Below are 1,003,609 nucleotides of genomic sequence, written 5' to 3' on the forward strand. Positions count from 1 at the left end.
CTAGAATGAGCATGTGGGACCTCTCCTGCAATGGCTTTTTCCATGCTGGTCTACCTTTTTTCCCTGTCTAGAAACACATTTCAGGCATCAGTCCCTGTGTGCAGAGAAGCAGAGAGCTGCCTCTGCTGAAGCAGCAACTCAGACTCTAGTTATCAAGCTGTCTTCAGTGGAAGAGGAAATGCTATCTCTGTCCCTGTTTCTGGTCTCATCTGAAGGAGAGATGGCAGGTCCTGTGACTGCCATTTAGGTTTATTTAACCTGACTCCATAATACAATAATATCCAGTGACCAGCTTTCCACCACCGCAGGTCCCAAGAACTTTATTTTTTTCTCTCTGAAGGGACTTATGTAATGACCAATTTGCAAGACAATACGACATTTGCAACTGAAGTTACAGTAGTAAATAGCTAGTAGCTAAATGTTTTCATCTTCACATAAAAAAGTCCCTTCCCCACACCTGACAAAGAAACTAATGTAGAGTGGAGAAAATTAATCCAATGCACTGAGTCACTGCTGGAACAGAAACTATCAGATACTGATTTCTTCAAAAGTTTCTTGTAACTCATTTCAAAAAATAGTGTGGATCTGAACTGTACTGAATATTTCAAAGACACCATGCTGTGCAAAAAGTTTGTATTACTTCCCCACAATACCATGATGAGGACTGAAACATTTCTGAGCACAGACTTTTTGACTTGAAAATTTTTAAATTGATGAATATCAACACAGAGATATAGCAGAAAAAAAAATCCACAATAATTGTTTTAGCTGTAGCTGATTCTCAAAAAAAAAAACAAACTCCAAGTTGCAGTTTCATAGCAGCTCTGTATAGACAAATCAAACCCTTTCATATCCTTTTATACATAAAAGCCCAAACCCTCAGTCATTGTAAACTGGTGTAACTCCATTAAAAACAATGGGCTATGTTCATTCAGCCTAAATAATTAGGGTGTAGCACAACTACATTTCTTCTTGCTCTTTATATACCCTAAAACAGAAAGGTTAGCCTGTTCCAGAAATGAGTGTTGAAAAGAAGGTTAGAGTTTGCATAGCTATGCCTTGTTTACAAGTAAAAGATATTTCCTTGCCTCCAGATTAATGGAAGGGTTTAGCAAACTGCATAAATAGTTTTGTCCAAAAAACTTTAGCTAGGATTTTTATTTTTTTTTTTTAATTCCATATAGGTTTGTTCTTGCTGATAATATGATCTGTTGTTCTCTGAGCCATGATGAGATTGCCATCCCTTAAACAGACAGCACTTATTGGAAATTAAACTTCTACTAATGTATTATAATTATTACTTCAGAGTAATTTGCTTCTCCAGCAGGGAGTCAGAGCTAATCTGATGGTAACATTTCTTCTGTGGAGCAGCTAATATCTCTTCTATGCTGAACATACACATAATGGAGCTAGCCTGAGGCTGATTAATGATCTTGGTGCTGGAACAATGATTTGTAGCTAAATCTGCCCTCACTGGGAGAGATTCAGTGTTACTTCAGTCAATACTGAAGTTAAAGAAGTGTAAACAGTGACTTTGGTTAGTGTGAATGTAATCTAGTAAGGTGTGAGAGAGGCAATAACCTGAAGCAAATAAGTGAAATTCCACCATTCATGCACTTCATTTGAACATGGAACAAATCACAAAGACAAACAAATGGAAAAAAACAAAAACACTCCAAAGTTCATTGCTATAAAATCAAAGTCCTTGGTTCTACCTTATTAAATTGTCATTTCCTAAACAATGTAAAAAGGAAATTGAGCATTATGGATAAAATAAATTGATGTTTCTTCTCCCTTTATGGAATTAACACGAAACTGAAGAATAAGAAGGGGTTAAAACCTGAGTGAAACAGAACTAGAACACTGACATTTTGAAACCACCCTTTTTACTTGTAAATTCTCCATGTGTCAGAATGCAAATGTTTATAATACTATACCATGATGTGAATTCACTATACTTAGGTCTAGTTTATAAAGGAGAAAAAATCAACAGTCACTTCCAACAAGATACTGAAGTTATTCAACATCACTCTAATTTGTAGTTCCATGTGTCTGACTGTAATGCAGCTTCTTGAAAAACTTCGGACTATTAGTTAATTTCTGTCTCTTTTCAGTGTTTTTTTGTTTTGTTTTGTTTTTGTTTTTGTTTTGTTTTGTTTTGTTTTTTCCTCTTGAGAGAGCAGACAAGGAAGAATTAGAAGAAAAGGAGTAGTGGGGCTCCTTTCCACAGTTCTCCAGTTTCAATCTATTGGAAGGCAATAGGTGTATACAAATATTCCTATTTTCAGAATATGCTAAAGAAAATTGAAAAGATGTCTGAAGAGAAATTCTCAGATTCTTTCTAAAATATACTTTCATATATTTTTTCTGTTCTTACTCTTAGTCTGCAGGAAACTTTTCTGAACACCATCTAAGCACTTTTCTTATAGACTAATGTTACCATAGTGAGATGGATAACAGGAGACAAGGTATCAGTCCATTAAGGTGGAAGCCACTGCTACAGACAATATCTCAGTCTTAGCCCAGTGAAAGCTCCAGTTGACTGCTCTGAGGAAAAAATACACAATTTTTTCCCTTTTTTTCTAGCCCTTCCTAAGTGGCAGGGGAGCCCCTGCTGGATTCTAGGTCAGTGGGGAGCTACCTGCCCCACTGTCTGATTCCCTTTTTGTCTTTTTCTCCCCTCACCCCCTGTCCTACACCTCAGCCTCCAATCTGGGCCACAGCTGCCGTACAGTGTTTCTGAAGGTTTCTCCACTTCCCCAAGTGAGCCCATTTTAAAATACTTTATAAATTGCTTTTTCTTATTTTCCCAAACAATTCTCCCAAGCATAGTGGCAGTTCTTGAGAGCAACTCTGTGCACTTCTTCCATATAAAAGACTCATTTGGATCATGTCAGTACCTGAGCCACTGTACTGCCGGAAGACTCCAGTGTGTGTTCAGGGCAAGTATTGTTGTAAATGAAATCATCTATTACACAGCTGCACCAATGCCCAGAAACAATGCAAAGGCAGTGAATTGTTTATAAGAAGTCCTATTTGTTAAATAATCCACCTGTAAAATGATCAGCCTCAGACCTTGTAGCCTTTGAGGATCACTTGTTTTCACACAGTCAGTAAATTTTAATATACAAATACTTTGTTGGGAAGAAGAGTTTAGGGAAATTGAGAGACAAACAGAATCAGCAGTAGCAAAAAGCTAGATTTTCTTTGCTGAGACAAATCTTACCTTAAAGCTTGACTCCTTTACTTTAGATTCACTGTAACTTAGTTTCTTCTTTAAGATCTAAAGATAGATACAGTTCTTGGCTGAAATTCTAGCTTTGAACTTTAAGCTGTTTTATCAGAATTTTTCAAATGTGTTAACATTTTTTAGAAACCTAAATAATTTCACTTTTTAAATTTGAATATAGTGTACCAAATCAATCAGCTTCTAAGACCACAAAACACTGTTACAATAACACATAAATCTACTCTCTACTATAATAAATTATCTAAGCTAGCCAAATGACACTTTCCACAATATGAAAGTATCTTAAATCTGCACAGAGACTTGTTAGATATATGTCTTAACCATTGAGTCCTTAGCTATTATTATGTGAATACATAGTAGAATTAATGAACTTGGAAGAAAATACAAAAATGCAATTAACTGAGAAGTGGAGAATTAAAGTGGTGCCTTGGCAGAGCCTAAGAGATGGAAGATTCAAGAACTGCCCGGTATGGGGCTTTCTAATATGTATACAATGAACAAAAGCTCAGTTTGCACTATTTCCAGCTATGTTTCTTTCTTGGTTACCTTCTGCGGTATTTATTGTCCCTATAAAGCTTCTGCAGCACTAGGGTCCCTTGTGGGTGTGGGATCCTACAACAGGGACAAACAAATTCCTTTCCCAGAGCTGTGTGTACATGTAGAGCTTGACCAGCCTCTTAACTAACCTCTGCTCAAAGGTGAAATCAAGTTTTAGTTTTTGTATCTTAAACTAAGATAAGAATAGCATAAAAGTAGTCAATGTTCTGAATACTTGACATGTATTTTCTTTCTCCTTTCTAAAAAATATCCTGTAATAAATGAATATTTAGCCTTAAATATATTGTTATTTTACCTATTGGTTATGCAGTTCAGCTTCTACAAGCAAAAAGTGAAATCCATATTTTAAGAAATGTGTCACCCTTTAGCTCAGTAAATAAAATATTGCCATCACTAGTAATAATGTAGTAATGTTATAATAACTCTGCAATGCCTCAGGACCATGGCCTGTCTATCTCACTTTTTCTGGCCCTCCTCAGGTTTCCCAGGATCTTTGCTTTAGCATATTTTGCTCAATTAGCAACAGTAATCAGGTGATTATTGCATAATTTTTTATTTCAGTTTTTCTTAGCTTTGTGCAACTGTATGCTATGCTTGTTATTGCAATAACTTTGATATATTTTGATAGGTAGTAAATAGTAATAGTATGTAGTTATAGTTTGTTCTGTGTAGAACAAACTGTCCCATTAGGATAACAGTATGGTGGAGTGGAAGCATAGGATGGGGGCAGAAGCCTTGTGAATATGAGCACAGGATAAAAGTTATAAACAACTCATCAATGATCATTACAGGCCATGAATAGAATGCAACATTGGCACATGGGCAAAAACAAATTAAGGGGTACCAGAGGGAGTAAAGAAGGAACATATGACATAGGCAAGACATACCATACATACTAACTTCAGATGCAATGTGACCATCAAAGGGATAGAGACAGGTGTAGCTGCTCACAGGAAGTATCCAAGTAACATAAAGTTGCCATAAAGAGGACAAGATAAGGACATGGTTCTACAAATAAGCGCATCATCCTCCTGAGTACACAATAAAATTGTCAAAGAAAAAAAGAAAATGAGATAAGCAGAATCAAGAGAATAGGAAACTCCCCTGGTTTTGGGAGCAGGGCAATTGCATGAAAACATCTGATGAACTCTCAAGCTCATTTACCTGGACCTTGGTGCTAAAAGAGCCACCAAGGGCCACAAATATCAGAGCTCACTACACTGTTTCAGCTCAAAGTATTGTACTTAGAGCTAATTTAACATTTAAGTGTTAACAGTGTTGTATATGCAGTAATAACTAATAATAAGCATGAATTAACCATTAGAAAGATGTCTGCTGTTAATGAAAGAACTTAGTAAATTTTAATTTTAAGATTTAAAGGTAAACAGTGATATCAGTCTTATTATTGCCATCACAGTGATTCTGATTCCATAGCTGATAAATATATACATATATTCAGGTTTAACATCAGAAAATTAAAAATTGTGTTCCCAGAAGGACTTTATTCCAGGATCAAACTGTGAAACTTCTATGCATAATACTAACCTGGTTTCTCTTCAACGTGATTATGAAGACTTCAGCATAGATGATAACATTTATACAAAGCTATAAAGGTTTAGAAATAGTTAATAGTTAGGCAGAAATATGATCAAATATAGGTGAGCAACTGTAGGTGAAATAAAATTAACATTTGAAAGAAAATAAAAATTGATGAATAAATAAAATATTATTTCTAAGAATATAGCCTATTCAATCCTTATGGAATAATATCTTTCATGATAAGAGATCTTTAAATAATGGGAGTGAGCTGGTGAAGAAGAATGACTAGGGGAAGATATGAATGCAAAAAATTTTACCAGTTTGTAATATGTTTCAGAAACAAAGAAGGCAGTTCTGTAATTGTATTTTGACTGGATGGAAAAGCATGAGAATTATCTCAGTGGTGTAGTTGCAGACAACTACAGAAAACTCCTGAAGGGAAGAACAATGTGAGTATATAGCAAACAGTCTGCTGTCCTTCAAAACTTTTAACACTGTCGAGTAAAGACTGCCAGGAAGAATACAGGGTCACTTATGTTGACATATATGCTTCCTTATTAAAAGACAACCTTGAACTAAAACAGTTGAAGAATGTATTATAATCACTTTGTACCTTCCTCTTACGCTGTCTCTGTAATGACTTAAATTTGGCTGCATGCTGCTGACTCTCTAAGAATTTGTATGGTCACAGCATTAGAAAGATGACCTGAATGTCATTAGGCCTGGAGGACATGAGTTGACATCTTCTCTTGACTTATCCGAAATGCATATGCCTTAATGAAAGACCATTTCTTCCTCTTACTTAGAATTGCCATAATCAGTTTGTTTTGTTTGTTTTCTGGTGATGAACAGGACCATTTCCATGCCTTTCATCAGCCTTTATGTCAGTCCAGCATAAGGAAGAATAAGGCTAGCCTTTCCGCTTCTACCCATCCTCCCTGAGATTGGTTGTGCTCAAAGAACTACTGAGAAGGGATAAACTCACAGCCCAGTAAAGCTAATGAACTGCAATTTATCTGGCACTTCCATATTTTTTTCTCAGAATAGATGTAGGGTCAGGTCCAAAATTCATATCAATATATACTCAAATTAACATCAGTATTAATATGTTATGTTAACCCTGAATTGCTTCCTAGGCAATTGGTGAATTCAATAATGGAGAAAGGTTAAACTAGCATAGCACTTTGGAGGGCGTATTAATACTGGGTAAACATTAGAGTGAAACCTGTCACAGGGTGATGAATTTTTGTATGGCACTCCTTTCCACATGAAACTGAAAAGCAGATTACATTAAATTGTCAGGAAGAAAAGATTCAAGGTGACATAATGTAAATGGACACTGTGCATACAGTTTCTGGTTGGTTTAAAGCAAGAGAGATTTTGTAAATGTACAAAAACCAAATATTTGATAGAAAACAAGTTTTGACTGCTACATTAGGTGGCAACACTTGAAATCAAAGTGTCACCCTTCTTATCTAACAGCACAATCTCAACACACATTTACTAACATGAATTTCTAGACTGAGAGATGCTGTGCTTAACTTCTGTTTGCTTATATAAACAATGTAAAAAAAAATCCATTATTTTGCTACAGAATTACCAGTATTAAAAGGGTGATCTGACCAGAGGTATGAAGCAACAAGGAATAGCTCAGTTATACCAATCATTTTCTGAGTTTGGTATGAGAGGGGTGGCAGATTATATGTACGTGCTTTGGTATCTGTTCTTTAGCTCGTCATTTCTAGACAAAAACTTCAAGTGAATTATGTGTCCTCCAGAATACTGTTTCAAGCATTCCTTTCGGTATTGTTGGACAGATGGTAGGTGACTGATGACAGTGGGGAAAAAAAGACTCAAGAATTTCTAATATAGAAATGTTTTTCTCTGTAAACAAAACCTTTTGTTTTTTACAGCCAGATGTTCTCTCTCCACCCAGGAGGAGAGACAAGACAGGGAAAAAAACAAGATGATAGCAAAGCAGCAATACTAATGACCTGTGATGTCTGGCTAGTGATGGCCTCTGTTGCTTGTGTTTGTTTTTCCTTTGATATGCTTTTCTCCTTGCAGAGAGCTGTGTATTCTACTGGAGAAATATATGAAATGTGCATTGAAGTGAAAGATAATACAGTGAATTGACTTGCGAAGTAGTGATGCAGATATGAACAAGGTGCGAGCACCTGAATCCCCCCTTGCATAGAAGAGACCAACATAGAAAGCAAAGGAAAATTAAGGTTTGGTTATTTTAAGAAGCTTTTCTTCAATGCTGACACAATAAAGCAAGCCTCTCTTGCACAACCCGGATACAAGTTTCTTAAACTGGAATTAGGTGCTCCCATTATTTTATCAAATAATGGATTTTTTAATCAAAACTATGTAACAACTTCTAATAATTTCTTTTTAAAATAATAATTCTTCAACATTTAGTAGATAGCATTATTATTAACTAGTACTATTAAGACTCCACATTTAAGAAATATTAAGAGTTCAACTGTTCCATTTATTATTTGCCACTTTGCACAGAGTATACCATTATCCCATAAATCTGTTTTCCACAGTCCCTGCCTTGTCTAATGACTAGGGCACTTACTCCATATGTCTTTTTTTGCACCATTTCTTCAGAGTTTATTTACTAAACAATCTCCAAACTTTCACTGAATCATGAAACATTACTATAAACAATTCTGTAATGTGACATGGAAATAGAGTTCCGTTCTACAGATGTCAAAATAAAGCCAAAATTGTCACATGTATATAGCAATATATATCAGCCATATGAGTTTTCAAAACACTTCTCATAATAATAGTCCTAAAGGTTTAAGACACAGTTTTGGTTAACTTCAGTTTTTATGTATCAGGGCTTCTGCAAATCAGTCTTTTTAAGTATCCAAAAGTAAGTAAGTATCCAGTTCAAAGACTCATTCAGCTAAGTTGTAGGTCCTGCCTAACTAACCTGATTTCCTTTTATGATAAGATCACCCGTATGGTGGACCAAGGGAAACCAGCTGATGTGATTTTTTTGGACTTCAGCAAGGCTTTTGACACGGTTTCCCGTAGGATCCTACTGGACAAAATGTCCACCATACAGCTAAATAAAAACATCATACGATGGGCGAGCAATTGGCTAACGGGCAGGGCCCAAAGGGTTATGGTAAATGGGGCTGTGTCAGGCTGGCGGGCGGTCACCAGTGGGGTCCCTCAAGGCTCCATTTTAGGGCCGGTACTTTTCAATATTTTTATAAACGATCTGGATGTAGGAATAGAGGGTATTTTGAGCAAGTTTGCTGATGACACCAAACTTGGAGGAGTTGTGGACTCAAATGAGGGCGTAAAGGCCTTACAGAGGGATCTGGACAGGTTGGAGAGCTGGGCGATCACCAACGGCATGAAGTTCAATAAGAGCAAGTGCCGGGTCCTGCACCTGGGACGGGGAAACCCTGGCTGCATGTACAGACTGGGTCCCTTCCAACTCAGGATATTCTATGATTCTATGATTCTATCAAGTTTTTTTCACAATTACACAGAAAATCAGTGACTGAGACAGAGAGATTATACAATTGTTTATGATAGCCTTCAGGTTCTTAAGAATTCATCATTTGCTATCTCAGGCAAACATACTGAGGTGCCACAATAAACATCTTGACCTCTTTCATAAATCTGACTAATCTCTAAATATGGCTGATGCTGTGCATTAGAGAAGAATCCAGATCTATGGAAAAATAAAAGTGATTGTGTTATTATAGATTATCTTAATGATTTTTTTTAAGGTGTCACATCAGTGGGAATTTTCATTTTCCAAAATAAGTGAAAATTCAATTAAAAGATTTCTGAAAAGTAAGAAAAATTGAAATGAGCCTGAAGTAAATGCCCAAAGCAAACACAGAAGCAACTGCATTTGCATTACATTTTCCGGGAAGTTCAGAAATGACAGTGACTAAATTTTGCATCATTTGTATTCACAGAGTCATTCAGGCTGGAAGGGATGTCAGGAGGTCTCTAGTCTAGTCTTCTTCCCTTAGCAGGGGCACATACGAGGTCAGATGAGGTTGGTCAGGGCTTTATCGACTTGTGCCTTGAAAACCTCAAAGGATGAAGGCTGAAGGGGGACCTTACAGCAACCTTCCAGTACCTAAAAGGGGCCTACAAGAAAGCAGAAGAGGGACTCTTTGTCAGGGAGTGGAGTGATAAGACAAGGCATAATGTTTTTAAACTGAAAAAAAAGGTAGAGTTAGCCTGCTTTTAGGTCCCACTGAAGCCATTCCTCCTTTGGCCTCAACAAGCCTTGGTTGCTCAGCCTCTTCCCACAAGGCACACACTCCAGCCACCTGCCAGGAAGGGGGCCCCCTGCTGAAATCACTCCAATTTATCATCATCTTCCCTACGCTGGGAGCCCAGAACTGCGTAATAGTTTCCAGTATCCAGATGTAACCTCATGAGTACTGAGCACCAGAGTTCTGGACATGCACTGTGAATACAGACCCCAGCGCACTGCAGGCCCTCCCTGCAGCCAGGGTACTGCTGGCTCATACACAACTCATGTCTGCCCAGGCCCCCAGCTCCCTTCTCACAAAGCCAGGCTGGCCCCAGCCTTTGTCCTCATTCTGGTGCTTCGCACCCAGGGCCAGCACTCGACATTATCCTTGTTCCATTTCATAAGATTCCTGTTGATCGCCTCTTCCAGCCTGCCTAGATCCCAATGGATGGCAGCACTGCCCTCCAGAACAACTGTTCCCTCTAGTCTGGCATCATCTGCAACTTTGACAAGACTGCCCTCCATTGCCTCCTCCAGATCATGATAAAGATGTTACTACTTGTAAAGGTTCCTGGACATACTCATGTTGTATTTTACTTGTCACAGTCCTCCAGGTAGGATGCAATTAATCACTGTCTCTGGGGTGCAGCAATGTTTGCACTTGTCCACCCATCTGGACCATAACATGCTAATTTGGATACAAGGAAGACACAGAAGAATTTGTAAAGACAAGGCCAAGGTAAGCAGCATCTACAAACCTGTCATTTTACCATATGAACACTCCGGTTGGCAAGGTAGGAAACTTGGTAAATATTTACCCTTGGTACATACTGATTTAATATTGATTTTTCTAAACTTTGAGTGAGGAAAATAATTCAGCCTACTCTTTGCATAGCAAAACCAGTCAGATTGATCTATTTGTTCCATGTACCTCATTAATGTCCTATGCAAGGAAAACATTTCAAATTTATAGATTTTCAGGGATATAAGCAGATCTATTAATGCCCCATTATACACAGACATATTTTTAAATGAGTTTAGTACTTGATACCCTGAGTTCAGTTAACGTTTATCCTGGGCAAGCGACAAGTGAATTTAATGTAAGTGGCATGCATGGCTACCAAGATTAAGCTGTTGTTTTACAAAGAGTTTAATGTTTAGTAGCATACTCTACTAAATTCAGATTTATTGACAAATACTCACTTCACATTACAATGGCTGACTTACATTAATTGAAGTAAAAAAGTTGTTTTTGTAAAATTCTATTCCAGATTCTGATCTCACTTAAACACAGATAAACATACCAGTGGGACAGGATGTACAGAAGCATAGCTAATAGAGAAATTTGCTAATTCAAGTCATTTAGCAATGCTTGACTTCTAGAATTGTACAACTAGAATCTAATTTCAAGACAATTTAAACTCAGAAAAAGCATAATCTGAATTGTACAAGAAGGAAGAAAATTTAAGCTTTATGAACCATGATTTATAAATCCAAGATTTAGAAATCATTATTAAAAAGCTAAAAAATAAAATAAAAATTGAGGAATAAGAAGGAAGTTAGGAATTTCCTTTTTAGTAATTTGTTTTGGAATAAGAAGTTAATTCAGTGGCCAAATATAGGAAAAATCATTTATGTAGAATTTAGGATAGTCTGTCTTCAGAGTCCAAAATATATCTACATTTGAAGGGGAAGAGACTGATTACAGGCCAAGCAATAAATGAAGAGAAAGGTTACTGAATGACTCACAGTGAGGGCAAAAGGATGATGCACTGCTTCGTACATTGACATAGATGCTGCACACAGGGAGTGCATAAATTGTTCTTCACATCCAGTGGGGATAGAACACGGAGTAAGAGACTTAAATCAAAGCCTTAAGTTTGATTAGACATTCGGAAAATCTGTAACTGTAAAGACAGTTAAGCACTAAATTAGATTGAGACTGTGAGATTTTCATCACTGGAGGTATTTAGCAGGATTTGGATTTACTCTGTCAGTAACAGTTGGGGCAAGAGGATGAAAAAGTTGGTCTCTCTTGGGCTTATTCTTTTGTATTTGACACATAACATAAGATTATTTTTTACTTTGATGCATCTTAAGAAAGTGATTACTTGCCATGTTGCATGCTGTGAAATCTGTTATGCTACCAGAAAAGATACCAGAAACTCCAGTCAGTGTTCTGAGAATCTTTTCTCTAGGTGCAGTGGAAATAGTAAACCACCAGATCCCCAAAATTTTCCCAAATAAAAAGGGAACATTAGCAGGATACACAAGGGTATCTGAGTAGAGTTAAGAGGGAAACATCTAATACAAAAATGTTACTGTAGAAATACAATGTTAACTCTATTAGCTAACTTTGATGACTTCAAAAATTTCTATTAAGAAGTAGGAAAGCTATTTATGAATTCATGTACAGGTGGTCTGCCTCACTACTATTAGCAAGTTAATTTGCACTCCTGTAAGCAATTTCATAAGGGAAGCCAAAGACTAAATAAGCCTGGGGAATCACCCCTCAGGGTTGTGGGGGGACTGGGAAAAAACATGTTCAGTGCTGGCTGTGTCATGCTTTGCTTAGTTCAGAATCATCAATAACGTAACCTTCTTCATGAAAGGCCACACAATGACAACCCTGTAAATCTTTTACTTAAACTATCTCAGCTATTGGGCTGTTTTTTAAAGCTATCTTTAATAAGGAAAATAAGGGGAAATGTTATGGACAATTAGGAAGTAACGAAGACTATATCATTGCAGCTGATGACAAAAGATATTGACGGGCATTACAATATCATGAGTCAGGATATTAATCTGCTAGAATACTGCATTTTGCAGAGGCTGGATTTATTTTATGTAACAACTACATTAATAATCCAAGAAAAGGCATAAACAGCACATACAGGAGGTGTTCCCATCACTGGAGTGAACAGACAATATAAAAAAGTGTCTAGAAAGGAGAGGAATCAGGAGAAGAAATATGGTGAGATTCACTGGAAAGAAAAAAAAAAAAAAAAAAAAAAAAAAAGTGTGGAGAAAGCATTCTCTTCTCTTCACAATGGAAGGCACTACACTTTTGAAACAGATGGGACAACCCTCACAAGTGCTCCTTCATTACTGTGCTTATGTTGACTGTCACTGATGTTAGTTAGTCTAGCATCATCCCCAACTTATAAGGGAAAAATCATTCCCTGTACTGATCTGTCAGCCAAGAGTGTGCAAAGCACACCAGCCCTAAAACACCTCTCTGACCATTCCAAGTCCTATATGTGCTCCTCAGACTAAAGGAAATGTAAGGGTTAATAAGTGACATGAACCAGGTGCGCACCAGGAAAACCCTTCTGAATTAATATGGCTTACATTCAAATGCTATGATCTTCTAAGGTTTCTAAAGCTATGGTGTTTTTGTTTGTTTGTTTGTTTGTTTGTTTGTTTTGTTTGTTTTTGGTTGGTTGGTTGTTTTGTTTGTTTGCCTGTTTGTTTTTTTTTGTTTTTTAACTTAATTATTTTTTTTCCAGTAATATGTCCCAAGTATCAGAACAAACCCCTCTTAAATTTCATTGCTTGTCTGCAGTTGCACTGATACATCAGTTATCCACAGTTCATTACCTGGCATGAGGGCCAGCTTATGGCTGGCCAGGTATCTAAAACAACATATTCGTACGATACAGAGATACAACCTCTCATCGTATCTGACATTCATCTGTGTTCTTAACTGTAATCATGCTCCTACAGAGTCATAAACTTCTGAAAAAAATAAAATGGTTCTAACATCATATTTGAGACTGCCATCCACTGCCAAGACATACCATCATGAATTATGCATTGTGTACCTCATTTGCTTCAGAAAGACATTGTGTGAATCAAAGCTTTTCTGTATACCGAGTACACAGACATGAGGCACAAACCAAGTACTATGCTACCAGATGGTTTAGGATTGTTCTTTAAAAAATTATTCCACATATAAGTACAGAAGAGTACTGAAAAGAATAATTCTACAGAAAATCTCAGTCGTTCTCCCTTATATACTTATATTTTGATTATCTCAAATTCTGGAAAAACAAAACAAAACAAAACAAAAAAACTTGCTTTAAGGATCTAGATCTAGAACTTAATTCTTTAGGAAAGTTTAAACAACTTTTTTTTTTTTTTTTTTTTTTTTTTTGTAGAACTGAATTTGAGAGCCTAGAAAGCAGGTCTCTCTTCCTCTTTCAGCAAGAAGAAAAGACGTCTGAATTTTATGAAAGAACTCTTAAAAATGCAACAAATCACCATCTTCACTTCCAATGGTAAAGGAAGGATATGAAAACCAATCTTTATTTAACAAAAACAATCTTAGTTTTTATTCTTCAAGGGATCATTAAGTAATGATATCAACCAAATAGGATTGAACCCTTGAACAGTAGCTCCAAAACAGCTTTGCAGCCTATACCCCACAATATTGCTGAACTGACTATGATGAGAATGAAGTGAGGATGACTGTTAGAAACAATATTTACCTTTCTCGGTAAATATATGTATCAACTACCTCCTAATAACATCCACAATTGGCCAACTACAGGGAGAGAAGGTGGGAAATCAGTACAAACCTGTTGCATTGTTTTTACAGAGAACTGCAGAAAACCCTGGGAAGGAAAGATTAAGTCACAACAAAATAATTTTTTTGGGAAAAAAAATGTGTCTTGCAAAGATCTGTCCAGGCACAGGACTCAATTGATATGCTATAGCAGGCAAGCACTATAATCCTTTCCATAAAATAATCAAGTTCCAAGATGAAACTAGTTGAGTTTTGGGCCTCACTACTGTCATTTGGAAGGTTGTTCCAAAAACTTTGTGTCTCTAGTTGCTACAAATCTTGTAATTCCAGACTGAATTCACTTTAAATTTATATATATATATATGTTTATTTGCCGTTAGGCCAATAATGCTTTCTACCACGTGTCCTTCTGTTTACTCCCACTACATTATATGAGCAGAGGCAGTGACTACTCTCAGTCCTTACTTTCAGTGGTACTAAGTTGCAGGTTGCTCCCTGCAGCTAGGGCATGCTTCTGGCTCATGTCCAGCTCATGCCTGCCCAGACTCACAGCTCCCTTTCTGCAGAGCTGCTCATAGCCAGGCTGGTCCCAGCTTTTCCAAACCATCCATTGCTTCTTCCTATTTAGCCAGAATTTTAGTCCCAATTAATACTTTCTCTACATCTGTGCAGCTAAATTAGTAGATTCCTATGCGAAGCTGAACTAAATGCTCTACTGAAGTTCCAACAGGTGAGATCTATTCTTAGAAAAAAAAAAAAAAAGAAGAAAGAAAAAAAAAAAAACAACTATCAAGTTAGCCATTAGTATTGTTTATCTCAATAAAATGCTATTCAATTCTACTGCATTTTTCATATATATCTTTAATTATGCTTTCCTTAACAATTTAAGGTTTTGCATACTATTGGATCTGTATCTGCTTAATTCATTTCATGGCAGAGAGCAGCAAGAGCAGGACTGCTCTGTAAGTGGAGGCAAGCCAGGGTGATGGGGGATTCCACTGCCAGCAAGACAGGGGCCTCACCATCCAGGGCCTAGCAAAGGAGCAGGACAGCCCAAGAGATGGTGGCCAGGTCCAAAAAAGAGTGAATCATAATATCACAGTGAGGAGGTGGGTTGAAGATTATGATGATGAGATCCAAGATCACGGTAATGAGGCTGGTCCAAGATGGATCCTCTCTATCATAGTCATAACAGTTAGGCAGAGTCATAATTAAGTATAATTAACTTTTTTAATTAAGTATAATTAACTTAATAAGTCATAACAGTTAGGCGGAGTACCCAGTGAGTGGAATAAAGGAAACATCGCTCCCATTTTTAGAAAAGGTAGAAAGGAAGACCTGGGTAACTACAGACTGGTAAGCCTCACCTCTGTGCCTGGCAAGATCATGGAACCGATCCTCCTGGAAGCAATGTCAAGGCACATGCAAGACAAAATAATCTAAGACAGCCATCACGGCTTCACCAAGGGCGTATTGTGCCTGGCCAATCTGGTTGCCTTCTATGATGGAGTGACTGCATCAGCTGACAAGGCAACTGACTGATGTCATCTACCTGGACTTCTGTAAGGGACTTTGACATGGTCTTACATGACACCTAGATCTCTAAATTGGACAGAGATGGATTTGAAGGGTGGACCAACTCAATGGATAAGGAATTGTCTGTGTGGATGCAGCTAGAGTGGAGATCAATGGCTCCATCTTCAGGTGGAGGCCGGGGATGAGTGGGATCCCTCAGGTGTCAGTCTTGGTTAATATCTTGGTGCTGTCACTTTATCAGTGACAAAGACCTTAGGATCGAGTGCACCCTCAGCAACTTTGCTGACAACACCAAACTGAGTAGTGCAGTTGATACAACAGAAGGAAGGGATGCCATCCAAAGGGACCTAGACAAGCTTTAAAAGTAGGCCCACATGAACCTAATTAGGCTCAACAAGTCCAAATGCAAGGTGCTCCACCTGGGTCAGAACAATCTCATACATGAGTACAGGCTGGGAGAAAAACTCATTGAGAGCAGAGAAGGACTGGGGGTGCTGGTGGATGAAAAGCTCAACATGAGCTTCCTACGAAGGCTGAGAAATGTTCAGCCTGGAGAAGAGAAGGCTCTAGGAAAAACTCATCACAGCTTTTCAGTACTTAAGGGGGATTATAAAAAAGATGGAGAGGGGCTTTTTGCACAGACAGGCAGTGATAGGATGTGGGGGAAAAGTTTTAAATTAAAAGAGGGTACATGTAAATTAGAGGTTAGGAGAGAATTATTCATCCAGAGGTTGGTGAGACACTGGAACAGGTTGCCAAGAGAAGCTGTGGATACCCCATCACTGGAGGTGTTCAACGCCAGGTTTGGTGGGGCCCTGGCCAACCTGACCTAGTGGGTGGTGTCCTGGCCCATGGAATGGGGTTTGGAACTGGATGATTTTTAAGATTCTTTTCTAACTCAAACCATTCTATTATTCGGTGACCAATCTAGGAAATCAATTTGTAGGTCACAATTAAGATCAAGTCCAGTGATCACAGGGCAGATTCATAGTGACAAGGCAGGGCAAAGGCCAGGCTATCAGCCCATTGTCTGATGTCTAGATCAGGTGGTGCCATAAGGCATAGGGGTGGCAAAGCTGGAGATTGGAGCTAAATACCCAGGGCTGAGCTCAAATAGAGCTCCTGGGCCCACTGGTGTTAGTGGAGGCTCCCATATGGAGCTGGTCAGGGATATTAAGGCTTATTAGGGAACTCAAGACATTGACACATTTTTACTTCAAAATAAGTATTACATTTGATATTCTTCAACCATGTAATGCTATTGTTCACTTATAGAAACATTAAAAGATCATTTGTTGTCTCCTTTGAAACAAGATCTGAAATTTAATATGTCACTTCTTACAGAATATCAGAACTGTTTTTTTGTTTCTTTGTTTGTTTGTTTTGGTTTGGTTTGGTTTGGTTTTCCCCTGTTCCACCCACCCCCTTAACACCTTAAACTCATTTGTTCATTTTTGATTTTGTCTTATGTCTCATTTTTTTGCCTTTCTTTGCTAAGTCTTATAGACCATTTTGTTTTGGTTCCATGCTCTCCTTTATTACTGAAAATCAAGGCAAACATGATTTTCATTAATTTCTGTCTAGATAGCAGTCCCACTGCTTCTCTCATTTTTTACTTCTTTAATTTTTTTCCTTACTTTCTGCATATAACTGGTGAAACCATGCTTTTCATTTTAATTCCTCCGCAAACTTGACTTTCAGCAGTTCTTACTTTATTCATTACTGAGCTCTAAAACACAGATTTCATATCTGTTTTGCCTTTACTAATCTGTCCTTTTCCCCCACCATCTACTGCTTAATTCTAATATCTTTGGAGTGAACTATTCATCTGAAGTTGCCTGTATGTTTATTCCTCTTATAATGAAAGCAAGCCCCAGAGGAAACAAAGCCCAATCAGATCAAATCCAAACCAATCTAAACTGAACATAACAGAACTGAACTGAGTTCTAATAAACTAAACTAAAGAAAATAAATTTAAAGTGTATGCATGATAACCACAGCAATATTGTATGTGACCCCTAGCTGAAATATACTGGTGTACCTCCAACTGCAAAATGTACGCGGTGCATGTTGCTATACCGTCAGGATTGCTATCTGCTTGTTAACAAGAGCAGGAAAAAGATATAAAGCAAAAGACTCATGTATTTTTAATTGTTTATATTTTTTAAAGGGATTTGTTATTCAATATTCAGTAGCCTGAATAGACTATCAAATGCTAAGAACTGTAACAGACTTGACTGTTTATCCAACTAGGCTTTTAAATCTGTGGAGGTTATATGTTAGCAAATTAGCTAAACACAGAATTACAGATAAATACTGCAGCTTGTTGTGGTCATTTCTGATTAAATAGGCACTGCCAGTTTGGAATTAGTTGGAAAAGTCAACTATTTTAGTCAGTGTAAAACCTCTGTATATTGAAATTTATTCTTAACCGTTCTGAATTACGAATCAACCTCCGCATCTTACTTTTCTGAAAAAGAAAAAACATATATATTGTCACTTTGCTCTCAATGGAAATATATGAAAATGCTTTTGTTGTAATAGATAGCAGCAGTAATAAGAAATATTCTATCTGTGAATTCAGGTTCTATGTGAAAGCATGAAGAAAGTTAGTTTCCTCTATAAAATATGTAAAAAGAAAAGCAATAAAGATATAGGGAGTTCAGGTAAGCAGACTAAAACCTGTGCGGTATGGTGGTTTATTCCATTATTTAATGTCTGGTATAAACTCAAAAGCACTTACAATTTTTGGTTTTAGAAATTAAAGCCCATGCCTACCATCAAAGAACCAGGAAAGAATATGATGTTGCCATAGTTTTAGCAGGAGGACAGCTATGTAAAAAGATGAAACTTGAATAACAGATAGACCTTGAAATGGGAAGGCATCATGATGTTACTAGTAATCGATTTGCAAATTTGTAAGGTTCAAAGAAAAATGTTCAGTACCTTATTAAGACATTCTAGATTTTGAATGTTTTCATTAATTATCTCCAAAACTCTTCAGTCTGAAATGCTCAGTAAGACATATCACAGATAAACTTTCTGTGGAAAATCTGTTTTATTATGTGACTGTGCAGTATTTAGTGAAAGAGTTCATTCCATAAATGTGACTAGCAATAAAGCCAATAATAAAAGTCAACTTTGTGATATTTCTGCAGTAGCACCTTCTATAGCCTATATCCTCCTATATCCTATAGATGTGAAGCTATAAATAAAAGCCTTCCAGGCACTGTTTACATTTAAGTCTGCCTGCTAAATAAATATTGACAATAATAAGAATATCTAGATGTTGGCCTATAACACTATTTTTTTTTTTTCTCAGTACTCCTCATTGCAGGCAACAGATGTGGACACAAAAGTCTAGTAAGAACTGTAAATGCAATAGTACAGATTAAAGGTGAAGAAGGGAGGGAATTAGAGCTATAGGTAGCAAAAGATTAGGCAAAGAGTCATGGGGAAGGGGCAAGAGAAAGCATATATAATTAACAACATGTATTTTCTCTCAGAAATCCATAAAGACTGAGAGCCTGCAATCCTAAACTGCAAATGCTATTACCTAAATTCCCTTTTGGCTATCTAATAGCTGACCAGTTCAGAGGTCAGTCTGCATAACAGCCTAGACTGACGCATGCAGGAAATAAAGCTTATTTTATACATCTGATGGCCTGAACTCTTTGGTTCAGCTAAATGTGAATCAGCTTACTTCACTCTGAAAGAATTACTGATTGCTCAGGGTTCGTTTGGTTGTTTGTTTCCTGTTTTGGAACTTTCTGGCGGCTAGCAAATGTGACGCCCATCTACAAGAAGGGCCGGAGGGCAGACCCGGGAAACTATAGGCCTGTCAGTTTGACCTCAGTGCCAGGGAAGCTCATGGAGCAGATCCTCCTGAGAGTCATCACGCAGCACTTGCAGGGCAAGCAGGCGATCAGGCCCAGTCAGCATGGGTTTATGAAAGGCAGGTCCTGCTTGACGAACCTGATCTCCTTCTACGACAAAGTGACGTGCTGGGTAGATGAGGGAAAGGCTGTGGATGTGGTCTACCTTGACTTCAGCAAGGCTTTTGACACCGTCTCCCACAGCATTCTCCTCAAGAAACTGGCTGCTCTTGGCTTGGACTGGCACACGCTTCGTTGGGTTAGAAACTGGCTGGATAGCCGGGCCCAAAGAGTCGTGGTGAATGGAATCAAATCCAGTTGGAGGCCAGTCACTAGTGGTGTCCCCCAGGGCTCGGTGCTGGGGCCGGTCCTCTTTAATATCTTCATTGATGATCTGGACGAGGGCATCGAGTGCACCCTCAGTAAGTTCGCAGATGACACCAAGTTAGGTGCGTGTGTCGATCTGCTTGAGGGTAGGAAAGCTCTGCAGGAGGATCTGGATAGGCTGCACCGATGGGCTGAGGTCAACTGCATGAAGTTCAACAAGGCCAAGTGCCGGGTCCTGCACCTAGGGCACAATAACCCCAAGCAGAGCTACAGGCTGGGAGAGGAATGGTTGGAGAGCTGCCAGGCAGAGAAGGACCTGGGAGTGATGGTGGATAGTCGGCTGAATATGAGCCAGCAGTGTGCTCAGGTGGCCAAGAAGGCCAACGGCATCCTGGCTTGTATCAGGAACAGTGTGACCAGCAGGGCTAGGGAGGTGATCGTCCCCCTGTACTCAGCTCTGGTGAGGCCGCACCTCGAGTACTGTGTTCAGTTTTGGGCCCCTCGCTACAAGAAGGACATCGAGGTGCTTGAGCGGGTGCAGAGAAGGGCGACAAATCTGGTGAGGGGTCTGGAGAACAAGTCCTACGAGGAGCGGCTGAGGGAGCTGGGCTTGTTCAGCCTGGAGAAGAGGAGGCTCAGGGGCGACCTTATCACTCTCTATAGGTACCTCAAGGGAGGCTGTAGCGAGGTGGGGGTTGGTCTGTTCTCCCACGTGCCTGGTGACAGGACGAGGGGGAATAGGCTTAAGTTGAGCCAGGGGAGTTTTAGGTTAGATGTTAGGAAGAACTTCTTTACTGAAAGGGTTGTTAGGCATTGGAACAGGCTGCCCAGGGAAGTGGTGGAGTCACCATCCCTGGAAGTCTTCAAAAGACGTTTAGATGTAGAGCTTAGGGATATGGTTTAGTGGGGACTGTTAGCGTTAGGTCAGAGGTTGGACTCAATGATCTTGAGGTCTCTTCCAACCTAGAAATTCTGTGATTCTGTGATAATGTACAACAATAAACTGGGACTTCAAAATTTTGAATTTAGCATAGAGAAGCCAGGAATTCCAGGACTAAGATGCTCTCTGTATCCTGAATTCAGACTTTTTAAGCTAGAACATAGTCAAAAAGTCATTTAAAGAATGATGTATTATTTTATACATAGGAAACAAATGTGTCTACCTTTGGGTTAGGGTACAGAGCCAAATTTGCATTGGAAATCTCCGGCAGTTCTGAGGCATGAAGGAGAAATAATAGAGGAGCAATAATAGAAGTTGCCTAACCCTTTGCTGTTGGGAAGAACTTCTGAGTGCATTTTTCTGTTGCTTGCACACATTTTTCATGCATATTTACTGTTCTTTATAAAGAGGAGGATTTTCCCTGCCAGCTACATGCTAATGTCTTTTCCTTCCACTGATACTCCCCCACTTATCAAATGCATAGTGTCCATGTATCATTTTGATCAACTGCAAACAAGTGACTAATAAAATCCCAAGTTTCTTATCTTTATAATGCTGGATGAGGATAGAAGCAGCACATGCCAGCCTGAGCCTTTTCATGAGACTAAGTGCCATCACCAATATTACTAATTATAGATATTGTCACTGCCTATGGAGAGACTTCATTCTTTTTACAAAGCCCCCCCCAATGCTTTTTTTTTTTTTTTTTTTTTTTTTTTTTTCTATTTTGTTCTCTTTCTATTTGCTTGTTGTAATTTAAAGCCCACATAAACTCAGTCTGGCTCCTGCTGACTTTGCTTTTAAATGAACCTCTAAATTTTCAGTTACACAGAAGGACAGGATAGAAGGACAGAACACAGACCGCTCAATCACATTGTTTTGTTTACAATTTAATAACAAGGTATCACATCTCCTGAACAAGGCCTTTTATTATTAATAAAATGGAACCTAGTCTTCCATTTGAAGTCATCCAAACAAACTCAATGATATATTAAAAGAATGCAGAGGGTAAAACAAAACTACAGAAATATGGAAATACCAGACAAAGTTGCTTCTGCAGCCTTGTCCCTTTGTACATGTGTTTATTCTGTGTTGCCTGGTCTGATGCTGGTAGCTCAATAAGAGAGCCAAAGATGGGACTCTGCATTTGGCCCAAAGCAGAGTGCTATTCACAGAAAAACACATTTTGTCCCATATCGCCCTTTCATGTATTTCCATGGTTCAACATCATATTCTCCTGATATCCAGCTTATTCCACTCAGCAGACTTTTTAGGTAACCTGTGCAGATCTCCACTATTTGAATATTTGAAAAATATTGTATGGTAGCAATACCGTATGGAAGAGCTCTGGCATCCAGACAAGAGATGAAGCATTCCAGACCATTTACTTCAGTATAAAAAACTGCTTGCAACACACACAGAGAACTTCTGATCCCCAGAACGTCCAGACAATTTTCCCATCCTTTGAAAGCATAGTCTAGAGTTATTGACAGTGGAGACATATTCATAGGCTTATCACATCACAGTGAAAAACTTTCTCACTGAATAAATTAAACTTCAGGCACGCTAATTAAACTTGGGGGGGAGGGGGAAAACAACATGACATTACAGATCTCTGCAAAAAACTATCTGTGGAACTCTGGCATTGGAAAAATTGATATGATAACCAATATCATCAACTGAAATGACACTCAGAGCTTCCTAAAGTCAGAACTCAAAAGCACCTAAATCACACAGACCCTTCAACATCTGCCAGTCAATGGAGAAGTCTGCACTGAAACATACAGTCTGATTACCCTATTTCTTCTTACACAGTTCCTGCTGGACTAACAAAGGTTGACAAACTACTAAGCCACCCAATGCTTACTTCCTGCCAGAAATCTAACTGTGCCCAACTGTTCATGGGACACAAATGGAACCTGCACACTACTTAGCACAGGACTGTAGAAATGTTAACACTCAAGAGCATCTAATTTCTGGTATTTCATGATAATCAAGTTGATAATAACAATATTCAAATTATTATTTTCAGAGATAAATATTATCTTTTGGATAAAAATGATGGTGGTCTCCATGGATCTTCATGCTGAAAGACACTGGAATTTGGCCTGATGAAAATACCATTTCCTAGCACCCAGATGCATAAATAAATAAATAAATTGATAAATAAATAGATCTTGCATTTTGTTACACTAAAAGTAAACCTTAAGCAGATAGAAAACATGGGACTATATTATCCCCAGCTAAATTCTTTTGATACTAACCACAAATGAAAGCAAAGACTTATGATACAAAAGACAGTGCAAAATTGAATGTTGATACTCCTAACTGATATTACCGTGATTTATGAACCAGACAGTACTATGACATAAAAGATATAAATAAGCTGTGCTTGTGGCTAGATGTCACAGTTAAGAATACAATTTTTAAACAAAGATACCACATGGGAAGCAAATGACCAGAGAGAGTTCAACCTTGCAGAAGATAACCAGTGGTTACACTCAAGAGATACAGGTTGCCCTTTACTTCCTGAAATCTCCAAGCAACTTGCAGGATTGAGCCCATAAATGGCACTTGAAAGTGCTTTTTTATTGTTCCTTTACATTCATTGTAATTCTTTATGTCCTGTCATTTGTGTGCAGCTCTTATTTCAAGCAAGCATTTCCAATGCAGCAGATTCTATCAGCAGCAGCAGATGTGAAAGTAATGACAGGCTGACAATTGATCTGCAGGCTGATTTTGGAAAGTACTTTATTTGTCTCAGAACAAATTTGGTTGTTTAGAACACCAGCATCAGAATCCTATTCATTTTCAACTTCTGAGGGGAAAAAAAAACAACAACAACAACAAAAAAAAAAAACCTTGTAGCTACAGTTAATCAGTTTGTAGTTACAAACTGATTACGTGGCTAAAACTGATTAAAAACTGGCTAAACTAGGTCCTCTGGGTCAGCGTTAAATAAAATGTGTAAGAAAAAAGGACATTGAAAAAAGAATTCACCTTCAGGTTAAATCAACATAAGTGACGAAAGCACAAAAGGAATATGTCGTGGTTTAACCCGGCCGGCAGCTAAACACCACACAGCCATTCGCTCCCCCTCCCTCTCTGGGATGGGGGAGAGAAACGGGAAAGTGAAGCCCGTGAGTTAAGATAAAGACAGTTAAATAAGACAGGAAAATAATAATAACAATAATAACAACAATGATAATAATAGTACTACCACTAATAATATGTACAAACAAGTGATGCACAGTGCAATTGCTCACCACCTGCTGACCGATGCCCAGCCTAACCCCGAACAGTCCAGCCCCCTCCCCCCGGCTAGCCACCCCTATATATTGTTCAGCATAACGTCGGATGCTATGGAATACCCCTTTGGTTAGTTTGGGTCACTTGTCCTGGGTCTGTCCCCTCCCAGCTCTTGCTGCACCCCCAGCCTGCCCGTTGGCAGGACAGAGCAAGAAGCTGAGACATCCTTGGCTTGGTGTAAGCACTGCTCTGCAACAATTAAAACATCGGGGTGTTATCAGCACTCTTCTCATCCTAAGCCAAAACATAGCATTCTACCAGCTACCAGGAAGAAAATTAACTCTGTTCTAACTGAAACCAGGACAGAATAGAAACAGAAAACACCTTAATCAAGTGTGCTAACGTTCTTTAATTTTTAAAAGGAGACAGTGGGAGAGAGGGAGAACAGAGGACAGCAGTCCCATGCAGGTGTTCACTTTGCTCATAGGCCCTAACAAAAATCCTGACTCTGGGAGAAGAGGGAATAATGACCATGACTCTCTTCTCCCAACCACCAACCATGAAATACTAATATCGGTTTCCCAAAGGTGTCTGAGATTCACATCCTGCATCCCTTCACTCCATTCATTTCTCCCCACTCCCACCTCAGAGCTCTTCATTTAGTTTTGTCCTAAACTTTTCTTCTATCTCTACCTCCAGCCAAAACTCATCCAATTGAACAACTTCTTATTTTTGTTCTAGGTGGAATTTCTAAAGCCTAGACACAATCTGCATTTCCCAAAAATCCATTTGCAGAAAATTCAGATGACAAAAAAGAGAAAATTTAAAGGCACGTTGTAACCTTTTGCACAACATTCAGTGTTTCTATCTTTTAAAAATTGCTTGACATGATGAAATAAAAGAGTAATATACTATATTTGGATTTCTACATGTGTGCAAGCATGTGGGCCAGATGTCTCTGGATATGAGACAGATACTCAGCTGACCAGCCAGGAGACCTTCATGCTGGGGAGAACTCAGTAACTCTTGTTTTCCTTTGCTGATATTGAGCAGATCTCCACTGGTGATAAAGAATGCTTAGACAGCCACCAGGCATGCATACTTCAACATGTAAAAAAACAAACTTCTTAATGTCCAAATTAATGCTGTTTTATTCCATGCTATGTGTTCTGAACAATGTATTTCAAATAACTGATGTTCACAACCCCAGGGCTCTTTATTCAGGTGCCTGTTTTCCAAAGAATTCAGAATGGGAGGTCTTGAATACTTTCAGGTAGATGAGTGGAAATTATATAGAGAATTTAGCGAGTTAATTCTTGTTTAAAGCCCAAACCGCTTTTACATGGATTAATTGAAAATGAAACTTAAGTTTCTTCAAATTTTCCTTGTACTGCCTCAGTTCCTTGTCTGTAAACATGATGATAGCAGTTATGCACATACCATCTTCCCCAAATCCTAGCATAGAAAACATTTGTCAAAAATAATCAACAAGAAATCTGGTATAGCATTGTACATGATGGAAAACCACTAGCTTATTGAAACTAAGATTCTTCCTGTGCTTACAAAATAATCACAGTTTTTCTCTCTGAAGTCCACCACAGAAATAAAATCCTACCACTTTTCTTTGTAAGGCAATGTATTCCAAATACCCATACACATTTTAGCTGTTATATAGCAATATATATAACTCCTCTTTAAATCGATGAGGAATAAACAGAGAAATATAATTATGACAATAATTGTTTTCTTCTTTAACTTAATCTGTCAGCAGCTGAATTTATTCCAAGCTTATCTAGTCACTTCACTCATTCTCCCCTCTCCTGTCTGTAAAGTAAATGTAACTTTAACTGCATAACTTTTGTTTAGATATCTTTTACTGTGTGACGAGACTTGGCCAGCAGGATATACATAACTTGAAAGTACATAACAAAAATACTTTTGATAATATTGGTCAACACATGCAGTGGCTAGGACCAAGGGACTGATAGACTAAGCACTACAATGCTCATTGGGGCTGCTTCAATGCCTGCTGGTCAGGTAGTCACCAACCAGCTGAGGAAGTGCTGCCCTCTCTTGCTCCTTGGACCTGCAAAATCTGTGATTTTGCTGTATTGCTGACTTCTAGTTCCCTGCATTTTTCTTATAGTTCTGCATCTCCTCATGCTTTTATTATTTCCTCCTTAATTATTGAGCTGTTATTCATCTCTGAACCATCTCACTTTGGTCTGTTTTTTACTATGCCCGTCTTGCATGGATTTAATTTACATACTTTAAAAAAGCTCAGCTGTAATTTTTTTCTCAAAACTGAACTAAGGTCATGCAGCTGTGCCACTCCAAGATTAGACATCGCAGGCATCTGAACCTCTAGGCCATGGGTTACATCAGCTAATAACACTCATATATGAAAGGCAAAATGTTTACAATTGGAAAAAATAAAAGCTAGGAACTTAATAGAGAATGGCCTTGCTATAGGTTTTTTCAAACCAATTGACAACATTTTGTAATCTCAAATTTAATGTTATAGTCTAAAGGTGGCTTAAAACTTTAAATAAATTATTACAATCCTTCATTAAATCCCACGGGTTTTGAGTATATCACTAAAGAATCCCAGTGAGCTTGCATTTGATGTAATCCTTATTAAATTCTATAAAAAGACGTTACACAAGGGCTTACCTGTTTTACATACAGAATATATGCATGAGAAATTGTGTGTGTGTCTGTGTTGGCCTATTTCCCTACTTTGTTAACACAACAGATACTCCAGATCTTGGAAATAAAAATAATCAATCATGGACAAAATTCATTAAAAACAACTTTTGGTCATGGAAGTTTGAATACTGCAGAAGCTTTTGTTTTAAAAACAGGCAACCTAAAATAATCAAAGAACTGTTAGGTTTGGAAAGAAGGGTAAAGAAAGCACCATGTACAGGAATATAGTGTAAAACAAAAAGTCCTACCCCCGGGCACTCAAATTCTTGCTAATCCCCTCAGAAATGACTCACATACGGCAGCTTGTTATATTCCATTGTTTTAATTACTGTCTGTTGAAAAAAAAAAAAAAAAAAAAAAAGGATGACACTTCCTGGCCTTCAGAAATTTTTCAAGGTTCAGAAACAGAAACTCAGAAAGCAATATTGTTTTTTTGTTTTGTTTTGTTTTTCCTGATTACTGATTAATAGCTACATGTTTACATATTTTCTACCATACAAGAGCTGAGATAATTTATTGAGGACAAGAACAACCTCTTAAATTGAAAAATAGTCTTGTACTTCACATGGCATTTGCATTTGTTTGATAACTTGTATCAGGTTTTGCTGATCATACAAAGACTTTGAGCCTTGGCTATTCGGAACCTTTTCTTGTAGTTGCTGTTTTCTGGGAGCTGCATTTTCTACTGGGTTGCTGGTCTGCTAGTGGCTGCCATTTGCCACAGAGCCCCATGCCACTGCAGAGCCTATGCTTAGCTCAGCAAGGAGGCTGAAATGACTGAAGTTGTTCTGCCCAAGGATAGTCCCTATCAAAGTATAAGGACTAAAGTATCAAAGTATAAGGACTACCAAACCTGAAACCAAACCTGAAACACTGCAGTATTTTAGCAGCTCCCCCGATTCAGAAACATTAAGCTGGCATCTTTGGAAGCCCTTGTTGTAATTCCCACATGCTACACCCCTATACAGATTGAAAGAAATGAGAACAAGTTGGACGTAAAGTCACTTTCAGGACATAATATCATGTAAATATGAAAATAGGCAAGGATGTAACTGCACTCTCAACTTGGGAAGGAACACACTGAATCTAACCAGGAGAAACGACATTACGGATGTTTAGGGTCTAATGAATTTCCACAGAGATGAATGAAATCAGGCAGAGAGCAGAGCTGGAATAAAGTGCACATGAAAACGGCTTTAATGGCCCACATGAAAAGTCTGTGTAGCCTGAAATCCTGAGAGGGGTAACTGACACTGCAGGAATGAACAGTGTAGAAAAAGCTGTTTCTAGTTAGATGCTGTTACTAGTCACTGCTATACAACTACTAAACATACATTTACTTTTAGCCTTGATAACATTCTTGGGAAATCAGATGTACTTTTAATCTCACACCTTTACAAAAATCAACTTTTTGCTTGCTTTAAGCCTGCCTAAAACTGTCATTTTATGTTGTCTTATTTTTGTTATGTGGAAAACATTCAACAGCTGTTTTATCCGCTAATTTTTTATGTTGTTATGTTATAGTACTTATGGAAATATAAAAATTTTAATGAAATCCTTCAAGATCTTCCACATAGCTGGGGGGTAGGAAGGTCATCATAAATAAAGAATTTCTAGATCTTTCAATAAGGTGTTTTGATAAGGTTAATTGTTCGAAAAGACAATTTATCAGATAAGAACAAATTCTTATTCTAATGATAGATCTAGGGTATTGACTTTGGCCTCATTGTACCCTGTCACTCAAGTCAATTTATTACTAGGCTTACACAAAGATCAGAGAGAAAATCTAGATTATTATCTTTACTCACTTGGGCCATGTCTAATTGTCATTTTTTATTTTTCAGCAGGTAATGATTCTCACTTTTCAGAAATAGCTCTGCATTTGGCTCTTTTCGACCCCTTAAATTAGTTTCCTGTAATTATTCACCATACATACAGTTCTGTTTCTACCAGCTGAAATTATCAGGAAATAGTGCTTGCAATATAAGAAAGATGGTGTTTTACTATTGACTTTCTAGGGAAAACTTATTTCTGGAGGACTTTTAAATTGTTTCACGATATACAGTCTCTGCCAAGCTAGGTATTTTTCATCAGTGATCCTGATGTTTTTACTTAGACTTTCTTTAAAAAAATCTTGAAAGACAGAAAAATTCTTTTACAGGGAAATTTTAAATGGGGAGAATTTGTATGTCTAATATTACTCTAAAATGGCCAATCTTTAAATGTCTAAAGTGCATTCAACAGCTGGACTTTTTATCTGGATCAGGGATATCACAGGTTGTGTTACTAATTCACTCATGCTTTCAGCTTTTGTTTTTAAAGGTATTTATCTCATTGCAAAAGCTGTAGCTAAAGCAATATAAAAATGTCATGCAATAATGTTTCTCTATTAAATCCCTTCTTTGAGAAAATTGTTTGTTGTAAGCTGGATATGTGATAAGTATACAAAGTATTCAAATTTTATCTATCCTTCTTACCTGTTTTACTGTATCTATTAGACAGTGGCAAAATATTTTTAGGGCAACCCTTTCTTTAGAAACTAAAAACATAAATAATTACATATAAAAACAGCATTGGGGGAGAGAGTGATTCCAGTCTCCAACTAAAAGCCCTTGCTAATGGATCAGAACATCAACAATCAATCAGTCAATCAGTCAAACAAACACATAAAGTGCATCTAGTATGTTAAAGAAAGCTGAACCGATTCTTGTAAGGAAGAATGCAAAGCACCATTAGTACAGGAACATGTTTTCTTTCCTGGAAAATGAATAGCCACCATAGTCTGAATTTCTACCTTCAATTAAATCTATAGAACTTGAATATAAATATTTATATGTGCAGCTAATGCTGCTTTCTACATGAACAAATCAAATTTCGGTACTTAAACTGTATTCAGAATGCCGCATATTTCAGTAAGAGGTTCCTTTCCTGAGTAATGTCTAACTAGGAATTTTTTGATTGGGGCTATGAGCTGAAAAAATTTTGCACTTCTATCAAAAAACAAAACATTACAACTATGAATAAATAAATGATTGACTTGCCCGGGAATTTCTCCTAAGGATTTACTAACTATAAGTAGCCACAGTTTTTATCTACTCTGGGCACAAAAGTACACAGGTATTAAGTTTCAGTTTATTACTAAGTTTCAGAAATATTTATATTTATTTATTTACTTATTTAAGCCAAAACTAATTATCTCAAATTTTTAAAGGAAAGTTTAAATGTTAAAACAGATGTGGATGTTCAAAACTGATTCTCCCAATAGAAAAGACTACATTTTTAATTAAATTCATCTAACTTTAAGGTTAATCCTTTTGGATGATTTGCATGTAAGATGCTATAAGGCAGGAAATAAAGAAAAACAGCAAATTTGAGATAGTAAAATGTTTTGCTATAACATGAGGGGAAAAACAAAAACAAAAACTCATAAAATATTCAGAAAAAAAAAAAAAAAAAAAACACAAAAACAACCACCATCTAAATTAGGCTGTTTGTTTTATGATAACTAAACTCCAGAACTCATACCCATTTGACAAACTGAAACAGTGTGAGGGGCACTCAAAACCAGAACCGGTTCTGATGAGTCTACAGGCTGGTACCACCTGTGTTCGAAGGAGACAATACTACAACTACTTCTCAGTTAACTGCCCCAGGAAAGGAAATTGAGTGTTTCTGGGTCCATGTGTATATGGTGCTGTGTACATGTGATCATCAGTCATCAAGTACAGTCACTGCTGTGCTTTGTAAGCCCATGGTTCTGTTTCTGGCATGGATAAAATAATTCCATTGGTTTAATGTCACATAGGTCAATGAACGAAATGTTTTGCATGGTTCTACATATGGATTTTTACCCAAACTGAGCAATGTACTGGTAATGATAAAATAATTCTAGATAACCAAGCATTCAGAAAGAAAATTGGTTCTTAGTTTTCCCAGTTTACAGTCAAGATAAACAGAGTGAGGCTAATATATATTTACAAATATACTTACAAGAAGCAAACCAAATCAGCCTAATGTAAAATGCAAAGGACTTGGAACCATTAACTTCAGCAAGTAAAGTTTTCTTTTAAAATGAGTTCACCACTGCTTAAAACTCTACCTCATTTTGGTACGATATAAAAGCAAATGAAGAATTAAATAACAAATTTAATAGAAAGGCACAAAAGTGTATTATTTTCTTATTGCTTAATAGATCTAAAGAAGAAATACCAGTTTGTTTTTATAGAGATATCGCTACAGATTAAGACTTTGGATTCTCAATTGCAGAAAAATATTTAATATATATATAAGAAACAATTGCCTTTGGTGGAAACATTACCTGTATTGCCCTTTGAAATAGCTAAACTTTAAGTTCTTAGAGATGTGCTAAAAAATTGATGAAGGAAAAAAATGACAAGGTGGTCCTCTTCTAGAGTACTCGTTAGAATGAAATATCTCAGGTATTTCATTTGGTACATTTTTAAAGTCCTTTTATAATTTAGGATTATTTTTAAGAATAACGTTTTAAGAATAACTGAAATTTATGCTTTAGAAAATCCATGTGGGTTTTGAAAAGTCTTCTGTGTTTGTCAGAAGGCACAGATAGCAATAGTTTGAAAAGCTCACACAAACTTTCCACCTTTATTGCAAATACAACTACACAACACTGTCATTATTCTAGAACCTAAAGATCAAGATCTCATCCTACTGCAAAGGGTAAATATGATAAATGACAATTTAGACAGAAATATATATATATATATGAACTATCTGAGGCTGGACTGCTAATTTTGATTTAGTTATTTGCTCTGATATATTGCATATACTTTCTGATGTAGTCTGCTTCAGCATACTCTACGAGCCAGTATTGGTAAAAACTCCTACCATGCCCTACAGACGTACTTGGATAGTCTCGGGCTTGGGTGCCACTGAAAGTCAGGGGAACTTGGTGATCCCAAGCTATGCTGTTGCACGTTAATATAGGTCTTGAATTCACCCTCACTTCACACTGATGCAGGCTGTTTTGGACTGTGACTCTAGTGTGACTGTGACTTTTGATGACAGATCCATGGAGCCTTTAACACGGAAGCTTGAGCACAGGAGGAGACTGGTAAAGATGCATTTCACCAGATGATGAGATCTCTCTTTTCATGGTCATCATTGGCCATACAAGCTTTCCTCAAAAACTTGTACTGTCCTTATAATAAAGTTTTTCTCTAGTTCTACATTATTTTTTTTTTGAGCAAATGGTTTCCTGATATCCCAAAAGCATAAAAAAGAAAAGAAAAGAAAAGAAAACAAACAAACAAACAAAAAAAAAAAAACGTGAAACAAAACTTCAGGAATGCAAAGACTGAATGTAGGTGAATGCTCACATGGGCTTTAGTTTCACCTAGCTCTAAAAGGAACATCAGTGCTTAACTGGGAACTGTGGGGTTCAGAGGAGGATTTTTTTTACCAGTAACATAAGATGACCATTGGGTGCAATGTAACTTCCTTCCCATTCAGAAATACGCCAGAGGTCTTTAATGGGGGCAGGAACATGGTATGCATACGACATTCTTGATTGTATTATTCACATTTGAGGATTATGAATTCTAATATTTAAACAGAAAACTATGTTCTACTCTACTCATAAACCTAAACTCTGCATGCTTGATGAACTGTTGCGTGATAAACAGAGTAAAAAAAAAAAAAAAAAAAAGCAATTACTGTCTTGAGCAACCCTTTAGCAACCTGTATTGCTGAAGTTTGGAGATCATGTGCATTCACTGTAGTCTCTTTTCTGCTTAGTTTTAACTAGTACTACTGATAATTACAATCCACTCTGGGAATGGAATGATTATAGGGTTATAAGGTTTTTAATGTATTTTAAATAATAATTCTGAAAATCTAAACTACACCTTTAATTTTTAATTATCTTTTCATAAATACATGCAATATATTGCATGGTGGTAGAAATTAAATTTTGAAAAAGACCAGATCAAAGAATGCACAGCCATAAAGCTGTGCTATTTCAAGGAGCTCTTCATTGTACTATTCTTTGGAAGCAGATGCCCCTAACTTACCAAAATAGGATGCAGTTGTTCTCCAATCCACTAAAAATGCCTCAGGCATTATCCTTCCTCTACTACTGGATGACACTTCATGGTCACAGGTAGCAGTCACTGTGCCACCTTCTATATCTAAGAGTAAAAACTTTCTGTACAACGAGTCTTTCTAAATTGCTCATACCAAGAACCATTCGTTAACAAATGATTGCTCCCAGCACAAAATTGATAAAAATGACTTCAAATGATCTCAAAGGCAGAGAATCACACTGAAAGTATCCAAATAAGAACTTCTTTCTATATTCATTTTATACTACTTAAGGCAGTATAAAATAATAAGCAGGTCTTAAAGCCAGAGCACCAGGGTTCACTTGTAACTATTTTATGCTTTCACTACAAGATCGTTCCATGTAGAAGAAATGAAAAAATGTAAATGTTAACAAAACAAAACAAAACAAACAAACAAAACAACAACAACAACAACAACAACAACAACAAAAAACCAGTACTGCAGCAGGATCTCTTATGGCCACAATGGTCAAAGTTGCTTACATTTTGCTATTCTGTGTTTTCAGTCTTACAGTGATTAAAACTTTGATATCTTTGGATGGTATTATTCAAGTGGTTGGCATGCCTGAAGGCTGGGCTGCCATACATTGGGACCTTGACAGGTTGGAGAATTGGGTGGGGAGAAACTTAATTAAATAAAACAAGGGCGAGTGTAGAGTCCAGCATCTGGGCAAGAACCCCAGACACCAGTATAAGCTGGGGACTGCCCTGCTGGAGAGCAGTGAAGGAGAGAGGGACCTGGGGGTCCTGGTGGACAGAGAGGTGTCCGTGAGCCAGCACTGTGCCCTTGTGGCCAAGAAGGCCAATGGCATCCTGTGGTGTATCAGAAGGAGTGTGCTTAGTAGGTATAGAGAGGTTCTCCTCCCCCTCTGCTCTGCCCTGGTGAGACCACATCTAGAATATTGTGTCCCATTCTGGGCCCCTCAGTTCAGGAAGGACAGGAAACTTCTTGAGAGAGTCCAGCACAGAACCACGAGGATGATTAAGGGAGTGGAGCATCTCCCGTATGAGGAAAGGCTGAGGGAGCTGTGTCTCTTTAGCTTGGAGAAGAGGAGACTGAGGAGACTGAGGGGTGACCTAATTAACGTTTATAAATATGTAAAGGGTGAGTGTCAGGAGGATGGAGCCAGGCTCTTCTGGGTGACATCTAAAGATGGGACAAGGGGCAATGGGTGGAAGCTGGAACATAGGAGGGCTTAAATATGAGCCCAAACTTTTTTTACGGTGAGGGTGACAGAGCACTGGAACAGGCTGCCCAGGGGGGTTGTGGATTCTCCTTCTCCGGAGATATTCCAAACCCACCTGGACACATTCCTGTGTGACCTGATCTAGGTGTTCCTGCTCTGGCAGGGGGATTGGACAAGACGATCTTTCAAGGTCCCTTCCAACCCCTAATATTATCGCTCTCTATAGGTACCTCAAGGGAGGCTGTAGTGAGGTGGGGGTTGGTTTTTTCTCCCACGTGCCTGGTGACAGGACGAGGGGGAATGGGCTTAAGTTTAGCCAGGGGAGTTTTAGGTTAGATGTTAGGAAGAACTTCTTTACTGAAAGGGTTGTTAGGCATTGGAACAGGCTGCCCAGGGAAGTGGTGGAGTCACCATCCCTGGAAGTCTTCAAAAGACGTTTAGATGTAGAGCTTAGGGATATGGTTTAGTGGGGACTGTTTGTGTTAGGTCAGAGGTTGGACTCGATGATCTTGAGGACTCTTCCAACCTAGAAATTCTGTGATTCTGTGATTTCTGTAAAGATCAGTATTGTATTTAAAACGATTAACAGTTATGTTCACAATTAGATGCTTATATTTTGCTTTTCCTAACCATTCATTTTCCTTTCATTTCATTGAACCAAGTTATAACAACTGCATAAATAATTCTACCCAGTCCAAGCAACATAGCAGGATATGGTTACACTCTGACCACATTTGCAAGGGTCTGTTATTGTCATTACTAACGTTCCTGCTGTGTGAAAAGCCCAGCATTGTATTAATCTTTCTGCTGCTTCTTCCTGATGTGCTCACAGAAATGTGGCTGTCTCCTGTGATGCCAGTGAGCCTTGGTCTTTCCAGCTGACAATGAGCACACTGGTTTGTTTTCCTCAGTTGTATTAACTGCTTCTTGGCTGACTTTCATCTTGTTTTTTTTTTTTTTTTTTTTTTTTTTTTTGTCCATGTTTGAAAATCCTCTAGTTTCCCCCCCCCCCTTTTTTTTTTTTTTTTTTTTTTTTGATTAGTGCTGACAATTCCACCCTACTAAGTTTAATATGCAAATTCCACAGAATCATAGAATGGTTTGGGTTGGAAAGGACCTCAAACATTATCTAATTCCAACCACAGCCATGGACAGGGACACCTCCCACCAGACCTGGTTGCTCAAAGACACATACAACCTGGCCTGGAACACTTCCAGGTATGGGGCATCCACAGCTTCTCTGGGCAGCCTGTGCCAGTGCCTCACCACCCACTGCTTAAAGAATTTATTTCCAAATATCTAATCTAAATCTCCCCTCTTTCTGTTTTAAAGCCATTCCCCCTTATCCTATCACTACACTCCCCAACAAAGAGTCCCTCCCCAGCTTTTCTGTATGCCCCCTTTATGTATTGGAGTTTATTTAATTGATAAACTGTTTATTTGCTATTCCAGATAGTCTATACAGTTATGAGACACTTCTAAAGATGTATTTCTGCAGAGCATTACAGGGGATTTCTGTGTTGCTCACATATCTCTCTTTTTTTTTTTTTTCTTTAGCTATTTCTGCAGTGAAACTGTGTGGTGGGGAGCGGTCTCCACATGACTGTGAATTTGGTCAACATGCATTATAGTAAAACATGTGGAGTAGTCTCTAATTTAGCTTATTCTCATATGTGATAGGAGCATTAGATATTCACTTAGATCATCAAACTACTGAAAAGAGTCTATTTTAACTAAATAATGACAATTGACAGTTCCTCAGTCATAAGACTATAGACTTCACTTCATTCTTTACAAGTATGCTAGGGAGGAAAAAAGGTTATCCCACATACCTTGAAGATCGTCTTGAGTTATGACTGGAAATAATTTTTTTTTTGTTGATCTCGGCTACCATATGGGAGGACAAGGGTTCTTGGGGTGGTAAGACAATACACTTAGGGACATTCATCTGAAAATCAGTATTTTGAAAACTACATGTAACTACAATCTTAGGGAATGGACGTAATGTATCTATAGTAATGAAACCGTAGAATTTGGGTTTATTAGGATTTTCTTTTAGCATAGAAGAAAATTTTAAACACATTACATTAAGTGGTTAAAAGTTGATAATTCCACAAATAGCTGCCATGGGGTCTGCTACAGAGAAAAAAAAATTAAGCTTCTACCTTAATGGATAGAAGAGGAAATAGGCAAGGAAGAGACAAACAATTATGTCCACAAGCCACCAGTCCTCTTAAAAATCTGATTTGATTCTACTGCTTTCCATAAAAAGAAAAACTGAAAAGAATTGGGATAAAATGTAAAACATTTCCATTTGCTACTTTGACTTTTACTGACAATTTTGAGTTTCCAAAATTCAATAAAATGTCAGAAATAGTTTACGTAAGTCAGTGTTCATGATTACCATGCTTTACTTATTTGCTTTTGTCTCTTTTTTATTTGTTTTGTTTTCTTTTGCTTCTTGGAACATATTTTGCTATTGTCTGGATGTCATTTTACGTTTGTATATTTTCACTCTCTACTAATTTGTCAGTTGATTAACACAGCTTTTTGTTATGGTAGTTTGCTTGTTTTAAGTTATATATATGTATATACACATATGCACACACACACATATATATGTATATATAAAACCAATCTTCACACAATTCAATTCTAAGAATCCAGTACCACTTTCAAGTCCCATCCTGCAAAAATTCATGTAGGTCTACAGAAACACATGTTCAACAGTAATTAAAAGGATAACACTCTATGCTTAAAGCACTTTGAGACAAAATGTTGTGTGATCCTTTAAAAAACTTAGTCTTTGAAAAATTGGGCTGTTTGTGGGAATGAAGTTCACACTCTTCAAGTAACCTTACTTAAGTCAGCATTGCCCCTGTTAACTGCTCAGTTCCATGTCTATATTAAACTGTATTAAAAAACGGAGTGTAACTGTACTTAAAAAATAAATAGATCTGTGTTGTTTTTTTTTTTTATTATTATTATTTTTATTTTTTTTTTTTTCATTGTTGTTGTTGTTGTTGTTTTAACAGTCTGCTTTTTGAGCAGTTCAACCAAAACACACTTACTGGATATATATGGAAGTGTATCCATTTCATCAGTTACTTAATGCAAAAGGCATTTACAGTGATTCATGTTCTGAAAGGCAAAAGAAAATAAGGATCAATTAAAAAATCACAGCGAGTTCTGTCTCTTTAAAAAAAAAAAAAAAAAAAAAAAAAGTAACTGTTCTAATGATAAAATTCAAAGAAAGCACCCATTAAGTCTAAAATATATATATATATATATACATATATTTAATATCTAGGATGTCACCAAAGTTGGCAGAATTAAGAAAAGCTAAGCTAATGACGATTTTGCTGAATACAGATTACTGAATACAGACTACTGAACAAAGCTTTACACTTAAAAATATAATTAGAAGACAAATTTTGTGAAAAAAAATATCTAGTTTTAATTACTGTGCTAAGTGTTACAATTTTTCTTCAATGAGTAGTATGCATAGCTCTCCAATGGAGCTGAACTGCTCTAAAATATTACTATGAAAATGGAATTCACAAGAGTGTTGCTTAGCAAGGACTAAATAAAAACTCAGCAGAAAACAGCAGGAACATTATGATTTGGCCAATATTTACTTTTTCTATACTTCTTTTTCCATACTAATCTGTTTAGAAGTTACAGATGAAGTTGCAGCAAGCTTTATAAATAATGACCATAAAACTTGCTAAATTCTCATCCTGGTGAGAGCAGATAACTCAGAGTAATAATACAAATTTTTATACCAATAAGAGTAAATATATTTGAGTAAAGAGTAAATATACTCTTATTGGTATAAAAAGGAACTGAGAATGTATAGGGTGAAAAGAATGCACCTCCTGCAGATCATACATTTATTTGCAAGGCTAGGTTACAAAGCAGAAGCAGTTATCTACTCGTCCTGTTGTTATTTACTCTTGTAATTAACAATACAGGCAAATGATTACTTGTTACCACAGAATTGCATGTGTACAGCAGTGGTTTCATATACTTTGTAGGACAAAGATTTATTCAAAAATAGAAAGAATGGCACTATTCAGCATGTGCATCTAGAGATTTGAAAGTTTAAAATATTCTAATACATTTTAAGCAAGACACTACATTTTTTTTTTCCTATAAATACTGTCTACAGTATTGCTGCATTTCCCCTGTATACTGCATGGTGTTTTGCTTGCTTAAAAGAAAGTCTCCCTGTCCTTCATATTAGGATTAATAAAATTCAACTGTAGCAGAGATACCTTTGGGAACTGGTTATTTATTCAACAGAAAAGTGCTTTTTGAGAAAAGAGCTGCTGGAATCTAGGAAAATAAATAATTCAAAATAGTTCTCTTCCTTTTTGTTTCAATACTCAGGTGTCCATGTCTCATCCATAAGAAATTCCACATGCTTCTGCAACCAGTTTCACATTCACACTTCTGTATTTAACCCTTTCATCTTTATTCTATGAGACAAATGGGAGAAATAGAGGAGAGATTCTGCAGTCAAACAGAGCAAGGATTTCTAAGAGTGCTGGCTTATTGGATAAAGGCAGGAAGAAGGGACACATACCAGAGAGAAACTCTAATGTTAAAGAATACTAGAGAAGCTAATGCAAACCAAATATTTCACGTTGATGTTATTAGAAAATTAGAAAATGCATCTTTAATATTTGTCTTATGCATTTTATGCGAATATTAAAATTGATAATTTCCTGTAATGTTTTATGGAAACTTTTTAATTAAAATCTATTTACTTAGATTTCTTAGATTTCATTTCTATCAAAACAGATGTTCTCAACTGCAGGGATTCTGCGAGAACTCCAAATCAATGCCCAAGAACATAATCTTTGCTCTGGAGGTTATGGCACATACACTAAGGAATAGATAATAATAAGCATTAAGGAAAGCCCCTTGGAACATTTCAATTATAATGTATCTGTACACTGCAACACCTCCCTGAGAAACACAATATCACAAATAATTATAGAGAGCCCAGAGATAACACAAAAGACCATCTGTAAACTTTGAACAGATGTAGCCTTTGAATACTTGAGCTTATCTTGGTCTTAACATTTTTAAAGCTCAAAGCAAGCAAAGTTAAAAAAATTATACAGGAAGAGGAACAAATTCAAAGACTGGGATATTCAGATTCCTCTGAAGTCAAGAATTTACTCAAAATTGTATAAAAGCATGTATTTGCACTACTACATTTTATCGTAAGGGAAAAGAGGTTTGCATACATTATTATTACCTGCCAATAATTTCTTGCAAATGAAATGCCCAACAAATGTAAGACCTGATGTAGACAGGTCATATTTCATGAAAGTATCAGGGAATGGTGCAGTTAAGTTCCATGTAGTATGGAGTTTTTTGTTTTAGGGGACAAAGTGAAGGAGGTTGGGAGAGGAAGGAGAAGTCAAGGAGTGGGGACAGGAAGAGTGAAAGAATGGAAGGGAGGAAATAAGGAAGTGAGGAGAAAGAAAGAAAAACGGGAAGAGAAGCAAATGAAAAAGAAGTCCTATAAATCCATGCCAACCATGCACTGTAAAGCTAGAACTTCACACACCCTGAACCAGATTTAATGATGGCTCTACACTCTCTGTCCCAGAGGTATCATACAACTAACTGGAGCTGGAGTTTCCCTGAACAGGGATAATGAAAAGCATGGATTTAATGATCCAGTACGTATACCTGGATAAACAAAAGATATCAGTCTAAAGTGCTGTCAGATTGGTGTGCTTCATAAGCAATAAAATTGTAACCAAGCTATTAATAAAAACTCATTTCTTCAGTTCAATAAGCATTTGCTATGAAGAGAGAAGACCCACATGGAAAGTAAAATGTATATTCTTGGTTTCTCACTTGGCCATAAATTCCCCAAACCGTAAGCCTATGAAAGATAAAAGACAAGATTAGAAGTAACTTTGTAAAAAGCAGATGGCAGACTTACGTGTGAACAAAGTTATCTCTACAAACTAATGAAAACTGTGGATTAACATTATTTGAAAGACAAAAGTTACTATTTAAATATTCTTTACCCAAGCAAACTGAAGGCCAAACGAGAAGTAAATCAACCACAAGATCCACACACCTCCCGAATAGATGTGTAAGAGTGAAGTAACCTTTTTCAAATAAGTGAAAAGTCTGATCTCATGGGATGCTAGGTTAACTTGCAAAGCTGTATGCTGAAAAGTTCCATTTTGTCAAGTAGAGAGTAATTATAGGTTTTACAAAGTACCTGAAGTTTCTGAAGAAAATGAACCAACCTCATTCAATTCCAAATACAGCCCACTTTTCTAACTGAACACATAATGTTGAAATACTGTTTGCTACTTGAGCTTTCCATCTGTCTCCAGATCATCAAATATACATCTGCAGTTTATCTGTTCCTATACAGAAAAAGGGCCCTGATATTAATATATAGGGAATACGTAGTATTCCCTCTTTACCTTGTAATTTTTGAATTAACCTGCTTGGAAATTGAGAGACCTAATGGATAGCCAATAGAATACAAACAGAATGGCATAATCACTTTAGCCAATCTTTTAGATTTGATTTTTTTTTTTTCCTCAAGGTCACCAGAAATAATGAGCATTTTCCATGCTCAGCACAGACAATGTAGAAGTACCAGTTCCTTGGCATTGAAGAGTCTTCCCTTAAATACAAAACAAACAAACAAAAACAGAACAATAGACTTTCAGCTCACTTTTTCCATCTTAGAAAGATGGAAAATGGAGAGACTTTGGTCCTGTTCTCTTTTATGTTTTATTTTCTCTGCCAAAATCTCCCTAGATTCTTACCCACACACTGAGAAGTTCTCAAAGGAAAGAGCTTGCAAGAAACGTACATCCAGTAAGATACCTAGGAAGCATCAAAATGATTATTTTTTCTTTGAACTATAGTCTGGAGATTTCCTTTTTGAAAACAGCTGAGAGAAGAATTCCCAAGCAAGGTCAGTTAGACTGCAGGACTGTAAAATTGGTTTACAGTAACCTCAACTTACTCATTACTAAACTTTAATGTAAGATATTTTCCAACTTTTTAGAAGATTCGTAGGTTTGTTGTTATATATAGACAATTTTTCAGATTGATTTTCTGTTAAAACTTGGTAAAATAGAATTCTTGCCTGCCTCGATATGATAAAGCATCTAATTCCCAACTGCTTTTATTTTATTTTATTTGTTTATTGATTTGTAAAGTTAAATAGTAGCAAATAGTAACTACAAGAACAAATATGAACAAATATGAATATAAACTGAAAGCCCAAGTTAGATCCACCAGGAAAAGAATGATTCTATTACATATTTTATATATATATTACATATAGTATTTCAGTACTTAAAAATCAGACTATTTTGAAATTTGCTATGAATGGGAGCAGAATCTTACTTTCATATATCATTACAGAGAGAAAGCAGATCTGTATGTGGGCATACAAATATTGGCATTAAGATCTTTGTCTGCAATTTGTCAAAAACTCTTTAGTCAATGAAGACATAATCAATACAGACAATGGAATTCAGAGAGCACATGTAATTTTGGTCAGCTGAACAGCTCCCAAAGTTTATTGGCTGCTTTAAGTTAACTAGTAGCTTGACTGAGTTATCTAGTTATCTAGAAGAATATTGAAGTTTTCCTAGAAGAATAATAAAAATGTCTGATGTGAAATATCTGTCACCACAGAAAATTCAACATGAATATGCATATATATATATATGCAATTATATGTGAAATAATATTCACCCATAGATACATCCATGATACATCCATGCATGATTTTTTTTTTCAAACATAGGGATGACAGGTTTAATTTAACACTTCATTATTCCTGTTCTTTTTTAAAGATTTTCATAAATTGGAGGAGAAATATCTTAATTTCTATTATGCTTTTTAAGGATTGTGTAATATTTAAAAGTTTATTTTACATTTTAGAGCTTTTTATTATTATTAATATAGACGTTCTGAGAGGCAGTTAATAGTTCTGACTGAATAGTTATCCATAAATGTGTCTCACATAAGTTATCCCTAGTAAAGATAATATTAAAAGTATTTTATGTATTAACATGAGAAACTCATTACAGACCATCTTAATAGTTAGATATTAGAAAAACATCCAAAAAAAATGGATGGCTTTTATATGAAAAGGTTTTACTTTCATCATTTACATTCTTGGAATAAAAATATAGGCTTCCTGGTAAGGTAGTAGATGCCCTGTGCCTGTCAGTGTTCAAGAGAAATTTGTACAATGCCCTCAGTAATGTGTTTTAACTTCTGGCTAGCCCTGAAGAGGTCAGGAATTGGACTAGATGATCTTCTAAGGTTCCTTCCAGCTGAACTATTCATTTCCTCTCCTCTCCTCTCCTCTCCTCTCCTCTCCTCTCCTCTCCTCTCCTCTCCTCTCCTCTCCTCTCCTCTCCTCTCCTCTCCTCTCCTCTCCTCTCCTCTCCTCTCCTCTCCTCTCCTCTCCTCTCCTCTCCTCTCCTCTCCTCTCCTTTCCTTTCCATTAATTTTCAAAGATGTCACATAAATATCTTTAAACATTCACTCCACTAATAAAACTGTTCCCTACTAATTCACACAGAGAAAAGCAAAAGGTCAGAAAGATTTAAAAGTCATAAAAACGTATTAATTGCCAGAGCATTAGGCCATCTGTCGTGAAGCAAGAGTCTTTGTCCTCAGCAGTGGACTCAGCTATATCAATAGTGTAACTGCTGTTCAATAGCTATGTGTTAGTTTAGCTCCTCCTGGAACAGACATTTAATTGAAACTCAGACTGGCGGCGTACATGGCTCCCTGTCGTTAATTGGTCTTTAGAGACTGTTAAGAAGTATGCCAATTATCTCCAGCCCCAGTCCTAAAACAACTTTTTTTTTTTTTTTTTTAATAGGGAAAATAATAAGGTCACCTTGTCTTTTCATTAAAGAACATCAATTCAAAAAAAATATTAGTTACAAAAAATAAAAATCTAAGTCTATGTGGTGTTGTCTTTGGACACAGACATGAACAGAAGCATGGCACAGCAGTTGTTCATGTACCACTAACAGGTGGCCTAGAGATTGTCTGATCAAAACCAAAAGGTATTTTTTCCCTTCAGTTAAAAATATTTTTTCTTGTATCAGGTTAAGAGCCTCAGTTTAGTGTGTGTAAAAAGGAATGCATGGTAAAATGTCATACTGCCTGGAAAAGATGGATAAGAGAATTAAAGCAATACGTGATCCGTGAGAGAGACGTAAACCCCTTAAGAGAAGATTACTTCAAGAGTTAATTAGAAAGATTTTTCAGTACAAGCAATCAGCTGTTTTTTGTTGTTGTTGTTGTTTTCCTGTTGCAAATTATTTGAACTTGGAAAAGGGAAATGAAAACATTTAGCAATCAAAATATAAGACACAAGAATGGGAAACCACTGTAGTACATTCACTGTAAAACAATTTCACTTTAAAAACAACAACATACACTATCATAACAGTATAAATATTTATTTTAAGAAAGATAAATAAATAAATAAATAAATCAGTAAAAGTTCAAAGGCCCATAGATGTAGTCAACAAGAATTCTTAAAAAATGAAATGTTTTTAGACACAAGATTTTCATTTTCCCTCCAGAGCAAAAGTAATATTCATAGTACAATCTCATGTACTGTTCTCCTTGTATTTACAACCAGGATACTGAATATCCATACCTAAGAATCTAAGCCAATAATTGGCTTTGTCTTAAAAGTCAGGATGTTTTTACAGTTTTTTCCTGATATTGTAGGAACCAAATAGTACTTTTTATCAGAAAGAATATTCAGGGAATATAATTAATGGAAGATTTCTCTCTTCTAGCTAACCTACTTTATTCTTTGATGCAAGTGTATGATGATTAGTATGGGTGTAATCATTCAAACTCTTGCAAAATGTACAATGATGCTGTAAGTAATAAGTCCTCAGTCAAATGCTGCTAGGGAAAGCAGAGCTACCAAACATTTAACTAGGCAGCCCAACCATTTCACTTATTTGGTGAAATGGATGAGGTCAGAAAGACAGACAATGAAGGTAAATGTGCTGTTCAGGGTAGTTTTCTTTCCCCTTTGATTAAACAGCTTACTGTATGCCTACATTACACAACAAAGCAATCTGCAGAAAATGCGAAGAGTCAGATGCAGAACAAGAAGTAGAATAAGTAGAATGACCATGAGAGCTGTAGCTAATGCACATTGGGACAGCACCACTTAAGTAATGCTTTTTGGATGTCTTTGCAGAGCACTGCATTCATCAGCTACCTGAGGGCTTCAGGAGTTCCATGTTCAAAGCTTGAGGCAAATGACCAGCAGTCTAAACAAGTATTTTAGACAGCCATCAGTCAGGAAACTCTCAGAAGCTCATGGCAAGCTTCCTTGGATGGAGTTGAACAGGAACTGAAGAAAACACATATAATTTCTTTGGATCTTATTTCTCATTAAATACTTTGATTGTGGGAATTTGAATCTGCTTTAGGGTGTCAAAAAAAACAGAGTGGCCATATAGCTCAGGCAAAAGCTTGTAAACTGAGTCCAGAGTGTAAGTTTACAACATATGACTATTTAGATAATTACACTTCTAGATATTTAGCAAAATCAATTTAATTTAAACAGCCTGAATCTAAAAATATAAGCATTATTAAAACAAACAAACAAAATCCCTTGAAGAGGGCATTTATCAGAACAGGTCTTACATCAAACCCTGCAGGACAATAAAAAACGTGTAATTCTGTTTAATAAACTTTGATACAGAGAAAATAAAATAAAAATAATAAAATAAATAAATAATAAATATATAAATAATAAAATAACATAAAATAAAATAAAATAAAATAAAATAAAATAAAATAAAATAAAATAAAATAAAATAAAATAAAATAAAATAAAATAGTAAAATAGGTATTAAAATGTTGCCTTTGCCTTTACTGACTTGTTGCAGGTAAGACTTACTCCAAAGGCAAGATGTTGCAAGAACATAATAATTCACATGTTTATATATTTTGTTGCTCATTTTATAAAATAAAAAGTTTGGGCTACGTAATTAAGCTTCTGCTTTAATGTAAATCTTTGTTCTCCTTCAATAAATACAGGCATGAAGAGCTTTCTGATAAATACCCCTTGCTGGGTCATAAACCTTCATATATAACCTCATGGTGATATTCATGTAGATATTCATGGTAGACTTCATTGCATAGACTTGAAAGTTCAGGGTTTTGATTTCTATACTGGTTTAGCGGTTCATATATTTTTATTTCATGTTATAAAAGCATATTTAAAAGTTACATTAGGTTTTTGTTTTGTTTTGTTTTGTTTTGTTGCACAGATTAGTTGTTAGAATTATAATCGCAAACTGTACTTCAGGCCATTGACCTTTGCAATTTTGTAAAAAAAAAAAAAATAAAAAAAAAAATTGTAAAGAAAAAAAAAAGAAAAAAAATTGTTTTTATACTGTAAAGAAAAAATGCAACAGGAATAATTTCTCAAAGAAAAAGAAAACTGACATAGGAAAATAGAACGTGTGTTTCAAATCTATGGAAAAATATTTGTTTTGTATATTGCTTGCAGTCATCTTGCCAAGTGATCCATATTACTGTCAATGATATTTTTATCATTAGTGATTCTCTCAGTACTTGCACTATCTGAAAACGTTGCAAACATATAGACGTCAACATTAATAAGCTGATAATTTAAAATTCTGCAGGATTATTGGTAACTCAAGCATCATTAACCTTCTACTTCGGCACCTTTTATGCATGAGGGAGCACAAACTGCCATGAATAGAAGATGCAAGTAAAAACATTGCCAAAAGACTAAGCTTGAATTTTGCCTGCAAGAATTCTGAGTTCTATTTTATTTACCATTTATCAGCTTCTTCTGTTAAGCATCAGGTTGTTATAACTATATATTCCTAAGGAGGTGTTATCAACTCAAACTCGATTAACTAAAATAATGAGATTTATTCTGGAATGCAGAAAGTGTAAGAATACTTGCAATTTTTTTCTTTGTTTCCTGTTTTGTTGTTGTTGTTGTTGTTAAAGAGATCTTTAATGTGAACTGATAGATTCTTGAATCAGTTTTCACAGAATGTGGTTAAGGCAATGTAGGTGTATCCATCTAAAGAGTACTAAATAGGATTCACTAATTCTTAAAGGAAAGTATCCTCATTTTTACATATTCTTCCCTGTTTCTCAAAACCACACAATCACAGAATGGTGTACGTCAGAAGGGACCTCTGGTGGTCACCTTGTCCACAGGATGCACTAGAAACATATGCATAATACATTAATTTACCTGTTGACATATGGAATAATATACTTCATATTTATGTTACCTATGTATATCTCATAATTCTAACCAGAGTTAGAAGATGTGGAGGGAAAGATATTTCAGTATGGAAACAACTTCTCACAGCTTGGTTGCACCTTATTTTTGCTTTATTTCTCTATTAATCAAACACTATTATTTAAATAAAAGACTTTTTTTTTTTTTTTTAACTTTAATTACATTAGTGCTAAGTAAGAAAAACTGTAAGTGATTAAAACTGAAGGAATTTGAATCCCTGGAACGTCATTAGAAATGACAGTCACTGTGACTGTGTTTGTCTTTTCTTCGTCTATAATATGTGTGTATTGTTTTTTTGTTGTTGGGTTTTGTTTGTTTGTTTGTTTTGTTTTAAAATAGATGTGTAAATTTTGCCAGGACTACTTGGCTCCTTTCCTCATCTCAGGTGGCCCATGTCTAGAGATTGGTTGGTCATGATCATCAGGTGTGCTCACCTATGAATCACTTTGAAGGTCTCTGTTCTCCATCAGTGATTTCATATTGCACCAATTGCAAATCCTGACTTATACATAAACCATCATCATTTCTTGCCAGAGGTAACCCATGTTCAAAAAAAAAAAAAAAAAAAAGAATACTAATGAACAAGAGAAGCAAAGACAGACAGGGAAACTGAAGCCCACATGGTAGAATTGCTATCTCCAAAGCCAGTCAGGGGACTTGGATTCAGCTTCCAGCACTGCTAGGTAATCAGAAAACTCCAGTACAGTTTCTCATCCTAGAAAAGCAAGGACATCAAGGACATCAATCCTTTTCTGTTTGATTCTCACATTTTTCCTCTGTGCCAGCAAACATATACAGTACTAGTTTCCCAGAACTAATTTTGTCAAAGTTCGTTGAAAAACTGCAGGTAACATTGTCATACATTTAATACAGGTATTTTCCATTAAATAATATAATCACAATTCTCAGCTGATGTAGGTCAGTGTAACTTCATTGATTTTAAAGGGTCAATACCACTTTATATCATCTGAAAAATCTTGTTGATATTGTTTGTAGTACTCTATTACTAAGTAGATAGTACAGCTTTCATTTTCTAACTTAATCACTTCTCTGAGCAGCTTTCAGCTTCTTGTTGAGATAATTTAAAATACAATTTATTTTTCACTCTTTTAATCTTGTATCTGCTTACTATAACTCAACAGAGAAATAATTAAAGGAATACTCTGAAACCTGGAAATCACCTTCACCTGAAAACACTACATACATTAGATACAAGTTGAACACAGAAACGCCTGCTCACCAGCAGGCTTGCTATAAAGCCTCCTTTTCATGTTCCTATTCAAACGATTAGATTCTCTCCTGCTTAAAAATGATTTTAAATCATCAAGATAAAAATATTTAAAGCAAATAAAGATGTTCAGTACAATCAATTTAAATAGCTGTGTAGTTCAAAGTTATTCAACACATATATCAATACATATACAAATATTTGTATCATCTCCTGAGTTCCATTTTATTATTCAGTTAGGAGGTTGTTACAATTGAAGAATAGATTGAGAGCAGCCCTGAGAAGAAGAACCTGGGGGTGGCGGTTGATGAGAAGCTCGACATGAGCCAGCACTTTGTGCTTGCAGCCTAGAAAGCCAACCATACCCTGGGCTACATCAAAAGCAGTGTGGCCAGCAGAGCGAGGGAGGTAATTCTCCCCCTCTGCTCTGCTCTCGTGAGACCCCATCTGGACTGGAGTACAGTGTTCAGCTCTGGAGGCCCCAGTACAAGAAGGACATAGACCCAGAAAGGTTGTGGAGTCTCCTTCCTTGAAGATATTCAGTACCAACCTGGACACCACCCTGTACAATGTGCTCTAAGTGATCGTGCCTGGCAGGGGGGTTGTACTAGATGATCTTCAGAGGTCACTTCCAACCTTAACCATTCCATGATTCTGTGACCTATTAGATGAGTCAAGAGGAGAGCCACAAAGATGATGAGAGGGCTGGAGCACTTCTCCTATAGAGAAAGACTGAGATCACCAGGTCTGTTCACCTGGAGAAGAGAAGGCTCTGGGGAAACTTTATTGCAACCTTCTAGTCAGGGGCCTACAGGAAAGCAGAAGAGGGACTTTTTGCAGGAAGTGTAGTAATAGGATAAGGGGGAATGGCTTTAAAACTGAAAGAGGGGATATTTAGGTTAGATATTTGGAATAAATTATTTACTCAGAGGGTGGTAAGGTATTGGAACAGGTTGTCCAGAGAAGCTGTGGATGCCTCATCCCTGGAGGTGTTCAAGGTCAGGTTGGATGGGGCTTTGGGCAACCTGGTCTGGTGGGAGGTGTTCCCGCCCATGGCAGGGGGGCTGGAAATAGATGGTCTTTGAGGTCCCTTTCAACCCAAACCGTTCTATGATTGTATGATTTAAACACTTACCTGCACTAGTGAAAGGCTTTCTTTAGTATCAAAAAAGACTTCTTAAACTTAGTTCTTGATGGAAATTTATAAATCTTGAGGATTTTTTTTTTTAAATACTAATTATCTGAGATTTGCCAAGGTCAGTTAAAAAGTTGCTTTGGCAAGCTAAGGTAACTTCTTAAATCTCTTATTGTCTTAAATCTCTTAAATCTCTTATTGTTATTATTATATTGTTGTTATTATTATTATTATTATTACAATTATCTTATTGCTATCTCTTATTAAACAAAAGTATTTTCTTGTATTACCAATAAATGTAATGGATTTTTCAGATTAAAGGTTGCCTTAAACAATCTCGATACATTGTGCATCCCAGCATGTACTTGCAAGGAGTAACAGAAAACTACTATTTCAGGTTAACTAACTCAGGAGGGAGTAGTGGATGTTGTTTATCTTTACCATAATAAACACAGTTTCCCATATCATCCCCAAAGACAAACTGATGAAGATAGATCATGATAATAAATGGACAGTTTAGTAACTAAAGACTGGCTGAAAGGCCAGGCTTGAAAGACAATGGTCAGTGGCAAGTGTGATCAGCCTCCAGCAAGAGAACAGTGACTAGTGGAGTACACCACGGGTCAATACTGGGTCCAATCCTATTCAACAACTTAATGGCCCGGGTGATGGAACAGACTGAACCCTCAACAGGTTTGCGGGTGGTATAACACTGGGAGGAGTGGCTGGTACACCAGAAGGATGTGCTGCCATCCAGAGAGACTTTGACAGGCTGGAGAAATAGGCTGACAGGAACCTCATGAAGAACAATAACAGAAATTATCAAGCCCTGCACCTGGGGAGGGATAACCTCAGGTACAGGTACATGCTAGAGGGTAAGCAGCTGTAAAGCAGCTTCACAGAAAAGGGCCAGTGGAGCTGTTGTACAACTAGTTTTCCGAAAGGATCCTTGCAGCAAAGAAGGCCAACAGCATACGAACTGGCTGTATAAGAAAGAGTGTTTCCTGCAGTTCAAGGGAGGTGGTCTTCACCTCTGCTCAGCTCTGGTGAGATACATCTGGTGTGCAGTAAAGGGCATGCATGGACTTGGTGAAGCAAGTCCAGAAAAGGGACACAAAGAGGATTAAAGGACTGGAGCATCTCTAATACATGTATGAAGAGAGGCTGAGAGGGATATGACTATTAAGCATGGAGAAGAGAAGGCCAATGAAGACAAGTGAAGACCAATTTGAGATAAATATCTAAGGGGGGATGGGAGGGAGAGGCGAGATGAAGGAAGAGAACTCTTCTTGGTGTATCCAGTGATGCGACAAAATGCAATGGACACATACTGTAATACAGAAAATCCCATTTAAACATTAAACACAAACACACATTTTTACTGCAATGGTCAAGCACCATTGCAACAGGTTACCCAGAGACATTGTGGAATCTCCATCCTTGGAGATACTCAAAACCCAACTGGACCAAGTCCTTGGCAACCTGCTTTAGCTGACCCTGCTCTGAGCAGGGAGATCAGAATAGATAAAGTCCAGAGTTCTCTTTTGACTTAATTAATTCTGTAAATTCATACAATTACATTTATTATATTTTCTAATTTTCATTTCATAGACTTTTGGTCACACTAATCATCTAAAGAAAACAATAGCTTATTAAAAGAATCAAGAACCTCTTGAAAACATTTTTTCAGTCATCACTGCTTTTCTTTTTTTTAAATGCAAAGACTTGAAAGCAAACAGATACTAAATCCTGTAAACAACTGGTAAATATATATATAAATAAATACATATTTAAATGAAATAAATATTTAAATTTTAAAGCAGTATTTCACCATACTTCTATTCTGAGTCAAGCTTTTAAAAAAATAATAATAAGATAAAATCCAAAGTACACGCTTGTTTTCTTTCTTAAAAATATATTTTGAAATTGTGTTTTCTCTAGTTAAAGATTCTCTTTACATATCAAAGCATTTTATTTATAAGAAAAGTACTTTTTATTCTTTGAGGACGTGTTTCTGAGACAATGATTTGTAATTTCTTTGACTGCTGAGCTGTGTCTTATCATGGAAGAAAATTTACACATACATTTAATAAAAAAGCAATAAGGAACATAAAGGTATGTAGTAATATGGTTTGTTAACAGTGGATAAATTTGTATGAAGAGCTTGATCAACCTCCACTGCTGGAGATACCCAGACTAGTTTACTTTCATGGTTGGTCCTGCTTTGAACAGGAAATTGGATAAGGTAAACTCTGGGGTCCTTTTCAGCCTCAGTTTTTCTATGATTCTGAGATTAGATTGGAGCATTCCTGAACAGAACCTCCTATAGTAATTTCTGCAAGGCAATAAATTATTTTAATTTTTAAATATTTTTAATAATTTTTAATATATTATTTTATTGTAATATTATTAAAAACAAAATATCTAGGCTCATCTGAGGTGAGAAAGAAACCACCATCACTCTGACCAACTAGTTGCAATACAAAATTAAGTTGAATTTAGAACTTCACACCTTAATTTTAAGCCGATTTAAGATATATATTTTTTAATTATTTCTATTACTGATATACAATTTGACTTTTCTCAATAGAAACAAAACAACGCTGTATTCACAATACCTCAAATACCTTTTTCCTATATTTAGATAATTGTAGTGTGTGAAAGTCGCATATGATCTCTTCTAAAATATATATATATATATATTTTTTTTTCCATCTGAGATATGTTTCTCTGAATGCAAATCACTCCTGTAGCTCTTTAATGACTATCCTTGTAAATTGCTTCTAAAGAAAAAGATCTTCTAAAGAAATCCACCTCATAAAAGCTGGTTATCATTGCAGTTATTATTATGGGAATGGATACAAGTAGTAAAGCATATTGCCATGCATTTTGTGAATTGGAAGTAAATTCAGGTCTGAAGTGAGAATGGCATTTCAGAAGTACTCTCAGGAGATTATGCTTAAACTATTTTTTTTTTTCAACATGACATCTAAGAGGTTTTGTATTTGCAAACTGTGGCTACAGCAGAAAAAAAAAAAAAAAAAAAAAAAAGGAAAATGAAATTGTCAAATAACTTACATAACACAGGAAAAAATGAAATGAATATAGAATGTCTTCATAGTAGATGTGAGATCTTTTTTCATGAAGATTCTGATAAGCATTTTTTTTTTTTAATTTTTTTTTTACAATCAAAGTGTTATTTTGTCAAGAACATCAGGAAATTTGAGAGAAGGAAAAGATGAAAACATGAAGTAAACATCTAAATATGAAATTAACTATAAGTAAAAAATTTTGTTTTTCAACTACTACAATTCATCACATTCTCTTTCCTCTATATGATGAAGACAGAGATCCAGAATGGCACAAAGGCAAGTTTACTAGGTTGAAATGCTTATCATGTATTTGTTGGCTACAAGTGAAATATCTTTGGATAAGATTCATACTTCTCAAATTCTCTCTTCAGAACTAGTTTCCTATCTCAGAGATGGAGAAACTGAGTTTGAGCCAACTATCAAACAATGCATAGTGTCCTTACAATATAAATTCAATAATAATATATAGTAGAACACTCTTAGGCAGATCTGACTCTTGTTCTGCCCCTTCTTGGTATTATTGCAGTAACGCATTGACTGCACAGATTCTATGCACTACAGAGTTTTTTCCAGGGAGAAATTTTAAAATGGATGTATCAACTTGGTTGTGAAATACCCAAGAAAACCTTACTAAGTATACTTGGAAAACAGAAATAAAATCTTTGAATAGCACAATTACACTCTATATGCAATTTCACTACAAGAAGGACATTGAGAAGCTGGAGCATGTCCAAAGAAGGGCAGTGAAACTGGTGAAGGGTCTAGACAAAAGGTCTTATAAGGAGCAGCTGAGGAAGCTGGGGTTGTTTAGCTTTGAGAAAAGGAGGCTCAGGGGAGACCTTATTGTGCTGTGCAATCACCATAAAGGAGGTTATAGTGCGGTGGGGATCAGGGGGGCTCTTCTCCCAAGCACCAAGTGATAATTTGCAAGGAAATGGCCTCAAGTTGTACCAGAGGAGGTTTAATTTGTATATTAGGAGAAATTTCTTTACTGAAAGCGTTGTGTGGCATTGGAACAGGCTGCCCAAGGAAGTGGTTGAGTCACCATCCCTGGGAGTCTTCAAGAAACATGTAGATGTTCAACTTAGTAGCATGGTTTAACAGTAGACTTCAGTACTAGCTTAACAGTTGGACCAGATGATCTCAGAGGTCTTTTCCAACCTAAATGATTCCTTGATTCTATTATTCTTATTATGCAATCCAACCTTAATGATTCTATGTTCATAAAACCTATTGCATATATTCTTTTACTAGTTACATGTAATTTAAACAAGCATACATTTCTTAATCCAAGTGAACTGTTTTTATGGCTTTACACCTTGTGTAAAAGCTCATACTTGAAACATATAAATGGATATAACTTCATGAATTCTTTTAGACCTGCGAGTGGATGAAAAACTGGTAAGAATCAGGCCCATTATGGCTCAATTATTACATCTGTGTCCATATTTATGTCTAACAACAATGCAATTTCCATAGAAATCACAGATATTTTAAAGTAAAATTTGCCTCACATTGAATCACATTTATAGAACTTAGGCTGGAAAAAGGGCCAAAATAAGGAGAAGAGACAGTAAGTGATAGAAGAAGCTGGATAGTAAGTTCATTAGGCAAACATATCCAAAACATTGTTGTCAAGGTAAGTATTTTGCCTGATTTCTTCTACAACTTATTTCAGCTGTTTCTGTTTCAGTTTTTGACTGTTGTGAGCATATTTTTTTTTCAAATTCTGATTAAGCATGGAATTGCTTCATGAAAGCAATTTCTTAAGCAATTTCTTTCCTTTCCTTTTTTTTTTTTTTTTTTTTTCCTAAAAATACTCTTTCCAAATTGTAACCTTATATAAAAATTATAATTCTTCTTCAATGTTAGATCAGGATTTCTTTCTGAGCAGCAACTTCAGTACCAGAAACCTAGTAAAAACTTTTTGAAGTCAAAAAAGACTGGAAAGGATTAAAAAATACCTAAGAATTGTACCAAGTCCTGCTAGATAACCCCTTCCTTAGCATATAAACTTTATTTCTCATTTCAAATATATAGATTTTTAAAGTAACTTTGGAAATAAAGGTGTTAAATAAAAAGAGAAACTTGCCCCGACTGGATATACCTTCCTACAGATCTGTGTCACTTTGCCAAATATCTAATATCTTTCACCCACTCGGGATTTCATCTGCTCAGGATTTCATAAGTTGTACTCCTTGCTAATGAAGGACATAAACAGGAAATACAAATTCTCTGTTCACACAGGGATTTTTCTATATATTCTTGGAGTATTTTCATTTTGATAATAGTCTTTTGCATCACCTTTTTCTATTCTATCTGCAGTGAAGGTTTATAACCTTCTATCTTTAGAGGTACTATAAATATATTAATATATACTATAAAATTATAAAATAAAAAATATAAAATATAATATATATATATATATTAAATCAGAGTACATCCTCACTTGCAAAATTATGACCTTGAAGTTTGCTTTCTAGTCCCCTTTCTTATGAACCTAGAAAGTTGGAAGACAAAAGTATTTCTTCTACATGGTACTCAAATGAACTAAATTTTGATGTCTTCTCATTCAGTGAACTACGTATCATGGCAGACAAATCCCACTCATTCACCATAATTAGTACTCCAAGGTAAGGTGACTACCTGTTTCATGTACTACTGCAGCAGGAATTAGAGAGAGAAGGGGAAAGAAAATTCTCCCAGCAGATCTCAACATGACAGACTGCACAAATCAATTTTAATTAATTCTGCCTCTTTATATCTGCCTGCTCTTTTGGAAAGATTTCTATCTGCATCAGGCACTATGGCAAGATAATTAACAAAAGCACTGCAGGGCCCTGATAATGCTAGCAGCCAATTTACTTGGCAGCATCTTGGTTTTATGAGAGTGCCAGGTTAGAAGGTCCATTGTATTAGGAGTGGGATTTGTGTTCTATCTTCATGTATAAAACACTCATATTTTACCAAGGAACACCTTGTGAGGTTTTAATTATATGACTGCAAGCAAGAATTAATGAGAGAGAACTTCTAAAAAGCAACTTTAATGTTATGAGGCAGGGACTGTTTCAGTGTAAGGCTACTGACAATGAAAACCTGGTGTGTCAATGCTATAAAGTTCATCCTGGGAAGCACGAGCTTATGAAGCACTGTATTGTTCTGGTTTGTTTCTAATGCTACTTGGCACACATTTCAAGCCACCTACTGTAAAGTACAGACTTTTCAGAAACAGTATCTCTGGTACACCACTTTGCTTTATTTCCCACTAAGGCACTTGATGAAGTGGCACACTAGACCAATAACAAAATACTGATTTTACTAATAGTAAATTGATCTAACTTTGAGCATTTTAGTTCAAACATCTCATACTAGTGTCTGACCTGTACTGTCCTCCAGAAATGGTAAAGCAATCAAATGGAAAATGATGAACAACGACTTAAAAATATCTAAAACCATCATTAAAAGTCAGGCGACCAGTCTACCATACGTAAAATATCTGGGTTTCTCAGTAGCATTTCATGGTAATTGAGGGATCAACAGCATATAGCTTCTGGAAAAATCAGTGTAGTAGATTGTTATGATTTATATTTAGAATTAAAAAAAAAAAAAAAAAAAAAGTGAATTATACCTTACAAGGCATTTAGCTGGTACAAAGTCAATCTACTATTTAAAAATTTTGAAAATGTAATTTTGTCAGTGAAGGTATCATCTGTCTTCTACAGTTGATATGCAAAGCTAAATCAAATAAACATAAATTTTTTATTCTGGTTAATTCAAGACAAAATGTGACTGCTTGTTCATGGATAATCCAGGTCAAATCTTCACTTACAATTCACTGAGTGCACAGCTACTGGTCATACAACCATCATGCTCGAACACAAACACTTTGCAACATGGACAGGGAAAATATTTTGACTTAAATAACACTAAAATACTCTATTTAACTTCAACCAGTTTCATTGAACATCTCTTACACATTGCTTTCATATCTAAGCAGTGATATTTAGATTGAAGAACTGACAACATGTTTTACTTCACTAAATCAGGACCTCTTTATGAATGGGGTGCAGGCATCAATGTTTTGGTAGCAAGGTCTACAGGGGTGGCCTCTATCGGAAGAGGCTTTGGTTGCCCCATACCAGACTCAGCTGGTTCCAGTCTCCTGGAGCAGGTCTGTCCTGAAGGACTGCATCCCATGGAGAGAGAGGACATGTTGGAGTAGAAGAGGGGCACTGGGTACTACCCCTCTTCCTCTGTCCTTCCCTGTGCTGCTCAGGGAAGAATTGGAAGGGAAGGAATGATGTTGGACATTATGTTGGAAAGGAGGAAGGAAAGATGTTGTTTTGTTGCTTGTCTTTGCTTCTCGTTACCTGAATATATATATATATATATTTATATATATCTGGCAATACATTAAAATAATTTTCCCCAAATTGAGTCTTTTATGCCTGCAACAGTAACTGGTAAGCAATCTCCCTCTCTTTATCTTAGCCCATGAGCTTTCTCATTCTACTTTCATCCTGTGTCCCACTGAGGAGGGAAAGTGAATGAGCAGGTGGGTGGGCATTTGGCTGTTAGCCAAAGATAACCCACCACAGTTTCTCAAGAACTGGATAAGCTTCAAATAGATCTCCATGCATTTATCTTTAGATCTGCATCTGACAGAAAATTCAGCTCTACTGTTTTCATTTTTACTTTTTTCTTTACACACCAGTGGGACAAAAATATTTGAATGTGATGAATCTTATTTTTTGAACAAACTACTGTGTTGCTAGATCATTCATCTCCTCCAGTTAAGCTTTTAACTACACTGGATGAACATGGGAATGCAGTTATCTTTTCCCATTCCCAAGAAAATTCCACACTTCTGCATACAGGGATAATGCTCAGAAGAGCTTCAAGATTCTACCACAGAAGACTATTCCTGTATCACTTATTACCTCAGACAACCATGTGTATAGCCATAAAATAAATATTCAGCCAAGACATTCTCAGTCTTGAAACACTGCATACAAAACCAAAGGAGTAGAAGAAAACAGAGTGCAATATTTGACTCACACTGTAGATAAACGGTCAGGATTACAGAATTTTTTGTTTTCTTCTCTTGTCTAGGTTCCTTTACTCAATACATCAACATATTTAGAATAGAAAAATAAAATAAAGTACAAGGAAACAAACAACAACATCAAAACTGAGAGGATTCCTATTAGAAAATCTAACAGTTATTTTGCCATACAAAATTTCAGAGTAATTCTGAGGCCAAACAATGTAATTTATACCTGTTCTACACATAAAGAGTAAGACTCAAAAGCACTTAGGCTAGAATCAAAATGCTTGTGTAAATTAGGATTAATACAATTAAGTAAATCAAAGTGCTGTGGTTTAAACCAACCAGCAGCTAATCACCACTGAGCCATTTGTTCACTCTTCCCCCCTCCCTCTCTGGGATGGGGAAGAGAATCAGAAAAAAAAATGAAAGCCTGTGGGTTGAGATAAAGACAGTTTATTAGGATAGAAAAGAAATCAGAATAACAATAATAATGATAATAGTACTACTACTAATAGTGTGTACAACACAAGTGACGCACCATGCAATTGCTCGCCACCCGCTGATCAATGCCCAGCCTATTCCCCAGCAGCTGGCACCTCCACCCTGGCTAGCCACCTCTATATGTTGTTTAGCATGTCAGATGGGATGGAATACCCCTTTGGCCAATTTGGGTCAGCTGTCCTGGGTCTGTCCCCTCCCAGCTCCTGCTGCACCCCCAGCCTGCCCACCACCAGGACAGAGCAAGAAGCTGAAAAGTCCTTGGCTTAGTGTAAGCACTGCTCTACAACAATTAAAGCATCAGCATTATTCTCATCCTAAATCCCAAACATGGCACCCTAGCAGCAACTAGGAGAAAAATTAACTCTATCCTAGCTGAAACCAGGACACGAAGAAAACCTTTATTTATTTCAGAATACATTAGGTGCATCTATTCTACTAAATTAAACAATGCCAAGAAGCATTCCCAGGTGTTTAATTATCTATACTACTGAATCATTAGAATCGATCTCATCCAAGTTTTCACACAGCAATTCCCACATATGGATCAGAAATTAACGTGTGCCACAGACCATAGCAGTTTGAATGTGGCCACCCTATTTTGGTGGCCATGAAAGCTTAACAGCACGATTCTAGTCTGTTTCAGGCAACACAATAGAACAGTCCTGAGTTTTTTCATGTTACTAGCTGTTCTAGTTAGATTCTGGGGGCTGAAGCTAATTGACTCAGCCCAGTAAGGATCAGACAAGAGCTATATATTTATATACAATGAGCAAGCTTTATTATGAGATACATATTATTTATGTACATACTGACCCCAGGGTGATAACAAGGGTGCTGGTGAGCATGTTGATGTCCCCAGAAATACTTAGCCAGGTCATGGTCAGCATCTTCTTGTTGTAGGTATCAATATCTTGCGGGAGTCCCCACGGAGGCAACATTGACATTGGTTTTGCCCCTGCATGCTCCCATAAGATTGGTGGCCCCAGCCTCAGGGGAGCAGTCGGCAGTCCTTCATAGCCTGCTGCGATCATGCACAGCCGCATGACCAGCACGTGTTGTGTGGATGGCAGCGTTGTTGCATGCTGGATGACTTGCGGCCTGGCACCATGTCACTGAGCAAGCAATATGTATCATTGTCAGAGTTGGTCAGAGTTGTGCCTTGCTAGTCCTACAACAATGCCTGTTTCACATCGGACCAACCTAACAGTTCTTATACCTAACACAACTAGGATAGACACACACACTGCAGTTACCTTCTTCACATTTGCAATGAACATGACTGCAATCTGCTTTACTGTTAGAATTTCTTGAAGTGGCCTCAAATCCAGAACACCCCTAACTGGCCTTTGAAGAGCACTTGATAACAGTGGGTTCTATCAAACCAAGCTGAACAAACCATGCAGGAAAAGAAAAATGAGAATAAAGGAGATTAAATTAACTCCAAAAAATGAGAATAAAGGAGATTAAATTAACTCCAACTAACATTAGAAACATTTTACTGCAGAAATAGAACGCAGCTACAAGCCTCTCATCGTCACTGTAGAACACAATCAAAACAATAGCACAGCAAAGAGAAACTAAAAAAATATTTGGAACCAAATTAATTATTTTATTCTGGTATTTGACATGTTCTGATATTGTTATGAGTTTATATCATATTAGACTTGAAAGAAGTGGCGGGGCTTGGGGCTGCACCATTCTTCATCTTCACTTGCAGTTGTATATATCAGTATTTTAGCTTTCTCTCCAAATGTACTGAACTGAGTTTTCCCATTGATATTCCTAAGTGGTACAGCAAATACTAAAACTTCAAGTTACTCCTAATATTCCTTCATGAAGTTAATTGAAAATGGTCCACTGTGAAAGATTTTATGTAATTTTACAGCTCATCTACTCTATACAAAACCCTTAAATATTTCAAGGATGTAGGTCTATTTCTTGTGAGTGTAGATTATAATTGCTTAATCATGAGAGAAAAATGTTCTAAAGGTAATTCATGAGGTCTTGAAGAAACCAGTGCTCTCTCTCCATTATCACAATTGGTGTTCATTTTTCTGAATTTCAGGATATTATTAATGGCTAAGAAACACCCCTATGCAATGGAGAAGCATGAAGCTTATGAGCTCTACTTAAGCTTTACTTAAAGGGACATGTTCCAGCTGGCTCTATTACTGACAAATTCTTTCTCCAACTGCAGTGGTGTATGGGACTGGTAGGATTGCTTGGTAGGATTCAGACCAGCTGACATTATGGTAGTTCTTATCATCAATAAAAGTTATCATAGTTTTAATACTTCCTAGACTGCAATAAGTCCTATTAGAGGTTGGACTAGGGGGTCACGGAGGTCTTTTCCAACCTGCATGATTTGATGATTCTTTCTGCATTTGTCAAGTAATTAAACTTTTCTTTATAAATGCCACAGGCAACAGTTAAACTTACAAGATGTTTTTCTCAAGCCACATAACATTCCATACTGTTCTTACACTTCCTATATAAAAGTTAGACAAATGATCCAGGGTAAAAAATGTTTGTAAGCACACCTGAATTTTCAGATAATTATTAATATAAGAGTTTGGGCCTTAAAAGAAGCACTACTATCATGTAAATAATTTGAAAACACTGAAGTTGGACTAATAGTAAACACAAGAGTGATTTAAAAATCATTATTTAGATTTTATTATCTTTAATATTTTTCTTTGTTGTTGTTGTTTTTTTTTGTTGTTGTTTTTGTTTTTTGTTTTTTTCCTTTTCTGTTTCATTTCTAGCTTTTGAGTCTTTGAAGCATATTAATTTTACATTTATGAGTTTGGATGGGAGGGTAGCCTCCACAACAGTAGTTGGACTAGAAACTAGCAATTATCACCAATAATACCAGCCTCTTGACGTGCAATTCAGAGCAAAATCATCAGAGCTGAAAATATTTGGAGAGAGATCAATCTTTTGTTAAAAAAAAAAAAAAAAGGTCTTGATCCTGGTAAAACTCTGCTTGCTGCAGGAGTCCTCCAGCAGCACTGGGGGTCTGCCCACACCAGTTACTGCTGCAGCACAACAGGGATGATCAGAGCATGATTTGCTGTGATACATCTTGGTGCTGGTCAACATCATAACTTTGCTGGCAGTGAGAGATGTGTAAGATGCCAGGCCTGGCTACAACTTAGGCATGCAAAGAAAGGAGACCTCTGTGCCCCAAAGGAAAGTGGGCTGTTCTCAGCTGTGAACATGAGAGTAAAAGCACTCTGCTTCCAGCAAGGGATGAACAGCTGAGTGCAATAGTAATGCCCTCAGGAGAGAGCAAGGCTCCAAGTATAAATGCAATGGAAATTCACACCAAAAAGGACCCCTCCAACACACTGAATTACTAATGTTGATATGCTAGATGAGTTCACTGACTGCCAGATGTTTAGGATGTGAACAAAAGGCTTACATAATATCTTTTTCCTCAGATTTTTTTTAGCCAATTCTTTCTATTAGGAGAAGAAGCCAGGATGAAAAATCATAGCATTTTTGAGTTTACTACTGAGTCTTTCACTTGATGACATCCTTATTATTATTATCACTACTGTTATTGCCTGCCTTTCCTCTATGCCCTTAATGTACCTGTCTTATTCACTGTCTGGATTCATTCATACATTTTTCTAATATGCTTCTAAGGTGTTATTGGTTATTTTCTATACACTTCTTCACAATTGTCTTTACTGGAGATAGAGTCTTTATTTACCAAATCTGTCAATGACAACAAATCAGGAGAAAAAGCTCAGACACTGAATGGCAAAGCTTCATTTCAGGGGAGTTTGATACACATGTGGACTGAATCACCAGAAACCTCATGAAGCTCAACAAGAAATGTAATTAACATTACTGGATAGAAAACAACTGGAAAGGAAATGGATATTATAGTTGAAACAAAATATAATCCAAGTGTTTTCTCATCACAGATAAAGCAACCAGAACACTAAATTACATTATAAGGACTACGGCCAGCAAACCATTTATTCCACTCTACTCGGTGCTCATGAACCCACACCTGGAATACTTTAACCAGTTTTGGGCACCACAGTTGAAAAAGTATATGGAGGAAGGTTACCAAAATGGTCAGCCTAGAGCCTGCAACTTCCAAGAGAGTTTGAGGGAGCCAGGCTTGTTTAATCTGGAAAAATGGGGGTGAAGGGGCAATTTAAGAACAAACGACAGGAGGCTGGTCCCACACATCAGCAAAATGGAAAGCTGGTAAGGAAAATCACTGTCTTGGTATGTTCTCTTTTCTTACTCAATCTTCAATCTTCTTTTAGTAATCTTGTAAAGTGTATAGCTAAAAGTTTCTAATAGTTCTTCATAATCACTATTCAGCTTATCCTATCACAGATAAACTAATCTGAAACTTCAATTTAACATGTATACAGAAATATTGTTTAAAAGAATATTTTTCCCTCACTACACAAAGAGCAGCTGCACCTCGTGCTACTGAATACAACATCCAAAAGGAAGAAAAACAGTATTTCTCTTTGAAGTTCAGGTCCTTAAGAAAGTGCTAGTGGCCAAACTTCAAAGAGAAACTGCCCTTCCTACCTGGCAGTAGCACTTCAGAGAGAACTTAATTTACCTCCCTGGTGAAAGTCAGGCCTCTCAGCAGCCAAACTGCCTAAGAAGTGATGTAGCTAGTGGAGTCTGGAATTAGGTGACAACTTGCTTTGATGTTTGGCTTTTCATCTCATTAGCATTTCAGACATGGTGAAACAATTTATTTTCCGTTTTGATTTTATGTAGAAAGCTAAGTGGAAGTTCCCAGTTTATCTCTTAAACTTGTAGCTGGACTGTAAAAGGCTTTCACATTTTTATATGGCACCACGAAGTTTTTTGACATACAGAGAACAGGCACCCAATTTTTCTGCAATACCTGGATTGGCATGTGCAAGTGACATCACAACATCAGGAACTGTCTAAGAGAAGTGAAAAGAAACTATTTGTAAAAAGAGGAGCGTCTTAATGCTGATAACACTGACTCTGTAGAGATGATGAATAAAATCACTACTTCTTTGGAAGAATATAGGGATTATAACTTGCCCAGTATCATTACTTTGTTTAAAGTAGCTGACAGTTTGCACTTCATTGTATCTGTATGATGACATCTACATAACTAAGGAAAAGGTCAGACTTGCTAGAATTCTGCTGCATAACAATTTCCTAAGTGGAATAGTTTTCTTGGATACATTATACATTTCTGCCACTGACTTTCACAGAATTTAAAGGGCACAGCTCATATGATCTGCAGGAGCTTGAAACAACCGGCACATCTCTTCAACCTATAAGGGGCTCAGTGACCCGCAAGCAAAAAGTTGTCTATGTAGGACTCGGCACTGAGTTACTAAGTTTTCTTTCAGTAACTAGCATTTTCATTTAGGGCATTTTAACCAAGAGTCTCTCAAACAAGCTCCACAGGTTCTAGAAAGTTTAAGATAACACCTTTACTGGAAGAGCTCTTGAGAATTACATGAAGTGTTCAGAAATTCAATGAACTTGGACATCTCAGCTTGCTAGATGAGACTTCCATCCCTCAAATGATCACAACTGTGATCTTATATACCAGCATTTGGCAGAAGAGAGTATGTACAGAGGACACACAGTGACTTCAGACTGCTTTTTATAAATACTTCCAAGGGTGGATGGAGTTTAGGAAGGGAAAAAAAAAAAAAAAAAAAAAAAGAGAGAGAGAGATTGAAAGCCTAGACATCAAAGCAATCCAGTAGTTTAAAAAACATAAATAATTGCTGGTAAAACTCAAAACATGGAAAATTACACATCAAATAGAGAATTTTTTGCTTTAATGTGAATGAAGAAAATCTTTAAAGAACTGGAAAAGCAATGAAGGGCTAAAGTAGAGCTCAGCTGTAAAGAAAGAAAAAAGACAATACAATTCAAATATAGCATAGGAAAGGGAATACAAATGAACTGATTTTTTTATTTTTTTTTTATTTTTTAAGTATAATGAATAAAAAAAATGCTGTGGTAGTAAAAAAAAGTATTTCCCATCCTTTCCTTTTACCACCACAGTCATTTTCATTTCACGTGTTATAATCTTGAGTTAAATGGAAAACTGTTTTTAAAAGATAATTTAAATAAATTAATTGATGCTTTAAGAATCATATGGTAATAGTATTAAGACACTCCAGGGCATGTTTTATGGGTTTATTAATACAAACTTCATGTGGTAAAACGTACATTGTATGGCCATACAATGTATCCTAATCATACATAACTTACTACTGTTGTAAGTATATGGATCACATATGGTGCACAACAAGCACCATTTTATTTACAAAACAATTCTGAACACCATACATCCCTAGAGCAATATTGCTGACCAAAAGGAAAAACATTATCTAAAAGCCTATGTTTCCTCTTCCAGAAGTAAGGGTATGTAGACATCTGACTCAGGTTCTCAGGAGCCAGTGGCTCATATAGACAGAAAAATCATTTCAAAGTTAACCAACTTCCATGCGAAAGCATGGGTAAGGACAGCTCCACAAAAGAATCTTGGTGTTTGTATACTGTACAGATGATGGTTAAACTTCTGGACTTGGGAGGTCCTGAGAAGAGTTACATTTCCTTAAAATAAGAAATGGAAAGATCTAGGGACTTGATGGCAAGGACAGTGTGACTGCTCCTGACTAGTGGGCCAGAAGACTACAGCTGGGTGGAAGGCTGAGTATCAGGAACTGCTGCTGAGTAAACAAGCACCCTGTGCCAAGGACTACCCAATAAGTGTAGTTCAACTCATCGCCCTGCAAGTGCCAGTGTGTGCAGAGTGGGTGAGGGGCTGGAGTGAGAAGTAAGAGAGCTGGGGCAAGAAACTGGGCAGGGCATAAATGTCTCAAGTACTTATGTGGTTATGACACAGTTCTTCAAAAATATTAAATGAGCTGTAAGCCTTGACATTAATTTCCAAAAACTTGTGACAATCACAGTTATCTCCTGTGTCAGCTCATCAACAGTTTACATATACTGCCAGCATGGCAGATGTCACACCTAAAGGGTGTGATCTTACTTATAAATTTACAGCAACATACACCAATTATGATTTGTTTATATGCAGCTGCATCCACAATAGAAATTCTAGGAAAAATAACAAATTAAGACACTATTATAATGTATGATACACAAAGGGACTGACTGTTTACTAAACTAGACGTATATTCCAGAAGTGTTTTCCAAGAGACTTTGTTTTGTTTTTGAGAAGAAATCACGTGCCTCCTGGTTTCTTTCACTTAACAGTAGTCTCTGAATAGTGTATTAACAAAGCATTTAATGAATTCTGTAATGGTTGCTATTTAATCATAACTACTAACAATTATTGGTCATTGAATTCACTGCAGTAATTTTTTTAAACGTTCAAGGTAAAGACTATTTTTATGATGAACTCGGTGGATCGGTCTTGGGGTCTAGGACACAGAATGTTATGTTCTATTCATAAAATTTATCATAGCTCAAAAAAAGGTGAAGTTTAAGAGATGTCACAAACAAATTGTGATTCATGTCATTGCTGCATGCCATATATCACTGCCATGGGAAATGCATTCCAAATCACCACTATCATATCATGATAAATACAGGAAATGTGTGAAAGTATTATTTAGGATACTGGTGGTTTTCTGACAGTATACTTTAAAGGGCCCTTAATAAGTTGCTTGTCCCTCTCTCTACCTATCCAAAGTCTCAATGGGAATGTTTTCTCTCATAAGGTACCATTTTAAACCCCTGAAGTCAAATCAATTATTTCAGTAAAACACTAGCAGGCCCACAGAATAAACAGTAAATAATTTTTGAAAGAAGAATCGATGAGAGATGGACTTCTATAAAATCTATATTATTGCACTTCTGCAAAATACTCACTGATTAAAAAAAAAAAAAAAAAGATAAAAATGCAGTGAAATAATGGGGCACAGAGTACTTTTTTTTTTTTTTTAATATATATTAATTTCTAGAAGAAGACTGTTCATTCTATAATTGTATACTTAGGGATATAATTTCTTACAATTTCTTAGGCTTTAATGTCATTGGCAAATTTTATTGAGGAAGTCCCACAAGCCATCATAGTCTTCTGAATTTATCATAGATGATTATATGCTTCCTCTCCCTTGCAAAGTGTTCATGTACTGCAATGTATTTTTCTTCCCCAAACTCAAGAGAAAGGGAAGTAACAGTCAAAGAGGCACTTGAATCAATTTTCAAAAACATGATGAACTTAGTTCTACCTAGACCATTTAGTTGAAATTTGAGCTTCAAGATTATTCAGCCAACAAACATTTTAATTTCTATTGTTTTGTCAGTTTCTTGGAAAAAGCACCACTGAAGCACAGAGCAAGCTATTTTATAAATAGAGAAAGATTATAATTTTTCTTGTTTCTAGAGAAAATTTCCTTCATAACTGGCATATTAAAAATGTAAATCTTATTTAAATTTGATGCGATCATTTTAAAAAAGCTAACAATTAAACAGGACTCCCATGAACTAACGCAGTACTTGCTACTTATGACAATATTTCTCAAGAGCTATCCCACTGTATCCAAGCTACCACACTTTCTCCCTATATGCAGAAATTGCAATAGATTTACTATGACTATATAATGTCCATCACCAAATAAATTTGCAAGAATGCGGTAATGCAAGAATGTGGTAATCAAGTGCATCTTAGAAAAAAAACAACATGAATATTGGACACTGACAGAATCCTGCTGACAAAAAGAATTACTACATTTAGAGAAACTACAAGTGCCTCAAGAAGTCAGTGAGCTCAGCCATGAGGACAGGGCAGCAAGTGTCCCAATGGCTGACACTAGGACCAACACCATCTAACATCTTCATTAATGGCTTAGGTGATAGATACAAGTTTGGAGAAAATACAGAAGTGAGAGGAGTGGCTGATACACCAGATGGTTGTGCTGCCATTCAGGGGGACCTCGGCAGGCTGAAGAAACAGGCAGACAGGAACCTCATCAAGTACAATAATGGAAATGGCCAAGTTGTGCACCAGCGGGAAATAACACTGCACCAGTACATGCTCAGGGCCAACCATCTGGAAAGCAGCGTTTCCTGGCAGATCTGAGGGTCCCGGTAGACAACCAGTTGACCATGAGCCAGCAATGTAAGCCTGAAGCAAACAACATGAACAGTGCCCTGTGCAGCACACGGAAGAGTATTGCCAGCAGGTCATGGGAGATGATCCTTCCGTTCTGCTCAGCCCTGGTGAGACACATCTGGAGTACTCTGTCCAAGTCTGGGCTCTGCAGTACAAGACAGATGGACTTTCCTGAAGTAAGTCAAGGAAAGGGTGACAAAAAAGATTAAGACTTGAATATCTGATGCAGAAAGTGATAAGGAGAAATTTGGGACTGTTCAGTCTGGAGAAGAGAAGGTGCAGGGGAATACTATTTGATGGGAGAGAGTCAAGAAGAGTAAGACTCTTTTCAGTGATATCCAGTGACAGGACAGGACTCCCACTCCCCACCTTGAAAACTTGGCATCCATTTCAACATGATTCCAAAATGCCAGAAATGTAAAACTCTCAAGCACAGTAATTAACAAAATAATTCATACTTGATTCAGTTTTTATTGGCTACTATTTCTTGTTTGTACTACTCTTTAGCATCCACTCAGTACATCTACTTTATCCATATAAATAATGTGAAGGTTTTAGCATTTTTTGAAAGAATGAATAGTTATTCTCTAAGGTAAACTTAATGATTTGAAATTCTTCTATGAATCATTATGTAAGGATTTTCAGTGCACTTCACCTGCATTGTTCAATGTGTCTAATATTGCCTGATGGACTTGTTCATAAAGGAACTGACATAGTATTTTTATCTGTATTAAAAACCTGTATTTTAAAGAAGTGAAAATCTGTTTCCATCCTACTAAGTAGAACTCTTCCATCCTGATAAGGCATGAGCCAAAACTTCTTGAATAAAACTCGATTCAGATTTAACTATGATTTTCATTAAGTCTTGGGTCAGAAACTCTTAATTGTCCTTTGAAATATTAAAGTTTGAGAAGCAGAAGGCTTCCAACATGTTTAAAAGATCAGTACAGAATTCAGATCCTTCTTCCTTATACTTTCTCTCCACTTCAGGTAGAAGAGAAAAACAGCTGTTTTATAAATATGTAAATAGTACTATATAAAATATATAAACAGTACTACTGGCACTCTTGTACAATGTAGTGGAAGATACAGCAAAATAAGAAAATTTTGCTTCAGGCTCACCTGTGAACCCTTTTTTTTTTTTTTTTTTTTTTTCTCCTCTCAGTTTATATTTCTATTTAGTTAAAAGGGATAGAGACAGAATTAACCTACATGTAATTTAGGAAGAGGCTTATCAAGCCTATGGCCCAAGCTTTGAGTTTGAAAGCTGGCACCAGGTTGCCAGCTGCAGTCTGAGCTCATCATAAATGCATCTATGGTTCTACACCACACCAGGACTGAGTTCAGACCCTCCTGGATCAAACCCTTCAAGGGGCTAAACAAGTACAACTCAGTCCTGACTAACCTAATTTTCACCAGTCCAGCAATCAGCACTTTGAGACCCTGAAATGTTAACAGTATAGTATTCTTGAGAAAGAACATGTTATATCTCTTAATAGATGATACCTCGAGAGAGAAACTGTCAATTTGAACAGAGCAACACTACCATCCTGAACTGTTCTCATCATACCCAGACCATTTTATATTTTAAAGGCTTTTCCATTTACAGTTTGCTGGTGTTTGAAAGCCTTGCCTTCAAAATCATCCAGACATCTGTAATTTGCAGCAAATTTATTACTAATTTAACATCAGTCCACTTGTACTTTTTCTTTGTGCAGCATGTTCATCTTGACAGAATTTGCTTATCTTGCTGTTTTGTCTCTTCAAACCAACTGGAATGGCAATGTTAATGTCTTTCTAATTATACCTTTTGAGTGTATTGTCAATGCACACAGAGAAATTCAGTTTCTCTTTTGTCTTTGCCTGTCATAATATTTTCCATGTAATCACAGAGTTTTTGCTGGCTTTATTATTTTTTTTCTTTCCCATTTTAAACCTTTGTATGCTTTGCTTTCAATACTGTTTCTCATAGTATCCTTCTGGACAAAATGTCCAGCATACAGCTAAATGAATTCATAACACAATGGGTGAACTACTGGCTGATGGGTCAGGCTTAAAGGGTTATAACAAATGGGGTTACATTGGGCTGGCAGCCATTGGGGTTCCCCAGGGCTCCATTTTAGGGCCAGTTCTCTTCAACGTTTTCATAAATGACTTGGATGCAGGGTTTGAAGGTGCACTAAGTCAGGTTGCTGATGCCACTAAATTAGGAGGAGATGTTGATTCCCTCGAGGGTATGGAGGCCTTGCAGAGAGATCTTAACAAGTTAGAGGGCTGGACAATCACCAACCATATGAAGGTTAACAAGAGCAAGTGCCAGATTCCGTACCTGGGGAGGGGCTATACATGTACTGACTGGGGAATGAGAGGAAGGAGAGCAGCCCCGTATAAAGGGATCTGGGGGTTGTAGCTGACAGCAAGTTGGATGTGAGCCAGCAGTGTGTCCTGGTAGACAGGAGGACCAACCATATCCTGGGGTGCATCAGGCACAGCACTGCCAGCCAAACGAGGGAAGGGATTGTCCCACTCTGCTCTACACTGGTGCGGCCTCACCTTGAGCATTGGACATAAAACTATGAGAGAGTGTCCAAAAGCGGGCTATGAAGACAGCAAAGGTGTCTAGAGGACAAGACATATGAGGACAGACTGAGGTCCCTTGGTTTGTTCAGCCCAGAGCAGAGCAGGCTGAGGGGAGGCCTCATGGCAGCCTGCAGCTCCCTCATGAGGGAGCGGAGGGGCAAGCGCAGAGCTCTGGGGACAGCAACAGGACCCAAGGGAACAGCATGGAGCTGAGACAGGGGAGGGTCAGGCTCAGTGTTAGGGAAAGGTTCTTCACTGAGAGGGTGCTTGGGCACTGGGACAGGCTCCTCAGGGCAGTGGTCACATCACTGAGCCTGACAGAGTTCAGGAAGCATCTGACAATTCTCTCAGACACATGGTCTGATTTGTGGGTGGCCCTCTGTGGAGCCAGGGGTTGAACTCTGTGATCCTCGTGGGTCCCTACAAACACAGGATACTCTATGATTTGGTTTCTGTGATCCTGACTCTCAGTCTAGCATCTTACTCTTAGCTTCATAGAATCAGAATCACAGAATGGCCGAGGTTGGAAAGGACCTCTGAAGATCATCTACTCTAACGCCCCTGCCAAGCAGGATCACCTAGAGCAAGCACATTGTGGAGGATGGAATCCAGGCATGTTTTGAATGTCTCCAGAGAAGGAGACAGCCTTCCTGGGCAGCCTGTTCCAGTGCCCTGTCACTGTCATAACAAAGAAGTGCCCCCTCATATTGAGCCAGAACCTCCTATGCATCAGTTTGTGCCCATTGCCTCTCGTCCTCTCACTGGGCACAACCAAAAAGAGACCAGCTCCATCCTTTCAACACTCTCCCCTCAGATATTTATATAAATTAATGAGGTCTCCCCTCAGTCTTCTCTTTTCCAGGCTAAACAGGCTCAGTTCTTTCAGCCTGTCCTCGTATGGCACGTGCTCCAGTCTTCTAATCATCTTAGCTCTCCTTTGAACTTGTTCCTGAGTCCCTCTTGTTCTGGGGAGCCCAGAACTGGACACAATACTCAACCTCACCAGGGCTGAGTAGAGGGGGAGGATCACCTCCCTTGACCTGCTGGCAACACTCTTCCAAATACAGCCCATGATACCATTGGCTTTCTTGGCAACAAGGGCCCATTGCCAACTCATGGTCAGCCTGCTGTTCACCAGACTCCCAGGTCCCTCTCTGCGGAGCTGCACTCCAGCAGGACACCCCCGTTGCCTGTAATGATGCTTAGGGTTATTCCTCCCTAGGTGCAGGACCCTGCACCTTTCCTGTTTCTTCTCCACAGTATCACATTTAACTAATTTGCTCTCATAAATTTAGAGTTCCCTCGTTATTTTCAGATCTGCATTTTATTAAAGCTTTTAAATTAAAGCTTTTCCCTACTCACTTTAATTTCTTTCTTTGCAGTGTCTTTTTTCTCCTTAGACATCACTGTACCTCTTTCAAGCTCTTAATTTAAATTAGGAGAAACTTTAATACCCAAATATAAGTGCTTCACTGACATGAACTACATAAACAGATTGCTAGGCTTGCAGGGTACTGGATTTCCACACCCTTTCCTCCCTTTTTGCTTTTGGACAGACTTGTCTGAATAGATTCAGTGTCATTACCAGTAGCTATAACATCTGTGAAGATAAACACACATGCAGGTATGAATGTCAGTGCCTTATTTCTGGGAAGGTATATCCTACAGCCTTATCCACTAGTATCTCACACACCAGACTGACCTCCAGCAGAGTTTGGGTTCTCATTCTCTGGCTTGAAAGAGGGTTTACCGTTAAAAATACGAGTAGAAGGGGTTACCTTTTAACTATGAAAGATAACACACATTGTTCCATTTATATTAACTCTCACAAACATAAGGCATTGAAATTTATAATGCTTCCTTTTATTAAATATACCAAATAAGCCCTTGACATTCCCTTCAGCAATGGTGATAACTGACTTTATATTGACTGTATGTATGAATAGGGTCCTATGTAGCCTCAAAAAAATATTCCTCATATACAATAATTATTTAATAGAAAGGATAGATTAACCTTTATAGGGAAAAATACGTCTGGTAAAACTAACAGTATACCCGGTAAGTTGTGTAGAACCTGACCATTTAATTGCACTATTTGATAATTTCAGAAGAGCTCAGGCTTAGATGCAAGGATTACGCTAGAACATTCAAAATCAGATTTTGAGAATTCTCATACTTAAGTGCAGTAAGAGTCATGAGGGGAAACTGAGTATGTCTAAACCCTTGTTATTACTGAAAACAAAAATGTAATCCTCACACTCAAGGGAAGGAGGCTATAGCTCATAAACCTGTCATGGCAAATTGCACACTTTCCCTACAGCAAGCAGGACTCTCACCTCTCCACATTTAAGCCATGTAACTCATTTAAGGTTTAAGGTAGTGGATTTTCACACCCTTTCTTCTCTTTTTGTTTTTGGACAGACTCATCTGAATAGATTCAGTGTCATTACCAGTAGTTATAACATCTGTGTAACCAAACATTATATAAATGTAACCCATTTAAGCCATGCAAGCATTTCACTCTGGGTTCTGTCTGTATCAGACAGGCATCCACATTTAGCTAAGGCACAAGAGAGTCTCAGGGTAACAAATATATTCCCTTCTCTTATTGTTATTAGAAAATTAATTAACTATAATCACAATGAAAATCAGATGTTGCAGCCAAAAATAAATAAAAAAAAAGATATGGGCTCTTAGTTCAATGTAAGAGTGAACTGAACATACAGAAAGATGTCTATAATGAAAATTCCTCTCCAAAAGGTAAGATCTTTATTTAGCGATAAGAATAACTAGTGTAATTGCATTAACTATGCACTGAAAGAAAATAAGACAATAATTGCTCTATATTACAGTTGCTGGGTGTACATTTTGGTTTGTTTTCTTCAAAACAAGTCACATGAGAAACAACATAATCAAACATTTGACACTCATTCTAATCTTTTTTTTTTTTTTTTTTTTTTTTTACATCAGAGAAGATACATAAAATATGCTAGATTCTCATAGTAGAAGAATTTAAATGATATTTTAAATACCTACATGCGTATTTTTCCATTTCCACTCTATTTTTATGAAAATCTTTACAATTCACTTTAATTCAATCGTAATACAAAGAGCCATGAAAACTAGAGTACAAAGGAGAAAATATAAACTGATCTGAGATTTAAAAAGCCTGGGTTTACTGGAAGAAGTAACTTATCTTCGGTATCTCATCTTGCGACAGCCCTTTTCTTGCAATAGAAAATTAATTAATTGGTAGCTGTGAATAAATACACAGCATTCCAGGTGTGGATGCATAAAAAGAAAGGAAGACAAAGTCCCAAAGAAGACCAGCCTGAAAGTATGTCACCACAGTCTTTCTATTTGATCTTGGACAAGATACCTACTTTCAGACTGTTTAAAGCAGGTAAACATTATTTTGTCCAACTTCGAAAGGTCTAAGAAATTTAGTAGACCACCATCTTAACATTGACCTGCACAATAATGAGCAGAATTTCACTCAAATTCTCATACGTTATTAGCCAGATGTCAATAAAATATTTGGAAACAGGAAAAAAAGAATCTAAGGTCCAGTGCACCATTAAAGAGACAGACCTCAGTCCGTCAAGATGACAAAGGTCTAAATACAAAAGAGAAGTCTATAATGAAATACAGGGCCTGGAAAGTCATTATTTAGAGTCCTGAGGCCAAGGCAGCTCAAGTCTCGATGCTGCTGAGCTGACAGGCAGTTGTGTCTACTGATGACTCACAATTCCTCCCAGGCAGGGAGTGACTGTGTGGGACTGATGAGGAGAGCTGAACTAATGGGAACTGCAAGTTTTCATCAGCCCAGCTGGGGCCAGAGCCACATCAGTTCTTATGTTGCTCAACTTCACAGCTGGTTATTAGGGAACAATGGGCCCAGACAATTAGGAAGGTTTTATTTGAATCTTCACTTCAGAGATCTAAATGCTGAAAATCACATAATGCAAAAAGAAAAAAGAAAAAAAAAAAAAAAAAGACAAATTATCATTCCAAATATGTCACTTATTTTGCAATGCTTTAATTCCCACCTGTGAAATGTGAACAACAATACTTCCTCTGTACCTCTGAGAAATGTTGTATGAATTCATTGGAGAGAGTAAACAGATAAAACTGTAATAACCAAAGCCATGTGAATAGCAAAGCCTGAGAGACAGACTGGAGCAAGTGCATTCTGTCCCTGGTTCGTGCATGAGGCCACTTGGATACACCAGATGCTCTCTAGTTACAAAGCAAACGAGGACTTTATGAATTTAAGATTACAGAAAGCTTAGATAGAAGTACTACAGAGAGTTTACACATGACTTCATAGTCAGAAAAGAAATTCTGTAACTAACGGGGGAAAATGTGGAGAAAGAGTAAAAGAATAGTGTCATAACAAAGTACTAACAACATGCATGGGAAATGACTCATGCAGTTAAGTTCAGCTTCAGAAAAAAAACATGATTTTTATATTCAGTAAATGAAAACTAATTAAAAATTAGACATTTTTGTTGAAACTACCTAGTTTCCTATTGTAGAAAACCTTTTAGAGCTAACACATTCATAAAAGACATTTAAAACAGTTAACATAACATTTCAAGAGTTTGATTTTATAATGTCCTTGATTTATGCATCTCCAAGTCACATCATATGAGAGAACAAAATACTGATAATTTTTTAACTGCTATGAGAAGATTTTTGTGTAAGATACAACTTTATAACATGGTTGTTTCACTGTGTAATATGAGTTTTTAATATACATAAATATCAAAGCTAATATTAAGACACTTGAGTGTATATTTCTAAAGAGGGAAGGGGAGAGGTATGCTACATATCTGAAGTTTCTCTCTAGGTTTAGCTCCTTTAAAAACGTTATCTTTAACTGCCATACACTACACCTGTTGAAATTAACATACAAAGATGCAACAAAAATTACATGACATAAACGGGAAATAAAATCTGTTGGTTTTTGATTTCCCATTTGATTTTCAGTCATTTTACAGAGTGATTTACCCCTTCTTGGTCCTTCTCATTAAAATATTTTAAATTTATAGCTTAATACCAGTGCATTTATGGCTATAACGTTAGGATGACTGTGCAAGGAATTGAGGGGATTCAGAGAGGAAATTATCATTTTAAATCAATGTTACTACACATGGTATTTAATACCTTTTCTAATGGACCATGTTTTATTATTTTATTTACTGCTTATTTTACCATTGACTTGAGTCTCTGATATTATTGCAATTTTCCTTTATCCATGTGACAACACAGGGATATCTGTTGTAGCAGAGAGTAAGTAGAAAACAAAACAAACAAACAAAAAAAGCATCAACACCAGGAACCTGAAGCTAGTTGAATGTTGCCTACATTCACACTTCGGTGCATCATTGCCTCTGGAATGCTCCCTCCTAATGCAGAATTGTGGTGACATAAACATGAATTTAACTATAAAGCTCTTGTATACGCTATGTGAATGTCCTCATCAGACAGACAGGTGAGTGTATGAGAATGAACAATGAACATTAACTTTGCAGATATTGGTGAAAGGTATTAGTGAAACCAGTGGTACTGTTCATTAATAGCATTTGAGAAAAGTCAAGAAGTGATAACAAAAAAAAAAAAAGAAATTGGTGTATTTGGTATAAGTGCCTCAGAATAATTACTGAAAAGATATTTGGATGCACTTCTGGAGAACATGGGGATTTGTAAAGCATTTAAGTAGCTGGAAGGAACCAAGGAAGATGACTAGATAAACATAAAAAACAGTCACCTCACTCAGAAAAAAAAAATGTTTGAGATTTTGTAAACCACTGAAAAACAAATATTTTGGTGATGAATGGAATTAGTGGAAAGGTGAGGATTCCTAAATTCTACCAGCTATTCTACCACCAGCTCACATTCCATGTATCTATTACAACCCATATGCTGCAAGTTTTTCAAGAGACTTGGTCTATCTCCCTCCAGTTTTTTGAACACCTCTCAACTGAAGCATCATAAGAGAAGAGTCAAAATTGCAAACATTTTCTTAGGAACAATAAAATAATTTTCTATTCCACTTCATTGCCATATGAATTTCAAACTACTCTGATTTTAAAATGAACATAATTAGTAGGCCAAGCAGCAAAAGAGGTTGATTTTATAGCTTTGTGGCCATGTAAAAGATATGAGAACCTGTCATCCTCACAGATCCATCATGGACTCGGGTATATGGACTCAGGTATTTTTTCTAAACTGATTCCTCAAAAAAAAAAAAAAAAAAAAAAAAAAGCTTTAATAAACTAGCATAAAATTATTGATATTATATAAAATTATAAATATTATATACCTATAGGAATATAATTTTTCTATATACTTATATATCAATATACCTATTGGTATATAATATATAATATTGCTTCTATCAAAAGATTCAGTATACTTTACACTTGAAGACACCCATAGACTATACATATTAAGAGAAGAATGTCACTGGAAAAGACAATTACTACAAAGAAAGAGGTTAAAAAAAAAAAAAAAAAAAATTACATGTTAATCAGGAAGAATATATTCCAGACTCAGTTACATGAACATACAACCACAGTAAATGCTAGCTAAAAGAAACGTCAGTGGAAAAAAAAAAAAAAAAAAAAAAAAAAAAAAGAGTTCTAATCAAGGAGTCCTAAGAAACCCACAGAAGTTAATACAAATTGGTGAATTTCTATAACTTCACTAAAACTATATCTGTGTCCAAGAATAACAAAGATAGGCTGCTCCTCAAGAGATTTCATATTAAAAAAGATCAAACTGGCCAATGTAGATCTAAGGAAGGAAAGAACTGTCCACGTGCTGACTTTCTACAGTCCAGCTAGGATGGAATGAGGAAGATGGTAAAATAATCCTTCTACCCTTCTATGAAAACTACTGTTTTCATTCCAGTGGAAAAAAGTACATACTTCTTTGGTTCTCTTGATATCCACATAACCATAATTTTCTGATAATATCTTAATCTTTAACAAACATTTAAATCTAGTAACTTGTCTTCTGGAAGCTCTAACAAATATTAATATCAGGGATCTTAGGAGCCTTTTCCCAGAATCACTGGGGAAAAGAAAGTGATCGTATTTACGACTATTGTAAAGGACACAAATTCAATTTCTGCATCATGTAAATGTGATAAAATGCAATACAGCACAGTATAACAATATTAGTCCACATAGTTCTATTGGCTGATGAGACCACCTTTACACAATTCTGTCTTACTGCAATATATGGAGTGGACTATGAACCAGAAAAGATTGCACTGAATTAACATTCTGTATTTGTTTCTTTAAATCTAAATTATTTCTGTCCAAAACAACCCAGTTTGAAGTGTCAGGGAGTTAACAAATAGTTCAGTTACAAGAATGAAAGAGGACAGCTTAATGACAGCCTGTCCTTTTGATCTTAAAAGGAAACATCTCTGTCCAGAGATGATTTCCAGCACTTTAATCAATGTTACAGTTCAGGTATCACTAACCTTTCATGCCATATGCCCTCGTGCAACTACATGCTGTAAAAGACCAGCACAACTGGCACATTAATCACAGTATCTACTGTTAAGCTTCATCTTTTAAGGAAGAAGCAAAAGGAGCTAGAATTTAGATTGCAGAAGAGATAAATTAGGTAAATAGTGTATTAAAAACTTAAGTGATACAGAAAATTGAAGAAAGATAAAGCAAAAAAATAATAATCAGATAACAGTGACTTTATGAAACAAGACTACAATTTAGATAGGTCTTTGTCTGTGAGGAAGTCATGTTATTTATTATCTTTGAAAATAAGGGTAAAGTGGGATTTATCTCCTTCTGTTAATCAAGAGCAAATTAACTCCACTTTACTGTGCTGTAAATAAATCCTTCTTAACAGTTTTTCTTTAAAGTATGCTTTATTACTTCAGATACCCCTGATATTTATTTGTATAGACAACTGGAATCACTTTTGTATATGGATATATCAGCAGAAATATGCAGAACATGTTATATTCTAGCAACACTTCCCAAGTACAGTTTAAAGTGAATATTTCAGCATATAACTTTCAGTGTGTAAACTAGCATTAAGGCAAAAAAATTCAATTTTATTTTCATTATAATATCAAAAAAGTTAAAAAATATATTTTTCAGTTTTGCCCCATCTAGATGTCTACAAAGACTTCTGTTGATCTTTAGTTCAGCACAGTCACAGAAAAAAAAAAAAAAATCCCCTTATGTAGTCTGAGGCTGTATTTTCAGTATAATCTATGTTTGCTCCACTTCTCATGAAGACCATACTAATTTCAGTATAATGATCATGAGCTGTATCTGCATGAGGAAATGTTAAAACATAAGAAAGATTATTAGATTAAAAATAAATACATGGAAGATAAAGGCTACAAAATGAATGCTTCTTTCATGCAGGTTTCAGGGTTTTCTTTAAGAGGACATATATACTTCATGTGTGGCTGGAACTAAAAGACGTACATCTCACGAACAGTTGCTTTTGCTATCTCAAAATAGTCCTATAAGCCTACTACAGCAAACTGTATGCACATCAGCCATTATCTCTAGAATACCAATGATGCAGATGTCATTAAAAAGGAAGAGAAGAGTAGACATACATGTTTTTGTAAGCAAAGAACCAGCCAAAATGAAAGTAATAAGTATTTGAATGTTAACTGATATTCTGTTGTATTGTCAAGGAAACCTATGCAGTAAGCCATGCACAAGTTAATACTAACTTTATAAATTCCTTTGCTGGATTTTAAAAGTAAAATACCCTTACCATCATAGAAGGGGAAAGAAAAAAATAAAAAATAAAAAATAAAAATAAAAAAGAGTTCTGAAGGGCTGTTGTTTTTTTTTTTTCAGCTGTACATTTTTGTTACCTTCAGTAGCTGCTGTTAGTGTTGCCAACATTATTTTTATTTTAATGAGACAGATTTTCAGCATTTGAAAAAGTGTAAATTTACAATGCACAATGCATAACTAAGGATGACGACGATCAACATAGCCCACTATCATTATCAGTGGATATATCTGAGAAACTATAACCAAAAATTACTTTTCAGATTTTGTACAAATAGCACACTCTGAAGTCCATTCACATTGAAGCATTTCAGTACATTCTGTCTCCGATTCTGTTTAACCAGGAGGTCATCAGAGAAATTCAGTAAAATTTTTGATGCATTATTCAAGTTTGGGAGAACTCAATATACCTACTTCAAACAAATGACTCCTGTTCATTTATGATATTGCACAGTGAAGAAATAGTCAATACAGACATGAAGACAGAGAAGCAGCATACTTAACAAGGTAAAACACTTTCAAATCCTTCTTATAGTAATAGTCATGAACATGAAACAGTTTGTTTTCCTGAAAAATCCCTCTGAAATTCAGATAACCTCAAACCTCCAATAATACTTGGACTACTATCAGTGCACATATCATGGGAAAGTTGGTTTGGAGTGGCTGAGCATAAAAACCCAAAACACTACCGCTGACAAAATATTTACTAGAGAAATTACTTTAAAAGGCTTGAGAAACAAGCTGCTAAGAAGTTTGCAGAACTGTCTGCATTCATTCAAGTTACAATGCTGTAAGCCAGACTTATGCCAACTACAGTGAGAAAAACTGAGTAGCAACTCAAAATTTTATCTGCAGCCAGGAAGCACAGAGGTGTAGGTGCTTTAACTATAAAATTTCCCTACAAATATTTCTAATTTTCATGTAATTCTCTTTTTGTTTAACAACATTGATTAAGTTTGACTTTATTCATACTTGATAGCAAAACACCCAAATACTCACAGTGTTTTTAAAACACTTTGGCTGCTGAATATAAGACATCCACACAACAACATATTCTGTCATATTTGTAAGGTGTCCAACAGCTAAGAATGCTCCCTGAGAAATACATTGTTGAAATATAATAGCTTGGAAAGGGAAAGAGAAAAGGGAAAAGGGAAAAGAGGAGTGGGAGGGGGAATGGGGAGGCAGGAGGGGGAAGAGGGAGAGGAAGAGCTTTTTTTTATAGTTAAAAATAAAACACAATGTTTTCTGACTGCCCGTATTCTATTATTGCAAGCGTCTTCTGGCCAAAGATTCTACTATGCAAGTACGGAGAAGAGAAAGAAGCTCTTTATAGCCATGCCACTACACTGTTCTAATGGAAGAATCTTCTCATGGAAGCCACTCTGCTGGAAACTCTGATATTCATGCTTTAAACACCCATAAAACAAATCAGCTCATTTTAATTCCTTTTAATTCTAACCATTATATTTTATTTGTGATTGTAACAGTTAACTGAAGATGAACGTTTTCCTGAGACTGTCTCTGTCTTGACATTTATAGGATTCACTTTAAATGCCATTGCGTTTCCTTAATAAGATGATTCTTTTTCAATCAATATTTATATGGGCTATTAAAGAGTTACTACGTAAGGCCAAAACCATCCTGCAATAGAGTGTTCTTTTACTATTGCATAGACCTCTACTCAGCAATACACTGTGAAGATAAAGCAAAGGGTTTGGGACATTTCACTTTCAAAGTGCACACCTCTGTCTTGAGTAACTCCTTTATGAAGTAATTCAAGTGCAAAGATGTTGCACAGTCAACAGGACATCTGACTAAGACTCCTTTGCTAGATTAGACTAGATCAGCCAATGAAACTAAGTACTTATTTGAGCAACCTCTTGCCTGGAAGAATGGAGAGTTCAAAGGCTGAGAGAAAGTCCACTTCAAGGTCTGCTATTGCAATTCCTTATAATATAGTGTCTTTACAGAAACACACAGGCACACAACAATCAGAGGAACTGTATATTCATGTTTTTACTTAAAGATGTACAAGAAAGAGAAGACTTTTTGGAAAGGAAAAAAAAGGAAAAAAAAGAAAGCCATAAGAACTGTCAACTTGATCCCCTTCTTTCAAGCAATTTTAAAATACGTTTTGTCAAGAAGTTTTCATTATCAAAATCTATTAATACTTCACCATATTTTTAGATTTTAAAGCTGAATGTATCTTTGCCATAAAAGAAAAAAGATTAGTCATTTATTGACATTACTGTATGTTGGCTAAACCATTCAAACATTTGCCATTATGTTTAATTTCTGAGAGGTACTGTATACTGCAAACTCTCCTGTGTCCCCAAATGTTCCACTGTCATTCCTGATATGGTAGACTCTATGTCTGCATACTTAAAGCCAAAACCACCAGTTTTTACTGTTCTTGCTCACGAATGTTGTAGTCAAGAAGGCAAGATTTGTTAATTTTTAATATAACATTCTATAGTGAATAGTGTCATTGCCATTTCTTGCATGAGTTTATCTGTAAATTAAGTTATTAGTGACTTTTATGCTGATCCTTTCTATATCAGAGAAAAATATGGTTTGGTCTGAGCAAAAACAGAATCTGTCAGCTGCCCTTCAGCTAAGACACAAATACATTCTCTGACACTGAAAAACTGTTTTGTAATTTAGACTGCTCACAGTCAGGTATTTCAGACATAACTAGTGAACTGTCAGTTTATTACATTCCAAATCTGTTTACTTCTATCAAATTTATTGCAGTTTTCATCAAAATAGGAATGTTTTTCTTACACAGTAAAGTGCCTTTCAAATATCATACCTTCAAATCCTGTAAAACTGTCTGAAATGTTGGATATTTAAAGTGGTATGATAAAATGTCAGCTGGACTTCAAAATATATACAAATCATAGGTCCACTTTCAAATAAGACTGTCTTAAATTACGTCCGTAAACCCCTGTTTCAGAGCTGTAGATCTGGAAGCACTTAGGAATTATCTGAACTTAATATTTTTGTTTGCTGATACCAGTGCATAATTTCACACCAGCTATAAATTCAGACACTTCATGCAGCTTGTAACTAGGACAGCTACTGCCAAGAGTCTTTGACAGAGAAAACTTAGTGTACTTGCCCCAAAACAGTCTTTAATAATTTCTTCAGCTGAGAAAACAATTTGTTCTGCTTTTCTTGTTCATTTTCTTATTCATCACTGGCTAAGTCCTATTAAGTTTCCCCTTCCCTGAGGCCTCACAGGTCACTTGGTCCCTGTCTTATATAGAACATCTTGAGTAATGTACATTGTGCCAAAAATTAGGAAACTCTCTTATATGCAACAGAGAAACTGATAGGAATCTGTGGGAAAGGAGGGAGAAAATTCTTGAACACTTATGTTCAAGAAAAAGCTGTGGAAAAGTTCTACAGAACAGGTCAGAAAGAAAAAGGATAAGAAATTGGAAATAACAGGCTCATACTGCTGAACAATTAGCATTTAGATTAAGTGAGCTCTCACAGTTCAGGTGTCACAAATGAGCAATGTGAACACAAAAAAATGTGTGATTGAGAGATGCAGATGCAAAACCAGCAGCGGAGTTTTACTGCTGATTCCCACAATGGTATGTATTTAAGAAACCAAAGGGTGGAGGATGATGACTGATCAGTGGATGCACCCCACACTAGCTGCCATTTGACATTTTATCATCTTAGTTACACGTATGCGAGTATTAGTGACTATAGTGGCATGTATTGCTGTATGACAAATTGTGTGCCAATTGTTTCAAGCAGGTTCATGGGGCAATTATCCCTCTTCTTCCCTATCTTTCTAAGGAGAACCGAGGGAAGTGGGATGTGTTACTGATGGCTAGGGACATTTTTTTTCTTAAGATCATTATGAAACCGTACATTGACATTGTAGCTTGCTTTGTTATTCTGTAGGAAAGACAGACTTAATCTGATATCAAAAAAACACTTTATGTGCAACCTCTTCCAGGACAACTCTCCTGCTTTGTGTGCTCACTTATTTGTTATGGGCTTTCCTGTAGTGCTAGTGACCTGCTGTAACCAGAGACACAACCTTTGCTGGGAACTGTACTATAAAAGCACCACAGTACACAGCAAAAAAACAGCCCTGTTTGCTTGTCTGTGGAAGATTTTTGAGCTTCTTTAACCTGGGACAGACAAAGTAAGAATGATCTCAGATTGGTTTTGTTGACATTTGGACTGCCCGGAATTGAAACCTTACTCTCTTAAAACCATAAGGTCAATCTACTGAAAAACTAATGCAAACAAACAGACTCAAACTCCGCATTTTCAGGCATCCAAAAGCTTTCAAAGCCATGAGTTCTAATAATGCTACACTTAAGTGGTCATTTAACAGAGTTATTTCAAAAAAATAAAATAAAATAATACAATGAAATTCAAGTAGGATGATCTAATGGATTTAAAAATAAGTAACAAAATTCACTGTGTAACACCAAAGAAGGCTTTTACAGATAACGATTTTTTTTTTCCTGATTTTGTAATGCCACTGATGGTCACATTTATCTGCCCAGTGTGGTACCAGATTTATCTTGATTCTTCTCTTCCCTAGTAACAGTATAAAGTACATGGTAGCTTTATACCAAATTGAATATCAGTTCTGTTAGTTCAGCTTAGCAATGCACAAACTCTAAACAGTGAAGTGCTAAATAACAGAGTAAGCACATATCATCACTGCAGGGCCTAACAAACAACTGGATATTTATCCTGGAAATTAACTGCATTTTAAGCAGTTCTAAATGGGTGAAAAAGCAAATCTTAGATATGCAAATCCATAAAACACGTTTTATCTGCTTGCGAAGATGTGTAGTAGCTAATTAAACCGTACAATAAAAGGATTTTATCTAATGTATTTATGCCTAGTAGTTGATCAGCAGCTACTCATTTCTTTTTATTTGGCTTTGCTTCCTGACCTGATCCTTTCTGGAAGTGGGAGAAATTGTTATTAATTGTGTGGTAAATCGCTTTAAGATGTCTTTATTCTAATTGTTTTATTGCTATTTATTCCTAAAACTGTTTGTTTTTACCAGAACCAATATTACACAAATCCACTGAGTGAGTGTGGGCAGAGGTTACTCTTCATGACAGGAGTAAAATGCATCTTACTCCTTCCTGTAACGAGTTACATAAAAGCTGGTAATTAAAATCCAGAGTCCAAACTGCAGCTCAAGAAATCTAGTGAGTTAATTTAACCATTATGATGGCTTGAAGACAAAGACTGAGAAAGACAATAAAATACTGACAATTTTCTCCACTTGCCATTTATTCTGCTCACTGAAGCTCATACCCCACGTGAGCTAATTGAGCAGGAACTTCTGCAGAAGTGGCACTTTGCTGTTGGTTCATTATTATCTCTGCCTGTCTGCATTCCACTGCTGCCCTTTCAGGTGGAAAGCTTCAAGGGGCACGCAGTCAAATAGCATTTTGAGGACAGCTGTGGAACAGTATTTGCGAACTGAAATATGCCTGCAGAAGCACCCTCCCAGTTAGTCTCTAGCTGCCGTGCCATCTGCTCTAATTCAGTGCAACCTCTCTTCTTCTCAGCACTTGGCTTCCCATAGAAAGTAGGATATTACACCAAATATGAGAACAAGTAACAAAGATGGCATTTCAGTTTGCCTACTGCTAATAAAATGCATACTGACAAAGTTATTTTAACTGCCTGCATATTTGCATGGCAACACATACTGAATTATCTATAAAAGCCTTACTCTATTGCACAGAGGACAACTCTACCATCCATAAAATAAGAAAGTTAAGTAAGACAGAACAGGAAAGGTGACCTTAAATGCATTCCTTACTGAAGAAATTAATAATACTCCTTTAAGAGGTAGGATGATCATATTAAATTCAATATGTAACAAATGAAGTCGATGTTAAATGCTAACAGAAATTTATTGGTATGGGAAAAATGCTTGAGTGCTCTGGTAACTATGGGAAGGTAGAAATAACTATGGTAATCATAGGCACAAAAAATATAAGAAATTACTACAGTACCTCATCTGTGCTGTTCCTGTAGTTCTGGAATTTACCAAGTTTGACTCCTGCTGGATTTGATGTTGTGCCTGTTGCATTAGTTCTCACTCATAGACCTAACGGCCACTGGTGCATATTCCCCACACCTTCCCAAGCTGTCCCTGTGGCCTCACCCACTCTTGCTTGGCCTTTTACCCAGACAGGCAGGAAACAGCACAAACTCTTGCTGCCTCAGACCAAGTGCAAACTGAGGGATCAGCTAGCTGCCGTCAGCTTTTAGACAAGCTGAGCATCAAGCTCCTAGCTGCTGGAAGGCCCACTGAATGGATTTGGACACTGCATGCTGCCTCTAAATCTATTTTTTCCCTGTTGTAAGAAATAAACTATTTTTTAAATTTCTACTTATCTGTTAAATCATGTTGAAGATGCTAGATAAGCTCAAACATAATATAGGAATATACAAATAGATATACAAAAACAAAATGGAAACACGTATCTCATTTTCTAAGGAATGCAAGCAAAGCTTTTAAAGAAATACTGATGTCGTGGCTGGAATTTGAATTCGTTAGGGAAGAAAGCAAAGACATAATATTATGTTGTATTTGTAATTGAGAGCTTAAATTGTAATTGTTGCTTAAATTCTTAAGATCATTAATGTCACAGTTATTTCAACAGTGAAAAGATTACCTGATAGTTAGCTTTGTTCTGCCAGGAGCACCTTATATTTCCTTTACAAACCTTTACTTTCAGATCAAATCTTGTGCTTCATAGGCCAGCGTGTTCTTGAAAATTTGAGGAAGTCACTAAGTTGGGTTTTCCTAGAGATACTGGAAGACATTCACTTCTGAAGATACTTTTAACAACGCAGTGCTTGTGTTTCAGAGGGAAAAAATGTTCTTTCAGTCCATCAAGACCAGAAAAAGCCAACAGGAAGGTATGTCAAAAGTTGGTTTTAACTGTTCAAAGATAGTGGGCTGAAATGAAGTTGCATCAAAAGCTTAGGCTAACAGGCAAATTATTTTAGAAATTAGAAGAGGGGAATTTTTTGAGGCTACTTCTCTGCACATTAACCATCATTAACCCATCCTTTAGTTTTCAGGAGAGTGAGATCTATGTGACATCTCTTCACTGTCTTCATATCTTTCTTTCTTCTCCTGGGTTTCCCATTTTGATAGGGATTAATACTGTTTTGTCACCTGCATGCAGGTGTACAGGGAATTAGATACAAGGAGTATATACATCTGTAGCCAAGGGCTGCCTCACACCTCCACAGGAGTAAAGGCACGTACTTTCTGTGACACTGTGTGTCCCTCACCACCCTGTTCTGCACTTTGTCACCTCTAACAGCTTACATGGCTCAGGTTTCCACCTCAGGCTATGGAACAGCATTTTTCATAACAACCCAGTGTACATGAAGACATGGTAAGGGGCAGCTGGCTCAACTAGGTATTTTTGTTCGGTGTCATGGGGACTCTGCTATGGAAAAACTCATAGGTACAAGGAAGTTAATCAGCTGAACTCTTCTGATTTTACTGAAGCTGGACCAAAGCTGCTTTTCAACATATGGAAGAATAGTAAGAGTAATTAAGTTGCCAGATGGAACTATTAGACACTGTTTTACACATCTCATTTAACTCAATATATTGAATTCAACGTAAGTCTAAAATATATTGGAAATATTTTCCAAAGTATATTTAAGACATCACCAGTAAAGGTATGCTTCTTTCTCTGAGTAATACATTTTATTTGAAGGTAGCACCCATAGGTTGTATCTATATAAGCACACAAAATATTATACAGGTCAAAATATAAAAATATTCCATATAAAACCAAGCCTAGTTCTAAGAACTAGGATTTGGGGAAAAACAGAGAAAAGAGTTTTCCTTGCAGAGAAACTTTCATTCAGTTATCTGATGAAGCAGTTAATTAGCAATTTTACATCTGCAAACTTACTTCTGTGCAGCCTCCATACACATATTAAATGTTCAAAACAAGATTTTTCTTCTCTACCTTCCCCAGTTAAAATCTTCTTGCCCTATCCTATGTGGCAATATAGGAAACAGCACTTATTTGTTCACCTATAGAAAGCCTTCCTTAACCTAAGAAACAATGAAATGGTCAACTTACTAGAAATATTAATTAGCTATGCTCTAATTGGTCCAGAACTACTTGTCTGAGAAGGCTGCAGACCTCCCTGGAATCCACCTGCTTGGTGGGGTGGCACAGGAGACCTTGTGCAGTTTTGTAGCCCTAGTTACAGCCCGGGTTGTCACAGCATTAGGAGTATGTATGCTGCTAATATGCTTGGCAGAGAAACAGTTCATACTTTTCTTATGCTAACAGCTTTCTGTCAACATCATATTTTAAAGGATGCAAGCAGATGGCATCACCTGCAAAGCTATTGTTTTAGTTTGTCATGAGACAGAGCTGTACCTGGAGAGCATGCTGAAGTTACCATCAAACAGGTTAAGTACAGAGCCTGTGTGTTTGACAGAAATAATTTAAATACTTCAACGAATAAAATAAAGTGGTTTTGTTGTTGATGATGTTGTTTTGTTATTGGTTTTTGTCTGTTTGTTTGTTTTACATTGCTGAGATGTCTGAATCTGTGTGGGAGTTTCAAACACTAATTTTCCTTAAAAATACGTTTGTAAAAGCACTTGCTGCAAGCATGTCAAGGTCAGATAGGAGGTGCCCGAAGTGAACAAACGGAATAACAATAATTCTGTACCTTTTAAAAACTATATTAAGAGTCTATATCACAGGCTGTTGTCTTACTTCTCTACAACAATAAAAATTCTTTGCTGAGCATTTATTCAGGAGATGTCATAATATGCAATGTTTTAATAGTCATCTGAATTAAAACGTGGGTTTGCACAAAAAAAAAAATAAAATCCTAGAATTACTGCAAAATGTCTGCAGTAATCCAATTATGATATTGATTACATATACCTAGGAGTTCTTGCCTTGCTACTTTAAATAAGTTTCTCATAGGTCAGTCTATAGTATACAAAGATTTTCTGGTAATTACAAAGTTACAGACACATTGGATGTCTTCATGTCCTCATTTCCACACAGCAAATGTGTATTGCTATAAAGTGATGAGGTAAAAATAGAGGTACAAACAAATGGTGGAAACATCTACCAAGGTACAAATAGATGGAAAATGCATATTGCTATGCAAATATTCTCGCTCTTTTTGTGCTACCAGAACTGTGTGTTAACAGCAGAAAGCCATAAAGCCTCAGGCTTCTTCCTCAGTATCTAATGTGTTTGGAAACTACTGTTTGCTGCAGATGTGACCCAGCTTTCTTGGAATGAAGCAGAATCTCCTTAAACTTAATACAGTAGCATTACTGAGCTACATAACCTCTTTTGAATGAGAGAAAGATGCAGAAAGATGAAAAAAAAAATACAAATTATATGCAAAAGTATATGCAAAGAAGGAAAAAGCACACACACAAATCAAAATGCTAAGAATAAAAGCAGATAATAAGGACACCATCAGGATGGTGGGACCACACACATGCACACCAAGAAGATGCCCTGCACATCACGGACAAGCTCTGCCTAAGAAACAGCACAAGAAACAGCCTGGCTGCAGATATAAACAGAGGCAAGCACACAATTTTCTGCCATTTTCAGTGATAACTTCCTGAAGATATACTACTGAGTTGGCCATATTTTATGCAGCGCTTAAAGCACTAAGGACTAAAGGTGGCTGTGCGTGAATCAGTCTTACACATTGTACCTGCTTAATTGTAAAGAAAATAAAACAAATCTGTGGTTTCTTGATCAAGCTCTCAACTGGGTGCATAAACTGCTCGTGTGCCACTGTACATGTATTACAAGGAAATAAGCACTCTTCAATGAATTACTTCTGATTTTAGACGTATCCTTCAAGAGTTTTCCCATTGTGAGACATTTAATATTACAAATCTTCATAGATCCGTGTTTCACAGTTTCTGCCCTTCTACTGAACCTGTTCGGGTCTACTCTTAACAGATTGAGAAATAAATGCAGCCGAAAACTTTCTCTGGATTAGAATTTAAAAAGTTGTATGAGGAGATGGTTAAAATGTATCTTTTGTCCATTACACTTTTTCAGAGTTCAAAAGTGTTCCCACACCTCCGAGAGACAATACTGAATCATCTGTAAAGAGCCCAAAGATAAATTTTACCTAATATTGCAGAAGGTAACTCATCTGAAATGTAGAGAGAACAAGGGGTTTGGGCCTAATTGGCACAGAAACCCAACCTGCAAGTGTGGGTAAGTATTCTACAGCTGCACTACTGAGCCATTTACAATTCCTCTCTATACCAATGACCTTTTAAATTTTTATAAAAATTTAAATACCTTCCTTGGAGAGACTTAGGCTGTAATAGTACGGAGTTAAAGTTACTTAAAATGAGAGCTGGGTTAAAGCCAAGGCAAATAGGGATTCACATTTTATTTTCTCACATCCCAGAAATACTCCTTAACCACTGTGTTAACCTCTACTTTGACAGCTTTCTTCCCATCTCTCTCTTTCTCCGTTCTAGGCATACAAAATGTCTTGAAGCAATGGCAGCTCTACAGAAGAACTCGCTTTCACTAATCAGAATGTTCTGCCTCCCGGCCCCATCATTACACCTAAGTGTCCTGGACTGTGTCCATCAGCATGCGTGTTCTGTTTGCCTGCATAGTTATCAGGCTGCCACATACAATAAATATCCTCTTTTCACCAATGCATGAATGTATCATGAGGATATAAGCAAACATTTTGTGACACTTGCGAGGAAAAGCATGGGCAAGTACAGTCCATAACAAGGAAAGTTTACTTTCCGTTTCTGTCCTGACTTCTTCCATAATATATGTGCATTAAAGCAGAAACAATGCAAGTAGCAGAAGCACTCAGCAGACATCATGGCACAACTAGATTGGTAAAATATAATTGACTTAGGAAAAAAGAAAACCTAAATTAAATTTTGTACTCCACATTTAGTCTCTACAATGAAGCCATAATGATTTCAGTGCTGTGTTATTATCACCGTGTATTTGGCCCATCTGATATGTTTTGATGTTAATCTATATCTGGATAATGCATTCACATGAGCCAAAACCAAAATGAATTCATTGGTATCAGGTGCGGTATTGATCTACACTGGTAGTCCAAAATAGAGTATACGTAAATACTGCATATTGAAAAAAAACGTATTCTGTAATTTTACAAGACAAGTATTTCATTTGTTGTAATAAATTAGTAATCTGACAGACTGCAGACAAAGCAATGTTTACAATATTTTAAGGTTCATCTTGTTTCCTTGTTCTTCTGTGTTGTTTTGGCAGTGAGACATAATTCATGCTTTCCTTTCTATCCTACTGTAATGGCAGTGCAGTAAATTATACCTGAGGTTATTTTAGCCAATCAGGAACCCTGATTAGTTGTAGTCTAATTAAGGAATAATGAATGGGGAAGTGACAAATTTCCCCTTCCTCATTTATTTTTGTAATTAAATTGCATACTGTGCATCAATCAAATAATCTACATTATTAGAATTTGCAAACTTTTTTTTGGAACCCATGTGTTGCTTTGTTGGCAGGAGCATTTATCAGGTTTTATGGCCAGCTGTCAAGAAATCATAAGGCACAAACATTAAGCTATCTATCTGATAAATGTCCTCAAGGAAAGATCGAAAATAATCAGCCATAGCTGTTACAAGAATGCCAGAGCAATGTGCAGGGTTTTCACTAAGTATGGAAGAGGGTCAGAGCTTGATGTTGAGATAATTATTTACATTCTCAGACAACAACTAAGGACACTGATTCTCCCAATCTCTTAAACTTCTATAATTTTATCTGTGGCGTTATTTGTCCTTCTGTTAGTCTTAATCTACACTGAAAAAGTGATTGAATAGACAGTGTGCTGAGTAAATTAGAGGTGACAATCTCTACCAAAATAAATAAATAAATAAATAAAAATGGATACAGTCAACATTCCACATTCCTAAGTTCACAAGCAACAGATATAATGTACTTTGGGGGCCTACATCTTATGGGAGAGTTAGGAAGTAGCAAATAAGACTGCTTAGAAATGTTCTAATACAGGGATTTCCTTTTGAAAATATTCTACTTTTCTAAGGAAAAAAAGGACCAAAATAAAAGAAATCTAATTTTAGCCAAAATGCATCATTGCTTAGTTCAAATATTTCCTTGATGTCATACAGTAAGTGGAATTCAAGACTTACAGAATCTACCTCTTGTTCTAATGGGACACCTATCTGCTCATATGTCTTTTATTCCCCAGGCTGTTTCACAGCCCCTTTCTGTAGTGGGTGAGCACTTCAGAAGACTGTTACGGCCACAAAGCATCATGCCAGGGGAGGAAATCCAAATGGCATTTGTGCCTTTCAGAGTAAGAAGGCAAAAACTACATCATGCAACTTTTCTGACTTAAATACTTTCAATTTTCAGGCATTTGTCTAGGGAATATTTTGCTTGACCTATTTATCTTTCTTTTTACATTCCATCAGGAAAGCAAATTCACTAAATGTTTTCTTCAGCAGAAATCACATTATCATAAGAAACATATTTCTATCAGGAAAGTTTTGATCTTCTACAACCCATTCTGAAGTTGAAAAAAATGAGTCATTCTTGGTAGTTCACAGCTCTCTTTTCAGTTCCCTGATTATGCAAGGTGGACAGTTTATATGCTTAGTATGAGTTAAAATTCAAACCCTTCTGTTTTTACATTTTTTAAATTTATTTATTTTTCCCTTTTTCATTAGTATATCATCATGTCCAAAGCTATTGCTGCAGTTGATTGACAACTTTAAAAGTGGAATAAAAATAGCACAAAAACAAAAACAAACAAACAAACAAAAAAAGAACCAACATGAATGCGTAAGTTATCAGGACTAGCTATTATGCCTATTATCAAAAATAAGCTGATCCAGCTAAATATATTATGTACAGCATTAGTGGCTGACCAGCCTCTCATATTACATAAATAAATATATAACTATGTTTAAGTGAAAAGATACAGTGATAATAGTCATTAGAAAGTCACCACTGCTACTGAAATAAAGCTAATCATGCCTCTCTCATCCATTCCGTTTCCAAGGTATCACGGTACCGAGTCATATTTGTCTTGGAATTGCTAAAATATATTTGAGGCAGAAATAAACATCGTCCTTATAATTTAAAATGAAATGTAAGAGAAAGACCCACATCACAACTCTAAAGTAAGCCAAAAAAAGTTTGAAAAGTCTTTTCTTAGTAGAGAAAAAGTAAAGCAAACTCTAGGAAAAGTTGTGCAGGGAAGATTTTTCTTCTGTCAGGTATTCTGTGCTACTCTAAATCTAATGAGCTTCTTAACACTTGTGAGAAGGGTAAGTTTACATGCCTGTGGGTATCCAGGTAAGACAGAGACAACACATATCGGACATCTTTTAAAGATTTATGGTCCTGGTGACATAAAAAGTTTCAAATCTTGATTTGCATTGTTTCTCATCTAGGCTCGTTCTCTACATAAGGTTTAACTTAAATCCTCAAGAAAATGCAAACACTTACCTCCTACTTTGCAATTAAAATGAAACAAGGAAGTTAGGATCCTAAGTACCTCTGAAGATCTTTATTCCCATTAAAAATCTAAACATGAACAAGAACCCTAACTCTACCCTCTCAAAGATGATAAAAAGAATAATGACATTACATATGCATTCTCCTCATATTTTCACATAGCAAATAAATAGTTACAAATTCCTTTGTAGATCTTTTACCATGGTGACATTTACAATGTCTTCTTCCTAGGGTTATATTCCAGTAGCCTATATGAAAAATAGCAATAGAAGCAACAACTTTTAACTTTCAGACCAGTTTTTGCACTGCAATGTTTTTAACACAAAAATATTAAGGATGTAGTGAATACGATATTTTTACATATTAATGGTAAACTTCCATTCTTTTTTACATAATTCCTTACAAACAACTTCATCGATAATTATCAACACTAACAAAAATTTTGAAAACTTGAAATATTAAGCTTTTATGCTTCATTACAAAAATTACTGTGCTGTAAAATTACAAGGTAATAGTTACAGCTATGGTTAAGGTTTGAATGACAATCTTTGCTCTGCTTGCAAAAAAAAAAAAAAAAATGCCCATAGTTCACATGTCCTCTAGTACTAGTCTGCAGAGTTTGAAAGATGGGTCAATATATTCAGAATATGAACTAATACTCAACTTATGAACTGAACTAATCTTAATGTTTCTCAGAAATGATCAAGATGCTCTAATTTCTTTGAGACATGGGAGCTGGGAAGAGGGAGTGAAAGCTTGGATTTTGGTCTTGCCAAATGGTGTGTTTGAATATCCTGTAAAATTTCAGTAAGCCCTATATGCTTTAGGAGCAAAAACACTTGAGTGAAATAAGATTGCATGACTTTAAGCTTCCAAACAGAAATGTAATATTGATCCTCAAAAATCATTACTCTGTTAATGCAGGGGGAGGGAAAAGGAAGAAAAACTCCTTCTAGTAAAGCTTCAGGCAAATGTCACAAGGGACTTCTGAGTCCTCAATATGTGGAAAATTTCAGCAAATTAAAATATGCAAAACTTTTCAGAGTTTTAATGTAGTAAACATTTCAAAAGCCATTTTTCACTATTTCATTGTGTGTATATACCACTACACAGCTGGGAAATCTAATTTAAGTTTGAAATCTGCTTACAGTTTTGAGATCCTTGGCAGTGTTTCTGGGGAGGTCCTTGCATAATGGTTTTAGAGCAGAATAAAAATGTTATTAGAGCCAAATCTATTGTAACGTAACGAAATGGCTTTACTCATTTATAATAAGTGCCCATTTTTTTCCCTTATTTCCAGCCTAGCAGGTCACCATAGCAATATTATTTTAATGACAAAGAAATATATTTCTAATGTCTCACATAGGCAACCAACCCACTTCACATTATTTGAACTATTACGGAAATATATATATATAGGCTTTATATTACACATACATTGGTAGTTTTTAGGTATGGATGGGTGATAAAAGGAGTTGAAGGGTTAAGAAAGCATATTTCAAAATACTTCATTACTACTTGACACTGTTGACTGTGTTACATTTATCATCATCTAGAAGCAGAGAAAGTGGGGAAAAAAACAATGTTAACAGGTGCTTTCCACTTGAATTTTTCAATATCAGTTGCTTGCATTAGAAAGGTGTTCTTGAACTGTGTATAACTATTCCCTCTCCCTAGTGTCAGAAACTGTTGGAGGATGTTTAAATTCAGCTGCAACAAAACTAATTCACGTGAAGAACATAATTATTTCTTTATGCATTAGAAGTGATTTCTCCTTTTCCTAGGCTGCATGTGCAGCTGGTAGCAAACAAAGAAGTTCATTTTCTCTATTTCTTTAAGTCTGATATCTTTGGATAAGAAAAGGTAAGGAAACTATTCTTCTGCCCACTCATATTTTAACTGTAGTCTATATTAACTGAAGCGTTTTATGTTTAGGAAGGTTTAGTGCCAGTGAGTTCTATGACAGTTTTATCTGAAACCTTTAACAAGATTTGGTCTTTGTGAACAGCTGGACCAGTGAGTAGCCTGATGGTCACATAGTATAAATGCAGTGATAGGCAAAAAAACACCGATCATCTGGGAAAAGAGAAAGAGAAGTAAAAATTAACCTTAAGAGCATTTTACAAGCATTTACAAGCACACTCAAAATTTCACTTTTTCTGTCCCGTCACTTATAGTGTTTTGAATTGCTGTGTCTATTGTGAGGACAATCCTTTAGAATAAATGACAGGGGCAGCACTGGAAAAAAAAATGTTACATTGTTACTTGCATTGTATGTACAGCTACAAAACATCACTCTTTTCCCTTCTCCATGTTGCTACCAGCCCAAGCCTCTCCTGAGTGGTATCTGCAGTCAGTACAGATGTATAGGTATGTTTTCTTCCTGCTGGAAATTGCTCCACCTTCATGTGAGATACTCAAACTGAGAGGGGGAAAAAAAATAGATCGTGAGGCACTCGACTTGCAAATAATCTGTCACAGCAGGTCAGGGTCAGCTAACTTTCCTCACTAAAAAAGAAAAAAGCAAGAAGCAAAAGACAGAGACACAGATCTGATTTCTGCAAACGTCCAGCCTGTCTGCTCTGCCATATGGCCAATTGAATCACAGGAGGAAGGTGTCACAGTCACAGAGAAACCCAAACCTTTCATGCTTTATAATAATCTAGCCAAAAATAATAATTTAACAGCAGCCAACAGAAACCTAAAGGCTTTGTGTACTAGCATCCCGAGCTTTCCTGTAATCACTGTGATATCTCCAGGAACAAGGGGTGGCATGAATCATTATTTGGATGTGATAACATGACCCATACAAACATTAGGGGATAATGGGCAAGCAAGCACTCTGCAAATCGAATCACACCATGATCCATCATTAACCTAAGTGAGCTATTGCCTTATTGAAGTAGCCCCGTAAATGAATAGGTCACAGTCTATTTAAAAGCTGAGAGATTTGTTAATGCTCCAAGGACTTATATTCTATTAGAGAACAGAGGCTGAGTGTAACTGAAATTTAAGTATGTCCTTAAAGGATAGGTGGGAAAGAAGGGAAAACCTAAGATTAATACAAGGAAAAAAATAAAATGTTTTATTCAACCATACTTACACACATATATAGAAAGTTTTTTGTATGTCTCAGTTTACATTTCATCTTAAAGAAAGAAGAAGATATCATCAATGATTTCAATTTGGTTTTATTCCTCACAACCTTTTATGGTGCAAAGAGTTAAAACATTGGGACTATGTGAATTTTAAAGCACTTCCAATTAATCTGAATCAGCATTGCATGATAAATTAGCATTGCCCTTCAGTAAAGAGTTTCAGAATTCAGCTTTGGAGATTTTCAACATTAAACCATTTAATTGCTACTTTAGGAACTCTGGATTTTGCACAGACATGAGTCTAGGTGTTAATACCAATTCTTTACTGTTTGGTTTAGATAACAGGACTGAGCTTCAGGACCAATTAAGACAACCCTTTCAAAGATTTTCCCAATTTTTTTACTGCATCCTGGCCATTTTACTGAATGAATTTTCCCTGAAATAAATTTCCCTGAAATAAAGTTTAAGTCAAGAGTTACTTCATTCTTCAGGGGAAAAAAAGAAAAAAAAAAAAAGTAGGTTTTATTTGCTATCTTTAGAGCTACAAAGCTCATAGCAATTGACTTCAAAAAGGGAAGTAAATATATGAGTCTATTAAGCAAATTGTTATATACCGCAGCAAAGCAGTTTTGCCTGATAAAGGGCTTAGCAGCTGAGAGGAAGATATTTTCCTGGGGAACTATGGGGGGGGAGGGAGGAGTTAATTTGGGAGGGGTATGCAGAGCAGAACTTGCTAGGTGGTGGAGAAGTAGGTAATCCTAACACCTGAGGGCTCTTTTATTTGCTTCTAGATGATAGATCATTTGCTTCCACTTTCTTCACTTTCACCTTGAAAAGTTCAAAAATATCTATTACTGTCTCCCTTATGACTGGTGTTTTATAGCTGCTCTGAGTATACTTTTAGTATTTTAGGGGCATCCGTCTTGCACTTCTTGCAAATTCCAGGGCCCCATCACAGAATAGCTTTGACAACACTTTCTAAGGAGTAACAGAATAAGGTATTAAATATTACTACATATACTGTTTTGCTAGCTTCTTTGTTAGGACATATTTTGCTTTTGATACATTCACTTAATATAATAATTTCCTCCACACTTCCCCAAAACTCCCTGAGATTTGTACCTGCTGGATTGAAATTCACTGTGGCACACTGTTTTTACTTCTGACAAGGGTGGCCAATTTTCCTCTCCAGTCACAGCTTCAGGAAGGGCATTCATATTCATGTTTAAACAACACGGTTCACTCTATGGCCCTGAGAACCAAATCCAGTGAAATACCATTCTTCTGCATAATAATGAAGTCCCCTGAACCACACAGACATTTTGCTGAATGTTAGGTTCTAGAGGAAGCTACTGCATTAGCCTCTTCTCTAAATTCAAATCCTGTCCTACGCTTGTATTTCTGGAAACTACCTGATGATCTCATATGAATTGCTATGAAATGTAAGTAGCATATAAACTTCTACAGGCAGAATTTTTTGCCCTTATACCACACAGGATTGTATAGAGGCAACAGACAAGCACTTCTTCGTGACTTCCATTTGATCTAGTAATAGAATAAAAGCACAATTTATCAGCATAAGGGGACAACCAACGAGTTAGAAAAGAGCATACAGAAAGCAACACAACTGTTTATGCTTATATAGGAATATCATACAAAACAGCTGCAACTTATACTGTCAACACCTTCTCTCTCCATCACAGACACACAAACAGCAGTATAAATTAGTTCTTTTGAGTTACAGTCTGTAGAAATTATAGTCACATTAAGCTGAAAAGTTCATTCTTGTCTTCTGGAGCATGTGGGTGAGTTCTCAAAACTCAACATTAGTTTTGCATTATTTCCCCCTATTGCTATACCTGATAGTAGTTTTTAGGTCGATGAAATAAGCCTCTGCTCCCATCACTAAGAATAGATAATACCATAGTACCTCAAAAAAAAAAAAAAAAAAAAAAAAAAAAAAAAAAAAAAGTGAACTAATAGCAATATTTTTGTTATGGTATATTTTCTGTAGACCTCACTCCTGTTTACATGTACCCACTTACATTCACCAGGAAACCATCTCTATGTGCCATTCACATACAGCCTTCAGCCAGTGTTGCAGCTGGTGGCAGTACCCAGCTTTCCATGTGTTAACAGAGTTTGACTGGGTAAGTAGGTAAAAATCTGTGTTTCAGTACAGGAAGTTCACACAGTAAAGTGCATCCTCATGAAGTGATACGTGGGTGAATATGTCTGCCTTGGAACACAGAAGAAAACCCGACATCTTCCAAAACAGCCACTGGAATACAAAGGTACTCTCCTACTTACTTCTTGCTGCCTACTTTCATATGTCCTTATGCACTGGAGGGGATATCTCTTGCTGTGAGCATGCAATTTAAATGAAGCGCTGTGTCCTTCAAGTCACACCACAGCCTTCCTTCCACACGCTCACAGACTTGATTTCTCATTCATATGCATGTTTGTGTGTAAAAATTCTCTTGACAGTGGGCCAAAAGCACGGCTTTAGGTTTGAAGTAGGATACCTAATGCTTATGAGTGGATACAGAAAGAAAATACACAACGGGAAGGTCAAATCTTTGACCTAAAATGGAGCTTATAAATTAAGAAAGGGAAAAGATAGATGGTAAGGAAGGGTCAGACTGGTATGAAACAAATGACTCAAGGGTATGTCTTACACTTCAGGTGAATCTTCATTAAATGTGCATGTTTCTATTAATTTGCAGTTAATTAATCCTTCATTTTCATGTATCAGCCCAACCAAGTGGGGATGTTAGACAGCAATAATTTCATAGGAGAATCTGCTTGCACAAGGCTTGCCATCTAAAGAAAGAGGGTTATATCCCAGCCATTCTGCTGACTGCTGATCCACTGCCAAGGAAATCCACAGTGTTCTTCCATGGCTTTCCTTAACCGTACCAATCGTAGCTCCCAAGAGGAACTTTACCAGCAGGTATGTAATGAGCAGGGCAGCAACATGGTAGCAGGTTCTGCCTGGCCTAGTGCCCATTATTTGCCAGTAACAGAACAGTAATATCTTTTTGACAAAGGGAGTCTCCAAGCAAGGTTAAGCCAGCTTTATTTCTCCTCTCTGCTCCCAGAGAGAGAAGGATCAACCAAAACTGAAGCCAGTTTCTAGAGGAATAAATAATTACTGTTGGAACGCAACATGAAAGACGCTGATGAATCAAGCCTGTCACACTAGTTCATTGAGCTGTCTCTTCAGTGAATCATATCACTTTATTTCTCTGACAGATACCAGAACCAGGGCTATTTCCATTAATGCCAGGAAAGTTGAAGCAAAGAGGTTTTATTCAACTGTAGTTAGCTAGAAGAGAAATCAAACCTAAGTATTTTAAACCAAGAGTGGATTTCAGTACTATCATTTCCCTGTCTACCATCATTATATTCTCATATGCAGTTCAATTCATCAGGTCATTAACACATTCTTTGTGAGACTCACTTTGTTATTTTGAAGTGTTTTGATTCTGCTCAAGTCATTTGCAAGGTGCATCTCTAATTTCACATAAGTCTCATTGTATTTCATGCTTTTGTCAAAGTTTTCAGTGGTTTATATAAGAAAAAAATCTACAAAACAGAACTGAAAAAGAGACTACCTCAGGGGTGAGGGTGCTGCATAGCCTGCAGCTCTCAGTACATTCTCAGTACGAGGATGTTTTTGGAGCATTCTACTGGTAAACGACAATGGGAACTCAAAGACAGTAAGTGCAATAAGACCATCTACTTTGAAGCTCTGGCTGGAGCATCTCAAAACTCAGTTTATAAGTACATTTTGCTGTAGGTAGTATGAATCTATGTATTGAGACAATGAAAATAAAAACAATGCAAAGCAAAAAAAAATAAAGTATGTAATTGCTACAAGAGTTCAAAAAAATATATAACCATAATAAACTGTCATAAAAAGTTTACTGGATCTGTCAGAAAAAGCAATCCCTTTTTGGTGTTAGCAAAGCACCTATTTCAGGGTCTCTTCACAACAACTTTCACTGGATAAAAGGAAAAAAATCAGTCAAGTTAAAACTATAAAGAACAATGAAATTGGGAAAGAGGATCTAAAAAAACAATGTGCCCAAGACAGGATATGTTACTTGTGTTTTAGTCAGTAACAATGCAGACTCTTCAGTAATGAGAAATGATTAATACTTCATTGTACTTGTCAGGAAAAACAAGTACCTACTTTAAGAGGGAGATTCTGAAAATCACGCTGGAGCATGTGGAAATCATTTCTTAATATTAGGTGGACTCCTAAGTGGCATCCTGAACTGAGACAGATGTAACCAGCTATTTGAATTGAGGCCTCTGAATAGCAAATTACATTAAAGAGGGATGACTGAATAATCTACTTCATCACCCTGTTTTTTTTTTACCTTATATAATACCCTGCCAGGTGTATACAGTGGAATCTGGCACCATCACAGTACAAAATAATGCTCATTTGCAAATATACCCCAACATATCACTTCCACCAGTTACAGGACATTACTGCTATGGCAGGTCCACTTATAAGATCACACAGCTAACTCTAGACCAGTACAAGTGAATATAACAATTAATATATCACAGCAGAGCCTAGGCTCTTTCTCTCCATAGAAGACTTCTAGGAAAGTGAAATCTAGAGTGGGAAAACAGAAAGGGCATCTCTTGCGTAAGATGTTTCATTTCAATCCCTTCAGTGAACAGTAGGTTGCCCAAGAAAAAGCAAAAATCTCATGATATTTTTCTTAACACAGTTATAACACTGAACACTTCAGGCAACATCTCTTCTTAGGAGCATTTGGCTATCCAGTCTCTCTTGACACCGTGCTCCATAACTCATTGCTTAGTGATACCTTAAACATGGTAAGTGCTATATTAACTCAGGTTCTCTTTTCCTTTAAAAATGTCTCATAAAAATGTCTCTGTTTAAAAGGTTTGTATGAGCACACCCAGACTTGTGTACACATAGAAATGCTTTAAGTGGAGGCATTTTTCTGAGTTATTTTAAAAAGTAGAATAGTATTTGGCCTCATATAACAAATACCACGTTCCAGATCTCTCAAAGTGCTTTGCAAATGAATAGCTTGGAAGCCAACCAATATAGTGATTGTGTAGGTAAATACATATCATTTGAAGTGGAGCAGATAAATGTAGAGGAATTACAGTTTCTTGTCTTAACACACAAATAGAAAAGTCATGGTTAAATTAAGAAAAATCAAGATAGTATGGAATCAATGTTCATTTTTCATGTTCTGTTTCTCACCTGCCTCTATTAATGTTTGCATTAATTGTACTATTAATTTGCTGGTTCAAACACATCAGCTGTCAGAAAGGATTGCTGATGTGGAAATGAAGTGGAATTATGAAGACGTAACTTTGATCTTGTATATATGCATGTGTTTTGTGTTTTGTTTGTTTGTTTGTTTGTTTTGTTTTTAATGTATTTACACTATAATCTAACTGACCTAGATTTCAGAAGAGAATGACACTTCTACTGGAGTTATTCAACAATATATTTATTTTTGCTTTTTTTTTCTTTTTGTCTGAAAATTATTCAGAAAACAGTATAGTATTCCCAAAAGCAAGAAACAGAATTGCTTAATAGAAATACAAGTGACTTTTTTTTTCCCAAAACATCTTGACTGTGAATTGGACAACTGTAATAACCTAATCAAAATGCAAGTCGTCATCACAAAACAATTTCACACTATACTCACATTAATTCTACTATTACTCTACTATTAACTCTATTCTGTGATATTAAAGTACAAGGCAGAACTTCTATCAACATTTGTTTACTGTTAAATAAGCACTTATTGATGTACATTTTTGGAATCAGAACTGAAATCATAGGATATCTGAGTTGGAAGGGACCCACAAGGATCATCTAGTCCAATTCCTGGGTTCCTAAAGAATCACCCCCAGAAAATAAAAATTAAAATAAAATAAAAAATTCAGACCAGTGTATCACAAAAAATACAGCTTCTAAAGAAAAGATATCCAGAAAAAGCTATTTTGCTTCTTTGTCGTAACAGTTTCAGACAACCATATAACATCTAGAAACTAAGAACACAGATATATCTTTACAAGCATAAATATAAGCAGAAACAATATATTCAGGATCAACAGGTGTATCTCCTTGGGCAGACACTGTCATCTTCAGAATGATGTATGTACAGAAATTATTTTCATACACCTTCCTAAGTTCCTAATTATGATCAGCTATGCCTTGCATGAGAAAAAAATGTTCCAAGTATTTTGCTTGTTTGTTTGTTTTTGTATTTTAAGAGTCAATGAGTGCATAAGAAACCATGAGCATTGGATCAGTTTTCTAGTACAACGCATGCGTGAAGGAAAACCCCACACTCTCCAAATGAGATGGCTGCACATATTTCTGTGGCTGTACATACAGCAGACACAAGTCTGGATACCCACCCCCTCCACTACAAAGACAATGCAAATTCATACCCTCACTTTATCCTCTCAGTTTTACTGTAACATTTTCATTTTATGTGTGCATGTCTGAATAGCTTGGAAAGGTTAATATCAGACAGATAAATCCTATGAGGATGCTAGTTTACCTGAGTGCTGGATGACTATAAGAATATTTGAAGAATTTGACAATGCTTTGCACAGTTCTGTGCAACCTACCCACTTCATTCATTCTGCAATAACTGTTTATTTACTTAAACACCTTTTCTAAACCTTTTATGAAGCATTTATAACTACACCTTTAAGATAGCATGATAGAAGTAAGCACATAAAAGCAATAAAGAAAGAAACATCATGCAATTCTCCTATTACACAGGTGTAAACAATTTCTAAAATATTCTTGTGCAGGAGAGTATTTAAAATGTTCCGAATAGTGAAAAAGCTGTCAGCCTAAAAATTACTTAAGGAAAAGCAATTTAGGAATTTGCCAGCCTATAAAATTTTAAAATCAACTCTAGCGCTACCATTGAACTAATGGGTTATTTAAGGTTGAAAGAAAGCAAAATAAGCATTTGCTTTCCTTCTGAATACTCATTACTAGTCATCTTTTTCTTCAGAAGAACAAAACCTCAATTGATGGATACAAAATAAGAAACTGCATATAGCAAGGCAAGTGTAACATTTATATTTGCCTTTCTGTTATCTATTCTATATTTCATGTCACTGCAACTGAAGTAGTATTTCTTCATATACATCTGTTAAACATTAAAAAAAGGCAAAAACAAACCCACAAAGTATGAGTATTTGCAGGGAATTCTGTCTACATATTGTGAACAGAGAGGAAACTGTGGGAGATCATATTATCTCTGTCTGGTATACCATTCAACAGAGTAAACAAATACCAGATTTGACATTGAGAACAGTTCTTTGTTTTTTTTTTGGGGGGGGAAGGGTCGGGTGAGGGGCCACAAATCAATTCAAATTAAGTAAACTCATGGTAAAATGTTATATGTATACATTGTCTGTGAGAAAGCCAAATAAATTTATTTTTTAAAAACTCATTTCAACATAAAAAAGAGAAGCTTTCCAAAACCTTCCCCAAAAGAGAACCTGTTTTCTCTGTGTCCCCTCTAAGAGGGACCCGATCCCAGAGAAGCGCAGCGCCAGGTACTGAGTTCGATCAGCTGAGCTGGACGCCTTCACTCCATGTGCCGAGATGTTCCAGAGCACTCAGATCAGATCAGCAATTAACTGCTTATGACTTCTGCACTGCAACCATCTGGCTTTCAGATCTGGGGAAGTATTTTGTAAGAAGCCTTGAAACCTCTCAACAACATGCTGTGATCAATGAAAGCTCTAGTAAGATGTTCAGAGAGCTGAAATAAAGACCTCCTGACCAATTTGTGCATTTCCTAAAATCCTGTATTCAGGGAAACATCTCAATCCTGATCTATTTTGTATCTGGAATGAAACCACATACTCAGCAAAAGGTACACTGTCAGAAGACCTACTTAGTATTCCTGTATTGCTAGCTTTTTTCTGTGATCTATATCTGAACTTGAAAATAGGGAAAAATTCCCAATAACCCTAAGTGTTCATTGATGCCATCTAGCACTAAGATAGTCTGCCTTCCTATTTAGCTCTGTATGGACATTTGTAAATATAGAAACAAACGTTGTTAACCATATATGCAGAAATTACCACAAAGTCCATCACCACCACAGCATGCTTGGGATACACAAGAACCATGCAGCCTTCTTAATCTAAACTGAATGTTTGGAACTGAGACACCAAAGCTACAAAGCCATCCAAATTCAAAGAGTATGTGAAATATTTATCAAGGTAAGTATCTTCACACTGTTTTGTTACAGGCACGCTCACAGCATGATTTATAATTCAGGGCTAAACTCTTCGTTAAAATGTTTGTAGAAGGATTATGTATGTCCTACTGCTCATCACATGACTCATTTGTAGAAGATGAACTTGAAACATTGCAATAATAAAACATGTATTGCATTTGAACATCTTGTATGTCAGGGCTGCATTTTACTTCTCCCTGCCAAATTATTTCTGCAGTGCCTTTTTTTTTTTTTTTTAAGGGAGGAGGCTGCTCAGGTGTTTTCAAAGTTGCTTCAAGTCAAATTCCCCCTTCTTACCTTCTTTCTTTTAATTGCACCTTAACCCTTCAAACGTCAACGCTGCAGAAATCCCCCCCCCCCCTTCCTTCACACGCACAAAAAGGAAGGAGCGTTTAAAAAAAAACCCAAACCTAACATGAAAATATGTCAAACAGGTTTGTTTCAAGTTTCCCACCGTCACTCGCTGGTTCTCCCCTCCAAGCGGAGGGCTCCCCGGCTGTGCCCGCCGTCCCTGGCACCAATCCCACTCCCACCCCACGGCGGCCGGCCAGCCCCGTAGCTCTGTATGGGGTGGGCGCTCACCTAGCGGGATGCAGGCGCAGCCCCCGGCCCAAGTTTGCAGAACTTGCCCAAGTTTCGCGGGGCCGGGCCGCCTGCCCGCACCACCCCCGGCGGCTCCCCCATGCTGCGGGTACCCACAGCCAGCCCCACAGCGCAAAGCCGGCTCCCCCCATCCATCCATCCATCCATCCATCCATCCATCCATCCATCCATCCATCCATCCATCCATCCATCCATCCATCCATCCATCCATCCATCCATCCCAGCCGGAGCCCTACCTGCTGCAAGGAGCCGCAGCAGCAGCAGCAGCATGCACAGCAGCAGCAGCAGCGTGTACAGCAGCAGCAGCAGCTCCTTTTCCTCTGCCGGGCGATCCTCTGCCCTTGGCGGGTCCCTCCGCGCCCAGCGAGACCCCGGGGCAGCCGAGGCAGGTGGAAAGCCCTGGTGGCTTCCTGGCAGGGCTCGCTCCCTTCTCAGAAAGGGCCGGCCGTGGCTCCCCACCGCCCAGCCGGCTGATCGATGCCTGCTCCTCGGCAGCAGCCCCGGCTCCGCTGCGGCTGACGGCGAGCAGCCAATTGCCGGCGAGACTCCCCTCCCGCAACCCCCTCCCACGGAAAATTTTCCCCTTTGAAATGTTATGAGTTGGGAAAAGTAGTTTTAACCCCTTGCTTCAAAAACACCCGGCCCTTCTGGAGCTCCACCCTGGCTCTTGGATGCTTCCTGCGCGGGGAAAAGCTCGGACTGGCTGAAACGTCCCCCCTTGGGCTCTCTAAGGCTTCAGTAGGAAAGCCAGAGGATCTCAAGCTGCGGTCAGCCAGCTGACAGGATGATGCCTTTGCCATCCAGTAGGTGTAATGCATCACAAAACCGAACAAAAAAATCCCGAGAAACTACATTACTATCTATCATCATCCAGATATTATCATCGTTCCTCCCCCCCCCCCCCCCAGCCTTTCTATATTTCCAATCATGAAACACATCTAAACTGCAATCAAACATTAAACAACTTAAAATGTGGCATATGCAGTCAAAAGATGTAGTCAGGAGAGATAGTTTTCTTTAGCTAGTGCTGAAATTTATTTTATGGATAAGGTTTTCTCATTTCATCAAGAATGTTGAGTACTTTACATTTTAAGAAATAACTTTACTCTTACACCCTCAACATAAAAATGCCCCCTTCTTTTTGTTTTCTTGGTGTTTATTTGTAGGCAAGAACTGTTGTGAAACAGGTAAACTCTGAGAGACTGTATTTCTAAACCAAGAGCAAAAAAGCTACATGGGTTCTTGTAAAGAAAACATTTGAAAAGGACTTAAATTCAGAGGGAAAAGATGGATAAAATATACAACCACAGAGGTATATCAGCCATACAACCCTAAGCCTGCCCCCTTTCACATAGACAATGTAGTCTTCATAACATTTCAGTATCTTCAACTTCGTACTTGCAAATTAGGCAACCAGCCTAGTAAAAACGCACAGAGGTTTCCTCTGCTTAGCTGATAGAAGTACAGTGCTACGTATAACATGGTGCTCAGTTGTCAGAGACGAACAGATGAATTACGCATACATGCACGGATTTTAAAGTGGCAGGCAGCAACTCCATTAATTTTAGCCACATAGGGAAAACAGGCTACCTGTGCAGTGAAAAACAAAGCAGTTCTCACGCAGCAGAGGAGACCTTCTTTTCAGCCCACCCATCTTTCCGTGGCTGAAGCAAAAAGTAACCATCTACTTCAGCATCACAAAGACATGATGCAGAGAGGTTTGGCTTCTGGATAGAGGGCCATTTGCAGCCTATTAGGATGGGTCACAGGACACGCAGCCTCAGCCTCAGCAGCCCTCTTTCCCAGAAGAAGCCTGGGGGAAAGGGTAGGGTTGTCAAAATAGCCACAGGAGGTTAGGCCAAGCTACGGCAAGCAAAGTTTCTCTGTCTTAGCCCATGCTACACGCCACCTCGGAGCTGTTGATGTGCAACTCTGATATTTGCTGAACGTACATTTAATACTAACCAAATTTCTGGTATGATGTGAAGCACAGCATCGCTAGTTGGTCAAGGGAGGTGGTTGTCCCACTCTACTCTGCACTGGTGCGGCCTCACCTTGAGTATTGTGTGCAGTTCTGGGCACCACAGTACAACATTAAACTGTTGGAGAGTGTCCAGAGGAGGGCAACAAAGATGGTGAAGGGACTAGAGAGGAAGACATATGAGGAGCAGCTGAGGGCACTGGGCACAGTCAACCAGAAAAAAAAAACAACAAACACATACTCTGAGAGCTGTTTACGCAGACACTCCTAAGAGTATTCTTTGCGAAGAAAGGTAATGGAGTCCTGCCTTTGGAGTGGAGAAAGTTGAGAGTGCTGTGACAGATTCAAATAACTCTGAGGGACTCAACAAATCCAACAATTTCTTTTCCTGTCCATCATGTGAATAAGCCCTGAAAGTGTCTACGGTCACTGTACTGTAGAAGTGCAGTGATGGAGGAAGAGTTTATGATATACCACACTTAAAACTAGGAGATCATTGGCAACTATAATTTTTATTGTAGTCATTCCTATTAATTGGTGGCAAGAAAAACTTTGCTATACCGTTTCCTTTTATGATAACATAGAGGTGGCTTTAAGAAGTTCATTAATTCTAGCTATTCCCTTAAAGTTGGAAGTACCAACAATAAAGCTTATACTATCTGTAAAACTGCTGCAACATTCAGAAGATTTTTTTTTTTTTTTTCTGTAGCTTTACAATTGTATTTAAAGTTTGGCAATTGAAAGACCAAAGGAAATCCTAAAAAATGGACCAGTGTCATTTACAAAGAAACATACAAGTCTTTGCAAAGCCAAAAAATGAACGCTAAAACAAACAAACAAACAAACAAACAAAAAAAACAGAAACAAACAAACAAACAAAAAAAAACATGGTAATCTTAGTCTCCAATTTTGCTCTATTTACCTGTCACAAAGAAGTGTATTTGTTTTAGAATTTAATTTGTTTAAAAAATAAATAAATAAATCCTTTAAATACCAACAGCTTGTTTCCTTGCCTCACTGTAAAATAGAGATAGGGTTACTTACTTATGAGAGAATAGCCATTAAATTTGAAAACAGTCCACAATGTGTAAGATGGAGAAGGATGCATTCAGAGGAAATGAGATCATTCCTCCTTTTTGAAAATGACCTTGCTATCCAGTAGAAATATACATGAAAAAATCCTACCTCTTAACTGACTTGCTAATCATTTAAGTGTTTGTCCAGATAACTCAAGCCACCTGCTTTCTTTGACTAGATGTTTGGCATTTCCTTGAGATCTTCTTAACATTTATGTTAAGAAGATAAACCGGACAAATCCTCATTATGGAGTCTAAAATAAAAACTTCTCATCCAAACTGAGATTAAATCTGAGATTTTTAGACTTGCAGCCTGATGTAAGCACTTTTATATGAATAACTGTATTTGTTTATGGAGATTCCTATTCACCTGATTGTAGGTGTTACAGATATAGGTATAGAAGGGTAGCAGGTTGGTATAGTAATTTGTATGGAGAATTAGCTCATCTACAGTGTCAAACTAGGATTAAAAACCCAAGTACTGCATGTCAAAGGTAAAAGAGATCAGCAATTTCACAGGTGGATCTTGTAAATCAGTAAATATGTGTATGTGTGTGTATGTATAAAACCAGGTAAAGCAGTCTGCCTGTGAGTTTCCTTTGGGTAGACCTGTTCAAGACAAGATTCAAGGAAAAAGCTTATTTTTATCAGTACACAGCAACCTTGCTTATCATAACTTTTCGTCATAACTTTTCCAATTTCTGAAAATTCTACAGTTAGGATGGTCTCGGTCTCTCAACTAGCCCCTCCACTCCTTAGCGAGGTTATCAAGTTAAAGGTTTTCCAAATGTCTAACTTAAATGCATCTTGTTGAAATTTAAGTCCTTTGCTTTTTGTTGTATGTATTGTATGGTTTAGTATAATGTGGATTATTCTTTTCCTCTTTGGTATGATATTTCATATCTTACCTATATGAAATACAGATATATCTTCTCTAACAATCCCCATTCCTTCCATCTCTCTTCACAGGACACTTTGCTTCCCAGACTCTCATCATTCTTTTTTGCTCTCCGCTGTTCTCTATTCAGCAGATTTCCTCTTCCTAAAATTAAATGCTGAATACTGAATAGAGTACCGCTGCTGTGCACAGTGCTGGTAAGGCACATCCTGAAGATTATTAGAAAGGTAATGCCTCCAAATTTGAGTGCTGTCTTTATGCAGGGTCAATGTTATTCTTCTCTCTGTCATGCCATTATACTAATAATCAGTCCTTTCTCCAAAGAACCTGCATTTTAAATAAAAAATGAGCGAGAACTCACAGATGCTATCAGCACAGCAGCACACTATGAGTGTAACAGTCCAGGCATGGCCGACTGTTGCAGAGTCATCAGCAACATGGGAAATGTCTGAGACTACACGGGATGCAATAGTGTTTGCACAAATCATTTTGAACTTCTTGCATTTCTCGTTACACCCTTCCTCATGGCTTTCATTTTGCTAATGTCATTGTCACTACCTCTGTCTCATTCAAATTGCCTACTTTCCCTGATGACTGTGTGTGTAACTTTTAGGGCTTTCTATCCATTTACCCACTGGAAAACTAATCTTTAAGACACAAACCATAACTTGTATGACGGTTTCTAAACTGTTGATTTACTTATTTTTTCCCACTTTACAAACTACGCCATTTCTTGCAGTGCATTCTGTGGATTTGTTGATTTCTTTATCTTGTATTTTAGACAATGACATAAGAACTGGTAGGACAGGAGAGTGCACTTCACCATCTGAATGATATTCTTTGCTGGTGATTCCAGTACTGAGTCAAATTTTTTCCTGTCCTGCTGCTGAAAACATAAAATGCAGCATCAGGACACTCTTCTTGAATCCTTCCATTGATGTTTATCTCCATTTAATACCTGCCTACCAATCCAGTTAGTCTTACTCTTTATGACCATCGTCAGCACATGCACTCTTCTACTTGTTTTCTTTCCAGTAAAAGTCAGATTTTGATGCATTTGTGGAAGCAGTAAGCCAGGCACTGTCATACAGCTAAAATCATACAGTTTTGATGCCTGTCAAATTGATGTCAACTAAAACCCACCCATTAAAGCTGCCTGTGTATAAGCTTAATTGGCATCACCAGCACCAAATGGACTGCCAACATGAGAGCAACTGTGAAAGGAACTGTAGTTTATAAGAAATACCAATACTGAGAAAAGTTATGTCAGTCACACAGATGAGAACTGTATAGTTATCACCGAATGGAAATCAGCCTTAAGGTACATACAGCATGATTTTGTAAAATATTTAATTTTTAAATATCTATACAAACTTTGTGTTTAAATAATGCACTAGGTTGATCTACTCTTCCTACGTGCTAAGTTTTTCATATTATGTATTTTGATAGCATTGTTGAAACTGTTGTGTTCTAGCAAGTTATCATTGTTTTCTTCTGGGGATAAGTACAGCTCTGTAAATCGTTATCACTAAACTTAGAATCTTGCAAGCTTTTTCACAAGAGTGCAATTATAAATCCATACATATTAATGTCATCCATTTTTAGTCATTTCTTATTTTACTGCTTCTCTAACGAGACAGTGAATTTATTTCAATGAAAGGGAAATTTATTATCCTGCAACTCAGAAACTCTTTGTAAATTTCCATACAATACCTTTTTCTAAACAACAAATACTCTGTCCTTGAAACAATGTTATATTTTGTTGTTGTCTCTTTAATTTATAAGGCATCTGTTAGAAAGATCTTCTCTTTATTTGCCATGGATTTTAAATTACACTTATCTAGGTAATATATACAGGCAAGAGTAGTGACAACTAGTTTTCTCTCAAGGAAGACAGTAACCTTATGTACGTTTCCAAATAAACAGCGGTTCTCTACATTTGTTAGAAGTATGAGTCTTTCCAGGCTAAGATTACAGATATGTACTCAAGAGCCCTCATCTCCATCATGTGGTTAATACAAGTACTTTACACTTGAATAACAGTTTTATACATATATATCTCAAATTAGTTTTTAGAGCAGTAAGCAGAACTATTTTCATAAGGAACTAACAGAGAAAAAATAATTTTGAAATAAAAATTCTGTTCTATAGACAAAATACAGGTAAGAATTAAAGTGCTGAACTGGAACAGAGAGGCAGAGAAACAACCCTGATTTGCCAGTGTCTAGAATCTCTGAAAAATGTCATAGCTCATACTTGCTTGTAAGTTCCCTTGAAAAGAGCAGCATACATTTCATATGCACCCATTTAAATGTTTTAATATCTACTGATGAAACTGGATGCAACTATTGTGATCTCAAAAACCAACACACTGCTTCACAAGTTTCTTGTAACTTTTGACAAGTCATCTCATTTGCGTATCTCAGTACAATAACCTGTGAAATGGGAATACATGCACTTATGAGAGAAAATTAGATATGTTTCATAGTTAAATATTAGATAGTGGGTCACTGAAAAGTGAAACACAATTCCCATCCAGCAAAAGCTTTTTTTCCTGACAATCAACTTTGTAAGAACCCATTGAGTCTAAGCATACATACACTGGGGTAATGTGCTGCCCCATGGGCATTCTGGCAACCTCTTCAAAGGGCACAAATTTCAACTGAGTCCTTGTTTCCTCTAGTCTATTCACATCCAGTTTGTGCTCTAGCATCAGTCTGAACAGGAGAGTGCCCTTCCTTTTTATTTCTTGTATACCTGTATCTACATCACCCTGAAATTCATTACCCTCTCCTCCTAAGGCTTCTGGAGGTGACGAGATTTATCAGCTACTGTATAAGTGAATACACTACATAGTATAGTAGTATTTCATTCAGTATTCTCCACAAAGATGCCTGAGAAACATCAAGGGACCTCCGACCCCTATGTTCACAAAGCATATGTTAACAGTCCACAAAACATCTATTAGTTGGGAATTATTTTTTCAATTCAGTACCTTGTTTACTGCTGATGTACATAGGGTACTGAATCCATCTATCCATCTCTTTCACTGAAAATAGACTACTACTGCTAGATTTAAAAAAAAAATAAAAAATGTTGGAAATAAGAGGAAAATTCGCAAACGATCCTTCACAGCCCCTGCCAAAAATAAATAATGAACATTCCTAAGGCATAGAACAGACTCAGATTAATATTACAGAAAAAGAGCAAGAGAAACATTAATCTCTTTTTCAGCTTAAACTGTATGCTTATACTATCTTAGCATGTAAAAATTATTACGGCTAGACATATTTACCATTTTAAAATGTTTATGGAATTTGTTTCAACATTTCGGTACTGTCCACACAAATTCTGTATATGACACTAACTGCCCTTTCCAGCTTCCAAGAGCATTGGAAGGAGGAGCACTGGAAGGTAGGGTGGAACAAAAGCTCTGCCACTGGTTTATACAGACATAGTCTAGATTAGTGTTGCAGCATAAAAAAAGAAAGTTGTCTATTGATTAATGAAAAGGTTATTAGTAGTTACACAAAGGAAATTGCTACACATTCTGCTAATTTTACGTAATCAAAGAAACAAGTGGATTTTTTTGTTTCTAAAATGCTGTCCCTTCCCCTTTGCCTTTCTTTCACCATAAACACTATAGAAGAAACAAGCTACTACCTATCTCAAACATTAGGAAATGGTTAATTTTCTCATTCAATTTTTTAATTGAAAGCATTCTTTAACAACTTAGTTTTCCAACAGAATACTTAAACAGGTCTAAAATTTAGGTTAAAAAATCTTGAAATACTCGTAATTTATGCAAATAGTTTATAGTTGTATATTTCAAAATCTTGAAATACTTCTAATTTATTCCAACAGTATAGTTTTAATATAACTTTGAGGCAGCAACACTGCTGCTGCAGAAAGCTGCTGTCTCTGCTTGGAACATTGTGGGCCCTCACCACTCCTTCTTTTCTGTTTAGAGCACAAAAAATACAGACTCCAGGAAAAATCCTTATGTTGCTTCTAAATGAGTAAGTCAAAAAATCAACACAGGGTTGCAATGCTGACAGGTGTTCTTTTCACTGAAATAAAAAACCTCACTAGATTTTTTTGTTTTCTTTCCTGAGGTCTGATGGTATGCATAGCCTCACTTCCAAAGAGATGTGAAATTGGTGCACGATGTAAAAACAGTAGAGAGGATTTCAAATTCTTTAGAAATACTGATTTATCATTCTGTTTCTGAACACTGAACTTCTATAATAAAATTGGGGCAGACTCATCATAACATAAATGAAAAGAACAGACAAGGATGTGATGATATTGTTGCATAAGCCTGTGAAAACTGTAGTAGGAAAAAAAAAAAAAAAAAAGCAAAAGACTGCTCAAAGCCTGGTACCTGCTCTCAGGAATGGTTAAACATGGATGCTACAAAGAGGAGGGAAAATGTACCTGTAATCAACTTTCTAATCCTGCTTATGTGTGGACATCAACTTGTGGCTTCTGGAGTTAAAGCTGAGACCCCAAAGTGTTTGGGCTGAATGGTATCTTGGTGGGTGGCAACATGCATTTGCTTTTTATAAGGAACTGCTGCTGCACATGTTTATTTCTGGGAAGGTTGTTGCTATGCAGAAAAAAAAAAAATCAAAATATATGATTTGTGACTACTTCAACCATTTGTTTTCCTCCTGTTCCCAGCTGGACAGGTACACTGTATCTCAGGGTTCATCTGTTCCCTTCCCTTCTCCTTTCATCTTATTCTATCTTTCTTCAAATCATTGCCTTTAAGCAATGAGAACAACAGAGCACATGATACAGTCAGGCACTACTATAAAGTATTAATTTACTACTGCCAGATAATGGCAATATTGTGTAATCAATAACTGAAAAACTTAAACCAGCAGGTCCTTAAATAGCATGGATGGAGTGCAGAATTTTTTTGGGGTGAAAAAGACACACTTGGAATGTCTCATATATTTTATCACTTTACCTATTCAACTATATATCAAGGTGGCTGTATTCAGAAATAAATAAAATAAAATATTAAAACACCAGGTCAAGTAAAGCAAAAGAATAGAAAGGGAAAGCAATACCATATAAAATACAGGATTATTTATCAGTTATGTTTAATTTAGAAAGCTTTCCTTCCTACTGCACTTCAATCATATTAAGATATTCAATATTCAGTATTAAGAATAACTCAACGAAGTCAAGTTGTGTAGAACTGAACAGGGTACCCTCTGATGTGATTGTTTAAAGACAATTTACCTTGAATCATAGTAATATATATAGGAGCCCAACAACTACAGTATACTATAGCAAAAAAGTTACACCTTATAATGAACTACTTTTCTTGAAACTGTTTACATATTGCTGTTGCATGCAAATCACAATTTCCTGTCTTCAAGCCTTACCTTGCAATTTTAATATTTTCTAATTCTTCTAAGCACACACGAAAAAAGAAAAAAAAAAAAAGAAAAAAAAAAAAGATGAAATAAGAAGACATCTGTGATAAAACTCTGTCAAGCTGTTCTTTGTGTTTTAAGAAAGTTTGAAGCTGAGAAAAATCTGGAGAAAATGGCTGACAGTAATTTTTAACTACATCCTTCTAGTAAAATCTGTGTTTAATCAGCAAAACGAGGATGATTTGGGGAGTTCGCTTGGCACTTCAGTGAGCCTGGGAGAAGCACATTTAAATTACAAAAGCCTACTAAGGCTTGTATGACCAACACCATCTCCATAAAGGTAGATAACACAAATGCACTGATGATAATGGAGGATGTCCTTCTTGCCAGAGGCAGTTGAAGAATCAAGACTTAGGTCTCTCTACAGAAAGAGGTTAGTTTCTGCTAAACGTCTTGCCCAAGATGCACATAAAAGCTCACTAGGGACTACATGTATATATCAATCAGCTACCCTTTATTTCTAAGACAGAGGAAATACAGTATCTCTTGAGCGGCTTCTTGCTTTTGTTTTATTACTCTCAAGAGAAACTTTTATTTAACTTTGGAAAATGGAAGCATAAAGAAGCTATTAAAGATACAAATAAGCCAGCTACACCACTGCAGACATAGGCAGGCATAAATGGATATATGAACAGTAAAATTAAACATAAATCTAATGGAGAAGGATTTCAAAAGCTTTTTATCTGGGTAAGCATCTAAATGCTTCAGTGCCTCTTCAACTATCATAACTATCTGTTGCCAGAAAAATCCCCAATTCCTAAAAAACCTTCTTCCTCTGTACTCACTGCCACTTTCTTAGGAATGTGAAAATATACCTATTCCTCAGAAAGGGAAAAAGGAGTACTCTATCACTGAGCTTTTCTACACTGGAAATTGCAGAAATATTTCAGAAATATCATGCCGCCATTGTTGGCTAGAGATGTGAGGCAGATGCATTACAACAGTATTTTGTGGATATAAAGAAAACCCATGGAAAGAAAATGACAGCAGATATAGTAGGCCTGGTCATGAATAAAATAGCACTATCTTAAGTTGGCAAAAATGCACACCTACTTGTATTCCACTGAAATCATCACAGAATAAGTGCACTCTTACATCATACTATTAACCTCCACAGGAATGAATCACTTTCAGAATTGAATCCTCACTAGAACAATATGGTTTGTTTATTCTATTGTTACTATAAATAATGATGGTATTTCCTGTTCTTCCTAAACTAGAGTTAATTTAAGATTATCAAGCAAGTGGAAGTGATATGCAAATTCATCTACTCAACTTTTATCATATACTAAAACCAGCTCAAATGTTAAAACTGTTTAAAGCTATGCTCACATTTTAGGGAAGATCCAGACAGAAAGACCTGAAAGAATAGAGTTTAGCATACTTGCATAACTTCATAGATTTTTTTTTATTATTATTATTATTTTTTTTTTTGTAAAAAGGAAAGTTTTCTATTTTTGCTTTGACATTAAAGATTGAGTGGAATCAATAAAATTGGTGTTCCATAAAAGTATGAAAAATCAGACTTTTACTGGTCTCATGTGATATTTATGGGTATTAAGATGTTGATTTTATATGTCAGGCAAAGTAAAAATTTGACAACAAAGTTGCATTTCTCTTCTGCTTCTTAATTACCACTATATGAACTTGCCCTTATGAGGATTTTTAATGACAAAAAGCAGAAAACTCTGTATACCATATTGTTCCTATATAAACTTTTGTCAAAAAAGCACACTGAGCATGTATTGCCAACAGAGCAGTACTCTATTCACCAAGACCATGACTTTTCACCTACTCCATCATATATATATAACCATATTTTAACTTAGATTTTTCCTTTTTTCTCTCCCTCATTGGTCACTGGGACTATAGTATATATAGTCTATAGTATATATAGTCTATATAGGACTATAGCTACAACATAGCATACGTAAAACAAAGACATAAGGACTTCAAATTTTCTGCAGTACTATCTAGTCTCTCTCCACTTGATTTCAAAAATTCAAATTTAAATACTTGACCCTTTAACCTCAGTAGTATGATATCATATATTACACTTTTAAAAAGCATACCTTCAATTTTCATCAGAATGCTGTAGACCACTCCTGAAGTCCAGTTCTATTAGGAATCTGAAAGCTGTCTGCAGATTAAGTTTCTGCAGGCTTGTTTGTTGTTTTTCTCTGTGATTACACATACTATAAAAATAAGAAGCTTCCTAAATGAGAGTCCCAGGAACCTGGGAGCCTGGTAGTGAGCTTTCTGATCTAGGCACTCAGTAACCCAGTTTGCTTGTAACACAGTTTGGTAATGAGCAGAGGCTACAACCCGAAAGTCCTTTGGTAACTGGAGTGCAATTTGTTTTCAGAGATAAGATGAAAGATGTTAGTTTTCTGAAGGAAAATTAATCTTTTTAATGAAAAATTAAAATATCTATCCTGAAGATATTTTTACAGAAATATCTTTGATTAGAACTAGTATAAAGAAACATCTGAAGTTACTCTAGGAGTTTAATTTCTGTTAAAACAGGGAACTAGCTTTCCCCAGAAGGTGTGTGTCAAGCACTGAATAATTCTATGTTCCTGTCTTAGCCAAGTGCCATTACTGACTACAAGTCTGTCTATAAGCGACAAAAAAAAAAACAAATAAATAAATAAAAAATAAAATAGTGATGGGCCATTGTATGTAAACCTGAAAAACACATAATCTGAGTGATTCTTTGCTCCTCCTCCCCATCCCCCCCCCAAAAAAAAAAATATATATATATATATATATAATTGAATTAATAATGCAGAATGATTACAAAAGACACATCACTAATAATAGAAAAGCTGTCTGAAATTACAGTACTGAAGTTAAATATCCCAAGAAACTATGATACATAATTGATGATACCACTCATTAAGTAGTGATAGCCGACAAAATGAGAGCTCTGGAGCTACAAATCCACCCTGCAAATATGTCAGGTACATACTTGATTCCATACTTTAAAGTAATACAGTTCAGAAACTTTTAAAATATACTTAGAATTGAACACTGCAAGTCAGATTTATCTATTTTGGAGACAAACCAAAAATAATCAACTCCTTCCTTGCAGTTTTCTCACAAGCACTGTTTTTCATATTCTTTCATTAAAATAATTCAATGCAACTAAATTAAAAATAATTTTAAATATCTGTTGAACTTTTGCATCACCGCTTGCAGCCTTCAAGGCCCTGCAGATGCATTATCACAGTTTCTCTTTCATTTGTGGAAAGCTGCCTACCATTATTAGCACTTAGAAGAAATTTTATATGTTGTTTACATCAGAAAGTGACAGTCTCCATAGTATAGGGATAAAATCATCCTTTTCAGTGCTCAGTTTGATAAGCCTGCGGGCAACAGCTGCTGTCATTTCAGCTGTTTGTCTTTAAACATGTACTTTTTGGTACCTCAAGATGCCGTTTCTTCTTCAAGCGGAGCCCAAAGCTCACAAAGTCAGCCTCCAATGTAAAGAATATAAATTCCTAACTGAGACTAAACTACATAACCTCCAGCTAGTTTCATCTGGAGGTAGATGCTAGTGTGTCAAACCTAAAATGCAGTCAGTGTCAGGCAGTTTTACATACATGTCACTTGCTATGTTTCAGAGTGCTACAGTGTAATCTTGTAATGTCTGTTTCTAAATAAAAAAATGAAAAAAAAAAAAAAGAAAAAAAAAAGTTTAAAATACACAAAGCCCCTGATTATCTTTTCTGCCAGAAGCAGAAAATCTGTTTTATCTGTCATATTTGAATACACAGATCAGTTCCTTATTTCATGTCCAAGCAATTGCTTTCATATTCCTGAAGGCTGTAAAAAAGGATAGGATTTTAACCACCCAGCTCTCATCACTGCTAATAATCAGCTCATTTGAACTGAATCCCCCTTGAGGAACATATAGAATTAATTAGAGCTGATCGAACAGCACAAACTGTAATTTGTTGACGCTTTAGCAAATATATCTTATCAGTTAACTCTATGATAGTGGTAGAGCGTGTTATTTGTTTGTAAATACTTGGACAGCTACCATTTTATTTATAAAAAATGTTGATGACTGCCGAAGGGCTTGTGAATTTCCACATAACTTGATTAATTTCCATATCAATGATGCATTATATATTATTCCTCATTAATTATTCCACAACAGTTATTTTCTTGTAAGAATTTTGACTGCCTAATGACTGAGCAAACACAATGACATGTGATTGAAGGGACGAATCACATAGCAGGAGTATCAAAGAGCAAACAATTAAAGACATAAAGCCCATCAAAATGTCACAAAGAAACTTCTGGACTTTACTATATTTTCATATTGCACTGTCAAGGCAAATTAATGTTGTAGACAACACACTGTCATGAACAATTGGGGCTGTTCAGCAGACTCCAAGTTATCGTTCATTCCTGTTACATATAATAACATTTATCAACGTATCATGTCATGTGCTGTGTATATATATAGAGAAACACACATACAGAGGCTTTGGCTTTAGGGACATAAGCTTTTTGTAACTGTTCACAATGCTATGCTGGAGTGCACAGTCTGATGTACAACACATGAATAAATGACTAATAACAGTAATGACAAGTAAGTAGCTAGTGAGGGTATGTAGAGATGATGGTGTTAATTGTAATCTTTTCTGTAAAATTCAGAATGTATTCATAAGCAATGTTTGGAAGCCTTTAGACTAGCACAGATATTCACAAATATTAAACATTAATATTTGAGATCTGTTGTTCAAGTTGTTCTGTCTTTTCCACAAGACAATAAGGATAACAGAAACCTGCTGATGAATTTTCTGTTATTGCACTCAAGACATATGGCTACTCAAGGGGTCGGTAACTGCCTACAGACAGCTGAGAAGCCCTGCTGGTAGCACCAGTGGAAAGATCTTGCAGCATTATGCATTTAAATAGACTTCTGCTTTCCTCAGAGGCAGCCCTGGCGGAGGTGGTGCCAGGGAACGCCCAAAAGCACTTCTCCTCCCTCATGACTTGCTCACTCCCCTTCTCCCACGGATCACGACAACCTGCGGGTTCAGAAAGAAACCACACTGACTCTGCTTGCTAAATACTGAAATAATAAATTTGGGGAATCATATAAATTACAGCATCTGCTGGCTGGAACCAATGGACCAGAAAAGGAGGGAGGTAACAATCTTCTGACAGACCATAGATTAATGTCATTGTGCTGTTTAAACTTCATCTGTTCTATGTGCTTCAGAGGTTAAAAAAATTGCAAGCTAAGACAGTAATATCATCTCTCTGCATTAAAGACACCTATTAGTCATGTCCCAGGCAAATAGGGATTTATGACTCAGACATAATTCTTCCAAATATGCCTGCTGTTCATAAAAGGCAGAGATATATGATTCAAAAATAACATTGAGACAGGAATAATTTTACACTTCACTTTGCAACATTGACTTTCCTCCAGAACTTATCGCAGAATCTCCACGTTGTATGAATAGGCACCTGCCAATATATAGATTTATTGCTACAGCCCCCAAATCAGGTGAATTTCTCAGTCAAACAGAAGAGTAGTAAGTTCACACAAAGAAGAAAGATACATGTAGATCTTTGTTTTCTAAACATCCACACTCTGAAGATAAATTAAATTACATGTCACATAGCCTGTATAATGGCCCTATTTAAAATCTCCATTTTGTTGCAAGATCTTGCTACTACAATTCAAGTACATTCCCATGACCCTTCCCTAATGAGTCATCCAAATTCCAGATCTGGTTTGGTTCCCCTAGAGGAATATGCATTATAAGAGCAAAATTGAAAAAGTATATGCTGAGAAAGATAAACACCTGCTGATTATGTCTGCAATGCAACAGAACATGGGTAAGTGCTCTTTCACCAAATTGTTGTAATCAGCCCCCTGTTCCTGGCATGTAACCCTTGTGGGAGCCCCAAGCCATTGGAGACCTGGGCAGAGTGCCAGGATGCAAGGTGACATCTTCCACCTGCTACATCAGCCCTGGTCTGCTTCTCATGCCCTAGTGTGCACACACTTTCATTCACAGGAACCATTACTGTTTTCTTAGTGGGTTTTTAGTATGGAAAATGAATGTCTTTCTAAGTTCACTGTTATCTAATTCAGCTCACACCTTTAGGAGAAGCTTTGCTGCTTTTTAGAACTGGCAAGTTTGCAACTACTTCACCAACCTGAGAGTAAAGACAACCTGCCAATAAAGACCAGTTTGGTTGATTCAGGAAACAATGAACCTCATGGATGTACTCCTTCCCTATGAACATATTTCAATCTCTCTGTTTGGTGAGCACTAACCACTCACATGGGAGACACAACCACACAACTGTTCCTAAGCTTACCTCCTGGCTGTCTGGTAGACTCAATGGATGTGGATAATTGTTACTTTGAGAAATCAAAGCATTACTATCTGATAAAACAGGAAGAAAGGTTAACTTTATGTCCATAAATCAACAGTTATTGTTTAATTCTTCCTCATAAGCAGCTGTTCTCCTTAAATAATCTCACTTGTTCAGTTAAGAATCAGAAACACCATGTTGGTGATAAACCACAGACCTCAGGAAAAAAACAGATAAAGCAACACAAAAAAAATCTTGTGAGGTGACTTAGAGAGTAAATTTTGTTTTTATCTATTTCTTAGTGAAGGTCTTTGGAGTACAACACCTCTTACAGATTAAATAGTTAGGTACACACCTGCACTGGCAAAAAGCCTATTGAGCTTATTGTTTTACGTAAAATGTTCAAGAGTAGATTGATATTTCAGAACTCTAACACTAAAAATAATCCTCGTCTGTGACAGTATTTCACAGGTCTATACTGGTTTTGGACCATAACAAAGGCTAAAAATCAGCGAAAAGGCAGAGATCTGCCTTACAATCCAAATTAAACACATAATTGCAGAGCTCACCGCCACTGTGCAGATCCCCAAGCTGGCACAGGGCCCTCGTTCACACAAACAGCCATCAGGTGCATGGCCAAGTGCAATACACAGCCAAGGCCAAGGCCTGAGGGAGGGAAATGCAACAGCTGCATCAGCTTCCTCCTGCGGCTACTTTCTCCTGCACCTGCCAACAAAACATGTGCCCGGTGCTAATGGCAACACTCTCCTCTAGACCCTTGCACAATACCTCAAGACTTGGACTGGGTGAAACCAGACGTGTTTTAACAAGAGGTAATGTGAGGTAAAAATCCAGCAAAGCAGGTTGGTTTCTCCTACCATGAGTTGTGGAGGTCAGTAATGGCTACATGGTGTGGGGCACATGTTGACTTTCCGTTTGAAGATCCATCTCAGCAGCCCCTCCAGCATTTGGCGGCCCATCCTGGCCAGGCATCACAGTGGGACTAGGCCACAGCTGCCAGCAGTTGCTCAGTGTGAGCTGGGCAAGGCTTGGGCAGGGGCCGTGAGCCCCCTGACTACCCAGTACCCACCTTATCGCTGCCACCACCTCACCTGGACATTGCTGAGGGGAAAAAGAGGAGAGGGCACAGCCCTCCAGGCCTGCCCTGCTCCTGAGCAAGTTTGTTTTCCCTGTGAGGTATATATCTTGTCTACTGCTCAGCCCAAGTTAGAAACAACATTTTTCACAGCTACAATATGGCAGGTGTTTAATTGTCTGAGAGCCCATTGTGGTGCCTGTATGCCGGCAGTTTATTGACCAGCACCCATGAAGACCTGTCCTCAGCAAGGGATGATGATCCAGTAACCACTGTTGGGCTGGGTGTGCTCTCCTGTTCTTTCATAATGTTGTAGGTACAAACAAATTCTGCTTATCATCTGAGCCTCCTGCTTACCACTAGCATGGAGGCTAACATAGTTCTGTAAAAAAAATCAGGAAACAAATTTTAAATTACCTCACCTATGATCAGACAACATAATCTGGCAAGTTGCTTGAATTTTTCTCTTTGCTAATGTGGTCATGTATTTGTTACCACTGCATTTGCAAGTATGTGGTATCAGCTTTCCTCCTAAAATCTCAAGATTATCTTAAAAGTCATTGAAAAAAAGGCTTTGTGATTCTGCAGATTTCTTTTTTAGAATGAAAAACAAACTTCAGGATATATTTTGGTTATTATTTCTATCAACCATCTGACAAACTTCAGAGCCTAAAAGTAATTTAAAAACTAGCAATGTATTTTCCGAGAAAATAACCAATCTGAAAACCTGAATATTTCCTAGAATCATGATTCCATGGGAGAGGGAGTGGTGGGGGTAAGAAAATATATCAAGAGTAACAATACTCCAGAAATAGAACAATATTTTTTGTTATACTTTTTCTCAGTTGTAACTTCATTGTCTAGACTTTCCTTTTACAATCAATAACAGAAGTTACAGAAATCTCCTACTCCTCAGACAAGAGGAATCATGGAGGGATACTTAGTTTTGTACAACCTTGTTGAAGTGATTCAGAATCCTTAGTCTTGAAGAACACTTGAAGAACACTTCAAGGAGTGTGAACTTAAAATATTGCCTTGCTGCAACAAACTGCAACCACAACACATGTTCTGTCTTGTTGGTGAACTCTAAGCATTTACTTAAAATCTCTTCAGGGTCTTGCTTTAAGAGAAAAAAATGGTAAAGCACTGTGGTGTATATGTGCCACAATCTCTGTAATTAGTAATTGCAGATGATAAAATGAAGTGCTTTCTTCCACACTATTTAGTACCCAGTTACTGTATAGCTTTTAGTTTGTTTGTTTCATTTTCCTGCTTACACTGTGTTTGTTTCTCTTCAAAGACATCCTTTGTATTCACAGGACTATATTCATTACCTATAAATAAAAATCTAACAATCCTTTCATTAAAAAGAAAAAATCAGGTTAGATCAAGGAGTCTAAGTGTTATTTATATGATTTGGCTGTCCTTCTAAATGTTTTTTTGTGTGTGTCTGTTGTTTTTTTACTACTTAGCAATTTTTTGTTTCCACAGAGCAACTAAAACTCTGTGCTGCATTTCCTCCAACCATCTCTACCGTGAGACTCCTCTCAGTGTATCTGATGAAGCTACTGTGTAATACTATAAACTGATACGAGTTATTAACCAACCAATTAACCATACAAAGCTATTCAGCCTTCTATCTTCTCTCCAACACTATCTGCTTCCATCTGTTTCTCCTTTCATGCTTTCTGTAGATATTTTTGCTGGTGCAAATTACCATAAAGATAATTTTTAAAAATTAGTGAGAGAAGAAGGGAGAGAAAGAGGAGAAGGGGTTTCTAGAAAAATCCCATACTAAATATACCAATGGGGAAAAAAAAAAAAAAAAAAAAAAAAAAAGGTAGCTTGCCTGTTGCTTGCCTGAAAGGCTTTTATCCAACTCATTTTCTCACTGCAGGGAGAAAGGGAAATTGGCAAGCACTTCTCTGGCAAGTTGATGCAGCCTGACTGCCCTGACTCTCAGTTCTTCTTCTTCCTTCTCCAGGCTGCCTGCCAGATTGTCTCTGCCTTTTCTGAGGAGGCTGAGAATACAGAAAGCTAGGAGAGGTTTGGGACTGGGAGCTCCCATTCACCTTTACCTGCCTGCTTAAGAAAAAAAAATTACAAAGTTTATTAAAAATAGCAAGAAAAAAAAAAAAAAAAAAAAAGATCTGGCAGAAGAAAAGCTGATTGTTTTTAAGGTGTATGAGGCTCTTTTATGACTTCAAAGAACAGTATGCACACTTACCTGCAGTATAGAAAGTATCTGCCGTCTGTGCTTTAGATTAAAAATACTCCAAAATGTTGGTAACTTGGGACTGCAGTATGCTTTCATTAAGTAAAAAGGAGGAAATACTTTAAAAGGTAAATAAAAAGGCATTTAATAATATTTTGATATGAATTCAAAAGATAAATTAAAAAATCAGTATTCTGACTTTACTGATGATCCCATGTTTTTCAGAGAGAAGCAATGAATAAGAGCATGTTTGGTTTTGGAGAGAAGAATAAAAAAAACAATGCTTTTTTGACCTGTTCCCTAAAGTCATATCTTAATACTTCCTCATACTTTATCTATCATGTCAGGACTATGAGCATGTATTTGTTTGAACTTTTATTTATTCTAGTAATAAAGATAGCTACCTCACATATGGTTTGTTTTCCCATTTGCCAATACAACTCCCCAAAGTAATTTCTGTGTGGCTGTTCTGAATGACTTAATGAATTAATAAATGTACAAAAAACAAATGGAAACTTTAGGAAATGGTTGCTGGCTGACCAAGCCTTACTTACTCTTTTGATTTCCAGAAAATGTGATATGGAAAGTTCCTAAAGACAGACCAGATTAGGTAAACAAGAATACAGAGTCTGACACAGCAAGAGTAGAAGGTTAGTAGTGTTTTCAAGTGAGATTGAACGGAAGAAAGTGTTGGTAGCCAGAGGCTTAAATCACTGCTGGGATGAATGAAGAAACCAGTCATTTAGTACTCAGAAAAAATCTGTAAAGTAGCAGTTCCACCTGGCTCAATCTTGTGCACTGTCCCCTGTTTGATTTTTCAGGTCATGAGCAGATTCCATAGACCAGACTTCATAGATCAGACATGCAAATGGACAGTGAATTTAAGCATGGGAAAACAGGCGCTATATTATACTTTAAAATACCTTTTTCTTGCAATTGTCTTCAGGCTGTGAAGCTTCATTAATGTGTTTGAATATATGTACACTTTGTATCGAGCTTGCTCCTTAATTTGATGCCTGTTACTGTTCAAACTGTAATCCTCTAGAACTGAGTGACAGACTGGCTGGTGAGATAGCTGTTCCTCTGAGCTCCTTATGATTATTCTTATTTGCTTGACCTCGTAGCCCATATGCAATGATGCTTGGCATGGCACCAGAGTCTTTGTGCATGCTGACTTAAGGGAACCTTTCCAGGTTCAGTGCTGACTGCACACGATCTGCTCTGTCCAGCTTCCACTTCCCACTGAGGTTATATTGGCACACTGTGGAAACAGCTGTTTCAACCACTATCTGTCACTCCTTTCCCCTGAGGTTTCTATCAAGTCCACTAAAAAAAAAACAAAAAACAAAAAACAAAAAACTTAGCTTACGTCTTCCTTGCTTGATTCCTTATGTTTCATCCCCATGTTCTGATGCTCCCAAGATCCCATGTCCATTTGTCATTCATAAAAACTTTTAAACAGAATTTATCTTTTGAAGCTCTTCTAAACAGAGTTCAACTACAACTCACAAATGTCAGTATGTTGCCAGCTGTATAGTAAGTATACCAGGAATTAGATTTAAAAGAACTTTTAAGGTTTTAACCTATGCAACTTTATATGATTTGTGACCCAGCTCCTAGGGAGAACTGAGCTATCCTTCATACCTGTTACATGCTCTCAGCTCGCAACAGATGTGAAGTAACATGGTTTATCTGAACTCTTTTGCTATGGGCTAAGCTGTACTTTGTATTTTGAATGAATAGCACTGAATAGCATGTACATGTATATACATCCTTAGTTCTGTTCATGCCGTATTTTGATTGCAAGTGTGATCATCTAACTGAATAATTATTTGCCACCATGTTAATGAATGGAAAGGGGGGGAAACTTCTGAGTAAGACCTCCCTTGCCCTGAGAAAGAGAAAGCCCTCAGCCAACTCTGCTACATGAGATTCTTGGGGACTGCTGGGCAGCACTGGCTGGCGGTGGTTTGCCTGTCTCTCTGCTCACCACGTTTCAAGTCTCTTTAGGATGACTGAAAATCCCTGGAGGGAGAGGGAGACTTCCCTGTAAAGGCACTGAGCCTTTTTGTGTACAATAGGGAAGCGAGTACAAGGAGTGCATCAGAGTAAAGTCCTGACACAATTTGTGTCAGCCTGCAGCTCCACCACAAATGTTGCTGAGTGCACTGGAGCTCAGATTTATGTCTCTATCCTGTTTTTTTTTTTTTTCTGCCAACAATGGTACAAATGATAAAAGAATATTATTTTTATTCCCATGTAAGGATTATTTCTTTCTGTGCATGCATTTTATATTATTATTATTGGGCTTTCATGAGACATACTATATTATTGCAGAGGATATAACATATAAAATGTATGCTCATTTATATATAAATATAATATATATATATATAAAAATAAATCATGATTACATAAAATATAATCTAGAATGAGGATGTTAAGTTCTCCTGTCTGGTCACTGCAGTCTTGGCTTATATAAGCCATACTATTTCATACAGAGTTTGCTCAAGGCCAATGCAGAAAGAAATTCTTCTCCATTCATCTGCTGTCTAGACAGGCATACTTTTAAAGCTGTACAAGCTGTTGCTGGGTTTCCCTGATAATGACTGCCTTAACTTTGTTCCAAAAGAACTGCAGTGAACTTCATTGACATTTATTGCAAGCACAACACCATTCCAAACATCTTCTGAAATTTTAATGAAACACATCACTGATCATCTGTAAGATGATTAAAAAAAATGCTAGGTAAACATTTAACTTTAAACAAGATCTATCACATGATGCAGGTAACATTACTTAAAAGAAGCAAAAAAATAATTGCATATGAAGCTTAAAAAAAAAGTTTTGCTGAGTTGTGAACTTCACACCAGCAAACCCAGTATGTTTCCTTCTGGTCTGCAGATTTTTCTACGTAACGCTCACTTTGAAACTAATATAATGCATATTCAGGCAACATCCATTGTTTAAAGAAAAACCCAACTATGAAAGCCCTCTAAATTTTCTGAATAAATCTACCACATCCAACTCCTAGTGACAATAAGGCTGTCAATAAAGGTTTTCCTTATGTATGTCCTTTTGACTGTAAACTGAATCTAATAAATATTGTGGTTTTCCTTTAGCTTTAGTGGGAAAGAATTTAAACAGGTATTCCAAGAGTTACTGTGGTAATTGTTTTAGGTACCACTGGTTTCTAGCTTTTTTACTTTTTTTTTTTTTTTTTTTCTTCTTTCACAGAATCACAGAATCACAGAATCACAGAATCACACAGAATTTTCTAGGTTGGAAGAGACCTCAAGGTCATCGAGTCCAACCTCCAACCTAACGCTAACAGCCCTCCACTAAACCATATCCCTAAGCTGTACATCTAAGCGTCTTTTGAAGACTTCCAGGGATGGTGACTCCACCACTTCCCTGGGCAGCCTGTTCCAATGCCTCACAACCCTTTCTGTAAAGAAGTTCTTCCTAACATCTAACCTAAAACTCCCCTGGCTCAACTTAAGCCCATTCCCCCTCGTCCTGTCACCATGCACGTGGGAGAACAGGCCAACCCCCACCTCTCTACAGCCTCCTTTAAGGTATCTGTAAAGAGCAATAAGGTCGCCCCTGAGCCTCCTCTTCTCCAGGCTGAACAAGCCCAGCTCCCTCAGCCGCTCCTCGTAGGACTTGTTCTCCAGGCCCCTCACCAGCTTCGTCGCCCTTCTCTGCACCCGCTCAAGCACCTCGATGTCCTTCTTGTAGCGAGGGGCCCAAAACTGAACACAGTACTCGAGGTGCGGCCTCACCAGAGCTGAGTACAGGGGGACGATCACCTCCCTAGCCCTGCTGGTCACGCTGTTCCTAATACAAGCCAGGATGCCGTTGGCCTTCTTGGCCACCTGAGCACACTGCTGGCTCATATTCAGCCGACTGTCCACCATCACTCCCAGGTCCTTCTCTGCCTGGCAGCTTTCCAACCATTCCTCTCCCAGCCTGTAGCTCTGCTTGGGGTTATTGCGCCCCAGGTGCAGGACCCGGCACTTGGCCTTGTTAAACTTCATGCAGTTGACCTCAGCCCATCGGTCCAGCCTATCCAGATCCTCCTGCAGAGCTTTCCTACCCTCAAGCAGATAAAAGGAATCTCCCTATGTGCAGTCAATGCAATAGTAGTGGTATTTTTGTAATGCTCAGCTTTACATAGAATCTCTACAGGCAGATTTGAATTAGCAGATATATTTTTGAATGAGATACTACTCTGACTCATCATTCATAATAACATACAACCAGGAAATTCATAGATTCAGTTACTCAGTGTGATTCAACTCAGCAGCTCATGGAATTTGCCTAGCAAATCTCATAAACACATTTTTCACACACAGCATTTTTCATACACTCCATGTAGACTACTTATCTTTTTTTTTTTTTTTTTTTTTTTTTTTTTTTCAACATATGATGTTCTGTTTCAACCTCTTGTATGTCAGTGGAGCTACACAGAAAGTAAACTTCATAATGGAAATGATTCCAGAGGGAGAAGTCTTAAGAGGTTCATAGCACTCTAAGCCTTTGATTAACATGAATGTTAGGCCTTCCTTTGGGTGGTTTAAATGAACTGTTTATTTATACAATTCATTGTTCACTGGGATATCGTCACAAGATCTTCTATGAATGTGGTCATGTGATGTAATTTGCTACTTATCAGCCTACTCCCAACAGTAATACTAAAATTCTGCTTCAGCTTGACAAAGAAGTCTGCACCATCATCTACAGAGATGTAGATGAACCTGAGAAGGGCTATTCCAAGATTATACTGCACAACTAGAGCATGGTTGAATTTGATTTAAAGAGGGAGGTCCAAAATCTTCACCAAAAAAATTACAAAACCTCTCTGCTTTGCACAGAGGATATGTATGTTCAAGGCGCTAAATTACCACAGAGCAATGGCCAAAGCAAAACACTTTGCCGATGTGAGTGTTCTACTGGAGGTAGCTCCATATGCTTTAATTACCTCAGGCTTCAAACCATAACAAAAAGAACCAGGAGGTTTCTCCTCCAGAAGAGTTATGTCACATTTGAAATGACTCATTCTGGCTGCAGCAAGCAACACGCTCTACCCCCTCAACTGCTAGCACTGTAAAGCGTTACAAGACAAGACAACTTGCACAAGAATTTTTAAACCAGAAATAACATGAATCCAAAAAGATCTACCAAAAAAAAAAATTTGCAAATACAGTTCAAGTTCCATCTGCCTTTATACCAATAGTAATCCTGGGGAGTTGGGAGGGGTAGCTGCAGGTTGTCTTTAATTTAAATGTACAGCACCACCTACTGCTAGCACGTATCATTTATACATGAGCACTGCTTTCATGTATTCTATATCATTTCATTTTTTTAGCTGATCTTTTATGGAAGCTTGTTTTGTCTATAGGTATCCTGGTAGTACCACTAAGGTTAGGATGACATTATCTAAATTAAGCCAAAATAGCTTTTGCCAAACAAAATTTATTTTGATTTAGACAGGATAGGAATGAAGGCAGTGAATGAACTCATGTAATATGTCTATGAAATATTTAATTTGATTTTGAAAATGATCAGAAATATTGATGTTTTCCTGATGGATAAAAATAAATAAATAATAAAAGAAAGAAAAGAGAAAACAGGCTGCCCAAGCTTAGATGAGAACTCACTAAAAGGAGGTTTTTCAACATGATTTTTATAGAGAGTAATGGGGCATTTCTAGTGAATTTTGTCTTACATGCTCTTAAAAATAATTTTTGTAAATATTTTTTCTTACAATTAACACCTGTGATATCTTACTATGACAAGTCTGACACTTCCAAATTATACCACTTTATTAAAATTGTCATTTAAAATATATTAATTTCTGATGCAAATTAAATTAATATTCATAAACATTCTTTAATGTTAAATACCTGCTATGTAATGGGAATAAAAGTTCACTGATACATTTTAAGTTAGTGTTCCTGAAGTGTTGGGCTGTTATTTGGGTTGTGAGCTCTACACAGCAGGAACATCTTTTTATTACATTTGCTTGGTGACTTCCGTCATGGGACCCTGGCCTGGCCTCAGCTGCATGCCAGGAGACAAAAGTAAACCCAGTAATTGTCAAAAAGTGTTCAGCCCTAGCAACCCAACTTTCCTAAAACTTCTGAATCAATTCTCCAGGTCAGTTCATAAACCCAGACAAGTAAACCTAAAGAAATCACAACCTTCCCCCTACCATAAAGAAGTGTACTGATAAACCTCTTCACTTTCCAACCTGTCAGAGAAACAATCCAACAGCCATGTTATGCACTGATAAACTGATGCTGACCAAGTAACTTCTCTGGATTAACATCAGATTTTATCCTTTTTTGTTCTTTAAGCTTCTTTCTAGAACTCCAGGTAGGTAAAAACAGTTCATTCTCTGTCAGGTTCTCACAGGAAGGAATTAAACTCAATGAAGCCATGATGGAGTATCCGAAAAAACAAATCAAGTCCTGAGAAATTCCACTGAAAGGCATTATTTTATTGATTATTAATGCATTTTAGTTGAATCTTTTTTAGTGCCCTCCCATTTTCCTAGTCACTTAAGATTACTACCATCATGACTATCAGAAAATATAATAATACCCCACCAGAGCTGCAAGAACTGTTTTCTTAGCTTGTGTGCTCACTGTGAGAGAGAATTGGCAGGATATGAGCTGACCTGTGCCAACCCCATTAGTAATTCTTCAGGTAGTGTTGGTAGCTTCAGGCTACTGAAAAATAATTTACTTAGAAAAGTGGTAGGAACTTTTATAAAACCTTACAAGGTGAATGACCATTTTTAGCTCTAAATACAGTCAGTGGCTTCCAGGGATTAAATAGCAAAAGTCTCAAAGCAGCAATTTATTACCTAGTGCTTTGCTTTGCTAGAGTATATCTTGTGGAATTATATTTATTACTATGCAGGCTTTAAATTTGATTGTTAGGAAACTGCTAATATTTCTTGCCTGCTTTCCTAAGTATCCAGATGTTGTCCTCCCCATGAATTGAGGGCTGCACTAGCAAACTTATCAAACTTTGCCACCCAAATGGAATTGCACAACCTGTGGAGACACTGTGAAGTGATGGCACTGATGCACCTTTGACAATTAAGAGGGAGAAAATAACAAAAACAAACAAAAACCCCTTCTAACAAAGAAATAAAGCAATCCAACTATCTAGGCAGTGGAGGAAAATGACTTTTTAGGCAATTGGTTCTCCCACAAGAATTTGGGCCAGCAATGAAACTGCTGGGGCAGCGGTTTGGGAGGAATTTTATAAAAGACACTTGAAAGAAGGAAAGATGAGACATTCAAATAGCCGTATGCTTGAAAGTGTAAAGCAAAGGTTATTACAGTACTGATTCCTAGAGTATTACAGCAGTAATCACTGTTTTTCACAAGCCATAGAATACTTTTCCATTTCAATTTCTAAATATTTGAATATTTTAGAAATAATACAACTGTGATTTAGTTGCACATAAATATGCACCCAAACTGATAACAACAATTAACTATCAGAATTATTCAGAGGGAATCCAGGTAAAGCTCAGTGAATATTTTCGACTACGTAACATCATGGAAAGTGTATTTAGATTATATCAGATACCATTTCAGATGCTCAGAATGAAGTCTTTCAGCTTTTCAACTAAAAATTATTATTATTATTATTATATTTTTTTAAGATAACTTCACAGTGGAACATAATATTTTGCTTCCTATTGACACAAAATTCATATCTCATACTAATGTTAACCCCAAGTAACTTTTTCCTGGAATTTCTATAGTGTGGATAACAAATCAAATTATATTTTTCAAGCATCAAAGAGCCATGACATGGACAAAAAACTGGAGGGGGGTGGGGGTCAGCAGCAGCAATGTATTTTCTAAGATTTTTGGCTTATTTTCCAGTGAAAATTATATTAACAAAAAAATGTAAGCCCCTCTAAAACTTGGATGGCAATCCAAAAGGAAACTCCAATCTTTCCAGGAATACTTTTCATTTTCACTTGAAAACAAACAAGAAAAGCAAACCACTGTCTTTGTATGAGCAAGAACCTTTTAAAAAGGTCAGGATTCAGCCTCCCTGGTTAACTCCCTCTACTTGTATACTTGGTTCTTCTCCAACTACTGTGTTGCTAATTAAATCTCAGTAGTAACCAACTCCTCAGCATGGATTCTTAGTGTACCTGGTTTCATTTACCAGATTCTTTTTGTGTTTGTTTGTCAGTTCCAACTCTGGAGGTTTCCCCAGTTTTGATTTTTTGTTTTTTACTTTTACTATCTGATGGAAGAGAGAAAAAATATCTGGACATTCTTAATGTCCTTAATACTGCAGATTCTTATAACCAGCTCTGCCTCATATAAAAACTCTCTCTTTTTAGCACAGAAGATTAACCCTGTAGCCACCTTCATGCTAAAGACAATTTCAGTATCTACATCCCTACAAAGGAAAAAGAGAAGGACCTGGGAGTGATGGTGGATAGTTGGCTGAATATGAGCCAGCAGTGTGCTCAGGTGGCCAAGAAGGCCAACGGCATCCTGGCTTGTATCAGGAACAGCGTGACCAGCAGGGCTAGGGAGGTGATCATCCCCCTGTACTCAGCTCTGGTGAGGCCGCACCTCGAGTACTGTGTTCAGTTTTGGGCCCCTCGCTACAAGAAGGACATGGAGGTGCTTGAGCGGGTGCAGAGAAGGGCGACAAAGCTGGTGAGGGGCCTGGAGAACAAGTCCTACGAGGAGCGGCTGAGGGAGCTGGGCTTGTTCAGCCTGGAGAAGAGGAGGCTCAGGGGTGACCTTATCGCTCTTTTTAGGTACCTCAAGGGAGGCTGTAGCGAGGTGGGGGTTGGCCTGTTCTCCCACGTGCCTGGTGACAGGACGAGGGGGAATGGGCTTAAGTTGAGCCAGGGGAGTTTTAGGTTAGATGTTAGGAAGAACTTCTTCACTGAAAGGGTTGTGAGGCATTGGAACAGGCTGCCCAGGGAAGTGGTGGAGTCACCATCCCTGGAAGTCTTCAAAAGACGTTTAGATGTAGAGCTTAGGGATATGGTTTAGTGGAGGGCTGTTAGCGTTAGGTTGGAGGTTGGACTCGATGACCTTGAGGTCTCTTCCAACCTAGAAAATTCTGTAATTCTGTAATTCTGTAAAATGATTATAAGAAAAGGTTTGTGCACTACGGCATCAGCAATAGAACTTCTTTTAGATTATAAAATCTTAAAACATCTCATAGTATCATAACATATCCTGAGTTGGAAGGGACACAAGAGGATCACGGAGTCCCACTCCTGGCTCCACACAGGACCACTCCAAAATCAGACCATGTGTCTGAGAGCACTGTCCAAACACTTCTTGAACTCCAGCAGGCTCAGTGCTATGATCACCACCCTGGGGAACCTCTTCTAGTGCCCAACCACCGTCTTGGTGAAGAACCTTTTCCTGATATCCAACTTGAACCTCCCCTGTCCCAGCTCCATGCCATTCAATCAGGTCCTGTCGCTGTCGCCAGACAGCAGAGCTCAGCGCCTGCCCCTCTGCTCCCCTTGTGAGGAAACTGCAGGCCGCCATGAGGCCTCACCTCTGCCTGCTCTGTTCTGGGCTGAACAAACCAAGGGGCCTCAGCCACTTCTTGTACATTTTCCCCTCCAGAACCTTCACCATCTTTGTAGCCCTCCTCTGGACACTCTCTAATAGTTTTATGTCCTTCTTAGATTAGTGCCCCAACCTGCACACAGTGCTCAAGGTGAGGCCACACCAGCACAGAGCAGACTGGGACAATCCCTTCCTTCTTCTGGCTGGCAGTGTTGTGCCTGATGCACCCCAGGACACAGCTGGCCCTTTGGGCTGCCAGGGCATACTGCTGGCTCACATCCAACTTGCCGTCAACCACAACCCCAGATCCCTTTATACAGGGCTGCTCTCCAGCCTCTCATCCCCCAGTCCATTCTATGTATATTCAGGGTTGCCCCACTCCCAGATGCAGAATCTGGCACTCGCTCTTCCTTGCAAAACCTTCATATGGTTGGTGATTGGCACAGCCCTCTAACTTGTTAAGATCTCTCTACAAGACCCCTCTACCCTCAGGGGAGTCAATATCTCCTCCTAATTTACTGTCATCAGCAAACTGACTTAGTACACCTTCCAATCCTGCATCCAAGTCATCTATGAAAAAATTGAAGAGAACTAGCCCTAAAATGGAGCCCCGGGGAATCCCTTTAGTGACTGGCTGCCAGCCAGTCTGCCATTATTTCTTCTCCTTTTTAGATTTCTACAAATTTGCATCTACAGAAAGACAACTGTCATAAAGATAATGCAGCAGAATATTGAGATGCGTCACCATCAGCTTTTTACCAGCCAATAGTATCTGGGGTTGTAGGGCTGTATATGGAAAAGTGTTGCCAGCTTGCCAAGGGAGATGGAAGTGACTCTTCCTCTCTGCTCAGCACTGGTAAGACCAGACCTGGAGTGCTGGGTACAGTTCTGGGGGCCCCAGTACAGTGACATGGACATACTAGAGACAGTCCAGCCAGCATGCACAAAGATGATATAGGAAATGGAGTATCTTTCATCACAGGAAAGGATAAGAGAGAGAGGACTGTTCACCCTAGAGAAGAAAAGGCTGAGGGGAGAACTTGTCAACACATATAAATACCTGACTGGAAAGAAAGAGTAAGAGGAAACCAGGCTCTTCTCAGTGAGGCTGTGGGACAGGACAAGGAGCAATGGGCACAAACTAAAAAGCACAAAATTCCATCTGAACACAAGAAAATACTTTATTATTGTTGTTATTGTTATTAATTAATCTGTGTTATTAATCTGTGATTAATTATAGTGAATGTGGTCAGACACTGGAACAGGTTGCCCAGAGGGCTGTAGAGTTTTCTGTGGAGATATTCAAAACATGACTGGACCAGATTCTGGGCAACCTACTCTAGCTGACCATGCTTGAGCAGGGCAGCTAGACTAGATATTCTCAAGAGGTTCCTTCTTACCTAACTGATTCTGTGGTTCTGAGAAGTATAAGCCACTCCAGAACTAAGGCAATTCTTCCATGAAAATTATCTGAAGCATTGGTTTACAAAGTATGTATGAGAAACAGTGCCAGAGGATTAAAATAGATGCTTCCAGAAGTATAAAACCTATGAAAGCTAGGCTGTACATTTTAATAAATACTAAGTATTCTTCAAGAAATCCTTCAGATCCTACATGTATGTATTACTGAAAAGCAAAAGTGGCAGAAAGATAGCCTATCTTCTGAAACATACACAGAAATTAAAAACTGTAAATTGCAAGACAATTTTTAAGCAAGTATTTTTAAATGCTCAAACAATTCATCTTATTGTACAAATTTCAGAAGCATTATCACCACAATTGTAAGAGACAACAGCATGGAACAAATGTTTGTGTTATTATCAAGAAAGAAATAAAAGCAGCAGAAACCTGATTATAAGTATGTCAGGTGTATAGCTAAAAGTCTTGTATACATTTCTGGATAGATTTGTTACCTCTAACCACATCTTTGTTGCTGTTCTGGGAAATGTGACTCTTGGTCTTGTTCAAAAGAGACATTCTTCCCTCAGCATTCTGAGCATGTATACACCCACCATGCATAAATACGAATTGTACTAGAAATGAAGCTTCAAAAGCAGGACCTTCATAACAGCAAGAGAAACAAGTGACAGTGATTTGTTGGCAAATAAATTTAAAAACATACAACTAGATTGGAAGAGTTAATGTAAACTTGTCATTATTATTATTATTATTATTATTATTATTATTACTCAGCAATTCTACTAGTCTTTGAACATTAACAACTGCTCAGAACAACTGCATTTTATCAATCACTTTTTGCTAGACAAGCAAACTTCTGAAAATAATCATTCTTGAAGGCTGTTTATTGGTTCCATTCAACTTAAATTCTGAGAAAGGGGTATCCACATGAAAGAAACATTCCTAGAAAACAATTAACTTTTATTCTGTTTCATTGTTTGTTTGTTTGGTTGGTTGGTTGTTGTTTTATTTTCTTCTATTCTTCAAAATTCTGTAAATTTTTCAGACATCATCTCTGTGTATAATTCAGCAAAAAGGAACCTAAATTATTTTAGATTAATCTAGAAGCTGCTGTAATGTTGCAACAATATTCTTTTTTTGTAGACTCCCCACCCCCCTCCACACACACACAATTTCTTTTAAAAAATATATTTCTTTTAGTTTAACAAATTGCTGGGGAACCAAGTGGCCATAATCTATATAACTTGTTTGTAATTTCTATTTGGAATTTAGGCTATTTGAAGAGCCGGGTCTTTTGTCTTTTTTTTATTATTATTTTTTTTTCTCATATTTGTACATAGCAAATATCTATACATAAATAATTCAAAACCTAAAGTTGTGCAACCATCTAAAACATAACTTTCAAGAAACATGAAATATGTTTTTTTCATGCAAATAAATTGCATTTCAGAGAGTTCTGTTTAAAATTCCTTTTTAATATGAACCTTTAGATAATGTTTAAAAATGTATTTTCAAAGATTTCTCTGTCCTCTGTTGACTTTTAAACAAACTAAATATTTAATCAAGATACCAAGGGAGAAAGCCACCTGGGCCATGTAGGCCATTACATTTCATGAAATGTTAAGTGGCAATATTTAAGTAGGAAATAAAAGGAGTTTTTATTTCTGCCACGGGATATAAACACTTCTTAAAAATAATAATAATAAAAAGAAAAAAAAGGAAGGGTTTCTAAACTAAACTTACTCTTTGAAAACCTCAATGCCATGACAGTGGAAAATTAAGAAGCACTTTGTCACTGATCCAGTTTGTATATCTGTAAACTATCCTATGCATTAAAGATCTATTTATTCTTATCATTTCAGCCTCAAAACTAGCTATAAAATGATGCAATCTGTTTAGACAATGATTCTTAGAAAGCAATAGAGGGTAGAGGTGTTTTTAAAGGTAGATACTGGCTGATAAAGTGTAAGCCATAAGGAAATACTTCCATTGAACCTACATGTCAAACAAATATAGCAAAAATAATAATAATAAAAAAAAAAAAATCTTGACATTCCTGGTAGCCAGTATAAATCCTCCCTACGCTTTAGTATACGAGGGATGGAATAACTCTATATGGGCTTTGTCATCTCTTACAATATATTGAAGGAGAATGTATATACAATCAGAATGTTTGCATGCCTCAAAGTAAGACTCTTAGTGGAAGACACAATAAATACTAAGAAAATCTATCCAACAACAATCTTTCCAGTCTCCAAAATAATGAACATGCTCTCTGACTAACATAAACAATTACATCAATAATAATGTATTTAGTCCACTTTCTTTTTGGACAACCATAGTCTGGGCTTCATCAAAAGAAGCATGACCAACAGGTCAAGGGAAGTGATTCTCCCCCTCCGCTCTGCTCTTGTGAGACCCACCTGGAGCCCTGTGGGCCCCAAGCACAAAGACATGGGCCTATTAGAATGTGTCCAGATGAGGGCCACAAAGATGATGAGAGGGCTGGAGCACCTCTCCTATGAAGACAAGTTGATGGAATAGGGGTTGTTCAGCATGGAGAAGAGAAAGCTCCAGGGAGACCTTATAGCAGCCTTCCAGTACCTAAAGGGAGCTTACAGAAAAGCTGGGGAAGGACTCTTTGTCAGGGAGTGGAATGACAGGACAAGGGGGAATGGATTTAAACTAAAAGACTGTAGGTTTACATTAGATATAAGGAAAAAATTCTTCGCTGTGAGGGTGGTGAGGCACTGGAAAACATTGCCCAGAGAAGCTGTAGATTCCTTGAAGTGTTCAAGGCCAGGCTGATGGGGCTTTGAGCGACCTGGTCTGGATGAGAGGTGTCCCTGCCCATGGTGAGGGGGTGGAAAGATAGGGTCTTTAAGGTCCTTTTCTACCCAAACTATTCTGTGATTCTACGATTCTGTAATCTGAAGTTCTGAAAAATGTTGTAGAGACCTGTCTTGTTTTTCTTCTTGCTATCATCTTTTTATTTATTTCCAGAATATTAAACCACTGGAATTTGTATACTGTAACTCTATTTTCCACTGGTAAATTTTCCAAGAACTATAGGTGTTTTGCATGCATAATAAAAAGATATTGTTCTATATGTTAGGCTAAAAATTGTTGCCATCCAGATATAAGGTGCAAAGTTTCTTCCCCAACTCTGTTATGAAGTGAAATGTAAACTTCAAATCATTTAATACTGCAATATTTACAACTGCACATTGAAATCAATAATGCTGGCAAACTTACTTGTTAATCAATATTCTCACTACTATTTCAGCAACATTTCAGTATTATCTAGGTACAGATTATAAAACCTCATCTACTGATGTTTCAAAATATATTTAAGAGAAACACAAACAGCTCTTTGTTATCAAAAATAAGGCTCTGAAATTAACCTAGATACAGTTTTATTTTTAATCTATTTTAGCATAAATTGTTGTTCTAACATGTGCCACATCTAACAACTCTGATATCCAGTTTTGCCATCAAGCTACTGTTTTCAGCAGAACATTCGTATTTACATATCAACATATTGATTTAACAAAACTATATCATGAAAATATCAAGGGGCAAACACTTAAAATTTCTTTTTCTTTTAAACAAAGAAAGCAAAGTTCTTTCATATACCAATTACAGAGTTACATTGTCAATAACATCTCAGTAAGACTGAGATGATACAAGTTGATGAAAATCAAAACTAACATACCTGGGGGGGGGGGGAACAACAACAACAACAACAACAACAACAACAAACAAACAAACAAACAAACAAAAAAATCCTTGGGCACATCTATTTGAAATAGGGGAAGGCAGAAATCACAAAGAAAGAGAAACTCTTTTATAAAAAGGATGTTCATGGAAAAAGAAAAGTACCCAAAAGATTGGATAGTTCGTGAAACAGATTACAAGGATCTTTACACAAATGTTTGCTAATTTTTCAAAGACTGATGAGGAGGAGTTGGGAGAGAGTTGTTAAAAAAGTTGACTCAGTAGAGAGCGTTAAAACAAAAATGAAGTAAGCATTTCAGATTTTCACACTAGACTTTGACAGCCTTACTCAAGACCATTATGATACCCTGACCAGGGGTACCTATGTCTATATATACCTTCACATAAAATCATGGTTTTTTAAGTGTCTGACACAATGATTTTTCTTTAACTAGAATGTTGCATTTGGAGAAAATTCTCAGCTTTCTTCTTAGTCCAAGTTCTGTCAACATATAAGATTTAGTTTAGAAATTTGTATTACAAGAAATGGTTCTCCTTCATCTCTTTCGTCATACAGCTTTTTAATTAGATCCCAAGTTAGTAAACATACTTAATCTCTCACTCAGCATTCCTCAGGCTGATAATGGCCATGTTATACTGAGATTAAAATGTCTCAAAAAATGCTGGTTTTTAAGTCTTCAGGCTGGAAAGCCTTTGGCAATGCCTTAGAAACATGGACTGCTTCCTGATGCTATTTCCCTTTTTTCATTATTTGATTTTCTTCTGTTTATAAAATATGCAAACTAAATACATTCCCTCAGTACATGAGCAATGAAAACAACACAGTTGGTAATAGCAGTTTTTGAATGCTGACACAAAGCCAATTTACAGGACTTGGCTAACAAAAACAGACATTCCAAAGAACAATTACTTCAAACTTCTTTTCCTTACTTCCTCTGACACCGCACTGTGAAATAATATATGGTGCTGATAAGCATTCCAGAAAACAAAAACAAACAAACAAACAAAAAACACAGAAGAATCAAGCTTAACCAACTAACGAGGTATGAACTGCAGACAGAAAAACTTTATATTAAATTTTCCCTACTTCTGATTTCCACTGAAAACTGTCTGCTGATTTCCCATACAAAAACACTAAGTAGTGTTAAGAAAAAAAGAGGCTCCCAGATGAATTACATACAATGGCTTTAACTTAGATCAGTTTTGATTATTTTATAAACTTCTAAAGAAAAATCTGTAGATAGATAGTAAACAATTTTATGTGAGCATCATACCACCAGAAAAGCTTAAGAATATGTTTGGGGACAATTGAAAAAAAAACAATTGTTCATGTATTAGTATGGAGGTTGATGGGCAGCAATAGAAAAAAAGCCTGATTGCTGATTACTTATTTGAGAAGCATCATAGAAGCTGTCAACATATGCTAGTGGTCTGTAGCATATTGATACTGAATTACAGATGACAGGAATGGTAGATGATGAACCTCAGGGTTAAGGCTTGCACTTCTTTATGGAAGAAGGGAGCCAGTGAATGGATGAACAGGGAAGAATAACTATGCTTTTTAAATGATTATAAAATTCTACTGTGTCAGCACTGTCGAAAGATAGACATGAAGCAACATTTTGTCTAGGCTAAAGATAAACTTGTAGAAGTGATTGATGTATAAATTTATGTCCTAGTGTGCTAGATTTAGCCTATTTTCTCTGTAAACATGAATTTGTCCAGTTCTCAAAGTTTTCATTTTTCTGTTTTCTTTTGTAATTATCATTTTTGGAGAAGAAAAATAATAATAATAAAAAAAAATGTCTCTAATGAACAATAATAGCTTTAAGGATCAGTCCTCTAAATTCCTCTCATCTTGGACATTTTTTGTAGAGATGTCTCAGTTTTCTCCTCTAGTATCTTGACAAGCTTTTCAGCAATCTTCTCCTTGAATCACTCAACAGTATGATTCTAGAATGGTCATTCCCTGAAGATCAGATTTTAGAAAAAGAGGAACTGTGACACTGCAACAGATCTTAGAAAGATCTGTTACAGGATAATAGGAAAACACAGAGCTCTTCCCCCAAAACCTATCCAAGGAAGTGGCTGGTTTACCTGCCTAGACATTATAAAATTAGGAAAATAGAACATTTGCTCAGTGAACAGGTACCAAGGAAGACCTCAACACAACTAGGCATGAGCCAGATCTCCTAAGTTCCACCAGGTAAGGGGGTGCAGGATTACAGGAAACAAGATTGAAGTCAGCTTAATCGATAAAAGCAGTAAAACTTCAGGCGGCAAACAGAAATTAAAAGAGAAAACCCTCAATGACTGAAATTTTATACATGACTGTCCTTCATTGTCTTTTAATCTTTATCTTATGAATCATTCAAAAGAGAGAGGAAGACTGCTAGTTAACAGACATATTGGAAGTTGAAAACTGAGAGGAAGATTTTCTTTTTTCTTTTCTTTTCTTTTCTTTTCTTTTCTTTTCTTTTCTTTTCTTTTCTTTTCTTTTCTTTTCTTTTCTTTTCTTTTCTTTTCTTTTCTTTTCTTTTCTTTTCTTTTCTTTTCTTTTCTTTTCTTTTCTTTTCTTTTCTTTTCTGGCACTATCTTGCCATAAAGTAATTAAATATATTCTCCATAAAAAAGTAAATTCACATTAGAATATAGACACAATATAGATTTTCCAGCCTGTTTCATAAGAAATTTCTAATTAATTAAAAAAATATATAGAAATATCAGCTGGTTCCACCTGGCTTTTTACAACCTGGCATATTTTATATGGTGGATGTTAAATAGCCACTCAATGAATTGTCATGTCATAATGCCAGAAATTATCTTGTTGAAGCTACACTTAAAAGCAAAGTACATAATTTGATTGTGGAACATATGACTGGCAAAGATTAGCTTACACCAGTGAATCATCATAAAGGATATGTTTTCTCTTTGACTCCTTATAAAACTATATATGAAAGTTTTACAGAGACTGAGAACTCTGAGACAGTATGTAAAACTGTATACAAAATTATCATTCTTTAAATCTACCCAAGTAAGATCTTAAAATAACACAGAGTAATAATATTTTGGTGCTTAGTAAACCACCTGACTTATATGATAGAATTAGTTTTGTGTCTTGATTTAAGAAAGAAAGATTTTACTTTTAAAATTCTATATACAATGATGCCAGTCCTTTGCTATTGCCACATCTGATTCTTGTATAGAACAAATATTTAAACCTTCATACATCTAAACCTAGGTTATACAAATTCAGTTACCCAGAGAATATATGTGACAGCTTCTTCCTACTTCTGATACACCTGGTCATTATAGTTGGAGATTATTTGTGCCTATGTACAAGTATTTGCCTCTCCTGGAGGCTACAGCTGCAGTTATGTTCAAGGATGGAAATGTAAAGATGTAAAGTTAGGTATGCAAGACAACAACTAGTTGTACACAATGTGAATTTAGGGCAATAGCAATAACTTATAATATTGACAATTCTTCATAACCTTATTCACAGAAACATTTACATAGGTTCCCACATTTCAAGCTTTCAGAAAGCGGAAACTGTTCACAAAACTTCAATTAGATGAAAAGTTACAGAGCCATCACTTCTCTTCTGTGACACTATGTATATTTTTCACACGAAGAATATTCTTCAGTATGATTATTGGAAAATTCTTTGTAAATTTACATCTACAGTTATTTTCTAAACATAAGTTAATTTCTATGAAAGCTTTAGAAGTCATTCAGCACAGCACTCACTATGCCAGTCAGATATTGTATATTCACATTCAAGGAATCACTAGAAGTGGGATATAACTTTTGTGTATATTCAAACCTGCAACCTTTTCAGAAAGAAAAAGAAAAAAATCAAGAATGGTAATTATTGTAACTACAAACTTAAAAAGTACAGTAGGTTAAGGATAATCAGTCTAAAGTAAGCAAACACACAGCATCCATTACAGTTCTTTCTGAAAATATTTGCTATGAGGACAAACATACCAATATATGCAAGATGCTGGGAGTCTGAAATCATGGGCATTATATGAGAAGAAACATACTGAAACTGCTTCTTCAAAAGTGATTTATTTTCACAGAGGCTACTTCCATTACCATTGTTTTGTTGTTGTTGTTGTTGTTTTGTTGTTGTTGTTGTTGTTGTTTTTCAGGCTCTGCTTTGTTTCAAATTAACCTAACTTGATCTGCTAGCTTTAGAATTTAATGTACAGCATTATCTACTACTGTCATAGTATCCATCATATTAGAAAAAAACATACATAGTATTCTAAAATTATTCTGTGAAGACAAATACAGTTTCAGAAGTGTACTTTTAATATATCTTACACAGGAAGCATAATAGCCTTATATCATAAAAAAAAAAAAAAAAAAAAAATGTAACAACTGTTTACAATGAAGTAAATAATACTTACAGATTCCCCCCCCCATTCCCCCTTTTTCTTTTTTTTTTTTTTTTTTTTTCTTTTTTTTTTTAAAGGAAATAATGTGTTTCCATAAATGTGAAAGTAAGGGTTGAGAACTGATAGATAACATTGTATTTGATTTTGAAACTTGGATTACAGGTAAACAATTGTTTTTCTCTAATGACAGAGTGGCTGACTTTTTATGTTACACTACTTTATGTCATGACATATCACATGCCATATCTGACAAATAAGATAAAACATTATGCCAGCACAGCAGCCATAGGGCATCTTAACCTGAGGGCATCAATTACAATGTAAATCCATTGCAATGATAAGCACAATTACAATGAAAACATCTAGGATGCACCAAAAAATAATGATATATTATTTCCTTGGCTACTTCTGTAATAACAAAAAATATTGGTAATTACTATTAAAATTTTATTTTAATGGCTTTATATTCCCCTTATAATCCAAATATTATGCAATCCTATATGTTTGTAATTATGTAATATGTATGTATGCAATTATGTAATACTAATTTATGCGAACCAAATTACGACATGAGATGACACTATGTCACTGACTGTCTCATACTGTGGAGCCTAAAAATGAGCACAGTACTCCAGCTCTGGTCTTATAAATGCCAGAAGGGATGAGTTGCTTCCCTTGACTTTCTGAATGTTCTCATGGTAATATAACCCAAGATGCACCTGCATTTCTTCATTGCAAAGGCACGCTGCCTTTTTCTTTTTTTTTTTTTTTTTCCTTAAACTACATTGTGTGCTTGTGGTGGAGAAAGCCCAACTAAACAGATGTGTCACCTCTAATCTGTGATCTGTTTAGGTGAAACATGATAATGCTTATAATTCCTGCTCCAACATGTGTTACCATGTCTGTTCTATGCTGCTCACACTCTGATGCCGTCTAGTTTCAGACCATTTGTAACACTTGCTATGAAAGCACCAGAAAGAGGTAAGAAATAAATGGTGTACAAGTTTCATGGGGTAAGTATTTACAAGAAAACAGAAAAATCAAGTTCTCTGAGGTTCTGCCCAGCTACTCATCACTGTAACACATTTCTCCCAAAACATCCACTTAGTAAAATGGCCTGTGCACAATGGGCATTGATGACTTATCCAAATGAAAGCATAGCTTTGTCTCATAAAGCCACTGCAACAGCCATCAACTGAGAGAGTCATGAATGACACAGACATTTTTGGGCTGTACTTGTGTCACTAGTTTGGGTTGCTATAGGAAAGCAGCTGGTAAGTTAGTGATCATGTGATGATTGACATATTCACAGGAGTAGGAATGACAAAGCATGACCCAAGGGCTTGTCTGAGGACATCACAGAGCAATCTACAAAGAAATATCAGGTAGAGAAAAGCTAATGTTATTGAAAAAGAATCAGAAAAGATTTTGCTGCACTGAGAGTTGCTAAAGGAAGGACCTAGCTGATGTATAAAACTCTTATTGAAGGAAAACAGAAGAGAAGATCCATATTCTAAAAACAAAGATCTACCAAAACAGGGAACTTTGATTTTCTAAGATGTAGGGAGAACTTTTTTATAGCACCAGAGCTACAAAAAAACCATTCTGTAGTTTTCTCACAAAATCTCCCTCACACTCTCCAGTGCTGCTTCACCTGCCTGCTCTTCTGTCTACATAACCACCTTTATCTTCACTTCTCCCAATTTGCTTATCAGCTTCTAAGATAAATAAATGTAAAAACAAACAAACAAACAAAACCTTATGGTGATATAATAATTGCAGTATCTGCTATCACTCTGCTATCTCATCTTACATACGCCTTACCTATTTAAATTTTATTTTTTTCTTTTAGAAGGGAAGGGACCCCATCTAGCAAAAATAAAATAAAATAAAATAAAATAAAATAAAATAAAATAAAATAAAATAAAATAAAATAAAATAAAATAAAATAAAATAAAATAAAATAAATATGTATATATATCTTTTGTTAAATACTTTTAGAATTTTAACTTTATTTTGGAAAGTGGATATGCTTACATGTAGATTCATTATTTTTTTAATTCACTGGACAAAAGCATGTTTTGTTTGCAAAATTGACTATATGATATATGGTTTATCAGATGAATTTGATTAATTACTATAGTTTAAGTACTTATAATTCAACCAGGAAAAGTAAATTATTTTGTTTCAATAGCTTTTTTCTCAGTAGTTTTGAAAGGATGTATTTCTAAGTAAGCAGAAAGCACAAATCAGTTATTATGTTTATAGCTTTAAAAATAAAATGGTATTTTTGTCAATATGTATGCCCTAAAGTGACAGCTCAGCATCCTTTGATCCATTCACCCTTGCTCTGAAATACGGTTTCCATTCTGAAGTGACATATTCACTATCTGCGAAGATTACAGAACACCTATTTAAGTATTCCCCACTGATTCCATACAAAATCTTATTCTAGGATTTTGCAGTATTCATGTGTCATAAAAGACACCTGACAATCTAGCCACTGAGAATGAGTAGTTAGGAAAGATTTTCCATGCACATCTGCATGATTATTTTGAAAACCTACACTGAGAAGAATTTTTAAAATAATCTTATGAAGCTTAAATTAGAAGGGGTATTTAAAAAGAATATGCTATTATTGAAGTTTCCAGAATGACCACTGCTAGTTATTTTTATTTCTCTGAATATTCACAAGCATTCACAGTATATTTAAAATTTAAATTGTCTTGTTGAAATTATCACAAATTGCACTGCAAGTTGCATCTCTATTATGCCTGACAAATAGTTTTTATTGTGATCAAGAAGGCAATTCATGTTTTTAGAAGAGCAGGTTCTGCAGAAACCGAATCTTTCTTGCACTTCAACAGTAAAAAGGAAAACAAACCTAAAGAAATACAAAAATTCCTAAATTGTGCATGGCCTGATCCTATCAGCCACTGGCCAGTACACCAGTAATTTTCATAGTTTCTAGGTTATGACCTTGGGATGGTTTTTACACAACTTTCACAGAAGGATGTGATAAAAGAGTGGGTTTGATGTCACATACATGTTACATACATATTGCTTCTAGGCAATATAAAGTCTAAGTAATGTGTGTGCAGTTTTGCTAATTGTTGGAAATGTATTAATTCAATTGCATGGCAAATTAACAGCTCAAAACCAAAGATACATCTTGTAGTCACTCAGAAATTCTGTCCTCCACTCTGCTAGATTGGCAAAGAAAATTCGTCAGTCACTTTACCTAGCATATTCACATAGTCTGAGGAAGGAAAACATCACATGATTTTAACTGTTGTCAAATTGTAGCAAATTTCAGAAGACAAATATTATGATTTGCATATAAAGTAGAGGGATTGACACTACTGAGAACAGGAGAACATTGAGAGACCAGTGAATATTGTACCATTGCACAACTACTTTTGTATGCTATTGGCATGCTGTAGAATCATGTCTTAGAATTTGTGATCACTGCCCATTTCATGCAAAATGTAAGATTCTCTCTGGCAGATGTGGATATGCAATATCTCATGTGGACTGTAGAGCAGAGATTACATATTTTTATAAACTGTCTGAAATTCCTACCAATTCAAAATGTAAGCCTTTTCAAATAATAATAATCTCTGAACACTTACAGATGTAAAATTTCAACAATTCTCTTCATTGTTTGCCAAAAGGATAGCCATAAATTGAGTACTAATACCTAAATAGGAGGGCCATCACAGTTTGATGTCAGTATTTTTTAGTAGAGGCACAATGAAAATTACCTCATGGCTCTGTACGCTAAGACCTCTTGATAATAACAGCTGAAGTCAGTCACTATGTCTACAGTAGGCCTGTTTCTTCTTTTTCTTTACACTCTTTTCACACCTTTCTAGGCAGGCCACACGCATCTTGACAGTGATGGCTGAAGAGGTTTTAGTAAGAGCTATGAATATGCCAGGGTTGACCTTTCTTTAGCTCAAAAAAAAAAACATCTGAAGAAGGCAAAGTTTGCTTTTACAGAAATCCTCTTGATCATCATCAAGTCAATCACCACACTATGAACAGAACCATGCATTTGGGTGAATAATTGCCAAATTGCCACCAATGAACCAAACTTCAGGGCTTCAGGTTCCTCTCCAGGAACTCAGTCTCACTGAGTGATGTTCAGTGCATGACAGTGTGAGATACTCTACATTAACAAAACTTCATGCTATTGAACTGAGATAATTTCAGGCATGGGCATACAAAACACACAGATGAACGTTTCTGCGACTATTTTAAGGCATTGTTTTAAAAAAGTTTTTAAAAATTTTAACTACCCTAGCTAGAACTTCTGAAATTTATGTTTGTATTTACGGAACTCAGAAAAGAGTACTACTTATTCTTTCCTGAATGCCTTCTTGTCCAACTTCCATGAATGTGGGCTAACATTAGAGCCTTCTTTCAACAATAACACATTTCTGCTCTAGAAGTCAGAAGCCAAGAGAGTTGTGAATGCTTCAGATAACTAATTATTTAATCATTCAGGGTCTCCTAGGGAGAAATTCTGGCTAATGTCAAGATTTGTCTTTTAAATACCTTTTCTGATGTGTCATGAATACAATTATAACACAACCATACCCAACCCAATTAGTTCCAGGCGCATGCAGTGCTAGAGCGGTGCCATAGTACATAGACCATGTGCCAAAATCAGCAATAAAATCACACCACAATGTCACCTACAATAACAGTATATTGGGTGTCATTGCAAGTGCACAAAAGGCAAAACTCTGAACAATGCTAAACCTCTCTATGTACTCTTTGTAAGGCCTTATACATTACAGTTTTACTTCAAAAGTCCCAGAGGCACAAGGACTGCATCACAGATACACTTGTGAGGTAAAAATGTGTCATATACCTTGATTTTAAGAACATCATTTTAATACTCGAATGAAAGTAGACACATGAATTTATTGTCTCATATTGCACCTTCATTTGTAGTTTTTTTTTTTTTTTTTTTTAAATACATATCCTCCCTTGTTCAACTTACACTGTATCAGCTCTCCTATACTTGATCCTGCCTTTTTTTCTAATATTCCAATCCATTTTCTGCTGCTTATGATTTTTTTAAGCTTCATACGTGAAAGCTGAAACTCCCCATGCTAGATATTTACCTCATGTTAGTAAAACACTGAAGTATTAATAAAGTACCAACTAAAGGAGCTATTGCCCTAATTACAAGAATGAAATGCAACTTACACTTTTTTGTTGTTTTTGTTTTGCTTTTCTCAAACGATTCAATGAAGCTCAAGTAGCCTGAAATGTAGTGCACAGTTGTCAGTCTATCAGGGATTTACCCTTTGCCATTTCTCTGGAAAACAGCACCCAAGAAGAGCACTTCTGTATTACAGCCTTGCCAAGGCTCTGTCCCTGGAGCCTGCCTGTGTAAAGCAGGATCCACTTCACCTTCCTTCTCAGCATTTAACAAGTTAGAGATACCTCTGAGAAGCTGTTGCTGCAGTAGCCAGCAGGCAGGTAAGGCAGCAGAGGCACGTGCCTTGAGTCTCCCCCATCCCTCCCTCCCTCTCTCTGCAGTGTGTTCCTGCCTTTCTAATGCCAGCGCAGGTGCTGTACAGGCTGAGGCAACTCAGCCAGCCACAGGCTTTTTTAGCTGCATTTACAGCAAATGCAGGAATGTCTGTATGAGCAAAAACTGTATGAACATATTCAGACAGAGTGGGAGTCCAAAAGAGGGGCTCTGACTTAGAGCTGCCATGGGATTACACTCTCTCTTTCCATGTTTATTGTGTTTCCTCCATTTGAAAACCAATCTGAGCAGGATGAAGACGGAAGCAAAAATGAATAGGGATGGAATAGGGTAAGAGTTAATGGACTCAGACTATTATTAGTAGTACTAAACACAAAAAGACAAGACTGTAAACTGAAAGTAAACATCTGTGAGCATCAGCATTCACCACACTTCTATACCAGTATCTGTCAACCCCTAAGGACCCCTCAGTTCTGACACTGGGCTGAGTTTTCAGATGTGTAATTATCCATAGCGCAGCAAAACTGACTATTTCTGGAATACTAAGAAAAAAAGAAGATCACAAAATTAAGGATTATAAAATTTTAGAAGACTGGAATTAAAATTCCTTATTTACTGTTGATTTGCTTCTTTTCTTAGGATTCAGCAGTCATTTTCATGTCTCTCTACATGCACAGAATGGAACAAAGCAACAAGGAACAGCACACACAGATATTTATGAACAGTCAGAAGACTCTGAATGAAACACAAAACAGAAAATGCCATACAGCTATGGGCAACTGCACTTTGTACTGGAAAATAGGTGATGTCTGTTCTTTCAAAATTTCTGCATGACAGTATGCAACCTTTTTTTCCCTTGCCAATATTTTATGTAGCAGGTCAACATTTAGATTTTGCATTTCTTTAAATAATCAAAATAAGAATTTATTGACAGAGCTTGCTAAGTATCCATGGCTATCACTGAGGTGTCTCAAAGCTATTGAATGGTATTCAAAATGCTACATTACCTGAGGAAAAAAAAAAAAAAAAAAAGAGAGAGAGATGCTTTTGGCATTTTAGATTAAAGCTCAAAATCACAGGATGTTTTGAATGATTTTCACCTTGTCTTGTGCCTCATTTCACTGTCCGTCAAATCAAGATAATAACTCTTCCCTCTCCTGGAGAGGAATTTTCAAGATGAATAAATGTTTGTGAAGAAAAGCCCACTTGTAATTCTGTAGGCAGTTCAATATAGCAATGATATAAGGTAAAATATGGCATGGCAGTAGAGAATGAATGATGGCATAAAACTAAATTGAGTTCTAAATGCGTCTTAGAACATGCTCTGTTCTTTCTGCTGAATCAGTCATGATTCCTGTAGAAAAAACAATACTGTAGATTCTTCTGCACATGCATTCCTATGATAGAAACCACATTATCTAAAACAATTTCTGATATACTAAAACTTCTGAATATTTGAATATTATATATGCTAATACTTGATAACCTATGCATATATGAGCTTGTTAGATTTTGTAAATGAAACACCTTTGTGTTGGTCCGTCCGTCCTTCCGTCCTTCCGTCCTTCCTTCCTCCCTTCCTCCCTTCCTTCAAAATGATTTATTTCCTGTCCCAAATAGTTTCATTGTGGTTTTTTTTTTTTGGAGTCTGAATCCATTTTTATCAATAACATTCCTGTAGGATGCTGTCAAAATAAAGGTAACAACCTGGTTGCAAGAGACTTTTTAAGGTTAAAAAAGTTTTATTGCATAATTGCATATGTACTCCATAGCATTACTGAAATCAGATAATTTACAGATTTCTTTCTTTTTTTTTTTTTTTTTTCCAAGTGCATCATTAAAATTCCTTATCAACTCTGATGTGAGTGGGAATTGAATAAGCAGCAGAATTGTGTGTTCTCTGCTGCTTGAAAAATACCTAATATTGGATGCTACCTGCAGCTGGCCACAGGAGCAGATGTTTTAATTCTGGAGTACTTCTTTTCACATTCCATTTTCATTCAGGCAAGAAGGAAAAGTCAACAGCTCAATACGTAGTAACAGCAATGGAAAGGATCATGTTAGTTTATAGTATCAACACCAGCAGTCACTAGACAGTCTCTAATTCTATGTTCTCTATATTTATTAGTCTTAGAAAACAAATAAAACATCAATCTCTAGTTCTTATCCAGAAAAGATTTAACATATCCATAACTTCTAGCATGCACATACTGCTACTGAATTCAATCAGAGTGCTGAGCACATGTCTCCAAAAGCATCTGCATGAACAGACGCTTACATAATTTGGCAGAGTTCTTGCATGCGAAACACTACATAAATTGTGTGAATTTCTTTAGGGGATCTGCTGAGATCATTAGCAGAGTTAACATAGCTATGTGATTTGCAAATGTCAAAAAAGCTTTAAAATTAACTTTCTTTTGCATTTCCTATGTTTATATTCTTCTATTGGTTACAGTTTTCTCAGACAAGGGCAGGGAGGAACTACTGCATTTAGAAAACACAATGAAACCAGGAAGTGTTATCATTTTCACTGATATCAGATTAAAATTATTTGTTTTGTGCTGGGCTTCAGGAGAAATAAACAAATAAATATACATGTGTAAGCAAAAGTGTTTATGCTACCAACAACTGCAACAGACCTTCAAAAAGGTTTCATTTTTAAGTTCCTTGTCTTGGCCTACTTTTATTTTCCTCAAATATACACTTATGCAGTGAAGTGCGGTATGGATCATTCCTGAAACAACATTTTAAAGCTTAAAGCCAAGTATTTTAGTAAGGTTATTCCTTTGCCTTCCTATGGAATAGTGCCTCTTCATCTTCCCTCCTTGATCCATTTAAACCATATAAAATGGCTAGGGTTTTAAGTTGCAAATGTAGTATGTAATTTGCTCCTTCTATAAGATTACTGCATTGAATTGTCTAGTAAGAATGTTATTATTGGCACAATAAGCAAGCCAAACAGAGATTGACCTGATAATCTGGTGAAAATGTTAGAACTTCTGAAGGGAGGTTTAGAAGGAAAAACCAAGAGAGTTTTTTTTTTTTGTTTTTCTTCATTTTTCATTTTTTAATCTTCTCACTTGAATTGCAACAGGATTAGAAGAAAAGAAGAAAATCAGCCTGGAAGAAGCATGTCAGGCTTGCAGACTCAGAGCTGGCTTTACCACTTCCTTTGTAGCATCATCATGTGCGGCTGTCCTGAAAGAGCATCAAATGTCACCGCATCAGGGCATGCTCACAGTACCAGCTCAGGTGTAAACAACAGCAGAAGGCACAAGAAGGCAGCAAGTCAGTTCTGAACTAGAGAGGATTAAGGAAGCAATTCATGCCGCCAGTCATCCTCAGCTGCAATCCCACACTTGCTGAGCCTCCCTCCCAGTAGCTCCCATGTGCTCCAGCACCAGGATGCAGCCGTGGAGCCACTGGCAGCCATTTGGGTCCTGCAACCATCCCACCCCTTCCACACCCTGTGGGTCCAGATGGCAGGGAGAAACAGGTCTGTGACAAAGTTTTCACCCATTAAAAGCTTTTATTTTGATTTATGTAATGTAGCACTGAAATGAAGTTCCAGTAAACACAGAGATGGGCTTTTGAGGGAACCATGTCATGGGAAGGCCCAGCGGGTGGGCTGGCAGTGTTATGGATCCAGCCTTTGAAAATACTCTCTCTTCTCAACTCTGAACGCTATGATTTCAGTCAGTCTCTAAACAAAGTGCACCTGCCTGCTTAAAATCCACACCAACAAAAAGGTATTAACACTAAAGACTGTGTGAGGAGTATGAAAGGAGAAAGCATGTTTTGAGTGGGAGAAAGCAATTTGTTAGATGGCTCAGTCAGTCAACTTCAGTGAAGATCTGGAATTAAAACCAGAGATATGAAAAAAAAAAAAAAAAAGCTGAAAGGATATGTTTGTCTGGAACAATAAATCATAGCATGGTTGGAAGGGACCTTAAAGATCACTTGGTTCCAACCCCGTGCCATGGGCAGGGACACCTCCCACCAGACCAGGTTGCCCAAAGCCCCATCCAGACTGGCCTTGAACACCTCTAGGGATAGGGCATCCACAGCTTCCCTGGGCAACCTGTGCCAGTGCCTCACCACCCTCTGAGTGAAGAATTTCCTCCTAATCTCTAATCTAAATCTTTCCTCTTTTAGTATAAAACCATTCCCCCTTGTCCTGAAACTATCTGAGCAAAAAGTTGCACTCCATCTTTATCATAAGCCCACTTTAAGTACTGAAAAGCTGCAATAAGGTCACACTGGAGCCTTCTCTTCTGTAGGTTGAACAGCTCCAGCTCTCTCAGCCTTTCTTCATAAGAGAGGTGCTCCAGCCCTCTGAACAAATAGATAATTATTTAGAAACACATCTGAATCACCAAAAATCTTCTTAACCTTATTCTCCCATTATTTAACTACATGTAATTCACTAAACAAAATTTGTGCCTGAATCTCCGAGATTGATCTTCTCCTGGAAATGCCAACTATTTCTTCTGAGGAAGACAGAACCCCTGTGTAATATCGTCTAATTCCTATTACAGTAGATTTTTGTAGCTGATGAATGTGTAGCAGTAAGGAAGCTAACTTGGGCTGCAGAGTTAGCTAGATCAACTCACTTATATTATTTTCAGGATGAGTTTTTCTCTTCAGTAGAGTTGCACCGCCATAAAACCATTACATTATATGGAAGGCTATACTCCTTTATTCATTTCGTGCACAGCTCACGTTTGCCTATTCTGCTCTCAGAAACCTTCAAGACTATTTTTAAGCAAAAGGCAAGGAATGAATTTGAAATAAATCATTTTTTATATTTCAGTAAGCCATTTCTGTTTGAACTTTTCTATTTAGCTCTAAAGTATTAAAATACCTCTGCATATCATCATCAATTAATCTCCAGTATAAACAGTTCAGAGGTCTTACACATGTCCACACACATGCTTCATAGTACAATAACTGTTATGCAGTTTTTGAAAAATGAATTACCTAGCCCTATACTGGGGAGAAAGAAATTTGGAGGTTGTGTGCCTTTATTATCAATTGCTGAATGAAGAGCTACCTTTTTTTTTTTTTTTTTTTTTTTCTTTTTTCTTTTAAAATAAATTAATTGTCTCTGATTACACCTTTTCTAACATGAGTTCTCAAAAATAAACTCGTAAGTCTTACAACCTGTTTATAGGTAATAGCTTATTTACCATAATGGACATCAACTGAATGTGAAATATTGGCTCCTTTGTTGCCCTTTAGCCTGTCAACCTCTAAACAACACCATTCCCCTTATGAATGAAAATTAATTTACAGAAGGCTGCATTTTAATGGATATGTATATTTTGTTGGTAGATTTAGAGGATGAACTGAAAAGTTGGTTCTGTATAATTTGGCAGCAGGTTTCTTGTTTTGGTTGTGGTGGTTGTTTTTTGTTTGTTTGCTTGTTTTGTATGGCAACAGTCTATTCAATACAGTATTTTACAATTCAGCTAACTTAATCATTAGATTTTATAAGATTTCCCCAGATACTTTAAAGGACAGCTTCTAAAGGAAAGTTTTAGAGATTAGATTTTATAGTTACAGTGAATCCTACTAAAATGTTTTAGAATTTACAACTGAGAAAATAGAAAAATAGAAAAAGAAATGTTGACTCTAAAGCTTCTTAAATCAGTGGGAGCATAAAGCCAATATTAACAGAATATGGCTGCCACAAAGGATCGGTTTCTTGCCTATACAAAATTAACTGGTGGTCTAGCTTTTCTAGATCAGGCATACAAAATCAAAGTAACATTCCTTCTAATACAAACACAGAATAAAATGATAGAATAACTACAACATATGTAATAAATACATAATAAAACAACCAGAAAAGGGTTCTGAATAAATTGTACATATAAAACCAGATCCCTAAGCTATGTCTACAGGCATGCACAAGATGTGTTGCTTCCTGTGAGTATAAACCATAGCACAGAGTTGTCACTGTAATCCCCCTTAGGAGGACCCTTTTGCTTGAGCAGATTTTCACATATTATTTGTTAAATAATTCACATGATACCACAGCTAGGACTAATGAATTAGAATAAGCATTAATATGGTACCCCCTACTAATGATGTCCAGTGAATCCTTGCTTATATTGCAGGAATCCTTTCCTTATATTGCATATAGTGACCTCATGTGCTGAGTCACACCTTAACGAGATAACCATGAATTCCTGAGGTTAATCAAGCCACCCTGTTGTATCAAATGCTGAGAGTTCTAAGACTGTGCTCCTCTGGTGTGGAACAGATAGCATTAAAGAAAGTTTCAAGAAATGCCCACATTGGAAGTGGATGCCATCTGTGGTATGAAAATAAGAATTAAGAGAGTTCTGTTGCTTGGCTCAAATGTTGAGAGGCTTCTGATGGAAACATCCTCTTTAAACTAAAGTTGCTGCAAGAGTGGAACTTTAATCCATCCCCCTCCTCCCAGTTTGAAGCTGGTGTCAGCAACAGATGCCCAGAGAAAGGTCATGAGTCAGAGAGAAAGCAACTGAAGAGCAACACAAAGGAATTCCAGGCACTCCAGACAGTAAGTCAGCTTCACTGAAAAGGAAGTAGAGGGACAGATGATGCTGTAGTGGAGCTCTGCTCCTGGCTACCTGACCAGAAAGACAAAGCAGATGATACGCTGTAGAGAAACACAGAGGTAGCCTCATGTTCACAAACCCTGATCCTCGTGAGGAATTTCAACCACCCCAATATCACCTGGAGGGACAACACAGCAGGACATCGGCAATCCAGGAAATCCCTGAAATGCAGTGACGATAACTTCCTTCTCCAAGCAATAGAGGAGGCAACAAGGAGAGGTGCTATGTTAGATCTCATTCTCAACAACAAGGAGGGGATGGTGGGGAATGTGAAGCTCAAGGGCAGCCTTGGCTTCAGTGACCATGAAATGGTGAAGTTCAGGATCCTGAGGGCAGTGAGGAGGGTGCACAGCAAGCTTGCTATTCTGAAATTTGGGAGAGCAGACCTTGGCTTCTTCGGGGATCTGTGTCATAGAGTATCATGGGACAAAGTCCTGGGAAGAAGAGGGACCCAAGAAAGATGGCTAATATTCAAGGATCACCTTCTACAAGCTCGGGGTGATGCATCCCAATAAAGATGAAGTTGGGCAAAAATATCAGGAGGCCTCCATGGATTAATAAGGAGCTCCTGGACAAATTCAAGCAGAAAAAAAAAAAAAAAAAAAAAAAAAAAAAAAAGAGCCTACAGAGGGTGGAAACAAGAACAGGTAGGCTGGGAGATGGAGAGAGAAATCATCTGAGCAGCCAGGGATCAGGTTAGGAAAGCTAGAGCCCTATTAGTTACGTTTGGCCAGGAACAGCAAGGGCAACAAAAAAGGCTTCTCTAGGTAGATCCATGACAAAAGGAAGAGTAGGGGAACTGTGGGCTCTCTCTAGGAGAAAACAGCAGACCTTGTTACCCACAATATGGAGAAGACTGAGGTGCTCAATGACTTTTATACTTTAGTCTTCACCAGCAAGAGATCTAGCCATACAGCCCAGGTCCCTAAAGGCAATGGCAGGGACCGGGAGAATGAAGAACTGTCTGCAGTAGAAGATGATCAGATATGAGACCATCTGAGGAATCTGAAGGTGCACAAGCCAATAGGACTGGATGAGTTGTGTCTGTAGGTCCTGAGTGAAGTGGTGGATGAAGTCGCTAAGCCACTGTCCATTAAATCTGAGAAGTGATGTCAGTCTGGTAAAGTTCCCAATGACTGGGAGAGGGGAGATACAACCTTATTTTTTTAAATGGGAAAAAAGGAAGACCTGGGGAACTACAGGCCAGCCAGTCTCACATCTGTGCCCAGTGATGTCCTAGAGCAGGTTCTCTTAGAAACTATGCAAAGACACATGTAAAATAAGGTGCTGTTCTGACTGGTTCTGTTTAACATCTTTGTTGGTAACTTGAACAGTGAAACTTAACACATCCTCATAAAGTCTGTGGATGACACAAGGCTGTGTGGTGCAGTCAACACACTGGAGGGACCATCCAGAGGGACCTGGACAGGCTTGAGAGGTGGACCTGTGTGAACCTGATGAGGTTCAACAAGGCCAAGTGTAAGGTCCTGCACACAGGTCAGGGCAATTCCAAGCACACACACAGGCTGAGTGGAGAATGGATTGAGAGCAGCCCTGAGGAGAAGGACCTGGGGGGCAGTGGTTGATGAGAAGCTCAACGTGAACCAGTACTGTGCGCTTGCAGCCCAGAAAGCCAACTGTACCCAGGGTTGCACCAATAGCAGCGTGGCCAGCAGAGTGAGGGAGGCGATTCTCCCCCTCTGCTCTGCTCTTGTGAGACCCCACCTGGAGCACTGTGCTCAGCTCTGGGGCCCCCAGCCCAAGAAGGACAAGGACCTGTTGGAGTGAGTCCAGAGGAGGGCCACTAAGATGATCAGAGGGCTGAAGCACCTCTCCTATGAAGACAGGCTGAAGGAGTTGGGACTGTTCATCAGCATGGAGAAGAAAAGGTTCCAGGGAGACCTTATAGCAGCCTTCCAGTACCTAAAGGGGGCCTACAGGAAAGCTGGGAAGGGACTTTGTCAGCAAGTGTAAGGACAGATTAATGACTTTAAACTAAAAGAGGAAGGTTTAGATCAGACAAAGTAAAGAATTCTTCATTATGAGGGTAGTGAGACACTGGCACAGGTTGCCCAGAGAAGCTGTAGATGCCCCATCCCTGAAGGTATTCAAGGCCAGTCTAGGTGGGGCTTTGGGCAACCTGGTCTGGTGGAATGTGTCCCTGCCCATGGCAGGGGGGTTGGAATGAGATGGTCTTTAAGGTCCTTTCCAACCTAAACCATTCTGTGACATCAGCTGCAAGTAAACAAGCTTGTGTTCTGTAGCCAAGGCACCTTTAGAGAGACCTCTATAACATGCATGTCTTTTTAACTTCTAAATGATAAATGTCATTTCTGGTGTACGGTACCACCTTAGTGTCAACAGTGGGGTGTATTGTGTCCCTGGCCAACAATCTCCAAACAGCAGAAAGATGTTTGCTGGAGATGGCCCCAGAGTACTTCACTGTTAACATACAGTGAGCGATGTGGCATTCTGCATCTATCATTTGTCTTCTCTACACGTGGTAGGCCCAGGGGTAGCAGTTCCTACAGGTTATATGCAACTTACAGCAGCTTGTCTAGCATCAGCCTGAAAAATTAGGTTCCTCAACCTGAAACAGTGAGACTGTGTCTTTATCAGGAACATGAGTAATGACAGCAGCTGCAGCACTGGTCACAGCAGGAGCAAGAACAGCAAAGGGTAATATGTTGTCACAACTATCACATCAGTGATAAAAAGATTACTGGTGTGCCTAGGGCTCAGCTTTGTTTTAATGCATGGTGTGTTCACAAACTAGAGAAATGTTTATATTTTGCACATGTTAGAAAGGTTTATGGGAGACTAAGTACAGAAGTGTCTGAGATGCATTCCTCTGAAAGCATTGCCCCACTCCAGTGCCATTCAGCATAGATTCAGGCAGTCTGCTTTAGGAACAGCCAGCTCTGGATGCTAGCTGCAGAGGCCAGGGGAACATAACGTTTCATTAGACTAGACCACCAGAGCAACAGCGTAGTCTAACTGCCTTTTATAACATTTGGAAAAGACAAAGTCTCTCCAAAAAGAATTTTTAGAAGGAAACTACATAATTTGACTGCTAACAGTAGTAAATTAAAAAAATATATATATATTGCTTTGACATATAGAGCTAGTTTTATACCTGATGTCATACATTCAAAATGAAGTTAAATAACAAAGGAGTCCTCACACATCAAGGCTATTCCCACCTCTAATTCCATAATGGAATAGCTTTTCATATGCCTTGGCCATCTATAGGAAAATTTTCTGTTCTACTGGCAACACAAAATGCTTTGTGTTGCTCCCTCTGATAAAGAACAGAAACACTGTGTTTATCATGTAAGCAGTTTTGAAAGAGCTGCCATAATCCAAGGTGGCTTCTAGTTTACAAAGGCTTTTGTTCAGTACAGCACTCTCACCCCGGGTAGTTCACAAGCAGTGGCCCATCAGGGCTGAATAATGTACACGGATCTTCTGGCACAAGAAGCAAGAGCAGTCTAAGGTAGTGAGTTCTTAGCTTTGTTCTGATCTTCAGTGCCAAATCAAGTCTGATGTAACTACTGGCTTTTCTGACAAAAATCTGAGTTGGAAGTCACATAATGCCACAATATCATATTGTGATATAGCACTTTCATATCAACATTACACTTCTCTGGTGCTTCATTTTATCTGAAAATAGTCAAGTTATAGACAGCAATGCCAAGAATACTAAGGACACAAGAAAACAGTGAAGCCACAGAATTTGTGAATGTGTATGGAGTAAGTCATGCTTTAACTTCATATTACATACATTACATACCTTATATATTACCGATCATGAGATTTGTCACTTATATCTCCAGATATTTTTTTAAATTAAAAAAGAAATGCAAAGTTTCTAGCAAAAAATGCTATGAAGTATTCAGCCATAGTACAGCAGAACACTTATCTACAGAATACCTCATCCTGATCATGAAATAAATAGAAACTATACAAAAGTGATTATATAATGCAAAATGACAAACCAACACATCAACATTGGTTTTTCAACTACCACTATCTCCAATGTTAGCTTTCAGTATTGTATATTGAAAGAATATTTTACTATGTTTCGTCAGCTGCCAATACACTGCACTTTCCTGAGTTATGACAAGTCATTTGTCACCCTACAGGGCAAAATGTTGTTTGAAATAAATGTCAATACTCAGATGAATTTGAAAAGAAATCATTTTCCAGTTTTGGAAATGGAAATCTGGAAAGCCGTTCAGTCTTTATATATATAAATATATATATATATATATATATAAAAGCTTCTTAGGTTCTTCATAATTTTCCAATACAAAGCAGCAAAAAAGAAAGATCTCTAAAAGCAACCTTTGAAGGAGCACACTGAAGCAATCAGCACACTTCCCTGAGCGAAGATGCATGAGTCTGTAATATTCCCACAGGCCTTGGCCAACCTAGCATCTCTTGAACACTCCCACCTCTGTCCGAACTTAAGGCCTGTGAACATAGTTTCCTACCAAAAAAGGTGTTGAGAAGTAAACAAAAAAAAACACATGTTGTTTGGGGAGGTATCTGCAGTGTGTGCGTGTTGCCAAGCAGTCAGAATATATCCCACATAATGAATACATAGATGTACTCGTTAGGCAAAAAGAGAAAGGATTGCTGTCTCTCGCCCCCTTTTTGGTGAAATCTTGTGAGATTTTATCATACACGTATTTTCATTCAAAATAGTGCTGATAGGAAAGTGGATCCATTTACAAATAAATCCTTTCAATTTAACACGCAGCCTACAGGAAAATCAGTGCTATATGCAATTCCCTCAACTCTTCTCCCTAATGACTCAAGTGAAAAACAAGCATTTCACACATTTCAAAATTCTCTGTAATGTAAACTCTGAAATATTTCAAGGCTTTGTTCAATTGTTTTTGGCAATTTTAATTAACGTTTTTCTTAATTCTTCTTCAAGTAATGTCTTGTTTTCTGTGTTTTGGAGGTTCAACAGCTGAGACTGACAGCCAATATTTTCCTAGAGGGAACTCCACAAGGGACTATCCAGTTTCAAAATGGCTGCTACTTCACGTCTTCTCAACATGACTCTAATTTGGACTGCTGGCAGTATAAGAAACCCGAGTCTTTTCTAGCTTTTTTTTCCCGCAGTGGAAATAAGAGGTGGAAGATATTTTAGTAGCTGTCAGTTTATTTCAGTGCCATTGAGAACAATGAGATGCAGCAACCATTTTGGAATGTTGAACATTTCTTGAAATAAAAACTGTTGAACATTTCTTGAAATAAAAGATTCAGATAATTCCTCTAAAGACAGATAAATTTAAGGTTGCAAACATCTAGCAGCCCAATACAATATAATTTGTAATAGTTGTTTTCAGTAGTTCTCCTTCTTTGCATGCAACTCTTCTGAACATTTTTATCCCCCTGAATAACCTAACACTTGGAAATAGAGCCAAGTATGCATGCATATAGCTTTTTTAACATATATGATGTCAATAAGGAAAAGGAATATGCAGTGTGTTTATGAGGGATGATGTGGATGTAGAAGAAAAATGAAGAAAACTGGCAGGAAAGAAGAAAAGAGATAGTAGAGGACATACTGCAGCTACTCTAGTGCTATTGTGGCAAAACAAAAGAACTGTGAATGATAGGCTAGCTGTGATGACTATAATCTGTCCAACCTCAGCTATTTCATGTTGTAAACCAGAAAAACAGTTAATGGTGGATCTGTCCATAAAGTCAACACATAAGTTAATCATTTAGGATCAGCGGATTAGGTTTCCGCTGCCTGTAAGTAAGCTACACTGTAGCTCAGTAGGTCACTGTAGCTCAGTAGGTTTGCTGAGGACAGGAGATCTGGAATTGCTGGGCACTTGAACAACTCAGGTTATTTCTATTAGCAAGATTCATGTATAGTATCACTTCTATCTTTCTGCAGAAACCTCCTCAGTTACTTCTTTAGAGAGAGACTTTTTCAAAATCCAAAATTACTTCCATATGAATTTCTTAAGAATATTGGAATACATCTCAAGAGAAAATAAAAAACAAATCAGAAACAAAATAAAACAAACAAAAAACCACACCTATTTCATGTATTCCAATGCCATATAAAAGATCCTGCATAGACTGAAGTTAAGTTTTAAGCAATGTACAACCATAGAGGCAACCAGTAAAATGAAAATGTCTTAATTTAAACTAACAAGAAAAAATGAAGAAAGGTGGTATTATACTGATTTTGCAAAGTGAGCAAATAAAAGCAGTCTGTTTTTCCCAATTAACACAGTAATCTGTGAGAGCAAGAAACGGAGAAATTGAAATCTGATTCCCAGTACACTGCCTTAACCAAAAAATAATCTTGCTCCTCTCAGAAATGGATTTTTGGTTTCATTGTATAAAAGAAATGAGTACCCAAGGCTATACCTTTATTGCATAAAATATAAAAAATACAAATCAAATTATTTCTTGTATTACAGATACTTCTTCACTGCTTGTGACCTTTAACATCCTGTTTCCATAATGATTAACTTTCATTAATTTTAACAAATGCAAATATAATCACATGAAATGCATAATATCGGAAAATGTACAGAAATATTTTATATTACGCATTATTTATTCATAGATTCTATTGAAAATAGAACAGATGTTTTAATTAAGAATGAATATGAAATAAATTAAATTATAATATTAATACAAGTTTCTAGTGACAGAAGCTCAGCTATATTTATCTGTCCAGCACCACTCCCTACTTGTTTCTCAAGATTGTTGTATATAGATCTTTCTGCTTTGTGGTCATTCTCTTCCAGGAAAAGGTCTTACAATAATATATATATATATATTTATTATTATATTAATTTTATTTTTCTACAAGGAAAAAAATAAATACAAATAGACAATGGATTTCCTCCAGTCATTGCTTTTTCACTAACTGATTACTTTATCACAAGTTCATTTCTACAGGCAATAAACATTCCTTTCTTTTTTCTTTGAAAAGAAAACAAATGATACTAATGCTGCCCATTACTCTCCACATAAGTTAACAGAAAAATCTGTTTTAAAGTATTATTGGGTCATAGTTTTCCTTTTGTTAAAAAGACACTGTTTATTGTAATTTTACAGAGGAATCTAAAAAGAATTTACACTGCATTTCCATTTTGTTTGGTCAACCCACTGACAGCATTAGAAAGTATGTCAGACATTTTGGTAGCTCCTACACCAAAGGGGTTGTCCTTCAATGTCAGTCTATCATGACGTGTTGTCTGCTTCAATTTCCTTTGCTAATGAAATGGGTATTCCAATCATAATGATTGTTATGATTGCTTGATGTAGGGCAATAATTCAAGCAGAATTATTGCATGATCTTTGTATTTCATTTATAGTGCTGCAATAAAATGCAGAATGACAAAGAAGGCAACTAGAATTTTACTCTTTGATAAAACGCCAAAAGAAATTCATTTGCCAATGAAAGAAAAGATATTAATAGAAGAATAAAGCTTCAAATGGAGATGCTGAATACAAACGAAACCCCAAATTATTGTTGATGCATAGATATCACTTGCTCTTATTTCCTTTCTTCAGGAGAAGAAGGGAAAGTATCTGTCTAGTGAAAGTGCTAAAAGGAAGACACATCATAGATGGTGAGTGTTAACTGTTACACGTTCTGTATCTCCCAAAAATTACTGTGAATTCACTGCTAAATCATCCATAAGTCCTGTTCATGAAAAACAGTCAATTTAAACACTTTACAGACTGGCAGTAAGGGGAGGGAGTACACTTTGTAGCAGAGATCGACCATTTTTATGACTTTGTAAATTATTTTTTCCCAATAGAAGTTCCTCAACCTGTGGATTTATTAGAAAGGTGTCCTGACTACGTCAGACTTAATGGAAAGCTACATCAGCAAATGTGAAGTGTGGTTTATTATGTGAGATGTTCCAAAACCAAGCACAAGTCCTTTCATCTACCACAACACATATCTGGAAACAGTTTTTCCTCTTCTACAACCTTTGTTATTTACTTGTATTTGTTTTTACTTATTTACTTTTTCCCTTTTTTTTTCTTTCTAGTTTTCATTCACTTTACCACCTTCATAACAGCTGTTATGTTTTGTTACCATAAGCAAAGCTCATTCATGATTTGTTAATAAATTTAGATGATATAACTGTAGTTATGGATTTAAGTATGACAATTATGCTCAAGGATGCACAAAGTGTTTGTGTATATCCTAGCTGACATCTTCCAGAGGTTAAAATCTTTCACATTAAACATGGATAGAACAGGAACCCATTTTCTTTCCTTTGATTACTATTTCCAGTAAATGCTCTTTGGAATTTTAAATTAGTGGCTGGTTCTTATTTTGTTTGCCAGGATTTGAGAAGTGCTTATGTTCTGTCTTCTCATCCTTCTGTTAAATCAAGCTTTAATCCCATCAGCTTCAGCTGCTTAATGTTTCTTAAACATGGGATTTTCTGATTAACTTTGCTATTAAGAATTTGATTCACGGGATGACAGATTCTCTTTTGCATGACTACTGCACATCTCTTTGCACTTGAGAGAAAGGTAGCCCTGTTTTACAGTCCTGGTTATATATCTCTTGTCTGGGGAATGAGGAAGAGGACTCACAGGACATAAAAGAAGGTGCGTAGTTTTGCTTACAGGAGAAAGAAGTACAAGATGTGCTAGATCTTGTCATAAGAAAAAATGGAAAATAAAGTGGACCATCCCAACCACCTATGGATGGCATGTTGATGGAACATACCACTCTGTATTCTTCCCATTTTACTGCTGTGACTAATGGTAGAGGTAGTGCCACCATCACCAATTCATTGCTCCTCAAATGTTGCATTTTTTCCCCACTGAGCCAGTGGAACTGTCTATGAGAAAAGATGACAACTGGAAGACATCTAAATAGTTAGGAAGGATTCGCCTCTTTCTTCCTGTCTGCCACCTTTGCAACTTTCTTCAGTGTTGTCTGACTGCCGGGGAATGTTGCCTACTTCCAACATCTGGATTTCATCTCACCACTTCTTGGAGATCATGATATGGACATAGGATATTTTTCATTCTTCCTCACAGATTGTTCTTCTCGGGAAAACTTAAGACAGGACACTTGAAATTGGCTGAGTACTTAAGCCTCCACTATTCATACTTTGTTACCAAACAATTTGTTACTTTACTCAACTAGAGATAGGCAAATTGTAAAAAAAATCTTAATTATTCTTCAGTAGTTTGAAAAGTCTGAATCAGCCCCACTACACAGAATTTTATTTTTCCCTATTATATTATATTAGGATTTGATTAATTGTTTTTCTGCCTGGTCTGAAGACATAAACAGTGAAAACAGGCTTTCCATCTGCTTCCTAATTATTTTCATATCAAATATCTAGGTTCAGGAGAGCATTTAAAAAACTGCTAATAAGGTCCTGCATGATTTCTCATTAGAGATACCAGAGCTTCTCATAAGTATCAAAATATGTTATTTTGAGTCATTAAATTCCTAAACCTGGATTTCAGAAGTCAAACTGGAAATGGAAAATATTTGCCTTAATGTCCTAATGTTAATCTCTCATACTGTTTTTTGTAAATGTATAAACAGATCTGTGAAAATCAAGGATAATTGGAGATAAGAATGTAACTCATGGTGTCTAAAATATGGCTTACTGCATAAAACACAACCTTAGCTACTGTAAAGTATTTCTGGATAGTAGTAGAAGCAAGCATTAAGTTCAATCAACAGCACAAGTCTACTTCTTAAACTGTAGGACTGGAACTATTTCCTTTAAAGGGATTGAGGGAGTACTCAGGTGATGGAGATTCTATTTCCACACTATTATTGACCTGACAAGGTACCAAGTACATCCAGTTTCTCCGCCGTGCCTCAGTTTGCCATCATGTAAAACAGAAATCCGTTTGAATTCTTGGAAAAATACTATGTCTACTGTCTAGAGAGAACCAACAGAATAAAATCATGATCAAGTTGTACAGTTTCAAAATTCTCATCTACATTGCTGATACCACAGCATCTATTTCACCTATAGACTTGCAGATTTTTGTCAATAAGTGCATTTATTGTATTTCAGGTCTCACTTCTGTTTCTAGGAATACAAAAATGTTTTATTACTTGTATTTTTCTAGAACTATTCTTAATTAATCATGAGTGTTGCAATCCTTGAAAAGCTTTAAGTAGTGTAAATGCATAAAATTGTATTTTCTACATGCATTAACAAATTAGCATATCATGTTTACCCAGCTAGGTTTTGGGAGGGTAAGGGTAGGGCAGCACCGCAGGGGTGGCCTCTGTGAGAGGAGACAAAGCACTGCCTACCCCATGTCAGATAAAACCAGTTCCAACTTTCTCCAAAACAGACCCACTGCTGGCCAAAATGAGCCCATCAATGAAGCTGGTGGTGCCTCTCAGATAATATTTCTAAAAGGGCAAAAATACACTGCACAGCAGCTGTGAAAGAGTAGTGAGAAAAATATGAGGAACAAGTCTGTAGACAGCAAGGCTAGTGAAGGACAAGTGGCAGGGGTGCTCCGGACATGGAGCAGCAGTTCCTCTGTGGCCCATGGAGAGGCCCCTGTTGGAGCAGGCTGTCCCCCTGCAGCCCATGGGTCCCACATGGAGCAGATCTCCATGCTGCAGCCCATGGAGGAGCCCCAGGTGGAGCAGGTGGATGTGGCCTGGAGGAGGCTGTGGCCCATAGAGAGCCCCCGCAGGAGCAGGATCCGGGCTGGAGCTGCAGCCCATGGAGAGGAGCCCACACAGGAGCAGGGGGTCTGGGGGGAGCTGCCGCCCATGGGGGACCCGTGCTGGAGCAGTTTGCTCCTGGGGGATGAACCCCGTGGTACAGAGCCATGTGGTAGCAGTTCTTGAAGAGCTGCTGCCTGTGGGAAGACTACACTGGAGCAGCGCAGAGTGAGGAGAAAGGAGTGGCAGGGAGGAGCTGTTAGGGACTGACCCCAGCCCCTATTCTCCATCTTCCCCTGGGCCACTGAGGAGGAAGGTGTTGCTACTCTATTTTTACTTGGTGATTTATTTCCAAGTCAAGTCTATTTTCCCTGTTATAATTGGTTGAGCAATCTTCCTTTTCTTAACTTTTTTTTTTTTTTTTCATGAGCATTTCTACTGCATATTCTCCCCCCACCTTGTTGCAGAGGGGGAGAGAACAGGCTGATGGGCAAGAATTTTTCATATCTTTCCATCTGAGAAAGTCATCTACTCTTACGTGTTCTAGGAATTATTAGGTTGTGGCTAGTAGAGGTATGGAAAGTAAACTTTCTGCTTTTTTGTTGTTGCATTTTAGGCAAGTTAAGAAACAATTATTAGGTAGAGATGGGTAGGAGGACATAACTGCAGCTACTACCTGCAACAAAACTCATTAGATTTTATTTGAAAAAAACAGAGTATTTGAGGAAGAAAGATTTTAACCTAAATTGAGTGAAGTAGCTTGTTAAAAATAGTGAAGCTACATTAATTACTGGAGTCAGTGGCCCTCACAGAAAATGTTTCTTAATTTACTATGTACTTTACTGCTTCTTTGAAAACTATCAGCAAGTGTACACTAAAACTAGTTTTATTAAAATGGATTAAAATGAAATAAAACTCTAGAATGATTTAATTTGATTACCATTACTATAAAATTAATAGGTCAGTGGACTGAATCATTTAATCACTAAAGATTTAGTATTTTGTGTTTTTTTTACATCTTACCTTAAACACAATAGCACAATGTTTACAAAGATTTAGCAGAAACACCTAAACATCCAGCTCCTTGGAAATAAGACAGAAAATAATTTTCTAATACTTCCACTGCTTACCACTACCTACGGCATTTGTCTTATGTTGAAAGGCATTCCTTTTGAGATAAGGGCTGGTAGCATAAATTCAAAAATGCCCCTGCTACCTAAAAGTTCACATGCTGTTTGAACAAGGAGTCTTCTTCCCCAAGAGACCAAGTTAAAAATTCACAATACTTCATCTTTTTGAGAAGATACCTTGGGATGCATTAAATTATCATCAGTAAGATAGAGCATTTCAAGTGAGAACAGAGTAGGGGCTTACAATAGCAACAGACTCTGAGAAAACTAGTCTGGTTGACGCAAAAGTAGTGAATCGCATCAGGTTGTATGGTCTGTGCAGGAAGAACAATGCTTCAGAATAGGTTTTTGACCTTCACATTCATTGAATGTGTCTCACTGTTTGGAAAATAGACTGAGGTTCAACAAAAATTAGACAGTTTGTGTTCTGAATAGAATCATTGTATCCTAATGCTATCTAGGTGGAGAAATTTTGTCTTGAAAGTTCTAAAGACATAGAGCCTGCGCTACTAAGACTTTTTACTAGCCTGCTATCAAAATAAGATAACTGAAATTTTTTTACCTATTAACAGATATCTTAGCTGATGTTAACAAGCCAGCAGTATAAATGCTCTTAATTATAAATGCTCTGCACTCTCTCTTCAGTATGAAAGTTTCCTTCCCACAGCAAGGACGAAAAGTAGAATTAAGCATGTTTGTATGCAAACTTAGTTAGAAATGAGGGCTTTTTGTATTTTATTTTATTTTTTTAGCTAAACTCCTTTTTACCAACATAGCCAAAACAGCTTCCATATTATCAGTAAATTTCATTTATTATGAAAATTAGAAATTCTCAGCAGCAACTAAGAAGCCTTTGAGTCTCACCAACCCATACAACATAAAAACTGACTAGCAATTAAGTGTATGAATCAGACTTATAAGCAAGAGTCTTCGAAGAAAAAGAAGCAAGAAAGATTTTGTTCAATCACACGCTACAGTCAAAGCTCAAAACATCAGCAAGCATAGATCAGACATAAGCATTCTGTAGTACTTAAGACTGATTGTACTAAATATCACAGAAAAGGAATGAAACTGGCCCTTTTTTGTTGTTGTTAGGCTGATTATCAGATTGACATCAACACTTGATATTACCACATTCATTTGAATCCTAAACAGCTGTTCAATGTTTGTCTCTATGAAGGCAGTATTAAAGCAGTGTGAAGGTATCAAGACAGACATCTGTTCAGCCATACATATACATACTAGGAGACATGCTAATTTTTGTTTCTAAATAAATCTTCATTTAAGGATGACAAAATGCTTTTTCAAACGCAAACCCCTACAAGCTATACAAGTACTATATAAATTTAATAGAGAAAATCAGAGACACGAATTGGCCCAAGCTCAAGGAGCTACTGCCCAGATCAACGGTGTATAATTCTCCTGCTTGAGCCGAGATGCCCCAGACAAGTCCATGAACTTCACCAAGAAACATTTTCCCCAACCATGAGAGAACACAGCGTCTTCACCTACTCACTCTACAGCTTAATGCTGTTTTGTAACTAACTTCTTCTGTAACTGAAGTACAGCTGCTATAGAAGAACACGTTATAAGAAAGTAAACAGAAAGACACTAGGTTAACTAATCTTCCTTTAAACCCTTCATTTTAGAAATGTGTAACATTTATCTAATTTTTATTAATATACTCATATAAATACATCAATATAGTTTTGAGGGAGAATCAGGCTTTGGGGAAAAACATTCCATCATCCATCACTCTTTAGGATACTAACATGATAAACTAGGGTATCTGGCACAGAAATTACACAAAGCATCAATTCAAAAGTAGAATTATACAAACAAGAGAGGTAGAGATTTGCAGATAGTTTCCCTTATAACAAGCTTTTTTTTTAAAAAAAAAAAAAAAAACAAAAAAAAAAACAAAGATGCAGATTTGAATATAAATTTTACACTTTAATAATTCCCAAGTAACCTCTGAATAAGTTGGTCTTGACAAATATCAGTCACACAGTGTCGTGAAATAAAACAGCTGACTAAACAATAAGCTTAACTTTTACCACTGTAATTAAAAATAGACATTGTAGTCAGGGCCTCCTGATTTTTAGACCAGATGGTCATTTTTTGAGAAATAATGAATATCACACAACACATGTAAAAAATTAAATGACTGATAGTAAACCAATGGTAACGCAAGTCTAAGAAGCCCAGATTTTTCATCCATTTTTGGATGTAAAGTAGGAGACTGCCCCAACTGTTGGAATTTATTTAAGCTTGTTACTTACAAAATGAGGCATATGCTTCTTAAAAATAATTAGAATTGGCATTAGCAATATTTTTCATCGCTGCTGCTCTTGATTTATTTTGATCTTGACAAAGATTCAGGTTACAAATCACAACTTAAACTTGTTTAGAAAGAATCACCTAAGTCTGGCAAAATAAAAATACTGCACACACTTCTTGGATCACCTGCATCAAAGACAAAGTCTTGAACAAGCAGCCTTTACTTGGTAAAAGCATGGGTGACTTTCATGTACCTACTTTGGATATAAAAGTATATTTATAATTTCAGAATTGGACACTGTGGTTCTATCTTAGGGTATTTAAATTCTTTAGCAAAAGTGCTTCAGCTTCTCTGACCAGCTAATCAAGTTCACATTTTATAACTAGTAACATTTTTTTTTATTATTATTATTTTTGTGGTCCATCAACCAAGTGTAATTGTGATTTATTTGTCTACCATAAATATTCAGCTATGCTACAAATTCAAGATTTGTTTAATTTTTTTGTTTAAAGAAAAACTGTGAACCATTACTCTACTCCTTTCTACGACCTTAAAGCTATACTTACATCAGGAAGAGCTTATAGGAAGCATTGTGCTAATAAAAATAAATCTTGTATTTAGCATGGCTAATATTATAGTCAACATCTTGGATAGCACTCTAAGCTGATCTAACTGAGAAGAGGAATACTTTGGAAGGGAATGCCAACCTCTGAGGGAAACAGAAATTCAGACCAAAGATCTGGTGATTTCAAGTACCCTCTTCTGCCATTTCTGCCTCTCTCAGTATCAAGGGACAATGATGCAACCATACTTTGATCATTTGCTCTACAATCACATGCCTGTCTTCTGAAAGACAGATGCAGACTGTGGATAGAAAATGAAAAGCAAGCTGAAACTGAGGCTACAGCAACACAGACATGAGACAGCCATTAACGGCATTGTACTGGCTGTTTTTTCATACAAAAGAAAAAGAGAGAAAGCAAAAGAGTCACATGGTTTATGAGGCAATTTCTGAAAGAGGGCATTAAAGAAACAAAAAAGGAAAAAATGCCTATGGTTTCTGATGGGGGGAAAAAAAAAAAACAAAAAAAAAAAAACACACAAACTTATCTGGGAGTAGAAGGAATACATTTAAAGAAATGTAGCAGATGGAGAGCAGAATAACATCTTGAGTTAATTTATTTTTGAAGTACACAATGAGTTTTATGATATAATTGAATTAAAGAGTCGGAGAATGAAAAACTTTCCTGTTCTGCATATTGTTCTCATGAAAATAACCATAGCAAGTTTTCTGAGATTTTTAGGGGAAAAAAAAAAAAATCAATCTTCAAATTTTTTACTTAATGGATTTAACATAAACCTGTTGGTTGTTGAATGTGTCTGTGTATAGCAGGAACATGGGCAGCCACCAGGTGTCTAGACTGCTTCATTATTCAGGCATCACCAAAATATGATGCTTGTCATGCAGATATACCAGTTGTGCCATTCAGCAACAGCTGAGAGATATTTCTCCTGCTTCTTATTATAGGAGCTCTAGAAGCTCCTCTTCAAAACATACACCAGGATATGCCTATGCTGCAGATCGCTCTAAGAGCTACAGTCTTACACAGATAAATTGGTTTCAGCATTAACTCATCATCCTTAAAATTAATATCCATCTGTAAACAAAATAAGACAGTTTCATCTCTGGATGCATACAAAAATAATCCATATTTCATCAGTCCAGTGGCTAACTTCCATTACTTCAGAAAATGTCAAGAGCATCCATTAAAGAAAATAATCCACCTTGCCACAGAGGTGCTTTCCTTTTACTTGCTATGCAGGTAAATGGGTCACTCACCAGATCATGGTGCACAGACAATCCCCACACCCCCTAACCACATATAGCCAGAAGACAGGCTTCTAGATAATTTGAAAAATGGTTAAGTAGCTGGATTTTCAGAAGCTAAGCATTCCCTTCAATCAGCTTAAACCTTGCTTTTTGAATTGATCTTTTGGGAGGAAGGATAATGTCAGTGCATGTTTGGATCAATATTTCAATCAATCATTTTTCATAATCCCAATCACTCATTTGTATCTTTTTTAATTGCCTTAGTGAAAAAATTTGCAGCAATAACCAAGATGCACTCTATGTATGGGGTGGTCTTTTGTGTGCTGCTTTCATATCCATAGCATTTGGGACACTGTAGTTTCAAAACATTCTTTAACATTTATTTAAGATCTTCCTTTTTATGAAATATCTTTAAGGCAACAAAAAATGAAACAATTTAAGTGTTTAACAGGGTTAAGACTCAAGCAAGATCCAATTCCACTGCTTTAAGCAGTGTACAAATTTCAAAACAGTACTTACCATCCATGAAGATGAACTTACAATTGTAAAGGTGAAGAAAAAGTTAATAGAAAAAAAATATATGATATAATGTACACTATACTACATCATTTATGGAATAATGAAAAAGCATATTAGTGCCACATTAGGCTACGACTGTGTTTGGACACTAACAGAAGGAGAGAAAAGCAGACAAAAAGAAGATATATACCACATGGTCTGAGGCTGAGATCAGAGAGTCCAGGAGCAGGGTTTTGCAAATAGCACTATCATGTCTTCTCCTCTATATCGCCAACTTTAGACTCGTGAAAATTACAAAAGGCTGCACAGAGAAGATAAAATGAAGACACACTGAAGACAAAATGGATCATTTCTAAACACCTAAAGCATACCTTGGGCAGGGGAAAAGAATATTGCTTCTACACTTTATGAACTGCAGAAACACTGGTAGGAGGAACCATCCTACCTCTATCAAACGTACCTAAGAAGAGAACCAATTTCCTCCCTTTCAGTTTTGTTCTGAATTGAACTGTTAGTGTTAGTATATTCGAAAATAGGGCACATCCTTTAGGGATTTTGTATTAGCTTATTTTACAGTGCTAGAACAGCCCAGATCTCAAGACAGGTGAAGCTTTTACAAATTTTGTATCAGCGTGGTCAATATTGGTCTTTAGAACCACTAAAGGCAGTTAACACTGTGCCATTGTTATACACATACAGCACATACAGCATTTATGTGACAGCTACAGGTACCCTGTGACAGGCAGGATATGCAACACACTAGGATAATGTTTGAGTTAAAACACTGAATTATATTCAAGCTCTTTCATGGTCAATGACAATTTACTATGGGAAAAATTCAGAGCGGAGATATGCAAAAGTATGTCTAGAAGGACAGTTAAATTTTTTCTTGAACTTAATCAGTGCTTTTGAAATCCATTAACAGATTCTATCCTTCATCTCTAGAATGGGAATAAAGGCAAATATAGTAAGTTTTTGTATCTATCCCAAAATCCTCTTGTGAAACTTAATGCCAATGCCCATACCTCAATCCACTTTTTATTTTTATTTTTTTAAATCTACTCCCAACTCAGGTCTAATGTAATTTATTAGGAAGGGTGCTCCTCCCACCCCAACATCCATTCCCCCTCCTGCTGGGGACCATTGCTGCCCTGAGGTGGCACAGAGTGACATCTCTGGACCCCTTGCTTCCCACCCCTCATGTCAGGGTCAAAAGACAACAGCGCTTTGGGAAGAGGCTCCTCAGGAGAGTGCACAGAGAGGATGCCCTGGCAATGCTTCCCACCCTTCTGACTACAAAGAAGGATGAATTTCATCAATTTCCAAGAACAAGTGTAGCTATTCTTTTCAGTGATAAAGATGGTAACGATCCATAAACATATATATATAACTGATGGTAGTTGAGACCTGGTCCTGATTTCATGTAATGTTCCCTCCCCCCATGCAAATCACAATTTTAAGCTACTTAGAGAATATATACAGTCCAGTAAAGTGGATTGTTGCAAGCGGATTTCATTAAGCATTCCTCCTCAGAAGAGGAAAAAAAAAAAAACAACAACAACAACATTTTTATTTCTGACAGTCATTTAATGCATTTGCCTATTCAGCTATCAATTACAATAAGTGAATGATATGCTTCAGGCCAGATCATCCAAAAGAATAAAGATCTGCATCAGCACTGACATCTTAAAACTGAAGCAAAACAAAGACCAAATGTGGAAAAGGAGCACATCTACCTTGTCAGAGAGTTAGTTTCTGATTACCTCAGAATCTGTCTAGCTAAGAAGTCACAGAAGAGCTCATTGTTTTGTAAGCTGTCCTATAGCACATTATGCAATGGCTTGGCATCTTCAAGGGCAGATGACTGGAGTTAGGCTAGTTCTTTCACCACCACCCCCCCCCCCCATTTTATTTTATTTTTTTTTATTTTTGAAAGATATTGTGCAGTATCAAGTATGCAGCAGAATCAATCATAACCTATTCAGCATACCTTCTGGTGACAGGTAACTTGTCACTACATGCTTTACTTTCCTTCTCTTGTTACAGGCTGGCAGCTTCGGCACACTTTTCATTGTGCAGGTGCTTTCTTTTGGCAGACTTGTTCAGATAATAGAGCAATCCAATCAAAACATCACTGAGAACCCTTGACAGAACATTTGCTGCTTTAGAAACATTTGCACTCACCATATGGCAAGGGCAGCTTAGGCTATGAAACTGTGATCATTTTTGCTTTTACTCAGTGAGGGCATCTGAGATTTATGATGGCCAAAATTCATTAAGTGTTGACAAAGCCATCCAAATTTTTAAAGCAATTTGTAGGATAGTTCCACAACCGAGTAAAGGAGCAGCATTTGGTTTTCATTGCCTTTTATACAAAGATATATCCATTCCTGCAATCATTCTGAACATTACAGCCACCAACCCATATTAAAGGGAAGCAAGCAGCTTTCCATAGAAACAAACAACATAATAGCTTGCAATATGGCCAGACTGTTTGCATTTTTTTATTTAGCGTTTTAAGGAACATACTTAGCAGAACATGAAAGAAAATGACATGACAAGCATGATAATCAGATCACTTTTTATATTTTAAAGACAGAGAAGTCTTTAAACATACCATGCTCTAGTTTGCTTTTAACAGGGAAGAGGTTAGTTTGTGTTTACTGGAATTTTTAGACTCAGTGTATTTTCACCAACATGGAAAACCTCTCTTACACCTCTCAGTGCTGGTATAAGCTCTCATCATAAATAGCTGCAATATACGCACTTATATGCACTCAAATTATCAAAAACAAACAAACAAAAGAAACAATTAAAAAGCCTTCACAGATAGTATGATAGTATGTGTCAGATTTCACAGCAGTAGCATTTTTTACATGGTCACATTGCAAAGGCAACAGTAGCTTTCATTCTCATTGGCTCTTCATCAAGAGGAGCTTCTGAAAAATACCTTTAGTCCCCTCTTAAGGATACCAAGTTACTCCCTAGCCAGACATTCAATTCAGTTTTAGTTCAGTAGAAGAGATTCCATTAAAAAGGAAAGTGATCCCACGTAATGATGGAAAATTTTACTTTGTGTGTGTGTGTGTGTGTTTGTTTGTAGGTTTATTTTTGGTTAGTTGGCTTTTTTTTTTCTTCTTTTCTTTTGGGGGGCTGGGGTGGTGGTAGTGGTGAAGCTACTGTTCAGTCAAGTGTAGCACTAAGTATACTTCCCACACAAGACAGCATTCTGTCCATTGCACACTTTCTTCACCTGTTTACTTTTGTATTATACAGTTAATGTATTATACATTAATTATTCACTTTTACTTATGTTTAAGACTCACATTATTCTGTACACTGATGTGTTAATTAAACATATTCTGTTGGTGACAGCCTCACCTTCCTCAGCATTAATTCCAACAATTAATTTGATGTCTGAAGAATAATCATCATAAGCAAGCAGACACAAGTTTCTTTATTTAAATAAAAAAAAAAAAAAAACAACAAAACAAAACAAACAAAAAAAAAAAAACAAAAAACAAACAAACAAACAAAAAAAACAGTTGCTTGAGACCTCATGTATTCTAATAAGTGAAAGCACAAATCCATGTTCTATACACTTATCTTTCCTGAGGGATCCAAAGACTAAAGCTCACCTATTCTAAAGACTACTTTAAAAGAGTATGGACACCAAAGACCATTTCTTGTTTCTACTGACTTGAGTAATTTTTGATCCTCTCACACAGTTTCTACCTAGCCCATTCCATAACATGAGAAGTTTATGACATTAGAAATAAGCAAGCAAAATATCCTGTTCCAAAAGCTTCTGTAAACCAAAAGGAAAAGAGATTGAACACAAGGCCCTGGAAAATGCAGTGGGAGCAACTCCTATTGTGGCTGATCTGAGCCAACAGTTGTGCCACTCTACCTGGCTGCAAAAGTATATGGGATGCCTACGCCTGTCCTCAGTAGGTTGTACGGACAGCCTATCTACAGGCTGGAACAGAAGGTAGTCTGACTGGAGTTCAGAAGCTAACTACAGTTGTTTCTCCACTGAGAAACACTGAGAAAGAAGGCTGGCATATAAACCTTTCCTACCACTTGTGCTGGGCTCTGCCTATCTGTAGGGAAACAACCACCTTACTGTCCTCAAGGACTACCAGAGTACTCCTAAGTGGCACAGTGCAGAACCACCTCACTGAAAGGTTATGGACAATTGTAGGAGACAGCACAATCCTTGGGGACGGACTGACAAAAAGTACCATATCAATATTTTAATTAGTGGCTTGTATTTAAGTGACAAAAGTCAACAAAAAATACTGGAAAGGGAAATCAAAAAACTCTGGAAAAGGGAAATACTCTACTACAGGTAAGTAATTTTCATGAATAGCAGCATATCTCCATAAAGCTAAGAGACACAAAGAGTCACAACAATGCAGTAGTCATCTTAGACCTTCCACCTTTCTGTGAATGAGCTCATAGGTCAGACCACATGCAGAACATGTAGGATCAGATAATGAAAGGTGGGTTATATCTGTTGAAACTCATCCCTGAGCCAGAATTCTTATACACCACTACTGTCTTACTGTCTTCCTGCCACACGTACAAAAAAAAAAAAAAAAAAAAAAAAAAAAAAAAAAAAGCCTTCTGTTATCTGCATTTTATGAACTACAGAGTTTTTACTTGCTAGACAATTAGGTCTGGGAAAAACAAATTAGAGACAGACCATAACACTAAAAAAACCAACACATTCTATTTATGTATCTACTGGGAACATTTCATAGATTTTTATCTACACAAACTCTCACAAAAGAGCATTTGTAAGTTTCAAATTGTTATTTCAAACATTTCCTTTTTCTAGATATTCTACAATACAAAGAGGTCCATAAGAGCTTTTCATCTTTGCAAGGGGAAAAGTTTTATAGCAACATATACAACTAGTTTATATTAGCTTGTTATGCTACAGTCATTTCCTGTTTACTTTCATATACATGCTTATTCAAGTGTTTTGAGGCATTTCTTAAAACATCACTGTGCTAACTGAACACATCTAAATACTAGTGCAATTGCAGATCAATTTAGCAATATGAGATTTTTCATATGTAGTAGTATGAAAACACAACAGTAACTTTCAGAAACCCAAGACAACACCAAAAAACAGAAGTATCTACTTGAAAGAGATGAGACATACATCTAATCAAATGTATCTAAGATGTGGAAGGGGAAAGTTGCCTTATATTTTCAGTACAATTAACCTATTCTATTCTATAACATGAAGAAGTTTGTGTGTACCAAATGAGGTTTTAAAGGAGTTCAGTTTTGCATATCGAGCTTCCTAACGGAGACTATGAACAACATAACCATTTCCACATCATGTTGTTCATGTTAAGGCATCTTACTTCTTCCCATACTATTTTTCTAGAGTACTTGGACTTGCTCACAACAGCCATCATGTGTGCTATTAAAATAACTATTATTATTAATTACCTTTGTTACCATTCATTGTATCAGATGCATGCAATGTTTAGATGTGATGAAATTTGTGAAATGATTTTTACGTGTCATAAATAACTTAAATCTCATGTTAAAGATAATTTAATGCTTGAAGCACTCAGCAGATTTAGAATTCTACATTCAATCTTTTTTCAATGAACTTTAACATCAGCAAACATTATTAAATTGCAAAGTGAATTCCAGGTACCCAGGGTACCTCGTACCCTAGATACAAGCAGGTATAAGTAATGTAATTGAATATATATGTTCTTGTGGACTACTCCAACTGCAAGATGAAATGCATGAACTTATGTACTTTGATTAAGAGGACCATTATTCCCTTACAGTGCTTTGATTGAAGTACATTAACAGACTGCACTTTTAAGAAAGTGCAGTCATGCATAATGCAGTGAAGATTAATGTCTATGGAGGAATGGAAGTTCTGTGTTTTCCCTAGGGGAGGTATCATTTTATTACAGTCACAGCTCAAGTTATATGATCATCATATAGAACATGAGTTCATAATTTGGCATACATTAGGAAGAAAGGATATGCATAGTCAGCTTCAGACCCTTGAAGTAAGGGAGAGAAAGTTAAGCTTCTGCAGAGCATTACACAGGTGTCCTGCCTTTGTGAGATTCCCTTTTTCAATTACACATTTGAAGGGCTTTTTGCTAATCGTCCATTTTAGAAGGGACACAGGCTGCTAGCTTTAGGTTCCTGAAGTTAGATCGTTAGAATTTGATGAGTGAACACTCCCACAGTGTCTGATATCCAAATCAACTTTTCAAGTTTAAGGATATTAATCCTTATTAACTTCACTCACCACCGTTAACTCTATTCAAGTGGAAGGAAGTTCTGTGGCTTACTTTCCTCTCACACCATTTTCTTCTGAATAAAGATGACGTCCTTTGGTTCAGTCCTGCAAAGTTTAGAGTTTTATCTAAACAGTTAATTCGGTACATTAGAGGAACCCATGGCCGCCTCTGCAATATAATTCCAGATATAAGTGATTTTAGGAATTCCCAGACATTATGACCCTCTGGAACCCAAGCACTACCGAAATTTAATGGAAATTACATTTCTTAATAATCTCTGTTCTTAATAATCTCTGTTCCCAAGTATTTGTAAACTAATGCTATGGTGCCCTAGGTTTACCTCCATAATTCAGCCTAAACATTGGGAAGCACTCCAGCATATAAAACAGGCTTTGTTCATGCTTCTGAAGTGGTAATATTATGTTTCTGCATTTGCTCTGCTAAGGAGTGTATGAAGTAATTGAGCTGCCTAGCTGACTGACCTCTGGATCTACCTAGATCAAATCTAAGTCTACCTTATCTATCTAAACGCACAGGCCAGGTTTGCTCTGATGCATCCAAATCCCATCAGACATAACTGCACATAGACCGATTTGAGTAGTCATTTATAGGAGGAGCAGTAAACTCACACAAAACTACTGAAAACAGACATTGCTACAAAATTGCAACACTATTAGGAAGTATATAAAAGTCTCACCTAGATCTCCTAAGCCCATTATGAAGCACTTATAATTGAGAACTACAGCAACCAAAGGATATCTAAAAGCTCCACTTAAAATCAAAATCAGTTAGACAAGGAACATATATGCAGCTAGAATAAAAACTGTGAGAATGTGGGGGCAGGCTGAAAGCTAAGAATAGGTAATGAATTTCTCATAAAATCTATCTTTCGAGTATTCCTCCCCACCCCCTTTTTTCATTTTAGAAGCAATTCCCGCCTGGTCATGAATATTCAAAGACAAATTATACACTGCTTTGGATTTCACCTTCCATCAAAACATCTCCATTGGTTCAGATCCTGGTTAAATACAAAGTGCTATGACTACAAGAATCAAACCAAGACTAAATGTATGCTCAGTTTCACAAAAAGCGTTTGAAGAAAGCATGAAGTTCTCGAAAGCAGAAATATAGCAGAAGTTAAACACATCTACTCATGGCATAAACAGTATGCTTTTCTAGTAGACTGATAATATTATGCAATTTTTTTGCCTTTACTAATATTTTCCTCCCCCCAAAGGATTCTGAATATTTATAACTTAAATTGTTTTTCTTGAGACAAATCAATTTAATACTGATATAGAAAAGCTGAGTTGAATTATTAAACCCAATTATTATGTCCTGTTTTCTTAGATAGAAACAAATCTATACCTGCATACCTATTTATAATTGCAAGAGCAAACTGTTTCATCTAGAAGTTTATTTGTATAGAGATCTCAAAACAGGATGGATGCTTCATGTTTTTACCATTCCACATTGATTTTTCCAATCTTGCAAGAAGAATCACTCAGAAGAGTGTCACAGAATCACAGAATCACAGAATTTTCTAGGTTGGAAGAGACCTCAAGGTCATCGAGTCCAACCTCTGACCTAACGCTAACAGTCCCCACTAAACCATTTCCCTAAGCTCTACATCTAAATGTCTTTTAAAGACCTCCAGGGATGGTGACTCCACCACTTCCCTGGGCAGCCTGTTCCAGTGCCTCACAACCCTTTCAGTGAAGAAGTTCTTCCTAACATCTAACCTAAAACTCCCCTGGCTCAACTTAAGCCTATTCCCCCTCGTCCTGTCACCAGGCACGTGGGAGAACAGGCCAACCCCCACCTCGCTACAGCCTCCCTTGAGGTACCTATAAAGAGCGATAAGGTCGCCCCTGAGCCTCTTCTTCTCCAGGCTGAACAAGCCCAGCTCCCTCAGCCGCTCCTCGTAGGACTTGTTCTCCAGGCCCCTCACCAGCTTTGTCGCCCTTCTCTGCACCCGCTCAAGCACCTCCATGTCCTTCTTGTAGCGAGGGGCCCAAAACTGAACACAGTACTCGAGGTGCGGCCTCACCAGAGCTGAGTACAGGGGGACGATCACCTCCCTAGCCCTGCTGGTCACACCGTTCCTGATACAAGCCAGGATGCCGTTGGCCTTCTTGGCCACCTGAGCACACTGCTGGCTCATATTCAGCCGACTATCCACCATCACTCCCAGGTCCTTCTCTGCCTGGCAGCTCTCCAACCATTCCTCTCCCAGCCTGTAGCTCTGCTTGGGGTTATTGCGCCCCAGGTGCAGGACCCGGCACTTGGCCTTGTTGAACTTCATGCAGTTGACCTCAGCCCATCGGTGCAGCCTATCCAGATCCTCCTGCAGAGCTTTCCTACCCTCAAGCAGATCGACACACGCACCTAACTTGGTGTCATCTGCGAACTTACTGAGGGTGCACTCGATGCCCTCGTCCAGATCATCGATGAAGATATTAAAGAGGACCGGCCCCAGCACCGAGCCCTGGGGGACGCCACTAGTGACTGGCCTCCAACTGGACTTGGCTCCATTCACCACGACTCTTTGGGCCCGGCTATCCAGCCAGTTTCTAACCCAACGAAGCGTACGCCAGTCCAAGCCACGAGCAGCCAGTTTCTTGAGGAGAATGCTGTGGGAGACGGTGTCAAAAGCATTGCTGAAGTCAAGGTAGACCACATCCACAGCCTTTCCCTCATCCACCCAGCGCGTCACTCTGTCATAGAAGGAGATCAGGTTCGTCAGGCAGGACCTGCCTTTCACTGGGCCTGATCGCCTGCTTCCCCTGCAAGTGCTGCATGATGACTCTCAGGAGGATCTGCTCCATGAGCTTTCCTGGCACTGAGGTCAAACTGACAGGCCTGTAGTTTCCCGGGTCTGCCCTCCGGCCCTTCTTGTAGATGGGCGTCACGTTTGCTAGCCGCCAGTTGATTGGGACCTCCCCCGATCGCCAGGACTGCTGATAAATGATGGATAGTGGCTTGGCCAGCTCCTCTGCCAGTTCCCTCAGTACCCTTGGGTGGATCCCATCCGGCCCCATCGACTTGTGCACATCTAAGTGCCGTAGTAGGTCACCAACCAGTTCTTCATGGATAATGAGGGCCACATCCTGCTCCCCATCCCCTTCCACCAGCTCAGGGTACTGAGTATCCAGAGAACAACCGGTATTGCCGCTAAAGACTGAGGCAAAGAAGGCATTGAGCACCTCCGCCTTTTCCTCATCTCTTGTAACTAAGTTTCCCCCCGCATCCAGTAACGGATGGAGATTCTCCTTAGTCCTCCTTTTTGTGTTGATGTATTTATAGAAACGTTTTTTGTTATCTTTAACGGCAGTAGCCAGATTGAGCTCCAGATGAGCTTTGGCCTTCCTAATTTTGTCCCTGCACAGCCTCGCTACTTCTTTAAAGTCCTCCTTAGTGGCCTGCCCACTTTTCCAAAGCTTATAAACCCTCTTTTTTCTCCTAAGATCAAGCCACAATTCTCTGTTGAGCCAGGCCGGTCTTCTTCCCCGCCAGCTCGTCTTTGGGCACGTGGGGACAGACCGTTCCTGCGCCATTAAGACTTCCCTCTTGAAGAGCGCCCAGCCTTCCTGGACCCCTCTGCCCTTCAGAACCGCCTCCCAAGGGACTCCACCAACTAGTGTCCTGAGCAGCTCAAAGTCAGCCCTCCGAAAGTCCAATACAGCGGTTTTACTGGTCCCCTTCCTGGCCTCGCCAAGAATAGTGAACTCCACCATTGCGTGGTCACTCTGCCCAAGACAGCTCCCGACGATCACGTCCTCCACCAGTCCTTCTCTGTTTGTGAAGAGAAGGTCTAGCGGGGCACCTCCCCTGGTAGGCTCACTAACCAGCTGCGTCAGGAAGCTATCTTCCACGCTCTCCAGAAACCTCCTAGACTGCTTTCTCAGGGCTGTGTTGTGCTTCCAGGATATGTCAGGGAAGTTGAAGTCCCCCACGAGTACAAGAGCTGATGATTTTGCAACCTCTGTCAGCTGCCTGTAGAATTCCTCATCCGTCTCCTCATCCTGGTTCGGCGGTCTATAGCAGACCCCGACCAGGACACTAGCCTTGTTGTCCCTGCCGATCCTAACCCAAAGGGACTCGACCTTGTCATTCCCAACCTCGAGTTCTACAACCTCGAAAGAATCTCTAATATAGAGAGCCACACCACCACCCCTTCTATGCTGCCTGTCCCTTCTATAGAGCTTATAGCCAGGCATTGCAGCACTCCAGTCATGAGACTGGTCCCACCATGTCTCCGTGATGGCAACCAAGTCGTAGCCTGCCTGCTGCACGATGGCTTCCAGCTCCTCCTGTTTGTTACCCATGCTGCGTGCATTGGTGTAGATGCACTTCAGCTGGGCCATTGCCTTATCCTCCGGCCTTGCCATTGTTCCCCCTGGCACAGCCCCAACAATCCTAGCCTCAGCCCCATCCCCCTTCCTACCTAGTTTAAAGCCCTCTCAATGAGCCCTGCCAGCTCCTGGCCCAGGATCCTTTTTCCCCTAAAAGATAGGGACCCGTCTGCGGCCATCAGGCCAGGTGCTGAGTAAAGTGCCCCATGATCAAAAAACCCAAGATTTCTGCGTTGGCACCAGTCCCGGAGCCACGTGTTTAACAGGTGGGCTTTCCATGTCCTCTCTGAACCCCTCCCTGCCACCGTAGGGGTGGACAAAAACACCACCTGCACTCCCGCTCCATCCACTAACCGACCCAGTCCCCTAAAGTCCCTTTTGATAGCCTTGAGGCTTCTCTCTTCGATGTTATCACTGCCCGCCTGGACTATCAAAAGGGGGTAATAGTCAGAGCGGCAGAGGGGCGTACCAGGTTAGGAAGCTTCCTGGCAACGTCCCTGACCCTGGCCCCAGGGAGACAGCAGACTTCCCTACGGGTAGGGTCAGGCCGACAAATAGGGCCCTCTGTTCCCCTAAGAATCGAGTCACCAACAACAATAACCCTCCTGTCTTTCTTGGTGGAGGCAGTCCTGAGGCGCGGAGTTGACCTCCTCGCCCCAGGCATCCTCCTGGGAACATTTGCTACCTCTTCCTCACACACCGGCCTCTCAATCTCTAGGGCCTCAAACCTGTTGCGTAAGGGCACCTGGGAAGGTGGGACCGGAAGGGGAGAGGATCGCCTGCGATGTCGAGCAGGGACCTGTCTCCATTCCTCCTCAGCTCCCAGATCCCCTCCCTCTGCCCGACGGGGACAGGGCAGGGGGTCCACCCCCATTTGAGGAGTCTCACCTCGGCACCTCCCCTTGAGGCCCTGCAGGGAGTTACTCCAGAAGTCTATCTCCCGCTCACACTCCCTGATGGCCCTCAACCTCTCCACCTCGTCCTTGAGCTCCGCCACCATGCGGACCAGATCATCCACCTGCTCGCACCTCACGCATGCAGTTTCTCTGCCTCCCGCCAATGGCAGCAACAGGCTCAGACACTCCTTGCATCCGGTGACCTGAACTGCTGCATTTTTTAACGGGTAGTCGGTCTGCGTGTGTACCGACTTTCTGGAGAGCGCGCCATGCCTGGTGGCGACCATTATCACCTAGTTACGGCTGTTATTAATGAGGTGTTGTTTGTGTGTAGGGGGAGCGCTCTGCCCTTCCTGCGCGCCCTGCCTGCGCGAACTGCCGCGCTAACTGCCGCGCCACTCCCTTCTGGCGCGCCACGCCCTGTTTGCCCGCCCTGGTCGCCGCGCTGCCTAGGGGCTGCTTTTGAACGGCCGGGGAGGGGGCGCTGCTGGCTGCGCCTTCGCCTCGTCAGCCTCCCTCACGAGGGCTGCCGGGTCCTGGCGGCTCCCTCAAGTAGGCTCGATGCTGGAAAAAATTAGCCCTGCCTGGCCCGATCCCCCGCTCCGCTGCAGAACGCGTCTGCCCCGGAGCCGATCGCCTCGGCAAATTGTGTCAAAAAAAAAAAAAAAAATTGTGTCAAAACAGTCATTTTCTTGAAGAGAGAAGTGCCAATATTTGAGATGTAGATGATTGGGCCACAATGTTTATTTTTAATTAGAAATGGAAATTTTGCCTCCAGCTGTTTGCAAGGGGACCTGTACACTTAAAGGACAGTTTATTACAGTGCCAGAGCAGTGTTGTCTCAGCTGCTTTTACAATGATTAGCTGTGCTATCATGGGATGTCAGGTGTCTCTTGAATTGTGCATGTACTTTGTGTGTACTTCCTGCCTATTAGGTGTTAATTAAAACAAGGTCTTTCTTAATATACTTATAGTAACATTTCAGAGATAGGTATGTAGTTGACAAAGCAAAGAAGTGTGATGAAGTGTTGTCAAATTCTAATCCCCTGATCGCATGGATTGTCAAGGTAAGGTGAGCATTGTTTTAAAGATTATCATGATTATGACAATAGATTATAGTCATATGATTATGAAAGATTATGACAATAAATTGAGTAAGCACATTATAAGGAAGGCCTGGAAGGCAAGTCCACATCTGGAACCTGTTCTCAGCTCTTGTTCAGCACTCTCAGTCAAGCTATCTGTCGGTGAACTTCCTACTTGCAAAATACTCTTTTCCTTCCAAAAACTATCTAACCTATTTGAATAGTAAGATATTTGAAGCGGGATGTAACTTATAGTTTCCTTATGTTTCACAGTCAGCACACATTAGTCTATGTCAATTCTGAACACTACCAAATAGAAAAAAAAAAAAAAACCTGCAGAAATTTTCATAAAGTGGTAAGCCTTCAAGAGATGTCTACAAATTAATTGTGAAGTTGACTGTATTTAGCTTCTTTACATCAATTCTGGATTGTAACTAAGGAAAAAGCAGTGAATCCTTTGCCTGGATCTTCAGACAAAGTAGGAATAGAAAGGAATAGAAATTTGAAAATATTTCTTTACAAGAGTAAACAGCAAAATCTTTCCTTACTGTTTGTTGTGATTTGGATTCACACTAATTTTTGTTCCAGTTAACCAATATCCAACAAACAAGCAGTTGAGGAGAAGAAACACAGAGAATATTGGTTTCTGTCTACATGAAAACCAAAGGAACATTCTTCTAGTCTACTTCAACCATCCTGGAATTAGTACTTTATCATGATTTCTCCTTAATTAAGGTACATGTAGTTTATAAGGTAGTTTATAGTTATTTTTTTTTCTTTTTTAATATATATATTTCTGAATCTTCTTAGTATTTTATGAAGAACAATATGATCTAATACTGTAAAACCAACACAGTGAATATTAACAGTTGTAAATAACCCATTTTCAAGGCAAAGCAGATGCAATTCATTAATATGAGAAGGTCACCATAACAGTCTGATAGACAGAAATAAATTTCCAGTAAAACTTCTTTTAAAAAGGCAGCTTCGTATAGAACAAAACTGTCACCTGAAGTATCATTGAGGTTATACTAATTGCCAGTGGCATAACAAATATTTTTAAATCTACTGCCTTTTTCCTCTTTGTTGCAGCTCAAGAACTTGATTGGCAGATCAACCACATGCCAGCTCTCAGCTTTACACTGATATTTAACTGAGCATAGAAGATGCTTTCTGCCCATGTTCCCCCTGCCCCAGATCTCATCTACATTATTTCTTATTTCTATGCCTGTGAGATAGGTATAAGTAGGCTTTTAAAACTTATTTTTTTATACTAGGTTTAGCTAATTTCAATTACTGCACAAAGCATCTAAAGCTAATCCAAACTTTGTTGCATTAAGGAACTATACAAGGAAACTCAAAGCTTTAAAGCATGATTGCACTCAGACAGGACACAGTCAACATATCTGAGTCAAATTATACATGCCTCACTTATAGTACGTTGTGGCTTTATTTTACTTATGGATGTTAAGTGTGTTAATCTTATTTGCATCAGAACAACAACAACAGCAACAACAACAACAACAACAAAAAACATTTGAAGTGTCACTGAAAGACTGTTTAAGAAGCAAATCCTGGGAAGTTCTGAATTGGACTGCTGTTTGAAATTATATATTGAAGTAAGAAAAGTTTGATTTAGCAGAGCTACCCCCAAAAGTTACTTTGCTTTGTGCAAAATCTAAGGATTATTACAACAATGCATGGATTTCAGGTATGTCAACTCTTGTAACCCAAGTTTAATTTTTTTTTTTTTCTAGACTTGAGTCATATGACTAGGTATTTTTTTGTGGCAAAAAAGCATTAGGCCTTAGATACATGGAACAAAAAAGCTGAAGTGTAAAATATCAGTTCACGAAAATGAAGTAGGATATACTGTAAATATTAAGAGAAAAATCAAACACCATGTAAGCTAACTTCTATGCTCCATTGCCATGCCTATACCTCTTAGCTCCTTGAGAAAAAGAGGGTCCATTAGTTCACAGTATTAAGACTTGTGCAAATTAAGCTTAAATTCTACCCTGAGTACACTTAATGAAAATTCAGATCGAGAGATGAAGTTACCATCACATATTCTTTTACTGATATGCCAGAGCTCTTTCTATCCATCTTGAAACATTTGACTCTCATCATTGACGAACAATCAGACAAGTATTTTTAAACACATTTACTATTTTATTTTAATTTTAAGATAAAGTTTACACATTTTACAGTGACATTTGATGCTACCCTGTCACTCTCAAGTAAACTACATGTTAGTTAAAATACAAAAATACCCAAATGCTATGATCTCATGATCACCTGCTTACCCTGTCCACATCTGTAAGCATGAAAAGGCTTCCATTTTTAATTCATAAATATTCATAACATTATGCCCATGCATAAATACCAAACAAACCTGAACAAAAGAATTTTTCAGCAAGTAATATGTCACTGTAAAAGTTAACAAAAAGAGTCTGTACATGATTGTTTGGAGAGAAGATTACTCTTATTCTAACAGGTACTACCCGGACATTTTCTACAACAAATTTATTTCTTTTAGAGATGCATTATAGAAGTTTTTTTAATTATTATTATTTTAGCATTGCTTTGATTTATTTTTTTTTTTTTCTCATTGTTTTAGTGACACTCCCATCCCCCAATAATTAAATTATCAATCTCCACCATGTCATTTCTATTGGAAAGATAGTCTACCTAGTTACAAAAGCCTGAGGGTTTCACCCTCATGTATGTCATGAATGCCAGAAAAATGAAAAGCTGCATAACTAGGTTCATTTCTCTAACTGAAAAATTATTTATGTTACTATATACTTAAATTAATGGCTTAAAGCTACTGAAGTGTTACAGCTCTTAAAAATGGCCTGATTAGAAATGTCTGTAGTTGTTATACAGAGGTTGTTACAGATTCTATCATCTTTTTCCCTCCATATCCAATAGCAGTACCAGAAACCCTTCTTATTCAAAATGTTTGAGAAGTTATCTATACTGTAATGTTGGATTAGCCAGATGAGATCAAATTATGAGATAACAGTATAAAGTGCAGAAGCATTCCCTGAAGCAGCTTTCATTTAAGATTAAATGTCATCATTTCCATAGTTCATTAACTATAATTCAACGGGGAATAACTTGTTAGGTGCACTAGGTTTCCAGTATCATTTGTTGCTTCTTGATGAGATCTTGTTTACTTCAGAAATTAAACGTAACAGTTGTATTTTAGCAAGGAATATTAAATGTAGTATTAAAAAATAATATTTGTCTCTTATGCCTAATAAAGCTATAAATTGCAATATTTGAACTTGATTCATGCATACCTCTTTAATTAACCAGTTAAGAAAGCCATTTATTCAACCAATTCATTTTTGAACATCAAAAAAGTAATTAATATTGCAATAGTTTAAAAATTATAATAAGGCTGACACACTGGGGAATTTTTTTATTTATTTTTTTATTAATATGAGATTAAGTTGTGTACTAGCTTCATCATTTCCTAATGCCGTTACAGTTAGCTAAGTTTGACTATTAAAGTGTCTAGTATCTCCACTCAAGCAAACACTCAGCATTGATGACAGAACTGCCTGTCCCTACAAAGTTGTAATGCAGTTAAATTCTAAGCAAAAGATTATTAAAGGCTCTTCAAACATCAAATTACTCAAATGGTACCTCAGTGAAATCTGGTTATGCAACTGTTTCAAAGAATCTGTCATGACTTGCAACTACAATTGACTGCTAAGGAGTACAATATTATTGAAGTTACTTATTACAAGAACCCATTTGTTGTTTCTCCAACTTCTAGAAATGGGGTAAAAGATTGTGTTTATTCCCATCCATACCACCATCCCTTTTTCAGGACTAAAAAATAAAACTAATAAAGAAATGCAGAGATCTATGGTACTAACCAGCTTTATTTTGTATCACTTTTAAGTGCTCCACATTTGCCACTTCACTGCTGACCCTCTGTTTGACTGCTGTAACTTTGAATACAAGAAGTTAGATGTAAACTACTTCTCCCTCAGGTTATTTCAAAAAATTCCTGGAGAGAAGACCCAAAAGTCTTAAAGAATACATACGTCCTCCCAGTCACCACACAAATTTTACATAAGCCTAAAATTGTTTTAACTCACCAAAGCCCGGCAAAGGTTGGATATTTACTGGAAATCAGTTCTGTCATTAGATACATCTTAAAATAATCTAAGTTATTAACAAAAACCAAATTTGAGAGCTTACTCTTTACAATCCCCAGGCAAAGCAGCAATTAAAAAACTCACGATAGAAATTGAGAAACAAGGTCAGTCCCTGCTTCTGGCACTCAGATTCCATAGGTGCACGGTGTTTACATGGTTCTTGACAAGTTCTTCAGTAATGGGGAGAAACAGAGTTTAACATAGTTTTATGTTAACTATGTTTAACATAGTTTTATGTAAACTATGTTTTTTTTTATGTTAAACATAGAGTTTAACATAACTGAACACATTTTACTGTGTTCAGTTTTGGGCCCCTCGCTACAAGAAGGACATCGAGGTGCTTGAGCGGGTGCAGAGAAGGGCGACGAAGCTGGTGAGGGGCCTGGAGAACAAGTCCTACGAGGAGCGGCTGAGGGAGCTGGGCTTGTTCAGCCTGGAGAAGAGGAGGCTCAGGGGTGACCTTATCGCTCTTTATAGGTACCTCAAGGGAGGCTGTAGCGAGGTGGGGGTTGGCCTGTTCTCCCACGTGCCTGGTGACAGGACGAGGGGGAATGGGTTTAAGTTGAGCCAGGGGAGTTTTAGGTTAGATGTTAGGAAGAACTTCTTCACTGAAAGGGTTGTGAGGCACTGGAACAGGCTGCCCAGGGAAGTGGTGGAGTCACCATCCCTGGAAGTCTTCAAAAGATGTTTAGATGTAGAGCTTAGGGATATGGTTTAGTGGAGGGCTGTTAGCGTTAGGTTTGAGGTTGGACTCGATGACCTTGAGGTCTCTTCCAACCTAGGAAATTCTGTGATTCTGTGATAGTATCATCTGTGTGAGGCCTAAGCAGGATAGTAAATTGTGCACCAAATGTGTTCAAAAAGCATATATCTGGGTAGATCCCAGCTGCCATTGGATCCTAGGTTTTGTGTTGTCCTTTAAAAAAAAAAAAAAAAAGAAAAAAAGCAATGAAATGATTTCTTAGATTTGCCTTATAAGTCAGGAAGCAGCAACTGACTTTAAAAAGCATAGTCTGATATGTGGCATGGGATGAATGGAGGTGTTTTAAAACTCACAAGAGGTGGTTAATAATTTTAAAAAGTAATTAACAACAGAAATGAAATCTCAAAGTATGTCTAGCCTAAGGATTATTAACCATCTGAGGTTAATCAGGAGGTATCAGCATCTACCATTTCTTAAATCATCTCCCAAGAAATGATCTGGACCTTAGCCTATATTAATCTTCCAATTAATTAAGCAATAGAGATTCAAGCTTTCAGCTTCATTACAAAAGTCACACCTTGCTACAGTTCGATAATAACAGCATTCTCTAATGTCAGGAGGCAAATAAACCTCCACAGGAGCATAAAATTCTGTATCATACTGCCTGCACTATGCAAGCTGCACAGTATCTGCAGTCAGCAACATTTTCATTGATTTCAGCGTATTCGCAGTGTCAGCCCCTATTATCAGCCAAACCTCATCATACAGCAACTGTGACATGCTCCTGATGCTTCCCTGGCCCAACCAAAGAGAGACAGAAGCCTCTGAAACCTAGACTTTACTACTTAAATTACACAGTGAGGACACCACAGTTTCTCAGAAAAAAAAAAAAAAAAAAAAAAAAAAAAAGTGGGATTTGGGATTGCTATGAATATTCTTGCTTTCTGTCTGCATCAGCATGAACATATTTCTATGAACACTGTCCTACCCTCGTCTGAATCACAATTCCACATTTAAGTAGTTCTAAACAAAGGTGAATCTGGTATTAGAGAAGAGAGACAAGCTAACAAGTCTGTGCCAGAGGATAACTGAAAGAAACAATGGTTCAACTGTCTAGCAACTTAGAAAAGCTATCTTTTAACAAAGTTCAGAAATATATTAGAAAAATGACTAGTGGACAATCTTGACTTATGCTATAAGTTTTTCCACAGGATAAATTTCCAAAAGATTTTATATTTAAAGAACAGAATAGGATAGATGTTTCAATAGTATAGTAATAACAGAAATTTTGTTAAAATAAAAACTACCATATCCTCTGAACTTCTAGATTAAAGCTGGCAAATTCAAAATCAGTGACTAAATTTCTCTTTACACATTTTCTTTCTCTGCAAAACATACCACCAGCTTATGGCACATTGTCACAGGATAACAGAATTCACCACTTTCACAGAACTCCAACAAAAATGAATAAATATCAGAAGGAAAAGAATGCTGCTGTTAATTCAAAGAATATTAGAAAAACTGTTATATCTGATGATTCAGAAAGCATTGACCACATTCTAGCTAACTGCGATTACAAGCTGTTTAGTCCTTCATTGAACGCTACTGGAGTTTGAATCATCTACAGGGGAACCCCATACTGAAATGAGAAATGCAATTCTTATGTTTTTATGCATTTTAGATAGGATTTCACTAGACTTCACTAGAACAGGGGAAAAATGGCTGTCAAAAAGGGAAGTGCACCACTTACAAAAAGAGACAGAATTGCACTGATCATTTTCAAATACAGTGTACACTTCAAGTCTTTTACTTATATTTACTTACTCTGAAATTTTGTAGTGTTGGTAACCCTTTCTGAGGGAAACTAACACATCTTTAAAGAAGGGTAAAAACCTTACTCTTTTAGCGGTTGCTCAGAACATTTTAGGGGGATGTATGTTCCATTGGAACTTACACTCCATATAAATTGGGGCATTAAAAACACATATGACATAATAATATTTATCCTACTAGATAAATCTTTGTTCATTATGAGTAAGATGGAAGTGGTACAGAAATTAATTTAGGGTAATTGATATGCAACTTGTGAGTAAGACAACAAATATTTGGAAGTTATTTTCTTCCAGTAAACACAGACAGATAATTTTGTCACAGGCAATGAATCCCAAGTAGGGAGTTGAAATGTTTATGTCATCATAGAATGGATTGGGCTGGAAGGGACCTGAAAGACCATTTAATTCCAACTCCTTGCCATGGGCAGGAACACCTCCCACCAGATCAGGTTGCTCAAAGCCCCATCCAACCCGCCACTGAACACTTCCAGGGATGGGGCTTCTCTGGACAACCTATTCTAGTGCCTCACCACCCTCACAGTGAAGAGTTTCTTCTGAATATCTAATCTGGATCCACCCTCTTTTACTTTAAAGCCATTACTCCTTGTGCTATCTGTACATTTCCTAACAGAGTCCCTCCCCAGCTTCCCTGTAGGCCCCCTTTAGGTACTGGAAGGTTGCTATAAGGTCTCCCCAGAGCTTTCTCTCCTCCAGGCTGAACAACCCCAACTCCCTCAGCCTGTTTTCATAGAAGAGATACTACAGCCCTCTGATAATCCCTCACATCCTTGTGCTGGGGGCTCCAAAGTTGAACACAGGACTCCAGGTGGGGTCTCATCAGAGCAGAGCAGAGGGGGAGAATCACCTCCCTCACCCTGCTGGCCATGCTTCTCTTGATGCAGCCCTGGGTACAGTTGGCTCTTTGGGCTGCAAGCGCATGTGCTGGCTCATGAAGCAACGTGCATCAAAAGCTTTAGTACTGCCATTTAAATATTTCCATCTGTGGTTTCATTTTCAGGCTGCACAACTTTTTCAAACTTTGTTGAAAATACTCATCTGACAGTAGTTTTGTACATCTTTATAGAAGGGATACTTTCTCTTCTGGATTTATTACTTTCAGTCACAAGCCTTACACATTGTAGCTGAACATTGGAAAATAGTAGTTCTCAGGAACTCAAGTTGTTTTATCATCTTAGAGAGTAGGTATCAGTGACATGAAGCAACTCCTTTCTCAGACCAAGCTTCAAAGCTGTGCTTGAAGAGCATTTAATAACTAGAGCTTCTCAGGGGAATGTAATAATTTAACACTCATATTCTTCTTACTCATGTAGGGCTTCAAAACAGTGGTTCTGCTTTTGCAATTTGACATTTCAGCCGCAAAAAGGGTGGCAGTGAAGGGGTTCATAGTGAAAGTAATGGTACAACTGAGCAGCTTCCTTTGTAATCCCCAAAGTGTTGGAAAACCCTGACTACAGATGGGCAATTTTATGAATGAATTTGACATCACTTTGAATCATGCTTATCATTGCTGTTCAGCTCTGGTTTTGTTTCTGGAATTCCTGACGTTTTGAAGCCATGTCTTCAAGAACCAAACTCATCAGTTAAGAAGGGGAGTAAAATGCATACTAGAAAAAATACACTTATGATTGCATACGTTGTTTTTTGGCCATCTGCAGTCTGTGGTAAGGCAGGAAGCATTCCACTTTTTTCTCAAGCAAAGTCATTACATCTGTCTTTGAAGCTTAGCCTCTGTGAGTAGGCATGTTACACACAGAAGTCAGTAAGAGCCCACAAAGAATACCATACATGCACAGAGTAATTAATTTTAGTATAAATAATCTAGCTATCAAAACTCAATTGTGTTAACATGATGTACATTTTGCATACATTTAGATATGTTACACAAGTCTTAGAATAAAGAAAGCTGAAGCAAATCAAGCCCACTTCTATGAAATGCTTAGGAATTATTCCAAAGGATTATGTAATTACCAAGGTGTTTTATCGTATTTAATTTAAGAAAAATCACTGGGACTGATCTCTTCTTGAATATCTTTATTGCCCACAAAGCACAAGTGCTCTTCCTTCAAACTGAAGGGCTCAATAAAATGAATGCGATTAATTCTATTGCAACAAGCTTATAATTATTTTCTGTTTACTTACTATGATCCTGGAGCTGGAGAATAAGTTAATTAGAACTTTTTCCAAATAATGACAGGTTCCACACATTTTCTGGAATATAAATGTTACCAGTATAAATAAGAATGTTGGGCTTGCAAGCTGAATTCAACCTGTAGTAGTGTTATTCCCCACAAGTAAAGCAGGTAAATGGGAATATAAATCTGATGTTAGTTGTTTGTTTTTTAAGCTAATTAAGCACACAGCAATTTCTCTTTATAGCTAGCTCTAGAAATATAACTTATCCTGGGACAAACTCAGTGCAAGAAAATACGTTTTCCACTAAACTGTCTGCAAGCTGAATTCAGAAAGAAAGAACAAATGCAGCAACACCCGTTCCACGTGAAAAGGTTTTCCTCAAAAAGACTGTACAACTGTTCTGAGTAACCGTTTCCTCAAAGAGCAAGAAATGAACTGGATAATCTGATTACCATTTATAAATAAGGACTGGTAACAGAATACATGTACACCTTATGACAAATCATCATCTGCTATAGAAACTTATTCATGTTGTGCACATTCCAGGTCACTTTCCTCAAGTCAGCAGGACTGAGGCTATTGCTGACAGTGAACAGTTTCCAGACAAGAAAACTGAAGGCCTGAGTTAAAGGCAGAATAAAAATTCCTGAACTGACGAAAATTTAACTGTGTAAAGTAGAGAAACCCTAGTGTGTCAAACCAGGGTTAACCAAATGAATTACTATTCAGTATGAATGTTCATGCTAATTTCATGGTCAAGGAGGAAATAAAAGTAAAGGGAAGAAAGAAAGCAAACAAAAAAACTTCCATTTACTTCCATTTAATTTCAAAGGGAAATTTTCTAACATGCTACTAAGGGAAAGCCTTTCTAATGCATGCATGCATCCCAAGATAAAAAGCATGTTCAAGACTGAAGAATTGTGAATACTACCTTGTTACAGACCAGAAGTGACCTTAGAATAGCAACACCATCTGTAAAGCTTTCCCTAATCAAGGCTGTGACACACGAAGCACACTGCTAAGAACCCTAGCACCTCAACATACTTTCCACTGTGTCCAACGGACAAGTTGCATGTCTCAGCTGATATTGCCACACGTGGATTGAGATCATGCCCATCTCTTCCAGGAAGGCATTCTGGCAAGCAGCTGCAATGCTCAGTTGAACCACAGTAGCATTCATAGAGCAAGTCAAGAAAATCACAAGATTAATTGCAGACCTTTTTAAAAAAACTGCAGACCTACTAGCCCTGGTTTTCTCATGCATCACACAAAATAAAGGCAGGCCCTTGGCTTGGCACAACAGCTTCATGTGTATTGTTCCCTATACCATGCCATACAGATACAATTACACCTACCTTCCCATCAGAACAGCTCGTTGCTTGAAGAGAAACTACAAGCTATAATAGATAACTAAGGGACAAAGGGAAAGAAAGGTATTTCATATACTGTTGTAGTATAGTTTTTTGGTATTTCTGCCAAAACCCTTTGGCCTATGTATTTTTCCTTTTTGCTTTCCAGTCAAATATAGGAGCTTGAGGCTGAAGCAACAGCCAGAGAAGATAACTAACTAGGGAAAAGGAAGGAAAGATGCAGCATTTGATACTCTTGGCAGAGGTACAGAAAGACAACAAATGAAGACTCTTTTCTATCTAAAGCTAAGGTCTGACATACTTATTCCTAATTTACCAGGGAATTAGAGTTTAAAGATACTTTGTATGATCAATTAGCTATTCCTCTTGCCTTAAGGCATAATTCCACCTGCAGCATCTTAGACCTGCTTATCCCCTTGTTTCTCCACAGTTGGAAGCTGCATCCCCGAGCAATTTATTCCGGTGCTTCCCTATCTATGCATTTTGAAATTTTTCAAAAGCATTTAACCTCAATCTTCCTTACTCTTTCATGAATTCATTATCTTTCATCTTATCATGGATGAAAAGGATTATTCTGGCCTTCTCTGCAACAGTTTTACATATTTAAAATTCTTCTTAGACACGATAACATGAATTAAAATCATATTTTTCTTGTAAGCTACATTTTGTAGACCTGTGATCATTCTTATTATCCCCTCTGAGCTTTCTCCAAGTGTGCAGTGCAAAGCTCAGAACTGGACAGAAGCCAAGACCTTGCTAGTACTGAGTATAAAAGGATTACTTCAAAAGGCCTTAAAGACTTGTAAACTTGCAGAATATAATATTTCCTTTTCTCCCCCTAAACAGCAGGATTTGAATGCATTATGGTTCAGCTAAGGATCCACTACTGAGTTTTTTTTTGGAACAGCTGCCGTCTAAAAATTTGTTCCACATACTGTGCTTGGGCATTTTTATTTTTTAAATTTCTCCTTTATTCTATTTCCCCTCAAAAAATGTTATCATCCCACTTTTTTGTTTATTTATTTATTTATTTAGGTAACACAATTTAGCAAGAATATTTCCAATGCATAATCTAATTTCCATGACATTAAATTTTTCTTGTTTTTTTTTACACCCAGAACACCAGCAAAACACAAGTTAGAAGCAAAGTATCAAAGACTACAAAAGTGGTTTTGCCTTAATGCTCAACTATTGCAGGCTACAGTTCTGAATAGGTTCAATGAAACCTTTCAGTTACCAAAAAATCCCCCCACACATTTTTTGTTGTTGTTTTTGTTTTTGAAAGCATTAACCTGTCACACATGAAAAAGTGGTCTTTCAGAGATGACTGGCAGACTAAGACATTACATGCTGATAACATCCAGTTACTATTTTTGAGAAACAGTTCATAGCCTTATGACACTGTACTCTTCAGTTGCAGTTCCAGTCTCAGCAACAGCACTAGCATCCAGTCTTCCTTTTTACCTTTTAGCAAATTAATATGAATTACTATGGAGAAAATGGAGTGAAGTTATACAGGTCAAAAAACGACAAGTCCACTACTCACCCCAGAAAATAAGATTATCATGGGAATCATAAGTTTATGTTAAAAATGTAATCACTTTTATGACCAGTTAATTATGACTACGTAGATTGAAAGATTGGTCTTTTGTGCTTATTTTTACTTAAAAAGACATCAGAATATTCTCTAATTGGATAAATATATAAAAAATATATATATGTGGATTTAGTTGCAGAGTTTTTAATACTTATTCATATGTTGCTAGTTATGTTAATGATCCATCCAGAACAAACTATAAGTATCTGTGTCACAACTTAAAGTTGTCACTCTTACTTGAAAATTTACTCTTGGTGAGTATCATAGATTAAAAGCACTTGTGAACTTTTTATTTTTTAGCCACTGTAGCTCAAGAGCTCAGCAATTGAGGAATAGACTAAAATCAAAGCTTTTCTTTCATATTCAAATCTGAAGACACTGTCCATAATTCATTTGATCATTATCAAGCCATGCCTTATAAACGTACGTGGGATACATATATTAATGTATATAAACAACACAACAAGAGATTGTCCTTTTTGCACATCTTGTGGAAAAGATGCTGTTGAACTTGAACACAAGTTCAGTATCTTAAACTAGCTCTATGCTGAATAAGGATATATAGTTTCCACAGTTGTATAAAGATTATATCTCCAGTATTTTGAGTAACATTTTACATTAGTATCAAGAGTCATCCAAATAAAACCTGTGCTAAAAAGAAAGCTTAAACTAGAAGATACAAATTAAATTAAATAAATCCTGGAGTAAAACAGTAAACCTCTTTACCCTTTATCCCCAAGATAAAGACTGGATATTTTACTGTGAAGTGACAAGCACCAGTAAAATGTTTATACTTATCCTATTTTGCTATCTTGATTATTATTTTTTTTTAATCTTTTTGCATGTGTTCTGCATTTAAAGATATTTGATCACAAAAATGTCCATCTTACAAAGGATGTGTTTTGTTTCTTTTTGGCAAGACAGCTAGAAGTTCAAATGCACAGTAAGTTCTATCGTGTGTTAGACACACTTATGTTCAAAGGAATTCTAGTTAGCTTAGGTTCAAAAAAAAGAAGTACTAATTTAACAAAAAAAAAATCAGAGCATGTGCACAATTATAATTGAGCTAGTTGTCACCCTATAACAATTTGCTTGCGTATGCAGAACTCGTTATTTGGGCTGAGGTAGTCAGCAAGAGCAAAACTGATAACATTAAAGAGGAAAGTATTTCTCACTTAAGCCTAGAGTATACCCTGGAGGTACATAAGAGATGCATGGATGTGGCATTCAGGGATGTGGTTTACAGATTGACTTGTACAGTTAAGTGAATGGTTGGACTTCGTCTTAAACCTCTTTTCCAATCTAAATGATTCTATTCTATTCTGTGATGTAAAGCTCCAGTATCAAAATGAGGCAAGCACTATTCAGAACATTTCTTTCTTTTGGCAACCCTACCCAAAGCAGGGCGTTTGAAACTAGATGATCTTTATGGTCCTTTTCAACCCAGGCCATTCTATGATTTCTGTGGGTTTCTTTGCCTTAGTGACTGAAATGGCAAGAGGTATAAAAAGTGAGAAGAGCATCTGAACGCTCTTCTTTTCCAAAGTCAAATGCATTAATACCCTATAACCTCTCAGACCTGCTCGTGTCTGCATTGGCTGAGTGTGGCCGTGCTTCATGAAAGCATCATTTCTGTCTTAAATAGCTGTTTAGTTCTCTGATAAATTTCACAATGCCTGGAAAAGAATTTTCTAGGATTCCTGAGGTCCTAGAAAGCAAGGTGACAGTTTTATCACATGGACTCCCCCAGCAGTGAGGTACGACAAGGCATAGATCACAGGCTGGACCAGCTATGTAAAATCTTATGACAAGCACCCAAGGAAACAAAAATAGGAAGATACTGACCTGCACCATATCTATCTTCACATTACCAAGCAAGTTAGTTAACAGAAGCATGGCATAATTTAGCTACCTTCACCAAATACCTCTTCCAGCATGTACAAGTTCCTTGCAGATATTTTGGAAGAACAAATGGATGGCAGATACATACCTTCCATATCATCACTTAATTTTTCAAACAAGAGCAGCTTGTTAAAAAGGCCTTCAAGAAACTCAACTTGAATGAAGAAATTTTATATGCAGAAGAATAGCTAGATAGGGAGACCACTCACTGAAAAAAACACATAAATAAATAAATAAATAATTGCTCAAGTGTAACAGCATAACTCTTTGTCGTTGTTGTTTTTTGTTCCAATTAATAGCCTTGACCTTTGACTTTTTTCCTTTCTCCCTTTTGTGATGCCAGAGACATTCAGATCTGCTTGAGAAATTATAGCTACATAAGTGACTCTTTGGTATGATTTTTCTTTTTTTTTTTGGTAAATTCATATTTTTGTTCAGTTTAGAGGGGCAGAAACTGCCCCATAAAATTGGCCAGCAGTACAGCTTCCCATCATTTAAAGACATGGTGTTTATTATACACAAATTTAGCTACCTGAAGAAAAACAATAGTGGCTTTGTAACCATTTCAGAACTTTTACAAGTTGATCCCAGTAGATAGAGATGACTGCACATCTTCCCATGATGATTTTAAATCAAACGTATGATTGCCTTTGTATTCCAGAGCCCTGAGTGCTTGACTCAAGTGCCAGCAAGCATGTTTTATTTTCTATTAATTTGTTCAACCTGTCTAGATCTATTTGTGTCACCTCATCAGACTGGTGCCACCAAATGCTTTGACATTGACTGTTTCTTGTCGTTGTTGTACAGCAGCTTTACATGGAGAGGAAAAGCATGCAAGACTTGTCAGAAACAAGATTAGTTTACTTCAAAGCATAATTCAGTAAGACTGACAGAAAATGTTCAAGTCCAGAAACAGTCCAGAACATCAATGTAATACCATGATTTTGGTTAAGCATTCAAAATGATCTGAACATGCACTGAATAAGTCAGTAATTTAGTGTCTAGGAAGCACACACCTGGAATTTTTATTCTCTTGGCTCAGCAGTTATAACTTCCAGATGGACTACTTGCATGGGAAGTTCAGCTATGTTTTCACTGTATGCCACTGAAAACCTACCGTAAAAAGATTAATTTTACATTAAGCCATTTATAAATGCCTCCTAAACATTATTCAATTTAAAGACTACATTACTGACTTAATTACCAAAACCTTATATTCACAGTAAATAAAAGAAATGGAAGATGCAAGGAGACCAGTGAAAAAACTAGTAGAGAATTACAAACCCTGAGCAGCAGCCCCCCAGCCCCCCAGCCTCTCATAGTTTTATTGTTCATCATGAGCCTACAGGGTATAAGACACCCCTTTGGCCAGTCTGGGCCAGCTGTCCTGAACGTATCCCCTCCCAGCTCCTGGTGCACCCCCTGCCTCCTGGCAGGGCAGAGCAAGGAGATGAAAAGGCCTTGGCTCTGTGTGAGCTCTGATCTGCAACAACTAAAACATCGGTGTGTTATCAACATTATTCTCAGTCTAAATCCAAAACACAGCACCATACTAGCTACTAGGAAGAAAATTAACTCTATCCCAGATGAAACTATGACAAAACTGATTGTTTTAAACAATGAAAATGATGCAACTATGCTACAAAGCTGTTAGGGCTGTAGACTGTCTCCTTCATCCATATCAAAGCAGACAGTGACCAGCTGTTATAGCAAGGCATACTGCTTGAAAAAGCCAATTTTTGGCTTTGCAACCCTCTCCTCTTGCTGTTGATTTGGCAATTAAATGTATGGGCTTGTAACTAATAAGTAGTCACAGCTTCTCAAAGGTAGTCTGCCTGTACCCTCTCGAGCCCCTGGTAGGGCATGTAGTTCATTGATTGTGTTTTTTAAATCCTCCACATCCCTCCCTCTACCCCTCAAGTTAGAGACTTTCACTAATATCAGTACGAATTTTACTCCCACAGGACTGTGTAGAATATAGGACTAATTACATTGAAAAATGCAACTGGCTCTCCTAATATTGCACTGACGTGTTACAGGTACTAAAAGTACACAGCTTCCCTGCTGCAAGGGGAAATTCAAGAGCTATATGCATCTGTCATGGGAAAACACATGAAAAAGTAAAGAGAAACCAGAATGACTTTGAATTGTTTTTGTACATTTTATGAATATTGTGAATAATCTCCATTCTTTAAGAACACGTATTCCTTCAACTGTAGGTGTCTTTATTATTGATGTGTTTATCATTTGTGGGGTGACATTACTTGCCATGCTTGTAGCACCACTTGTAGCACTTGCAGTTATTTAACATGAGGGAAAGTCCAAGACATTCTGAGAAACCTGTTCTTCTCCTACAGTTCCTTCACCCCTAACCATACATGTCCCTGTTCTTTAGACCCAAAGAACAATTTCCTGCAACATCATTTCTTACTGCAGAGGGAAAAAATGACAAGATTGAATGCAAGAAAAATTTTTACTACCAGGGCCTTCAGCAATGAGACACTTCTCCCCCCATGATTTGTTGCAACTGGGGAGACTCATTCTCTGTGTACCATCCCCAAGAAAAGAGCAGAGGAGCTCTGCTCTCAGCAGAACTAGCAACTGCTGCAGGTGTGGCAGCACAGCACACAGCAAGCCAAGCAGATAAGGCTCTTAAATCAGGATCAAGCGTTGTGTTGTTTGGCTTCAGGCAAGCACCAGCCTGTATGAAAGCACCTCCAGCTTCCCCAGTCACCCTTATGTCCCATGTTTGCATTGTCCAGAGCAAGAGGCCAAAGGAGAGCTGATGTATTTCAACAGGCTGGATGTACGCAGAAGGCTATGTATACAGAAAACTGTTCTCCTTCATTCCTTGAAATAGCCCCAGAATGTAAAAGAAATAAGTTGGCACCTACAAATTTGTAGCTTATTGAAGTAATGCCCAAACTACATTTCATTAATCAAAGAGTAAGTGTGAAAGACTTCTAAATTATTTCCAATGAACAAAAAAAAAAAGTCTATATAACCTATGATTTCTTCCATATAGGCACAATTAGATGATGCATCCCTAGGGCAAAAAAAGCATCACACCTTTCCATACAGAGGATAAGACTGAGTCACCCTAAAGCTAGCCATTACAAATCACAAAGACAGTTTGGTTTATAAAATATCACATTTCCATTAAGTCACACTCATACACTGAAAGAGTTCTCATTATAATTCAAGATGTGATCCTTCATTCCTCTTACACAGGATTATATCATTTGAGCATCTTTTATTCTGTTGGGTTTTCAGTCTATTTATTCCCATCTACCAGCTGCTGGAATATGAAATAGCAATAACTGCAAAAACAATATGCTAATAAGACACTAATGATTTGTGTCTTAAAGACAATTCTCCTTTAACCAACCTCTGTCATTAAAAATATGATTTACAGTTTATACCTATTTTATCTAGAAGTGTGGAAAAAAAGGCAATTCTAATGAATTACTTTGCACAAAACATCAGATCCCCAGGAAGGACCTGCAAGATAATGCATTAAAAGTTAACAGCTTTCCTAGCATGACATAAAGAGAATTATTAAAGCAATCTTAAGATCAGTGATGCTGAATGTCACTACTGCTTAAATCATTATGTTATACTCTGATAAAATGAAGGCCTCACACAAAGTGTTTAATTTCTTACTGACAAGTCTGACTAGGGAACTGCCAACATGTTTTAAACGTGATATACAATAATAAACTGCAATAACACTTTGCCAATATGCAACAACTTTATATTTTAGTACTAAATGAATTTTAGAGTTTCAATACAATTCTGCAAACTACTATTTCCTTTGCCTTCCCTTTCATACTTTTTGAATGTGAAGCACCCTAATGACAGTCACATTCTGCTGAATAAAACAAACAAACAACAACGACAAAAGAATGCATGTAAGATAAGCAGATATCTATCTCCTGCAGTTGTAGCAGTTGTACATGTATGTAAGCTACTTGAAATGCAGAAATCCTGAAGTACCATCTATGGCCAGTTTCTATACCTTTCCATAGGATGTTAATGCTAGCACTAAAATTCCTTTGAGGGGACTGGTTAAAAAAGTTATTCACAGAAAGGGTCTGGAGAAATATCTAACTGAATACCCTGTCCAGACAGTTCCTGATGTAGATTTCATGTAGTAGTAAGCTATGTGTCAGGCAGATCTGCTTGTTATCTGTGAATGCCCTCCCCTCCCTCACCTTCCTATCAGCCTCTGGGGAGGTGACCAGCTATGGTTTGGATATTTCTACACATTGCTGTGCACACTTTGCATACAGAAGCCAGGAAACCTTGGGTCAAGATACTTAGGGTAAGTTTAAATAGATTTTAACGGCACCAGAAAGTGCTAATACATGACAAGTGCATACACGAGTATTACAGAGAGTTATTGCAGATGTACAGATGGATATGTACATGCAAAACAGTAATTCCCCACTCCCCCACCCCAAAGTGCCTGAGGGGTTTGGTGGTTGTTTGTTTTCTTTGCTTTATGAAAACAGCTCTGCAGCAACAGCCTGTTTTTGGCAGATTCCATATTTTTCAAAGTAATGTCAAAAAAGTAGTTTCACAAACTAATTAAGACCTCTGTCAGACACAGAGGCCCCACCTTTCCCCTGGTTCACTGGTGGCCGCATTTTTATCCTTGCTTGTACAAATGGGGTTTATAATACTACCCCTTGTATAGATGCTCTTGGTCAAGAGAAACGGACCAAGACTTCTTTTGTTATTTTATATAGCTGGCTTTCAATCTGATCAGGGAGTGCTGGTGCTAACACAAGAGATGCAATTAACCACTTCTTATAACAGCATATTTAAGTCATTCATAAAATCATACCCAAGTATTTCTCTCCTGCCTTTTGTTTATTTGTTTTTAATAGCTCTCCCAACACAGTTCTTTATCACTTTAGAAAACCTTCATTAAAAACAACACTGGTAGCTAAAATTCTTCTTACAATGTAAGTCTATCCTCCCTCAAAATACTCTGCTCTCTTAGTTAACGATACCTGGAGAGCTAAATGAAAAAAATCACATACTTATCAGCCAAAATTGTTTTTAGAACATAATTTTTTGCTTATATACCTTAATATCAATTTAAATGAAGAGTTTACTGAGCATTCTGAAAAATGCAACAAAATATTTTCACATTATCCTCTTGAAAAGAGAAATATGATTGCCTATATAATATGCAGATGAGAAAACAAGCTTCTGTGTTGCAAATTCATGATGGCAGTTAAGTTCCACAATCAGGATATTTTCTGGGTTTCCCAGAAGTATATATTCTGTTAGTATCAGTTACACACAGGTCTCCTTGACTATAATCTCATAGAACAGTGAAGTTATTTACTACAACTCATTCTACACTATACAATTTTTACATTAATTGATGCAACAAGAAACAATGATGAACACTAAAAACAGAACATGAATTCAAGCTTGATATTTGTAGAGAAGTAGGGAAACCATATTTGATTACCTGTTTACGAAGGATGTGTGTGTAGGCAGAAGTTTTGATTGGTAGGAGCAGGAGCTACAAAGATGCTCAAAAGACCTGTATTCTGTACAAAAGAATTACTTTTACTTGATACAATTACTTGTATCTGGCACACCACACTCTATCAATTAATCTCAAGTCTAGGGCTGCTTTTATTTTATTTTTTTCCAATTCTGAAGTCTGTTTTTTTTTTTTGTTTGTTTTTGTTTTTTGTTTTTTGTTTTTTTTTTTAATCCAGCAATTAAAGCAGTAAAAGAGAATGTTAACTTAAAACAAATAAGAAAGTGTGTTATTTTATAAAATCATTAGTTAATCTGAAACAGAAAAGACTTGCTGACCTGTTCAAGGCTGTGCCAATTAATTATGCTTTCTGCAGCTTAAGTTCATTACACTTTCTTTTTTTAAAAAAAATAAAAAAAAAGTTTGAGTGGCCCTGATGACAAGTTAAAATTTACTGTTAAGCTAGGAAGTATTTTTGTTTTGTTATTAAATTGGCTAGCTCTATACTATTTAATTAAGAAGTGCTAGGAAATGTTCCACAGCACTGGAATTCAATTACTTGTCTTTCTAATTGTTCAAACAGTCCTTTCTGGCATATTTTTGGCCTAGATTGGCCTAGAACAACTATTACTCTTCCAAACAGCTCTTGAGCCTGACTCAGGAGTTGGCAAGGTCCAAAAACGTAATTTTGACAGAGCAATTTTATTTTTAAAGGCTAAGATTCTGGCACAAAGGCCAGGTGACAGAGTATGGTTGTGTTCATGATGTAGTTTTTGACACATTTAATTTACCAACATAAAGCACAACTTTTCAAGGCACAGCCAAAGCCACACACCTCAAAGCACAAACACTACCAAACCCAGATGCCAGAAGAGTTTAGAGTCACTCAGATGACTAAATCCTTTATCTAAGTCACATTTCAGAATTCTGGTGGGTTTGGTGAGGTTATTCATGAAAAGATGAGGGGCAGAGGCCAGGATTTTAGACCTGCTTTACTGCATAAAGAGAATCTCAGATTTGTTCTTATTTTTCCATCTGCAGCACAGGAAGAATCTATAAATACCTTGGAAAGTCATATTTCATCCTACCTAGCAAAGACGTGTCCCCTCACAGCTGTATAAGATACATATTGATTAGTCCTAAAAAAAGTGATAGTAGGCTGAATAAGAAAGTCCTTTTTGGAGTAACTATCTAGGTGAGAAGTTCTGGAAAAAAAGCCACCTGAAATTTGGGCTAGGAAATGACTGTTTCTAGATGTCAGTGCTTTATGATCCATCTCAAAAAAGAAAAAAAAGAAGAAAAAAAAAAAGAAAAAAGATTCACATCCATGTTTGCTTAGGTTAGTTTTTTTGTTTGTTTGTTTGTGTGGTTTTTCTTCCTTTTTTTTTTTTTTTTTTTTTTTTTTTTAAAAAACGCTTCAGTTAATAGCCTTTAAAGAAACCTCACTGACTGATGGAAAAAGAAAAAATGTTTTAATGCCACAACAGGCATTAGAAGAATTATTTTTAGGTCCTCCATCTAACCCTGAGTAACAAATTATAGCTTAAAGCATAAGGTCTCTCTTCAGACATTTTTTTGCTCCACAGTGTCAGGTTAGTATTTTTAAGAGTTTGCAGTAAAATCTCTGTAAGTTTTACTTAATCTACAAAGTAGAAAAGGGAAGTGTTTTCCTATTTCTTCCAGTTGAAATAGGAAAACACTACATATTTAATATGTACCTGCAGTTGGGTGTTACTGAAATATGTTATTTGGATGTGTCTTGTGGGGAAAAAAAAAAAAGTTACCGAATCCCCTTATTTAATGAAAACATACAAAATAAGTGTTAATCTCATTTGTTTGACTGATGTTTTCATTTCCTCTGCTGTAGGTTTTTTTTTCTCTATATAGATGCAAACTTCTACATGTAGCACTAGTTTCTGAACAGCTTTAAAATCTTAAGAATTTTTTCCATGAAAGGACTAGTACTTTGGAACAAACTTTGATGCCTTACATACTAAGCTATTACACACATGACACTACATATTGTGGAGGTTTTTTGCAATGCTCATTTTTAAAGAGCAATGTTTTTTCTAAAGCTCAAACCTAAAGTTACAGATGCATCTAAACAATAGATTTGCCAGCTGTTTGTTCAGCTGAAGAGCCCAATTAATAATTGAAGCTTCTATGTTTCATTCTTCTGTTGACGGTTTCTACTAATACACTACCCCAAACCATCCTTTCTCTAAAGACACACTGCAATGAAATTGGGTAATGTCTAGGATGCCTTTATAAAGATTTTTTACTGCTTCATTTTTATTAGTACAACTCATCAGCATTTTTGGTCACAATAGTTAATTTTTCATACAGTTATAATAAGTATTATAATTAGCTTTGTGCTCTACAGAATGCTGTGAACTAATCAAAAATAATAGTACAAACATGCCTACATTAAAGGAACATAATTAACTGTAAGAAAACCGTACATTTAAAATAAACCTGAGGAAATGCACATAAATACAATGACAGAATGCCCAAAAATCAAATTAAGTTTTTTAAAAAACATATCCTTAGTGAAAGTCCAGAGCAGCTGTAGACTTGGTTGGGATTTGACTACCTTTCCCTGTCTGGATACTTAGTTAGGTCCTATTACTCTTGCCTTACCACACCTATTGCTTCCAGAAGACCACTGCACTGCAGAATCACACTTAAGAGAAAAAGCTGCTGCCCAGAACAGATGAGAACTGCTGGATTTCTTAACTGAAGACTGCATGCTTTCAAAAATATAATGCCAGAATAGAAGGAAAGCAGTTTTAAAAGTTTACATTGACTCTAGAGTTACAGGACTTAACCATATTGTGCACTGAGTTCAATCTGAACACATCTTCCAGGTTTGAGCCTTTCAGCATTCACATCAAATTTCCTTCCACTGAAACAATGATGCACTTCTGCCTTCATCTGTGCCTCACTTCTAAACACGAGGCAAGGACCTAGACCTTCAAGCAGTACAACAATCATTTGGCTTTGATGTTAGGCATTGCCCAATCCAGCAGCACAGTGGAGGCCAGGCTCCTGCAGCTCCCTGCCCCCCAATCCAACCAGTAGTGACGGCACATGTACAACACACGCACACAAACATACACACATGGCTGGCCACAGAAATACATACCACACCAATGGCCTCATCCCGTTCCCTTCTCTATGGGATCAGGATAAAGGTTTACACTGGATGGACACAGATGAGCCAACCCCTCCCAGTAGCTATCGGTAGACACCAAGTCAATCCAGCAGCTGTCTCTGAATCCTAGGGCCCTACCCTCTAGTGGCCAGACACTCAGGTCCCTGAAGCACCAGCACCCCTCCAGCTGCTGGAACAGAACCTGCCCCATATACATGCACCAACACACACTGTGGACTTGTCCAGTAGTAGGCCTGGGATGCTGACTACTTGGCCTGTGGGGATTTTTATCTCCATTTGTCCCATGCAGCGGTGCACAGGTATATCCATGCCCAGGCCTTACTACCTCTTTGGCAGTTGGTCCACATCTATTGGTCCCTCTAGGAAGAAATTCCTACAGAGGTCCCAGGGACACATACTTCCAGCTGTCTTGCAACTTTACGGACAATTGGCTCCCAGATCCCTCAGCCTCAGTATGATGCTCACTAGCAGTCACAGGTGCGCACACACCCTCACTCACTCTAGTTGCTGGCATTCAGACCTGCAGACAGAAATGTATGCTGAGTCCCTTCACCCAAGGAAATAGTTGAAATAAAGTTTAACAATACATGATGCATTGTGCTGACCTGCCCAGACAACTATAAAAGAATAAGAGGCCTATAGGACTGTAGAGAGTCCTATATTCCATATATATATGCTCTGTGCAACACTAAATCTCCACAGGCCATCATAAGTCCCATGCTCCTCTACAAGGGAAGCCCTCACTCTGAAAGGTGACAGGGACAACTAGTCCACTGACTAATCTTGATGAATTTTACCCCTCACACTAGGTAGCTTACAGCCCTCCCATGGCAGTCTTTGGAGGATTCAGGTATTGTCTCCCTTTCTCCAATGGGGTTATCCTGCCTGAAACTGTGCCTCTGTGTGTGGAGACATGCCTTTTAATCCAGCAACCTAGCACTTGGTGAGTCTTACAAATACAGGTCAATAATCACTGATTTTGACCAGAAGCCTAGATTTGAAAAATGTCAAGACTCTACCAGTGATGACAACACAGGTTGTGTAGGTAATAGGTGCAATTGAAAAGGAGTCATTTGTTATGAACGAAGTCATCATTATGAACTTCAGTGAAAAAAAGTCTTGTTCTAAGTAACAGGAATTTACCCTGAAGTTTCTGTTACTACCAAGCATGCAATATCACTAGATTAGTATTGATTTTTTTCCAAGATGTTTTTTTACTTTGGTAATGTTTTAAGGAAGTAGAGTAGTACTTACTGATATTTATTTGTTGACAAGGTCTCAAACCTGATTATGTTATACTTTATCATATTCCACTTCAGTTGTAACTATGATTGGACTACAGTGTTTCATCCAGTCACTTGAAACATGACTTCCACTTGATGAGATAGCCTAACTCCACAGGCAGCCTGTAGCACACTCATGAGATCCACAACATGAATTTCAGGCAGCTGCTGTGCAGGATAAGTAAGGCACAACTTCCAAGACAATGTTTCTTCCACATCTGTGCAATAACAAGCCCTGCATTCAGCAGGGACATGACTTTTGGAGTCTCATTGCAACAGCACAGAAGTGTAGCAATGTCAATTCAATAAAAAGTCACTTGTGAGAGTTGGCCTGCGGAAAGCAACATCAATTTTTCCTTCTTCCATCTCCCCTCCATTTATCTTTAAGTCAAAAAATCCTAGTGCTTGATTGGCTTACTGTGTCAATAAAAGACTTCACTTGTGAATTTTTCCCTCCCATCCCCTTCTGGGAATGGAAAACTTTGCTCATCTGTTAAATATTCAGAACATTCGTACACAGTGGCAGAGAAAGACCTTAGTTGTTAAGCCCCTGTGTGCACTTTGAGATGGATTAAGTCTAGCACATTGAGCATCATATTTGTATTTGAAGTAGAAAGTGAGAAGTAGATTCTATGACAAATTCAGGCATCTGACTTAAAAGTGCATGTGGAAAATTGCAAGCTCAAACAAGAAACAGCTACATCCCCATACCCTGTCACCCTCCCAAAGAAATCCCCATAAATTTTAACCAAGTAAATATATATATATATATATTGTGTATTTTTAATATTTTTTATTAGGAACTGTGCAAAATTTCTACTAGCTGATCCTGTTTAGTGAGGCCATCAACCCTGATGGAAGCATGCTGATCAGGTGCAAGTATACATATTAACCTGTGCAAACAAGGACTTAAATAGTCCTTTAAATAAACAATCATTGTGTAATACCTATTTTATTGCACATGAGGTTTAACTTCCTGAAGTACAAAAGCAAAACTACAAAACAAGAAAGGACTAGAGGTGAGAAAGAGGCAATTGTCATGCCAGTGGCAGCCGCTTGCCTTATGAAGCAGCCACAGAAGTATTATCAGGGCTTGCAGGTGCAGAGCATGAGACCAGCAGGCCAAGAAAAACAACATGAGAAAAATGAAAGAAAGATACTGCCACAGAGGCCCTGGGAAACATTACTTCAGCTTCAGTGAAATGTTACAGTGCTGCAAATAGGCCCTGTAGTACTGCTAAGGCTGCTATGTGCAGCATCTTTTTTTTTTTTTTTTGGGGGGGGGGGAGGGCGGGGGTGGGGCAAGAAGTTATTTCCCCTCATTCCCCTGAATAAACAGCATGTCATTTATTAACAACTCTGTGAGAATAGTCAAGCTCTTCCATGCAACCCAGCTGTAAAGTTTTGTCAAAGTTAAGCAAAAAAAAAATAAAAAAATCCACAGGATAGCACATACACCACTTTTTAGAAATCACATTATCTTTGAATACATCCCAATAGCCATATGGACTTTTATAAAGAAATAACTTAGAAGTCTTTTTCTTGCTAATTTGTATTGATACAACTGCCTTGAGTGATTTTTTTTTCCCCTTTCAAGAACCACTTTAAACAGATAAAAACCTTAAGAAAAAAAAAAAAAAAAAAAAAAAAAAAAAAAAACACAAAAAAACAAACAAACAAAAAAAAACACTAATTCAGTATTTTAAAAGGAAAAGAAGATTCTGACCCAGACCAAATTAAAGTAGTGATGAAGGCAGCTAAAGTCACTGATAAAATTGTTAAAGCCAACATTTTCTGAAAGGCTCAGTGTTACTATCAAGTCATGTTTTCAGAGTTCACACTAAAAAATATCCAGTTTCTGTAGCTTAATAATTAGTCTGCAAAGTAGTAGAGCCAGTAGTATCACAACACCTTACACAAACTGGCATTTACTTAAAAAACAAATGAAAGCTTGCCTTGAAAGAGTGTCTGCATAAGGAACTTTAACAGGTAAGTCAAAAGTCTTCAGAAGAAATACAGTATTTCAGCTTTTCTAGCATTTACCACACAAAAGGTTTCTTAGAGCTTCTGCAACAGCTGTTTCACAGCAACCGCATCTAAAGGATGTTCACAATATTGTATTTAAGACTAACTCAGAAATACTAGAGACACTACTCTAGAAACTAATGTTAACTCAATTCCACTTGCAGTGTATTATTTCAGTCAGATTCTATGGCATGTCTAATCACCTTCAGAAAGCAGTCATGAGTAAGGTAAGAGTGGAACTTCAGTTATAGGATGCCAAATGCTAATACACTTTGGTACAAGTCCTAGCAGCTGAAGAGTGCCAAACACTCAAAAGAAAGTTTCAAGACCTTGCCTTTAGTTTGTAGGCTGCTATTTTGTAAACCTATCTTCCCAAGATCCAATTATACCCTGAATAGTCCCAGTGTGTAGAAGAAAACAAACAAACAAACAAACAAAAAAAACACTGAAGGAAGCACATAATGCAGCCTCTTCAACACTTTCAGAAAATAAACCTTGTGTTTACCTACCAAGAGGGGATGCAATCCAGTTAGTCCAGACTGTGTTCCAGATTTGACAGTAATAATTTTGGAGTTGCTAAAATATCATAAAGGCTTTATTTCAAAAAAAAAAAAAAATCTGTTCAATCTGGCCATGCTTACAACAAAATACTTGAGTTCACTTCCAAAATGAATTTTCAGTAACAAATGTTTTCTAAGTGTCTAGTTACTACACATATTAATGTTCTTGCTTATATACAGAAATAATCAGCCAGCAGAGTCCTCCTTGATGATATCAGACAGCCACTTAAAAGTGAAGAAACGTCATGACATTAACATGACCAGATGCCTGCCCCAGAAAACAGTAAGCTGACCAATATTATCAATTTGTTAAGCTACTGCAAGTGCTAAATAAATATGCAAAAGTGAAACTTGACTAACAAGCAGAAATATTTTTGATTGCTTATTTTAATGAGCATGTTAGTCAGTTTAAAGAGCATACAAGACATTACATACAAAATATTTTTCATCATGACCCTGTGAAGCAGTAAAATGGCATCAGTTCAAAAAAGAAAAGCTGACAGCATTAAAAAAAATAATAATCTTGTTATTCTACAAAGAAGTCTCTAGTTGGTGTTATAGAAGAGTAACACTCTTCAGTAGAAATCACACAAGTCATCTGGAAGACCAAAATCCTTTTCCTCCATATAGAAGCATAACATTTGTAAGACGTCAAACAGCATAAACCGTGTTTATTTCTTTTAAAAGAAAAGCTACACCACTGATGACTGGCAGTGCAAGGATTCTTCCTGGCTCAGCATTTCCCTCCCTGCCCTTCCTCTACCCCAGATAACTACTATTGCATCTTAATGCCTTTTCTGCCTCAATGAGAAAAAAACACAAAGCATGAGCATCTTGAACTTTAGGAAGAAAATGAGTAATAAAAAAATTTCTTTAGGAAGTGTAATGGAAGAAAACTACAGTTACAGATAATATAAATCACGGGCAAAAGTGTTCATACAAAACCCCTGTAAACAGTATAGTTCCAGCACACATGGATTAACATCAACTCACACAAGCAACCATATGCTGAAAATACAAACACAACATACATTACATACTTAAAACTCTATCATCTTTCAGTGTTCACGATATGTATAGGACAGACATGATTGCACTAGTGTCAGGTATCCTCCAGGGTTTCTGATATTACCTGAATTTAATTGGGTTTCCAGGAAACACTAGTGCTAGATAGTGCCTTGCAAGTCAAGAAGCCCACACCAACATGAGAACAGAGCATAACAGAGCATCTCCAGAACATGATAAAATACAAAACAAGGACACAGCTCTTACATTATGCTACAGAGCTAAGGTTTAATTGCAATAGTATTCACGAAAGAAAATGGCTACCGCTACATATCAGCTATCCCACTGTTCAGGCCTCACTTTATTTTCTTCCTTGACCAAAGTTATCTCCTCATTTTACAAGAGGAGACAAGAAAGATTTTAACACTTATATATACAGTAAAAGCCTTTGTAAGTGCTAAAAATCATCTAAAAATCTTATTTCAGTGTATATACTCAGACATATCAATAAAGCTAGCTTTTAGGCATCTAATCACCTTTAAAAAAAAAAAAAAAAAAAAAAAAAAGCATATGCCTGTCAGTATGATCCATGTGTAGTAGCAATCACCCTTTGCCTTAGAAAGTCTAATCATAGGATATCCTGAGTTTGAAAGGACCCACAAGGATCATCAAGCACACAACTCCTAACATACCTTTTGTCAGATTCAATACAGGTGTGAGAACATCAGTTAATCTGAAATACTGCTGAGTAGTGAAAGAAAACAACTCAGCTACTACAGTACTTCTCCAATCTACCTTAATTTCATCTAAATCTTCATGAATTTGGTTATATAGGTCATAAGACATCTCTTCCTTGTTCAGTATTTCAGTCTCATTATCCATAGTAATACTGTGTTTTCATAGCTGTCAAAACGAGTTTTCATTATCACAGAGTAAAGTTTCAATCAAAAGGACTTCAACTCTTAGATATGGTAACTAAAGATAGCAGAAACAAAGCACTATTTCACACAATTTCTGGCAAGATTATACTTCACAAAAAGTTTATGTCAATAGCTCTTAAAAGCAAATTCATAGATCCATGATCCTATTTGTCTTTCAGGACACCAGATACACCCAACACAGACATTCAACTGCATTTAGAAATATAGCTGCCTTCTATCCTTCACTAGATTATGTAAGCAAGATCTTCTGTACTTTTAGCTATAATATATATATAAATAGATAGCTTCTTTTCATTCATTTTCTAGCAACAGCCTTAATTTACACAGCTCTCTAGAAAAAGATACTGTCTTCCTATTAAGAGATATTCTTTCTTTATCAGGATAGCTATTTGGGCCACATAATAACACTCAGCTATTCACACAGAGTGCAAAAAAGTTGAGGCCCATATAGTTAAATATTCAATATAAGATCACTTTATTGAAACAATAACTAATACAATAACTACAGATGTTATTGTCCTCCATTGTTTTCTGCAATAGAGCTACATACAGGAAAACAAAATAATAAATAAATAAATAAATAAAAATGTCTGCCTTATTAAGACAGCCAGGCAATAAGTATCATGAGACAAAAACAACTCACAATACAACCCCCACGCCCACACCCACGAATTTAAAGCCCTCCTTGGGTGTTAAAAAAAAAAAAAAAAAAAAAAAAAGTTATCAACTTACCAGAAAGACAGAAAAACAACTCCAACCCTGTGTATCTCTGTGTATCTGTGCATCTCTGAGCTGTGCATCTCTGACTTGTCCTGTGCAGCTGTGTGAAAGCTGAGGCAGTAACTGGTGTTATTTTAGTCTTTGCATATTGGTGTACAAAGAGGAAAGGATTTGAGGGAGTGGGAGCGTGGTTTCATAACAAAATGTTGATGGTATGTTTTGAAGTGTTGCCCCATTACAGAAATATGTTAATCTTTTTGTCATGTGTAAGGCTGTAGCTACTAATAAGTATAACAGAATAGAGTTGGTCTAGCTGCTTCTCCGCTGCATACCTCTTAACAGAAAACCCCCTCTTTAGCTTATGTTTCACCCATTTCCCACACCACTGCAAAGTTACATGTATGGGCTTTGTTGTACTTTACAGAGAATTCAGCAACTAGAGCCTCATTCCTCTAACAAAACATTTATTACCATTAAAACATGTACACACCTAGAGCTACAGTATGCTAAGGAAACTATACTAGGGCACGTGGAAAATACAGAGGTGACTGGTGACAGCCAGCATGGCTTCACTAAGGGCATATTGTGCCTGGCAGATCTGGTGGCCTTCTACCACAGGGTTATAGCACTGATGGATAGGGGAAGAGCAACTGACATCATCTACCTGAACTTGGACAAAGGATTTGGCACTCCTGTGTGATACACTTGTCTCTAAATTGGAGAGACATGGATCTGATGGATGGACCACTCAGTAGGTGAGGAACTGGCTGGATGGTGACACTTAGAAGGGTAGTGGTGAATGCTGGAGGGAAGTGATGCCATCCAGAGAACCTGGACAGGCTTGAGAAGTGGGCCTGTGTGAACTTCATGAGGTTCAACAAGGCCAAGTGCAAGGTCCTGCATCTGGGTCAGTGCAATCCCAAGCACAAATATAGGCTGGGTAGAGAATGGATTGAGAGCAGCCCTGAGGAGAAGGATCTGGAGGTGTTGGTTGATGAGAAGCTGAACATAAGCTGGCAATGTGCGCTTGCATCCCAGAAAGCCAATGGTATCCTGGGCTGCACCAAAAGAATCATGGCCAGTAGGGTGAGGGAGGTGATTCTCCCTCTCTGGTCTGTGAACACTGCATTCAGCTCTGGGGCCCCCAGCCCAAGAAGGACATGGACCGGTTGGAGTGAGACCAGAGGAGGGCAACAAAGTTGATCAGAGGGCTGGAGAACCTTTCTTATAGAGACAGGCTGAGGGAGTTAGGGTTGTTCAGCGTGGAGAAGAGAAAGCTCCAGGGAGACCTCAGAGTGGCCTTCCAGGACCTAAAGGGGGCCTACAGGAAAGCTGGGGAGGGACTCTCTGTCAGGGGTTGTAGGGATAGGATAAGGGTAACAGTTTTAAAATTAAGGAGCGTAGATTTAGATTAGACATTAGGAATAAATTCTTTACCATGAGGGCACTGAGGCCCTGGCACAGGTTGCCCAGAGAAACTGTGGATGCCTCATCCCTGGAGGTATTCAAGACGAGGCTGGATGGGGCTTTTAGCAACCTGGTTTGGTGGGAGGTGTCCCTGCCCATGGCAGGGGTTTGGAACGAGATAGTCCTTAAGGTCCCTTCCAACCCAAATCATCCTGTGATTCTATGATCTATTCTATGATCTTCAACTGGTTTATATCAAGCAGAGTATCTAATTATTAGACTAGAGCATCTAAGACTAGTGGACATAAATCTGGGTATGCTGCTTCCTGCCTGTACTGCCTATGCAAACAAGTGTGCCTTCAAAAACAGCATGCAATGAACATCTAGGCTTCTAGGTGTATCTGTAGCCTCAAATTTTGACATGTGCAAGTACTGATCCACTCTGTGATCAAGATTCATCTGTTTGTGGAAACATGCCTATGAGTTTGTTATTTATTTGAGTGAACAGTATTAAGGTAAAAAAACATTCAGGATCATTACAATATCAGTAACAACTATGCAGGGACTATTTTCTGTAGATTTGGAGACTATGTTAACACTTTTAGTACATCTCTGAGCATGGGTCCCGGCTCGGTGCCCGCTGCCGGCGCCGCCGCCGCCACCCGCAGCGCCAGGCGAGCTGGGTGCAGGGGGGCCGCCCCCGGCCTGAGCTGGGCTGGGGGAGCCCCGGGGGTGCCCCCGTTCTGCCCCCACCCCCCCCATGCCGAGATGGAGCGGGACCCGTCCCCGCACTACTTCTACGACCACGACGCCGGGGAGGATTTCCACCGCTCCACGGCGCCCAGCGAGGACATCTGTTTTTTTTTTTTTTTTGAGGAGGAATGGAAACAGGTCCCTGCTCGACATCGCAGGCGATGCTCTCCCCTTCCGGCCCCACCTTCCCAGGTGCCCTTACACAACAGGTTTGAGGCCCTAGAGATTGAGAGGCCGGTGTGTGAGGAAGAGGTAGCAAATGTTCCCAGGAGGATGCCTGGAGCGAGGAGGTCGACTCCGCGCCTCAGGACTGCCTCCACCAAAAAAGACAGGAGGGTTATTGTTGTTGGTGACTCGATTCTTAGGGGAACAGAGGGCCCTATTTGTCGGCCGGACCCTACCCGTAGGGAAGTCTGCTGTCTCCCTGGGGCCAGGGTCAGGGACGTTGCCAGGAAGCTTCCTAACCTGGTACGCCCCTCTGACTATTACCCCCTTTTGATAGTCCAGGCGGGCAGTGATAACATCGAAGAGAGAAGCCTCAAGGCTATCAAAAGGGACTTTAGGGGGCTGGGTCGGTTAGTGGATGGAGCGGGAATGCAGGTGGTGTTTTCGTCCATCCCTATGGTGGCAGGGAGGAGTTCAGAGAGGACACGGAAAGCCCACCTGTTAAACACGTGGCTCCGGGGCTGGTGCCAACGCAGAAATCTTGGGTTTTCTGATCATGGGGCACTTTACTCAGCACCTGGCCTGATGGCCGCAGACGGGTCCCTATCTTTTAGGGGAAAAAGGATCCTGGGCCAGGAGCTGGCAGGGCTCATTGAGAGGGCTTTAAACTAGGTAGGAAGGGGGATGGGGCTGAGGCTAGGATTGTTGGGGCTGTGCCAGGGGGAACAATGGCAAGGCCGGAGGATAAGGCAATGGCCCAGCTGAAGTGCATCTACACCAATGCACGCAGCATGGGTAACAAACAGGAGGAGCTGGAAGCCATCGTGCGGCAGGCAGGCTACGACTTGGTTGCCATCATGGAGACGTGGTGGGACCAGTCTCATGACTGGAGTGCTGCAATGCCTGGCTATAAGCTCTATAGAAGGGACAGGCAGCATAGAAGGGGTGGTGGTGTGGCTCTCTATATTAGAGATTCTTTCGAGGTTGTAGAACTCGAGGTTGGGAATGACAAGGTCGAGTCCCTTTGGGTTAGGATCGGCAGGGACAACAAGGCTAGTGTCCTGGTCGGGGTCTGCTATAGACCGCCGAACCAGGATGAGGAGACGGATGAGGAATTCTACAGGCAGCTGACAGAGGTTGCAAAATCATCAGCTCTTGTACTCGTGGGGGACTTCAACTTCCCTGACATATCCTGGAAGCACAACACAGCCCTGAGAAAGCAGTCTAGGAGGTTTCTGGAGAGCGTGGAAGATAGCTTCCTGACGCAGCTGGTTAGTGAGCCTACCAGGGGAGGTGCCCCGCTAGACCTTCTCTTCACAAACAGAGAAGGACTGGTGGAGGACGTGATCGTCGGGAGCTGTCTAGGGCAGAGTGACCACGCAATGGTGGAGTTCACTATTCTTGGCGAGGCCAGGAAGGGGACCAGTAAAACCGCTGTATTGGACTTTCAGAGGGCTGACTTTGAGCTGCTCAGGACACTGGTTGGTGGAGTCCCTTGGGAGGCGGTTCTGAAGGGCAGAGGGGTCCAGGAAGGCTGGGCACTCTTCAAGAGGGAAGTCTTAATGGCGCAGGAACGGTCTGTTCCCACGTGCCCAAAGACGAGCTGGCGGGGAAGAAGACCGGCCTGGCTCAACAGAGAATTGTGGCTTGATCTTAGGAGGAAAAAGAGGGTTTATAAGCTTTGGAAAAGTGGGCAGGCCACTAAGGAGGACTTTAAAGAAGTAGCGAGGCTGTGCAGGGACAAAATTAGGAAGGCCAAAGCTCATCTGGAGCTCAATCTGGCTACTGCCGTTAAAGATAACAAAAAACGTTTCTATAAATACATCAACACAAAAAGGAGGACTAAGGAGAATCTCCATCCTTTACTGGATGCGGGGGGAAACTTAGTTACAAGAGATGAGGAAAAGGCGGAGGTGCTCAATGCCTTCTTTGCCTCAGTCTTTAGCGGCAATACCGGATGTTCTCTGGATACCCAGTACCCTGAGCTGCTGGAAGGGGATGGGGAGCAGGATGTGGCCCTCATTATCCATGAAGAACTGGTTGGTGACCTACTACGGCACTTAGATGTGCACAAGTCGATGGGGCCAGATGGGATCCACCCAAGGGTACTGAGGGAACTGGCAGAGGAGCTGGCCAAGCCACTGTCCATCATTTATCAACAGTCCTGGCTATCAGGGGAGGTCCCAATCGACTGGCGGCTAGCAAACGTGACGCCCATCTACAAGAAGGGCCGGAGGGCAGACCCAGGAAACTACAGGCCTGTCAGTTTGACCTCAGTACCAGGAAAGCTCATGGAGCAGATCCTCCTGAGAGTCATCATGCAGCACTTGAAGGGGAAGCAGGCGATCAGGCCCAGTCAGCATGGCTTTATGAAAGGCAGGTCATGCCTGACGAACCTGATCTCCTTCTATGACAGAGTGACGCGCTGGGTGGATGAGGGAAAGGCTGTGGATGTGGTCTACCTTGACTTCAGCAAGGCTTTTGACACCGTCTCCCACAGCATTCTCCTCAAGAAACTGGCTGCTCTTGGCTTGGACTGGCGCACGCTTCGTTGGGTTAGAAACTGGCTGGATAGCCGGGCCCAAAGAGTCGTGGTGAATGGAGCCAAGTCCAGTTGGAGGCCAGTCACTAGTGGCGTCCCCCAGGGCTCGGTGCTGGGGCCGGTCCTCTTTAATATCTTCATCGATGATCTGGACGAGGGCATCGAGTGCACCCTCAGTAAGTTCGCAGATGACACCAAGTTAGGTGCGTGTGTCGATCTGCTTGAGGGTAGGAAAGCTCTGCAGGAGGATCTGGATAGGCTGCACCGATGGGCTGAGGTCAACTGCATGAAGTTTAACAAGGCCAAGTGCCGGGTCCTGCAGCTGGGGCGCAATAACCCCAAGCAGAGCTACAGGCTGGGAGAGGAATGGTTGGAAAGCTGCCAGGCAGAGAAGGACCTGGGAGTGATGGTGGACAGTCGGCTGAATATGAGCCAGCAGTGTGCTCAGGTGGCCAAGAAGGCCAACGGCATCCTGGCTTGCATAAGAAACAGCGTGACCAGCAGGGCTAGGGAGGTGATCGTCCCCCTGTACTCAGCTCTGGTGAGGCCGCACCTCGAGTACTGTGTTCAGTTTTGGGCCCCTCGCTACAAGAAGGACATCGAGGTGCTTGAGCGGGTGCAGAGAAGGGCGACGAAGCTGGTGAGGGGCCTGGAGAACAAGTCCTACGAGGAGCGGCTGAGGGAGCTGGGCTTGTTCAGCCTGGAGAAGAGGAGGCTCAGGGGCGACCTTATCGCTCTTTTTAGGTACCTCAAGGGAGGCTGTAGCGAGGTGGGGGTTGGCCTGTTCTCCCACGTGCCTGGTGACAGGACAAGGGGGAATGGGTTTAAGTTGAGCCAGGGGAGTTTTAGGCTAGATGTTAGGAAGAACTTCTTCACTGAAAGGGTTGTGAGGCACTGGAACAGGCTGCCCAGGGAAGTGGTGGAGTCACCATCCTTGGAAGTCTTCAAAAGACGTTTAGATGTAGAGCTTAGGGATATGGTTTAGTGGAGGGCTGTTAGCGTTAGGTTGGAGGTTGGACTCGATGACCTTGAGGTCTCTTCCAACCTAGAAAATTCTGTGATTCTGTGATTCTGTTCAGCTTTCCCAGAGGCCATGGCATGTTTTGACCTAGCTCTCTGTTCCTTTTTGATGAAAACTTATATACATTTTATTACTTTTAATATAGAAAAGGTGTATCTAAATATTTATGTTCTGTGTTTCTTTGACTCAGGACTCCAATTTTAAATCACGGGGACTTCTAAGGAAGTTTGGTTCCTTATACAGGAGTCCTTACTCAAATATTAGATGACCAGATTTCATTTGCTTGAAATGAGAAAGCTATATTTACCTCAAGCAAAACTATCTGGCTTCAGAAACATTTAGCTTCCAATACACCGCAGGTATATGGTCTATTTATTTATTTATTTAGTCTCAAATTTTCTTTCCTTTGCAATTCAGAGATATCTATCTGTTTGACAGTGCCTTGTGTACTTACTTTCCCTTTCTAAATACATCTCTTCCTTCTGGGAGCTGAGACTGAATGTTTCCTTCTATTTCTGGCCATGGCTTTATGGAGAAGAGAATGATATTCTGTGTGACTATAATGTTTGGGATGTGGGTGCAAAAATACAAGGTGGATCTGCACCACATAGACTGGCTCTGACATGCCCTGATTCTCTTTTCGTTGGTGCCAGGATTAATTGTTCTCAGGGGGTTGGGGGTGGACCACATCACAGCTACTTGACCAAAAGTAATGTTGTTGGTCTCTACCTTTTAAAATTAGGATTCACAGACCATTGCTTTGACAATATGCTGGTGGCTGTGTATTTAATGTAAGGGTGACTAAACTGAATGGACTGAGGACAGCTTTGATTGCCTTAATAACTACTGACAATGCCAACTACCATTCATACTTATTTCAACATATACTATCTCATAAGCTGCTGCAGTTTGTTAATGCCTTGGTTCTGATTTGATCTACCCATCAGCTTTGCCTGCATGATGGGTCAGATGCTATCCTTTTGCTTCACTGCAGACTAAGCAGGAGTATATAACGCCATAAAAGCATTGGTCTCCATGATTCTCAAGACATGTAACAGAGTAGCCGCCCAATTAACTAATGCCCAATGCTATGTGAAACTTCACAGCTTGTGTGGGTGGGTGGGTACAAGCATGGGTAAATGTTGTGTAATGTGTTGCTGTGTAATTTTAAACAGTGTAGCACTCAGTGTAGCTTCTCTGTTCTTTTTACATTTGTATTCTGCAACCCTACTTGAGTAAAATCCATTTGAAACAACTCCTTAGACAAGATCCACATTTCCTAGATGACACTTCAGGATTTCTCTTCAAAACAACAAGCTTATTTTTTTACATACATTCTTTTTATTACTTATTACAGCCTTGAGACCCACAGCAACTTGAAAAAGTCATTTGCTTGTCCTTTTAAACTGAATTGTTAAAGCATTTTCACAGAATCACAGAATCATTTAGTTTGGAAGAGACCTCCAAGATCACCTAGTCTAACCTCTGACCTAACACTAACAAGTCCTCCACTAAACCATATCACTAAGCTCTACATCTAAATGTCTTTTACATACCTCCAGGGATGGTGACTCAACCACTTCCCTGGGCAGCCCATTCCAATGCCTAACAACCCTTTTGGTAAAGGTCACTGAAGTGAGGTCAAAAAAGGTCACTGAAATGAGTCAACTCAAGGTGCATACACTGTGCATTTACCTGGTAGCCCTCTGAGGACATAAGACCAAACACTGCCCAGACACGTTCCACAGTCAGGAAGGACCAGTTCTGTTCCACTAGATTGTATAGGAATCAATTAGTCTAAGTAGTAAGTAGAATCCAGGAACCTGAATGCTGTCTTTGACAGTGACAAATACACTTTCATCACATCACGCAAATTTAAATTGAATCATATTTCATGATCTCTTTAATAATTTTCAACTTCTGTGATAGAAAACATTGACAGTGTACTTATGCTTGTACATTTAGTCTACCACAGTAGAGATTTTCGGCCAATATTGCAACTGTTGAATTTGCTTCCATTACTCTTATGAATTTATGTGTCAGAGCTACAGACTTAAATACTCTTGATACAAGATCTCAGGAGAAGGCCCTTCAGACTTCAGAGAATTTCTTAAGACAATATACCACAAAATTATAATTTTCCAGTCCCTATTTATACAAGAATTGACTAATTAATCTAACAATGTTTCTTTTTTCATTTAATTAATATAAAGTTGTTTGATACTGAATTTGTGAAGCTGCGGTTATTAACAATAAAAGCATAAATGAGGAAGATTAGTAATGCATTAAGGAATGCTAATTGTCATATTCCTTTTTGTTCTTATCCTTCATTGTGTTAAATACATTCTGCCACTAATACAATAACTTTGTTAGTCATTAACATTTATGGTGTATAACTAACTATTCTCATGTAGAAACACACAAAAAAGCATGACTAGACCTCTTTTTCAACACGCTATCATTTTGTTCGAGTATAATATTCTGAAATATATTTTTCATATGAAGCACTACTTTTAGAACTTTAAAATGTTTTAAATCCCAAGTATTTGTCATATCTGCTGACATTCATTCAGCACTTTTAAAACATGTCATTTATACATATACCAAATTTTTTCTCCCCTGCTTATGAATCTCTTTTCTTGAATTTTCCACATCCATAGATCATCTCCTGAGGCTACAGACACAGAGCCTGTGTAGATTGTCTGATCTAAATCTCATGTCCTTTGGAGAGAGAGGACAAAAAGCTGAAAAGCTTTGCCATGGCTAAAGCAGATTTCTCAGTTACTGTTGTCTGTAACTATTACAATACTGAATAATGGTTCTTCATGTCCTTTCAGAGAATAAGACCACTGTCATATCCAGACAATTGCTCCTCAGGGCATGGATTGTCTTTGTTTGACACAATGGTGCTCGATCCCTGATTTATTCTTTAAGTATTACTCTGATAAAAAGGACAAGTCTGTCTGGGAGACAAGTATCTTCTAGATAGATGCAATGACAGTATTGAAAACATCCCCACAAGATTCGAAGTACAAAAGCCTTTCTGCATTCCCTCCTCAGCACATCAACAAATAAGTACCAAAAAGAGTTTGGGGTCAACAGAATTTTAAAGAACCTCATCCATTATAAGGAAATTAACTACAGACATCTATTTTATTGCCTGGCATCAACCTCTTTTTCATTCAGGCTGGACAGTCTTAAATCTAAGTAGTCTTTTCTTTAAGAAGAACTGTAATTGCACATCATTTTCCCACAAACCAAGTGCATATTTCTTTGTTCATATGCTCCCTCTCCTATCTTTAGATGGCAATTTCAAGAAGAATATCTTACGAGCTTATTCACATCTATTCTGTATCCTTTCTGACAGCAACTTGGTTGTTGGTTTTTTTTTTGGTGTTCTATATGGATTCAGAACATGGAAGTCTAAAGCCCTACTTAATAAGGGCCTCAAGGGATGTATATAGCCTTTCCAGATTTCTGGGAGGGAATTTGAGCCAGAAATGTCTGTTAATTGCTTAAAGAACACCTTACACATTTGAACCTTTTTGCTGCTGACAAGAGTTGGCACAACCTAGCTTAGGGCACTGCCAAGGCACAGACCATTGCAGAACTTCTGGCTACGCATCCCTAACTTGCACTGAAATGAAAGCACAGTTCCCTTTGAAGTTACTGGCTCAGAAAGCTGCATCCCAGTTGGCATTCTTGTCAGCGCTCTCAGCAGACAGAACCACCTTCTCTCTTCAGTAGCTCTTTCCTCTTGGTTAAAGCCCAACAGATAAGTACAGCTCCTTTCAGAGTTGAGCTAAGTCAGAGGACAGATAAAGGGATTTAATTCTTCATCTTTCTCAAAGCTTCTTTTAAAATAGTAAATTAAATGAAAAGAAAACAAAATGTGTAAGACCTTCTAAGATAACCCAGACAATCATCAAATTAAATCTAAGTATTATGCAAGTGCATTTGGGGTATTTGATTTGATGTATTCCATGATATCACCTACAAGCTTTCCAGTCCTCTACATCATATTAGTCTTTTTGTCCCCGGTATGAAGCACTGCTAAGGCATACTTCCTCCCATGTCTTTAAAGCTTAGGGAATCTGACTAAGTTACACAGGACAGGCTTTCAGGCAAAAGGTTTGTTTGTTTGGTTTGGGCCATATTGGTGGGTTAATATAGAGAGACAGATGGTTAAGTGGTATTTGGTTACATAGGCTAACAGGCTTACAGCCTACTACAGCTCACATAGGCTTCAGGGATCATAGCAAACATGTAATAAAACACTAACATGGGGATCTCCACTGACATGAACACTGCATCAACTGGTCTTCGGCACTCCTGTGAGAGCACAGAGGCTCATGAGGTGAGCTAACATGGAGGCCTAATAGAGGTGCTAATTACCCACAGCACACAGGGGCAGGCCTGTAATGCTGCATGTGCGAGACTGCTTTGGGGGATTAGGTGTAGAAGTGTGCTTACAGATCTGTAGGTGTTCTTAAACATCTCCTCAGTGCTTAATACCGTGGTCTCTCTGGTGTATGACTGACACTCATCCTGAAGGCATAGTTCACTCACAGTTGATTAATTATGTGTTGTTAGTAAATGCTTCAATCCTGATTTAGTGTAAATCATGTGAACTGAGCTTTTTTTTTTCCTGTGACATAGACAATATTCAGCTTTATGACATGTCACGCAACTGCCTGGAGATCAGCAGAGGTCCTGGGTCACCTTTCTTTCTGGAGAGAGAAAAATATCCAGGAAGCCTTTAAAAGTAACTGCAAGAATAATGATGCCATTTACAATTGAATAGTTCAGAGGAGTGGCACCTAGGACACCTAGCCAAGAATAAGGGAGAGAAAACTCCTCAGAAGCCGATAATAAAGTCTAAACCTCATGGAAATGCTTATTCCACATGCTCATGTAAAGAGAAGCAAAGGAGCATTTTGACCTGGAATGTAACCATCAAGCTGTATTTTATTGTGAGCAGTGCACATGGGAACAATCAAATTCAAAGATGCTTAATACCATTACCATTCCGCTAATGAGATACCTCTTAAAAGTCATTTTTCCCAACTCTTGAATCTAAAAACAGACTCTAAGGAGGCTACATAGGCATTACGCTTTGTGAAGAAACTCTGAACTAGTATCTTTTGTGCTGTTACCCATAATTTTTCTACGTGTAATATTAAAAATAAATGTCAAATTGGCTAACTTTTGACAAATGAAGCATCCTGATAGACACAAGTATTTTTAAGGTTATTCTTCTCTACCTTGAAGAGGATAAATAACATTTAGGTCAGCCTGAGGAACTGGTTTATATTCTCACAGGAACAATATTTTTTACAACATTCTCTTACTCAGCCTAATTCCTGGTCCACCTTACTCATAGGCAACCACCCTGTCATGCCTCTTCTTTTCTTAATGTGCTCAAAATGATGACTTTGAGCTGTCCTTCCTCTTTTCCTTCCACCTGGGAACTCAGAATTACACTACTTTCTAAGTAAATATATTAGAGTACTGTAAAACTAGGTACAATTCAAATTAATTTGCTTCACAGTTTGATCAGTGCCCTAGAAGGTACAGGTTTCATATCATTTTATGAGGTACATTTCATAGTATTGTGTCAGCACTGTGTGAGGTATATTCCACAGCTTTTTATCACAGTATTTTGTAAGAGATATTTGATAGCATTTGATGTAGCCACTTTACGAGATGGCCTGAATAGAATTTAGCAGTAAACTTTTAGGGGGCATTTCATGGCATACAAATATAGATGCACAGAAACAGATACAAGAGATGACGAACAATGTTAACCCTTATTATTCTGAAGAAAATAATTATAAAATTCATCTTACTGCTCAGCAAATTTCTAAATCTTGGAAATCTAAAATGGGATTTCAGTCACAGAGTTGTTCTGCTTTGGTTCTGACATGATAAAGCTGCCCTTTCACAGGTGCCTTTTCAGTCCAGTTGTACTTGCATATAACAGTATTGCTGTATATCCTGCTAATGTATTTCCATTCTTTTAAGGTATATTTTCTGCCTTTCTATGCTCACAGGTCAAATCTAAGTGGTCTGAGACAAGACATACAGGGACAAGAAGTACTGTACAAGAAGTACAAGAAGTACTGTCCCTGTCCTGAGTCATCTAAGTTCCCTAAGTGCACTTCTGTACCATTCAAAGTCTCTCTGAAGCCAGGCTGTCTCAACAAAGCCAAGAAGTTAACTCAGCCATTATACAAACAAATAGGGCACCAAAATTCAGAAGTGCTAAATTGGAAAAGGAGTAACCCACATACAGTTTCCCTGGTAGTGGGAAGAAGCCAGAGGGAAGGGAACTGGAAGCTGAGAACTTTTCTCTTTGCTATCATGGAAACCAAAGAAGAAAAACAAAAAACTTTTTTTTATTTTTTTATTTTTCTCCACCCCTCCCCCCCCCCCCCCCCCCCCCCGTATTTCTCACAGACCCAGAATATTTGGCAGGGTGATTAAGAATAGAATCATTATCATGATTCTATTCTTGATTATCATGATTCTATATCATGATATGGAGAAGACAAAAGAGGTTATGTCTGGAAAATTAAAATTGAGGGTAGGCAGGTTTGGAAGGGGTTTCTTCAGTCTGAAAATGTGAAGGACAGAGAAATGACATGATCTGCAGCTTACAACAGAACAGAATCTTGGTATGACTTGGTAGGAAAATGGTTTAAAAACCCAACTCAGTGAGACTTTACAGCACAAAGAAAGCCAATACAGCCAATTCACATAGAATTACCTGCAGATAAGAAAACATACATAGTGGCATAACACCATAGCCCAGAACAGACGATGTTATTCTCCCCACATACCAGGAGAATAATCTGGGACAACAACTACTTCTAGAAGTCCATTGTCAAACTCCCAAATGAGGTCTTTCTAAACTGGCATTTCAATCTACACACTACATCTACACACTACAAAAATAACCAGGCAGAAAGCCACATTTACATATTTATGTAAGCATAAAACCAAAACATTTATAGGAAGGACAAATTTCAAAGCAAATTTGTTTAGTTTATGCCATTACCTGTTTGTCACCAAGTTGTTTTAAAAATACAGTATTTCAAGTCATTGTCATTTAATCTTTTAAGATACATTTACATTTTTGTTTGAAAAATATCCAGAGATCCCTTTAAATCTAAACAATACTGGGGGCCCATACCACCAGAAACATATAGAAAAAGTTCTCAGGATGTATAATTAATCCTTTCTACAATAATCATAAAAAACAATATGAATGAAGTGAAAAAAAAAATGCGTCAGAACCCTGCACAAAATAAATACTCTGTTTCAATAGACACTACATCCTCAAGGAAACTGGACAAACTAGCAGATGACAGATTTATATATCACAACTTGACCAATTTCATATATAACCACATGCAACTTCAGAAAGTCCCCTCTGCTGGAGAAAATATTCATGTTCAATGGCTTTACACTGATTCCCCTGAGAATACAAATTAGTTTTAATTCCCTGTTCCAAAATAAACCTTAAAATGAAAAACTTTGTTAATTGCCAAAATTAGAACATTCTCCGTTCTTCCTCCTCCTCTCCTATAGTCCATTCTTCCTCCCCCCCCCCAAAGTTTAACGGTACTGTATTTCAGGAAAATAAATAAATAAATAGCTCTCACAGATGACAAATGACACATCTAGAAATAAATTTAAAAAATGGAATCATAAAATATCTTCCTGGCACTCAAACTGAAATTTCATGCAAATAAAAGAAGTATCTGATTACATTCAGATCAATCTTCTATGAATGTATGTTTAAATACTAAGCAATATTCTTCTTGCATCTTTTTTCTAAGCATGGTTCTTTTCTTTCTATTTTTATTCGTGAACAGAAGAAAACATTAAACTCTACATTTTCCATTCAACATTGAAGCAACATCTGGACTATTTCTGTTTTTTCCCTTTTTCTTGTAATGCTGTTCACCTTGACTGAATTGTCAACAAATACAGAGAACAAAGCAATTTAAACTTGATGTGTGAGAGCACTTATACATACACACTGCCTGATTCTGCAACTCCCCTTTTACTCAACTAATTGTTAATCATGTAAGACAGAATCTATATTCTATAGGCTCAGGCCTAAGAAAAGAAAGGAAAAACAACAACAAAACAAACAAACAAACAAAAAAACACACTGCAAACTGTTTAAAGGAAAGATAAAAGCTGAAATTTTAGTTCTGTAGGGTCACTGACATCAACATTGAATCTCAGCTGCAATCACAGACCTACTACAGTAAGACCTATATTTTAAAAGTTTCAAAATGAGAAAATAATGAATAAGTAAATGAAAATGCACAAAAAGGGAGATTGAAAGATAAACATTTTAGGATATGATAATTATCCTAAGTTTTTTATCAGGACATAAAGATTTCAACAAATATATGAATAAAAATAAGCTCTGCAAGAGTCCGATGGACTTCTAAAAGAAAAACCTGTTATGAAAAACAGCAGAGACAAAAGAATAGCAACAGTCTAAGACCTCTACAAAGGTCAAACCCTGAAGGCTGTTTAAACTCAGTAACATAAAAAATAAATTGTGCAGTTTTCTGTTCTCCTTTTACAAGACGTTACAGAAGATAAACTGTAGCATCAAAAACTTTATCATATAAACATTTTCTTAGCCTAGCTAGGTGGAGTTGAATAACTCTTCATATTATATATTTTCATTAGTGCCAATTTGTAACTACAAAACCTATCAAAACAAGTTGCTGATGAGTAGGCAGCTTTTCACTGGAAGTAAAAGATAAAAATAAATTTCCTTTCTCACATGCACACAATGGTATGTGTACCCTGGCTGATATTTGGTCATACACAGTACAGTATTAATTAAAAGTGGTTAAAGGAAATTAAAAATAATTTGTATTACTCATTCCTCTAAAGCTTAATAGAGACTGGAATAATATAATATATAAATGACACATTTAGCTAATAAGTAAAGTTTACAGGCTTACGGCCAGTGAAACATCAGCTCGTTTCAAACAGGAACTGCCAAAGGGAGATGTCACAGGAACTGAACAAAATCTGAGCCAGAATGATGTTCTTTTTGTTTTTCTGGAAGATCATCAGAAAGCATATTCATAAAATGAAGAGTCTCAAGGCCTAATTTTTCAGAGTGTATGGTGTTCACCTATTACTCAGGGAAGCCTACTGAAATTGTGTATTCTGTGACACAGAGCAAGATACACCTCTTGTTGTTGGAGCCACCCTAGCCATAAGTTTGAGTGCTTTTGTTCCAACCTCCTCAAGAACACCAAAAGGATTTTCAAATGCAAAAAACCTCTTTTACTCGAATGTAAACTCTGATTTATTAAAAATATGGCTGGGTAACACAGAATAGCCATAGATAGGATGAATAGAAATGGAGGGGGGAGGGGGCTTATGAACAAATTTCCGCTCCTTAGTTTTTTGCTTCCAGGGTTGACTGAAGATAATGGTTTTGTTTTGCAAAAAACTCTTATGAAGTTCCCACTGAAGAAGGAAGGAAGGGAGGGAGGAAAGGAGGGAGGAAAGGAGAACTGTTATACAAAGTGAGAACAAACACACAAACCAGACACCATTCATCATACCTTTCAAGTCAGTTGCAGCTGACTGTTAGAAGCCCAGTGGTAAATGGGCCTTTATAGATACTCAGCAACTAATGTTACAGCTTCTTAGATCTTTCTTAATTTAGGTTGACCAGATGTGCACCAGACAGGATGACACCTCTGAAAATACTTGTAGGATTCATATCTACAATATCAGACCTACCAAAAAGCTAAGATTCTCTGAGGATGAAAGGACGAGTTGTAAAATAGCAACAGCAGTGCAAATCCTGAGTTCATTTTGCTTCATAGAACATACCATGAACAAACTCTATGGTTTACAAGTGACTAACCTCTTCTTAGTTACTAAAATGGCACACAAAATTCAGAATAAAATAATGTATGATCAGGAGACTACCCAGTCAAGACAATCACCTGAAATAATAACCAAGGAAGAAACTGTCAAACTCAGGAAGTTTGAGATAAATTTGGTCAATCCTAATTCAGATGGTCTTAAAGTATTATGAAGCAAAGACAGTATCCTAAAGAAATTCAGAGTACATTTCTCTTAGCCAAATTCTCAGCATACTTCGTATTAGTCAGTGTGAACCTCAAAATGTTTCCCATTTCCACATCTCTCAAAATGATAGTTCTTCTTGTCAAAAAGATGATATACCTACTGTTTTGCATTGATTATACCTAAAGTCGAAGTAGCATGACTAGAAAAACTACTATAAAAATGAATAATTGTTTTCTCTGTTTTTTTTTTTTTTTTTTTTTTTTTTTTTTTTTTAAACACATCCCTAAGTTATTATATGGTTCTTAGAAATTCAAAGCCAGAGGCAGCAAAGGAACTTGTCTACAGGTCCCACTACAGACCTAACTTATAAGGTCTGTACAGCAACAGCTTTTAATTTTTCTTCATTGTACAAGCCTATAGATAAAAACTGAATCTAAAAATAAATAAAATAAACTGCAAAAGCCCCAGATACCGAACAACAGGGAATATGAAGCATCTTAAGGAAGTTAGTGACAGATGTAGATGAGGTAGCAGAAGAACATTTATATTTCATGATGGAGGAAGGACCAACTGCACAAATGCAATGAAGAAAGGAAACTTTTTACATTCTGGTAATTAATTAAAATCCAGCTCTTTCTGGAAGCGCAACCACATTTGACTGAACTACAGCTATAAACAGTTAATGTATAAATTTAGCTCCTGTATAGGTAGGGCATTGTTCAGAGTGGTACACATTTTCTTGCAATGATTAAAAAAAGGCTAAATATAGTGGACCAATAGAATATGAGAGTAAATTATGAACTACTTTTCTGAGTTGTGAAGTACTGAGCTGTAAAGTGTACTTTGGTGAGTTATGTGTATGCACATATAGAACCAACTGTGTTAGTATTTTTAAAAATGAATACAGACTTCATTGCTCTCATAACTATTTTAAGTTACACAAATCCTAGGCAAAAAAACACAGAAAGACTGGTATAGGATATTTTCAGGAAATAAGTGCAAAATAGCAATAACAATATTTATGGTTTTATGGAAAATAAGTCTTTTAGAACAAAATAGTTGTTATAAACTGTACCTAGAAGTTTAGTTGAAAAAGCAATGGATTTGTGTTTAGTGAAACTTTCATCCCATTTCAGGATCTCCCTACACACACACACACACACCCTGCATCACACAACTGGGAGTTCATATATTCCCACACCAGTGCCATAACTTCTTTCTAGCATCTCAGAAGGTCCCATCCACTTACACAGATTCAGGGGAAACAAATGAATAAATAAATAATAAATTAAAAAAAAATGTTGTAGGTCAGCTGCAGCAGAGTTGAAGATAAGGAATGTTTCCAGAGTCCTGCATTTAGGGATTGTTATGTCTCCTGAGGTGGGACTATGAGTATCACTTAACTTGATGTGAATATGAGAGATCAGCATGTTCAAATGAAAATGTCAAACCATGGATAAAGACAATTATGTTAAAACAATAAACCTAGACATGTACAAATTAATTGTAAGGCTTCTGAGGGTGAAAGAAAAAGAGCAACAACAACAACAAAAAACAGTACTACAAAAATAACTATAACTTATAGCTTAAAAGGTGTTTAACTGATAGCTCTCAAAAACTTACTTTAAGTGGAGAATCATTATCCAGTTTACTGAGGCTTTTCAGTAGAGCTTTCAGTTCAATCACATTATTATTATTATTATTATTATTATTATTATTATTATTATTATTATTATTATTATTATTTAATCTGGGCTTGAGAGAACAGTTTAATGCCATTATGATTAGTTTTTATTATTCCCCAAAATTGGTATAGCTGTGTGAACTGATGGGGAGAAGGCAGTTGGCAGATCAGTACACAACTTAGCACATAGGGCTTATTTGGGTAATCTACTGTTTTAATAGAGTTAAATTCAAAGTCATGTGGATAAGAACACAAAAAATGTAGCACAGGCCTTCTAAAGCTGCATGCTGAAATACAGTACGGTTGTAAAGAACTGCAGGGTCCTGTTAGACAATCAGATAAACATGACTTGCTATTGTGGTATCTTGTCATTTGTAAGATGCATAACAAGTCAGATGTTAAAGATGATATTGTATCTGCATGAAGGGTCAGTGAAATCCCTTCTGAAGCACTGCATACACTACCATATCACAGGATCTGGGTGGTCGCACACTGGAGCAGGATCCCCAAGGATGTAGTCACTACACCAAGCCTGTCGGAGTTTAAGAAGCATTTGGATTGTGCACTTAATCACATGGTCTAAAATTTTGGGTAGACCTTTTTGGTGCCAGGTGAATGTTTTTGGTGAATTTTTTGGTGCCAGGAGTTGGACTTGATGATCCTTGTGGGTCTCTTCCAACCCAGGATATTCTATGATTCTATGATCTAGAAATGCAGGTTGAGGGGATCTCTTAAGGCCATCTAGTCTAACTTCTTGTTTGAAGAACTACTGCCAACTTTAGACAGTGACAGTTATACTTTTGTCTAGATGAGCATTGAAGTTCATCCAGCTCATCAAGGATGAGCCTTACGCTCCATGGGTAACTTGCCCTACACTGTTATTGAAAATAATTATCCTAATGTCCAGACAAGCCAACCAAGTTGCAATTTGAGACATTTATTTTCTGATGTATAACCATTCAGTAGCAAGGAGAGTCTGGCTCTGTCATTCAGTATTGAAAATTGTCTCCATCTCCTCTTGATGGATTCTACTTTTATCTTTTTCTCTACAGTGGGCCATAGTCCATACATGCAGTCCGGATTTAGTATCTTTGGATAGAGAATAGTACATCAAAATTATTCTTTGGTCACTTATGAGCTTTGGCTATTTCTACATACGTATGCATGCATGCATAAGACAAGATGCTGCAGAACTTAAAAAAACATAAATCCTAATATGCATATTTTTACTGACATTAAAACCTATAATTACATAAAAGTTGCCAGACATATAAATATCTACTAATGATCAGCACATGAGATGACTGGCTGTTTTTTCACAAGAAAGACACTGACCTCTTTTTCTTGCTAATCTATTTTTATCACTTATATTTTAAGCAAAAGACAGCATGCGAAAAAATAAATGAAATTGAGAAAAAGCTTGCAGCTAATGCAGAGACAAGCAAGGACTATTTCACATCTTGTTTTTATGTACTGCTACATCCTTTTAGTTTTCTCCTTATTGTTTTTATGTGCAGATTTATCTCCTATATTTTCCTTTATCCACTACATGGCACGATGAAGCTGCTGAATACCAAAAATTTTATAAGCAGAAAGGAATGCAATGACCTCTAGTGAGGGATGATAGTCTGGGCAGGAAGGCACTGTTTAATAATAATAATAATAAAAAAAAAAAAGATTCATACATCACTTAAATCTTATATATTATCTTGAATCTTATTGCATTATTATTATTATTCATAATCATCTTAATGTGACCACTATTTATCATCAGCTTTTCATCAATTTTGTTAACACCAAAGTCTGGAACATCTTGACTGAAATGCAGACACGCTTCTTCCTTCTAGAATACAATCATATTTATGCAGTAAAAAAGTGAAATGATCCCTCAATGTCCCAAAGGAAACAATAGTTCTAACAGTTACAAACTATTAATGACATCTCATTAGCTCATGACACTGATATAATTACATTTATCATCACTGTATCTTATTCACAGCTACATCTACTATTGTTTTACTTCTCGTTCAAGATTCTTATATAGGAATTAGCCACCACATCTTAAGATGCATTAAATTTTGGAAAACTATTATTATTCAAAGCAATGAGCTCCTACATCCTTGTTTAAAAACTGCTATATCTCATATTTCTTTAAGATGCAAACTATATTTAAAGTTTAAAAAAAAAAAATTATATGCCTCTTCAACTAAATCATTGCACAGTTGACTGGGACTTGAACGTGTTACAGCAGGAAATCTGTTACTAATCTAGTACCAGTCATTACGTTGATATTCTACTGCAGGAAGAAATTGTATAGATAGTAAAAAAGTAGTATTAGAAACAGTAATTCAAGCCTAATGAAGCAACATTAGCACTTTTATGTTGTACTTTCTAATTACAAAGTCTGTTAATGAAATTGGGGCATTTACTTAATTGCTGTGAACAATTATTTTCAAATTAAGCCTAGCAATTAAATAGCATGATTAAACTCATGGTACAGGCATTTTAGTAGAGATATGGCAAGTGTCTTGCCTGCTGTATTATGCATTGTAGTCAAAACTGCAAAAATCTTCTGATTTTCCAATGCAAATTAAGAGCGATGCCATTTTATCAAGAACAAGAATGAATATGCAAGGTGGGGGAGTGGGGGAGGAGGTGTGTTTGTGTGTGACCCTAGTGTGGAAGCCAAATAAAAGCCAGATAAACTGCTGCAAAAACTAATTATATCGGTGATATTTTCTCCCAGTTTCTTCTGTACAAGGAAGGGTCATGGAGAAAAACATAAAATCCATATATTAGCTTGCATTCCACATAACAGTGAAGATGAAACAAAATGCATTTTCTAGTTGGAGCCAGAGCCAGTGCTTAAAGCCCTTTAAATCATTAGATCATCTAACAGTTAACACCAGGAATTTTACTGGTAAACACACTGAGATTATTGAGTAATATAAACTAGTTTTGTCTGAATTAGTTTTATTAGCGGTAGAAAAATGTCAAGGTGATGGGTATGGATGGATAGGACATATATGTTTCCCTGAAACAACAAAACACTTCTGAGACCATTCATCAGTGCACAGGATCTGACATTGTGTCTCATGTGAAATACAAATCCTGTGATATCCTCTTTCCTGATTCCAATAATAAAAAAGGTATGTGTAGCCTTAAAAATTGGAAAGGAATTTGTCAATGTTCAGCAAACTAGGTAAGGGACATATTTAAAATATACGATGATTGCAGTATTGCAACCAAAGGGAGAAAAAAGTACTAGTAGTGAAAAAAAATAAATATAAAAAATCATACTTTTTTCAGGTAATATTTAGGTGTATTTTTTTTCCCCTACTAATAGCCCACAGAAATTATACCAAAACTTAAATAATACAACATGCCACACTTTTCACAAAAAATTTGAAAGGTGGTTAAAAATATTTTAGTTTACAGCTTTAGTGTCTTCAGTTAGAAACTGATCATTAGAAAACTTCAAAATCTTGCTTCATTGAAAACATTAAGTACTTAAGGAATAATAGCTATACGTGCTGAAAGAAATACATAGAATTTAATGGGATCTAAACATTAAGTACATTCTTAAGTGGTTTGATTGAGGACTTGCAATGTGAAGGCTTCACAAAATACATAATATGAAAAGATATAACTAAAACCTTTAAAAAATTAAAAAGCTTGAATAAATTTAGCCTATGACTTGAAATCATTTTTCTCAATTCAGAGTCTGTTTTAACATGGCAAGTGGTCTTGGATTCAAATGTCACTCAAGGGGAAATAAAATGCAAAAAGCAGGAAAGGAAACTGGTGAAAATGTCCAGCTGAAGACATAAGACATGATCACTTTTTGAACTCCTTTTTTTCATTACAGCAGTCACTCAAGACACCTATCTATCTACTAAAGTCCTCTAGGTTAATGGCAGAAGTTGCTTATGCTCTCGTTTTAGAAATGTAAGACTAACACTGGAAGATGGTTTGCTTTTTAATAATGAAATTAAAAGAAATACAGTCACTATGGTACTGTATCATTTTGTATATCATAAGGTTCACACAACATACTCAATAGAGTTGTTCTGGAAGCAAACATTTTTCAGGTTTGAAATGGACATGGAAAAGGGAGTGCTATGAAAAAAAATGAAAAAAAGTTAATTATTGTTGGGAGACAGAAAGTTTGCACAGCTTCAAGTTCAAAATTGCCTGCCGCCAAGGTAAACATCTTACATCAAAATCAGGATCTCTACAAACACTTCTGTTATGTGAACTGACTGCAAGAAATTCTGGTCTACCAACTGCTCATTGTTTATCCTCTCCCAGCAGATGCCAGAGCACTCATGGCATGGAGCCAGGCAAGCTCAGTGCCCATGGGGGACTGGGGACCCAGCCTTGGCATCCCCTGGGGGCCTCCTCAGGAGATGTGGGTGCACCTCGCAAACCCAGCTGTGTCCCATAGATTTGTGGCCTCTTGGTTTACCCAGAAAGGCAGGATGCCCACCCAGATCTGGCCCACACCCACACCGCCCTCACTGCCAGAGCCTGAGGAAGGCACATAGGGAGCCATTGGCCCCGGGACTGTGCCCACTGGGTACTACAGCACGCTGAGGCTATTTGTTACAGAGCCATAAGATGGGGTGGGTTGGATGGGTTCCCTTCTCTTTGCTGTCAGAAGACAGTCAAAGAAGAACAAACAAAATCCTGAAAGGGTGTCATTAGTATGTGGTACAGCTGTTCAAAAGAAGTAATACAAATTTCAAGAAGCAGTCTCCTTCAGAATATTTCCACAGAATATACCATGTTGAAAAGCTCACTAGTACAAATATTGAAGACAGAGTTTCAAAAAAAATTTAAAAATACCATATATCGCTTGTCTTCTTTTCAGTGTGGAAATCATCAGACCACAGATAAATGGTCATAAAACAAATCACTTGACTATCTTCATAGAGGGACAAAAGATAAACAGATGTATTTTTTCTATTTTAAAGTATAATCCTATAGGCATTCTCACAGATTCTTAAAAAACAAAGCCAGTATAGTTTATAGTATGCTCTACCAGACGACAATTCCATAAACTTATGATATAATGCAATTATAATCTGTAAAAAAAAAAAACCATAATTTCTAAAGTATCTTCCACTTGAGTTTTGTTACTCCATAGCCCTCATAGTAGGCAGTATTGGCATGGGTAATAACAGGTGACTGTTTCCTTGGTTCAGCTGTAACCAGCGTCTTTCTAATTGACCAAGCAGCTACAGATAATTTCAGTTTATCTTTGTATGGTGTGATCATAGATTCATATGGATGACACTAACAAGCAGTTTTTCTAGGATGAGATATTTATAACCCTAGCACAATGTCACCGTGCACAGAAATGGAGGCCTGATATGAAAGCTCATACCAGGAGCGTCCTCGTGACAGCAAACACAGGATGGAGCGCAGGTAAGTACCAGTACAGGATTAGAAGAGATTGGACACAGGCTGGACACAGGTGACCACACAACTATGAACAACTCTCCAGTGGTCAGTTAAATAAGTCCAGACCACAGCTAGACAAAACTGTCTTTAGGAGTAACAAAGAGAAAACAGAAATAGTATCTAACATCCATAAAGGAGCCATACATTCTACATTCATATTTTTCCTTGCAAAGGACTCCAGATGCTGAAGGCTCACTGTAACATCCCACCATCAACACTATAATGAAACCATTTATAATTAGGATCAAGAAGGGCAGTAGAAAGGTAAGCATAGCAACAGAGGAAAGGGTATACACTAAGAACTATGCGTATTACTATTTTTCCTGAATTATTGGTGACTATTCTTCTACCCACTATATATATATATTTACCGTGATAGATCTGGACTAATAATGAGCCTTGGATTAGACTGTTGAGAGTTCAACTACATTTATAATGAATTATTGGCTTTATGTGAAAGTGTGTCATCTCTTTGGCTATAAATAAGATTTTCACTGTAACTACTTCGTGGAGAATACAGAAAGCCCTTCTGGGGACATTCCCTCTATACAGACTTCAGTGGATGAAAGTGTACAATAATCACAGAAGACCAGAAATGTAATTAATATGTGTTCCTATGGTCCTTGGAAGTATGTTATTTAAACAACTGATTTATATGGATTCTAAGCCAACCTTTCTAAGGACTTGCTAAAAATGTGAGAATAAAAAAAAAAAAAAAAAGCTTTGGGACAGAGTAACCCAGAGGTATTGTGTTCTCTGCCTTTGTCACAGAAAAAGAAGCATTTCACTTTTAAAGAAGGGAGGAAATTCCTGCCATAGATGAATTTATAGAAGGGTCAGTATGTCTCAGAGGGGCTCAAAAAAAACAAACAAACAAACAAAAAAAAACCTTTATCTTTTTATAAAAGGAGATAAAATCCAAATATCCAAATAGATCCATCTCTGTGGCCAAACTTTTACAAGACCTCTGGAAAATTCTTTCTGCTTTTTTTTTTTTTTTTTTCCCCAATGTTATTTGTATCCTGATGTGGGGATTATTATTATTTTTTTCTTATAAAGAACAAAAAGCCAGACACACTTATAAGCCAGCCAAAAAAATATACAGAAAGCAAAACAAAACACTACAATTAAGAGTAAAATTGTATCATACTAACCCCAGAATAAACTGCCTCTACAAACACACATACACCTTTTCAGAAAAAATGACAAAACTGTTTTTTTCAATGGGGACCAAACCCTAGAGATCTGGAGTCTTTCATAAATATTAAGCAAGCTGAGTAAAAGCTTGCAAGACTTAAGAAAACCACCAAGGTTTTTAGTTAGTTAGTCTGTTTGTTTCCAAAATGCCCTGAACCATGTGGGGAATGTAGGCAGGGTGGTTAGCAACAAACAGACAAGGAGAGAATCAGAATCCACAGGCAGAAAACGAAAAACTAGAAATTGAAATTATACTAATCAAACTAGACTAGGAGAGCAGGAGAGGGGAGGGAAGAATTCCAGGAAGACCTGTATGCTCTATGCCAAGTTAGAAGGGTTATGCAATATCAAGAAACATAAATGAAATGGGTCATTTATGACAAAATCAAGAATTGAAAAACAAACTAACTGCTGATACTGGGGTTGTTGAGGAAACCTGTGTAGCAGTCTGGGCAATCATGTCATACCGCATGATTCTGAAAGAGCAGGGTATAGATCTGAGCCCACAAAATGAGGCTGGAGAAGCTACAAGTGGCTGAGCCAGAGGCAAAGTCCAGCCCTGCTGCTCATCGAGACCTCTTTCTACAACTGGCTGGCTCAGTGAAGGAACTGACACTGTCCTAAGTAGAATACGAGGCTAAGAGCCCTTGGGGTCTTGGGGCTGAGGAACAGGAAAGGTAAAAAAGTAAATTTTGTAGCATTAATTATTACCTGTTCCTCTGTAAAACCAAGAAGGGGAAAGGACAAGGAAGCTGGTGCAACTGACACTTCTTACTACCACAGCAGTTCCTGCTGAACTGACCTCAGAATCATTCAAAGTATATATATTGAATGGCTGCTTAAATAAGGCAAGAAGAGCAGCTGTGAGCAGCATCAGGGAGGGCACTGCCTGCATGGGCTGGCCAACAGCAGCATGGAGATGCTCCAGCAGGAGACCCAGCTGAGCAGGTTACATGTGCTTTAGCAGAGCAATCAGAAAATGGCAAATGAAGTCACCTGGAGGAATATAGAAATGAAATATATAAATGTAGATGTGTAGAAATATATTTGGAGTGTAGAATTTTTTTTTCCTTCTGTTTGTGATATTGTAAGTAGCAGAGGTGGACAAGCACCTTATTATATCTAGGCTATATCTCAAACATCTGTAGCAGATGGCCTGAGCCCAGGCACGTGTCTAGCTCTAGGGCCTGCAGAAATGGGAAGTACAGGAGATGCAAGGGAGAGAGCCAAAAAGGGAAGCAAAGGAGGTCTCTAGGAGAATGAACAAAAGTAAAAAGAAGGAAGCCATTGGGAGGATAAATTATTTTAAGCCTCTACTAACTGTTACTTTTGCTACTGTAATTCCCCAGTACCATACCGGGGAAAAGGAGAAGGAATTGGGGCTGCAGGGTGAAAAGGAGAGGCAGAAATAACAGAACCCCTCCAACAGCAAGAAAAACACTGCAATAAGGCAGATGAACTGAGATCAAAAACAGCTACACCCATGGAAACCTGAGGAGGAGAGGAGACAGTGAGACAAAACTCCAGCATGTGTTCTAGTGGATCACTCGAAAGAGATCATCATTAATTGGTTGATTAATTAACTAGAGACCATAACTAATTAACTACTGAGTGCCCCCATCTTCTCAGTTATGGAGCAGGAAGGCCCAACACCTGTCATCCCAGGGCTTGTGGTCAAATTGGAACTGAATCAGGAGAAGGCCTTCTGATGAACTAAATTTACAAAGTGACAATATAACACAGTCCTAGGGTACAGCTGAATACTGACACAGCCATTACCATAATCCAGCAGCCCTGGCTACCAAAATCCTTAATGGGGATACAAAAAGAATTGTTATGCTAGAGTCTTTTACTGGACACACCATAAATGCAAAAGAAATTAACCCAAATGAAGTGTATAGTGGTTCATCAAGAGGAAATGGAACATTTTGTGTCGAGCCTAGAGATAATAGTCTACATAATGAGAAAGAGCAAGGAATCCTGGTTGTACTCTTTTTATGGGAAAACATATTAACATTGGATTTAGCACATCCATATCTGTGGATTTAGGAAACCCATGCCTGTGGAACTGGGGAAGGTTAGCAGGATGGCATGCTGAAACTATCCCAACAGTACATGACTGTGCAGTCTTAAAGACCCCTGAAGTTCTTAAACTACCCAAGGATGACAAAGGGATAGAAACTTTCAACCTGTTATGGTACCAAAATAAGTTAAAATAGGTGCATATTGGACTGAAGAGTCAATCTTTATCATCTACCACAAAGCAGTACTTACACTCTCAGGCTGCAGAAAAATGAAACAAAATCCTAAAGACAACCATCCAAAGCTTATATGAGCAAAGAGCAATTATACAAAGGCCAAAATTTCTGTAACCCTCCAGTCTGTCCTGGCCAGAATTAAAATGGCAAAAAATACCAGGTAACAGTGGATTTTTGAGCGTTAAATACTGTTACAAACAGCATCTGTTGCAGCAAAAATGCCAGAAAAACAGCCACAGCAGCCAGGACAAAATGGTTCAGCGTGTAACAGATTTAGCGAAAGCACTATTTCTCATACCACCAGCAGAGAAGTTCAGGTGTAAGTATACCTTTACGTTCAAAGAACAGAAGTGCTGCCTTACTTCCTTAGGGATTTCACAATGCTCCAACTCCAGGTCATGCTCATGTTACTTGAATGTAGGAAAAAATTTCAGAAGCTGAAAAGTCCATTTAATTTCATATTTAGATGATGCCTTTATACATGGCCTCTCAAACAGAGGTAAAAGACAGCGTTCTAGCTGTAAGTTTAAAAAAAAAAGACTGAAAGACTCAAAATAAATCAGGAAAAAAAAAGTTCAAGTGGTACAGAACAAGGAAAAAAACAAGGAACAGACTTAGGATAGGATGAGCAGCCTCCCAACCAACAGCAAACAAAACAAACAGGAAAATTTCTTGTCCCTACAAATGTACATGGGTTAAGATTTCTTTTGGGACTGTTTAAGCTTTCAGGAGATTTTATGTTGTGTCATCAGAAATCTGTAAGCCTTTAACCAAGCTGCTAAAGAAAACTTAGGAACAGGAATTTTCAAACCACCTCTTAGAGTTGCCAACCCTCAAAAACAGGTGAGCACAGCAGTCTGTCATTAGTGGTTTCTTTAGGAATTTGCAACCACTTCAGACACAGTGGGAGCCATGCTATCATAAAAACAATAGAAGAAATTTAAGAAAGCAACTAGAAAGGTCCTTAAATCATCCACTAAAATGTTAATCATCAGTTATGACTATGAGATGCTGGCCTTGATATCTAAAGCAATTCAAGCATAATCAAGTAAATCCTGAGCTACAGGTATGTATACGCTCACTCTTTCTTACTCAGTGGATGATGAAAGGAACAAATATGTTCCCCACCACAGACCCTGATGATTTTTTTCATTCCTAAATTCTCATCTTGACTCCACATAGTCTAATAGTAGCTTGACAGTTAGAACTTTTTTTTTTTTTTTAATTATTATTTTATGAATTATGTGAAACATTTGGCAAAACAAGCAATGGCTACACATCACAGTAAAGTACTACAGACTACCCTCAGACCTATGCAGGCCATCAAAAGGCAAGAGTAGGTAGGAAAGGGTAAATGCCTCCATGAAGATCCTTTACTTGGTCATGATCAGGAGCTTTGAGTCACAGAAGGATTTGCAACAACCTGTACTTGAAAGTAGTGGTCTGTAATTTGTGGAATATCAAAAGGGGAAGATTATTAACCTGTAGCCCTCTGATAACAGGTAATATTGCCATGGGTAATAATAGGCCACAAGCTTTACACTGACTTTGCAAGGCAGCAGGACTTGACAGGCTTGCTCTGTCTGAACTTTTCTTAACCTGCCTGCAGCTTTGTTTTCTTGGTTTATCTATAATTGCCATCTTTCTAATTGACCTACTTGGTCAATTAGCTATGGCTAATTTGCATTGCTTTTATCTTTGTATGGTATGACCACAGTTTTATACAGATGACAGTAACAAGCAGTTATGAGAATGAGGTGTTTTTGTCTCTAACATAAGGAATGATGCATTGTAGAGAAATATAAGCCTGGTACCGCAGAATAGACATTGATAAGTGGAGACAGGATGTGGTACACTCTAGACTGAGAAGAGCTGGGACACAGATTGGGCACTGGAGACGTTGTGACTATAAACAACTCTCCAGCAGTCAGTTAAAGTAATGGAGACTGGGATGAGGCAGAACTGGTTTGGTTTGAGGGGCAACAAAGAGAACCCAGAAACTTAAGAGCATCTAGCATTGCTGTGGTTTAACCTGGCCGGCAGCTAAACACCACACAGCTGTTCGCTCACCCTCCCCCCTCCCTCTCTGGGATGGGGGAGAGAAATGGGAAAGTGAAGCCTGTGAGTTGAGATAAAGACAGTTTATTAAGGCAGGAAAAAAAATATAATAATAATAATGATAATAGTACTACTAATAATAATGTGTACGAAACAAGAGATGCACACTCCAATTGCTCACCATCCACTGACTGATGCCCAGCCTATCCCTGAGCAGCCAGCCCCCCACCCTGGCTAGCCACCCCTATATATCGTTTAGCATGACGTCAGATGGTATGGAATACCTCTTTGGCTAGTTTTGGTCAGCTGTCCTGGGTCTGTCCCCTCCCAGCTCCTGCTGCACCCCCAGCCTGCCTGTTGGCAGGACAGAGTAAGAAGCTGAAACATCCTTGGCTTAGTGTAAGCACTGCTCTGCAACAACTAGAATATCAGCATGTTATCAGCACTCTTCTCATCCTAATCCAAAACATAGCATTCTACCAGCTACTAGGAGGAAAATGAACTCTATCCTAACTGAAACCAGGACAAACATTCACAGAAGGCACCATATACACTAAGTTCATTTGTAACACAGAGCTGCAGACCAATGAAAAAAGTTTAAAAAGAATGTTATAAAACACAGAAGAGTAGACTGATCTAAGGTATGGAAGAAAGGAAAGGAAAAATGAAGTAGAAGAAACTATCAACTTTAGATTCCTCCCCATGAGGCCCCGAGATAGTAATGACTTGCTGCAACAGTCCATCACCAGCACCAGAATGAAGCTATCGAACTTACAACCCTGAAGTGTCACAGAAGGGTGAGCACATAACCATTAACTGGGATACAACAAAGAAGTATAACAATTTATTCTGAATTATTATCAAATGTTTTTCTACATACAAGTATTTGTCTGAAATCATTATATATGGACTAATAATGAGTATTAAATTACAAAGTCAAAGTTTCTATTATATTAACAATAAATTATTGGATTAATATAGTGTGTTTTCTCTGTGTCCATATGCAAAGATTCCAACCATTGACAACTTTCAGTCTATTTCAGAATTTTCTTCAAATTCTTGGGCTGGTTTGCCATATCAAAATTTAACATGAGGTTAAAACCAACATACTTTCAGTTGCAAGCTGCTGATGTTTTGTTGTAAAATAATCCATATAATTTCCCTACTCTAGTATTCTGTTCTAAGGGTAAAAATAGGGAAGGACCTCAATAATATAACATTAATGTTAAATACAGGATTCCATCTCCAGTCTTAGAGACCACTCAGCATAAATGGTAAGATTTAAGACTTATATTAGCACATACAACAATAAAATCTATCTGCATCTTCCAGGGACTGCTATCCTTTCCTGAGAATCTAAGATTTTATTTTTGTTAAATTACTTCATATTAGATAGGGTTCTGAACAAAACTGATGGAGAAATGCTTCTGCAAATCCTTCAAAAGGTTTTGAATAAAGTTTGTATTAGCTGCCCCATTCATTTCACTAATAAATAGATGCTTAGTAAAAAAAACTGAAATGTCTATTAACATTTAAAATGAAATAAAGGATAAATGAAATGAAATGAAATGAAATGAAATGAAATGAAATGAAAAATGAAATAAAGGTAAATAAAGGGAGAGGAAGCAGAATTTATTCACAGAAGTTGTTTTCATTTTGAAGCCACAGGTATGTAGCTTCCAGGAAGGCATTCCATATCCAGAATCAGCTACATCTCAGGGCCTGCAAGCATCCTCAGCTGCTGCTAGAAGGAATTAATCCAAAGAATACAACTGTACTTCAGGAAATGTTTGTATTTACACTACTTTGAATATGTAAAGAATTTACTATGGAGGGCATCTTTTTGAAGCACTAATGCTGTGAGCTAGGTTTGAATGTGAATCACTAACTTTTCTTTTTTAATCTGAATGTTTTATTTACTGCATTCACTAATATTGTTCTTTCCCTACCAGTTAAAACTAAGAAATAGGAGACAAAATAATTCATTGTTATCAGTGAATCCCCCTTACACAAAGCTCAGGATTTTCTAGACTTGGAGGCTGTTTTTATAGTGTAACTCCTTCTAATTTGAAGGAAGAAGAACTAATCTTTCTAGCCATTTTTCATAGCTGTTTTCACTTCACAAAACTTTTCCAGTGTTTATGTATGCAGGGAAGAAAAGAAACTCTATTGAAAGTTTGAAATTATAGAAGACTTCAAAGGTTTATCATGTATGATACATAGCAAGAAGAGAGGTTAGAGAATTAGAGAGTCAGACTAGTGACACTCAGGTACATAAAGGAAAAAAAAAAAAAAAAAAAAAAAAGACTTAGAAGGCCTAATACTTAATAAAAATAGCAGAAACAAAAGCCTATCGCTTGTTCCAAAAAATCTTGTATAGATATTATGAGCCTAATACAATAAAAATACTCAAATAAAAACTGTGCTGCTGAAAGAACAATTGTACCGACAAGTATTAAATCAGTTGTATTAGCTCACTCCTTATCTCTTCAAATTAAGTCTTTTTGTTCTGCAATGATTTAATAATTCCAGCATGACAAAGGATAAAAGCAACTTATCCATGTCTACTACTTCAGCTCTCCTTTTGTGTGTATGCATGTGTACATATGAGTGTGAACAAGTTAACTTGGTGTTTCTAATTCATCACTTAATGATGAATTAATTCTACTCAGAAATTTCAAGTATGGAAAAAAAATTACTGAATTTCTACATGAATATTTTTCTTTATATATATACATGCCATAATGAATATTTTCTAAACTGGGTATTATTTTAAAAAATTAATAAATGATGTACCTGAGAAATGAAAAAAAAAAAAAAAAAAAAAAAAGGACAGTCAACAAATTATCATGGCGCAGGGTTTTGAATTTAATTTAACCTAGGCTAATTTATGTGCTGCAGGTATATCAGTAAGACAGAAAAATTAACTCCCAAGAGACAAAGCAAGTTTGGCAACGCTGTATATGCCAAATAAGAATATCTGAATAGTGGCAGAGGCCAGATTTCAGGAGCTCTCCTTTCCTTAAAATTATTACAGCTGTTATCATTTTAAAAGTACCACCTAAGCCCTATCTATAAACTAACCTGTTACACAGTTCAAAGGTGTCTTTATGTTAAAACATATTTTATATTCAAGCATAAAGACAACTGACAACAGACATTAACAAATGGAAATGTACAGTGTAATGGTTAATATTATTCATCACCAAGGACTGATTCACTAAAAATTATTAAGGAATACAGAATAGCAATATACAGGTTTATTTCTGCATGTTTGATGGCTACAACACAATAGCTAGCACCAATTTTAGTCATTTTTTAAAAATGAATATTACTTTGCCTGGTATAAAATTTCATAACTTCCTCTTTCCTGTTATGTTGCCAGAAAGGCTTACCAGCCAGTTTAACTTACAGCAAACCTACAATCACTCTATCATCACCCCCATTTAGTATTATTATTAGGCACAAATTGTAATAAAGTTGGAGATAGTACAGTGACTCCACTATAGGTGGATTTTCCACTGAAATTCTATTTTGTTTTCCAAATACAGTATTAATTGTGCACAGGTCTCATGTTGGTCCTCAGGAGTAAAGGTAAGTCTAAATGAATTATGAAATATTTACAAATGCCAATATGCAACTGAATCATGGTGATGATATGCTGTCACCCACAGGTTGGGTGTTTTTTGTTTATTTGTTTGTTTGAGGAGTTAACAAAGCAAGACAACATCTGGACAACCTCCACAAGAAAGACAAAACTGTGCTCTCTCTTTTCTCATTGCCTTGAAGAACACTGGAGACCATAACCATGCTCTTTTCTTACAATTTCTTGTAAATTGCCTTGCACATTGAGAGCACTACAGAACTAACATGCTGACCTCAGTGATAACACGAAAAAAAAGTAGTTGCAAAGAACCCTGAAGTTTTTATTCTCTTTAGATAACCAGGTGCTTGCTTCTTAACTTTCAGAAAGGCTTTTGTGGTGGTAGTGGTGGTGGGTTTTTTTGTTTGTTTGTTTGTTTTTTGTTTTTGTTTGTTTGTTTGTTTGTTTGTTTTTTCCAAAATCATTTAAAAGATCTGTAGAGAAACAGTTGCTACTTGGAAATGTTCTACACAGTTGATGACCCAAATTTTTGAAGTATTTGTATAATCGTATGCTTTGTAACATGCAATGAAACCAGTGAAGTAAAATAACATTAGGAGGTGTGTATGTATATATATACATTTGTACACATTAAAAATGAAATTATTATAAACAATATGTATGTATGTATGAATGTTAAATAACTGGATCCTTCCCTCCATTTTGCTTGCATGATAGAGCAAAATATTTAAATAAGTTTATCTGAACACCATTTTGGGTTATCATGCACATCTTGTAGCATGTGTGGTATTTTATGTTCATGAAAAGTAATAGGTACCAAAAAAAAAAAAAAAAAAAAAAAAAAAAAAAAAAAACATTTTTCTCACTGCTGCCACTCTTTAGGGCAAGAACCAAATTATATGGTAGAAATTATTATACTCATATTCATATTTGCATCAATACCACAGGTATTAAGTTCTTTGGTATTATCATAGAATAGTTACAACGTAAACAATAGACAGTAATCAGAAGTTTTACGTAATAGGCATCTCTGAAAAGGTCATTAAACTTTCTAAGACTTATGTAGGAAGAGGCTATTTATGACTTGCAATGGTTAATATATGCATCAAACAGACATGGTTTGCAGATACAGATCTAGTTTAAGTAGAAATCTTTATTTGTCCTGTTTGAGAAGTCGCTTGGGATATTTACTTATCCAATGGAAATGTTATGTGTATTTGCACAGCACCTAGAGACCTTCAAAATCATTCATTAAACTGGAAGAACATATGAATAAATGCAACTTAAGAAGCCTTACACAAAGGGAAATCAGAAGCATCAAAAATTTTTACAAGCATGTGGAACAAATTCCAAATTGGTGATTTAGGAAATAATCTGGAGTTGAACAACTCAAAATGCCCAGTGAGTAAACAAAACTTCCAGTAAAGGCTGAAGGGCTTTTAACTCTTCATGTAATCATAGTCATGTTATAGTTGATAATAAATAAATAAATAAATAAATAAATAAATGACTTCCTTCTGCTAAAGTCCTGGGCATTAATTAATCATTATCATTCTATGAGTGGCTCTAGAACTTTGGGGATAAACAAGGCTTTCCTGAGTAGGCTCTAGTAAAACCCTTAACTGTTACTTTTCTGTACAGAATTTGGCTTCTCAAAAATCTAGTAAAACAAACTTGAATGAACCCATAAGAAAGTCTGCAAATTTCAAAGCCGATGAAGCATTTGTTTCTTTATTACTATTGACATTAACATATGTTGCATGGTGAATCCTTTAGTAAGGTTTGTTGTTGGTAGGTTTGTGCCTTGCACCACCAATCAGCACACAGTGTCGGAATCCACACAAAGGTCTTTTAATTAAATAATTAATTATATAACTCTGCAGAATCAGGTGCTTAGCAATCTTTCACAAAGCAAGCACACCTGACTCGAATCACCATTATTTATACACAGCAAACTTGTGGAAACTATCTCTTTGGCTACCTTTGATTGGCTATTACAGCTCACCTAACTTACTGAGTTTGCACATTACAGAGCAACAGGGGTGGGGGGATGGTGATGTACCAAATCCCACATTAGCATACGTTAGCATTTTGATGGGTGTGGTTCTTAATATGTTAATGACCCTTAATGAGAAAAAAAGTTACTATAGGTCAGTCTGGAGCTGTTTTTCTTCTTGTTTTTTTTTTTGCCTTTTATCCTTTATCTTCCTTGCTTCTGCTAGCTCAAGGCTACCTGTCTCTTCTTTCCATATTTTCTCAGCTAAAAGACTACACAAGCTACAGGCCTTCCTATTTTCTTCAAGGTTTCCTTATTTTTTCCCAGCTTTGGGACTACAGGTTTAGAGATCCTCTATTTATAAGCCTCTGGTATGAATAGTACTCTATAAAATTAATGTTTTTTTCCTGTGGTGAAATGAAGAGGCATCCTATGCTTCCAAGTAATCTGGCAAACAAATGCAATAGGTTAAAAAACAATGACTCTAGAAAGAAGTTCAAGCATTGTAGGCCAAATGGCATGAGAGAAAAAATAAGAAAAAAAAAAAAAAAGGCTTCAATAGAATAACCTTAAACCAAGTCCTAAATAAATAAAAATTTAAAAGGGGCTTGAGTGACTGTAACAAGGAGTGAATTCCAGAAAGAAATTGAAGTAGTATGGTTTCACGTTACAAAGTTAGGAACATACAGGTGGATTGTACACACTATCCTTTTTGATAGCCATCATTATTTGGGTGTGGCAGGCTGTCATCCATATGAGATGTTAATCTGTATGGGGCCCTTTGCTATCTTTTCAATCAAGAATTACCTAGAATTTACTAAGTGCATTACTGAGACTATCTTAGTTATGACTTAGCTTAGGTTTCTAGAACATCATTAAATCAGACATTGACACATGTTCATGCATCATGATCACAAATCAACACAGAGTATCTCATCTGTGACTATCCGTCTGGTGAGTGCATTCAAGCCTTTCACATATTATCATGTGAATTATATTATCACCACAGATGAAGACTGTAAGGAGGTTCACTGGAGCTTTGCAGATTTCCAACCCAGAGAAGTGTTTCAGTGTTTAGGTGTCTCGAGAGTTCATGAAGCACTGTGTAAATGATGGTCCTATTTTTTTCCTCAGTAATTTATTCCCCAGTAAGATACATCATGCTGATTTTGATGGGGATAGAGTTAATTTTCTTCATGGTACCTTTTATGTGGGTATGTTTTGGAATTGTGATGAAAACTGAATTGATAACACATGAATGTTTTAGTTATTGATGAATAAGGCTTACAAAGAGTCAAGACCTTTTCTGCTTCTCATGCTGCCTTGCCATCAAGTAGGATGGGGATGCACAGGAAACTGGGAGGGGACATAGCTGGGGACAACTGACCCCAACTGAACAAAGGAATGTCCCATACTGTATGACACTATGCTCAGCAATAAATGCTGGGGAAAGGAGGAGGGGTGGGAGTTCAGAGTGATGTCATTTGACTTCCCAAATAACTGTTATATATAATGAAGCACTGCTTTCCCAGAAATGGCTGAACATATGTCTGGCAACAGGAATTAGTGATTTAGTTCCTCATTTTGCTTGTCTTGCATGTGCAGTTTTTCCTTTACCTAGTACATTGTCTTTATCTCAACCCCCAAGACTTCTCATGTTTACCTTTCCAGTTCTCTTCCCTGTCCCACTGGGGGAAGAGCGAGCGAGTGTTAAGTGCTTAGCTGTCTAATGGGGTTAAATCACAACATATGCACAAACAAAAAAGTACTAACACAAACCCTTTCATGTTAAAAGAACTAGCCCATCTTACCTTTCTGGGTATTCTGAGCCATTAATGACTCCACTCATGGAGAAATGAATCTTGAAGAAATGTACCAGACTGTCAGCTGAGAATATTCAGGCAGAAAAAGGTAAAGTTCCTATCTCAAAATAGAAAGAGTTCCTTCTGGAGACTGTAGCTTTGATGTAGTGCCTCCTTCCCATGGTCTTCTATTCAGATCTCATTGTTTCAGTTTGCTTATTTTCTCTGTACCATTAAAGGACTACCTTCATTATAAAGACCATTAGCAGTATTTCTTCCACTTGTTCACTTGTTTAATTACGCTCTCTTTTTTCCCAACATCTTTCTTTCTAAATGTGTTTTCCACAGCTTTATATTATCAGTAAATATACTGTGAATCTACAGAGTGAGAGAGATTAATATTCTGGATATTCTGTCCTGGTCATAGGACATCACACTTTTTTTGAATAACAGGCAGCCTTTATTGCAGACCCTCTGCCTGATGGACATTCTACTTTTTCTCTAGAAAATATATTTGCCTGTACTTATCTGTCACATCCTTTCTTTAGGACAAATAAGTCTGCTATCCATTAAGTGAATGCTATTTACTAGACAATACTGAAATCCTTCCTACAGCATTTCTTAGAACATTATTCCCACCTCATTACTTTTTAAAACACACTGAACACTATGCCTCTGCAACTCAGCACAAACATCTCATCACAGGCCTGTAACTTATCTGTGGTGAAATTCACACTCACAGCTCAGATTCCTGTCCCTCCCCAGAACACCAACCTGCCTTACTCCTTAGATCTTATGCTGAGCAAAGCACTCTTGGATCCCTTCCCAGACCTGAATATTTACCTTGAATGTTCTTAACATTCTCCCTGTCTTGAACTAATTTCTCCTCTAAGGTTTTCCCTCCCATTCTTAGACCTAATAAGACCTAATATCTTCTCCCAAGCACTAAGTGATAAAACAAGAGGAAAAGACCTTAATTGGTGTCAGAGGAGGTTTAGGTCAGCTATTAGGAAAAACTTCTTCACTGAAAGGATTGTGAAGTATTGCAACAGGCTGCCCAGGGAAGTAGTTGAGTCACCATCCCCAGAGGCATTCAAAAGACATGTAGATTTGGTGCTTAGGGACATAGTATAGTGGTGGACTTGGCAGTGCTAGGTTAATGGTTGGATGAGATGATCTTAGAGGTCTTTTCCAACCTAAATGATTCCATAATTCTATTATTCTAATTATGAAATCCATAAAATAAAATGCTGGGTCTCACAAAATACCTAGTCTGTAACTCTTCATCTCTGATTTTTTAAAAAAATTATTTATTTTTTTCTGATTTATCCATAAGCATTACTTCTATAAAAGACATATTATCTGAAGAGGGAAGACTTCATGGACCGTAACTCAGGACTTCTGGTGACGTAGGGAGGTAGAGATAAAATACCAGTTATATTACTCCATTTACATTGGTCAGCAAAAGGCTGGAGAGATCTGCTAAAGACACAGGAGGAATTACAAACTGCAAAATTGGGATAGTAGTCTCCAAGTCTCCGTTAGTGTGAATGCTGGTCACTGTAAATAATATGACAGCACTTATGCTCTTTGAGGCAGTAGATTTCAACCTGCACTACTGTGGCATTTTCCAGTCTGCATGTTCTCTTTCCTCCTTTGCATGTACCACTATTTAGACACTCATTCACAGGAAAGCTGTCAAAAATCTCAGCTCAATAAAATGCTACAGTGGTAGTTACCAAGAAAATGTTTAAAAATGCTGTATTTTGCAGAGGAAAAAGAAGCTATTTTCAAATGTAATTCCTAGTTTATATATGGTGTGAGATGCCTTGCATCTTATAAACTTCCAGGGTGTTGTGCTGAGCAAAAATAATACAGCTTACCTCCAAGAAGGTTTGCACAGCTCCCTTGCAGTCACACCAGGGAAATACCTTTCTTTATATCCAGTGTCAAATCTTTGCAGTTCCCAGCATTCCTAACAGCTGCTGTCCACTGACTCTTCACAGGAACAGTACTAAACTCAGACTCAAAGGAAACAGCCAATGGAGTCACTATTCATGCTTAGATTATTAATGGAAAACTTTATGTCATGTCATTGCATTTGTTTTCCTCATTTAGTCTCATGGTAATAAGCTTATACTCACTAAATGTCAGGGATGGGGCAGGGCGGGGACAGTGGCAGCATTAATGACAACTAACCTTGAAATCATACAGAGTTTTGGAAATGGCTATGAGCCTTGACTAACAAGTAAATAATTGCATTTATTTTGATTTGTTTTAAGAGAAACTCTGGTAAGATAGTAACTTGTTCATATTGTTTACACGTTTGCAATACCCAAAATCATATGAAGCAAAAGCCCTTCTCATCAGCAAGTATGCTGCTTTAAGGCACAACAGGAAATTATGATAACTGATAGGGGTTTTCAAGCACCTCTTCTTTGTGATCTTTAATATTAACTTAAATGCAAATGTTTTATTATTTTATAACTCCTGATTTTACCATTTGCTTACAAGAAATAACAATGAAATAACTAAGATATATTTTACCAAGATATTATCTATAAAACCTACAAGCTTAGCCCCATACTTGCAGAAGTAATTTTGCAAAATCCTTGCGATTGTAAGTGTCTTTGTAACATCAGCAGGACTCCCAGGGGGGACACTCCCACAAAATGTACTGAAGTGTATCTGCATATTATCTGTGTCTGGGCAAACGTTTGGTATGCTGTAAAAGGTTGAGAGAAAAATAAAATAAAATAAAATAAAATAAAATAAAATAAAATAAAATAAAATAAAATAAAATAAAATAAAATAAAATAAAATAAAATAAAATAAAATAAAATAAAATAAAATAAGCTTTTCATTCTGGAAGTTGATTGGAACTTAAGTGGTTAGATAATGCTTAAGGGATGAATAAATACTGCTCAAATTCTTTTTCAAATTCATTTTGGGTTTGGTAAAAAAATTAAAAGCATTATAAGTATTATAAGGACCCTTCTCTGGTGCATTTACATAAGCACCGAGCAGAATATCAAATATCTTATTTTTAAAATACTCTGAACATAAATTATGCTTAAATAAACCTGATGTTCCATGATATTCACATCTGTACTGCATTCCTTCTGTAAATGTCATTATAGTAGTATAGATAGAAAGAATTAATTTTAAATTTCCTATCAATATTTCTTTCATCTATGTTTACAATATGTATATGCAAGCAACCAAATGTCTGTCCCTAAAAAAAAAATCAAATTTAACAGCAGCACACTAGACTACAGATTTATTTTTAAAGGAACACAATTTTCAGACGCATGTTCTATTCAAAGAGAAAAGATAATGGGCCAGTAGGTTGATCGGGGGGGAGAAAAACATAAAGAAAAAATGATCCCTTTAAAAGTTTATAAATGCAACTTATTTGTGTGCACAGGTGTGGTAGGTTGATCTTGACTGGCTGCCAGAGGCCCACCCAGGCACTCTCTCACTGCCCCTCCTCAGCAGTACAGGAGAAAATAAATGCATAGGTCCAGACAGAGACAGGACTCTTACCAACTATCACCATTAGTAAAACAGACTTGACTTGGGTAAAATTAATTTATTGCCAGCTAAAAATAGAGTGGTAGAAACTAACCCTCTTTCTCTCCACCTTCCCCTGCCCAGGCCCATGCCTCTCTCCCCAGCCCCTCCACCTCCTGCTTCTGAGCAAGTGGCACAGGGGCTGGGGCCAGTACCTGAGAACCCCTCTCTGACACCCCTTCCTCCTCTATACAAATCAGTTTGGAATCTCATGCTATACAAATTTTTCAGTAATTAGTGGATAAATACCAAACATCACAGATAAAATTTGGAAAAGCTTGTGGTCAAGTGAATTAAAAGGAGAAAGGAATGTTTCCAACTTGTTTGCTAAACTAGTAACAGTTCACAGTTAAGACAACCGAAGGGATGAAGATAGACATCCCGATTAAATGTCCAAGCTTTCATTGAAACCACAATTCGACATATGGAAGCCACAATTAGACATTAAGGAGGCATTTTTACCTTATGCAATACCAGTAAACATAATTCTGGCTATGTTTTACTGCTTACTTTTTCAACTGAAAGGTCAGAAAACTAGGAAGGCAGCAGACAAAAGTTTAAAACACTTTAAGGGTTAGCAAAAAAATATTGGGAAGAAAAATTGGGAAAAAATATTTGGGAAAACTGTCTATCTAGCTTATTACTAAACAACAACAACTAAAAAGTACTAGGCACAAAATTCTTACAAGCCTCATAGAGATAGACATGCTGGACACTGTAAGCCTCTGGAGTTTATTAGCCAAAGGCAAAACAAAACATCACCAAGTGCAATTCAAATCAAAGCTAGGGATGAGTACACACTGTTTTTGTATCTGACATCTGAAATTCAACTAGTTTTTAAACGACACAAGTATTTTCAACAGATGATGACTGAAGGACATTGCTAGAAATATGAATTCTTTGCCTCTGGATGTGCTGAAATGAACAGTGCTTTTCTAGTTTAGCTCTAATATTCTCTCTGGCTACATTAAGCTCTGTTCTACTTTTACCAAACACTTATGAAGTTTATCAATAAACACTTCATTTTACTACTGAAAGGTATTATTCAAATTTAGCTTGAAAATTTAGATGAAGCTTTATTGAACAACCTTTTCTCTTTGGAATGAGGATGTCATGGCAATACTGTGCTTGAGTTCAAAGGAGCTGTGCTGCCACAGGACGTCCAATATACACCGAGCCTCCAAAATGCACTCTAAGAATAATTATCTGATCCAGGAAAGGTATTTGTTAAATATCTGTAGCACTGAGATTGCAAAACTCTGTGGCAACTGTATTTGCAGAAGGGTTTTAGGATGTATGAGAGGTGTAGGGTGAACATCATCTTTGAAACTTACTATCTAACAATAAAACTTGCCTGTTCTTATATCCACAAATTCATTCTGCTCAGTCATCACAAAAAAAAACTTTTCACCACCCTTTTACTGCATGGCACCTTCATGGTCTCTCCATCCTTTTTTATTGCTTCTCCTCTTCTTGTATTAGCATGTGAGCCTTTTTTCTATACTTAAGCAGCCTCACTGTCTCCTGATCTGGCACCCTATCTACCCTTCAGGTACACCAGATGCTGAACTGACTTCAGAGTAGGAGACTGAAAATCTAGGCATTCATATTCCCAGATCCCATAAGGCAGGAAAACAACAAGAAATAATTGGTCATTATAGATGTCACACTGTTTTGGTTTGTTATTGTGTTGATTTTGTCATTGGAAACACTGGAGAGAAGTGAGTAAGAGCAGCATTCTGTGTATTACTGTGTATTACTTCATGTGTAACAGGAGTTGGGGATGTGGCAATGAAGAAGGAATATCACTTAGTACAAGCTTACAAAGCATTTGTGCCTTTGCAAGCACACTTTGCTGAAAGAATGTATAAAACATTCTACAATGGGAGAGAAGGAGGGGAAAAAGGAAAAGGGAAAGAAAAGAGAAAAGGAAAGAACATTACTACAAAAGTAGAGGAATCATGAAAGATACGCACTGCTGCTGAGCCAGCGGTGTTTCCTTAGGATGAACTTCAGTGGAAGAGTAAAACTACCAATTTGGGAACCAAACTGAAATCAGACCAGCTTGAAATAGGTGAGTTGCACTAGTGCACTACCTGTTTTTAATGTGTCATTTATTGCTGATCAGGTCAACTATCAGACATTTTGAATGGTAACTTCTTTTCTATTTTGCAATTTGCCCTTTCTGATGCGCAGTCTAATTCTGCTTTTATAGCACTGCTCTACAGCTCACAGTAAATGTAGAAACTACATTGATAGTGGATATACAGGTTTTAGCAGCCTTTAAAGTTATGCTGATATTAAAACCTTTCTATGATTAATATTGACATAAAAGCCTTTCCAGAATGTGTTTATATAAAAAGCTTTACAAATATTTTACTGCAGAGAAAGACCATAATGTTATTTTATTGATGAGGTTATAAAAAGAACAATTCACTGACTTCACATATTAATTCTTCATATTAGTAAGCCACAATGTGCCCTTTGGAGTGTGACTACTGAATTTTCAGTTTACAACAAATAAATTTATCTTCTAAGACACCATTCCTCTCCTTTTCCCCCTCTTCCTCCACATGGTTAGGGGATGAGCATATCACAAGAAGGGAAGATAAGAAGGCAAAGAGGCTGGGTAAATACTTGAGTAAGCACAGTGTTCAATACACAGCAATTTAATAGCATTTTACCATAGCCAAAAGTACAGATATTGGTACTTTATGGCAGTGGTGACCATTTTAATTATGTGTTATAAGGTTGACAAGTAGAGAATAAATAAACAAATTTTAAGCTGTAAACTTTTCTAGAAACAATTATCCTTTACAACATGGGCAAACAGCAACGTTTTTGGGGGTTCCTCCAGCTGTACTACCAGCAACTTAAAGTTGGCAAAGTGCAGTAATTGGATGTCTGGGTCATATGTGAAACCTCTCAACATCTTCTGGCTATTGCCTCTGCTTCATCATCTATCATCAACCCAACTGTTTTCACAGTCCCGTTCATCATAATATTTGGCATGAAATGATTTTTTTTTCTGGATTCTCATACTAAAATCTAGTCTAACTCTCCACAGTGTGTACACACGGGGAGGGAATTTCAAGACATGTTGTACAGACCTGTGATATTCTCAGAGGCAATCTTCAGGTTCTCAAAATTTATGTAGAACTACATAGTAGTGAGCTCAACAAGCAAGAGCCACAGGTATGGAACTAATATAGAAGTCTAGAGTGCAGTCTTTCATCTTTTCCTGTTTATAGCTTTCTAAGCATTTCTCAAAAGAGTTTTAAAAAATTATATGAGTGAATTGATGTATAACTAAATGTGCTTTTTTTTTTTTTTTTACTTTTTTTTTTTTTTTTTAATTCTTCTTCTTAATCACTTTTCCTGAATCTTTAGCAATGGTCCAGAAATGGACAACAACAACAACAAAATCTCTTTAGAACTTTCAATTTCTACAACTCACAGTTTGATTAGACATCAATAATTATTTAGGATAGTATCCAGTGTTTATGTGATCCCCAAAGGACTATACAAAGATTGTATAAGAAGTTCTTTATTTGAACAAAGTGTTCATAGTTTTGACTGGAACAGAATTTATTATCTTCACAGGGGCTCACACAATGCTGTGTTTTGGATTTTTTTTATGCAAATAGTGGTGATAACACCCTGATGGTTTTGGTTGTTGCTGAGACTATGCTCTTGACCCATTGGTATTATGCTAGCACATAAACTAGACTTACTAGGGTTTTCTTTTTGGTCACAATTAGAGGAACTTTTATTTATTTAGTGAAAATTTATCAAAAATGCTATTTTATTAAAAATGACATATTTGATAGGAATATACTAATTCTGACAAAGCTCTGAACAAGTAATCTAAGGAATTCAGAATAAGGGAAAAAGTAATTCATACAATGCAGGAAAACAGAAATTATAGATTTATTTGCATTAAACTTCTTACTCTACATTTAACATTACCAATTTTATTCCAATTAAAAATCTGGTAACTCTGGCACTCTCAATACCATTCCATCATTATAATATTTTGTAGTGTAAACAATACATATATTAAAAGGAAAAATACAATCCTTTTCATGCAGCAGTATGTGATGTGCTGAGAGAGCTTTTCTTATGAGACACCTGGCCAGAGCACGCTGTGCTCATGTCATGACAGAGCAACCCCTGTGTTTGCAAATATTCAAAGGAGACCTAGTAAGATAGTGTTGAATCTATCAGTGCTGGAACAGCAGAATGGTAGTCCAAGACAGATATCAAACAACATGAAAATGCAAAATAAAGGGAACATGGGTAAGTGTGAAGCTAAAGCATGAAGTCCTTTATGAAATGTAGAATAGGAATTCTCCTTCTCTTCAGAACATAAACAGAAGGGCAGTAAGCAATCTGGAAGAGTGAGAGGCATGTTTACAGCCAAGAGCATACTGAAGCTCTAAGTCTGGATTTGATCCTATCAAGTTTGTCCAAACCTATTTTATGGTATTTCAGCATTTCCAGCTGGAACTGCTGAATGTTAAATTAGGAATGAAACACTTTCAGAGCCTAAAAAGAGGTTAACAAAGCTGGACTCTAAACATGAACACAGTTTTAAAGGTCTAGTCTTACACTCTTTGTGAACTGATTCACCCAAAAATCTTACAAAATGAAATGAAAGCAAAACAGCTCCTTCTAAATGCTGTTTAAAGACAGTTATTATACCTACAACAGGAAAGATGATCAAAATGTATATTCTGTCTCTTTCCTCTTTGTTGTCTGTTGTGCCAAATACAGCAGGTGCCATCAGAAAAACCTGGTGAAAAGAAACGCACTGCAATACCTTGCACAACAGGGTCCACTGCAGATAGTGATAAGTTTTCCCTTGAATTTAATACTTTGCAGATACCTTTGAGTACAAAAAGAATCAATTCAATATAAATTCTAAGTGAAGAGAATTCAATATGTAGAAGATTCAATATGAATGTTGGTGAAATTGCATTGAGTTCCTGTTTAGAGATAAAAAAATTAAACTATTTACTTCTTTTTTCACTGGATAAAATGAGTCTTTGGGAAGATTTACAGAACCCATGTCTGCACTGAACCTGAAAGAATCAAAAGCAATGACATGGAAAAAAAAAAAAAAAGAGAGAGAGAAAAAAAATAGAATGAGACAGATATACATCATATTCTTCATTCAGGAAACTACAGGACCAGACGTGTTGTCTGTCTTTCAGTTTCAGTTTTTGTTCAAAATTATTTTTCTCTCTTTAAATAATAAAATATTTTTCAAGTGGGGTGCTAGAGAAATCTTGTCTCTGCAGCAAAGTAGATTGATGCCCCCTCCACTAGAAAGATAAGGTGGAATAAAGTAGAATGAAACCCTAATATAGATACCGAGGCTTAGTCCTGAATTAAAGCCTAAACCAGTACGGCTCTGAGGTACATGAACTTCATTTGTTATTTTTTTACCTCTCCCAGATTTATACTTAACATTTCTCTGATTTAAACTTAAGAAGAAAAGAAGGAAAGAAAAAAAAAAAAAAAAAAAAAAAAAGGAATAAAATATAGATAGTGGCTACTTCCAGTAGCTTTAAAGAGAGATATTCTGAGCTAGAAACTTATGAAAATATACCACATTTCTGAATATTCTCTTAATGTGTAAATTAAATAGATTCTAATGATTCTAATGAATTAAATTCTTAGTTTGTCCAGCTTTTGTGGCTTATATAAAGCATTGCAACCTCTATAAGTACTTCACTCATTTTCTTAAGGTAAAAGGATATTTGCTATTCTCATATCCTAAAACTTTGAAACCAGGACTTCAAAAGAGTAGGTAAAGATCCAGAATCCATACACCCTTACTCCATAGAATCATTCCTTTCTTATCAATGTTGGCTAATGACACAGAATTTGCAAGGAAGAGCATAGACTGATAGAGAATGAGACTGAAAGAACAAGCAGTTCTGCTCCTAACAGCTACATTTTGGTGAAAAGAGAAAGGATGGGTGGGGAGGAGGGGGGAGGGGGGAAGGAGGAGAGAGGGAAGAAAGGGAAAGGAAGGGGAAGGAAAGGCTAAAAAAGAAAGAAAAAAGTTGATTTAGCTATTAACCAGCACATAATGCACTGAACATGGTACTGACAGCCATGAAAAATGAGACCAACTGAAAGTAAAAATAAACTACACAGCATATAGAATCTCTGACTAGAGAACAGAACTCAGTGTACAAACCAGATTCCAAGCAGTAAAAATAAAATAAAATTAAAAAAAAAAAAAAAAAAAAGAGAGAGAGAGAGAGAAAAGAAAAAAGAAGAAAAAGGAAACATTGTAAATGAGACCAAGAAATGAGCCTGCATACAGATTTAAGTATGAAAGTTAAAGATAAGCTAATGAAAGTAGAGTCTTTTCTCTTTCTCTGAAGAAGCAAGCTGAATTGAATGAGACTGATGCCAGAAATAAGCCTGAAAAACATGTTTACAGCTGGTAAAGGTGTTTAATGGCTGCTATAACCCTTGAGAGAATGAGATGCACAGTTTTGTTTCTCATTTGAAATTAAGAAGGAAAAAATGAAATAGACCAGTTAAAGCTGACCTTCATATAGAACTTCCACAATGGTACAACTGCCTTAATTAGAGACAGAATCATAATATGACCAAACAGGACTAACAGCTCAGACAAAGAGATCTAACAGAGCAGTTAGACACAACAAGCAACCTCTTCCAAAAGCCAAGTGCAACTGAATTACCCAACATCAAAATAATAGACAAAGTTACTTTTAAGTGAAAGACATAGCAGTAAAGACACCACCACACAAAGCTCAGTGTACTCTTGACAAAAGACATGAGAATCTGGGTAACTGCTCAGGCCTGTATGACCTCTATTCTATTCAGCTTCACTGCTGGCAAGTTTAAAGAAAGTTCAAATACATCTGAACTACATTACTGCATAAGTACTTGTAGCTACTAGTAGAAAGTTACGGTCAAAGATAAAGAATAGGGGAGGCAGGATGGATAGCCCAGTCAAGAACTTAGAAAGAAATACAAAGCATAAAAGGAAGAATCCCCAGCAACTGAGCAAGACAGCAAAAGATACTGAAGATGGAAAAATAGCAACATATACAGTAAATATAGACTACAGACCTGCAGCAGATGAGACCATCTGCAATGGGACTACAGCAGATACTGCAATATGCAGACTCTGCAGTAAGAAAGCTGCCAACAATCCAGCTGCCATATTTACAGTCACGCTTTGGATCAATGACCCATTTCTCTTCAGCTGCATTGTAAAGCCAGCAGCAATGTAATTCAAGCAACACAAAGCTATAGCAGCCTGGAAGATTTTGACCAAAGGTTAGGGATGTACAATAATGTACAATAAAATCTTTCTGAGGTGTGTGGACAATTTCAGGCCGTCGGAAAAAAAAAATCACAAAACAAGACATGCTACTGCATAGAGTTTGTAACAGTTGGCACATAGAGGTGCTGGAGGAGGGAGAATATCACTGGTAATTTCTGTTCAGCTTTCAACAGAATACAGAGGGAATATATTCTCTCAGCAAATTCACACAGAGGGCAAGCTGCATCATGCACATCCACAAAATGCAAAGATAAAGCTAGTGAAGAAGAGTGAGTAAGCCTGTAAGGAAAATGCATGTTACATCCCTTGAGACTAGCACAGAACCCATCAGCAGACTTGTAACAGCAAGTCAACCTTTAAGTAAACTGAGGATCTACCCTGAGATATACTTTCTGATTTATTTGCAGCAAAAATATTCACAGTGCTTGTGATGCAAAATGTTTTCTGACAATGTATTCTGGCACAGTGTGCCAGTTTTTGTCATGTCTTTGTAGCATGTATCACAGGATGTGAATCCACTTGCAAAGTTATTCTAAGAAATCACAAGGATCGCAGCCAGTCAAGATTACAGCTGATGATCTTATCCTGTAACAGAAAAAAAAAATATCAAAGAAGAGGCAATCCAGGACTGTGGACAGCCACAGATATCAATATTACAACCACGCTTAAATGGCTGCCAACATTTCAATACTGTCCTAGATGTAGTCAGGCTGAATGTAAGAACATAAAAGCAGGAATACTGAGAAAAAACAAAGGGCCATCTAGACCATCTCTCTCTCTCTCTCTCTTTTTCTTTCTCTTAATCCAAATAGATAACATTTGGGAAAAGTGCATAATGCTTTTTTATAGGAAGAAAGGAGCCACAGTCCAAGGAAAGGGAAACTTTCTGTCAACCCACACAGGGATGAAATTTCCTGCAGCCCCATGGTCTGCAAAGGAATTAGACTGGATGAGCTGAAGTTGCAGTCCAGTCTATCTGGCTGCAGTGATGGACCTGATGACTGAAATTCCTGAGCTGATCAGCAATCATGTCCACTGTCCACAGCAAATAACACAATTGAGGTAACCTGCAGAATTTGCAGAATTTGCAGTTGTCTTCAAGGAGCTGAACATACTATTCACATACATCACTAGTGCATGGCCTGGAGCTAGCTCTGCCTAACATGCAGGCTGATTGCCTTGGGAAGAGACTAAGGAAAGGCTTAGTTGTTGGTTTCCCAATAGATTTTTGGCCTGCAACAACTTATATGTGAGACTTTTCTACAAAGGTGGTGTCTCTGTTTTTGATGGTCCTCATTGGAAGTCAGTGAGTTATTTGATCACTTTTGAACCAAAGTGATAATTTATTATTTTCATAGCCTTAATATACATTTTGTGAAGAGCCCAAAAGAGGCACCTGTTGACTTCAGAATCAGTAAAGAAATGTTAAACAGAAAAGGTCTGAGGAGAGTCCTTCAGTCCATCCACTGACAGCAATAGCCGCCAACCTTGACTGGGCACTGGGACAGGCTCCCCGGGGCAGTGGTCATGGCACCGAGCCTGATGGAGTTCAAGAAGTGTTTGGACAACATTCCCAGACACACAGTCTGATTTTTGGGTCGTTCTGAGTGAGGCCAGGAGTGAACTCCATGATCCTTATGGGTCCCTTCCTACTTGGGACATTTTATGATTCTGCGATTTTTCCATATTGTGTGAGTGTATATCAGAATCCTTTGAACCCTTGAAGCAGCTAATACACCAAGGTACAATGTAAGAATACCTATATTAATGTTTTAAAGAGGCAGTCTTACTGAAGTGCTATGTGCTAATAAAGCAGCCAGAGTTACAGTGCACTATCTTAAAGTATTAAAATTTGGATACCTTTGCATTTGTGAATACTCCCCTAGCTTCCTTGAATACTTTCACAAAACAGTTTAAAGTACTTGCTTGAAGCCATATATCAGGGAACCAAATTATGGTTTCTTAGATCCCAGTTATTTTAACCAGCAGCTCTTCCTCTATATAGACACAGTTGCAAACAGAAATATTCAGGTTAACATCATTATCACAAAATTTTCAGAGAATCTAATATCAGTAATACAAATCTGCTCAGTCTAAATGTTGTCTTTTCCTTAAATGGTATTTTTAAATCTCCTCTGGAGTACAGATATTAAGGAGATACTTCCACAAACTATAAGTAAGGTTTACAAGGTATGGGCTGAAGGGAAGACCAAGGCATTTGTAACATCTTTTCCTCTGACAAGAATAGCAACAAAACTTGTCACTTCCATAGTATTGTAACTGAGATAAAGCATCTTCAGGGTTTACATTTGCAAAAAAAATACATTAAAATTGTGGCTGTTGCAGATGGTTTGATAAATCCTGGAGATCTAAAACTGACAGAAATATCGGTTCTAATTGACTAATAAGCACACATCTAGATACTTAATTGAATCTAACAATGATGAATGTGCATAACATTTATCAATTACAGTATGTGACCTTTACTGAACAACTACCTATATAATAAAATGGTTGCTGAACTGGATCATGGAATGAGGTGGTTTGTAATAAAGATCATATTATTGCTGCATTGTACTTCAGGGGCAGGAAGCAGATAGGTCAAACCTGTGATGTTATTTAACTCTCATTGTCTCTTTAATCAATATATTCCTTAATAACCATAATAGTTACAGCTACATCAGACTAATACTGAATGCTTTTCTTTGTTTCAAGTGAACAGTTTCAGTGAACATAATGCAGCAGAACAGATGAGCACAACAATGACAGTATTCTCAGGAACCACAGGGTACATTCTCCCCCCATCCCCTTGACTTGATACTCTGCAAGTTGCAAGGCTTAAGAAAAAAAAAAAAAAAAAAAAAGAAGAAAAGAAAAATCTGTCTTGACGGCTTAAAGTGACAACCCTTATCAACTGATACTATTCAGTCACAGAGGTTACACTATACAGTAGAAAGCAAATCTTCTCATTCTGAGTGACAGAATCAAAAAAAAAAAAAAAGTCATAGGGATATTTCCATTGTTGATTTCTGAGCTACAGAGATCCACAAATCCTAGAGCTTGCTACTCATGAGCATGTGAGCATGTTGACAGCAAAGCAGTAGGCAGCGCATTTCAGAAAACTCTTCTAACATGAATAAATTCATGATATAAGCAAACAAAACCTCCAGATGTCAATGATATAGCTGTGCCACCTTCTTTAAATTCATCCATTACTAGAACTGACTATATTTGTGGATGATTTGAGCACAAATCACAACAGCTTACTGTTTATTTTTCAAAGAAAGAAAAGAAACAGAGCACCTTAAAGGGCCAATCCCACCATCTCATATATCTATATACAATCATATATTGTATCATATACAATACTAGCTAAATATGAGCACATATTCAGAAACATTGTTCACAAATTGAGCCAGATGAGCAGAGGCAGCTGGAAAACACCCCACAGTTGCAAAAAGTATGTTCAAGTTATAAATTTTCCTGTTCCCAGGTTTTAAGGAAAAGAGCAATGCATCAACAGCTTGAAATAAATGAAAACTTGCATTGTTTGGGAGAGGGGCCTAGTAAAATTGTTCAGTGACCCACCACAGCTGTCTACTAAACCCAGTTACACAAGTAAGAAAAATATAGCATAAGGCTAATATTGTCATGTGCAAATTAAATTCAAACTTGTGTGCAACCCATCTGACTTGTTCAAAAACTAACTTTCACAGGAACGGATCACATGGTTGTGTAGGATCTAGGTAATACCATGGGAGCTACGTTAAACAGCAGTCAATGAGTGACATAAGGTAAAATTACTTCGGATAGGACCTCCCCGTGTGCCTGAACTTCTTACTTCAGTGATCATTTGTCAAAGGAAAAATATAACTGTTTAAATGAGATGTATTTTTTTTTCCTGATATATGCTTTGAAAGGATACTTGGGTATATTTTTGTGGAAATGATTTAAACCAGGGTACTGGATCATGTTTCAAGGTTTTTTCAGAGAGTGACTTTGTTCATTTTTTTCCAACAGGTGGAATTTCTGTTTGTTGGGTTTCTTATAAAATTATTAAATTCTTCCAAATTTCTTATGTTTACATGTATTCATTTTTGAGTTTCTTTGTAAATGTATTAGTTTTAGTATTAAAAGTCATATAAGATGTGAGCATGTACTCAAGAAACAGTTACTATCTGAGCTGTGTCTAAATGCATATTTTCACAGCTACAGATCTAAAATTACAAATACTTGGCTGAACTGAATGTATGAAGTGACAATATATTCATAAAAGTGATTAATATTTTCTGTACTTACTGTGATCCTTTTTATCGCTAAAAATGACTGTTCATATTTCTGGGTTTTATATGCAAGTCTTCCTGTTTCTTAGACTTTTTTTGCCTCTTGAACCTCAGTAGCAGTGGTTTTCAATGCTCTTTTTTTCTCAGCAGTCGGCTGTTACAATTCAGTGGTTAGTGATTTTTACCCTGCTTGAAAAACCTCTGCTGTAACACACTGCTGGTCAGCCAACAGGCAGATCAAAAGCACTACCCACTGAATGCATGGCTGCCAACAAAGAGGGAATTACTTGTAGGAAAACAATCTGTTTTTAAATTGTAATTACCCAGAAAATACCTGGATGCCCTGAAATGTCAAAGCACTGTTCTGTCAAGGATTACTGTTTAAACTGCATTCTTACCAATTAATAAATCTATGCTTACCGCATGGCCTTGGAAATGATCTTTATTGTGAATCTTTAAAATACTTTTCAGAGTTTTTACTGCTTAAGATTGGGTTTGAGAGTTTGTTTCAGGTTTGCATTAGTGACCCTGAGTGGAAAAAACAGTCCCGTGCTATCTCTAGTGATCCAACACCCCTGGGCTTGTACCTTTCTTTCTCTTTTTGCTCCCCTACCTGAAAACAAAACCTAACCTAACCTAATCTGATCCTTTACCAAATGCTTCCAGAAAGTTGTTTGGACTTGGACTTCCATAGATGAACATCTAAACACAACCACTGAATAAAAACTATGTAAGTAATCAAAGGAGAAAAAGAAAGGTAAAAAAAAAAAAAAAAAAAAAAAAAAGAAAAGACAAAACCTTACCAATTATAATACCACATTTTCCAGTACCATGCCCTGCACTTACCAATAAAAAATTAATACCAAAAATCTGAATGAAGGTAGAAATGTGCATTTTAAGGAGTACTGGGCCTTGTGTTGGTACAGTCTCTACACAGCTTTACACAACACTATAATGGACTGAACAGCTCAGTCTTGTGTGGACTGAACAGCTCAGTCTTGTGAGAGTTTCTTCAAAGCCAGTTAAAAGTTTTCTGTACCTAACCCATCATTCCTACACCTCAGCTGCACCCTCCTTTTTGCCTGTACAGCCATTATCGAGGCCACACTGTAAAAATAAACTTGTAACAATTAAAATAACCCTCCTCCATGGTTGTATTTAAGATGAACCATTTCTGTAACATGGTAACACAGTATTATAAACAGTAACGTCACTTGTCACGACAGTCATGACACTGATAAGTGGCCAGAGGAGGAGCAGGAATTGCTTAAGCTGGCTTTTCCTTCAAAGACAGGAACAATATGAATGTATACCTTCTGGTCCAGACTTGAAGGCTGGCAGCAGAACATAAGGGAAGAGAGGGTCAGTTTTTAGGGAAACTTGGTTGACTGGGCAGTCAGAGAGTACAAAAATGGAAGTCCCATATACCTCAAGGTCTGTAGCTATTATTTTTATTATTGAATATATAGCCCATATTTTGGCACTGAAGTTAAGCAGAAATGAATTCAAAGTAATGGTTCTACATCTGATTGCAATCAGACTATTAGGAATGTTTGAAAGGCAAAGCTAAAATGCAAATCTTTTGGCTTAAATCATTTCTATGCTCTGCAATAAGCAATGACAAAAATTGTCTCAAGCTATATTTACTTTCCTTTAAATGCATGAAATGTTAGTGTACAAAAAAACTCAAGTAGAGGGGACACTGGCAAACTGAATGTCAGCAAAACGTAATTAATCTCAAATAGATGTTGGTTTTGTCTCTAATGATCTTTGTTATTTGTTGCATTCAATGTTACAGTGTACAAATACTTTTTCAAAAGTTTTTTATTGGAAACAATGCATTTGATTTGCCTCTGCTTGACAGTTTCATCACTTAGTAATTATTGCAGGAATTTGAACAAATATTGTAAATCACCAGTTAATGAAAAATTGCCTTGTTTGTTTCACTTAAAAACTTCACTGGATTACTGCTATCTCAAAATGATGAGTAATTTTGAAACTAAAGAGACAAGAAAATATATTTCATCAACAGGCACGAGTGTGTACTAAATCAGAAGAATTTATTCCTTTGATTATTTAAAACCATAAATTTTGCAATGGCTATATAATGGTACTACTATCAGCCAGCATTCAGAGGATAGTAAACATAGTGTGAAAGTGTCCAGGAAAGTTATTTTGTCCTTCCGTTTTTATTTTTGGCAAGAGACATAGAACAGTTAACCATTCAATCGACTAGACTAGAAAATTTTATATTTTTTCAGAACCAATGACTTCTGTGAGCTTTTTAGCTCTGGACAATAAAATTGGCTTCAGTACAATTTTCCATATTTAAATATGTATAGAGTGATGAAAAAATAAGTAAACACATATAAAGTTGTGGGGTTTTTTTGTTTGTTTGTTTTTGTTTTTGTTTTTTTTTTTTGGGGGGGGGGGGTCGGGGGGTCTTAAATAGCCAAAAAGCAAAGCAAGCTCTGAATTTTGGCAGAATTCAGACTTGAGGAATTTTACTTCAAAAGATGAAAGGCTTTAGAGGCTGCAAGAAAGCACTCAGAAAACCTTACCTATACGATCTCCTAACCCAGTTTCTTCCAGAGCATGCACATGAAAAATACAAATTTTGCCCTTAACAGAAATTCTTGCAAACAGAAATCTTGATGAAAAATGTAGATTCATCCTAGAATTCATATAAATAGGATTTTTTTTTTTACATTTATTCTGCATATTGTAGCTGTGTGCAGTAGGAAATACAACAGCATATATAAACCATACATACAAGCTCACATTAATACTGTAAACATGCATTATCTTCCCTAATCTACGTAATAATCTGCCCACAAGTAAAAAATCATTGTAGTGAAAAAATCTAGTTACAAGATGCACTTGGAACTTTCTTGTGCATTGCCAGCACTGCCTCCCACCCCTGATCATGTAACTTCTTTTGGTGCTTTGGCAAGTTGACTTGCTGTTTCTGAGTGCAAACTTTCTCTCTCTACTCCACTGACATTAGGGTTGAAATTGTACCTATTCTATGTGGCTTTAATGTACATCATCAGTCTCTTTCTGTCTCTCCTTGTTATGCTGCTGTCAGTGGCCTTCAGATAGGCATACTGCTATCATTTCAAGAACAATGGCAAGGGTAAGCAAGTACCAGGATCCCATACGGGGATTTTAAATGCATTAAATTAACTGGCTTTTCCATTTCAGCCAAAGAGTTTGGGTGCAAACTTGAAAGTTATATTGGATGAGCCACCTTCTTTTGTTCCCACAGAATCCTAAACCTCCAATAAATAATAACCTACCTGGAAATAAGGATATGGCTGAAAAATACACTCCAATCACCCTGGAGAAGCAGCAGGACTGCAACACATTTTATTTCTTGGCTGTATTGGTGACTGAAAAATGGCAGAGGCTAAGGAGATATTCATCTGGTCCATTTTGTATAGAAAAGAAAGTGATGGGGAACTCTGAAAATGTAGTGATAATTTGTGCACTTTATCTGATTACTCTTGCAGCATAATAAAATACTATGATAAATTATTGCATTGTTATGATATAAAGAGTATTTTTAGGCAATTATAATAAACAAGAAGCACAAAACACATTTATTGAATTTTACTGCTGCAGCTTCTTTTATAGTTAAAAATAAAAATCATCAGACATTCAGAAAGATGACTTATGCAGGAGACATTATGACTCATAGGCCTTACAAAACAGATGGGACTTTTTATTGGGGTTGGGCAAATCAAACAACAAGTATGCTGAATAGCATACTTACCAGGTATATCGATGACATGGATAGGGCTTTATTCTCTTTATGCCTTCAGTAATTTCACTGCAGTGCAAATTCACTCGCTTCAGTGGGGCATCTCCACAGGCACTTGTTAAGAAAGATTCATCTTACAGCTACAAACAAAGAGCTTATAAATCAAACAAATTACTAATCCCACTATTTCTTACATTTTGCATAATCACGCATAAATAACTTCAACTATTGCAGCCCCTTTCTCTGTCCTTTTATATATTATTCTAGAAAAAAAAAAAAAAAAAAAAAAAAAAACACAAACAAAAAAAAAAACATACAAATACTTAAGCACACAGGTATTTTATTTTAATTTATAGTATTACAAAAGATATTGAAGTTATTAAAGTTAACTGGGTTGTTCACATGATCAAGAGACTAAATAAGCGCATTCTGAATCATGTCCACAGTGACTCAGTTGCTTATTCCTGTTCTGCGGTTCATCCTCTGTTGAACACAAAATTCCCTGAATAACCTGCTGTAGACCCAAAGCTAGGAAAGAAACAAGAAAACATTGAAGAAAATAAGTAGTTGTGTAGTGTTTCTATAGCTTGTGTATCTTTTAGCTGAGAAAATAAGGAAAGAGAGAGACAGGTAGTCTTGAGCTAGCAGAAACAAGAAAGATAAAGGATAAAAAGCAAAAAAACAAGGAGGAGAAAAACAGCTCCAGACTGACCTACAGTAACATTTTTCTCATTAAGGGTCCTTAACATATTAAGAACCACACCCATAAAAAAGCTAATGTATGCTAATGTGGGATTTGGTGTCCTATCCGTTCTCCCCCTTCCAGCCACCCCCTCCCCCATTCCCCAGCTGTTATTCTGTAGTGTGCAAACTCAGTAGAGGTAAGTTAGGTGAGCTGTAATAGCCAATCAAAAGTAGCCAAAGAGATAGTTTTCACAAGTTTGCTGTGTATAAATGACAGTGATTTGAGTCAGAGGTGTGCTTACTTTTCGAAATATTGCCAAACACCTGATTCTGAAGAGTTATACAATTAATAATTTAATTAAAAACATTGGTATGGATTCAGACGCTGTGTGCTTTTTGGCACAGTGCACTGGGCATGAACGTACGGACAACGCCAAGACAGAGACTCCACAGCCTTTCTGGACACCGGTTCTGCCTGAGCACCCTTATGAGCACCCAATCTTTTCCTTTTTGCTGGCTGGGCTGTCTCCACCTGCAAGTGTGGGCCTGGTGCTGCCCATCTTTCTGCCATAGAGCCCCTTGCAGAAAGCACAGGCAGCATCTTCTCTACTCCCCCTTCCCAGCAGGCAGCTGGAGGCAGCTGTCAGCTCCACCCCTGAGCCTCCTCTCCTTCATGCTGACCACAGGAGTTCCCTCAGCCTGCCCCTGTATGCCGTGTGCCCTGGCCCCTCACTCCCTCCAGTGCCGTCAGCTGGGCCCACTCCACACCCATCAGGATCTTTCCTGTACCGGGAACACCAAAACAGGATGCCAGAGTGGAGGTGCAGTTACAAAAATGACACAAAAGAAGAGAGGAAAGTGTTTTCACTGGTTCTTGTTTATTCTTAATGTTGCAATGTTTTTCTTATTTTTATTAGGATTGTTCTACCAGTTTGCTGTCCAGTCTTGGGAAGAACTGGTAACCAAGCATCTTGAATGGACTTTACGCTGCACTCCTGTGCTCCTTGCTGGCAGCACTCCTGCGCTCCTTGCTGGCAGACCTGGAGACTTGTGCTTCTTCAGAGGAGCAGCTGTCTGCGTCACCGTTTTGAGGGATCTGCTGCTCCTCTCTGTGCACTGCCATGCAGGGTGCGGCTTCATCTTCAAGCACCTCTTGGGCAGCCTTCTCGACCTCAGACCGAGATGCCCCACGCCAAGCATGGCCTTTGGAGGGCTTCTCCTGTCGCCCTGGTGCAGCAGCCCACAGGAAGCCGAGTGCGCTCCTGTCCATGGCTTGGGACAAGAGGCGGGGATGGGGGGCAGGGGATGGCGGAAGAGGCCATCGTGCAGGCAATCCTGCCAGATGGTAAACGGATGGCCTCTCCCCCCTAGCTGTGGAGGCGGAGGCAGGGCAGGGAGTACGGAGCAGACCGGGTGGTTCTGCGACAACGGTGGTGATGTCTCGCAGGTGGGAGCCCTGGCACGATGACACTGTGCCACATCAGAGGGCTTGGAGGTGGATCCACCTCCATCAGCTCTTCCTCCGCAGGTGGATCCACCTCCATGGGCTCCACACCGTCCGCCGCGGCTGCTCCGCCTCCGCTCTCTGTCCTCCGCCTCCACTTCTTCTTGGGTTCATCAACCCAGCGCGCATTGCTCCCACAAAGCTGTGGGCAGCCTTCGCCCCAGGACCTCTTCAGGACAACCATCGCTGCCATTCGCCAGAGGACCTGGGAGATCAGCGAGGGATGGGCCAGGCGCAGGGGCTTTTATAGGACCCGGAACACAGCGGGGGGCAGATGCCACAGTGACATCAGGGAGCCTCGGTGATGCCCCTGTGATGGCGCCCCACGCCCCACGCTCAATGTGGCCGTGTTGGGAGGGGGCTTGTGCGGCCTGAAAGAGGCCCTCGTGTGGAAGGAGGAGGAGGGTCAGGGGGGCTGAGGGCCCCTTTCCTGGCGGTGGCTCTCCCATCTTGTGACTGGGCACCACCAAAAAGAGTCCAGAGGATAAGAGGAGTCTTATCAATAGAGAGGGAGAAGATGCCCTCTCAGCCTGCTCTTCTACAGGCTAAATGAGCTCAGCTCCCTCAGCCTTGCCTCCTAACAGAGATGCTCGGCTCTCCTAATCATCTTTGTAGCCCTCTGCTGGACTCTCTGCAGGAGCTCCAGGTCTCTCTTGCACTGGGGAGCCCAGCACTGGACACGGCCCTCCACACGTGGCCTCAGCGGGGCTGAGTGGAGGGGCAGGATCACCTCACCTGCCGTGCTGGCAACACTCGTCCCACTGCAAGCCCAGGATCCCACTGGCCTTCTTGGCCACAGGGCCAAAGGGCCACAGGGCCCTTTGCTGGCTCACACTTAACCTGTTGTCTGGCAGGACTGCCCGGTCCTTCTCCACAGGGCTGCTTTCCAGCAGGCCAGCCCCCAACCTGGTGCGTGGCGTGATTCCTCCCTAGGCACAGGACACCGCATTTGCCACTGCTGACCTTCATGAGGTTCCTCTCTGCACAACTCTCCAGCCTGTCCAGGTCTCTCTGAACAGCAGCACAGCCTTGCAGTGGATCAGATCAGCCACTCTTCCCACTTCTGTGTCACCAGCAGCCTTGCTGTAGGACTGGAAGCAGGGCAAGTGTGTGCAGAGTTAAGCTCTATCTGGCAGCCTACTTGACTCCCAGGAGAGAAAAAGGACCGGAAACAAAAAGACTTTGACCACTATCTACAGGAATAGGGTAGAGAAATCAAAAATGAGATATCAGCTCAAATGACTTAGTATGCTTAAACCAAAACCTAACAAAAAAAGTGTAGTGCCTTGACAGAGGGAGATTGCACAACCTTAGTCAAGGGGCCATGACAGATCCTGAGGTGCTGGATGGAGGGTACCCCCATCACCCATTGCACTTCCTTCAGGAGCCACTGTGGTGGGATGACACTTGGCCCCAGTGCTTCATCTCCCCTCTCTCCCTCCCAGGGACATTTCCTGCTGCTCTCGATGGTTTTGCTCCCCCTTCAACTTGAAATAGCACACGCCAGGTAGCAAAGTTCATCAAGAAGAAAAAAGCAGACCCATCAGCTTTGGAAGGATCACAGAATCAGATAATTCTATGGGTTTGAAGGGATCTCAGGAGATCTTTGGGTCCAACCCCCTGCCAAAGCAGGTTCTCTAAAGCAGGTTGCCCACGTAGGCATCCAGACAGGTCTTGAATGTCTCCAGAGAAGGAGATTCCACAACCTCCCTGGGCAGCCTGTTCCAGGGCTCCGTCACCCTCATCGTGAAGAAGTTCTTTCACATGTTGGTGCGGAACTTCCTGTGATCCATTTTGTGGCCATTGCCCCTTGTCCTGTCCCAACAAACCGCTGAAAAGAGGTTGGCCAAATCCTTCTGTCTCCCACACCTCAGGTAGTTATAAACATTAATGAGATCCCCTCTCAGACTTCTTTTCTCCAGGCTGAACAGTCTCAGGTCTCTCAGCCTCTCCTCATAAGAAAGATGCTCCAGGTCCTGTATCATCTTTGTGGCCCTCTGCTGGACTCTTTCCAGGAGATCCCTGTCTTCTTTGTACTGGGAAATTTCTATAGTAGTGCAGATTTAATTAAGGTATATGATTTCTTAAAGTTACTAGGTTACTAGAATACAAAAAAGGAAAGAATCCAGAAAGAGTAAAGCATTTTTACATATTACTGGCATGCTCTGACTCTCTCTCTCTCTTTTTTTTTTTTTTTTTTTTTTTTTGGAGTGGGCTCCACACCTATCAGGATCTTTCTTCTACGGGGGAGACCAGAATGGGACACCAGAGCCCATGGGCATTCCAAGACCATAGTCCAAGACCTTAGCAGTGTTCACTGATAAGAGAGCAGTGAGTAAAGAATTCACAGCAGTCAGCTACATGAATCTACCATAGGAGAAACTCTATTTGAATTGACAAGCTCAATTATTAAAGAAAAAAATCACAGAATTTTAGGGGTTGGAAGAGACCTCGAGATCCTGAGCTTGGAAGAAGTGTTGTTTAAATGCTCCCCAGCTCACACAAGCACCCTTAACCTCTAGCAATCTAGCCCATGAGATACCCCCAAGTAGGTCCTGGAGGACGTCAAACTTGGCTCTCAGAAACTCCAGGGTAGCAATCCTACTTTTTGCCATACTTCTTCCAACAAGTTCCATCTTGAACTCCACTGTCTCATGACCACTTCATCCCAAGCTGCCCCCAACCAGCTCATCCCTATCAAGATCCCATGCTTTCCCTCAATTCCCAGCTCCAAGCTGTGCTCTCAAGGCTCCCACATCCAAGCCTAAGAGCAGAGTCTGTGGTGTGCAGACACAATTTAGGAGGGCATAAGGCAGCTGGGCATGCACAAGCCCAAGGAATGAAGGGAGACACCTTCAATGGTGCTGAGGGAGGCAGTGGAATTCACTAGGAGGGCTCTGGTGTGTTTTCTTGGAAACCTCATGATGATCAAAGAAGGTTCCTGAGCAGGTTGGATGGGGCTTTGGGCAACGTGCTGTAGAGGGAGCTGTCCCTGTCCATGGCATAGGGATGGGAAGAGGATGATCTTTAAGATCCCTTGCAGTGCCGACCATTTGGTGATTCCATGACTGAAACACCCAGCCTTGTGCACTCAAGGTCACCTATCTCCCAGGTAAGAGAGACTCCACAGCCTTTCTGGACACTGATTCTGCCTGAGCACCCTTATGAGCACCCAATCTTTTCCTTTTTGCTGGCTGGGCTGTCTCCACCTGCAAGTGTGGTGCCGCCCATCTTTCTGCCACAGTGCCCCTCGGAGAAGGCACAGGCAGCATCTTCTCTACTCCCCCTTCCCAGCAGGCAGCTGGAGGCAGCTGTCAGCTCCACCCCTGAGCTTCCTCTCCTTCATGCTGACCACAGGAGTTCCCTCAGCCTGCCCCTGTATGCTGTGTGCCCTGGCCCCTCACTCCCTCCAGTGCCGTCAGCTGGGCCCACTCCACACCCATCAGGATCTTTCCTGTACCGGGGACACCAGAACAGGATGCCAGAGTGGAGGTGCAATTACAAAAATGACACAAAAGAAGAGAGGAAAGTGTTTTCACTGGTTCTTGTTTATTCTTATTCTGGTTGTTGTTGCAATATCTTTCTTTCTTTCTTATTTTTATTAGGATTGTTCTACCAGTTTGCTGTCCAGTCTTGGGAAGAACTGGTAACCAAGCATCTTGAATGGACCTTGCGCTGCACTCCTGCGCTCCTTGCTGGCAGACCTGAAGACTTGTGCTTCTTCAGAGGAGCAGCTGTCTGCGTCACCGTTTTGAGGAATCTGCTGCTCCTCTCTGTGCACTGCCATGCAGGGTGCGGCTTCATCTTCAAGCACCTCTTGGGCAGCCTTCTCATCCTCAGACCGAGACACCCCGCGCCCAGCGTGGCCTTCGGAGGGCTTCTCCTGTCGCCCTGGTGCAGCAGCCCACAGGAAGCCGAGTGCGCTCCTGTCCACGGCTTGGGACAAGAGGCGGGGATGGGGGGCAGGGGATGGCGGAAGAGGCCATCGTGCAGGCAATCCTGCCAGATGGTAAACGGATGGCCTCTCCCCCCTAGCTGTGGAGGCGGAGGCAGGGCTGGGAGTACGGAGCAGACCGGGCGGTTCTGCGACAACGGTGGTGATGTCTCGCAGGTGGGAGCCCTGGCACGATGACACTGTGCCACATCAGAGGGCTTGGAGGTGGATCCACCTCCATCAGCTCTTCCTCCGCAGGTGGATCCACCTCCATGGGCTCCACACCGTCTGCCGCGGCTGCTCCGCCTCCGCTCTCTGTCCTCCGCCTCCACTTCTTCTTGGGTTCATCAACCCAGCGCGCATTGCTCCCACAAAGCTGTGGGCAGCCTTCGCCCCAGGACCTCTTCAGGACAACCATCGCTGCCATTCGCCAGAGGACCTGGGAGATCAGCGAGGGATGGGCCAGGCGCAGGGGCTTTTATAGGACCCGGAACACAGCGGGGGGCAGATGCCACAGTGACATCAGGGAGCCTCGGTGATGCCCCTGTGATGGCGCCCCACGCCCCACGCTCAATGTGGCCGTGTTGGGAGGGGGCTTGTGCGGCCTGAAAGAGGCCCTCGTGTGGAAGGAGGAGGAGGGTCAGGGGGGCTGAGGATCCTTTCCTGGCGGTGGCCAGGTCCCAGTGTTGTCTGTAGGTTTGTGCCGGGTGCTTCCATCACTTTTTGACTGTTATTCTTTGTATTGTATTTACAGATTTCACTGTGTTTGTTTTCCTGTGGCATCTACTACTTCATTTTTTTGTTTTGTTTTTCAGAAAATCTTCTTGAAAAGTGTCTGTGTATAGTCAGATTTGTACTTGGTACACCATATATACTGGAAAATTTATAATTAATGATGCAGAACATTTCAGACAAAGCACATTAATTTGAATGTGATTCTTGATAAACAGATTTTAGTTTTCTCCCTTTCAAAATGTCCAGAGTAATACAAGATTTTGTACTTTAACTAGGTACTCAAAAGTATTAAAAAAGATGAACTTAGTCAGTGAAACCTAATTCTCATTGCTTCCTCATCAATGGGAATTAAACATCTAAACTACAAGGATCTAACTAGTGAACCAGACATTTTCAGGAAGTCCTTAATTTGCCTATCACTGAGAATACTGTAACTGCAACTGTGGGCAATATAAAGAGTGCTATCAATATGATCAAAATATCAAAATATAAACATTATAAAATGATAGAATTTTGAAAAATTAGATACTGATTTATCAAATTGTTATCTCAAGCTTGTAAATATTTCTGACTTTTTTGTTTTTTATCATATTTGTTTGTTCTCCTCAACAGTTGCCTGGAATACTACTGCTAATAAATGATTTCTCAAATGCCCAGGAAAATCCACAAATTATCAGATGCAAAGGAAAGAAAAGTCTTTGTTGATGTTTTGTATTGTATATTCACCACCACAGTAATTTTGTTATCACTGTCAGGCTGGAGGTGATCGACTAAATAAAGCCTTAACAATAATAAAAGTAATATTAATAACAAGAACATGTAAGGAAAAGATGAGGAAATACAATGGATATCTAATCCATAAGAAAACAACACACTATGCATTAGTTTAATTCAGAAATTTACAAAAGGTAAATAAAGGTTAATAATTAAATTTAAATTTTCACATCTCCCAAGTTTCAGGATTTGATTTTCCAACCTTAATTTATCTAATGGTACTGCAGATATAGAAAAGTTAAATGGTTTGTAAGAATATCATTGCAAATACTAGTCCTTGTTTTCCAAAACAAAAGCAAAGAACAAAAACAAAAACAAAAACAAACAAACAAAACAAACAAAAAACAGCAAAAGCAGGATTATGTATACTAATAGGTGACCAGATTGGGGAACATTTCCTGTTTAAGTATTGCATCACCTTCATGGCCCAGCAACTTAATGCTCTACCCACTTAACCATCTGTCCTATTCTACATCTAGCATTTTAGCTATTTAACTTCAGAAATGAAAATTCTAACTGGTAGAGATGTAATGTTTCTCGTTAATGTAAAATGTGTAATTATTACTTCTGCATAAAAAGATAAATATCATCATCCATTTTAGGTACATGAATTAGCTCTGCTGCTATAAAGACTATAATTCTTACAATGAAGAAAAATAATTAGAGGAATTGTTGATAAGAAAAAACAGTAACCACACTTTCTCCTCATTTACAGTCACACCTGCTTAGAGATTAAATTGTATTTTTATGCTACATTAAAACAGCATTTTCTACAGGAATGCATTATGTTTCTGAAAGACAATTGCAAATGCCTTTGTGAACTCAGCAATATTTTGCATTCATGAAGCAAGCATTTGTGTTAAGTGTCTATTAATCTGTAATTCCAGTTCTAAGACAGAAAAAAAAAAAAAAAAGAAAATGAAAAAGAAATGTCGCTCAGAGCACCACCCATACAGTCCTACACTTTTTGAACACTTCTGTGAGAGTTTTATCATCCTTTTCAACCTCCAGAACCAAACAGAATATTAATATCATGCTTGATCTGAATGCAACCACCCACCATTGTCACTCACAGCTGATTCTCAGTTTGGGAATTCACATTTTTATCTAGACAATCCTATGTCACAGCAGCTATAGTATGATACTCATCAGTTTTGAGCATCATAGTCGGTAACAAAATTAATACTAGCTATATTTAAAAGATAGCAAGTTTATCTTATTCTCCAGGAAACACTGAAGTCTCTTTCTTTTAAACCTTTTCTACCACTTCACTGAACTGCTTTTCATCTAGCTGCCTTTTAAGAACTTAGAAAAATAACTAGATATTATCAGGCTGTTCTTTCTCCTAACATATGAAAATGCAACCAGGTAAAAAGAGTTGCAGTGTGTTTGTAGTTACTATGTTTACTATAAGATCTCACAGAGAAACTGAATAGGTTGTTTAATGTCTCTTGGAATCAAAAGAAACAGCAGGAGAAATTCTGTTCTACAGCTCTGCACCACAGGAAAAAGAGAGAAGGATATTCTATCTAGTCCTATCTGGGTGGAGTAGCTGCAATATATGTGGGTACTTCATGACCTCTGTACTTTGGTCTGACATACGTATTAGGTATGACTTGGCCACTAAGATGAGCTCTTATCACAAACCCATTTGGGTTGGAAGGGACCTTAAAGATCACCCAGTTCCAACCCCTGCCATGGGCAGGGATGCCACCCACTAGATCAGGTTGCCAAGGGTTTCATCCAACCTGGTCTTTAACAGCAAGGAAAAAGTCCACAGATTTTCTGGGCAGTTGCCTCAACACTCTGAGTAAAGAATTTCCTTCTACACCTAATCTAAATCTACCCTTTTTAGTTTAAAACCATTCCCCTTGTCCTATCAATGTCTGCCCAAGTAAAAAGTCACTCTCCTTTTTTTTTTTCTTTTTCCATTTTTTTTTTTTTAAATAAGCCCCCCTTCATTTTAATATTGAAAAGCTGCAATAGGGTCTCCTCAGAGCCTTCTCTTCTCCAGGCTGAACATCCCCAGCTGTCTTCTTCATAGGAGAGGTCCTCCAGTCCTCTCAACAACTTCATACCCTTTCTCTAGACTCATTCTAATAAATCCATGTCCTTCCTGTGCTGGGGGCCCCAGAGCTGGAAGCAGGGCTACTGGTGAGGTCTCACAAGAACAGAGCAGAGGGGGAGAATCACCTCCCTCGCCCTGCTGGCCACGCTACTTTTGATGCAGCCTTGGATGCAGCTTGCCTTCACAGCTGCAAGCACACACTGCTAGCTCATGTTGAGCTTTTCATCCACCAGAACAACATCTATATTCATAAACACAGTGTGCAGTCAAGGACAACTCCCAGAATTTTCCTCTTCTACTTTTTTTTTTTTTTTTTTTTTCTCTTCAGAACATTCCTCTTTATGTTGGCATTCCTTTTAAAAAATATGGTAGGTGATAGACTGTAATGACCTAGTCCTCAGAAGTAGTTCTATAGTAAAAATCCTTGCAACATGGCAATGGAGAAAAATGATTCATAACGGAACAGATTCTCCTTGAAAGCTTTCAGCTGGAGTTTTACATCACTTTATTCAATCAGAAACAGAGATGATTCTTAAAACATTTAATGACATTCTCAGTGGCTGGGATAGCCACCTTGGCTGGGATACTTGGCCAACTTCTTTTTCCTATCATGAATTTTAGTCGATGATTCTTATGAATCAGCACTTCTTATGAAGTGTAAATAATAAGAAATCAGACGTAAACAGACAATGTTGGTTGTCTGGTCTTACATGATCTGTAGTTTAATTATCATTTATTTTCTTACTGAGTTTTCAAATATTTCAACAGTCTACCTTTGACCAAATGTGTTTTTTTTTCCTTTTTTTTTTTTTTTTTTTTTTTTTATGACCACAGAAAATAGATTCTCCTTTTCAAGATATTATTTGGTAGCTGGACCAAGCCACCTAAATTTGAGGCTCTAACTAATCAAAGCAAAGTTGAAGCCTGCATGAAAATTTTTGGAAGATGTTCCCTGCCCATGGCAGGGGTTTGGGATGAGATGGTCCTTTCCAACACAAACCACTCTGTGGTTCTATGACTGTATGAAATATACCAAATTTTATAAATGACTGCTCTGGTTCTGTATTACGTTACTGGGACAGTTCTTTCATCAGGACTGAAATTTGAATGAGAAGAACACTAAAAGTAAGCAGGTTTTGTCTCAGTCTGTTTAATGAAGCACCACTGGCCCAAAAGGACTGCATTTATAGGACAAAGATTTTCCAGTATTTTAACTGGTATTTTTGCAATGAAGTCAAAGAAATCATTGAAAGAAATCAGAAAATTTCAGAAATCCATGGAAACAGCATTTAGGTCTTAACTTAAGCAAGACACACACCGTTACATGTGTCAGTAACACACTGACATAGGACCATACAAGCTACTATGAAAAAAATTAACTCCATTCCAGTATATGCATGCTTAGAGCTCATGTTGCCTTTGCTGGCAGATGTGGTGATCCAATACTTTTGAAGGTCCCCACTGGCAGAGATGTTCTAGGGAGGATTTGCTTTGCAAGGACCAATAGGCTCTCTCTCACATCTGCAGTCACAGTAACACTACATTTGTTCCTCGAACAGCTGCTTCTGTGGACACTGCACAGAGTTCATGTTACGATTTGTCATTCTGCCTGATTGCTTGATTCATCGATTCCAAGTCTTAAGTATTTTAAATAGATTAACAACACCGTACATACAAAAACATTATCCAATGCTCAAAAGCTGTCAGCAATAAAATCTAATTTTAATAAGTGACTAACATAAAGAATTATGATACTAAAAAGATAATCTATTTTCAGAAATCAGTATCAGTGTTTAAATCAAGGAATCCTGCTAATGTATCTCTCTGGCAGATTTCCTGTTAGGTATTTGTTTTCAATTACTGAAGATATTCAATTCTTCATCTGAAAGCAGATTAAAAAAAAAAAATAAATCTGTAACTATTTTTAAAATCATCATTCCATCTACAAGAACTATGAAAGAAGCACACTCAGCTAGAAGTACTGCAGGACCCAGTCTTGTTTGGAAGTGAGAAAAAAAGGGACTTCCAATATGTGAAGTGCATAGGTGACACAGAGCTTGGTGGAAAACAGTTTCTGGAATCAGGCTGAACTCAAGCACATCCATGAAGTACATCTATGAATAAGATTTCCAAAGCATTGTTCCAGATGCCACAAACACACTGCACATGAAAATCCTGACAGAAATATCGTATAATATGTAAGCAGAAGGCCCTTTTAGTTCCCTTTTGCATGTACACTAGACAAGAAGGAAAACGTACATAGATAACAGAGAAGGAAATGTTTTTTTCACACTATTAGTTCTATCATTTGCACATGAAACATTTGTGTCCGATAGCTCAGTGCAAAATCTTCAAGTTGAGAAGCTTTACTCATTCAGCCCGTTGCAACCCTGAACCGAAGCAGGCAAGCCTTTGCCAGATACCTTGTTGCTGAATGACTTGTAAAGTTATATATAACAAGTTCTATGATAAAACTGAAAGATAAAAATATTTTTCCTGGTTTATAACCTGTGAGCAGCACAAGTGTCGGAGTGAGAAAACAGAATCCAATGATACTTGTGTATGTGATGCGTGTAGCTTTAAGAAGTAACATTATCTTTCATATTCAACTCCTATCTCTGTTTCCTAAGAACTCCTATCCTTTTTCTGGAAAGCACTTTGTTTGTTTGGATTCTATCTGTTTTAACAAAGTGCTGTCAATGAATCCACTAAGCTGAGTATCTGCCTATATACATTGTTTAGAAGTGACTCCTACTGCTGTTTTATGTATTATTCCAGCTGAAAGAGAGCTCATTTTGGCTTCCTCAAGCTAAAAAATAGCTCATTTTAGATTCTTCAAGGAATTTGCATTCCTTGACTTAAGCTTTTGCCCCCTGGTTTTCATTTTGACACCAGCTTGAATAATCTTGTATCAATTGTCCTTCCCAGTCTCTGCACAGCATAGCTGGTTAAGGTCACTTCCTAATCTTCCCTTCCTAAAGAATTTGAACCTTGATTTTGAACCTTCTGAATAACTCAAATCATTGAGTCTCAATTCTGAATGCCCTTTCCTACCCTTTCCTTTGCTGCCTCATTCCCTTAATACCTTTATTAAAACGAGCTGATTAGAACCGCTTACTGTATTTCAGATGTGGCCTCAGCCACTGCTGCCTTTTATAATGCCAAAATCATACCTTCTTACATTTCCAACGCTACTGCATTTGAGAATCAAAGATATTACCTAGACTTTTAAAATTAATTATGTTTTTCCAGTGAGGTCTTGATTCTGGTATCTTTATGCATGCTGAATGTTACTTTATTCCTCATATACCATCTCTGGTTTAGCCTCTGAGAGGCTAACAGAAAAAGTATCTGTGGTAAAATGTTTTTGAGAATTCGATGATATGTAGTCTAACAAGGATGGGAAAATTCGTATTTTCTAAATTTTTAGCTGTGCAGATTTTGGCCAGCATAGTAACTGGCTTGTGCTAGAGCACATGTATTTGGATGTGGGATAATCATAATCCCTAAAGCTGATCCTCTTATCTCATTTTCCACTTCCTGGGGGTCATAAAGTCATATGCATATGACAGTCGTATTTGACTTAAAAGTGCAATATCCTAACAGCACCCAACAACAAAATATTCTGAAGGACTATTGCAGAGAACTCCAATAGAAGTGTTCAAATTAGTATCAGTGGAAAGCAAACGAGAATGTCTGCATGTGGAAAAAACAGGAGGAGCAAACTGGTGAGACCTATAAGAACAGCATGTGCTGAAGGCACAGAGATATACACGTGATCAAGATCCCAGCATGCCATGGGACACCTAGTTCAGGAAACAGAAAACAAATTAAAAGAAGGAAAAGCCAACACTCAGGTTAAATGAAATAAACAAATTTAGGTATTCTGCAAGGGAGAAACTTACAGCACAAGCTTCTCTTGTTTAAAAAAATAAAAATTAAAAAATAATAATAATAAAAAAAAAAAAAAAACATTTTCTCCCATCTAAACACAAAGCTCCAAAGTCAACCATGTCAGTGCAAAGTGGCAGTGGTTCCTGACATTTATAATGCAGAGCTGTGTGAGCTAAGTCAAGGATTATTTAGAAAGAGCCTGTACAGGGTGTGAGGAGCAGGCAGACAGGAAAGAGTCAGACTTCATAGAACATGGCCCTCTCAGACTCCTTTTGTGTGCTCCTCGTTTCTCCCTGCTGAGTCCCCTCACCATTCCCAGGTGTAATAATAATTTTGTTATCCTTGTATTAAGGATACATGTCCTTTATAGACCTTTATAGACCATCCAATAAGTGGTCTTTCTGCCTATGTTTTCTGCTTTGAAGAAGTTCTCTTGCTGTTTCAAGATGAGACTCATTACTTTTAGTTACTTCTACATTACTTCTGAAAATCAGAATATTGCGTGCTTTATGCTTTGATGATCTCTTAAATCTATTTCTGAATGTAGAATTAGCAAATACCTACTAACTCCTTCACAATCTGAGAGGGCACAATAGATTTCTGAATAATTAGCCATGCAGGCTAAAAAGCTTCTCCAAAAAACAATAACTGAAATAAGCAGCATCTGAACTTATGCACAACCAAAACTGATTATGGATTAGGGTTGTTGGTAAGCACAACGGATACATCAGATCAGGTGTTGGACTGTTTAAACTAATGCAGCATTTAGCTGCTTTCGAATTTGTACCCTGTACACATCTCTTCAAACATCACTGTAACACAAGGGTATCCAACTTTGCCCTTTCTTAGTAATCTGATTGTTATGGTGTTTCAAAATCCATCTTCAGAAATATCAAAACAACCATCTTCAATAGGACTACTCAGTTCCATGACGAGGGCATGTAAAGTGCATGTTCTCAGAAGAAAGCAGGAATATACAAGCAACATTCAAGAGCTGTTTGGGATATATAAATAGCTTTTTTCTTACTCTTGACTTTTTTTTTTTTTTTTTTTTTTTTTTAACAGAGAAACAAAAATGAAACAAAAGCAAACACAGAAAATACAGTATCAATATACAGACTTATGTTTTTACTGAAAAGTATTTCCACATCAGTTCCTTACTGTCATACCCTTCATCAGATTTTCCATCAGACTGTAAAGTCAGACAGAATAACTATGAATTTTACATTAACCCAGTATCCTCCAGTACTACATTTTATCAGATCACAGCCAAACCTGATCAGGAAGTTGCATTCTTTACTGAGACCCAATCTTGTTTTATACTTTCTCATCCTGGACTTACATAAGGATTAGATAGCTATACATGTATGAGTGGATATATGAGGAAATGTTCCAGACACATTACTGCTGCTTCTCTTCACTGTCACTAAAGACAAAGGAGAATTTACTAGTTTTAATTCTCTCTTTCTATGGGATGAACACCCTCTGGTCTACCATACATTTACACTATTGATAAACAATGTGAGAGGGAAATCACATTTTGCATAATCTTTTCATGCTCTTTCTATTTTCATTGTCATGTACCACTCCAGATATTTAAAGGATTGACTTTTAGTTTGCAGACCATGGTGTGAGTGACTTGCAACAGTAATCAGCTCACTTGGTACGATACGGATAAAATGATCCACAAACTATGTCAGCAACACACATTCTTAGGTCAAATGCAGAAAAGGGCAAATCCAACTCTACATCCTTTCTCATGTTGCACTTGCTCTGTTTCTCAAGCCTCATAGGAGTGTGCCATGTGATTATTTGGACTGTTGAGTCACTCCTCGGTTCCTTTCTATTGGATTTGTAGAGGATTTACTTGAGTAACTTTGTAGGGGTGGACTAAAGGACTGCCACTGGCATCACAACAGTTTAAACTGCAATTTCCCTGGAAACCATGTCTTTATCAGGCAGAGAATAAGCTGAACTTGTATGTTTGGCTTTAGTCCAAGATAAGCCTGCTAGCCCAGTATGAAGGCAATAATAAATTTAGATGAGATTTTTCATAAGTGAATAGGACTCAGCTAAAAGCCTAGTAAAGCTTTGCAGCCAAGAAGGGTTTGACAGCTGAGTACGTTTACGCACTTGAGGATAGAACAGAAGGGCACAAGTATTGCATCAAGCAATCAGCATGGATTTCAGCAGGAAACGTGTATTTTGAGATATTCTGCAACTTGAACACCTTGCTGTCTACTTTTCACAACTCATTTTATATACAGTAATTTAAGGGGAAAGTGCTCAATCCAATAGCTTTTTATAGCAAAAGGAGCTTTCCATTGGCATTAATGGACTTTAAGGAAAAAAGAAAAAACAAATTTACAAGAAAATCTGTATCATTTTAAATTCTTCTGTACATGGAAGAAATTGCTCTTGACCAGAATGCAGCTAACATATGTTTATTATTACTATTATTATACTTAGATGATATTCACCTTCAACAATTTTAACAGCTTATATATGATGTTTTTTCCATGTACATAATTTTTAGTTAAACTGTCTATATTTATTGAGGGTAGAGAAGAACAATAATTTTTAGATTTATATTCCTTTGCAATGTGAAATATTCATGGTTTTCTTTTCATCTTAAATGGGAATAAAATGTCAGAATATTGCAAGTTTGTGATTTTAAATCAAATTTTAAAAAATAGCATGGCAACATCTAGTTTCTTTTCAAAAGTATTTTTTTAATCTTGAATTAGGTTAATGCTATATGTTAATGGTAGTTTATACAATATAGTTCAGCTAGTTTCTCATAGTATTTTCTCAACACAAAACACAAACTTTTTTTTAATTCTCTATTTCTTATGTATTTGTCTACCATCGCTACACAGCATCACTAATTCAGCAACCTATTTTTCATTTCTTTGTAAGAGATTATACAAGACTGAGAGATTGTTATAGCGTCCAGTGAAGATAACAGGGAGTCCCACTGGTGGCAGTGGTCTTTGGATTTAATTCTGCTTTTCTCACCAGCGACTTGGAGAGAACATCAATTCTCAGATGTCTTTCTGAAATCTCTTCCATGTAGAAAAAACTGCTTGAGATCATTTCATGAATGATAACAGTTCTAATAATAAGTGCTGGCCTTGCTTCAGAAGACTAAATTTTGGAAGAGAATTTGTCTCTCACAATGTGCTTAAACTCAGTTTTTAGTAGCTGTTGCCAACCAATCTATTCCACATAAATTGAATTGCAGTTCACCAAAGAGATTTTCTGTTTGAATCCCCAGAGATTTCTTAGTTACCAGCATAGTCCATGTCAAATTTACAGTGGAGGGGAAAGCAGTCAGTATACAACCTTAGCCAGTCTTCTTAGAAATATTTTAGGGAAAAAAAAAATAAAATAAAATAAAAAGGTTTTCATTCAGGTTCTTCACTACAGCCTCAGAGTTATGAAAATTCAGCATGCAGACAGGAGACAGAAGTATAAAATTCCTAAACCTTCATGAACTACATTTCGCCATTGCAAAACCCTTGTCTTATTCCTCAATAAATTGCTTCTGTTTTCTCACTCCTCGGCACCTTTGGTAGACGTAATACCTTTCCTCCCTTTTTCCTCTGCTGCACCTTGATCTGATTTATTCAATTTCAATCTTACAATATATACTGCATAGTTTCAAACAGAAGAAAATTATCCTCTCTGAATTCAGTACTGAAATTTTTTGCTGATAGAAGAACAATTTGTTATGATTAATTAGCTCATGTTTTTGTTACAAGTAGAACAAATAGCTGTGTCCTTCAGGTGCCACGTGCTCCAATTTATGTAGAGTGACCCTAAATTTGCCAGGAAAAGGCAATTTTTTACACAGCATTACTTTGTGCAGTCTACCAAGACAACACAGTCAACCATTTTAAAGATATTTTTACACTTTGGTCCTTGTTGGAACCAGTCTATACACATAAACAGAGCAGTGTAAGAAGTTAAGAGAGAGCTTAGATCTTCTCCCAATCTACATATCTATCTACAGGGCCCAGGGAGTGCTAGGACTTTCAGTCCTTTGGAAAGCAGACTGTCCTAAAGTAAAATACAAATCACCACACCTGTATCTGAGCCATACCTTGCTCTGGACCCATCAAGCTCACAATTGCTTTTTGTGTCAACCTCCTCATGTTTGATGTACATGTCTTGAAGAAATTCATAAATCTGTATAAACCTCTGTGCTAGCATGATAAAACTACCTGCAACTGCAGAGCTGGCCTATGACTCTACTAATGACAATATTGTTGTCAATTCTTAACCCTGACTAAATATAATCTTTAAATAGATTTTAAAAGTAATAACCAAATGCAAGCTCTAACACAGCAAACAGTTCGATGCAGTTTAATTCCTGCTCTCTGCAGAACTAGGGAGGGAAGTCAAAACCTGCAAGTTTAGGGAAACTGGAAAAATCAGAGGCAAAGTACATATCTCTGATGATATTTTGGTACACCACCTTCATACTGATACACACACAGGTTAAAGTATCATAAACTAGTTCTTTAAAAGATATAAGTTTTGGTAACTTTCATAATTATCGATTAACATACATCAGTCTATTACTTCTATACATCCAAGCTAAAGTATCACGAACTGGTTCTGCATAGGGCATAAATCACTGCTGGACTCAGAGCTACACATAGCAAAACAGACATACACATGGTCAAGCTTTTATACTGTTAATATTCAATACTGGCCAGCTGCGAATGAACTTCACTAAAGGAGCCAGGGGACATCAGCTCAGACACACTGCCACGTGAATGCTGCAAACCAGTAAATATAGTACTGTGATTGCTAGTAAAAGGTCTTGTTTTGGCTTGCCTGGAACTTGAACATATGCAGCTGTAGCAACAACCACCTAGTGGCCAAGTAGCTATCACCTAGACTGTTTTAGTTTTAATAATTTAGATGTTATTTTTGACATAGATATGAGCAACAAGTAGATACACGTTGTACAATGAACCATCTACAACCACAGAGTAATGACGCAGCATAAGGGGGTACAGGCATGAGGCTGATGGATAGCAAGGGCCTTGCAGGTGAGAGGAGGGAGTGATACCAGAGGGAGGCCCTAGCAGAGGCTGGTTGCTGACAGTATTGCAAACTTAGCAACAGGGAACATGCACTTCCCAGCAGAGGAAGATGAACTGTCCCATTCTGAATGAGTATCTGCAGATGCCCAGTGCTCACCTTAGCACTGCATCCCACTAAGGCAAGAGAAGCACTGAAGCGGTGAGCATGACACCAGAGGAAAGGGAGGCTACACCAAAAGGGGTGTTTGTATATGGACACCCCAGCTTTAATATTGCTAATGAGGTCTGTTTTGTATTAACTAGATGATTTAGACTGTGAATGCTAGTATCTACCAAGTGTTACAATGCAACCAAACTAGTGATAACTGTTGGTAGGTGAGTTCCTAGCTTCACTACGGGGTGTCTCTCTTTGGAAAGTGACACCCACACAGATCAGGGCCTGGTGAATGCGTGGTGACCTGCAACCATTTACAGCCTACAAGAAGCAAGCATCTGTATTTAATGGCAAAGTTTAATAACATCGCTTCATCCCTTCCTGCTGACAACCTGCCTTCCCTCCAGCACAAGGAATGATATACTACTGTTGGTTAGCACAGTTCCTCAACCAAGGGGGCCCACACACATGCACACATGGGCATCGGTGTGTTCAAACACAGAAGCGACTCATCATAGTGTATGTAAAGAGACCACTGCCATTCCCCTCCCATCTGCAAAGGTGTCTCAGCAGAATAATCACAACGTCCATACTTCCAGTCTCACCGTACTACCGCAGAGCTGTGTGATGTTGAAGAAGCCATATTTGCTAATGCAAAGTTCTTTTACCCAAGAGACAATGAGCAGCCCTAAAACTAAGCTAAAAAAAATAGATTAAAGTAAGAAGTACAGAGAACAGGTAAAGGCATTTTGTGTGTGTGTGTGTGTCCACAGATTATTTCAGGTACTGACCAAAGACAAGACTTATAGTTTTCTTACTGGCAGGTGCCAAAGGCCATCTTTCCCTCCACCTCTGCCACCGGACAGACAGCTGCTGCCTCAGACACTGTGCACTTCAAGGACACAGTGGGCACTGCATTTTCACTCTTAAGCATTGCCTCAGTGTTGCCAGCAGCATTTCTTCCAAAGCTCTAGTACAGGATGTACACCCTTGTCCCATAAGTGGGCTGCCACCAGTTGGCCTGTATTGCCTCACACACAGCTACAGTGCAGGTGATGCTCCATGTGCAGCTCATGCACGTGTATCTCAGCTAAACCTAAGAGAAGATGCTGCTGCCAGTGTGGTTGCAGCAAAAGAGGGATCAGCAAGGACTTCAGCACTTAACTAGCAACACCACCTGGAGCTTCGTGCTACCGTGCCCAAGATGTCAGCAGTTTGAAGGGTGTGCAGACAAGCTTCAGCCAAGTCATAACCTCCTAGAGCCACTTCAGAGACAAGAAGAAAAGAGGCACCCAGAGCCCATCTACAGTGTGCAAAGATGTTGCCTAAGGATTGGGACCTCCAGTGAACCTGCAGCCAAGTTCAGGTTCATCTAGAGCTGACTGCAGGTCAGTTGTAAGTGGGGTGCAGCTCCTGACCTACTGCTCTGACAACATTAAACCATCTGCAGATAGAGAACCGAGGCTGTGACCATCCAGTTATCACATCTTTGTGGATTTAGAGAAATAAAAGGTTAGTGCATTAAATGTATTTACAAGTATTTAGCTACTGCATATGCCTAACTGTATGTATTATTCTTTGACACATTATAGGTTTAATTATGGTATCTTAACTTCATCAAGATAATTATAAAGGACCTGGTGAGGGCCAGAGAAGCATGGAGCTACCTGCTTCAGCTGTATAAAGTGGTTTTGTTTTCATCTTTGATATTGTAGATATTTACTTCCTATGAAAAAAGCTGATAACATAAACCAGCTTATCTGAATCTGGTTTTCAAGTTGAAGAAATTTCTTTTTCATAAACAGGAAAGATGGTACTATTTCAGAGTTCAGATTATTTTTCAAAAGAAGTGGCCTAAGTCTCACCCCATCTGAAACAGCTCTCATGGAACATGAAAACTACAGTACTCGTTCTTGTCCTTCTATCCTAGTACGATACTCCAGTGGTACAATACTCCAAATTCACAGTACTTTAAATAATATGAAAATGAGAGCAAAATTAGGTTAACAGATTTACCAGAGAGGTGCTCTTCATTTTTAGTAAGTAACCTAGTCCTTGATTAAGAATTAACAAATATCATAATAAAATTTGTTCACACTAATCATGCGGTATTATTTACCATTACAGAATCACAGAATTGTAGGGGCTGGAAGGGACCTCGAGAAATCATCAGGTCCAACCCCCCTGCCAAAGCAGGCTCCTTAGAGCAGGCTATTATTTTTAATTCTGTAATTTAAATATAAATTACTGACACTGAGAATAAAGAACAGGAACAATAATGGTTACCTGCTGTATATGGTATTTAGTTCTAAAACTGGATAAGGGCATGGCAGTTTGTGTGAATTTCTTGACTTTAAAGCATAAAGCCAGAGTTTTGCTAACTCCTGTATATTTGATTTTGAAAGTTATTTTCAACTAAATATAATGCAGATAAATTTTACTGCTGACAGGAAAAAAGTGGGGACAAATGGATGAAATGTATATATTTAAAATACAAAGCCACTATTTAGTTGTGGTTTTGTTGTTTGTTTGTTTTTCTATTTTACTCTTCACTGACCTGAAACCGAAGGGTAAAGATCACTGAAAATATATGACTGCATTTTTCAAGAAAGTCCAGTGACGCTTTTTAATAGTTGCAATCTTTAGGAGTTATGAAAATTGAGGTAGAATTCATGACAACAGAACCTCATGAAAAGTTAAGTAAATACAAGAGCTGCTAACCATAAAACTGAATTGATTAAAAATAATCATCACTTAAAAATAAGTGCTCCAATGAACTCAAGTATTTCCCACATTCTTTGCACTTTTTAATGTTTCACAAAAAAAAAAAAAAAAAAAAAAAAAAAAAAAAAACAACAACAAGCAAACAAAATCAAACAAAAGAAAATTTGAAAGCATCTGTTTTGAAATTCAATGACTATTAACTGGGGATACAAAGGGTTAATTTTCAAATTACACAGGGGAGATAATCTCAGATAACTTTAGATGTCTTCAATTAGATATGTACGACCCTACTAGTCATCCTACACTCCTCTGGAGTCAGTGGAGAGAAACAGGCTTGTAGATTAATTTTCCATTTTCCTCTTGTTCTGTAATCTTAGTCACTGAAGTTTCTCTGAAGAGGTATTTTATTTCTATACTAATTCCAGCACAGCACTCTCTAATTAAGTTAGTAGCTCTTGGGCAACAAAGGCAACAAGTGTCAGTATTAACGTTAAAGTTGTTAGTGTGAAGCTCTGAAAAGTGTAACACTTCATATATGATTCATCACAACAACAACAAAAAAAGAAAGAGAAAGGAAGATAGCTGGATCCCCAGATGTGCCAGGGTGGGGTTTATATGGACAGATGTCCTGTACACTATCAGAACACAATTATTCTGAGACCTGGCCCACTCATTACGAAAACAGCATAGAGCTGAACTACGAACAACCCATTCAAACAACCTCGACAATCAGACAAGTGAGGATGACTCATATTCCAACACATTTTATTACAGTTGAACAAAAATTTATGACTTGAAGGAAATGACAGTATTTCAAAATTTGTTGTTCTCTACTTTGGGTGAAAAGTCAAAGTAGTTTCACAAGTTTATGGTTGTGTTTACATCCTGAACTGTACTTTGAATTCATCATTTCCTAGGAATGAGCTATAAATGGTGACAGTTGCTTTTGACTTTTTTAATTAAAAATATGACAGTTGAAATGGATTGTTTCATACACATGATCTACTCTTGACAAATTTAACAGTTCAGAAATAAATCTGAAAATGCAGGCAGTTCTCTTTTCTTTTTGGCTCACAGCAACTTTTTTTTTTTTTTTTTAGCACAAATGTATTAAATGTAATTGCAGCAAATAAAAAGTTAACAATGAAAATGAAAAGGCAGAAAATATTTTTCAGCCTACATTTAATGATTTGCTATTACCATTGACCATTATTTCCATTATCTCAATCAGAGGATCAGAACAGCTAGTACTTCACTGCATTCAGCCTTCATTCAAAAGTGACCTTTGAATGTAACTTGTCCTCTTCCAATTTAACAGTAGTCTGGATAAATGGATATTAGATCTAGACAGTATTCCGTAGGCTCTCAATCAGGTAGAATTGCTCTACTTTTGGAAATACTGACTGACTTGTGGAAGGCAGGCATTTCTCTGGATAACAATTTAGCACGCCTCTGTCCTGAGTGTTCGGTTAACCCTGTTGCATGGGAACAGTTGGCAACTGATTTAGAGTATTTCCCAGATTTTACTGCATTCCACTAGGCAGTCCTTTCTATTTTGTGCTGATCCAGTAGTCAGCATATTTTACTGATTCCCATGACATCAGGCACATAGACTGAAGCTGTTTTTTGATTTTTTCCATTAGCTGCTAATAGAACTAAAAGCATTCCTCACTATTTTCTTTACCATCCATTTGAGACAGTTACTTATCTCCACTGAATCTGCAACAGTATTTAATGTTACTCTGGAAGAATTTGTACTAAATTTATTTGGTCACAAAGCTTCCTACAGTCCTTGCTTTTACACCTACATTTATAAATAAAAATTAAGGAACTAGGTTAAAGTTTTTACCTTAAACTTCTAAAGCATGTTAAAATCAGTAATATTTTACAGCCCTAATGCACAAGAGGAAAAAAAAAAAATTGAAAAAGAAAGCAATAAGGTTGAAAAATGACACTATATATTGGTTTTCCATTTCATGAAAGATTTGATCTGATCCTTAAATTCACTTCACTTAGTGGATCGAAGTAGCTAAGCATGATCACAGAATCATAGAATGGTTTGCATTGGAAGGTACCTTAAAGGTCATCTATTTCCAACCCCCTGCTGTGAAACAAACAATGACTTGTTAATGTGTATTTTAATCTGTGCATATCTCTCACATACTAAAACTCACTTAGGTGCAACCACAAAGTGAAAAATATCCATTTACCTTACAAATAACCTGTCTAATTAATCAGCCAACAAAGGTTACTCTGCAGTAAACAGAGCTAGAGGTTGTCAACTTTTGTTGTAGCATTCATTCAGTTGGTGTTAGCAGACCCATGGTAATAACCTCAATTCAGTGGTAGAGAAAACACTTTTACGGACCTAACTACAAAAGTTTATCCCAGGTATCACAATCTTCCGGGTATCACAACGAAGAGTAGAACTTTTGCAGCTGATACCACATTATTCTAGAAGGTGAAGTTTTCATCATTCCTTTATTTTCTGTTTTTCATTATGTCCCTTAAAAAGCCACAAGACAGATCACTTTCATTTTAGAAAATAGAAATAAAAATATAATACATTCTACTTCTAAAAGATAACAAACCAACACAATGAAAAAGCATAGAGCTCATGATCAAGAATATCTTCTCTTCATTCTCAGCTCTTTTTCTGACCAATTCAGACCACAAACTATCCTACATATCATATCACATCGTTTTTTTTTTTTAAGTGTTAAGAATACATCTGTTTTGAAAACCATGTTGGGCTTCTTTAACTGGAAAGGCTTCACAAAACCAAGCAGGAATTAGACCAGGGATTACAACATCAGGGTATAGCGTACATCATTCATTATTGCTGCATGTAGCATCTAGTTATGTAAAAATAAAATTTTTCTTCCTGAAGTATTTCAACTCCAAAGTGACTATTCATGGCAATAAGGAGGAACTGATCACATTCCATGTTATCAACATACAGATACTTGCAGCAGAAGGAATATATTCTTTGTATTAACTTAATTAATATGCTTATTATATATATATTTTTTAATGATACATTTGATCTCTTTAATTATACATGCACCTAAATATAAAAAGAATAGTTAGGACTTCAAAAAATCCCACTGAATTTTCTTAGGATTTTGGATCAACAACATTTGGATCATAAAACTTTTATGGTAATTTTTTAGAACTTTTCTTTAAAATCACTTTCAGACTCTTAGAAACAGAATTCTAGTCAAGTGAACAGCTAAACTGAAAATAAAAAGTATTTTCAGGATATAACGTCATGACTTTCTTGTAATTTAATGATAAAACATTTTCCAATCAACAATATTGTCTGAAGTTATTTTCCCATATATTGGAGAGAAGTTCATACTTGCAGAGATGATTTATGGAATCATCAAAGTTAACCTTTTTCAGTAACAAAGGCATACTTTAAAAATCAAACTGTTCTGTGGGTTGCTAAAAGCTTTGTACATGGTGGTTTTGTAACAAAGATGAAGCCTTGAATCAACTTTGAAGTAGAAGACGTTTGGCAGTGCTTCAAAGCTGAGAGAGATGGCACAGCATAAAGGACTTTTCCTCCTTTTTCCCCCCACACTGAAAAGGAAAAGACTAAGAGAGAAGGATGTGCTTAAATAGAGAAAAGATTTAAACTGTTTTTGCCAAGCCAGTAAGACACAAAAAGGAAAAAAAAAGCATGAGTTCCCTTGGTTTAAACACAAAGAACTATAACATCTGAAACAACTTTTCAAAGAAAAGCATGGTTGACTGAATGGTCTAAGTTTAAAGCTAAGAATTACGTGAATCATTCTGACATACAGGTAATAGTGTATTGATAGTGTTCTGAGGAAAGGTTCCCTCACATTTATATACCATTTCTTCTTACTCAGAGAATTTGAACTACGTGATTGAACTATGATTTTGCTCAGTGGATATTTTCTAAAGAAATTAAACAATTAATACTTCCTCCACTGGCTGTTTTTGTTGAAGGACATTCAAATTTGCCTTTAACAATAGAAAAAGAAGTAATCAAATGAAAAAGGAAAACAAACCCTTCCAGATGTGCTGTCAGAAATGAAAACTGCTCTGAAGAAATCCACACATAGTGTAAAGCAATTAAATGAAGAACCTTTGAAATAGGTTAAACCACCACCTGTCGAAGTTTTTGTACAGCTGTTCAAAGTCTGGGGAAGGGAAATGGACTAGATGGCCTCCCTAATGGTTACAATTTGGTTCTCTTCAGGTTATAACAAACACATACCTTACATGAGTATTTAGGTCAGTTTAAGGTGTTCTCACAATGTTTAAAAGAGTACAGCATTAAAACATGCTGCAGGAATCTAATCTGACTTTCAAACTTTTAAGGCATGGGATATTTATCCAACTGGGGCCAAAGAAAAGCTAACAAAATATACAGACAAAGCAGTCTCTACAAAGTATAATCCTAACAGCCAAATTCTGTAGGAAGCTGGAGACCTGTGATTTGCTTCAGACACAATCTAAGGAGAAATTCAAGGAAATCACACTAAAAACTTCAAGATAGAGAGGTAGAAGTCTAAATCTGAATTTGTCTTTATTCAGTTCCAAACTCAATCTCTATGCAACAAAACAATATTCCAAAGCAATGGAAAATGGTCCAATGAAGGTGGTCCCAAGAAGAGCCACTCTGGGCAGAGTGGAAATGTGACTTAGTACAGTTATAAGTTTCTTTCCATGCCTTCCTAAGTTTGCAGCAGTATTATGACTTGCCTAAAAGTATCGCAATAAAACATCATTCACATTAACGATACAGAAGGTTGTATCCTTGTTGCACTGTTCCTTAAGACATGGCTAGAGCTCCTGCTCATTATAATCCAAAACCCTCATGAAACATGGGATTAGAAATTAGAGAGCAATTAAGATTGAATATGTAGGCAACACTCATTGCTTAATATGTGCTACATTTACAATGTGCCTGTGCTGCGCTTAGGCCTCCAGATAACAGGAGCCCCTGGGACCCCAAGAACCAGATCAAACCGACTTTATGGTTCGGACTGTGACCAAGGGCTCAGAGATAAGGAGGACTATTCTTAAAAAGGGACGTCAAACATGCAAGGCCTCAAGGTAACAGGGGCCCCTCAGATCCGGAGAATCGGACCAAACCAACCTTATGGCCCAGATTGACCAAAGGCTCAGAGAGCATGCGTGTCCTGGTTTCAGTTAGAACAGAGTTAATTTTCTTCCTAGTAGCTGGTAGAATGCTATGTTTTGGCTTAGGATGAGAAGAGTGCTGATAACACCCCGATGTTTTAATTGTTGCAGAGCAGTGCTTATACTAAGCCAAGGACATCTCAGCTTCTTGCTCTGTCCTGCCAACGGGCAGGCTGGGGGTGCAGCAAGAGCTGGGAGGGGACAGACCCAGGACAGGTGACCCAAACTAGCCAAAGGGGTATTCCATACCATCTGACGTCATGCTGAACAATATATAGGGGTGGCTAGCCGGGGGAGGGGGCTGGACTGCTTGGGGTTAGGCTGGGCATCGGTCAGCGGGTGGTGAGCAATTGCATTGTGCATCACTTGTTTTGTACACATTATTAGTAGTAGTACTATTATCATCATTGTTATTATTATTGTTATTATTATTTTCCTGTCTTATTAAACTGTCTTTATCTCAACTCACGGGCTTCACTTTCCCATTTCTCTCCCCCATCCCAGAGAAGGAGGGGGGAGGGTGAGCGAATGGCTGTGTGGTGTTTAGCTGCCGGCCAGGTTAAACCACGACAATGCGCAAAGAGACAAGATGAAAAGTTCAACCCTGATGAAGACATCTTACTTCATCCTCACGACCCTCAGCGCCCACCACCAGAAGGCACCACGCAAGCGTAGCGGGGAGGAGTTTATGGAAATGACTTCTTTGAGCTAATTTTAATACTAAGTGGGAACAGGTTATGAATATGTATAGGCATACTGGGAAACCTCATGAATATGTAAATATTTGCTGCATATAAGCAAAGCAAGTTGCCGTGTTAGGGGCACACGACTTTGGTGGGACTACCCCCCGTGCTGCCCAGTGCTGAATAAACATACCTACTTTACAATCTTACTGATTGTGGAGTCAGTTTCCACGAATCACTCAGGTCAAAGCATCATCCAAATGCCTGTAACTAAAATAAAACACATCTGCAGTTTACTAAGTAAATGATGCAAAATGATTCATGACAATCCAAGAACAACAACAAAAAAGATGAAAAATAAATATTAAGGAATATAAAATCATCTTTCAGAAGTAATTGAGAGAAGGGGAGACCTTCCAAAAACAACAGAAGTATCAGATTGAGCTATTTTCACCAAATCTGAAGTTTGAGAAAGTATAATCATACAATTTCAGTAACCCTCTGATATATATATAACCCATATAATATATATGTCCATATATATATATATATACACATGTCTAATAACCCATAATGAAGTACATTCCCAACTATTTTCTCTGTTCTTTCTGAAGGAAGCTGTACTATTATCATCCATTTCTAATTAGCCAGGACTGCATATCATGCTGACATTTCTCTACAGCACATTTCTCAGCATAATATTCTTTGTACCCTAACAAGGGAGTACAACTTATCATATGTAAAACATTGCATTAGGATGTTGCACACTCTTCTGCTTTAGTAACTAAATACAACCCATACAATGAACACTTGAAGTTTTTGATTCTTTCCTACAAACAATTTATGCCACCTTTTTACCCCTCCTGATTTCAAATACTAGCTACTTTTATCCCTTACTACTTTTCAGTATTCATAAAAGTTTATGAATCTTACCACTAGGGTCTGCTTATAAAATTCAAACTTGCAAAAAAATAGTAGATGCAACATCTAAAACGTTTTACATATTGACAACTGTACAGAGATATATTAAGTGAAGATCTCACAAAATCAGCTACTTGATGCAACTGCTGATCATGAGACTACCATGTTTTTAAAATCCACTAAGTCAGTAATTATATAATGAATTAAATATTATAAGGTAGGTAGAACAATGAATCAATATACGTGATTGGCAAAGACATTAATTTACATCTCATATTATGGAAAACTGAATATAATATAATAATGCTTAAAGGGGCTAGTTGTGTTCAAAGCCTTTAATTCTGGAGATCAGATAACTGTAAAATATTTGCATGTCTTAAGTAAATAATGCAAACTATGAGAAAACCCTCGACTGAAAATAGTGCATTTCTTGAACAGATATGAGTGTCTATAAATATAACTGCATTTCTTTGCAAGTGGAAGATAACTAGAAACTAGGGCAACTTAAAAATTCTCTCCTCACTTTTTGAAATAAAAAAAAAAAAGAAAGAAAAGCAGTCCTTGAGTGAAATAAAGATGTTAATGTCTCTCTTATTTGCCATGTAGAGATTCTTTATTTTTTCCATGTTTTCTCTTCCTCTGTCCCCACCATCAACACAGCAACCTTAAAGAATAGACTAACGAAAAGGACCAAGTGGCAGCTTTTTTGGACACATCTGGAATGACCTCTCTGTACTAATCATGAGGAACTTTGGGTGTTTTGTTACAGTATGTACTGAAGCTTGCTCTCAGAATTAACACCACAATTCATTCACTCATCATGCTCATTTTTATTTTTTTTTTTTCAGATTATGATCTCTATAGTCAAGTATTAATTTATTTAGATAGCCAACATTTCAACAGAAAAACAATTTTTGTAAATCAAAGGTATCTTTCAAGATTTATTTCCTGGCAGTGCCGCATAAAGAAAATACTATGCAAGTCCTTGTGCTGTTTTTGGCTGGGATGGAAATAATTTTCTTCATATCAGCTTGCATGGTGCTGTGTCTTAGGTTTGTAAGCACAACAATGCTGACAACACACAAACTTGTTAGCTGTGGTTGAAAAGTGCTTGCACAGTGTCAAGGCCACCTCTGTCATTTTGGGCCCTACAGTGAACAGACTGAGAATCTGCAAGAAGTCAGGAAGGGACACAGCCAGGCAGATGATCTCAACTCAAAGGGATATTCCATACTATATGGCTGTATGATCTCCTGAATAGCTGCTGAAGAGATCATATGCCCAGTTCCTGTAATAATTAAAGCTACAGACTTTAAATGATGTCCCAGTCAAAAGTGAAAGATGTACTCCTATATGAGAAGAGATTGTACTTTGCTTTTATAGACAAAAATATAGAAAAGGTTGCTATAGTGTGCTGAAGTATTTTCTCTATCACCAGTTAGCAATATAAAGATTTCAACAAACCTTGTCATGTACTCTCTTCTTCCAGCTAACTCATTTTCACAAATATCTTGCTTTAAATTCACTTATCTTCTTACCTACATGATTCTTAATGTCAGTTTAGTACAGAGCCACCATACTGCCTCGCCTCTTTGGATTTTATTTTTTTCTTGTGAGAGAATGCGGCAATCAGCTGCAAGTCCTTCACAGGGAAACCTGTGAATAGTTTATAGTTCCTGCTTCCCAGATTCAAATGGATGTGCCAATACCTATAAAGATCAGTTTCAGAGCAGTACAATCTTTTTAACTCACTGCCAACATCATCTTCACAACTTTACAGCAGCACATGCTGCCATCAATCTCATCCTTTGTAAAAATAATTCTTTCTAGTTATGTATGTGGATTGACAGTGACTGAACCATTATAATTTTACCCCATGAGCAGTTAAATAGGGATACTACGGTGGTTGTATCTCCTGGTATTACCCAAAGAAAGCCTTCAACACCACACTAATTTCAACTACAAAGAGCCATTTTACTAGTTGAGGAAGAAAGGACATGTTACTGAGTCACTGTGTTCCTTCACAAGCTATCATCTTTTTCTGTACTCCACTACAAGTGAAACTTCTACACACAGAATTCACAGAACAGCTTGGGTTGGGTTGGAAGAGACCTTAAAGGTGACCTAGTTCCAACCCCCTTGCCATGGGTAGGGACACCTCCCATCACACCAAGCCCCATCCAACCTGATCTTCAGCACTTCCAGGCATGGGGCATCCAAAGCTTCTCTGGGCAACCTGTTCCAGTGCCTCAGCACTCTCTGAGTAAAGACTTTCTTCTGAATAGCTAATCTAAATCTCTGCTCTTTCAGTTTAAAGCCATTCCCTTTATCCTATACTCCCTAATAAAAATCCCTCCCCTGGTTTCTTGTAAGGCCCCCTTTAGTTACTGTAAGACCTCTTTAAGTTATCCTCAGAATCTTTTTTTCTACCAGATAAGAAAAATAATAATTTTATGGAGCAAAAGAGATGATTCATGTTCATAAGTGAGCTGAAAGTGAGCTGAACAACCTGCATTCAAAAGAAAAGAAAAAAAAAAAAAAAAAAAAAAAGAAAATAAAGTTTTTTTTCTCAAAGGAAAAAAAAAAAAAAGTTTTCATGCCCATAAGCATTATTTTTCCCCAAAGTCATAAGAGTGAAGTGTAGCTTAAATAAATGCTAAATCTGATTCCATGCTCCCTGGCACCAAAATCAGATTTTTTTTACATTACAAATGCAGTATTAGTAACATGTAAAGCATACAAACAGCACTTAAATGGGTAAAGACTCAGACATTGACTTCCATTTTCCAGAACTCTTTGTTACCTTCTAGTTACCTTCAGAAGACATCAAAATTATTCTCTTTCTATCGCTATTACAATACTACCAACAAAACAAGAAAACATGAAATATGTTGTTAATAGTTTTATGTTTGAACAAATGTAAAACATGGCGACAGGAAAAAAAAAATAGGGCTCAAATATTTTCTCATAAAAATCCAAATCCTCTGTGGATCTAAATTAATTCAGAAGCTTGGAAATAAATAATTTATGGAAATTTATTCTCCAAAATCCAAATCAGAAAAAATTATGAGTCATAGACTGCAGATGTTCCTATATTATTCGGTGAATCAGGTGCACTAGTTTTTCAGAGAAAACTGCAAGAATAAGATCTGTTACAAAGATAGTGACAAAATTTGAAGGCAAATGCTCAAAGTTTGAGTTTGTATAACTGTAAAATGTTTTCTGCTATTATATGTTATATTTTAATATTTTAGTGCAAAATGGAAAATCTCATTTAAAATAATTTTGAGTTTTTCCTTTATTATAAGTATATTGCTATTAGTGAGTATATTGCTATTAGTGAATCTTGACCAACTCGATAGGAATAAGAAAATAAGAATGACATATCTAGTATTTAGAACTTTTTGTGTTCTATTCCATTTAATGGTAGTTTAAAGTGAAGACCAAAATATAAGAGGTCATTGCTTTGTTGATCTACTGATCTCTCATGCTTACAGCAGCTAAATGAACTAAACATATTTCACTCCCATCCAATTCGTGCCTCTTCCAATATCTGCAAATAACAGAAAAACTAATATAAGTGCATGACAAATTATTGACTTCTGAAATCTCACACACACACACACACAAAAAGGCAAACAGAATATACTGGTGCCACCCTTGTTAAATACAAAGCAATAGGTTCTGATGCCTTTGACATCTGACATGTTTTGAAATACCACTAATAAGATTTTACAGAATACCACAGATATTACAACCTCATGGGTCTGAATATAAATGTCCTTCATATTTTCCTCTGCTGGCCACAAACTATTCTTCTCCATACAAATTATTTTATTTGATCTAGAAGCTATCTGCTGAAGCTCACCTCTTTCTAACTTGGCTAATGCTTTCAGAGTGTGCAAGAAACTTCTCTCTGCTACCGTTGAGGGTCCTCAGGAATCAAAAGTGCTCAGCACGCGCTGAACTGCTAAGGCCTAGACAACTGAAGTTGACTCTCAACAAACAATAAAATGCTCTTAAACATTAAGTTTTAACTTCTGCTTATGGGATAGTGCAAGAAATGAGAAAAACTAAGGATTTCTGTGTAGGAAACAGCTGTCTCTTCCACCCTGTAGTGTCAAAACAAATACCTATGCAGTCAGCAAATAGTGTTCATCAGGAGAAAGCATCAGGTTGCATTTCAGGGTTCTATCCTGCTGGCAGAAGTGAAAATCTATATGAGGACACCTGGGACATGGGAAGAGAACAAAATTGCTCTGAGCCACTGTGCTTGCTGATAAATGGCACACTAAGAAAAATACATTACTTTCCTCTCTCACAAGTAGCTCTAAAGGAAATCTATAAGCTGCTTTCAAGATCATGTTTCTTATTATTTAAATTTTCCCTCAACATATAAACTTACCCTGGTATGTACAATACTTAAGAAACAGAGAGAAACCCAAGCTGTATCCTGGGTCACAAAGCTTTCAGAATCCACAACTGACGATACACAGACAGAGGATGGTATACCAGTTACACGATGCCTGGGACACAAGGAGATTACATTTGGTTTTCTGATCCTCCCCATACTACTCCTCCCCCTAACAAACTGTTAGGCAACTTGCTTGGTCTTTTGGCTAAACTGAATCAAGGAAACAACAGTGCTTCTGTGTTCCCTGAGCATGACTCACCTGTTTCCTATACTATATATGAACAAAATTCATCTCCTCCCTCCCACACATTGATTTCAAAGGAGGAAGTCCATGTGTGAGGTAGGAGAGAAGCCAGGAGTCCCAGAGTTCACAAAGGGAGGTAAGCCTGCAGATCATACACAGTACACTCCTATATGAATGTTCACAAATCTTTATGAAGAGTGCTATTACAACAGCTTAGTCTCATGCATTATCAATTCTACACACTTGAAACCCCATTTAGCCTAAGCTTCAACTGCTAGTTGGAGCCCATTACTCATTCAAGTGAACTGGAACGAGCATATCAATTCTAGATGTTACAAATTAAATGGAAATGTGCAAGCTTCCCAAGAAAACCTCTGGAAGGGTTACTTTAGATCACACCTGGTTCTATTTATTTTATATCTTGACAGAAGAAGCTATTTTGCTACCAGTATGAGAAGAAGAAAAAAAAAAAAAAAAAAAAAAGCCTACAGCATAGCACCATAGCTAACTGGCAGACAAGAAGAACAGTATGGGTGATCATGCCAAACTTTAGCCTGCATATAGCAAAGAAATCAGGAATGATCCATCCTCAGATAAAAGTTATTAATTCCCTCCCTATCCCATACTAACTTCATTGTAAACACTGCCAAACAAGAGCTAGAGTAACCTCCTGTCCCAGTGATAGAGAGATTCAAAATGGAAAATAAAATACATCCAGATTTTGAGAGATCTCATAAATGATTGAAAAAACTTTTTTTTTTTTTTTTTTTTTAAAGACCTACAATTTTGTGATAGAGGCTATATCCACAAAATCACATCACTTAGGAAAAAAAAAGGATAATTTGTCTAAGCGTTTTTAAATCATCTCTTGTTCAAATGCTTCCCTCCTCATGAAATAATGTTCACTTCTAGTAATTGTGAAGTAAGACATCTGAAATCAGTAATCCATTCAGACTTGTGACTTTTGGCCGACAGCACTTGCAATTTTCCAGAAGCAATTCTTCAGTGAAGAGGAAGCACAGTGAAAGATGAGAGCATGCTTTATATTTAGAAACAGTTGCTGTTTCAGACTTATTGAGGTGGGCGGGGGTGTTAATAAACTTAGGGAGATTGATTTAGCAGGCAAAACTAATTGGTCCCATTTCTCAACAAGTGCATTATTGCGCTTATTCTTACAACTACAAAGTGACATGTAAAGCAGCACATGGCTAACTGCACTAGGAAAGAAAAAACAGAAAAGCAAAACAGTTTCAAATAATACACATAACAGATTTTAATAGAAGAAAGACTTATATGGCCCATTAGAAAGCAGGGGAACTGTGGTTTGCAGTCACCTGTTTCTTGTGCTGAGAATTAATGTATAAGCGTCAGGCCATCTTCACGTACAACAGAGCTGATAATGCTCAACAGGCCAGGTTTGCTCATTAGGTGCTTCTGGCAGACTGACTGTAGGGAGAACAGGTGAAGTATTTTTTGGGGGCATGCTGAACTTTAAAGGAAGCAGGATGTTTCAAGCTGATGAGGAATTTGGATTGCAAAAATACAGCCCTGAGAGATGGATTAGTGGGAAGGTAATGGCAAAAGGCATCCGATAAATTGCAAAGTTATGTGGTGAACTTATTTATTACATGCCTATGCAATCTGTCACAGGGCTGTCCTATTTATCACCTTCCCAGGTGAGACGCATATATTAATATTGCACACTGATATCATTTGCTGACAGCTTAGGATCCTGTTCCTGAAATTCATGCATCACTATTCCCTGCTCTCTCCTATCACAAAGAACTCCATCCAGTTATATTTCCAGAAAAGTGCTGAGACTTCTGGCACAGCTGGCATCATGTCTTATACTCTTCCAAAATCACAGTCAAAATACTGAAAATAAAACTTATGCAAAACCACTTAACGTCTAAGAAAAAGCCAAAGCACTCTTAGTTGGTAGCATCCTGCTGTTCACGGATTTATTGTATCATGATATGCCATTGTTCAGTCAGTAAAAGCAACCTGTTAGCTTCACCCAGCTGAAAGGATCTTGTCAACACCATTCTGCCAGAACACCTTTTTAACATAAAAGGCTGATTCATGAAAACATGTCTTGCTGTTGCTGGTTTTTGTATAATCACACCAGCTTTTAGCAAGAGCTAAACACTACTTTTCACTGAAATACCTACAACAACAGGCTGCAATTATACATTCTTAGACTTCATTGTGTCTGCACTGAATCACAGTGGCAGTTACTCCTGAGTCAGCAAGGCTGTCGCACAAATACTGAATCCTGCATGCATTATGGTAAAATGCAAGTCACGGAAAACTTTGGATATAGTCATTTCAGTTAAGCAAATTCTGTCAGCACCTAAAGAGAAACATGCAGTTCTTGATCTCTTTCTGTTTCTCACACTGCTGGTTTTGAGGTAAAGTACTCATAGTATAATAAGGTACAACTCAAACTCCCTATTAAATCCATCTCAGGATGTACCTGCAAGTCACATTAAGTTCATGTGGAAAAAGAACAGTGTTTCATGAAATAAAAAACAAAACTGCAGGCAACCAAACAGAGGAGCAAAACTCAGTTGCAACTGGAGTTTTCAGGGAACTCGGATGACTAGAAAAGATTTAAGAATCGAATCTTTTCCTGTAGATGTTTGGAGCCAGTAAAAACTAAACTCAGCAAAAAGACTAGGGGAAAAGCACATTACTGGTTTTCTGGCATAGCTTTAACACACTACAGTTAAATGTCTCAAACACAAAGAACTGAGATTATCTAAGGCAACTGTCAGGCTGCCTTCTTTGGAAACACAGTACCTTATTGTCTCCTCCTCACTTCTTCCTGAATAAGAAATTCAAGGCCCAGTTAAAAAGACTACAGCTTTCAGGCTGTCCCAGGCTGAGATTTGAAGAAAAATCAAACTTTTGTTATATGCTATTTTGTATGTCATTTTGAAAGGGACAACAAACTTCACAGCTATTCATATCACCATTTAGATCATATAATCAGAGATTTATGTACAGAGTTTCTGAAATCCCTAACTTATGATCAGATCACAAATGGGATCAGGCACTGAGAAAACAACTGCTGGAAGATCTTACGTAATTTGAACAAGTTACAATTTTACAAGCTGCAGAGCACTACTGCGTTATACTACACATTTGGAAGACAAGAAAACAAACTGGAATCGGATGGAAACATCCACAGTAACACACAGGAGCAAAGGAAACAGGTGATTGCTTCCATTGATTCTTAAAAATGCAGACAGACTATATTTTCAGGAAACAATGCACATATGAAATTTAACAGATGAGCGGTGTTTGGCCTTGGAGATAGGACCATATATTTCAAGGGTTAAAACAACCCTTTTTGAGTAAGCACACAGGAAAGCACTAAAAGAGCTTAAAAAGAAACATAGCATAGAAATAGCACAAAGTGGAGAATCAGAAAAACATCACAAGAAATATTTCAGAGAAAAGTACATTCTTAATACGTTCAACAGAATTGAACTCTGGGTAACTGAAGATTACAAAACCAGGCACTGCAAATCAATATGACAGATGAAGTTCCATTACCGATTGTGCCCCAAAATACACAGGAAAGGCTTTAGCTCACATGATGGGTACTACTACAGGGTATGTGAGTGATGCAAAGGTGAAGTCAAAGCTTAACACGCTGAAGTGCGTAATTTTTGCAGGAAATGGATTGCTCAGGGTGAATCAAAAACATGTCAAATACTAATTGTGATTCAGGGACCATTCATGTAGAAAGACAGTGATGTGTTAAAGATTGATTCAGAGATGTCTTTATTAGCACAAGGAAGCCATCAACAGAATATAAAATAAAGTTGACAATTCTATTGTCGTGTCATAGAGGCATCTAGAAAATGCTGGCAATGGAAACCCTCAAAGACAAACTGATTTAAAAGATGGAAGAAACTACAGAAATGATACAACTAGTAATTTCAGAAGTGGAATGACTCATACAGCTCCTGGTATGCTAAAAATATATAAGAAAACACTTTTGCATACCCACCAGATGCAGCCAAGGTAGACTGGAAGGATAAGTTATGTGGAGTGGGGAAGGACAATGGAACTAGGTGATCTTAGAGGTCCCTTCCAACCCAAACCACTCCAGGATTCTGTGATTCAAGGCATTCCTACCGGCCCTTCCTAAAACTTTAAAGCAAGGGATAGTGAATCAGATACATTAGAGCACTTGTTATGCCAAGAAGTGCATTATAGTTACTTTACATAGAAGCTTACAATAGAAAGAGGACCAGAGAACACGAAATATCAAAACTGAGACACAGCTTGCTCTAGTACTTGCAGCAACTTTGGATTCTTGGATCAATTGGTTAAGAACTAACGTATATTTTCCTATAATTACTACACCTGCTATCCAGAAATAGAACTGCAAGAGTACAGAAGCTGCAGTACTGAGAGACAGTGGATCATAATTAGATCATAACCCAAAATGTTTTGCAAAAAGTATGATTTTAAACACAACTGTGAATCCACCCTGTGCCAATTACCTCAGAAAAACACTATTCTGAGTATTCTTTCGAAAACTGAAAACATATTTCCTTGCTTTGTTGTCATAATAAAATTTCAGGTCAGTTTTCTTAATAAGGTGTTACTTTCTGCTACATCGTTCTGTAGGTACATACAGGAATGACTGTACTTGATTAAGTAAAAGCAACATGTAAAACAGGGCTATTGTAAATCCCTTTTACATAACAATAAAAATAAACTATGGTTTTCAAAAGACAAAGCATTTGTAGGCATAAGATAATATCCTTCATTATCCTCACAGTATCTTTCCAGACAAAGTGTCCAACGTACAACTTTACAAGTACATAATGTGATGAGCGAACTACTGTCTGATGGGTCAGACTCAAAGTATTATAGCAAATGGAGTTATATCAGTCTGGCAGCCAGTCACTGGTGGGGTTTAACAGGGCTCCATTTTAGGGCCAGTTGTGGTGGTTTTACTCAGGTGGGCAGCTGAGTTACACCACAACCGCTCACTCCCCCTCCTCAAAGGGAAAAGGAGAGAAAATATGACACAAGGAGCTCAAGGGTTGAGATAAGGACAGGGAGATCACTCAACAATTATTGTGACAGGCAAGACAGACTCAGAGCAGGGAGATAGTAAGATTTATTGCCTATTACTAACAAGCTAGAGAAGTGAGAAACAAAGGAAAGAAACCAAAAACGCCTTCCTTCCCTCCATCCACCCTCTTCCACCTCCTCTCTCCCAGCTGCTGATGTGCTGCATTTTTTCCCCCATATTAAATCTGCTCTCACAGAGGCGCAAACAACATCGTTTATTGACTCAGCTCTGGGCAGCAGTGGGTGCCTTTGCAGCCAGCTGAAACTGGCCCTTATCTAATATGGGGCAGCTTCTGGATTCTTCTCACAGAAGTCACCCACCACTATGGCCCCCCTACTACCAAAACCTTGCCATGTAAACCCACTACACCAGTTCTCTTTAATATTTTTAGAAATGATCTGGACATAAGACTTGAGCACGTAGCTGTTGACTCCCTTGAGGTTAGATGTCTTGCCAAGATCTTGACAATTCAGAAGGCTGGGCAACCACCAGCTACATGAAGTTCAGCAAGGGTCAAAATATCAAGAGAGTTAGAAACCACAGAGCAATCCAAAAATATGATTAATTGCTATCATGGAATCGTGGTGGGACAAATCATGCAGCTGAAACACTGGAATCGAGGGCTATAAACTTTTCAGAAGAGACAGGCAGGGAAGGAAGCATGAGGGTGATAACTGAGGTCATCTACCAGGATTCCTGTAAGACCTTTGACATGGTCCCACATGACATCCTGATCTCTAAATGGTATAGACATGGATTTGAAGGGTGGACTATTTTGTAGATAAGGAATTGGCTGGATGGCCACAGCCAGAGAGCTGTGGTGAGTGGAGAGGTGGAGACCAGGGTCTGTCTGGCCAATGGTCCTGTTTAATATCATTATTAATGACACAGACAGGGAAATAAAGGGCACTCTCAGCGAGTTTGCAGATGACATCAAGTTAAGTGGTGCAGTCAGTACAACAGAAGGAAGGGATGACATCCAAAGAGACCTGGTACAAGACCTGGTACAAGCTAGAAAAGTGGTCCCATGTAAACATAATGAGGTTCATCAAATCCAAGTGCAAAATGCTGCACCTGGGCACAATTCCAGACATGAGGAGAGTCTGGGAGAACAACTCCTTGAGAGCAGCCCTGCAGAGGATGACTTGGGGTTTCTGGTGAACAAAAAGCTCAACATGAACCAGCAGTATGCACTTGCAGCCCAGAAGGCCAACTGCATCCTGGGCTGCATCAACAGAGGTGAAGCCAGCAGGGTGAGAGAGGTGATTTTCCCACTCTGCTCTGCCCTAGTGAGACCCCACCTGGATCACTGCATTCAGCTCTGGGGCCCCAGTACAAGCAGGACATGGACCTGTTAGAGCAGGTCCAGAGGAGGGCCATGAAGATGACAAGAAGACTGGAGCACATGAGAGAGCTGGGGATGTTCAGGCTACAGAAGAGAAGGCTCTGTGGAGACCTTGTTGTGGCCTTTCAGTACCTAAAGGAGACATATAAAAAGATGGAATTTGACTTTTTACATGGGCAGATAGTGATAGGACATGGGGAATGGTTCTCAACTCAAAGAGGGGAGATTTAGATTAGGTATTAGGAAGAAATTCTTTACTGTAAGGGTGATGAGGCACTGAAACAGGTCACCAGGAGAAGCTGTGGATGCTCCATCCCCGTAAGTGTTCAGGTTCAGGTTGGATGGGACCCTGGGCAACCTGATATAGTGGGTGGCACCCCAGCCCATGGCAGAAGGGTGGAACTAGATGATCATTAAGGTCCTTTCCAACCCAAACCGTTCTGTGATTGTATGAAAACTATTAGCAAGTGTCCAAAAGAAGCAACAAAGATGGTGAAAGGTCTAGATTACAAGAGGAATGAGAAGTGGCTGAAGTCATGTGGTTTGTTCAGCCCAGAGCAGAGCAGGCTGAGGCTCATGGTAGCCTGCAGCTTCCGCTTGAGGGGAGTGGAGGGGCAGGTGCTGAGCTCTGCTCCCTGGGGACAGTGACAGGACCTGAGGAAATGGTGTGGAGCTGTGATGGGACATTCAGGCTGGGTGTTAGGAAAAGGTTCTTCACCAAGGGGGTGGTCAGGCACTGGGACAGTCTCCCCAGGGCAGTGGTCATGGCCCCAAGCTTCCAGAGTCCAAGAATCATTTGGACAACACTCTCAGACACATGGTCTGATTTTTGCATGGTCCTGTGTGGAGCCAGGAGTTGGATCCCATGATTCTTGATGGTCCAACTTGGAATATTCTGTGATACAATGTTAACTGTAAAGTACAGATAACCACAAAATAGATACCCAAGATAGATATTTTCTCTAAGGATATTATGACCTGATACCAAAGTGGCAAGCCTTCACTCTTCAGCTTACTATAAAGAAAAAGAATCAGAATAATGGACCCAAACTTAAAACTGAAAAAAAAAAAAATAAAAAAAAATAAATGAAAAAGCTGAGCTGATCAGTGGAAAACGTGTGCCAAATGATACAGAATTTAATCCACAAAATACTTCAGAGATATTCATGATGAACTAAATCAGTTCAGAGATCCACTGTATACATTTGTACCTCTAAATAAAAGAAGTTCAAAGACTTCAGCAAGTCAATCAGCTTGCAATCAAGCAAGCCAAACGGTCAAAGCCTCTTTGGTATGGAGGACGATGGCTGAAATATAAATATGGAGAGGCCTGGCAGATTGATTACATCACACTCCCTCAAACTCGCAATGGCAAGCGCCACGTACTTACAATGGTGGAAGCAACCACCAGATGGCTGGAAACATATCCTGTGCCTCATGCCACCGCCCGGAACACTATCCTGGGCCTTGAAAAGCAAGTCCTATGGCAACATAGTACCCCAGAAAGAATAGAGTCAGACAATGGAACTCATTTCCGAAACAACCTTATAGACACTTGGGCCAAAGAACATGGTATTGAGTGGGTGTATCACATCCCCTATCATGCACCAGCCTCCGGGAAAGTTGAACGATACAATGGACTGTTAAAGACTACATTGAAAGCAATGGGCGCTGGGACATTCAAAAACTGGGATACGCATTTGGCAAAGGCCACCTGGCTAGTCAATACTAGGGGATCTGCCAACTGAGCTGGACCTGCCCAATCAAACCTGTTACGTACTGTAGATGGGGATAAAGTTCCTGTAGTGCATGTAAAAAAATATGCTGGGTAAAACAGTCTGGGCTACTCCTGCCTCAGGAAAAGGCAAACCCATTCGTGGAATTGTTTTCGCTCAGGGACCTGGATACACTTGGTGGGTGATGCAAAAGAACGGAGAGGTCCGGTGTGTACCTCAAGGAGATTTAATACTGGGTGAGAATAGCCCATGAACTGAATTGTACCATGTTAATTGCTATATAATACTGTATGTTACCACTACCATGACTACTATAGGTAACTAATTAGAATGTATGGAAAAGAGTGTAACCTGAGCACGACATAAATGGTATGGAATAAGGGGTGGATAGATGTCCTGGTTTCAGTTAGAACAGAATTAATTTTCTTCCTAGTAGCTGGTGGAATGCTGTGTTTTGGCTTAGGATGAGAAGAGTGCTGATAACACCCCGATGTTTTAATTGTTGCAGAGCAGTGCTTATACCAAGCCAAGGACACCTCAGACTTTTGCTCTGTCCTGCCAACAGGCAGGCTGGGGGTGCAGTAAGAGCTGGGAGGGGACAGACCCAGGACAGGTGACCCGAACTAGCCAAAGGGGTATTCCATACCATCTGACGTCATGCTAAACAATATATAGGGGTTGCTAGCCGGGGGGGAGGGGGCCGGACTGCTCGGGGTTAAGCTGGGCATCGGTCAGCGGGTGGTGAGCAATTGCATTGTGCATCACTTGTTTGTACATATTATTAGTAGTAGTACTATTATCATCATTGTATTATTATTATTATTATTATTATTATTATTATTTTCCTGTCTTATTAAACTGTCTTTATCTCAACTCACGGGCTTCACTTTCCATTTCTCTCCCCCGTCCCAGAGAGGGAGGGGGGAGGGTGAGCGAACGGCTGCGTGGTGTTTAGCTGCCAGCCGGGTTAAACCACGACAACCACACACAAGACTCCTGATCACCTATCGCTTAACTGACAGCTTGCTCTCTAGCTGTGTTCTGAACCCCACCCACATATAGTTTCTGGGCATGGTTCTGGAGACAGTCCACTGGAGAGATACCATTCAATGAACAAAATGGATGTGACTGCAGCAGTTTTGATTCCTTTTAGCTGTTGCAGTCCTTCAGTGTAACCAAGTTTTTGTCTCCAAAACCTTTGTGTATCTTCATGCCACATCTCAGGCTTCTAGCACAGTATCAAATATTTTTACAGAAACAGCACTCTGGCGGGCAGTAACACAAGTCTCACACTCGTTCAGACAAAATGAACTGAAAAAGACATACCAAAAATAACAGTCTAGTCTCAGGACAACAGAAAAAAACAGGCCAAGAACAGTGTGCTGAAGCCTTTGTAAGCCTCGACATAATTATGTGCCATTTGGTTACAAGTAGCACAGTTAGTCCCTGGGTTTAAACTTCAGGGGCAGACAAATTATAGTGTGGGTGAGGCTGCACAGTGCAAAATTCACCTATGAAATTAAAGTAAGCTTTTCAATTTATGTATTGCATATTCTTTATACTAATATATTCTCATCTGTATTAAACACGTTGTAAGATGTACATTTGTTCTCTGTAAAAAAAAAAAAAAAAAAAAAAAAAAAAGTTTTTGCCTCCATTTAAAAAATTACCCCCTAAAACAATAAAAGCAACCATAACAAAAAGCAGTAAGTGTACGTTTTAAATAAATGGAGACATTTCCAGAGCAAACCACAGACATTTTCAGCTCTAAATGATGTTATCTATCTATAGCTGTTAAGATGAGCATCACAAAAGCCTGATATGGAGAGGTGGAGAGATAAGCATCTAGGTAACCTGACTACAGTCTTAGTTGCACAACAGTGTTTCCAAAATGGTTACTTATGTTTAGAACAGGAGAAATCATCTTACAGATCAAAATACTTATTTGTGTATCTCTATTACTTTTTATTCAAGGTTTACATACTACTACCCAAATAATATTTGAGAAATCATACACCTTTATCCCTGCTTCAACCTTCAGTCTCATAACAGCATTTTATAGGTATGTGCTTTTATTTGCAAAACTTTCTTTGGACCATTAATTAGCAAAGGCAAGCACAGGTAATTTAACACTGAACTTGCCAGCACTCTGTTACTCTTGGGCACTACGATAGCAGGTATGATTGTCCACTTGAAGTTTCTAAGAGAAATATGTAGTCTCTTTGTAAAATGGATTAAAACTTGGGCTTTCCATGAACTAATATTCTTTGTTTTTGCTTTGCTTTCCACCTCTGTTTCTTTTTTCTTTTTAATATTATTATTATTTTGTCTTTAGGCAACTTAAATATTTAATCAGCATAAACAACAACAATGCCAAATTGTACAATTCTGTTTCTTCAGCTGTCAACTCCTTAACATTTGAACCCATGAGATTAATAGCCTGCAATCAAGGTGAAATAGAAGCATGAATTCACCAAAAAAAAATAAATCCTTAGCCCATAAACTTCTCAACAGCTCAATATACAGCTCATTATACCTCAATCTTATTTTTATTCTAGTTCATATTAGAACAAACTTAAATGTATTAATAGTTCCTAATTTTCTTGCCATTAAAAAAAAAAAAAATAAAATTATCTAAGGCACATCCACTCTGCTTTCCAATCTGTATCTACATGTGCACTACAATGGAGAGGTAACACAACACAAATTTGAAGAAAAGGGAATAGCTGGTGGAAGGTGAGGTTTCAGCTGGAAATTAGAAGACATTTAGAAGACATTTCTTCTCAAAAAGAGTAGTCAGGCATTGGAACGAGTTGCCTGGGGAGGTGGTGGAGTCACCGTCCCTGGAGGTGTTTAAAGAAAGGTTGGACATGGTGCTTCAGGACATGGTTTAGTGGGTGACATTGGTGGTAGGGGAATGGTTGGACCAGATGACCTTGGAGGTCTTTTCCAACCTTAATGATTCTATGATTCTTTCGTGATTTCATGGCTCCATAGGGGGTGTGGGCACCCACAGGTGTGTCTGCATTGTTGCCGCATGGGGCGATGCTGGGGCTGACCCGTAACAGCCCCAATGGCCCCACAGCAGGGCACGGTTGGGCCCAGCAGCCAAGATGGTGGTGCCTCACCTCAAGGACAGCCTGAGGAAGAAAGGAGGGCACCGCGCTACCCGGCAGCCTGCAGAAAGAAAGGAAGAAAGGGGGAGAAACAGCCCTGCTGGCACCTGGGGAGAGGAGGAGGGAATCCAGGCACCGGAGCAGAGATGCCCCTGCAGCCCCTGGGCAAGCCCCATGCTGGAACAGGGCACAGCATGAGGAGGAAGGGCTGGCAGAGAGCGGCTCTCAGGGACTGATCCCAGCCTTGTGCCCACTCAGGAGCAAGAAGTGGAGAAGGGGTGGGGATGGAAGGGTGAGGATGGGCATGAGAAAAAGGACAGCTTTTAGTTTGTATTAAGGGGTTTTGGTTTGTACCACTATTTTTAATTGGCAATAAATTAACTTGCTCCAATTAAAGTATGTTTGTTTCTAACGGTAATTGATAAATACTGTCCTTCTCCCTATCTCAGCCCATGTGCTACTCCATCTTATTTTCTCCCCTTGTTCCTGCTGAGGAGGAGCTGTGGTAGAGCAACTGGGTGGGCCTCTTGCAGCAAGCTCAGGTCAACCCACCACAGTCTTCCAATACTTCAGAAAAAAACAATGCATAGTACTCCAATAGCCCAGTATACTTATTAGACAACCTGAAAATGAGCTTTGATTCTTTTGTGAATCTGCACAGCAGTGACAGGGATAGGATAACTTAACACACAGAAATAATATAAATATTCTGTACACAAGAGATCTGGGAAGAAAAATTAAGATATAATTCAGGCTGTGGCCTGAAGCTGTTCCACACGCACATTTCATGTTGATGTTAATCATGAAGTGGCTGGAGGGTGCAATCCTGGAAAAATATACATCTCTTTATAATGGAAAACCATTTTTTTCTAGTTGAAAAATAAAACACAAAGACATCCCTTATAATAGGATGAATTTGCACACAACACATACGAGCTATAAACCATTTCTTCTGTTTTTACTGAAGACAAACAGTGAAGGAAGTATATATGCACCATAGAAAACATGGCATTAAGACTTCAGTCAAAGAATAAAGGGTTCAATGAGCTTGTTCTCATCTCCTACAGGAATGAAACTCTGGGAAATTTCAGGCAGAGAACTGTTGAGATGGAGGCTCATCAACAATAGTTTATCTACCAAGTATGTTTTATTGTCTAACTTGGTTATCATAGAACATGGGATACAAGGAAATCCATCTATTTCTTTTCAAAGACATGTAAAGTCCTCACACTCATCACATCTCATTAACTGCACCCTGGCCCCATGTCTCAGCACACAGCAGGGCACTGTCACAGCAGCACCATCACCTCACGCAGGCTGTGTGCGCAGTGGCAGTGCTGTGTGCACCCATCCTGACACAGGACGCATGCTTTGCTTCGTCACCGACAGTTTTGTGCATGGAAAGGACCTGGTTCCATGACAGTGTGGGTGAGGGAAGCTGGCAGGAGAGATCTATTCTCCTTAATCACCGGTGATAGGACCCACGGGAACAGTGTTAAGCTGCGACAGGGGAGGTTTATGCTAGACATCAAGAAGAGGTTCTTCACTGAGAGGGTTGTTGCACACTGGAACAGGCTCCCAAGGGATGTAGTCACAGCACCAAGCCTGCCGGAGTTTAAGAAGCATTTGGACTGTGCACTTGGTCACATGGTCTGATTTTTTGGGTAGACCTGTGTGGTGCCAGGAGCTGGACTCGATGATCCTTATGGGTCCCTTCCACCTTGGGATATTCTATGAAAGTTAATAGAAGTACTGGTTGGTCACACTGATACAAGAAGATAATCAGCTATTTTAAAGTGAAACCATTTGTTAAGCCAGAACATAATTGGAGGAATAGATAAAAAAAAAAAAAAAAAAAAAAAAAAACACACCTTAAGATGAGTTGACTAATGCAAAAAAAAAATAATAATCATGGAATATCGTGGCTTCGCCACCATTTTACATACATTTTTCAACTGAGACATATTATCACTACAAATGGCTGGATGAAATAAAAAGTTCCAAGTATAGAATTTGGACTAGACTGGTATTTGTTCATTGTAGCTCTAAAATGCATGCTTTTATGAATGGGCAAATGCAGTGAAGCCTGGCAAATTAGATAAAGCCATCTAAGAAATTCTATTGCATAAAAGCTGCCAGTTGACTTCATTAGTTTATTTTCAAGTGTTGTATTTAGTCTGCTTTTAGTTCATTTGTCTATACAGAGTAAGCAGTTAACCAGGAATACCTGAATGACATATCAAAGAAACATTTTGAAATGAATCCTTGCTAAACAGGGAGCTGTTATGTGCTATATAATTCATCTGGAATTTCATAGTATACAAAATTTTTACACTGTGTTTAGTATTGCTCCTTTTTAGTGACAACTATTAAGTCTTACATATTTAAAAATTGGAGCTGTTTCAATTGTCTGAGTAACATTTCCTGTTTAACAAACTCTTTGACAGATTTGGTCCCAGTTCAATAGGAAATCTCATGGGCTTCTCTGGGTTTGCATTTCACTTCCTGGGTACAACAGATTCTACTTAGAGATCTAACATTTGCTGGCACTAATCGTGCCTGGACATCATAAAACATTTCAAATTGCTCTCAATTTATAGTCACTACTGCTTGCACTTAGCATTTTTCAGCAAAGCAATTTGTGTTATATGATACTTTGAAGTAGTGTCCTTGTAAAGAACCCCATCATATGCAGCAATTTCATCTGTGTAGTCACAATAAAATTTTATACTTGGAAGAATCTGTGCTGCTTCTGTTCACCATCCATGAAGAATTACTCTCAATCTGTTCTAAGGTTGGATCATTTTATCTGCTTGAGCCTGACATATTTTGCTCAAGGAGTGGACAGTACCAGCATCATTTACTCTACAGACTTCTTCATGCAACTCCTTGCCTAATTTTTTGGTTACTTCAGAAACAAACTTCATTTAATAAATATTCTTCAAAGTTATGATGATTTTTCAAAGCTGATAGGACATTTCAACAATTATTTCCACAACATGAGTCTGTCAGAATTTACCTCAAAAGATTTCAACCCCAAATGGTTCATGAAATCACTGACTTTTTCACTGACTAATTTCTATCATTAGGGTAGCTTCTGTCTCTTTCCTAACCATGCTAGAATATCATGGCCCTACAAGTGTTTGATGTTCCATGAGTCTGGCTGAACATGTTCAACAAAGCTCACCAGGAAATGCTTCTCTGGAAAGCAGCTACCGTCTCACAGTGTACCAGGAGGCAACAGTTTCCATTAAAAGTCCCTCAAAGCTGGAGATTTTACCCTTCCAGATTTTTTTCTTTATTTTTAACTTAGTTTTTCAGGTTCTGTTGCCAACTCTCTCCTCCCATCCCCTTTCATGGGAGGACTTCATACACTAATTTAATCAAGGAAATATTTAATCAAAGTGATATTTCATTAAAATATTGTCAAGCATCTTCAACTTTCAAGGCTTTTGGGAGCCCTATACATTTCTCAGGTCATGTCAGTTAAATTTTACTTCCTGGGCTTTCCATTTATTTATTTATGTATTATTTTTGCCTTCTACTAATGTACTAAGTTACTACATCTTGGGTGATCACATTACCACGTTCAAACTCCTGTTCTATTACAGTGAAATCAAAGAGTCAGACTTAAAAAAAGAAAAATAAAAACTATTACATATAAAGCTTAGCATTAAGGTAGCTGAAGACAAACTTACTTATTTCATATTAACAATATAAATATATCTAGTTAACTGCAATAACCACATTTCAACTGGAAGTAATTTCAGCTAAAATCCTTCTTCATGCATACCTATACAGAAGTCATTCTACACTATTGCAATTATGTTGCAATTATATTTTCAGGTCAATATCTGTGTTTGTTTTCTCTATACTAGAAATACACACACACAGTTTTGGTCTTTCAAGCCTGGAAAGCTACTTCCAAAGCAGCAGGAGCCACCACTCTTGAATTGTGCTGGGATGTCCTTCTTCTGACTTTGACAGATGTCAAACTCTTACAGAGTGAAATAAAATGTTTGCCATTACATCTTATGCCAACTGAAAAAGGGATATATTCTTTACTCAGTGTTTTTGCACTCATGATGTTACAAAGTTCTTTGGATTTTTGTTCATAGTACTTAATATTTCATATTATTCTTTAACATGCAAGTTTTTTTTTTTTTATTTCTGTATTAAAAGCAATCTGATAATAGGCATTATTAGGTCAGGAGATTACATGTGGTGAGGAAACATGCATGGATGGTGCATATATGAACTTGCATGCACAGCTGTACTTAATAAACATAGTACTCCACCACAAGGTATGTTGGAAGTTGCAGCAGTATGAAGTAAATAGATTAAGACTCCCAGCTGAGAACAATACAAATTTATGGTTTGCTATGCAAATCTTGCTGTTTGGACACACACACACACCCATCAGAAAAGACATGCATGGTACTCTTTAACTGTAGTAAAGCAAGGAAGAAAGTACACTCACTTTCCTTCCAGATAACATCTTCTCAAGTCACAGAGCAGCACACAAACTTTTGTTGTTACTTAAAATTTTCGGATTGATAACTGCAGCTTTTTACAGCAGGAGGATGGGAGGAAATACCCAGAACCTCCTAATTTCTTTCACCCCAGCCTGGACGAAAGAGTAGGTGGGGAACAAGAAGCTTTAGTAAGAGTACATTCTGCTGTTTTAGAACAGTTGACCTACTACAGCAGTGCAAACCAGAAGATATTTTTGGATAAAAGAGCCACAGAATGACTTACCAAGTATTACATTCCCATATATTCAGAATTGTCTTCATCTGAACCCGTTTTAGCTGTAACAGCATATTGCCCAGTGGTGCAGCAAACATAACTTGCTTTAGCTTAGCTTTCTGAAATCACATGGATTTACCTCTGAAAGAAATTAAACTGCATATAATAAAGGTATAATAAAACTAAGCAACCATTGCCTAATTGAACCCGTGGACTGGTAAGAAAAAAGTGTTAGCAATGAACAGGAATCATCCAAAAGCTACCTCCAGTGGAGCAGGTTTGAGGAGGAAGAAAACTCCCCACCATCAATATTCTCCTCACCCAGGAACAGAACTGGAATGCTCACAACTTGCCTCAAGAACACCACAGAAGGGTGAGCATAGCACTCAATGTAGTAGATGCAGGAAATCTTGTTTAGAGCAGTTTAAACTGAATCATTATTGGGGATTAGCTGTAGTATTACATGTTTGTACCATTTTATTCAGAACAGTGATAACTGTTTGCAGGACTGCAATTAGGCTGGTGAGGCACTGATTAGACTCAACAAATATGAAGTGTTCTTTAGCCCACACATTGCAGAGGGCACAGAGCAGAAGAGCATTCTTGTACTAGACTCATCTCTACATAAATGTTAAATTTTTTAATTCCATTAATAATAGTCCTTACAATTTGTTTTTAAAGCAAAGTAGAAGTGTTCTTTCATGTATGACAAAATTATATATGCTCTCAACACTTTAATATAGGTACCCATACTCAACTCTTCTTTAAAATATCCTGACAAGCTAAAGTATTTCCTGTACAAGTTAATAATGCCTTATTACTGTTATAAAATAAATAGGTGCTGCAACATGTTTTCCACAAACTGCAGTGAGCAGCAAGTCACTAAAAGACAATTTCAGAAACTAGAAAGATACTTCAAATTGAGACTGAATTACCATAATTAGTAACAGCAGTAATTACTTTGGGTCAAAGTTTGGGAATGCCAGTAGGACATGGAATGGAAAATGTTTTATTGCATCTATTGTTTGCTTCCCAAGCTGTCAATTTTTCATAGTATGTCTGCTACTTATTAATCAATAATCTCTACCATTCAAAAAGTCACCCTGAAGCCAGCAGGTCAGGCTGATGGATAAACTGAAGGTTTGTGTCAACTTAAATGATTATCTGATTCCAAGTGATCTACTAACAGCAGTTCACATAGATCATTTCATCACCAGTTTAATCAGAAGTAATGTTGTTTATTTTGTGGTATTCTATCATCATCTCAGCAGTTCAACAGCATACTGTATGATAAGGCAGCACACATATGGCTACAATAAAACACCAGGTTAAAAGGTAGATAAAATCCTTCAGGGAAGCAAAGTCTCCATCATTATGCTCACAGTTTTCTAGGCAAATTCACCAAACTGGAAAGAAGGGAAGAGGTGAAAGTTCTGTCTGTAAACTAGTGGGTAACAGTTCGCCAGCTGCCCAAATTATTCTCAAGTGCCCAAAGTATTCTCAAGTGCCTAGCACATCTCTGGATAAAAATTATTACGGTTCAGAGGATTTGATGTAGACAGGAACATTTGTCAAACTATAACCAAACTTTTTCAATTTACATTAGTGAAGTTATGAAGCTGAACTATGGCAGCCACTTGCACTAATCTATTAGTTAAAGAAAAAGGCCACAATGCATGACATGCCTGCAAATCTATCTATATCTGTAAGCAGATGTGTATATTCAGGAATGCATTTTAAGCATCATTAATACTGATACAGAAAGATACTGCAGTCATCTTTCATAACCAGAGGTTTCATGGCTGCAGTGTGCTTGAACAGCCTTCTTCAGCTCAGAGTGTTCATCTGTCTTGTAGAAATGGTTCAGCATTTTCATTCATCATTTGAATGAGGTGTGGTAAATTTTTTTTTTTTTTTTTTTTTAAGATCAGCTAGTGTATTTTCATGGACTGTGCTTTCTGAGCCCATTAATAGTAATGATGTTATATGGTTCACTCTAGTCCTTTCCTTGGGCTGCTACTCACATCTGAGTAAGTAATAAAGAGGGAAAGCCCTCCTGTATGGAAATGCATGGTTTCACCAGAGTGGGGTGAGTGGAGTGCAGTTAAAAGCTTCAACTAATAGAATCCACTATTTTTCCCAAAGAATGAAAGAAGTAAGCACAGACAGAACAGGGACCTATCAGAGACAGAAATTCTCTCTAGGATTTTCTTACCTTTATTTTATTTTATTTTTTAATAAACAGACTGCTGTGCTCATATAAATTCACAGGAGTAAAGACTGAGATATTTAGTACGTGCTGTACTGGGTATCATTTTCAGCTGCCTGTTTACTGCATTCTGCTAGGTAAGTGAGTAAAAGCAAAAGCTTACACCCCTCCCTGTGGCTTAGGAGGCTCTCAGCTCTGCCACATTACCATCACATTCCAAGCTACACTACATCCTTCATCTCCCCAACCTCCATGGATTTTGTGGCATCCAGGATCACGACAATCACTATGCTTGGAAGTACTCTTTAAATTTTATGTTTAGGGAGGGATTATTTGCTTCATTTAGAAATAGTTCAGATTCCTTCCCCTATTCCAAGACCAGAGGTGCTGACATCCATGTGCAGTTTCTCCCCGACTCCATTCAAAGATAACTTTTTCAAATAAGCTGAGCATTTGGGGCCTGATTAGTATCTACCTTCCAGAGTCCTCTAAATGTGTCTTTACGATACTGGTGCTGGGAAGCACAGCACAGAAAACATAACTCGATAACTCGGAGGAGATCGAAACTGTACTCTCAATTTAGACTGCTATGAACTAGAGTAACTAACAGTCCTTAAGGCTGTAAACTGGAGCAGTGCTGCATGACCCCTTTAGCATACTCCACCAAACTATCTGCTTCTGGAATGCCTACACCATCCCAACACATCATATCATAATGTCATACCAGAGAAAATACCTTTCTCTACAGTGGACCAAACTGTAGAATACAGAATAACTACTGATCACAAAAATAACAAAAAAAAAAAAAAAAAAAAAAAAATCAGGTAAAAGTGACCATCACATTTCTTTGCCTATCTTAGTAAGATGGGAAAGCAGTACACTTAAAGGAAATTTTTGCATGATCAAAATGTGCTAAATATAAATTAAGAAACACAGAAACAACCCCCTAGGCACTCTCTATGAAGACTGACAAGACAATCAAAGACAAAAATCCAATTTGCCTGCTGCACACAATGAAGCAAACGACGGAATATTCTGGGTATGCACACCAGATGCTGACACAATCTCTTTCAGAACAAGCTAAGCAAGGGAACAGAGGGACCCTCAAAACCTTAAGGAAAACTCTTAAAAGACAAAACATAATTGTCCTTTTCAGCACTACACAGAAGAACAGCAAATAATAGGCAGGAGTGCAAAGGACCAGTTTCCACTTTATCAATGGGAGTATGAGGAAAACAAAAGAAAATTGTCACCACTTTTGTTTCAATTCTATAATTATTCTCATTTTCATCTCTTCACTTACTTTCACACTACGCATATGTCTTTCCTTTCTTCAGAGCACATACACTTTTCAGCTAGATCAGACACTAAAGACTACAACCCAGCAATGCAGCCTGCAGAGACATAGATGACATTAATTAAAAGCCGTGCTTGGCTTAAGAAAGAAAGCCCTATTGTCTCAGACACGAAATGAATTAATCCAGACTGTTCTGAAAGAGATGACACTATGAATAACTTCAACACATCTTAAGTGCAAGATGGTCCTGAAGAAGCTTGAATCCCAAATATCTCTTTGGAGGTAAAAGAAAAAGTGAGGTCTCATTTCTTTTAGGAACAGAGTTGTTATTTTATGTGTACAGAATTATAAGAACACAGTTATTCAAAATTCACAAGTTTTAATTGATAGGGCTCTCATCAGCCACTACATACATTATAAAACTAGCAAATGTGTACATTTTAAAAGAACCTGAACAGTAACTAAGAAAACATCTTCTTCGAAAGTATGTCAATTTAACAGATGTTTTAAAGAACCGAAATGGATGTTTCCAGAGAATGATAAAGGATGCATGAAGGATCCATCAGTGCAAACATTATGCAACAAGTAAAAGTGAAATACTGCTGCACAGCGGGATGTTTAACTTACTTTTGCAAAACTGAACAGACACTAAGAGGATTTTTTTTTTTTTTATTGAAGAAAAATAAATGTAGAATGACTCCCAGGCCTTTGATCCAGTCATGGTGGAAACCTGCTCTGGCAGGTTGATTTGCTCTGAATCCCATGCTTCACAGACTGACAGAGCAGCACTGTAGAGGAGAGTTAATCAGCAAGATGTATAATGGGAAGAGGTCAGAATCAATAAGGACTTGCTTCTGACACTATAGTGCTGAACACCACACTTCATGCAGCAATTCTTTTAACTAAAAATATCTTCATGATTGCAGGCCAAGTCTTATTTTAGTGCCAGTGACAGATTAAGGAAGCGCTCACTGCCAAACGTATCATTTATTTATGAGGATTCCAAGCGGTATACAGCAGCAAAGCAATTTCTTTCCCATGGATTTCAGCAGAATGAAAACAATGTTATGACAAAATGCCCATTTTGGTAGAATTAAGATCAAGAAGTCTTTAATATTTAAAGGTCAGTTAGTCTAAGAAGTCCACATGCTTAGGAAAACCTGCTGTACTAGATAGAAAAAAATGCCCATTTAGCCTCGTGTCCCATCTTTAAGAGTGAACAAAAGTGTATGTCCTTGAAATGGTATAAGAACAGGTAAAAAAGAGTCATATAGTGATACCTTCCTACTCAAGCTTCCACAGCTCTAAAGATCTGACTCAGGAAAGTTGTGAATCAGAGATGGCAATTTCAGAACTCACGGGCCTTCACAGGTCACTCTTCCATTAATCTGACCAGGGTAAACCACTTGCAGTTAACAAAACTAAAATAGCAGCAGAAGCCCAGCACTCCTGGGCCAAACTGCTGATACCTACATTCCACTGATAACTTCAAGTAGTTAGAAATTTGGAATTAGTAGTTTTGAAGTTAGTTGTGTGGGTTGGAGATCTGTATGAATCTTTTGAACAATGACTCCTATAATAGAATCTCTACTTAAAATCACATTATAAAATGTAAATATGCTTCCCTCATATGTAGATATAGCTGGGTAGATCATCATACTTCCCAGAACCGTTAGGTTCAGTAAACTAACTGGTGCTAAAACCTAGTCAATTTCTAAAGTGCAAATCCATGCTAAGAACATTCAATTTTCTTATGATCTGACTTGCTGGTATGGATATGGCTGATATTCAGCCTATTGTCTCAGTGCGTTTATGAATTATAAGCACACTACAATACCACAAATGACTGAAGTGTTTGCCTTTTTTTTTTTTTTTAGAAGTACAGCAGAAGAGAACACATCATTATTTGACACAGTGTTTAGACTTTTTTAAAATGGTTTCATATTAAGGCAACATTCAAGAATAACAGTAGGCAGATAACGCAAGAAAATAAGAACTAATTATAGTAGCAGGGAGAAGACTGTATTTAGGACTGTTGATCCAAACTAATGGGATCTGGAGGGACACAAAACAGACTTCATGGAGGGAGAGTGGAGGAGCAGACTTGAACTGCTTCTCCCTGCCATTTTTTGACCCTTCAAAGATATGAACTTCAAATTGAGTTGAATCGGGATTTTTAAAAATCCACTAAAAATCCTGAGAACCGAGAAAAACAACAAATTAACGTCTGTGTTGTTAGCCCCCAAAAGCTTGTGTGAGGAAATTAAGTTGCTGAAGTTAAGATGAAGGAACAAGAATGCTGCTTCTAGTTAAATCCACAGCTTAGATTACATAACCAGGGAAGTGCACAAAAACAAGAGAAATGCAATGCACCTATACAGCCTGTTCCCAGTCCCATCCCTACCCCAAAAATAATGGAAAAACACACATCAAAACCGACTTATCCCAAATCCCTATTACTCCAGAAAGGCTATTCATGTGCTAGTAGCTTCTAAACAAGTAATCGTTAAATAAAATGTGGTGGGAAGAGTTTGGCAGAGAAGTTGGAGAACTCCTAAAACTCATTGCCTCATTGTAATATTCCCTGCATTATTTCCACAACTCATTTCCAGCTATTTGCACAGCACTGTTAAGCACGGTATGTTCATTTACCTAGTAAACTAGCTCACATCCCCTTCGTCCTGTACACAGCAACTGAAATTAGGTATAGCTTCACAACATACACTTTTATTCCCTTTTATCAAAAGAAAAATCCGGATATTTTGGTATTCTGAGAGGGGCAAAAGACTATCAGTATTCTTCACGCCACAAAAGATCAGCCAAGATTCATTCAGTTAATGCCTGGATCACCTATTTTCAGTCTCCCTTCAGCTACATCTTTCTAGCTAATTCCCCCAGATCAATATAGCTATGTCTAACATAAAAACTGTTACCAAACTGCATGCAGGTAATTACAGAGATCAGTTTCTATCTTTTTGCCAACAATAGCAGATTGTATTGCCCTGTGCTTTAAATCCGCACTTGTTTCAGAGGCTTGGATTTTGCTGAAGTTGATCATCTTGAAGGGCATAAGATATCTGGTAACATTAAGTAAATTCATAACACTCAGAATAAAAAGCAAAATAAAATAAACAGCCATCTTAGATGCTGAACGTTATCTTTTCATATTCTAAATGATACAGACCAGCAAGATGACAAATTTTCCTTTTTCAGGTCTCAGATAACTTTAACCTTGTGGTATGAGGGGGGTAGACTAGGCAATCTCCACAGCTCCCAGCTGCCTGGTGACTGTGCTAATTAGCTACACAGTGATCATTATGCTGAACATTTCATCACAGCAGCATTCCAGTTTTTCTCTCAACCCATCTAATGCTACATTTAATATCTTTTTCTTACAGCACCACTTTCTTGCATTTTACTTCCCACTTTGAAGCTTTTGATACAGCTTTAGATCCCCTCCAAATTTCATGATGTACCATTAGATTCATCAAGAACACATCAGAGCAAACTCAAATCCACCCTTAATGAAGGAAAGAAAGCAAAACCACCTTCCTACCATCCACTTACTTTCACCCTCCTCCCCTTCCAAAGCAGTGCAGGGGAATGGGGGCTGTGGTCAGTCCCTAACACTTTGTCTCTGCCACTCTCATGGCATGGTCACCATGACCATTGTCATGGTCACCCTCTGCCCCTGCTCCAGTGTGGAGAGGATCATGGTGGAGCTCAGCTGCCCAGCAAGATAAAACCACCACACCTGGACCAGTGGAAGGCATCCCTGCCCATGGCAGAGGGGTTGGAACTAGGTGATCTTTAAGGTCTCTTCCAGCCCAAATCATTCTATGATAAGTGTAAAAATATATTATCAACAGTTTACTCGCATGCTATACAACCTTCTCCCAGTGCTGACCTACTTACTAAAAAGTCAAGGATATTGTTTCTACTGTGCCATAATTATAGAGTACCCAAGAAACAAGAATGGAAGTAATACTTGGTAGCTTTATTATTTCAGACACCTAAGCCCAAGACAGGAGCTAAAGAGCTGAGCACGAAGTCTTAAGTAACATTTTTATTGTCATCACACTTAAAAAGAAAAATGTTAAAACCAAAGGAAGAAGTAAATTAAATGTTTTGTGAGCTTTTACTAAGTGCTTCATTACTTACTGAGTGCTACCGAGAGCTTTATTACTGGTGTAGATTTAGAACTGTGGAGTCAGTTTGGGAATTTAGAGGAAGAACCGATTAGAAACAATTAGGATAAAATGACTGCTAACTGGAGAAGAAGGTATTAAGGTTGACACCTTCAAGGCTGCCTAAGGAAGCCACATTTCTTGTCTTTTTGATAGTTTTGCAACTATTACGTCCCTAAAAGATAAGTCTATCAGTTTATCTCCCACAGAATTAGGATATTATTTCCTCTCAAGTATCTGTCCAAGGGAATGTAATGGGGTCTGAAGAACTCATGAGATCTTCTGTGGCTGAAGATCCCTAGCACAGATTGTCAAAGAGTTGGCTCATAAACCAGAAATCATCCAATCCCCACGATGGGGAGGCTGGAATGTGTGAAGAACCTTAGTAAATTCCTCCCAGCATATGCTGTATTAGCTTGTCACAAAAAAAAAAAAAACACAAAAAAAAACAAAAAAAAAACAAAAAAAAACAAAACAAAACAAAACAAAAAAAAACAAACAAAAAAACAAGTAGTGATAAAAATTCTGCAAGTGTAAGGTGCAAAGCAACTATCATGGTCACTGTTAATTGAAACCAGGTCAAACTACAGAAGAAAAGCAAGTCCAGAATTGCTAAGAGTAGAAGTAGTAAAAGAGATGAACTGAGAGGGAAGAAACAGAGCTGCATCATTGAGTGAGGGAAGAAACTAGAAGGAATGGTCTCTTTCTTGGCTTTAAAATTGTCTGATATCTACTAAAATTAGTAGTAGACCAGTTGGTGTGTGTGTGTGTGTGTGTGATGCAGAAACATATTTCTGCACAAAAAAATTGCTGCTTTATTAGGACAGTGATGAAGGACATCATGTCAGTTTTTCAGCACTTTAAAACACCGGAAGAGTAGTTTTAAAACCGGTGCATCCATTTGAGCTACCACAATTTGTAATGACAGCTTGTGGCTCCAAGATCAGACTCAGAAACTGAAGACCTGGAAAGAGCAGAAGACAGGCCATTTTAGCTGTCTAAAGAGCCACCACGGAAGAATTGAACATATAAGTATGCACTTACTACACTCCTGGTTTCCACTATTCATAAGTAGACTACTCAATTGGCTAGTACTTCAAAGTGTCACCATGGACTTGTTTGCTTTTTCATTTCAAGATACACACAAGAAACCACAGGAAAGTTTTACTACTGACATTGGAAATAAACAGACACTGCTACATTGGGGGAAAAAAACAACCAACCAAACAACAAAACACTGCTTAAACACTTATAAAAAGTTATGGGGGGGGGGGGGGGGGATTGGTCAGAACTGGATGCTTTTGAAAACCCAAGTGTTGTTTGTATTGTTCTTTTGTTTCTTTGTTTTTAGCAGAAGTGTCCTTTATTCTCTATGCCTCTATGTTATAGGTTTAGGAATATAATTCTATTGGTTTACATGAACAAAAGAGACAATATCAAGTGTGTATCTATGAGTGCTTTGTATGTCTTATGAAGTGCCCATATTGCACCATGCTATTATAGATTTTTTTTTTTTTTTTGATACACATTATAACCAGACTTCTTTGAGAAATTGATAGTCTTGGTCTCACTTCAAAGTGCAGCCAGATGCTTGGCTTATCAATATTCGAATTACCTTTTTTTTTTTCTTTTGTGGGGGATCTATACAAAAGGCAGAACAAACCTCAAAGCTGTGTAACGAATCCAAACTATAGTTCCCCGTAGTAAGTCACAAAATCAACTCTTGGGAACAGATACACTTCTGTACTGAGTCACTAGCTATCCAATAAAAGAGATCTGTTTCTTGTTCAAGGAGTTGACAAGACAGTAAATCAAAAGTTTGCCTTTTCACAAGGATTAAAATAACCTTGTAAGAGAAAGGGAGGTGAAGTAGAAAATATCTATTTGGAGGGTGAGGGAGAAGACATAGTTTTGGAGGTATTCATTAAATAACAAATAAAAATAACACATCCTCAAGAAAATCCAGTGATATTGCTGGAAGGTTTGGAAAATAAAATGCTAGTTTTAAGTTCTGAAGCACTGATCTCCACAGACATGATTTGAAACCAGACAGGTTTGTCTTGCTCTATAGTCATATTTATAAATATTCAACCCTTCCTTTTCTACTAGCAGAAGTCTCATGATGAATGAAGGTGTTACTCTATCCTAGGTTGTACAACTTTTATCTTTTTCTCTCCCTGTCTTATGAGCCTTAATTTATTTTCAGCTTGACATTTGGTTTTGGCTATAAGGTTGGTTTGTTTTTCCCCCACTTTCAAATACGCACTCCTCATTTCTGGTAAATAGATCAGTTTAAATCAAAAAGCAAAGCATGTCTTGTTTAAGGGTTAAGAGTACGGGTACAAAACAATTATCATAAACATGTTTTTCACAAAAATGTTTTTAAAGCTAAAAATAAATATGTATTTACCATGCACATACACTCAGTGTTGACAAATATTTTTTAATAATATGGTTTAAAAAGTTTGGTTTCTCACTCAGTTTAATATGAAAAAATAAGCAGATGGCAACACAGTATGTGCCTTTTGGATATTATGATAAGATATCCATTGCTGAAATGTAAAAATTACCTTGTGGCTACTTTATCAGTATAGTAAGATGCTGTTTGAAATGCAGAAGCAAACATTTAAAATTATGAGTTCACTCAGCATGCAGAGGAGTTTTCAAAGTAAATGGAAGTTCAAGTTCAGAACAGACTTTTTATTTGAACAATTTTTGTAATATCGCAGTTAAAAGATCCCCTTAAAGCAGCTATTAGTTAAGCCTCCTGCCTACTTTTAATACACCAGTAATAAATATTATAGCTACAATAAAATACACAATACCTGAAAATTGCTGTTATGAGATCTCCTTCAACACAGCAATTAATTAAGAAGTGTTAAACCAGTAAAATGTAGAAAGACATAATATGTTTTGAAGCACCCCAGCAATCAGTTTAAAAATATACCTGTGGAAGGGAAAGAAGCTTAAATATAGTGTAGAGTTTGAGTCTGTACTATGCATTTTTCAAGTTACATGTGCTAAGGCTATGTTTTTTCACCCAAATTTAAATGACTAGAGAAAGTTTCAGCACCAAACAAGAGAGACAATGACAAATATGAATTTCTCAAGAAACAATTGGGGTTATTTATTAACAATATAAAAGAATACTCCCCTAGCTGTCTCCGGACATTTTAAGAGCCACCTTCCTATTCCTTAGAGGGTTACGCCTCTAAGCAAAAGGCTACTACCATATACTGCAACTTTAAAGAAGGTTTAAGCACAGGAAGGTTGACTGCTGTAAAAAGAAACATGGTATGCATCTTCACTGTATTTTACAGGCAGCTCCTACTGGCTTTGTCTGCTCTCCAGCCCCGCTGGATGTAAGCCAGCGGCAGACCAGAAGATACTGAGGTACAATTAACATGGCACTGAGTTTGAGCTAATAAGCCTTGCTGAGAGACAAGCCTTTTAGGCTCGTATGGCACTCAGGCTCAGTGCCGTGCTAACACAGCTACATGGCTTCCACTTTGGAGCTGGCTCGCATCCAGCTGGTCCAGAGAGCAAGCAAGGACAGCTGGTATTTGCTCTGAGCATGGACAAGATATACTAGTGACTGCCACTGCCTGCAGGAAATGCAGAGCCCAGACCGTGAGCAGGACCATGCTGTAAGCAAGACCTTCTGCTTCTGTTAGCTAGAAATACAAGAGAGAATGGCTGAAGGGAACATCTATGTACTCGCAAGGCTCAGTAAAAGCGTAATAAGGGGAGGATTGTATCCAAAACACACTTTGTACATGTACTTCGGTCAATCTTGGAAGATTAGATCAAGTATGTTGTCCTCCCATGACTCTGCAAATATAACTGCCCTGTGTTCATGAGAGAAAATGGCACAAGTATTATTTTGTGCCTTCTGACAAGCACTATGCACAGAAAGGTCACATCTGCCTGTGACAGCATTCAGACAACCACAAATCCCCAAGTTTGCTTGTACCATCATGTCCAGAGTTCACATAACATTTAGATTATTACTCAAACCCCGTCTCTCAATCGCAGGAAACATGGAAATTCAAACAGTGAAGAGCATGAACCTGGGCTTCTAACTTACAGGGGCTCTATTTGAGATACAAGAATGAAATCAAGTCTAATGCAATGTCCAATTTACAATCTGAGCAATATACGTATCAGTGGGTTAACTCACAGTATGCAATTACTCTTACTCCAGCAGGTTAGGAGGCAATATACAGGCTTAGGTGAATCAGAGTGAATGCTTTTCAGATGCAAATACCCCTCTCCACAATTCACTGTATTTTCAGTTCAGTGTATATAGCAGGATCCAAAGATAAGTCTTTCTAAAACTTGTGGGGAAGAACAGACTTGTAAGCCATGAAATTTGACATTACTGGGAAATGAAGAAAATGTACCAGAAGTTTTAAATTAAATGGAAGTTATTAAGAAGGGAGGGAAAATACGCTATATATATATATATATATATATATAAATGCTTCTTTTTAAAAATGTTGCATATAAGAATTCAAAGTATAAAACCATTAATCTATGTAGATTGGAGTATCAACAGAAAACTACTACTGTGCAAGGAGCTTGAGGCGAGAGGAAGGACAGCTAGCTGCCTAGGTGACACAGCTATTTACAGAACACAAGCAGCCTGTAACTCCCAAAGCCGAACCGCTTCACTTTAAGACAAGTTCTGACCAAAGGAGACAGGGTGCAGCAAAGAAGAAAAGGGCACATGGGGGAAGGTGTTGAACAGATCGGCCTCAACTAGCTGCTGCTGGCATACAGTAGGGAGATGGTCTCCTCTCAGCAGGACGAAAAGAGACCCAGTGGGGAGCTGATGCTACTAGTTGGAACCTGACCTCTGAAAGATAACCCTTGATAATTCTTTTCCAACCAAGGAAATTAAGATTACAATTGTGAGATTAGCGAAGCTAAACCCAGGGACTCCCCTACAGGAAAAAACAAACAAACAAACAAACAGTGGCTAAATGCAAACTTCAAAGACCCATTTAGTAAATTACCTTTGCTATATATAAGAGGTAGTAGTTGTCACAAGGCAGACCTTCTGCTATGTCTGATACTAAACTGATAGTCATGAGAAATACTTTAGTTTTAATATTACAGGAAAGCTCAGAGCAGAATTTAGCTTTGTCCTGGTTTCAGTTAGAACAGAATTAATTTTCTTCCTAGTAGCTGGTGGAATGCTGTGTTTTGGCTTAGGATGAGAAGAGTGCTGATAACACCCCAATGTTTTAATTGTTGCAGAGCAGTGCTTATACTAAGCCAAGGACATCTCAGCCTTTTGCTCTGTCCTGCCAACAGGCAGGCTGGGGTGCAGTAAGAGCTGGGAGGGGACAGACCCAGGACAGGTGACCCAAACTAGCCAAAGGGGTATTCCATACCATCTGACGTCATGCTAAACAATATATAGGGGTGGCTAGCCGGGGGGAGGGGGCCGGACTGCTCGGGGTTAGGCTGGGCATCGATCAGCGGGTGGTGAGCAATTGCATTGTGCATCACTTGTTTGTACATATTATTATTACTTTCCTATTATCACCATTGTAACATTATTATTATTGTTGTTATTATTATTTTGTTATTATTATTTTCCTGTCTTATTAAACTGTCTTTATCTCAACTCACGGGCTTCACTTTCCATTTCTCTCCCCCGTCCCAGAGAGGGAGGGGGGAGGGTGAGCGAACGGCTGCGTGGTATTTAGCTGCCAGCCGGGTTAAACCACGACAAGCTTACTAAAATGAAGGGTTATACAGAGGATTTATCTGACAGCACTTTAATGCCACCATCCCAAATGCACTTCATTCAAAGTACTTTGCTGCATGCATAGTAGCAAAATTTAATTGTAACTGTAGGCATTTTCTTGCCACTTCTCCACAAACAGTCCATGGATTTCATACAACTATCGATCAAAAGTTTAGTGATGAAGGTACCTATTCCTACTCAATCTACATACTAAAACTGACTTTCTACTGTCTTGAAGCATATGATAGATGATATGATAGATGTTTACATCCTGAGGAGTAGTTAGGAAGAATTTCTATGGATTGAAAGTAAATCATTGTCAGTGTGTAAACACAAATGTGGACGGTTAAACCCATGTATAGAACACAAAGATAGCTACAGTCAGTCATTCCTGCACAGAGCTGTATGGTCAGACCTTCATACTGGGGATACCCTCAAAATACCCTACTTGTAATGTATAGGACTGAATGCCAGGTCCAGGCAGAACTCAAACTGCTCACCTCCTCCCCATAAATTACAAATCTCATCGCTCTATTAGACATCAAGACTGGTTGTGCATCCAGGTCAGGCTTGGCAGCATCTATAGTCTTGCTTCCTTCTACAAGCACAGATTAAGAACCCTCGGCAGCCTTTGCGGATGCACATCCGCTGCTTGGATCAAATGAGCAGCTGTGCCAGGGGAACTGAGCTCAAACTGCTTTCAGGTTGTCAGCAGTCAATGGGCTGGATAATTACCTTGCATCTACCCTTCTGATTTCAAGTTTCTCACAAGGCCGAGCATTTCTCTGAACAGCCTCCACTTCCTACTGATGACCACACTTAGGTTTTTCTTTTACAGTGTTCTACTACACTCTTTACTTGTAAATTCAGCCTCCTAAACAAATCTCAACAAAGACATATCGTGTCCATGAATCTAACAGTGAAAATACAGCAAAATCAGCAGTCTGGCTCCAGCAATAGCTGGCATTGCAATCATGTGTTCCCTAGGATGCTTTTTACTCATGAACTGTGCCTTACTCCAATTACTAATTACGTAGTTTCCTTTTATATTTATGTTTGACAGGAGACCTCTCATCTCCAGTGCAAGTCAATGAAGAAAACGAGGGTGTTATACTGCTCAGACTTAAATGCTACATCCAATGCTTTAACTATAATGTATGAAAAATAATACTATGAGGAAAAGAGAAAAAAAGATAGACTGAGGCTACATAATAGCAGTAAAGCTGCATTTACAAATAAAGTAGTTTATTTGAAGAAAAATTTGGTTCTTAAAATGCGATTACTTGTCTCAAATGCAGACTTGAATGCCCTTAAAGGTTGAGGTGCTTCAAAATCTGAGGGGGTCAGGATTTTTGGCATCAAGGTTTCAGAATTGCTTCTCAACCTGCTATAGATCACTTGTGAAAAGCATTATGTAAGCAAGATATGAAAGCTCAAGCTTGTAGAAACATCAAAATATATAAAGTCCATAAGCCCCAACTACATTTTCTCAGTTCCAAGTCAGTTTCAAGGTGATAAGAAAAAGGTTTTAACAAACTTGTATGAATTTAAAACAAATCAAACAAAACCAAGAGCCTCTAGTAGAACTAAAATGACAGACATTACTATATCAAGTCAAAATGAAAGATGTTTTTTTTTTCAAATTTGTAAGGGGGGCATATTAGATTCCTCACTAGATCATACAATTATGGTGGTTTTAATAGAATGTCTAAACACTAATAATCTCTGGCTTGAAGTTCTGTGGATTTGTTTGTTCACAAAACATGGATCCTGACCTAATTGACATCTACTTCAAATTTCCTCTTCTAGTGCTTACTTTCCTTGCTCTTCTTCAAAACAGCTGTAACAGCTTCTCCTTTGAGATCCTACTCCTCCCCTCCCCCCCCCCCAAAAAAAAAAAATAATAAAAAAAGCAGCACGTCTTGGGTAATATTTAATACAGGCTCTAGTTAGCAGGTTTTGGAAATCCATCCTTTTTGTAATAATCGCACAACCAAAAATTGATTATACATTAAATTTGTATTAAATTGCTATCCAAAATCCAAGCATTTCAGTACTATTTGGATTGAAGAAATTATTATATTGACTATTATAATTTCACTATGTGCAGATAAAATTAAATAACTTCTATCCATCCTATAAGCACTCTAGATCTGACAGCAGTTTTTGAAACTGGCATTCTCTTTGACACTAGTGTGACTCCAGTGGAATAATACGACTACTTAGCACTTGCCTAGCACTTTTTTTAATCTTCAAAGCACTTTACAAAGATTATAATTAATGATGACAACAGCCTAGTGAGGCTTGTAAGAATCATCCTCCCCAGGTGATACACAGAAGAAACAGAGAAGTTGCTTATCTAAAAAAAGAATGTCAGGGTTTGCAATTCTTTGTTTTATGCTTTGATCACATCTACGGACAACATTTTCAACAAAATTTACTGTTGCTATTGCTGCACTATAATCTACTTCAGCCTTAAATCATGAAAAGTAACAGAAACAAAGAAAAATCATTTGTTGAATACATGATACATGATACAACCTCATCCTAGTACTACGAATATACTGTGAAATATGTTTCCATTATTTATTGTATCTACATACACAGTGATCTGAGATCACTGTGGAAGAGTCAGATATCAGCGTGTCAGGTTATTACAAATTGACATTGCTGTTATAGCAAGATTTTCTGTTCTTTGAAGCACTACCATTATCTCCTTACATTATCACAAAAATGTTTGTAAGATTATGGCTTAGGAGGAGAGTCAAAGACTGCCACAGCCAGGAGAAAAATTAAATTTCAGAATTAATAAATTCACTTTCCATGGATTCCATCTATGATACATCTTAAACCCAGCAGTGAAGCATACAACAACTTTTAATGTATTCTTCCTAACAGTATGGGAATCACTCACATTTATAAATGGTAAAATTTATAGCAATGAATTTTACAAAATCTCAGTTTATATCCGCAGTTGATACAGACACAATTTACAGCTTCTCCATTATCTCCTTCTACAAAATGCAGAGAAGCATGAATACAATTTTCAAAAGCTGCTGTGTAGAAAGAGAAATACCCCAAGTAACTCAAAGCATCCCCAACAGGGCTTTTAAGCCTTCTGCCTTTCAGGAAGGATCAGGCACATGCTGCTGGTTGCTCTTCACCTGTGGGCAACATCTCTGAATAATCACCCAGAGCAAGGCACCTTTTAAGAAACATGAAAGGGTGCTTCTCTCCTATCAGAGGACAGTCAGAGGAAGCCATGCTGACAAGTTTCATCTAACAGCACACTTGTTACCACCCTGAATACGGTTTACCAAAGAAGATCTGAAACACCGTTTTACCTGCCTTAAGAACTTCTCATATCATAGTCTAAAGTGTAGGACATCCCATGCCAGGCAAGTGTCCTAGTCAGCAAAAAAAATCACCACCATTCTTTTGTGTGGCCAAATAATACTTAATGGTCATCAGAAAGGTCATGCACCCTCTCTAATAGGAGGTGTTATGCCAGTGGTGAAGGCATTAGTAGATAAATTATATAATGTAAGGATACTACAATTGTTAATATTACCTTATCACAGTCTTATGTGTTATAACACATATAATCACTAACATTATATAAAAATATTTATATGGCTTTTTAATAGGACTTTTACCAGGATTTTGTAGAAGCTGAAATAAACTATTTTTAGAATTTATTTATTTTTACACCATAGCTACAATGTATTTTCAAGGAAGGTCCTGCATATTTGGTTACCTTTTTTAAAAAAAATAAAATAAAATAGTAAGCATACATCAAGTAATTCCTTCAGCTTTGTGCATTTAACCTAAATGCTGGATTTTTCAGAGTTTGTGGAATTTATGCACACACACAAAAGAAAAACTATGCATATAAGACATTTTGGTTTCTTCTGCTTCTTTTAACCTTTACAATCTTGCAGAGAAGAAAAAAAAAAAAAAAAAAAGAAGCCCAGAAAAGCAGATATATACACACTAGCCAGCTCACGCTGTAATTACAGAGAAACATACAAGTGAAACAGAGGTGGTTACACACAAGAGAAGTTAAATCATTTACAGGGGAAGATGCATACCTATTGAATAGTGAAAAACTAGTAGTGGAAATCTATACTTTAAGCAGTTGCATTTCTGTGCTCTTGTTTCAACTATTTGCATGCAAAAGTAACACAGCATTAGCATAACTGCTCTGCAATATGGCATAATTGCTGGAGCAATATAAAACTCATACATTCCAAAATCATCTGTATACATAATTTCTGCACTAACGTCAAAGGAAAAAAAAGCAAAACCAACAACAAAGGATCTAAAAAAAAATTTAAGAGGGGGAGGGTTAAAAATTTAACCTCAGCAAATTTTTGATCTTGAGTTATCTGTTGTTTTTCTTCTATGCTGTGCATATACTAGGTTGAATAAATGTCAAAGAGCTGAATGTGATACAAAAAATTTCAGAGTAGTTGTGTATATCATTAGCTAGCTACTGTCATTTACCTACCTCAAAAACTGTTCAATAAACCGCAAAGGTTTTCTTGTGATGAGACTGACAACAAAAAGAAAAAGCATTAACTTCTTCCAGCTACCTCTAGCTATTCTTCCAGTATCAGGGAAAACTAGCAAATATAAAGCCTTTGGCTCTCTATTGTGTACCTTTTAGAAAGGACATCTGAGAGAGGGGTAGGGGTGTGTGTGCATATAACATGAAGAAGCAGCCACAGTGACATAACTCTTCAGAAATACTGAGCTCTATGTCTTTAAGGGAAAGCAAGAAATTTTGAAAGCCTTGAGTATATTTTCCAAAGTATTGAAGGCAAGCTAGTTGCTGGCCTGTATCAGGTAAAGTAAAATCCATGTTTCTTTTCTTTTTTGTTTTCCCCTCTAATATCAGAGACCTGGAAACATTTCATCACATTTTTCTACAGTTGATACATGTAAAGCAAAATGAAATGTTATTTTTTTTCCTGTTTCCAGATTCAAACATTTCTCCATTTCAGAATATATTGTTTTACAGACTGTTTTTACTAGCCTGTTTCTAGTAAACTGAAAACAAAACATTCATAAAGGTTTTAAAGAAATAAACGGAATAGAGCACCCCATATAGTAGTGCAGGCTCCCTTCCCAACTTAGATGGTAAAGGTTGCCAATAACTCTCCCATATTCTTCTGGGTGCATCTGTATTTCTTGTAGTTCTGCTAGTCTCCCAAATTCCCCTCGTTTTGCTGGGTATGGATATTTCCCATTTGAAGATAACACCCCAATGAAATAGCACAGTACTACCAAGTACAAAGGAGCTGTGCAGCACAGTTGCAGCTGTTAACACCCCTTTACGCCAAGCCTGAAGGATACAGGTACACAGGTAAGCTGAGCACACAAATGAAGTATCAAGGTAAAGCAGCTCTGGTCTGCTCTATCACTTTCTCCAGCTGGATGCAGCAAAGCACACGCAAGGAGAAATCTATTTTCCTGCACCAAAACAACAGTAATACCAATAATATCCCCAAGAAAAATAAAACTACTATAAAAATGAACTTTTTCTCTTAAAAGTAGTGAAGGTAAGCCTGCTTAGAACTGATACAAGTCTGCAGTTACTAAACACTGAACTTCTGGATAAAAAGCATAAAAAAATAAATTAACAAAATGGTCTTCCTAAAGAATTATATAATGCATCTTGTGTATAATCAGCAGTCCAGAGAGTATATAACTGAGGTGATGTAAACCAGACTGAAAAAAAAAAAAAAAAAAAAAAAGTGAAGCATAGTAATAGTACAGCACTCATTTAAATGGCACATTCCAGGTGGAAGCTGGTGTGCCCTGCTGGTACTTTGAGCTGGCCAGCAGCAACACAGTGATGAGCCACAACCCACCAGCAAAACTGCTGCTGAACCTCCTGGAAGTTTTTCAGATTCTCAACTGGAATTTGGGAAAGGCAAATGCTTCAAGAGGCAACACTGTGCTGCCATGGCTTTTCTATGGGAAACATTTACACCACTGGCTCCAGTCAGCTCTATATAAAACACAAGACTGTGGCATCAGTTTGCTGCCCAGGTGCTCCTTACAAACCAAAAGGGCATGAGGGGCAGTAGAAACATGCTGGCTCCTTCCTGCCAGAGACACTATGGGGGCTGTGCTACCTCCTGCAGATGGGGATGGGACCCAACCTCCCTCCCACTGCCATAGGAGAACAGAAATAAATCGGCTTTAGAAAAAGCAGAAAAACAAAGCCTTTAAAAAACAAACAAACAAACAAACAAACAAACAAAAAAGTTTTCAGGGCCTTAGGTATCCTCCAGTTCTTCATCTGCTTAAGTGTCTATACTAGCCCATGTCTTAGCTGATATAAGCAAGTGAAACTCCTTGTAAGCACAGCTCATGTTCTACAGCTAAACAACTCTCAGTTTGCAACTCACTCAGTGTCTTCACAGCAAAATCCACAGGTCCACAGCCTGAAAAAGCAGCAGGATGTCTGCCCACAGCACATGAGTGTCCTATTTGCCTCCACACAAATTCTTGCTTACCCAGTGCCCACTCCTGCATGTCTGCAGCTGGGCTCGGAGGCCCATATCTGCCAAGCAAACAGTCACAGCCGAGTCTGCCCCAGCAGCACCCCACCACAGCTGCCAAAATGGAGCATGGCAGCACTGGCAGCCATTTTACAGTCACCACGCCTGGGCAGAGCCATGGCCTTCTTGCGCTCCCTCACTACCTGGCCAGGTAGCAGGGCGGTTTTCATCAGGCAGCAACACAAAAACTCCTAGGCACTCTAAAAAGAAAAGCTGAATGAATGTGCCTGGTTAACTGTGTGCACAGCATTCCCCAGGCACCCACAGTCTGATCTTCACCTCCCTTCTCCAAAGCAAAAGGCAGCCCAGAGCCGGAGGCACCTGGGGCAGGCCTTACCAACATGTATCATCAGTGCTCTCAGCCCAATACAAACAGTTGGTTTTGAGGTGACCACAACAATTAATGAATGATACATTAAGTTATGTCAGCTTACTCTATGAAAACAGCAGCTAAATGCTCAGTATAGGTTAAAAATAAATAAAATCCAATGCCAGAGATTACTGTGAACTATACTACCATATAAATCCATGGTTTACACACATATCAATACTAAGTGAACTTAAAAATAAATATATAAATTAAATAAAAGAAAACCAGGAAAAATATTTGGAGAAGGGAAACAAATAATTACCTCAAAGGGTAATTAAGGTGCTTGAAAGACTGATGGTATGGGTTAGGACTCTAACATGGAAAAAGTCTAGGAGGTTTACAAAATCATGATTATTAAGGGAAAGGTCTTAAGACAGAGTTCAACAATTCGTCAGTTCTTCCAACATTAAAACAAACTTTTTTCAACCCCAATAGTGGACCTGTAAATTCTTTGTCAAAGAATGTTGAAGATACAATTTCAAAGGGAAACCAGACAAGTGTTTGAAAAAAAAAAAAAAGCCTTATGAAGCTCAAGACACCCTCAGATGTAGAAAGTTGGGAAATAGAGAAAGTGAGCAGAGGAAATAGTAACATATTTTACTTTTTTATTTATCCATTGGTATCTCTTTATAGCCAATCTTGGTGAGAAGACACTGGGCTAGAAAGACTTAACTGAACAAGAATGTTTCTGGATTTTCATTGTAGCAGGTTATGGGATGGCACTGTTGCTCTAGAAGAGCAGAGATCTTATCACCAGCTACACCCTATACAGTTGGTAAACCTTATCTTCCAACATTTGCATCTGAAACTCCATCCATTATGCAGTACACAGTTAAAGTAAAAATGCTTTGCTGAATCCCACCTAGTGATTGGTAAATGCTGCTTATGCTTATGCAACGTATATGCACTGCATGCATTGCCTGCATCTACAAAGCAGCCTCCCCTTCTGAGGTTGGTGAAATACTGCAGACAATTCCACATCTGTCCTTTCCAGAAGTCAAAGTTTTCTTTATAAGGATAATACATGTACATGTAGTAGGGTGCTTCTCTCCCAGAGTGTATACTGCAAACAAAACTGACATCTGCAGATCATCAAATTCTGGTACTGTTTTGGCTTTCACAATGCAAGGAAACTCAGATCCCTAAAAAGTTAAAGTCACTGTTTCCGAACCACTACCTCAAACTCCCCATCTGTCTCCATCTCAGAACCCTTCGCAAGATTCAAGATTCTCAAGAACCCATCTCAGATTCAACATGTTACACTGGGACAACTGTTTACAGAGAAGACTGACAGACACACTTCTGTCCATGCATCACTAACTTGTGTTTTCCAAATACACAATTCAAGGTAACAGGAAGGCTTTCTGTAAGAAATGCTCTTAGCTCCAGACAAAGCTGGAGTTTACATTCTTTCTCTGTTCACTGAGCTGTGTTCAAATAGCTCAAAGATGACTGACTGGGGTGATGTTCAAATGCACCCAACAGGGGAGAGCTCCCAAACTTGCTTTAGAATGACTATATGTCCCTATTGGAAAGAGGTGTTTGATTATACTTACTGAAGTCCACACAGCTTATTCTCTCTCCATCTTGATTTGGAAGTTTGAATCTGTGCTCAGTAAGAGATTAGTGATGAAAAAACAGGTACAGCATTTACAGCATTTTCATTAGTGATGAAAAAACAGGTACAGTACGTATAACTAATATAATAAGTGATTACCCATAATTACTTTAGCAATCAATTCTCAGTAATGAGGGAATTTCCCTTTTTTTTTTTTCCTGTAGTGTTCTCTCAGTCAAAATCTTCTAGTTTGTCTGCTTGTCTTCTTGTTTATCTACTGTACTGACTTGCTAAAACATACAATGTTCCGTCCACAATCTTTTTCTTCTCATTTTCAGTAATATAGCATTTTTTATTATTTTTCCCCCTCACTATAGCACATATTGATGTAGTCAAACTGTATCATACAGATTGGTGGCACATTACTGTAAAATAATAAAATCCAACTGCTGACTGCCATAAATGGTACGTTAAGTTTGTATCCATATAGACTTGAAAAATATTAATCAGTGTAAACATACACTTTTCTGAGAACTTACGATATAAACTACAAATCTACATTACCTGTACACTAGCATAGGGACAGGATAATTCACTAATCCTGATCATAAGAAATTCCCTGCAATAAGTATGGGAACAACCTCCAGGAACAATTTACATATGGCCTTCATGATTTTCAGGATGCTCCTCGCAAATATCTTTCACCACTGCTTTGCATCTAGCAGTGTTGGCTTTGAGTAAGTGACTGGTCCATACACATAACGCTCCATGAAAATCAAGTTCTTTGTATGTGGAAAATGAACTGATTGACATATAAGGAACAGCAAGAGGTCACAAGTGATACATCTTTAAAATATAAAAAGCATGCCATAAAACCTTTTCCTGAAGTATGATTTTAAACATCTTTATAATGTTTGGAAATATAAGACAGATATGGAAGACCATAAAATTCATTAACTTAATTGTAGCAATAAAGATTCTGCATAAGGATCAGGAAAAGACTTTTTTGACATTTCACATCTAGTCATCTGACAAAGCACAAAAGGAAGATATAATGATCCTAAAACAATATTTGCCATACTTGAAACATCTGTTCCAGTCCGCATTTATAGTTCTCCTGTGTTCCCATCATTTCCTTCCATCTTATCACATATGATTCAAAACAATATAAAAACAGGTTTTCTAAATTTAAGGCAATAGGAAGGAGGGGATAAATGCACGCATATCTCTGCACCCATTCCTAGAAATTAAAGCATGCTACAGGTAACAGCGTTTACCACTTAGTTTCTTTATAGTGTCTCTGCACTCAACTCAAAACCATCTGACTTTCTGCTCCCTCTAAGTAGAGCATTAAATAGAATATTTAAGACTTAAACAACAGAGAAAAAAAAAAAAAAGTGAAACAAAAAGCACACACTCAGATGCTCAAATATTGCCATTGTGTTTTTGAAGCACTTTTTTCCATCACAGAATGGATTAAACTGATATAATAACATAAGACTCTGTAGCTCAGATGGGGGCAAGGAAGGTGACTGTTCTTTAACAGAATTTATAAAATATTTATTTTCTCATTTGGGGATTATTATCTATTAATTTTCTATCAAGAAATAATAGATAATAATAAACAATTATCTAATTGTTTTGTCTGATAAGTAGATGATCGGATTCTTCAACTGTGATGATACAATGATACTCGAGCTTCTTTATACACTAAAAACCAAAGCAGAAAATGTAACAAAATGAAGGCAATCCAGCAATTACAGGCAGTGCTATAAGCAGAATACTGAACACGGAAAATGCTTTGATTTCAACTACCTATGCTATTTTATAAAAGTGTTGTTAAAGCTCTGGATCTAATTATACCCTAATGTACAATGGAGAATCAGGAATTTCAGACAGCTGTATTATTCTAGGTAAGAGACAGGTAGCCCTAATGCTATATGCACTGTGATATTACTCAGATAACAGATTCAATGGTGTTTTTTGAGTCAAAAAGCCAACATTACTACACTTGTTCACCATGAATCCTCCCAAGGGTAATAATTTTCTAATGTAACAAGGTTGGTCATATAAACTGCCTGCCTCTGTCAGCACACTGTTTGTATTAACTCATGTACTTCCACTGTAGAGAGTAGACGCATACCAATTTTATCATCTGAGAACCTCATTTCAAAGAGAAGCAGGATAAGATCATTGCATGGGAAACAAACTTACCAGGTAACTAATGTAGAGCTAGACTAACTACCTAGTGATCATTTTTATCTCAAAGTGACCACAAAAAGTTAGTATGATCCAAACTAGAATAATCTGTTAAAAATTATGAAATATTGAAATATTGTAATAATGTTTCTTTAAAAACTGAAATATTACTTAAAGCTTAACCAAAAAAGAACATTGCAATATTTCTACCCATTTCTTATTGCATTAATTGTAAATTTAAAATTTTCATTGATATTTGTGTGTGTTGTGTGAGACCCTTTACACAAGCAGGATAGCTAAAATCACAGTCTAGGGATCTAAATGCATTCTGGTAAATGAAGCCATCGTACTAGCTACATCATTTCCCATTAGTGGTTTAAGGGTTTTTTTTATTTGTTTGTTTGTTTGTTTGTTTTAAATGAAAAAAAGATGAGATTGAGGTTTGCCTCAGTCACTAACAGCAAGTATTTATTTATTTTTTAAAACAGATTTTGTAACAGCATTGTAAAACAATTAAGTTAAAAACAAAAACAAACAAAAAAACTTGTTTGTTTATTCTAACAGAAAGGTAAACCCCAGGGTGACTTAGACCAATCAAGGCTAAGCAACAACCAGAACAGTAGCAGATGAAAGGCAGCATTGACTATTAATCATGGAAGATAAACACTTCCTCTAAGTAAATTGACTTCTGTTTGTTTTTTGAGAGTAGGTCATTGTCCAAGGTATTCCTAGGAGACAAAATTGAGGAATTTGTTTGATAAATTATTCATCATAGATCATTCCCACAATTTTAATTATGATACTCTTCCCATACCAGTCAACACACAGAAAAGCTCAAGACCACTGATTGTAGGAAACAGTTTTCACCTGCACATTGACAGTATACATGTATATAGGGACTGGATTCAGTGAGTAAAAGCTGGTATCAGCCAGTAATCTTATAGTTCACGGAAAAAGGGCAGGTGATCATGCAAAAGAATTAAGCAAGACTGAGAAGATGAGATACACAGACTCCTGAATACTGCAGTAGTTCCTGCTGGTCAGAGAGAAACACAGGTGCACTAGCTTCTCTGCCATTGTCACACTGTTCTCATTAAAAGGTGAAAAAGATGACATCTTCCAAGAGCTGAAAAAGTTGTGCTCTTCACAGGGAATGAATGAGTCCTTGTCTTCTTAAGAGCAGAGTAACCTCAGCACCAGTCAAAAACTTTCAGTCTCACATCAGTCACAACATACCTTGAAAAATTTGGCTCAAAGCACTAGACTGAATTAAAAATAATAATGAAAACATCGCTGTAAGAGTAAAAAGTGACAAAACCTTCATAATCAGACATGGTATCCCTTTTATACTTTCTGTAATGAAAATTTCTCCTTTGCTTTAAGGAAAAATTCAAGACTAGTTCACAAGAGCAACTGACAGGAAGCAACAGAAGAGAGGAGTTAAGCCTCAAAAGAGTGCTGTCAAGAAACTTTCTTCTAGGCATAAGAACAAAAATATCTAAAAAAAAATTATGGGAAGATATTCTGAGAATAGCAACAAAACCACCAATTTTAGAGTGCTTTCTTTCCTTGTAGAAGTCTTTTTTCATTTTTAGTTTAGTTGACTGTTATAAGTGTAAAACTATAGAACTAGAAGATAAAAATCCCTCCAAACACCCAACTTAAAAAAAAAAAAAGCAACAGCACTTGAATTACACTTTGTGTGTGCATGATTCACTTCTCTTCATTAAGTCTAACTAGAGTCTGAAAGAGTGAAAAATTTGGCTATAAACATGGGAAACAAACAGGATTGTCTATTCCAACTATTACAGATGTTAATTTCTTACCTACATTTGTATCACTGATACTACCTGCAGCATACAACCACCTCCAGTGAAAACCTTCCTTTTCCAAATCACAGCAGAGGCTGAGGTAAAAATACCACCTTATCACTGATATTTTTGGATAATTTTTTTTTCTTGTTCTGTACAAGAGAGAAGCCCCACTTTCCCAGAGCCCTGTCATCAAGTACTTCTGTGGGACACAGATCAGACTGATTCAAATGCAATGCATATGGTAATAGGATAAACAGGAAACTATTGCAGAGGCATGCGAGTCAGCTTGTATCCTATTGCTTCCAGAATTCAGCAAGTCAGAGGGAGGCTAGCTGATTTATCCAACCAATGATCATGTTCTTCTTAAGTAAGTTTTTTCACAAAAAATCGTTCATTGTTTGTCTTGATGTTGGCAAGATAATAATGCCATCTCAAAATCAGATACCACATGACCCTTATAAAGTACTGAAGGAAGCAGATAGCACGAAGCCACCTCTATCTCAAAGCTTTTCCGAGGAATCATCTCCTCCTATATTCCATTATTTAAGGCCCCTGGCCGTAAGTGTCAGAAGAGGCCAAATAGCATTGTGGCCACATCCTGCCCCAAACTACTACCCAGTAAGGTCTATATGTCAGAAAAGACATTAGAGGGCTGCGTTGGGCAGTGCCTTAGGGATCTGCTATTTGCACCACTAAACCCTTCGGCCCACACCAGGCTGGCAGTGCCCCCAGAGCCTCCATGGCAGAATTCCCCTTTACCGCAGCTGTTGCAGCACTGTGGGTCTTGTGCCTGGCATCTGCAAAGCCAGCGGTGCTGCTGCAGCACCTTCCCAGGGAAGCAACTACCAGTGGCATGCGACTTGCCCCTCTTTTTGCCCCCTCCTTCCTTTGCATCATTTTGAAGATTTTAGCTTTTGCTAGAGAAAACTAAATGTAGCGCACAACAGCAGAGAGAAGTCACTTGAATGCTTAATAAATATTAACCGATACTAGACATGCATAGGAATTAAAAAGTCAATTAATATGCAACATTTATACCTAATTAACATGCTCCAAACAATGCTAAGAGCATCAAAAACACAAACAAACAACAGGGAAATAGGTCCCAATGAAAAGTATAAAGTACTAGGGAAAAAGCATTGAGAAATCATCATCCTTGTCTTCATCACCATCAGCAGTTGCACTGGAGACCACACTACTCACACAAAAGACACTCATCTGAAGGAATCCATCATTGTTGTTCCTATCTAGCAAGTGAGGGTGGTTTTCCTTACTGTTTTCTCATTCTTCTTTTTTTTTTTTTTTCCCTCCAAAACTAAGTTTCATACCATGACAACATATTGTGTCAGCTATGGGCCCTGATAATACATTGTTGAAGCAGATTCAGATGCTCAACATCTACTGTTAAACAGCTAGCGGGCTGCCAAAACAGTATGAAATCCCTAAAATTTTGTTGAAGCAGATTCACATACACGATTCACAACCGTGTATTAGCAGGATCCATAGCTGCATTTTAACAACACAGATTGTTTTCATACAGTTCTCCTCCCGCCCCATCACCAAACATTCTACCTTTATTTCCAAGCCGTAATCTATTGATGAGTTCTTGCTTTGCCACTGTTAAATGCATAACTTCTGTGAAGTGAGGAGAGCACCAGAAGGAATTGTAAATGGTGTCAGACACTTGGGATAGGATGGGATCAGGCACTGTGAGTCTCTTCCAGTGATACATGGTGCGTTTCATTGGCAGAACATGTTTGTCATTTCAGATCTTCTGGAAGCCCTTTATTGGGTGAAAAAGTCTTTATCACAGAAGAACTTCATCTCAACTCTCATCATACTAAGCGGCTGCCTTTCCAGCTCACCTGCAAACAATTATGATACCATTGCTCCAAGCACAACAACAACAGCTGTAATTCGGCAGCTAAGGTTGCATACAACCTGAAGCAGAGGCATGTTAACAACATTCACTGGCTATTGTCACTCTCCTTTAGCAAAACAGCAAATTTGTGATTTTCGTTTAGAGGTGACCTGCCTGAGTCACAGCATGCCACAAACACAGCCAATGCACTGGTCCCACATGTGGTTCTCCTCCTGCTTCCTTAGGAAAGGTACACTTTGATTCCTGTCAGTCCAGCTACAAAAGCAATATCCTTTCAATATCAGCTCTGAAGCAAGCTGGTGCTACTCCTGAAGGGGAAATAGCCACCTCCTGCAATCAAAGCAGCAGAAACAGATCATTTCTAGAGGCCTTTGTTAGCTACCTACCTCCTCACAAGGGCACAGTATGTTCCCAAAGTACTGTGCAACTAAGGTAACTGCTGGGACAATTCTTTCTCCTGTGCACCTCAGGGTAACCGCCTCCTGCTGCGTGAACTTCAGCCCTGGTGCTGGTAACATGGGCCAGTGCATGTAGGAGTCAAAGAGAAGTAAGGCAGTTAGAAAACAGGCAGGAAAAGTGTCAAAACCTGGCATTCACAATGCTGGAAAGTGGCATGAAGACAAATTTTTCAAGACAGTTTTTACAAAGACCTAGGCTATTTTTATGCAAAGGAAGCTGACAGTTTAGGCTAGCACATAAATAATCTTCCTTAGAAAATAAGAAATGTTAAAAATCCACACTTTATATTTATAAGCAACAGTCAATGAAAATTAGAACTACCAATGAACTGAGCAGTTTGTCTAAGTTATTTGTCAAATTCTAGGTTTGGCTGATCACACCTCTTTGAGTCTGTTGATTTCCTTGATATTCAATTTGCATTGTAACAGCAAAATCGGAGCTTTTGCCATCTTTGTTTCCAGTGGAAAAATAATGGGAGGCTCTGATGACTGTTGAGTGAAAGACTGCCAATAAAATACATTTTTATCAATGTACATCCTGAAGTCCCTTTTCACTATGTCACACCTTCCTCAGACTTAAGCTGATTTTATCTAGTATTTATCGTTTCCATTTACTTTTAATCTATTTAATTATCAAAAGATGCAACCTTTTCAAAGAACCATGGTCCACACTGCTGTTCCCAGCATTCAGCCTGCTGCTGTACTACCTCTTGCTTCTACTCACTCTCTTCAAACACATTGTCTGATCTCTAGATGCTTGAATGCCTAAATCCCCTGTTTCTCTATACAGTTTTCATAACCCCAGCAACTCTTTTTTTTTTTCCTTCCGCTGTCTCACAGAGCACCACAGCAGTCTGCCCAAGCACTGAGCACAGATAGAAGTTGTCCCCACATCAGCAAGGACCTTGTGCTGTTAGACATACCACTGTTTGGACAGTCATAGCTGAGCAGGATACCATAAAACTCAGTGCAGAGGAAGATGCAATTTAAATTCAGCAGACTACCTCCTGCAGTAACTCTCAGTAATTTCACTCCATTACAGTTTTGCTGAAGTCAGAACTGGACTTACAGATGCAGACTGGGGATAAGGTCTCAAACTACCATGGATAAATCCACTTAGAACCACGCATTCAGAGGCTGAATGGTGTCTAAATAATTAACTGTTGCTGGGAAGAATCCTTCCAATACTGATAATTTCTGTGCATATGTACTTTATATCAGTGCTATTAGTCTGTTCCCTTGTGCTAACGTCCACAACGAACAGAAGGAAGTGATACTCAGATGACAGGCTTTCATCATTCTGAAGAACAGAACAATGGCAACAATTATGCCATGCTGACATCCCAGCCCAGCTTCAGCCCTGCCCCACCACTTAGGACTTGCCTAGGGATCACTGGACTGTATCTGATGCCAATTACCCATACTGGGCCAGAGCCTGCTATCTTGATGGGGCAGCATGCATGTATTAACTCCAGCTGAATTAAAAAAAAAATAAAATTATTATATAGAGAGGCAAAATGTTAAATAGTGAATTATGTCTACATTGTAGATTCTGGATGGACAATGAAGAAATTCAAGGAGCTTCTTTCTCAGACAATTCCCATTTCATAGCCAGAAACAGTTCCAACACATGCAGTTGGGCATAGCAGTGTATGAGCCCACTGTGCATGCATTTCAAAAGCAGGCATAGAGAAGCAAAAAAAAAAAAGGCTATATTAATACACCAGTGCCAAGCAGAAAAGCTAAATTCTCTAATGTCCTGGTTTATTATATTACTCTGATACTTTCTCCTTCAGAGGGACTGGAAGTACCAAGGAAAGTGAATGTCAAGTATATTGTAACCCTAAAATCACAGCAGCATTAAGTCCTTATATCTTTTAATTATTTCCCTTCTCCTTTGTCCAGTTCACTGACTTTGTCACAGTTAAAAGTACTTTTGCTAGAAATACAAAACTAATCAGAAGATACTTGTTATAAAACCTTACTTCACTCTGACTTTGGCTGATCAAAACATGGCTAGTGAAGTTATATGTAAGTAATTAAATGAATACTTATACCATGAATTGACAAGTGTCCTTACTGAAGTGTGTGGAAGTCAGCACATTGCTAACTTCAGTAAGATGATTTATATATTAAACTTCATGTTATTGTCAAGGCTATGCTGTTTTGTTCCAAATGCTATGTCAATTGTAGTGGTCTTCCATGGGCAAGAACTACATAACTGCATGCCTACACAGAAAAAAATGGTCCATGTTTTCAGCCTTCCTGAACAGAAACAAATGCTTCTGCAGAATGGATTACATGAATGAAGTGGTTACACAGACATCTGCTGAACTTGTTTACAAGAACTCCAGTCCTAAGTGACAACTTGAGCTTGATACCAAACCTATCACTGCTTCTGAAAGCTGTTATTAAAGTCTGTACAGTTGACTGCAGTCATGGTAAAGCCTTGAAAGTATGCCTGCAGTCACTGAACTGACAGCAAATTAAGTCAAATTCATTTGCTCTCAGGTTTACCAATGAGATGAAAGTAATTCCAAAAGCAGAAATATACCCTTTACCAGGAAAATAAACCCAACTATTTCTTTAAATTTCAAGAGACTTCATATTCACTGAACATGGAGAACAAGGAATGAAATAGCATCCCATGTTGGCATTATTAAGATGCAAAGTCCTTCTGCCACAGATATGTATAGATTTTTAGATGTAAGAGAAAAAAAAATCTGTTTTCAGACTTGGATTTTTTCCACTACCAGCATTTAAATTGTGACAAGGCATCAAATAACCAGAAAACCCTGTATGTGAGGTTTTTAAACTTCACAATACAGCACTGAATAGAACCATGGTATATCCTGATTTGGAAAGGACCCACAAGGATCATCAGGTCCAACTCCCGGCTCCATACAAGACCACACAAGAGTCAGACCATGTGTCTGAGAGTACTGTCCAAACGCTTCTTGAATTCTGTCAGGCTCGGTGCCACAACCACTTACCTGTGGAGCCTGTCCCAGTGCCCGACCACCCTTTGGGTGCAGAACCTTTTCCTAACACCCACCCTGACCCTCCCCTGTCCCAGCTCCATGCTGTTCCCTCGGTCCTGTCACTGTCCCCAGAGAGCAGAGCTCAGCGCCTGCCCCTCCGCTCCCCTTGTGAGGGAGCTGCAGGCCACCATGGGGCCTTCCCTCAGCCTGCTCCACTCTGGCTGGACCTCAGCAGCTCCTCATACACCTTCCCCTCCAGACCCTCAGCTATCTTTGTAGTCCTTCTTTGGAAGTCAATATTTATCTGTTTGTATATTGTGGTGCCTGTACTGCACACCATTCTCAAGGTATGGCCACACAGCACAGAGCAGTGTGGAAATAAGCTAGATGCATTCATTTCATATAGCTGCAATACCCTAGCAGCTAAAAGCAATGTTGTACTGCTGTTTCAGGTGACAACACTGACTGCTTGGTCAGTACTTTGAAGTTAAGTCTTACAGACCATGAGGTCACAACTGGATGATGCTTTCTGCGTGAAGTGAGATCCTGACATCATAATGGGAAAAAAAAAAAATACTGCTTCTATTCTTTTTTTTTTTTTTTTTTTTCCCATTCAGCTGCTAACTCTGTTATTTTTATTGCCTCTCTTTTCCTCATTCATGAAACACAGCTAATACTTCAGAAGTAAAATTTATTGTTCATTACTTATAGCAAATTAAAAAATAATGATTTTCTTTCCACTAAACCCAGCAGTAATATCTTTCCCTTCAACTTTCTGACAACGTTTGGTCCAGTAGCTTTGCATTTAACCTTTACTTCCCAGGATCAGAAGTCACTTCACAGCTGTGCAATCAGCCTCTCAGAGTAGCAATAAATCTTATCTTCTATTACTATTCCCATATCAAAAGTAATTGTATACTTCATGCATAGCAGCTAGATAATAAATTTGCAGTTTATCACCACAGGATTTCAAAGAAAGCATGGCTGAAAATAACGTGGTTAACATACTGTCCCAACTTTTCACTCTGTTACTACAGTGAAGGTTCAGATATGAATATCTGACTGTCAAGAATTTCAGTAACACAGAAATAACCACCTCCTAATAAAGGCCTGTTCAGAGCTGGTGTTCAGCATAGGCAAGAAAGAAAGAAGGCTGCTCAGTGGGATGAGATGCTCAGAGATGAGAGTAGCAAAATGTGGTGTCATGACTCAGCTTCTCCTCAACTTCCTCCTTAAGCCACCCTTCTCAACCTCCCTTCCTACAGCTCCTCCTGACAGTATGGTTCACCAGTGCAACAGCTATCCTGGCTTCTGCACCCTAATATGGTCCTGCTTTGTACTGCTTTTAAATTTTAGTAAGCATAGGGAAATCTCTTTGCCTCAAGTGAATTATGAAGTTCTGAGTGAACAACTATTTCTTGATCTCCGTGTCAAGACAAACCAGTAAGGAATTCCCAGCAGACAAGGCTCAGGGCCTATCAAGTTTAATTTCTTTAGACAAAAAGCCCCTTAACCTCCACCAGGAGCCACCCCAAACATCACTGATCTTTGCAAACTGATTGCCACTGAGATCTCCCAGCCTGCTTCACTGGGAAGCTACCAAGCAGCTATCAAAAACCTGACATTTACTGAAATTAGTTACGTTATCATCACCTTTGAAAAAATACAGGTCAGCCAATTATTGCTGACCATGGCTTAAGCTATCCCTGTGGTCTATGCTTAGGAATTTTATTTACTCCAGCTTTCAAAGGGAGTATGGAAATATGATCTTAATAATTTAGCTCCTCTGAACTATTACTCAGATTTTAATGTCGCATTTAATTTCACACCAAAAGAATTACTGAAAACATGAATTGTGTACCTATGTCAAATCAAAGTTCAGATAAAGTTCCTATGGAATGTGACAAATGCAAAGTCTAATTCAGGAGGAGCAGGACAGGGGGTACAATTTCTGAAAGGTATAAATAAAAATCAGGTATCTAGCATTGATTTACAGTGTGGTTTTACTCCTTAATTTCCATTCATTTTTCTCAGAGTAAGGACTGAACAAAACCATTAAACCTTAGCATCAGTAAGACCAGTAGAAACCACAGGATTACTTTTATCTCTGCTTGGAGAACGTTCTGCAGACCTACAGGCCCTGAGTCAGGAAGGTACTTGGAAAATCCTGTTTGCAAGGTTCACTGCTGGTTATCTGGCTGCATCAAGGCACTAACATGAAAGTGGTTTTGCTTTTAGAGATGATAAATAGAAAATGAGAAGACTACTCATTTTGTATACAAAGAGAAAAAGCCACTGATGCATATTCCTGACACAGGAGTACAATTTGTTACTATACAGAAAGCAACATTACCAGTTCTACAGTGGCAAGAGAAATGATGATTTTGTCATAGGAAAAACAGTTTGGAAAACAGGAACAAATCATTACTTTGAGCAGTATAGTTTTATTTATAACAATGAATACTCTTAGACATGCAAATATTGATGTTTAAAATGAGAGAGTTAAGAGGAAATTTACAAATAATCAGACTGATTTTGCAATTTATACTCAAAGTCAGAATATAAGCAGAAAAAAAATGAAAAGCAATGTAAGACATTCTAACATAGTAGCATATCAGAAACAGGAAATGGTTTTAGTTAGACTCATGATTGCGTCAATCTTTTTAATTCATACTTGCCTTCCTTTATATCACATTTTAGGCACATATGGTCACTTTTGCCCTGAAACTCTTTGAAGCTTTTTAAAATCAGGTATACTTAACTGTCATGTTATTTTCCACTAAAAAAAATAATAATAATAAAATAAAATAATATGAACATGCACTGTTTATCTGTGTGCTGCAATATTACAGATAAGTTTTAGACTTTTTGGTTGTTTCTATAGATCTGGAGTTTGTCTAGATCCTATAACCAATCTCTTATCCAACATTAAATAACAGGGGATCTTTAACAATTTTAAGTACTAAGAGTCTCAGTTTCAACATAAAAGACATGGTGTTTTTTAAATGAGATGAAGATTACAAAACCAGATTCTATTCTTCCTGTGACAGTCATGGGGTGCTTTGAAAGCTGTTGACTTGATAATGACTGGGACTGCGTATGTAGCACGACAGACAGCTATTATGAAATCAGTAATAGTTCACATGCAGCTCTAGAGAAAAATCCATGAGAAATGGATTTTCTTATGTCACAGACTTTCTTCTATTGATCAGATACCCAGAAGGAAAAAGTGAACATAGGGATGGATGGATTTAAGCAGCAGGCCAGTTTTCTTAACTCAGCAATGGGAGAAGTACTGCCTGCACACTTTTTGACTTATCAGATACCAGGCATTTTACTGAACTCAGGAAAGCACTATAGAGTCCTTGTAATAAAATCAATGCTGTGGGGCAGGCTTTCTCTGGCTTACTCCACAGGGCTCAGATCAGTTTTGTATCATTTCAACCTCTTTTTGCAAAGAAAGTACCATGTGGAAAAAAAAACTCCCAAGTCTTCCTCTTTTCCCCTGACAAATAGTGTTGCAGCTTGGTCGCTGGTACCTCTGGGACTGGCCTATTTGTCACCTCCTTGAAGGGAACAGAGCACTGAAACCAAGAGGAAGAACATTTCTTTGCTACAAAATATGAACATTCCTGCAACTATGAGTTCAGTTTCAGCAGAAAAAAAATACCTTTCTGATCCACAAAATGGAAAGACTATGAGATTCACCGAACTATGGGAAAAGTGGTTAGCTGTATCAAGAGAGACAATGGCATCCAAAGCACTAGGTCACCCCTGCAGCACCTTGAGAAGCTTGGAGAGAAGTGGGGGAGAGAGACTGCCTTCAGCCTTCATTCTGCTTCCCATCATCAGAAAAAAAGCAACTGCCCCTCTCCTGTGGCATAGATTTAGCTGTCTGACGAGCCGAGGCCAGCTGCTGGGATGACACTTCTTCCATATCACTCACATATTCTAAGTTTCTTTAAAAACATCCCCAGCTAACTACATGTATTGCTCAGATTGGAAGGGAGCTCTTAATCAGCATGAGTTATGCCACCAGGGGTTTCAAGAGTGACAAGAAACATTTTAGGACGAAGTGTTTAGTCTTGGTATGAGCATGTCACAAGCCCAAACAGACTGGAAGACACGAAGCTGCACATCACAGCACTGACACGTTTAACAGTGTTTGCAGGTCTTCATGTCTACTGTACTCGTGTTTTCACATCACTTTCCACAGTATTTTACAGTTTCTCTGATACAAGAGTAAAAGAGATGGGGGATGGGACATTAATATGAAAAGTTTAAAATACCTAGTATTAGCTGAAAACTAGGATCTGACAAAATTAAATGCTTATGGTATAATATTTAATAGGAAATGTTAACTTCTGTGACCACTTATGAAGACAGAATATGCTGAATGAAGTCTGACATTTTTATGTGATAACTTAAAATGCATTCAGAAAGGAATAATAAATCAATGGAGAATTCAAGTATATGATCTAGAAGAGATAAGCTGGAATACTTTGCCTGTCATCTATACCGCTTCTTCATAGAATCCCTCCAGATGAAGAAACGTGGGCCAGTGACTTTACCAGGTTTATCAGAAGCTTCCACAGTTGCCCTATAAAACAGATTCAGACTCCCATGTGATGCGCCAGCGTCTGACAGCACGTCTTTGCCTGCTTGAACCTGCAAACTCTAAGCCCCACAAAATTCCACTTCTAAGCAAATTTATCGATAATCATTTATTAGCTTTTCCCATCGATTCTTAGGAGGGTTAATATTCCAAATTCCACAATGTTTACTTGTGAAATACATCAGTGTATTTGAGGTCATTGCATATTTACATGATCTCATGCTTAGAACTTTTAGTTAGCGTGTTCATTAACAAAGAGCTACAGATTTTGATTTCTGTCACAAGAGTTCCTTACCAATTAGTAAAAACTTTATTCAGATGAAGCTATCATAATAAGACCTCTTTCTAAGATTATGCAGTACTTTCACACTTTAAACATACCTAGTTGTCAAATGATTTATAATGCATAAGTTTATTCCTTGCTTGGAATGACTATGGTTACATATATTAGGAAATTTAATTTAATTACACCATGCCTATTATGCTTTGGGCAAGTCTGTTAAAAGTCTGCACTATGTTTATCCCCAAAAATTGTGCCATGTTTTCCATTTACAGTAGCTTTTCAGCCTAGAAATATAGAAATTCTGCTGTATGTTTTTAATTGGAATATTATAATAAACCTGTCCCATGCTTTGATTAATGCTTATTGGTCATTGTAATTTCCTCTTGGATGACCTGCCAAATTCAACTTTATAGAAGTGACATCAGTGAATTCAACTGCCAGATTTTTATTTTTGTTTTACTTGCATAGGGTTTTACTTGCATATTTTACTGATAGGGTTGCCAAGCCCTATCAGTCATCCAAGAAGATATTAATAAGTATTAATGCAAAGAAAAGTAACCACAACTCTCTTACTGAAAAAAAAAAAAAAAAAAAAAAAGCAAGAATTAAATCTCCTTGTTTAAGTATAATCTTAATCATCTCACAGCTAGGTTATATAAGGTCCTCTTGTAACTCCTTCTCTAAGACTACAATTTCATACTAATTTCACAATAAAAGGGGTGACATCCTTTGACAGCAACAGGTGCTTGTTCACATGGTTTCTTGTCCCTCAGTTATATTCATGTATCTGCATAGTGTTAGAAGCTGCCATTATGGGATACAGAAATAATCTACATTTAAACAGCTGTGGTGTTTGTTTTTGATGTGTGTTTGGTGGGGGGGGGGGATACTTTGTGCTTATTTATTTATTTTTTTTTTTATTTATTTAACATCTAGATCATAAAACAACTCTAAGTTGAATAGCCACAAAGAACACTTGTATCATGGAGGTACTGACTGGGTCACAGGCAGTAACAGAATTTTTAGTTTTTAAATGGTAAAATTAACAGCTAATTCCACCTTTTCCTTCCAAGAGGAGGATGAAAGAAAAGAAAAACAGATCTTAAGTTAAAAATGGCAGATATTTCACTTAGGATACTGTGTTAAAGTTTCAAATACTGTGACAGCAGCAGTACAAAAACCTAAAGAAAATAATTTCACAAGCATTCAAGCCCTGCACTACTTATTAAGCAAACCATTTCTGCATATACTCAAAACTTCAAATGTCTTGGCTCTTAACATTTACTTTCAAGATTTATAGGCACACTCATTGTGCCTGACATAAATGCTTCTGCACACATTATGCTCACAAAACCTCATAATGGGCATGCAAATTGATGTTTATTCACTCAAAGCCAATAACTACACATAAATGAGCACTGCTTCTGCAGGTACATTGATGTATCCACTGAAGTCTTCTTTCAAACTTTTCCAAGCAGTGTTCAGGGAACACATGTAGGCTTTTATTGTTGTCACAAGTTTTAAGTATTAGTAGATATAGACAGATTCTCCTTAAAACACTCCGTTATGCAGTTTTACTTTTACATGCTGAGCATCAAATACCGGAGACAAGGAGATTCTTGCTCTGACCACCACAGAAGACACCGACATTCCAGAGAACTGTAACCATGATTATCAGTGTGGCTGTTATGAAGATCAATTCATTTTAGATTGTGAAGCGCTGATAATGAACTATCTAGAAATCAAACAAAATTGATTTTAAACAACAAGCCTTTATTTCCTCCCACTGCATGCATGCATATATACATGAATGCATATATATATACACACACACACCATTTTCTCATACTATTACAGCTGTCATTCTGAATTCATTTGTTAAAGTACTGCATTTCTTCCAAAAGAATAGTACATGCACTTTTGGTCTTTAAAAATAACAAACAAACACACCAATGATCTCTTTGCTATTTATAGGATGAAGAACGTAACTGCAAAATATAATTATATTACGGTTTATGACTGAAATCACAATCAGAGTTGATGTGCAGAAGTTTTCTCTGAGGATGACAGAAGATGCATTATCTTCTTGTTCAACTTCTCCACTAACAAAGGTTAAACCGCTGCTATTATTATGCTAAAGAACTGTTAGATTAAGGTCAGTGATGCAGTATAAAGAAGTGGTTAGATCAAGTATTTTGCTAACTCTCCATGATGCATTAAGAAAGCAGGTACTCTGTAGGTTAGCTTTGTGAAATGCACCTTCAGCTCCGCTCCAAGCAGTTTTCACACTTCAACAGATCAATCACTTTAAATTCATTAAATATCTACTAATAATTAACACGACTGATGTATTTGTTTTTATTATTCAAAATACGTCTTAGTTTCCACTATATATATTCAAATTGTACTGTCATCTATCAGTAAGATACAACCTAAAACATATATTCATAGTGGGAAATGGGAGGCCTTATATTTTGAAGAGATAAAGACATCTACTCTTCCTTAATTAGAAGATAACCAAAATTAATTTTTATTCAGGGCAAAAGGTAATTCTATTAATTTGTTTTACAGTGTAGGAAGATAAAAGAGCACCAAGTAAAGGGTCTTAAAGACACCATTTCAAGGTACCTTATGTTCAATATGAACCTTGTGTTCTTGGTTGGGAAAGAAGAAACCACTACCATATTAGAGTGACTCCATGTATGAGAATGACCCAGCATTAAGGCTTCCAACTTCTGAATTTGTCTCATGATACTCTGTGCTATACCCAATATGCAAACTAAGTTTCAGATTCTATGCTTGTTTTCAAAATGAAAGTACTACAGCCCTAAGACAATTGTATTAGCTTTCTTTCTATTTTTCGTCTTTTACTTTTATTCACAGATCATAAATGTGAAATTCATCTCACTTTGTTTACAGAAAACAGATTTAGTTCCTTTATAAACCTGTAAAATGGAAATACATGCTCGCAATTGTTGTGCTTAAGCAGTTAGTCACAAGCCTCAGAAGACAAGTTACTCTAACCATAGTTTCAGGAACAGCAGATGCGGAAGACTTTTCATTGTAACTCATCTTTATTATGGAAAAGAATAAAAATGAGCATTGCCAGTAAGGTGCTATCCTTTTATCCTGACCAACTAAGTAAGGTTTGATGTGAAAGAAAATCTTGAACATTTGAATTAAGGCTTAATATTTTTCCTATTCTATGAACAGTTAGAAGTATTTCTGTGCTTAGTTGTCCTACTCACTGCTTAAACTTCCCTCTAGAGTTCCTAATGGAACCTAATGGGGTGCCCCAGGAGCTGGGGGGGGGACGCAGTCAGGATAGCTGGCCCAGGCTAGCCAGAGGGATGTCCCACACCTTGTGGTGTCACATTCAGGAATAACAGCTAGGGGAAAGAAAGGGATAGGGTGGAGGGTGCTGTCAGAGTGATAGCATTTGTCCCATTTTGTCCTATTACATGTGATGAGCCCTGACTTTCCTGGTCATAGCTGAACACCTGCCTACTGGTGGAAAGTAGGCAAATGGATCCATTGTTTTGCTTTGCTTGCACACGCAGCTTTTGCTTTACCTAGTCAACTGTCTTTACTTCAAGCCATGAGTTCTCACACTTTTACCTTTCTGATTCTCTTCTCCATCCCACCTGGGGAGAGTGAGCAAGCAGATTACTGGTGTTGAGCTGTCTGCCAAGACTAAACCACAACAGTTTGCTAATGCACGGTATAATCCTTTAGCAAGAAAAAAACAGAACAGAAATGGAAAAAAAAATAGACCTGATGTTTTCCTAGCAAGGCATGAAGGGATTGCCCATACCAAAACTGCAGATATGAAGGCATTTATCACAGACATTTCAGCTACTCTCTGCTGACCATGCTCAATAAAAGGAAAATTTAAGAAAATGGCCTTTCAGGCCTTGCATAAGAAGCTATTGATTTCACTGGCTACAATCTATCTAGTATCTCATTCCATTATTAAAAAAATAAATAAAAGAGTTAGGGCATGTCATTATTGCCAGCAGCATCAGACTTGTTCCGGTGCTAGATCACTAACACATTAATGGTTTCATTGACAGCTCTGTGAGGAACAGACAATGGTCCTGCCTATTTACCATGAGATTCATAACTGCACTCTCAATCAGTGGATCATCCTGCAGATATTAAGTACAAAGTATTTATCATCATAATCATTGAGCAAAGTATGTGCCATGTTTAAGAACAAGTTAGCAAAGCCTACTAGAAATTTTAACATATTAGGGAACAGAGACATAGATTGTTATGCCTCACAAATAAGTTTGACTTTAAGGAAAAGTACACAAATACATCTTTATTAGCTAAGTATTCTTATTTCTTTCAACCTTAGTCCCTCTGCAGTCTTCTAGTTGTGGCATGCTTACTCAGCTAGCAATTGTACATTTGAGTAGAAAGCATTCTTAAGTAATGTTCTATTCCTTGATTGCTATCTGAAGAGCAGTGGGGATAATATGAGATCTGAAAATTTGATTTCACATTTAATTTCTATGTAAGAAAGCAGGATTACTCCATACTCTGAAGCATAAACTTGTTTGGTCCACTTAGAATTTTCTTGAGCATTTTACCCTCAAGTATTTGAAGCAAGTAATTGTGTTCTTTCCTGCCTATAAATAAATAGTGTTAGAATCACTTGACATCACTAAAAAGACTGCCAAGTCCTAAGGTAAGGAACTCCCACCAAAAATGTTTTTCAAAAAGAGCTGCAAAAAGTTTCAGTAAAAAATAGAAAACATTAGTTACACAACAGAAAACAATATAAATTAATGCAAAAAAAAATAAAAAATTATTCTACACTTGCACAAATAAAGCATTTAAGCATATGCTTAATTACAAGGAAGTGAGTAATTCCAGTGGCCTCAATGACTGAGGAGAAGGTCATACTGCAGGGACACATGAGATAATTTTCCTTTTAGGAACACGCTGAAAATAGTGGGGTTCCATGATAAGCTTAGCCTTAACCTTTCCAAAGTTATTAATAAATGAGGAAGACAAATAAAAGACTATCATAGCTTATATTGAGCTATATATAAAAAAAAAAAAAAAAAAAAAAAAAAAAAAAAAAAAAAAAAGACAAAAAAACTATGGACTAAATGATAATAAAATTATAAATCAGTTCGGCAGACTAAACAAGCATATGAGAAATTACAAAGAAAACAGTGATGATGCCTTTAGACTAATCCCCCCATATATATATATATATATATATATGAAAGTTTCCATTACCTATGCCATTTGATTGTTTACTACTTTCTACATATAAGTTCTATGAGCCAGCAATATATTTGGCAGACATTAAGTAACTCGTAAGCATGTTACAACAGGACTGTTCTGCCAGCAGCAGCCATTGTCTGACTGCACCCCAGTGAGGCTGGTGCAGGCCCAGGGAGGCCACAACGTCCAGGTGACGTGGTGTCCCTGGGTACCGGGGCACAGAGAGGCTTGGAGCAGGGCCAAAGCTGAGGGCCAGCCAGGGCTCTGAGACAGCTCCTGAGCACAGGGTCCTGCCCAAGCTCCTGTCTCTTTCATGCCCAGCTACCACCCAGCAGATGCAGGCCACGTCCCACCATGGTGCCTGGCCAGGAGGCACAGACCCTGGGCAGGGGGTGGCTGGTGGGCCTGGTGACACAACTGCAACTTCCATATTGACTCCAAGATGTACGTCCATTTCTGAATCATCGAAGAGGGCAGAGCAACTCTAAGTAGAGTCTGTACCTCTTTTGTAGTGCATAATATAACAAAGACCAGAGAAAGCAGCTAGTTAGGCACTGGTAGGACTCCACACCATCAGAGTGTGACATAAATGGAAACACTCAAATGGAGGGTGGGACTCTTCCATTATCCCACCCCACGGGTTGAACAACTTCCTGGCTCTATTCAGTGCTAAACACTACCCATTCCAGTCAACTGCTGTAAACCATTAATATTACAATCACTGGATATTTTTCAAAGATATCTTTCAGTCAAATCATAATTCAGGAGTAGATTTGCATATTTGTTTCCTTTGAAATGCCTTGGAAATCACTTGAAGCTGAGATATTTCAGAGCAATGAAGCCACCTCAAAATACCCTATAGTTCCTCAAGAATGCATTAATGTTAAAAGGCATTATCTGCTCTCATTACAGAAGAGGTACTCCCAAACGATGAGGAATTAACTTCATGCCAGGGGAATATCACACTGAGCTTTGTCAAATGTACCTTTATGTTCAAAGAGTATTTCTACTGGTAACACTTCAAATCACTTACGTGCTTAATCTATATTCCTAATTATAATGCTTTAATCTTTTGTGATTTTTTTTTAAATCAAATATCATACTTTAAAAAACAGGAATTGTGCTCTCTTCCCTCCTACAGGTATAAAGGAAGAGAAGACTCTTTTACATTTTCAGTCTTACTATGCTTAGAAGTTGATATAACTGAAATAAAATGCCAGTTGTGAAATTGTTATAAGAGGCCAAATTTAGAAGTTGAACAGCATTTGTTCTCAAACTCAGCAACATGAGTCCAACCCTTCTCTGTTGTCCCTGGGACAGATTTTCTGTTCAGAGCCCCCACATAGCTCAAGAGAACTAGGCAATTTGGAAAGATAATCACAAAAATACCAATTTCTAAAGATTTGAACACAGATTTCAGCTTTGGGCACTACTATCACTTAGGGTTACGTGTAGGCATTTAAAGGGTATCACCAGAGTTTCACTTCTTAATCAATACATAGACAGCAACCTGAATACTACAACTGCCAGTTTAAGGTATTTTATTTTAAAATTAGAGCGGTTTTATTTTTTAACACGATAAGTTTGATCATTAATGCTACCTACCAAGACTGGGGATCTAGGAATTAAATCCAATGATACTGTTCTTTGTACCAGGCATTACTAGGATATGAGCAGAACAACAACAACAAAAAAAGTTTGCCACATCTTAGGAATTTCCAAAATAAATATAACAGGAATATTATTTTAGGTTGGGTATTCAGATTTACTCTTAATGTTGTCCACTGCAAAACGATCATTAATGCAGATCTTAACAAGGTCAACTACGATATATTAACAGTATTTTCCATTTCTGTAGTTAAAAACACAGTCTACAAAAGATGACTGCCTTACTTATCCAATTCTTGAAGCACTACATCTGAAAGTACCATGAATAGGAATGGATTTTCATAGGTGTTTTTCATAGTTTTTTTTTTTTCTCTCTCTCCTTATACAAGTCAGAAAATCCCCTAAATGACAAGTATCAGAGGAAGAAAGGCTATTAACGTGCCAGGATCTGATTTCACCAGCAATAACTTGATTATAGTTTACTATAATTATATAGCCTTCTGTTCATGCTCTAATGTCATATGAATATGACAAAACCTTGCTGAGGTGAACTGCTGTTAGCCTCATATCTACCCGCTTTAAAACAATCAATTAATTTCACAACAAATACTAGTCTTTCTCCTCCCCTCTCAACTCATCTCTTACCTTTCGGGTTTTATTTTTGTTTTTAAAAATCAGCCTATGCAGAGATGTCTGGGATGTCTCATATCTGGAAAAAAAAGCTTTTTGTAGCACAGCAACACATTCATTTTTCTTCTAATTTGCATAGCCAATTTACTGTTATTGCGAGTGTTTTTGCACTGTATTCAAGAAATAAAACATTCGAGTGCTGAGAGAAACAGCATGAAACTTATTTTTCTCTTGGAAATTGACACCTTTTTTGGAAAAAAGCACATTTCACTCCAGTTAGAGTCCTTATTTTCTGCTTTCGCTCTGTTCTATTTAGTCCATAGATGCTTTGCTCTTTTCTCATGGCAGATAAGACCAAATGATTTTTTTTTTTTTTATGCTGTATCATTCCACTGTGATTATTTTCTCTTTCTTTCTGACTTTTTCTTGACTTTTAAACTCTATACAAAAGACTTTGGTTGAAAGCCTTACAAAGCTGTACCTTTTGTTAGAATTTATTGCAAGTTATTTTGCCTTGTCTTCTAGGAAAACATATTGCTGAGTGTCCCATTTCTTCTTGTCTTTTGCTTGTTTATAAATGCATACCATCTCTTTCCTGTTCACAACTGTAACTCAATGTACTAATGAAAGCAAATACCATGTTATTTTATTATTATTATTAGTTTCTTTTTCTCAAAGGAAATCTCTGTTTCATAGGATTTAATTTTTCTTTCCTTGTGGTAATGTTACTTTTGTAGCCTTTATCCATATTTATAAATCTGTGTACATGACAACATATGCACTTGTTTATCCAGAACAGCTACAGAACCTATGCAAGAACGGTCCTTGCTTCTCTAGCTGTTCTTTCTGATGCTTCATTGCAATTTTTAAATGAAATTTTTTTGTAGGCAGCATTACACATTTTTTCTTTAAATGAGAACAGGAATGCTTGTGCTGCTATTCTATCTGATTCACACACGTGGTTGAAATACATGTATTACAGCTGATAGGCCTAATGTCAGAACATGTAACACAAGCACTCTTGGAAAGCAAGGTAAATGGATTCTATATTCAGGATTCTTTCAAACTGAGGAACTTGATTCTTTCAAATTAGGGAACTAAAAGGGAGTGATGCAACCTCAGTCAGGGAGTAATTAATTCAGATTTAAGCCTTTGTTTCCAGTTACTTTTAACTCTATGTTAAAAATGTACTTCAGCTTCCCCCACCCACCCCTGCTGTATTACAGCTCAGGTGTTGGTTAACTTAAGGACAGTTTGAATTTTGATGCATCCAACTGTTTTACCGCTTGAGACTTATCTCCAGGTGTGATTCAGAACTGGGCAGAGAGGTCTAAGAACTGCTGGACCATTACGCATCACCATGTTCCAGCACTAAATAACCAGTGCCAAAATGTTAATGCAAAGTGTCTGCGAGGAGATCTCCATCTCCCTGGCTACCAGGAGCATGAGGATCCTGATGAGACAGGACAATGTGAGACCACACTTGGATTAGCCTCAAATGAATGGAAAGAGGTAGGGAAAGGAAGGCTGACACAGCTGTAGTGCACCCTCCCTCCCAACAAATCTACCCTTTACTGCAGTCTGTGACCTAGATTCACTCTCATACAGTAAGCAAGCTATACCTAACAGGAGTGGTTGTATACATCCTCCCCCACCCTCCAGTTGTCAATGGAGAACTATTTAAAAACAATTAATAGCTGCTAGGTAATCACCACCACTTGGTCAGGCTCAAGTTCAGATAACACAGATAACTGTTCAGGCAGTACTCTCCTATTCCTGTCTTCATTATTCCCCCTATGCCCTGGCAAACACATTCTTGAATTGTACTCATGCTGCAGAGGCTATGCTTGAGCACACTGCTGGAAAGCTGGCTGCGCCCTACAGAGCAGACCGTTCCCCCGCCACTGTACAAACACAAAGATTTCCACTATAAAGGACAAGGACGCCCAAGAAATCCTGCCAACTGCTCGACCAATACGGCTCTCAGTGCACAACTCAAAACATTAAGACCTCAAGGCACCATTATGGTAATTCAGTTTCACCTCCTGCATAAAAAGAGAATTTGCAGGTTTTATTTCACTGCTGTAGATGTTAGGGCCTGGAAGCTAAAGATGATCATTATGTCTGACTGACCTTATTGTATCAAGATGAGAACCACAAAAAAAAAATAATTTGAGTGTTAGGAGTGAGGAACTGTTATTCTTAAAGGCAAACTGGTATCTTCACTTTTATTTATGCACTTAATTTATTTTAGTTTCAGTAAGATATGGTGCTAAATACACAAACCAAATAAGTCAGCTCCATAAAAGATTTACAGAGATGATAAAATTTTATATGAGAAGTCTACCCTAATAGATTTTAGATTTTAGTATTTAAAGAGTCATTATCCTAGTTCTTTCAGATAGCCCAAGATTGAAATTCCACTTACACAGTGATGTAATTGGTTACATAAAATTTAATTAGTTGCAATGTTGCACTCCTTTGGCTGTTTCTCTACCCACCCCTAACACCAACCATCAGTGTCATGCAAATATATATTTTTGTTAAGTTTCTAGTAAGAAAAATCAATCTTATCTGTTACTGAAAGTTGGCACATACACAACTGTAACATTTAGACATAGTCGAAAGTGCCATGGCACAAGCTGAAGCTGAGATTTATTTTTAGCATACAAATCTGTCCCAAGTAAGAGGACATTACTTCTGCATACACTGCAGCTTGATAAAGAGGAAAAAAAAAAAAAAAATATATATATATATATATAGCTTATTTTTATAGAGTTTCATCGATGTAACTACTGAAAGCCAAATACTAGTATGATTGTGCATTTGGCTACTAAAGAGTAGCACAAGAGTTTACTAAAATAGCGTCTGCTGTTCTAGTCCCAGTGCCCTATATTATATGACAAACCAAAAGTAGCCTCAGGTTGCAATTTTACTGAACAATGGCTTTTCAGTATTATTAATTGAGAATGTTTATAATAGGCCTTGAGATTATATATATATATATATATATTTTTTTTTTTTTAGGGGGTTGGGGGGGATGACAAGGGAGAATCTGGAGTTCTGACCACAGTGAAAGCTCTGTAGATACAGATAAGCTGCAAAGAAAAGTATGGCATGTTGTTTGGTGGCTTCATTTTTCATTATTCTCCCCAACCCCATCTTGTGAGCTTGTGTAAACCATTAGATTTCCTTAGCATTCATAATTGCTTTGCAAGTAAAGGTCACAGAGAGGTTGATGTCCAATTGATGTGGAAGACTGGGAGGGCAAAGTGTTCTGTACCTAGAGGGAATTGTACAGGTTAAGACAAAAATGTGTTCAAAACCTAGGCTACTGTAGAAGGAGATCTCAAATTCTGGTGCAGTGAATTTTTAAGCAGTTACACAAGCACTCTGTCACCTGACAGTCTGTATCCATCTGAAGCTGCTTCTACAAACTTTAGGCTGCAAAGTCAAAGTTGCCTTGAATATTTGTTTGAAACCTATTCAAAATGTACACAAACTTGGCAAACAAATTTGAGTGTTGTGTTTGTTATACATTCTGTAGTAGTGCAAGCACAAATAGCTAGTAACAAGTTTTGAGCAATTTCAGAAAGGATTCTCATCACAAACTCAAGAAACCCAACACAGATAGTTTTAGACACAGACAGTACACTACATACCCTGATGTCCTCCCCCCACCCAAAAAAAGAGAAAAACCTTGGTCAACCATTTAAGTTTTCAGCAAGACAGCAGAGTCAATTTTAAGAGGAAACTTGCAACCTAGTGTAACAGCCATAAACTCAAAATCAAATGCAAACTGAGTATGACTAAAATATTTTTAAGACTGAAGCCTAATAAATTGCTTAATTCTCAAAGGAAGTGACAGAAACCTCATTACTTGGGCTGGTTAATGCTGGACTGCACAAAATACCTAGCTTCCAGTACCTGCTTGGAACAATCCCTCACCTACAAGTTATTGGACAAGATGACCTCAGAGGTCTTCCCAGCTCTAATTTTTTTGACTCAATGAATAAACATGAACCTAATCAGAACAGGTACAGTGTTTATCTAAGCAATAATGTTTAGCTAACTGGAGCACACAAGGGAATTAACTGCTTTTATGCTGCTGATTAAACAAGATCAGAGCTTTAAAATAGGTTTTGGAGTTTTAATTTGCAGACCTTGATATGAATTTGTATAGTAATAACCTGTTTATAACCTTGGGCCTGTGAAACAAGCCTTTAGATGAAATTTTATAAAAAATAGTTTGTAGAATACAGGAACAGAAGACCTGACTCAAACTATGTGAGATTTACATGTAAATAACTTGTAAGCCTTTCGACACAGGCTTAAAGCAATTTTAGAGAAAACAAAAGCGCTAACAGTGATTGAAGTTTAAATCCTAAAAGCAGCTTGAACTATGCGATACTGCCGGATATTTTAAGTTTGTCTTTGTTTCAGATAAATCTAATTCTCTATGAATTTAGAGGCACCTATCACCACTTATATCACTATTCTTTTTTGACATTTTCAACAATTTGTATGTCATTGATGACTCAATACATTATAGTCTGTTCTCCACCATTTAATTACTCAAGCTTAAAATTGCTTAATTTGCTTTATGAACAAGTTGTTATTATTAGTTTCTGTATGTATGGTTTTAGAAAGGCTTTTCCCTAAATATCTGTGCTAGCACAAGCCAGAATGCAAGAATGCTTTTATAGCAAAGCAAACAAGAGGTCACAGATCTGGTCAGTTTGAATGCAGTCAATATACATGTAAATTAGTATTTACCAATATTGTAAGTTCAGTACCAAGTTCTACTTGAAATACCTATAGATGAGTTCCTTTTACTTTTTTGTTTGTTTTGCTTGCTTTACAGTCAAGAAATATAACACTAGGTATAGAGAAATTAGCTGAACTTTATTTGAGCTTGAAGAAACAATAAAAAACATTGAATTCCAGTTCATGGGTAAACCTGCATAGCAAATTGGACCAGAGAAATGGCTAGCTTTACCAGAGGCCTTGTGGCTTGTTGGCCAAGTGCATTGCAGACAGTCGTTGCCATAAAGTATTACCCTATGAATCTAGTCTATTATTAAGATATCTTTCACATTATAACTGCATTTGATATCCAAATACACTGACATTGTAAAGCATACATGTATCACAGCCCCCATGGCACCACTTCACATCCTTCCACGTGAGACAGGTCTGTTGCTGGAAAGGGACCGTTCACATGGCTTAATGCTGTTCAGAGCATGTATGGAGTTATGATCCAGTCTGAAGATCTCTTCTAGCACAAAGACAAGTTTTTCGTTAAAAGCTGACATTATCATTGCAGATGACATTTGGTTTGGGATCAGCATATTCTCCTCTATCAAATCACCTTTTTTATTTTTTTATTTTATTTTATTCTTTTAAGCAAGAACCATCATACATATGCTTTCACATCATACTTACCCTTTGGACAGGTAAAAATATTTTTTCCCTTCATTTCTTATCCCCTAAATGAACTTTTAATCCAACTATTTTTACCTACTTTATTAACTTTGCTAATGTGTTAATTTCCCCTATCTTCTCTGACCATGCTTTTTCCCATTCAACTCTGCAATCCAGGTCTACGTTTTTCTTCAGTTTTACTCCTGACTCCACCATTATTTTTTTTCCTCAAGTAGAATGTCATACTTATAACATTTTAATAGAATTAACATATAAACTTAAGTGTTCATTAGAAATATTGAGAACACAGCCCAGAAAGTTAAAGATGAATTGTAATGAAAGTTGCAGCTAGAGGTACAATACAAATCTGTTTTGAAAAAAACCTTGCATCAAGAGAGAGAGATTAAGACTCCTACAAAACGTAACAAAGCCTCAAATATTGCAGTAAAGAGTCTAAGAATATACCTGAGAATAGCCAAATTGGAGTCAAATAGGCTGAAGCATAAGTCCTGTCACCCCTACATACTCTGTTATAAGACACACAGAGGAAACCTTTACAACTTTAGACAGAAAAAGACATTATGAAAAAAGATTTAGTGAAAATTACTTCAATTCAAGAATGTTTTCTTTAGAATATTCTATTCTATAGTATAGAATATATATTCTATACTCTATAGTATAGAATATATATTATATAGAATTATATAATATATAATTATATATTATATAGAATAATTATATAAATTATATAGAATATAGTATATTCTATATTCTATAGTATATTCTGTAAGTATAGGAGAATGATGTAATAGTAAATAGCAAATTCAGAAATTAGTAAATAGAAATAGTAAATTCAGTACTACATATTGGGCTACACTTTGATACATCCTCACTAGATAAAGAGGAGTACACTAATCTCAGTGGAAGAATCTAACCTCTAAGGTAAGATCTCAGCTCTGCTTTTAGGTTCTTATTTCTCAGCCACCAGAGATGTGTTGAAATGCTATTACCATAAATTTCTAATCCCAGAAAAAAAATTCTTCTATAAACTCATGTTGCTTCTGGTATGGATTTTTTGCAACGTTCCCAGGTGCTTTGTAAATAAAATGTCCTGTCGCTTAAAAGGAGGAGTGATTTTAAGATCTGAAGATCATTCATAAAACCTATTTTTCTTCTGGTACAGCCTAAGGACTGCAAGATAACATTTATATTATTCTAGCTATTATGAAAACCCACATGAATACGAAATAAAGATCTTGTACAAAGGATGGAAAAGACTTTTTAAGGTCTGGGTTGGTGCAGAAGCAGGAACTTCTGACTTATTAATCTCTTAAAAAAGTCACTGTTAATTACAAAACATCTTTAGAATGTTTTGTGTTCTTGAATAAGAAAATAAATAACAGAAATGAAGAGATAAACATAAAGCACAAAGAATTGAGAACAATCATCACTACATGTCAGGCATGCCTACTGCTTTTCTAGGTGCTTTGCTGAAAAGTTTTACAGAAAAAAAAATAATAATAATAAAATAAAGGGTTACCCTCACACAAGAATTTTAACAGTAATACCAGATCCACAAAATATTCCCCTACCTCCAGTGTAACCACCAAATGCAAGTATGGTTTTACAGTAATAAAGGAAGTTGCAATATATTATATTATATACTTGAATGCAATATAATATATATGCAATATATATTATATTATATACTTGAAGTCATTAAAGCAAAGGGAATTAAAGAGTATTTAGGGAATCAACTAAAAATTGAGACAACCTTGGAGATGAATGAGTCTACCAGAACTACTGCATTTTTTATTTATTTTTTTTTTTTACCACGCGTTTTACTATTTCTAGTTTTTAGGCAGCTATTTAGATAGTTGTGCATCAACTGTGCATCAAGTCAAATCAACTTTGAATTTACTTAATGAATTAAGTGAACAAATAATTAGCTGCATTGTTTCTTTGGAGTCTTTTCAAACAAGAATCTACTCAATGAACAATTAGAATATTGCTATATAAGCTATGGCTTTCTATAGAAATACATTTCTGATATGATCGTGTTGGCATTTTCTTAAAGTGTAGTTAGGTCTCATTAGCATTATATCCCACTATTTATAATTAGTGGTCATAAGACACTGTAATCAAAAAAGCCACTTTCAGTGGGGATTTATTTTCCCTTGAAACATAATACAAAACCCTGGAATGTTTCTGTAACAACTAACTATGTTTTTCAAGGCATGAGTAAGACACAAATGCAGAATAAGCAGACATTAAAAACCTGAATTTTCCACTGTTTACAGTATTTTATCACTGCTGAGTGATAAACTCAGCAGTGATAAAACTATTTTAAACAGACTGAGCATGACAGTCTGTTCTTATTGCTGTTATATGGTCTGCCAGTTTGTGGTAGCTGTCTCTCCTATTCTTTACACTCAGAGCATGTGACAACAAAAGCTTTTACTGACAGATTGGTAGTTTGACAGCAGTGGTATGTTGCTATGTACAAAACCAAAAACTTAAATTTGCATTTGGAGTCAAGCTAAAGTTTGAACCACATTGATTGGAGGCAGTTGTTTAAGTCTAAATCTTTCTCCAGCAGAGGACCTCACCATCAGCTGCAGAACTTAATGGAGTGCCTCAAAGCAAAACAAAATAAAACAAAAAAACAAACAAACACACAAACAAAACAAAACAAAACAAAACAAAACAAAACAAACAAACAAAAAAAACCTACATCTGACCATGAAGCAAACTGCTGTATTTATATAAGGAATTTAGGGTAACTAGCTTAAACAACAAAGATTACTATGGCCTATTGTATCTAGGTCATAAGTAATGTCATCATAGAACAGATGTCTAAAATAGGACAAAGTGTTCAATGCCTCCTTGTGCCTATTAGCTAAAAATGGATCCCACAATGATTAGCAGCTACACTTCCAGCTGAGTAAAGTGCCATGACAGTATTTTGTGTCTTAAGAAACATCAAGGTCTTTTGCCTCAGGTTTAATACTGATGTCTGTAGGTAAAATATTCACTGTAATGAAAGTACTGTAAACTGTTTCAGTTCTTCACTGTTTCCACATTCCTGATTTCTTCAGAAGATAACAAGGAAAGAACAGTACCAGTGTGGTTTTTTTGTTCTTTTTCCTATCTAAATGCACTCCTCCCTGGTTTTCCATGCATCTGTTCCACTTGCCCCCTTCATCAACATTTTCACATAGGAAAAAAATTGTTCTGATAATCATATTAGGACAGTCTCAATAAGTGAATATGCAGATGGATAAAAACCTTGATTATTGGGTTCAGAGGGTAGTGGTGCATAAGTAATATACAAGTGGTAAATACTCTACAGGATCTACCCTAGGACTGGTCCTGTTTGATAACTTTATGACCTGGTAGATGTGCAGGAGGTGACAGAGGGCATGCTGGTCATATTTGCAGATGACAAATTGGTGTGAACCAGTCAATACACTTGGAGGTGAGATTGTCATTCAGAGGTACCTACGCAGGCTGGAAGAGCACACCAACATGAAACACCTGAAACTCAGCAAGAACAAAGCTGAGCCTGGGCAGGAAGCACCAGTGCAAGGACAGAGGCTGGTGCTGTCCACTTCTGCTCAGCAATTAAATTTCATCCAGATACTGCATCCAATCTTAGGCCCTCAAGTACAAGAAGAGCATCAATAAACTGGAGCTCAGTGGAAGGTCTCCAAGGTAACTCAGGCCTGGAACACTTGCCCTGGGTGCAGAAGGTGACAGGGACCAGGGCTCGTTCAACCTGGAGAAGAGAATACATTGGGGAAACTTAAGCAGTCTGCCCACACCTACATGGCAGTTAAAGGAAAAAAAAAATAAATAAATAAAATAAAAAAGAGGCAGGCTCTATATAGAGGTTCACAGTGATTAAAGGAAATAGAGGAGGTTCAGACTGGATATGAGGAAAAAAAGAAAATCATCTAAGGAAAGGTGAGCAGCAGAACAGGGTGCCCAGAGGGCAGCCTGTACAATCTCTGTCCTCAGATGTTTTCAAGATTAAACTGGATAAAGACCTGCCCAGCCTGGGAAACCGACCCTGCTTTGACCGGGCAGTTGGACAAGAGACCTTCTGGAGTCCCTTCCAGCCTGAGTGACCCTATCCTATGATTCTGTACACTATTACTATAGTCCTTCTCCAAGTGATAGGGAAGCCAATAGAGAAACGTACTATACCAAACCTCATTCTCACCAACAAGGAGGGGCTGGTGGAGAATGTGAAGCTCAATAGCAGCCTTGGCTGCAGTGACCAAGAAATAGTGCAGTTCAGGATCCTGAGGGCAGCAAAGAGGGTGTACAGCAAGCTCGCTATCCTGAACTTTGGGAGAACAGGCCTCTTCAGGGAACTGCTTGGTAGACTACCATGGCACAAAGCCCTCAAAGGAAGAGGGACCCAGGAAAGCTGGCTAATATTTGAGGATCACCTCCTCCATCACAGCTTCTGTGCTGTACCCATTTTACCATAAAATGAAACCTTGCTTTCTTCCACTTCTTGAACTTAGTAACAGATTTGGAAAGCTTAACTTTTATAGTCACACACTGCTGAACATGAAATACACTCTGGGTTTATAATGGTAGAACTGACCCCCACAACAATTAGCATAACTAACCTCCTATAGAAATCTTGCTGTCTTTCACTCCTCAGAAGAATAGATAGTTTGAAGGGAAAAGAGACTTGAGGAAATCTAAGGTTAATTTAAACAGTGGTATGTGTATGAAACATCTGAGGAATTTGTAATGTTAAGTTTCTGGCAGGAATGGATTAATAGAAGAGCAAGTGTTGAAAGGAGTATGATTAATAGTTTCACATGACTAATTCATTACATTGCATATAATGCTGTTATATATTGCCTTGCAGGTTCTCTTAGAATATAGGCACATTTTTATTCTGAAGAAAATGCTGTGCCATGCAGTTTTCTGCTGCAATTGCTGTGCATGCCAGCTGTGACAGGCACTGCCTGCTACTTGGGAGCTTTTACTTTACCTCAGCTTCCTGCAGTGATGATGCTCCAGTTACAGATGCTCTCCAGGAACAGCTCATTCCATTGAAGCTTCTGAATGAGAGTATAATTATGGCTACATGCTAACATCTTTCACTCAAGAACTGATGTGTAGGTGCAATAGAGGATCCAATGCTAACAAAATACCAGGTTGTCAGTTTCCATTTTAATCCTAATCCAACCACACAAATCCTCCCGAGGACTGTTTCCCCACAGCCCAAGTAAGGAGGAAGGACTTGGGGTCACAGCACACATTGGGTAACTTCATACACTTAACCATTTACAACTGAAGTAGAATTTTAGATTTTTCTTCAAAAGGTTTAGAAGCCAAATAGTAGTCTTTCCTCAAACATAGTAGTCTTTTCCTCAAAAGATTTCCTTCTGTTGATGACTCCAATTTTATATATACTGAAGGGTTTGTTGGTTTGAAATTAGAAAATCAGAAAGTCTAGATTCATTCTGTAGAATCTACTGGAGAAACATTCACTGTTTTTGTACACAAGGAAAAAATAATGAAAATAAGTTAACATTTTTGTAACCAAACACTTTCACTATTCTAAAAACACGTGCAGATTTTTTTCCAAATGGATTGAAAACAAACCATGTTTATGAATTTAGAGACAAATAGGTCCAATTAATTGGTAAAATATTAATGAAACAATAGTAATTGGAAGTTGCTTAACATTCCTTGGCTAGATGCTCTAGAAATCGCAGTCCTATAACAGCAATGTTTCACTGATTTAACAAAAAAATCAATATGTTGCTCATGAGGGAAAAAGCACTCTAATAAATTCCCAGAAGACATGTAATGGGTGAGTGCACTGAATATGAAACAAAGTTATAAAAGAGGGAAAAAATGGAAAAGGAAGCAGAGAACACTAGAATTACATGGTTATCAAAACTAAAAGATACTAAATAAGATGCAGGGGTTTGTCTGTTAGAAACAACAGAAGTCAGCATAATTTAAGTGCATTTTTAGATAAAAATGATAGCCACATTTCACAGAATGGGCAGAAAATTAAGTATGTTTTACAAGTTTGTAAGATGTGATATTGTAGTATCACAGAATCAAGATGCAACCACAATCCTCATGTTGGGAAATTGCTCCCAGTTAGCTTGCATCCAAGACCTGTTTCCAGAGGGAAGCTGGGACAGGAGCACAGAGGTTCAGCAACATTTTACAAACTAGCCAAGTTCCCAAGTTCCAAACCCTGTGGAAGAGAGCTAAAATTTTGCCTATGCATAAGTAAATGATGAAATTTGCATAGTAACAACTTGTCAGCCTGATATTGATCCAGGGTAAAATAGTGAATGGCTGATACAAGGCTATTAATTAATACAAGTGCTGAAGAATTAAAGGATTAAAATGTAATTAATGCCAGTCAAGAGGAGATAACAGCAACATCACTTCTGATCAAAATATATCAAGCTATTTCCTGTTATTTACTTAGTGCACTGCTTAGCAACTGACATAGTTGCGTAATATTTCAGTTAAAGGGACTCACAAGAATTAGCAACATGTAAGTAGATTAAAAAGCTGATAAATATTTCCTTGGGCTTCCTGTAGGGATGAATAATAGTCAGAGTGTGTTTTTAGCAGGATTTCAGAGATCAGTTCTAATCCCATTATTGCTTAACAGTTTGTCAAAGACCTGGAAGGAAGCACACATTAATCACTAATGACACTTATAAATGACATGAGAAATGGGGAAAATAATGAAAAGGATAGATCACTAATCCAAAGTGATCTGGAACGCCTAATAAGTGGGGCACAAGCTAACAGAACACGTGCCATGATAACTGACAGTAAGGTCACAAATTATGGAGGTCAAAGGACTCTAGAGAAGAGTTTTTCTGAAAAGGTTTTGGGGAACTGATCAGTAACCAGTACAACTGAAGATTTCAGTGTAGCATTTAATAAGCACTGCATAGCACTAATAGAATTTCATTACTTGAGTTGTATCTCTGCCTTAGTTTCTCCATACTGTCAACAATGAAGTTATAGTTTAGTAATGATTTATCATACAGTCAAACACCCGTTTTACACACATGCAGCTAAGGATAGCCAGAAATAAGTCTGACTACAGCTGGAATGCATAGAAATATTGCTACCAGGATATTTTGTTTCCCTCAAAAGGGAACAAAAATTAGTAGTATTTTAGGAAGTTTGCTTAAAATTAAGCTGATTAGATTTAAACGATAAAGGCGTATGCTTGTAAAATAAAACTGTGCAAATGACTTACAATGCAGTATTCAAATGCAATTCAAGAGCTACAATTTATGTTTTTACAAATCACAGTAAATGTTTACCATGTTTACCAAATGTTTACCATCTTTGCAATCCCATTTAAGTAAAGCCAGCATTGTGTAGCTGCAATTGCTGCTTAGGAACCTAAGAAATAAGCTACTATGAAGGAGATTTGTATAACACAGTATCAAACTATTAGCTAATTTCTGTAATCTATTTCCATAGTTGTGTTTGCACAACTCTTCGGTTTTGCTGATGAAAGAACATTAGCATTGTAATTAATATGCAATCAGTTTATTTGGGGAAAAAAAAAAAAAAAAAAAAAAAAGAGTCCCCATCACAGAAAAACACATTCCTTAAGGCCCACAGAGAAGTGATTTCTGACCTATCATGCTTCCTGGTTTCTTAGAAGTCAGACTTCTTTGCCATATTAAAATCAGATTCATGTATTGGCAGTGAGTATCAGACATTTGTTCTGTATGCCATCTGTACATCAACAGATGTTTTCTCATTTTAGGAAATATTTATCTTGTGCATGGGCTACAGTGTAGGCACAAGAAGCCAGAATACTAACCAGAAACAGACATCTGTTCTGACCAAATTAAAAAGTCCACCTCAACAGAATACCGCTTTCCAGTCATGAGAATTCATCATAAAGAGCAAAACTGTTACAAATCAGATGAAGCGTTTATATCAATTTTCTTCCCACCCTCTCATGATGTCCAACAGGGAACAGGTAGGAAAGAATGAGAACAGCACACATTTAATGGTGATTCCCTGAAACACTTGATAGTTTAGAGAAATTTGTGATTCAGACTACAAAGAAGATACCCATGAGCTTCCAGTATCTTCCTAATCTTTTAGACCCCTGAGACAAGAAGTTTCCCTTCATAAAATCATATCCACTCTATTTTATTCATCTGTGTTGACTAATTTGATTTTTTACGAATAGCTTCCATCAATTAGCCCTGCACCAATAGCATAATCACTAGCCTGTAGTTACCCAGATCTCTGGTGAAACCTTTAAAAAAAAAAAAAAAAAAAGGCACCATATTAGCCTCTTCCTGGCCCCTGATACCATTGTAGCTTTAAGCTGGAGATAGGCAAACTGTGGTAAACATTTTTTTTTCCCAAGTTGCTTTAGAACTCCTTGGAGTGATAAACAGGAGACTGGTGAATATCCTCTATGTTCTCTATCCGTTCCATAGAACCTTCTACTAACTCTTCCATTTAACAGGTTCCCTGACATTATAAACAGGATTTCAGTGTGGAAACTCCTCAAGTTCCTCAATGATGAACAGCAATGCAACCCCTCCCATAAACTCCTTTGCTGTGGTCTTACCCTCTTTGATGAAGGCATAAGAAGCGGACTTAATTAGCCATACAAACTTTGTCAGCTTTCCTCCATGTGATAGCTTTAGAAAATAATTGACTGCACTTCACACCTTTTGAAAGTTATTCCTTTAACTCTGGGTATTTTGCCTCTGTATTTTGCTTGCATCTTCTTAGCGTTTCTGATCCTTTCTGTTTTCCTTTCCCTTTGATTTGCATCAAAGATCAAGAAATTTAAAGACAAATTGCACATACAGGCCTAGTACTTTAACAATCTCAAACTGCTTTGTATTTCCTATTGTGTATTGGCACTCAAATTCTTAACAATAAAGACTACATTTACTTTCCTTGAAAAAATCTCAATAGCAGAAGTAAACATAATACTTTAAAGCAAAATAAATGTTTGATCATTTAAAGCAACAACTGTGAGCATTTTGTTGTAAGAACATATTTAAGGTAAATGAATAGATATTAACTGTGATCAAAACTAGCAAACAAGATACAACAGTTTGATGTGTTTTAAAACAAGCTTGGTTAGGTTTTAGGGATGAATGATCTCATTATATAAAGGACAAATAATGTTGCTATCAAAACACTGAAACAACATGGGATATGCTATTTCAGAGTGCAGGTTACCCACCCTGACTGCACTGTGCAATTTAGAAAGATTTTTCAAATTAAATCAATTGCCAGGATAATATAGCTTCATCTATATAAATACACTTATATTTTAAATTGGGCTAAATATCAGAGCCAAACATCCCAGTCACAGAACAGTGCTACAGAGCTATACTGCTTCCTGTGCCTCCGTTTCTACGCATTGTACAGCATCATGCACAAAGACATTGACTTAGCTGCAGCTAGCTAGAATATCTCCTCATGCAGTACAGAATGAAGCTCTGCAACACAGACACTCCTGTATGCACTGCCAGCACCTTTTTATTTTTGTATCTGTACTGGGTGGTAACAGCATCACTTCGATCGATTGTATGTTCACATACTATGACACCAATATAAAATAAAGTCCCAATTGAAAATCGATCCTGTCTATTCTGAAGAGAGACTCTGGTCCATTCACATACTGTGGAAAAAGCTGTCAGATCAGACTGCTAAAAGTCCCTTTCATTTGTCTTCTGATCTTGGAGAAGTTGTTTCATTTGCTAGTGCTGCTAGGATTTAGCTACACAATCAGCCGCGATCTGAGTTTGGTAAGCAGGAAGCTCTGCAGCAGCTTCACAGTAGCACGCCATATAAAATTAGAGCTGTTTGTCACATTGGGCAATACCAAGAGGAAGGTTATTGCCTCTTTATCCACTGTCTCCCCAATTAAGTCTAATTTTGGTTGACAAATAGTAGCATATTTAAAAGAATAAAATAAATAATAATAAAATCAGGCAAAAATGCAAGAAAAGGGAAGCATCTTTGGTTTAACAGAGCATCCTGGAAGCCAAGCACTGGTGAGCTGACATTTATGGACAGTACCAAACACTGAACATACATCCCCTGTTCTGTGGCTTCACTGTGTATATTAATCTATGCAGAAAATACTTGAGACTGTACAGTATGGATTTGTCCTCTGTTTGCAAACCTACTTGAAATATCTCAAGCCAAGAACTTACGTTTTTCAGAGGGCAAGTAAAAACAGAGCTGTTAGTAATATAATATCATAGCCAAAATTGTGTTTTTTTTTGTTGTTTGGTTTTTTTTTTTGTTTGTTTGTTTGTTTGTTTTTTCAATTAAGTGGCTGAAGAAAAAAAGCATAGAGGAAAAAGTAAACAAGCTGTAACTAAAATATTGTGTTTGTGGGCAGTTATTTTATTCAGCTCCAAAGAACAATAATGAACTTTTTTTTATTTTTCCTCCAGTAAAAGCAAGGAAAGTTTACAAAGAGTACAGAGTATTAAACTGTCATAGCCAAGTCACAATAGAAACATTAACACCCCTACACTTTGTAAAGACAATCCAGCTCTGAAAAGCAAAGGGGTTTATCCTCTTCTGTGCTCACCTCAAGCTCATCATCAAGCAGGGGTGTCTATGGCACTGGGTAACTCAATAGTTGGGGGGTGGTAAAAATTATGGCTTGTCTATTTTGTGTATTTCCTTCAATATTTTTTTCAATCGAGAATATTTCAGCTTAGGTTTAGGACAGTCTCCAGGACACAGAGAATTAAGTGATGTCTTATTGGTTCAAAGGAATGGTAAAGAAACTGCCCTGAAGAAAGCAAATTTTAATTTTATACCTTAAAAGTTAAAATACATTTTGAGCCAGCCTCTCCTGTTCTTCTCAATCCATTTGACCATACAGTAGGAAAAGTATTGACAGCATCTCTTTCCTTCATTTGGTAGTATTTAAATTTCTAGAAAAAAAAAACACAGCCAGAAACTGAAACTTCACATAGAAAGAACTAAATGAGCCATTTAGAATGTTGTGTTCCTTTTGTGTATGCACAGCAACATTTAGTGCATCCCAGAGTAATTTTGAGCTTACACATTTGGCAAAGTCTATCATTATATTTTGCTCCTGGAACTAGCCAAAAAGCAAACACGTGTCAGAAAGCAGTAGAGAATCCTGTCCTACACAACTATTTATCTCAAACAGGTATCAAGAGAACAAAATATAGGAACTGAATCTCAATACAAACCACAAAAGAAGACCAATGATAAATCATTAGCAATGTAAAAATCAGCAAAGCATCCATAATTATTTTCTAACTAGTGTTCAGTTTTCTCCCCATTGAGAGTACTGCATATATGCAAATTACTTGAAGATATAACTGAGCATTGTTTTCCCCTCATTTCAAGTTACCCAACAACTTTAGTATCTAGTGAAGAATTCCTTTCCATAGTAGCTGGTCAGCTGGTTTGAGTGTAGTCCATGGATCCTGATATTTAACTTCAGACATGCTACCAGCACTTAATGAGAACTATTTGTAGAGTTAAAACAAACAAACAAACAAACAAACCAAAACAAACAAATGAACAAAAAAAACCCTAGAGATTGATTTTCCACAAGACAGCTTTATCAAATCATTAGGTTCTGTGCTTCTAACTAGGACCTCTCTAATTAACTTGCAGCCTAAAATGAGTCTATCACCTCAGACAGTCTTATCAGCATTAACTGTCCCGATTTTTCAAATAGGAGGTTAAGGTGTTTGAGTTTAGCCTTTCCTGACGTTAAATTGATAAAACGTCAAGCTAATTCTTTGTAATTTATAAATGTTTTCAATGATGCATATCCTAGTAACATAGTATATGCCTATGATTAATATTTTAAATTGATAGTATATACTCAATAATACTTTAATGTAAATAGAACTGATGTATGGTTGTATTTATAATGATTTTCATTACAAAGATATCACAAGATTATAATATCACACCTGAAAAACATTCTGGGAATGCAAACACGCAGTAATGTTTAGGGAAGAATATTGACAGAGAGGAGTCTGTTCGAAGGACACATTAAAATAAGCAAAAAAGATGGGAGCTGCTATAGATGTTACCTGTTTCTGAAAGACTCTTCAGAAGTACAGGAAGGAATATGAAATACAGGCTCATCACTTACTATACACAGCAAAAAACACCGATCACAAAGCCATGGAAAGAGGATCTTCTTCCTTGTTCTGAGAAAAGGACCATCAACTGCTTGCTGGTTTGACAGCTTTCTCCCATCCCTGAGCTGCGATGCCCTGCCCTTAAAGAAACAGGGAACCAGGTCCAACCCAGCAGCTGGGATGCTGAGCACTAACTAGCAATGGCATCATTTGGAGGGGGCATTGGTTCAAGAAGAGAGGGTTACATAAAGCAGCCCTTTGCACATCACTCTGTAGTGATCATTAGGCTTTGTGGGTACTGGAACTCCTCACAAAATGCATAAAAATATATGCAATGTATATCAGCTGTGACTTAATCAATTAAGTGCAGAACTGACTAACACTACACCAAAATGAATAGGCAGACTTTCCTTCAGCACTATTTCCAAGTGGTTTACAGCAGTCCACAGCTCTGACACCCAAATTTGAAGGTGGTGAAGTCCCATTTAATATTTGAATTACTTATTATTCAAGAAACTACATTCCTACCGTATTTGTAGTCAACACCTATAAATGTATTCTCAGAGCTTCTGCACTTATCGCCACAGTATCTGTGTCACATTTACATTTAAATTGGTCTTCACTCCATGTAGTTTCAGTGCTTCAGATGCAGAAAAAAATCCTAGGAATTCCATATTACATTCTCAATAGTTGTTTTGGGAAAGTACAAACAGCTGAAGCTCATCTTGGGAGTTTTTCTTGAAGGAAGTTACAAACACCTGGAATCTACACCAAGATATTTATGAAGCCACATTAACCTTGAGCTAGCTAATTAAAACAGTGTTGTTTCCTGCACCACAGTACTGCCTGATATTAGACCTGGGCAAGAGCCTCTCCCTGGCTTTTGGCAGAGGAAAGCAGCTGTTACCCACACCAAGCCTCTCAGGTCATTCAAAGCCCTGCAGCATTCTGAGTAACACAGAACCTAGTTTCCCTGTCTCATAAAGTGGAGGAGAAAGCTGTTGGTAACTGATTAAAAGGTACTTTTGAAGAAGCCAGCATGCTCTTTTTCTGAAAATGATGTTACCCTGCCTATCTATTACCATTAAATCTGAAGAAAAATACACACAGCAAGATAGGTTATCATCTCAGACAGGTAATTCACCTCAGATACCCTACTTCCACTTTCTTTCATTAGCAACCAATTACATTAGATAGAATTAAATGTTTTAATATTTCTGCAACACTTCTCACTCTTCATGCAACCATCTCTCATCACATGCACTGGAATAACACTATGAGCAATTTCTTCCTTTCTGTGTTTCTTACCATGGTTTTTGTCATCCTCTTCCAAGCTACAAACACATTCACAGTAGCAACTCGCCAGGGGCAGTCAGGGTATTGTGTTCTACATGCATTAGTACTCTACTCTGAAGTATTCATTTGTCCAAGAACTTAGGGATCTTAAATTCAGGAATATTGGCTATAAAGAGCAATATATTCATCATTTTAGTAAAGGGACTGTAACTGGCAACTGCTCCCACATGCAGGAATTTTATTTCTGCTTCTGATGCAGTATGCTAACTTACATACACTGCTGTATTTAAAGCAAAAAGGTTTTATATAAAGCTTAATTCACCATCTTTCACATGCTTTAGGCAGAGCCGGAGGCTACCAAACCATCTTACAACCAGTAATTGAGAGGCTTGTCAGTACAATCCAGCTATTGGAAAACTTACCTTTTGGGGAATTTGAGATAACCTGGAAAGAAAAATCCTGACACTTCATGAGGCAACTATAGGTTACATGCTAAATGAAAGAGTTTCTGCTTGTAAATAGTAGGTGTAGTGAATACCATTCAATAGGGAAAAAAGTTAGGATAGATGAATAAAATATTAGGGTTCAGGAGAGGAATCTTCTCCAGGTAAAGTTGTTTTTTAACCGCTTATTGCAGAATTCCTCCCCCTCCCAAGATATTTAGTAAAGGACACTTCAGTAACCTGAAAGCTTTTCAGGCAGCAATACAGAGGTGTAGGAATTGAGATCTAAGTCCTCTGTGTTGTCAAGCATGACAGACAGAAAAGCAGCTATCATGCAATCTTAAACACTCCCTTTTGAATGGAGACATCAAAGCTCTACTACAAAATTAGTACCAGTTTTGAATCAGCATACTAGTAGTTAGATAACAAGTCCAGCTGTACATTCTCATTAAATACAATTTAGAACATATTCCAAAAAACAATGCATGCAAGATATTCACTGTAATCTTGAAACTGAGTAGTTAAAACAGCTGATCAGAGACTGCATCACTACAGAGCACAGTTCCCATGAGTTCCTACACTTGACAGTCAGCATCCATATCACAAAGCATAACACCATCACCTGCTTGCTCTTCAGATTTTTTCACCTGTGCTTATGAAATATGATAGAAGACAGACTTTTAAAAAGCAGTACATAAAGTTGTTCCTCCTGCAAAGTCAATTGCTCAAATTATTTATAGCTCTCTTCAGAGCCAGTATCTCCATGTTACTGGATTGATAAAAAATTTGAAAGAGTATGATGAGAGATCAGCCACTCTCAATTTTCGTTTTATAAATGGAAGGTTTTTTTTTTTTTTTTTAACATATATATATAAAAAAACATTGCTATCAACTGTATAAGATGGTTTCATACTCCAACTCTGAAACAGAAAATTTGCTTTTTATTGTAAATGAAGTCTCAACTCAATCTGAATTTAGTAATATTTATAAAATAAATATTTATAAAAGGTATAAAAGGCAAGTAAACAGCGCTGGGTGCGCGGGGAGTCTATGCTCTACCAACACGCACACACGAACATTGAACATTCTAAATATATAGAACATTGCTTTTACATACTACACCTGAGTGCACCTATACATATGTACAATCAGAAAAGGTAACAAACAATCCTGACAATTCCATGACTTAACAGTCTGCATTTTCAGACAGCTAAATGTACAGCTAAATAAAAACATCATACGATGGGTGAGCAATTGGCTAACGGGCAGGGCCCAAAGGGTTATGGTAAATGGAGCTGTGTCAGGCTGGCGGGCGGTCACCAGTGGGGTCCCTCAAGGCTCCATTTTAGCGCCGGTACTTTTCAATATTTTTATAAACGATCTGGATGTAGGAATAGAGGGTATTTTGAGCAAGTTTGCTGATGACACCAAACTTGGAGGAGTTGTGGACTCAAATGAGGGCGTAAAGGCCTTACAGAGGGATCTGGACAGGTTGGAGAGCTGGGCGATCACCAACCGCATGAAGTTCAATAAGAGCAAGTGCCGGGTCCTGCACCTGGGACGGGGAAACCCTGGCTGCATGTACAGACTGGGCGATGAGACGCTGGAGAGCAGCCTAGAAGAGAGGGATCTGGGGGTCGTGGTAGACAGCAAGTTGAATATGAGCCAGCAGTGTGCCCTGGCAGCCAGGAGGGCCAATCGTGTCCTGGGGTGCATCAAGCACGGCATCGCTAGTAGGTCAAGGGAGGTGATTGTCCCGCTCTACTCTGCGCTGGTGCGGCCTCACCTCGAGTACTGTGTGCAGTTCTGGGCACCACAGTATAAAAAGGACATGAAACTGTTGGAAAGTGTCCAGAGGAGGGCTACGAAGATGGTGAAAGGCCTGGAGGGGAAGACGTACGAAGAACGGCGGAGGTCACTGGGCCTGTTCAGCCTGGAGAAGAGGAGGCTGAGGGGAGACCTCATCACAGTCTACAACTTCCTCGTAAGGGGGTGTCGAGAGGCAGGAGACCTTTTCTCCATTAACACTAGTGACAGGACCCACGGGAACGGGGTTAAGCTGAGGCAGGGGAAATTTAGGCTGGACGTCAGGAGGGGGTTCTTCACAGAGAGGGTGGTTGCACACTGGAACAGGCTCCCCAGGGAAGTGGTCACTGCACCGAGCCTGTCTGAATTTAAGAAGAGATTGGACTGTGAACTTAGGCACATGGTCTGAACTTTTGGGTAGACCTGTGCAGTGTCAAGGGTTGGACTTGATGATCCTTAAGGGTCCCTTCCAACTCAGGATATTCTATGATTCTATGATTTTCCATTCCTTTTCTTAATTACAAAAAAGTCTCCATTTTCCATTCCTTTTGAACAATATACCTTGCTTTAAGTTGTCAAGCAACTCGGCCTTCGGGCCTTATGTATCCCGTTCATCCCAGATCGAAGAAAAGCATATCCATCTCCTTTTCAAGGCCAATAGGGCCTGGGTCAAAAGGCACATCCAGGTCAGCAGGGGGTGTAACAGCAAAAGCCTTTGATGGCTGTAGCAGCAGAGGGGCCCATGGCGTAGCAGTCGGATCAGTAAACGAGCTCCCTCACTGTCTGGCAAACCACACATTTCTGACTGTGATCCCACATGGCTCTTTAAGGCCTCAGAGATTGCTCACCAGGTGCCGAGCAATCCCACTGCCACCTTGTCATTTTTAGTTGCAGAGTCCCACACCTTGACCTCAATTTGATCCCATATTTCAGGATCATAAACTGTCCAATTGTTAATAAGGAGAATAAGCGGTAAGGTTACCAGGACAGTCTTTGTTCCTAAGGACCTATGATTCCCCATAATGCTCAGCTGCTTACCAGCGAGAGGCAGTTGTGTGCACGGGTCCGCTTCTCTCAGCTCGGGCTTCTCTCCAGCTCCAGTGTGCCCGTTTCCAGCGCCTTTCTGTACGAGCTTCTCTGAGCAGTTTGCTGAGTTTGGCAAAACTCGCCTATCTTCATGAGGCGATCAATGTGCCTGTTTGCGTCCTGGTCTCTGTTCTGCTAGCCTGTTCTTTTTCATTCCTTCTTTTTACTTCTTTATTAATGACATAATTTCATCGTGTTGCCTTCTTTTTTTATCTTGAGGGCAGGCTCCCCTCTTATACCCTTCTCTCCACAGCAGTTCTTTTCAAAACAACTTTTAATTGGTCAAACAACTTTGAATATAACAACAACAGCAAACACCCAGACACTTCCATGCCTTAACCGGAGACAGCATGGCATCTCCTGAATCACCCTTCTTTGGAAGGTTGAGAGGAGTGAGGAGTTTCCCTCTAAACTCCTTTACATTCCTGATGGCCTCATCCTTAAGAGTCTGATATTATCATCAACCACGGGGCTTGCCGACGCCCATGGCCACACTCCCAATTCTCCCCCTTCTTTATTAATATTAACCATTTTCTCGACACGAATTACCACTCCATATATAACACTTTTGATTTTAGAACTTAGTTTACACGAACTAATGACTACTCTGCTTTAAAAAGCTGATCATTATTAACAATTTTAACTTTTCTGCAGATTAACTGATTTCAGAAAAAGCTCATTAGAAATAGTTATTTCATATTAATATTGCATGTGCTTAATCCAAACACTCTGACATCATTCCCTAGTAAAAAAAAAAAAAAATTCCTCTTACTGATAATTACTATGTCTTGGTATGGCTTAACACTGATAACACCACATAACATTGGATGAAGTAAATACGCATGCAGAACCAGTATAACTGTTTAAATAATTCATTCAGTTCTGTTACTTTCTTCATTATCTCTCCATTTAGCTGCTGAAAAACACTAACATTAACATTTGTTTTCAAAAACAACCTGTAAACGTCCAGATATAAGAAACAAAGCCATGCCACAAAGAATGAAGAGCAGTTCTATGGCTCTAATTAGTGCAGCCTATAAAACTAAAAGCCCTGCAGTTTAGGGCAACTTCAGAACCACCAGCACAACCATTTGCAGTGCAAAGGAGCTGCTAAAGGGGAATTCAGACTCCGACTGTTAGAGCTTCATGCGAACATCAGAGGTACTGGTGCCACCTACCATCTTAACTGATGATACATGCTTTAAGTCAGTTTTATATTAACAGCATTTATTGTACTTACCTCCTCTCTGGGTTTGTTAAGTACATATGACGCTGTTGTGTATGAATTACATCAATATAACAGATTTTCATACATCTCTGACAAATTATTTTGCTGTCTCTCCTCCAGCATGACATTTTTGGGACATCCCTGAAGTACTGTTCTTGGAAGCAATGTCTCAGTGACCATAACCAAACACCAAGCAAAGAACATTTCAAACCATTTCATTAAATGCTGTTTCACTACTCCCCAAGCAAAGAGATTACACAGAATGATTTTCAAATGTTGAAAAACAAACAAACAAACAAAAAACAAAAAACACCATACATTAACACTAAGACAGACCGACTAGGCTGAGTTCCATAAAACAACCCAAGGAAGAAAAGAGGTTAAAATTAGTTAAAAAAAAAAAAAAATAGAAAAAAAAAAAATTAGAAAAAATTAGAAATCTGACAACAGAGGGAGTCTGTTGGAGGGCCCCCGAGGTCCTCGGGACCTGGAGGGGGGACGCCCTCAGGCTGAAGCTCCTTGCCATGGCAACACAGCCATGTTTGGCTACAGGTGTGGATCACCGTCACAATGGCCATCACAACAACCTGTTTATGTCATAGTTGCCACCACCATCGTTGCCTTTCCGTCTGGGCCCTATAAATACAGGAGCCTCACTGCTGGCTCACCACTTGCGAGGCGTCGGGGCTTTCTAACGCCAAGCAAACGCGGAAGCAACAGGAAGCAGACTGGGAAGATGGGTGGCTGCCCATCTTGGAGGGAAGTGATGAAGAGACTGGCTCAGTTGTCAACATGCAACAAGATGAGGAGGCTGTGTTGTGGGAAGACAAAGCAGAACAAGAAGAGGAAGACCTGCTTCGTCACAAGAGCGATGGCTGGCATTCGTATCACCAGTGGCATGCAGAGCACGGCTGTGAAGACAACAGCGAGCAGCACGAGGCCGCAACGTGTCTTTTGGCTAAAGAATGGTGTGGGACCATGGCATGCCAATCGTCGTGCGAAGCACCGGGGACACAGGCACGCCCATCTGCCAAAAAACAGGGAAGAGCCCATGGAATTGGATCCACCACAAGATGAGGAACAGCCCATGGAGGTGGATCCACGAGCAGAGGAGGAAGAATGCATGGAGGTGGATCCACCACTGACAGGGCAGGCATGGAGCTACCCTGGTGTGTCTTTGACGACTGCCATGCGAGAACGACACGCTCATCGCAGAAGTGCCCGGCCAGCTCCCTACACACAGCATAGCCTCCACGCCCACCATTTACTTGGACAGAACCACTGCTATGGATGTCTTGTGGGCTCGCCTGCAAGACATTGCAGACATAAATAATTCATTTGTTGATTTGTTGATTTGTTGATTGTCCTGTGACACCAGTACACCGTTGCTGTACTGGTGTCACAGGAGGTGTCCCTCAGAGGGCCACCATGGGCCTGGGGAGGGGGGATGCTGGGAGGTGTCTCAGTCTGGGAATGAGAAGGCTAAAGAGAGGGTGCTTGAAGATGCAGCCAGAGCCCCCGTGGCGGTGCCCAAAGCATAGCAGCAGACTGAGCACAGAAGCGAGAAGGGCAGCAGTTCCTCTGGAGAAGGAAAAGGCTTCAGGTCTGCCAGAAAAGAGTGCTGGAATTCAGTGTTGGGGTCCCTTTGAGATGCTTCATGAGGAGCTCTTCCCAAGATGGGGCAATCAGCAAGAAAAAGAAAACACCAACACCACCTGGTAAAAATGCTCTCCTCTCCTATTTGGCTCTTTGGGGACTGCATGCAGGCTCATCTCCCCTTCTGACTGTGGGAGACCTGCTGTGCCATCCGCCAGCCCTCCTGAAGAAGTGGCATCTTGTCCTGGTTTTGGCTGGGATATTGTTAATTTTTTTCACAGTGGCTGGTGTGGTGCTGTGTTTTGGATTTTGGATGAGAATAATTCTGACAAAACCCCAGTGGTTTAGTTGTGGAAGAGCAGTGCATACCCAGAGCCAAGGACTTGCCAGCTTCTTGTACTGCCCTGCCAGCAAGGACGCTGGGGGTGCAGCAGGAGCTGGGAGGAATCCCCCCCTCATCACCTGGTCCTGCATGGACTCCTCTCCTTGGGCCACAATGTGGAAATCTACTCTGTCATGCTGTGGTGGTTCCGCTCGAGTGGGCAGCCGAGCTCCACCACAGCCGCTCTCTCACTCCCCCTCCTCAAAGAGGAACGGGGAGAAAATATGGTGAAAAGGGCTCAAAGGTTGAGATAAGGACAAGAAGATCACACAATAATTATTGTAACGGGCAAAACAGACTCGGCATAGGGAGATAGTGAGATTTATTGCTTATTACTAATAAGCTAGAGAAGTGAGAAACAAAAGAAAGAAACCAAAAGCACCTTCCCCCCCCCATCCACTCTGTTCCACCTCCTTCCCCTGAGCAGTGCAGGGGAACGGGGGAATGGGGGTTATGGTCAGTCTACAGCACTTCTTCTCTGCCGCTCCTTCTCGGTCACTCTCGTCCCCTGTGATGTGGGGTCCCTCCCACGGGATGTAGTGCTTGATGAACTGATCTGGCGTGGGCTTCCCACAGGCAGCAGCTCTTCCAGAACTGCTCCAGATATGGGTCCATACCACGGGGTCCATCCCTCAGGTGAAAACTGCTCCAACCTGGCTCCCCTACAGGCAGCAGCTCCTGCCAGGTCACCTGCTCCTGCGTGGTCTCCTCTCCACGGGCTACAGGTCCGGCCCGGAATCTGCTCCGGCAGGGGTCTTCCACAGGCAGCAGCCTCCATCGGTGCAGGTCCACCTGCTCCACCGTGGTCTCCTCCACGGGCTGCAGCATGGAACCCTGCTTCACCGTGGTACTCCATGGGCTGCAGGGGGACATCCTGCTTCACCATGATCCTCACCACAGGCTGCAGGGGACTTCTGCACCAGCTCCTGGAGCACCTCTCCCCCTCCTTCTTCACTGACCTTGGCGCCTGCAAGGCTGTTCCTCACTCCTCTCACTCTCCCAGCTGCCGTGTGGCACAGCGTTTTTTTCCCTGTCTTAAATATGCTCTCACAGAGGCGCAAAACAACATTGCTTATTGGTTCAGCTCTGGTCAGCAGTGGGGCCCTTACCTAACATGGGGCAGTTTCTAGATCCTTCTCACAGAAGCCACCCATATGGCCTCCTGCTACCAAAACCTTGCCACGTAAACCCATTACATATGGTACACCACGGGCTGCAGGGGAGACAATCTGCTCCACCTGGGTCTTCTCCACGGGCCGTGGGGGGATTTTGTTCTAGGAACTGGAGCGCCTACTCCCCCCCTTCTTCACTGATCTTTGTGTCTGCAGGGAGGTTTCTCACTCCTCACTCTCCCAGCCGGTGTTGTGCAGCAGGTTTTGTTGTTGTTGTTGTTGTTGTTTTTGTTTGTTTGTTTGTTTGTTTGTTGTTTTCATGGATGTGCTCTCATGGAGGTATAAACTGTGTTGCTCATGGCTGGGCTCTTACCAGTGGTGGACTCCTTTGAAGCCGGCTGTCCCTTATCTGCCACGGGGCAGCTGCTGGATTCTTCTCACGGAGGCCACCACTGCAAGCTCCCCCCGCTACCAGAAACTTGCCACATGAACCAAATACACTAGGGCAGCTAGTTCATTGCTGGCCCATAAAGTATCAGGGCTTAAATTAACTAATGAAACCTTAAATGTTGTGGGGGAAGGGTTGGGGGGGGTGGAGAGGGGGACGTGGGGAGAGGGTTTGAAGAGACTGAGATAACAGTGCTACTTTTTGGGGACACCTAGTTGAGACTAGGGTTAAAATGATCACTGGGCACTTACTTTATGTACCCAAGGCAGGGACTAACTTGTTGGGAAGGGATTTGATGATGAAATTGGGCATTCAAATAGTAAAATGTTAGATCGGAGTAATGGTGTTACTAACAGAGTGCTCTCAGTTCCCGAGACAAAGGTATATTTACCTTTGACTGGAAAGACCCTGAAATGGGGCGGAAGCAACAATATATGTGGACAGTTTTACCTCAGGGGTTTACAGGGCCACTGAATTTATTTGGGCAACTGTTTTACATCAAGGGAGTCAATGGGAAATTTAAGCAATGTGTGACACTGTGCTATGGAAATATGTATGTGTAGGAATAAATATACTCTTTAAACAAGCATGCAGGACTTGTGTAGTATGCCAAAAGGTAAATAGGAAAATTATCTGCAGTCAGCCCAAAGGGGGATGAGGACCAGGAATTCAACCCATCCAAAATGTACAGGTTCCAAAATTTTACAGAACTCCTTAGAGTAGATAGATTTAAATACTTGTTATTCTTGGTTGATCATTTGTCAGGGTGGGTGGAAACTTTCCCTTCAGTATCTGCTACTGCAAGCACAGTAGCTAAGGTAATTCTAGAACAAATAATTCCCATTATTGAAAATATTGACTCTGAGCAAGGAAGTCACTTTACTTCACAAATATTACAAGGGCTAATATGGACTCGAGGAACTAAAAGGGAATTTCATGCTCCTTGGCATCCTTCCTCTTCTGGAAGAGTAGAGTGAATGAATCAAATAATAATAATAATAATAATAATAATAATAATAATAATAATAATAATAATAATAAATTTAGTTCTGGAGACTTGACTCTCCTGGATAAAATGTTTACATTTAGTTCTTCTGCAAACTCTAACAGCATCTAGAAAAGATATGTGATTATCATCATATGAAATATTATTTGAATTGCCATACCTGGGCAGAGCGAAATTACCTAATTCAAGACAAAAGATGCTTTTCTTAAAAACTACATACTTGGGCTGTTGTCCTCTTTATTATCTCTCCAACCCCACCCTTGGAAGTCCCGATCCATCAATTCCAAGCAGGAGATTAGGTACAGACATGAAGAGAATCAAAGCTGCAGCCTGAGTGGCATGGACTCTTCCAAGTGCTCCTGACTACTGAGACGACACAAAGAACAGCTGGGAAAGGTTGGACTCATTATACCTGGGTAAAAGTATCAGTTAACCCTGAAACCCAAGAGACTGTCTTAACTAAAACTTTTAAGGCTTAAACTGTTAAAACTAACTATTGTAAACCTTTAACTTCACCTTAGAAGAATTCTTAATGAATTGATGGGTAAAAGGGATTGAATTACACAGCATTAGATTGTTTACACAGAACACTCCCTGGAAGTGGGAGAAAAAGAAGGGGGGGGCATTTGATCCCACCAGAAGAATCCTTATTAGTTTGTGATTTTTATTGTTTTTATGAATTATCATTTTAAAATTATTATAGGGGCATGTATAGAGAGAGATGATGTATTTTAAGCTTATCTTAGTAATATCTGTTCTCAATGGATTAGTGATAGGATGGGGGAAAATCAGCATTTCCAATTAATCCAGAACTTCTCTCAATTCTATCTCAAAATAATTGTTGGATTTGCTCCCAGATGCCTAGAAATACTGAAAAGGCCCTGTCTCTGATTGCTATTCTGTTATCTGCGGCAACTGTGTCTGGATTCTCTAGATTTCTAAAAATGACAGAGCATACGTAGTCCCAGGAGGGAACAGACTTTGAAGTTGAGCTCCCTACACATAATCCTGGCTACAGTATAACATGTTATCAAAGGTGCCTTTTAAGCAACATTGATATAAAAGTCAGGGGCAATACTACTGATCCTGGGTGTGGAAATATTTATCCATGAAGTAGGGAATTAGCCATACTGTACCAAATATGGTGGTGACAGGAATGCTAATATACATAATGCACACCAGATACAACATGGGAATCCTGTAACCAGATGGCCTGTCCTGAATGGAAAGAGGTGGTATTAGCTACATAGCAACAAAACCAGGAAGGTGTTGCCCCTATGATGGAAGGGAACTTGTACCCTGGGGGCAATAATTCCAAATGTAACTTTTATTGAAGACCCACAGAGCCAAAGCCCCCTTGAGACCCAACACAGAATAAAGAGGGCTTCAAATAACCCTGTAGTAAAAAGCAACAGGGCATTTTACAGTTTTGCAAGGTGGTTTTTACCTTGGTTAGGGGTGAGTGAATTAGAAAAAGCTATTGTAAATATCTCGGCTAAAATTGAAGAACTAGAAAATAACACTCTGGATATAGTCCAGGCACTACAAGAGGAGGTAACAAGTTGTTCAAAAATAATACTCCAGAATTGAATGGTATTAGATTTATTACTAGCCTCATAAGGAGAAGTGTGCACTGTAATTAATGCTAGTTGCTGTATGTAGATCAGACAGGACAAATTGAGACTGATCTCAAAAACACTTGGAAAAAAAAAAAAAAAAAAAAAAAAAAAAGATCCTACATAAAGTGGCTCAAGATGACGCTTCCTGAGGATTTGGAAACATTTGGGAGAAAATAACTTCTTGGTTACCTGAATGGAATTGGCTCAAGCAACTTTTTGTTGATATTATAATAATGATGGTATTGTGTATCTGTCATGCCCCATGACATCAAAAGAAAAATATTGCACCCTAATGTCGGAAAAAATCAAGAATGGGGGATGTGAAGAGGTGCAAAAACAACAATAGGAGTAAGAAAAGAAGAGGGGGAGACTGTGAGAAACAAAGTTGTGTTTTTACAGTAAAATATGTTTTTTCAGTGGAAAATTCCACTAACCTTGCATATTAAAAAGTGATTGTGCAGGCATGACAGTGGCATAGCAGTGGGGAATATGGTAAGCAGATAAGGGGAAGGTCCCACTGTCCCAGAATAAGGAGGATAGCTAAGAAAAACAGGATGAGCAGTGTGAAAACAGTAAAAACAAAAAATCACAGGCCCTCTAGTCATAAGAGAAGGAAAAAAAAAGGAAAAGGAGAAATTAATGGTTGGTCAAATAAAATTGTATGAAGAAACAATGAAGAAACAGGGGAGGAATCCAGTATTGGGTAATAGGGAATATAAGGTTATGATATACTTTTACTGTGCGCTCCTGCTTGCAGGACACCCACTATAGCAATCGTGAATAAAATAGTTTCACATCCATAGTTTTTCATTCTGTCTGAAAAAAAATATTGAGATTTTTCTCACATAACTAAACCTATATTTGTTAACTGGACAAATGATAACTTATGCTAGATTTTGGTTAGGCTAGTAATAAAATCTTAGTTTCATGCATAAGATTTAATGCTTTTTGCTCTAAGCATAATTTTGAGTGTAATAATTTGTAATAGAATATTCTTTCTCAAAATAACTCCATTTAAATACATTTGTCTTTGGCTTTAATTTATATAAACCCAGCTAAAACAGAGGTTTTCTTTCCTGGCTTGCTTTTTACTATTAGGTTTGTATTTAATCACTTCAGTATATTTTTGTAACCAGTAATATATCTTTCCATAACAGCAGCAAGTTTATTTCTATATTTTTTTTTCCCAATGGCAATTAAGGGGGTTAGAAATAATTAATGTAACCTTGTCCTATGACTATCAGTATGCACAATTACAATATAAAGGTGCTAGGGTACGTGCAATAAGAGAGAGAAACCAGTAATTTCCGAAGACTGTACAAGATATACCTAAAAAATATCATTCAGAAGGAAGAATAAACTGTTTACAGCAATGCTACACCTGCATCTTACAGGATGATATAGTGATAAGCCTTGTAAAAGGGTGTGCCTTTGGGGCCTCTGACAGTACAGACAAAAAATGGAAATACATTCATAGATAATTCAGATTGGCCTCAAAGTTGGTACTACAAAAAAGTTATCTAAGTTGCAAGGTCAAGGTGTCAATTTATCGGTACATTTAACAACAACAACTGATTACTTAGTTGTAATCCAACTGATCATAAAGAAATTCACAGCTCATCATCAGACTGAAAGAAAGAAGTGGAATACTACCTGCTGTGACAAACTGCTCTGAATCTACTTCCTACAAATATGAGGCCTTTTAGTCCTAAAATTCTTCAGTAAATGTAGAAATCTGTATTTCTCATCATGATGGCCTCCGGAGACCATCTCAGCATTTAAACAACATAAAAAGTTCATTACTAGAAGCTGAATAAAGCAACTTCATAGAAAAATAATAGCTACAGTAAGAAAAGAAGAATTCAAGAAAGAGTTGTTCATTTTTCCTATAGATTGGGCTTGCTATATGTATACCATGGAAGACCTTAGCAATAGAGACTAGATCTGAGACCACTGCAGTTCCTTGTGCAATGGCTTATGCTAGAACTTAACATCCCTTCTTCTTCTGCAGTACAAGCCATATTTCGTGAAGATGGCATATGCCATTTTCAAGCAATTATCCAGCCACCATATCTTGACCAACTGTGCAGGGCATCACAATACACAGTGGTTTGCAAAGGGTTTTTGGCAAATGGTCATCAGTTGGCTTTCCCAATGGTACCTGCTGTAGTTTTGGTGAGAACACTAGTCACAGAAGGTCCCTATTTCCAGTTGCAATACCGTTTTTATTGTTTTATTTTACCTGATTTATTCATCACCACATTTTCTGAGCTGTAAAACGATGGTTGAGAGGGAATCAATACTATGCTGCAGGCCCGGGATAGCCAAGTGATCTTAGAATTTTATATTAATGGGGTGTTTTCCTAGATGTCTTATGGATCTTACCCCAGAATGTGTTTGCTACTTCAGTATAGATAGTGACAATTACACTCAGAATGATGTGGCCACCTTCATTTGGAACCTCACTACCTCCAGATCTCATTAACTAGATGAGTATAGTCTGATCAGGTGTCATATGGGAAAGACTTCTTTATATACTAATGATATTTCTCAATCCTTATGGCATATTAATGGAAGGCATTGTAAAAATTGGATTCTCAATTTTCAATTTTCTGTAAGGCCTTTAAACATTACTGACATTTGATCACCAAATACAATTAACAGCTCTCATGCCAACAAAAAAGCCCAACTGTCTGCGGTGCAAGACAATGTAGAGGCTGATAGAGGACTGCAGACATACATGTATTTGACATGCACCTGCACACATAGCAGATTGCATCCAGTAAAATTCAGGCTCAGGCAGCAATCAACACTGTATGGAGCCTTGCCAGTGCTTCCATGTCATGACACTCCACAAGCAGTGGTCTTTCTGACCATATAAATGCAAGAGAACTGCCTCTACAGAGAAATCTCTAATTTAGGAGTAAGAAAACATGCCGTACACTTTCAGAAAAGATAAAAAAAAAGACCAAGAAAAGTAAATATGAGAAAATTAAGCAAAACAGGGCATGTAGAGTTTATATTCAGATTAAATTAACGTATGTGGAATGAGATAGGTTCGATGTCTTCGGTGGATTTCTCTATGGGTCTGACCTTGCAGGGATGCTAGCATTCCATCTTTACTACTTGCAAGCCTATGGGCCAAACATTTAAATTGCCAGATCCTAATTTTACTGCAATTCCCATGTTGTATGAACTTTAAGCTCCAGTTCCCCCAGCCCTGTAATTAGAAGAAAATCTGTGCGTCATTTTAGAAGTTCCCAGCTCTCACAGATTTAAAGAAAGGAAGAAGAAATGTAACTCAAATGTGCCCTAAAACATCTGAGGCCATAAAACAAAACCAAATACAATGTGTTTGAAAATCATTGTATTTAAGTCAGTCAGTATTTTTGCCTGTGCCACACTTGGTTTTATAAGCTTTGTGTTCTACACAGGAAATTTTAATCTGTGCCCTGGAGAGCTTTGAAACAGCTAGACTATAAACAGAAATATCTGTACCTCACAAACCCTATGTAGGTACGATGTGCAGACTCCTTGCACCTTCCACCCTTTTCTTTACAAGAACAGTTACCTGATTATTGAGGATTACAGTTTAGAAGAAAAGCAACACAAAACCTTCCTCCACAAAGTTATTTGGTTTCCTTCTTTTCAGTCATTTCGAATTTTAGAACAAATATTACATTTGTTTTCTACCTATTCCAGGAAAACATATTTTTACTTCAGTGGTGTACAGAGTCTGAATATATACATCCACACTTATAAGCCACTTCTTTGTCTCCAGAGTAAAATTTGGATTATAAACTCCTATTTCTGTGCATTCTGAAACCATAGGCTATTTTTCATATCAGAATTAAAAATAGACTTGACTTTGTTTTCTCTTCTCACCTTGAATGTGCTATTTTAGTTAAGGGAACAGTACATTTAGAAGAAAGACACAGCCTAATATGATTGCCCTTGATAGAAGCTGTCTCCTCAATGAGAAGCTGAGTTTACACACCTAGCTTTAATTATAATGCTGACGTGAATAAAAAAGAATCTTAACAAGTTACTTTTTTTCTTTTTTTTTTTTTTTTTTTTTAATATTTTAATTCTTAAAGCCAAGAATTTTCTTCTTTTTTTGCAGAATGAATATATGTTAGAGTAGCATTACTGGTTTTGTTCTTAATAGTTACTTTTCTTTTTCTCTTTTTTTGTATTGCTATCATCTCTTTCTTCCATCCAACTTGAAAGTATTTGAACCTCTATTTCACACTGTGACTAGCATGGAAATAACAGAATCTCTGGGATTACTGTTTGTCTTTCTCTTCTCCACAGGTTAGTAAAATAGACATTGACCACCAGATTTTTGCCTGTAGCTTCACACCATGGCACTAGTACCTGTTTTTCATTATAACAGATTAAAAGAACCTGGGAAAAGTCCTTTTCACAATAAAAACAGACTTCTTAGGTGGTCTTTTGCTGTTGCATAGAAATAAGTAATTTTATTAGCTTAAATTTGGGGTCTGCTGAAGTGAATTTCATCATGGAAATCTGTCACAGATCTTAATCTTGGGCAGCCTTAGCATTTGCCACTAATCCTCTATTTTATTGTTTCAGTTTTATCTTCCCTGACCTTGGCATTGAGAGGGTTTACACTGCACACTGAAGACACTTATTTTGAACTTACTCCAGTGTTTTTAGAGCTGAGCCCGGCTGCTGGTAATTCTTTGCTAATACTCCCAAAGGCATTACTGTGGACACTGACATTAGGCATGCTCCCAAAGAAGAACAGATGTTCTTGTAACTCAAAAATACAAAAATGCGGATTTGATTCCAACTGAAAGCTAAGATTTTCAAATGAAAATGGTAGGAAACAATTCCAGACCATTTGCAATAATTCCTTTCTTTTAATTGCTGCCTTCATAAGCTACAGTTTTCATCAAGATCCCCAAATAATTTTCATACAGCTGTTGTTGTATATGTGGACCTGAGTCCACATAGTGATATCACTAGTGTACAAGTGATAAGGAAAGTTTATTATGGTAAATGTAAATTTAGCCTTTTATAGTGCACTGTCTCATTTAGATGGATCTGCAAACCTTCCAAGCATGAGTGGTAAACATGGATCTAACACAAATGATGTAAAATCAGGCATGAGCTTCTTGAATCCTTACTACCAACATCTCACGTAGTTTACCTGCATTGACCTTGATCACACTTTCTCCCATAGTCTTATTCCTTGCAGACATTTTGGACATCATTGTGAAAGTCATTGGTTCAAGGTTTAATGTATTCTGTCATCAGTCATAAGTTTGCTATTTTTATTTCTGCTTCCTGTGATTTTTCAAACTACTTTAAAGATCTTCTTAACAACCCATAGAAAACTTCTATGTTGTTTCACAAGTTTTTAACTAAACATTTTAAGCACTTATCTGTATAGGCAAGCTAAGCTAACACAGGTGGATGTAAGTCAATGTCTGAGTTAATGAATGCTGTGTCAAGCCTCATATGTGAAGTCCTGCTAAAAGCTTAAATTAATCTCAAGACCACACTAATGATAACATGCACAGCCTGAAAATTGGATCTGTCTCACAGCTGGCCTGTTCAGTGCCTACGAGGAAGTTTCTACCATTGTTCATTGGGGACTACACATGGCAGCAAAGGAACAACCCAATGCAATAACTGTGATGCTCACATCACAACTATACATAATAGCTGCATTCACAACATGAACTGAATTACTCTGTCAGTTCTTCAGAGCATCTAAATCTACAAATAAACAATTCATTAGGGCATATTCTGAGAATCTGGTAGACTGATGTACATTAAAGTCTGAAAAGTGTTAGTCCATTCACCTTATTGCTTAACAATAGCGAAAAAGGCATTAAACAGGTCCAGAGCCTACTGAGTAACAGATCAAATTCCTAGACAGCAATCCAGAAGACCTATTCTCCATAATCTCCTAATTCTTTGAAGCGTCTAAAATGAATAATTGCTTTCATGTTCTGACAAATTCTTTGTTCACTTAAATCTCTTCATCTGAGATCTTTCATTTCCTTAGTGCTTTAACTGCAAATGGATATGCCAAAGAATACCACCACTGCCATTGCAGCTGCATGCCCCTTTCTTTTCAGTGCTTCTCATCCATCCAGGGAAAGGTGAAACACATTGAATGTTGGGAAACAGAAGGAACAAGATAGGATCTGGTGCTTACATTTTCTTGTCAGAACCTCGCTCAGTACTCAGGCTTTCTAACTTGTCTTTTTGGGATATCTTTCCCATTGACAGTAGATAGCGGATGATTCAAATGAGTCTTCATACTGAATTTAAGAAACCTATTTCAGTGTGCTGGATCTGCCTCTATTATTTTTTGTAGGAAAAGATGTTCTTGTGTTTTTGTTTGTTTTGTTCTCTTTTTTACACATCCATACTTTCTGTACTCCCTGATAAGAAATTATGTTCAGTGTGCCCCAAAATACTTGCAGAGATTGACAAATTACAAATGGCCATATCGTGTCGTCGTCCTCCCCCCCCCCCCCCCCCCCCCTTTTTTTTTAAACAAAGTTACTTTGTTATTGTGGTGGGTTGTCCAACTATGGCCAACAGCCAAGCATATACACATTATACACATACCTACTTGCTCCCACCACCACTGCCCCACTGGATGGGAAAGAAAATTGGAAGACCAAAAGTAGGAAAACTGGTGGGTAAGGATAAAAAACAGTTTAATAGGTGAAAAAATAAGAAGAAAAAAAAAAAAAACAATGCAAATTACTCACCACCTCCCACAAGCAGACTTATGCTCAGCCATTCTTCAAGCAATGGACACTTTAGAAGCCAAACCTCTGCGTTTTTCCTTCCTCTGCCTCAGTTTTTGTTAGTGAGCACAACATCGTATGTTACGGAATATTCATTTGGTCAATTCAGTTCACCTGTTTTGGTGTGTCCCCTCCCAGACTCTTGCCCACCCCAAGCATATTCACTGGGGGCGCGGAGAGGGAAAAAGAGAAAGCTCGATGCTGTGCAGGCACTATTCAGCAATAGCCAAAACAGAAGTGTGTTATGAACAGTCTTAGCCACAAATGCAAACCACAGGATCAGACAGGCTGCTATGAACAAAGTTAACTTCATTCCGTCCAGCCCCAAGACAGCTATTAAAAATGTCCAGCAAATGTATATTTTGGAATACTCATTCACTGAAATTAATTAGCTTTACTATAAATGCTAACATACTTGTGCCTGGGAATTTTGATTTTCTCCTTGTTTGTATCTTATAGCTTTTATAATCTACATGTTGTCAGCTCCTTTTCGATTGCACCCATGTATCTTGAGAGAAGCTAGCCACTGTTTGTAGACTACTTTTTAATTTTCAGAGTATTCAAAATTCATAATATAATCCAGTACAGTACAAAGAATAGTATGGTAGCCAACAGATCTGACATTGCCGGACTAAAAAATCACTTTACGCTCATCTGCTGAAAAGGGGGTTCACCGATCAGTGTATAGCTCTATGTTTCAAAACTCTCTATCATGTCAGCAATTGTCAGGCAGTGCCTGGGAAACAAGGCACCAGGCTTTTCAAATGCAACTCAACGAAAACTAGAAGTAATGATCACTTGCCACCGGATGGTGTTTAGCTTGGGTTTTGTTTGCTGTCATTTGCACAATTATGGCAGTGGAAGGAAAAGTCAATAGTATATAATTCCTAATGGAAGGTTTAGCTTGTTTTTAACTATTGTATTTCCAAAGATGTTGTAAAGAATGACTGGGTGAAATGGAGGAACTGAGACAATGAATAGCATGGCATGCCATTTCTCATTTTCTCTCCTTTAGTAAAATGAGCTATGTTCTAAAAATTCCTCTTTCTGCTCTTCTCTGTTCATATCCACACTAGTTATAACAGGGTTGTTTGTTTGGTTGGTTGGTTGGTTTTGCTATTATTTATTTTAGTCACCTAATTGCATACATGTTTTTCCACAGGAATCTAAAGAGTAATATCATATGAAATTTTGTAGCCAAAAATACAGTGGCTCCACATGAAATTGGTTTTTGATAAGATAGCTTCTATCTGTTCAGTCCACAGGAAATTATGTTAGCAGAAATTCTCTTAGGATAGAGAACCATTTTTTGTAACTTATACTAAACAATGTCTTTTGCTTATTTTAATAGGCAATTATATCAAATACATAAATCCTGACTTATTAGTGTTCACAGTTCCTGTGCAATAAAAATGTCCTAACTAAATTTTACACTGTTTTAGAAAGGGTATTTCTCAGGTGGCATATTTTCATTTCAAGCAAGTCTGGCTCTTGCACTCAATCTGCCATGGCCCTGAGAACTCTCCTGTTGCCGTAATACAATGTCCTATAAATCCACAATGGTAAACTAGTTAAAGCAGACTAGACGCTGTGCTACTTCCAGAATTTTCATTCTGCTATCTCATAAATTGTAACCATTCAGATTACAGTAGCCTAATAAGAAACAGAATTACATTAAAGTCTAGATTGGTAACTAAATCATGTAGGGAAGAAAAAAAAAAAAAAAAAAAAAAAAAAAAAGCAGAAATTCTGGCTGGTTTAAAGTAGAAACTGTAATTAAGCTACCTCTATTTTATAGATCTCACAGGCAGAGAAAACAATAAGAATATGAAAGGTTATAATAGTAAACACATCAACATAAAGACATAAAGGACAATTTGTTACAAGATTTGATTAGCTAACGTTAGTAAGTCACCGATCTCTCTCACTCTGCATACTGGATGTTTTATCAAAAATCAGACACCAACCAAATATTCTAAGATGTCTTCAGCTACTCAAGGCTTAAAGGCACCTGTCAGTATGGACATTAATGCAGGAAGAGTACATCTATACCCTCTACATTTTCAAGCACAATTTGTATTGAAATGCTCCAATTCTTACTGGAGGAAGAGGCCAGGATAATTCTCATGGTTTGGTTCACATTTGATGTCTGGAAGAAAGGGAAAAGAGCATCATGACTTCACATGTACATTTTTATTGGATAGCCTTGGGTAAAGTGAGCAAAGGACATGATAGAAGCAAGTTTTGGTGGAGGCAGGAAGTTATGATGCTTGGGGTCTCCTAAATATCAGCTACTGGGAAACGGCTAAAATTAAGATGGCTAGGAAGCTTTTCCAGGATGTCCAAGTTACTAAAGAATCTCTATCAAGAGAACTTAAGCCATTGTGTTTTCAATTCTAACCACTGTTATGAAGTAGGGACTGCCTTAAGCAAGTGCAAGTGCAATATTGATGAATATTCTACTAAAATTCATGTGCTACACCCTGTCAAATCCATTTTTCTGTTATTTGGCAGCTAGAGGAAAACTCTGCACACTCTCTGCAGTTTAAAACAAAATGTCATGTAAGAATATGAACATACATATAGAGATTATGGAGTAGAGAGTCAGTTGCCTTCAAGATAATTTGCAACTGTTTTCAATATCTTCAAGAAACTGTCAGATGGGTAGATCAATTATGTATCTGCTTTGAAATTAAATTTTGTTTAGAGACTGCTTCCTGACTTGAAGGATTTCAAAATCATTTCACGGGCACTTTTTTAATTAGTGAGAGTGTGAAAAAGACAAAGTAATAAACAAATGCAATGCTGGTATGTGAAAACAAAACAAAACAAAAAAAAAGTAATGCTTACCTTGTTCTCTGCTAAGGTTTTACTCTATACTGTACATGTATGTTTTCACATAAACCAATCCAAGAAAAATATACCTTCACTTCCACAGACAAAAGAATAAACGTACAGGCACTAAAGCACTCTGGGGTGTCTGTGATGCATGTTTTTGTTTCTTTGCTGGGGGCCAAGGGGGTGTAGTGGGCTACATTGTGATCTATCATTACTCCATTCTTTTAGTCCCTCTTATTTTGTAAATACAGGTACAAGAAATAGCTAAGAGGCAGTAGGTACCCTAACTAAAATTAAAGTAGTTTCAATAAACTTATTTCAACAAATATGTAAATACCTAACCTAGATTTATCTACAATAGCATGTTTCCCTTCCTTAGTGTGGTCTAAGTGAGAAACAAAATTAATAAATAAATAAATAATAAAAAATAAGTAAGTTTTAAATTCCTTAAGTAACACATCCAGTCATGTAATTAATGTTTTGATGCCCTAAGGAAAAGGGTTCGTGCTGTTAAGTTCTGTCAGTGATGTGCAACACTAAGTTGCAATTTTAACCATTCTTTCATCAACTACATCATGAACCACTAAACGCGAATTTCAAGAAAAAAAATCTCATAATGCACTTATTTTACTTACAATTTATATCACATAATTGTTATTCTCTTCCTCAGTTCATCTGAGGACTCTATATGGGAATACACCATCATATCCAAATAGAGCTGCAATACTAGTTCTAGTCACACTATAATGAAAAAATACTCTTACTTCCTTTTAAGTGAAATAGCCATATTTTCTCCTTTACTCAGCAGAATGTGCAGGTTTATTGCCAAAGCAAGCCTTTATCATGTTAAAAAAAAAAAAAAAAAAAAAATCAAGGAAGAGTATATTAAGTCTTCTCTATAATTAAAGTTCAGGCAGTTTAAATCTAAAGCATGAAGGAAAAAGCTAACGTTACGACGTAGAAATGTACTCAATAACATTTTTTTCTGAGTCTTCACCAGCAAGTGCTCTAATCACACAACCCAATTCCCAGAAGGCAAAGGCAGGGACTGGGAGAATGAAGAACCACTGTAGGAGATGAGGTTTGAGACCATCCAAGCAACCTGAAGACGAAGAAGCCCATGGGACCTGATGAGATGCACCTGAGGGTTCCAAGGGAACTGGTGGATGAAGTTGATATGCCACTGTCCATCATATTTGAGAAGTCATGGAAGTCTGATAAAGTTCTCACTGACTAGGAGAGGGGAAACATAATCCCCATTTTTAAAACGGGAAAGAAGAATTACCTGGGGAACTACAGGCCAGCCAGTCTCACTTCTGTGCCCAGAAAGATCATAGAGCAGATCCTCTTGGAAACTATGCTAAGGCACAAAGAGGTGATTCATTGCTTCACAAAGGGCAAATCATGCCTGAAGAATTTCTTGGCCTTTTACAACAGGGTTACAGCACTGACGGAGGTCGAGAGGTTGAGGGATATCAGGGAGTGTGAGCAGGAGATAGACTTGTGGAGCAACTCCCTTCAGGGCCTGAAGGACAGCTACCGGGGTGAGACACCCCAAATGGGGGTGGACCCCCTACCCTGTTGCTGTTGGGCAGAGGGAGGAGACCTGGGAGTTGAGGAGGAATGGAGACAGGTCCCTGCTCGACATGGCAGGTGATGCCCCCCCTACCGGCCTCACTTTCCCAGGTGCCCTTACGCAACAGGTTTGAGGCCCTGGAGCTTGGGAGACCGGTAGCTGAGGAAGAGGTAGAAAGTCTACCCAGGAGGATGCCTAGGGTGAGGAAGTCAATTCCACACCTCAGGACTGCCTCCACCAGGAGAGAAAGAAGGGTGATTGTTGTGGGCGACTCCCTTCTCAGGGGAACAGAGGGCCCTATTTGTCAGCCTGACCCTACCCATAGGGAAGTCTGCTGCCTCCCTGGGGCCAGGGTCAGGGACATTGCCAGAAACCTTCCCAATCTGGTTCGCCCCTCTGCCTATTATCCTCTTTTAATAGTCCAGGCTGGCAGTGATGACATTGAAGAGAGAAGCCTGAAGACTATCAAACCGGACTTTAGGGGACTGGGACAGTTAGTGGAGGGAGCGGGAGTAGAGGTGGTGTTTTCATCTATCCCTACGGTGGCAGGGAGGGTACAGAGAGGACATGGAAAGCCCACCTGATAAACATGTGGTCAGAGGCTGGTGCCAACACAGAAATTTTGTTTTTTTTTGACCATGGGGCGCTTTACTCGGCACCCGGCCTGATGGCCGCAGACGGGTCCCTGTCTCTAAGGGGAAAATGGATCCTGGGCCAGGAGCTGGCAGGGCTCATTGAGAGGGCTTTAAACTAGGTAAGATGGGGGATGGGGCTGAAACAAGGCTTGTTGGAGCTGTGCCAGGGGTAGCAATGGCAAGGCTGGGAGAGAAGGCAATGGCCCAGCTGAAGTGCATCTACACCAATGCACGCAGCATGGGTAACAAACAGGAGGAGCTGGAAGCCATCATGCAGCAGGCAGGCTACAACATGGTTGCCATCACGGAGACATGGTGGGACCATTCTCATGACTGGAGTGCTGCAATGTCTGGCTATAGGCTCTTCAGAAGGGACAGGCAGCACAGAAGGGGTGGTGGTGTGGCTCTCTATATCAGAGAGAGTTTTGATGTCATGGAACTTGAGGCTGGGAATGATAAGGCTGAGTCCCTATGGGTTAGGATCAGCGGGAAGGCCAACAAGGCAAGCATCCTGGTGGGGGTCTGTTACAGACTGCTGAACCATGATGAGGAGACTGATGAGGAGCTCTACAGGCAGCTGACAGAAGTTGTGAAAACGTCAGCACTTGTTCTCATGGGGGACTTCAGCTTCCCTGACATATCCTGGAAGCACAACACAGCCCTGAGAAAGCAGTCTAGGAGGTTTCTGGAGAGCGTGGAAGATAGCTTCCTGATGCAGCTGGTTAGTGAGCCTACCAGGGGTGGTGCCCTGCTAGACCTTCTCTTCACAAACAGAGAAGGACTGGTGGGAGATGTGGTGGTCGGAAGCTGTCTTGGGCAGAGTGACCACGAAATGGTGGAGTTCTCTATTCTTGGCGAGGCCAGGAAGGGGACCAGTAAAACCGCTGTATTGGACTTCTGGAGGGCTGACTTTGAGCTGCTCAGGACACTAGTTGGTAGAGTCCCTTGGGAGGCGGTTCTAAAGGGCAGAGGAGTGCAGGAAGGCTGGACGCTCTTCAAGACGGAAATCTTAATGGCACAGGAGCGGTCCGTCCCCACGTGCCCACAGACGAGCTGGCGTGGAAGAAGACCGGCCTGGCTCAACAGAGAGTTGCAGCTTGAGTTTAGGAGAAAAAAGAAGGTTTATAATCTTTGGAAAAAAGGGCGGGCCACTGAGGAGGACTATAAGGATGTTGCAAGGCTGTGCAGGGACAAAATTAGAAAGGCCAAAGCTCATCTGGAGCTCAATCTGGCTACTGCCGTTAAAAATAACAAAAAACGTTTCTATAAATACATCAACACAAAAAGGAGGACTAAGGAGAATCTCCATCCTTTACTGGATGCGGGGGGAAACTTAGTTACAAGAGATGAGGAAAAGGCAGAGGTGCTCAATGCCTTCTTTGCCTCAGTCTTTAGCGGCAATACCGGTTGTTCTCTGGATACTCAGTACCCTGAGCTGGTGGAAGGGGATGGGGAGCAGGATGTGGTCCTCACTATCCATGAAGAACTGGTTGGTGACCTGCTACGGCACTTGGATGTGCACAAGTCGATGGGGCCGGATGGGATCCACCCAAGGGTACTGAGAGAACTGGCAGAGGAGCTGGCCAAGCCACTGTCCATCATTTATCAGCAGTCCTGGCTATCGGGGGAGGTCCCAGTTGACTGGCGGCTAGCAAATGTGACGCCCATCTACAAGAAGGGCCGGAGGGCAGACCTGGGGAACTACAGGCCTGTCAGTTTGACCTCAGTGCCAGGAAAGCTCATGGAGCAGATCCTCCTGAGAGTCATCACGCAGCACTTGGAGGGCAAGCAGGCGATCAGGCCCAGTCAGCATGGGTTTATGAAAGGCAGGTCCTGCTTTACGAACCTGATTTCCTTCTATGACAAAGTGACGCGCTGGGTGGATGAGGGAAAGGCTGTGGATGTGGTCTACCTTGACTTCAGCAAGGCTTTTGACACCGTCTCCCACAGCATTCTCCTCAAGAAACTGGCTGCTCTTGACTTGGACTGGCGCACGCTTCGTTGGGTTAGAAACTGGTTGGATAGCCGGGCCCAAAGAGTCGTGGTGAATGGAGTCAAATCCAGTTGGAGGCCAGTCACTAGTGGCGTCCCCAGGGCTCGGTGCTGGGGCTGGTCCTCTTTAATATCTTCATCGATGATCTGGATCAGGGCATTGAGTGCACCCTCAGTAAGTTTGCAGAAGACACCAAGATAGGTGTGTGTGTCGATCTGCTCGAGGGTAGGAAGGCTCTGCAGGAGGATCTGGATAGGCTGCACCGATTGACTGAGGTCAACTGCATGAAGTTCAACAAGGCCAAGTGCCGGGTCCTGCACCTGGGGCGCAATAACCCCAAGCAGAGCTACAGGCTGGGAGAGGAATGGTTGGAGAGCTGCCAGGCAGAGAAGGACCTGGGAGTGATGGTGGATAGTCGGCTGAATATGAGCCAGCAGTGTGCTCAGGTGGCCAAGAAGGCCAACAGCATCCTGGCTTGCATAAGAATCAATGTGGCCAGCAGGGCTAGGGAAGTGATCGTCCCCCTGTACTCAGCTCTGGTGAGGCCGCACCTCGAGTACTGTGTTCAGTTTTGGGCCCCTTGCTACAAGAAGGACATGGAGGTGCTTGAGCGAGTCCAGAGAAGGGCGATGAAGCTGGTGAGGGGTGTGGAGAACAAGTCCTACGAGGAGCGGCTGAGGGAGCTGGGCTTGTTCAGCCTGGAGAAAAGGATGCTCAGGGGCGACCTTATCGCTCTTGATAAGTACATTAAAGGAGGCTGTAGTGAGGTGGGGGTTGGTCTGTTCTCCCATGTGCCTGGTGACAGGATGAGGCGGAATGGGCTAAAGTTGTGCCAGGGGTGTTTTAGGTTGGATATTAGGAAAAACTTCTTTACTGAGAAGTTTGTTAGGCATTGGAAAGGGCTGCCCAGGGAAGTGGTGGAGTCACCATCCCTGGAGGTCTTTAAAAGATGTTTAGATGTTGAACTTAGCATTATGGTTCAGTGGAGGACTTGTTAGTGTTAGGTCAGAGGTTGGACTCGATGATCTTGAGGTCTCTTCCAACCTAGAAAATTCTGTGATTCTGTGATTCTGGATAAGAGTAACTGACATCATCTACCTGGACTTGTGCAAAGCATTTGACATTGTCCTGCACTACACCCTTGTCTGTAAGCTGAAAAGACATGGATTTGATGGATGGACCATCAGGCAGATAAGAAAATGGCTACATGTTCGCACTCAAAGAGTTGTGGTCAACTGCTTGATGTCCCAGTGGAGACCGGTGAAAAGTGACACTCCTCAGGGGTTGGTATTGGGAGCAGCACTATTTAACATCTTTGTTGGCAATGTGGACAGTGAGATTGAATGCACCAACAAGTTTGCCAATGACACCAACCTGTGTGGTGTAATTGACACATTGAAGGGAAGAGATGCCAGCCAGAGAGACCTGCACAGGCTTAAGAGGTGGGTCCATATATACCTTATGCAACGTGCAAGGCCATGTATAAGGTCCTGCACCTGGGCTGGTGCAATCCCAAGCACAAATGAAAGTTGAATGGAGAATGGATTGAGAGCAGACCTGAGGAAAAGGACCTGGATGTGGTGGTTGCTGAGAAGCTTGACATGAATCAGCAATGTGTGCTTGCAGCCCAGAAAGCCAACTGTACCCTGGGCTGCATCAAAAGAAGCGTGGCCAGCAGGTTGAGGGAGGTGATTCTCTCCCTCTGCTCTGCTCTTGTGAGACCCCACCTGGAGCACTGCGTTGAGCTTTGAATCCTGTAGCATAAGAAAGACAGGAACTTGCTAGAGTGGGTCCAGAGGAGGACCATGAAGACGATGAGAGGGCTGAAGCACCTCTCCTATGAAGACAGGCTGAGGGAGTTGGGGTTGTTCAGCCTGGAGAAGAGAAGGCTCTGAAGAGACTTAACAGTAACCTTCCAGTACCTAAAGGGGGTCTACAGGAAAGATGGGGAGGCACCAGGGAGTGCAGTGATAGGAAAAGGGGTAACAGTTTTAAACTAAAAATGGATAGGTCTAGATTAGTTATTCAGAAGAAATTCTTCACTATGTGGGTCGTTAGGCATCAGATCTGGTCACTTGGAGAAGCTGTAGATGCTCCCTTCTTAGAAGTGCTCAAGGTCAGGCTGGCGGGGGCTTTGGGCAACCTGATCTAGCAGAGTAAAGTAGGTGGAACTAGATTATCTTTAAGGTCCCTCACAACCCAAACTATTCTATGAAACAAATTCTTAGCCACTTTATTTTCTTCTGTTTTGAACTATGTTCAAACAATAAAAAAATAATATAAATAAAGCCAAAATAAAGCCCTTAAGTAATAAATAAAATACTGTTCTTCTAAGATTATATTCTAAAAAAGCAGGTATAAGGAAATGTAGCATATCTATATAAGTTATTTTCACTCTTACATGGTGCTGTGGGCATGGTTTGTGTTGTAAACTACTCAAGGCCAATATGTGCAGCTTCAACTTCAGACCATGTGCAGACTTCTAGCATCACTGAATTTCACCAAAGTAATCACAGATCAGGTTTGAATCACAGCCTGTGTTACAATCAAATTTTGCTGTAAGCATCTTTACCGTGTCACTATAGTACCTTCATATTAAATCCAGCATTTATTTTATTGGGAAATAAAAAAGAAAAATGCACTCTTTGCCTTTGAACTGGTAAAATACTGTTTACGTGAGTTACTGATGCCAAAATACTTTCAGCCTCTCAAAATATTTTGTCTGCTTCCTAGTGTCTTGGGGAGCATGTATTCTTCCCTGTTTTGCAACGATTAAAATGAAAAATTTTCAGTGCCATTCCTGAAGCATACATTAATGTGCATGGAAGTAGCATCCTTTTATGAGTTACAGAGGTTTCCAGACACATTGTTAGTCATGCCATTAAGTAAACCTATGCTAATAATGAGCATGCAGTGTTTTGTTAATTCATGGATTGCCTGATAGCTGGGCATTCGTAAACTTGTACTAAACATGTAGTTTATATTAGTAAACAAGTCAACTGCTGTTGACCTCAGCAATGTTGAAATCATTATATCTGTTGCCAATGACCAGAGCACTCTATAGGATGTTCCTTACTATGAAGTAGCACAGAACTGGTATATGCTCGCAGTAAATTCTGAAAATCAAAATACTAACGTATAACAGCCCACTAGTTTTAGTTGGAAAGTACAACTGGTATATTAAAAACAGTCTTCTTCTACTGTAATTGTATGTCCTGGGCAGGTCAGAACCCCTTGACTAATTAAGGAAAGATAATTTACCTGGGAAACATACTGCTTACTTCCTCTGTTTTCCTCTGGTTGTATCAAAGTTTTTATTTCACAGAAAACAGAATTTAATCTGTCCAGTTCACCAAATAAAGAAAATTCAAAACCTAACCCAAATATATAAATATATAGGATAGGATAGGATAGGATAGGATAGGATAGGATAGGATAGGATAGGATAGGATAGGATAGGATAGGATAGGACAGAATATATATATAATATATAAAGTTCCAACCGCTCAATCCTCATAATCTTTCAGAGCCTTGAAATAACTCCAGGTGCACCCAACCTCCAACCTACTTTGACTGCTCCTAATTTATTCCAGATGCTTGCAAATAATATTTTCTTTCGCCCATCTTCTTTCCTTCACATTCAAGAAAAGGGGTTGGGGAAAGAAACCACTGCATTATGCCCGTTGAGATCCCACAAGGAGAATACTAAAATGCTGACAAGACTCTAGATGCTTTAATGTGCTGACTCAAACATTCGCCACACTTGCTGATGAAGACAGTTTCAGAAGACAAAGTAATCATTACAACATTCACATGGCAGGTAATCTGTTTCAAGTTTTATAACATGCATGGCATTGTTTTCATTCTGGCAAGTCAGTTGAGCTTCTAACAAATTTATGACTTGTTTGTTGATCTCAATTGCTCAGAGCTTGTGATTAATTTTGTGCTTGTGTAGCCTTTCTTAGTCTTAAAACCACATGAATATAGAACATTTAAACACTTGACATATACTGGTGTATTCATTTCCTTCCTCTTTTTGACTGGTTTTATCATGTGAGAAAACATTTGAAACCATTATGATAAACTATTACGAGACTTTAAAAAGTGATTTAGAACCCCATTTTCCTTTTGCTTCAAAATTATTTATCAGCAAAAAAAGGGGCAATGGTACTTCATTGGATCACAGAGCTACTCTAAAGTATATAAGCATATGAACCTGTGAACCCTTATGGAATTTAATTAAGGTTCCACAGAACATGGACATTTTACCAAAGGCTTCCTGTAGCAAAGTTGCTATGATAGGTTTCAGCAGGACTTACTCAACTGTGGAAAAGCTGGATCAGACTTTGTATGAAAATTTAAACCTAGCTTAAGTCACTATGAATGTTTGTATCATCTTCAAAAAGGTCCAGTAGAGAAATGAAATCCAGTACACGTCTCTCTTGAGTGGTACAAAGATATAAATACTGTATTTCATTTCAGAAAATAAAAGTAAAGGTGATTCCCTCTGTAAGACAGAAAAATGTACATTGGAGATATATAGGGTGCTATTCTAAACTAATTTTAATAGCAAATCTTATCTGATGTCAGCTCAAAATTTAGGATAAAGAAGTCCATTTCAGCAGCTTGCTGTACTACAAGAATTCTGAACATCAACTTTATGTTGTATGTTTGTTCAGAGAATAAAGTCATCAGAGAACAGAAGTATCTGCAAGGGCACAGTTTCTGTATATAAACAACGTCTTTTAAAACCACTTAATATTTACCATCAAAAAACAGCAATGAATTATCATCATGCTTCCATCCAAAGAAAAAAAAAATTAAAAAAATCAGCAATTACGGAAGATCTGCAATTAGACTTCATCTGTATTTTGAAGAGAGAGTTGAGACTCTTATGAACAATAGCAAAGAGAAAAGATCTGGGTGGAATAATCTGAAATTATTTCTTTCAAATAAGTATGTATTCCACAATAGAAGATTTAAGGTCATTTAATGTTGTGGATTTACTCTAAACTGGAATTACTATTATTATTTGTCAGAAAGAGTATTTACACACACACACACACAAAAAAAAAAAAAAAAAAAAAAAAAAAAGTAAGATAAAGAACAGTCTCTGCAAAGAAAATGAAATTAAAAGATCTTGAGTGAGTCCTCTTGACTTTTTTACCTGGTTCTAATGGATTAAATTTGTAAAAAAAATAAATTGGCTAGATTTAAATAGTCCAGACTATTCTAATTGCCTGCTCCAAAAATGTGCCCTTCCACTAACGGCTTTGTGTTTATTTTATCTGAGTGTATTTAGTCTTCCCTCTACCTAAATAAGGAAAGAGAAGAGCCATTTTAAGGAAGAAAATCTTAAAAACATAAATGCATAGGAATGAGCAAGTACTAATGAAACCTGCTTCAGGGTTAACCTAAAGTACACACATAACAAGTGAAGCCACTCTACCTCTCTAATTAAATTTTTAAATTGACTAGTCTTAATATATTGGTCAATCCCTTAAGATTTTAAAGTCACCTTCTAACTCTAATTGTGAAGGATCATTTACTCTATTTCTTCCCCTCTGTTTAGAGCATGATAAATTATTCACCTCATAGTCACCACAAAAACGTAGCAAAGGTGATTAAAATCTGGGAAACTGAAGACTTTTCAATGGAATTGCAGTGGAATAGATTACTTCTTTGGGGATAAAAAGCAAGTAAATTGTTGCAATTGTCATTAAAGTATAAATTAGTACCTTATTGTCATTAAAGTATAGATTAGTACCCTATCTAAAGGTTAACTTCAGATTTATTTATTTTTTTCATAAAAAGTATGCAGCTTGGAACTGACTCCCTAATTAGGGCATTAAGACCCCAATGTCACTCTGTAGTATGGCATTTCTGTATTTGACATATATTTGGCAATGTATGTGTCTGGTCCTAGGCCCTATGGACTGCGATAGAAAGTTGAGGGAGTCAAGAAAATTCTGTACATATCTCAAAATCTAGAAGATTGAAAAGAATATGAAATTATGTAGCTTTTAACAAGAGCATATGATAAAGCCATTTGTAATCAGATATCTGTCATACTTAATTGGATGGTTTTACAACACTACTGAATAAACAGAGCTAGCTCAACACTTCTAAAAAGTGTGGACAAAATTGAAATTTTGCCATACCTACAATTTCACCTTTATCTTTTCAGAGGCATCAAAGTAGCTATGGAGAAAGGACTGGGAAGGAGAGCCAGCTGAGATTAACATAGTTTGAGTGGGCTACGACATGTTTCAGTGAGATTTGAGTATGCCAGGTGAGTGAGACTCCATTAACATATGATACCTTCCAGTATAAATTCAGGGAGGGTTTTATTCCTAGATCCCTTGCTGGTATTCAGCTTTCTATTCTCTCCTGAGTTTTCTCCAAATGTTCCCACTTCCACGCCCTATGCTCTCTAAGGTAACATCTCAGAGCATCTGTAGCTGTAAGGATCAGTCATGATCCACGTCTTCAGCTACATCGTATGTCCTTTTGACCTTTTCTCTTATTGAAGGTGTAGAGCAGATCTTTCAGAGCTGAACCCAGTCTTGAAGGATACAACAGGAACTGTGACTACCTTATCATATTCTGCAGCAATTGTAACATTGTGTAACAACAGTTCCAGCCACATCTGGGGATAGACTAGGGACCTTTCAACCACTAACTCCCAAGAAACTCCTTAGGTGCTGACAAGTGTATTCTTTACATGCTTGTTTAGGCGTATCTTCTGAGGAAGCAAGTGTTCACAGAATGAAAAAAGATGACTCTTTACAAGTTAAAAAATTGTCCTTGTGCTTCTTTTTATGGGGTGTCACCTGGGAAACTTGAATCACACAAGCAAAATCAAACAGATTATTTCTCTTAATAACTTGTCCTGGCATTTTGTAATGCCTAACAAATTTTTTAAGCTGCAGCCATGAATGCATTATTTGAATAAATGTGATGCTTTCTCCCAGGGACTGAAATGCTCTGTTTACCTCTAGGACCCATGAGCAACAAAGAGAGCTTTTGGAGAAAACTGGAAGTTGGCTGATTACATACACATACAGTAAGTATTAAAAAGGATGGAAAAGAGAAAGGATGGAAAGAGAATATTTGAAATACCAGACAAAAAAGTTAAACCTTTCTGTGGACACTTTTTCAGAAATTGTCCACAGTGAAATGGTAGGATACAGCATTTAGTGATCACAGATGCAGGGACTTTTGCTTGTGAGCAAAGACTGAAAGAAGTGGAGTCACTTCTCTAGAAGGCGTGGTGATAATTTATAAGCATCAGATACTTCAAAGTAAGGAAATAAATTGTTCTTGTCCCATCTCCAATAGCATTGGACTTTCTACTTTTCTATCTTTTCTACTCCTTCAACATGATTATTTGTAAAGTTTTTCTAATGATAAGTAAGCACTGCTTTATGCTGGAACATAAGTATGGAATCTATGTTATTCAAAGCTTTGAAGAATGCTATAGATACACAACATAAAGATGAGTTCAGCTACTCTGAGGCAAAAAGAAGTAAAGTAGAGAAGATAAAACTTCCCTAAAAGGCAATATAAAAAAGCTGCTTTTTTTTTTTTCTTTCTTTTTTTTTTTTTTTTTTAGGGAAAAAAAAGCAATATAGCTTCATAATGACGATTCTGCATAGAGGTACTGACAGAGATACAGCTGTGGCCATATACGAATTTGTATCACAGCCAATTTTACTCAACATCATCACTCTTAAACAAAAATACAGATGGATATTGCTGCTAGATGGTAATTATTTTTCCCACGAATTAAAACACTAGTTTTCCTTTTTAGGGTTTTCAGGCTTCTGGTCAGCTGGAGGTAGAGGATGGTTTCTTGAGCAGCTTCTGCCAACTTTTGCTGATGCAAAACAGAAATGGAGCAGAAGAATGTGGATTTTCACAGGCTCAGACTTTTTATGTAATTGCCAGTGTAGATTCAGAGAGTAAGTAGCCCAGAAAGTTCACTGCAGATGGAAAATCACTACATTGGTTCTAAACCATAGAAATCATAATATCATATCATGGTATTATGATCATAGTATCATAACATAGTTGAGGTTGATAGGGGCATTCGGAGAGAATCTAGGCCAACACTTGCTCAAATTAAAGTCAGCTACAGCAGGTGTGATCTGCTGCACAAACTGCTGTGTCTCTTGGATAACCCTGTTAGCTTCTGCTAATACATAAATATATAAATATATTTGATAATCCCTTGCTGAAAAGTAAATGTTACCAATTTGGCCTTTTGTGAAAGCTGACTTTTGAGCTTTACCTTCAGGTAAAAGAATAACCCATGCATATAAGAGCTTTTGAGACATAGATAAAGGATGGAAATAGATGGAAAGAGGATGATGGATTCACTAAATCCATAATGAATTCATATGTTGTATATTACAATACATTAATTAGCTTTTGTTTTCCAGGGCAGATGCAATTCTAGCACCCATAGTTACAAACTCAAATATATGCACTTAGAAATTTTAGAGTAAGTTTCAAGTTATTCACTACTGGGCTATTTTCCCTTAACATGCAAACCTATTTTCTTAATTTAGCAGGCATAGTTTCACCGTGATTGTTGCTCAAATGCTGCTTTATTCCTGTTAATGAAGTTTAATTTATATAAATGATTTTTGCTAGCATTCAGCTAGCATAATGGCCTTTCTGCTGCTTATAAATTTATACAGGAAAAATACAAGGGAAAGTAGTAAAAAGAATATAGTAGTTAAATTTTAAAAAATGACAACAGTTAAATGTTGCTAAAACTGGAAATTATACAACTCTGATGGGTTGGCTTAAAAAGAGGACAAAAAAGGTTCAAGAACAGGAAACTAGTTTTCAAAATGAATGATCAGGAGCACTCACAGAAATAATCTAACAAATAACATTAAATACAAATATTGCCTCTGCTTTTACTTGTCCTTGAGCTTCAGAGTGCTGGAGGCTAGGACAGGATACCACAGAGTATTTTTCGCAAAGTGTCTGCTAATAAGGAACACTGACAACAGCTTAATGGACTAGATGAACCTTTATGCTTAGTACAACTGTGCTTATGGAGGATATATTATGTGAGTGGACAAGCACAGGATCATTTAGATTATACCTGAAAATTGCCTGTTTATGAAATATTTGTACTAAAAAGGATTCCTAGACCTTCTTCATAGGAACCTGCAACAGACTGCATTTCAGATTTATGATTGGTGCAATTCAGATTACGTGTTTGGTGCAAATAACTCACCACAGTAGGCAAAACTGAGAATTAAGGAATGGCTTCCATGAATAAAGTGAACAAAGACAGAGATTGTTTTGCTATATTTTTCATTTGGTTTGGAAGAAGAGGTGTAATTTTGCCTTTTCCATAAGAAAAATATGTTATCAGAAAATGAAAACGTCAAATAATGGCATTTACAAGTTTTAATGAAAATCTTCATGATTATAATAAAAAAGGGGGTTTTGTGTGTTTGTTTTTCTTATTTTCAGGTCTTTCCTAAAGAAAACATAAATATGGGAGAGAAACTGCATTCTTCTCATTTTAATCATGTTCTCCTGATAGAAGAGCATAGGAGATAGGAGAACAGAGCATAAAAATTAAAATTAGTTTACTGAGTAGTTCTAAATTTAAAACAAGCAGGACAGCTTTACTCGCCAAAATATATTTCCAGGCTGTGTCTGACCTGTGTTCCCTGCACTAAGCCTGATCCTGAACCTCACTTGTGGGCTGATGTGCTGGCCCAGCCTCAGCCCAGCCCCAACCCCATGGACTGCTTGATGGTTACTGGATCTAATCTTAAAATTTAGAGTGACTTCTCACTTTCACTCAAACCTGCTTCATCACTGTGATCTGGACTCTTAGTTGGACCTGGCCATAATGGTCAGGTCTCCTGCTCCCTGTTTGGGGCAGTGGTCATAGAGGGCTACCAGTACCCTGATGAATAAACATGCATAAAATGATCTAAGAAGAAAGAAAAATGTGTTCACAACTTTTTGTTGCAGAAGATTCTCACTGAACACTGCAAGTATCACATGTGTTTAATGAGAAGATCCATGTGGACTACCTAATTAAAGTGGAAATGGTTCGTATGGCTATATTCATTTTTTTAATGTAAGGAAGAAAAGTGAAGGAGAAGCGAAGTATCTGCAGCTTCTGAGCCCACTCATCAAAATGTAGAACATGATTGACAATTCTAAATATAAATATTTGCGGATATAGAAGATGTAGTCGAATAGTCCACTCTAGAGATCACATGTGCCACCAGTGTGATAGAACAGTCTTATCCAGGAAACACCTAGAGGCAAAGGAAAATGCCTGCAGGGGAAATTCAAAAACAAAAAAGTAAACAAACACACACAATAGCATAGGTAAATAGGAAAACAAGCTAACAATGCATAACAAAACCGTTTGCATTACTTAGAGCAATGGAGCAGACAGTAACTAAACAGAGGTGACCTTGTAGTTCCTTACTTTCTGAGATGTTCACATATATATGCACGCAAGCCTGCTGGCATATGAATAGCTCTCTGTTCTGGTGGAACTGAATGCAGTTTCTGCAGAATGATCAATGATATCTCTGCACACCGTTTAGATCTCTGCTTACATTTCACCTCGGAAGACATAATTAGTACTAAACATGCTTCAATCAAGATTTAGAGACTTTTGCCATGGTTATATCTGTCTTCAAAACACAATACAGGTTTCAGGCACTGGGTTAAATATGGGCTGCAAGTTTTGTCCAGCACCCAGGAAGGTCTTAGAAATATTAAAAGTCTTCCAGAAAATTCACTATTCCTTACCATTTTCCTAGTTTCCTAATTAATCAATGCATTTCAACACCACGAATCAAAGCCATGAAAAAAAGTGACATGCCTAACTTACCTCTCAAAAAAAAAGAATATACCAAAAGGGTTCACATTGATTTATTATCTTCACCTGTCCATGCAATGCTTGACATGCACAGTTACTGACACTAGTGACTAACAAGTTCAAATAAATCGAATCACATGCAGACGTAGCCAGAGTGCTAACCAAGTAGATTGCTTATGGAGTCCTTGGCAGTCCTCTACGGGTGTTTGATGAGGAAGAAGTCTAAATCTCATTCACTGTAATTTGATACAGGCACATTAGAATATGCTGATTTAGGTCCTGAAAATAAGATGTAGAGTGTGGAGCTGTGTGGTGCTTTGACTATGTTACCTCTACAAATCTATGATCAGTTTTAATGTGGCTTTTAGCCCAGGTTCACATATTTTTTTAAAAAAAAAAAAAGAAGTCCTAGTGTTATGTTTCCATGCTTTGAAACATCATGTATTTATTCACAGTAAGAGAATTCCGTTTTCTTTCTTTCTTTTTCTTTTTCTTTCTTCCTTTTTCTTTCTTCCTTTTTCTTTCTTTCTTTTCCTTCCTTCCTTCCTTCCTTCCTTCCTTCCTTCCTTCCTTCCTTCCTTCCTTCCTTCCTTCCTTCCTTTCTTCCTTCCCTCCCTCCCTCCTTCCCTCCCTTTCTCCTTTCTTTTCTTTCTTCTCTGTTTTTATTTTAGGGCAGATCTCTTTGCCATGAAGACATTTTAAAAGCTTATTCTAGTAGATCTCAATTTTTGATTATTTTCCTACTATCCAGCTTTTCTTACTCATTTCTCACCTATCTCACACATAGTGGAAGGTGTTGTGCAGTATGCAATTTTTTTCCATCAGCAAAAGCCCCTTCTTCAGCAGCCTATTTCTGTGACACCAAACATGCCTAAACCAAAGAGCTTTAGACTATGTCATGTCAAAATGGCTTAACAAAATAGAGAATCACCTCAAATTGTGCTTGTGCTTCCATGTATGACGGAGAATATTGTTTTGGGAGAAGAATCTAAACGCTGGCGGTAGAACAACATCTGGCTAACACAGATGTCCCACTGAAAGGATATAATACAATGTTCAAGAACTGAGTAGAAGTAGTTGTTTTCTTTAGATTTAGAAACAGAGGAGAAGAGACCTAAGACTCACAAAGATCCCTTAGAGAAAGGTGTGGAAAAACAAGACCGAACTGCAGAACAGAAAACAGTGCTAGAACTAAGGTAAGTTAGCACAACAATACGAAACTCTCTTCCAAATCTACATGCTCTTTTAGACACAGCCAACTTGGCAAAAAAAAAAAAAAAAAAAAAACAAACACTGGCACTGGAGCAGTTTGAAGATGCACCATAATGAAATATGCCTCTATCACTGTTATTATGAGTAAAATCACATCAGATTTATGAGTGAATCCCACGTTGGATGTCAACAAAAGCACTGGTTTTGGAAACATTAGATTTTGTTAGTTTCTTGAGGTATCTTTCCCACCTTTGCTACTTGTGAAATGAAAATAACTTTATCATGTAACACGGAAATCCTTAGGCAGAAAAAAAGTTTCAATAACATTCCCTCTAGCATGCAAAACCTTTAAATTTCTTGAATATAAGAGAATAGAATATCAATCAATCAGTGGATTACAAAAGTTTCTCTTACACAAAAGGATGAAAATTTGCCTTAGAGGGTGGCTGGTTTTTCTACACAGTTATCTGATAAAAATAAAGGAAAAATCTGTATACATTCATTTTATAAGAAATTTGCTACCAAGTCATTTTTTGTCTTTTCTCACCTTCTCTTAAGGATGATTTCTTCAGAAAGAGTTCTGGTTTACTTTTGCATCTGAAAGTCTTAGCTCACCGATTCAGTATCTTAAACGTGAAATAAAGAAATACTGACCCAATAAAAGTTTTTTATGTCAGCAGGCTTCACTGCTTACTATTTTAGACAAGACGTCTATGTGTTTATTTTTCAGTACCCTGTACTTCTGTTACACTGCCACATGATGGCCATTCATAAGGAGAGTATGAAAAGTCATCATGAAAGGAAAGTCTGAGACATGGTCTCCTCGACCAGACACTGGAAAAACAAAGAAGGACAGAATGACCAAGCTTAGAATATAAACAGAGTAGGCCAAAAAAGCACATAGTATCTGCAGAAATTTTAGTAAATTAGGAATTCGTCTTCATCAAGGATCTCCCTGCTTTCACAGTATCAGCAGTGTACCAGTGTGGTGGTTCCGCTCGAGTGGGCAGCCGAGCTCCACCACAGCCGCTCTCTCACTCCCCCTCCTCAAAGAGGAACAGGGAGAAAATATGTGAAAAGGGGCTCAAGGGTTGAGATAAGGACAAGAAGATCACGCAGTAATTATTGTAACGGGCAAAACAGACTCGGCATAGGGAGATAGTAAGATTTATTGCTTATTACTAACAAGCTAGAGAAGTGAGAAACAAAGGAAAGAAACCAAAAGCACCTTCCCCCCCTCATCCACCCTCTTCCACCTCCTCCCCCTGAGCAGTGCAGGGGAACGGGGGAATGGGGGTTATGGTCAGCCTACAGCACTTCTTCTCTGCCGCTCCTTCTCGGTCACTCTCGTCCCCTGTGCTGTGGGGTCCCACCCACGGGATGCAGTCCTTGATAAACTGATCCAGCGTGGGCTTCCCACAGGCAGCAGCTCTTCCAGAACTGCTCCAGATATGGGTCCGTACCACGGGGTCCATCCCTCAGGTGAAAACTGCTCCAACCTGGCTCCCCTACGGGCAGCAGCTCCTGCCAGGTCACCTGCTCCTGCGTGGTCTCCTCTCCACGGGCTACAGGTCCGGCCCGGGATCTGCTCTGGCAGGGGTCTTCCACAGGCAGCAGCCTCCGTCGGTGCAGGTCCACCTGCTCCACCGTGGTCTCCTCCACGGGCTGCAGCGTGGAGCCCTGCTCCACTGTGGTACTCCATGGGCTGCAGGGGGACATCCTGCTTCACCATGGTCCTCACCACAGGCCGCAGGGGACTTCTGCTCCGGCACCTGGAGCACCTCTCCCCCTCCTTCTTCACTGACCTTGGCGCCTGCAAGGCTGTTCCTCACTTCTCTCACTCTCCCAGCTGCTGTGTGGTGCAGCGTTTTTTTCCCTGTCTTAAATATGCTCTCAGAGAGGCACAAAACAGCTTCTAGATCCTTCTCACAGAAACCACCCATATGGCCTCCTGCTACCAAAACCTTACCACATAAACCCACTACTACCAGGACTCCCACCTTTACTACTGTAAATGCAGAAATGCCAACACTGGGTTAAACTGTAAAATCCACCCCATAACATATGTAGCAGTTTAAAAACTGGATGCTTAGAAAAAGGTATAACATCAGGTCAAACACGGTAATGATTTTTTCTCAGTATACTCTCCCAGCTTTCAAAAAATCAACAAATTTCCTGAGCTACAGATTACATCTGTGTTTAATATGCCTTCAGTAGGCAATCTCTTCCCACTTAGTTTCAGGGTTGAAAAACTCAGCACTGCATTGTATTTTTTAAGAATATACCACTATACATTTTCTTAGTGTAGCAACACAATTTTTTTTTTTTTTTTTTAACACAGCAGGACATATGGTTGGGGTGGTGGACTGGGGGAATGAGGCCCATGACTGGGACAGGGCTGGGGCTTCAAGGTGGCTCCCGAGCATTGGCAGGGCTCCCGCTGAGGTGCCTCAAAGCCAGAGAACTGCACTAAGGCCCTGAGCCCAGGCAGCCCAATCCCAGGAGAGTTAGGAGGGGGAGAACCCACCCAGGGCTCTGAAAGCAGCAAAAGACAGCTGAATTTCTTTGATTTCTCTTGAGGAAAACTCTCACCTACAGGCATTTGGTTGGAAAAACCTGCAGTGGCAACATGGATGGCATTAATCACTGACATCTAAGTAGTTGTGTAGGTAGCTGCTACTGTAGTGCACCTGTCAATTCTGTCAGTGCTAGCCTTGCAAATAAAATTTGTTCTGTAAGGTGCTTTAATTTCATGTTATGTTTCTATAGGTCAGAACAGTGAAGATTAGATCCTAAAAGGAGAATAAATTCACATGTTGGACAGTCACTAAACCTCAGATCACTCCAGCTGCACAGAACAACCCATATAGCAAACATGCACTGCTGTTACACAAACAGCAAAAAAGCCTCGAAGAAGGCTCAGCAGAAGAATTTAAGTTGACTGCCTCTTTCAGTTGAGCTTTTGAGTTCATGAGTGACCAATAAAGTTGCTGTATCGCTTCCAAGTAATTTCTGACCTCGTACAGCACAGCAGTATTTACATAAATGAGTACCATCAATGAGTACCACAAAGTTGACTCCTGCACCACTTTTCACTGACTTGTGAAAGTTTAATTTGTTAGGCGGGTACTTGCAGCATTGTGAAGCAGCAGCCTCTCAGATCACAATCACAACTCATTTCTGAACTGGCACAGTCCCCTCCCTGATGGGGCCTGGCATGAGCATTTCTCTGAAGCTTCAAGTGCAACTCCATGAAGACCTCCTTCCTCAGATCCACACTTTGAAATCAGTGCTGAACACCTCATATTGCTACCATCACATGGAACAACCTTGTTCTAACTCTTCCTCACTTGAAATCTGAAGCTATATGAGAAAGTCCAACATGTCAGCATCTTGAATGTAAGAGGTGCTCTCCAGGGAGTCCTCCTACCTCTTCAGTGTGTAAAATGAAGCACTGTCAGCACTCACAGGCTGCTGAATTACAAACATAAGTGGCAAAAATTAACTCTGTTTTGCTGAGATATTATACAGTAGTGCACTAGGTGAAAAAAATGCCATGAAAAGTTAGGAAGCCTGAGTGTTGCTCTTAGCAAACTGAAACCTCAATATACTCTGCAAATTGATCAAATCTCTAGAAGCTTCTGAAAACATCCTGTTAATATTCTGCTTAATGCAATTGCATTAGAATGTTTTTGTATTATATTCCCAAAATTGCCATGTAAACAGTAATCACTTAATCGATATTTTCTGTGTATAATTAGACCAAATTCTATGGCCCTCCTAATTTTCCTTAGTAAAAGGTTATGTCCTGATCCATAAGAATATTTTCTCATCTTCCATTCACAGTGACGTATCACCTTTTGCCTTCATTTTTCAAATTTCTTATTCTCTTTGTTTTCTTATTTTTTACTTCCCCGTTGTTTCTTTTTAATGCTAACAGTTTGGTACTTTACCATGAAACACGTAAGTGAGTGTACCTCTGAGGCAAAGGCACTGTTAAGTCCTGGCTGAGCTGTTTTTCTCTCAAGCCTTATATTTCTGAATAAAGTATGGAGAGTTTCTTTGGTCTGTACAGACAGAGCATAATTAATTCAACATTATTATTATTATTATTATTGTACAATTAAACAAAAATAGCATAGAATACAAAACCTTCATATAACCTTTTACTGAATCTGTCACAGTATTAAACTTGATTATTACATCACATTACATTATTTTGCTTTAAAGTCCCTAGTTGTGAGCACAAATTTGCCAAATCTCAATTTAACCCACACTGATAAATCGGTTTATCTTCAAATTAGATACTGTCATTTCAACTCTCAGTAGTTTTTTGATATCTGTGATTAAATTCTTAAATTTTGGTATTTTCAAAATACATTAGGCAAAATCTGTATTTCCAGTGGCTAGCATGAAACTTGTTTTTGTCTGATGTCCTGATCATAACCACTGTATAAGAGAGGAAGAATGTCCATAAAAAATAAATGACAGAAGAAATAAAATTATTTCCATTTTACTCAAAGATTAATGTAACTTTTCCACACTGACCAAAACAGGAGTGGGGTCTGAAGCAGTATTTTACATGCTACTAACTTATTACATATGTCTGAGTTTTAATGGAAGAATCACATGTGCACGAACAGAAGAAAGGACTTCTGCCTGCTTACCTTCTCTGTGTTTTCACATCTGAAGTCTCCTTGGAAGGTTTCTAGTACGAGGAATCTGCTGAAACTGGTGCATGAAACTTGGAGAGCTGGTATAAAGCTACATCATGTAGGCTTGACGTAACAGAGATCAGGATGTCACTGTGGAGGGGATCAAGAGAAAAAGTGAGCTAGCCTAGATGACAGCATATAAACATCAACTCCACAATGATGCTTTCAAGTTATACAAATAGGGCAAGATGGCATTAGTGAAGGCTAGAGTGCAGGATGATGATGTTAAAGCACAAGGTAATGAAACTTGCACTGGATTTGTTGTTGTTGTCTTAAAATGATGAAGGGTTCAAGACTCTATCATGAGAAAAACGCTAGAGAAGACATATGGAAAAACAAAACAAAACAAAACAAAACAAAACAAAAAAAAAACAAGGAAGAAGGGAAAGGACATCTGAAGTACAAGGTGAAAGGTGTAAGGAGGAAGATCAAGAGACCAGAACATATAAGATCCCAGAAAAGAGGAAATTTAGGGAAAAACAGGTTTAAAACATCTATGTCAATATTGACGAAATAAAAAATAATAATAATAATAAAAAAAAAAAGATACAGTGAAGAGGTAGGAAGGTCAAGGAAAGGTGTTTTTGCCATCATTCTTAGTGTTCTTTCATAAAAGTCTGACTATCCCTTTCTGTTGTCTCAGAATTGTGACTCGTATCTTTTAGAAGTCCATCTCACAATTTATTTATCTAGCAATGTCTTCTGGGGCACCACATTGCATATAGGGCTGTGCCACACTCAGCCTGAAATGTTGTACAGATACTTGAACTTTCAATTTTTGATTGTTTCCATTATTTTCTCCTCATCTTTAAAGCATGGACTTTGATTAGATCTACAGATGTATTATATATCCTTCCTTCTTCATGGTCTCACTATCCCTTAAATGCTCTGAGTTACCAAATTTTGTCTTCAGATACCACCTAATGCCTCAGAATTATGAACTGGATGTATATGTTAGGGAGACAAATGACAGGTTAAAAAATAGCGTGCATTTTAGGAAACCTGAATTCAATCTTCGCTCGTATACTCTTACACATTTTGGATGGGTAATGCATTTCCTATCATTTATTGCTAGGCTCTGTTGAAATGATAAGCAGTATTTGGAATATATGATTTTGTAATTCAGTCTAAGGCACTAAATCCAGACACAGTGGTGCAAGAATTGAACACCATAGCAACAGCTTTATGTACCTGCAATTTTTCATCATCTGCTCTGCTGCGCATTTTCACAAAATCAACAACATTGTTTTGGTGGTCACTTTGCCTGCTTCACTGCTGCATATTGGAAGATAAATCCCCATGCCTGCTTTTTATTACTTGGTATTTTTAGCTAACTGTGTTGATTTAGCCTTAATTACTTATAAACTGTGTCAGATAGATTAAATATTTCCAGGTGTGTATTTCATTAAGTCTTTTTAATCAATTTTATTAAGGCAGTAACTCACCAAATCAGCATGCTTAATTGGCCAAATAAGTTATACACAGAGTGAGAATGGTGTCACACTCAAATGGAGGGTTGGGTAAAATAAAATCTATACTGCTGATGGACTGTATACTGTGAAAGATGTTGGATGAGTCACCTATACCTAAACCTTTACCTTTTACTTTTCTTCTATGTGTTATCCAAAAACTGCTCTCAGATTAATCCTTTTTTTTAAGGCTACATTCTTTCAAGCGGCAGGCCAAATGCAGGACTAACCTGTAATGGGTTTCAGTCCAATAGATCTCTTCTGTTCCAGTCATTGTGTCCAAAAGGTTACTGGGCTGGTATCAACCTTTTCTAACCCTACCTTCTAACTTAACGTATAGTATTTAAAGAATTCAACTGTCCTTTATTTGATCTCATGAGGGTTAGCCTACCATGGACAATGGAAAAACCTGGTCTGTGTGCTGATTGCCATTTCTTTTCCTAACTTTGTTGTCTTTGCACAGTTCTCTGGATTTTGAGAGGCCTCATTAGCCTCTTTTATTAGAATTAACACGATTTTGCATAGCATTTGGCTTTAGTTTTAAGTGCTGTTTTAAGTGCTGTTTCAAGCGCTGCAAAACACAGTGCAAGAATGGCTCTGTTCAAAATCATCTCAAGCAACCCTGCCCTCCACTCCATGTTTTTTTTTGCAGGGCATGTTGTGGGGACCCCCAGGCTACCTGTCTGTGGAATGAATTTGCCTGCACTTTTTAGCTTACACTGAACACCACATGAGTGTAATTATGCTTTCTCCACATGCTTTGAAAAAATACTACAGTAATTTTATGGCTGTGTTAATAAAGTAGGTTAACAGATACACTGATTACAAAATCAGAATTTTGATGTTAAAAAAAAAAAAAGAAATCCATAAAATATATAAGAAAGTATTATGGGTTTCCAAATCAGTCTGTTTTTCATGAATGCAAACATTCTGGAAGTTTACAAACACTTTAATAGCAAACTATGAAATCCAGTATGTTTTCTCAGACTCCTGAAGTGCTCAAATAGCATTCTTGTCCAGAGCTATCAGCCTGATAACAAACATAGTATCTACAAATAAAAATGCTATTGCTGTGTCACATAATGCTGTCATATTATTTCCAGACCTCTAACAGCAGAAATCAGCAGCAGAATTGCAGGCCACTTAATAAGTGAGTAGGAAAGCTCGCTGCACGCAGACGCCATCCCCCTGGTGTAACTTGCTTTTCTCTCTCCATAGAGACAGATGCTGACACCCCTCAAACAGTATTCAGAATACTCCTACACCATTTCCTGATGGTCAGTGATCTCTCTGTCTCAACAACAGAAGTATCATGAACCAAACAACGTGCAAGAGTAATCTCCTGCACTTGCTGTTCAGATCAACATTCCAGCACCACTGCCTCTACTTAAAACCTGGAATATTAGTGTACGTGCAGTAAATACTTCCAATGCTGAATGTGTGATTGATACTCTGATAAATTCTGTTTGTTGTGACACTACTGCCAAGCAGCAGTATTTCTGTGTTTTGTTCCAGCTTCATCAGCTAGAGTTTTACACAAACCCTGTTTCACAGAGTCTTACGGAAAAAAAGAACAGCAGCAGTAATTCATTAAGAATTCCATTCTAATTTAATTTCTGTGAAGATAGACAAATTAGGATGAAGAAATTAATCTTTCCAAGAGACAAGAGTTAAATATACTGCTGAATTCAACAGTTTTATAGCATACTAGGAATGCTTAACTATTTTAACAAACAATACTTGAAATTAGCAGGAAAGGGAGAGGGAAAGGGAGAATTTTTAAATAATAAAAAAAATATATTTATTTATTTGCCTCTGGCAGTGCACAGCACCATCTCTGGCCTCTGCTAAGCTATCCATGCCAACTGTGATTCTTCTTGGCTACTGCTGAAGCTGAATGTTTGCCTTTGGAAAACAACACGCTAACCAAAAGGCAAGTTTTATCAAAGTATTATGAAAATAGGGCCAAGGGCTTTCCAATACTTTGAAAATTATGTTTTGCTTATCTAAACCCTTTTTCACTGTAGAGCTTTTAGTGTCATCTACCTGTAGCACAAGACCTTTAATCATAAAAATTTAGCAGTAATATTAACATTTTTGTCTATTACTCATTGATGTACACAAGCAGAGGGGGGTTGGCAGTAGACAAGCTTGAGTTCATTCCTCCATTTGTTTTATTTATTTTTGCAGTGTATTTTAAATGGATTCTCTCTTGGGCTTCTTGCTCCTGCAAGCAGTAAATCAGGCAGCGGGGCGAAAGAGCACTTGAAAAGATTACTGCACCAGTTGGGCTTAAACAGCTCCATCCCAGCAGGGCAAAAAGGTCAGCTCCACTGTAATGAACCCCGCAGTTAGGAAGCCAGTGTTTTGTGCTTTTTCACATAAATGTTACTTAAATATATGTGATATTATTATTCCTATTATGACTGTGTGATCAGACAAAGGCAATTCTATCTCTCCTGAAAAATGATACTCAATTTATTGTTCTTAATCCAGAATCCAAGGGTGCATGGATACATAAAACATACATATAACATACAAACATATTCTGGATACAGAATAACTGCCTTCATGTTCATAGGACATTATTGGAGTTGTCCGTCCATTTGTCTGTGTTCCTCCCAACCTGCACAAATAAAAAAAAAAAATCAAAACCCGATACATTTCAGTTTTCACTTACCTACATGGTGAGCCATAACTTCTCTGTAATTATGCTAAATCTAGAGGAGGGAACTCACACTTCTAAGGAACTGGATCAGGGGCACAAACAATGAAGCAAATCATTCAGCATCACTAGTCACAAGTAAACAATAATGCAGTATTTACAGTCTAAATAATGGAATAGAGACAGCAGCCTATGTTACATATTTCTCTCTTTAACAGAAATTGGCCATATTGTCACCAGGCCAGAGTTCACTGCTCTTGAAATAATTGGATGCAAAGTGTAGATATTGCACCAAATTAAGTTAAACATGTAATGATCGCAGAAGTGGGGGAAATAGTTTGAAAATGCAATTGCAAATAGATTAAAATACTACCTCTGGTTGCAATTTGACATTTGTTACTATAATATTACAACGATATGTCTATCATGAGTAGCTGGGGCACAAAGCCAGTCACATTTACATGAAAAGTAATATTAGAGTAATGGCTACAATGGGACATGTTAAAAACATTTCCACATCTACTTCTATGATCATCTTTTAGTTTTAAACTATCTACATTCATTTAAAAAGCATAATTATGTTATAATTAGATATTGATCATTACACATAATGCTTTCACACACAGGTGCCTAATTTTTTCTTTTTCTCTCTTTTTTTTTTTTGTTTTGTTTGAAGTTTCACTCTAGTAAACCTTTAGAGCCAAATTTATCATCTTTATTAGTAGTTTCCCCATAACTACTCAACATCTCAGTTCAACAGATTAGAAAGGAGGCAAGAGGGAAAAAACAATCACTAATGTGAGTCTAAATGACGAAGCTATCAGTGAACTCAGAATATCAGCTTCCAGAATAGTTTGAAGAAGCCTGTTGATGCTTTTATTTTTTTTTTTTTTTTCATTTTATTTTTCTGGAAAGCCTGTGAGAGACATGCTACCTGATCAGACGCACTTTTAAGGAGTATTTTTTATTTTCTTTAATTTTATGACATTACTTCATCATGAACCTAATATACATATACATATAATTGAAGGAAGCAGGTGAGAAGGACAACATAAAAAGAAAAGCAGCATAAAAAATGTGTGCACAAAGCTATAGTGAAAAGACTGAGTATAAAGGAGGGAGATGACAGAAGTCAATAAGCCAATAGTACAAGGCAGAGAAAATTCTGCAGGAACTGTAGAAAAAACTAATCAGATACATAAAGCAGCAAGAAAATGTTTCTGATGATCTAGTTGTTGGCCATCACTCGTGCCATTTGCTTTAAGTAAACTATAGGCTAAACTATTCATTTTAGCATCTCACTATGGCTCTCACTATTCAATTTTAAAAGCAGACTTTGAATGAACGACAGTATCATTAACATGTTACAATCAACTGGAAAGGCAGGAGATTTATTCTATTTGAGAAATAGTATGCATGTATCTTAATTTAGCTCGTATAAAAGAGATGTTAAATAACATGAGAATAAATGTGAAGACTCATTCAGATTAAAAATCTCTTGTGCTGTATGTTATAATAACATAACCTGATGGATACATTAGAGTAAGAAACAACACGTGATGTACCAGTACCACCACTGGACAGTTAAAATATCACTATTATTTCATTAAGTAATCAGAGAAAACAAGACATCACCTAGGCCATGCCAGCGTACTCCAGATATCCCTACTTTCATTTTCCACTGAAATGAGAATTCTAGTTTTGGGATCCTTCCTTAAAGCCTGTGTCAGAGTGAATATGATGGTGCTCATATCCAATTAGCTGATCATACATTGATGCAAGGCAAATATTTGTTAGCTGGCTTACACATGGCACCATGTTGGCCATTCTGAATCTCCCCTGGGGTTACACTGGTAAAGGCAGCGCTCCAGAAATCCAAATCTGGGCCACGGTCTTGTAAAAGAATCCTGCATATGCATCTGCTCCATCAATAACGACTCATTCCCTTTTTTTTATTCCCCCCCCTCCCCCCCCCCCCCCCGACCCTGCGGTATTTGAATACTGCTTCAGAGCTATTGATTTATGTGTTTATTCTTGACACTGTGTTACTAAAAAAGCTGTTTCACAAATTGATTCAGTATCTCTTTTAAGCAGTTAACTGAAGTTCTCTGAAGAGTTACAAAGCTTAAGCTGAAATTTATTAGTAGAAATAACAAAAATGGACAGTCACTGTCACACAAGATTTCTTAGGTGCCTTGGTGAGTTCTGCTCCAATTCTCTCCTGAGAATCAAGCACTGTTAAAATCAGACATTGAAATTTTCCATTTTATGTTCCACTTCTGCATGATATGGTTAATGTTAGACTTTAAGACTACGAACTTCACAGTAGCCTTTTATTGCTGCTCTGTGTCTTCCTGACTCCAAAATTCTCCTGGGTTTTATTAGGGTCTCTACATCCCTTAGGTTTTTAACCTCTTTTAAAAAGCAGCAGGCTCTTTCACCAAACACTGCTCCAGGATTTTTCTGACCATTTAATAGTTATTTGCTTAATATGACTCCTAGGTACAAAGCATGCAAACAAAAGCACAATCTGCACTAAGGATATATAACTACTCCTACTTCCACAACAGCAGTGAGACCCCCAGCTTTGGGAACAGAGTATTACTGCTTGGCCAGGAAAGGAAAAAAAAAAAAAAAAAAAAAAAAAAAAAAAAAAAAGCAGGACCAAGGACCAAGACTGAACGCTGAACAAAACTTTGATTTCTTCCCTGGTTGAAGACTAGGAGCTACGTGGCTACGTGAGGACAGAGGAAGAATAGCTCTTCGGACTTTAAAGGAAAAAGAGGAAAATGTGAAAGATACAAAAGGGAATATTAATGTCAACAGTTCCCTAGCACATGGCAGAATTTGTCATGAGCTACTTGAAATTCCTGGTAAAGGAAACAGCTGATCTTGTGCTGATAAAATATAGGCACTACATAAAACAGACATGGCATATTTCTTGGTTTCCAGTGGCATTTTCTGAAGAAAATACTAGGAAAATATCAGCAATAAAACAAATTAGCAGAATACCTTCAATGGTAGAAGAACACGGGCAGCTAAAAGCCTGACTAGAGCTGAAGCTCCCTGGAAGCCTGGAAATCAGAAGTGCATCTGTACCTGTCAGTATCAAGCATTAGCAAAGACGAAGACTTTCAGATGATGGCTTAATTTCCAACAGCACCACCGAAAAGTTCCAGAACTTGTAATAGCTGTAGGGAATTTTCAGTAACGAAGGCTTGGTAAACAAACTGGGAAGCTGTGTAGCAGAAATGAGACCAAGTATTTGAGACTAAGCAAGAAAATAAATGCAGGAGAGAGGATTTCTCAGGAAATAACAAACAAATAAAACAAAAAGTAGAATATTTTGACAATTTTGACAGATAGAAAGCTTATGAACCAGCCTAAAGTCTTAAAGAACACAGGTATGGAGGGCAATGCTTGCAGAATGCTAGAAGATGTAGCAATCAGAATTTGCCATTCTTTATACCCGTGTTTATTGAGCACAATGTCCTGACACAAATAAAGAAACTGAGATACTACAAGGCTGAATATAGAAAGGTATGCCAGCCAACCCAGAGACTAGTTAAATAGAACATGTAATAAGCACATTTTAGATAATGCTCAGCTTTGCCCAGCCAAAGAAGAGGGGAAGCAAAAATGGCAATGGTTGACCTCTCTGCATGTAAAAACATGTATTGATATGAAGAAAAGAGCACCAAGAGTCTGAATAACTTTCCATGGAAAGCTTAACACCTAGTAATTCTTAGCATCTTGTCAAGGATTTGTTCTTAAAGCATTCCATGAATGTACAGTGATGACAACATCAGAAAAACATGTGTCCACCCAATTTCAAAACTGAGACCCAAAGCTGCAAATCCAAATAGCCATGGATATTTATCTAATTATCTATTTATTTATCTATCTATTTATCTATTTATCTAATATCTGTCTTAAACTTACATATTTTTATACCTATTTAGGTTCTTAAGTAGGTATTTTCCAAATAATCACTTCTTGATTTTGTCTTAGCCACCAGACTATCTGAAATTACATTTTACATCTGTAAAATAAGAAATTACAATTTACAACTGAGAGCCATTTTCAGTAAAAGAAAAAAAAAAAAGAAAAAAGAAAAAAAAAAAAAAAGCCTTGAAGACAATTTGATCCCAGGTAAACAGGCTAAATGAAAGTGTATTTTTTCCTTTTTTTTTCTTTCATCATGAAATCTCCTGTAACAGTTGTCATGTTTCTTCTGTTGTTTCCTCAACTTTCTCATAAAGTCTACAATGGATTTCTTATGTAATTGGCAGCTAGCAGAACATTTTATACCTTTGGTTTTTAATGTCTTATAATTTAATATTACCACATTTTCAATCATACTACACTAAGGCATATCACAAAAGAACATTGATTAATAAATGAATGAGAGTTACGCTCATCATGTTGAGAATGTAACCACAGGCACTATCTTGATTGTGAAAAGAAACACATGGATTCTCAAAAAAAAGTAATATCAAAAACCTATGACTCATGAGTTACAAAAATCACAGTAAACTTAGAGATAAAAAAAATATTTTTCATACTACCCAAGATAAATGTTGTATTATTTTTATATAATTACATATAAGGCCTGTTTCTCTGGGCTTCTATACTATGTATTTTGAATAAGCCTGGGTGAAATTTTTCATTATGCAAAAGCTGCAACAGTCAAATTTCTATGTAAATTTTATGGAGGAGTAAGGACAATCTCCTTTATCTTGTGTTAAAATCTGCAGAATTCCAGGGGAAGGCTTACTGCATTTACCTCCACTACTTAATAGTGTGTTGTACTGGAGCTAGAGGCAGATACTGTTATTTATTAAATCACATGGGAATTGCAAGTATTGAACTCCTGGAAGTCCCTTCACAGCATGCATATCTTAAGAGTGTAGTGGCAGATCAGCAGAAGTCTACCTTCTTACTACAGTCACACAGTTCTTGCAACAAAGCCTGAACACACAGATGTCACAGAGGGACAGAGACTTCATCTTAATCTCTGACAGCAGCATAAATGCTGGCATAAAGGATGCAAGGGGAGTCATTCCCCTTTGTATTTATCCAAATAAATATCCCCCTTATTTATCTAAATAAATTTGTTTCTTCTGCAGTTGCTGGGAATGACATGATCAGTGAAGGCAGAGCAGGCTGGTACTAAAATTTAATTACTCCTGTGGTGTATTCATGCAGCTATAGCTAAAAATATCTGAGCAGTTCCTGTCTCAGAAAGCTTTTCTCTGCCCCCCTGTGTAGATAACTCCCCTGTCAGCATCCTAGCAGGATGCTGTGTACAGTAGTCAGAGCAGAACAAAATTTCAATATTCACCTTTGAAGGATTATTTTTGGCAGTCAGAGACCAAAAAAAAAAAAACATGCAGTGGCCTAAAACATCATATGTAACTGGATGTGGAAAACATTTCCCAAAGAAGAATGAAAAGACTTCTTTAGGGAAGAGTTAATTGTTTAACTACCACTTAAACAAAACACCCCTATTTGATTACTAAATTCTTTCCTGTTCTTTCCATAAAGAAGAAAGCAGCGTAGGCTGGAGACAGCTCACATAACTTTCTATTTATCTAGCTAAATTGTCTTCACAAAATGTTTCTCCCTTTAAAGCAAGGTTTATTTCATAGTATGATTGAACCTCTGCACAGCAGTGAGCATTCACACACTCACTACAAAACTCTAAGTAATATATTATGGGACTGTCACTCTAAGTACATTTAAAATGTACTGTGTTTACCTTACCAACAAAATCATTTTAGTACAGAAGTCATTCACATATACATTTCCTGTACAAGGAATTGTATTATATTCTAGCATTAATGTCCCATAAAGTTGTTACTGCCATAGGAATAGCAAAGACATTTCATCGCATTCAATGAAACATGCAGGAACAGATGATTAAAATGAAGAGTTGGAAGAACAACACTAATGAATTCATGCTTGTTGTTTGCTTCTGCCTAAAATATTTAATGGAATCTCAGCAGCAAGACAACAAGCAACATTTACCTGGTGGTAGAAACAAAAAAAAATGAGATCCTGACTCCTTTGAAGTTAATGGCAAAACTACTATTACCTTCAGTTTGCTAAGAATTTCACCTGTCATGCTTCAACAAATGGTGGGACGCAACTGTAGTGTTAGAAGGACATTGTCACACTTCCGCATTATAGCTCTTAGGCACTGAAAACATTTTTTTTTAAGAACGTTCTTCAGTAGCTTCTAATCAAACTGTGTTTTCCAAGAAGCACAAGATTTCAAGCTCACAAGGGCTGGCAAATTTGCCCATGGGGAATAATAAATATTATTAGGGAAAAAAAAGATGTTGCCACTATTTTGTCTTGTACTGTCACAACTGATGACAGAACATATGCAAAACAAGGACTATGTCATGGCAGAAAAATATAGGCCTGCATATTCTAATCAACCACTGGAATGCCTAGCACCTGAACATAAGATATGAAAAATGGTTCTCTTCTGTTTCTTGCACCAACTGGCAGGAAATAAGCATTTCAGCATGCACATGTGCCTCCACACTTGGCTTTGGCTTCCTGAATTTTACCCCGATTTACCTCTCAGCTCAATAAATCAGCTCAATGTTCCTGGAGTGTGCTTGGAATTTTGCCTACCTAACTTCACTTCTTAACTTTTCAATGAAAATTAGATTCAGTAACTCATTTCTTGTTTTTTTCTTAATAGTCTATTCATACTCCTTTTTTACTTCACTTATGTTCATCTCTCCCTTCTGATTCACTTACTCAAGGGTGAAATTTAGCTCTCTATATATCAGTCTGGCTCAGAAACTTGCATAACTACTTCATTATGTATAAATGTACAAAAATGTAACGATGTTTGTTATGACACACTATAGAAATGAATTTTGGCAAAGAACACAAAATATTATTGTTTTAATACATTCGTTTAAGCAATCAAAACTTGCACCTGAGTGACCGAAGAGATTCTAAGACAGAAATTACTTTCCCTTGTGTGCATCACATTGAAACTGAACTCCATATAAGCATCTGGGTACGGATTACTGTAGAACCTATTTCAAATTGTATATTCTTTCATTTAAAGTCATAAAGTCAATTCAAATATCTGTGTAACATAAGAGCTTTTAATGTGTAATAAGTACCTGAATATGAACAGCTGTAGGTCTTCGTGTTTTCAGCAATAGTAAGAAAGGAGATTTTAGTCCTTCTTATTGTACCTAATAAGGGATTAAAGTTTGTGTATTAGATGCAAGAAATGACTGCATTTAAAATTAGCTTGTTTCATACCAGCTTCTACAGACCTACCATCTGAATATACGTAAGGATCAATTAGCAGTTGCATAAAAAAGGAACTATTCTAAGTTTATCCGAGTAGCTCGCATCTACACAATGGAGAAGAAAAAAAAAAAAAAAAAGCTAACTATGTGACCAAGATTTTACAGTAACTTGGAAAACATTTCAGCCCCAAAAAAACACCAGTTACTTCTGCAAAAGACTTGAGAACACTTCCTTTCTCCTGGATTTATTTGAACTGAATCTTGGAATTGGAATAAACTACTGCAGTTCCCATCCTTTTTTTGGAGAAAAAGTGTATGCGAGGAAACCATTGGGTTTTCTCATACATCTCCCCATCTGGAGGATCAAGAATAAGATTGGTGTCAGGCTAGAAACAGCCATTCCCTACCTCTCCTGTTTTCTACCTTTTTTTTCTGAGGACAGTGTAAATGATCTTCTGCATGCCTGGAACAATATGATAAGCAAGGAAAAAAGATCTACAAACTTCTTGCAAATGGCAGCATTGCTTCCTTTACACTCATCCTTTCATTATGTAAAAGGCTTATGGTAAGATGTGAATCAATCTATTTCAATTAAAATACACTTAACATTAGCTCAGTAGATGTGGTGGCAGACCATGCTTTGTCATCAAAAATGTTGGTGGTAAATTGTTAATCTAAATTAGTGAAATCAGTCCATCCCAAGGAATATGGATTGCCTCTCTTAAATGTAAACTCACCAACAGCACAGTACTTTTCTGAATACATACAGAAGGAAAATACAGTAGGAAATATTCTTTCTAAATGCTGAATTGCCTGAAGATTGCAATTCTATCATGTTACAGTTAATAATCAAAGTAGTTTCTCAGAGCTGTAAAATGGAAACAGATGTTGGCACTTACCCATTTCATGAATTAGGGGTGATAGAAAAATGACACAACAAAACTGTTAAGTTTAAGATGTCAGTTTTGCAGTACTTTCTTGCCTTCTAAATATTAAACAGTAGTTTGAGGTAATAGGAGATTCTGTGCATCTTTTTATCATTTCCCTTTTGCTCTTTAGGTGTGAAGACTTAAAACTATATAATCAGTGTATTAGAGATGGAAAAATTAATTAGTGACTTGTTATTTTTATTTTTGATATGTCAGCTTTGTTGGGCTGACTTACAAACTACAGTTCTTCAGATCCTCTTTAAATCGGTTCCTAACTAATGATGCAGTTATTATCACATTTGATAAGCATCTCCTTACCAGCTACACTTCCCACAAACGAAGAACACAAGCAGAAGCTTAATTGTAGTAGCTTCCTGAATATTTACCTCTCAGCTCAATAAATCATGATGGTTCACCTCTTCCAAAGTCAATAACTATTTAATATTCTATTAAGTTGATGGGAGTAAAAGAACAGTAAACCATGTTTCTGCTATAGCAATGTAATTAACTACGACAGGGAACAATTCCCCTTTCATTTTGAATAGCAATAAAGCATCAGTTATTCAAGGAGTTTGATCGTTTTAAAATTGTATATAAAGAAGTGGACCATACAAACTTAGACTTAACTCAGTTTTCTGAATGGAAAGTTAAAAAATTGTTAAATTATAACTTTACTACTATACTGCCATATTATTTCTGAAGAAATTCTTATGTTAACTGAGAATGACTCCTGAAATGATGATAGCCAGCCCAACTACATAAAGTCAATGAAAGAAAACTGTACAGTTTTCATTTGTGGATTAATAGTGAATATGCTGTCCTTTAAGACACGGAAATTCCAGATGGCCTAAGCTCATTACATATTGGGGCTTCGGAATTCCTTAATTTATATCAGTTGTATTATTTTAATTAATCCAGATTTACTTTATCCTTCTTCCATTTGCAGATAATCAAGAAGACTGAGGAAAGGAATTCGTTCTTCAACGAAGAATGAGATTTCAAAGAAAATGTTATTTCTCTTATTAACAGAAAGAAAGAAAATATTACCATTCTCACAGTTTCTGACTACTCTCAAATACAATGGTAAGAGCAGTGAGGAACAATATATTTTATTAGAGGATCATGTTCTCTTACAGTGAGAAGTTCTCAGATAACTTCTTATATTGAAGTTATTCTCAGTAACTGAAGTTATTCTCAGTAAACTGAGAATATAGTCATAGATACCGTACCAATATGGATCTCATTTTTGAAGTTGAGGTAGAGGGTAGAAGGATTTGGCTTTCTCCTTCTTTTATTCTCAAGAGCAGCAGTATCAGATATGGAAAGAAGGATAATGATCACTATTTCTTTTTAACTTAATCTGCATTCTTCTTCAATTTGTTTGTCTGTGAGAGACAGCAAAGGGCCACAGGAGCCAGAATTAAACAAAACCCATTTGCTCCTGCAGACTTTATACACCTGAATTAATTACAGACTGATTAGCTGCTGATTTTTTTCTAACCTATGACTCTGCTCAGGTCTTATGCATCTCTGCCACTTTTCACTCTTCACAAACTCTGCAGATTTTGTTAGCATCTTTTCCAATAAATTCACCTCTTGAAGGGAAACTCCTAAGCACATGAACTGGTAAACAGCTGATCAGTACTTCCAAAAGGTGCAGTATAGGTATAAATTAAATACCACTCAAATTTAATGAATTCTGGTATAGCAATTGTTTTAAAAAGAGTATGTAAATCCTTTGCAACTCAGTGAGAGTGCTTGGAAAGACCAGAGCTCAGTAATGAATCTACCTCAAAGCTACATCACAACAACCCCATGCAATGCTACAGGCCTGGGGCAGAGTGGCTGGAAAGCTGTGCAGAGGAAAAGGATCTGGGGGTGTTGGTCAATGCTCACCTGAACGTGAGCTGGCAGTGTGCTCAGGTGGCCAAGAAAGCCAACAGCATCCTGGCTTGTACCAGGAATACTATAGGCAGCAGGACAAGGGGACTGTCCCCTTGTACTCAGCTCTCGTGAGGCCACACATCAAGTAGTGTTCAGTTTGGGCCCCTCAATACAAAGACATTGAGGCCCTACAGCGTGTCCAGAGAAGGGTTACAAAGCTGGTGAAGAGCCTATAAAACATGGCCTATGAGGAGTGGCAGAGGGAACTGGGGTTTTTTAGTCTGGAGAAGAGGGGGCTCAGGGGAAACCTTATTGTTTTCTATAGAAAGGAAGTTATGGGGAGCTGGGGGTCAGCCTCTTCTTGCAGGTAATTAGCAACAGGACTAGAGGGAATGGTCTCAAGTTGTGCTAGGGGAGGTTTAGGTTGGAAATCAGGAGACATTTCTTCTCAGAAAGAGTAGTCAGGAATTGGAACGGGTTGCCCAGGGAGGTGCTGGAGTCACTGTCCCCGGGGGTGTGCAAGGAAAGGTTGGACATGGTGCTTAGGGACATGGTTTAGTGGGTGATATTGGTGGCAGGGGGATGGTTGGACCCCATGATCTTGGAGGTCTTTTCCAACCTTAAGGATTCTATGATCTAGCAGAGAGCTCTAATATTTCTTGCTTTTAACACTGACAAAGGTGGGTGGTTTTGGATTGAGTCTTACTAATTGAATTATTAGTAATAATAATAAGCCTGCAGATGTGTCTTTTGGACACTAAGCTGACACTGCCACTGTCTTCTTGATTAAGTTCACTTATCTCAGAAGAATCAGCCTTTACTGGGGAATTCTGTAGCTGAATTCCAAGCTGTTGAGAGGAGGCATCCTCATAAAGTGTGAGATCTGTGAAGTTCCCCTGCATTTTACCATATGAGGCATTTGTACACTGGTGCGGATAAAAATATATCAATTCTGCAGTCATATGCAACCCCAGCACAAACACCAAAAATCAAGATTCAATTTCCCTAATATTCACTGATATACATTTTATGTATTTTTTTTGCCAGAAATATTTTCTTAAAACAGCACTGAATTTTGGTTCTTTAATCTGAGCCTCTGCAGAATGATGTCCTTTTTTTTTTTTTTCCCCAGAAGTGTTATTAAACAAACTGATACCACCTGAAGATTTGGCATGGTGCATAAATGTCAGTTAATAATGAGATCATGCACATTAATGTCTTTACTTATTTATTTTTGTAGTGACTAGGGGAAAATGAAAACGTAGAATGAATTTTCAAAGGTAGTACTTTCACAATGCAGTGGGTTGACCTTGCCAACACCCAGCTGCTCTCCCACTACCCTTCCTCAATAGGTCAGGGGGCGAAAATAAGATGGAAAGGAGGAGAAAATAAGACGTAAAGGATTGTGAGCTGTGACAGGATGATCACTTAAAATCTCGGCCAAAACATATTTGGCTTGGGGAACATTAGTTTCACTTTTTACCTATTAAAGTAGACTTAGAGAGTAAGAGACAAAAATTAAAACAGCTTATGACACACATACCCATTCTCCCTAGGCCCAGCTTCACTCTTACATTCCTAAGTGCTGCAGAGGGTGGGCCAGTCCCTGAGAGCTCCTCTCTGCCTCCCAGCCCCATGGGCTGAGGGAGGGAAATCCCTGCTCTAGCGCCGCCTCCTGCCCAGGGGCTGCAGGGGGTTCTCTGCTCCAGCGCCTGGAGCCCCTCCTGCTCTCCTCCTCCTCCTCTCCCACCAGGTGCCTGCAGGGCTGTTTCTCCCCCTTTCTTCCTTTCTTTCTGCCGGCTGCCGGCAGCGCTGTGCCCTCTTTTCTTCCCCAGGCTGTCCCTGAGGCGAGGCGCCACCATCTTGGCTGCTGGGCCCAGCCGTGCCCTGCCGTGGTGCCACTGGGGCCGGCATGGGGCAGCCCCGGCATCGCCCCACACTGTGGCAACAACGCAGCCACCCGAGAACCAGGCAGCATCTGGGCACACGCATCCGTTACACATAACTTACAAAGCATGCCTTGGAGAATACAAGGGTGTCGTATGACCATATTTGTCGTTCAACTCTGTATACAGTAAATTTGGGTTCACATCGGGTCGGCAGTGTTATAAATGAAGTCTCAACTCACTCTGAATTTAGTAATATAAAAGAATATTTATAAAAGGCAAGTAAACAGCGCTGGGTGCGCAGGGAGTCTATGCTCTACCAACATGCACACATGAACACGAAACATTCTAAATATACAGAACATTGCTTTACATACTAAATCCGAGTATGCCTATACATACGTACAATCAGAAAAGGTAACAAACAATCCTTTAAGTTCCATAACTTAACAGTCTCCATTTTCCATTCCTTTTGAACAATATGTCTCGCTTTAAGTTGTCAAGCAACTCGGTCTTCAGGCCTTACGTATCCCGTTCCTCCTGGATCGAAGAAAAGCATATCCATCTCCTTTTCAAGGCCAATAGGGCTGGGTCAAAAGGCACGTTCAAGTCAACAGGGGGTGTAACAGCAAAAGCCTTTGATGGCTGTAGCAGCAGAGGGGCACATGGTGTAGCAGTAAAAGAGCCTGCAGCTCCCTCACTGTCTGGCAAGCCACACGTTTCTGACTGTGGGTCCACATGGGTCTTTACGGCCTCAGAGACTGCTCACCAGGTGCCGAGCAATCCCACTGCCACCTTGTCGTTTTCAGTTGCAGAGTCCCACACCTTGACCTCAGTTTGGTCCCCTATTTCAGGCTCAAATACTGTCCGATTGTTAATAAGGAGAATAAACTGTAAGGCTTCCAGGACAGTCTTTGTTCCTAAGGACGTATGATTCCCCATAATGCGCAACTGCTTACCAGCGAGGGGCAGTTGTGTGCACAGGTCTGCTTCTCTCAGCTCGAGCTTCTCTCCAGCTCCAGTGCCACCTGTTTCCAGCGACTTTCTGGACGAGCTTCTCTGAGCAGTTTGCTGAGTTTGGCCGAACCTATCTTCATGAGGCAATCAATGTGCCTGCTCCCATCCTGGTCTCCGTTCTGCTAGCCTGTTCCTTTTCATTCCTTCTTTCTGCTTCTTTATTGATGACATAACTTCATCACATCGTGTTGCCTTTTTTTTTTTTTTTTTTTTTTTTTTTTTTTTTTTTTATCTTGAGGGCAGGCTCCCCTCTTATACCCTTCTCTCCACAGCAGTTCTTTTGAAAACAACTTTTCATTGGTCAAACAGCTTTGAATATAACAACAACAGCAAACACCCAGAAACTTCCATGCCTTAACGGCTGGAGAACAAGAAACCCGAGCCTGCATGGAGTCTCCTGAATCACCCTTCTTTGTTCCCTCTAAACTCTTTTACATTCCTGATGGCCTCATCGTTAAGAGTCTAATGTTATCTCAACCACAGGGCTTTCCAACCCCACTCCCAAATCTCCCCCTTCTTTATTAATATCAACCATTTTCTCGACACGAATTACCACTCCATATATAACAGCAGTAACGTTACAGGTGTACACTGACTGGCTCAGTGTGAAACATAACATTGGTATTTGGGGAAATAACATGGTAGGACAAAGCTCTAGTTTCACAACAGAATGGGAAGGCAAACCTGAAGTTTTATGATTCAAGTGTAAGAATTTCTTAATTAAATTTAGTTAAGTTTAGTTTTAGTTAAATTTAATTTTTAGTTAAATTTAGTTAAAATTAGTTTTTAGTTAAATTTAGACTACTGTATGCAGTGACAAGTGTACATCCTTCTAAAACAACTTTTATAAGATTTGCAAGATATATTTCACACAAGCAACTGTGACTGGTTGGGCAGCATGTTAAGAGGCTAAATTCTGAATCTGGTTCATTGGTGTGAAAATAGACACAATACTTTGTCAGTGCAGTCACCTGTTACGTGCATAGCGATAAAAGCAGGCCCAGGATCCCTGGTTTGTTTTAATACAGGACTGTCCTGTATGGCCAATCTTATGCTACTCTGCTCATAATGCTTCTGGAATCTCTAAAGAAAAGGAAAAGTAAATGTAAAAAAGGTTTTAGCCAACAGATTGAATAATTAAGTACTCCTGCCAAAGCAGATGTTATTAAAGGCATCAATAATTAAATGGCAATAGCTGCACTTATTCCTAGAAGAGAAAAATGTAAGAGCTATCAAACTGCTAAATCTATGGTGAAAAAAAAAAAAAAAAGTTTTAATACAATTATTATGAATTAACAATTAATAAAAAAAAAATTAATAAAAATCACTAGTTAGTATTATTATATTATTATACTCCAAATACTTGCAGAGTGGGAAATGAGAGAAAAGGAGTTACCAGATGCCTGCTGAGTGCTAGCAGCAAGGGCAAGAGACCAGACCTGGTGACCTGAAGGATGTCAGCATAGACCAATATGAACCACGCAACCTGCAGGAGGCCCTTATGGCTCAGGCTGCGTTTCTCAGCATGTGGTCTTGATGCCATGATGCAGGGGTAGTTGTCCTGCAACCTACGCGGAGGTATTGCTTAAATCAATTTAATCTAATTTAAAAGGAAATCAAAACTACATAAATTGCAATTTTCAGTGTCCGTAGATTTAAATCTATTCCTTGCGTTATTAAGCAGATCCAATAAAGCAAATTTAAGGATTAAAATTATATACAATTAAATACAATTAAATACAAAGACTTCCCGAGTACCTTTAAGAATCCTTTTTTTTTAGTGTACAACAATTTCATGGCAATCCCACTGGCAGTAAAACTGACAGAGACAGTAATTAATTTTAACACCTTTGATTACTAAATTAATATTTTCTTATTAAAACTACATAAGCTAATGAATTTACAGTTAGTAATTCCACAGATGACTATAAATTTCCTGCTATTCTCCCTTCATTTTATTTACCAATGTGTAAGTTTTGACTATCTGCAACTTTGCATATAGATCTTGATCTCAGTTGAAAAGCCACTTTACAAAATGTAAATTTGCTCACTTGTTCTTGAACTGTTTGTTTCCTTCATAAGAGATTCTTAAGATTCATAAGAGATTCTGTTTCTCTTTCAGCTGCAAGCTGTTTGAAATTAAACCAGGTAGAAGAAGTTTCTTTGACTTGAAGCATTGCATTAATTCCTAAGGGAAAGCTTGACCCTTTAAAACCTCAGAAAGAAGAAAACTGTTTTTCTCAGTTTAATTTTCATCAGAATATCTGAACTGGATAAGCTTTGAAATAGGAATGTTACAGTTTCAGCAGTACAGCAGTATTACACAGCTTCCACTGAAATGAAAGCAAAAACGTCTGCTATCTACCTATGAGTAGTAAGACATTCAACATGACAAAGAACATACCCTGAACACAGTAAAGATCCTAAGTATATTGCCCTCTGAGATTCTTCTGCATGTTGCAAACAAGTTTCCCTTCTATGCACGTGTTTTAAAATCATTGGTTTAGAACAGTGCTGTCAGTATTGCATGAAGTCAAAGTCCTGTACTGTTTCTGCTCTGAGGTTTATTTGGAATTCACAGGCAGCTGGCTGCTCTTTTATTTATCAGTTCTTCAAGAGTACTCATTGAAGCACCATTCCTGTTTCACCCAGTGGTATAAGGTGCAGTCACCAAGGCACAATAAATCTGTCAACAAACGCTGGCATTTCTTCCTGGCTGTGCCTCTTTGTTTATCAAATAATCATTTTCAGTAATAAGGGAGCAGAGTGTAAACATGTTCCTCACTAATTTGCTATGTTTGAACATCTAATTCTTTAACATTGTGAACGGGAACCACTGATGAGCTTTGTGACTGCACAGTTTGGTTCCAATTAATTTTTTAATGAAACAAAAGTCAAGCCCAACTGTGACTTGTGGCAGGGTTTTGATTTCAGCAGTGCCCTCTTACGTCCTCTCATTTGGCTAGGTTTCCCCCACTGAACATAAATATTGATAGTTGACAAGATAGCAAACACTAAGCAAGGCATGAAGTGTACCAAGCAGCTTGCTTTTCTGAGTTGTCACTTGATTTATTTATTTATTTGTTTGTTTGTTTATTTATTTTTAGGGGCTGCAGATCGGCAGTTTAGGGGACAGATCGGCAATTGAGCTTATCTTGAATTTTCAAGTTCATTCAAATCTATTTTCAGAATGGATATCCCAGGGTGATGGTAAGGCAAAGGAAGCAAAGTGTGCTTGCACCATCGAGCACAGTGCTTTAAGCTGATAGAAAATGTTTGAAGCTATTTAACTTCTCTGTAGGAGCCCACAAAAGTCTGTTGCTTTCTGCCACTAATAAATGCCATGGAGGCCAGTTGCTTTCAAAGCTCCCAATAAAACCCACTGGTGTTGTTTTTACAAGAACACAGCAGAAGGGAGGAAAACTAATTTAAGAAATGTTTGCAGCAGTGAAATAGTGCTCAAAGCTACAGCATTAATGACAGTAGTCAGTAGCAGCAGCTGAATGCCTGGATTTAAATGGCAATCTGCTTGGCTCTAGCAGTTTAAAAACAACCCTGATATTGGACTGCAACATCCCTTTTGTACACATACCCAACAGATTGGGAGATCTCACCCTTGGATTCTCAACTCTATAACCAATCAGGTTAGATAAAGGAAAAATAAAATACCTTGGATCCGAGGCTTGTTTTATTTAGCATGCATTCTGTAACAGTTTGCAACTAGAAAAAGAAAAACAAAACAAAAAACAGCAGAGACAAAAAACAAGCAAACAAACAAAAATCAAACAAACACGTAAGCTTTATCTTAAGGAAATAGTTCCAGTAGCTGGGGACAGAGTCCCCCAGCCAGTATAAACTGGCTCAGCTCCCATGACTACAGATGAAATGCACCATGGCTATTGAACAGATGATGGGGCTGCCTGACATTAGCCTCTGGAATTCATACCAAATAAGTGAAGTTAAGATTATCAGAAGTATAGCATCTACTTTTTTTTGTATCAAAGTATCTGATTTTTTTTTTCTCAAGTTTTGGTAAAGAACAAAGGGACACTTACTCTTAACCCTTAAATAAAGATTTAGAAGAGTAAGTTTAAAAATATAATTTGGAAGAAGTCTTGCCTGGAGTCCACAATTCAAAATCTGGATAAATTCCATAGAGTTCAAAAAATGATGGACCTTAAAGTTATTCTGCAAATCTGGGAATTTAATTTACTTATTTTAGAGATTCACTTTAAATGCATCCTCCTACACCAGATATGCCAAGAATGGAACCCTAGTAACTGAGGAACCAAATTCCCGAGGAGGAACCATATAAAATCTCTATCTATAAAAGCTCCATCTAATTTTTCATAGCAACTTTTCCCCACACCTCACCAATACAAAACAAAGTCTGACCCTCATTTTGTTTGTTTGTTTTGTTTTTTCTTCAAGTGGCAGAAGTAAATATGGAATATTTACTTCCATATGTGGATATGGAAGTCATTATAAAGGATTTATAGTATGTAGCATGCTTTTTCTATTGCTTCCAGTTTGTTCCAGTGCACCTGTATGATAAGCTACAAAAAGACTATTCTAGATTACTGATTTCTGCAAATGGAGGTATGATTCCCAAAAATATGTTTTCTTAGCATTTTTAATTTTTAACCTCCCAATGAATGCCTCTGGAGACTACTCCAAGCATTCTACTGCTGTGACAATTTTTCTCACAGCACTCACTGTTTCCTCATTACTAATTTTATTGTGCCTACTTCTTTCTTCAAGTTTTACACTAGATAAATTTCCTTACTCCTTGGAGTTAATGCTCTGAGAAAAAATAAAAACAAAAGCAAACAAACAAACAAAAAAACCCCACAGTTTTTTCTTTTTAAAATTAATTACGTTTTGTAAAACGTTCCCTCACAAGTCACTCACTCAATTACCGAGCAGATTTTTGAAATTTTTGCTGCCTTGAATCTTTGAACGGATTTGGAAAAAGCAGTGTCTGCTTTTTGTTTGTTTGTTTGTTTCTGTTGTTGTTGTTTTTATTTTTTCTGAACCATATAACAAAATCATATTTTGTATACTCCTTCATCTGGAACTTTTTTGGTATTAGCATTTTCCAAGGGCTAGCTGTATTTAATTTTATTTCAGGCCTCTTGTATGGGAGGTTATTGAGTCTTTCAAGCAGATACTTGAAAGAAGTGAAAGATAACTCACCTCTCCATGTTATTAAATGATCAGCCAAACTTTCAACTCAGGTTGCTCACAGGAACATCTCTTTGTTTCTCAGCCTCTGATACCAATCACTGTCATTCCAACCAAAGAGTTACCATGAATTATCTTTTGTGTAAGTCATGTTTTTTTCAGTCAAAGAGAGATATGCTATGCTGAACCAATTTAGTTTCTGTTTTTCTGATCTTTGTTTGAATAGCCCTGACTTAGTATTAATAGCGTGCTCAGCAGTATCTTTTAGCTTTTCTTCCATATGATAGTCCTAGTCACAGAAATACATGATTTTTTCAAATAAGTCTTCATTTATTCAGTCAAATATTAAAATATGGACATTAAGCTGGAAGCTTAGGTCATCATCCTAAACATAAAAATACTTTATTTCTTTTAGGCAGTCATTCTCCAAAGCACTGGTGTGATAACCATTGTTATTGAGACCACCTCTCTTCTATAGTGGGAAATAGGTTTTAAGAATTATTCGCAGTGTTTCCTTTGAGCCTCAGGAACCCATATCCACTGACTGCTTACTGTACTTCTTCCTACTACCCATTTTTATTGGTTTCTCACTATATTTTAAGGCACACTCCTAAAATCTACTACCTTGGTACTCCTGTAAACATTTACTTTAATATATTAATTATTCCAAATTAATTTGTTTTCAGTTCTCTCTTCAAGATAAGAATATCAAGCTTGTATCTCCAATGAATTTCTGTAACTCTAAATGGTTCTAAAATCTATTTTTGTTTAGAATCTTTTTTATTGGGTAAGTATTCTGTCTTTATGTCAGTTAATCCATTTGATTTTCAAGTTATTTAATATTATTATTATTATTTTTTTATTGCCATTAATACATTGCCCTGTATAAAATACATACATCAATGCAAAATGGAGGACTAAGGAGAATCTCCATCTTTTACTGGATGCAGGGGGGAACTTACAAAAGATGAGGAAAAGGCAGAGGTGCTTAATGCCTTCTTTGCCTTAGTCTTTAGCGGCAAAACCAGTTGTTCTCTGGATACCCAGTATGCTGAGCTAGTGGAAGGGGATGGGGAGCAGAATGTGGCCCTCACTATCCATGAGGAAATGGTTGGCAACCTGCTACGGCACTTGGATGTGCGCAAGTCGATGGGGCCAAATGGGATCCACCCGAGGGTACTGAGAGAACTGGCAGAGGAGCTGGCCAAGCCGCTTACCATCATTTATCGGCAGTCCTGGCTGCTGGGGGAGGTCCCAGTTGAGTGGCGGCTAGCAAACGTGACGCCCATCCAATCTACAAGAAGGGCCAGAGGGCAGACCCGGGGAACTACAGGCCTGTCAGTTTGACCTCAGTGCCAGGAAAGCTCATGGAGCAGATCCTCCTGAGAGTCATCACGCAGCACTTGGAGGGCAAGCAGGCGATCAGGCCCAGTCAGCATGGGTTTATGAAAGGCAGGTCCTGCTTTACGAACCTGATCTCCTTCTATGACAAAGTGACGTGCTGGGTGGATGAAGGAAAGGCTGTGGATGTGGTCTACCTTGACTTCAGCAAGGCTTTTGACACCATTTCCCACAGCATTCTCCTCAAGAAACTGGCTGCTCATGGCTTGGACTGGTGTACGCTTCGTTGGGTTAGAAACTGGCTGGATAGCCGGGCCCAAAGAGTCGTGGTGAATGGAGTCAAATCCAGTTGGAGGCCAGTCACTAGGGGCGTTCCCCAGGGCTTGGTACTGGGGCCGGTCCTCTTTAATATCTTCATCGATGATCTGGACGAGGGCATTGAGTGCACCCTCAGTAAGTTTGCAGATGACACCAAGTTAGGTGCGTGTGTCGATCTGCTCGAGGGTAGGAAGGCTCTGCAGGAGGATCTGGATAGGCTGCACCAATGGACTGAGGTCAACTGCATGAAGTTCAACAAGGCCAAGTGCCGGGTCCTGCAGCTGGGGCGCAATAACCCCAAGCAGAGCTACACGCTGGGAGATGAGTGGTAGGAAAGCTGACTGGCGGAGAAGGACCTGGGAGTATTGGTTGATAGTCGGCTGAATATGAGCCAGCAGTGTGCTCAGGTGGCCAAGAAGGCCAACGGCATCCTGGCTTGCATAAGAAGCAATGTGTCCAGAAGGGCTAGGGAAATGATTGTCCCCCTGTACTCGGCTCTAGTGAGGCCACACCTCGAGTACTGTGTTCAGTTGAGGCCGCACCTCGAGTACTGTGTTCAGTTTTGGGCCCCTCGCTACAAGAAGGACATGGAGGTGCTCGAGTGAGTCCACTAAAGGGCGACAAAGCTGATGAGGGGCCTGGAGAACAAGTCCTACGAGGAGCGGCTGAGGAAGCTGGGCTTGTTCAGCCTGGAGAAGAGGAGGCTCAGGGGCGACCTTATCGCTCTCTACAGGTACCTTAAAGGAGGCTGTAGTGAGGTGGGGGTTGGTCTATTCTCCCACGTGCCTGGTGACAGGATGAGGGGGAATGGGCTAAAGTTGTGCCAGGGGTGTTTTAGGTTGGATATTCGGAAGAACTTCTTTACTGAAAGGGTTGTTAGGCATTGGAACAGGCTGCCCAGGGAAGTGGTGGAGTCACCATCCCTGGAGGTGTTTAAAAGATGTTTAGATATAGAGCTTAGCGATATGGTTTAGTGGAGGACTTGTTAGTGTTAGGTCAGAGGTTGGACTCGATGATCTTGAGGTCTCTTCCAACCTAGACAATTCTGTGATTCTGTGATATATACATGTATATATATATATATATATATAAAGCCTCCATACCTGATTTTCAAATCACTACATATATACAAATGGTTGCTTGGTGCTCTGAGAATATTAAAAACAGACAATAGAGGTGATACATGCTCTAGCTTTCCAGACATCAGAAGGGAGGGAATGGGGAGAATATTCTTTCTGTATGTAAGAAAGTATGTTCTACAATATGCTTTCCTTTAGCAGAATGAGAAAAAAAAAAAAAAAAAAAAAAAAAAAAAAAAAAAAAAGAAAGCTCTCTTTAGGAAACATGTGGGAAGAGAGAGTACAGATACCATGCCATGGTGTTTTTTATTACATAAATACACTATGCCTTGTGGTAAAACTGTAGTGGAAATTCCTGCTTAGGCAGAAATGAAATTTAAGTCTTTAAGGAGAAGTCAGGCCATTAACTCAATCACCAGACTCTACAGACACCTAAATTCAATTGAGCATTGCACAGACATTTTAGGTTGCACTGTACTGGCAGAACTCAGCACCTTTCCCTTGTAAAAACATTACTGTCTCATAGGACTAGATAATCAGAATATTTAATAATTATTCTGGTTCTGATCCCAAGAGTCTCCCATGCTGGTTCTCATGGTGACAAACTTCAGAAGGAGGAATGGGAGGATCAAAGTAGAAGTCTGGAAACGCAGAAGTCACACAGACCAACCTCCCTGTTTCAGACAGATCAGCTGGGTTTAAATGATGTACACAGAGCAAGCCAACACAATCTGTCCCATTAACCTAACCTGATCCTTTGGAGTCTGTACAGCCAGCACACCTGTCCCTTTACAGAAGCAGGTTAGGGGAACAGCGTGATCTGTGTACTCCAGCTTCCACAGGCAAACACATCACTTGGAGAGTGTTCTGCACTGAAGGAGTCTGGCAATGTTTGATTGGCAAGATGAGTCAGGAGGTGTCTTTGCAGGAGCCACTTAAAACCAGAGAGACAATCTTCCAACTTAAGATTCAGACCTAAAGGTTGACTATATAAGAAATAGCTCAAGCTATTACCACTTCTATCCAATTTTTGCCTCAGATGAGAATTGTCACAGCTAAAACCGGAACATTCAATCTCCTCATGGATACACCGCTGATTCTCTACTATCTTTAGCCTGACACATCAAGGCAAAAATAAAGGATTTTGGTCGATTGTAACAAACCTAGTTGAAAACCGTGCTGTGTCAGGAACTGATCCAGTATTATAGTAGGTATGTCTGCCATATTGGTGGGGGCATCCATCAGAGAAGCAGACTAGATAGTACCAACTCTAAACCTGCAGCCACCTGATTGATTTTAGTCCACCGTGACATGGGTGATAAGGTACTGCAACAGGCTGCCCAGAGAAGCTGTGGATGCCCCATCCCTGGAGGTGTTGGAGGCCAGGTTGGATGGGGCTTTGGGCAACCTGGTCTGCTGGGAGGTGTCCCTGCCCATGGGGGGGGTGGGATGGGGTGGGGAGGGGTGTTAGAATGAGATGGTCTTTAAGGTTTCCATTCCAATGCAAACCATTCTGATTCTACTACATTCTGTCACAGGCATTAGCATTATCACACACCTCTTCATACACACACACACACACACACACAGAGACACACAAAAGCCAATGGGAATGTGAAATTTAAGTTCTTTATCTCCTTACATTTTAAATGCTCTTCTTTCACACTAAAGGTTTCAGAGAAGTCTAAGGAAAGCTTCTGAGACTTTTTGCCTGCCTGGCTGCTATGAATAGGAAGGATTTAGCGTGATTCAAGATTGTTCTCTCTGGGTAACTTCAACAGCATCTGTTGAAGACTAAGAGCACATCAGCTTTGCTGACTAGAACAAGAGACTGAAAAATAATTTGCACTTGGCTCTAATCAAGGCCAATTGTAGTCTTGGTGACCTTGGGCAAGTTACTCAAATTCTGTGTTCTTCCTGCTCAGCTGTAAAATTAAGTCAAAGCAGGACTTCACTGGAAAACAGATGTTGCCTCAGAGTTGAATTTTTCTGGTAAATAAATTATAGAAGAAAATATAATAATTAATTAATAACTACCAGTCAGCACATAGTAATTATGCAGCCAGACCCATTATGACTGTACATAAACAAAATCAATTTTAATTACAGAATATTAATGTTATCAAGCATTGATAGAAAGACTTTAAATTACCAAAAAGCTTTTTTTTTTTTTTTCCACTGAAGCACAGACACTGTGTACCTTTATAAGCCAATCAAATCCTGTTATAAAAGCCATGTATACTGAATTTTAATCCAAGTTTGAAAACGCATTTCTGTACTGTTTCATGTCTTAATAAAAGTGATGGTTTTATGAGCAATGAACATAGAGGAACACAGAGACAGATTATTGTGGTGGTTTTACCATGCTGGGCAGCTAAACACCACAACCACTCACTCCCCCTCTTTAGATGAGGAAGGGGAGAAGTAAAGCAAAGAATAACTCATGGGTTGAGATAAGGATAATTTAATTAAAGGGAAATAATAATAATAATTAAAGAAAGATTATTATGAACTAAACAATTTAACTAAAGGGAAATAAAAAGGGAAAGGGGAAAAGGGAGGGGAAAGGGAAAATAAATAAAAAAAAAAAAAGGAGGAAAACAAACAAATAAAACAAATGAAGGCTATGTGGAAGTGCAGAGGAAAGAAATTACTCTCTACTTCCCACAAATGAGCGATGATTGACCACGTCCTTGAAGCAGGGCCTCAACGCACGTAGCCCGTGTTCGGGAGGAGGACCGACATTTTCCCAACGAGAGCCCACCCCTCCCCTCTTCTTCCTGTTTCCACCTTTCATTGCTGAGTGTGACATCACATGGTATGGAATATCCCTTTGGTTGGTTTAGGTCAGCTGCCCTGGTGATGTTTCTCTCCTCACTTTTTGCCCACCCCCTAGGAGGGTTAGAGAGAGGCCTGATGCTGTGCCAGCACTGCTCAGCAGGAGAAACAACACTGGTGTGATAGCACTGCTGTTCCAGCTACAAGTACAGAGTACAGCACTGTATGGGCTGCTGCAGGGAGAGTTAACATTCCAGCCAGACCCAGTACAATTATTGATTTAATAATCAGATAATTTAAAGCATACAGTCTTTTAGGATATCAATTAATGTAGTTTTTTGTTTGTTTGTTTGTTTGTTTGTTTTAAGTAGAGAAGGATTTGAAGTGAGGTTCTCTTTTGGAAAGGTTTCAGTGTAAATGAACATGACTTTTATGTAGATTTTCAAACAAGCATGACAGATGGAAATGTATTTTTCCATGTCCTCAAGTACAAAAATAAATAAACTTAAAGAGCTTTTCTTTTCTGAAGTTCCTCTCCTCTTTGTGAGGGTGAAGGAGAAGAGGAATGCAAAAATTACGAAGGCTTTTTGCATCCATTCATATTATTTTAAGGGAATTGATATTGTAATGCATTGATTTTCTATTATTGTGCATTTTGGAGATTGGAAATCTATAGCAAAAGGTACAGGAAGATTATCGTGACATCACTGTGACTGATATTTTTGAAATTCAAAGAACAAGGATATAAATAACAACCAAAATTAAACAAAAAAAAAAAAAGAAAAAAAAAAAAAAAGACTATTCTATCGCATTTTTTGTTCTCACATAGATGGGTCCAAAGTTCAAGTTTATCATGCCAGTGAAAATATTTCAGTAATAGTCATGATCTCTGATATCCCAGTCTTTGCTGACAGAAGTTGAAAGAACCAGTTTTCAGTCTGGATTTCAAGACAATTACACAGAGATTCCTTGTTCTTTTTACATTGCAGAATGCATCCAATACCATTTTTAAAAGCCATTAAACCATACTAAGCTTCATTGTGCACTCCTCACTCTTCAGTATCCCTACTGTCTTTTGTTTCCATAACAGGTTTTCTTAAGACCATGGATTGATTCACTGTAGCTGTAATTCAATTGCTGTAGCTATAAAGCAGGATGGAAAGCATATGCCTTCTAAGCTGCAAGACAAAAACCTGGCATTGCAGAGCTCAAATTGTAGGATTAGCTCTTGTTAATACTGCGTATTGATTTCATTGTAATTCTACAATGGGATTGGACAAAAAGAATGCAACAACTCGTCTACTTCATCCTAAATCTAAAAATGGCACTAATTTAAAAGTAACAGAAGAGACTACATATTTGAAATGTGCAACATCTGCCTGTTTCTCAGTCAGATGGATACAGAATCTATGGTAGATGTAGAAGGCTGCATTTGTGTATAAGTGGTCAGTTATACACCTTGCAATTCTTTCATCTTCCATGGATTGCACGTGGAAGGCAAGCACCAAACCAACTGTGTTTAAATCAATAAAAATAGACAACGCAGGTGCTAGAGATGCGATGTCATGCCTATTGTGTCTATTTCACACTGCAGTCAATTAAGTGTTAGAATGATCTTGATAATCATATTAGCCATATGATGTAAGCCATCTATATATGGTAGTGACAAATGAACAAATCCTACTGCTAGGAACTTTTTTGCTTTTATGTGTCAGAAGACAAATCTGGAGGACTCTATATCTGGAATTCTAATGGATTTTTCAATAAGTACTGATAACATCTCAGGTACTTCAGAAATGAGCAGTTAATGGGATTAATTTCCTCCCCTTCCACTTGAAATCCTGTAGTATCCCCTTGCTTCGAGAGGCTCAGTTCATGTTTAAAATCCTTTAGGATGAGTTGGTTGCTGAGCATAACAGAAGGGGGTTGGTTTCCACATAGAAACTTCATTTTCCTTCAGGTAGTGTTATTCTCCAAACTGAGTAAGTATCTATAGGAACTGTTCTGTGTTTAGAATTTAGAACAGTAGGCAAGGTGCCAGAAAGAAATACAGATCTGTCATTATGTTTAAACCACTTTCACTACCAAAGAAGCCCTGGCAAAGCCGCATTTGTTTAATGGCATGTTGTAAGTTTCATTGTCCTGTATGTTTCCATCCTTCAACATTTGTTGCTTCAAAAGTACCTTCATGATCTCTCTCTCTCTCTCTCTCAAAAAAAAAACAACAAAATGCAGAGTACACAAATGAGTCAAACTAATATGTTTTTTTTTTTTCTTAAAAAAAAAAAAGAAAAAAGAAAAGTTATTTACCAGAATTTTTACCAGAATTCAGCTTTATGCAATGTACTAGAGGGTAAAACCTATGAATGTGAGCATAGGTATGCACGGATAAGTACACACAGATGACACAGAATCAGTTGAAACAATATTCAAAAATAAACTAATTCATGCATAAAATTTGGGCATGAGCATTAAAAATAAATGAGTAAATACATATATATAAAATAATTGTAATTCACATCACCAGGAAAAGTCACCTCGCTGGACTGCTATAATTTTTAAAGTTGCATAGTTTAATGCAATATCAAACATTTCAATTTGAAGGGAAGTGATGACAATCCAAGTGCTAACTCAGAACAGTGAAACTGAATTTGTGCAAGCTCAGAAAAGTCCAGAAACTTCACTAGTCTTTGTGTAACTACTGTGAGGAAAATAAATAAATAAATAAATAAATAAATGAGAAAGCAACATGGAGAAGGTGCAAAACCTCGGTAAAATCAGACTTGTGCTATGTATCATCAAATGGTCCACACCTATGTTTGGCTAGAATAAGCAGCCATGTGGGACCTAATCTGCAGCTGATGGCGGGCCAAAGTGCTGTGCAGAATGAATGTGAGTAATGCTGGCAGATAGCTGCCTCTGAAAGTGCTGCATTATAAAGAGGAATATGGACAGGATAATGGACTTGGGCCAAAACCCTTGAATATCAGAGAGTGAGTTAGTGACAGTGCAGTCAAGTAGGGAAATAGAAGCAGCTCAAACCATCCAGATTAAATAACATAGGGAGTTTTGCTGGATATAAATATCAAGATTAGTATATAATTTATTATATTATTCAAGACATTCCACTAATCCCTTTATTAGAATAGGATTTTTAGACAGGAGATCAATTTCTTCTTTTAAAAATGTACCTTTCATCTTCAGATACACAAAAATTATTTTCAAAAGCACTTGGCATGCAAAAATTCCCAGGATTCAATGCATGTTTAGTATTCAATTCATTACACCAATGCCTCTAAAATTGGTACACAGGATAATACTCATTTCTTAAACGAGTCAAGCTCCAGTGAAATTGAAAAGAGCTACACGTATTCATTTGCATCCAGAATGTAATGGATAATTTGAAGATGCTAGAATAACTTTGATGTGTTCAATATTACACAAAATTTGAAAGTTATTTTCTTTTTGCTATGCTTTATGGCCAACTACCATATTTTTCAGCAAGAAAATATGGAAGCAATCTATGCCATCAGATATACGGATATTTATTTGTAAACATCTAGCAGAAGCTGTTTGACAGGAATATAGGCCAGGGTCAAATTTAAGGAGCCACTAACAAAACACAGATTAGATCCTCCACATCCAGGCAAAATTGGACTGAACTTTCTTGTGCTCATAGAAGTAATAGTCCTTACTCACAAACAAATTTTAGTAAAGAAAGAAAAAATATAAAGAGAAAGTTAAGATTGAATTACTAAATCATAAATATTTGTGGACTTCCACTCTGATGAGGAAACTGCTCATGCAGCTGGCTTTCCTGCCTTTTTGCAATCTCTTCTTCACTCACTCTTTGAGTTACTGTAGACAACATAGGCACAGTTCAAGTTGTTTCCGATTATGTCTTTTGTAACATTTAAAATATTTTAATTCTTTATTCCTGCTGTACTTCACTAGCCAGTCCCACAATAATCCCACTCTTTTAGCTGCCCTTGCTGTTCCTCACTCCTCCTTTCTCTGTTAGCTTTTATTCCTAATTAATTCAATCTTTCAATAGTTTATACTCTTCTAGTTGTTTACAAAATATAAGTAACACTGAGGACTTCCATATCCCTTATATATACATAAAGCTGTTAAACAGATTTTTCCACCTCTCAGATCACAGAAAACCTTTTAACAACTGTTTCTTGTTTACTTCATGCAGAGTGTTAAAGGAAGACCCCCAACACCCCTTTTCTTTTTGATTAACTCTTTTTACATTTTGCACTTGCAAATGAGTGTACTAGATAAGAGCAGTTGGTCCACCACAAAGCTGTTAGACTTAGTTAACCAATTTCTTTATATTATTAAGACTTCAAACTTTCTCTGCATGATGATCTCCTCCCCCTTTCTGTGACATTTTTCTTTTTGCAAACTGAAATGTCTATCAAGAAATGAAAGCATGTAGCCCACAACCTACCCCAAATACACAATTATGTGATGTGCCAGCTCTTTCCTCTTGCTTCCCATCCCTCTGTTAGATATTGCTGTTCTCAATGTCCTTAAAGTTGCCTGGCATCCTAAAGATGAGGGAGATGTTTTTCTGCCACCAGGCCTGCATATAAAATATTGAAATTGAATAGCGAGAAATGTAATAGTGAAATTCAGGGCAGATAAGTTAAAATTTGACAGCAGCCAATAGGTTTTTCTCAGCTCCGAATCATTTATGATGCAAGGATTCTAAATGAATTACATGTGATTAAAACTACTTCATAACTATTTCAGTGATGAAGTTCTTTATGTCAAACACAACTTTTGAACAGAATTAGTTTCTAGTTCTGAAACTCACATTGTTACAAAAGTATGAGTAAGCATGTTCCAAATTCCAGTATGAGTCTACAGTCTACTGGTAATTGGACAGATGGAAATTTTACTGTCATCTATGAATTCATGTATCTGTTTTCTTCTTCTTTTCCCTAAAGAGGTAGAAGTGTCTAACTGTTGATTTTTTCTTCTGTTGAAGTAGCAAACTCTACCTGTTGTCTTAAAAATAATGAGAAAAAAAAAAGTATTTACAGTGTTTTGTTTCAATGTATTCTAGTTGTATTATATTAATGCAAAAGACAGACTAGCAGACATTTCTCTATGAGAGAAGACAAAAGAAAAAAAAAAACACAAACAAACAAACAAAAAAAGCAGAGTTTAGTTGTTTAAAAAGACTTTCTAGTTAGAAACTATTTTGGGAATAATTCTATTTTCCTTAATGACAATCATATACATTAAAAATTGACAGTATGGCAGAGTGCTCAGCAAAACTCGGCACAGTATGGCAGCGGAACAGTTTGTGATCTTCTATCAATTTGAACCCTACTTTTATTCCGTACAGCTACTCCCAATACACAGTAACACAAAATTGGTACATTATGTTTGTTCGTACCTATAATAAATAAAATTGTTATGGTATTTTTTCCTTCCAAGTAAATGAAAGGCCTCTGAAATTCAAGGTTTTGTTGGACTTCTAATGAAGAATGTCAGCTTTTGTAATTCATCAACATGCCACAAAGAATCAAATTGCTTTAAGATAAAATGCTTGAAATGAGTATCAGAAATCAGGAGGTAATATTCAAGAAGCAATAATCAGTATTACTGTCTTATTGTAAGCTTGAAGGGTTAATTAATTAATTAATTAATTTATTTTCTTGTATTGCTAGAGCTTTAAAACAAACTGTTTAAAGAAGGAAATAAGACAGACTAAGGAAAAAAACAGCAACAACAACAGCAAACAGCAGAATTGGGGCAACATTTTCTGTGCTACCACATTGTTAAATCACATTTATCATCAATTAAACTTTACTTCTGTATACTTTATTTTTTTTTTATTTCCTGCTGCTAAACCTTACAGGTCTGATTTTGGAGATAGGTACTGAACTGCCTTTTACTGTATTAGGAATTCCCTTGAGTGAAAATGTGGTGACTGATGTGGAGAAGCAGTAGCACTATTGAGGAAAATTTTGTTCTGTCCAGATCCCCTAATTTAAATGTATTATTAACATATTTATTAATACTCCAAATTATAAATACTCCATGAGTTGAAGAAACTTACACATGGAGAATTTAGTTAACAGTTAATCAATATTACAAGGAAGGAAGGAAGAAAGGAGGGAGGAAGAAAGGGAGGGAGGAAGGGAGGGAGGGAGGGAGGAGAAATCAGAGGGGTAACAGCCCAATATAGTTTCCTGGTTTCATACATCCTGTTTGCAAGATACTTCATATGAAACGTTTGTCCTCTTACTCTTCCAGAAAAATACGTGAGCTGGGACATGACAACTTGAGGAGCACAGTTAAAGAAACATACCAGCTTCAACAGGTACTTCACAAAAGAGGCATGGCTTCAGGTGATTCTCTGCTTAGAGTGTGGACAGAAAGCCAGATCTAGCCATGAAAGGAAAATGGAGATAAACCTGACTTTTGAGAAAAACAGAATTTGTATGCACATTTGATTTTAAAAGTCACCATTTAACTATCAGAATATTTTCTTAAATGGTGAGTTTTCACAAAGGAAATCAATGCACAAATATAACAATGCATATTTATGACACATAAGAAAGAGATATCCACATAATATTTTAAGTAAAAAAGAGAAATAGAATAAAGGGTACATTAAGTCTGTATAAAATATTGATCCTTTTAGAAATAGTGAAATTCAATACAATTAGAGTAAAACGTGCCATAATTTAAAACATGCTTAGCACAACACTTAGCACAACATTTAATTCATCTGCATAAATCAACCTTAGGTTGACTCTGTAATAGGGGAGACAGAGGAGAGCAGTTAATTGCTCCTAACAAGGTAACCAAACTGTCTTCTATAAAAATTATTTTACTCCACTGCTGCTTACTGATTTGTACATTAGTAAAGGCATGTTCAATAACTTCTATTGTTTCTTTTACTGATAAAGTATCATAGATGTATTATACTCATTATGTTTAAATAATATTTTTAATTAATTGTAAGGCTCTTTATTTCATAAACGAAGATTTTGAAGTACTTTTACACCACCTTTTTCTTTGTTGTTACTCCTTTTGTCTACAGTTTATTTTTCTTCCTCTATTTTCCTTAAGCAACAAATGGTTATAAGTAGTACATAACATAAAATGTGTCTTTACAATTGTAGAGATAATGCATAAACAAAAGGACAGGAAAACTATTATTTTTTAACTCATAATACAGCATGTTCTATTGCCTATATCACTACTAATGTTATACATAAATATGTAATTTTAAAATATGCAGTCCAATTTTCAAGATGAATGCAATTGCAAAAGAACTAATATCATCTCAAACTTAAGTGTTTTGTCTAAGCTAGTCAGCCAAGCTCCCCCTATCAACAATCAAGAAAAACAGGCATTTGTAGAGTATATATCTACCTTTTCCTACTGATTACTGAGCAAATCTATGTGCCAAAGTTAGAGGATGTTAATAGCAGCTTCTAAGTCTAATCCTCACTGAAAACAGATTTTTCTTTCAGTCAATATGGTTGACAAGTTTTCAAAATATGCTAATTTTACTAACATACCTCTAGTAGGTAGTTCAAATAACCAAAGGCTATCACAGAAATCTTTCTTTCTCTTTACCTACATACACACGAGAGAGACAGAGCAAAAAGTCTGTATATACATATGTATATATGTATAAAATATATGGAAAGCATACCAAAGTTTATTTTAATGTAGTGAGTAAGTCTGTCTAACTATACATGCGTTTATTTATTTATCTATGTTTAATGATCTTGAAAGAACCCCAGGGCTTAAGTTACATTTGGGAAAAGAAAATGTGATTTGATTTTTTACATTGAGCTGGTTTTGATAAAAATAATAATAATAATAATAAAAATAAACAGAACAAGATGAGGATTAAAAGGCTTCAGAAATAATAAGACCTCTGAAAATTCTGCCAGTCTCAGCTTAAGTATCAATAAAATACCTATTTACACACTTGATATTTGCCAGAAAGAAACAAAACAACAACAACAACTAAAAACCCAACCTACAATAAAAATAAAAAAAATAAAAAATAAAGAAAAAGAAAAAAAAACAATCCTTGGGACAAAACATTTAGACATTTGCTTTCTCTCTCTTCTTTTGGAGAAGAAGAGTCTGAGAAATAATTGATTCATCCTCCTCTTATTGCCAGCTCTCCAGTTGTATTGATCTTCCTTGCCTTGAAGTTTTTCCTGGTGAGCAAACAACAGACATTTGACTTCCTGTCTCTTCTCTTTCCTACTATGAGTTTGTTCTGAATCCCTGGTGGGCTGAGACCTCCTATTGACTTTAGATGGGAAATCTTCTTATAAATGACTGCACAGCTGTGAACTAAAATTTTTCTGCTGGGTGACTCTCTGCCACCAACAATTTGTCTAATTATATGCCTTAGCCTCTCCCTCTACTATCCAACAAGCATGTGCACTGTCTCCAAAAGTCAACATAAAGCTGTCTGTAATTGTTCATCTGAATGGAGCATTCCCTTCTATCATTGCTTACCCTTAAAAAAATTATATATATATATGTATATATATATATATATATATATAACAGCACAAAGTAGTCTGCAATATGTAAATTATTTTGTACAGGTAGAGCAGAGACTTTAGTGCCTCTTGTTTCCTATATTGCTTAAAGCAAAATATAAACTTGGATCTGCCTGTTACCATTATTTAGAAATTTTCTTCAAAACAAATTGAGAGATATGTAATTGCAAATTATTTTCTCTTTATCTTGAACAACACCAGAAATTTATGTAATTACTTATTTCACATCTGCGGTTACTTCAGGGCTGCTTAACATAGAGAGTTTATAAGTAAAGACTATTCTAAAATAAAAGTTGTTTCTGGTAACATATTTATGTTCCTGTGAGATTAGATGTCACAGGTTTTTTTTTAGATGAAGAAGAAGTAATGCAGTATTTCAATATTGCAAAGTCTGCATTTAGACAACTGGGAAAGTACAGAAAAGAAAAAGATACCAAGTTTGCTCCTGTTTGGCTCATAGAACAAGATATGCATCAAGATACGAACTTGATGTTACATACCAGGAGAGAGCAGAAACACCGTCACGTTTCTTTAAGGTTGCAAACAATCTGTTGGTCATACTGTTTAGAAAAGTCTGGAAAGCTATGTAAGAAGTGGTTTATTTATACCATGCCCACAGAGGTCATTGGCATAAGGCTGTTTACTCCTAGAGGTTATTGACTCTCAGAAATGCAACTGTGGCTTCTGTGTGGTGACAGAAGCACGAACTATTGCTTATTTCAAGTCAAAGCAAATCTATCCACCTAACATATTAACTACATCACAAGAGCAAGGTGCCTCACAACAGCAGTGGCAAAATAGCAGTGGTTTAAAAACATCTATTAACAGACTACTTTTAACAATACTCTGTTTATAATATACCCTGTTATCTTCCTTTAGATATCAGGTGAAGAAAGCATTACAGATTGGTAAAACTGATCAAGTATGAAATTCCTATGAACTTAGAATTCCAGACTCAGATAACCCCAACTTTCAGAATATACAAATCCAAGGTTACCTCAATTTAATATTCCCTTCTGAATAATTTATTGTTATGATTATGGTTATATATGACTACTTGAAAGGCTATGTGTTAGGAATTTTATAGTATGCCACTTAGAAATATGCATCATCAACCTCATCTTCAAATTTGGCTACACAAAGAGCTGTCCTGGGTCAGATTAAAGATCCATTTAGCCCAGTAACCTCTCTTTGATGCTGGACAATGGTATATGATTATCTAAAACTTATGAAAAATCAGAGTATGCATAGGTAGATCTTTTCGTTCCAGTAAGATGTGATTTAGTATCTTCCATCTATTAATTCCATGCATATTTTGTCCAGTTATTTTGGACTGCCGTCCTTTTTATTCCTGCCCCTGGTCCTGAAATGTTAAGCTATTTCTTCAGATATAGTTCTCTGCTAAAGACTTTGCCTTTATTGTTATCGAATAACAACCTATGGATTTAGAGTCATGCTTCCAGACTAGCCAGATTCCTCTCACCTAGTTTTCATATTGTACACCTGTACAAGGAGTCACTATTCACTTTTCTGGGTTTTACTAATTATAAGATTATTTCTTACTACGGGAATAATAGATAAACAAATCATTATGAGATTTTTGATGAGAGAATGCTTTTCTGTATCATCCTTCCAGATTTGTTTGTAATTTACTGGTCCAGACACTCCTGTAAAACAGCTAACTTGTTCTATATTATCAGCATAATTATTTTGCAAAAGGCTGTCATAGATCATGAAAAAAATTTCTTATAGCATCAGCTCTTTAGTCCAACCTGAGGTACTAAAAGATGACATAACTAAAAGAAATGAACACAGGTGAGCTTAATATTCTCTCTTTCAGCCTATTTTAGCTATAAAACTTTTGAAGTAATGAGAGGAAAATATGAAACTTGAAACTTGGTGTAAAATTGAAGAAACAGAGGCATACAAATAAGTTGAGATACAGGAATATTTCTGCAGAAAGACTTATTTTGTGACTTTTGTAGGCCTGCTTATTTTTAAAAATATTTTATGGCCATTCTTAAATAGTAGAGATGACAACAAGAGCTGTATATAAATACATGGAATGGAGGAAGACATTTAGCTGCTTCTGTCACATTCCATTTTGAGTCAAAGATTTCCTGAAAGTAATGTCTTGTCCCTAGACAAAGAGATTATTTTCTGAACATAGCATATGTATTATTGAATTTAGGTTTTCCTTAGAAGTTCCTGATGAAAATTAAATTAATTCGTATGATGAGATCATAGATGGCAACAGGCCATCTTTGTACTGTAATTTTTAAAATTTTTTTTTCCCTCAAATCCACAATCATTTTTAAATACCTCACAAGAAAGAGAGAAACTTAAAAAGTCAAAACAGTATTTCTGAGTTTTAAAGTGGATGTTTTGATAAAGTCTTTGTGGAAAGTCTCATACAGTCAGTCCAGCAGTTTTGGGAGTCCTTTTTGGTAAGTGCTGAGATCAAATTACCTTTGCAATTTGATTGCACTTCCTTCAAGGTGGATTGAAGCTTTCAATTTGAGGTTCAGGGAACTGCGACCTGAATTCTGAAAGTAATTTAAAGAAACTAGATTAGATAAAGACAAATCAAGAAGTTATGCACTGCAGGTAAAGTTATAAGTATTAAAAGACAGTATTAGCTTTCCTTTGATATTTATTATCAGAGATTTTCAATACAAATTAATGATCTAAACAAAAATATTGTTTTTTTCTTATCTATTCAGATATGAAAAGGATTTTTAGATAATTTTAAACATTTCTTACATTTATTACTTCAGTGAAAATAGATTATTTAGAAAAGCAAATAAATAAACACCTTTAAGATATCAAAATGTTATTTAGAAAATGTTTAGAAGTTTTGGGTGTAGGTTTACTGACTTTCTATCAAAAAAAGAATCCAAAAGAAGGGGGAAATGGTTAGTTACATTATTCATGAAACTGACAACAAAATGTGAAAAGTTTTAAATACATTTTATAATATTTATGTTTCAGATAAAGACTGCACTTGAATCAAGACCTGATGCCTTGCCTTGGTCAAAGTAAGCAATTGACTATATCACATGCTCTCAGGCAAAACAAATCTGCTACTGTCCCTGACCCTGCCTATGCCAAAACTGGAGTGCTGCAAAAACTGGCTATAAGCTCTTCAGAAGGGACAGGCAGCACAGAAGGGGTGATGGTGTGGCTCTCTATATTAGAGAATCTCTCGATGTTGTGGAACTCGAGGCTGGGAATGACAAGGTTGAGTCCCTTTGGGTTAGGATCGGTGGGAAGGCCAACAAGGCTAGTGTCCTGGTCGGGGTATGAGGAGGTGGATGAGGAGCTCTACAGGCAGCTGATAGAAGTTGCAAAATTGTCGGCACTTGTACTCGTGGGGGACTTCAACTTCCCTGACATATCCTGGAAGCACAACACAGCCCTGAGAAAGCAGTCTAGGAGGTTTCTGGAGAGCGTGGAAGATAGCTTCCTGACGCAGCTGGTTAGTGAGCCTACCAGGGGTGGTGCCCCACTAGACCTTCTCTTCACAAACAGAGAAGGACTGGTGGGAGATGTGGTGGTCGGAAGCTGTCTTGGGCAGAGTGACCACGAAATGGTGGAGTTCTCTATTCTTGGCGAGGCCAGGAAGGGGACCAGTAAAACCGCTGTATTGGACTTCTGGAGGGCTGACTTTGAGCTGCTCAGGACACTAGTTGGTAGAGTCCCTTGGGAGGCGGTTCTAAAGGGCAGAGGGGTCCAGGAAGGCTGGGCGCTCTTCAAGAAGGAAATCTTAATGGCGCAGTAGCAGTCTGTCCCCATGTGCCCAAAGACAAGCTGGTGGGGAAGAAGACTGGCCTGGCTCAACAGAGAGTTGTGGCTTGAGCTTAGGAGAAAAAAGAGGGTTTATAATCTTTGTAAAAGTGGGCAGGCCACTCGGGAGGACTATAAGGATGTTGCGAGGCTGTGCAGGGACAAAATTAGGAAGTCCAAAGCTCATCTGGAGCTCAGTCTGGCTACTGCCATTAAAGAGAACAAAAAATGTTTTTATAAATACATCAACACAAAAAGGAGGACTAAGGAGAATCTCCATCCTTTACTGGATGCAGGGGGAAGCTTAGTTACAAGAGATGAGGAAAAGGTGGAGGTGCTTAATGCCTTCTTCACCTCAGTCTTTAGCAACAATACCGGTTGTTCTCTGGATACCCAGTACCCTGAGCTGGTGGAAGGGGATGGGGAGCAGGATGTGGCCCTAACTATCCATGAAGAACTGTTTGGTGACCTGCTACGGCACTTGGATGTGCGCAAGTCGATGGGGCCGGATGGGATCCACCCGAGGGTACTGAGAGAACTGGCAGAGGAGCTGGCCAAGCCATTTTCCATCATTTATCAACAGTCCTGGCTATTGGGGGAGGTCCTAGTCGACTGGCGGCTAGCAAATGTGACGCCCATCCCATCTACAAGAAGGGCCAGAGGGCAGACCCGGGGAACTACAGGCCTGTCAGTTTGACCTCAGTGCCAGGGAAGCTCATGGAGCAGATTATCTGGAGAGTCATCATGCGACACTTGCAGGGCAAGCAGGCGATCAGGCCCAGTCAGCATGGGTTTATGAAAGGCAGGTCCTGCTTGATGAACCTGATCTCTTTCTATGACAAAATGACGTGCTGGGTGGATGAGGGAAAGGCTGTGGATGTGGTCTACCTTGACTTCAGCAAGGCTTTTGACACCGTTTCCCACAGCATTCTCCTCAAGAAACTGGCTGCTCATGGCTTGGACTGGCGTACGCTTCGTTGGGTTAGAAACTGGCTGGATAGCCGGGCCCAAAGAGTCGTGGTGAATGGAGCCAAGTCCAGTTGGAGGCCAGTCACTAGTGGCGTTCCCCAGGGCTTGGTACTGGGGCCGGTCCTCTTTAATATCTTCATCGACGATCTGGATCAGGGCATTGAGTGCACCCTCAGTAAGTTTGCAGAAGACACCAAGATAGGTGTGTGTGTCGATCTGCCCGAGGGTAGGAAGGCTCTGCAGGAGGATCTGGATAGGCTGCACCAATGGACTGAGGTCAACTGCATGAAGTTCAACAAGGCCAAGTGCCGGGTCCTGCAGCTGGGGCGCAATAACCCCAAGCAGCGCTTCAGGCTGGGAGATGAGTGGTTGGAGAGCTGCCTGGCAGAGAAGGACCTGGGAGTGATGGTGGATAGTCGGCTGAATATGAGCCAGCAGTGTGCTCAGGTGGCCAAGAAGGCCAACAGCATCCTGGCTTGTATAAGAAACAGTGTGACCAGCAGGGCTAGGGAGGTGATTGTCCCCCTGTACTCGGCTCTGGTGAGGCCACACCTCGAGTACTGTGTTCAGTTTTGGGCCCCTCGCTACAAGAAGGACATCAAGGTACTCAAGTGATTCCAGAGAAGGGCGACAAAGCTGGTGAGGGGCCTGGAGAACAAGTCCTGAGAGGAGCGGCTGCGGAAGCTGGGCTTTTTCAGCCTGGAGAAGAGGAGGCTCAGGGGCGATTTTATCGCTCTTGATAAGTACATGAAAGGAGGCTGTAGCGAGGTGGGGGTTGGTCTATTCTCCCACGTGCCTGGTGACAGGACGAGGGGGAATGGGCTAAAGTTGCACCAGGGGAGTTTTAGGTTGGATGTTAGGAAGAACTTCTTTACAAAAAAGGGTTGTTAGACATTGGAACAGGCTGCCCAGGGAAGTGGTGGAGTCACCATCCCTGGAGGTCTTTAAAAGACGTTTAGATGTAGAGCTTAGGGATATGGTTTAGTGGGGACTGTTAGTGTTAGGTCAGAGGTTGGACTTGATGATCTTGAGGTCGCTTCCAACCTAGAAATTCTGTGTGATTCTGTGAAAACCCCAATAAGCCAAGATTTGACTTCTGCCAGCAGTAGCTTTCACCATTTGGACTTCTCTTACACATCTGTTCCCTCCCCTTTTCTTTTACCAGTCTGTGGGAAGAAAACTTGGCTCAAAACCTGGGAAAATTAGAATCTCTTTTCTTCAGGTCACCAGCGTGATGCTCATTGCTGTTGTTCAAATCTACTACAATGATTGTAAGTCGAATTAAAAAATAGAATTTTATCTCTTCATCTCAATATATTATGTATATATATAGGGCTTCAATTTTGTTACCTTCACATATGTATTCATAGACAGGTAATACACATTTTGACTGTTACGTCACCATACCATATGGCAAACAGCAATGGACGCACCCCCCACCTGAGTGGGAGAAGTTATGTAGATATGGTATACAGTGCAGGACTATGGACTGGTCCAAAAATGTGAAGATGAAAAACCTTTTTCCACTGTTTTGGTAAATCCATGCCTAATGTAACTTTGTAAATATACAAATAAAGTAAGGGAAAGTTGTGGAAAAAAAAAAAAAAAAAAGTGAGAGGATATAACAGACTCAGTCTTGACACCATCTCTGTATTACTCTACTTTTATGCTGAGATTAATACACTGGTGTTTCAAGCTTTTTGCTCCAACATCAGATGAACTGAGACAAAAGCAGTGCTGTAACATATGAGAACAGATGCCAGCAGTTAGCTTAATACTTATTTCTTTTTGACTTTTTCACTATTTTCACTTTATTGGAATTTCTTTGACCTTGTCTGATTGTTCTCTACGGGTGGGTTAGTGATATGGCATGTGCATCTAAAGCATGGTATCTGGGATTAATCTGTTGCTCTACAGTACAAATAACTGTCATGTGATGCACTTCACTGGTTTTATGATGTTTCTCCCTGCAGGCTACTCTGAAATGGTACAGATTACCTTGATGCTTCCGAAAGGCAGCTCAGTGCAGGACACCACTTTCTAAGAGTCTCTGTTATGCTGCTCATCGGTCATGCTGAGAAAAATCGATCTGTTTATGCACTGCCCTTTTGCTCTTAACCTAGTCTGAAGGAAGGAAAAACATGCAACCTATGGATTACTAGCTAATAATAATAACTTTTTTTTTTTTTTTAAAAAAAAAGCTAACAAAAGTCTGAAATAAAAATGCTATCTCTTCTGAATTATACTGGAAGTTAGGAAAACAGAAGACAAGATATATACTTTTGTAACCAGCAATTAATTACACATACAAATAGTTCCAATGGATTTACAAGCACACATATCAAAGGCAGAAATTGATAAAGTTATAACATTTTAACAAAGAATTTTAACTTCATTTGAACCCAAAGTGTTATACAATGCTTAAACTATGCTTAGAAAAATGCAAATCATGCATAAACTGATACACTTTTTACCTGTAATAATTTATTCAGAAAAAAATTTCATAAAGTAGTGTGCACAGATGAAAAAAACATTTTAAATAATAATGTGATTGCCTTTGTATGTCATCTCTGTGTCTATGGAAGTGAGGAAATTTTTACACCAATAGTCTTCCCTTTAATTATTCCCCATGGGTAAATACTGCTTCTGGTAAGAATAGAGATATGCAACTTCAGATGTTTGTTTCTACTTGTGTACACATATGCATATGTGTCTTTTGATGCTTCTATAAGATTCAATACATGTAGGAAATAAATGGCTATGTATCTCTCTCATAGTATCTGATATAGAGAAATGTTAGTATTTCTATTTTATAAACTGAGCTGAAGGACTGGCAATTAAATGTCATGCTTGAAAAAGTGATTATGTTGATGAAACAGTGGTAATGTAAAGACCTTTCTCTTTATTTACATGAAGTCTGGTACAAGTAAATAACTGAGCCTTCTTTTCAACATTTTTTTTTCTTCCTTTTTCTAAAAAGATAGTTGTAATTTATCATTTGTCTCTGCCACTAAGGAATGGAATAAAATGTCTCAGTTCACAAAGACTTAATACCATCCATATCAAACAGGTGTACATGAGTAGTTGCAAAACCTGCTATTGAAATTTAATATAACTAAAAGTTTCACTGCTACATGGAATGCACATGGATTTGAGAAGACTTTAAAATACAGTATTGGAGCTAGACAGTTAGATCTACATGTATGTAAAAATAAAATAAACCTCCAACAGACTGTGTACGAAACCAAGTACTGAAAAAGGTCAAAAAGCAGGACTTACTATATGTAGTTTAGGTTCAACAATCAGGCCACATTTTGGGTACTGTAATAACATACTCTTTCAAACACTCTAGTTCTCTTAGTAGCACCTTCAGCTTCCAGCACATGTATATGTCATTCTTTCTGGCTCTAGTTTCTGAAACTGTCAATTCCTAACCTAAAGTTTCTTAATTCCACTAGTAGGCAGAACTAACTACCTGCTCTACCTCCTCTTCAGTCAGAAAGGTGCTGGTCTCTTTTCTCAGATGCCATCTGATAGGACACAAAGAAATGGCCTCAAGTTGCACCAGGGAAGGTTTAGATTGGATATCAGGAAAAATTTCTTCATGGCGAGAGTGGTCAAGCACTGAAACAGGCTGCCCAGGGAAGTGGTAGAGTCCCCATCCCTGGAGGTATTTAAGGGAAGTGTGGATGTGGCACTAAGGGTCTGATGACAGGCCTCAGTACATGAGGTAGATGGTTAGACTTGATGACCTTGAAGACCTTTTCCAACCTAGATGATTCTATAAATCTATAACATTAGCAACAAAACTGCTCTGGTTTGTGAATGCAATTCAGAATCAAAATTAATTGAATTTTTATTTTGTAGGCTGATTTAACTTTCAGTACTTAGATTTCAGTACCTAGCTAGCACTCACAGAATGACCGACTCCAAATGTAATATCAAATAATGATTTTTATACCCAAAGATATGTTGTTTACCAACTAAAATTATAGGTCTGAATACCACTTGTGGTAAGTAAGAGTTCTCCTACATTTTATTATGTCTTTCTTGTTTCAGAGTTGGATTTATGAACAGTACACTACATGTGATTCTTAAATTTGTGAAACATTTTGATGCTTAATAAAAATAAAGTTTTTTTTTTTTTTCTTTTTGCACCAAGATTAGCTGTTTTAAAAATTTATTTTATTTTTTTTTTTTAGCCCTGGCATGTACCTATATGATTAACCAGTAAGGATTAACTGTGAATTGAGCAGACAAGGGTCCCAGCAATCACTTTCTGTGCTTCAGTTACACTGAGCCCAAAGTGAAGTTAATGACCCCAACCTCTTTTGCAAAGTGCTTTGATGAGAAGTGCTGTTGATATGGGAACTAGTAGCAACTAGGAGCAATTTGAGGAAATTAATATCAGAGAAAAAAAGTTTTATTCATATATTTGTGCTTGCTTTTCTCTGTAGTTAATTAGATTGCAAGCTTTTCTAGACTGACACTGGCTTTTTGCAACAACAATCAGCATTTCTTTCTCAAGAAAGGCCTGATGTTTATGGTAGAAGTTTCTTGTAACTAGTGGTGTTCCTCAAGGGTTGGTGCTGAGTCCGGTCTTGTTCAACATCTTCATCAACGACCTTGATGAGGGAATAGTGTCCACCCTCAACAAATATGACAATGATACAAAGCTGGGAGGAGTGGCCAACATGCCAGAAGTCTGTGCTGCCATGCAGCAAGACCTGGACAGGCTAGAGAGATGGGTAGGAAGAAACCAAATGAGGTTTAATAAGAGCAAGTGTAGAGTCCTGCACCTGGGAAGGAACAACCGCATGTATCAGTACAGGCTAGGAGATGACCTGCTGGAGAGGAGTTCTGAGGAGAAGGACCTGGGGGTCCTGGTAGACTACAGGTTGGCCATGAGCCAGCAGTGTGCCCTAGTGGCCAAGGCCAATGGGATCCTGGCATGCATTAAAAGGAGTGTGGCCAGCAGGTCAAGATCCTCCCCCTCTACTCTGCCCTGGTCAGGCCTCACCTGAAGTACTGTGTGGAGTTCTGGGCTCCCCGGTACAAAGAAAGACAGGGATCTCCTGGAAAGAGTCCAGCAGAGGGCCACAAAGATAATATGGGACCTGGAGCATCTTCCCTATGAGGAAAGGCTGAGAGACCTGGGTGTGTTCAGCCTGGAGAAAAGAAGACTGAGAGGGGCTCTCATCAATGTTTATAAATACCTAAGTGTGGGAGACAGAGGGATTTGGCCAACCTCTTTTCAGTGGTCTGTGGGGACAGGACAAGGGGCAGTGGCCACAAAATGGATCACAGGAAGTTCCACAACAATGTGCAAAGGAACTTCTTCATGGTGAGAGTGATGGAGCACTGGAACAGGCTGCCCAGGGAAGTTGGAGAGTCTCCTCTGGAGATATTCAAGGCCTATCTGGATGCCCACCTGGGCAACCTGCTCTAGGGAACCTGCTTTGGCAGGGGGGTTACACATGATGATCTCTTAAGGTCCCTTTCCCCTTAATACAGTGATCTACTTGGATTCACTTTTTATGTTTTTACTCTGCACAATCCACTGCCCTTTATGGGCAGCCAGGGACAGCCTGGGCTGGGGTTTGTCATGCAGTAACAACCACGTCTGCTCACAATGTCACTGCAGACAGTACTGCACAGCCCCAGCTCAACCACAGAGTGAGAGACACTTACACCTGGGCTGCTGGGGCTGCCAGCACCTGGTTCTTCAGCCTTCTTCTTTATATCTGTGATCTCTCAGGACTAAACTTCAGAGATACACCATGTCTTCTTCACTGAACACCTCAGGTAGTCACTTTTCCATTGATTACAGCCATCCGAGCCCCTGGAACATCACCACAGCTGTAAATAAACATTCTAAACCCCAGCACAATCATAAATGATACAGGTAGAGCACTGCTGTGCATTTGCAGTACTGCAGTTATCCATAGTGACAAGACCACTATCATTCTCAATTTGCATGATAGATGGGTTTTGCTAAAAATGCCTATGACTATTAAACTAGGTTGTTAATCAGGAACACAGATAGTGTTCCTATTACTCTGGTTAGTATTAATAATGTCTGCAGTAGTCCAATAATATAATTCCAACATTACCTCTTTACACATTTGGCTGTAGGTAATTTATGGATAGTACTGAGTGATATATCCTGTAGCTATGAACTCAGTAACTACCCATAGAAAGTTTCTTAGCAACCTATATGAAGCAATTTCATAGCATGCTACTGTGATTTAAGACCACCTTCATTAATGTCTGGTACTTTACAACTGGAATCTTTTTCTGCAATCGATACATTACCACCTAAAAGCAGCCTCACATAAGAGTCTGAGTTATTTATAGCTTACTAGCATTTTTTTCTGTCCCAGCTTAAAAAGTGTGAGAGTCACAAAGATATGTTCTAATGGATCAAAGCCTGATGCTCTTACTCCTTTTTCTTTGCGCAGTTCCCATGGTCGCCTGGGCCTGCCCCAGTTACATGGTCTGCTGGGAATGCTTTACTAGGCAAAGATCTCCAGAGAAGAGCTCTCTGATTTTTTCTTCCTTTTCCCCTGAGTACTCTTAGTAAGATTCAACCCCAATAAACTTCCCACAATGGAGGGAGTAGAAGACCATCATTAAGACAAAGCATAAGGTAGCCTTAGCTACCCAGAAAGGGTAATCTAATGGCCCTTTTTATGTGAAAAGTTCAAAAGAATTCTCTTAGGCTCTGACTCTAGCTTTTTTTTCTACAGTTGAAAAATAGAGCTGCCACAACTTTTCTTGTAACCTTTATAACTCTCTCAAGTGCTACATTTAAATTTACATACCAGATATTACATCTTATATGCTGTGATGGAAATAGCCTATGCAGTTAATGTTTTATCATTACTAGAGATAGTTAATTTAACCTATAGAAGTTCACTCAAAGTGAACCAATTTAGTTCAAGCTTGCCTCCATTTCCCAGATGCTTCAAACACACCTTTTAGATGCTGAGGAAAGTTCATTTAAGCCTCCAGAAGACATGGCTATGATCTTAACACCTACCTGAACTGCTCATTTAAGTGTGGATCCTGCAGACTGCTTGAAGTGCTCAGGCAACAGTAACCCACTCTGAGCTGCTGTCTTTCCCAAACATTTCTCAGACCAACCACACTGGCCTGAGAATTGGCTTTGCTGAGTAAATCCAGAAACTCCAGGAAGCAAGGGGTTTTCTGCACATGCAGCCTTTAAGGGATTAGCTGTATCTCCCGGCATGCTAGAGAGGCTGTGCTGCGAGTAGCATCTTGCTACTACAAAAGGTAAGATCTGACAAGCTAAAGATGAGTGCCAGATAAGCAAGGTCTTTTCTAACCTCATGTAATGTTTGTTTGTCATGTAGATGCGCTTCAACATTAAAATAAACTATGGAAGTTAAGAACCCATGTAACTTTAAAAATTAAAAATTCATGAGGCATACAGGTAGATGAGAGAAAATTACAAGAGCTACTCTGTGCACTGAAACAATTGGATATTTTAGGACATTCTCATTAAATTTCACTTCTCAGAAAAGCAAATGGATTTACCAATAACTACCAAGAATGACTCTAAGTACTATACGAAATCATGAAAGAAAACAGTAGGTAAAAAACCTCCAACCTATTGCAAATGTGATCGTTTCATTGTCTGTGCTTTTTTTTATTTATTTTTTCTTTGTTTTTGCTTTTTTGAGAGGGTGAGGGTTAAATGAGTCTGCTAATGATTGCTTGGAAACACTAATTCTGATCGGGCCTACATTACCATATGGATGAAACAGGTGTTTGCTAAAGGCAGCAAGCAATATGGGGCAAGAAAATTTTTAATGGCTTTTGCACACATGAGTGAGCATGGAACAGGTGGGTCAGCAAAACCTTTAAATTTACCAATGGCAGAAAAAAAAAAAAAAAAAAAAAAAAAAGCAAAAAAAAAAAAGGGGGCTAACAAAACATGGTATTTCTAAACTTAAATATATCATTGCATTGTGTGAATATCTAGCAGTTCAGTTTTTGCTGTCTGATGATTCAGTGGCAAAATGCTGGTTTGAGATGGGATGCTGAATGTTCCAATTACACCAGTCCAAAACATGAAGACTGCATCATATCAAGAGAAAGCTAAAAAATACAAACTCCAGGCAAACACCATGCAGAAAAATACAGAGCATTATGTTTTATAATGCAGTGAGTGTTTGTTTTTAGCAAAAATATTCCTTTTCAGGACAGGTTGCTTAATGCATTTCCCTAGCTGGCTAAACACGCAGTGATGCAATTTGTTGGCTCAGGAAAACAAACAAACAAACAAAACTTTTTTTTTTTTTTTTTTAATTCCCTGTTTTTACTATAGCATAAATGCAATAATGTTAGAAAATATCAATACAGTCTCATAACATACTCCCTGCAATGACTATGGGTCGTTTATGAACTTCAGAGAATAATATTTTACAGCTGTTAGTATAGTAATGATACAGATAATAAATTACTGAGGCAAAATATATTATTGATATTGCAGTGCCTTGGTGGAAAATCCTCTCAACAATGGAGGTCTTTATGTTCATGGTTTGAATATTTTCTGTGCTAGATTTGTGCCTTTATTTCTCAATCAGTGATTGGAAGGAACCTCATTGTACATTCAGCAAACTGAATCAAACAAAAGATGACTGATTTCCATGGGCCTTTGTTCAGTTCTTTCTGTATCTCTATGTCTATTGTTCCTTTCCATCCTGATGCTCCCACCACCATCTACTCCTTTCTATATTTTTGACACATCCTGCTGAATCCAGTATTTGTTTTCTCTTCCTTCCAGCTCTACAATTCTCTCACTTTTAGACTGTCTGACATTGTTTCTGAGCAGCCATCTTTGATCAAGTCTTGACAGTTTGTTAGACCACCCTTTCCCCATTTTCCTTTAATGATTCATGGGGCTAATTGGATGTAACCTGTGCTCTTCCTTACAATAGTTCAGATAATTCAAGGGCTAAGTTTCTGGGGAACTGGATCCCTTGCTTCGTCTATCTGAACTTTTAACAAACAAGTTTTTGTTCTCATTTCCAAAGTGGCAAATTTGGTACTAAGTAACTTTTGAAAAATTAACTTCCTTTAGAAGAGCACAAAGTTAATTCCATTGCAGAAGAAAGGCCTCACATCATACAAAAATGGCTAGGGAAAAACAAACAAACAAATAAACAAACAAACAAACAAACAAAAAAAAAAAACAACACAGTCTCTCAATTAAACACTTCTAAAATGATTTAATACAGACAGAATGAAATGAATAATGACATCCAAGCCACTTCTTTTCATATACAGAGAAGCCTCATTTCCCCAGTCAACAATCTCTATGTTAGTTATTTACTGACCCAGAAGGTAATAAGCTATTTATTTCCTGTTAAAATGTGGTTCAGTATGCCTGAAAAGAGAAAGAATGGAGTTTCATGTAGGTGATAACAATTACCATTAACAGCTCCTCTGCAGGAAAAAAAGTATAAATATATATATCTTTTTTTTGGTCAAAAATACTGTACATCCTTTACAGCCCTTATATCCTGCACATACAAAGGCTGCTTGTATTTTATTTCAAAACTGCTGGGAATGGAGAAAAAGAAAGTATTCTCTCATTCTTATTTCTCTTATATTTCACAGAAATCTACCTTCTGACTGAAAACCTATTTCTGCCTTGATTTAGATATCATTTGCCAACTTGTTTCAAAATTTTTCACTATTCTCTGTAAGTAGTAAAATTAGGATAACAGAATGAAAGGTGAAGCTGAATTTAAAACATTTTGTAAAGGATATTCCAGGGACATAGGAGGCAGGAAAGGGCAGTGATACAAATATTGAGTCACCCCAGAAATAAGATTCTGTGATTGAAGAAAACAATATAAGATAAAACATTTGGATCTCCTACTGAGAGCCAGATGGGACTCACTGACTTTGGTGATTGGTGAAAGTGAAATTAGGTAGATAAAACTGACCTGCAACTGTTCTTTCAAAGGCAAACATCTGCCTGAGGTTAAGAATGACAACAATAACAAGGAAAAAGAAAAAGAGAAACAAAAAACCCAAGCATGTAACCAAACAGAAGCCTCCTCCACACACATACATACTGCATCCAACTCGGAACAAATTAGACAAAGCTTTCCTGTGGAGCTGCCTCCTGCTTCCATCCTTTATTGGGTGGCTAAGAACATGTGTGATGATCAGTGGGATGTTTACACATTACTATTTATTTAGAAAACAACAGCAACAACAACAACAAAAACAAACAACAACAAACACAATGACACATAGAGAAGAGGAAGATAACTTGTGAAATCTGGTTCGTGTTTGAATATACCTGAACAAGATAAGACTATCCTCACTTAATAATTTCTGACATACCACTAAGTCAATAAGCAGGGCTGTTATATTAAATTAAACAGAAGTGTTAAAAAGATCCAAACTTATTTTGCTAAGTCTTTGAATGCAGGATTATCAGCTTTCAGATATTACAGACAAGAGGAGCCAGACTCCCCATTTTAGAAATGAGTTCTCCCCTTCAGAGCTTGGGAAGAAGTATTTTAGTGTTGGTCTGTACATTTTTTCCATTCAAGACTTGCCATATAAGACATAAAACTAGCAGAGAGTATGGTTTGTAATGCAGGACTCCTCTTCCAGCACAGTCTCCCATTCTCTCCCCTGGAGAGTCAGAAGCCTTTACTTGGCTCTACTCTTTTGTTCTGAGAAACCTTGCACTCCTGATGCCCACTCAAACTCCCTGACTGTGTGGATAAAAAATGACCCTATTCAATATCTCCAGTTGAATGGCTACAGTATCTCTTCCCCAACCTCCTTGTTCAAAGTGAAAATGTCAACACAGGTGGTTTCCGCCTGCGGAGCACAGTCCAATCCAAGAAGTTGAGCTGCAACATGAGCGTTGCCAGCTGCTATAAGTGGAAGAGGTGAAATTTAAATAAACCTTTAATCTCTCAAAGGAGAGCTGAAGATAAAAATTTATGCCCTGTATTTAAAGAAATGGCATAAGCTATCAGTGTACAATCCTCCTAACAATTCTGATATGTGGTTATTGGTGCAACCAAGTTGACTGGTTAATTTCCTCCGGAACCCATAAGAATGTTCCTACTGAATACCCTGCCAAGGTCCCACTGAAAATGAAAGCATGACTGGGCCGAGTGCATTACGTTAATCTATGGTAAAAGTGTTCTGTCCTTCAAATATAAATTAATCTAAAGGTAGATACCTCCAGCTATACCAGAAATAAAATATGATAACAACTTACAGAGCACCAAGGAACAGTGTCGCAAAGTTAATAAACTAAACAAAAAAAAATCACGTACAACAGAAAAAAAGAAAAAGGAAGAAAAAAAATCACCACAAGTAAAAGGTCCCTTTGTTTTATTTCTTCCTCACATCAGAGAACAACTGCATCAAATAACTTGAGCTGTGACAAATCTTATTTTGTGTCCTATTAATAGGTACAAGCTCCAATCAAAGACAAACAACATGCTGTGTCATTATTGCTCTGGCAAGCAATACTTTTACTTAAATAGTTAGGTCAAAAGAAAATCGGTCAGTTTTCTTTTACCAGCATTTCTTTTCCACTTTGTACTATTCTGACAAGTCCCTTTCTCCTATTGGAGAGCTTTTTTTCACTTTCACTAGAGATTCAACCTATTGATAGGTACATGAGGGTTGAAAGAAAGTGGGAACATGAATAATAAACAGAAGGGAACAGGTCATGTACACAAAAAGAGACTGCTGAGGAAGGACATGGTGATGAAGAGGCCTGCACTTGGGCAAGAAAGCAAGGAGCAGCACTCACCCTGCAGAAGTAATCCATGGTGTCAAAAACTCCTGCCTTTTGGCAGAAAGGGAGCATCACAGTAGAAAATAGCTGGGAGGAATTAATACAGGGCAGTGGTTCCTGGCTCTCACAGGCTCACTGTGCTCTCTAGCTTACACTCTCATTTATGGTCCCATCCTTATGTTCACCACCTCTTCGAAGCCACTTCCCTGAAGCACAGGGAAGTGAGACCTGATCTCAAAGCAATAAGCACCATTCTCAAACTTATTAAATAAAGCCCATTGCTTCACAAATTGTCAAAATACAACTCAAAAACTATTCCACTTCAGAAATGTTCTTTAACTTTTAGTTTGCTAATAAATAGCCATCTTGTACCCAACTTTTTCATGGCTTCCCTGTAGATGACAAATAATATCCAACTGATTGACTAGAAATGGTGGCTTAGTTGTTGGGTTCCCACCTACATCTCTTCTTACCATCTGTATCTGAAAAATACAGTTGTTGTGATAAAGCCTGTTTACTGCTATTATTTATATAACTGACTGTTTATTCAAGAGCAGTTGATCGTTTATTCTATTTATATCCCATTCTCATTCCTTCGTAACTGCAAGTAATATTTTGAAACATCCAAATAAATCAATGTAACATAAATTACTTACATTACTATTGGTTAAGCATGTCTGATTTCAGTTAATTCATAATTAACATTTCTATCTGAGTCATAATAGTGTGTACAGGGAATATCTGAATTGCAAGTAATCAAGGGAGTTGCAATTCAGCCTAAAAGCCTCATGTATAGGCAAAATACGTACAAGAAGATTTCATGATATATGATGATGCACCCAGTTCTTAATAGTCAATATCACACAGGACAGAGAGCAAATATTCTTCAGACTTTTGATGATGACATTTTCTGATTTCTTCAATTTTTCCATACTGCTGTATGCGTAAATTTAGTGTTTGCATCCCTTCAAAAAATACATAGATAAGGAACCCAAAAATCAAGGTAGGAAATGTTTTCTATCCATGTTTCCCTTCTTTCTTGAGTTTTGGCGAACATTAAGTAAAAGGAAAATAAGTCAAATGGAACAACAGTACATGTATCAACATATTTCTGCTGAGAACCACACACATTTAGAGTGTTTTGGTATAGTAGGAAAAGGTAAGGTAGAAATCATATGTTCTAGGATATTAACAGGAATATGAGTCATTATGAGTTTACAGTGAATAAGGTATCTGTTTACATAAGAAACATGCTCAGATGAATGTGTAATTTCTGAGCTCTTGCTGAGATATTAGAGCACTTTTCAATTAACGTAATCAATACATGGCAGGAAATGGCAACACTTGAAAAATCATTATTCAGAGGTTAGATATACAAAATGAGCTTTACAAGAAATGGTACTCATCTAATATTTTCGATCCATCCAAAGTACTAATTCTAGAATATAGTGCTATCACTCACTTCATTACAACTACAGGAATCAATTAACATAATGTCATCACAGCTCATCCTTCTCTTCTTTAGCTGAAATTTCAAATTATTAATTGACTCATGTGCAGTAGATGGAACACATAATCCTCTGCAGACTAGACGCACCAGTTTCTCAAAAAGAAGCTGCACCCTAAGCTGCCTAATGGCCCTTGTCGCTCCAGCAGGTAATTAAAAGGCTTCCCACTTTGGCAATTAGCCAGTAGAAAAGCAAACCGCATGTTCCACTTCTAAAATAAGGAATGAAGCTCACACTTTGAAGAAGGAATGATAATATTTTGCGATTCCATAACGCCCTTTCTTCAGGGATTTTAAATAAATTAATAAGCATTAATTAATAGGACCTTGTACATTCCCTGGGAAATACTTATGCTACCCATTATAAAACAGAATAAAAATGAATTCATTGCCTCATTTTCCACAGGATAATTCTTCCTAGATGCCTCAGCACTGGAGAATTTAACCAGATTACTATTTGGGGAAACTGTTGAGCTTTTCTGCATACACTAACACAAAAGTTATTGTTAATGCTCAGCATCACTGAAAGTCAGACTTTGTATGTATTTTGTGTGACAACCAGAATCCATGCACAAAACTAGCATCACATAAGAGTCAGAAATTAGTCTGGTGCAGACAAAAACTTGCTACTAATGCAGATACTGTCATAGATAAAATTATTAGATTGCAATGATGTTTTATTTGGTGTACATATGTACATATATACCTTAATTAGCTTTTGGGACACTTCCAATTAACTTTGTATTAATAAAATTGAAGAATAACATGTATTAATGTTTTGACTCATCATTTGATCAAATTATGTGTTCCAGCTATTCAGAGGAATTCTGTGAAAATTTTCCATTCTACAACATTATGTTGAATTTCAACAATTAACAGAAATAACATCCATGACTATAAAATAGCAAATGTGTTATAAAAACTCTGGAGTGGAGCTTTTATAACTACTGACATAGTTTAAATTCTATTTTTACGTGTTACATTTGTTCTTTGGGTAAAACATCTAATAAATTTTAAATTGCCAGTTATGGCTGTATAAAAAACAGAAAACTGTAGAGAGAGAAAATATTTTGTCAACACACTATCAACCAATATGTGGTTCTCCTTGAAGAACAAGGTCCCTTGAAGAAGAATAAAATGAATGAAACGGAGCAGTTTAGCACAGATGTAATCTTTATCTCTACGAAACAGTCATTTAAAAACAAATATGGTTTTAACAGATTTCTTTAAAGAGTCTGCAGTTCTCTTGGAAAGGAGATTTTCTGTTCAGGAAGCATACTTTGTCTGAGTCAGTCACATGATATGGTATGAAAAAGACCTTTTTTCACTGTGTCCATTGGAGGGTGAGCAGTGAAACAGGGCTAACGATTTTCTTATATATTTTTTTTTCCCTACAAGTACTATAAAAACTTCCAGATTTCAAAAAAACACTTAACAACTTAACATTGGGGAAATGTTGGAAAATGTTCCATCAAACGTATCCAGCAGCATATTAGCAATAGTAAGAGTTGACAAAACTCTTCAAAACCTTTTTTGAAGTACATAATTCTAGATATCATATACCTTAATGTAAATATTTGCAACAATAATTACTTTGATAAGTATGACATTAGAAAATTAAGTCACTTCTATTTAATGGAGCAAGGTTAAATCCAATTACCATTAATAGGACATATTTCACAACTGCTACTAGTTAAAGAATTTCTTAAATATCATAGAAATTAAAAACAACAGCAACAACAAAAAGCAGGATGGAATATGCAGGAAAAAGCTGAAGGAGAATAAAGACAGTAGATATGGGTTGCAATAATAGATGGCATGATAAATATGCAGTATATATAAGTGAAAGAATACGACTCAGTATTTATTTTTATCATCTCAAAGTACGGAACTTAACTTACATAAAATGTTGAACTGGCAATTGAATATATGAAAACAGAATACGGTACAGACAAAGTATCACATTCATATCTACTTTGTGTGTGGATAGATATTTTCTGTCTTTCTGGGTAGTAGATTATACCATCCAAAGGTATCTTTTTTACAGGGCTTAAAAGCTTTCTAAAAGTTTTGTGGGGGTTCAGAAGAGCTGGCCATTTGACTTGAAGGAGTTGGACTCGATGATCCTTATGGGTCCCTTCCAACTCAGGATATTCTATGATTCCATGATTATATGTTTAGCATGCTCTATTATTGGTCTGACAGACTTCTGTATGCTGCAAGATTTCCCAGAACAGTTGTGATGTGTCAGGGCCTTTTCCTTCCTATCTGAACAATCATTTTATTAAATCACCTCCCAGGTGTTATTTGCCAATTAACCTGATGCATTTTTTTTATTCTACTGACCACATTAAATGCTCATTTTTATGTCTCCTATGCTTCAGTGTATCTGCAGAGTGCTGCTCTGCTGATTCCAGAGATGAACTATCTGGTTTGTTCCTATTTACAAATACTTTTTACATCAATTTTTAATACAGACAAATACAGACACATAAGCAAATTCTAGTCCAAATAATGAAAAAGAAATCCTCCAGGGCAGTGAACAGCAATGCTAGTATAATAAAATATGGAAGGCAAAATGAGTGGAGGAGTAAAGCGTAATACCTAAGGGTGGTAGCAGTGCGCTAAATATGATTACTTAAAATGAAATAAGGGTAGTAAGAAACAAACCTAAAAGCATAGAGATAATGAAAGTTTGAGTTTCTCAAATAGAAACAATATGCATTCAGCTCTTAAAAAAAAAAAAAAAATAAATGTTTATATAGCCTTTGTATTAGGGAATAAGGTTCAGTAATATCTTGTAAAAGTTTCCACTGAAAGTGTTAGGTCAACTATGGCTTTTGTAGTGGTAATCAGCAGAAGAATTATCTTTTAATACATCTGTAAAGGGCCAAGAAATCTACAAACTCAGCAAAAACTGACACTAATAAATACAGCTGTATTTGTTTCTCCTAAAATTTTTGTGCCCAGCACTGATCACTTGCATATAAAAAAAAAATTAAAAAAAAAAAATCTAATACTGGCACATGTGAAGGGAAACTGATACAATAACTGGCTCATCTTCAAGGCAGAACTTTGACAGAAAGTTAGTCTTGCTCTGTAAGCTTATTCCAAAAACCTGCAAGCATTCACCTACATGAGTACATATATACATATTTTCACCAATTTTCTATTTTATGAACATATAAAAAAGTATTTCTATTACTTATTATGGGCAGAACTCAAGGACTTTGTAATACCAGAGCAGAACACATAGACATAGTGACTTCCCAGTACAGACCTGTTCTCAAGTTGTTCTGACTTTTTTCATTCTGCAAAGATAACATACATGGCACATATGGCACTCCTCAAAAAGTAAGTTTAAATATGATTATTATCACAATCTACCACAGCTTTGTGATAGATTGTTTTCCTGGATTCATAATTACCCCAAACTCTACAATGATAAAAACATTATTCTATTTTGTCTTCAATTGAGGCCTCCATTACTCTCATCAGAAATCTACCACAGTAAGGACTGGCACACTTGTCCCACACAAACTCCAGTAACAATATGTATCAGTGGAAAAAACTTTGCCTCAGAAAATTCTGACTTTGTATCTCAGAGAAGTAGTTCAATGTGACATGTGCACTTCATCAAAAATTTACAGTTGGTGTAATTCTCCGGCTAGTGTGAAGGCTGGCAAAAGGCAACCTGCAGATCTGCCTTGTGTAAGCCTTCTGTGCAACAGTGCGGCCTTTTGCCTTTTGCGGCCCTGTCTGCTGTTATCTTGTATAATGTAAAAGACTGAATTTCTGAACTGGCCTCGGGAAGGGAAGGGAAGGGAAGGGAAGGGAAGGGAAGGGAAGGGAAGGGAAGGGAAGGGAAGGGAAGGGAAGGGAAGGGAAGGGAAGGGAAGGGAAGGGAAGGGAAGGGAAGGGAAGGGAAGGGAAGGGAAGGGAAGGGAAGGGAAGGGAAGGGAAGGGAAGGGAAGGGAAGGGAAGGGAAGGGAAGGGAAGGGAAGGGAAGGGAAGGGAAGGGAAGGGAAGGGAAGGGAAAGAGGAGAAACAGTTTGCTGGCAACAAATCTCAAGTGAACAGGTCATTCAGGCATCACTTCAGGACCAGCTTTTCACTTCCCCTTTGGAACTGTCTGCTGAGCCACAAATAGATCTACCAACTACTACCGATCAATTAGCTGTGCTGATTAATATATAACAAATGCTTTCACCAAGGCCTTCATGTCCTGTCCTGCCTTCATGTCCTGTCCTGTCCTGCCCTGCCCTTCCCTGCCCTTCCCTTCCCTTCCCTGATGCATTAAACCAATGCAAATTACATCTATTCACTATTAACTCAATATGGAATTTTCTAAGTAGAATTAAAACAAATGACAGAATGGGCTTAGCAAACAAAATTGCTAGTAAAAGCCTAGAAGAAATTGCATAGGCATTTTTTTCTGTTAGGCAGACACAGTGTTTACAGCCCCAATAATATTTGATAATGTTTTCTTATTAAAAAAGTGTGTTTTTATTAATGAGCTAGTCCTTTTTTTTTTTTTTGTCTGTTTATGTTTCCTAAACATACTCAATGTCAACTTTTTGTTTTTTCCCAGATCTTAAGCAAGAAAAAGTTTGAATGAGATTATTTTAAGAAGGCAACAAAAATCTGTAAATTTTAATGGTAAACATAAATATTTTATAGCCCACTGCATTAACTATGCCTGCTTGTTTACTGAGCAGAAATGCTGTAAAGCATTTATTTTTTATTTTTTAGTCACATCTTCAAATCATGGAATTGGTGTGAAAAGTACTCAACATCAAGGCTATGTATATTTTAGCAGCTAATGTGGAACAGTAAGAGCAAATTTGTAAAGCAAAATCGTTGACATGGAGGACTATCATCCACACTATACAAGAATGTAGGCGGTGCCCTGGTTTAGAATCATAGAATCATTTAGGTTGGAAAAGACCTCTAAGATCATCTGGTCCAACCTTTAACGTAGCACTGCCAAGTCCCTAACCCCATGTCCCTAAACACCCCATTTACATATATTTTCTGAAGACCTCCGGGGAAGGTGACTCAACCACTTCCCTGGGGAGCCTGTTCCAATAACTCATATCCCTTTCAATGAAATTTTTTTTCCTAATATACAACCTAAACATTCCTGGCACAGCTTAAGGCCATTTCCTCTTGTCTTATCTCTTGGTGCATGGGAGAAGAGACCAGTTTCCACCTTGCTATAGGCTCCTTTAAGTTAATTGTAAAGCCAGTAGAGTTTGTTCCTGTAGACTGAATGTCCACTCCTGGATGCAGTGTATCAGACGTACTCCTGATGCATATCTGTGGTTTAACATCATCCGAGAGAAATACATTTCATGGACTCCAATATCAAACAATTTTAAAATCAAAATAATGCAAATGGATTTAAATCAGATTCACAGAGATAGAAGACTCCCAGTCGAGACCCAAATACTTATGCAGTCAAAGTGGTAAGAGTAAAGCCCGTAAAGTTTTCAGACAGACTGAGCATTCAGACAGACTAGTCCAAGTTACAGGTTTTCCTGCATTGCTCTGCTGATGGACATTTCTCCTTATTGGAAGGATCACCTTTAAGGGAAAAAAGATTTATTTTCAGCTTCTGGCTCTCATAAAGCCAGCCTCAGAGGCCTAAAGGTAAAATGTTCCATATATCATTCCCCTCCAAAGTGGTGCATTTTAATGAACCAAATGTAGCAGCTATTTTTAATATGCAGGTATCTAATCTGCTTCTTAGTGGAATGTCTTCTTTGGCCACTCCAAGTCCTTATGGTTCTGCTGTCCTAATGCATCAAAAGGCACCAGGGATACATAGTATAACAAAGGCTTCTATTATAAATGATCATGATTTAAATTTCACATAGTAATACATTTTTTATGTAATTATCTTCTCTACTTATCCTAGCACTGTAGACAAAACTGAGACTTCAAGACTTCATCTCAGTTTTGATGACACTGTATTTCATCTAACACTTGAATAAAACTTATGCCAATATATACTTTCTCTCAGCGTTATAACTTTTCAAGCTTCTTATATTCCATTAAGCCTTCTATTAAATGTGACATCTCAGCTTTATTCAGATCTCCCTTTCCCTGCCTTATCTTTAATAGCTGTATTAGACTTTTATTCCACCAAGGAACAAGGATTTTATTACCTTTCAAGAAAATGGATTAAAAATATTTTTATTAGCTTCTCTTACAGCTGCATTCACCTCATTATTAATAAAAAGTCAGCATCATTATTTGTATACATCGTTTTCAACTGCCTATAAACCTTTTCCCTCCATCCTAGGTGGAAATATACAAAATCATGTTTTAGAGAACAAGTTGATTTTTTTTTTCTTCCCGCACTCTCATTTAAGTAGCTTGTTTAATGGAGGAGAGAGAGGCCCAATAAAATTACTTACATATATTTTTCTAATGGTTCTGGCTTTCAAGTATTGTGTCCTTGTGTTTCAAAGAAAAATGAAGTATGACATAAGGCAGAAAGTAACATTATGCTGTTGCATTGCTGCTTACATTCAGTGTGTTTTCATATGTCTGCTCCAAGTGTAGATAGCTAGAATAATGTCATAACCACTCTACTTCTCAAAATCCCTTGCCAGAAAGCTGTTGCACTTTACTGGACTCTGGCCATATTGTTTCATGTACAAAGTGAGCCCTGAAAAAATATATACACAGATGGTTAGAAATAATGCTACTGTAAAATCTTTATCTACACTACCCAGATCTTCAATAGGCACAATCTAGTTAAAGGGCCTTATCTCTTTGTACCACTGTCAAAGCTGTCTATACTATACTATTAATTTGACAAAATGCCATTAGAAATTGTGGAGCAGTAATAACAAAAGAAGGAAAATAATACAAATCTTCATTCAGCTGAAGTGAATAAAGAAGAATTTCTTATGTCGGCTTCACAGCAGCTACCTGATTGTTAATTAATATCAAATAATTTGGAGGGAAGTGCTGATATTTCTCCACACAATCACAAAGATTTCTTTTTTCCATATCCTGAATCTCACTTTTTGGAAAAACAAAAACAAAGAAACAAACAAACAAACAAACAAAAAACACAAAAAAAACCAACTTGTTTCAAAACAGATTGTTAATTAAGAAATCAGAACTTCACATTTTTATTGCTCATCAAAGCTTTTTTTTTTTTTTTTTTTCTCCAACATTATAATGTCCATTAACAAATAAAAAGCTGTGAGAGAGAACAACACTTAAATATATAGGCAGATGCCACTGAATATTGCTTTTCACTTTTGAATTGTTCTTAGGTACAAGGTTCAAGCTATGGAGGATGTTTCATAAGCAAAGTAGTATCAAAAAAAATAGTTAATATAAAATCTGTTTCCTCTAAATAATTACACCCTACAGATATTCAAACACCAGTGAAAAAGCAAACCGTCTTGTTTTCACCCCTTACTGTTAAGACATCTCACCTGATATCTATCAAAGTTTATCAGAGCTGGTAGCTTAATTGCAGTTAACTGAGGGAGTTTCCTTGACATTAAGGCTCACTCACAAACACAGGAAAACAATGAAAAGGGGATTTATTAAAGTTTCAAGCCAACTCAAAGTACACCTAAGAAACTGTCCTGGTTTCAGTTAGCACAGAATTAATTTTCTTCCTAGTAGCTGGTGGAATGCTGTGTTTTGGCTTAGAATGAGAAGAGTGCTGATAACACCCCGATGCTTTAATTGTTGCAGAGCAGTGCTTATACTAAGCCAAGGACATCTCAGCCTTTGCTCTGTCCTGCCAACGGGCAGGCTGGGGGGTGCAGTAAGAGCTGGGAGGGGACAGACCCAGGACAGGTGACCCAAACTAGCCAAAGGGGTATTCCATACCATCTGACGTCATGCTAAACAATATATAGGGGTGGCTAGCCGGGGGGAGGGGGCCGGACTGCTCGGGGTTAGGCTGGGCATCGGTCAGCGGGTGGTGAGCAATTGCATTGTGCATCACTTGTTTGTACATACTATTATTACTTTTGTATTATCACCATTGTATCATCATTATTATTATTGTTATTATTATTTTTGTTATTTTTTTTTTTCCTGTCTTATTAAACTGTCTTTATCTCAACTCACGGGCTTCCCTTTCCATTTCTCTCCCCCGTCCCAGAGAGGGAGGGGGGAGGGTGAGCGAACGGCTGCGTGGTGTTTAGCTGCCGGTCGGGTTAAACCACGACAGAAACTTGATTTATAAATCAATGTTTTTGAGATATAATCCTTGGTTCCCTTTAGCACAATTACATTGTCATTTTCCTTATAGAAGCCCACACAAACATCCCTACTTGTCCCAGATGAGAATCATACGGTGCTCCAGGAAAAATATTACTTTAGTGATCCCTATTCATCTCGAAACTGTGCCACGCAATTGGTAAATATAGCTTGACATCACCTTATGTATGTAGGGAAGGTAAACATAAACACTGTCAATGTAAAATTGTAACACAGCTGTGAAGAGACTGTTTTACTTGTCCAGGCTCAAAGTGAGTATCTGTGGAAGAGACTGTTCTTGACTATTGGACCATCCTTTCTCTAAGATGTTCAGCAGCAAAGAATTAGGTTTAATTAGGTGCTGCCTCTCTCTTGCAGCACCTAAATACAAGTATAGTATTCCCTAGATTTTTTTTTTCAAACACAGAGACAGTATACATATATACACAACTTCCTTGTGATATTTGTCAAGAAGGAATAATTCTATGTGGTTAAATTGTAAATGCTGAAAAGTAGTTAATAATTACATTCACAGAAAAGCTAATTTCACCATATTTGAATCTCTACTTTTCTTCACTTTTTTCCTGTTACATTAAATAAAGTTAACTTTATGAAAAGGTAGAGAGTACTGAGGTAAATGCAAATATCATATTAAGGTGCTATGAAAATTTTGCTTTTCTTTGATACTCTGTAAAATAATCCCTGACATAAAGATGAGAAATTATTGTTTTTTTTCAATAAGAACTGTAAGGAAACAATTGTTTTCTAAAGCCATCATTTTAAATGATCAGTAAGCCATATTTGCAATGTATTGCTAATAATATGGCATCGTGTTTGTTAATAATTTTCACAGACACTTTATAGTTTTCCCCCAAGCAAATTGTTAAAGCATTATTACTACCAAAACACTGTAACTTGGGATTTGTAGTAGTGCTCTTGCAGTGTTTAGGAAGAAAGGAAGCAGTGATGTTCACCACAATTCTACTGACGTAAGCAGAGATAAAATAAAAGCTGCTGTTCACTATTTGTCTATACACACACACACACAAGGAAATAATGACATTGTAAATGAAATGTCTAGTGTATGATGAAGAAACATTTATTTTTTTCATTGTATTTTCATTGTATTTTCATTGTATTTTCACTGTATTTTCATTGCCTGTATGAATGTGACTGTGTGACTATCATTTACAATCAGTTGTTTTACAGATTTATATTAATTTCTAAATTCTATTGCACATATTTATAAAAGAAGAAAAAAAAAAAAAAAAAAGCAAATTTAAATAATTCTATAGTTTAAATTAAAAAATGGAAAACCATGGGTTCAACTGGGAAAATTCATACCTCAGGCCTGGGGCACTCGCACACCAGCTTCCCTAACATTCTCTTGTTCCAGGCACAAAGGGGAGCAGAGGTATTCCAGACTTGTAGCCCTATATTTTTTCAGTAATGTCAAGTAAAGTTTATGTGGTAGTATATTAAACTTTATTTTTCTTCATCTGTAACAAAGTTCATATTTCAGTTTGTTTTGTGTACAGTCACAAGTATATCCAAGAAACAGTTCTTTCTTTTTAGGTAGGCCACAAAGGACTCCCTTCCATTTGTCCTTCAAGAAATTATTAAAAAAATATGCTTTTTTTTTGGTTTGTTTGTTTTTGGTAGCTGTCCCCAAATAATTCATGGAAATTCAACGAAAGGCTGAGCTAAGACATGTCTTTCCTCATCACTATTTCCACTACTATTAATAATTTATATTATTTTTTCTTTTAAAAAAAAAAAAAGGAAATATATTTTTATCAGAAATGTCTTTGAAATTTCTTTCAGCAAAATATCTGTAAACAACTGTTTCTCTTTTGAATTCAATGTGCATAGTTTGAATTTCCCTTGAGAGTTTATCATTTGGAAATTCATTCTCATATGCGGTATTACAATCACCATCACTGTGGCACTTTAATTTTTATTTTAGTGCAATTACTCAGGCAGATAACATTGTTAGTAGCATTAGTGCACAAGAAGAAGAAATTACCTAAGAGTGAGCAGCTTAGTCATGGGAAACTTAAGTCATACATGAAAAACTTTGCAAAGATGTATTAATTAAAATAAATAAATAAAGAGAAAAAATATTGTTTCCTTTGAGCACATTCATCCTCTTTTCCAGTGATATTCAGTGGGGAATTTGCTAACAATGTAGGTGTTCATAACATCTAAGCTACTAATGATTAAATCTAAAAATGCAATGTTGCTACGAACTGTGTGGTTTCAAAAATAAGTCTTGTTACTGTTCCTTACACACGTTGCTTGAAGTATTTGAGAGTCTTATGAATTTAAGTCACTGAACTCAAAGGTTTAGTAATTAATCAGAGATTTAGTCATGGAATAAGTAAAAAGGTGATAAAACTTATATAAAGATAAGATATAAAAATAAATTTCTAAGCAAAATAGACAAGATGATGTGTCAATGACAGTACACTGGGCACTGGAGGGCCTCCTCTATTTCCATTTGCTCTCACTGCTCACTCACTGGCCCAATGAAGCAATGTAACTCCTTGTATCTGTTTCTTTCTTTGTTTCACATAATGTTTATTTCATTTATAACAAACTGAGACTAAGTATTGAAATAAAAGTTTAAACAATCAAAAGATTGCCCTAGCCAAGTCAAATACATTAACATAAACATGTCAAAACTAAAAAATCATAACTGTCCTTCAAACTGCCCATTATCCATATTAAAGGTGCTAGGAATGGTATCCCAAATGTTTTGATTTTTCTCTTGTAAGTAGTTGCACAAAGACAATTCTATACATTAACAACAACAAAAGTCCATATAAACACTGAAAACAGTTAAAAGGATAAACACATTTTTGATGCATAAGCAAATTCGGTAAGGAGGTCATTATGGATAGTTAACAATATTCTGTGTCTTTGGGAATTGGTACAGCAATATCTCCAATGTAAATCTGTGGTTACTGAGAAAATAATAAGGGAAAGTGGCAGTGGCAGGGTGAGGCGAGGCGAGGAAATTTCTGACCCTCTTTTTCAAAGGGAATATTTGACAAGTATGGTAATAATGGGTAAGGGTAAGAAATGATGGAAAATATTATCCAAATAAAAGTAAAAACATAAAGATGTTGATGTAATGATGTAATTGCAAACTCCTAAATATTCCTGAACCAGAAGATATAATTAACACTAGACATGAATTTGCCTCTTAATTTGTGTTTTACTACTCAGAACTGGGTTTTGCAAGTTGTGGCCTTTGCTGGGAAGGCACTATCATAAGGAATCCAGGTTTTGATACTGGCAGATGTGTTTTCCTTAGTAGCAGAGTATGGATTAAGAGTTGAAGAAAGAAATGTAAACAAAGGATGTCTAACTTGCACCTAGATAAATAGCCATCTTTTTAAAACAAATTTTAACTGTGTGTTATCCCCATTTTGATCACTTTCTGGAATTATCCTAGTAAATAAAGTTTACTGACAGGAACTTTGTGAAATACTAAATTTCAAAGTCAAAACAGACAGCTCTGCCAGAAAAGTAATCCCTAGATTTATGTTTAGACAGTATCAAAACAGATGAATAATATGATCAGGTTTCTAATCTAAGTTATTCATACTTCACAAGATGATTATTAGACTTTGTATCAAACCAGAAAACTGTAGTACAGTTTCAAACGATGTAAATATATACATATACATTTTTTCTTGCTATGTGATAGATATTAAATAGGAAGAAACTCAGTCTGTTTTATTTACATCTTCATTTCATAATTAAGGAAACTAGCCAACTTGTGAAACATGCATAATGGAACTAACGTATTTTCATAAATATCAGTGAAATTTTACTTTTATTTATTTGATCCAGTTTCCCCTTACATAATGTTAACTCTTTATAAGCAAGTTGGTTTTACCTCATATTGTTGGCCACCAGATGACATTTCAAATTGGTTACAAATTTACCTGAGTTCAACTCATTTTATTGAGTGTAAAAGGAAGACTAGAAGGCACATGATGAAAATCAGATCACAGGTCAGAGAAGAGAACTAGGAGCTTGGGAGGAATGTTAGGACTAGGCATCCATCAGAAGTGCAGGTGGGAAAGGCTGAAAAGGGGAAAAGGTCTGTGTTCTGTGAGTGGGGTCAGAGAATGGGAGGAGGGAACTCTAGAACAAGCAACACTCCCAAATGTGCCAAATACCCAGCATAATAATCAGGCAAGTAAGTTAGTGATGGGAAAAGCTGATATTGTAGTCTAAACTGACAGGCAGGTGAGCACCACGCAGTTGTTTCCTCACTCCTCTCTTGCTACTCGTAGGATGAGATAAAGACAGATAAATAAGATAGAAAAGGAAGGTATAATAATAAAAATAATGACAATATAATATTAATATTATTGTTATTAATAATAATATGCACAAAGCAAGTAATGCATGATTCAATTGCTGCTGACTGATGTCCAACCTGTCCACAAGCAGTGGCCTCCCACCTCTGGCCAACCCTCCCAGTTTTGTCACTGAGCATGATCCCACATGGTATGTATGGAATATCTCTTTGACTAGCCTGGGCCAGCTGTCCTGGCTGTGTCCCCTCACAGATCCTGGTGCACCTCCAGCCTCCTCCTGGCAGGGCAGCAAAAGGAGATGAAAATGCCTTGGCTCTGTGTGAGCTCTGCTCTGCAACAAGTAAAACACTGATATGTTAGCAGCAATATTTTTCTCCTAAATCCAAAACACAGCATCATACCAGCCACTATGAAGAAAATTAACTGTCCCAGATGAAACCAGGACAGCAGATAATGGGATAGACAGGAGAAGGTGCTAAGTAGGATGAAACAAAAGGGATCAAGTTTGAAGGGAGATCAGAGTCTACTTTAGAGCAAAAATTGACTGAGATGTCAAAAGTATCTATGAAAAGTATCTCTTCCACTCCTCTTATGATATATACAAAAAAAGACAACCCATAAACATCTATTATTAGATTACTCCACTATTTCAAATAACATCTGGATGTTAGACCTGAAGAATTTAGTGCTAGTGATAGCCCATATGTATTTCACTTGTTATTTCTATCTGAAAATACTTTAAAACATTTACAAATATACTGAGGGGTTCAAAGTTGAGCATTTAGACATAAGAAATGCCATTAACAAGGTTTTCACAGCAACAGCAAGACAGTCGTGCACAAGAGAAGCAAGTCTATTAAAATTAATATCGTGTATCCATTTCTGCAACTACGTTGTTCTCTCATTGAATACAACACTGTCACAACAAAGAAAGTCAGAAAACTCACAGCAATAATGTTTAATTAAAAAAAAAAAAAAAAAAAAAAAAAAAACACAAAAAAAACCCAACAAATATAAAACTGAGAAAGGTGGTTAAAAAGAAGCTAACAGGAGTCTTTTCATGCAGAGTGAAAACCATCAGAGGAAAATTAATTTCATCTGTCAAAAAAGACTGCAAAGAGCAACAGGATGCCAACAATGTAAAACAACAGTGTGTGGCTGAATTTTTTAATCTGAAGGCAGGAAACACTCATCCTAAAGACAAAGCTGCATCCACATGAGGAAAACAGAAAAGATAAAATAGTAGCTTAAACAAAAAATACACTACTATGAACAAAAATAAAAATAAAAATGACCAATTTCCAGAAGAAAAATAATAAGAAATCTTTTTACAGTACAGGAGGAGCAGAAAGGGAAGTACTCACGTCTGAATACAGAAGGCCCATGGGAAGATCTGTCTTAAATTAAAATCTCGCTGATAAAGGTTATTCAATGGAAGTGAATATGAACTGTAGTAACTCATGAGGATCAGAAGATAATCAGGAAAAATTCCTAAAGGACAAAATACTGACTTCATATGAAATTTCTCTCAAAACTGCTCAATGGTCTTCTACTGGTGATGGGTTGTCAATTTTAGAAAAGATTCTAGGCAGCTTTATGAGATTTCAAGCCATTAAGTCAAATATCTGCAGTAAGCACATTAGTAGGAATAGTATGGAATGGGGTAATACTGAGGTAATAAAGTCTGCTGACAGTACTGAATTCGAGGTAGGAATGATGTTATACAAACACAAAGAATTTGTAAAAGAATCTCGTTATACAGAAAACTAGGCAGTAAAGTCGCAAATCAGTTTACCATAGATAGATGTAAAATGTCATGTCCCAAAAGCAAGAACCCTAATTCAGAAGGCCCTGGCCCACTCAGAAAGGAAACCCTGAGCAGAAGGTGAAAGAATGTTAGACACCATCCAGGAACAGAGAGCAAAGGAGGGAACGGTGGTATTTTGCAATTATACATGAACTTTCATATTGAATACCTCTTTGTAGTTTTGCTCCTTCTATCTCAACAAGAATATGGTAAAACTGGGGAATGCCCAAAGAAAGTAACAGGTATGGAAGTGCTGTCTGTGGAACAGATAGGCTAGGGTGCTGCTACTTAGAAAAACAAAAGATGACTAAGGGAGGAAAAGGCAGCAGTCTATTAAAGAATGAGAACTGCAGACAAATTATATTCCAGCTCTGATACAAACAGCAGAGGATATTACGTGAACTGAGAAAGTGACAGATTCAAAATATACTGAAGGGTATGATTCCTCACACAGGTCTAATTAAGCCATGAATATCCCTTCCACAAATTATTATGAGTACTGAAGAACTGAAAAAGAAATTAGATAAATCCATAGAACATAAAAATTCACACACAGATAGCTCTGGCTCATAAAGTTCCTAAACTGAAAATCACCAGTGGCTGGTAGGGTGTCATTATGTAATTTCTTAGTCCTAATGCTCTTTCATAAGGATCTATTTATTGTTATGTTTGAAAATAGGATTCAGGGCTTGTTGGACATCTGGTCTGAACTGATATGATTACTACCATGTGCTTATGTCCCAGTAAAGCTATAAGGTGCAACCTCCCTTTAATTCTTTTGTGCTTATTTATTACAAACAGTATTGCATACAATATTGCAGTCTTTAATAGGTCCTGTTCTTTCCATTCAACCTCTCTTTCATCCAGTAAGTTGGATGGATGTCCTCAATTAAACAAAAATAAGATATGATCTTGTAGTTTATCTTACATTTTGCCCTATTTCTGGACCTATCGTGTGCAGACAGACAGGAAGTTAAATAATTAGCTTTGGAATGCTTAATCTACTAATCTTCTAACAACAGAATTTTTCAAGTGTAATTATAAAATACTTAACTATCTTTCTGAAGGGGAAAAAAATAAAGGGAAAAGCAAAAATGAGAGGAAAGTATTCTTACTTGGTATACTCTCTTCAGAATGAAATATTACAGTCTGAGTCTTATTGCAGGGAAAAAATAAAATAAATATAAATAGATAAATAAATAAATAAAAAGGCCTGTTATTTGAAAAGGGATTTTCTCTCAGTCAACTGTTGTCTGAAAGATGAGAAATTACATTGCAGTGGTGTCAAACCTAAAACCATTACCACTCCTTTTCAGTTTCATTACAGTGCTAATCAGAGTAGATAGCTATAAGAACTGATGTTGTTCATAGATGGTTTGTAGAATAGAAGTAGGAGATACAGGACTACTTGCACTCATCAGGTTAGGTACATTTGTACAGTAAAGTGCTGTAAGGTAAACAACAATAACAACAACAACAAAAACTAAAAAAAAAAAAAAAAAAAAGGTAGGCAGAAACTGTAAAAGGACAGTTTCATTTTAGACACTGCATTAAAACTTGCAACCTGTGAAGTTATTGACAAAATGCTAGCAAGCTTCAATGTGGCTGGCAGAAAGAGAACAAATTACTGGATTTTCTTTGTACTGGAGAAAGGAATAAACAATTCAATCAATGCTTCCTAATTAATGGGGGTTGCATATATCAGCTTTAGCCAGTTGATTCCACTGGGATATGCTGATGAAAAACTGGAGTGACATAACAGTGAACCAGATCTTTAATTTGTATCTTCATAGCAGTACCTTAATCAGAGGTATTTTATGCAGTAATTTCTTCTCATAAAACCCTTTTCAAGATTCAGAGGGTTTAGTTGCTTAGTAGCCCATTTATGACCTTGCTTTCAAAATGTTATCATCACCAGTCTTTGTAGCAGCATTTTGTAACACTTTAAAAATCAAATAAAAGTTAATATTTAGGCATATTGATATCTCTGTCAGTTACAGCATGTGTTTTCAAAGATGTTCAGAAGCTGCTAACTTTTGTGGAAACTGAAAAACAAAAAACAAAACAAAACAAAAACCTATAAACTGTGTCAATAATAAAAGGTGTTCTGTATATAGGTGGGATTCTTACTACAGAGAACATCACATGCTGGAACCTGAGATGATCAGGAAGGTAATAAAATAGCTCCACAGCAGCCAAAACTTACTTTTACTACAGTGTGTTGAATTTTTATGTAATAAAATGCTCAGTGAAATCTTTTTTTCTCAGAATAAATTGCTAGTAAAATAGAAATACTTTGACAGACTAGCAGAGGTAAATACATTAAATTTGATTAAAAATTCCACAATGACCTTTTTTTTCAATTACATCCCTTACTTTTGTGAGATTAAAGGTCTGCACCTTATTACTAGTGCTCATGCTGATCTTTTTTTTTGTGGTATTTTCAGAGACAAGTTATTCTGCATGAAAAGTTCTACCTGTTCCCTCTGGAAAAAGATGTGACATGCATGTCATGGATTCTAACACCTGTCTATCAAAGTAAGATAATATAAGGTAAAAAGTCTTTTTTTTTTTTTTTTTTTCCTTTCTTTTTCCCTTGAAATTCTAACATTACTGAATTAATTTGCACATTGAAAGGTTGTGAGAGAAATTGGTATGGAATACTCAATGCAACTGATTAATGAGGTTAAGGAAAATACTTGAGGACGAGTGAATCACAGTGACATATCCAAAATAATAAATTATGTGTCAATATAAGAATTATACTCATTTTAATAATATTAAATTGAGAAACTTTGAAAACCTCTATCAGGTTTTGTAATTGAAATACTTCACTGAAAAACAAAATAAAACAAAACTTTGTTTTGATTTTGTCTTTTATTCTGTTTTCTAAGGAAGGAGCTGTATTAGTTTAGAAATGAATGCATTACATGTAGTTTAGAGGTACTGAGCAGGTAGCTTCTTAAAGACAATTCTGTCCTAAATAGATCCATAATCAGATGTGAAAGTAAGTAGTATTAATCCTATACATCCTTTTTTTCAAAAATGTAAATGAAGTTGTTCTCATTTTTATATGTGCTTGAAATTATCCTAAGAAATCTGGTTAGGCAAACTGTGCCCCTTTCAATTGACTGCTCCCACACAGTAATTTTTTGCACATATCAAAACCAGAGAACTTTATGAAAAATGCATTTTTCCATCAAAGAAAATTATATATATATATATATATATATATATATATATATAATATATGGTCAGCTTTCTGACCAGCATCATTTACAATATCTCTGAGTGAATCTACCAAACACTGACTTTTGAATAGAGACTGCCTTGGGCAGTATTCCATAAGCAAAGGTTGTGCCTACATAACATAATAATTATGGCTTTTAAGTAGTGCTCAAAAATAAATAAATAAAATTAAAAAATGGGATACAGATGATTAACTGTGACTTGAATGTGCCACAATATTAACCTTCTTAGGGTATCAAAGTAATAAAGGTTTTCAGAATATTAGCTTCCACATCTGTGTGTGAAACAAAGTAACAGGGGAATCCCCTTGCTTAGATATGATACAATGATACTCCATTCGTTATGACAGAAGTTTTACTCTGGTCTTAATAGCAATACTGTTGGACAGCATGGATACTACTACACAAGTTTTATGGTGATGGGTACAGATGAATCTTCCAAATAATTGCAATTTCCTCTTGCTATTTCTTACTATATGAATTTACACCTAAAGGTTACTTCACAATGTTTTCTGTTATTTTCTGTTACAGCCACCTACTGACAGTTCCAGTTTGCACCCCTCCCACTCCTCTCCCTACTGTTTTATTTCATACAATATAGTGTAACACAGTCCCTCTTGCATTGTTTCTATAACAAGCTATTAAATTCCTTCTCATTAAAAGTAATTTTTAGTCCTTTCTCTTATATTTCACACTTTTGTTCCTACTTATCGTTATTTTCAGCAACATGATCACTTTCGTCTGAGTACCAATCTCAAAGGGTACTTAGTTTATAATCTAATTAATTATTAGGTGAGATAATTTTTATCCAAAGTTAGAATACATGAATGTTAATGTTTTCTTGCTTTATTAATCATACTTTGAAGTATGAACAAGTTAGTCATTCAGGAAAGAAAAGCCTGTAAAACTTTCTTAGTCTTTCTTCACTGCTGTTTTGCCAATGCATAAGAGATCAAATTTAACACAGGTTTATAATACTGAAAGATGTATACTTGTGTTGTAAGAAACTAGTAGAGATCAAATCCTATATATTATTCCTTCTATTCCCTTGAATTATATATGTGGTTAATTTTGTCAGAACATGTTTGAATGACATTATAGATTAAAGAATGTAAGGCATGGAATTTTGATTCAATTAGAGTTTTCCCTTCCTCCTAGCCAAGCTAGGATTTTATTACTAGCTTATCAAATTATATAAACTACAGAAAACACCAGATTTGTTTTCTGCTTTCATTGCCTCGTTTTTGCTTCTCTCAGAAAGTTTCCTGTGTAATCTCTCCTTCCAATCCTTTCCAGCATTTCCATTTTGATTTCCATGTTTTCTATCTATAGTACACTTACTTGTACTTTCTTAATGTAATCCTTCGATTTAGATACACTTTTTCTTGCATATCCATTTCTTATAAATGTATATACATATAAGTGCATGTATATAGACTGATAAACATAAAAATTACCCACACTACTAGATGTAGTTATGCTAGAATTAAACTAAATTGTCTAATAGAATTATTATTTTAATAAGTGTTCATTTTGCTTTACACAGTCATTTTACTTTTGAGATTTTACTAAATGTGGAATGTGCATTTGGTTGGACAACATATTTAAAGGTTGGACTAGATGATTTTAGAGGTCTTTTCCAACCTGAATGAGTCTAACTACGTTGGAGGGAGGCTTGCCATGTTCCTAAACTAGCTTAGATATTTCTCTGAACATTATTAAATTAATCTGCACTCAACTTAAAGTAATTGCAGTTTTGAGAGGAATAAACATCCCTCCCATTGGGGATGGAACTTAACATACACTTGAGGAGTTGGAGTTTAAACAAGCAGGAATGTCAGACCAAGTTTATTATTAAAATAAAGGGCTTTTGAAGTGATACTGTCCAAAATATTTGCTTCTTAAGGAATCACTAGTGAAAAATGAATACAAACAGTAATATCTCAATGTATTAAGTATTTAGTTTGTATATTTTAAGTATTTTTAATTGCTTAATATCTTAAATATTGTTAATTGCTTCACCTGGACAAATTATATCCTTTATGTTTTTCTTTCATATGCCAGATGAAGTCAGGAATCTGGCTTAGAAATTTACTCAGTTTTAAACAATTGACATAGTCTTGAAAGGAAAAATAATTATGGAATTATTCTGGAAGGCATCTATTACCAGGAGGAATATGTAAATATTTGTCCTTTTTAAATTTATTTATTTATTTATTTGTGAAAAAGAGAGAAAATACAGCAGCTTTCTCCTTCAGAATAAACTTGCTGTAAATGATCAGATGACTGGAGCACAAAAATACATCATCTGGAACTGATGTATATGTAGTGTTAAAGAAGATGAATGTTGTTCCTATAATGATTCCTTGAAATATATATTTTAGTAATTATCAATTCTTGTGTCAATTTTACAAATAGATGAAAGTAAAGGATTGGATTTTTATTTTTCTTTATGTTAACATAGCAGATATTAGACACCAGCAGTACTATTTATCTTTACACTTAAGTATCAAATGCTTAAAATCTGACCTTGAAATTTCTTTTGCAATTATGTTTACATGTGAATGATTTTCTTCATATCCCTTCATACCTAGATTCATTCCAAAAAACAGAGCTGAAAATATGACCTTCAAGTTCTGTTTACAAGTACTTTCCAGTAATGGAAGTACATTTGGTGGTTTTGTGTAAAGTGGTATTTTTTGCAACAACACTATGATTATTTTTACTATTTAGTTTTAGAGGCATCAGTGATCTATGATCAGATTCTTGAAATGTCTTGATTCTTGAAATTCAAGTTTAAGCATGAATAAAACTGTTCATATGTGAATAAATTTACAAAACAAAATTAGAATTTACAGATTCAACAGACAAAGAGAAATGTCATAGAAGGTTTTCACTTTATGTTTGGTTTGTTCCAACTAGCCCTAAAAGCTTTTCAAAATTTGCCTTATCTGAACTTGCTTGAAAAAGTAATTATTCTTGTCTACAAAGTTAAGATCCTTTACAGTATACATGGGATGTATGTTATTAAACATTGTAAATGAAAACAATCCAACACCAAATAGTCAACTTGGAATGTCAAATGGTTTGACATTTACCTAGGTATTACTGAATATGAAGACAGCCATACAGTAATAAAATGTAACTCCTAAGGAATTTTCCAACTGTGAGTTAACATAGAGTTCAGCTTTTTTTTTTTTTCTAAAACAACAACAAAAAAATCACTTCTTTGTTCAAAATGTCCTTTTTTTTATTTTTATTTTATTTTATTTTATTTTTTTATTTAATCTTTTCAAAATCAGAAGACTTTCAGCAACAAAAAAATCTGCCCACAGAGAATGTTAGTGTCACATGTATATGAGTTGGGAGTTTTTCACCCAAGAATCATTGGCTACTGACCAGACATGAGATTAAGAAATATTGCTATATGTGGTCTTCTCATCAGCCCAAATTCATTATGCTCAGGTTTGTTTTATTCTCCTGCTCTCTTTATTTATTTACATGCAATAGGCCAAGACCAAAACACTTTGAGCCCAAACTAGATAACAGACTTTTTTTTTTTTTTCAAAAAAAAACTTCTTTTTTTTTTTTTTTTAATTTGAATTGCTTTATAGCTGTCAATGTCAGTCACTCCTCTCTTTTGCAGTATTCTTGTGAGAGAGAACAACTCTGCACAAGAGTTTCACAAGACTTCACAAGCAAAAGTTTCTTTTTTTTTTTGGTGTTATCTAGTGCAAAAAGTTTTGATTGGATGATTGGCAGTAAAGAGTGAGATACAGATATCTGAAAGAGTTTAAACAGTAACATCTTTTCTTCCATCTGTAATACTATAATTGCAAGTCAGACTGCCCCATCTCAGTAGAAGAATCTCTTCCCTACCAAATTGTCAACATGCATGCATATATATGTGAATACATATATATATATATATATACACTTGTATAAATATCTGCACACAAATCTGGATTTGCCTGTTTTTCTATTTTTATTACAGGTGACAGAGCTACAGTTATTTGGCTATAATAAAATTTTACATCATTAGGATATAAGTCACTAGGCTTATAAGAATGTTTAAGTTTCTCATAAATTTTAAATACTTCCAGCATCAATGCAAGGTCAAAAGTCAGCTTACAGAATTAAAGGCCTCAAAAATTCCTGTGGGGTCTTCCTTCTTGCTAATGTCAGAACAGCTGGATCCGAAGTCCTCAAAGACCAAATTCTTCCAACTCAATCATTCTGCATCCTTTGCAGTAAGAAGAGAAAACAAGATTCAGAGCCTGAACTAAACTCTTTGAGTAAACTGAGGAGAATCCACTCCTAGGGGTGTAGTACTGGTAGTTTTCTACCTTTTGACCTTTTGAACAGGATAGAATGCAATCTCTGTAAGTTGAGATAACAATTTATAGCCTACCACCTTTAAGTATTCATCAGTCTGTTTTCAGCTGCTTCTGAAAAAGAAAGGTATACAAAGCATAAATGTTCTATATATGTTTCTAACTTTTTTTTTTTTTTTTTTTTTTTTAATGAAACATGACATTTAATGAATGAGTGAATACTTGAGCTGCAGTAGATGAAAGTGTACTAACATCAATTTAAGATGGTCCCAGCTAAAATTGTGCTAATAGAAAGTGATAAAAAAATCCTTGGTTGGACATTATATTAAAAACGCTTCAAAGAGATTACTTGAGGGAATCCAGTTGTAATGCTTTTCCTTTTGATAAAATTTGATAAGGTCATTTGGTGCCAAATTACATATTACCCTTAAGCAAAATTAAAGTTTTTGACACAGGGTGGCAGCTGAGAAATGAAAAGCTCTTTGAAAGGGTTTCCAAACCTATTCAGGAATATTCTGAAAATTATTTTATAACTCAGTTTTTCTTTGCTGCCCTAGGGATCTTATTTGCTCTACCTAAAGTAGCCTTACCTCAACAGTGCTAACAAAGCAGTGTGTGCTTGTGCTGAAATAGGCCCTGTCTATATTAAGGATTTACAGGAGTAAACTCATTTGCTGGAAAAATTTGTGCTAACAAAATGCATCTTTATTAAAATCAAAGCAGGACTCTCTTTTCAGTAAACAAAATAATAAAAGAAAAATGTAAATGTTGGCATTGATGAAGTGGATACTCATTGTAAAGTTTGTCAAAAAAAAACCTTCTGTCTACCTGGGCTTAAAAAAAAAAAAAAAAAAAAAAAAAAAAAAAAAAAAAGCAGAAGCAGGTATTATTAAAACATTACCTTCTTTTTGTTGTTGAAGAACCAAAAGATGAGGGCTCTATTCTAGGATATTGCAATCCCAGACATGAGGACACACTTGGAGAAAAACTCATTGAGAGACTGAGAGCTGCACTGCAGTGAATGACTTAGGGGTTCTGGTGGACAAAAAGCTTGACATGAGCCAGCAGTGTGCACCTGTAGCCCAGAAGGCCAACAGCATCCTGGGCTGCATCAGCAGAGGTGAGGCCAGCAAGTCAAAAGAAGTGATTGTCCCCCTCTGATCTGCCCTTGTGAGGCCAACTTGGAGTACTGCGTCCAGGTCTTGGGCCCCCAGCAAAAGAAGGACATGGACTTCTTAGAGTAAGTCCAGGGGAGGGCCATGAAGATGTTTAAAAAGCTGGAGCACCTCTCCTATGAAGAAAGACTAAGAGAGATGGGGCTGTTCAGCCTGAAGAAGAGATGGCTCCAGAAAGATCTCATTGTAGCTTTTCAGTACTTAAAGGGGGCTTATTAAAAAGATGGAGAACGATTTTTTACTGGGGCAGATAACGACAGGACAAGGCAGAATGGTTTTAAACTGAAAGAGAGGAGATTTAGACTAGAGATTAGGAGGAAATTCTTCACTCAGAAGTTGTTGAGGCACTGCCACATGTTGCCCAGAAAACCTGTGGGTGCTCCATCCCTCGAGGTGTTCAAAGTCAAGTTGGATGAGACCCTGGGCAACCTGATCTAGTTGGTCACATCCACTTCTCATTGTGGGTGGGATGTGGGGGGGTGGAACTAGGTGTTATTTAAGGTCCCTTTCAACCTGAGCTGTTCTATGATTCTGTGGTAAATAGAAGGAACAACCTGGAGTTCTCCTATCAAACCAGAATATATAAGAATGAAGACACTACATCCTAGATCTGTAAGATTCCACCATCCCAGCACAAGAAAAAACTGAATGTATCTATGATAAGTGCCCTAACCATTAAGCTACCAGGAAAATAAATAAATAAATAAATAAATAAATAAATAAAAGTATTACCACAGAAATTTCCTTGTATCATTTTTGAAATGAAAGTTATCTGCTACTATTTTATTCTCTTCAAATAGTCTACCTGTAAGACACTCAGACTGATGTAAGGGGAAAAAATCAATTAGCTAAGTGTTTCTCATCTCCAAATTTTTGATTTACAATCTGTCTTCATTGTCTTTCAAAAAACTTCTGCATGGAAGACTACATTTCACTTATTCAGTAAAAATAAAGACTTCCGTCCAAAAGCAGATTGAGATGCTTTGCAGATAGAAAAATATGCACAAAATAATGTTTCATGTGCCAAGAACAAAGGGAAAAAGCATTAGCTAAAGATGTATTAGCTTCTAACTCTTAGTATCGTCACTCCATATAAAAATGATTCACCTATACTATTTGTCTGCTACAGACTCATTTAGCAAGTGGTCTACAAAGTGTTTTCTATTAGTTGCAAGATACTTCAACTTAAAAGAAGACATAAAACATTGCTTAGTTGACTTTTATGGCAAACTTAATGAAACTTTCTAAACCTTTGCAGATAATATTTTACAGAAAATGGATAACAATGGCTGCATGTACAAAAAGGTTGCAGGATATACAGGACACAATAACATTTTCAATTATGGAATATACAACATTGTGTTCCAACAATTGTAGATTGTAAATTAGAACATTATTCTGACTGGCTGCTACTGTCCACAGGAGCTAAAATAGACATCCAGTGTAAAGAGCCAGACCTAGTACAAGGGAACACACTTTTGAGTTATCAAAAATCAGTTAGGCATGACTGCAAGACTATTTTATGTTTGTCTCTTTTAAGGTGTTGTATTTAGTCTTCACTAACCTAAGGAAAGGGGGACAAAGGAGTACAGAAGTCCTCTTTAGTCTAGCCTAAAATACAGTTCAGAGCTGCTGAACATCTCTTCCAAAAGTCAACTCTTGTTATATCCCTTTTCCCAAAGAGAATTAGTTTCCATTGGGAATTCTCTAGTGAAAACCACACTTCATTTCACAAAATTTTTTATTTTATTTATTCATTTTTTTTTATAGGAGCTGAACAAACTGACACTAAAAAGAACAAGGATGCAAGGATGCAAAATGATGCAAGGATATCATTTTTAAGAGTATTATGCATGTTGCATGTTTCTCTTGTAGATGAAACATCATGGCAGCATCCTCAACATCATTACCCATGTATAAATACTTTAATAGGGTTTGCTACTGCACTGGTTTGCTCCAACACTAGAAAAAAGGCAGTCTGCAAAAACTAAGCACCAAAGTTTTGTCCAGTGATGAGAACAATATGAAAACTGCCAACAGATACAGTCTGACCCAGACTCAGAGAGCCAGGAGTTATAATATTCACATTATTGCTTGATGTCCAAAATAATAACAAGCATCATGACTGAATTAGTTGTGGAGTATGTGAAATAAATATATGATAGTGCATGTATGGGGACTTTTATTTTTAAAGTATTTCAACAATGCACTTGAGTTAGGAGAAGCTGCTCTTTGTGTCACCTCATGCCAACGTTAAGCTCAAATTCCAGTATGAAGTTTAAAAGTTTCCTGGCAGGAAATTCTTTAGATTACCTGTTAACATTAGCTGACAAAAGCCATGGCTGAGGAGTAACTGTTCAAACTGTTGTATGAACTGTTGTAAGACTGCCATATTTCTGCTTTTTTAAGCTGAGAACACATCTGTTAGATGGTAGGTGGCCCAGCTGCTTCCTATGGGCTTGCTTCCTATGACCAAGATAATTAATCATTAGTTAACTTAATGTTATGTTTGACTAAAAGTAAGGAGGAGGACTGACTCTTCTGTGTTCTTGCTCCTACACGTTGGGTCAGGTACAGCTATGAGGTGACTGAGCCTTCCTTGGAGAGCAGTGGGATCTATCAGACAGGACCACTGCCCATAACAGACAGGAATTTTCTATTGTGGCAGCATAGCAGCTATGAGGCAAACTTACCTAAGAAACCCTTGATACTTTATAAATGAGAGCAAGTTTGGACGCTATTTGTCCAGTTACTTTGTGCAGGGCTGAGGCAGAAGGAGGAAATAACTTTCAGAACCTGTATCCACCCAGCAAAACTGAATTTTCTTTAACAAAAATAAGTCCCATGTAGACTATGTCATAATATAACATCATCAAATACAAAAAAAAAGCTCTCCAGTGTCTCTTGGTATCCTTCCTTCACAGAAAATGCCAAGTTCTCCCCTGAGATCCCCTCTTAGAGCACAATAAATTGCAATTTATTGTGCAATCACAATGCAAATTCCTATAAAACCAAGTGTGCCAAAGTCTGTGTAGTCTTAAATTACTGAATTTAAAATAGCAAAAATATTTATATTATGTTATTTTATCAACTTTTCTCATTTTCTTCAATCAGCACATAGTGCTGTACAAACATGTCAGGGTAGCTGGGCCTGTCTATGCAGTCTGTCATCTGCAGGTAGCTTTCTTGTTCCACTTACACAGTGCAGATCATTTGACAGAAGGCTGTCTGTTGAATCTCAGCTTTGTCCACAAACCCTGTACTCAGAGTGAACCAGACAAGCAGAGAAGTTCTTTTTAATGAACTTGCACATTGCATTTTGAATAATTTGATTTTTTTTTTTTTAAATAATCTATTTTTGTAGTACATCCCTGACAAGCACACAGGGACATGGTGATGCGTCTGTGAAATATTGGTAGTTCTCCATTCTCTGCAGTTCACTCCAAAGAGGTTATCTGGCTGGATATCTGCAAAGTTTCTCTGGAGTTACAGTTTACTAAAAGATTGTAGGAAGCATAATCCGACTACTAATGATATGGTGCCAAGGAACAGAACAGTAGAAACCTCATTGGCAAAATGCTGAACTGAGAATCATAATCCATTTGATCCTTAAGTAGGTAACACTGAAAAATTTAGCACTGGGCATCTTAGAGAAGAGAAACATAAGCAGTTTTCTGACATACGGACATTATGCAACTATTGCATTCCTAGTAGACACTGAAAAGCCTCTGTTCTTCATAAATTACTCTTAAATTTAGGGAGCATATAATATTTGTTCTTATGTAACGGGATAATTCTGAAAATAATGGTTTCTTCCTTAACATGTGACACTTTTTTATTTATATATGGATGATAAATCTTTTTTGTAGTAATGCTTACATAGTTTGATCTGTAGTTCAACTGCTAAGCAACAAAGCAGAATAAGGAACAAACTGTTCACGAGATCACAAATGAAAAAATGGGATACTGGAAGAAAAATGTTCTTGTGTTCCCTCCCTCCCTCCCTCCCTCCTTCCCCTCTTTTCTTTCTTTTTTTTTTTTTTTTCCAAACATTCCCAGAAACACTGTCTTCAGGCATTCCAATGATCTGTAATACAAAAAGACCATGTTCCTTGTTACATTCATATTTAATAGACTCAGCAATGACAAACATGCAAAATGAATGATTTGAGTCTAGATTATCAGCATGAATCACAGCATGTGGAAAAAAGGTTTAATTGGTAGCGCTCTCTCTCTGACAAAAAAAAAAAAAAATAAAAATCAGAGCAAATAAACATATTTGTCAAATATGGGAAATATTCCATATCTTCAGAATACTACCCATTTCTTATGTTCATTTCATGCAGCCATTCAAAGAAAATTATTTCTGAAATCATGAAACTGACTTGACATAACAGACTAAAGATTAATTAGTGACAAATCTAAACAAACACTATAGAAAGCAAGTATAAAGGCCAACAACTAAAATGGGAAAGACTTGTAAAGTTTGAATGACAGAGAATAGGGAAGAAAGGCTGATGACAGGAAAACTACACTAACAAGGATCCTGATCCTTGGAATCATAATGGAAAAAGAGTGCATCACATAGGAAGATACAGTATTGACTACTCATCCCAGTGCTGTTGGTGTATATGACTCTGTGAATATATTCACACTCGTTTTACCTGCGTGTCATGTACATACTGATCTGATCTCTCTCTTTTTTTTTTTTTTTATTTTTACTTGGTTTTTTTTTTTTTTCTTTTTTTCTTTTTTTTCTTCCTTTTTTCTATGAATTAAAAGAAGAGTTTTTCTGTGTGTATTTTATAGATGGGGGGTGGAGGGGGGAAGGAGGCAGGAGAAGACCTATTTGTTACAATAAATAATATACATATCTTGTGAACTTAGATGTTCTTCATCTAAACCAATGAGCTAGCTCCTCATTAACTACACAGAACAAGTGTTGCTTCCTGCAACAAACAAGAAATTGAAACAGAAAATATAGAAAAATACATTCCTTCAGGGGGGACTTAAGACCTCCAATGTGTGAAAAACTGGAGAACTACTTCCTTTTTCATCATGCAAAAGGGAGGAGCTACTTGAAATACTACAGTGATTCTGCTACAGTGTAAAAGGCAAGAGACAAAGGTTTGTAGCAGTCCTGCTAAAGTATTCACTGCAGAAAAAAAAATATGAATAAGACTTTGTGAAAAGAACTAACATAGCAGTGAAGCTAATAAAGTCAGTTATACTTCATTTGTATAATTTTTTATTTTATTTTTTTCCTGAACAATTTAGTATTTCAGCAGGACTAAACATTTGCTTAAGTATATGGCTATGGTATTTAGTGGTCCATGAGAAAGTTGAATCTACCTTAAATGAAGTTTTTGAAAACCCCAGAAAGAAGACTAATGATTTTTTTATTATTATTTTATAATACACTTCAACAAAAATAAAATAAAATAAAATAAAATAAAATAAAATAAAATAAAATAAAATAAAATAAAATAAAATAAAATAAAATAAAATAAAATAAAATAATGGAATAAAATTTTCCAGTTGGAAAACTTCTAAAAGATTTTTTTTTCCCTAATGATAAAGTGTTGTTGATTTTCATATGATCAGAATGACTGATTCTTCATTCAGTGTGTTCATGTTCAGATTGTTATATAACTATTCTGTGGTATCACCACAGGCTACTGTACGTACAAGTATTCCAATAAATAATTGAAATAATCGATTACAAGAAATTTATATATAGAATATCTGTATTAAGTGGAAAATTAATCAGTTGTTCAGTTGTCTGATCGTCTTTACTACATTGACAAATGTAAGAATGTTATGTCCCAGACAATACAGAAAAAAAAATATAAATATATATATATATATATATATACACACACTTTTGATAACCCCATTACATTAAGAACCGTCATTAAGGACCACTTAAGCTTAAAAAAAAAAAAAAAAAAAAAAAAAAAAAGATTATTTCAAGAACTTGCAAAGAATCTGAGGGTGTGAATTAATTTGAAATTATATTTGAAGAATGTACTTGAAATATAAAATCTATTGTTAAAATCTATTGAAACTAAAAAGGTATCTCAGACTACACTGAATAAAAGGAAGAATTAAATATTTTTAAAATGTATAATGACAGCTCCTCATTATAAAGACAGCACAGAAAAAAAGAAGAATAAATAAAACTCAGTTCATATCTAGTAGCTGATTTCAAGTTCATGAGACTAAGTAGGCACAACAGCTAGCCACAAAAGTGGATAAGTCAATGAAAAGCAACAGCTTGGTGCTATGTGAATCCAGTGAAACCCCTGAAAAGATTTTTTTTTTTCTTTCAGCTTTAATGAGTCTATAAAAAGAGTAGAGTGTATTCCTCTAAATTTGGATAGACTGTCTCACATTCTCATACTCCTGGCCGTCCACACAGTCCTGCCATTTAACTGTTGATTGCCTGTATTTCTATCATACGTTCAAGCCAACCTTAGTGTTTCCAAGAAAATAACAGCAGAATGCCATGTCTAAAAAGTCACTGTATATCATCAGTAAGAACCATTGTTCCTTACAGCATTGCTTCTGAAACACAGGAACATAGGAGTTTCTGGAGGATTCCAATCTGCAGAAGTGTGATTTCAGAAAAAAAATGATTTTTCTTTTTCAGATAACTGTGATGACACTGAAAGGTTGCTTTAACAAAACAAAAGAAACTCTGAAATATTTCTAAAAATTATGATCTAAATGCCAGACTTGGTTTTGAGTAGATTGGTCCTCTTTTACCTCCCTTTGGTCCTCCCTTTTACCTGTACCATTGTATAACTAGTGATATAAGACCCATGATGTTGCCTCTATTCCTTTATTAGATGACATGTACTATTACATTAAGGTGATTTTTTTTTCCTGTTTGAAAATTATTCCTTCAATTCTCATGAAAAATCATTATAAATAATCAAAACAACCTGTGTTTCTGTTCAAAATAGTTGCAAAAGGATTTAGTAGTCTAGTTTCACTTGTATGCATAAAACTTCACTAACAGAGTTGGTAAGACAGCAGAGTGCAGAATATCATATTTGGATATTTTAATGCAATCACAAAATTGACAAGAATTTGAAGCGGAAAAACAAAACAAAACAAAACAATGGACAGACCACCTTTGCTTAAATGAACACATTCAAACAAAACACATTTAAACATTTTTTCCTGCATTTACAGCAAACTAAAAAAAGAGAGAAAGAGAGAGAGAGAGAGGGAGACTTTTATATCTACAATATGTATCAACTACAAAACAGAGTTGCATAAAAAGTTGTTGTTTATCAGCCTGGAAACTGATTGGAAAAATATAAAATATTTCAAAACTAAACCTCCTATTTAAATAACCACAATTAGAAACCATACATAATAATATATGATCCTGATGGGCAAAGTATCAAAAACTGAATAAATATTCCAATATATTTTGTATTAGATTACAATAATACCAAATACTTCTGTAGAAATACTCTCTTGGCCTACTTTTTAAAGATATTCAGACCATTGTAATTTGGAAGATTTTTTCCTCTAATCCTCCATCTCCCTTTTGATCTGAATATGCCATTCATTTAATGACCTGTAAGCTTCCTTTTATTTGAATATATAAAGCCTTTCAAATACTGAACCCACTTCCTCTGTTGATAATTTTTTTTTTCATTTGACACTGCCATGCTTGAATATACCATACTGTACTAATTTTTGAATTGCAGTTCTGTAACCAAAATCTCATTATGAAAAGAGAAGGAAAAAATCAGGCCATTCTTTACAGCATTTCTACAAATCTTCCAGAGCCTTTACTAATATTTCATTTGCTTTTATTTAGTAGCATCATTTCAGGAATGATGACATGCCATCAATAAAAAAGGCATTAGACACAAGATAGGCAAGTATGAAAATGTCCAGTGTCCTTGAAAACTGTTGGACCAGTCCGCCATTCATCTTTTTGCACTTTGTGATTTATTATTTCTGTTTTATTACTGACTATTAAAGTTGGTAAACTGCATAAAAGCATAGTCATTATGAAAATATAGAAGATGCCAACCTGTGCCTTGAAATACAGTTGCATACTAAATAACCATTTAAACACATACAAGAATCTGGATGCTATATGAGTGAATATTCTAATAGATGGTAAACACTGGCACACAATAAATACAAACATACAGTAATTTGGGGGATAATCTGAGACAAGGGTACACAATGAATATTATAGCTTAATGAACAAAAATAGTATACTAGTACAAAATCAGATCTAGCTTAAAACATACTGCAAGTCCTTTATTAAGGAGCAAATTTTCCTACTATAACTGAAATAGTCAAGATATTGCATGTACATATCAGACATTTCTACACAAATGAATATCTAAGCCAACTTCTAGAAAGAAAAAACCTTCTTTAATCACAGAAGAGTCTGCTGTGGATATCTGTGACCATTATTGTACAGATCTAATGCAGAATGAAGATTCTACTGTATATTCTACTGTATAGTTTAATATATATAAAAAATATAACAAAAATAAAAATAAAAAACTTGTGACAGACATAATTGTCTGCTTATCTAGGGTTTCCATAGGCATTTTGAACCATCTAAAAGAGCAATGCTACAGGGATATGTCTTGTAGTAAGCTCAATTGCAAAATCCAGAATAACATAACATAAAACAAGATAAAACATTCTATATAGAAAATGCATTGAGTTATATATATTAGTTATATATATAACTAAAACTAAAACTAAAAACTTAATAACTAAAAACTTCCAGCAATTTTCAGCAGAAAACAGAACAAGAAGAAAAAAAATGCTAAAAAATATGAGCAAATGTCCATTATGACATTTTCTGATTCCAACATTTCATTTTAGTCCATCTTTCTTTCTTTTATAATGTCTTCTCAGAGATGATCTTTAAAATTTTTTTAGACTCTACATGTTAATTGATACAAACCCAGTTCCTCTTACTGGATTTTGTTTTTCTAGTTAACAGGTGCTAATTGTTAAGACACTGTGGCACCTAAATTGAAGGTGTTTAAGTCCTTCATTAGATCTAGTCTTATTTCTTGTTGCATGTAGGCTTTATGTCATTTGTGTAAAGGTTTTCTCCAGAGGGGAAAAAATTCTGTTTTTGCTGTCATCCGCAATTTAAAAAGCAGAATTGCATAGTAACTTGCACATTAATGCCAGGCTTGAGGGATATTTGTATGAAACCTTGAAATTAAACCCTTCAAATGAACCTAATAATCCTATAGAAAAGACAACCATGTATTCAGCTAAATTTACTATTCATGTCATAATGATTTGTGGACAAGTTACATCCCATGTATTGTGTTATCATGTCTTTTTGAAGATGGTTATTTGGATTAGCTATGCAAGTGCATGGTTATTTCTCATAAGATGCTTAGCAAGAGCTATCCTTTAACTCAGGATTTCCTTCAGATGTTTGATCAGAGACCACATTTCTGTAGGCAGATGACATCTAAACTGCAGCTTTTTCTTCAGACGAACTGGAAGGGATCTTCCTTACAAAGCTTATTTTAAATATTTTTCAGTATTATTCCTCTAAACCTGTAAACCAATGTTAATTCAGCATTATAAATTCAAATGCAAGCTATGTAATTTTATACAAGATTTTCTTCAAGAAGATTTGCAATAAGTAGCTTGTTAAACAGCCTAGAAAGTTTTACTGACAAACCTAAGAGCTCCTGTTAGCAGTTAATTCTTTTGAAAGAAGTAAAATAAGGTATGGATTTGGGAGACAGCCAAACAGAGGAAAGCAGACAAAAAAAGAAAAAGCTTAACAATTATATGTTTAGGGACCTATCTAACTCTAAACTTTACAAATTGTGACAATGAAATCTGTCTTACAGTTGACACTAAATGTGAACAATGAATGTTTTGTTTGTTATCAGAATGTCTAAGCAGACTGAAAGTTCCAAAGGGCTTAATGCCAACACAACAACCAAAAAAAAAAAAAAAAAAAAAAGATTTAGAAAATTTTTCATTTTATTTTTCACCTAGGATTTCCATATTTTTGTTGTTGTTAATGAGCAGAAAACAACTTGCTCTAATATAATTTCACTTGTTACTATTACAGTTGCTTTAAAATGTTCTAATTTACAGAGATCACTTAAACAATGATGGCTGCCATACAAAATAGCATATAGATATTTACGCTTGCTAGGATCTTTGTTCCTTCATTATTAGTAATAATGTATTTATAAAACAATATAAATGCTTTATATTTGATATAACCAAACTGAAAAAGGAAGCCAACAGTAACACGAAGCCAAAGAAAGACAGATACAACATCTCAAAGGTGCAACACACTCCAAAATGAAGAATGTCTGACTTTTTGCCCTAAAACACTGAAGCTGTTGCCCATTTATGCAGACAGAAAATTCTGCCATTTTGGTTTGATGTCAATTTAGTCCAGAAGAAAGATCATTAATGGACAGTCACACCCTAAGAGGAGGGAAGAAACTGAAAGGTGTGAAAGTCAACTAGAACTGCCCTAGTAGTCTGATAAATTTTTAGCTATTGCTAAATTTCTATACTGTTACAGGTAAACTGACTTTATTTGTCTGAGATTATGAGACAATATATCCACATGTCCATCAACAGGAAGGATGAAGGATACTCAAGAAAGGGAGAAAAAGAAAATCAAAAAGAGAGAACCCTGCTTTCGTTTCTTGTTGAAATGATCACATGCCATGCTGCGCACTGACTTTAGATTGCTTAGAACAAGAAAAACTGTTATCTTCAGAAAACAATCCAGAGCTTTTAAGCCTTTTCCAGAAAGAATGTCTAATGTCTTCCTGTTTAGGAGATCTTATATGGGATTTTATTTCCAGGACTTTTTACTTAAATTCAGCTTTATACATTCTTAGGGAAAAGTTGGACGTGGTTCTTAGGGACATGGTTCAGTGGGGGATATTGGTGGTAAGGAGGTGGTTGGACCAGATGATCTTTGAGGTCTTTTCCAACTTTAATGATTCTGTGATTCTGTGATTCTGTGATTCTTAAGATTGTACTTCACCAAGCAAAATACAAACACAAGTAATCCTTCAATTTTAGTTGCAGCAGTAAAAACATCTAGAAGGTAGGAATAATTTATGTTTATAGGCCTAATTGCAGTAATTCATATAAACTACCAAATATGTCAAAAGAAACATATAGAAAAAAATAAAGTTTGTTCAAAGTTTGATGCTGTCTTAAACAGTTCATAACATTGAGCTCATCTGGAGCTCAATCTGGCTACTGCCATTAAAGATAACAAAAAACGTTTCTTTAAATACATCAACACAAAAAGGAGGACTAAGGAGAATCTTCATCCTTTACTGGATGCAGGGGAAAACTTAGTTACAAGAGATGAAAAAAAGGTGGAGGTGCTTAATGCCTTCTTTGCCTCAGTCTTTAGCGGCAATACCGGTTGTTCTCTGGATACCCAGTACCCTGAGCTGGTGAAAGGGGATGGGGAGCAGGATGTGGGCCTCACTATCCACGAAGAAATGGTTGGTGACCTGCTACGGCACTTGGATGTGCGCAAGTCGATGGGGCCAGATGAGATCCACCCAAGGGTACTGAGAGAACTGGCAGAGGAGCTGGCCAAGCCACTGTCCATCATTTATCAGCAGTCCTGGCTATCGGGGGAGGTCCCAGTTGACTGGTGGCTAGCAAATGTGACGCCCATCTACAAGAAGGGCCGGAGGGCAGACCCGGGGAACTATAGGCCTGTCAGTTTGACCTCAGTGCCAGGGAAGCTCATGGAGCAGATTATCTGGAGAGTCATCATGCGACACTTGCAGGGCAAGCAGGCGATCAGGCCCAGTCAGCATGGGTTTATGAAAGGCAGGTCCTGCTTGACAAACCTGATCTCCTTCTATGACAAAGTGACGCGCTGGGTGGATGAGGGAAAGGCTGTGGATGTGGTCTACCTTGACTTCAGCAAGGCTTTTGACACCGTCTCCCACAGCATTCTCCTCAAGAAACTGGCTGCTCTTGGCTTGGACTGGCACACGCTTCGTTGGGTTAGAAACTGGCTGGATAGCCGGGCCCAAAGAGTCGTGGTGAATGGAGCCAAGTCCAGTTGGAGGCCAGTCACTACTGCCGTCCCCCAGGGCTCGGTGCTGGGGCCGGTCCTCTTTAATGTCTTCATCGATGATCTGGATGAGAGCATTGAGTGCACCCTCAGTAAGTTTGCAGATGACACCAAGCTATGCGCGTGTGTCGATCTGCTTGAGGGTAGGAAGGCTCTGCAGGACGATCTGGATAGGCTGCACCGATGGGCTGAGGTCAACTGCAGGAAGTACAACAAGACCAAATGCCGGGTCCTCCACCTGGGGTGCAATAACCCCAAGCAGAGCTACAGACTGGGAGATGAGTGGTTGGAGAGCTGCCTGGCAGAGAAGGACCTGGGAGTATTGGTTGATAGTCGGCTGAATATGAGCCAGCAGTGTGCTCAGGTGGCCAAGAAGGCCAACAGCATCCTGGCTTGCATAAGAAAGTGTGGCCAGCAGGGCTAGGGAGGTGATCGTCCCCCTGTACTCGGCTCTGGTGAGGCTGCACCTCGAGTACTGTGTTCAGTTTTGGGCCCCTCGCTACAAGAAGGACATCGAGGTGCTTGAGCGGATCCAGAGAAGGGCGACGAAGCTGGTGAGGGGTCTGGAGAACAAGTCCTACGAGGAGCGGCTGAGGGAGCTGGGCTTGTTCAGCCTGGAGAAGAGGAGGCTCAGGGGTGACCTTATTGCTCTTTACAGATACCTTAAAGGAGGCTGTAGTGAGGTGGGGGTTGGTCTATTCTCCCACGTGCCTGGTGACAGGACAAGGGGGAATGGGCTTAAGTTGAGCCAGGGGAGTTTTAGGTTGGATGTTAGGAAGAACTTCTTTATGGAAAGGGTTGTTAGACATTGGAACAGGCTGCCCAGGGAAGTGGTGGAGTCACCATCCCTGGAAGTCTTTAAAAGACGTTTAGATGTAGAGCTTAGGGATATGGTTTAGTGGGGACTGTTAGCGTTAGGTCAGAGGTTGGACTCGATGATCTTGAGGTCTCTTCCAACCTATAAATTCTGTGATTCTGTGAATCTGTGATAATTATTTATCTAAGTGAGAGTCAATTTAGCATTTATAATGAAGATAAACAGAGTAACTAAATATATACTGTTTTATTCCCTCTCATTTTGCACATGGAAGAACAGGAAGTAAAAGTCAGAATTGAGAAAATTTGTGATCCCACTTGCATAACTAAACATTTAATTTCAATACCCCATGGTAGTTAAGTATCATTCACACTTATTTAGTCTGACTTCAAAGCAGACTCTGAGCAGGAGATTTGCACAAGGTAAAAGCTATTGCACAAATTGCTTTTACAACATATGGTTGCAACAGGCAGACATGATCCTCAGTCATCAAGTATTTAACTTGCATTAGTTCACGCTTCAGAAACAAGTGTTAATATTTGACCAAACAATTCCAAATTAAATTAATATTAGCTTAGAAAATCTATTGTATTTCCATTACTTACTTCTAGAAGGAGGAGATAAGGGTGCACTCTGAAAATGTAACCAAACAATTTACTACAAGACAGTTGAAATATTTAACATTTGTGCAAACACAAAAAATAAGTAAGATTGCTCTTTGACACACCCAGAGCTGCTGGGTACACAGATGAAAAATCATTTAAGGAGGCAGAAGTGACAAAATTCTTAGCAGTAAACTAAATCAGACCTTTACATCAGCAAGGTAATGCTTTCCCATCCATCTTGAGACATAAAAATTCTGCCTTTTCTACCCAAATCTTGGTCTCACAATGATATATTTCTCTTTCATATTAGAGAAGTCGTCTTGCTCCATACTCCTACATTAAAAAACATATTCCAAGACTCAGCTTGATAGTTCTCTCATTTACTCATCCAGACACCTCCTTTTCATATCTCTGTCTTCTGTCATTGTTCTAAATGTCAGCCCCCAATCCTGACTTCCAAAAATCCTATGCCTTCATTAATGAACAGTTAATCAAACAAACTCACTGAGGTTCCCTTGCATTGTTCCTATTACAATAACAGCCATACTGGTATAAATCACTTAAATGATAAATAAAATTAACAAATCCCAATGTAGCAGCCACCATATCCAATGCAGTAGCTACTGCAGTGCTGATGATATGCAGATGCTTAAGGAAGAGAACAATAAAAGCAGCTATGGCACTTTCCCTTTGTACTCTGCCAGACTGTGTTCAGAAGCTCCCTCAGTTTCAGTGTTTAGTAATTAACAATGGATTTTTCTTCCAAGAATTAGCCCAGTCTCCACTTGAAATTGCAAACTGTCAGCAGTTGCAATATCCTGTGAGGAGTTTTATGGCTTAATTACCCATTACTTGAAGAATGTACCCATTTTTTGTTGTTGTTTTTTTTTTTTTTTCTGGACTTAGTTCCTACTTGCTTCATTTGATGCTCTCTGCTTCTCACACTGGAAAGATGGAGCACGTGATCCCTGTCTATTCTTTCCACACCTTGATGATGCTGGAGATCTCCACTATAGCCTCCATGGAATCATCTCGTTTTCAAAAGAATCCTGCTTTAGTCATTCCAAATATAGAAGCTTTTTTGTGCTTCTTAGTGCACCCGCTGACCTGAACCTTTTCCTGTTCAGCTACATCCTTTCTGAGATGGACCAAAACAGCACTTACTATTCAAGCATGAAGCACTGATTTATACAGTCACAAGGTTGTTCTCTGTTTTGCTCTCTCTTCCTTTCCAAGTAATTTGTGACCCTAAATTTGACTGTTCATTTTTGACAGTTACTGAGCGATTAGTTGACATTTCCTTGGAATTATTCATCATAAACCCTGAATCACATTACTTAACATTAATAGTCAGTTAGGAGTATATTTTTTGATATGTGAGTCTGTCATTGTTTATTCCCCTTTCTCTGTTCATTACTTTCCCTTGGAATAGCAGAGGCCTGGTTAGGCTGCATGGCAGTCAAATACACACTTTTCTATCACACAGGTGGGTGGTTGCAGTTTATCATGATCTGGCTAATGGTCTTCTAGTCTTGTGGAGTCAGCTCTCTTCCTAAATACCAATGCAGTTCTCATGGCAGTTTTGCAGCTTGCAACAAGTGACTGTGACTACAAAGCTAACAGTATAGAAAGCCGTAAGAAGTAAATTTCTATATTAACTTTAGAGTCTCTTACTGCTGTGTGAATACAACAGCTCAAATTGTTTTCCCTTCCAGAACCACCCATACCTCCCAACTGATCTTAAGACAATCCAAGATGAAAAAGGATATGATTTACCAGCCATTGTTTAATGCATACAAAATTGATGTGGAATGATTAACTTCTCTCTGCTTCTTTGAAACACAGGCGACATGATGTTTTGGATAATTTTTGGATAATATTTGGATAATAAGTTCCATGGCTCACACATTACTTGCTTGAGGAAGAAAAAAAAAAAAAAAAAAAGGACCTATTTCCTCATAATATTTTCTGTTTATTTCTATTTAGGACAACTATATAATGTGAGTAAATTTTAGCATATTTGTTGATCATGGCTAAGATATAGAAGGATTTATAAAGCGACCAAAAATTTGTGTAAATTCTTTCTTTTTTTTTTTTTTTTTCAGTGTTTCTGCTCCATAACATTTTTGAAGCTTTGATATATAAGGTCTTCCAATATGAAATATGCCAAATTTGAAGAAATTACTGGAGAAATTCTACGTAGCCTATTTCTTCTACTTGATCATATGGCAGGCTAATGACAATGCCCAAGTGAGAGAGGATGTTGGTCGCTACATTCTCCATACTACTGGTCTCTCACTGAGTATGTTACACAGCATGTGTTAGAACCACTGTGTGGCATTCTGCCATATGCATCCCATGCACTACTAATGATGTTTATAACAGTGTAAGAAAGAATAAGTTAAGAAATGAGCTTCCAAATGAAGGTAAACCAGTTTATTTGTGTATTATTAAGGATTGAATAGAGTACTTCTGCATAGAGGCAAAAAGCACTATATAAATATTGCAAAATGTTTCACCCTCACAAAGAAGTATATGTGTTACAAATGTGGTCTCACATGATTTCGTGTTTGGACTTTGTACTAAAGGCATCCAGATGGTGTAGTAAGAGATTGTTCCAAAAAGCATAACTGGCATCCTTTCTGTCAGTGACAGCTTCCAGTTACTGCTAGTTGTTATTTCCTTACTCTTCAACAAACAGAGAAAATTTTGTGACAACACTGGAGAAAATTAGAATCTTTAAGAGTTTATGATATGGTAATCTTCACCTTTTTTATCCATCTGAGAATGTTCCCTTTGGAGTTACAGAGCAGTTGTCACTACATATTGACCTTTTTTTACCTTCCCCTTTCATAAGAGCAGTTTCTAAATCTGTCTGCTCCCAAAGAGGTATTCTTTCAGTCAGGATAAGGAAAAAAATGGATAAGATTACACTCCTGGACATATATCCTTCTTTTTATTACATACCTTCATTGTAACTTCACTGGAATCATTATTATTGCCTCATAAAACATGGCAATGGCACCATTATTGCTTCTACTCTACAAATGTTGTAGATGTTGATAGCACAGAGAATAATGAAGACATAGACTCCAACACACTAAAATCAATTGAAATGCTTTTAAGTTAGCTGAAAAGCAAGCATGTAAATTATTACACCAGATATGGAGCAGTTTAAAAGCTGGCTACAAAACAGTGGAAGGTCATCCATCCATGTTCCTTTTTTTTTTTTTTTGAACTTTTCCTTGGTAACTGAATTATGTTTTCAGTTGTATCAAGCCAGAAGTTTTATTTGGAGTCTCACTTCAGTTTTTGAATAACTTCAGACCTTTAGGTCTGATTTTGTAAAGTTTTACAAATGTCTTAAAGGTAACAGATAAACAGTCTTAAATATAATATATAGTGCTGTTTTGTTTTGTTTTGTTTTGTTTTTTTTCAACTTCTGAAAATAAGATTAATCTTTATAATGACTGGCAAAAAAAAAAAATAAATCAAAAATTATTTAACATACTACAGATTTGAGTGACTTGGTTCATATCAAATAACTCAGGTTATGTGATTTTTTTTGCTGTTGATTCACAACCTGGTGTGTATCCACAAAGAGGATTAAGGAACTGGAGCATCTTTAAAAGGCTGAAAGAGCTGGGAATGCTTAGCCTGGGGAAGAGAAGGCTCAGAGGGGATCTTATAAATGCTGGAAGGTAGGGTATATAAATACTTGAAGAGAAGGTGAAAAGAGGATTGAACTGGGCTCTTTTCAATGGTGCTCAGCACCAGGACAAGAGGCAATAGGCACAAACTGGATCATATGAGGTTCCCTCTATACAACAGGGAGCACTACTTTACTTTGAGTGTAATGGAGCACTGGCACTGGTTTCCTAGAGAGGTTGTTGAGAATCCCTCCTTGGAGAACTTCAAAAGCCCCTAGGACATGGTCCTTGGCATCCTGCTCTGGATGGCCTTGCTTGAATAGGAAGGTTGGACCAGATGGCCTACAGAGGTCCCTTTCAACCTCCCTGTCATGTGATTCTGTGACTCTGTGACTAGATCTAAACTTCCTGGCTTTTTCTATACCTTGGATTCTAGTATAGATATTATACCGTAATGCTGTGTAGTAAAAACACAACATTCAAGTTTAGGCTTACTAAGTTTGGCTTATTGATTCATTGAGCAAACTTTCCTTAAGTAGGACCACATATGAAATACGTCTTACTGTCAGTTTCATTGCCGTGTTCATTATGCTCGACAGGTTCTGCTTAATAATAATCCTCAACCAAAGTGGCAAAAGTCATAAAAAAATGAGAGCTTTGTTGGCAAAAGTATAAGATAATAACTGTACAATACTTATAACTGTGCATAACTCATTTCAGTGACATAATTTTTTAAGTTTTGGTTACATGATGTTTGCCACTGAAATAAGCTGTCTGCTACTCATAGGTGTTAACCAGGGCATGTACAGAATGTTCCACAAAAAAAAGCAGATTAATTTTGTTATCTATCACAGATGTCATCAAATAACTGCCATGTGATCTGTTCTGCAGACTCCATCCATTACTGCTTACTCGTAGCAAGAAAGGTTAAGAACGTACTCTGTTCTAGCAGGAGAACTTTATGGCATACCCTTTACTACAGTAACAGACGGGATATTTTTAGTTATGCTGCAAGGCAGAACAATGTGCTGTTGGAAAACCAGTCAGATATATTGTAGGATGTTGCTATTCTTACTCAAAAATTACATTAATTTTATTAGTTCTTTATTCCATGAGTTGTACCACTAAACATGATGAAATCACACCTATGCTAAAGTGCTCCTCAGCATGAGTATGAGAATCTGGACCCAATTTCTTCCATCTGCTATTTCAGTGCTTCAGCTTATGAAGTGTACATAACAATTGAGAAGACTTCAGCAAAACATGAGTTAGAAAACAGTAACAATCAAGGGCTTTTGAAGGAGATGACATTAATTTATCCTCTGAAAGAGGTAAAAGTCACTGTTTGGCTGACACACAACAAAATATTTTCTCTAATCAAATGCACCTGTTTTGTCTCTTACCAAATTAGGCTGTCAGATTCAATCTTTTGGGAAAGTTATATGTATTGGCAGTGAACTAATGTTCTCATCACTTAATAAGGGTCAGGCCTTTTTATTTAACTGACGCTATTTATCGGATTCTGTAGATGTTCATCCACATTCTAACGTGCACTTGAGTGACAGCTTTACTTACACTTGCCATTAGCTTATACAGTTGTACAATAAAAACATTACATTTTTATACTGATTCACTGAATAAGGAAATGAAGTCTTGAATATGTCATCTATTCATTATTTTGGTCTGACTAAAGCAAACTGAACAATGCATAAGTTTGAATACAACACACAGACTTTTCAAAATAACAATTTTCATGAAAATAGGAAGTTTTTCTTCCTGTAGTTTTTCACTCAGGAAAAAAAAAAAAAAGCTATTTTTTTTCCCACAGTCACCATATCAGGCAATTTCATTCATGCTTATAGAGATGTATTTTTGTAAAATCAATATATACTTGCATCCATCACAGGCTAAGATAATCACCCGGAATGAAGAAACTACCTCACAAATATTTATCTTCTGATTTATGCTTATGTCTTTAAAGCCCAGTAATATGAAGATAAAAGCTTCACTCTTATTGTTAGAAAAGGCTGTAAATCATGAGAGATTAAGTGTACAATTTAGACAGATTAACTAGGATTAATTCCTAGTCTTCGATGACACTACATATTGTTAAATCTAAATGTATGTTTGTGTTAAAAAATAATTTTGCTTCTCATAGTATTTGTGGTAACTATTAACCATCAAGTCTCTGTGAACTAGACTGCGGACAAAAACAGTGATGCTAGAGAAAGGACAAAATATTACACATACGAGCAGCTTTTCTCTTTGCTTTCAGGAACATTCTTATTCCACGAGAAATAAAGAAATACATTTGCTGGGTTGGTTATTTGTTTATTTATGTTGTTCTAGTAGCAAATAATACTTTTGGAAATGCAATTAGTGTGAAGTCAGTGGAAGTTTACTGAGCAAAGACTTTTAGGATAGAAGTATAATTTGTGATTACCTGAGCTACATATTTCTCGAATTTATAAACCCCACATTGTACCAAGCATATATTAGACAGTGCTATTCACATACTGTTAATTACTATGCAAGTCACCTGGAAATGACTAGCATAAATATAATTATTTCTTAAAATGAAACTGCATTTAAAATGTGTCTAATTTTATTTTATTTATTTATTTTTAAAGTAGTTCAAGACATATGTCTCCATATAATGTATTTTCAGCTTTCATTTTGTGACTTTCTAATCAAATCACTTACTTGTGTATAGAAGCTGTCCCTTGAAGCAAAGCCTGATTCACTCAGTTCCACTCAAAAGCATGCTATCATTCTTCATCACATGCTGTAGATGCTGGCATTTGTCCCCTAATAAAGTCAGTCGCAAACAATCTGGAAAGACCTATTTTAATTAAGACTGGCCAAAAACAAACAAACAAACAAACAAACAAAAAAAACACAGCGACGACTTCAACAACAACAACAAAAATCTTCCCCATGTCTCCCTTGTCTCCCTCCACATACCAAGAGTACCAACACCATGAGGAAAGACTCAGTAAGTGTATTTCTAAAATCAGATCTTTTTGGTGTGGGTGTGTAGATACTTTCTTTCACTGATAAAGAAATGTACAGGAATCAAACCCACAACCTTGGCATTATTAGCCCCACACACTTACCAACTAAGCTAACTAGCCCTATAGTACTGCATGTTCTTCCTCTGTTACTAGTGTGTATTTTCTATTGACATTTTATGTATCACAGGTTCTCAGGTTGCTTAGGAGAAACTGTTAAATGCTTTACTTGGGGCATAATGTACTTCATAGAGAGGCATTTGTCTTTTATATACCTGTAAGACATCACATGATCATTTGTATTACAGTATCAAAAACACTCATGAAAATTATGTGAGTGGGCACTGGAAGTATATATAAGATGCAAAACAAATACTCTTTTAAGGGAAAGAGACAAGTTAAACATTTTTAAATCTGAATAGAAATGAACTTCAGAGGTACATCAAAATTTATAGCTGGATCAACATTTTCCAGGGATACAACTTCTATTAAGACATAAAAATACTGTTTATAGTTACAATGTTTCTATTTCAAATAACCAAAATTCCTATTTTTATACAAATTTTGCAGATTAAAGTTCTCTAGCAGAGCATTTGATACTGTTTCCTACATCATTCTCCTGGAGAAACTGGCCTCTCATCTCTCGGATAGATGTGCTGTTTGCTGGAGAAACAACTGGCTGGATGGCTGGCTCCAGAAGGTCCCTGTGAATAGAATCAAATCCAGTTGGCAGCCGGTCACAGGTGGTGTTCTCCGAGGCTCAGAATTGGGGCCAATTCTCTTTAATATCCTTATCAATGATATTGATGCATTATCAATATCTTATCAAGATATCAGTAAATATCAATGATATGATGACGATTGAGTGCACCCTCAGTAAATCTGCAGACAACACCAAGTTGGTCAGGAATGTTGATCTGCCTGAGGGTAGGAAGGCTGTGCAGAGGGATCTGGATAGGCTGGATGGATGAGCTGAGGACAGTCTCATGGCATTTAGCAAGGTTTGGTGCCAGGTCCTGCATTGGGGCACAACCACCCCATGCAGCGCTACACGCAGAGTAGGAACAGACACGCTTCCAGACAGGAAGAGTGTCTGGAAAGCTACCCGGCAGAAAAGGAGCTGTGGGTGCTGGTTGACAGGCGACTGAATGTGAGCTAGCAGTGAGCTCAAGTGGCTAAGAAGGTAAATGACATCCTGGCTTGTATCAGGAATCTCATGGCCAGCAGGACCAGAGAAGTGGTTTTCCCATTAGGGAACAGGACTGATGAGGCCTCACCTTGAGTCCTGTGTTCAGTTTTGGGCCCCTCACTACCAGAAGAACATTGAGTTGCTCGTGCATGCACAGAGAAGAGCAATGAAGCTGGTGAAGGGACTAGACAACAAGAGTTATGATGAGCAGCTGAGGGAATTTGTTTCTTTAGTCTGGAAAAATGGAGGCTGAGTGGAAACCTCATTGCTCTCTACAACTACCTGAAAGGACACTGCAGTGAGGAGGGTGTCGGTTTCTTTTCTCAGGTGACAAGGGATAGGACATGAGAAAATGGCCTCTAGTTGCACCAGGGAAAGTTTAGATTAGATGTCAAAAGAATATATTCATGGAAAGGGTGGTTAGGAATTGGAACTGGCTGCCCAGAGAAGGGATAGAGTCCCCACCCCTGGAGGTGTTTAAGAGACACGTGGATGTGGCACTTAGGGACATGGTTTAGTGGTGGACTTGGTAGAGTTAGGTGATAGAGCTGATGATCTTGAAGGTCTTTTCTTCCCTAAATGATTTTATGATTCTAAAACTATTAAATGAGTTGTCTTTGCAGATATACATGCAAATATTCACATGCTTTATAAACTTAGGCATACAGACTGTGTGTCTGAGGTGCAAGCCTGTATTCCAAATACAATCAAAAAGTCATGCTAATGGGGCTTCTAATTCAGACACATACAGTAGATGCCTTATAGTGGACATTAGGAATAACACCCATGCCAGCAATGGGGATGTTTTTCAAGTAGATTCTATGTAGAAAAATGGCACAATATGACTTAAAACAAATCTAATTTGTATCAGGTCTAGGTTAGTCTGTACTAAACTATAATATAGGCACAGTATTTAAAATAAATAAACAATCAAACAAATAAATAAATAAAAATAAAACCTAAATACAACAATACATTACCTAAAGTAACTACATTAGAAATTGCTTAAAATGTGTCAAGACTAATGGTTTTTTCCCTCAGAATACTACAAATGTTCTGAAAGTTGCATTAAAAATTGATCAGCTTTTAAGAATCCTTATGAATACTTGCCTTTGTGCTTTAACCTGTGAGGAGCTCAGCAGTTTCTTGAAAGTGCTGTTACTTTTACTAAATCAGGTCTAGAATATATAGTGCTTCATAAAAACCATAGTTTTAAAAATGTTTCAAACTCAATATCAGATAAATTAACTTATACCTGGTTTATTCCATTATTCTAAGCCATCCAATGAAAAATATGCTTTGCATGACAAAATGATTTTTGATCTGTTTTTGATAACAGGAAGTTATATTGCTTGCCATTCTCCACACAGGTAGATGCTTTGAAAAACATTCTGTACACTTGAATTACTCTACAAGGAACAACATATAGCCAAGTAAATAAAGATAACTCAAATGCAACTATTTACTAACACTGCATTGTAGTAATAATCTTTTTGATGGATTGTTAATACTTATTAAGCTTTAGGAGAAGTTCAGTATATTAACTTAAAGTGCTTTTTCTGAGAATACTCATGCAAACAAAACACTCTGTTCATATAAAGCAAACACAAAAGACAAATTCACAGAGTAAAAATGAATTAAATTCCAAGGTAGAGGAGCAGTCCTATAAGTTTTGCAATTATTGAATTCTGTTACAAATTTATCTTTTGCAGCTGCTGATTAATGCTTCTTTGCATAGTCACTGGAATACCCTGTGTTTTAAATTCACAGAGGACTGACCCAAGTATAAATACACTTAATTTCAGTCACTAAGTCACTAAGTAAAGCTCAGACAGCTTAATTTGCAGTCTTTGCACAATGAATTTAATATTACTAGGTAAAGACGGAAGGGGAAGAACAGCATTTTTAGCCCCATCCCACCATTGATAGATTTAGTCAGACCACCACTTCAGTCCATCTATACAATTTACTTCTGGAGTTTTATTGGCAGCAATCTATTTTCTGTATCTAGTGCCACCAACTGTATTTAGTGGAATGTAATTTCAGTTCTAGTTTAGCTATGTTGTATATGGTTTCCATATACCTTTCTATACCTTTCTACCTTGGATGAAATAGTTTTTCTTGGTGGTGGTGGTGTTTCTGTTTGTTTGTTTGTTTGTTTTTAATCAGCACAGGGAAGAAATTTCTACAAATCATCTTAGGTATTGGTAAGGAATATGGTGGGAGCAAAGTATATGAAGGAGAAGAAAAATGAAGAAGTGGAGTTTGGACAATGTGACTGGAAATAAATATGAAAGAAAGGTCTGGAAGGCAAGTGAGTGGTATTCATGGATAAATATGGACTGACTGTGTATAAATAACTGAGATTTCCTCTCCAGGTGCCTACCTGTCCTTGTCAAACTATGTTTTTGCCATGACAGTACTATGGTCAGAGAGAGAACTCCAGGACACAAAGTACAAAGATTTAAAGGAATATGTTGCTGAAAACACCAATGGAAAATTAGAGGTATTTAAAATTTTTTTTGCTCTGTTTTTTAAAGTTTTCAGAAAATATCTGTCTAGTTATTTAGCACACAATAACATGCAGTAATCACTTAGGCAACTTAATTTTCCAAAATATGATATATACCACTTAATTCTTCACAATCGAAGATATAGCAGCTGGAAAGATAAATAATACATTCCTTGAATAGATATAGATATATATTTTTAATAAAATCAGTTTAAAACATGGCTCATCTCTCATCCTTAGATTTTCTTCTGTGCAACCTTATGGGAAGTACTGAACAACTAGACAAGTAGTGAGTGCTATTGTGACAACTGTGTCACATTTGCCATCACAATACACTTTTCAGAAACCCAATGTTAACAATGGAAAGTTTTCAGGAAGGAGTTTGTTATTTTATGTTTGATACTGCATTCTGTGAATTATATTGATGTTTATTTCCAGCTCCTTTTATAGACCAGCTGATAAAATCTTCTGTTAATAAAATTCTGTGGCTCTCTACAGAGTACTGTGCTTGTGCCTGAATTCTGCTTGCAAGTAAACTCTGTATCTCCAGAAAACCACACTTGAAATTAACAAGGCAAGAGGTGAACAAATAATCATGGTCCTCCACCATAATAAACTCCTAAGAGCATTTTACTATGATTCTTTCTGCCTTCTGCTAAGAGTTGTGTATGGAAGCTACCGTCTTGAAAGTACTCATTTGTCATATACTAATTGTTTATTCTTGAGCAAATCTATGCCCACATCCATACTCAGATCAAAAATAAATAATAATAAAATTAATCATGGCATTAGAATAAATATGTTTACTGTATTTATGGGAAAGAGGATAGGATAGGATAGGATAGGATAGGATAGGATAGGATAGGATAGGATAGGATAGGATAGGATAGGATAGGATAGGATAGGATAGGAAAGGATAGGATAGTTCAATTGAAAGGGACCTCCAAAGATTATCTAGTCTGACTGCCTGTCCTCTTCATGTATAACCAAAAGTTAAGGCATTGAGGGTGTTGTCCAAATGCCTCTTGAACACTGACAGACATGGGGCATCAGTCACCTCACCAGGAAGCATGTTCCAGTGTTTAACCACCCTCACGGTAAAGACATTTTTCCTGTATCCAGTCTGACCCTCCCCTGGCACAGCTTTTTGCTGATCCTGCCCGTCCTGCCATCGGTGACAAGAGCAGAGACTGGCACCTCCCTCTGTGCTTCCCCTCCTCAGGAAGTTGCAGAGAGCCACGGGGTCACCTCTCAGCCTCCTCTTCTCCAGAGGAGACAACTCAAGTGTCCTCAGCCTCTCCTCACAGGGCATGTCTTCCAGTCCTTGTACTAGCTGTGTTGCCCTCCTCTGGATATTTTTAAGGTCCTTAACATCCTTTTTGTATTAAGGAGACCAGAGCTGTATAGAGGTGAGGTCACACCAACAATAAATACAGCAGGAGAATCACCTCTTTTGACCAGCTGGCTGTGCTGTGTTTAATGCACCCCAAAACTCAGTTTGTCCCTTGGCTGCCAGGGCATGCTGCTGGTTCACACTGAGCTGGCTGTCAGCCAGCATCCCCAGGTCCCCAGGCTGAGCTACTCCCCAGCCACTCATCTTCCAGGCTGTGCCTGTATCCAGCATGTACATTATTACAGGTGCAGAACCCAGCTTTTAACCCTTGCTGAATTTCATGCCATTGCTGATTGTCCTATGCTCTAGTCTATATAGATCTCTCTGCAAAGCCTCTTGTCCCTCCTGGGAGCCAACAGCACCTCACAGTTTAGTGTCACTGGCAAATTCACTGAAGATGCATTCCACTCCATATCATTGGTAAAAATGTTAAACAGTTCTTGCCCTAGAATTGAGCCCTGGGTAACACCACTGATGACCAGCCAGCAGCCAGAGGTAACTCCATTCACTACAGCACTTTGAGCTCTACCGTTGAGCATAGCATGAACTGGTTTATCTCACAGTTGGACAATATATCCAGAAGGATGCTGTGAGGGATATTATCCAAGGCCTTCCTTACTAAGATCCAGAAAGATTAAGTCTGCTGCCTTCCCTTCATCTACCAAGCAGGTGACTTTGTAACAGAAGACGATCAGATTACCAAGGCAGAACCTCCCCTTCAATGTTGACTATGCCTGGGAATAGCTTTGTTCTTTAACTGTCTTCCACTGTCCCTCACTTCTCCATAACTTTTCCAGGGACTGAGGTTAGATTAACAGGTCTGTAGTTTCCTGGGTCTTCTCTCATGTCCTTCCTGTAGATTGGAATAACACTGGCTAGCTTCCAGTCAGCAGGGACTTCCTCAGACCGGCAAATTGTTGAGAGGGGTCCAGCTATAACACCCACTAACTCCTTCATTACTCTGCAGTGAATCCTGCCAGGCCCCATGAACTTACAAACATCCAATTAATATAACTATTCCCTTACAATTTCAGTGGCTACAAATGAAAAGTCATTGCTCCCCAAGTCATGGTCAACTCAGAAGACCAGGCAACCCAAGATTTATCATTAATATTAAAAACTGAGGCAAAAAAAAGGCATTAAATTCCTCTGCCTTTTTCTCATCCTTATTTGTTAGGTGACCATCTTCATGAAGTATTAGTCCAATGTTTTCCTTAGACCTCCTGTTGACATACTTTGAAGACTTTTTTGTTGTCTGACACCACAGTGGCCAATCTTAGTTCAAGCTGTGCTTTGCCTTTTCTTGCTTTCTCCGTGTAAACTGCAAAGAAGGCAATGGTCTGAACTGGAGGACAGTCTTGTTCCTGGTATAATGAAGCCCAGACTTTACATGATGCAGTTGTCTTAACTAAGACTCCTATCTGAGAAAGATTCTGGGGTTTGGTTCAATGCTCATATAGGTTTATAGACTTTTCAGCAACAAGTAAAGTTCCCTAACAGTACAGTAAAATTAAAAAAAAAAAAAAAAAGTAAAAAAAAAAAAAAAAGTATGTATGAAGAATTGTTCTATAAGCATTTAAACATTTCACATTCATTTTACTACAGGCTTAAAATATACAACAAATAGCAGAAGACAATTCTGATTAATATGAAACAAGTTGTCAAAGGTACAGAATCAGGTATATGTATTTTTGCTTCATATAAAAATATTTTAGAGCTGCAGTCATTCATAGCAGTATTAGGTTAATGTGATTCTAGTTGAGTAGGAATAGCTCCATTAACTCCAGTTCTAAATACTGTAGTGTTGCTTGAAATGTATATCAATATAAAAGAGAAACATCTGTCTCACAATGTAAGTATTCTATAATTATTTTTATTTATTTTGACCTGAACAAAATAGCCTTACCAAAGTGATTTTGCATGTTATGTGATTGACATAACTCACCTTCCATTTTTGTATTCATGCTGAATATTTCTGTCAGATATAAAGGAGACAGTCCATGATGCTGTCGCCTTTCTTTGCCCCAGAGACATATTGCCAGCTCATGTTAAACTCGGTTTCTACCAGGATCCCCAGGTCCTTCTCTGCAAAACTGCTTTCCATCTGATTTCTCCCTAACATGTACTGGTGCAGAGAGTTGTTCCTCCCCATAGGCAGGACTTGACAATTCCCTTTGTTGAGGTCAGGTCAGCTCATTACTCCACCTTGTTGAGTGGTAGCTCACCCATCTGGTATACCAGCCACTCAAAATTCTGTATAAATTCCAAACCTGAGATACACTTGGTCCAACCATGCAGGTCATTATAAAGAGATTAAACATTAAGTGATCCAGTATTGGCCCATGGGGTACACTATTAGTGACTGGCCTCCAGCTGGGCTCTGAGACCAGTTTTCAGTTCTATTCACTATCTGACCTGTATTTTCATCAGCTTGTCTATAACGATGTTATGGGAGACAGGGTCAAAAGCCTAACTAAATCCACAGTAAATGACATCCACTGCTCTCCCCTCATCTATCAAGCCAGTCATCACATTTTAGAAGGTGATCAGGTTGGATAAGTGTGATCTCCCCTTCAAAAATCCATTCTGACTACTGACAATCACTTTCTTGTCTTTCCTGTGCCTCAAAATGGTTTCCAGGATTATTTGTTCCATCACCTTCCCTGGCATTGACATGAGGCTGATTGACTAGTAGTTCCCCCAGTCCTTCTTCTTGCCTTTCTGGAAGGCAGGAGTGACATTTGCTTTTTTCCAGTTCTCAAGAACCTCTCCTGATGTCCATGACTTTTCAAAAATAACTGAGTGGTGTTGCAATGACACTAGCCAGCTTCCATTGCACCTACAGATGCATCCCATCAGGCTCCATGGCTTGCGTGTTCAATTTGTTTAAATGTTCCCTAATCTAACCCTCCATTACCAAAGCTAAGTCTTTCTTGCTCCATACCGTCTAGTCTCAGGGACCTGAGATTACTGAAGGAGAAAGTGATCTTGAAAATCAATGATCTCTCCTGGATCTCTTTTCTCTCCAAGATTGTATCTCACGTAATTCTTGCAGGCAGATGCCTGAACAGGCTAAAGTCTGCTGTATTAAAGTCCATTTTTTATGATCCTGCTTTTTACCTTGTTTCTAATTAACAGGATTCTGAATTCCACCGTTTCATGCCCATTCCAGCCAAGGCTGCCCCCCAGTCTTCACATCTATCTCCACAAATCAAGATGATACTTACGCTTTTCATAGCTCAATAAAAGCTATATCTATCTTATTTTAAAATGTTATTTTAAAAGTGCTAAGTTTTGTAGTAAAATGGTCTTCATGTTGGCAAACTGTTTGAGAGTTGAGCATTATAAATTTCACTTCCTGACTTTTTTGGAGACTATGATAAATGGTACAACTTAAATTTTGCACAAGATCAGATGTCAAAGTATATCCTATTTGTGCAGAACAAAATGAAGAATTTTGACTTAGTTTAGAAGGCATTTAAACATTGATAACAAAGCATTTTATTTTTAGTTTTCAGAAGTATTAAGTATTTACATTGCACATTTGGATTCTCTTTGAATATGATACTAGTAATTTGGATTGATAGATTGACCTTCGGACAAATTGGGGAACAAGCACAAACACTTCAATTAAATGTCTAACATTAACATAACAACATAACAATAGAAAATGCTAAATCAAGGACAAAAAAAATCATCACAGTTTAAGCAGAAAGCAAAACTAATAGTTTAAAGGAAGTCTATATTTAGAAAAGTAAGCTTGTTGCTTTCAACATGTCTTTATCATTGCCTTTCTTTTTCTTTTCTTTTCTTTTTCTTTTCTTTTCTTTTCTTTTCTTTTCTTTTCTTTTCTTTTCTTTTCTTTTCTTTTCTTTTCTTTTCTTTTCTTTTCTTTTCTTTTCTTTTCTTTTCTTTTCTTTTCTTTTCTTTTCTTTTCTTTTCTTTTCATATTATTATTTAGTTGACTGGAGACCTGACTTTGCAGTGATTTGCAACTGAAAAATGCATTGCAGAATTAAGACACCTAGATCCTGCAAGATCTAGGTAGAAACAGTGAACTCATTTATATTTATCAAGCTACAGTAGGAAATCAAAAGTTAAATGGTCATTTATATATTGCAGCATCTCATGCTCAAGTTAGATCAACATGAAATATTTGTTACCTCTGACGACAGCTCACATATATAATAAAGTAAATGAGAGCAGGTGAAATTTCAGTTTACTTGAAACAAAAAAAATAAATAAATAAAAAAAATAAAAAATGGATGGGCAAAGCTACACCAAATTATATATTCAAAAAATGTGATCAGTCTCCAGTTCTTTCTAAATTTTGCTGCTAACCTTATCAACAAAGAACTGCAGCTGTAATATTAATGATGTAAGGGACATACAGCTGAGGCAGCAAATTATATATAATCACATATTCTCTTTGAAATATGGCCATGAATAAAATCTGGTCGTATAAAGATAAATGTATTTTGTCACTGAGGTGGATCTTTTCAAAACCCCAATGGCTATATATCTACATTTTAAAATACGCATATTTGATATCTGCACTAAAGCCATTTCTTTCTTTCTTTCTTTCTTTCTTTCTTTCTTTCTTTCTTTCTTTCTTTCTTTCTTTCTTTCTTTCTTTCTTTCTTTCTTTCTTTCTTTCTTTCTTTCTTTCTTTCTCTCTTTCTCTCTTTCTCTCTTTCTCTCTTTCTTTCTTTCTCTCCTTCCTTCCTTCCTTCCTTCCTTCCTTCCTTCCTTCCTTCCTTCCTTCCTTCCTTCCTTCCTTCCTTCCTTCCTTCCTTCCTTCCTTCCTTTCCTTTCCTTTCCTTTCCTTTCCTTTCCTTTCCTTTCCTTTCCTTTCCTTTCCTTTCCTTTCCTTTCCTTTCCTTTCCTTTCCTTTCCTTTCCTTTCCTTTCCTTTCCTTTCCTTTCCTTTCCTTTCCTTTCCTTTCCTTTCCTTTCCTTTCTCTCTCTCTTTCTCTCTCTCTCTCTCTCTCAAAATTTCAAGTCAGGGTTTTGTGTTTGTGTACCTCTAAAAGTATTATGAGTATTCATTTAAAAGTTATTTAGAATTGCTAACATAGAGGAGTGGTAGAATTAATGGACTCACAGTGTAAATGCTTTCTGCCAGCTCTTTATTTGTAAGTATTCTGAAACTACACTCTTCATCACAGAGAAAGTTAGAAATCAAGTAGCAGTACTGACAAATTCAATAAAGAAAAAAAAAATCAATAAATTTCCTGTACAGAGTACAAAATATATCCTGGCTTTGTAGAATAAATATTACTGTCAATAAATGTTTGTTTAAGCAGCATAATATTTCCATGCTTTCATTACAGAAAACCCACACTCGGTAAACTTTAATAAAATAATGTGAATTTGTATATAAACAAGGATGTTAGTGAGGTTTGAATAAGCAAAGAGGTGCTGGATGTTCAGATAAGAAATTTGTATGTTTTTGATTATGATAATTTCCTCATTTTTTTTCCAATTAAATAAATACCATAAAAGGTTTATGCCATCTATTACTGTGTCAATTCCACAGTCTTACCTCATAAATTTTAAATGTCACTGAGACTAATATGAAAGCCCTGAACTTATATTGTAGTTAAGGCTGAATACTATGAATGTGTGCAGCTCCAAAAAAAAAGCAGCTTTATTATACACAAGGAGGGAATATTTTATCTTTAAATTTTGTTTGATTGTAGGCCTATGTGGTGAATGACTCCATAGCAAAAAGTGTAGTCTCCAATCTGAGGTTTTGTACTGTCACTGTCCTCTGGATTATAGTTGTGTGGTACAATGTAGAGATACCCATTTTAACTCTAAAAAATTTGGTGTAGACAGAAGACTGTTGGCCTAAAGAATATTTTTGCATAAAAAAAGTATCTCTTTAAGCTACTGTATTTTATACCATTGGGTTTCTATCACAACCTGCCAATTCTTCACTCTAGAGAACTAGAGCTTCTGCGTAGTTAAGGTCTACTGAGAAGAGTTGGCAGCTGGATGAGTTCTCCTTTAATACCAGATGAATCTTTCGTGTCTTCCTTCCATTCTTCCTAGTCTCCTTTGACTCTTTGTTCCTACCAGCTACCCATGGTTTCCATGCACAGTATATCCTATGTATTAGAAGCTGGTTCCAGGGTCTGCTGGTATTTGAGAAAGCATGTGGGATAGTAGACAAATTCATTTGCACCAAACACAAAACAGTTCTCGCTGACATTGTACTCCACTCATTTCAAAGCACATTCTCTGTTTCATTAGGAATGAAAGTTGCTTGCCTTTTTTTTTTTTTTTCTTTCCTCTTCCTCTCAGGATTTCCTTTTGTGTCTCTAGCAAGTACAAAAAGAGTATATGGGGGGGAAAGAAAATGAAACTATATATGTTCGTTCACCTCATGGCTGCATAAATAATGAGGCAGCGGAAAATATGTTGTTAAAGTGTTTTAACATGTATGTGAAACTTTGGCTTTCTTGCCATGTGTATTGTCAAGGATGATTTCAAAATTCTTGTAGTTCAGTCTTCTTGAGTCCAGAAGTCTTTCAACATTAAGTTGAAATTTCAGGAGTATATTGTCCAATCCCCCTGCCAGAGCAGGAACACAGGAATCACACAGGAATGCCTCCAGGCAGGTTTTGAAAGGTTCTTTGCAGATCGTTAGGGGCTTCAAAGAGGTACTGCCTATAGGAAGTCACTTAGTATATATGTAGTTTACCATAACAAAGAAAAAAACTGAGAGCAAAATTGGTTTCAGCACAAATTGGCAAAAGAGCTCCTTTTACTACTCCAGCTGTGGATATTTATTGCTTCATATTGTGGACATTTCAGTAACTATTAATTTCAGGTGTTGTTCAGATATGGTGCTATGTTTGTTGTCTGGACAGTATCAGTAGACCTAGTTAAAAAGTACATGGCATTATGCTGTTGGAAGTAAAATTCTTTAACTTAGGAGAAGAAAATTATCAGGTTTTATTATTTGGGTTATTTTTTTCAGTATGTAAGCAAACAAATCAATTCTGATGTGCTGAAAAAAAAGGAAGGAAGGAAGGAAGGAAGGAAGGAAGGAAGGAAGGAAGGAAGGAAGGAAGGAAGGAAGGAAGGAAGGAAGGAAGGAAGGAAGGAAGGAAGGAAGGAAGGAAGGAAGGAAGGAAGGAAGGAAGGAAGGAAGGAATTAACATTTGACCTTGCATATTTTTATGAGTTAAAAACAAAATGAACATCAGCTCATCAGGCCAAGGATCCACGTGGATATCTTTCTGGAAAGAGCACAGCAATAAACTTCAAGTCAAAACTCTAAATAATATCTCAGGTAATTTAATATAAGCATTAGAAAAACAACATAATCTGAAGTGTCATAATTGAGGACCTGGATGAGGGGATCGAGTGCACCCTAAATTTGCAGACAACACCAACTGGGTTTCTTTAAAAGATGTTTAGATGCAGAGCTTAGTGATATGGTTTAGTGGAGGACTTGTTAGCGTTAGGTCAGAAGTTGGACTAGGTGATCTTGAAGGTCTCTTGCAACCTAGATCATTCTATGATTCTGTGATTCTGTGACATGTATGATGGCATTTTTGTGATACACAAAGGCTGTAATGTCAGATAAAATCTATATACATCTGCTTATACAACCTATCTCAACGTCAAAATCAGGTGAAAGCCTACTTGGTGAACAGCTCAGGAATCACTGATTTCTGAATGAAGCTCCTTCACTTTTTTACTGCTGATAGAGTATTTCATAAGTATTTATTTGTAAATTAGGGATGAGGAGATTTTTTAGTCTGGATATTCTAAAAGAAATTGAAATTCATGGAAATATTTGATTGAATTCTGTGGTAAGTTAAATTTATAGACTTACAACCATTAAACACAAACAAAAAGCAACCACAAACTAGAAAACCACAATTTTGTTCACGACTTAATGTTAATTCAGATTTTTTCCACAGCTTACAGAAATGGAAGAACAATTTTAAAACAACCAAAAAAAAATGTGAATAGACTTTATTGCCATTTCTAAGAAAGAAACATGCAATATGAAACTATTTTGGTGGACATAGATCTTTAAAAAATATTTTGATTCCCAAACTGCAAAAATTAACATAATTGCTGCAACTAATGAGAGGAAAGCATAGTTATCTTGACTATGTATTAGAGCAGTGTACAAGTTTGTATCAGGTATGAACAAACATGTTAACAGTTATTTTTCCACTCAGTTCTTTTCTTCTGCTTCAGGTAGGACAAGTTTCGTGCTGTGACCTCTTCAAATCTATCTTGAATAGATTCAAAATGGTTTGACAAATCTGTACCAAAACCTCTGTTGTTCTGAAAGATTCTGAAGGATTTGTTCTTCCTATGTCTGTTTGCCTTCCTTGGATAGCTGTTTTTGATATTTAATGGCTCTTTTTCTAATCCAAAAAAGGTATCTTATTTCAATTGCTCTAAGAGGAAATAGAACTTTTTGCTGTCATTTATGCACTTATGTCCTCGAGGCTAGATTATAACCTAAAGATTAACGGCTGTACGACTCACAGGAAATCTTTCTCTGAAAAACTAATCAATGTTCTGCATCACCTTGTAGAATGATGCTATTTAACCTTATTTTGACACCCAGCTACGGGGTGAAGAAAATGAAGAGTCTCTGCCTTATCTTCTGTTAAGCAGTTAATGCTCCTAGGATGCAATAATCCTTGCACTGAGAATACAGAGATCAAATGCTAAAATCTAGAAGATGCTAGTGAAGCTGCATTACATAAAATATCTGTTTCAACAAAAGAATAATTGAAGTAAGTTTTATAAGTGTGCAGCAGTAGGTAATCTTCAACAGCTTTTTTATATATTGAAGAGAAGCGTTCAGCAGAGTAGTGTATATCAAATGAAACATTGATGTGGAAACTTTTTAAAAGACAGTGGTGATACCTGAAATGTTTCATTGGTCTTTTATCTAGTTTCATTATTCATTTAGACATTTTCACTAAAATTCAAATATAAAAAGAGGGAGAATACAGTCAATAGTAAGGGGAGAACAGCACAGAAGTTGCACACAACCCATAAAATAAAATTCTTGATTCTAGTAAGATTATTCATGTTTTTCTCTTTGAGAAGAGCATACTTAACCTTTTAACAACAAAAGTTTGAATAGTCTAAATCTTTTAAAATGACATTTCAAAATATTTTTATATCTTTGTAGTCATAATGAGATAAAATGAGTTGTATGACAAAGCTTGACTCAAATCACAAGTTATCTTTCATTTCATAAAGAAAACAGAACTGAAGATTCTACACACACACACACACAAAAATGTATATACATATCAGAAGTTTATGAAAAGAGAGTAAACCAACATAAAACTGGGAATTTTGTATATATATATCTTGCTGTAGTCATTAAAAGCTAAATCTAAGTCTCAACAGAGAAAAAAAAATCCAACTAAGATTAATAACTAAGCCTTTCATAACACCCAGTAGTAAATATTGCTTTGGAAAGGGTAGTTAGTTACCCATCAGAAAGTCTTTTGTCATAAAACAAACAAACCAACCCAAGATCATTTCTATTATCACGTCAGAAGTTATTCTTATTTCTATTGCTTATAAACTCCTTTCAGGAAATTGTATAAGCCACAGCTTTGTTTTAACTGAGGCTGGGTTTCTTTCCATGTTTCAGGTATATCAAGATCATATTTTCTAAAGCAACATTTCAGTTTGTAGCTAATACAAGAACAATAGAGCACATTACAACTGTTACTAGGCATTAAAGATCTGTCTTTATTACAGATAGATATGTTGAGCTACAAGATAGAAACAGGATTCAACATTTCTAGACTAAGTAATAATTTTATTTATTCCATTATTCATAAAACATTTCCTTTTTGTGTGTGTGATGCTTCAAAAATGTTTAATTTGCCTTTGCATTTTAAATCACATATAAACCAATAGTGCATAATAACAAAAGTAATGGGCCAATGTTCATGGATAGTAAATATTATCAATGATTTGTGAAAAAAATAAACTTTAAAGCATGGCTAAAAATAAGAAGGAATATTCTCTTGAATTTATTACTGGAGTAAGGTGCAATTAAAGGCATAACTTCAGATTCAGGCATGGATTTTAATTATTGTTATCCACTTATTGCACAAAATTCTAGTTCTGAGATGAAGAAGCAGCTGTAAACATCCTTGTGAAATGTCATTTTCAATTGAATATTTTATCCCTATCTACAAAGAGAAGCAACAGCTGAGGCCACTTTGAAAGACTGTTGAGACCCGGATGATCTCAGCTGGCTGAAGAGTCAGATTCCTCTGTATGATGTACATGTCAAGATCCAAATTTAAGCCTAGTTTCATTCAGTGTTTTGCATGATATCTTCGTAAAGTTTCACAAAATACTTAAAGTAATAAAATTAGAAATTACTCATTTGAAATTAAAGATGATTCAACAAAAATCATAGCAGTCTGTTTTTTGCTCAAAAGCAGATGTACAGCTTCTGGAATTAATGGAATAGAAATGTACTCTTGTCTGCAGACAAGCCCACTAATCAGAAGCTGATTTTCACATTAAAGTCAAATGCCATTCTAAGACCTGTTGTGTTTCATTTCAGAGAGGCTATTTAATAGTTAGTCAATATATAGACTGACACAGGACACAAAATACAGACAAGTGATCAGGTTATTTTAGAAAGAATGTACTTCAGTCACTATGTAGATTGGCAGTGGCTTCCAGGATTTCTGGCCGTATATATAATAAAAGAACTCTTCACTGAAGATGTGTGTTTTTCCCAGTCAGTCTGTTCAGTTTTTGTGTTCAATTATACTACAGCCTGCTCACCTGGAACATGACTGTTACCTCAAGTGTGTGCCATGAAGTCAGGTGTTGTCTAAAAAGGGTACCTGGTTAACAGCTTACATCTGCATGACATGCATAAATTGAGAGCACTGCTGGCCAAAACTATATGCACAGTAATAGAAATATTCTCACACTGATCCAACCAGAATCTACTCATGCTTTTTACTTCCAGCAGTTTAATTCATACCTGCATAGTTGCATAAATGAAATGCCTCCATAGCTCTCTCAGATTAGGTCCCTGTGCCCCTTTACAGCCCAATGAAATTCACATTATAACACCTGCAAAATTAAAAACCTTTATGAATGCACAAGCACCCTGATTTTAGAGATGTATTTTTAGATAAATAGAGGAAGAAGCCTGCAAACAGAATGGTATACTGATGCCCTTACTGCTTTTCTATTTTCCCTATCCAATTTAACTTTTTTAGGCTGCTTCTGATTTTATTTTTTTATCATGCTGCTTCTTCTGTAACTCCTGCCTCAGATTAAGAATGAAAACAAACACACACACACACAAAAAAAAAAATTAAAAAAAAAATCTCATGATGCTAATGCTAGTTGGGTGCATGTGTTGATCTGCTCGAGGGTATGAAGGCTTTGCAGGAGGATCTGGATAGGCTGGACTGATGGGCTGAGGTCAACTGTATGAAGTACAACAAGACCAAGTGCCAGGTCCTGCACCTGGGGCACAACGACCCCAAGCAGTGCTACAGGCTGGGAGTGGAGTGGTTGGAAAGCTGCCTGGCAGAGAAAGACATGGTTGATAGTCAGCTGAATAGGAGCCAACAGTGTGCTCAGGTGGCCAAGAAGGCCAACGGCATCCTGGCTTGTATAAGAAGCAGTGTGGCAAGCAGGGCTAGGGAAGTGATTGTCCCCCTGTACTCGGCTCTGGTGAGGCCGCACCTCGAGTACTGTGTTCAGTTTTGGGCCCCTCGCTACAAGAAGGTCATCAAGGTGCTCGAGCGAGTCCAGAGAAGGGCAATGAAGCTGGTGAGGGGTCTGGAGAACAAGTCCTACGAGGAGCGGCTGAGGGAGCTGGGTTTGTTCAGCCTGGAGAAGAGGAGGCTCAGGGGCAACCTAATCGCTTTCTATAGGTACCTTAAAAGAGGCTACAGCAAGGTGTGGATTGGTCTATTCTCCCAAGTGCCTGGTGACAGGATGAGGGGGAATGGGCTAAAGTTGTGCCAGGGGACATTTAGGTTGGATATTAGGAAAAACTTCTTTACTGAAAGGGTTGATAGGCATTGGAATGAGCTGCCCAGGAAAGTGGTGGAGTCACCATCCCTGGGTTTCTTTAAAAGACGTTTAGATGCAGAGCTTAGTGATATGGTTTAGTGGAGGACTTGTTAGTGTTAGGTCAGAGGTTGGACTAGGTGATCTTGGAGGTCTCTTGCAACCCAGATCATTCTATGGTTCTGTGATTCTGATCTTACGTTTGGCTAATATACCCAGCAGAGGGAAGAGAAATACTAATACACAAACAGGGGAAAGGAAATGAAGTCTCCCATTACTCTTCAATTTTGTTTCTTTGCTGCCTCTTTGTCTCAGCATAAAGGGACAAATGACTGAAGACTTCACTCCATACTGTTTCTGTATTACTTGATGGGATGTTTTTTTGTTTGTTTGTTTGTTTTTGTTGTTTAATTTTTTTTTTTTTTTGGTACTTGATTCTAAGCTCTCTTTAAATTCAGCATACTAGCTTATGACCAACACTGTTTACTGTGAATTTCTTGTTCTTTTCGTCTTTTCATATTACATTATGTCACAGACGAAATGTCTTCCTTCCAATAGTTTTCTGTTGACTAGTACACCAGTACTATAACATGTACAGCCAGATGTTGCTTCATATAGTTTCTTAGTAGCATTTCTCTTTGAAGATTAAAAGACACACAAACAAAATCCTAGACAGAAAGTAAAACAGCTTATTTTAGTATATTAGACAATGCAAGACAACTAGGAGATAAGAAATGTTACATAATACCAGAGAACAACTGTTATCTGTATTAATGATGATGTTATGGGTTTATATGTCAAGAAAGAAGATTCAGGGTTGATTTTGAACTTTAATCATTAAAGAGAAGTAGAGTTCCACTGTTCAAGCTTCTAACCAGAAGATAAAATTGTATTGAAAACATAGATATTTTAAACTTCTTGAGAACAATGTAATATACTTTCCACTTTCTCAAACAGTAAAAGCTCTTTCTGCCTTGTAAAGTGAAAGGATTTTGATTTCAAGAAATGTATAAAGGTGGATTGAGATTTAACACAATATTATTGTATAAAGGAAAGATAAAGGACGCAGCATGACAGGCAAGAAGGTGTTAATAAAATAAAGGTCAGCTACTAAATCAAAAAAAGAAAAATAATTTGGGGGTGAGGGATGAAAGAGTGACAAAAAAGATGACATTAGATTTTCAGCTGTAACAATCTTGTTCTAAAGTCTACATTTTGTTTTTGGCCTTCTGTGGTAGTTAGAGTGAAATTTACATTTCAGAAGATGGGAGATTTGTCAGTCTAAACACTGAAGAGGAACAAAGTAATAAATTTTATGTTTAAAGTTACAGGTATGCAATTTACCCTTCTTTGAATACACACCCATGAGGAAGATAAACTGTACAATCCTGTGAAACAGTAATAATAAATGTGAACTGACACTTTAGAGTAGTAGGTAACACAGTGCTAATCACTGAGACCAGCATTTGGCTGTCCATATCAACTAGCGTCAACTCCATTGGGTGGAATTGACCTCACAGTGAAATATAAACAAGAGGAGCAGGGGAAGAGTTCTGACATATACATTCTTCTGTTCAGAGACCTGAATTAGTTGTACATCTAAAATATTCTTTTCATTATTCCCAGTGAGATCTGTCTGATCTGACCACACAGCTGCAGAAGCTGCAGCTTCTGGATATTTCAGCTTTTAATAGTTCTATTCCAAATAAAGTTTAACTATTATTTTCATGCTATCATATGCCTGAACAGATCTTCTCAAGAGATATTCACCCAAGTTACTAGAAGCCCTGATATTGAAGAAATAAGCTTTCTCTTGCAACTTGCTTACATGGAATGTAGACAAATATATATATATATATATATATATATATATATATAACAATGTTACTTACCACAAAAGTAGTCACATTAATTCCTACAATTATTGTCTGAGAACCTGCATCAGCAAATGGATATAGTCTCCAAAACCATGGTTTAAAATCTCCCTATTGCACTTTTTCCTTTGTTGTTTTCCAGAAGATATAATAAATATTGTAATGTACATACCAATTCCCTTATTTTACTCCTCTTTCATTTGAAAGCATTAAACATCTCTAATGCTCTCAGCATGTGAAAAATGTTGCCACAGAAATCAGATGTTTTATTGTATGTTTTATTAATCATTTTATTATTTATTATTTATTTATTATTTATTTCTTAATCTCAGCAATTTCAATTTTTTGTTTAAGCCATTTGCCTTTTTATATGAATTTCCCCTGGAAAGCTGATTGTCATGAAGACCATAATTTTTTCATCACTATTTTGATAGAAATTTTGCTTCCACTAATATTTGCTAAAGATTCAAACACCAGACATTAGAAAGTAGGTATGATAATTTATTAACAACCTGTACACTCATCTCAGACTGAGTCTTCAGGATTCCAACAGAATCTAATTCATGCTGGGCAGGCTCACAGAATTAGAATATAAACATTTTATGATGCACCTGGGTCAGGGCAACCCCATACATGAGTACACGCTGGGTGATGAGAGACCTGAGAGCAGCCCTGCAGAGAAGGACTCCGAGGTATTGGTGGATGAAAAACTCAGCATGAGTTGGCAGTCTGTGCTTGCAGCCTGGAAGGCCTGGAAGGCCAAAGCAAAATCAAAGTAAATGTGGCCAGCAGGCTGAAGGAGACAATTCTCCTGCTCCACTGTCATAAGACCACACCTAGAGTACTGTGTTCAGCTCTGGGACCCCCAGCACAAGAGAGAGATAGATGTGTTAGACTGTGTCCAGAGGAGGGCAATGAAGATGATCAATGGGCTGGAGCACCTCTCCTATGAAGAAAGGAACTAAAAGATACCTCAAGATCAATTCCCCTTGTCCTTATGGGGTACTTCAACTTGCCAGATGTCAACTGGAATCACAACATGGCCAACAAGAGCAAGTCCAGGAGGTTCATAAAGCACCTAGATGATAAATTCTTGGTGCAGGTGCTAAGGGAGCCAACTAGGAAAGGTGTCCTCCTAGATCTGTTGCTGGAGAACAGAGAGGGTCTTGTGGGGGATGTGGCACATGGGGGCCATCTTGGCCATAGTGACCATGAAGTGGTTGAGTTTAGAATTTATGGCAACAGGAGGAAATATGCCACCAAAACTTCAGCCAAAAACTTTGGATATGGGGAAAGCAGACTTCAGGTTGTTCAGGGAACTAGTCAGCAAGGTCCCCTGGGAAACCGCTTTTGAAGGCATTGGCGTCCATAAGTGTTGGTCAGTCTTTAAGCACTGCCTCCTAAAAGCACAGGATCAAGCAATTCCAAAATATTGGAAGTGAAACAGGCAGAGCAGCAGGCTGGCCTGGTTGACCAGGGATCTTCTACTGGAGCTTAGATGAAAAAAGAAAATGTACAGCTGCTGGAAGGAGGGTCAGGAGACGTGGAAGGAATACAGGAACACTGTTCATGTTTGTAGGAAGAAAATTCATGTGGCCAAAGCCCAACTAGAGTTGAAGCTGGCCAAGTCTGTGGGAGACAATAAAAAGTTTTTTTTTTTTTTAAACATGTGAACAGAAAAATGAGAACCAAAGAAAACATAGGTCCGCTACTTGATTGGGAAGGTAAGCTCACAGACAAGGACATAGGCAAAGCAGAGATGTTTAATGCCTTCTTTGCCTCCGTCTTCAATGCTGATGATGGGCTTCAGGACCCAGGGTGCCCTGAGCTGGAGGACCATGACGGTGGGAATGACAAACTCCCAACCAACCCTGAATGTGTGTGGGATTTGCTGCTCCACCTGGATCCATACAAGTCCATGGGTCTGGATGGGATTCATCCCAGGGTGCTTAAAGAGCTGGCTGACATCATCATGAGACCTCTCTCAATTATTTTTCAATGACCTTGGGAAATCTGGAGAGGTCCCAGTAGACTGGAAGCTCACAAATGTGCTAATTTTCAAGAAGAGCAAGAAAGAAGACCCTAGCAATTGCAGGCCTGTCAGTCTCATGTCAGTGCCTGGTAAAATTATGGAGAAGATGATCCTTGAAGTTACTGAAGCACACCTGGGGCACAATGCAGTCACTGATCCCAGCCAACATGGGTTCTTGAGGGGTAGGTCCTGCCTAACAAATTTGATTTCCTTTTATGACAAGATCACCCGTCTAGTCGATCAAGGGAAACCAGCTGATGTGATCTTTTTGGACTTCAGCAAGGCTTTTGACACAGTTTCCCATAGGATACTACTGGACAAAATATCCAGCATAGAGATAAACAAAACCATCATACTATGGGTGAGTAATTGGCTGACAGGCAGGGCTGAAAAGGTTGTGGTAAATGGGGCCACATCAGGCCCAAGGCTAAAATGGGCCAGTCTTCTTCAATGTTTTTATAAACAATTTGGATGTAGGACTAGAAGGTGTTTTGAGCAAATTTGCCAGTGAGACCAGACTTGGAGGAGTTGTAGACTCTTCTGTGGGTGGAAAGGCCTTGCAGAGAGATTTGGACAGATTGGAGAGCTGGGCGATCACCAACCGCAAGAAGTTTAACAACAGCAAGTGCCGGGTCCTGCACCTTGGACAGGGCAACCCTGGCTATACGTACAGACTGGACGACAAGACACTGGAGAGCAGCCCTGCAGAGAGAGATCTGGGGCTGTGGTTGACAGCAAGTTGAATATGAGCCAGCAGTGTGCCCTAGCAGCCAGGAGGGCCAACCTGGGGTGCATCAAGCACGGTATTGCTAGTTGGTCGAGTGATTGTCCCACTCTGTGCTGGTGCGGCCTCACCTCGAGTACTGTGTGCAGTTCTGGGCACCACAGTACAAGAAGGACATTAAACTGTTGGAGAGTGTCCAGAAGAGGGTGATGAAGATGGTAAAGGGAGTAGAGAGGAAGACATATGAGGAGCGGCTGAAGTCACTTGGCCTGTTAACACTGGAGAAGAGGAGGCTGAGAGGAGACCTCATTGCAGTCTACAGCCTCCTCGCAAGGGGGCGTGGAGGGGCAGGCTCTGACCTATTCTCCTTAATCACCAGTGATAGGACCCACAAGAATGGTGACAAGCTGAGGCAGAGGAGGTTTAGGCTAGACATCAGGAAGAGGTTCTTCACCAAGAGGGTTGTCACACACTGGAACAGGCTCCCCAGGGAAGTAGTCACTGCACCAAGCCAGTCTCCATTTAAGAAACGTTTGGACTGTGCTCTTAGTCACATGGTCTAAAATTTTGGGTAGACCTGTGTGGTTCCAGGAGTTGGACTCATTGATCCTTATGGGTCCCTTCCAACTCGGGATATTCTACGATTCTAACTGGGGATGTTCAGCCTGGAGAAAAGAAGGCTTCGGAGAGAATTTATTGAGGTCTTCCACTACTGAAAGGGGTTCTAGAAGAAAAATGGGGAGAGATTCTTTATCAGAATGACAGGACAAAGAGCAACAGTTTTAAACTTAAGGAGGGTAGATTTATATTAGGCACTAGGAAGAAATTATTTACTCAGAGGAGGAGTAAAGAATTCTCTAAAGAACTCTCTACTAGAACATTTTGCCCAGAGAAGCTGTGGATGCCCCATCCCTTGAAGTGTTCAAGACCAGGCTGGATGGGGCTTTGATCAGCCTGGTCTGGTGGAAGGTGTCCCTGCATGGGGCAGGGACTGGAACAAGATGGTCTTTAAGGTCCCTTCCAACCCAAACCATTCTATGATTCTATGATTTAAAGCTGAATTTCATTGGAGTGTTAATTCTTTCACATTCTATGCAGCATATCTACCCTTAGATAATATCTTAGGATTTAATTACTCTTCCCTTCTCTTACCTTCTTTTTTTTTCTTTTCTTTTCAAGGTATTCTTTCTTGTCCCAATCCACAAGTCACTTTTAAAATATTTTTTAAACTTATAATTGGAATACATAGTAAATACCTACTCATTACTACCTACTCTGCTATATTCTCCACAAGATATCAACATGGGAACAATATCAGAGTACAAGGTGAAACATGAGGAACCAGTGATGATTAAAAGTACTACATGCACACACATGCATCACATGACAAACTTCCCAAGAAAACAGTAGATTCCAGTCTAATCTTTCCACTGTGATTACCCACAGCAAGGTAGAATTCTGCATGGTTTAAACCACTGTGCTGTTGGATGTTGCTGTGTTTGCTACTGCATGTTTTTTGCCTGAGATTTGGGTATTCTGCTACAAAATAATACAGGTTTAGGTCAGAATGTAGGTGAGAACTCTCTCATCTCAAAACTGAAAAAGCTAAGAATGTAGGAGGAAGTAAAATCAATGACTCAGAAAAATTCATTCTAAAATACCTCATTTACTGTGAAATCAATGACTCAGAAAGTCATTCTAAAATACCTTGTTCACAGTGAACAAATAGCCATGGACTGCAATGTGTTGAGGTAATGACCTAACCTTTTTGGGGGATGGAGAGAATTGGGAGAAAAGTCCACTTTGTGTATATAAATTTCTATACTACTCATTGAATCAAAAATCTGATATGCACTTAGCAACATAATTGTACAATGTATGTGCAGACATACGCATACAGACATATACAATTGCATCAGTATGTCTTGATGGCATATATCCATTAGTAGAAACCTATAAAACAATGCTAGAAACATATTTGGAGCTGCTAGGTGATAATTTTTCAGGCTAATGTTCTGTGCTATAAGTAGAAATTGGGTAAAAATGCTGAAAACAAGAAAACTTCAGTTTATTTTATGCAGAGTAAATCTCAAGAAAAATAGTGCACTTTGGCCGCACCCAAAAACTTCCTTCAGGAAAAACAAGTACAGATGTATGCTTTTCGATTGCTTTTCTGTTTTCTTGACACTGATGCTGTCTTTTTAAAATTTTTGTATTAGCACTACTGCTGATCACACTGCTATAATTAAGATTATGTCAGCACTTGAATTGTGAAAAAAATATCAAGGGACTTTAACTTGCCTGAAAAATTACTCAGGTCACAGAAAAGAAATCAGGCCAATTTTATGATTAGGACCTCTCTCACATTTAATAAAAGGTTTTTAAAAATATATTGATGTGATTTTAAAGTGTAAAGGAGACTATATGTGTTTTTATATATATACATATATATATATATAAATATAAAACTTCACTTCTGGAAAAATCATTACCTAGCTAAGTCAACCAATGGGGAATTAATAAATAAATAAATATAAAGCTCTTATACAAAATTTAACATTTTTCATCTTTATGCTGATTAGCCCCATTCAGGTAAACTTCCCAGGTACAACATGGAAGGGAATTTCAAGATCAAGTTATGAATAAAAACAAAATAAAACAAAACAAAACAACCTGTCTCATAAAAAATAAAATAAAATAAAATAAAATAAAATAAAATAAAATAAAATAAAATAAAATAAAATAAATAAAAAGATAAGATAAGATAAGATAAGATAAGATAAGATAAGATAAGATAAGATAAGAAAGAAACTTCATGAATGCCACACTCATGCTACTGTTATTTCTTTGACAAGTGACCACTCTAAAAGGAACGTTTCATTCTTAGAAATGCTACTTTTAATCATCACAGCTTCTCCTTTCTTCCAGTTTATTTAAAAGGAAATCTCATATCCATTTGCCAAACTGAACAGTGAAGAACAACTGCTGTCATTTGTAATATGAATATCTCTCTGTCAATATTGCTGGCCATAATACCCAGCTCACTGACAAAGATTTCTATCTAATCATAATGAAATGCTACAGAACTCAACAGTTTTTTAAGAATCATAGCCAAAGAACACACCTCACCATCCAGGTGTTCAATTACTAAACTGCCACAGTGCGTAAGAGCCCAACACCATTTACTGCTTTGTCTGTTGTACCAAATATTCTTGGAAGGCAATAGACCATGTTTGCAGAGCTTGACCCCAAGAATGAGATACAAATATCTCTGACAACAGGATAGGGCTGATTTAGAAAGAAAGTTAAATACAGGCACTACAGAAGTAAAGAAAAAATGATAAAAAAGGATGATGCTAATTACAAAATCAAGACTTGGAAAGATCATCAAGATTCATTTCTTTAAATGAAGGAAATCAAGCCACAGTAGAGATTTCAAGAACTGAATTTTATGAGAAGAGCTGTTTTCCTCCATAGCAATTTAAAAGTGGATGACTAGCTAAAAATAACTAACATAAAAATATGGTAAAAGAAAAGCAAGAATACAAATCATTAGACTAAAATGACCCCTTGTAGTAAACCAGGAAGGTCACTTCTGAACAGAAGTAAGCTATTTAGTGTTCTGCCAATTGGAAGAAACAGATGTGTCTCACCAAAATTGCAACACCACAAACACAGATGAAGAAATTTCATTTCAAAGTGTACATAACTAACTCTTAAAAAAGGAAAACTAAAATACAAGGAATATCAACATTACGCTTTTTAGAAGTAGTGTAAGTTTAGTGAGGTTTACCAATCACAGACCACAATTTAGTTATGTAGGTGTTTGAGACTTGAGAGAACCAGGAAATAGCTGCTCTGATGAATTTCAGGATGTACAGATGTTTACAAAAGGATAAGATTTTAGCCGGGTTCTCTATGCAAGTGGGAAGTTTTGATATAATTTATTACAAATTCAAAATTAATTCTAAATGTAAGGACACCTGTTCTTTATTTTGTTTATAATTTAGGTCTTAGCAATAGTTTTCAGGTTTGTTTGTTTATATTCAGCAGTTGAAAAAACAGATTATGATGGCAGAACTCTCCTGAGATTTTCAAATGCATTCCACCTAAAAAACAGAGTTTTCCTTGAACCAGCATATGGAAACAACTCCCAAGTCACAAATACAGACTTCTGTAATATACACACTTTCTAAAAATATTAATTTTCAAAAAATAGTGGTTTTACTAGAAATATTAATATTAGAAATTAGGGGCCTGGAGAACAAGTCCTACGAGGAGCGGCTGAGGGAGCTGGGCTTGTTCAGCCTGGAGAAGAGGAGGCTCAGGGGCGACCTTATCGCTCTTTTTAGGTACCTCAAGGGAGGCTGTAGCGAGGTGGGGGTTGGCCTGTTCTCCCACGTGCCTGGTGACAGGACGAGGGGGAATGGGTTTAAGTTGAGCCAGGGGAGTTTTAGGCTAGATGTTAGGAAGAACTTCTTCACTGAAAGGGTTGTGAGGCACTGGAACAGGCTGCCCAGTGAAGTGGTGGAGTCACCATCCTTGGAAGTCTTCAAAAGACGTTTAGATGTAGAGCTTAGGGATATGGTTTAGTGGAGGGCTGTTAGCGTTAGGTTGGAGGTTGGACTCGATGACCTTGAGGTCTCTTCCAACCTAGAAAATTCTGTGATTCTGTGATTCTGTGATATCACCGAACAGTCGTTTTGCAACTTAAATACACCTTTCAAACACCATTTTAAACAGACTTTCATAAACAAAAAAAAATATGCAATATGAAATAGGTATTTGAAACCAATAATACAGATGTTTGCCCAAGATACTATACTGCTAATACCACATTTGTATACTACATTTAGCTGGCTGATAAAAGCGATACAGTCTTCTGTGGAGTGTTTTACTGATAAAGAGATAAGTATTCACTGAAGAGGTCAGTATTTACTTTTCTACAGGTAATACACAGAAAGACAAAGGTCGGTGTCTTTCTCATGAGAAAGTATAACTAGATATTCATTCAGGTATGTTTTTATATATATTGTTAAAATAGATATATAGAAAGATATTTGTATACTTTTTCATCTCCAGAAATAAAAAGGTTTAGGTTAACATTCTTTCTAAAATTGTCCCCGAATTATTTCCATTTGAAACTAGCATTTAATAAAAGAGATGAAGTACAGAAATATATATATATATATATATAAATAAATCAACCCCTCCTTTTCTCCAGTTCTATATGGGGCAGTATTGGAACTCAGCTGCAAGTAATTACATCTCTACATCTGACTGGCTATTAAATATTTTTTTTACTAAAAATTTACAGGTGTTGTATTCCTGTAGTATCAGCCAAACCTAAACAAGTAATTGGAATGAGGTTTTCTTTCCTTAGTCTTTGGGCATTTGCATTTGAAACTCTGCATTTAAGGATTATTATTGTTGTTATTAATACTTTTTTTTTTTTTTTTTCATGTTTTGGCTCCATACCTTTTGCAACATCTAGATACTGCTGTAGAAACAGCTTTACCTCAAGCTGAGTGGTCATAAACTCTGATTTCTGTCTTCCAGGACTGGAATGTATCTCAAAACTTCAGAGCTAGTAAACAGAAGGCCATTTAAATTTCACTCTTAATGTAACTCTCTGCGAGCTCACATGTTTTGCAGTTCCTGAAGAACAGTTCCTGAAGAGAAGCTGGTGAGGTTGAATTCAAGTATTACTGAGCTAAGTTAAACTCTGTATGAAGTTGTTCCACTAGCTGCTTTGATTTAAGAAGCCATCAGAAACTGAGGAGGGAAAGACATAGGTCTACCCATCTGCGTAAGAATTATTTTTGTCTAAAAAGAAAGAAAGTGTAAACATCAGATCTTACACAATCACTTGTTTTGTGGGGCAGCCCTGTGGTTATTTGTATGCTGAAGTTATGTCATGTGTCACATTGCCAGTCTTACAAAAACAAAAACAAAAACAAAAACAAAAACAAAAACAAAAACAACATGGAGGGGAGACTTAGTGGGATGACTAGATACAACTGAATTCTTTCTCTGAAATACTACAGATATAAAAACATAAAGAATGTTAAAATGATGTCTATATCCTCTTTTCTTCCCACAAACCTTAGTCCTCAAACCTTAAAGACAAATTTGTAGTTGAGTACTGGCACAAATATGTGGACATATTTAAGTAGAATCTTATTTTCCATACACAGTTTTCCACAGGAAAATAAAAATATATGGGTTTAATCTTGTTGTGCAGGAGTTTCAAAAACAGAATGTAAAGGATTTTCAAAAAATTGTGTGTTTAAATTCAGGAGCAGGTTATATGCAAGTTAAGTCAGCATAAAGCAGGTGCTGTATTTAAGTTCTGTTGCTTTCTACAGAAAATAAGGTGGTATAGAGTAAAGAAAGCCATTACCTGAATATAGAGATTTTTGCATTTTGAAGGAAATCATTTAGTGCAAGAGGGTAAAATCTTGGCTTACAAAATAAAGATTAAAAATACTATCAATCCAAACAACATTTTCCCCATAAAGGAATAGATTGCTTATGAGCACCGAAAGATTGATAAGAGAAAAAAATCATTTAATAAAGTATAAATACTATCTGATTATCATTTGATTGTTCAAGAAAAGTCAAACAGGGTGCAAAAGATTTTTGGTATTTTTTTTTTTCCTTTCTAAAAGTATTTGGTGTATTGGATGTTAAATGGTTGTTACTCTGAAAAATCCATTATGGTATTATCCTTAAATTATAAACTAATTTATTTTTAGTACACAATTAAAATACAAGACAGAAAAAAAAAATGTTCTTAGCCTGCTTACTCTTTAAACTGATGCAAATTATAGTGGAAGATTTCTCTTAGTTTACTCTATAGGCTTTAAACACTTTTTATTTCCATTAATTGTATTTGCAATCTAGCAGGATAGGATCAAAACCAAAAGCTATTCCCATCTCTTTGAGACTTTTTTAAAACTCTGTTCAGACTTCTGCAGAGCTCTATTTTCTCATTTAGAGATGGAAAAGTTATGGAGAATATTTGTAAGGAACATAGCTAAGATTTTCCCTAGGTGATACAGGAAATATGAGGACTGAACATACAGACTAATTTGATACATTCCAATATTATATTGCTACTTTTATACATCTGTATAAAAGTACCAATCACATTATAAACAATACTCTGGTGCCTCAATTTGTTGAATATATGTATGGAGAAGTTCATTTCAAAACTATGATGATTCAGCTGTGCAACTTGGAGTGTACATGCAGGTTCGGTGCCTAAGGAACCACTGTTGTTATGTTTTCATTGCATGGACTGTGAAATAGCACTGCTTCAGGCTGCGGGGAATACAGACTAAAGAAAGTAGTAATTTCATTTTTGTGCTTTTTCTTTTAATGTAGAATCTAAATATAAATACTTGGACTCAAATGTTAACGGATTACACATATACTTGTCAGAGATGGGCTATTCCATTGCAATCAGTGAGGCTGCTCACTCATGGATCACTAACTACAGATGTCAAGCACCGCAAGAACAGAAACTTAGCTACCAATATACAGAGGGGAAAAGAAAAAAAAAAAAAAAAAAAAAAAAAAAAAAAGTGAAAATTAAAATTATTCATGTTCAAAAATATTTCATATTCTATAATTTCTATTAAAAATATGATGAAAACATATGAACAAGTGATTCTGTAAGCCCAAAACACCCTCAAAAGACCATAGTGCTTGTTTTAGTAAGCACTATTGCACTATTTAGTTAAGAATAACCCTGAAGAATATATCAGGAAAACCACAAGACAAAATGAGGAGGAGGAGGAAATAACAGTTAACAGTGATGAAAGTGACTTCAGTGTAATCAGAAACACAGTTGTGGCTATATGTATAAATCTGAAAGCTTGGGTTCAAAGACCTTAACATCCTTTTTATATTGTGGAGACCAGAAGCACATGATATTCAAGATGAGGCTGCACCAACACTAAATACATTGGGAGAATCATGTCTTTTAAGTTGCTGGCTGTGCTGTGCTTCCTGCGTTGTGTGGCCATTGGCACAAACAGCCAGCAGGACCAGGGAGGTGATTGTCAGCCTGTACTCTACTGTGGTGAGGCCACAACTTGAGTACTGTATTCGATTTGGGGCCCCTCAGTACAAGAAGGACATCAAAGCCTTGGAGAGTGTCCAGAAAAAGGCTACAAAGCTGGTGAAGGGCCTGAAACATGAGTCCTATGAGGAGTGGCTGAGGGAACTGGGGTTGTTTAGTCTGGAGAAGAGAAGGCTCAGGGGAGACCTTATTGCTCTCTACAAATACCTGAAAGGAAGTGAGGAGCTGGGGGTCAGCCTCTTCTTGCAAGTAACTAGTGTTAGGACTAGAGGGAATGGTGTCAAGTTGTGCCCAAGGAGGTTTAGGTTGGAGATTAGGAGAAATTTATTCTCAGAAATAAATAGTCAGGCATTGGAACAGGTTGCCCAGGGAGATGGTGGAGCCACCATCCCTGAGGGTATTTAAGGAAAGGTTGGACATGGTGCTTAGGGACATGCTTTAGTGGGTGACATTGGTAGTAGGGGGGTGGTTGGAGCAGATCATCTTGAAGGTCTTTTCGAACCTTAAGGATTCTATGATACCTTCTGAGTGGGTGGCCTGCTCTGCCAACATGCTCAGCTCTCTGTTCGGTGTGGGCCGCAGTCCTGACAGCCTCCCCCACTTGCCCACAGTATCAATTATAGGAAGCTAAGTAATTTGATTCAAACCTTTTTACTTCCCTGTGATCTTGAGAATAGAGTTTTAGGATTATTAGTTTGGGAATTATTTGCAGTAATTCAAAGCCCTATGTATAACATAGCTCATTCGGTGAGCGGATAAGGCAGTATCACTAATGCCTGTAAAAGACTGAAACCTTTCAAGTGTTTTTGGTATTAGCAAGCAACTTCTAGGAGACTATCTCTAGGGAATTTAACCACCGTAACAGAAACTACTTTGATTTTAATAAATCATTTCTTCAGGTAAAAATTTTTTTCAGCTCACAGGTGAAATTTACTGAGCCAACTAATGTGTTACAAAGCTAAAAGTATTATGGAATAGATGAGTGATGAATTTAAATTCTGACATAAACAGTTGTATTCTCTCGGTCCACAAACTGCATTTTTTTTTCTTAATCATACACTCATTATTGCAGCATTTAATTAAAAAACCTTGCCATTGCGCATTTTGGGGTCTGCTGTTATCAGGACTACTGTTATTGCTAGTTTCTGTTGAAAGTGCACTTTCATAGGAACAATTTAATATCTGTTAAAACTGAGAGATAGAGGTAATTGCAGAAAATTGCAGATTGTTAAAGATGGATGCTAATTAGAGCTATCGTAAAATGTCTGATGGAGTAAGTGCATCTGCAAATCTGAGGGCTTTGCTAGGATACTGGGAAAAGAAAGAGCTATGGAAAAGAAACTGGTAAGTACAGCTCAGCAAGGCACTGGCCTTAGACTGAACTCAAATCAACAGTTCTGGCAAAGAAGCAGATTCTTCTGATGACAGGCAATTTGAAAACCAATTAACATGTGAATTGCAAATAGGATACAATAAAATCCCACTGTTCTATTGAAAAATAATAAAACTAGATAATTTTGCAATAAAATTTAAAACGAGAAAGATGTACTGTCTGCTGCTCTGGTGATGATCACAGTACACTGAGAAAATGGGTGTTTCTGCCTCCCCTCTTTTTATGACCGCAAAGGTTAATCTGGTGTCAGGTTCAGGGTAGTACTCTATTAACCTACAGGTCTGGGAAGACCCAGCATTAGGAATGTATCAAATGCTGTCACCTCCAGCTGGAGTGACCCCAGCATAATTCCTACTGGGATGCCTGGACTAAGAAAGAAAATGTACTTAGTCCTGGTGAGGAAACAAGAGTATCCAGTGAGGAGTTACAGGTAATTTGCAGCCACATTAATGTTGCTCTGGCAATGTAAGATAGCTGAAGGGTAACCTTCACACACATGTGTGGGCAAGTACTTGCATCCCATTCCCCAGGCAATATAACACTTAAAAGATTTGTCTTTTGAGCAGATGAGACATGACAGCTGAATTGACTGTAGTTGCAGGGCTCAATCAACTGACAGTGAAAGATAGTGAAATTCTTCACTGCTTAAGCAGTCAAAAGCTCTTAGTTCAATTATATGTGATGTCATTTCCACTGCTGTATCAGGTGGACAGTTTAATAATTGATTTTCAGAGTAACAGAAGGAAGAGTAGCCTGTAACAGAGAGATTAGTGCTGGCTGAAAGCACTTATTTCTGCTATGCTTTGCCAAGGAATGATTTAGTTGTGTACTTTATTTATGTCAGCGAATACTATCCCACTACCATCAATACAGTCATTTGCCAAACGGCACAATCTTATGTGCAAGAGCAATACCTTTTTAATATCTAATATGCCCTTGTATTGTACTGACTCATGCTTATTATATCAGTGATGTAAAAGAACATTAACTCAGTTCTTTCTATCTTCATTGTTGGGTATTCTACCATGCTGTAGTAAGATAGCTCAACATTATGCTATTCCTTGCCAAGAAACAGTACCCATGATTAAAGCCCTGTGATTTTGGTACACTGCTAGTTTCGGCTGTAATTTAGCTACACAATAATGATTATTTATGTTTGTGCTTGATGTAAAGCAAAAAAAAACAAAAAAAAAAAACAAAAAAGATACATACATAATCCCATAGCTTTCTTTAGGAACAGTGATTCATAGAAAAGTCATGAGGTTTGCATTTTAATGTGTGATAATTGTGTGACAGACAGTGGTTGGTAACACTAAATTTTCTCTAGAAATGTTTCAGTTCAATATGCATAGAAATGGCACTGTGAGCATTTGCATTACAGCACGGCAGAAGACTGAAGTTTTATTGTTGGACTAAAAATAGTTCAGTCTCTGATTCAAGCAAATATCAAATATATTGCCATCACTTAAAAACCCACAATATTCATTTTATTTATGAATAGAGAAGCAGTTAACAGTGAAATGTATGTAATTTGGTTAATTTTACTTTGGTTTTCAGATAGGCCGATTATTGATTAGTCAATCTGATGATTGATTAGTCAATCTGGTTAGAACTTTGAAGAAAATGTTTCAGAATAGGGGGTAAGCAGATGTAGAAAATGCATAATGCAGTTCATGATGTTGTACAGTTGGCACCTGTTCTGTATGCTAAAGTTTCAACATTGCAGAATACAAGGTAAGTTTTGAGATAAATGTTTGAGATAAAAGACAGTTTGGGTTGTGATAGTAGTCCGAAGTTCAAGGAGCAGTGATCTGCTTCAGAGCTTGACCTTCTTCACATAAAACTATGAAACACCATTTTCTGATGATAACATGCACCATGAGTTTATTTTATGAATAAATTTTGCTATCCAAATGTATCTGGTGATCAATTTTTAATCAAACTTCTCAATCAAATGGGAAATGATCAACTTCCCATTTACTTCAAGGTTGAAGGTACCTGAGCAACATTTCTATGTAGATACTGAACTGTTTTTGAAACTGTCCAGTATCAGACACTAAAATGCCTTGACAATATGCTGCTTTAATATTCATTTTTTAGATGAATTTTACTCATTAATGAATTAGTAATTTTTTTAAAAGTAGTAGGCTTCCTTGGTGAAAGAGCATCCTCAGCCCTTGAAAAATCTTCTAACGAAGGTCAGCACAGAAAAGGATTTTTGACATAGGACTTAATGGTGTAAAAATTACTGAATGCTGTGAGGGAGTCCACAGGTAATACTGTTGGCTTGGATAACTTTCTCATTGATTTCTGAGTCATTTTTCTGTACTTAATTTATCCACTTTTACTGGAAGCCTTTAAAAGTAATCACTGCTCAAGACTACCTGCCAAATAGATTGAAAACTGAGCTTATTTCTGTGCCCTCCTTCTTTAGACAGATTGCTCATCTGCTGTACACCCATAACTCTGTTGAATAGTCTAGAATTACCACTGAAGTTCTACTGCCCATTATACACATGGCTCTCCCGTATATCCTAAAAGCAAGATTTTTTTTTAAGACACCTTATAGTAACGTTCTTCCTTACAGACCAGCACTGAATTGTTGTTACAAATTCTTCATAAAGGAAGATTCAAGCTCCTACAAGGTTCAGTTCTGGCTTCCAAAGCCACATATGGAGACTTACTACAATGAATCACATTTCTTTTGCAGATCCTAATAAACACAGTATGGATTTACTTACTCCTGCATTACTACAACAATCTATATTTTTATTTTAACCCTTTTGAAGGAAACACAAGTAACAAGAGTCCACTGAAGCCTCTCCTTTTTGTAGGATTTTAATAATTTCAAGTCTGTCCCTATTCATTGGGATTGTTTTTTCGCAGATGTCATCTGGTCTTCCAGAAACCCTAATATTTGACCACTAGAAGCTTCATCTTCAGCACAACTCCATACTGGAATCCTTAATGTACAGTGCCTTTTCTAACAAGTTATTAAGAGTTTAGTGACTCAGCTTTAGCAGTCCTCAATACACTGGCAATACCAGAAATTTCAGTGTATCATTTCTCAGTAGATTCAGATAATCCATTTAAATTGGTTTTAAACATGCTGGCAGCAAAAGAAGATTTAGGCAAATAAGTTCTTTCTTGATTCTCTTTTATCTGATTAATTTCATTCTGTTATTTAATTTCTAGTATTCCTAATCCATTTCATTCTGCTGCCTACTTACTGCCATATAAAACAAATAATTTTAAACATTATTACATTATTACAGCAAGCTTAGAACCAAACTATCTTATGTTCTTATGTCTGCTATAAGGTTGGTGTCATCTTTTTTATTTTTTTTTTTGCTAAGATGATTGCTCTTTTTTCTTTTGTCTGTAAGGAAGACCAGTGTTTGTATTGTAGCTTCCAGGTAGATGCTTAAGAATAAAAGGAATGCCCTCACACTGTTTTTTTTGTATGTGTACACGCACACACATACACACACATACGTATGCAAGATGTATGTATGTATAATAGCTTCTTGGACCTTTTAGGTTTTCTGATGCTCTTTATATGCATTTTTCTTATATTTTATTGAAAAAAAATGTTTTCACAATGTTGATGTATAACCTCCCTCTTAAACATATACTTCAACGTGTAGATTTAGAAACACGAGCTCAACATAAAATTAATCCTCTCCAGTCAGAAATCCACTGATCTATACATGGTTGCAAACACAGAGACATTACTGTGATAGGAGATTGTAGACTATAGAAAATTTATCAGTCTACATTTAGACATAGGGTTGACTACCAGAATTGTCAGGGTATCTGTTGACACTGAAACAATCTAAATTTCACTGACTACACAAGCATCTTTATTCAATTAAGAAAAAAGAATAACACCTGATTTCAATTGCTCAGACATACTGTAAAAGGACAATACAGCATTATCAGCAAAATTTACACTAAGAAGCTTTGTCAATGAACATCATAAAAAAAAAAAAAAAAAAAAAAAAAAAAAGCTATGTTATCAGTCTTTTTTTTTTTAACATAGCTTTAATCTTACAGTAGTTAAAATAATAGAAAAAATTAGATTGTGTACAGATTAACTGATATATATGAGAAGAAATATTAGTCCAATCTAATTACAAGCCTGAACACAATCTCACTTGCATCATTGCAAATGTTCAGACAATGTATCCTAGACAATACAGTGAAGTCATATCTAATGTTTTTAAGGTCTCCTGATGCAAAGAGTATAATTTTTACATTCTTAAAATAAATAAATAAATAAAAATTACTTGTATCACATTTTTACAATAAGATGGTACATGGTGGCAAAACAAACAAACAAAACAAAACAAAACAACAACAACAACAGAAAGAATAAGTGGTGAGACAATGCTGTTCACCAGAAAAAAAAAATAAAATCAATGGAATCCTTCCCAGAGTCCTGTAGAAATGCAGCCCTAGGGTTTCAGTGGAGTTATTGTGAATTTACACTACCATGAAATGACTAACTATTCATAGACCCAAGAATCTGCATTAGCAACAATCACTTATTAAGAAGTTTAATTCATTTACCCACTGTTCAACTTTGGATGGTGAGTTTTCTTTTGGATGCTGCTTTTCTTACATCTCAATATCTTAACAATTAGTTTTACTGATAAATGTTTTTGCAAATGAAAAGAAAAAGACACTACTGCTCCCAAAAGCTGAACATAAAGAGACAGATAGAAATTATTATTGGTGAATCTGAGAAGAAAGAAATGAAAGAAAAAAAAAATATATCCATGAATATCCATTGACCTTTATAGAGTAATGAATAATCCTATAAAGCACTCCATCAATTATGTTATTACAATGCTGAGGAGAGGAGACAACCCAAATCTGAAGATTACCCAAATTACCTTCTTACCTGTAAGGAATGACATAATGACACAGAATAAAGCTTTGTGAAATAAAAATATAAACACTGTCTCCCACAGCATCCTCGCAGCTAAACTGAGGATGTGTGGTCTGGATGATCAGGTAGTGAGGTGGGCTGTAAACTAGCTGAAGGGAAGAAGCCAGAGGGTTGTGATTAATGGGATGGAGTCAAGTTGGAGTCCCGTATCTAGTGGAGTCCCTCAAGGATTGGTACTGGGACCAGTGCTATTCAATATATTCATCAATGACTTGGATGAGGGAATGGAGCGCACCATCAGCAAGTTTGCTGATGACACTAAACTGGGAGGAGTGGCTGACACGCCTGAAGGCTGTGCTGCCATCCAGTGGCACAGGTTGGAGAACTGGGTGGGGAGACAATGAAATACAATGAAGGCAAGTGTAGAGTCCATCATCTGGGCAAGAACAACCCCAGACACCATTATAAGTTGGGAATTGCCCTGCTGGAGAGCAGTGAAGGGGAGAGGAACCTGAGGGTCCTGGCAGACAGCTGGATGTCCATGAGCCAGCACTGTGCCCTTGTGGCCAAGAATGCCAATGGCATCCTGAGGTGTATCAGAAGGGGTGTGCTTAGTAGGTCGAGAGGGGTTCTCCTACCCCTCTATTCTGCCCTGGTGAGACCACACCTAGAATATTGTGTCCCATTCTGGGCCCCTCAGTTCAAGAAGGACAGGGGACTGCTTGAGAGAGTCCAGCGCAGAGCCACGAGGATGATTAAGGGAGTGGAGCATCTCCCTTATGAGGAAAGGCTGAGGGAGCTGTGTCTCTTTAGCTTGGAGAAGAGGAGACTGAGGAGACTGAGGGGTGATCTTATTGACATTTTTAAATATGTAAAGGGTGAATGTCAGGAGGATGGAGCCAGGCTCTTCTCGGTGACATCCAATGATGTCATCATTGACAAGGGGCAACAGGTGTAAGCTGGAATGCAGGAGGTTCTGCTTAACTATGAGACAAAACTTTTTTATGGTAAGGGTGACAGAGCACTGGAACAGGCTGCCCGGGGGGGTTGTAAAGTCTCCTTCTCTGGAGACTTTCAAAACTCACCTGGACACATTCCTGTGTGACATGATTTAGGTGTTCCTGCTCTGGCAGGGGGATAGGACTAGAGGATCTTTCAAGGTTCCTTCCAATCCCTAACATTCTGTGATTCTGTAATACTTCAGAAAAAGGATTGTCGCAGAGCCTCATAAAGGAAAAAAATATCATAAACATTTAGACAAATGAGCTTACATTATTATTTTCAATTTCTGATGCTTTTCTGGGCAGTCCAGGTATTGGAATACCCAAGCAACTAGGATCATATCAGATCTCTCAGTTGTCCAGTACAGAATCACAGAACCACAGAATGGTTGAAGTTGTAGGGGACCATCTGGTCTGTTGCAGGAAGAATGGCCGAAAACATGACAGACACTAGTATGGTCAGATCATGCTCTACTTTATTACCTGGATAGCCTGACTTTTATAGCAAACTTAACAGAGACGGATAGTGTCTCACACAAGATTATTGGTCAAAAGCACTCAGACAAACAACTGCAAGAAAACAACCCCACCTGCAAGAAAACAACCCCCTTGTGATTAGTAGTCACGTATCTCGTCCTTGGAGTTGCCACAGTAGTGGCAACACTATTTTTCTAAATTCCTCATTTGGGTGATGTGGGAACACTGCCATGGGAACTTCTCATAGTTGTCCTGGTAGCTTGGTTTGCTCAGCTACAGCAAGCCATGGGATCTTTGCTGTTTCAAAAATCCCTCAACACTGGTCCAATTCCTCTGCTCAGTCAATGACATATAATGCAGGTTGTCCAAGACAATGTCCAGTCGTGTTTTGAAGATTTCCAAGGAGGAAGATTTCGCAACCTCTCTGGGCAACCTATACTAGTGCTCTGTCATCCACACAGTAAAGTGCTTCCTGATACTTAGGTGGAATATCCTGTGTTCCAGTTTGTGCCCATTGTTTGTGCCTATGGTAGATCATGTTATAAGACAGGTATCAAGTGCATATGACATTTTATGTAGTTTGTTATGACTGGTCACATGGCTTCCAAATTTCAGTTTAGTTCTAATTTAGCGACTGTTAAGCTTTACAATAGAATAACGTACACCAGCAGAGTATTTTGAAAATAATGTTCCTACAGATATTTAAAATACTTAACAATAAGTATTTTAGTATTTAAATACTAAAAGTATTAAGTATCTGTAAAACATGCCACACAGTGGTCTTAATCTTGTTTAGTATGCCAAGCTACTGCTTGCAGCACAAATGTGTGTGCCAGAGTGATGCAACGAGATCATACACATGCAGTACATCTGGCACTTCTGGCCTTAGTGTACTATGACTGTGTGATGAGAACATCTATGCATGAGAAATGGAGACAAACATATGGAACATTCATTGTCTGTGTTGTAGTTCAAACCACGGTGCAATGGCCCAGCAATCCCAGAAGAATTCTACCTGAAGTCTTAGATGGGAAAGGTATTTGCTGGTGGGAATGCTTGGGTGTGCAATAGTTTCCCATGTACTTTTTCTTGAAACAGCTTATTTTTTCAGGTCCCGTACTGCTTGACCTTCCCCATTCAGTTCCTGGACCTGGAGTAAAGTGTGGCCTAATGGAATGCAATATAGTGTACACCCTTATGTCCAAACATAGAGTTTTACGTGCTTCAGCTGAGAAATAAACTGCCCATGAACTTCAGTGGAAGCAGAAAATGTCTGAAATTCTACCTTTGGTTTCACCCTATGTACAGTTTACTGAAATGTAAATTAAGATAGACTGAAGTATCAATTTTAAAATGACCACTGTGCCTTTCAAAAATACAATACATAAATTTAAATATGAGTTAGTGGCCTTTTAGAATGACTTGTGGTAGAGAATAATTTTATAATAGAAACTGTAAGGTAAAAAGGAATATTTTTTTCATATTGAGTATAATTACTTTCCCTGCCACAGCAGGTTCTCAGCAAACAAGCAAATTTGATCCCATACATATAAAGAGGATCAAAAGATGCTACATAATCAAATTCTAGAATGACAGCAATAGCACTGTATATTAAATTCAATAGTGTGGCTCAGGAAATTCCTGAATCAGTAAATCCCAGGAGAAAACATCTGTAAACTTGCCTTTTTTCATATGTATTTGCTATTATACATTGTCACACACAGGAATCCTGACTAGACCTTTATTGTGGTACAGTATGTCCTTTCTGTGCTAGACAGGCTTCATGTAAATGTTCAAAGCTAAATCTGCTTTTTCTCCAAGTTTCTGTTCTTCTAATTCTGCTGAAGTCATATGCAGTTAATCCATGTGTAGATTCGCAAATTTTATTTCACATAGATCAATATACTGTATGGTTTGAAGCTCGCCTACCTTTCCCTCAGATTCCCTGTAGACAAGCACTATTGGCTTTTGCTGATTTTTGCAGCCACCATGAGATACAGCTCAGCTCTCCTCCTGCCAGTGGGGCAGGTGGTTCATTGCCAGTGTACATGCAGCTATGTACACTGCAGCCACTGCCACTTCGGTATCTGGTGCCAGGCATCTCCTCTGTCTGACAAACAATTAACATCCTCAGGAAAAAGTTGGGGAAGGATGATTCAGAGAAGTAAGTACACTGATGCACTGACTCTCACTTTTCCCTTGATGTATTCCAAGCCTGCCTTACAAACAAGGAACCTGTGCCCGCTCCTGCACAGACACATCCAACTTCCCTGGCAACACACCCGGCCAAGCCCTGGCTACCCTGACAACAAGCTGACAGCAGACAGAGGAAGACTGCTAGGACATGGCAGGATCCTATCCTCATCTGTGCCATTTATGACTAGGAGTCTGCTTTTGCTAGTTGAGGCTTCTGCCTACTTGGGTACGTCAAAGGAGCCATCTGTTTTGTGCTCTAATAAAAAATGCAATTGTTGGGCTGGTGAGAGAAAGTTATATGGTATCCTGAGAGCCATAAACCCGTGCCTGGTTGTGTATACATGCATGCTGAAGCCTTTCCAGATGAGAGATGCTGCTTCCTAATACACAACCACTTTCTGTGCTCCCGATGGCTACTAATGTCCACTCTAACAACACAAAATCACAATGGCAGCAAACAGTGCTATCTATGTGCTAGAGCAGTCAGAGCAAGCTGCATGTTGCATGGACAATGACTCACATAGCACAGCCCTGTTCCCTGCTCTAATGTGCACTGGTGTAAGTAAAACTTGTCTCCTAGGCACACTCCAAGACCTGCAAGGAAGGGTAGGAAAAATGGACATTTTATAGCATTATCCTTGGTTTCAGCTCCTACTACAGTTGCGCTGGACACCTGAGAGGCCAGAACTGGAAGAGGCTTGTGAAGCTTCTCTGAAGCCAGGAGACTTCTCTGAAGGCCGAGGCAACTGCAGGTAGTGCAGCTGAAGTGCAAAATTGACGGCTATCATCTTTCTGTTGGGAGTGTAGGCCAAGACTTGGGTGTATGAGGTTGCCTGAGGTGGTGAAGTAGAAGTAGGAAGATAAGAGACCTTGTATGCATTTGCTCTTTATGTACTGGAAACTGCAGATAATCTCCAGATAATCTCTGTATCCTCTCCCTTAGTTACTCCCTGATGCCTTTTGATGATATTGTCAGGTCAGACTGAGCACAGGCCTTTGTACTGGGCTGCAGATGGGCCACCTTTGTTCACAGTTGTTTATTCTGGTAGGATCTCAGACTGAGGGGAAAACTATGCAAGATGAAAAAGTAGCAGAAACAGGTTATCCTAAAAGCAGTTTCTCAGGATAATTGAGATGATGGCATGCTTTTATCATGCATCATATCAAGAAGCATCCTAATCACAAATCCAATGTGAGTAATATAGGATTTTCTTACTTTCTCCTGTCCAGTAAAAAATATTTTATTTTATTTTATTTTATTTTATTTTATTTTATTTTATTTTATTTTATTTTATTTTATTTTATTTTATTTTATTTTATTTTATTTTATTATTTCATTTCATTTCATTTTTTAAGTGTACCTGTATAGTCATGGTCACCATCTGAAATTAAAATCTGGGTCTTCAGTACTGCAGTCTCTATCCTGGCAAAGGTTTTTACTACAGTTGGTTTGGAAGAAAAAAACAACACTGTTTTGTCAACTTCTAAGATTTTCTGAATTCATGGATAGTTACATTTTTCAGAGAAGAAAAAAAAAAATGAAATAAGCTCATTCATATTAAAAGGATTAGATCATGTATACGCAATTGCTTGTATTTTTGTATTATGTTTTGACTAATCAGTGACACTATTGATAACGGTGGAGCTGGCTATTAGACATTTTGTTTAAAATGGTAAGACTATTACATTTCTGTCAAAATGAAGACTAGTCAGTAGGAACAATAACCAGTTAGGTTAACATTATTTTAAATTGCATTTGACTACATTGCAGTCAATTCACTTCTGAGATACTAAGAAAAGTACATGATTTTATCTCTGATTTTATACTCCCCAATGGTCTTCTTACATTGACTGACAGATTTACAGCTTATTTATAATAGGTTTCATAAGCCAGTATACATGTATTGTTCATACAGAGGGAGTATTGAGACGCAAATCTATTCTGCAGATACCATTATTTGTGAGAAAGATTTTTCTTGTTAGATTGTTCAATGAAGCAAGCTCTTTTCTTCATGATACAGTTATCCCAAAGGGGGGTAGAAAAGCAATCAAAATGTACTAACACTGTTGAAAGCTTCCCCTTTGTTATAACTTATAAAAACTCATCCTATGAATGGACATCCAAGCCTGGATAGCTCACTTGTACAAATAGGATTTCCAGCTAAACAAAGCACCTGTTCCTTGGAAAAGAAGAACGTTCTAAGTAGTTTGAAAGGTATTTCCTAGTTGAATCATTCCTGTTGAACCAAGAAACATTTCACGCTGTACTGATGATCCTTCTACCTGGCATTTCTAGTCTGGCCATTCATTTTAACTTTGAAAAATTAGCTATCTGTTCAGACACACGCATTTAAATAAACACACTTCTTGACAAGTGTCTTTAATCACTATGTGTATATATATACACTTTCTATATATATAATATGTATATATATATAATATAATATATTTATATTATAATATATATATAATATATATAATATAACCTATATTTATAATATTTATGGGTTATGCATATTATATACTTGTACAAACATAAAACCCAGAATTATCCAGAAGTGGATGCTTGCTCCCTGGAAGTGTTCAAGGCCAGATTTGAAGGGAATTTGAGCAACCTGATCTAGGAAGATATCTTCTAGTAGAAAGCCTCCCTGCCTATGGCAGGGGGGTTGGAATTAGATAGTCTTTAAGATCTCTTCGAACCCACTCAGTTCTACAATTCTACAATTCTGTAATTTTATGATTCTATGATTAATAAAGGCTATGAAAAAAAAAAAAAACAAAACAAAACCAAAAAACAAACAAACAAACAAACAAAAAACAAACAAACAAACAAACAAACAAACAAACAAAAAAACAAGGAATGGGTAATGTTCCCCAGGTTTTCTAGTTTAGGACAAAGATTCTATATTTGTAATATAAATATCCTTAAACTCTTATTTTTTTTTTTTATTTATTTATTTTTAATGATGAGAGTTCCATGAATGTGTTATGATCAAAACTATATACTAAAGCAATATACATACAGAGCTAATCATTTAAGAGTCAGTGTTATCCAATTAGTACGTAAAAGCCTTAATAATGAATCTAAAATTGTTGTGGAAAAGCTTCCTAGTGTCTACCTCTTCTTTAGTGTTATGCTCCTCTTATAAGTCCTATAAGGACTTTTCAGTATGGGAGAAACAAATACCAATAGGATATCATCCCAATGAACAGGCTATTAAAAAGAGCTACCTCAGTTAAATATTACTTATATTAAAATTAATAAAAATCATCAGATATATATGGGATCCACACAAACTTCGATAACTAGGGGTGTCATATACTAGTGGTTTCTCCAAACTTGTATGCGTTTATAGTCATACCAAGGAAATAAGAAGCTATTTTGACTTGCATGAGGATGAAGTATTTTCTATGGTATTAAGTATGAAAGCATATGCTCCATTCATACTGGCTAACACATAGCAGGGTAATTTCTATGCTATTTCTTAATTAGCAAAAAAACCCCAACACAATCTTTGTTAAGGGTAAATTACTCTTCCCCTTATTTATCACCTAGACTTCATTTGTGCAAGTTTGCCTAACTAACCCAAATTTTAATAAATTATAAAACCTTTTTATACAAGCATCACCATAAAGAACAGCATCAGTTCAGTAAACTAAAGAAAGGAGCTTTAGATTGTTTGATGAGAGCTGTTGAAAAAGCCCTTCACTGAGTAGAACTCAGAGAACTCTTATCCACCCAGGGGAGCTGAGAATGGATTATTACATCCTGCTAATGGAAGAGGGAAAAGGAAGAAAAGTGAGCTGCAGTGTCACACATCAGAGTTCAAAACACAGACAGAACCTGAAGTCCTAGCACACAGACAAAGCTACAATCTCACTGGCCTTTCAAACATTTATGAGAAGTCTCAAGATTGGAATTTAAGAGGAAAAATACAGAATAAAAAAAGGAGGAATATTAAGAAATATATATTTTTTCTAAAACCATAGTGATTTAAGGAATAGATATTTTTTTCCCATGAATGAATATAAAAAGGAAAAAGACAGATCCTTGTAACTATAAAGACTATTTTAAGCAGTTTTATCAGACATAGAAAATGAGACATTTTGGCAATAGAGAGAGCGAGAGCTCTCATACATTAATTACCCAATAACTGTTAGAAAACGACACAATCAGACAACTTCTAACAGAAGGTAGAGAATGCACTGGGGAGAAACCGAAACAGGAGTTAGTTCAGGAACCAACTATGTCCAGTCTCAGTTCTCACTGAAAAGAGGTGGCTGTAGAAGGTAGAAGGTAGAATTAGAAGACAGAAGGTAGTAGTGATGGTCACAGCAGGATGGGTTCACAGTTCTAAGAAAAAAAAAAAAAAAAAAAAAAAAAAAAAGGAAAAGAAAAAAAGGAAAAGAAAAAAAGGAAGAAAGGGCCTGAAATTAATATTAATAATAATTTTAATAATAATAATATAAAGTTTTGTTCTGAGGTTTCCACCCCTTTTAGGTTTAGATAAGTGATATGGCAAGACTTTCTCTGGGAAAAAGCAAACAAACACGAAAACTTTGCAGTTGCTGAGAATGAACAGAAGTAGAGGAACAACAGAAAACTGTGCTAAAAATACAATACAGATAATCCAGGACTTCTATCAGACTGGGGAAAAAAATAGAATGGATGTCATAGAGAAAATGAAAGCAAAAAACTAAGCATGAGTCTACAGAAAACACACAATCATCAGGGGATAAAACCTTAAAGATTAATATGCAGAATATTTGATAAACAGGTAAAGACAAGGGATCTATAAATACATCAGAAGCTTGAAGACAAGAAAGCAAAATGAAGATCTCTTAAGAGAAAAACATTGTATAACATAAAATTTTCAAGAGGGATGTATTTTTCATTGCTATATTATCTTTCTTTTTTGCAAAACAGTTTGTGTCCAGAGAGTAAATGTAGCTACTTCTAATACAGAAACTTAAATTAAAATAAAATGAGATCATAAAAGGTTTTTAAATATATTTGACGAAATTAAATGGGCAGGGGCAGGGGTGGGAGGTAAGGAAGAAAACTTCAAGCACTTAACGGAATAGCTGGAGTAGTATCTGAATCATGAGTCATTATCTTTGAGATCTTATAGAAGAAGGAAGTCTCAGGGGACTGAAGAAGGGCAAACCACAAGAATAATGTTTAAATGTGGGAAAGCGACCTGAGAAATCACTGACCAGTCACAGTATTTTCAGTATGTGGAAAGATACTGGGAGAAGTTATTAAACAACCAATTTATAAGCATTCTACAGGAGAATAAAAAGGTGATAAAAAACAGCCAACCCAGCTTTCTCAAGAGTAAATCATGTCTAAACAATCTAATTTTCTCCTTTGACATAGTAACTTTTAGTCTAATGGATACGAAGGAAGTAGAAGATGAGATCGCTTTACTTTAATAAAGGTTTTCATGCAGTGCCACATGAGACCTCATAGGGAAGCCAGAAAAATACAGCCTTATAGACCCCGTCTGAACAAAAGATTTAAACAATATTGAAAATGTGCAATGCATGCTAACACAAGGGATGACATTGTATATACTGCACAGCAGTATAAAAACAAAAAGTAGGCCTAGGCCTAAGCACAACCACTAAACCTTTTCCTGTTTATATCCTCTGTTTTCACAGAAGGTGTTTACTGTAGGTTTTGAACTAAGCTGAACTGAGGATAAACTGTGGTTAGAAAATGCATTTTACTTTTATTTAAGCGAGGATGAGCTAAACTTTTTAAAGTATTTTAAGAAAGAGTACTTACATTTTTGTATTACTTTCTAGGAAGATGACTTTGGCATAATCTCAGGGAAGATGAGCAACAAAAAACAACCAGAATGAGATAAGAAACAATGTGAAACTGCTCTGTTATCAGTGAGATTGTGAGGGTCACACAGCCCTGAAGAACCAAACTCGACATGGTAACAAGTAACTAGTCATCTGTGATAAATTATCTGTGCAATTTCAAAATGATAATCCCAACGAGGGGATTCCTCCATGCATGCAATGCATGAATGCATGCAATGAGCAGCAGTGTTGTGGTTTAACCCAGCCAGCAGCTAAACACCACACAGCTCACCCTCCTTCCTCCCTCTCTGGGATGAGAGAGAGAAATGGGAAAGTGAAGCCTGTGAGTTGAGATAAAGACAGTTTATTAAGACAGGAAAATAATAATAACAATAATAATAATACAATGATGATAATAGTACTACTAATAATAATATGTACAAACAAGTGATGCACAATGCAATTGCTCACCACCCGCTGACCGATGCCCAGCGTAACCCCGAGCAGTCCGGCCCCCCTCCCCCGGCTAGCCACCCCTATATATTGTTTAGCATGATGTCAGATGGTATGGAATACCCCTTTGGGTAGTTCGGGTCAGCTGCTCTGGGTCTTTCCCCTCCCAGCTCTTGCTGCACCCCCAGCCTGCCTGTTGGCAGGACAGAGTGAGAAGCTGAAACGTCCTTGGCTTGGTGTAAGCACCAGCAATTAAAACATCAGCACGTTATCAGCACTGTTCTCATCCTAAGCCAAAACATAGCATTCTACCAGCTACTAGGAAGAAAATTAACTCTGTCCTAACTGAAACCAGGACAAGCAGCTCTTTCAGGCCATTGAAAAACTCCAAAACACTGGCTTGCATCAGATTACTAAACTGGCCAATTTAGAGGCATAGAACTAAAGAGGTTTTATGTTTTTTATGGTTTTGGAATAATTGGGGTAAACACAGACCTACCTCTTAGGATGCAACAGCCCTTTGTATTATAGTGTTATAGTGTGAGTTATTATTACAGTAACTGATTATAAGACTTTTGATGAACAGCAACACAAGGCAGAATTAACAAGCCATGGCCTTTGCAAAAACAAAAACAAAACAAAACAAAACAAAAAAACAAACAACAACAACAACAACAAAAAACACAAACAAAAAACACACACAAAAAAACAAACAAACAAACAAACAAAAACAAAAACAGATAGCAAATGTACTTGATAAGTCAAAAAGATCTCTTAACAAAAAATAATAACACAATTCACTTCAAAAGAAGATGGTAGTGTTCTCTTAGATAATGCTGATCACCAAAGTTTGGTGTCCTGAATAGAAAAGAGTCAACCTGAAGAAAGAGGGAGGAAACTCAGAATCAGAAAACAAGGATAATTATAAATGTCAGACATCGTTGAAAGTGAAATTCCATCCTTATTAAATGGAATATTGAAACCTAACAATTCACACAAGTAGGGGAGAGTTTTTCATGTTACCTATAAAAACTGCAGTTCTGTCCAGTCCTCTGACTCTTTTTTATTCCTTGCATTCTACTTTGAAAAAGAGATGTGCCATTAACACAAAGTATAGATGTGTCCAAAGGAAATATCAGTCATGGATTTAGTTAGAAAAAGAGAACCTTTAATCATACAAACAGTATGTATATGTATATTTAAATGCCTATGTATATGTAAATGTATACATGAATGTTTGTGAACATGAATGTATTAATAACATTTAATATTTGCTACTGTTGATGGACCTTCATTAGTTCCTTCATTAGTTTCATGATAAGTTTACTAACCTGCTTTAATAAGAAAAGTCATTACTGGAATGGGGTCCGGAACTAACAGCAGTTCAAGCATTGTTTTTCACAAGTAAGTTTTGAACTTAAATTCTGTAGTTAACCTGAGATTACAAGATGTACTTGACTGGTTGTTACATTTTACACGACTTCGTAAGGTCAAAGAAAATGTACTGGAGCAGGAAAGGAAAGGAAATGTCTCAGTGCATGCATACAATAAACCAGTAAAAGACATGAACAAGAGATACAGGGTAAGGGGTATTAGTTTGCACTAAAAACAAACAAACAAACAAAAAAGTAGAACCACCTATGTGGTTCTGAAGAGCAGATGGCCACTCAACGCCTCTCTCATCTCTAAAATTTTGCTGTTCTCTCGTATTTTCCAGTAAAATTGGAAAAGGTCAACAGCCTAGATGAAAAAGTCAGGTTAGTGTACGAGAGGTTAAAAGTCACATTCAGCTAGTACATATTTGAAGTTCACACAGGCTGAGCGAACATATAATATGAGATCCTTTTGAAGGTTTGTGATGGACCCAGTTCAAATCACTGTTTTCATGAATGATTCAGGCAATGGAATAGGAAATGTTCTTTGACATTTTGCAGGTATAGCCAAACCAAGAAAAGAGTAAACACTTCTGAAGACAGCTTGTCAAAATCATTATTGACTCCAATTTAATAAGATGAAGTTAATGAAAGAGAAAAGCAATATACTTTAAAGCAGAAGGAAAAATTAAACTGAGACAAAAGAAGGAGAATATCTGTCTCATAGTACTGTTTTAAAAGAGGTTTAGAAGCTTTAATGAACAAATCAAGTCAATGAAACAATATTGTAATAAAGGAAAGAAAAAAAGAAAAGGAAAATATAAAGCTTAGTTCTGGCACGTACTTTAGTTTATAAGAAATGAAAGCATTCCTCTCATGTCAGCTTTCCTTAGTCATAGCTAGAATTTTCTCTTCAGCATGTAGCACAGCACATTTTATGAAAAGGAAATAAAAAATAGTGGGGGAGACAGAAAGCATAGTAGAATGAGAAAAAAAAAAAAAAAAAGAATAGAGAAAAAAAAAATCAGCATGTATTTAGAAACAGGATATGACTGTCAACTAAAAGCTGGTAAACACTGAGGCAGGTATGCTTGCAATAAAACCACAGTATAGGTAGATTTCCAGTAGAAGACCTGCACTCTGATAATGGATGGCAATAACATTGCATGTGTGATCCCTCTTGTCATTTCCTCAGGGAATCAGACTGTAGCTGTTAGGTATGGAAAATGAGGCAATGGGCAAAAGCTTTGCCTCAGACTTATAGGGAAGGAAGTGAGTGATGGAATACTTCAAGTATCAAAGATTAGACTGAATGTTGGGGACTATAAAATATTTTAGTCAAAAATCAGTTCATTGTCACCAATCAAGAAGAAACCAAGTGATGACTTGAAAGCTGGCAACCATTATCTTCCATGTCACCACAGGTTATACTAACCTCTCGGTGCTTGTGTGAAACAATGAATGAATGGAGTGAGTATAAAAGACTGAAAAATTTGTTTATTTAAAACACAAATTATTTACCATAAGATCTTGCATTGAGTTTCCTTACACTGAATTCTTAATTAATTTCTGGAACACTTATTCAGGATAACATCGGAATGAAGCAAAAGAAAAATGCCAAACAATAGTTTTCTTCTTATTATTGAGTAAATAGAATTTCATTTACAAATGAATTAAAGGAAGGTGATTATTTTTTAGCTTTAATTACATTCAGACTTTTACTGGTTAAATTTATTTCTTCTTTAATTTGTTAGTGTATTCTAGAGGCCTTTACAGCTGCACGGTAAGATTGTAGAGAATAAAAGAGAGTGTAGTTGCCAGTTAATAGAATGAAGACAGCTTATTTTCATAAATAAAATTTACTGCCATTTCAAGTAGAAGACTTAATTTTTGATAAAATATTTTTTGCTTGTTTGTTTCCAAATTACTATTGTTTTTAAAATGTTTAACATTCCAGAGGTTTTATGGATAAATTCCATGTTAGATAAATGTGTCCTCTTTCAGTCTCACAACTTCATATGGGAAAAGCAGAATCTACATTTGTAAGCAATACTTAGGCAATGTTATACCATGTATAGGTGGCCCTTCATATTTGATGAATTCACTAATTCCTCTTCCAAGGAAAGAGAAAGCCCTGTCCCTTTGGACAACAGAAAGCAGGAAGATTTATCAACTGTCATTCCTCCTCCCAAAATTCATATTGCCTTCTTCCATTGGACAGCAAAATTCAGTTTGGTCTAGTCTGCTGAGAACACAGGGCTAATTCTGACTACAGTGGCCAGAAATGAAAGCTTCAAAACCTAGGTGCTTTTGTTTTCAGCTTTCTTGCCAGTAAGCAAAAAAAAAATGTCTCTTTGCTGCAGAGATGCTTGAAGAACACTGTATATATTTTTTCACTGGAAAAGAAAGAGAAAAAATAGTTAGCATATGTACATTTTAATCCAGTTTGTAGGGATATATTTATAAAAGAGGCCACTAGGGAGGACTTTAAGGATGTTGCGAGGCTGTGCAGGGACAAAATTAGGAAGGCCAAAGCTCATCTGGAACTCAATCTGGCTACTGCCGTTAAAGAGAACAAAAAACGTTTTTATAAATATATCAACACAAAAAGGAGGACTAAGGAGAATCTCCATCCTTTACTGCATGCGGGGGGAAACTTAGTTCCAAGAGATGAGGAAAAGGCGGAGTTACTCAATTCCTTCTTTGTCTCAGTCTTTAGCGGCAATACTGTTGTTTTAAAAGAGGTTTAGAAGCTTTAATGAACAAATCAAGTCAATGAAACAATATTGTAATAAAGGAAAGAAAAAAAGAAAAGGAAAATATAAAGCTTAGTTCTGGCACGTACTTTAGTTTATAAGAAATGAAAGCATTCCTCTCATGTCAGCTTTCCTTAGTCATAGCTAGAATTTTCTCTTCAGCATGTAGCACAGCACATTTTATGAAAAGGAAATAAAAAATAGTGGGGGAGACAGAAAGCATAGTAGAATGAGAAAAAAAAAAAAAAAAAGAATAGAGAAAAAAAAAATCAGCATGTATTTAGAAACAGGATATGACTGTCAACTAAAAGCTGGTAAACACTGAGGCAGGTATGCTTGCAATAAAACCACAGTATAGGTAGATTTCCAGTAGAAGACCTGCACTCTGATAATGGATGGCAATAACATTGCATGTGTGATCCCTCTTGTCATTTCCTCAGGGAATCAGACTGTAGCTGTTAGGTATGGAAAATGAGGCAATGGGCAAAAGCTTTGCCTCAGACTTATAGGGAAGGAAGTGAGTGATGGAATACTTCAAGTATCAAAGATTAGACTGAATGTTGGGGACTATAAAATATTTTAGTCAAAAATCAGTTCATTGTCACCAATCAAGAAGAAACCAAGTGATGACTTGAAAGCTGGCAACCATTATCTTCCATGTCACCACAGGTTATACTAACCTCTCGGTGCTTGTGTGAAACAATGAATGAATGGAGTGAGTATAAAAGACTGAAAAATTTGTTTATTTAAAACACAAATTATTTACCATAAGATCTTGCATTGAGTTTCCTTACACTGAATTCTTAATTAATTTCTGGAACACTTATTCAGGATAACATCGGAATGAAGCAAAAGAAAAATGCCAAACAATAGTTTTCTTCTTATTATTGAGTAAATAGAATTTCATTTACAAATGAATTAAAGGAAGGTGATTATTTTTTAGCTTTAATTACATTCAGACTTTTACTGGTTAAATTTATTTCTTCTTTAATTTGTTAGTGTATTCTAGAGGCCTTTACAGCTGCACGGTAAGATTGTAGAGAATAAAAGAGAGTGTAGTTGCCAGTTAATAGAATGAAGACAGCTTATTTTCATAAATAAAATTTACTGCCATTTCAAGTAGAAGACTTAATTTTTGATAAAATATTTTTTGCTTGTTTGTTTCCAAATTACTATTGTTTTTAAAATGTTTAACATTCCAGAGGTTTTATGGATAAATTCCATGTTAGATAAATGTGTCCTCTTTCAGTCTCACAACTTCATATGGGAAAAGCAGAATCTACATTTGTAAGCAATACTTAGGCAATGTTATACCATGTATAGGTGGCCCTTCATATTTGATGAATTCACTAATTTTAGCTCATCAGTAAGTAAGTATGCCTTGACAAATATATTTTCCCTCTTCAAAACTTTGACTTAGGGAAGTCAATAATAATGCTGCTCTTGCTCATTGCAAGATTAATTTGAAGTGCTCAAGTTTTTTCTTGAATTTGGTCTAAGCATTCTGCATACCGTGATGAATATTGATCTGAAATTTAGAGTCTTGCCAGCAATCTTTTCCGTGTCTGATAACATTTCTCTAGGACAATGAGGTGAGATGATTAAAATGAATCCTAGTGGCTAAGACGAGCATGAAATGCAAGGCTATAAAGTCAGTACTGCCAATTTGTTTGCAGGCCATGCCCCTAAGTCAATTGGAATATGTGTGAAATAAAGCCATTAAATGTAATTTATATTCTGCAGATAAAAGCTGTGGAAATATAATATGTGGCTTCAAGCTTTGCCTTTTATCATCTCAAAAAGTAGACTTTTCTAAATAACACTGAAAATTACTCTACTTTTTTTTTTGGTTCCAGTTTAAGTTGGATATAAGTGACTCCTTTTTCACATTCTTCCTGACAGCATGTGATCTACTGTCTGCCTGAAAATCTTACCTGCATTTACTCTTTATTTGCCTTTTATTTCAAAAGCACCATCACTTTGTTTTGGTCCTCAATGAGGGCAATAACATGCATCTTTCTCTCCAACATTCTGACAAGTAATAATCACCTAGTTTTGCACCTACATTTTACTTAGGATCTGAAACAAGTTTAACTCTAAGGTTTCCTCTGCTGGAGGAAATACATAATCTATCTAAACCAGTGATAATAGCTAGTACCATAAATAATAGTACCATGAGACAGTGTTGCAGAGTTCTTCACTAGAACTGCAGTAACATTTTTTTGCAACATTTTTCTTACTAAAATATTGAGATATTTAGTGAGTGGAAACTAATTAGACTTGCACACCATGCAAAAAATATAAGTGTAGTTTTAAAATTCTGTAAAGATAAAAACAAAGTTGATTTAATTTGTAGCTTTGAACAAATTCTCTAAGGAGATTAAAATTCTTATTGCCATTTCTCTTCCTAAAATGCAAAGAATTTTATATGCATAAGAATGAGGAATCCTGAACATTTTTTAGAATTGATGTTGAGAAACAGATCTTGTTAAAGCTGTCACTTAACTGAGACAAATATGGTTTTGTCTTCATCTACATGACCTGTGCTATATCAAAGTCAGAGTTCCTTAAATCTGACAGACACATCAAATTCTGTTAACTTATACAATATATTTTTGCTATGTAGGCAATTATCCCATTACCATTTTTTGAACTTAGATTAAAGAACAGAACAGGCTTGTTAAGAGTGTTGAGCTATGTAAGAATATGAATGTATTTTCATTTGTGTCAATACAGTTGTGTGCAGAAAAGAGGGAAAGAACCAAAACAACAACTCAGTTATGCAAGAAAGAAATTAAAATGAGAGCAGTCTGTTTTTCCTGTATTTCTTTCTTGAGCCTACACATTCCTGACACATTATACTGAAGATCAGTCTATATTCCTTTGAACAGATCAGGACAATTTCTAAATATGTGCATGTCAACAGTTGTCTAATCCACATCTATTATGGACTGTTCTTGATAGATTATGTCTCTACCCTTTCCATTTTGCAAAATGTAAATCTACCAACTTGGCAGATTTAAAAAGGTAGAGCAGATGGAAAAATACCTTTTATTTTGTTTTGTTTTGTGTTCAAGATACTTGTCAGGTTTGTTTTAAAAAGAATGTTATTAAACTTATATAGTCACTTTTGCATAAAATTAGCTTATGCAGAGTGAACAGTTCATTTCATTTTATTTGTATTTCAAATTATCCCTGCTCCCTGCATGTATAGAAGAACATAATTATGATCAAGTTCTATTTCTTATAGAGCACCAGTAGTGCACTCTCTGTGTTTGCTGCATGTAAAACTCTGTGTACTCTATTTTTTTTGTAAGGTCTGGAGTTTTTTTCACTTTTCAGATGATAATGAGTCAATAACATTTAAAACTAAAAAAAAAAAAAAAAAAGCAACTTCTTGCTTAAACACTCAAATAAGCTCTCAGTTCTAATAGATTTTTTTAGTTTACTGTTTGCAAACCATTATTTCTTTATCCATAGACTAATACAAAAGACAGGATTTTGGTGTGTTTCTACACTTATTTCATGTTTTTTCTTTGTTACGATCAAAAAACCACTAAATTACAGAATAACTCAGGTTGGAAGAAACAACCTCTGGAGATCATCTCGTCCAAACTCCTGCTTAAAAAAAAAAAAAAAAAAGCCAATTTAAATTTAAAGCCAATGTAAATTAAGGTTTTATCCAGTCAGGTTTGAATATATTCACAGATAGACATTCTGCAAGCTCTCTGGGCATCCAATTTAACTACCTTCATAATGAAAATAGATTTCTTTCTATCTGTTTAGACTTCCCCATATTGTAAACTGCATCCATTGTCTGTTGTCCTTAGAGATTCTGTCTATGTTTTCTCTGTACCCTTCCATAAGCTTGATAAAGGTGTTTATGAGACCTCCACCTTAATGGGGTGTCTTCTTAAACCCAGATTCAGTCTCTCCTCGTGTCATTTGCTTCAGCTCTCTAATTATCTTGATAAATGTTTGCTGGACCTGCTTCAGTATGTCAATGTCTTTTGTGTGGTAAGGAGACCAAAACTGGACACAGTGCTCCAGATGTGATGCCAGGTGCCAAAGAGAGGGGACAAATCACTTCCCCGGAATTGCTGGCAACACTCTTCCTAATGCAGCCCAGGGTGCTGTGGGCCTTTCCTGCTACAAGCAGACGTTGCTGGCTCTTACTCAAATTGCTGATCACCAGGACTCCCATCTCCCTTCTGAACTGATTTTTGTTCAGTTGGTGGCCAGGCTGTACTGTTTTGTTAGCTTATTCTGTCCATGGTGTGTGCAGGACTTAGCATTTACATTTTTTTCTACTTTATCAAGTTACTGTCATATCATCTCTTCTGTTAAGGTCCCCCCTCTCCCACCTTTTTTTTTTTTTTTTTTTTCACAGCAGCCCAGCCATCTAGACTCTTACAATGTGATATCATCTGCAAACTTGCAGAGGAAGCATTCCACCCTATTGGCAATTTTTTATTTTTTTTTACATTGCTACATGACAAATGCATTCTTAAACTCGTTACCATTTTTTTGGTCAAATTTCCATTGCACTATGTCTCAATTTCTTTTATGCAGCTTAAGATGGCTGTCAATCACTGTCAAGGCAGCCGTTACAGGCACAGGGAAGACATTCAACTGATTAGCCATCAGGAACTCTCCTTTCCCTCACAGGAGTGGCTAGTTCCATCTTAGTCCTTAGGCTCAATCTATCTTGTTTGCTTGCTGTTGCAGGAAGGTATGAGCCTCCTCTATGGTCTGTATTATATGCAACCTGGTGGAGACATCTGAGATAAAATATGAAATCTCAGATGTTGCCAAATGAGTGTTGAAAAAAATTAAATTGAGCTCAGATTGTCACCACTGGGTGAGTTTAGAGACCTTGTGTACCAGTGCATTTTGGTTTGTAGCAACCTGAATTTAAGTATCAAACTGAATCACACCTATTTTTTGGCATTATTATTTAAGACCTATAATTGAGATATATCTTAATTTTTCTGCTTTGAATAAAAGTGCATGTATTACAAAGAAGGCGTGGAAATAACAATTAAATTAATGCATTTAACTACTGATTATCCATAAATATAACCCATTTTACCTCATGAAGATATCAAGTAAAAAGAAAGATGTAATTGATTAATGTCTTAAAATCACCTCATAATTGTCTTCCAGTAACTGCATTAATAAAATTCAAACTGATTTTAATGGCTGACATAAGTATTCTGATGTTTATTATGACATGTTCTGCTTGAATAAAAGAAAAGTGCATTTCTTTTGACTGAAGGTAGACTGGCATTACGTATAGTTAACATAGACATCTACCTACTCCAGGTAAATTGCTGAGGGTAAGAAAATGCCCTCACTAACAGGCAGTCCTGTCTTGATGCTGATATCTTGTGTCCCTGGAGTGTACCTGATAATGGCACAAATATCTTTTTTCTTTTTTCTTTTTTTTTTAAAAAGAAGATTTTGTAGTTCCTTGAGGTAGCAACACTGCCAGTACATTGATCAGAGTAATATTTTTTTGTGTGGATCCAGTGGCAATACTGGTTTTGAATCTCTCAGACCTGTTGGTATGGCCCCGATGCATTCCTCTTCCAAGGAAAGAGAAAGCCCTGTCCCTTTGGACAACAGAAAGCAGGAAGATTTATCAACTGTCATTCCTCCTCCCAAAATTCATATTGCCTTCTTCCATTGGACAGCAAAATTCAGTTTGGTCTAGTCTGCTGAGAACACAGGGCTAATTCTGACTACAGTGGCCAGAAATGAAAGCTTCAAAACCTAGGTGCTTTTGTTTTCAGCTTTCTTGCCAGTAAGCAAAAAAAAAATGTCTCTTTGCTGCAGAGATGCTTGAAGAACACTGTATATATTTTTTCACTGGAAAAGAAAGAGAAAAAATAGTTAGCATATGTACATTTTAATCCAGTTTGTAGGGATATATTTATAAAAGAGGCCACTAGGGAGGACTTTAAGGATGTTGCGAGGCTGTGCAGGGACAAAATTAGGAAGGCCAAAGCTCATCTGGAACTCAATCTGGCTACTGCCGTTAAAGAGAACAAAAAACGTTTTTATAAATATATCAACACAAAAAGGAGGACTAAGGAGAATCTCCATCCTTTACTGCATGCGGGGGGAAACTTAGTTCCAAGAGATGAGGAAAAGGCGGAGTTACTCAATTCCTTCTTTGTCTCAGTCTTTAGCGGCAATACTGGTTGTTCTCTGGATACCCAGTACCCTAAGCTGGTGGAAGGGGATGGGGAGCAGGATGTGGCCCTCACTATCCACGAAGAAATGGTTGGTGACCTGCTACGGCACTTGGATGTGCACAAATTGATGGGGCCGGATGGGATCCACCCAAGGGTACTGAGAGAACTGGCAGAGGAGCTGGCCAAGCCACTGTCCATCATTTATCAGCAGTCCTGGCTATCGGGGGAGGTCCCAGTTGACTGGCGGCTAGCAAATGTGACGCCCATCTACAAGAAGGGCCGGAGGGCAGGCCCGGGAAACTACAGGCCTGTCAGTTTGACCTCAGTACCAGGGAAGCTCATGGAGCAGATCCTCTTGAGAGTCATCACGCAGCACTTGCAGGGCAAGCAGGCGATCAGGCCCAGTCAGCATGGGTTTATGAAAGGCAGGTCCTGCTTGACAAACCTGATCTCCTTCTATGACAATGTGACGCGCTGGGTGGATGAGGGAAAGGCTGTGGATGTGGTCTACCTTGACTTCAGCAAGGCTTTTGACACCGTCTCCCACAGCATTCTCCTCAAGAAACTGGCTGCTCTTGACTTGGACTGGCGCACGCTTCGTTGGGTTAGAAACTGGCTGGATAGCCGGGCCCAAAGAGTCATGGTAAATGGAGTCAAGTCCAGTTGGAGGCCAGTCACTACTGGCGTCCCCCAGGGCTTGGTGCTGGGGCCGGTCCTCTTTAATATCTTCATCAATGATCTGGACGAGGGCATTGAGTGCACCCTCAGTAAGTTTGCAGATGACACCAAGCTACGCGTGTGTGTCAATCTGCTCGAGGGTAGGAAAGCTCTGCAGGAGGATCTGGATAGGCTGGACCGATGGGCTGAGGTCAACTGCATGAAGTTCAACAAGGCCAAGTGCCGGGTCCTCCACCTGGGGCACAATAACCCCAAGCAGAGCTACACGCTGGGAGTTGAGTGGTTGGAGAGCTGCCAGGCAGAGAAGGACCTGGGAGTATTGGTTGATAGTCGGCTGAATATGAGCCAGCAGTGTGCTCAGGTGGCCAAGAAGGCCAACGGCATCCTGGCTTGTATCAGGAACAGTGTGATCAGCAGGGCTAGGGAGGTGATCGTCCCCCTGTACTCAGCTCTGGTGAGGCCGCACCTTGAGTACTGTGTTCAGTTTTGGGCCCCTCGCTACAAGAAGGACATCGAGGTGCTTGAGCGAGTCCAGAGAAGGGCGACGAAGCTGGTGAGGGGCCTGGAGAACAAGTCCTACGAGGAGCGGCTGAGGGAGCTGGGCTTGTTCAGCCTGGAGAAGAGGAGGCTCAGGGGCGACCTTATTGCTCTTTACAGATACTTTAAAGGAGGCTGTAGCGAGGTGGGGGTTGTCCTGTTCTCCCATGTGCCTGGTGACAGAACGAGGGGGAATGGGCTTAAGTTGCGCCAGGGGAGTTTTAGGTTAGATGTTAGGAAGAACTTCTTTACCGAAAGGGTTGTTAGACACTGGAACAGGCTGCCCAGGGAAGTGGTGGAGTCACCATCCCTGGAAGTCTTTAAAAGGTGTTTAGATGTAGAGCTTAGGGATATGGTTTAGTGGGGACTGTTAGTGTTAGGTCAGAGGTTGGACTCGATGATCTTGAGGTCTCTTCCAACCTAGAAATTCTGTGATTCTGTGATTCTGTGAACATACCATCAGGTCTCTCTGACAAAACTATTAATATAATTGATCTAGTTCTATTGTATTTCCTATAGGAAAAGAGAAACACACATTCTGAAACATCTGGGACTAGAAGATAGATGTATTGTTGTCAAAATTTTGTCCAAACTTATAACTTTTCTAAGCCACCTGTCAGAGAGACACTCCCTTTTTTGTAGCATGCAAACATTCTAATCGTGCATGTGCTAAACTTTTATTTGATAGATATTTTGTATTAATCAAATATATTAGATATTAGGAAACATTTCTTCACTGAAGAAGGTTGTGAACCACTGGAACAGGCTGCTCAAGGAAGTGGTTCACCATCCCTGTATGTATTTAATAGTCGTGTAGATGTGATGCTTAGGCACATGGTTTAGTGGTGGACTTGGCAGTGCTAGGTTAACAGTTGGACTTCATAATCTCTTAGAGGTCTTTTCCAACCTAAATATTTCTATGACTCTGTAAAAGAATTCATCAAAGCTGTGACTGGGAGAGTCTTTCTTGACCCAGCTGAAGGCATCACTGCAAAGTACCTTGCAATGGAGACTCCTATCACCATGCAGACAAGGACTGATCATCCCTGTGGGTTTGAAAGATTTGATTCCCCATATGAACATTGCCCTATTCAAAAGCTTCTGTTAAGTAAGGTTTGTTAAACATTCTGTCTGTGAGTTTGTAAAACATAGTCCTATAAGGTGGCAGCAAGGAGAGAGTGAGAAAGTGAGAAAGGAGCTGAGGGTGACAAAAGGATGGCAGAGACGGGGGCCTCACCAGAAAGAGCCGCATCCCATGGTAGCAGGGCAAGGCAAGCAGGGCATGTTGGTGCTGTTAACCAGATTCAGACAAGAGGTCAGATTTCCAGGCAAGCCCTAAGCAGGTAGTTGTTCACCCATCCAGACCTGGCTACCTTGAAACATCCTCAGCTTCAAGGGAAAATGGGAAAGTCCCTGATTAACAGGGAGATCAAAAGAGAATTCCTTGCAAAGTCAGCCACTTGGCTAAGTAAAAGGTTAATCTTAAGCAGAACTTTTTTTAAGCTATAGCTGCTTTCAGAAACCTAAAAGGGAGGATGAAAACCACCTTGCAGAAAGAAACCCACAAACAGAGCATTTCTACTTGTAGCATATTCATTCCCATTTGCTCTGCTCTCCTTTCAGCTTCTATTATGCAAAGACTTTTTTGAAATATTATACAGCAGTTACATTACTATTGCAAGATAAATGTCAGAAAAACAAAAACAAAAAAAGTAATACTTGTTCTAACAATGCTTTTAAGACTTAGTAGAAAAATGGTGGAGTAGTGCTGAAACAAATGTTGATATTGTACAAGTAATGCTTTGCTAAGAACCTTTTTCGTATTTTTTCAAGCTGCTGTTAGCTCTTTAAAACTGGCAAAACGAACTGATTGTACCTTCATGTAGTCATTTTGTAATTGGCTACAAGACTTCTTCTTCCTGAAATGGCAAATGCCAATAATTACTTGGAATTCATTCCTTCTCTCATTTTTCTAGAGTAGGGGGTGCCATTCTCTACATATATTTTGCTGTTTTTAACAGCTTTGTGCATTTCATGCAATGGTTTATAACTCATTTATTTGGCATACCTTTTTGCCACTGCTACTGAAATATTAACTTTATTCATAAAGAAGATCAAATTAAACTGATATAGGAAGAAAAATAGATAAATCTTTCTGATAGTAAAAATCTCTGTGGATGCCATGCTTTTCCAATATTTTCACCCTAGCTTTTATAGTCTCACCTCACTGCACCTTCCTAATGTCTAGTCTATGCATACACCTCTTACTGCAGAAGAACCTCACAGATTTCTCCTGTGAGGGTTTCTCCTGGTTTTCACAGGTTTCTCCTGAGAAACCAACCTAAAGTCCTTGGAAAACTCCATAGTGTGCAAATTGTAACCACTGATTTCCCAGTTTAGTGCCAAAGTTTAAACCCAACAAGGAATAAAAACCAAAACCCCAGTTTTACATATTGTACCTTTATTAATAACTTAAATAGTCACTTTGTTCATAACTCTTTACACTTTTCTCCAAAAATAACACTATGTAAGGAGAAAATTTTGCAGAATTTCCGTTTTAGATACTCTAGATTTTTCTTATCATTTTAGCCAAGAAAGTCACTGCACAGCTTAACATGAAGGTGACCTTAGACATTTACTACTGTTAGCAGCCTGAGATTACCTTTTAGATGTTCAGGGTTTTCTGAAGTCTGACCTAAAATACTGCATAGTCCACTGGGACAATTTACTTCAAGTTTAAATTAGTTTTCAATTTGTGTTTCTCATGTCATATTTTCTGCTAGTAACTTTACCTGGCATCTTATTTTAACATAAAACTGGAATAAAGCAGTTTACAAAATTAAGAATTGCATTGCCCTTTGTGCCCTTCCCTTTGTATTTCCATTCTAATTTCCTCGCTGTCATTTTCCAGAAGCTGCAATACTCTTAGGCATTGAACAGGCCTATTTGAGAGCTCACATGGCAGGTGGTAAAACATTGCAGGAACTTGGTTTGGAGTGTGCTTTGAGGATAACCAAAGGTGATACCATTGTGTCAGCATAAATTAACTGTTTTCTCTGGAGTGCCAGATGTAATGTGAATTGCATACGATGTGGGAAGTGAAATTGAACTAGTTTGTTCTCAGTACCTCATTGTGCTTTAGGTTTTCACCAGACTGATCGGAATTTACTGAGGAACTGATTATCATTTCTGGAGTATTTGAAAATAGATATATGTTACTTTGAACTCATTTTATTCTCTGAGGTCCATTAGCCAGCATCAGATTCAGTTGTGAAGATGGGACATTTTTTCTGCATACCTCCTTGCAAGGATAATTGAAAACAACAACAACAACAACAACAGTATTTTGGTTTATTTAATTTTATATTTGAAATATGTTTTCATATTTGATACTTAAGTCATCACATTAAACTTTGTCACAGTCTTAATCAGCTATGCTAGATATGAATATTACTAAGTTCTTTTATTGGGCATTGACACCAAAAGTAAATTGGCTCAAGTTTCTGTGAGAGCAAGCACCATAACAGGGAAAAAAAAATAATAAAATAAAAATAATAATTTTTAGAGATTGTTTTAAATAACCCTTCTGAAAGCTAACAATATTTTTGTCATTGGGAAAAAATAGGGAAAAAAATAGAGGCAACATCAAGTAGTGATGCAGTAGATATGCAGAGCATCAATATTTAATCATTTTAAAAATGGGGATTATTTCTGTTTTTGAATTCCTGTTTTAAAAAACAAAACAGGGGTCACAAAAGTAAATGTTAGACATTGTCTTTGTCCATTTGTGCAAACCTACTGAGGAATGCACTGAGGATTTCCTAGCAATTGTAGCCTGTTCTGACAGTTATCATGTTTCTGCTTTTTTCTGAGAGAATTTCCCATTTGGTAAGGTCCTGACAATGTTGAATCTTGCATAAATTTATGAAAAGAAGTCTCAACAGTTTGAACTACTGCTACTTGCCCCTTAGGGTTTTTCACATCTCAATTAATTGTTTCTTAAATGTTTTAATTTTACTTGTTCACTTACCAAGTTGTTACCAAACTTTAGGACAAGTAGTGATAGTGGAAAAAAAGTGATGCAACGTAAAATTCTTAAACCTTTTAAGTAATCCTACTGTGGTATCCCTGTTCATTGACTAGGAAGTACTGCCCTGATACTGTACATTCCACATGACACAGAAAACTGTAAGGTTGTGCACTGATCATTGCTCTCCAGAAGCTTAAGAGAGGCTAGGATAGCAAAAGGGGTTATCTCAAGAGCAAAATATATGATGATGAGTAACATGATGTTGAGGACACTCAATAACAGCACTGCCTTCCATGGAAATTAAGAAAATAACAACAACAACAACAACAATAATAATATATGTATAAAGAATGTATATTAATTTAGATTAAGCAATTTTTGTGTGTATGTTACATGTGTTACTTATTCCACACATGAGCCTTGTAAGAAAAATAAAATAAAATTTATTTCAAAATAGAAAACAAATATTTGATTTAGATGTATTAACACTAATATTTGAATACTTGCAGCTCTTAAGCACAGCAGAAGAAAGAACAAGAGCATGTAGCTTCATTTTTTCCGTGGTAAACTATTGCTACTGTACACACTATTCTGTTTATAAAACAAAATTCCACTGGATTAACTTGAATACTCACCCAAAATTATTTCTATTTGTCTATTTTAAAATTTATGACCTAAAGAAATACTTATGCCTGATATTGCCAGGTACTTGATAATGAACTATAATTCCATAATTGGTCTACTTTGAATACATTACATTTTATTAAGATGAACAAAAGTAAACAAGGAAAGAATTTAAATAATTTGTAATCAATATGAATATTGCAATTTACTGTAGAATTGCTAGCAACCTATGGTCTACATATTTGTGAAGCAAAACTGCAGTGATGTTTTGGAATTATAAATATATATATATATTTATTCTATGGAATATTTTATAGTGAATGAATTGCACAAAAATAAATGGCAGTAAATACACCAGCTACTGTTTATTATGGCAAATCCACGAGACATAAATATTTACCTTAACAAGTAATTATATTAAACAAAAGGGAGAGAGGTTACACATGTGATGTGCAATCAATATATTACTTTTGAACAACAGAAAAGCAGAGATATTCAGGCTTTGTTTTAAGTACCAAAGAAACAGAGAATGCTAATTGGATTTAATGTAGTTTCTGAAGAATGACTTGCCATCATGTTTTGACTCTGGTAACAGTAGAGGGCTAGCACAAAGGAATGTGAAGGCACACTAATACAACAGAGATGTAGGAAATTGATTTTGTCTATACTGGAACCTGAATTTGATACTATTTAAAAAATTCTGCAGGTTCTTTTGGGAGAGATTTTGAAATAGAAACTAAAATATTTTTAAAAATTTAAATATTTACTCAGGTGATTCTGATGATGATGACTCAATATACCTACTTACATGTAGATTAGAGGTTTATATATTCATCAGAAGAAATGGGGATGTGAATTATACTCTTGGCATTTTGTTGAGAGTGATAAATAAGAAGTAGCATTTCCTTTTCACATAAACTAGCAATGTTCATCTTTAAATCCAAGCTAGCAAGTATGTAGCTGCTAAAAAGTGTGAATGTAGGAAAAGGATAAAGAGATGTTTGAAGGCAGTCATACAAAATTAAACTGAACAGAACTAAACAGAACACTATGGGAAGTATGGACTAATCAATATTTGTGTCCTAGTGGAACCAATGTAAAATATAGCCATTAAGAAATGCAGTCACATAGACAAGATGGGTGCTTAATATATTTACACAGAAATGGATTATCCCCTTCAAAATTCACGTAGGTGGGCAAGAGGGATTAAGAGGGAATTAGAAATATACATTTAGTTCTGTTACCAGCAAGTACTTTGCTGTTTCGATGTTTAATGTGAATGTGATCAGCATATTAATATTCATTTAATTTCAAATACAAGCAACTATTTTAATGCTCTTTATAAATATTTTGTCATGACAGAAATGCTTGGACTGTCTCTCAAAATCTCAGAAACCTGTGATCATCATAAATTTTTCATTTCCCAGTAAAACTGAAGAACAAAGTCACAGCTTTGCTTTGTTTATCTGATTAATTCCAAGTTAAGATGACATGGCAAATGCTATGCAAATCTTTTTCTTTTGGTATGGAAAGCATCCCTGACTGTTGTAGATCTTACACTGGAATGTTCTTCCTTGCCACGTTATGCAGTTCTTGGGGACATGAGATCCATCAACTCTGGGATTTGACAATCTGTAGTCTTCTCATTAAATGTAAGTCAACATAAAACAAGTTTTTGCATTTTGCATTAAAGAATGATTATTCAATGTAAAATTGTATTAAGTCCATATTAGCAAGCTGAAGTCTACAAAGAATTATATTTAAATTGCAATCTCCTTAATAAGGAAGTAGGCTATTAAAAACAAAAAAACAAAAAAAAAAAAAAAAAAACAAAAAAAAAACCAACTGTTAAGCTCTTTGTTAGAGTCAGTATTGCTGTTTGTTTCTAAAAGAGCCCCCCTGAGAAGTGATTTGTGTTTAATAACTTGTGTTTAATAACTTAACAACAAAAAATGTTGTGACTGCCAAGTTCTGATAGATTTGTACTTAGCTTTTCTTAAATTGTTTTCCTCGTTTAGTCTCAACCAGCTTCTTCCATAGCCCCCAAAGATTTCTCAATCATTTACTTAATTCTACCAGTTTTACTTTATTCTACCATCAGGACTGATGTCTGAAACATTAACTTGTTTTGAGCCTCCAGTTATGTGGCCATGCTATCCCACTGCAATTCTGGCACTGAGGAAAGATGGACTCAAAGCAGTTATGCTGTTCCTGGAGGGACTCTGTCTGGAAGGAACAAGATGAAAAGGAAGCCTTCCCATACATGCTGCGGAAGTGTAAACTGGGCAAGAGCTGATGCATCTGTTATCCCCAGTGCTAGCTGCGGACAGCTGGCCAGGGCCTGTGGGCCACCTGTATCTGACCCACTTATCTTTGGTATGATTAATGAAATTAATGGTGTTATAACAACTTTTCAAATCCTTAGGAGCCTAGGCACCAAGAATTTAACCTAGATATGCAGAGGAGCATATACTGCATGCCTCTTCTCTCTTCCTCTATGCTTTTCTACTCATGACAGGGCAGAAACTGTCCAATAGTTCTGTCAAAGGTGAAATATAAAATACATAAAGGTTACTGTAATATAACATCATTTTCCTCCTTTTTAGTCTATCTGTGACTAACTTTTAGTAGCTATATGGACTTCTTCAGAGACAAAAATAATTCTTACAAATGTTACACGTATGCTTTTTTATTTTTTTCTCCTCCAACTGGTAGTTCTGGTTTTGATGGATTTCTGTTAAAATGTGGATTGGGATTTCAATTAGCCTTGCATAGTAAGCTCTATTAATTTAAATTAGTTTTACAAGAACATGGTGGTTGTTGTTATTCAACACATAGGAATTAAGTTATTTTATTAAACAGAGTTGAACTGAAATTGAAGAAAGTATTGTTTTTGCTTCTCTCCTGTCCAAATAATTGAAATGATACAGTCAGCAGGTATGACAGAAATGCCTCACAGAAATGCCTCTTATTTGCACATATTTTCCTGTAATTCAGCCGAGCTTTTTGACTCATCGAGGACAAACTTCAGATGCCTGAGAACAGACACCTGTCACATCATATTTAAAAGAACCAGGTATGTTTGGGGGAGAGTAAATGGGACAGAGCAGAAGCATTGTTCATGTATTTCTCTGCCTTATTTCATGAGTTTGAATTCCTAGATGCTGCTTATTCTTTAATTTTGTACATCTGTTATTTTAGTCCTTACCCTATAGAGCGTTTAGATAACAGTTTTCAAATACATAGAATGTAAAGGGAGATTTTCTGAATCAAGAAGTAAGTGTTGTTACTTTGCTTGTGTGGTGGTTTTACCGTGCTGGGCAGCTAAACCCCACAACTGCTCTCTCACTTCCCCTCTTTTAGATGAGGAGGGGGAGAAGTAAAGCAAACAACTCACGGGTTGAGATAAGGATAATTAAAGGGAAATAATAATAATAATTAAATAAAGATTATTATGAACTAAACAATTTAACTAAAGGGAAATAAAAAGGGAAAGGGGAAAAGGGAGGGGGAAAGGGAAAAAATAAAAAGAAGGGAGAAAAACAAACAAATAAAATAAATGAAGGCTATATGGAAGTGCAGAGGAAAGAAATTACTCTCTACTTCCCACAAATGAGCGATGATTGACCACGTCCTTGAAGCAGGGCCTCAATGCACGTAGCTGGTGTTCGAGAGGAGGACCAACGTTTTCACGAGAGCCCACCCCTCCCCTCTTCTTCCTGTTTCCACCTTTTATTGCTGAGTGTGACATCACATGGTATGGAATATCCCTTTGGTTGGTTTAGGTCAGCTGCCCTAGTGATGTTTCTCTCCTCACTTTTTGCCCACCCCCTAGGAGGGTTAGAGAAAGGCCCAATGTTGTGCCACTGCTGCTCAGCAGTAGACACAACACTGGTGTGATAACACTGCTGTTCCAGCTACAAGTACAGAGTACGGCACGGTATGGGCTGCTGCCGGGAAAGTTAACATTCCAGCCAGACCCAGTACAGCTTGTTGTAAACGTGTTGTCCAAAAGTCGAAGTATTTGGTCTGAGCTGGTAAAATATCAACAGCAAGTGATGACAAATCACTGCACTCAAACACATGAGATCCAAAGACCACTTAAGTAGGCAGTGGCCATGGCTACAGAATAATAAAAAGAAAACTTTACTACAGGCCTTGAATCAGGACACTTGACCCTGTTTAAAGAGGTATTTAAGCTGTATATATTTTGAGGATATGGCAGCAGTACTGAATCACTAGGTATATAACAAAGTTATCTCCATTTATTTTAGTATAAAAACCTTCTTCTAGGGTCACCATTGAATAGATAACAGTGGACGGTCTTCTGCTAGGGCTAGTAATGTACATCTTGTATTACTATGTTCTGTCAACTGAAAGCGATCTTGTATATGAAATGCATGTGCTGTAAAAATAAGCAAACAAGGAACTTGCTGCTGAGTCAATAATGTCACAGCAAACAGGAGCTATTGACTCAACAGGGTTATTACACTGCCAAAAATTGATAGCTTAACTACAGAGCAAAAATATGAAACAGATGCTACTGAGTAAAAAACTGTAAAATTTAATTACTCAAGTGCAGATATGGAAGAAAAGTGTAGTCTGTTATGAGATGTAGATTAGTTTTAAATATTATGACATTTAAAATCAGTTTTCAGTAGAATCAACTAATACTTAGAAAGCATACCTCTTATCATACTTTTAATCTTGCTATAGAGCATATAAGTAGGTTGTCAGGTAATAATAAAGCTCTGTCTTTTTTATCTTTCACTATGTTCAAGCCTTGGTATTCTGTTTTTATGACAGCCATTTGAGAGTTTAAGAAAAAAAAAAAGGAAGATTTCTAACTCTCTTGAGTCAGATAACTCAGTGTCTGAGTAAATATCACCTCTGTAGAGTTGTCTTTATTAACTGTCACAGAGAAAGTTGTAATTTAAAAAATGTAACATAAATGTGTAATTTCTGGAAATATCTGGACAGGGAATTAGATGTCTATGAGTTCCAATATGGGTAGACATTATTCAATATTTTATATACATAATTTCTCAGGTACTCTTTTTTTTTTTTTTTTTTTCTTCCTTTTCTTTTCTTTTCTTTGGGAAAGAGGTTGTAGGAGTCTAACAATTGACTAAAGTGATACAGAAGATCTCTGAAGGTATAAAACAATTTTAAATAGGATTGCTTCAAATTGATATGAGTACAGTCACACATAATTATTTTCACAATTCTGATTTAAGCAAAAAAATGGTTTAAACCAAACTTACAGCTATGAGTAACATAATTAATTATTTTTTTCCAATTTCCAACTAAATTCACCAGCAGATACTGAAGTAACCTGATGGAATATTGTCAAAGAAATATTTTCCAAATATAAAATAAGGTTTCAAAATTTAAATATGCAGTCTTTTGCTATAGAAAACGTAAAGCAGTGAGGCTGTTTTGACATAATCATAAGATAATTTATTTGATTATATGAAACTGAAATTTAGCTTAACATTTCCAAATCATGAAGGAACTCTGATGACATTTCAGCACAACTAATATATAGTGGTTAATTTATTAGAGGATTATAAGCATTTACAATGCTGTAGTAGCTTCATACACATATGTACCTGAACACAAAAGAACAAATTTCAAACCTTAGAAAAATTGCCATGGTTTTCTTCTTTGGATTTAAAAGCAATCTTTATCCTAGTATTGCCATGCATTACATTAGTGAAGCCTGATGTCCTAGACACTGTCACAGAACTGGTTATGTAGACTTTAACTATATAGACTTTAACTATATGACTAGAAATCAAAGTGATGACTGGTCAAGTCTACTTTCTCTTGTAGGGGAACAGACACAGCAAGATTCCTGTAATTAGAGTGATAAGGCAAGAGGAACATAGCATGATATGAAAATTGACATAGTATCTTGCCAAAAAACATATTATGTAAACACCAGATATTAAATAAAACTGGATGCTTTAAATTTCAGTTTTGAGTATCTCTGTATATAATTTCAGAAAGGAATCAAAGAAATTTAAGGCATTATTTGTGAGCTGAGGTTTTTGGCCCTAGCAGTAAGAAAAAACATCTTAACTCTTTCAGAATGTGTTTTGAATCATAAATAAAAATTACACATAGAAGAAAACATTGAGCAGCTGAGTGCTTTAATAACTTTACCCACTCATTGTGGGGAAATCACTACTCAGCAAAAGGATTAACTACTTATACCAGCTACTTTACTGATGAATCCTCATTGTCTTCAGAACTAGTGATCTTTTTATGATTTAGTATGACATCATTATTATGAAGAAACTAATGATGATAATTTTTTTAATTACAAACAAAACCAAAAACAAACAAGCAAACAAACAAACAAACAAAACTCTTTTCCTCGCTGTTGTGAAATGCCCTTTCAGAGATGAATTGGCATGGAGGAATAGAAACAACAAAGCCAGAATGCATGCTGAAGAGAGCTGTAATAGAGCGTACAAAGCTGAAGAAAAGTTTCTCAGACAAATCTGTCATCCAATGCAATATTGTTTAAAATTGTGCTGGAGAGGAAAAGAAATAATGAAGTTGTCCTCTATTTCCTGGAAAAAAAAAAAAAAAAGAAAAAAAAAAGAAAAAAAAAAGTGTGTGTGGGAAATATGAAGGATCTTATTGGTTTTGGCATTGCCCATGCTTTTCAAAGCGACCATTGTGGACACCTACCTACATTGTATTAAATGGTATGTTATTGTTGTCTAGAAACAAAGAGGGGAATCACAGAATGCTCTGCATGATTTAAAAGTGCAACAAAGCCTAGTAATATTTCATTTTATGGATGTATTAATACAAATATACAAAGCTAAGGGCTGCATCAGTCCTTATACATATTCTATGTTGGAATTCAGCTGGCAGATAACACCCAGCAAATCTCAACATAGTATTGAAATATGGATGATAATAAAGTGTGTATGTTTTACTTATTCTAGTTACATTACAAAATGTTATTAAGTTAAATTTGGAAAGGAAGGTAAGTCTCATCAGGCATTTAAAAAAGCATGGAGGTCAGGTTCCTGATGACAGAATGTGCTTCACCTCTCTTTATATTTCACTTCACAGGAAGAAAGATCTTAGTATAATTAAGAGAAGACAAAGATTGCACATAGTCACCAGGCCAGGCACCTGCATACTGGTTTTCATAATAATCACTTATTTTCTCAAATTACTCATTAGGACTAACATACCTCTCTATTTCTAGCAATTTTGCTTTTATCTCTGTCTTTTCTTCAAGCACATACTTTTTTAAACTCTAGCAACTTCAGAACCACTGAAGTTCAATAAAAACAAAGCAAGCAAACAAACAAATAAATTTAGATGCAATGCATAACAAGCAGTGCATAAAACGTACGCCATTGTTTTTATGTTCCTTGCTAATGCTCCTGAAAGACATGACACTATTTTCACATGATTGTGAGGGATGGCAAGGTTTATTTCTTAGTGTTGACGAGTATGGTAGATACTTCTAGACCAAGGAGGAAGAAAAGACTCCTAGAACCCTGATGACCAGATCAAAAAGTAATTTATTCCTGATCATTCTGTAAGTCATTTTACATGTATAGGGAAAGCAACACTTTAAACTGTGTACCCGAATCTTTCCCCTGAATCCCTAATCCATTTGCCCTTTCCAGATGTAAAAGTTGAAGTTTAGGAATTACTGCCTTGATCATTAAAAAAGAACAGTGCCTGAAGAAATTATTCTGGTTTTGGATGTTTCATAGCAAAGATAGTAAAGAAGAGATTCATCTCAAGATACAAAATGGTAGGCAAGCAGCTTTACTTGGTTGAAAATAGAATGGACACATATTAAAAGGTTAGCAACACCCACCTTCTCCCTACTGCAGGGAAAAGGGAAAGGGGGAAAAAAGAAAACAACAACAACACAACAAAACAGAACAAAACAAACAAAACTAACCAACCAATGAACCAACACCCCACCCCCCAAAACAAGCAAACAAACAAAACCAAAAACAATTACCAAAAACTAAGGAAACAGAAGCTGGAGGCCACATAGACTGTTCATTCAGCAGAACTCGTAATTGCTGTCACCTGAAGAACAATGATACCTCTTCTTGACTGCTGATGCTATATATGGACTTACTAATTTCTGGAAGACAGAAATTCTCACTGGCTGTCTTATGATCAGTCTCAGAGATGCCGAGGTATTTATAGAGCTTCGTTATGTGTCCTAGGTCATTGCAGAGAATAGGTAATACCAGGTAATATCACAGTATCTTTGCAGACTTTTCTGAGGGGTGCATTCTTGTCTTGATGGAGCCCTATCTTGTGAGCTTATTTGAAAACCAGTAGCCAAAACACTTCAGTTCTCTTTTCCAGAAAACTTAATATGGCAAATGTAGAGCAAAATTCTTTTGTCAATAAACAAGCGATTTTTTCTCTATATCTGAATACCTATATTGATGTTATTAATTGCTAGTTGCCAAAAAAAAAAAAAAAAAAAAAGTGGACAAAAATGATTGCAAATATAACATGAAAATAGTAGAGCTGATTTACACAAAACAAACAATTTATTAATATATTCTACATATTCTTTTACATATATAGTTTAAAGTGGCATAAAATTGTTGGTGAACCTTAATGACAAAGTATTTTACTGGATTCAGAGCAGAAATAAAAGCAGACTTAGGTGTCTGATATTTAGCTCTAAGCATACCCTGATTTCAATGTATATGAAAGAAGGTCTGTTCTTTATGCTCAGGCTAAACAGCATTAGTTTGAGATAACTTGGTTAAGATCACAGCTTTGCTATAGGTACATCATACATGGAAGAGGGGATTGCTGATGAAAGTAAAATCATCTCTGTATGAATATTCCATCATTTCATTCATATAGAATTTTTTAATTCTGTGCCATTTAATCCATGCAGTTCCTGTGTTCACTTCACTATGCTTTTCCTCATACAAGCAGAATACCACTTGTATATATAGAGAGGAATGGATGTTAGTTACTATCCTTAGCATGAGAACCAGTGTTGAGAATACGACTGATTTAAAAGCAGTTCTAATGCTTCTGATTTTCCTGAGTCCTTCTAAATATTTTTATGATTGCATTTTTCAGGGGAGGGTTTAGTGGAAGGCATGAAAAATTAGAAAAGTGCCTGCTCTTACTGAGGAATTATACTAAGTATGTTCAGAGTATAAAATAAGTCATCAGACACGCTCCTTCCTCATTATTCTAGTAAAATTATGCCACATAAAACAACAAATTATGTTTGGATACTTAATTTTTTATTTTGATACGTTTTTATAGTTGACAGCTTTTCTTAACATTTTTATTTAACTTCAGTGACATGGAAAATATTGCAACTGCTTAGAGCCAGACTACGTGACAAAGCTTACTGTGTGGGAAACAGTATATGTCTCATCTTGTCAAGCCAAACAGGCAGTCTGCTTATTAATGGGATTCATTTATACGTGGAAGTTTTAACACGGGCTTCTTGTTATCAAGAACAGCTACTTAAAAGAAGCATGGCTTAAATAATGGAATACACAAGTTAGAATCTGTGCAAATATGAAAGACATACTGTTACTCTCTAAAGACTTTTGACATTTGTATCGTGGTTTTATTTTGAGCAGCTAAAGGCAGGATTAGCCTTTGATCCCGTATGAATGTACCAACCTGGAATACAATCATTTTTCAAATCTTGTTTCCTTCTATCCTTCAAATGCTCAGTGGGCTATCTAGGTCAGAACCAATACAATACCAAGTACAAATCATGTTGCATCATTTTGTGATCATTCTGCAGTATTACTGTCAAGAAAGAGCTTCTCAAAATCTTTTCACTTGGTAATATAAATACTTGCTGTGCACAGACGGGATTCAGTTGTTAAATACAGGAATCAGGTAAATACATCCAGTCTCAAAATAGCAAAGAGCATTAAGCTATATGTTTTCCACCACGACACATCACCAATTATGAAGCTTTGTCAGTGATTAATATTCAGAGCTTGAATTGATACTATTGCAATAACAGATGATTATCTATGCAGTTGTACATGAGCTGCAGTTCCCTACAGCACACAGATAGTTGTACTATGCTTAGATCTGCTTAGGGCTAGTGTGATTTTCTCCCCAGAATTTTTGTTTTAATTTTTTTCCCCTCATCTGATGGTTATTCTGATATTAATGGTCAGTGTTCAGTAAAACACCAAGTCTATTTCACCCGTTTAATTCCCTGCTACAGTCCTGTGAACAGGTGACCTATTCAGCTAATTTCAGAATATCCTGTGCAATTTCCCTGATTCTATGTCAGTCAAAATTGTTGTATTCCGATCTTTCCTGTCATGTTTCTCTAATGTATATGTTTCTATAAATGGGGTAATGCATAAATACAGATAATTGTTGGCTCATCTACTGCAGAAAGGGCTCAAGGAATGTGTTTAAAAGACACAGTTTCCTTCTGTTTACAGAGGATATTGTTCATGACTCCACTGACATCAGTAATTACTGACATCAGTAATACCATTTTCCAAGAAACAATAAAACAAATTTAGAAAATAGTGGGTTCAAAATTCTGTCATTTATTACATGAAACAAGAAATATCACAAACCTCAGATATAATTAAAGTGGTTCCAAAATCTAGCAAGAACATTTCAGAACCTTCCAAGCCTTCCAGTCTGACCTATCTGTGGGATACCTAGGCAATTAACTGCTTTTCAACTAGAAATTATTGAAATGTCTCAGCAAGCTTATGGTCAAATATTGAATTCTGCAATTGTATCCAGATACAAATTCTACTGGTTTTTGCTCTTCTGTGATTGCATTTAGCGATCAGACAAAAACAAGATCTTATTTCCAGGCATCTACTGTGTTTACCTTGGATATTAATAACTTAAGCCACCAGGTCCCTTAAGCTGTCTTTTAAGATAATGCATCTAAGAAGGAAAGGTTATTTTTCTGTCTTTGACCATACATATATATTTTATATCATTCGGCTACTTCTTTAATTGCTGCCTCTGCACCAACAGAGAATATTCCTAGAAAATATGAAGCAGCATCGTCACTTGACTTGAGCACTGTAAATTTCTGCTCTTCAACTGTCTTAAGACTAACACAGGAAAATAAAATGTACATGCTGAAGACAATTGGAATAAGAAAAATAGGATTAATGAAATGTAATTCTTTTTCCTTTACTGTCATCTTAATTTCAGGCTGTGAGCGATCAGCACTTTTAAAATAAAATTACTTTAATGCAAAATTTGTAATTGCTAGCTACAACCCCAGAGAGAGGCTTTCGTCTGCAATGACTTGCAGTCATTCTCCAAATGTGCAGCAGTAGCAGCAGCCAAAACTAGCCAGTAAGTAAACAAGACAGAAGGAGTCATTTGCCACTATGCAGTACTTTGGTACATCCATATCCTGACTGCTGTGAACAGTTCAGGTTTCCACACATCTATTTTCTCTTATAGTAGCATAAGAGAAAATGAAATGGTGGAATAGAGCAATTGCTTTTCAAGGAGAAACTAAAAAGTCTACAGATCTTCTGTTTGTAGAGGAGAAATTTGAGAGGGGACATGACTAAGATGTATGGATCACGGAGGAAAGGAGAAGTTGAATGCAGAAGGGTTGTTGTTGTTGTTATTGTTTGTTGGAATGAAGTATTAGAACTAGATGTATTTAATGAAACTAGGGTTCTAAAAGAAAAAAAAAAAAAAAAAGGAAAATTTTAATTAGTGGTAATAATCTTCTGGCATTTGTTGCCACAGTAGTTTGTAAATGCAGGCAGGGTTAAAAAATTCAGAAAAGGTTAGGCAAGTTCATATACAATAGATCTATAAAAAGATACTAAAGAGAACAGGAAGGTACCCTCCAATATCTCTAAACCAACACACGGATTCTGGGGAGTGTGAAGAGAATGGATTCCAGAAAGCAGAAATGCTTTCATGCTCTTATTTATTGCATCTACTTTTTCTGCTGTCAGAGTACATGAGTCACATGACCAGCAGGACACATCTAATGTTCTCTAATCTTGAAACCTATTTAGGTCTCTGTATTGTGCCTTACAATTTGAAAACACAAACAGTTTGGGCAAAGGTAGTGAATGACATCAGAACTGCAAAAGCACCAAAGTTCCCTTAACTATAGCCCACAGATTATGACTAGTGGGAGATTTTAGTAAACCTTCCCAGGTATTTTAAGGGGCAAAGCAAAGGCTACCAATCTCTAATGCTAAACGTTATATAAAAACAGAAATAATAAGCCAGTAGAAGATAACTGTCTTAAACAGAGAAAACTCGGAATCTTTTGGGTGAGGCAGATTAAATAAAAACCTTGAAAATAAAACTCTGACCTACTATTCTTTATTTATGGTGGATTCTGTCCAATAGCATTGCATTTTGTCCCACAAAACTGGCATCCAGGTTAAAATGGACATGTCCCTGCTGATGAAGAGAACATTCTAATTTCTGTTACCTCTGCTATTTGTCTATGTACTTATTCCCTTTCTGGTTGATCACAACAGTCTGCCATCTACACTCAACCTCTCCCCTTGCCTTCTATAACTTGCACTCTGAAAGCTTTTTCCCTGAGCAGGCTCAAGTTGCTCTACAATAGTGCTTAACAAAACTGTATTTTAGTACTTTGTACTTTGTACTTTAGTACTTTATTTTAGTACAGCTCTACTATTTACTTTGAGAGTACTACTCTCCTTCTTCCTACTTTATAGAGATATTTTGTCCATATAATCCAGTAAAATTTCCCCACCTAACTGGAAGCCTATAAGGACAATATAACTCAAATCTTTATTTGTGGTAGGGAATCTGCCAAGGCCAAGCAGAAAGTCTCCAATGAAAAAACTGTTATGTAGGCTTATGGGAATGGAACTAGCTCTTTTTATGTAGATGCATTTTTGTTGGATAATGACTATGTGCATTCATAGTCAGCTAGAGATGTTCCACTCTGCATGGCCATTATTTTGATTTTTTGAGAAAATCTCCCCCTTTCAAGGGAGTACCATAATTATGTTCCCCTAGCTTATAACTGTCCCATATTGAACGTGACATTGTGGGAGGAGGGATGTGAGCTGCTTCCCTTTTTGTGTAGGAAGAATACATTTTTACTTAGTGAAAGATGATTTGCAAGGACCTTTGCTCAGCACAACTGGGCTGAAGTAAGGACCAAGAACTGGCTTTGGACATTTAAGGCAATGTAATATACATTTAAATGTCTTCACAAAACTGCTTTTCATGTGTTTGTTTGTTTATGTTTTGGTGGAAGCTTTCTGAAATGTTGAAAAAAAAAAAAAAAAAAAAAGTAATCATGAACTGGTGGGTTCCAAGGACATAAGTTGCAGATGCTCAGTAGCCAGACCACACTTTCTTTAGGGGTGAGAATTGTGAGATATTGTGTCATTCCCTTGGGAAGTAGCTTTTGATCTGTACAAACCTGTGACTCAGACCTGCATTGCCTGTTTATCTCAGATAGCTCCATCTGGAACCACCTGTACATAAAGCTATACGAAAAAGGGTAAAGAATGCTTTGGGGAAATAGTTTTATAATTTATTTATTATCCACTAATCTCAAACCATATTGACTTAACAGAGTTGGCAGCTCCTGTATAGTTCATCTTTTTGAACTATTTTTAGACTACATGGCGTTTCCTAATTATATTTTAGAATAAGGGCTAGTCTTCCTTGCTCCTGCCTTTACATCTCAGCCACATTCAGAAACTTAGTGTACATTAATGTAAAAGGTTGTTTTAAATTTAATAGATACTGAACTCTATCTTTTGAAAAGAAAAGTAAGTAAAATAAAAATCTCCAGCAATAACCAGGATAGTCTTAACCACCATGTGAGACTCTAATTTTCTTATATTTTTGGTGTTCTGAATCTGGAGAAATTCCATATAAATCAGCGTAGCTAACTTGGATTGGTGTCAAAATGAGTGAAATCAGAAGCTGACTTTCATAACTGTTCGGGCTTGATGCTACCTACATCAAATGGAGACTGAGACTCATAGCAGTCTGACCATTTGTACATCCATTTGTGCAGCTACGTGCATTGGAGAATCTTGTCCCTGTAGTTCATGTACCCTGACTGCTCTTTGTACTCGTGTTCTGTTATTTATTATAGAAGGCATGGTATGCCTTCTTTCTACACACTAACCTTGAATCACTAGTACATCCAAAATACTGCATAAATAGTAAAAGCATTTTAAGTTTATATAAGAAATGTAGTTCATGATCCTGACAGATGATACCTAATATCACCCCATGGTAAATATATCTTTTCTGCACCTATAGAAATAGGCCTGTGATCTTTCAAGGCAAGTTCTGAGTTTGCCATCAAGGAGTCAATAACTTCATAGATGAAACGGCAACGACTGCATCATTGCAAAGCATTATTGAACTCTGATGAGAAAATAAGCTTCTTAGAGGAAAAAAAAAAAAAAGGAAAAAAAAAAAAAGAAAAAGCTTTTTCAGAAGGTTACAGAATCTAGAGAATCTGGCTTTGATTGAAATATAATCAATATGAAGAGTTTCAGGACCACGATATTTCTAGCAGTTTTATAAGTGTGATAAGCTTCATCAGGGCTAAAACTCAGCTAAGGATCAGTTTCCTGATAGGGCGCATGGTGCATCCACTGCCTCCAGCAGCAGTCCTGGATAATGGGCATCCATAGAACCTTAATGGGTGTTCGGCTTGGTTAAAAGCCGGCACCTTTTCCAAAAGATCATGCACCTGTCCCTTTTGACAGATTAGTCTGCAGATATTTTTTACATTTTAATAGATTTACCATTTAATTTAAATGGGACTTGGATGCTTTCTCTTGAATTTTATTAATTGTAAAGAAAGGTTTTGCTCTTACAAGATGATATAATCTGTAGGAAACAATAATCATTTAGCAACTGTTCCTTGCACAAAACTAACATCATGTTTTCTCTTAAGAAAAATAAGCATGCAGGAGGCTGAGAATAATGCGTGACTTGTGATACAAGCCAGATAATGCTTATGCATCAAACTAAGCTGGGTACCTGTAGAAAAGCCTGAAAGCAGTGTGTCTGAAGAAAGAAAAATGCATGGTATGGTTAATCCTCTGAATTCATTTATTGAGAACACAGTTTTAAGGAACAAAGAGACTTTTTTCCTCCCCCACAAGGAGGAGGATAGAATTCTAAATCCCAACCCTGAAGATCTCTTGCAAACTACCTATGCAGTCCAGTAAAGGTACACTAAAGTCCAGTAAAGCCTTTGGGATCCCAGTGCTTCTGGAAGGCCACCCACTCCTTTATTTCTCAGCTAACAACCAGAATAGCTCTGTCTAATGGAACCAAGTTAGAAGAAAATTTCCTCTAACAACGCCAATTGGAGCTCCTTTTAATAGGCAATTTTACCTTGTAAAGGGCTCATCACCCAAATTACTACTGTCAATGGGTCTATACATAATTTCCATAGTTTCTTTCTTGTGTTCTTGATAGAACTGTCTACCAGCCCAGCTCCCACCTTTCACTGAATGCCTAGGACAGCCTGTCTTGTTCTCTTTGGATGTCCAGACGAAAGGAAATACCCTAAGTGGATCTGACATCCTTCTATTCCCTTCTTTGCCAGTTAAAGCTAAGCATTAAGATATTTTCTATTTAAACAATAAAGCTGCATTTTGTGGTGCTCTTTTACAATCAGTGTACTGTATATCCTTGCTAGAATATAGCAAATATTTGGAATTTCAAAACATCAGGTAAGAGAGAAAGGGAATTGCATTGCTCTCTGAGTCTCTTATGCACAGGTAATGACTGGAGAAGGAAGGCAAGAAGCCTATGACCTTGCACTCTGGTGTTTACATGCTGTGGAAGCATAGGTTAGTATTAGCAAGGGCCTGCTGCAAGGAAGCCTGCGGCAGCTGTTGCTCTAAACACCAGATTCAAAGGTCGTGGGCTGCAGAGCAAAGGAGAGTGGGAGGGAAACATTAACTATGAAGAAAGCTGATTAAATTCAGAGCAGATTAGAAATTAAAGATCATGACGTGCTATTTCCAGACTATTAAACATAGTGGTGGGGAACAATTACAGGTGCTTGAAATTTCCATGACTACAGAGTGTTAATTGAACACATAGTAAAAAGAAAACTTTGGAGGCTTGAGATTGCAGCCTTGAAAATCCTCACATTTTCAAAAACTAGATGTACTTTTCCACTGAATTAATTTACTTACTTTAATATGGTGGCTGCTGTTGACATTTTTTTTAAAGGCAGTCAAATCAGTACTATTCAAACATGGATTATCTTGTAGTAAGTTTCCCTTGTGGAATCTCTCTCACAAAAACTTGAGATCTGTTAATTTTTTGTGGAAGAGCTTATAATATCCCACAACTTCTGAACTTTTATTAGGCGCTCAATTAATACATTCAGTATTGGTACCCTCTTTACTTATGTTCATGCGAATATATAGCCTGAGATTATCAGAAAGCAGACACTTTGCAGTAACCTATTTCTGATGGATCTGATCTATGATTAAAATATGAAAAATGAGTGCATCTTTATCCCAAAATAAAGCGACAAAATATGGTTCGTTTGCCTCTCATTCCTACTGCATCAAAAAACAAGTAGAAATTACCAGAAGTCTATATGCAAGTTTACAACTAGATTTACGTAACAGTTGCAAGATTTCTTTTTAACACCTTTTCATTCCAATACAGTTTTAAGCTGGATGTCTCACAAGAAACTTTAATCAAAAATTACTGAGACAGGTATGTGTATTAACTAAAAAAAAACAAAACATTTTTAAAATATATTTAGAAACTTTCTCCAAAGATGCATATAATTTCAATGAAATCTGTATACTATTGCTACACAGTAGTATCAATTAATGTCTTAATATATTGTTTTTTAAAAACAATATATGTTTAAATTTTGTCAGTGTTTTCAGAAATAACTCCTACTCCTACTAGATTGAATAAGAAATGAGAAATACACAATACTATATTACTAACAGGGAATCTGCAGATTTACTTCATTTTTTTTCATGCTTGTTAAATAATAATCTAGCTGAATATATCTGATTTTTTTAAATCATGTTTACAATGGTATCTGCACCTACAACTATGTCTTCTGCCTCAGGTCTTTGATTATTTTTAACTTCTAATTAACAATTGCAGTTTTGATGCTCAGGACTCAAGCAACTATTACTATTTTTTTTTCTTTCAGTCTGTCAGTTTAAGAAAATAAACAGTGTATTTTATTCTAAGTTGTGCTGGCATTTTTAGATAAATTACCTTTCCAGATTGTCCCAGCATCCTGGTGTGCTAATTAGAAACCTGAAATATAATTTTTCAAAGTTTTCTTTTGAAATTAACCAAGTAGTTCTTTATGAAACAAAAGTGTCTGATGACACTTCTGGGGACAGTGTGCTCCAGGTACTGCTCCCTATAGATGACATACACATAGTATACATACACCATTTTTAGCTCTGTGTTCAGCTCTGACATTTCTCCAATATTGTCTCAGCAGGTTTTACAGCCTCAGAACCTCCTGACACCAGGTTCAAAGGCACACAACACATAACACAGTACTCCAAAATATAATGATACCAAGGATAGTATTCTAAGCTATTTCAAGTCCACTCAACAGAACAAAATTCCTCTTTGTTAAGCCACAGATCTGGAGCTCCGGAAGAGATGTGGGGTTATCAAGGTGGACATGGCCACTAGCACAACACTAAGCAGTGAGAAATGGGGTTGCAAACCACACTGCCATTGCATGAGGGCCAGGGATTTTTCCTTGAATTAGACAGACACAACCTGAAAAAAAAATGTACTTAGGATCTTTCAGGAATAACAAATGATTTGGGTAATTAATTGAAGCAAAGTACCCTTAAACAAGGATATTTAGAAGGAGACGGTATTTTCCAACAGCATGGGCTCTTATCTCTGCGAAAGACCTATTTTGTTAGACACGTTTAGTTTACATGCGCTTAGACTAACCTGAGAGAACATGAGCCAGCACACTTCAGAATTTAAGTTTCTCATTCAAACAGTGGGAGTGTGATGTGCCTCTCACTTGGCATGACATGTAGGTTTTCTTCCTATGGAATTGAACACATGAAGAGTCAGAAAGGACTACCATGCATGAAACACCTCTTCCAGGCAGAGTTAGGATGCAGGCAGGATATCTACCTAGAACAACAAACCTAGTTTTAGATACAGGTTTAAAAGCTGACAATTTATATATATACACTGACTGCCAATCCAAAGCCTAAGAAATCTAGACACCCAAAATTTATTGAAAGCTGAAAGGAAGGGATGTTTTTAATTATTTCTATTGATGATTTTGATGATTTCTATGACTTTGTGCCACATCTTTCACCAGGACTGATAATATTGTTCACTGTTGACTAAATCCAAAAAATCAACTTTTTTTTTTTTTTTCCTCATGTATCTTAAGCTCTCGAATGAGTGCCAGGAATGGGGTCTGTAAGGGTACTGTGGTTGTAAACTGAAGATTTGCCCTGAGCCACTAGGCCTGTTGAACTAAAAATTATGGGCTAAAGGAAACAAGACATACATTTATCACTAGGCTATGCCTTTGTGCACGCTTGAGATTGAGAGATGGGGTTGTTCAGCCCAGAGAAGAGAAAACTCTGGGGAGAACTTATAGCAGCCTTCCAGTGTCTAAAGGGGGCCTACAGTAAAGCTGGTGATTCTTTGCCAGGGAGTGGAATGACAGGAAAAGGGGTAACAGTTTTAATCTTAAGGAGGGTAGATTTACATTAGACATTAGGAAGAAATTTTCACTCAGAGAGTGGTGAGGCACTGGCACAGGTTGCCCAGAGAAGCTGTGGATGCCCCATTCCTGGAGGTGTTCAAGGCCAGTCTGGATGGGGCTTTGGGCAACCTGGTCTGGTGGGAGGTGTCCCTGCCCATGGCAGGGGTTTGGAACCAGGTGGTCTTTAATGTCCCTTTAAGCTCAAACCACTCTGTGATGATTCTGTGATTCTGTGTAGCTAGAGAGATCACAAACAATTTAGCTATCCAATAGTCCCCAATACCTAACAAATATGGAAAAGTCTCATTAATGACAGATTTCATGTCATTATTCCTCTCTCCTTCCCTCCCTCCCTCCCTCTCTCCCTCCACCCCAGCCCCAGCCCCTTCCCCACTCACCTCTTCACAGTTCCTCCACCCTCATAACCGAGCCTTGAGTAGCAAGGCCAGCGCCCTGGGCACTGACCTAGCGAGGGCCGGGGGGAAGCATGATCAGAGAAAGTGCAGGGGAGGGCCCCACTGTCACCCTCTGGCCCCGACAATGTTGTCGGTTCTGCCCTCCAGCGGGTGAAGGGCCCTACCTCAGTTAGTCTGGTTAGCCCTGCTGTGGGCCACCATGCCGTACCCCACCCCAGTCCCCAAGCAGGTCAGGGTGAGCAGGACAAGGGCTGAGCAGGAGTCAATCCACAGCTGGAGGTTTAGGTCAGGTTATGGCTACCACCATGTGCACGGTGCAAGCATGGTGTCAGACTGCCTGGAGTTGCTTGCTCCGGTACCTCCAGCAGAAGTCAAAACTTAAATACCTCATTAATTACAAGCTGCTAATGTATTATTCAGAGGAACTTTACAGATTCCAGCATTGGTTTCCTGTTACTCCCATTCTTTAAATCTGCTTTTAATGGCGCTTGTTTGTCTCCAGAGCGGTGAGGGGGGAGACACTGGGGGCAACAGGGACGCATCAGGGAACAAATTTCAGGAAAGTAACCTGTTTCCAGTTTGCACAGGAGCAATTCCCCAGAACATCAGGTCACCAGATTTACACAGCACTCTGCCAAAAAACACAGCTCCTGGCTGGCTGTCCCCTTTCTACCCATTTCCCCATTTCTTTAATTTTGCAGGCTATATCAGGGAGCTGAAGCAGCTGATTAAGACAGGGAAAAACAGGGCTATTTTTTTATTTTATTATTATTATTTTTTAAACTGTATCAGCCCTTTATTATCTCCCCAATCTGCCACAAAAATGCTGCTGTGAGCACAAGCTAGGTGATGGCATGAAAGCAGGTTGAACAGCCAGGGAAATACAAAACGCAGAGGAGCAGGAACTGGTTTGTCACAGCCATGGCAACTTAAATGCGGCACAGTCTGGCCAAAGTGTCCAAGCCTGCCCTTGGGTATGACCATGTCCTCGGATCTGAGACTAGCTCCAGAACAGTAAGAGTCAGCTCAGATGCTGATGTTCTGACAGCAAACCTAGTCAGTCATTTTCTTTGTAATCAACACATGCAAGAAGCTAATTGCTTCCCAACAGGATCATAATACCTCCTATCAATACCATAGAATAGAGAAGTAGCTGGAAAAAAACAAAAACAAAAACAAAAACAAACAAATAAAAAACCACTGAACTATGTTCCTATTTTTATTGCTTTTGACAGACACATTTTTACATTTTATTTTCTATCAAAGCATGTGTAGAAAAAAATGTGGATGCTTTTTGAGATGTAAAAATTGATTATATTGAAATACAGTTAATCAAAATAAACATGATATACTGAATTATGAATCTTTTCATTATCTTTCTGTTTGCAAATAGGGCCAAAAGGACTACATTAGTCCTTTCAATTTCATTGCCTTGGAACGACATAGTCAGTCAGTCTTCTAATCTTCTCAGGCTTGCTACTTACCTACTTTTATGGTTTTTGAATGTTACAGCAAGAGTTATTTCAGTTTTGGCTTTATTCCGAGTCTTAATGAGAGTTAGGAAGAGGTTTAGGTTTGGCCCCTTTCCATAATGGGTGTTAATAAGAGACTAGAATTAAGTACAGATCCAGATATTTAGTATTATTTATTTTTTTATGTTTAGAAATAACAACATATTTGTTATTCATGCCAATCATGTCATTCACAAAGGACCACAAAGGAGCCATCTTTGATGAATAAGTGCTTAATTTAGAGTCAAACTGATTTGATTCATTTCCATCACAGTCTTCTGCATGATTTTCAGCAGGTCATTTAATCCTTCAGTTTTCCCTCTGAAAATTGGGGGTAAGACCTCCTTCACAAGGTAAAGAGAACATTTAATATGTGTGAAGTGCTCTTCTGCTACAATGCTTTTTGCCATATAAGCAGATTAACAGAAAACTAAATTTATTTTACTGATGGATGCTACTATTATTTTGAGAAGAACTTTACATCTGTAGTCTGATTTCTAAACTTCAACATGAAACCACAAAATCCAGAGTACTTTTTGTTGCTTTATTTTTATAGGAATTCTCCTGTCAATATTTTGCCCTGTCAATAATAATTCATATTCATATTATTGACAGGGCAAAAATGAAGGCTTCTTTGACATTAGTGATGTAATGGGATTTTCTAACGTGGAGTTACTGTCAAGAATGACTAGATAGATAAATGTAATAAATATAGTGGTATTATGGCTTCAAGTGACTGACTCTGTGGTTAAATTTAGCTAAGAAAAAAGGTTAAGACAGCCTTCATGTCAACTTCTGTCTAATACTGCTGACCAAGATAGTAAGTAAAGTAAGTAAGTAGATAGATAGTAAGTATCTACTACTATCTATCTAACAATTCCTCCAGCCTGTGCAAAAGTGCAAATGTAATGGGAATGGTATTTCTACTTATTTTTTCCATGTTTCTATGTAGTTCCATGACATCTTTTACACAGTCGTTATCTTGTTGCATCAAAATTCCAGACAAATTTTCTTCAATTCCCACAAGTTTATTATATTTAAAATTTTAGTATGGGCAGAAGGGAACATGCATTATATGCAAAGCCAAGTATTTAGGGCTAGCTCAATTAACAGTCTAATTGGCCTAATTAAGAGTCACTTATTATTAGTCCTGTGAAAATTATATTCATAATTTTAGTTCAAATTCCATCCAAATAAGATGAGACACCAAAACTTTTTTCAACCTACCATTTTCTGTGGCACTACCCCTCTGGACAGCTAAGTGAGTGGCTTACTCTGGCTTGCACAGAGCAAGTTATCAGTATCCCGAGTCCTTGTTGGCATGGTAGTTTCTTGCTCCGCACTCTGGGATCTATGACTAAGTGCACAGTCCAATCGGTTCTCAAACTGGGATTCTGTTCCCCAATTCATCACCATTGTTGTTAGGGGGAGGAGAGAAGAGGGGGCTCACTGTAGCAGGAACTCTGCCTGCTGGTCCCCTCATATTACTTGCTCACAAGGCAAGTGTGATGTATTTCTTACGAAGCCTCTGATGGCTGCCTAAGCCTCAGGGCTGGCATTTGGGGTGTCTCACCCTGGTGCCTTTCCTTCAGGCCTGGCAGGGAGTTACTCCACCAGTCTATCTCCCGCTCATACTCCCTGATGGCCCTTAACCCCTCCACCTCCTCCTCGAGCTCTGCCACCAGGCGGACCAGGTCATCCACCTGCTCGCACCTCACACACGGTGTCACTGCCGCCCTCAGAGGGCAGCAACAGGCTCAGGCACTCCCTGCATCCAAAGACCTGACCTGCCGCATTTTTGAGCAGGCAGTCAGTTTGCGTGGCCACAGACTTTCTAGAAAGAGCTTTCTGCCGAGTGCAGACCATGGCGGTTTAGCTATAGACAGGCAGCCGGCACATGAGCTGTTCTCCTGAGCGGGGAGGGACGCTCTGCCCTCTCCGAGCACAAACTGCCCGTGCACACCGCCGCCCCTGCCCTGCCCTGCCCTGCCCTGCCCTGCCCTGACTGCTGCGCCCCGCCCTGTTTGCCTGCCCTGGCCGCTCCCCAGGGGCTGTCTTTGAACGGCCGAGGAGGGGGCGCTGCTGGCTGCACCCACGCCTCGCCAGCCTCCCTGGCGAGGGCTGCCGGGCCCTGGGGGCTCCCTCCGCTGCCTCGAGTGGCCTCGGTACGGACAAAAAGCCCTGTCCCGATCCCCCGCTCCGCCACAGCACGCGTCTGCCCCAGAGCCGATCGCCTCAGCGATTCCACCCAAGGATATCCCAACACCTCAAAACTCCTGCATTGGGTTTGGAGGCTGTTAGCCGGGCTAACCTTCAACGAAGAGTAGGAATGTGATTATGGGATTTCCCTGTAGGGTCCACAGTCACGACATCAAGGATTGTAGCAATTTAGAGAAGACCACAGGGATGAGGCATATATGTAGACAGCAAACACTTGAGTCACCACTTTCTGCTGCAGCTGAGGACTGCACTGCCAGAGCTCATAGAGGAGCACAGCAGGACATCGGAGGCCTTTATGTGCCAAGGGCCCTACTGAACTTGGGGTTCTGGTGGAATGGCCAGGAAGGAATAAAGAAAGCATGAGAGATCCTTAGAAACAAACCAGAGGGTTTGAATTTGTGTGAAACAGCTTCCAGATGGTAACTTAATTCACTGTTGCTAAGGGTTGCAAAGCTCTATGTGATAAAAACACACGAGGAATATCAGGAATTTTAGGTGCTGTTCGGCAGAATGGCTTAGGAGGGCAGGGATGGGATGGCTAACCGCACAGCTGGTGATGTGAACACTGAGAAAGCCTTGCAGTTGGTAGCCTTGGCTCTGCGCTTCTGTAGATACTGTCTGAGTTTTAATCCCAGTTCTGTTTCCAGTAGTTGTCTGTGATTTCACAATTAGTTTATTTGAGACAAGGAAAAATTGAGGGTTGCCTGGCTCCGGGATAGGGGTAGGAGACTTTGATTACAGAATTCTGTACTACGGAGATATATTCAAATAACTTCGTAAAAGACATAAAATCAGAAACTATACAATCTTGGATTTCACCCCAATGTAGTTTTTTTTTTCTTTTTTTTTTTTTTTTTTCTTTCAGTACTATGAAGTACATGATATACGTTTCCACCTGCACTTCTCTTTAGTATATGAAGATTCATCAAGGGATGCTGCCAGGAATAATATGCCTGCCAAATGTGAGTTACATATCAGATGTGTGACACTTGGCAAATCTGAGGAATTGTCAACATAAACCTTTTGGCCTCTTCTCTTGCATTACAGTTGTTAAATGACTACATTTTTATCATTCTTGTGTGGGTGGACTACTGCCTTAAATTGAATTGAAGAAGAATTTGAGGCAGTGCTAACTGCCTAATACGTTCAGTGAGCTTTGAGGGAGGGAAATGCAATGGCACATGGGACTACAACTAGGAGGTCAGTGTATCTTTTGGCACAGAAGAGACCAGTACGGTTTTTATTGAAAGACAAAATGAACAGATTTTGGTGATGGGAAGGAATCGAGCAAAGGGTGCTGGAAGAAACAGAGCCACATGCAGTCTTGTCCCGAGACGTATCGTGTAATTTATACCCTTAATAGTGTCAGTCTGAGGGTGAGTAAAACTAACTGTTTGTGACTCTTAACAGTTGCAATGTTATTCTGCCAGCACAGAATAAAAGACTTTAAACTAGATGTCAGCAAAGGTGTTCTCAAGCACTTTATAGTGATGTCTTAGAAACAAATGAGAAGGGTGTTTGCTGCAAAGAACATGTGTCTGTGCCATTTTTAAGCAGCTAGTCTATATTTGTCTCATTATCCCCTCAGTCTTGCCTTTTGGTTTGCAGAGCAAAATGGGAACCATCAAGTAGGCCTCTGCTATATGCCCCGGTGCAGAAGAGAGAAAGAGAAGGAAGAATATTTCCCTTCTTTTACTTTCCCACAGAGCAGAACCCCAAAAAACAAATTTCTGTTCATGTAGCAGTGTCTTGCAATGAGCTCTAATTATAAAGAATTTTTTGTACAAAATTAAACAATTGATAGCTGGAAATACATGAAATGATTGCCCAATTATTTTACTTTTGTTTCATTTGAACAATGCTAAATGGATTTGGAACTATAGGAATATTTGTTCTCCAGGGTGTGTTCTTACCTCTTAATATGAGAACTATCTAAAGAAAATGTGATGAATTTGTGATGCAAAACTCCATATATCTAATGACAATTCTTCAGCAACCACATCAACTTTTCTTTGTAAATTATATTAGTAATATGCAAGAGTTTTCTCTTCATATTTCTTGGTTTGCTGCTAAAAGTAACCCAAAGTGCATAAGCTGTTAGGTAGTGTAGGATAGGGAGCACTGTGCTGGCAGGAAAGTGATGCTGACCTTGTCTCTCTGTCAGTCTTGATTTACTGGCAATATAGTTAAAGTTGTCACAAGCAAGTGAACGGGTGTTGATACTGAAAGAAAGAGAAAGTAACAGCTTGACCTTTTACTTAATTTCAGGGACACAATACACCTGGGTGGGTGAATAACAGATTTCAGTTAGTGGTAAATCAGAAGTTGAAAGAAAAAAAAATCCTTTAATAATTTTAATCCTTTAAAAATATATAATTTAAATGCTTTACAAAAAAAAAATAATCAAAGCACATTTTGAGTTGAAAGATGTATCATGCATGCAAGTCCTCACATACAGAAAAGAACTATGCTCTCTTTGCTGAGCAGCTCCTCCTGTGTTAATGAGGGAGATTTATAAACAGACAGCATATCATAAATGCATGCAGGGCTGTCCTCAATTCATACTCCAGGTGGACTAAACAGTTCTAGGGCACTTAGAGAGCTTCAGATGTCTCACCAAGGCACAATCATCCAGAATATACTTCTGGTTAAATCCAGGGTATAAATGACAAGGAATAATTGCAATTCTACACATAAACAGAGTATATAAACAGTAGCTGGGTAAACAGTCATCAACAAAAACTACTTTGAATCTGTTTGTTAAGATTGATTTAACTGACAGTGAGATTAATTTATATTTTTTTAAAAACAGATTCAGAAAACAAACAAACAAAAAAAAAAAAAAAAAAAAAAACACCAAAAACCTAAGTCTGTAAGAAACTTGGTAATAACTTCTAAGCTACACAGGTCACAGCAATGGAATTGAAGGGAGAAGCAAATACTTCCAGTGAAAACAAATCAGAGTAATTGACGGCTCTTCTGCTTTTACAAAACTTTAGAACATTTTTGGGGGTCTATAAACCTTGAGCAGAACTTGCTGAGCCAAGAATGCACCTGTAGTGAGAAGAGGAGAACTTTGGGGCAGAACAAAAGGCCTTTCTTGACCTTTTGTGTAAAAAGAGCTGGGACAAAATGTTTGCAGTACTGTCACAATTTTCCTTCAACTTGTTCACCTTTACACTTACACAACTTTCCCTGATCTTTGCTCTGAGCTTGTTTCTCACTTTGTAACTTCTGACTTCATTTGGCTTGTTGTAGAGACCCATTCTCATGCGTTCTTGCCCTCCTTTCATCCTCTGTGTCTGATAAATAGCAATGGAAGACAGCTCCTTCTTTCCTGCAAAAAAGCAAACAACAACAACAACAAAAAAAAGGTACAAAACCCAGAACAACAAAAAACATAAGTTGAATCTACAAGTTCAGTAACTAGGATTTTATATATATGTTGTATCGCATTGCTCCTAGCTAGATAGATTTTTAAAGAAGGATAGAAAATGTTGTATCAACATAATATGGAATATAGGGACCTAGATCTCTAAATGCATTGTAATAGCTTTACAAATGTTATCTTGAGACATTAGTCTGATCACTTTTACACCACTAATTTTAAACTACATCAGGTTGGATCATGATGTAGTTCTTATCCGTCAAGAATACTGAAACAAGTGCTCAAAGGATTATTACTGTTGAGAGAGAAGAAAAACCACTCTGACAAGGAGATGAGAAGGGAGTAGCATAGTTTCTCAAAACTCAGGCTGAAAGGAGGTTATTTCTGTGTGTTACATTTGGAGGTAAACAAATTCCTGTTACGCTGAAGGAAGGGGAAGACCAGCTTGACTATAAATGGCAAAATAATACTTATTCCTTATATAATGTAATTTCTTATCTTCATTACTGAAGATAGCCTGATCTTCAGAAAAATAACATTCTGGATGTTAGACGTCAGACCTTATAACAACAAAGCAAGATTTTGTTGAAGCCTTCTGGTAGGACCTATTGAGTCCCGAAATATAAGCCTCTTCACTATAGAGCTTAAAGGCTGGTTGCTCTCAGTTGCAAAGGATGACACTTATTTACCCATAAGCCTGTTTCAGTGTTTTAGGACAATTTTTTTATTTGCATAAGTGCACCAACAGACAAAGCAAGGAAATATGGCACAACAAAAACTGCTCCCTAGAGTTGTGCAAAGTTTTGGGAATCACTGTCAGAAGCATAAAATAAAATGATTATGAAACCACAGCTAAGAACCACACAAAACATTCTGTATTGAAAATAACATGAAGTACTTTGCACTAAGGAGAGTTAAGCTCTGTGGCAGAGAAAAGAACCCCATATTCTTTTGCAAACAAGGATGTTTTCCAAAATGCTGTGTTAGAATCACAGGAACCCTTACAAAGGGAACATCTATATCACAGTGTGGGTATGTGTATAAAAAGAACATACATGTATTTCCTGGAAATAATGACTGAATTAACTAGCTTGATTGTGCTTAGTAGTTCCAGAGCAAAAGTTATGTTCTCATACAATCGAGAACATAAATTGAGTTATTTGATTTATTTTAAAAACAAATATTTTTAAAATGTTACTAGCTTTTTCTTTTATTTCATAAGCTCTCCTATTCTAAAAATTTGAGAAAACTAAAAGTAAAGATCACTAATGTTTTGGGAAAGATTGCTATATAATGGAATTTCCAGAAAAGATAAGTGCCTTTGAATCATAAAAAGTTTAATGCAAAGAGTGCACCATACAACCAAAAGGATAAAATGTAGAAATTTTTCTCCTGCATATTCTACTTTTTCTCATTATTTTTACTTGTTATTGCATACTGTTGTGATAATATGCTGTGACATATTACCATACAGAGGTACAGAATTTATCCTGGCAGCTGCAGTGGGTGCACATCACTCCTGCACTGTAATTTCCATGAATCTTTGCAAAGTCTTAGAGGAAGAGGTCTGCAGGGGGAATAATTCAGTTGAGAAATACAGGGTAAATAAATAAATAAATAAATAAAATTTTCTGAATATTTGGGATCAGTATTATGTTCTTGTTGTAGGAATCCAAAGTGATTCAGTTTCACCATAACCCGTTGCAATTGGCTTCTGCTCACATAATAGATTTTGTAACTTTGACATTGTTATCTTAATGAAAGAAGACCACAATGACTATATATATTTTCTAATATTTATGTATACTTATTTTAATTAGTTACTTTGATCCTGTCACAGAGTAGTATAGTCTACAGATTAACATTATGATTTTTTTTAATTAGTTTTAAATTAGTGTTAAAATTTTCTTTAACTGGTCCTTTTTCCTTTGCACTGCAAGATGGCACTACCATTTAAGTTTGCCTTTGGTTACACACTAAATACTAGTTATAAAATGAGATCAATAATTATAACTTTTTAAATTATAAAAACATGTTCCTCAAATGTAAGTATTTGAAAGCAGAAATAAAAAGTGTTTCATTTTTAGAAGTGTCTTTGAACTTCAAAGTTGAAATAAGCGATATTTTTTTTCTGTTGTAGTTCCATAAAACCAAACAGTAATTTCAAAGTGTTGATTTCATTTTCCTTTAGTTTTATGTAGCCCCAAGGCAGCTGTAAGGCATTAGAAACAAAAAATAGTAAATTCTGCTTTTGTATGAAGTATACAAGCATTAAACATATATTTTAATGTTGTCTTATTTGGGGAAGTCTTAATACCAGTTTTCAAAATACAGTTTCAAAACCTCGTCTTTTATCTATCTGCATGCAAGTAGACTACAGAGCACTCTTCAGAATTTTTGTATTTCAAAAAGTTATCTAAGCATTTTTTTAGGTTTTCAATGCAGAACGTATTTGTAGACCATATGGATGGATGAATTTAATCACTAACACCTGCTTTTGCCTGCAGTTGCAAACTTAGGAAAACTTTGCTGAGGAATTAACCTGCAACAGTCACTATTTAGTGTTATCAATGAAAAACAAAATGCCATATAGATATCTGGGACTAAAATGATGAATACATCTGAAATAGAAACCAAAGACTGTTTTCACTTCGAAATGCAGGATGAAAAGGGAATACAGACTCCTGAAATAGAAAGGAAATGAAGCTACATTACAAATGAAAAATATTTTGTTCAGTATCTAACTTTGTGTGCACTTTTTTCTGGTAAGATCTCTATAGGTAGAAGGCATGCAGTCCTCTGTTGGTGAGAATACATAGGGAGGGATTCCTTAGGAACTGAAGGAATAAACTAAAGCAGTGCAAGAAATGGTGCTTTGTTATGAGACTGCAATGTTTTTGTTTCCTGTTGATTGCAGCCTTAAATTCCAGAGAACTACCTGTCAGCAGGAAAAGCAGCAGTTACCATTTTGATTGAGTTGCTGCTGACTGTCAGAAGAAATACAGCTTCTTTCTCTGGCCTTCTTTTTCCTTTTATTTTCAACAGCTGAAAATACCTTTGGGAGCTGGGAAATAAAAGGCTCATTGTTTGTGTCAGGGCACTTGCTCCCTGATGGAAGGGAGCCAGGAGGTGACCCCAGCATGGGCCATGCACTAGCAACGCAGCACCCCACAGCACAGCACTTGGATGTATGGGAGAGCAGGGTCCTATCAATCCCGCAGCAACAGGTCTTGTTGACAGTCCAGTGAAGCAATGTGAAGCAAGATTACAAGTCAGGTCCAGGCTCAATCCAGGAAATCCAAACAATAGTTTAAAAACAGGGCAGAGACAGGCACACCTTTGACTTAGTTCAGACTTAGTTTAGGTCCATGTGGACCTAAAATGGGGCTCTTGGACCCTCTAACAGGGAGGCTGCTGGTGAGGCTGGTCATTGTAATGACCATTGAGTCTGCAGGGCTTGTGAGAAACAAACAAAATGCAGACAGTCCTTTTCTGATAGAAGGTGCCACCTCTATTGCAAAAGAGCAGAGCTCAGTCACTGCCACCATCTCCTTAACTCTCCTCCTCCTTCCACGCAAAGCAGAGGAGCCATGGGGACACAGGCACAGAGGGAATGCTCTGATCATTTCCTCCATCACTTTTATCAGTGTGTCTCAGATTTATTGATTTTTCCCTTTGCAAAATAGGGGGCTTAGCGTCACAAAACAGGACCTACATATGTAGGTTTTTCCTGGCTTTTCTTTAAGTGCTCTTTCCTGGAATATACATGCAGTTCAGGGGCTCTAGTAAAGCCAATAGCAAATGGGTGGACTTCACAGAGTGCTTTTCTACAGATAAGTTTTTCTTTTTCACAACAAGCAATGAATCTCTTACTTTATCTTGCTAACTCAGAACATTGATGTCTTCAAATACATTACACAGGAAATAGTCATGTTATGGTTCATTCAGGGGCAACATTTGTGGAATTACAGTTGGGAGAGCCAAAGTTTCTTTGCTGCAGATGTCCTTTTCCTCCAGGAAAGGTAGGCTTGCTCTCTGTCTTTACCTTGCCTGCCTTAGTAAAGCAAGGAATCAGGAGCTAGTTATTCATTTTTTGCTAATTCTCCATCATAATTTATTTAAAAAGTAAAGGAAAGGCTTCAAAAGTGGAGAGCGCTCTTCCTTGTCTCCTGTTTATTCAGCGTAACAGGCAGCAATCCTCACAAAAAAGAATCTTCTTGAAGTCCAACTGCATTTGTTCACTGGTGACTATCATGTTTACTAAACTGAACAATTGGGTATCATTGGCATACTTTGCCACCTCATTAGTCATCTTCCATTCTAGGTCATTCATAAAATGTTAAATGTAAGCATCGGCTTTAGCACAGATCTCTCTGAAACCCCTTTTGTGAACACCCTCATTATGAAAAATGACCATCTGTTTCAGCCATCTATATTTACCTCTTAAGCAATTATTCATCCATACTTACACATACATGTATGAAGAATCTTTCATTACATAGCTATTTCCTTAAACAACCATTGAATAAAATTGCTAAATACCTTTACAAAAACACATTACATTGATCAACCTTCCTTGTCCACACTCACTGACTGAATATCCTGAGTGATCCCATAACTCTCTAGGATCAGTACCTGCTGCTTGTGGCCCTAGTAATATGTTTGGCATCACCAACAATATGGCAAACACTTGTGACACATTAAGCAGGCTGCTCATATACCACCCTCCCTGCATTTTTCCCACTCTCCTTGGCCCCACATTGTGGGGATACCAATTAATAAGGTTCATCTGGGTTGTCAGGGCACAGGTGGCTAATAAGGATGCAAGGTAGCACAGGTAACATTGCCTGCAAAGCCTAAGGTTGGGACTGTTGTGTCACAAGCTGGGTGACTGGAGTTTGGGTTGAGCTGCAGAGGGTCCTAGTGGCTGGGAGCTCACTGTGATGCGGAGCTCTGGAAATCCTGTGTGGCTGCAAGCTGTGCTGAATGCTAGGAAGCACAGGTAAAAGCTGTGCTGATTGCTTAAAGCTTTTATGTAACGATAACTCCTCATTCTGCCAAGGGTCCTTGAGGGATCCTGCCTGTCTTCCGTAGTCCTGTGTGACGCTCCACTAAAGATCTTCAACAGGTTTGTGATCCAGAGCCCTTCTGTCAAATTCATGTTGGCTGTTCTTCAATATGTCATACTTGTATGAGAGCCTACTAATTATATTTTTATTGAAGTTTCCACTAATTTGCCTTGCACATGCATCAGGCTTACTATTTTACAGTTTCCCAGATCTTCTCTGTGGCCCTTTAAAACAACTTCCCTGTTTTCTGTACCACAGTCCCCTCGTAGTTAGGTGTCTCTCTACACTAAATGTACACACCATAGCTAGAAGTTGCATACCACTGTTACTTCTTCATTCGTCCTCTGAAATCCTTGAGGATTCTGTGAAGTATATCTTCTTCTGTTGACACTTAGCAGCTGTTAATTTTTCCTTTTTTACATCTTTTACACACACTCTGACGTGAGACAAAACGTGGCAATGTTTTCAAGCTCCAGCTAAAATTTGAATTTGAAGACTTGATTCAGTGTTGATCTTTGTTGGACTATCCTATCTGTCATCTCACTCATCCTTTATCTTTTTCTGTTGTTAACTGTTACTTGGCATTCCATTGCTTCCATGTGCTAGCTCAGAGACTATCGTTCTGAGGAAGTCTTAAACCCCCTTGTTTTCCTAAGTTATTTGTGGGCATGCTACATGTAACCCCTAGTGCCTGGGGTAAAGTTTGACATCTTATTGTCATAGAAAGCTTTTATATGAATTTCATGTTCTATCCAACAGTATGTGATTTCAAATTTGCAAATATTATTATAAAAGCTGCTATTCTTGACTGCTGTTGCTTAAAAAGGATGGTGAATGTCTCCTGTTTCTTGCATTATAAGTCTTGGTGTTTCTGTCCAAGGTGGATCAAGCACGTATAGAGCTTGCTTGTTGCAACAATTCTTTTTGCTACTCAAAATTAACAGGGTAAAGAGAAGATGTTCACACTATAAATATTATTATTCAAACAATGATTTGCTGATAATACACTAGTTACCTGTAACCAAATAGTTCTGTAGAAATATTCAGAAGTACTTTTTACCAAGATCTGGTGTAAAGTGCACTGGCATCTTGAATAATTCAATGTTTTTACAGTATTTTTTGTTACGTAAATTTTTGTGCCCATATTGGTGTGTCTATAGGTTTCATAGGTTGCTATATTTCTTTTACTGATTAGGATTAAATTCCCGTTCATCATGTTTTATTTTGGGACAACTCATGGACTAGCAAGATTTCTTTCCATCTTAAGTAACAGTCTATTCCAAAATAGAGAACGCTGGATTCATGTGTATAGATCCATGTGTATGTAGACAACTGTCTGTGGACAGGCTTTACCTTCAGTCAACAGCAGACAACCATGAGAAGAGAGGAGCCAACTGCCAAACCTAAATGTAGTTTAGCCTCCTCACCCGAGAGTATTTTTTTATGGGACTGAGATTTGAACTCTTGTAGTCCTTTCACTGAACACTTCTGCCATTTTCCCCGTTTTCAGCATTAAAATAAGTTTCAGAATTAAGTCATTTTTATTTTATTTTTAGCAAAGAAATGATCCAAAAACTACAAACAGAAAATCATAATGACATCCCAGAAGAAGAGGATAGGCCACATATCACTTCATATTGTTAGTACTGGAATGAAAGCAGAAATATTAACTATTAACTAATATTAAATTAACTAAAAAAACTGGATCTTGACTTTGTAGTTAGTTATAGTAGGGCAATGGTATGAACAGAACTAATATGATTTCATCCCTTAAAAATAAGAAGAGATGCAGAAATATTCCTTAGTGTGGAAAGATAAAAAAAAAAAAAAAAAAAAAGTAAGATGAATAAAATCATGTACATGTATTACCATTTCTGGCAAGCAGTTACTGGCTTTGATCAATGCTAAGAAACAAAATGAGCAGAAGCTATTACATTTTTATTCTCTGCTTTGTTAAATTGATGAAAATACTATTTAATCTACTCTACATCTGGTACAATTATATTTTTACAGAGCTCTAGGAGTGCTGTCAGGAATTGACAGAAATACTTAGTCTTTGACAATTTAGTTCATGAATATTTTGATATCCTCTTTTCAGACAAGATTCTACAGGATTTTTTTTCATGTACTTTATTTCCAGTTTTGACATGTTGTAGACCAAAGCCTGCACAATCAACAGGGCAGACATCTAGCTTGAAGTGTCCTTTTTGTGCCCTTCCAGAATTAAAATTGAATACATATTGAAGCACTACTGTCTTTCTTGTAGCGGAGTGCTCACCATGTAGAGTTTTCTGTTTCAGAGGAACCCATAGGCCTTAGTTGCGACTGCAATATACTAACAGGAATGAATGTCTGAGCTACCTGTCTTCTTTGGGTCATTCAGGTTTACCTTTTTAGGGTATTGCAACTTAGTTTCTGTGGCAGAGGATTGCCATTCCATGATTCAGTAAAATCTCAGCTGCAGCTACAGTTGTTCATACCTCATATTTTAAATAATGGTTTGGAAATACTTCCTGTCTTCCTGTTGTTTCAGAATTAAACAAAAAGAAGAAAGGAAAATTCCCCAAACTCCCATAAGCATTTAATATCATCTTAGAGTCTAATATACTGGGTTAGTAGAAATGTTAAAGGAATGCTACCCTTGGTACTAGAATAATAGTGGAAAACAAATGAAGAATAAATGCCAATTAAAGAGCCTATAAGTCAAAAGTCTTTCCTGGGGTACATAAATGTTAGCTTACTTTTTGGGATGTCCAAATAAACTTAAGTGTCAGTGTGATAGTGCAGTTGAACAGTATTTGTATCAAGTCTCTGGTGTGGAGGTTGCTAGACAATAGGCAGGTGAAAATTAAATGCACTATTTGTACTGAATAGTATTCATTGTAAGTATTGGAAGTACTATAAATTTGCTTCAGTCCTACAATATTGAATTACAATCACTTGTTTTTAATTAATGTTCTTAGCTTAAATTCCAGTATCAGTTGTCCAAGAATGATAATTGAATTTAAATTCATATTTTGAAACTGCAATAAGTAGCATAATAAAGAGCATGGACTTATTTGAATGTGGCCAAATGTGAATTATCTTTCATATCTCTTTGCTTTGTAAGTCCCTAATCATATTCTTGTGCTTTATGTATTGTGGAACTAAAGGCATCTACAAAAATGCTAAAGTAGCAGTCTTATCGAACCAATAAATAAAAATATTTGTGCTTCTCCAAAACATTGTTAGGTAGAGATACCAATATAGTTGGAATATCTGAGCACCTAAGTGACTTGAAATGACAAATGGCTGAAAGCATACAATACTCATTTCAACTAACAAAAGCTGTTTGATCAAAATTATTGCAGTTTTCCACTATAAAATAAAACTCTGAATAAATTAAAATTTCTATTTAAAGTGGATATTTTGTCTTTTGACAGAAAGTTCTGAAAAATAATGGTCAAGTTATAGGCCCATATTATGTACCATATATTAACAAACATCATTAAAAATGCAAATTCAAATATAATAAAGTCAATTTTAGAATATTTTTATGGAAAATGTCAGGAAGTTGTCTTTCCTATTTTCTATATAACATGTGGATTAAGATTTTTGTTTTTAAATGATCATCTTTGTTCTCTAGTGTTTATGTGCTCATTTGAATACCTTTTAAGAGCTTTGATCTAAAGGTGTTTTAAGCAGAGAAGATTACTGATATAAGGTGCTCCTGTAACTAATTGCTTCCATTGTTAGTAAGAAAAAATACAACTGTGTTTGTTTGTTTTTTTTTTAGCTTCACCTTCTCTGTCACTAGATCATGTTATGGATTTGCTTGCAGTCTGCCAATCTTAGTAGTAGAAATGCCTCCCAAAGATTATTATTTACAAATTCTGCTTCTGGATAAAATCAGTATACTGAATGCTTTTATTTTTTCCAGTGCACAACTTCTTTTTTTTTCCATACTTCAAATAATTCTCTTTTCTAAACCCTCTTGAGTATTTTCACATCCTTTTGAAGTCTGAATACTGAATCTGGTGACAGTACTTCCATATTCACACATCAAATGTGTAAACTGGAAAAGCCTTATACTTGTTCCTTACTGTATTGTTTTAAAATTGTGGCAGGACTGCATTTATTTGCCAAGCAATATGAGCTGTTTTGACCAGAATGTGTCACTGAAGTCCTGATCAATTACTTATGAACACCCTCCACCCTCACCTTTTCATTACTTACCTCACATTTACATTACTTAGACCATAAATTTGACTTGTGTCTTGTTTCCAGATGGATGGCTGTAGCTATCCATATTTAAAGTAAGTTTCCTACATTGTGCTGTCCAATTAGTCTTTATCAAATATATGTGCTTATTGAATTTCCTCTGGACTTAGAAGGCAAGCTGTAAGCATACCTTACTTTTCATAATTTATCTTTAAAAATAAAATTAGTGTGCTTTCCCTAGGAGATCCTGAGGAGAAGTAGACAATAAGCATGGCCATGCTGAGTTATGTGCTTGTGATACAGTAACAGATAGAAGACCAACAGCTTTAGGAATAAGGAATTTATCTATAAAAAAAAATAAATACAGTAACAAATGCAAATCAGCAGCACAATTACCCAGATTATTTCAGTAGTATAGTTACCTAAGAAAAAATGACAGCAAATCCACTAATTCACTAATACTGAGCAAAAATTAATATCCAGATATGCAAAGACCTCTACAGCTATGGTTATTAGGCAGGGTGGCAGGAAGCAGGGCACAGCATCTCCTTAAGAAACTCAGTCCAGCCTGCAGGATGAGGCAGTTCCAAATTTCTCAGTCAGACTGTCCTCTCTTGTTGAGTTGCAGAAGCAGTCTCTGAACTGGTTAACTACTCAGCATGTCCCACTTCTGTTCCTGTTCTCTGCTGTCTCTTTTCTTTGTGTGCATGGCATATAGCATTGCATAGTATAAAGCAATGCTATCCCTAAAGAAGTAAAGAATGAATGTCATACATGCAGTCTGATGCAACAGCATATGAACATATATGTTCAATGAATAGTTTATGCAAAAATCTGTGTGGAAGTATAGAATATCAAGAAAAAATGATGTGCCAAGGTTCTAGGTCAGGGCCACTTTGTAAGTGGTACATGTGGCTGCAAGCTTATCAAACTGTTCTGCAGTCTACATGGTTGGTTTTTACCTGCAAAACCTAAATGGCTTAGCAACCATTTTTCCTCTGAGTTTCTCCTCTTCCATAAGTACCGCTACTACAGACAGGAGCCAGGCTCCAAACTGGCAGACTCAGGGAGGTGTGAAGGTCGGGGGAGAGTTAAATGCTCATGGCTTATTAGTTGTTCTTAGTTTCACTGAACCCTACTTTTAATAGTGTGCTTTTCAGCTCTAACTAAAGCAGTCTGGACTTTTAAAAAAAAAGCCTTTTTAAAATTTATGTAATATAAACAGCTTTGCCCATTTTAAACAGCCCTCCCCAAATTTCAGGCTGTAATTCTTTTATCATAAAAACTATTCAGATTTGCTGTAATGTCTTTTTATTTTTTAATATTTGTTACTGCTACAAGTTTAATTTTTACCAATTAGTATTTACATCAGAAGTTTACTTTTGATGAACTTGCGTTTTTTTAATACATGCTTCTTTTCTACCATAATATTTGTTGAATATAAATGTCTATGATATTCCACTTGTACTCTTAAAAAGACTCAAAATTGTCCAGTTAAACGTAATGTTTTCCTGAACTGTACATTATTAGCTTTTTCTGTTTATTTAAACCATCAATGTCAGACATTCATAGCTATTAACACTATAATATTTTGTTATATTTTCTTTTAATACTTGGTGTAAGTATATATAAATATTTCTTTCTCTGACTTATATAAGATGCCTTGGTAACTTGACTAGAAAACAGTCCACTAGTTTAGATGGCGTGCTATTATCTTGGGTATCTTTTCAGAAGTCTTTAAGGATCTGACATTCAATTGTTCTTTTCTATTCCTTATATTGTCAGACTTATACTGCATGTGATTATTTTATTCTCTGATGACACGATTATCTCATTTTAGACCAAGCTTCAGCAACCATTTAACAATAGCCAATAAACCCTGATGCAAGTTACATTTAATGGAAAGAAATAAAACACAGCTCTTGGAATCTAAATTTAATTTATAAGAAACCATTTAATCTGCAAGAAATATTTACCTGGCGATGTGTTTTTACATATTGTAAATCTCATTATCTGCTTTAATGCTCAGCAGAGCTCTTGTTGTATAGTTAGTTTTGACAGACTGTTCATTCTACCTCAAAAAGAATTATTCTAGGGGAAAAATAGCATTATGTGTGGTCAACATAATTTATTTTAGTATAACCCTTATAGGTACTTTGATTTCTTTTGCTAGAAAATTCTCAACCATGTCAGAGAAGAGATGTGAAGAAAATCTATTAGGTTTAAGAGAACAGGTTTATCTTTACTGTTGCATGACTATTGTCTTACAGAAGAGCTGTGAATGTCACCTAATCTTAACAAATCACCTTGGAAGTAGTTTGACCTTAATAGTAGCAATTTTTTAAATAACATGTAGTCAAAATTCTTATATACTTGGTTTCATCTCATTATGTTTAGCTGTTGGGGCCTGAAATAATGAGATAATTAACACTGTGGATCAGTCTTCTATCTTGCACATTTGATTTGGGATATACAAGAATATTTTACTTCATTTATTTATTTTAATTAGAAATAACTTGACAGCCACTTCATTAAGAACATTCTTCAGCATTCTTTACAGCTCATTTCATATACCTATGATTTCTGTTCCTTAGAAAGTCATTTAGGCCCCAATTTAAAAATACTGATTCATCCATAAATCAGTGTGTAGCAAATGAACAAGAGAGAATGAACAGTGAAAGTGTTAATTAAGTTGTATTAAAATAACACATAGAATCTTGGTCATCCTCCATAATTTAGAAATAATAATAATAATAATAATAATGTAGTATGATAGCTATTCAGGCGTGTTACTTTTTAGGGGCTCTGGCATGGGAAAGCATTTCAACATATTTGTAAATTTTGCAGATTCTTACTTACCACATGACTACATATATTCTTTTGTGAGTTACTGTCTGTCAAACTGCAAGCACAAAAATATGTCAGATACTTTTAACCTTGAGTACATAATGAAATGTCTCTTTTCCAAGGAGTTATAATGACTTAATATAAATATTAGAATATTCTGATGGAAAACATGAGGCTTATCTTTTAACACCTCTGAGAACTGTCTAATACAATATTGGCTCTGCCTTAACCCTTCTTTTACAGACTTCATATATACACCTTAGAAATAAGGAATGAGTTTGTAATGATATTCAAACTTTCATGTGCCAAATAGAGTAAACAGTGAAACTATGTAGTGTCTAATTTGAGGCATTTTTAATGTGTGGACTTTCTGAAATTCTTATATGTTTAGTACTAAGGATAGTGTAAACTTGCTTGCTGATTGAGAACCCATTGGCAGTTCACAAAATCATACATGAAGTAGTGCTAGTGGTTTTCTTTGTTTGTTTTAATTTAACATAGTATACTAAGTTAAGGTATTTAGTTGTGGGCAGTTCTGTTTGTTAGACTAATAATGTTAACAGTATATTAAACACAGTTGATCAAAACAAACTTTTATTTTAATTTTTAAATGCATTAAAATAAGCATTTTCAAACATACTGTCTCTGCAAGTATTAAATCATTGAAAATGGAATGGAATGAAATTTTCTAAGATCTGTTTTTTGTTTTTTTTTTTTTTTTTTTGAAGAAGTTTGATTGAACAAAATGACCTTAATTTTGAATTGCAGCATTGTTGTATAATTTCCTTGTAACATCAGCTTCTCAGACTTCATACTATTGTTGTTAGAACTAGATATTCCAGACATATTTTTAAATGTCATTGAAATTCCATTGTTAATATATTATTGGCAAATACTTTAAAATATTAATTATGTGGAATTGTTCAAAAAAATAATGATCAATGGCTCTTATATTGGCATTCTCTTATAGCCACACATACAGAACCACCACAAATTAAAATACTTAAAAGACTCAGTTTTGCCATTATTATTCTGTCTGCCAAATATAAAATGCAGGAGATCATGTTTGAAGAGGATTAAATAGTTTTCATAGGGCAACTAAATATAATTCAGATAATTTCTTGAAAGTGAACATTAGCCTTTAAAGGTTATTGTGAGTGGGATATTCCAGTTGAAATAGCTCTCAGAAGCGTGTACTTAACTGGCTATTCTTTGTCAAGATGGTGCTTTCTTACTTCAAAAATTACTAGATTAATTCCATGAGGACTTTGAGAGAGGTATGAAATGAAGGAACTGATTTTGTATCTCTTCTGCTCTTGACCCAAATTAAAGAATGAAATCTGAGTCATTAAGAATGTGTTAGATATGTATTTTCAAATATGCTCTAATGTCATCCTGTTCCACTGAATAGATTTTTTTTTTACTTCTCTTACATTGTTTTGAAATGTTTTTCAGTAAAGGCGGGTATTTTGACCAAAGACATGCTTTTATTTTTTAAGCTGCTGAAGAAAAAATTTTCAGGTGATCTTCTTAATTTAATCTTGCATTGTTTGTTCCTAACATAAATGTATATATACTTAAATATTTGTATTAAATACGCTATGCAAATAACATCAATCAAAACACTTAACTTTAAAGCTCACAGTAAAATTGCAGAGAGCAAAATTGGCTCCAAAAATGCTATTTGTATAAAAGGAATGATTAAATAATTAAAAATAATTGCAGAAAAATGAGGAGAGGTTCTACTGGGTTTAAATTCTTGAACTTTGTGTTGGGTTCTAGGCACATGCATTTATCTTCCTTGATATTTATCTAGGGACTTGCATTTATCTTCCTCAATGTTTATCTTCCTTATGACAACAGGCAAAGGTAAGCAGTTTGGAAATATAAATAGCATTTCCAATCAGAAGGCATCTATACAAGTTTTGCTTGCTCATTTAGCATGTTAAAAATCTGCTTTATTTTAACAAATAGGTTTCAGAAATATCCCATTAAGAACAGCTGTATAGGTAAGTTAAAGTAAGTTAATTTAAAATGACTAAAAATACATGCCAACAGATGACCAGAGTTTGTGTTTTTGTCAAGCGGGTTTTCCATATTTTCCTGTTTCTGCTTATGCTGCAGACCACAGAATCCTACAATGGTGTGGGTTGGTAAGGACCTTAAAGACAATCTCATTCCAGTCTCCTGCCATATACAGAGACACCTTCTACTGGACAAGGTTGCTCAAAACCCCATCCAACCTGGCCTTGAACACGTCCAGGAATGGGGCATCCACAGCTTCTCTGGGCAACCTGTTTTAGTGCCTCACCACGTTCATAGTAATGAATTTATTTTGAATATCTAATCTAAATCTACCTTTTCAAAATTTAAAGTTATACTCCTTTGTCCTATCACTGCATTCCTTGATAGAGTCCCTCTCCAGCTTTCTTGTAGGCCCCCTTCAGATGCAGTGAAAGAGGTTCTGAAATATTGTCATGACTGAGTAGAATATCTTCATTATTGAACCTAGCTAGATTTTTTTTTTTAATATTTTAAAAGCATAAGCTGTTAAATTCTTTGGAATCCAAATTTGTTTTGTAATTAATGAGTGCAGAATTGGCAATCACTACCATGTCTAAAATTGCGTAACACTTTTGTGTTACTACAATATTTTGTGCTAAGACTGATTTATTTTGTTTTTGTTTGTTTCTTCCACTTTAGAGCATAGGGGTTATATGGAAGCCTTACTTTATATATAAAATGACATTTAATTCTCTACAATCAAAGCAGCTCAGAGCTAAGCTGAGCTAAATTGTAAAGACAGAAAGAATCCTCACTGGAATGGGCCTCAAATATGTGAAGAATACTGCTTTGGATAAGAGCAAGTTAAGAATATCTTCTCCTTAGCATGACCATATTTGTGGGTTTGTTGGGTTTCCTTTTTTTTTTTTTTTTTTTTTTTTTTTTCCTGCTTTGAACCCTGTCTAGTTAAACAAAAGGATATTTTAAAAAGGTTGTATCAGTATACTTAATACTTAGAATGGGGAGTGCAAATGGGACCAGTGTCTCCAGGGCAGAAACATTTTGAATTCTTTGGCACAGTAGTTCTGCCTGGGGGAGGAGATGGGGTATTAAAGATGTGAAGGCAATTCTGTTGCTTAAATATAGACAACTTATGCTTCCTTATGTGCTCTAAAATAGTCATTTGCCCCTAGCTGCCTTTCACCAAAAGCTGTGGGCTTCCTTAGATAGTGCCTAACAGAGCCTTTCAGGTGCTTTGTATCACGAACCAAAGGGCACCACTAGCCCCACCTATCCCTGCCCTGGCCCCATGGCAGCCTAGGGGCCATCAGCCCCTGCCCCATTGATGGTGCAGTAGGGTTGGGCTCAGGCTTCCCCACAGGGAACCAACTGGGCCTCAGCCAGTCCCTGCCCCTGGGAGGTGCCTGGGGCTGGGGCAGCCCTGGTGCTCTGCTCCTGGTGGGGCACTGCAGCAGGCCCTGCCTGGCACACCTGGGGACACCCCACACTACTGGTACTTGGCCCAGCCATTACCTGCTACCTATATGCAGTGGCATGACAGGTTTAAGAATTCAAAAAAAAAAAAATAAAAATAAAAAAAATCAAATAGGCAAGGCCAACTTGAAGCAATGTGATGATTTTTCTTCGTTACTCAGGTTTTGAGTTTTTGACTAGTGATAGAAGTGTGGACATTCCATAAGTGCACTTTAGCTATGTTGTAATCATGTGATTTGAGTGTGCCAGGCTGTTTTCTTGGGTAGGATCTCTAAAGCAGCTTTTTGAAACAACAGCAACAACAACAAAAAACAACCAATGAAACAACAGCAACAAAAAAAAACAGGCTACCTTTCATAATAATATAGAGTAAAATAATTGACCTAAAATTTTTGATTTTAAGTGATCACACAGTTCATGCTGTGTGACAATATTTTCATAATTTTGTCTTCTGTGACTAGTGGTGTTCCCCAGGGGTCGGTGCTGGGTCCAGTCCTGTTTAACATCTTCATCAATGACCTTGATGAGGGAAGAGTGTCCGCCCTCAGCAAGTACATGGATGACACAAAGCTGGAAGGAGTGGCTGACATGCCAGAAGGCTGTGCTGCCACGCAGCGAGACCTGGACAGGCTAGGGAGATGGGTAGGAGGAAACCAACTGAGGTTTAATAAGAGCAAGTGTAGAGTCCTGCATCTGGGATTGAACAACCGCATGTATCAGTACAGGCTGGGGGATGACCTGCTGGAAAGGAGCTCTGAGGAGAAGGACTTGGGGGTCCTGGTGGACAACAGGTTGACCATGAGCCAGCATGGTGGCCAAGAAGGCCAATGGGATCCTGGAGTGCATTAAAAGGAGTGTGGCCAGCAGGTCAAGGGAGGTGATCCTCCCCCTCTATTCTGCGCTGGTCAGGCCTCACCTGGAGTACCATGTGCAGTTCTGGGCCCCCTGGTACAAAAAAGACAGGGATCTCCTGGAAAGAGTCCAGCGAAGGGCCACAAAGATGATACGGGGCCTGGAGCATCTTCCTTATGAAGAAAAGCTGAGAGACCTGGGTCTGTTCATCCTGGAGAAGACTGAGAGGGGCTCTCATCAATGTGTATAAATACTTGAAGTGTGGGAGACAGAGGGATTTGGCCAACCTCTTTTCAGTGGTTTGTAGGGACAGGACAAGGAGTAATGGCCACAAAATGGAGTACAAGTTCCACACCAACATGCGAAAGAACTTCTTCATGGTGAGGGTGATGGAGCACTGGAACAGGCTACCTAGGGAAGTTGTCGAGTCTCCTTCTCTGGAGATACTCAAGGTCCGTCTGGAAGCCTACCTGGGCAGCCTGCTCTAAGGAACCTGCTTTGGCAGGGGGTTTGGACCCAATGATCTTTTGACGTCCCTTCCAACCCCTGCAATTCTGTGATTCTGTGATAACTGCTTTGTAAAAAGAAACTGAAGGATGTGAGTAAATTTTGTAGCAATACTTTTGTTTTCAAGATAGCAAGGACCAGAGAAAACTGCAGGGTTATGGAAGGACCTTATACACTGAGTAAACTTCCCATGCCACTTCAATGTCTTCTCAATACATGTAAGTTATAAATAATATGTGAAAAAAGCAGTTCAATGTAAATGAAGAACTCTAATTTGATTGTGTTCTTTTAGGAATACGGTCTTCTGGATAATAACTTTATGGAAATTTCATCTCTGTTCAGCAGTAGTCCAGAAAATAGATTTAGACTTTTTTAGAAAGAAGTAAGGAACAAACTGGAAAACATTACTAGGTCACTGATAAACCCATGGTTCATCTGCATTCTGACTACTGTATGCAAATAGGTCACCAGCCTCATAAAAAAATGAAAAAATAGAGCTAGAAATCTTTAAATAAGGAACAAAATGATCACAAAAATTGAATGGCTTCTTTAAGAGGGAATGCTGGATTTTAGCTCTACATGATGAAGACAAAAACACTGGGTGTAGATAAGACGTATATAATCACAAATATATTTAATTATAAAATAGCTTTATAAAATACTGATTGGGCCGTATAAATCCCTCTCTGCATGACTTCCATCATTACTTCTAACAGTTTCTAGGCCTCATTCACCACTGGAAGTGAATCCTTGCAGTCCTAAGTACACTGAAATGACCCAGGACAAGTTTATGCATCTCCACAAGATGCATAAACTTGCCACAGTGATAACATGACAGTAAATACCATTTATAACAGAACTGTCACATTTTTATATCTGCATATCTAGGAATCCAATATACTTCACTTTGTGAACCAAGTAATCTTAGAGTAAGTATAGAGGTAAAAACTAAACCCTAAGCAATTGCTATCAGCCTGAATAAATGCTGACAGACAATCAGTAAAGAATAAAACTCACTGAACTTCCAGAGGGGAATATTGTTCAGAAGACAGTTGTTAATCTTTGTTAATCTTTGATCTCTCAGTCCTGATTTCTCAAAGGAATCAAAAGTCTTTATCAAAATAATTGTTGGAATTAAAATTCATAACTCTTCTGGATACTAAAATCCAAAGTTTCCATGAAGATATTGTTTTTGTACCATCTTGTCATTTTCCTCATACAATCTTGAACCCATTAATCTTTGTGTTCCACGATTTATAAACTTCTCTCTTTTCCCAGAGATAACTACCTTGACATGCCTCCATCTTCTTTCTCTCTGTCATTCTCTCCCCCTCTCCCCTGTCTTTCGAACATTCATAGGTATATCACGTGTGTTTTCTTTTACAGATGATCTAAAGAATACAGCTCTCGACCTCTGCTGTTCTATGATTTGCAGTAGGCACCTAGGTTTGTAATCTGACTATTTTAGACCTGAAGAAGAGTTAGTGTTCCTGTAAGATTGATTATTCTTTTTTTTTTTCTCTCTTCAGATATACATGCTGGTTTGATATAAGGTATTATCTTTATCTAAAAGCCTTGATCTGCCTTTTTTTCTTGTCCAGACTTCCTGTAAGATAAGGTAGAAAGTAGTGTTCAGAGGCAGATTGCAAAGGCAGATATATTGGTGAAAAGACCTATTTATAAAGACCTATGGATAATGTAGAGCACTTAAAACACGTTGGTTTGGCAGTAGCAAATCTACAGACCACTTATGGCTGGTTGCATTATCAGGAAAGGTGCGTAAAGATTAAGTCACAAGTGAGAGTGGCAGGAAGATCTCCAAGAGAGATATATTCATTATTAAAGATTACAGATTAAACATAAAATGTTTGTTATTGTAAAATAATTAATAGGGATATGACAGTTTGTTGTTTTTTTTGGTATGTTCTCCTTCCTTGAAGCATTCATATATGGTTGTGAAACTTAGAAAAACTGGCAGAATCTGGGGGATTACAAGTCCTCACAGGAATATTTTTTTTGCTTATGTGTTATGGGTTTGCATAATTCCAGTATTAATAAACAGGCAGCTTGCCGTTAGCATTCTCCAAAAGGCTAATTTTGTTTGCAATAGCTGCATCACTATATGTGGAATGGATTTTAAGCATTAGGCCTGATTTCACACTGGCTAAGAGATCCTACTGTCATGCTTATGACTAAGTTAGCAAAAGCTTACAGAGCTTTGATGTGTTATTTAATATTACCTGTGCAGAACCTCAGCCTTGAACCTGGCTTATTCTTAAAACACATAATTCTCTCCAGCTACCGAAAGGGGTGGAGGATATTAGCTAATACTTGCTGGGTAAAAGACTTTATAAGGACAACCAACATATGCCAGCTAAATCCCATTTCTCGTTTTGATCATGTATTCAAACTGTTGTACTGGGTAATGAAAAGGTAGCTTGCCTAGCTTTGTGTAAGGTAAGCAAAACATCAAATGTTTACTACAATGTTCTTCCTGGTCTGTTATGTCTTTTCTCTCAGGTTGATTTTTTTGCCCCACTTTTACAATAACAGGAGTGCTGGGTTATAGTATCTTTGCTAATGATCTTTTTAGTGAAAGGAAAATGAAGTTAAAGATGATGACTACTTAAGATTAGCATGTCTAAGTTAGACAGATGTATTAAATTATTTTATATAGACTCTTTTCCTATATAGTCAGCTGTAAAAGTGTCTTGCCCTATCCTATAGTAGAATCCTTCAGGAGATCAAGTGCCAGTATTTTCTTTAACTTTTTAAAGGTATTTAAACTGTACAATTACAGAAATATATACTAATGTATTTGGAGTAATTGAGATGAAGGACTTTAAGGGGCAATATTAGAATTAGAATTGTTGTCCATTCTAAGAATACACCCTTCTCACACTAAAAATTAAATCATTAGCTCCTAAGAAGCCCAAACCACCTCAAACTGCAACAAAGGCCAGGAAAAGTAGGCAAAAAGGAAGGTATGCTAACCTTAAAATTAGGTCATAAAAAAGAAAATAAAACCCCAATCTATTTTTTTTAAACAAGTGTATATGTAAATATATATAATATATCTTAGCATGTATCTGTGGCTGTTGAGCCTTTTTTGCTGAAATAATTAGTACTATTTTAGTTGTTAGCATAGGAAATTCACAGACTTTCATTTGTAGTGTTGAATTAATATGTTCTTAGCTTGGTATGATCTCAAGAAATTTAAATGTAAAGTAGGATGCACATACTATGTGAAGGGTATAACAATGAAAGAAAATTAATTCTCATAATATCACTAGAAAAAGGCTTTGAGATGTGATAAAGGAATAAAAATTTTGTGCCTGCTTACAAAGTCATGAAAAAGATTGAATAGGTGTGATAGATTAGAGAACTCACAAGTCCTTTTCCTATTTCCAAGTAAAACAATTTCCCCTGTTGGAATTTCAGAGATGGAATTGTACTGCTTCTGTTTGCTTGGGATAGGATGAAAGAGACAGGTTTTACTTGATCACTAGCACAGCTTTGAAAACAGAAATGCTTGTGTCTGCTGTTGATTTTCATTTCATACATGAAGAAAGAGGGCATCCTAGCCAAGTAGTTATGTAAATAAATTATTCTTAATATACTGTTGTGAATACAGTTGCTAATAAAATAGCATCCACTAAATTTTACATAACATTTGGAACTAAATCCCATATTTCAGTTATGCAAAATTAATTTGAACTGTTGGATATGAATTTTGAGGCAACTGTCAGAATCATGAAAAGGAAATTGTAAAACTAAAAATAAAGTCATGGTGAAAAAGCTTCAAATTTAATTCTGCAACCCCCAAAGTATAACAATATAGGTGAGAGTACTATGGTATTATTTAGTCTTTTATTAAAAAAGAAAAAAAAAAAAAAGAAAAATCACATTTTAGAGGGTTTGGGGTATGACTAAAGTCTCTCTTGTTGTTTTTTTGTTTGTTTGTTTTTTCAGGATTATTTTAATTATTTGATCTGACTGGAAGGATAGATTGAAATTGAGCAGACTGAAAGCACAGCTACTGTGACAGCCCTGCTGAAAGACGTTTCAGATACTACTATTATCTTTTAGTAGAAGGAATTCAGCCTTGATTTAAAATTCTTCTGTCAATGTCAATTAAACTGAGACAACACTGGGATTTCATTTTACTGGAAGTCTTAAAAATCATTCCTCTTTAAACTCAAGAATTACCACTAAGGACAGCATCTGGAATAGATCAAGATTTTTTCTCTTGTTCTTAAGATTGCAGCCTTATCACACACCAGTGATAGTGTGTCACAGATACTCCCTTCTTCAGGTGAAAGTAAGGATCTCTTCTCTGTTTATGGCATCCACCTACGCACAGGTAAGAGAGCAACTTTTTTTTTTTTTTTCCCATTGTGCTTTCATAAAAAAAGAAAATCAGAGATTTCACAGGGAGGCTTATGGGAGAGGTCAACCTCCCCAAGAATCCTGACTGCTTGCACTGTTTTTTGCAGAACCACAGTGTGACAGAGGGAGGGAGGGACATAGCATCCTTGGAGCAGGTGGCTCAGAGCTGTGTCTTGTTGAGAGTTGAACACCTACAAGGATGAATAATGCACAGCTCCTTTGGGCATCTCATCCCCAAGTACAGCATGTGTGACTACACTGACAGTAAAAATGTTTTTTTTTTTTTTCCCCAAATATCTAGTCAGAATTTTTCCGTGTTCTAACTTGTGGCTATTGCCTCTTGTCTTATCATTGTACACCTCTGAGAAGAGTCTGCCTCTGCTTTTTCTGCATTCTTTAATCAGTTAACTACAAAGAACAATATGGTTTCTCCTTTGCTTGCTCTTCTCCCAGCTGAGCAGAAAGTTCCCTCAGCTACTCCTTGTGCATCCTGTGCTCCAGTTCCCAGGCATCCTGATAGACTTCTACTGGACCTGCTGCAGTGTGGCAATACCTTCCTTATACTGGGGAATCCTGGACTGTACGCAGCACTCCAGATGCAGTCTTGCAAGTGTTAGAAGTGAAAGATTGCCTCCCTTATGGTGCTGGCTACATCCTTGCTAATGTAGCTGAGGATATTGCTGACTTTCTTTGCTTCAAGGGCAGATTGCTGGCCCCTGTTCAACTTTTTGTCCACTAGGACCTTCAGAATCCCTTTCATCAGAGTACACAGCCAGTACTGGTGCTTGCTGTTATTCCATCCTGGATGGAAGGCCCAGAGCTTCTTGTAGTTCCTGTCAGCCCATTTCTCCAGCCTGCCCAGGTCCCTCTGAATAGCAGCCCTGTCCTCCAGCATATTGATTGCTACCCACGGTTTGCTGCTATCTGAAGATCTGCTGAAAGTGCACTCTACCACATAGTTCAGTAATGAAGATAGTAGACAGCATCAGTCCCAATACTGATCCCTGAGAGACCAGCCCTGATGACTTCAGCTTGGAGTTTGGCTTCCCTTACTCCATACCTACACATGCCGGCAACATCCTTGTATTCCTCCCAAGTAGCCCATCCCTCTTTTGACCTCTAGCATACCTCTCTTGAATTTGAGCTCAGTCCTCCTGCCTCTGCAGATTTCTGACGAAGAGCCTGGAATCTCTTCTTTGACCTCCCCTGATGCTGTGATCACTTCTCCATGCAGCTCCTTTACCTGGCAGCTCAGTGCCTTGGCCAGAGCACACCCCTCAGACAGAGGCCCCAGAGCCTCTCTGCAGCAGTGGCCAAAGGCCACAGCCATTAGCATCAGCCAGCACTCGAGCAAGTGCCTTGCAGGGTGGTGACACCATCACTGCACCATCTCCACCCTCAGGATGAGCAGCGGTGGTGGACCTTGTGCCTTCCTGTACCAAGCGCTGTGACAGCAGTGACTGTGTCTGTCGGCTCTCCCTGAGCTTAAGCCTCCCAGTCTGGCAGCCAGGAGTCAGTGTGTCCCAGCAGCAGCCGGCACATTGGGCAAATCCCCAGCAGAACTGGCAGCAGAGTCTGCAGCTGCTATGCAAACTGAGAGCAGCAACCACAAACAGCAGCTGCAGGAGTCTCCCCAGGCACCCTGTCTGGTCTCACCAGCTGACCCACACCTGCTTACCATGATCCCCAAATCACATCCACCACAAACAGTATCTCCTGTGCTGGCCCATCTTGCTTCTTGCAAGATTGCAGACATGTCAGAGCCTGCTGTTGCTGTTGGCACAACTCTTGAAGCAGGTGCCTCCAGTGAGGCTGACCTGATCATTGCAGCCTGAAAGGCTTCTTACACACAGGGCTTAGTCTGAGACACACAGCTCTGATGTGACAAGTGGTAAAACAATGTCTGATGCTCATTGAGTGTTCTGATCAGGCAGTGACACTGAGAGGTGGCAGGATGACGGGGCGTGCAAGGTAGTAGGTAGGTTTTACAAGCTTACTGAATACTAAATTTTGCCTCAGTGTTTAAATAGCCATGAAAGTAGTTTATTGGCTTATTCTTTCCCAAGATGTATTTTCCTTCTATATCTTAGATGATAATAAAAGCTATAACGTTTTGCCTACAACAGGTTTTAAACTTTAAAATGTTGTTTAGCAATGACTCCATCCAAATATTACTACAAGCATAAATTTTAAGCACTGTGTGAGTTTGAAGGTGATTTCTCATTCTCTGTGTGCGTATGTGTTTCTCTAAATACAAGGACAACATGATCACTATCTGTATATTTTTCAGCATGGGATACTTTTCCTTCCCCACCCCTCTGTTTTTTGCTCTACCTTTTGAACTCACTGGAGAAATTCAACATTTTTTCAGGAGTGCCAAGATCTTGGAAATAACTCTTTTTGTTATTTTGTTAAATTGGACAGCTGAGAAAAGGAAAGGTTGCAACTTGCGTACATGGTATTAACAGAAGAGAGAATCCATAACAATGAATGGCATGCCCTTCTATAAAGATGTAACCTGGGGAAAAGCATCACTCATAGCTGAGGCCTATCTCAGACTGTCACAGTAGCCATGTGACACAAATCTATAGGAAATTAGAGATCAATAGAACCAGTACTGCAACTAGTCTGTCCCCTGGGACTGACTGTCCCTGAACGTCCCATGTTTTATTCAGTGTATATATCCTTGCCTAGGTGAAAAGAGTTATAGCTTTGTGCACCACCATTTAGAACAGTGAGCAGTGAAGTCATCTGCAGTACCTGCTAATAGATAGGCTACTTAAACATGTAGTGCTTTAAATAAATACAGCTTGTCAGTATTTATCAAAGGAAGCAGAAATAATGCAGATGGTATTTTACTGGCACCATTGACCCAGCACTTACTGACACATTTATTGGAAAAGACTGTATAACTGGAGCAGAGGGATTTTGTCATTAAGTATGCTGTTGCTTACTGCATAAAATTTGTTATATTTTCTGGAGTGAGGTCCTGTGCCATCCATATCTAATTTTTTAGTTAGGAACAAACAAACAAGAACAGACCAAAATTAAACATGAAAGGAGGAGTTTTACTAGAAGAGAGTCAACCTGACTATGATTTAAAAAAATAAAGCTCATCTGCAGACACTTTAGTTTGAGTCAAAAATGTATCATATTGGAAATAATGTGGAGGACCCTAGGGCTTTTTTTTTTTTCATCTTTTTTTTTTTTTTTCTTGCACTGTAATATGTTCTGATTCTAGAAGCATCTTCCTCTAATTCCCCTGTTCCCCTCCACCTTCTAGTGCCTCTAGTCAACAAACCAGTGCTCTCACAGATGGCTTTTTGCTTAATTTCTCCCTTACCAAGGCTGTTCAGCTAAACTCTAGAATAAATGTTAGCTGGTTAGCCAGATTGCATCCTGCTGGCAGGTTGCTGCTGTTGCTCCCCTGAAGATCAGCCTCTGACTCAGCTCAGTTTTCAGACTCTGCCTCCCAGTGCTTTTGCAACTTTTAACCCAAGCCTTCAGCAGTTCCCCTGACAAATGAATGTGCTGTTTTTTTTGTGTGTGTGCTGCTTTTACTTCTGTTTCCTTTGCCATTGTTACCACCAAACAGCTTGTTACTTTCCTGCTGTGTGAATTTAGCTTTTCCACAGCCTCATAGGCGAAATCAGGGCTTATGTGCTGTCTTAACAGCTAAAAAGTAAATAAATTAAATTTAAAAGTGTCAATCTACTTCAAGCAGTCAAGAAATTTAGCTTGAGATAATGTCTGGTGCTGCCTGGAACAGTGTGAAGAGGTAGAAATTGAGCAGCTGTAAAGCTGCTCTTTGGGCTGGGAACAGGTAATAAGGGTCAGGGCCTATGATGTTACCAGTGGGTACAGGTACACTGGAAAGAGCACGATGAACTGTGTGTGACTTACAGCACCCAACAAGCTATTATATAGTTATAACTGCTTAGCCAGTCTTTTCCTATTTATGATTTTAAAATAAAATTTCAAATAAACTCCCCAAATTGTTTCACTCTAAGGGTGTCTGATGTGATATAAACCTGATAAACATTTGTTTAAAATAAAATAAAATAAAAAAGCCAATGAGCATTTTAGACTCAGTTTAAAGTACCATAAGAACATAAAAAGTCTGCTACTATCATTGGGGTTTTGTTGTGAGACTACGTAAAGTGCTGTGGAAGTTCTGTTGTCATTTGTTTTTACCCAAATCTTAATTGCATATTTGGAGGTTATGCAAGTGTTTGATCATGAAAATTCAGGATTTAAACATAATGAGTATATCAATTTTTTTGTTTAAACAGTAATGATAAGTATTTTAAGCTACTATTATTTTTTTATTTTCTAATTGTAATTGCTCTATCTATACCAACATTTTTTTTTGCTTGTGTTGTCAAAGCCTTAACAGAAATTGCATAAAAAAAAAATAAAATATACCTTACTGTTATTTATCATATGCAAATTTGGGAACCTTGAAAAGTAAATCTTTATACTTCAAAACAGAAATAAGTAGTGGTGGTAAAAAGAAGTATCTAATATAATTGCACATCAGGGAGACTACTGCATTATACAGGGATACAATCACAGTATTTTCTGGGAAAAAAATAAAAATCAAGATCTGTAAATATGACAAGACTCTGATTTAAAACTATTTTAGTATATATATTTTTTACTTTCTTTCAATAATGTGCATTATAAAAGTACTCTGCAATTCAAAACACTTATTTTGTTTGCCAGGAACGGGAATCTTCCACATGAAAAAGCAAAGCTGCAATCTTCCAATTTAATAATCATAAAGTCTTGATAATCACAGAGATGTTAGAATTTTATTGATGATGCATATGGCTCAATATGTGCTATTGCTTTCTGTGCCTAAACCTGGATATTTGTTATAATGTTATTTATAGTTTAGCATAGGCTAATTATTTTAAAACATTTTTGTTAATCTTAGAGCTCTTTTCAATGAAGACTTTCAATGCTTACTCAAAATCTAGCTGTCATCAAAGACTGATAATTTTTTTTTTTTCTGATATAGTTTGTGTAGGTGTATTAGAAACTAATGCAAGGAAACAAAAGTAGAGCTACTGATGAATAATTAAAATATTGTATTTCACAATTAAATCGTGTTATAGAACATACTAGTAGAGGAATATATATTTTCGCATTCAATTTGTAATATTTAAAGGATCAAAGGGTATCAAACTTGGATCTGAAATCTTGTGAAAGGACTTTAAAAAATCCAGAAGCTTGTTAGGGAAAATGGATATGTGAGTGCAGTGAATCTCCACAATTACATTTACATTCTATATAATTACAAGAAAAATAAAAGTTACAAAATTGTTCCTAAAAAGTACAAATAAATGAAGCAAAGATCTCTGGCCAACGAAAAAATATGTAGATTTTTAAGTATTGAAGATGATGAAAAAAGACACTCTTGTGCTTCTTGCATCTTAGCTGAATGCAGATATTTGGTAGGAGTATTTTTAGTAACCCTGACCATTTTGTTGAATAAAATAAGTAAACAAATACATAAATCATATTCTCCAAATACTATACCCATGAAAGCACAGACTAATTTATTATTAAAATCCAATATAAAATTACCTTACTTTGTAATTTATCACATAGTTAAAACTAAAAACTAAAAATCAGTGATACTATTGTATGTTGTGCTTGGATTCTACAAACAGTAGTGCACAAATAAACCATTGAGGAAGGCATAATTCTAATGCATATGGACTTTCGTATCATATGTTCATAGTGAGATTTTCAGGTACCTGTATCACAAGATGCACCTATTTTCATCAAGGATTTACTTATTTTATTTATTTATTTATTTTCTGAGAACAAAATAAAACACACAGACTAGGCAATTTTGTGATTTCTGGCTTATATACTAACATTTAGTATGATAATTTTAATGCAGGTTTTCTTAGTTGCCACAGTGACCTTAAATGTAATACTTTCCTTGTCCATACAAATATACGTGCTGTACAGGGATATACTCAAACATAACATGCACATTCCAATTATACAGGAATATGTAGGTATGCATATGTATGCCCTCTATTGGAATGCACATCTTAAACGTGGTAATTGCTGCGTCTGGAGTAGTACAGACAAAAGAATTGTTTTATGCAGAATAGATGTCACTTAGGCTGGCCATGCAGATTGCCTACCTAAAGTTATCTTAGCTTGGCAGCGGGGCTCCAGTGACACTGGCACACTGGGTTGCAATAAAGCTTTCTGCCTGCTTAGCAGATGGCTTTGAATGCAAGCAGCCAAGATACATAGAGCTCTGTGTATTTGTGCAAGCCAAAATTCCCGCATGGTGTATTTGGAGTTGCTCTTTAGCCAGCTTGGATTTAGGTCTGTTTTGTGTTATCAAAGCCATAGTGTCTGAAGCAGTCTGTAGCAGGGCTGGGGGTTTCACTATGCTATTATGATCCTATACAGCCTCAATGGAATTTGTGTTGTTTTCCTTTCTGTGTAAAGAATTTTTAAAAATATAGGCCAGTTGCCTTGCATCAGTGAAGTGCCTCTTGCAATAAACCAGTCTTCTTCCTTTTCTACACCCAGCTGTTTTGTTATGGGGCTCTTGTGGAATGGTAATGTCTCCTGATGAATTTATTGACCATTGTAAATTCCTTACTCAGATTTATCAGTTTAATTCTCCAGACATTTATAACGGGTAAGAGGAGTGGATCAAGCTGTATTATCAAGCTTCCATCCACATTTTCTGGTATTCATACTAAATGTTGGAAAGTGAACTTTCATAAATAACCTGAAAAAATATTTAACTTGGGTGATCTCATACTGTCTCCAGTTCTTTGTGGGTTATGGCTAACCAATATCAAATACTGTCAAATACATTGTCAAATAAAATAAAAAAAAAAAAATCACTGTACCTTTTTGTTGCTGTCTGTCATGTTCCTCATTTCATTCAGGAAAAAAAGTACCCCAGAATGGAAAAAAATATATATATTTTCACAGAGTACCTTTTGGAGCATGAAATTCCTATCATGTTTTGAAGAGAAAGTTGGTTCAGTTGAAGAGAATGGCCCTGAACCCTGTGTAATAGGTCAAGCATGTAGTTCATGTACTGAATATGAATAATTTAAGTTATTTAAGTTTAGCAAGATCTTGAAAGATCTGTCTTTTACACAGAAGAAGGCATTTAGTTTCTGATAATTGACTGAAAGAAAGGAATTCCATGACAATTTGCTAGCTATGGTAGAAGGGTGACTAGAGCTGATAAAACATTTTTTTATGGGCTACTTTAATTAAAATGAGTTATCAACATCTTTTTCAGGTCAGTCATTTTCACCTTAATACTTTATATGTGTAACTGACAGACATTTTGGCAGACTAAAGTACTTCAAATGGGATATGTGTACATAATTATGTAAGCATGATGATTTGTTTTAGAAGGGCTTCTCAAAGATGACTTCATTGTTGAGCCCCTTTGCCAGATCATTTCTCTGCCAGCCTTGGTTTTAGGAAGGTTTACCCTTGTAACTGCTTCCTTACTTACAGAAATAAAAAATGTTAATCTGTCATTTGATTTGTCCTGAAATAGATGATATTCTACTTATCATTTTGGCATGACTGATTTGAACTAATCCTAGAGAAAGAGAGAAAGAAAAGTATTATTGATCCATGTTAATCTCAGTGGGGCCTGATAACCAACACAAAACTAAACATTCTTGTGGGGATTCCTACTTGTGTCAAAGCTCAGAAAGAAATAATGTCACTTTCTGCTATTGTCATTGCAATATTTCAGTAGAAACTGCGCAAGGAGCTTGAGGCATAATAGTATTTTTACTAAACTCAGCTAATAAAACCTCAGGAACCTGAGAAATCTCAGTTCATCAGTTTGATTTATTCTCTGTGGACATATAGTCCATGGGACCAAAGGCTTTTCCTAGTTAGCATCTCCTCTGTTCTCTATCTCTCTGACTTTAGTCACATATTGGTTTATGTTTCTGAACCAAATATAAAATTAAAGGTACGATAAGCAGTTAGAGAGGAAGGGGGTGGAGTGGACTGCAAATTTTGAGGGAAGGAGGTGACAGGAGGATGAAGGGAGACAGAGAAAATATAAAAGCTCTCTTTCTCCCAGCATGAGTGAAGTATGAATGTATGTGTAGAGTTACAGCATCAAAAAAACACCTATATGTATGAGCAGACACATTATGCCGTGTCTTCCCCACTAAACAAACAGCTCCAAAGAACTTGCATCTGTGATATATCACAAGACAAGATATGTTTGGATGAGAGAGGTTAAAGAACATCTCTGATAATATTAGTTATCATCAAAGACATCAGGCTCAACATTTCAGCAGCCTAATTGTTGCCAACATTTCTACTGCCATCAGAGAAAAGATGACAAAGTGTATAATGGGTTTGTTGTGTCAATGTATAAGAAAGAAATCCTCCAAAATGAGAGGGCACCTGTCGTGGTTCCGCTCGAGTAGGCAGCTGAGCTCCACCACAGCCGCTCTCTCACTCCCCCTCCTCAAAGAGGAATGGGGAGAAAATATATGAAAAGGGCTCAAGGGTTGAGATAAGGACGAGAAACTCATGCAATAATTATTGTAACGGGCAAAACAGACTCAGCATAGGGAGATAGTAAGATTTATTGCTCATTACTAACAAGCTAGAGAAGTGAGAAACAAAGGAAAGAAACCAAAAGCACCTTCCCCCCCCATCCACCCTCTTCCACCTCCTCCCCCCGAGCGGCACAGGGGAACGGGGGAATGGGGGTTATGGTCAGCCTACAGCGCTTCTTCTCTGCCGCTCCTTCTCGGTCACTCTCATACCCTGTGCTGTGGGGTCCCACCCACGGGATGCAGTCCTTGATAAACTGATCCAGCGTGGGCTTCCCACAGGCAGCAGCTCTTCCAGAACTGCTCCAGATATGGGTCCATACCACGGGGTCCATCCCTCAGGAGCAAAATGCTCCAACCTGGCTCCCCCACGGGCAGCAGCTCCTGCCAGATCACCTGCTCCTGTGTGGTCTCCTCTCCACGGGCTACAGGTCCGGCCTGGGATCTGCTTGGGCAGGGGTCTTCCACAGGCGGCAGCCTCCGTCGGTGCAGGGCCACCTGCTCCACCGTGGTGTCCTCCAAAGGCTGCAGCGTGGAGCCCTGCTCCACCGTGGTACTCCATGGGCTGCAGGGGGACATCCTGCTTCACCATGGTCCTCACCACAGGCCGCAGGGGACTTCTGCTCTGGCGCCTGGAGCACCTCTCCCCCTCCTTCTACACTGACCTTGGCACCTGCAAGGCTGTTTCTCACTCCCTTGACTCTCCCAGCTGCTGTGTGGCGCAGTGTTTTTTTTCCCTGTCTTAAATATGCTCTCACAGAGGCGTAAAACAACATCGCTTATTGGCTCAGCTCTGGAAAACAATGGGGCCCTTCCCAAACATGGGGCAGCTTCTAGATCTTTCTCACAGAAACCACCCCTATGGCCCCCTGCTACCAAAACCTTGCCACGTAAACCCACTACAGCACCACAGGAGAAATCATGAAAGTGCGGTGTTGAAATTATGGCATGTATACAACGTGAGCTGATATAACAGGGCAGCTGAAGTTAGAGTTGATATTTGCTTGGCAGATAAGAGATGTTTTGAAAGGATGAATAGGTGATGGAAAAGTGAATGGTGTTCTGATTTGAAGAAAGGAATAAAAGTGTCTGCTTCTGTTTTAGCTCTTTGCTAAAAATCTCCTTAGTTCTTTCCTGCATTACAAGCACCCTTTTGTGGTTTAAATAATTCTCTGAGATCACTTTAGCTATGAATAACAAGCTCCTTGAGTATAACTTTTTTGAAAGTCCTCAATATAACATAATTACTGTTTATAAAATTGCTACTCTGCTGTTATAGCTAACAACTAATGAAAGGTTTAAAAAGGATAATTTTTGAGTAATAGGAGAACACAAAGCAGGGGAACATATTGAAATGTAATAATCACAAAAGCATAACCATTGCTATTAATCTCCAGGAGACGTAACTCTTGAGGTGTACATTACTGGAATTAGTAGTTTTGTCCAAAAAGCAGTACCGTATGAGCAATAGACCTTTCAAATTTGGAAATAGCCCCCTTACCCCAAATGATTGAGCCATGCTATATATGTAAACTATACATTTTTTAAATGGATGTCTTGTAGCCTCTTATATTTAAAAGGGGCTGCATATCTGCTTGCTTCTTCATCCTAGTCTCTTAATGACATGTATGTAAATATATATTATGAAAAAAAACATGCATGTACATAAAATGTCAAATCGTAGTCGATTCTGGGTATCTCTTTCCCTGCATGTAACAATAGCTAAGCAATCCTATTGAACCCATTCAAAATATGGCTAAAAAAAATGTGTCAGTCTTCATTTTTAATTGCTTTCCTTTGCGTTCTGTTCTTGTCCCATCTTCCTTGAGTAATTGCAGAGAACAGCCATCATTGCAGAGGCAGTAATAAATCTTTCTTGATCAGCTATTCAAGCCAACATATTATGCTTGTTTCTGCTTTTCTTAAAAACAAAAGCCTACAATGGCACATTAACTTGTTTAATTCAGCAAGGGATGACACAACATATAACTTTTGTTGCAAAATTTAATCTGTTTTGTCTTAACAAAGCTTTCTGTTACAGGGAATTTTAATCATTAGTTCTTTCCAAGCTTAAAATTCATTTGAGAACTGAAATATTTGCAATAATTTTTGTGTTGCCTTGGTATTTTACAAGATGAAATCCATGAATGCTCAGTAGAAGATGCCTTTTTCCTCCCCTGAAGGAGAATGTTTTTTTTTTAACTTTTACTTTTAGGCTTGACTATATTAGATGAACTTTATCTTCTGCTGAACTGTAATGCTTCTTGCAATAAATCACAAGGAGATCAATTCAGAAAAGCCTTAACAGTGCGTATGCACCATACAAATAATCCGCTTAATTCATTAAGTCAGTATATAATAATCCTGATAACCAAAGAGTTTATAAAAATAATCTAGTAGCTCATCTTTCCTTTTTCTAAATGATATTTGCTATCAATATGTGAATGATATTGTAAACTGTATTTTGATCAAGTCACTATCCAAAAGGAATCCTTAACGTTCTTTCAAAATTATGTTTATTTCTGTATTCATAATAGATCCACAACAGCTGTTTGGACTTCACATACCCAAGTCAAACAATTATGAATTTGTGCAGTATGGACTGCATCATATATTCATGTAATAAACTGAGGAATGACCAGACATTGAAACCATATGCTACCACATGGCGGATGGAGAAGGACCTAATATTTGGCATTAGGATAGTACAAACAGTTATAATGTTTTCTTAATTTATAATTCAATGACATTTAGTCCATTTGCACCCATTTTGAATTTCCACAAATCCATTCTGTTCAGTTTCCTTCCTGACTGTCCACCGTTTTAAAATTAAGCAAAGGAAATTTCTCTTTTTTCTCTTCCTCTTTCTTTTTTAATTTTTCCTTTTCTTTTTCTTTCACCACATCATAAGAAAGGTTTTTCTTGTGCTTCTATCTTCATTCTTTCAAAGTGTACAAATTCTCTCTGTATTTTTTTTTCCCTGTCACACACAGAATCTGATAAAGGCCCCAGAACAGAGAACACGTATGTTTTAAAGCAATCAGAGACTTCTAAAAATGACCTTGCTAGTCACTTCTCTGGAAAGGAAACCTTACAAATACATAATTTCCCTACAGTTACAAGAAGCACTCTTTAAAACATAAAATTGCCCAGATTCTAATCTAATTTTTGCTTGTCTAATAAAGAGCTTTATTATATTTGGCAATTGCAAACAGCTAGATGAGGCAGCTGGTGCATAATGGTATACATGCCCTTTTTGTATTGAATTGGCACTGTGCATTGGAATACAAATGTCTTGGCATTACAGAAATAGCTTTTTATATAGGACCAGTTATATTTTAAAGTTACAAGATGTAAAGACCAAGTGCCATATAAGGCAGTTGGTGTGTAATGGCATCCTGTGCAGGACATGAACACTCCATGGCTCCCAAGAGGCAGCTGGTTTATAATGCACAGCTTTAAATGTATTTGGCAATGGTTGCTTCAAGAAATACTATAAGAATATTAAGCTCAAAGATATTTTATTCATCGTTTCTTTAACCTTCATTGGATACAGAGTCGGATAGATATTGTTAGGTCTGACTTGCTATCTCATTAGTATTTTACAAGTTTGAGTGCACTGAAAAGGAATGGGTGATATTTGCCATGTCTGCACATAATTCACATAAATTCAAGGTCTCTTCTCACTTATTAGATGGCAGCCTCTAAGAATCAAAGCAAAATTACAAGAATAAAACAAAAAAATTCCCCCAAGAAAAACACGCACGCACACACACGCAAACAAGACAGGTAAGTTTTCTTTATACAACAGATTATCTATCCTGATTGTATAGCAAATTTAATTTGCTTTATCACAGAATCACAGAATCACAGAATTTCTAGGTTGGAAGAGACCTCAAGATCATCGAGTCCAACCTCTGATCTAACGCTAACAGTCCCCACTAAACCATATCCCTAAGCTCTACATCTAAACGTCTTTTGAAGACTTCCAGGGATGGTGACTCCACCACTTCCCTGGGCAGCCTGTTCCAATGCCTCACAACCCTTTCAGTGAAGAAGTTCTTCCTAACATCTAACCTAAAACTCCCCTGGCTCAACTTTAGCCCATTCCCCCTCGTCCTGTCACCAGGCACGTGGGAGAAAAAACCAACCCCCACCTCGCTACAGCCTCCCTTGAGGTACCTATAGAGAGCGATAAGGTCGCCCCTGAGCCTCCTCTTCTCCAGGCTGAACAAGCCCAGCTCCCTCAGCCGCTCCTCGTAGGACTTGTTCTCCAGGCCCCTCACCAGCTTCGTCGCCCTTCTCTGCACCCACTCAAGCACCTCGATGTCCTTCTTGTAGTGAGGGGCCCAAAACTGAACACAGTACTCGAGGTGCGGCCTCACCAGAGCTGAGTACAGGGGGACGATCACTTCCCTAGCCCTGCTGGTCACACTGTTCCTGATACAAGCCAGGATGCCGTTGGCCTTCTTGGCCACCTGAGCACACTGCTGGCTCATATTCAGCCGACTATCCACCATCACTCCCAGGTCCTTCTTTGCCTGGCAGCTCTCCAACCATTCCTCTCCCAGCCTGTAGCTCTGCTTGGGGTTATTGCGCCCCAGGTGCAGGACCCGGCACTTGGCCTTGTTGAACTTCATGCAGTTGACCTCAGCCCATCGGTGCAGCCTATCCAGATCGTCCTGCAGAGCTTTTCCTCAAGCAGATCGACACACGCACCTAACTTGGTGTCATCTGCAAACTTACTGAGGGTGAACTCAATGCCCTCCTCCAGATCATCGATGAAGGTATTAAAGAGGACCGGCCCCAGCACCGAACCCTGGGGGACACCAGTAGTGACTGGCCTCCAACTGGACTTGGCTCCATTCACCACAACTCTTTGGGCCCGGCTATCCAGCCAGTTTCTAACCCAACGAAGCGTGTGCCAGTCCAAGCCAAGAGCAGCCAGTTTCTTGAGGAGAATGCTGTGGGAGACGGTGTCAAAAGCCATGCTGAAGTCAAGGTAGACCACATCCACAGCCTTTCCCTCATCCACCCAGCGCGTCACTTTGTCATAGAAGGAGATCAGGTTCATCAAGCAGGACCTGCCTTTCATAAACCCATGCTGACTGGGCCTGATCGCCTGCTTGCCCTGCAAGTGCTGCGTGATGACTCTCAGGAGGATCTGCTCCATGAGCTTCCCTGGCACTGAGGTCAAACTGACAGGCCTGTAGTTTCCCGGGTCTGCCCTCCGGCCCTTCTTGTAGATGGGCGTCACATTTGCTAGCCGCCAGTCAACTGGGACCTCCCCCAATCGCCAGGACTGCTGATAAATGATGGACAGTGGCTTGGCCAGCTCCTCTGCCAGTTCTCTCAGTACCCTTGGGTGGATCCCATCCAGCCCCATCGACTTGTGCACATCCAAGTGCCATAGCAGGTCACCAACCAGTTCTTCATGGATAGTTAGGGCCACATCCTGCTCCCCATCCCCTTCCACCAGCTCAGGGTACTGAGTATCCAGAGAACAACCGGTATTGCCGCTAAAGACTGAAGCAAAGAAGGCATTAAGCACCTCCGCCTTTTCCTCATCTCTTGTAACTAAGTTTCCCCCCGCATGCAGTAAAGGATGGAGATTCTCCTTAGTCCTCCTTTTTGTGTTGATGTATTTATAGAAACGTTTTTTGTTCTCTTTAACGGCAGTAGCCAGATTGAGCTCCAGATGAGCTTTGGCCTTCCTAATTTTGTCCCTGCACAGCCTCGCAACATCCTTATAGTTCTCCCTAGTGGCCTGCCCACTTTTCCAAAGCTTATAAACCCTCTTTTTTCTCCTAAGATCAAGCCACAATTCTCTGTTGAGCCAGGTTGGTCTTCTTCCCCGCCAGCTCGTCTTTGGGCACTTGGGGACAGACCGTTCCTGCGCCATTAAGATTTCCCTCTTGAAGAGCGCCCAGCCTTCCTGGACCCCTCTGTCCTTCAGAACCACCTCCCAAGGGACTCCACCAACTAGTGTCCTGAGCAGCTCAAAGTCAGCCCTCTGAAAGTCCAATACAGCGGTTTTACCGGTCCCCTTCCTGGCCTCGCCAAGAATAGTGAACTCCACCATTTCGTGGTCACTCTGCCCAAGACAGCTCCCGACAATCACATCCTCCACCAGTCCTTCTCTGTTTGTGAAGAGAAGGTCTAGCGGGGCACCACCCCTGGTAGGTTCACTAACCAGCTGCGTCAGGAAGCTATCTTCCACGCTCTCCAGAAACCTCCTAGACTGCTTTCTCAGGGCTGTGTTGTGCTTCCAGGATATGTCAGGGATATATCACAGGAATAAGTTGTCATTTTCCCCCTGTTCGACTTAGAAATTAGGTAACACCTACCTTCAAATACAATAAAGTGCAGTGTCTATCATCTCTAAAGGGAGCTTCAAAATTGCCAATTCCAGAAAATGCTTTATTTCCAAAAAAGACAGTGACTGGGAGAAAGAAATTTTGTTTCATGGCAATTACATTTTTGGCAGTGAGCATGAGTTATTCAGGTTTAGTGAATCGAAATTATCAAAGATTGGACAGAGACTGGTATAGAGTCATATATGCCTTAGAGGGAGTATCTTTTGAATGGTGACATCTGAATACAAGTATTGTAGAGACACTTATTGGGTAATACAGTTTAGTGCTTGTCTGAGTTTGATTTGTTTTTAATTATTCTTTTTTCCAATAACATTTGAACAAATGTCATGGTTACCTGAAAGTACCAGTCAGGTAAGCAAAGGCCTAGGTATATCTGCCCAGCTTAATAGATGACTTAATAGATGACTCTGGTATATGCTATGAAAACAATCGAAGTGTAGATAATTCACCCTCAGTAAGTCTGCAGACAACACCAAGTTGGGCAGGATTGTTGATCTGCCTGAGGGTAGGAAGGCCCTGCTTTATTGACCTAGGTATACATGGAAAATTAACAAAAAGGGAAAGATAAACTTTTAGATTTACATTGTAAATTCCATTTGGAGTAAGAAGCCTTAAGGTGATAGTAGGCTAAGTAACAAATTACTTGGAAAAAGAGATGGACTTGTAGTGACAGGACCAATGAGGCCATTGGTGGCTTATGCTGACCAGCTGAGTTATAAAGTGAAAGTACTGAAAACAATAGCTGTGTGAGGGGGAAACATATCCACATATCCAACGTTGTGCAGAAGGCTGAGCCAAAAGCCTATTAAACACAAATGCCAGGTCACCAACCAAGATGTGGACACCTTGACCAGCTGGACTGACTCTCCTTTTTCCCTGAGTCCATCATTCCAATCTCAAATACACAGGAGGTCTTGGTTTTGCTGATTGTGCTCTGTACAGAGAGTGGATGTTAATGTCATAGTGGGTGTTAATGTCATAGAACAGAAGTCACTATCCACCCACTACACCCATCCTGTATAATAAATAAAATCTGAAATCTGAAATTAATGTCACTGGGTGTTGTAGATCTGTTTTTGTGGTTACCTCTTAAGTTTCTCTGTGGCAATAGACAACGTGATGGAGTGACTGAATATGCAAGACTGTGTGATTTTGACTTATTTCTGTTGGCAGAATTGAGTCTAACAGATTTCCTGGCGGTTCTTCATAATTCTAAGCCAGCTGTGATTTACCCCAAAGATAAGAGCTATGAAATCAGTGGGTATTTATATTTATTTTATTTTGACTGACAGAAAGGAGACATGAATGACTTACAGTGAGAATTCATTTGGAGATTTTGAACAAGGCAAAGATAAATGAATAAGATCTGTGACTGTCCAAGCACAGTATAACATGAGAAATGTGTGCTCCATGACTGTGATCCATCATGGGCATGACACTGAGTTCTTCATTTTAGAATTAAATATCTCTGGCATAGTTTTGCTTTTTACCTTTTTCTTATGGTCAAGAAAATGATCCATGAGCTGATAATTTTATGTTCAAGTACAGTGTATTGTGGTCACATGAGAACCACCAGTTCACTTGGTTTTTCAAAGTTCAGAATGAAATAAATCTGATTTTTTTTATTTTAAGAATGTTGGTTTGAAAACAGCTAATGGCTTAATACAGGCATACAGGCTTCTAGCCCCAAACAAACAGCTACATGCATGTAATAGTTGTAATTGTTTTTATATGAATTGGAATTTTCCTGGGGAAATGGGAAAAAAAGATATGTAAGACAGATTACTCCTTTTTTTTTTTTTTTTTTTTTTTTTTTTTTTTACAGACTACAAGAATATATCAATAAGAAAAATATATAAACTGTCCTGTACCTATACATTATAAAGACCAGGATCTTTATTAATTTTTATTAATTTTGCCTTGATGAGTACTAGTGATTACCTACCAAAAATATGATCTGGTCCTTGAAGTATTTGGAGAAAACAAGACACATACCTCCATCAACAGAGTGCCTATGTATGTGTGTGGATATATATGACAAAGTATACATATATATGTTTTCTTGGACAGCATTAAGAACATTGTTGCTGTTGTTCTGGGAATGCTGTTGATAGGATGATGCATAACACAAACACAAATATGTCAAAGTTAAGCGTTTGTTTTTTAGTTGATCCAGTTCTCTGATAATCAGAAATTGGATGTAGATGAGAGAAGGCATTCCATTTAAAGAGAGAGAGAGAGAGAGAGAGAATATTATTTGCTTCCTATGGTGGGATTTGTCAACCCAAATTTTAGTTGTCTGCATCTAAGGTGATCACTTGAGGCTCCCTTTGGAGTTTGTGCAGACAAATAGTGCTGTGGTATGATCCTTCTGATTTTAGCAACTATTTATCTCCAGAAGTCTGAAGGGATGAATTCACACGTAGCTGTCTACACTGCAGACATAGAAAGCTGAATGATATGAATCCCAACAAAAACGTCTAGTATTCAGACAATAAAACAGTTTCTCCAGAGAGTTAACTCTTACATGGAGCAAGGCAAGGAAGGGAAAGGGCAGGGTTATGATGTTACTCATCCCAAAGTATTTAAAATTACAGAAGAAAGGCTTACCTCCACAGGGTAAGTAATTTATTGCCCAAGATCACTTAAGTAAAAAGCAACCCAGCTAAGTCTTATTCCTTATTTCTAAATTGTCTTCTACTTTTCTCAGATAATTTAACATTTCCCACATTGAATATGTAGGAGCAGCACCTGCAGCTGGACTAGTTTTCATGCTAGTCCCTAGAAGTTCAGGAGAGCCCACGCATATGAGAGAAAATCCAGTCAATGCTAATTCCAAGGTCTGAATCCAGTGCAGGTGGAGGACTGTCACTTAGGTATCTTTCCCAGTCAGCATGTATTGATAATTTACCTCAGCCACAAGACCAACCATTTAATCAGGTGATATTGCCTGTGTTTCTTCCCCTCCAAGGCAACTGCTGGAAATAATCGTTGTTTCTTTCACTTCCAAATAAGTTGTTCCTTACTCATGAAGCATGACTAAGTAGAAAAGATTAGATTTAAATAGCTCACAAAATTAGTACATATGTTTTTACTAAATATGGAGAAAAACAGTATTTCCAGATACAGTTGTTTGTTGTTTTCTACTGCAGCAAGCATGGAAAACTAATGACAAACACTAATTGTTCGTTTCTGTATAGAATTTACTGAACACTGTATCATTGCCTGCACATTTTTCACTTTTAAATCTGCAAGTTAGTTTTACAATGGTAAATATATTGTGAATATGACTTTAAGCAGTGTAAACTTGAAAATAGTATCTCTCATAGGTTATGAGAGAAGGTTTGCAATACATTTTAGTACTTTGCCTCCCAAATGATCTAATGCTATCACAGGCAAATACCTTCTCAGCTACCACTGAAGGACAGTTGCCTGTGACAATGGAGGAGTACAGATGCTGACTGCAACATTACACAATCTTTTAAGAAATGCAAGGAGAGTTACATGTAATTGACAAGCAGGGGAAATTTTTTACAAATATTAATTAATGGAATATTGTGATTTTGAGTAGGGAACCAGAGTTTTATAGCTTCTGAAGGTGATGATGTGGGGTTTTAAGCAACAAAATATCTCTAAGACATGTATTTAGATGTCATTTGAGGGTCATTGTCACTAATGGCATAGTGCTATAGACCCCACACAGTAAAGTCTGTAAAATAACCTGAATTTCTGTTAGAATACCTACTTTAAAGACCAGATGTCAGTGAGCTTTATTTGTGAGATCTGATAATAGTGTAAGGAAATGTGAATAATTCTCAGTGATATGTATATGTATATAATTATATGCATGAAAATGCCTTGATTGCAATTATAGATCAAGTATTTGCATGAGGCTTTGGCTGGCCAAATGCCTGGCTTCCCATGCTTGGTTGCTAATTTTTACTGCAAGAAGACTCAAATCAGTCACCATTACCTTCAATATTTCTATTCAGATACTATTCTAATTTTAAACATCCAGATACTATTATAAATTTTTAACATTTCATTTTTTCTTCTGTTCCTGTGCTAAACTTCAACATTATCTAATGTTATTAACAGCATAATTATTTTGGAAGAAAATTTAGAGCTGGTGCTGCACAGTGTGTTTGAAGCTAACTGCTGTTCTGGATGCAGTACACGTGGAGTTGGTGACAGGTCACCTGCTTGCTCTGCAGTGAGTGATTTCTGGATCAAGTAGGAAGTGAGATAGCAACATGAAGCTTTCTGGCACATTTGCTATAACTTGGTATTGAGGCGTGCAGTACTGAAGTACTCATTGCCAAGTGGCACCTGCAGCTAAAGTGGGGCTTATGCTGACTGCTTGAATGAGGGTTGGAACCAAGAAATAATACAGCCTACCAGTGCTGCATATTGTCTGTAAGCACCTATTTCCTCTTTTATCTCAAACCTAGTTAAATGGTTGAAAGTATTTACCACCAGGAGGGGACACTGATTTTCTTGGATAAAGGTTAGAGCATTCATAAATATTTTAGTGTAACCCTATGATTTTTCATAACACCCAGGACTCTATGTTGGTGCATAGTCCTTTGCCTCAGAAAAGGATATCTGCTACCTGAAACAGGATCTCATTACAGAATCCTGATGTTTGAAAAGAAGGTTTTCTCCAAGTAATAATAACAGCTATAGATGTGGTTGTGGTGCTTGAGACTCAACATTAAGTCTCGGACTTGAGATGAGCTGGCTCCCAGCAAGGGTGCCAAGCTCAGGATCCTTCTTGACCTCTGATAAAATAAGCTCTGAAGGGAGTTTAATGAGAGAGAGGCTTTTGGTGACACTTAACTTGACATGTCACATAATTGCTGGTATGGAACTGGAGAGAATTAGATGCACTGGCAAGGAGGCAGATCAGGTGTGGTTTCTAATGGACATGAAGCCTAGTCTCTATGCTGTGTTCTGTAGCACAAGGGCTTGGTTAATATGATAAACTATGTGTCCTCTCCTGGAGGTAAATATTTTTTGCTCCTTTGAATGTGCTAGGGGATAGATTTCAAATGAGACTCATCATCTACTCTGACTGCACTGCAGAGAAAATGTGTGTTTTTCTTTTCTGGTCAACCTTTTTACCATGATATGAGAGCACTTCCATGCCAGAAACTACAGTTTGCTGGAGTGACTCAGAAGACTTGGATTTGCTTTAAGTGTTCTGATCATGGTAATTGACTATAATTATCCTGACCTTTTTCACAGGTAACCCTGGCAGTTGTAATCTTTTTGGTTTCTCTCTTACTTTCACTGTTCTCTGTTCTGTTAGGTCATCTACCCCATTTTAGGAGATCTGGAATGCAGTATTTTTATTAATAGAACTAATGGTACTAGTAGAACTAGTAGAATGTTAAAACCCATGGGCCCTTAAATCTTGCAAGTAGGAGAAAGAATAGAAACAGTTACATAAGCATGTAGCAAAGTTTAAGAGGTTAATTGCCTTGCTTTCACACAGTAAAAATAAAAGGGTAGGGATACTAGATATCAGTATCTAATAGTAATGGTAATCTATTAGATGCTAACTGCAAGCCTTACACATGACTGCTCTATCTGTAGTCTTCAGTTCACTTTTAGGTTTCATGTCATGTTAGCCCCTTAGTGGGGCACATTGGCTCCCTGTGCAATGAGAAATTGAATTCACAACAATTCAGCCTGCAGTGCTAGCATCACCATAAGAAGATGCAGAAAAGGCAGAATAAAAGTATTGTTAATATACTTTGGCCCTCTTTGAAGCAGCGGGTTTTTTAACTCTATTCCAGTCTTGTACTTGACTTTATTTTTACAGGTTCATGTGTCTGAAATTATATCAGAAACCAGAAGGTTTCACACTCTCACAAATCTAAGTTTCTTGTTATGTTCCAAAGCAGAACTTTATTTAGGTTTGCAGTCTTACTAGAAGAAATTTATATTATCGTGGTGTTCAGGGTCTATGAGAGTTAACAGCTATTTGGGGATATCATATCATTCTTGTACTTCTACTTACATGTATACAATGCTCTTCTGTGTTCCATTTTAGATTTATTTATTTATTTATTTATTTTGTGTGTGTGTGTGTGTGTGTGTGGAATCTGTCCTTCGGGAAGAGTAAAACACACCCACGCATGAAGGATGCCATTACATTGTGTGACAGACTATGACTGTATTGCTTCCTCTACTAAATATGCTGTCAACTAAATATGCTGTTTACCTGATTATAATTGTTTACCTCTTGAAAACAAGTGAAGTAGTTGTGCTCTTGTTAACAAATATAAACAAATATTTGAAAGCTAACTCTAGAATCTGGTGGTTCCCTAGTTTTAGCTGTTAGTCAGAATAGACAGTTTGCTCTCCTGTGGTACATCAGTAGTAATTCATTAGGGAATCAGAGCTGTAATGTAGGAGTGACAAGTATGAGTCTAAGGTAACAGTGTAAAGAAGCCCTGGATTTCAAATTGAGGAAGACTTTTTAAAGTTTGGGTAAGACCTTTTCCTGAAACAGCCCAATGAAAATTTCCTGAGAGAAATATTTTTACTTTTAAAATTTCCTGAGAGAAATATTTTTAGAGGAGGGCTACGAAGATGGTGAAAGGCCTGGAGGGGAAGACGTACGAAGAACGGCTGAGGTCACTGGGCCTGTTCAGCCTGGAGAAGAGGAGGCTGAGGGGAGACCTCATCACAGTCTACAACTTCCTCGTAAGGGGGTGTCGAGAGGCAGGAGACCTTTTCTCCATTAACACCAGTGACAGGACCCACAGGAACGGGGTTAAGCTGAGGCGGGGGAAATTTAGGCTTGACATCAGGAGGGGGTTCTTCACAGAGAGGGTGGTTGCACACTGGAACAGGCTCCCCAGGGAAGTGGTCACTGCACCGAGCCTGTCTGAATTTAAGAAGAGATTGGACTGTGCACTTAGTCACATGGTCTGAACTTTTGGGTAGACCTGTGAGGTGTCAAGAGTTGGACTTGATGATCCTTAAGGGTCCCTTCCAACTCAGGATATTCTATGATTCTATGATTCTACTCATGAACAACTTAATTGTAGGATTATGCATGGCATTAAGTACAAGATCATGTAAGCTTAATCCTTTTCAGGAAGAATGAGCTACAATTCAAATAAAGAAGCAAGGACAGTGACTGCCAGAAATGCTTTTCTTGTAAGAAAAAATATGTGAAGGTCTGTCAGCATCAGCAGTGAGCCAACATACTGATGAAACCTGTCATGAAATATCAAATAACATGACGTACTAGCTGAAAAAAATGAGAAAACAAAACAGACAAAAAAACAAAAGTGTGACTGAGATAAAGCTTCTCTGCTCTGTGACCTACAAACAATGCATACAGACCTCACCAAACTTCTGAGTGATTTAATTTGAATTTGGATTCAAAATTAAAGTATGATAACATCTTGATTGCTGCTGTCCTCATATTGTTATGAGAAAAATGTATTATGCCTTATTCACAATTTAAACTCTGATATTACCATAGGATAATAGAAGGAGGCTTTATGATGTTATAACTCACTTTCCCCTGAGATGCCATCATAGCAGCAGAATTTACAAAAAAGGCTTTCACAGCTTTTCCTTACTTCCTTCCCTCTTCCCTCCCTCTTTTTTTTTTTTTTTTTTAATTATTTATTTATTTTATTTTACTTTGCATCTGTGATATTTTAAGAAATACTGAAATGGTGCCATTAATTTGATGAGGGAATGAAATAAATAAGTTACTTCTTCTTCCCCACCTCTTATTCCTAAAACACACATCTTTGGAGATTCTTGATGTTGCTCAAAGTTGTCTGAAAATCAGAAGCACTCATCCATAAAAGGCCATGCTCTTTTCCTCATATTCTTGAGTCATGCCATCAGCTTCTATTTTCAGCTGCACTACTGCACTACTATATTTTTTTTTCCTGTTCTAGATATGTGAGAAGCATTCTGTAGTGTGAACTGAAATAGAAATGGTTAAAAACATTGTGATTTATTTAAGAAGTATTTATTGTAGTTTTGTCCTGTTGTTGAAAAGGGTTTTTTAGGTTCTCCTGATGTTCATGGAGTGATTGTAGTTACTGCAGTGCCTCATTGCAGGAAAGGTAGCCTTTCTTCTAGGTCTCCAAGTAATTTCTAAATCAATATCAGAAGCAACTTCATTATGGAATGGAAAGCTCATGAGGAAGAGACTCTCCCTATATTTAATATGATATTGTTGGTATTTCCCTTAAGAAACTTACTCCTTAAAGGACAAAATTGCACGGAGTGCTTCCTGCCTGTTCCACATTTTACTAATTTCTCTACATTATTCTCTTAGATGGCAGAGGTTGGAAGGCAGAAAAGATTTCTCCCTAGATCTCAGACTGTTAACATATCTTGTGTTAAAGAATTATCAGATAAAACCATCGGATGAAATGCGGCACTGGAAAAGGGAGTAAGGTGCCACATGCTGGGATACTATCACACCTTTTTTATTTTTATTTTTATTTTTATTTTTATTTTTATTTTTATTTTTATTTTTATTTTTATTTTTATTTTTATTTTTGAATTATTATTATTTTTTAAGGTTCAATGATAGACAGATGTTTGGGATTATAATTGCATCATATTGAGAATATTATTCTTGATCCTCAGACTTTCAAAAGCAGGGAAGCTGAATCAACCTTTTCCTAGCCATGGAAATTTTCTGTTTGGAAAAGAAGTGGTCAATCAGTAAGATGCATGACAAAAAACAATCCAGGAGTCACAGAGAGGAAGAGGTTCAGGTTCTGAATCTTAAGACTCCAAAAGGCACTAAATTCAGATTGGATGCATAGCTGAAATAAGGATGGAATTTCAGAAACAACCTCTTTTTCTTATTGACCAATTTACCAGCCTCATTTTAAATCCATTCTCTCTCTCCTTCTCCAAACATTATGATTGATAAATCCCTTTTATTAAGATATCTGAATATGTGATTCAGCTCTCAATTGAATTAGGTATTTTATCAATGCTGTTTTTTGAGAAGGTATTTGGGGTTGCTCCTGTGTTCTTTCTATGCACACCCTCTGCCACCCAATAGATTTAAATATAATTTAACTTTTGAATTATACAAATGTTAGCAAAAAACAACTGAATATATGAATGAAAGTCTTCTTCAGTTCTTTAACTCTTTCTAACTAGTGTTATACAGCAGTCATCCTTTTGAAAAGATGAAACAATCTTTTGAAAGCTCCAAACATCAGATGTAACACCTAACAATATTTTATCAATGGAATATTCAAGTAGGCTTTTTGCTCTTTTTTGTTTCCTATTTTTAATAAGTTTATAACAATCCAAAAGTTCATTATCGAGACCCTTCACACAGTTTTATTTATTGAAAAAATGGTATATATTACAACCTTATAGATGCTTATCATTTTAAAACTAAGCTGTGTGAATAAGAATGTAATACAAACAATACTGAATTAGAATCATTTTCTCCTGAGTTTTAGTTTCATGAAATTATTCTATTTCATTATTATTAATCTATGTATGTCTAATGCTACTCCACTGGTCTCTCTCAATTTGTGTGTTCTGCTTTGTGGTTATACATGGAGATTAAATTTGTGTTGAAAGAAAGGAGCTGCTATTCTGTCTTCATAAGGTCAAGGTCAAATGGTATATGTCATGGATTAAAACAAAAAGCACTTTGCATTGCAGTCACTGTATGCAGTCTCCTTTTTCCTCAGTTTTGCTTGTAATCCACACTTTAGAAAAGAATAATAAAAAATGTAAAAAACTTCGATGAACTTCTGCTGAGAATTATGTCCCTAAGGTTATTTAAAATTCAGCAGCTCATAGCTTTCCTTCTCTCTTTCCACATCACAGGATATTTTCTACCTTCTTTTGGTACATACCCTAGTCTCCTAAATTCCCTTTAATAAAATGGAAGCTGCAATTTGGGGGTAGGAGGGCAACAGTTCAGATGGGGGGGGGGAAATCAAAAACAAAACAAACAAAAAAAAACAACATTGAACTGCATGGGAATGAAAAGCTGCAAAATATTTTCTAATTCAGCCTTTTGAGAGTTGAGGGAAGACTGGAAAGCTTTCATGTATAGCACTGGTTTGGATTCAGAGGTTTGGTAGCCTTCTAAAACAAACAAAAATCAGTAATAAAATACCAGAACAATAAGCTGTTTAAAATGATTTCTGACATGGAAAACTAGGGTTTGTAATATTTTCTTAACAATATATGCCCTTTAAATATGGGATATAAATTAATTGGGTAACTACTGCAAAGAGGTTTGTTTTCCTTGACTAGGCTTTTATCAATATTTACAGTCACAGATTATTCTAAATAGGAAAATAATTGCTGTTTTCAAATATTAACTGGTTTCACTGAAGTTCTGTGAGCATATCCCTTGGGTAAGACAAAACAGCAGATGCCCTGAGTTTTTAGCACTGACAATTAAACGTTGTAACATTCAAAATTAAACATTTAGCTTAACAGGACTGCTATGATGAGAAATCATGATTCAAAAATCACTCCAACTGAAATTGCAGTACAGAACGAATACAACAATAATGTAATTTCTGTCTGTGACCCAAAGCAGACAGAAATGAAGAAGATAGCTAACGTTGTTTTGGGGGCTACCAACTTGATAAGGAAGGAGGTTTGAAAGTGATAGATAATCTTTGAAAGAGATGTTCATCTAAATGAACATGAGTTCTGACACATGGCTGCAGTATCAGTTGTAATTAAGCTAATATTATACATGTAAAACCATTTCATATCATGTTCCGCATGTCTTGACTTCTGTGTATGTGTACCAGTAAAAACAATGCTCACCTAGCAGTTATTGTTAAGAATTGTTAAGAACCATCACATTCAAAACCATCTTATGGTCAAAAGGGAACACACTATGGATAAGAAGCCAAGATTTTATAGTCCAAGTTTTTTTTTCTTTTTTTTTTTTTTTTTTTTTTAAGTCTAATAGTCAAAGTTGCCTAGTTAATATAGAAAAGACTCAGTAATAATATAAAGCTATTCTCACACAACCACACACACCTTGCTAATATATATAAATATTTATATATATATATAAATATATATATATATATTAGCAAGTAAATATATATATATATATTTACTTTGTTGGTGTTATGTTCCGCCTCCCAAACTTTGCTTTTTCCCAAATTGCTGAGTTCTCCCAGCAACACTGAGATTAGTGTGAACAGCAAGTGCTCAAGCTCAGGTGTGTCCACGTGGGCAGGCAAAGCTCTGGGTAAGTGAATTGTGTTGGGTAGTAATTCACTTACTCAAGGTTGCACTTTGTGGCAGGCAGAAGCACACAATCTGCTGATGCAGGGTTCATGGACTCCCATTCAGGTGCTGAATGCATGGATTTTTACTTCCACCTGTTGTAATCCATGACCTTAGAGCAAAGAATATAATTTAAAGGGGAAAAGAGATCATCTGAGTGAATAGGAATTCTTTCTTTTAGAAGGAAAAATGGTTGGTTGTTTGGAGGATTTTCAGAGGTGGCCTATGGGGTGTTTAGAGCTTACACCAGAAAACTCTCTTTGTGATACTTGGCGTTGATGCCAAATTTAACTCTGAAGGAAATATTCAAGGGGTATAAAGCACAGTTTTGAGAGAGTCTGCTACTTGAAACATGACAGTAAGCACTGAAGTTCCATTTAACAGATGAAAAAGATGAAGTGTAATCTTCTCAATTGTTAAATTCAGTTTGCTTTTACTGGGGGGTTTTCAGTAGTGAATGACAGATTAAGGGGTACAACCAGCATGTCAAAGAGAAAAATGAAACAAAGCTTAATAGATAATTAATTAATTAATTTATTTATTTTGCATTATCTGGTCACTCTCCACACGAATTTAACCTCTGTTGCTAACAATTGAATATTTTCTTTCATTTTTTCTCTCCTTATTCAGCATACAGTTTTCATCTGGGAGGTCCACTAGCAAAACTCTCTTATCAAAAATGCCATTGAAAGAACAAGATGCAGTTTAGATGGAACACTAGGTCAAGGGTAATAAACATTTATCAATGGAGAATGTTGCCATACTGGTGAGATGCTGTCCATCCTTAGCCAAGGAGTTTCTGGAAATTAAAAGCACTTCTTGAGTCTGCAGAAGGAGCCCCAGAAGGATTCAATACTTGCTATAGCTACATTCTGCAACTGGTTACATCTTCAGTCTTCAGTTTTATTGCTTAACTTTGCACAATAACAGCCGATCACTATAGATAGAGTTTTAGATTTAGTTTTCAGATTATAGTTTTAGATTGCTTAATAACATATTCATAATTTCAGTATGTCTGATAGAGTTTACAACTGCTTGACTGTAACCTCTCAACAAAACAGCTTAGTTTCTAGCATTTTTTACCAATTATCATCCTATCTCATCAACATTTAATCTAAAATTATTCCGTTTCAAATATTTTCTCCCAACTTGTGTTACAACCCTGAGCTGCGTGAACTAAGTGCTGTCCTGTTAGGTGTCTAATGAGGGCCTGAGAGCCTAATTACCCTTTCTGTGCTACACCTGCACACTGTTATTGCTGTTGTGGTTAGATACTGGAGATAACTAGGTAATCACACAAGCTTTTCTGTACCCGTGGAAGTCATTTGAAAGAGATCTGCTTGTTTTGAGAGTCCCAGAGAGAGAGAGAACTTTGTGAAATAACTTTGGTTTTGAGTTTCCTTGCGACTTCATTCCTGAGGAAAAGAACTCTGACTGAACTCCCTCTGGAGCACCTGCAATACCACTGCAGTGAACCACAGAATAATTCTGGCTGGAAGGGACCTGTGAAGGTCTCTAGTCCAACCTCTGTCTTAGAGGTGTGTCAGCTAGATCCAGATAGGCTGAGCATTGCTGGCAGCTGTGTCTAACTATTTGAGACCTGGAGGTATGGCAAGTTACTTTTTGGTGTGCTGGAGAGGGGATATACAAGGAGAAATCACTGCTTCACTGTTGTGTTTAAGTCTGCTTGCTTATGACTAATCTTTTAAATGTTTCAGTGCTTGCAGAAAGTGTTATTTCTTAGTGGTAGAGGTTAATAATCCTCACTATTACTCATTGTTACATTGTAAAATATCTCTGTAGGTGTTTTTCTGTAGGAGTTTTGATGGGATCAGATAAGACTGATTTAAATGAAACCCTCACTGGTTTTAGTACTTCTCCCAGTAATAGCTAAAATAGCAAATCCCATAGGAAATATTTCATCCTTTTAAATAAAGAGAATGTTTGAGGTAGAAGTTGGTAATAGACCTTGTATAAAACTGACAAGTAGGAAAACAAGTCATAAGTCCTAAGTTCAATGGATTGCTAATGGTCTCAAAAATTATGGATCTCAAAAATTATGTCTAGCTGCCTGGAGGTTTTGAAATAACCAAAGAACCTCATAGCATTTATTCCCCCCTCTCCCCCACCCCCACCCAAAATAAATAAATAAATAAATAAATAAAATTTATGCAAATTTGTTTAGGAATAATTTTCTTATCCATGATCTGTGTTGAATCTTTTGAATCTGATTTTAGTTATATTTGAAACTGCTTAAGTAGGCTTTTTTTTTCTTTTCAAATCACTTCGACTACTCAGAATATGGATTGCTGAATTTTAATATAAAACTTGGATTCAGTTTGAGGGAGAGGAAATAAAACTAAGTTGTTTGCCTCAAGACTAACCTATTTGCATCTATTTTTTTTTAAGTCAGTCTTTTTTTTTTTTTTTTTTTTTTTTTTTTCTTCGCCACAGTTGTACTGGTACTATCAGTGATGTTAACTTATGGAGCAAATAAGAGGTTTGAGGACTTTGATACTTTAAGAAAAAGTTCCTATAATACTTTAGCAAGTCCCTTTGCTCTCAAAATTTCCAGTGTGACTACTGAAGTTAAACTGCAAAACCTTTCACATTAGGAAGATTACCTGACCTGTTTTTGGCTTGAGATTCAAATGGGTTAATGTGAAATTTCAAACACTGAACTTCTTTATGTTGCAATAGGATGGTACACAGAGACTGATTTAATGGCCTGCTTGTTCTGCCCAAAGTGAACGTAGTAGAAACCAGAAGATTGTAAAGATTTACAATGTCTGAAAGTTTTGATGAGGATGGTGCTAAGTTTCTGATATTGCAAGACAAGAGTGAATGAAGTTTTACATGTTTTGTATATTTTGGTTTTACTTATGTATGTATTTTGGCAAAGAAAGAAAAATGAGCTGAAAAATCAGAAAATAGAACAGAAAATATTTACCCTCCTTTTTTTTTTTTTTTTTTTTTTTTTTTTTTTTTTTTGTGGTGAGGCCTATTTTTATTTTTATTTTTTTAAGGTTGGTAATAATCTACTATATTACCTGTTTATTTTCATAGGAGAAAAAAAAAATGTATAGGAAGTGGTCATTGGTAAATGTACCATTGTTGCCATGGTTCCATGACACTGTTGATGCTGCTGGTGAAGGAAAAATACACCTTCAATCTTAATTTTTCTTACAGAAATAGCTGAAGAATATTTTTTTTCTTCTTTTCCTCCAAAGAACACTTGCAAGAGAACAGTGTAAAATACTGGCAGTTATGAACTACTGGTGGCAAAGTTTCATTACAATGTTGGTATGTGTTGAAGCATTTTCTGAAATAGTTATTTAAAATACCTGGTAATGGCTTCCCTGGGAGTTTTGTAATGACTAGTTTTCATGCTAAGCTTCACTGTATTTAAGTATTTTCTTTCTGTTTATCTGATTCTTCCTGTCCAATCTGATTAAATCAATAGAATGAAAGCTGAGGATCTCTAATAAGTCAGAACCCATAAAAGCATGGATGAAATTAGATAACTTTTTTATTTATATATTACACAATAGTAAAACTTTTTTTTTTAATTATAAAATTGGTATAATCAGACTGTAGACAACAAGAAGTGCTTAAGTACTACAATATGTAGAGTACTTAAGTACCATAGTATGTAGAACTATGACTTTAACATCAGTATATACTTCCTTTCTTAAACAAGAATAATTAAAACAGGTAAATTTTGTTTTCACTCCAGTTCAGAGCCTCCATAGGCATTCTGTGTAGGAAAACATTAGCAAGAAGGTACTTAAGTGGAACAATGCCTGTACATAACATCCTGATCTCCAGACTGGAGAGACATGGATTTGAAGGGTGGACCACTCAGTGAAAATGGAATTGATTTGAAGGCTGCACTCAGAGAGTGGTGGTTGATGATTCTTTGTCCAGGTGGAGGCCAGTGACAAGTGGTGTCCCTCAGGGGTCTTTTTTGGGACTGGTGCTGTTTAATATCTTTAATGACAGACACAGTGGAATCAAGTGCACTCTCAGCAAGTTTGCAGACAACACCAAGTTCAGTGGTGAAGCTGATAGAACAGAAGGCAGGCATGCCATTCAAAGGGACCTGGACAAGCTTGAGAAGTGGGTCCATGTGAACCTAATGAGGTTCGACAAGCCTAAGTGCAAGGTGCTGCACCTTGGTGGGGCAATCCCGGACATGAAGACAGACTGGGAGAGGAACTCATTGAGAGCAGCCCTGTAGAGAAGGACTTGGGGGTGCTGGTGAACAAAAAGCTTGCCATGAGCCAGCAGTGTGTGCTTGCAGCCCAGAAGACCAACTGCATCCTCGGCTGCATCAACAGAAGTGAGGATAGCAGGTCAAGGGAGGTGATTGTCCCACTCTGCTTTGTCCTCGTGAAGCCCTGCTTGGACTGCTGTGTCCAGGTCTGAGGCCACCAGCACAAGGAGGATGTGGATCTGTTAGAGCAGGTCCAGAGGAGGGCCATGAGGGTGATGAGAGGGCTGGAGTACCTCTCCTGTGAAGAAAGGTTAAGAGAGCTGGCTCTAAATTCCTAATTCAATTTCTCCAGATTTTACATCCTATTCAAAATTTACATCCATTACAAAATTTGGGACTGCTTTCTTTATGGAGTTTTACAGTGTGTGCTAGCACTGAAGTAAATGCAGGGGCATGTACATAAGACAAGTATAATATCTGTATATTTGGGGCATGTTCTGTTGATTGGCAGAGTCAACACCCTTTACATTGAGCTTGTAGCACTGTCGAAGCAGAAAAGCAAATCTGTCCCATTGTTGATTCTTTAGTAACATGAATAAATTAAACATTGTTTGGTTGAAATCTTCGTGGAGGTATTCTGAATTAGGGGCCTGATTATCATCTGTTCAACATAGCTCCATTCATGTGAGCAAAACATGCTAGCATCCTGCACATGAAACTCCTAATTCTTGCAGCTCCAGGATACAGATGGCAGTCCAGTAAGCAGTGTGTGTTGCAGGGCTTGCTTGTGCTGGGGTGATGAAGCTGTTCTCTCTCCCTTAGCACCAGAGAAGTATGGAGGCTTAAAGAAAGAGGTAGAGACTGTCAAAACTCAAGGCTTCAGCAGATATGTGTGTTCAATTTTAATTATTCGGGGAAATAAGCAATTATATGGGTTTTTTTGTTTGTTTGTTTGTTTTTCCCTGGATTTAAAGATTAATGGAGGTGAACAACATTCTCTCTCTACTCTTGCTTTGTGGGCAGAAAGAAGAAACAATATAAAAATCTCAAGTCACAATAGTAGCAAGAAATCTCCATTTAGACTGATAATCTATATAATTTAAAATAGAACTAATCTTCATACTGAGTTCAGAAACATAGTACCTCTGATAAGCTTTTTTCAGTTGTGATATACTTGCACTTTGCAGTAGCAGACATCCAGATATAAATTCTGTTATCTTTTTTTTTTTCTGGGACTAGAATTGATTACAATTTAATTGTATAGGTATTTTGATCTCCAGTACCACCTGTCATTGCCTTCTCTTGCATCTTCAAGTAAATATTTCAAGTATTTTGTATAAATTAATCTCAACAGGTTTTTCAAGATAAAAATGAAATGCATTTAAGCAATTAATTAAAATGGGAAATGGGATCAAGATCAGAAGAAAACGGCAGCTTTCTTTCTTTAGAGACTGGTCTGAATACCAGTCATGGAATACAATGTCTCAGCAGCTCAAACGCTTGGCATTTTTGAATCACTGTTTGCTTTTTTTTTTTTTTTTCACCCTGTCACAAAATTGGGACAGCTTATTGCAAAATTAAAGGCTGTTTATAGACTTGGAGTATGTGGATTTGTTTTTTGATTTGTGTGTATTTCAAAATGCGATGTTTTTTATGTGGAACAGGCTATAAGTTCTGTACTAAATTAAATCCCATCCATGTGAGATGCTAAAAGCTGAAAATGCCTTGCCACAGTTCCATGCATGCTGCTGTCAGCATTTTCTTCCTCTTTTAAAGATGTATTCTTTTCCTAAATCCCTTCCTTGGAGTGTTATCAAATCAGGAGGAATAGATGTAGTTTATATAACTTGGGAATTCATCAAAATGAATTCCCATCAGCAGTTTTCAGAACCTCTTTTCATTTACTGTTCCACATGTTTACAAATTCTCTACAATTATCATTTGTTTCCCAAGTCACTAGCAATGATCCCTGTGATGTTTCTTTTTCAACTTTTGAACAGCCAATATAGCTGATTTATGTTCTTTTTGGAAATCTTCCCTCTGGTAGCAGTGATAGGCCAATTGTATTTCTCTAGGCAGTAACATGTTGAAAATTAATAGACTTTGTTTCATATGGACATTGTAAACTACCCAACACTCACGGATGCAGCTGTTTTCTATTGTGGGTTTCTTTTTTTTTTTTTTTTTCTTTCTCGCTTGCTGTTTTTTATTTGTTTTAAGAAAATATCTCCATTTCCTTCTACATTTTCCATGCATTTTCCATGTATCATTTTCTCACATGAATGCCATTAATCTGATTCATAAAATTCAGGTAGTCAAAGTTCTGGCAAGACATACAGCTAAAAGTGAATGAACAGACATGTATAATGCCCTTCTCCTCCTTCTTTTTAGGGACAGAACTATCATAATCAATAATAAAATGCTGTTATTTAGCTAGTGAATAAAATTTTGTTTATTGTCCTCAGAGAGAGTTAATTCAAAACTTCAAATCAAGTGACCCATTATGCATCTCTGAATATTGACAAGCTGTGATTAAAACTGAAGTCAAATGTAATTTTTACAAACTACACATGTACTTAACCAAGTAACAATTCACTGATGGAAATTTTTAAAATAACACTAGCTCATTCTGGAAAGGTGCATCCCATAAATTTCAGTGTGAAGTTAGGATAAAAGTAGCTTTTAAAGTTTCCAAACTGCTTAAAAGCCAGAAAGTCTTCTAAATTTACAGTAATCAATTTTGGGGTAAGAAGGTTAGTTATCTTTTTCAGTTCCAAGGTTCCTTTACACTGTTCTGCTACTTGATCATTCCTCCTGCCCCCATCTTTACACTTTCATCTACTCCATTGCTTTACTAATTTTTACTTCCAGGAGGAATTAAAATTATTTCTCTGATTATTCTCTAAACCTTACACTGTCACAGATGATAAAGGATTTCCATTTCCTTCATTTGGTCACCAAGTTACTCTATTCTTTCTTCAGGTTGTGTTTGTTTGTTTTTTTTCCCTTCTGTTTTTTGGGGATGTTACGCCAAAGGAGAATGACAAACTGAGTGAGTATATTCTTCCTGGGTAAGCCAATGTGGTCATTCTCTACTTTCAGAGTGTGAGTCCCTGAGCATTTTGAGACATAGCACTTTGCCTCTTCCCTCAACCACAGCAGCTTCAAGCAAAATCTGGCAAAGTACTAGTTATGGCACCATAATGCTGGCTCTTACTACCAACACTAGTCCTTTTCTTGTTAAACATAACAGGAGACCCTGGCATTCCAAGCTTTCTGGTACATAGTGAGAAGTTGCTCCATAAACAAGGATCCTGTCCTAGAATGATATCACAGCTCCTGTCCCAGCTGCAAGCAAAGACTTGTAAACTCAAGATATGGCACATACGTGTAAGTTGGGTATGTATTGCAGGTATTTGTTCCAGAGCACACAAGAGTTTCTTGGCCACTGGAGAAAGAATAATACACACATATATACATGCACAATTATTTAGGGTTGGCACTTTAATTGGCTGCATCATGGTGGTTACTGATGAAACAAGTTAATCTTCTGGTGTACCTTTTGCTTTCCTTGTGTTTTGCTTTTTATTTCCCTGTGCACATCTGGGGTTGCGCTTGTATGCAAAATTCTTTGGTGGCTGCTTTGGCTGTGCCCTTCTTCTCCTCACTCAGCATTCTCTTGACTCCTAAAGATGGTCAGATGACTTAAAAAGTTGAGACACAGGAGGGCCTATGAAACATCACTAATACCCTTTCTAGTCAGCTGGGAATCGGTGTTACTGTGATTCACCCATATTCCTCATAATGTTGCATTTACAGTTTTCCACCAAACACGTTTTTAAGTTAATTCCTTCCTCACTTCCAGATAAGGTAAAGTTGAGGTTGTGCTTGTTGAAACAACTGTTAACTAAGGCAACGTGTTGAAGGCTGTTGTGTTACCCTTCTGCTGAAAATTGGAAAAACATCCTGGAAAAGAGTAGATGAACTAATTGTGAAGACGTGATCTCAGAACTACAGTTTTGGGTATGTTTCACAGCTACGTGAAGCTGAGAACTTGTGTAGAGAAAGGGATGGAATACAGTGGTGGAGATCACATAAGTAGTACTAGCTAGAATTGGAGTTACTCGAAGTTTGCCAAGAGAGTGCAACATTTACATGACCCTTGAGTGTATATGCAGTTTTCCATCTCAATCCTTAACTGAGTACTTCTGGATTTTGTTTGCCTAGTAATATGAGACAAAATAATTTTGTCCTCTTTTGGGAGACTAGGCATTGTTCTGACTTCATTTCATCTCATCCTGAAGTAAGACATTGAACGAGGTGGGGGTGCAGGCGTGTGGCTGCGTTGTTGCTGTGTGTGGCGATGTTGCGGCTGCCCCAAGCTGGCCCCACTGCAGGACACGGCTGGGCCCAGCAGCCAAGATAGCGGCGCCTCGGGGCAGGGCCTGTAAGTTCTACCATATTAACATGTCCACGGCAACACTTTGCTGAGGACACCCCTTCCAGCAGTACAATAAAAACAGTATTATGAGTGCTATTTTGTAAAATACTGACTGTGGGCCTTCAGATGTTTTTGGCATATTATGTTATGCAGGTGTTTGAAAAACACTTATCTAAAACTCCTAAAATTCTTTGTTTGCTACCTTTCTAGCACTATGAGTTTTTATTTAACTTACTGTATTTTTTTCTTGTATGGGTCTCTATTAAATTGCAATTTGAGATTTGTTGCAGATTAGTTTCAAAATTAATTTTCAGTGATGGGTGGTCATTTGGTGCTTGTTTGCAACAAGCACCAAAGTCAGCTGAATTTTCAGCAAGCTACCCTGAGGTAAAAGGGTGTTGTGCTTACTGTCAGGTCAGAGAAACATGGGTTTAAACTCCCAGAAATATGTCTTCTACCTGACCCTGCCATCAAAAAGAAGCTCTGAACTTGATATTGAAACCTATATTCAGTGACACTGCCCTGAGTGCCTCCCAGCACCTCAGGCTGTGTGGCACTGGCAGCAATAACAGCGTGAGTTGCCATAGTCATCGCCACACAATAAACCCTGGCCACGCTGCCCTGGCTGCCCAGAAATGTGTGGTGGGCTGCTGAGGAAAGGTATGAAAATAAAGCTAAGCAGGCCTAAGGCTGAGGAGGAAGAAATCCACTCCATGGATTGTAAATGCCTTATTCCTCCTGGGAGAGACCTCAACATTACGATGCCTTGTCACAACCACCTCCAACTCTCATTGCTAGGGAATGAAACTCTGCTTTTGAAGCCAGGGGAGCCCTGCAAGGGTGAGCGAAACAAAGGGACAGACAGGGAGGTTTGTTTTTTTTTCTTCCTTCTTTAGAAAAAAAAAAAAAAAAATCTAATTGTATAATTGAGGCTTTTCTGTAGGTGTATTGTATGTAGATTAATAGTTTGAGTTATTGGTCTGTTAAAACGTGAGTTAGACTATTGATTCTTAGCTCCATAGCATTTCTTACATTATACGTCCTGCCTTGAGACTCCTTGCAGGCTGTTTGGATTTCTCTGAGATCTGCTCATTCCCTTATTACAAAAAGAGTTGGCATAAAATTCTGATAGGATGTTTTCTTTACAGTTTGCCTTTTACACACTCATAGAATTTTGGGCTGTGTGAGCTGGAGAAAAGGTCTCAACTCCATCAAAAAATCAATTTAGATACTCTTGTGGATGTCTGTTTTTCCTTTGTGAGAGAGAGCTAATTAAGCAATAGGTAATTCTTTGTGATGATTACTTGTTAATCTAGGAAAATAATAGAAAACTCACAAACGTGTTGACATTTTTTGACAAATATAGAAACTTATGCACAGCCAATTGTTGCACTGAATAAAAATCAGAGCACCTTCTGTTTTGCTGTTAAATGCAGACACTTAGCTATCAGCAATGGATTGTATTATTTGAGCTGTATGATGTAACTTGTGTTTCTTGTCTTGGCATATTCTGACAAACTTAAGCAGTTGAGTGACCTACTTTACCTGCCATATTGATTTTCTTTAGAGCTATTTCTTTGTTTTGTATTGGGAAGCTAACATTTACTTTTCTGACAATATTTCATGCAGGTCTATTTATATATGGTGCTTCGAACTGTCTCAGTGTGAAATTCTGGCCCTGACCTTACTCAGTCTTCGGTATTGATTTCTAGGAGCGCGAATTGGGGGTTAGGGTCTGATTGGGAAGGGTGGATTGGGAAGGATGGAGACACTGTTAATCATTTCTCAGTGATTTCTATGCTTTCTTCTTTGTTCCAATATTCGTATGCTGACACCATGGTAACTTGTTTACTCTCCTATAGCAGTGAAAGCATCTTATATCTGCCCCCCCTCAATAAATTTGTTCATTATTGAAACATGATTAGAAACATAAAATATCTTAGCATTCCTCTCAGTGGTGTAATAGGTTGAAATGACCACTGATGTAAGCAGGCAGTGCTGCCACCCCTCTTACAGGCTGCTGTATTCAAACATCTTCATGAGTGCAAAGAGATTGTGCAGGCAGGATATATGCAACTTGAATGTATAAAGTAACTATTTTATTTCTGTGCACACACATGTACATAAAAAATAGTCAGGGCTTAATGAGCTGTTGGGTGAATCATTTGTATGCTTGCTGCCACCAGTAAGGTATTGAAAGGAGTTTCCTTGCATGCATTGGACAGGAGGGGACAGGCTGGCTCCACAGTGTACTTGCCTTTCCTGAGTTGCTGTTTGCCACTGATTCTGATGACTTGACCAGAAGACTCCCAACTAGCATCCCTGTTTGTTTATTTTTGTATTTGTAAATGATTTTATAAAATACCTGTTTGATGCTTTTTAGCTACTGATGATCCCCATCTCTCCATTAGTGAATTTAATGCCTTTTGGAGTTTTATTTTATCTTTCTTCAAACTTACTGCCTTCTCCTCCACACACACTACTTAAGAATTTTTTTGTGAGGTCTGAGTCAAAGTTATGCGGATGTGCCACATCAGAGCTGGGTCTTAGATCCTTGGTACACAGGCAGTTAAACCTCTGTGAGGGGAGAAGGAAGTTTAAAGCAGGGGATTGCAGATAGCGTTACAGATCCACCCCTCAAAGACTTAGCATTTTTTGAAACATGGTGATATTGACATGGCTGTATTTATTAACAGGTAATTCTGGTTCCAGGTGGCCTGATATAAGGCGGAACCTTTGCTTAGTGGATTGTGGCCACCAGCAGGGTTAAGGGCCTTCTGCATAGTGGATTGTGGCCACCAGCAGGGTTAAGGGCCTTCCTGGGAGCAGCAGTAATAGTTAAACCTAGTCTTGCCACTGTTACCATGGTTCAGGATGTGATGCTGCTATGAATCCAAGCCCTGAGCAGTGATTTGATTTAGCTTTTCTTAAAAACAGACATGTTAATGAATACTTGACAATTTCCTGAATGTCTCTTAGTTCAGGACACTGAAATTAATGAAAACCTATCTCTGGCTTTAGTAGTTACTAATCTCATTGTACCTATTAGATGACATAATGCTACGTAGTGTATATATGACTCTGAATACACAAAATCATTGCTGTTAAATTCTGGCTTACATACATATACATGCCTGTATACTATCAGTGAAAGCAGCCTGTGCTAAGGAGAGATTTGGATCCATCTACCAGATATGGTGATTGTTGTAATTCCCTTTTATGTTGTCAGGGGAATAAGAGCTAAAGAAGGTTAAGGAAGTAATGAGGGGAAAGAAAGTAAATGATAGTGGTGGGGATTAGAGAAAGAAAGCCACCGCAATGGCCAACAGTCACTTTGGGATAGAATTCTGTAGATGTGTGACTCATACAGTTTGGTTTTGCAGCACCAGCATGTTTAGCATTGCTTGCGATCAATCTGTAAGCTATTTATCTGTATGAAAATTTGGTAACAAAACTTGCCATAAAATGTTCCAGTTCACAATGATATATTCTTAATGTTTGCTTTTGACAGAAAACAAAACAACAACAACAACAAAAAAACAGACTTCTATTAAAAAAAAATAAATTAAAGAAAATCTCTTAAACTGAATTGGGAAGTGGGATTCCTTCAATCAATAACAAAGCATTTATTGTTAACGTGAATAATTCTTCAGAGAGGAGAAAGGTTCCCTCAATTACTTTTATTTTTTAACATGGAATTTTAACATATAATTTAACATGGAAATGTGTGACTGTTCAGACAGATGCATGTGATCTAATGTAATCAAGAGTACCGGTCTACTGTGATAAAACTGTAATGGATGATTGTGTGCTCATAAAGGATACTTAGAATCACTGGATCAGTACCTATGTTATCAAATATTTATATTATGAGCATAATTGGCATTGGTATAACTGTCAATAGAGAATTGGTAAGTACCTACCACTTATCTCAGCTGGTAATTTTTGGAAAGTTCAACTCAGGAATAAATTTTGGCTTGTGTACCAGTGCACATATGGCCTTCTCCCATATCTGTTCTTCCTTTGCTTAATGAAGGAGAATTTGCAAGGAAGTCTTTAAAAAAAAAAAAGGGAAAGAAAAGAAAAAAAAGAAAAAAAAATGTGCATTTTAGAAATATGAGTTTTAAAGATCTTGGACTTGACTCCAGGATTGTTAATGATCTCTTTTTGTTACGTAATTATAACACTGAAGGTAGCAAACTTTTACATTCTCAGCTTGGTATAAAAGTAGTTTTTCATTTAAAACTTTTTGGGTCAAAGTAGTTTACAGTGTTTATAGAGTTTACTTCCCTGTAAACTTTTCTTCTTACTCAGATTTTTGTTGTTTCTAGTGTGCATGTGACTTTCCCCTCTCTCCTTTTAAGCTGTCTTTTTAACCTAGGCATAGTCTCCAATCTAAAATGTTAGTTTCAGAAGATTGAAGTGAATAACTACAATGAGAGACTTCTGTAAATGAAATAGCAATATATTACTTTTTCTGAAACCTTGCATTTTTTTTCCCAGAATGTATTCTTTCTTGTTCTTAATCCATCTTAATCCTACTGGAGAAGCAGTAATGTTGTATTTGTTGATATTGGGTTGTTTCAGGATGTATGAAGCTTGCATCAGATGCTTTGTCACTTTGGGGAAACAGAAGACATGGCATCCAAAGCATTCTTTCTACAGGTCAGCTGTAGCTTATTTGTATGGCAGTAGACAGAACATTATTTGAAAAGCAGTTGAACCAATTGGGGTGGTTTTACTCGGGTGGACAGCCGAGCTCCACCACAACCGCTCTCTCACTCCCCCCTCCTCAAAGGGAAAGGGGGTAGAAAAATACTCCACAAAGGGCTCAAGGGCTAAGATAAGGACAGGGAGATCACTCATAAATTATTGTGACAAGCAAAACAGACTCAGCATAGGGAGACAGTAAGATTTTGCCTGTTACTGACAAGCTAGAGCAGTGAGAAACAAAGGAAAGAAACCAAAAGCAACTTCCCCCCATCTTCCACCTCCTCCCCCCCATGGCATAGGGGAACAGGGGTTATGGTCAGTCTACAGTGCTTCGTCTCTGCCACTCCTTCTCAGTCACTCTTGTCCCCTGTGCTGTGGGGTCCCACCCACGGGATGCAGTCCTTGACAAACTGATCCAGCGTGGGCTTCCCACAGGCAGTAGCTCTTCCAGAACTGCTCCAGATATGGGTCCATACCACGGGGTTCATCCCTCAGGAGAAAATTGCTCCAACCTGGGTCCCCCACGGGCAGCAGCGTGGAACCCTGCTCCTCCGTGGTACTCCATGGGCTGCAGGGGGACATCCTGCTTCACCATGGTCCTCACCACAGGCCTCAGGGGACTTCCGCTCCGGTGCCTGGAGCACCTCTCTTTCTCACTCCTCTCACTCTCCCAGCTGCTGTGAAGTGCAGTGTTGTTTTTTTTCCCTGTCTTAAATATGCTCTCACAGAGGCGCAAAACAACATCGCTTATTGGCTCAGCTCTGGTCAGCAGTGGGGCCCTTACCTAACATGGGGCAGCTTCTAGATCCTTCTCACAGAAGCCACTCCTATTCCCCCTGCTACCAAAACCTTGTCACGTAAACCCACTATGCCAATAAAGTCTCATTTTCTCTTGGTACACTCTCTACATCCTCTAGGGTTTCTATCCTCTCTTCTCTTCATTGAACCCTGGCTGCTTCTCAAGCTTATCACTTCTGCCACTGGACAGATGACAGAAGTGGTTCTGCCCTTTTGGATCAGTGTGTCTTTACAGACAATGTCTGTTGCCAAACTACGGCTGCATTCTTCCTGTATTTCCCACTGCAGGGATATGCTCTGTCTCTACAAAACCCGTGGGAATTTGATTCCTGTTTGGCATCTTTATTGCTCTGTCAATCTTGGTTGAAATAGACCAATGGATCAAAAGTTTGCCAGGACTGCAATGAGTTGGAGGAACAAACTTAAGCAGAGATAGGCAAGCAGTCTTAGGAAACTTTGGAAACATCTGCAGTTGATTTCACTTATCTGCAGTCATCCAATAAAGTTTAATAAGCAATGAAACTTCTGACATATCTCTAACAGTTTAATAGAAGACATTATTTTCCTAAACGTCGTCACATTTACTATAAGCCATGTATTGGGTTCCAGTTCAACAGCTCTTATAATTTAGTTTTGATAAATTGATATCTCACTTATTGTTGAAGTATTCTTCTTATCACATTCTGGTTGGTAAGGACCCTCTTTTGTTACCATTTCACCACATTTTCTTCCTAAACTATCACTTCATCTTACGTACAGTGATTGGCTCTGTTTTAGTACCTTTTAAAATGAGTGCTAAACACAAGCCATAGATCTTACTGGTTCATATAAAAATGAGTATATTGTTCAGTATTACAGAGCATGATTGAATATGTTTGTAATAATTCCTGATGTGTGCAAAGACACTTCAGTGCCTGTCTTTTTTGTGATCTCTTATATGAAAAAATCCTTGTCTGTGCAGATGCATTTTCCTATTTGTCTCTTAGCAATCTGACTCTAATTTCTTTTTGTAGTGTAAATTGCACACATTGCAGATAAAATAAGCTGACTCATGTATAAAAAAATTATTTTAAAGCAATATTAATATAGCCTTCGTATCAGTCTTCACTATATCTTGAGCAATATCCAGTTTTATTTCATAGGTCAATGTGCCTTTAACCATTTGATCAAATTATGAGTTCAGATCCTACCTTAGAGTTACCGTTCCTTAATATCATTTAGATAACAATTCTTGGTGAGCAAAGTGAGCTAAAACTAATAGTCTCTCTTTAAGAATTCATTTGATTGCAGAGCTTTTTGTATAATTTTATGCTGCTTAAACTAAGGAAAAATGGGAACTAGTAACAGGATCTCTCTTGCTTATTCAAATCAAACATACCATGTTTGTATGTGTGTTAAATTGTCAGAAAATGTCCTCTTGAGTTATCGCAGATGCAGGTGTCTCCTCACTTCTTCCTTCTTGGACTGAAAATTCTCAGCATTTTTAGCTTCAACTAGACTGGGCTTCAGCACAGGTTTTGCAAACATCAGTATGATATGCAAATGTTTGTGAAGCCTTTGTTATTCTCTAAACATTAAGTGAACCTATTCAGCAATATTTTTCTGTTGTATTTAGAGAGGAGGGTTTGTTTATGTTTTGATTTAGAAATCCATGCATCACCTTGCACGTTGTTATTACTTATTTTTTTCCAATTCGTGTTTTGGCCTTGTTATTTATGTAAAGGCATAGTTAGAACCTAAACATGCATTTTTGCTAGTTCATGGATCTTTTTGGTTGTGTTTATGCTAATTGTACCATGATAATTGGTACAAAGTTAAAAAATATTTTTTCCTTGGTTGTTGTCCTTCAAATTATCTACTTGATTGTTTATGGGGGAAAAAAAAATCCATGCAATTTTAGATCCTGTGTGGAAATGTGTGACAGTGCTCTAAATGCTTTCTCTTCAAAAACTCATAAATGCCTCTTGGGAGGAGAGAGAGCTTGTTCAAGGTGTATTTGTCTTTTGGGCAGAGTGGATATATCTTGGATTGCAGTGATGTTCAATAAATACTGCAATACTTCAGAAGATGAAGGGTATTTGTATCAAATATAAAAGCAGCCAGTTTTGACCAAAAGCTTTCTGCTTATATGTTGAGACTTGGGCAACATGGTGGACCCATGGTGACGTTAAACATCAGCATACGTAGATGGAGATTTCTACTGAACTGGAGGAAAAAAATCCCCAACAAAAACAAACAAACAAACCAAAACAGCATACTTTATAGAGAATAGCTCAATATGCTGTCTCTTTAAAATTAAGTCAACTTTGTTATTATTTTGTAAGTATGTGAAGTTTGAAGGAGCTAAGACATCAAAAATCATTAGCAGGTTAATTGGCAGTTAGAACAAAGTACTTAGGACATAGGGATATGTTAAAGTCTCTTTCAGTTTCCAAATTGAAATTGTCTGTGCTTTCAAAAGATATTTCAACTTGAAATTTCAGGCTTTAAGTAGTCAAAATCCAACTTTTTTTAAGTTTAAAGTAGGTGACTTAAATTCCCTTGTACTCTATTTTTCCAAGTCACTTAGAGAATTGCAGCAATTTTAAGCAGTTTGCTATTTCTTACCTTTAACTTGATTAGTTTATGTTCTTTATGTCAAAATATTCTGATATAAAATTTCTAAATGCTTTTCACTACTTTCTCTTTGCTAGGTGTACCCATAGCCCCCCCCCCCCCCCTTTTTTTTTTCTTCCACAATTTGAGTGTTTTACAGCACTCTTAATCCTTCAGTAATTTCAGTAACTACAGCTAAAATAAAAGTAATATAATAAAGAACATCCTGAAGCCTCTTATGCAAAGTTTAACTGGCAAAACAATTTAACAGAATTCAAACAAAGGAGTATTTCTTGAGTTATAAGTTAAGAAAACAGTATTTAATGTATAACCCAATGGCTATTTATTTTTAACTGTTTGTGACCTTCTAATAAACACAGATAAAATGTGAATGTCCAGTTTCAGTAGCAGTACAACAGGTCCTATATGTTTGGTCTTTCTAATCAAATACTTCTTGCCACACCTATCTATTTGTTTTCCTATATGCAACATCATACTATCATTCACAGGCTAAAACCAGTTTTCTGTCCAGGCACACCTACCATTTTGGTTTCCTAAGATTGTCCATGGTTTTCTTGAGCAGTCTCTTCTCTTTTAAAAAAAGAAAAAGAAAAAAAAAAAAAGTTCAGTACCAAAGTCCATCATGTCAGTGCCGCAAAAGCACTTCTTTTGCATCAGCATTAGAGATGACAGGAGCAATACAGGAGTAACAGCAAAGACCTGAAAGGCAAAAGATGGTAATGCTTTTTATGAGGATCATAAATGATCAAATGTGACATGGGTCCTGAGCACAGAAAAGATGAGTATTATCGATCAGAATAAGACTATTTGGTAAAGTAAACTAAGGCAGACTTCTGTCAAGTCACTTATCTTATTATTTTTATTTTTTTTAAGATAACACATGCAATTTTAACTGAAGTGCCAGAGTTTATAAAATTGAACTCTAAGAGACTGTCATAGCCTTCTCTGGATAGAAGCTAACTACCCGAGGATGAAGTGCAGCAGACCCAGATAATCAGAGAGTAGATAGTTTAATTGAAATATAGTCTCCTCATTTAGGTGTGTGGGTCATTTGTTGTGCTACAGGGAGAACAACAGAGGAAGTACAATTTAAAATCAACTTTAAAACAAATTCAAAATTGCCTATTTAATATTTATTCAGCAATGTCCTTATATGAATTTATATTTCTGTGTAATACTTCTGATTTTGGAGGAAAAACACAGGAAAAGCAAAACACTGAGGAACATACAGTTTCTAGATGCTTGAATATACAAAAAAATAAATAAATAAATTACAGAGAAAGGAAGGTTTTCCTAACTCTTTGAAAATAACAGGGAAAAAAAAAAAAAAAAAAAAAAAAAAAAAAGATAATAGTGCTCAGCCAAGTGTGGAGACCCAATAAGAATCTAGCTAAGTATCTCAGACACTGAATGTAATCACAGAAGTATTCCACGCTGGCAACTGGCTTTACAACTGGCTGGCTGAAGAAGAGAGTTGCTGCTGCTACTTCTCAAAGCTCATTTCTCTAATTGCATCTACCGATCATATATGCTGAAGGCTCATTATCTGTAAACCTAACATCTCATTTTGATGTCCATTACTGTGATATCTGATTACCTTGTATTTCCATTTTGGTAATCCATAAAGAGACATAAAATTTGCAGAAGTAAGCTGATGGAGGTTTGAAAGCATTTCAGAAGACAAATACTACAAAGTTGTTTAAAAAGTAAATCTAAGCTGAATTTTGACTATAATCGGGGCATAATAACTGTCCTTGTCTTTTTGTAGTGCTTAAAATTAATGATCAAAACACCTGTGAGAAATCTGTTGACAGGTAGCATTGTATCACCTCAATGCAGTTCTGAAGTTCTATGAAAGTAACATCTTTGAACACTGAATCATTGATATTAAATACTATGTGCACTGCCATCAGCAGAACTGAGGCAGCATTTTGAGATTTTGATATAGTGTTATATCATAATTATAGAAATAATGTATAAAGTGCAATTAATATCAGAACAGATATTTTTTTTAATGTAGTGCATTTGCAAATTTATAGGTTATGTTTTATGTTGAAAAGTAAAAAGAAATAAAATACTCTCCTCCCTTTAAAATGATATGCACTTTCTTGAACTAGGCATACACATCAAAACAGGATCCAAGAGTTTGGATTCTCACTGTTTATTTCTAGCAATAAAATGTAAGGTTGAATGGTCATTTATGACTGACCAGCAACATTATTTAAAAATCAGTGTACACATTCATCTTTCTTACTGTAATGCTTGTTTGTCTAGAAAATAAAGTATACAGATGGTAAGCATTTACCTTCCCATCCGTGCTTTTGTATTGAAGGGGATAATATTTGTTTGGATACGCATCTTTTAGTAGCTGACATGCACTTCATTAAATGAATGCACAGGAGAAGGGGGGTGGGGGAAACAAAACTAAATAGGCTTTGGTGTGTTACTCTGTAATAGCATCTTCTATCATTTTATCAGCTGCCATAGTTAATGCTTCTGCTAAAAGAAGGAATGCCTACTTAACTCACAGTAGCTATGGACAAAGTGTATCTGCAAATTTTCCATGCTCTACCATTCTTCTTGCAAGGTTAGGAGAGTTCTCAAGCCTGTTTCTAACATTGATAGAATTGAGAAATGTTTGAGATGTCTGATGCATTACCCCTTTTTAAAGCATGAGGTCATTTAGTGTAGAATTGTAGATCTCAGCTCATAATTTTAGTCAAGAACATGAACTGGAGAATATAAAGAACAGGTATGATATTAATGGAAATACGTTTTTTAAAAATCCCTAATAATGATCTGGTTTCCTTCTATATCTATCTTTCTTTTGATTTGCATAGTAATATCTTGTTAAAATTACGCTATCGATAATATAGGTAAATGTCTATGACAGAAAATTCATTTTTCTTTTGGTTTTATAGATGTTGGGTTTTGTTTTTGCTTTATGGTGATTCTAAAAACAAACAAAACAACAACAACAACAACAAAAACAGCATTCTTAAGGTAATAATAATAAAAGATTCAGACCTTCATCTTCCTCAAGAATATTTTACATTGTGGATGATCTGGAACAGACAGGACCCTGAAACAATAAGGGATTCCTTAAAGTTGTAATAAAAGTTTATATCTAAGGAAGTAGCTAATGTGTCAGTCTAGGTGTAGACTTACGTTCACAACCATTTTTTACCATTCTCAAGTTTCTATATTTGTAGACAGATTCTCAAGGAGAGCAAATCAATGCAGATCCCCTGAGATATCAGGTAAACTATACCTGTTTACATTCATCATAACTTCAGTATTACTTGATGAATAGTTTTCCTGTTAGTTTTGTGGTTAATAATATTTAATGGGATAGAGGTACACTTATTGGCTGGTGATGTACTTTCAAAAATCTCAGAGACAGCTTTTTTCCCTTCATTTTTCTGTGTTGCAGATCCCTTTCTTAACTGACACAGCATTGACACTGACTGTATTTATCAAGTCATAGAAGTGTACTAGATGGTGGTTTTTAAACATGTAGCAGTAACTATAGATGTCATAAGCAAACAAAGAAGAGTTCTTAAAAGGTGGTTAAAAACCCTTATGCCTTTCAAATTGTTTACATTTCATTTTCTTGAATACTTTGATGTCAATTTCACAGTTGTCACAGCTCCTTCTGAGCTGGCCAATCCTAAATTTATGAGCTAAAATGGAAGAAGAAGAAAAAGCAGTATTTTGCTAGTTTAAGAAAAAATCCATACTGACTCAGACATTTCTATGGGCTCATAATGTGTAAAGACACAGCTGACAACATTAGCAATCTAAGCCTTCCTTCTTCACCAAATGGTGGTTGATACTACCTCTTTCACAGGAAAAAAATAAAAAAAAAGAGTTTAGAACAACCTTACATGAAGTGTTTTCCAAACCTGTTTCAGGTGGTGATTGGTTTATGCCTTTACAAGAAATCTGAAACAAAAACTGATATTGTCTGTTGTAATTTTGAATTACTGAATCCTTTTCTGTTACAGTCATGATAACGAGCTCCATTTATATATATGGAGCTCCCCACATATATATGGTGTGTATATATATAAATGTACATACACACATATATTCTGCTACATAAGATTGAAGACATATACAGCTCATTCTGGTCTCACTTTGTCTTTACATTGGAAAAATTATTTGTTAGATTTCTTATTTCTTAATGATAGATATTTTAGCAATGAGTAAGAAATCATGATATGCCTTGTTTTCATGACTAGTCTTTCTTGCCATTCATCTCAAATCTTTTTACTGTGCCTTGAAGAGAATAATAGTAATAACAATAATAATAAACAAGCTGATCTTACTCTTAAAACATCAAGTAGAATGAAGGAGGTGTGATGTCAATGCAATTCTTCTGTTTTGCTTTTTGTGTGTGAAGTTTCTAACATTTTGAAGATAGGAAAAGCAAAGGAAGGCTGATTGTATGATTTTATCCAGCTAGAATCAGACTGGAAGTGGTCCAGCATAGCACTGTAATCTGGATCCATTTTAATTTTTTTGATAAATATCAGGTCCATGTAGCTGTTTTATCAAGAGTCCTATTATATTTAAAAAAAAAAAAAAAATTTTTTAAATGATACAATGTTACAAGACAAAATCTTAGCCCCGAAAGTGAGTTTGAGAAGAGCAATGATGGAAAAGTAGAGTTTTATCTGGACTGCAAGGATAGTGATTTGTTGATGTACAAGTTCTATCAGGCCTTACCCCAATGTGGATAGCTTATTTTGACAAATTAATTATTATTATTTTATTTTTTTCTTGCTGATAGGACTGTATTGCCTTTCTATATGCTGTGTACTGAGATGCCAAGTTTTCATCCTAGGAGGATGCCTAGACCTGCTTATAAATGGTGAGAAACAGTGAGTAAATGGGAATTGTTTGTTTTAGAACTTCCCAGCATCTTGCCTCCAATACTTGGCAATTCATGTGCACTGGGACTATTAGCACAATAAAGGTTTTAAAAAAGAAGCATTTGCAGTTATATTTGTTGTTATAACTCACAGTAATAGGAGTATGATATGTTTACAGATACTGGTGCACGTTGACAGTTTTGCTACATGATCCATTATAATCGTATTTTACGTGGCATTCCTTTCTTCTCCACTAGGTTGGAGTAAATTTCTGGATTTCTAAGAAGTTGTTCTGGGTTTGTACCAGAAATATGTTATATGTTACACAAATACATATAACTGAGAACATCTGTGTATAATATAAAATATTTTAATGTTGTATTTCTGTGCTATTGTGACAGTTGTCATCAGTGCCAGGTTAAATTAGTAAAATAGCATCGTGGATTACCTATTCTATGACTCTAAGAACTGTTATGTCAAGTTATATTAATTGTGCTTACATAATACATAAAATTTTAAATAAGAACAAAGTATATAAAGTTGAAGCAAATGCTTTTCACCCATTTAAAACATTAACAGGTTTCATTTTCACACTGTATCTGTCAACCTGTCATGCTACAAAGCTGCATTCCTAGTATAATTTACTGTGTACCATATTGCTGATGAAAAGCTTATTGCCTGATGAAACTAATTGCTACAGATGATGTGATGAGAAATCTAGCAGTTTTACATGACTATAAAATCAGTCTTTTACTATATAATTAAAATAATGGTATCTTTGTCCTGATTTCTTTAAGGCTTGGCTGATGCACACAAATGAATGTTTAAAACAGTTAATACAAATAAATTTGCTCTGCCAGCCTTGGTCATTCATAAATGATACATAGCAAGAGAAAATCCCATATAGTCAAAATCCCATACATACAATTTAGGGAAAGACAATGAAACAAGAGACAGAATTCATAGAGCTCATCCTGTGATATCCATTCTTATGGATATGAGAGGGAGTTTATAATGCACTCTGCTTTTTTGTTTGAATGTAAACACAACAGAATAATCATTTTGTTTGTGACTGTTGAAGACAGAAATTATACTGGGGTGGGCGTGCTATCAATACTAGGTAGCGCCCCTGCTGAAGATTTGTTACTGGAAAGTTATGCATGTACATGTATATGTGTGTGTGTGTATATATATATATATATATATATGTAAATGCATGTATTTGTACCAATGCGATCTTACTTTCTCAGCTTGCCGGGGAGCTGACCAACTGTATTGCTGCAGAAGAGTTGAGAAAAACAACTGAATTTCAGTTCAGGCAGGGTGGCTTTATTTTCTGGGACGTTCAGCTATCTCTCAAGCAGAATCTTCATTAATAACAATTTTGTCCTTCCATGTGGCAAGATCAGGACTCTTTTAGCATAAGAGTACTAATACAACTGTAACGCTGTGCATTTGTGAACTTCTCATTAATTTAAAGGATAAATATTTCATAGTCTTTCACAAAGACCAGTTACTGCAGTAACCTGTGCTTTCTATCACCATTTCTTTCTCTCTCTCATTCCGATTCCTGTCATCTTTTCTGTATGTGTAAATAGGTTCATTTTTTTGTACTGCTCTGTTTTAAGAAGCTTCTTGTTTGTTTGTTTGTTTGTTTTCCCTCCTCTGTCACACATTGCATTTTCCTCTTAGGGAGGTTCATTACTTGTGCTATAATCACAAGTATTCTCTTTTCTGGAATTAGTGGGCACTCTGGAACACAGCTTAGATGCTGTTTGTCAAAGCCCTCACATTCAAGGGTCCTAAAGTAAATGCAGTACTGTGAAGAATTCCAAATTCCTTGATCTTGGAGCTCTTTTAGTTCATGCTAGTGTAACTTTTTGTTTTTGTTTAACTTCTGGTGCATGTAAATTTGAGGTGCAGAAACCCAGACCACCACCAAGTGTTTTGAAGTGCTTAAAAGACACTCTGTTAGTACACTATTCAACAGAATTTGTAACAGAAGAGGTATAAAACTGGCAGATATTTTTTCTCTCACATTTTAGTCCAAGCTTTCAAAATCTGATACTTGGCATTAATTTGAAATAATTTTGCATGACAGTTTTTTTCCAAATGCATATCAAAGCACTTTATAACACGTCAGTGCAAATCATTAATTCTAATATGCTGGGCTTTTGTTTTTAAATTAACACAGTTGAAATGGACTGAAGAGCGGTAGACCCATAAGCGTGAGCTTGGAGTGGTACAGGACAGTGGAGCCAATACGGCTGTCTCCTGTGGCAGTGATCATTCCAGAAGTAAATGTAGTTAGATAACTTAAGTGCTGTTGAGTTTTTGGAGCAATTGGGTTGCTTTCAAAGCCAAAATACATGACTGAGACTTAGAAGCACTAAAAAAAAAAAGTGAGACAGAAAGAGAAAAATATCTGAATTGAAAATGCTAAGAAGGTCAGAGAACAATAGACTTTTTGATCTTTCCTTATGTCTTCCTTTGCCATCACTGTCTTTTTTTTTTTTTTTCTTCTTTGTAGTTAACTTATCTATTTCTAAGCTTGCTTAGAATTAAGTACTACGGAAGAAGAAAACTAACTGATAGCGAAGTAGATTTGAAATAGCTTTTTTGGTTTTGTTTATTCTAGGTTACACATACTGTTTTTATTTTTTCCCCTGGTTTCTGAGATAGACTTGTGATGCTGCTTCTATGTTTGCACGTTCTTCTGCTCCAAAAAAATAATAATAATAATAATTAAAAAAATAAAAATGATATAGCTGCTGTAACCACTCAGTGTATTGGGTTTACATAGAAGGTTTTGGCATTGGGGGGGGGTGGGGGGGGTGGGGGGGTGCTGCAGGAGTGGCCTCTGTGAGCAGAGCCCAGCAGCTGCACCATGTTAGATCAGAACCAGCTCCAGATGGCTCCAAAAAGGACCTGCTGCTGGCCAGAGCCGAGCCAGGGAGCAAGGCTGGTTGGGCCCCTGGGAGAGCAGATTGAAGAAAGGGGGGGAGGGGAGGGGGAAAGAAGGTGCACAACAGCAGCTGGGAGAGAGGAGTGAGAAAATGGGAGAGATCGAGACCTGCAACCCCCCAGGTCAGTGCAGCAGGAGGGCAGGAGGCGCTCCAGGCAGGCAGCAGCAGTTCCCCTGTGGCCTGTGGAGAGGCCCCTGGTGGAGCAGGCTGTCCCCCTGCAGCCCATGGGTCCCACATGGAGCAGATCTGCACACTGCAGCCCATGGAGGAGCCCACGCAGGAGCAGGGAGTCTGGGGGAGCTACCATGCGTGGGGGACCCGTGCCGGAGCAGTTTGCTCCTGATGGGAGGCTCATGCCGGATTAGTTTAGGAAGGATGGCATCCCATGGGAGGGACCTCATGCAGGAGTAGTGGCAGATGATGAATGCCATGGACTGACCACAGCCCCCATTCCCCTGCACCGCTTAGGAAGAAGATGTAGAAGAAGGTGGATTTATTTATTAATTTTAGTTTGCTTGTAGTTCCTTGCTGCTCTTGTCAATTAGTAATAAGGAATGAATTACATTAATCTCTGTGCTGAGTCTGTTTTGCCTGTGGTGATAATTGGTGAGTGATCTCCCTGCCTTTGCGTCAACTCTAGAGCTCTTTTCCATTGTGTTTTCTCCCCCTCTTCCTTAGAGCAGAGAGAGTGAGGGGGCGGAGTGGTGGTGTTTGGCAGTGTAAAACAACTACACTCAGAAAGAAGCAACAGAGGAGCTTCTTTTCAAGTGCTTTGTATACACCTGATATGATACTGTCTCTTCAGGACTCATATTTTGACTCCCTATTTGAAAGTGATATATGTGTATATATATATATTTAATTTTTACACAGCCTGACATTCCTAGTTAGGTTTATTTTGATATGGAAAAAAAAAATTACTAGTTTTTATGGGACTGAGGTGAACAGTAAATGGAAGCATGTGTATGTTAATGCTTTCACAATTAAAGCATAACATACCATAGCATTTCTGAACAAAATTAATAGCATTTAGATCATTTGGATCCTGGAGTTTTTCATCAACTCTTCTTTGAAACAGCTGTGGTACAAATATTTGGTTGACTACCAAAGCGATAAGGCTGATTTCATAAGTAGTACAGGATTCTTCTTTGTTACTGGTTTGGTAATTACAGTTAAAAGTGGCTCTAAAAATACTAAAATACTGGCAAGTTTTCCTGTCTGGAACTTGATCTATTATAGGAGGGCATATTTATAATGAGAATCTGAATTCTTTAAAAAGAAGCAATCAACATGTGGAGGGAGATTCAAACTAGGACATACTGTGTGGCTTTTGTGGCATCCTGATTTGGCTGGGTAAAGAGTTAAGGCATCTGTTGACATCAGCACGATCTGGCAGGACTAGTTATCACTTAACTTTCCCGCAGGTGTGTTTTTCTTTTTGGTGCAACTGTGAGAGAGATGCTGTCATCAGGGTATATGCTTGTCTTGATATTTAGGACAGTGAACTTGAAAGAGAAAAAGGGTCATTAATTTTCTAGTTCTCGGCAGTGCAAGTTTGAGCCTCCCCTTGCCTGTCAGAATGAAGGAGTTCTCAGCTTTTTTCCTTCTCAGTGGGAAAATTCTATTTCTCTTCCTTCCAGCTGCCCTGATTAGCACAAAATTAAGAAAGAGCTTAAGTTGTACCTCTCAACTCAGAGGAGACAAAGGTACTCTAGCAAGACACAAATGTTGTGCAGACAAGTGAGCTGCTCAAGAAAGAAAACATGGAAAGTGGAAGCGTTCCATTTGCATATGCTATGTAGGTCATGGCGAATCTGCTACAGCTCTTCTCACTGGCTTTTATTGCATAAAATCATGCTGATTTTAAAGTAGGAAGAGGAAGAATTATCCTAGCCTTTTTTTTACAGTCTAATGTGTAACCACTCAGTGTGGTTCACTTCTCGTTCAGGAAGGAAGATCAACTTACTTTGACAACAGTTTGGCAGCTTAGATGGTACCTCAAAAATTATATTTACAATGTGATAAGCTACGTGCGCGTATGTGAACTTGGAAGTGTTTGTGTGTGGAGGGTTATTATTCTTCTTCCAGTACATTAAGTTGATCAGATTTTGGACCAGATTGGATTGGATTTTGTACGTAGCCAAGCAGTGTACATTTGCTTGTGCATATATCAATATAAAGGACACCTCAAAATCTATTTCTCTGCGTCTCATTTAATATAGGAAGCAGTGCATTAGATTGTTAGTCTCTGTCGACATCTAGTGGCTATTGAAGCAATGGCAAGCTGTTTAATCCGTGTTGTGTAAGGGAAACTTGAAGGGAGAGCAAGTCAAATGTTGCTCCTTTGCAATATTTTTATTTATTTATTATTATTATTATTATAAATTTAGGGGACTGGGTCGGTTAGTGGATGGAGCAGGAGTGCAGGTGGTGTTTTCATCCATCCCTACGGTGGTAGGGAGGGGTTCAGAGAGAACACGGAAAGCCCACCTGTTAAACACGTGGCTCCAGGGCTGGTGCCAACGCAGAAATCTTGGGTTTTTTGATCATGGGGCACTTTACTCAGCACCTGGCCTGATGGCCGCAGACGGGTCCCTATCTTTTAGGGGAAAAAGGATCCTGGGCCAGGAGCTGGCAGGGCTCATTGAGAGGGCTTTTAAACTAGGTAGGAAGGGGGATGGGGCTGAGGCTAGGATTGTTGGGGCTGTGCCAGGGGGAACGATGGCAAGGCCGGAGGATAAGGCAATGGCCCAGCTGAAGTGCATCTACACCAATGCACGCAGCATGGGTAACAAACAGGAGGAGCTGGAAGCCATCGTGCAGCAGGCAGGCTACGACTTGGTTGCCATCACGGAGACGTGGTGGGACCAGTCTCATGACTGAAGTGCTGCAATGCCTGGCTATAAGCTCTTTAGAAGGGACAGGCAGCACAGAAGGGGTGGTGGTGTGGCTCTCTATATTAGAGAGTCTTTCGAGGTTGTAGAACTCGAGGCTGGGAATGACAAGGTCGAGTCCCTTTGGGTTAGGATCGGCAGGGACAACAAGGCTAGTGTCCTGGTCGGGGTCTGCTATAGACTGCCGAACCAGGATGAGGAGACGGATGAGGAACTCTACAGGCAGCTGACAGAAGTTGCAAAATCGTCAGCTCTTGTACTCGTGGGGGACTTCAACTTCCCTGACATATCCTGGAAGCACAACACAGCCCTGAGAAAGCAGTCTAGGAGGTTTCTGGAGAGCGTGGAAGATAGCTTCCTGACGCAGCTGGTTAGTGAACCTACCAGGGGTGGTGCCCCGCTAGACCTTCTCTTCACAAACAGAGAAGGACTGGTGGAGGATGTGATTGTCGGGAGCTGTCTTGGGCAGAGTGACCACGAAATGGTGGAGTTCACTATTCTTGGTGAGGCCAGGAACGGGACCGGTAAAACCGCTGTATTGGACTTTCAGAGGGCTGACTTTGAGCTGCTCAGGACACTAGTTGGTGGAGTCCCTTGGGAGGTGGTTCTGAAGGACAGAGGGGTCCAGGAAGGCTGGGCGCTCTTCAAGAGGGAAATCTTAATGGCGCAGGAACGGTCTGTCCCCAAGTGCCCAAAGACGAGCTGGCGGGGAAGAAGACCAACCTGGCTCAACAGAGAATTGTGGCTTGATCTTAGGAGAAAAAAGAGGGTTTATAAGCTTTGGAAAAGTGGACAGGCCACTAGGGAGGACTTTAAGGATGTAGCGAGGCTGTGCAGGGACAAAATTAGGAAGGCCAAAGCTCATCTGGAGCTCAATCTGGCTACTGCTGTTAAAGATAACAAAAAACGTTTCTATAAATGCATCAACACAAAAAGGAGGACTAAGGAGAATCTCCATCCTTTACTGCATGCGGGGGGAAACTTAGTTACAAGAGATGAGGAAAAGGCGGAGGTGCTCAATGCCTTCTTTGCCTCAGTCTTTAGTGGCAATACCGGTTGTTCTCTGGATACTCAGTACCCTGAGCTGGTGGAAGGGGATGGGGAGCAGGATGTGGCCCTCACTATCCATGAAGAACTGGTTGGTGACCTGCTACGGCACTTGGATGTGCACAAGTCGATGGGACCGGATGGGATCCACCCAAGGGTACTGAGGGAACTGGCAGAGGAGCTGGCCATGCCACTGTCCATCATTTATCAGCAGTCCTGGCGATTGGGGGAGGTCCCAGTTGACTGGCGGCTAGCAAATGTGACGCCCATCTACAAGAAGGGCCGGAGGGCAGACCCGGGAAACTACAGGCCTGTCAGTTTGACCTCAGTGCCAGGGAAGCTCATGGAGCAGATCCTCCTGAGAGTCATCACGCAGCACTTGCAGGGCAAGCAGGCGATCAGGCCCAGTCAGCATGGGTTTATGAAAGGCAGGTCCTGCTTTACGAACCTGATCTCCTTCTATGACAAAGTGACGCGCTGGGTGGATGAGGGAAAGGCTGTGGATGTGGTCTACCTTGACTTCAGCAAGGCTTTTGACACCGTCTCCCACAGCATTCTCCTCAAGAAACTGGCTGCTCTTGGCTTGGACTGGCACACGCTTCGTTGGGTTAGAAACTGGCTGGATAGCCGGGCCCAAAGAGTCGTGGTGAATGGAGCCAAGTCCAGTTGGAGGCCAGTCACTGGTGGCGTCCCCCAGGGCTCGGTGCTGGGGCTGGTCCTCTTTAATATCTTCATCGATGATCTGGACGAGGGCATTGAGTGCACCCTCAGTAAGTTTGCAGATGACACCAAGTTAGGTGCGTGTGTCGATCTGCTTGAGGGTAGGAAAGCTCTGCAGGAGGATCTGGATAGGCTGCACCGATGGGCTGAGGTCAACTGCATGAAGTTCAACAAGGCCAAGTGCCGGGTCCTGCACCTGGGGCGCAATAACCCCAAGCAGAGCTACAGGCTGGGAGAGGAATGGTTGGAGAGCTGCCAGGCAAAGAAGGACCTGGGAGTGATGGTGGATAGTCGGCTGAATATGAGCCAGCAGTGTGCTCAGGTGGCCAAGAAGGCCAACGGCATCCTGGCTTGTATCAGGAACAGTGTGATCAGCAGGGCTAGGGAGGTGATCGTCCCCCTGTACTCAGCTCTGGTGAGGCCGCACCTCGAGTACTGTGTTCAGTTTTGGGCCCCTCACTACAAGAAGGACATGGAGGTGCTTGAGCGGGTCCAGAGAAGGGCGACGAAGCTGGTGAGGGGCCTGGAGAACAAGTCCTACGAGGAGTGGCTGAGGGAGCTGGGCTTGTTCAGCCTGGAGAAGAGGAGGCTCAGGGGCGACCTTACCGCTCTCTATAGGTACCTCAAGGGAGGCTGTAGCGAGGTGGGGGTTGGCCTGTTCTCCCACGTGCCTGGTGACAGGACGAGGGGGAATGGGCTTAAGTTGAGCCAGGGGAGTTTTAGGTTAGATGTTAGGAAGAACTTCTTTACTGAAAGGGTTGTGAGGCATTGGAACAGGCTGCCCAGGGAAGTGGTGGAGTCACCATCCCTGGAAGTCTTCAAAAGACGTTTAGATGTAGAGCTTAGGGATATGGTTTAGTGGGGACTGTTAGCGTTAGGTCAGAGGTTGGACTCGATGATCTTGAGGTCTCTTCCAACCTAGAAATTCTGTGATTCTGTGATAAATGATCAATAGGAAATGTGAAAAAAGTTAAGCTGTTTTAACATTGCAGGTGATTGTTTGAGATCTTCCACTGCAGAGGCTGGATAGCACTGCTAATGAGACTTGTCACCCTTTGAGATCTGAAGGGAAACTATTCACAGAAGCCTGTCACACTGAATGACCAGTATTATTTCATCTTTCCCTGTGTTTAGCATGTCTCTTATGTTCTATAGTGATTAGGTTTCTAATGCAGAGTAGACAGCATCTGAAATGCATCAAAGCTCTTTCTCAATTTTATCCTATTTCATTTTACCAACCTAAGAAAAATGATGACCTAGAATTTTCATTAGTTTACCTGCAGTAGGTGGCTGAAAATATGTTCAGAGAAACTATAGTAGAGTAGAAACTATATATAGAGTAGAAGGCAGCCAGAAGAGGTGGTCTAATTTCTATTTCTTACACTGAAAATGTACCTATATTTTTTTAAATGTTAAGCATGTTATTCTCAGGTAAGTTTATTTTGCCCTCAAAAATAATAGCTGTTGAGAACATTTAATGCTTTTTTATTATGTTGTTGTTTTAATTGCATTTTCATTTGTAGCTACTGAGGCAACACTTGTCTTTCTTCTGTATACAACTGTAAAGCTAGAAACTTTCTTCAAGTGAAAAGCTTTTAATATTTTCCAACCTTTAATAGGTTTCATGCAGCTGTGATCACAAAACTACCCGTCTAATCACATCGATATTCAGATTTACTGCAGGGCTAAAAGATATTCATGTCACGAACCCCCTTCTGAAACTCAGTTTTCTGTATCATGGACTTTCCATTCAATGTTTCATGCTTTCATTTTAAATTATCTTTGTAAGAATAAAGGTTACGCTTCTGTACTTGTCAATGTGATTTTAACAGCCATGGTAGAAAAGAAGAAAATTGTAAGCTGTTTGTACTTGTCTTTGAAAGTCTAGACCAAAAAGCAGCTTGTTTTAGGTCTTGCCATCTTCCTGCTACCATCAAAATGAGATCATTTTATAAATAATTTCTTGATTTAGTTGGGAAAATATTAACATCTATGTAAAACTGTATGTTGTGATCATGTTTGAGTTTTGCTAACTCACAACTGAGTGAACAGTTTGAGTAATCTGGCAGTTTATATATTTATGTAAAACTTAATGGTGAAGAGTTGCCCTTCTATGTACTGCTGTGTAGCTTCTGTTTATGTAGCTCAAGCCTTTTTTGATTGTGTTAACTTACAGTTAACTCTCTGCAATTTAGCTGTTTTTTTTTTTGTTGTTGTTGTTGTTTTTTGTTTTTTATCTTTATTTTCCTAATTTGTGATTGCCATATATTTAAGTTGCAATCAAATGGTTTAGTAAGACTTGTATACTACTGAAAAGAGAGTGGTAGTGCCACTGTACAGAATATTTTATGCCAGAAGAAATACTGCACAGTTTAATAAGAAATCATGCTTAAGTAAGTAAATGGTGAAATGTTTTCACTGTTTTTGTTACAGTAGATAAAGCTGTGTTTTTTAGGGGGCTGTTCTGTGGAGGTGGTGAAGTTGTTGAGAGTTGAGTGACAAAACCATGGAGCTAATATTGGAATTGTTGCTCTCAGAAATGCTACTGTTTATTTAATAAGCAATTCAAAGAATATTTGTTGTCATTTTATATATTAGGTCATACCTTGGTTTTAAATGGCAAGCCAAGTTAGTACAATAGATCACTCAAGCTGACAGTTAGAAGGTACCAGTTTGTAGGGCCTTTATACTCATGCTTTAAAATGTGCTGCAGACTCCACAGTTCTCCTGCGCTTGGTTTTTGTGCAGCACTATGCTTTCTATTTTATCTTCTTTTTCTTTTTATATTTATTTATTTTAGTCTTCTTTTTTTGTCTTGAAAACTTAAGTATAGAAGTACTGTATAAATATTGAAGATACCGGCGATATCAGCCCTTCTTATATGTTGGTTTTTTTTTTTTTTTCCTTTTTCTAAAAAAAGTATTTTTAAAATTATTATTATGTCTTGCAGACAAGAGCATGTATTCCCACTCATCCAGAATAGTCAAACCTCTTAATCTGTCATGGGCTTAAAGAAAGATGAGAGATGTCTCTCTCTGGATTAGCGTAATCCAATTGTAAATAATGGGCAAACAAGGAAAAAAAATGCATTTGAATAACTTTTATATTATTAGGTACCAGAGAATCACTTCATGAAAGAATGAATCTAGCGTAAAAGTTTACAGCTTTATTTCTTAGTTCATAACTACTTAGTTTATAACTCTATAATTTAGTAAGATTTAATAAATCTTAGACTACAGTTTAAAAAAAAAAATACCTTCTTACCTAAAAACTAAACCAAGCAACAGCAACAACAAAACCAAAAAAAGCTAAAGATCTTTCTAGGCAATTTTGTAAATGCAACATTTATCTATTGCATATCTTTTTTTTTTTTTTTTTTTTTTTTTTTTTTTTTTTTAAGAGCATTCTTCAGTACTTTCTCAATCTTTAGACCTTTTTTTTTCAGTTTGTCTTCTCAAAACTGCAAAGCAAATTCTGAAGTCATTTTGGCCTATTTAAGTTGTTTTCTGTTGTTAAACAAGAGTACATTTTTTCTTGTATTGTGTTTCAATTCTTCTAATGCCCTGGGTAGGGTAGGATAGGCCTTTCCCTGGGTAGGATATATGCACCCTTATGCAGCTGGGTGCCTTCCCACAAGAAAATGACAGTGGTTGAGAGCGTTACCTTTATTCACATTACTACACCGTTTTCTTTTCACATGAAGCCATGGTCAGACTCCCCATATCAGAGAACTGTCAGAGAACTGTCTTTCCATCAGTTACCTGTATTTAGTAAAGGGAGGTTGCTTTTGCAGTGTTGCTCAATGAAGAAAGCAGTATAAATAATAAAATGCACATGTTAAGGAAAACTTGCAATGTATGACCCAGGCCTGAAATGATAGTAAGACATTTCACTGAATGAACTGTCCTGCCATAACAAGGACAAAGTGTTTCTGCAAGTATTTGTATGTGAGAGTATTTATGCAAATATTTGAAAGCTAACCCATGTGGCAAATGTAGTCCACAAAGGAGTATATTGAAATAGTGATAGGTACTGTGAAGTCGTGGGGTAGTTCTAACCACACCTGCTCTTTGTAGTAAACTGAAGACAATGAGCAAGCCAAATAAAGTGAAAACTATGCATTTAAGTTCTTAAGGCTAAGCATAACAGCATTCTTGGTGGGAACTAATGGAACTTTCACTTCAACAAAGCATTTGATCATTTGATTTATGGGATGTTAAATATAACAATGAAATTATATATATAAAAAAAAATCATTTTATTTTTTTATATATTGTTCCTGGAATGACTCCATAGCAGTGCTGAGGAAGACAGCGATGAGTAGAGTGAGATAAGCAAAAATTGAAAGGTAAAAAAAAAGGATAAAACTTTGTTCCCCAAATAAATGTTTTCCAATGTTGTCTATGGCAGGACATTTCACCTCTCCCAAAAGATATTTTAAATTAAATTTTAATTTAATAGTGCCCTTCAATGGAGAAGTTACCTGTGTTTCAGTGCGTCGGTAGAATTTTCAGTGCTTTGGTAGATTTTTTTTCTTTTTAACTTTTACATTAGATTATTTCAAGGTGTAATTCCTCCTTTTTATTCTGAGTAACAATGAGAAAATTGTACAGAGTTACAGTAATATTTTACTTTGTCAATTTAATTGTTGTGACGGGAAAGGCCTGGTTTTGTACACTTCATACTCTACCTGATAAGAAGTGTTAATTCATTATGTTTCTGTGCGAAAAGCAAACTTCTGAATCTATCAGACTTTAGGCAGTTTTATACTAAGTATCCTAGGCTAGTTTTCTTATAGTCATAGAATCACAGAATCATAGAATATCCTGAGTTGGAAGGGACCCTTAAGGATCATCAAGTCCAACTCTTGACACCTCACAGGTCTACCCAAAAGTTCAGACCATGTGACTAAGTGCACAGTCCAATCTCTTCTTAAATTCAGACAGGCTCGGTGCAGTGACCACTTCCCTGGGGAGCCTGTTCCAGTGTGCAACCACCCTCTCTGTGAAGAACCCCCTCCTAGTTTGTTCCTGTGAAGAACCCCCTCCTAGTGTGTTCCTTTACTCAGTGTTTGTTCAGTTTTACTTAGTGTTTCACTCTTCCCTTCTGCCACTGTCACTTGTCTTTGTTCTCATAATCTGGTAACTATTTTTTACTTGTATTATGAAGACTGCCAGATGAGACATCAGATTGAGCTGTGTATCAGTAAAAGAAAAATTAGGCACGCCAGGATCATTAAAAGCACTTGGAAAAGTAGTGGACTAGTCAACATCAGAAAAACTAGATTTATCATTTCAGTATACTATGGTACTCTTGTGTCGTGGTTTAACGAGAAAGATAGGAGGAAGATAGGGAGGAAGATAGATTCTCTTCAAGTTGGTGAACCTTTTCAGGAAGTTTCTCCACAGCTGAGACGCAGGCCTGTAAGGAAGAGGAGAGACTTTCTTCGTACTGCCGAAGTTGTTTAGCCACTTCATCCACTGTGGGTTCCTCATCCTCTTTCCAGGCCATTATTGCCAATGAGCTGGCATATGATGATGGTGCACTCCGTACAAACTTCCGCCACATGGGTCGTGTACACCTGACTTCATCTGGATCTTTGGATGTTTGTCCGAGGTCTGGATCCTCATAAATCACTTCCCGTACTGCTAATTCCCTCAGGTACTGGATTTGTTTCTCCATAGTGGTCCACTTGCCTGGTAGACATAAAAGTTCTTCCTTGAAGGGATACCTTTCCCTCACAGCTGAGAGGAGACGTCTCCAGAGGCTGTTAGATTGTGCTCCATCTGCAATTGCTTTGTCAATGCCGGCATCTCGAGCAAGGGATCCCAGACGCCTGGCTTCCCTGCCGTCTAATTCCTCACAATTGGCTCCAGAGTCCCAGCATCGGAGCAGCCAGGTGACAAGCTGCTCACCTATACAGCGACCAAAATCTTTTCACACATCTCGTAGCTTGCGCTCGTATAGGCTTCGTGTAGTTACTGTTGATTTTTCGGCATCCTCATCTTCCTCCTCCTGAATCCTTGATGGCCCAGCGTCGTCGTCATCTCTATACCTAGATTTGGCAGAAGACTCTCTGCATTCTAAATGACCTGAATCTCTATACCATTTTTTCCCCTTCTCTACAGGGGCAGCTTGCACTGCTACTGCTCGTTTCTCTGACCTTGTTACAGGGTTTGCCACAGAGGTTGGAATACCCTCTGCAGGGTCAACTTGCACTGCTACAGCTCATTTCTCTGACCCCATTACAGGGTCTGCCACAGGGGTTGGAATACCCTCTGCCGGGTCAACTTGCACTGCTACAGCTCGTTTCTCTGACCCAGCCACAGGAGCTGGAGCGGCTGCAGGAGCTGGAGCAGATGCAGGAACTGGAGCTGGAGTGGCTGCAGGAGCTGGGACTGGAGCAGCTGCAGGAACTGGAGCTGGAGCGGCTGCAGGAGCTGGGACTGGAGCGGCTGCAGAGTCCACCGTAGGGGTCACAGTGGCCGTTGGATCTGTCACCGGGCTTGAAGTGGCTGCAGGGTCTGTCACTAAGTTGATAGCAGTATCTATGGCAGCTCGATAGGCATGAGCCAGGCCCCAGCACGTTACAATGATTTGTGTTACTTTGGGACTGCCAGAATCATGACACCTTTTTTTCAAGCATTCTGCCAGTTTTTGAGGATTTTGCACTTGTTCAGGGGTGAATTTCCAAAACACTGGGGTTGCCAACTGCTCTAGATGCCTGCCCATATCCTCCCATACTCCCTGCCACCCACAACTATACTGCCTCCGAGCAGATCTCCGGATGAGCTTCCTAAGTAGTTGTTTAACTTTAAGCAGAATCTGAAGCGCATTCAGGAGGCAGAACAACAAGACTCTGCTGGTCTGAGTATCCCAAGGATATTCATATATCCTTGGATATCTTGGATATCTTGGAGAGCTATTGTAACAAGCTCGGAGGATAAGAGGGTGGTGAAGGAGGAAGGGGGAGTAATCAAGTAAGAAAAAATATCTTCCCCTTTCCCCTCCACAGATTGACTCCCTAATGGAAAAAAACAATAGGTATAATTGCTAATAGTTTCCAAGATACAGTTTCCAAAGTACAGAGTCGACGATGTTACGGAGTACAAATACCAAGTTAGAGTCATGACCAGATATCTCATCATCTCGTAAGCCATTGCTACAACACTCAGTACCATAATGATCTGAGACCAGGGCCCAGAGAGGATAAACAACATGACAGAGAGCAAATACGGAAAATAATGTACAATAATACTCAATTTGGAAAACAGGCACAGCAGAGTTGAGATTAAAGCAATCAGCATTACGACAAGTGACTATTAATCAGGTCTAATACTTACACCAATTTTAGTTTAACACACTCTGGTCAGATCTGTCGTTATCTCAACCTTTCGAGCCCCACGTTGGGCGCCAAAAAGACTGTTGTGGTTTAACCCAGCCGGCAGCTAAACACCACGCAGCCGTTCACTCACCCTCCCCCTCCCTCTCTGGGACGGGGGAGAGAAATGGAAAGTGAAGCCCGTGAGTTGAGATAAAGACAGTTTAATAAGACAGGAAAATAATAATAATAACAATAATAATAATAATAATAATACAATGATGATAATAGTACTACTAATAATAATATGTACAAACAAGTGATGCACAATGCAATTGCTCACCACCCGCTGACCGATGCCCAGCCTAACCCCGAGCAGTCCGGCTCCCTCCCCCGGCTAGCCACCCCTATATATTGTTTAGCATGACGTCAGATGGTATGGAATACCCCTTTGGCTAGTTTGGGTCACCTGTCCTGGGTCTGTCCCCTCCCAGCTCTTATTGCACCCCCAGCCTGCCTGTTGGCAGGACAGAGCAAAAGGCTGAGATGTCCTTGGCTTGGTATAAGCACTGCTCTGCAACAATTAAAACATCAGGGTGTTATCAGCACTCCTCATCCCAAGCCAAAACACAGCATTCCACCAGCTACTAGGAAGAAAATTCTGTTCTAACTAAAACCAGTACATCTTGCTAAGTTTATCATTTTTTTTTTGGTTCTATTTGTTGTTGGTATTGATTTTGGTGTGCATGTTGGTTGGTTGGTTTGTTAATTTTGTTTGGCAGATAAGGGAGAAGCATAAGAAATGCTGCAAGTAACAAGTACTTAGTCTTTGCTATTGCAAGCAGAATGTATACAGATTTAGCAAACAGAAGTTCAGGTATCTGGCATAAAATGACATTCTAAATATCTCAGCATTCAAGTGATTTTTTGGATCCAGCTAGAATTCCCTTTAGGGAACACTGAACGCTGTTCTCCAGTTAGTGGCATCTTACCTGTCCCTTAACCAACTTTAATGCCTTGTATGTATGACACTTCTTTAAAACTCTCATCTGAGAATGGAGTCATGCTCAAAAAGAGAAAGTTAAAAAGACAGTTACTACCAAAGTTCTACAAGTAGATTATTCAGTCACTGCAGCAGGATCTGTAGTTACTGTTCTGCTAATGTAGAGCAGAGCTTGCGTGGCTCTAGGCCCTGCATAACAGTAGAGGAAGAGAGGCTGCAACTGAAAAACTGCTTAGATTCAAGTATTTGGTGGTATGGGTGGCACATCCTGTTTCTTAGGGAAGAGACCTCCTCTTGTTCACTCAACTAGATGAACTTTTATGTTTTCCCTTCATTACATGTTCTAAAGCTGCAGTGAGATTTGCTTGTCAGAAGAACTAGAGCATACTTTGCATATTTAATGTTAAGAGAATTTGCATCACATAATGTTAAGAGATACTGCATCACTTTTAGCATCTCTGCTGTATTACAGGATAGCATTATACATCTACTCTGCTTTTTTTTCAGACCCTTCATAACTGTATCTGACACATTAGAAAAAAATCACTTCATTGTATACATGTCAGCCTTTCTTGGGAACTGAGGAGACGCATCACCAAAACACAAGCAGTTAATTAGTCTGGATAACTACAAGACAGAAACATGGAGTTTTTCCCAGTGTTATGCACTTAGCAGTGGCAGCAGTCACCTCCAATGCCAAAATGGGGAGGCCAGTAATTAGTTGTTGCTATTGAAACCTTTCTCCTTTAGGATATCATCTCTGAGGAATGATTGTATGCGTTGTACGGTCTGATTCTTTGAGGTGTGTAATGCAGCATTGAAGACATGAATTTTTTGTCTAATCCTTGAAGACAGGCAACAGGGATTTGTGTAGTTCTTGCAACTGCATGCATATAAGTCTATCTGTATGCATATCAGGAATCACTCTTTAGTGTTTAAAAGACTGCAAATCAGGCAAGTTTCAAATTTGAAAATAACACTTTACTGCATTGACATTCATTAACAATACGCACAGCTGATGATTAGATCTTAACCACTCTCCACTGTTTTCGCTCCATAGAGAATACAATTAATCATTAAAAGTTTGTCTACAATTACCTGTGAATATATGATGCCAGGGAGCTGATGCCAGAAATTAGCACCGATAGCTGTGGGACTTGCTGGACTTAGGTGCAAAGGTCAAAGTAATGAGGCTTGAGAGCTCTCAATGAGAGAACTGCAGTGGACTGAAACTTTCTTCCCTAACCTTCCAGTTTCATTGGTTTATGCTCCTCAGTCTGCTTCCCAAAGGAAAACAGAGAGACTCTATCTGTTTCTGACATACTTCATCCAAATTTTTTGGACCAGGACTCGTACTAATTTTGTCAGTCAAAAACAAGCATTTTTCTTGCTTGTTCGGCAGGATTATTCTAGTTGTACCAGACACTCTTCCTTAGGATTATTTTGGTTTTACCATGTCTATCCTGCCAACTTTTATCCTTAGTTCTCATCTTGCAGATTTTACAATGTATATGCTTTCATATAAGACCCAGTTCATCTCTTTGTAATTGCTTATTTATGCTTAGTGGCATTACAATGTTACCAAAAGATTTGGTACAGTCACTCCTTAAGCATGGGTTTATGCCTTTGTTCAAGGGAAGCAAATGTTAAATAAATACATCTTGCTGAATCTGCTTCTGCTTCATGGGTGCACAATGCTTAGCTGTGAAACCACCTACTCTAGACTTGGGACAGAAAGTTATGATTGACTAATTACAGAACATTACATCAGAAAACAGGGAGCTGACAGACCTAATGAATTTCCATTTTCCTAGACACAGACTGAAAAGGTGAAGAGGGACAGAAATTGGTATAAGTACCGTGATCCACACTTAGTCTTCATTTTAGTTCTGCTGAGGACCACTAAGCTCAACTCCCAAGGGGAGGGAATGCATAATTATTTTAACCGTGTGATAAAAAACAGACATGGGACTTCCAGTATTTTAACCAGTGTAATGTAAACTGTAGGTTTTTCTTGTATTTCTGCATAGATCTGAAAATGAAGATAAACTGCAGTAGTCTTTCCTAGGCTATTCAGTTTTATTCTGCCATACATTTTGTCTAATATTGTTTGAAATCTTCAAATTGTTTGAAAATGAGTTACACTGAAAATTGATTCTTTAAGAACAGAGAACTACATTAAATGAGCAATTGGGGCAATCATTTACTGCTCAAGTTTGGTTTATATTTTATTATCTGCTGTCCTGCTCATAATTTAAGTATTATAAGATGCATGTCAATTGCATGGCATTGCATGCCTTCTGATAAAGTGATTCTGAGTCAAAATGCTTTCATCACTATTTTAACTACTTATGTGGTTCTATTTATTAAGCAGTCTTTCATATCAATGTTCCTGATTCAAACTACTCCAAAATCAAATGACTGCATTTCTGTTCTAGTACCTGGAGAAACAAAAGGGTTTGCATAATCAGGTGTCATGCAGCACTCTGCCCTGTTGATGGAGTCTCTACCCATTGGGACTTACTCTTTTAAATTCCAATGTAGCTGTCTTTTATTTAAACTCGAATTTACACCAGATATGCATCTACTAGTTCATGCCACAAAACTGAAGAATTTAAACAAACAAACAAAAAACCTTTATATTTTAAATATGTTACTATTTCCTTACTTTTCCCCTTCAGACACTTCCAGACTTCCTTTAGCTTCCTTTAGCTTGATCATATGCTTGATCATACTGTAGTTCATACTTCAATAATATCTTCAGATTCTTGTTAATGTTTTTAAAATTTTGATGGAACTTTTAGGGAGGAAAACCCTTCCTATTTGTTTTCTTTAAATCAAAGCAAATAAGAATGTCAGATGCTTTTTTTTTAATGAATTCAGAAAGTGAATGCAGTGTGTCTAGTCTGAATGGTATTTTCTTCAATTTTTGTCTATTTCTACTAAGACGCTACAGTAAAACAAAACCACTTTATGGCATGAAAGGAAATTAAAAAAAAAATCCCATTCACTGTGCATAAGATATTCTGTGAGACCAGGGATACTTGGTCTTTGCTTAAAAATTTAGAATATTGTAAGAATCTCTGTAGTTAACCTAGTTTTCCTGAATAAGCTGTGAATTTGAGCATCATACTCCAAAATAAATATTTGCATCTTGATATGATCCATTTACTAGTGGGTAGAGCAAACTCTTCTCTGATGTCTCACTATCCCATATGCAAATGCAAAATTTATTTGCCGTTCCTTTACTGTTGATATTGGAATCAATGAGGTGTGTTAAACTTGAACTTTGGATAACAGGAAAATAACCAAAGCTGTTTTGGAATAGAATAATTAAAGATAGTGCTTCATATTTGAAAGGGTGAAATGTGTTTCAAATTTCTTTCAACCCAGGCTTGGGAATTGTCTTTAGTTGCTGGAATAAAATAAATCTAAATTTCTGTTCTACAGTTTCCTGCATATTGCATGTGCACAGGTAGACATTTAAACCTTTGTTGGGGTATGGGTGTGTACTCTGCAAAGGTGCAAATTTTTATCATTTCATATGGAAGCCTGAGTAAAATGTCTAATGTCAGTACTTTATTGAAGTATAATCATCCTTAAAAATTCCCAAAAAGTGTTTTTAAAAAAAATCATCAGAAATGAATTTGGCCCTTTAACAGATATGTATCTGTTTGTAGGTGGATGTAATTAGCTCTACACAAAATAACTATATGACAATAACTATGTTGGTAATGTTTTTGCCATTACCAGTGTAAACTGCTGTGGTGGCTTGACCTTAGCTGGTTGCTGCAGGGAAATAAATCCCTGTTGTAGTGCAGCCTCCTGCCCAGTGGCTGCAGGGGGATCTCTGCTCCAGTGCCTGCAGCCCCTCCTGCCACCCTCCTCCTCCTCCTCTTTCCCAGGTGCCGGCAGGGCTGTTTCTCCCCGTTTCTCTCTTTCTTTCTGCCGGCTGCCGGCAGCGCTGTGCCCTCCTTTCTTGCCCAGGCTGTCCCTGAGGCGAGGCGCTGCCATCTTGGCTGCTGGGCCCAGCCATGCCAGGCTGTGGGGCCGTTAGGGCCGGCTGGGGCCAGGACTAGAAGGGAAAAGGGACCTGGGGGTGTTGGTTGCTGAGAATCTAAATGTGAGCTGGCAATGTGCACTTGCAGCCCAGAAAGCCAACCAAACTTTAGAAATAGGTTGGATTTTGACATTTTGTCCTTTCTTCTTTCATCTTCTCCCCATTTTTATCCCCCCAGCCCTTAGCTGGAAAATAGGGGGGGGAGGAATAAGAGAACACGTGGAATACGTAAATCTCACCTCTAGCACTCTGGTTTGTTCCATGCCGGGTATGAGAAGTTTAATTCCTAATCCATTCTCTTCTTAAGGCTTTCTTAATCAAATATTTTTGTTCACTGTCAGAGCTTAATGAATGAAAAAAAATGTTAAAATGAATGAAAAAAATGTTAAAAAGAGGTAATCACTCTGTTTTGTCCATTAGTTGAGCATCAAATTCTACAAGATTAAAACTATTCCCTTTACATTCCTCTTCACTGGTATGTCTTTGCCCCACTATTCCATGTGCGCACAATACTTCTGGGCTTGATCTGTCATTAGCAATGCTGAGAACTTACAGGATTTTCTGAGTGCTATTTGTCATTTTAAGTAAGCATTAATGCTACATGCTGACTGATTGCAATAACTCTGACAAAACATTTTCATGATATCCTAGTAGAGAAAGTGTAGTGCTTAATAATGTGTCTTATGAGTGGTGTAAATTAAATGTCAGTGTATTCACGAAGGTTCTTCAGAGGCTTGAATTCCAGAGGGAGCTCTTAAGGCACTTACAATCTCACTGTATTTGTCTCTTGGTTAAAACTGCATCATCTCAGAGTAAATATTGTGTATGCTACTTCAGTCGAAGGTTGTTGTTTTAAAATCTTTGAGGTATCTATGGGTGACAGTCTTGGAATCTGTTTTGTGCTGTCTAGCAACAACAAACACTGATTATGTAAGTATACTAAAATATATACAAACGTGTAGGATACCCCTTTCCCCCCCCACCCCAAAGATTTTGGTGATATGTTCATGGTCACAGAGAAAATAAATTTTACATGCTAGGAACAGAACAAATATTTCTACACAGTTCAACTGCATCTATTGCAACATGATCTCAAACTTGATTAAAATTCTAACTGTAATGTTTTGAATAATTATATAATTACTTCAGGCTGAGAATTTGAAATTGTATGTGTTAATGGATCATCTACAAATAACTCTAAAACCCATTCTGCTAAAACACCTAGATTTAGTTAAGTTCAGTTCCTACCAGGAAATCTATTTTCAACAAATACTTTGGTTTGGTTAGCTCTGTGCTCTTATGTTTGTATTATAACTGTAAGTTATCATATCTCCACTAAAAATATGATAACTGCTGAGAATGATTTTATAAAAAGGTTTTATATTATGGTATTAATTTATTTAAATTATTTAAAGTTTTTTTTTTTCTTTCTTTTTTTTTTTTTTTTTAAAGAGGTAAGAGAGAAAAGCATACAGTGGTCTGGAGCTGTAACCCTCATGAAACTGTGTAGATGCCAACTGACTGCCTTTGGCAAATAGACTTTTGTAATAAAAAGCTCTGTTTCTGAAATGAACTACTTGATCTGCAGAACAAAACTGCAGAAGGCTTTAGTAACAAATCAAGACAGCTGAATGCCTCTTCTGTCCTTGCATCACTGCAATTCTGTTCTGTCCCTCTTGATATTATCTGTGAAATAGAGAGAGAAAACTGGTTGATGCATCAGTAACCATCATTTGATTTGATATGGTGAATAAAAGACTTTGTGAGAGTAAAGGACGAGGCAGATAAATTGAGGACAAAAGCAATATCAGCATCTAGAAGAGCAAGCATAAAGTTAACACTGAGATTTGGAAGTAAGAAAATCTGAAGAGCAGTACTGATTGCATATTGAAAAATGAAGAGGCCAACTAACTCTGCCTGCTTCTAGTTTTTCAATCACTGTGGAATGTTTTCTCACGTTTTATCTTCCTCCTGATTTTTAGTACTACTGTTGTTATTTGGAAAAAGATCAATATTTAGCAATTTGAGGAAAATACCAACTTTCTTAAGAGTAAAGTTGAATGTGTGTGTGCATACAAAAATGCACATGTAATATTTCTGGTCAGATTTCTCTGAAGTTTTACTGTTTTAGAAATATGTTGTAGAACATAAAGCCTCTAAGAAAATGTATTATCCTTTTTTGTGCATTTCTCTACAATTTAGATGATTCTGTAGCTTAGTGGGAGGGTGTGGGGGTTGTTTTTTGATAATCATGATTAAGTATCTATTCTTAATCGGGTTTTTGAGGTTTGATTTTTTTTTAATAAACAACAAAATAAAAGTCTTTTTTTCATCAAATTGCCAGCCTTAAGCTATGGGTGCTGTTTTATGGCTGCTGTTTTGGAAATTGCCTTTTACTCTTTCAAAGGTATTGCTGATCAGTCCTGAATTTACTGCAAAGAAGATACTTGCCTCAAACCAGGAGTTGAACTAGTATAAAGAGCAAGAATCACTTACTCCCCTTGGGAACCAAATCTGCTTGCTTTACAGTGACCCTCTAGACTTCTTCACTCTTTAACCAGGTTGGAAGAGGTCTTGGGAGATCATCTAACATAACATCCTCCTCAAAGCAGTGCCAACAGTTGATTCAGAACAGGTTGCTCAGTATTTTGTCTTGCCTGATCTTGAAAACCTTCAAGGACAGAGATTACTGGATCTCTTTGTATACATGCTCCCCTGTTTGACTGTCCCCATGGTGGCTTGTTTTTCCGTATATCAACTTTTTCAGTTTATATCCATTCTCCCTCCTCCTCTAACTTATGCACTGTTGTAAAAAGCCTGGCTACAACTTCTCAGTGATTCCTCGTGGGTGTTGAAAGGTGCTCATAAGCCAAGTTGAGCAAGCCCCAGACCTTTGACCTCTCCTCACATGGAAATACTTCAGATATGACCTGCTTGGGGACCCTTCACTGGATGGCCTTGAGAGTACTGACTATTCCCTTTAATTTGGTGTCATTGGAAACTTGATGGTATATTCGGTCTTTTATGTGGCTTATTGATAAAGATATTAAATAGGCTGTTCTGATGTTGTGTTTCATTGAAGTAGATCATATGTGGTTCCTTCTTCATTGACAATGGTAGTTATCAATATCACATAAGAGTCCTACTCATGAAGTGAGAATATTGTCTTCAGACAATTTGTAAATGGTCAAACAAAGATTTAGTCTTACTCCTGAACATCCTTTTCCTTTTTTTTTTTTTCTTAGTTCTTCTTTACTGTGCTTAAGGATTCAGTTATCTATGATTATTATTTTTGTTAAGGTTTTTACCTCTCTAAAAGATCTATCTATATCCTTCCATTGGAGAACTGAATGGTTATATGTTTTCACATGCTCAAGTCATCTTTGGAATATACTTGCATTAGCATGATTGTATAATTAGCCTCATAAAATATTACTTATCCACTTCCAGGATAACTGTGACAGTAAACGTTTTTTTTCAGTCAAGCAAATTTCTAAACAATATCCTGATTTGACTACTTTCTTTGTGTTACTAGGGATTCTAATAATGGTAGGTGGTAGTTTCCCGGCAGATAGCCTAAGAAGTTCTTAAGGACAAGAGCTATTTTAAAACATTTATTTATTTTAAACAGCTTGGGTATGTTCAATTTCATGTTCATATTCAATGCTTGTGTGTGAAGGGAAAATGACTTGATGTGTCAATGTCCATGTCACTCACAATAGATGTTAATCTTCAGTCAATCTTCTGAAAGACGAATAAGAAGCAGGTTTCTCTCTTCTCTGCCTCTCTCCCTTTCCTGATCCTGTCTAATTGTGGCTGATGTAAATGTAAGTATTTTATTACCTTTTGTGTGGGAGAGAGGGATGTTTGGTGGTAATATTGTAGAAAATATTCTTGAATCAACAAAAATACTATTTTTTTCTATTGCCTATTTTCCAAGATTTATTTCTGTTTGTAGAAATCTGGAGTTAGAATTCTTGACAGGAAGAGAGTCACCATTTTTTGTATGGAGAAGGATGTTTTAGATGCTTTGCTAATTTGCTTCAAAAATCATTAAACTTTGAAACTGCCACTTTGACCCTTTATTGCCATTAGCAGGGCTCTTTCATTATTGTTACAGTTTACTGCAGGCTACCTTTGCTATTTGACCAGACACAGTAGATTTACTGGAGCACCTTTTATCAAGGATTATGTGGCAAGGCACTATGTGCATTTTATTTATTTTACTTCCTGGTTTGTCTTAGTGGAGTAATGCTTCCAGGTATCTGAAGGGTTGTGCAACCTGCACATCTTAGATTGCATCCCTCATATAGTTTGGGTATTTGTGTTTGCGCATCCATACCTGCGTGCATTCCTGCAACTTCACCGCTTTACTTTTCTTGTTTGGGTTTGCTGATGCTTTTGTAGTAACACTTTCCTCCAGATTAATGGTCTGAAGATTTGGGGGGAGAGGGGGAAATATATATATATATATAATAAATATATATATATATATATATAGCTACTTACATCTTTTCTGTTTAGTTAGTATATTACACAGAAATACCCAAAGGAAGTTCAGTGAATCTTTTATAATTGACTATTACATATGAAGAAGCTTTCCTTTGTAATATCATCTTTGTACTTCACCTATTTTATATTTATGCTATCATGCTGGATGCTGCTTGACTTTCAACATTTGTAGAGGACTTATTTGACTATTTTTCCTTCGGTGGGAAAGGATCCATAAATACCTGATTAATTCTGTTATTTCAGGAAGCAGATGTTAATTCCAAACAGGGAGAGGGGAGAATTTCTTAGAATATGCCATGTAGAAGAGGCTTTAAGGGGGAATTTGGAGACAGAATGGTTGGTTGAGATTTTTTTTTTCCTGATAAAATATGAATATATAATTAAAAAAAAAAAAAAGGAAAGAAACAAACAAAAAAAAATGGAATTTCAAAAATACTTGCCTGACAGAGTTAACACTTCTAAAATTAACTTGTCTGTTATACTGAAGTCTGAAACATCCATGACTTCACAGAATTCAAGGCTGGTCATATTGGTGCTTTGAACACAGCAACATCACAGTGGGATTGATATAGTTAAAATTGTTTATAGCTGGTCCAAGCTTCAACATGCACTTGTTTGATAAAAGCATTGCCTTGCTCTGAATATGTTATACAAAATCAAAATGCTTATTTAGGAGTGCATAAATTCTAGCATTTGGAGTGTTTTTTTTTTTTTTAATTATTTTTTGTTTGTTTGTTTGTTTTTAAATCTACATTGGATACCTGTTTTTCAGTGTAATATTGTGATAGCTCTGCATGAGGAATATTTGAAAGGGAAGGCCTTAAGATATTGGTAACAGGAATTTTCTAGAATTACTTTAAAGAACAAGTGTATATTCGTAATTACTTTTTTTTTTTTTTTTCTTTATAAGCACAGTAAATCAGGGTTAAAGCTAGTTTTTTAAAGCATTAAGTGCTCTGCTTTAACCTTAGAGTCAAAGAAACGTGTGTTCTTGAAAGGGGGGAGTGGTCTGAGTTTTATTACATGGAGGCCCTCCGAGATTCACTTTCCTATATTGGTATTAAAATAAAATAAATAAATATTGCATAAATGTGTCTACATATTTAGTCAAAAAAACCAACAAAACAAAACAAACAAACAAAAAAAAACCAACTGTGAGATCTGTAAATATCTACTGAATTTCTTGAAACCAAACACCTATGTTTGGTTTTATTTCTATTAGAAACTATGAGTTGGGAAGTGAACACACTGGTATGGTTTCTGCTGGTCTCAAGATAATACATGTAGTAGCACTTGGATAGGGCACAAAAGCTAGGAGAAATATCAAAGTGTTTCTTATCTCTGTGCACCAGGCAAAGGAAGCATTTCCCTTTAGGTGTAGAAAAAGAAGTAACATTTTACTGATGGATCACTTTCAAAGTTGTACTGATAATTTATTATCCTAACAAACATGCAGTAGCATTTGAGTTGTGCTTTTTCCCAGTGTACTCCAGAAGTCCCAATTTGTAGTGAAAAGAAGAATCAGAAAGGTATGTCAAAATGTAGTTTTTGCTTTTTATTTCTTTTTACATATGCATAGATACATATAAATGCATATATATATGTATATATATACATATATTACATATATATGTAAATGTATAAGTACATATACATATAAATACATATAGTGCAATTGCTTTTCAGAAAAAATACATAATAAGACATGAAAAGCAAAAGAAGAAATAATAGCAGCCCATAAATGAAACACTAAAGATACAGTTACTCAAAGTAGATGTGAATTTTTAGATCTGTTCTGATCAAGGAAACCTCTTAGAGTTAATGAAAATATGTTTTAAGTTAATAGAAATTAAAAGTTGAGGAACAAAGAGATCTGCCTTACTGGGATCACTTTAAAGAAGTTTTAGAAAATCTACACCTTCTAAATAACTTTTACTATGCTTTAAAATTTACTGATACCATCATCATTGATGCTTATTATACTCACCAAAAAGATTGCATTCTTCTAACTGAAGTACGTTTGTATACATAGTGGCTCTTTGGCACTGTCTAACCCTGAAAGAGTTCTTCTACTTTGCTTTTAACTAACACTCAGGAATTTGCAACAATCATTATTTCAACTTAAAAATGGAACTTGTAGAAAAGAGGATAAATCACTATTGCGTTTATTTCAAGTGATGCTTGGTATCACTCCTAGTGATGAACCCTCACATCTTTCCAATGTGATCCTACTGTATTCTGACCACCACAGAATGTAACAAAACAAAACAACAACAAAAAGCAGCATTGGGATTCAGGGCTGATAGGGCTGTGGAGAGAAGACGGTGTCGGAAGGATGGTAGACAAATCGAAAGCTGGCTGTGTGTTTGGTTTGATTTGTTTCTTTTAATACTAGTCTGCTTTCTTTCAATATTATGTAGCCTTCAGATGTATCTTGAAGGCCAAGCAGAGGTGGTGTTGCTGAAGCAGTGGTGGTCTGTTGCAGAGAGTAAAGGCTGTTTCACTTGCATTCAGCTTCTTTAGGAACCTTCCTGGTATTCTTCAAGAGCGATACAGAAGTCCATCACTGGTAGTCTTGGTGTGATTACTGCTGCACCTTCAAGAACAATAGGCAAAGAATCCTATACTTTCTAGAAAAGCCTTAGTACCATAAAATGGGTGATGCTGGGTACTCTCATAAACAGCATCCCCTCTACATAACTGGAGAATATTTCTTTTGTTCTGGGATGGCAGTTTGGGTGCCAAGAAAATAGAAGCTTTTATCTTGTTGAGCAAAAATACCCTGCTTGCAAATCCATATTTAGTTTTCTAGATTTCTATGATTTATAGGACTGTTCAAAGTGGAATCTGAGTCAAAGATTAAGTAGTATTCAGGAGGTGTATTTTGTACAGTGTCAGTCTTCATAGTATATAGAACAGCTGCGTGACAGACTGGTTGAATTAATCAAAAGCACAGTAAGTAGAGGAAGCACTAACAAAAGTCTTCCTTTTGGATACTTATTACCAAAGATTATGACTAGGATAGCAATTCTGGAGACCTCAACTATATAGTTATGGAACAATCATGCCACATCCATTCTGGCTGCAGGTTCTTCCACTCTGCTCCCCTTTAGTGTGCCATACCTAGAGAGATTCTCAGGAGGTCTGCAGGAAGTCCCTGCACTGAAACAGCTGAGATGTGTGAGGGCATATCAATGCTAAAATTCCATTATTTATTTCCCCCTAATACTGCTCTGTTCATTGTTAACCTTAATATATTCTGAAGCAAACATATCAGCCTCTGCAAGATTCAGTCCTTCCATTTTATTTAAAAATATTAATATCTGCATAGATTGTTGACTGGAGGTTTTACTGAATTTTCTACTGATACATAATTTATGCTAACACTGTATAGAAGGGATGTGACCTTACTTGCTATCCAAAGAGAACTACAAGATTATGCTGCATATTAGCACTTTTACAAAGCTGATTTAATTGAATTGTGTTTGTTATTTTTCCTTGCAAGCACTTTTCCCAAAAGGATGAGGTAACAGAGAATGATAATGTAGAATTGTTCTGTGAAACATGATAGTGTGCTGTAAATGGTTGACCTTTCCATCATTTAAGCAATAAGACACTCCAGGGTGTGCTGTTGAAGCATAATATTAACACAGCTCACCTACAATGAGCTTAGTATGCATGCTGATATCATACAGTAATGGGCACCCTGGAGTGTTTTTATGGAAGCATAAAATGTCAGATAGATTGTTGGAGGTTTTTTTTTATGTCTATAATGTTTTAAGCAATTAACACAAAGTTATACTTAAAAACATAATCAAAAAACAACAACAAAACAAAACAAAACAAAAAACAACAACAACAAAACAAAACAAAAACAAACAAACAAACAACCAAAAAAAAACAAACAAAAAACAGAAGAACACTCAATCTAGTTCTTAAAAAAATTTGAGGGTTTTCTAATTATTATTAATTTCATCTATTTGTTGGTATTTAAAGGTCAACTTAGCCTAGGATGTGTTATCATAAACCCTAGCATAAATGCATAGGGGGGAGAATCCCTGCCTGGGGGAAAAAAATTGAAGTAGATAAGCTGGCTACTTGTGTATTTAAGTGTAATTGTTAAATAAGATTAAACATATGTAATCACTTTCCAGGTTTGTATGTCCTCAAGCTACTCATAGCTCAGAAACATTTGAGTTAGTACTTATCACAGCTTTGACACAAATGTATATTTTTATCTCTTCCTAATGTTTTACAGTGTCCATGCCACCAATCGTCAATGACCTATTCGAATTTTGGTATATAGACTTGAATTTGCTTTATGCTTTCATGCTGCAGATGATACAAAAATTACAAAGTTCAGATTTTGTAAATGTCTCTAGAAATATTTCCAAAAGAATAGAAAGATAGTAGGAAACCTGTTGTCAAATTATTATATGAGCTTGTCTGTATTCCTGTGTAGTGTCACGGCCTCTCCCTTACTGACTTACTCCCTTAATGACTGATCTTTGATAGTCATTAAAAAAAAAAAAAAAAAGAAAAGAAAAGAAAAAAGAAAAAAAAAATGCACAAGGGTGCACAAAGAGAATTGCCAGCTATGCACAGTGTAACATGACACGCTTGTGCACAGTTTCTGGACAGGACAAAGATCAGGGAAGTGTCGTCTCTAGGCTGGATAAGGAGCCAAAAAGCAGACTCCCTCAGAAATGAGACGAGCTGCTTAAGGCATGATCCTCCTCCTGACTGAGTGGTCAGTTTGTTTGTTTGCTTTCCCAAAGGCAGCAGAGGATTTTGTTGTTGTTGTTGAGGTGGTGGTGGTGGTGAATGGGTTGAAATGATAGCAAATTCAGTGATACCAAAATTATTAGGAGTCCCATGAGACAGGTGCCTACAGGTGATCTCATTTGACATTGTAGAGAATTTGTCAATCCTTTGAATTTGTGTTAGACACATATATGTTATTTTTCTTTCTCTCCTACAAACGATTGGACACTGAAAAATTGATTCAGTTAGTAATTGAACCCTACAATTACTGACTTTGTTTATAAGGAGAAAAAACAAATAAACAAACAAAAAACAGTATTACAGAATGTATTTTCAAAGATTGACTGCAGCACAAAAGCAATGCACACCCACACTGCGGAATCTCTAAGCACCCTCCAGTAATGCCATGTATAATTCACAGATCTAAAACAAAAGGCATGTGCAGTGGAGGTGAGGGATGCTCTTTTGTTACAAAAGGCAGGTTTAAGCAGTATGTATGTCTTGCAGCTCTAGCAGCTCAGAGCAGCTCTGCCTGTTCTGATTCTTAGACAGGTAGGCTGCAGTTTCACTTAAATACTGAAATGGAAGGAAACTGGTTTTACTGTCCCATAATAACTTTGAAGAAGTAAACTTCCTTCTCAGTAAGGGAATTAACATTAACAAGGAATTATGCATCGCAAGACAACCCAACAGTAGAATAATTACTTTCCATTCTGACCAGAAATTCTGGTTACTCAGACATCCAAGCTGCACAAGGCTTGTGGAACCAGATGTATTATCGGGGAGGGAAATGCATCAGATTCCTCTGTTACTTGGTTTTGCCTTTGCAAATACTCAGTGTTACTGTTTCAGGTAACTGAACAAAATTGTTCTTTATTGATGAATATTACACACGTGGAAGGTGTGTTCTGGCCTTCGTAGGATCACAAGCTGTCCTTTTTTCAAAGGACTGTTAAGAGCCAAGTATGTGCAGTGAAGGTCTGGCTTACTGATGACTGCTCCTGAGGCTAGGGAACTACATGGTCAGAACTGAAGCTTACACCCTTCCCCTCTCTGACCTGGCTTCGGTACACATCTGAGTGGTCAAAATCATTCACATTTCCAGTGTGGAAGCAAAACAGTTAACATCTCACAGGCCATGCTTCTAAAGAGACAGTAGCAGCTGGTGGTCTGGCCAGTCAGTTGACAAAGTGGAATACTCCTAACAGAGCCTTCCTGTATGAGAGATTTCAGTGGCTGTTGCAGTTTCCCATAGCCTGCTCATCTGACACTGTTCGGTGAAGAACAGCGTTGTATAACCTAAAGGTATACATCCTGCCTGATTTGGTCAGAGTTTCTGAGTTTCTGCCAGCAGAGCCTGACACTGCTTCTCTATGGTGTCCCCTGTAGGGAAGAAAAAAAAAAAAAAAAAGCCAACAAAACAAAACAAAACAAACAAAAAAAAACCTGCTTCTGCTCTGGCTTGACCTAAATTGTATTCCATTTTTTATCAGGACACCATGCATTTGGTGAAAAGGCAGGTTTTTTGCAGCATCAAAACTAATGTTTCCTTCAGAAGGATCTGTGAAATTATTTTCTAAAAAATGTAAAGCATTGTAAAATGAGAGTAAAAAGCATTTGTAATGTGCATGTCCCAAACTGGATAATACCTTTAATGTTATGTTGAATCAGGAATGCATGTGTACATGAATGTAAATTCCTTTTACCTAACCAAGCTAGAATTAAACAGTCCTGGTTTCGAAAACAGTGGATGGGATTAATGCTAGTGTAGTTAGTGTAGATGCAATTTGCCTGTTTGATCCAGTACATCCATACAACTTTAACCAACCTTCTCCTTATCATGGTTGGTTGGTTGGTTGATTTGTTTTGTGGGGGTGGTATGGCAGTAGGGGAAACGTTTCCCCAGTCTGTGTACAAAGATAGTACAAGATATCTTCCTCATATGAGAGTATAATTGTAAGAGCATTGTATTTGTACAGGTAATAAGTATGCAAAAGTAAAATTAATGCAAGTTGGGAAACTATGAACAATATGGAAACAGAAAATTTTACGTTAGTGAACACATAATATATTCTTTGAACTAGCAGAATAGACTAACTTTTCTCCTGCTTGGGCTTCCACTTAAGACAATCAGTTAATAAGAAAAGTTTATATTGGGACTGTGTAGCTACAGTCCCTAGTTTGTCTGGCTACCTGAAATGATTGCGAAGGATGTAAAATTAGTGATAAAGATACAATAAATGTGCTGAATGCTGTGGAATTCCATTTGAAAGAAATACTGACATATCAGTGACTGAAAATGGGTTATTAATTTTATTAAAATATGTATTTATTATAGCAGAACAGACCCCTATATGGGTCAGATGTAAGCAAGAAAAAAGTTAATTGCCTGGAAAAAGTACTCAGACTCAAAGCCAATAATTACAGGGACAAGACCTCTTTAAATGAGAGTGTGAATGAAGATAAACATTAAATTTCATAACGAAGTGATAAATGACTTATGATTGATTTAGTTTTCACTGCAGTCACACATTTCAAAATGTCACATTTACACTCAAATAACCTTTCCAGGGAAACAAGGATCTGTAAGGACGTATAAATATTTAGCTAAATGATCTCATGCTTCACTGAGTTCTCTCCATTTGCAATTCATTATTTTGTTCATTTAAATGACAAGTGGTGTACTAGCTTTTTTAAAGAAACCAAACAAAAAATCCCTTTCTTTGAAAATATGAAAATCACTTTTTGCTCTACTATAATGCAAAATATAATTAAAACTGAATAAAACATATAGAATTGAAATTCTGAACTGGGTGTTTTCAAGTGGATTTTGTAATTAATTTTTGGATGTTCTGGCAACAGCTTTTATTTTCCTGAAATAAAATACAAAACTATTTGAAGAAAATAGTAAGATTTTAATCTAAATCTGTGTAGTATAAATTTGGGTAAATTAAAAAAAAAAAAAAAAGCCTGTCCGACTTCATGCAAATTTCTCACTATGTTATGCTGGCATGTCACTGGGAGGTCACAGAGTCATGTAGTTCTGCTTTCTGTGATAAGTTTTCAACATTTTGTTCCATCAGTCTACAGTATTCATCACCACAGGGCACTAAAGTCGTGCTGTAGAATAATATAGGTGGAGAGAACCCTGAGCAAGCTAATACACACTATTTTTCTGTTTCTTCTTGTGATACTCATTTGCTTGCTAGCGGCAAATCTGTCACTAAACTTGTAAAAAATTTTTGGTGTGGAGTTTGAAAAAGATTATTTTACAGAGGCACCAAACTTCTTGGATTTTCAGCTGTGACAGAAATAAACCCTTAGATTTTGAGAGAAAGACAAGTTAGGCAAAATATTCTTTGGTGAAACCATTTAACAGGGCTTTTCATGCATGTGTTACTTCATAATGCACTTAAAACTCTTTTTTTTTTAATTTTAAAAGCACAAGTGTTTTTTTTTGTTGTTTTTTTTTTTTTTTTTTTTTTTTTTTCTTTGTGTGTGTGTGTATTGTTGTTTTTTCCCAGTGTCTTCAGCTGATATTGCTACTGGTTCCCTGACCTTCATCCTTGGAAAGTAGGAAGTTCCTCTTAAAAAGGCCTGCTTCTGTCTGGTAGCATATTAAAAATTTTATTCTCCTTCCTGTCTCCTGGCAGAAGCAGCTTTCAAAAGACAGAGCTTTCAGGAAGTTGGTTTTGTCATGGAAGGTATTGTACTAACATAAGAATATTCTGCTCCTGTCTTTCTCCATGAAACTTACACACCAGAAAAAAAAAAAAAAAGTGCGTCATACTTTCTTGCTGTCTTCAGAAAAAGAGATGAAAACAATCCTAGCATAAAGAAATTTTTGTTGTAGTAATTTCTACTTTTTCTCCAGATGAGGTAATGATATTATTTGCTTTTAGGTAATGTATAAGAAGGAGTGTGTCCAAGTAGATCCTACTAGCAGGAGCAGGAAAAAAAAAAAAGACAGTAATGTAGATACTTTTAAATTAGGCTAGGAAGAAGGCTCTTGAAATTAATAGAGAACTTTTGGAACAAGAATATTTGGAAAGGAACCAGCTCCTGTTGCTGTTAAGGCCCAGAAGGCAGACAGTATTCTGTACTCCTAAATATGTAATGTCTCTCGTTGTTTTAGCCTAAAACTGAAGAAACGTTGTTGACCTAAAATTACCTCTTTCTATAAAGAACATCTGTGTCAGCTCAGAATTCTGAACTATATTGGCCCACTTACTCAGTCTGATGATTTATTTATGGATTTCTGGAGTTATTGCTGTTGACACTAGAATGAATAATTGGTTATTATAACATTTGATAGCGGCTCTGGGTGGCAGAGGCCATTAGCAGCATCTGGAGAAAAGATTTTTGCAGAGCTAAGAACGTGAAACAGAGATCTGTCTAAAGAAAATAATCTTATCCTCTCTGAGGGCTACATTTCTTCAAAGAAAAATAGATGCCTATCACAGCTTGAAGGATTCCTTTGTCGTCTTCTGTCCTTTTTTTTTGTTCTTTCCTTATCTGTATAAGCTTCTGTTAAAAGGAGCAAAGTATATTAAAATACGTATATAAATCAATTTATAATGCATTAAAATATCATTATTTAGCTGTAACGTAATTCATGGTTATATCTAAAACATTAGTACAGACTGGGTGACGAATGGGTTGAGAGGAGCCCTGTGGAGAAGGACTTGGTGGATGAAAAACCACCCAGAAAGCCAACCGTATCCTGGGCTTCATCAAAAGCAGCCTGTGCTGCTTCTCCTATGAAGACAGGCTGAGGGACTTCCAGTACCTGAAGGGCATCTACAGGAAACCTTGGAAGGGGCTCTTTGTCAGGGAGTGTAGTGATAGGACAAGGGTTACAGCTTTAAACTAAAAGAAGGTAGATTTAGATTAGACATCAGCAAGAAATTCTTTACTGTGAGGGTGGTGAGGCACTGGAACAGGTTGCCAGAGAAGCTGTGGGTGCCCCATGCCTGGACGTATTCAAGGTCAAGTTGGATGGGGCTTTGGGCAACCTGGTCTGGTGGACGTGGGTTGGAACTAGTTGATCTTTAAAGGTCCCTTCCAACCCAAACCATTCTATGAAACTGCAGTATGCTGAAAATTAGTGTAGTACTCTCAAATTCTTCCTTTACATATTTTGTATAGAAGTTGCAAAGTAATATATACATTAAAATTATAGTCTATTCTGTGCTAGTATTAGTACTTCTAAAAGCAGTTTTATACATGTAATACACATTTTTAAAAGCATAAATGCCAATGTATTTCAACATGCAAACTAAAATTTCAGCCTTTACCCTATTTTCAGTATGTATGGAGACACTAATGTTTTTAGGGAACAAAGGTAGTACAGGAATACTCTAAGAGGCTTGAGAACTGTTGTCTCTTGTGCTTCTAAATCACCAATTTATATGCTGACTTCATATTAGGTAGGTGGATGGAAATTAAGAGTAACCTTACTTGATAGAAGGTTAAGCAAACCAAGGTGTTTTTTCATTTTAGGCTTTATGTGGGTAGAGAACTGTAGAGGTATTCAGTTTTGAGGAGGAGTGGCCCACTATTACTCAAATAAAAGGACAAATTCTGGAGTTCAAATGGACTTAGCAGAAAATGAAATTAAAGATGTTCTGGCTCCAATGACTGAATGTGCATTAGTATATCATAGAGGTCATTTAGATGAGTAATGCAGAGCTCATAATAAAGATAAATAATTTGATGAGTAATTCCCAGATCCTACAACAGTTAATTTAGTTGGTGACTTGCTAGCTTTGGAGCAATTTGCTCATACCATGTGGGCTTATGTCATTAATAGTTGGTAGATATGTCTATGAAAAATTTCAGTCCTTAACACAGAAGCAATCTGAAATGCATTGTACATGCCCAGATCTGATTTCTGTTTCTCCCATGACCCTGAGCTCTGGGATACTCCTGTCCCCCCAGAGGTGTTTGTTTTAAACTCTTGCACAATGTTTCAAAATTTCCCTTTCTCTGCTGTCCATATGAATTTCTGCTGGTTATTCCATGTCTCTATAAAGGTCTGAGCAGTTGAAAAGTTTGCACCAAACAATTACAAAAAAAAATAATATATATATATATATATATTTACAGCCATGTAAACTATTATGTATGTATAATAGGAATGAAAAAAGTAGGATGAAATGTCTAGAAATTTTGAAAAGTTTGTTTAGAAATGATTATGGAAAAGAAAAAGTTGTGTTGGGAGGGAAGCAGTTAAGACATACTTATTTGAAGTCATCTGCAAGTTTGGTGTCCTACCTTATATCCTGGTAACAGGAATGAAAACCATGAAACATCTGCGAGTGTGTGGTGATATATACTCATCTGAGTATAGCTGTATGTATGTACTCACATGTAGTATTAACCTAAGGAGAAATAAGTTAGAGCTTACAAATTGATCGTTCTAAACCTTTCTGTAGTAGTAAGTTTTTCAATAAAACCCAAAAGATTTTGAGATAATGAAAATGGGCTTTTTTAAAGAATATAACCCTAAACATTTGTGATTTCTTAAAGGATGACTACCTAATATATTAGGATAAAAAAAATAAATAAATAAACAAGATAACATTAAGTAAACTTGACACTCACAAATCCATGGGCCCTGATAGGGTGTGCTCACAAGTGCTGAGGGAGATGGCAGATGTTACTGCTAGGCCACTCTCCATCACCTTTGAAAGGTCAGAGAGAACAGGAGAGGTGCCTAAGGACTGGAAGCCAATGTCACTCCAGTCTTCAGAAAGGGTGAGGACAGGCTGAGAGAGCTGGGCCTGTTCAGCCTGGAGAGAAGACTGTCAGGAGCTGTCGATGTATACAACTATCTTAAGGGAGGTCGTCAAGAGGATGGGGTCATACTCTTTTCGGTGGTGCCCTGTAACAGTATAAGAAACACAGGAAGTTCCATCTGAATATAAGGACAAACTTCTTTACTATGAGGGTGACAGAGCACTGGGACTGGCAGCCCATAGAGGTTGTGGAATCTCTTTCACTGAAGATATTCAAAACCTGCCTGAATGTGATCCTGTGCAACGTGCTATGGGTGACCCTGCACGAGTGGAGGGATTAGACCAGATGATCTCCAGAGGTCCCTTCCAACCAAAACTGTTCTGTGACTCTGTCAATCCTTGTTTCACTGCAGGCTGGATTTTGTATCCAAGCATAATTTTGATCTATTCAGTAGCTGTGTGGGCTACTGCAAATTTTGCAGAATCTTCTTTGGTTCATTTTTTTCCCTCTACTTGCAAAGGCCTTTATGTTGGCTGCCTGCTTCTTTCAGCAGTCTGTCTCTGCATGAGCTGCAGCCTGACTGCTTATTCACATAATCACAGAATCATATACGTTGGAAAAGACCTCCAAGATCATCCAGTCCAACCTCTGACCTAACACTAACAAGTCCTCCACTAAACCATATCACTAAGCTCTACATCTAAATGTCTCTACATCTAAAAGATCTCCAGGGATGGTGACTCCACCACTTCCCTGGGCAGCCTGTTCCAATGTCTAACAACCCTTTTGGTAAAGAAGTTCTTCCTAATATCCAACCAAAACCTCCCCTGGCACAACTTTAGCCCATTCCCCCTCATCCTGTCACCAGGCACGTGGGAGAATAGACCAACCCCCACCTCGCTACAGCCTCCTTTAAGGTGCTTGTGGAGTGTGATAAGGTCGCCCCTGATCCTCCTCTTGCTGTAGTTGGCAACTTGGAAAGTTCTCCTTTGGAGCATCTTCACTTCATCCAGGGCAGCTATCACTGCCTTCTTTCGAGATATACCTTGTCTGGTCATGCTCTTCTCGAAGGAACAAAGCATACAAGCAAGAAGTCAACTCACAGATGAAATACTGTTTAGCAGTATTTGCCATTGCAATTGAAGTTAAAGCTGAGAGTTTGAGTTGCAAACAGCTGTCTACACACATGATGTGGACATAGGGAGTGGGAATTCATGGGAAGCAATAAACAAAAACCTGGTGGATATTCCAAGCAAAATCCGCAGGTGAAAGCTTGACTGGAATGGGGAGGGACAGCTAGGATCTGACTATTGTGGTTTGTTTTCAATATTGCAGTTTGTGTGATGTGGATAGTATAGGTCTGAAAAAGTGATTTTAAAATACATTTTTCAGGGGATGAAGCCATATCTTACAGCATTAGCACAGAAAATATATCTCAGGGTCCTTGGAAATTTTGCCTGTGGAATTAGATTCGTAATGCTTATATCATATTTTAGCACCTAATACAACCACAGAATTGTAGAAAAGGTCAAATATATATTTTTAGGCACCAGCCAGTCTCAAAAACTAAGAAAATAATTCTGCCAGGCAGACAGGCTTATCTTCAACTTATACTACTGCCAGTGGAACTGAAATATGATGATAGTGCTACTTGTAATACAATTAGTGAGAAATATTAAGTAAATTACTGAGGAAAAGAAATCATCTTTAGTAGTATATCTTTAACCTAATAAACCAGGTGGCATTGGACTTTTTTCTGTGGGATAACCAATATAGATACATGGAGAAAGACTGATGGAACATGGGGTAATATGGATACCGATAGACACTGCATTTGCTGTTGGTGATCTAATGTAGTGTTCTGTTAGATCAGTGTTACCTTTTCATACTGATTTGAGAATTTATGTGTTACTATTTTTTATATGAAGGTTAAAATAAAACTTTTGTAGGTGTAGAGTATTGCTGCTTTTCATAGCTTGTTTGCATTTCTAAACAATTTATAAATCTTAGTCTTTGTCTTGAAGTGGTCAGGTAGTTAGACTAGATGATCTTTGAAGATCCCTTCCAACTGTTCTGCTTTGTTTTTTTTTTTTTCTGTTCCGTTCTCACTTACACTTTCACTTTTGAATACTAGTCTGTTTTTCTGACCATGTGGAAGGGCCATGGATGAGAAATAGAAAAGAGATAATTGCAATATTTACAAAACAAGTTTTTTGTTCTGTCAAAACGTAAAACTTGGTAGTGAATCCCTTCTCATCACTGCTTCTTTGTGCATGCAGGCACACTGCCTCTTTTCTGTCAGCACACAATAATAAGCTGACAGCCCAGTCCTCTTACAAATTTTTATAAACTTTTTAAAAATACCAGGTTAGCTGGTAAGTGTATCATACGACATTAGAAAACTACTTTTATACTTGGTGTGCTTTTCATAGTTTGTTGGTTTGGGGGAATTTTTCCCTCAACATGATGAGTTACAGTGGAAGAGATTTGCAGGGAGTTGTATGCTGTCTTATTTCTTTCTAATAGGAATTATTTTAGCAACATTCATGTGAAATATGTTTGAGTCAGAATAAGACTAGCAATATGGGAGGGTGATAGAATGTAATCTACCATGGAACAGCACTATACAAATGTTTCATGTGTTTCACAAAGCAAATGAAATGGATGTAAAAAGTAATTCTCTTTAGTCTGAGATGTCACAAACAGAGTAATTACAGCCTTATACATGTATTTGCCTCATGGAATGTATGGTACTTTCCACCTTAAAAGATGGCAAGAAAAGAAAACATATACTTCCTGTTTTGCCACTAATATCAAAGTTTATTTTTCATTTTTTTCTCCACACATATGTGTCTCTCTATGTGTATTAAAATATTTTTTCTTGATAGAGGTAGAGAATTTGACAACCTAATGTGTTTACATGAGTACCCCTCTCTTTTTTTTTTTCCTGGGGAGAGATGAGTTTGCTTCAGTTGTTTTTCCTTTTCACAGACTTCACCCTTCTGTAAGGTTAAAGCTCCTCAGAATTTATTTCTATGAGTTTTCATGTGTATTTGAAATAGTTAGGGTTGCCAGCTAGGGTAACTGGCAGAAGCAGACTAAGAAGGACATAGGATAAGATATCCTTACAGCTGGGGCTGTGCGATACCTCTGGTGGTATGAGCTGTGCTGAGGCAATATGCAGAAATAAGCATAAAGTGAGCCCAAAACTGAGGAGTAAGAAAACATCAACATAAGCTCCATCCACGAAGAAACCCTATCTGTGAACTCCTTCTGGCAAAGACCTTGCCAGTAAATTTTTTTCTCTTTTTTTTTTTTTCTCTTTCTCTCTATTTTTTTTCTTCCTCCTTGAGGAAGATGGAGGAGTATCCAGAAGGGCATTGGAACAGAGAGCTTAGCATTAGCATAAAAAGGTTAAGTACTGGTAGTTTTTCTTGTATGGTGGTTTTAACAGTGGTATTATTGATGTGGCTTAACTGTGGCATTTGGACTATGAGCATTGGTATTATTGAAACTGTTAGTTCCAGTAATACAGCATTAATATTACTGGACCAGACACCACAGGTGTGTTTTGGTTAAGTTGCTAAGATTTTAGGCTATTAATATATATTTTTTCCATATATCTGGCATTTTTCCTCTTTGTCTTGAGTATATATATCTCCTCTTTGATTGAGTATAACAGCATCTAGTATACTGCTTTAGGTGTAACTAAAAAATTATGTACTCTGGTTTGTACTCTAATGAAATCTGACTATTGAGTTTTTAAAATGTTTTTTCTTGTATGGTCCTTATAAAAAAAAATGAGTGACATAGATCTGTTTCAGGCTTCTGAGTCTCACTGCACCAATCATGCAAAGTTCTAACGAGACTTATCCATTTTCTTGGCTCTGTGTGTCCTATTGATATATGACATCATTTAGAAGAAATAAAAAAATCTAAAGGCATCTAATATTCTGGTATTTCAGAAAGGTTTTGCAACTTAGATGTAGTATATTTTTATATCCTTCTGTCTAGAAAATACAATACATGAGAACCTATCATGAAAACCTATTAATATGTCATGAATGTTCCAGTGAAGGAGGGGGACAAGTCTCAGTATCCTGGAATATAAAACAGGGAATGACAGTTATTCTTTCCTTTCCCACAATATAAAGTTCATTTTTTCTTGCCCTGAAATACTATGAAAAGTCACATTTTAAACCTGTGCAGGACTGAGTCTTATTTCCCTTTGGATTTTGCATATCTTACAGAATATATTAACATTTAGGGTACAAAAAAAAGTTGCTTTGTCTAGAAAGTTTTTTTTTTGTTTGTTTGTTTTTTGTATTCCCATTTTTCTTTTTATAAATACCAGCTTAATGTAAAAATAGACCCTGGGAAGAGTACGTGGCTACCAGATAGAAGGTGTAATTTTATAATCCATTTCATAATCAACTTAATTTTGTATCAAGTTATTTTTTTGTTAGTGTTTACATGGTATGTTTTTGTGTATATATACGCAGAGTGAAAGATGCTTTGAAAACTCTCCAATTCTGCAATCATCTGTTCTAGAAGGTCCCTAGGTAGGGATAACTTTTCAGTGGTACTGAAAACATGAGGAGATATAAGAAGTCATTTACAGCCTCTTGGCTGCTAGCTCCTCCCCCTGAAAAAAATAAAAATAAAAAATTAGGAAGAAGCTGTAAAATTGTGAGCGTTCCACTGTATTTTGTCTGCATAAAAAACGATCTGGCAGGCATGTCTACTCTGCAAGAGCCCATCTGTTCATGTTAGTCTTCATGGAATAATTGCTCAAATTCTACAGTTTTTGTAAGCAATCAAATTTGTCTACACTAATTCTGCAATGAAGGTTTTCCTGGTGGAATAGGCAATAGTTATTGTGATGTTTTAGGCTTATCTTTTTCTAATCCATAGTGTCAAATTCATTTTGTTATTGCAACTGGCTTAATGGTCTAAAATTTCAAGAAGAAATGGGAGTTGTTCAGATCCTATATAGATAGATGGTCTTCTGCTGACCTCTAATGGAGAAGATAAATTTGAAAGTACCTCATAGCCAATTCAGTGTTTGTAGCTCAACAGAACAATAATGCTGTAATAATACTGTCATTCTGTTAGATGTATCTATTTTGTGTGAGGGGATCTGAAGAAAATGATACTGAAAAGTGATGGTTCAATAATTGACTTGTTTTGCAAACCTGAAACCTGTCTAGAGTTGAAAAATCCATGCCTACTATTAAAACTTTTGAGAGAGAAGTGTAGAGTATATGTGTTTGTGAACCTCAATGTTGTGCTAGAAAGCCCTGTACTCTGTGTGCTTCTGCCAGTATGGCTTTAGAGTTGAAGACAAAAGAATATGTGAGTCACACTGCCATACTAAGTTTTATATCAGGGATCTCCAGCATTTGGTCAGGAGGAATAAAGTGTTCACCTTTGCTTTGTCTGTAATGCATAGCTCTAGAAAATAGTGCCAGAGCTAAAAAGATGCACAGAACACCACTTTTCACATTTTTGGAGGTTTTCTTTTTTTTCTTTTTTTTTTTCTTTTTTTTTTCAGAGATGAGAAATCAACATTGTATTACCGGGAGAGTGAGGAGGGTCAGCTCTGTGCGTATGGTATTTTAGAATCATGGGAAAGCTGAGGCTAGAAGGCACCTCTGGAGACTGTCTAGTTTTGGTGGGTAGGTGCCATCTGGCCAGCTAAGCCCCAAACTCAATCACTTGCTCATTCACTTCTGTGGGATAGGGGAGAGAATTGGAAAGGTGAAAGAGCCTGGCTTATCTTATCCTGTAAGCCAAGATAAAGATATTCTAACAGGTGAAGAAAGAAAGGAAAATAACAAATGATGCCAAATCAATCACTCACCACCTCCTACCAGCACACCAATGCCCAGCCAGTCTCTGAGTAATGGCTATTTTGGAAAAAAATACTTGCTCCATCAAGTTTGCTGTTGAGCACAACATCATATGGTGTGGAGTAGCCCTTTGGTCAGATTCGATCAGCTCTCCTGGCTGTCTCCTCCAGCATTTTGCTCATCCCTAACCTACTCTGTGATGAGTCAGCAAGATACAGAGGCTTTGATGCTGTGCAAGCACTGTTCAGTAACAGCTAAAACATCCATGTTGTCAACACCGTTTTGGTCTCTGCTCTAAAACAAAGCTCCATACTGGATGGTATGAAGAAAGTTAACTATATCCCAACTAGTATGCTAGTCCAACCCCTGAGTTCAAATCAGGGTGAGCAAGCCCAGGTTGCCAGGACCATGCACAGGTAGGTTTTGAGTAATTCCAAGGATGCCACAACCTGTTCTAGTGTTTGACCACCCACACAGTAAAAAATAAAAAAAATCATTACAGGGTACTGCTGAGCTGAGCCTGGATTTTTTATTTTTTATTTTTTTAATTTTTGGTTTTTTACTCTTCACGGTTAGCTATTTACTCTCCTGAGCTTTTTCTTCTCCAGACTGAACTATCCCAGCTCTTGCAGTCTTGCCTCATAGAACAGATATTCCAGTCCCTTAATCATCTTTGTGGCCCTACACTGCACTTGCTCCAGTAAGCCCATGTGTGTCCTGTACAGGGAGCCCAGTTACGGACCCAGGACTCCAGATATGTCTCAGCAAAGCTGAAGAGAAGGGAAAAATCACCTCCCTTGACCTGCTGGAAGCAGTCCTCCTAAAGCAGTCCAGGGTGCTATTGGCCTTTTTTGCTGCTTGAGCCTGTTGCTGGCTCTGGCCTTTTTTGCTGCTTGAGCCTGTTGCTGGCTCTGGACCACAGTCCTTTTCTGCAAAGCTTTTAATTGGTTTCCTTTCCTTTTTAACTGGGTGTATGTTACCTGCTTTATGCTAATTGTTTTTGAACTGATAACCTAATATATCTCCATTAACCTGAATAACCTGAATTTCTTATTAAACTCCCAGTAGTTTTTTAATTTGGACAGATTCTTTTTTTTTTTTTTTTTAACAGAGCCATTTAGCTGTTCCAATAAACAGCTACCAGTTTGCCAAACAGCATGTGTACTGGTTGAGTATGCACATGGCTGTGAACTAGCCAGAGTGTGAATGGCTATAGTCCAGTGAAAATAAAACCCTTCTTTGAAGGAGCTTCTGTGAAGAGAGTTGTGCATCACGCTGGAAGAGGAAGAGAGGAAGGCAGGCACTAGTGACATGGAGGGAGCTTGGCAAGGCTGGAAGGACTATGTGATGGGAGACACAGTACGTGAGTCTGTTTGAAACTATGCTTCATTGGTTACTCTGCTCTCAGAACAATTTGCTAAGCTTGTTGCATATATTAATACCTATTTACCAAAACATCAGTGCTCTGCTTCACTGTTGTAAATGCTTCATTTACTCCAGAAGATGGTGCTCTCTGCATTTACTTTAGAATTTGTTATGACAGAAACAATTTATATCCAATTCAACCTCGGCTAACTAGTAAATTATTGAGGGTACCTTTGTAATAGAAGCTGTTAATGCAGCCTCGCTCCCGAGGCTTTCACATTTACAAATAATTTGCATAACATTTCCGCATGAGGGGTTAGAAAATGCACAGCTTCTCCAGTAATCTTACATTAATGTAACCTGATATGTTAAAGCAATCTCAGTTACTTTTCTACCACTAGACCATACATATACAATTAAAAAAGACTAAATAACATTTTATTCAATGCAGTAACTGCAAGTTGACTTTTTAATTGGAATATTTGTAAATTCCTCTGTTCTGCTATTTCTTTATGGAGGATACAGGGTCTTTGCAATAACTATTTATACATAGTTCTGAAAAGATGAATATGCATATAAGTATTGTTTCTGATATAATTTATTCAATTTTAATATTAAAACCAGTATAAGAAATTGTTAATTTTAGTTCAGAATTATGTCCTCAAATTTGTCACAAACTTCATAGTGTAGTGTTTCTGTATTTCTAATTGATTTGATACTTCTGGACAATTAAAAGCAGGATAAATTTCTGGCTTTGTCTTTCTTTTTAGCCTGTTTCCAAGGAAGACACTGATACAGCTTGAAAAACTTTCTAACATAACCACATGTTTTATGCACATACTAGCCTGTGAAATATTGCAAGTAGTTCAATTTTGAGCATGGTCTCAGAACAAGTGACAAGCTGAGCCTGAAACACATATGTGCAACTCTTCTTGATCAGGCTGTCAGGTACAACAGGTATCATGTCTTTACTGTTTGGTTGGTAGTTTTGATACAGCTGATGAGATTGTTCCATATATGAGGTTTTGGTGAGAAAACAGAAGAATGTGAGAGCAGTAGGAAATTTGAGTAAGGAACATATAAAGTAGCAAAGGGGTGCATGTGTTACAGGCTAAAATTACAGGACAGTTGAGATTGGAAGGGAATCTGCTTAAACCATCTGGTCCAACCCACTGTTCAGAAGAGGTTTAGCTTTAATGTTGGATTCTACTGTATTCAGAATACCTGTTTGGGTTGGGAAACAACAGTGAACTTCAAAGCTTTGTTCTCTAATTCCAGGTGGTAGTGACGATGCTGTGGCTTCATAACCTATCTTCAGAATAGTTCCCTTTAAAAACAAGGTAAAGCATCACGTAAATTCAGTCTAAAGCTCTAATGGAGATTCTCAGTTCCTTGCTTATCAGCTATCGGTATGTTTACTTTAAAAAACTTTCCAAGATTCCAGTCGATTTAAAGATCTGTTTCTAGCCTGCCATTTTATTGTTTTTACAAGCTTCCCAAAGTTTAGATGCATGACATCATACTCATGGTCAGGGTTAGCATCTCATCATGTACAATTTGAATTGTTTGATGTGCCATAATGTATATAATCAATGGCCAGATAGGACTCTTCAGTGTTAATAATACAAATTTGAGGAATAATAATACAAATTTGAGGAATTAGAAATTGTGAGTGAGTGGGTGGAGAGAATTACATGTGACATATGAGAGGTTGGAGAAAAACAGTGCTGGAAAAGCATTGTTTTTCTGTAGAAAGCTAGAAAATGATTTACAATAGTTTGAATTGAGCAAGACTTTTGCATTTAGTTTTGAACCTTCCACAGCTGCTAATTCTGATCGTGTTGCGACAGTGCTTTCATCATTACTTTACTAAGTTGCTTTATTAGTGGAAAGTGATTTCTAAAAGAACTCTGCACTCCACCATGAATGTTTCAGCAACCCAAAGTAACTCAGAGGTTTGTGCTAACTAAGAACGAGTAAACATTATTGAATTAAATGTTGAATTATCTTCCAGGTTGAACTAATTGTTGTACTTTTTCTCTTGCATGAATGTAAAGCAAGGGTAATTCCATTGATATCTATTAAATATTTTCTGGTTTTCATCTTCCTCTTTATATCAATATTTTTTTTTTTCTACATAGTTGATCTGATTTGAAAAATGAGCACCTTTTCTGTCTAGACCAAATGAAATATTTTATTAAGATTTGCAAAGCACTTACACACTTGACATTAAATTTATCATTAATTAATTAATGATAATAAGTAATTAAACCAAGATATTTCAGAACATCCCTTCTGTTTTTTTTTTTTTTTGTTGTTGTTGTTTTGTTTATTTTATTTTATTTATTTATTTATTGACAGTAAGTACGAAATTAGGAAATTATATTTTATTTTACACAGGAGAAAGATTTCCTAATTTGGAAGCATTTTTTTTTTTTTAAATAAGTGACTCTTAATTATTCCTACTCAAAATTAAACCTTTAGAAATGAATGAATCATAAATATAAATAGTTATTAGAGCACTAAACATTTCCTAACCTTGGTTAGCAATAAACCTATGAACTCGCATAATCCATTTACTGGCATAATCTATCGTCTCTATCTTTTTATTTAATGAGAGGAAAAACAATAATTCAGTAAGAAATGAATAAACCCTATAATTGTAAGAATAAATTTCTGTAATAGGTATAGAAAGCTTTTTTGGGACAGTGAAAATAAATTAATGTAATGTTTATATGTTGTTGATTATAACAATGATTCACTTTTCTAAGTAATTATAACTAATGCTCTGGATTTGCGGAAAAAAAAAAGAAAAAATGGCACATTATATTAGATATAACAAAGATAATTCATGAATTTCATTTGTCCTTACACATTAACCTAAAACCCTCAGATCTTCCCAGATTCCTACAGCTTAAATGTGGGAAAAAACGAGACAAATGGTTTTAAAATGTTATCTTCTGAAAAGTACATTTGGGAACTACTGAGTTCTGTGTTTTTGAAATTTCATTACTCTGAAGAAAGTTAGAAAGTTACTCTCAAGAAAATTAGGTGGACGTTGCACATAGAAACAGATCACTTAGAAACCATGTTTGGTGTTAGCAAATTCACCTATGAAAATGTATTTTGTTTCAATAAATAGCAGTTAAAATAGCAATGAGATGAAATTATATATTGCTTGAATGACCTTTTTTAATGCATTTTTGTTATCAAATTAGCCATATCTGTAGATAGACAGAATAGCAAGGGAAGTCAATGAAGAATAGCAAGGGAAGTCGAGGAACTATTGCATACATCTTACTTTATTGTATTTAACTGTTTAGAGGTGCATAGAGAAGTATTTTGGAGAAGGATTACAAACTGATTCAATATGCTGCATTAAGATCTGATTAAAATGCTTTTAAATAGCTACCAGATACCGTGAAAGTGTACCACAGAATTTTTTCATAATGATTTGATGAACAAGTATTGACATTTAATTTTCTTTCTCTTGTTCCTCTCTTCTCCAATCTTGGACACCCAATATTACTTTTATTAAGTTTGCTCATCCTTACATCAGTCTGAACATTATGCAAATGTAGCCAGGTTGTAGCTCCTGAAATGGCATGTTTGCAAGGAGTTGTTTGGCTATTAACTTGCCATTGTGGTGCTTTTCTTGTGTCATGAAAATATCATAGAGTCATTAAATGGTTGAGGTTGCTAGGGGATCACCTCTGGGGATTCACCCCTGGGGATCACCTAGTCCCAACCCCCTGCTCAATCAGGGTCAACTAGAGCACATTGTATAGGATCACATCCAAGTGAGTTTTGAATGTATCCAAAGGAGACTCCACAACCTCCCTGGGCAACTGTGCTCTGTCACCCCCACAGTAAAATAAATAAATAAATAAAATTTACATTCTTTTTTGCACCTGCAGACTTTTACACTATGATAAAATGAAAAAATCCTCTCCGATTTCATATTCTGTTTTCCTAGTTAAGTTTTGAAAATTAGTTAAAGTTAGTAAAGTTTTACATGAGGTAGCATGAAAACATTTGCTGAAACTAAGCTGTTACTGACATGAGATGATAGGTTTTGGTAGACGACTTATTTGAACAAGTCTGCTTTGAAGATGATCCTCCTCCCTGTGGGACTGAGATTTAAATCTGGCATTCCTATGATGTACCCATTACTTCTTGTGGAATCCTGTTTCTCAGTCTTCCATCTTTAAAAAGGAGATACTTACAGAATAAAAGCTTTGGGTATTTTATGATCTATCCTATGGTCTGTCCTCTCTGGACTTGCTATATCTTTCATGAAAGATGACTGTTCTATGATACTATATTTTGTGTATGCAAATATGATTTTGTGCCGTATTTTGATTCTTTTTTTTTTTTTTTTTTTTAATACTATCTGCTTCACTAACAATTACTCTTTCTTCTACATATAGTTGCATCTTACTTTAAAACAACATCCAGTCTTTCAAATAGTGATGGATTTTGATTCTTTCTTTCTAATCCCATGAAGTGGATCTGTGAAGTCCATCTGCAAATGCAAATTTTTGCTACTCTTTTATTCTTTCCTTTAATACTTTGAATAGTAGTAGTGACAAGACCCCCACTGGCAGAATTCCAGTGGACACAACCCTCCAAGATAACAAATAATGTAACAAATCAATGTTTTTGATGGTTTTCATAACTAATTCTGTGCTGAGCTTTTAAGAGTTTTCATTTAAAATGTATCACTGTGTCCTGGTTTCAGTTAGAACAGAATTAATTTTCTTCCTAGTAGCTGGTGGAATGCTGTGTTTTGGCTTAGGATGAGAAGAGTGCTGATAACACCCCGATGTTTTAATTGTCGCAGAGCAGTGCTTATACCAAGCCAAGGACATCTCAGCCTTTTGCTCTGTCCTGCCAACAGGCAGGTTGGGGGTGCAGCAAGAGCTGGGAGGGGACAGACCCAGGACAGGTGACCCAAACTAGCCAAAGGGGTATTCCATACCATCTGATGTCATGCTAAACAATATATAGGGGTGACTAGCCGGGGGGAGGGCACCGGACTGCTCGGGGTTAGGCTGGGCATCGGTCAGCGGGTGGTGAGCAATTGCATTGTGCATCACTTGTTTGTACATATTATTAGTAGTAGTACTATTATCATCATTGTATTATTATTATTATTATTATTATTGTTATTGTTATTATTATTATTTTCCTGTCTTATTAAACTGTCTTTATCTCAACTCACGGGCTTCACTTTCCATTTCTCTCCCCCGTCCCAGAGAGGGAGGGGGGAGGGTGAGCTGTGTGGTGTTTAGCTGCCGGCCGGGTTAAACCACGACACACTGTAAAATCTATGTGAGATTCTCACAAGATAGGATCAAAATGTTATTTGAAATATACTATTTCTTCCCAAACCATGAAGTTTCAATACTTCAGTAGTTTCCTACTGGGAGGCTGTTAAATTGTTACATTGAGTGGTTTATAGTTTCTTGTGTCCTTTCCTGGATATATTTGTCTTTTTCTAGACACACCTCTTGTTTGTTCTAAAACTTAGCTGTTAACAGCTCTAAGACAATCTCTGTAGGTTTGCAGTGCTTTTTTTTTTTTTTTTTTTTTTTTTTTTTTGGTATTTCTTATGGCTTCCAGCTTTTTTGAGAGAATTTTCTTTAAACTAAGCCGTATCTACACTATTCCTTGACTATTCTAGTGTATAAGTTTACCTCTTTACTCCTGTCTGTTGCATCAGTCTTCTGTATGTTTGTGAGTAAGATTCAGTCACAAATGGGACTGAAGCAATAGAGAGTATTTTTAAACATAGGTCCTGTCATCAGTGAATGAGGCATATTCCAGGGTCAAGTCCATAGTCACAGCTTCCCCAAATAGAAGATTTGATTTTGCAATATTTTTAAATATCTACCCTCCTTTCGCAAAGCTTTCTGCCTCTCCTATTCTAGCCTTTGCCCAGATTTTTCCAGCTTTTACTCTCCTGTTTTGAACTGTAGTTCAAATTTTCAGTCTTTCTTTCATTCTCTGAGGCACATGTCCGTGCTGTCTAAGCTAATAAAAAGTTTGATGAAGTGTAGAGCAATTTGGAGAAATACTTTGACTACTACAAATACTGGTGACCAAGTATGTCTTCAGAGGAGCTCCTTTCAGCTGGCAGTATCTCTCTGATGTTAGATGAGTGCTGATCAAATTCCTGTATCTTTAAAGACCAAATCTATGCTTCTAAGCTCTTTTACTTCTGCTTGTTGACTGATTTGCTTCCCCAGAGCTTCCACATAGGGAAAAAAGAGAGAATAGAATTAGAAATTCATTGTGAAAAAAACTATCCATCCCTCATCTGGGCAAAGTAAAACCTCAGTTGATCATCGGAGGGAGAAGTCTCTCAGCTGTGTAGATAATATTAATTTGTAGTCATCTAATAAATCTTATTCATAGATAAAATAAAAGAAAAAAGACACTAAGTGCTTCAAAGATTTTGTGTAGTCTGTCATCGGTTTTCTGGTTTTCGGTCCCTGCTGAATTATTGACTGGTGTTTTTATTGGATTTTGTTTGCTACTGAGGAATTATTATTTGTCACCCTGTGAATCTTCTGAGGAACATACAAGGTTAATACTATTAATATACACATATATATTTCAGAATCCTTAAAGAAAATATATGTGAATATACGTGAAAATATATGTATCCTAAATGAAAATTTCTCATGATATAATAAGAAAGCAACACAAGTACCCAGAAATTACCCTCTTTTGTTTGTTTGTTTGTTTGTTTTCTGTGAAGTAAAATACTTCAAATAAGACCTGAATATGCACATTACATTTAACGTGGAAGGTATAAAGAAACATTCCGTGCACTGAACAAGGTAAGAATCTTGGATAACAAACAAAAAACACCACAAACTGTCATCTAGTCAGGTATTAAGGACTGTAAGAAAATGTGCATGCAGTGGGAACAAATTAAGCAAGTATACTGATAACATTCTTAAAGGCTTGAGTGCTTGACTTTGATATAGTATCCTTTCAGTGCAAGATTTTTGATCTAACATGTTTTATACCTTAGTCTACTAAGACGTTGAAGATTTCTCTTTCACATTTGACATAATTTTGATCCTGGAAATGTCAAATTATCTCCTGATCCCAGCATCATTTTTGCCATTCTTAAAGCTTTTGATTTCAGTACAGATGAGATACAAGTCAGTTACCTTGAGAAGTTGAAATGAAGATGCTGTAATAAGCTTCATGTAAAAGGAAATCAGGAGTTTGCTGGAATGTTAGAAAGACAACTCTTGCACTAGAAAGTAGTCTTCTCCCCTCCCCCCCCCCCCCCCCCAAATAGAAAATCAGAAAAGATAATGTACACTGAGAAAGTTACATTTCTGCATATCCTTTTTTTATATAGCTATTGTATTCTAATATCTTCTGGAGAATGCAAGGCTGGTATTTTTCTTAACTCTGATTGTATTCTTTGATGTTGCATAATAAGATGTGTCCTGTCTTATTTAACTTTAATGGATGGCCGTGTATTTTCCAGTGGTTATCCTATGAAGTAATTCTTATATTTAACTAGGAATATTACAAGTTTGTTTCTGCCTAATATTCATTAGTTTTAAAAAGACTGTGAAGAACTGAAATAAGAAAACCATCCAAACTGCAGTGTTTGATTTTAAGCTTAAAGGATGCATAACAACTAGTACAGTATAGTCCAATATTATTTTGGTATTATGTTACTACGCCTAATGAGCAATAAGAACTTGTTCGTTTATCAAGAGAGTATTTCTTACATGTCTTTAAACACATGCATTGAGTATTTGCCACAAAGAAATACTACTGCTCTGCGTACATATTTCTTTTTTTTATATTTATTGGTGCAGGAAGAAGTTGTGTTGAACTGATATGAGGCAGATTGTTCTTTCGTTGTTGTTTTTCCCTTTTAAATAAAATATTTCTTTGGTCATCCCAGTAATAGCTTTCTAACGTGAAAAATGTCATTAAGTTCATTTTTGAAGTGGAGATAGAAAAGAGCAAAGTACCCAGTTTAAATAAGTGAATATAAATGTCAAAAATAAAACGCAGTTCTCTTGCTCCTCATTTTAACATCTTGTCCAACGTATCAGTAATTTGTACTTAGACATAGGTAACTTCCTTGGGCATTCATATGCGTCTGAGATGAGAACTGGGTCAATACAAAGGCACATAGGATTTGGGCACAGATTCTCTGTGGTTAGAAATGTGGTGGAAATCTGTCAGGTTTTGAAGTGGGATCCAGATTTTATTAATTATTAGTTATATTGTTGTTATTGCACCATAATTCTTTAATATTTCACAAAACAAACAAAAAAACACAATAGCAAACAGTACATATTGTTCTTTTTCACAGATATGCCTAGAAATACACCGGATTTAACAGCAAGCTGATATATAAGGATCATGTCCAAGCAACTACAAAAGGAAATCAAGATAAATAATGTGGTAAGCAAGCAGCAAGACTGAGGTAGTGGTTTCTTGCATTATATTTCTGTTTCTGTTGGTTAGATTGCATCAGTGGAGATACAATATGTTCTATAAATCCCTTTTTTCTTTCTTTTCTGTCTTTTTTTCTGTTTTTTTTTTTTTTTTTAATTAATTATTTAATTATTTTATTTTTTTAGAGATTGAGAAATTTCTGTTAATAAAGGACATATATTTATATACTCTGTGGAATAAAAGAAGAAAGTTTTGACATTTGACATCATTGGATCTGCTTGTCAATCTCATCCACATCCAGTTTTATTTTGCACTACTCATCCAATGTATTTTTTGACTGAAAAAAAAGAATGATTGCTATGCATTTAGGCCAGCAACACAGGAAAAATGTCATAAACACAGTCATAGCAGTAAGGCACAAAACAACAAGGAAACAATCAATAGCAAAGGTTCAGTAAAACTGTTATAAACCAGATGTTGTGTCATTGCTCACATAAGGTTTCAGGCTTTTGAGTGACAGGCACTCCACAGCAAACTGGCAGCATTAATCAATAAGTACAGTAGGTAAGATTGACCAATCTGTTCCTACTGTGAAGTTATTGCCATGTTATTTTATTCAAAACCCAAACAAATATTTTCATTTGAAGAGGAATTTTGTGTCTCTTGTCCAAGGTATTGTGGTCTCAGTGTTGATACTTTAAACAATATTGGTCAGTTCTCAATTAACATAAAATATTGGTATTTTTAACTCTTTCTTCAATAACAGAAAGCACTGAAAATCTTACTGAAACAAGAGAATAAGGCTTCTATTAGTAATTTTCAAGGTGTCTCTAAATCACTAAGTCCTTGTGTATTTTCTGTCCTGTTTTTAAACACTAGTCAAATTATGATTGACAATAAGTTGCAGTAAATGGCACCAATGTTCTCTCTGTAATTTAATAGTTAAGTTTGTTAAAGGTAAGGATCAGCGATACCTGAAGCTAAAAGAAGTTGGAGTGGGATTTAGCTCAAAATTCAGACAAAGACAGTTGGATGTCTGAGTTCAATGTAACCTGCAGTGGTATTCAGCTGTCACCTACAGACTCACGTTTTGGAGTGGTTATACTCTCAAATCTGTATCATTTGCTGTCTTCAGTGTTGCATACACATAAAATTTTGCACTTCTTTGTTTTCTAAAATGATTTGCCAGAATTTCTGAGATAACTGAGCTTTAGTTTGTACCAGTGTGTTTTTATTTGGGGGTTTAAATGTTGTTTTCAATCAAGCCTGTAATACTTACATCACATCCACACCAGGGAGCATGTTTTAGTCTGTGTCTTTCATAGAATATTGGCTTTTTCTTAAAAGACAAAAGCAAATATGTTTTACAGTAAATCCATCTGTATATAGATGGATAAAAAGCTCATAAACAAATGGCTCTCTGCCAGTGAAACCACTAAATTTCACAGAGGTTTAATCAGGATCTCCTGGAGGGAGATGGATTCTATAGACCTTTTTTTAAAAATGAAAAGAATTTCATAAAAACATTAGGCTAAAACATTTCTCTGGCTAAGGTAAAGAATTCTGTGTATTTACTGGAACTGGTACTCTATAAATAAGCTTTGCAGCTGCTATTAAGTTCAATTTTATTCCTCATATGTGATGGAGCCCTTTCTCAACCTAAGCACTTCTTTGGGCCTAGCAGCCTGGGTGTTTATTTGCAATCATCAGAAAACAAGACAGTCTTTTTAACACATCATAATGATAATGCTATAATGTATTCCTAATAGGTTACGTTTGCTCTGGTACAAATCAGAGGGCAGAGAACAGGTAGTTTCTGTAGTCATGAGGGCTGGGAATGAGAACAAAATTATACAGGTAATTTGATGAGCATTTTACCATTGCTCTCAAAATCTTGTCACTTTGAGGATTTGTGAAATTCCATTGTATGTGGGAAGTTTGTCAAGAACAGCTCTTTGTAACATGACTTCTTTTAATAGTGTATTCAATGTAATATTGTGCATATCATCCATCTTGAAATGGGTAAACAAACTATTGAATTTTCATTAGGAGACAGCATGCAAAGACCTACCCAAATTGTGTTTATCTCACAGTAGTAACTCATGCATTCAGTTTTTCTGTAATATTGACATTAAGACCCCAGAAATACTGGTAACCTTATAATGTTGTGTAATCAGTAGCTTTCTGTTACACTCTGAATTAAGTATATTACTGGTGGAGTTATGAATATTTCAGTATACTTTCTATTTCTTTAAATGCTTTAAATAAAATATTTGCATTTGAACTCTGAATTATTATGGTAGCTGTCATAGGAATGCAGGTGAAATACTTTAAAGTTGAGGATATAAGAATAAATCATTAGGAAAAAACCCACCCCTGTTCTTCAACACTTTGAGAAATAAATCCAAACTGAAGTTATGGCACATAATCTTTAATTTAAGAAACTTTATAAAACAGTAGAATAATAATTTTATATTTACAAAACCATTGCTTTTACAGTGGAAAAATGCTTACATTCTGTTTTTCTTTTTTTTTGTATACAAGAATTTAAGTATACAATATAAACATTTGGGTAAAGATGAGGAAGACAATTGTTATGTTTCTCATACTCATTCAGGATCTGAATAAGAAACCAAAAAAAAGTGAAAAGAAAAAGCAGATGCTGGCTTCTGATTTTACAGACCTGGTAGTAGAAATGACTTATTCAGGAACTAGGTTTATGTTACAGAATCACAGAATTTTCTAGGTTGGAAGAGACCTCAAGATCATTGAGTCCAACCTGTGACCTAACGCTAACAGTCCCCACTAAACCATTTCCCTAAGCTCTACATCTAAACGTCTTTTGAAGACTTCCAGGGATGGTGACTCCACCACTTCCCTGGGCAGCCTGTTCCAATGCCTCACAACCCTTTCAGTGAAGAAGTTCTTCCTAACATCTTGTGTCTTTGGGGTTTGGATTTTCTCCTGTAGTAACCACAGACTCTTTCGTGATTTGGGAATAGTTCTGCGCCATTCAACCTTATGCGATGCTAGAATTGTACAAGTTACATAAGAATGTCAGAGAAGGTTGTACAGGAGTGATACTGTAAAAGGGGAAAAAGGTAAACTGTATACTTATGCTGCTTCTTTTCTAATGGATTTAAAATCTGTGCAAATGTAAGAAGAGGGAAGGATTGTTATTGATCAAGAGTATGTCAGCTGTTACAAATGCTTATGGAAGTACATGGAAGCTATGCAAATAAAAACACAGGCACTTTTTAATAAACTCCAAACAGCGTGAGTAAATGTTACCTAACTATGTGATGAAAAGGTAAATTTTTTTCAAAAGCACAAAATACTTAATTAGAGAGCTATTCTGGGACAGCAAAATGTATTCTTAGGAGGAATGTAACAAAATAGATACCCTTCAAAATGTAGGTGTCATGTCTAAACAAAAGAAATAAGAGAGACACAAACTTCCAAAAGATGTATAATTATGTCGGGGGTGGTATGGGGCACACTGAAGAGTATGTTGTTAGAGGCATAAAAGCTAAAAATAGAGGTTTCTCAAACACATCGTAGACAGAAAAGCGTGACCATGGTGCAGAAAGGCATTTACGACCATGGAGTTGATACATCTCTTTGGTCATTGTTTACCACAACGAGTCTCAAAACATTTTCAGAGCAGAGAGATAATTCTAACTGAAAAAGATCTCATGTGAATTTAAGAAGATTTTAGAACAAAATTGTGAATATTAATAGAACAGTGATAGTAGATTGTACTTGGTAAGACTGATACAGGATAAATACTGATACTGCACAGGATAAATAGAAATTTTAGTGAAGAATACCCTCTTTGACCAAATGTGTAATACTCTGTTTGGGAGGAGTCAGCAAATTGTGAATCGCAAATCTGATATTGCCATTGGAAGTCAGTTAGATATGGATAATACTGTTTAATAATAGGTATATGATTTTTTTCAATTAGTTTCACTCAACAAGCCTTGTAGTTTTCTCTTATCCTATGTCAACCCCTTTTCCACAAGACAGCATATTTCGCTGTAGCTTTTTTTAAATTAATAACATGATATATAACTATAGATAGGTGATAAAGATGGTAATAACATGTGGCCCCCTTTCCACAAGAGATGAAGATCTGTGTGTTGCAAAGGAAATTTTGAAGTTGAACATATTCATAAATGATCTGAAATTTAGAGTTGAAACAATCTTACAGAAAGAGGTGATATGGGTAAATGAAATAAGAGGTGAAATTCAGTTTTATTAACTTCATTTCAAAGTTCACAGATAAAAAAAAATGTCCAACTTTGCACACATGTTGATGGCTTTTATTACTTACAAAAGAAATAGAGAAACCACCATAGACTGTAGTCCAAAATCATTTTTTTCACAGTTAGCAGTGATGAAAAATGGAAATAGAGTATTATGAATATTAATGGCAGTGTTGGATGACAAATCAAAACCAGTTTCTGTTTGCACCTGTGACGGTTTCACACCCTCTGCTCCTGCTCCCGCTCCACGTGATGTCCCTCCTATGGAATGTCGTCCTTTGTGAACTGATCCTGTGTGGGCTTCTCACAGGAGCAACTCTTCAAGAACTGCTCCAAACACAGGTCCATACCACAAGGTCCATCCCCCAGGAGCAAACTGCTCCAACCTGGGTCCCCCACAGGCGGCAGCTCCCCCCAGATCCCGTGCTCCTGCGTGGGCTCCTCTCCACAAGCTGCAGCTCCGGGGCCTGCTCCTGCGGGGGCTCTCCATGGGCCGCAGCCTCCTCAGGCCACATCCACCTGCTCCACCGGGGGCTCCTCCATGGGCTGCAGGGGGACAGCCTGCTCCACCAGGGGCCTCTCCACAGGCCGCAGGGGAACTGCTGCTGCCTGCCTGGAGCGCACCTCCTGCACTGGTCTTGGGGTCTGCAGGGAAGGTTCTCACTCCTTGCTCTCCCAGCTGCTCTTTTCTTTAAATCCCAGCACGTTTTCTTTAAATCTGCTGTCCCAGTTTCCCAAGCAGCCTTGCTCCCTGATTCGGCTCTGGCTAGCAGTGGGTCCCTTTTGGAGCCGGCTGGAGCTGGCTCTGATCTGACATAGGGAAGAGGCTGAGCTCTACTCACTCTACAGCATTATGGAAAAAAAAGTGCAATTAGAAAGGGAAAGATTAGGCAATAGACATTGTCAGAGAAATGAACTGGTTTTCACATAAAAGTTTAAGGATTCTTTAGTTTGAAAACAGAGGTGTATGTATAGTGTGGATCAATAAATTAATAAATCTTTTAAACACTGTATAGTCATGTATAGTTCTGACATTATATATTTTAATTTTCCAAGATTAATTAAAAGCAAAGTCTGATACTCAAAAGACACTTGAGATCACCTAGAATGAGAAATCTCTTCATGTCATACTCAGTTAAATCAAAGTGCTGTCTGCATTTGGATACCATTTGCCTTTATGAAACTGATGAAATAGCAATTCTGATGCAAAGACATAATAATTGGGTTTTGAGCTCTTATATCCCTTTATTTTTATTTGTGCTTTATATAAATGTATGAAAATTTTATTTGTTTAAGAGTATGAGAAAACTTTGCATTCTGCATGAATCTTTTCAATATGCTTAATTTACAATTCTGCTTCATTCTTTGATTTATGATACTATGCTGAATTCTGGTGAAATACAATATTTTAATCTCATTACTTTTGTCTCACTTACATTCTTGCTTTGCATAAATGACATCATCTCTGTTCTTCAATGTTTTTCTTCTAACCTCATCCTTCCCCTTACCTTTCCTATTTTTTTTCCCGTTTTTTCTCCCATTCATTTAATTCTTTAAGATATTAAATATTTAACAAGCTAGGACTCCTTCTCATCAATATATGTAAAGGGTTTATGATCTGTCTTTAAATGATTTAGCCTGCCAGTAATGGTCTGGTTCTGAGTCTAAAGTTTGAAATCTTTCCCTGTTTCACTGAGTGTTAAGCCTATATAAATGAGCACAGTGAAGCTGTTTCGCTGGGAAGAGGAAACAGTAATGTCTTTGGTATCAGACTCCTTTTGATTGCTTTGGCCTAGACTGGGGCAGTAAAGTTCTTTTAAAATTTAATTCAGAAAATTTACTAAACATCTTGTTAATTAAATATGCCCGCACTTTTCTCTCTAGACCATACGTGAAATTTAATTGTTGAGTCACTTAGAATTTTTTGAAGGTATATATATATATAAATATATTTTTTTATTTATTTATTTTTTCCAAATAAATGCAACAGTACAGTTTGAAACCTGAATTTATGCACTCAGAAAACAGGACTTGTAGAAGCTCTACAAAATAGATAAATAAATCTGCTTCAGACCTTGACTTCAGCAGGCTTCTACAGTGGAAAAAGACAAACTTTGCCTGTTTTTGCCTCAAGTGAATCAACCTTTCTGACAAAACAGATAAATCTGTTAGAATAAAAATCTGCTTTGTCTTGTGTAGATAACAAAAGATGGAAAACAAGAAATCAAAGACAAGAATATGATGAACTCTTCAGTAGGAGCAATACCCAGAGCTATTGTTTTTACAAGGAAGTCCCCAAAGAAAAGAAACATAATTTATTGCTGAACTGGCACTGTGATGAGCTTTATCATATTCATAATTTTTCACCAAAGCTGCAGTTTCATAATAGCAATAGGTTTAAGCACTGTGAAGCCTTGTAAATAGATGAAGGTACACACAGTTTAGGTAAAAAAAACATAATACTGCTGACCTTGTGTGAGTCATGGTATGACAGTCACAAAGGACAGAGTAAGAACTGTGATTAAAAAAAGGTTGAAGGATCCCAGATTACTGCTCTGGGATAAAGCTTACTTTTTGAGGGGGAGGTGAGAGGGAAGCCACAAAACAGTGTTCAGAAAAGACTAGCTCTTCAGTTAGCTTTACCATATCCTAAGAGAATGAAACATTTTTCTTTATGACTTGTATTGAACAAAAGCAACTGAAAATAGCTCTATTCTCCGAAAAACATGTCAATATACTTCAGGTATACAATTCACTTTTGCATCCAATTATGTAATTAGTTCAGGGGTAAATGAACTTCCAACTGTAAAAAATCCTCAGGCTCCCAATGTATAAATGTAATAGTATGTCTAGAGAAGAAGCAATAGCAGCTGAAAGATGGACTGATTGAGAAAGTCACTTGTTATGCATTTTACAAATTGCTACAATCTTTTGATTATCTCTATAACCTGTAAGAATATTAGTGCGGCACTCGTGATGCTGGTGGTTTGACAGCCATGTGTCTCTTTTTGCATAGTAAGTTTCTCTTGTGAAATGCAGTCACCTTAAGTAAGGAAAATCTTTGCAAAGCATATGTAGCTATTTGGTCTGTTTGTTGTTGTTGTTTATTTTAATAGTGGGTTGCTTTGAAAAGAGATAAATTTGCTCTGTAACTGAAGTGACTTAGTAGAGGAATGAGTACTTAAAATCAGTCAGTCTAAAAACCATGCTACCCACAAAGCTCAGTTGTATTTTGTGTGTTAACCAGGAATCTTAAATGATAAAGAAGAAATTATATGAGGAAATTGTATAAATTCCAGGGAAGTAGAATATCTAAATAAACTCCAAGGTATTTTGCAGTGTTATTTGCCATTGTATGATACAGATGTTAGCATTTAGTACCCAAGGTTAATCTCAGAAATGTAGTTTATCTAATATATGGCAATAAATATATGCACAGAAAAATATAAAATATCTTCTTTCTATTGACAGAATTGTCAAGTGGTTGGGAATTTTAGTTGTGTCAACAATTCTGGAATAAGTCTTCCAAAAATGCAACAAACCCAGCCTTTTCTAAATAAGTAACATGGGAATTGAAGATGTTCTTTGTGGACAAGCAGTGGCCAAGCTGAGGTGATACACTATGTTCTAGTATCTTTTGTGAAGAGTATTTTTCTATGGTTTCTTTGCACAAAAGGATATCAGGAAGTTCAGCACAGGTTTATTGATTTAGGTTTGTCCCAATCATATTTGTATGTACACAGAAAAGTATAGTAATTATACTGTGAATAATATAGTTTGTTTTGCCATTTATAGCAAGCTTCAATATTATATATAACATTAAAAATAATAAATACAAACCAAACTTATTCTTATCTCACTTCTTTCACATCAGACTGCCATTGTGAGTAGATTTAACAAGAAAATATATAATAACTTGGCAATGCAGAGCTCATTCCTTTGTATTATGTGTTTGCAGTATTGCATTTTTTATGAAAACAGGGAGAAGAATTATAGAGCTTTTCTGTTCTTTTTACATGCACGCTATTTTTTGTTTTTCATAACACAAAGTTACAGATTTTGTAAGTTTGGGGACTGGGGATTGGCAGAAAGGACAGTTGGGGAAAAAAAAAATGAATTTCTGAAGGTCAGTAAAGAGAACTTGTTTGTGAGCATGCTTGGGTCTGACTGCCAGGAATTGTATGGAATCTCTGAAGTTAGAAATGAAAAGGAGCTAACACCTGCTGGGAGAGGTGCAAATGAAGTAGAGAAACAATATCAGGCTATCATCTTCAGTTCTTCAGGCTATGAAGAATCTTTCCAGCTGCAGCTGCTGCCTCTCTTATGAAAGACAACAGCTGCCTTTCATGGAAAGAATGAGGGAATTTTTCTGTTAGTCAGACATGGTGATTGTTCTTATAGTGAATATTTGGCTTGCTCAGAGGTTAAATATCTGTGAAAAAATGCTCTGTCAACTGGTCCATGTGGCGTAGAAGTTCCCCTACAAAGGTATTACCAGTCAGTTCTTAGGTTTCATTGCTTACCCAAATCTATTGCAGATATGTAACCTGTAAAGTTGCCTATAGTGGCATCATTGTACAACTGTAGTCAAACATAAATTTGCTATATGTGGATAGGATTTTATTGTGCGTGTCAAAGTTTTCAAAATCTATCATGGAACTAAGGAAAACCATAGAAGAATGGGATTCAATATTTAAGTATAAGATACTCAACATGCAAGTAGAACTATGATACTTAAATACAGAAAATAATATTTCTAGCCTACATAAAGATAAATCCATGCATATCTAGAAGTATAAAATGCCAGTCCTGGAAGAGTAAATTAAATAAAATAAGAGAAAACTTTTTTGAAATTTACTCTAGTTTTATTTTTAGTGTTAAGACTATACCAATTAAAATGAGCACATTCCTAAGCGTTGTAATTACATGCAGGATATATGGTAAAGGTTCCATTCCTAAACAATCAGATAGAATAAATTGATGAGCAGATCTCATGGATCCCTTGGAACAGAGGAAAAAATACACATAATGACTAAATGATAGAATACTTCCAATGTAATGTGGAAACTTAGCACTGCAAACTGTATGGCTAGTATTGTATGGACACGGTATCAGGTTTTGTGAATGGCCTGGGTTGTCTTTCCTGCAGGGCCTTGTATTTTCTGGAATTATTGCTTTTACTATATGTCCTCTCGTCTGAAGTTAAGTCTAAGCCAAAGGCATATCAGTGATATATGCTGTAGCACCCCTATTACTAAACTGAAATAATTTAACAATTCTCAGAAATTACACAAGATTTTTACAGATTTTATTTGATGGAAAAAGGGCTGGTTTGAACACTTTTCTGTGGTGTTCATCGTGCTGAAGTCCATGAATGGTTTTGCCTTTGGGATGTTACCTGGAAGGAAAGATGTGAAGAGGGAGCTTTGATCCAGCTGTGCTTCAGAGCTACTTGATCTCTATCCTTTTATATATAGGACCACCTGCCTTGGGTTTACAACTCACGGAGTATTTAGGAACATATTTGAGGGAGATTTGTTCTCTTTTCAGCTTTTCTGATAACAAAGCTTTTTCATGATTTGTAGATAAATAACTAAAAACATTAAGACTGCAGACTGGCTTCTTCACATGACGGCTTAACAGCACTGAACGTAAGCACACCCAAGAATAACAGCAACAATCTTCTCCCCTACAATAGGAAGTTTTATTGTATATCTTCTTTTTTTCTTCTGGGTTTTGTTGCCATGATGACAAACAAGCTCAAATATGACATCTTCCAGTACAAACTATCCTATTTAAAAGCTCTAAAAATATTTTTTGCAAAATCTATATTAGTCTCACGTGCTGAAAGAAGAAGGAACATGTTTTTTACCAATGTTGAGCTGTTCATTCCATGTACCATGATGCTTTTAAAGTAAATTCCTTGGCTTTGAATGACATTTCTTGCAGAAGCCGGGCACTTTATGTAAGCTTTGGTTCTTCACCTAGAATATAGCATCATACAATCTTTTAGGTGATTTAGATGTAACTTTGTTTTCACACACAAATGAATGTGTTGAACCAGATGGAATAACTGAGACCCAGGTGCTTAAAATAATATTTAAGCATTTTTAGGAGAAGAAACTGATTAAGGCAACAGATTGCAGTGAAATGCAGACTATAGTGATTAGCTTCATAGTCATTTGAAAAGAACTTTTGGATGTGCCCTGCAAGATGTTTAATAGAGATGCCCAACCCAATGAGATAATTCAGATTCCTCCTTTGTAGTTAGCAGTGAAGAACAGGGAAGTCTGGATATTTCTGTTGGATTGTTACTCAGCATACTCTTTCCGACTTGTAAAATAGAATTCTGAAATAACACTAATTTCTCTGACTGATGAATGCTGGGAAGGCCTGACACAAACCTGCATGAAAGGCTGGTGAGTGTGGTTGGGATTATGTTTTGTTTATTTAATTCTGCCAAGGTGTTGTATGGTATATTACGCTGAAAGGGGCACCGATGGCCATAGGTAGGAGGCAGGCTGCCTGTTTGACTTGTTCTGACTGCTTTCTTCTGAGTCAGCCTGGAGCCTTCTCTCAAGAGGAGAGGGAGGTGGGGATTGATGAACTGTTGATGCTCCAGGCACAGAGGAGGTTAGTGACACAATAAGTAGCAAGGCTGCAGTATAAGTGCAGACTACGAGAATTGCATAGAAGGTACTGGCAATGGAGTTGGGAATGGAGGAACTTGTGGATGGAAGGAAAAAAGGAAGACATCTTTCCTAAAAAGCAAACAAACAACAACAATAACAACAACAAAAAAACACTACCAAGTTCAACAATACAAATAATGCTGTCTGACAACTTAAGGAAGAGTTGCAATTACAATTCTGACTTTGATTTTCTTCATTTTTCAACCTGGAGAGGAGGAGGCTCGGGGGGATTTTATCAATGTCTATAAATACCTGAAGGAAGGGTGCAAAGAAGATGGAGCCAGGCTCTTTTCCATGGTGCCAGGAAAAGAGGCAATGAGCCTCTGGAACACAGGAGGTTCCATCTAAACATCAAGAAGCACTTCTCTACTGTGCAAGTGACAGAGCCCTGGCACAGGTTGCCCAGGGAGGCTGTGGAGCCTCCCTCTTTGGAGATGTTCAAAAGCCGTCTGGACATGGTCCTTGGCAGCCTGCTCTAGGAGTTCCTGCTTGCGCAGGGGGGTTGGACCAGATGACCTACAGAGGTCCCTTCCAACCTAAACCATTCTGTGATACTGTGATACTGTGATTTGGAGGGATTTTGGAGTCATAAATTAAATTTCTTTCCTGAAGTCCTGAGAGTAGCTCAAAAAGAAGAGTTCTTTAGCTATGTCATAAATAAAACCTTCAGAATGGCTCTTTGTATGGCTTGTGAACAAATGATTTGAAGTTGAACTGTAATTATAATCTGATGTTAAACCTGAACTGCAAATTGTAGACATATTTGCAGAAACTAAAAGTTAAAGTAGGCATCTTTTTCTTTGTAAATCTGGAATTTTGGTTCAGATAAAATTTTTCTTCTCAGTAAATAATACTGAATTTGAGGTTTAGTTTTAATCTATACTGGGGCAGTTGAAATAACATGAATGAAATCTCTTGTAGTTTAAGGAGGTCTCACATGTTGGTCTGTACTCATCTGTTTTGGGTGGAGGACAAATTACATTTCAGAAAAGTGTGTGCATAGCCTAGAACAACAAAAAATCTATAAAGGTTTCCAGTTTGTGGATATACAAAAGGATTTAAATGGTATGAAGTAGCATTTTTGAAATTAAGACTGATTTTTAGCAATTTAGGACACAAATGGAATCCTGAAAACCATCAGTCCTTATGCAATAGAATTCAGTGCATTCACAAAAGCTATGCATGCAAAGAGGTAAGGGATATTTTTCATTTTTTATAGGCCAAATGCAAATTTTGATGTAATAGCTGTCAGCTAGTTAACTCTTTCAAAATGCATTGCCAACAGAATAAATCTACAAAATAATAATGAAAAACTGTGTTGTTTCTTTCCTAGATTGTAATGTAAAAGTATAAACTTTTCATGGTTACGCATATGAATATGCCTTTATAAAGTGCTATGAGCAATATGATTTGATCAAACATTTGTAATTCTTTTCCTTAGCTATTGCCTATTTTAAGAATCCATGTTAATTCATCCCACTGATTAGTGTGGTCTTATGGTAGAAATGCCTTTCAGGATAGGCCCTTCCCCTCCCCCCCCCCCCCCCCCCCCCAATTCTAGCCATACATTTATTTCATGAAATGTAGAAAAGTAGAGGGAAAGATTAGAGACACAAATTTACAAAAGTGGAGGAAAGGCTACCTTTCACTTAAAGCCAGTCTGGGAAAATTGGCTGCTTTATATCTTATTAACAGGGCTCATCAAATAGTGCAGGCAAGGTAATATTTGTTCAAGTACAAATTACATTTACCCCTTTACAATTTTATTAATCATCATGATCATAAGACTGTATTCTTGATCTCCAAATTCATTGCTGAATAAATAATCTTACGTAATGATGCCATTATTCAAAGGCAATATGGGTTTGTATGGAGATTTTACAAGAGCCAAGGGCTTTCTGGGATATCAGATGAAAAAATAGCCTCTTGTTAGTGAAAAGTGATGGGGAAACTAAGATTTTCAAATAACCCTTCAAAGTCTAGAGTATAGCAGAAGAAGATAGCAGAATACTCAAAGATAGGGATGAAAGAATTGAAAATTTTCTTACAAAGCAAAAATCCCCAAATCTTCAGTTATTTACCTAGATTTGTACATATTCCATGAAGATCTCCATTCTTAGAGGATAACATTACAGTAAATTGCATTTGTGTAATGTAAAATTAGGAAAGACAATAAATGGGCAGTGAATTCTGTACTGAATGAAGGTGTGCTTTAAAGATAACTTTATAAATACACAAGAAATATAGCAGCCAATTTTTCTTTGATGTATTTTATGGGAAATTCTTGTCCAGTTTCTTGTCTACTGTTATGTGATTTTCTTTCACTATTACGGCTTTTTATTTTTTCAGAAAAAAAAAAAAAATACTTTTTCCTACATTTTTCCTCCAAGCAAGGTAGCATATGTATTTCACAGATAAATGTCATTGTTTCCTTATCTCTGCATTTATTCTAGCTACTGTCATTTTTGACAATGTGCACGCCTTGTCTACAAATTCAAAATTGTTCATATATTTGACATGCACATGTAGTTAGTTCTTCTGTGTGAGAATATAAAAAAATAAAATAAAATAAATGGAGCAGGCACTACCCTTTTCCTGTAACAACTGAGTAAGGGTAGCAACAGTTTCAGTGCTCTGCCTGTTTGGCTGTTTGTTTCTGGATGGTCCATGATCTACCCTTCTCCCTTGCCTTCCTAATTTGATGTTAAAATGATATCTATCTCCAGCAATTTTTCTGCACTTTCTCATCCAAAGTGTGATATAAAAGGATCCTTCTGTTAGTTATAAAGTCAGCCATGAAAATGGATAATCTTTGAGCAGTTACAGCAGAACTGTTATATAGATATCACAGAATTGTAGGGGTTGGAAGGGACCTTGAAAGATCATCGGGTCCAACCCCCCTGTCAAAGCAGGTTCCCTAGAGCAGGCTGCCCAGGTATATTAGGGTATAGTATATTGAATATCTCCAGGTATATTGAATATCTCCAGAGAAGGAGACTCCACAACCTCTCTGGGCAGCCTGTTCCAGTGCTCCGTCACCCTCACCATGAAGAAGTTCTTGCGCATGTTGGTGCAGAACTTCCTGTGCTTCATTTTGTGGCCATTACTCCTTGTCCTGTCCCCACAAACCACTGAAAAGAGGTTGGCCAAATCCCTGTCTCCCACACTTAAGATACTTGTAAACATTCATAAGATCCCCTCTCAGTCTTCTCTTCTCAAGGCCAGGTCTCACAGCCTTTCCTCATAGGGAAGATGCTCCAGGCCCATATCATCTTTGTTGCCTTTTGTTGGACACTTTCCAGAAGATCCCTGTCTTTTTTGTACTGAGGAGCCCAGAACTGGACACAGTGCTCCAGGTGAGGCCTGACCAGGGCAGAGTAGAGGGTGAGGATCACCTCTCTTGACCTGCTGACCATGCTCCTTTTAATGCACACCAGGATCCCATCGGCCTTCTTGGCCACGAGGGCACACTGCTGGCTCATGGCCAATCTGTCGTCCATTAGGACCCCCAGGTCCTTCTCCTCAGAGCTCCTCTCTAGCAGGTCATGCCCCAGCCTGTACTGATACATGCGGTTGTTCCTTCCCAGGTGCAGGACTGTACACTTGCTCTTGTTAAACCTCATTTGGTTTCTTCCTGACTATCTCTCCAGCCAGTCTTGCTGAATGGCGGCACAGCCTTCTGGCATGTCAGCCATTCCTCCCAGCTTTGTGTCATCGGTGTACTCGCTAAAGGTGGCCACTCTTCCCTCATCAAGGATGTCAGTGAAGATACTGAACAAAACCAGACCCAGCACCAACCCCTGGGGAACATCGCTAGTCACAGGTCTCCAGCCAGACTCTGCGCTGCTGATCACCACCCTCTGAGCTCAGCCAGTCAGGCAGTTCTCCACCCACCTTACTTTCTACTCCTCTATCCCACACTTTCTCAGCTTTGCTAGCAGGATGTCATGGGAGACAGTATCAAAAGCCTTGCTAAAGTCAAGGTAGATAACATCCACTGCTCTCCCCTCATATACCCAGCTGGTGATGCCTTCATAGAAGGCTACAAGGTTGGTCGAGCATGATTTCCGCTTGGTGAATCCATGCTGACTACTTCGCATAACCTTCTTCCAATTGCTTGGAGATGGCATCCAGAACAAGCTGTTCCAACACCTTTCCAGGGACAGAGGTGAGACTGACTGGCCTGTAGTTTCCTGGATTCTCCTTCTTGCCCTTTTTGAAGATCGGATTGACATTGGCTATCCTCCAACCTTCAGGCACCTTTCCTGTTCTCCTGGAACTTTCAAAGATGATAGAGAGCTGTTTGGCGATCACCTCCACTACCTCCCTCAGCACACATGGATGCATCCCATCGGGACCCATGGATTTGTGTGCGTTGATCCCACTCAGATGCTCCTGAACCACTCTCTCATCAACCAGGGGGGAGATCTCCACTTCCCAGACTCTTATCTCCTCCCTCCAACGTCCAGGAGTCCTGGGGGGGAGTCTTTGAAGCAAAGACCAAAGCAAAGAAAGCATTCAGTATCTCCACCTTCTCAGTGTCCCCCGTTACCAGGACACCCCCCGCATTCAATACAAGACCCAAGATTGATTTCTTTCAATCAGGGCAGCTGGATCCTGAAAAGTTGTGAAAAACTCATATCCAAAATCCCATACCTTAATTTTAGGTATGGTAAGGCCAGCAAATTCTCCAAATTAGTTGCATGATAGAAGGAAAGATGCTGTGGTCATAATGAGTGCTGTCTGGCACATCTTTGACTCTACCATCTCTCTTCAGAATTCACAGCATCTTTTTTTTCACAGCTTAGTTTGCATGCACTCAACGAAAAAAGAAGCATAAATATTTGCAGTGCATATGAACAGCCCTAATGGACAAAGTTTGAGAATTCATGCATGCAAAATGTATGTACACCTACTACAGGATTGACTACTGCTACGTGTTGAAGAACCAGCATTACTTCAGTGAAAGTATTTTTTACTTATTCCACTATTAGTGACCATTTCCTCAAGTTGGAGCAGCCTATAGATTTTGTTAAAAAGTTGTTTGTTAGATTTTTATTTTATTTTTTTAATTTGAGATGTTGCTGACAAAAAAATTGTCAGTGTTCTCAGTGTTACTTTCCCAAACACCAGTCTTTTATTGTAGACCTACTGTAGTTTGATTTACTACTATGATTCATTTATCGTTTCTGTGTCCATGACATTTATAATAAACATTCCTTCAACGAGTTGGCAGATGTCATGACAATATCACATTGAAATCAGTTAAAATTAATTCATTAATTAAAGAATCTATCCTAATTTGATTTATTTTCAACATGTCAGTGATAGTGTCTGCTGCCAGCTAATCTTGATTATTAAAACAAAACAAAACAAAAAAAAAACACAACGAATAATGGAGAGCTGAGTAGAATCGCATTGCTTAAGGCTTGCAACTGATCTTAAAACTAATAATATGTGTGTGTTGTCATTAGTTCTGACATGATGTTCAAATTGCATTTCCTTGATTTAAAAAAAAAAAAAAAAAGCATCAGGGATTTTACTATATACTGATACTCATTATGTAGGTGATACTTTTAAATTAAGTATTCATATTCTGCATTGGATTTATATAATGTGTTTTTTTTTTTATTATATATGGACATATGTACCATTCAGCAGGCTCAAGACTGTCATGTCAGGAACAAATCCCTAGATAGCTAGAAAAAATACAGTTTTGATTAAGCAGAATAAAATATTCAAATCCCATATCCTATGTCTAAATATTTTTAATGTTTAAGATTCTGAACCACCTTATATTCTCCTTTGCCAATTAGTAGTTTTCTTGGTTTTAGAAAAGCCTGTTCCCCTTCTTTCCTTCCCTTTATGATACTGTTTTCAACAATCAAAGAGTTGAGGATGTTTAATAATTCAAGAACAAAAATACATTCTCCAGACATATATGGAATTACAAGCTCTCTGGAATAATATACATGCAGGGATGACTTCTGCTTATGATAAATTAGTGTAATTTTGGAATGGCTTATTAAGAGAAAATTATATTCAGATAGGAAGCAGCAGAATTTTTAGTAGCATTTCTCCCTCCCCCGCTACCTATCAACCCTCAAAGAAAACAAAAGACATGAATAATTTTGTAGGAAGAGGGTTCTGTTTATCCAGTAACATTTTTACATTGCATAAACATTACCTTTTAGGTGTTTGTGTATAATTACATGGTATCTGCTAGCACCACCGTATGCAAACACCATTATTCACAGCTTACTGTTTTTAAGGAAAATTCCTGGAAACTGAACAGTCTCATTTGATTTTGCTATGACTACACAGATTGAAATCACTTTAAAAAAGTAATGCCAGCAAACCAAAAAAGTATATAAAAGAATATATCAGTTGTAGCTCTTCTATAATGAAGAAAATTCAACTGAATTTTTATTACTGCCTGTATTTATCAACATACACAGAATCTCGCAGAATCGTCTAGGTTGGAAGAGACCTCCAAAATCATCGAGTCCAACCTCTGACCTAACACTAACAAGTCTTCCACTAAACCATATCCCTAAGCTCTACATCTAAACGTCTTTTGAAGACTTCCAGGGATGGTGACTCCACCACTTCCCTGGGCAGCCTGTTCCAATGTCTAACAACCCTTTCAGTAAAGAAGTTTTTCCTAACATCCAACCTAAAACTCCCCTGGCACAACTTAAGCCCATTCCCCCTCATCCTGTCACCAGGCACGCGGGAGAACAGACCAACCCCCACCTCACTACAGCCTCCTTTAATGTACCTATAGAGAATGATAAGGTCGCCCCGAGCTTTCTCTTCTCCAGGCTGAACAAGCCCAGCTCCCTCAGCCGCTCCTCGTAGGACTTGTTCTCCAGACCCCTCACCAGCTTCGTCGCCCTTCTCTGCACCCGCTCAAGCACCTCGATGTCTTTCTTGTAGCAAGGGGCCCAAAACTGAACACAGTACTCAAGGTGCGGCCTCACCAGAGCCGAGTACAGGGGGACAATCACTTCCCTAGCCCTGCTGGCCACACTTTCTTATGCAAGCCAGGATGCTGTTGGCCTTCTTGGCCACCTGAGCACACTGCTGGCTCATATTCAGCCGACTGTCAACCAATACTCCCAGGTCCTTCTCCACCAGACAGCTTTCCAACCATTCATCTCCCAGTCTGTAGCTCTGCTTGGGGTTATTGTGCCCCAGGTGGAGGACCCGGCACTTGGCCTTGTTGAACTTCATGCAGTTGACCTCAGTCCATCAGTGCAGCCTATCCAGATCCTCCTGCAGAGCTTTCCTACCCTCAAGCAGATCGACACACGCACCTAACTTGGTGTCATCTGCAAACTTACTAAGGGTGCACTCAATCCCTTCATTCAGATCATTGATAAAGGTGTTAAAGAGGACTGGCCTTCAACTGGATTTGACTCCATTCACCACAACTCTTTGGGCCCGGCTATCCAGCCAGTTTTTAACACAGTTTTTAACATCTTTGTGTGATGTAATGTTTGCTTTATGAAACTCACGCACAGAGGTTTAAGTTACTCAATAGATTAGCTCCTGCATACTCTCTGTTGAACCATTCTCAAATTTAACAATTAAGACCCATTTTACTTAATCTGACTCTCAAGGCAAATGGAGTGCTCTTTTTGTACTAATGTACATTTTATGCTCTTCTTTATGTGTCTACTATGAATTTCGAAGTTGGTTCTGAAATTAATTTCAGTTTTCTGAAAAGATTCATAATCATATGATTTAGCTTATATGAAGGTTATGTTAAATGCAGTGTTCTGGCTACTACCCACAGATTTTGCTTCCTAAATGATCTCACCTGTATTTACAGTTGACTTTGAGTTTTGTCTCACACAGAGTGAAGGACCACTTGATTTTATATTCAGGATCAAAATAATTCTTGAAATAATGATAATAAAATCAGATAAAAAATAAACAGATAAATGTGAGATAAACACAGCTCCCAAACTTCATATGAAAGTAGAAAAACAGTGATTGTTATATGAATAAGGTGGACACATTGGTGAATAGCATTATTTTTTTCCAGATGGAGAATATTTAAGCTTTGCAAGAAACAAAAGTACACATGCCCTGAGAAACCTTTTACCTGTTTCTTGGGAGACCAGTGCAGAAAAATCTGTCCCTTTTTTAGCAATATCATAGGATGACAAAAATTGGAGCTTAAGATATATAGAACCTTGTAAGTCATAAACCATTTTCATGTCCTTTCTAAAGATAAACAGGTGAAAGACTGCTTTAGAGACTTAGTCTTGAGAAAAGTCCTTGCCATTGTCCCAATGACACATTAGGGAACATCAGGTAGAAAGTCTGGTAAATATTACAGTGAAGACTACATTTTCTGACTGTGCTCACCATCATTGGTGGGTATCATTTTTATGGAGAGGACAGGTTAACTGGAGGAAAACTCAGTTTCCCTTTCCCTCCTCCTTGAAAATAAGGGATTAATTCTGGAATTTAAAATTTGGGCTCACTACATTTGCTACATTTTGGGATCTTAATATGAATTTTCATGTTAGGACCTAATGCCTGTCATGGTCACAGCAGTTATGTCTGCATCTCAGGTCCCTGGAAACTACTAACCAGTACTTTTACACGAGTCATTGCTTGCCTCTTAAGACTGGTTCACTAGTTCATGCATTGCTCCGTAGGGCCATCTCTATCATCCAATTTCATGTGTTCTCTCAGAGATGGATTTGTTCTCCCATAACCAATGCAGTTTTGTTACCAGCTTGAAGATCTAGCGTTTGTAGTATATGATTATATTCTTCATCATATTCCTGCTACTATCAGTATCTTTTTATGCTTTTGTTTGTTTGTTTTATGTTTTTGTTTTATTTTCTTGCATGTAATTTTCCAAATGTGTAGCTTTGAATTTATGGTAGAAAGAAAACTGCTTGGTTTAATACTCTCTTTAATGTGTGAACCATAACTGTCTCTCTATAAGTAGTTGAGTTTTATCTCAGTACTTTTCCTTAGATCTCTCAAAAATAAGGATGAAGGAAAGTTTTGTGAAGTTTTGCTTTGCTTATCTAAGATGAGAAGATCTTGCACTATTTAAATGTTGCTAATTTTCAAATTTTATCTGTCACTTCTTCGTAGTTTTTATCTGTTGCATTTAAGGTATCCCTTCATGTGCATGTAGCACTGTAAAGACATTAATTAGCTGAAACAGAAGTCTAGCCATAAATCTTTTGTCATGTTTGTGGGAAGAAAAAAGTGAATGAAAAACCTTCTGTCTCAATTGACTAGTAGTTTGAATACATAATCTATTTACTCACATAATTGTACAGTTTCAAAAAAGCTCAGTTGTCTCAAATTTTTGTAAAGATGCTGATCTAATTGTTGACTTGAGCAATTCTAGGAGGTTTCAATATTACTCCTGAGAGAGATCCAGCAGTTGCAACTCCTATCTCTCTAAATCAAAAATTTAGTAGTATACTGTTCAAATGAAAAAAGGGGAAATAAACCTTTCATCATAGCAAAGATTTAAAAGTCCTAGTATGCAACTAGGTTTATGCAATTGCAACCTGGTATAAATCTAGAATGTGGAAAGGAAGTGAACACTGATATAATTGTTTGAAATTTTGAGAAGATCTCTTATGGCATACTAGCACACGTAGCTCAATCAAGTATTATCTGTAGGGCAATTACCACGCCAGAGCCATTAAAAGAAATCTTCAAATTAAGACTTCTAGTTTCAACAGAAGAGTGAAATCTCTCCAACAATTGCAAAGTGACAGTTACCTTCGTGTGCCTTTAAAAGGGATCTTTTATTCGGAGAAAGGGAAGGATTATAAAATACAAACACACACACACATATGTATTATATACAGTAAGGATTTAAAACAAATTAAGATATGCTACAGCAATTATTGAATCAGAAAAAAAAATAAAAATGAGAGGAACAGTTGAAGATAGGTACTGTTGAACACAGAGCACAAAGAATTGACTGATGGTGTAAGGTATTTTTTAAAGCAATCATTGCTGAACTGAGATCCTAGAAGTGGATTATGGTGTGGAAAAGCTAAGGAACAGCTATTTTAAAGAGATTATGAATGAGGTCTTCACACTGATGTATGGATGATGAATGTATATGAATTTACTCTCTGTTCTCTCCCCTGAGACTTTATCTCTGGAGGAAGATTAATACCTTTCTAACAGTAATAACAGCTGTTTTCTTACAACCTGCATTTTGATTTTCTATAAACACTGCCTCCCTCCTTTTCTTCCTCCCCAGATTTTATGGCCTTCGAAGTGTTGCTAAACAGGGAAAAATAATGACTTAAATATCTGACAGTTTCATTTTAGGCAAATGCAGCAGAATTTGAATAAGGGCAAGCCAGTGGTATTATCTATAACAATCCTCCCTTCCCTCTTTTTTTTTTTTTTTTTTTTTTTTCCATCTCTAAACCCGTTATGAAAATTATTTTATTCTTGAATCTTCAATTTTGGTATGCTTGTTATGTCCATGATTATGTGAATTTATCCATGAAAATTCCAAGTAGAATTGTCTAGGGTTGAAATACATCTACTTTATTATAGTCTGCATCAACTTGAAATAATTAAAAGACTACCAAATGCTCTCATTTTAGCTTAACTAGTTTCAAAGCTGATTATAACTTTAACAGAAATTTAACCAGTGCTTGAAGCTTGTAGAATACATTATCTGAAAAGAAGTTATTTTATTCATCTTAAATTTTACGTACTTTATCCCTTCTGTCAGCTCTCCATCCTACACAGTTTTCTGATCACTGGTCAGATAAAACAAACATATTCTATGAATTCGATTGAGAAGTTTGTACAGAATCCAGACCTGAAATGCTTAAGAATATATGATACTGTATGTCTTTCCAGAGGAGAAATCTACTGCTTTGTGGGTGTATGTACTTCTGTTATTGATATACAGATGAGAGGAAATACACTTTTTTTTTTATTATTTTTTTATTATTTTTATTTTTAATTATTATTATTCCCCAATGGAGCAAAGAAATTGTAAAAGGAGGAGAATGGATCTTTCAAGAAGCTAAAACCTCAAGCATAAAGGGCTTTCAAAACTAGGTCAGCAACCCTGAACATGGGCATTGTGTTTTAGGAACTAGTGCAAACAGTTCTCTAGGGAACAAAAAAATGCTTGATAATGATTTCTAAACCAGATATACCATATTTTCCTTTGTACAGTGTGACATTTGGATAATATGAACAAAAATGGACTTGTGGAAGATGCACGAGAGAAGCTCTGAGACAGGAAAGCTGTAGTGAAGAAAAGGAATAAAAAAGGAATAAAATTAAATTTGGGGCAAGACTAGGAGTTGGGATTAAGTTCCTTTGTTGGCCTACATATGTGTAATACTACTTCTTGATCAGGGAATTAAAACAGTAAAGCAAAACATAAACCATGTTACAATTAGCCTATTGAAAGTACAAGAAAGTAGCCTTTTCTAAACTTTGCCAAATTTGCTTGTGGTGCAAAAGGATCATTGTTGCCATGGCATAATCATAAAATAAGGCAGAGTCTTGTTATGCAAACCCCAAGTCAGTTCAAAGTCCTTTTCCACTGTCTTGTTTGGATTGTTTTATTCTGTCATGATCACTCAAGTAAAGCTGCTGCAGGCTTACATGTGGGATAAAGTTCTTTCCAGTTTTCTAAGCAGGCAAATACAAAAAACCCACTGCTGCATCTAGCACTTCATGTCACTCCTGGTGCCTCAGAAGTGTGACTGCAAGGAATGACTGTGGAAAGTTTATAAATTTACCTTTTTTCTCCCAATACACATATTTCTCCCTGTGGTGGTTTTACTGTGCTGGGCAGCTAAACACCACAACCGCTCTCTCACTCCCCCTCCTTAGATGAGGAGGGGGAGAAGTAAAGCAAAGAACAACTCATGGGTTGAGATAAGAATAATTTAATTAAAGGGAAATAATAATAATAATAATTTAAGAAAGATTATTATGAACTAAACAATTTAACTAAAGGGAAATAAAAGGGAAAGGGGAAAAGGGAGGGGGAAAGGGACAATAAAAAAAAAAAAAAAAAAAAGGAGGAAAACAAACAAATAAAACAAAACAAATGAAGGCTATGTGGAAGTGCAGAGGAAAGAAATTACTCTCTATTTCCCACAAATGAGCGATGATTGACCACATCCTTGAAGCAGGGCCTCAACGCACGTAGCCGGTGTTCAGGAGGAGGACCGACATTTTCACGAGAGCCCTCCCCTCTTCCTGTTTCCACCTTTTATTGCTGAGTGTGACATCACATGGTATGGAATATCCCTTTGGTTGGTTTAGGTCAGCTGCCCTGGTGATGTTTCTCTTCTCACTTTTTGCCCACCCCCTAGGAGGGTTAGAGAGAGGCCTGATGCTGTGCCAGCACTGCTCAGCAGGAGAAACAACACTGGTGTGATAACACTGCTGTTCCAGCTACAAGTACAGAGTACAGCACTGTATGGGCTGCTGCAGGGAAAGTTAACATTCCAGCCAGACCCAGTACACTCCCACATATGAAATAACATAACTCAATGGACTAATGGGAGGAAGCAAGTGTAATTTATTCTTTTATTTTATAGCACTGATTATTCATGAGTACCCTGTTACTCTGTTACCCCTTATAAGCACTAAAATTTATTGTTAACCACTATAAATTCATTTAGCCTATCAGTGCTTTTCTGTGATTTTCATATATCAAAGATGTTAATCTCTGTCAGTAGATCCTTATGTACTTTATTAATTATACTTTAGCAGATTTCATTAGAGTTGGATTTTCATCTTTATCATTAGTGGTGCGTCTATGGCAAACGTAATAGAGAAAAAGCATTTCAAATAAGCCACCATATATTAGAGATAAGTGGCATTAGAGGCTATACATTTCTTTATGTCCTATAAAAAAATAATTATACATGTTATTAATGCTTTCTAGTCTCTCTTATAAATCTTTGTCTAGAACATAAGTAAGATATTTGATCATAAAAGCTTATTGTGTGTAGCACATTGCATACATTTAAAAAACAACAACTCAATAGTAAATTCGTTAGACATTAATAATCACAAGGAAATATCTCCCAATTAGATTTTCATAAGGAAAAAAAAATCACCTTTTTTGAATTCGTACTTCATTTCATTAATGTCAATGCTCTGTTTTGATTATCTTTTCACAATATTTTACTTCATTTATTATTATTTATTAGAGCAAGGTAGTATTTCACATGAAGTAGTCTATGTTAGAACAATTTGAAGAGGTGAAATTTAAAAGTTTGAACATTTTATTCAAATGTTCATTAAATTGAAATTGAAATGGTTGGCTTTCCAACTAAATGGAAAAAGAAAAATAAAACCAACCCTCTTGACAGTAATTTAAAGTGAAGCTCAACATTTCAGTTAAGTTCCCATCAGTTGTTATCATTGTGTCCTGAGCTGTTAATAGTCATATGTGGTTGAATATTAAATTTGATTTCTGATATGCAGTGGATTTTCTTCTTTTTTTTTTTTTTTTTTTTTTTTTTTTGTGTGTGTTTGTTTGTTTTAGTTTTTACATTGCTGTAATCTCTCCAATCTTGTCCTTTGCTTTTTATAAATTATACACTTATCTGATGTGTATGAATAAGATTGATGAATATGAAGGCAAAGAAGAAGAGCATGCAATTTAAGAAAGATTTTTCTGAAATTTTTAAATATACAATTGGTTATCATTAACAACAAATTTCTGTTTTTCATTTTAAATATATGTGTGCATTTTACTATAAATTGAACTTAATTACCTTTATCAGTCATCTATTAACCTATTTTTAAAAATGTAAACAGTACAAAATTTATACAAACATATATTTTTAAAAAGCATGAGAAATTGTACAATAGAAAAACCAGAGAAAATGTAATCAGATTTCTATGCAAAGAGGCAGGGATGAGAAATCATTTCAATAGGCTTAAAGGTGTGGCAATATTAACATACATGTTTAATTTATTTAGCTTATTCTTACAGCATCTGTCAAAACTTACAAATTTGAAAGCATTCATCTAGAGAGAAGTATGTATCTATGTAATTGCCTGTCAGGCTGAGTAATGTGTTTAATGGCCAGGGCGAGAAGAATATCAATGAATTGTCATGAAGAATCTCTTACATGTAACAAAATGCATGTTTGGGGCCAGACATCATCTCAAAACCAATTTGTCTTTGTAACATCTACAAAAAGTAACACCAGTCATTCACACGTGAAATTCAAGTTCTGAAATTGTATCTACCTTGATCAAGTGTTTCCAGATGAGCAGAATAAAATATGATCTCTGAGATTAGACGGGGGGAAAAAAGTCTCCACCGAAAATCTGTTCTTTTTCTGTCTGTTTTGATCTTCATTATCTGCACTGCTGGTTCTTCTGACTCTTGTAGTAGGAGAGAGTGAGCTCCTGGAGGACTGGTTCCATTTCCAATGCAGGATCACGTCTGGCCCCAGAACATGTGTTCACTCCTTCGTCAGCTTTGCAGACATGTTACACGTAACTGGCAGGTGCCAGGGAGGGAAAGCAAGAACTCCCTTCTCAGATGTTCTGGCAGGGATCTTAGGGTAGGCTGTCTCTGCTGGCATATGTTCTTACTGCAGAAACTGCAACTTTTGTGATTATTGAGGAGGAAAAAAAAGAGGAGAGATTTTTTTCATGTCTGATCCTGTAATAAAATGAAGAAGCACTAATGCACAAATATATATATATATTGCTTCTAACATATCACTTGTGATATGTGTTATTGAAAATTTGACTTCATATGCTACTAAAGCAACAGTACAGTTAAAAACAAAAACAAACAAACAAATATATGGCTAGTGAGGTTTTGCTCATTTCAAAATGTTAATCATAATATTTCTCAGCAATATTCTGGGGGAAAGAGGGCATTATATTTCTTCTTAAAGATATTTTTCCTTGTTCTCCTAAGTTTGTTCTGCTGTATAGAAGGCTGTTTTCCCAGGAACTGGGTTATGCAATTACCAATGTGTGGCAAACTGACAACACTCAGGCATTTTCCATTGGCATGTAATCCTGGCTGTGAGAATTTCTTTTCACAGTCTGTGTCAAAGAGTCTCTCTTTGTTTGACTGTGGACTGAGGAGAAAAAGATCTGAGTTTAGTAGGAAGTTCAGAAAAGGCATTAAATGTTTTATTTTTAGCAGAAGTAATATTACGTGGAAGTGGTTGTGCAGAAAGCAATTAGGATTAGGTAAAAGGGATGAGGAACTGCTGTGGATAAGAGGTGCTGAAGACAGTTGTAAGAGGAGGCTTAGGGGCTTGGGGAGGCCTGGCTCACCAGAAAGAAGTGAGGAGGATTTGAGTATATAAGAACACGATGGGAGGGACGGAGGGTTGGGATCAAGAATAAGGACAATCACAGAATCACAGAATTTCTGGGTTGGAAGAGACCTCAAGATCATCGAGTCCAACCTCTGACCTAACACTAACAGTCCCCACTAAACCATATCCCTAAGCTCTACATCTAAACGTCTTTTGAAGACTTCCAGGGATGGTGACTCCACCACTTCCCTGGGCAGCCTGTTCCAATGCCTCACAACCCTTTCAGTGAAGAAGTTCTTCCTAACATCTAACCTAAAACTCCCCTGGCTCAACTTTAGCCCATTCCCCCTCGTCCTGTCACCAGGCACGTGGGAGAACAGACCAACCCCCACCTCGCTACAGCCTCCCTTGAGGTACCTATAGAGAGCGATAAGGTCACCCCTGAGCCTCCTCTTCTCCAGGCTGAACAAGCCCAGCTCCCTCAGCCGCTCCTCGTAGGACTTGTTCTCCAGGCCCCTCACCAGCTTCATCGCCCTTCTCTGCACCCACTCAAGCACCTTGATGTCCTTCTTGTAGTGAGGGGCCCAAAACTGAACACAGTACTCGAGGTGCGGCCTCACCAGAGCTGAGTACAGGGGGACGATCACCTCCCTAGCCCTGCTGATCACACTGTTTCTGATACAAGCCAGGATGCTGTTGGCCTTCTTGGCCACCTGAGCACACTGCTGGCTCATATTCAGCCGACTATCCACCATCACTCCCAGGTCCTTCTCCACCTGGCAGCTCTCCAACCATTCCTCTCCCAGCCTGTAGCTCTGCTTGGGGTTATTGCACCCCAGCTGCAGGACCCGGCACTTGGCCTTGTTGAACTTCATGCAGTTGACCTCAGCCCATCGGTGCAGCCTATCCAGATCCTCCTGCAGAGCTTTCCTACCCTCAAGCAGATCGACACACGCACCTAACTTGGTGTCATCTGCAAACTTACTGAGGGTGCACTCAATGCCCTCGTCCAGATCATCAATGAAGATATTAAAGAGGACCAGCCCCAGCACCGAGCCCTGGGGAACGCCACCAGTGACTGGCCTCCAACTGGACTTGGCTCCATTTACCACAACTCTTTGGGCCCGGCTATCCAGCCAGTTTCTAACCCAACGAAGCGTGCGCCAGTCCAAGCCAAGAGCAGCCAGTTTCTTGAGGAGAATGCTGTGGGAGACGGTGTCAAAAGCCTTGCTGAAGTCAAGGTAGACCACATCCACAGCCTTTCCCTCATCCACCCAGCGCGTCACTTTGTCATAGAAGGAGATCAGGTTTGTCAAGCAGGACCTGCCTTTCATAAACCCATGCTGACTGGGCCTGATCGCCTGCTTGCCCTGCAAGTGCTGTGTGATGACTCTCAGGAGGATCTGCTCCATGAGCTTCCCTGGCACTGAGGTCAAACTGACAGGCCTGTAGTTTCCCGGGTCTGCCCTCTGGCCCTTGTAGATGGGCGTCACATTTGCTAGCCGCCAGTCAACTGGGACCTCCACCGATAGCCAGGACTGCTGATAAATGATGGATAGTGGCTTGGCCAGCTCCTCTGCCAGTTCTCTCAGTACCCTTGGGTGGATCCCATCCGGCCCCATCGACTTGTGCACATCCAAGTGCCATAGCAGGTCACCAACCAGTTCTTCATGGATAGTGAGGGCCACATCCTGCTCCCCATCCCCTTCCACCAGCTCAGGGTACTGGGTATCCAGAGAACAACCTTTATCCAGAGAACAGTCTTTATGGTATTGCCGCTAAAGACTGAGGCAAAGAAGGCATTGAGCACCTCCGCCTTTTCCTCATCTCTTGTAACTAAGTTTCCCCCCGCATCCAGTAAAGGATGGAGATTCTCCTTAGTCCTCCTTTTTGTGTTGATGTATTTATAAAAGCATTTTTTGTTGTCTTTAATGGCAGTAGCCAGATTGAGTTCCAGATGAGCTTTGGCCTTCCTAATTTTGTCCCTGCACAGTCTCGCTACATCCTTATAGTCCTCCCTAGTGGCCAGCCCACTTTTCCAAAGATTATAAACCCTCTTTTTTCTCCTAAGCTCAAGCCACAATTCTCTGTTGAGCCAGGCTGGTCTTCTTCCCCGCCAGCTCGTCTTTGGGCACGTGGGGACAGGCCGTTCCTGCGCCATTAAGATTTCCCTCTTGAAGAGCGCACAGCCATCCTGGACCCCTCTGCCCTTCAGAACTGCCTCCCAAGGGACTCTACCAACCAGTGTCCTGAGCAGCTCAAAGTCAGGTTTTTCTGTATATATTCCTTCCTCTTAGGAGATGAGTAATGGGGGATTTTGTCCCTCTAGGGGAAGAGGAAAGGTGATGCTCGTGCTTTATTCTCTGTGAGAAAACCTTAGGTTCTGTTTCATTAGTGTGGGCTGCAGAGATCATCTTTCTCTCTTACATTGGGATGGGATGTTTTGGATGTATGAGCTAGTTTTCTTTTGGCACTCGTGGGATCCAGCATTTAGGAAAATCCTTCTGTTTTAAGTTAACAGCAATTATGCTAGAGAATCCTATAGTGTGGACCTTGGCTTATGAAAACTTATTTTAGTATATTTAATGTGATTATACACAAGGGAAAAAAATTGATAACCCCTCACCTATGATGAGCTTGCAAATGTCCAAATCAAAACTTGACAAACCCTAATTAATTCATCTGCCATTTGATGCAGTGAGTCATAGTGTACTAAAACTATCTGGGGAGCTGGCAGACCAAACCCTCTGGCAACTAACTGCTGCTCCACAAGAACAGAGGTCATCTGGCTGCATAACTTATCGCTGGTTTTGAGACAGTTTGGTTGCCTTACCTTGGTATTGAAGGGCAGGTAGAATATCATCTTACAAATTAAGATTCTTGTTGTCAAGTTTTCTGCACAAAATGAATTTGCTAGTTCTTGAAAAATATTTGGGGCATATCATAAATATCATCTTTAAAAATATTTTAAAAATAGTTTTTAACTTTATATATTAATTTGTGTGTTGCTGAGAAGAATACAGTTGTTGAGATTAATACGCATTTACTTTATCGTATTGTTATACAGTTGGAGTATAGATAGTACCACAAATTTATAAATGTAATATGTTTGGGGGAAGGATGCTTACCTTTTAATACAGAAGCTTTAATATTCAATGGCTCACCTAGAAAATTCTGAAAGATCCTTGAAGCTTGAGCAAGTTAGAAAAGGAATAATTGTATAAAAAGGTAGAGGACTACAATTTGTACTTGCTGAGCTTATGTTCTACTTAAAAATCTCTTATAATCAGTTCCTTTATGTCTCTGTTAGCTGTTATCTGAATACTGACAAGATGTTAGCCTTGTATTAAATGGATTAAGTAGATGAATGCGGATCCCTTGCCCTTGCAACTAGCATTGCATAAAAAGGACAAACAGAAGCTGAAAGGGCAAAATATATTGATCACGTAATCTTTAGTGGCTTTACTAACTTTAAGACTTGTAATGTTTTCAGTAGTGGCATGAGAAAATTTTACTAAAATTGAGTTCTAAGTAAGTTCTAAGTTCTGATATTTTCTCTGAGAAAAGAAGAAGAGGGTAAATCATGCTGAGAGAAAAAAGAATAGGGTTCTTATAGTGAAAGCTAGGAAACAGAAGAAAATCCAGATGGCAAATAGTAGTTAAAAAGATCAGGTTAGATGCAGATGAAATAAACCAGGGTCAGACTGGAAGAAAAGTGAGAGGAAAGAGAGGTAAGAGCTGAAATCTGAAACAGAGGAGTGATTAATACTGAAAAAAAAAAAAAAAAGTTAAAGGGAAACAAATGGAACTGAATTGCAAAACACCAAGAAAATTTTGCAGTGGTAAAGAGGGAAGAATGAATATATACTGCTACTGGAAAACAGTTGGAATAATGAAAAAGTAGAAAAGAAAAATATGTGACAGACAAGACAGCAATATTCTTTTCAAATACTACACACGGAAATAAAAAATAGATCTACTGTTCACCATGGTTGAATTTACGTTGACATTTCCTTGAAAGGCAAATGGAGAAGCAAAATGCCCACATACAGAAGGGAGTTATGTGAGGCTGAATGGTGGAGTACCATGCTCATTAGGTTGTTATAAAACAAGATCAATGGTGCATGCTACATTAGGGACAGAGTATTGAATTAGATCATTGAAGCAGGCAGAATACGCTAGGAAGAGTCCAGAGCTGGTAAAGGAAGACGAGGTCGTGGTACCCATTTTGCCAGCCAGCTGTTGAAACTGGAGTCTGCCTGCAGCCCCCAAGCTTCCAGCTATTATGCAGCTCCTCTTTCTCCTGTGATGGATGTGTTCTGCTTAAAATCCACCTCATCCTTTTGAGCTTTATTAGAAGAACATAAGCTGTATCTTGGAAAGTGAAGAAATAGATACAAATATACCCTCGGATATATGCTTTATTTAAAAAAAAAAAAAAAAAAAAAAAACATTTGTATATATAAGTTTTAATTCCAATTATAGGTGCAAGGGTATAAGCATTATTCAAACAGGAGTTGCCTGTTGGGTTTGTGTATCCGTATTTTTGTCTTAAAGTAGAAATCTACCACTGAGGTTAAGACTGTAATTACTGTTGTGATCAAGAGAGTTGTCAAGAAGTGCTGAGAATGTGGGTTACTAGGAGCAGGAGTGGAAGCAATGAGGCTACAGACTACTGTGGTGTCTTTTGCTTGCCCTCACTCTGACCTGTGGTTCAAATACCTTTTCTTTAGCACATCTTGAACCAAACCATACAAAAACTCATTGTCTCAGTTTTGTCTTACCGTATGCAGTTGATGTGTATTCTCATTACATTCTGAGTCAAAAGCCTGCATCCAAAAGCTTTGATTGTCTGGTATTCAAACTATGAGTTTTGGTCCATAGCTACATCACTGATAAAACAAAAAAAACCTTAAGTGGTATATTATTAAAAAGCAAGACTTAGACTCTGTACCTGTAAATGAAAACAACAGTATCAGTTGTATCCAGTTTGCATTCAGAACTTTAGTGAAAAGGTTTTGTGTCTTATTTGGGTAGTCTGAGGATAAATGTATGAAACAAAAAAGGTGTCTATTTCCAGTCTCCTTCTGCTTTCTCCTTCTGCTTTTTTCTGCACTTTATCTTACTACTAATTATTAGTAAATCCAGCTTAGGGTTAGCAATAGGCGGTTTCTCTGGGTGTGTTCTGAATTTAAAAGCACTGGAATAAAAATTATCTGACTGTTTCTGTTATTTTGTATGGTGTTTTATTCCCGTATCCAGAAGACTTTAATCTTTGATAGTTATTAGAACGTAATGGATATGTCAAAGGCATTGTATTCATATTCTTGGTAGTTAATGAGAGGCATTACATAAAAATAAGTCATACTACCACCATTTTAAATAGTTGAGCATTTTCATATTGAATCTACTGCTAATTTCTAGGCAAACAGCTGCATTCTGAATTATTTAGAACATTTGTACTTTACCTAATTGATGGATAATTGATGCTTTAGGAGACAGTCAGCTAAGCAGCATGTGCACAAATTCAGGCCTTGCTTCTCACGTGGACAAGACAGTTTGTGAGCTACTTCCACCAGAGCAGCTACTGTCCTCTCTTGCTACTTCTCTGACTTGGAGAAGTTGCTGCTGGAACTGCAAAAACATTACCAAAAGTCCACAAAATTGTTGAACAAACCCTACTAGACCCTGGGATGCAATCATAGATATTACTTTATGGCATCCTGAGAAGGACAAAACCCACAGTTTTTGAAGTGAGATAGATGTCAGTGAAATGAAAAAATAAAAAGAAGGTAGGAGACATGGATGATTTTTTTTTTCTGAATGTTTTTAGAATCGCGAAATAATGTGGTATTATTTTTGTGAAATTCATATACAAAAGTAAATGAAGATGCATATTCAGTACAATATTGAATTTCAACACTTAGAAACATACAAAGTCCAATTATTTTGAATATGCAAAAACATTTTCATGCAAGGGTTTCCAAATTACTTCAACAGCAAAGACAGCACCATTCAAAACATTGTAATGCTGCTGTCAAAATGATAATTTGTTTATAAAATTCTTCAATCCAAGGAATAGTAAAGTCACATTAAACTGAAATCATATTTGGTGGACTAAACATGACATTCTCTCTTAGGTTATGATTGACATTAGGGGCTTAAGGAAAACCAGAAGTGCACGGTTAAGCATACAAAACCACTTGCCCTCATTGGAACAGTGCACTATACACTGTATGTCTTCTGTATTTCAGTACTGGTTTTAACTACAGAACCCATCTGACTGTTACATTATACTCTTGGGAAGTTACACTGCCTGTTTCATCAGTCACTGTTAAGAGGTTGCACAGGATAGCAAGATTTATTGAACTGAAACAGGAAAAGTCAAATTGAACTTATGTGGAAATTGTAAATCAAAGAGAAAATACAGTGCTTGACCTATGTAGGTGTGCATTTGTCTTCACAGAGGATAGAGAAACTACTGCAGTTGTGCAGCATTTTTGTAGCCTTAAATATTTTCTTTGTATATGAGCAGAGTCTGATTGTTTGCCTGTAGATGGCAGTTTTTGGTAAGCTTTGTTGTAGACATATAAGTAAATATAAGTCTTTCAGGATAAATTATCCAGTTTAGGCACTAGCTTCATCCTGCTACCTTTTTTCACCGCTCTGGATATATGTCCTCCTCCATGGTAAGAAACTGGTCTTCAGATCCCCACAAGTTCCCCCTACTTTCTGGGCCCCAATCTCCATATATAATCAGTAAAGTCAGAATTAAACCTCTTGTAGGACAAGATCTTTTCCAAAAGACTTCTGAATTCAATAGGTCAGGAACATCTTGATTTATTTTAAAATGAGTATGTAAGTTACAGTCACAGGAAAACTTAGAGAAAATCGTAGTTTTCTATGGCTTTGTGAAACTGATTAGCTGCTTATTAACTTCTGAAAGGTAGATAAAGCATTTATGACAAACTTCAGATGAACCAATTTGTAGCAAATGAATCCTAAAGAATGACAGGGCAAAACAATGTGAAATGATTCTTATGAATAATTTCTTATGAATTGTCACAATTTTATCTAGTCTAAATGTATATTTGCATAATTGTACAATAATAAAAAAGCTACTTAATTACTAAAGAAATGTTAGTATTCTTTTTGTGAAGTGAAAATGTACTCTTTAACTTGCCATATTTCTCATGCTTTACTAGGTTTGTCTGAAAAGGGGCGTGTGTCAGGAAAAAATAGTTTGTAAGGCAAAGCTCAGGATCTAGAATAGCTGCTTTGTTGAAAATGAAACCTGGAATTCAGATTTACCTTCTGAAACTTCTGTGGAATTGCTTTCTAACTCACTCTTAATACATTATTTGTGAATATGAATTGACACTGGTAATTTAAGTTATATATTGTCAGCATTTCAAAATTGCTATTCAGCAATATTCATTCCACACATAGCAATGAAAAATCAGTCACATAATCAGCAGTGCTCTTTGAATTAGACATAATATTCATATTATTTTTTTTTCAAAGACGGAAGCTAAGGAACTTATTTTCTAGAATTTCTTCAGCTGCAGAAGTACAACATGACTGTAAGATTACAAGAATGGATATTGATTGTAGTTGCCATCCCTTCATGCAATAATATCTCACGCAATCTCTTTTGTGCCCCATATAATTTTCCATTCATTACTGATAGCCAAAGCTGTAGTTCCTGTAATCGCTAATATCTGGATCTTTTTGTTGGTATAGGAAGCTAATGATGCTGTGAACAGACTCTTGAAGAGTAACTGTTAGGATTCTAAAGATCATACTTTGAGGTATAAATAGGCTTTTGTGCAGTATTCAAGAAGAACTGCAGACTGCCCTTTAGAGGGCAGAGAAATGAAGAAACAGCAAAATGTTCAGAGAAAATACACTTAATGGTTTTCAGGGAACAAAACATTTCCACAACATCATTGTATCATTCAGTACTCAGTTTGTATGTTGCCTCCAATTGTGAAACTGCCTTTTCTCAATATTATCTTTTACTGAAGTGCAGTTTATTTTTTGTAGATTTTCCTCTGAAACGAGTTTCCATAAATACAATTACCAAAAAGCAGTGAGTGAGCAAAGATATAGGAATTGACAGATTTTTGGCTAATATTATCTTGTCCACTCCTAAAAAGCCATGAAAATTAACAAATTGTAAAAGTAAAATGAAATACTCATACTTTCTCCGTTTCTCCAGTTTTTTTTCTCAGGTAAGATTTCTAGGTATTGATGGTAATGCCCAACCAGGGAAAAAATAACTCAGCTCTAAGTGACACAATATCTGTCATTTTGTCTAGTGACAGTTCTCTCATAAAGAATACTTTTGTATGCTGTCCTACAGCAGAAGGTAAGTTTAAGTACTTTGACTCATACAAACAAGCACTAACCCAAGACAATGGAGGAAAAGAGGAATTGTCTCTTGTTTACTAGAGTGAAACGTGCAGTGTCCCCGTCACTGCAAGTTCATCTTTGATCTCTGTTTCCTGTCAGAATTATTTCCTGACCCTGAGGGCGGACTGAGAGATTTGTTAGAACATCCAGGTGTATGAACGGAAGCACTCAGCTATTCAATAAGATAGCCTTACTGCATTTGTGTACAGGGCTTGTTTTAGTTCACTTTAAAATATTGTATAGCTTCTTTTGGGATGTGTTGAATTACTAAACTAAAGCTTACAATGGGATGTACTTTAACAATGACTCTACAAAAATAAATAAATAAATAAATAAATTCATCACTGTCCTATATGTAGGGTAGTATTTCTGAATACCCGAGAGCATGGGGGTAATGAAAGGAGCTTCTGCTTTGGAATTCTTTTCTGCTGTGCCACCAAAGAACAGCACTTTGACCTGCATTCATGGTGACAATACTTCTGTGCCTCACAAAAGGCATCATGTCTTGTTATCATTGTGTTACTTGTCATGTGCCTATAACAAATGTATAAAACCTCATCCAGGAGATCTTTCCCATTAACAGCTTAGGTCCACCTGTTCATCAAAAAAGAGCTGCTAGTCACCAGCTGCATTTGCTAACTCTTTGAGTTCTAGCAATATTTGAGAACTTGCCATGAACTTCGAGGCAGTGATTTGTCCCCCAGTGATTGTCTATCTGCAGCCAGGCTTTTATTAAATTATTTTAAAGAATTATGTCTCGGGGTAACTAAATGAAAAATCACATGTGAAAGAAGCCAAACATTCAACTGTATATACTGTGTCAAAACACAAAACATTTTATTTGTTAAAATAAACATGCTTCTGTTTTCCAAAAAAAGTGCTCTAAAGGGTTTTGTACTGCCTAGCTATAGGAAAATAAGTCAATTCCAGAAAACATCTTGTATAAAAATTACATGAGCAGGTTCATAGGAGTTGCTGCGCTGCACTGAAACAAGTTAGGTGCTCTACAGTAATAAGGGAATTAATATGGAAATTCATGCTAATCAGTTAATGTGTAATATTATTCTTCCTTTGCGGTTTCTAGCCCCACTTCAGCTCCACTGCCTATTTTACAGTGTTTTCAGAGATTTGGCTGGTAAACAAGAGTTGTAGTCAGGAGTTATGCACAGGAGAGAGGTGAGGAAAGGACAACATTCTGAGACATAGTGAGCATGGAAGTGAGAAGAGCGCAGTGTGTAGCAGCTCTGAAATAAATTATATGTCCACATGATATTGACCAGATATATGCTTAGAGCATCATTGAAGTAATGTTGTCATTGCAAAAATATTCCAGCTCCCAAAAGCCTGCACAAAGAGAAGGTGAATGAAAGTGTTTGTTTGTTTAGTTTAATTTAGTTGATTATATTAATATAATGTTGGTTTGCTTTTTATTCTTTCTTTTTTAAAGATCTTTTTGTTTTGTTTTGTTTTTAGGACAGCTAATGTTCCCATTACCTAGAACTCTTAAGAGCTCTTCTGCAGCAGAAAAATGAGTCTCATCAGTCAGTTTGTAAACTGAAGAGAGGATTTTGGTAGACATAGGAAAATAATCTGCCACTGTATTATTTCTGTTTAAACTGCTGTGTTTTGGACCCTATGGTTTTATTTTTATTTGTTTGTTTGTTTGTTTGTTTGTTTTAATTTGTGACTGGATTAGTGCGATTTCTGCCATGCAGTCAGGGTTATCCATCTTTCCATCTAACCATCCAGTGGTTATCCATCTTTTCTTGACCACATGCAAAGATTAGATAGTTGAATTGGGCATTACGTTTGAGTTTGAAAGTGCTGACATTGTTGAGAATTGTCTAAGAGCAAAATATTGCCTAGAATTAAATTCAGTGAATATATTTCTCTCCAGTGACTTTATGTAGAATTGAATGTGAGGTGCAGTTTTGTTGCTGGCATGCTATGTTGAGCAGAAATGCATGATAGTTCAAAATAATCCATAAAGACCACTTCATCTGTTTGTGGTGCTAGCGAATTTAGACAATCAGGATTGTTTAGAGGTATTGGGATTTTTCCATCCCTTTCTAACACCTCTGATTTTTCACTAGGTTGTAAAGGTGCTTTTAACGAGCATGAGTGATCTTGGCCTACATTGTGTTGTCTCATCCCAAAATTAGTACTTTGGCATTTTCAGAAAGTATCTGCCTATTATTATCTGCTACCAAACAATATTAATAAGGCACTCCCTGGGAAGAGAACTGATGTTAACAATGCTGAGATGTACTTCTAGTTAGTGGCTTTAAAGGCTGAAAAAGGGCACAGTCAATGGACTGTAACTTTTTTCTTGTTTTATAAATCTACATGTGCTTGTCATTTTTGGCATAATAATCAAACTAATAAAGTTTCCGTCTCTGAAGATGATTCTAGTTCATTGCACTGAAATGGCTGAATCCATAAGCTACCCAATAAAACTAAATCATTAAGTAGCAACTAAAATGAAATATGTTTATAAAGCTATTTCCAGGTATTATCTAATGGATGCATATCATCATACCACAGCGCTTTATTTTCTCAGCAAATTGTTTTTAGGGGATATGTGCAGCAGAGTACTTATAAAATTTAATGCAATCCGATGTAATGAAGAAATTTGCATTTGAAGCACAGTCACTTACAAATGTTATGGGACAAGCAGCATTCTATTAGAAGGCATTTCAAATGTTTCTGAACAGCAGCTGAGGAGGATATTTCCTGATGTGGCTCTATTACTGAAGCACATTTTCTCTTCATCTGTAACTACTTCTTAAAAATAGAAAAGGCAAAACGGAAACTTCAGTTACCGGAGAATACAAAGGACCTCAATTCATCTTTCGAGAGAAGTAATGAGCAGAAGGCAGCAGTTAGTCATCCACTGAAGCTTTCCAGTGGAGACACTCTGGTAGTTTGATTGCTCATTTTGAAATAGAAGTTCTCCCTGTCCCCGGAAGGTTTTTCTTTTTCTTGGCAGCTCTGATAGGTAGTTTGTTTCATGAAGAAAAGGTAGTGAATAATGGCTTATAAAATTTTCTCTGTCAGAATCTCTCTTCTCCCATCGTCCTTCTCCTGTTGTTTCTTCCAAATTTTTATTGGAAAAGGATCAAATACTCTTTTGAGAAATCGGTCACTATGTATGACCAGTTTGTAGGAGTCTGTTATAAGCCATCTCTAGGCTAAACAAATGCCATTGGAACTTCCCTGTCCTCATTTTTGTAGTCTCCAATTTTATAAGTCTCTTTCTTCTTTATGTCCATGCACATGAACACCTTTAACTGTATTCTTCATCTTTTTTTCTCTGATCTATCCCAAGTCGCTTTGTGTCCTGGGGCCTTCTTCCAATGCTGCATTATGTCATTCTGCCACTCTGCATCTCTGTAGAAGTTACTTTTGCTACTACTGGAAAACTACATGTACGTGCTCTGATGTTGTGTAATACAATAAAAAAGTATGTGATCTCTCTAGTTCATTGAGGCACAAGCATTGACAAATCTGTATGCCTTTGAAATATTTGGTCTGTTTTGTTGTGGAGTGAAACAGAGAGCTCAGAGGTGGAATCAGTGCTGTGTGGGAAAAGCTATTATTTCACCTCCACGGTAACAGCCATTTCCCAATGCAGCTACAGGATACAGCTATTTCCCAATTGCTGTTTTGAGGACCAAATTTAGAGATTTGTTTGCTTGCTTTGTTCAACATTTGGATTTTAAACTGCCCCCCATTAATTATTGTAAGTGACAACTAAAATTTTAACAGCATGCCCATAAAAAGTGCAGACATAGAACACTCATTCCATAATTTGTTCTCTTCACTGCCAAAATTCACCAACATTTTAAAAGCAGACCTTTTTTTTATTATTATTATTTTTCCAGCACATACACACAGATGTCTGCAGATGTGCTTTCTGTACACCTTCAGAGACGCTTCCTTCTTCCAGCCCACAGTGGAGGAAGCTTCTAATCTAAAACGTTACTTGAATTTTGGCATTGATACAATGAGGAAAGGACAGTTTTGACATTTCCACTTTCTTTCAATTCTAGGGGAGTATTCCCTAGAAGCTGAAGATCAAGATGCAAGCATAATGGATGAAGCAGAATAGTAATTTGTTTTATTTTTTTTTTCTAGAGATACAATTTTATCTAAAAAAATTGTTTGTGATAACATGAGGGTTGTTGACATTGACTGTCATCATTCTGTCTTGGTGTTGGGACTGGTGTTCCAAATGCATGGTCATTTTTATGAACTAATGGGCAGAATACCTCTATGAAGAACCATGAGAAGGTATGAAACAAAAATATATGTAGTATTAGGAGGGGAAAAAAAGTTCCTATTGTCAATCTTTCACAGACTTGCAGGTTTACTTTATATTAAGCTTTGAGTAATATATGTGCTGTCTTGTGTTTGCTTTATTTGTCTTCTCTTAAAAAAATAGGTGTGGGGGGAATTTTTTATGGGCTTTCAATTATATTTAGGATTTTACTAGTAAAAATGTTAATGAGAATCACAAATTGCTATAGGGTATTTGGAGCTGAGATATATTACCCACTGTCTTGTCTTTGCTAGGAGAGTTTTTAAGATGAACTGCCACTGGCAGACCCTCCTTTTCTTCAATCCCTGTGTAATGGTTCTAAAACTATTTTTCACTGCATAAATGATGTTAACATATTATCTGTTCTCTTTATCCTGGCATAGCATATTGTGCAATAAGTGTTATGAATATATTCTGGTAGACTTTTCTTAAGGATTATTACACCTTCAGGACTGGCATGCCAATTAAAGTTAGCCAATTGACTTAAAATTGTTCTTAATGCAAATCAAGTTTAGATAACTATTAAGACTGCAAATAAGATGATAATTTTTAATGGAGATAGGTGTACAGAAGTGACAAGAAAAAGTCTACATATCTCCCCCTATTCATGGCAAGCAAGATCTTTTAAGATTATTGTTCATTCAGTAACTTTGTAAAGGATGGTTAATGAGCAGTCCTTGATCAACCTATCAATGTATCATCTGTCCAGTGTGAGGGAGTAGTCAAATGCAATATCATTGGACCATGTGAATTGGCAAGCATATTTTATACATAAATGTGTATACACATACATGTGGGAACTTCTTTACAGTTTTTGGTTGGTAGTAGGCAGAATGGTTACCAGGCTTTAGAGTGCTGATGATTTGGCACGATCTAGTCCCTACATTTTGTCTTTGGAGGATGTTCTTATAAGTGGATTTTTTTCAATAACTATCGTAGAATAAAAGACATCCTGTTAAAAGGGGTGGGTGGGAAGGGGTGGGTGGGATGGGGTTGGGGAATGGGATAAAAATGTCATCATAGTAGCTGTTTATAATGCATATTAATTGTGTAGTAGTTGTATAGCATTTTGATGGGTATACATACAAAATAATTTAACATTATTAAAATAAGCAACAACTTTTAAACTAAGACTGGAACATTTGTCACATTTTAACACCGTCTCTCAAGCAAATTAGTCTAGTTTATTTGCTGTGGTGGTATATTAACTAAAATCACTATGAAGAACTGCCATCAGTGTTAGACTGTTAGACTCTAAACTGCATGTGTACTTCTGTCAAATAAGTTTGGTTTCCATGTCAGAATCATGTTAAAAAATTCTCACTGTGGAAAGATGAATAAGTATATTCAAAGCAAATGGACAAAAACAAATGAAAAACAACAAAAAAGTAGTACACGAAGGCTCAACTAATGTATGAAGAGAGACCTATGCAATTCTCAAGTGCAGGCTGAAATTCTGTACTGTGCATTTAAAGTAATAATCCTAAAAGATCATTATGACTATTCACAGAATCACAGAATTTCTAGGTTGGAAGAGACCTCAAGATCATCGAGTCCAACCTCTGACCTAACGCTAGCAGTCCCCACTAAACCATATCCCTAAGCTCTACATCTAAACGTCTTTTGAAGACTTCCAGGGATGGTGACTCCACCACTTCCCTGGGCAGCCTGTTCCAATGTCTAACAACCCTTTCAGTGAAGAAGTTCTTCCTAACATCCAACCTAAAACTCCCCTGGCTCAACTTAAGCCTATTCCCCCTCGTCCTGTCACCAGGCACGTGGGAGAACAGACCAACCCCCACCTCGCTACAGCCTCCCTTGAGGTACCTATAGAGAGCGATAAGGTCTCCCCTGAGCCTCCTCTTCTCCAGGCTGAACAAGCCCAGCTCCCTCAGCCGCTCCTCGTAGGACTTGTTCTCCAGGCCCCTCACCAGCTTCATCGCCCTTCTCTGCACCCGCTCAAGCACCTCGATGTCCTTCTTGTAGCGAGGGGCCCAAAACTGAACACAGTACTCGAGGTGCGGCCTCACCAGAGCTGAGTACAGGGGGACGATCACTTCCCTAGCCCTGCTGGTCACACTGTTCCTGATACAAGCCAGGATGCCGTTGGCCTTCTTGGCCACCTGAGCACACTGCTGGCTCATATTCAGCCGACTATCCACCATCACTCCCAGGTCCTTCTCTGCCTGGCAGCTCTCCAACCATTCCTCTCCCAGCCTGTAGCTCTGCTTGGGGTTATTGCGCCCCAGCTGCAGGACCCGGCACTTGGCCTTGTTGAACTTCATGCAGTTGACCTCAGCCCATCGGTGCAGCCTATCCAGATCCTCCTGCAGAGCTTTCCTACCCTCAAGCAGATCGACACACGCACCTAACTTGGTGTCATCTGCGAACTTACTGAGGGTGCACTCAATGCCCTCGTCCAGATCATCGATGAAGATATTAAAGAGGACCGGCCCCAGCACCGAGCCCTGGGGAACGCCACCAGTGACTGGCATCCAGCTGGACTTGGCTCCATTCAGCACGACTCTTTGGGCCCGGCTATCCAGCCAGTTTCTAACCCAATGAAGCGTGCGCCAGTCCAAGTCAAGAGCAGCCAGTTTCTTGAGGAGAATGCTGTGGGAGATGGTGTCAAAAGCCTTGCTGAAGTCAAGGTAGACCACATCCACAGCCTTTCCCTCATCCACCCAGCGCGTCACTTTGTCATAGAAGGAGATCAGGTTTGTCAAGCAGGACCTGCCTTTCATAAACCCATGCTGACTGGGCCTGATCGCCTGCTTGCCCTGCAAGTGCTGCGTGATGACTCTCAGGAGGATCTGCTCCATGAGCTTCCCTGGCACTGAGGTCAAACTGACAGGCCTGTAGTTTCCCGGGTCTGCCCTCCGGCCCTTCTTGTAGATGGGCATCACATTTGCTAGCCGCCAGTCAACTGGGACCTCCCCCGATTGCCAGGACTGCTGATAAATGATGGATAGTGGCTTGGCCAGCTCCTCCGCCAGTTCCCTCAGTACCCTTGGGTGGATCCCATCCGGCCCCATCGACTTGTGCACATCCAAGTGCCATAGCAGGTCACCAACCAGTTCTTCATGGATAGTGAGGGCCACATCCTGCTCCCCATCCCCTTCCACCAGCTCAGGGTACTGGGTATCCAGAGAACAACCGGTATTGCCGCTAAAGACTGAGGCAAAGAAGGCATTGAGCACCTCCGCCTTTTCCTCATCTCTTGTAACTAAGTTTCCCCCCGCATCCAGTAAAGGATGGAGATTCTCCTTAGTCCTCCTTTTTGTGTTGATGTATTTATAGAAACGTTTTTTGTTCTCTTTAACGGCAGTAGCCAGATTGAGCTCCAGATGAGCTTTGGCCTTCCTAATTTTGTCCCTGCACAGCCTCGCTACATCCTTATAGTCCTCCCTAGTGGCCAGCCCACTTTTCCAAAGATTATAAACCCTCTTTTTTCTCCTAAGCTCAAGCCACAATTCCCTGTTGAGCCAGGCTGGTCTTCTTCCCCGCCAGCTCGTCTTTGGGCACGTGGGGACAGGCCGTTCCTGCGCCATTAAGATTTCCCTCTTGAAGAGCGCCCAGCCTTCCTGGACCCCTCTGCCCTTCAGAACTGCCTCCCAAGGGACTCCACCAACTAGTGTCCTGAGCAGCTCAAAGTCAGCCCTCCGAAAGTCCAATACAGCGGTTTTACCGGTCCCCTTCCTGGCCTCGCCAAGAATAGTGAACTCCACCATTTCGTGGTCACTCTGCCCAAGACAGCTCCCGACAATCACATCTTCCACCAGTCCTTCTCTGTTTGTGAAGAGAAGGTCTAGCGGGGCACCACCCCTGGTAGGTTCACTAACCAGCTGCGTCAGGAAGCTATCTTCCACGCTCTCCAGAAACCTCCTAGACTGCTTTCTCAGGGCTGTGTTGTGCTTCCAGGATATGTCAGGGAAGTTGAAGTCCCCCACGAGTACAAGAGCTGACGATTTTGCAACTTCTGTCAGCTGCCTGTAGAGTTCCTCATCCGTCTCCTCATCCTGGTTCGGCAGTCTATAGCAGACCCCGACCAGGACACTAGCCTTGTTGTCCCTGCCGATCCTAACCCAAAGGGACTCGACCTTGTCATTCCCAGCCTCGAGTTCTACAACCTCGAAAGACTCTCTAATATAGAGAGCCACACCACCACCCCTTCTGTGCTGCCTGTCCCTTCTAAAGAGCTTATAGCCAGGCATTGCAGCACTTCAGTCATGAGACTGGTCCCACCACGTCTCCGTGATGGCAACCAAGTCGTAGCCTGCCTGCTGCACGATGGCTTCCAGCTCCTCCTGTTTGTTACCCATGCTGCGTGCATTGGTGTAGATGCACTTCAGCTGGGCCATTGCCTTATCCTCCGGCCTTGCCATTGTTCCCCCCTGCACAGCCCCAACAATCCTTGCTTCAGCCCCATCCCTCTTCCTACCTAGTTTAAAGCCCTCTCAATGAGCCCTGCCAGCTCCTGGCCCAGGATCCTTTTTCCCCTAAAAGATAGGGACCCGTCTGCGGCCATCAGGCCAGGTGCTGAGTATTATTCAATATTCAAATATTATTCAAATAACAGTTCTAGAGTTTCTGGGACTGTAGGCATCAATGAAAGCAGAGTAATTTCAAATAGCCCTACAAAATAATTTTATAAAATTATGACAAAATCAATTAAAAAAATTAAACATTAGAAAATGAGTTGAAAATGTAAGAAAAATGCCACTGGGATTTATCACCTCACCTTTCATTGCAGATTTGCAATTAAGTTGAATGTCATTTGTCACAAAGAGAGTTTTCCAGTCTTTTCTTCATAGTAAAGGAGAAGGCTTTCTGGAAAATTCTGGAAATTAAAATTTCCAGCAGCTGCTTCCTGCAGCTCTCATAAATATATTTCAACTGTATTTTTATTTGAGGGGCCTGTTTCTACAACTTCCTTAATAAATTCTGAAAGAGCAAAGAGGGGAATTATACTTCAGAAATTGAGATTGTTGTATTAAAGGATCAAGCTATCATGCAAGATATGTAACAATTAGTCCAAAATTGTTTGATCCTTGTGAATTTCATCATCTCTGGAGAATTATAAATCAGAGGCATGAACCTATAAATGTAACCTATAGAAGGAAATAGACTCCACAGCAGTATGCTTCATCAGCTTATTTGGCATTGTGGTTTAGGTGGAGTGACATTACATAATTTGTGTTGACTTTGTTCTGACATCTTCCCATCACAAAGGATTGATGGACCAAAGTCACAGAAATGTCATTGGTGATAAATTCAAGCCAGACTTTAATCTCTCTCACTTGATGTAACATCAAAGAGGAATAACACAGCCTGCAAGATATTTTAGACAACTTATTAAAGAAAAAAAGATCCACAACTGACAGATTGAGTGAAAATTTTATTGATAATTTAAGGTGCATTTTCCTTCTGAGTTTGTACGGACTTCGCACGTAAAGCTTCCAACTAGCCAGAATTTTCAAGAAAGAAGCATTTTATGGTTAGTGTATTTCCTATATCTCAAGAAGTTTTAATGTTAATTGTTAAAAGGACGTTGAAAAAGTGATCTGTCCTGTACCTAATTTGAATAATAAAAATGTAGTTTTTATTGAGAAGAATGCTGTCAACTGCTTATTCTTGAAATCAGGACTCTAACTTACATTTAAGTCTGATGCACGTTGTCCTTAATAACTCCAGGTGTTTGCTTTAAGTGCATGAAAGAGAGGTGGGTTTATCCTTTGGTTCTTCCATAATCAGTAAGTCTACGCAACTCCAAATAGTGAATCACTTCATGGCTTGTTCCTTATTCTTTTTCACTGAATTTTTAATGAAATTTAATACTCAGAATTTACTCTCCTCTTTCCATGTTAAAAATCTAACTACTTTTCAAAAACAGGAATGTTGAAATCACAGTGAGTATATGAGGTCATATTCTATTTCGACCAGTGATTTTGACTTGCGTTCTTCATGCAAACCTGCCTGGATACAGTCTGGGGGCTTTATTTGAATAATAAATTATTGTGTATGCCCTGTGTATTCTGGTGTATGAATACATTGAAGGACTCTAGTGTATTTCTGTTGTAATTGTTGTCTCAATTGACTCATTTCAATAACTATGATCTCACATTCAGTAATGACTAATCTATTGAATTTAATGCCAGTAGAGAATCCCACAGTCAAGATGGTGAAAAACTGGGGTGAAATATTGATACAACAAGTTTTTTAGTATAAATACGCATCCAGCAGAAGGAATTGATATTGTTATATCATTTCACACACAAGTCACAAAAGGCCTTTACTTGCTATTAACTTTTGGCCATTTCTAAATTGGGCTGAATTTGAACCCATGACCTCAAAGTGAAAGGCTCCAAATCCCATTACTAAACCTGTGATCCATGCAGTTCTTTTCAACATACATGTTTTTTCCATTGTAGAAGTTCTCTTGATAAACTGATGCAAAGAAATGGGTAAACCTAACTTTTGAAATTAACATCCCATTGTTATTTCAATAACATATTTGTAATTACTTCCTTTTTCAAAAGCTAGTTTCTTCCAGATTGTTTCTTATTATATTTTTTTCTCTTGCTGGAACTGTCACTTTTCTCAAACTTAGAAAACTGTTATTTTAAGAGACATCTTGGAATATAAAGCAAAAGGCTTATTGAAATTTTCAGTGTTTCTCTGGTTTATTTTTCAGTTGAACCATAGCAAGTTTAACTGGATTAGAATGCAGAAAGGAGAAACAAAAAAGCTACTTCATTTTTTTGAACTTTGTTGTTGTTGTTAAAATGCACAACAATAAAGTATAGTTTGCTTGAATTGTTAAACGATAGCTCCTTTAAAAGCAATGTTATATCAGTTTTTGTAAAAATAATACAGGGCCTGAAAGGTTATTGACATTTCAGCAGGAGAAATAGATTTTGAGTTTTTGGATAGTAACATGTCCTTTAGAAATTTTTGTAGACATTTCATCAAAGACAGTGTAATTAACCTTAGAGCAGTGAACTCTAAGAACTCTTAGAACTCACCACTGGCAATCAACAGAGTAACTTTTGTCTTCTAATGGCTGCTGTTCAGTTGTATGGTACTTTTTCAGTAACACTCCCTTTTACACAGAAGCTGTATCAGCAGCTGCACCACCACCCTACACAGAATTCTGCCCCCTCCCTCTCTACACAAATACCCAATAAATAGTGTTTAAGAAATGTGGCTTGTGTATGGAAGTTTAAGCAATAAGTCAAAAGGAAAACAACAATAAATGTTTATCTCTTTTGAAGAGAACAACATTGGTGTAAGATACCCGTGAACTTTATGTAATAAGGGAGTAGTGGGAAATTTTTATTATTTTTCTAATCTTGGGAGAGGAGAAGGAAAGGAAAAATCTTTAAATGTTTGGTGGTAGTGTATCATCTTGATAAATAAAAAAAAAGATGTTTTCCTATGCTGCATGATTTGTGTCTGCAAATATTAGCTGATGTTAAAAGGATGTATGCATCCTTTTAAACATCCTTTTAAAGTGCATGCATCTGAATGAGGAGAGTCTTATGGAAGGGTATATATATTCAGGAAGAAATCAAAATATCTTCATACAGTTGTTACAGGTTACTCTACAAAGCTAAATGTTCATATAATGCAAATAAATATTATATCTTCTTCTAAAGACGGTGCTAAACATTTTTAGCTTTACTGCATAATGACCTTTTGAATCTGAAATACTCCTTTTGAAAGTACGAAGCAGTGTTACTTTCTTTTAATGTCTTGTGGAGACCTGTGTTGATGGTTTACTTTACAGTCTAGCCTGTTGACTGTCTAGAAGACAAATTCAGTGGCTTTTTTTTTTGATACTAAAGCCCGGTTTCATTGGGCCAATATATCTTATTGTAGAGAATTCATTCTATTTACTTCTGTATGCTAACAAAAACTTGCTTCAGAAACAGCAAAGGGAATTAGTCTAGGTGATCTTTTAGGAATTAGAAAAATTTGAAAATACTGAGATTGAGGAGTTAATGATTTCTCCAGCTACATGAAATTAAAATAATAGTAAAAAAATAATTTGTTGATTTTTTTCCATGATAAAACAACATCTAAGAGATGCCTGTAAATGCTTTTTCACTGCTTCAAAATATCAGTAGGCAGTATTTATAGGTTTGTAGGTATTCTTGCAGCATATAACTGCCAAAAGATGGTCTTAATCAAAGCAATAAATTCAATAGCCAATAACACAATCTTGTCCTTCCTTGCAATTTGTATCATTCAAGTACTTCATGTTGTACTTAGTACATCTTGCCATTAGTTCATTACACAGTCCTTCTGAATTGGTCATATTTATCTTGTATCAATTCTGCTTATCTTCTTACCCTCAAAATTATTATCTACCATAACCTTAGCTGTTCGCACACTGCACATCCTAACTTGTAATTAATCTCTTCTTTAAGCGAATAGCTTTTATATTCATCCTCTGATATCCACAATTAAAACAATTTTTTTTCATGCACTAGCATATTTTATAACTTCTTGGTAATGATTATTCAAACATGGATGTCTCCTAAACATTTCTCAGCTCCATAATCCTCCTTGGTCTTGCTGTCCCCAGGCTGAATCTTTGCACAGTCACAGCAGTTGCCCCATTACTTCATCTCCTTCTGAGAGATGATGTCTTCTTTGTTTTTGTCTATCATGGTTCTTCATTTCCCATAGAAATCTATTTGCATGGTCAATTCAACTTGATATTTTAGCTCTTTCTTGTCCAGAGACAGGAGTGGTGCCCCTCAACTGGACCTGGATCTTCCAGATTGAGGATAAAGAAGAAGTGTGCCTACCCTGTAAATTCAGTCTCAGTGGGGTGACTCCAGACTAAGCAAGACATCAGTAGGTTTTGTGATACTCATTACAGTCCTTCATTTCTTAGGGGGAAGTTCATATAGACACTAAAAATATGTAGTGCTTCCAGTGCTCTTAGGTTTTGAGAGCAGATGCAGCAGAAACATCTCCTCATTTCATGTCTTTATAGGGTTTCTTCACAGCCAATATAAATGCAAGCTTTTTTTTTTTTTTTTTTTTTTTTTTTCTGAAATCAGGGAGAGAATTTTCTTAGAAATCAGTGACTTTGGGTCTCCTCTTGTCTAGAACTTTCTACTTGTCTCAGGTGAGAAGGGCTCTACAGATTTTTTTAATGTGCCAAGCAGAGAGGTAAAACCTGCAGTGGAACATGAGGTTTTCTGGGTATATAGATATAAGACAATATCTGTACCTTTGCCAAACTTTTGGTTTGTCAGAATAACGCATAATTTTATGAAATTAAAATTAAACTTTTAAGAATCTGAGAGTGTAAATTAAAACATAAACTTTTAATAGTTAGTACTCAGTATATGTTGGTCTCTCTGCCTCAGCTGAGACACCTGCACATTGAGCCTCAGCATTTGCAACTATATGTCTTAATTTGGCACTGAATCCCACAAGCCTTTTTCACATGACTACCCTGCTGAATTTCATCAGAACTGCATCTATGAATAACATTATAAAATTTGATTAGCTGCTTTTGAGGTTCTTGAGATTTTAATGCTGTGTAAATACTATGCAGATGAATCATGCTATAAAGTAATAATAATTGTTGTTCAGGAATTTATTTTCAACTATTGTTAAAATATTATTGAAAGATGATAATTACAGGAAGGGAGAAAAGAGAACTGTATCTAGAATAGACTGAAAAGCATTTTTCTTCTGCTTACTTACTGCTCCATCTCTGGTTAGATTTTTCTATTCTTCAACACACTGTGAAATGTGGTCCTGAATACTGATAAACCATAATGCAATGGTAGTAAATTCAACACACAATAAAATAAATTTTCAATGAGTGGTTCTTGATAAGGCAGGATATGTGTTCCTATGCAGGCATCTGTACTGTTTTTGATCAAGGTCTTTCAAAGAAATATTAGGCTATAGAATACAGAAATTGGGTGTACACACTAAATTCCTGATGAATATAATCATCCTGTAGTTTATCTTATCATTTGTGTTTCAAAGGCTCATATACATAACAGCAACAGCAATGACAAAAATGAAATGAAATGAAATGAAATGAAATGAAATGAAATGAAATGAAATGAAATGAAATGAAATAAAAGTATTAATGTCTTGTTGCAATTGACCTAACTGTAGCTACCAGGTGAAAAGTCCTCTTGATTATGATCCAGTCTTTGCAATTAAAATCAGATGTTTTTATTCATAAATATATCTCCTGAAAATAGAAAATAGGCAATGCTCCTTCAATAATCAAAAACAGAAAATACAATAAACTACTAAAGAATTAGTTGCCTAAATCTCTGAATGAACATCTGAAATCCTGAATAATTGCTTATCATAGCTATCTCAGTTTAAGAGCATCTGAAGAAGAAAATAATAATTTCTTGGGTTTGTCTCTTTTACAGTATGAGACAAAACAGTTCTGGGGTTTTATTTTTCTGTTGGATTATTAATGGTGGAATTATTGATGAAATATTTAATATTTAGCAATTGTCAGTCCCTGGTTCTTCTTTGTTGTTCTTGTACTTTCAAATGTTTTTTTGTTGTTGTTGTTGGTTTGTTTTTTCCTCTTTGGCTTTAAAAGTAAATTGGAGGATATTTATTGAATTGATGAGAGCCATATTTCATTTGGCCATAAATACAATTGTGGGACAGTACGTTGGAGAATTTTTCTCTTTAGAGTGGGCAAGTTTTGCTGGCCTTATTGAGTTCTTGAGTGCCTTTGAGTACCACCAGTCTTCCCTATTAATCAATTAGTTTATTTATTTATTTTCCCACATGCTAGTATTTTATTTTCTCTTTTGACAGCCAGCCAGTTCAACAGCTTTCTAGTTTAGGTCTTTGATTGCAGTTATTTAAGGTCTGTGGAGCAAGAGAAAAAGTGCTCTATTCTTTCAATAAAAAAAATAAAAAACAAAATTCATGAGAGCTACTATGTAAAGCAGCAAAGGGATTTGAGTCATTGTAGAAAACCACAGTGAGGTGATGAAAGGGATACATTTGTGAAGAAAAGTGTGAGGTTTTGAATGGAAAGGGAAGAGAAAATGAGGTTAGGTGGGGAAGGGAAAATGCCATGTTTCAAGGAAAGGAAAAGGATAGTAAATTATTTTAGAGAGATGAAATACAAAATTTAATAGAAGTGTCTCACAGCAGAAAAAGACAACAGAAGTGGGAAAGCCTGGAAGAAAAGTCTGGAGGGAAGGAAAATGTAGTGGTGTTGTTGGGACAGAGCATGAGTCTGTCAGATTGGGCAGTAGGAGAGAAACAAAGTATACTTGTCCTTGAGGAATTGGAAAATGAAACAATGTAAACTTTTAAATTTTTTAAGTTATAAAGAAATCTCCTACAAAACATAATAAACAAAATTGTTCTACCCTGCCACACTTTATTAAGGATCATATACCCTCATGAGGGTTTTCATGCGTATTGTGATCCTCCCTTGTTTATTAAAGATGCAAAGGGATAACATCCTTTCTTAAACTAATCACCTCTTTTAAGGTTATAAAGAAGTTCAAGTCAAACAAACAAACAATTAAAAAAAAAAAACAAAACATTTTTTGTGAATGTTAAAATAATTCTGAATTATAGTCTATTAAAATTGAGTCATCTGTCCATCTCAGTTTAAAATTTTGTTGGCCCCTTTGCCAACATCATTTGATATAAATGATGTCAAAAAGTAACATGAAAAAAAGAATATTTAAATCAAATATTGAGTTAAATTGTGGGGAAAAATAGTTTTCTACCAAATCCAGTAATATAGTCCTCATGTATTATTTCATATGAATATTTTCTGAAGTAGAATAACAGCTTGGGCAGCATCTGTGTTTGTTAGAATTTCAGTCAGTGTTGTAGATTCTTCTTTGCTACTAAGTTTAGTTGCCATTGTATTTGGTTGCTTTACTTAATGTTCTTAAACATTGCCTAAGTAATAAAATATCTGAAAACTGTCAGTAAGTGATATGGTATTTTTTATCTTCTTACTAGTAACAATAATAATAGAATATGAAATACTCTCCAGCTCTTGTTTAACAGAGTGTCAATGTCATTGGAATTCTTCTTGAATAATCAAACGAAAATAAAATTTCATTCTAATGGACTAAGATATTCAAATGTATTTTGATGAATGAGGAGTGTATTGATGGAAATTGCACAGTCTAATTAGTTCATGAAGATGCCACATCCAGACTGCATGATATATATCAGTAAGTGACAATATTATGTTGCTTCTACTGTTTTAATTCACAGACAAGAAAAAAAAAAATCTATGTTTTGCTTTCATTTCAGCATATACTAATACAGCAAGTACAATATTTTTCCTTTAGCTGTCCAAATATGAAAAATAGTGTGCATATCATCTAGGAACCCCTTAAACAGCATAAGGTTTCAGGTTAAACATAGATTTTTTATCTTTTCTAGACCAAATGAAAATAAAAACTTAGGCCCTTACTTGAAAGCTAACTAAGTTAATATTGACTTAAAAATGTGCAAATCTAGGTGACTACATGAGTATTTTATTACTGAGATCAAAGTAATCTGAAGTCCTAGTTTAGGATAGGAAGCAGCTTCCAACGAATAAAAACTTAAATTGTATGTTTTGCCACCTTAAACTGTGAAGATGTTTTCTGACTGGCAACGGCATACATGCAATCCCCCACCACAGCTATGGTCACTCACTAAAAATACACACAGGTTTTTACATATCAAGGTTGCTTTTTTTTTGTTGTTTTGTTTCTCTTTTAAAATCAAAGGTTGGAACAGAATACACAACTTCATTTTAAAGATTTTCAGAGATATTGGCCACAACAGCTTGAATCTAAAAGCTCCTATATCCCACAAACACTCTTCAAAATATTCTCCTAAATGTCACTTAGGGTGTACTCTAAAAAGGGCCTCAGATCTTAAATGTTCCTCCTCCAGCTGTAATTCAGCTCTATTATAGAGCTCTCAGATTTTTCTTTAATATTTTATTATCTGCATCACATTTGGGAAAAAAAAAAAAAAAGTCTATGAGCTGTGGCTAACTGTAATGTATCCTACTGTGCCATAGGGCACAAACAGACAAGCTCAAGACTACAATGAAGCACTTCTAAATATTTCTGTGGTTGGAAATTTCAGGAAAAAACAAATCATTACTTAGTATAATATTTAAACATATTTATGTTCCCCTATTGGAAGCAGAGCAAAGGATGAAAAGGGAGAAGTAAAGACTCTGTCCTCATCTTCCAATTACATGATACAGATGCTGAAGACAGCTCTTGGAGGCATATTAATCATCTGTCAAATTGCTATCTAGCTAAAGGGCCAAATGATATTTTCCAAGCTAACACTATGGTTTTTAGATTTTTTCATAACTAGTGTAATGATTTAAAGGTCAGTTAAATGAGAAGTGTCATTTTCATTTTATTTAATGACACTTAATACTCAAAAGATTTACCTTTAGCATATTAAAGATAAAATAATGCTTTCAATGCCTACTAGTAGATTTAATCTATTTATTTGAATAGTGAATACACAGTTTTCTCTGAATCCTCCCTTCTCAGTAAGAATGTGGTCATTACAATGTCTACTGTGAACAGAGGATAATCTGTTACATTATTTGTACTCCTTCAGCTGTGAGCTTCACTCACAGGCTTGTGCTCTCTCAGCTGGTAGTTTGTTAGCTCTCAGCAGAACGTAATGATGCCTTCAGTCTCATAGTTGCTAACGGAATGGTCTGATTTCTGCCTTAGAGAACTTAATGTCATGCATGAACTTACATTGATGCAACTCTAATATCCTTCTTTGCCTCTTACTTCTATATTCAGTATTTTTAAACAATATGTCACAGAAGGAAGCTAGAATATCTGAAGAAGAAAAACACTGCAAGAAGGATGGCAAATACATACTTATTGTTAACTATTATTTTGATGAAGCCTAGTGCTTTCCAGTGAAAGGGAGGGAAGTACAATCATTTATCACAAAAAGTTGCCTTCTAATTATATTGGTTCTTAGAAATTAAAACATTTCTTTTGTGTGTGATTTATTATTTCATGTTCATGTAATTCTTGTCAACAAACTATTTTTTATTTCTTGTTCAATTTTCTGTAATACGGTCTTTCAAAATAACACGTAACACTAATAGGTCATGTAAACGAGTCTTGATAAGGTCACATGCAACAATTACTTCTTTTACAGACGGTAGCTAAAGGGTGGAAATTATTTTAAAATGACATTACTCAAAAGCAAGTCCAAAAATTCTTTTAATTAAATGAAACAATGTTCAGTGCTATGTTCAGTAACTACAAATATGTTCTTACCAGTCCTTTAGCAACATTATCAGCCATGGAAAAAGGAAAACTTAGAAAACCAAGCAGTTGCGAGTGAATTACATTGTCTGGGGAGACGAATATAACATACAAAAGCAAAACTGAAATGACTGTACTGCTTCTATTACCACTACAAAGTTTTACCTTCCAAAATGGTTTAGTACAAATTCAGATACGAGGCGTGGGAATAAGCACATATTACTTGTAGTTTGATTAAATAATCCACAAATAGTAAACATTAAGCAAGAGAAAACTTTATTGAAAACAAGCAACATGTACTGAAAGTATGGAAATTATTTAAAAACCCAAACCAAATCAATGGTTTTGTTAATAAAAAGGGCAAAACTACCACAAATCTCTTTGACATTTATGTTTTCAGAGGTAGATATGTAGAATATACTCCATAATAGTTTACTTTACCAGCAACATTTGACCTTGTTTTTCAGAAACACCTCAATTTATTTGCACATGTAAATCTGAAATATGAACTGTCTTTTAAGTCTTTGAGACACAATTAGGCTCATAAGATTTGGAGAGTGTCTATACTGCATAAATACTATTGTGATCATTAACTTATGAGTATCCAGGCTCAATAGAGAATTACTTTTTAATGTGGTGGTTATAAGTGTACTGCACCGTGTAACATACAACAGTTTTGTTTTGACAAATACCTTGTAATTAAATTATAATATAATTAATATACCTACATGTCAAAAATGCATTCATTAAATATGAAGGGAGTTAGAATGATGATGAGCCTCTACTAATATTTCATCCTTCTGCAAGTGAGGAACTGTGACAACCATCAAACTGTGATTCCAAAGACATTGCTATGCAGATAAGATTTAGTCAAAATCAAATTTCAAAGTGCTACTGCTTACTATTTTTATTTTTTTTATTTTAAGCTTGGGAACTAACCTTAATTCTATCAGGCATGTTTTGTTTGTTTAAAAAAAAAATTATGAAGGTTATATTTTTGAAAGTAAATTTAGATTAATTATTAAATGGTTCTTGATCTTGCTGCTTTTTGGATGAAAACATGTGCTGACAAAGTAGTTTTAGTCAATAAAGAATCATTTTATGAATTATTTTAGGAAATATTTAGGAATTATTTTAATATTAGAAATGGATTTCAAATCCTAATCCAAGGGGTGAATAACTTCATCTTCTTCTGAGAGAATATGATTTGCATTCTTGATCTCTTGATTTCAATAAAAAGTACAAACCTATTTGCACTTATAATGGAAAAGAACTATAAAGTTAGAAATTATGGAAACTGAGGTAAGCATGAACTAATTTGAGTTTCTTAGCCTGATGCTTAAATGACTTGCTCGGGAACAGAACAACAAGGTTCTAAATGCCTAAAGATGGCTGGTGAAGAGGTAAGTATAGTCCATTCTGCTATACAGCACAGAGGAAATTTAGCATGCAGCAGGGAAAGTAGGGGCTATGTATTAAAAACATATATATACATTTCTAATAATAGGAGTTATTTCTAATAACTCATTATTAGAAAAGATTAGATATAGAAAATAAATTATGCATGGTTTCATCTTACATTTAAGATTCACATTTGGAATGTAGGAAAATTTCAGCCTTGACTATTGCACAGACTTCCTGTGAAACGTTCTAAAATCCACTTAACAACAGTGCTAAAGAGCAAAAGAATAGATACTATCTGTGTATCATTCATCTTTGAAACTCATTTCTAGCGTGCTACTTGATACATGCAGGTTTTAATGAAAACATATATTATGAAATGTGTATTTAAGGAGCAGCAGTAGTTTCACCAAGGAATTGCAATGAATGTTTCTGCCAGAACATACCTGATGATTTTGAAGAACTGTTTGCTCATATTCACAATGACTGGAGACCACTTTATGCAATAGCCCAATTATATATACTGAGGTAGGGTTTTGCCGGACATTTAGGTCATCAATATTCGATGAGTATTCATGTAGTGGGCTGTCTTACCTGGATATTTTCCTAGAGTGTAGTTCCTCAGAAACTTGCACTGACAAAACAGAGGAGAGGGTGGATTGTATGTGCAGAAAAAATGGGCAACAGTGGGTGAAAGACACGGGGAAGTTCTTAAGCTGGCTTCATAGTCAAATATGTCATGTGTTGTAAATGAATTCTGAATGAATCCCTGGAAAACCTTGGACATACAGAATATTAGTCTGCAGAACCTCTAAGGAATACATGTTCTTATTAATTCTACATCAATAAACATATGTTTATAGCATCAAATGAATTCTACTTTTCATTGTGTTCATTATCTCATCATCTTTATAGTCTAGAAAATAGAATTAGGCATGTGCAATACAGACAGCCTCCAAAACAAATAATGTCTATGGTTCTTTCCTGCTGTTTAACTACACAGAGATCTATTACCAGGAATGCTTCATTTTGCTTGACAATTGGAGAATAAATTGATCTTATAGGTCATTTCACTGATATCACTGATTTGTCTTATGAATGGTTCTATCTGCTCTTTATGGATCCTATTCAATAAAGATGAAAATTGCTTTTGTTCTGAGCTGGATTATACGAATATTAAAATTTATGAATTGTAAACCTGGTAAAAAGTCTGAATCTTGTTACTAAATGAATCTGTGTCCAGTGTCTTTTTTTTTTTTTTTTACTTTAACTTTTAAATTAATTTAAAGAGATCTGTTTAGGTTTTATATCTATATTGGTACAGTGGATTTTATTTCATGAATCCCAGATTTTATATATATATATATATATATATATATATTTCATATCACCGTAGAAATCTTAGAATTTGAAAGATATACACAATTGATGCAATGTCTTTGGAACCTACTTTTCAAGATTTCCACATTCTTTCATATTGTTTTTGTACAGCTTTCATTGGCCTACTGCTTATGTGTACCCTTGCTGTTTTTGAGAGTTCAGCCATTTCAAATCCATTTTGAAGTTGGCTGATTATGCAACCTAATTCCACATTCATCAGTCTTCTATAGGTATGTTATTTAAGCCAGGTTTATAGCAATAAGCTGTTGGCTCAAATCGCTATAGAGTTGTCTATAGCATGTTCTACGGTTCGTATTCTTGGTCACTGAGAGCTCTCATATTGTAAAAAATATATATATATTAATATTAATTCTTCTTTCATACCTAATTGTTATTCAGTGCAATAATGTTCATTGTTTGCTAGAAATTCTTATCGAGCAACACTGAATTAAAATTACTGAATTGTTATGATACCGAATACAGTATGCTAGCCCCTGTTCTGCTTTAGCTGTTTTTTTTTGTGATATCAAAGTTCTGGATGAAGTCTACTCAAGTCTACTCAACCTGAGTGGACTGTATCCTTTCTTTACCCTTGAATACAGTGCAAGAACGTAATCGTGAATAGTGTTATGGCATTTTCTTACTGTGTGGATTGTTCTTGAGAGGTGCTAAAATATGCCTGTTGATATAAAAAAAGCATGTAATCCACATAATCCACTTTTTTTTTTTTTTTTCCCCATATGGTAAATTACATAGGAACACTCCAGGATAAAGCAGTTGTAAGAGATTCTGTTTGTACAACTGAACTTGCACATATGACAAAATACTGCGTTGCTAGCTGGTGTGGCTACAGAAGCTAAATTTTCTATGGATAACAAAATGTTAAATATTATGTTTAACATATATTACTGAAATTATAGTAACTAACATAAAAGTGGTAAGATCTCTGGGAATCTAGGTTTTAATTAGATGGTGCTGCAATAGGAAATGGAACTAGTCAGCAAAAAAAACCAAAACAACGCTCTCCAATGATATGGCAATCTAAACAAGCAAATAAGTAAAATGGCCAGAGAGCATAAGTTAAAAGTATTGTTTAGCATGACTGTAAATGCTGTTGGTACCTCACAGTTTTCTATTGCTTGATTTGTTTGTTTGTTTGTTTGTTTTGTTCTGTTTTGTTGTTTTCTTTTTTTTTCTGCTTCTTAGTAGAACAATCAGCAAATTTAAAAGGGAGCTTTAAGAACAGCTATACAAAGGAAGATTTCTTTGACTTTGCTGTATCATTTAGAGCACATATTAAAAAAGCTATGAAGAAACAGAAAAGGAAGAGTACAACAGCATTTTTTGATAACATTATCTCTAAGTGAAAGAAAAATGTCATTAATTGCTGAGATTCAGTATGGAAACCTCAACTCTGACATCCAACAAAATTTTCAGGCTTAGTTGAAGGACTCTGAAACAGAAATATGGATAATTTACATTCTTTTGGCAGGAATAAAGGGAACTATAGGAGGATATAATGGAATGGTAAAATCCTAAATGCAATGAAGTTGGAAAACGAAATTCACGCATCAGCATTGTATCTCAATCATTATTAGTTCAAAATAATGTTAAGGCTAGAAAAGAGAATGTTTCATTGTTTGAACTTGAAATACGGTAAGCACTGTATGAAAAAAAATCTTCAGAGGCACGGATTGATGGTAGAAGTCTTTTCCTAGGGATGGTATACATAAAGATTGTAGAGGATGGTTTCACAGTGTTTGATCTGATACAAATGGAAGCTGCTAAAGTCTTGAGGCACATTACTGATACTTTTTTTGAAAACTAAATAATATTAATTTCAAGTACATTTCAGCATTTACTCTGAACACTACTGCTGTCTGTTCCCACCTTCGATGCTTAATGCAGACTGATTTAAAAAGAGTGTATCTCAGATATTATTTTGCAAAATAAAATAAAACAAATCCTAAACTACAAGATAGTATGCAGCAGGAAAAAAAAAGTAAAATATATACATTTGTTATAAAATTATTACCTACTTCAAGGTGGTGATAGATAAACATCCTTTTTTGGTAATGTTAAGAGATTGACAATAGACAGTGGGATTTTGGAGATAGTACTACATCTTTTGGGGGGTTTAATAACATTATGTACATTTTCCTGATCTCTCTGCCATGTTTATCTAATTTCTATGCACTGTTACTATTGATGCTATAGTTTCTGAAAGAAGTTTCACCACCCTACCCCTGCCTTGGATTGAAATGTAAATGAACCATGTACTTGTCTTTAGTTTCAAGTTCACCAGTCAAACTTGAAATAGACTTATTGAAAATAATAAAAAAAAAAAAAAATCTCCTTGTACTACTCAATGTAATGCACAAAAGACTTGATACATAATGATATGTATATGCAGATGTGCAGCCCTCCTTACCCACCCTCAGTCTTTGGTCCATTGGATAGATCACTAATAATTAAGGCACAATAGATTTTAAAACTGCACATAAAAGGAAATGTAGGAAGTTATGCTTTTTGACCTAATAATGTTACATACTATTCTATCTTTTAAAATGTTTTCTTTGTATAGTAAATGGATGTAAATGAGCAATTTAACAATACATTAAAATATTTTGTTCATTATGGTTTACTTCATCTGTAAATTGAGATGTTGGAAATGTTTCCATTCCACATATTCAAAAATGTCACAAAAGATTTATTCTAGCTCCTATTTTAAAAAGCTGGAAAAAAAAAAAGAAAAAAAAAAAACAAAAAAATTATATTTTTGACAGAGGAAGGGATATCAAGATGTAATGAAATGCCTGTTTAAACTGTCTCAGCAGTTTCATGGATTTGACAAATTTTTGCAGTCTTCTATGTCTTTCCCATCTGCATTTCACATCTTTTTTTGATATCAGTTGAACATTTGTGAAAAAAAAATAATAATAATCAGACTTCTGTTTATGAATTCTGATTAAGCTTATTAGTGTTTTGGATGTATCTGTATGTGAGTGGTATTTCCAGTTTGCATATGGGGCCTTTTGCTTCTCTGATATTTTTTTTCAGCTCAGTCTTCAGAAGCAGCTCAGAAAGGGGATTGTTCAGAGCTAGCAGCAGAGGGCAGTTGCTTTAAGTGCTGATGCCCTGTATATTTTCTAACCCACAAGCTGACTATGTTTAAGGAAAACTAGTTTGTCAAAGGGAGAGTGTTGTCAAATTGATTAGTTTCAGCAATGATTCCAGTCAGGTTTCCCATCAAACAGACAGAGTAAGGAGAAAGGCAGAAAGGAATGGAAGTGGAGCTGTTTTATTTCCAGTCATGTTCAGCAGCTGAAAAGCTGAGGAAGACCCTCTTCATCCAGAACCACAGATGGGGTGAGACCTTCTCAGCAGTGTCAACACCAGTGCTGCTGAGCAGGAGGACCTTCGCCAAGAAAGGTTCTCATACTTATATCAGACAGAAGAAAATAAACGTGTTGCATCCCTTACTAGGAACCCATCAAATGGCTACTCAGTCATAACTATTCCATTAGCCTTGTACCTTTGTTCACTAGGTTTCCAGGTAATTGTAGGTGGATGCTCAGTTTGGCTGAGTCAAAGTGGTGATACATGTGTTGAAAGGCTGGTTTACTTATTTCAGTGTTTGAAAGGCACTTCCTCACTGTCCCATGCTACTGACTTATGTTTTCTTTATTCTACATAACTTATTCCACCCCCCTTTCCCCATTCCCAACACACACACATTTCCTATTCCCACTGCAGCTCTTTTCACTGTCAGCTCTCCTCCTTATCTATCCCCTTGTTATACTTCCTGTTAGTCTGGGATCTGTAGATCAATATGCACCGAACACGTCATCAGCTGAGTGAGTGCAACAGTCATCTCAATCCCGGAATAATATTCTGGCAGATCATAAATAGTGGTATAGCTAGAAAAAGTGTAATTTGCGTTGATTCATCATATAGTGAGAAGTCAAATTAAGTGTATAATAAGTGAGCAAGAGATATTTTAGCAGGAAATGCAGCTGACAGGGGGAGGTGAAATAATCTTTGGAAGGAAGTGACAATCTATTATCCACTCATCTCCATTTTTCCATCATCTGCAACTGTAAGATCCAATTTATAGCTGAGGATACTCTTTACCATCCCAGTTTTACTATAAAAATGAGTGATTCCATTTGTTCTAGGTGCCAGGTTCGATCAAAATTGAACACAAATGTTCTGTGTATCGTTGGAACCTGAATGAAATGTGAAATATACACAACTCTTCCTAGTCTGATACGCAAGCCCTTTTTTTTTTTTTTTTTTTTTTTTCATTTTAGTGCACGGATGTAGCCTATGGCTTGTATGTATATCAGTTATTTAATTTAGCTTAATTTAGCTCATTTCATATAGCCTCAGGGATAAATAATTAGGTATAATAAAAATAGGCATTTGTGGTTGTAGATTTAATAGGCAAAACTCCCATGATTTGCAGTTGAAGATACAGAAAATAGAAATTCAGTGGAATAAGAATTTAAGTCCTAATTTTTCCCTGTTCTGATCAGAATTTGTGGTGGTTTGACTCTGGCCTGATCTTTTATTGCTGAACGTGATTGCTGAATATGATGTAGGACATCCCCTTGGTCAGTGTAGGTCAGCTGTCCCAGCTGTGTCTCCTCCCAGTCTCTTGCCCAACCCCATCCTACTTGCGATGGGGGGCGGGGGGAGGTGGAAGGGGGGAATAGGAGTGGCAGGAAAGAAAGCCTTGATGCTGTGCAAGCACTGTTGAGGCAAAAGACTGTGCTGTGTTATCAGCATAGTGTTAGCCATAATTGGAAAGCGCAGCACCATATGGGCTGCTATGAAGGAAGTCAACTCCATCCCAGCCAGACCCAGGAAAGAGTGTAGAGTAACCCCCCTAATAAACTGAGAGGTCTATACCATTAACATTCCTGCAGCTGAAACTGTGTTTATTTTACAGGCAATATCTAAAAATATCCCAGTAGACATCAGTATTATTTCACAGCGCTGTTTCTTTTAGTTCGATGTTGACTCATAAGCCTGTGAGAGAAAACTTAGTTCTCTAAGATAAGTTAAAAATTAAATAGTGAATCCTTTTCTCATATTCTGCAGAAGTAGGGGGAAATCTCTCATATTTGTAATTCCACTGCAAGTAACAACAATCTTACTAAGAAAATAAAATGTTTGTCAAGCAAGATGGCGTATTAGAGAAGTGTTTTCTATATTTATCTTCATCTGTAGAATCTTTGGATCTTCTTATCCAAAATATATTCTTTCTCAGTTAGTGACAGTTAGATTTTGTGATGCCTACTCACCTTTTTCATCTTCTGTTCCCAGTAAAGCTCCTTCCACTGAAAATGTTTCATTTTGCACTTCAATAGGTTTTAATAATATATAATTTCCCCCACCCCTCTATATTTAACAACTTTATGGACAGGGCTTTTTAAACAGTTTTTAACCAGAACTGATTGGGCAGGAACAGATAGCTGGAGATGGGAGCTCTGCTGCCAAAGAAAACCTACAATCTAACTAGTTTCATAGAGTTACTATTTGCAAATAGTATTTTCAGAAATGCTGCCTTTCAGGTGTTTCTCCCTTAATACTATATAATTTTTGTCATAAGACTTTTTGCTTTGCAATTTACATTAAAAAAAAAAAAAAAGCAACAGTTCAGTGGGTTGTGTATATGGCAATAGGTAATAATTAACTCCTTAGAGAAGCATTAAACAATTATTAGAACTGCAGTAGAGATATAACAGACCATACTGCAAAAAGATGGTGATGTATGTTTTTTTCACCATCACATTTTTCACTGTTCTCTATGACTGGTAAGTAGGATTTATGATAGCAGTACAGTTGTTGTGACCGTATTTTCTTTCTTTCTCTGTGTGTATACATTATATATGCATATATATGTGTATATGTACATACGAGAGAGTTTGAATTTTTTCACTTAAAGCAATACTTATATTGTACAGAGTAATTAATTTTGGGAAATACATAAAGTTATTCTGAAGAGAGGAAAATGAGCTATCATTAAAATGTGTTTTTTTTTCTTTCTTTTTTTTCTCTTCAAGTTCTCTTCCCCTTCCCCTTCCTTTAAGACATTTCAGGGTTAGAAATTTGTTAGGGATGCTAATTATCTACTTGCTACGTATTAATAAGTTTAAGGAAGAATTTAGTTAAAAGGTAAAAAGCACATTTACTCTTGAAAGTCCGGTGCAGACCATTGAAAATACCCTAGTCACTAATGACCACTTTGGTTCTTTGAGTGGTTATCTTTGGAGTTTTCTGTAGCGGTAGTAAGAGTGAACAGAACTCAGTAATAACTCAGCAGTATTTATATGTTGGTTATACTCTGGGAGAGATTTTATGTTATGAGAAGGAGGATTAAAGTTGAAAAATCAGAGCAGGGTGATCTCTTGTAGCCATCAAAACCTACTGTTTCACAAGGGATGTATATTCAGATAGGGCAGATGGGAACATTTCTAGAAGCATCTGTTCCCCATCATTCTTCTACATAGCAACCCAGATGCTGTTGGCAACTTTTATGTAAATCATGCTGACAATTTGTTCAGTGTCTTTCCTGCTGTGACTGAGGTTGTTCTGGTCGTACCATCTATCAGATAGAGAAGATATTACAGTCCTGCAAGAATAGCTCCAACTGTTTTGTTGGCCAATGAAGTATGGAAGTCATTAAATCAGTGAAAAAGTTTCTCTAACCAGAATTTATCTTTATATTACAGAAGGAATTGTTACCTCATTCCCCGATTTTGTGGGAAAATGAATATTGGACATTAAATGTCATGCTGACTAGAAAAAGGCTAAATTGCTTTCTGTGATTGTTCTTTGCCTTTTTGCTTTAGTTTTTTTAGTGACATTGGCAGATATTTCTCTGACCTTGTGTTTTAAAATTACTTTCATCTCAAGGATGTGACAAGTAAGGGGGAAATTATGCATGTATTATTGTACAAATGCCAGGCTTTCTAGTTTGTGAATGCCTGCTATAAAATCTTCATATTCATAGAAAATTGATTTATACTCCATATCAGGTTTGAATCATCTTCCTAATCTCGTACCCTAAAGGAAGGAAAAGATTTTGATATTGTATTATGGGGATGAGGGGTTGTGGGGAGGAGGAAAAGGGGGCGCAGGTGGGGAAAGAATGTCTAATGTTTTTTTAATTCATAAAGTTCTCCAAATAATGAACTAAAACACTGGCATTTAATAGAGTAATATAGCACTGTTATATATGGATTACGTGATTACATGGTTCTTCTGTAGTTTTTTAAAAAAAAGAAAAAGAAAAAAAAGATTTATGTAGAATGATATCCTACTTAAAAACAATGGAATAGTACAGATTTATTAGAAAGTAGGTAAGACATAGTACTTACGTGACAATTAAGAGAAGGATTGCATCTTAGAGTTGTGATTGGTTTTAACATACCATGCCTTAATGGATGAGACTGGTGGTGGGACTCCCATGGTCAAATGTTAATGAATACAAGTTTCATCGTATGGTTGAAAGAATCAGAGAAAGACATTATATCATGAACTCTGAGTGCTTCTAGAGAGATAATGAGTTTACTCCCTATATATATAGGTTATATAATATATAACCTCTAATGTATTACTATTCCGAATACCTTCCAAGAACATGTAGAATTAGAAGACCAGAGAATGTCATAACAGCAGACATCCCAGAGTCTGTGCATTAATATGTCTAATAACCTGAATTCTTCTGTTCGTGTGAATGCCTTTGTGATCATTCTGTGGTGCTACCTATATGAATGCAATGAATGAAATCTTGTTTGAGAAAAAAACAAACAAACAAACAAACAAACAAAAAAAACCTGTTCTACTACTTCACAAGTTATTTTTATGAGCCCTAATTTTCTGTCAACAAATACATAGAAATTATAACTTGAGGTTCTGCTGAATAATATCCCATGGCTTCCATTGTCTTAGGCTTGCTAGAGTCTCCATAATAGAGATTTTCTTTCAGAAATTCCTTTAGAATTCCAGTAGCACGATGGGAAAACAATTTGCTGTAGATTTTTTTTTTTTTTTTGAGGGTAGTTTTTTTTTCTTCTTCTTCTGTAATTCAGTTCAAAACGTACGGAGTTTTCCTTATCATTCAGAAACAAATCTATTCAGAAGACCAGACAAAATGATTGCAACAGTAACTTAGTCCCTAAAACTTCACCCCAGCATCTTCACAGAATATACATATATTGGACTGTAATATATTTTAGAAATATTCCGTATACTTTTTTTTTTTTAAAGTACTCTTTTTGAAATAAAAAAGAAAAAATGGCTTTAGTGTTTTTTTTTTTCTTTTGTTTGTTTGTTTTTAATATATATATATCATTAAGATATTTCTGTTATGATCAATGGCAGCTGTTCTCCTGATTAATTTTTGATATGTTCTTAGGTTTATTCATGTTCATTATTCTCTTATCAACTACTAACTTGGAATAAAAAAGATAATATTCTCATTATTTTCTTATCAAATATTTTTTCTCTTGTCCTTCCTTACATAAATACTATCCAAAATAATAACTAGGTTCCTACACCCATGCACCAGTGATATTAACATAGCATCTTGAACTCAGAGATGGTTAGTCTGAAAGGTGCATAGTGAGGTTAAAACTGATTTTGTAGTCATGTCTGCAACAGGGAGAATCCAGTCTTAGCTATTGAATACTGTGTTTAAAGTAACCAGGCAGTACATTGATTAAAGAGATTAAATGTGATATAATTCATTTATTGAAGTAGTAGAGTTTCTCAGCTACTTCCTATTATTCAGCAGCAAAAGTTGTGAAGTAATATTTTTGTTTGATATATTATTGTTTAATTTTAAAATTTCAAAATTTTGTAAAAAAAGGCTAGAATTTTTTGAAAAAGGTCTTCAAAAAGGATAGTCGCATAACTTAATAATATACATTTAATGTAGAATCCACTGTTACAACCACTGGTACAGCCTTCATGACCATGGAGCATCCAATGATGTGTACCTCAAATAACCTTTTTTCATCAAAAATAACTCCTGTCTGTGCAGTTCATGTAAGAATGAGATCTCCTCTTTCTGCTCAATATGTATTTTGGGCAAAGCAGTATTTAACATTCATATGTCAGAGTAAACTCTAAGGAAATAGTTAGAAGTCCTATAGACAAAGAATAACACTATTGCTTAGTTAGAAACATGGTGTTCAGATTTAGACAATGAAGGATAGATAGAATAATACAGAAAAGGAACAATTTACAGTCCTGCCATCCTTGATTTGAAAGTAGAATTCTGATATGCAAAATTATTTTGCTCTTTTAACAATCGGCTTATTTTTATGGAGAGACTTTTCTTTTGATGAACTTTTGTGCCCATTGGCCTTTGCTAAATTCTTAAAATGTTCTTCTAAAAATTATTTTAAATAACATTCCTTGAGAATTAGGGTAATTTTACAATCTCAGGAGGTAAATTGCAGTGAACTTTCAGGATACTAACATTCCAGTCATGTTCACAATCCCTTTATAACCAAATCATTTCGATATAGCCTCTGTCGAAATGCTTTGTAGGAATATGAAAAGTTACTTGCTTTCACTTTCTAACTTCTGTTGCCCTATCCCCTTGTAGCTCTAACTGTAATCTGAGAATGCCCTTTAGTTATTTGTCTCTATATCTTACACAGTAAAACTAAGGTGCAAAAGAAAAATAACACAGGATACAATGTGTAATTCTGGAAGATTGATTAAATATGGTCATTTTTCTTTTTAAAATGTATCATTTGTAGCCATCTACACTAAAAATTTTGAGTATATTCCATACTTGATTTTGGTATGTTAATTCATTTTGCTTATTTTCCTGTCATCCTTTACATTTTAAAACATCATTGAAATAATGCAATTTAGTATTTAAGGAATTGATCTTGTAGCTAAATAGGATGCAGGAGTGCTTCTTGTTCTCATTCTTCAATGTTTATGGTTGGACTTGAATATGATAACTCTGAATCTGTTTTCTACTTTAGTCCAGCTCCATTTCATTCAGATTACTTCATATTTCTGCCGTGACATTATTATTTTTTCCCTGTAATGGTCATTACTTGAACCAATTTATACAAATATATTTTTCGGTAATGCTTTTTTTTTTTTTTAATTTCAATAATGCATTTATCCATAGATGTGAATGCCAAAATCTTTATTTCAGTTTGTTTTATTGTCCCTCTGAAGGAAATGAAAGCATCTGGGAAATCATTACAAGTAGTCAGACATTTGTTGTAACTGAGTAAACAAGAGCAGGAGTTCCATCACATGTTCTCTTCCATTTATGGAAACAAATGTTCTTCCAAACATTTTAGAAATATTCCCTATACTATTTTTTTTTTTTTATCCCCTGTTTTTGGGGAACAGGGATACTTTGAACCACATATAGGGCATAACTGATGTAGAGCTAGTTTTGAGGCAAAAGATTTAGGAAACCATGAATTGAGGTTACTGATTGGCTTTGATGATAATAATAACTAGAGTCAAAAAAATGACTTATTTTACTGATGTGGATAAATAAATGTAAAGGAAAATATTTTAATTGACTGTTATTCTGTGAGTTTTATTACTAAATAGACAGGTGTATGAAAAACAGCTGAGAGTTTTCCTGTTGCTCTCTTGAATTCTTGTCATCAGGAGTCATGAAAATTGGAAGGACCTTCCCTTCACCCAAGGGAGGTGAATACATCTTAAAACCGTAAATACATCTTAAACAATTGTATGAGTTTCAAGAATGCTGTTTGTGAAATATAACAAGTTTAGTTAAGGTAGAAATCATTGTAGAATAGAAGTTATTTGGATGGGCTCTGTATGTCTGAAAGATAAGCAAATTGGATCCAGAAACTGGATGTTTTTAATAAAGAGAGAGATAATTAACTTCTACAGTTCCTTCTTGGTTCTGTTAAGAATGTTCCAGATTAACCTTTGTTGGGAGAGCTCTACCATCAGAAGTCTTAGACAGTTTTCTAAGGCTACAAGACCACAGTGTTTGCCTTCTACCTTTCACTTCCCATTGGTAGCTTTTGAACCCATTCACCACTTAAAAGAAAATTTCTCAAAGACATGAAAGTCTTAAAATTAACCTGGAAGACAAGTAGAAGAACCCGTGTATGACCTGGAAAACTATACCTGGCCTGTTACTTTGTGTCTCTTGGACAGCAAATCATAAGTAGATGAGGAAAAAAAAAAAAGTGGGTGCAGTGATAAAAGTGTGTGGTGAAAGAAATACCAGAAATAAGTTGGAGGGACAAGATCACTACAAAATAAGGAAGAGAACTATAAGTACACTTGACTTCTCTAGCAAATTAAGCTTCATTATTTAACTTGCCCTTGGAACATATTGTTTATTGTTAAGAAAAATACAGTGGAGCTTCTCTGAAATTTGAAGTCTGTTACAATGGAGCTTTAAAAAGGCAAATAACTTCAATTTAATGTGAATGAGTTTATGATCCTGGGCCTCCAACCAAGATGTTCAGTAGTGATTAGTAATGTCATGATTTTTATTATGCTAATAGCCAATAGTAGATGTTGTAAAATGACCTCATTTTCAGAAAGCACTTTATCTTTGAAATGTAAGATTCTTCCTTTCGGGTGTGCAGAAGGGCAGAGCAAAGTCAGAGGAAATTGGATAGAGGAAACAGAGCTTACAGGTAGGATGTTTCTTTCAGTCTTTGTCATGACATAATTTATAGGAGTGGTTACTATTAAATAAACTGCTGTTATGTTCATTCTACAGTTGTGTTATTTAGCAATTAAGCTTATTCAGTTGGTGAATTATTCCCAAGAGAGACTGTTGTGCATTGCACAGTTACAGAAACACTGAACAGTTGTCTTTAATATATTTTCTGATTATTTATTTTTCATTAAAAAGAATGGATAAGAAAGTAGTTTTTATATTGCGTCCATTTAACTACTTAGTACTGTAAGCTAAAAATAAATATAACCTTGAAGTGCTGTTTGTGATATAAATAAGAAGAGGAAAATAAATTATCTGAGATTTCAATACTTAAAATAAGAAAAAAGCAATTAAAACAGTTCTGAGGACATCACTTCACATTAACTTTATTGTCAATCCCACTATAAAACTATGTAATGCATTTCATAATCCTCAACAAGACAGAAACCAAAATCATTCAGAAGTGATTCCTAAATTAAGTGTGGTACAAGTAGTAGAAATTTGGTCTTGCAATTACTGAAGGTCTGTGGTTCATACCTACTGTTTTCTTGTGTCTTGTTTCTATTGTGTCTATGAGGACAAATACAGTTGTAGGGTACTGAAAATACACTGTTACAGTACAGTCTCATCTACTTAGAATTTTTGAGTGGATTGAAAGGATCTTATAGAACTAATATTTCTGCGGCCTGCATGTTTTTTTGTATAATCCTATATTGTAATTCTTTGTGTACTTAATCAGAGGTTAACACAAGGGGAAGCAAAATACTGTATTAATATGTATAAAGGGAAATGAATAAAAAATAGAATAAGAAGCTTATTGTGCTTTTATTGGATTTATAGTATTTGCTCACAATTCTGATGAGGTCAAAATATTCCGCATACGTATTGGTGAAGAAGGCATATGAATTAGATATTTAAGGAAACTCTGAATACCTCAATTTTATTCCCATTCTGATGGTTTTATCTCAGTTTTTGACTCATTTAACTTCTATCTGTCATTGTTCTACACTTGTTTAATGTATGTAATGAGAATAAATGTACTTCCATCAGCAAACTGGTCTTCTAGTTACTGGAGAAAAGGGTTCCGTTGGAGGATGGCCTTGAACAGAAGATCATGTCTTGAATACTCATTGGGTGTTTTGGCCAACTCAGTTGCAGGAGTAAGCTGTCCTTAGGGGGAACTATTACCTCTGTTCTTTCCTTTAGAAAATAAATTTTAGAAAGGAAAGCATGTAGGATGTGCTGTGTGGAAAATTAACTATTTTTCAGCAAGAAGAAAGCTTATAAATATGTACTCACCAGATAGTCACCTGTTTAACCTCTGGAGCCACAGATGCCACCCATCTGCTCAGAAAGAATAAAGTCAGGAGACTTCACACTATTTTACACTCTATTAACAGTTTTAATGAAATAGTGTTGAAAAAAAAAGATTGTTTCTGGGAACAACAGGAGTTCTGCAGGCCTAATTGGTTTTTCAGATTTTTCAGCCTCTCACAGTATCAACCATGTGGTTTTACCATGCTAGGCAGCTAAACACCACAACCGCTCTCTCACTCCCCCTCCTTAGACAAGGAAGGGAAGAAGTAAAGCAAAGAACAACTCACGGGTTGAGATAAGGATAATTTAATTAAAGGGAAATAATAATAATAATAATTAAGGAAAGGCTATTATGAACTAAACAATTTAACTAAAGGAGAAAAAAAGGGGGAAAGGGGAAAAGGGAGGGGGGAAGGAAAAAAAAAAGGGGGGGGGAGGAAAACAAACAAACAAAACAAATAAAGGCTATGTGGAAGTGCAGAGGAAAGAAATTACTCTCTACTTCTCACAACTGAGTGATGATTGACCACGTCCTTGAAGCAGGACCTCAACGCACGTAGCCAGTGTTTGAGAGGAGGACCGACATTTTCACAACGAGAGCCCACCCCTCCCCTCTTCTTCCTGTTTCCACCTTTTATTGCTGAGTGTGACATCACATGGTATGGAATATCCCTTTGGTTGGTTTAGGTCAGCTGCTGCAGGGAAAGTTAAAATTCCAGCCAGACCCAGTACAAACCATCAGAGCCTGGATGTGGGGAGAAAAGTTGGACTCAAATTTCTTGCAATATTAAGGCACGTAGCTTGTAGCAAGCCTGGTCTGGTGCTGTAGGACAGAGAAGACAGGGTCTCAGCTCTTAAAAAAAAAAAAAAGTGGATATCTAAGGAGGTTGAGCAATGACTACAAGCTAATTCACAGTCCAAAAAATTTGCAAAAGGTCAGGGGCTGTGAACAGTAAAAGAAGAGTTTGAAGACCTACGGTGTCAAGTCCATCATTTTAGGATTTCCAAATGCATGGTATGTCATATGCTATTCCTTTGCATTGGACACTGTCTAACACTGTCTTTGTACATCATTTTCATAATGCAGAAATAAATTAAGGAGTGAGCTGTTAAATAAAAAATACCAAAAGCCTTGTTTGGATCTTCAAATAATCTTTAGATTTCTATCCCAAGGTGAAGGAACCAATATCAAATTTCTGTGCTGTCTTCCAGAGGGGCATCAACAAACTAGCACCTAATTTATATGCCTAAATTTGCCTTTCCCTTTGAAAAATAAGGCACTGAAATAAAAGTTGTGTGAAGTGTTTCTTGTCCTTTCTGCCACATTTTTGTATTTTTGTGGACTTGATATTTAAGCCATTTGGACAGATAAATCCAGTATGAAGAATCTTCAAAACTCAATTGTAAGCATCTTGAAAAACACTAATTTGTTTAAAGATTTCCATCTTAATATTTACCAGATATTTGTATATCTACATTCTCTCTTTTCATAACAGTTTCACCAATGAGTTCTATTGTGTGGATGCTGTAGCTCTGATAGAAACATTTAAAAGCTGCCATAGTACAGATAAATCATTGGCAAAAAATGACTTTTACTTCATTCATGGAAAGCTGGAGACTGAATTTTCCTGAACTATAAGAAAACAATACACTTTATATAACTGGGAAATGCTTTTTCAACAATCTAATTTTAGACTGTTAACTGAATAATTTGGATTTTTGGGATTGTTCTTTTGGTTGCTTTTATTTTCTTCTCATTCATCACTCTCCTTGAATCTTGTTTTGAAATGCCTGCTCCTTTTTTTTTTTTTTCCCCTAAACCTATTCTGTCTTTGTGCTTCTTGATAGAAAAGAAATTAGTGCTGCATTTGAGACTGGACAAAATGTTACTATATTTTTATTATGAGTAAAACATGGATACTTTTAAAGGAAATTATTTTAAGATTAATAGTCTAAGCTATCTTGCAGTACAAATATTCAATATCTATAATGTTGCTATATTGCTGTCCTTTATTATACCTAGAGTAATCACTGACATCTCTCCACTGTGCTTTACAGTGTGCATTGTAACAGCTTGTTCTGTAGCCAGGAAAGTATTTAATACTCCTCCACTCCTCCGTCTTATAAAAGTCTTCTATATATTAAAATGTAGAAACCATTACAGAAGTGTGGTATATATCTTATTAGTATTACAATAACCATTAGGAAGATGATCTATATATCTTATTAACATAGCAATAACCATTAAACTATTTTAATATTAATAAAAGTGTGTAAAGATGTCATTTTAATATACAGCCTTAGTATCTTTTGTATACACAGTACATTTACTGTAATGTTACAATAAAAAGAAAATATTGGTCAATAAATACAGCAGACATACACTTTTATGTAATTTGAAGAATAGTTTGAAACAATCTCCACTATCCAACAAAAATTAAAACCTGTACAAAGATGCATGCTATGCTTATGTAAATATACTTTGGATCTAGATTAATTGATCAGTGAGAGCATTTATATACCTATTTAATGGATTGTAGTTGTTATTGCCAGGCTGTATAATTCATCTAATTCTTCCATTAATTCCTCTTGACTAGAACTTGCATTAACACTCAAAACATTTGAGCAGATACACACAGTTGTATTTGAAAAATAAGGGAAACGGGAAGAAAATATTATGGAAAATTTCACCCCTTTCCACCAAGTTTTGATTTTATGACATTGGACTTCTACATCAATACTGAGCTAGTGAAAATTTTACTATCTTGTATCACATTAATTTCAACTTTCTGCTTTCTACTTAGTGCATAAACACTTTTTTTTTTTTTTTTTTTTTTAATTAAAACAGGAAATCTCTGCACAGTAGAACCATTGAAAACTTTTTTTTTTTTTTTACTGATGGATTTGACTCTTCATTATATATAGCTCTCTGGATTCACTGATGGTTTTTGCTACAGATTGGAGAATTAATAGATATACACACACACACATATATATATAACCCTCTGCCTGGATATTTATTTTAACAATTTCTGGAGAGAGGAGGCTCAGGGGAGACATTATTGCTTTCTACAACTACCTGAAAGGAAGGTGTTGGGAGCGGGGGGTTGGCCTCTTCTCACAGGTAACTATCAATAGGACTAGAGGAAATGGCCTCAAGTTGTGCCAGGGGAGGTTTAGGTTAGAAATTAGGAGACATTTCTTCTCAGAAAGAGCAGTCAGGCAGTGCAACATGTTGCTCAGGGAGGTGATGGTGTCACTGGGGGTGTTCAAGAAGAGGTTGGACATGGTGTTTAGGGACATGGTTTAGAGGGGGACATTGGTAGTAAGGTGACAGTTGGACTGGATGATCTTGAAGGTCTCTTTAAACCTTAATGCTTTTATGATTCTATGAAAACTGTAGAAACAATATCTTTAGAAACAATTTGCATTCTTCAAGAATTCAAGAAATTGGATGGATGATTTACAAGGTACTAGCAGGGGATTTGCATACATCAGCCTTGCTTCTGTGTGTGTGTTTGTGTGTATTATGTGTGTGTTTATGTGTACTGACCACTTAAAACATCAGTTTATAGCCAGCGATAACAAGCAAATGGAATGTTGATTAATGCAGTCTTATGTCTTTGCAATCTATATTAGTTCTGTAATTCCCTTTTGCATGTAGGGACGTGTACTTAGACCTACACTAAAGGAGAATCCTTATTTCAAGAAGGTACAATCAAAAACTAAAATAATATCAATTAACCAATGTATGGAATATTGAAAATATGTGTGCATGTTTATGTTTATTGCTACTAAGTGGACACTAAGGGACCTGGGTCTCAGATCTTCAAGCACACAGTTTACATGTGTATACACCTACCTTTATTAGACTAAATAATCTTTTAAGTGATTAAATTTCTCCCTCCATAGATAAGCACTTTTCAAAGTTTCTAAAATATGAGGTTGTAATCTGCATGAAAGTTTCATTGGAGTTATTTGCTTGCTGATTTTCAGTACACACTGTACCCTGTTAATTAGCAGACTGGAACATTTTGTAAGCATTGAGCTATAAATTCTGTGCTAATATTAAAAAATTAATGTTTGCATGTGTCAAAAATACTATGGTAAAAATCAGTATTTTAAAGTATTAAGACAAAATTTGAAGTTCATAATGCATCTTAAATACTTGTAAACAAGTTCCAGAAAGAATTTTAGATTAAAATAAATTCATAAAAAAGGGTAAGAACAACATTCTGTACTTTTCTTTTTACATTTCCAAATTCCACTTACCCTGATGTTTTTGGAATGAAAAGTCAAATCCTAAGCAATTTTATGCATATGAAGAGCCTACTGATCACATTTTCTTCTTTGTTTGTCTCGTCTTTTTTTTTTTTTTCTGTGAAAGCAACCAACCACACAACCAAATTTATTTTACTATTTCTTAAAACATATCAGTTCAGTGACCTATATAATTTGATGAATGTGTTTATTTTACAGTACTGGAATAATAAAAGGTTTGCTCTATAACAATGAAAAGAATTGGAAAGTGTAATAATTGCATCTTTCGCATATTGAACTTGGAATTATTTACAAAATATCCTTAATTTAATGATATCCTTCTGCCCATCATCAAATAAAACACTTTGAATTCACTTTTTGTAGATTACAATGCAGAATCATTTTTAGTATAAATAGTTTTTCTTGTGTAACATGTATCATATTTCCTTTAAGACAATGAAAGCTAAATATTACTATGCAAGTCTAGTGAACGGCAGTCTTTAGCAAAGACACCACAGAGTTTCTTTCATTGTTGTTCTTCAAAAATATAATTTTAATTTATTAGATACATTAAAAGGGAAATTATGTATCTGTAATAAAAGAGACAGATAATTTGGAATGAATGATGAGAGTCAGTAATTTTATTAAAGATTACAATGTGCGATTGTAAATAGGTCAGTACCAAATCAATTCATTAAGTATGCAAACTCCTAGAGTCTGTGATTAGAGTTGCTTGCCTGTATGGTACCTCAGAATTTAATTTTTACATTAACTTTTGATAGCACGTTTTTATAAAGATTTTTCATATTTTTGGTTGGTGGCAATTTTTCTGGGTAATGTGGCACAGTTTACCACTTTGAGTAGCTCTCCAGTGCTGGCTTAACTAAGAGTATCAAGTTACACGTATCCTTGCTGAAGCAATAACTTTGACCTTGGGCAGCCTTTTCACTAGAAAATGGTTACTGGGAAGACTTCAACTAAGAAGATATCACATACCTAGACTAATTTTAAGATATCACATACCTAGACTAATTTTAGTAGGTGCTATACATCCAAGGCCTGCAGTATCATAGAATCATTCAGATTGCAAAAGGCCTCTAAGATCATGTAGTCCAACCTTTAACCTAGTATCTGACACTGTACTTGCAGTGTCAGGTGATTTTGCATATGGACAGTCCAAAGGATCTTTTCATTGTAAAGTTTTGGAAGATACATGGAAGAGAAGAAAAATCAAAAAGTATATCCCCCAGGAAAGAAGAAGAGCTAATATTTTGTCCTGACTTCACATTCTGTACTACTACAAGTTGAAGGGAAATGAAGAAAAAAAAAAAAAAAAGTTGGAAAGAACTTAGAGATAATTGTGAGCTGCCTGATAGTACCTAAGAGACTATCAGTTGGATTTTTGATCTAAAATATTAATTTGGTAATAATGCTAAGGAGACTAATCTTCCCACTCATATATACTAATATCTTGACATGTGCAAACTGTATGAAATGTAGTTGTGTAAGAGAAGGGATAGTATTCATTCTATGAATGGATAGCTACAGAAATTGTCCTAGAAAATAATAAATGTATCTAATTTTAAAGAGACTCAAAGATCTTCCAAAGTAAGATACAAGCTTAGTCTACTTTTTCTTTCACATTTTACTCAGATTGCTTTGTGCTACCTAATCAGCTTATATTAATCATTTAGGTACCATGAAATACATACAAGCCCTAGGGGCAGTAGTGTTACATTTATCTTATTGTGACAGAACTGGTGCAGAACTGCCTTAAGATGTCTGTTTTCCTATAGTGTGTGTATAATGTCACTTGGAGCCACGCTGTGAATACGTGGCAGACTAATCAATCCTGTGAGCTTGTCCCTTCTCTTGTAACCAACATAAAGAGTGTGGAATGGAGGTGGGAAAAGAGGAGAAGTTACTACCTTAACTCTAAACAAAATGGCTCTGGAGAACTCCTCCATTTGTATTTCAACTGTCATATTTATAATCTGTTTCATTAGTGAAAAAATAATGGGTTACTTTCCCTTCCCCTTCCCCTTCCCCTTCCCCTTCCCCTTCCCCTTCCCCTTCCCCTTCCCCTTCCCCTTCCCCTTCCCCTTCCCCTTCCCCTTCCCCTTCCCCTTCCCCTTCCCCTTCCCCTTCCCCTTCCCCTTCCCCTTCCCCTTTCCCCTTCCCCTTCCCCTTTCCCCTTCCCTTTTGCCCTTCCCCTTTCCCCTTTCCCCTTTCCCCTTTCCCCTTTCCCCTCCCCTCCTCTCCTCTCCTCTCCTCTCCTCTCCTCTCCTCTCCTCTCCTCTCCTCTCCTCTCCTCTCCTCTCCTCTCCTCTCCTCTCCTCTCCTCTCCTCTCCTCTCCTCTCCTCTCCTCTCCTCTCCTCTCCTCTCCTCTCCTCTCCTCTCCTCTCCTCTCCTCTCCTCTCCTCTCCTCTCCTCTCCTCTCCTCTCCTCTCCTCTCCTCTCCTCCCCTCTCCCTTTCTCCCCTCCCCCCTTTTTTTGATGTGAAACTTACACTTCTCATCAAGCAAATGGACAATCTAGCCTGAAATAATACACATGAAAAGTCTAGTTTTTGTGGTGTTTTGGTATTTGGGTTGCTTGTCTCATTGCTTCAGTTAACCATCATTTAAAATAATAACATCTAAGTATGTGGTATTTCATAGGCTTTTGTCAGGCCTTTGAGTAAGCTGTAGTCTCAGACATGCATATTTGAATAGATTTGCTATCTTTTTAATTTCAATATTTCGTTACACTAGGGAAACTGAAGATGATTAATCTGGAGCTTGGTGTTAACTTCTTTTTCCTTCTAAATGGAGTCAAAAAATCAGACATGATGCTTAAAGAATTATTTTTTCCCTGTAAAGTTCATTTTCTTATTTAATTATCTGTTCTATTGGTCAGAAAGCATGTTCTTGTATTCACAGAATCATAAAATGGTTTGAGTTGGAAAGGACCTTTAAAAGTCATCTAGTACACCTGCCCTGCTATGGGCAGGGACACCTCTGACTAGACCAGGTTGCTCAAAGCCCCATCCGGCCTGGCCTTGAACACCTCCAGGGATGGGGCATCCACAGCTTCTCTGGGCAACCTGTTCCAGTGCCTCACCACCCTCTGAGTGAAGAGTTTCAATACTGAAGAATTGCAATGAATTATGAGTCAATGGAGGTCTTCAGACAATACTTGTGAGTTGTACTAAAGGAATTAGGAAGGGCTTCTCTGAGAAGACAATGTGACCAATAGCCCGTCTGACATGCCTCTACAGCAACATATGCAGCATGGGAAAACTAGCAGGAGGAGTTGGAAACCATGGTGCAATTAGAAAAGTATGACTTAATTGCTATCACACAAATCACACAACTGGAACACTGTAATAGAGGGCTACAAGCTTTTTGGAAGGTATAGGTGGGGAATGAAGCACGGGGGTGTTGCCCTCTATATTAAGGAGTGGATTGATTGTGAAGAGATGACAGAAACAGCCACAGACAGGTTGAGATCTTTGGGGTAAAAGGACTGGACCAATAAAGTACACCTTGTGGCTGTGGTCTACTACAGTCCACCTGATCAAGGGGAGCCTGTTGCTGATGCCTTTCAGCTTCAGCTGCAAGAAGCAGCGTGTGCACAGGCACACATCCTGATGAGGGTTTTCAACCACCTGGATGTTTGCTGGGAAAGCTGGTGTGGTATTAGACAAAGAAACCAGAGGAGAAGCATTATTAGCCCTAGTGCTCACCAAGGGTTTAAGACTGGAGGACGTCTGGGCTGCAGTGACCATGCCTTGTTTAGGTTTGCGATCTCAAGGAATATGGACCTGGCAAAGAGCAAAGTCAGGACCCTGAACTTCTGAAGAGAGAAATTCCAGCTGTTTAAAGACCTAGCGCATGAGATTCCCTGGAATACTGTCCTTAGGGACAAAGGTGCTGAACAGAGCTGTCAACTCTTTAAGGACACTCTTCTTAGAGCAAAAGAGCTCTCCATTCCCATGTGTAGGAAATCAAGGAGGGAAGGCAGGAAACTGGGATGGATGAGCAAGGACCTGCTGGTCAAGCTGAGGTGCAAGAAGAAAATGCACAGGCAGTGGAAGCAGGGACATGTGGCCTGGGAAGAGTACAGGGATGCTGTACATGTATATCCCTGGATGTGCAGGGATGGGATCAGGAAAGAAGGCACAGATGGAGCTGAACTTGGCAAGGGATGCAAAGAATAACAAGAAAAGATGCTGTAGGTACATTGCCCAGAAAAGAAAGTCCAAGGAAAGTGTTCCCCCTCTGATAAATGAGAAGGGTGAACTGGTAACAACAGACACAGAGAAGGCTGGGGTACTCAGCAACTTCTTTGCCTCAGTCTTCACTGCCATTCAGGCTTCCCACGTCTCTCAAGTCACTGAACCTCTAGGTGAGGGGTGAGGGAGCAAAGTCTCTCCTATGGTAAGCGAAGAGCAGGTTCGAGATCACCTGATGAAACTGAACAAATACAAGTCTATGGGACCCAGTGACATGCCTTCCAGAGTCCTGAGGGAACTGGATGATGAGGTTGCCAAGTCACTTTCCATCACATTTGAAAAAAACATGGCGGTCAGATAAAGTTCCTGGTGACTGGAAAAAGGGAAAATTCACTCCCATTTTTAAAGAGGGTAGAAAGGAGGACCTGGGGAACTACAAACCGGTGAGCCTCTGTGTCTGGCAAGATCATTAAACAGATCCTTCTAGAAGCAATGTCAAGGCACATGCAAGACAAAGAGGTGATCTGAGACAATCATCACAGCTTCACCAAGGGCAAATCATGCCTGACCAATCTGGTGGCTTTCTATAACAGAGCGACTGCATCAGTTGACAAGGGAAGACCAATCAATGTCATCTACCTGGACTTCTCTATGGCATTTGACACAGTCCCACATAACATGACAGCCTGACCTCCAAACTGGAGAGAGAGAGAGATTTGATGGGTGGACCATTGAGTATATAAGGAGTTGGCTTAAAGGCTGAACTCAGAGAGTTGTAGTCAATATCCAGGTGGAGGCTAGTGTCGAGTGGTTGTCGTCCTTCAGGTGTCTGTCTTGGGACCAGTGCTGTTTAATATCTTCATCAGTGACATTGAGTACACCCTCAGCAAGTTTGCAGATGACACCAAGATGAGTGATGCAGTTGATGCAACAGAAGGAAAGGATGTCATCCAAAGGGGACTGGACAGGTGGGAGAAGTGGGCCCATGTGAACCTAATGAGGTTCAACAAGCCTAAGTGCCAGGGGCTGCACCTAGGTGGGGGCAATCCCAGACATGAGGAAAGGCTGCAAGAAAAACTCATTGACAGCAGCCCTGCAGAGAAGGGTTTGGGGTTTCTGTTGGACAAAAAGCTCAAGAGAAGCCAGCAGTGTGCACTTGCAGCCCAGAACTACATGCTGGGCTGCATCACTAGAGGTGAGGCCAGCAGGTAGAGAGAGGTGATTGTCCTCCTCTGCTCTGCCCTCCTGAGGCCCCGCTTGGGGTGCTGCATCCAGGCCTGTGGTCTCCAGCACAAAGAAGATGTGGACCTATTAGAGCAGGCCCAGAGGAGGGCCTCAAAGATGATCAGAGGTCAGGAGCATCTCTGCTATGATAAAGGCTGAGAGAGCTATGTTTGTTCAGCCTGGAGAAGAGAAGGCTCTGGGGAGACCTCATTGCGGCTTTTCAGTACTTAAAGGGGGCTTATAAAATTATGGAGAGTGTCTTTTTACTCAGGCAGACAGTGATATCACAATGGGGAATGGTTTAAACTAAAAGAGGGGATATTTAGATTAGATGTTAGAAGGAAATTCTCTACTCACAGAGTGGTGAGGTACTGGAACAAGTTGCCCAGGGAAGTTGTGGATGCCCTATCTCTACAGGTGTTCAAGGCCAGGTTGGTTGAGGCTTTGAGCAACCTGGTCTAGTGAAAAGTGTCCCTGCCCATGGCCGGGGGGTTGGAATTGGGTGATCTTTAAGGTCTCTCCAACCCAAACCATTCTATGATTCCATGATGCAGACTGCCACTGACTTTAAAACTGAACTTACACTTCTTCTATTTTTCCTTAAGTTATAGAAATTGTTTTTATAGTGTTAGAATAATCTTGATGAAGAAGAAAATTCAGCAACTAGTTCACAAAATGGAAAAAGATAGAATGCAAAGGAACTTGCTTCTCTTGCAACAGTTTTTTACTGATGTTTTTTATGAACTTCAGTGGAATAAATTCTGATATACACTAATGTAAGGAGAAGCAAAATCACATCCTAAGTCTTTAGATATCATTTCAAAGAACAGCTTGAGAGATACACTCTGGCACATTTAGCTTCAAGCAATTAAAGATTTGAAGACTAAACTGCAGTCTCAAATTGCTAAGAAGATTGCATGTATTTAAAAAGGAAATTAATTCTCACTCAACTAATACGTATCAATCAGATGAAAATTCAAAGCTCTTTTGGCTCTTTTAATTAGATATTGTTCATAGTAAGGTTAATGCTTCAAGGAAATATTTAGATGCTGCTAATTTTAAACTATTGGAATTATGTAAAAAGCTGAATGTTCTTTGTCATGTAATAATCTCATGGCTGTTCTACGTGGCATGGAAAGGACTGCAGTGTTTTAGTGAAGACCTGCAGTCAGTGGAGAAGAAAGGAAAGGGTATTAGTCTTGAAAAAGTTTCTAAAGGTATTTTACCATCAACACACAGAATACATTGTATATGAAAAAGTATTTGATTCTTTTATACATGCTTATATATACATGTGTACATAAAAGATAAATATGTTCTATACATATATATGGAGAGAGACAGGGCTTAAAAATAAAGTATAACTGGTCATTGCACAATAATTTTAAAACAAAAATTGTATGGAGTTAGTATGCTTGTTTTCTACATGTCATACTGAGAGTTGTCCCAGACTTAAATGGGATTAGGACTACTTTTTGAGGCTTTATGCAGATGCAGTAATCTAAAAATTGTTTGGCCCATTCTTGGTTGAACTTGGACTAATTCGAAGCATCCTAATCATGACTGCCTTCTTCTGTTCCGTCATTCCAATTCATCTGTTTAATTCATACTTTAACATTTTTCTGAAAACTTTTTTCATATGTACATATGGAGAGAAAAATATAATACTGAAAATGATGAAAAAAACATGTATTGCGTTCATCATTCATTTTAAGATTCTTCTTGAGAAGCCAGCAACATTTTGACTATTATGCATATCTCAAACATACTAAATAGTTGTGCATTACACCTTATGCTAAACTACCAGGTTATATCTTCAGTTCATCTGAGTAATCTTAATATGACTGTCCTCAGAGGCAAACTTGCTGCTGCCCAAGATTCCCTCCAACAGAAGAAAGCATTTGTTGTTTCCTCGGCAACAGCTCTAATGATCCTCTGATCTTTTTATCTTTTTTTTTTTTTTTTTTTTTGAGTCAATACAACTGAAAGCTGATTTTAAACCCCTCCACAAAATAAATAAATAAATTAAATAAAATAAAATAAAATAAAATAAAATAAAATAAAATATCTGCTGGGTTGCTGAGATGAATTTACTCATCTTTTGGTAAATTCCTCTACAGTTAATCTAACAAGTCCTAGAGTTGGCATGAAGTAGGTGGCAGAATGATACAGAAATTCAGGGGAACACAGGAGAACCGTGTGAGGAGTGAAACCTCTGGTTTTGGTGTTAACAAGCTACTAAATTTGCTCATCTGTATCATTTAGCCATGTCCCTGTGATGTGATTTTAATACTTTATATAAATAAATACTTGTGTTATGTTTCGGGCCTTCTTGTTTGTTCTTCCTCTGAGTTTAAAAAGGTCTTGTAAATGTAACTCTGACTACATCAGACAAAAGAAATCCACCCACCAATTCAGTTCTTTGCTTTTCTGTCTTAATAAGATACAAAGATATTTAAATTGACATGTTGCCTATGTTAATCATCACTGTCATTCCCCTGAAAGGTTAATGTCTCCACAAGCTCACTTGGACTCATTTAGCACAAAAAACATTTACACCTCCAGCTGTGTGATGATATTGTGTCATAATGTACTTGAAGAGCTCGGTGCCTATGTTAAAAAACAAACAAACAAACAAACAAACAAAAAACTAATTTTTATTGTTTTCCCTAGTTCCCGTCTGTATCTGTCCATATCGTCTAGAGTGAGACTAAAAGTGAGAGTGTTTTGGTGGAGGAGGCTGCAGTGAAGGAGAAAGAGGAGCAGAAGCTCTCTTTCTTATTCTGTCTTACTCAAAATCCAAACAAGAATATTTGCATAGGTTTCCCGATCTTGGGCAATCTTGGGTAGTAGCAGTTTTTAAATAAAAGCGTGGTAAGGTATTTAAGAGAATGCAATTACATGTGATTACATGTGGGGTCTGGAGCCATGTATTGTAACCCACCAACTTAAGGAGCACAGTCACTCTGTGCCTAGTTGTTTGTAGATCCAGCTCTCTGGATCAAACAGGTATGACAGAATGTGTTAAAACTACTGTGTTTATCAACAACCATTTGCAACTGCCTGATGCAGTTGTTTAGTGAAAAAAATATATATATATTTGCTAGCTTTTGTTTATCTAATAGTGTTGTTGAGACATAGTTAGCTAAATCCAAATTTTAAGTGTTTTTTATAGCCAGAAATGACTGCATATATGGAGAAAGTGGAAAGGGTAGCTGTCAAAAGTTTGTGCAGTAGCAGCACTCAGATAAGTATTAATGCTGCATGCATCTGCATGGCTTTGGTTTGGGACATTATTACAAAGTTTAAAACATCTATTGATGCTTTATTTCATACTTTCCAGGGACACTTTTAAGATTCTTAAATTGGCATTTGTTTAATTTTGAAGAGGCTGCTTCATGCATGGTCAGATTAAGAGCTAGGCATTTTCCAAAGGTAAGCAGGAAAGCCGAGAAAGTTAACAAGAGAAGGAACATAAAATGACATAAAACATATAAGGCATAACTGGTCAGAATTGTCTCTAGGAGCCTTAAGGATGTTACTGTCAGCTGAAAATGTACTAAGCCATTTCTGAGGCCTGATCTCAGAGACTACTGAAGAGCACTGCAAGTTACTACCATACTTATTACAATCTATGCAAATAGATTGTAATGTGAGTATGTGAGTACCTTCTTAGTGTTAGAGCTATTGTAATGGTTTATTTCTTTTCTGTGTTAAATAATTAATGTATTTTTGATCACAATGTATTATGTTGTTATAAATGTTGTTATAATTTCTTCATTTTTTCAAGTTTGAGAAAATAAGTATTTAGTGTTAGAGAAAATATATATTTAGTGTTCGATCTTTATGATATTATATGGGAAAGTAAAAACATTCAAAAATGTAAGGAAGAAGTTACAGGAATGGAGTTTAGCCATATTTGACCCTAAAGAAGTCCGTTTAATTGCTGAGGTAACTATGTTTCATAGTTGTACATGGTGTGCATTTATCAAAAGTGATAAGTAATGACTCACCCCATAAAAACCAAACAAACAAGCAAACAAAACAACCAAACAAAAAAAAACAAGAACTTTAAGAAAGATAGGTCTTTTTCAGCCCTAATCAAAACTGAAGTTTTATTTAACTAGAGTGCAAAGCTTTTCAAACATCTGTCTTTTCCAAATGTTGGCAGTTGGCAATGTTGGAGATATATATATATATATATATATATATATATATATATATACACATGTATATATAAAATATTATATATATATATTACAATGTATAATATAATTATATAGAATTATATACAATATAATATATTATTATATATTATATAAATTATAATATATATATTATAGCATTATATATTATATATGATATATAATACATAATGTTATATATAATATATATATATAAAATACATAAACGGTCTATTATTTAGTGTCTTAGAACATATATTTTATGCATAAATAATACTGAGTAAATTTTAAAATTCCTGGCTGAAAATGTTTCTCCCAAACCCCCTGAAAATAAAAGCAACAACAACAAAAATAAATAAATAAACCCCAAATCAAACGCCACCCAGTGACAGATGTGCATGTCTTCTGATTACCTACATTCCTTGTCCATCTGTTTGGGTGGCATTATGTTTAATCACATGTAAATCAAAGCCTTCCACAAGAGTGTTTTGGTTTGGCAAAAATAAGTTTGGAAGTAACAGTTTGTATTATGCTACGTGTGCCATTTTTCCTCTAGGCTAGCATTGTACATTAGTAGTGCATCTGTTCAGTTCTTAGTGAAAATCTAGTAAATAACCAGGACAAAATCAAAGCTGTTTATAGAAAGTCAAGCCTTGCACAACAGGTTGCATACCATTGTGTTGCTGAGAAAGTAAGAATTGAGGTCTTGAATTGACTTTAATAAAGGAAAGGTTCTCCCTCACAAATTGATGCCATTCACTTTATAACGCAAACCCTCACACATTGCCAATAAAAAAAGAAGCAGAGTAAGCTATGAAAAATGTCTGAGATAATGAATTAACATGAAAAGTAAGAAGCAGTTCATAGGGCATAACATTCACAGAAATGAGCTATGAAACATCTTTTCAAAAGGGTTGAAGGACATACAGAATAGTGCTTTTCAGAGGAAACTCCTGGCTATTTTCCCTCTATTACCTAAAATTTTACCAAAAAAAAAAAAAAAAAAAAAAAAAGGATATTTAAAATAAACAAACAAAAAACTGTTTACTTAAAAATAGTGTGTCAAAATTTAATTTAGTCCTTTTAAAAATCTGAATTAGCTTCATTGTACTTTTGCTCTCTTTAAAATTTGCATGGAAGAAAATGAGATCTGTTTCACTGCTGTAGTTGTTATGATGCTAGAAACTGAATTGGCTAAATCAGGTGTTCAATTGCCATGTTTTAGAAAGCATTTTATGCTAGATGATATTCTGTACAAATTTGTCTCAGCCTGAAAAATATGTTTCATAGCCTTCTGCAACAGTTGATCTAGCTTCCATAGAGAAATTATATGGCCTTCTTTTTATACTGTGAATACCATAATAAAGAGTGGATCACATATAATAAGAAACGGGATATGGTTTCAGGAAAGCTTTCAACAACATTGTATTTTCATATCTTGCTATTTGAAAACCAAACGGGACTTCCAAATGGGTTTTCCATGGAAAGACGGCTAGAATGGTTATAGCCTCAGGCATCAGACATAAGATATGACTGACCAGGAATGTCTAACAGTCCTGAACAGGATGCCATTGCCAGTTGAAAATGAGCTAAAACAGCTAGGAGACTTCAGCTCAGAAGAGATACTAAAGAGTCATAAGTTGTCACTATACTTGCAGTCTGTGTGAAATGTATTGAGAAGTTTTTTAGAGAGTTTCAGTGAGGGATGCAGTGTGCGAGTGGGATATTAGACCTTTTGCTATGAAGATAATACATGTATTATTTTAACATGAACTCCAGAAAAGTTTTTGTGGTTGTTGTTGTTCTTTTTTAAGAACATTCTTACAGATATCTCGTTAGTAAACAAAATCACTTAAGAAAGGCCTTAAATTTATCCTTTATCTAATTCTTTCTAGTATTCTATGGATTGCATTGATAATGCTACTATAGGACACTTAGTATTTGAGTACACTTTAAGTAAGACTTAATACAGTTGAAAAAACTATTATTCCAGCAATCTAATCATTTATGTAGAATAAATTAATGCTCTTGTAGTGTGATTGAACCCAAAATATTGAGGTGAAAGCAGTTTGGCAGCATTGTTGCTTAATATGACTGCTTAAAATGCCATAGTTGAATGGACTGCAGCATGGAGATCTGCTCCATGTGGGACCCATGGGCTGCAGGGGTACAGTCTTCTGCTCCATGCCTGGAGCATCTCCTTCCCTCCTGCAGCACTCACCTTGTGGTCTGAGGGCTGCTTCTCTCACATCTTTTCACTCTTCTCCTCCTGCTGCTGTTCTACAGCTTTTTTTTCTTTTCTTTTCTGTCTTTTTTTTTTTTTTTTTTTTCCCTTTCTTCAATCTGCTCTCCCAGTTACCCCCTGGCTCAGCTCTGGCCAGCAGTGTGTCCCTTTTGGGGCTGGCTGGAACTGGCTCTGATATGGCATGAGGGCAGCTGCTGAGCTCTGCTGTAGAGACTACAGAATGCTATACATACCATGTATGCTGGAAATGTTATGACATATATTTCTGAAATATTTTATTAGATATCTATATACTTTGTATAAAGTATACATTTGTATAAATTTGTTTTGCTCATCATGTGCATTTAGTATGGGAGTCAGGAGTTCAGTTTGATGCAAGTTCTTGGCAATATCCTAATACTTAACATTTAACGGATTTATTTTTTTCATGTTATAAAAATAGCACTTGTTTGCTGAATGTCATGATATATTTTTATGTTCTTCAAGACAACAAGAAAGCAATGGATCACTGTTGGTAGTGTTTAAATTTAGTGTCTCAGCTTTTATTTGAGTATACTCGAGAACATATGACTGAAATATGCCAATCTTTGCATACTCAGCAAAACAGATGATATCTTCCATAGAAATTAGAAATACTGAGCTTTGCACTGAAAGGCAGTAGAATTTTGGCATATATAATGTGCAGTAATGTCTTGAACCTCCCCTTAGTGGCCTAGGTGATATTATCAAAATGCATATATTTTAGGAAAAGCATTTAAGAAAGATTGCAAAATGGACCATGTCTTTATATTTCTTGCCACCTTTAACAGGTCTTCTGGATAAGCAACCTGTAACCAATTATATTAAAATCATTTAATCAATGTGATGTGGTATTAACATATTTGGTTCTCAGAGAAATTATAAAGTATCGAGAGCAACATTTTTGCTGACACCTAGTAATGCCAGTCATGCATGCATATGGGTGATCTTCAGTACCATACAGAAATATAGGTGGTTTTCAATCTTTTATATATCTATATATATATAATAGAATATATATATAATTTTTTTTGACTTATCAGTAAAAAACACCTCTACTGTTATTGGTTGCTTTTATGAATCATGACAGACTTCAGAGTTACACTGTCTTTTCTGGTTTTCATGTTTCTTTCCTGGTTTTCTCCTTATCTATCTTAAGGTTAATGGCACTTCCATCTGGAATTACACCAGGATATAGTAGTAGAATCTATTCTACTCTGAATAGATATAGTAGTAGAATCTATTCTACTCAGTTCTCTCTGAGTCCTTGATGGTGCATGAAAAAACCCACCATAGCTTTGAGAGACATGGAAAATTCAGAAATCATAAAGTAGGTGATTTTAATTAACTCTAATTGTATGCTGCTAAAATTAAGTGGATGTCATCTTATGGTAAATCAAACTCCATTGCTAGACTTAGTGCTCTACTTACTTTAACATCAAGGAACTAAAGTGTACTAGGGCCTAAAAACATTCAAGTAGGGTGTGAATGTAATCATCTGGATTTTGTACCAGATCATGGTACAAAATGGCCTTTGGCCATTTGCCGAGGCGATCGGCTCCGGGGCAGACGCGTTCTGCAGCGGAGCGGGGGATCGGGCCAGGCAGGGCTAATTTTTGTCCGGCATCGAGCCTACTAGAGGGAGCCGCCAGGACCCGGCAGCCCTCGTGAGGGAGGCTGACGAGGCGAAGGCGGAGCCAGCAGCGTCAGCGGCGGGCTATTTAAATCGGGACCCACCGCCATTTCACTGCCATTTGCCGAGGCGATCGGCTCCGGGGCAGACGCGTTCTGCAGCGGAGCGGGGGATCGGGCCAGGCAGGGCTAATTTTGTCCGGCATCGAGCCTACTAGAGGGAGCCGCCAGGACCCGGCAGCCCTCGTGAGGGAGGCTGACGAGGCGAAGGCGGAGCCAGCAGCGCCCCCTCCCCAGCCCTTCAAAAGCTGCCCCTAGGGAGCGCGAGCGACCAGGAGCGCGGCGACCAGGGCGGGCAAACAGGGCGTGGCGCGTCAGAGGGAGTGGCGCGGCAGTTAGCGCGGCAGTTCGCGCAGGCAGGGCGTGCAGGAAGGGCAGAGCGCTCCCCCTACACACAAACAACACCTCGTTAACAACAGCCGTAACTAGGCGATAATGGTCGCCACCAGGCACGGCGCGCTCTCCAGAAAGTCGGTACACACGCAGACCGACTACCCGTTAAAAAATGCCGCAGTTCAGGTCACCGGATGCAAGGAGTGTCTGAGCCTGTTGCTGCCATCGGCGGGAGGCAGAGAAACTGCGTGCGTGAGGTGCGAGCAGGTGGACGACCTGGTCCGCATGGTGGCGGAGCTCAAGGAGGAGGTGGAGAGGTTGAGGGCCATCAGGGAGTGTGAGCGGGAGATAGACTTCTGGAGTAACTCCCTGCAGGGCCTCAAGGGGAGGTGCCGAGGTGAGACTCCCCAAATGGGGGCGGACCCCCTGCCCTGTCCCCGTCGGGCAGAGGGAGGGGATCTGGGAGCTGAGGAGGAATGGAAACGGGTCCCTGCTCGACATCGCAGGCGATGCTCTCCCCTTCCGGCCCCACCTTCCCAGGTGCCCTTACACAACAGGTTTGAGGCCCTAGAGATTGAGAGGCCGGTGTGTGAGGAAGAGGTAGCAAATGTTCCCAGGAGGATGCCTGGAGCGAGGAGGTCGACTCCGCGCCTCAGGACTGCCTCCACCAAAAAAGACAGGAGGGTTATTGTTGTTGGTGATTCGATTCTTAGGGGAACAGAGGGCCCTATTTGTCGGCCGGACCCTACCCGTAGGGAAGTCTGCTGTCTCCCTGGAGCCAGGGTCAGGGACGTTGCCAGGAAGCTTCCTAACCTGGTACGCCCCTCTGACTATTACCCCCTTTTGATAGTCCAGGCGGGCAGTGATAACATCGAAGAGAGAAGCCTCAAGGCTATCAAAAGGGACTTTAGGGGGCTGGGTCGGTTAGTGGATGGAGCGGGAGTGCAGGTGGTGTTTTCGTCCATCCCTATGGTGGCAGGGAGGAGTTCAGAGAGGACACGGAAAGCCCACCTGTTAAACACGTGGCTCCGGGGCTGGTGCCAACGCAGAAATCTTGGGTTTTTTGATCATGGGGCACTTTACTCAGCACCTGGCCTGATGGCCGCAGACGGGTCCCTATCTTTTAGGGGAAAAAGGATCCTGGGCCAGGAACTGGCAGGGCTCATTGAGAGGGCTTTAAACTAGGTAGGAAGGGGGATGGGGCTGAGGCTAGGATTGTTGGGGCTGTGCCAGGGGGAACAATGGCAAGGCCGGAGGATAAGGCAATGGCCCAGCTGAAGTGCATCTACACCAATGCACGCAGCATGGGTAACAAACAGGAGGAGCTGGAAGCCATCGTGCGGCAGGCAGGCTACGACTTGGTTGCCATCACGGAGACGTGGTGGGACCAGTCTCATGACTGGAGTGCTGCAATGCCTGGCTATAAGCTCTATAGAAGGGACAGGCAGCATAGAAGGGGTGGTGGTGTGGCTCTCTATATTAGAGAGTCTTTCGAGGCTGTAGAACTCGAGGTTGGGAATGACAAGGTCGAGTCCCTTTGGGTTAGGATCGGCAGGGACAACAAGGCTAGTGTCCTGGTCGGGGTCTGCTATAGACCGCCGAACCAGGATGAGGAGACGGATGAGGAATTCTACAGGCAGCTGACAGAGGTTGCAAAATCATCAGCTCTTGTACTCGTGGGGGACTTCAACTTCCCTGACATATCCTGGAAGCACAACTCAGCCCTGAGAAAGCAGTCTAGGAGGTTTCTGGAGAGCGTGGAAGATAGCTTCCTGACGCAGCTGGTTAGTGAGCCTACCAGGGGAGGTGCCCCGCTAGACCTTCTCTTCACAAACAGAGAAGGACTGGTGGAGGACGTGATCGTCGGGAGCTGTCTAGGGCAGAGTGACCACGCAATGGTGGAGTTCACTATTCTTGGCGAGGCCAGGAAGGGGACCAGTAAAACCGCTGTATTGGACTTTCGGAGGGCTGACTTTGAGCTGCTCAGGACACTGGTTGGTGGAGTCCCTTGGGAGGCGGTTCTGAAGGGCAGAGGGGTCCAGGAAGGCTGGGCGCTCTTCAAGAGGGAAGTCTTAATGGCACAGGAACGGTCTGTTCCCACGTGCCCAAAGACGAGCTGGCGGGGAAGAAGACCGGCCTGGCTCAACAGAGAATTGTGGCTTGATCTTAGGAGGAAAAAGAGGGTTTATAAGCTTTGGAAAAGTGGGCAGGCCACTAAGGAGGACTTTAAAGAAGTAGCGAGGCTGTGCAGGGACAAAATTAGGAAGGCCAAAGCTCATCTGGAGCTCAATCTGGCTACTGCCGTTAAAGATAACAAAAAACGTTTCTATAAATACATCAACACAAAAAGGAGGACTAAGGAGAATCTCCATCCTTTACTGGATGCGGGGGGAAACTTAGTTACAAGAGATGAGGAAAAGGCGGAGGTGCTCAATGCCTTCTTTGCCTCAGTCTTTAGCGGCAATACCGGATGTTCTCTGGATACCCAGTACCCTGAGCTGGTGGAAGGGGATGGGGAGCAGGATGTGGCCCTCATTATCCATGAAGAACTGGTTGGTGACCTACTACGGCACTTAGATGTGCACAAGTCGATGGGGCCAGATGGGATCCACCCAAGGGTACTGAGGGAACTGGCAGAGGAGCTGGCCAAGCCGCTGTCCATCATTTATCAACAGTCCTGGCTATCGGGGGAGGTCCCAATCGACTGGCGGCTAGCAAACGTGACGCCCATCTACAAGAAGGGCCGGAGGGCAGACCCAGGAAACTACAGGCCTGTCAGTTTGACCTCAGTGCCAGGAAAGCTCATGGAGCAGATCCTCCTGAGAGTCATCATGCAGCACTTGAAGGGGAAGCAGGCGATCAGGCCCAGTCAGCATGGCTTTATGAAAGGCAGGTCATGCCTGACGAACCTGATCTCCTTCTATGACAGAGTGACGCGCTGGGTGGATGAGGGAAAGGCTGTGGATGTGGTCTACCTTGACTTCAGCAAGGCTTTTGACACCGTCTCCCACAGCATTCTCCTCAAGAAACTGGCTGCTCTTGGCTTGGACTGGCGCACGCTTCGTTGGGTTAGAAACTGGCTGGATAGCCGGGCCCAAAGAGTCGTGGTAAATGGAGCCAAGTCCAGTTGGAGGCCAGTCACTAGTGGCGTCCCCCAGGGCTCGGTGCTGGGGCCGGTCCTCTTTAATATCTTCATCGATGATCTGGATGAGGGCATCGAGTGCACCCTCAGTAAGTTCGCAGATGACACCAAGTTAGGTGCGTGTGTCGATCTGCTTGAGGGTAGGAAAGCTCTGCAGGAGGATCTGGATAGGCTGCACCGATGGGCTGAGGTCAACTGCATGAAGTTTAACAAGGCCAAGTGCCGGGTCCTGCACCTGGGGCGCAATAACCCCAAGCAGAGCTACAGGCTGGGAGAGGAATGGTTGGAAAGCTGCCAGGCAGAGAAGGACCTGGGAGTGATGGTGGACAGTCGGCTGAATATGAGCCAGCAGTGTGCTCAGGTGGCCAAGAAGGCCAACGGCATCCTGGCTTGTATTAGGAACAGCGTGACCAGCAGGGCTAGGGAGGTGATCGTCCCCCTGTACTCAGCTCTGGTGAGGCCGCACCTCGAGTACTGTGTTCAGTTTTGGGCCCCTCGCTACAAGAAGGACATGGAGGTGCTTGAGCGGGTGCAGAGAAGGGCGACGAAGCTGGTGAGGGGCCTGGAGAACAAGTCCTACGAGGAGCGGCTAAGGGAGCTGGGCTTGTTCAGCCTGGAGAAGAGGAGGCTCAGGGGTGACCTTATCGCTCTTTTTAGGTACCTCAAGGGAGGCTGTAGAGAGGTGGGGGTTGGCCTGTTCTCCCACGTGCCTGGTGACAGGACGAGGGGGAATGGGCTTAAGTTGAGCCAGGGGAGTTTTAGGTTAGATGTTAGGAAGAACTTCTTTACAGAAAGGGTTGTGAGGCATTGGAACAGGCTGCCCAGGGAAGTGGTGGAGTCACCATCCCTGGAAGTCTTCAAAAGAAGCTTAGATGTAGAGCTTAGGGATATGGTTTAGTGGAGGGCTGTTAGCGTTAGGTTGGAGGTTGGACTCGATGACCTTGAGGTCTCTTCCAACCTAGAAAATTCTGTGATTCTGTGATCAGAACTGAACTGAACTGAACTGAACCTCTCAACTATTTGAGGTACATCTACTGCTAACATGAAAGAAATAAAACCTAACTGTAGATAGAAGGAAATGTTTGCCATTTTCGCAAGTAATGCAGCAATATTCTGTTGTTATATTATTTTAATATTTGTCTTCTACTAACACTGCTCAAGAATAAGTGGAACTCATTGTTCAGCTTCCATTACTTTATTTATTAAAACTGAATTTATCCAGTTGCAGCATGACTTGATTTTGATTCTTTTCTCAGTTTTGGGGGTATTTGAGTGGTAGACAAAAACTAGACTGCTTCCCTCTTCTGCCTGACGTTTTTCTTTTAAAAATTAATTGTTTTCCTCTTAATAACTCATGTAAGATAAATGTTTGTGTGTTAAATGGCTTAGAAATTTATAAATAGCTGAAAGGTACTGGGAGGAGTTATTTTCAGTGCACTTACAGAGACTGTATACACATATAAATGTTGACTAGCATTGCTTTTAGTGAAATTAATTAAATTAATGGATGTACTCATAGAAATGTTTTGTCTTCATTGAAATGGAGAGAGGTGACAAATAACTACAAGGCTGAAGGTATACTATTCAGAGAATGTATTTTCTTGTTAGCTATATGAGTTGTTTTTCTTATTAAAAACTTTGAGAAAGATTTCCCCTTCTCTTCCCATTACAGGTCCTTAAAGTTACTCTCAAATCTGTTTTAGCTGTCTTCCACAAAGCTTATTGCCATTCATGTTAGTTATATTAAAGCATACTTGAGAAATAGATGGGTCTTGCTTGTTTTGTAGCACATGCTTTCCTTAATGATTAAAGCAGTAGCACCCTTTTGTAATGAGGAACAATCAATCAGCTTTATAGTGCTGGAACTATGCAGATTTGAACCTTGAAGGCAGATACTCTGAAGCTTGTTTGTTCTCTTAACTAAAATACACACTTTCTGTTTGAAAGCATGTTTTCTATCTTCAAGAATTGTGTTATATCCTGAACCCAATGTAGAAGGCTACATCACTTTTATATGCATAATTTTGCATTACAAATTTAACGTTATTGTTACAGTCTTTGAGAGTATAGAGAAATCCTATGGTATTATGACAAGCGTTCATAATTTTATTAACTTATCCCAAGGTGTATTTCACTCCTTTCTCTGAACAAGTATCAAATCTAAGTCAAGGATGAGCTATAGGGCTCCAGAAGAGGATACAGTGAATTACTGGGAGCATACCCCTAAAATTCAGTTTTATATCTCTCTTTGACTTAGTTCAATGAAAATAAATTAATGGATACTAAGAAAACAAAAAGGCATTCTTCCACTCAACACCTTGCTACATAACACTGGTTATGAATCTTGTATCCAAACTGCCTTTTGTGGCTGCCTTTCCTCTTCCTCCTTCCCCACAAGTACTCCGCTATGTTAAAAGAAAGGAAACACTAAAAGGCAGGTGTAATGGGCAAGAAGTTTTCTACTTGGCTGGTAGAAAATTCAGGAAGATGACTTTTTATGATAGTATATGTCAGCTGCACTGTGGAAAAGCCAATAAATTGATCAGAATTTAACTAAAACTAAAAAGAATTTGTACTTCCTCATTTGAAGTGAGAGATGGAGGGGGCCCAGTGTGAAGAGGAAAAAGTGGCAGAGAGAGAGGAGCTGTTATGGACAGCTCCTGTGCTGCTTGTAGGGCAGTTGGGAATGGAGGAGTGAGATTTGACCTGGGGAAAAGAAAGGGGGTGGAAAGGGTGGGTAGATGTTTTAGTTTTTGTCTTTGTTTCTCATTACCCAAACATATTTTAACTGACAATAAGTTAGATTAATTTTCCCCAAGTTAAGTGTGTTTTGTCTGTGGCAGTTAAAGTGTTCTCCCTGTCTTTTCTCAACCCACAAGATTCAACAATTCATTTCATTCCCTGTCCTGTTGCAGAGGGTGAGTGAGTGAGTAGCTGGGTGTCTAGCAGATGGTCAAGATTGATCCACAGCAGCATGAAAATCAAACTTGTGCTTAGCTGTCATTCAAGGGAGACCCCAAACCACTGGCATTGCCTAGGAAGACCTTTATACAGTAGAAATGAATGTATTATATAAGGGTGATTCAGAAAACCCACTTCTGACTTCCCAGTCTGTATTATTTTAGTTATATAGTCTTTCTGTGCAGAAACTTAAAATCTCCTGTGTTGGATTATGTCAGTGTCAATTACATCAATGATCTACCTCTGTCCAGTAATGATAGGAAAGAGAAAATAAGAACAGGAGGTGTTTTGAGTGACACTTTCATAGTCAGCAATTTAGAAATGTTTAGAAATAATGGTCTTGTCAGTGCATGTTGATGGTGCTTATTACATATTTTGTGTGATTTTATATATATATATATATTTTAAAAAAATTCTTGATTGAAAATAATATTTGACTGAGATGTTAGAATATGATCACATAACTTTCTGATTTTGTTACTGTTTTATTTGTGAAGGTTTTGTGTTGTTGTTGTTTTGTTTTGTTTTGTTTTTCCCCTTGTATATGGCAGAAAAACATTCTGAAGTTTTACTTGGCATTTTTATAGAAGCTTCTGGTTTTTAAGACATACATATCTGGTAGAACCACGTATGCTAAGTAGGGAACAAAGAAAGAAGGCAGTTTTGATCAAATTTGAAATAAATTCATTTTTTTTAAGAATGCTAATGCTGCAAAAGTATTGTAGACCAGGCAAGTTTGGAAAAATGTATCACATTTATTATGCATGACAAGGTGGTGAAAGCTGAACTTCTAAGGAAAAAAAAGATGACCTTTATTACATAGCAATTGCCGTTGTACTCCAAAACCACTTTAGTTAACATTATTAAGTTGCAGAGGTAACTGAGGAAATGCCATTATTGAGGTTGTTTATCCTTATTTCTTTCATCTATGTGCATTGAGTTAATTCTTAAATACATAGTCATGTGGTATTTTTGTTGCAGTTTCTGCTTCACTGAATGTGAAGAATAGCCATCATGCACTTCATAAGTAACTATTGCCCTTGACCAATGGGCATCCATACATTTCATTTGCTTTGTTCTGCTTAGAGTGGGATGTCAAGCAGATTTTTCAGTCATTCCTGTGGTGCTCATCACTATAGAAGATGAGTGTCTCACAATTTAGTCAGAAAACTCTCCAAGGCCTAACATAGTGTGTTTTGTTTATGTGTTTGTTTTTATTTTATTTTATTTTATTTTTTCTTAATCTGTATTTTACAAATGAGAAGTTGAGGAATAATTATTAAAGCAAGAAAATCCCATTTAGTTGAGATATGTCCTTCTGCATTCTCAGTCTTAAGGATTGATGGTTTTGCTTATCAGGAATGATTTTACACCAGTTTGGAAGTCAGTAAATGAAAATTATATTGGTAATGGTTACCAATACATTTTATTTTATTTTATTTATTTCATTTTATTTTACTTTATTTTATTTTATTTTATTTTAAGATGCTGTAGTAGAAGTAGAAATCTGCTTGTCTGGGAAGAATTCAGTGTGGTTAGAATACTTGTACTGCAAACTGTACAAAAAGAGGGAAGACTGCACAGAAAAGTTGTCATGCAGTAGCCTTCAATCATTCCCAGTGCAGTCTATCCAATGCATAACTGAGGAAAACAGGGCAATATGAACTAACATAGCTGACAATGTAGTAGCTATGAGAAGATTTGGAGTACATGTATATGGAAATTTGTGTTAAGGAAGAAGTTATCTTCCTCTCTCAATAGTGCACTAGTATGGAAGAAGGCCAGACTGAGCCCTTAGCTGAGTAATGGAGTCTTTTAGTGGAGTCTCTTTACAAAAAAATGTTTTTCAGACAGTATAATTAAAGGCCAGAAGACAACCTTCATGCTTTTTTTTTTTTTTTTTCCCCTTTATCTTCCAGCCTCATTTATACTAAGGCTGCTTAGGTCACTGTTTTGAGATGATGATACAGAAAGGTATATGTATATTTGGCATAATTGTGCATAGTAGCTGTCTAAAGTTTCTCTTCTGGAAGTGTCATCCAGAAAGGTTGCTGTGACATTTCCAAAACAGTCTCATGTTAATATGAATAATAACGCCTAGGCATGACATGGGAAACAAACGTTGTATGTATGCATATGTGTATGTATACATATGCATATGTATATATATATATATGCATATTTAAGTAAAGAACATAATGTATATGTGCATATATACTGAATATTGACATTCAAAATAATCTTTTCTTTTTGTCTATTCTGCCTTGAATGTATCAATAAAGAGTAGTAAGCATAACCATACTTCTCAAACATGGAAAATTTGGAGGAGAGAAGATGGGCAAGGTTCTTTCTAATAATACACTTTTCATCACACTCTCAGTTATGAATAAGTTTCACCAACTTCTGTTACTAAATAAAGTGCGCCAATGGCAGATAAATTAACTATCCTCCATTGTGTCTGATGGACTTTTATCCAGAGAAATAATTTAAATGGCATTTTAAATATAGCCACATTAAACCTAATGACTGTACAGCTTTTATGCCAGCAAAGTCTTGAAAATGTAGACAATATATTTTCATAGAATAAATTCATGTTCTGGGCCTATTTATGTTGAAGTGCAACTCTAGGGAAGGCAAGGTGAGATTAACTGGGTTTGACAAGTAAGAGAAAGTTTTTCTATCAGTACAGCTTAATGCATTCTTACTTCTCTTCTGGATACTACTGTTAAAGCATTTTCTGGAGAAATGATCCCATGATCATTCAGCAGCAGTTGCAGATACAAAAAAATAAGAAATAAAAATAAAATAACAAATTCATTTGCATTCAGAATTATAGGCTGGGATTTGTTCTGGGGGGCAAATGGAATGGCTTCTCTTTCTTCTATTGAAAACCACAGTGAACAGCAGCTCCTTCCTGTATACGATTCACATTTTCATTTTGCCAACATGTCCCTACAGTTCTTATGACTGCCCTTTTATTTGCTGGTCTTAATTATAATGACAGAAAAACTCTACTGCCTCTTTATTTTTCAGGTCAAAAGATCAAATTATGAAGGATTCCACTGGTGGGTTACCTTCACTCCTAATGTTTACTCCTATCATTGATTTTCTGTCTTTTGCCCAGGTGAAGACTATGACAGCTTAATTCTTTAGGAGTTTTGATTATAGCTCTTCTCAAACACCTTTTGGAAAACTAAACAGACTGTGTAATCTGGAATTCCCTCCTCCACATGTGATTATTGTGACTGTCTTGGTTCATAGCAAGTGAAGGCGATGTACTGCAGGTGTCTTTCACTTTAAAAAATGGTTCAGAGACAGCTTTTGTCCCTGTGATCAAGCAGATTACCACACTATCTGGAAAACAGCCCAAAATCACAAATGTTCATTGCTTCTTTGTAATGATGAAATTCAGGAGGCGGTAATGAATAATAGAGACATGTATTACAACAGAGCCAATCTTTATATCTTTATGCACCATTGTTAAATATACCTAAATTCCTCTGTAAATTAAAGTTTGTCAACACTTTTATGACTTCCAAAACTTTGCATGAGTCATTGATTAACTCACTTATTGGATTTGGATTTGCTGTACTTTTTTTTTTTTTTTAACTGTACAGCTGCAAATCACACAACTTTTTCATCCGGTAATTTGGATTTGGAACATTATGTTTAGAACATAAAATATACTCTTTGGATTAAACTGTCGGGTTTCACTGGCATTTTGATGAATATTACGTAATTAGAGTTTGCTCTGTTTCCCTGAAAAGGACGGATATACAGGAGGTTTGCTGAGAGTCTTTCATGCACTGTATTTAAACATGTTTGCAAGTATTTTTAGAAAAGAAAGGTTTCTTCCATGCTTAACTGATAATCAACATATTGTTGTGCAAACATTAATGGAAATGGAAATTGGGTATTTTGCCAAGTATATGTTTAATATATATATATGTTTATATATATGAGATGATAAGGATGTCTCAATTTACCAGGTAAGACTCAAAGTTAACTGTCCAAAATATGTGGTTTGTAGCCAAAAATCAAAGAAAGAGTACTTGTCAATTTTATTTTCAATGTTTTTTTTTTTTTTTTTTTTTTTTTTTCTCATTGTTTATTTAGGCTGACATCAACTTAAAACCAATGAAGATTTCTTAAAAATTAAATGTTTGGGTTGAAAATTTTGTTTTGAAAAAGGAGGCATTTACATAACTTGGAAATTTGGATAATTTTAAAGAAGAGAAAACAGAAGAACAAAGAATTAAATAAGTCCTGTCAGGCTTATTGTACTTAGAGATTCAGATGTTGTTACTATTTTTTTACATTAAATGTAAATATACATTCAATTATGTGTAATGTGATTTTTCAGACACTTCAACCATATTAGAGTAGAGTTTCAATAGGCCCCAATAAAACTGTAACGACAATAGAGAAGCCCGTGACATTTTATAGGAAAAATTACATTCATGTATCTTCTTATATTTGTTTTTATCTCCCTATGTTTATTATTTCCATAATATGTTGGACATAACAGGTTACACTGTTATGAATAAGTGAAATTGTTTCAGCTTAAATATTCATCTGTTCACCTTTTTGTGAACAGATTAGTTTTGGGTGATTTTGGTACTGTTCAAGAGAGTCTGATAAAATAATGCAGAGCTTGAAAGCTCCTAGTAACTTTTTGTAGTCAGGTCTGTAGTTTTCTAATTTGAAGAAAAGGAAGGAAGCCTAAGATCTTGTTGATATGCTTATACCACATACATGTCACTAACTAGTCTTCCTAAAAAAAAATAATCATTGATTTTTTTGAGGAATTAGTGATGGGGCAAAAGAAAGTACTTACTTTTTTCCCAAATGTTGGAAGCTGAGAGGAACACTCAAATATTTTGTTTTCTGCTACAATAATGGCATACCAGTCTGAAAAGCAGAACATGGGGGCAATGGTTGTGCATAGTGAGAAGCTCTGTAGCCCTTAACAGATATCTTTGTAATTACTCCAGTAGGAACAAATTATAAGAGGTTTGGAGGAGAATAGTGTAGCAGATTTGGTTATTTTTCTTGCAACTTTGTGTAATAGGTAGCCCAAGAATAAATTCAAAAACCATTGTGGGAAAAACTGATTCAAGGGAATCACACTGGGCAATGAGTGAAAGAAATGAAGGGTAGACACTTTTGATAGATGGCAATGTTATTGATAAATAGTTTGACAAGCAGCAAAACTTTTTTTTTTTTTAATTTTTCCTACAGGCTAGGAATAGTATTTTTATATGCTGTTGAAGTGTTGAAGTAGCATTGGTGGAAATGTTACCATGTGACAGTGATGAGTAAAAAACAGCTGCATACCTAGGGGTGGCAAGTGGTGGATTTGTTGATCTGATGATATGCAATGAGACAATTTTGATGATTTAGGTGTTTTTATTTTTATTCACTATTTAATCTGCTTAAACAGTTCTTACCAATAACCATTTCCCGGAAGGCCCTGTGAAATGTTATTTTATCTATTATTGTTCATATATCTGGTTAACATAAGATCTTGTACAGCCCTCCTTTCTCAATATTCATAGTTTATGTATGTATGCATGTATGTATGTATTTATTATTTGGTAGAACAGGCACTAAGAACTCACTGTGGATTCAATGGTTACAATAGTTTTGAAGTTTCTGAATTTTTAAACATTCATTAGATTTGTCTTGTAAGTAATTCAGATGTTCCACCTGAAATGCAGTATTTTCACTTTGTTTTGTCTGGTCTTGTAATATTTTTATCATAAGAAGGTATAGAGAATTAATTTGGACTAAACAGTACAAAAGTCTTATCTCTTTGTTACATTTTGCTATATTTCAGTCACGTATGTGACTAGGTTTATCAGGTACTGATTGGGAAGGGGGTATCCTATCTTAAATTTTCTCTACTTTTTCAAGTCATTTGGGAGTTTCACTTTCCAATTCTTCACCATTCAGTGGAATAAGAGACATTGAAATAGTGTCCTTGATTCCTTTCTTCTCCTTTTCCATGGCTTTCATCTCTTGTTCTAAGGCCCTAGGTTTTACTAAGCTGCTGTGACTCATTTATGGCATGGAGAACACATTATTTATGGACTATTCTATGTTTGAGTGCAATATTAAAGACCAGACTCAGCTGATGATGCAGTTCCTAAAATAAATTGAATATGACAATGAATTATGAATTATGACTTCCTGAGTATTTTTTATCATTTGCCTACATGGATGACTGCATGCTCCTAAGGAAACTTTCACTGGGATGCAGTATTTGTACAGTAACATGGTAGATATTTGTAAACTGAGATGTTATTTGTACAGTAACATGTATACTGCTGAAATTTTTGTTTGTTTGTTTGTTTTTTCTTTTTAATTCCAGAGTGTATTGGGAAATAAAACTCCAAGGATATGGCAAGAAGTAAAAGTAATTTTCATTTACACTATTCATATAATATTTTTAGTAGTATATTTATATGTCGCTATATGTTTCCACAAGGTATACCACTATTTTATTTAATAGGCCATGGAGGTTTCAATTTTAAATACTAGCATAAGGTTCTGCTCAATCATTATAAAATAACCTCCTTAAAGGTAGTGGCAGAGAAAAAAAAAATCATTAAGATTCAGAAATAAATACTGCAATGCAAATCAAAATAATAGAGTCTTATTTGATATTTGCTGATATATTTATGAAGGGAGGTGGGTGAGGGGTGCTTGTGTTTTTTGGTTTGTTTTGTTTTCAGGAATAAAACAAAGAACCTTACTGAATTGCATGTAAAAGTGTTGTCTGGGTTTGTGTAACCCAAATCTTTTTTTAGCAAAAGGATGGTGATGGCAAGCAGCTGTATTACCACCTTTATCTTCTGTCCTAGTACATACTCAGTTAAATGTACATGGTGTCACTGGTCTCAGTGCTGTTGCAGACAGAGAACAATATTGGAAGAGAGCCTTTTGGCTATATACATATTAAATGGATTAATTTTATATGTTTATTTCCTACTGGTACGTGTTGAAGGACAAATGAAAGTTGGGAAAGGAGGAAAAATTAGATCCATTTCAATAAATAATCATAAGAAAGATCATAATCATAAAAAAATGTTCATATGGCTTTTCAAAAAAACTTTATAATACTAAATATCTAAGATGTTTCTTAATATTCTCAGAATTATTTTTCTATTAAGGAATATCAAAATTCCTTTGCTAATGAAGGTACTATTGAGTGAAATGAAGAAAAATCCATAATCTTCAAAGTTTCTTAATGGAACAAATACTTTAATTTGATATCAAGTCAATAAAAATTCGGTCTTCATTGCACCAAAGTAGCTTGCATAATGGCACTGTATTCAGCTTTCAACTTCATTGGGTTTAATCTCTCCATTTAGGAGAAAAAATATCTGGTGTAATAAGAATGCAGCAATGCACTTTTACAAGGACTAATGCATTTTCAATACCTGTTGATTTTATGCCAGTAAGAAGTTAACGGAGATAGAGAAGGAGAGATTGTCCTTCAGATGTGTTTCTTCCACAGTAAAAAAGTTATCATGGAACCTCACATCCTACTTTTTCTCTGAAATTATTTCCTCTCGGAAATGTTTATAAATCCCAAAGTGCTTGTTTGCGAAATAGATTTCTGTAATCTGAAGACCGTGGGAAGAAAGAGACATCCTAAAATGTCTTGGGATACATACTTTGTTTTGTGATAGCTAGGCTATGATTTCTGTTCCGGTTGGCTAGTTGCTCAGTTCTCTTTTTACTAGACTTTTCCAAGCCATCAGAAAACTCAATAAATTGGGTGGGAGTGTGTGCTAGTTTTACTGGCACTTTGTCAGCCTTCAGCCTGGCAGTTTTAAAAGAGATTACTTTACCCTCATATAGTTGCAATAACATGCAGTGGTTTGTCATTTGGCTTTAGAAAAGGTTGGTGCATAAAAATAGCTGCTTAAACATCTTTCTGCACTTTCTCTGTTGCAGTTACAGATCACCTCTAATGATGCAATTGTGATTCAAAATGGAGGATGATAGAACAAATAATCTGTTTTCAGAATTAATTCTTTTATGAATTAGTTATATCAACATGTTTTTAGAATTGTGTAATTCATGTTGAGACAAAATAATAATTCATCTTTTTACAATAAGATAACAAAACAAATTTTCTCCTAAACATGACAGCTTTAGGAAGTCGAATTTTCAAGCCAGCAAATAGATCTACGATTTGCTTCTCTCCCTGTGAACACATGCACTTTTAGCATGTGTTCACTTATATGCATGCAGCATAGAGATATTGGCACTTGGCTGTGCTGTCACTGGAGAAATGTCATGCTTTCTTCAAGCCTGGAATTGATGGCCAGAACAGGCAGGCAAGCATCAGCATAGTTGTAAAAACTGGTTTATTTCTTACAAATAAATACAAAAATATAAATATAAAACATTGGCAGATAGAATTTGATGAAATGAAGTTGCACAAACTTTTTTTTTTTTTTTTTTTTTTTTTTTAAACCAGCTGCATATTACACTTATTAACACCACGTGTACAATTTGTTTAAATGTTAATGTACAGAACGGGACATACTTGGTTTTTTCTTCTTTGCCATCTTAAAAGCTGCACTTGCAAGGGTAGAACATGTATCTAACAGAAGCGGCTTGTACATGAGGTTGCTTAAGGGATTATCACCCTGTTCAAATTTCTGAAAGTAAGGTATTTTTTACTTTAATTACTAAAATGGACAACACTGAATTTCCATAGCTTTGGCTCTTGGAAGGTGATTAAATAAAATGCTGTATATATTCCAAGTGGCATTCTACTAGAAAGAATGAATGACATTAATGGACAAACTGGAAACAAATTTTAAAAGGAAACCATTGTGCTGAGTGGCAGGAAAATTTTCCTGAATGTTAAATACTGTTGAGTGCAGAAGGTGTCTGTAAAATTACTTCCGCTCAAAGGAACCAAAAATGTAGCCTACTGTAGGTTAAGAAGCGTCTTTGTCACTTTCTCCTCCACCATACATTTCAGCTAACTTATTAAACCGAGGGCCCCATTCTCGGAGGTAATCATAGTTTTGGTCTCCTTCGGTAGTACCTGACTCTAAGGAGCTCAAGGATTCAGCTATTGAATCATTTCCCTCGTAGGCATAAGTTGCAAGTGAGTCATACGGTGGTGCAGAAGGATCAGTATCGTGCTCTTTTAGCCTTTGGTTAATGAAATCTCGGACATCTGTGTTATCTGGTGCTGAAGGAGTCCTCCGTGGTACAAATAATGTTTCAGGGATAATATCTCGTCGAAGCTTCTTATCTTCGATAGCTGCAGGATTCCTCAGTGTGCCAATATCAAAGGCTTGGGTGTCTTCCTCTCCACCACCTTCATCGTTATAACTCACAATGTTGTCTCTGATGTCCTCTTTAGACAGGATCAAAGGCTCCTTCTTTCGTTGCCTCTTCAGAGCAGCAAACAGCACCACTATAACTTGAAGGGAGAAGGAAAGAATGGGTAAAGATCTCAATTGAACAAGTTCTTAGTAGCAGAACCATCAGATACAACAGATTTACATCAGCAACATTTCACCAGCTCATTTCTGCCTGATAAATCTGATAAATGGATAAACTTCACTGTTCCCATTAAAGTAACACAGTAAGGGCTGTACCAAAATGTGCTTTTAATGCAAACATTGTGTGTGCTGCTTTACAGAACCATGAGCTTTGTCTAGCGCTCCTGTAATAACTTTGATGAGCGTTACAATAGCCAGGTTTATTCTGAAGTTCTTTTCCTTTTTTTTTTTTTTTTTTTAAAGCTTGGAGTATACTGTTCAAACTGTTTTCCAACTGGTCATTAAGTGATATTCTAAAAACCACAAAATAGTGTGTATACAAAATTTGCAAATTTTTTGTTACCCCACAGAAACCTCTGGATAGACAGTGATTTAATATAGTAAAAGTATTCACTAGCATATTCTATGTGAAATATATACTGCAAGTTGACTTTAGGTATTTATTTAAATAAAACAAGATTTTTCCTCTCTCTCAAAACAAGTAAGTTAAAAATGAAAGAAAGCGATTTTTGATTATGTTATTCCTTCTGCCTGATCTCCTTTTTTAAAGACAACAAAAGGATAAAAATGCTGCTGGTTATACACTGATACATTTAACACTCTGGAACCTGATTTCATTTTTACTGTGTCCAATTTCCAGGCAAACAGTTTTTGCTTTTTTTTCTTTTAATTCGCAGTTGAATGTTTCTTGCAAAAGAAGCAAAACCCCTGGTCATTAATTCTACCAACCTGCATAGCTTTGTAAAATGTGTCAGGCCTGACACATTTGCTCACAGGGGAAAATATACATTTATTTTTCTTACCCAGCAGGATGATGATGCAGAGGAGAATGGCAATCAGTGCCCCTGTGCTGAGGCCAGCAGGGAGGAGCAGGGCCTCTGCATTGCAGGATTGCATGTTTCCCCGGCTGTCACAGGCGCATACGCGTATGGTCAGCGTGCCAGTGCTGCTCTGGATCGGGTAGTCATTGTCTGATATCACCACCGGTAGAAGGTATGTACTTATTTCGTGTCGACTAAAGCCATTCCTTCTTGTCAAAATTCTGGCAGTGTTATCTAGATTGATTAAAATATACTGTTGTATTGTATAGGAATATAGAACATGTATCACATACAGTACATGCAAGCTATAATATTTTACGTCACTGGTAGTATTTCAAAATGGGCTTTTCCTCATATCATAGTGATCCCTCTCTTCTCTAGTGACATTCACATTTAATCAGAAAGCTATTTATGATTTTTTATGTACAGCTGGCCTGCTCCTCTGTGCCTCTGCAGAACCTCTGAGTGTGATTTGAAAAGAGGATTTCTCAAAGCTTAAAATGTTTTATAGATTAATGCATGCAGTGCACAACACAGTTCCATTCCATGGCTAAAGCCCTGAAATGAAGTGGCCAACGGAGAAAAAATAACCTTCCACTTCACGCTGTTTAACAAGCACTCTGTTCTGAAAGATTCTTTCCATGGATCTTCTGTGACAGCACCCAGGGGAATGCTATCTGTAAATGCAGGATGAGATTTTCCACACTAAAACACTTTCAACATGCTGTAGAACAATGAATTATATACTTTAGCACATGGCGTAGAATTTTTGTTGGAAATTTTTTTCAGGAATTCAGAAAACTGAAAGATGGTATTCCTGCTCAGTTTTGAGATGTGAATTTAATAAACTGTATTTGTGGCAAACGAATCTTAGTTCTACGTAATACATTTGAGCATCAAGTCTATTCAATGCAAGGGCAGAGAAGGAAAGAAAAAGGTACTGGAAAGAAATGAGCAACAGGAAGAGACTGTTCTATTGTCAAAGCCACTTTATGTTTATGAAAATGTAAGTCTACACTACAGTTTTGGACTTTTTAGCCCAAAAGAGGGAAAATATGGACATTAGAAGGAAGATATCATTTCCATCACACGTGGATTTCTTGAGGTAAATGGTTAGCTATCTTGCCAGCCAATATCAGGCTGAATTAAAATAACTCATGCAAAAGGAAGAAAGTAATTTTGGATAGAAAAGAAACACCAAGGTCAATACCTCTACATGCTCAGGTCATAATCACTAGGATGTAATATTTGTTTAAAAAATTAATTGATATTTTTTTCATGTCCTCCATGAAGGAAAATACAAAGTTCTTCTTTACTACATCCCTTGATTGCTTTGAGGTATTTGCATGCTATTTGTTTCACTCAGTATCAAAAACAATTTGTCTGACGTGTCTTTAAATACCTTTCTCTGCTGCTGGGGAATTCATAAGATACACAAACAATTTCACTCCAGTTCTTCACTCTCCCTACTGATGTAGTTTGTATCTAACCCAAATCTTCCTCAAGTTGTTTGCAGCCTGTTACTTCCTGTATTCTTCATCATTAAAATATAATTATTCCCATTGCCTTTATGAATTTAACTTATTTGAATGTTACATTGTATCCCCTCATTTAATCCTTCTGTGATCTACAGAATCTCTGTTAATTGTACAGAAAATGAAGGCCAAAATGAGTTTGTTGTCCCACAGAATCTTCTGAAATTTTTTACCTGATAAGAGCTGAGGAATCTGACAAAGAATCAAAGGAAGTAACAAACTGGTGCTTGGAGTCATCATTTTCATTCATCATCACAAAGAAGCAAAACAGAAATCAGGGGAATTGGAATCAGACAGAAGGCTAAAGTGAAACATCTAACCTTGCGACGTGAAGCCATTTTTGAAGCTTTTTTTCTCCTCCCTTTATTTGGTTACTCACCCTAAACCAACACTTTCACTGATTTTCTTTATAACTTTTTTAATTCTATTTTTTACCAAACTAACTTTTGCCTTTCCTGCACAGATGAAAATATAGAAGTCCCAAACCACAAACATCCATGAAGAATTATTATTGTTAGCAGTAGCCTAAAGAGCTTGTCTATATATTGGTAGATATAAAAGAAAATTCAAGATATTATAGGCATGTATATGAGATAGTAAAGATACAATTTCCATGGGCTAGGCATGAATTTTACCTTCATTATCCTGAACAGTGAAGTTAGGGTTTACAGCAGCTAAACTGAAGAAAAATTTTTGTCCCCCGAGAGGGTCATCTTTGTCTACTGCACTTATGGTCTGAATAAGCTACAGGGAAGAAAAAGCAAGCAAACAAACAAACATCAACAAAACAAACAAACAAGCATACATCTAGTTTGTTTACACAACTGTGATTATTTTAAGACTAGAAGAGTTAAGAAAATTTTGTATGCAAACTATGTACATATTGACTTAATACTTAAACTGCAGGACATATTAGCTGAACAAATGTTGAAAAAATGTATCATACAAGTTTTCCAACAAGAGAGCCCATACATATTTCATATGGTGTTACATGTACACATGTAAAATGGTCAGCTTATAACTTAGTCCTCCTCTGTTTCTTTTTTTTTAATACATATTTATATATTTTTGTAACTACATAAAGAACAAAACTATGATCAAATCAACACCTAAAACAGGAATTCAGAGGATATATATATGTGTATATACATAAATATATATATATATATATGATAAAAATGCTATTTTATCAGATATTAGATTTTATTAGATGCTTTTGGTAAGGAAGTTAAAGTTTCAAATTAAATTTCAAAATAAGAACATTTGTTTCTAAAACAACATTTTTCTGTTTCTTAGTAAAGCAAAAGATACAAATAAGATACTTGAAATTTAAAATGCCAGTTAAATTATATGGATATATTTCTACTTGTGAAACATGTAATACATAATGCCATACAGATTCACCACCTCAGGCTGGGATCTGAATCTGGTGTCACTGTTCTCTGAATAAGCTGCATCAGATCTGTTTGATGCTTAAATGGAGTGTTTTCTGCAATCCCTACATTTTTTTTTTGTTGTTGTTTGTTTGTTTGCTAGTAATAGTAAAACTTTCATCAATGTTTGTGTATCTGTCAGGTAAATAAGTGTCTGGCTTTTTTTCCTCTGACATTTCTAGACCTAAGGCTATCAAGGAGCCACTTACCAAACAAAACACATTTTTTGTTTTCTCCATTGCTTTGTTTCAGTGCTTTGTGTGGTGTTTTATTTTGTTTTACACCTTAGCAATAAAAACTATACCTATTGCTGTTTTGTGTGTGTGTGTGAGAAAGAGAATGTTCAGTTATTTTCTTAAGTTTAACTTGCCAAAAATAGATTAATCTTTAGCCTAGGTCTTTTTTTTTTATTCTTCATATCTGATCCATCATTTTAAATTGCAGTGTTTTTTTCGAGCATGCAATAACTTCTAATTTTTGACACAATTCCTTCCCTGTGGCATACTTGTTAAATTCTTTGGTTTTCCTCTTCCCCTTCCTCCAAATACATCAGTTTTTAAGGTTTTGTCAGGACCAATCATCTTTAACATCAATGATTGCACTATACTCCAGTTTAACAAATGCATGATTAACTCCCAATTTCTTTCTTGTACATCCAGAATACAGCAACAAATTTCTTCATGAGGCAAGGATTTGAGTTATTTTAATACAGCACTTTATGTTCTTTCTCATGTAGAGTTTTGTCTTCCTCTAAATTTGTTTAATCACATAAAACTCCAAAATCTTACTGGATGAGCAAAACAGATAATACAACTGTAGTATAGTACTTGCTTTTAAAGAATGAATCTTTTAATTATTTAGTGAGTTTATAAGTAAATTGGCAAATAAATCTTTACAGACTTTTCCAAAATTAAAGATATTTCTTAAGTCAAGAAAAAAATAGTCCGTTTTACTTCACAAGTGGAGACCATGAACACAGTCAGTTGTTGGTGTTAAGCTGATGAAAATCCAGTTATCTACTTGTGATTGTCCATACCCATCTTTTAGAATAAGTATTTAGATTTTTTTTTATTGCCTAGTTGTTTTATATATATAATTTACAGAGGTTACTAACCCACCACAACAATATCAACCAGTGTCCAGATCCCTTAGCAGAACAAACTGCAAAAAAAAAGTCACCTATTAACTTTCCCATTCATCATTTCTTGTAGCATTTGAAGTTCTGAATTGAATACTGATCATGTTTGACAATATAATACATTTTGTAAGCAAATTCAAGTAATTTGCTTATATTAGGAAGAAAAAATTCTTCTTGTGCTTTTTGTTTTTTGGTTGCAAGCATCCTTTGGATATGAAAATGTACAGATAATTTGGAAATGCTAAGAAATGTTTGGCTGACTAAATATTATGCAGTTTCCTATTAGTTACTGATATGTATCTTTAAAAGGTAAAGTTTTAAGGACAATCTTATTGAAACAATGTGTTTATGTGCATTATCACATTTATAGCATCTCACAGGTACATCACAAGTAACAGCACTATTTGTTTTGCTATTGTTCTCAATTAGAACCTAAGCTTTTAACAATCCTTGCAGATTTAGATATTACTGATAATTTACACTGAAAGTGCTTTACTAGCTCCTTTTCAAATAAATGCATATACACATAAAACAAGCACTCATCATCTCCTGTGCAAGCCTGGAAAGTTCTCCTTGCAGTATCTCTGGTGCACCCAAGTTCCTGATGTATGTCAGCACAAGGAACACACACTTTTCACCAGTGTGGGTGAAGTTTATATAGATCAGGGCTTGTGGGCTTCGGAGGGAGCACCATCTTCCTGTCAACTTTCTGAAGCACTGCATATGTTCTTTCAAGACCTGTATGTGAAGCAGGCTTCAGACAACGCATGGCCTCAACATACAAATGAGCAAGGGAAACAGCAGATTCTTCCTATATTGCTGAGAAGTACTCAAAATACAGATGTGTAGCCCACAATCAGTGATGTAGATTGTTTCAGTGATTTCTTTGCTTGCCTACTCCATCTCTCTTGCAGACAATTATAGCAGCATTGGAAATTTGGGTGGGAGATGAGGTCCCACAACCTAAATGGGATGTTTGACTTGTTGACAGTTGAACAAAAAGAGTTATCACAACTTCTGTTTGAGAGTGGGGTGAGGTCGGAAACCTCACTCAGCTGCATTACCATTTGTTGTTTTCATGATTGCTTCTTTGTATTTGCTTCCTCCATTCCTTTATTTCACGGGTTCTGGTCAAAACGAAGGAGAGGAGACACCAATAACCCCAGTGTGCTGGTGTGTCACAGGAAATCGTGTTTTCAGATTTTTTTCAGATTAGCCATTTAGACTTTAAAGGTTCTTCCTCTTCTCTAAGACTTGTCTAATCAACACTTGGATTGGCGTCAAACCCTTCAAACCCATACCATTTGTATCTGACAGTTCTTTGTGTTTGACTCTTCTTTTTCTACCTCGTCCAAGTGATTGCAAGGTGAAAGTGGTTCATAAGACTTACGTTATCTTCCAGACTTTCAGAGTATTGTATTTTCTGTTCCATGTCTTGTTCCTCCAATATTTCAATCTCAGCCTTCTTGGGGGCAATTTATGGATCTTATGAAAATGTGTCTTTGTTCACCCCATTTTTTTTTTTCCACAGATCTAAACAGTTTAGGCACACTTTACCACCGTCTGCTGCAGGTAAATCCAGTAACTCGACAATTTCCATCTGGTTATTATCCCATTGTTTGTGGGCACAGCACTGATGGAAGTAATTAAGAGTGTAAGTAACCATGGCAGCTGTGTTGCACAAGCTTTCCTTTCTGCACAGTTGCTAGGCAGCCACTTGGAATACTATCTGTGTTTTACCAAAGATGGACTCATTCTTGAAGCTTCAAGGACTGATACAGCCTTCGGTATAATCATTTTTAGCTGTTGTTTGCCTGACTCTGAAAACTATGGGCAGTAAATGATTGCATGGTAACTATTAAATATATGCAAATCCACTTGAAGAACAAAAAGACGTTTATCACGGAGTACACCTGTTTATTTGTAATCAAGATCTACATTAGTTCTTCAGCAGCATTTTCTTTTGAAATAGTAGAGAGTAAACCCTGCCTTATAGTTCATCTACCACCCAGAGTTGCATTGTAAATATATATAATATGTCTTACAGCATATTTGCCACTGCTAACATACATTTTTGTTATTTCATAGGAAAACTAAACAATACTGAAACATTAAAGGCTTTAGTCTTCAGTTTCTTATATTTGTCTATACCATTTCATACTATGTTTTTTTTAAATGAAATTAAACAACAACATCCATCCACATACTCCTGTCTCACTAGAAATCCTGTTTATTTAGGAGAAGGAGAAAGTAAAGGAGAAAATAAATAAGATCAAGTTCTACATCACCCTGACTTTTCATGATAAACTGATTTAACACACCAGAATTTCAGAAAGAGAGAGCCTACCAGGAAATAGCTAGTCTGAGGAAGTTTAAATGCTATCACAGCTATTTCAAAAAATGGAAATCTGGGGAACTTTTGTTTCCTTGGAATGGTAATAAAATTATTTTTCGTAGCCTTTATAGACAGAGCAACTGCATTGGTAAGTGTACTGACACAAAACAATATTAATAATCTAAGGGGGTTCTTACATTACATAATATGAATGCAATAGTCACAAAATTTATTTATTTTTTTTGTGTTGTAGATGTGGTGAGGGGCAAGCCTGGTTGGTGAGTATTCCATTGCTCCAGACAGTGCATCAAAACACAAATGTTACTGTTTGTCCTTTGTTCTGTTTACTTCTCATGGTATGGGGTGGGGGGAGAGAGGAGGTGCTTTTGGGTTACCTTAAACAAAACAAATAAACAGAATGTGAATGCATTTTCACGTATGATTTCCTGATGTCATTAGTATTGATGTGAAATACCCTACATTTCATACAGCATGGTTTTCCCTTTGTACTGATCAGCTGTAGGATACCTCCACTATTCCCACAGTATGTTGTTTCATGCATCCTAGCAGTGGCACAAAGCAGTGACAACAGCAGGGAAGCCAAGAACATTACTCCAATGAAAACCAGGCAGAAATATAAGAGCCTTACAGTAGTCAAAGAGGGTTGCTAGCCACTGAAAAAAAATAGATAAAACAGTAGAAACAATGTTGCTGTGTAGGTTGTTTTTTCCAAAACAATTCGCCTTTGTGCTTAGGTCCTCTGAAAATGTAAATAATCTTTTTTTTCTTTCTTTCTTTCTTTCTTTTTTTTTTTTTTTTTCCCTGAAACAAAGTATACATTTGCTTTTAAGTTCTGTGCAAATAAAAGAAAATATGTGTTATTAAGGAAAAAAAAAAGTTATTTGGAAACCCTGTGTTGATTTCCATTACTAAAACTTTATTTTACTGGAGTAAGTCAGAGTAAAACTTTGAGAGTTATTGAATAAAATGGTGCAAAAAGAAAATTCTAGTACCACTAAAACCACTGGAATACATGAAATATAAGGAAATAGACTGAAGGGACTGAAGTAAAAATAGATTAAAAGAGACAGAAGAAGAAAGAAGCAAATATTCAAGTAAATTGACCACAAACTGTAGTATAACTAAAGAAAGGAGGGAGATATAAAAATGAAAGATAAACTAATACTTCAGGATCAAAAGATACAAGAAACTTCTATAAAAACATATAGAGAAAAAAAAAAAAAAGAGAGAGAAGTAACTAAATTACTAGAAAATGAATTAGGAAATAATTTAGGTTTTAAATAGATATTTTGTTTTAATTTCAATAAGTTCAACAAGTTCAATAAGAGAAATAATGAATAGAAAGACATCTGTTGAATACAGTAAGGAAATTGTTGGAAATATAGAGGTAACAAAAGCCATGTTTAACAACAGCTATGTTGGGGTAAATATCCCTGATGAAAAAAAACCACGTTTTTATATGTGGGTCAAATGAGTTTATAAGAAGAGGAGGAGCAAATTAGTGAAAGAAACCTAGCATGATTATATAATTTATGATGAAGATTCAGGAAAAACAAGCAAGCAAAAAAGAATAAATCAGACATTTTAAAATGTCATTTAAAGAGAATTTATGATGAGCTAGACTGATTTATGTAACATCGGCAAAAATTAAAAAGGGAGTAGATATATACATATCTATATACATGTATACATATCTACTAGATTTGGTAAAACTAAGCAAGCATTCTTAGGGACCCAAAAAGATGAAAACACAACATTCCACCATTCCTTATTACTTCTGAGGCTTTGAAAGCTGTAGGGAGCCACGCTGTTTTCCTATCTGCTACCTCTGGCTCAGGCAGATAGTCCTTCAGAGAAAGGGCACGGTTTTTGAAAGGACCAGAAGGGTGCTGGGCATCTGAGGCTGTACAGGTCTGTTACTGCAAGGCCTATGGCATGTGGTGTATGTTTGTTACTCAATATTTTTACATTTTAAATATATATATATATAATCCCCAAGACACATGTATATATGTATTAAAATAACCAGAGTAGGAGAAGATTGTGAAGCACCAAAGACACATGCACACACACACACACACACAAAAAAAAAAAAAAAAAAAAAAAAAAAAAAGAGAGAGAGAGAGGAGAGAGACAGTGGAGAAAAACAATCAGGAAAGAAAAATTAACACACATGGAAGGAACCAAACGTTATTTAGTATGGATTAATTGTATTCAATCCCTCAAGACAGACTGAATTTCAAAATAACAAGTCTTATTAATGATCTTCCAGTTAGCAAGAATATAATTACATTCAAATAGATTACTCGTGTTATCCTGTATTGTATTTTTTTCTCTTCCTGTGAATTGATTTTTTTAAAGACTCAATTGCAACTCAGATTGTTTAAAAATGGTTATAATTATATAATATATATAATAATTATAATTATATATTACATATAAAATGGCACTTCCTTCTGACAAGGGATATGCTGCTGAGCATTATAACACTTCAAATAAATGGGTATGTACACTTATTTAGCTTCTTATTAGTTATAAATACTTAGTCAGGTTTTGTTTGTTTGTTTGTTTGTTTGGTCTGACAGCCATTTCTGAATGTAAACAGAAATTGAGTTTTATTGCAGAAATAAGTTTTATATTTATCTTAAAATTATAGTAACAAATATTTTAGGTAGCTCAGAAAGAAAAGGATACTCCAAAGTACATTTACCTGAAAATATAATGCTGTTTGTGTTCTCTATCGTTATTAAACCTGGACAAAACAGATTCTAAAACTTCAAACAGAATAAGAGTTCTGGATTAATGTGTTTCTTTTTTTTTTTTTTTTTTTTTTTTTTCAACCAGAGATGCTGGTGAAACTGCAAAAGAAAATTCACTTTTCTACATTTTCAATTCTCAACACATATCTTATATTTGAATTGATTAAAATGTTATTTTAGCATTCATTGAAGACACAACTGTCAGAAATTCTAGATTTTTAGTCAGGAATTTCCATTCATCCATCAGCTTGAATTATCTTAAAAATCTACTAGGAGACAAATATTACTCAATATTGCTAAGTATTTAGTATATTATAAATTTGAAGCTTAAGTCCCTTGTTATAATTTCTAACTACTGTTGCTTTAGAAAGACAAATGGCAACCTGAATGTGATAACTGAAACAGTTAAGACAAGCTGGCACTTCTTCCATGTTCTATTCAAAGGTGCTGAAATGCTTACACTGAGTTTCTATTGTGATTGTTTTAGAGGATTTATAACTGGCTGACTGTGCTCTGGGACATGCTGCGCTCTAATAGGAAAACAGTTTTTTAACAGTTCTAATAAGCAGCTGCCTATTAGGAACTGGATATTAAGCGCTGCAGTCATTTCACATAAATTAACGTATGCTTTCTGTAGACCATAAGAAGCAAAACAAAATCATATGTTCCCAGATGAAAAATGTATGGTGTATATTTTATTTTCAAAAGTCTTTGGTGGTAATAAAACAAGTATTACAAATGGAAAAGAAAAAGAAATACAAAGGTGACAGATGTAGGCTGTAATCACCAACAGAATGAATTGAAATATATTTGAGGTTTGCCAGTTGTAATTTATTGAAAATAAATCAACTTTTTAGTAGATAAATATAACATTTTGCTTTCTCTGTGAAGGTAATGGCAAAGCTAATTATGTCCATGTCTCTTGGGCTTATCTAATTAGGATTTAACAATACTAAAGAGTTAGGTTGATGAAAGTGGTAATTCACACATTGATGCTGTTGTAATATATTGGTATTTCACTCTAAGCCTCACCTACAGAGCTACTTGCTACTTTCATTTTCAAAATTTCAAAAGATATTTTGGACATAATTTATCCCAAAAAACAGGCAAGAATGATCTACAATTGAGTGCCATAGCAAAGTTGGATAGTGGAAAGTATTTATCAAAGGCATACCTGTCCAGCTCTTGCATTTTCACAGACAAAGGTATCGTAGAACACAGCAAACTGTGGGGCATTGTCATTAACATCCAAAATTCTTACATAGACAGGAACACGAGTAGTGTCTTTGGGGTTGTCTGACAAGAGAAAAGAGAAGAATAATGAGCTTATTTTCCTACTAAAATTATTCTATCTTCCAAATATAATGAGCAGTAGACATTTAAAATTAGGTTTGAAATTAATCAAAATGTAGCATATAAACTGGTACCAGGTAAGAATCGGGTCTGCTGAAAAGTAAGGAGACGTCTTGCTTAGAGTAAAAAAAGAACAATGTGTTGTTATCTAGTGAGCAATTAATTTTTTTACATGAAAGTAGGGGCTGCTACTGCTAATGTTCTATGCAAATACAGCATGTGAAAAGTATGCCCATTACTATAATGACAAAATTGTTGATTTGGTGGGCTCAGGGGTATCATTCTGATGTAAGGTTTTGATTTGTAATTTTAAATCTGATTTGTTTTACACAGAAGAGACATATGGTTAAAGCTTTCCTGTGCCTTTATTAAGCGGGGAGAAATTCTGATAAAGCCAATATAAATATCCCAATAAAAATCAGAAGTGATTAGAATTAGAGTTTTTTATGTTTAAATTGTCTTAAAAATACAAATGTAGATTTTCAGACCTTAGGTTAAAAACCAACAATAGTAACTCCGTCTACCTCCCAAGATGCCCTACCCCTAGTATTATTTAGAGTGCCCTCTCATTACTTACTATAGGTTAATTCAGTAATACAAGTTCATTGATCCCACTTGCAGATCTAGCAAGAGTAATGCCTGGGAGTAACAAAGTACAGTCATTTCTTTGAATTCTGCTGGCTGGTAGCTAAAATTTATATGATTTTGTTACCGTAATGGAATAGGATAAATAGCAATAGGGATGACTCATATTTATTTATTTTTTTCATTTTAAGCTGAACCAAAGAAAACAGTAAATATTCAGGAGTAACTGACATTAAGTTCACATGTGATTTATAATGTCTTTGCTGAAATGTGATGTGGATCTTTTTGACATGCTGAAATGTTTAAAGTGGCAGGTTTGGGACATTTTTTTCCAAATTTATACTAGATTTCCAAGTGCATTCAATTTTTATCACTGCTCTCCTGTTGTCTCATGTTTCACAGGTAATATTTTTAAATATTTGAAAACTATTCTCCCCCTTCCATTCTTTCTCCAAAACAAATGTACCTCTTTAGAGAAGCTTAGCTGCTCCAACTATATTCTGGCAGGAAATAAGTTGAACACTGTGATATGATATAAGTATAAAATGATAATAGGTTTCTTCAGTATATAAATGCTTCTGATAAGTATTCTTACAACAGTGGATAACACTGTGAAGGAGTGCAAGCTCATGAACATGCACTGCAAAAAAAAAAAAAAAAAAGCTACTGGGTGTGCTCAATACAACCAGCCTACTGCAGGAGACACTTGGTCTCCGACTGCAGAAATAGTACTGGGCAGGCTAAGATTGGTTAATTGTCTGGACATGATGTTCCATTTAGTTCTCTGCATTGTAGTTCCTGCCAGTTGTGCTTCTCTGCTGATCAGCAACTTCTCTGAGTGATTTAGAATTAACCCTAAAAATCAGCGTCTTTGAAAGCACATGACCTTCACTAGCTGATTTCAAAGATCAGATTTTTGTCTCTCAGAAAATTATCTGGCAGAGGGATTAGAGTTAATCTCAACCATGTGGTGGGATCTTTGCTTTCCTCGTTGTACTTTCAACATGAAAGTATCTACAAAAAGATGATGTAAACAGTCCAAGAAAAGTTACATCTTAGGGGTCAAGTGGAACCTAACTAACTTGTAAGATTCCAAGAGCTGTAGGTGTGGATACCAAAGGAATAATAAAATTATTCCTAAGGAAATGAAGAAACCTAAAGAGACAAAAGCATAGATTACCATTTTGAATTCTGCTACTGTAACATCAAAATCTGTCATTTTCCTCAAAGGAAAGAAAGGGAACAAAATCACTCCAGTGTTACTACTTAATTGGGTGACATTTCAAAAGTAGCTTGGATATTAAAGGTCATTGAAGGAAGAAGATGGGGAAAAAAAGCAACATGGAGATAGCTGCTGTTATCTATTACCCCAATTTAATTTCCAAGAATATCTTACAGAATTGGGTGGCAGGAAGGAAATGTTTTTTTTTTTTCATTATTATTTTTATTTTTATTTTTTTGCATGGAGCCACAGCTGTAACTTTGCAGGCTAAGGAAAACTGAATGAAAAAAAGATCAAATTGGCTTACTGATCTCAGCTGCTATAACGCTAAGATTGTGCCATTGTGATATCTCACGGTCAAGTGGCTTAGAAGTATAGATGGACCCATTTCCAGAATGAATATTGAATATCCTGTCAAGGTCTGTGTGACGATCCAGAGAAAACCTGCACACAAAGAAAGAAATTATTGTTAAAAGGATAGAAAATGAAAAAAAGCATGTTTCACAGCAAGTCAATACACTTTTCAGGTTCTATACATTACATTAAAAAGGTTGCTTTTTATAAAACAAATATTTAGTTTTTGTAAATTTGGTGTTTCTTTTTTTTTTTCCCCACGCTGATCATTTCTATTTATTTTAATGATTGTTTCTAAAATTGAAATTGCATGTGCACATTTATAAAAATTCTTAAGAGTAATTCTGTAGAATGAGGAATAAAAATTGAACGAATTTCATAAATATGATAAAATAGAGAATATTTGATCATCTGAACATCTATAGACCTGTATAAGAATCATAAAAAGTAAGTCAGAATTTCAATATAATGATTCAATGATTGCTTTAATCCATAAAGGAAAATTCTCTTTGATGTACTGTTCCTTTAGACTGACACAGACAGCTAATTTCTGAGCTTTTCAGAAGTGGTGTTATAAGCTCTCCTTATACTTTACTTATACACTTACATACTTTAGGATATGTTAATTTACTGGAGATGAAATTAAAATATATATATAAAAAATAAGTTCATATGCAGAAATTTCACTTTTATGAACATGCTCGTGTCAAAGGACTTTCTATAGAATCATAGAATCATAGAATACCCTGAGTTGGAAGGGACCCATAAGGATCAGCAAGTCCAACTCCTGGCACCACACAAGTCTACCCAAAAGTTTAGACCATGTGACTAAGTGCACAGTCCAATTGCTTTTTAAATTCAGACAGGCTTGGTGCAGTGACTGCTTCCCTGGGGAGCCTGTTCCAGTGTGCAACCACCCTCTTGGTGAAGAACCTCTTCCTGATGTCCAGCCTAAACTTCTCCTGCCTCAGCTTAACACCGTTCCCGCGGGTCCTATTACTGGTGTTTACAGAGAATAGGTCACCTGCCTCTCCACTCCCCCTCACGAGGAAGTTGTAGACTGTGATGAGGTTCCCCATCAGCCTCCTCTTCTCCAGGCTGAACAGGCCCAGTGCCCTCAGCCGCTCCTCATACGTCTTCCCCTCTAGGCCCTTCATCGCCCTCCTCTGAAAACTCTCCAACAGTTTAATGTCCTTCTTGTACTGTGGTGCCCAGAACTGCACACAGTACTCGAGGTGAGGCCAGACCAGTGCAGAGTAGAGCAGGACAGTCACCTCCCTCGACCAACTAGTGATGCTGTGCTTGATGCATTCCAGGATATGGTTGGCCCTCCTGGCTGCCAGGGCACACTGCTGGCTCATATTCAACTTGCTGTCAACCACAACCCCCAGATCCCTCTCTGCAGGTCTGTTCTCTAGCACCTCATTGCCCAGTCTAGCACCTCATAGCACCTCTAGCCAGGGTTGCCCCATCCCTGGTGCAGGACCCGGCACTTGCCTTTCTTAAACTTCATGCAGTTGGTGATTCCCCAGCTCTCCAATCTGTCCAGATCTCTCTGCAAGGCCTTTCTACCCTCATCCGAGTCCACAACTCCTCTAAGTTTGGTGTTGTTGGTAAATTTGCTCGAAACACCTTCAACTACATCCAAATCATATATAAAGACATTGAAGAGGACTGGCACTAAAATGGAGCCTTGAGGGACCCCACTAGTGACCATCCGCCAGCCAGATGTGGCCCCATTAACCCTTTGAGCCCTGCACATCAGCCAATTGCTTACCCATCATATGATGTTTTTGTTAAGTTGTATGCTGGACATTTTGTCCAGTAGGATCCTATGGGAAACCGTGTCAAAAGCCTTGCTGAAGTCCAAAAACATCACATCAGCTGGTTTCCCTTGGTCAACTAGATGGGTGATCTTATCATAAAAGGAAATCAGATTTGTTAGGCAGGACCTACCCCTCATGAACCCATGTTGGCTGGGACCAGTGACTGCATTGTCCCCCAGATGCGCCTCAATAACTTCAAGAACCATCTTCTCCATAATTTTACCAAGCACTGACATGAGACTGACAGGCCCGTAATTGCTAGGGTCTTCTTTCTTACCCTTTTTGAAAACTGGGACAACATTTGCCAGCTTCCAGTCTACTGGGACCTCTCCAGATTTCCCAGGATCATTGAAAAATAATTGAGAGAGGTCCCGCAATGATGTCAACCAGCTCTTTAAGCACCCTGGGATGACTCCCAACCAGACCCATAGACTTGAATGGATCCAGGTGGAGCAGCAAATCCCGCACACATTCAGGGGTGGTTGGGAGCTTGTCATTCCCACCGTCATGGTCCTCCCGCTCAGGGCAACCAGGGTCCCGAAGCCCATCATCAGCATTTAAGACAGAGGTGAAGAAGGCATTAAACGCTTTGACTATGTCATTGTCTGTGAGGAGATCTTCCCCGTCAAGTAGTGGACCTATATTTTCTTTGGTTCTCCTTTTTCTATTAACATATCTAAAAAAAACTTTTTTATTGTCTCTCACAGACATGGCCAGCTTCAACTGAAGTTGGGCTTTGGACCCACAAATTTTCTCCCTACAAACACGAACAGCACCTCAGAAGATCCCTGGTCAGCCAGGCTGGCCTTCTGCCCCACCTACCTGCCTTCTGACATTTTGGAATTGCCTGACCTTGTGCTTTTAGGAGGCAGTGCTTAAAGACTGACCAGCACTCATAGATGCCAGTGCCTTCAAAAGCAGCTTCCCAGGGGACCTTGCTGACTAGTTCTCTGAGCAGCCTGAAGTCTGCTTTCCCCATATCCAGGGCTGAAGTTTTGGTGGCAGTTTTCCTTCTGTCGCCATAAATTCTAAACACAACCACTTCATGGTCACTATGACCAAGACGGCTGCCAATTGCCACATCTCCCACAAGACCCTCTCTGTTTTCCAGCAACAGATCAAGGAGGGCACCTTTCCTAGTTGGCTCCCTTAGAACCTGCACCAAGAAGTTATCATCTAGGTACTTTAGGAACCTCCTGGACTTGCTCATGTCAGCCCTGTGGTGATCCCAGTTGATGTCTTGTAAGCTGAAATCCCCCATAAGGACAAGGGGAGTTGATCTCGAGGCATCTCTTAGTTCTACAAAAAATAATTAATTGGCGTTGTTGTCCTGGCCAGGTGGTTGGTAATAGATTCCCACAACGATATCCCCTTTATTTGTTCATCCTTTAATCCTTACATAGAGGCTTTCAACTTTGCCATCCCCAACTTGAAGTTCCATGCAGTCCAGTCCATGCTTCACATGCATCGCCACCCCACCACCTCACCTACCCTGCCTGTCCCTCCTGAAGGGCCTGTAACCATCTATTGCAGCACACCAGCCACAGGACACATCCCACTAGGTTTCGCTTATGCCAATGATGTTCTAGCTGTGGGACTGGGCCAAGACTTCTAGGTCGTCCATTTTATTCCTCATACTGCATGTGTTTGTGTAGAAGCACTTCAAACGTGCTTCCCTACACACAGCACCTTGTGGAGCCGACTGAAGCACCTCACTGGCACACAGTCCCTCTGATTCTAGCACACCATCCCTTAGCTCATCACCGCTGTGCCTGGTTTTATCCCCTTACCCCTTCAACTCTAGTTTAAAGCCCTATCTATCAGCCTTGCCAACTCCTGAGCCCAAATCCTTACCCCTCTCTGAGAGAGGCACATCCCATCTGGTGACAGAAGGCCGGGTGTCATGTAGACCTTCCAATGATCGAAAAACCCAAAGTTCTGTCGGTTGCACCAGTCCCGAAGCCATGTGTTAATGTGGTGAGCCCACTTGTCAGCATCGATCCCCCCTATCAGAAGGACAGAGGCAAACACAACCTGTGCCCCTGATCCTTTAAGTAGTTGCTCCAAAGCCCTAAAGTCCCTTTTGATCACTCTCGGACTTCTCGTTGCTACCTTGTCATTACCAGCCTGAAAGACAAGTAGTGGGTAGTAGTCGGTGGGCCGTACCAGGCACTTGACTTTCTTAGCTAAATCTCTCACCCGAGCCCCAGGGAGACAACAGACTTCCCTGTCAGTTGGGTCCAGTCGGCATATCAGGCCCTCTGTCCCTTTCAGACGGGAGTCCCCCATGACAACAACCCTTCTGTCTTTCTTGGCAGATGATGTAGCAATGCGGGGGGTAGGTTGCCTTGCCTTAGGCACCCTCTCCAACTGGGACGGGCTTTCGTCTACTTCGTTGTTCTGACTGTCGTGTTCTAGAGCCTTGTACCTGTCATATAAGGGTAGATGGGAAGGTGAGGTGGGCAGGGAGAGGGCTCGCCTACCACCCTGAACAGGAACCTGCCTCCATTCCTCCCCGTGGCCTAGGTTCCTTCCTACTGCCTGGTGGGATGAGGGGACTTTTGTCTTCTGTGTAGCAGAAGGCACCTGTGCTGTGGCAGGCTCCTGAGTCTGTCTCAGAGAGGGCAGAGTACACCTCCACCAGTCAGTTTCCCTCTCTGACTCCCTGATGCTCCTGAGCCTGCTCACCTCCTCCCGAAGCTCCTCTACCTGTTTGAGCGGCTCTTCAACCTGGGCACACCTCCCACAGGCATACCCCTTGCTGCTACTGTTGGATATTGACAGGAGACTCGGGCACACCCTGCAGCCGAAGACCTGGACGGCGCTGTGTTTCCCCAAGCCCTCTATCTGAGTAGCCACATCAGTGACTGTGGCTGGAGAGGCCACAAGAGATGCAGAGGCCATGGTTTTCTGCCTGGTTGATGCCATGGCCAGGTTTCTCGCAAGCAGGCTACCAGTACCAGTACCGAAGGCAGAGACCGCTGCAAGGGAGTGGCGAGGGGCCCTCCCTACTCGCCCTGCCTGCGCTAACTGCAGCGCCACTCCCTTCTGATGCACCACGCCCTGTTTGCCCGCTCCTGGTCGCTGCGCTCCCTAGGGGCTGCTTTTGAACGGCTGGGGAGGGGACGCTGCTGCCTCCGCCTACGCCTCATCAGCCTCCCTCGCGAGGGCTGCTTGGTCCTGGCGGTTGCCTCGGCTGCTTCGAGTGGCCTCGATGCCAAAAAAAAAAGCCCTGCCTGTATCGATTCACCACTCCGTTGCAGAACGCATCTGCCCCAGAGCCGATCGCCTTGGCAAATGGTGCTATATGGTGCTACAGATGCTATCCTTCCATGGGCAAAAGTTCTACTAAAATAAAATAGCAGAAATGTTAAACTACAGTCTGCAAACTGTTCTTTCCATCAATTTTTTCTAATATTCAACACTGCCTTCAAAGCTAGGATCGAACCTTTGATGTGGAGTTAAGTGTAATATTTTGTGAGGTACAGAACATTTCTCTACTTCTGGCAGAATTGGGTCAATTTATCAAAAAAAAATCTACTGTACTTGTACAATTTGATAGAAATAATTGTTTATGTTCATGTTTGTATGAACTTTTATGACTGACCTAAACATTTCATAGAATCATAGAATCATAGAATATCCTGAGTTGGAAGGGACCCTTAAGGATCATCAAGTCCAACTCTTGACACTGCACAGGTCTACCCAAAAGTTCAGACCATGTGACTAAGCGCACAGTCCAATCTCTTCTTAAATTCAGACAGGCTCGGTGCAGTGACCACTTCCCTGGGGAGCTTGTTCCAGTGTGCAACCACCCTCTCTGTGAAGAACCCCCTCCTGACGTCAAGCCTAAATTTCCCCTGCCTCAGCTTAACCCCATTCCCGCGGGTCCTGTCACTGGTGTTAATGGAGAAAAGGTCTCCTGCCTCTCGACACCCCCTTACGAGGAAGTTGTAGACTGTGATGAGGTCTCCCCTCAGCCTCCTCTTCTCCAGGCTGAACAGGCCCAGTGACCTCAGCCGTTCTTCGTACGTCTTCCCCTCCAGGCCTTTCACCATCTTCGTAGCCCTCCTCTGGACACTCTCCAACAGTTTCATGTCCTTTTTATACTGTGGTGCCCAGAACTGCACACAGTACTCGAGGTGAGGCCGCACCAGCGCAGAGTAGAGCGGGACAATCACCTCCCTTGACCTACTAGCGATGCCGTGCTTGATGCACCCCAGGATACGATTGGCCCTCCTGGCTGCCAGGGCACACTGCTGGCTGATATTCAACTTGCTGTCTACCACTACCCCCAGATCCCTCTCTTCTAGGCTGCTCTCCAGCATCTCGTCGCCCAGTCTGTACGTGCAGACAGGGTTTCCCCGTCCCAGGTGCAGGACCTGGCACTTGCTCTTATTGAACTTCATGCGGTTGGTGATCGCCCAGCTCTCCAACCTATCCAGATCCCTCTGCAAGGCCTTTCCACCCTCATTCGAGTCCACAACTCCTCCAAGTTTGGTGTCATCAGCAAACTTGCTCAAAATACCTTCTATTCCTTCATCCAGATCGTTTATAAAAATATTGAAAAGTACCGGCCCTAAAATGGAGCCTTGAGGGACCCCACTAGTGACCGCCCGCCAGCCTGACACAGCCCCATTTACCATAACCCTTTGGGCCCTGCCCGTTAGCCAATTGCTCACCCATCGTATGATGTTTTTATTTAGCTGTATGGTGGACATTTTGTCCAGTAGGATCCTATGGGAAACCGTGTCAAAAGCCTTGCTGAAGTCCAAAAAAATCACATCAGCTGGTATCCCTTGGTCCACCATATGGGTGATCTTATCATAAAAGGAAATCAGGTTAGTTAGGCAGGACCTACCCTTCATAAACCCATGCTGGCTGGGACCAATGACTGCTTTGTCCCCCAGGTGCGCCTCAATAAGTTTGAGAACCAACTTCTCCATGATTTTACCAGGCACTGACGTGAGACTGACAGGCCTGTAATTGCTAGGGTCTTCTTTCTGACCCTTCTTGAAAATCGGCACAACATTTGCCAGCTTCCAGTCTACCGGGACCTCTCCAAATTCCCAGGATCGTTGAAAAATAATTGAGAGAGGTTCCGCGATGACATCCGCCAGCTCTTTAAGCACCCGGGAATGAATCCCATCCGGACCCATGGACTTGTAGGGATCCAGGTGGAGCAGCAAATCCTGCACACGTTCAGGGTCGGTTGGGAGTTTGTCATCCCCACCGTCCCGGTCCTCCAGCTCAGGGCACCCTGGGTCCCGAAGCCCATCATCGGCATTGAAGACAGAGGCAAAGAAGGCGTTAAGAGTCTCTGCTTTGCCTTTTTACTTACAGTATTTAACTGGATTAAGCCAAATGAAAAAAAATGTAATATAAAAATAATGCCTGTAACATTTTGGTGGGTTTTGTTTGTTCAATTCACAATAAAATAAATATATAAAAACAATGAAGCAACAAACTAGCTAATACCAAAATGAATACAAAAAAATCCCAAAAAAGTTAGAATAGCCAAAAAAAAAAACGTGAAACTGCAGGAAAGACTTGCTCAAATGTTTTTACTTGCTTATGTATACATAACAACTAAGTTACAAGTTACCTGAACAAATCTATTTTTCAGATAATTTATATTTAGGACTATTTGGCCCATATGATAAATAAGTGATTTTACTTCATCCATGGGACGAACTTCAGTGAGGAAAATAGCTTATTTAGATAGCAGTCTAACTAACAGTTTTTCAACAGGCAATAATCACTTCTCTGTCTAACAAAACCTATGCCACATTGTCTCATTAAAAATTCTGTACCATTTCATATTTGGTTGGCAAATGCTAATGAAATTATTAGTTTCAGAAAAAAAAAACAAAACTCCCTATTTATTGAATAGAAATTAAGAAATATTGCAACAAGAAGCTGCAGGCACTGCAGGAGTTCTAACTTACCTAGAATTTTAATACACAGAAGCTAATATTTGAAAAGGAACAGGTAAAAATAATAATAATAAATAAACAAAAGTTAAAAATCAGAACCAATTCTAAAACCTGAAGTTGTGATTTTTTTGTTGTTGTTTGTTTAACAATAGTATTAAAGTATTAAATTAATAGTATTAAATTGCTCAAATTTCAAAGTAATATGACAACTTCAAAATAATTTAGTTTAAATGTTACCTGTTCACTTATGGGGTGAACACATATTTCTTTGTATTTAATTTTGATGTTGTAAGAAGTAAAAGCTTATGAAAACTTATTCTAGCTAATTATTATTTTAGTGAGTATATAATGTTGCTTTGGAAGTTGAGGGATAGAGCCAATATTGCAGAGAAAAATTTGATCTATGGGGTGCAAGTTCTTTTAAGGTACTTAAGACCTTCTCTGAAGGCCTTCAACTAGGTAGCATTGAATGAAAGCTAAAAAAAAAATAAAAATGACTGAGCTGTATGTGAAGCAAATTATCACGTATAATTTTTTTTCCTTTTGTTTTTTAATGAACTAAGTCTAAATAATCCCCGTTTTTTGTTGTTGTTGTTTTTTTCAAGACATTTATTTGCCTTTTTTATTTGCTATACCTGCCTCTTCACAGTTATGTGAAACATCAACTGGACACAGAAAAAATATATAGAATAGTATTTAAATTGCTAGTCTGCGTAAATGATACTGATGAGAGAAATACCTGCCACAGTCCTTCAAATCATCATGTGTGTCAGAAACAAAAAGGAAAAACACCAAGTCTGTTCTTTTTCTAGTCATGACTATGCAAACATAACTGCTAAAAATGCCAGTTGTCTCACGCAATTAGAGTGGATAAAGATGCAATGCTAAGGTATTTATATATTCTTAAATTTTAGAGGCTTGGTGTTTTCATCTGCTATCTTTTCTATACATGCAAATAACCACAGGAGAAAATTAGATTCAATTTCAATTCCTAATCCAGTTTTACCACCTGGGCCTCATTAAGAAGCATGTGGCAATTGATTTCAAAGTCAGTAAATAAAGTTCTTTTGCTAAAATGTATTTTTTGTACTTTGTTGGGTATTTCACAGTGACATAACCAACTTGGCCATCTTTGTCTTACCTGTTTCTTAAATCTTATGCATTGTAGCATAAGAAAAGCAGAAGAAAACCAAGTGCTGTTTAATACATTCAGCTAGATGTTATCTAGCTGATATTATTTAGCTAGATATTATCTAGCTGATATTATCAACTGAATGCATCAAGCAATATACACATAAAAGATTTTATTTTTTTTTTAATATTACTCTTTAATGTCTAATTCCTTCGGGTATTTGAGCACACGCCAAGACAATTTTATCCTGTGTAGCTGTCACACTGGCAGCAGAAGCTCCAACCAGAGCAGGATGAGATTGGCACTGCATACTTTCCAGGAGTGTTGGAAGGAAGAATTTAAAATTCTGTCCCCTTCCTGGCCCAAAGAATGGTTTGTCACATTTTCATATTCTGAAGTAACAGGCAGTCCTGAAGAGCCTACTTGAAATCAGTGTGTAATTTTATAAGTTTTCTGATATTTGAAGTACTAAAAAGCATTTCTTATGTGTCTTGTGTAAATTGAATGGCTGTTCCCTGAGGTGTTCTGAGGCTTACAGATAGCACTATTCTCAACACTGTCTATCACTTGTACATTAGTAAACAGGAGAAAAAGCATAATCACCTTCTTACTATTTCTCTTAATTTCTTTATCAAATTATGCAAATGGTGTATTACCTTATGGGGCTTGAAGCTGAATCAGGATCCCGTGCCATTACCGTTCCTATTATTGTCCCCAACTCGATATCTTCATGCACCTCAAAAAGGTAAGAAGATCTGCTGAAGACAGGAGGTTCATCCACATCTTCTACAGAGATTTTCACGATAGTTGTATCTTTAAAAGGCCCAAGATAATAGAAGCGTGGATCCACATGGGTATTCTCAGCTTCTACTTTCAATGTATAAAGCCTTCTTGTCTCATAGTCCAGTGGCTAAAAATGAAGATGATGATAAACTATTAAATTACATTATGTATGAACAGATATTGACCTATATACATAATGGAAAATGAGAAGGACTCAAGTCTTGTCAGATCTTGTTCTGGGTTCTGGGAACCCTATTATGGTTCAAATTTTATGTGGACATAAAGACCAATTTCTCTAGTAGGAAACTTCCAGTGTCTTTAAGGGGAGTTTCTGTTCCTCCATATTACCTGAATTAACATAGTACCAATCACAAAAAGATATTCAGTGCAAATTTACTGATTATTTGGTTAGCTTTGTAGCTCTTTCACAAGCGTAAGGATATGAAATAATCATGTAAGTATTTAAAATATTTGAAATACAGACTGGACATATTGAAATTGCAGAACAAGGTGCATAATAATTTTTTCAGGAAATACTTTAAATGTACTCAAAACTGCCTGAGTATCCCTATTGTCAAACAAATGTAGCTGGCCTTCAATATCATCAATATGTTTGTGTTTGTTTGCTCATTATTTTTAAGGGAGGGGGAACTGTCAAAATTCTCTATATGTAGTAAGCTTAATCTTGTTCCTTTTCATTTAATTTCATTGATCAAACATCAGAGATTTTCTTTTTGCAAAATAGATTTGACATTTTTGTCAGCATTTTCTTTTTAAAATGGAAAGAGAAAAGGTTCAGGGTTATAATTAGAAACCTCAGTGGGTACAAAAGAACCCTTATTTCTTCAAATATTTCTAACTGTCATAGATGTAAAGTGTTAGCTACTTAATGATACTGAGGAAATGACCAAGCTGAGAATTTACCTTTTTGACACAAAGAAGACATCTTTAATTCCCCCCAGATCTCAGGGAGATATCGAACTAGTCATTTTCATTCATCAAAATCGGTGGTAGAAGACTTGTGCCTTTGTTTTTAATTATTTTTCTCTGCTGCTTTTAAATACAAATTCTTGTTCATGCAAGATGCCAGAATGACTGACTAGAAGTTTAAATTTTCGGTATAAGAGCAGAAGGATGCAGTCCAGACAATGAATTCTAGTCTCACACTTGTTTTAAAACACAGTCAGAGCAGAAGGCAGAATATCTATGAATATAGCCAGGAATTGCAACACTGTGGTGCTATCTGAACTATCTGAAGCTCTCTGAACAGTGTTGCTATATGAGACTATTGGTGTGTCTATAAAGTGCAGCATGCTGCTATTAAGGGATGCGATCTTCAAGTCTAAAGGCAAAGAATCCATGTTAATCCTACTTTTGTTCTAATTAGCAGGCTTAATTTGTCAGATGGTGCATCACACAGATGTATCTACCGTGCTACTAGTACATTCAAGTACAGTTTGGACATCTCTTCAGGCTACACCACAAAACATTGATATGAAATGTGTGAATTATAAGGGTATTCCAACACATTGCAAGTACTGAACATATGTAGAAAAGCTCCTAAGTTCTTTTGCAGATGGTGTTACACTGAGACTTAGTAACTGAAGGGCTAGGTAAATGAACACCAGTTACTTGTAGTTATTCACCATTGAAAACAGAAATCACAATCAAAGTGGCTAAATAATAAATAAATGATGAATAATTTCATAAAAGAACAAACTGAGCATGGTATCTCCTTCCTTGCTAGTCAATACTAGCTAGTCTGTGAGATCTGAATGATAAGCTACTTATTTATCAATGAGAAAACATCCTGAAAATTTTAGAGTGTGTCAGATTGCTAATAACAAAATGAGAGGATCTTGTTCATTATTACTTATTGGTGACACTTTTGGAGCTGCTGTCTTACAACATGAATTTTTTATGCTTGATGTAATTATTAGACTGTTGGTTTTTTTCAAGACTATATTGATTTAATATAATGGAAGTCTGCATGGAAAACCTCAAGCAAGCAAGAAGGGAATAGCTCAAGAGAAGCCTTTGCAAACTTCTATGAAAAGGAAAAATATCTGGCCCCTGCCTTGGTGTTTCCATACTTTCCCAGATAAACTACAATGCTGACAATGAAGAATATAGAGTTCAAAAGGGAACTCAATGTCATCTTTGCAGAATTTATCTTTACCTTGGTTGCCATTATCAAGAGAGATATTGCAGAGAAAGAGGTAGTGGTATAGTAGTGTTTAATTTGTTATACTATGCTTAAGGTGATTTATTTAAAAAGCTAATATAAGCAATAGTTTGTGTTAGAAGTGCTCCCTAGACTTTTTAGAAATGCTCACAATCCCAAAGAAAAGGACTGGGGGACTTCTGGAAGGGAAAATGTTGAGGAGCAAGAGAATGGCATTTCAAACTTTGAGATCTTAAACCTTTGAAAGTGCTTCGAGATGAAAAACAGGGCAGAACTAAAGCTAGCTCTGAAACAAAAACACCATCATTATGCACTGCTTATGTCTGTACCAGCTGACCTGTTGGAAATACAAGCAAAACAATATAGCTTGTGACAGCTTACATGGGTGTATTTGTGTTTTGACAATCATTGGTCTCCTAATTTGACTCTGTGTGGATGAAAATCTAAATAAAGAAAGCCCAAGTCTCTCTATAATGAGTGAACTGTGCATCGTTTGCAGAAGAAAATAGGTTGCATGAATACTGAACAAATCTGTATTTGAAGTCACAGAGATACTAACATTGGGGATGGTCCATTTTTTGCACAATTGGCTAATGCTTTAAACCTACTCTGTAGCTTGGAGATATTGCTGCCACCTGTTATTTCTAGTTCACCTTGAAAGGAAATAGTATTGTTCAGTCACCAATGAGGGATGCTTGCAAGTGCTAAGCAGTTAGAATTGCCATCACATGATCCAAGCACATTTTTACAATGAATATTTGTACCATAACATTGACAATAAAATTGCTTAGTGATTTTTTTTGATTAGACACCTTTCGCACAGTTATGATGCCTTCCTGAGTGTCCTTCTGTGTCACGATATCAAACATATCTGTCCCATCACCATCTATAATTCTGTACTCTACTTCTGCATTTTTTCCAGTGTCTGCATCAGTGGCTTTGACGCTGCCAATGGCTGTCCCAACTGGGGAGGATTCAGGAATGCGGAGGTGGATGGTACCTGTCAAAGAAATGAAGAACTGCTCAGGAGCCCCACAAGCATTACACAAGCTTTACACAAGCCACTACACAAGCATTAAGTAATGTCTGTGTCACACAATAGCTGATTACATATTTTTGTGTATCTTTTATTCTAGAGATTTTCCCTTTTAATATAGATGGGGTGGGCAAAATATGAGGCAGAGAACTATGCACGAAAAAAGTTTAGGTAAAAGAGTGAAAAAAAACGTAGAAAAACAAAATCATAGAAAAATAGGATTTAAAAGCCCTTCTATATTCCTATCCCAAAGAAGGACCAACTATATCTATCTGTACTTTTCCCTAAATTCTCCATCCAACTATAAGAAGCAGATTGAAATTTCAGTCAGATATAATATTAAATAAATAAAGGGAAAGGTTCTTGAAAATCCACAAGCAGAAAGTGTGCCTACACTTGTTAAAGCAGTAATTCATGCTTGATTAAGACTCATGAACACTGCAATTTTGGTTTTGTCTTTCTTCCTCTGGCTCAGTTGCATCTGTTTATTGTGATTTCATAGTGCAGATAAAAAACACAGGAGTAAAACTGTCCTCATTCAGAAATGCTGCAATAAATTAAAATAAATACCTTACTCTACATTTTAGTATTCTATGTCTTAGCCATCCTGTTAAACTGTAAATAAGGATTGAGATCTCTGATCCCATCCATCAGAACGTAGGGTAGCAAAAGATGTGTGACACATTAACACACTAAGAATTCTCAAAAAAGGATTTTAAAATGAATACAGATATAGCTGCCATTCCAATGCAAATGTTAGGCCATCTAAGCTCTACTGAAAAACATTTTCTTTTCTGCCCTTATTGAAGTGTTTCTAGATTTGTTGTTTTACTTAAACACCTCATGAGCTAAGTAAAGTGAGTTAGAAAGAAAATTCAGTTAACAGTAATACAAAAGTGGAAGTGATAAAGGCTGGTACCATCAACAGAAAAAAGGAATAGGCTACCCAAAAGGCAGCACATACATACCTAGTTACAGATAAGAAGTGCAGAAAAATTCATAAAGGAAGTTAATAGTTTCGTGTGATCAGAAAGAATAATGGGGAGAGAGTAGTAGCAACATGACCTTATCATATATTCAGGAAGACACAGGTGGGGATTATAAGTGTCTTTTAACGGAGTATGTTGTCAGGCAACTAGAGAATGACAGAGGGACTGTTTTTGGTTTTGAGGAGACATGGTGAAAAAATAAAACAATGCCCCATTATTCACTAGTAAGTTTAAGAGTTTCTCGCATTCTGTGGAACTATTTTTCTGTGCCATTATTTTGTTGTTTTAAAACCTAAAAAAAAAAAAAAAACACCAACAATTTTAAAAAAATAAAAAAATAAACATTCCCATATAACTTATTTATTAAATATTATTAAATATGGAAGGGAAAAGAGTAAAATTGAATTTCTTAGTATTTCATCATTTTTTTATATAAAACTGATAAACAACAGCAGAATTAATACTTTACTACCATATATACTCCATATTCTATTTATAATGAATTTATTTTCATGCAGTTACATTTTTGGTGTTTCAATCAAGTGTTTATCTTGCATTTGCTCTGACATTTTTCATTACCTTTCTCTAAAACCTAAATCTGTGTACTTTGCTACATTAGTATATAATCTCTGTGTAATCTGTTAATGTTAAAAAAAGAAGAAAAAGTAGCTGCTGCTCCCATTTAAAATTTTTTTAGTACTATGTCGGACTATGTTGAAAGACTACTTTTTTTTTTTTTCAATTAATATTTATACGTTATAATTAGTTTTATGGCATGTCAACTATTCTCTGATTTTTATTTTTTTTATTATTATTATTTATTTATTTATTTGGGTGCTTTAAACCACAACCCAAAGCTGTGCCTTGTGGACACTACTATCCCACTGCAATACCTAACTCATTTATTTATCTAGAAAGTGCTAAGAACTCATAACCTCAAGTAATAATAAGGCAGTGGAAATAAAGAATAAAAATAACCAGAAATCTATCATCTGAAAGACTATTTTAATTTTATGGTTTAATTGAAATCTCTACCATGGTATGTGATACTCCCTTTTATTATTTTTGTCACTGAAGACTATAAATCATTTGACTACATACGGGATGCAATGCAAGTTAAAGCACCAGATCAGAATATAAACTAGAAAAACTAGCATTATTCTTGCAAAACTCCTCTGTAAATCCTTTTTCTCTCATAGCTTTTTCCCCAAGGAGAGTCATGTACTGTTTGCATTTTCTCCACTGAGTGATGAAGAAAAGTGGAAGTTAGGTGGAAGATTTAGTCTACAAACTTGTGTCACTAAGTCATGAAAAATAAAAGAGCAACCTCATTCACATTTATCCCTCTTCCCATTTGCTCTGGAACAGTGTAAAGGTAAGTATTTTTACAGAGCAATATAGGCTCTATACAGGAGCTCTTACAGGAGATGTGGGCTGCCATGAGTTTCAGCCACATTCATGTTCTGAAGTCCATAAACCATTTTGAAAAATAAGAGTCAGACTCCAAAAATGAGCTGACTTATCCTAAAATAATTAACTCAAGGCAGTACATAGCTCTATTTGTAAAATAGAGAATGAAAATATTGATCTACAAAAATCAAGAAAATAAAAATATAATTCTAAAACACAGTACTTACCAAACAATTTTATTCCCAAAATCTTTTCCATCTGAACCCAGGATATTGTTTGTATTTTACTTTAAATATTTTATTTTATTTTACTTTACTTTTATTTTCTCTTCTTTTATTTTCCATTTAGCATATGTCAATACAATGTCCTTAATTCTGAAAATTCCTGAAAGTATGACAACTGAAGCAGAGATGCAAAATCTAAGGTCTTTGATGGCTTTTGTGTACAGAACCTCGATAAAATGTTCAATTTCATTACGTTTACTCAGAGGAACAGTTACTGATGTAACTGTAACCTGGTTTTCAGGTGATCTTTAAGAGAAGAAAAATATTCTGAAGAGACCCTGCTCTCCCTAAATCACAGAGGAATCAATGGTATGTTTTTTGTTTTTGTTTGTTTGTTTAGAAAAACAAAACAAAAGTGGAATTTTTCACAATTCAACTATGAATTTCCTTGTAAGAGAAGTTTTATCTGTCCTTTGATTAATATATAGCTGTAGTGTGCTGCTCAGTCCTGTGAAAATCTAAGGAAACTTTTAATATTTTTCCTGGTAGCTTATAAATCTGATAAATCCTTTATCAATAGGACAGAATAATTTAACTTAGTAAGTACCAATTCCAGTAGTTTCCTAAAACTCTGTGAAAATCAGGAATCATTATAATGCCTCTTTGCGTTTTTAGATTAAATATAAAGATTTTTTAAAGGTCAATAGCTTTTTGTTTGTTTTTAATTTCAAACAACTTTTAAAATTACATTCATCTTTATAAATGTTTTAGATTTCATTTCCAGTGAAACATATGTAGCATGAGTATCAGTGGAGAGCAAAGAGAAAACCAAATAAAACAAAACAACATAAAAATGCCAACCATCAGAGTAAGACTTAAAACTTCTTTAAAGCAAAGGTCCTATCTGATTTACACTGACAACAGAAAAATGCACAGATATTTCTGGAACAGCAGAATGCCATCTCAATCCAATGAATATGATATTGGACTGCCATCTAAATCATATAAAAACAGTGTAGAAAGTTGAATAAGCCATTCTAGTTATTAATTTCACGTGGTGTTGAAGAAACGAGAAAAAAAAAAATGAAGAGCGTAACAATGCATAGCTTATATGCTGTCCTAAGTAAAACTGTTAAAATTAGCTTTTCCATAAAGCTTTGAACATGCAACATCTTTGAAAAGTCATCCTAAATTTCTCCAGAGAGCAGTAAGTAAAACAGCATTCCTCACTTACACAGCACTGGAATTACCATAATCCTACATATATAAATGTAAACTAAAAATGTAATAAATCAAAACAATGTGAAATTACAAAGGGACTTAAAATGACAAATTAACACTAAATTCTGTCCAGAACAGGGCCTGTGGAGAAATGCTCAAACTGTAAATACTCAATTGCTCATGATTTTTCTGTTTTGAGAGTATATGAAATCACATGCTGGTAAACATCTCAGCTAAATGCATATATATTAACAACAAAATTACATTGAACAAAATTAGGTACTCCATTTGTGCTATAAAGAACATGCTTAAATCAGAATCATTTGAAACTGGTTCTGTTATTATGAGTCTGAAGGCTGATCATCAGTAACTACTGGATTTACTGGAGTTGTACTCCAGTTTAGTGGATTCAGAATAAAACCTGTACTGTGAGGATGATACAAATCTTTTAGCTATTATGTCCAAACCATCTTACAAATATTATGACTTCAGTACACACAAAATGTTTCAAACATATTTAAAATGCTTAAACTTTACCACGTATCTAGTTACATAAAATTTCTGTACTATGTAGAGACTGATAATGTTTTCATATTTTACTTTGAGATTAAAATGTCTTGATAACTGTGCTATCAGAAGTTTAAAAAAAAAAGTATAAAAGCCTTTGGTAAACATTAAATGCCATTTACTTCACTTTGAGAAATCTTTTATCTATCAGAATTTGTAGCACTAACTGGAAAAGTACAAATCTGCTTGTTTTCCTTCAAGTAATTTATTTTCCAAGTTCTTCATGATTAAATATTTAAGCAGATAAAACAGTTCAAACATTTCTGCATACCTACAATTACTACATGTTTTGTTTTCCAATGGGGGAGTGTCTAGGAATTAAGCAATAGGTAAGGGGAAAGAAATACATTGCTCTAATGCTCTTATGATTTCACCTCCAACTGCCTCCCATAGTACTGGAAGGTATCCCAGGTCTTCTGTAGTTATAGTTGATCATGTAACTGTTTTCCTAACAAACAAATACTGTAACATTTAATATTCTGCTTTAATAATAGTGAATAAATCAGTACATAAGCCTTTTTGTTGTTGTTGTTCATGTGTGCCCTGTAATCTAGATTTACTCTAAATTAAACCAGATGGTGATTGCTAAACTCTTTAGTTTGAACCTCTTAGAGTGCAGGACAACTATTAAATGCAGCTTACTCTGGGGGAATCGAGGTGGATTGTCGTTGACATCAGTCAAAGTGATGTTCACAGTGGTGGTCCCTGATAATCCACCCATCTGGCCTCCCATGTCCTTTGCCTGGATAACAACTTGGTACTGCTCCCTGTTCTCTCTGTTCATGTTTGGCAAAGCAGTCCTGATGATGCCTTAAATAAAGAACAAACAAAATTGTTAATTGTGCCTTTATTTTTAATGTGCAGCTATCTGCTGAGTCTTTTTTTTTTTTTTTTTTGTATTAGTCTGTGAAATGTATTCCTAAAGTATTCATTTCATGCTTTAAAGTACAAAATTTTGTTCATGAGCTTTATAAACAGTCTTCAGAACAGTCTGTTTGTTATAAAAAAGATTAGTTCTTCAGTTTACATTTCATGCTAAAAATGATTCAAGATATTTATGCAAGACAAGGTTTGTGGGTGGAAAAAACACCTTTTATTAGTCTAACTAGAACCACTAAGAATAAAAGAACAACATTTTCTAGGACACAAACCTTTCATCATGCCTTTATCAAAAATATTCTTACTTAGAACTTTACACTGTCTTAGCTATTTCAATTATTCCACTGCAACAATACTTCTACTTCATAGTGTCAGCTGTAATAACTCTTAGTTTTTATTTTTATTTATTACAAGAACTACAAATTATGAGGGAAAAAGCAAGAAATATTATTTCATTTCAGTTAGCTTTTAAATTTTTTTTTAGGTGATCTGAGATTTTTAAAATGAAAGAGCAAGCTTACAGTAAATGGAAATAATGACAATTTCCTGACCTGTTTCTGGTTCCACGGAGAAATATGGCTGCCCCTGAAGTATGCTGTAAATGACTCTGGCACTGTTTCCATAGGAAGGGTCATCGGCATCAGTAGCTGTGACTTGCACCACAGAAGTACCTGAAGCATCCAAAGTCAATTTAGTTTCAGATAGTACTAAATGGAGGTCCAACAACATTAATTTCTGATTGATCAGAACCCAAAGAAAGTTTCAGCTAATGATGACTGGATTTTTCAAGCATATTTATTATCTTACAGTCAACTTTAGATACTCTCTTCCCTGTTTGGGGTCTCATTCTACACAAATTGAACCTAAACTTCCATAATTCCACAATAATTAAGGCCTAATCAGTAACGGTAAACAATACATGTAGCAGTGGTTGAGCTGATTTTATCCCTACATTTTATCATGTGTTCATATTTATGTACTCACTTCTTTTCAGAGGACAGTACATCTCTGCTTTCAATTACCCAGAACAGTTATTGTTTTGTTTTGTCATGTTTTCATACAATGATGCCAATGTGATATACAAAAATCTCAGAATTGGAGAAATATGTATTACAAGGGTGGACCATTCTGTGGATAAGGAATTGTCTCAAAGGTTGCACTCAGAGAGTTGTGGTCAGTGGATCCATGTCCAGGTGGAGGCCAGTGACAAGTGGTGTCCCTCAGGGGTATGTTTTGGGACCAGTTCTGTTTAGTATCTTTATCAGTGACATAGACAGTGGGATTTAGCACACCCTCAGCAAGTTTGCAGACAACACCAAGCTGAGAAGTACAGTCAATACAACAGAAGGAAGGGATGCCATCCAAAGGGACCTGGACAAGCTTAAGAATTGGGTCCACGTGAACCTAATGAGGTTCAATAAGTCTAAGTGCAGGGTGCTGCACCTGGGTCAGCGCAATACCAACCATTAGGACAGACTGGGAAAAGAACTCATCGAGAGCAGCCCTGCAGAGAAGGACTTGGGGGTTCTGATGGATGAAAAGCTCAACATGAACCAGCAATGCAAGCTTGCAGCCCAGAAGGTCCAGAAGCTGTATATGCCCCATTCCTGGAGGCATTCAAGATCAGGTTGGATGAGGCCTTGGACATCCTGATCTAGTGGGTGGAATCCCTGCCCATGGCAGGGGGATTGGAACTAGATGATCTTTAAGCTCCCTCCCAACCCACGCTGTTCTATGATCCTATGATTCTATGACAGCTATCATAATAGCATGAGTAGAAAACCTTACATGTATGTTGCAAACATGAACGGTGATATTTTGGAGTGTACTGGGTCTGGCTGGAATGTTAACTTTCCTGGCAGCAGCCCATTCAGTGCCGTACTCTGTACTTGTAGCTGGAACAGCAGTGTTATCACACCAGTGTTGTGTCTACTGCTGAGCAGCAGTGGCACAGCATTGGGCCTTTCTCTAACCCTCCTAGGGGGTGGGCAAAAAAGTGAGGAGAGAAACATCACTAGGGCAGCTGACCTAAACCAATCAAAGGGATATTCCATACCATGTGGTGTCACACTCAGCAATAAAAGGTGGAAACAGGAAGAAGAGGGGGGGGTGGGCTCTCGTTGAGAAGACGTCGGTCCTCCTCTCGAACACCGGCTGCGTGCGTTGAGGCCTTGCTTCAAGGACGTGGTCAATCATCGCTCATTTGTGGGAAGTAGAGAGTAATTTCTTTCCTCTGCACTTCCATATAGCTTTCATTTATTTTGTTTGTTTGTTTTCCTCCCTTTTTCCCCTTTCCCTTTTATTTCCCCTTAGTTAAATTGTTTAGTTCATGGTAGTCTTTATTTAATTATTATAATTATTTCCCTTTAATTAAATTATCCTTATCTCAACCCGTGAGTTGTTCTTTGCTTTACTTCTCCCCCTCCTTATCTAAAGGAGGGGGAGTGAGAGAGCGGTTGTGGGGTTTAGCTGCCCAGCACGGTAAAACCACCACATGGAGCTACTATTGCAACTTTGTTATTTTCTGTTCTTTTATATTTCATTTATATGGTCAACTATGTATTAGTTATATATATAGTTATTAATAGGAAGTAAATTGTATCATATTTTTATTTCATTTTTATTTAAAAAAATCTACTTCAACATATCATTTGGAAGAAAACTGAAGAGCATGTTTAGTAACATTAAAATAAATAAATGGAATAAAATTTCCTTTTGCGATGTAATAATGTCTCTAATAGCTCCCCCTCAATTATGAATGTCAAAATGCATATACAGTATATTACTTCATGCTATTTTAACACACATACACGAAGCAAGAAACAAATCATATCAGCTATCCTGTTCTCTAGATTACTCTCTAGAGTAATCACACATACAGACCCACATACACACCCAATAAAATATATCAGACACTGCTTCCAAAAAGAGATTTGATCCAATTCCCGTCACACAGTGATTTACTCCATCGGCTGTGCTCAGGGTAATGTACACCTCATCACCCCAAAGCAGAAAGGATGAACTATGCTTTTACTATTGCCTCAGCTCCTTGGCTTTTGCTGTCCAGCCACCAGGCAGGTAGTGGCAGGAAAACAGCAAGGGCACGGCTTCATTTCTGCCTGCCATTCAGGGTACAGAAGTCACCACTTTAGTCATAGCCCTTATTCACAGAGGCAGAGAGACATGCTTTCTATGCATCCACAGAGGGATCAGTGATTCCTACATGAAACCTGACAGAAACCATGCAAAGAATCAATCAGGAAGAGCGTATTAGACTGGGAGCCCTTCCAGCAAACAGTATGACCAGTGCCACACATTATTTGTTCTGGGCTGCAGTCACATCACTGTGTGTCCTCTTTGCTCAGTCTCCCAATAGGCTGGTCACTCCAGATAATCAACATGCAGAGATCAGTTTGAAATTACCAACCATGCTGATTCTTCTTTACCTGCACATTTATCTGTTTTGACACAAACTATTTTCTGCAGCACTCATATTTGAAAATACACTGTAAATGAATAGTGCAATGCTACTTAGCCTTTTCCCAGAATTCTTCAATTTTTTGCAACTGTTTACTTCTGACCTGTAGCCCATTTTAATGTATTTCAAGAATATTACCCTGTATCATGCTTTGTGTTTCAAATTTTTGTAGCCCTGTCCTCTTTAGAGGAAAAATACCACATATATTTCTGGTGTATTGTGGTGGTTTTACTGTGCTGGGCAGCTAAACCCCACAACCGCTCTCTCACTCCCCCTCCTTTAGATAAGGAGGGGGAGAAGTAAAGCAAAGAACAACTCACGGGTTGAGATAAGGATAATTTAATTAAAGGGAAATAATTATAATAATTAAATAAAGACTACCATGAACTAAACAATTTAGCTAAGGGGAAATAAAAGGGAAAGGGGAAAAAGGGAGGAAAACAAACAAACAAAATAAATGAAAGCTATATGGAAGTGCAGAGGAAAGAAATTACTCTCTACTTCCCACAAATGAGCGATGATTGACCACGTCCTTGAAGCAAGGCCTCAACGCACGCAGCCGGTGTTCGAGAGGAGGACCGACGTCTTCTCAACGAGAGCCCACCCCCCCCTCTTCTTCCTGTTTCCACCTTTTATTGCTGAGTGTGACACCACATGGTATGGAATATCCCTTTGATTGGTTTAGGTCAGCTGCCCTAGTGATGTTTCTCTCCTCACTTTTTTGCCCACCCCCTAGGAGGGTTAGAGAAAGGCCCAATGCTGTGCCACTGCTGCTCAGCAGTAGACACAACACTGGTGTGATAACACTGCTGTTCCAGCTACAAGTACAGAGTACGGCACTGTATGGGCTGCTGCCGGGAAAGTTAACATTCCAGCCAGACCCAGTACATGTATGAGTAAAGCTCCTTTGCTTCCTCTTTGTTTATTAAATAAATTTAACTAATAAAAATAAATAAAAGCATACCAGGTCTTCAGAACTTGTGTATCTTTCAGTTTTATACTACTTTTTATTTTATAAAGCATTTTTAGTTTTTAAATTATTTCAAGCTGTTATTCTAAATGAAAGCCACATATGTAACAAGTCCACTATTTACACTGCTGTAAGACTTTGTCTCTTCTCACCCCTCCAGTCAGAAATAATAATAATAATAATAATAATAATAATAATAATAATAATAATAATAATAATAATAAAACTCCTCATATTTGTATTTCCTTTTCCAATTGTGGAATTTTCAACATTTTTTTCCACTTCCTTTTTATTACAGCTAAATAAAACTGAGAACTGCTGCTGGGCAGATAAGGGAAAAAAGAAAGAAAGAATGAGTGGGATAGAGTTGTATGCTAGTTGATATGTTGGGACATGCTAGAAGGCTGGTTAAGTGAGAGCATCAGGGCAGGGCTGGGCTGGGAAAGTAAGGCTCTGGTAGGAAGCCACTGAGTATCTCTTCAACAATTAAGGGTGGAAGATAAAGGCCTTTGAGAAAATGTGAGCGCCTTAAATTGAAGACAGGCATTCACATAAACTTTTTTTTTTTTTTTTTTTGCATCTAGTTTTTGATAATTGTAGTTAAAAATAGTAATAATGATAAATGGATGTCAGCAGATTTTCAGAAACATTTTATATTAAAGTAAAAATAGCATGTTTAACACAGCAAGCTACCATTTGAATGAAAAGAAATTTCAAATCCTCTCTTCTTAGCTAGCATCAGCAAAAAATAACTGCGGGCTATGGAAGTGGACAATGCACATCAAGTAAAGCAGATTAGGAGTTTTGAAAGGCAGAAAAAAAAAAAAAGGAAAAAAAAAAGAAAAAAAAAGAAAACCCTTAGCTATGTCATTAAAGTTATATTGTGCACATCAGCTGTCAAACTATCAAAATTCTTGTTTTGCTTCAGTTCACTGAAGTCACTGAAGACCGCTGATCCTCAATACTGCTTGAAGCAGTCTGAAACCTGGGGTGAACTAACTGGTACCCAAGGCACTGATTTTGACTGCTCATGTTGGGGTTTACAAACCACAGTGTGGGTGTGACTTTGCACTCCTCAGTCCAGGCCTCGCTCTCTATCTTTTACATGGGCACAGGTTGCTTTTGATGAAGTCTTTGGCCTCCAGGACATAAAGCCTAATCTGAAGTCTATAGGAGGACATAAAGGACATAGTGACAATATACTGGAGAATGTGGCACCAGCTCTGGAATTATTAAGGTCATGAAAAAGACTGTGAATTAACTTCCTCCTCATATACTTGTGAGTTTCATTATACAATAAACTAGAATCATATGGTGGTGAACTAGGCCAACAAAAAGAGCCATTTGTCAGATTATTGTAGTTCTCAAAAGACATATTTGAACATAATTTTAATTATAACCTTTGAATTTCCCTAAGGTCTCGTACCATAATAGTAATTAATGTAGGCTCTTTTTAATGCTTTCTTTGCAAACATCTTCAAACACCATACAAGTATTAATGACTGTAACCTCACAGAGCATTTAAGATATAGAAGTAATAGAGGAGAATCACTGAAGATAATTAACTGGGAAAACAAAACAAAACAAAACAAAGAACAAACAAACAAAAACAAAACAAAAACAAACAAACAAACAAAAAACACACACACAAAAAAAAAACAGAGTATCTGTTGTGGAGCTGAATTTGTAACCTATATTTATTTCCTTATTCCCAAGTGAGTTATGTTATGTTTAACTACAACAAGAGCCTTCCATAGTAAATTATACATTAAAATAACAAGTTGAATTAACAGGAATTTTCTTCTCTTTCTAGTAGAAAAGAGAGGAAATAGTGAGATATGTTCTCCCAGAAATAAACTATTTAACACAGAAGAATAACAGGAAAGAGCTCCATATTCAGAGAAATCTATACAGAAAGCTCTTTAGTTACATGATACTTCGGTAACTTAGAGGACAATACGCTGGGAAAAAAGTATGTCAGTAGATGCTTCCAATTCTTTTAAAATTATACTTTTAAAGAAAAAAAAAATATATATATATATATATGTATTTTTTTTCTCTGTATGAGGCAGGATTTATATGCAAAGTGAAATCATAATATAATCAGTTTTTTTCAAAATCATGATTGACATTATGAAATTAAAAATGAGATGCAAAAGTTTTAGTGAGATAATTATGAAAAAAAATAAAGAAAATCTTTGTTAAAAGGAAACAATAAAGAATTGTAATAAAATAAATGCTATGGCAGAGGAAAGGATTAAGCACTGTGAACTTTTGGAACAGCACTAATGAGGGACTGAACAAAAAGCCTACGGAGAAAGCCAAGAAGTAGTAGCTCTAAATGCTGTCTGAAGAGACAGACAAAAAAGATAACCACAGGTAGGGATGACAAGCTAACTGTGGGAAGCCCAACCTGTAGATCACATGTAATCCCAGAGGGAGGTTACATTGAAGTGTACATTGATATCCCTAATTCAGAAGCAGAAAATACCAGCTAGGGAGCTGTGTTGGGTCTGTCTGAGCTGGAGTCACCTTTTCCCTGCAGCAGCCCACACAGTGCTGTACTCTGCACTTGTAGCTGGAACAGCACTGATATCACTCCAGTGTTGTGTCTATTGCTGCATAGTGCTGGCACAGCATCAGGACTCCTTCCAAGCCCCCAAGAGCCAGCAGACTGGGGGTGGGCAAGTGATGGGGAGGGGACATTGCTGGGGCAGCTGACCTAAACCAACCAAAGGGATATTCCATAACACCTGATGTCACACTCAGCAATAAAAGGGGGGGCTCTCATGGGGGAGGGGGCTGTTCCTCCTGAACAACCACTACGCGTTTGGGGCCCTGCTTCCCAGGACGTGGCCGAACACCGCTCGCTGATGGGAAGTAGAGAATAATTTTTCCTCTCTCTGTGCTTCCGCGCGGACTGATTGCTTCTTTTGTCTCTGTTTTTTTTTCCTCCCATTCCCTTTCCCTTTAATTAAACCTTTCTTATCTCAAACCTCGAGTTCTCTGTGTTGTATTTTCTCCCCCTTCCTCTTTGAGGAGAGGGGGAGTGAGAGAGCGGTTGTGGTGGAGCTCGGCTGCCCACCTGAGTAAAACCACCACAGTCCTTTTTGGCGCCCAACGTGGGGCTCGAGGGTTGAGATAACAATAGCATTGATTGAAGTATTTACAACTAACATATTGGTAGTCATAATGCTCGGTTTTCTGGTAATACTTTTCTGTGTGGATATGTTGTATATAGCCCACTCTCTGTTTTCTTTTTTCCTTTACATCCGATCGGAGAAAGTGTTGAAGTCTGTGCTTGTTTTTTTTATCATGTTGTGCTGTAACATACTGGCCTTCAGTTTTGTTTGGTATTCAAACCCGGCATTGTTATCCTCCTGGTCTCCTGGAGATTATCTTATTGAAAATATTAGGAATTACAGTGCCTTCTACTTTTCTCCCTGTGGGCTAATTACAGCAGCCTTTCAGTATCTTGGATACCCCTGGTCAGATATTATCCTCCTATCACTAGGTCTAGTGTTTGTCATCTTCCCCAAAGTAAAGCAATTTATTAAGAATATTATTCAAGGACCTGTCCCCAGACAAAGTTGTGGGTGGCAAGGTGTGTGGGGGGATTTGGGCAGGTACCTATCACGGTTTTCTCCTCCAATGGTTCTAAATTTCACCCCTGAACAAGTACAAAATCCAAGAAAACTGGAGGAATGTTTGAAAGACGTATGCCCTGACCCTGGCAATACTAGAGAACTCCACCAGCTGGCTGCACTCTGCTGGGGTCTGGCTTACGCCTATCAGATGTCAATTAACATTGCCCAGCACCCTCAAGGGGATAGGGAGGTTCCTGAATTTGATAATGAGACAGCACACACTGTGACCACCCTAGAGGACCGACCATCTATGGTATCAGTCGCCCCTGTAGTAAAGACGAAACAGTGGAAACGGAGATCAGGTCGTTTAGTAAGGGAAGAAGCTCCTTCTACGGATGAGGGAGAAGAGGAAAAGGCAAGTGGCTCTAAAGCAGCGTTATCACGGCAACATCGCGAAGAAGAGACTGAAATCATAGATGAATCAGAAACTACTCGGTCTCTATCTCTGAGTGAGCTGCGAGAAATACGGAAAGACTTCAGTCGCCATCCAGGTGAGCACATCCTCACTTGGCTGCTTCGATGCTGGGATAGTGGGGCCAATACCCAACAGCTAGAAGGCAACGAAGCCAAGCAGCTGGGATCCCTTTCTAGAGAAAGACTCATTGATAGAGTAATTGGAAGAGAGGCACAAGTTATCAGCCTCTGGAGGCGAATCCTAACAGCAGTGAAAGAAAGGTATCCCCACAAAGAGGATATTGTCTACCAAGTAAACAAATGGACCACTATGGATAAGGGCCTCCAGCAGCTGCGGGAATTAGCTGTGCTGGAGATGCTTTATAGTGATTTAAACAACGCCCAGGCACCTAAAGACCCCGATGAAGTGCAATGCACAGCGTCCATGTGGCGGAAGTTTGTACGAGCTGCACCCCCAACACATGCCAGCACACTGGCAGTCATGGGTTGGGACGAGGGGATGGGGCCAACTGTGGATACCGTGTCCAACCAGCTTCATAAATATGAAGAAAATCTCTCTCCCCCAGTACGGGGCTGCATTTCAGCTGTGGAGAAACTGTCCCAACGGTTAGATGAACACATAGCTTCGTCCTCACCTAAACGGAAAAATCTTTCGGCCATCAAGCGCCAGCAGTCCCCGGCTCAAACAAGGGAGAATCCGGGACGCACACCGCGAGGTACCTTGTGGTTTTATTTACGTGACCACGGGGAAGATATGAGGAAGTGGGATGGTGAACCGACCTTGGCCCTAGCTGCTCGGGTACGTGAGCTACGGAAAGATACAACAGCAACAAAGAGGGCCCCTAGGAAGATTGCTGCCCCAGTTTCTGTTGAACAGTCCCCCAGAGGCAGTAGAAGGAATAGTATTACTCCTGACCCTGATGAAGAGATTTCTGCTTCACGTTTGGAAGAAATAATTGATAGATACTCCGACCAGGATTAGTGGGGCCCTGCCTCTGGCCAGGTAGAGGAGAGGGACAACCGGATTTACTGGACTGTGTGGATTCGATGGCCTGGCACACCAGAACCGCAAAAATATAAAGCTTTAGTGGACACAGGCGCACAGTGTACCCTAATGCCGTCAGGCCACCAAGGGGCAGAACCCATCTCTATCTCCGGAGTGACGGGGGGATCCCAAGAGCTAACCATATTGGAAGCTGAAGTGAGTCTAACTGGGAATGAGTGGCAAAAGCACCCCATCGTGACTGGCCCAGAGGCTCTGTGTATCCTTGGCATAGACTACCTCAGGAAAGGGTGCTTCAAGGATCCAAAAGGGTACCGGTGGGCTTTTGGCATAGCTGCCTTGAGCACAGAGAAGATTAAGCAGCTGTCTACCCTGCCTGGTCTCTCACAAGACCCTTCTGCTGTAGGATTGCTGAGGATTGAAGAACAGCAAGTGCCAATTGCGACTACAACTGTGCACCGGCGGCAATATCACACCAACCGAGACTCCCTGATTCCTATCCATGAGTTAGTTCACCATCTGGAGAGCCAAGGAGTGATCAGCAAGACTCATTCACCTTTTAACAGTCCTATATGGCCAGTGCGGAAGTCCAATGGCGAGTGGAGGCTAACAGTGGACTATCGGGGCCTGAATGAAGTCACACCACCACTAAGTGCAGCAGTGCCAGACATGCTAGAACTCCAGTACGAACTAGAGTCAAAGGCAGCTAAGTGGTATGCTACAATTGATATTGCTAATGCATTTTTCTCTATCCCTCTAGCAGCAGCATGCAGGCCACAATTCGCTTTCACTTGGAGGGGCATTCAGTATACTTGGAATCGACTCCCCCAGGGGTGGAAACACAGCCCTACCATCTGCCATGGACTGATCCAGACGACACTGGAACAGGGGAACACTCCTGAACACCTGCAGTATATCGATGATATCATCGTATGGGGTAACACAGCAGAAGAAGTTTTTGGGAAAGGGAAGAAAATAATTCAAATTCTTCTGAAAGCTGGATTTGCCATTAAACAGAATAAAGTCAAGGGACCTGCACAGGAAATCCAGTTCTTGGGGGTAAAATGGCAGGATGGACGTCGCCACATTCCGACGGATGTGATCAACAAAATAACAGTTATGATAACAAAATAACAGTTATAACAAAATAACAGTTATGTCTCCGCCAACTAGCAAAAAAGAAACACAAGCTTTCCTAGGTCTTGTGGGATTTTGCAGAATGCATGTGCCAGGCTATAGTCAGCTTGTGAGTCCTCTATATCGAGTGACTCGAAAGAGGAACTCTTTCGAGTGGGGCCCCGAGCAACAACAGGCCTTTGAACAACTCAAACAAGAAATAGCTCGTGCAGTAGCCCTTGGGCCTGTCCGTACTGGACCAGCTGTGCAAAACATACTGTACACTGCAGCTGGGGAGCATGGGCTCACCTGGAGCCTCTGGCAGAAGACCCCAGGAGAAACTCGAGGCCGACCTTTGGGGTTCTGGAGCCGGGCCTATCGAGGATCAGAAGCCAATTACACCCCAACTGAAAAGGAAATATGAACAGCATATGAGGGGATTAGAGCAGCTTCAGAAGTTGTTGGTACAGAAGCACAACTTCTCTTGGCCCCACGGCTACCTGTGTTACATTGGATGTTCAAAGAGAAAATCCCCACTACACATCATGCAACCGATGCTACGTGGAGTAAATGGGTAGCGTTAATTACACAGCGGGCTCGAATGGGGAAACCCAATCGCCCGGGAATCCTGGAAGAGATTATGGACTGGCCAGAGGGCAGGGATTTCGGAGCACCAACAGAAGAAGTAACGCGTGCTGAAGAGGCACCACCATACAATGAGTTGCCAGAAGACAGAAAGCAATATGTGTTGTTCACTGATGGATCCTGCCGTGTGGTAGGGAGCCATCGGAAGTGGAAAGCTGCTGTGTGGAGTCCCACACGACAAGTTGTGGAGGCCATGGAAGGGGAAGGTGAGTCAAGTCAGTATGCAGAAGTGAAAGCTATACAACTGGCCCTAGAAATTGCTGAAAGAGAAAAGTGGCCGGTACTGTATCTCTACACTGACTCATGGATGGTGGCAAATGCGCTATGGGGGTGGCTGCAACAATGGAAACAGAACAACTGGCAGCGCAGAGGTAAACCTATCTGGGCTGCTACCCTGTGGCAAGATATTGCTGCCCGGGTAGAAAACCTGGCTGTAAAGGTACGTCATGTAGATGCCCATATGCCTAAGAATCGTGCTACTGAAGAACATCAGAACAACGAAGAAGTAGATCGAGCTTCAAAAATTGAAATAGCTCAGGTGGACCTGGACTGGGGACGTAAGGGTGAACTGTTTGTAGCTCGATGGGCTCATGAAACATCAGGACATCTGGGGAGGGACGCCACATATAGATGGGCTCGTGATCGAGGGGTGGACCTGACCATTGAGGCCATCACACAGGTTACCCATCAGTGTGAGACCTGTGCTGCAATTAAACGAGCCATGAGGGTAAAGTCTCCCTGGAACAGGGGGAGATGGCTTGGATTTCGATATGGTGAGGCCTGGCAGATTGACTACATCGGACCACTTCCACAAACCCGCCAAGGCAAACAGTACATACTCACCATGGTAGAAGCAACTACTGGGTGGCTGGAAACATACCCTGTAAACCATGCCACGGCCCGAAACACTATCTTGGGCCTGGAAAGGCAAGTGCTGTGGCGACATGGTACACCGGAGAGAATAGAGTCCGACAATGGGAGTCACTTCCGAAACAATTTGATCACTTCCTGGGCCAAGAGACATGGCATTGAATGGGTGTATCACATCCCTTATCACCCACAAGCCTCTGGGAAGGTTGAGAGGTACAATGGACTGTTAAAAACTATGCTGCGAGCATTGGGTGCTGGGACATGGAAACATTGGGATATAAATCTACCAGAGGCCACTTGGCTAGTTAACAACAGGGGGTCTGAAAGCCGTCCTGGTCCTGCTGAAACAAAACCCCTACACACTGTGGGAGAAGCTAAAGTCCCTGTAGTGCGTGTGGGGAAGTGGATGGGGAAGGCGGTGTGGGTTGCCCCTGCCTCGGGAAAAGGCAAACCCACTCGTGGGATTGTCTTTGCCCAAGGACCAGGGTATACCTGGTGGGTAATGCAGAAAGATGGGGATATCAAGTGTGTGCCTCAAGGAGATTTAACACTGGGAGAAAATTAATCTGTCATCCAAGTTATGTGTTGTAGGAGGACACTGCAGAACCAATGACAGGTCAACTTTGCAAGGAACCGGGCAAGTGCAACACTGACGTGAGCTAAGCTGGTGCTGGTGTCAAGAAAACCAACTTCGCCTGCCCTGAGTGACCACTTTGACAGATGAAGGCGAAACCATCAACAGTTTTTATGAGCATTTTGGGAAAAGACCTATAGAATAAAGAGAAGTACAGACATAAAAATGCTTCAATGGACAGAAAACAATGGTGGTGAGAACATCTATATACTAAACTGTACCTGATTGTGACACAAATGTTATGGAATAAGGGGTGGAAGTTGTGTTGGGTCTGTCTGAGCTGGAGTCACCTTTTCCCTGCAGCAGCCCACACAGTGCTGTACTCTGCACTTGTAGCTGGAACAGCACTGATATCACTCCAGTGTTGTGTCTATTGCTGCATAGTGCTGGCACAGCATCAGGACTCCTTCCAAGCCCCCAAGAGCCAGCAGACTGGGGGTGGGCAAGTGATGGGGAGGGGACATTGCTGGGGCAGCTGACCTAAACCAACCAAAGGGATATTCCATAACACCTGATGTCACACTCAGCAATAAAAGGGGGGGCTCTCATGGGGGAGGGGGCTGTTCCTCCTGAACAACCACTACGCGTTTGGGGCCCTGCTTCCCAGGACGTGGCCGAACACCGCTCGCTGATGGGAAGTAGAGAATAATTTTTCCTCTCTCTGTGCTTCCGCGCGGACTGATTGCTTCTTTTGTCTCTGTTTTTTTTTCCTCCCATTCCCTTTCCCTTTAATTAAACCTTTCTTATCTCAAACCTCGAGTTCTCTGTGTTGTATTTTCTCCCCCTTCCTCTTTGAGGAGAGGGGGAGTGAGAGAGCGGTTGTGGTGGAGCTCGGCTGCCCACCTGAGTAAAACCACCACAGGAGCATGACAGCTAATAGTAGCTCAAAGTGTTTCTGAGACAATAATTCATAGGAAGAGTTACTTAGCACTGAAGATATAGGATGGAATAAGGATCAAGAATGGTTAGAGAATATCTAGGCTACAACAGATGAACAGAGAAGCATCACCAAATAACATAAATGAAGAAATGATGTGGTGACAGAAAGAAAAAAGCAAAAAAATAAAAAAAAAAAAGAAAAAGAAAAAAGAAAAAAAAAAAAGAAAAAAAGGAAAAAGAAAAAGAAAAAGGAAAAAGGAAAAATAAAAAGGAAAAAGAAAGCCTAAATAGCAGAAACTTCTGAAAGCTTGTCTAAAATATATCAAGAAACAAACAAACAAAAAAATCCACAGGAAAAGCTCTAGAGATTAAAATAGACTCATCTATGCAGTTCTGAAAAGAAGCCTTTAGGTGAGCAAGAAAAGAGACAAGTAAAGAATATAATGGGCAGAACAGAAGATTTTGGTCAGAATATTCTGTCATAAACTTTGAGATTAAGGAAAGAAAAAAAGTAAAAGAGGAGAAAATATTTGGAAATCTGTTCAAAGACTTCAGGAGTGCAAGATGTCTTCTATGCTATTGGCCTAAACTTGAGATCCCGAAGTTGGCCTGTTTATCTCTGCCTTTGCTATGATTAATGAGCAGTAGAAGAAAGATGAACAAGACAAGAAAGAACTTATGCACCTCTGTCAAGACACTGTAATTGATAATAAAAATACCATTCTCAGGTATCCATCAAGCTACTACTACAGCCTGAGGCAGAAATCACAACTGCTGTTTCTTGTCCGAAAGACTTGCATATGGCTATGTCACAGTTTGATACCTTGAATGGGGGGCAGAGGAAGCAGATACAGGCTTAGTAGTATTATAAGGTACTACTACCCCTTTGTACCTTATAACACAGGGCATTTTAGGATGGAGCAAGCCTTGCACTTCAAGGGACGCCATAGATTTCAATTATTTCAAGCTGATGCTTGCATATTTTTGCTACTCGTGCACTTCTTTTGTGTAATTTGGTAAAGAAAGCAGGACATTAGGCAATAACAGTTTTCATATATGAATTGGTAAAGAAATACTGGTGATTAAACATTTACCAGTTTACTCAGTAATTAACAGAGACATGAAATGCATGCAAAAAACCTCATGCAATCTTGCTGAAAACTGTTAAAATAAAATGTGTGAGGAGGAACCCACTAGTTCTGAACACTAGCTACCAGCTACATTATATAGTATAGCTCTAAAAGCAATGAAGCATATGAATAATCTTACATGGTGTGATATGCTGCCATAGCTGTCTTCTTTCTGGTATTCACATGAATGTATATAGAGTTAATACGAACATCTCAGCACTGTGCTTGTGGTACTGCTGTGTCCAAATGTGTGCACAACTCATCAGCAAAACAGCAAAATAGTTTACTATTTTTGACACTTCTTAGCATAGAGATAGGATTAAGCCAATCAATTTGAAACAGTCATATTCTCTATTGGGACTGAGAATTCAAGCACCAGGTGGTAACAGGGGTCTTTAGAATGCAGTTCCAGAATAATGTACAAGAGGCCCCAAAGGCATAAATACAAGTGGCAAGTTACTAATCATATTACAGACTAGCCAGGATTTAGAGTGCAACAAAGAAAACAAAGAACAAATAACCACAATACATAAAACATCGTGTGTATGGTGAAAATACATGGAAGATGACTAGAGGATATAAAAGACAATGATAACATCTACAAGAATTGGAAAAAATAAACAACAACAACAAAAAGTTATCTCCCTAAATAAAGGGCATTACTTCTGATCAATGTCGCAATCTGTCTACAGCAAGTCCTCTTTCACTTTTGATACTGAAAGAGCCATGCTTTTTCATTTATTCACATTTTCATGTTTCCAATTATATATATAGATATATATATAAATATATATATCTATACCAATTTCTAAACCAATCTCTATATCCGATTTACAAATAATAAGCCAATTATATAATTGGTTTAAATAAATTAAAACTTTGAAGAACAAAGTTTGTGATTTTATGTACATGTTTGTTTAAGTGTTATGTGCCTGCCTGGTGCTCCAGCCTTCCCACATGATGGCAGCAGGAGTGCAAGGTGTTCTATAAATACAGAGCTATGTTTTTAGTGGTTATATAGCACAATGCAGTGCTATGTTGACTATGCCAGACTATATTAGCATGGTACTTTTTACTGCATGATATACCTTCTATTTACTTGACCAGCCAAAAAACACAGTAATTTGGCTTTGTAATATCTCTTTCTGGTACATTTGCTTGAGATAATATTCATATCCTAAACTCTGCTTAATGTTTTCAGACTCTTATAGAAAGATTTTATGTTTTTATATGCTCACAAAAGTGAGTACCATAGCAGGAGACCCATACAAAGCAACAGTACAATTCAATCCAAGACTGGAGTTTCTCTCTGCATTCATTAATTACATCAACAAGTCTGACAATCTCTTAGCTCACAGCCAACAATACTGGGTAAGTAATGGTAATACTGGAACTCAACAAAATTGATTTGGAGAGAGCAAACTATAGCAATCCAGGATCTTCTTCCTAACTTCCTTTTGATGTGAAGTTATTTTGCCTATACAAAAATAATTTTTATGTTTATTTTTCCATACATTTTTCATAAGTTTCTGTTCTAAAATATGATTGAATTCTATGATATATGGAAAAATTTATTTATTTTTTTTTTTTCAACTCTTCAACTACTGCAGATTGCAAGCTAATTCAATTTTTCACAAATGTTCAGTGTTTCACAGATACAGAGTCATAGTGAAGAAAAGACTTGGAAGGCTCTGGGATGACATATATCAAGGAATGGCAGGAGTTTTCCTAATGTAAAGTTCTAGCTAAGCATTCTACCCTCTATCTACTCAGTCCTTGTCAATACAATCAGCAATAAGGATAAGAATAATGTTCAAGGCTCATCCCTAGGAACTGAAAGTACAGTACAACAGAAGCAAGATAAACTCAAAAAGCTGTTTAAGGCTCCTGAAGAGGCCATTCACGAATATGTTAAGAGAGAAACACTGAAAGTACAAGAGAATTCGTTCATATATTCAAAAACTGAATGTGAAGAGGAGAATGAAGAGTGTATCTGCCTGCAGGCAGTGCATCAACAGTACATGAGCAAACAAGTAACTTTCCTCAGCCATGGAAAGAGTGAAAGACAAGATAGATTTCCATGTAGTGTATTTATCATTCTTATTCTAATAATTCTTAAGGAGGAGGGTGATTCACCATTATATACTATTTATATTCCAAATGACTGTAAGTTATTTTTTTAAATATTCTAAGTAGAAATAATCTCATATCACAAAATCTGTTTCTGGATGAAATTCTAGTATTTGAACAAGCAAACCAAAAAGAAAGATATTTATTCCATGAAGTAGAATTCCCGACATGACCTAATTTTCAGAGGATGGGGAAAATATCCATCAAATACTGTATTTTGAGCAGGCATTTATGACTCAGTATAAAACACTCACCCACTACTGACATTTCAGGAACACTAGCAGTGTAAATTTCTTCTGGAAACGTTGGTTCATTGTCATTAATGTCATGGATTTTGATGACAAACTCAGATTCAGGTTCCACTGGTCTCAGAGTTCTTCTGTTAATAGCTTGGGCACGCAGGGTGTAAAAGGCTTTTTCTTCCCTGTCAATTCTCCGTGTGGCATGAATGTCACCTGTCTTCTCATCAATTATAAAAAGAGTACCAGCCCCATCTCCAGACAAAATGTATTTGAGGGATCCATCTCCCTTATCCTGGTCAGAATGAAGCTGAAGTGAAAAACAAAGGAAGAAAAATAAAACATTTTATTTAGAAGTAATCAAAAGCTGTTTTTTGTTTATTTGTGTTGTTGTTGTTTTGTTTTGTTTTTGTTATCATTATTATATATTAAATCATTTTGAATGCAGCAACCAAGTTTTTTTCAGTCACCATTGACTAGCAGTCATGGTGTTATACTGAGGCATTTGTTTCCTAACTTAGCTCCAAGAATCTTTTAATTTGACTGTTGTGGCAGATTTCAGTTTTGCAGCAACACCTGTTTTCTGCTAAGAAACCTTGGCACCACAGTTCTTAAAGAAGATTTTTATGTTAATATTGACCTTTTCCTTCCTTGAAGAGATCCTATTAAAAATTCACAACCTGCTGTGCTAGTTGTAAATTCACAAAGCAGATAAAGAACATGGCAGGGTACATGACAATTAAGGAAAATTGAACAACTGGATCCCTGTCATACTAATTTTAAATTTTATATTTCATATTATTTGTATTTCTCTTAAGCTGGAGAATATTTCATTTATAGTCATTATCATTTCCATCCCATGAACTAATGTAAATAACCTAAAGAAAATAAACACATTTACTAAGCATTCAGTATTGATTTTATAACCATTATCTAAGTAATGTAAAATATAGCCTCGCCTATTAATAACTTCTACTAACTGATTTCAGTACATCTATTAAAACAACAACAACAAAAACAAATCTATTACATTGCTTTGTTCAGTACACTAATGTAGTTGGCTTATTTGATCTTTTGGATATACTTACTATAATTACTCTCATCACTTTGTTGCAAAGTTCCTTCTAGTATCATTGATTTCATACTTAACAGAAAGACTCTGGTATTCAGATTTGTTGTCACAATGAAATCTGTGTTTTATTTTTGGGTTCAGCAGAAGGGTCATAGCAAGTAGAAGCTTTAATTAATTTTAAGAATATTTTGAATATTTCTGATTTTATAAACAAGAAGTTACCTGTGTAGATTAACTACCTGCTCATAAACCTATACTGCAATATAGAAACACGATTAATTTAAAGAGTCGCATGTGATGTAATCATTGTTGACAACAATTTAGTGAGTTTTATTTTGTAAATCCAGAAAAGCATTCATAAGTGCACATGTATTAGTACAAATACATGTATGCAGAAGAAACAGCTCTAAAACTTTCTAATTTTGCAGTTAATGCAATAAAATTGCATTATTTTAATATATATCTTAGAGCACAAAACTAAAATGCAAATATAAAGACTGTTTTTAAAAATCAGACTCAAATATATCAGTATGTTATAAGAAGTCTGACAGAACTAGTTCCATTTGAATACACATTAACAACATCACTTAGAATTACACCAAGATTACACCAAGATAATATTTAATCATGTCAATGTTTTTTGTTAATTCAAGCTCATGAAAATTTCATTTTCAGTTCATGAAAAACATCGCACACTTAGCTCAATACTAATATCCCCACTGACATGTATCATGGAAGTATTTCTCTTTTTTGATGCTCTCAGATTTCTTTCCATAGTATCTATTTTAAGTCGTTGCCAGGGGTAGAATATTATGTTTTTGATTGTGACTTTCCTTACCTTTTGTACTGAAATAAAACACTACGGTGTGGTGGGTTAAGCTCATGTCAAACAGTAAATTTCCCTGCTGTGAATCATTTTCATACACAGAATGCTTCCCAGACTCTTGTAATATGGGCAACAGAAGGAGCTCATGCAGGATCTTGGATTAAAACCTTAATGGCAGAAATTTAGAAAACTACCATCATTCTGAACTTTATTTTCTATATAATGGTTTTCTTACTTTCTTTCAGTTCTGAAATAAACTTTGAGAAACACTGTGAATATTTATCAAAGAATGACAAATTAAGCTTTGCTTACATCACATATAAGCATTACGTGTATATTTACTTTACAAAATGCATATTTTCATATTAGTTTCTTCATTTCATTCCATAAGAAATAAATAGGAGGCTCCACCAAACATGAGTAGGAAAGTATAAGAAACATCTTTTGCAAGTAAGTTCTGTTCCTTCTTTTCCTTCCATTTCCCTCACCAACTTCAAACTGAAGGTTTCAAGCCATTCTCAATCCCCTTCTGGGAAATGAATTTTTATACTGAACTTTAATCCCTTGTGCTCTTTTCAGTCAGGCCATTACAGTTGAAACTTTTCACCCTTTCACCCTTTTAAGTCACATTTCTCTTAGGGACTAGACAGTCTCACAGGCTGTGGCCCATTTTAGAATATCTTTTAGTGTAACTAGTTCTCAAAGGCCTACCAAGTGTTTTCTTCTCTGGGGCTTCCTAGGATACCACCTTTTCTTCAAAAATGTTATAATACCAAGAGCTCACTGCTCACTGGTGGCCCATAACCACTAGATACAATATTTTTAGGGCAGAGTGGTGAAGGACGGTTACAGAAGGCTGCTCTTCGTTAGATATCTGCACCAGAAATAAAAAACAAATGTCTACTTAAGCAAGAGAGATTGGGGCAAAATATTATTTTTTTTAATTATTATTATTATTTTTTAACGGGAATGTTACAATATTCCCATATTCTTTCCAAAGTCAGGTCTGATATTATAAACTCTTACAAACTCAAACTGAATGGTTATGTAATAGCAAGTTGAGGCTAAAGTGCATGTTCTCAGAACATTCAGAAGCCAGTTAGCAGTCTGGCAACATACTTTCTAACAAATTTTCCATCTCCAGAATAATAGCAAACTATCCCGATGAACAGTATCTGGCCAAAGGTATTCACAAGCCAATTGTGAATCACCTTTGAAAGGTGAAAATTGTTGGGGAAAGTGATATTTAGCAAAAGCATGCCAAGGACTTGTTTAATAATTTAGCAATCCAGGTAACTCCTTTTTGGTGCCTGGGAATGTTGTCTTGCACAGAACATAATTAAATCTGAAGACAGATGAAAACCTCTCTACAACAATAAGTGAAGCTTTTGAAAAACTATAGTTAGATCTAATTAAGGATGTAAGATCTCTTATCACATTATTTGACTAATATGCAAGGTAGCATAAATACTCAAGATTTTCTCTCACTTCTTCTGTTACTATGTGTATGTCAAAAATTCTTACCGAGTGTATTTGGAAGTGAAAAATGTTATTTATATGCCATTTACAAAATCATTAATCTCTTCTCTCCCTCCAATGAAAACTTCATATATTTTTAAAAATAGATTATATTAGCCAGAAGGCTAGAAAGATTGCTGAACATATTTTGAAACATACATATTACATATATATTTTGAAACAGGCTTTTGGGGAGCTGCTAGCTGCACTTCACAATAGATTATTCATAAGGAATATCATCGTGCATCATTTAGAAGAATGCTTTAAGCTATATAACACTTTAAATTTCCTAAAATTTTTTAATAATTTCACTTTGAACAGGTAATATATTTTCAGTTCTATGCATGCACATAACAGTTCACAGCTGTCACAGAACAACTTCAAATTCAAAAGGACATTTCAGAAGATCTTGGGAGATCAGGAAAAAAACACAAAAACACAAACTTTGCTATGAACAACTCTTCAGGGGATAATTAAAGAGGCAAAAATGCATATTCAATATAAGCAAGGAAAGAGAATACTTCTCATTTTGTTTTTTTTTAGTTCTTAATTCAATCCAGATGTTTTTAGATGAATCAGTATGGCTGCAGAGAGCCCTGTGTACTTGACAGCCTTGAAAACTAAATCTTTACCGAGCTCTGAAATGCATAAGCAGTGTGTTAATTTTCACTGCAAGGTTTTGCCAGTTTATTCTAGTATTAAAAACAAACAAAGAAACAAAATAAACAAAACAAAACAAAACAAAACAAAAAAAACAACAACAACAACAACAAAAAACACTTGTTAAGTATTTCTCGGCTACTTTTAGTAAAAAGTGCTTCCTACATTTATTTTGGCTAATGGGCATCTGTGTTTCATGTCAGCCAAGCTGAGAAATGGAGAGACATCTGTTTCGTTTAGCAATTTTATTGCACAAAATGATCAGCTGTGAAGATGTGGTTTTGTTTTCATATCTGTCACGGACATTTTGCAAACTCTTGTTTCAGTGAATTTATTTTCAACAGAAATTTCAGCTGTCAGCATATATATTTTATATACATTTTTTTCTCACCATACAGAAAATCAGAATACCTGTTGGTTTCAATCTATATAGCCCTGTTTCATCATAGAGTAATTGCAATTAAATATGAAACACAATTTTGCACATTTGGTCAACTATTTAAATTGTTAAACAGGCTTTTAAGTTGAGAAGGATTTCATAAAAATCAAAAAGAAAGTTATTGCTAAGAAGATATTAATTAGAGTGGGAGGGGTGACAAAGTAGAATGTTCTGTGAATACTTTAAAAAGAAATTGTTACCAATCCAAGACACGGAGAAAAATAAATTTAAAAAGATGGAAAATTTTTAGCTTCAATTACAATAAAAACATTGTTAATTCAGATATATTCCATTGTTCTTTAAGGTATATGCAGCCATAAATACAGTTAGTTAATGAAAAGAGTCCAGAATCAAATTTAGCTCAGTATCTTTTTAGGCATATAAAAACCCTTCAGAATACTTTAGGTGAAAAACATAATAATTCTCCTCTAAAACTGACTTGAAAATTACAGTGTGGGAATTCTATCTTAGTTGTCTTCCAGTGATTCAAATCAAACTTGCCAATTCCAAGAGTGATTTATTTTTTTCCCCCTCTGAATGCTAGCCAAGTCTGAAATCTTACAGTTGAATATAAATTTTGTGAACATTTTTCTAATAGCATACAAAGTGTTAACCCTATTTTCATCCGAAAGCCCAGAAGCTGCTACTGTGAAAACAGAGAGCAGTTCAGGTTCACCAGAGACATTTTACCATATAAACAACTTCTGGAACTTGAAATGACTTATGACAGCCAGATAAAGGCTTCAAGATTGTAACATCTACTTTTATTTGAAATTCAGATTCAGAAGTCCCTCTATGAATTTTCAGTGTTCAGATAACTAAAGACCAGAATATGACTGTACTAACAAACCAGTCTTTAGTTTCAATTCTTACTGTAGGAATTCATACAGTTAAAGTAATTTCTCTGTGTGGTTTTAATACATTATAATAGATAGAAGACTTTCCAATAGTTTGCACTTTTTTTTGGAAGTCTTCATAAAATGACAGACTGCTATGTTATTACCTTACTAAACACATTTTTACTCTGCTACTTTAAAATAATGTCCTTTTTATTTTTATAATCTAGAAAACATTTTTCCTACTTCCTTCTGCAAAAATATTTGTCAACATTTCATTTAATCCAAGTATCACAATAACAATGAGAACTTAGTATGCTCCTGAATTAATTGATTGATTAATTAATCGATTAATAGTTTTTATTCAACTAAATCCTGTTTTTCCCCTTATTATGAGGACCAATTTCAGGGCTAGAGTGAAACATATTCACTTTTTTCTAAGTAATCATATTAGTCATATGATGCCAAAATATACTCATGGAAGTATTCACTATTTCACTCCAAGTTTTCTACAGTACATGTTATAATATTACTAGATGCTTCCTAGAATAATAATAATAGTCTCTCCAAAAATAATCTCAACAGTGGGCATATTAGATCTGAAATCAGCAGAGAATAATTGGCACAGAATTCCCACAGTGGGGTTATTTATTTTAAGCTTCGTGAACTGAGCTATTACATGATGCAGTTAATATTAGCTGCAATTATTCTAAAAGACCTTCAGACTTTCACCAGCTCATACGTCCTCTGCAATATTCTCCTAGTTGCCAGATTTAACTATCATGGCTTTGAGCCAGATTTTACTCACCAAAGAGGTTCACTTATTTCAATTCATCCTTAAGGAAATATTTAAAGCAACTCTCTTCAGTGATGCAAGATTTTCCACTAAGTTTTAATGAGACATGTCACACATTTAATTTTCTCACTCAGTCATATTGTCAGTTTGCAAGTTGTGTGCTATTATGTGTTATTTAAGAGGAGAAAGGTGGAAAGGAAAAAGGCACATTTCTTATTTATTTATTTATTTATTTATTTATTATTTTTGTGAGACCAGGAAAGATAAAAGGAGAGTAAACTAAAATGAAAGCATAATAATGCAAGATGAGGAGAGAACTGAAATTCTTTTGCTTGTTGAGGAGAATCAACAAACAGTAACGAAAAACTCCAGACTGCAGTGCATTTTTAGCTTACATTCACTTGAGTCATTATTCAAAGAAGATAAACATCATTATTGTTGTTTCTACAGAGAGAGTTTGCAATTGTTACTTGCTGTTCAAGATTTTTGTTTGTTTCTACTATTTTTTTAAAGTTGTAAGCGATTAATTAGAACTAATAATATTTTTACGATTTCTTTACACATACCTGGTGAAGTAATGTGTAGTAAAGTAATGTCTGAAGTACTGTGTGAAGTATCACAGGATCAGAAATATGGTGTTTACAGCCCCCTATAATCATCACAACCAAGTGATATCATCTGCATGACTCTCAGATTCCAGACTAATCATACAGGAATGGTATTTCTTTATCACTAGACTTGCATCTTTTGCACACTTTTCTAACTTAACTTGCTAACTTACTCTAAATAGAGGAATCAGAGTCTGGAGAAGGTAGGCAGGCTTGTCACTGATATCAGCTTCTAGGATTTCAGCTGAGAAAGGTAGTGTCCCTTTCTAAAATGCATCATATGAGCAACTAAGGGACTTATGTAGATTCCCTGAGTCAGCATGCCAATAATCAAACTCCTTCCTCAAGCCAAGGTCTTTAGCTGATGTTCAGAAAGCTAGAACAAGAAAGTTTCAGTTTCATTAGTCTGTTACAGCTTCCACTCCAGAAGATCCACAAGTTTTGAGCTATAAAAACACATTAAAAACTTTGTTTCCAACTGAAATCACTGTAACATATGAGTTGGCGAGAGCAGTGAAGATTTGCTGCCTTTATTATGCCTGCATTTCCTCCTCATGAGTACTGTACAGTATATGTATCATTGGAAGATGTATACTTGGGGACACAGCAAATACGTTTTTCTTCACAGAGAACTGAATGACAATGTCTGCCAACCTCCAAAACAGCAAATGTCATCTAAAGGGGGCGAAGGGGAAAGAGGGGAAATATACATTAAAATTAAAGAATAATAATAATAAAAAGGGATATTTTAATAATTTACAAAACATTGATTTCCATGATTGTATAGTATTATGGTTAAATTTTATTCCAAGAGAGGGAGAAGAGGAGAGAGAAAGTAGACATATTTTTCACAGGCTTCTTATTGCCTCAGGAACCTACTGACGAATCTGGACTGATGCTATCTCTAATAAAGGATTAAAAACAATGAGGAAAAAAAGATGTCTTGGATCAATCCTGAGGTCAGTGGGTCAACTAATGTAGTAGATGCACAGTCCAGGAGAGATGTATAAGTATTTTGCAACATTACGGTGGTACTCAAGGTACTGCAGGTGGATCTGCAAGGTATGAGAGGCAGAACATGCATAAAATCTTAACTGAAACTCACATTTGTATTTGTCCATCAAATTTAAGTAATTTATTTCATTAAGTTATGAAATCAATTACTCTAGAGAATAATGCTGTCAAGAAAATCTGAACTATATATCCATTACTAAGTAAAGATACTGTTTAAAACATTACACACAATTACATTACAGTTAATTTAACTTAATTTAATCATGTTTGTAATAAGAATAGGCTGGTGGCTATCATTTAAATTTAAATTTAAAATAATTAATTAATAAATAATAAAATAATTAGATACCAAGCCAGCAACTTATATTCTTCTATCAGACTGTTAAGATACCAAAATAACCAGATCTCAATATAATTCTTGGCAAGAGTGATATGTTATGTTATATACAAGACTATATCATCAGCCCAGTGAACTATATTCCTCACCTACTTTTACTGGATATAGAAAGTCCATCCTGATCTACAGTGCTACAAACACTACTGCATAACAATTGATTTTCCTTGCAATGTTAATTGCTGTATTCAGGAATTTATTGTGTGTCCTAATTCACTGATTTAAAATTATTTCCAACTTTGGTAACTGGTTGATAGGTCCAGTCAAGATTTCCATACATTTTCTGGCATTTGTAAAACATCAGTACCACTCTATCTCCCTTTTACTATTTTCCTGTAAAATATACTGATATTGGTTATGTTGTGGGATTTATGATTTATTTATTTTAAATCTCTTCGATTTGGTACAATTATCACTTATACCAAAATTTCTGTTCTTTTTGTTTTGTCTATAGAATCACAGAGAGTTTTTACATTCTCTCTTTTTTTTTTTTCTTTTTTTTTCTTTTTTTTTTTTCTCCAAATTATACCCAGTTTCATGAAGGTTTAGTTCTTGCCCTGTCCAAGATACTTCCTGCTTTCTTCTCTTTGCAGTAAAAAGAATTCAACACTATTCCTTGAAAACTTCCTAATTCTTTTTTATGATACGCAGTCTTACATGACACTTGAAATAGTATTCCTTGCTCCTTCAATGAGTATGTTTTATATAGCATGTCATTATCTCTTCCTAGCAAATACATCAGTAATACTGAAATCTCTACCATTATTCTTAAATGATAAGCCTAGTTTAATCCCATGCAGCAATTTTCAGCGTCACACTGCTCTGTGGTCTTCTAGATAATACATTTATTTTACTGGGCTTTTATTAGCAAATGTGCTACTCCTGACATAGAGAATGGTCTGCCACATAACCTGACCTAACTAAAGGGGTAATTAAGCAATCAGTTTCCTTATCTTCCAACTGCATTATTTATATAGAAGACTCATTATAATTTCTGAGCGACCTAAGACATCCTCCTGATTCCTAAGGTATTTCTAAATCCTCTGAGGAATCCTGTGTGGAGCTGGCATCTTTAGTTGCACCACCATGTGAAAATGTAGCAATATTACTGAACAGTAGTTCTTACAAGTGACATTATTTTTAAAGATCAAAAGGATTGGTAAGTGTGATATTTTACAAGTAAACAAATTGATATAAATTTACTTAAGTCCTGTACCTTTCCCAAATCTGTCCTCAAGTATTTATATTCTACTTGGTTATACCAATTTAAGCCACTTCTGCAGCTCATATATTCTATTTCTCATATTAATTTAGCATTTCAATTACCTCTTCTTCATTAAAAGCTTATCTAAATTTTTGTAACATGCCCTGGAACACTGCATTATTCTACCCATCCTTGCATTTTCCTTCCTCAAAGTAGATCATTTCACGACATTTCTTTAAATTCCTGCTTTTTAAATTATAAACATTATTGGAACTTCTCTCATTTATTCTCCCTGTTACTTCAACTCTTACACATAACTGCATTAGTCATTTTTCTCACTGTCAAAATTTGAAATATCAATACCATTTTAATCATTTAATACTAAACTAGATAATTTATAACCATGATTTCCTAGGTAGTAACAGTTGTTAATCATTATATTCACTCCAAAATAATATTTCTTAAATATTTTTACTTCTTAAAGGTAGCAAATAGAGACTCATAAATTTTAATTTATGTGTATTTTACATCAAATGCCATACCTCAGAAAAGGATACATGAAAGTTCTCATTAAAAAAATGTGTTTCTTACTATAGAAGGAAGAAGTCTTTCCTACTACTTTATGGCTCTGCATGTCTGGTATAATTTATTCCTCTATTCACTCTATTCATATTAGTAATTAAAAAAAAAAAAAAAAAAAGCTATACTGAAACTTTTTAGGAAGGGAACTTTTTAGGAACACAAAGCAATTTCTGAAGTAAATGGAAGGAAAGAGAGGTCACTTCTTCCCATGGTTGTTTTGGGTAAGGAAGAGAAAAAGTATTCTGCATAATCATTTCTAGTCTATTATGTGCCCATTTTACCAAATAATCAGCTGGAATTTCCTGTGCTTCAGTTTGTGCCTGTTGCTGCTTGTCCTGTCACTGGGCACAACCAAAAAGAGACCAGCTCTATCCTCTCAACACCCTCTCATCAGATATTTATATACATTAAGGATGTCTCCTCTCAGTATTCTCTTTTCCAGGATAAACAGACCCAAGTCTCTCAACCTGTCTTCATGTCCTCCATGTTGTTCTGGAGAACAAGTTCTCCAGACCCCTAATCATCTTAGTAGCCCTCCTCTGAACTTGCTCCAGTAGTTCTATGTCCCTCTTGTACTAGGGAGTCTAGAATCACAATGGCAAACTTCCAAGTTCTTCTATGAAGTATGTGTAGTTGCTTTTTTTTTTTTTTAATGATTATTATTTTTTGTTTTTGCCACTACAGTTTTACCCTAAAATATCAAAAGCCATCAAATCCAACCTCTACTTCCAGCCTTGTTGTCTCAGTAAGTGCCATTTGCTTGAGAATTTTTAAGAAAGGACAAGCATCCTTCAGCCAAATATTGGCAATGAAAAACAGTATGCTTACCCCATGCTTTACATCAAGAGGAATTGTAATATGTTCATGTTTTCCCACCTCTGCTTTGAGATATACAAGTAGTCAAGTTAAAAGGAAAGGCAGGATCAAAGGAATAACATAAATAAATAAATAAATAAATAAATAAATAAATAAATAAGCAGAGACGGCACCTACCTTTTTGCCTAAATAAAAATGACCCCCAGACATCATGGGTCTGTACTGCCTGCAAAACAATAATGCTAAATCCAGGTAGCATAAATGTACTGAAAACATAGATCTATGAAAGAAAGGTCAAAAATGTACAGAGCCAATATGAAGGAGAAAAATCTTCATCTAGGGAAAGGTGAACAAAAGAGATTAACAAAACTGCAAATGAGATTTTCTTTAATTTTTGCATAATACTGGAAGTATTTTGATTTTTTTTTTTCCCTCACAGAAATTGTGTGGGCCCAGCCATTTGAGTCTTAAATTCCAGGCAGTAATATCTGTAGCTACATAGTTTTCAGAAGTACAGCATCATGAATATCCCAGAACACGAGGGTTTTTGTTTCAGCTCATCTTTTTCATCAAGATGCTTGTATACAGTATGTTTCAATATGCCTTTTAGCATGCCACAACAATTATACTTCAATGTCTTTCTAAGCTGTTAGTTGTGTTCAGATATGTAAGGTACCTTGCAGCCAACTGGGTGGTCTGTGAATTGCATCTTTTCAATTAAAACAGCATCTCTTATCAGACTTGAAGAATATATAGACTCATCTATGGTTGCACATTTAAAATTGCTACAGAATGAAATATTGTCAAACTAGAGGGCTGTTGTTTCCCTGAGTCCTGCTTTAACATCTTCTAATAAATAGCCGTGAAAAGATTCAGAAAATAAATAACTTAGTCTGAGGAAATAACAGGAAAATGAGTAATGGGTTGGAAAATGATGTTTGTTTACTCCTGAGAACACACACTCTCTGTTCACCAGAGACTTTAGATACATTGACCACACACTGCCTCAAAACAGAAGGCATTGCAGGGTTCAATAAAACTTGCCATTACAGCTTTTTGGTTAAGCTTATTTTTAATTATCTTCAAAGAGAAAAACACTCATAAATGTAAGGCAGTGCTTCCAGCAGGAAGGCATTTTAAAAGAGTAAGCATCAACTTTTAACTTCTTAGAACTCTCTCCCTCATGGGTGTTTTGTTGCAAGCCACTGATTTTCCCTCAGTGCTACCCCAGCTCATCTTTGCTTTCTGTCTGTATAGGATATTTGAAAGGTCACCTGCATCTTATTAAAAAAAAAAAAAAAAGCAGCCCCCTAAAGCATCAGCTTTTCAAATTGCTGTTGAAAACATTAGCTATGTATACATTTATCATTTCAAACAAGGTGTAGGTTAAACGTTCCTAAAGTTCCTTTTTCTAGTATGTTTTTTAATTCTTTGAGTGAATGAATGTACTCTGATGAAGTGGACTCAGCTTTTCCTGAGCTATGGCTTTGAATGTAAATCATTGTAAATCATTGTAAATCAGTTCTTTCCTTTTTATATTTTACTGTGAAAAGCAGGTACAATTTTAGAATTGAAAGAGAAATTGAACTGAAACTGAAAGGAACTGGAGAGTTCAGACCAAACTATTTTCCTGTTTTTTGTTTGTTTGTTTGTTTGTATGTTTTTTACTCTATTTTAAAGCATGGTGCTATTTTGAAGGCAATGCATACAACCTCTGATTTTGGAAACAACCCAAGAGAGCTATAAGTCTTTGCCATAAAAGCAGCAAAATACATCTTACTGGTGATTTTATACCCGCTGGAAGGATGTCCATAACTTTGACTATCTCCCCTCTAAATATTCCTTACAACTAACTGATCAACACTTTGTGCTTGCACAGAGCTGAATCATCTTTTTTTTAGAAATTAGATTTGCAATGGCAGATCAGTGCTATTGGAACTATAAGGAAGAAAACCAACCAACCAAACAACAAACAAAATAAACAAACAAACCAAACAAACCAAAAACCCCAACATTTTAAAATAGTTTTCTCAGAGACTGAGAAAGGCAATGGCAGGAAACATACTCCAAAGATTAGTAGAACCATACTGACCTCTCAGTTTTGTTACCACTTATCATCAAATTCAAACCAGAACCAACCCTTTATTCAATGGAGTATTTATGCTGTAACTACCATCTCTACTGCACTTGGAAGATGTGTCCTGCACTCAGAAAAGAAACTCTACCTTCTCTGTAGCTTATACAGCGCTCTTCAAAACCATACACTGTTACAGATGAAATCTCTCTGACATACTGTATCACAGTTTGAGTTGCCAGGCTCTGAATCTATATTATTATTATTAAAGCAGCAGATCTAGTTGGACTAAAACATCTTTGAGGGTCCCTTCCAACTGTACTCTTCTATTTTATTACGGGCATGTGCCTGCTATTACTCTATTTACTTTTATTTACTACTTATTTAAAAATAAAATTTGAGTATATTTATAAATTGTTTGCACTCAAATATCGAATAAAAAAGTAAAGTGGAGAAGTTGAATAATCTTTACTCTCTCATCAAAACTACCAGGTTTTCACTAAAACCACTCGCTTGCTCCCCAGTGGCTTGCATTTGCTGTCATACCCTGTAGCACGGAAGAGCATTAGATCTAGCTGTCAGCTGCCGTATAGAAAAAGCAATATTCAGCTACTAGTCCCTACTCATATTTGCATTAGTTTCTTAGTAGACTTGAAATGTATTTGTAGATAGGGAAGTCACAGGAAAGCAATTAGATTGACACAGAAATATCTGTGAAGACATTCCCCAATGCCCCGCCCAACTGTTTTGAATGTGTTGTTTGTGAGGCACTTGTAGCAGGTTAGAATTAGATTGATTATAAGTATGCTACATGATTCTACAATATTCTGTTGATAACATTGAAAAAACAACAACAACAACAACAACAAACCTGTTTGAACACATATGAGCTATGTTACTGTACAGGGTGTGGGCGCCTATGGGTGTGGGCATGTGTCTGTGTTGCTGCATGTGGCGATGCCGGGGCTGCCCTGTGCTGGTTCCAATGGCCCCACGGCAGGGCACAGCTGGGCCCAGCAGCCAAGATGGCAGCGCCTCACCTCAGGGACAGCCTGGGGAAGAAAGGAGGGCACAGCGCTGCTGGCAGAAAGAAAGGAAGAAAGTGGGAGAAACAGCCCTGCCGGCACCCAGGGGGAGAGGAGGAGGAGGAGGGCAGGAGGGGCTCCAGGTGCTGGAGCAGAGATCCCCCTGGAGCAGGCATTTCCCTCCCTCAGCCCGTGGGCAGGCCTCACGCTGGAGCAGGGCACAGTGTGAGGAGGAAGGGGCTCCAGACTAAAAGCAGCCCACCACAGTTACCCTTTTCCACAAATGATTCAAGCAGAATTAAGCAGTAAGAACCAGTGACATATGACAACAAATAGGAAATACAGTACAGTGCTTGAACTCAGAACTTAAACATACCACTAATTGCATGTGAAATACATGCTTGACACAAAAACCTTTTAAATGCCTCCTAAGGGCCATTTTGGCAAGGAAAACCTTGGAAATTAATTTAATTTTCAACAAATTAATAACTCTGTACAGCAGAATTTAATATTTCAAGTCCTATTCCAATGAGCAGCTTCTTCTACTTTGCACCTCCTAGAAAAATGGCAATTTAAAATTTGTTTTCCTTAAGGGAACAACAACAACAAAAAAGTAATTATAACAAAGCCTGTACTCTAACCATCCCCCAAAATACCATTTATTATTATTTTTTTTTTTTCAGGAACAATTACAGCTTCCTTGATTTCACTTTCAATTAAAGATCATTAATAGTGTCAAACGTTCTAATAGTTATGGTGCCATAGAGGCCAAGGAGAAATAAAAATAGACTGTAAAACTAGTATTTGCTTGAAAGCTGAGCAACTTCAACCCTTTAGAGAAGCACTTTTAGAGATGATATCCTATTTTATTCACCGTAACTCTCCCAGTTATTATGACTTCTAAAACGATGCAAACTATATACATATAAAACTGTAACCATCAAAATAAAAAAAGGTCCTGTATCAAGCTTAGCGTTTTTCAAGCAATTGTCTGTATGCACCATAATGTGCATTTGCCTAAGACATAGATGTTTCTACTGAAGCAATATTGTGTCTTACAATTCCTTTTCATGTAGTTTGCATTGCTTCTATACTTGGAGTCTTGTAGGCACAAAGAATGATTTCTGTCTCCCTGGAATGACAATTCATGTTGTTTACTGGGGCATCACTTGCTGTGTGACACAAGGTCTTCTGGCAATTAGCTACCTGCATGTAAGTGATGTGAGTCTAGAACTGGCAACTGCCACAGACTTCATTGCCAGTGAGCATGTGATGCATAAGCAAACCTGGAACTAAAGTGCTTCCTCTCTTTTCACTATACTGGTTGGTAAAAAAATAGGCATATCCCTTTGATCGTAACTAGATTAGCACTGTTAAACAGCAGTTTTTCTCTAGCAGCATCTACACAGACATTATGCTCTGAGCTCTTTCCCTAGTGTCCAACTCATACAGTAATAAACATAAAGGACACCCTGTCTTTCAGTTCTGCTAAACCAGATTTTCTCTGCTAAGCTTGTGTTTGAATGGAACCACTACTTAGTTAGCCTGTTTTCAAATTTGTAGGATTTTTTTGTTTCATTTTGCTATTTTTGCATATATCCATCCCCCCACACACCTTACTTTCTTTCTCTCAGACTGAAGTTTGCTCTATCTCCTCCAATGCCTCACTTGCCAGTCTGTTTAAAAGCCCACCGATGTATCCCCCATAGCAATCTGTCATATTCTTGTTATAAAATCATAGAACCATAGAATGGTTTGGGTTGGGAGGGACCCTAAAGATCATCTAATTCCACCCCCTGCCATGGGCAAGGACACCTTCCACTAGAAGCCTTCAGAGGCTGTGTTAGGTTTTGTATAAAAGCAAAAGACTTCCTAAATGTTGATCCCCCTCAAGTGTCAGTTTCACTACACTGCAGTATCTTCAATGAGACAAAGTTTTTGAAGATATAGAGCTGTGAACAGCTTGCTTTTTGCATCTACTAATCACACCAAAAATCCCAAATTAAATCTGTTACACAAAAATGTTTCCTATTTCACCTTGGCATCAGAATTCCAGATAAAGCAGATCACATTTCATTTATGCAGTTCATTTACCTCCAGCATGCTATGTATTACATGAAGGAAAAGACAACCATCAGTACTGGGTTTACGTCTCAAGATTTTCATAGCTGGTGGTGCTGCAGGGGTGACCTCTGTGAGAAGAAACCATAGGCTACCCTCACGTCAGACAGAGCCCCTTCCAGCCAGCTCAGAAATGGACCCACTGCTGGCCATTGCTGAGCCTGTCAGAGACACCGGTGGCACATCTTAGAGAAAATATTTAAGAAAGGGTGGAAAGTGCTGTACAAGAGGAGTACAAGTACCAGGAGTGAGAAATAACCGTACAGACACCCACACCAGTAAAGAAGGAGGGGGAGAGGTGCTCCGGGTGCCAGAACAACCAGGTGCCTCCTGCAGCCTGTGGAAAGACTGCAGTAAAGCAGGCTGTCCACCTGAAGCCAGTGGAGGACTGCGTGGGAGCAGATCTCCATGCAGCAGCCCATGGACCCCATGCTGCAGCAGGCAGATATGCCCAGAGGGAGGCTGCAGCTGGTGGAGAGCCCCTGCAGGAGCAGGCTCATGGCAGGAAGTGCAGCCTGTGGAGAGTAAACCCATGGTGGAGCAGTTCTGGTGGGAGCTGCTGCCCATGGGGGACCCATGCTGGAGCAGTCTGTTCCTGAAGGATGGACCCCAAGGTACAGACACATATTTGAACAGTTCTTGAAGAACTGTTCTGTGGCTCATGGGAAGGACCCATGCCAGAGCAGTTTGTGAAGGTATCACATCCCAAGGGAGGGAACCATGCAGGAGCAAGGGAAGAGAGTGAGAAGGAAGGAGCAGCAAAGACAAAACGGTGTAGACTGTCCACAACCCCCCTTCTCCACTCCCTGATGTCACTCAGAGGTGAGGAGGCAGAAGAATTGTAAGTAAAGTTGAGCCTGGGAAGAAGGGGGTGGTGGTGGGGAAAGGCGTTTCTAGTTTTAGTTCTCACTATTTTACTCTGCTATTAATTGGCAATAAATTAAACTAATCTCCCCTAAGTTTGTCCTGTGACCAGATGGTAAGTGATCTTTCTGTCTTTACTTTGACCCATGAGTTTTTTCATCATATTTTCCTCCCTTTCCCTGATGAGGAGGAGGAGAGATTGGCTTGGTGGTCACATGACAGCCAGCCAATGTTACACCCCTACACAGTCCTTCTTTCTTAAAATAATAAATACTGACCTGAAGCAATGCGTAATGTCCAGAACCAGTCAGTAAGTACTCTGCTGTTGAGACTATGGTACTGTTTCACAAGCATGGATGACTTAAGGAACTCTTCAGCATTTACTGGATTACATATCCCATTCATTCAGTGAACCCCATTTCCATAACATTATTCCAGTAGAACCCTCTCAAGGTGACTTAACAAGTGAATAAATGAATACATAAATTCTATTCTGAATTGTAGACACTGGTTTCAAGAATAATGTGATATTCAACAGTTTTCAAGCTCCCTTGACAGATATATTGATGCAGGATACGAAACCTAAGAAAAAATATATCATTCATGAACTCAGAAAGCAAGCAGATGTAAATTCTTAAATCCAGATGAATCTGGTAGCCTCAGTCTGCAGTTTCTGCTGATCCTTTCACTGACATGTTTGTCATCTATTATTCTCAGTTTTAAAAATCATACTTAGTACTTACTGTTGACTGAAACCTGTTCATGACATTCTCTCATTGGTCACAAATAATTTATTTCTAACTTGTGCTCCTATCTCACATGACTTCTAAACACCACCCCAAAACATATTGCAGAGAAATTAACAGTTGGGTGTCATTTTATGTCATCCAAGTTTCCAAATCATTCTGGCTTTGGAGAAAATCAGATAAAAGGAAACATCCAGAAACTTATTGGCTAAACAACCTTAGTTGATGGCACAGAATGCACCTTCAGTAAGTTTGCAGATGACACAAAACTCTGATGAGTGATTGTTAAACCAGACAGGTGTGCTGCCATTCAGAGAGACCTTAATAGGCTGGAAAAATGGGCTGACAGGACCCATTCAATAAAGGGAAATGCCAAGTCATGCAGCAGGAGAGTGATTAAGGAGGTATTGGGGAGGTATTGGGGAGGCAAGGACAATCCCCAGACATGGACTGTATATCTCGAAACAAGACACTGAAACTCATGATAAGGAAGCGGCAGACGGACAGAGAAACAAACGTAAGGACTATAAATCTCAAAACTGGACATTGGAATTCATTATAAAGATACAACAAAGGGAAGAATTGGCAACAACCAGCTCTTGCAATTAAGAAACCTGCCAATTCAGCAGATTCCTGACCAAAGGTGAAAAGTACACTGTGAGGAAGACTCGGGGTCTTCCTCCCAAAGACCACTGCCCACGTCCCAAAGACCCCTGCCCACAATTCTTGGAAGGCTCTACGCAGGCGCAAGGTGCCAAAAGGCTAATTAGCATGAGAAGCGAGGGAAGGCGGGGATAGGTAATGCATATGTATAGGTGCTTGTAGAATATTGATAGATTGATTGTATAAATTCAAGACTGCTTTTTGTTTTGAGTATGCACGATAGGTGGAGAGATCCCCCGTGCATCCAGCGCTGCAATAAAGAATATACCACTTAAAGGAATTTCGGCTTCGATCTTTGAATCAATCTTCTTGCACTCTTGGAGCGGTAGTCCCCAATATGACAGTACATGATGTAGTGCCTCGAGGTTACTTGAGAATTCATATGCGGAGAATCAGACAAAAAATTAACAATCCATTGATAGAGAGACACACCGCTTTTCATAGTTTTGTTTGATGGTTTATCCCATGGTTAGGAGTGAGTGAATTGGAAAAGGCAATAGTTAATATTTCTGCAATTATAGAGAAGTTAGAAAACAAAACTCTGGATGCTATAAAGGCTCAACAAGAAGAGATATCTAGTTTATCACAGGTAGTATTACAAAATCGGATGGCCCTAGACTTGTTACTGGCCGCTCAAGGGGGAGTCTGTACAGTAATAAACACAAGTTGTTGTGTGTATGTAGATCAGAGTGGAAGGATCTCTACCGACCTGGAAGAAATATGGAAGCAGACAAGGGTCCTACATGATATCAGTAAAGATGATCTTTTGTGGAGTTTTAGTGAAATATGGAATAAGTTAACCTCCTGGTTGCCCAATTTTCAATGGTTGAAACAAGTGTTCATTGCTCTAATCGCATTAGTAGTATTAGGAATATTTGTGTGCATGTTGTTTAGATGCCTGCTTTGTTGTGTTACTGTAAATAATGAAAGTATCTGATGCAAAAGAATTTGCATGGGAAAAGAAAAGGGGGGATTGATTAAGGAGGTATTGGGGAGGTATTGGGGAGGCAAGGACAATCCCCAGACATGGACTGTATATCTCGAAACAAGACACTGAAACTCATGATAAGGAAGCGGCAGACGGACAGAGAAACAAACGTAAGGACTATAAATCTCAAAACTGGACATTGGAATTCATTATAAAGATACAACAAAGGGAAGAATTGGCAACAACCAGCTCTTGCAATTAAGAAACCTGCCAATTCAGCAGATTCCTGACCAAAGGTGAAAAGTACACTGTGAGGAAGACTCGGGGTCTTCCTCCCAAAGACCACTGCCCACGTCCCAAAGACCCCTGCCCACAATTCTTGGAAGGCTCTACGCAGGCGCAAGGTGCCAAAAGGCTAATTAGCATGAGAAGCGAGGGAAGGCGGGGATAGGTAATGCATATGTATAGGTGCTTGTAGAATATTGATAGATTGATTGTATAAATTCAAGACTGCTTTTTGTTTTGAGTATGCACGATAGGTGGAGAGATCCCCCGTGCATCCAGCGCTGCAATAAAGAATATACCACTTAAAGGAATTTCGGCTTCGATCTTTGAATCAAGAGGTACATGCTGGGGATCAACCATCGGGAAAGCAGTTTTCCTGTGATGGACATTGGAGCAAGGTGACCATGAGCCAGCAATGTGCCGTCTTAACAAAGAAGGCCAAAAGCATCCTCAGCTGCATGAGGAAGAGTGTTGCCAGCAGGCTGACTGAGGTGATCCCTCTGTGGGGAAGAGAGATATGGAGCTACTGGGGAGATCCTAGTGAAGGGCCGCTAGGATGATTAATGGCTGGGAGCATCTTTTTTATGAGGAGCCACTGAGGGGCTGTTCACCCTGGAGAAGGGAAGGCCCAGGAGGACCTTATTAATGTGTATAAATACCTGATGGGAGGGAGTGAGGATGAAGAGCCGGGCTTTCAGTGCTGCCCAGTGACAGGACAAGAGGCAAACTGAAACGAGAAATTCCCTTGAAATATAAAACATTTTCTGTGTGGGTGGTCAAACACTTGAACAAACCTGTGATACTCTCAGGTACTCCAGAGATACTCTGGAGTCTCCATCTTTGCGGATATTTAAAACCCAAGAGGACACAGCACCGAGCAAGTTGTAGCTGGTCTTGCGTTGAGCAGGGGAGTTCAGCTAGATGATCTCCAAAGCTCTTTTACAGCCTCAGCTATTCTGTGATTTTGTCATTTTCAACAAGTGGGCACATCCCTGCAGTATTTTACAAGTTAAAAAACATGCTGATGTGAAAATCTGGATTATAGAACTTTACATTTCTGTGTTTATCACCAACCAGTGTTACTAACTGGTACCCATGATTGCTGCCACTAATTTCTGCTTTCAAGCAGATCACCATTCTGAATTAATTCGTTACTTTCTTGTACCTGTTTGAATATTACTGTAGCATTACATTTTATATATTTTTCAATAAATTGCATGGAAAAATGTAACTGTTGACTAAAAATAATTTAAAGGACACTTCCAGACAGTATACATTCAGTGTATTCCTCAGGTGTACAAGCAGTTTGGCTCACTTCTGTTGTACTTTGCTTCTTAACCACCTCATTTCTACCACATGGTTGTTAATGAATTTTACTCACTGCAACTTATTGCAGGGAGAGCTGAAGAGGGAGAATATTTTTTCTTTTAAATAGGTTGCATTCTTCAAATAAAAGCACAGAAAATGAATGTATTATCTTGTATGAAATATGAAATATTCAAACAAGTAGTTGCAAAATGATTTTATAATAAGTTATATTTTTTGATATAGAAGAGAAACTGAGCAGGCTGCTGGGAGTTAAGATGTGCTAAAGAAAATAAATTTGTCAAAAATGTCTTCATTTGTTTCATTCAAATATTTCTGAATAACTTTAGCAACTTTACTTTTAGTGATTCTAAGAGTAGTAACAGTGGTATATGTTGCCTGGAAATCTGCTTCTTATGCATGAGAATAAAACATAGGAAATAAAGCTCTGTAGAAAGATAAGTAAACTTGACAATAATGCAGAAATTTTAATGAGAACCTACCTTGCCTACATACTGGTAATCAGATCCTGTGTATTCTTCTAAAAGGAAAAACTGGTTCCACATCCAGCCGCGCTTCTGGCGGTGAAGGGCTTTTCCATCGCTGCCTGATGTACGTCCCACAGAACTTCTGGGTCTGAGATCAGGAGTCCTTCTGAACAGCATTTCTGTGCGGCAGGGATGTAGCAGCCACATCCAGAGCAACAGAAGTAACAGGACTTGCTGTATTGTCATAGTTCTCCACTGCTGATACTCTTCGAACTGGTCAGCAATGGAGTCTACAGTTTTGTTTTTCCTGACTTGCTTTTTATGTTTTTAGTTGGTGATGCAGCCAAGAAGTTTCCAGCAGCTCATCTCTGAACTGCACATAGTAGCCAGATCCTGAAAGCAGACAAGAGACATTGTAAGTTGAAATACATTTACTCCCTAGTGTCCAGCATCCCTGCTACCCTGCAAATGCAAAGCACTATGAGATACAGAGCAACGTGGTTAGGAATATAAAGGCTGTCTTGCAAAGGGAGAACATTGCAAATATGTTAGGTAGCTGCTTTCAAAGCCCTTCCTAAGAAAGAACAAGTGTGCACTCAGATGAACAAGTATTTTCCCATTAAATCCTTATAATTTAGAAATTTTCAAGGATGTTATTTTATATAGGCTGGGGGATTAATACTGGTGGAACATACACATTAAATACTGCAGTCTTTACTTCAAATGTTTTCCACCTGATTTGATTTACAAGAATTCCAGTGTTTTATTAATCTTACTACCAAGAGGACTGAAAAGCCAACAGAAAGTAGTTTCAGAAATGAGGAAATGGTAAAACACCAGTTCTCCAGGGTGTTTTAAATAGCAAAAGAGAACATCATATGCATTAGAAGAAATACAACATGACAAGAAGCAAACTTTTAAATAAAAAGTTATTGAGAAGAGCTTAAAATATGGAGAGATGCAAAGTTAGCCTTAAAACTTAGGATGTGTATTAAAAATGAGGACCTGTTTTGCAAGTATCCTGAATAATTTTAATTTTGCAAAATAGTGAAATGAATCTCATTGTGGCAAGTGATATAGCAGAAAGAAGGCAATCTCCTAAATAATCTTTGGTTTGTCTCAACTTTTTTCTTTGCTTTGCTTAAGGTTTTTCTTCTAACAGAAGCATATGTCATTTCATCAAGACAAATTTTGCCAGGTTCTCCTTTCTTTACTTAAATCCTAGCATGCAAAGTGTAGCAAATTTTGCTACTGAGATCATCTGGTGATTTCTTCCTTCAGTAAATCATGAAAACCTAGCGTTTGTCTTCTTAATAGGATATAGTTTCTGGCAATTTTAATCGGCTTTTAATCTTTTTTTATTTTATTTTTTTTTTAAATGTCCACAGAAAAAAAATGTATGGATTGGAGTTACAGTTCCTTGTATACTCTTCCACATGTGGCAGAAAAGTTCAAGTGGTAAAAAGCATGGGTTCTCTTTTCTCCTCTTATTTCAGTAGATCAGACATTGCACACAGCAGTCCCATGTGTCCTCTGGTTTTAATAACACTATACTATAGTTGACTATCATCTTAAATAGTTTTATTTTATTTTTCCAAATAGAACAATGTAAAACTTTCAAACAGTCTGTGTTTGGTTTTGATATTGATGTACTACATAAGATATTTCCAGGAAGTCTGTGTTGATTTAAAGAGTTTACAATAGTATGTCAGAAGTTTGGAGTGCAAAGCCTGTAAAATGTAGTGGTTTCTTACAGATAAAAGAATGTGTGCACTAAACTAATAACTGAACAGATTCAGTTCAGGAACCACCTTTTATCTTCAGAATTAAATTCTCTCAGGACAACATTTTCACTTCTCCAACATTTGGAAGACTAAAGAATTTATCACAGCCACAGCTTTCAAGGACTTCAGTCTCAAGACTGTCCAAAGGCATTCTTTTTTATTCATCTAAATAAACACCACATTGTGTATCCTTTTATTTGCCCCTTCTTCCTTTCTCCTAAAAAAAAAAAAAAAAAAAAAAAAAAAAAAAGATTAAATTTGCTTTATTTAAGTTGTGGTCTTCCACATCAAAAATTATTTGTCACAATTCATATTTATGTTCTTTTGAAACACAGGCATATTCAGTGAAAAAGAAAAGCTATGATTTATTCTCAAATACTTATTAAAGTTTCTTCTCAAAGACCACAGAAATTTAAAACTCGAAATTAACTTTTCAGGATTTTATTAGTTTCTGTAAAAATTGGAAAGCTATTAGTTTGTTTGAAAAGTATATACAGTAGTTTCTTTCTCTCTCTCTCTCTCTCTCTCTTTTCTTTTTTGGTTAGTTTTTCCTCTTCTTATTGCCATCACTATATATAATCCACTATTCACACATTATTATTTGATGTAGAAGTGTTGTTAAATTCCTCTTGGGAAATAATGCTTCAATATTAGGGGTTGTTATTGAATTTCCTTCTTGTTAAATTAGGTCAGCAGAATGAAAGCTCAGATGAAATTTGTTAAAGTTACAGAAGTCGCTAATGTACACGGACTTGGCAAGCATGGCTGCTTAATGGATGTATGTACCAGTAAGGTTTTTTCCCTCCTTTGAGACTCCTGTTAGAGTTCAGCTTCCTGCCCTAAATGTTTGATAGTCATCTACACTAAAGCAATAACATTTACCTTTAAAAATAACGTAGCAAACAAGAAACCCCAGACTCTACTAACAGCAATGAATAGCCAAAAAGTCATTAAATAAAAGCACAGAAATAGAGGAAATGTTTGAAGGAAACCTTTTAATATATAAGTAAAGAAAGCAGAAGTCCCATTTCCGTAATACTTTACACATTTGAGTTGCGTGCTATGCTGCCAGAACCAGGGCAGTCAAATTTATCATACGTTTTACAATTTCCTGAAAAACTAATTGGAATAAAGCCTAAATATTGGTGAAATTCGTATCTTAAAAGAGGGTCTGAGAACTCAGCAGAAATGTAAGTTTTGCTGGCTTCAAGTATTTTTTTTTTTCTTTTACAGAAGTGAAAATTTTAAATAGTGTTAAATATCTTAAAATGAAACCATTTCTCTAGTAGTTCACTTTAAAACTCTCTCTAATTCTTCCAAGTTACAGTTCTCCAATTTTTCCCAGTATAGAAAAGAAAGAAAGTAAAAGACCATAAACTAAGAGCTTGCTAAAAACTATGAAATGGGTACCATGATTCCATATTTCTGTGTAACACCCCTCTAAATTATATTAAATATATACAGAGGAACACTGTGCCCCTTTCTACTCAGTGTGTTTCTGTTTTATTTTTATTTTTATTTTTTGGATCATTCTCCAGTATGTAAGAGATGTATCATCAGCAAAACTATAAATCATTTCACATTTAGCTTTCAGCTACTAATTTTAAAATAATTAAGCAGTTCTCATTTTTCACATGTTAATCACTTCTGTATCTCTCAGAACTTAGGCAAAAACATTTTAATGCAACTTCAACTGTATTCCTGTGATTTCAGATGTAATTTTCTCAAAATTTTTAAAATACTGTATTTTGCGTGGTCAGCCATGCAAACCCCCTAATGATACTAAAACATACTTTACACCATTTGAAACTCGTGAGATTTAATGGATATATAAGATGGGCCATTAGTACCCTTAACTGACACACTATGAGGAACAGCCTTCTTATCAGTTAGACTTCCATTTACTGGTTGTTCCTAGCCATTGATCTTTTTCAGCTGAGAAATCCACATTTCTGTAGTATTAGTCTTTCTGCATTAATGTGTAGCTGCTTTTGGAGTCAGCAAAATTATATTTCAAATAAAAACTGTAATATGGATCAAAAGCTTGTCTAATGTCTTTTAATCAAAGAAATTTTAGTGAGCTTCTCTCTTCTGTGAAGGGCAACTCCAGCCGTCATCAGATTTTCCATGGGATAGCTGCCATCTTTCATTTTTGTTCCACATGTAGCTTTGGTCAAAGCTAAATGAACTGAGTTTTAAGTCTGGAACAATTCAGATAGTTTGTTTGAAAACATTTATGCATTTCCATTTCTGGTTTCTCTATTTCTGTTTCAGTTGGGAGGCATAATCTAGCTAACATCTCCAATCTTGTCTTTCAGCTCTTTATTTCTACATTCATACCAGAGGAAAACAATTTTGGAACAGGAGATGCTTCCTGAAAAATTAAATTAGGTTAAATTACACTGGAATTTTATGAGGAGAACAATCCTTATTTATTTATTTTTTTTATAGTGGAAGATGCTGTAACATACTTTTTGTTTTGTTTTTGTTCTACAGAGGTGATACCAATACTGTTCTTCATGCACATCCACAGTGAGAACCATTTTTTTTATTTTCTGTCCAATTTCTCAAGGCCTTTGCTTCCTTTCCAGTCACCAGAACAGTGCTACCACCACAGGCTGCATATCGTCTTTCAAAGTGGCTACAGCCATCAGGTGTAATACATATTGCTACCATTTTGGTTTCCTCTTCGTAAGATGCCTCTCTATTCCAGTAGAAATCTGACTCCCAGTTTAAGATGTCATAAACAAATTCAAAACTATGGCTAGGTTTTGAAACAATCTGAATTACTTAAACTACTAAAAATGAAAGCAGAATGACAGCTAAATGCAGAAAAAGCTCAATTTCAAATTAAGACTCAGAAGAGCCCAAAGCTCATCTAATTTAGTTTTAACTTTCTTTGCCATCTCTTTATTAACACGGAGAAGAAAGTTCCAATGCTGTAGAAGCATGTACTTGAAACAGATACCTTTGGAAGAGGCTCTTTTTCAAAACACAACAGAATATTTGTCTGTAAGTGTAACTTACAAGTGTAATTTATCCCTTAAGGGAAAAAGACAACATTTTTATATTTTTTTTTTTTTAAAAGACTACTTGAAGCCAACAAATAAGCTCTTTCAAATGATCAATTCTTAATGGATTCTAATCTCATCATTCATTTTATTATAGATTCATGTTCCTTGCTTTATCTATTCTGTTCCAATAAAATTGCCTGAAGCTGTTCATAATGTAATTGCCTAGTTCTGAACTAAGGAGATAATTGGTAAATTGTCAATAAGTTGCTCATTTTGTAGCCTCCAGCATAACACTTACACACTGCAGTGACCACACTTGCAGTTATTAAATTATAACATGAATTTGCAAAGTAGTCAGCTGTACCTTTGACCTTTAGAACTCAATCCTCTTTATGAAGTCCTGCAACACTTGATCCACTTAGGAATTTTAATTCGAGTATGCTAAATGCAAAAAAAAAAAAAAAAAAAAAAAAAAAAGCTAACCTTTCAGGAATTATGCAATTTAATTAGTAATAGTAATCCTATTTTCCTATCTTCAAAGCTACTTCACTCAAATGAGAGTTTCTAATGTTACTTTCATAGTTCATGGAGAGAAAGACTGGAAAAACAAATAAAGAGGAAATACTGAACACTATAACTTTTCCTACAAAAGTTAAGCAATATTTTAGACAAGAGAAATTTCATAGACACAAAACTTATGTCTTATTTTTAAGCATGTATAATACAAATCCTAATTGTTATTAAAACAAACAAACAAGCAAACAAAACTAGTGTGCATTATACTCATTTTGAAGTGGAAGGTTAAAAATCCAGTTTTATCTACTGGCAGGGCAGTAAATGGCCTCCACCTGTAACCCTTCCCTGTTCTTGTTGAGGAGGACAGAAACCCTCAGTCTTAGGACACAGCGGAACATTGGGCATACACAGAGAAAAGGCAGTAGATGTTATTAAGTTTTCATGCTGTACAATTTTGTCTGTTTATTAGTGAGTCTCTTCCATATTAATTACTTCACTTGGATATCTGACAATAATTCTTTGCTCTCCCTATATGATGACATCATTTTTTCTCACAGCAAGACATCAAGAGTAGCACACTGCAGTAATTCACTACGTACGCATTGACATGTAAATTTGCTTTTGTCCTTAAAATTTTGGGAGAGAAGTTTTGCATGCAGTGATGACAAAATGTAGGTGACGTGTGGACATGCAAAAGTGAGTTAAATCTATCATTTCTGACCCCTGTCAGGTGCCCATAACATTTTATTTCTACTGTTCTCCCTTCTAGATACCTCTTTCCTATCTGACTGGGGAAAAAAAAAAAAAAAAAAAAAAAAATTCTGAGTATTCCACACAAAACTAAAGAAGTTATCTAAAATGTGCAGGATAAGATTTAAAATAAATAAATAAATAAATTGAAAAGTCATAATAGATTGTATAGGAAGAAACTAAATATCAACAGTTCTGGAGAATATAATTGAGGCATTGGAGTAAAATAGGTCCAAACAATCTCAGTATTGTGTATTTTTTCATCACTCATCTTCTAAGTCATGAAACAAAACTCATATAGGGAAAAAATATATATAAACAGCAATACTACTTTAAATATAATCCATCCTCTCCACTGATCCTCATTTCAAATGTTGTGTCAAGGTTTGAGCATCACAGTACCTATATGTAAATAGTTAGAAATCCAGCTGGCAGCAGTGTTCAGAAAAAGAAAAAGAAAAAAAAAAGCAACAAAGTGTTATTTTTGAGGAAAGGATAACTACATCTATTTGTGTAATATTCATAAAAAGATGGAGAAGGTGGTAAGACTGTAGTTCTCAAAATCAGAAACACTGTTGAAAATAAGAAATTACTCTAAATGTCCACTGCAGATAGTATAAGCAAATTATTTCAGTTACATTACAAATGACTTCGGTTAGGCATTGAGAAAAACTTCCTATCTATTAGCAGAGGTAGGCAGCAGCCAAAATGAGGTGGGACTGAAGGTTCAGAAGAGCAAGCTGATCAGTTTTCTTTCAGGAATGGGTTGCATGCAGCTGGTGTGAGCAGAGGATTTCTCATAGTCCTTTTTTAGCTGTCCTGTAGAACTCCCCCCCATATTTTTCCATGTCATTATTTCTCATTATGTCTTTTTAATGTCACCAGTGGTTACCCTATTCTCTAAAATATGAATACGTATTATTCATTCCTGATCAGCTCAACTCCATCCTTTTCCATTTATCTGATTTCATCTCAAAACCAGATGTAGATATACTATTATGGCTTGAAAGCAACTTAAATTCTCTTGTTTTCCAGACAGTGTATCATCATGCTTTTCCACATAAAACGAACAGTTCTAGCCACACAGTTCCCTCAATTCCCTGCCATTTAGGTAAGGACTGTGCCAATCCCCTGAGTCTCTCTTCATAAGATTTTGGAGTTGTATTTATCCCAACAATTGTCTGCTATATTCTTCCAGTTTGAACGTGAATTTAGCTCTTTCCTGTTTCTCCCTGACTTCATTCCATGTACTTCCTAAATGATCACCCCCATTGTGTTTAGCCCATGGCCATGCTGCCTTTTAAAACATCCATATTCCATTATTAGTCGAGTCCTTTTATGAAGGTGGTCCTCTTCTTCATCCATCCATCCATCCATCCATCCATCCATCCATCCATCCATCCATCCATCCATCCAACAAAAAACAAAAAAGCAGTTGCAGGTTTTAGTATTTGATTACACTTCCTTTTCTCTTTCTTTCTTTCTTTGTTTATTTAATAAAACATGCACCTCTCAATTTAAAAATCACTGTTTTGATATTTAACGTGTATGCTAGGGGAAGGGGAGAAGAGTGTGTTGGCGGAGAGGAGGACATAATAACATTGTAGTTTGGACACGAGCATACACTGAAGGGTATTTGTACGGACCTTGTTAACAACACCACATTTGCTTTTTCTTACTCAGTTCAATACGTCTTTCACAGGCCATGATTTCTCTGGAAATGAAAAGATCAGCAAATTCTGTCTGAAGGTTGTTAAGAGGCAAAACTGAGAGACCACTGAATATCTAGACTTGGGAACTTAATATTCTTTCTCTCTATCCTGAAGGGTTTTCCCAAACAGGGCAAGTTGTAATGAGTAATGCTAAATGGTTACAAAAAAGACATTCTTTTCCTTCAGGGCAGGTGGGATTTTAAATTTCCTAGTCCTTGCTGTCCACTGCTTTCACCTGCCAGCAAACGATCAGCCTTATTAGAGAAATAGAATAAGCACAGAAGCTTGCCAAATATCTAAAAACTCACCATAATCTCATCAGGAGTTTATATCTTCAGCTCAGGCTGAAACCTTACAGATTCAGAGAGCAGAGGCAGTTCACTAAAGCATAAAGAACTGGGGCACTGAGAGACCGTGCCTGCTTAGAAAACTGTGTAATTTAATAAAGTGCTCATTGATGTCTACTCAGTGGCTCCTCAAACTTGTGTTAGTGCCTGTGCCTGCAGCATGGACAGTCCCATTCTTCCTAATTAGATGACAGCAGGAGGATTACATTCTTTCTTAGCAGACAGGAAGAAATAGAAACAACCACTTCTCAAGGAAACTCACAGTTGAAATGTACAAAAGGAAAACAGTTTAGGAAAGCTAGTTCAGACATATCATTGTTATATCTCAAATTTATTAGAAACATTAGTATTGAGAAATGCAGCTTAGTATTCACAAATACCAGAAATGTCATATGTGGCACTACAAAATACACCCCAAATGACAAGAAGGTTTATAATTACAATGCATTTGAAAATTCATAGAAAACAAACTTCTTGGACTTTCATCTTGTGCTCAATTCCATTATAATTATTTTAACATATTAAAAAGTGCTACTATGGCTTTTGGTATTCTTCTCAGTTTACATAACAAACTAAAAATCACTTTGTGGGATGGCTGAGGGTTTTTTGGGGCAGAGATGATCTGAAATAATGAAAAAAAAGGAACAGTAATACCTTTTCTGATACTGGTTTGATCTGGTTGGATACAATTATAATTTAATCATCATTAGTACGCTACAATTACAAAGCCTGCTTTATAACCAGTTTTTAAATTGTATCAGGTGTTAACCTATGAGAAACCTCTGTTAAGAATATACTACATATATGTATATTGTCTAATAAACTGTGCCTAACATCATACCATCTACAATATGAAGACATATTTATGTATGATGTATATATGTATGATGATATATATGTATGACGTATAACATCAACAAAATGAAGTACTGTAGGTCAGGTATTCATTGATGCTGCCTGTGCAATGCGAAGCTTTTGGCTGTATGATGTGTATGCATGAAAATACCAGCTAACTAGGAGATCACATCCTATACTTTTGCTCCAAATGGTCCTTTCTTTAAAACAGTATACAACAGGCTGAAACCAACATCTTTCCAAAATTAGTTTGGCACCATCATTAACTATAAAGACCTGTAATTCACATAATAAAAATGCACCATTCTTTCCATATCTGAAAGAGAAAAGGATGTGTCTTGACTAATTGCAAAAATAGATATCTACTCCTAAGTAGGACATCTCTCTTACAGCAAGGCATCCTATATAGGCATGATGAACCCCTGGATGACATGGGTCAATTAGAAACTTCAGCAGTGGGGAAATTTTCTCTTAGGAATGCTTCTATCTACTTTAAAACTCCACCTGCATTGTAATTATACTGATATTCAGACATCTCTTCCCAGTCACTAAATATTCCTTATGCATGTACTGACTCTGTTGTATGACCTTGGGTACCACACTTGTATCAAGACTGTTCTGAATGTCTTCTGCAGTATCTGTATAGTTCTATGCTTTATACAACCTCTGCTACCATCTCAGTCTTCAAGGTAAGTGTTTGTTAGGCCAATGTATGTTTCAATTGGACCAGCAAGCATTGATGGAAAAGTCAGATAAAGTTGTAGATTTCAGGAATACTCTCTGAGCAAATCTGATGATATTTAAAACAACTTCACATAGTACAGCTTTTTTGACATGTCTTTCATGGTTGCTGGTTATACAGGAATAGACATGTTAGTCTGCTGTTTTTTTCTATACACAATTGTTTAATGGTTTTGTGGTTGACCATAGAACCTGGGCAAATGATAGTAAGATTGGAGTAGACCAGAAAGAGTCTATTGAATTTGAGAAAGAGAGCTATTGAATTTGTGGTGATAGATGGTAGGATTGAGCCCACTCTTCTAGTACAGATGTCATACATGTAGAACACTGCTTGACAAAACAAACACCTAAAAAAATTACTCTTTCAGGGAAAAAAAAAAATAATCAATGTGCTGAAGAACACTTATAACACCCACCTCAGCAATGCAAAGAGGAACTCTTCCTAGTAAGATCACACTTCTGCAGAAACAGATCACTGAATTCTTTTTCCTTAATGTAACATGCTTGACACACTGTGCTGCATGTTTTTTCTGGGAATTATGTTGGTGGAAATCAGCAGCCCTATGCACTGGAATGAACTTGCATGGACAATTGATGAAGGGTTACACTCAGCTTCCGCAGGAAACACTCCCCCTCCCCCCCTTTTTTTCCCCGCCAAACAGTCATTCCATCTTTGATCTTTCACTTCCAGTTTTCAAGGGAAACCAACAAAATATCTTTCAAATATATGCCTGGAACAATACTTCAAAATTCAGCTGGAAACCAAGAACAATGGATTCAAATGAATTTCTGATAATATTGAATTTTACAGTATTTCTCCCTTCCCTCCTAACCACTGTAGGTCCACAAGTTATAAATTACCTTTCTCTTTCCTTTGAGAGCTACATTTTTTTTTATTATTATTATTTATTTCCTCAGCACTCTTTTCATATCAGTTTATATCATTGGTGGCAACTATATATTCATATTATATATAGTTTTACATATGTATACTTTTCAGAGTAAATATAATTGATAGCTATCTAATTAAAATTAAATAAATTGTCTTGAACTTGTGTTTAGTCTTTGAGTCCATTGTTTCTATTTCAGATCTAAAAAAGGTCATCTGTGTCTGAAAGAATGTAATCTTTTTCCAAATGCATCCAGAGAGGCTCATAAAATACACTGCTCTTTTTTTCAAAAAGCTACACTTCATCTGTAAGTCCTTGGATCATTACAGTTTCAGCAAGTCCTTATGGACACTAACAGTTCTTATGGCAATCATTATTGCATCATCCAAGAAGCAGAGAAAGAATATACTCTTTCCTATTATTCAACAGAAGACAATAATAATACTTTATTATTTTATTCTAGTCTCTGTTAAGAAAAAACTCAGATGAATACAGACTAAGTGATCACCTGAGATTGCAGAGCAAGTATGTGATGGGCAGGGAGGCACATTGCATCTTCTGAAGTTTCAAGGTACAATACTGAATGGTCTTTCATTTATCCTCTTTGGAGAGACTTCTATTATGTAGCCTGTAGTTATGCATCCTGCTTCAAGTCTGTTTGATGAGATCATCAAGTTTATGAATTGTAATGAACATAGTATTAGCCAAGTTAAATCATTCAGCTGCTCAATGAGGTATGTGTGTGCGTAGACAAAGAAAAAAATACTAAGTACCTCTCTGTAAGATAAAGCTATGCTCTGAAGAGCTATAAATACACTTAAATTACTGTAGATGTGTAACTTAAGTAATAGAGCATTGGTGTAATTGAGTGTGGACTGATGAGCAACGAGACAGTGGAATAACAAGCAGCATGTCCATAGTCTGTAACAACACTAACTGTGTTTTACAGAGGGTATCTATGCTATTATATGAGAGAGGATATACAGACCAGAAAGTGTCCATGTATCACTTTCAAATATGTATAAAATAAATGTAACACTTCATGCTGGCTGTCATTAAAATTTGTCATACTATATATGAAAAGAGGAAGGTGGTAACGTATTTAAACATGAATACTAAGAACTGATAAATAATAAGAGAATGAATCATGATGTGTCAGGAACTGATAAAGAGACATCCAGGAGAGACATTGTTCTTTCTCAAGAAGCTACTCAAAACTGAAATCACTTAAATGGCTTTCGGTACATGGGAAGGATTTATCTCTCTGCTTCACTGCCTCAAGTAAAGAAACCTAAGAGTCAAATGAAATATTGAGTGGAATTTTCTGGGTAAGCATCAGTAGCACTTATCTTCAAAAGATGTGAGATCTAAGACAATTTCAGAAATCCATTTGTGATTCCTGCATGAGCAGTTGTCACTGGAGAAAGAATAGCTAAACAAGGCCCATACTGACAAACAGGACAAAATGGAGTGTGAGAGAAAAAAGACTGCAGAGAATGAGCACCCTCCATTTCCTAATCTCCCAAACCTTGCTTAGCAGCAAGTAGTGAAGCAGTAACATCCTTCGTATGCAACATGAAGAAGATATTCCAGAGTAATGACATTTGCAAGCAGAGGTGTAAGACAGCAAGCAAGAAAATAGCTCTGACTTGCGGTACAATTTAAAAGGAATGTTCATCCCATATTTGTATGTGTGCATGTTTTCCTTCCCATGTTTTACCTTGGGAAGGAAAGATCTTCCAGTGCAAGTGAAAGTCAGCATTTCAGTGATTGGGCTAAAGAAAGCCGGGCATAATGCCATGCAATTAAATTTAAGCTTGTTCTTAAAAGAGCTGTGAAGGGAAGAGAAAAAGAGACTGTCTGGGAAATTTCCCAGACCTTGGCATTCATCTGAGATGTTTTCTGGTGGTCTGCCCATACTGCCTTGAAGTAGGAAAGATAACAGAAAGATCCTTAAGAAAAGTCCACTCTGTGAAAGGCTTTGAATTCAAGTTTTGAATTTATTGGCTTGGCCAAGAGTGTGTTAGAGAGAGAGAGAGAGAGAGAGAGAGAAAGAGAGAGAGAGAGAGAGAGAGAGAAAGCACTGTCTTTTGACATTATACTAGGTGTTATACATTGTAAGATACGATCTTAAAAATGTATTAATGCAAGAAAGGAGCCCAGCATATTTTCTCTCCAAAGTATGACTTCATTAACTCCAAAATCATTCACAAATTTCATACATATGGAAGCTAATCAGACAGATGTTAATGAGTTCATTCATCTCCAGGAATTTGTTCTGATCACCAGGTCTTAAGATCTCTCATAGTCCTTCCCACTGAAATTATTCAACTCTGTGTAGAGTTTTAATAGTTGATGAAACATTGAAAAAAAAATAAATCGTAGAGAGTGGCAGCCACCTAGTAGTCACTTCATTTAAGACAGCCCCTGAGGAACTAAAATCAGACTGGCACACGCTTCGTTGGGTTAGAAACTGGCTGGATAGCCGGGCCCAAAGAGTCGTGGTGAATGGAGCCAAGTCCAGTTGGAGGCCAGTCACTAGTGGCGTTCCCCAGGGCTCGGTGCTGGGGCCGGTCCTCTTTAATATCTTCATCGATGATCTGGACGAGGGCATCGAGTGCACCCTCAGTAAGTTTGCAGATGACACCAAGTTAGGTGCGTGTGTCGATCTGCTTGAGGGTAGGAAAGCTCTGCAGGAGGATCTGGATAGGCTGCACCGATGGGCTGAGGTCAACTGCATGAAGTTCAACAAGGCCAAGTGCCGGGTCCTCCACCTGCCGCGCAATAGCCCCAAGCAGAGCTACAGGCTGGGAGAGGAATGGTTGGAGAGCTGCCAGGCAGAGAAGGACCTGGGAGTGATGGTGGATAGTCGGCTGAATATGAGCCAGCAGTGTGCTCAGGTGGCCAAGGAGGCCAACGGCATCCTGGCTTGTATCAGAAACAGTGTGACCAGCAGGGCTAGGGAAGTGATCGTCCCCCTGTACTCAGCTCTGGTGAGGCCGCACCTCAAGTACTGTGTTCAGTTTTGGGCCCCTCGCTACAAGAAGGACATGGAGGTGCTTGAGCGGGTGCAGAGAAGGGCGACGAAGCTGGTGAGGGGCCTGGAGAACAAGTCCTACGAGGAGCGGCTGAGGGAGCTGGGCTTGTTCAGCCTGGAGAAGAGGAGGCTCAGGGGCGACCTTATCGCTCTCTATAGGTACCTTAAGGGAGGCTGTAGCGAGGTGGGGGTTGGTTTGTTCTCCCACGTGCCTGGTGACAGGACGAGGGGGAATGGGCTAAAGTTGAGCCAGGGGAGTTTTAGGTTAGATGTTAGGAAGAACTTCTTCACTGAAAGGGTTGTGAGGCATTGGAACAGGCTGCCCAGGGATGTGGAGTCACCATCCCTGGAAGTCTTCAAAAGACGTTTAGATGTAGAGCTTAGGGATATGGTTTAGTGGGGATTGCTAGCGTTAGGTCAGAGGTTGGACTCGATGATCTTGAGGTCTCTTCCAACCTAGAAATTCTGTGATTCTGTGATATGTAGCAAGGTAATGTATTATAGTTGCTGCTAATCTGCATTCTGGCAAAATCTCACTTCTCTTGCTTTCTACTTTCTAACAACAACTAATTTTCCTAGGAACCACACTAAATAATAATACTACTAATAATAAACACAAACTGGTGTTTTCATCAATATTTTCCAAGGTGCTAACACGTTTTTGAAAAAATAAAAATAAAAAGACTTGCAAGACCAGATTTCCCATGTATCAGTCACCAATAACTCCAACTGGCCATGAATTTCAGGCTACTGTTGTTGTTCTATTTAGGGACTTGAAAAGTGAAGCACTCTAAACTGGGAGCACCTGAACAGGTTGTTTATGATCCTTCTGAGTGAAAAGACTTTCTTCTTTTTTTCTTCTCTTTGTTGGTCACTGGGGACATGAAGAAATGATAGATCTGAAGCAATCATACAACAAGACTGCATTAAACTGTTTGACAGTAGCTAGCAGAATACAACCTTTCTTGGCTTTCATTTTTTATCTTTTTTTTTTTTTTTTTTTTTTTACTGAACGGCAGAGTAACATCTGTGCAGTAAATTCATCTTTCTTTTGCACCATTCTGTAGTTAAAAGAACAAGGATTCAATGTCATTTGCAGATAAATCAAGAAATTTCATACAAATTTCTATATTAGTGATAATTCAAATACTAAATGATTTTTTTTTTTTTTTACTTTTATTGCGGGCATTTGATATATTAAAAATGGTAGTTTGTGTGTGAGACAGGTGAGGATTACTTTGGCAACAGAACTTATCCTTCTGTTCTTACAAAACATGCTGTCTTTTTGTCTAATCAGACATCAAAACTGGAACACTGGAATATTGTGAACTAGCAATTTGCAGGTAATATACAGGAACTAGTATCTATCCGTGTAATACTTGAAACCAGCATCTGCTGTAGAATTTTCATTCTTTTTGCTCAAAGAAAGGAGAACAAAAATTAAAAACCTAAACAGCATCTTGAATGGTTTTTGTTTCTTGTTCGCTTCCCTTTAAAACTGGTATTTTCCTATCTCTTTAGTATGCAATTAATCCATTGCTATGTATCCATTGCTGAGTAAGTATCCTTTTATCTGTTTGTAGATACATAACATACATAGAAATAAAATGAACAATTAACTGTGCCCACACCTGTTTAACTTAAAACTTTATAAGCCATTCAACCATCTATCTGACAGCACTTGCTATAAAACTATTACAGTCTGACGTGCTCTAGTTTTGTAACCCCAAAACATTTCATCTAATTAAAATGGCTGTGTTCTGCCATTATCAAAACCAACTTAAGCAACAGAAAGAAATCTGTGTAATACTAAAATTTGACAAAATAGCTAATTGTAGCTGTACTCCTCCAGCTTTTCTTTTTTATCTTGACCTTGTTTTATTCCTAGTTCTTAAATAAGTACAGACCACTGCTTTGTATATATGAATATTTTCTTCCTTTTCCATCTTAGAAATTTTCTGTGGGCAGCGTATTATGGAATTCTTCTCAGTGTTTATATCTGATTAATAATTCTGTTCAATATTCTGTTTCAAGTAAAACTATAGCTGCTTCTCTCATAAGTCAGCTCTGATCAGCTTGTTCAGCTGTGCTTCATTTGTTCTTCTTTTCCCCTGTATCACAAATTCCTCTTCCAATTGGACATGAGTAAAGTAACAACCAATAACAACTATCCTGAACAACTTTCCCTGTCAATAATAGCCAGTCCTTCTTCATCACATCCAGGCAAATTATCTGTTCCATAACGGCAATCTCTAGACTAGAAATGAAAAGCTCTAAGTGTCTCTACTACATAGAATCTATGCCTGTCCACACCTTATCCAAAATGGCATTGAGTCTTACTACTGTTTTGCTCAAATGATTTTCCAGCCACACCCCATCAACAAAACAAATTCAAACACTGTATACTGTATATTGGTTTAACCATTTAGCTAGCAAACAAACAACTAAAACAGACTGCAAGAAAACTTAGGATGCTCCAGTACAATTGTGAGATAACTTTGTCATGGTCAAAGGAAAATGGATTCATACGACATACGTTTATCTAACTCTTTCTTTTGTTAAACAATGAATAGTTTTAGCTAAATATATATATATATATTAACAAATAGAGTTAGAAAAGCAATACTTTTTTTTTTTTTTTTTCTTTCCCTGACATTCTAATGTAGGATTACATTTAGCCCAGGAAAAATAGTTGATATAAATTAATATCTACCATGAATTCTGTGGTTTTACATGTGAAGAAATTGTTTTATTACCCATGCAGTAGTTATAAAATTTTTGAATTATCTCCCTCCTTTATTTTATCTTGTTGCACTTTATTTTTGGTATTTTGAAGCTAAGATTAATAAATGACTGTTTGGAAATAGTCATTGGAAAACTGGAAATCAAATAGTACTTTTAATTAAATAGATAAATTATTGGAATTCTTTGTCAATTTTTTATCTAGTCTCTAGCTTTTGTTTCTGTTTAGAGACTGCTTCATCAGAATGTGCACAGCTATTTATTTAACATCAAGTTTTATTTTCATCTGTCTTTTTTTCAAATGATAGAAATTATCAATAATTAATGATGTGTTGGTTTTAGCAGCTTACTGACCACAAAGCATTTTTTTTCCACAAAAGCTTTAAAGAGTTACAGGGGATGATTCCTTCCTTGTGCTGTATTATATGTAATGTTTCAGTGCAATTTCTTAACATGAGGTAACGTCTTAGGTAATATGTACACATTTTTTCTCTACAGAACATTCTTCTGTAAGCTTACCAAAGGTCTGTAACAACAAGTGAAGAGAAATCTCTCATGTAAAGAACCCAAATAGATAACCATGCAGAGACTGCAGAAAAATAATTATCTAATTCCAAGAGTCAACAATGTACTCAAATAAAGTGGCTTCTCTGTGATAAACAGACTTCCATCTCCTTCTTTCCTTCTAAGTGAATACATAATTATGTAAACATCATCTAGTTCCCTGAGAAAACTGCCTTGAACAAAGATGAATTCACCTACTTAAAGGCAGACTCCTTCAAGTCTCTCAAAGAAGGAATCAGTTCCTTAATTTTTGCAAATAATCTAACTGAAATATACATCTATTTATGTGGCAAATATTTATATAAGTAGCACGTGTGACAATATATAATATGTTGCAAAATTCCACAGCTAAAGCATTTTACATAAAATTTCTTTACTCCATGTTTAGAACAAAAATAGGAACCAGACCTGTCCATTTACCAACAGTTTTACCAACATTTTTACCATCATTCAAAACACTTGCAGAGAGGGAAGCACCGTAGATGTACACAGAACTGCTTGTCATAGACAGTCCTTTACAAACTTGAGTTGCAAGGTCATCAGAAAAATCTGACTCTCATGTCTTCTACTAGCACTGTCATCTAAATGCTGGCTGAGAAAAAAAAAATCTACGAAGATACACATACAAAAGTACACATACAGAAACAACATACCTAGATACCACCTGGAAAAAATATTCTGGGAGGTGTTGATATAAGAAATGTTGACTTTCTGTGACGAAAATCACTGCTGAGGAAGCAAATCCATTTCCTTCTAAGGCATACTATGACTTAACTAGTAGCTAAAGTTTTGTCCAATCTGCCTGATATATTTACAGAACGGCACCCAGCTTCTCACTTCTGGAAGGCTTATGGCAGGCTGAATCTTCGTCATACTGCTCCAAGCATTATTTTTTGTGCCTGCCAATAACAATGAATGGACCCAATGCTAGCATCAACATGGAGAAGCAATGCTGAATTTAAAGCTGCCTATTTGCAGCTTGCTTTAAGGTAAAAGAAGCAATTGCACAAAGCTTAGGACTTCAGATGAATGTATGAGAAGAATGTTCATCAAGGTCCAAAAAACCCACAGTTTCCAAATTGGAAATAAAAGTGATTCTTAACAGGCTGTAAAGGTCACATCAATTAAATGGTAATATCTACCATCAGCTGTTTTTGATGTCATTGCTGTTTTTTTCTTATGGCTCCTTTGGTTCACTTTTGCACCAGTTTCCATGCAATGCCAGTCACAATAAGTTATTTATTGTACCCTGTAATTCGAACACAGATTTTCATTGGTATGTTGACAGTTCTCCCTTCTTTTCCTAACATTTTCATTTTATTCCTGGTATTTCTTTTAGTCCTCTTCCAAACACTTGTTGGAGAAAGGCAGGCTAGCATAAGAATCTGATGTCAATAAAAGCATTATATTACTACAGGGATGTTAAGGATCTGTTCTCAGTTTCAGCAACAAAAAGCCAGCTACTTCAGTGACTGAAGTGTACATGCTGAAGATATTCACTGATGTCACTCAGAGCACAATGTGATTTAAAGTACATGTTAGCATATATATATTAAAAAAAAAAAAAAAAAAAAAAAACCTACAAGGATTTTTCTTGAAGTGATCAGAAGCACAGAACTACAATGGTATTATATATATACACATTAGCAAAGCTTTAGATAAAATGTCAAGCAATGAATTCCTCCCTCTCCTTTAAATATTGTTATACAGTAAAATAGATATATCATCTCTAATAATTGTTATATGAGTGAAGACTGAAGAAATCAAGTGTAAAGTTTTCCTGTGCTTATGAACAAACCTTACCATTTCCAATATTTCATCACATTACTCAATGTAACAATGCTAGCTGAATGACAGTGAAAAGAAAAAATAAAGCAACGCATTGGATCTAAAAGACAGGGACAGATGTTTAAAAAATGGTCACATACTGAATATGATAATGAAAGTCATACCATTGAAAATTTTGCACCTTTTTGGCAATTTGTGAGGGAAGACATCAAACAGCACCTAGCAGACAGTGAGGTCAGCACCAAGTAATGTCAGGCAGCTCCTGGGCCACAGCAGCAGCACTGCCACTGTCCTTTCCATCCTTAGTCCTGAAAGATACTGCATGTGTGCCCCTGCTTCTGGTCTGCAGTTGGACAGCAGCCTCTTCAAAGCCTCTGTATCTCAGTTTTCCCAGTTCCTGTTCTACAAACTGTTCCAAAATTGAGTTGGAAATATTCCTTCCCCCAAAACCTCTTATGCAAACTGCTGAGGTCTGCTACAAATGCTCATCCATGTGCAGGTATGCAAGTATCGTCAACGTTTTTCAGTGAGCTATTGGGTGAAGATCAGTTCTTTCTTATGGTACATGGAGGGAAACAAAGAAAGAAGATTGAGTTACTAAATTAGTAAAGAGGATTTTAAAGTAAGATGAAACAAGGGGATGCTAAACGGAAATATGTAATTCAGGTACAAACAGTTAATACCTGGAAATCAGTCCAGGTTATCCTCCATGGTCAAAGAAGATAAAAAGAACACATGACAGCAAGGATGAAAAAAATATTGCATTAGTCATATATCAAACATTCTTGACATCCCTACAGTAATACAAGAAGCACAGAGAGCAAACCTAGAAAATTGTGAAGGGTTCTGCTTTAGAAGCTGAAAATCATATAAGCACAATAGAGAAATAGTGAAGCATCCTGTAGGCCTGGAAGATTATGATAATATGTGCAGCATAGGCAGGAAGAACAAAGGAGGAGGCAGTTCTTGAAAGAGACTACATGGCACTAACAAAAGCTTCTCTAGTCCAAAAGTAGGACTGGAAATGCAATGAAGAACAAACTTTGGTTAGGCCACTATCTTTTAATTCAAAACAAGGAATTTCATAAATATCAAATACATCATCTTGTGAAATATGAGCATAAGGGAGAAAGAGGCAAAGAAAGAAGTAAAATGGACATGGTCAAGCTGCAAAATGAGAAGTCAGACATCTAAAATAATTCTGTAAGAGCATTAGCAACAGGAGGAAGATTAAAAACATCAGTTCAATAATCAATGGAGAAGTAGAGATTTTACAGATAGAATGGAGGAAGCTGGAGAGTGCAATGTCTTTTCTCAGCATCATTGTCTCTAATGGTAAATTTAGACCATGTAGCTAGTTAATATTGGCAGCAAGATGGTATGACCTCAACATTAAACAGGAAAATGTCAGAATAAAGATGATTTGGGGAACTTTGAAGAAAATAGCCAGCCTCTGCAATCCTGTCATCTGTGTAAGAACCAAATATGAAGAAGCACTAGAAAAGTCCAGAAATGTAGAAAATTCCAAAAATTAGGTGGGAAGTGACATTAACTCCTGAAGGAGACAGAATGGCGATGGACAAGGTATGCAGCCAGGCACAGGGCAACCCAATTACATCAGGAGATTACATTCAGTGGCAAGACAGTCAGGAAAACCACCAAATGTGTCAATGCATTCCTGTGTTGATAAAATGAAACCACATCAGCATGGGAATCAGGCATGGCTCAAGGGCCACATACTAGCCACTGCAAATTACAGGTTTTTAAAGTGCTGAGCCTAATGAATTTGTTATTAGAACACAAATTGTCTGAAGCAGTTTCAGAATAATTAGAGATTCTCTTATACAAAAACTTATTTTCCACTCCAATTCCACTCTAAATTCTTTCTATAATTGAATAATTATCATGCCTTGTGGACAGAGAAAAACTGTTAAATGACAACCATCTTAATGCTAGTGAGGCAAATGGATCACTGATCACTGGATACAGGTTATGTCACTAGCAGTATCTATGATCTAGCAGTATCTTCTGTTAAAAAAATGATATATAAAGAAGATTGATACCTGTAAGAAAAATGAGGCATATCTGCAGTACTTAGGCAACAATGGGAAAGGCTCAGCTAAAACGGTAAGACCATTTGTGAACATTGTACCTCAAGGTAGGTGTGGACAAGCCAGGGTGGAAGAAGAATTGTAATGATCGCTGTCACTCAGTCGAACAAACTGGTGCCTATAGGTCTTACTAGAAAAGCTTGTGAGAAGGGAGAGCAAGTTACAACTTTCAAATATGTAAAAGGCTTCTGCAAAGAGATGGGGAATAATCTGTTATCCATATCTACTGAACATGACAAGAAGTAATGGTTTAGATGATTTGTAACTGAGAGGTAGGATAAAAAAATAGTCCAGCCCAGTGAATGATTTTTTTTTTTTGTGCCTTAATGATAATTACATCTACAGACAGAACTAGCACACATTTGCATAGTACAATACATCTCTTAAGATTGTCTTGGAGATTAAATTCCCTTTCCACCTCTATCCGTCCGTAATCTTGTAAATGCTATACCCAGAAGACCAACTCTGAACTTCATTTTATTTACACTGGAAAAAGTTTAAAAAGCCTTCATATATAACATTTACTTTCAAATATATTTCACTCCCACACAGTACCTGTGAACAAAGTATGAAAAACAAATTTTTGGAGACAATCTTAATTACTCAGATCCTATTCTGAGAAATAAAAAAATAACAAAAAGTCTGTTAACCTACATGCAACATAAAATAACCAATATTTGTAGCTGTCTTCTACAGCCCTCTGGGGATTAAACATAATTTGAAAAACTAAATGCCTACTCATATTTTGTTTAGTAGCAGCTCACTCTATGTTTGCTTTTTCAGGGTTGTCACTATAGAATACCAGATTTTCAGAAGTACCTTTTAACATCACTGGAAATGGGAAACATAGCCCAAGGGCCAGAACACACAATGGTTAATGCTTATATACCCGCTGTGTCTTCAAGGAGAGGAAGATGGAATGATTCCAGCTATGCAGAAGAGATGCTGTCTGAAAGAGGAAAATAGTATGAAAGCTATAATCACATAGCTATTAAGGATGGCCTGTCTCCAATATGATGTCTGATTCTTTTAGATATTTCAGCCATTTCAAATCACACTTAGCTCTAATGTGATATGTCATTTATCATCACATAAAATGTTCTATTTCCAAAGTGATTGGGGAGGGTGGTGGGGGGGGGAACAAATAATTAATTTTTAAGGTAGAGAACAAATCTAAAACAATAAAAAAATAAACATTTGTTTAAATTGGTAAATTAGTTACTTACGAGCTCCCAGTAGGGAATCCAGGTTTCCTGTTTCTTCCCTTCCCCTTCAAGCACTTTTTCTCAACCCTTTCACAAGCAATTCTCGTAGTGCAGAGTTTCAAGGCAGATGGAGGGATATTGGGCAGGATACATGAGTCCCACCAGGGTGTCTTTACATAGAAGGGACCCCAGTGATTATACCTAGAGCAACCCAACTAGTAGGAAAAATTCCAAAGTGAAAGCAAACCAGAATGCCATTCTCAATGTCTGTGCATTCATAACTGTATTATTTGATGACAATGAATAGTCAAGGAAAACTTGATTTTAGATTTTACATCATAATAGCAGTGCTCCCTCTCCAGAATGATTAAAAAAAAAAAAAAACAAAAAACAAAAAAAACAGTTTTGGAATTATAACTTACTTCACATTTCAACAAATAATCTTTGTGTACTGCCTGACCATCTGCAAGGTCAGAAAACTTCTAGAATTTAACAGCACTTCAAACGAAGTAGAATGGATGTGGTCTGAGTATGCTTTTTGTTATTGGCGGTTTTTTGTTTGTTTGTTTGTTTAGTATTCATTAATCTTAAAGCGTTCTCTGGACAACAAGGCCTAAAGCTCTTCGGTGACCCTAAGGCTCTCTCTGTTCTGTAATCAACCAGAGAGTGGATGAATAGATGAAAGGGCAGTACCTAAGCATAACCATTGTTGCAATTGAAAACCAACCAAACCAACAAAAAAAAAAAAAAAAAAAAAAAAAGCCACAGTATTTTATTAGTACTATTAATAGCTGATTAGTGATAAATGATAAAAACTGGCTTTACCTTTATCATTCAATACATGTTCATAAATAGTATCTATTATATACTGAAAATTATCCAGGAACTACAACTGTACAAAATGAACAATGTTGATAACATTTAATATTCTTAAAATGTAGAAAAGCTGCAAATCATACCATGAAATCCATGCTTAAAAATCAGTAAGAGAATGAACATAAATAAATAAATAAATAAAAACACAAAGAAAATTATTTGTAGTATCATAATATCATTATATCATACAGATGAAAGTCACACATCCGTGACTGGTAGGAAAAAGAAAGTGAGAAGCAAATACCATAGGTGTTGTAAGCAAAGAACAGGATATGTAAAAAGGAACACACACACAGAAAAAGGAACACCTGCACAGAAAGAAAGCAGGTGATCAGGTTCTGAGAAACAAGTTCTGTTCAACAGAACAGTTGAGCAACTATTTGATGTATGCTTATAATTTTGGCAATCTATGAACAGAAATGCATAAAGCATAACACAACAAACATGAAAGTCCTAGGGGTAAAATAATCAAAAATAAAAGCAAAGAAATGAAAGCTTGTGGCTTGATTTCCCTTATAATTTTATGTCAGTCTTACAGTCTTACATTGTACAGTCTTACAGTCTTACATTGAAGATTTAATAATTATAATGTCAAACGAAATATTTGACAGTGTTTGACTTAAAAAAAAACGTAGCCTTTTAAGTGAAACAGCACATAGATAATTTATCCAATATATAATTCTGTATATTGTTTTGGATATGAAAATTTCCGTTTGGTGCACACTGAAGCAAAAGTGTAACTAAACACTTCCTGGGAAGTAAGAATGATCAGCTCAGCATATGTTCTCATTTTGTGCTTCCCTTCCAGAATAAGTTCTGGTCACACATATTCTATATATAATTGATTCATTCCAACTGTCCTGTACACTTCCTTATGGATGCTCACCTTGGTCTCTAAATCAATTAAACCAACTACCTGACAAATACTTATTGGAGATCATTAAAAGGTTATGGGAAACAAACAAACAAACAAACAAACAAACAAAACAACAACAACAAAAACCTGCAATCTGAGGATTATATGAGGGATGAAAAATGTCCTTCTACTAAAATCTAGGTGGAAAACAGTAAAAGGTCTGAAAAACTTACAAGTCCTAAACACAGCACCATTTGACTAACACCACTAATAACAGCACTAAGCAGAGACCGAGACACAAATAGATAAGGTTGATGGTTAACACTCACTTAATACCAGAAATACGGAAATATTTATTCTAATTTTCTGCTAGGTAACAAAGGTCTCAGAACAAGGCACAGCTTTCATTAAGGACCAAGTTGGCCAAAGCACATGGATCTGTATCTGCACAGTGTTAAAAAACAATTTAAATGTGCTTATGTTGATATATATGATCAAATCCTGTTAAACACAATGGAAATTAAGCACAGGCTTAAGTTATACACAGAATGCTGGGGTTTCCTATGCATAAAGTCACAACTTCTGCAGTTCAGTATATCCTCCAAGATTGTAATAGTACGAGGTGGCTTTTAATCTTCCTCACAGGCCCACAGGCAAGTTTTTTTCTTCCATTAATTAGGGAGAGAACATCAGAAATTTGCTGACAATGAGGAGCTTCTGCAGTGCTGCCTAGCCCTGCATCTTCTGGCTCTTTAGACACATGGTTCTTACATGTGAACAAGTACTTAATATTTCAAGCATGGCCTAATCGACAAGAGCACCTGACTGTTGTTGTTAAACAAAATGCCTTTCAGAGAAAGTACCAAAAAGCACAGAAAGAGGCAGTGCAAATTAACACTTACTTATCCCCCTTCAGGACTTTTTATTTTTACTTCTTTATTTTTTAATAAGAAAGATTTGGTCTTTTCAAAGCGTAAATATTGCAAAACAATCTCATGGACAGGAATGTGTACTGACCAGGGTCAGTACTGACCAGCTCAAGAACTGGTCATTGTTACCACTACTTTCTCATGTAAATTGGCTGTCACAAATTATTTGAGCATCTAGAAATAGCTGTAGCTTGGTCTAAGACTACCATAAAACTACTGGATTATCTACCAAGTTTTTTATTTTTTTTTTTACTTTTACCTGAAGAGAACTTTATTGAATGCTGTTGGAGAAAGTTAAAATTCTAGAGACACAAGGTTGTAATTTCCCTGAAAATTTTCTTTCCTGCACCAAGATCTTGTAAGGCTATTACTGAATTATTGTTAAATTAGGAAAATAAAGTTTTAAAAATGCTACAGCAGGGCTTCTGCTCCCATTTTTAATTAAATAAAATTTATTTTGTCCTTAGTATCCTGCATTCTCTTTACAATATGCAAAAATAACAGCAAACTCCATGTAAGCATTTCAGTTTGTTCTATGTCAAAAGACACTGATATAAGTACATTTCAGAAAAATACCGTTTTCTTTCTGAAGCACATGGGCTCTGTTATATCAGTCCAACTGATAATTTTATTTTTTTTTTTCTTAGTGCTGCATATTTATACCTGAAAGCCAGTCTAGAGTACTTCAACACTGTAGAAAGTAGTGAAGGAAGCACGTGCTTCATCCACAGGTAGTGTATATATCACAGACTTCCAGAATCGCAGAATGATTGAGGTTGGAAGGGACCTCTGGAGGTCATCTGGTCCAACCCACTACTGTGTTGAAGTTTGTGCCCACTACCTCTTGTTCTGTCACTGGGCACCACTGAAAAGAGCCTGGCTCCATCTTCTTTGAACTCTCCCTTTAGGTATTTATACACAATGATAAGATTCCCCCCCCCCCCCCCCCCCCCAGCCTCTTCTTCTTCAGACTGAACGGACCCAATACTCTCAGCTCTTCTTCATAGGAGAAGTACTTGGCTTCTCTGTTCACCTTTGTGAGGAAACAGCCAAGTTCACTTTGGTAAAGGAAAGATTTCCAACCAAAATATCAGTATCACTGCTCCTGTTTTAACACTTATATTTTCAATTTAAATGGCACTTCTCGCTTTGCCTTAACTACTGTAATCTCTGAAGGGCAAAGACGTAGCGACAAACTCATTCAGACTGCTACTGCAGGTGTCTGAAAAGATGGCACACCTATGTCTTGTACATAAGGGCAGCACTCAGAGTCGTTGGGATCCTGTGCTTTTGTGACCTTGTTATCTTGCTTAGAATTTCTCTAAGCAGTCAGACCCTGAGACATGTCAGTTATATATTACTGCAGGAGGATGAATTTTCTTCCTTTGCTGCCACAGCCTAGGTGCACATTGCTTAGTCTAGCTAGTAATCACACTAGACATAAATAATTTTGACAGTCAGGAGAAGAACACACTAAATATACAAGTTCCACAGATCAGCAATCAATCTTATCTGACAGACTAACCTCAGAAACAGTTTTAAAAAACATTTTTTCCTTTTGATCATCTAGACAAGTTCTGTGGCAGACACTTTTCTGTCTCCCCTTTATACATAGGATCTAACAGTTTCCAGCATAAATAATGTATTTACTTACCTACCTAAAATTCTAATTAGATGAAGCACACTGGGATTGAAATATAAAAATCTACGATTCAACAGGTGCAATTTGCAGCAGGGACATGCAAGGGATTTAGCAATTGTGATGAAGAAATTCTAGCAATTCTGCTTCTTTCAAAAACAGATTCTGAATGGTACTAGACAGATTACCAGGAGTTCTAGACTATGGTCACAAAATCATTAACAACTTCTGTTCTCTTTTCACCCCTAGAAGCTCCACAAATGGAAATAATCACTTTAATTGACAGCTTCCTATTTGCTCTTTAACTTCAGTGAAGAAAGTGGTACTTTGTATTATTTCATCTTTCCAAAACATTTTCCTAACCATCTACATCAACTTTTTATCCTTTGCCTTTATTTTACATCCCTCTTAGCCAATCTGGCAGTAAATTCTCCTAACCTTGTATCAACTTTATCTCTGCTTAAATCCTTGGTCAAACTATTCTTTATTCTGTCACTGAACATTGTGCTTCTTTTGCATATGAAATCTTCCATAACACTTCAGTTTTTGAAGGCTCGTGCTGCGTATTCTAAGATCACAGAATCACTAACATTGGAAAAGACTTACAAGATCATCTGTTCCCCCCCCCCACCACCATTACCCAATACACCATGTCCCTAAGTATCATGTCCAACCTCTCCTTAAACCCACAAGTAGGTGACTCCACCATCTCCCTGGGTAACGCGTTCCAATGGCTGACTGCTCTTTCTGAGAAGAAATTTCTCCTGATTTCCAACATAAACCTCCTTTGGTGAAACTTGAGGCCATTTCCTCTTGTCCTAGATGGATTAAGAGATGCAATCTTTATAACATCTTTTCTTCAAATTTCACATTTCTGTTCAAATAAGCATCCATTTGATTTCCTGAAGTCCTTCAGGTATACATACCAATTAATCCAAGCAATTCCCTCTCTGTTCCTTCACAACATCTACTGGCTTACCAGTTACATTTCTGCTTTTTGTGATGCATATACACAACAGCCTTTCACTGAGGACCTTCTCTTTGATAAACTTATGATGTGCTACATTATTGTTCTGCATCTGTGCTTGATTTGTTGCCTATTTCATTCCATGTTTCAGTTGAAGTATGCTGTCCTGCCTCACCTCCAGTTTTTATAGGTAAACACATTTAAGAAAAAAATTGAATTTAAAAAAAAGACTTTTAATATACAGAGCATAGCATACTTTTCCTCTCTTGAAAGTTCTTAGAGATATTCTGCCCTAGGTTGGCATTAAATATAACCTCAAGAAAATTAGAGTACTGCACATACACAAATGAAAATGATTCATCCAGAATAAGATGTTGAGAAACTGAAATTTTGGTAAGAAAGCTTTCTAGAAAGCTTTTAAACCTCTCATTCTTATAGACAAGTTACCCTGAAATGACAAAAAATGCTGTTCTGTGATATACTGACTACGTATTTCTGATGTTACAAAATGAAAAATCTCTTCCAGGCCTAGAAATTGTCTCTATCAGATCTAGAAAGCCAGAAATAGAAGCATATTGAAACTGGTTTTATATGCATTGCAAAAGGCACAAAAATACAAATAATAGTTTAGATTTCAATGTAATTAATATTGGTATACTCTATATGTCACAATATTTGCATTATTTATGCTAATATTATTTATATTATTATGTTAATAATAATCATATAATATTAAATATTATTTTATGTAAATATTATTTTTATCACCATCAATGACATTTTTATTAAACCATTTATCAATACCATTTTTATCAAAAAGTCTATACCCTAGACTTAGGTCTGTCTCTCTCATAAGGATATTCATGCCAAGTAAATGCACTGGAAAAAACAATTGCAATTCTTCCTTTCAGTAGGTCACTTATCACTTTAATCTTGTATGTAAAGCATACTATACAAAACACCACAAAATACGGAAAGAGTGAAGTATTCAAATGAGCTTAATTGTCAAGAGAATTTTACTGGTGTGAGGAGAAAAAATTTGAATGGACACAGCTCTTGCTCATACACAAAAATGTTGATATCCTATATCCTATTGCATTAATGTTGTGATCCTTCCTTCTGGTTTAGCTGACAAGCATGATTTTTTTTTTTGATTTTTTTTTAATCTCTGGCTAACCCAGCTAACCCTAATCAGAAAAATCACAGTTTCTCACCATCAAAAAGGAACCCTTTGACAACTGACTGATTTATCACTCTCACTAGCTGGTGCAGCTGTACATCAGCTAGTGACTGCCTATTACAAAACACATTGTAGTGACAACATTTTAATATATATCCAGTAATTACTGGAAACCATATTTTTTATTAGCATCTTTATCATATTTTTGTTCTGTTTACAAAGCATGCACAATGAAACAGTATTGCCTTTGTGTACAGAAAATGATGGAAGCATCTTCCAATGTAAGAATATCCAATTGAAACACTACTTCCATTTTAAATATCAGAACCTGAAAAGTGTTCTCATTTGGTACTCATTTTGATAGTATGTCCTGCTTCAGTCAGGATTAATTTGGATGACTAAATTCTATTCTGAAAGATAGGAAAATAACAACAACAAAAAAAAACACTTGTAAGATTTTTTTTATTTTTTATTTTTTTTTAATATTTGTAGCTATAGTACTGGACTGAAATTCAAAGTTTCAGTGTTTTGTGGCCCTAAGATATGAACTTATAATTCTTATATGATTTCAGACCCCTTAAGTGGAAAAAAAAAAAGAGTATTATAATAAAAGGGTATTATAATCTCACTAAGTTATAATCAGCAACTGATCTTCAAAGACATAAAGATATTTACACATTATTTGGACCAGACTAAATAAATATCTTTTAGGAAAAAAAAAAAAAAAATGGAAAAGAAGAAGGAAGAGGGAAGAAAGAGAAAATAATAATCCTTTCTTTTGAAAGAATAAGAATCACTGGCTTAAGTGAAAACAGGACAGACATCTTGATTTCCTTTCCAGCTACTGACAAAGAATAATATTTTTGCATCTAAAGACTTTCAGCATGACTGGAACTCAGAGACAAATCAGTAAGCAAATATGGACTACCACACAGAAAACTCTGTATGAGATTGAGTGAGAATGTTATCTGTACTGATTGCAAACATCTACAAGCATTACCTTCAAAAACACAGGTATTAAACTAGTATTCATTTAGCTCAAAACCAAAAACACTGATCTTGTTGAAGTGCAGTGAGAATACCAGGAAAATAAACAGCATTCCTGTGCTGTTATTGCTTTTATTGCATGCAGGCTGGTATGAATTTTTCCAAACCTAAACCAGAAAATAAAATTAAAAATAAGAATGCTAGCATGGATACTGGCTTTTGCTAAACATTTCAGGATGCTAAAGTGAACATTGCCTTGAGCTACCTAAGTATTAAAATATTCTACAGAGATCTAATGAACTAATATAATAAAAATCTGTTGACTATTGCCTTGAACTAGTAAAGCATTTAAGTATTCTACAGAGTTCTAATGCATTAAGGACTAAAAATCTATTTCTATGTGGTAACCATAGTCATTATTTGTGAGATTTCTCACAAGTCTCACAAATTTTTGTGAGATTTCTCACAAGTCTCACAAATCAATATTTGTAGTAATGTACATGAAAAGATCAAAAAAGAAACAACCAAAAAGATTTTTTCCTGTGTATGACTTGATTTGATATTTTACATTCCGTATAAAAATTCATACATATCTGTCACCAAAACAAAGTATTTTGCTGGTAGGCATAGAAGTGTAGGCTGGAAAAGAGCAACTAGTTTTCATATAATTATCGTCTTGCCACAAGATGGCACCAAAAGATTAAAAGTATCTGCATTCTTAAGATTCCCATCTGAAAAAACTGGAACAAACTTTTCAAGGAATTGCACAAGAAAAGTCATCAACATTTTACTTGCAGTAGTAAGTAACGAACATCATTTCGCTTACTTTGACAAACTGCTGAAATGTGGAGACTTACCATGTTAATGAATATTGAGAAAAATAATGTTTAACTAAAGCTTAGGTTTCCTACAAATTCTGAAGAATAAGGAATGAGAATTTAGAATGATATATTTCTTTTTCCAGACAGGGAAGTGAGAAGGTATTCAAATATATGAATAAAAATTAAACACACACACACACACACAAAAAAAAAAAAAAAAAAAAAAAAAAAAAAAAAAAATCCAAACCTATCAACAACTTATAGTTTCCCCTAAAGAAAACTGGAAAACCTAATCAAAGTTCATCAGTTTTTTCATTAAGAATGTGTCTTTTTCTCCACTTCATTTTCCTTCCCAGTTGCAATTAAGAAAAAAAAAAAAAAAAGTTAATCTCAAATTTAGGAAGCTCTTAAAAAGATACATGTGGGAGATACAATGAGCTATATTGTGAGAGATAGTGAAGAAACAGTATTTCTAGTGTATCAGATATCTCATTGTCAGATGAATGCTTTTCAATTTCCACTGCAAAAACCCATCCTTCACTAAGGATTATTATATGATTATGATTCTATTATAGGACATATAATAGGATTACTATATCCTATTATATGATAGGAACAGGTCAGAGTGCAGTAACAGTGTAAACACAAAACAAGATAAAAACCTAAAGGCTTCTGTGGGAGGAAACATTTCAAACCATAGTTACTTCACTGGTGATTATTTCACTGGTGATTATTTTGTGTAATAGATTTTACTTATGTATAGAAAACAAACAAACAAAACAAAGAAAAAACTATATTAAAAAGTGTTCACAGAACACTTCAGTCAGAAAGAAACCAAGCATCAAGCATCTCACAACGCAGAAATACCAATTCACCAGCAAACTGCTGTAAGTCATTGTAATTGTTTCCTTTAAAGAGAAAAGACTCTGAACAATACCAACATTATAAAAATAATTATTTTTATGTCAGTATTATCTTGAGCTTTGTTGCTAGTATTTCTGATTGTACAGAAATGTATTTAGCTAACTTCAAACTATTTTTCTCCATATATCGCTTCATTTTAACTCATATATTTTAAAGTATTAATAGGCTACTCTGGAGAAGTCAGTGCTTGACTACACATTGGAATCATTAAGATGAATTCTCTTTACTTAAATAGAATTTCATTCTCAAAAATAATCATTTTTTTTTTCTTGCAGTCATCAAGCCATTATGACACATTTTTTATGTTATTGTCCTGCTTGCTATCCAATAGTCCAGTTTTAATCTACTCTAATGAGAACAAAATAGCTTCTGAACTACTCCAGAAATCTTTTAGTGCTGAAGTAGCATGATTTTACTTCTGTGCCCTTTTTTAATTAAAAACAAAACAAAAACAAACAAACAAAAAACACAAGGGGAGGGGATGGGGGATTTTAGCTAGAGCTACAAATGGACTCCAGTGAGCATACACAGAGGAGTAACAAGGAACCAGTCACAACGCTAAAATGATGCCATAGTCATACACTCTTGCAAGACAAGACTGTTTGGGTGCTCTTCCAGAGACTGGGCTGGAACCATCTAACTGGGAGCTGTGGGGCTGATCCACCTAGCCTGCTATTATCCCATTAGACCTGACTTTTGCAGGCTGTACATTTGGCAAAACAGCTCAGACTTTATGTGCAGGTACTTGCTGCTTGGATCTTGATGGCTGCAGCCATGGAGGAGAGAAAAGCTGGGTAATTTCTTTCCTGAATATACCCAAAATGTAGCAAGTGGCTCCCGTGCTAACACAGCTGTTTGTTTGTTCGTTTGTTTTTATCCTGTAACTTAGAAGGCCAAACTACCTTAAGCTCTATTTGTATTTAACTCCAGCTAAGCGGGTGTTGTTAGAATGGAAAGCCTAACAAAATCACTCCTTGATGGCTTTTTGTAATTTCTGTTCTAAGCATATCAAGTATAATTTAAACACCTGAATACAACAAATTGAAAATAAACTGTAACTTTTTGAACAACTATGGATTTCAGAATTTAAATAATTGATTTGTCCTTTTTTGTCACAATATTTTAGGTAGCCAATTTAGAGGAGCTCAAGCCCAGTGACCTGTCTCATTCACATTATAAATTCCTGAATTAACTTGAAGATTTATGCTCATCAAAACTTTAATGGTGTTATTACTATAATAAACTGTCTTAATTCATTGTTCATTTGTAATTCTCATTTTTCTGAGCTCACATAAAGGAAGCCACATCACAATTAAAATACATGCACAAAAAATACGTTTCAGAATGGGTTCGGATGCCTTGCTTGTCAAAGACAGGAAGAGGAAGAAGGGATGTATGATTTTTTTCTCCATTTTCCATTCTGTACATTGTATCACACACACACTTTAATTTTAGAAAAGAGATCAGTTTCTTTTCATCATCAGAATGACTGTTACTCCGTTAAAGTTTCTAAATATTATAAATAAATTTTAAAAGTAATACATTTCCACCTTAAGAAAGATTTTCTCAATTATTCAAATCTAGGTACTACTTCATTAACTTAAGAAGAGAAATTTGATAGCATTAAGTTGTAAACAAGAAAAAAAGTGTATCATTTATAAAAGAACAATATTACAAGGAAAATCCATCTATCTATATCTGTGTATCTGCCATTCACAGATGTAACTACCAGAAAAAAATGGATCTAGTAACAGATAACACAAAAGCTTGAAAGTTCTTAATCAAAAACTGTCAATAAAATGTGCCCAGCTATTAAGTCATGGAGAGAACCAAATGTTATACGCCTGGGGCTCGATTCACCTGTTTTAACCAAGGTGGCAGCTTCACTGCTGTCTTGACCACGGGCACCAAACTCTTACTCAAGGGAAAGAGCACATGTCGACATGCTAATGGCAGAAATCTTCATCCAACAAAAGGAAAAAAATCACACTCCTGTCCTACTTTTTATGGACACTACATATTTCTGCCACAAGGCTGTGGTAACTATCCCAAAGAGAAACTAGGAGACAGAAACAGTGTTTAAAAGATGCTCTTGGGATGGCAGTAACATATTTAGGGAATTTGGTTATAATATGCTTACAGGTAGAAAATAAGACCTGAAATATTTTTGTTTTCTTATTTCATTTTGTCATGTTTGGGAGTTATTCTTTGAAACACATTATGTTGTTTTTTTCTTTTCTTTTTCTTTCTATTTGTGTTGTTTTGCAATTATTCCTAACAACTGTCAATCTTCTACTGAAAATCCAGGTTATCTTGTGATTAGACTCAACATAAAACATAAAACACGATATTTTAAGGTTTAAATCTTATTCATCTCATTAGCATCTTCAGTGAATGGATTACTTACAATTTTTATGGTGTATAGAAACTGATGATATCTAAATCTACTTTTAACTGACTTACTAATGACACATTGGAAATCTTCAAGGGATATACCAAGAAAACAGGGAGGGACCTAAATAGAAACTTCTATTCTCACACTTTGCTGTTTTGAGGTTCACATATTTCTCCAGGGACAAGTGAAACATGAAAACATGACTTTAAATAAATATATTTTAAAAAATATAAACAGGTGTCCTTTTATACAAAAAACATCCTGAGGATAGAAAGAAGCCATTTTTATTTCAAATTAATTGTTGTAACACTATCCACAGATTTCAACCAAGACTAAAAGAAGTGTAGGCCCCTCTATCTCTACCCAAGGAGTAGAAAAATATATGGAGAATACAGGACAGTTCTTCACTGAGAAAGCAGGAACTTGTAGATATTATTATACACTACAGTCCTGATTCATAATTGAAGCTCGTAAGTCTGTCATGACTACATCAGACAGCATTTTAAGGCCTAGTGATGGATAATATTTTTAAAAGAATATTCTGGGAATGATAGCCATAAAAAAAAAAAAATATGATGTTGTGCCCATTAAACCACATAGACAGAGCCAGGAAAATCTCAATGTTGTGATGGACAAAGTGGTCTGTCTCTCCCTGCTGCCCACTGCTGCTTTCAAAGGTCTGTCTATACCCCCCTTTAGGAGACTTCATCTGTGGTAGTTGTACCAGTACAAAGACCTTTGCAAGGTTACAGGACCCCTAGCCCTGGAGAAAACTGCCCCATGACAGAGGTCACAGGCATATATATGCTAACACTATAATAATATAGCACAGCAATACTACTGATGTTGACTGAGTCCCACATCTTGGGCCTTGTATATATTTATGGTCCCAGTCTACTTACCATAGAAAAAGGCATCAGGACAATAACAGGTGACTGTTTGCAAGAAAAAGAAGTGTATACATTTAAGGGATGTTTTTTCTTAGAAGAAAGAAATCTTAGAAGCAAAATAAACTTCATCTGTTCTGAATATTGTCTCCAAACAATTACAAATACTTTTCATTTCTACCTCCTTCCTCACCCTCATTTCAAAAGAAAAAGTTTTTGTGCAGTTTCTTTGTCTCATGTCTATAATATGAAACATATCCAAGGAAAAAAAAAAAAAACAACTCTCTCTATTCCAAGCAGAAGTAAAAGTCAGCTGTACATTTTTATTACATATAGGAACCAATGACAGGATGGTCTTTGCAGTACAGCAACTACAAGTTTCCTAGACACAGGCATACAGATGTTTTATTTATATTAGGATAGTGTAACAACTAATAAGATAACCTTTTCATCCATTAAACTAGTGTAAATATCATATGAAACTACTATAGTGTGGTTGACAAGCCCACAATAACAGTTCAGTATCTATTTTTATTTTATGTTAATGTGGAGACCAAGGGAGGAATACCAGTCCTGTTTCATTTTGTGTTGTGCTCATAATAAAGTAAATTACATTTGTATCTATTCCTTAAGTCTTAAAAATCAGGTATTGTAGCACTGCAGGTTTCATGAAGACTGCATTCTTTTTTAAGGATCATGATCTGATCAGGCTAAGTTATGGTATATCATGATCTTTATGCTGTAATTTAGAACACTGAAATGGGATAATACAATAAAACCAATCTGTAATGTAGCAGATCACAGAATCACAGAATCACAGAATTTCTAGGTTGGAAGAGACCTCAAGATCATCGAGTCCAACCTCTGACCTAGCACTAACATGGCGTATCAACAGAAAAATCAAAGAACATACACATAGGTACAGAAATATATATCACATAATACATAATTCTTCATGAGAATGTATTTCAGAGAGGCGTTTTCTTAATTATTGTTGTAAAACAGAAGAGGACAGTTCTAGCTTTTGACCAACATGACATATTTTTTGAATGATTGGCTTTGCATAAGCACACATACACTTGCTTTCTCTGCCTTACATGATTTCCTACTGTTTGATATACATGTATGTTTCAAAGTTCACTTTGAGTTAACATTAAGAGTTGCCATAATAAAGTTTAAAATAGAAAAACATCATGTTAAGAATGACGTGCGTGTGGGGACAGCATTAAAAGGGAAAACTGCCATATAATTTTTCATTATATCCAGTTAATTTCTAAATCTCTGTGTTCCCTTGATGCAGCCTGTTGGTAAAGACATAGTACTGCACACTTCCAACTTGAGTTTATATCCCAGATCAGATGCCCTATGACAGTACAAGCTGGGGAACACCTCTGAGATACTGCTAGAGCTTTATGCCTCCTACTGCACACACTCCTTTATCAACAAGCTGATAAACCTTTATTTCATATAAGTTAGTAGAGGCAAGAAGTGATAGTAGGAGCTTACAGGAAAAGTGCAGTAATAAAAGGCTGATATAAATTGAGAGAAACTGTAGAGTATTCTGCTTGCTAGAATGAAATCCCTGTACAAAGCAAAGATATTCCCTGTTTTGCCTTTCTCCTCCACACACACACACTTTATGTAACTGGCTCTGATGTTTAATAATCAGGAAGACTGCATGTACAAAGAAAGGCATTAAAAGTCTCAGCTGGCAGATTTTTGGCAAATCCTCAACATACTAAAAACTCAAGCAATAAGCCAGCAAACAGAACGCAAAAGCTCAATAGCTCTTTGGTTGGGTGGTGTTCTGGTTGGCCACCAGATCAAAACACAGTAGGAAAAAAAAAAAAAAAAAAAAGAAAAAAGAAAAAAAAATAAACACAGTGCTTGGATCTGGCTGTTTTATTTTCCTGTGTGCAGCAATACATCCTGATGACTATAACACACTCAGCTTCCCAGGGATGAGGATTACTTCCTATTGCTCTATTGTAGAGGTTCTAACTCACAGATATGGGCAAGTTAGTCAAGTCACCATGCCAAGGACTCAAATATGAAGAAGTGTAAATCCAGGAAAGGAAAAAAAAAAAAAAAAAAAAACATTCAACAGAGGAGTTCCTTTTGGCCTGAATAGTTTTGGGCAATATTTAGTCCAAGACAGAATTCAGAATACTGTTCTTCATTGTTTTTTGCAATCAAGTTTTGCCAGAAGTTGGACAGTAGAGGAAGCATGTTTCGTGAAAAAGCAAGTGTCCACATTAGTAGATTTGAGGGTGCAGGATGTGCAGTGTGTGTCATAAAGTATGGTCAATGAAGGTTTCAGTGAAGTGTACCTTGAGTTTGCACATGTTTTCATTGATAGTTGCATATTATTCAGAACAATTTACAATGTTCTGTGGTTTCCACGTGTACAGTGAAATCACCCTTCATAATATTTTACTTTGGCATACTTAAACTGTTGACAAGAAAAGAAGTTTTGTATTTGAATTTCAATATTCTTCTCTTAATATAAATGGTACATCAACTAGTATGTCATGAAATATCCCATAATAAATAATAATGATAATACAGAATATATGTGTATGTTGCTTATAAGAAATTCACAAAATGTTTCTTAAACTCATATTTTATTTACTCTGTCTTTCCCTTTCATTTATGTCTCTTATGTAATATCAAATAATTAACTGGGCATCAGATTTTTCAAATATATGAGCAATGATATATTGTGAAGTCCAATTAAGATGTGTTGGTGCTTACAAACTTGGTTTCAAGTGATAATAATGAATTAATTCAAAATATTGCTATGATTATAGTCAGAAACGTCACCCCATTGCTTCAATTCAACAGTATTCAATCTTAATTTGACCCTTTGCACTAGTGCTGCAACCTAGTGGTGTATATAAAATTATTCTACTTCAAAGGTAGTGAATGTTCACCTGCAACCTGCCTGTGAATACGGTTAACAGACATAGAAACTAATTTATCTGCAGAGAACTACCCAGATGAGGCAGGCTCTGTTTCAGTCATTTTTTTCCTTGGGAAATCATGTTGAGATCAGGAAATTACTTTCTCAGAAATAGAGGTAGATATCATTCTCAAATTAACCTTTTCTGCCTTTTACAATTAATTATTTAACAAGGAAAATTTAGAACCAATATCACTTAGCCGAAATTTGTATACTGGTGTACATGTATATATGTGCATATTAAGAGTATCTCTCTACATTTAATTAATGATGAGCTCACTTGCTTTGACATGGCATTATTTGAATGCATTCCTTAATAAAGTCTAAGCACAGAAAAGAACAGAAACCACAGTGTCTACAGTGAGCACATTTTAGTATGTCACCACTTTCTTCACAGATCCTTTGTCTACTGAGAACAAGCAAATACGAAGTTTTAGTAGATATAAACTCATTTGATCTAACGGAAACCAACAAGACCATTTCACAGAGTATGTAAGTTCCCACATACAGTCCCTCTGAGATGGATCTTGCCATTTTCTTTGACATTAACTGTTACAGAATTATAAATATAAATTGCTGGCAATGCAAGCAACCAAGACATTTTCCAACAATACATAAAAAATAAATAAAATAAAACCCTTAGCAGCAGTCTCAAGTTTAAATACCTGTATCACAATCAACACTCCTCAAACATTACAAAGTTCCTTCTTAAGCATATAAAATCATCTTGGCAACACACAAAGAAAGCATGAAGATGGAGCTAAACTAAAATTAACAGAAAACTGCTACAGAAATGACCTTTTCATTCATATTATTGTTTAAGAAAGTATATAAAAATTTGGGAATACCCCCTGTAGACACAAACTAGATTACCAGTTTATAATCCAAGAACTATTCCTCTCCTGATGCAAGCCCACATTGATTCTAAAAAGCTGGTTTTCAACTCAGGGAAACATAACTTGTCTTTTTTATTTGCCTTTCCCAGTTCCCTAAGTTCGTTCATTCTTTCTTCTCCTTGAAAATAGCAAAGACTTAGTATAACATTCAAAAAGTAACCAATTAATACAAAAGTTTGACTAACTAGAAAATCTCAATAAATGCATGTATCAGACTCATGATATTCCTGGTACATGGCATATTTAAAAATAATTAGGGATTCAGAAGTACATTCTAGTCTCCCACCCATGTTCTCCCCCTCCAGTAACACTGCCATGTAAATGCAAAGCCTACTAGCGTAAAAGAAAAAAAAAAAAAGGAAAAAAAAAAAAGCAACCAAGACCATAATTCTTAACAAACCTGTTTCTTCACACCACACACATACACACTCATATATACATATACAAACAACGAGTTGTATAATTCAAAAAATACCTTCAAAGCAGTGGATATGTAGTTGGGGTAATACAGAAGCTTTTACTGAAATGAAAGATGAAGATTATAGGAAACAGCTCCATTTGTGTGGAAGCAACAGAGATGATAGGTCAGTTTTAAAATGCTGGTTGCTATTTGTCACCGATTGCACGTGCAGATGCATTCTCTTAAGCTGAAGGACTGTTAGATTTTTATGGCTGCAACTAGTATCATGTACAGTATTAGTCTACTGCAAATTTCTCATGCAGCTGACAATGCCACCAATAGTTAGTGGGAACATGGATTTAGACTTGTATTGTGCTGCATTAATTTAACACCACATCAAATATGGATTTTATTGCAGCAGTGACAATAAATGCTCACACAGGTGCAGGCTAAATTTTTTCTCCCTCCCTCAATTCTCTTTTCCCCCCCCTTACTGAAATGTCAAACCTGGCAATATTTTCCCCATTGGTGTGTATATAGCTCTGTACCTATATTTGAAATATTGCCTGTATCCACCCACCATCCCTCTCCATAGGGATTTCCTTCATAAAGAAACATTTGCTCTAAGTGCATATAATTATTCTGAAATTCAATTCAGGGCAAAACCAATAGCAGCCAAAGCTGTAACAGACTTGCCCTGGCATTGAGAAAGTGTGGGCACGTATGTGTATGTTTCATGCTATGCTCATAACAGTTACACTATGAAACATTGGTCTTTTTTCAATTCAAGTAGTATTGTTGTTGTCCCCATTATAGTTGCAAGAACTGAATACAGATTGCAACTGCTGCTCCAAAGACAGCCTGACACTGGTAGAGAAAAATAAAAGAAAAAAGATTTATAACATGCTGAGCATTTCAATCTTCAATACATATGATACCGGTTTACTTCGAGGACAAAATATACGGCATCTGCTTCCTACTCTTGTTTCATTACTCCTGAGGCATATTTATGAAATGTAAAAAGTTGCATACAGTAGAGCAATTTTATGCATTACATTAAATACCATGCTGTTCATGCTCTAATAACAATAACAACAGCAACTACAAGGGGCTTAAGGAAATGCAAGTAAGAAAGGCTCCTACCTTTTATTCTGCTTCTGACAAAGTGAAGTAGTGTCCACCCCAAAGAAAACTGAAGAATGAGCTATAAGAGTCCTTTTCTTGTTTGTTTTCTGCTGTTATTTTCTAAGACTGATCCCACTTGGATCTAACTCAGGCTTTTTCTCCCAGCATCACTTAACTCTGGACAGCAGGGAACCAAAGCTAAGGGGGAGCTCTCCTTCTGCCTGGCTTTCATTCAGAGCTCCCGATTAGAAAGAAGAAGAACAAAAAAAAAAAAAAAAAGGAAAGACACACCACCACCACACACGCCACGCACCCGCACAGCCACCCAGCCAGACACACGGACACACTCGGAGGCACACTCGGAGGAAGGGAGAGGGGAGAGGCGCTGCTGCTGGAGCCGCAGCACTTACCCTGGGAAGGCTGGGGACTAGGGAAGCGCAGGCTTTTCCAAGCACACAGTGATTTGCAACTGAATGCAGTGGGAGGGTACAGCAACGGAGAGCTTTTTTGTTAAAGCCCGTCGCCCTCCCTTCGCTGACAGAATGGCTCTCTGTTTTTGAAGTCTAAGGTAATCAGCCTCAGCTACTTAGCTCGTCGCGGTAATGCTGAGAACAGCATCACTTTTTGTGGTGTATTTTTCTTGATTAAATATAACCACTTTTCTATACCACCAGTGATCTTACGGCGATGTTTATAAGATATACATATAAATTAGCATGGTGCCAAATTAAATTACAACCTCAGAGGGCTCAGATGCAGCCACAGAGGGTAGCTATTTTCTTCACTGCGCTGCTTGTGCTATTAGATTAGAAACATTTTTTTTCTCCTGCTTCGCCAGTTTTATGATTAATATAAAACAAGACAGGTTCACATAATATTAGATATTTTCCCATTTCCAGGGGTCATCTGAAAAAAAATGTCAGCACCACTACAAATCCCCCACTATTTATTTTTTTTTCCGCAGTTGATACTTGCAATGCCTATATTTATTTTATTTCAGCCACTGTATTTGGACTTTGCAATTTGCAGATATATTCCTTTCCATCAAGTTAATCTGTGCTGGTTACACATTCCTAATACAGCAAACTGGACTCAGCACAATCCTCCTTGGATCATATCATTGTGATACTGTTGAGAGTTCCCTGTGCATTACTTAGAAGAGATCTAACAAATAGGCACATAAGATTAAGCCAATGGATGTCAGTATTGCTCTATGCAGAAAGTGTCATAAAGGACTTTCTTTGGTTGTAAAAAAAAAAAAAAAAAAAATCTCTTAAACAGAAGCTGAAAAATGTTGCATTTCTGAGAGCGGATTCAAGTATCAATAAAAACTATTTCATCATTAGAAAATCTAATACAAGACGAGATAGATCACCAGCTGCTTCTTTGCTAGTGATTTAGGCCGCTTGTTTATTTGCTTGTTTTCAACTGCTACTTATCAGTCCAAAGAAAAACCAACAAAAACAACAACAAAGATCTTTATCTTGCCTAGTATCAATCTCTAATATAAGCAACTGGTATCAGAAATGACCCATCATCTGAATGCAACCATTTGGTAGATGAGCAAATGAGCATTTCAGTAATATGCTACACTAGCATGTGAACACATCATCGCCATAGACAGAAGCAAAGCAGCAAAATGTCAAGGGAAAAATTAAGTCACCCTACTACCGCATATAAAACAATTTGGTTTTGACAAACTTATCTACCATCATAGATTTTTTATCTTTCAAGGAAAGACAATGATTTTCTAAGGTTTTGGCTGTACTTGGGCACAGAAATACACAGTGCAAACAGTAAACATTTTTCCATTGCTTTCTTTCCCTCTTTGCCATTGCTCTAACAATATGAAAGTTAGAATTGCCATATGTCCATCTGCTCCTGCTTTCCAAAGAACTTCATTCTTAGTCCTTTCACAGGAAAGGAGGAGAGTGTAGAATCTAAGTCAAGCTTCCATCTCACTGCCAGCATTTGACATTTCCCACAGTTCCCAGTGATCCACGTGGAACTGACAATATTGAGATATCTGCAATGTCTTAGAAGTTGACCCATTTATTTGTGAAAAAGTGGGAGCTCTTCTTTTGGGCAAATCATCTTACCTTGATCTGAAGATGAAGTTCAAGGAATCATCTTTTCTGGCTGTAAGAGCTATGTTTCTCCTCCTAAAAGTACCAGGTGCATGCAGCAGAAAGCTGAAGACTGTCTTAGAATAGCAGCTGCACTTTCAGCTTAGTACTACAGATAAATTAAATTATAGTGAAAAGAGCCACAAATATGTGGAAATGAATATACATGGCTGGGAAGTATCGCTTTAAAGTTGGATTATTTTTTGGATAATGAATAAAATATCAAGTGTTGAAAATAAAGTTAAAAGCTTTAGTTCCTTTTAACATTTTGTCTTTTGATATTTAAGCTGTAAACACAAAGTGGGAAATAAAGAACAGTTGGTGTATATATAAAAAGTTTAGAAATGCACGTGTGCACACACACATAGAGTGCTGCAACAAACTCTGAAGTAAAAACTGAAAACAATGATCTAGTGGAATTATTCAGGAACAAGAACTCCAGAATCATGAAGTGTGCACTTACACCCTACCCTGCAGAGAGTTTTGGTATATTTCCATTAGTGTTTTATTCAACTACAATGTACTAACCTTACCCTAGAGATATATGAATTTATTCAGGCATAGTTTCTGATAGTCACACTTGCTTCCTTAAATTGGGCTAACTTTGTTGAACACTAGAAAAGCCACGTGTACTCACTAACTCCTTTTTTTTTTTTTTTTTTTTTTTTTTTTTGTATGGTCAACTATTTAAAGGTCAGCATTTTTGATAGTGATAGTATAGGAATATCTCAGGCAAAACAATCATTCATCCACTTTTTTCATCTAGATATATGCAGCAGTAACTTTAATACAAGGTGGCATCATAGCCCATTTATAAAACTGCCTAATACTTCCCATTAGAAGAGCCCTTTTATAGTTGCTTATAAATTTACCAAACAAATTATTTAGGACTAAATTTTCTATGCTGATGGTTCGCCCCAGGCAGAAATGTTAAAAACATTTCAGCCAAAATAATACTGAGATTTCAGAGAATGAGGAAAAATTATACTGCTGGAATTTTCTCACAGGAGTAAAGCAACCTTCATGCTTTGAAGGCAGAATGTGAAACTCCACAGGGTACAGCTGGCCTTTGAGTCAGAGAAGCTTACCAATGGGGACAGATTAGGTCAACGAGCATTAAGATAAAGGAAGAGTGGTAGGAGCTGAAGGAGCAGAGGCTGGAGGATGCATTCTTATTGGCCAGCAAGGAAAGAAAAAAAAAAAGGCAAAAAAAAAAAAAAAGCTGTATTTCTAATAAAGAACCAAGAAAGAAGAAACAGTGGCAGAATAGGGGTTAGAACACAAATTCATGCAGATTGAACAAGGAAACCTGGGGCGGGGAGGAAAGAAGAAAGCGGAAAAAAACAAACACCAAAACTCAAACATTGGAAAGAGAGAAACAGATCATTACAGATGGTTTTATGTCATCTCTGTCTTCAAAGTGGGCAACTTTATTCTCTGAAAATAATGGATCTACTGTGATAGAATAGTAGAATGGTTTGGGTTGGAAGTGACCTTACAGATCATCTTGTTCAAACTCCCCAGCCATGGGCAGGGACACCTCCCACTAGACCAGGTTTCTTTCATTTTCTTTTCTAGTTGCAAACTTGGCTACAATCGTAAGAGCCAACAGTTGCATTTGTAGAAAGATGATGAAGTGTAAGAAAGATGAGAAAGGAAAAAAAAAAAGGAATTAGACCCCATTTTCTGAAGTATCACATCAGAAAGTGGCTGTCAAACCTACTAGCATTCTCTGCACTCAAAGCAGAGTTTAAGCATAGTAGTTACTTCATCAGTAACCGATCTCAGGAAACAGAGATCAGTATGGTATTTTCAAAGACTCCAAACCTAACAACGAGCTGTGTGGAACCTGACGATCCCATTTCTGCTTGTTTTTATTCCATGTTTGATATATTTCTTAACCTCTGTAAAGTCACACACAGAAACACAACAATAAAAAACAAGTACTCTGTAATTAACAAATGACAGAACTGTTTATCTATTTATAATTTTACAACTAAAGATGCCAAATTAATTATCATGTTTGTCCTAATTCCTCTCCATTTTCCTTCATATACTCCCTAAAGCATCCCTCCTCACTGCACAAGATGGAGCGGCCTTTGGGTAAGCCATGGCAAGGCAAAAGTTGTCTAGAAAACATTGCCTTTTATGTTGCAGAAGCCAGAAAATGTGTCGTGAACGAAACTGAATGGAGGGGAAAATAGAAAAGTTCTCACAGTGAAAACATTCCCCTTTGAACTAGATTATATCTAATTCTCTGTCACTTATCTTTGCATGATGCTGAGCACATCACTTGAACCAGATTTATTTCATAGGTGTTTGCCTGTTACACTCTCTGATTTCTAAGTTTCTCACTAAAAAGGTGGGTCTGCTATAAAGAAGTGCTGAACACACAGCTGCAGCACACACTGTGCTATTACAAGGGCAAAAAATGGTGAAAGTGAGGTCTGGTGCTCTGTGTCTTGTATTTGGTGAACTAAGTCAGCTTGTACTTCAGAGTGTGGTCTCTCTCTATGCCTCAAATTCTGTTTTGTGGAAAAGGGTCAGCATCATGCCCCCGCTTCAGAAACATGTTGAGGAGATCAGCTAATACTTAGAAAATGTTCAGCCGTTGTACTGTTAAGGACTAAAGAAGTTTTTAAGAATGTTATAAAAAAAGCAGGATTTAAAAGTGGGATTCAAACAAGGCCATAAACTGTATATTGAATAATGCTAAAGCAGAATTGTTGTTAAATAGGAAAAAACTGCTAATTATGTGCCATCAATCAAATAATTCAGCAAAATATAATGATGCTTATGCACAACGGTGTGTCAACTTCAGGGTAAATAGGTTAAATATTTCCTAATTTCTGCATGCATGAATCTGAAAATGTACTAGCTTATTATTGTTTGTCTGTTTTGTTTTCTTACAGTGACTATGTGTGCATCCGTATTTGAAATTTTTATTATTTATTCATTAAGTGATCATGAATGCACTAGGTACTGTGGAGACAAAAATATGACAACAGATCCCACACAGAGACATTGTTTCCAAGAAGACATGAAAGGATGGACATAACAACAAAAAAATGGTGTCTGAGTAAAAAAGCAGGGAAGCAATAGAGATAAATAGTGGAGGGAGGTGGTGGCAATAAGGGAACAGAGGCTCCCATGTTAGGCAGCCTAAGTGCTGTGAAGGAACACACAGTGCTAGGAACAAAAGACTGTTCACGAAGGACAGACAAGCAAAATATTTTGGAGTATGTGTAGTAAGCAAAAAAAATAAATTCAAAAAACATCAAGCAGAGCAGTACCCAGTCCAAAATGCCACTCTTCTAAAACCAACGTCACCACTCTGTTCCACTCAGTAATGTTCATATCAGCTGGAGCTCCTGCTCTGACAATAACACCACTTCCTCTAATTCTCCAGGCAATCCTGGCAATGTGTATGCCAGGAAGTGTCCTGACTTCTGTTATAAGTCTCTTTTAATCTATCATGATGGATAAAAACAAAAACTTTGTTTGAGATCTATGACTTTCTGGCATCTGATTTTAACTCAAACACATTTTTTTTCCCAATTATTGTAAGCTGTAAGCTTTCTTATCAAAGGATGATCATGCTTCTTCCATAGAAGGAGTCTCCAAGGAATGAAATACTCATTTTTTCATTCATTGCTGTTATTCCAGAGTGCACATATACTGTTATCTGCTAAGATTGTTTTATTTTAATAAATCATTGAGTCTTGTAACAGTGTTCAAATGTTCTGAGGATAAAAGTAAGTATTAGTACAGTAAAATAAAAAAGTTTATAGTTACCTAGAAAACATCCATAAACATGGTATAATAGAACATAATTCCTACAAAAGGCTTCACACACATAAGCTGAAACTACTAAGAAGGATGTCAATAAAACAGCTATATTGTGTACAAACCTGTCTATGTTTTCTCCAATGATTATGAAAAAGATCTAAAACTTCCATAAAGATTGCTGCATTATTGGTAGCATTCTTCAAGTACCGTAACATATTTTGTAGCGGCATGAACAGAAAGAATATATATATATATTTTTAGATAATGCTGTATTAATACAACCAAGCAGAAAAATTTTGCTAGAATAGATGTAATCTGATTTGGACAAAAGGCATTATTTCTGTATAATGCTATGAAAACAAATATAACAGAGAAAATATCTTTACTTAACTTCACTAGAACTATTCTTTGTCTTTCCCCTTTTCATGTCAGTCAGTTGTTTTTTATTTTTTGTTAGTATTGGCTTAAACACCCCTGAAGCTTACTTGCAGATATAAATTATGATACTGTGTAAACAACTCTTCTATGAAAGATGTCCACAATAACAGTAATGTGAAAGTTATTAGTTCTTCCTTTTCTTTGGTCTTTCCTTTTCTTAGTTTCCATCCAGTAACAGTGGCACTGGAAATGGTACAAACAATCCCAACAACCTGTTTGATTTCTTTCTACCATCAATATGTTTCTCTGCATTCACACGTAAATAACATTTTTCTACACAGGTTTTATTCTGATGTTTGCTTTAGCAGCATGGTTGTGATTTTACTATCATATACCAATGTTGTTATCTATGTATCAGGAGGCTTAGTGCCATCCCATTTCACTTAAATAAGAATGTGCATGACTATGCAATTTCAAGGAAATGAATAAATACACAAAAACCCCTCCTCCCTTGATAACAAAGTTGGAAGAACATAGATTAGATGTATCAATTTTGCATTTGGCAAATGTGATGGTGATATTTTAAGAACAGCTAAAACTACTAAACAGCAAAACAGCTTTAGATCAATTCTCAGGCTTGAAAGAATTTATATTTTTCAGAGAACAAAATCAAATAAAGCATATTTTTTCCATCTAAATACCACCAGAAATTACATTTGTAGGCTTTGTGAAAAAAAAAAAAAAAAAAAAAAAAAAAACAAGAAAGAAAAACAGACGGTAAACCACAGCCCTGCTCAGAAAAATAAAGCCAACCAATCAACCAAAAAAACCCAAAGATATGCTGAATTTCAGTATGTGTATAACACAGCTACGTCACATTAGAATTTGGATGGACTTAGGGACATGCTCAAAACAAACAGGAGGAACTATTGAGGAATTATTGATAAGCTATAACTAAGTATCCTAAAGTCAGAAAACTTGGTCTGAGACTGAACACTATAAAGAGAAGACATACACGTACACAGTTTTACTGTTATATTTTTACTGTTATATTTTATATTAGAAGTAAAGGAAAACAAAAGGGGGGAGACAGTCACATTCTAAAACAATAAAATGATATTCTGCATAGTTTGATGTTAAAAGACTGGCACCAAACAGCAGTTTTAGGCAGTTTTTGTATTCTTGTTGTAAAGGAAACAAAGCAACAGAGTTAAAAAGAGTGCCTCAGGTTAACACTGAAATTTACCGTAAGTCCCCAACTACAAAGCTAAATCTGTCATTTGTTCAATTTGAATTAAGGAAAAAAGCCAAACAGCAACAACACATTGGTGCCAGATAATTCACCAAAACTCTGCATTCATGCTAAAATATTGTGGCTGCTATTGGTATACATCATCCTTTGTTTTTCTTAGTAGCATGTCTTAAATTTCCTCGGGTGAGCAAACATCTTTGCTACAGGAATAGTAGGAAAGGAAGAAGAGAGAAAAAAATCAAAACCAAAACACCCACTAGAGTTTGCCAAACTATCATCAGTATCTGCAGAACAGAACTGTTTGTTTTTTAACATTTAAATTCAGCTGTTCCACCTCTGTCCATCCATCTGTAACTCCCCCCTTCCCCCATCACCCTCTCCCTTGGGAAACAGTCAAATAATCACCAGCTCCTCTGTTCCAAATACAATTCTAGAGACAGATCAGTCAGGAGACTTTCAGGGATTTGGTTATGAAATAACACCCTAGATTTGAGTTCATGCTCTTAGTATTTGAGTGGAATGCCAAAGAGACAGAACTGCAGGCTGCAGTAGAATGACTTTTGTCACCCAGCAGAAAAGACTTCAGAGTGCTGACGTGCTCAACTCTAACCCCAGGGGCAAATTACCTGAAGTCAATGAATGTTCCCATCCAGATTTTGATGACACGGTTGCCCCTTCTCAAACCTTGAAAACTGATCTTTCTGTAATTGAGAGTATCCTACTGAAATGTCGCTGAAATAATGTCTCATTTTCAAGCCAGTCTGTCTTTTACTCCAGTTAAAAGATCAGCATCTACATAGTATGCATGCCTTTCACCATTAAGCTTTCTGGAAAAGAAACACATTAATTGTCAAAAGACAACTTTTATCTAGATAACAGCATCCTAAAGCACAATTCAAATCACATGATAACTACAAGCAAGTCTAATTTTGGAAACAGACATCATCAGAATAAGCAAAATACATAACAGAAAACAGGATAATGCAGGGACCTTATACTACAATTTACTTTGTATTTAAGATGAGAAATCATTGTCACCTAATGTCCAGTTAGTGGTTTACATAAAATCACTATATTGCATTGGACAGCTGCCCAATGGATAAGTACCCACATCATAAATATGCACACATAAAAATCGTTATTGGTACTAATTAGAGTAGCAACCTTGTTGGCAGACTCAACAGAAAGGGAAAAGAGATTTTGCTTAGGTGACAGCATAGCATCTGATGCCAAAATAAAAATGGATGAACAAATGTTGGCAGAGAAAACTGCCTATGAAATCTGATGAGTAAAAATTTTTGGAAAAAAAAAAAAAAAAAGCAACTGATGCTTTTGGTTGTACCTAAATAGAGTGAAAGCTAAAACACACAGCTTGTTGCTTCCTTGCTGGTTTACACAGATTAGTCTCAATAAGATGAGGGAAAAATCTTGCTTTGATTTAAACTATGCTTTGAGATGACTGTATGTTAACTTACATTTATGTGCAACTTTATGCTTTTTTGTATAAATTGTATGCTCTCAGGCATACCCAAAGATAAAAGTGTTATTTTGTGTTTTGTTACATGTTTTGAAAACAACAGATGTGAACTGTTTTCTTTTTGTTAGTACTTGAAGCTCAGGAATTGTTACTTTGATATAATTTGAAAAGTAGATGTTAAATTCCAGCATTTTCTGGGCTTTATATGCATAGAGTGATACTTACAACTATTTCATAGCTTTTGAAAAATACACTGATACACACACACACACAAAAATCAAAATAAAATATAACATGTACCTTTCTAGAAATATTTTCTTCTTTAATGAGGTATTTATGCAGGGGTCAGGAAGTAGCCTTAAAGTTCTAGGAAGTGAATTTACCTTCAAGCTCTGACCCTTCACAATTTCATCACAATATGGTAAGAATAGTAACATAAACCTCCAAACAGTGATTCACACTTCAGTCATTTAATGCTTTCTCCTTTCGTTCAAAAATGTCACAATGTAGCATGAAATGAATTTTGCACACAGCTTTCTAAAAGACTATAAAATTTCAGCCCCAGGACAGTAAATAAAGTAAAATAAATAAATAAATAAAAATAACCTAAGAAAGGAAGACCTAAAACAGCCAACAGCCTTTTATAGCTTATCTGCAAACTGGACAGCAGCCAAGAGGCTTGGGTACACTCTCTCATTAGGTCATTTATCGTGCTACATTCTCATCCCCAAGAAAGGAAGGATTCAAGAGTTCCAAGTTCTGACATTTTTTTAATTACGCTACTGTGCAGCATAACATGAAGTTATAAGGTATAATGAAGGCCTACGGGAGACTATTAGCACAGTTTTTTAGGAGCTAGCAAATAGTTTTTAATAATCACTTTGTCATAAACACCATACACTGAATTGGTAATTAAGAGATGAGGACAAAAGAACAGAACCCTGAAGAAGAGAATATCATTGTATAACATTTTTAATACAGTGTAGGTTTGATTAGTGTTTGCTTTTAAGTAAAGAAAATAAGATGGGAAATTTCTTCAAATTAAGGTCACAGGACAGTTGAATTGAAAGTACAGTACACTCAAAGTGTGACAGCTTCCTAGTTTTAACTGTGAAGGAAAGAACCCTCCTTATTTTTTCTAAGGTTGGTACAACTTAAAAGAGTTAAAAAAAAAAATAAAAAAAAAGAATTAGCACTAAACTGTGAAAGCTAGAAGATGATGCATGAGACATCACTCTCACTGTTAATGTCTTTCTTGCTGGAAAAAAAATGTGAGTAGGAAGAAGCTGATAATAACAGAAAATTCCCACTATAGGTAGTATACAATAGCTTGTAAATTGCAAAGGCTGTCTAGTCTAACAGAACAGCACAGGCCAAGATCTAGAGATAATCACCTCTGTTGCACCTCTGTCATCAACCCCTTTTGTGAATTTCGGCCAATCACTTATCTCTGTTCATCACTACAGTGGAGAAATTAATTACAGAATGAATAAATTTCACCTTCAATTTGCAAATTGTTCATGCAAAGCTTACAGTTTCCTTGCACTTCTTCTGCATAATTAATCATTCACCTCAGCTGGCATTTTTTTTCTTTCACTGAAACTGAGGCAATGCCAGCTAATTTTGACTGGAAAACTACATGATACTGTGGTTTTTATGGTTTTTTTTGTTTGTTTGTTTGTTTTCCTGATTGGGTGAGAAAAGCTTTTAACCAATTAAATTTTTGTTAGAAGCTAAACATATCTATAAATTCCTAATTATCATCCACAAAATATTTTCTGAATTTAAGGAAACTGAAAGGTAAAAACATTGGCAGAAATATAATGGGAAAAATTGCTTCATTTGTCATTAAAGAACATGAAATAACTTCAGTAAATATTACAAAATAACCACATTATTTGTTTTTTATTCATTTTTATTCATTTGTTTTTTATTCATTCCCAAGTACTATAAGAAGTGTCATGCTGATGTTCATACCATGTTATTACATAGCAACTGGATATTCAAAATAATAGTAATATAAAGATTTACAAAGACTATATGCTTTAAAGGGTATTAAAGTGCATAATATTTTTATAAGCATGTTTTGATATTTTGGATTTATTTGGATCTAGAAGAGCAGTTCTAGGGTTTGCAGTAAATTTGACAAATCTGAAAGGTCATGACCCCCACTGAAATGTCAAAAAGATTTTCCTCAGAACACAGGAATGTTTCTAGAAGAATTCTTTACTCCAGATTCAGTCAGAGATGGAACAATGCCTGCAGAGAGCAGCAGTGAACTTTTCACTGAGTAAAGAAGCATAGGTAGGAAATACTGGCCAAAAAACAAACAAACAAACAAAAAAAAAAACACCTCCAAAGCATTGTAGCCTACAGAGCTGAGGTCACTGCAAAGTTAGGATTAGACAAACCTGCTATGTAAGGCATACCAGTAATGCAAAAAGAAATCCAAAATAAGACAACTGTTATCTTCTTACAGACATGCTGCTTTTCTCAAAGTGGCATTCTTTCTGGGTCATGCTAACAGAAAGTCAGGTTTCCCAGACAAGACAATATGCCCTGTTGGTCTAATTTTCACAACATACAGTCAAAGTACAATTATGTTATTTCATAACAGCATGCATTATTTCAAAGCCATTTTGGATTTAAATCCCTATTTCTCACTTTCAGTCTTTGTGGATATAAAGGACAGAAATTAATCTCCTTAAAATGCCCAGAAAATCAAAAGCAACACTGTGATTAGTCTTCTGGTTTCTGTCCTTTTAGAATCAGTATCTTTGACTTTCTAGGTATAAGTTAAATGTGTCCCTTCAGATTCTGAGCAAATAACAACTGAGAGATACGAGAAGATTGTGTTTTATTAAAAGATGACAGGTACTGCTACGGAGTTACCCTTGTAGGCTAATCTCTGTCATATGACAGAGATATTACATTTAGGTCATGTACCTACTGACTTTCTTACTGATATGCTGAGAGTATACATGTAAGTGAATAGCCGTATCAAGATCTGCATTCTTTCACTGTTTGGTTTACTACACATATCTAAGTTGGCATTTTTTGTGGTGGTTTTACCTAGCTGGGCAGCTGATCTCCACCACAACTGCTCTCTCACTCCCCCTCCTCAAAGGGAAAGAGGGTAAAAATATGATGAAAAGAGCTCAAAGGTTGAGATAAGGACAGGGAGATCACTCAAAAATCATTGTCATGGGCAACACAAACTCGGCATAGGGAGATTAATAAAATTTATTGCCTATCACTAGTACACTAAAGCAGTAAGGAACTAAAAGCAAACCAAACACCTTCCCCCAATCCACCCTCTTCCACCTCCTCCCCCTAAGTGGCAAAGGGGAACAGGGAATGGGGGTGCAGTTGGTCCCTAACTCTTCATCTCTGCCTCTCCTTCACAGTCACTCTCTGCCCCTGCTCCACGTGGGGTCCCTCCCACAGGATGCCATCCTTCTTGAACTGATACTGTGTGGGCTTCCCACAGGCAGCAGCTCTTCAAGAATTGTTCCCATATGGGTCTGTACCCTGGGGTCCATCCCTCAGGAGCAAACTGCTCCAGCATGAGTCCCCCACAGGCGGCAGCTCCCCCCAGATCCCCTGCTCTTGCCTGGGCTCCTCTCCACGGGCTGCAGCTCCGGCCCGGGGCTTGCTCCTGCAGGGGCTCTCCATGGGCCGCAGCCTCCTCCAGGCCACATCCACCTGCTCCACCAGGGGCTCCTCCATGGGCTGCAGTGTGAAGATCTGCTCCATGTGGGACCCATGGGCTGCAGGGGGACAGCCTGCTCCACCAGGCCACAGGGGAACTGCTGCTGCATGCCTGGAGCACCTCCTGCCCTCCTGCTGCACTGACCTTGGTGTCTGCAGGGCTGTGTCTCACTCCTCTCTCTCAGCTGATGTGGCAAAGCAGTTTTTTCTCTTCCTTAAGTCTGCTCTCCCAGAAGCCCAACCAGTGTTGTTCCCTGGCTCAGCTCTGGCCAGCAGCAGGGCCCTTTTGGAGCTGGCTGGAGCTGGTTCTGATCTGACATGGAGCAGCTGCTGGGCGCTGCTCACAGAGACCACCCCTGCAGCCCCCTGGCTACCAAAACCTTGACATAAAAACTCAGTACAATTTTTTAAAATAAAACCCTTTGCTTTCCTTGGAATATTTTAAAATGGTACTTTGAATATACTGTAATGGAAAACATAATGAGACAGTACTTAATTACTTAAAAAAAAACAAACAACTATATCATTATCCCCTTACCTTGAATATGAGCAGTTCTATTCCACGGATTACCTCATTTTTGAAGTACCATCATCCAGCCTCTGCTTCAAAACTTCCAGATTTATGTCTACCTGTGGAAAAGAAAAGGGAAGAACAAAGAATGATAAAGAAGGAAATTGCATTACAGTAGGTATATTTGTTAAAATATGTGAGGGTTAAACTTTGATATGCTAACTATATTTAGGAAATCTGTTCACCTAAATCATACATTGAGTTCAAAGACCAGAATATTTCTAATATAAGCAACTGTGCACAAATCATTCCATCTCTCTCCAGCAATGCATAAGAAAATCAATAATAACCAGGGAACACAGGTTTATTTTTGTGTATGAGCAAATGAACCATTCAGGACAAAAGCACAGGTCTTTCTAATTATAGTTACTGCTACTTTTTCATGAGATTCACAATCTAGAGAGTTTCCACATGGCAAAAGAGCTTATAAAATTATTTGGGTTAAACTAATATAATTGTGACATTTTCTGTGAGAATAATTATCTGATTACTATTCCCAGAGCCCTAAGTTACTTGTCAGCCAAACAGGGTACCTGCAGGCACATACAGTAGGTTAGGGCAAGGTTAGATATGCCCCAAAGCTTCTTCTTCCATAACAAAGTAAGGTGACAAATGTCAGTTAACAAGCAAAGTATTTGGTTAACACCAGCGTGATCTACAGAAAAGCTATATAGATACTGTAACTCTTATTTCTTGGCTAAGAGGAAGTATAGCATGTTGTTTTTTTTTTCTCTCTCTCTGTTTTCTCTTAAGAATGGAAAGCAATTATATGCAAAAGTGACTAGGAAAATATATTTTGGTTTTATTTTGGTTTTATCCTTACCAGTTCACTGAAAAAGTGTGGAATTTAACAAGCCTTTGGACAGGGTCATTTTGTACACAGTGGTAACTTCCTAGCTTAAAAACAGAACTGAAGATAAGGATTCAGTATAATGCATCTTGAGATGCACTCTCGTCTTGAGATAAAAACACAGGCTTTTCCTCAACCACAAAGACACACTTTTGACTGCAGTAAGTCTTAAATGAATGACAGGGTGGAAGTTAAGGATTCTGATTAAGCTACACTTCTTTAATCAAATAAAACATGGCTAGCCACATATATAATTTTTCCTAATAAACTTTTCAGAGGAGATTTGCCATCTCTTCAAGGCATTTCTCTACTCTTTTGAAGTCATTTAGATACATATACATACCTCACATTTTGTAATGCATATTATTTTGGGAGCTTATAGAAGAAATGGCAGTAATGTACAAGCTATTAGAATAGTTTTATGTCATGATACATTAAAACCAAATGTGTTTTACAGGCCACACTGGAGGGGGCTTTGAGCAACCTTGTCTAATGGGAGGTGTCCCTGCCCATAGCAGGAGGATTGGAATTAGGTGATCATTAAGGTCCCTTCTAATCCAAACTATTCTATGGTTCTATGATATACGTAAAATAAAAGACTATATATGTGCACATAAACACATGTATGAACCTATGAAATATCATGTACAAAAATGTTATATTACAATATAATAATATATTATAATAAACATCCCTATTAATGTCAGCACATTTTGGAGGGGATGGGGTGGGAATCTGCATGATCTGCAGATAAACAAATAAAGAAATAAAACACTACATAACTCCACAGGTTATGGAATAAAGCAATTAATATTGAATCATTCTTATTCCAGGACAAGATGTTATTCTGTGCATCTAAAAAAAGGGTAGAAGGAGGTGAGTAATAGCCAATGGCAGTGTGAGTGTATACCTTGTATTATGCTGCAGGAGATGCTGCCCAAATCTTTCTTGGTGTTATAATGTTTGTAACATCTCCCCTGAATGAGGGTTTTCTTGTGTCTTATAAAGGATGAATGAACACTAAATCTTCAGTGTAATTTAGCTTAAAAAGTCAACCAAGCAGAACGAACAAATGCACTGGAAATTAGGCTCCTGCAAACTCATACATCTTCCACCAATTAAGAGAACTTCTTTTAAAAAAATGAAATAACATATATGATCCTTTTAAATACCATTTCTTACTTCGCATTGTTTATGTCAATATAAAATCTAGAAGGGCTTCAGTTTATTGACTCTCTGAAACTGAGTTATCACACAAATCATACACCATTTTTAGCCCATTAACATTTTATTATATTTCATTTCTGAAGTTACATTTCAAACTGATTGAATAACCAAAAGACAGGACTGTATTCTCTCCCTCTGCAGATGATCAAGTTTGAGCATTAACAAGTGAAGAGATCTTGAATATTTATCTCAGACTACCTTAGTAAACTGAGACTTTAGTTAAGAAAAGCTTTAATGCCACTAGAAGAACCAAGATGAAGTAGCACCTTAAAATGCCCAGAATATCAAAGTTGCTGAGGTAGCACCTGTAATCATTTGTCAGTCTAGTTTCACAATTTCAAAATAATTAAATTTATTAAAAAAATAGGGGGGGTGCAGGGGGAGGGAAGGGAGGAGATGACAACTTATTCCAGAAAGAAATATAGCATTTTATTTGAAAAAATGTATATTTACAAAATGCAATTAACAGGTATCGACTCAAGAATGAATGAAAAAAATCAAAGATTTGGCTGCTCAGGAGACAGCTTCAAAGAGATAATATTGGCATGTTAATTATTTTTCCCAGTCAAATTATTGATAAATATATAACTCTAGTCAAATATAAATAAAAGCTAAAGAGGCTCGGACACTTGCATACACCACCAGCCATTATCTGTTGCTAAGCATTGCCTGGATTTGTGTTCATCTGCACTGGATAGAGGGCTTGTTATTAAAGTGGCATTAAGGTGCAATGAAAAGAAAGGTGCAATGAAAGAAAGATGACATTTGAACCTTGGGTACATTATTAAAGAAGATCAAAAGTATATTTCATCTCTATCACAGCCAAAACTTGGTTTAATTTGGTCAAAGGCAAAATTCTTTGAGTGGGACATAATTTGCCAAAAGCCATCATCTCTCTGTGAAAATGGTCATGTTTTTTACTAGGACAGCGAGACTTTTTACATTCTCTTCAAGCTGGAAAGGTTGCTGTCAGTGTTCAGCCTTATTTTTTTTCAAACTACCAATGCACTCTAGAGTATTTAAAATCCCTTGAGAGACATATTCTAGAATTTAGAGGGAAAAAAAAAAAAAAAAAAAAAAAAAAGATTGAGTCATACCTATACAAGCAATTGATACCATTTTTCATATATTTAATAATGCAGAATCAAAAAATATTTGCACTCTTACCAGCACCTTCTCTTCCCTCATTCTTCCTTTTTAAAAATAGAAATACCTGGGAACATCTGAACTACTGTACATTGCTCAAAATAATAAAGAAATTATGTCACAATGGGAATTCAATATCCATTACTCCTAAGGTTACTAGATAGGTAACAGAGGGTATATAAGCCTATTGGAAAATTATTAATTTATTGTCTTGATTTGACTCTTGGTCTGCTAGGCTTTTTATCATTCAGTCAAATACCGAGTTGTATTTCACCTTAATTTTTGTCCCAGTCTGGCAACAGGAGACTCAGCAAGAAAGAACTACCAATCCAGAATGGTTGTATAGCTCCCTAAAAATGTTTTCTTAACATTAACCCTACTGCTTTGCTTTGCAGAAGGTAAAGTCATTTTCTGAATTATACCAACCAGTCCAAAGAGATGCCGTGGTGAAACTGACAGGAGCTGGATTTAACTAGGAAGGAAACAGACAAAATTAACCTCTCCAAGTTTCAGACCACTTTGAATTCTTCTCTGTACCCTTACATTCCAAACAACTGTCTGCCACCCCAACATCCTCCCACCTGCATGGGTGGAAAGCCCATGTCTAAAATGCTTTTTATGTGTTTTTTTCTTTCTTTAGGCACGGACCAACCTCTATTCCTCTAGTTAATGTCAGTGCTATTCCTGCAGTCTCTACGAGTCCTTTCACAAATCTCCAACTCTCCTTTCTTTGACTGAACACTGGATCTTTTCCAAGAAGAAACTGAAGTAAGAACAGTAAGAACTTCTCATTTCCTGCCCCCTCTACAACTTCCTCCTCCCTACAGACAGAAGAGTTTCTAATCAATTTTAATCCTTTAAGCTTTCCAGTGTTCCTCTTGGTCTCATTCACTTCTAGTCTTATGGTTTTCACCTCATATTTATTTTATGAATTCTTTCACAATGCATACATGCATTAATGTATCTTACTAAGGTTTCTTCCATTATCACTCCACCATCTTTTGTTTTATATATCACAGAATCACAGAATTTCTAGGTTGGAAGAGACCTCAAGATCATCGAGTCCAACCTCTGACCTAACGCTAACAGTCCCCACTAAACCATATCCCTAAGCTCTACATCTAAACGTTTTTTAAAGACCTCCAGGGATGAAACATGCCCAGGAAACATGCACCTGGACAAAATGCATGAGATTGTTGGCTTCAGAACTTTTCCTAAATTTGAAACTTTTCAAAAATTTGAAAAACTAGGAGTATACATTAATACACATCTGGCAGACAGGAAATCATGTGAAGTGTATTGATAATAGCTATTATCACCATTTCTTCCTAGTTTTACAACAAAGATGGACAAATTCTGCTCTCCTCAAACCGGAGTTTAATATCTGAAAATACAGAAAAGACATAGCAGTATGTCTAGCTACCTATCATAGCCAAAAGGTTTTAACACAGACCCCTACAAAAATTTCTTAACTAGTAAAGTACTGACTATAGTTTCATTTTATTAGCTTATTTTTCTGAATTTCCAAATTCATGACCGTTTAGAGATCATATATATACTCCCAGGCTTTCTGTATTCAATGAAAAAACCTCTTGCTAGAAACTTTTAAATTCTTCATTAAATAAATAAATAGATAAATCAGCCTTAGCTGAATATTTAATCAGCCTTAGAATATTTAATCATCTTGTTATCCTTGTGCATTTGGCAAGACACATTAAATAATGCTGTATAACTAGTACACTTTTATGTTGTACCACATAAAAATTAGAACTGATTATATCTTCTTTTCCAAAGCAACATCTTGCAAGAATATCCAAAGTACTAAAGACAAATGTAAAGAAGAGTTAACATAGACAATTTTTGTTTTGCTTTAAATACAAATCAATGTAAAAAAAAAAATTAAAAATCAGAAGGAAGAAAGAGATCAAAATGCCTAACAGCAGATGAAAAAAAGAAATAAATCAATAATGTTTATTTTCTTTTGAAAGGAAGAGGAAAATAGTAGAAATCTGCCTTGGATCAAACTTGCAAAAATTTGGAAGATATATACTATGAACACAGGAAGAAAATAATCCAAACCCTTACACAGCTTTGAGCAAGTATTCAAGCCCTTTCAATCAGGCATTCATTTTTCTAATGAAGTTTTACTGCAAATTCAAGCAACAAACTAAAATTTATGTTAGAATTCACAGTTCCAAATGTTCAGCTGATGCAGCACATTGATAATCTTGGTGATGCACATGCATAGTTGCATTGGCAACCCACATCACGCATGGATTTGAGGTGAACCTCACTGTATTATTTTCTTCCTATCAAGAGATACCCCAAAATCTTCAATCTTTTGTACAATTTTATTAAAATATAGCCTGTAATAATGGAACTTATTTAAATTAAGATTCCACTCTACTGAGTGAGATAAATAAAAGAAAACAAGGAAAACAGGAAAAAAAAAAAAAAGGAAAAAAGGAAAACAGATTCTAATACTTGAACATCTTTGCAAAAAAAAGGCCCTATTTTTCTTCCTTGTTGCCAAATCAAGCAATCTGTAAGGAGCTCCCAGCAGATGGCATCTACTGGCTCCTTACAAAGAGTTAGTTATGGCAACCATGTCAAAGCTTTGTTCACAAACCCACTCTCCAAGGACTCGATGAGATTTTCATTTTGTGTCTGCCTCAGACTGAGCTTCCAAGGGAGGACCACCTACCTAACGCAGAAACCGCAATAGCAGTGAGGCCAGTAGGATTCCTGTTCACTTGTTTCAACACAAGGCAATGCAGATGCACATCTACTGTAACTGCTGAACAAGCAAATGCCATCCTTCACAGGAACACGTAAGTCAAGTAAGAGCACTAGGCAGGAGGGAAAACAGGGAAAAAAGAAAAAAGAAAAAAAAAAGAGAGAGAGAGAGAGAACTAAAAACTGTGGACACTGAAAAGTAATTACTGGAAAGCAAAGGGAGGAAAATTAACAAATAGAAGAAATCATGGGATTTTCTTTTATTTATTTATTTATTTATTGCTAAGTGTGTATCAAATCTCCAAAATTTAGTACCTAATGTAGTTATCTTAAACCATTTTATAAGGGTAATTTGAAGATATGTTTTCTAATTCAAACTGTAATCTTTTATTAGCTAACTAAATGCACTACAGTGTTCAGTATTTCTATCTTTAATAATAAGCCTAAAATATGTAAAAAGAAAGTAAGCATTTCAGATCATTCTAAGTGTCTGAGACAAGGAGTTGGATGGGAACCATTTAAATGAAAAACATTAATGACACATTTGTTTTCACAGTCACTATGTAGTAAGTTCAAAGCCAGCAGTGTATGACATAACCTAGGGAAAGCTGAGAGAAAAGAGGAGAATCAAGAGAAATATTTTTAATATTTCTAAGTTTACAGCAACTGATTTCTTTTAGAATTTATTAAAAATCTCCAGTTCTTACCAATATATCTTTCAGAAATCATTTTAAATATGGAAAATGGAAAAAAAACATGCACAGGAATTATCTACTTCCTTACAGAAGGGGGTGAACTTTGCTCTTTAACAGAGGTTTCCTCCTCCTGTAGGGAATTAGATAATGCTACTACTACTAGATAATATAGATATAGATAATATACTAGATAATTATCTCAATATAGATAATATACTAGATAATATACTAGATAACTACTGGTAATTCACTAAGATGGACATTTTTATCTTCTGCTCTTCCTTATCTAACTTTCATTAAAAATAAATAAGAAAAGCACACAGGGAAACTACTCTACAGGTCCACTACAGGTATGCAAAGTAGTACAAGCACCTAACAAATCCCATTGAAAAGGTATATTATTTCCTGTAAAATCTTCTGACAGCTGTTCTGATTTTTGTTGCTCTGAGAGACACGTTTATGCTTTGCTGCTGATTTTTTAAATTTTCAACAGATGCAATATTCTTTAGAAATTGAAATACTTTAACATTACAGAAATAAAGTAATATTTTTCTGCCTGGTCACCATTTTTAAATTTTCCTAAAATGACTCTGAATACTATTCTGCCAGTCAACCAGTGTCCTTAAATTAAGGACTGTAAATATCTGAAACGTCATGCTGACAGTGTTACATAAGAACTTTCTGCAAAATTTTTTCTCTCACATTTTCCATGTACTGTATTACCCTAAGAGTGATTTGTCTCCAGAAAGAAAAGATCAAAGTAATTCCAGAGATTAAAAAAAAAAAAACTTCTAGCATAGTCAGATATGTGTACACAATCCAACACCTGTTACTATTATTTATTTTTTTCAAAGTGGTTAATTTTTTCTAAGCAATCCAAAAACTATCAAAGATATTGGTAGAGTCTAGATAGCTCTTCAATTTTTGTATTCACTTTGAATGGCTTTTAGAAAAGTAGATTAATAGGTTAAGGTTTATTAAAGGCTAAAGACAGTGTTAAAGTTCCACTACTTGTTATTTTAGCAGACAACTTGTGACCTTCATAATTTATGAATTCCTTATTTCATCTTTCCCTCCCCCCCTCCCCCCAGCTACCCAAATATGAGTGCTATTTCATTTTTTTTTCCATCTCTGTTTATTTTGTGACAAAAGCCATCCGACTGCAAAGACATTTTGCATAAATGACAATATTTGTTTTTAAAGTTAGGAGACTTTAAAGTTAGGAAACTAACTTTAACAGAAGCACGTCCCATTTCAGTAACAACAGGAACTTATATGACAACACTGAGAAACTGAATCCAGTTTTGAGCTCTCTAGTACAAGAAAGATAACACTCACTAGAGTGAGTCCAGCAGAGGACCACCAGAGCATCTAAGCAGCTGAAGAACAACTTATATGAGGAAAAGACTTGTTTGGCCTTAAAATGAAGATTTAATTGCTGTGTACATCTACCATAAATGGAGGGGTGGTGGGTTGGCATTGGCTAGGGGCCAGACATCCACCCAGCTGCACTCTCATTCCTCCTTTCACAGTATGAAAGGAGAAAATGAGGTGGAGAAGCTCGTGGGTTTAGATAAGGACATAAAGCTCACTTATCAGTTGCTCTTACAGTAACCCAACAAACTCAACCTGGGGAAAATTAATTTACTACCAATTAAAGTAGGTCTAGACAGTGGCAAACAAAGACAGCATTAAAACTCCTTCCTGCTACCTGCCCTTTGTCCAATGCTCAGCCTCACCCCTCCATCCCCAAACCCTCAACCTCCTGGCCCTGAGCGAGCAGCGCAGGGACTGGGGCCCGAGGCTGGGGCCAGTCCCTGAGAGCCCCTCTCTGCTGCCCCTTCCTCCTCACTGTGCCCTGCTCCAGCGCAGGGCCTGTGGCACCTGGAGCCCCTCCTGTCCTCCTCCTCCTCCTCTCCCCCTGGGTGCTGGCAGGGCTGTTTCTCCCCCTTTCTTCCTTTCTTTCTGCTGGCTGCCGGGCAGCGCTGTGCCCTCCTTTCTTCCCCAGCCTGTCCCTGAGGCGAGGCGCCACCATCTTGGCTGCTGGGCCCAGCCGTGCCCTGCCGTGGGGCCATTGGAGCCAGCATGGGGCAGCCCCGGCATTGCCCCCCACTGTGGCAACAATGCAGACACGGGCACCCGCACCCATGGGTGCCCCCACCCCATACAGGAAGATACAGGGAAGACAGCCAGACATTTTGTGCAAGTGGCCAGCGGTAGGACAAGAGATAACAGGTACTGGTTGTAAACCTGGGAAACTCCAATTAGAGAAAAGAAACTTTTTTGCCCACCCTGCTGGAAAAGGTGCCCAGGGATGCTCTGCAGTCTCCATCCTTGAAAGCCCTTGTGGACAAGGCCCTCTGCAAACTGATGGGTGTGCTGTGAGGGGTTGGATTGGTAGACCTCTGGAGGTCTTAGTAACCAACAAGTTTCACATTAACTTTTAGGAGTTCTGTAGGCCAGTTTTGGAATTATCACAGAATATTAGGGATTGGAAGGGCTCCTCTAGTCCAGTCCCCCTGCTGGAGCAGGAACACCTAGATCAAGTCACACAGGAACGCGTCCAGGCAGGTTTTGAATGTCTCCAGAGAAGGAGACTCCACAGCCCCCTCCTGCCCCCCGAGCAGCCTGTTCCGTGCTCTCTCACCCTCAGTGTGGAAAATAATTCTAGAAATAATTATATGAAGTGAATAATTATATGAAGTGAATCAGCACTCTTGTGACCTCTAAGAAGCTCCAGATTTGGGTGGAACAAGTACCACTCAAATTTTTTATACGATGAAAAATTCTTGTCTTGTTTGTAAATATAAAACTTAAATTGAAATATCACTAAAAAATGCCTACAATAGATTCTACATCTGTGATTTTTTTTTTTTTTTTTTTTTTTTTTTTTTTTTTTTTTTTTTGTGGAAAATAGGATATAATGAAGTAATAACAAATGCATTACTAGATTCAAGGTCAGTAACATTTCAATATATTCAAAAGCTTGAAGAGCCCTGAAGGAAAGAGCTTTAACTTCTTTCTGGTTTGCTTTTCAGGTGTATTTGAGTTTCCCTATGAACTTTTGTCTCAAATTACTTCAGCAGAACTGCTGATTTATTTTTTTTTTTCTCAGCGATTTTACCAACATCTTATGTTTCAGTTTACAAGAGATGCTTAACTGCACTTCCAGATCACATTTTTCTATGGTAGATCATTGTTTAGCAAGCTATCATTCAGAGTTGTAATGAGAGTTAGTCTAAGAAAAATTAGATTGTTATTATATATATATATAAAATAATTATTAACATATAATTAATATATTATCATTATAATATCATTATAATATAATTATAATATATCAATTATATATTATATAATTAATATATTATAATGACAATATATTATAATTATATTTTATATGATTATTAATATATGATAATAATTATATATTATAATTATTAATATATGATAATAATTATATATATGTATATTTTTTTTTCTTTGTAACTAAGTGAATTTTCAGAAGACATAATGTCTACCACCTTCCTTGTTTAAGTTAGACACGCACTGCAGGAAACTCTCACTGCTACTAGTGCTAATTTATCTACAGTTTCTTTGAACTAATTTAAACCTTCAGCATTTCTACTATTACTAACCCAGTTTGAAAAAAAAATAATGATTTAATAGTTTCTCTCAATAGCAGATTCAAGTGGGACTGTTTTTAAACTACAATTCGCCTTTTAAGGCTAAAATGAAGGATAATATATATATATTTTTTAACAATAGTGAATAATGAAAATTATTGTAACAGCATGAATTATGTTGATGAATTAAAGTTTTAGACTCCTGCACAGCATAAAGGTGAACTGAAATTTTCTATAAATCAAGCAAAATATATGATGGCATTTAGTGGTTTTAAGCTTTGTGAATTGTGATAGTCATGGTGCATTATGAACATCTAATATTGAAACATCCAAAGTCTCTTTAAGCTTCAGGAAATTTGGCCGTGTAAATCCAAACCTTTAGGTAATAATAAGACGTAAGTTTAGTTGTGGGTAATGGCTGTTAGATCATCTTATGACCTTGGACATAGCCTCTCCCCACATGGTCCCAACACACCTTCCCATATGAAAATTTGGCTTATATGCTTCTTTCTAAACTACAAGGTATTGTGTTTTCTGGAATAAGTACACAGAAACTTTTTTTTCTGTTCATACCAAAAGAAAAACTTCATCATGTTATCATTTTGACTGTAGCTTGCAAAAAAATTATCCAAAATTGATGACCAAAAAACCTCTTTTTAATTGGTTAGATAAGGTAGCCAGTAGACAAAACAACATGGCAACTACAATTTTGCCACAGAAAGGAAGCCTGAAATTAAAACTGATTTCCTTGATATTATTTCATTGCAGAAAAGTTTAAAAACATTTTTAGTGTAATGTCACTATCTAATCTGTTTAGCCTTCAAGCCTGAAAAGAAATTAAATGTTTCCTCACACAGTTAAGTTCCACAAGATAAATAAATAAATAAAAATAAAGAGAGAGAGATACAGCCCATAAATACACTGCAAAAATACAGAGACTAAACTATACAAACCTCCTAGGTTCTGAAAATCCAAGCTGTATGTAGCTTCTGAAACACTATCCACAATTAAAATGCAAGCTGAATTTGCAAAGGTAATCAAATTAGAAAGGTGGGAATTAATTAAGTTCTAGCAATAAGAATGCAGCATTTTCTCAGGATAAGACAGGCAAGACTTGACATAATCTAATGTCACAGTGACATTGGTAATACTGATCTTGTTGCCCCACTACATTACTGAACATTAGTTTTTAAAATAGAAAAGTTAAAGGATCAAACCGGTTGAAAATGGTAAGACAGGGAATTACCTGAACATCAGGGGAATTTATGCATGTCAAATTATAATAATAATTAAGTATTCTAGTGACATTTTAGTTTGAGAGAGTTGCAAAGTCTAATTTCTGTTTTGCAGTGTTATCAGTCCTTATCCCCTTCACAAAGATACTAAATCTCTTCATCAGTAATTTTGATTTCTGCTTTCTTTCATGAAGAAAATCACTTTCTTCCCCTGTTTAAATTCTTTCTGAAATACTTCTGCCACTACTGTGAATCAGTATTTCCCTCACTAATTATTTTTCTTCTTCTTGCTTTCCCTTCCAATTTAATTTAATCACAAGCCCTTCCTCACCTTATCCAATGAATGAAAAAAAATATATAAAAAAGCATCTCAATGTTTTTGTGTCCTTTTTCCATCCTACCTTCAAGTTTCCACAGTTCTGGAAAAAACAATGACAACAGCAAAACCGTTTTTCTTGGCTCACCTCATAGATACTTTCAATTCCCTCCTGTCACTTTTCTGTCCCATCTGATCTTGGTTTCAGGCCACTCTTAACAGCCTAGAAAGTTCAATTCTCAGTAGTCTGATTCTTTTTCTCACACTTGCCCAGACTTGTAAAATACTTTTTTTTTTTTTTTTAGTTAATTTGTTTTAATATATGTATAAATATAACGTTTATATTATGCATTTAACTGTATGAGAAAAAAGAGAGTCACTAATTTGTTTCTTCAGTTAAACCTCTATTACCTTTATCCTACCCATAGGCAAAAGTCTTTTTTTCTGTACATATATATGTATTTTAATTATTATTTTTTAAAGGAACATACTAAGATATCTAAATATTTCAATATTTGGAAGACAGTGAAAATTTCTCATAAAATCTTGTTGACTGGCTTTTATCTAGGGTAAAATTAGAACTATTAAGAATTAGAGTGAATAACAATCGTCTTTTTATTATTTATTTATTTATTTATTTATTTATTTTTTATGAGTAGCACCAGGATGTGGGTGTTCTGGTTGTCAAATGAGTTATATGAGTCTATGATTCTATATGAAGAGAGTTCATGTTAAACTTTCTAGGCTGTTAAATATGAACCATATTTAATAAATATGAACCATGGTGAGGACCAATGTTTCTAAAGCAGGAAATAGAACGTGTACTATAATGTAACATTTTTTTCTATGACAGTACAAGCCTACTTTTTGTTATTTCATGAGCATAGAACACTTCTGCCTGTGCTCAAAGAGAAAGCTGTTAGAGGCAGTTTGCTGTTGGCCACTGGAAGGTTAAAATCTTGATAACTTGGGCATAGATGTGGAAGTGTGAGAAAGAAAATATTGAATAGTCTTTGTTTCTAACTGAAGCTCAGCATAGACCTACTTGAGTAATTCATATAACTATTCTATGTTATCCAGCACTACTGGTTTATATATTATCCAATGTTGTGGAAACGTAAAAGGGAGATCATTCTGAATATATGTTGAATATTACTGGTCATACTGAAAAAAAATGAAATGTAAAGATAATTTCTTGTAGGTTGTAGCTTGGAGCTTAATGGAGAGAGAAAAAAGCAACTGATTGGCTCTCTGCAGCTGTTGCTGTTTTTCATGCTTCAGAGGGAAAGAAAAGACACAGAGACCCCTCACCTCAGTGGTACAGGAACTGCTGGGGATGACTCTGAATGCCATGATGCTGCAGAGACAGGTGGCATTGGGAAAACTAAATGAAAAGAAAAACACTTTTCATTTCAACAGAATTCAAGAGAAAGGCTCTTCCATATCTCTGACACTCTTCCATATCTATCCTTATTAAATTATTAGTTCTACTTTCAGGTAGCAATTAACATCTGTTTCTGCTTGCCTTTAAACTTGAAACAGTTCAAAGTTGAAAGGTCAGTTACTAATAAAATAGAAATATTAAATTTTATTTCCATACTGGGAGTCTATCATATCTTGCAAAACAAAGCCTTCAAAAGCTAGAAATACCCATGTCATCACTATCTTTCTACGTTCTGTCAAGCTTCTAACATACCAGCAAGCCATTTTACAGTTTTTTAAGTGACATGGTGAAATTGCCTACTGAAGCTCTCCTTTCATTGTATAGTTCAGTATACTGAACAGGAAGGATAAATCAAGTTTGAATGATGTCCTTCGATACCTTCAATTCAGTTCCTCTATAAATACATTATTCTTTTTATTTTTATCTTTTTAACTGAGTGTCTTCTACTGCAGTACTTCCTCTGCAGTAGAAACAATAAAGGGACCCAATTCTTAAAGATACCATTCATGTGTCATCTTGTCTTAGTCCTCTGCATTCTACAGCTTTCCTGACAAATAAAGGCACTTGTGCTTAACCAAACTAAAGGTGTGCCTGAGACTGTGAATTCTGAGTTTCTAACTGTGCAGCCTAAATAATCTCTTGCATTAGCCACATTTACGCATTATTTGGCATGCTGTTTAGATTTTAAAGTGTTCTGCAGGAGATGAGTGCATTCTGATAACCAATAAAAAAATAAAATCAAACTGATTAATGAGACACAGACTAGCCCGGCACTGTCTAGCGTCTCCTACACTGGATACCCATTATGGGCTGACATGCTGCCTTTTCCCTGAAAGAGATGTGGAATACCTGCTTACATAGTAGCTACTCATAGCTAGGCTATGACAGCACGTTGTTGCTGCTGAGTGGATGGGTCAGTAGGTAGCAGAGCCCTTCTAGACAGTGGCTATATCCCTGAACCTTTGCTAAGTCCTGACACTTCTTACTCTTGCACCTCTTTCCCTATTTCACAGAGAGGTATGTAGGCTGCTGCTAACACCAAGGAAAGGCAAGATGGCAAGTGCTTGTGCAGAAAGAGTAGATGCAAAAATGAAAGAAACAACACCAGAAGCACAAATCCAACCCCTGCAATTGCCATAGACTGCACCAGTCTTTAGCTGTGTAGATGCTGTATTCCTGAGATCTATTAGCACATACTAACACACACACAAGAGTAGTGTCCAAGGGAAAAAAGAACACCCTTATGTCGAAAGCAATGGAGCCGAAACTGATCAAAATATGCAGCACAAGCTTCAAGTTCTTTAAAGATTGCTTTCAATTAGAGTATAATTTAATACTTAAGTAAATACATTAAGTTTGGAGATTTAAGTACACCCTTATCAGGGTTGGGTATTACAAAGCTCTTCAAATTCAAAGAAACATATAAGTATCCATACCATTTGAACATGTGAAATCTCAGGGGCTTTTACATATGATTTTCCTTTGTTTCTAGCTTGTTTTCCAATGTATATAGCTGTTCTGATCTTTCATTTTTATAATTTCACAAGATCCAATTTTCTACATCATGCATCTCATTTCCAACTATACAGAATTTTGTACAGAATTGAACACAAATTCATTAAGTTCTTTAGCAGACATTTGTATTCTCAGCTTTTTAACTTATCTACACTGAAAATTCACAGAAGAATCAAGAATCTATTTTATTTAAAAGAATGCTTTTAAAGATAAGAATGTTAATATTGATTAACAATTAATAATGATTCATTTTTATTTTTTTTTTACCAAGACAGATTATTTTATTTTATTTTGTTTTGTTTTGTTTTGTTTTGCTTTGTTTTGTTCTGTTCTGTTCTGTTCTGTTCTATTCTATTTATTGGTGAGGGTAAAGAAGTCATTTAGGCTGAACTGCAACAAATATTCCACACAATCCTCTTCAGAGGTGTTTTGTATATCTTATTTTTCCCATACATTTGTAATAAAAGTAAAGGTAAAATTGGTGAAATAGTAATAACTTGTTATGCTATGCTAGACACTGTAGTGGATCAGGTCTCTTCAGTCAGAAGATGAAACTGACCTTTCATGTTCAGAGAAACATGCTCTGAGCTAGCTGATATAAATGTAACCACCACTTTGCCCTAACAAATATTTTCAGTCTGAAGTATGCTGCCAGTCTGTGCTAAATTTATAAGTTTTGGAGGCTGGAGGGAATGAGGTAAACTGCAACATACAGGAAATCCACAACAAAAATACTTTAAAAGTAAAATTGCTATGTATATTATGTTGTTCACATACCATCAGTACTTGGCTGCTCAGTCTGAAAATAACTTCACAATGCAATAGTTAAAACACTTTTCTCTACACAGTTTCAAAGCTGCATACAGATAGTTAAGATTTTTAATCTCAGAAGACTCCTAGGAATGACATGGCTCATTTTTCAGCTGAAATATCAATGCATAACTGCTACACTTAATATGTGGGATAAGTAATGTTTTCACACGTTTAAGAGAAATCTGAATAATTAAGTATTATCCTGCCTCAAATAAGAGACGGTTACATTGCAGGATTTTGTGGAATATTTTCTAGTGAATAATGCGTCTATGTGTTGCTCTTTTAATATAAAAAAGTCAGGCTCAGTAACCTGCAAAGTATGTCTTACAATAATTGCAAATCTACAGAGTATCATTAGTACTAAATAAATAGACCTTAAACACTGACAAAATTATCATCAAGTGACCTCTCAAATCAAGAACCAGAATTCAATTTGTTTTTCCCTTCTGTATTAACAAGTTCTGCAGAAGTGCTAGATAGTCCCAGTTACGTTTACCAACTACATAAACTAGTACAAAAACAGTTGTAGTAAGCATAGTTCAAAACAGATCTGAAGCAAAAAGTTACAGTTGAAATTAGACTTCAGAGTACTTTTCCTACTTATAACATATTCTGTGTAGAAAGAATTTGTTTTAGGTTGATTGAATACCCCATTACCAATTCACACTGCAGATATATTTTGAAACTGAGGCTGCAGAAGAGTTGCATGTTGTTGAATGCAAAGCAGTATTATAGGCTTTAAGAAATTTCAAATAGAATAAAATAACACAGATGTAGAAAATTAGTTTAATTTCAGATTTTAAAACTGTAATTTTTTCCATATTCACTTAAATGAAGAGTCACAAATGAAGGGAGATCCCCCACACGCACACACCTGCACCTCACCCCCCAATCTCCCCACAAAATTAAAAAAAAATCACCTCCAGAGATTTTTCCAGTTTTAGACATGCTGATCCTCATCTGGCCAAGGAAATTCACACGAAAATCAGACCTATTATCCCTATGTCATTGCCTCAAAAATCAAAAAACTACCACAGATCCGTCTAGAGGAATATTTTAAGGGATTTAAAGAAAATATTAAGACATAGACACCGGTATCTTTCCTGTGTAATCAATGCTTAGAAAAAAGCAAAATGTACCTTTTGGTATCCCAGCTCTGACTTAGACAAAAACACGAGAAAAAACATGAGATGTTCAGCACTTCAGACTGAGTTACCATTTCTCAGGTAACAAAGTCTTTTTGCATTATAAGTTTTAGTCGGTCAATCCACAGGAAAAAATGGCTTCTTGCCACACAGTTGTGCTTGTAGTAAGTCTAATTTGCATAATAGCTAGGAAAACATGAACAATCACCAGTTATATGCTATAAACCTCAACAAAAAATGTATGCTGCATACTACTGTATAAACGAATATGGCAGACTTTGATTATCCTAAAAAGATCATGTGTCAATTGAAATGATTCACTTTTGAAATGCAAGCTCCTTATTTCAGTTTATGTCACAAGAAAAAAGATTTAAATTCATAACTAAGGCACCTCATGAAAGCGAAAACATAAAACCGCATTGGAAACAAGTCAGTTAGAACATGTTTTTAAAGGAGTTGGGACAAAAAGATCAGTGTAATCCTAAAAACAAACAAAAACAAACAAACAAAAAATCCTACTGATAAGTCAACATAAATGAATCGTATTCAAATAATTTTTAGTCTAGTATTTGTGATAGTTAAAGATTACTTAAGAAAAAAATAAAAGATTTAAAATGTTTTAAAACATTTTTAAATTAAAATATTCTTTCATTTAAAGTTTCTTAACTTTAGCAAAAAAGCTCAGACTTTTTCCTTGGTATGTTATGTACAGAGCAGTTCATCCTGTTGTAGATGTTTGTCCTTGATTTTGTTGAGTGCTGTGTATTTTCTTACTTTCCTTACTACAATGAGATGTAGAATTAGTATCAGAGTATTGTGTAAAGAAAATAAAAGTCAATCTGAATGAAAATAGACTCTACTAAGGATCACTATGATTTATTTTTTCAGCCTATACTTTACCTCTATATTTTGTTGATTTTGCTTATTTAAACAGCTGTAACTAACAGCTAATCAGTTTAAAAAAATGTAGTTAATGCTTTTATCCAATGAAAATGAGGTTCTTATTTCTGTGCTTACCTTTTTTATTTGTTAAGCTTTCAATAAAATAATTATTTTCCAAACTTGTTTTTGTGTGATGTAAAGATTTTTGTTAAGGTTATTTTATGTAATTACCCTCCTTCCTTTCACATAAGTAAATAATAAATGTACTTATGCACTGCAGTGCAAGAAAAGAAGGAGAGAACACCATTCTAAGCATAAAATCAGAATATTTCTCACCGACGTGTACACTTCAGTGTCAGTAATACAATATACTTCCAAATTTTTCTAAATTTGGCTTCAGATAGCTTTGATATATGCCCTTTCCTGTAGAGTAATTCTAAAGGAATGAGAATGTCACTACCATCCATGTCAGACTAGACAACACTATAGTTGATTTCAGTATTTTATGAGGATTTAATACAAAATGAGATAAGAAAACATTAAAACATTTCAGTTTATCCAAAGAATATTTCTACTAAAAGGAGGGAAGTCAATGAAAATATGAGTATTTTGATAAACTGAGATAGTTTTTTATGGCTTTGTTTATGATTTCTATGACCTTTTGAGATGGTTTTGTGTGGTTTTTTTATGATTTCTATGGCCTTTTATCTTTATTTGTTGGAAAGCACATTCCTGTATAGACTAATTAACTAAAGAGTTAATGGCTATGTTAGTATCTAAGACTCTTTTGTTGGTCTGAGTTAAAATTATCTAGACAGGGCTAGCTAAGTAATATTTCATCTTCAGGTTTGTCTAGTAATTCCTACATCAACTTTTCTGTATGAAACATACATTGTGCTCCTGAGCCTTTTATAGGCAAAAAAAAAAAGAGCGTAACATTTTGATTTCTTTAAAAAAAAAAAAAGGAAGGAAGGAAGGAAGGAAGGAAAGAAAGAAAATAAAAATAAACATGTTTCCGTATTCCTTCCTTTAGTACCTTGGTAGTTTGTCCAAATGTATCATTCCATTATATTTCATCACCAAGTAAAAAATAAATATATTTTTTTTAATTTAAAAAATAAATAGTTTTTTGTTTAAGTAAGTAAACAGTAAAAGGAAGACTAGCGATAATGTGGGTCCCTTGCTGAATGACGGGGGTGTCAGGCCAGTCAGTCTCTGTCCCTGGAAAGGTTTTGGAAGAGCTTGTTCTGGATGCCATCTCCAAGCAATTGGAAGAGAAGGTTATGAGGAGTAGTCAGCATGGATTCACCAAGGGTAAGTCGTGCTCGACCAACCTTGTAGCCTTCTTTGAAGGCATCACCAGCTGGGTAGATGAGGGGAGAGCAGTGGATGTCATCTACCTGGACTTTAGCAAGGCTTTCAATACCGTCTCCCAGCAGGTCAAGGGAGGTGATCCTCCCCCTCTACTCTGCTCTGGTATGGTGGTTTTACTTGAGTGGGCAGCCGAGATCTACCACAACTGCTCTCTCACTCCCCTTCCTCAAAGAGGAATGGGGAGGTATTACAATGAAAAAGGCTCAAGGGTTGAGATAAGGACAAAGAGATCGCACAGTAGTTATTATGACAGGCAAAACAGACTTGGCATAGGGAAACAGTAAGATTTATTGCTTCTAACTAACAAGCTAAAAAAAACAAAAGCACCTTCCCCTCCATCCACCCTCTTCCACCTCTGCCCCCCGAGTGGCGCAGGGGGACAGGGGAATGGGGGTTATGGTCAGTCTACAGCGCTTCTTCTCTGCCGCTCCTTCTCGGTCACTCTCGTCCCCTGTGCTGTGGGGTCCCTCCCACGGGATACGGACCTTGATGAACTGATCCGGTGTGGGCTTCCCACAGGCAGCAGCTCTTCCAGAACTGCTCCAGATACGGGTCCGTACCTTGGGGTCCATCCCTCAGGAGAAAACTGCTCCAACCTGGCTCCCCCATGGGCAGCAGCTCCTGCCAGGTCACCTGCTCCTGCGTGGGCTCCTCTCCACGGGCTACAGGTCCGGCCTGGAATCTGCTCCGGCAGGGGTCTTCCACAGGCGGCAGCCTCCGTCGGTGCAGGGCCACCTGCTCCACCATGGTCTCCTTCACGGGCTGCAGCGTGGAACCCTGCTCCACCGTGGTACTCCATGGGCTGCAGGGGGACATCCTGCTTCACCATGGTCCTCACCACAGGCCGCAGGGGACTTCTGCTTCAGCGCCTGGAGCACCTCTCCCCGTCCTTCTTCACTGACCTTGGCGCCTGCAAGGCTGTTTCTCACTCCCTTCACTCTCCCAGCTGCTGTGTGGCACAGCATTTTTTTTCCTGTCTTAAATATGCTCTCACAGAGGCGCAAAACAACATCGCTTATTGGCTCAGCTCGGGTCAACAATGGGGCCCTTACCAAACATGGGGCAGCTTCTAGATCTTTCTCACAGAAACCACCCCTATGGCCCCCTGCTACCAAAACCTTGCCACGTAAACCCACTACACCTGGTCAGGCCTCACCTGGAGTACTGTGTCCAGTTCTGGGCTCCCCGGTACAAGAAAGACAGGGATCTCCTGGAAAGAGTCCAGCGGAGGGCCACAAAGATGATACGGGGCCTGGAGCATCTTCCTTATGAGGAAAGGCTGAGAGAACTGGGTCTGTTCAGCCTGGAGAAAAGAAGACTGAGACGGGATCTCATCAATGTGTAATAAAAATCAATAAATACCTGAGGTGTGGGTTGGATTTGGCCAACCTCTTTTCAGTGGTTTGTGGGGACAGGACAAGGAGTAATGGCCACAAAATGGAGCACAGGAAGTTCCACACCAACATGCAAAAGAACTTCTTCATGGTGAGAGTGACGGAGCACTAGAACAGGCTGCCCAGGGAGGTTGTGGAGTCGCCTTCTCTGGAGATATTTAAGGCCCATCTGGATGCCTACCTGGGCAGCCTGCTCTAAGGAACCTGCTTTGGCAGGAGAGGTGGACCCGATGAGCTTTCAAGGTCCCTTCTAACTCCTTCAATTCTGTGATTCTGTGAAATAAGTAAATGTGAACAAATCAATACATACGTACTTGTAAGTACAGAGCAATAGATCAGAAAAACCTTGAGATTTCCTTGAAACCTTACAACTCTAGGAGTTGCTATCTAGGAAAACCACCAAATTTCCATATGGAAAGTTCAAATGAGTTCACAACATTCTACTCTATTAAGAACAATGAAAAAAGCTCTCATAGGAGACAGTCATTTACTCAAGCCCAGTTTATCACTTGAGAAATCATTCCTAATCCAATCCACACTAAAATTATTGCCAATGAATCACATCATGCCTTATCCAACTTAGATGCTGGCAGAAAGCCCTTTCCAGAAGTTGAGTACATTTTGTCATCTCACATCCTGTTCTCACATTATCATCCATTACAAAATGAAGGATAAGAATGTCAGCCTGGAAAAGGCATAGGAGAGAGATAGGTTTCTTCACAGAAAGATAGGAGATAGTGCAGACAGTTACCCATGCGCTGTTCTAAAGAGAAACAATAGAGATAATGTCTTCAAGGGAGAGCAGATTTAGAATGCAGCTGTAGTCTTTCCGAGGACATACAGATCATTATAGAATAGTCCAGATTTCCTTACTTGTCCCTTGGAATATATGTTTATGGGGGTGGTGGATGTTCAGTAACTGATTATAAAAATAAAGATCAAAAAAAAAAATTCTTCACAGTATTATTATGTCATTTATCCTTAGAGAAACTCATACCTTGACTTCTCTGTGCATAACAATTCCTTGCATTTAAGGAACTTTTTCACAGAAATACATCAGAAAGCTAAAGGAGGTTAATGTAATCCTTATTTTGCAGGAAATATACAGAGGCAGAGAAATTAAATGATATATTGTTAAAAGAGTAGCAGAGCAGAACCTCCTAAATGGTAGGACTCAAGTTTTCTGATTTCATTTTTTATGACCAATGTGTACATTATCATCAGCAATGAATCTTCTCACTTTATCCATTTGATTTTCTTGTTTCTTCCTGTAAGATAGCATGGTATTTAATATAATCTTTTTCATCTATGTAAACTTTTGAAAACATAATGTAAACTTTTTTTTTTTTTTAATATTCTGTGAAACTCTCTGTATGTTAGACTTCCAATTTAGTGGCATTTGCAGACATCTTTGTTTCCTTTTTGTGTCTTTCCATTGTACACCACCAACACAACATGCAAGCTAGCACCCCTGCTATACTAATGGCAATGCCATTCATCCAAATGCTCAAAGTATCTGTGTAAACTGCCTAAACTAATCTGGTTGATTTTGGCTGGAACTAATTATGGAGTACACATATGTTTAGAAGATGTGCTATCACATGCCTAATTGATGCTACTGGAAGTACTGGGACAATTTTTTAAAGATGATTTATTTATTTATTTTGCTGAGGCTGAGATTTATTTTAAACTCAAACTGCATACAGTCTCAGTTTATATTATGCATAGAAGCTGCAGAAGATTTAAGTGCAATTATCTTTCTAAATACATTATTATCTACTTGTCCAAATATCCTATTAATTAAGAATCTCCAATTTAATGATCTCCATCCAAGATTTCTATTTTCAATAAAGAGTATATGTCTTCTTATAGTTTTAAATTTTGTCCTGTTAAAAAGATTAAAAAAAAAAAAAAAGTCACCAGAGAAATCCTGCTTCTTCTAGAGACAGCAAGACTGTTCCTTCAAGAAGCCATCTTGAAGAAGTTTCTACAGCTCAGAGTACCTACTGTTGTGCTGGATCATGAGCTGTTGTATCCATCTGTGTGATCTAACAGATTTTCTGAGGGACTTGTAGGGAGGGGGAGAATTGCATTCAAAGGGAATCAGTGTTCAGGAAGCTGTGTACATCTCACATGAGAAAGCACTAATATTGTAGGAATAGCAGGGAGAACTCTAGACTTCTGGAGGAGTGCAGAGCTCTCTGGATGATCTAAGCATGCATACAGAAACTGAGGGACTACCAAGTTTCTGAGGGAAAATCTTGCATTATTTTTAACTTGATCACTATTAAAAATAATTTGCAGTATAAAGAGACATAATTTTCCATTTCTTCTTTTTTTTTTTTTTTTCCATAGTCTACATTTTAAAATTATTTTCCCAATATCCCAGTGAAGAGGGCAGCAATATATTATGCTGTTTGTCAGCAGAGTGATTTCATTCGAGTTCCTGTATTCTTGTGAATAAAACTGCCTAATATGATAAAGAATGATAAAAATCACCTAACATGATAACACTGTTTAATATACAACATGTTTATGTTTTAAGTGTTCAGTAGTATTATATTTTTTTTCTCAACAATTCTAATTTCAGTAAAAGTTCAGATTTTGCTTTCATGAAAGAGGATCACTTATGAAAGTACTATTAAGAACTAGTACTGTTCTGGCTCAATATGTGTGATTTACATATGACCTCACTAAAGTAAAGAAATTGCTGATGTAAATATCATTGTAGAGCCTCTTAACAATGTGGACTTTTTTTATACTCAGTTGCTTGATCATTCACAAATCTTTATTATATATTAGCTAATTTTGCTCTTCCCTATTAGTCTTTTCATATGTTAGGAGATAGTACAACATTTCCAAGAGTGTAATACAAATTGTAGAAATAGAACCATTTAACATTACTTATAAAATGTTTCTTCACAGATGAAATCAGTAGAGCATTTGTCCAAATGGACACTTACTATATCACTTAGTCAAATATTTTCTGTGCAGTTTTGCATGAAAGAACTCTGTGTTTTCTCTCCAACCTGGATCACATGCAAAAATTTGCTATTTTCATTCTGTGAAAAAATATTACAAGTAATAATATATTTTTTGGAAAGGCAGCTGTTATGTGTACTAATGAAAATTAAATTGGATTAATACAGTTAGCTACTTCCATTAGACAGTGATGGAGACCTGACTACGACATCACAAACATTTTTTGGTTAACAAAATTGAAAAGGAAAATATTCACTCAATTTTTGTCTTTGCATGAATTCATGCTTTGATAGGCCTTTTATTATGTAATTGTATTAACAAATTTTGCCCATCAACAATAATAAAACATACAAAAATAGTCTCAAGAACATTAAACAGTTCAAGTAACATTTAAATACTCAGTCAAATAGAAGTAATAGTAACTTTGGTGTTTTGTTGTTGTTGTGTTTGTTTATTTGTTTTTAAGAAGAAGAGTCAATTATATCATTTTCACATTTTCTAAGAATCTTAAATCATGTTTGACCTGCTAAAACTTCCTGATTTGTCTTCTACATGAATCAGATAAGTAAGAGCATTTCCTTCTCATAGCCTATAGAATCTGTAGCTTAGCCTGTAGAATTTGCAGCAGCCTAGAATAGCCTGTGATCTGAGCTGAAACAGATACTAATGTATTTCCCAGACTTCTCATGACATTTTATACACCAGTTTCCCGGGATCATCAGTAATTCTCTTCCCCAGGTGGAAACATTTCCATATAATGGAAAACTGCATAATCCCTGTTTATCTTCTCCTTGGCCTTCTAAGTCAAACCCTGAATGAACCAGGTACACCTATCCATGAACACAGAGAACAGCATTAAAAGATTTTAAAATGCAAGATTTCTTCACTACCTTATAGCATCTCTTAGGAGAAAAAGCTTTGTCCTGTCCCAAATACAATCCTTCAAGCTGATAAAGAAAAAATACTCCATTAAAATTTGCATATAACACAAGTCAAATATACAAACTTAAATTTCATTACCTACTCAAACTTATTTTCCTTTGCTTTATGGTAATATTTAACTATGACTTAAGTATGACTGCTTGCATATAGTGCATATTCCCAACTGTCAGACTGGGATTTTTCTCTCAAAAATGAGCACATTCTCAAAGTAAGTATCTATCATAAATTATAGTACTTCTTGCTTATTATTAAGTCAGGCAGAGTGGCTGTTGTGTGAGTAGATACGGTATCTGTGACATTTTAAAGTTATCTCAAGGACGTCTCAGCATAGATAGACATTTCTTTTATGTAAGTATAAATCCAATATATTTAACATTATCTAAAGGAGAACAAAATCAAATGGTTTTTTCTCCATACCTATCAAGTAGTATTGTGTTAATAATTTATGTTCTCATTGTTACTAAAGATTCACCCTTACTATGTTGGAAGGACATTAAGCAGCTTCAGCTACTGTTATCTTTTTTCTTCTCCCAATCAGTTAAAATGAAATGTATTTTGTAAGATTTATTGCTGTTGTAATACACACAGGAACTTCTGGAAATGAACCTGCATGAATACTTAGAGTGAAAAAGAGAAGTATCACAAAACTTTATGACATCATGAAGCAAAGAAATGTAATTTATCCTTCTTCCACTGGAGTTCGATTATTTTATTATGACATTTAGATAATCTGTCTGTGGGGCAGGTCATATTGTGCTAGGTATGTAAGTAACACTTGGTATTTCTCTCTCTCTCTCTCTCTTTTTTTTTTTTTTTTAATATTCTTATTGTATGAAAAGTCTATTGAGGGACAAGAAAACATCAATATCAGAAAAAGGAGCCTCTACAGTCTTATTTCTCTCTCCTTTTTCTGCTATTATCACCTCTCACGTCACTGTATTTCCCATTTATATTCTTTCTCTTTGTTGTTCTCATTTCCTGTTTGCTGTCTCCCTAACACTTCTATCAGCTCTGCTGTTCGGAGTCTTAAAAATATTTGTAAAGACCAGTTGAGAGAAAAGCAGATGTGCAAAACCTCACTTATAAACACATTAAGACAGAGTTCAAGATTGCTTCTATAATGTTTCCCTTTGAGGCATTTTTTAGGGTTTGCAAGTACCAGATCAATTATGAGGGTGAAGTATTACAAACTCTTATGCAAGCACAGTGCATTTATCCAGACAAAATTCATCAAAATGTTTTCTTTTATGAAAACACTGGAGAAACATCTTGAAAATATCAAATGTGCAAGAAAATAACACTGAAAACTCCAACATGTAAAAACATTGTGGTGGAAATGCTGATTATGATAAGTTACATAATGCCAGTTTCAGTATCCTAGCCAGATTCCAACTTGAGTTTTATGCCAGCTAAATCCATTGGTCACAGAAATGAAAAGCACCGCATAGAATTTTTTTAGAATTATAGTTTAAAACTTTAAAAGAAAGTGTACATAGATTTTTTCCTTTGTATTTTCAAACTGTTATTGACTCTGCTTCATATTATCAGTAATAAGCCTCAGCCTTTGACAATAGAAAACGGATTCTTTAGAAGTTAAAACACTCTCTCAGCTCAATGTACTTTTGATCTGTCCAGATCTCTCTGAAAGGTCTTTCCACCCTAGACAGAGTCAATAACTCCTCCAAGTTTAGTGTCATCAGCAAATTTGCTCAAAACACCGTCCAGTCCTACATCTAAATCATTTATAGAAACATTGAAGAGGACTAGCCCTAAAATGGAGCCTTGAGGGACCCCACTAGTGACCATCCGCCAGCCAGGTGTGGCCCCATTTACCACAACCTGTTGAGCCCTGCCCGTCAGTCAATTGCTGACATCATATGATGTTCTTATTTAGCTGTATGCTGGACATTTGGTCCAGTAGGATCCTATGGGAAACTGCGTCAAAACCTTTACTGAAATCCAAAAAGATCACATCAGCTGGTTTCCCTTGGTCGACTAGATGGGTGAAACTGCAACACAAGTTCTTTTTTTTTTTTTTTTTTTTTTCTTCAAGAGGCTATCTTACATTTATACAACAGCCCAGTTCACCTTAGCTCTTCCTAAAATAAAGGAGACCTCTTTATTTCGAAGGTGATCAAGCTTGTTACATAACTAGAAAATGACAGATATCCCTACTGAGAATTAGAAATTTAGCAATACAAGACTATCTCTATAACTTGGCTAACCTTGGGTTATATATCCCTGGACTGTTTTTTCTTAAAAACATGTCTATTTATCTGCATTCATATGATTTCTTTCAGAGCTAGTACGTAGCTAACAGAATTCATAACTCAAAAATGAAACCCCAAAATTAGCTAAGAGAAACTGTTTGCACTATTTTTGTAATTTCTTTGAAACTATATTCACCTTCTTTCTAAGTTCATTTTAAAGTCTGGTATTAACTCCATCTCGTTGTGTATTTCCTGTGTTATCTCTTTGAAGGAAAAAGATAAACATGGCTCTGAATTCCTCAAAGTAGTCCCACAAGTAATGTTACTTAAAAAGAAATTAAGCCATTGGGAAACTTTATAGGCACGGTTACAACTAGAAGCTCTTGTTTTGCACAAAATGGCAAAGACAACACAGTCGAGGGACCAGAAGTCCATGAAGCCACAACTCTCATCATCTCACCAATCTACCTCAACACAGGGACAGACTATAGCTGTTCTGACACAACCAATCTGGTGATGGGAATGTATGGCCATGGTGCACAAATTAAGGCTGCAATTGAAATGAATTAGGGCACCATTATGCCCTAAATGACTGACCAAACAATACCTAACCTACAGTAAGAGGTTTGGTATTAGTTGCCTCATATCTCATAGTACGCGCCCCAAATGTCATTGCAACAAGCTCAATCACTCTGTAAATGCCTTATTAAGGCTGTAAAAGCACACACGCACATAAATATATACAACTTATAGAAAAATAGTTCTATAGAACTTATTTAGTGAGGAAAACCCATATCAATGAATCACCAGAAATAAGAAGGAATTGGAAGAGGAGGAGGAAAAAGGATATTACACCTTAACTGCTCTCCTTTCTTCATCTGTTACATGTACCCCTTCACAGTAAAAATGTGGACTATTTCAGCAAAATTAAGTTCTTAGAAAAATTAGGGAAAAAAAAAAGACAAGTAGGTTGGAATCAATCTTTTATGGATTGTGACAGAGGAGTTTGTCTACCTACTCTCCCTCTGTTGTTTATTATCTAATATCTGGAGTATGGCCCTAAGGGAAAAACATAGACTAGGATTTATTAATACTCCCTCTTACATTTTTATTAAATAATCATTTAGATTACAAAAATGATGGAATCAATCCCTTACAATAACTCGATTCTTCTATCTTTGAAATCCCACAGGATTTTTTTTTCTGTTGACTTCTATGGAAATAAAGTAAGGCACAAATCCATTAAGTTGCTCTGATTTTAACCCTTTGACACACCAAACATGGATAAAGAAAGACAAAACAAAACCAAAAAAAAAGAAATAAAAAAAGAAAAAAGAAAAAAAGAAAAAAGAAAAAAGAAAAAAAAAAAGAAAAAAGAAAAAAGAAAAAAGAAAAAAGAAAAAAGAAAAAAGAAAAAAGAAAAAAGAAAAAAGAAAAAAGAAAAATCCTTCTTTTGTAAAGTGAGAAAACATGCAGGAAACCATACATATTTTTCTTTATCTCTGTGTAACAAACATAAGACAATCAAATGGTTTAGCACTTCTGTAATCAGCTGAAATTAAAAGAAACAGCTCATTATCCCCCCCCAGAAGTGACACCCACAAATCAAATAGCAACACAATGCTTTGCTTATCATAAGAAAAAATATTCTATGACATTAGATGTCTTGAACCAAGAAGCAAATCCATGAGCTACTTCCCAACAATAGGCTGTGCTAAATCTGCATCGCAGATGACTGCAATAATGAAATAATCACAACAGAAACCATAGCAAGTACATCTACATGCAGGAGAGTCCTGGAGTAGAGTATAGGTATTTTACATAGTTTATAGCAAAACTTTTATATAGTTTATAGCAGAACTTCTTAAGCTAGCCAGTTTCACTGTACGTGCAAATCTAACATGGTTAGTGAGAGTAGACACACACACACACAAAAGTTTTATGAGCTATGCTACTTCGTTTAATGGCATAACCTGCCTCTTGAGCAAAGTTCCTCACATTTTACACAGCCTCTAGAGAGAGAGATTTACTTAAAATGGCAGCCCTAGAAATCCTGATGTTGAACAGGGAGCCATTTAGCATAGGTAAAATTAAAACTGTAAGCATGAAGATGTATCATTTTGTCTGATGTAGATTTTCTCTGAGGCTTAAACAGCTCTATCCAGGATTTGGAAGCCTCTCCAGTAACAGTTCTTTCATAGAACTGTGAAAAGCTATTTTCTAGAACACAATTGCAGGAAGGAGCTGATACTTCTGTGCTTAGTAGCTAGGATCCTCAAGCAGACACCTAATGTGTTCTTCTAGTTTCTCTGTGAAAACAAAGCATTCCAAATATCCATTCTGCCAAACTGTCTCCCTCAGTAGGTAGCGTGCCCAGCATGAAGTCACTTTCCATCATTGTTTGTAAAGTGGTATAGGAAAAGAATGCAGTTTCTTTAAAGAAGAGAGAAAGAAAGAATGTACCTAGTATTCTGTACCTGTATTTAATGTCCAGTCAAGCTGAAACAAAACTGAGTCTGAGATTTACTTTTTCAGTTACTCCTATCATCACAGAAGATCAAAATAATAATAATAATAAAAAAGAAGCACTGGCACCCATACCAAATCCTCATGTAGCTTTGTTTGAAAAAGAAAAGTTTCTAACTCATTGCCATACTGACAGACTGTGCTTCTAAAGAGTTTTAGGCATGTCTGTTGGATCAAGATTCTCTAATCCTTCAAATGAGCAAATCCCTAGCTAATGGATTCTGATTTAGTCACAAACCAGAAGGAAAAAAAAAAAAAAAAAAAAAAGTATCCAGTCCTGGCTATCCTGGTTGTATTCATCAGACAAACATTGTTTCCTGAATGCCTGACAGTAAACTATGACATCCCCTTGTGAGACTGAACACAATTCTGAAAACAATTGCGTAAGTGTATTTTTAGATTCAAGTGCCTCAGCTCTACCTATGCCTTTCATTCTGCTATTTTTACTTTCATGCTGCTTAGTAAACATTAAGTGTTCAAGAGTCTGCATTCCTGTCTGCAGTCAGAACACCTGAACTGACATGAATGTTACCAGATAATTCTTTAAATAAATTTTGATTTTAAATACAAAACTATATTTACTTTTCAAATGGGCTTTATTCTGATACTCTGCACAAAACCATGTGCTGAGAATATTCACACTTGTTTTTTATTTCTTTTATGCGGTATATATTCATGGAGTCTGCTTGGCTCAAACTGTATTCCATAGTATCTCAAATTTAATATTCAAATGGGAAAAGAAAGGATACACTTCTTTCCTCTGTCTAGTATATTTTGCAAAACTAAGCTTTTTACCACAGAGTGCATTTTAGATATGTTCTTACTGTCGTAGGAATGACTTGTGTTCCTAAGGCACCTATGTTTAATACCATGGGCAAAACTGTTAGAGTTTTCTGAAGTTTTGGTTATTCTTGTGATTTCCAATTGCTTGTTTGATCTACCTATGTTAAGCCTATATGTGTTTGTCACACATTGAAAATAACTTAAAACCCTGGGAATACTCCCTTCTCTTATCTAGAAGATCATAAACAATGCTATTGTGTATTGTAGTTTCAAGTTTCTACTGGCTTTTGCTTAGGATGACCTTAATACCATGCAGTAAGTGGGTGATACAACCATCTAAAACCTCTTGGCTACAGCGCACAACAATTCAATGTTTAAGCTATTATGACTGGCAGATAACTCCCAAAACTACATCAGGGAAAACATAGTGATATAATACAATGCCAAATACATTTAAAAAAATAATAATAATATATATATATATATATACACTTTTCATAGCTCTGTATTTCAAGTGTTCTTTATGGATTAGTTTTTCCCCTCTTGCTGCTTGGAATCATTAATTTTTCTTTGATTTTTTTTGAAGCACTGAAGAACTGACAGTCATTAATCAGAAACTGGCCAGTAATGACATACCAGTGGAAAGACTTCTTTCTTTGCCTCCAGCAATCCCTCAAGTATCATACTTTTAAAAATTTATGATTCATTATACTTACATGTTTCCTATAATAAGATCTGTATCTTACCAATATAAATGAAGTAGTAATATGCACATTTTTATGTTTTAGGCAGAGAGATTTGACAGAATTCTCAGTTTTGCCACAAATGTACTGTAATTTTCTGCTTTACATGAAAACGTGGTCACTTACTACTTATGTCATAAAATGACTGTCTGAAGCATTTTAAATTGACAATATCATATACGTATTCATCTTTAGAGATGAAAACAAGAAGAAACTTGGTACAGCATTGAACAAGAAATAGCATTGCTTCCACTACTGCAAACTCTAAGCAACATTCAAGTGGTTACCATTCCAAATACAGTTACCCATAGCCAACCTTTGCCTCAAAAATGTTCTACTGTTCAAATGAAATGTATAATGACTCTCAAACTGCTATTAGATACAAGATCATAGGTATGACTTCAAAACATGCATTCTGTATCAAATTAAATTACAGTAATTGAATTATTTTCCACTCATATTCATAATATGAGCAAGAACAAAAACTACTGAGCCATTAGTATGACTTTAAAAAGGAAAAAAGGGGAAAAATGTGTAACACTGTGTCATCTGAGATATCTTCTGCATTCAGTGAGATATAGTAAACTTTTGCAGTTGGAAGGTTAATATAATTCAATATAATAATATTTTCAATGCGTGAAAAAAAATAATTTTAAAATAAGGTTTTAGACTTTGTTTAAATTTTATTCCCCTTATTTTCATTCATGGTATCTGACTTTAAAAATAGAAAAATAATTAAAAAAAAAGCATTCCAATAAATAATGTATCATCTCCAAAATAAAAGCCAAATAAAACGCGGGACAGTGTGTGAATTTATCATTGGTATTCGTACAGATAAATTCAATATTCAGTGCACTGTAATGTGCTATCTTCAAATAAATGCTTATAAAGTTCTCAGAGCATATTGTCTTCCTTCACTCCACTTGATTAATTCTTCACCATTTTGTTTTATGATGCTCATTTTAGAGGGGAAAAAAAGTTTTATAGTAATATTATCCAACAAAAATAAAAATCTCAGATAAAATGCAAAGGCATGTCTACAAAACCCCTTTCTCCACATGCCAAAAAACCACAATGCTTTAGAAATATTTTAGGGATTTGTTACCATATTTATTTTTTTATTTTTTTTATTTTGCAGTGAATGCTCTGACTCTGAGGTAAATTGTTTACTGCTATGAGTAGATTTACATAGCATTAATGTCATAAATGAAACAGATGCCTAGCTTTGTTCTCATATTATGATTATAACTGAACAGGATTCTCAGAAAAAAAAATAATTATGATTTATTTTATTTTATTATGATTATTTTTATTATGACTATTATTTTATTATGATAGCAAATACTGCATGTCCTGTTTGAAAGAAGTGTAGTGGTAGAAAGCTACTGCTTCTGGTTTTGCAAAGCTGTAAGATACATGAATGATATCCCAAGTATGCTACTAAAGATATTTTGCCTTTCCTGAATTACACAGTAGAGACATAATGTGGTGATAGGATAAAATAGAAGAGAAAAATGAATAAATTAATAGCACAGAATAGAAGTATTAATAGAAGTATTTATTTTAATAAAATAAATACAAAAATATGACAGTAATTTTGACACTTACCCATCTGTTGGAGTGCTAATGTTGATAGGGAAATCACTCAGCAAATGTGACATTATTGTCCATGATACACAATGTAGCATTATAATATAAGTGATATTTTATATCAACACTGCAGTTTACTGTCTAGGTCTTTAATTTTCCTGTGGATACCAACATATATGGGAAGTAGTGTATACAAATGTAATCCAACACCTAAACTTTTGTTTTTTATATAAATCAAAAAGACATGGTCTCTGGCAATTGCTAATTTGCAGGCATCATTAACTAGTATGTTACAATAATCTGACTCACTCCTTTTGTGTTTGAAGAGTTCATTACATACTTAATGATCCTGACAAACTGCAGCTCTTGGTTTACTCTGAAAGGAAGGACAAGAATTAAGCTGCTGCATCTGATTTACATACTGGTACAGAGCAGATTTATTTATGATAAAACAGCAATCATTTAAAAAAGAAAGAGTTTGGAAAAATCTCTTTGCTACACTGTTCAATTTAAAGGTTAATTTTTATTTAATTTACTCTTTTTATTGTTAAAGGCTTTTTTTTTTTTTTTAAGGTTACGAAAGTTATACACTGAACTTCTGTCAATTCTACTTGAATTAAAAGGAAAAAAAGAATATAGAGCTTAAAATTAATGATACCTAAGTAGGTGACAGTGAATGGAACACAAAATGTAACATTACATAAATTAGTCAGGCTTGTGTTTCGTCCTGTTCTATTAGGTATTAGAAATCTTTTATTTTATTTTTTATAGTCTCTGGCTTCCAGATTTTTATTTTTATTGTTTTAATAAAACAGTCTCACAGGACATTCAATTTCAGCAGAAGCACAGAGGTGAGGTTATAAATCTTTATTCATTGGTAGTGTTAGGGTAATATATAATTTGAAGGATTATATAAATTCATAATGAATTTGCCATTATACCTAGTTGTGCACTATTAGTATACAGTATTACAAATCAGGATCAATTCCATGCAAGCACTTTTATGTCAGATTCAAGGAAAAGGTAAAATGACTATAAAGCCCAGAGGTCCTAATTTAGTAGTTATATTAACATAAAGTTTCCTGTTGTTTATGCTTAGTGCTACACATGAACTTATGTTGAACTCCCTCACAAGTAGACAGATACTGGAGATTATTGCAGTATCAGTGAGTAGCGACATGTATTTATTTACTTCTCAACTTAATTTGTTTCTATTAGACACCCAAATATTTTCACATAGAAGTAAATTATGCAAGTATAATTGAATCAGTCAATATGTTATCTAGTCATCTGTGCAGCTCAACCACACAATTACCCATCTCTTGTCATTAAGCACTACCATTATACCACTCCTGAAATACTAATTCCTTACCTCAGTCCTCAAACATAACATAACACTTTCTGTTTTCTTTTGCATCTTGCCTGTGTTCCTATAATCCATTTTCTGAACCTTTTCCATTATCCAAGTAGGATATCAACATGATTAATTAACAATTTTCTCCTATTTTACCACAGATTCACTAATGGTTTAGACTTCTTTTAAATATGATTGTGGAACATGCTCAAAATATGCATTGTCAATTCTTTAATACAGGGACACAAAGTCATGAAAATATATTGTTATAATGCTTTCTGGAAAATGTTGATGTAACATTCTTAACCAGGGGCACAATTTTATTTAGTACAGATAGGCATTTTACCCACCAATTATTTAATTTAATACACATTCTGAGGCCCCAATATTAATATGATGGCTGATTCCAGCTACTAGACTACAGCGTTTAATATCTGGAAACCACTTCACCTTCATATGTACTTTCCTTATAGTCTCCAAAATTGTGAAGTTTATTTTGTCTGTCATGATATAAATCCAATAACAGGTTGTGCCTCTTTCACTTCCAATCTCAAGTTAGACTGATAGTTTAATTCTCTTCCATTGAATCTAAGTTGCTCTTAGAACTCTTGTTCTTGAAAGGAATGATTTCAGAGAAACTGCTGAGCCTGGCATTTCCTTTAATGCAATACTAGCCACATTAGCAACAGTTCTTATTCACTAATTTGGGAAGGTTTTTTAAAAAATATCCGTCATTTAACTTTCTCATGCTTTGCAGAAAATTCTCCTTCATTTTGCAGGTAGACATCTAACTTTGGAAGTTGACTTCAGTCACTTCAGTGTCTGAAAAGTAGGTGTCATATTATGCAAAGTCATACTTCCCAGTTCTGGGGCATGATTGCATAATGAGAGCAATAGGAGGTTTCTATTGTATAAGCAATGTTATTAGGTATGGAACCTTAGTTCTAAACTAAAAGGTTAAATTATTTAAAGCAGAGCTTATGTAAGTCTTTCATAAACATCTTGTTGGTGCTTTCAATACACAGTTCTATTGCATTTTTTTTAGGGCTTTTCTCACATATGCGATTCCTCTCCCATGCGATTCAGGAATAAATGGTGTACTATAACTATCATAGTTAATAGATGACTCTTTTTGCATTTGGGTGGACTGATGTAATGATTTTGCTCTATGTTATTTTTTCTTTAAGTAGTGTTGTTTATTTAGTAGTTCTTTTTCACTACATTATGCCTGTCATTTTCTATGGAAATATTTGTGAATAAAATCTGACTATACAAGAAGAATTAATTTTGTAATGAATATCACTATATATAGCCTCATTGAAGTGTGTACAGACTTTCTATGTAATAGTATTTTCTCTCACATTTTATTGATTTTATTCAACGTTGATTAAAATGCAAGTATAATAACTGATTTAGTCATTACAGTGAGGTTTATTATGCATGAGACACATATCATCATGCTTTGGTCCTGATTGTTTAAGTTTTATATTTACCATTTCCACTTCTGCAGAGTTTAAAATATATGAGGTTATTTATTTGGAAAGTGTTTTACACATAAAAAATTGGATAACCAAAGAGCATATCCACCTTGCTGCTGGGTAAAAAAAATAATAATAATAAAAAAAAAGGGCAATAAAATGAATTGAAAAAGATTAAGAATCAGGTACTGTAACACAGAGGAATCACTGTAGTAGGTACCTGTTCTCATCACACCATAAATAACTTGCTACAAGGAGCAGCAAGGAATATTAATCAACGCAACCCAATTTACTGAAAACTATCCAAAATGTCACTCTCACATTTCACATATAGCTTGATATGTCACTGGAAAAACAGAAACTTTTTTGTTCATTTCAATTTACTGTGTAAGGTATTTTTTTCTCATAGTATTTCATTTAGATTTTCTTAAGCTAAAGCAATAAGGAAAATTAAATACAATACAATATTGCAACTGTGTACTTACTTGAAAGGTTGTTTTGAAGTTATTTAGCTGATTAACAGGGTATCTAATTATAGTTTAAGAAATTTAATACCATTGCAACTTTTTGTCTTACTCCCCATATATACTATTAGAAAGAAAGCAATGGAAAAGATTTTTTCAGTACCAATTAAAGGTGAGAATCTGTAATGATTTTTTAAGAATTCATTAATTGTATTTGTATCATTAAACTGCAACATAACAGATATGTTAATGAATGATTAAAGAAAACATGCTTTAATTGCAGCTGCTGGGATTAACATTCAAATTAATGAAAAAATAATCCACTCAGTGTAGAATTTTTCTATTAAATCTATATTAAGCTTAAATTAAAATTTTGGACTAACTACAGTACAGTAAATTATTGTATATTTCAATATTAGCCTTTATATTATAATGTATGGGTAAAAAGCCTAAACCTAGGCTAATGCTTGTTATTATTTTAAATAAAAACAAAAACTAAAGCCTGATGATTTCATGTTCTGCTTCTGGTCATAGTATATGCTTGATCTCTGACTTAGCTGGCTGGCAACTGGAAGAGTACAAGAACTTTTCATCCTTTCATGGCCAGCTAAGGACCAGGCATAAACTAAAGATCTTGCTATGGAGATGACTCAAGACAAAGGGTATGCATGATGAGCTGACATTGCTATACCCTCTGTGGATCACTCAGAGTATTTGAAATGCAAAGTGAACCGAGTATGTTCTAGCCTAATGCACACAACATTAACACTGATAGTTATAGGCCACAGCCTTTGCACTGAGTTTGCAAAACAGAGCTTTGTCAGACTTGTTTTGTCTCAACTTATGTTGACCCTCATGGGGCTTTGTTTTTACTTGGCTTACCTCAAAGAGATTTTTTCCCCCTTTTTCTTCTAATGACAAGGTAGCTGAGAATAAATAGCTTTGGGGTAAGAAGAGAGAAATTCACTTCCAGGAATTCACAAACACACAAATACTGGTGAACCTGGTCACACACTGTCATTTTGAAAAATAGCTTTTTCCTATCCACAATAACATAGATAGGAGAAAGGGTTTGTACGTGGTGGTGGCAGTGGTGTGTGGGTTTGTGTGTGAGGGGGGAGGTTGAATGATTTATTACACCTTGTTAGTCTTCTCCTACTGCATGTTTGTTGAATAATAGCTCTTTTTTTTTTCTTTTTTTTTCTTTTTTTTTTTTTTTTTCCTAATTAGTTGGAGGAATCTTCAATGCTACTTTTGCTGATAACTTACTCTGTGACTTGTTTTTACCTTGATTCATCTTATCCAGAAATTAAAGATGCTAGCCTTAGGGACCAATGCATATGGTATCCTCCCACTCTCACTTCTAAAACTTTGCTAAGAGCTTTAGGTGCACTGCTGCTTGCTTTTGCCTTTCCCTCTGGCTTTTTTAATTGCTCTTCCCTCTTGCACTACACAGTGAATAATAACACATGACCTTTTACTTCATTCTGCTTCTACATTGTGTTTAGTGGAAGTTCTCCCAATTATGCAGACAGATTGCAGTGCTGACATTTCTATGGAGTACTATAACTTTTGCAACATTTTTGTTTCCAAAGGGGAAAAATTGGGTAGAGTGAACATTTTTTTTAATTATTTTTATTTATTTATTTTTTCCCACATCATTTTTTGTCATTTTTATCCGGCAAAAACAGAAGCATTAATCTGCTAACTTCACAGTGCACTATCAACCACTTTATTAGAAAGATTTGAAGCATATCCAAATTTAAGCTCAAGGACATGAGACTAGTTCAGAGAACTGTCATTTGATGCTGCAGGCTATGGCTTTGTTTGCATGACACCTTCCCTGTGTGTTTATTACCATACAGCTAAGTTGTGTTCCCAGCATGGGCAGACATCTTTCCAGTTCATTGATTTCAGAACTGTATCTGAACATGTTCATTCAACAAAGATAATCCCTGGACTCTACTCTTTTCCCTTAGAATTTGATTCAATCACAGCATAACAACAATTGACCTGAGGGATAGCAGCAATGCTTAAATTAAATACAGTAATATATTTAAATGCTTTTAGTGTTTTTTTTTTTTTTTGTTTGTTTGTTTGTTTGTTTTTGTTCTGCAGGTGCTGAAGCAACTAAGAAGCACATAACTCAAGGTATTCTTGTGTAATATTATAATAAATGTAAAGCAGAAGAAAATACTGAAACTAATGCGACAGCAGAAATGATTTTAAGCAAAATGGCAAACAAGCTATTTGAAGTTACAAGTGAGATGTGGCAAGGTAAAAGTAAGAAATAAATTGCATAAAGTAGGCAATTGTCAAAAGCAATGTATGTCTGATCACTCCTAAAATACTCATGTCATGCATTAAGGTTTTAACTTGTCAAGGAATGCATACTAGTTATACTACTTTTTTTAATGAAGCCATACAGACTTCGTCACAGTCCCAGGACATTCTCTCAGTTTTGTCCTAACTGGGGAGATGACTATTTAATAACACGTTATTATTTCTGTCTGAATGTAAGTCTACATATTTTTTTTAGCATATATATGTTTGTTTAATATTTCAGTAGGTCACTTTCTGGTCTAAGATTTTACCCAGTAATAGCATCTTAGGGACAATCAGCTCAAAATTACTGGGAAATATAATCCATGAAGGATATGTATTTCACTGCCAAGAAGACAGTAATGGCAGAAGGAATTCTGTGCTCTCTTTTTTTCTGCCACACACTTAAATTAGGATAGTGAACATGGTAATTTCACTTTTCTGTTCTGCAGTTTAATCAACAGCAAATGGGGATGGTACTTCATTTTCATACTTATAAACTGTCTTAGATAATCAACACTTCTAAAATGTTGTTGCTTGAATAAAAGTACTCGATAATCATATACTCATGCAAACTATGTGAGAGAAAGGTCTCAAAGCCAGAGAAAGGACAAAAGTAAAAGTGAGAAAAGAAAAGACTGACTGCTTACAGATAAATGAGTATAACCAGTATGTCTATGTATGTATTTTTGACAGACCTTTTCATTATGTGTGAAAGTACAATAATATTTAATGCAACTGAAGCATTAGATTAATTATAGACATACTTTGTTGTTTACAGATGAAAGCAAACATGGTCTTTTGTAAAATCAAAACAATGAAATTATTTGAAGGAAGTAGAATACATCTCATTCTGATACCGCATGTAAAGTATTTATCAGAATTCCTAAATATCATTTCACAATTCACGTTCCCCAGACATCCAATACTCATTCAGTGTGACTTCTGAACACAATGTTCTGTACAACTATGAATGAATTATGAAAAAGACAAGGGCTAAGTGCATATCATGAATAGATTCCTGCAACTGGATAGGTCAAATTCTCAAATCACATTATTTCCTTTGAAAAACAGGCCTAGATCAAAAAATAAAATAAAATAAAAAATGCTTTGGCGTCCTCCTTTTTGGGCACTAACACCTAATTTTCAGACTTCCTACTTCCATAGGTGTAATCCTATCATTATCTCCTCAAGAATCTTCAAATACAGGCCATGAAAATTACCATAAGAACACTTACATCAACTAAGGAGACATTACTACTATCACTTACTGATTTGGGGGAATTTTATTTATTTATTTTTACAAAGAGGTCGCCAACCACATCTACCCACTTTACAAAATAGAGAAGATTCAATCCTAACCGTCGCAGTGATTCAAAAAGTACACATGACCATTAGGGAGGAACACTGAATGCACTTTTATCTTAGAATTAATATTTGCCTTGTAGCTAGTGTTACAAAACAAAACCAAAAAATGTCCTTCTACTGCATACAAAGGCTAAGATGAAATCAGTTAGAACCCAACATAGATACAAAAATAAATTTAATATAAATACGTTGTTATGGTTGAAATATATATGTATACCAAACATTAGTGAAGCAGAAAGTATTTCATCAGATTTGTCAACAGCACTGTTTAAAAAATGTCTCTTCATTTCCAGATATGAAAGGACTATTCAGACAATCATGAAATATATTAACAGCTTTAAGAGAAGACAATAGCACTGTATCACTAAATAAAATTTAATTCCAGTTCTCTATATTCCATTGTAATGAAAAACCCACTGAGTTTTCAGTTTAAAAAGCCATCTGTGGGAGAAGCTTTAACATGAATATTATTATTCACAATAATCCAAGACATAAAGGACTGTGAGCAGAACATCAGAAATCACATCCCAGTTGCCTCCTGTAAAAAAGCAACAATAATAAACCCTGTTAAAAGTAGAGATTTTGTTTTATTAAAACAACTGGGGTTTCCCTGGCTGAACGTGCAACTTCCAGCACCCCATAGTGCACTCAGCATATACCTTTGGCCATAAATTCCCATTGTCATTTACCTTTTTTTTACCAACACCATGTAGTTTCTTCCCTCTAAATGCAGACCACAAATGATTTCTATTACATATCACATTGCTATTATGTCATGAAACATAATACACACAACTTGTTTTTAACATATAAGAAATATGTCAGGTTGTATGTCAGAAGTATATAAGAAGTATGTCAACTTTGCAGTTGCGTCAGGGTATGTGCAGCAGAGGTTTAAAAACTTCACATACAGCTGGAGAACTTGTTTGGAGATGACCCTGGAATTAACATAATGAGACATTCTTGCTCTACAGTGTGATAGTATATGTCATTAATAAGTTGCTAGCATTTGCCATTGTGATAAGATGCCAGGCAAGTCTAAGGCATGAGATGGCTATTGCTTATTTAGTATTGCATGCAAATATTCAGTTACTCTCCCTCACACCAAATGGTGTGGCTGATAATAAAACAGTTTTCAAATGCTGTATCCAGAAACCAGTGGGGCAGGTTGGCCAGCAGGACAACCAACTCTAATTTTTTGGTCCAGTGGCAAAGTGTCCCTCCCTGAGCTTTACCTGGGCTGCCACAGGGTGAGCTTATGGGAGAGAGGCTACAAGCCTCACCCAGATGTCATGCCCTGATGTTTGTCAGCTGTGCCTGCCTTTGCTATATAGCACTGGTGGAGGTATGTGTGCTTCCTTGCCACTCCCTTCAGGTAATCTTCCTTACTATTAAATTTTCACCTCTGCCAGGATGTCATTTACTCCCTTTCCATTCTGTTGTTCAGACCTGCTGTTTCTGTTCCATTCCTCATGTCAGACGCATGCATGATTGTTGCCAGTCCCAGGTCAGCACAGGCAACAGACAAGCCATCGGAGTTGCTTTGCGCCAAGAAGGTGCACTGCTGAGGAGAGCTGGATGGTCAACTGCTTGCCTCCTGAGGGGCCAAAAAGAAGTGGGGTTACCATTTTGGGGCTGGAGCAATCAGGTCAATAGAGCCACCCCATCTCCTGATGTGTCCCTGCTCTGCCCCTGGCACAGGGGTGTTGGGGTGGGGGAGAAAAGGGGTTCCCAGCCATGCAAGAAAGACAGGGGTCTTCTCTTTGGGTCCAGTGCAACAGAAAAAAATAAAGTATTAATTCCCATGGCAATTAACTACTCCAGGGGATGCTGATCTCCTCTCTGCGTTCCCATAACTCTGTAGACTTCTCTCATGTCCATTCCCCATTTTGAATACCACCCATTGATCAGCTCTGTGACCCACAGACCTGTCAGGCAGGGGCAGAAGGTGGGAGCAAGACCCCAGGCTGCACCGTCTCTTCAGGGGGTGTTGGACCTGGAACCAGCACAGGGAGCATCATCTCCAGTCCTGTTGTATGGCCTAGTGCCCCCTTCCTTCTCCCTCTGTGGTTGCAGTGGTGACAGTGGAAAGTGAAGAAAGGGTAAAAAAGGCAGCTGAAAATACTCGGGGTGAGGTCATAGGTAGGTTTGTGACAGATGCTACTACAATAAATGCACTTAAAATGCTGTATCAAAACATTGCTTGGTATTTTGTTTGGTTTTATTTGTTTCTACCAACCAAATATATATATACTGGGAATACAATAACCTTAATCTTTGCAGGAAGAAAGAAAGAGAGAAAAAGAAAAAGGGAGAAAAAAAAAAAAGAAAAAAGAAAAAAGAAAAACGTAACTATGAAATTGCTGAGATTTTGCCACATATATAATTTGAGGAAAGTATCTCAGTGTAGTATTCTCTATAATAGAATATAAAGAATCCTCTGTAATAGAATATAAATCTGTGGCACACTTTTTTTAAAGTTTAGATTTTTGAGAAATACTAGGTAATGAGCTTGATCTGTATGCATCACTGAAACAGATGCACCACTGGTAGGTAAAACTGTAAAAGTGATAAAGGAATGAATAAAGCTGGAAAGTTCAAACTGTGTATCATGATTAATCTGTGATACACATATAATACAAGGTTAATTCTTATGCTTGTTTCATGAACTAATTGTTGCCTTTTCAACAAAATAGTTAGAAAAAAAACACACATAATTGCACCAGCAATCAAATGTTTGATTAGTAAATGCTTGTTTAAATGATTTACGCTACTGAGTCATCAGTTGAACAGTGTAAAAAGTGTAGTTGTCTATGGCTGTTGAAAGTACTGCACTGTTATTTAATTTATCCTGTAACAATGTATATTACCATATATTTCTTCTCAGTTTATGATTCTTCAGTTATATCATAATTAACTCCAGACATGGCTGCATATTTAGTAATCTTATTATATTTCCTTCTAATATCCAAATACCCTATTTTTACCTTTTTATTTCTCATTTTGTTATGTCTTTCTTACAGACTTCTCCCAAAGTGGTGGCTAATGTCAAGTATGTTTTATGCTCAGACTACATTCCTTGCCTTGCTTCTCTCTTTATTTTCTATTTTTAACAACGGTTGATATCAGAAGATCAGATTGTCCAGATCATTGGTTTAAGGAGAACTTTTTCCTTCCTTTACACATAGGGGTCCAAGGCACAAACCTCATTCCTGTAAGAACACAGAAACTGCCCTCTTCTGCTGGCAATGGTCACATGATTTCCCTTGCACTCCTAAAATGAAAACTACACTTCTGGTTGTAAACCATTTAAACCCAGCAACAAACTATCTGCTTTAGGGGACAGTCTCATTCCGGTGAAATTCCATGTCAATATATGGAAATTTTGTCTACAGTAGACAGAGATTTGCCAGAGTGGCTATAGTTACCAACTCTCGTTAACAATCCCAGTGCAAAACTTGCACTGTATATTTAGCAGTGCAAAATGCTTTCTGCTGTACACATGACACAGAGGCTGCCTGCACCACTGTAGTGGACATAACAGGGTCATTTCTGGCACAGCATTTCTGGGAAGCTTCAGAGGTAGTGTGCAGTGAAAGTCCCTGTTTCTCTTTAGAACTTTCTGTCTGGAGCTGAAGGAGAAATCCCAAATCCCATAATGTGATTGCTTAACAAATGATTTTCTCTCTCCTGTTCCCACTTTTGATTCAAAGTAGTGTTCTCCCAGTTGAAGATAAAAATGCAGCATCAGTTGCAAAATCCTCTTATTTTCCTGTGGTATGCATTGGGAATTCCTATGCTGTCTGCATCTAGACTTACAAAAAAACCCCAACATATTCCAAAAGAAATGATGGCATGTACATTGTTCATGTTTTGTTCTGTGCAGAGTATGGCCCCAGGAATTCCATGGGGTTGAATTCTTAGACTTGTTCAGGCAATCTAATACGACATGTAGCTGGTATAACATAGTCATCTCCCTCAGCTACTCCTTTTGAATAGACTAGCAGTAAGTATACTGTGAAATGTGAAGAAAAAGTAGATATGTAACAGATAAAATACTTAATTGAAGGTGAAACCTGGAAGACAGTTTATTATTGTTAGCAGGAATTACTATCCATAAGACAGGTTATCTCTTCGCTATTACTCCCTTTGATCCTATAGTACATCAAAGCCCATATCATCCTTCAAAGCCCATCACAACCACTTCTTAGATCAGGGTTTAACAAACACTCTCAATCACAAATAAGAAGATTTTCCTAGAGAACAGAGGTGTTAAACCAATCTGATGCTTAGTTTAAGATTCTGCATACATTCTACATACATTTTCAAGTACATCTGTCAGGTACTAATTCAGCATTATTAACCTGACACCATCAAAGTGATATTTTATAAATCTTATAATAGATAAATGAACAGCAATAAAATTTCCTTAATCACTAGGGTAAGTTTCCATTTGTGAAAAAACAACAAAATACTGTAAGAGAACCATGGCATTAGTTCATATCATTCCAGTTTTCCACATGGTAGGGTTGCCTGGAGGTTTTTGAGTGTCACAGGTTACATTCAGAAAATTATTATGTGACTTTGGAGTGGTGGAGGAAGAATGAAAATGCATTATGCATGCTGAATTTCTGATGAGACAGAGACAGTTGGGGTTCCTGCCAGCCTACATTGGAGCCTTGGCTCCTAACACTCACAGATTTTTGGGATTCCAGCTTCCAGCATTGCCATTTGCCTCCATATTGCTCTGCAACAGGGCTAGAAACCCTGGGGCTTATGTCTGAGCTGTGAATTCAGAGTCTGTATTTTCAACCTCATTTTTATTTTTAAACCTTTTTACACTTTTTCCTGATTTCCCTTTTGCAGAAAAAAAAAAAAAAAAAGAAAAGAAAAGAAAAGAAAGAAAATCTAATTTTTAATTCAAAAATGTTACTTTTTTTTTTTTTTTTTCAGAATCCAGAATCTCTTTTCCTGGAGCAGAAATTCTGGTTTCAAGAGGTTTGGCATCACAAGTATTGAGTTTTAATATTCATGATATCTCAACAATCCCTTTGATAGACAGACAAATAAATACTGGGGAATTTTATGTACATTTTAATTTACATTATTACTAATTTGAGTGGTACTTAGCTGTCCAAAAGAGTCTTAACAATTTTCAAATAGCAGCAAATATTGGTGACTTCTACATTGTCTCTGTGACAGAAGAGAAAAAATAACTAAATCTGGAGTCTGCTTTTTAGTACAATTTGTATTTACTTATATCTTGTAACATACTCATAGGACACTTTTTTGGGGAATCCTGACCATAACATATTCCTGAAGATTCAAAATAATAAAAATATTGTTCATGGACAAAAAGGAAACAGATCTTATATATAAGTAAAAACAATATATATATATATTGCTTAATTGACATCTTGAGTCTAATCATTACTGGTCTATTGATAAAGAAGAAGAGAGATTACTAATGTAGTTTAAATTATACATCACACAATCTTTAGCTTCTACAGTTTTTCCTGGCATTATGCTCACACTTCCCCTACTCCTGGTGGTGCTCAGTGGTCTCACTCTGAAGGTGATGGTGTTCAGAGAATATAGGGTGATTAGTCAGCATCTGGAGTCTTTCTCTAGGAGGAATATGATATTCATACTCTTAGTTTTATATACTAACAGTTTTAATACTTCCTCATTACAATATCCACTTGTGGTAAACACTTATGTGTTTGCTAATATGCCTTTACACCTTTCCCTTTCTTCATTAGTTTGGAGCCCCATGTTGCCTTCAAGTGCCTTTTATATATACTTAGGATAGTGAATTAACCCTGGTATGTAGCCAGGCCCATGGAGCCACTCATTCAGTCTCCTCAAGTGGGATGAGGGAGAGAATTGGAAAGGTGAAAGTGAGAAAAATCATGGGTTGAGATAAATACAAATATAAGAGATAATAAGAAAAGATAATAGGTAAAGCAAAAGCCTTATTCCTTTTGCTTAATAAGTAAAACAAAAACAAAGCCAAGTATGGAATTCATTCATTACTTCCAGTTGGCAAGCAAGTTGTCAGCCATTTGCAGTAAAGCAGGGCTCACAATGCATGGTGGTTACTTGGGAAAACTAATGCCATCACTCAACCACCACCATCCTCTTTCCCCAGGTTTCATTGCTAAGCATGAGGTCATATGGTACAGGACATCTGTTTTCTCTGTTTAGGTCAGCTGTCCTGGCTGTGTCCCCAGCCTACTGGCTGGCAGGACAGTGTAAGAAATAACGACTTGACCTGACTTGACTTGACTTGATTTTGACTGTACTATACTATACTTTAATTTAATTTAATTTAATTTAGTTTAATTTAATTTACTTGACTCAGTAAGCATGGCTCAGCAACAACTAAAACATTGGTGTGTTATCAGTATTGTTTTCTTCACAAACCCCATAGAACCATACTAACCTCTATGAAGAAATTCTGCACCATCCTAGCCCAAATCAGTGCAATTAAATAGAATTTATTTGTTCAAAATAATTATTTTCTTTCTTTTTTTTACCCTCCAAAGCAGTTTTGTCCAGATCAAAGTTTACATTTCTTAAACTGACTGTGGAAGAGGTGTATATTTCTGTGGGATTCCCAGTGCCAACCATCTTCCCTCTCTCTCTCTATCCAAGGCCTGTACTCCTCTACTCCTCACTGTGTCTGTTGTCAAAACCTTTGCTATTGTATAGTACCAGATCTGTACTCCATACTTCATTATCATGTTCATCACAAATGTCATTCTACCTGCTTGTACCTACTTGTTACTGTTTTCTGTACAAACCTATGGTAGTATCACACTAGAATATACAAAAACAAAAGACCCTTAGATAGCAGGTCAACTAGAGAAATTATTGTCACAGCTAAACTAAGTAAGACAAAGCCGTGGGCAGATGAAGAAAACTTCAGACAGAGCTGACCCATCACACCTTGATCCCAAGGCCTTGCTAATTCAGTACAGAGCTCACTGCTAGCTGCTAACAATTGCAATACTATGCTACAGGAGTACATGGTTGCAATGAACGGGGAACAATTTTGTATTCAGAATTGAACCTAATTAAAGTGATTATGATAAAAAGAAAAGTTTTGTGCCTCTAACCACAGCTTTGGAAGAAGAATCATGCCATGAAGTATTTATTCAGAAATTTAACAGTTTTCACACTGAGTAAAATAACTTGTAAGACTGCCAAAGTTCTGTAAAGTATTAGCTACCATAAGAAATGCAACATCTTACCATAAACTATTAACTTTGAGTCTTTCCTGCTTTTATGTTTCTGCTTCTAGTTCCAATCATCTTTTTCACTTTTGTTGTTTTCTTGTTAATTGCTTCTCTTTCTTAAAGAATCTTTCAGAATTTTTGCTCATTATACTGAGTACTGTACTGTCCTTAATAAGGTTAAATAAGGAAAGAGAGGATGGAATATATCAGGGTATAGCCATAAAGTGGCAATGCTGCATGCATAATTAGGATAGGAGGAACCAGCTGGTAGACCACAAACAAATTGCTATGACAAAGGGCTTCTTCTAATAAAATACATACTTTACAAGAATTTGCGTAAAGACTAAATTCATTAGTAGTTTCATTAACAAGGTCTCTTAACATTCACAAGCCATCATTAATGTCTCTTAACATTCATTGCATAATTACAACAGAGAGATTAACTTAAAACCTGTTTCAGCAGGTTGTGAGATATGACATCTGCAAGACTGTATTTAATTTTAGGCAGCAAAGTTTATTTTCATTAACTTTTTCTCCTTCAATTGAGTTTACTTAAAGCCCAATGGACTCTTCACTGACTGAAAACCTGATGGTGTTACTATGATTTTTGTTTTGTTATAACTCCCCGATTTAAATTAGTTCAGGCTGGTAGAAATGAACAACTGGCTTGTTTTTAGATTACTGTGTGTTTTCTATGTGACTGATCTTCAGTTTAAAACTGTGTTGCTGATCATCTTGTTTTTCCTACTGCATTACAAAGCAAAGCCAATCTTCTGTAAGGAGGAATAAAGGGGATGCTACCTCCCTGAGAGCAACTGGATTTATTTCAGTGTACACTAATCCTCAATTGAGATTCCTGAGAGGAACAAGGAAGTTGCAGCAGACAGGTACCAGAGAAAAAAAAAATCAGAATCAAAAAGCTATTTTATTTTATTTTATTTTATTTTATTTTATTTTATTTTATTTTATTTTATTTTATTTTATTTTATTTCATTTCATTTCATTTCATTTCATTTTATTATTTTATTTTTCCCCAGGGAGTTTGTGTAGCCTAGGGAAAAAAAAAATAAATAAAATAAAACTCTGTGCAGAAAGGAGAGTTCTGGTTCTGGACACAGTGTTCAGTAGCAGTTTATTATGTTTATGTTATAATTAAACACAATTTAGGAGACTGGAAACTTTTGCTATCTCTGGTATGCTCACTCAAATAAAGATAGAACATTTATCTTCAAAACTTTTAACTATTTTGGACTGCTGACTCAAATAATAAATAAATAAATAAATAAATAAAGTCAAAGTAAAGTTTCATTTATTTTAAAATTTATAAAGAAGAAGCTTTTTATCTTCCATATTCTCTCTAAATGGGTCCAAGATGAAGATGAATTTTGCTATCTGTTGCCTGATATTCCATTTACATTTCAGTGTGTTTAACACTGAGTTCTTCCAGTAGTTCCTTTGTTGTTTTGGTTTTCTTTGTCATTGTCTTTTATTCGTTTTTGCTTCTCCCTGGTTTTACTATAATTTTTATTTCACTCTAGTTATTTTTTGTTTATGATCATCTACTCTGGCTTTTGGGAAAAACGTATTGTAAATCAACTCTTTTATTTGTTTTCTATTTTTTGTTGTTATTTTCAATCATCTCTTGCTATTAATTTATCATATAATCATCTATAATTCTATCATCACAGATTAATCTGTTAATATAATCACTACTTAAGGTGGTCTGGTGCTTCTCATGGAAATAGCATATTTCTAATTGCATGTAGCCATGCCAAATTGTAGCTACAAAGAATGAAATTTTCCTTGGTAAATGTTCCATGTTGTTTCTGGTATGAATGTGTGTTACTATTGCTATTAAACATATAGAAAGGAAGTACATGTGATACATTCCAGCAAATATAGCTGTCATTTGTGATATTATAACTAGTAATAATTGGACTGTAATTAATTAACTCTTAAGAAGAATTTTCTCTGAAGCAAGGTTTTGGCAGATTAGAAGTCATACGTGATTTTCACTGAAACCTTAATTCCGTACTGAAACTGTAAAATTTGTTCAAATCATAAAACTTTCACAGAATCACAGAATCACCTAGGTTGGAAGAGAACTCCAAGATCACCTAGTCCAACCTCTGACCTAACACTAACAAGTCCTTCACTAAACCATATCACTAAGCTCTACATCTAAATGTCTTTTAAAGACCTCCAGGGATGGTGATTCAACCACTTCCTTGGGCAGCCTGTTCCAGTGCCTAACAACCTTTTCAGTAAAGAAGTTCTTCCTAATATCCAACCTAAGCCTCCCTTGGTGTAACTTTAGCCCATTCCCCTTTGTCCTGTCACCGGGCACGTGGGAGAACAGACCAACCCCTACCTCGCTACAGCTTCCTTTAAGGAGGGGGTTATAGAGAGCAATAACCCCCAGCTCCCTCAGCCGCTCCTCGTAGGACTTGTTCTCCAGGCCCCTCACCAGCTTCATTGCCCTTCACTGGACTCGCTCGAGCACCTTGATGACCTTCTTGTAGTGAGGGGCCCAAAACTGAACACAGTACCTGAGGTGCGCCCTCACCAGAGCCAAGTACAGGGGGAGAATCACTTCCCTAGACCTGCTGGCCACACTGTTTCTTATGCAAGCCAGGATGCTGTTGGCCTTCTTGGCCACCTGAGCACACTGCTGGCTCATATTCAGCTGACTACCCACCAATACTCCCAGGTCCTTCTCTGCCAGGCAGCTTTCCAACCACTCCTCTCCCAGTCTGTAGCTCTGCTTGGGGTTATTGTGCCCCAGGTGCAGGACCCGGCACTTGGCCTTGTTGAACTTCATAAAGTTGGTCTCAGCCAACTCAGCCTATCCAGATCCTCCTGCAGAGCCTTCCTACCCTCAAGCAGATCGACACACGCACCTAACTTGGTGTCATCTGCAAACTTACTGAGGGTACACTCAATCCCCTCATCCAGTTAATTGATAAAGTTATTAAAGAGAACTGGTACTGAGCCCTGGGGAACTCCACTAACTCCATTCACCACGACTCTTTGGGCCCAGTTACCCAGCCAGTTTCTAACCTTTGAACCAGTTTCTAAACTTTGAACCATTTCAGTCAGTGTATTTCTAACAGAGACATGTTAAGTCTTCAGAGGATACATTTTTAGTAACTTTATGTGTTTTGTGAAAGCCTCCATAACTTACATACAAAGATAGTTGACACATGCCACTGGCACAGAATGACTAATTGGTCTTTTAAAAACTGCAGAACTTACCCATGAGCTTCTGTTGCCAGTAATGCAGCTGGAAAGAAAATCTTGGAGAATGCCAGTATATTGCCAGCTCTATCCTTCTCACTGAATCTAGCTTCACTTACCTTTATGAATACACATACAGATGGAAAGAAGAATAGGTTTAAGTCTGTTGGAGAAAGTGATCAGAAAACTGTTCAAGAAAAAGAAAGAAAGAAAGAAAGAAAGAAAGAAAGAGAGAGAGAGAGAGAGAGAGAGAGAGAGAGAGAAAGAAAGAAAGAAAGAAAAAAAGAAAGAGAAAGAAAGAAAGAAAGAAAGGAAGGAAGGAAGGAAGGAAGGAAGGAAGGAAGGAAGGAAGGAAGGAAGGAAGGAAGGAAGGAAGGAAGGAAGGAAGGAAGGAAGGAAGACAACAAAAAACACTCTCTTATAGAAATGCTCACAGACCTCTTAAATTCTTGAGTTACGTTAACATATATAGATATCACACCATTAACAATCCAAAGCCTTGACAAAACAAGTGAGTATAAAAGATTATAGAGAAATTTACCCTCTTCT

General features: G+C 37.3%; 2 protein-coding genes and 5 long non-coding RNA genes across 18 annotated transcripts in view; 4 read left to right on the plus strand and 3 right to left on the minus strand.

Annotated features, from left to right (window-relative positions):
• The window catches only part of CDH12 (cadherin 12), a 588,550-nt gene extending 484,570 nt beyond the window's left edge, over nt 1-103,980 (minus strand). For all 4 annotated transcript variants that reach the window (XM_084508734.1, XM_084508730.1, XM_084508731.1 and 1 more), the window contains exon 1: nt 103,712-103,980. The gene's annotated coding sequence lies outside the window, so the exon portion shown is untranslated. The remainder of the gene's footprint in view (nt 1-103,711) is intronic.
• A 281,678-nt stretch (nt 103,981-385,658) lies between these two features.
• Nucleotides 385,659-973,282, minus strand: LOC311432904. The gene is made up of 3 exons (XR_014690412.1): nt 973,060-973,282; nt 636,517-636,618; nt 385,659-385,722 (listed from the first exon to the last, which is right to left on the minus strand). It is a non-coding gene; the product is annotated as an uncharacterized lncRNA (long non-coding RNA).
• Nucleotides 610,940-632,257, plus strand: LOC311430716. Its single transcript, XR_014688969.1, has 3 exons — nt 610,940-611,289; nt 627,107-627,497; nt 627,977-632,257. It is a non-coding gene; the product is annotated as an uncharacterized lncRNA (long non-coding RNA).
• On the plus strand, nt 655,124-662,336 carry LOC311432903. The gene is made up of 3 exons (XR_014690411.1): nt 655,124-655,392; nt 661,256-661,401; nt 661,868-662,336. It is a non-coding gene; the product is annotated as an uncharacterized lncRNA (long non-coding RNA).
• Nucleotides 719,971-729,512, plus strand: LOC311432134. The gene is made up of 3 exons (XR_014689839.1): nt 719,971-720,032; nt 727,055-727,146; nt 727,326-729,512. It is a non-coding gene; the product is annotated as an uncharacterized lncRNA (long non-coding RNA).
• Nucleotides 828,881-940,638, minus strand: CDH10 (cadherin 10). Of its 9 annotated transcripts, XM_084510292.1 has the most exons (14): nt 940,137-940,375; nt 905,381-905,457; nt 902,030-902,219; nt 900,234-900,611; nt 878,970-879,264; nt 862,351-862,470; nt 861,563-861,730; nt 856,286-856,473; nt 853,162-853,415; nt 843,565-843,701; nt 841,272-841,393; nt 833,047-833,155; nt 830,859-831,110; nt 828,881-829,973 (listed from the first exon to the last, which is right to left on the minus strand). In XM_084510292.1, exons 4-14 carry the CDS (start codon nt 900,462-900,464, stop codon nt 829,480-829,482), a joined length of 2,370 nt encoding a protein of 789 aa, XP_084366418.1. In that variant the 5' UTR covers nt 900,465-900,611; nt 902,030-902,219; nt 905,381-905,457; nt 940,137-940,375; the 3' UTR covers nt 828,881-829,479. The 9 variants fall into 9 exon arrangements, with proteins under 9 accessions (XP_084366418.1, XP_084366419.1, XP_084366420.1 ...); XM_084510293.1 differs by lacking the exon at nt 905,381-905,457; XM_084510294.1 differs by lacking the exon at nt 902,030-902,219.
• On the plus strand, nt 830,924-840,212 carry LOC311432133. Its single transcript, XR_014689838.1, has 4 exons — nt 830,924-831,048; nt 836,514-836,554; nt 837,571-837,595; nt 840,183-840,212. It is a non-coding gene; the product is annotated as an uncharacterized lncRNA (long non-coding RNA).
• Nucleotides 973,283-1,003,609: the final 30,327 nt, after the last annotated feature.

The sequence above is a fragment of the Aythya ferina genome (genome assembly GCF_964211825.1).
Source record: "Aythya ferina genome assembly, chromosome: 2".
NCBI lineage: Eukaryota > Metazoa > Chordata > Aves > Anseriformes > Anatidae > Aythya > Aythya ferina.

Bases quoted from the DNA above. Each gene is read 5' to 3' on its own strand.
- CDH10 (XM_084510291.1), bottom strand. From the start codon at position 900,464: ATGACAATACAGCAAGTCCTGTTACTTCTGTTGCTCTGGATGTGGCTG. The intron at 853,416-856,285 runs GTGTCTAATCAA...CTTCATTTTTAG, and splicing joins GCATCATAACTGTGCGAAAG to CCACTGGACTATGAGACAAG. The intron at 843,702-853,161 runs GTAATACACCAT...CTTTGTGTGCAG, and splicing joins TCAGCTTCAAGCCCCATAAG to GTTTTCTCTGGATCGTCACA.